Below are 1,068,227 nucleotides of genomic sequence, written 5' to 3' on the forward strand. Positions count from 1 at the left end.
AGAGACATGCCTAATCTCTGGATGTCACCAAAATGGTTTAAGGCCGTGGTCAGCAAACTGCAGCTCGCGAGCCACATGCGGCTTATTGGCCCCTTGAGTGTGGCTCTTCCTAAGCCTTAGGAGTACCCTGATTAAGTTAATAACAATGTACCTACCTATATAGTTTAAGTTTAAAATATTTGGCTCTCAAAAGAAATTTCAATCGTTGTACTGTTGATATTTGGCTCTGCTGACTAATGAGTTTGCCGACCACTGGTTTAAGGAATTAAGATAGACTTTGAAACCAAATAAAGCCCCTTGCAGAAATGGCCTGGTACCTTGCTTATTCACATGGTTCATGGCAGTCTTTCCAGGTAAGGAACGAAGTTTGCTTTCCTGGAAGATTGCAAAGAAAAATCCTCAATATCTTTTTTGTGACCTCTAGAGCTCGAGGAATCACCCAAATCTATAGGTATTGCAGGCAAAGCCTGATGCTGGACAATGTTTTCTAGGATCATTAGATCATTACTCCTTTATCAGTCGACCCAGGAAATGAGACCTGCCTTTGGACTAGCTTGCTCAAACTATTCACTCAAGTAGCTCTAGATCTTTTAGGATACATCTCTGACAGGGACAAGTATTGCGTTGGTTATTCCATCCTGCCATGGTGGGAAGTGGTAGTCCACTGTCATATTTTATGTAACCTATCTAAAACATTAATAATTACCTCCAATGAAATTGCTATTTCACTTGCCAATCTGCTAAAATCTGTAGACTCGTTAGCAAAAGTAGTATTAGGATACTGACTGGACTAAAGGAATTATAAATTTAGGCCTAACCCTTCTAGTACTAATTTTAATCCTTTATATAATATTTAAGTTAACCATGTTATGTATCATAAGATATGTAAACGAGCCTCAAGAATTGAAAAGCAAATGCATCTTGAGGCTTCCCTCCTGATAAAACTAGAAAATATATCTCACAATAGGTTCTGGTATTTCATGACAAATTAATATCCCAAGGCTCTTCTACCAATTAGTTAGGGGGAAAAAAAGAGAGAAACTTCTATAGAAATGGAAGAAAAATTGATAGCAGGGAGTTGTAACCCACCCCTCTATTCTTTTAATATTGTTACTGTTAAAAGTGTTTTTGTAATAGATGTATTGTTAACTAATATGTAACCCATGGATAGGTGGAATATTTGTGTAAGAGTTCCAGGAACTAGCTTTGGGTGAGGAAGCTGACTCCAGCAACTGTTCTGGCCCTGGAAGACTTGCTGATTCTCAACCATAAAAACCGGACCTCTGCATGACCAGTTTTGAGAAAATCATTGGAATGGACTATGCTGACTTACAGGTAGAGAAGTTTCAACCTCCTTCCGCCTGATTTCTCTGTTCTGTTCTCCCTCTTCCTCCTAATAAAAACCCCTGCCTACACTGAGATGTTAAGATGGTTTTGGGTATGGGAGTTCACCATTTTCCCAGGCTGCCAGCACCTGAATAAACCTTCTTTCCTTGCACTACCACCTCCCTATTGAGAACTGGTTTTCGATTTGGCAGGCAGCCAAACCTGAGTTCATTATCAGGATCTTACTTAAATAAAGGTCTTTGCAGATATAATTAAGCAAGAATATTGAGTTGAGATCATCCTGGATTATCTGGATGGTCCCTAAATCCAATGACAAGTGTACTTATAAGAGGCAGAAGAGAAGAAGACAGACACAGAGGAGAAGACCATGTGAAGATGGAGTCAATGATCGGAGAGATGCAACAAGTCAATGAATTCCTGGAGTTACCAGAAGCTGAATGAGGCAAGAAAGAATTCTCCCCGAGAGCTGTGGGAGGGAGTGTAGACTAGATGACACACTGACTTTGGACTTCTGACGTCCAAAACAGCGAGAGAATACATTTCTGGTGTTTTAAACATTAAATTTGTGGTCATTTGTTAAGGCAGCTCTAGGACACTAACATGCTATTTTATACCAATTATCTGATTAAGGATTTGGCTATGTTGTTTAATTTCATAATAATTCAGGAAAGTCAGTATCTCTACTCCACTTCTTGTCTCCACCCACTGGAGACATTACCTGTTTTTGTGAGGTTTGATGAAAACCGAAAGGTTAGTGCTTTTGGGTTATTTTTGCCTATCACTGATGGCCCAGCAAGTCCATTCATTGCACAAATATGAAATTTTGGAATAAAGTAGCCTCAACAAGTGGTCTGGAGATTGAAATGCTCTTCAGGAAAGTGACACTGGTCCTGGGAAGATATTTCTACGGGGAAAAAGGTCCATGAACAAAACTGGCCAAGTGATTGGGCTAGGGAGACAGGACACCTGCTTTTGGCCTTATCTATCTCTGGGCTCCTTTCTCTCTGTGCTTCTGATGCCTCTTCCTGTGAGGGTGTTAGGTAAGTTCATGTCTAGAAACCTTTTAAAATTAACTATCCAACCGACCTAGACTATGTCCATTCCACTTAATTCATTCTTCCTCACCCTGTATCATCCATCACAATGAATAGTTATAGGAATACTTGCTTGTCTGTCTGCCACAACCCCAAGTTCAAGGAACATAATAACTGCACCTAGCATATTGTCTGGCACACAGCACCTCCTCAATTAATAAACAAATCCATGGGTGAACATTTTGAGTGGAGAGCAAGAAAATGTCTATTTACTTTGAGGTCGGAATCAGACTATTCAAGGACGCTTTTTTTTTTCTATATCAAAAGCCATTAATTTTCAAGATAAAGGTAAGTGGCCATTTAGTCCAGCCCCCCACTTGGTGCCTAAGTGGCCTCTTCAGCCTTCCTTACAAGCATGACCAATATGGTTGGCTGACATCCTTGGTTACAGGAAACTCACTACCTCACTACTCCTGGGCTTTTCAGTTCTCTTTCCTTTCCCACTCCACCCAGTTACTGAAATCGTTATGGCACATTTCCCACCCCTGACGGAGCAGAGGCCTGGAAGTCTGGAAGTGGGAGGAACAGGGGGACTCCTAGCCCAACTAAGAGTCTGAGAACCACTGGCTTAAGGTGGGCGCGCTGTAGCTGAGGGCAGCATCCAGGAGTGGCGCCGCCTTCCTGCTGGGTTTGCCTCCGCTTTCTGCCTCGGAAACGCAGGGGGTCCTCCTTCCCGCTCCCGGTAGTCCTCCGCGCGGCCACCCGCAGCGGTATCCCAGCCGCCGCCTCGGTCACCTGCGCCCCGGGTCACCTGGCCGCCCGCTGGGTCCGTTCCTCCCGCCCCGGAGCGAGCGTGGAGAGGGGCGCAGGCAGCCTCCCGCTCTCCCTCCCCTCTCCCTTCCCCATCCGTTCCCCCTCGGCCCCTCCTCCCCACACCCTCGGCTGCGCTCCACTCTCCCGAGAGTTGCCCGGCCCCTTCGGTGAGGAGTTTGGAGCCGCCCCACTGCAGAGTCCACACCGGCTGAGCCAGAGCCACGCGAGTGCGAGAGCCAGGGTGCGGCCGCCATCTCTGCTTTCCGTCTGGGTTGGACCCCGGCATCGAGGTGGGACCCGCTTCTCTCTCCTCCATTCCCCCACTGCCTCCTCTTCGGGCCCCGGGCAATCCAGGAGCCGGCCACAGGGGCGCGCGTGGTCCGCCCGGAGCCCGTGGGCCACCTGGGGACCCGGAGTTCGGGGCAGCTTAGCGGCGCCACCTGAGAGGCCAGCGGCCGGGGGCGGCTGGAGGGGCGCCGGGGAGCTCTCGGCTTCCCCGGGGCTGGGAACCGGGGGGTGGGGGGAGCGGAGGCGAGGGGGATCGGGGCGCAGGACCGAGGGCAGCCAGCGAGCCTGGGCGCACCTGCCGGGCGCCACCGAAAGGACGGGCCAACCCGCCAACTTCTTTTCCGTCTCCTTCCTACACTTTGGGACCGAAGGGACTGCGACTTAAACCGTAAGCCTTGGGTCCTGGAGGAAGGATTTATTGGTTTGGGTGACAGAAGAAAAAAAAAAAGTGTGTTATAGACCCGAGCCTCTGCTTTCCACCCTTTTCTGCTATCCTCCAGCAAATTAGAAACAAAATACAAGACCCAATCCCAACCAAAGCGCTCGTTTAAAGGGATTCGTAGAGGTGAGAAAAAGAGACCCGACTGGGGAATCACTTCGGAAACCTCAGGTATGAGGAGGCCGGCTCAGAAATTGGGTGCTGTGGGTGCTATTTCCCTTGCGTTTGTAAACAGGATGACAGGGGCTCTTGTAACTCTGGAGGAGTTCCTTATAGTGAGGGGTTGCTTAGAGTGTTCTCTGTTAAAATTCTTTCCCCAAATCTTAAAGGATGTGGAAACAAATATTCTTTCAGCTTTGGACTTGAAGTCAGAATTTTGGTATGATGTGCCATTTGTCTGTGACACTGGTTAGCTTAACTTCTCTGGGCCTCAGTTCCCTCATCTGTCAAATTAGGGGGTTGGATTGGGATTCCGAGGGCCTTCTAATAATAACTAAGATGTTTCCCAACTAAAAAAAAAAGTATAATTCTGTAACTCTTTAGCATGTTAGATTCATAATTTCATGACATTGGTTCTTGGCATTTTTGTATATAGGCATTTATGATTTGTACCTGTAGGTTTTTCAAACAAAAATTAAAGAGAAAAAAACACTTATAAAAGGGTTCAGAAATATATAGTTTACGTGTAAATACTTAGATCATCTCTCACAGTACCTTAAAAAACCTTGTTCAACTTTAAGTCAGTAGAGTATTTGTAACATTGCAACAAAACCGTGTGCCATCAGCAAAGTGCTTACTCTCTTTCAGCATTGTACATTTGGAATACATAAACATTGTTTTGGAGGAAAACTAAAAATTTTACATTTCCTATCAATTACTGATCTTGAACAGTGTTTGTTACTTTTTAGCATAAAGTTGTGTGTAGAATATTAAAAAAATGGTTTCAGACCACTTCAGAACCTCTCTGAATTAAGCTCAGGAGCAGAGATGCCAATTTTAGTAATGCATTTTGGTCCCCTTGGAATGAATCCCAGAAAATAGCAGAGGTTAACTAAACTGATAAGCCAGAAATTAGGAATTGAGACACACACACACACACACACACACACACACACACGAAGTTATACAAGCAGTGTGTACTATAAAGTGTCATTGAACCTTTCATTTCTTTTTTATTAAAACAACAACAGACAACTATTGGCTTAGGCAGACAGAGAATATTAGAATGGCTTTTGTCGTCACTTGTAATTCAGAATTATTTAAGATTTAGTCGTCAGCCATTAGGATAGGTTTAGAAGTGGTCTGGCTTTTTTGGTGGCTTTGATATAAAATAATGTCTTCCCACCAGCATGTTTGTTGTCTGCAGTGAGGGAGAATGGAATGGATTGGAAGTATTCTTTTATGAATACATTTGAACTTAGTTTCAGGGCCTTTTTGCTTTTGGGCTGGAAGTCTCATAAACCAATCATTCAGGCATTTGCCTTCTCTCTTATGCTCTGGTGAAGTAGATCAGTGGTTCTCAACCTTCCTAATGCTGCGACCCCTTTAATACAGTTCCTCATGTTGTGGTGACCCCCAACCATAAAATTATTTTTGTTGCTACTTCATAACTGTAATTTTGCTACTGTTATGAATCGTAATGTAAATATCTGATATGCAGGATGTATTTTCATTGTTACAAATTGAACATAATTAAAGCATAGTGATTAATCACAAAAACAATATGTAATTATATATGTGCTTTCCGATGGTCTTAGGCAACCCCTGTGAAAGGGTTGTTCGACCCCCAAGGGGGTCGCGACCCACAGGTTGAGAACCACTGAAGTAGATGATCATCTCCTTGGAAGCAGATGTTCAAAGAATTCAACAAACTGTTGAATGAACGCCCAGCAGTAGAACTGATATACCCTGGCTTCTCCTTGCTTTTTAAAATATATTTTCATGGATTTCAGAGAGGAAGGGAGAGGGAGAGAAAGATAGAAACATCAATGATGAGAGAGAATCATTGATTGGCTGCCTTCTGTACACCCCCTACTGGGGATTGAGCCCACAACCTGGGCATGTGCCCTGGACTAAAATCGAACCCGGGACCCTTCAGTCCACAGGCCCATGCTCTAGCCACTGAGCCAAACCAGCTAGGGCTCTCCTTGCTTTTTGCAAAACAACTGGGAACAGTGGGTAGATCTGACTGCTCATAATCCACAGCCAACTCATTCATGGCTTAGAAGCATCATTATGGTTGGCAGAAGCTCTATTCCTCTTTTGTAATGTGGGGATTTTACTCTCACGAATTTACCAAGAAAAAACAGTCATGTCTTTACACTTAGATCACTATTATATAACCAAATGGTTTGTGTTTGTGAAGTGCAATATCTCAGGAGGTCTTGGAAATAAAACTAAAATATCCATTAAAAAATGAATGTCTTGGCAGTTACTGTACTGCATTTTTTCATACTCAGAGCCAAACACACAGAGAGTTCTATGGAGTTAAAAATGAAGAAAATGGCTATAGTCTGATTTAATTCTTAAGATTTTTTTGTGGTTTACAAAATCCTGCTTTTAATTAAACCAGAAAGGTACAAATGTTCACCAACTGGCCAAACCTATGTATATAATGTTTTAGAATTTTAATTTAAGTCTGGTCTTCTCAAATCCTTTTTAAAACTTTGTGACAATAGGCAAATACCCCACTATTCACCATGTAAGAAAAAACATACATTGCTATTACTCTGAAACCTTTTCCTTTATCCTTCCTGATCACAAGTGTTTTTTTGGAACTTTATATAAATACTAGGAGCCCAGTGCACAAATTCATGCACCTTGAAAGGTACTGTGGGCTGGGAGGCTGTGGTGGGCACAGGGGCAGGTCTCAGCCCATCCTCCGTGCCCCCACTCTGCCCCTCCCACCACGGCCCCTTGTCCCCGTCTGCTGGCAGCCCCCACCACTGCCGCCGCTCCCACATGCTGATGTCACAGAGCGATAGGGGCCAGCACCAGCACAGGTCCGAGCAGGGCCGACACCATCATTGGGTGCAAGCGGCGGCTGCTGCCCCCATCGCCCTTCAGAAGCAGGGGCAGATAGAGAAGCCCTCAGGGATGACTGGGGCTGGCAGTCGCTTGCACCCACTGATGGCACTGAGCGATCAGGACCAGCGCCGGGCACCAGCAGCGGGTTTGAGCAGCGGCTCTGGCGCTGGCTGCGAGCAGGGCCGGCGCTGGCAGTGGGTGTGAGCAGTGGCTCCAGCGCTGGCAGCGGGTGCGAGTGGTGGCTGCCAGCTCTGATTGCCCTTCAGGAGCAGGGGGAGGTGGAGAAGCCCTGAGGGGCAATTGGGGCCAGTAGCCGCCACTCACACCCACTGACAGCACTGAGTGATCAGGGCCAGTGCTGGGCGCCAGCAGCGGGTGTGAGCGAGGCTGGCACCGGCAGCAGGTGCAAGTGCCCAGTGGGACTGTGGTGCATGGGAGCAAAGAATTTTCAGTAACCACCAGAGGCTTGGCCCGATGACAGCAACTGGTGCCCCGCCTTGGTCTGGCGCCCCCGTTCACCTGCTCCACCATCCCACCATGGCTGATGCCCACCATGTTCTGCGCTCTGCTGCCTGCTGCCAATGCCCACCATGTTCCATGCATGCCCCCTGGTGGTCAGCGCACATCATAGCGACCGGTTGTTCGGTTGTTCCGCTGTTTGGTCTATTTGTATGTTAGGGTTTTATATATATTGATAGGAGGCCTTCTTTCTTTCTTTTTTAAAATTCTTTATTGTTTAAATATTGTTTACATATGTCTCCTTTTTCTGGAGGCATTCTTTCATAGATTCTTTTGCTTAATATTATATTTGTAAGATTAAGCCATTTCTTTGTTTCCCTTTATTTTATTTTTTTAAATCCTCACCCAAAGATAGCTTTTTTCATTGATCCTAGAGAGAGAAGAAGGGATAAGGAGAGAGAAAAACATTGATGTGAGAAAAAACATTAATTAGTTGCCTCCTATAGGTGCCCCAACTGTGGATCGAACCCAAAACCTGGCTGGAATCAAACCCACAACCCTTTGGTTATGGACAACACTCTAACTAACTGAGCCACACCAGCCAGGACTCTGTTCCCCTTTAAAGCAAAAACTTTTCAGAAGAGTTGCCTCTCTCCAATTCATCTCTTTGGAACATTTTCTCTCTTATTTGTTTATTTATTTAATCTTTATTGTTAAAAGTATAACAGATGTCCCCTTTTTTCCTTCATTGACCCCCTTCCATCCCATTCCTGCCTCCTCCTCCGGCCTTCCCTGAACTATTGTTCATCCATGAGTTATGCAGATCTATAATAATAAAAGCATAATATGCTAATTAGACCAGACGTTTTTCCGGACTTCCTTCTGGATGACCGTCTGGTTGAAGCTGGGGCTGCTAGGGAAGCCCAGGTCCCAGGTGCCTGACTGTGGCTGCAGGGAAGCCCAGGTCCGGGGTGCCAGAGGGAAGCTTGTGCCGGCAGCCAGGGGAAGGAAGACCTACTCTTGTATGGATTTCATGCATCGGACCTTTAGTATGCATATAAGTTCTTTGGTTAATTTCTTCCCGCCCCTCCTCTCTGCCCCTTCCTTATGAAATACATCAGTCTGTTGCATGTTTCAGTGTCTCTTGATCTGTTTTGTTCATCAGTTTATTTTGTTCATTGGATTCCACATATGAGTGAGATTATGTGATATTTATGTATATTTGTATTGCTCAGAGTTTATAAAATGACTTTATTTTGGCCTCCTTAATATTTAAAAGTAATTTGAGCCAACATTAAAACTTTTTGAGATTATATACTCAACTAGTAGCCCTGTGCATGAATCCGTGCGCGAGTAGCTCGCTGCAGCTTGTCTCAGCTGGTCACCCACCCACTGCCGCTGGTAGCTCTCACTGCCCTGCCCTCCTGCAGCTCTCCCCAGCTGCCCTGCCCTCCTGCAGCTCTCCCCCGCTGCCCTGCCCTCCTCTAGCTCTCCACCTGCTGCTCTGCCCTCCTGCAGCTTTCCCTGCTCCTAGCTCACTGCCCCGCCCTCCTGTAGCTCTCCACCTGCTGCTCCGCCCTCCTGCAGCTCTCCACCTGCTGCTCTGCCTTCCTGTAGCTCTCCACCTGCTGCTCCGCCCTCCTGCAGCTCTCCCTGCTCCTAGCTCACTGCCCCACCCTCCTGTAGTTCTCCACCACTTGTAGATTGGTCATGACGTTATGGCATAATGGATAATTAGCATATTATTCTCTTATTATATAGGATTATATATTTCTGGCTCCTTTAAAGAAATTTAGAACTATCTACAGCAATGAGATTGAGCTGAGCACAAACTACTCTTTTCCTCTTTTTTTTTTTAAAAAAAAGATTAAATCTTTATTGTTGAAAGTATTACGTATGTCCCCTTTTCCCCCAATTGACCCCTTCTAGCCCGCCCCATCCCCTGCCCCAGGCCTTCACCACCCTATTGTTTGTGTCCATAGGTTATGCATATATGCGTACAAGTTCTTTGGTTGGTATCTTCCCACCCACTCTCCCTCTCCCACCTTCCCTCTGAGATTCCATACTGTTCCATGTTTTTATGTGTCTGGATTTATCTTGTTCATTAGATTCCACATATGAGTGAGGTTATGTGATATTTATCTTTCTCTGACTGGCTTATTTCCTTTAGCATAATGCTCTTCAGGTCCATCCATGCTGTTACAAATGATGAGTTCTTTCTTTTGTACAGCTGCCATCGTGTAAATGTACCACAGCCTTTTTATCCACTCATCTACTAATGGGCACTTGGGCTGTTTTTATCAGATTTTAGCTATTGTAAATTGTGCTGCTGTGAACATAGGGGCGCATACATTCTTTCTGATTGGTGCTTTGGGTTTCTTACGATATATTCCTAGAAGTGGGATCACTGGGTCAAATGGCAGTTCCAAATATAATTTTTTGAGGATACTCCATACTGTTTCCCACCATGGCTGCATCAGTCTGCATCCCCACCAGCAGTGTACTAGGGTTCCCTTTTTCCACATCCTTGCCAACTCTTGTCATTTGTTGATTTGTTGATAGTAGCCATTCTGACAGGTGTGTCGTGATATCTGATTGTCATTTTAACTTGCATCTTTTTGATGATTAGTGACTGTGAGCATTTTTAAATATGTTTCATGGTCTTCTGTATGTCTTCTTTCAAAAAGTGTCTATTTAGGTCCTTTGCCCATTTTTTGATTGGATTGCTTTTGTTAAGTTGTATGAGTTCCCTATGAATTTTGGAGATTAAACCCTTATCGGAGATAACATTGGCAAATATGTTCTCCCATGCAGTGGGCTTTCTTGTTGTTTGTTGATGGTTTCTTTCGCTGTGCAGAAGCTTTTTACTTTGATGTAGTCCCATTTGTTTATTTTCTCCTTAGTTTCCATTGCCTTAGGAGCTGTATTGGTAAAGATATTGCTATGACATATGTCTGATATTTTGCTGCCTATGGCTTCTTCTAAGATTTTTATGGTTTCCTGTCTTACGTTAAAGTCCTTTATCCATTTTTAGTTTATTTTTGTCTATGGTGTAAATTGGTTGTCTAGTTTCATTTTTTTTTGCATGTATCTGTCCAATTTTCCCAACTCCATTTATTGAAGAGACTGTCTTGACTCCATTGTATGCTCTTGCCTCCTTTGTTAAATATGGAGCATAATGACTTGGGTCGATCTCTGGGTTCTCTGTTCTGTTCCATGGGTCTATATGTCTGTTCTTGTGCCAGTACCAGGCAGTTTTGAGAACAGTGGCTTTGTAGTATAGCTTGATATCTGGTATTGTGATCCCTCCAACTTTGTTCCTCTTTCTCAAGATTGCTGCAGCTATTCGGGGTCTTTTTTTTAAATTCCAGATGAATTTTTGGAGAGTTTGTTCTAGGTCTTTGAAGTATGCTGTTGGTATTTTAATGGGGATTGCATTGAACCTATAGATTGCTTTGGGTAGTATGGACATTTTAATGATGTTGATTCTACCAATCCATGAACACAGTGTATTCTTCCATTTGTTTTTGTCTTTCTCTATCTCTTTTTTCAGCATCCTGTAATTTTCTGAGTCCTTCACCTCCGTGGTTAAATTTATTCCTAGGTATCTTAATTTTTTTGTTGCACTGGTAAATGGGATTGTTTTTGCAGTTTCTCTTTCTGTGAATTCATTATTGGTATATTAAACAGCCATAGATTTCTGAGTGTTAATTTTGTATCCTGCTGCATTACCAAATTCATTTATTAGTTCTAGTAGTTTTTTGATGGAGCCTTTAGGGTTTCCTATGTACAATATCAAGTCATCTGCAAATAATGACAACTTCACTTCTTTTCCAATTTGGATGCCTTTTGTTTCTTCTTCTTGTCTGATCACTATGGCTAGCACTTCCAGTACTATATCAAATAGGAATGGTGAAAGTGTGCATCCCTGCATTGTTCCTATTTTTAGGGGAAATGGTTTTATTTTTTATATATTTTATTGATTTTTTACAGAGAGGAAGGGAGAGGGATAGATCGATAAGAGAGAAACATCAATCAGCTGCCTCCTGCACACCTCCCACTGGGCATGTGCCTGCAACCAAGGTACATGCCCTTGACCGGAATCGAACCTGGGACCTTTTAGTTCACAGGCCGATGCTCTATTCACTGAGCCAAACCAGTTAGGGCATAGGGGAAATGGTTTTAGTTTTTGCCCATTGAGTATGACATTGGTCAAAGTATCTTTTGATTTCTTCCTTTATCTCATTGTTAATCCATGGATTGTTTTGTAACATGTCATTTAATCTCCATGTGTTTTTGTGTTTTTCTCGTGATTGATTTTTATTTTTACACCATTTTGGTCAGAGAAGGTGCTTAATATGACTTTAATCTTTTTAAATTTTGTGTTCTAACATGTGGTCTATTCTGGAAAATATTCCATGTGCACTTGAAAATAATGTATATTCTGCTACTTTGGGGTGAAATGCTCTGAAGATATCTATTAAATCCATTTTATCTAGTGTGTCATTTAAGGTCGCTGTTTCATTGTTGATTTTCTGTCTGAAAGCTCCATCCACTGATGTCAATAGGGTGTTAAAATCCTTTGCTGTGAATGTATTAAAGTCGTTTCTCACTTTATGTCCATCAAGATTTGCTTTATATATTTAGGTGCTCCTATGTTGGGTGCATAAGTGTTTACAAGGGTTATAGCCTCTTGTTGGATTGCTCCCTTTATCATTATGTAATGTCCTTCATTGTCTTTTACCATAGCCTTTGTTTTAAAGTCTATTTTGTAAGTATTGCTACTCCAGCTTTTATTTCATTTCCATGTGCATGAAATACCTTTTTCCATTTCTTTATTTTTAGTCTGTTTGTTTTGAGGTGGTTTTCTTGTTGACAGCATATATATGGGTCTTGCTTTCTTACCCATTCAGCTATCCTATGTCTTTTGATTGGAGCATTTAAACCATTTACATTTAAGGTGATTATTGATAGGTACTTATTTATTGCCATTTTATTCTTTATATCCATGTTCCTCTCTCCTCCTCCTCCTTCTTCTCCTCCTCCTCTGTCTTGTTCTTCTACTCAAAGAGGGCTCTTTAACCTTTCTTGTACTATTGGTTTGGTGGTGATGATGTCCTTTAGCTTTTTATTGTCTGGGAAGCTCTTTATTTCTCCTTCAATTTTAAATGATAGCCTTGCTGGGTAAAGTAGTCTTGGTTGTAGGTCTTTGTTTTTCATGACTTTAAATGTTTCATATGAATCTCTTTAGGCCTGAAATGGTTCTGTTGATAAACTCATGGGAGCTCCCTTAGAACTTACTGTCTTTCTCTTGGTATTTTTAAGATTCTCTCCTTGTCTTTTACCTTTGCCATTTTAATTATGGTGTGTCTTCATGAGGGGCTTTTTGGGTTCATCTTGTTTGGGAATCTCTGTGCTTCCTGGGCTTGTGTATCTTTTTCCTTCATCTTGTTAGGGTCATTTTCAGTCATTATTTATTCAAAACAGTTTCTCAATTTTTTGTTCTCTCTCTTCTCCTTCTGGTACTTTTGTGTGTATATGTTGTTACTCTTCATGTTGTACCAAAGTTCCCTTAAACAGCCTTATATTTTTAAAATTCTTTTTTCTTTTTGCAGCTCTGATTGGATGTTTTTTCTACCTTGTCTTCCAAATCACTGATTGAATTATCTGCTTTCAACCACTGTTTATTCCTTCTACTGTATTCTTTATTTCAGATACTTTTGACTGGTTCTTTTTTTATGGTTTCTATATCCCTTTTTATGTTTACTCTCTCTTTGGTTAAGTTCTCATTGATTTCATCCATTCTTCCCCTGAGACTTGAGCATCCTTATAACCATTCTTTTGAACTCTATATCTCGTAAACTTGCCTCTATTTCATTTAGCTCTTTTTCTAGTGATTTCTCCTGTTCTTTCATTTGGTGCATGTTTCTTTGTCTCACCATTTTGGCTGCCTCTCTGTTTGTTTCTATGAGTTAGTTTTATCTGCTATGATTCTCAGTCTAGGTAGAGTGGCCATATGTGTAGTAGGTGTCTTGTGGGACCCTGTGGCTCAGTGTTCTTGATCACCTGTGTTGGGTGCTTTAGAAATGTCCTTTATGTGAGTTATGTGGGTCCTCTGTTTGAATCTTGATTGCTATTTACCCAGACATGTATGGAATCAACCCTCAGGCTGGATGAATGTGAGGATCAACCGCAAACACAATGTTCTAGCTGCTGTGCAGGTGCTGACCACATAGAGAGGAAGTTGCCTCAGCAAGGTGTGGTACCTGCTGATATATCTCTTTGGATATGTTGATTGTAAACTTAAACTGAATACTGCTCTTTGTTGTCTGAAGCTGGCCATTGGGTGTGTTGATTCTGGGGCCTCTTGGGAATGATTCTGATGCAAGTCAATGTCAGACTCTGCCTGTGACTGACCCTGTTTGGAGCTACAAAGTGATCCACAGTTTGTGGCTGCCTCTTCTGGGCCTGTGTGTGTGTGGGAAGGGTCAAGCTGTGCATCAATGTTTGCTTTACCAGCACTGGACCTGGGGGCAGGTGAGCAAAAGTTCCTAGGAGCCCCTAGGTCCACTTCTGTCTGCCCCCAACTGCCAGCTGCCTAATAGGCTCAGCCACTGAAGGAAACTCTGGCAGTACTTAAATTGCATGCAATAGGTTCTCAGTGAGTTACTAGGTAGGAGTGAGAGTGTTCTCCAGATCTGTATGGGTTCAGCCTTGGTGCCAGAACTGGGTCTGAGGTCCCTCAGCAAATGTCCTAGGGTTTACCAAGTCTAGTGGGTGCTTGCACACCTTCGTGTCGGTTGGAGTTTCAGAGAGTAGTCAGGATGAGGCCAGCAAAGTTTATCAGGCCTAACCAGACCAAAATTTGTCCATGTGAGAGGAAGACTCTACTGATCAGGTGTGAGATAAAAAAATATCCTCTGTTCTAGGGTCACACAACATAGTCTGTCCCAGATTCTGCCAGGAGTCTGATCCCAGCAGGGAGGGGCCACTGGGAGTCAGGAGAGGAGGAAGTGCTGGTCAGGTTTGGGGGATTTTGGGGACTATGGCTTCCATCCCAGAGCCACACACCTCAGACTGTCCTGGATTCTGCCCAGGGCTCAGCAGGGTGGAACCTCCAAAAGTCATGAGGTTGGGGCCCCAGGGAGCTCAAAAGTTCTACCGTGAAGAAGAGGCACCAGTCAGGTTCACAGGAAAGCCACACAACTCAGTCACTAACATCCCTTGAGTCTGCCCAGACCTCTACACCACATCCCAGGCCTCTCACTCCTCAGCAGGACAGAAGCTCTGCAAGATGGGTCAACAGAGTGTCTGCAGGGTGGGGCTGTTGCTTTCCCCCAGGCTGATGCTGTATGGAAGGGCAAGCTCAACCCAAGAAAGATGGCATCTATGGTGTTGTAGAACGACTCAGCATAGATATCCTGGAAGTTGTTTTCTCAGCTCTCTCCCCAGAACCCCAGTTTCTTCTCATACAATGGTAGCCTGCTCTGCCCTCATTCTGTCAGAGCCCAGGGTGAGTGGCTGTAAAAGAGATTTTATATGTTGACCCTGAAAGGGGGTTCCCATTTTTCTAGCAGACTCTCGTCTCTCTCTGGCAGAGAGAAGCCCTGCTGCTTTTCACAGCCAGATGTTACGTGGGTATCTCTTCTTGGCTCTGATGCTCTGGGCTGTGGAGCCCAGTTTGGGCATGAGAACCCACACTTCTCAGGGGGTGCCTCCAGATTCTCAACTGCTGCCTGTGGGAGCAGGGCCAGTCCTTTTTGTGTCTCTATACTTCCTACTAGTCTCAATGTGGTCTCTTTTGTAAATCCTTATTTATAAGGCTTCTTTTCAGCTGGTCTTCAGTTGGCTATCCTGGTTGATTGCTCTATATTTTAGTTGTACTTCCAGGTTGGTTCTGGGAGGAGATGAGTGCAGTTTCTACCTATTTTGCTGCCATCTTGAATCTTGTTTTCTATTTTATTAACTGCAACTTTTATCTTTATTTTCTCCATTTTACTTTCTTTGAATTTTCTTCTGTTCTATTCTAACATCTCAAGACGAATGATAGGTCATTAATTTTTGGCCTTTCTTATTTTTGGAATTTTTAAAAATTATTTGAAATTTCCCTTTAAGGAATCCTTAATCTGCATGAAATAATTTTGAGATGCTTTTGTAAAAAAATATTATCAGTTTAAAATATATATTGTTTCTAATTTTATCTATTTTGTTTAGTCATTTGCTCAGAAGATTTTTTAAAATGTCCTAACATGTGGCATTTGTGCAGTTATATTTTTTGCTATTTATTTCTGTCTTAAAAACTCTGTGGTCAAAGAATGTGTTCTGTCTGATTTTAGTCCTTTGGTTCTGTTTGTACCATGCTTCCTATCTTTGTGTATAGTCAGTTTTTGTAAATGCAATATTGGTCCTTGAAAATAATATTTTGTCTGCATTTTGGGGGAGCAGAGTTCAATGTGTGTCAAATTTGTTAATGTTGTCCCAATGTCATTTGTTAGTGTTGTTCCCAACTCATATATCCTCATATATTATGTATCTATTGTTTTGCTTATTTGATTCATTCTTTAGGAGAGTGTGTTAAAATATCCCACCATCTATGTGGACTTCTGCCTTTTTTCTATAGTACTCTATGAGTTTTTACATTATATATTTTGAAGCTACATTGTAATATGTTATTTTTAGGTTATATTATAATTTATATATATACATTTAAAATTATATATTCCTGCTGAATTGAAGCTCTCATCAACTGGAGTGACTCTCTTGAGTTACTATGTTTCTGCTTCTGAAGGGTTTTATTGGGGAGATATTGTTTTAAGATACATATTTACATACTTAACAACCTTTTAAAATAGTTCTGTGTTAGGGTTATCCTCATACTTCTGATTGGCTTCAACATGAAAACCAAATATATATGCTCTATAACTCTTGAATCTGACATGCCAAGCTTAAAGATGTGATTAATGCAATTTTAATATTTTCCAGCGAATTTTAGTAAGTATAAGAAATATCAGAGACAGAAATGCTAGATATGTAATAAAAATTGTCAAATTTAAGTGCAGTGAAATGGGAAGTTTAAAATCTTTTTTAGAATTGTGAACACTTAATATGTTTAAGTAGGCTATGGGAAATTTGGGGGGATGCTGATTCTTACTGAATGAAAGTCAGCCAGTCACTTATCCTATCCAATAATAGACTAACATGGTAATTGACCATACCTTCGCTATGCCTCCCATTGGCTAATCATCGTGATATGCAAATTAACTGCCAACAAAGATGGCAGCTAATTTGCATACTGCAGGCAGGGCGGGACAGCGCCATCCCGCCCGCCCTGCCGCCATCTGGGCCTGCTATCTGTGACCCAGGGCGGCGGGCATCCGTGTGCGACCCGACCCGGGGCGGCTCCCCAACCACCGGATCGGCCCTGCCATGTGCGTGACCCAGGGAGGCGGGGCAGGCACCAAAGGATCGGGCCTGCCATCTGCCACCTGGGGAGCGGGTCTAAGCCAGCAGGTGGTTATCTTCTGAGGGGTCCCAGACTGTGAGAGGGCACAGGTGGGGCTGAGGGACACCCCCTCCCCTGCCAGTGCACAAATTTTTGTGCACCGGGCCTCTAGTTCTTTCATAAAATTAGTAGGCTAGATTCTTCCCACCATACAATTTTATGGTACCAATAAAGTCTCCCCCAAAGTGAAAACAGTTCACTTTCAATAAGAGTGGGAGACTATTTGCTTGGTCATTGAAATGCTTAGGTAATGTACTCAGCTGGGTTATACTTGTGGCTCTGCTTAGCATAGCATGGAGACTGCTGCAGAGAGGTCAGAGTTGTGAGGAGCCGATGCCTAGTGGGCTGTAGATAATCTCAAGGAGAGAGTCATACATTTGAGAACTATTTGAAAAAATATTTGTGCTATACTGTGGACATAGTAAATCAAACTAGAGTACTGTGGACTAGCAAATGAAAATGACCTACTGCAGACTCTTAGGGGTGTTGTGGTATTAGTTTAATTTTAAAGTTTTTGCCAACTGATGGAGAAAATCTAGAAATAATATAGAGGAAAGAGGAGGAAGGGAGGGAGGGAGGGAGGGAGAGAGGGAGGGAGGGAGGAAGGAAAGTGAAGGAAAGAGCCAGTGAGTTTTTGAGAGAAAGAGGCTTTACTGCTGGGCCAATAATTTCTATAAAATTTATGGGAGTGTACTAATATAAATATGTAGAGAACTCCTGGGAAGGCACATGAACATTTCTTTAATTATTGTCAGCTGAATCCAGTGACGTTGGTAGAGCCACGTCCTGGAAACATACCTTGCCAGAGGCAGGAGTGTTGTCAGCTTGACCTTCAGCCCAGGTGCCAGGGGTTGGATTTCATTATCCAAATCCAGCCAAGCACCAGGAATGAATATGACTTGGGCCCACCCAAGAATGCACATATTCTCCTTTGTCTTGACCTTTAGTAAAACTTCCTGGTTTTTGCTGTATAAAATAAACTCGCTGTATTGGCTTTGGGTTCCTGTCTCTCCATCAGAGGACAGTGGTCCCACCCAGTCCCAGCTTTTCCTACTGTATTTGTGTCTGTCTCTTTCATTTTCTCAATCCCCGGTCGCCCCTACTCAGGAACCAGACCGCTCTTTAGCTGCGCTGGACACGGAAAAGAGAGAAAAATTTATATCTGGCACCCGGATCCAGGGATCTGAATACTGGGGCACAAAAGTCAGGCGCGGGGGTCACTCCGAGAAGTGCACCGTGCAACAAATTAAAGAAGTAAGGTAAGGAGTGGATTGTTGTAAGAACTGGGTATAAAACATGGGATATTCAGGGTCTCAGGAAAGAGACCTCTACCCTCAAATGCTTAAAACTATGCTCAAAGCTCGAGGATGCTCTGTTAAGTGTAGTCAGATTCTTGATTTCTTGTGTTTTGTTAATGAAACTTGCCCTTGGTTTTATGAAGAGGGAACTGTCAACTTTCAAACATGGGAAAAGATTGAAAAGCAGTTGCGTGACCAATACACAGTAGAAGGTCCAGAGAGGATTCCTATTCCTACACTATGGTCTTTAATTTGTGATTGCCTTGATCCAGCACAGGAGAGTTTAAGAATGTCTAAGCAGGGTGTAGCCACGGCTTTACAGCCTACAGTGGAAGCGTGTGAATCTCTAAAAATACCACTTCCCCTTTCTGTGTCTCTTCCGCCTCCGCTTGTCGCTCCTGCGACCGCAGTCAAGAGCCCACCTGAAAAAGGTTTACCTCGTAATTATGAGCAGGAGCTAGTGTTTGAGGCAGAGCGGGACGAGCGTCACTGTTAGCGGGATGACTCAGATGATAAGAAAGGTTTTGCTCGCAGCTGCCCAGCCTTTATGGCTGGATGCAGGTACTTGGCCGAAAGTGACTTCATATTTCATTTTGCTGGAGGCTCAAACTACTTGTACTGGGCTGAACCAAGTAGAAAGGATTAAAGGAATTTCTCAGCAAATGCCAATAATTCTTCATCTTTAAAAATCTTTTTCTGCCCTGCCCGTTTGGCTCAGTGGATAGAGCGTTGGCCTGCAGACTGAAAGGTCCCGGGTTCGATTCCGGTCAAGGGCATGTACCTTGGTTTCGGGCACATCCCCAGTGGGAAGTGTGCAGGAGGCGGCGGATCTATGTTTCTCTCTCATCGATGTTTCCAACTCTCTATCTGTCTCCCTTCCTCTCTGTAAAAAATCAATAAAATATATTTTTTTTAAAAAAAATCTTTTTCTTTCCCTCCCAGGCCACCAGAAACTCTTAGCTAGTTAAATTTCTTTCTATGCGTCTGTATTGTAACTTTAATCTGCTTTTCTCTGATTTATGATTTTTTATTGTGCTGTGTTAAAATTTTAAGATTCTAAGATTAACTTGAGAGTGTAAAGTCTGTAAAAATTGCAACCCAGGGAAGTTTAAGCAAAGGCCAGTTAATTCCAAGCATGCCTGTGACGCATAAACACGCACAGGCCAGCCCTGGGGACGTGAAGCATGTAAATGGATGAGCGGTACACGTGGCCGATAACACAGGTTCTAAGAAAATTTCTAGACAGAAGGAAGTAACTAAAAAAGGCCCCAGCCCATTGACTAGTTTTTTGGCAATCCTGTAAAATGGATGCCCACTCCCGAGAGTGTTATTAAAAGTCTCATTTTTGCCATGTTTTTATTTCCCAGTCCATCATTTGAAATTTGGATAGATGAGACATTTCTCACAATTTAGGGATTTGTCTAGAATTTCTGTACTCATGACGAGATAAAGGCTAGATTAAGAGAAATGGCGTACCCCACCTGATTTGGGGTGCTCTTGAACTGAGTCCCATATCTCTTCACGATGCTATAGAATAAACCCCAAGACTGGTTTTCTTTAAAAGATGGCAAAGCCGAAACTGGTTTGGCTCAGTGGATAGAGCGTCGGCCTGCGGACTGAAAGGTCCCAGGTTCGATTCCGGTCAAGGGCATGTACCTGGGTTTCGGGCACATCCCTGGTAGGAGATGTGCAGGAGGCAGCTGATCGATGTCTCTCTCATCGATGTTTCTAACTCTCTATCTCTCTCCCTTCCTCTCTGTAAAAAATCAATAAAATATATTTTAAAAAAAATAAAAAAAAATAAAAGATGGCAAAAATGACACAATGCTGTATTTGGGCAACAAGATTAGTGTTTCCATAAAAAGGGTAATTCTTGAATAATAATGGACTGCATTCCAAGGTTGCCTCACAGGTCCTGGGGCACCCCTGTTTTTATAAAGAAAAATAAAATAATACTTTAACATTAAAGCCACTGAAAGTCGGTAAGTTATCTCTGTTACAGAATTTGCCAAAGGAAATGCCTTGGGTAATAATAATTGACTTTAAAATCAAAGTTGTTAAGGCAAAATATACATAACTAAAATGAAAGGTATATGGTAAATCTTTTTCAGTGGTAAATATATATGACTACACATAGTTTTCCAAAGTCCTTGGTAACTTAAGGACTTTGGAACATGGATAAATATCTAGGTATTTTAAAATGACAAGGTACTGAAACGTCAGTCTGAGTTTGCCTCATGTGAAGAATCTAGAGAATAGAATTGAATCTATTAATTGAGTGTGCCTTGTGTTTGTTTGAAATATATCCTTAGAGATGTGGATATGTTGCTAATTTGAGAAACGCTAGGTGTTTGTCTTGCCGGCTAGAGTTTGAGGCTTCTGGAAGTTTGGAGTTCAGGTTAGGTTGGGAGAAATTGTATGGTTGTGATGGCAGTGTGCATGGAGTATGGAGGTTCCACTTTGAGAGGAATGGTTCTTGTGTTTTCTCTGGAGAGATTGCCGGTTCGGAGTGTATTGTGAGCCTTATGTGTATTGCATGTGGTAGAATTTCAACCTAGGCAATAGTATTTTGTTGGCCTAATTAGAGGATAAGGATTAATTCTATGATCTGAACCAAATTTTAATGTTAAGACCAGTTTTAATTTAATTGATGTCTGAAATGTGTAATATAATCTTTGGGTTATGTATATTTGATAGACTTTCCAAGTTAGATTTCAAGACTTTAACCGAGAGATACCTTTGGGACATTTCAAGGGCCCTGAAATGATTCAAGGATGCATTCTCTCCTCTTAAAAGAAATATTTTTGAACTCAATTAGGCCGATCTAATATACTTGAAATCACGTGGGAAGCATTATCAAATAAAAATTAATAACTGTTCTGTTTAAATACATATAAGCAATTGGTTCTAACAAAGTCCACAGTAAAATTTGCAAAAAGAATATTGTTTAAAAGTAAATTTAAAAAGGAGAAATTTTAAAATCTCTTCTGCTACTATTTACAAAGTAAACTAAAAAGTTATTATTTGGGCATTAAAACTCACCATTAATGAGACACCATAAAGAAAAAGAAAGTTACTTTACTTGAGATGTATACATTGCAGTATTGGCCAGCATGTCTCTCTCCTAGTTTTTCTGAAAAAGCAACCAAGTTGGTTGTTCTGTTTAAAAGAAAGTAAAAGGTTTTAAAAGAAACCCCCTAAATGTGGCTTAGAGATTGCTCTGGGAAAAAATATAGTGGAAAATGCCCTTCAAATACCTAGGAACTGTACTTAAAAATCAATATGTTAGGCCTCAGGAGGTAGAAATACGAAAGGATTGTCTCAAGACCCTAAATGACTTTTAAAGGTTATTAGAGGACATTAATTAGTTAAGACCTTATCTAGAAATCTCTATGGGAGAAATGACAAATTTATTCAATATACTTAGGAATCCTAACAAAAGTTTTTATTAAGTGTATATGAAGACACTTAATTATTTTTTCTAATTTCGTGACTCGCATGTAACAGCAGTTTGCAACCATCTAAAATATGAATGCCAAGCAGTTTGGGGCCATCTAGCAAATCCTATCTTCCCTAAACCAAGGATCCTTAAAGGTGAATAGTTTGCATTTTGCCTCCCTAACCAAAACTTACGTCTATATACTAAAAAAAACAAAAACCTGATAGCAGAAATCCAGTTAGTGTCATTTACTGTCCACACTCTAGGTCAAATAATGTTCAGGGGAACTAATAGTGGAAGGTTACCAGAGGCTTAATATTGTTGCAGAGGCTTGTCTCTAACCTAGGGATTACTTATTATGGAAGCATTTTATCCGTGTTTGTGCTGATATTGGACCAGCCTACATTCAGGGAATGGTATTAGCTGCCACGTCAAAGGAGATGTTATTCTTCAGGCATTAACCATTTTTACAGTTGGATCCAGTTCTGGAAAGATTGGATCTACTGCAACAAACCCCTTATATTTCAGCACAATGAGTAGAAATACAAGCTCTTATTTATGCCTTGACTGATTTTGCTATGGAGCCCATCAACCTATAGTGATAGTGCTTATGTGATAAGGATGGCCAAAAATATTGAAACAGCTACTATAGGGCACACTAATTCGGAGGAACTCTTTCATTTAGTTTTCAGCCTTCAAAAGGTTGTTTGAGAATGACAATTTCCATGTTTTATTGGCTATATTAGATTCCATTCTGGCCTTCCGGGTCCCTGCAGGTAATGAAGAAGTAGATCACCTCATTGCCTCAGTAGAGGAAGTCACTCCATTTTCCATGACGCAGGCCTCGCATGTCCTACATTACCAAAATGCCTTTGCCTTGTACAAGGAATTTCATATTTCCCAAGAGCAGGCTCGCCAAGTTGTCAAGCAGTGCCCTCAGTGTGTTATCCACCTCCCTGTGCCAACATTAGGGTAAATCCCTGAGGACTTAAACCTAATCAAATCTGGCAAATGGCTGTCACTCATATACCTGAATTTGGCAGATTTCGGTGGGTCCATGTCTCCATAGATACATGCTCACGCTTCATTTTTGCTACTCCCCAAACAGGGGAAAGTGCAAAGCATGTAATTAACCACTGTCTAGAAGCTTTTCCAGTCATAGGACCTCTCTTAGAGCTAAAAACAGATAATGGACCCCCATACGCTAGTTCTGCTTTTCAGCACTTTTGTCAGCAATATCAAATTTGTCATAAAATTGGTATTCCTTATAATCCTCAAGGTCAAGTAATAGTGGAAAGAGCCAATCGTACTCTTAAAATGCAATTACTAAAACAAAAAGGGAGAGACGGACGTTATGTGTCACCTCAAAACAAACTCAGTCATGCTCTTTATACTTTAAATTTTTTGAATTGCAATGCAGAGGGTCGTACAGCAACTGAAAGGCATCAGGCCTCCTGTACAATAGCCTCCGCCAAGTTAGCCCAGTGGAAGGATGCACAAACCAGACAAGTTTTACCAGATTCAATAATGATGTGGGGAAGAGGTTGTGTTTTGTATCTTTCCAGAAGGAGCAGTGCAGCCAAATTGGGTGCCAGAGCATTACGTGTGTCACTGCAATGGACCCAGAGAAGCTCCTTGTTCCTTTGTTCAAAAGACTGAGAGTTGCCCCAATGACAGCAAAGTGGAAGAAGAAAACTGAAGGCTACCCAAGGGACTGAGGTGCCAACATGGGGTCATTTGAAGAAGTTAATGACTGAAGCCCAGCAGATAGTAGAAAAGCAAGAAGTGGAAGCTACTTCCTCAACCATGTTTCTGGCTATGCTAGCATTGGTTAGCTGCCAGTCTTCTGTAAAGTCTTGTGCAGCCAAGTCCGAGGCCCTGAGTAAATATACACCAGCAGCAAAAGAAACTTTCATTTAGTCGCTAAAAATTTTAACATGTAGGTAGTTTGATTTCTCTCTTATTGCTGTGTTGCATTGGCATTGTTTTGTTATTATTTTAATAGTCAGAGCTTTGTTCTTGATATTTAAGTTTTACTTTTATTATAGTAGCTTAAAAACAAAAAAAGGGTGAGATGTAGAGAGCACCTGGGAAGGCACATGAGCATTTCTTTCATTATTGTCAGCTGAATCCAGTGGCGTAAGCAGAGTCACGTCCTGGAAACATACCTTGCCAGAGGCAGGAGTGTTGTCAGCTTGACCTTCAGCCCAGGTCCAGGGGTTGGGTTTCGTTATCCAAATCCAGCCAAGCACCAGGAATGAATACGACTTGCGCCCACCCAAGAATGCACATAATCTCCTTTGTCTTGACCTTTAGTAAAACTTCCTGGTTTTTGCTGTATAAAATAAAGTTGCTGTATTGGCTCTGGGTTCCTGTCTCTCCATCAGAGGACAGTGGTCCCACCCAGTCCCAGCTTTTCCTACTGTATTTGTGTCTGTCTCTTTCATTTTCTCAATCCCCGGTCGCCCCTACTCAGGAACCAGACCGCTCTTTAGCTGCGCTGGACACGGAAAAGAGGGAAAAATTTATATCTGGCACCTGGATCCAGGGACCTGAATACTGGGGCACAAAAGTCAGGCGCGGGGGTCACTCCGAGAAGTGCACCGTGCAACAAATTAAAGAAGTAAGGTAAGGAGTGGATTGTTGTAAGAACTGGGTATAAAACATGGGATATTCAGGGTCTCAGGAAAGAGACCTCTACCCTCAAATGCTTAAAACTATGCTCAAAGCTCGAGGATGCTCTGTTAAGTGTAGTCAGATTCTTGATTTCTTGTGTTTTGTTAATGAAACTTGCCCTTGGTTTTATGAAGAGGGAACTGTCAACTTTCAAACATGGGAAAAGGTCGAAAAGCAGTTGCGTGACCAATACACAGTAGAAGGTCCAGAGAGGATTCCTGTTCCTACACTATGGTCTTTAATTTGTGATTGCCTTGATCCAGCACAGGAGAGTTTAAGAATGTCTAAGCAGGGTGTAGCCACGGCTTTACAGCCTACAGTGGAAGCGTGTGAATCTCTAAAAATACCACTTCCCCTTTCTGTGTCTCTTCCGCCTCCGCTTGTCGCTCCTGCGACCGCAGTCAAGAGCCCACCTGAAAAAGGTTTACCTCGTAATTATGAGCAGGAGCTAGTGTTTGAGGCAGAGCGGGACGAGCGTCACTGTTAGCGGGATGACTCAGATGATAAGAAAGGTTTTGCTCGCAGCTGCCCAGCCTTTATGGCTGGATGCAGGTACTTGGCCGAAAGTGACTTCATATTTCATTTTGCTGGAGGCTCAAACTACTTGTACTGGGCTGAACCAAGTAGAAAGGATTAAAGGAATTTCACAGCAAATGCAAATAATTAATTCTTCATCTTTAAAAATCTTTCTCTGCCCTGCCCGTTTGGCTCAGTGGATAGAGCGTCGGCCTGCAGACTGAAAGGTCCCGGGTTAGATTCCGATCAAGGGCATGTACCTTGGTTTCGGGCACATCCCCAGTGGGAAGTGTGCAGGAGGCGGCGGATCTATGTTTCTCTCTCATTGATGTTTCTAACTCTCTATCTCTCTCCCTTCCTCTCTGTAAAAAAATCAATAAAATATATTTTTTTTAAAAAATCTTTTTCTTTCCCTCCCAGGCCACCAGAAACTCTTAGCTAGTTAAATTTCTTTCTATGCGTCTGTATTGTAACTTTAATCTGCTTTTCTCTGATTTTTGATTTTTTATTGTGTTGTGTTAAAATTTTAAGATTCTAAGATTAACTTGAGAGTGTAAAATCTGTAAAAATTGCAACCCAGGGAAGTTTAAGCAAAGGCCAGTTAATTCCAAGCATGCCTGTGACGCATAAACATGCACAGGCCAGCCCTGGGGACGTGAAGCATGTAAATGGATGAGCGGTACACGTGGCCGATAACACAGGTTCTAAGAAAATTTCTAGACAGAAGGAAGTAACTAAAAAAGGCCCCAGCCCATTGACTAGTTTTTTGGCAATCCTGTAAAATGGATGCCCACTCCCGAGAGTGTTATTAAAAGTCTCATTTTTGCCATGTTTTTATTTCCCAGTCCATCATTTGAAATTTGGATAGATGAGACATTTCTCACAATTTAGGGATTTGTCTAGAATTTCTGTACTCATGACGAGATAAAGGCTAGATTAAGAGAAATGGCGTACCCCACCTGATTTGGGGTGCTCTTGAACTGAGTCCCATATCTCTTCACGATGCTATAGAATAAACCCCAAGACTGGTTTTCTTTAAAAGATGGCAAAGCCGAAACTGGTTTGGCTCAGTGGATAGAGCGTCGGCCTGCGGACTGAAAGGTCCCAGGTTCGATTCCGGTCAAGGGCATGTACCTGGGTTTCGGGCACATCCCTGGTAGGAGATGTGCAGGAGGCAGCTGATCGATGTCTCTCTCATCGATGTTTCTAACTCTCTATCTCTCTCCCTTCCTCTCTGTAAAAAATCAATAAAATATATTTTAAAAAAAATAAAAAAAATAAAAGATGGCAAAAATGACACAATGCTGTATTTGGGCAACAAGATTAGTGTTTCCATAAAAAGGGTAATTCTTGAATAATAATGGACTGCATTCCAAGGTTGCCTCACAGGTCCTGGGGCACTCCTGTTTTTATAAAGAAAAATAAAATAATACTTTAACATTAAAGCCACTGAAAGTCGGTAAGTTATCTCTGTTACAGAATTTGCCAAAGGAAATGCCTTGGGTAATAATAATTGACTTTAAAATCAAAGTTGTTAAGGCAAAATATACATAACTAAAATGAAAGGTATATGGTAAATCTTTTTCAGTGGTAAATATATATGACTACACATAGTTTTCCAAAGTCCTTGGTAACTTAAGGACTTTGGAACATGGATAAATATCTAGGTATTTTAAAATGACAAGGTACTGAAACGTCAGTCTGAGTTTGCCTCATGTGAAGAATCTAGAGAATAGAATTGAATCTATTAATTGAGTGTGCCTTGTGTTTGTTTGAAATATATCCTTAGAGATGTGGATATGTTGCTAATTTGAGAAATGCTAGGTGTTTGTCTTGCCGGCTAGAGTTTGAGGCTTCTGGAAGTTTGGAGTTCAGGTTAGGTTGGGAGAAATTGTATGGTTGTGATGGCAGTGTGCATGGAGTATGGAGGTTCCACTTTGAGAGGAATGGTTCTTGTGTTTTCTCTGGAGAGATTGCCGGTTCGGAGTGTATTGTGAGCCTTATGTGTATTGCATGTGGTAGAATTTCAGCGTAGGAAATAGTATTTTGTTGGCCTACTTAGAGGATAAGGATTAATTCTATGATCTGAACCAAATTTTAATGTTAAGACCAGTTTTAATTTAATTGATGTCTGAAATGTGTAATATAATCTTTGGGTTATGTATATTTGATAGACTTTCCAAGTTAGATTTCAAGACTTTAACCGAGAGATACCTTTGGGACATTTCAAGGGCCCTGAAATGATTCAAGGATGCATTCTCTCCTCTTAAAAGAAATATTTTTGAACTCAATTAGGCCGATCTAATATACTTGGAATCACATGGGAAGCATTATCAAATAAAAATTAATAACTGTGTTCTGTTTAAATACATATAAGCAATTGGTTCTAACAAAGTCCACAGTAAAATTTGCAAAAAGAATATTGTTTAAAAGTAAATTTAAAAAGGAGAAATTTTAAAATCTCTTCTGCTACTATTTACAAAGTAAACTAAAAAGTTATTATTTGGGCATTAAAACTCACCATTAATGAGACACCATAAAGAAAAAGAAAGTTACTTTACTTGAGATGTATACATTGCAGTATTGGCCAGCATGTCTCTCTCCTAGTTTTTCTGAAAAAGCAACCAAGTTGGTTGTTCTGTTTAAAAGAAAGTAAAAGGTTTTAAAAGAAACCCCCTAAATGTGGCTTAGAGATTGCTCTAGGAAAAAATATAGTGGAAAATGCCCTTCAAATACCTAGGAACTGTACTTAAAAATCAATATGTTAGGCCTCAGGAGGTAGAAATACGAAAGGATTGTCTCAAGACACTAAATGACTTTTAAAGGTTATTAGAGGACATTAATTAGTTAAGACCTTATCTAGAAATCTCTATGGGAGAAATGACAAATTTATTCAATATACTTAGGAATCCTAACAAAAGTTTTTATTAAGTGTATATGAAGACACTTAATTATTTTTTCTAATTTCGTGACTCGCATGTAACAGCAGTTTGCAACCATCTAAAATATGAATGCCAAGCAGTTTGGGGCCATCTAGCAAATCCTATCTTCCCTAAACCAAGGATCCTTAAAGGTGAATAGTTTGCATTTTGCCTCCCTAACCAAAACTTACGTCTATATACTAAAAAAAACAAAAACCTGATAGCAGAAATCCAGTTAGTGTCATTTACTGTCCACACTCTAGGTCAAATAATGTTCAGGGGAACTAATAGTGGAAGGTTACCAGAGGCTTAATATTGTTGCAGAGGCTTGTCTCTAACCTAGGGATTACTTATTATGGAAGCATTTTATCCGTGTTTGTGCTGATATTGGACCAGCCTACATTCAGGGAATGGTATTAGCTGCCACGTCAAAGGAGATGTTATTCTTCAGGCATTAACCATTTTTACAGTTGGATCCAGTTCTGGAAAGATTGGATCTACTGCAACAAACCCCTTATATTTCAGCACAATGAGTAGAAATACAAGCTCTTATTTATGCCTTGACTGATTTTGCTATGGAGCCCATCAACCTATAGTGATAGTGCTTATGTGATAAGGATGGCCAAAAATATTGAAACAGCTACTATAGGGCACACTAATTCGGAGGAACTCTTTCATTTAGTTTTCAGCCTTCAAAAGGTTGTTTGAGAATGACAATTTCCATGTTTTATTGGCTATATTAGATTCCATTCTGGCCTTCCGGGTCCCTGCAGGTAATGAAGAAGTAGATCACCTCATTGCCTCAGTAGAGGAAGTCACTCCATTTTCCATGACGCAGGCCTCGCATGTCCTACATTACCAAAATGCCTTTGCCTTGTACAAGGAATTTCATATTTCCCAAGAGCAGGCTCGCCAAGTTGTCAAGCAGTGCCCTCAGTGTGTTATCCACCTCCCTGTGCCAACATTAGGGTAAATCCCTGAGGACTTAAACCTAATCAAATCTGGCAAATGGCTGTCACTCATATACCTGAATTTGGCAGATTTCGGTGGGTCCATGTCTCCATAGATACATGCTCACGCTTCATTTTTGCTACTCCCCAAACAGGGGAAAGTGCAAAGCATGTAATTAACCACTGTCTAGAAGCTTTTCCAGTCATAGGACCTCTCTTAGAGCTAAAAACAGATAATGGACCCCCATACGCTAGTTCTGCTTTTCAGCACTTTTGTCAGCAATATCAAATTTGTCATAAAATTGGTATTCCTTATAATCCTCAAGGTCAAGTAATAGTGGAAAGAGCCAATCGTACTCTTAAAATGCAATTACTAAAACAAAAAGGGAGAGACGGACGTTATGTGTCACCTCAAAACAAACTCAGTCATGCTCTTTATACTTTAAATTTTTTGAATTGCAATGCAGAGGGTCGTACAGCAACTGAAAGGCATCAGGCCTCCTGTACAATAGCCTCCGCCAAGTTAGCCCAGTGGAAGGATGCACAAACCAGACAAGTTTTACCAGATTCAATAATGATGTGGGGAAGAGGTTGTGTTTTGTATCTTTCCAGAAGGAGCAGTGCAGCCAAATTGGGTGCCAGAGCATTACGTGTGTCACTGCAATGGACCCAGAGAAGCTCCTTGTTCCTTTGTTCAAAAGACTGAGAGTTGCCCCAATGACAGCAAAGTGGAAGAAGAAAACTGAAGGCTACCCAAGGGACTGAGGTGCCAACATGGGGTCATTTGAAGAAGTTAATGACTGAAGCCCAGCAGATAGTAGAAAAGCAAGAAGTGGAAGCTACTTCCTCAACCATGTTTCTGGCTATGCTAGCATTGGTTAGCTGCCAGTCTTCTGTAAAGTCTTGTGCAGCCAAGTCCGAGGCCCTGAGTAAATATACACCAGCAGCAAAAGAAACTTTCATTTAGTCGCTAAAAATTTTAACATGTAGGTAGTTTGATTTCTCTCTTATTGCTGTGTTGCATTGGCATTGTTTTGTTATTATTTTAATAGTCAGAGCTTTGTTCTTGATATTTAAGTTTTACTTTTATTATAGTAGCTTAAAAACAAAAAAAGGGTGAGATGTAGAGAGCACCTGGGAAGGCACATGAGCATTTCTTTCATTATTGTCAGCTGAATCCAGTGGCGTAAGCAGAGTCACGTCCTGGAAACATACCTTGCCAGAGGCAGGAGTGTTGTCAGCTTGACCTTCAGCCCAGGTCCAGGGGTTGGGTTTCGTTATCCAAATCCAGCCAAGCACCAGGAATGAATACGACTTGCGCCCACCCAAGAATGCACATAATCTCCTTTGTCTTGACCTTTAGTAAAACTTCCTGGTTTTTGCTGTATAAAATAAAGTTGCTGTATTGGCTCTGGGTTCCTGTCTCTCCATCAGAGGACAGTGGTCCCACCCAGTCCCAGCTTTTCCTACTGTATTTGTGTCTGTCTCTTTCATTTTCTCAATCCCCGGTCGCCCCTACTCAGGAACCAGACCGCTCTTTAGCTGCGCTGGACACGGAAAAGAGGGAAAAATTTATATCTGGCACCTGGATCCAGGGACCTGAATACTGGGGCACAAAAGTCAGGCGCGGGGGTCACTCCGAGAAGTGCACCGTGCAACAAATTAAAGAAGTAAGGTAAGGAGTGGATTGTTGTAAGAACTGGGTATAAAACATGGGATATTCAGGGTCTCAGGAAAGAGACCTCTACCCTCAAATGCTTAAAACTATGCTCAAAGCTCGAGGATGCTCTGTTAAGTGTAGTCAGATTCTTGATTTCTTGTGTTTTGTTAATGAAACTTGCCCTTGGTTTTATGAAGAGGGAACTGTCAACTTTCAAACATGGGAAAAGGTCGAAAAGCAGTTGCGTGACCAATACACAGTAGAAGGTCCAGAGAGGATTCCTGTTCCTACACTATGGTCTTTAATTTGTGATTGCCTTGATCCAGCACAGGAGAGTTTAAGAATGTCTAAGCAGGGTGTAGCCACGGCTTTACAGCCTACAGTGGAAGCGTGTGAATCTCTAAAAATACCACTTCCCCTTTCTGTGTCTCTTCCGCCTCCGCTTGTCGCTCCTGCGACCGCAGTCAAGAGCCCACCTGAAAAAGGTTTACCTCGTAATTATGAGCAGGAGCTAGTGTTTGAGGCAGAGCGGGACGAGCGTCACTGTTAGCGGGATGACTCAGATGATAAGAAAGGTTTTGCTCGCAGCTGCCCAGCCTTTATGGCTGGATGCAGGTACTTGGCCGAAAGTGACTTCATATTTCATTTTGCTGGAGGCTCAAACTACTTGTACTGGGCTGAACCAAGTAGAAAGGATTAAAGGAATTTCACAGCAAATGCAAATAATTAATTCTTCATCTTTAAAAATCTTTCTCTGCCCTGCCCGTTTGGCTCAGTGGATAGAGCGTCGGCCTGCAGACTGAAAGGTCCCGGGTTAGATTCCGATCAAGGGCATGTACCTTGGTTTCGGGCACATCCCCAGTGGGAAGTGTGCAGGAGGCGGCGGATCTATGTTTCTCTCTCATTGATGTTTCTAACTCTCTATCTCTCTCCCTTCCTCTCTGTAAAAAAATCAATAAAATATATTTTTTTTAAAAAATCTTTTTCTTTCCCTCCCAGGCCACCAGAAACTCTTAGCTAGTTAAATTTCTTTCTATGCGTCTGTATTGTAACTTTAATCTGCTTTTCTCTGATTTTTGATTTTTTATTGTGTTGTGTTAAAATTTTAAGATTCTAAGATTAACTTGAGAGTGTAAAATCTGTAAAAATTGCAACCCAGGGAAGTTTAAGCAAAGGCCAGTTAATTCCAAGCATGCCTGTGACGCATAAACATGCACAGGCCAGCCCTGGGGACGTGAAGCATGTAAATGGATGAGCGGTACACGTGGCCGATAACACAGGTTCTAAGAAAATTTCTAGACAGAAGGAAGTAACTAAAAAAGGCCCCAGCCCATTGACTAGTTTTTTGGCAATCCTGTAAAATGGATGCCCACTCCCGAGAGTGTTATTAAAAGTCTCATTTTTGCCATGTTTTTATTTCCCAGTCCATCATTTGAAATTTGGATAGATGAGACATTTCTCACAATTTAGGGATTTGTCTAGAATTTCTGTACTCATGACGAGATAAAGGCTAGATTAAGAGAAATGGCGTACCCCACCTGATTTGGGGTGCTCTTGAACTGAGTCCCATATCTCTTCACGATGCTATAGAATAAACCCCAAGACTGGTTTTCTTTAAAAGATGGCAAAGCCGAAACTGGTTTGGCTCAGTGGATAGAGCGTCGGCCTGCGGACTGAAAGGTCCCAGGTTCGATTCCGGTCAAGGGCATGTACCTGGGTTTCGGGCACATCCCTGGTAGGAGATGTGCAGGAGGCAGCTGATCGATGTCTCTCTCATCGATGTTTCTAACTCTCTATCTCTCTCCCTTCCTCTCTGTAAAAAATCAATAAAATATATTTTAAAAAAAATAAAAAAAATAAAAGATGGCAAAAATGACACAATGCTGTATTTGGGCAACAAGATTAGTGTTTCCATAAAAAGGGTAATTCTTGAATAATAATGGACTGCATTCCAAGGTTGCCTCACAGGTCCTGGGGCACTCCTGTTTTTATAAAGAAAAATAAAATAATACTTTAACATTAAAGCCACTGAAAGTCGGTAAGTTATCTCTGTTACAGAATTTGCCAAAGGAAATGCCTTGGGTAATAATAATTGACTTTAAAATCAAAGTTGTTAAGGCAAAATATACATAACTAAAATGAAAGGTATATGGTAAATCTTTTTCAGTGGTAAATATATATGACTACACATAGTTTTCCAAAGTCCTTGGTAACTTAAGGACTTTGGAACATGGATAAATATCTAGGTATTTTAAAATGACAAGGTACTGAAACGTCAGTCTGAGTTTGCCTCATGTGAAGAATCTAGAGAATAGAATTGAATCTATTAATTGAGTGTGCCTTGTGTTTGTTTGAAATATATCCTTAGAGATGTGGATATGTTGCTAATTTGAGAAATGCTAGGTGTTTGTCTTGCCGGCTAGAGTTTGAGGCTTCTGGAAGTTTGGAGTTCAGGTTAGGTTGGGAGAAATTGTATGGTTGTGATGGCAGTGTGCATGGAGTATGGAGGTTCCACTTTGAGAGGAATGGTTCTTGTGTTTTCTCTGGAGAGATTGCCGGTTCGGAGTGTATTGTGAGCCTTATGTGTATTGCATGTGGTAGAATTTCAGCGTAGGAAATAGTATTTTGTTGGCCTACTTAGAGGATAAGGATTAATTCTATGATCTGAACCAAATTTTAATGTTAAGACCAGTTTTAATTTAATTGATGTCTGAAATGTGTAATATAATCTTTGGGTTATGTATATTTGATAGACTTTCCAAGTTAGATTTCAAGACTTTAACCGAGAGATACCTTTGGGACATTTCAAGGGCCCTGAAATGATTCAAGGATGCATTCTCTCCTCTTAAAAGAAATATTTTTGAACTCAATTAGGCCGATCTAATATACTTGGAATCACATGGGAAGCATTATCAAATAAAAATTAATAACTGTGTTCTGTTTAAATACATATAAGCAATTGGTTCTAACAAAGTCCACAGTAAAATTTGCAAAAAGAATATTGTTTAAAAGTAAATTTAAAAAGGAGAAATTTTAAAATCTCTTCTGCTACTATTTACAAAGTAAACTAAAAAGTTATTATTTGGGCATTAAAACTCACCATTAATGAGACACCATAAAGAAAAAGAAAGTTACTTTACTTGAGATGTATACATTGCAGTATTGGCCAGCATGTCTCTCTCCTAGTTTTTCTGAAAAAGCAACCAAGTTGGTTGTTCTGTTTAAAAGAAAGTAAAAGGTTTTAAAAGAAACCCCCTAAATGTGGCTTAGAGATTGCTCTAGGAAAAAATATAGTGGAAAATGCCCTTCAAATACCTAGGAACTGTACTTAAAAATCAATATGTTAGGCCTCAGGAGGTAGAAATACGAAAGGATTGTCTCAAGACCCTAAATGACTTTTAAAGGTTATTAGAGGACATTAATTAGTTAAGACCTTATCTAGAAATCTCTATGGGAGAAATGACAAATTTATTCAATATACTTAGGAATCCTAACAAAAGTTTTTATTAAGTGTATATGAAGACACTTAATTATTTTTTCTAATTTCGTGACTCGCATGTAACAGCAGTTTGCAACCATCTAAAATATGAATGCCAAGCAGTTTGGGGCCATCTAGCAAATCCTATCTTCCCTAAACCAAGGATCCTTAAAGGTGAATAGTTTGCATTTTGCCTCCCTAACCAAAACTTACGTCTATATACTAAAAAAAACAAAAACCTGATAGCAGAAATCCAGTTAGTGTCATTTACTGTCCACACTCTAGGTCAAATAATGTTCAGGGGAACTAATAGTGGAAGGTTACCAGAGGCTTAATATTGTTGCAGAGGCTTGTCTCTAACCTAGGGATTACTTATTATGGAAGCATTTTATCCGTGTTTGTGCTGATATTGGACCAGCCTACATTCAGGGAATGGTATTAGCTGCCACGTCAAAGGAGATGTTATTCTTCAGGCATTAACCATTTTTACAGTTGGATCCAGTTCTGGAAAGATTGGATCTACTGCAACAAACCCCTTATATTTCAGCACAATGAGTAGAAATACAAGCTCTTATTTATGCCTTGACTGATTTTGCTATGGAGCCCATCAACCTATAGTGATAGTGCTTATGTGATAAGGATGGCCAAAAATATTGAAACAGCTACTATAGGGCACACTAATTCGGAGGAACTCTTTCATTTAGTTTTCAGCCTTCAAAAGGTTGTTTGAGAATGACAATTTCCATGTTTTATTGGCTATATTAGATTCCATTCTGGCCTTCCGGGTCCCTGCAGGTAATGAAGAAGTAGATCACCTCATTGCCTCAGTAGAGGAAGTCACTCCATTTTCCATGACGCAGGCCTCGCATGTCCTACATTACCAAAATGCCTTTGCCTTGTACAAGGAATTTCATATTTCCCAAGAGCAGGCTCGCCAAGTTGTCAAGCAGTGCCCTCAGTGTGTTATCCACCTCCCTGTGCCAACATTAGGGTAAATCCCTGAGGACTTAAACCTAATCAAATCTGGCAAATGGCTGTCACTCATATACCTGAATTTGGCAGATTTTGGTGGGTCCATGTCTCCATAGATACATGCTCACGCTTCATTTTTGCTACTCCCCAAACAGGGGAAAGTGCAAAGCATGTAATTAACCACTGTCTAGCAGCTTTTCCAGTCCTAGGACCTCCCTTAGAGCTAAAAACAGATAATGGACCCCCATACGCTAGTTCTGCTTTTCAGCACTTTTGTCAGCAATATCAAATTTGTCATAAAATTGGTATTCCTTATAATCCTCAAGGTCAAGTAATAGTGGAAAGAGCCAATCGTACTCTTAAAATGCAATTACTAAAACAAAAAGGGAGAGACGGACGTTATGTGTCACCTCAAAACAAACTCAGTCATGCTCTTTATACTTTAAATTTTTTGAATTGCAATGCAGAGGGTCGTACAGCAACTGAAAGGCATCAGGCCTCCTGTACAATAGCCTCCGCCAAGTTAGCCCAGTGGAAGGATGCACAAACCAGACAAGTTTTACCAGATTCAATAATGATGTGGGGAAGAGGTTGTGTTTTGTATCTTTCCAGAAGGAGCAGTGCAGCCAAATTGGGTGCCAGAGCATTACGTGTGTCACTGCAATGGACCCAGAGAAGCTCCTTGTTCCTTTGTTCAAAAGACTGAGAGTTGCCCCAATGACAGCAAAGTGGAAGAAGAAAACTGAAGGCTACCCAAGGGACTGAGGTGCCAACATGGGGTCATTTGAAGAAATTAATGACTGAAGCCCAGCATATAGTAGAAAAGCAAGAAGTGGAAGCTACTTCCTCAACCATGTTTCTGGCTATGCTAGCATTGGTTAGCTGCCAGTCTTCTGTAAAGTCTTGTGCAGCCAAGTCCGAGGCCCTGAGTAAATATACACCAGCAGCAAAAGAAACTTTCATTTAGTAGCTAAAAATGTTAACATGTAGGTAGATTGATTTCTCTCTTATTGCTGTGTTGCATTGGCATTGTTTTGTTATTATTTTAATAGTCAGAGCTTTGTTCTTGATATTTAAGTTTTACTTTTATTATAGTAGCTTAAAAACAAAAAAAGGGTGAGATGTAGAGAGCACCTGGGAAGGCACATGAGCATTTCTTTCATTATTGTCAGCTGAATCCAGTGGCGTAAGCAGAGTCATGTCCTGGAAACATACCTTGCCAGAGGCAGGAGTGTTGTCAGCTTGACCTTCAGCCCAGGCACCAGGGGTTGCATTTCGTTATCTAAATCCAGCCAAGCACCAGGAATGAATATGACTTGGGCCCACCCAAGAATGCACATAATCTCCTTTGTCTTGACCTTTAGTAAAACTTCCTGGTTTTTGCTGTATAAAATAAAGTTGCTGTATTGGCTCTGGGTTCCTGTCTCTCCATCAGAGGACAGTGGTCCCACCCAGTCCCAGCTTTTCCTACTGTATTTGTGTCTGTCTCTTTCATTTTCTCAATCCTCCTCCCCAACCCCCCGTCGCCCCTACTCAGGGACCGGACCGCTCTTTAGCCGTGGTGGACACGGAAAAGAGAGAAAATTTTATATAAGTGTTTATTTATTTGTACTGTGTAATAGTTAAAGGCTCGAGTCAAAAAGGATTCTCTGGAGCTTCTATAATCCTATATAATAAAGAGCTAATATGCTAATTAGACCAGACGGCAGAATGACCTTCTGGAACGACCTTCTGGAATGCCCAGTGGGTGAGGGCCGGGCCATGAGGCAGCCAGGGCTGCTCTGAGGGCCGAGCCCCTTGCACAAATTTCATGCATCAGGCCTCTAGTAGTATTATAATGGGCTTTAAAAATGTGAACTCATGTTTAAGAACAGCAGTTACCAAATATCTGTTTTGTGAAGGCATAGGACAACTTAGTTTTTCTTAGAATTATATTTTCTCATTTTACTTTAACTAACAGGTGTTGTCTGGGTGTCTAAATCTATGAAAATTAAGAAACTATAAACATGAGATAATAAAATAATTAGATTTTTGTATACACCAACTAAATTTCTGAACCAAACTGGTTAGCATTTAGGAGATGAAAGAGAAAATACTAGTAAAATATAAACACACATAGATAAGTACACACATATAGTAAATAGATAGAAAGTATATTGACACTTTCATAAGCTCCCAAGAGTTGCAGTTGGCTGTTATATTATTAAAATATTATCTCTTAGAATTTTAACATACTTATTATATTAGACCTACCAAGCTGGGTATGTCTCTAGTGGCATGAGTATCTTGCAACAACACTGCTAGTCACAGGTTTGATTTGGGGGAGAAAGGGTTTTGCACAGAACAAACAGGATGTAAAAATATTCTTTCCAGGAAAAACAGACATTTGGACAAGTGGCTTCTTGGTCTTTTAATTCCAAATTTGCAAATCAGTTCTCAGAGGAGTTCCTGTTGTGTTTTATTGATATTCTTTGGTTGATCTTGAATCTTTTTTTATAGTACAGGCCTTGACTTACGAGTGTCCTGACTAACGAGTTTTTCAAGATACGAGCCATTTCTCGGCCGATTTTTTGCTTTGAGTTGCTAGCTAAAATTCAGGTTACGAGCCAGCTTCAGATACCCCACCGCTAGTTGGCGCAGCGAACGTCACAGTGAACGCCACAACATCAGCCCAGCATCACGTGTCTCACTCGTTCACTTTAAGATTTGACATACGAGTAATTTGAGTTACGAGCTCTGTCACGGAACAAATTAAACTCGTAAGTCAAGGCCCCACTGTATTTACAATATGCTTCATATCCTCCCCATTCTTCAAAGGGGCAGTTAAATCTCCACTCATCTTTGGGATCTGTTATAATTTCCCCAAACTAGAAGTAAGTCTCTCTGATTTCTTCTAATTAATACTCTCTCTAGGTAGTTGTGATTCTTTAAATCTAGACAGTGTGGATTTTTAAGATAAACCATTGTTTTTGTACTGTTAAGAAAGAAAGAGCTCTGCCTATTTAACTATTTCACAATGCTTTCTCACCTTTTAGAATTATTTTCTACCTACTGAGAGAGCTCTTTTAGAATTATTTAAGATTTTTTTTTTTGTTTAAATCCTATTACTTTCATAAGAAAGCACAAATCAAAGAAATTGGTTAAGGAATTCTTTTTTATATTCAGAATCTGGTTTTCTTTTTGATCACTTTGCAACTCAGTGTTGTTGATGTCAATGTTTTCCCTAACAATATCATACTCTGGATTATCAAGAATATTTGTGACCTGGCACTTCATAAAAAAATGCTTCACTATTTTTTCTGAGATTTTCTTCTAGGTTGGCCCATTTTGCAAATTTTATGCTGGCTCTTTATTGATATTACCATAAGATGTCAACGTAAGGTTTCTAGATAATACACAGGGCTTCATTAAATGGTCTTTACGTAAATGGTTTGTTGACCAAAATATTGATGGGTTAAAATTGTCCAGTCTGTAATGAGGCAAGTGCCCCATGTAGTCAATGACAACTAAATCACAGCCGCTAGCAGGCCATTGGTGATTGTAAGATAGCATTGATTTTAGCAGAGAGCCTGCTATCAGAGGAGTGAAAATATTGTGAATCTTACTAGTAAAATAGAAGAAATGCAATACTATATTCTCTTCCTTTGTATTTCTTGGAGTTCAACTAAAATTTCACTTCTGTGAAATTTTGTTGGCCCCTTGGACTTAGATAGTAGCTATTTTCTCTGAAATTTCATAACACTTTATTTAATTAAAAAGACTAAATAATAATTTTTGCATGAAAATAATCTATGCATATGGCTACAAAACCCAAATGCAATTAAAAACTGTAGTGCCCAAGCCCACTACCCTCACTATGAGAGCCCTGGTCGTGGGAACAACTAACTTGAACCATTTCTGGTTTTGGTTCTTAGACCTGTGGCTACCTTTCTAGGGCTAAAATAATATGCTTATACGGATTGCTTTTGCTATTCTTTTCATTTAACAGATACCATGGTAGAAGAGAATTTAGCTTATTAATTTCACCTTCTTTCTTTATCCTTCCTCTACATATAATTACATTAATTTTATGAGCTCTTTTAATGGTACACTAGTGGCCCGATGTACAAAGATTCATGCAAGAATAGGCCTCTCTTCCCCTGGCTGCTGGCACCAGCTTCCCTCTGGCACCCAGGACCCGGGCTGCTTTGCTCCTGCCTTGGCCAGGCACCTGGGACCCGGGCTGCTTTGCTCCTGCCTCGGCCAGGCACCTGGGACCCGGGTTGCTTCGCTCAGGCCACCACCACCACCCACCGACCCAGGCGGAGGTGGTCAATGCCACCTCGTGGCGACCAGTTGTTTGGTCATTTTGGTTGTGACACCTCTTGGCCTTTTATTATTATGATTGGTAATTCCCACCACTATTTCTTGTTCCATTAACTATAGTTTCTCTTGACCTCCTACTTCATGAAGTTGGGATATTTAACCCTTTGCCTTCCAACTATCTTTCCTTATATAATTATACCACCCAAAGTTGACAATTATGGTGAGAATATTGATAATATTTTATGTCAGTATTGTAATTAATTAAATATTTCATTTTTTGTCTATCGGTTGAACCAAAACAATTGAAAAATCAATAAATTGGGGTGTGTTGCAAATCACTTTTTGCTATTCAAAATATTGATTTTTCAAATGGATTCTTTAAATCCAGCATTTGCACAAATTTATGCCATATTTTATTTTGGTTCATATTTAGATCAGGAATTTCTATAAAGTGTCTTTCAATTACCTTTCTATTTTCTTATTGGGAGAGGAAATCTGGGTCTTCTTCATTATATTCTTAATTTTCAGGTTTTTTTTTTAACTTAATCTCTTTATTTTTTAGGCTCTATTTCATTCTTTGAAGCCCCCTGAACTCATATTCTTATTTGGAATAGTGGCTTCAAGTTTGAGCTATTACATCCTCTTTCCCCCCTTGTTCCATTCTGTGTTTTGTTTTATTTTCTGCAGCTTCAGGATCATATTATGTACAGAGTTACCCCCAGTCCCACCTTCCTACAACCATTTCCTTTTGGGGCCATCTTTGAATATTTTGCCTATGTTTGGGAAATTCTCTGCTTTATAAATCCATACTTTCCCAGGTTGCCTTACTGCCTGGATATAGACTGTGAAGTAGGCTCTACCAATTATAGGCATTCATGCCAGGTTTTAGATGAGAAGTGTGGGATATGAAAAAGCAGATGAGCTCAGAGGAACTCAAATGTAGTAGACATTGAGATTTCAGTCTTAACATGTGGTGTCTTGGTGTGGTGGCAGGCCGGAATTTGGAGAGCAATTTACATGGGATTTTGGGTGTAGTTTTTGGCTATGTGCTTTATTAGTTGGGTTTTCTGGCCCGTGCTGAGGTTCTGTGAAGTACTCCAAATTCTTTAATAAACTCTTTTTCTACTTAAACTTGTTAGTTATTTTCAGCTATTTGTAAACCACTCCCCTGACTGTTATAGAGAGGGAGATCTCACTGCTGTGAATTTTCTATATGAGGATGAAGAAGTCAGATATTATCTAAATAGACCAAAATGTCCTCTTCTTTTAGCCCCATATCACCCTTTGACCTTTACCATTCAGAACAATTTAATTAATCTTTGCTTCATCTTCTAAAAATTTGTTTAAATCTCTCTTTTGTTGCTGGTCTCCTCTCATTCTCTCTGTTCTTGTGGGTTGATATGATTTATTTTACTATAATTCCAAATGTATCTTGGGAGGAAGAGAAGATCAATTTAGTTGCTCTGTTTACCATCTTGAATCTGAAGTCCCATGATATTTTATTCATATTGGTATTATAGTACTATGACAGACAAAAAAATCATGATAATGTTACTTCTCTTTTTTTCCCTTTTTTGTTAATTCTCACCCGAGGATATTCCCCGCCCCCTTCCCCCCAATGATTTTTAGAGAGTGGAAGAGAGGGGGAGAGATAGAGAGACAAATCAATTGGTTACCTCCTATACATGCCCTGGATCAAGCCTGCAACCAAGGTATGTGCCCTTGACCGGAATTGAACCCGGGACCCTTCAGTCTGCAGGCTGATGCTCTAACCTCTGAGCCAGACCAGCTAGGGCTAATGTTATTTTTTTTAATTAAATTATGATCTCATCAATGTTTATATTTCTAACACCTTATGTGGTAATTTACATTTTATCAAATATCCAATTAATATTTAAATGAGTTGATATATGTACAGATTTATAGATTATTTTATAGTAAGATACCTGTTCTTTTTGTTTGTTTGTTAATCCTTTGACATGGATATTTTTTCCATTGATTTTTTTTTTTTTTAGAGAGACTATGGAAGGAAGGGAGGGAAATGAGAGAGAGAGAGAGAGAGAGAGAGAAAGAGAGAGAGAGAGAGAGAAATATTGATGTGAGAGCGACACATTGATTGGTTGCCTCCTGCACGTGCCCTGACCGGGGCTGAGGATTGAACCTGCAACACAGGTCTGTGATCTTAATTGGGACTTGAACCTGAAACCTTTCAGTGTGTGGCTGATGCTCTAGCCACTTAGAAACACTGGCCAAGGCTAAAATGCTTATTCTTTACTTTAAAAAAAATGTTTTTTTGCCCAACCAGGATGTCACGGTTTGATACCTACCTGGTCAGGGCACTTGCCTGGGTTGCAGACTCAATTCCCAGTGAGGAGCGAGCAGGAGGCAGCCGATCAGTGATTCTCTCTCATCATTAATGTTTCTATCTCTCTCCCTCTCCCTTTCTCTATAAAATTAATTATATATATATATTTTTATATATATATAATATATATATATAAAAATATATATATATGTGTGTGTGTGTGTGTGTGTTTATTGATTTTAGAGAGAGAGGAAGGAAAAGGGAAAGATAGAGAGAAATATTAGTGGCAGATGGAGCCTCCTGCACATCTTAAGCCAGGAATGGAGCCCACAACTTGGACTTGTGCCTCAACCAGGAATTGAGCCAGCGACCCCTGGTGCATAGGACAATGCTCAAAAAACTGAGCCACTCCGGCCAGGGAAAGATGCCTATTCTGACTCAACTTTGTTTACTTTAAGTTTATGAATCATAGCTGATCCCTCTGCATTTTTGTTTTCTTTCTTAGTTTATTTTGTTCATTAGATTCCACTTATATCTCTGCATTTTCAAGGAATTAATTTGTGAGAAGATCACACAATTAGAATCATATCAGGAACTGAAGTACTTGAAAAAAATATGTTTTCAAAGTGACATGCATATGTCAGGATGATGGAAAAATAGATATTCTTTAAATTTAGAAAATAATTTAAGTCTTTAAAGCTACTTGATGGGAATAACACAACCAATTTCTATCCTAAGTGAAGAAATAAAAATAAACATACTTAAAATTACAAGTTAGTACAAATCTACCAGACAGTATTTATATTGTTAAACTTTTGACACTTGAAGGAATAGTGTTTTTCATTTATATTTTAATGAAAAACTTAAATGTTGTTTAAGTGAACGATAGATGAGTATTGCTCCTGTGCAAAGTAAAAGCAAAAATTGGTGGCAGATGGAGCCCATTGAGTTTATTCATCAAAGCAGCAGAATTGTCAGAATTGCTTTTCTCACTCATAAACTTTTTTACAAACCTAGACTCTGAGATCATTGGAGCAAGTTGTGAACACTATCTTTCCTGCCCAATCACCCATTCAAGCACTGATTGAGACTGTTCTGTTTTATATTTAAGTAGAATTTGATACATAAAAACAACACAAAGAGACTTCCCTGTGATGGAAATTAAACAGTCCGATTTTTTTTATTAAATATATTTTATTGATTTTTTACAGAGAGGAAAGGAGAGAGATAGAGAGTTAGAAACATCGATGAGAGAGGAACATCGATCAGCTGCCTCCTGCACACTTCCCACTGGGGATGTGCCCGCAACCCAGGTACATGCCCTTGACCGGAATCGAACCTGGGACCTTTCAGTCCGCAGGCTGATCCTCTATCCACTGAGCCAAACCGGTTCTGGCAAACAGTCTGATTTTTTTATGAAAACCCATTATATCATAACTACAGGCCCAATGCACGAAATTTATGCAAGGGTAGGCCTTTGTAGCCCTGGCTGCTGGGGCCCTCGCAGCCCCGGCTGCCTTGTGGCCCTGGCTGCCTCGCCCCACCCCCCGCCCACACCCATGTCCGCCACCACAATCCCCAGTTCTCCTGTTCCGCAGAGCCCCCCATTCGATCACCCTGCACAGGGTGGCCTGGGCCTCCCTCTTTGTTGTGATCATGGAGTCCCTCCCCTCCATTAATTGCCCCCTGGCCAGTGGCCTGGGCCTCCTTCTGCAGGGCGATCGATCGCGGAGCCCCCCCTTCCCACATCAATTGTCCCCAGAGGGTGGCCTGGGCCTCCCTCTTTGGGGCAATCGGGGAGCCCCCCAATTGATTGCCCCATTGGTTGGTGGCCTGGGCCTCCTTCTGCAGGGCGATCAATCGCAGAGCCCCCCCTTCCCACATCGATCGCCCCCAGAGGGTGGCCTGGGCCTCCCTCTTTGGGGCAATCGCGGACCCCCCAATTGATTGCCCCATTGGCTGGTGGCCGCCCACTCCCTCTGCAGGGTGATCATGGGCCCCTCGACCAATTGCATTAACGCCCACCTTGGCTGGCCTGGCGCCAGTGTGTGTCATAGCATGGTCATCCGAAAGGTCATCCTGATGGTCATTCTGCTGTTCAGTCGTTTGGTCAATTTGCATATTACTATTTTATCATTATAGATTCAGTAGAATATGGATCTTGATTTTCCTTTTGTTTAAAGTTTATAATAATCACTAAAGTTAGTGATATGTTTAATATGCTTACTGTATTTGGTATGTTATGCAAATTGAATTGAATTATTGCCTCTATTTCCAGGTATCATGAATGCATCATTTAGATTAGACTATGAATGAATCTTTGTATGTTTCAGAAAGATTTCTTCAAATATGTCAAACAAGACACATTATTTCTTTAACCATGAACATAGAATGACTACATTCCAGGGGAATGTCAGACAGTATTATCTCAAACTCCTCATAGTTTGGTGTCTATCAGTGGCTCAATTTAGGGAGCTATTGCCTTAGGTATAAACACTCCATTTATTTATCTACATCAAGCATTAAAAAGAACATAAAATACATGAAAAGGAACCAGTCAGAAACAAAGAATACAACATCTGAAATGAAGAATACATTAGAAGGAAATAAGAGCAGGTTAGGAGAAACAGAGGATTGAATCAGTGATTTAGAAACAAGATAACAGAAAACATTCAAGCAGAGCAACAAAAAGAAAAAAGAATTTTTTAAAAATGAGGAAAGTCTAAGGGACCTGTCAGACAACATCACGCATAACAAAATCTACATCATAGGGGTACCAGAACCTGTTTGAAAAAATAATGGCTGAAAAATTCCCTAATCTGGTGAAGGAAAATGACATACCTCCCCAGGAAGCACAGAGAGTTCCAATCAAGATGAACCTGAAGAGGCCCACACCAAGACACATCATAATTAAATTGGAAAGGTTAAAGATAAAGAGAAAATGTTAAGAGCAGCAAGCGAAAGACAGTTACCTACAAGGGAGCTCTCACAAGGCTGTCAGCTGATTTCTCAGCAGAAGAACTTCAGGCTAGAAGAGATTAGAATGAAATATTCAAAGTGATAAATAACAAGGACCTACAACTGAAATTACTCTACCCAGCGAGACTACTATTTAAAATTGAAGGCAAAATAAAGAGCTTTCCAGATAAGAAAAAGCTATTGAAGTTTGTTACCACCAAACCAGTAGTACAAGAAATATTAATGGGTCTTCTTTAAGAGTAAGAAAAGAAAAAATTAGAACATAGATGTAAAGAATACAATGGTAATAAATTAGTACCTATTAATATTTACTTTAAATGTAAATGGATTAAGTGCTCCAGTGAAAAGAATGGGTAGCTGAATAGATAAGAAAATATGACCCATATATATGCTGTCTATAAGAGACCCAGCTCAGAATGAAAGATATACACAGATTTAAAGGGATAGATGAATATATATGTTTTTTAAAAAAATATATTTTTATTGATTTCAGAGGTGAAGGGAGAGAGAGATAGAAACATCAATGATGAGAGAGAATCATTGATCAACTGCCTCCTGCATGCCTCACACTGGGGATCAAGCCCTCAACTTGGTCATGTGCCCTGACTGGGAATTGAACTGTGACTTCCTGGTTCATAGGTCAATGCTCAACCACTGAGCCATGCCAGCCAGGATGGACAAATATATTTTATACAAAAGGGAATGAATAAAAAGCTGGGGTAGCAATACTTATATCAGACAAAATAGACTTCAAAATAAAGGCCATATCAGGAGACAAAGAAGGACATTACATAATGCAAAAGGGATCAATCCAACAAGAGGATATAACCCTTGTAAACTATATGCACCCAACATAGGAGCACCTAAATATATAAAGCAAATCTTGGAGAACATAAAGGTGGAGATTGACAATAATACAGTCTTATAAGTACCGCGCGCTAACCGATTGCACCACTGGAGCTCCGACAATAATACAGTCTTAGTAGGGGATTTTAACACACCATTTTCATCAATGGCTAGATCTTTAAGACAAAAAATCAATAAGGAAACAGTGACCTCAAATGACACACGAGACCAGATGAATTTAATTGCTATCTTCAGAGCAATGTACCCCAAAGCAGTAGAATATACATTCTTTTCAAGTGTACATGGAACATTCTTTAGGATAAACCACATGTTAGAACAAAAATCAAGTCTTAATACATTCAATAAGATTAAATCATATCAAGTATCTTCCTTGATGACAATGGTATAAAACTATAAATCTGTCACAAGAAAACAAAACTGAAAAAACACAGACACATGGGGGCTGAATAACATTACTAAACAATAAATGGGTCCACAATTGAAATCAAGGAAGAAATCAAAAGTTATCTTGAGAAAAATGGAAATGAACACACAACAATCCCAAATCTATGGGACACAGCAAAAGCAGTCCTCTGAGGGAAATTCATAGCAATGTAGGCCTACCTGAAGAAACAAGGAAAATCTGAAATAAACAATCTAACCTTACACCTAAATGGAACTAGAAAAATAACAATAAACAAAACCTAAAGTAATAGGAGGAAATAATAAAGATTAGAGCAGAAATAAATTACATAGAGACTAAAAAAAAAAGTACAAAAGATTAGCAAAACAAAGAGTGAGTTCTTTAAAAGATAAACAAGATTGACAACCTTTAACCATAGTCAAGGGGAAAAAAAGGGAAATAACTCAAATAAAATCAGAAAGGAAGGAGAATAACTGACACCATAGAAATACAAAGGATTATAAGAAAATATCATGAAGAACTATATGTCAGGGCTTACTTGGGCCAGCTGAGGCCTGGGCTGGGGCTCAGGATTCACTCCTCCTGCTCTGGGCAGGCACCTCTATGGTATTTCTAAGGTGATGATGTGTACAGCAACTTTCTTTGGAGCAAGAGGAAACACCTATGAATCCAATGGTGACGTTGCTCTCTGGATGCCAGAACATCAGGTCAGAAGTTGAGAGTTCCACTATCAAGAAACAATTGAAAGAGCTGCAGCTGGTGTGATGCCACCAGCTTACTTTGGAGAATAATTCTGGGAAGAGTTACATCTTGCCATTCACTAATTCACTCATTCATTCAGTTAAAAGATATTGAGCACTTGCTATAGAGTCAGCTTCTATGTATGAAGGATATAATGATGAAAAGGAAATAGTAAAAGAAAAATCAGTTGGTCTTTTGGAGTTTACATCCTATTGGAGAGGGTTAGACAATAAACAAGAAAAATCATATTCACATTACTATCCTATATAATAAAGAGCTAATATGCAAATGGTCATCATGCCCTAGCACCCTCGTGCCCTTGTGCCAGGGCCAGGTGACCTGAGGCCATGCCCTCCGCCCAGCGGGGCTTGACAGGGGACCTGAGGCTGCGCCCCCCGCCATGCAGGGCTTGACGGTGGTGGGCCCGGCCGGGTCTGGGTCTCGCGCGATTTCGAGGTGCACATGGGTGGGCGGGGACTTGACTCTGGGTCCCACGGTGCGCCCCAGACTCTGACAGGAGGGAGATTTTCATGTACATTTTACTAATTTCTTTCATCTCTGACACTTCTATTATAGAGAAAGGGCAAATAGCAATATTAAAATACTAGAGACCTGGTTCATGAAAATTCATGCACTGGAAGGGGGATCCCTCAGCCCGCCCTGCCCCCTCTCACAGTCTGGGAGCCCTCAGTGGTGGGAGGTGACCTGGCGATCAGGGGAAGGCGATGCCCCCATCACACCTCTGCTGCTGCCACTGCCGGCAGAGCAAGCCTAGGCTGGCCCCGGTTACCTGAGCCTCGGGTCGGCTCTGGGCAGCTGGGGGGCTGAGGGGACTGGGGGACTCCAGAGGCAGGTGCACAGAGTGGCCAGGCCCGTCTGGGGGTGGGCCCGGCCTTGCTGTGCACCTGCCGCCCCAGTGGGGCTGAGGGGACTGGGAGCCGCCATCTTGTGGCTGTGGGTGCTGCCATCTTTGAGGGTGTGACAGTCAATTAGCATATTCCCTCCTTATTTGCTGTGGGTGCTGCCATCTTTGTGGTGGTGTGAGGGTCAATTAGCATATTTTCTCTTTATTAGATAGGATTTCCTCTAATTAATTCCCTTTTAATGGGCCACTAGTTAAGTAATAAGGAGAAAAAATTAAGCAGAACAGCAGATATGACATATTGGGGTGGGGAAGGTGTTGAAATTTTAGTAGGTTGGTCAGGGAAGGCTCCTCAGAGAAGGCGACTTGAGCAAAGAGGAGACAGTGGTTGATGAGGTCAGTGAGATCTAGGACCTTGTAGTTCTGTTTGGGACTCGGACATTTACTCTGAGTGAAAAGGGTGGTACTGCAGTGCTTTGGGAAAGAGAGACATGATCTGACCTATGTGTTAACAAGACCACTCTGGCTGTTGCATGGAGAATATATTGAATTGGGGAGCAAGGGAAGCAAGCAGCAGGGAGACCAATTAAGAGGTTCTTCGATCTTCCAGGGAAGAGATAATGGTAGCTTAGAATGGGGTACTGGTAATGGAGGTGGTGAGAAATTATTGAATTTTGAAATTACCATGAAAGTCTGCCACTGTTAGAATGTTACCTGTTACTTAAAGTTAGGCAAAATTGTTTTCTGTTCTCAGTGTTAGGATTATTGTACATTTCCCTAAGCTGTTGCTTTCATTTTATTTTAAGTACTTTGAATTTTCAGTTGAGAAATTTAACCATAAGAAAGCTTAAAGCAAATTAATAGGTCATCCTTAGGAAGTGAATTCCAATTAATGGCATTTTGTATATTAGATTTATTTTGGTCATTTTACCATTAGTTTCCCCTTTGCTTGATTTTTCTCTCATGTTTAAAAATTTGTATCAATTTTTTTCCTGTGTTATTTTTATTTTTATAAACCTTCTTATATTCCTTTCTGGTACAATTTTTGGTACATATAATTTTTTTCTCTCTTTGAGTCTGTTGAATGTACCACCTTTCACCCTCTGTGTCTTTTTCATACCCGTGATTGTTTCTTTGTTATATAAGAGCAAAACCTGTCTGTAAGATTTCAAACCATAAGAATAGTTTGTGTTTTTCATGGAACATTAAATAAAAGAATGGCTGGCTTATGTAAGGAAAAACAACTGATCTACTTTGTCACTTAATTCAGAAGATAATATTCAGTTGAGTTAAAAGTGAATCAAATTAATTGTTGGACTGAATGACTAGTCACTAGTCAGTTCATTTGAAACATTTAGCCTAGGGATATGTTTATCTATGATACATTCTGATTATGAAACTTGCCCTTGGGTTTATTTTATGAGAAAATTTCGTGTCAAAAACAGGTAGAATAAAAAAAAAAAAACTGGGAAGAATTTGCACACATTTCATAGGATTAAATAATGAGGATTTCAAACAACCCTTTTTTAGAAATCCTAAATAAATATTGTGATGTCAGTGTATAAAGAACTCAAATTCTTATGAAAAACAAATAGTCTGAAAAACAAATTTACCAGACTACAAAATGTTTATATACATCTATTTTCTTCCCAAGAGTTATTAAGTTGTAAACTAAACAAACATGTCTTTCCGTTTACTCATCACATGGTACCAATTCTCAGATATGACTCATGAGGCATGTATCTCATTTAATATTTTATAATGTTATTTGTGGTAAAGATGTGATTTCTGTTTTCAAATAAAATCACCCAGGATTATGGGAAGCTCAGAGAGTGACAAGAGAGATCATCCATCTGATTTGTAGATGAGGAACCTGAGGTCTAGAGTGTTGAAGTCCCAGGTTCTATAGCTGATTTGTAAAAGAGCCTAGATTGACACCCAAGACTCCTGACACCTAACCCAGGGCTTTTCACCTCAGATTAACTTGCATGTGGTGAACTGAATCCCCAATTTTAGGATAAAAAAAAAAATTGGCCCTGGCTGGTTTGGCTCAGTGGCTAGAACATTAGCCCACAGATGGAAGGGTTCCAGATTCAATTCTGGTCAAGGGCACATACCTCAGTTGCAGGCTCCATTCCCCACCTTGGTCAGAGCAGTGAGGCGGGCAACCAATTGATTATGTCATATATGAATATGTGGCTTATTTTAACTATGTAAGACAGCATGTGCACAGGAATAAATCTATAATACAGTTGTCCCTGATATTGATTCAGAGTATTATTGATGATTAAAATATAAAGATTTACTGTTTTTCAGGTGTTCTTCTCTGAAGTAAGATGACTTGTCAAAAATTTTGTATGGCTTTGTTACAGTGGGGTAAGTTATTTGTCTTTTCCTCCCACTTAAAAATCATTTTTATTTTTCAATTACAGTTGAAATACATTATTATATTAGTTTCAGGTGTATACCCCAGTGATTAGACATTACCTAACTTACTAAGTGATTATTCTGATAAATCTTTCACCTATCTGACACCATACATAGTTATTAGAATATTAATGACTATACTAGGGACCCAGTGCACAAATTCGTGCACCTTGAAAGGAACTGTGGGCCGCGAGACTGTGGTGGGCACAGGGGAGGGTCTCGGCCCATCTTCCATGCCCCCGCCTGGCCACTCCTGCTGCGGCCCACAGTCCCCTGTCTGCTGGCAGCCCTGCTCCCACTGCCGCAGCTCCCACGTGCTGACTGTGCTGGCCCTGGCCCCGCTCGCACCTGCTGACAGCATGGCGCTATTGGAGCCAGCACCAGCAGTGGGTGTGAGTGGCTGCTGCTGCCCTGATCACCCCTCAAGAGCAGGGGGAGGTGGAGAAGCCCTGATGGGTGATGGGGGCCAGCAGCCGCTGCTCACACCCACTGACGGTGCTGAGCAATCTGGACTGGTGGTGGGTGCCAGCAGTGGGTGCAAGTGGCAGCTCCGGTGACGGCAGTGGTGCGAGTGGGGCTGGCACCGGCAGCAGGTGTAAGCACTGGGCGGGACCGTGGCACACGAGAGCAAAGAATTTTCAGTAACCACCAGAGGTTCGCCCCGATGACAGCGACCCACTCACCTGTTCCACCATCCCACCGCAGCCGACATCTGCCATGTTCCATGCGTGACCCCTGGTGGTCAGCGCACATCATAGCGACCAGTTGTTCAGTTGTTTCGTTGTTCCGCTGTTTGGTCTGTTTGTATATTAGGGTTTTATATATATAGATTCCCTATGTTGTACTTTATATCTCCACTAGAGGCCCTGTGCACGAATTCGTGCACCAGTGGGGTCCCTTGACCTGGCCTGTGGGATCGGGCTGAAACCGGCTATCTGACATCCCCTGAGGTGTCCTGGATTGCAAGAGGGTGCAGGCCAGGCCAAGGGACCCCACCGGTGCACAATTGAGGCCAGGGAGGGACGCAGGTGGTTGGCCAGCCGGGGAGGGACTGTGGGCGGGCTCCAGGGCATGTCCAGCCTGTCTTGCTCCGTCCCGATAGGCCAGACCCCAGCAGCAAGCTAACCTACCAGTCAGAGGATCTGCCCCCTGGTGGTCAGTGCACATCATAGCGACTGGTCGACTGGTCGACTGTCTGCGCCTTGGTGGTCCGTGCACCATAGCGAAAGGTTGAGCGGCCTTAGCATATCATTAGCATATTACGCTTTGATTGGTTGAACAGACAACTGGATGACCAGACACTTAGCATATTAGGCTTTTATTGTATAGGATGACTATTCTGTAAAAACCAATTTGAACTATTTTTTTAAAAAATAAATATTTTTATTGATTTTAGAGAGAGAGGAAGGGAGAGGAAAAGAGGATAGAAACATCAATGAGAGAGAATCATTGATTGGTTTCCTCCTGCATGCCCCTCCTGGGGATTGAGTCCACAACCCGGGCATATGTTCTGACCAGAATCGAACCAAAGACCTCTTGGTGTATGGGACAACGCTCAGCCAACTGAGCCACACTGGCTGGGCCCCATTTGTCCACATGTAAGGTAGAGATTTTGCTCTTGGAGATACTGTTTCCTATATTTGCTAACAGAATTTTTTGTTTCCAGGTAGGAATTCTCATGCTCATGCTCACTTAATGAAAGTATAAGTGTGAAAATGAAAACCTTTTATCCCTTTGCACATAGTACGAAATGAACACTATTCCCAAACTTTTGGAAAGAACCTGATTTATAACACACACACACACACACACACACACACACTTCATATTTATAGTTGCAAAAATAGAATTGGTCTATATATACTGTTCTGTATTTGTTTTTTCAAACTACATTTTTATTGATTTCAGAGAGAGAGAGAGAGAGACCAATGATGAGAGAGAATCATTGATTGGCTGTCTCCTGCATGCCCCCTACTGGGGATCAAGCCTGAAACCCAGGCATATTCCCTGATTAGGAGTTGAATCATGACCTCCTGGTTCATAGGTTGATGCTCAACCACTGAGCCACATTGGCGGGGCTGTTCTGTTTTTTTTTTTTTTTTTCCTACTTAACAGCTTTTCAATTTATCATGCTTTTTTTGGTATTTACTAATGTAATTATTTGTTTAATGATAGCATGACAATGAACTGTATGTATCTACCTTAAATTATTAATTTATTTGACCAATTCCCCATTAATATAAATTTATTTTCTGTAAAAAATAAAGCTGCATTGAAATGTATATACATATATCTTCGTATGTTTGGGAGAATATATTTTTTAAAAACATATATTTTTATTGATCTTTTACAGAGAGGAAGGGAGAGGGATAGAGAAGTTAGAAACATCGATGAGAGAGAAACATAGACCAGCTGCCTCCTGCACACCCACTACTGGGGATGTGCCTGCAACCAAGGTACATGCCCTTGACCGGAATCGAACCTGGGATCCGTGAGTCCGCAGGCCGACGCTCTATCCACTGAGCCAAACCGGTTGGGGCTGGAGAATATTTTTGTAGATTAATTCCTAAAGAGGGATGTTTATTTTGAATAGTGTGCACATTATATATATATATATATATATATATATATATATATATATGTTGATTTCAGAGAGGAAGGGAGTGGGAAAGAGAGAAAGAGAAACATCGATGTGAGAGTGAAACATTGATTGGCTGCCTCCTGCACACCCCCTGCTGGGGATCAAGCCTGCAACCTGGGCATGTGCCCTGACCAGGAATTGAACCAGCAATCCTTTGGTGCATGGGATGATGCCCAACCAACTGAACCACACTGGCCAGGGCAAGAGTTACTTTTAACTCAGCCATTTTGTTCTTGTCAAGTCTCTAACTTATTGGAGGAGGCCCACCCACATAGGTAGGCCAATCTGCTTTACTCAGTCTACTGATTCAAGTGTTAAATTAATCCAGAAACACCTAGACACACCTAGAATAATGTTTGACTAAATGTCTGAGTCCCTTGTAGGCCTCAACAAATTGACTCATAACATTAATTATTATAGCCCAAACACTTTATTATGCTTTGCAATTTTTCTCCTTGCCCATCATTTGCTTTTTAACTTTGTTTTTTTATAGCACAGAAAATTTATATACACATATGAGTATCCATATGTATACACACATATATATGTCCTATAGAATAAAAATCTAATATGCAAATTGACCGAATGGCAGAACGACCGATCGCTATGATGCGCACTGACCACCAGGGGACAGATGCTCAATGCAGGAGCTGCCTCCAGCCTGCAGGCCCCAGGCTAGTCAAGGCAGGTGTGAGTGGGGACCCCCCGATCACCCCACTGGTCTCCCCACAGAGGGAGGCGACCGTCGGTGGCAACGGGGCCAGGGAGCAGGCGGCACCAGGCCAGCCAAGGTGGGTGCCAGCAGGGGCCCCCCGATCGACCTGCCAGTCACCCTGTAGAGGGAGGTGACCAGCAGGGGCGGTGGTGGGGGGCGAGGCCGATGAGTGGGCGGCACCAGGCTGGCCAAGGCAGGTGCCAGCTGGGGTCCCCCAATTGCCCCGCTGGTCAGTCCACAGATCGGCCCTGATCACCAGCCAGCCTAGTGACCTACCTGTGCATGAATTTTATGCACAAGGCCTCTAGTGTGTATGTGTGTGCGTGTGTGTGTGTGTGTGTGTACATATATATATATATATATATATATACACACACATAAGTATATATACACATAAGTACATATACACATAAGTGTATATATATATATATATATATATATATATATATATCAGATGACAGTCAAAACTTTAATTCTCTAAATGAAGGAGCAGTTTATGTGATGATAATCTTTAAAATAAAAGACTATGACACAAAGTGATGGGTTTGTTCTTAAATGGAATAGAGATACCATTTGAAATTCTATTTTGAATTATAACTGATAAACAGTAACAAATATCATATTATAAAGGGATATTATCAAGGGATGGTATGTACCTTAGAAATTTCCATCTTGAATACCTCCAGAAGAATGCCTTCAGAAATTAAATGTATACTAGTCTTTCTCCTATCCATTGCAGGAATATCCTCACGAGAAAGCTTACAGGTGTTTTTTACTATCTTGTGATTTTTAACTGCCCTGAATCACAGCAGGCTTCTGTTTGAGATTAGTCACACATTGCCAGTGACTTTTGAGTATACTATTTTCTCTTGCTTCTCACTGCATTCTAGTTTTATTCTGATGTAAAAAAAAACAAAACCTCTTCTAATTTAGGTTAATTTCTTAGTTTTTAAAATTAAAGTCAAGCTATCATCTACAAAACCCATCTTATCTGGCAATCATTACCTGTGTGTCAACTAGTTCTGAGCATCTACTTGGCCATCCCAATCTAAAGGTGCTCTTATTCGCTTCTTTACTTCTTTGTTGTACATACTATTCTTTCTCATTGTAGCCATCTATATATTTACAGAAAATACTCAGGATAATGCCACTGCTACAGATTTCAGAACAAACCATGTCACAAAAGACTATAAAAAAGCAATACACACTCATTCTTTTTTATATAATTTTCTCATCGTCTCCACCTCATCTTGTTAGGTTCCATTCAAATGTTTCATATTAACTTTCCCAAAAGTTTGCAGTGATCAAGTTCTGTGAGTCAGAAAAGTTCCTGGGATATTGTTACCATGATAACATGTGCTTTGAAATGCAAGCTCTGGACTCCTAGCAGGTTTAGGGTTCATTTGGAGGGAAAGAAATATCATTTTCAAAGGAAGCATGCACACAGAATGATCTTTTAATTGAACTGATTCAATAGTTGCTATGTCTATGACATTCATTATTACATTTCAAATTTCAAATACTTTTTTGAGGAATTTAGGCTAACTTCAGTTCAGCCAACTGAATCCTCCATGTACAGCTAGAAAATATAATGCTTTTAATTAATACCATTACATATTCATGGGTTTTGTAACACCAAAGAAATAAGTTATTCTCTTTTCATTGAGATATTATAATTTTAGAAATGTGTTAGAAATATTGAAGTACAAAGGAACACCGTTGCAATGAGGATCCACTTTCAGTGATGTTACGGTAGCTATTTATTAACACCGGGCAAAATAATGTTAGTCATGCTAATCATTTTTGCTTTAATTTTTGCATTTGATACATATTTATATTAATTTATATTTATAGAAAGATTTAGAAACTAAGCTGTTAACAGTCACTATTTATGTATTATTTGGATATTTTTATGTCTTATTTTTATAATTTAAAATAATTGTGAATTGATTTTTAGAAATTTCTATTTTCTTACATTTTACCCTAATTTTTCAAAATATTTATTCCATATAAATCCATGCAGAATTCGCAGAATTCTCATTCTGCATTAATCTGTACATGAAGTAACACAGCAATTGGATTTAGGTAGTTTGTAAAAGAAATAATTATAGAAAGTTGATATTTTATTTTCAAACAATTCATTATTTAAAAACAAGTATCACTTTTGAGGATTATTTTTGGTACAGGATTTTTTATAATTGTGCTTAACTTTGATGTATCTTAAAAGTGATAATTGTCTTTAATCAGAAATGGAAGATTCCTGTAAGAAGTCTTGTCATTGTGCACCCATACTTGGAGAGTACATTAAGGGTATGTCTCATATGACGTCATGTATCTGGAGGATTATGGGAAGGATCAGCTCATCCAAGTATCCTGATGTTGAAGACAAACCCTTTATAAAAGAATTCAGTGAAAGTACTGTTAACATTTTGGTGTTATTCTTTTTAAGAAATATTAAAACAGCCTGGTCCGCGCTGTTCAGAGGTTGAGCATCCACTTATGAACCAGGAGGTCATGGTTTGATTCCCTGTCAGGGCATGTGCCTGGGTTGCGGGTTTTGATCCCCAATAGGGGGCGTGCAGGAGGTAGCCAGTCAGTGATTCTCTCTCATTATTGATGTTTCTGTCTGTTTTTCTGTCTCCCTTTTTTTCTCTGAAATCAATAAAAACATACTTTAAAAAAGAAATATTAAAACAACACTTCAATATTTGTTTATGTAATTGTCCATTCAGATATTTATCTATGCTGGAGTTCATTAGAATATTCATTTTTAGAAATGGAAATTGAAATATTTAGTTATACTTTCTTTTCATTAAAATATAAATTATCCTAATGAGAAAGTAGAAGCATGAATTTCCAAAAAGGGGTGCTAGAGAGTGAAGTTGTCTCTATAAATAAATGTACCTCCCAAGTATAACACATTATACAATAGACATACAGAGCTATGTATTAGGCACTGATTTGAGCACTTGGAAAGTTAAATAATGACTGTTGAGCACTGCATGGTTTAATCTTAGATACTTCCTATTTATGTCTTAGTCAAAATTTTTTTTATGTGTGTTTTTAATGTCCAAACAGAATTTATTTATGTGATAACGGCATTTAACTTGGCATATCCCAGTACTCCTTGGAGATTTAAGCTGTTTTGCATGCCACCAAACACAACTTACGACTTTCTCTTGCCTGCTGGAATCCCAAAGAACACTTCAAATTTGAATGGATATTATGAGCCACTTTTAGAAGCTAAATTTAATTCAAGTGGTACCTACTATTCTAACTTAACATCCAAAACAACTTTCCACTGTTGCATTTGGAGTGAGGAAAATGAAAACTGCTCTGTACAAGCAGACAACATTGAAGGGAAGGCATTCGTTTCAACAGTAAATTCTTTAGTTTTTCAACAAATAGGTAAGTATTTTAATGTTCCAAGATTTAGCTGTTATTCAGCTGTATTGAACAAAATGTTTTTATTCTCTGAAAACTGCATGGAATTGATGTCTTATGGATGGGATTCTTAACATGTATTATAATTTTGTATTAGTAACAGAATTAGGATTCATCATGTGACCAAACTAATAAGCCCCCATTTTTTTTTATGTCCCATAAAATAAGATAAGAATGTAATGAAAAAACTTATTTTAAACTATAAATACATTTATTGTGGTCTTCTTAGTGTGCTTTAAAATAGAAAAGGCACACCTAACTTATTAAATAGATAAAATATTTAAAATATTCAATTGTTAAATTAGTTACATTTTAAAGCATTATGAATAATAATATTTGTTCAAACAAAGAATTGCTCTGTACCCAATAGATCTTTTAAATCAAGGAGTTTTTGTTTTGTGAGGTTAATGCATACTGAATGTAGCTAGTATAGTTAATAATGCTGCATCTGGAGCTCTAAACAACAAAATTATTTCTAAGCCTTCTGGAAGAGCTAATAGAGCAGAGTCACTTGATGCGGCACTATAAAGAGACCTACAGGATGAAAATAAAGGCACACATATGTATAGCATTCCTATGTAGGATTAATCAGGATTTCTCAGCTTCTACACTATTGACATTTTGGGCCAGATAATTCTTGGTTAGGCGGGGCTGTTCTGTGCATTGTAGGATGTTTAGCAGTATTTCTGGCTTCTACCCACTAGATGCCTGTACCACTCCCTCTCCAGTTGTGACAATCACAACATAGCTCCAGGATTTGCCAGATGCCCCATGGAGGACCAAATGGCCCTGGTGGAGCACCACTGATTCGATGGAAGAAACACTCCAGTTTGTGGAAATCAGTTTAGGAATAAGGATAAAGCATACATATGCAATAAAATCAGAGTTTTAAAATAAGTTAGCAGTGCCTCCAATTGAATCTATAGTTTTTTAATTTTGTTATAAATGTTTTATTCCACTGCACTGTCACTAAAATTAAGCACTTTAAAAAATTTGTAAAGAAACTTAGCCTTTCTAGTGATTATTAAATGTATTAAGAATGAACATAAGAAATCAGGGTCCTTAGGATGAGCTTTGAAATGATAAAACAAAAGTTAATATTTTTTTCACATAAAAGGAATGACCACAATGCTGTAGATTTTAATTTTATATACTATATAAATAAAGGCTAATAGCTAGTTACTTCTGAATGAGTTAGTCTTTAAAACTAAAATTATTAATTTAAGTGGTGGTTACTGAGGATTTCCATTGATTATTCTGCCAAGTGGGGCTCAAGATATCTTTTAGGTTTGGGGAAATATATTACTGTTGCCCTAAGATAGTTTAAGAAAAATGGAAATCATTACTAAATAGTCATGATTTCCATTTTTTGTTACTCTTGCTTTCTAAATTACAAACCACCTATAGTTTATCTTACATTACCAGCTGAGTTTTTCAGTGTGCTGTGAAATAAACTTTCATCAGTTATATTTGGAGCCTGTAATATTATAATAACGAGAATTTAAGACATTCATCATAGTTCAAATGTGAATCACTTTGCTTTTATTGCTAAAATAGACACATAAATATTGCTCCACATTTGCTTGTACTTTGATATTTAATGTTCTCTTTTCTCTTGGAAAGTGAGCCTGATCTGAGCTATGTGAGGATTTTGTTTTGAGGATTGTCCTATGTAAGTGATTCAGGATAAAAAGGTCTAAGAAGCAATAATTGAATTTAATTCTTTTTTAAACAAAAAGGAAACTGAAGGCCAAAGGCACTGAATGACTTTGGCAAACACATACCACTAGGTAGAGCCTGTTTTGTTTTGTTTTCTCTCAGAATGGGCAATGTGAGTTGTATCAGAACACTGGTAAATCTAATTTAGCTCTTCTCTTTCAGGGAGTTGTTCAGAATGTTTTTCAGATTTAAAGCAGTTTATTTTTAATTCAGGTGCAAACTGGAACATACAGTGCTGGATGAAAGAGGACTTGGAATTATTCATCTGTTATATAGAGCCATTATTTAACAATTCTTTCAAGAATTATGACCTTAAGGTCCATCTTTTATATGTTCTGTAAGTACCAACTAAATTAATTTGTCCATTTCTATGACACATTTTTTTAAAAAATGTGTAGAAATGGATTGTGAAACCTCTCCTATCCATACATTTCCTTTGGTGTCTATGTAAGTTTCTAGGTGGCAGCTTATATACTTTTTTATAAAACTTTCTTTTCCATTAGTTTTTCTCTTTTCTCCTCTTCTTTATTCAGTTGGCAAGACATTGCAGATATGAATGCGCATATATTCTGAAAAAAAGTCTGAGCTCAATTTAGGGGTCTTAGATATTTGAGTGGAGGATGGGAATTTTTTTTCTATTTATTTTTCACAGGCTAGTGGTTCGGACAGAAGGGCACGGGGTTTTAGTTTTAGTGGTTGCTGATGTGTACTGGCCCGCACATGAAGCTGTGGGAGCACAAGAGTCGTGTGGGAGCCTTGGTGAGGATGTCTAGGACAGCTGGTGAGAGAAAAGAGGTGGGAGGGCTGCCTAAGGAAGGAGACCAGCTGAGTTGAGTTTTCAGGGCTGAAGAAGAGCTAATAAGAAAAAAATGTGAGTAGGTAGTATTGAGAAGCAGGTCAGCATTACCTGGAAGTTTCTTAGAAACTGAACTAGTGAGCCAGTAATTCTGAGGGTGGGGCCTGTCGGTCTAGGTTTTACCAAGCCCTTAGGTGATTCTGATGGAACTGAAGTTTGAAAATCCCTGGTGCAGAGGTTTCTAAGACATATTTTGGAGTTGGACCACCTGGCTCTACCACTTACTAAATGTACACTCACAGCACTGGCTATGCCTAACAGCATTCCTCACTCTAGAAATTAACTCACTGGACATATTCACACAAATGCTTTGCAATGATTTGTTGAGCCAATATTGCTAAAGTGCTTTCTAAGAAATGTTTGTTAATTTACCCCTCAGAAATGTATTGATGAGGCAAAATTATTATTTTTAAAATTTTATTTTTATTGATTTCAGAGAGGAAGGGAGAGAGAGACAGAGATAGAAACATCAATGATGAGAGAGAATCATTGATTGGCTGCCTGCTACATGCCCCCTACTGGGGATTGAGCCTGCAACCCGAGCATGTGCCCTGACTGGGAATCGAACCATGACCTCCTGGTTCATAGGTCGATGCTCAACCACTGAGTTACGATGGCTGAGCGAGGCGAAAGTTATTGATGAAGAAATAATATTGTCTAAAGGTGGGACTAGAGAGAGGTCAATTGCGCCAGATATAACAGAACGGAATAATAAGGTCTGAGTAATATCTATTGACTTGACAATGTGGAAGTAATGGAAACTTTGGCCAGAGCTGTTTCAAGGAGTGGAAAGGGAGGTAGCCAGAACCAAACAAAACTTGGGGGAAGGATCCTGAAGAGCTGACTTCTGAGGAGTTGGTACTGGTTCCTCAGGCACTTGATGGAGGGACCCTGCAGAGCTGAAACTCATGTGTCTGAGGAGGGGATGTTGGATCGCCTGTATTGAAGGGTCTCGGAGGAGGCATGTTATGGCTGGTTCTGAGAATGTGGGGGGAAAAGACCTGGTTACTGAAATCACCTGCAGCGACCCAGGTGAAGAGCCTTTGCTGGGGTGATGAATAGGAAACAAAACAAGAAGGATCAAGTCCCTGTTCCGCCATCAGCCTTCTAGTGTCCTAGCACCCCTTATAGGCAGAGATTAACCAGCATCCACGAGTTGTGCAGGGTTCAGCTGCCGCGTGGGAAAGCAGAGTATAGAGGGTGGGTTTGAAGATGAGAGACAAAAGCTTCGCCAGCATAGCTCACCCCGTTGGCTACATAGCAGCCGCACATACCTTTCTACACATACTGGAACTACGACTTCCCTGTAGCTTCATGCTTTCACTTACTAAGATGCAACTACATTTTGAACAAAAGGAGACACTGAAATAGGGAGACGCTATGTGCCAATTGTCGTTGTATCCATTTCTGTGCAACATTTACAATTCTGATATCTGGGCAATATTAATTTCTCTTTACATTCAGACACAGTCTTGCCTAAGTGAATATTCTGTAAACTAAATACTAAATTGTAAAGAATCCTTATGTAAAATGATAGGGGAAGGAGGCGATTCAGAGGAAATTACTTAATATATAAAAATAAAAAATTAGTTAATATATGTATTTTGTATGTACTACATACAAAAATACAGTTAATGTAAATCAAAAAGGAAGAACATATGCTTAATGGACATCATCCTCATTTTTGTGCTGATTATCAGGCTGTGGTTAATATTTATAACTTATGTTGAACTATTTCTTAAGGTTATCCCAAGCGTAGCCCAGGTAGGGTGTCCTTGCTGTCACCCCTGACATTGAACGTCTCTGTGCTAATAATTTCCACATCTCCGTGCTGGTGCCTAGATGCTACCATGATGAGTCTAAAAGCGCCTGCCATCCCTGCTCCTCTGTGCAGTCCTCATCAGGGCCGGTGTCCTGAATGGGGGTATCTGATGGGTGAGGACGTGCCCTCGCTGCCAGTGTTTGAGCCTTACAGAATGGTGGATTTTCCACTCCGACGCTGGACAGCCCAGGCGCCTACATAAATGTCCACAACAGAAATGACTGGACTATAAATCCAAGAGGCCCAAGAAGCCTAGCTGAGATTGTGAAGGTTGGAAGGTGGAGGCATACAGGCAATGCCAGGCTAAGGGTGGACATTTAAAGCATGGGGAAGAATGAGCTTAGTTCTAGTCTATAGAAAGTGACCCAGCAGGGAGAGAACAGTTGGAGATCTGATAGAAAGGGACCTATTGGAGGTATATGATAGATAGTGAGTAGTTGACTAGGCAAGTTCCAGAAAAAGAGCACAGGTAGAGGAATGAAGAACGGTCACTTTGTCTTCTGAGTATTGAGATAATAAAGGAAGCCCTAGGTCAGTGGTCGGCAAACTCATTAGTCAACAGAGCCAAATATCAACAGTACAACGATTGAAATTTCTTTTGAGAGCCAAATTTTTTAAACTTAAACTATTTAGATAGGTACATTGTTACTAACTTAATTAGGGTACTCCTAAGGCTTAGGAAGAGCCACACTCAAGGGGCCAAAGAGCCGCATGTGGCTCGCCAGCCACAGTTTGCCGACCACGGCCTATGGGGATGAAGATATAGCTGAAGTTTGGGGCAGAACATTTCCTGCTTTATTGGGTAAAACAGACTTTAGCACAGAGAAAGGAATTCATTTGCAATGTAGTACATTCCTACAGTGACCTAAATACTTTGGATCACTTTTTATTTTAAGTACACAAAGTACACAAGTGTAATTGCAAAATTACAATTTGCAAGCACTTTGTTTTACATTTCAAAAATGCCACCATCAAGTTGTTGACACATTTATGTACAAAACAGATTAATACCTGCTACAAAGCACTCTTTGTGAGAATGCAAACTCTGATAACAGGAAAAAGAGGGACAAAAGCATCAACATCATTACATAAGTTTAAAAGACAGTTTTTAAACCTGGGTTGCAGGCTTGATCTGAGGTCCTGGTTGGGGTGTGTGTGTGAGGCAACTAATTCATGTAGTTTCTCTCACATTGATGTTTCTCTCTCTTTCTTCCTCTCTCTCCTTCTCTCCCTTCCACTCTCTCAAGAAAATCAATGGAAAAAATGTCATTGGGTGAGGATTAACAAAAACAAAACAACAACAAAAGAGAAAATTATGATAAGTTAACTAGATTTTTAAAACCTTGCTCATATGATGAATTTAGCAGATTCTTTTTACCTGCTTTTATTCTTAACTCAGGTTTCTAAAAATATCAATACAGGAAAACCTATCCTAAGTGCATTCAATTCGAGAAGCTATCTCTCTTTTTCCCACATTAATTCTTCTATCCTTTGTCTGATTTGGTTTAATCTGATGAATATGTATATTTTACCAATTGTCACATACTAGTTCTGCCTTTATTTCTATTTTTTGTGCACATCTTTGTGCAATATATCTCTAAGTAATTCAAATAAGACTCTTTAGATCTGGAGGAAGAGATGGCCAGAATAACACACGAGACCTCCATGGAAGAGAAAATCCATAATGGTGGTTACTATAGGAAAGTTTTTAATCAAAATCACCTTCTGTGGACATTAGGAAATTCACAAGAGAAATCTTTCAAATGCTTCCATGTGTAAATAATTATTTTTTAAAAGAACTAACACCTAATATTTATAAGAGTTTTAAAGTCCTATAAAAATGTCCCTCAAGGGAAAGCGTTGTTTGAGCTCAGATATTAATGTTTGTCAGAGAATCTGAAGGAGAGATACCAAAGAAATGTGCTATTCTGGAACTGCTTTAGGCCTTTTATCTTAGACCTAGGATGGAAATCCTCTTCTTCCTTCATGAGTTGCCTACTGTGTACACCAGGCACTGAGCTGAGTGTGGGGAACAATGTTAACTCAACTGAGCCCTTGCCCCCCTGGAGCTAATAGTAAAGACAAGGGACATAATAAAGTTTGAAAATGCTGTCATGTAATAATCACAGGGACACGTGGAAACATACTACAAGTATTCTGAGGGGGCAGAGAAGAATGAGCCAGATAGAGTGAAGGGCATTTGCAAAGGCCCGTAGGTACATGTAGACATTTGAAGACTTGAAACGTTGCGTGTGATTTGGTCTGGAAGCTGGGGGATGATGACAGATCAATGTGGATGACTAAGCAAGGGTTATCCAGAGAGTTTGGACTTTTGTAACTCCCTTTTATAACGTGGATTTCCTTGGTCACACATTTTCATCAAGTAGCCACTCCATTTCACTACATCTAGTTTACTTGGTCTCTTTACTATTACTCCTGTCAGCTCTCTTGGTGATTTCAACATCCACATGGGTTATCTTCAATTTCTTGAATGTTTTACTTTCACTATTCTTTTTTTTTCTTTTACCCCATCTAATTAACCCTTTCTCATGGACATACTCCAGACCTTATCATTAATGATAAGCATATTATTTCTATAATCTCAGTTTCAAGGATCACATACTTTGACCCTTTCTCCTCTTACCTCTTGTGTTAAGCTTACTCCCTCAACCTCAGGAGTAATCCTCCATGTTTAGTGGCTCTGCCTTTTGGGTACCTGAACATGACACAGGGCTGGGGAACTCAAGCAGAGCCCAGAAATATTGCTGATTCAAGAAGACAGGGATAGAAGTTCAGATAATATAAAGGGGCTTGAATTCATGGAGCAAAGTACTTGAAGCAGGGATGCGCACAGAAACTATTATGGGGGTCCCCTTGACTCTTGGGCTGGATACCAGTCTGCCATGATGATAGGTAGGAAAGCTACTTAGAAGAGAACAATTACCAGGAGCTGTAAGCTAAATAATCCCCAGAAGTCACATGGGACCAAGAATAATTAAATTTTCCACCAAGTAGATTGGAGAGACCTTGTTGGATGTCAATGACTTTCAGTAGAAACCCCATAATAACCTACTTTTAAGTGGGGCCAGATTACTCCTAGATTCAAGGCTTCTCTATACTATCTTCCCCCAAACTAAAAAAAAGCTTAAAAGGCTTAGACTAGTGCTGAAGTAACTTAACTGACTGCCAGAACAAAATCGTCCATTCTTTTAGAGTAAGTATAATATTCACAATGTCTGGCATCCAGTAAAAAAATACTAAAGGAACAGGAAATACACTTTTCTGTATATGAAGTAACAGAAAAATATAACCTATAACCAGGAGAAAAATAAAAATCAGTCAATAGAAAAAGACCCAGAAATGACAGAGATGATAGAATTAACAGACAAGGATACCTATTATTAATATTCTCCACATGCTCTGGACATAAAGAAAAATATGAATATAATCTATATATATAAAAGGCTAATATGCAAAGTGTCCCCTCGGGAGTTCCACTAGAAGAATGGGAGTTCCATTGCTCGCTATGACATGTGCTGACCACCGGGGGCAATGTGGAACATGGCGAGTGACCAGCGGCAGTGGCGGGGCACTGAGGGAGCTAGGGAAGGAGGAGGTGGGGAGGTGGGGAGGCGGTGACAGGGAACCACGCGATGGTGGCATGCCTGGGTGGCAAGGGAAGGAGGAAGTGGGGAGGCGGGGAACCTGATCAGCCCTGATAGCCAACCAGGCCTAGGGACCTTACCCATGCACCAATTTCATGCACTGGGCCTCTAGTCCTATATAATAAAACCCTAATATGCAAATAGACTGAATAGCGGAACAACCAGCTGAATGACCAGTTGCTATGATGCGCACTGACCACCAGGGGGCAGGTGCTCAATGCAGGAGCTGCCCCCTGGTGGTTAGTGCACTCCCACAGGGGGAGCGTTGCTTAGCCAGAAGCTGGGCTCACAACTGGTGAGAGTAGAGGCGATGGCGGGAGCCTCTCCCGCCTCCACTGCAGCGCTAAGGAGCAGCGGGCCGAGTGGTAAGGAGCAGTGAGCAGGTGGGTGGTAAGGAGCTAGGAGTCCCAGACTGCAAGAGGGCGCAGGCCGGGCTGAAGGATCCCCCTCCAGTGCACAAATTTTGTGCACCAGGCCTCTAGTGAGGCTATAAAACATGAAATTGATGATAAAAAAGAACCGACTGAAATTTTTAGATAAGAAAAATACATCATTTTTAAAGTAAATAAAAGTGTTCAACGTTAATTGGGTCATTTTAGAAATAGTGTTATTCAATCAAGAAACATTTAGTGTGTACAGGTCACAGTGCTAGGCTCTGTGAGAAGTATACTTTCCATTCTTCCCTTTTTTCCTTCCTCCCTCCCTCCCTCCCTCCCTTCCTCCCTCCCTCCCTTCCTTCCTTTCTTTTCTCCTTTCCTTCTCCCTCTCTCTTCCTTCCCCCCTATAAAGATGGACTCATGGATTATTTTAATTTACGGGCTATAATCACTTTCATTATTTTATTTTTCAAATTATCTCATTTGGCTAGTTGAAGCTTATTCAAGTTGGTCCTTGTGTCCCTTTGATGTGTCCCATCTTTTACATTTGTTTTTGAGGATTTTTTACTTTCCAGCATTACAATGTTTCAGGTTGATTTTATACTTTTCCTGCTATAACACTGGAAACCGCTATTTCTCTAAGGAGCCCTGATTCTTTTTTATTGGAGAATGGTATTTACAAAGCAGTATCTGGGGGCTAGATGTTTACTGTTACTTGGGTTGCATTGTTGCTAGGTCCTCTTAACTATAGAGCTAGTTATATGTGTACACACACAATACAGACATGTTACATATGTATACACAAATCTACATATCTACATCTCTCTGTATATAAATATATTAAAAGTGTGTGTTCATACTAATATTTCCCATTTTACTCTAAAGCCACAGGATCTGTTCTAGCCTTTTTTCTTTTCCTGTAACTCCTTACTCCAGTAGTAAAACACCTGGCTTCCCTTTCCCACAATCTGTTACCTATTTGCTCAGTCCTAGAATACATATCAAGTTTTTTTGAAATTGCTAACCCATACCACTGTGAAAAACATACTAATTAGAGTATAATGTTTAGACTTGTTTTGTCTTTGCTAAGGCTAACGTTTACATTGGCAAAATACTAGTTCCAAAGTTAATTAGGATTCCTTCTCCTCCTTCTCTGTCCCTTGTGGTTATTTTATTAACTTGATACACTTTAAGGTCCATTTGTTTTTGTTTCATTCCTCTTGTTTTCCTCTTTTATTTTCTTTCTCTCTCTCATCCTCGTTGATTTCTCATTGTTTGGTAATATTTTACATCAGAAGAGTACTTTGTGTTTTTACAAAATGCTCCTTAAACTTGTTTTCTTGATAAGATTTACCTAGTTCAGTGCTTCCCACTTGGACCTGATTCACAAGATCTGGGTTGGAGTTGGTAGTTTGCATTTCTGTCAAGTTCCAGGTGATGCTGATGTGACTGGTTATGGACTAGACTTTGAAAACCCCTGATCCATAACACTTAGAAAAACAGATGCCTCAGCCCCAGACCTACCGAAGTCTCCATGGAGGGTCTCGGAATCTATTTTTTAAGCCTCCATGTGACTCTTATGATAAGACTAGTCTGGGACACTAACCTGGTTTTGACATTATTTGGGATTGGCAAAGTAGAATTTTTGGGTAACATTTATATAGATTACTAGTCTGAGATTTAAAATAAGTGACTTGATTAAATTACATACAAAGCTGATGTTAAATTTTCCAATTCCTGTTAATTGGTTTGTCTATTATGTTTTGCTCTAAGTTTATGTCACAATCAGAAGTTTGGGTGGCACCAATTTGGTGTTATTCCTATAATAATTTAGTATAAATCTCGGCTTATAAAAGTTTTAATACATTCACAGAAAAATTTTCTGGAAACAAATAACTTGACCAAAGGTCAGAGGACAGAATGTGCTTTCTGTAAACTACTGTGGCTACCAAAAATGAAATTTCAATACTAAGTACTTATATATATGTAAATTTTGAGTGGAAAATGGACCAAATGTAAAATTTGCAAATAAGCCAAATTTAAAATTTATTTGACAGATGTTTTTGTTTATTTGTTTGTTTGTTTGTTTTTACTATTTCCCTTTCAAGTAAAGTGAGATTAAATAAATAGAAGCACTGTGTGTGTGTGTGTGTGTGTGAGTGAGTGTACTGGCAAGGCATAAAATAGCTTGCTGCATAAAAATATTTTAGGAATTTCAGTAATTCTTTCCTCCCTCCCCCACTGCATGCCCCCCCCCCCCCATTAGTTGCCTCCTATATGCACCCTGACCCAGGATTGAACTCGAAACCTGGGTATGTGCCCTGACCGGGAATCGAACCTGAAACCTTTTGGTGTATGGGATGATGTTCAACTAACTGAGCCGCTGGGCCAGGGCCAGAAATTCTTGTTTTGGTTATTTTAAGCCAATGTATCTCTTTTTTATTTTAAAATATTGACCATCATTTTAATCCTTATAGTTTAAAAGTATCAAGTTTTTAGAGTATCATTTGATGTTCATAAATACTTAAAACTTTTAAAAGTCTTTTTGAAGGTAAAAGGAGTTCTCGTGCTGACTTTGGCAAGTAGCAACACTGGTGTAGTCCAGGTTTCACACAAACTTGGAAAAATTTCTGTTCTCCTAAATATGACAAATATCAAATGTTTTCCTCAAGGAAAAAAATAATTTGAAATAACTATATAATTCTCTAATGTTTTAATTTATAGAAATATTAACACAGCTCATATTAAGTATTCATTAGTTGTGGCCCATAAAGTCTTTATTATCCTGTATATAAAATGACAATGGCAACAGATAAATTTATCTTGTAATAATAAGGCATTTTGGGTGTAATGAAATGAGCACTGAAGATGGAAGGGCAAGACTTCAGATGAGGTCTACCTTCTCTCTGAGCCTCAGTTTCTTACCCATAAAGTAGGTGATACTAGTTCCCTCATAAGGTGGATTAAAAAATTGTAGTAGATATTGATTCTCAAGGTGTTTTATGTAAATTGTAAATATGTTATATTATGAAATTTGCTGATATATTTAATGTTGTTTCTGTTTCTGTGTCTTTTACCCATCAAGTACCCACCACTAAGGAATACAAAGTATTTTTGGCCTATAGCTGGGATTGAAATTTTTTTTCTTAAAGGGCCAGGTAGCCAATATTTTATTATTTAAAAAAAATATTTTTATTGATTTCAGAGAGGAAGAGAGAGGGAGAGAGAGATAGAAACACCAGTGATGAGAGAGAATCATTGATTGGCTGCCTCCTTCATGCCTCACACTGGGAATCGAGCCTGCAACCTAGACATGTGCCCTGGCCGGGAATTGAACCGTGACCTCCTGGTTCATAGGTCAATGCTCAACCACCGAGCCATGCTAGCTGGGATTGCTAGCCAGTATTTTAGATTTTGCAGGCCAGAGTGTCTCTGTCATAACCTTGTAGCCATAGTTAATACGTAAACAATTGAGCATGCCTCTTTTTATGGACACTAACATTTGAATTTTATATAATTTCCACATGTCACAGAACATTCTTCCTTTTCTTTTCTTCTTCTTTTTTTTTTTTTAGAAAACATTTGAAAATGTAAGAAACCATTCTTAGCTCAAAGACTGTATAAAAAGAGGTATATTTGGCTTGTGGGTTGTAGTTTCCTGACTCCTGCTTAGAACATTTGAAAATTAGTTTTAGATTGATTCTTAGAGTTTCGTGATAGGGTTATCTGTTGGGGTGGCTTGGGAAATTTCTGAATAGAGATGCTTTTAAGAAAAAACAAATTATGAATTACTGTAATATGTATTCTATAGTTTTATATAATTAATTATATATAGTTACTATAATTTTTGCTACGTATTTTTAGCTTCTTTGTGTATATTGAAATTTTAAAGAATATGAAGATTGACTAAATAGAACACAACAGTGAAGTGTTATAGAAACCAAAGAGTTAATCTAATTGATAATCAGCCCTATTCTACAATTATCCACTGTATTTAGAAAAGGATGGCATTGACAAGACCATCTAAGTCAAGAGAGTGTAATTCCAGCTTATTTTTTATTTTAAAAATAAAAATATCACTAGAATTTTTTATCCTTAAAAACATAAAAAAATATTAGTTGAGAATATATGTCTTGTTATCGGTTCAGTTCTATTTTTGCCTTAAAATTTGGGAGTTCTTCAGTCAAAGCTTCTGGCATAAAATCACAATTTATTCAATTTGTTCCATATCCCTTTGATAAAAGCTTTTATCTTAATCTGTGAAAAACACATAAAAGGCAAGGCATAATATTTTTTAAAATTACATTTTATTGGCTTTGTTTAAAGATTTATATAAAATGGAAAGAACTAAGTAAATCTACCTCTGATTAAAAACAGTATTTTATGGGTGTACAGCACTTCAAGTTTTCAAAGATACTTTTATGTAATTGTCTTTGATATTTACTACAACCTTGTAAAGATAGATATTGCAGGCATTTTCTCTGTCTTACGGATTAAGGAGACCGAGGCTCATAAAATGCCCTTACATGTCTTTGGCTCATAAGCAAACATAATAACTTGAGTTTAAGTCTCAGTGTGAATTTAGTGTGCTTTTTGCAACAATATTATTCCTTACACAGTGCCCAGCAGACTGCTTTCCACATTAAAAGGTCTGTATATTTTGTTTCCTGATTGGTATTTTAGAACTAAATGAATACTAAAGTCTATGATAAATTATGAAAATTTATCATAATTCAAAACATTTAATGCTAGTGGGACGTGTATGGAAAGACTAGGGTACATTTCCTTCCTGTTGTGTCTATATCTGAATGCACATGTATATGCTAGTTAGCACAATTTCTAAAGCAACACTTCCTCCACACTGAATTTGTAATTGGTATATTTATCACATACAGTTTATTATTTTAGTGGTTGCTTTAGGATTTATAAGATAGCCTGATATTATACCTCCAAGTGATATTACACCACTTCACTGCATAATAACTTATCTCCCCCCTTTCTAAGCTTGGTGCTAATGTCATACATTTTACTTCTACTTATGGTATAAACCCTACACTATATGGTAATTATTTTTGCTTTAGATCATCCGTAAATATTTACCCTCCATTAAATTTTATTTCTTTGTGTAGAACTAGACTTTCATTTGCTATCATTCATTTTCTTTTTGCCTGAAGGACTTTCTTTAACATGTTTTATAATGCAAGTCTCATGGTGGTGAATTCTTTCAGTTTTGGTACGCCAGCAAAAAAGTCGTCATTTCACATTTATTTTGAAAGATATTTACATTGGGTATAGGATTTTAGGATAGCAATTTTTCTTTCCTTTTCGTACTTCTCTTCTTGCTTATATCATTTCTGACAGCTAACCTGCTTTGACCCTTATCTTTGTTTCCCTGATATAATGTGTGGCTTTGCCGATGCCCTTTATGCTGGGTGTCCAGAATAGCTTATTTCAATTTGGATTTTGTGTCCTACATTTTAAATATAGTCAGTACCTTTACATCTATATTAATGTTTGCCTCTCCTTTTTCACGTAGGCCTGAAGTGTTAGAAGAATCACCGCTGGTCCCCCAGAAAGGCAGTTTCCAGCTTGTTCAGTGCAACTGCAGTGCTCATAAATGTTGTGAATGCCATGTGTCTGTGCCAGCAGCCAAACTCAACTGCACTCTCTCTATGTATTTAAAAATCACATCTGGGGGAGTGGTTTTTCAGTCACCTTTAATGTCAGTCCAACCCATCACTATCGGTAAGTTGTGCATAAGAAAATCACAGATCTAAACATCAGTCATACAAACAGGTTAAACACGGTTTACAAAACTGTCACTAGCTTATCTCGCTTTCAACAGCTCTGTAATCGTGGTAAGCGCGGTGCCAGGGAGTATCGTGAGCAGCTTCTGGAATGGTTGTAACAGTCAGTCATTCAGTAGCAACAGTAGTATTGCTATCTTTGCAATTGTAACCTAAATTCTTGCTTGAAAACAGTTTTATTTCTTTAAATCCTGGATCTGTCTAATGAGATATACTAATAAAGTATTTGGTTACCACATTTTTACAGCTCAGATAACTATTTATGAAAATAATTAGGAGCTTTTTTTTTTTTTTGCCTGGATTTATTCCTTCAATAAATATTTCTTAGAGGTTCATGATTTGGGAGCCCGGGAAAACAGTGGTGAATGAGACAAAATTCTTGCCTCACAGAGTAGGGACAAATAATAGTGGACAGAGATAAACAAAAAGTAAACAAGGAGTAATTTTCTATACAAATCTGAGCAAAAGAAAAACTCAAATAATAGGTAATGCTCCATGTTTTCAGTGCAAAGATCCCCCTAAATTTTTTGATCAGCTTGAATATATCACTACAAATGTGACTAATATAAGTAAATGTTAACTTAAAATATTTAACTTTTTAATTCAGTTTTGTGTACATATGTTAAATAATATATTTTAATTATTAATATATAATTATTAATATATAATATATAATTTAACAGTGTTACTATTTTTTCAGCTCATATTTCCTTAGGTAGTTATATATTAACTCTTTACTTGTATCTTTGCATCATTTTTGTTTTTTTAAAAATATATTTTATTGATTTTCTACAGAGAGGAAGGGAGAGAGATAGAGAGTTAGAAACATCGATGAGAGAGGAACATCGATCAGCTGCCTCCTGCACATCTCCTACTGGGGATGTGCCCACAACCCAGGCACATGCCCTTGACCAGAATCGAACCTGGGACCTTTCAGTCCGCAAGCCGACGCTCTATCCACTGAGCCAAACCGGTTTTGGCGCATCATTGTTTTTGACATCACTAGAGTCACTTTTCTAGGTATCTGAAACAATTTTCCTCACAATTTCTCCTTTACTTCTAAGTTATTGGGGATATATCACTTTTTGAATCTACATATGACATTATATGTTAACATTAGGACTTTCAAGTAATTTGTCCTCCAGGTCACCTTTTAAGTAGTTGAAAGAACAAGATATGCTAAAATTTCAATTTGACTTCATTTTATGATTATCACAAGAAATGCTTCACTTAAAACATGTTCTTTTTTTTCTTTTTTTTTTCTTAAGTGAAGCCCGATCCACCATTAGGTTTGCATATGGAAATCACAGACAGTGGTGATTTAAAGATTTCTTGGTCCAGTTCAACATTGGTACCATTTCAACTTCAATATGAAGTGAAATATTCAGAGAATTCTACAAGTATGAGAGAAGTAAGTATATTTTAGTAAAGGAAAGGTTGAGATGCAACTAAAGTAAAGGTGAGACTCATCTATGTCCCATAGAAAGTGCTCTCCGCATACCAAATATGCCTGCTCCTTGTAGAGCAGGATCCGTTATAACTTAACATTGCACCACTGGCTTTCATTTAAGATCAGCATAGGAACTTACCATATGAACAGCATTTCTGCATCTTCTGTAAAATGCTTTTAGAAAAATTATTTGACGTTACTCAGTGTTGCTTATATATGGGTCTATGTTACATATTGAGGAGTATGACAAATTCCTTCCAGAATTTAGTGATAGAGAAAACTCCTCTTCTAAAAAAGTTTGTATATATTAAATTGATCTCTCTTCTTTCCCCTGTTTTCTCTTCCCCTCCCCTCTCTTCTTTCTTCCTCTCATTTACACACACACACACACACACACACACACACACACAGAGTTTAATGGCTACAGGAAGTCCAACTACACAAACTTGAATTCATTTATAATTTTTTCACCTACTGATCTTCTTTGATTTCTGATGTTACATTTAATCCTTTTAAAAATTGCTTAGTATATTTGTTTACATGCAGTGCAGTATATGCATTTGCACTGTAAAGTGTATCAAATCCTTTTTTCATTTTCTCAGTAAGTTTTTGTGGAGCTCCTGCTACATATCAAGAACGGGCATGCTTGTATCAGGATATACTGGGGTAGTAGACCAAAATGAGAGGAGTTTGGGAGTACTGGTGAGAGACGGTGGGTTATAGCATTAAATGGAGGTAGGGGAAGATTTCATTGAGAAGCTGGCAATGTAAATATGTGGGGGAATCCGGTTACAAATAGAGAAAACAGCCATTCGGAGGTTCTAACCTGGGTGAGAGGCTGGAGGCCAGGGGAGTGAATGAAAGTAAGAGTAACAGTGAATCGAAGTGGATAAAATCAAAGGGAATAGTGGTCTAGTTTCATTCTGTTGCATGTGACTGTCCAGTTTTCCCAAACCAATATAATGTTACTAACCAGTTACCTCAATCAAAACCAATCAATCAATTAATCCTATATAATAAAGAGTTAATATGCTAATTAGACCAAACAGCAGAATGACCATCTGGGCGACCTTCTGGACAACCATCCGGATGACCTTCCGGATGAAGCCAGGGCTGTGAGGGCCAGCCAAGGCTGTGAGGGGCTGTGAGGGGCCTGTGAGGGGCTGCAAGAGGCTGTGAGGGGCTGCAAGGGCCAGCCAAGGCAGCCAGGGCTGCGAGGGCTGAGCCCCTTGCACGAATTTCATGCATCGGGCCTCTAGTATGCAATAAAACCAAAAAAGTTAGGGGAGGAGAACAGGCAGATTGTTAAGAACCTCATGGGCCATGCATGGACTTTGGCACTTTGTGAAACTAATTGTTCTGTGATTTAGAGATAAATATCTGTTTTCTTAGATCTAGACCAACTTTTTTTAAGACTTTATTTTCATAAAGAGTAGGATGGGAATCCTTTTATGATGTGTATGGAAAAGCAGAGTTAAGACTTCTCTGGGCTTTAGCTTTCTGATCTGTAAAATTGAGAAAACAGGATTTTAAATACTATAGGTGATCTGATATTGTTTAATGGGTTCCTAATGCTTTTCACCATTTTCATTCTATGACGCCTTGAAGTCTAAGACACAGGGAAGTCCAATAGTTTTAGAGTATATCATTAGGAAATTGAATTTATTCGCTAAGCAATTCTTTGCTGGTGGTTGTTTTATGCAGAGTTAGGTCTCTTAAATATTTTCCTTCTATTTTATAAACTGTATTTTGATTCACGGTAGTTTATCATCAGACTAAGATTCTTAAAAATTATTCATGCCCTCCTTCTGTGACGATTTCCTCTAGGAACAAAGCAGTTCTCTGTTCACCCTGCTCATCATTTCCACTGTGTGCTTTCCAGTTGTCAGCAGGGGCATGATGCTTCCCACTGACACTAGCTATATATCTCAAGATTTGAAAAGTTATATTCATTATCATCCAGTTAAAAATATATGTTTATTGTCATTGTGATTCTTGAACTCATGGGTTATGTAAAATTTTATTGACTAATGTACCAACTTTTGTTATTTTGTTATTGATTTCTGTTTAATTCCACTGTGGCCAGATAACTCCTCTGTAAGATTTTAATTCTTTGAAATTTGTTGAGAGTTGCTTGTGATCTCACAAGGGGTAAAGGGCTCACAGTGACTTGATACTTTGGTGTTTTCAAATACTATTTAACAGGCTGATGAGATCGTCTCAGCCACATCTCTGCTAATAGACAGTGTGCTTCCTGGGTCTTCGTATGAGGTTCAGGTGAGGGGCAAGAGGCTGGATGGCCCAGGCATCTGGAGTGACTGGAGCAACCCTCTTATTTTTACCACACAAGGTAGGTTTTTGTAATAGTACCTTCTATTGAAAAGGGAATATGATTTTTGAAGTTGCGTTTGGTATAAGACTCTTAAATTTTGTGGCACTAAACCAGAAAGACATTTCTACATAAATTTTGAAAAAGCTAATTTGTTAATGAAAACTTGTATAAGAGCTCCCAGGTGTGTATGCATCCATAGCAGTATCTTGTTGAATTACTTTCTTTTTCAAAATGTACAGTTAATATAAAAGTTTCAAACTCACAAATTCAGAACACTACTTGTATTGATGTTTCCTTAACTTACTTTAAAAAAAATTAGTCTTAGAGAGAGGAAGGCAGGGAGAGAGAGAAATATTGATGTGAGAGAGAAACATTGATCGGTAGCCTTCTGCATGGGACTTGACTGAAAATCGAACCCGAAATCTGGGTATGTGCCCTGACCGGGAATTGAACCTGCCATCTTTTGGTGCACAGGATGATGCTCCAACCAACTGAGCCACACCAGTCAGGACTCCTTAACTCACATTTTGAAAAATCAGATATATTTATTAAAAAATATGTTTTTCTATATATATTGTTTATTGATTTCAGAGAGGAAGGGAGAGGGAGAGAGAGAGAGAAACATCAATGATGAGAGAAAATCATGGATTGGCTGCTTCCTACATGACCCCCACTGGGGATCAAACCCACAACCTGGGCATGTGCCCTTGGCCAGAATCGAACCTGGGACCCTTCAGTCTGCAGGCCGACGCTCTACCCACTGAGCAAAACTGGCGAGGGCCTTATTTATATTATTTAAAAAGTAAATATTCAACATTTACCCCATCAATTTCAATACATTTGTTCAATGTAAATTTTACAAATTGTCAGGTTTTTAATAAATTGTCTTCCTTATTTTAAGCTAATATTTTAGCACTTAATCATGCCAAAATACTTTGACTTTAATCTGACTTCCGAGTTAAGCCTTAATTATATGCATTCGATTTTGAAGTGAAATGTTTTGTGTGTTTATTACCTTTAAAACAAAAAGCTTCAACTTAATTTTTAAAAGTTCATTTGTACTCTTTTGAAAAATGGATTATTCTGAGTCTTTTGAAGCAGCTCAGTAACGAGATGTGGAGCACATGGAAGGTAGGTTAATGGTCTCTCAGGTCCCTGCTAGGTACTTATTTGCAGTAAGTAATGTACTATGAGGCTTGAATGCCACTCCACACTAGTTTATAAACCTAATGCACTGGCTTCCGTCCAGTTCTTTCATGCTACTAAGTTTTTTCCTGTTTATGTTTAACTGCCAATGGCTGGCGTAGATTTTAAATATAAAGATATTGGAGTTTACCATGCTATTGCAGAAACCTTAAAAACCAATGAAGTATTTTCGATTTTGTTTTTTGGGATAACCCAAAAAATGTTATGTAAGAAAACAGATATTCATATTTTATCAGCAGAGAATGGGTTACCTTAAATATACTGACTTTATAATGCACTCTGGCAGAAATAATTTCTTCCTTTGTTAACAGTTGTTGACTTTTATTCTATTTCTAATTAAAAGCATAGACAAACTATGCTTCCAACAACAGGGGACTGAAAAAGTAGTATGGGATAGTGTATAGACATTAAAAATAATATTTTAGAAAAATTGGGGTTCCCTTTGTCTTCAAATGCAGGAGACTGGAATAAAATAACTCAAAATGATGCTACAGAGCAGTAATATACAGACCTGCTTTGTATATTGGTGCATTAATTTTACATTTCCTAACTAGTTTTCTTATTTAAAGCTTATTTCTATACCTTTCCTGCTAATTTGAAATTTTCATATATCCAAATGAGACAATAGTCCACCATTTTTTTGGGGGAGGGATGGGTGTTATCTTACAGAGATTTAAGAACTCACCCTAAGCTTCACTGATTCTTAAAGCAAAGTCTCATGGAAGACAAGTCATTGTGGAATTAGACTACATTTCACTTTCGTTAAATTTCTACCTATCACTTAGCAAGTGACCATTACTCATGAAATCATATCCTATATAATAAAAGGCTAATATGCAAATTGTCCCCTTGGGAGTTCAACCAGGTAACCGGGAGTTTGATCGCTCGCTATGATGTGCGCTGACCACCAGGGGGTGGCACAGAACATGGCAGGTGACCAGCGGTGGTGGTGGCGGTGGCGGTGGGGCACTGAGGGAGGGAGGGAAGGAGGAGGCAGGGAGGCAGGGAACCTGATCGGCCCTGATCACTGGCCAGGCCTAGAGACCCTACCCATGCACGAATTTCATGCACCAGACCTCTAGTATTATAATAAAACTAAAGATATTTATGGAAGGTCAAGTATTTGAGAATGAGAGTGCTTGGGATCTTAACTAGCTGTACACAAACAGGCAGTTACAATTATGCAGTCTCTTAGCACACTTGTTTTATTTTTGGCAGTGTCATCCCTGAATGCTTTTATGAATTTTTTTTTACATAATAAATTGTTTACACAATGTTTTCTTTCTTCATCTGATTTTCTACCTTTCTTCCCTCATTACAGATGTCATATACTTCCCACCTAAAATTCTGACAAGTGTTGGGTCTAATGTTTCTTTTCACTGCATCTACAAAAATAAAAACAAGATCGTTTCCTCAAAAAATATTGTTTGGTGGATGAATTTAGCTGAGAAAATTCCTGAAAGCCAGTATAACATTGTGGGTGACCGTGTTAGCAAAGTTACTCTTCCCAGTTTGAATGCAACCAGACTGCGAGGAAAGTTCGCCTACGACGCAGTGTACTGCTGCAACGAGCATGAGTGCCACCATCGCTATGCTGAATTGTATGTGGTTGGTAAGCACACTGAGGTTTTCTTCCTTTTGTTCCACAAGATAAATTTATCTTAGGGACTCTGTATTAGAGTCTCATTTATTTTCATGAAGCATTCTTTTGGTATTTTTGCTGCATATTAATATTTTTATCTGTTTTAAATAGATGTCAATATCAATATATTATGTGAAACTGATGGGTACTTAACGAAAATGACTTGCAGATGGTCAACTAATGCAATCCAATCACTCGCGGGGAGTACTTTGCAACTGAGGTATCATAGGTATGTATTCTTTTTGCTGTTTTTATTTTTGTGTGGATATATTGAGATAAAAATTTCCTATAGAAATATCGCCATCACGGTATTCTTGTAGCTTTTCTTCTTGAAAGAGGATAGTAGAATATACTTCATTAGAAAACAGTAACTGCTACTTTTAGCCATTTTAATGCCATATTAAGAGCAAATAGTGGCAGAAGGGCTGTTTCAAAGAAGAGGAGAAATGCTTTGTATGTTATGAGGCAGGGTGTTATAGGGGCTCAGTTATAAAAAAAAATGATTTTCTTCTCTGAGAAGATGAATGATATTCTTGACTATATGATTCATATGCAAATCAAGAATTGATATCTTCAAAATTATACTGCTTTGAACTAGAAAGTAGTTGGACACTGTAATTATGCTATAATTACTATCGACTCTGTTTTCAGTTTGTGGTAGAATTTAATCTGTATTGAAGGTGTAAGGAAATTATTTTCCTTCCCATCTCAGGGATGCCCACTGCTGCTTTTGGCCTATAGTTTTAAAATGGTATTATTACATAGGTATAATATTAGCTTAGCTTTCAAAGTGTTAATAGGCTCTCTCTTTAACTGGGTCATTATCTCCTTGTTAGAGCAATGCCATTTAATTTATTTGCATTCCCACTTAGTGTCTAATGAAATATTTAATAAGGGTTCCTGTCTGCTTTTGTGGAAAAACAAGATTGTGATGTAGCTGGAAATTCTAAAATACCTGTTTAATAAGGACAACTACTTGCAGATGGAGCAAAACCGGTACCTTTTAAACAGCAAAGCAGAATTCTCAAATCTTACTGCTTCCATCAATGTTGTATATTAATGGACTGTTTTCATGTCTTTCAAGGAACAGCCTTTATTGTTCTGATGTTCCATCTATTCATTCCACCTCTGAACCCAAAGATTGCCATTTGCAGAGAGATGGTTTTTATGAATGCATATTTCAGCCAATCTTTCTCTTATCCGGCTACACAATGTGGATAAGGATCAATCACTCTCTGGGTTCGTTGGATTCTCCTCCAACGTGTGTTGTTCCTGATTCCATGGGTAAGTTAAATTGCTGTGTGTCTTCATTTTTACTAGCAGATTTGGATTTAGGTTGATTCAGGGCAGTTGTATTTTACTATTTTCTGATCATATTAGATTTAAATATTTGTTCTGCTCATAGTGAAATTGAGAAGACAATCAGCATTTGAAAGTTTTACTATATTTATTTTATTTTAAAATTTTTGTAGCACAATTTTTTAGCAATAAGAATATTTTCAGCATACTATTTGATGAGTGAAATTTAATAATATTGTAAATAATGCACTACTTTGTATTTTTTCCCCCAATGTACTTCTAGAAACATTTGGAGTTTTTAAATCTCAAAGTTTAATTTAGGTATTCTGATGGTTTTTGTAATCTGAATAGTAATAACTCAAGGCTTTAATTTATGAGGCTGTGTAGGGAGCAGCATTCAAAATAGCTAAAGTCAAGTGAAGAAGAGAAAATAGACAAGGAATGATGACATCCATGATGAAATTTTAAATACTCTTTGCAAAACACATTTTGATTTCAAAGGACTAAGAGGACCCTGGGAAAATTTGATATATCCATCCAGTATTATTACTGTGGAAGCTTTGAGAAATGATCTATTTATGATTGTGCAACAGAGATAAAAGAATACATTCCAGTGCTCTGTACTATTTTTGTTGGGAAAATATGCCAAAAATCACTATTTGATTCATTATACTTTCAAATAATTAGTACACATCAGAGTTAAAACCTGCATTTTGTTAAATAGAAGATAAACTCATAATGTTTAGATTTCTTTTTCCTCATAAAGTCACATTGTTGTGCTTGGGCATTGGGACTCTTGGTTTCCAAATATGTTGAGTTGCTACATTGTCTTTTTCTATTTAAAAAAATGTTCTTGCCATTTTAGTCACCTTTGCCTCCGTTTCTGTCCCCTGGGAGGTCAATGGCGGGGGGGGGGGGGGGGATATATGTACTACTATTTGTAATACCTTAAACAATAAAATAAAATTAAAAAAAAAATACAACTAAAGGAGATTAAAAATGGCAGCAGAGTAAGTGGATGCTGCATGGATATGCCCAGGAACAAACTGGAATTACAACTAAAATACAGAAAAACTTCCTGAATAATCAATGGAAAACTTGCAGGAAAGAACCCTGATACCTGAGAACTGATAGTGGAGAGACCGCATGGAGACTGATTTATTTTGTATATTGTAAAAAAAACAAACAAACAAACAAAAAAACTTAATTTAAAAAATACAGCTTAAAAAAAAAAAGCCTGTTTTTTATAGATTTTAGAGAGCCAAGTCTTCACTCTGCAAGACTACCTCTGACCTTGACCCAGAAATACGTACTAATAGATAGTAGAAGAGTTTGAAATTCACACATGTGGGAATGGATGCAGTGCATATTTCTTGCCTTTAATTAAAGCTCTACATGGAACAGAGTTTGCTCTCAATGTTTATCCCATGTTCAGTATGGGATCTTCTGCATGCAGAGCCAAGGGCTCAATTTCTAATCAGGTCTTACTATAAACAGAGTGACATGGACAATGTATTGATTTTTAAAGAATCAACCTATTTGCAAAATAATCCCTTTTGTATTTATTACATAAAGTTGTAGGGGAGCAAATGAGATAAGGGATGTGACATTTTTTGAGAAAGAGCTACTGCTTTATAAATATAAGGTATGGAAATAGAACATCATAAGAATGGTTTTTAAAACATCATTACTGTTACATATACTGTGTTTTTTTTTTTAATTTCTAGTAAAACCATTGCCTCCATCCAGTGTGAAAGCAGAAATTACTGCAAAAATTGGATTATTGAAAATATCTTGGAAAAAGCCCATTTTTCCAGAGAATAATCTTCAGTTCCAGATTCGTTATGGCTTAAATGGAAAAGAAATACAGTGGAAGGTAACTTTTATCTAGAAATTTCTTTAGCTTGTTTCACTAAATGTTATTTCTGACTATTTTAATAATTTTATTGCAACTTACTTTGTTGTCATAAGATTTATTTATTTAGTATATCCTCTGTATTCTGTAGCTATTTTTGTTACAGTGATCTAAGTTTAACCCTTTAAAGAAATAAAATTTCCCACAATCTATCATTTCCAAAAGTGAGCTTTTACCATTGGCCCCATAAAATGTTTCTTTAAAAAAGCTTGCATGGTTAAATAAGTTTAGGAAACCCTGCATCACTGTATGTTCCTAGTGTAAAGACATAGTTTATTACATATTAAAGGTTAGGAAAGGTCCGGCATTAAAGAAACATTTATTTGTGAATTTACTTCATCCTATGTTTCTCAAACTTATTTTACCAATAAGCCCCTTTTTATCCAACACCTAATTATATTCTTTAGTACACGTATCCAATGGAATACATTTTGGAAGAAGCTGCTTTTACCAAATAACCAGAATCATACCCATAGGTGCAAGTGTGCATATGATGACTCGTGGTGTCAGTTGTCTGATGGCAGCCTGCAAAGACTTACAAACATCACTAGGTCATGATGATTGTAACTGAAATGAATGTGATTCTTTACCTGCTTATTGAGGAGATTGGATATCAGAGATCCTCCACAGCAGGCCCTATTAACTACTAGGTTAAAATTCTTAATAGTTTTTGTGGATAGAGGCTTAGTGGACAGAGATGTGTAATAATAGGCTTAAGAGAACGATTGGGAAGTGAGGCTGCAAGTGAACCAGTCCAAATCTGGTTACAACAAGGGGACTAAGATAGTCCTTAACCTGAAGGAGCTCATGATCCAAGCCCGATAGGAGTATTTCCAAAGCCAGAAGACACGAAGTCAGATTACTCTTCAATTTGGAATAGTGTTAAGGTTTAAAATAAAATGTACTTCAGGGCCCTTTAGCCACCTGTGTGTGAGTCATGATCAATCTAATGCATTGACTTATGTTACAGATGTATGAGGTATATGATGCAAAATCAAAATCTGTCAGTCTCCCGGTGCCAGACCTGTGTGCAGTCTACGTTGCTCAGGTGCGCTGTAAGAGGCTGGATGGACTGGGATATTGGAGTAATTGGAGTACTCCAGCCTACACAGTGGTCATGGATGTAAAAGGTCTGTAGAGATTTTGTAAACGTGTCTTAAAAATGCACGTGTGTGAAAATATTACTTCTGAGAATACAAGTACAACTTGGGCTCCTTGTTGTTTTGCAGTTCCTATCAAAGGACCTGAATTTTGGAGAATAATTCATGAAGACAGCACAAAAAAGGAACGAAATGTCACTTTACTTTGGAAAGTATTTCTGCTTTTTTATGTTATTCTTCATTGTTCATAATTTTAGGCTCTGCAATCCCATATTTCATTTCCATTTTAAGAGACGATCATAGATAGCTAAGATCCCTAGTGGAGGGTGTGTCAGCACGGAGTTAGGAGCCTTTAGTTCTATTCTCAGCTTAAGGTATTATAGTTATGTCAGTACTATTTTTGGCAAAGTCACCTGAACTCTTTAGCCTAATCTGTATAAAAGTAGGATTGCACCAGATGACATCTAATGTTCCTTCAAGTGCAAGAATTCTATTTATATTTAATCCTAAACAAAGTAAATGCCTTCTCCACATACCTCAAGGACATCTAAAACAAGGGATATTCTTGTTGCATGATGACATATAAACTGTGGATATTTCCATCAACAGTGGATATTCAGCCTAACAATTTTCAAAACATTCTCTCTACTATATGAATTTTGTATCCCAAGTGAATGGATTATTTTTTTTTGTCACAATTTTGGGGAAACACAAACATTCAGTTCACAGCAAACATTATCTGCCATTAGGGAATTGCAAATTCCAACAACAAGTGTGTAGAGATACCACTACATACTTCTTAGAATGATTAAAATAAAAAAACACCAACAATGGGCAATAAATTGCTGGGAAAAATGCAAGGCAACAGGAAGTTTTATTCTTTGCTGGTGGGACTACAAAATGGAAGATAGTTTGGTAGTTTCTTACAAAGTTAAACATAGTGTTACCATATGATCCAGCATCATGCTATTAGCTGTTTACCCAACTGATTTGAAAACTTGTCTTCACATAATAATTTGCACATACATGTTCATAGTAGCTTTATTCATAATCACTTCAAACTGGAAGCAACCAAGATATCCTTCTATAGATGAATAGCTAAACAAACTATGGTACTTCCATCCAGTGGAATGTTATTCAGTGATAAAAAGAAATTTCTATAAAGCCACAAAAAGATGTGGATGAATCTTAAATGCATGTAGCTAAGTGGTAGAAGCCCATCTGAAAGAGCTACATAATGATTCCACATACATGACATTCTGAAAAAGGCATAACTGTAGAGAAGATAGAAATATTGGTGGTTTCTAGGGGTTTGGCTGATGACGAAAAGTTTGAATAGGTAAAGCACAAGGGATTTTTTATGGTGGTTAAACTATTCTGTAGATTGCCATGGTGGGTACATAGTATGGTGAGTACATATGCATTAGTCAAAACCCATAGAGAGCCACCCTTAATGTATGCAAATTAAAAATAAATCACTTAGTGGGCTGGAGGATCCCGGGATGGAATCCAGACTTGGACAAAAGAATCTGTGTTACAAGTGTATGCAAAACCTCACTGAAGGAGGTGGGAGAAAAAAGTGCAGGCCTAAGTAACTTTGTAAATGCATGGATTTTTAAAACTAAGGCAAAAGAAGTAGCATTATGCACTGGGTTCTATTTGATAATGTTAATTATTATGGGTTAACAATTTACTACTATACATGTAAATTGGAATTGAATAATCAAGGAAATGGGTGTGGATGGTGGGACCCATATGTCTCATTGTTGGATTGGTTATAGAGAATCTAGGGGCAGAAGACCAGAATGATCCGTGTGGTGAGGGCTTAGAGTTGGAGACATCAGTATGAGCTTCTGTTTAGCTTAATATGGCTACAGATGGATTCATTTAGAAGTATTTATAGATATAAATATTAGTATACACACATATATTATCTTGATTTGCACTCGAGTAACGGCACTCGAGTGACAAGGAGCATGCTCAGATTTGTTTCTAATACCATTCTCCAATGAAAGGAACTAAAGTTCCTTGAAAATGGCTGGTTTGGGGCCAGGGTAGGAAATCCACAAGATGAGTCTAGAGCAGCTTCCTAGTACCAAAAAGTAAGGAAGTTTATCATCATTTCTAATCAATGGTTACAAAAGTAAATATTTGTATATGAAAACTGACATGGATTTTACAAAATGAAATGTGAAATATGCATGACTTTTCAGACATTTTATTCTTGCAATGGTTGCTGCAAGCATCTCACTCCTCACTTACCCAGGTTATTCCAGGCCCTGTAGGGGTAGATGTGTATGTGCTTGTGTGTTTTTGTGTTTTGTTTTGTTTTTTCTGATATCTGACTTATAGGAACCTCAGTGACAAAAGAAAGAAAGAAAGAAAGAAAGAAAGAAAGAAAGAAAGAAAGAAAGAAAGAAAGAAAGAAAGAAAGAGAGAGAGAGAGAGAGAGGGAGGGAGGGAGGGAGGGAGGGAGGGAGGGAGGGAGGGAGGGAGGGAGAAAGAAAGAAAGAAAGAAAGAAAGAAAGAAAGAAAGAAAGAAAGAAAGAAAGAAGAAAGAAAGGAAGAAGGAAGGAAGGAAGGAAGGAAGGAAGGAAGGAAGGAAGGAAGGAAGGAAGGAAGGAAAAAAGGAAGGAAGGAAGGAAGGAAGGAAAGAGAGAAAGAAAGAAAGGAATTGAGCAGCACTGGTCTAGTCTGTTGTAGAGTCAAACTTTCTGGGGTTTACAAAGGATTGGCAGCACTTATTCTTACCTGAAGCTGTTGAAGGTGGTGGGAGAAGTGGTGTATTCTGTAGAGTGGAGGACTGGAATTGGACTAAATCTGTATTTTATACTGGAACAGTCAGTGACCTGGTATGATTCATTTTCAGCCTTGGACTGAAATTCTGGGGTGCCATGCACACTGTTCTGACAGCCTCTGTTACTTGAAGTGGCAGCATATCAAGGGAAGGGAAAATGAGTGACAATTTTACTGTGATTAATATATGATGATGAACATTTTTCAGCTTTTCTCTACCGGTCTTTTTTTTTTTTTTTTCTTTAAAATTAGAGTGAAACTTTTTGGTAGAAAAACTTTGTATTCATACTTCATTATCTTCCAATGATTTATTTTCTGAATATTAAGAGAGAAAAAAAAACCAGGAGAGGGAAAATAACTTTGCTATGCTCCATACCCACCTGACACCTTCACCTAGCCTGTGGTCAGAGGCAGACCCTCCCCTCCCCCACCGCCTCCTACCTCAGCCTGGACATAGGCAGTGCTGCCTCTGGTCTGACCCTGCCTCCCAGTGGGAATGTATAGTAGGAGTTCCATGAGCACAGGTGGTGTAAAGAGCACTGTAGCCCTTAAACTAATCCAGTTTTATGTTTACTCCAGCCCCTGATGAAAAATGATTCATTGTGCCGTGTGAGAAGATATGTAGTAAAGCATCACACTGCCCGCAATGGAACATGGTCAGAAGATGTGGGCAACCACACCAAATTCACTTTCCAATGGACAGAGCAAACACATACTGTTACAGTTCTGGCTGTCAATTCGATTGGTGCCTCTTTTGCAAATTTTAATTTAACGCTCTCATGGCCCATGAGCAAAGGTAATTGAAAACGTACAGGGTAGTAAACCTGTGCCCTTTTAAATATTTAATCTTTGTAAACTCCTTCCATTCTAAATGGTCTTCCAAGAAACCTGTGGTTCCCTGAATCTGAAAGTCTCTGTTTTACCTTGATCTCTTCTTTGTCTGAAAAATAGCAAACTAGATGGTATTCTGGTTATGTATATGGTCCTGGGGTTTTCATGTGGTAGAACATGGTTGAAATGATATTATAATGTGAGAATATTCTAATAAATCTAATGCTTTTGGACCAGTGATGGTCATAGGTAAATCTCAATCTCTCTCTCTCTCTCTCTCTCTCTCCCCCTCTGTCTCTCTCTTGATATGCACAATTACATGTATACATGTGTCATATGGATTATAAATATATGTAATAGTATGACATATTATATGGATGCAAGTAATTGCTCAGATTTGAAAATGTCTGCCTTCCATTCCTTCTCTCCCTTTCCAGGAGCTTATATATTCTTCAAGGGTATTAGGAGATTTTCATTAATTTTGATTTTAAAAATAAATATTTTTCTTTTCTCCTCAGTAAATATCGTGCAGTCACTCAATGCTTATCCTTTAAATAGTAGCTGTGTGATTCTTTCCTGGATGCTATCACTTAGTGATTACAATCTGATATATTTTATTCTTGAGTGGAAAATTCTTAATGAAGACAATGAAATTAGATGGCGTAAAATCCCTTCGTCTGTTAAGAGGTATTATATCCATGGTAAGTTTACTATACTTTAATAAGTTTTTCTTATGGGTTAGTATGATACTACAAATTACTAATTCAATTAATAGAGCCAGTTAATTAAATAAAACTTGAAAAATATAGATGACAATACCATCTGAATACTTGTAATTTTATCACCTTACCGTAAACATTTAATTCTATTTCATTTGATCCTTTTTCATTTAAATATTTTACACAGTAGTCATCATACCATGTCATTTACCACTCTCCTTCCGATTTGTCCCTTTGGTATATCACAAACATGTTTCTATTTTCTCCCCTATCCCTTTACCTATTATTTTTAAGATCATATTGCATTTTATGCCAAAATCTACTTAAACTGCTTATTTATTTGAGAACTATTTTCGTTGCTTTCAGCTTTATCTTTAAACCAATTTGTAATGGCTTTTGATATCTGCTGCCAAGTTGTTCTCTTGAATTGTGTGCCAACTTATAACTCCACTCGCAATGAGTGGAAGTGCCATACTGAAGGTCTGAGGATCTAGGACCTGGGGACATAATCAGCACAAACTCCCAAAAGTAGACCAGTTGCCCCAGGAGGTGATTACAAAGTTTAAGTGCACAATACAGCATTCGAACTCTGAGTTAGGTTTAAGTATAGAGAAGCCAAGGATTGCCCTGATCTTATCCTATATAATAAAAGCCTAATATGCTAGGTTTCTGGTCATCCATTCAACCAATCAAAGTGTAATATGCTAATGATATGCTAAGGCCACTCAACCACTCTCTATGATGTGCACTGACCACCACGGGGAAGATGCTCTGACCAGTAGGTTAACTTGCTGCTGGGGTTCAGCTGATCGGGACTGAACAAGATGGGCCGGACATGCCCTGGAGCCCTCTCATGGTCCCTCCCCAGCTGGCCAACCTCCTGTGTCTCTCCCTGGCCCTGATTGTGCACCGGCAGGGTCCCTTGGCCTGGTCTGTGCCCTCTCATAATCCAGGCTGAGATACCACCCCCCAACAGAGTGCACAAATTCGTGCACCAGGCCTCTAGTTATGTAATCTCATCCCAAAGACTCATATGTTTATTTCAGAGACCTAGAATTTAGCTTTAGGCTAAATAGAAACAAATTCTTGATAGAGAACTAAATTCATTACATTACCACTGTTATCCAGGTGGTTACTCTCTGTGCTTTTCATTATATCATGTGGACTTTAGGTTTCAAAGAGATTTATCTCTTGTGAAATCATTTTTGTATATTAATAGCACTTGATAGATTCATTTTGAGCTTTGCAATGGAGATGGCCATCCTTCAGTAATCTAGACTCTTGGATATTGCAAGGCGATTCCTGGTTCCCACCCCTATCTTTTTAATATAGGATTTCACAAGACTTGAGTCTTCTAGCTGCCTTGGGTAGGAAAACTAAGTAGCTAAATTCCTATGTAAAGGAAATATTGCTCACCTTGGAGATACAGGAGAAGAGGTAGAGCATACTGTTCTGGACAGGGAAATACAACACTTATATACCCTGAACTTGAACAAAGTGGCTATCACTGGAACATGTCTTTGAAAAATTGCCATTTCCTATCTCTGGGTAAGATTTTTAAAGCTGTTATTTATAAAATTATTGTCATTATTAAGGGAATTTGGAGTACCTAGGTTGTTTTGAAATTTCTTTAATTATCAGTTTCAATCTATAATAACAACTGATTTCTATGTTTGGAAATATAGGAGGGTCACTTAAAAATGTTTTATATAGATTTCACTCATTTATATGAATTCAGTAAGAATGACCCTTTAATATGTTTTTTTCCTCAGATCATTTTATCCCAATTGAGAAGTATCAATTCAGTCTTTACCCTATATTCATGGAAGGAGTGGGGAAACCGAAGATAATTAATAGTTTTACCCAAGGTAAAACTTTTACTTTCAGTTTCTCTTTATACACATGAATGGTTTCCTGTGTAGTGGTAATGTTGCCATCTGGCTATTCTCCTGATAAAATAGTGCAAGGGTCCATCGTCTTATGTGTCCCAGGGTACATGCAGTCAGGATGTGTGGTTCCAAGGTGGTGGTAAGAAAGAGAATAATCAGGCACGGTATTGAATTCTTGTATTGGTAAGTAAAATTTTTAGTCTCAAATTGGGTAAAAAGTTGATGCAAACAAAATAAAGGGAAATACACAGCTATACAATAAAATACATCTTCATAAAGACTAGTTAGAAATATATTATTTTTCTGAACATTTTTATATAATGTATATAAATGCACCTTCCCCGAAGAATATGTTTGGGAGCATATATTTGTGAGTCCATAAATTTTAATCAGTCTTCTAAAGGAAATAATTTTTCCTCTGAAAATAAAACTGGAGAGGTTGTCATAGACTGGGCCTCTCATATTTCTGATTCATCTTACCATATTTGGCATATTGACATTTTACTATTACTTTTTAAATTGTCTTCACATCCAAGCACACCAATAATGAAGTTTCAAGAGAGACACATTTTGCCTGGTTTTAGAATGAAAATAATTGAAATAATTCATTAATGAATTATTGAACAAATGAGAATTCTTCTAAGCAATGGGGCTTGAACAGTGAACATCATTCTTTAACCTCCAGGACTCCAATGGGAGTGAGAGACAATAAACAAATCATGTATAATATAATGTCAGATAAAAGTGCCATGAAGTAAGATGAAGGGATAGACTTAAAATGTGGTGTGGTAGTTAGAATGGCCAACATTTGTCTTCGTTGTGCAGATGATATTTGAGTAGAGCTTTGCAAACACAAAGGGGAAGACCATTTCAGCAAGGGCTAGGAAGTACAGAGGAGTGCTTTGTACGGATGAGTGAGCATGCTTGGTGATTCAAGAAACAGCAAGGAGGTCAATGTGTCTGGACTGAACAAGCTAGAGATTGGCAGGTGTCGTAGGTTGGCTTCTTTAGAAGCAGATGCTCAGACAGAGTCATCATAACAACTTTAATTGGCCCTTTGACTCATATAATCTAAGAGGGAGCAGAGGGAGAGAATTCACAAATAATTTTTAAAACAATATTTCACTAAATTACAATAAGCATACTTGTGAACACAATAATAATCATTTTATTAATGGGATCATAACTATCCTTTTATCTTCCTCTTTTTTATTTTTATATTTTAGAGGTCATACAGATCTAGGATGAAATTAAGAAAAAGTCTATTATAATTATTGATACAGAAAGATATTTTTTTTTCCTCAAGCTTCTGAATTGCGTGAATTGCATTTCTTTTCCAGATGATATTGAAAAACACCAGGCTGATGCAGGTCTATATGTAATTGTGCCAATAATTATTTCTTCATTAACCTTGTTGCTAGGAGCATTGCTGATATTACATCAAAGGTATGAACCTTCAGCATATTTAAACCTTGATTTAAAATACAAATCAGAAGTAATATATCCTAAATATTTTTAAGATGGCATAAAAAGAAAAGGCCTATTTTCAGATAGCTAAATTCTGTTTTGCTAGCACAACATAAACTTCATGGAAAAAAATGATTTCTTTTCTGAAATGCAAGCAGGAAATAACAAGCCTATTATAGGAAAGCCTAGGCTGTATGTTCTTGGAGGTGGCAAAATGGCTTTCAGAGTCGTGCAATTTGGGTTGAGGACTTTGAGTGGTGAAAATTTACCTGTAGCAGGCAGTCCACTTATAACCAGTAAGCACTCTGCTTTTTAAAAATCAGCACTGCTGGCTCTAGTCAATCTGGTTTGGCAAATGGCCTTGAATTTCTTGTGGGTTTGTGCTGAGAGGTCTAGACCAATGAGTTTTACAGAATGAATCTCTGCAGAAACTTTTGTTTTTTAGCACAAAAGAGGGAGAGTCCATTTTAGAATCAGAATTTATCTTTTGGTCAAGTGAGCTGATGGGGCCATATCGAGTAGACTTGTTTCTGAAACTCACTTGACCATTTTTAATATTTTATTTTTTCTGAGAAAAATGCAAAGTGCCTGGCACACAGTTTTCTATAAGTGTTTGCTATTTTTATTATTATAACTAGAGGCCCTGTGCACGAATTCATGCACAGGTGGGGTCCCTTGGCCTGGCTGGCGATCGAGGCCTATTGAGAGGCTGGCTGGGCAGGGGGAGGAGCCGCGGGAGTTTGGCCAGCCCGGGGGGAAGGGGTGTGGGAGGTTGGCCCGCCAGGGGAAAGGGCCATGGGAGGTTGGCCCGCCAGGGGGAGGGGCCATGGGAGGTTGGCCGGCCAGGGTGGGGAGGAGGCTGCAGGAGGTTGGCTGTGGGAGCGCACTGACCACCAGGGGCAGCTCCTGCATTGAGCATCTTCTCCTGGTGGTCAGTGTGGGTCATAGTGACTGGTCGACAAGTGGTTCCAATTGTTCCAGTCATTAGGTCCTAAATGTCACTTAGGCTTTAATATATATAGATGATTATTAACTTTGGTCTAGACAGCTCATTGGTAGAAATCTTCCTGTGATAGCATGCGAAAATGAATCTGCCCCTCCTAAGGCGTAGCTCTAGGGGATTAATTTCTAGTTTATACATTCATTAATTGTTAACAGTTTTGATATGAATGTTTTTCTGTGATTCCAGCGCCTTATTTTTCTTTTATAGAATGAAGAAGCTGTTTTGGGATGATGTTCCAAACCCCAAGAATTGTTCCTGGGCACAAGGACTTAATTTTCAAAAGGTCCCTTTTTCAATTTTCTTAACCCCAAATATAAGATTGTATTTTAGATGTCATATGCCTTCTAGAGCTTTACACATTTTTAAGGTTTAAAAGTTCTTTTTTATTCAATTCATTTGAATATGAATCTGTTTAATCTACTATATATTTCCAAGAGTAGCAGGATATAAGGATTTAGTACTGGGGGATACAAAATTCAATAGATAGTTTATCATATGAAAGTTAACAATATGCATATCTCTTATGTATCACAGTACTATGTAATAAGATAAATATTAGAATATTAAGAATCAAATCTGATGGAGAACGGGTTTTGGTATAAATTCATTGTCCTTTGGCAAAGGGCTGGAATCAGTATTTTTAATACCTATAATTATTTCCATAATTATTTAAATCAAATAAAAACAATATAAATAATCCCATGATTAAATACTGTAATTTGAAAAATTCAGTTACCAAAATTAAACTTATACTTATGTAAGATGGGTTTTTTAAAGCTCTGCAAATATTTAATTTCATAATTTTATAAGCTATTCTTTAAGCAAAACTAGCCCTCAAGATGCTTAGTTTATTACCAGGGCTTAACAGCTATACAAATAACACAATTAGAAATAACTCAGATTTTGAAATATAGCAAGAATATTTGGAGTGGAAAAGAATATAATTTCAAATATCTCACTAACGATAAAAATCTTCTAAAATTTAGTAACTTTTTAATCTCATTGCTTTAATCTCCTAAATAAAATTTACTTTTTAGGGAAAAATAATACAGTGTAAATCATGTTATATTACCTAAGAGTACCAGGTAAATGTGATAACTGCTCTTTGCTTTTATATTCACATTACTTTACTTAATTCTCTTATTGGCCTAATTGCATCATATTTTCTGATGAGAAAACTGAAGCTGAGAGTGATTCAGTTTGTCTTGGTCTATCCAGTCATGCATGTAAAAGCCTCGGTGCAAACAGAGGCTCACATGACTCAAACTGATTATCTTGCCATCAACTCCATATTAACAATTAATTGCTTAATATACTTAGTGCCACTAAATTGTATACTTAAATATAGTTAAAGGGTAAATTTTATGTTATGCATATTTTAATGAAATAAAAATGGGCAACAGATCTCAATAGACATTTCTCCAAGTGGCCAATAAGCAAATGGAAAGATGCTCAACATCATTGGGCATTAGGTAAAATAAATCTGAAACACAAGATACCACTTTACATTAGCTAAGGTGGCTAGAATATAAAACACAGATAATAGTATTGGTGAGAATGTAGAGAAATTGGAACTTTTATACACTGCCTATGGGAATGTAAAATGGTGCAGCCCTTTTGGAAAATGATCTGACAGTTCAATAGTTAAGCATTGAATTACCATATGACCCAACAACTCCACTCCTACATATATATCCAATAAAAATCAAATATATTCACACAAAAACTTGTACATGAAGTTCATAGCAGCATTATTTATAATTCACTAGAGGCCCAGTGCATGAAATTCATGCACTGGGTAGGGGTCCCTCAGCCTAGCCTGCACCCTCTTGCAGTCCGGGACCCCTTGGGGGATGTCCACCTGCCAGCTTAGGCCCAGGGGGATTGGGCCTAAGCCAGCAATCAGACATCCCTCTCACAGTCCCGGAACCCTCACTTCTTACCACCAGCCTGCAGTGGAGGTGGGAGTGGCTTGCCAGCCATGAGCCTGGCTTCTAGCTGAGTGGCACTTTCACAGGGGGAGTGCACTGACCACCAGGGAGCAGCTCCTGCATTGAGTGTCAGCCCCTTGGTGGTTAGTGCATATCATAGCAACCAGTCGTTCCACCATTCAGTCAATTTGCATATTAGGGTTTTATTATATAAGATAATAGCCAAAATGTGGAAACAACTCAAATGTCCCTCAAATGAAAAATGGACAGGCAAATTGTGGTATATTCAATTCTAACACAAAAGAAAACAAAAATGTAAGTGATTGGTCTAGGGAAGTTCTTTTCTTCAATTTTATTTTTTAATTACAGTTTACATTTAGTATCATTCTATATTACTTTCAGGTGTTCAGCATAGTGGTCAGACAATCATATACTCCACAAAATGATCACCCCTATATTTCCAGAACTCAACTGGAACCATACATAGTTACTATAACACTAGAGGCCCAATGCACAAAATTCGTGCAAGAGCCGGCCTTCCTTCCCCCAGCTGCCGGCACCGGCTTCCCTCTGGCACCTGGGACCCAGGCTTCCCTCACAGCCCTGGCTTCGTCTGGAAGGTCATCTGGAAGAATGTCCAGAAGGACATCTGGTCTAATTAGCATATGATGCTCTTATTATTATAAATTATAGACTATATTCCCTATTCTGTACTTTATAGGAAGGGTCTTTTTTCATTTAACTTGGTCATCATTTGAAAATACTTTCAATTCTGTCTCCAGTCAACTCTAAGAAATTCTTATTTCTTTGACAACTTACTCTTCTCTTATTTCTTTGATTTTCTCTTTCTAGAGTCTGTATTCATTGGATTTTAGATTCTCTCTCTATATCATTATATTTCATTCTATATTTCATTATATTTTCTCTGTTCTTTGTGTTTTTGTCTTACATTTGAGACCTTTCCATAACTTATTTTTCCAGTGTTTCAGTTGAACTTTATTTACTATTATATTTGTAAGTTTCCAAATATTCTTTTTAAGAGTATTCTGTCCTAGTTTTATGCATGCAATGTTTTGTTAAATCTTATTAGAAATATCAATTAGAGGATCATTTGTTTTAAAAATTCTCTTTTCTTCTACTCCCTGAATTCTCCGTTTTTATTAGGATAACGTTTTTCCTTTGTTTTTCTTGGCCTTGCCTTTTCTTTATCTCACTTCCCCAAATATCTGATAATAATCTTTTGTTTTCCTTTCTTGTTTAAGAGTGAAACAGAAGACAGGCTGACTGGGAGCCCGAGGCATATAGACAGGGATTGTTGCTCTACATGGGTAGACAGATGAGGAAAGATATACCCACCCATGATGCTGAGTTAGCTCATTAGTTACTTTTAAAACAAAAACGCAAGTTGGGTGTGGAGGGTAGTTCTAATATGAAAGCTCTTGATGTGCAGCAGAGAAGTAGAAGAGGCCATTCCCTGGGCAGAGTTTTCAGTTTCCTGCCTCAGCTCTCATTTCTTCCTGTATTTTTACCTGCCACTTATTTCTTCATGCACCATCTCCAACTGGGCAAACTGGCTTTCTCTCCAGCTACAGCCCGCTCTGGAGATGTTCTGGTCTGCAGCTTTCTTTGCTCATCATCTTTGGTGTATACTCATTCAGTCATTTTTCATTTTTAAAGGATGGATTACAAAGCTGATTCTTTCTTAGCCTTCTCATATTATCTTTGTTGTGGGTGTGCATTTGATTTACTCATGTATTTTCATTCTAACAGTCTCTACAGAGATGAGAGAGAAACATATATGCTCAATCTTCCATCTTGAATGAGGCTACTTCTCTACACCATTTTTTTTCTTTTTTTAAAATATATTTTATTGATTTTTTTACAGAGAGGAAGGGAGAGGGATAGAGAGTTAGAAACATCGATGAGAGAGAAACATCAATCAGCTGCCTCCTACACACTCCCTACTGGGGATGTGCCCGCAACCAAGGTACATGCCCTTGACCGGAATCGAACCTGGGACCCTTCAGTCCCCAGGCCGATGCTCTATCCACTGAGCCAAACCGGTCAGGGCTACACCATTTTTCTTAATGCTTTAAAAATCAGAATATTAAAACACACAATGCATTATACAGATTAGGTATTATAAATTGTATACCTGAAACCTATATAATTTTATTAACTAATGTCACCCCAATAAATTCAATAAATAATTTTTAAAAGAAAAATAAAAGTCAGAATATTAGACAAAATATTGAATTAGTCTTCTAATTCAAATTTTACAGTGTTTAAGACTTTAATGATCTTTTATCCTTTCTTTAGCATTTTTGCCTTATCTATGGTTTTCTTTCTCTAATTCCAAATCATCTGTATTTTTAAAATCTAACTCCGCTCATTGGTTGTCTACATTTATGTCCATTTTCATAAGAGTGTGCTCCACTTAACAACCTTTAGGAGTGTTAAAGCTAAAGCAAAGTGGATTTTTCCCTGTGATTCGAAGATTATTTTAGCTTCCTTAGCCTACTCTAGACCTCCAAAGAAGAAACCCAGTCGCCCATGGAAAAGCACTATCCTCACAGATATGAGGCAGAGCATCCTGACATTGCTAGCAGGACTTGCACAAGTGTAGAAGAGCTAGTGCAGTTTTGAGTTAGAAGTTCTATTTAGAAGTGCATGTTACTGGGCTGAGAAGTGTGTATTCCATTCCCTAAAATATGACTTCAGTTTTGTTTATTTTCTTGTTCTTCTTCATATTTATGCCTATGCCCTTGGTTTATAAGTATCCAGAAGAGAGTAAGAATTAATGAGCTCAGATCTATCACAGCAAGTAGAAAAAGCAAAACAAAGAACATGTCCTCCTGACAGTTTGTGTTTGGGATATCTTGTCATCTTCCATTGTGCTACAGAAAGATTGTTGGACTGGAAAAAAACTGACGTAGGGTCCTTGCTGCTCTAAATAGCTGTGCAACTTTAAGCCTCAATTGTTTTGTCTAAAAAAGGGGAGACACGTGGAGCAGATGATTTCTTTCTCTCTTTTTCTTTGGGGGAGGGGAATAGTTGTATGTAGCTTTACATGCCGTTGCATAGTTGTACATAGCTGCTGTATATTAGGTTGAAGAGCTGTATATATAGTTGAATAGTTATATATAGTTGTATATCTCTATATATTAAAGGCTAATATGCAAAGTTTCTCCTTGGGAGTTCGACCAGAGAGTGGGAGTTCGATCACTTGCTATGACGTGTGGTGACCACCATGGGGTGGCGTGGAACAAAGGAAGGCCTCAGTCAGCACCTGGCAGCCAGGGAAGGAAGGCCCCAGCTGGCAGCTAGAAGGCCCTTATCGGCCCTGAACACTGGCCAGGCCCAGGGACCCCACAAGTGCATGAATTTTGTGCACCAGGCCTCTAGTAGTTGTATATAGAGTCAAATAGTTGTATATAACTGCTGTATTATTAGTGGAATAGTTGTATATAGCTGGGTATGTGATTGAATAGTTCATGTAGTTATATATATATAGTTGAATAGTTGTACATAGCTGTTGTATATTTAGTTGAATAGATGTATATAGCTGCACATCTATTATATGGTTGAATAACTGTATATAGTTAAACTAGGGGCCCAGTGCACGAATTCATGCACCTTGAAAAGAACTGTGGGCCGTGAGGCTGTGGTGGGCACAGGGGCGGGACTCAGCCCATCCTCCATGCCCCCACCTGGCCCCTCCTGCCATGACCCCTGGTCCCCTGTCTGCCGGCAGCTGGCCCCGCTTGCACCCGCTGACAGGGCTGCCACCGTCAGTGGGTGCAAGCGGTGGCTGCTGCCCCAATCACCCCTCAGGAGCAGGGGGAGATGGAGAAGCCCTCAGAAGTGATCAGGGCTGGAAGCTACCACTCGCACCCACTGATGGCGCTGAGTGATTGTGACCGGCACCAGGCACTGACAGCGGGTGTGAGTGATGCTCAGGCACCGGTTGTGGGTGCGAGCAGAGCCGGCACTGGCAGTGGGTGAGAGCAGTGGCTCCAGTGCCAGTAGCGGGTGTGAGAACTGGGTAGGACCGTGGCATGTGTGGGAGCAAAGAAATTTTAGTAACTACCAGAGGCTTGCCCCAATGACAGCGACCAGTGCCCCACCTTGGTCTGGCGCCCCGCTCACCTGCTCCACCGTGTTGCCATGCCCAACACCCGCTATGTTCCATACATGCCCCCTGGTGGTCAGTGCACATCATAGCAACCTGTTGTTCGGTTGTTCTGGTTATTCCGCCGTTTGGTCTATTTGCATATTAGCCTTTTATTATATAGGATAGTTGTATATATGATTGAATAGCTCTATATAGTTGTATATTTAGTTGAATAGTTGTATTTTGCTACTGTGTATTCATTTAAATAGTTGTATAGAACTAGTTGTATATATACTTGAGTAGTTGTATATAGCAGGATCTGTAGTTGAACAGTTGTATATAGTGCTATATATTTAGCGGAATAGTTGTACATACTTGTATTTATAGTTGAACAGTGGTATATAGCTATATATGTAGTTGAATAGTTGTACAGATGATTTCTTAGATCTTTTTTCTAGGTTAAAAATTATGATTATGATTCTATTTTTCACTCTTTTAGTCCTTCTTTCTCTTAACATTTAAATTTTTGTTTTCACTGCTCTATTTTGTTTTCTTGTTCCAAGCTAATATTACTTTTTTTTCTTTTCTTTTCTTTTTTTTCTCTCCTTTTACTTATTTTGTTATTCCTCTATAGTTTTTCCTTTGCTGAGGTAATTAAGACTGTCCACGAGTGTGATATTAAGAAAGTGAGTGAAGACACCTTAGTTCAAAATTTTACCCTTTTCTAAAAAGATGCAGCACTGTTATATAACACAAGAATGTACAGTCCAGAAACCATGCCTCACGGAAAATGTTTGAAATCTTTTATATTTTGTTTTCTGAGTAATTTTTTTATTTTTCTTTCTTATTTTGTTTTATTTTATCTGAACAGAGTACGGACATTCTTTGAAGTCTAATCATGATCACTACAGATGAACCCAATGTACCAACTTTCCAACATTCTATAGAGTATTAGAAGATTTTTACATTTTGAAGAAGGGGAGAAAATCTAAAAATAAAATTTGGTTGAACTATTAAGAACTAAACTATGATGGATCTGTTGATTTAGAACTAAAAACAGATGGGTAAATTTGGGATGGAGATAAAGGTCTGAGTCCAGTTCAGTTTGGATGTATGATTACTTTTCAGGTCATCTGAAGTTTAAAAAGCAGTGTTCATGATATCTGGCTTTTGATTGATCATTTGGTCATGAAACATTGAAAAATTCTAACTGTTGTTCTTATTACATATCTATTAGGTATCATCAAATACAGAGTAAACAATGTTGTCAGTAGATAAAAACAGCAGCTTCTGACACGTAGTTTTGCAGATATACTGACTCTAATGACAGATGAAGTAAACGTATTTAGTTTATACTTTTATGTACAAAATTTTCCATCTTGTATTCTTTTATAGACACTTCCATGTGGTCAACCTGGGAATTTTCATTTTCTATAGTCTTCAAAATGGTCAAGTGCTAACTTCGTTTCATTTCAAAAAAGCCAGAAGTTACAGTTTGTGCTGGTCACAGGCCTCTGCAAGTTACAGTTCATATCAGCATGACCTGGCATAGCAAGATCAGATTGACCAGAAAATACATTAGCTTCCAATTCAGCCTCCTTGTAAAATTTTTGCTTGAATTTAATATATTTACACCTAACCTCCCAAAGCTTCTGGCAGGCAAGGGAGTGCACAGTGGTACAAGAAGGAAGACTCTTTGGAGCTTTTACATATATTTCATGGTGAGGACAGGACGTTTCTCCCTGAAAAAGACCACCTGCTGTTTCTATGAACTTAGCAGATTGTGTTCTGTTGCTCACATTAAAAATGAACCAAAGTCTTTGTTTGATGAACCAAAAAAAAAAAAAAAATTCAAATTTAGGCTATACATGGATCACTTAAATTTAGATTTCATTCATAGTTTTATTTGAATGTAAAAAACATAAAACTAAACAATGAGGAGAATGGTATCCTTTTTCCCCTTCATCGACTTTAAATAGATGTCATTGGAATGTAAAATCTGAGTGAAATTAAGAAAAGACATTCTTTATTTCCCACCAGCTGAACATATAATATGTTCCAGACTCTTCTAAAAACCTCAAAAATTTAGATGCATTCAGTAATTTAGATGCTTTTGAGTAAGCATACTTTTAATAAAGGTTTGTGACCCCTTTATACACTCCAATAATATATGAGTGTATGATTTCTAATTATTTATTAGTGAAGTCTTCCATCTAAAATGAATGCAATCATAGACATGGGGTCAGTTTTTAGTTACCAGTTATGAAGTCCTAGAGGGCATTGGATATGCCAAACATGTCATTTGAAAAACAAATGTGAGTTAGACTGCATTCCATGGGCTATGTTGTGTATTTTTTGCTTTTACACTGATAGTATGTAATTCCTTTATTTGGTGATCTTAATTTCTAAGTCATTTAAAATTTTAAGAAATTCAAAACATATATAGTAGTAGCCTTAAGAAAAAACAAAATGAACAAGCAAATATTTGAAGGAAATAATAAATCTAAGTATAGATTTCTGTCAGAATGAAAATAGGCACAGAAACAGTTCCTCTTACTATATTATGTTTATAGAATAATGGAAAGGTTATGTTAACATGGTATTTGTCATTATGCAGTATTTTAATATCTTTATAAGCCTATTCCATTATTATTATATTTACTGTTTGGTATATTTATTCTTTTATGGTTATAATTACCAATATATTTCAGTTCAGTTCAAAACTTTGCTAAATGAACTATGTTTTTATATGGAATAGATTTGCCATTATGAATTCAGGCAACAAATCTGAATTCACTTTATTAGTTTAAAATTTATAATATTCAAAAGTTCACTTATATGTATGATATACAAATTGCACATATTTTCTATAGCACTTCATTTAGTTGTGTTAATTTTTCAATGTGATGTGTCCACAGTATTCTTTATTTTGCATTTACTTTTTCAGTATGTTCACATTGTATGAGTTGTGTTTTTTGCACACATATTCTTGATGTGTTATGCTTGAGAGGATTTTTCTTTTGCTGTAACCACCATTCTTATAAAATATATGATATGCATTTGCTTTGTGTCTTTGTCTTCATTTCACATGTCCCATAGCATGTTTTTTTATATGAAGTCATTAATAAGGAATAGTAATTTAAAAGTCTGTGATCATTTTTTTCACCTTCTTAGTTCTTATTTTCTGATATCTTAAACAGATGCTCAGTAGGATATAAGGCAGATAAGTTCTTAGCAATCACAAATATTTTACCTTCACATCATATCTCGCATCACGTTTTTTGCTCATTTGATTTTATTTCTATTTACTTTTTTTAGTTGAGGTTTACATTTTCAGTTTGTGGGAATCTAATTTGTTATTAAATGTTAGGAACTCTTCAGATTGTAGCACTTTCTAATTACAAAAATCAGTCTTCCTTGAGAGCTAAACACTTTCAGATACTATTTAATTTGTTCCTCACCACAATGCCATGAAGTAAGTATTGAACATATTTTTATAGATGAAGAAAATGAAATGTAAGGCAGAAAGATTAATGTACTTGCCCATGGCCACAGAAATAGGACTCAAACCTAAATCAGTCTCATCCTACTTTTAAACATTATCTACTGCTTTTCCTTTCTGATTTTTGATATATCTGTTTCAGTCCCAAACTAGTTAAATTTTGGTTGACTTATGTCCTTTAGCATTAATCTTTCACACTTCCATTTCTGCAAGGATGTCATAATGAAGCGGGAAAAAAAAGATAATAATACAATTAAACATTATAATGTGTCTTTTCTTTTAGCCAGAAACGTTTGAGCATCTTTTTATCAAGCATACAGAATCAGTGACATTTGGTCCTCTTCTTTTGGAGCCTGAAACCATTTCAGAAGATATCAGTGTTGATACATCGTGGAAAAATAAAGATGAGAAGGTGCAGACTGCTTTGGTTCCTCTACTTTTGACAACTGCAGATCTTGAAAAGGGTTCCATTTGTGTTAATGACCAACACAATAGTGCTAGCTTCTCGGAGGCAGGGAGCACCAAGATAACCTGTGAGGATGAAGGCAGGAGACAACCCTCAGTTAAATATGCCACCCTGCTCTGCAACTCTAAGTCAAGTGCAATTGATGATGAGCAAAGGCTTATCAATAGCTCAGTCAGCAAATGCTTCTCTAGCAAAAGTTCTCCATCAAAGGATTCCTTATCTAATAGCTCCTGGGAGATAGAAACACAGGCGTTTTTTATGTTATCAGATCAGCACCCCAATATAATTTCACCACACCTTACATTCTCAGAAGAATTGGATAAACTTTTGACCTTTGAAGGAAATTTCTCTGAAGAAAATAATGATGAAAAGTCTGTCTATTATTTAGGGGTCACCTCAATGAAAAAAGAGAGTAGTGTGTTTCTGACAGATGAGTCAGGGGTGTTGTGTCCATTCCCCGCCCACTGTTTATTCACTGACATCAGAATCCTCCAGGACAGTTGCTCACACCTTGTAGAAAATAATTTCAACTTAGGAACTTCTGGTCAGAAGACTTTTGCATCTTACATGCCTCAATTTCAGACTTGTTCCATTCAGACTCAGAAGATAATGGAAAACAAAATGTGTGACCTAACTGTCTAATTTCAATCAAGAAACATCTCAGATTATGTGACAATGAATCATAGAAACTGTAATATATTCCCCTATAGTTGCTAAGGGAGAGAAGAGAAAATTGTCCGTTAAATTTGAAAGTGATTGTTTCAAAATTAATGGTGTCTGTCCTTCAGTCATATAGACAAGTAATGTGAGAAAGCCTTCATGAACCTAGCCTTGGAGACAGTCTCTCCTAATGATTCTTTTAACAAGCTACAATGGGAACGTCTCCGATGGCTTGTTTCTAGCTAAAAATAAGCCCAACAAATTTCTTTTGTGAAAGTAGACCTGTTTAGAAAGATCTAATCTGAATTAGGCCTACATCTGAAAGAAGACTTCAAACTAACACTTGTCAGATGTAACTCTTGTTTCAAAGATGTGTTAGTTTTACCTTGAGTTGTCTTTGTTTTACCCTAATTTACGTATGTGCACATGCGCACGCACCCAAACACACACCTAACAGGTATCATTGTGCATTTTTAAAGTATGTGCTGTATTTGTATTTTGTGCTACTAGACTGTGCGAGTTAAAGATTTTTTAATTTAACTTGCCTTGAGCACTTACTCTGTGTTAGACACTCCACTAAATGTTGTATATAAATAGAAGATTTAGCCCTGGTCTAGGGGGTAGACTTGTGAAGACTGAAAAGCAAGCCAATATTTATGTATCAAATCTAAGATATGTACCATAGAAGGAAGCCACTTATTATAATGGCAATCTCCACAGATAGTATTTGGAGGACGACACAAGCACTTTTGAAAACATGCCTGTCTTAACTCTTCTCTGTAAATATGTTGAAATGTTCACTTTCTTTCTTTTTTTATAATGAGTATTTCTTTCTTATTTTATTTTGTTATAAATATATTTGTGTGTGTATCAGAAAGCTTTGTTTTATTTTCCTCTCTTGTCCCCTTGTCATGTAACATAAAATATATTATTGACTTTATATCACAGTATTTAAGTTGTTAATTTTACATCACAGTATTCAAGTTATGGGAAGGCCAAGAGAAGAGTAAACATCACTTTCTGGTAGTTAGATTGCCAAATGATACTGTATGTCACTCTAGAATCATTGTCTTTTCCCCATTCTCACTTGTATGCACACTATTTTTCTCACTTACTAAATATTTTCTCTATGTAAGCCAATCACTGTGCTAATACTTTCCATACTTTAACTCAATTAATTATTAAAATAATTGTATGAGACATGGACTACTACTACACTCCTTTAAAAGATTAAGAGATTAAGTAATTTGCCCAAGGTGGCAGGGTTAGTGGAAGATGGAACCCAGATTTAAACCCAGATCTTTTCACTGCTAGTGATCATGTTTTTAACCTATACCTTGTACTGCCTTCCATTAAACAAAAATTGATGTGTCATCAAATAAAATCTATTGGGTAGAAATATAATGGCGGGTGAAAATTAAGTGAGAATTGCATAGATCTTGTCTTTGCCTCTAAACACTTTAAAGTTTATTGTTTATTTCAGCTTTTGATATGGAAAGAAAAGTGAAAGACAGCATATTGGGCAACAAACTAAATTAAGAAAACTGCACAGATAGATGTTCAATGGCAATAAGTAAGAATTTAAAGATGATCAGCATCATTAAAAGAAATAACTTTAGTCCTCAAAAATATGACGATGGGTTGTTAAACATCATGAATTTCATACTTAGACTGAGAGAGGATTTGCTGATTGAACTGTTACCCCAAATAAAGTCCTACCTGCCATCTCTATTCCAGGTGTAAGCATATGAAGTGAGCCATTCTAAAAAATGACAGATATCTCAGATGCTGTCTGACCCAGTGATCACACTTCAGGGAATATATCTTAAAAATCCTGAAACACCCATCAGAAAGAATGTATGCACTCCCATGTTCATAGCAGTGTTATTTACAATAGCTAAGATTTGGAAACAGCCCAAGTGCCCATCAGTAGATGAGTTGATAAAAAAGCTATGGTACATTTACACAATGGGCTACTATGTAGCTATAAAAAAGAAGAAGAATCTCTTACCCTTTGTGACAGCATGGATGATTATAATGAAGATTATAATGCTAATAAGCAAAATAAGCCAGTCAGATAAAGACAAGTACCATATAATTTCACTTATGTGTGGATTCTAATGAACATAATAAACTGACGAACAAAATAGGTCCAGAAGTATGAATGTATGGAACAGACTGATAGATCTCGGAGGATGGGGGTAGAGGGGAGGGTCTGAAAGAGATTAACCAAAGAATTTATATACATACTAGAAGCCCAGTGCACAAAATTCATGTGTGTGTGTGGGAGGGTCCCCTTAACCCAGCCTGCACCCTCTCACAATCCTGGCCCACTGGCTCCTAATCGCTCACCTGGCTGCTTGCCTGGTTGCCCCTAACTGCTCCCCATGCCGGCCTGATCACCCCCAACTGCCCTCCCCACCAGCCTAGTTGCCCCTCACTTCCCCCCCCTGCCAGCCTAATTGCCCCCAACTGCCCCCCCCCCCCCCCCCGCTGACCTGGTCGCACCCAACTGTACACCTTCACTGGCCTGGTGACCCCTAACTTCCCCCCCACACCAGCCTGGTTGCCTCTTACTACCCCCCTGCCAGCTTGGTGGCCCCCAACTGCCCCCCTTGCTGGCCTGGTTGCCCCACACAGCCTGCTATTCAGTCATTTGGTCATCCCTCACTAACCCCCCTGCCAGCCTGGTCGCCCCCCACAGCCTTCTGTTCAGTCGTTTGGTTGTCCCTCACTAACCCCCCCCTGCCGGCCTGGTCATAGGCAGCCATCTTGTGAGGGCGTGAGGGTTAATTTGCATATCACCTCTTTATTATATAGGGTAGACAAAGCCCATGGACACAGACAATAGTGTGATGAAGGCCTGGGATGGGGTTGGGGCTGGGTGGAGAGGGGAAAGATGGGAGGGGGGAATGGAAGACATCAAAAATAATACGTACATACATACATAAATACATTAATAAATATACAGATTTGAGAATTAAAATACATTTAATAGTTAAGAGATCTCAGAGCCCAATTGCTAGATAATTTTTTCACACTTCATGATCATTTGCTACTTAGAAATCAATAAAGCTGTTTCATGTCACAAGTATTAATGGGATGTGTCAGGATCTCATGTACTCAGCTGATGACCCTCTTACAAGAAAAACGTGGAGGGCCCATATCAGCTCACTAAACAGTGTGGTATGAAAGCCTTGGTTCTGTACAAACACAAGTTGAGAAAAGTTATCTTTTTCACTGATTTTTAAGTGGTGTACGGATTCAAAAGCAGAAATTATTACATAAATAGAAGTTTTGGTAAAATTGACCATTTTTCAAAATATTGCTCATAGAATACAGATATTTAATTGAGGATAGAGTATAGAAAAGTTAGAAAATTACCTTTTGTCCCAGCCCGCATATAATTAGAGACTAAACACTGAGCATGTCCACTGAGACACAACATTCGCCTGTGGTGTGGGACCCAGAACAACATGGAAGAGAAATTGATAGATGTGTCAATCAGCCCACGGTTTCATCATGCTATGTGGACACAATAGTGAAGTCCCAGGACCACTGGAGTGCTGCAGGCCTGAGAAGAAAGGAACTTAGTGACAGCACATCAACCTGAGATCGTTGATACCATCCTATTGCAGCTTCAGTTCCAAAAAACAAACACAAAAATTTCAAAAATATTGCAACTCCAAGGACTTTCTTTCATGGAGAGGGCTGAAGTGGTACAGTTTGGCCTATACCTAATATATTAAATTTATTGTCAATGTGCAAAGGCTCTAATTTTCAGTTTTGAAGTTCATTTCACTATATATTACTGTATATTATTGGGTCTTTATGAAAATTATGTGCCAATAAATGTGGATTTTCATAAAAATTTAGGTAAAGTTTAGAATCTTTTATACCTCAAGATGATCAGATATTCTTTATTTCTTCCCAGTGATTCTGTAAAAAAAATGTTTAGGAGAGGAGTTGAAATATAAGTTCAGATTTTAAACTTAGGATAAATCAGGAATTTTGAATATTTTACTTAAAGGTTTTAAACTGCAACACAAGCTACTATTCAGTTTCTATAAATGTGAAATTTACTTTAAAAAAAACCTTCCAAAATTAATAATTTGAACTATGACTTCCAGTTTAAACAGGTTGTTTGGAGATAAATCATTTTTCAAATTAATGACATTATAGATTTCCTAGGTTAAAACCCCCCAAAACAAAGATGAAAAAACAAACCAAGGAATATTTAGTAAGAGCAGGGACCTCCTGTTGGAGACCTATGTTCCCATTTAGAGGTGGGCTACATGTTGATAGGAGGAATAGGAACAGATATTATTTTTAAACCTAACTTCAAGTAGTGAAAGGACATGGATGAAATTCCCGAACCAGTGTGTGATCCTGGACCTGAAATAAAGTTTTATGACCCTAAGCATGACATTCTTCCACCTCTTCTCATGCCTTCCCAATAAAGCCAGTTACCTCTTTCCAAATATCAAACATATGGTAATATTCCCTTAGAAATATCCATTTTAACTACTCAAAAGCCGAGGAAACATAAATTTCCTCCACAAATTGATACCAGCAAAGCTGCTTTGGTTGGCACAGCACACAGATTAGCCTGTAAGAGTTGTGCCTAAGGGACTCATGTGGAATTGGACAGTGTACTACATAGGTCAAGACATACTGCAACCATATGTCACTTACACGTGGATGAACACAAGACTTCTCTGCAGTTTTTAAAGAAATTTATTCTACTTTTTATCTTTCAAGTGTTGTCTTGATAGTTATAAAGTCTTCTAAAGTATTCATTATTGAGAAAACAGATTCTCAGATTTTAAAACACTCATCTCTCAATAATTGATAGAACAAATAAACAGAAAATCAGTAAGCATATACAAGACTTGAACAATACTATCAAGCAACTTGTCCTAATTAACTTTTATAGTACACTCACTCCAAACAGTAGAATACTCATTCCTTTAAAGTACACATAAAACATTCACCAATATGGACCACATTCTTTGCCATAAAAAAGTCTCAATAAATTTAAAATTATTGAACTCATTAAAATATTTTTTCTACATGGAATGAAATTAAAATCTAATCACCAAAAAATTTAGAAACTTTTCCTAATACATAGAAACTTCATAGTGTACTGATAAGTAACCCATGGACAAAGAAGAAATCAATAGAGAAAATATAAAATATTTCTAACTGAATTAAAATGAAAACACAGCTTATCAAAATTTGTGAAACACAGTTAAAGTACTTAGCAGATGACTTATGGCACTAAAATAAATGACTTCCTCTTTAATCTTTAGAAACTAGTAAAAGAATAGTATATAAAACTTGATATATGCTAAAGATAAGAATGAATGAAGATAAAGGCAGAAAACAATGACATAGAAAACTTAAAACAAAAGAGAAATTCAATGAAACCCCAAACTGGTTCTTTAAAAAGACCAATAAAATTGATAAAATCTAGCCAGACTGACCTGGGGGCAGGGGGGGGGGGGGGGGGGGGCGGGGAGGGGAGGGAGAGTGAAGACATATATCAAAGAGTAAAGACAAATATCAAAAATAAAGTAAGGGGGATATTACATACAATGTCATGTCAGTACATTTAATTCTTAGATGACATGGACAAATTCCTTGAAAGACCCAAACTAATAAAGCTCACTCAAATAAAAATATCACCTAAACACTGCAATATCTATTAAATAAAATTTGCAGTCAAAAATCTTCCCACAAAGAAAATTGCAGGCCCACTTAGTTTCACTAGTGAATTCTACTAAACATTTATGGAAGAAATAATGCCAATTCTACAGAAATTCTTCAAGAAAAACTAAAGTGAAGGAACTATTTTTAAACTCATTTAATAAAACCAGTCTTCCCCTGATGCCAAAATGAGGGGAAAAAACATAACTAAAGGAAACTACAGAAGAATATCCCCCCTGAATGTAAATTCCAAATAAAATTTTTGTAAATTGTTCCAATAATATATAAAAGAACTACATATTATATTCACATGAGGTTTATTCCACACACACAAGGTTGCTTTAACATTCTTAAAATGTTATACATATACCTCACAGGTGACCCAACCTTTTCACCCAGAGAAATGAAAACACATGTCCATGCAAAGATTTGGACTCAAATATCCTTTGTCTGTACTATATAAAACAACATAGTTTTACTGAATGAAAAAAAAAAAAAAAGCCAGAAAAATAAAAAGAGTATATACCATATGATTTTATTTATTTAAAATTCTGGAAAACTCCAAGTAATCTATAGCTAGAGAGAGTAGGTCAGTATTTGCCTGGGGTCAGTGGGTTGGAGAGGGGTGAGAGGAAGTATTGCCAAGGGGCACACTTAGGTCTAAGTTCTTGCCAATGGAAGCGAACAGAAAAGATGTATATAATTCTAAGATGGAAATGTAGGGACTGGCCATACCTCCTCCCTTCTCTCTTTTTCCTTCTGGTTCGTTGGAACCCATGACAACCCATTTCCCAAAAGGTAGCTGAAACACGTTGTACTCCTGAATGGCCAAATGAAGGAGGCCAAATGAAGTAGATAGCTAGTCTACCCTTCTGTCTAAAGCAGGATTGAACATTTCCTCTGGCTTTTATGGGAGAGGAAATAAACGCCAGTCTCCTTTAAGGCATTGAATTATTGTTGAGTCCTTTGGTTAGAACAGCCTAGCCTTTACCATATGAAGTATTTATTGAATTTTACATTTCAATGACATTGTTTTCTAATTTGAGGAAGTCTCTTTCAAATCTTCTAATTATTTTTATTACATCTTGTTCCATGCTTATGTTTTTTTTTTTTTTAAATCTCAACGTATACTAGTATTTTAAATGTAGCTTATATTATGTAGTTGGTCATGCCCATGTTTGTAGTAATAGGTCATCTAAATTGGTTATTTCTCCTAACTCTCGGTGACTTGTTTATCCTTGTATATTTTTTAAATTATGGAATTATATTCTGCTGAACTTCATTTTTGGAAACTCTAAGAGACTGAATTAAGGATGCTTTCTTTCAGAGTGAATTTGCATTTTTTTTTCTGCTTGCCACTAGGGGTTCTAACAATCTTTTAGAAATTTAATTTCTCAGTTTATAGTTTCACCACACTGTAAATACAAATTTGAATTCCAGTCCTATGTTCTCATGGGGAGACTTATTAAGGCTGTATTTTCTCTACTCAGAGGTGTAGGAGAGACAGACAAATTTCCATATTGGCTCCCTTAAATAGAAACAGGGCCCTAGTTTTGTGTGAAGCTCTCAGGTGTAGCTCCCACTTTTCCCAAATGCAAAGCCTAGTTCCCCAGGATTACATGAGGATTCGCCATTTGGCCCTGGGATAGATTTGTCAGATAAAATACAGGTCACCTGCTTATATTTGAATTCGGGTAAACAATGGATAATTTTTAAATATTTATTTATTTTTTATTTTTTTTTAGAGAGAAAGAGAGGAAGGGAGGAGGAGATAGAGTGAGAGGAACATTGATTTGAGAGAAATATCGATTGGCTGCCTCTCATATGCACTCCGACTAGGGATGGAACCACAACCTGGGCATGTGTCCTGACCAGAAATTGAACCGGAGACCCCTTGGTGCTCAGGACTAGGCTCAACCAGCTGAGCCAAACTGGCCAGGGAAACAAAGGATAATTTTTTAGTAGGATTATGTCCCATGCAATATAAATATTTTTTCACCTAAAATTTAAATTTAACTGGGTGTTCTGTATTTTTATTTGCTATAGTATCTGAATTTTTATTTGCTTGAAACTATCTGCTCAGGTTTTTTGATCTTGAGGATTACATTAACTTTTTGTCCAGCATTAGGTGTTTTTTGGTGGGATAGCTAGTCTACCCTTCTGTCTAAAGCAGGATTCCTGTCTTCTGCTTTATGTGTATAGATACCTTCTATATACATAATACTTTATTCAGTCTTAGACCTCAGTCTATTACCTTTGGTTGCTGCATATCTCTGAGTGGGATAATCTCTTTTGATTTCAAAGAATGTTTATGTCAGCTGAAGGCAATAAGTTTTTGTTTTAAGGAAATAGCCTTAGCTAAATAGATCTTCTGCAATATGTTTCCCAACATTCTGTGGATCACGGAGCTGCAGAAAAGTCACTTTATCAACCTTACTATTTCAGACCTAATGTAAATCTCCCAAACTCAAAGAAAATTTTAAATGCTAAAATTAATTACTACTTTAGTTGGCTCCAACTGAGTGTAAAATCATTAATCTTTGCAGAGTTGATGCTATGTATTTCACAAAACAAATGGGTATACTTTAGATTTACTTTAAAAAAATTACATTCTTAGTCATCTTAGGTCTGAGGGTCTGGGCTCCAAGCCTGCCCTTCTTTATTGCCCAGTGATGATCTGTGAGCACCCACCTATCTGGCCAGCTACTTCCACTCTAGATAGGAAATAACCTTAGCTAAATAGAACTTCTGCAATATGTTTCCCAACATTCTGTGGATCATGGAGCTGCAGAAAAGTAACTTTATCAACCTTGCTATTTCAGACCTAATGTAAATCTCCCAAACTCAATAAAATTTTATATGCTAAAATTAGTTACTACTCTTGCCCAGTGATGATCTGTGAGCACCCACCTATCTGGCCAGCTACTTCCACTCTAGATAGGAATTGGAATTGGGAATCTCTCTGAGACTGACACAGCTCCAGGGAACATTAATTTCATTATCCCTGTTCCCCACAGGCTGCTTCTCACAGAATCTCTATTGCTGAATAATTCTAAATTCAAGTTATTCCCTGCATTCCACAGTCTAGATAAGAGAGGAAGACAGTTTGGTTGGTTTCAATAATTTCCGGCACTCCATTTATGGTTGGCTGCATGTCACCTTAGTCATGTGCCCACCATTGATACAATCATTGGCCATCACTATGAAAAGAATCCCTTACTACCTCTTCCCCAGGGTGGCAGTGGGAGGGGACTTACGGGAGAAGGTCCCCCTATACCACCTGCACGCAGCACTATCACATTGCTTACACTTCATAATGTTGTCAAAACATCAGAGGAAAGGTAGATTCGTATCTAACAAGTGAGGCCTTTTAAATAGGAAAATGCTGAAAGGAAATAAAATCTTGGTGAAGTGGATGAAAGGGACACAGGAGGTGGTTATTTTTTTCTGAGCTGGGAGGTATTGGACCTGCAGTTAAGGGCACTTGAAGTGAGAAATGTTCATTATTTTCTCCAGGGCAACTGGCTCATTAGAGTACTTGTTGCAAATTGACTTGAATTCCCTACATTCCTCTTCCAATATGTGCCCAGCAATATGTGCCCAGCATTGTTTGGTACCAGGTTTTCTGCCCTGCATGCCCAGGTCATGAGTGGGCAGAGAAACTGCTCCCAGCTGAGATTCATAGCTCAGCAGATGTGGAGGCCAAGAGTGCTGGAGAGTAAGGGAATGAATAGAGATGTTTTGGCTCTAGGGAGTATGGCACAGTAGAAGAGAGAAAAAAATGTTTAGAGAGAAAAATCTTGCCTGGAAGGAAGGCAGAGATTCATCCCGAGTAATACCTTGAGATGTAAGTTATGCAGGTCAGCCTTAGCATCCTTAACTTCACCATGAATGTACATTTCCAAAGCCAGTAAATATAGAACCTAAAACATTACATTTGAGGAAATTAGTTTTCTAAAATAAGAATTCCTTACAGACATGTCATGTTAGCCTAGAATAAATGAAAAACATGAATCCTGAGATCGAGAAATCACAAACCCAAATTGTGAATAAAGCTAAATCCATGCCCAGACATAGGATGAAGCTTCTAAACTATGAACAGAAAGAAAAGATATTAAGAGAACCAGAAAAAAAGACAATCTACAGAGAGAGAACAATTAAACTCTAAGTAGACTTCTCAAAAGCAAGGGTGGAAACCAGAATGCAGTATCTGTATAATGAGAGAAAGTAACAGTGTACTAGAGTGCACCACCAATAGACCTTTGCTGAAAGAACCACCAAATGACATCCTATATAATAAAAGCCTAGGTGGTGTCATGTGATGCCCTTATGCGACATCATCACAAGATGGCTGCCACAATGTCATCACAAGTGGCCACCACAAGATGGCTGTCAGGGAAGGGCAGTTGTGGGCGATTGGGCTGGCAGGGGAGGGCAGTTGAGGGCGATTGAGCCAGTAGGGGAGGGCAGTTGGGGTGATCGGGCTGTCAGGGGAGGGTAGTTGGGGGCCATTGGGCTGGCAGGAGAGGGCAGTTGGGGGCAATGGGGCTGGCAGGGGAGGGCAGTTGGGGGTGATTGGACTGGCAGGGGAGGACAGTTGGGGGAGATCAGGCCGGCAGGGGAGTGGTTAGGGGGTGATCAGGCTGGCAGGCAGAAGCAGTTAGGGACAATCAGGCAGGCTGGCAGGCGAGCAGCTAGGAGCCAGCAGTCCTGGATTGTGAGAGTGCAGGATCAGGCCTAAACTGGCAGTTGGACATCTCCTGAGGGGTCCCAGATTGGAGAGGGTGCAGGCCGGGCTGGGGGACACGCCCCCCCCCCCGCCCCTGTGCATGAATTTCATGCACTGGGCCTCTAGTAGATAAGAAAGAAATGGAAGCTGAATGGCAGAATGAGATGCAAGATGTATTCTTCAGCAAATAAATTAGTAAGCATGTGGGTAAACTAACTGTAATAAACAACAATAAAAATGTTGACTAACTCACAAGGAGACATTTCTCTATACATAAAGGATAGATAACCTTGCAAATTTTTGATTGATGTAAGCATTACAACGGAAACCTAAAACCCTACCACAAATTCACACTTCTCCCTAGCAATCAACAAACTCAAATGGTGGGTATCTATATATATATAAAACCCTAATATGCAAATAGACCAAACGGCGGAAAAACCAAACAACTAAACAACTGGTTGCTATGACGTGCACTGACCACCAGGAGGTGCTAGGAGCCAGCCATCCTGGATTGTGAGAGTGCGGATCATAGAACATGAGGGTGTCAGCCATGGAAGGATGGTGGAGCAGGTGAGCAGGGGCGCTAGACCAAGGCAGGGGCGCCAGTCACTGTCATCAGAGCGAGCCTCTGGTGGCTACTGAAAATTCTTTGCTCTTGTGATCCTGGTCCCGCCTGGCGCTCGCACCTGCTGCTGGCACTGGCCCCGCTCACACCCGCTGCCAGCATCCAGCGCCAGCCCCGTATCAGCAGGTGTGAGCAGTGAATGCTGGCCCTGATTGCCCCTCAGGGCTTCTCCACCTCCCCCTGCTCCTGAGGGGCGATCGGGGCAGCAGCTGCCACTCGCACCCACTCATGGCGCCAGCCCTGCACTGCTGCTAGTGCTGGCCCCAAACACTCTGCGCTGTCAGTGGGTGCGAGCAGGGCCAGAGCCATTAGCGCATGGGAGTGGCAACAGTGGGACAAGGCTACCAACAGACAGGGGACTGGGGGCCACGGTGGGAGGGGCCGGACAGGGGCATGGAGGATGGGCTAAGACCTACCCCTGTACCCACTGTAGCCTCGCAGCCCACAGTTCCTTTCAAGGTGCACAAATTCATGCACTGGGCCCCTAGTAACTCTAATAAACCTCAGATATTTCTCATGTTCCTCCCTCAGACCTTTAATCAAGGAACATTTTTTTCTCTTCTGTGATATTATACCTTTTAACTTGATAGTAAACAGAATTCCCAGATTGTTTTAACCAGATAGAGTCTCCAGAAATGAAATGGTGTTTGTTGCTTGACATATATAGGAAGAAAAATTGAGGTCTGCTGAGATGACATGAGGATCCATAGTAGAGATTCACAGCTTCTTAGCAAGTTCTGAGAACTAAGTCATTTTATGGAACCAAAGACCCTCAACTGAGAGTAACTGCAGTCATTTACCCAATTAACAGTGCACTGAGGACAGGAGAACCCCAGATCTTTTTTTTTTTTTTTTTTTTTTTATCAGTCCTGTGTTTTTATTAAAGAGAGTTAGAAAGAGACTACACCTCAAAGGGTGAGGTACTGGCCAGAAAGGTGGGGTGGACTCAGGTCCTGGGGATTCAAGGGCAGGTTGATGGCATGGGAAGGGCCAAGGAGACCAGGTCCTGGCAGCAGTTGAGGAGGTGCCTGAGGGTGAACTTTCAGGCACTGGGGTGATCAGCTGGTTCTGCAGGAGTCACAGGGTAGGTTGGGTTGGCCTGGAATCTCCCTGAGGCCACCCTGCCTTGTCTACTTAGATCATCCACTGGTCCTGATCCTGTTTGTTGCCTTCCATGTCCACCTCATTGACCTCTCCATCATCAGGTGACTCATTGTAGTCATTCATCTCGTCCATGTCCTGCATGGGGGTTATTAGGTACAGGTTCTGAATTTATACTGATTCTCAGAGATCAGAAATATCACTGTGTTCCACAGGTTAGCATTTATGTAGATCAGAGACAGATGGGCTGTTGGCCTGAGACTCAGATTTATCTTGTGTTTCATTTCCCAGCCCCTGATTATATAGTGGGAATATGTTTTCTTTGTAACTGTCAAATCACCACAGTTGTTCTCTGACCCAAGGAGTGAGAGCTATTAGGGTGGGAAAGGTCAAGTGGAAACCCTTGGAGCTGCAGCACTCCTAGGGACCATTGCAGAGCTGCCTGCCACCATTGGAGCTGCAGGTATGGTGCTCCTACCAGACCTCGAGCTGGGGATTCTTAGGAATCTTCTAGAAACTCCTGGTCTCCCAGAAGGTGACAGCTCCCACCCAAACCAAGTAGGTGACTGCATGAAATATAGATAGCTTAACCCCACCCCACCCCACCCCCAATTCAATGAACAAGACACAGGTTGTCATGCTTTAAGCTTCATTCTTTTGTTCTTAACTTTCCTAGCTTTCTTCTTTCCTCTCTTGCTAGTTTAAGGCTACTTTTAAACATTCTGATTAACTTCCTGTGGTATTTGTTCCCGCTTTTCACTAATTCTTTTTTTAAAAAAATATATTTTATTGATTTTTTATAGAGAGGAAGAGAGAGGAATAGAGAGCTAGAAACATCCGTGAGAGAGAAACATTGATCAGCTGCCTCCTGCACACCCCCTACTGGGGATGTGCCCACAACAAAGGTACATGCTCTTGACTGGAATCCAACCTGGGACCCTTCAGTCCACAGGCTGACGCTCTATCCACTGAGCCAAACCGGTTAGAGCTTTTCACTGATTCTTAAACGCCATCACCGGGCCTCTACCACAGCAATATCCCATTTTTCCTATTGAAGTCAGAAACCCAGTTCCATGATATCACACTGCATGGTCATTTCCAGCTTCGGAGGACAGTCACCACAGAGCTCTTCCAGGATGCACATGCTCCTTCATGACGACATTTCTTAATTGGTGAGAGGAGTGTCCTCTCGTCCCCCAAGAAAGGTCTGACAAGAGATGGCTGAGCCGGTTGCACATATAGATTCCTTTCAGCTTACCCATTTCTCTAAGACTTCGGATTCCTTCTAGATGTCAGGAAAGTAACTGCCAAACTACAGGCCCCAAAAGACGAGGGGACACAGTCCCACCAGAGAACACAACGAGAGAGAGCCAGCCACTTGGAGAGCGCTCAGTTTTAATTGAGGGACACAGGTGGCTGAAGACCTTTCAACTGCGGACAGGGAGAGAGCGAAGGGGCTAACTACATCAACATCACTCCCCTCACATCCCTCCAGTTTCTCCCAGAGCTTCAACTTATCAAGCCCAGCCAAAGAGGGCCTGAAGCCCTGGTGATAAAGTCCATACAGGTTAGCTTTCTGAGGCACAGAGAGTGTGGAAAAAGGAGAGAGTGGACAAGGAAAGGCAGAGAGATTTGGGGGGGGGGGAGGGGGGCTCTTATTTTTTTAAATATATTTTATTGATTTTTTTTTTTACAGAGAGGAAGGGAGAGGGAGAGTTAGAAATATCGATGAGAGAGAAACATCGATCAGCTGCTTCCTGCACACCCCCTTCTGGGGATGTGCCCACAACCAAGGTACATGCCCTTGACTGGAATCGAACCAGGGACCCTTCAGTCTGCAGGCCGACGCTTTATCCCATGAGCCAAACTGGTTAGGCCAAGCGGGGGGGCGGAGGGGGGGCGGGGGGGGCGTTCAGCAGAAAAGAAGTGGAGATTCATAAGTAAGTTTAGTGTTTTGTAGAAATAAAAAAAAATTACCTTTCTTCCAACACGACACAACAGTAATATATTCATGTTAAGGTGGGTTGTGCTAGTATTTTCTTGCTCATCCTAAAAAGAGAAGGAAGATAAACCCACAAAGAAGGAGAACCCATCAAAATCCTTGTCAAGAGGTCAAATAAATTAACCTGGGTAAGACCCTAACAGAATCTTTTTAAAAAATATATTTTTCATTGATTTCAGAGAGGAAGGGAAAGGAAGAGAGAGAAACATTAATGATGAGAGCATCATTGATCCGATGCTTCCTGCACACCCCCTATTGAGGATCAAGCCAGCAACCCAGGCACATGCCCTGACTGGAAATCGAGCCATGACCTCCTGGTTCATAGGTCAATGCTCAACCACACACACCAGCTGGGCAAGACCCTATTGGAATCTTATCACGACATGGCAACCTGGTTCTCACTTGTCAAATTGAACTGCTGGTCTCCCACATTTTTGCACAGGTCTTGCCTCCCTTCAGGCAGGTGTCTGTCCTCAAATTGATTTCCTCACTTCAGAGACTCCATCCCAAACCAAAGTATCTAAAGTTGTGCCTTTTAAAGTCTTTCTTTTTGAAATAAATCATTCTCTAACTAAAGTTATATTAACATTTCTTTCTCTTACACTTTTACTGTCTGTATATTTCTCTGAAATATAAGCTTATAAGCTTCAAAGGGCATGTCATTGTGCGTTTTTTTTTTCTCCAATTTTATATCTTTAATGCCTAGAACAGTTTCTGAAACAAAGCAAATTCATTTCTCCCTCAAATAAATACATATTAAATTGGCAGAAGGCTAACCATAGTCTCAGCATTACTAGGCTCCTCACCACATCTCAAAACTGGTGCCTTTCAAAGTCAGTCTTTTTCTAGGTGTTATTTTCTGCCCATAATGTTCTCTGTTCAATAGCTCGGAGAGGCACACTCAATCAAAATTTGGAGAGCATAGCAACTTACAAAAATTGGACCAATTCTTTGAAAGACATACACTACTAAAACTTAGTAAAAAAGATTAACACCTGACAGTTCTATATCTATTAGAGAAACTGAATTTGTTGTTTAAAATCTTCCCACAAAGAAAATTCTAGGCCCAGATATGTTTCCATTAGTGAATTCACAAAGCTTTAGTTAAAGGAAGAAATAATACCAATTCTGCACAATCTTTTCCAGAATAAAGGATGATAAAATTCTTCCTAACCCATTGTATGAGGCTAAAACTGCCTCTGTAACCACAGAACCAGCCCAAAATGATCCTATCCTGATTAACTTGATACTGAGTTGTTTTTGGTGACAACAGACCAAAATCACAAGTCTTGTAGCTGACGCATGTGCTTTGACCTCCAGCTGAACCCAGAAACAAAGTCTCATCCCCCAACCCCCTTTGATCTAATGGAATCAAAGGATCAGGATATAACTGGAACACAAACACCACAACCCTTTCAGAAGCCAAAGGTTCATTGTCCAGGAAATCCCTGTGTTGATACCTCTTTACCATAAATGGCCAAGTTTCAAGGTCCTCCAATTAAAACGTTTCCAGCCAACACTTCTGCATACCTGTTCCCCCAGCCCCTTAAAATCCTTTAATCTAGTCCAGTGAGCAAGATGGATTTGGGGTACCATTAGGTCCCCCACCTTCTCAGTTGGTGGCTTCTCGACCAATAAACCTTTCCTCACTTCAAACTTGGACGTTTTGAATTTTTTAAAATACATTTTATTGATTTTTTACAGAGAGGGAGAGGGATAGAGAGTTAGAAACATCGATGAGAGAGAAACATCAATCAGCTGCCTCCTGCACACCCCCTACTGGGGATGTGCCCACAACCAAAGCACATGCCCTTGACCGGAATCGAACCTGAGACCTTTCAGTCCGCAGGCTGTCGCTCTGAGCCAAACCAGTTAGGGACGTTTTGAATTTTTGTCTTTCAAAGCATCGGGCACTGAACTTTGGCTCAGCAACACCCAATGCTCAAATCAGACAAAGACATTAGAAGAAAGAAAATATTAACAAATCAAATGTCTTACTTACGTTTGTACCTCCAGGGTCTATGCTAGTATCTGGTATCTAATAAATCTGGTACATTTTTATTGAATCCATTGAACAAACTCAATTTAAGTGAAATAATAAGGACAAAGAAGTGTTGACACTGCTTTCACTGCACAGGAGAGTTAAAAATAAATTAATAAAGGCCCAGGCTGGTGTGGCTCAGTTGTTAGGGAGTCATCCCATGCACTGAATGGTTGCTGGTATGATTCCCAGTCAGGGTACATGCCCAGGCTGCCCACTTGATCCCCGTAGGGGAAATGCAGGCGGCAGCTGATCAATGTTTCACTCTCACATCAATGTTTTTCTTCCCCCTCTCCCTCTCCCCTCCTCTCTCTCTCTCTCTCTCTCTCTCTCTCTCTCAAATTCAATTTAAAAATCAATTAATTAACTAATTAACAAGGAAAATTCTGGTTTCAAAATCTTTCTCTACCTCTTTTAACCTCTTTGAAATGATGCCCCTCCCTATACTAGATAGTCTCTTTATTCACTTTGCCTTCAGGTTGTTTTGAATGGGTTGAGATAATTGTCATGCATTGAAGACTTCACAGGTATCCTGTGTTGTACTGGTAATTAATTCTATGTTCTCATTTTAATCCCCGTAGTTGTTAGTATGCCCAGTGAGAAAATGGGGGCTTAGTCACTTTTCTAACAACTCGGAGCTACTGAATGGACGATGAAGTAAGTAGTCCAGGCTAAATGCATATCAACGTCAAAACCAGCTTATCCAATAGTGTGTTTTCATTAGGAGCCATCTCCTAACAGTGTGAAAACTGGAATGACAGTGGGTGAGGACAGAGGCGTGTTCGACTACAAATCTCCCAAGGGTTAAAAAACAACCATGGGCTGGCCAGTTGGGTAAGACTCATTCAGGGGTCCTCAAACTACGGCCCGCGGGCCACATGCAAATACAAATATTGTATTTGTTCCCGTTTTCTTTTTTTACTTCAAAATAAAATCTGTGCAGTGTGCATAGGAATTTGTTCATAGTTTTTTTAAACTATAGTCCGGCCCTCCAACAGTCTGAGGGACAGTGAACTGGCCCCCTGTTTAAAAAGTTTGAGGACCCCTGCTTAGGTTATCCAAGAAGTGGGAAAAAAAAAGAAGAAAAAAGTATCAGTTAATCAAAAAAAGGATGATGGTTTCAACCTCTTTCCCAGATCCTGTCTACAGTCCTACTGATTTGAGTTGTCCTCTTCTGCCACCTGCTGGTCATCCAAGGGAAGGCAGAAGTTAGCTTCACCACCTGCAGTTGTTCTCAAGGAGCTTGTTTTGAGATCCTTGGGCTAGTTTCTGCTTGTTCTTTTCTTTCCTTCCTTCCTTCCTTCCTTCCTTCCTTCCTTCCTTCCTTCCTTCCTTCCTTCCTTCCTTCCTTCCTTCCTTCCTTCCTTCGTTTCTTTCTTTCTTTCTTCCTTCCTTCCTTCGTTTCTTTCTTTCTTTCTTTCTTTCTTTCTTTCTTTCTTTCTTTCTTTCTTTCTTTCTTTCTTTCTTTCTTCCTTCCTTCCTTCCTTCCTTCCTTCCTTCCTTCCTTCCTTCCTTCCTCCCTCCCTCCCTCCCTCCCTCTCTCTCTCTCTCTCTCTTTCTTTCTTTCTTTCTTTCTTTCTTTCTTTCTTTCTTATCTCCCCCCACCTCCCAGCCTTCAAACAGCATGCAGGCAGAGAACCGTCCCCTGGTCCTGGAACCTTTGGTGTAAAGATGATGGTTCTCACGCAGGGCCCAGCAGTGCTGACTGGAGCATAGCGGGTGTTTTCCAAATAAGAGTTCTTTGTTCTTCTCCCTTCACTCGAAGTTCCCCAGGAGATGCGTGGCCCCTGCTGTTCTCCAGGTGGAGTCCACTAGAGCCTGACATGGTTCCAAGAATTTGGGGCCTTCTCGCTGGCATTTAGGACCTCCACGGGTAAAAAACCAGAAAATCAGCACGTGGGCTTAAGAGAGGGACCCTTCGTTTGAGGTTTGTGCGCCACTAGAGGGTCTGCAGGCAGCTGGCCTGGTTATGCCACGGCTCCCACTGGGTGGGTAGTTGAGGTCAGCAGGGGACTCAGGTTCCAAATGTGTGTTGGGCTGGAAACCATCCACTAGCACGTTAGAAGACTGCCCATTAATTTTCCACCTGAAATCTGGGGTAAACATCAAGAAATAACATGTGACTACATTATATATATACACACACATACAAAGAGTGTACAATTTCTGAAAGAAGACCAAGTATCAACAGTATTTATCTGATGAACTTGTTTTATCTTACTGCATTTTACAAATTTTTTTCCTACAGTGAACCTTTATTAGTGGTGAAATATTTTTTAACTTAAAAAAAAGGTTTTTTCATCAGAGACCTGTGTACCTGAGACTTTTTTTTTGATGCAGGTCTCCCAGGCAGGAGATGGGAAAGCAGGAAGGGCAGCTAAGTTCATTATTGCAGCTCACTCACAGCAGCGGTTTGAAGGCAGTGGATAGACTTATTCGTCTCCTCTAATGCCCTCACTGCCCTGGCTGGATGGCATGCTGCTCGGGCTGGAGTCCAGAGGCCTGGCACTGGCCTCGAGTCCCCACCTGTTTTCATTCCTGCTTCACTCATGATCTCCTGCCACCACCTCTGTCCCCAGCCCTCCCCACTCACAGTAATTGACCCATCCTCGCTCCATCTCTCTTTCCATTGCCAAGTGAAATGACCACAAACAAGGGGCTAGAAACAGACATGAATTCTTTCAGTATTAAGTCAAAGGAGAGAGGAAAGGGACCACAAGGCTCATTTGTCACTGGAGAGGTATGTGAATGTCAGAGAGTAAGGCTTTTTAACCCGTACAGTTAACTCGAGCCAAGAGGAGCTAAACTCTAGGCTCCCCCGTTAGCAAATGAAATAACACATGAATGAAGTCAAACTCACCTTCTCCCTAAGCCCAATAGACTCTCCCTTCTCTTCCTGCCCTTTCTGGAAACGGGGCCATCGCTTTTCCAGAAACCCGAGTGTAAAATCCAGGAGTTACATGTCACTCTTCCCACCGTTTTAACACCTGTCCAGTCCTGATGCTTCTGTCTCCAGGATGTTTCTACCTTTTCTCCTTCCCACTGTGGCTTCCCTGCTTCATCCCATTCCCTCTGCTCTCCCCACAGCACCAATCTCTCCAGGTTTCCACTCTGCTCTTTCTCAGCTCATCTGACTTAGATGTTGCTTTCATCCAGCTGAGGGCCAGTTTTGACTGCCCTGCAAAAAAAAAAAAAAAAAAAAATCATAAGTTACCCAGTATTTTAGAGAGGAAGGGAGAGGGAGAGAGAGAGATGGAAACATCAATGATGAGAGACAATCATTGATCAGCTTCCAGGCCAAACTTCCTACCACATTGCTCATTTACTATTTAGGTCCTCACAACTGAGAAAAAAATTGACTACTCTTTTCCGTAACTACACAACTTACTCAGTTTCCCCTGCTGTAGTTTGGTTTCTAATCTAAACCTTTGAATACATAATTTATTCTATTAAGTAGTATTTTTTTTTCACTAGGAATGCTTTCATCTTTGTACTGGGCTAAAATATGCTTGCTGAATATGTATAGGGGTACATAAGAGATGACACCCTCTCCCTTCCTCTCAGTGAAGAATTTAGAGGAACCAATATTTATTTATTTATTTTTATTTTTTTAAAATATATTTTATTGATTTTTTACAGAGAGGAAGGGAGAGAGATAGAGAGTTAGAAACATCGATGAGAGAGAAACATCGATCAGCTGCCTCCTGCACATATCCCACTGGGGATGTGCCCGCAACCCAGGTACATGCCCTTGACCGGAATCGAACCTGGTACCTTTCAGTCTGCAGGCCGACGCTCTATCCACTGAGCCAAACCGGTTTGGCAAGGAACCAATATTTATTAATGATATATTTTTTCATTTAAACATTGGGCAGATATACCCTATGTGCCATATACTGTACACATCAATTATTTTACAACTGGCCACTTCCACGTGCCAGTTCCTAAAGGCATTTGGTTCCCAGAAAGTATCTGTCCCTGTCTTGCATGCACTCCAGAGGTCTGTCTCTTATTATAATATGTCATTTTCAGATTAGAGAGTCGTCATCCTTAGCTCCCTGCCCTGTCATTTTAGTAAACTTGGTTGGCTCCTAAGCTTTCGTACAATGGTGAAGATCACACATGACTTGCCTTTGACCCCAGACCCACTAATTTTTAAATTACTTATCTTGTGGAAGTTTAGCCTTTGAAACTTCAATGTTAATCTTTGTTCAAAGTCAGAAAAGACAATGCATATAGGAAGGGTGTTTGGGCTGAGAAGTATAGCCCCTGAATGTCTTTTTGAGGAACTGCCTGCATCCCCACCTTGAGCCGGCAACCTCATCCCACTCACAACCTCAGATACACTCTCCTTGACCGTAGGAAGGCAGCTTCTTACCTCTTCAGTCCTTCCACCCACCTCCTCGTTCTAGCTGAATTTAATCCGGGAAGGATGAACATTTCCGAAATGTATTTGCCTGGAAGGGGGATAGCTTTGTCCAACTTATAAAGACACTAAATATTCTAGGATAGCCCTAAAGCCAAAAACTCTAGGACCAGCTTGCCCAGAGCTAATGAAAATGTCTGAGGCCTGAAGAACAAAAAATATTTGCTTCAAAATATACAAGGAGCTTTGGCTGGGTAGCTTAGTTGGGTACAGCATTGTCCCGATATGCCAAGGTTGTGGGTTTGATCTGGTCAGGGCACATACAAGAATCAGTTAATGAATGCATAAATAAGTAGAACAACAAATCTCTCTCTCTCTCTTCCTCTCTCTCTCCCCTTGTCTCCCCCCTTTCTTTCTCTCTCTCTTGAATCAATTTAAAAAAACAACAACACCTAAATACACAAGGAAAACTGCAAAATTGAAGTAAATAAATGTTTAGTTAAATGTCTGCCAAAGAAAACAGCTTATCTACCACTGAACTGAAATGTATTATACATTCATTAATTGAGCTATGGCATGGGGGTGCATTTTGATGTGCTTGATATTTGAAGGGTGGGATTTTCAAAAGAGAGTTTAGAGCCCTTAAAGACTAGAAAATAGTCCCACAGGACACAGCTGCTTTGGAGTCCCATTTCTTCTCCAGCATCAAGCACATTGATAGCACCTTAGGAACCCTCACCCCAGCGTCAAAGTGGGAATTTTACTCTGTCCTGGGGTTTTGCCACCATCCACTCCCAGTGTGGCCTGGCGGCATGTCTTCCCTTTTCTGGGCTTCTATTTCCTTCTCAAGGAAGTAAACTTAGTTCAGAAGGAAGCGGAGTTCCGGGAATAGGAAGAAGAATCGTTCTAAGGTCAGAGTTCAATTCAGATGTCCAGCCAGTGGAGGCAGCCTGGAGCTGAGGACTCCTCCCTCTCCCCAAAGCAGTCAGGAAGCAAATCTCTTTCTCACATCTCCAAATGTTAGTGGTAATACCTCCCGTCTCACCACTCACACAGAGAAGTCCTTTCAGCTCTGTGTTTCCAATGCAAAAAATTCTTGGTTAGAACTGACCAGGTCTCTAACAGGAGCTTGGAAACCAGGACCTGGATTCTGATTTCATTTGTCGTTCCAGTGAGGGGCTACCTGGTGGTGATGTGGAGAAGGAAAAGAACACAGCAGCATCTGGAAACAGTAACCAACAGCCAGTCTGTGTGAGGTTCTGTGTTGCCTAAGTCACCCAGCCTTTCCCAAGGCACCCAACCTCTTTCTCAGCCCTTTGTATTATATATATTTTTTAATTTTAATTTTCTTTTTTAGCCCTTTGTTTTTATTTTATTATTTTTTATTTATTTTAATTCTCACCTGAGGATATGCTTATTGATTTTAGAGACAGGAGAAGGCAGAGAGAGAGAGAGAGAGAGAGAGAGAGAGAGAGAAAGAGAGAGAAAAGAGAAGAGAAGAGAAGAGAACTGAAGATTGATTAGTTGCCTTTGGTAAGTGCCCCCACTGGGGACCTAGCCCGCATCCTAGAGGAATCAAACCTGAAACTTTTCGGTATATGGGACAGGACAATGCTCCAACCAACTGAGCCACACAGGCCAGGACTAGACCTTTGTTTTTAAATTCAAGTGTTTAACACATCAATTCAGGTTCTGCTAGTGTAAACTTGTGTGGAATTCACAGGGTGGGGGTGGGCGGGTATCTCTATTTCTTGGAGGCAGTGGAGAGAGGATGAGCCCTGGTATCCAGCAGAGTGTGCTGGGATCCCTGCTTTGCCAGTTATTTGCAGCAGGATCACTTAAGTCACTTAATTTTTTTGAGTTGAAATTTCATTTTTTAAAAAAGTGATAATTGTGCCCTAGCTGGTTTGGCTTAGTGGGTAGAGCATTGGCCTGCAGACTGAAGGGTCCCAGGTTCAATTCCGGTCAAGGGCACATGCCCAAGTTGGGGGCTCTATCCCCAGTAGGGAGCATGAAGGAGGTAGCCAATTAATGATTCTCTCTCATCATTGATGTTTCTATCTCTCTTTCTCCTTCTCCCTTTCTCTCTGAAATCAATAAAAATATATATTTTTTAAAAATGCGCAATTAAAAAAATAGTGGTAATTGTAAAATTATATATCCAGTAATTGAGGGATTAAATGATACATGTAGGCAAATTGCTGGTCAATAGTAGATTCTTAACAAATATTAAATCCTCCCCATTCTTCTAATCACCAATATGGTCTTCACTAAATATTCCCCTTGGGCTGCAAAAGTGCTCTTTATTGAAAAAGTCAAACTGATTTAGTACCAAGACCTACCCAATAGCAAAGGTAGAAATTCACTTACAGACGCACACTCCCATGGGGGTGAGAACTGAACAGGAATAAGGCAGTAGTTATTGCATTTGCTAATGGAAATGGACTGAGAATGATGCAGTTAATTTACCAAACAGAAGGAATGCTTTTAAAAATATATATAATTTTATTGATTTCAGAAGGAAGAGAGAGATAGAAACAACAATGATAAGAGAGAACCATTGATCAGCTGTCTCCTGCATGCCCCCTACTGGGGATTGAGCCCGCAACCCAGGCATGTGCCCTTGACTGGAATCAGATCCAGGACCCTTAGATCTGCAGGCTGATGCTCTATCCACTGAGCCAAACCAGCTAGGGCTGGAAGGAGTGCCTTTTTATGAAAGAACTGTATGAACAGGAATGCCATAAAACTGTCATTTTCCTCACCTTCTGGCTTTTGTCTTATCTTTTCATCTGGATGTGGGATTAAATGCTGTGTCCCCAGTTATGTGTGTGTTCACTCGGGCCTCACCCGTAAGATTTCCTTACTCTTGGACAGATGCATATCCTCCAGCAAGTGCCTGCATTATCACTCAGCAACCTTCCTATTTATAACACAACATTTCTGAAGGTATCTTCACTGTACATATACAGGGTGTCCTCTGTATATGTATTTTAATAAGCACTGGTTTTATAATTATTCAAAGTGTGTGAAGACATTTTGGGGGGACACCCTATATAGCAAAAGTTTAAAATTGTCCTTAACTTGACAATTCCAATTTTAGGAAGTTATTGAAAGAACATCATAGAAATATTGTTACATTATCATGCTAAATGAACAAGCATGCTATTTATAATTTGAAATGGAATGCTATGTAGTTATTAAAAGTGTGTTGTAGGAGAAGAATGACATGGAGAAATGTTCATAATGAATGTGTAATCAGAAAAACAAGTAGGTTGTAAGGCATTTTGATCCTTATGAATTCAGTGCTTTAAAATCTGGGCTTTACAGAGTTGGAAAGGAAACAGAAATTATGTAGTGATAATCTCTGGATGATTAAATTAAAGGAAACTTTAAATTTTATTTCTTTCGCCGAAACCGGTTTGACTCAGTGGATAGAGCGTCGGCCTGCGGACTGAGGGGTCCCGGGTTCGATTCTGGTCAGGGGCATGTACCTGGGTTGCGGGCACATCCCCAGTGGGAAATGTGCAGGAGGCAGCTGATCAATGTTTCTCTCCCATCAATGTTTCTAACTATCTATCTCTCTCCCTTCCTCTCTGTAAAAAATCAATAAAAATATATATTTAAAAAGAAAAAAAGAAAAAAAAATTTTATTTCTTTGTACTTGTCTGTGTTTTATAAGTTTTGTGATAAGCTATTATTGTCATCACTATCATCAAATGAGTGATGGTTTCTTTCTCTTCAGGGTTTTTGGGATGCTATTCCCACTTCTTGGAATATCACGTTGTCTGTTGAACATCTTCTTTGTCTATTGCAAATAATTTTCTGGTCATTGTTTAAAACTCAGCTAAAATATCACTGATTCCCAGAATTCTTAGCTCTGCCCAGGCCTCTCTGCATTGAAAACACCTTACATTTAAAGCACACAAACACATACTCATTGAACACTTACCACAGGCTAATAAGTACTAGTCTAAGCTTTTTGTGTGTATTAACGCATTTAATTTTCACCACAGTCAAATGAAGTAGAGAATAATATCATCTCCACTATCTTCAGATAATGAAACTGAAGCTCAGAGATCAAGCAACCTGCCAGGACCACCCAGCAAGTAGAAACTTGAGTGAGAATATCATGAACCCAGGCAGTGTGACCCTGGAACCCATGCTGTGACCTTCTCAGCTAACCTGCCCTGTGCTTGCATGGGTCTCTTACACAGCCTATTGCTATTGTTGGTTTGCTTCTGCGCACTTCACTCTGTCCTGCACCTTAAGCTTCTTGAGGACAACAGGGACTAAATCCCTAGCACCAAACCTCTTCAGAGATATGTATAGAATCTTCAATGAAACTTACAAGTGCTATTAAGTACTGAACAAATGTTTCATTTTGATAGAAAAGACATGGAAAGGAGGGGAGGGAAAGGAAGAGGAGGAGGAAAAAGAGGAGGAGGAGGAGTAAGAAGGAGAAGGAAATAGAATGGAAAGAAATAAAGAGGAAGAGTCCCGGAAGAACAGGGATGCCTGCAGAGAGAAAAAAAAAGTGCCAAGGCTCGGGCCATACAACTGACAGCCACGCGCTGTTTGGCAGAAATTTCTGTTTGGCGAAGATCCTAATTCAGTAATTTTCAAACTTCTTTTTTAAAAATATGGTTTTATTGATTTCAGAGAGAGGAAGGGAGAAGGAGAGAACGAAACATCAATGATGAGAATCATTGATTGGCTGCCTCCTGCACGCTCCCTACTGGGGATTGAGCCCACAACCTGGGCATGTGCCCTGACCAGGAATCGAACCATGACCTCCTGGTTCATAGGTCAAAGCTCAACCACTGAGCCACCCTGGCTGGGCAGTAATTTTCAAACTTTTCAAGAAAGCAGCAGACTTTTTCATCTAGTGAAATTTGGTGCCGAAGGCTAACATATAGAACATATGAGCCTGGAATGGAAGCTGAGCTTGCTGTACTAGTCCAGGGAATTCCTTGCCTCTCCAGCCCCACTGCATCCCTGTTAGACCTCTCATGCTAGGATCTGAGAATTTGAAAGCCATGGACTTAATTCATTATTGCGGTGGGTGATGGTCACAAGTGTTCTTTTGTGCGTAGAATCTTTATTTCCTATAGGATCAGTGTTACATTTGTAATCTGAGATCCCATTCAAAACCATACTAACTCCAAAATCAGTCATTAAAATAGGGGTAAAGAAAATGAAATAGTGACATAATGTGGAATTTACACAATAAAGGTTCCATTTGGAAGATTTATTTGTCGGTGGGTTTTATTGGCTGACGAGCTTTTTCCTTTTTTAACTTTAGACTTCAGATGCCTTCGTTGATAAATATTCCTACAGGAACTAGAGGCAGTCTCACTGTTCCATGAATTTTCAAATTGCTCTCAAAATCAGTATTATTTATTCTGAAAAATCTTAAGTTCATTTGGTACTCACAAAGACCTTAGAAAACCCGTGAATGGAATAAGAGTTGGTGGAGGGAGATTTTTTTCCAAGGCAATTTAATCCTTTTCATTGATTCCTTGCTCAAAACACAGCGTGTATCTGACTTCTACCAGCTGGTCAGCAATGCTAATCTACTTATTGCTACATCAAAATCCATGAGAGAGATGCTCAAGGCAATTAGCAATCATACATAAAGTGCTAATTGTTAGTATGGGGTTTTATTTATGATATGGAAGATTACAATAGCAAGGTTGTTGTTTTTTAGGTCAAATTAATATACTGGCTTTAGTCTCTATATTGGTCTATAGCTACCCTTGAGAGAATATTATATTATTTTCAGCCTGTTAAAAAGAAAACCCAAGTCCCCAAATGGAGTCACTTGTACTAAAAGTCCATGACACCAAACCTGGACTTATTACCTCATCTAATTGCAGTTTTAAGCCTCTCTAGGAATGTAATAATGGGTCAGTCTGGAATTTTTTGGTCAGCACCAATGAGGTAGTCTGCCATATAGGCCCCTCTCCATTCCCTCAAAGGAAGCTGAGGCAATCTGCTGATGACTCCTGACTTCCCTAGAGGGAAGGTAACCTTGCTACCAACAAGTCTTTCTTTTCTTTTATTAGTAACTAGTTTCTGCCTACAACAGCTTTCCATACTGTACAGCTTCTCAGAACACCACTTCATTTAGTACTAGATGGAAAGCTACTTGATTCAGCAATCCTATATAATAAAAGGCTAATATGCAAACAGACTGAACAGTGGAACAACCAAACAACCGGTCACTATGAGGTGCACTGACCACCAGGGGGCATGTGCAGAACATGGCGGGCTTTGGCCACGGCGGGATGGTGGAGTAGGTGAGCGGGGGCACCAGACTAAGGCAGAGTGCTGGTTGCTGTCATTGGGGCAAGCTTCTGGTGGTTACTACAAATTCTTTGCTCCCCTGCGCCATGGTCCCACCAGGCACTCGCACCCGCTGCCAGTGCCCGGCGCTGGTCCCGATCACTCGGTGCCATTAGCAGGTGTGAGTAGTGGCTGCTGGCCCTGGTTGCCCCTGAGGGCTTCTCCATCTCCCCCTGCTCCTGAAGGGCGATTGGGGCAGCAGTCACCATTCACACCCACTGACAGCGCTGGCCCTGCTTGCAATCACTGCTGGCACCAGTCCAAATCGCTCCATGGCACCATCAGCGGGTGTGAAAGGGGCCAGTGCTGACAGCGCCTGGGAGCAGAGGCAGCAGGGGCAGGGCTGCCAGCAGACAGGGGTCGGGGAAGGGGTGCTGTGGTGGGAGGGGACTAGGGGAACAGAGGATGGGCCAAGACCTGCGCCTATGCCTACTGCAGCCTCGCAGCCCACAATTTCTCTCAAGGTGCATGAATTCATGCACTGGGCCCCTAGTTACTCAATAAAGTCATTAGAAGTTCAAATGCACTCAATTGAAATTTTTGTTCTTTAATGAGCCATAACAGACATGATGGATCTTGAGAATACTATTTATCCAGGATGTGGGGGGAGATACTTTTGTAATATAGGTTATGTTGCCAATGTCTTTTATACCAGTTTATACATCCAGGACAGGATGTGTGATGTATAACATAACTTCTATGATGGGGGAATAGCTTATGGTGAGGTCATGTCACTAACTACAAAGGACTCTCCAAGTACTCACCTTATCATCATGAATCCTTTAAAGAAGCATTGCATTTGCCATAAACCAACATTGATGTATCATTGATATTTCAGTTGTTTGATGAGCCGGGAACATAGCTGCCATTTATTACAAACTTTCTAAGTGCCATCATCTTATCATTAATTTAACATGCATCATGCCACTTCATCCTCAAGACAATTCTATGTGGTAGGTAGCATTTATGTCCATTTATAAAAATGGCTCAGAGTCTTTGATTTGCCCAAGGTGATAAAGCTGGTAAGATGCATGGTCAGAATTCAAACCAGTCCATCTGACTCCAAAGCCCATTCTCTTGACTGCTCTGCTAAATGGATCCTTGCAATGTTTTCCAATTAGAACTGTATCTTTATTCAATGTACATAATTTTCCACAGTCTAGCACGTAGCTGGCATTTTAAAAATGTTTGTGTAATGGATCAATGAATGAATGAGTAAAAATTGATGATCTGATTCAAGCTGTGAAGAACCAAAAATAACATACCAATTACTTCCTAAATACATCTAGGCTCTATTTACTTTTTTCCATCTGTACTAGCAGCAGTAGCCCAAGCCACTATCCATTTTGCCTGAACTCCTTAAAAAACTTGGATGCCTCCAATCTAATCTCACTGCAGCAACCAGAGCAAGCTCTCTGATATGCAAAACCCTTTTCCCCTCCACCCTCATAAAACAATCTTCAAGGGTTTCTCCATCGCTTCTAGGACTGAGTACCACGTCCTGAACATGGGATACAAAGCCCTTTCAGCCTCATCTTATGCCATGTCCCCAAGGCACTCAGGAGCCCAACCACTCAGGTCTGCCTTCAGTTCTCAGGGTGCTGCTTTCCACCCCAGGAATTTGTCCATGCAGTTCCTCTGTTGGAAATGCACTTTTGACATCCATCAATCTTCCATTTCTAGTAAATTTATCTTTATTCTTAAAATCTGAGGCAATAGTCCTTCCTTAGAAAACACACCCCAGAACCATCAGTCTAGATCAAGTCCCTTTCTAAAATCCTCCCTTATGGCCCCTGAACTTCTCATTAGCATTGATCACTATACATCTATTTGATGTATTTTCTGCCTCCCCCATTCAACTGCAAACTCCATGGAGCATGGGCTCTGACCCATTTTTACTCACTTGTGTGAAGACCACCAGTGTCTGTCCCATAATAACCCCTCAATAGATACTTAACATTCAGAGATTTGGTTGAATGAACATCTATACTAATAATAGACAAATATGTAAATTCACCATCCCTCCGCAACACCCACAGCCAATCAGGCGTGAGCATGCAAATTAACCCGACAAAAATGGTGGCACCCATAGTGTCCTGTGCCTGGAGTGGCAGCAGCGGAGAGCTACCAGCAGCAGTGGGTGTGGTAGCCAGGCTGCCGGGCAGCCGGCTTGGGTGGGCTGTACCCCGGGCTGCTGGGGCCTGCGCTGAAGCGACTGGTGGTGCAGGCAACTGCAGGGTGCATCCGAGTCTGGGGCGCTGGGAGATGTCGGACTGCAGCCCAGGAGGCGAGGTGCTGGAGGACCTGGCCACTGCCTACCCGGCACTGAAGCTGCGTCCTAGAGATGTATCCTAGCCTAGGTGTGCGGGAAGCGGGTTCAGGGAACCTCTCCCTTTGTGGCACCCAGAGCCCGGCTCAGAGAGGTGCGGCGGAGAAAGGCCGTGTTGGTTGATCAAGAGCAGCAGACCCGCCCTAGGCCACTTCTCCTTGGGAATTTGGAGAAGACCCACTTCCAGTCCGAAGGCCGATGTGAACGTTGGGCGTCTTTTGAAAAATGATTGTTTTGCTTGGGAATGTGGTTTGTCTGTAGAAGGCTGGAAAAGGACAAAATCTGGTACCAGTCCTCCTCCAAACAGACACCCTCTGGAGCTGAAAGCCTCAAGAACGAGCGCTCTCACACCCCCATCTCTGGTCCTACCAGCATCCGAGGTGGATCTGGTGAGTACGAGGCCACCCTGCCTGTCGTCAGTCCAAGGGAGGCATGTCTGGGAGTAGTGAGAAGAGGCATCTTCTAAAAGAAGCTTCTCTGTCATTAACCATTTCATAAATTTCTCCACTTTGGTAACAAGACATTTACTTTTTATATATTCCGAAGCAGGATATTTCCCACATGCTCCTGTCAGTAGGATGCAGCCCCTTGCTCTGCACGAGTCACAGCTGAAAAAAAAAAGATGCCCATTAACCACATACCCTTCCCCCACAAACTTCAAAAAGTTGGGTCGGCTTCCTTTACAGGGAGCTAGGACTGATTTTGGGGTCCCAGATACACTGGGCCTGGTCGCTGTGGAGCAATCTACCTGCTCAAATGACAGGGGCGGGATGAGGCAGAGAATGTATTTGAGTTTTGTTCTGTTTCTCCAAAATTTCCTGTTACAAACACTTCTGCAGTAGTCCTCAATTGTACTTGAAGTACTATATTTCCTCCATTTGTACACATACTCCTTTCTCCAAATTTTAACATTTTTGAAACCAGGATACATCTTAACAGAGAGGTTAAAAGGACTTGCTAGCTTCTAGGCATCTATGTGGAGAGATATATATTATGCAAAGTGTCCCCTTGGGAGTTTGACCAGGAAACTGGGAGTTTGATTGCTCGCTATGACATGCACTGACCACCAGGGGGCGGCATGAAACAAAGGAAGGCCCTGGCCTGCAGCCAGAAGGCCCTGATTGACCCTGATCACTGGCCAGGCCTGGGGACCCTACCCATGCATGAATTTCATGCACCAGGCCTCTAGTATGAATATAATTGTGATATGGTGAGCTTGGGTTTTCTCATGTTCCCATTCCACATTCTTATGATCATGATCTAACAGTTTTGGAGCAGGTCTTTTGCTCAGGGCACATTGATATTCAGAATGGATTGTAAAACTATCAGCACATCTGTTGTCAGGGCTCATATCTAGGGAAGCTCCTATAGCAGTGGTTCTCAACCTTGGCTGCACATTAGAATCACCTGGGAATCTTTTTAAAATCCTGATTTCTGGGCCTCATCCTCTGGAAATTCTGTTTCTTTGTTACTAATGTTGTGGCCCCCCACCCATAACAAAGAAACAGAATTTCCGGAGGATGAAGCCCAGAAATCAGGATTTTAAAAAGATTCCCAGGTGATTCTAATGTGCAGCCAAGGTTGAGAACCACTGTCCTATAGAGTTAGGATTAGAAAAAGCAAAGCACGTGCATATTGGGCAGATGATAAAGGGAAGCAACAGTCCCATAATGGCTGTGCTACTGGCCACCTGCAGGCCGCCTTCTTTCTTTCATTACCACTTTCCATTCGCCGCACATGGGAGAAGAGGCAAGTGCAGAATGCTGACTGCCTGCTGACCTGGTGCTGCAGAGAGCCACTGATTACTGGAGATGAAGCTCTTGTTCTCAGCTTCATCTTCTTGAACCTAATACCAGTTGTGTTGCATGCTGAGCTACCACACACCTGCTGGCAAGCCTTTTGCAACCTGATGCTATAAAAATGATGACATTTATTCCTTCAAGTGAGAGAGATGATCAGCTCATTAGAAGAACAGAGGAAGGAAAAAAATTCAATTAAGTATGTGTCTCTCATCCTCTGACCAGTTAAAGGGTTAAGAATAAAAGCGTGTGTGTGTGTGTGTGTGTGTGTGTGTGTGTGTGTGTGTGTGTTGAGCAGTGTTGATCCAGGCTTTTCTATTTCTAAAGCATCTATCACTGTGGGCAAATTCAATATCATGAAATTGAAATGGTGGGTGTCGTGCTGGCTCTTGAAGGCACTGCTGGGCTGCAGCCCTGGACTCCTTCATCTGCTTTGTCTCCACTCCTCTGGCTCCATTTGTAAAACTAGAATCCAGAGAGGCAGAGAATATGCTCCCTCCTGTAACACATTATTAAAAATCATGATTTTCACCAAAACAGGACAGAGAGAAGCCAAGGAGAAGAACAAAGGTTTTCTCACCTGGGCATAGCTTGTTTATTGTCTAAGACCTCTTAGCACTCACCCCAGAGAAAAGAAAAGAAAGAAAGGACTCAGTATGCAATAACTGTTCTAAGGGAGAAAATACGTGGGAAGATGGACATTTCTATTCAAACTCTGCACATCACATCTGCCCTACATTGCTAGCACTCTCAAAGAGTAAGAGGTTTAAAAATGTTTGTTTTTTAAATAAGCTCTTATGATTTGAATTTAGAAGTTGTTAGAATGTCAGGTGCTGCCTAGGTTGAGAACTTTGGGATCAGATTGTGAAATTTATAATTTAAATATTTTCACCCTGATTTATAAGCTACCAGACAGACAAAGTTGTAGAAGCTAGCAGCTCCCTATCAAAGTGAAGAACATTGGCTAGTCTAGGTGGTGGCGACAAGTTTTTAAGGGTGGCAAATTTGGAATATAGCATAGTGAAAAGCATCCTGCTGAGCAGGATGCAAAGGTGATTTCTTTCCCAGTTCTTGTCCAGGTGGATTTGAAGAACGAAGCCACAGACAAAAGGTGGTAGATGAAAAGGTGGAAGTTTATTGGAAACAATACAGACTCCCACGCAGGGAGGGGGTTCCAAAGGGGGTAGCCCACTAAGCTCCTGTCTCCTAAGGTTTATAGAGGCTGCAGTTCCTTGCCTTTTGATGCTCCCTGCTTATTGGTCACTATAGCAGCTTCAAAGCTCAAACCCCATGTGGGGGCCCCCTCCTTTTCTCCCCCTTCAGTGGTAGAATTCTCTATCTCCTGTGAACATCTGTTTTCCTCTTTCTCCCTTTTGTCAGCATTTCTCTGTCCCCTGGGGCGCTTTTCCCTGTCTTCTGTGAATGGGTGGCTTCCTCTCCCCCTTATCCTGTGGCACCTTTTGTTCTCTGTGAATGTAAGCCTTTTGGCAGCTCCATAGCCCTCACTCACCTTTGTAGTCCTCTCCTCATGGACCCTCTTTATTTCTAAAACTCTCTAAACCTGCCTATTTTACCCCTAAAAACTCCTTTCAATAGAATTTACTGGACCTGCTAAACCATATCTGTCTTGTTCCCTGTTGAATTCCCATTATAACACATAGTGCCTAGATCAGGGGTGGGCAACCCCTGGCATGCGTGCCAAACATGGCACACCAGTAACTTTTGCTGGCATGTGAAACCCTCTCATAATCTTCCATTTACAATTTTTTTCTTAATAACGACTTTTTTATTTTTCAGATAAATTCAGTGTAGGTGCATCTTAGGTAAATAAATAATTTTACATAACAAGTTATCTTAAAGACCGTAGACATGGATTGACGAGAGAGGGGAAGAGCAATTTCTATGCCTCTGCCTTAACTCTCCCTGCCTTCCTAGATCCGACCAGTGTTTTGGTTTCATCCACATATGCTTGTGAATCTTTGTTCTCAGTGATGAATTTTGTTAAGTCTTGTAATAGGAGTAGCCTGACGGATGAAAGTAGTAGCTCGTGCATATCTCTGAAGGTCACGAAATATAAACCTGATATAAAATCTCTGTCATCAGTGATGCAGCAGCAAAAGTCCCACTGATAATATCAAATGGAGTCATAAAGTTTTCTGTCGGACTATCAGTGTACATGTATACATTAAAAAATAAATGTATTTTTCATCATCATATACTGTGTTTTTGTCGCTCGAATGAATTTTATTATTTCTTCAAGGTTCTTCACATACGTACAACTTAAGAGATATCAAGTAGGCGTAATATGTTCTCAAAAAATTAGGGTTGGCACGCAGAAGAATTTTGAGTCAGAGATTTTGCTGGTTTTGGCACGCACTCACAAAAAGGTTGTCCACCCCTGGCCTAGATCATAGCAATTCCTCAAGAAAATGTTTTCATGGGATGAGTAGCTAAATAATTTTTTTTTTCAATATCATTATCCTCATCAACACTATCCTCTTGAGTACTCAGATTTTGTAGGGAGCTCAGGAGTTTCCTGTTTCTCTAGCTCTGCTTAGCTGTAGATACCAATGACCATCAGCCTATAGTACCTTGCCCCATCCCTGAGCTGTGTTAAAAGACTGCCATATGTCACATCCTCACCAGTGGGTGGATTCTCAAGTAAATCTTGTTGCTGCGAGGCCAGTATCTGCTCTGCCCGGATGAAACCTCGCTTCTATGCTTCTACTGCCCAGCCTCATTTCTGTGCCCGGGAATATATCCCTCTTTCTTCTGTTTGACAGGCATTTTGCTTCAACAATGGTCAGCTAATGGACAGTCTGACAGCAAATTGGTGCCTCCTACTGTGCTATGAGGGGGAGAGTCTACATGACCCCAAATATGCCACTTTGGCATGTGGATTATTTTGAACTGAAGACAATCAAGGCCCTACAGACTCAGGGAGATCTTTTTATCTTCCCTGTAACTGCCTAAAATAATTTAGATAGAGGGCCTTTAACAGGAGAGAGATAATACCAAAGATAACACCTTGTCAAAAAGACTTCTCTGCTGGCCTGGCAGACATGTGTTTACCAAATACTTGATGTTTTCATCTTCCCGTATATCGTCTTCCTCCCCTTTGTAGACCCAGACCCTCACCCCCTTCTTCTTAGCTCAGGATGGCATTCAGGGTGCAGCAAAAGTAGGTTTACAGTTGTTCCTATGGAATATAATATATAATAAGTAAATAATAATGCACGAATAAACTCTGTGTTTCACATACTCATAACTGTAAACCTACTTTTGCTCCACCCTGTATAAATTGCCTGACTGTCTCTTTGGGTCTCAACTTTAGAGCTCCTGTATGTCTAAAATTTGTTTTTCTCCTGTTAATATGTCTATGTCAATATGATTATTAGATTAGCCAAGGAAATTAGAAGGGAAGAAGGGAAAAGTCATAATGACACGCACAGACTGGATCCTGTAGCCCAGAGGATTTATATGTTTGGCAAAATTCTAAATATGTTGTACATTTCATCCTCATAATAATCCTATGAAAAAAGTACTCTTATTATACTGTTTTTAAAGATAAGGAGATTGAGTACAGAGCAGCAAAGACAATTTTCCTCAGGTTAAACAGCAGCATGATCCAATTCAGGTCATGTAATTCCAGAGCTCATATCCCTAAATAATATGCCATACGAGTATCCCTTTAGGCACGGAAAATGACTGTTAGCAGTGAGTGTCTGTTCTGATTGGTTGGGAGTCCATTCTGCATAAATATTTTGAATATCAGCTCTTCCCTTTGGGCATTGTGAGGGGGGACCTTGGCTATCTCAAGCTGCTGTGTAGTGAAGTTCCATGATGCCACTCTACTGGTTCTAGATTCCATTTCTTCTCAACCAGTCCCACAACTGAAAGTACATGGCCACAGTAGATAAGAACAATAAAACAAGATCTTTAATCTCAATCTTGTTAAGACAGGCCTTGGTAGAAAATAGAAAGAGCCTGATTTGGTGTAGCTTGCACAAGATACCAGCTAAGAGGTACAGCAATGCTGGAAGACAGTTCCAGCCTGTCAGCAGGACTGAATCATCTGGAGATGGCTGAGGGCATTTCCCCAAACCTGAAAAGGATGCATAAAATGATTGCTTGCTGTCAGACAGCTAAAGGCATCTTAATCTACATGTTATTGCCTCCTACTGGCCAAACACCTGAATAGCCATAGGCAGTTTTTCCCCAATCTGACAATGGATTCTGTATACCTAACCCTACCCTTTGATGTGTATATCTACCTTGCCTTAGGACAAATTGTGTTAATAAATAGCAAGGGGTCCTGAGACAAGGAGAACTTGGTTTCTTTAGCCAAGCTCCTCTGGCCCTCCAAATGCCTTTCAAAATTATGTTTCATCTCTGGACTCTTAATTAATTTACACACAGCGCTTCTCCAGATTCCTGAACCCTTCTAGATGCTGGATTAAGGCCACCGGCACAGCAAAGCCACGTAGAAACTCAGAGAAGGAGAAATCACTAAGACTTCTCCCAAAGGAGATGGGACTTGAGGTGAAACTTGAAGGAAAAACTGGACCAATAATATGATGTAGAAATACAGGGAACACCTTGTGTCTAACAACCAAGTCCATCTAAAACGTCAATGACTGCCTTGGCTGGTGTGGCTCAGTTGGTTGAGCATTTTCCCATGCACCAGAAGGTCACTGGTTCAATTTCCAGTCAGAGCACAAGCCTGGGTTTCAGATCAACCCCCAGGAGGGGGCTTGCAGGAGGCAGCAGGTGGATGTCTCTCTTTCACATAGATGTCTCTCCCCATCTCCCATCCTCTCTCTCTAAAAATCAATAAAACACTTAAAATAAAATAGTTAAAATGGCAATGACTGTGAATCAGCAGAAGGTGTCAATATTCAAACTCCAAAGGTCTGCTACGAAGATGCTGATCAAAAGTGGGAGTGAACCCTGGCAGATTTGGCTCAGTGGATTGAGCTCCAGCCTGCAGACTGGGTTTGATTCTGGTCAAGGGCACTTACCTCAGGTTGCAGGCTTGATCCCGGGCCCTGGTTGGGGCATGTGCAAGAGGCAACCAGTTGATGTTTCTCTCTCTCTTTCTCTGTCTCCTCCTCCTTTCCCCTCCCTCCCTTTCACTCTCCCAAAAAAATCAATGGAAAAAAGATCCTTGGGTGAGGATTAGTAAAGCAAATAAATAAAAGTGGGATGGAAATTTTGCCTCTGAGTATCCTTTTCCAGAACGCTAAAAATGCTTTCTCTTGTATTTAAAACTTAAGAACAGTAGAGGTTTTTGTTAAGTTCTAGTAGCATTTTGGACTCATACATGTATAGGGAAATCACCAATGAATTCTTGCAATGCCCGAGATATAGAAATAGAATTCCTACATGGGACATCTAGGGATGAAGCTGAATATTCATTTGGGGAGTGGGTGTGCAAATTAAAACAAAAATAAAATATATTATACCTGTTAAAATGGCTATAACTAAAAGAAAAAAGATAGGTGTTGGCCAGGATGTGGAGAAATTAGAACCTTTGTACACTGCTGGTGGGAATGTAAAATGGTGAACCTGCTATGTAAAACAGTATGGAGAGTCTTAAAAAATTGAAAACAGAACTACAATGTGATCTAACAATTCCACTCCTGGGTATATATCAAAAAGAAATTGAAATAAGAATTTACTTGCCTTAAATTCCCTTAAATTCATGAGTCATCATCCGCAGATGCTAATTATAGTCCTTTATATGCAATTTTTATGCAAACAAGTTCACTACATTTTCTCAGCTCTCAAGAAGCTTACAATTTAGTTTGGGAAACATGATCTTTGCCCCTCAAATTAATTATCACTTGGCAATTGGCAATGTTGTTATGCTGTGTGCCCAGAGGCTGGCTGGCTGGTCCATAATTCCTAAAGCTTTTCCTTTATCAAGTCCATCCATGAAGAGTTTCAGATACCTGTGCTCTATAATTTTTAGTGGAGGCAACCTACTTTGGAGCTTGATGGACTCTGGAGTCAGATTATTAAACATCTTATCTCAGCAATGTGACTTACTAGCTGTGTACTTTTGTGCCTCAGATTCTTCATATGTAGAAATAAAAATTAATACCTGCCTCCTGGGATCAAGAGTTAAAAATTGTTAAAGGGTTTAGAAGAGTGTTGGCACATAGGAAGCCCTATATATGTGTTAGCTATTGTTAGGTCTGCCTTTGCTTCCTTCAATATTTTCTTTAGGGGGGAAACATTGTCCTTTTCCTGGATAGAACTTTGTCTCTGTCAGGACCCCATAGATAATCCTGTCTCTTTAAGTTCCACATCAATCTGGGTCATAACTTAAAAATATCTAGTCCAAGACACTGATTTTCCCTTATATATTAAGTAAAAGTTGGGACTTCCCCTAGTTGCTAAGCTACCAGATTCCAGGGAAGCTGCTCTCTCTTCATTTCCTCCCCCATAAACTAGCTGCTATTTCTGCCCTTGGCCAGATGGCTTCATGATCCTGGTGCTTCAAGTGGACTCGCTTTTCTGGGTGCTTTTGTGGCCTCTCAGAGCTGTTCCCTTGAGTCAGGCAATGCTTTGCTTTGACTCCCCACCCAATTCCACATTGCCACCTCCAACCCCTAGTTTTCCAGCTATCTCTCCAGTGGATTCTCCCTGTTGGTGTTCTTTGCCCTCCTATATATTCTTGTAGACAGAACTTAAAGGCTCCAGGTTGGCCTTCTTTCCTGACTGGCTTATATGAGGACCATGAGGAAGGACACCCATCCCTTGCTCTGATAATCTGTGAGTGCGGGTCCATTGCAATGTAGCAATGCAGCAACTTTTAACTTTTACCTGCAGGCCACTTTCTCCTTCTCTCCTGAGTGTCAAGGCAACATTCTTTAGTGCTTTCTATCTTCAGAGAGCAGTTTAAAGCTCCCAGAGAAGCCATTGGATTCTCCCATCCCTCCCCCACAGTACACTAAAGATGACTGGATGACTGATATAAACCTTCCTCTCATTTTGGGAGGAATAGGTTGGAGTAAAAGTAAAGCCATGCTCTCTCCAAAGAAATTTCTTTACAAATCCTTCCACATTTATATTTGCTTTCTCAACCCTCGTATAGGTTGTACCTGCGATTTAATATCTGCTATGTATCGTGTTAGTCAAACTGAGAGAAAAATACCCCATTTTAACATTTGTTTTCTTTATTTTTATTTTTTAAACTCACAACTGGGAACACAAAAGCCCACAGAATTTTATTTTTTCTTTCTTCTGCTATGTCGAGGAGCTGGTGATTCAGCTGAAGAAAAATGCCTGGCAGTCTCTCTATTTTGAAGAATACTGGAGAAGAATTACTTAGATAGAAGCAATTAGAAGAAAAAGAATCACTGGGTCAAATCTCAGTCAGAAGATGGCAGAAGTCCCAAGTTAAACTGGCAGCTCAATTTAAGCCTATTTTCTTTGTTGCTTATTTCATTAAACCACTGGGAAAGAATGCCAATACTCAGCCGTAGGGACTTGGTTAAAAGCTTTTTAGATTGATGGTTGCAGGATCATGAAATAAATAACATTCTGAGTTTAATAGTGGCTTTGCTGAAAATAAACAATTCTTAATACATTTAACTGCAATAATAATTAGGAATATGGATTTATATTAATACCAGTTTAGAGATTTGATGTGGGCCTCTTTGATGGCTCAGTAAATGGAAAACAACCAATAATCCTTTCAGGATTCTCAAAAATTATATTGGTTTTCCTTTCTTTGTCCTTTTGAACCCATATCAACCACTTCATAATACAAAGAGCTCATTAGAACAAAATGAGCTTAAGTATGTACCAGTAAATACTTGTTATTGATGAGGGGGGTGGTAAGTAGGAACTTTTGCATAACCCAGGTGGAAGTGCAATTGTATTAGGCAAAATGATTTCTGGTGCTTGACATGACTGATGCCATCTTAAGAAACAGATTGCTCTCAGTGACTGCTAATGCACCCCCAGAGAGGCAGGCCCATATCACCTGAAAGGAATGTTCTTTCATAGATAAATAGGCCCATTAAGTTGTTTGCTGCTTGGGATATATCGCTCTTAACACGCATGTGCCACTTGAACACAAACCACTTGTATTCCTGGAGGCTGAAGCTCTCATCCTCTTTCTGGTGAGGAGATCCACCGTCATCGTCCTTTGGTTGGTTCCAGGACATCTCCGGTAATTTTCCCAACAAATTGTTACAACCTTTTTGAAGAATAATTTGACAAAATGCATCAATAGCCTTAAAAATAATATATTCTTTTTCCCCTTTATTGATTAAGGTATTACATATGTGTCTTTATCCTCCCTTTGTCCCCTATCCCCCAATCTCCCCACTCATGCCCTCACCCCCCTGGTGTCTCTGTCCATTGGTTAGGCTTATATGCATGCATACAAGTCCTTTGGTTGATCTCTCCCCTTACCCTCACTCTCCCCTACCTTCCCTCTGAGGTTTGATGGTCTGATCGATGCTTCTCTGTCTCTGGATCTGTTTTTGTTCATCAGTTTATGTTGTTCATTATATTCCACAAATGAGTGAGATTATGTGATACTTCTTTTTCTCTGACTGGCTTATTTCGCTTAGCATAATGCTCCCCAGTTCCACCCATGCTGTTGCAAATGGTAAGAATTCCTTCTTTTTTACAGCAGCATAGTATTCCATTGTGTAGATGTACCTCAGTTTTTTTAATCCACTCATCTGCTAATGGGCATGTAGACTGTTTCCAAATCTTAGCTATTGTAAATTGTGTTGCTATGAACATAGGGGTGCATATATCCTTTCTGATTGGTGTTTCTAGTTTCTTGGGATATATTCCTAGAAGTGGGATCACAGGGTCAAATGGGAGTTCCAGTTTTAGTTTTTTGAGGAAACTCCATACTGTTCTCCACAGTGGCTGCACCAGTCTGCATTCCCACCAGCACTGCACGAGGATTCCTTTTTTCTCCTTAGTTTCCATTGCCCTAGGAGCTGTATCGGTAAAGATATTGCCATGACAAATGTCTGCTATTTTCCTTCCTATGACTTCTTATAGGATTTTTATGGTTTCCCGTATTACGTTTAAAGTCCTTTATTCATGTTGAGTTTATTTTTGTGTATGGTGTAAGTTGGTGGTCTAGTTTCATTTTTTTGCATGTATCTGTCCAATTTTCCAAACACCATTTATTGAAGAGACTGTCTTGACTCCATTGTATGCTCTTGCCTCCTTTGTCAAATATTAATTGAGCATAATGTCTTGGGTTGAACTCTGGGTTCTCTGTTCTGTTCCATTGGTCTATATGTCTGTTCTTGTGCCAGTACCAGGCAGTTTTGAGAACAGTGGCTTTGTAGTATAGCTTGATATCTGGTATTGTGACCCCTCCAACTTGGTTCTTCTTTCTCAAAATTGCTGCAGCTATTCAGGGTCTTTTTTTATTCCAGATAAATTTTTGGAGAGTTTGTCTTTGAATATGCCGTTGGTATTTTAATGGGGATTGCATTGAAGCTGTAGATTGCTTTGGGTAGGTTAAATTTATTCCTAAGTATCTTAATTTTTGTTGTTGTTGCAATGGTAAACGGGGTTGTTTTTGTAGGTTTTCTTTCTGTGAGTTCATTATTGGTATATAAAAAAGCCACAGATTTCTGGATGTTAATTTTGTACCCTGATACATTGCCAAATTCATTTATTAAGCCTACTAGATTTTTGATGGAGTCTTTAGGGTTTTCTATGTTCAATATCATGTCATCTGCAAATAATGACAGTTTTATGAGGAGTATATATTTCCTAGATTCTGAATAGTTGTCTACCCCCAAGAATTAATTTCCTAATGTCAATTGATTTAAAATTTTATTATTATTTTTAAAAATTGAATTGGAAAAGTTGGTCTTCCATTTTTGCATGTTTTCCCCAAAACACCTTTAATAGCCCAAATTTCTAGTTTTTAAGAAACACATATTTTCTCACATTTTTAATGTCCTGTAGTTAATGTGAATGCTACAATAGATATAAAAATAAGCATGCCATCCACCAAATCGAATGAGTGCTCTAGTTGTTGCTGCCTATCCTTGTATAAAAGAAGCATTTCCAAAACCCTGGCCCAAGAACACATGCCATTTATTGGTCGAAGGTGAAATAAAGAAGAAAAAGGTCAATACAGTGAGTTTTTCATACTAGTTTTTAAAATTTGATAAGACGTTCTGAGACAATGTCTTTCCTAACTTTTTGTTTCAATGGTATTAATGAAAATGCTCTTTTTTAAAAAAACAAGCAAACAACAAGATGATGATAGTAAATCGTGGTACTTTTTTTAATGCTCTGATTTGATATGAAAAGTTGTCATTCTTATGTGGGTAGTATGGACATTTAATTATGAACCACTCTGACACACTCTGACATGCCTACTTAATACCATTGTATCCCAAAATCTGGGAATCACAAGGAAACTGCAGATGGAAAGACAAGGATATAAGAGCAAGGCCCTTTTGATGTCTTTCAACACACTTATAATTCAGTCCAAATCTCTTACCTTGCCCTGAATTTCCACATGGCCTTCCCCTTACCCACTCTGCAATCATCTCTCCCACTTTCCCATTTGCTCACTGAGCCCCAGCCACGCTAACCTCCTTTCTCTTTTCCCCCAAAGCCAAAGTCCTTGCTGTGTGCTCTCTGAACTTGCTGTTCTTTGCTTGTAATGCCTATTTCATAGCTTTTCAAATGGCTGACTGTTTCTCACCTTCAGTTCTCAGCTCCTTTGACCATCTTATCTAAAGTATTGCCCTCCCATCCTTTAGTGCCTTTTTAACAAATCATCTAGTTTATTTCTTTCCTTGCACTAAGTGTTAATTTCATTACTTGGTTATTTTTTAACTACTTATTGTCTATCTTCTCTGGCTAGAATATAGTCTCCAGAATATCTGTCTTTTTTGTTCTCTGCTTTATCTCTGTTTCCTAGAAAGGTGTCTGATAATAAGTAGTTATTGTGTATTATTAACTGAAGAAAATAAGAAAGGAAGGGAGGGAGGCAGGAAGAAGAAAAGAAGGAAGGAAACAGATTGCAGCTAGATTAAAAAGAAGAGAAAAAAAAAGAAAGGTTAATTCGCTTTGGCCATAAAATGAACTTAGGGACATTTTATGCCTTTATTCACTAATTGTCTGTAACCTCCCCCAGAATGACATCTTTGTAAGGGCAGGGACCAATGTCTAAAACAAGGCCTGGCTCAAAGCACTAAATAAATATTTGTTGAATTAATGGGTAAATTTCGAGCTCCTTTTTGGCACGCTTGTGAAATATTATTAAGAGATAGAATACTTGGAAGTGATGTTTTTCTAGCATTTGAATGTAAAAATACATGAAAAAGAAAATTATACACAATGTTAAATTGGGCCCAGTAAATACTCCCAGGACAATATTTAAAATAATCACAAATAATTTTATGAGAATTGCTTTGATTACCTATTTTACCCCAAACTGAACTAATAAGGAAAGAAGCTGTTTATTAGCACTGACTAGGGCCCAAATACGGTGCTCAGCATTTGCACCTGTGTTATCTTACTGGGTCATCATAACAACTAAAGCACATCTATTTCATAGATATAACAGGGTGTCTTAGCTGGATAGGTACTCCTACAAATTAAAATTAGGAACAGTCCTATCTGTCCAGGCATGATCTAGGGCACAGAGGCTCCTGGCTAGTGGAATTAGCTGATACACACTCCCTACTGTGTCTATTTATACCCACAGGTCCACACAGATGCTGAGAGTCTCTGGACAAAGGGCTCAACCTTGTCAGGCACTACATTTCAAGTATAAATGGATATGATTGACAGATTCATGGGACCCTGCAGATGCCAGCTTTCAAGAACAAAATGGAGCTCCTGAAAGTGAAATTTCAATAATGTCAGGAGTCTGACATGATAAGCTAAACATAGAAATATGGCCTGTTCTTCAGAGGAACATGCTGGGTTCTTCAGGTTTCAATATGCTATTAGTAATGGATTTTTTCCTCATTCCACTACTCTGCAGGGTTGTAAACAGGCTGTGCATCAATAAGGGTTTCAGTTCCAGATCAAAGAAACGACTTTAAGCAGAAAGTGATTTAACACAGATGCTTACAAAAATGTTGGAAGGACCAGAGGACCCAGAATTAAGCTGAGTTTCCAAGAATGATGCCCTGAGCAATAATGTAGAACTGGCCAGTCAAGGCTATCAGTGTCACATCATGGTCAGGGATGGAGGGATCAGGAATCTGGAAGCAGAACAGTGCACCTCATCCGCAAGCTGAGGAGCCAGAAGAGGCCTCCACCACGGTTGGCCCAGCTCTATTCAACCTCAGCTATGATATGTGCCAGAAAAATGACTGCCCCTTATCCTGACTCTCCATACCAGTGGTTCTCAACCTTAATAATGCCGCGACCCTTTAACACAGTTCCTCATGTTGTGGTGACCCCCAATTTCATTGTTACAAATTGAACATAATTAAAGCATAGTGATTAATCACAAAAACAATATGTAATTATATATGTGTTTTCCAATGGTTTAGGCGACCCCTGTGAAAGGATTGTTCGACCTCCAAAGGGGTCGCGACCCACAGATTGAGAACCGCTGCTCCATACCAGAAAGCCAGGGACCCCTGTTATCATTGCTGCCGAAAATCCTAATGCTTCCATGGCCATGCTTACCAGCAAAAAATGGCAAAAGCAGCAAAAGAGTAGCCTTCACTTCACCCTTGTCTTCTAAATCTCATGTTGATGTGTCTGCTTGGAGAAGCTTGGTGACATACAGAACCTGAGCTGAAGAAAGGGATGTAAGAAATGTTGTTTTTCACATTCTAGCTTCCAGAGAGCAAAAAACAGTCAGCAGCATCTGTTACAGGCACCATGTGTGAATTGAAAGTTACATCTCTGGATGCTGAAAGTCCTCAGAGTACAGAAAATTTTGCTGTGGGATGACTACAATGAAGAATTCTTCAGGACTCAACCATGTTGTTGGAAACTCCTTAACTCAACACACAAAGGGCATTTTCTTCCCTATTTTGTAAGAATGATGACAGAGATCCCTGGTACAGAGGGTTGGGGTGGTATTTTAGGTCCATTACTAACCAGGCAAGTAGGTCTCTAGGTCCGCTAGCATCTATGCAGCAGAAATTGAATGAGGATGAAGGATCCCACTTGAAATAGCAGCTACATGGAACTTGTCAGGCCTGAAGTTATGGGGTCTAAATCAAAGCCAATTCAGGACTCCCTTAGAGTCATGCAGACAACTGGGTCCAGGACATGTCATCCTAATACCAAGAAGAAGGGGGTCAGAATCTCAGGAGTCGCATTTTTAAAAAAATATATTTTATTGATTTTTTACAGAGAGAAAGGGAGAGGGATAGCAAGTTAGAAACATCGATGAGAGAGAAACATCGATCAGCTGCCTCCTGCACACTCCCTACTGGGGATGTGCCCGCAACCAAGGTACATGCCCTTGACCGGAATCGAACCTGGGACCCTTCAGTCCACAGGCCAACAGTCTATCCACTGAGCCAAACCGGTTAGGGCAGGAGTCACATTTTAATATGTTCTCATTTGTATTCACATGGATCTTTTTGTTATATCGATTAAGATAATGAAGCTTAGAGCAAGTAATCAATTTGCTTAGTTATCTTACATTCAAGCATGATATGGCATTTAGAAGAAAGAAGTGGCTTTCACCTGGGGGTCTTCTTAAGACCATGGAAATTCTTCTCCCACAAGTCCCCATCAGACTGCTCGCATGTCTCATTCACCAGAACAAATTCCCTTGCTTGAACAATGGAATGAGATGATGGCAATTGGCTTACAAATTAGGAGTCCCCCTCTGGAGTTGGCTCTCAAGTGGAGTTAACTTCTGAAGCACATGGTGGTGTGGAGTAGTGGTGGTTACTGGAATAAAATCAGAGTTGTTCTAGAAAGGAGGAAAATGGGAATAATGGAGGTCAGATAATAAAAGAAGAGTGCCCACTGCAACTTCTACAGAGCTAAATAGCTGTTTTCCTGGAGGGTAAATTATGAGAACTATTACTCTTTTTTAGACTAGGAGCGATGCTGAGGAATGAGGGAAAACCTCTCTCCCCCAAATGGTAAGGGAAAAGAGGAGAAGTTAGAAAAGAATAAAAGAAAAGATGGACAATTCCAAAAGCGAGAACACAGAAAGGAGCTCATTGTCCAACAAAAGCTCTTGCACAGAAGGCGTGAACCCTGATCAAAATGGTTATGAGAAGGCTGAGGAGGAAGCAGGACACAGAGCATTTGAGATTGAGAGAGAGATGGGGGCTGAATTGGAGGAGTGCCTAAAGAGAGAGAAGAAAGAAAGTGACAATGGAGAAAAGAAAGGAAAGGAGAAAAGAGATGAGAAGCCCTGCTGGCCTGTAATCAGTCAGGGACGGTGCTGTTGCCAGGAGACCTCGTCAAGTGCTGCAGAGAATTACAGTTCCTGGAAGCTAGGTTCTCAAGAGAAGGAGAGGTTCTCACATAACTGACATCCTTTTGGGCTGCTGGTCATTAAAAATGCAATTTCATGCCCTAGCTGGTTTGGCTCAGTGGGTAGAGCATCAGCCTGGGGACCTGGAAGGGTCCCAGGTTCAATTCCAGTCAAGGGCACATGTGCGGTTGCAGGCTGGGTCCTCAGTTGGGGGCATGCAGGAGGCAGCTGATCAATGATTCTTTCACCATTTTGTTTCTCTGTCTCTCTCCCTCTTCCTTCCTCTCTGAAATCAATAAAAATATATATTTAAAAAAATGCAATTTCATGATGAAGGAATTCAGCAGAGCTGGGATTCAGAGGCTCTTATTTCTGCTTACTGTCTACTAAGAGTGTTATTGGTGGAAGTGTGCTTCTTGGGGCGCCACAGGAATGAGAGTTCCTGAGGCCCCCATGGGAGGATGAAGCATTGTGGGAAGCTTTATTGGTGAGGTAATGTTCAGGCAGTTCCCCTTCAGAGTCCCATCTCGCTCCATCCTACTATAGAAAAAGCCCCATTGTTTCTTCAGCAGAGCTAGGATTAAAGACACTGTCCAGGCTTTGCTCCATATGAAGGCACGGTCCAGTCCATCATCAGGCGAGCTTAGCTTGTGTTCCCAGCCGTAGTCCATCGTGTGTGGAGTCTGCGTGACCATGGGCCATGCGGCTTCTAGAGCCACGCGGCTATAGATGCTCACAGTGAGTGGGGGTTCATGGAGCAAGTGAGAAACATGAGCACACGTATCAAGAGAGAGACTTCTTTGTCTCTGGGGATTTTTAACTGGGAGCTTATCCAATGAATCCTTCAGGGTTTCGCGTGTGCAGTGGCTCCACCTCTTCTAACCAGTTACCTTTTTCCCAGGTTAGACTGACAGGCAAGCGCCTTCCTTATGTCACTCCAATTTCACTGCACATGTTCCCACCTTACCCTTTGTTTGATCCCTTTCCCCAGTGATTTGCAGGGAATGGACCGGTGGTTCCCTGGGGAGTGTAAAGTTGCAGCTTCCTGATGAAGCTGCCCAGATGACCATGCGCATGATGGCTGGCCTTCCCTTTGCTTTCTTGCTATTGTTAATATTAATAACTGGCTAGTTACAATGGTAACAAGAGGAGTTTCCCATTCTTCTGTTTTCTCCAGACTGGAATCCAAGCTGTAGTATTTGAGCATGATTTGCACAAGAGGGTAGGAGTTTGACACCACAATTAACGACATTTTAGCTCCTCCCAAACTTTTCCCACAATTACCTATGATTCTAAACCATAAACCAACACTGTGTCCCCCTGGAACCCTTCTGGGAATGCCATTGTACACACGCTTTCCAGCAACCCTCCTCTTCTCAGAACTTCATCTCCTGTGATTCCTGTAATGTTGTATGTAAAACTCAAATTTATGCTGTGCGACAGCATTATGTTCAGATACACAATTACCCATAAATGCATATTTCAGCTCTCCAGATATTTTTGATCTAGATATCATTGTTTACCTAGTGGATATTTGGTGTTTGCCTTTAAATGGAGCTGACTTCTCCAAGAATTATGTTGCAAAAGATGAAAAAGTCTAGTCTTAGACAACAGCCCTCTTTCTGATGCCTGCTTAACCTACCATTTGTTGGCTCTTTGAATATATATAAATTGCCGTTGCCTGATTAAGATTTCATCTTTTGTAATCCTTTTAGATTTTATGCATTGGCTTGACATCTTGGTTCCATTCTCAACTTTCCACTCAAATTTTCCTCTATTTCAAGCTCTCATGGATTTCCATAAAAGAAATGTCCTGTAACAGCCCTGGCTGTGCTGGCCTTATCTCCAGAAGAAGAATCAGATAGCTGGTATAAATGGCCAGGTGGGAACATCTCCTTGCCCTTTGAGCCAAGCACTGACTGTGTCCAGCTGATGTGTTATACTGATTGTATTTAAAATGAATTTAAATGAGGATTAACATGTTCCTTCCATGAGCTTTGGCAGAAAGCAGGAGAGAGATTGATTTTTATTTGGAAAATCAAGATTTATTATTAAGAGAAGAAAGTATAGATATTGGGCATTAAGAATAATAGTTAATTAAACTACTATAATCATTCACATAGAAGTTTCAGGAATTTAATGGGTTATCAGCTCAGAATATTTCAAGCCTATAATCAGATTTTTTAATCTTGAAATAAAATTTTAGATGATGGAGTCTGAGAAAACTATGATCTTTACAACATCTTGAAAACTTCACCTTTCCTCTTGGTTATTTTAATTACTTATCTAAGAAATGCATTATATTTGACTGACTTACATTTAAAAAATCATGTGACATTCTTAGACCAATACTAACTTATTACAAGATACACAAATATACAAGTTTCCATATCACGCTTAGTTGGAGTAATTCCATAAAATGTAAGACACCATCAAATGTGCTGAAGTAAGAATTTTAACATACATTAAATTTTAACACACACTGGGTACGTGGTTCATTGCAACATATGATTAGGTATCACTCTATAACAGAATTTGACAGGATATACTATTGCAAAAAAATACTTTACTAATAGTGGGATATTATAGTGCAGACATTCCTATTTCTGTTTGGAGAACATACCATGTATTTACTTGCCCCACCAAGACATTCCAATTTTGCACACCAGGCACACACCTTACTACATGCATGGCAGCACTCAATCTGTAAAGTGCTACCCTCCTTGGTAACATCCCCAGATGAAAAATGGAAGACATTGCCAATCACACTCAGTCTGGACAGTCCTCTTTGCAAAGCAGGAAACAAAGCTAATGGCCATATCATCCTTTCCCCCTAATCCTCAGGGCAGAGTAGGCCCTAGGGGATGAAGAGGTCCATGAGGTCAGCCACTCCTGGTTCCTGCCCCTCAAGGGAGGCAGAGGCTGAAGTGACTCCACTGAACCTTGAAGATCCTGTGAAGCATAGTAACCTCCATTTTGGGTAAAAACTGCTGTTTAAAATTTTAACCCTGCTATTCTGGCTTCTGTAAACATTTGCTTGCTTACATAATAGGGAACATAAGACTGCTCCCATTCCAGAGAGGCCATAAACTGTGCCCCAGACAGAATTGTCAGTGCTGGCGCCAGGCCAGGCCTTGAGATATGGTCTCACGGTCCTGTTCCAGCAAACAGGACTTTTTCTCAGAAGGTCCGGAAGTCTCATTCCAAATTTGGAAAACAAAGAGCTGAAAAACGTATAAATAGGAAAGACTTCCACCATATTGGGTCCCAGAATTTGAGAAGCAAGAGTTCCTCTGGGCCTGCTAGCGCTAGTGAAAATGAACAGGACTCCAAATAAATTTGGCTTATTGATTAAGGCGTCTTGTGATTTACAATATAACACCTGGAGATAAAAACAATTCACTGATACCGACTTAGTTAACAAAGTGGAATTTATTTTGTTCTTTGAATCCACAGGTGGATATCAAGTACTTCCAAGGCCTTTATCAATGACTTTTATTGTTATTTGTGGTCTCAGTTCTACAGTTGTCTGAATTCTAACAGCATTCTTTTCTGGTACAGAGATCTTCCTGCTTCCGTTGAAGCTTTTGGAGGCAATGAGAGAGAAAGTGGAAGTCCCGCTGGTGATGCAGACAAGGTCGGGGGTGTGAATAATTTAACGAGGGAGGTTAAAAAGTTCAGGAGTTGTCAAAGTGAGCAAATCAAAAGTTCTGGTTGACACAGCTTGGAGAGGTTGAAGGAAGAGATATTGTGGATTTTGCACCATAAAAATTCTTTCCTCCTCTGGCCTGTGGGAGTATAGCTTCAATGCTCAGCACAAGTAGGTGTTTCATAAATAGATGTTTCATGTTGAATGAATGAAAAGTAAGAACATGATGAGTGTAGAATAATTTTATTTTCCACTAATAATGGTTGGGTAAAAATGATGGAGGATGAATCACATAATTTCCCTCTATAGTACATAATTGAATGGGGGGGAAAAGTAGAGAAACAAATAAAACTAGCCAAAAAATGTCATAAGAAATCTAATAGAGGAAAAGGGGCCATGCTTTATGAAATAAAATTTTAAAAAATCTATGTAGCCATGAAAAGAAAGACCAGCTGAGACTTGTTTTTTTGGTCAGCACCACAAAATCACTTCTAGAAGACGACTCAATCAAGTTCTTGTCTTTTATTTTCCCTCTTTTGTCTTAAATGGAATAGAAGTAGCTTTGAAGAGAGGGACAAAATCAGCCAAGTTAACAACCAGTGTAGACTGAGTCTGATAAAGTATAGGCACTCTATGTTAAATGATGATATCAATTAAGGCCCGAAGATATCCCCAATTAATAGAATATTTCCCCTTCAAGTCAAGTAAATAATAACAAGAGATAGTTAAGAAAATGTCAAAAAAGATAACAGAACTAAGGCCCTCTTCAAAAACTTCACTAAACCCAATCCCATCCTTCATTCTCAAACTATAGCCCAGATCAGAGAATTTTAGGGAATTAATTAACATAATGTCAAAGAAAAGAAAATATATATTCAGAGTAGTCGACATTAACATTGGATGGATAAACATGAAAAAATTGTATGACAACTATACAAAAATCTAATAATTAAAAAGTTTGAAAGAAGGAAGTATAATATGAGACAGAAAAATGGACAACTGAGACTGAAAAAAATACAACTAAAGGGTCAGAAAGCAATGGCTTCTGATCTTTTCTTGCTATAAAATGATACAAAGTTGGTAAAATGAGAGTGCTGAAAAAATCAACAGGATAAGATGACACAGGAAATTGCAGAGAAGAGAAAAAACTGTGCTACCAAAATAACCCCATTAAGTAATGAATAAATCTATCAATCAGAAACACTGAGAACAGATTATACATGACTTACATTCAAATTACTTATGTGGAGAAAGGATCAAAATGATCACATTGAACGAAGAGAACAAAAGATAAAGAATATAAAACAATTTTAGGTAAAGGAAACCAGTGACAAAGCATAACTATACCTGTTGTTTTTAAGTAGATTCCAACAAAGAAGCCAAGAAGATCTTTAAGGGTTGATACAAAAAAACCATTTCTGAAAGAACTAAATCCAAAGATTGATATAGCAAAACAACTAATTGAGAATGAATGACACTGACAATTTTTTAAAAAGATCCCTCAAAAATTAAGGAAAAAAAGCAATAGATTGAAGTTAGAAACCCCTAGGAGTGTCTGGCAGCATTTCTATGTTTCTGTAGGATATTGGATTGCTCCTCATTTATTATTTGCAGCTTTGGGCATTTGGTTGAAATGCTGACAGACAAAAGCAAAAGTTCTGCTCTTTCATCTGTTCCTGTACATATATATGTATGAGAGATGTTGCGTAGTCCATTCAGCTCAATGGGTAGCAGAATGTGACCTGGATATTGTATCACACACTTAAAAAATTGCATATATTGTTAATAATGAGCCTATATCATGTATTACAAAATTAATTCATTATTTTAAAAAAACTTCTAAGAATAGATAAATAATTTTCCTGAAATTGTTTATATATCTATATATAAAATAGTAGCCATTATGTATAATATCCTTCAAGAAGTCCTAAAAAAGACAAAAGACCTGAGTTCCAGTTTCTTCTTCTGCCAGCCATTTAATATTGCCTCGGGCAAGTCACTTAATCTTGCTGTCCCTCGTTTGCTTAATCTGTCAAATGGGTAGGTGTCAGTATCCTCATTTTATACAAGAGAAAGCATACTTGGAGAGGTTGAGTGACTTGTCCAAATGCATGATGACTTTCCCATCACAGTGTGTGTTGAGCTAAAATAAGTGAATGGATGGCAAAGTGCTTCTCCAGGAAAGCTGCGTATGCAAAGTTCATAGTATCAGTTGTGTAGTGGCATTTTAGACAACAAGACTTAGAAGTAAATTTGTTCCCCCACTCTGGTTTATTTTATTATTTATTTAATGTTAAAGTAAAACCAGGTACAAGTTTTTATTGCAATGAAAAAGTGTATATTTTCCTATCTATTTTATAGTGTTTTATATTCTTACTAGAGGCCCGGTGCACAAATTCATGCACCAGTGGGGTCCTTTGGCCTGGCCTGTGGGATGGAGCTGAAACTGGCTCTGTAACATCCCCTGACAGGGTCCTGGATTGCGAGAAGGCACAGACCAGGCCAAGGGACCCAACCAATGCACAATCGGGGCAGGAGAGAGATGCAGGAGGTTCGCCAGCCCGGGAAGGACCACAGGAGGGCTCCAGGGCATGTCTGGCCCATCTCAGTCCTGATTAGCCAGACCCCAGCAGCAAACTAACCTACCGGTCAGAGCGTCTGCCCCTGGTGGTCAGTGCACATCATAGCGAGCGGTTGAGTGGCCTTAGCATATCATTAGCATATTATGCTTTGATTGGTTGAATGGCCGACCAGACACTTAGCATATTAAGCTTTTATTATATAGGATAGATTCTCGCTGGCTGAATATTAGTAAGAAATACAGGTGAAATATGACTCCTTTATTTCAAAGTGGTAAATAAAGAAAAATTTTATTCTGCCAGGCTGATTTCTATTGGCTCCACTTATTCCTTAAATCTCTGTTTTTAACCACATTACAGAGGACAGTATTATTTGTCCTCCTCATCTTTTGCATTTTGTATGGAGTGGCTTCATTTATAATGATTTCTGATCACAGAAAGCAGTCAAAATACACCCCCAGGCACAGAGGAAATGGTGGCTCTTCTTGTTCCTTGCAGCTGGGTCATGCAACAGAAAGAAAACAAATGGAGTTTACTAATACGCCAGTACATGGAATAGAAAAAAAAAGAAAAGAAAGAAAAAGAAACCATCAGGAAGAAGGCTTCCAGAAGGAACATTAAGGTAGGACATTTATTAAATAAATGTAAGTTTAAACATATCTCATCTCTGAAAATCAAATTAAAACACACAGCCTTGATGCACGTGGCTATTCCTGAACCAGGTCCTGTCTAGTTTTCCTGAAACTATCCAGACAGCACCACTTTAGCATCTTTCCAGTATTGCAAAGAGCAGGAAAAAACAAAACAGCATCAACAAACCCTGTGTTTTGTGTATACTATTTTAGCCACTTTGTTCCTTGTTTCATTCATTCAATAAATATTTATTAAGTGCCTACTATGTGTTGGGTACTAAGTGAAATACTAAAATGATATTAATAAATTCAACAAGGCACTTTGCCAGTAGCTAATGGGTATTCAAATACTTCTAAGGCTGGTTAGTCAGGACTCTCTTGGCTCACTCAAGCAACAGAAGGGCCAGGCTGGCTAGACCTCTGGGTAGCTTTGTGCAGGGACTTGACTGTTATCTTTTTGCTCTTTCTCTTCCTTGCTCTCTCTCTTGTGCATCATTTCTCCATTTCTATCTTAACATCTCCTATTTCTCTCTGCATACTAACTTCATTCAGGCTGTCTATTCTCACAGCATACACAATAGCAGGAGAAAACACTGGGCTCATATCTTTATGGATTTGTTTCTGGAGAATAAAGCAAACATTTCCCAACCAGCTTTGGTTAATTGGAAGGAACCTATTTGGCCTGAGGATGTGCCTAACTTTGGACCAGGTGGTTAGGTATTATTTCTATCCCATTCATGAACATATGCCCACCTCTATGGCCAGGAAGATAGGGTCTGTTGCCAGAATATGAGGTGGGGAAAGCTATTTAAAGAATAGCCATGGCAAAGGCAGCATTTTCCTAGCATTCTGTTACACGGCATGCCATGAGAAAAACCATGTGCAATTATACATTGTCTGTTTAAAAGCAGGTGCAGCCCGGCCAGCATGGCTCAGTGGTTGAGCGTCGACCTATGAACCAGGGGGTCACGGTTTGATTCCCGGTCAGGGCACATGCCTGGGTTGTGGGCTCAATCCCCAAGAGGCAGCCAATCCATGATTCTCTCTCATCATTGATGTTTCTATTTCTTTCTCCCTCTCCATTCCTCTCTCTGAAATCAATAAAAATATATTTTTTAAAAAAATAGGTGCAGTTTTGGGTAAAAAGTGTGCAAAGCACATGATCAGAAAAGCTAAAAATGAAGAAATATTAATTGCCATCTATAATTTTAAAAATCTCTAACCAGCCCTAACCGGTTTGGCTCAGTGGATAGAGCATTGGCCTGCGGACTGAAGGGTCCCAGGTTCGAGTCTGGTCAAGGGCATGTACCTTGGTTGCGGGCACATCCCCAGTAGAGAGTGTGCAGGAGGCAGCTGATCGATGTTTCTCTCTCATCGATGTTTCTAACTTGCTATCCCTCTCCCTTTCTCTCTGTAAAAAATCAATAAAATATATTTTTAAAAAAATCTCTAACCAACTTCCAACTAGTCATCAAGACTCAATACTTCTTTCAGTATTTACCTGACTCCCAAGACTGGCTATATCCTCCCCATTACACATCATTGCAGCTCTAACACTTCTCTCACAGGTGACATGATGGCAATTAATTATTTGCTTAGAGTCTTTCTCTTTGGTGAGATTATAACTTCCATGAGTGCAACGACAAAACCAGAGTCTCACATAATGCTGTACACATAGTAAATACCGAATAGATGTTGATTTAATGAGTAAAATGAGATGAAAACAACAGTTTAATGTAAATTTTGCATTCAAAATTTGCAAGATGTTTTAAGCTGAAAAATTTCAGTGTTAACTAGGATTTATTAAAAAGGACATTCTTATTCACTCCTGGTGAAATTGTAAATCGATGCCACACTTCTAGAGGATAATTTGGCAATTGGATCTAGTGCTTAAAAAGGTTCAGAGCCCTTGAATTTTATTCAGAAATACGTCTTTAGGAAATAACAAGTTGAAAATGACTCTTTTATAATGTTCTCCCTCATTTCTTCTTAAGTACCTCCGTTCCAACTTTAAGCTTGTTGCAAGTACCATAAACCACCTGGAATCCCTTCCTATGCAGTTATTTAAAGATTGTGGATCAGTCCCTGTTACTCCTGAGGATTTGATCTGCTGGCTTGCTACCAATACCTCCAGCACTGCTCTTGCATTGATTCTTAGTGACTTCAATATTTGCATAGATAATCCTTCCCAAACCCTGACCTCTCAGCCATTAAACCTCTTCTCTTTTTTTAAATATATTTTATTGATTTTTTACAGAGAGGAAGGGAGAGCGATAGAGAGTTAGAAACATCGATGAGAGAGAAACATCGATCAGCTGCCTCCTGCACACTCCCCACTGGGGATGTGCCTGCAACCAAGGTACATGCCCTTGACCGGAATCGAACCCGGGACCCTTCAGTCTGCAGGCCGATGCTCTATCCACTGATTAAAGCTCTTCTCTTGCATGGGTTTCCTTGCCACCCCACCTGAGATACTCACTTCCATGAATAGCCCCTAGACATTGTCCTAATACCATAGTCTCACTTCTGAGAATTCCAACTCCCTGAATATTGCCTCCTGTCTTTACAATTCATTCCTCTAAGATATCCTTGGAAAGACTGGTAGAGTTAAGGTACCCCAATTCAAACAACTTTTACATCCTCCAGGACCTACAATCCACCTTGTCCTTCTCATGCTCTAACTTCCTTCCTCATGCCATTAGATTCAATGTTCCTCATTACAGGCATTCTCTTGCCCTTGTCTTCCTCCATTGAACTCACTTGGCTCAAATAAAATTCTGGTTAAAGCAACTTCTTTTTAAATGTATTTTTCCAGCACTTTATTTTTATTGTGTCTTACAAAAGTATTCATTTGCATCAAATCAGACACTTTATTTTTTTAAGGTTAAATCTTTAAAATATCTTTTCAATTACAATTTACCTTCAATATTGTTCTGTATTAGTTTCAGATTACAGCCAAGTGGTTAGAAAATCATGTATTTTACAGGGTGGTCCTCATGCTGCTTCAAGTACCCATCTGGCCCCATATATAGTTATCATGATATAATTGACTATATTCCCTAGGCTGTATACTTCACATCTCTGTGACTGTTCTGTAGCTACAAATTTGTACTGCTTTAATCCCTTCATCTTTTCTCCCAGCTCCCCCCCCTCCCCCGAAAGGCTCCTCCCCTCTGACTACTGTCAGTCTATTCTCTGCATGTATGAGCCTGTTTCTATTTTTTTAAAATATGTTTTTATTGATTTGAGAGAGGGGGGGGGAAAGAAGCAGGAGAGAGAAGGCAACACCGATGTAAAAAATACCAATTGGCTAGCTCCTGCATGGCCCCTATTGGGGACGGAGCCCACAACCTGGGCATAAGCCCTGACCAGGAATTGACCAGTGCTCTCCTGGGTCAACCACTGAGCCACACCAGTGGGGGCTGAGCCTGTTTCTATTTTGTTCATTAGATTCCACGTGTAAGTGAAATCATGTTCCATCTCTGTATTGGAGCCACTGAACTGGCTGGAGAAAAAGAAAAAGCCTAGTGACTGCTCGCACTAATGCCATGATTTTCACCCACAAGGGGGCTCTTACTGCCTGGCAGTCCTAGTTTACACTTGGCGTTTTGTTTTCCCATCTTTTCTCTTCTCTCATACCTGATGCTCCTGCTTACTATTTCACTGAGAAAAATTGAATCAATCAGGATAAAATTTCCACAAGCTATCTCCCAGTTTATCTACCAGCCTACACACCTGTTTATCTTCTCTGCTCATCTATAGCAAACCTGCCTATATTTTTTCCCTTCTGCTTACTCAGACACTGATCCAACACATATCATCAGTTTCTTTGCTTTATACTGGACCATCCCTATCCTTATAAAATATGCTGCTATTTTTTAAAATGTTCTTTGAAAAAAATTCTTTATTTGACTTCCTCCTTCAGTGACCAACCACAGAAATATAAAGGATTTTGTAAAAAACAAACAAACAAACAAACAAAAAAAAACACTATAGTAAACTTTTCAGAAGAGTTGTCTACATTTGCTTTTACCTATTTTGCTTCCTTTATTTGCTCTTGATCTTTTTCCAGCTGGGCATTCTCTCCACCACTTCACAGAAACAGCTTTTGTAAAAATCATCGGTGACCAACTTGTTTCTAGGTCTTGCGATCAAGTCTTACATAGTCTTTAATTGACTTGACCTATCACGGCACTTGACATATCCCTTCTTCCTGAATCACCTTCTTCCCCTTGGTCAGCACTGTCACTCTCTTGTGGTTCTCTTCCTACCTCAATGGTCATGCATTTTTTTTTTTTTTTTTGGTTTCTCTTCCTGCTCTGACTTTAAATGCCCTGGGACTCAGTCCTCAGACCTTTTCTCTTTTCTAACTGTGCTTCATCCAGGGTTAGTTTACCCATTCTCATGGTTTTAAGTATCATGTAAGTGCTGGTGACTTCTGAATTATTGTTTTATGCCAAACCATTCTCTTTATCTATCCAACCGCCCATTTGATCTCTCCACTTGAGTGTTTAATTTTCATGTTAAATTTAACTGATTAACTCCTGATCATATGACCCCCTCCATCTCGTTCCTTCCAATCTCATTAAGTGACAACTCCATATTTTCAACAGTCAAAATTAAACCTTAAAATTATCATTAACTCCCCTTTCCTTTGAAATTTTCTATTAGAAAATTCTGTTGGCACTGCCTATAATACCTAGAGTTTCACTGCTTCTTGCTACTTTCCCCAATATCTTTCTAGCTTAAGCTACTTTTACTAGTAGCTCTCCTCTAGATTACAGCAATAAACCTTAACTGGTCTTCCTGTTAGCATGCTTATCCCAGTTTAGTCCACTCAATACAACATCCAGAGTGACCCTGTAAAAATAAGTGTGATCATATCACTCCTTTATGTAAAACTCTCCAAAGCTTCTTATTTCCCTCAGATTGAAAGCCAAAGTTCCCACCAATGTCTACTATAATCTGACCAAACAGTAACTCTGTGACCCTTTTGGCTACCATTTACCCACTTGCTCACTCCACTCCAGTTACTCTGGCCTCCTTGTTGTTCTTTGAATACTTCTCAGGTCATTTGCATTGACACTGTTCTCTACCAGATATACATAGAGCTGACTCCTTAACTCTTTAAGTTTTCTGTTTAAATAACACATTAGAAGAGCTTTATACTGCCTCTCTATTTAAATTATAACCTCTTTTTCCTAGAAATCCTTATTCCTATTTCCTATCTTCCATCTTCCATAACTTTTATATAAAACAATATGTATTTTGCTTGTTTATTATATACTAGGCCCGGTGCATGAAATTTGTGCATGGGTAGGGTCCCTAGGCCTGGCCTGGCGCTGCCCACTGACCAGCCTTGCCCTCTGCTGCCACCACTGGTCGCTTCCATCTGCAGAGCAACCAGTGGGGCGATTGCCCCCCCCCCCCCTCAGGTACCCGCCTTGGCTGGCCTGGTGCTGCCCACTCACCAGCCCCAGCCCCCACCACTGCCACTGGTCTGGGCTTGTGGGGATATTAGGCTTTTATTATATAGGATCTTACTAGAAGGTAAGCTCCATGAGGGTAGGAATTTAATCTCTATTATTCAGAATACTGCCTGCTGCATCTTGGCACTCAATACATTTTTGTCAAGTAAATGAATAAAAAATAAATCTTTATATGAGTTGGAAAACTGAGACACTTAAATATTCAATAATATGATAACATCCAAATGAATCATGGCATAACTATATGATGAAACAAATACATTCATCAAAATAAGCATTAAAAGACTATTTGGTGAAAGGGAAATACTTGAGCTATGTATAAAATAAAGAAAATAAGATGCAAAATTTTTGTAGAATAGAATAAGATTTTGTTAAAATTTGCATACAAATATTTTTGGAATATAATTTATAATGTATATTTTTATTATTAACTTTGTAAAAACATAAGAATAAAAAAATTGGAAAGAAGTTCAGAAAATAATCATGACTTCTAACTCTACTGTTTAATATTTCTGCAAAAATATTAGCTAATGAATTTGGAGGAGCAATGTAAATGAAACAAATGATAAAGCAAAATTTTCATTATTTGCTAATAGTGTAATTATATATAACTAGAAAACCAAAGTAAATCTGAAAAGCCATTAGAATCAAAATAAAGCAGTAAGGTGATGGGTTGGAAATGTATTAAATCAAAATAAATAACTTCCCAATATAAAAAAATTGTCAATAAGAAAATAGTAATGAAGAATAGATACCACCCAAAAGAAAAAAAATTAGAAATAAACCAGATAAAGAATGTGTAGGACCTACTAGTATATGAAGAAAATATTTAAGATCTCTGAGGAAGATCTTAAATACGTTTTTATATGTGTGTAAGAGTTTTTAATGTAATGAATTTTATTCAGTTATTTTTCTTTTAAATCCCAGTAGTTTGGAGTTCAGATAATCCTACATCCTGTATACCCTTCAGGATAGATAACCTTTATAAATATGTTAAATGAGTAAGAAAGTCTGTTCTATAGAACTTTAGAAGACAGATATCAAACAAATAAAATTCATTTTTAGTTTGAGAATTGTTAATCTGTAGCTGTTCTCTCTTGCAATAATTAGATAACAGTAGTTGATGTAAAAGCCACTCTTAGATAATGAAGCAAAATGATTTTCTCTGTGATAAACTGATGTGAATCTTACTGTCCTTTATAGTAAAAGGACATGTAATTGTCTCATCCAAGTAGAATCAAATTCACTTCATAACAATTTAAAAAGTACAGAACTCCATGTTAGAAATGTTTCCACTGCCAATTTTTAACCTTTTTTTATTGAAAACGGGCACTAAAGAAAAGGCTTCCCCCATCTCATGCTCCAAAGCTGCAGAGAACATTTACTTGGTATATGATTACACCTTCATCAGTAGTATAGGAATGAAGACCTTTCACACACATTAATTCATTTTGATCATTGGAACAATCCTTTGAAATTGGTATTATTATTTTATTTTCGTATCCCTTTTATGGATGTCAGCCTGGGGCTTGAAAGAAGGAAGTCACCAGGGGAAGGTTTTAGAACCAAGGGAGTATCCAGAAAACAAAGCCAGCAGTAATATTTACTGAATGAATAACTTCCTAATAGCTCAGTGATAGTAAATCAAAGCCAGATACAGGAAATACATAAAGGTCACTAATTATGTGTTATTAATATACTAGTGGCCCAGTGCACGAAATTTGTGAACATTAAAAGGGGATTAATTAGGGATTAACAGAAGATGGCGGCATAGGTAAACACCGGAGACTGCTGCCGCGAACAACCACTTCAAAAATACAACTAAAAGACGGAACGGACATCAACCAGAACCACAGGAAGGCTGGCTGAGGAGAGACTCTTCAACTAGAAGGAAAAACAACAGCATTACAAGGCTCAGAGGAGGCGCAGTGTGGAAAATTTAAAGGTACGGTGGTGCGGTGGTGCGCGCGCAAAGCGGGCTGGTGGCTGAGGGCGCGGTTGTCGTTTTCAATCGGGAGGGAGTCTCAGACTCTGGGCTACAGATCCGGGCGAGTCTCTAGGGACCCAGACTCAAACGGGAGAAGCGAGACTGTCTGGCTACGGTCCCTCCGAGGTTAGCAGCGGTTGCTGGGACAGAGAGGCAGAGCCCCTGGGGATGGACTGAGAGCAGCCATAGCTGCTCCCTCCCCCCGCCCTGTTGATCCCGCCCAGCCCAAGCCCTGCGCAGAGCCATTTGCCAATCGCCTCAGGCAAAGGCTAGATTATCACCTCCCCAGAGGACAGAAGTTTTCCACACAGCTGATTCCCACAGCCAGTCCGCCTGGTGGTCAAATCCCTCTAGTATTAACTACAACAATTAAGGCTTAACTAGAACAAGACTGCGCACAAAGACCACAAGGGGTGCACCAAGAAAGCATAAAAGATGCGGAGACAAATAAACATGACAGAAATGGAGGCTATGGAGCTAAAAATTGCAATTTTGAGGGCTTGCAATAAACTTGAGCAGAGCCTCACGAAAACCAATGAGACCCTCGATGCTACGATAAAGAAATTAGAAAGTAAGCATACATGGACTGAAATAAAGAATATTATACCCAATAGCAGACCAGAGGAGCACAAGAATCAAACCAAAGATTTGAAATTCGAAGAAGCAAAAAACACCCAACTGGAAAAGCAAAATGAAAAAAGAATCCGAAAGTGTGAAGATAGTGTAAGGAGCCTCTGGGACAGCTTCAAGCGGACTAATATCAGAATTATAGGAGTGCCAGAAGATGAGAGACAGCAAGATATTGAAAACCTATTTGAAGAAATAATGGCAGAAAACTTCCCCCACCTGGTGAAAGAAATGGACTTACAGGTCCAAGAAGCGCAGAAAACCCCAAACAAAAGGAATCCAAAGAGGACCACACCAAGACACATCATCATTAAAATGCCAAGAGCAAAAGACAAAGAGAGAATCTTAAAAGCAGCAAGAGAAAGAGACTCAATTACCTACAAGGGAATACCCATATGACTGTCAGCTGATTTCTCAACAGAAACTTTGCAGGCCAGAAGGGAATGGCAAGAAATATTCAAAGTGCTGAATACCAAGAACCTACAACCAAGATTACTTTATCCAGCAAAGCTATCATTCAGAATTGAAGGTCAGATAAAGAGCTTCACAGATAAGGAAAAGCTAAAGGAGTTCATCACCACTAAACCAGTATTATATGAAATACTGAAAGGTATCCTTTAAGAAGAGAAAGAAGAAGAAAAAGGTAAAGATACAAATTATGAACAACAAACATGCATCTATCAACAAGTGAATCTAAGAATCAAGTGAATAAATAATCTGATGTACAGAATGAACTGGTGATTATAATCAATCAGGGTCATAGAAAGGGAATGGACTGACTATTCTTGAGGGGGAAAGGGGAATGGGAGATTCGGGAAGAGACTGGACAAAAATCGTGCACCTATGGATGAGGACAGTGGGTGGGGAGTGAGGGCGGAGGGTGGGGCGGGAAATGGAAGGAGGGGAGTTATGGGGGGGGGGGGCGGAAAAAGAGGAACAAATGTAATCTGAACAATAAAAATTTAATTAAAAAAAAAGGGGATTAATTAGAGGAAATATTTTAGTATTGCTATTTGCCCTTTCTCTATAATAGAAGTGTCAGAGATGAAAGAAAATTAGTAAAATGTATATGAAAATTTCCCTCCTGTCAGAGTCTGGGGCACACCACGGGACCCAGAGTCAAGTCCCCGCCCACCCACGGTGCCTCAAAATCGCACGAGACCTAGACCTGGCCGGCCCCACCGGGTGGGGGGATGCAGCCTCAGGTCCCCCAGCCTCGGGAGGGAGGGCATGACCTCAGGTCCCCCGGCCAGGCACCAGGGTGGGGGGTGTGGCCTGAGGTCTCCTGTCAGACCCCACCAGGCAGGGTTGTGCCCTAAGGTCCCCCGTCAAGCCCTTCTGGCTGGGGGGCATGGCCTGAGGTCCCCTGTCAAGCCCTGCCAGTCTGGAGGCATGGCCTCAGGTCCCTGCTGATTGATCGTTAAGGCTTGTTATGGGAAGTCAGCCTCCACTATGGGTGCAGCCATCTTGTGTTACAGAATCCCTGCCTCCGCTGTGGGTGCAGCCATCTTGACTGTTATGGTGTGATGGTCAATTTGCATATTCCCTCTTTATTAGATAAGACAAAGCCTTTTACATGAGATAAATAATTTAATCCTCACAATAATCCCATGAGGTGAACCCCATTATGCTGATTTGACAAATGGGGAAAGAGGTTCAACAAGGTTAAGTAAGTTGTTCATGGTCTTGCTTACTGGATGGTCAAGACTGGCATAGCCTGGAGCCCCAGACAGCCCAGATTACTGCTCTCTGCATCCTCTCCTCAATCCCACTTGCACATATCCCACTTGTATCCCCTTCCCCCTTGAAAAGGCCATCCAGCAAGCCAGCCACCTGACTCTTGTCTTGTACAGTAGCCTAGAACTACTGCCACCCAAGCAATACACAGAAATGCACTAGGCTCCTGAAAACGTGGGTCTTTCCGGCTCCCAGTTCCAAAAGCATCCACAGTGGTGCCTTGCTTCCTCTGCATGCCTATCCATCAACCTTAGTTTGACTGCGCTGCTGGAAGTTTGCTTCCCACGACCTTCTGGCATAGACATCATGTGCTTCAGGCCATGTGTGCCTGTTTCCCTCTGAACTCAGTCCCTCTGCTTATCTTCCTCCCACCTCAGCTTGTCTGCATCCTGCTAGGTTGTTGCTGATTTCCAGAGACTGTGAACTTTACAACAGTGAACTTCTCCACCACCCATCCTGTTCTTCCATGAGGTATGAATCACCCTTCCAAGTTTATTCTTCCCTGAGTATTCTTTTCTCCATCTTAAGTACCTTTTAAAGAGCCCTCTTCCCAGCTTTATAGTTACTTGCATATGGTAGCTTAATCATGCATCATGCATCAGGTTAAAATTTTCCTGTTTAAATTCCTGTGCAGCCTTTGTCTTTTGATTGAACCACACTTACACAGAGGGCTTGAGAGGACATGGAAACTCTTCCCACCCGCCCCCTAGCCTGGAATTCAAGCCGTAATACCCGACTCATTGGTTATTGGTCTTTAATATCTCTTTATCTTCCAATCAAATAAGGTAAAAACACATAGATTATTATAATTTTCTCCTTGCAAGATAATAACATGAAAATGTTTGGGCAATAAATAAGCAAGGCCTGTTTATCTGATTACATACAAATTATGGTTATATTTTTTTAACAACTTCAGAGCTATTTTGTGTTTATGTCTAAGACTCAGATATAACAATTAGATCTATTTCTCAATTACAGTAAGTTTTTTTCATGTAAATAATGAGACAAATGCTTGCAAATGGTCTCTCAGTTGATAATTTTATTTCTGTTTTACAAGAATTAATCCATTTATCTTCAGCTAAAGTTGCTGAACTGTGAGGTTGATGAACTACAGCCATATTTAAGGGGTCTCTAACAGTTGAGCCTGGCTTGATTCTGATTAATCCAGCATAAAAAGAGCAAAAGAGTAAAAACAGCTTATTGAACTGTTAAAGGTCACCTTTAGGATGTTTAGGTTAGATGTTTTGCTTACTGTAGCTATACTCAGCAAGTTCCCTTTAAGTCAACATGTTTGTTGACCTGTGTTGTCATCTACCAGAAAAAGCCTCCAGATTTTGGGAAAGAGATACATGTGATCAAGACAATGTGTATGTTTTATCTATTGAAAATTCCATGCAATAAAGATTATTGAAAACACAGGATAGCCTAATACAAAGTTAACATCTATGTGCTATGTTTCAATCCCTATGTTAGCTTTTATAGGAAGTATTTATTTCTCACGAACCCTGTACAAATATTTCTGAATTTCCATTATGTACAAGTTAGCACTATTCTAGGTACTAAAGATGTAGCAGTGAACAAAATAGTTCTTGATGTTGTGCTTGATTATTTTTAGTTGGATTTGGCAGAACCACCTAGTTATTTGCTAAATACTCAGCTCCCATTCCAGAATGTAGAAGTATTTTTTTTTTTATTGATTTTTTACAGAGAGGAAGGGAGAGGGATAGAGAGTTAGAATCATCTATGAGAGAGAAACATAGATCAGCTGCCTCTTGCACGCCCCCTACTGGGGATGTGCCCGCAACCAAGGTACATGCCCTTGACCGAAATCGAACCTGGGACCCTTCAGTCCACAGGCCGACGCTCTATCCACTGAGCCAAACCGGTTACGGCCAGAATGTAGATGTATTATTGAAAGTTGAGAAGTGGTACTCATACAAGGAGTACATCTTCCAACTTCCTTTCCCCTTCCCCTTATCTAGGGTGGGTTATGTGACTGAGTCTTGCCAATAGAATGTTGTATGCTCTTTCCAGGTCTGACTCATAAAAACCTTCCATTCACCCCCCCAAGTACTCTCTCTTCCCCTAGTCACTGGTTGAATGTTGCAGCCCAGAGCAACCATCAAAGATTACAAAACCTTCAATGATTGTTCTTTATATATATATATATATATATATATATATATATATATATATATATTATTGATTTTTTACAGAGAGGAAGGGAGAGAGGTAGAGAGTTAGAAACATCGATCAGCTGCCTCCTGCACATCTCCTACTGGGGATGTGCCCGCAACCAAGGTACATGCCCTTGACCGGAATCGAACCCGGGACCTTTCAGTCCGCAGGCCGACACTCTGTCCACTGAGCCAAACCGGTTTCGGCCAATGATTGTTCTTAAATAAATAATTGACCCCTTTCTGCTTTCAAGGAGACTTATGCATAAGTTCTGGTCTTCAGGTAAGCAGATGCTGAAATGAATTTAGGAGTGCAAGAGATTTATTGAAGTAAGGGGAACAAAAGGCTGTGAAAGCTAAAGAGTGAGGAAGTGTGCTTGGGTAGGGGAAGACTTCCAACTGTGATGCTGATCTTACATCTGTGAAAGGAATGAAGGAAGAAGGCAGATCTAGGTAGGGAGAATCTCAGAGTACAATACAGAGCTTATAAAATCCTGGCCAACCCAATGGTGAAGCCAAAAACCAAGAACACATTAGAGGAGAAATGGCTAGACTCAGTCACTGGATTGGCACTTCCTGGGAAGAGTATGGTCTTGGCTGAAGCACTGTGGAAAATCTCAAAGCACTACAGTCAGAGGCTGTTAGCTGCAATACTCAGTCGAATTTCAATTCCTTTAAAATATATATATTGATTTCATAGAGGAAGGGAGAGGGAGAGATAGAAACATCAATTATGAGAGAGAATCATTGATCGACTGCCTCCTGCATGCCCCACACTGGGAGCCCGCAACCAGGGCATGTGCTCTGACTGGGACTCAAATCATCACCACCTGGTTCATAGGTCAACGCTCAACCACTGAGCCATGCCAGCCGGATGAATTTCAAGTTCTTGAAGAGAGAAAAATGGCTCACCATCAAGGTGGCCACATTACATGAGAGAATACACTTCTATAAATTTCTATTATGCTATTACACCAAGTTCTCTGGGTTTTTCTGTTAACTAGTATATGGGGTACAATCGAGATATAAAATATATTAAATATCAGGTAGTAATGAGTATTATGAAGAAAAATAGAGGAATATGGTAAGAAATGGGGTCAGGTAGAGCAACACTAATTTTCACTTGAGCATACTTTCCACAGAGGTAACCAACAGATGCATTACTAATGTACTAAAGAACTACTGATAATCCAAGAAGCTAAGGTTACTTTGCCAAAGGTTTTGAAGCAATTCAGGAAAGATAACACTTAAAAGTTGTAATTGGGCCCTTTGAGAGATGAGTTTTGATCAAGGAATCTTGTGGTGACCTCATACTTGCAATTCCTTCCATTTACATAGCAAATTAGAAGTTGGTAATTTGCAGTTTGCTTGTGTGATCATATGGGTTTTCTCTCTTGAGCCTTGAAAAATGATGTGAAGTAGGCAGGAAAGTAGTCTATTTCTCAGATAGAAGAGGAAAGTAAGCTGAAGAAAATTAATGTATTTGGTCAAAAGAGACCCAGTGGGAACAGTAGCCATGTCTTCACGATTTTGCCCCTAAACTCTGTCTACTACACCACACTGCGTCTCAAATACCACCATGTAGGCATCCACCTGTTGTTGTTTTTTTCCTATGTGGGAAACCAATTCTGAATGTCAGAATCAAGTCATTCCACAGAAAATGATTTGTTATAGTGGAGGAAAACGTATATGATACAATCTCAGAGACTGAAGGAAGCACTATGGATGAAGGAAGTGCTTCCCTTTTTCATTATTTATATTCAGAGGCTGTGATCTGCTGGTGTGCTCTCTCTGGTGTGAGCCACATTCTCTGTTGCTTTCTGTTCTGTGTTATTTATTAATTTTGCACTCAGCCACCTTTTTCTTTTTCACTGCACACAATAACATTCAGTATTACGCACTCAAAATTGTTTTTCCATGCTGCAGTGAAAGCTTGTCCCCGTTTTTTTTTTTAATATGGAGACATTAATAAATTACTATTTAGAAACACTGATAAAGGTTGGATAGTATACATATAAATCATCTACCTATTCATCAGGAATTAATTGCCTTCAAATACCAAGAATGTTCAATAAACAGTTGATGAAAATGAAAAGGTATTCTTAGCAGAGGTAAATTATTAGAAGAGTGGCTCTCACTGTGTGAATCTGTTATGAAGGCACTAGTGAGCAGTTTACTTCTATAAGATCTGACTACAAGGGAATCTGAAACGACCTTCTTTAAAATTTATTTTTATTATTATATTTTAAAAAATATTTTTATTGATTTCAGAGAGGAAGGGAGAGAGATATAGAAACATGAATGATGAGAGAAAATCATTGATCAGCTGCCTCCTGCACGCCCCACACTGGGGATCGAGTCTGCAACCTGGGCATGTGTCCTGACCGGGAATCGAATTGTGACCTCCTGGTTCAACCACTGAGCCACACTGGCAGGGATGACCTTTTTTATAAAACAGAAATTCTTGCAAATAAATCTTGAGAGAGATCCTATAATTATATTGCTTTTCTCACGGAGATTCCTGATACATTGTAAATGGAAAAAAACAACAACAACTTACCAATGTCTGCTATTGAGAGCAGAGGCAAGATGGCGGGCCTTGATTTCTAAACACACATCATCATTTAACTTTCTTTTATTGACATATTGGCTATCAGACTAATATTTCAGTTTCTTCTGTAAAAATTGTTTTTGAAGATCTAGTCCTTAAGTTACACACCTAGTTTATCTGTTCCATAGCCATTGTTTCAAATACTTTGAAGTAGCTATTCTCAATAGAAAACCATATCAGAACATTAGAACCACCTAGGGCAGTGATGGCGAACCTATGACACTCGTGTCAGAGGTGACATGCGAACTCATTTTTTTGGCTGACTTTTCTTTGTTAAATGGCATTTAAATATATAAAATAAATATCACAAATATAAATCTTTGTTTTACTATGGTTGCAAATATCAAAAAATTTCTATATGTGACACGGCACCAGAGTTAAGTTAGGGTTTTTCAAAATGCTAATATGCCGAGCTCAAAAGGTTCGCCATCACTGACCTAGGGAGCATTTCACATTACACTCCTCTTTCTTTTTCTCTTCCCTACCAGACTTTGACCTGACTCCTGAAATTACTCCTTATAAAGGTGCTTGGAACAAATTCATGGACGCATTGGTAGGATCATTCCTTTACAAGCCTTTTTGACTGTATAATCTTGAAGAGAATAAAGCATGTTACTGCCCATGAACAAAGACACAAATCACCCAAGCTTTGCAAATAGCAGAATATAAACTAGGGCAATAAAATATGGGAAACAAATTACATTTTTAATATTCTTTTCATGTTAATTTCTAAACTGTTACTGACTATAGTTATAAGGAATTTTAAAATGTATTACCTGTATACATGCATGCTTTCAATGTTTTATTATAATAAGATTTTAATCCTGTAGAGTTATTCCAATTAATTCCTCCAAGATATCATTACTTTGCAGAATAACTAAAAGATGGGCAAGTGGGTATTTGACATACTCTGTGGTGTTTATCATTAAGCTCTGAATATCTACCTATACCAGGAGAGCTGAGATCAATTAATCACTGTATTTAAAAATTAGCTGGGTGAAAAAAAAAGCATAAGTATCTCAGAGACAGCTTAAGTGTTCTCAGAAGAAAGGTCCTGAATGGGTGTGGGTCAAGGGGACAGTCAGGGAGATAGGTTTTGATTATGTGCAGAGTGAAGAGGAAGGAGTAAGACCTAGTGTTCAATGTTAGGCATCGCTGACTGTCTACTCATTGTGGTTCATGTTTCTAATTCCTGAAATCATACATATCTGTAAAGCCCTGCCCTCTCTAAGGTCTTGTCACATGAGAATGCTCTTCTTCCTGATGTATTATTACTATACAAATTGGACACAGGACCTTACCCACTTTTAGCTCCTTAAGTAATAATCTCCACTTACTGCCATTGTCCCCCAGGCATAGTTAATTAAATCAAGAGAAGAAAACAGATCTAAAAGTTCTCATCCATAGCCTGGCCAAAACTTCTGACCTCCAGCAAGGGCGTGGCCCAGGGATTTGGGGATGGAAATCCAATTCCTGGAAAAAAGAGAGAGCCAAAGTGGAAAATCATGAAGACGCAAGGACTGAGTCTGAATCAAGAAAAGACTTATACTTAATTTTGTGCAAGATAAAAAGGTATATTAGAACAGAAAATAGATAATCAGAAAAATTATCCAAAATTCAGAATTGGTATAAAGAGATTACTGGGTGTTTCTTCAGGGCACTACTGGCTGGCTTTTTATTGACTAGGGTATTTTACGACTCAGTGGGAGCAGAAGTTAAGCTATAGATTTTTGTCTGTTAGAGTGGCAAATGATTTCCATCCAGTGGAACAGATATAGCAAAGCTTACGACTTAGTGCCCTGAAAGACATTAACCACTTTTGTATCTAAGCCAGCTATTTTATTCTAACACTTTTTGAATAAATTCCCTATATACATCTAGCTCCTAAAATGTTCTTGGGCCAGTTTTGATATCTTTATAATAACCTTCTTATTAATTAATGAATTAAGTAAAATTTTTGCATGTTTTCTGTTTTGTATTTGTATGAAATCATGATTTTTGATTTTTTGAGAACTAGAGGAATAATTTTGGACTTCATCACTGAGACATCCAACAAAACTCATTTTACAGAAACAAGCCAATTGTGTTGCCAGAGGTGTCTACTTCATAGCTCGCTAAGCCCACACACATCTTTTCTTGGCTTCCAGAGTGAATTCCAGTGACTTTACTGACTCTCTAGATTTTCCCCTCTAGTTTTTTGGCCCTTAGTCCCCACTGCCATGGCTGGTAAGTTATCCCTGTGTGTAGCAGTTAAAACTGTGCATTAGGCTTTATGATCTGGCCATTTGGTGATTGAGAGAAAGCAGGATCCAGTTAGTAGCTTTTTCTGTTTGTCTATTAGTGAGCTCAAATACTAGTACACTAAGAATTTCATGCCAACAAGGAAGAAAAATAGTTGTTTGAGATCTCAACCAGTGAGGTTTTATATTTTTATGTTTACTTCTAACCTGTGACTGAGTTGTAAAACAAACTAAAAACTATGTTTTAGTGAGCCTGTGATCAGAAAAGTACTTTCCTAATGTGGAAAGTTTCAATAGATTAGTTTATTGTCTGCTAAACTATAAGAACTTTGTTTTTATTCATTTGATGAGATAAATAACTGTTTATGAAAGAAAATATCTACCAAATTCACAAATATAAGAAACCAACTTTCTAATTATTATAGATGTGCTAGAGAGACTTAAGAAAAAAAATTCCTTCTTACATAAGCTGCTAGTTTAGAATATTTTTTTTTTTTGTATAAAATCTAAGTTTACAGAATTATGATGAATATTTGGACAAATTAGACTGGCTTAGTGATTGTGGTTTTAAAAATTAATAAGCACATTTTGTCTTTCCTTGAATTAATCATTAAAGAGTATGAAGTAAGCATACTTTTAAAAAATAAGGTTTGTGTTTTTCCTGGCCAGGTAGCTCAGTTGGTTGGAGTGTCTTCCTGATACACCAAGGTTATGGTTTCAATCCCTGGTCAGAACACGTAAAAGAATCAACCAATGAATGCATAGATAAGTGGAACAAAAATTCAATGTTTCTTTTTAAATTTCTTATTGGCTTAAACTGATAAAGCAAGTTAACATTATTGCTAAATATTGTTTAAGGTTATAAATAAAGCAAACTTGTGTTCAACTGAATTTAATCATCATTATAAACAAATATTTTTATAACACTAATCATATTTTATAGTGTGTCAGCTTAAATATAATTTCCAAGATCCTTAGGTAACTTAAAGGAATGTGAATGTTTAATTCATTTATTTTTTAAATAATCATTGAGTAGCTGGTTAGTTAATAAAAAGGAAGGTTACATGCTGAAATAACCATGTGAATCATAGCTGCTAAAATGGTAATACTCTGCATGTGAAAATTAGTTTGACCTTTACATACGAGAAAAATACTTGTAGTAGTATTATTGTTCTTTGGTGCATCACATTTTTTCCAACATTAAAAAAGAATAGGAGATAAAAGCACATAATTCATGTTACATCTAATGACTTTTAAATTTATTTTAATATTAAATAGTAATTATGATGATTTTTTCAATCAAACAGCATAAAAACTCACTGAAAAACTTGTTACCCACGTCCCAGATCCCATTCCATTCCCAGAGGTAACCACTTTTATTTGTTGAGTATCCTTTCGAAAGTTTTAAAATGCATATTTAATTAAGACAAATGTATATTCTTATTTTTATCTCTTTGTTGTCTAAAGGCAACCCATTGCTTTTTAAAACAATTTTTTATTTATTTTAGAGAGACAGTAAGGGGGATATAAAAACACACACACACACATACACAAACACACATATTCATTGATTGATTCTTGTATGTGCCCTAACTGGGGATCGCACCCACAACCTTAACATACCGAGAAGATGCTTTAACCAAGTGAACTACCTGGCCAGGTCAATCTACTGCTTTTTAAACATAGTATATCTTGGAAAACTTTCCATATCAGTATACTTTCTCTTCTTTTTTTATATCTGCATAGTAGTATCTCATTGTATGACTATGTCTCTATTAAAAAAAACCAAACATTTAAGTTGTTTACAACCTTTCATTATTCCAAACAATGTTTCAACAAATATATTTGTATATATATTATTTCATATGTTAGCTAACTGTAGTAGTAGCTGTCATACATTCAGTCACTATGTTCAGTATATTTAGTAACTGAAGTATATTAAAAGATGAGATTTGTGGGTCAGAGTGTACATGCATTTTAATGTTAATCTATGTGGCTAAATTTGCCTGCCATAGGACTTGAATCTATCTATCTTCTCATTACTGATGGATGAGAGTCTGCTAAACTTTCAAATAAGTAAACTACTTTGTTCTTTGCCTTCGATTTTGCTTATGGTGTTTCTTCAATGTTTGTTTGTTTTTTTCTTTTTCTCTTTGCCATATAGAAATTTTCTTTTTCATAGTTGAACTTTTCAATCTACTTTCTATGGTCTTGGATTTAAGGGTTTTTCTCATGTTTTCTTGTAGAAATTTTCTTAGTTTATACTTTTATATAAAATTTAGAATCAGTTTTCTGGTTCTTAAAAAAACTGGTTGGGGGCATTAGTTTACATTTAAAAATTAGTTTAGAATTATTATCTTTATGATGTTGTATATACATATTCAAACATGGAATGTCTTTCCATGTGTTCATGCTTTCTTTTGTGTCCAGTGGTTTATCAAAGTTTTCTCTCTATGTATGTCTTATACATTTCCTGTTTAATGTATCCTCAGATATTACTGCTTTTTTGTTGCTAATCTAAATGAGATATTTCATTTATTATATTGTCTAACTCATTGTTGTTTGTATACATAATAGCATTTTTATATGTTGATATATTTGTTATTGTTTTTTTTTAATTAAATCTTTATTGTTCAGATTATTACATTTGTTCCTCTTTTTTCCCCCCATAACTCCCCTCCTTCCAGCTCCCACCCCACCCTCCACCCTCACTCCCCACCCACTGTGTTCATCCATAGGTGCATGATTTTTGTCCAGTCACTTCCCGCATCTCCCACACCCCTTTTTCCCCCAAGAATAGTCAGTCTATTCCCTTTCTATGTCCCTGATTCTATTATAATCACCAGTTCATTCTGTACATCAGGTTATTTATTCACTTGATTCTTAGATTCATTTGTTGATAGATGCATGTTTGTTGTTCATAATTTGTATCTTTACCTTTTTCTTCTTCTTCCTCTTCTTAAAGGATACCTTTCAGCATTTCATATAATACTGGTTTGGCGGTGATGAACTCCTTTAGCTTTTCCTTATCTGTGAAGCTCTTTATCTGACCTTCAATTCTGAATGATAGCTTTGCTGGATAAAGTAATCTTGGTTGTAGGTTCTTGGTATTCAGCACTTTGAATATTTCTTGCCATTCCCTTCTGGCCTGCAAAGTTTCTGTTGAGAAATCAGCTGACAGTCGTATGGGTATTCCCTTGTAGGTAATTGAGCCTCTTTCTCTTGCTGCTTTTAAGATTTTCTCTTTGTCTTTTGCTCTTGGCATTTTAATGATGATGTGTCTTGGTGTGGTCCTCTTTGGATTCCTTTTGTTTGGGGTTCTCTGCGCTTCTTGGAACTGTAAGTCCATTTCTTTCTCCAGATGGGGGAAGTTTTCTGCCATTATTTCTTGAAATAGGTTTTCAATATCTTGCTGTCTCTCATCTTCTGGCACTCCAATAATTCTGATATTAGACCGCTTAAAGCTGTCCCAGAGGCTCCTTACACTATCTTCACACTTTCGGATTCTTTTTTCATTTTGCTTTTCCAATTGGGTGTTTTTTGTCGAATCTTTGGTTTGATTATTGTACTCCTCTGGTCTGCTATTGGGTATAATATTCTTTATTTCAGTCCGTGTATGCTTACTTTCTAATTTCTTTATCGTAGCATCGAGGGTCTCATTAGTTTTCGTGAGGCTCTGCACAAATTTATGGCAAGCCCTCAAAATTGCGATTCTTAGCTCCATATCCTCCATTTCTGTCATGTTTTTTTGTCTCCGCATCTTTTATGCTTTCTTTGTGCACCCCCTTGTGGTCTCTGTGCGCAGTCTTGTTCTAGCCAAGCCTTAATTGTTGTAGTTAACACTAGAGGGATTTGACCACCAGGCCGACTGGCTATAGGAATCAGCTGTATGGAAAACGTCTGCCTTCTGGGGAGGCACTAATCCAGCCTTTGCCTGAGGCGATTGGCAAATGGCTGTGCGCAGGGTTTGGGCGGGGCGGGATCAACAGGGCGGGCGGAGGGAGCAGTTATGGCCACGCTCAGTCCCGTTCCCAGAGGCTCTGCTTCTCAGAACCCCGGCAGCCGCTGCAAACCTCGGAGAGAAAGCTGCCCTCAGGTTCCAACTGATGCCGGATAATCCCGCTTCTCCCGTTTGAGTCTGGGTCCCTAGAGACTCGCCCGGATCTGGAGCCCAGAGTCTGAGACTCACTCCCGACAGAAAACGACAACCGCGCCCTCAGCCACCAGCCCGCTTTGCGCGCGCACCTCGGTACCTTTGTATTTTCCACACTGCGCCGCCTCTGAGCCTCGATTTGCTGTTCTCTTTCCTTCTAGTTGTAGAGTCTCTCTTCAGCCAGCCTTCCTGTGGTTCTGGGTGATGTCCGTTCAGTCTTTTAGTTGTATTTTTGAAATGGTTGTTTGCGGCAGCGGTCTCCGGTGTTTACCTATGCCGCCATCTTGGTCTCTCCCCCTATTTGTTATTGTTTATAACAGTTTTCAATTGATTTAGTTGGGCTGTCCAGATATATTCTCATATTTTTCTACAAATAGTAACAGTTTTGCAACCTTAATTCCAATGTTTAGATCTTTAAATTTTTCTTCTATGCACTGACTTGAAACACAAGAATAATGTTAAAAAATCGTTGTAATAGTTGCATCATGATCCTTTCCCTTACTTTAGTAGAAATCCTTTCATTGTTATATCTTTAAACATGGCTTTCAGGCTGAGATAGATATTTTATCTCATTTAGGAAGTATTCATCTATTCCTAGATAATTGAGAGGTTGCTTTTAAAAAAAATCAAGAATGGCTATTGAATTTGTAAAATGCCTTTTTAATGTCTCTAGGAATAATCCTGTGCTTTTTTATCTTTAGATCTCTCCACATGATTATTTACCTGAATAAACTTACTAACGTTGAATTATTCTTAAATTCTGGGGTTCTGGATTTATAAGTAAGATTTCTATAGATTTTCTTTATGTGCAAACCTTGTTAGGTTTTGGGTTCAATGCCACTTGCCTTAAAACACAATTTAATTAGAAAGTTTCATTATTTTTATGCTTTTTAGTATTTAGATATCATGAGAATTACCTACTCTTTAAAAATTACCCTGGGAAAATTATTGGCTTGGTAATTTGTTGGGAAATTGACAATTTTTATAATTTCTTCTCTTTGGACTTTCTATGTCCTCTAGGAACAGTTTTGGCAAATCACATTTTCTACTAAAAGTATTCATTTTACCTAGGTTTTCAGGTGTATTTTCCTCCAGTAGAGCATGCATTCTCATTGGGGGCAATCAATATATCTTTGGTATGACAATTGTTTTTGGCGCTCCAAATCTTCACCCTAATGACAAAACCTTTATTTCTTAGAATTTATTTTTTCTTATTAGGGATAAATGAAATGAAATGTACTTGTTAGGGGAGCAAAATGAAAAAATGGAGACACTATAGTAGAATAAATTTGTTTTTAGGATTATAGTAATATTCACCATTTCTATGTTTCACCACTTTATCATTTCTTGTTTTTTGCATTTATATCATTTTCTCTTAATTAATTTAATAATTATTTTATTTTTATAATTTTTAAAAATCACAGTTTTTGGAGTTATTTAATTCTAATTACTTTCCTTTCCTAGCTTATTAATTTCTTCTTCTATATTACTTAGTTCTTTTTTCCTGTTTTCCTCCTGTTTATTTAATAATGTTTTTTGGCCTTTATGAATTGGTACTTATTTAATTAATTAAGCAAATACTGAGTCACAGAATTCTAAGCAGTATTATAATTTATCATTATTTTCTAGAAATTTTACAATTTTCATTCACATGAGTATTTAAGAGAGATTTTTAAAAATAATTTCCAGGTGAATAAGTTTTCTTCTGATTTTTCTATTAATTTCTAGTTTTATTGTATTGTGATCATAGAATGTTATTCATGATTCTTTTAAAGATTTTATTAAAGTTTTTTTATTGCTTAATATAGGGCCATTTTTCATGAATAACATGTTAGCCTTAGAAGAAAACACTATGTAATTTCTACTTTTGAGGTACAGAGTCTTCTATATCCAGAGTTAGACTGAGAGAGATCAGTAAAATTCTTCTATTTTTGGACTCCTTCTATCTATGTCTTTCTATTTCCTATACTGTCTGCTTATGTAAGTTGCTGCTATGATGCATTCAGTTCATAAATATTCATAAGTTTTACGTCTTCATTGTTTTACTTCTTGTGTTATAAAGTTGCACAGAATACTTATTTGTTCCAAATCCAATTGGTCTGATATCAAGGTCAAACTTTTTTTATTGTTATTACTTTTTGTATGTGGGAAGGGATGGGGCATTATCTAGGTAAAACATTGATTTTCTTTTTGTTTTCAAATATTCTAAATCTTTAAAGAAACTATATCTTGTATTGTAGTCCCATTTGTTTATTTTTTATTTTGTTTCCCTTGACCAAGGAGATATATGAGAAAAAATATTGCTAAGAGAAATGTCTGAGATTTTACTGCCTATGTTTTCTTCTAGGATTTTTATGGTTTCACTACTTAAAGTCTTCAATCCATTTTTAGTTTATGCTTGCATTTGGTGTGAGTTGATGGTCTAGTTTCATTTTGTTTTTTTGCATAAACTTGTCCAATATTCCCAACACCATTTTTGAAGAGACTCTCTTGACCCCATTTTATGTTCTTGTCGCCTTTGTTAAATATCAATTGACCATAAAGGCATGGTTTTATTTCTAGGCTCTCTATATTTGTTAGAAAATACATTAGTCACAATTTCCATTGCCTTTGTGGCAACTTCCCTCTCCCTCAACTATTGGTAAGTATTGATGTTCCTTTTCAGAATTTTTCTTACAGTTTCTTTGCATACTTTTTGTGCCAGTTTCTTTTTTGTCATGACTCACTACTGAACAAATCATGTTCTTCTAGTCAATCTTTGTAGAAAGTTCCTGAAATAGAGGATTCAAGGTAGCTTTCCTATTCTCTCGATAAAAAAGCTCTTATTTTGTGTTCTATATTAATTTTATATTAATGACCCTCCAAAACTGACAACTCCCACATTGACTCTAGACGTAGCTGTAGGATTTGCTTTAGCCAATGGGGCATTAGCAAACATGACACATACAGGAGTTTGAAAAGAGCAAACTCTCTTCCTGCTGGGAATTCTTCTACCTCCTTAGGGAAAAGCCTGAGTTAACTTCCTGGAATGAGGCCGCAGGTGTTCAAGCCATCGTTTCTGAGGCCCAAATATATGAATGAGACCTGCTGACACCACCTGGAAAAGAGATAAGCCATCCTAGTTGGGCCCATCCCAACTTCTCACTTCATTGAATTGTAGGCAAGTAATTGGTAGCTTCTTTTTAATTTTTAATTTTTTTTTTATTGATTTCAGAGAGGAAGGGAGAGGGAGAGAGAGATAGAAACATCAATGATGAGAAAATCATTGATCTGCTGCCTCTTGCACGCCCCCTACTGGGGATCAAGCCCACAACCTGGGCATGGGCCCTTGACTGGATTCGCACCCAGGACCCTTCAGTCTGCAGGCCGACGCTCTATCCACTGAGCCAAACCAGTTAGGGCAATTGGTAGCTTCATAAGCCATTGTTCTGGGTGGCTTGCCAAGCATCAATAGATTACAGTTGCACTTTTATTGGTGTCCCCCAAGCAGGCTGCTTCCAGGAATTATGGTTTTTCTATAGACTCGCTCCCTCTGAGTCTCCGAAGTAAATCTGGTTCAGGAGACCATCTGCCAGCAGCTCTGTGCTCCTCAGTTCTTCCAAACAAGAAAGTGGGTTTCCACACATCATGGTAATCACCTCATCTTCAAGGATTATGGATACCCTGACCTGCTGTTACTGGGTCCCCTGGAAATTGTGCCCTTTATCCCCATCTCTGTGTGCCTCTTTTGCCTTTTCTGCTCCTGCTCCCCACCCCGCCCCCCGCCCCTTATTTTTTTTTTTGACATAGCTGCTTTTGTATTTTGCCTCACTAAGAAGTAAATTTAATTTATTTTTTCCCTAATGAGAAAAATTATGGCAAGCCTCTCACTTTCAGGAAACATATTTTTGCTTGTCCTTACTGCTGGTTCCCTTTAATTCTCTTCCCTGGGCCTTTTTCCTATGACTTCTGCCCAAACGGAGCTGCTTTTAGCAACCTTTACAAGTACTTTGGAATTTGTGCATAAAATCTGTATAAACTAGCTGAAAGTGGCATTTGACATTTTCCTCCATTCTCTTTGCTAGTTTATAAAATTTCTAGGGAGAAGTGGGAAATATGTTTAAATAGGTGACATTATCTTTAATTCTTTTTTGCAACAAGAGCTCTTTGGACATACTTTTCTGAAGCTGATGCAATCACCTTGGGTGCTTTAGCCATCATTAATACCTTTCAAAGTTCTAATATTCAGAGAGGGAAAGCATGCCACTTAAACTGTTTTTTCTTTTTTTTTTTCTTTCTTTCTTAGATTGAGTCACAATTTAGTTTCCCATCCCACACTCCATTTGGGCAACGGTCTCTTTAATTTAATAAGTCTGACTAATTAATCCTCACTGTAGTTGAGGAAAAAGATTATATTGTCATTATTATACAGACAGGGCATGTGTCAGCATCATGACTGCATTGCAGGATTTATTGGCTTCCTTCCAGATGCTCGCTGCCTCCGTATTATTAATTTTGGCTTTGGGCTCAATGTCAAGCTAATAGATAAGGTGGATGGTACAAGAAGCAACAGGTCCACCCAAGAAGGCAGCATCTCAGCTGTGGAGAACTGGGTGTTCTACATTCCAAGGGCTAATGTTTGAAAATGTTCCCCCAAAACACAAAGGGGAAATAGTGCAGGGCAGGATCCCATTAAGTCCCTAAATTGGTAAGCTCTCGGGTATGATGCTCATAGTGTGTGTAGGTAAAGCTGGTTTGGGGTAATGGGTGGGTAATAGTAGGCTATTGCCACTTCTTTGGCAAGCTCCAATTACCCTTTTATACGCAGTTCAGAAGGGATCTAATTCCCTGACCCATTTCCTCTCCAACTAGAGAAAATTCCTCCCACTCATGTAATTGTGTCTCCCACAAGGCTGTGAGCTCCTTGGGAGCAGAGACTGTGCCCCAACACCCGGCACAGGGTATAGTGCTTAGTGCAAAATGGTGTGCCATAGTGTGTATTGGAGTAAATTGAGAAATAGGACAGTTTTGTCCATTCAAGTTTTTCTGGTCTCTGGATAGTTGTAGTAGTGGTTCAAGAAGCAGTCACTGCATCTCTCTCTTCCTCCTCGTTACCTTGCCAGCTTTTTTCTCTTCCTCTGACTGAAAAGGGCTGAACAACTGGGGGACAGGAAACCTGTGTACCCCCCTCCCCGCACCCCACCCACCTGCTGCGTTCTTCCACACTGGCCAGTCCGGCTCCTCTCCGGGTGCCTGTTGCTGGGTCACGCAAATCCCCAAGGTGTGGGACCCACTCCCAGCGTGTCCACAGAGGTGATCTGGCCCGTGGGTTCAGGAGCACGGCGCTTAGGCACTCTGGAGCTCCTTTGTGCAACAGGAGAGCAGCGGCCCCCCGCTTCACACCAGCTCCTCCCACATAATTTGCCCCACTAGCTCCCTTGCTCCGCGTACCCTGAGCTCTGAGTGTTGTCCTCCCCACTCCCCTTTGTGCTGCGGAGCTTCTAGTACAGTATTCACGGCTGATGAAGAGCGAGTGACTGACACGTTCCAGGGACAGCGAATCGCAGCCGGCGCGGGCGGCAGGGGGAGGGTGCATAGTGGCAGACGGCCGCTGGGATTATGAATGGGGGCGGGAGGGGGCCCGACGAGTTTGGGGTTCAAACCAGGATTTTCGGCATCCGGCTTTGGATAGGCACGCAGGGCTGCGCGTAATCCTTCAGCTCTGGTGGGAAGAGAGATGCCCGAAGCTCCTGGCGGAGAGTGAGGGTTATTTTGCAAAACTCCCTCGGTATCCAGCCGGCGGAGTACTGCGGGGGTCGGCGAGGTAAGTGCAGGAGGAAAATAAGCGAGGGACTACGGGAGAGGCCGCCGGCAGCTGGGGACGGTGTGTCTGGCTCCTTAGAATTGACAGGTGGTGGCCTCCGCAGTTACAACCTACTCCACACAGGATCCAGTCCCTGCCCAGCCATCACATTGTCATTCCCGCACCGGGCTGAAGAGCGCAGCGCGGCGCACCTAGTGCTACCGGCGAGCCGTCTCTTCCGGGTGGGAGGGGGGGCGGGGGTCCAGAGAGAGGGTTTGGGGGGCCAGTGGAGGAGAGAAGAGCTCAGGGGAGCCTCGCGGCCGCCCGTACCGCCCAGGCCTGGGTCCTGGACGCCGGCGGGTCCGCGCGCCCACTCCGCAGCCACTTCCAGCTCGTGCGCCCCTTTCCGGGGCTCCTGGCCCCGCCTCGGCGGCTGCCCGCTCCCTCTCGCCCGCGGGACTGCACGCGAGCGGCGCCGCGGTCCTTCGGGCAGGCTCGGCGGCCCCCGGGAGCGCGAAGGCTCGCTCGCTTCGCACGGGCCAGCTGCGCCTGGCGGAGCCGCGGCCGGAGCCCGGGCGCCCGGAGCGCGGCGGCCAAGGCGGTGCACCCAGGCGCCTGGAACCGCAGGAGGAGGCTTCCGAGAGGGGAGCCGGAGGTAAGGGCTGCCCAGGAGGCAGCGGGTTTATTTCCCCCCCTTCTTCTACTTCATAGCACATCTGAGCCGAAATGGAGCGTGTAGGTGCTGCGGGGCTGGTGGGGGTCTAGGGGAGGATGGGGCCTCGCTAGGACTGTGGTCTTGACGGTGAGACGTCTTGGTCGCCTCTTGTAGTAAATCCGCCAACCGGCCCTTTCTCTTTGCCTCTTCTGTCTCTGTCTCTGTCCCTGCCTCTCCCCCGCCCCCTTTGCCTCTTGGTAAGTCCCTGGGAAGGAGCGAGAGCCCAGGGGGAATGGGGAAAGGCAGAGGGATTCGCTCAGGAGTGGGTGATGGATTGGCGCGGGCGCCCAGTGATTGACTGCGGGCTGCGGGCGCAGGAGGGAGCCTGGGGTATCCAGGAGTTTGCTGGGCTGCGGCCCCAGGATGGTCCTGCATGCCCGGTGGCTGGGGCTCCAGTGGGGTGCACCCAAGCCGGGGCATAAGGAAGGCTCTGCCAAGGAACTTTTGGGGAAGCTCAGTCTCATGTTTGGGGAGGGGTGCTGGAGTGTGTTCATGGCATGGCCCTTTCTAAACTACAAGTGCATGTGTGTGTGTGTGTGTGGGGGGGGGGGGTTCCCTTTTCCTTCCTCCTCCTCTTCCCTCCTCTTCCATCTTCCTGTTTTGCTTCCTTCTTCCCTTTTTTTACAGACCCCCTCCCCCCATGTGCCATACTTCAAACAAAATCCAAAACCACTGTAGTCAATAGCTTTAAAATAAGTATAAAGAGGAGAACACAGAGAAATAACTGAATTACAGTGTGGTTCATTTTTAAAAATATATTTTTAAATTGATTTCAGAGAGGAAAGGAGAGGGATAAAGAGATAGAAACATGAATGATAAGAGAGTATCATTGATCAACTGCCTCCTGCACACCCCCCACTGGGGATGGAGCCTGCAACCCCGGGGCAGGTGCCCTGACTGGGAATTGAACTATGAGCTCCTTGTTCATGGGTCAATGCTCAACCACTGAGCAGGGCCAGTGTGGTTCATTTTCAAGTCAAATATATCTACATAATAACATAATGTGTTATAGATAGTATAACATACATATAATACATAATATAGTATGTATATAAAATATATAGTATAGTATATATTATACTATATATAATATATGCACAAGCCTGGGGTAATTTTAATGAATACTTTGAGACTCTCACCTAATATTACATTACATTTATATTATGTTTACATCACACATATGTGATGCCACTAAACAGAAATGGTAAATCTATGTATCCTGTGTAGTAGATGTGTATGCTGTATAACTGTTCTATGAATCACATCCATCTTTTAAATTCAGAGGTTTTTGGCTACTTGAAAGCCCAGGGCTACACTGAAAGAATAAGAAACACATTAAATTTTTTGAAAATATAGATGCTGTTGTTTTCTTTAGTGGACCATCCACTTTCTTTTTACCAAAAGCTGGTTGTTATGGCAAAAAACACACAAAATTTGGGGACTTAAAAGTGAATTTGCTTAGGTCCGAGATGTAGGGAGGGGTCTGGAATTGATCTTTACATAAGTGACAAGAAGGTAGACAAATCCAATGGTTTAACTGCAGGTAACAAGAAATTCAGCTGCACCTCCCTCTGAGGATACCTCATTTCCCCTGATATCCCAAGAGAGAACCCTCTTAATGTCAATGTGTGTCTTCAGTGAAGCAATGATCTGTTCGACTCTTCAATCAGTACTGGTAGGACTTGACTAGTAACTGACTTTGTTATTTTTCTTCTTAAACAACAGAATGCCAATTACCAAAAAAAATTGTTTAATACACTGGAATTATTGAGATGGAATGATTGCTACTTTGAGGCTATTTATATTTTCATCATCTCACTATGCAAGGGTGGGCAAAAGTAATTTATAGTTGTGCGTATGTGAAACAGAGTTTATTATTGCATTTTATTTATTATTGTATTATTTATTTTATTACAACTGTAAATCTTCTGTGCCTACCTCTGTATTCCTTATTACAATTATGAGCTAAATGTTTTTTATAGTGTACCTACTTGTTTTTTTTTTCTCAGCTGATTTGTTTCTCAGCTGGACATATTTGCTAAGATGAATTATCTTAAATTTCTCTAGAGGGTAGCCATTTAGGCATGCTTGTTTCTTTTAAATAGAATTGGTTTTGACTTGAGTAAGAAATAAATCATGTATCGTTTTCTGTTCTTGGAATCCTTTGCCTGTCTAGAGACAGGTATTTAATAGTAATGGTATGCAGAAGTAAGGACTCATGCTTGATAAAAATATTACACACAAAAATGATATTGTGAACCAAAATGAAGATTTGAAATTGTGAAGGAATAGAGTCCCAGGTTGTTCTTAATATTTTGCTTGGCTTACTTTGATGAGGGAGCAAGAAGTACATGATGTAGCTTTGAGTCTGAAAGACTTGCAGGTTAGTAATTTGAATTTATCTTTTATTATCATGGAATAAAATTTCATTGCTCTTTCCATGGAAACTTGAGCTGCAGAATTTGGAAAAGGTGTGGGGTTGTTGTTGATCACAGGACAAATAGGTTCCTTTGAGCAGCTGGAGCTGCAGGCACCTTGCGGTAATACGGTAATACAGCAGACCCTATGACGTGTTTTTTGCTTCAGCTTCCTGGAGGCTGTCAGCAGACAATCTTGATGGATCAGTCCCTTGGAGGACTGCCTGAGTTGCCCCTTTGCTCCTTTACAGGGCAGCTCACATCCAATGGCTGATCCATGTGGGGCCATCTCAGCCCAACTCCAGTAACTCTGGAGGATCATTCTAGCTCTGGACCTCCCTGCGGGGCTTCCATTTCAGTTCCAGGTCTCCCTTTTCCCATTCCTGTGCCTTCCCCCATTTCCAGATTTAAGAGCAGGGCAGCCCTTAATAAAAATTCAGGCTCAACTCATCTCCAAGTCAGCTTCCCAGGGGAAGCCAACCTGTAAGGACACTTTCTCTCTGCACATTCATTTTATTAATTTTGGTCTTTTATCTTTGAAATTATAGTGCCACTTCTCCTTGGAGGACATTTCCATGTCCCTGCCCCTCTTCTGTCTCTCCTTGTTTTACCATTCTTCCTTTTATCGTACTTACAGTTTCTTTGGTCTTTTTTACATCCATTGATTTGATTGTGACATGTCCCATTTCTATTCTTCTAATAGCTATTTTTAAGTTTTTAACATTAATATTCTGTCTTAGATAATATTAATCAAATATATATTCTTCTCTTGAATAATCGTGTTGTAATTCTGATCATACTCTGTATTTCATAATTTTGTCCAGTGTTATAATTTCATCACATTTTTACATCTACTATGTAATTTTTATATAATTAGTTTTTTCTTTTTTTAAAATTGTTTTTACAGTCTATAATTATTTATTTATTTTTAAAGCATATTTTTATTTATTTCAGAGAGGAAAGGGTGAGGGAGAGAGAGGTAGAAACATCAATGATGAGAGAGAATCATTGATTGGCTGCCTCCTGCACAGCCCACATGGGGAATCGAGCCTGCAACCTGGGCATATGCCCTGACTGGAAATCAAACCATGACCTCCTGGTTCATAGGTCGACACTCAACCACTAAGCCATGCTGACTGGGCACAGTCTATACTTATTTAACTTCACCCACATTTCCTGTGACCACTGTTACTTATTGCACCCCTCTTTTTCCTTCTGGATTTAAATTCCTTCTTATGGAAGTACTTCTTTGATAAGCGTATACAAATGGTAACAGTCTCTTAAGATTTTTTTTAAAAAACTGTATTTCATCCTAATACTTTTGAATAACAGATTATTTTGGAGCAGAATTTTTAGTTGACAATTATTTTGCTCATTACTTTGGAGATACTGTCTTTCAGTATTATTGGTGATGAGAGCTTGTTTCTCGGTGGTTTTTAAGATTGCTCTTTGTTTTGCGTTCTGTAGTTTTACTGCTGCAAACCTAGTTTTACTGGGTTTGTTTTTACTTTTTCTTATTGGGATTTTTTATACTTCCTTAATCAGATAACCCCTGTATTTCTTAAATTATTAAAAATTTGTAGCATATTTCACCATATATTATCTTGCTTTCATTCTCTCTATTCTTTCCTCTGGGATTCTTATTATATATATGTTGGACCTTCTTGTTTTGCCTCTAGTGTCTATTACCTCTATATTATATTCAATTAGCAAATACTTTAAAATAGCATTTGGGTAATTACGCAGGCCTATTTTCCAGCTAATTCTTTTTTCATTGATGTCCTATCTATTGTTTAAATTGTACATTGAACTATGCTATGATTTATTTTTTATTTCTAGAAGTGCTATTTGATGCCTTTTCCTACTGCCTGTTCTTTTCCTCTAGTTTTTTAAAAATCCTTTTATTATGGATTCTATCCTTATTTTATCTCTTTAATAATTATACCTGAATTTATTTTATAGTTTAGATTGTTCTCTTATTTAAATTCTTCTGGGAGTTACTCATTCCAATGGTGGGGTCTGCTGGTTCTTCCAGAATTCTATATCCACTTTAATTAAACTGGGTCATTTCTTTATATGTTTTGTTATTTGGATTATGAGCTCCTCTTCAGTCAGGTTTTTGCTTTTGGTTTTTCTTTGTGGTAGTTGTATTTTCCCCACTTTTGTCCAGTGTTATAATTCCACCACATTTTTACACCTACTATGTAATTTTTATATAATTAGTGATATTTTGTTTGCTTCTGTAGAACATCCCAAGGGATTTGCTGGTCTAGAATAGGATTTAAAATTTTTTTAAATTAAGTTATACTTGAGATATAGTTTTAGGTATACAACATAATGATTCAATATTTCTATATATTGTGGAATGATCACTGCATTAAGTCCGGTTAACATCCATAGGATCAGCTTTTACATTAATTTCTTGTTGAAATTCCTAGACCATCTAAGTGATTAAATTCAAGCTGTATGTGTATCCTTTTAGGGACTCAATTCAAGGAATACTTTTATCCTTCTATCCAGAGCCCCAGGAAAAAGAGTCTTTCTTGCTACTTCTAAGTCAGGCTTCTAGTTCTTCTTAATAGTAAACTAAGGGGTCAAGTCTTCCGGGGTTCTCCTTATACAGAGGTTTCAGCTTTGATTATCTTCCTTTCATGGATCCCAAACCAAGTTACCTGTCCCAGAACACATGAAATCTCCAGTCTGTAGGCATTAATGTCTGTGTTTAAATTCTGTATCACTTTGGATTTCTGTATTACCAATTTATGTGCCTACTCTTCTGGTATTTGTTCCTTTTCTGTTCTAATATTTGCAGATTAACATTCTTTTTTCCCCCCAATCTTAACTATTTAACATATTTCAATTTTTCTGGTTTTCCTGTTTGAAGAAGAAGGGAGTGTGGTCCACATTAACTTGGCCTGCCACACTAGAGGAATAAGATATCTATCTGAGAATGTATACATTGAGAATTGCTTCTTTTCCGTTACTTTCTTCCCCTGCCCCAATATTCTCTCACTATTAAAACATAATTATATTAGTTCCCTTGTCTTTTTCCCTCCGTATGTGACATTAAGATTTGTATTGAGTTGAGGGCAGTTGTTATATAAAGTTTCTTACAGTCTGGATTTGTCTAACAGTTACATACTCAATTAAGTTCAGGTTAAATATTTTTAGCAAGAATACTACTTAGGTGAGGTGTATTTCCTATTGCATCATAGCAGGAGAGTCTTCTTGTCTCATTCCTGGTGACTAAATTAGATCACTAGAGAAAAGTAGTACCTACTAAATTTCTCCTTTTTTTTAAATAATTTTTTTTTTACTTTGTTGGTTAATAAATACTCTGTAAAGTGATATTTTGGGACTGTGTGAAAACCCCACTTTTCCACAATTTCACCCACTGGTTTCTTATTAACTTTTTTATTTTGAGATAATTGTAGATTTATATGCAGTTGTAAGAAATAATACAGAGATCATGTGTACCCTTCATTCAGTTTTTCCCAAAAGTCATATCTTGAAAACCTATAATATAATATCACAACCAGGAAATTGACATTGATACAATCTACAGATCTCATTCAGATTTTGTCAGTTTTATATTCATTTTTGTGTGTGTTGAGTTCTATGCAAGTTTATCACATGTGTAGGTTTGTGTATTTGCCACTACAATCAAGATACAGGATCATTTCATCATCTCAGGATCCCTTGTGCCTCCTCTTTTATAACTACACCCATCTACCTTCTCTCCCTGGGCTCATTTCTAACCCTTGAAAACCATCTTTATAATTTTTTCATTTAAAAAATGTTTCATAAATGGAATAATCCTATATAATAAAAGCCCAGCAACCAAATGACAGAATGACCAGAGTGACCGGTTGACCAGTTGCTATGACGCGCACTGACCACCAGGGGCAGACACTCAATGCGGGAGCTGTCCCTGGTGGTCAGTGCGCTCCCACAGTGGGAGCGCCGCTTGGCTGACTGGGGGTGAGTGGCGTTCCCACAGCTGGCCGATCCCCGCAGGCCATGCCCCCGACCAGTGCACAAATCCCGTGCACCGGGCCTCTAGTATATTATGTAACCTTTGAGATCCCCTCCACCAACTCACCATCATTCCCCAGAGATTCACCCAAGGTGTTGAATTAGTGTAAAAATTTTGCTCCTTTTTATTGCTCAGTATGGATATATTACAGATTGTTTAGGCATTTATCCACTGAAGGACACTTGGGTTGTTTCCAGTTTTTGGCTATTATGATTAAAGCTGCCATGCACATTTGTGTTTATATATAGATGTTTATATGGATGTAAGTTTTTATTTCTTGGGGTTAAATGCCCAAGAGTATGAGTGCCAGATCCTATGGTAATTGCATACTTAGTTTTATAAGAAATTGCTAAACATTTTCCCAGAGTGATTATACCATTATACATTCCCAGCAGTAATGTATGAGCGATCCAGTTTCTCTGCATTGTTAAAGTTGGTCATTTTACCATTTTTTTTCTCTTGGTTTCCTCTGTTTCTTATTCCTTTATTTCTCTTTTTTTGCCTTCCTGTGAGTTACTTGAACATTTTATAGGATTCCATCTTGATTTATTTCTAGTGTTTTAAGTATATCTCGGTATAGTTTTCTCAGTGGTTGCTCTATTTCCTCTTCCTTCTTTTAAAATGCTGTTGTTCCAAGTATAAGACAGTGTTATATATTTTGTGTCCATCACTGACTATGATTTAGACAATTCATGTTGGGAAGGAACATGTGGTTGACCATCCTTTCCTTTCAGCACTGGAAACATGTGCCACTTCCTTCAGGCTTCCATGCTTTCCGATGTGAAAATCATTGTTGGTTGAGTTGATGCTCCGGTCAAGGCACTGTGCCATTTCTCTTTGGCTGGTTTTAAGATAATTTTCTTTGCCTTTAGTTTTCTAGAAGTGTAAGATGATATATCTTGGTACAGATTTTTGTTTGTTTGTTTATTCTACTTGGGGTTTGATCAGCTTCTTGAATCTACTGGTTTGTGTTTTTCACCAAATCTGGGAGGTTTCCTGGCATCATTTCTTCAAATACTTTTAGCCTCACTGTCCTTCTCATCTCCTTCTGAACCTCTGATGATAGGAATGTTGGATCTTCTGTTATTGTCCCACAGGACCCCAAGCTTCTGTTCATCTTTTAAAAAGATTTTTTATCTATTTTGTCTCAGTTGTTCACATTGGAAAAATTCTACTGGTCTGTTCTCAAGTTCACAGATTCTAGCCACTGTCATCTCCACTATTGAGACCGTCCAGTGAGTATTTTATTTTGGTTTTTGTATTTTTTTGTTCTGTAAATGCCATTTGGTCCTTTTTAGAACTTACACATATTTTCTGATGGTTTTTTTCCCCCCTCATTTGTTTCTGGAGACTTTGAGTTAGTTTGTTGAAACAGTTTTATAATGGATGCTTTAAAATTCTTACCAGATAATTCTAATATCTGACTCGCTTCAGTGTTGGTGTCAGTTTATTATCTTTTCCCATTCAAGTTATGATTGAATCCTGGACATTTTGGCGACAGTGTTAGGAGGCTGGGTCCTATTTAAACCTTATACTTTCGCAGTCACCTTGTTTGGGTTTAGCACACAGATCCTGGATTACTTTTTGTGTATTGTGGTTTCAATGACAATTTAATTTCCAGAGGTTTTTGTGTTGCTATTTGAGTCTGCCTGGCTTGTCTGGTGCTTCCGGGGCTCCCACTGAACCCTGCTGATGCCAGTGTTGGGGGCGGAAGGAAGCTCAGGCCAGGCCCACGGCTGCTTCCAGGTGAGGGAAGGGACTTCTTGGCCTGCAGGGAAGGGATTTCTGGGCCTGGAGCTTGTAGTGGCAGGATTCCCCCTGCCAATGCTGTGAGGCCATCTGGTGTTATTGGCGGGACCTCAGTTAGACACAGGGGAGGAATCTATATCATCTACTGCTAGGTTGGGGGTTGGAGACTCTGGCCTGGGTCACCTGCTGTTGGGTAGGGAGTCATAAGGCAACCTACCGCTCCTTTATTCCTCCAGTCCAAGGTCACCAACCAGTCCACCTCTTTCTTTTCACCATTCAGACTCCCGCTTTGATTGCCTCTTGCATTATTTCTAGGGTTTATAGTTGTCCTAAATGGGGAGAGAGAGGCCCAAAAAGGTGAGTGTATGCCATCTTGGCTGAACTGGAAATATATGCTTTTTATTTATATTTTTTATTTTTATTTTTTAAAATACATTTTATTGATTTTTTACAGAGAGGAAGGGAGAAGGATAGAGAGTTAGAAACATCGATGAGAGAGAAACATCGCTCAGCTGCCTCCTGCACACCCCCTACTGGGGATGTGCCCGTAACTAAGGTACATGCCCTTGATCGGAATTGAACCTGGGACCCTTCAGTCTGCAGACTGACGCTCTATCCACTGAGCCAAACTGGTTAGGGCAATATATGCTTTTTAAAAACACTATAATTCCATTCCCTAGTCACATTCTCCATTAATATAGTTGAAAATACTAGTTTGTGCTTTCGAGTAATATGGGTTTGTTCTAGAAACATAGTCTAAACTTCAATTTAAAAAAACAATACATATCTTATTTATTTATTATTTTTTTAAAAAACATTTTTATTGATTTCAGAGCAGAAGAGAGGGAGAGAAAGATAGAAACATGAATCATGAGAGAGAATCATTGATCGGCTGCCTCCTGCATGCCCTACACTGGATCAAGCCTCACCCCAGGCATGTGCCCTGACTAGAAATTGAACCATGATCTCTGGTTCATAGGGCAACACTCAACCACTGAGTCACCCCGATGGGGCGATACATATCTGATTTAAATCAATCTTACTGTAATTGAATAAGTAAATGTTGAGTCACATCTTATCAATGGAATCTAAGACAAAAATCTATGTATGTGACATTTTCCCTATCAAACATTTTTTTCCAAGTTGTCGTAAAGCATTTGGAAAATATTAGTAGCTTTTATCTGTTGCCATATCTGAGAAATGCTAAAAATAATTCTTTATTAGATGGACATTTTAAACTGTAGAAAAAATAAATGACATTATTTGCACAAGCAGCTTGCTGATATTTTGAGTGGATTAAGGAAAAGATACCAGGATTCTGTGTTTGGCTTTCCTGGATTATACTATAGTGCTGATTCACAGAATTCTGGCATTTTTAGAACTGAAAGTGAAATCAGAGATCACCTATTTCAACCCTATTGTTTGATATTTAGGAAAACTAATACCTTAAAGGCCATAAAGCAGCCTAAGTTCCTTCAGTTCAAAAATATCAGGGCTGCCTGGCTGGCATGGCTCAGTGGTTGCGCGTCAACTCATGAACCAGGAGGTCACAGTTTGATTCTTGGTCAAGGCACATGCCCTGATTGCAGGCTTGATCTGGGGTAGGGTGTGTGCAGGAGGCAGCAGATCGATGATTCTCTTTCACCATTGGTGTTTCTATCTCTCTCCCTCTCCCTTCCTCTCTGAAGTCAATAAAAATATATTTAAAAAAATAATACCAGGGCTTTCTTATTCTGAATTCTTAGTATTGCATACTGTTATGTTGAACTTTCTTAAAAAATAAAAAATAACTTTATTTTTAGAAGACATTAAAATTTTATATTGAGGCATGATTTCTCAGTTCCCATTTCTATTGAAAAATATAAACAAACACTTTAACAAGTTGGGACAGCATGATGGTACTCTTTAAAAAAATAGGCATGTTTGAAAATATGATGAACATATGGGCCAGAAAAATAACCATCAATTCAAAAATGTGCCTACAATATTGGGGATTTATGAACTCCTAGGGATGGCCACTAAATACTGTTTCTGTGTTATTTGCACCATATGATGTCTGCAAATGGTCTCTGCTGGGGAAAGTAACGTAGGGATAATGCCTCTTCAAGAGGCGGACTCTCCCTTAGAGGCTTGTTTATTGCAGCAGCTGTCCTGGCACAGTGCATAGCTGTGCTGAGGAATTTGTTTTCCTGCAGGTTCTAGAGAGCCAGTAGGTGAGAAGGATCTAGCAGGGCCAGCTATGCCATGAAGTGGGTAAATAACAGTGCCTCAGCAGGTGTTAAAACAGATTGTGGGAAATAGAAACAGGCCACTCAGCCCACAATACTTGCTCACTCCTCCCCCGAACACACATAGACACACACCTCAAGATGCTTTTCATCTGTTCCTGTCTGCTGTCATCCTCTTGGAGAAATACTGCTCCTTGGAGATAATCCTCCCTTTCTCTAATAAGGCATCCCTCTTGGTGTTCATTTAAACCTAATTTCACCCACAAAATGGTAAGGGCTGAGAGAAGAAAGCTTATAGTGGCAGTTGATGTATTTAGTGGGAAATTTATGAGGGTAAGAGGAAAAACCATATCCATGTTTTTCTTACATTATGGATCAAAATAATTTAAGAGCACAGAATGGTAAATGTCTCTAAATCCAGAGATCAGGAAGTGAGACCAGTATTTGTTAAAGTAGTTGAAATTACTTTTAAGGAAGCTGCTGATACATACTTAAATGAAGTGCCTCTCTACTTTTCTATGACCAGTACAACTCCCTGGATGAGAGGTAAGACCCCGAAATGACTTGCAGAGTCATAATGTATACTAGAGTAAAAAACTCAATGCAGAAGAATGGGGAAAAAGAAATAATAGTTTGGTGTGTGTGTGCTTTTACATATTTTAAAAGATTGAAGGGACTTTTTTCAGCGTTACTCTTTTGTAATTGAATAATTGAGTACTGGGAATCAGAAGTTTTGAGTTTCAGTTCTGCTATGTCACTAAATGGGGAAACGATATTCCCTCTATAAGCCTTAGGGTATAAAATAAGACTTTGAATTATGGTAATCTCTGAGTCTTTGCAACATTCTGATTTGGTTAAACTTTTGATGAGTAGGTATTATTTGACACATTAGGGGAATTTTTTGATATATCTATGTAATTAAGTATTATTCATAAGAAAGCTCTCCAGGGAACTAATCTTTTAATTTGAAATTATTATAATACCTTGATATGGTTAGAAATTTTGCAATAGTTAGAGAGGTCATGATTGAATTAGGACTACTCATGTTGTATCTGGACACAACATAGCACAATTTGGGGAACAAATACTTTAATGCTGAGAGTGATAATGACAATGGTGATGATGCGAATGTGGTGGCACTAGAGTTAATTGGTGTGGAGGTGTAGTGATACTGCAGATTGCTCATAAGCATCTAGTCACCCCTTTCTCTTTTATCTTCCTCTGCTATACAAGTTGGAAGGCAAATCATTCTACTTTGCAGAAGCCGCCCTTGAAGCTGAGAGGGGCCCATGTTATAAAGATTAGGTGATTTATAGAGAATGCGTCCCTTCTTGAACCAGAAAAAGAAAGCTTCGCAAGGAGAAGGCTCTTGCCCTTGACCCTAACCCCTTCTTTATCAGTAGGGCATGTGAGCCAAGCCAGCTCAGCCAAGGGTTCACAAGCCTGAGTGAGGGCGGCGAATGGATGAGGAAATGACAGACTAAGAGAATAAGCTGGGTCTAGGTGGATCTTCCTGTGCCTGGCTGAGGCCACAGAGAGAGATCCAGAGGCAAGCTGAGCCTTTATTTTATAGCCAGAGGTAAACAAGGTAGTGGTCACCATAGTTACAGTGTTCTTGTGAGTTTTACTTGTTTTTGGCAGCACTTGCTGTACCTCCCACAGCCCATTAGCTACCCAGGTAAGATCTGGGGAGCATCATAAAGTCAAGCCTAATTATGCTAAGAGCACTGTGCCCTCTAAGCTGGGACTTGTTTGTGGCTTTGCCAACAGGTCAGTCTGAGACATCACCCTATAGCCGCGCCCTACAGACATGGATGCCCTGTTTGTGGTGAGTAGCCACCTTGCAAGCATGAGGGATAAAACCACACACTTAGGATGATGAAGCAGAAAAATATAAGTAGTTGGGATCCTTGATGACATCTTAGAGTAGATCTATCAGCTCTGCATTGCCTACCTTCAGTCTTGCTATTCCATGAGAAAAAAAAATAAAACCCGTTTCTTCCACTGGTTAGTAAGTTTTCTGTTACTCTCAGCCTAACATATTCACAACTGAATATGTAAAGTAACTGTTATGACTTCCCATTTTACCTTTTGAAGGATAAAATTAGTGTTTACAGATCTTTGTAATTACTAATTTAAATTACAACATTTAGTCTAGTTTGTCCAAAATTCTCATTTTGAGGAAGCTTAGTTGTGAAAATTTTGGATAATTTGTAAAATTTTTATTTTATTGTTAGTAGCACGAAGAACAGCATAAGACTGTAAGAGTCTCATTTTTATATTGCTTAGAGAATATTTCAAGTTTTATTCAATGGGTAAAATTTACATGAGGAAAACTATTCCTGTGAGCTACACCTCCTCCCTAGTTATAATCTTCAGTAAGATGAGGATACTGCTGGAGAATACGAATGAGTCTTGAAAAATGTTTTCCTCATTTGTCTTATAGGCAAAATGTATAGCTGAGTGGGTTGCCCTTGATACTGTTTAGTCTAAATTTGTTTCAAGCAGATTTCTTCTGACTTCACACTTTCATATGACTGAGAAATACTTTCAGAGGAGGACTTTAAAGTTTAAAGGAGGGTGGCCATTCACAGAAAGTGGATGTGAAGTATATAAAACAATTTTTTGTGTGACATAGTGTCTGCACATTCTCCAATTGGATTTACCTGATCTAAAGTGCAGAGATTAATTTTTGCATTTAGCCATATGATAAGAGAAAGAATAAGGATCTAATTGGGATATCTTTATTTTATCAATTAGGATTGCATTCATTTGAGAGTAGCTGATAATTTGAAATATAATACACTACAAGTAAGGAGTTTATTGTTGTACAGGCCATGACATGTCTGGAGGAAGATAGCCCAAGGCTGGAGCAAGGGTACAAGGCAGTTATCAAGGGTTTGGGCTCCTTCTTGCTTTTGGCTCTACTGTCTTTAGTGTATGAAAGACAGTGAACCTCTAGGCATGGTGTCTGGACACAGGCAGGAAAAAGGGTTTGGACAAAAAGCATGTCACACGTTGGCTGAGTCAGAAAATATAAAGAAAATGATAGCTCCTGGGAAGATGCAATCTGGCAGACTTGTTGCATCTTTTTTTTAAAAATCCTCACCTGAGTATATTTTTCCATTGATTTCTAGAGCGAGTAGAAGGAAGGGAGGAGGGGAAGTGAGAGTGAGAGTGAGAGAAACATCTACATGAGAGAGACACATCGATTGGTTGCCTCCAGCACGTGCCTCCACTGGGGCTGGGGAACCTGCCACCTGCAATCTAGGTACAGGCCCTTGATGTTTTAAAACCCTTCAGTCCATGGGCCGATGCTCTAACCACTGAGCACCGACCAGGGCTAGACTTCTAGTATTTACTCATCTGAACTCTATCAATGGCCATCCTTAACTGCAGAGCGGTCTGAGAAATAAAGGATTTTTTTCTTTTTGTCACTTTAATCTGGGAAAATCAGTACCTCCCAAAATATCAGGATTTTGTTATATTACAGGAGAAAGGAAGAATGGATATTAGGTGAGCAATGATCATTGTCATTGCTTCTGAAGAATATTTCTCAGCTTTTAATATCATGTTTGTAGTTTATATCATAAGTGCATAATCTGGAGCTATCTTAAAATATGACAGCTTAAGGATAGCTATTAATTATTATTTGCCTTAAGGTCCTAGAAGGTACAATTATTTAGAATCTTGTTTCAGTTGCCACTTTCTGTCAAGATAGCTGACTGACATAAATCTCAAAGCATATCTTGATAGTCATTGTTATTCAGATAATTGTGGGAATTAGGAAATAGTTATAATTTCCTTCTATAATGATAATGACATATGTGAGTGTGAAATTCTGAGAAGTCAGACAGGGACAATAGTATATACTGTGCTTTATTTTTTTGTTTACATTTACATTTATATATTTTGAGCTATTTGTTGTCTTAAAAATTTCAATGATATAGGTGTATAATACCCAAGATTTATTTTAAAATGCATAAAATTGGCTCAATTCCAGCATTTCTACTTTTCCATTCTCATTCAGGATATTGACAGAACTATCCTGTAATTGAGGGTTTATTCTTCAATTGATGTAGTCATGCTACTCTGAAGCTGTTTATCCACTTCAAGAAGGATAATGGATCTTTTCTGGTTAAATTTTTTCCCATTAAAATAGAATGAGGCAACTGTTCCCGCCACACTTCAGAGAGACAGTTAAAAGATAAATGAAATAATGGACGTGAAGTGCATTGTTTTTGCTCTGAAAGGTGTTATATAAGTTCTATTAACAGTGTTATTAATGTGCAAACAAGATGATGGGTGAGCATTTCCAAAAGTGAGTATCATAACTAGGAATTTTGAGTGTGATCCTCAATGTCAGTTTTTTTCCTTTCTTTAAAAGGAGAGCAATATAGCAATACATTCATATGTTCTTATATCAAAATATCAAAGGTAAACCTCATTGTGAGGGGGAAGAGAACATACAGAAAGAGGTTCAAAAAGAGAGAGGTAATTTATTGAACAATTCCCAGATGTAAAAAGTCCTTTGTATCTTTTAAGTGGTTATAGAAATGGGGAAACTCTGATTAAAATGTGAACTCTGATTAAAACAGAATGGAACTTGCAATGACTATATCTTGAAAATAATGAGGTTCTGCTTGACTCATAGAAATCTTCAAAAGAGGTTTTTGCAATGTCTTCAATAAAGGCTTTGTCATCCCCTTGGCTACAGATTTTTATTCCTTGCAAGATAATTTGAGACACGAAGTTATTCCTTACTTCTACCTGAACTGCATGCGTTCTTTGTGCTAAGTTAGCTTAAATAAGTCTCATTATATAGTGATAAGAACCCTTGACTTTGAGCCAGAGTACAAGGTTCATGTCTCAGGTTTGCCACTAATTACCTGTGTAACTGAGAAAATTATTGAATTGCTTTGTGTAAGGAAACATTCTTTAAGCTTTCTCCTCTTCAAGCGTTCTAGACTTAAGGTGCTTAAGTTGACAGCTGATGTCATAGGAGAAAGTCACCTTTCTGTGGGAAGAATACTGGTTCTCTTTTCTCTCAGTCTTATGATGATGGGCAGTTAGCTATGAGAGTGGCATCTAATAGCTGGTCTGGAAGTGGGTACGAGGAGGGAAGCTTTACTTTTCTCTGTACCTTATTCTCTTGGGTGATTTGTTGAAGATAAATGCTTAGGTGTGGGCTTATTGGTGGTTTATGCTAAAGAGACAGTAACCAAAATAGAACAAAATTGGCCAGTTAAGGAAAGCATGTCATACTTTGTAAATCGAATTATCCAGGTGATTTTATTTCTCTCTTAAAAATTTGTCTCCAAGTCTTTGGAAAGTTTAAAAGTTTAATTGTCTTTAGCTGGTTTTTGAAAATTAAGAGGAAGGTCAAATTTCGGCAAGAGCTGTAGGTGGGAAGAGTGCCGGGTAGTCCAAGCCAGTGTGGTAATAGCAGTAGAAGCAACCATTAGATGTAGGAAATTCCCAAGAGAAGATATGGAGGAGATTATGGTGGGACTTGAGGAGCTGTGGCTGTAAATACTCCTAGATTTCCAGCTGTCAGTTCCCAAATGAAGGCTCTTTTTCCACTTCATACCTGAGAAGCCTGGGATTTACTTTTGTGGAAGAAGATGCTAAATTCCCAGAAGAGTTGCCATTTCCTCATCTGGAATATGAAGCGATTAGACTAGCTCATAGTTTCACAGCCATTTCCTGCCCCGCCCCCCCCCCCCCCCCAACTTCCTTGATTGGAAAGATTTTGTCTACCTAACTATTTCTATAATCAGGTCTTTTAAAAATAACCAGAAGCATATAAAGCAGCCAATTGGAGCTTCCAGTTTACATACAATAACTAGTGTGACCATTCTGAGAAGTTATAATTCAGCTTAAAGCAGACAAAGTCGATATTTTTGTTCATTCAGGGATGCAGTATATAAATATATACAAATTTATCAGATTGAATTACAGTTTGATATGTCATCTAAAAACAATGGTGCCTGTTGTACCCATCTTCCTAAAAAGTCATTATATTCAAATACTTCACTATTTCTTCCATGTTTGCCTCCATTTTGGGGAAACGATGCTTATGCTGATATTTGATGATTTCATATAGTTATTTCATGCTATGACACACACACATTCAACTACTTTGCTTCCTTAATTTAATTGTTAAATTGATATGACTGTAACTGTCTCACAGCTGAACTCTTTGGTGTACTATGATTACATTTCTTTTCTTTTTTTTTAAATTTACTGAATGATTTTAGAAAGAGAGAGGGATGGGGGGAGAGAAACATTGATTGGTTGTTCCACTTATTTATGCATTCACTGGCTGATTCTTGTATGTGACCAGCAATTGAACTTGCAACCTTGGTGTATCCGGACGGCGCTCTAACCAACTCAGCTACCTGGACAGGCCTACATTTCTTTTCTTATAAATTTTTTTATTTTTCTCATATTACATAACTGTTTTAGTCATTTTATTTATCTCAGTTTTTAAAGCATCTTTCACTATTTTACTAAGCTATTCATCTAAATTGTATATTTCTTCTTAACATATTCAATCTGACAATGAATACTTTTATCTTTTTTATTGGGCATGTGCATCTTCAAGCTGTCCATATATTTGCTCACTGTTGTAATTTTCCTTTTCCATCTAAAATTGGTTAATGTAATCTTAGGCTGAGGTAACATGTAGCCTCAAAATTTATAATAGTTCAGACACAACAGAAATATGTTTCTTGCTCATTTAACGCTACTGAGCTGTTCTAGGTAAGTTTGGGAGGGGGCCGGTTGGGAGCTCTGATCTGCTGTTTCAGGTGAGTGGGATGGGGTGCTGTTCTGCTTCCTGCAGTGACTCAGGGACTCTGATTAGAGGCATTACTATTTTCAGTACATGGGTTCCAAAGTCTCATGGGCAATGCCAATCAGCGCTTGGAGGTAGTCCTGGGAGTAGCTTACATCCCTCCTATTATATATCTTTGTTAGAACTCAGTCTTGTGGCCAAACCCAATTATAACAGAGGCTGAGATAATGCTTTCTAGCTGTGTATCCTGAGAAGAGGAAATGTGTTTTGGCAGACAGCTAATAGTATCTGCAATGCAGTCATTCTGCAGATTTCTTTACTTCTTAGAGCCCTTGTTTCTTGATTTCCATAGCTATTGCCCTTTCTTTCTTTCTTTCTTTCTTTCTTTCTTTCTTTCTTTCTTTCTTTCTTTCTTTCTTTCTTTCTTTCTTTCTTTCTCTCTTTCCCTCTCTTTCTTTCTTTCTTTCTTTCTTTCTTTCTTTCTTTCTTTCTTTCTTTCTTTCTTTCTTTCTTTCCTTTCTTTTGAGAGAAGCATATTTTATTTACAAATCACCCCGCCCCCATCCCACAACCACAACCACGACCACCATCACCACCGTAACGGAGTCTAGATTACTCAGTTGCTGGTTGGGCTCCAAGTGGAATGTGTTCCAGGGTTTCTTGTGTCTGGTAGATCCATGGTTACTGGGAAAAGCCCTGTGGTGGATCAGTATATAGAGGGGCTATGAGTTTAGCTTTGAGCTTATCCTTGGGAAGCTGGATGATGTGGTGATGGAGCTACTGCACAATAACTGGAGCCCACAACTCACTTTCCACAGCCTTCAGTGGGAAATAGTAGTGTGTCCACCTGTCATCTGATTTTTGGTGAGTTTCATATTTTACTCTTTCTTGATTTAGTCTCTTGTTTTGATGGATAGAACACATCCTCCAATATTGTCTTTAAAAATGGCGTGTTGCCCTGGCCTGGTAGGTTGGAGCATCATCCTAGTGTGCCAGGGCTGCAGGAGAAGCAACCAATGAATGCATAAGTGGAACAACAAATTGATGTTTTTTTCTCTCTCTTGTTCTCTTTCTCTCTCTCTCTATCCAAAATCAATCAAGAAAAATATTAAGAAACAGTGTGTTGAAGGTAAACATTTTGAGATGTTTTATATCTGAGAATATTTTTTTATTCATTTCTATACCTGATGGATAATTTTTTCTGAGTATAGAATTCTTATTGGATGTCATTTTCTCACAAGTCATTCCCCCATTTTTAGATTCTATGAAATATTGTAAGTTCATTTATTTGCTTTTATTTTTTTCTAGAACTTCTATTACTACATTTCATCTAATTTGATATGCTTTTCATGGTACGATACATCACTATTTTATGTACCACTGAGATAAATATATTTTCAATTAAACTATGAACAATGTTTTAGTATCACTTAGAATATTAATTATATTCTGATGGAAAGGACATGTTTAGATTTAATTGAAGATAAAATGTATTAGATATCTCTCCAGTGAATGCATAAAAAGGAACACATACTGAAATAAATTGGATGAGTTATTCTGAAAACTTATTCATATTCAGAATTTATTTCTTCTAAATCCCTTTTGAACTCCAAGTCATTAATATGTGTCCGTCTGTGCACTATCACTGTGTCCCAGGAATAGTGCTAGTTGAAAAGATGCTCAGCAATCATGGGGAGTGAACTTGCTTTGTGATTCATGCGATGGGAATGTTGTTAAAAATGCTTGATTCTTCACTGCTCCTATCCCTTCCTTACAAGCATATTATTTCTAGATGTTAAAAGACTCTCCCATTATTGTCTCTTGAGTTTTATTTCAGATAAACTAATACTCTGCAAGTTTTCATGAATGTGCAGGTCATGACAGCTAGCTCATTACTGCTGCTTCAGAGAACAACTGTAAGACACTATCGAGGAGATGTATCTGATTTCAGAGCTATAATGATATGGAAAATGTGCATGATATTTAGATGTTGAACCATCTGGACAAACCCTCTAAAATTTCTTATCTTTTCAAATCCAGTTTTCACATCTTACATATTTTTATACATTTTATTTTAGTATATAGATAGAGAGAAGGATAGAGAACAGTCTTACTCTTCTACTGCGTGCCTTAACTGTAAAGTACAAAATAGCTTGACTTTTCTCAAGATGAAATGGTAAGAATCCTTGTGCCAGAAGACTCACCTGAACTTGGAGGTAATCAAAGCATAATAAGTACAACATTTATTTTATTTTATTTTTTAAATATATTTTTTTATTGATTTCAGAGAGGAAGGGAGAGGAAAAGAGAGATAGAAGCATCAATAATGAGAGAGAATCATTGATCAGCTGCCTCGGCTTCCTCCTGCATGCCCCCACCAGGGATAGAGCCCGAAACCTGGGCATGTGCCCTGACTGGGAGTTGAACTGTAACCTCCTGGTTCATAGGTTGATGCTCAACCACTGAGCCACGCCAGCTGGGCAGTACCACATTTATGATTCAGGTACCCTTTTTGCTGGTGCATCAGGAGAAACATTTCTTCCAGCTGTTCCTCCGTATAGATTTACAATCATAGTATACATGCTACTCTATAAATATCTATTTACCCCCAAATTGAATGAAAAATATAGATGTCTAGCATTTTATAAATGGCTGCATAGTATTCTATTGAACAAACATGCTGCACTTTACTTAATTCTTTCTCCAATGTTGAACATTAAATTGCTTTCAGTTTAATTTTCACAATTAAACAATGCTTTAGTAAGCATCCTAATATAACTTTCATCTGCTGATCTAAGGGCTATATTCATTTTGAAGACGTTTTGCCATCCGGTTGCCTTTCAGAAAGGTTATATTGATTTGCACTTTTCACCAGCTAAAAGTCAGAAAGATCATTTCCCCACATGTCTCTAATCCTGGATTTCCGCAGTCTTTTGTTAATGTGAGGAGAGGAAAATGATCTTTGCTGTTTTCAATTTGTTTTCTTGATTAAAAGGGAGCCTGGAAAACTCCCTCGTGGCCTCCTGAGTGGATGGAACAGAACCGCTGGAGCGGCTCTTTGGTTGATATCAGGAGAAGGTATCTGGCAGTGAATGAGTAGCTACCGCTTTGGATTTCGGGAAGGTCTAGGGAACTCTGTAGTTCAAACTCTATAACCTTCACAGAGATTCTTTTTTTTTTTTAAATCACTTTTTCTAAGTGTCTGGGTTCCTTCCATTTAGCACAACTTTTATTACTTTGACCATGGTGTCTGTGGGAATTCGGAGTTGCAACCTCCAGACTGTATGGTCCTCCATAGTCATGGGTGGCCTCAGGCAACAAGTAGGGGAGGGAGTGGTGAGGTTTTGAGTCAGTGGAAGGTAAAGGGGGGGGGGGTGGTCCACGGAGCAGGTGGAAGAGCACAACATTTGAAGGCAGACAGTAGAAGGCAGTGAGCAAACAATCTAATTCTAAGTAATTGACCACATAGAAGAGGGGCTGTGTTTTAGAGGTGGGCTGAGGTCACATGTGAACTTTGTGCCTTGAATGTGAGCTTAAGGCCAGTGGAAGACCTCTGAGATTGTTGGAGGTGAGACCTGCCAACGTTGTGTTTTAGGAAAGCTAATAGCATTGGGTGACATTGGAAATGGATGCAGGAAGTATAAAAGATTGTGTTCCTGGTTTCTGCGTGTATCCTGTCATTTATAAAGGTTAGAAGCTTTTCGGTTGTGATTTATGTTTAGAGGGACCCAGAATCAGGTGAATGCTTCCAGTACAGGGCTGCTGTCATTCTCTGGAAGAGAAGTGAAAAGTAACTCATTTTTTCATAGACAGGTCAGGCCTTTAGAATATGTGTAGGTTGTGAAAGAGAATGAAGTTGTTTTTGAGCATATCCTGTGGTATGTGGGGAGATATTGGGCATAATAAAATGCAGAATAAATTCAGAAACTACATCAGAGACACCCAATAGACTTGCCGCATTTAAAAAAAAATACGTATTGAGAGTTTTATGTTCCAGATGCATAAGTTATCTCATTTAGCATTCAGCAATGGCCAAATGGCAGCAAATGAGTAAGTTCAAGTGGAAAATGAACTAATGAAGGCATTTAGACCAGTGAAGTTATATGTTACGTGTGTGTTTTTAAATTTGATTTCTATATGAACATATCTTTCATACCTGAAATACTAAAGTAAATGAGATCTAAACACTACCTTCATTTGATTGAGAAATAATCTTAAACACATGCTACAGGATATTTAAAAAGGCCTTCACATTAATATCTTGGAATTGAGTGGTTTATGACTATTTTCTTATTGTCATTGAAATTTAAGCTGTATTTTCTGAAATAGGCTTTATTATACTTTTAGATATAATCTGCCTTGGTGTGGCAGCCAGTAACTGAATAATTTCAACTTTGGTATTACTGCGGACAAACAGTGATTTTTCAGAGATGGTTATAAAACCTTATTAATGATCATTTTTTAGATGTAGGATGGCAACTATCTTCTAATAAATCATGCCTTGTGCTTAGCTCATTTTTTAATAGTTATTGCTGTGGATCTTTTGGATGCTCATAAAATGCAGTTAAATTTGTAGATGAAGAATTCAATTTTTATTTTTCCAGTAACTGTAGCCAAGGGCTGTACTCTCTTTTAACCTAGATAAGTCATAGTGATATCAGTAGGCCAACGAGAAGGAGATTTGATGAAAGCTGGTGGGTGGTGAGAGAGAGATGCAGTGTCTGGCTTTCTTTTCAAATGCAGTTAGAGGGCTTCTCCAAGGTGGAGTGTTTAAAAATTACAGAACATCCAGTTCTCCTTGGTCCAGACTTTCTGCTGTAGCAAAGTCATTTTTTACTATTTATTTCAACCTGTGTACCTTTAAAAAAACATTTCTTTCTTCTCTTTGAGGGAATAGTGACTAGTATTTTTTTGAGCTCTCACCATGTGCCAAGCACCTTACTCAAAGTTCTAAAATGCTATCTCATTGAATTCGTACTATAGCCTTGTGATAGAGGCATTATTATACTCATACTAGAGGCCCGGTGCACGAAATATGTGCATGGGTAGTGTCCCTAGGCCTGACCGATTGGGGCCTTCTGGCTGCTGGCCAGGGCCTTCCTTCCCCAGCGGTCGGCTGCCAGCTGGGGCCTTCCTTTGTTCCATGCCACCCTCTGGTGGTCAGCGCATGTCATAGTGAATGATCGAACTCCAGGTCTCCCAGTTGAACTCCTGAGGGGATACTTTGCATATTAGCCTTTTATATATATAGATGGAAGATGAAAATAATAAATACCAGCCAGATTAAATAATTTGGTTAAGTCTATACAACAGGAGGTGATTTTATTTCCTTTCACCAATCCAAGTTCTATACTTAAGTCCTTTTAAAGACTCAATACCTTAACATTTAAAAAAAATACATATTGAGAGTTTTATGTTCCAGATGCATAAATTATCTCATTTAACATTCAGCAAAAAAGAAAGTAGGTATATTTATTTTCATTTAAAGACAAGACAACGGAGAAGTTCAGAGTCTGGGTAATTTATTCAATATCACACAGAGCTATGATTTAAACCTTGGTCCATCTGACTCCTAAGCTTAAGCTCTCACTATTACATTGCCTTGTAAGTCTTTGTCTTTAAGAGCTATGTTTAAAAATTATTACTTGTTTTTACAATTATATTTTATTGTTTTGCTGCTTAACTACCTACTTTTTCATGTAAATGCAATACGAGCCCATAGGGAGGGCCTACTGTATGCCTTCAACACTGCTAAATGCTTTGTTTACAATAGCATTTCTCAATCATCTGTTCACATTTGGGGCCAGATGATTCCTTGTTGTTGGGGCAGGTTTCTGACCTGCACATTATAGGTTGTTTAGCAGCATCCCTGGCCTCGTTCAATAGCACTCTTCCCCCTCTCCCAAAAAGGCCTCCAGACGTTGCCAAATACATACTAGTGGGAAGGAAATCACCTGAGGTTGAGAACCACTGGTCTGTAGTATCTCATTCTATCCTCAGAGCACCCTGTGAGGCTTAAAACCTTTTGATCTCCATTTCACGCAGGACGAAGAACTTGCTCAGGGTCACATGTCTAGGCTATGGCATCTCCAGGACTCAAATTCAAGGATTGCATATAACTTTGGACCAATTTTCACTTTATTTCATGGACTGTGCCTTCAAACGTAACTTGAGGATTCTGAAAGGCTTGGGCTCTGTCAGACTCTTCTCTTTCTTTTGCCCCCAAGGACACCAGCAAAGGTGTTTGATATTACAGTGCTCTGACAGATGTTCATGAAACAAATGACCCATTTTATGTGGGTCAGATTTAAATAAGAATATTTTGAATGAAATTGAGCTTAGTGCAATAATTAAGAATGCAGGATTTGGAATTAGACATATCCCAGGTTTAAATCTCATTGCTGCCATTTATTAGTTTTAGGATCCTGGGAAATTTTTTTGACCTCTTTTAGCATGGGTTTTCTCATCTGTTTGGGACTAATAATTCCTCCTGTAGATATTGTGAGGAATAAATGCTACCTAGCACAGTACATGACACAGGTTAAAAAAAAATTCAGTAAATGGTCCCTACTACTAATACAAATAATAATTAATACTTATGATAATGAAATAGTCTAGATTTTCACTTTATAACAGATCATTACATATACTTACATTTAAATCAAGTTAAATTGTTTTATTTTCTCTACCTGGAACCACTTGAAAGCTGCTGTTGCATTCACACTAAATTAAAATATATTAAAAACATACGGAAGAGAAATGAGGAGAGTAGGGGGAAAATGTGCACCCGGATAAACAACACAGGGCCATTACGAAGAGCGAAAATAACATACTGGATGATTTAGTTTTTGACAAAGAGTTAAATTTAGTTCACTTGATTTTAGTAAAGAAGGATTAACCCTCAAAGGAGAGCCTTGTTTTGGCCTCAAGAACAGCTGAATTGACTCATCTCTGATCTCAGCCCTCTCAGCCTTCTGCTGGTTTGGCATCTCGCGCTTCCTTCCCCGAGGTCTGACCTTTTAGGGCATTTCCTCTGACTCACTTTTGGGTTCTGCTCCTGGCTTCCAGCCTCTGCTCTGAGGATTTCTTTTTGAAGTTCCCGGGTCCTCTTCCAGGTTAGTGACTGACTTGATGTCGTTTCCCTACTGGACTCCTTTTTCAGATGAGGACACTCCAGGCCTGGCCCCGCCAGAGTTACATGACTGCAAGAGACAGCATCTCTCAGCTGCTGCCGCTCCTCTTGGCCCTAAGCCAACTTTGACAGATTCCTTCCAAAGGTAATGGGCCTTAATCATCTAGGTTTTAAATAGAGGTTGGTGGCATTGAAGTCCCCAGACAGTAAAATGCTAGTATGCAAATTCATTGTTTTTAGACTCTCGAGGGCCTATTTTTGTATTTGAAATGTTTCTCAAATGTTTTTTTTTATCATTACACGTGTTGGAAATGTTAATATGTGTAGGGAACACTTAAGGTACATAGATAACGCTGTTTTTTGGTTCTGGGACTTGCTTGGCTATCATGGAGTGAGGGAGAGGATATATATCTCAGCTTCCTGTACAGAATTATATATAGTGGTATACTGGTTGGAAGCTCTATTCTAAAGTCCCCCAGTAAGCCCTGCTGGTATGGCTCAGGGGTTGAGTGTGGCCCTATGAACCAGGAGGTCATAGTTCAATTCCTGGTTGGGGCATATGCCCGGATTGTGGACTCAATCCCCAGTGTTGTGTGCAGCAGGCAACAGATCAAGGGTTCTCTCTTATCATTGATGTTTCTATCTCTCTCTCCCTCTGCCTTCATCTCTGAAATAATTAAAAATATATTTAAAGAAAATAAAGTCCCCCAGGAAAACACAGATAACAGCAGTGGGCTTGGGGGTGGGGGGAGGTGAGGAAAATGTAAAGCCTTAACCAGTTATTCTGTCATCTCTTTATTTTCTATTTGACTAGAAAATACTTTCTAAAAGGTCCAGTGGACCCTGGAAAGGCTGTGCCAGGAATAGAAAGACTTAAGAACGAGGATAAGGATGCTGAAGTTTCTGTAGGGGCCTGGTGAAGAAAGGGAGAAATTTATTTTAAGACATGATGAGCTAGAAATAGATTGGGAACAGGGAGAGAGTTAGGAGGCCCCTGAGGGAATCCAAGAATGAGGCATTGAGGATATGGAGTATTTGTGACGAAACTGAAAAGGAATGAATCACTCGTTTTACATTCATACAGAAAAGACTTGAGTGTATATATAGGCCAGGCGTTAGAAATATATTTACCACATTGGCAAATGAATCTGTATTTACACCATTTTCAATTATGTCAGGCCATCATAATGATCATTTAGATGTGAGGGGTGTGGGGAGAAAGAAATCAATAATAATATTCAAGTTACTATTTTAATTAGTTATTTTAACTATTATTTAATGACAAACTATTTTCATTAATTTTAGTCACTGAAGACAAAGGTGCAATTTGGGATGAGGAGATGGTGGGTTAAATTTTGAACATCGCAAATTTGAGATATTTGTGCAGCATAAAATAACAAATCTCTGTAAAGTACTTGGAAAGGGGTTCTGGAACGCTGGAGATAGAGCCACAACAGAGAAACAGGATTTTAGAAGTAAACACTGTAGAGATCCATACGTTTTTGGTTGGGGATGGGGGTCCCATGGAACTCATATGCAAAACTCTGTTAGAAATGTTGTGTACAGTGAGGTATTTTCCTGAGAAGAGAAGGTCCTCTGTAGTTTCAAGGAATCACTGCCATTGATAGCAAATTAAGACCTGAAGGTCAAATTGGCAGGAATTATAATTTTTAAAAAGTGGAGATTGAACTAAAGGCAACTTCAGAGTAATTTTTATTTCCTTGGCAGTAATTAAAGAATATGAAAGAGAATTGGAAAAAGATATGATTAGAAATAATGAATTTGAATTGGGATAGAATTTGGAAAATAGTGTGTACCACTGGTAGCAGGGGAGAGATGTGGAAAATAGACTTGTGAGCCTTCAACATTGCAATGATATTAGAAGCTGGGGGTATATTTGGGTTCTGAAACAAAGGCTTAGAATTCAGACAGAACAATGCAGAAGGCCAAGTTTTGAGCTTGGGCAATACCCAGGGTAGAGAGCCAGGTGAACAGAAGGGCTGTGGTACTCTGGGCACCTGATGGAAAATTCAGTTATGAATTGACTAAAGTACGTTGCTCACCAAAGCCTTGCTTGAGGCAGCTGCTGGTTGACAGAAACTGCTCAAGAGACATATCATTCTCTTCCTCTAGTTTGCTAGATTGGTACCAGTATTTGAATCTTTTTGGCTCCTTTGTCCCTATAACTAAATTTATTTGCAGCACACTATCATAGCATCTGTATGGGTGTGTGTAAATATGTAGGTATGTGTATGTGTGTGTGATGTAGAGAACACAGGAAAACAGAAATTTATAAAGATGACATAAATTGATCAAGGATGAGTGGTTATATATACGCCTATAACCAATGTATTATTTTGTGTACTATCTACAATATTTTTTAAACAATTTTATTGTGGTATTGCTTATGAACAATAAATTATACTTACTTAAAGTCTACAATTTGGTTATTTTTGACAGACATTCACTTTTGTGGCTACCACAACAATCAAGATATTTCTGTTATTCTAAAAACTTTCCTCCTGCTGGTTTGCAGTCTATTCTTTCCTCCTCCCCAGGCATTGGCAAGCACTGATCTCCTTTCTTAATTTGTAGTTTTAGGATTTTATATAAATTGACTCACACAATATGTATTCTTTTACATGCACTCAACTTAATGCCTTTTCTTTTTATTCCTGCATGAACATACTGCGATTTGTTTATCCAGGTTTCCATTGGTTGGGATTTAAGTTCTCCCCAGCTATAGGCTATTACAAATATGCCAGCTATAAATACCTACTTATGAAATAGCTTGATTCTTCTAGGTTATCAGAAAGTGCATGGCTATACTAAAATTATTGTGCCTTCTAGAATAAATATATTAATTCTTCATCAAACACATATTTTTGAGCACATATTTTGTGCTTGTAGAATCAAAATTAAATATCTCATCTCTTCCCTGGCCAGGTAGCTCAGTTGCTTAGAGCATCATTCTAATATACCAAGGTTTCAGGTTTGATCTCTAGTCAGGGCACATACAAGAATCAACCAATGAGTGCATAAATAAATGGAACAACAAATTGATGTTTCCCTCTCTCTCTCCTTTATCTCTCTCTAAAAATCAATCAATAAAAATTTAAAAATATTGCATCTCTGCTTTTGTAGGAGTTTAATTTAAGAAATATCCATTTGAAAGTTATGTATTAGTTGGTATTTCAAGTCACTGGAGAAAACAATTATTTATCAAACAATTGATCAGTTTGGAATAAGGATTTGAACACTCTTGGCTCTTTAGATTAAACAAAAAATGAGTAAAACTAAAATTAAAAATCAAACTGAAATTAAATGCAATATGGTATTTAGGATTGGATCCTAGAACAGTAAAACAAGTTAGTGGGGAAATGGATGGGGTGTATAGTGGAATTCTGTGACGTTTTTTTGCAAATTTTCTGTAAATCTAAATTTATTCTAAAATAAAAAGTTTTTTTTAAAGAAAGATTCACTGGGATATTAAGAGTTTCTGCTCAATAAAGTTATAAGCTAAAAAATAAAGTGGGAAAAAAAAACATTTGATGTGCATATGATCCTTACTAAATGAAATGTTCTCTTAAGAAAAATTCTATTCCCCTGGAAAAAAATGGGCCAGGAACATAAAGGCAATCAATAAAATCATTGGCACATATGGTTTATGGAAGGAATGGGCCCTACTTCCCTGTCTCGGGCTTCCACATAAAAGACTTCAGCTGGAGTAACCTTGGCCAATTTCCCCATTTCTCACTCTGTTCTGAGAGGGGAGGATTTACTTATTGTATTTTTAAAAGTTGGGAGGAAAAAAAACACAGGTCAGCTTTTTCTTTGTTTTTTTTTCTTTTCTTTGGATGCACCTCTGCTGCTTATGCTTTAATTTTAGTAGAATCTTGGGGTTTTCAATTGTTATCTAAACTTGTCTTCTTTTCTGATCAGCCTAAATATTAGGAAAGCTATTTTTTTTTGTTATTGTAATTCCTGCTTCATTTTTAGTGATTATTAATGTACTCTGTGTGTGTGTGAGAAAGAGAGAGAGGCTGCAGGTGTGTATGTAGTATGTGCATGGGGGGAGAGGAGGAGAGTGTGATTATACAAAACCCTAACAGCTGATAAACATTTGAAAATACATTAGTTCTCCATAGCAATCAAAACAATGCAACTTCAAACAAGAGAGTACCATATTTTTGCTACCAAATTGATAATTCAGAAAAGGTTTCAGAAGGAAGAAGAGCTAATGTTGGAGAATTTGTAGTGAAAGGATCTTTTAAATTGTAACTAAAAATATAAATTGGTACAATATTTTTTTCAAAGGTAAATTGTCAATTGTATCAATAACCATAAAAGTTTTATACTCAATTTTACTTAATTTAAGGTAGTAACCAAAGATTTTTCAGAAAAATTTATAAACAGATATGCTAATCACAGCATTATTTCTAGTGGGCAAAAATGGGAAACAATTGTCTAATTTGAGAGAATATTGTACTACTTATGATTAAAATCATAAAGACCATTTTTTTTTTGAAGAGTATTGAGTGAATTGGGAAAATGCATATGATCTAGTGTAAATAAGATAAAAACAAGATACAGTATCCTGTGTATGATTTAATTCTAGTTTTGTAATCAGTCTTGCTCTAAAATAAGTTTTATAAAAATGATTTTTATAAAATTATAATTTGAAAAATACTTTTGTAACAAAACAGAAAACCTGTATAAGCATATTCATAAAACAGAATATTATGTGAGATTTTTCTGGTTGTCTGGACTTGCAACTGAGGCCCAAAGCTGAGAACCGAGGTGACTTTGGACCCTGCAGAGATGGTTGTCTTCTGAGGAGAACAGTGTTTGGGAAGAGAGGCCCAGTGAAAGAGAGGTTATTGAGATGCCTGCTACATGGAAGGAGTCCAAAGCCAATGTGTCATTATTAAGCAGAGAGACAATAACCAGGAGAAGAACCAGGGGAGGATGCCTATCTCTCCCAGCTAAATTAGGAGAGAGTTGCCCCTTTTATCCTCCCCTGCCTTGGATGAGTTAGTATTTAAGAGGCGGGAGATGGTGTGAGGAAGCCTCATTTTTCATTCACAGCCCAAGTCTGGTTTCACTGGTAACAGGGGAATAGAAGAGCTTTGAATTCAGTTTAAGATTTAACTTTTAACCTGAAGGTCTTGAGCCTTAAATATGAAAGTGAGACTATTTTAATATTTGAAAGTATGGTGTGTGTGTCAGTGTGTGTGTGTGTGTGTGTGTGTGTGTGTGTGTGTGTGTGTGTGGTTTATTGAGGAGTCTGAAGTCATTGGTGTGTACACATGAATTGGTTTTATTATTTTCCAACTGTGATATGTCAAACTCTAGCCCCCCTCTCTATTTATTATTGCAATTCTTATTGACATGTTGGCCAGATTCTGTATATAAATATGCTTTTCTTTAAAAACATAATTGTGTCTGTATTTTGTACATATATCTGAATGAACAAAAGGGATTAAAAGACTATCCTCTAAAAATTAATGATAGTTATCTTTTGGTAGTTGGATTATTTAGATTATTTATGCATTTTATTTGACATATTTAACCTTCCCTCTATTTTCAACAAATACGCACAATTCATTCTCACAATAACATATATGATAAAAATATCAAGTTGTAATTGAAGGTGCTTTCATTGTGCCATTTGACTTACATTTTATAAAAACCCACATACTACCATCATTCTTTTTTAAAAAAAATTAAATCTTTATTGTTCAGATTACATACCATCATTCTTAAAAGGCTAACACCTCAGGAAAATTTTTGTCCAGCTAAATCTGTAAGATTTCTCTTGTCAGGTAGATCAGGGCTCTTCTGCTTTTCTTACCAGAAAACAAAGCTAAATTCATTGCTTAGCTGTCATTGCCTTTGGTTTTGCTCTCATCATACCTCATTTAGAATGTCTCCGCTGCCTCCCAACTGTGCTCCGCTCTAGACTCTCCCACCCTCAACCCTGCCTCCTGAGGACGCTTCTGGAATACAAACCTGGCTGCGGTTACTTCCCCGTTGAAAATTCTTCAGTAGCTTCCTGAGGGATAAAACCGAAGGCTTGGCCGGGCACATTAGTGCCCCCCACTCCCCACCCCAGGACTCTGCTTAAATGCCTTCTCTCGTGTCTTGTTTCCTATTTATGTCCTATTCTTTAGCTTTATTAAATTACTTGTCATTTTTCTACAGTGCTGTGGCCTTTGTTCAGGCTTTCACTTCGTTTCTCATGCCCTTTTCCCTCCTTCATTCTTGATACTGTCCCTTTACCTAGTAGAGTAATCTGTTCCTTTCTTGTGTTCCCAGCAACGTATGCACAGAACTGTAATGTTTTTTTGTTTTGTTATTTTTGTGTCTTTCCTATACATATTGGGAAATAAATCAAAGGCCAGAACCATATTTCCCTCATCTATTTAAGAGCTTGTCATGTTATAGATGTTTAATACTCATGTGTATAAAAGCTGAGAACTTTACATACATTGTCTACTTAAGTTCTCTGCAATACATCTATGTTACGCATTCAAAGAAATTGAAGCTTTGAGGTATTATTATTCATTGTGTTGTTATTTGCTTAAGGTCCTTCCCTACCACTGGACTGTGAGCTCAGTAAAGCAAGGGACAGTAAGAGTTAAGATAGGCTAGGGCATGCTGCAGTAATAAAACATCCCCAAATTTCAGTGGCTTCCAAAACTAAACGCAATGTAGTTTGTTTCTTATTCACGCTGCATGTTCATTACGAGTTGGATGCCATTGTGCTACATGCAGATCTCACTCTGGGATTAGTCTTGCAGAATAGTCTTCACCTGGAAGATTGATGGTTGTCATAGCAGGAAGAAAAGCGATAGAACCACATGATGGCTTTAGAACTTTGTTTAGTCACATGACCACTCCTAAGTACAACAGGCTGGGTATCTATAATCCTCTGATAGAGCTGGCACCACAGAGATTAGTCTAACTTCAGAGCTCATTCTGAATGACTTTGCTATTTGCATTGCTGAGTCTCAGATGCTTACTAATATGCCTTTCTCTGATATCTCTTTGCTCATTCTCCCTTGTATTGGTGTTGTTTTTAATTATTCTGTAAATAGGAGAGAAATGTTTGCTATCATAGATAAGTTAGAGAAAGAATGGCCCAAGGAGTATACAGTTACAGAGAAATCTGGTTAAGAAAAACAATTCAGAAGGAAAGCAATAAGGGCGGTATCATATATAGCAGGAGACTGATAGAGAAAAAACCCTGAAAGATTTGGTTAGAAAAGGTCTTTGCTGTCAGATACTTCATTGGAGCTAAGGGGGCAAATAAGTGATTATTTTCAGATTTGATCAGACTTTAAAAGGTAGACGTAATAGCGACAATATTTATCTTTTAGAGACAGAGATTAGGGTGAAAGTGCAGTCAAGATCCTATATTTGAGGTACAGAGAGCTCTTCTCTCTGTAGTATATTTGAGTTGGCTAGTTCCCCATTTTCTCAGACATACAGAAGGAAATATCTTTTAAGATGAAGAATGGATTCTGCCTCTGAATAATCATATGTATCTCCTTGAATGACGGGAACCAATCTCAATAATTCACTACAGAATAAAAGAAGTGGAGCTTCAAATGTTGTAAGTTAGGATATGCATTATTTGAAATTCAAGTAATTTCATTTTGTGGTTAAAGTAAAATATGAAGTCATAATGATTCATTGAATCATTGCTTTCTCACACAGAGGTCAGAAATGTGTATTAGTACAAGATCTTCAATGGGGCCATAAGAATTACCATAACAGTAGTTTTAGAGGCAGAGTAAGGACATAGGTGTTAAGTGAGATGGAACTACATTGGTTTTAAAATATTTTTAACTCCTCTGATTTAGGTTTTATTTCAGCCTCTACTCCTTGATAACAGTGAGATGACAGGAAATATAATTAATCCCTTTGATTCCTACTTTCTTTATCTGCAAAGTGAGGATAATATTTACCTCAATGTTTTGGTATAATAAACAATGTAATGCATATGGAATATTGACAATTCGTGATTGCTCCAAAGATGTACTAATTGAAATAATTACAGTTATAATTATTCCCTCATCCACTTTTAGCTCTGAGGAAAGAGCAGGGTAAGTGAAGAATTTGATCAGCACTGATTTACTTTTGGACTCTTGCTTATATCCCCATAAGATAAGTCACAGTTAATAGCGATGCATGGGGGTGCCCAGCCATGAGAATTACTTTCCCTAGAGCCTCAGAATCCATTCAGCTACTAGGAATCATAATAAAGAATTTCAGGTACCCTGACCATAATTTGCAAACCCTACAGCTTGTGCGTAATCCACTGAGGAGAGATGAGTGTAGAACAGGGGACAGGGCACTTGTCCTGTAATGGTGACTCCAGTTCTACCGCAGGCACATGGCACACAGCTCATACTGCCCCTGGAAAGCATAATGTGGTGTGTCATTTATCAACAACAGCCTTTTTATTCTTGCTTAAGACTGTAGGAGAGGAATTACCATAGCAACAATTATCCCTTTCAATGCAGATAAGCATAGGGCTACCCCTTGGTAGTAAGATTGAAGGTTAGGGCAATTCTAATCCTGTAATGATTTATTTTAAAAAATGTTAATTTTAAAGCAGTTTAACAAGTTCTCTTGCCTCATTGTTTTGGGAAAGTAGCATAGATTCTATATAATAGTTCTTGGGGCTGGATGCTACCTCCCAAAGAAATCTACTTTCTCCAGTTTCGATCTTTAGACAAATAAAAATTCTTCATTTAATGAAAATTACCTGAAAAATTAACTGCTTTATCTAGTTACCTTCAACAAGTCATCTTGGTCCTACTTGTCCCTTAAATGTATCTTGTCCATAGTTCTTCTCCTTAATTCAATTCTCCTTCTGAATTTCCTATTTTGATTATAAAAGTACCTGTTTCTCTTTCTAGAAAAAGAAGCTCAAAACTGAGTGTCATTTCATCCTCCTATTTTCCAACCTAAAATTGTTGCTCTCTTGCCAATTTTGCCTTCCGAGGACAGTGGTTCTCATCCTGGCATCCATGAGAGTCACCTGTGGAGCCCTCAGAGCATTCCGCTCCTGAAATGCATCTCTGGATAAGTTGGGGTCACAATATCCATGTTTTGTACTATGCCAGATTCATCATAGATATTGAAGAATAAATACAGTAGGAAATAGAAAAATAAGGTACAAATAGGATAAATGACTTCATTTAGCTACCACCCAGTTTAAAAATGAGAACATTACCAATAGAGCCGGAGTCTCTTATAGAAACTAGCCTTCCCCCTTTTCCATGGTTTCACTTTCCAAGGTTTCAGTTACCAGCCATCAATTGCAGTCTGAAAATATTAAATGGGAAATTCCAGAAATAAACAGTTCATAAGTTTTAATTGCGTGCTATTCTGAGTAGTGTAATGAAATCTTGAGCCATTCTGTTCTGTTCCATCCAGGATGGGAATCAACCCTTTGTTCCGAGTTTCCACACTTTACATGTGGCCTGCCCATGAGTCATTAGCAGCTGCCTCGGTTATCAGATTGACTGTCATGGGATCACTGTGTTTGTGTTCAAGTAACCCTTATTTTACTTAATCATGGCCCCAAAGTGAAAAAGCAGTAATGCTGGCAATTCTGCTATGCCGAAAAGAAACCGTAAAGTGCTTCCTGAAAGTTCTTAGTTTAACAAGAAAACGTATATGTTAAGGTTGCTAAGGTCCATGGTAAGAAGGAATCTTCTCTCACTCAAATTGTGAAGAAAAAGAAATCCATGGTAGTTTTCTGAGAGAGAGGCCACATCACATAACTTTTATTACAGTATATATATATATATATATATTTTTAAAATATATTTTATTGATTTTTTACAGAGAGGAAGGGAGAGAGATAGAGAGTTAGAAACATCGATCAGCTGCCTCCTGCACATCTCCTACTGGGGATGTGCCCGCAACCCAGGTACATGCCCTTGACTGGAATCGAACCTGGGACCTTTCAGTCCGCAGGCTGACGCTCTATCCACTGAGCCAAACCGGTTTCGGCTACAGTATATTTTTTTAAATCTACTTTTCTAGATCTTTGATTTTTATTTTATTTTTATGATTGTTCTATTTTATTATTAGTTATTATTGGTAATCTCTTACTGTGCCTAATTTATAATTAAACTTTATCATAAGAATGTATCTATATTAAAAAAACAGTATATATAGGGTTTGGTACTGTCCCTGGTTTTAGGCATCTACTGGGAGTGGAGCCTTGGGATATATCCCTTGCAGATAAGAGTGCTACTGTATTCCTGGTCTATCATTTTCCTTTCCCTCCCTTCAAGGGTAATATCTATTCCAAATATTATACTTCTTTTTCTATTAGATTTCATTATAATTTTATTACATATATGTGTCTTCCTAAACAATGAATGGTCAAATGTTTGAATTTTATGTAAAATTCATCATATTGCATATAATGTTTGCACGCTTTTTATTTTCCTTTATGGTTTGATATCCATCTATACATGGGACTTATGACTATTAGTACTGTACTTATGACCATAGCTTAATTTATTCATCCACTCTCCAATGGATGGAGACTTAGATTGTTTCTCTCACTCTCTCTTTCTCTCTCTCTCTTCCTCCCTCCCTTTGTACTTCCCTCCCCCACTTCTTTCTGTCTTCCCTCCCTCCCTCTCTCTCTCTCTCTCTCTCTCTTTCTCTTCCTCCCTCCCTTCCTCCCTCCCTCCCTCCCTCCCTCCCTTCCTGTCTTTCTTTGGGCCAGGTACACATGCTAAATAGCTTCTCTAGGGCATATATCTACGAGTGGAATTGTTGAACTTTATATTTTAAACTTTGCAAAATAATGCCAAGGTTGTTTTTTCCTCATAGTGGTTATATTAATTTATGCCAACAGTCATGCATGGGAATTTGGGTTGTTCCATACCCCTATGCTCACTTATTAGTACCCAAGTATTGTTTTCATAGTGATATTAATTTGCATTTTCCTGATATCTAATGAGGCTGAGCATCTTTTCTTATGTGTATCTGTCATTCTTGATTCTTCTGCAGAATTCATAGTCCTCTCTTTTGCTATATGTCTGCATATTAAATATTGCACAGGTAATTCTGAAAGCAGCCAAGGGTAAGAATAAGTGCCTTTCTCTCTCCCCTCTGACCCTTCCTTATTGTCCTACTGTGCCTGTACTGGTTCAGACCCCCATCACTTCAGTATACCTCATTTATTTGCAGTACTCTTTTCGCTGGTCTCTGAGCCTACAGCCTTCTCATCACAAATTCAGCTGACCAGGTTTTTCTTCCTGGACCCCAGTTCTGACTGATGATCTAGCTCCCCTGTAAAAAAAAAGGTTGATGACTCTCCATTGCCTGCAAATAAAGTCTGAACTTCTCGCATCTTTTTGATTAATACCTACCCATATCTCTAATGTTAAGTCCCTGTAGTTTCATCACATACCTTTTACTTCTGTTGACTCTAACATCTTATTAATCCAATATGAGCACCATAGCTTCTTCCTTCTGTGCCTGGTCACCATGAGCTCCACTGTTGTAACATTTTGGAATTGTTCATGTTTCCCATATTCTACTTATCACTTTAAACCTGGTGTTACAGTTGTCTTTGCTAAGCAGTGAATCTACGAAGGTACAAGCATTCAAAGCATTCATTTTCTCCACCTTTATCTCAGTGCCTTTTATATATGGTGATGGCAATTTTTGGAAATGAATGAAATTGTTGAATAGAAATAGAGACCAAGTCTCAAAATTCAGTCCCCCCCCCCCCCCCCCCCCCCCGCTCTTATTGTTAAACTAGTCAATTCCTTCAGGCCAAGAACTGTCTTCTGAGTTGTGTTGTGGGTTTTGTGTGTGTGTGTGTGTGTGTGTTTTGTTGTTGTTGTTTGTTTTTTTCCTAACTAGAGCATCTTTCACATGGTTGGTGTGAAGATAAAAGATGGCCATGGGCTTTATTGTTGATGTCATTTAAATAAACATGCTTAAAATTAAACAATAAACCATACAAAAGATACTTTGAAAAAAATTCTTAATGATGAGAAATAGTAAATATTTTAATGTGAGTTTGCTTAAAGAAAGCTGTTTAAATTTATTAGGAATTAAATCTGGTGATTATACTTTTTAAGTAAATTGGACAGTACTGCTTATAAAAATACTGACAGGGCTATGTATGCAAACACTACTAAAGGGTTAATTATATGGAGATATAAAAGAATAAGATTGAATTTCTTATGTGAGGTAAAAATTTTCCCTAAAGTCATTTTTACAGGAATGTTCTAAAATATATCCATATATTTTTAGAGATGACATCATTTATATATATATATATATATATATATATATATATATTCTAAAAAAAGAATATTCTAAGAAAAATATTCCACATATATCCAATTCATGCACTAGTACATTCTCTTTTTTAAAACCGTTCTTGTCAATTTATAATTTCATCTTACAGCAAACCCTGTTTGGTAGATTTTGTGCTAATGACCCTGAATATGAATTGGGCTGGTGTGCAGGCAATACGTTCTATCTCTCATAGTGATGCTAGAAGAATGTAGTCATTTTCTTCAATGAAATTCCCCAATATCCTTTAGATTAGTAGCATAACTGATTGGCTGATGACCCCAAAACGTTTCCTACCCCTTTCTTCTTTTATCTCTTGTCCCTTTACACTTGAAGTTGAAAAGCCAAATACTTGTATCTGACCCTGTTATGGCAAAAAATACTTAAGGTAAAGACTGTTAAAGACCTTCCAAGAAAAACAGTTTACTTCCCTTTACTTTTTTCTTGGGATATTGGTGAAATGATACTATTTATGGAACTGTAGTAGTCATGCTGTGACTACAGGGCAAAAAGCGAGCACACTGAGGTGGTGGAGAACAAGGATGGAAGAGGCTGGTTCCTGATGATGCTGTTGAGCAGCAGAATGAACCCTGGTTTGCCTCTCCCAGGTATAAGTAAACAATCAATGTCTTATTTTTTCTGTTCATTGGTTTTCTGTTATTGGAAGCAAACTACATCCTAATTTACAGAGTCACATCTTGAAAGAGTCATTCATCTGTACTTTTGTCTATAATATTCTTGGAGACATTTCTCTCTCTCTCTCTCTCTCTCTCTCTCTCTCTCTCTCTCTCCCTCTCTCTCTTTCTCTCTTCATCTCTCTATCTCAACAGCATCTTGGTGAGGTTTCTGTTTTCTGTCCTGAAAGCTTTAAGAGTTTCTCTCTTAGTTTCCTTTTCCTGAGATTTTATAACAATTTCTTATTCATTCTTTTTATATCCTACATCTTTCCGGAACTGATTGTGAAAACTCCTACATGATGATAGTATCATCTTTATGAAAATCTGACTATTAAAATTTCATCACATTTTACATCTGGATTACCATAAAATATTCTGTACTCATCTCCACTGCGGAATGCCTGGTTTACAGAAGAATTGCTAATTTTGCCACTTGGGGAATTTTTAACAACCTCTTCATACAAAGGAAAATTTTCTTTCTTAAAGTCCATATTTCCCAGAAATTCACAAAACTTCTTACTTTGGAAAAGTTGTCTCTAGGAGCTAGGTATATCTATAAGTTCTTGAGATGCTTCCTTGCAATATATATATTTGTTTATGCGTTCTAACATCCTGATAGGATTTCATGGAATTATTGAACATAAAGCATAGATATACAATCAATATGGGGCTTTACATTCTAGAGCAGGAATAGGCAATTTTTTTTTTCTGTAAAGATCCAGATAGTAAATAATCTAGGCTTTGCAGGCCACATATGGTCACTATTGCATATTTGTCGTTCTTTTTGTTTTTCTAAACCTTTCAAAATGTAAAAGCCATTTCCAGCTCATCAGTCACAAAAACAAGGTGTAAGTTGGGTTCTGTCCATGAGCTGTAGTTTACCCATCCTGTCCTTGAGGGATATTCTGGAATGTTAAGAAGCTCCCACCACCCCCCAAATTGAGGTAGAGCAATTGAGAGTACCTAACTTACATAAAAGTAATGAGGGAGGGTGGGAGGGAGATGGAAGGGGAGAGAGGGGGCAGAGGGGAGAGGAGAGAAAGAGAAGGGAAGGGAAGAAGAGGGGAGAGGAGGGGAGGGGAGGGAAGAGGAGAGAGAAGAGAGGAGAGGAGAGAAGAGGAGAAGAGAGGAGAGGAGAGGAGAAGAGAGGAGAGGAGAGGAGAGGAGAGGAGAGGAGAGGAGAGGAGAGGAGAGAAGGAGAGGAGAAGATTCTGGCATTCAGCATTTATTTGTGTGTAGTGAAGTGTGAGGGTAACTTGGTTTTAGCTGGAAATGTGGAGCATCACACTCACCTTCGCAACAGGAATAACGCTTGAGTGGCTGCACATTAATGCGTTTTTCTTTCTTTTTTACTCATTCATATTTTCCTGGCTTTGCACACTAGTTATTTTGCTTGAACTTGTAAGTCCCCAGATAGACTCAGGTACATAACTTTTGGAGTGGGCTATTTCTACTAAGAATTAATTTTGCCACTTGTGGTTTCTTTCTGAAGGTTTTATACTCAGATGGCAACATTTAAGTTCCATTTATTGTAGTCACTGATAACCTCTTTGAAAGTGTTAAAAGTCAAATTTATGAGTGGAGGAAAGGCATGTCTTTTTCAATAGGGAATAAAGAATGGATATAGTGATAAATATCAGAATTTCATGAGGCACTTTTAAAGATCTAATTGTGTATGTTCCTGGTTAAAGTTATTAGGTGGGTATAAATAGTAAAGGCTAATTAGAAGGTTATAGTAGATATTAGTGCTGCTCGATAATATTTTCACTTCTACTCCTTCTGAGCATAGGAAGTATGCCTTTCTCTGCTTCTTCCTTGAAGTTACGTGTTACCTTGTGAATTTCCACGACGAATTAAAGTGAGCAAAAGTGAGCAGTGTCACCTGGGCGAGGAGTACATTTGCATAAATGAGAACAAAACTTGTGTCATATTAAACCACTTAGTTGCTGGGGATCATCTGTTACTGGTGCATAATCTAGCCCAGGGGTGGGCAAACTTTTTGACTCGAGGGCCACAATGGGTTCTTAAACTGGACCGGAGGGCCGGAACAAAAGCATGGATGGAGTGTTTGTGTGAACTAATATAAATTCAAAGTAAACATCATTACATAAAAGGGTACGGTCTTTTTTTTTTTTTTTTTTAGTTTTATTCATTTCAAATGGGCTGTAGTTTGCCCACGGCTGATCTAGCCTGTTCTCACTGATACAAGGATATTCATCATTGTGAAAATTTATAAATTGGTGCAAGTATGTCATATATACTAGTAAGCATATATATAATAAGTAATAAGTATATATAATTATAGCAGTGGGTTTCATTCTGGTTTTAATTCAAATACAAACTTACAGAGGTTGCCAATATAGATTAAATAAGTTATGCAACTACTTTTTTAGAAGCAGAAGCTGCAGAGTGCCCCTCTATCCAGCCTTCCCATCTCTCGCTTTATCAGACTTTGAGGCATCTGAGATCTTTGCGGCCCATTTGTAGAATTCCTAAGACTTAACAAAGCTCAATTTAAAAACCACAACTTCAAGAAGATAGATGAATAGCTTAATGATAGCAAGTTCTTTTTCTTGTCAGAAATATCCAAAGATAGAATGGGATCCTTTAGCAGTGAGCTGCCATCATAGGAAGTGTTAAAATATGGATGGATTGTGCTATGCAGGTATGTGGTAGAAGGCATCCTGTCATCGGATGGCCATTTCTAGACTCAGAGTTTTAATTTTTGTTATTTTTTAAATCTTCACGGGACAATATTTTTTCCATTAGTAGAAGGGAGGGAGAGAGGGAGAGAGGGAGAGAGCGAGAGAGAGAGATCCATGTGAGAGACACATTGATTGGTTACTTCCCAAATGTACCCTGACGTGGACCTGGGATGGAACCGCAACTGAGGTAGGAGCCCTTGACCGAAAATCAAACCCTGAGCTTCAAACCGTCTGCTGGCCGATGCTCTAACCACTGAGCAACTGGGTTGGCCTCAGAGTTTTTGATTTGTAGGCTTCTTCCAATGGACAACCTCCTGTGTTTTTCTTTATTTCTTTCTCTCCCTTATTTTTCTTTAATTTATCCTTTGTTTATATTATATTTTAAAAATCTATTTATCTATCTATCTGCATTGGTGTGCTAGAGCCAACTTGTTCTAGATCAGGAGAACCACATTGTACATTTTCATAAAATTTTGGAGTGAGTTGTTGTAAATATGGACATTATTAAAAACTAAATTATGTAGCCCTAGCTGGTTTGTCTCAGTGGATAGAACATTGGCCTGTGAACTGAAGAGTCCCAGGTTCGATTCCAGTCGAGGTCACATGCCCAGTTTGTGGGCTCGATCCCCAGTGAGAGGTTTGCAGGAGGCAGCCAATCAATGATTCTCCCTAATCATTGATATTTCTATTTCTCTCCCTTTCCTTTCCTCTCTGAATTCAATAAAAATATTAAAAACAAAAAAACAAAACTAAATTATGTAAACTTACAGTGGATTAAATTAAAAAACAAGGTAATAATACTCAAAACCCATCACTTCCTAATTACTTTGCTACCTTTTGCTATTATTGATGCTCTTGAGGTTTTTTACACCTGTCTTACCTGTGTGGGGGACATGTACTCTGGTGTGCCACTGAACACCTCTCCCAACTTTGCTGAAAGCAGCTGTCACAGCAGCGTTTATACCACAGAAAGCATCAAACACTGCAAGTCAGAGCCTTTCCTCTGGGGAGCACCTGTTCACCGTGTGCCAGCACACGGCAGTGTCCATCCATCGCTCTCTCTGCCTCCAGAACTTAAGCTCCATGAGGATACAGGCTTTGCTGGGTTCGCTGTGGCACTCCATAATCATTTATTTACTGAATGAATTAATGACTGACGAATAACAGGGACAGCAGGCATTTCAAAAGAAGCCAGGTAAGAGGAATCCAGGGAGCATGTGAGTGGGAAGGTCTGGAGGAGGTTGAATTTCCCCGTGTTCTTTGTGCTGTGCTGTCCTGCTTTACACAGGCAGTGTACAGGAAGTGGCATCTAACACCATCCGGATTGCAAAGGGAGTTATCCCCACCAAGTTCTCTAAAGACAGAGCTTCCCAAAGCAATCCCTGGGCCATTCACAAGCTCCTGAAGAAAATTTTACACATTTTCTTCCCTTGGGGTGCTCAAAGCCAATATATATGTGTAGGCAGAAGTGCTGATTTGGGGGCAAAGAGAAGATCTTAACTTAGAAAAACCTTAATTCCCAAAACTGGATCTCAAAAAAAAAATGTTTCTGAGGACAGTTGGAGCGCTGTGGACCAGGGTTCACGAGCTAGCAATCTCTAGGCAGTGTCTGCGCTACAGATAGGTTAGGTCTGCATGGGAGTTAAAAGACTTGAGTTAGTTTCCAACAATTAATATCAGGGGTTGTCTACTAAAAGTCTAAATTTCTGATTTCTCTTGGAAATCCAGTATATTCAGTAACACCCGGCCTGTATTACAAGACAAAAATCCACTTGAGCTAAATAGTATTACGCTCTTTAGATGAGTCACACAGTCTCTGGCTCTCCCCTACCCCTCCATGTCCCAAAGGCCTGATATAGTACTTTATGTGGCCAGCCCTACTCTGTTAGGTTATTTCCCTGGTCCTTGTATTCCTTCGATATTACTAAACAGTCATTTCCCCCTTGTAACATTGATTACAGTTGGGTAACTAACAGAGGCAACATTCTGCCGTTTTTTAGTCAGTAATCCTTTCTACTACCCTCTCTGGGTCCCCTTTTTCCATACGTGTAAGTAAAGTGGTTAGACCAGGTGATCACTAAAGCTTCTAACATTCTGTGCTTATACTGAGTAACCTAAATACTTACTCTATTTCTTTTCCAACTCTTTTATATTTCGATCTCTATTGCTCTATCTGTGTCTCTCTATCTCCATCTCTATCTCTGTCATTATTTACAAGATTATTTTTTCTCTTGCTGAATATTTTAGACCACGATGCATAAAGGGTTATCTGTGGTAGACAGAAGGAGTGTGGGCCTTGATGGAAGTAAAGGAGCAGCTTGACCACCCATTCCCTGTTCTCTCTTCTTTTAAGAGGCATGGGGTCTCCATACTTATATAAAGAACAATAAAATTTGCATTTTTCTTTACAAACTACATAACATACCCATCACCATAAAGGATAAATTGCTGATCACACCTAAATGGAAACTTTTGAAATAGTATTTATCCCTGTGAACCAGGTTCAAGAAATACTATTTCAGAGGCTGTAGCCCAAGCACCAGAGTGTAAGGTGAAAGCTGCTGGGCACCTTGCTGGGATATGATTTTGCTTTAAGCAAATCTAATGTTTTCTACTTTTTGTGGTGACTTTTTTCCCTTTTGGATATAAAAACTTCATCATAAAAATGAAATGTATACTTTTTTAGTTTTATAGTGAGATGAGATATGGATAGTTGTGTGAAGATTTTTGCTCCTCTCCATTTCTTTTTCTGTTAAAATTAGAAATGTATTTGAAGCCTCTGGGTATAATTAGTATTTAAAATGCCTAAAAATTGACATTGTTTTTCAAAAACAGGTAAGGTATTTCATTGATTTTTTTTCCCTATTTTATGTTCTAGATAAAATAAAAAATGTGTAAAATGACAAGAAATTTAATTGCCTGCTGGTTGTGGAAGATGACATTAGAAATTATGTGGAAATAAAAGCTACAGTAGAAACATGCACTTTCAAGATTTAATAAGGAGTCTAATTTAGAAAAAAATTATTTTCACAATTTATATTTTGGTCCCACTGATCCTTTCTTCATCTAGATTATTGAATTTTTTTAAAAAAATATTTTTTTATTGCTTTCAGAGAGCAAGGGAGAGGGAGAAAGATAGAAACATCAATGACAAGAGAGAATCATTAATTGGCTGCCTTCTGCATACCCCACATTGGGGATTGAGCCTGCAACCCGGCATGTGACCTTGACCAAAATTGAACCCAGGACCCTTCAGTTCACAGGCCAGCACTCTATCCACTGAGCCAAACCGGCTAGGGCTTGTTGCATTTTTTAAGCTATTTTTTTTTTATTGCCAGGGCAGGTTGTGCTAGTAATTGATCTAGCTCTGGGAGGTGACTTGACAATACCAGGTTACTCCCCACAAATTCAACAGTTGCCTGAGGTTGACCAGAAGCCTGGATGATAACATAAACAGTTGATTCACACATATTTTGTTTGTTATATGTATCATCTACTGTATTCTTACAATAAAGTAAGTTAGAGGAAATAAAACGTTATTAAGCAAATGATAAGGAAGAAAAAGTGCATTTACAGCATTTATTGGAAAAAAATCCGCATATAAATGGTCCCATTCAGTTCCAACTTGAATTGTTCCAGGGTCAACTGTATAACTATGGGAAGTATGTAATACAAGCAAATGAATGTAACTTCCTCAAAATAAATGTAGGTTATACTAAGAAGCTATATACAATTATAACACACTTTTAAATAATTATTTAAAATAATAAAATTTTCTTTTTTAAAAAAGCATGTAGTTATAGTTTTTAAACTTGATGCCAAAAAACAACAACACACACTACTAGTTAGATTTAAAAAGAATGACTGTTTTGGGACATTAAAATATTATTTGCCCTGGTTGATGTTGCAAAGTGGTTAGAGTGTCAGCCTGTGCACCAAAGGGTCATGGATTTGATTTCTGGTTAAGGGCACATACCTGGGTTGCAGGTTCAATCCTGGCCTGGTTTGGATCAAGTGGGGGAAGCAGTCAATTGATGTGTCTCTCTCACATCAATGTTTTTCTCACTCTTTCTCCTTCCATCCTTTCCTCTCTCCCTCCCTTCCATTCTTTCTAAAAAATCAATGGAAAAATATCCTCCAGTGAGGGTTAAAAAATTATTTTTATTTTTATATGAACAGTTGCAATTTTATTATAACCTCTTGAAAGTTTAGTTGGTTTGTCTTTACCATTTTTCAATATAATGATAAGCATTAGTAATACTAAAAAACAAAACAATAGATTGATGATCCAATCTGAGAAAATAGAAATAACAGTGAAAAATGTCCAGAAAATGTGAGCTACTTAAGGGCATGCACTATCTCTTATATTGTGTAAACAAATATAGTTCCCAGCCCTGTGCTGGCTACTGGATGAATTAGAAAAACTTCCTATCTCCAAGGACAGATAAAGGGGCTGGCTTTATTCCTTGTATGTGTATTATTCATCTCTGTACTTTCAGTACCTAGCACAGAGATCAACACATAAAAAAACCATCAAAAAACTTAAAAATAAAAAAACAGTCAATATCTGCGTTGAATTGAATATTTGTTTCAAAAGTGAAAAACTACAATGTTGGAATCACTACGTTGAGTCATGTTTAGAGGCAAACATAGGCATAGGATCTCTTGAACTTGCTAGGATGCAAATTATTTAACAGTATTCAAATAATAGCATTGTATTAGAGTTTATATTTATTTTAACATAGTGTAGTGAAAGAGCAGTAGTCTGGGGTAAGGTACCTGTGTAATCTTGGATAAGTAGTTACCATCTTTGAACATGATATTCTTTTTTTTTTTAAAAAAATATATTTTATTGATTTTTTACAGAGAGAAAGGGAAAGAGATAGAGAGCTAGAAACATCGATGAGAGAGAAACATCGACCAGCTGCCTCCTGCACATCTCCCACTGGGGATGTGCCCGCAACCCAGGTACATGCCCTTGACCGGAATTGAATCTGGGACCTTTCAGTCCACAGGCTGATGCTCTATCCACTGAGCCAAACCGGTTTTGGCATGAACATGATATTCTTTAACATGAAGGTCAAAGAAAGGGCTTTTAAACCTAAAGTCATAAATGCCCGTAAGGGAGGCCTTGAATGACTTTGAATGGTATGCAAAACGATGTATGGATGTTTGGGAATATATATTGTTCTTTGGAGAGGATCTAAACTTCAATAGATTCTGAGGAGTCTATACTCCCTCTACCCCCTAAATTTAATTTCTGGTCTAAATTATCTCTAGGGCTCATTTTAGTTTAAAAAATAGTCTTTAGCCCAGCTGGTGTGGCTCAGTGGTTGAGCATAGACCTATGAACCAGGAAGTCAGGGTTCAATTCCCAGTCAGGGCACATGCCCGGGTTGCGAGCTCCATCCTCCTAGAGAGTGTAGGAGGCAGCAAATCAATGATTTTCTCTCATCATTGATGTTTCTATCACTCTATCCCTCCCCTTCCTTTCTGAAATCAATAAAAAATATATTTTTAAACAGTTTGTGGCATAATAAGTAAAAATTGTATTCAGTAGGTTAAAATTAGGAAATAAATCTTTCAGTTTGTTATTGTACAAGAGAAATCACACTTTGGGTTGTTTTTTGTTTCCTACCCTAATTGAATTATTAACCCATCAAGCAGCTAATGAACATTTATTGATAACCTTTATATATTCTGAACTGTTGTAACAAAAAGGAATAGTGAAAGGCATACCAATATCTTTCTTCAAAAAAACCCATTATCTAATTAGGAAGACTAAATTAACCTAATCTTTAATCCTATATAATAAAAGGCTAACATGCAAATCGACCAAGCATTGGAATGACGGGGTCGCTATGATGCGCACTTACCACCAGGGGGCAGATGCTCAACGCAGGAGCTGCCCCCTGGTGGTCAGTGCGCTCCCACAGGGGGAGCACCACTCAGCCAGAGCCAGGCTCATGGCTGGCAAGCGCAGTGGTGGCAGCGCTAAGGATGTCAGACTGTGAGAGGGCACAGGCTGGGCTGAGGACACCCCCCCTCCCCCGCCCCATGCATGAATTTCGTGCATGGGGCCTCTAGTTTTATTATAATCATGGATATGTATTTTATACCGTAGAAAATTAGAGGGAAGCTATACTTAAGACTCTACTGGCTATGAGATAGATTATTAATTCTAGCTGATGTATTAAGGAGACATTTTTAGGGTTGTTCATTCATGCAAGACACATTTATTCAGCACTGACTGTATGCCAGGCACAAAAATATACTGATAAATAATGTAGTGTCTTTCAACATTAAGAACTGTTGCAGCATAGTAAATCAACACAGGCACAAATAATTGTGGTGTTGTGATCCAGTATTTAATTTAGATATCATGAAGGTACATGGGAAAACAGAAGAGTCGCTCTAAGCTGACCCATAAGGTGGCTCTCAGTGGTCTCACGTCTAATTGAGTGGTGCGATAAGTAAACAGCTAAAACATAGGACAAAATATCTTGTATCAAAATTTGCTATGAAGTGCCAGGCAGCCTATGAGGAAGGAGAATTCTCTGTCATCTATGGGGAAGGAACTATGACAGAGCAAATAAAAAAAAAAAAAGACTTTGTGAAAGATGTGGCACCATGACTGTGGTGGGACTAATAACAGTGGAGATGGGCAGAGAGGAGGCAGCAGGAGCAAAGACATTGGCTAATGTTATATTTATGGCAGCACATTGTCCAGTTTACCTGGAGTGCAGGGTGGATATAAAAGAGCAGCAGGAACAAGGTTGGAAAAGTAAACCAGGGTTAAGGGAGGCATCCAGATCTTATCTTTGAGGTAGTGAAGAAGTATTGTGGACTTATGAACAAGGGGAAAAGAAATGACTTTATGCTTTCTGAAGCTTAACTTGGAATGCATTGCAATGGGAAGAGGGCCAGATAAAGATACTGCTTCAGCAATAGACAGGTGAGAAGTAACGAGAAGCTAGACAGAGGCCAGAGCAGTGGGAAAAAAGGGGAGGGGGCAAGTTTCTGTGGCCTTGCAGAGGCAGAAGCAGCATGGTGAGGTGTGGTACTGAGTGAAGGAGCAGGCAAAGATGAGTCCAGGATTTTGCACCTGGGTCACTGGGAGGAGGCTCTGCTGTTGACAGAACTGAGAAAGTTAGAAGGATAACTTGTTTGAGAAAGGAAAGAAGGTAATGAGTTTAATTTTTATTGAGGTCAGTGCTATGGGATCAGTCATGTAAAGTTTGGGAGCATGGAATATGGGCTGGATTTTGAAGGACAAATTGAATTTGGGTAAATTGGAGGAGAGAGTTGGACATTCCAGGCAAAGAACCAGCATGCACAGAGACTCATGAATGGTAATATTTAGGCAAACCATAACAAGGCATATGATTTAAATCAGCAGATATTTATTGAGGTTTACTATATTGTAAAATCATGCATTAAGTTCATCTGACTTGTTTTCTAAGCTTTGCACAGTGCCTACCATTTGGCATGTGCTCAGTAAATCTTTGCTGAACAAATAAATGAAGACCCACTCAATGCAACCATTGTGCAAAATACTGAGAATAGAGGTAGAGAAAAATAAATCTGTGCCCTCAAAGAGCTCATAGTTAAAAATCGTGTGTGTGTAACACAAGCATGTCAAACTCATGGCCCGCAGGCCACATGCGGCTCACAATGAATATTTTTTTGCAGCCCAGCCAATATAACGGTATGTAAGAAACTTTTTAATAAAAATTTCATAACTTAATTTTTACAATATCCTGTTATACATAATTATTAATAACGAATTACAACATTCTCTAATGACTGGTTACTATAATCATGCTGCATTCATTTCCCTTACACGCCTTACATGCAGGCGCACCATTTCTCTCCACTAATACTAGCAGTGAATATTTTAGCAGCCGATTGCCACATCATTAGTCTTGGACTGGCTTGTTTGATGTGCGCAACAGGAAATATTTCACTTTCAGAGAACAAGAAAAATAGGTTTGTGTTACACTTAATAGTTTGTGCAGTTATTCAGTGTCTGGTAAGTTAATGTTCAAGAAAAAATATTAATTTTGATTAAAATGTTCTATTATTTTATGTTAATGATTACTCATTTATTTCAGCCCTTTGTATTCAGCATGTCTCTATCAAAATAAACCTACGCTTCTATGAAAATTGAAGCTTTTGTTTTGTTTTTTTGCGGCCCACATAAACTTACACTTTGTTTATTTGGCTTGTGTTAGCCTTTGGGTTTGACATGCTTGGAAATGTAATAATAGAGTTGGTAATAGAGTTGTATGCTAAGTGTGAGAGGTACATCCAAGAAGGCTTCACAGGAAATACATTGACATCTTCAGAATTGGATGGCATCTAGAAGAATGCATGGAAGCTGGTGCCAGACAGATAAGGAAGTGGAGGAAGGGGCTCTAGACAGAGGGCATCTTATGTGCCTAAGCATGATGTTTGAAAGGACATAATTGTTGAGACTGGAGATTTAGAAGGAGGTCATTTCTTAAAAGACCTTCTGTGTTGTGCTAAGGAATTATGGGTTTATTCTGATTGCCCCAAAGTGCACTGAGAGGTTATGAAGAGAAGGGGTGATATCAGAATTATACTCTTAGGCACAGTAACCAGCAAGAGTGAGGCTGAGAAGGCTCAGTTTCCTACACACTAGAAACATACTTAAACCTCTTCAGAAGGTCCCAAGAAAAATCCTAAGGATGATAGTTTAAAAAATTCATTTGCTGGCTTCTCGTCCATGAGTTGGCTTCACTCTTTGGAGGCTAAAATACTCTAATTTCTCTATGGGAAACTTTGACCCCTCCTTCCCCAAGTTACAGCTATTGAGAGACTATGACATATCATAGAATTGTACACTTGAAACCTATATAATCTTATTCACCAATGTCACCCAGATAAATTTAATTTAAAAAAAGAGACCATGAAAATTTCCCACTACTAACATTATTGGTGGCCATGAGAGGCACCTTATGCTAACAGTAAAAACATGATATATATTTTAAATTTAGTTTTTTCACTTCCTAGCTATATAACTTGGGGTATGTTCATTAGTAAATCTAAACTAAACTTGAGTTTCTTCATTTGAAAAATAAGGCTAAAACTTCATAAGAAAATACATGCATTTAATCATTTTGTTGGGTTCATTTGTAATCAATAGATATTGAAAGATAGGATATATTTTTAAAAAATAGATTTTATTGATTTTTTACAGAGAGGAAGGGAGAGGGATAGAGAGCCAGAAACATGGATGAGAGAGAAACATCGATCAGCTGTCTCCTGCACGCCCCCCACTGGGGATGTGCCCGCAACCAAAGTACACGCCCCTGACCGGAACTGAACCTGGGACCCTTGAGTCCGCAGGCCGATGCTCTGAGCCAAACCGGTTCTGGCAGGATATATTTTTTCAAGTCTGCTTTTTTCTTACATTTGCAAATAAGAAGTGTTGTATCCAAACAAATTATTCTTCCAATTTTTTTGAGGATAACGATATATTTTTGAAGCTGTAATTTAAAATTTCCTTTCAGTTAAATATAATTATTCTAAAATTGGCATATCTCTACATATGCTTGCTTGGTGAAATTGAATATTACTTGCCTGTTTCTAGGTGACATAAGTGGGAATAAGACAATTATAGACAATTCTGGTAGCAAAGTTGCCATATAAGGCTAATAAGAGTGGATGGCTTAGCTAGATTTTTTTTTTTTTAAGTTTCAGGTAGTTAAGTTTTTTTTTCTTCTGGTTTTCACTTTGTATTGATCTTGAAGAAAACAAAGTACCATCTAACTTCATTTATCTCAAACATTTTTTTATCCACATCTTCAATATAGAATCATAATAGTTGGTACATCTGAATTATCTGACATTTGGAGTTCATAAATTGCTTTATAAATATGGACTTAAGCCTTGTGGGAAAGGCAGCAAAAGCAGTCAGTAGCATAAGAACATTTATTGAATGCTAATGATTGTATTGATGCTATAGGGGTGCTATTGGGGTTAACAAAATTGAGAAAGAAAATATTTTCTATGCTTTCAGGAAGCCTACAATTTATCCAGATGGTCCTAACACAAATAATTTATTTATTTTTTTTACTTTTTATTTTGAAATAATTATAGAGTCACAGAAACTTGCACACGTAGTACAGAGTGGTCCTGTATCTTTCACCTACTTTTCCCCAGTGGTCACATCTTAAATAACTGAAGTATAATATTTTTAAAAACCCAGAAAATTGGTCTGTGTAGTTCTGTGTCATTTTATCACATACATAGATTCATGTAATCATGTAATCAGAAAAAAAAAGAATTAATGAATTCCTTTTGATGCTAAGGTTACTTTTACCAGTTGAGTTTCTAGAAGAGAGAATTTCTTTGGCATTTGTTGAAATGATAATATGTATTTTATTATGTGTTGAAGTGCACTGATAGATTTTTAAATGTGAAACCAACCTTACATTCTGGAGATAAATCCTTCTTGGTTATTAGTACAGTACCACTGTTTGTATATTGCCGGATTTTATTTCCAAAAATTTCTGGAGTTTTTTTTGTATCTATATTCATGAAGAATATTGATCTATAGCTTTCTTGTCTGGCTAACGTACCTGAGTTTACTGGCCTCCTAAATGTATTGGGAAGTATGTCCTCATCTTTAAATACTTTTGTAACATTGGTATTATATTTTTTCTTAAATATTTGATAGGATTTTCAAAGAAGCTATCTGGATTTGGAATTGACATTGTTGTTAAGATTTTTGAAAATGAATTCAATTTATTTAATTGAATAGGATATACACAAGAAAAACCACACACATCATAATTAAATTGCCAAAAGCTAGTGATAAACAGACATACTTAAAAGCAGCTAGAAAAAATGACCCATTACATAGAAACAAATATGAGAATGATTACAAAGTACTTAAGCAATCAATGAATGGAACAACTCTTTAACATGATAGAAGATCATCTTTCTTATGGCTAATGTACTCCTGTTTGTTATCCTAGGTCCTCTCTCCGGAATACTATCTATTGGGTGGATTGCAGTACTGGTAATTGAAAGCTTTCCTGGTGACCATAGAATCAAAGTAAAAGGAGACCGAGATATTCTTAAAGATTGTTTGCCTCAGACACAGAAAAATCTTGTGAACACTGTCAGTCTCACAAACACAGTCCTCCCAAATTGCCCACCTCAGTTCAATGCAATCCTGCCTTGCCAGTGGAAAATGTCAAATATTTGGGGGTCATCATTGATGTTTCACCTTCTCTTACCACCCAATCTTTCAGGAAATTATGTCAGTTCTACCATCAGGATAGTTCAATATCTTGTCACCATTTCCATTGCCACTATGCTTGTTACCATTAACAGTGCTAGTTGCCACAATTTTGTGCTAGGAATATTATAGCTCTTTACCTGTTTTCTCTGCTGCAACCCTTCCAACCTGCACACACCCCTTCTTCCAGTTTAATGTTGACAGAGTATCTAAAGTAATGCTGTTAATGTATGTCATATCATATTAACCCTCTCCAATGGTTTTCCATCTCACCCAGAGTAATAGCCAACTTCCTTTGAATAGTCTACAAGGCGCTACATAGACTAGCCTTAGCTGCTTCTCTCTTCCTGTCACACAATGCATTTCAGACATAGTGGTATCCTTGCTATTCTTTTTAAAAATATATTTTATTGATTTTTTTTTTTTACAGAGAGGAAGGGAGAGGGATAGAGAGTTAGAAACATTGATGAGAGAGAAACATCGATCAGCTGCCTCCTGCACACTCCCCACTGGGGATGTACCTGCAACCAAGGTACATGCCCTTGACCGAAATCGAAACTGGGACCCTTTAGTCCACAGGCCGGCGCTCTATCCACTGAGCCAAACTGGTTAGGGTGATCCTTGCTATTTCTTAAACACTCCAGGCATATTTCCATCCGGGGACTTAGCATTTCTGTTCTTTTTGGTTTTTTTGGGTTTTTGTTTTGTTTTGTTTTTGTAATCCTGAGGATATTTTTTCCATTGCTTTTCAGAGAGAATGGAAGGGAGGGAGGGAGGGGGGTGAGAGGAGAGAGAGAGAGAGAGAGAGAGAGAGAAAGAAAAAGAGGCATTAATGTGAGAGAGACACATCAATTGGTTGCCTCCTGTACCTGCCCCAACTGGGGAGCATGGAGCGAACCCACAACTTAAGGTATGTGCTCTTGACTGAGAATCAAACCTGAGACCCTTTGGTGTGTGGGCTGGTGCTCTAACCACTTAGCATACCAGCCAAGGCTTGGTTTTGCTTTATGCATCAGATCTCCACATTGCTTCTCTCACCATCAGCAGTCACCTCTGTTAGGTCTTTCCTAATCAACCTATTTAAAATTGTAATCCTCTTCCTCCTCCTTATTCTCTCTCTTTTGTCTATCCCTGACCCCCCCCCCCCCGCCCCCGCCCCCCAGTAGGATTGGTCATCCTCCAACATAGCTAAATATCTGTCTTTTTTTTGTTTGATTTTTCTTTCTATCCCATCTAGAGAATGTATTTTTTGTGTGTTTTAATCACTAGAATATCTTTGTTGACTAAAACACCACTGAGAACATTATACTCACTCCAGAGATATTTGTGGAATAAAGGAATATTTGAAGTCAGTTATTTTAGTGACTAGATACTTGTGCCTTCCAAACTCAGTATTTCTTTGTCCTTGACAGTGTTGTACCAAAACTTTTAGGTTCTTGATCTATGAGTCACACACACCATCCTGTTGCCACATTGTCTTTTTGCAGGCAGGTTACATAACACCCATGACTAGGGCAGTGCTTTCTTTTGTATTCAGACATGTTTTCCTGGCCTTGCATATCAGTTATTTTGCTAGGTCTTGAAAGTCTTTCAATAGACTCAGATATATAGCTTTTGGAGAGGGTTATTTGTATGGAGTACTAATTTCATCATTTGTGGTTTCCTTCTGAAGGTTTCATTCTCAGATGGTAAAATTAACAAGTTCCAGGGCAACTCATTGTAGCCACCAATAACTTCTTTGAAAATGTTAAAAATGACAGCTGTGAATATTTCAATTCATATAATCAGTGGTTATTCCATGTTACCTCCTTATTATAAATTAGAGGCCCGATGCACGGATTTGTGCACTGGTGGGGCCCCTCAGCCTGGCCTGCACCCTCTCACAATCTGGGACCCCTCAGGGGATGTTGGGTAGCCAATTTTGGCCCAATACTCGCAGGCCCAATACAGACAGGAGGGAGCCTGATCCTGTGCGTTGTGTCTGACCCCTGGTAGTCACTACGCATTATAGTGGCCAGTCGACCAGTTGTTCAGTCATTCGGTCATTTGGTCACTTAGGTTTTTATATGTATAGATGGTGGATAGGCTGGGCAAAGTCACAAAATCCTATTTTATCCACATGAAGCTAAATGGTAATTTTTTTTTGAAAAGCATATCTTTTACATTTTTATTGTTGACACTGTTACAGATGCCCCAAACCCCCCTTTGCCCACCTCCACCCAGCCCCCACCCCACCCCTCAGGCTTTCACATTATTATCTGTATCCATGGGCAGGCATATATACATATATGTTCTTTGGTTAATCTCTTCCAGTACCCCCCACTCCTCTCTCCTCTAATATCTGCCAGTCTGTTCCATGTATCCATGCCTCTGGTCCTATTTTGTCAGTTTATTTTGTTCATTAGATTCCACATGTAAGTAAGGTCATGTGATATTTATCTTCCTATGACTGGCTTATTTCACTTAGTATAATAATCTCCAGGTCCACCCATGCTGTCACAAAGGGTAAGAGTTCTTTCTTTTTTAAAGCTGCATATTATTCCATTGTGTAAATGTACCACCACTTTTTTATCCACTCAGCTATTGAAGGATGCTTGGGCTGTTTCCAGATCTTAGCTATTGTACATAATGCTGCTATGAACATAGGGGTGCATCTATTCTTTCTGATTGGTCTTTTGGGATCCTTAGGAAATGTTCCCGGAAGTGGGATTGCTAGGTCAAACTCCATACTATTTTCCACAATGGCTGCACCAGTCTTCATTCCCACCGCAGCTGATGAGGTATGAATTCCAAAATATTATCACGTCAGGTAGAACCACCGCCAACAATAATACCTACACCATAATAAGCTGTGATCACCTATTCTTGGAAATACAGCCCAGGGACATGTTAAACCCACTATAGAAATACAGTCAGCATGTTCTGGTCTATGGGAAGAAATGGTATTTTCAACAAAAAACTGAAAGAATAAAAAATAAACAAATGGAGTTCAGAGACATGTTAACATATTTGGCAGTTGCAATGTATAGATTATATTAGGATCTTGATTAAAAACTATAAAATTATAAGAAAATATGAATATAACTGAGTGTTCGATTATATGAAATTATAAACTACAATTTTTTAGATGTGATAATAGTATTGAGGTCATTTTTAAAAGAATCCCTAACTTTTGGAGATATATAATAAAATATTTTCTGGTAAAATAATATGATGCCTAGAGTCAAGGAAATGAAATAGATGGAAAAAGATTGAGCATGAGTTAATTTTTGAAGCTGGGTGATTAGGATTTATTATTAGAATTCTCTCTCTACTGTGGGACATGTTTGAAATGTATTTTATTAATCACTTTTTAAAAATTGGCTAAGAGAAAAAGGATGTTTAAATGAGACAATAAGAACCAGAGAATGAGCTATAAGACTCTTGAGAAAGTGTTTTCATAGTACAAAGTGAAAGGAGGCCAAGGAAGATTTTTAAATCCTGACTATCTAGTAAAATCATCCCAGTTCTGTTCCAATATTATGGCTCCCTAACAACCTACAATAGCAGATAAGTGCAAAGTTCTTATTTTTTAACTTTGTAATATATTTGTGTCTTAGCCATAAAAAGGTAAATCAGACAGATTGGCAATTCTCCCAACTTTTCACCAAGCCACTGCTTCCTGGCATGTTTAATGAGAATGGATTACAGGCTTGCTATAGCCCTTGGGGTGGCTGAGACATCTAATCTCCTGAACTAGAACGTTCAGCCTCCAGCTATAAGCAGTCTTGTCTTTTATATAGATATTATAATTTCTTATGCATCCCATACCCCACAGGTGCTTGGGAAGCACTAGACTAAACCATAAATCTGACTTGTTATCTCTCCACTTGGGATCTATTCTCTGGGCCCTATATCATTGCTTAGCGTGGTCAGTGCCTTTTTTTTTCACACAGAGAGACACACTTCAAATGGAGCAGATGTCAATTTGTCGACCAGCACATATTTATTGATTTCCCAGGCATAGTGGGGAAGGAGAATACATACTTTGCCTCACCATCTGTTTCTTATAAGAATCCTTTTATTTCCCCTCTGACTCTGATATTGCAAATTCCACTGCCATTGGCATTACAAAAGTCATCAGTTCACTCAATGGTTGTCATTTAATAAATGTTTGATGTGTGGCTGACAAATGTCTGACTCAAGGCTCAGTCCTGGAGATAGAGGTGAATGTATGAAACATGGTTCTTTCTTTTCTCAGTACTCAGCCCATCGGTCCTCAGTGCTAAATTTGACATTGATGACCTCTGCTTTATAGAAAATTTCTAATTCTTAAGATTCCAGATGGCTGCCTAGATTCCCTCTGGCCCAAACCTATTTCATTTCTCAGACATTTCACTTCGTGCTGCTGCCTCTATTTCCATTATCCTCTCCCATTCATTGAACAGTCGTGGAGCATTCCACTCTGTTCCAGGCTCTGGGAACCCTGCTGTGCAGTGGGAGACAGAGATCGTTACTAGTAAACACTGTGGGGGCACAAGAACATACAAGAAACAGAGAAAGTTTTGAACAATATTGCCTAGTGGCTATGGGAGAGCTTCGCAAAGTGTGAAAATGAAACTGGGCTTAAAGGATGACATACAAAGTTGGGTTAACATTTCCCTTTCATTGCTACTCCCTCTTCCAAGTAGCTAAGATTAGCCTTAGAGCACTCACTTATTCATTCATTCATCGAACAAATATTTATCAAGCACCTACTATGTAACAGGGACTCTGCTAGGCACTGATTCAGCAGGTGAATGGGCACCAGTCCATCAAAGAGGCAATATGTGGAATACAGATAGTCTGGGCCAGAGATGGGGAGTAGAATAGGACCAGATATTCAAAGAACAAATCCAGGTTTGGGAATGGGAAACCCAGTCTGATTCTTGGCAGATGCTCTAGTCTCAGAAACTTGGGGTAAATATAATTATTTTGAACTAATGTTAGTTGCAACATTTCTTAATCAAACAGCAAGGTGTGTGTGTGTGTGTGTGTGTGTGTGTGTGTGTGTGTGTGTCGTGTCATAGGGACAAAGAGTACAGGAGTTTACAGATTTCACAGAAAGAATTTGAGAACCACTTGTAATTACCAATCATTATCATGGAATTAAGTATCAGTTATCAGTTTCCAATGAGAAGAAATTACATCCAAGAGTGTTGGAACTCCACCTTGTTTTTCTGAGAGGGAGCTGCATTGTTTGTGCTCATTTTTCAATAGCTGACTAAAATTCACTGCTTATAATCTCTGAGGTGATATTTGTGTTAATTAGCTTGTTTAAAGTTGTAGTCACCAGAGTGCAAGAATGGAGCCACACTTATTACCTACCTTTATCACATTTTTTAAAACAATGTAGATTTTTGTCTTTTAGTGTGAAAGACAAAGTCCAGTTATATTTCAGCTTATAACTACCTATTTTTTCATCATTTCAAAGAAATGCTCCAGTAAAGATAATAAGAGCTTTAGTTGTTATCTTCTTAATGTTGACTGCTTTCATTAGAGATGGTGAAAATATGAGTTTGATTGTGGGAAAGATTTGAGAACTAAGATAGCTCACATATGTCATAAGATTAATTTTAGACTAGGTATTTTTCCATTCAGTGCTTACTTACTTTTTTTTTTTTTTACAATATCATGCAAAGATTTAAAATATCCAAGAACTTTTTGACTAGAGAGACAAAATTATTTTCCAAGAGGATTGATTCATTGTGCATATATATATTCTGCGCCAAACTGAATAAATTTCAGAGCTAGGCCCCAAAGTCTATAAAAAGTTTGCTCAACCTAACCAACACATTCATGCTCTTAGATATTATTTTGTCTTCGAATTATGTCCTAAAATTATCAGAACATCACATGATATTGTTAATTGAGCTGAAATGCTCACAAAGGCACATTTTCTTACTTACTGAGCACAAAGTTATTTTATCAAAGGATAATATTTTTCAGTCATATTCCACTAACCCATTCACCTCTGCTGCCACTGGCCCCAAAACAAAACAAAACTAAAAAACAAACCTAAAAATTTAAAGAATAGAGGTGTTAAAATTTACTTCATACTTAAAAATTATCCAGAGGATATTTGGGTTGCAATGAAAAAGAAATCAATGAATTCCCATCTGAATGCTTAGCACTCTTTAGTAAAAGTCTGAGACTATCAAGAAAATCAGCAAAATAGCTACATACACTAAATTATCTTTCAAATCACCAATAGCTAAAGTCTTTAGTGAGAGGAAAGGGACTACATTTTCATTTGTTCTATGTTGATCAGACCGTTTAAGTAAATTACCAACAGTAATGTCAATGTCAATTTAAGGGTGTTGCCAAGACTATCCTTGTTTAATTGAGAGCCATGAAAGATTATTAAAGAACATAGTGAGAAATAGTAATGTTGCAATTTAGGCAGGTCCGTGAACTGGTAATTTTAATGGTCTAAAAGCCAGGTAGGTAAGAAAGAGCATATCTGGGTCAAGACAGTTAGACCTATCAAATTAGAGATGCCAAAATTAGAAGAAGGGCCATCCTATAATATAAGCCTCATGTCCAAGAGCTGCACTACAGTCTTGGATATGATCAACATTGACATCCTGGGCAGAATATTTAGACTCATGAAGAGGAGGCAGTAACAGGGACCGAGTACCAGAATTGGAGTTCGAGATTTGCTGCCAAGATGAAAATAGAAGGTTGGCTATTAGGGTGAGACCTAGAGTAAGAACTCTTCAAATGGCAGACTAATTTGATCTCTTGTGAGTATGTTTTTAAATTTCCTTATAACTAAAGTCAGACTTAGTCCTGCACCTTGAGTACTGGACCAGAGCTAGTAGGTGAGAGTTAAGATATAAAATATTCCCAGTTATGATTCATTCCTGGGTGAAATACAGGTCCTCTCTTCTGTAATCTGAACTGATCTGCTAGTTTACCTGTAAACTAATGTGTAGCATGATTGTTGAATTTAGAAGTTCTAGTATTAGACAGATGCCTATTTTAGCATAGGACCCAAGTCAATTGATTTAACTCTCAAAGCCTTTGTTTCCTAATCTATAAAATTAGAATAGGAAATTATTTCACAGCCTTATTGTTAGGATTGATGTAAAACAGCTGGCATAATGCCTGGCACAGCTCATTAGAATTTGTACTTTATTTTTATTTCTAAGTAGTTGCCAGGTATAATAAGAGGACTCTACTTTTGACTGAAGGCTTGATACTCAGGCACCAGGTGACACATGGGACACAAAGCCTTCTTTCATCTGACCAGTAGACCACCCTTTCTGCCTCTTTCATTGTACCTGTCAGCTGGCTGAATTGTGTGACAGTTAGTATTAATAATAACCCTGTAATAATGCTTGCCGAGAAATACAGCATCCTAAATCCTGTTTCTAGAGGTCTGTTTAACAGACTAATCAACTGTGCCTAGCTGTGAGCATGACTTCTCACTATTGAGTAGAACAAAATATGGAGAGTTCTTTTTTTGTGTGGATATGATTCTTTTGTGAATACATGAGTATTGTACTAAGAATAAGATGCGAGATGCTTTAAAGAAAAAGGATAGGCAAAGTTAAAAATTGTTTTTTAATGGTTACTGTTTTGATTTCATGATTAATTTCATATATAATGTATAACTTATTGTTTAAATGATTCTTTATTGTTGAAAGTATTACATATGTCCTTTTTTCCCCATTGACTCTGTCCACCCCCCACCCCAGGCTCTTACCACCCCATTGTCTGTGGCCATGGGCCATGCATGTATGCATATATAATGTATAACTTATTATCTAATTTTTTCAATTTTGTTTATCAGACTCATGTTTTGTTTTGTTTTAGAGTTTTGCCAAGTTTAGTTATATTTCAAAAAATGTAATTTTTTAAATTGCCACCTACATGCCAAATTCTTTAGGACTTTGTCTGAAATAATTTTCAGAAAAAAAGTTTATGTTTATGAGTAATGAAAGAATGAATGGTGATGCTCATGAGTAATGAAATCAAATGTGTAATTTATTGAATAATTGTTAATAATTAATGACAAATAATGAAACACAGTCAAGAGACAGATTCTCATCTTGAATAATGTACAGTCCTTAAAATGCAATCATGACCGGATACTTCTCAGGAAGGGTAGTGTTCCAGCTGATGCTGGGTTCACTGTGAGAATGGGAAGTAGGGAATGGTGGTGGTTTAACTCTACCTTACTTAGTACTTAGATCAAAGACTTACTAATCATTCTGAACCACAGGAGCCTTATAATCCTCAGCACTGAGTGAATAGATTGGCAAAATAATTCTCCATTCACCTAATATCTAGGGGAGAGGAAAAAAGCAGCTATTTAGCCATCACAATTTTCAAAGGAGGACAGAATGGCAGTGATAAAGGATGTGGATATTTTTTTTCCATCTACCATCAATCAGCACACTTCATTGAATGCTCACTGTATGCAAAGCATTATGTGCAAAGAATTTATATATGAGGCATTGTGGAGGGATATAAAAAAGTATAATAAAAGTATTTGTGTACCACATTTCCAGTAAAGGAAATGCTGTCACATATATCATTTCATGTGATGCTGACAACATCCCCGTGAGGGAAAAATGAAAATATTATTTTTTGCACTTTATAGATGAGACAACTTGAGGGCTTGGGCCTCCTGCATGCCAAGTACTGGTGCTATGATAAAAGGCCCTGCTCTTCTGGAGCTCACCTTCCAGAGGGGACCTGGGAAAATAACCATTCCAAGTAGAAAATGCTGGGCTCTGGATCTGTGGTGCACATGCCGGTCAAGTGCGCTGACAGTTCTGAAGGGGAAGTCCTTTTCACTCTGGCTGGGAAGACAGGGATTCTGTTGGGCTTTGAAGTTGCATGTGGGCGTAGTATGTGTTTATGTGGGATTCCCCTTCAAAGGGAGAGAGAGATGGCAGGAGCAACCAGGTAGAACCTAGGAGTGTAAGATAAGTAACTAGATCAGTGGGGCTGGAGGCAGCAAAGATGACTGGGAAGAAAGGTAGGGATTGTGTCCCAGAAAGCCAGCCAAAAATCTGAGCTTTATGAGGTAGGGATCACTGAGTTTTTCTAAGTATTAGAGTAATCTAAAAAAAAAAAAAAAAAAGGATTAATATGTGTGAATTATAAAGTGTGAGCTAAAAGGCAAGAACCAGTGTTTAAGGTATTTGTCTCTTAAAATTAACTATGTTGTATGAAGCAATTAGTATAATAGTAATCACAAACATTTCCAAATTGTTTTTTTTAAACATGTAAAAGCCATGAAAAATACAGGCTGTGCCTCCAAAAAGTATACAAACTGTTAACCCATTATTAATTCCAATGGGTTAAATCTGAAAAGAAAGAAACATCAATGAAGCTATCAGCTGTTAAAGTGTGTATACACTTTTTTGGGAACACTCTGTATTTTGGGAATTAATTACAAATCTAATGTAAAAGAACTCTTTTAATTGAATATTTGACCATGAACACTTCTTTTTTGTTATCAAGATTTTTTTCATGCAGAAGACTTATATTTAATAGGAGCATTGAGTTCTACATATATGTGCTGGGGCTTGACATACTTTATAAATGGAGCAGAAGATTTGTGCCAAGTTCTGATTATTTTTCTTTTCCTTGGTTTATTCAAGGATATTTATATAAATTTTTTTCTTTGTATTTTATTCTGATCTTTATCATACTGCAGTTTATTTATTTTCATGTGCAAAGTAATTAAAAATGATATAAGGTGGAAGGGCAGGATGAATTTCTCAGAATTTAAAAAACAATGTGGATGAAAGTTTTATTGCCTATCCTAAAGTTCCACCTTCAACCTGAATCATTTATCATAATTTTCTTATCCATTTTATCCTGATTTCCCCACTAATAACCAGTACATACACATTGTAAGATTTTTTTATATCATAAACATTTTTACATAGTTTAATGCTATCAATTTTTATAAAAATTCAATTAACTAAAACCAGGTCTCTAAGAAGTTGCCAGTATCTATGATTTCAGATCATAAAGCTTCTTATGAATATCACAGCACACAATGAAAAAACACTTAGCATTTTGTAAGATTATTTAAATAAATATTAATAGTTACATATATATGACACATTCATACATACATACATACACATGTGTAAATTTTCTTGTTAGATTGAGGTTTATTAATTTAGAAAAATAAAGAGGACATTAAAAAATTTACTATTAAATTGTTGTATATGCCCTACCGCTGTGGTTCATTGGTTGAGCATTGACCAGGAGGTCACCAGTTTCAATTCCCAGTCAGGGCACATCCCTGTGTTGCAGGCTCAGTTCCCAGTGGGGGGCATGCAGAAGGCAGCCAATCAATGATTCTCTCTCATCATTGATGTTTCTCTCTTCCCTTCCCCTCTAAAATCAATAACACTATAATAAAAAATTGTTTTATATGAGTGTTAGTAGTTAGGCCAGATTCTTCAGTGTCCTTATTAATAAACTAGAGGCCCAGTGCAGGAAATTCATGCACTCAGAGGGTGTGGGGAGTCCCTCAGCTCAGCCTGTGCCCTCTCACAGTCTGGGAACCCTCAGGGGATGTCTGACTGATGGCTCACAGGGAGCAGGCCTAAGCCAGCAGTTGGACATTCTTAGTGCTTCCATGGAGGCAGAAGAGGCTCCCGCCACCGCTGCTGTGCTTGCCAGCCATCAGTCTGGCTTCTGGCTGAGCGGCACTCCCCCTGTGGTAGCGCACTGACCACCAGGGGGCAGCTCCTGCCTTGAGCACCTGCCCCCTGGTGGTCAGTGTGTGTCATAGTGGCTGGTCGTTCTGCCATTTAGTTGATTTGCATATTGGCCTTTTATTATATAGGATTATTTAAATTATTAGTGGTCAGGGCTCCTGAAACATGTCATCTTAAAGCTGTTGATTAATAAATTTTTATAATTTATAACACATTGTATACATATAGAATATTTAATCATTGTTATTTGTACTCATACAATTTGAAATATTTTCATGGTTGGAAATGATAGCCTGGAAGTATGTTTCTGTGTAATGTTTCCAAATTAATGCAATTAGCAAAGAAGTTTTCAAAAATTATAAAGCCAGTACAAAAATTTTTAGTAAATACTTAAATAATGAGAATACCTGGTTTGTTGAGTTATTATGTGCTAAGTATTATCTGAACTCTATCCACTTACCTAAACATATACTGGATGAAGAGTGGGTCCCAGGATACACAGGCCCAGCACTAACACATTCCTTCTGTGTAGCAGGCACAGGTGTATGGTATTTTTTATTCCCCCTGGTATTTCAAATGAAATTTTACTGGGCCATTTATTTGCTTAACAAATGTTAAATACCTGCTAAATGAGTGAGATTTAAAGTGATATCAAATAAACATGTTATTTGGGGAAGAGATAAATTCACTGATAAATAACATATGCAAAACCTAAATAATATAAAGTTAATTTGTATAAAGAGTATTATAGAAGAACAGATGAATTCAGACTGGAGGAAGCAGAAGTGTGAAAAGCTACAGAGAAAGAATGTGATTTGAGCTGCATTTTGAAAGAAGTAGGAGGTTGTCTGGAATCTGATTAGGTAGGCATTTGATCACTGGAAAAACAAGAATAAAAGTATTGAAAGATATAAAGGGAATTGTTTTTCAGGTACAGTGACTGGGCCTTTATAGCTAGAGTACAAGGGATAGGAAAGAAAGTGAAAAGAGAATGTCCAATTACCCTTTAGCTCAAGATCACTTATACATTGAATCTATATATATAAAAGCCTAAGCAGCCGGAATGACCTGAACAACCGGAATGACCAGTCGCTGTGATGTGCACTGACCACCAGGGGACAGACGCTCAATGCAGGAGCTGTCCCCTGGTGGTCAGTGCATTCCCATAGCCAGCCATCCAACCTTCTGCAGTCCCTCCCTGCTGGCCAGCTAACTTCCCGGGGTCCCTTCCCCCTGGGCCGGCAAGCCCCAGGCTGGGACAGGGAACCAGGGATGGGTGGCGGCGGATGCAGCCCCTTTCCCAGTGGGGCCAAGGGCTGGCTCCCTCCTTGGGGCCGGCAGCCAACCTCCTGTGCCCTGTCAGTCCACCCAGCTAGCAGGCCCCAATCAGCCCGCTGCCCACCTGGCGAGGAAAGTAGAAGGGGGGAGGTGGGGAACCATGCGGTGACAGGGTGCCGACAATGGTGGCATCAGCATCCAGTGTCCGTTCCTTCCGTGCCCGGCCCGGCAACCATCGCCTTCTCTCTGGCCTGGCCCTGATCAGTCTGGCCCAGATCGGCCCTGATTGCTGGCCAGGCCTAGGGACCCCACCCGTGCAGGAATTTTGTGCACCAGGCCTCTAGTAATATATATTCCTAAGTAGATTTAAGGACTATTTACTCCCTAGATTATTGAAGATTGGTTGCATCTGTCTGCTTTTTAGTCTCATTGCTTGCACAGACTAGCATAGGGTTAATACTATTATCTTTCTGGCCTCATATAAGGACTCTGAAATGGAATTACAGAAGGGAAAATGCAGTTGGCTTGCCTTCCCCAAATCACTAGTATTTCTGCTTCCCCAAATATCTCCAATATGCATCACCATCACTACAAGACACGAGAAGGTGATATGGATGTTTCTGGCTCTTTACTGCTTGTGCATTCATTGGCTAGATTAGAGGTCTGGCTAGGGAAGAAATAATGTGGACAATAGCTCAAGCTATGCTGCTTTGGTGTCTCTGTAATACCTGGACAGAAGGAGTTTCCAATGATGTCTGCTACTGGTAGCAGACATCATTGGATTATTTTCCATACAAATAACTATAAACCTACTTTTGCCCTACCCTGTATATCTGTGCCATAACATCAACAATATTGCATGTTATTATATTTGAAAATGTGTGCTGACCTGGTAGGCAAAAATTGGTAGTTAAAAGATATACAGGGTAGGGCAAAAGTAGGTTTATAGTTATTTGTATGGAAAATAATCCAATAATTAATACATAATAATACAAGAATAAATTCTGTTTCATGTACTCACATACATATGTAATGTTTTTCAAAAAGATTTTAGAAGAATAGTAATCTAATAATGCAGCAGATAATAGGAATGTTTGAATTTTAATAGAGAACACTGACTTTTGACCAGTGAGGACTCAGAATTTAGACAAAAGTGAATCAGGTCAGGTTTAAATAGGTGGTCATTGTTTGAGTGGCAAAACATTTCCCTGCCTCATTGTGTGCCTTCAGATCCATTTTCTGCTCTTCTCTCCACTCCATTACAGGTACTCTTTTGCTCGTGGGGTTCCCATTAATTTTGGCTTATGGAAGGCAGTAGAAGAAGCAGAGAGGGAAGGTGAAGACAGTTGAGGTATGCTACCTCTTCCTTCCCCTCCCAGATCATAGCTTTGGCAGAGGCTGTATTCCTTTAGCCTCTGTCAAGTAGCCCTTCATTCTTGACTCCAGTTCTGAGGTTTTGGTGGCACTATCCTCTTCCCCTGCTCCTTCAGGCCTAGAGGTGATAACAATTTCCCACTGTTGCTGCTAGTCTTTGGGTGGTTCACCATTTATTGCCAGTTTCCTTAACCCTGCCTATTCCTCCGTACAATGTCCCTTCATTAAATGCTCTTAAATTAAACCCTTTGAGTGTGTTCTCCCTTTGTGCTCTGGAAGCTGGGATATACCATGTAGACCCCTCCTTCAGAACTGATGAATGGCTGTCAGCTCTCTCACGAATTGCCCTTGGTCAGTTGCCCTCACCAAGGTCCTATCCCTCTCCTGGAGCAGCCTGCATCCAGCTACTGGTCAACGTGGGGATATAAAGGGCTTGGTCCTTGAACTTGACTTGGGAGAGCCATAGGGTTGATTGAGACCTTTGTTGGGGTTGCACTGAAGCTCAGCTTCTCCCCTTGCCTGACCTGCTTCCTTGTTGTCACTTCCACAATGAGAACCCTGAGAGTGCTTCCTAATAACTCTCAGGGACGCTGATCTCAGCCTCAGTATCTGCTTCACAGAGAGCCCAATTCACAGCATCCCTTTTTAAAAAGCATGTGTGATGGCTAATTCTTGTAAAGGGTAATTGTTTTCTCTTGCTTGTAATTACCAACAGGACCCACAATAGCCGTAGCTTTGTTTTTGTACCTTCCCAGTTCCATTTCCTGGGATCCATTTAGTCCTCTCATACTCTTATATCAATCTCTGCTCTTGAAAAATAGTCTAAAAATACTGATTACAGAAACTTTAAACTATCAATTTTTGCCTACCAGGTCAGCACACATTTTAAAATATAATAGCATGCAATATTGTTGATGTTATGGCACAGATATACAGAGTAGGGCAAAAGTAGGTTTATAGTTATTTGTATGGAAAATAATCCAATAATTAATACATAATAATACAAGAATTCTGTTTCATGTACTCACATATATATGTAATGTTTTTCAAAAAGATTTTACAAGAAAAGTAATCTAATAATGCAGCAGATAATAGGGATGTTTGAATTTTAATAGAGAACACTGAAGGTCAAAATGTCTTAAGATACAAATAAACTCATTTCAATTTAGGCCATAAGAGTGGAAAGAACTTGGAGTTGAGGTCTTAATGTGAGTCCTTAATTTGTACCAAATTATTAGTTATCTGACCTTGGACAAATTATTTGTCCTTTCTGAGCCTCATTTGCTCATCTGCAAAATGGGGCTAGTAATTATATACCTTATGGGATTAAAGAAATTAGATGAGACTCATGTGAAAGTGCTTTGTAAAGCACTGTGAAATGCTATGCACATTTATTTTTAATTCTGTGCTTTTCACACTTCACTATATACATTATGGGTAACTCAAAGCCAATTGCTAAAAAATATAAAACAAAGTGAAATCATAAACTTTTTCAAAAAATAAAATGCTCCGTAATATCAAGTGTGCTTAGAATCGAAGCCAAGGAAGGCACATGCTGCTGCTGAAAATATTTGTTCTTTTAATGAGGTGCCAGATCACTCGGCATCTGACTGAGAGCTGGCAGAGGAGAGACAGGGACAATCTTCCCAGTACACGCTGGCAGGCTGCACGCCGGCAGGCTGCTGCTGTAGTGGGGGCACCCTAGGACAGGCACACTGATTGGCATTGTGGGCTGCCATGCTCATTTCTTAGAAGTTTCCTTTGGTTTGTCGTCATGATGCTCACTAGACATTTTCCTGGAACTGCAAGCCTCCAGTGGATTCATAATCCTATCAAAGGTTAACCGTACCCCCAAACTGAGTCATGCCAAGGTTGAATAGCTGTTAATTTGGTAATCTCCATAGTTTTAAAGTTCAACTTTCTCCAACTTAAACAGCTAGCTCATAAATTAAAAAAAAATCCTATTTGTACCATTGAGAATGAGGAATTTAGAATTGCTAGAAATGCAAATCTTATAATGACTTGGGGAATTCTCTCACTTTAAAGCTTGATGAATTTGTTTTCTTTCTGCCTGACAGAATCCAATATCATCTTTGCTTATTTTCAGTGAAACTAAAAAAAGTTAAAGATAATTCATTTGCCTTATGTTGGCTTGCATTTTCATGGAAAGACCATTTCTGGGTCTGTTCATACATGACTGCATGTGTGAATATGTGTGATTCAGTACATTGAGTTATTTGTTTATTTTTTTTTATTTTGGATATTTGCTCTCCTTTATTTGTTAGTTATTTGTTAGTTACAAAATCTCATTTTTGACTGGACTCAGACTTAGAGGTAGAAGCTCTCAGAGAGGACAGTCTATGTCTTTTCACAATCTGTTCCTGGCGTTTTTCTTTGGCCTCCTTCATTCTCTTAGCCAAAAGCTTAGCATATTCTGCGGCCTCTTCCTTGTTTTTCTTAGTACGTTGTTTCTTCAGAGAAATATGCCTGCGTTTGTGTTGCAGGACACGTGGAGTAACAAGACGCTGAATCTTGGGTGCTTTAGTCCTAGGTTTCTTACCTTTGTTTAGAGGCTTTCTCACAATTTTTTGTTTAGAGGCTTTCTCACAAAATTTGCGGACATCATCTTCTTTAGAGAGATTAAAAAGTTTGCGGATTCTGCTGGCTCTTTTGGGCCCCAGGCGGCGAGGCACAGTGATATCAGTGAGACCAGGAATCTCTTTCTCCCCTTTTTTGACAATGACCAAGTTGAAAACACTGAGGTTGGCATCCACAATGCAACTCCGAACAGATTTGCGCTTTCTCTCTCCGGTCCTCCTCGGTCTGTAACAGGAGTGCCCCTTACTCAGCAGCAGGCGGACGCGGCCATGGGGCAAGACACCCTGCTTCATGGGGAAGCCTTGTTTGTCGTTCCCGCCACTGATTCGAACCACATAACTCTTCCATTCTTCACCCAGCGCGTCCTCAGCAACCTCTGTGGCCATCTGCTTCTCATAAAAGGTACGGAGTTGGCGTTCATCGTCCACTTCAATGAGTTTCTGGCAGCCAGTGGCTGGGAAAGAGATGTTGAGCTTCATCCTGAAGCAGCCGACAGCCTCCGAGGCACCACGAAAAAGAGCTATTTGTTTATTTTAATACAGTCAAAATCTAAAATTTGAAGTTTAATCAGTGGATAAGTTAGGTACCGTAGCAGATTCAAATATATCTGGCCTCAGTATTGCTTTTCTTACTGTGGTAACTTGATTATCCAAACCAACTTAATCAATGAACAAGCTAGTTATTGTGACAATTTAAAATATACTTAATTTTAGTCTCAATGTAGTTCCACTCTAGCTTTGGAAACAAAATAAGATCAACCAATTAAAGAATAATTGAAGTCTGCTGTAATCAGAGTTGAGCAAGATATAGAATCCTGTGAGAGAGATGTGGTTTAAGCTGATTTTAAAGAATGTGGGTACCTAGAGGCGAGTGGACAAGCAAAAGGAAGAAGTGGATGCAAACATCTTGAGGGGACAGAGTGTAGAACGCTTTCATTTGTTTTGCAAGTGAAGGTTACAGCTCTGCATCTCCAATTGAAGCACATACACACACACACACTCACACACACACTCACTCACACACTCACTCACACACTGCAGAATTAACGACAACCACGGGACTATGATGCAGCAGCTAATGTGGTGGTTGGAAGCATGGGCTCTGGAGTCAGACAGCCTGGGTTTGTGTTCCAGCCTTTCTTATTAGCTCTGTGATCTGGGACAAGTCATCTGTAAAAATAAGGATGATTACAGTACTACTGGATGGAAATGTGAAAATTGAAAGAGAGAAGTACTTAGAATATTAATGTCTCTAGCGTGTACTTACGTATCAATAAATGCTTATTATCGTTTGAAACTATTTGTGAAAGATGTTCATAATTTTGTTATCTTCAGTATATGTTAAAAGCTTCTTGAGACTAGGATATGCCTTCTATTTTTAATTAACTAATTCATTTAACATTCAGGTGTGGAGAACCCACTTCCTTATGTCATGTACTAAAGATGAGCAGTTATCTAATGGATATCTAATCTTTTTACATTTTGAATAATCAATATTTTTTAAAATTAAGCTAAGTAACTATCAGCTGATGGAAATATATATTAAAGGGTAGCCACTCTTTCTTCCTTGGTAGTTTTATTATTAAGACCTTATAAAGATGTAGAATAATTCTACTTCTTCGATGTATCATCTTCTGTGTGTCTGCCCCAGGAAAGGACTAGCCTGTCATATCTGGTCAATGCCAGTGTCTCAAAGCATGCCTTTCTTGTTTCAGTAATATAAGTGTGAGTTACATAAGGAAATGTCTACTAGATTTACATTGATTCAATTAATCTTGGTTCTTTCATTTGTTTGATATTTCGGTGCTGTAATGGATTTAAGACTGAAATGCTTTTTCATTTAATGAAAGTCAGGACTGAATGTCTAGGGTGAAGTGTACTAATAGTAGTTGGCATCTATGTAAATTGTTTTTGATGTCTTGCATGATTAATATTAAAAAGAACATATTTTCACTTCTCATTGTAGAAAATGAATTGTGCCCTTTAGAAGCAGACAGCGGTTCTAGGAGTCACTAATGGAATTGGATACAGCCTCAGATGATCTATGATGTCATCTGTGATCTGATAATCTTTATATCTACCCTTTTCAGAAGTCAAGCCATATTGTTAAATCTAATCTATAGGTGTCTTATGGTTTTTTTCAGTTTAATTCATTTATCAATATGTTTTGATACACAGAAACCCTTATAATAGCAATTCCCCAAACTGGAGGAAATACATCTAGAAAAGAACTTGTATTAAAAGTAAGGAACATATACAAAAAAATTAATAAGTAGAGTAAAAAAACCTTGATTAAAAATGGTCAAAGTAGTTGATCAGATACTTCATGAAAGATGTTATGCCAAAGGCCAATAGCACATGACAAGCCTCTCAACATTACTATTATCAAGGAAATGCAAACTAAAACACAATTTGATACTGTTTCATATCACGTAAAATATCTAAATTAAAAAAACACCTGACAATACCAAATGCTAGTAGATACTTCAAACTACTGGAATTCTCATTTATTGCTGGTTGGCATATAAAATTGCTTGGCAGTTTTTTGAAAATTTAAAGAGTATATTCAGAAATTTTACTCAAGTAATTCCTAAGAGAAATAAACATACACGAATACACGAAAACTTGTAAAAAACATATTTAGCAGTTATATTTATAATACCCCAAATGTTAACAATTTAATTGTCTATCAGCAGGAGAAAGGATAAACAAATTATGTATGACACATTGATAAAATGGAATACTTCTCAGCAATATAAAAAAGGAACAAACTGCTGGTAGATGTGACAGAACAGAGGGAACACAGTGAACATTGGCCTGAACAAAAGAAACTAGGCACAGAGAAAATATTGTATGATTTCTTATATATGAAGTTCAGAAATACATGTAGTGGTAGAAATTCTTATTTAAAATTTTATTATTAGTGGCTTAACTTCTTTACTGGAATCTGAAAGGATTCTTTTTTCATTTTGAATCTGTTAACTTTACTAAGATATTGTTATGGGTCACTTTTCAGGACTACATTATGTCTTCATTTTTCTTCAATGTTCTTTTATTTCTGGAAAATTATCTTAAATTATGCCTTTAGATATTTGCCTCTTAATATTAATGCTTTTTCCATTTTCTGATTCCTTTTTCAGCGACACCAATTATGTGTGGGCTGTTTTCCTTATCGCTATTTCTCTAATTCTTTTAAACTCTTTTTATTCATTTCTAATTTACTCTGCTTGCTTTAGATAAGTAAATGCCCTAATATATTTCTAGCATTGTCAATTCTCCTTTTTGCTGCTTCCAAATGGCTTTTATTTACTATGCACTTTGACTTCTTTATTAAGCTCTGCCAATTCTGAATTCATCTTATTTATTGTTGTTTCACAATAGTCATTCATTTAACAGATATTTATTGTATCCCCTTCCATGTATTAGGTACTGTTCTCTCACTTGTGTGTCTCTTCTATGAACTTATTTTACAAAGTCATCTTTCACTCTCTTACACACACACACACACACACACACACACACTTTTTAATACTCACCTGAGGATATATATATATTTTTTATTGATTGTAGAGAAAGAGGAAGGGAGGGAGGGAGGGAAGGAGGGAGGGAGGGAGAGAAAGAGAGAGAGAGAGAAAGAGAGAGAAGTGAGAAACAGTGACCAGTTGCCTCCCCTATGTGCCCTGACCAGGGATCAAACCTGTAATATGGGATGATGCTCCAACCAACTGAACCACCGGCCATGACTGCACACACAAAATTTAATAGCAGTGTGCTTGTTTGAAATTATTATCTGGTCTCATGATAATATTTTTTAGTGGTATTCTTTGTTTTTGTTTATTTATCCCTTCCTCCCTTCCTTTGAAAGATCTGTTCTTTCCTTTTTGATTATCATTCATCTTTGAGCAAAATGAGTCCTTCTAGGCCTGTTACTTGTTGGAGGTTTGTATGAGGGTGGGGTCAGGACTTTGTTCCAGAAATAAAAGAAATTCTTCATTTGTCATTAGATTGAGGAATGGATGATTTATTTTAGATGTTATTTCTTCTCGGCTAACCTAAATTGGCTCTGCAGTGTTGTCTTTATTTTGAATCCCACGTGTGGATACACTCCAATCTTTTTAGTACGTAGGTGCCCTAAATACTTCTACCTCTATCACTTTCTGGTGATTCTTCTTTTCAAAGCTGGCTGATGACTACCTAATTTCTCTTTTTAATAAACACTTCTTAGTCCTTGACCTTTTAGTGTCATAAGAACATGTTTATTGTGCCTCCTCCTGAAAACCTCTTGCACCCTTGGTTTCTGTCACTATCCTCTCCTTATTTTCTTCCTTTTTTAAAAAAAAAGTCCTTTTGGTCTTCTTACTATCCTTCTTTCAAGATTCCACTTCTTTCAAATCACTTTCTTATTGCCATTAGAATGCATTTTCTGAAGGTCAGAGTTATATAACTTGACTCCCTGCTTATTATTCTGCAAAAACATCTTTATATGAAATAAAGTTTATGTCACTTAGCATTACATTTCAGTGTCAACATGTTCTTGCACATCTAACTGTGTTTTCCAGTGCTCTTCATCCTGCAGATCCTATTCTTTGGAGCCATACAAACTAGATATAATTCACCAAACATAATGTTGAATGTCTGACTTTTTTTCCAACTGGATTATTCTTCCAATTATTTTTCTCTGGTGAAGTCTATTCGTCCTTCGAAACCATGCTCTGGTGTAATCTATGACCCTCCTGTTCATGCTAATCAATGCCTTCAATGTGTTTCTACTCTGAATAATGCAGAATGCTCATTGCTGCCCATTCAACATTGAGTGTCCTAGACTATGAGCTCTTTGGCAGACAAACTGGGTATCTTCTGTTGTTAGCAGTGCCTGCCAAACAGTAGATCTATGCTACTTGTTTCTTTAAATAAACAAATGAAGGTCTGACAACATTTAGTCGTTAGGCCATTGCCTCATTTCCTGTCTAGCACTTAAAAACAAGACCCGATGATAATCAAACAGCTCAAAGATATAAGCTGTGGACTAGGAAGGTAATTTTTTTCTCTATCCAGTATTAATTGATATAGTCTTAGACTTCACATGTGTAACAAAGATAGACAATGACCTATTTATTGTGACAATCTGTCAAATATGGGTAAATAAGGCCAAAATATGATGTTATTTAGCTTTATGGTAAAAGAGGGAAATAGGTGTTGCTTTTTTTATTAATTATTGAAGGAGAATGTTCTATATTGTATTCATGGTTGGATAATAATTAATAAATATTTGTTATGTCCTATAATTATTCGTGAATAGACTATAGTCTAAGGCAGGGGTGGGCAAACTTTTTGACTTGAGGGCCACAATGGGTTCTTAAACTGGACCGGAGGGCCGGAACAAAAGCATGGATGGAGTGTTTGTGTGAACTAATATAAATTCAAAGTAAACATCATTACATAAAAGGGTACGGTCTTTTTTTTTTTTTTTTAGTTTTATTCATTTCAAACAGGCCTGATTCGGCCCGTGGGCCGTAGTTTGCCCACGGCTGGTCTAAGGGGTTAATATCATTTCAGACATTATATTACTTCCTCATCTCATGATCATTGTCCTCTCATTATCATTGTAATGTTTATCTTGTCAGATTATTTTGACCCCCTGCCCAAATCCCTTTAGACTGTTTTTCTCCAGGGAAGCAATTATGTTCTCTTGGTAATAAGAAAATTCAGGCATAAATAGCTCTAAAGCAAAGTTACATAATGCCATGTTATTTCAGTTGTGTTTTTTAAAAGGAAAGAAGTTAAAAGGGTATCTTTGTGTTGAGGAAAAGAGAGAAAAGACTTAATTGAAATGTTTTGATGAGGTTGTGACTAGCAAATCATTTAATGAGGACCTATTACATACATGTAAAACCCTGCTAGGCACCACTCACTGTTTTATTTAGTTCTCACAATCACCCTGTGAGATAGGAGGCACTGTGCCTGTTTTTATAAATAAGAACACAGTCTCTGAGAGGTCAAGTAAATAACTAAATGTGACAGAGTTGAAATCTCAACCTAGACTTTCCTGAATCCACTTTCAGAGAGCTTTCCTTTATATAACAGCTGGCATGCATTGAATATCGTTTACATTGGAGAATCTGCAAATGCCTATCACTAAATACCAGAAATATTACTGCTTTCTTCATCCTACAAGCATGCAGTGTTTTAACATTTTAAGAATATTGATCATATATAATCGCAGCCATATCAGGAATATACTAGTATATAACAAAGAGTTGTTGTTGTTTTTTTACCAATAGAAGCACGAGATGAGAAGAATCAAATAACTTATTAAAGAGTTTATAGTTGCTAATTGGGTTCTTGTTGGAGCTAAAAATCATTGAGAGGAAGTCTTGGTTGTTGTTGTTGTTTTTTAATTAACTGCTCTCCCTCACTTTCCTGATACAACTTTACTTATCTTTTAAGAGCACGGTTCACATTTACCTTCTCTGTGAATCCTTTCCTGGTCCTCCTAGGCAGACTTACATAACCTTCCAGCATGCTACTGCTGCATCTTGTAAGTACCTCTATAATGTAACTTGTATCAATTGTTTTCCCACTTTACTACTTAGACTGTGTAATCCTTGAGGATAGAAGAACTCATGTCTTTTATCTGTGGACTCTTGATGCCTACGCAGTACATGGCCTTCAGTAGTGCTCAGTAAATGCTTGTAGAAATGAAAGCCTGAGTACCTGAGCACATGAATTCATAAATGAATTGATTGGTATTCAGGCCTTTTTTTGTGTTTTATCATGCTAATTTATAAATAAGACTTGCTGAAAACAAAACAAAGCACAACTCTTTAATTAACAGGCAACAAATATAGGCACTGAAGTGGAACAAACTGTGGACCAAGTACAGATTACTAGAAATTTAGTCCTAGTTATGCCACTCATTAAATCAGTGACAAATCAACTTTTATAGGGCTCTTTATAGCATCTGTAAAATGAGGGAATCACATATGGCAAAAGTTACAAAGATGGTACTTGAATAGTTTGAAAAACATTGCTCTATGGCATTTTATGGGCATATTATAGGCAGTACTGTGGTGGATTTCAAGCTTTTCTTTTTAAGTGGCAGCAGCTCTTGTTAAATAAAATCTTTCACAGGGCCTCAGAACGTAAAATAGAAAAAAATTTAGATTTTTGTGGCTCCCAAGTCTCTGTGTCTGCTAATGCCTACTCCTTCTGCTCTCTTACCCCTTATATGTCAGATATATTAGATGCTTGTCAGATTCTTGTGAGTCCATTCTTAGGGTTGATTTCACATCTTCAAAAATAAGCTAGGAATTTAGTTTCTGAATATAAAAATAATGACCAATAAAAATATTTTCCTTTGTTCCTTTATGCTCTGGCAAAACAATACTACACAGCATTCTGGTGTCACATTAGGTTCAGCCTTATGTTTTGTAGATTTCTTCTTTTTTTATATTTCCATATAAATATGAACCCCTGACCTTGTAGTAGGGCTGGGATAGACTGTCCCCAAATTGAATGTCTGCTTCTAAATCATTGACAGAGTTAATATCAAATTAATTCACTGAAAACAGTAAATGTTAAATCATTAATTCACTGGAGGTCATGAGAAGATTTCCTCACATTTTTGAGATATTCATCACAGGAAGTCTATAATAATGTATTTATATTTCTGAGAAAGGAGCACACAGAAATTTTGTGTGCTTGCTTGCTTAAAACAATAATGAACTCTTGTCCTTTGTTATTTCATTACTCCAGAGACTAGACAAGTGAGCATTTTAAGGTCAAGGATGATATCATATTTATCTTGTATTACCCATAGCATTCCCTGTCACACAGTGGGTTCTCAATTGTTTTTTGAAGACAGGAAAAAGTTTAAGTTGATGAGTGTCTGGGGTCTTTGAGCCTAAAAAGAAAATTTTGGCCAAAGTCTTCTCCATTTCCCACATGTTCCATGAAACATGTTTGAAAAACATTATACTGGTGACAATTTTAAAAAGCCTAGGAATAGGAACATAGACTTGTGAATGAATACCAAGAATCTTCTGTATTAACTTAAAATAATTTTAGATATTGAAGCAAAGACCTAATTTAGAAGAAGAAAATATTTGTGAATTTTTGCTCAAGCATAAGAAGAAGTAGTGGCAAATTAGTATTCTTTTTTTGTTTTGTTACTTTTAGATGTACAGTTTTATACACATAGTCTAAGTTTTCCAACTTAATGTAAATTTGTACTAGATTACATAAAAGATTAGCTTTTCATAGGCTCCATATGAAAGCAATAGAATCCTATCTCTTTTTTGTTTCATTATTTAAAAAAAAATCTGACTCTTTTCTTATCTTGAAATCTCACTTTTATTCTCAATTATCTTCTGTATCTTTGCCCTAACTCATCCTCATTTGCAGCTTGTTCTCTGTTACTCATTTGCTGCTTCCAAGAGGCAATGGAAAATAAGGATTAACTGCATGAGACCTGGAGGCACCATGCCTGGGTGTGAATCCTGTTACTGCTCTTTCCTAGAGGAGTGAGCTTGCTGAGTTATTTACCGTTTCCGTGCTTCAGAATTACCACCTATAAAATGGAGACAAACAGAGTTGTGAGCATCACATGAGGTGATATATAGAGAGACTATAGAATAGTGCCTACCACAGAGCAATTATATCCTTCCACAAGAGTAAGACTATATATCCTGTCAATATTAGTTATTTGTGAGCTTATAATTGTAGTTAGCAGGAATTCTGGTTCTATCACTTTCCCCCTTATATCTTCTGCCTTTGGACTATCACAATTTTTGAGTGCATCCAAGGAGAGGCATAGAGCATATCTATTTTATTCATATCTATGTGATTTATTGAAACATTTTCAGTAAATATCTATTGTTTGGCACAGGAAATAAAATAATTTAACAATATTTATTATGATCTTCTGAGAGGTTCAAAACTATGCTTTCTTAAAAATAAAAATAGTCTTGAGATAAATACTGTCAGTAAGGAAAAAAAAGCAATGATGTGGTAAGACCTTGTGACAAATGCGGGAAGTCAGTAAAGACTTTTCTGAAGAAATGACATGTAAACTGAAGGCTGAGGAATGCTTTAGGTATTATAGTGCAAAAAAAGTCCTGAGGCAAGAAGGCAGTCGGATGAACCCTAAATGTAGTTTGGCTAAAGAGAAATGAATTAAAGGGGACAAGGATGTAGGGATAAGGTAGGGAGGCAGGTAGAATCCAACACAGGAAGTTACGGCTGAAAGGCATGCAAGGGTCAGATCTGTAAAGACTTACAAATCATATTCAGGATTTGGGATGATCCTAAATAAAACAGGAAACCATGAAGAATGAAAAATAGGTAAGTAATATAAGTTTTGTGCTTTTATAAAGATCACTCAGGAAATAGATAGAAGGGGACCAGAGGGGCTTCATTGATTGTTCCTTAGTTACAGTACCCATAAAATGACGGAACTTCCTCTGTGAAGCTTTTCTTGATAATTTTCATCTGGTGGCCTTCACTCCTTTGCTCACCTAATGAACTCATTGTCTATGCTTGTCATAACACTTGTCACATAACACCGTGAGCTGACACATGCCAAGGGCACATTAAGTATTGCAGAATGAATAATCATTGATTCATTCCTCCAAAGACTAGACAATGAGCATTTTAAGGTCAAGGATTATATCATATTCATCTTGTATTACCCATGGCATCCCCTGTCACAGAGGGTTCTCAATAGTTATTTTCTTGCTGTTGTTGAGGAACCAAAGGAAAAGAAGTGGTCAATATTCCTGATGGATGAAAATTTTGGATCATGGATGCAATTTTTAAATTAAATTTATTCAGGTGACATTGATTAATAAGATTATATAGGTTTCAAGTGCAAATTTTTATGATACATAATCTATATATTGCATTGTGTGCCCACCAACCAACGTCAAATCACCTTCTATCACCATATATTTGAGCCCCTTTACCTTTTTTACCCCCTATCCCCTTTCCTCTGATAATCATCATACTGCTGTCCATGCCTATGAGTTTTTGTTTGTTTTTCTTATTTATGTGTTGCTTTCAGTTATTTTTAAAAATATTTTATTGATTTCAGAGAGGAAGGGAGAGGAGAGACAGAAACATCAATGATGACAGAGAATCATTGATTGACTCTCTCCTGTCCGCCCCCCCACCCCTACCACACACACACACTGAGGATTGATTCCACAACCCAGGCATGTACTCTGACTTGGAATAGAACCATGACCATCATAGGTTGATGCTCAACCACTGAGCCACACTGATGGGCTGCTTTCAGTTTTATAACCCACATATGAGTGGAATCATATGGTTATTAACTTTTTCTGTCTGACTTATTTTGTTTAGCGTGATATTCTCAAGGTCCATTCATGTTGTTACAAATGGCAGTATTTCATCTTTCTATGTTTATTGGAACATTATTCATGGTGGCCAAGACATGGAAACAACTGAAGTGTCCTTCAATAAATGATTGGGTAAAGAAGATGTGGTACATATATACAAATGGAATACTACTCAGCCATAAGAAAAGATGAAATAATTTTTCGTGCTCTCATTTAAAGCTGGTAAAATTAATTGGGATCTTAAAACACCTGTAATAGGTTTGTGAACGTTACTAATAGCTCTGAGAGTAGAATTACAATATCCCAATTTGAGCATGAGCAGGTACCTATAAAAAGCTTAAGTGAATTGAATATCTTTCATCCATACATTTGTTTATACACATTTATGGTTCATTTTAGGAGATAGTAAAAATCACTAATTCTTTCTAAATCTTCTCTAGTCATGTTGCCACTTTGGTACAATGATAACTCAGAGATGGAAACCTTCAGATGTTGAGAGAGCTTTGAATATCAAATTGTTCATTGATTTGAATATAGGGCTTGAAGATAACAGTTGAATATAGGGCTTCCCCTTTCCCAGTACTTATGATGGAAACCAAAATGGCTGAAACATAAAATCTATATGCCACTTTATGGCATTTTAAACTATAAAAGATAAATCACTGGTAGCAGTGACTTTTTTAGAGTAGGAATAATAATTCAGTTGATTAAAACTTTCCCATTTAGATAGTTTTACTGGAGAGAAACTCACTAATAAGCTCATTAAGGCATTATTTATACAAGTAGAAACATGGGAATAGTATGTCACTTTCTGTTCTGTTATTGTCAGAAATTAACATTCATCCAAACAAATGATATACTAAGAACTTTTCTTTCTTGTCAACATGTGAATTGGTTTCAAGTTCGTATCCTATTAGTAATTAGGGAGAACACATTTTGTAGTAGAAATTGGCTTTAAGTGGTTGTTCAGGAGACATGGTTTACTCAGAGAAGCCTTTAACTTAGGTACTTTGCAGTCTTATGACTATTGAAAGAATGCCATGATCTCTTTGTAACTTATCATTCACTCAAGCTGTTGGCGGTGATGCTGTCTCTAGGTTCTTGAGTTCACCAAGTAAAGAATTCAGAGCCAAGAACTCTATAGCAACAGGAAGTTTATTTAGCATGCAAAGTGAAAGCACATAGGAAGATTTGAGCAGCTTGCTCAGAGAGTTGCCTTGGCCTTTTAGAAAGAAAGTCACAGAGGCAGAAAAGTTAGCCAGCTAGGCTTCGTGGACTCAGGAAACAAATTACAGAGGAAAAGAAGGGCCCTTGGAGACAGGCTCGAGGGTTAGCCTGGGTCAAGCTGCTGCTACCCCTGCTCCTCTGGTGGCAAGTCTCATGGGGACCCCTAGAGCTTAAGAGAAAGAAAGCAAAGGTACATGCCCGAAGAAACAAAGCATGGGTGTGCCCTGGAGAAGTGTACATGCTGGATCCTTTCTCTTAATGGTTTTCATCTGTTTTCTAACGGCAGGAATTTTAGGGGAGTTCTCAGGGGAGGTTCTCAATAGAATATTCATCACAGCTTTCCAGGTATGCCCTTAGTATGCTTATTCATCAAAATGAGCATATAGGGTCAGGGTCATGTTCTCTACTGATTGGTCAGCACTAGGGTAGGGAGTTATTGGTTATTGCATGTGATCCTGATGCCAGCCATGGCATCACTTGTTCTGGTTTCACTTTTCTGGGCCTGAAGCTGAAACACAACTGAATCCTAGATGTTATTTCTAGTTTGACCAAAACTCTGTCTCAGTGGTCAACAGACTTGAGGCTTTTTTCCTAAGATTATTTGATGCTGATCAGAACTTCATTGCCCTAAGGGCTTAATGCTTAAGGAATCCACCGTGCACGGGAGACAGAGGCGGTGAATCAGGGTGTCGGACGAGGCCAGTTCAAATCAGTTATCTGTCTCAGTTTCCCCATTCCACTTACCAAGGTATTTTCCTAGCTTCTTACTATCCTGTCTCAAGGCTAAGCTAATGGTTTAAGTTCATATTGTCTTAATGCTTTTCAATTTTTATCTCTAAAGTCCTTGATACTTATTGCATACTTAAACAAACTGATTTTTCTCTCTCAGAAATGCTTACATCTAAATGTTGGGTGCTCATAGTCTTAAGAAGTTTTACATAGAAAATGCCATTTCATATTACATACACTTTTTTTCCCTTAAATTTGTTTGCTCTTCATTAATTACATCCCACTACAACAATTTTTAGGAGGAAGCACATTTGTCTTCTGTTTATCTTCCTAACTGTCGAATCCAAAAGCATCTGTAATTGAGTGCAAGTCCTGAGTTTCTGAAAGTGTCATGAGACTAGTAGATACAAACTCATGGGAGGAGTTTTATATTTTATGTATCAAATTCTGGACATGTTTACCCATGTGTTGAGTTTAGAGAATTGATTTTTATAGTTTTTGTTTACTCCTGTTAGTTTCCTAGAATTTTATTGGATTCATAAAATTTATGGATAATTATAATCCAACTGCTTTACAACCCTCTTGACAACTGAGGAAACCAAAAGCACAGAGCTAGGCTATGGCTGGGCAGTTGTGCAGCTGCAAATGGGGATAGCAATTTAGACTCTGCTTTGTCCAAATTCCCCCCTCCCAAATCATACTGTATTAGATGCCAGCCCAAACCAGAAGACCCTCCTTTTCTTATACTAGACTTTATGCGGTTATTTTATAAAGTTAAGACCCACTGGTCTAATGTAGAGGTTCTTAGACATTTGTACTTTATGAATCAATAAAATCTCCAAAGAATTAGAGGGCTGACGTGAAGTTGCCATTGTTTAATTTGTCAGTTGAGGCTATTAAAAAACAAAAGAAAGAAATGTTCGTGTCCCATTACGTTATCATCATTTCATAAATGGCCACTTTAAGATCTGAAAGGTTGAAGAATAGGACTTTTCCTGTTAAGCAAGAAATGGGGATGGTAACCCAAAATAGGGGATTAAAAACCTGAAAATATCCTACATTCTCTAAGGAGAAAAAGCAGTATACAAAAGTGCTCAGGCAATTCCCTCTGAGAGGATGCCAGATTGGTTCTGATACCACTAAGCACCCGGGCAATCTTCAGTGCTCATATAAACTTACTCTGGGGGGGGGGGGGGGATAGAATGTGAAGAGGTTTTTTTTTAAATTTTGTTTTATTGCTTAAAGTATTACAAAGAGTAGTACATATGTCTCCTTTTTTTCCCCCCTTGACCTTCCCCTGGCCTCCCCTACTCTCTAGTGTTTTGTGTCCATTGGTTATGCTATAGAAGAGAATTACTTACTGGCCTAGAGATGGAAGTTGCCTTCCATAAAAGGACAATTAGCTCCTGTATCTTTTAGGTTCTGGATGGGAAAACAAAAGGAATTTAACACAAAAAACAAACAAACAAAAAAACACACACAAAAACTAATTACAAAAGTATTGAATGATGAAAAGGAAAAAGGGCCAGCCAGGTAACCCGAAGATTGGTGAAGCAGATACCATTTCTAATGAGGGAAGAAAGGGGATGATGGTGTTAACGGGAGTCTAGGAGTGCAGAGGAGGAGTCACCATGGTAGGAGCTGGGACCACCAAGAGATCGCTGTAAAGCTAGTGAGCAGACATTTGCTGAGGATATTGTGTGGTGGTTCTGGATCTGTCAGGAGGGAGTGCCCAATTTGCCTCCACTCCTGAAAGGAAGAAGAGAGTCCCTTCTCTTCTTCCAGTTTCCTACTAGTAATTCCCATTGTCAGTACTACAGGAAGCCAGCTGGGAAGAGAACCCGTGAAATGTAGTTTGCGATGCCTCAGCCCCAGCATCATATAACAGTTAGGAATGGTGTTTGGGTCTGAAAGACATTGGTAAAAAAATTGACACAGTATCTCATTTCTCCATTGGTCACTTATGCAGAACACATTCTGCTCTGTTCTCTGTGCCTCGTTGAGCAAAGGAGAAAGAGAAACGGAGAAAGATAGTAGGGTGGAGAGGAGAGATAGCACTAAAACAGCCACTTGGTGTGACAAGGATGTTTGAGCTTATCCTGGGTCAAGTGCATCGGGACGTGAGACATTTTGCCATTTCTTCAATAAAGAGAGTAGACCACTGCTCAAGGGGCCCTTACCAGCAAAAGTGTCAATGCGTACCAATGGGGATGGGAGCGGAGGAGAGTGGGAAAGTTATTTTTTCCCAATAGGAATGCTCCTATTCACCCCGAAGGAGAGCCAGCATTTGAACACCTGTCTTACAGAGGTCATCAGTACACAGTCTCTTTTTGCCAGAGAAGTAGTGACAATCAGTAGAGAACTGTAATTAAATACCCATTAAGTAAGAAGGTTTTGCTTCTTTTTATTAACTCTTCTACTCTGCTTCAATGTGGAAGGAGTTAGATACAGCCGTGGGCAAACTACGGCCCGCGGGCCGGATCCGGCCCGTTTGAAATGAATAAAACTAAAAAAAAAAAAAAAAAAAGACCGTACCCTTTTATGTAATGATGTTTACTTTGAATTTATATTAGTTCACACAAACACTCCATCCATGCTTTTGTTCCGGCCCTCCGGTCCAGTTTAAGAACCCATTGTGGCCCTCGAGTCAAAAAGTTTGCCCACCCCTGATAGAACCTGAAAAGGAAAGAAGGAAGAAAAAGCAGGCCAATTCCTCTTCTGGTGCAGAGTTCTATACACTGGCTACTGAGAGGCCTCACGTAGTCTGGCCACTGAGCCCAGAAAAAAAAGAGGATATGTGATTTAAACCAGTTATAAATTAGAGTTATGGACCCAATCTGAACTGTTGTGAAGGAAGATGAAATAGATTTGGCATTGCAGATGGAAAGCACTTATCGGAGAAAAATGGAAACCAGTACATATCTGTGACCCACTGAGTTCAGAATGTTCAATAAATCAATTACACACACACAAAACAAAATGAAACTTTTTTTGAAGGTCATTTCAAAATAAAGAGCAATCTTTAAATTGAAAAAAAAAGTAGCTTTCTTGAAAACTCAAAATATTACCCTTATTTTTCTCATTTCTTGAAGGTTGGGTCTAGCATGTAGCCATGGCATAGTATTTTACTTTACTTTATTAAAAAAGTATTTATTTATTTACTTATTTAAGAGAGAGAGAGAGAAACATCAATTTGTTGTTCCACTTATTTATGCATTCCTTGGTTGCTTCTTGTATGTGTCCTGACTGGAGATCGATCCCACAACCTTGGTGTATCAAGATTTGATGTAGTATTTTAAAATGATTATCATAATTTGTTGACATTTCTATCAGTGATGGATTACTACAGCTGACAACTTTAACTTGTGGAAAGAGAAAGTCACATGATTGCTACTCAACAAGGGTCCTTTACCTCATTTTAGCTTTTAAATATCTGTGGAGAAGGGAGAAATGGAAAAGGCAAAATTATATGAGGAATACTGTAGTCTTTGAATGGAACAGAATGTTATAAAAGATTAATATAACTTTAAAAGCACCTTTTATGTGGAGAAATATAAAACCACAGGAAAACTATTACAATATGCCAGAAATGGAATTTATGGTCATCATATTTACTCATCACCTTAGAAATCCTTAGAAATAATTTGTTTTAATGAAACATATGGTGTTCTATTTATTGAGAATCAAATTTTGTTGATAGAAGAATAATCTCAAATTAATAAAACCTGAACTCTTCTCTCACCTACATTTGCCTTAAAAACTTTAGTATTTTTAAAAAATTACTCCTGTTTGTGTTCTTACACAGTTGAAGCAGATGGTTATGGAAAACTGATCCATTTAACTTATATTTATGACATCAGAAAATGAAATAAAAATCACTTCATTCACTTCTACCTTGAAAAGATGAATAAAATCCAATTAGCTGCATAGTGTTAGGTTAAGAGGCTTGGCTCTAGAACCAAAATGGCTCTAGTCTGAACTAGCAGATGTTGGCCATATTTCATTACTATTCCAAGACTTGATTTTCTCATCTGTTATGATTATTGTGCCCACCTTATTTCATTGGATGATTTTATGACACATATTTGAAATCATGTATGTATAGTACTTACAAGCATAAGATAAATTATCAATCTATGTTAGCCTAACGAAAGACAACTGATACTAATAACCAACAATGATACGGCATGTATAACCCTTATCCTTCCATATTATACATAGCATAAAATAATACATTATAACATATAATATATGAAATTATATTGCATACTATTATATAATGATGTTTATAGTAAAATATTATAACATAAAATACTATTAAATATATTATAATATTCCCAAACAGAATCATCATTGCCACCAAAGAGTGATGATGTAAACTTATTTCTGCCTCATAAAAGCAACTTGATAGAATGCCTGCTGATTTTGTTTTCTAAAGGCCATAAACCACTCTAGAACCCCAACTATATTCATTCTTTCAACAGGTTATTGAGACCCTGCTTTGTGTCAGTCACTGAGGTAGATATTTTAAAACTGCCCTCTGGCTTTGTAAAGTTTTTGGAACAAATCTGTTATCAGGCAGTATTCCAGCAGGAAATAGATTGCACTCCCAAAAGAGGGCAAATAAAGTTTAATGGGTGGTATTATTTACAAAACGTGTGGGCTAGGCTGAGGATAAGGGGGAAGGGATGATGAAGCACTTAAGGCAGTGGTTCTCACCTTCCTAATGCCGCAGCCCTTTAATACAGTTCCTCATGTTGTGGTGACCCCCAACCATAAAATTATTTTCGTTGCTACTTCATAACTGTAATTTTGCTACTGTTATGAATCGTAATGTAAATATCTGATATGCAGGATGTATTTTCATAGTTACAAATTGAACATAATTAAAGCATAATGATTAATCACAAAACAATATGTAATTATATGTGTTTTCCGATGGTCTTAGGCGACCCCTGTGAAAGGGTCGTTCGCGACCCACAGGTTGAGAACCGCTGACTTAAGGCTAGCAACAATGGAAAGAGCTACCAGCCTCATATCTGAAGGGTTAAGTGGAGACATTAATTAATGGGACCCAGGGAAACTTGTCACCTTAGAAGAGGGTTGCCTATAGAGCTGTGACTTAGAGGACTTTAGCCACTGCTACACCAGGGCCAGCAAGGAGGGACCACTCTTTTCTCCTGTCCTTCAATATGTTGTCTTTATTTCCCATTGGCTGAACATACTCAGGACAGAGGGCTAGAGAGCCATGGGCACAGTAGTCTCTGAGTATTGTAGGTGGTGGGAACCACACCAGGTGTGTGACTGGTGGGATCAGACCAAACCTGGGTTCAACAACCTCGGTACTTGGGTTCTGGCTAGGCAAGAATTCAGAGCAAGACCCAAACTGTAAGAGAACATATATTGGATAAACGACAGAGGTATAAGTAATTCTTGATGAAATGGGCTTAGGAAACAAGTTATAGAGGTACAAGAAGGGCTCTTGGAGCTTGGGAGTGAGGAAGCTAATGGTAATGTGTCTAGAGGGGGTAGGGGAAGGGAAAGGCATAGCATGCTCCTGGGAGGGTGAGCAGGCTGGGTCCTCCATCCTAAGGGTCTTAAGGGTGGAGATTTTAGGGGAGGTGCCAGGGAAAGATCTTAATAGAATAGCAGCGGTTTTCCAGGGTTGGGTCTTTCAGGGTTGGGTCTCCACTGATTGACTGGCCAGCACTAGGGCAGGGGCATCATTACTCAATGCACCTGGTCCTGAGGCTGGTTTTGTTGCTTATCTGGGCCTGGAGCTGAAATACAACTGAGGCCTAGATGGTATTTCTTGGAAGGAAAAGGTCAGGGTATCCAAACCTCATGACCAGTGATATGCTAGGGGAGGAAAAGTCACCCTGTAGACTAGGGCCCACCCTACAATTGATTGTCCATTGCTAGGCACCCCAGGTTTTCCATCCTGGTGACCTTCTGTACCTGGCCCATTGTCCTTGCTCTGTTCAGGTCTGACTAACTGTGTACAACATGAGGAACAGTCTCCTGGGGCACAGGCAGAGGAGTAGACTTCAAGAGTCAAACGAGGAATATCCAGAAAATAATCTGTCCTTCTTTCTCTTTTTTGTTTTATTTTACGTAACAGATGTTGGGGTTTATTTCTGAATATAGAATAATACATTTTAAAATGTAGAACATTTGGAAAATTGCCTTGTTACTTGAGATCCTGCTTTTCCTAGCCAGGCTTGCTCCCAGTTGAAGGCCCATGGATTTATCTGATAAGCTTTCACACTCAAAGTGTCACAAAACTTAAATTTATTTCCATGGCTAAGACCTGGCAAATACTCTAGATTGCCAAAACATCTCCTGGTGTTTCCCTGGATCATTTTATCTTTCTGCTTGTCATCAATTTCCTTAGCATGGTATCTTCGTACATGTATCATACTCAGTATATTAAATTTCTTTCCCTATTTTTGCATACCATTATCTCCACTAAACAAATTCTACTTTTTATTATTTAAGGCTAAAAAGAAATCTCATTTTGCCCTAGCTGGTTTGGTTCAGTGGATAGAACATTGGCCTGTGGACTGAAGGGTCCTGGGCTTGATTCCCGTCAAGGGCACATGCCCAGGTTTCGGGCTCCATCCCCAGTAGGAGGTGTGCAGAAGGCAGCCAATCAGTGATTCTCTCTCATCATTCATGTTTCTATCTCTCTCTCCCCCTCTCTCTTTCTCTCTAAAACCAATTAAACCTGATTTCCTCCCTGAAGTTTTTCCTGAAACCCAACACCAATTATTTCATCTGAGGAGAGTTTTCATCTTAGAAGAGTTTTATTCACATATAGGATTTCAGTATTTAATTATATTTTTAATTACTCATTTAACAAATATTTTTGAGCACCTACTATGTAGCAAAGTATATTCTTTTCTAACTAAACCTAAAATTCTTGAGGGCTGGATTTGCTTTGAGCTTTATTTGTATCCCATCATGCCTTGCACAAGTCTAAAAAGAGATAGTTAAGGTTTTACTCTTCATTTCTGCTGGGCAAATTTGATCATTGTTCCTTCTCTGAAGAGAGCCTAGAGATTTCTACTCCAGTTGTGTTGTTTAATCCTATTTTTAAGTGCATTTCCTGCCAAGCAATGTGAATGTAAGATAAAAAGTAAATTTTTCCTCATAGATGTTTCCTACTAATTTATTATAAGAAATTATTTGTTTGAGGTCACTTTGCTTTTCTTATTTTATTCATAGAAATATACCCTACTAATTATGACTCTTTGAAATTGAGTACAATAACATTTGTATCTTGATAGTCCTGATGCTAAACTTACCAGTTATATATATTTCATAATGCTGCATCTATTTTGTTAACTGTATGAGTTCAGCTGGCATACTCCTAGAAGATATTAGGATATCACAATTTGTCAACTAGCTATGGCCTAAGACTTTAGTCTTAGCCTATTGCCATTCCTTCATTTCTTCATCCAGGGTAAGTATATATCATTTATCTCACAAAAAAACTGACCCCAAATATATGAAACACTAAGTTTTGTAGAAATAAAATGATTTTAAAATAAGTTAATATTCTCATGTAATTTGTGAGAATTATATATATCTTGTGGCTCATAAAATAATATATCACAAAATTTTGAAAAATTTAAAAAAAAAGGTAACCTCCTATAACTCATAGAAAATCCACTGTTATTATTTTACATAGGTTATTGAATATTTTTCTATACCTATATTTTTATAGAATTATAATCATTGGGTGTAATTCTATGACTTGCATGTGAACCTTGAATTTTGAATCTTGCTTTCTTATTGAACTTAGCAGCATAAACTTTTGTTTTTGGGTTCCACCTCACAGAGGCACTCAAGATAGTAACTGTGATAAAATATCTGCTATTTGTCTGCTTTTGTTAGGTTTCAAGCAGCCTTTGAGTACAAGCCCTGAAATTTTGCCTACTCCTGTTAGGAGAGTGTTAGAAGAATTCAGCAATTATAAACATTCCTTGCTGTATGCTGAGGAAATTCTTTTTCTTTAACTATGGAATCAAATCCCTGAAAAGCCCGTAGGGCTCTCTCCCTAGAACACTATATAAAGGTTAAGTTTCTCCCTCCCCCCACTCTCATATCTATTCTCAGTTTTGTCGCCAACTCCTGTATAATATAGTCAAATTATGTGGTAGAGATTCAACCCTGGTTTCCTGGGTGATGCTACAATGCCACTACTTAGTATTCCTAGTCACACAGCTACCATTTCATTACGCTCTTCATCTATATATATCTTCATGTTCTAGAAGCAGACTTTTCAAATCAGGCATGTATTAAGAGTTTAAATACACAGAGTGAAAAAAACAGGAGCTTCTTGAGCTAAGCAGCAATGCAGGACATTTTCTATACCGGGATCTTGAGAAATCACCATGTGGACAAGTGGTTCTTGAAGGATTTGATGATTTCTACAGCATATCTTTTCCAGTTTAATTCTGCAAACTCAGAATTCTTCATATTCTCTTAAAGACTATCAGATGCCTGAACTTTAAATTTAGGCCTGTTTTAATGGCCTGAGTTTTCCTTTTGAGCTTCCACAACTAGGATGCACCCTTACATTTTGGTAATTTTAATGAGGTTATTGATCTACACAAAAGAAACGTCATGAACTGCAGTGTCTCTACCTCAGAATGCCCAGGTGTGTGTGATATGAATCAGGGAATTCTAGCTCTTTCTATCTACTGGTTGTTAAAATTCTCTGCGATGAATACTTGCCTAAGTACCTATTCATGTGTGAGGTTTAAACTAATAGTAAAATTGAAATTAAGAATTTTTTAATCATGTATATTTTTTGTATTGGTTTACTCCCCCCCCTCCCCTTTTTTGACAATAGTATCAAGGGAACATATTTCTTAAGGTCTAAATCTGCCATGTCTTAGCTATTACCTTGGCCAAATGATTTTCCTGCTCCTCTGTTCTCTCATTAGAAAAAAAAGAAAACAATCTCACAGACTTTTATGGAAATCAAATGGCAAATTGTATGGGGTATAACTGTTAAAGAATAAAAGCCTTTACAAATATACATTTTATCTATATTCTTAATGATCATTGATTATTTGGGAGCCCAGTTATCACAATTTTCTCTTTTCCCAAATAGCTTTGCACTTATTTCTTGGATTTTTGGATTTTGTGAACCTCTTTTCTCACACATCAGATTGAATTGATTTGTTAAATTGTGATATTTACTTGTGCATGTATATTGCGTGCATTCAAATGTTCATTTGGAGAATACAAATTTATATTTGACTAAGGATACCAAACTGTTCATTTTGTGTGTCTTTCTTCCCCTTGTAGGTCTTAAAAATTGTCAGCAAAGCTACCCTGAACAATAGGCATCCTGAGAAGGGACATTTTTCATCTCTATAATGAAGAAAAGCAGGAGTGTGATGACAGTGACGGCAGATGATGTAAGTTCCAAAAGTCAGAGATTCCATCCACCTTTTCTCTGCTCATTAAAGGAGTCACTCCATAATTCTGTACGAAGGATAGGCAAGGATGCTTAGCACCACCACTTTGTCACTAGGTGTTTCTACGACCCAGACATGATCAGCACCTGCACCCAGTGTTCTTCGAGGTGGACAGCAGGAACGCTGCCCTTGCTGCAGCTTGGAGATGGGTTCCACTTGAGCTTTATGGTTTTCATTCCCCAAACCATCAATCTCTGGTGCATGCCCACAACCTAACTCTTAGAAACTCCTCTTGTCACACTGCCTGCATTATGATGACTTTCTTTCACACTTTTACTCACATACAACTAACCTTTGAGAGTCACCTCCTATGTTGGGGGTCTTTGACAACTGCTCATTAGAAGTTTGTGATGCACACATCTTCTAGGTCTTGGGTAGTGTGGTCCTTACAGCAGCAGCAGCAGCATTACCTGGGTGTTTTTTAGAAATGCAGAGTCTCAGCCACACCTCAGAACTACAGATAACACTGTATTTCAACAAGATCCTAGGGTGACTAGATATGTTACAGTATGTTTGAGAAACCCTGTCCCACGTCATCTGGAGAAGTCCGTAAACTCACCATCTTCAGAGCCTTGCATCTTGGACACCTAAGATGAAGTATCTCCTTTGTTTTCTATTCATCAGTTCCCCTTTAGAGTGTCTTTAATTGTCCAGTCTTTTTATGTTTGTGAGTTAAAAGTTATATGCCACTAATCCGATTTTCAGAAGGAAGGGAGGGAGGAAAAGGAAGTAATTTTCTTTGTTCTCTGTAATAGCTCATTTTTTGTTGTTGTTAAACTCCTCTTTCACAGGTGGGGGAGGGCCTGGAAGGAACTTGAATTTGCAGGTTATCTTTTGGGTAAAGGCCCAGTCTTTCAGGATTTCTCCCAGTTCTCATTCTTCCCCTTTAATCACGTGCCATTGGGCAAAGGGGCAGACTTAACATTAATTTGCATTGTAGTAACAGATGTGTGATATTGTCCTTGTCCTGTATGGTCCTTTTCTGCTAGTGTTTATTGTTGTCCAGTGGAGGAACAGTTCATTTCCCCAGATCTTTAGTTGTTAAGTCTCTGCCCTTGGCCCAGTGCTGCTTAGGCTTGTGACAGGGATAGCAGGTGATGGTGCTCTCCGCATGAGCAGTGCGACATCTCAGTTCACTTAGAGTTTGACCTTCTCCTCCACTGCCTGGGCTCTTTACCTAACTATTCAGTGGGGGATCTGGTTGTTTAAAAGATTCAGCCCTGCTTTCTGGTAGCCCTTACCTTTGGGCTCTTCACCTCTTGGACTCCTGGTCCCTTTGCCCCAGGCTGCAGCAAGTCATTGGTAGGGAAGCAGAGGCTAATTCTCAGCTACCTTCTGTGTCCCTTTATGGCTGTGGGAACTTCTAGGACCTGCAAGTGCGGAAGGAGACTTAGGCGTGCTATGAGGCTCTTGTCCTCCAACACATACTCCTTTGCCATCGCTATTTCTACTCTTTATTGTTAAGGGATCTCATGAGTGTTCTGTTCCCATTACCCATGACAATGTTTTCCTTCTTTGTTTCCCCCTTTCCTGTTCCTTGACCACAAGGGAATGTCTCTTAATTCATATTCCATGTTCTCAGTTACAGACCGTGAAAGCTGTGTTTAGACATTTATGCTCTGCTCAGGATATCTAAAGGGAAACTTTTGGAATTTAGAAATTCCTTTTCTCTTAAAAAACAACTTGGAATTATTCATTAGTACTATTTGTATACTGTGTGCTCCAAGATTCTATTTTCTGGAAGAATAAAACTAAGCAATGCATGCCATCTAAAAGATGGATAACTGCTCTTTCACTTTCATCGCATCCTCCAGTTATAATCCTGATCCTCCCTGAGGCCATGGTTGCCACAGTCAAAAGATGGGAAGGTTGCATATGCACTGCACATTCAAAGATGAGGGCCCTGAGGGTCATTTAATGCTTCCAATACTTCCCATTTCTAGTTTCGATAACATTTGCTGGCCTACTATTCAAATTGAATGTGTATATAAGCACACTATATGTCCTTGGAAATACCTAATCCCATTTTCTCACCATGAGTTTAATCATAAATATTCAAAAATTAGAGCAAGCTCTAAAAATGACTGAAATACACTAAACAAAAGACAAAGAACAGCAGGAACAACAAAGCCTTGACTACTTAGGCACTGATATGTGGACACTTTAGTGGTCCTGACATTAAGGTAAGTTTTAATATGGGGATAGGACAAAGAATCCCTTTGGTGTCCCCTTTCTTCCTCCCTCCAAACTTTTCCTAAAGTGCAGGGTTTCACCTTAGCTCTTCTTTTGTGATAACCTTTTGGGATTACATTAGCAAAAATACTGATTTTTAAACAAGGATTAGCCAGGAAGATGAGGATGATTCAAAACTGGGTGTTTCCCTTAGGGTTATAAAGACGTAAGTGAATTTTGGTCAGTGTGATACATTTTAAAATTTGTGATTTCCAAAGGACGCATTCAAATGACTGTTCCTTTCCCCAAAATCTGTGAAGCGATGAGTGGTGTAGTCAGCTATAGTTGTGCTGGTTACAAGAAAATAAGTCCTAGGTCGTAAGTTCAGTAGTTGAGAATTAATGGAATTAGATTTTGCCTTTGAGAATATTAGTACTGTATAAATTATAAGTATAAATTAGAGAGCTTTAGGAAATTATGAAAAACTCTACATGGGCTAATTAGCATTTGTAAAACACTGTTAATGTTTTCAGTATTTAACTTAATTTCTAAAAAGCTTTTTTCCATTATGATCGTTTGTGGCAATGTATTTTCATCGTTAGCTTAGATCTTTTCAAACACATTCCTTTAACTCAACATATGACTTTAAATCTGTAAATTCAAGCCTGTTGGCAAGTCAGTTGGGGAGATATTTTATGGTAGGTGTGACTTTGTTACTTTTCAAATAACATGTATCAAATAAGTACCCAGTTCATTTACTATAATATTAAGACCTAGTTGATAATATTCCCATTTTCTAAAAGAGAAAAAATATCCAATTTATTGGGAGACTATGATTGTTGGTATTTAACTTAATGATATACCTGTTTCTGCTCTCTGGTACAGTATTTCTTGCATAGGAGGGAAAGTACAGTCTTAAGACTTTGCTTTCCAGATAATCAGTACTTTCTTTACATGCAAATTTGGAGCTAGACGGATTTATAATTCTGAGTTCTGAGTTTTAGTTTGTTTTTTAATCTCTCTTTAGAAAGACTTTGTATATTCTGTCTTCTTAACTAGTCTGAATGTTTTTTGAGAAATAAACTTAATTCTTCTACGTTTTCACCTCAGCCTCTTATTTGTAAAACACACACACACACACACACACACACACACACACTAATACAGTAAATGCTAGGTCTACAGTGCATTTAATATAACAACCAGTTACCGAACAGTAAAATGCTGAATACATTCCAGACTATTTCATACTGCAGGAAATTCTAGATTGTTTTGTTTTCTTCCTGTTACCAAAGTGTGTTTCTATGGAATCTCAAATAAATTGTATTCCAAAACCATAATTATATTCCAAGCACAAGAAAATATGATTATATCCCATTTAGCGGGGCAAGTGAGGCCCTTGCAAATTTTCAGGCCTATTCTTGCCTACATTTCCATCAGCAAAATGTCCTATGCAGATCAGAAAGTATAAATTGCTAGAGTGCAATCTCTATGAGAACATTTACTATGCCGTTTTTTGCTGTTGTAGCTTTCTTAAATAGCACAGTGCAAAACTATAATAGGTGTGCAACAGATATTTGTTGAATGAACACAGTTGGACCCTTAAATGTGAGTTAATTATCTACACTAATAAAAGAGAAACATGGTAATTGGCGTACGACCGCTACCCTTCCCATTGGCTAATCAGCGTATCCTTATGCAAATTAACTGTCAGCCAAGATGGTGGCCGGCAGCCATGCACTGAAGCGAGCAGGGAGGCTTGCTTACTCCAGTGACAGTGAACTCCAATGTTCCCCGCTTAAATTGCCGGCCTCTCAGCTGCAACTCTAAGGAACTATGTACTATGTTGCAAATAAGAAGCTAAACAAAACCGGCTTTCAGTCAGCCCCGGACCGCAACATTGTATCCATGTTTTCAGCAGCGGCCTCAGAGCTAAAGCTGGCCCAGAATAATAAAAAAAAAGAAAACAAGGAGCAGTTGGGAGCTCTTAGTCAACTGCCAGCAGGAAAACAGCCCTCAGCCCCTCAGCCAGTCTGGCCAGGCACCCCAGTGGGGACCCCCACCCTGATCCAGGACACCCTTCAGGGCAAACCAGCGAGCCCCCACCCATGCACCAGGCCTCTATTCTATATAGTAAAAGGGTAATATGCCTCCTGGCACTGGGATCAGCGGAGCAGCAAGGCTCCCGGCACTGGGATCAGCGGAGCAGCGAGGCTCCCGGCACCGGGATCAGCGTGACAGGGGGCAGCGCCCAAACCTCCTGATCAGCCCTGCTCTGTGCCTGATGGGGGGGAGCTCCCCAATCCCCCGATCGCCCTGCGGCTCTGTGTGTGACAGGGTGCAGCGCACCAACCCCCTGATCGGCCCTGCTCTGTGTGTGACAGGGTGAGGCGCCCCAACCCCCCGCCCCCATGGGCCCTGCTCTGTGTGTGACAGGGTAGAACCATAACCTCTCCATCAGCCCTGCCCTGAGTGTGACAGTGGTGGTGCCCCAACTCCCTGATCGGCCCTGTTCTGTGGGTAATAGAGGGTGGCGCCCCAATCCCCCTCCACGGGCCTTGCTCTGTGTGTGACAGGGTAGAGCCATAACCTCCCCATTGGCCCTGCCCTGAGTGTGACAGGGTGCAGTGCCCCAACCCCTTGATCCGCCCTGCTCTGTGTGTGACAGGGGGCGGTGTCCCAGCTCCCCTATTGGCCCTACTCTGTGAGTGACAGCGGGGAGCTCCTCAACCCCCTGATGGGCCCTGCTCTGTGAGTGACAGGGGGCAGCGCCCCAACCCCCCTGATGGACCCTGCTCTGTTAGTGACAGGGAGCAGCGCCCCAACCCCCTGATTGGCCCTGCTCTGTGAGTGACAGGGGGCAGCGCCCCAACCCCCTGATCGGCCCTGCTCTGTGCATGACAGGGGGTGGCGCCGCAACCTCCCCATTGACCCTGCCTTGAGTGTAACAGGGGGCAGTGCCCCAACCCCCCAATCAGTCTATCCTGAGCGTGACTGAGGGTGGCATTGCAACCTCCTGATCCGCCCTGCTCTGTGCATGACGGGGCAGCGCCCCAACTCCCCAATCGGCCCTGCTCTGAGCCTGACCAGGGGCTGCACCTAGGGATTGGGCCTGCCCTCTGCCACCCGGGAGCAGGCCTAAGCCAGCAGGTCGTTATCTCCCGGGGGGGTCCCAGACTGTGAGAGGGCACAGGCCGGGCTGGGGGACCCCCCCCCCCCCGAGTGCACAAATTTTTGTGCACCGGGCCTCTAGTTCTTGTATAAACCAGGATGGGTGGAGGAGTGGGGGCAGAGAAGTTTGTTTGTTTAAACCTCAGGACGTCTAGTCCTAGGTCTCCTGTCTACTTGGAAGGGTTAGTAGGAAGTACCTGCTGTTTTTAAAGGCACATACTGATTTTCAGGTGAGAGACCTTGGCCTGATGGTAGGACTTCCATTATTCCCTGTTAAGATAAGTGTACAGAATGACAATTATATCTTTCAAACTCCAAGCTGCTATCAGTGGCCATTTGAGGTGCTGTAACATTTTCTGTCTTTGAGCTGGTTTGAATGGTAAACCAGGCAATAATTCATTTGGGATCCCCACTCCCAACAGTACCAGGAACCATAGTCACCAAAAGATATATAGGAAGAATAAATAACTCTAAGCATTGGTGATAGGAAAGTGCTTTTATCTTCTCACAATAATTTCATTTATGTCAACATTAGGGCAAGTATCAAACATTGCAGTCCAACTCAGAACTTGATTAATTATACTCCTCTCTCTCTCTCTCTCTGTCTCTCTCTGTCTCCCTCTCTCTCTCAGTGCTTATATAATGTGTGCAATACACACACACACACACACACACACACACACAAACAAACAACACACACACCCAAAATAAAAAAAAATCTCAATCCTGAGAAGACCTTCTATTGGAACAAAAGTAGTAGTCAGCCATAATTTCATAATTATTCCATTTTGCTATCCTATGATAGAAAATATTTTTACTTTGAAACACTAAGCTATAAACTTTATATTTTAGCCAGGAAAGATTGTTCCTATGTTGTGGAATATCATTGATTTCCTATTTTTTTTTCAATTATAAGCTTTCATTTTAGCAAATAAAAGGCAACTACAAAGCAAAAGAAAGAAACATCTCAAAATTTTCCCATAAATGGGAAATATTACTTGCAGTCCTAAAGATCACCATGAATATGCAACTGATATATTATTCTAAAATTTGAGAATTAACCTCCTCCTCTCTTGTTCTCTCTTAAGCTTTTGACATCAATGTTAGATTCCGATGGTGAGATAATGAATCAGGACTTTATGAGTGACAACTTGATCATTTAGTTTCTTATTTTACTCCACTGTGCATCATTTTTAACATTTGATTTTTCTTTTTTTCTCTCTCTCCTTTTTTTCTTTCCCTGTGGATCCTCCAGAATGTTAAAGATTATTTTGAGTGTACCTTGAGTAAATCCTACAGTTCTAGTAACACACTTGGGATTGACCTCTGGAGAGGGAGACGGTGTTGCTCAGGAAACTTACAGTTACCACCACTGTCCCAAAGGCAGAGTGAAAGGGCCAGGACTCCTGATGGCGATGGCATTTCCAGACCAACCACGCTGCCTTTGACAACACTTCCAAGCATTGCTATTACAACTGTAAGCCAAGAGTGGTGAGTAGCCCCCACATTAAATGTCAATTCTAAGTTTTATTTTCCAACTATTCCAAATACAAGTTCTGTTATTAAAATATTAGTTCTCTGTGGGAAAACTAAGGCTATTGACATTTTGACAATTTGTTTTCCTTTGGGTAGAAGATGAAACCTTTGTAACAGTAACGATATTTTCTACCTACTTAGATTGGAAGGAGACTATTGAGGAAGAAATGTGATACTTTTTTTTTTATTAATGTCAAGGGAAAGCAAAATGACTGCCCATGAAATTTTTATAAAAAGAACTATTGAATGTGTGTGAATATGTTTTAATTTAATAAATCAATATTATATCAGTTCCGGTCAAGATGGCGGCATAGGTAAATGCGGTACTCGAATCCTCCCACAACCACATTAAAATTATAACTAAACTATAGAACAACCATTATTCAGAACCACCTGAAATCTATCTAAACCAAAGTCCTGCAACTAAAGATATAAAGAAGCAGCCACATTGATACGGGTAGGAGGAGTGGAGATGCTGAATGGGCTGGTCCCACACCCAAGTGTGATGATAAGTATCAGGAAGAATATCTTGCATGTGGAGGTCTCCTAACAAGTGAGCGGTCCCAGACCCATACCGGGCCTCCCAACCCCGGCTTTCAGTGCCAGGAAGAGAAGTCCCCATCACTTCTGACTGTAAAAACCAGTGGGAAGTGTGGCTGAGTGAGATGGAGGGCTTCTGGAGTCCCAAGCAGTTTCTCTTAAGGGGCCTGTCCACAGACTTACTTGGGCACACTCCTTCTGAGTTCCAGCACCGCAGCAGGAGCTCAAAAGGCTCCAGGGACTTATGGAAGGAACTGAACTATCTGGCATTAGAATCCCCCAAATTGAGGATAGTGTAAATTACACTCTCATGACTTCAGGTTTACCAATACTCGCATCATGGGGGAGCCAGAAGGTGAAAAAAGAGAGAGAGCAAGAAATATGGTGCTTTTAAAATCACTTTGTTTTTATCACTTATTAAGGACCAGAGCTAAACATATTAAATCATTGTGCAATACTGTTCCAGTAATTCATTAAAATCTGTGATTTAATAAAAAAAAAAAAAACCTTGCCACATGCTACGATCTATCTACTATGCTGATGGGAAGTCCAATATGTGATCACTTAATAATGCAAGTCACCTTCTAATTGATGGTTATTAAATACAGTAAGGATTACATGACCAAGACTCCAGGTATCATAGTTATTAGCATGAAGTAGCTCACCAAAGAGTCTCTATGTGATTGAGAAGCCTATTAACACATCCTAGGGACACTGGGCTAAAAATTTGAAAAGCACTGACTTACATCTTATGTTTAGCTGAATTAACATTGAAACAGTCATAGCCAATCACTGAGAACTAAAATGAACATATGTCACCCATACTGCTTATTCAATCACATAGCTTGTGTGATTAGTCTTGATTATGTTTTTGCATACTCACAGATTTGGAGTCTTAAAGAGTCCACAGACTTATTTTTCAGCATGTTGACAATGGTAACAGTGGTACAGTTGTTATAATTGTTATAGTATTGAAATGCTTCACACCAGTTAGTAAATACCAGTATATGCTTTTTAGAGCTATTTTATTGTCCCTACTACCATCAAAGACTTCCCCAGAACAAATTCCTCACAATCAAACAAGAGAAAGTGATGACTGGCATAAGCAGGAGTCCAGTTTTGACAGGTGTGGTGCTGTATCTGTTAAAATAATACTCCTTGCAAACTTTGAGTTCATTTAACTCAAGGATACTTTGAGAGTTCTGGAATTATCCCTTCTGTGGAAGTATCAAATCCTAGACTCTGACATTTGGGACATGCTTGTCTATCCGTCTAACTTGAGTATATCTATCTGTACAAAGAGAGCAATTGTATTCACTCCATGGGCCGTTGTGAGAAGTAAATATGCTTATCTCTACAAGGTACCTAGATTAGTTAAAAGCATATGTTAAGTGATCAACAAATGGTAGTTTCTCTCCTCTTGATCATTAGACAATAAATCCTTCTGGAAATTAGAAACCATGTTTCAAGTATCAGTAGCCTCATGCTGGGTATCAGTAGTTGATAGGGAAATGGAGAATCTAGACATAACCCAGAAAGTTTATATTATGTAGTCAGACAACACCACATATTAGTAATTCACTCATAATATGTCTGTTTTATTTCAATTACCTGGGTACTTTTGAAAGTATGAGAATATTCAATCATTGACTATAATATCTTCCATAACTTATTTTCATTATTTGTCTTTTGGGATTGTATTCTGGTAATTGCTTTTGTGTTTCTTTTTCCTTTCCACTTTGCTAATTCTCTTTCCAACTATGTCGAATTTGCTGTTAAATCTACTAAGTTGAATTTTCCGTTTTATTGCATTTTTTTAATTTCTAGAGTTTGCATTTATTTACTTGTTAAATATGCTAGGTAATTTTGTGTAGTTTTCTTCTCCCCACATGTATGTTATTTATTGCTGCATGAGAAATAATTTTAAAACTTAATGGTTTAAAGTAACAAATATTATCTCACATTTTCTGTGGATCAGGAATCCAGCTGTGGCTTAGCTAGGTACCTCTGACTGGGTCTCTCATAAAGCTAGAATCAAGTTATTGGCCAGTGTTGCAATTATTTTAAGCTTGACTAAGTGAGTGGGATATGCTTCCAAGCTCACTCACAAGGTGCTTTCTGCTTGTTGACTGGAAAAATGAGTTTCTTGCCACAATGCCTTTCTATAGGGCTACTCATAATATGGTGGCTCATTTTTCCCAGAGTAAGGCCTGAGAGAGAAAGAGAGATAATAGTCAAAGTATTTTTACAACTGAATCTAGGAAGTGACATTTCATCACATTCACACCTTCTATTCATTAGGTCTAGCCCACACATAAAGAGAGGGACTGTACAACGGTATGAATACAACGAGGTGGGAACCAATTTAGACGCTGCCTACCCATTGTAGATATTTTGAAGGTTTGAAAAATTTTTAAAAACATAGTGAGAATAGTTATTTTATTCCTTTGCTCATTTAAATATGATATGATATTTAAATGAGCAAAAGGTCTGTTTTTTATTATCTGTGTTTTCTGATGGTTCTTATTCATACTTTTTTTAATTAAAAATAATCTACATACGGAAAAGTATGCATATCTTAAGGGTATAACCTGATAAAGTTTTACAAACTGGACACAAACATATAACCAGCACCCGAATCAAGAAACTGAGCTTTACCAGCACCCACAGGCCATCTTTTATGCATCTTTCCAGTCACTACTTTTTCCTCACTTCTATCCATATTGTTATTTGATTTATTTAAAGTATTCTTAAGGTTCTGAGTTTGGAACTTGACAAAAGCATCTACTGTAAAACAAATCGTACCCACTTGCATCTTTTCAGAGTGGATAATTCTGCCCATTTGATGTTTTCCCATACAGTACTGGGCTCAATTACTGTGCTGTCTGGCTCCCCTTTAATATGCTTCATCTGTGCTCTGCTTTACTTTAGAGTCTTAATTCCACATTTTCGTGGGGTAGAATTATTGTTTTTCAGGGTATGAGCAAAATATAAAGCTTCATCTACAATGAACTGTATCACCAGAAAATTCACTTAGTAGTTATCTTAGTATTCTAAAAATAATGGCCTTTGTCAATCTACATGAATTCAGATTTGTCTACAGTTTTCTCCTTAGGCTCTAATGGATAATGAATTTAGAAAATTCAGTTTAGTGCTGCCCACCTAAGCTTGGTACCAGCAGCTTTAAATTAGAACTGTACTAGTGCTATGTAGAACATGAAGAACTCAGCTGTTTTGCAAAAATTGCAAAAATATTGCATGCTACCAAATGATATGCAAACACTTTTTTCTGTGGGGGACTTTACCTCCAGTAACCTCATCATTTTCTTATAGTGAAGAGCCAAGAAAGTTTCCCTTTTTGCTCTGGTACAGTAACCATTCTGAAATATTCCCAGACTGTGTTCTAAAAAGTCATACTTTGGGGGAAAAAATAGTTTACCAGAGCTCCATTCCAGCTAGGGGCAGGACATTTCCTCAACGTTAGCCCCTCTGGCCCGTCTATCTTACCTAAGGGTGGGATGAAGCTAAGAAACACTTGTGACATAGGTCCACTGCAAATCTGAAGTTTAATTATAAAATTATGAAATGCTTCCCCTGAACACTTTACTACCACACCAACAGGGTTTCAAGATAATAAGAGTAGATTAAAGCGTTAAGAGCTTCAGGAGAAACAGACTTTATGTAGGAGTAGTTTCTAGGGAAGGGCAAAGAAAATGGGAGAGCAAAACAAAGATACTAGAGGCATTTGAAACCTCCAGCATCCATAGTGATCACAAACATTTGCAGCCAAACCCTAGCCAGATTAAGATGAAACTTCACACTAATGGTGTTTGCCTTAGTTTCTCTTATCTGATATATCCTATTGCGCTTTTAACAAGAACATTACACAGCATGATAAAAGGCAAGAAAAAAAGGAGCAAACCAAACATTAGACCCAGATATGACACACATGTTGGAATGATCAGAAATAGGATTTAAAATGACTGATATGTGTAATAAGGGCTCTAATGGAAAAATAAAAACAATCAGAGACCTGGTGGGAATGCAGACTGGTGCAGCCACTGTGGAAAACAGTATGGTGTTTCCTCAAAGCATTAAAAATGGTACTGCCATTTGACCCAGTAATACCACTTCTAGGAATATATCCCAAGAAAACAGAAACACCAATCAGAAAGGATATATGCACCCCTATGTTCATAGCAGCACAATTCACCATAGCTAAGATTTGGAAACAGCCTAAGTGCCCATCGGCAGATGAGTGGATTAGAAAACTGTGGTACATCTACACAATGGAATACTACGCTGCGGTAAAAAAGAAGGAATTCTTACCATTTACAACAGCATGGATGGAACTGGAGAGCATTATGCTAAGTGAAATAAGCCAGTCAGTGAAAGAAAAATACCACATGATCTCACTCATTTATGGATAATAAAGAACATTATAAACTGATGAACAAAAATAGATACAGAGGCAGAGAAGCATCGAACAGACTGTCAAACGACAACCGGGAAGGCTGGGGAGGGTTGAGGGGTAGGGGGAGGTAAGAGATCAACAGAAGGACTTGTATGCATGCATATAAGCATAACCAATGGACGAAAGACACTGGGAGGGAGGTGAGGGCATGTGCCGGGGGATAGGGGAGGCTGGGAGAAGGTCAATTGGGAAAAAAGAAGGAGACATATATACTACTATTTGTAATACTTTAAACAATAAAAAAAGAAAAAAGAAAAAAAGTTTGCATTAGAAACATAAAAACAAAACAAAACGAAAAAATAATCAGAGAGATTAATAGTGTAAAGCCGAGAGATGGAAACTCTAATAAGACAAAATCAAAAGGAAATGCTGGAAATGAAAACTGTAACAGAAACAATGAGTTCATTAGTAGTCTAGATAAGGCTGAAGAAAGAATAACTGAGATTGAAGTTAGGTGAATGGAACCTTGCCCAACTGAAATGTAAAGAGGAAATAAAACCCTTACACCTAAAACAAAGGAATGCCCAAGAACCATGTGACAATTTCATAAAGTGCAACATATGCATATTTAGAATATCAGAAGTGAACAGACAATGGCGCAGAAGTAAATATTGAAGTAATGACTGAGAATTTTTTTTGAAATTGATGATAGACACTAACCACCAGGAAAGTTAGAGAATACCAATAAGGGTAAATACTAAAACATCTATACCTGGGTATATCATGTTCATACTTCAGAAAACCCAAAACAAAAATAAAATCTTGAAAGAAGGCAAAGAATAAAAAACATATGTAGAAAAGAGCAACGATAAGCATTAGAACAAAGTTCTTGTTAGAAACCATGAAAGCAAGAGGTAAGTGAAGTCAATTATTTAAAGTGTTGAAAGAACTCCCACCGCTATCAACCCATAAATTTATAACCAGCAAAACTATTCTTTAATAGTGAAGAAAAAATAAATACTTTTTATACAAATGAAACTTAAGGGAATTTGTGATCAACACTCCTGCCCTGAAAGAAATGATAATAGAAGTTTTTGGGTGAGAAGAAAATTATATATGGTATAAACTTATATCTATATAAAGAATTGTGTAAAAGAAGAAATAAGTAAAGATAAAATAACATTAGTTTTCTTTAATCTTTCTTGACTACACAAAGCATAACTGATTAAAGTAATATAGTAACGACAAACAATATGTGGATAAGTGAAATGAATGACACCAAGGCCATAGTACCAATGTAGATTATATGGATGAATGAAATGAATGACAGCAACACCATAATGGACAGGAGGGAGCAATATGGGGCTATTCTGTTTTAAAGCAGCTGTACTACACAGTAATACATTAACAACTCTAGAGAAAACACTATTTTTTTAAAAAGTATAATTAATATGCTAAGAGAGGAGAAAAATGGAATTATTTAAAGTGTTTAATTAAAACAAGAGAAGGCAGAAAAAGAGGGTAGTACAAATAATAATAGCAATAACAATAAATGCAAACAGCTATAAATATTATAGATATTAACCCAACTATATCAATAACTATGAGTACCAGTTATCTAAATACACGAATTATAAGATAGAGATGGTCAGAGTGGATAAACAAAAGACCCAACTACATGTCGTTCACTAGAAACCCACTTTAAATATAAAGATTTAGTTTTGTTAAAAGCAAAACAATGGAAGAAGATATATTATGCTGCTATTAATCAAAAGAAAGCTAGTGTAACTATATAAAGTTAATTAAAGAAGACTTCGAATCAAGGAGAATTATCAGGGATATAGAGGGCTATTATATTAGAAGACATAGCAATCATTAATGTGCATGTACCTAACAACAGGGCATCAAAATATATGAGGCAAAACTAATAGGTCTGCAAGGAGAAATAGACAAATCCACTATTATAGTTGTAGACTTCAACACCACCTTTTCAGTAATTGATAGACTAAACAGGCAGAAAATCATTACAGATATATTTGACTTGAACAGCACTACCAATCAACTTGATCTAATTAAATTATTTTAGAATACTCCATTTAACAACAGCAGAATACCCTTTCTTCTTAAGCTTGCATTGAATGTTCACCAAGATACAATTATCCTGGGCTATAACACACACCTAAACAAGTTTAAAAGAATAAAAATTATACAAATATGTTCTCAGATCACAATGCAATTAAGCAAGAAATCGATAACAGATAGATAGCTGGAAAATCCTAAATGTTTGGAGATTAAGCAACCAAAGTCTAAATGAAAGATGGTCAAAGAGAAATAAGAGAAAGTTACAAATATTTTGAAGTGAGTGAAAATAAAAATATAATTTATTATAATTTGTGGGATACAGCAAGAATAGTGCTTAGAGGGAAATTTATAATATTATATGTATTTGACAAGAATGAAGAAGCTAAAATCAGTAAGGCTTCTATCTAGGAAACTAAAAGAAAGAAACAATTTAAGACTAAAGCAAGCAGAATAAAATAAATAATATAATCAGAACAGAAATCAGTGCAATTGAAAAAAGAAAAACAATAGATGAACAATGGACCAAAATATGTTTCTTTTAAGGATCAATAGATTGATGAATCTCTAGCAGGCCTAAGAAAAAGAAGAAAAAAACAGGTTACCATTTTCAGAAACAAAAGAGATATCATAACTATTGATCTCATGGAGATTAAAAGAATAATAAAAGAGTACTGTAAGCAACTCTGTAGCCATATGTTTGAAAATTTAGATATTTGGTCTAATTCCTTGAAAGATGTAAAGTACCAAAGCTCACATAGGGGAAACAGATAACACAAATAGGCCTATTTCTATTAAAGACATTGAATAGAAAATTAATAGCTTATAAAAAATGACATTTCCAAGTTTAGATGGATTCATTGATGAATTTTATCAAACATTGAATAGACAGTAATCAGACCATCATTACCATAACACCCAAATCAGACAAAGGCATTACAAGATGGGAAAACTGCAGACCAATATCTTCAATGAACATAGATACAAAAATCTTCAAAAGAATTAGCAAATTTAACAATGCATTAAAGGACTATACGTCCTGACCAAGTGGGATTTATTCCAGATATGCAAAGCTGGCTCAACACTTTAAAGTTGGTCAATGCCATCTACTACACTAACAGACTGAAGAAGAATAATCATATAAGCATACCAATTGATGCAGAAAAACTATTTGGCAATTTCCAATATTCATTTATGATAAAAACTCTTATCAAACTAAAAATGGGAACTCTCTGAACTTGCAGACCTCTATAAAAAAAAAACACCATATAGCTAGCATACTTAATAGTCAGAAACTAGATATTTTCTACATAAGATTGGGACCAAAGTAAGGATGTCCTGTCTGTCTAAACTTATTCAACATTACACTGGAAGTCCTCGTTAGTGCAATAAGACAAGAAAAGGAAAGAAAATGTACACAGTTTAGAAAGGAAGAAACAAAACAAAAATAAAAACCGTGCCCAAATCCAGGAAGTAACAAGTGAGTATAGCAAGGTTGCAGGTTTCACAAGGTTAATGTGTAAAATTGATTGTTTCCCTACACACTAGAAATGAACAATTGCAATTTGAAATAGTAATAATAATAAATACAATTTACAGTAGCACGAGAATAAGAAAGATAAATATTTAGATATAAATCTAAAATATATGCAAGCTATATATACAGAAAACTATAAAATTCTGATAATGAATCAAAGAAGTGCTAAATAAATATATATACTATAATTATGGATCAAAAGATTCACCATGATTAGGATGCATTTTCCCCAACTTTATCTACAGGTTCAATGTAATTTCAACAAAAATCCTAGCAAGCTACTTTGTATGGATGGGCAAATTGATTCTAATCTTTATATGAAAGACAAAGATCTAGAATAGCCAATATAACACTGAAGAAGAAAAAGAAGGAAAAGGAGAAGGAGAAGAAATTTAGAACATACTATCTGACTTGGAAACTTATTATGAAGCTATAATAGTCAATATAGCTTTACTAGTTTATTGGCAATATATATGGAAAGAACAGAGAGTCCAGAAATAGATGCATAAAATATAGTCAATGGTTTTGAGAAAGAGCAAAGGCAATTCAGTCAGGAACAGAGAGTCTTTTCAGCAAATCGTACTAGAACAATTAGCTACCCATATGAGAAAAAAAATCAAGACAGGGCCTTACACTTTATTTTTGACAAAAAAATTAACCCAGAAGGGATCATAGACCAAAATGCAATATGCAAAACTATACAACTCCTAGAAGATAAAATATAGGAATAAAACAAGAGAACTTAGGTTGGGCTACAAGTTTTTTAATACAATACCAAAGCGTGATCCACGAAAGAAAAAGTTGAAAATTGGACTTCAATACATTAAAAATGTCTGCTCTGTGAAAGACAATGAAAATAATGAAAAGACAAGGCACAGACTAAAAGAAAACATTTGCAAAACACATATTTGATATTGAATTTGTATCCAAAATATACAAGAAACTTAAAAATTTTAATAAGACAACAAACAATCCAATTAGAAAACGGGTCTGTGATCAGAAGAGACAACTAACCAAAGAAAATATACAGATGGCAAACAGCATTTGAAAAGATGTTCAAAATCATTTGCCATTAGAGAATTGCCAAGTAAAACAATAATGAGATACCACTACACAGTTATTAGAATGGCTAAAATAAAGATAAAAATTGACAGTAGCAATTGCTGACAAGAATGTAGATAAACAAGAATTCTCACACATTGCTGGTGGGAATGCAAAATGGCACAGCCGCTTTGGAAGACAGTTTGGTGTTTTGTACAAAGCTAAGCATAGTGGTACCGTGTGATCTGAAAATCATGTTCCTACATATTTACTGATTTAAAAACTTATATTCATACAAAAACCTGCACAAAAAAGTTTATAATAGTTTTATTTAAAAATCACCAAAAACTGCAAGCAACAAGATGCCTTCAATAGGTGAATTGATAAATTATGATATACCCATACTATGGAATATTATTTGGTGATAAAAAAAAAGTTATCAAGCCAAAAAAATACATGGATGAATTTTAACGTCATGTTGCTAAGTGAAAGAATTAAGTATGAAAAGGCAACATACTATATGATTCCAATTACATGGTATTCTAGAAAAACACACACAATACTGTAGAGATACATTAAAAGATAAGTGGTTGCCAAGGACTTAGGGGAAAGTGAATGAAAAAAAAAAGTGAATGAATCTTCAACACCTTGGACTTTAGTAGGGAAATAGATGTAAGCAAATTAATATAATTCAAATATGTGTAGTTCTAGAATAAGAATACAGGTCAAGAGCATCTAATTCTTGCTTGGAGAGAGAAGCAAGAGTGAAAGCTGATATTTGTCCTTGGCCTTGAATCTGAGTAAGCATCTATCTGCTGGACAGAAGTGGAAATAACATTTAAGGCAGAGGAAATAGCATGAACAAGACTATGACTACGTAAGACCAAATGGCATATCAAAGGAATGCAAGTGTTCATAGGCATTGTAAGGTATGTGAGAAGGCCTGGGTGGAGAATGGCTTGCCAGGTAAATAAAAGATAGGAAGTCTGAGTTTTAAAAGGTGGGCAGGGGTTAGAACATGAAGGATCTTGAAGTTTTGGCTTTATCCAAAATCAATAAATGGAGGCCATTGAATTTTGTTATACATCTGTATTTTAGTAAGGTAATCTATAATAATAAAAGCATAATATGCTAATTAGACCGGATGTCCTTCCAGACAAAACCTCAGTGGGTGGGGGCCTAGGCAGAGGCCCACAGCCACCGTGGCAGTGGGCGCTAAGCCCCTTGCACAAATTTCGTGCATCGGGCCTCTAGTAAGATAATAACAGACAATGTAGAGGTTGTTTGAAAACAGAAAAGTTCCAGGTTGGAAATCTAGGGAGGAGACTTTCAGAGTGAGGTGGATGCTAAATGCTGAGGGATTTGAACAGGGAAGTAGATGAGAGAGTGAAAAGGAGGAGTAAAATGTGAGCAACGTTGAGGTTGAATGGATAGAAATTGGTGCTCAGTTAAATGTGGATTAGGAGAAGCAGAAGAAGCCATGAACACACAAGGGTTTCTAGCTTGAGATACTGGATGAATGGTAATGCCATGAAGAAAGCCCAAAAATGGGTGGGACTGGTATAAGATGTGAAGTGAAAGATGGAGAGGTTAGTTTTGAATAGGGTGAATTTAAAATACTAAGTGAACATTGGGAGCAGTTAAAAGCATGTGTCTGTATCATAGTTTGGAGATCATAAATATACAAGTGGCAATGAAGCAATGAAATGAGTGAGATTGCCCACATCAAGTATGCAGAGATTAATCAATACCAATTTTTATCTTTAACTAAAGATATAGCCCTAAGACATAATATTACCATGGGGCCAAATAAGGAGGAAGGAGTCAGGGAGAAGGCAGAAATGAACAGCCTGAGAAGTAGCAGAAGAAACAGAATAGCGAATTATTACAAAAGGAGAAGTTGGGCCATATGGAAGGTTTGGCCATGAAAGATAGACATTGCATAGAGTATAAGTAAAAAGGACTGAGAAAAGTCCTTTGGCTAATTCAATTCAGTGGGTGCCTGTAATACTATTGAAAGTCTTAGTAGAGTTATGGAGTCAGAATGCACTGGATTTAAGAATGAACCCAGGAGGCGGAGGGATGGGGAGGAATGTGCCACAGTGCATCGGTAATGCTCTAGTTCTGTTGGGTAGGTGCATATGTTCCTTTGTGTACTGAATGTTACATGAAAAGTGATACTAGAGGACAAAATAAACCTTTTTGAAAGCATAAATTAGAGCTTAGGAAGAAAGGATAACAACAAAATGTTACTTTTTAAGATTTTTGTTTATAAAAGGAAAGAGTGAGAATGGAAATTAATTGGAGTAGATGAGATTAAGAAGTGTTACAATATGGAGACTCCTATGAATGCTGAACAGAAGAAACAGTAGGTGGGGAGAGATTGAAGACAAAAAGATGGGCAATAATTGATATTGAATCTAGTAGGGGGAGTACAAGGGAAAAGATGAACTTTAGACAAGATTAGAAATACCTTCTTTGGAGATATGTAAATCCAAGGCAGAATGAATATATTGGAAATGACAACAAGAGAAATAGGAGAACCTCTTCTCCAAAGATGGAAATCTGTAGTTGTCAAATAGTCAAGTGCATGGGATCAACCTCCAAGACTTACTGAAAAACAGAATGCTGGACTCCAGCCTTAGAGTTGAGAGTCTGGGGTAGGGCCTGAAAATCGTGGTTCTCACAAGGTTTTAGGTGATACTTATGGAACTGACCTGGAACTACGTTTTGAGAATGGCAGCCTAGATTTTTCTCAATGAATTAGGTTAGGCCCGCTGCTCTCCTTTCAGCCAAAGGCATTTATTGTCCAAATCTCCAGGCATGAGTTTTTGTCTGGGGCCTTTTTTTTTTTCTATGACAAGCCAACTTACCTGTTGCGGGATTGAACTTCCCATGTTAGATAACACTGCTGCTTTGAGAATGCTCATGTATTAATGATACAATAGAACTGTTGTCAGATGCATTTTCAATTGGACGGGAAGAGGCACAGAGATAAAGAAGACAGGGAGTCGTGTTTCAGGGTTTTCCTAATGGTAACACTTTTCCCCAAGAAACAGTTCTGGCTTCTTCTTTGTTGTTTCCTCAAAGAAAATTATAAATATCAGTTTGCTTGTCTCCCACCTCCATCTGCCCGAGGGTTGTGCGTTGCTTCTCTTAATGTTTCAGTTGTGAACATGTTGGTTCATTTGGGCATCTTTTAGCTTAGGGGTGATGTCCTTAGTGTTCACTGTCCCAGCTTTCACCTCGGTTGGGGACAGTGGTGCAATTTGCCTGGTGCCTTCTGCAAGACTGGAAGCAATTTCAACTGTCGTCATTATCACAAAGGGGCAAAGCGGCCAGTCCTCCAAGGTGGTAGATCAGAAACATGGGATGTACTTTATTACCACCACAGTCTGTCGCAAGTTTACGGTCTGATGAGGTTTTCAGTAAAAATATTTTATACTTTTGGGCTGCCTCTCAACGACAGATCCTAAAGCCCTGTTTTAAAGATCAGAATACCCACAGATGCTTTGCACAAATGCCATCGATTCAACAAAAGCTGGTGTCAGGATGGGAAATTGATGACACACACATCTGTTCAGCATTTACCAGGGTTTTTACCACCCACTGAAATCTTTTGACTGCAGAAACTGCATTTCTGACTTGCGTATCAAGCATTGCAATCTACAAGTCAGCAATTCACAAAGCCCCTCTTTCCCTGGGCTCCTCATCTCAGGTATGTGAGATAATGGACACTGCGTATTTAAATCATATATCATCCCCTCCACACTTCATTGCTTCTATATTCTGGGATCAATCAGGTCAAAATTATATCAGAATATTGGAAGTATAGGTTTTATATAGAAGGCACTTAAGATAGGATCTGGCCTATATGATTCTAATAATAGGTGTAAGTACTTTACAATATAGATAATATTCTTACTATGACACATTCTAGTATATAATGTCCTTTCCACACTCCATGCTATTTAAATTTAACTCCACAACAGCCTTGTGAGGTGGGCATTACACATTAAGGTAAAGCAAAAACAAAAATGTCTTTGCCCTGACCGGTTTGGCTCAGTGGATAGAGCGTCAGCCTGCAGACTCAAGGGTTTGATTCTTGTCAAGGGCATGTACCTTGGTTGCAGGCACATAACCAGTAGGGAGATGTGCAGGAGGCAGCGGATTGATGTTTCTAGCTCTCTATCCCTCTCCCTTCCTCTCTGTAAAAAATCAATAAAATATATTTTTAAAAAATGTCTTTAACCAAAGTATAATTATTGGTGTATAGGGTTTTATAATAAATGCTCCATTTTTAAAAATTGAGGTATAATTGATACATTATGTTTCAAGTATCCAATGCAATTATTCAATATTTGTATGCCCTGCAAAATGATCACTACAATAAGTCTAGTTAACATCCATCACCACACATAGTTAGTTTTTTTTCTTGTGATGAGAACATTTAAGATTTATTCTCTTAGCCACTTTCAAATATGTGATATGTATTAACTATAATCATTTTTCTGTGCATTACAACCCCTGGACTTATTTTTTTAAAACTGGAAGCTTATAGCTTTTGAGTTTCTTCGCCATTTTGCCCACCTCCTCTTCTCCCCCACATATTTTCTTTATTCATTCATCCATCGATGGGCACAGGTTGTTTTCATATCTTGGCTATTGTAAAAAATGCTGCAATGAACATGGGGGTGCATATATCTTCTCAAGTTAGTGTTTTTGTTTTCTTTGGATAAATTCCCAGAAGTGGAGTTGCTGGCTCATATGGTAGTTCTGGTTTTAAATGTAAAACAATTTTTTGAGGAAACTCCATTGTGTTTTCCATAGTGGCTACACCAATTTACATTCCCACTAACAGTGCACAAGGGTTCCCTTTGTTTTGCATCCTTGCCAAAACTTATTCTTGCCTTTTTGATAATAATCATTCTATCAGGTGTGAGGTGATACCTTATTGTAGTTTGTATTTTCACTTCTCCGGTGATTAGTGATGTTGAGCACCTTTTCATGTACCTGTTGACTATCAGTATATGCTCTTTCAGAAAATGTCTATTCATATCCTCTGCCTATTTTTAAATTGGATGGTTTGTTGTTGTTTTTGTTATTGGGTTGTATGAGTTCTTTATATATTTAGAACATTAACCCCTTATCAGATATGTGATTTGCAAATATGTTCCCCTATTCATTAGATTGCCTTTTCCTTTTGTTTCTTTTGCTTTGCAGAAGCTTTTCAGTTTGATGTATCCAATTTATTTATTTAGCATTGCTGTTCCAGTGACAGATAACATGAGAGTTTGGGACATATATTTATGCAGCTCCCTGGACCTGCTCAAATTTGATCCCAGATGTATCACACCATGTTATGGTGGATTACTGCTGAGGTCACCTAACTTTATTACTTGTTGGGTTTGTTAGTATCAATGGCATGCTGGTAATTGCCTCTGCAAAATACCACCTTGAATTTGTCGTATTTGCCAAGTCCTGTTGTGTTAATATTTCCATCATGGCTGATTACAAGCTGCCAAAGTGACATCACAGAATATGGACTTGGGGGAAAATGTGCTGGAATGAACTGTCACTTGCATGTCACTGTATTCAGCTAATGATGGGCAGCTTTAGCCACAGGGTCTCTTGATGTCACTTGAGGTGTCATGGTTTGATGCTCAGTTTCCACTGGGGCCCAATGGCATGACAGGAGTTGTTTATCAATAGTTTATACTTCTCTGCTGCAGATGTCATAGCTTCTCTCTAGCACCCTAGGAGTGTGCACTTTATGTAATATATTTTGCTACCACAAATAATACCACATTAATGATGTGGCTCAAGGAACAATTCTGTACCTTATTTAAAACCTTTTCTTGCCCTGGGCTTCACTCAACCACTTTCTATATAATCTGAAAAATGAGTCATAACAGTATTCTCAAGTGTATTATATGCTGCCTCTCAAACACCAAGAGACCTATAAAGCATGGTGGTTCCTTTTTAGTGCTAGAGATGCAAGGTAATAAGTTATCCTTTACTTTGGAATGAATTTCCCAGGATGTCCAGAGCATTGGACCCCTAGAAACTTTATCTATGTGCCAGGCTCCTAAATCTTTCTGGGCTTTGTCTCACTCTGGAGCACATGTGTCTTCCTAAGGCATCAGAATGTCTGCCACTTTCTGCTCAGCAGCTATGGTTAACATGACATCATGAACAGAGTGGACCATCTGCAGAACATTGAGGTGACCAAAGGGTCTTCTGATAATATTATGACAGCCAGCAGGAGGGTTAACACAGCCCTGGAGCACGACTATGAATGTGCACTATTATCTGTCATTGTGAATAGGAACTTGTGATTCTTCTTATGGCCTCTGCTATACTCAGATCCTATCAACCCTATTGCTGTTCAGGAACACAGTACTGTAGCAATATGTCCTGTCATTATTCCCCGCCTATTTAGTGATGTGTGTGTCTCCCCAACCTATTGACTTTATAAAGGGAGTATCTTCTGGGCCTTCCTGAGGAATAAGGTCAGCCACAGCATTTTCTATCTTGTAAAGTGGACCTTATGCATGCTTCCCTGAACTTTATAAGCTTTTCTTCTGTACTTTGCTGCAGCAATTCTGGCATCTGTATTTTACTTAATATAGGCCTTTGCTTTTTTCAAGCTATAAAGGGCCATTCCAACAGCCTCTTACAACTGCCCTCAGGGTGCTTGCCAGGGTGTTAAATCCTGTATGGCTGGAAATAATGCAAAACTCTCCCTCCTCCAGCTTTAGATCCAGCCCATTCTAAAACCTTAGCTCCTGAGGGTAATGTGTTACCCAGGTCCTAAAACTCTGTAGGCACATACTTTCTCTTTGCCTGAGCTGGCCCGGCACTTTCCGAGTCAGATTATACTGAAAGCTGAGCCTAGAGAGGAGATGGGACAAATCATGAGTAGGGCAATAAATGTCTCCTAAGGCACTTGCCTCATTTGAGGACTTTCTAGAACTTCAGCCATGTGAGTGTGAGTGTGTGTGTGTGTGTGCGTGTGTGTGTGTGTGTGTGTGGTTTTCTTCAGGTCCATAAGATTCATGATAACCTCAGGATTTGAGGTTCTTAATTGTGCCGATATAGACATTTCCTTCAAAGGGGCTGGCCCCACTCCTTCCTACCAGGGCCCTAAGAGTGTGTAAGAGATTCGCCTAGGCTGAAATTCTGCCTCTTCTGAAGATCCCTTAACAATTAAATCCTGTCCCTGTTTTATTATGATTGCCATTCAGCAGCAGGAGCAGAATTTCTCTCCTGCTGCCAAGGAGTCCCTGTTACTCTCACACTTGGCTTTAAATTGTGAATTCATAGACCTGAGCATGTCATTTTCTCTCTTTAATCAGTGGTGCCTAGCAACAGGTAACTAATTCCACAGATTTTTTAAAATATACTTTATTGATTTCAGAAAAGAAGGGAGAGAGGGGGAGAGAGAGAGAGAGAGAGAGAGAGAGAGAGAGAGAGAGATTGAGAGATCAATGAGAGAGAATCATTGATCGGCTACCCTGGCTGGGAATCAAACCGGACTTCCTGGTTCATGGTTGACCTTAAACCACTGAGCCACACTGACCAGGCCACAGTTCTTATAGTTACTACTAGAGGCCTGGTGCACAAAATTCATGCACTGGGGGGGGGGGCGGGGGGGGTGTCTCTCATCCCAGCCTGCACCCTCTCCAATCTGGGACATCTCTCTCACAATCTGGGACTGCTGGCTTCCAACCGCTCGCCTGCTTGCCTGCTTGATTGCCCCTAACTGCTTCTGCCTGCCAGCCTGATTATCCCCTAATCACTCCCCTGCCAGCCTGATCGATGCCTAACTGCTCCCCTGAGGCCTGATTGCCCCCAACTTCCCTCCCCTGCTGGCCCGATCGCCCTCAACTGGCCTCCCCTGCTGGCCCGATCACCCCAAATGCCCTCCCCTGCCGGACTGGTTGCCCCTAACTGCCATCCCCTGCAGGCCTGGTCCCCCCGAACTGCCCTCCCCTGCAGGACTAGTCGCCCTCAACTGCCTTCCCCTGCCAGCCCGGTCACCCCCAACTGCCCTCCCCTGCTGGCCTGATCACCCACAACTGCCCTCCCTGCCAGCCATCTTGTAGCTGTGGGTGCTGCTATCTTTGAGGGTGGGGCGGTCAATTAGCATATCCCCTCCTTATTGGCTGTGGGTGCCGCCATCTTTGTGATGGCATGAGGGTCAATTAGCATATTCCCTCTTTATTAGATAGGATTTCTTCATACCTCTATACACCCAAGATATTGTTCTGGCTATTGTATCCCTTTCCACCTGCACTGCATCACAGGTTGCCATAGGTGGAAGCCCAAAAAGTGCTCTAGCGTTCCAAGAACTATCCATTCTTGGCCTGATACTGTTAGAGTAGGTAGTTAGATATGAGCAGGGCAGAGAAAGTATGAACTGGCCAAAAACTGTGCTTAACTAAATAAGAGAAAGGGAGAGTAGAAAACTAAAACAGCCACCAAAGTTAGACAAAAACAGGGACCAGTGATGGGGTTCTCACTACCATCCAGCCAGAATGATCTAATTCCAGCATTTCCATCTTTAGGATCTGCTTCCCAGAACACATTGACAGCAATTTCCTTAGATTGGGCTCCTCAGAACAAAACCTAAAATAGGGATCCTTGTGTAAGTGACTTATTATGAATATACTTTCAGAAGAGGGAAGTAAAGAAAACAGAAGAGGACAGGGGGAAAGTGCCAAGCAGGAATGTGGTCTCACAGATACTCTAGAGCACAAATGATAGTCTGGCCCCACTTCAGTCTGGTCCCATAAGATACTCCAGAGCACAAATGACATGACCAAGCTAGTCTCACCTTGAGGCAAGGGGGCAGACCTGTTGTGTTCCATGCCAGCAGGTCATTGGCTGAGTTAACCCTGGTAGGGGGTGGGGAGAGGTGTAGCCTCCCAAGCAAAGTGCTCATATTTGCTTCAGGGCAATTCTCTGTGTTGTTTTCTCCAATAACCACAGCAAATGGGTGAGGGTACACCAGGCAGAGGACAGGGTCTGGGTGGATACCAGCAGCACCCACTATAACACTGTAGAGCTATTATGAACTGTAATGATCAGCAAACTCTCTAAGACATTCTCTATCCTAAGTAAAATTATATTTTTAAAAACTCTTGAGAAATCTGCTCTAGGCTTGGGTAGGAAGATTGTGTTTACCTTCCCTTCTTTTCAGTGGAATTCCACTCAATCCCACTGGCCATAATCCCCAATGCCCAATTCACCATTTTTGCCTGGGGATCCTATTGTAAATGAGCTCTCCACTCTGGTCTTTGTCAACTCTTATAGTCCCCGAATTGAGAATGTTCTTTCCCACTGTGACCTTTGGTTAATTCCATCACTTTTTATCCCTCCTTCTTACCTGTACTGTTACTCTATAATGGTGGGTATAATTGGAATAGAGCGACACAATGTGAAAACACTGTACCTTTTTGCTTTCCGTGTGCAAGTGGAAATGTCTCTATATTAGTGTACACTATTCCTGAGAAGGGGTCAGAAAGTCAAGAAAAGGAAGGTGGAAAGGACAATCCAAAAGTACTATACAAATGGTTAAGAATGAGATTTCAATTTTTTCAGTTTGAGTTTAGGAATGTGTGGGGTTTTGCCAGAAAAAAAAAAGTATAACCTCATCTCAGGGCTTCAGTGTTCTTAAAGGGTCTGGAAATAAGCCATTGTCTCCCGAGCTGATGAAACGCAGCCATCCTGTTCTTTATGCCCCGAAGCTCTGAGCACACTGCAGAATGAGCAGTCTGTGCCGCATAAACGCTTGGAAGAATGGTGACGTTTGCTAAAGTGCTTTGAAAACTGTGAAAAGCCACATACAAATAAGGCATAAGGGTTGCTTTCAGTGAATCTCTCCAAAGTCTGCACTACAGTTGTCTTTCACCTTACATTTCATTTCCCCCAGACATAAATCCCTCTTGCTAGCCTGAGGTTCTCCCTTCCACTTGCTGCAGAATCCCCTTCCCATTTCCTCCTCCGTAGCTATCACAGTTCCAGCCATCATCCTAAACTTGGTTAGACCCTTCCCTGGGAGGAAGCAGATCCTCCAAGGTCTGGCAAAGAAGGGCGAATCTCTCTGTGGGGAAAGCCATGGCAGACACCTGTGGATTTGCTCTTGTCCACTGAGGTTCTCCTTTCTCAGGGGAACATCTTTCCTTAGGATGGCATTCTCAAATGGTGGTTTCTAAGCCAGAGTATTAACATCACTAGAAAACTGGTTAAAATGGAAATTATTGGCTTCACCCAAGTCCAATTAAATTAGAAACTCTGGGGGGGGGGCTGCAATCTGTGTTTTAATAAACCTTCCAGATGATTCTAAAGTTTGAGACTTCCTTTTCCAAGTCTGCTAAAATTTGAGAATCTGTTTGAGGAAACTTCTTGTTGATCACCTTTGATGCCATCCAGCTGCCCTCAGGGAGTGCTCCCCATTCAGCACTCAAGCCAAATAAACCCTTAATTGCTGTGTGACAGCTGGAACATTTAACGTTCCAAAGGCTTGTCCATAATAAAAGGAAAATGAATTTTTAGAGTACTGTGTAATTAGATACACTGATTCATAAAATATGGAATTGTATTATAGTGTCTAAAAGACACAGTTTTATAGTCAGAAAAACAAGGCTTTGAATCTAGCTTGTCACTTAATCATGTTGATATTAAGACTCTGCATCTGTTAAATGATGATAATAATATCTACCCTTTAAAGCTGTTGTAACAATTAGGTGAGATGATAAAAGTCAAGCAATTAGCTAAGTGCTTGACTCACAGAAGGTGTTCAACAAATAATAATAAATTATAGTTGGTCATCCTCAGCTCATAGCCCCCGATTTGCAGTGGATCTTAGGGAGTAGCTCTTAGGCCACTTCCCTGGGACGTGGAACATCCTTCAGCCTTGGAATTCAGAAGCACCCCTAAGCATGTCTCAGTCTGTCCTTGGAGGCAAAGCCAAGAAGGATGCAGGAGTTCTCTCCTGCATGTCTAACTCCCACAGTTCAAATGCTACTTTATTATTTCCAGCCCATCCTAGGATATTGTTTTTGGGGGCGCATCGGGCCCACTCCCAACATATACAGGGCTTGGAGTCAGAGTACACTTTGGAGGCCCCACAATATATATTTATAATTTACAGAGCAAGCTAAAAAATGTCTTATCTTCTCTGTAGGCAGAATAATAGCCCCCACTATACCTGGAACCTGTGAATATGCTACCTTGTATGATAAAGGGACTGTGCAGATGTGATTAAAATAAAGACCTTGAGTTGGGAAGGTTATCCTGAAAAATCGTCAAATGAAATCACAAGAATTCTTATAAGAGGGAGGGAGGAGAGTCAGAGACGAAGTGACAACAAACAAAAGTTGGAGTGGTTTGTGTCATGCAGGCAGCTCCTGGAAGATGGAAAAAGCAAGGAAATTGATTCTCCCCTAGGACCTTCGGAGACAATGCGGCACTGCTCACCCATTTTGGACTTCAGCACATCAGAATTTTTTGGAAATATATTTGTGTGTCTTTAAAAATATATTTTTACTTTTTAAATTTGATTTCAGAGAGGAAGGGAGAGGGGGAGAGAGGTAGAAACATCAATGATAAGAATCATTGATTAGCTGCCTCCTGCATGCCCCACACTGGAGATTGAACCTGCAACTCGGGCATGTGACCTGACTGGGAATCGTGCCGTGACCTCCTGGTTCATAGGTCAGCACTCAATCACTGCGCCATGCTGGCTGGGCAATTTGTTGTTTTAAGCCACTGAGTATAAGCCATTTTTTGCAGCAGCATTAAGAAACTAATAACTCTCCTACCTTCATAATAATAAAAAATATAAAAATGTGTGCATATGCTTTTAGAACACTGCAAGTTGACAAAATATCAATGATGTTAAATTTAATGATTATTTTGCATAGTGAATAGGTCTGTGAATGATCCAGTGATATTTAAATGAATAATATAATGAAGACATAATTTATTAATTATTTTTATTCTATTCCATTTACTTTTCTTGCTTTCATTTCAGCATAATTATGAGTTATATTGTCAGGATGACTAGTTTTTAATAAGCAGTATTGCCAAATTAGAACACCTGTCATGAGTTGTTATAGTTCCAAGACAATATTTTTTATTAATTACAATTGGAGAATTTTGGCTCCTTTGAGGCAGTGGCAACTCAATAGTCATTAAAACTCTTGAAGAATACTTAGATTTAGAAATAAACTATTAATGTATATATCATGTTTATGCATTTCAAGGAGATCACATGTGATAGATTATCATGATCTCAGGAAAAAACCCTACATATTTATTTTAGGCAAATATAGTATTCTCATATAAAGATGTGATTTTCCACAACTACAGAGCAATATCTAGGTGCATGGAGTTTTACTTTTTAATCTTCACTCAAGGACATGCTTTTATTGAGTTTTTTTGTTTTTGTTTTTGTTTTTGTTTTGAGAGAGAGAGAGAGAGGAAGAGGGAGAGAAAGAGAAAGAAATATTGATGTGAGGGTGAAAGATCAATCGGTTGCCTCCTGCATGCACTCTGACTGGGAATGGCACCCACAACCTGGGTATGTGCCCTGACCAGAATCAAACTCAGTCAACTGAGCCATACTGACCAGGACTACTTATTATTTAAAATTTATTCAATGCTCAGATATTAAAAGAAAACCTTAAAAATATAAGTCTGATGCTTAGTTTGTTCAAACATCTTACTCAATTGAAATGATATTGAGGCCTAGAATGGCCAGAATACAGTCTCAGTTTTATTTGTACATGAATCTCCTTCATGACCATGCAAACACTTTCATTTCCTCTTTCTAATTTCTTTATGTTTTATTGGAAATCATGATGTTGCATATTTTACATGTAGTTCATTTAATTTCAAAAAAATTTCCCTCCCCAAATTTAAAAAGGCTTTGTATGCTTTAAAAAATGAAGTAGCCAAACCTGTATCTGTTTGTGTTTTTTGTAGGCTTTTGCTAAGTTATTAATAGCAAGCAACAGTTCATACCAAAATATTACAAATTTAAAATTCAAGATTAATTACATTTTACACCAAGCACCATGATCTGTTCGTACTTGAGGATATTCTGTTGTTTTGCTTTTTTCTTCTTATGCATCTCTTACCGTGTTTAAATAAAACTTTATGGCCTGAATAGCATTTAGTTGGCATTCCCATTAAGTGCAGCTTTAAGGGTAAATTTGATAAGTATTTTATGTTGTTTCATTTGGGGCAGGCTTGTAAAATACTTTATATAATATTTAAATTGTTCTATATAATATCATAATTAACAGCCCAGCTGTGACTATATCTTTTAGTAACAAATTCAAACCATGAGCTGTACATGGCACAAAGAATGTGTCTGAAATTTTGGGCATAATTCTGTCTTTAAAACCTTTCTCTTGCCAGCTACTTAGCACCAGTATTTTAGATGCATCTTCAATCATGTTTTGTTATTTAAATAAAGTGGAAAAATATTTACTATTTTAGAAGACTGAAATAATTCTTATTCTATATTTTATAAAAATAAAATTATTCAAGTCCTGGTGTCCAATGTGTAGGTAGTTGCCAAGGTAAAGATTATCTCTATTGCACTTCATACATTTTACATCTATATTTACATGTATACAAATTTATTGGTAATACAGATTGCTTAATCTTACCAACTGTTCCATAGTTTCTGTGCACAGCTGTTGAAAATGCTGCATGAATTTGTGAATTTCTCCAGAACTATGAGCAGGAACATAGAAAGATGTAAGAAAATGGAAGCTTGACACTGCTGGAAAATGAAATATTATAAGCAAATCTATTGCATTCATTCTAAATGAGAAGACTTATTTAAGTGATTTATATTTTCTTTTGCCATGTAGAAGCCATGTGTGTCTTCATATCAGCTGCAGGACAGCCTGTAAACCTTTAGGTATTATGACACAAGGACCTTTTATTTTGAGGATTGGAACAAGAAATGCAGAGAAGTGCCTCACTGGAGCGTGGGCAATCTATGAACACTCTGTAAAGTCAAGCATGGTATTGGGGGAACATCCACCCTTTTAGGGGGTATTTCATTCTCTACCTACAGACATGTGTCTCCCTCCTAATGTTTGAAAAATAATTGTGAAAACAACAAAGGCATAACCTATTACTATAACACAATAAGCCAAGTGACATGTGTGTGCATGCCAACACACACACATGCGCACACACACATACACACATGTGAAGAATTTTAAGTGGTTCGAGCCTGTATTAATAGCAGTGAGACTTGTTCAAGCCCAGGTCCGCTTCACACAAAACTTGTTCTAGTACTCCAGCCTGTTTCCTTAAGAGGGGTTTTAAACTTCCTTCTCCCGTTTAGTTGTCTAGCATATTGACCATACCCTTTGTCACTCAAAACCAGCTCATATTTTGCTTATTTGGGGAAGGCCTCCTGATCCCCCTTTGAACTTTGTAAACCTCATTCTGTTACAAGAAACACATTAGTCATCTGTTGGGTTAGATGCTTGTCTCCTACTTATCTCTGAGTTAGTTCCTTGAGGACAGAGATTGTGTCTTACTCATTTCTGCATCTCTGAGACCTAATAGAGTACCTGGAATATATTAGGAGCTGAAAAAATAATGTTTAACTAAATTGAAAATTTATTTATTTTTAAAAAAGAAACCCACCATTTAGCCAATATCAAAACTATGGGCGTGACATTCAGAAATCATTCAAATGTCTTTAGGTTCTGGGCTGATTAACCACTGGGCTATTTTAAGAGGAAGCCTGATTAGATTCCACAGTTTTGGTTCGTTTTTCAGTACTTTGTTTAAATATGGGCTGTTCCATATTGTCAGCGAATTCTTCCAGAAATTAAGCCAAAGCAGCACCTTCTAAAAGATAGGCTGCAGCAGCCGAGAGAGCTGCTGGAATTGCCACAGTTTTATTCCTTTGACTGGGGCACATTTTAAAGAGTGGTATTTTTAGTTTCTTGGGTGAACAGTCCTGTTTTGATTCAGGAAACAAAAGATACCGGGTTATCTAACAATGAGAGCACCTCACTGTTTTCTCTCTGGAGCCTTTCCACCAACCATTATTGTTTTCAAGCAAAGTCAGTCTCTCCTCCCTCCATGTTCTCAAAGCCTCTTCATTTAAAATGCACACATACAGGCCTGCAGGCACGCACACACAGAGCAGCAAATCACGTATAAATGCTATTTTAGATGTAGATATAGAAAGAGTTATATAGATTGCAATTCCTTGAGTTTCTGAGCATCTCCTCCTTGTAGTTTTCTGCAGTGATGGTCTAGTGACATAGCAGGCATTCCAACAATGTTTGTAGAAATACTTGAATAATAAATCAGATAAAATGAGGTAGCGCTACCTTGCTTTCTCTGATTGTGAATGTTATTTATATATGGTTGCTTGTACATAGGTGCAAGATTTTCTCTAGAAATATGCATTGGTGACATTTGGTGACATTGCTGGCTTGGAGGTATGCACATTTTGAGCGTTACTAGATGACACCAAATTATTTTTCACACTGATTGAAATGTACACTCCTAACAGCACTGTCTTAAAGTTACCATTTGCTTACTCACTCTGCGACCCTTTATGTTGTCAGACTTCTTAATTTTTGCCAATGTAGTTGGTATGTGTTGGTATCTCCTTGAGGCTTTAATTTATGTAAATAAATGTTTCTTTGCCATTTTTTTAAGACTTCATTTGTTTTCTGCTTGACCTATAAGTAATTGAGAGAGGTCTGTTACTATTATTAATTCTTGTAGTGATAGCATCTTTTTTTAGTTCTTTCAACTTTTGGTTAATGATTTTGAAGTTATTTTATTAGCTCAATATAATTTTAGAACTTTTAATATGTATTATTGATGTAATGAACTTTCAATCACTATATTGTGACTCACTTTAATGCTAATAATGCTGTTATCTTTAACTCTTTTTTTTTTTTTTTTGTCTAGCATGTATTTGTCTAGGGAGTCTTTCCATGTATTTACTTCCAAAATTTCCATGTCCTTATCGTCCAGGAGTCTCTTTTAAAGTATGTATATTTGTATCTCCTGTCTTCTGGTTTTCATGTTGTGCAGAAGATTACTCTCTGGTGTGACCACCTACCCACTGCTTTTATTTTTTAATTCACCTTTTTGTTCTTAGTTAATTATATATTCATATGTAATTAAATACCCTTTACCTAGTACACTCTTTACCTAGTTCACTCCAATGGTAACATCTTGCAAAGCTATTGCACACTATTGCTCTTCTTGGTAACTTTATTCTTCACTTATTTAAACATTTCAAACCCAGTAATTCTGTATTTTGTATTAGACAATACCAACCTCTAGAGCTCTTAGAGTTTTCTGACTTTTACTCACGGTGGCTTACCTTATTGTGTTTTGTGACATTTTAACGTGTGCTTATTGCTTGATTATGTATATGTGGAAATCCTCCCAGCTTAAATTGGAATGTTTTCCCTCCAGAGAGGATTTGTTTTGTTGGAAGCCAGGGATGCCTTTGACCCAGGACCATTTTAAGACCCTTGGGGCTTAACTTAATAAAGGAGTCACAGGCTTAATTCCTTCTCCTTCACATCCTTTGGTAGGGCTGTGGTCCTTGGCTCTTAGGGCAACTCAGCCTCTCTTCAACTCTCACTGTCCACTGCATTCAGTGACTGCCCCTCCCTGCCCCCAAGGTTTGCTTATTTGTTTGTTTTGGCCTCCCAGGCTGGGGTTTGTGAGTAGCAGTATATCACAAATTGGGTTCTATCAATGACCCAGCTGCTTTGTAGCACAAAGCCAGTAAAGACCTTAGTTTATTATATTGCAGAAGTTCTGGAAAGAAGTTGACAGTGGTTATTAATCTTGGAGATGAATATTGAATGAAAAAGGTATTGTCTCTGTAGTGTTATGTCTTGGAGTATTGCCAATATCCCCTCTCAACCCCTTTCCAGGACTGAAGCACTCATTTTCCCAGCTGCTACTCTCTCGGACTTGAAAGGGACAGCCATGCTCAAGGGTCGACCTGCATCCAATGACTATGGCATCAGTCCATGTGTGTCCAGTTCAGGACAACACTTGAGGGTCATCCTCGCTCAGAGATCCTTAGGATGTTGGTTATGATCTTTATTGTGGTCATATCTGAGTTCATTTTCTCTGAGGATCCTGCTTCCGTCACTTCCTCGCAGGTATTGATCTCATCTTTTGGGCACCCCAAATGAACTGTCTGCATGCAAGTCTGTCAGTCTGTTTTCCTGGACTAACTTCACTAAAATACTCTCATTTAAAAAAAATATTTAAAAACTAACATAACACCATGGAGTACATATATCTATACCATCCCATGAGTTTTAATTCTGGGAGCCATTTAGAAATAATCTAGTTTTACATCATTTTAAATGATAAATTGAGATCCCAGAGTTGAAATAACTCACGAAAGATCACCAATTAACTTCGTGGTCTCCAAACAAAGGGGGCTGAACTCTGATCTTTACTCTGTAAGTCCTATTATTTAAGTAATCTATCTATGGTCCTGAGGCTTTGAGACCAAGATGCTTCCCAGCCTTTAATGCTATCTTTCCTCTTTGCTTCTATTCTATATCTTTTTGTTCTTTACTTGGATACTCCTAGCAAGTTTCTTCAGATAGTTTTGAGCTCTGTCCATAAAGTAGAGTATGGAAAAGATAGCCAAAGGTGCTATAACAGGAAAAGAAATATATTTTGCTCATTTGTTTTTTGCAACATGCTTACAACTATTGAACATGGAGGTAGATGCTGGGCTAGCTTAATGGACCTGTGACTGGTACACAGGATCCCACAATCAGAAAGGTACTGCTCTTGATTTAATACTTGGTTGCTGCCATGAATTCATAAACATTTTTTAAAAGGAGCCCCACATTTTTATTTTTCAATGGGCCTCATTAATAGTGTTGCTTTTCCTGGGTAGACAGTTTTATATAGAAGGAACATGGCCTCTAGGAGCCTGAACGTCGTGGGATTGAATCATGCCTCTGTTCTCTGTTCTAAGGCAAAAATTTTGACCTTCTGGACCTCTTTTCTCATTCAGAAAATATTGATGACAAGGCCTATAAGTATTTGAAATTTGCTAGATAAAAGAGTAATTAACAAACACCACTACCATGTGAAAATAGTAATTACCATGTGAAAAAAACAACACAGAATTAATGAGGGTAAGCCAATGGATTCGGGAATCAGACCACCTGCGTTCATATCTATCTGAACTTTGAATTTCCCAATGGTGATACCTTGGGTAAGTTTTTTAAGTGTTCTTTGTGTCCCATCTGAAAATCATAAGGCTGATATGAATGTCACATGCGTTAATTGTAACTCCTCAGCATGGTACCTAGTTTTTAGTATTCATTTAAGTGTTTACTGTTATTGGTTCTAGGAAATATATCCAAGCTCCTCTAAAACAGGCATGCTATGGAAGAAAATAATGAAAATCTTTAATGGAGAAAAGATTGGATACCTATGAACAACATTTATACTCTTAATACCTAGCTGAAGTACGAAGACTCCTTCAGTGTAAATTTACCCCATTAGTCATCCCAAAGTCAGTAAGGGTTTAGGATAAGCTCTTTGAGAGAAGTACGAATTCTTACATAATTTCTCAGAATATCCCCTAAGGCAGGGGTCCTCAAACTACGGCCTGCAGGCCACATGCAAATACAAATATTGTATTTGTTCCCGTTTTGTTTTTTTTTTTACTTCAAAATAAGATATGTGCAGTGTGCATAGGAATTTGTTCATAGTTTTTTTTTTTAACTATAGTTCGGCCCTCCAACGGTCTGAGGGACAGTGAACTGGCCCCCTGTTTAAAAAGTTTGAGGACCCCTGTCCTAAGGTATAGTGCAATGAATAATCAAACTAAAGCAAAATTAAACCTTTTTTAAAAAAAAATAAGTAAGATACACAGTGGAAGAACTGATGAAATTAGAGTCATCTAGTTTTGTGGAAAAAATATGATCTGGAGAAAAATGCTGCAGTGGTATGGAATCCATGTCACAATGCCACCAAATCCCCCAGGCCCTACACACCTGTTCACTTGTTAGTTAAACCCAACCAACCACTAAAAAAGAGTACATGCTGATTTGATGGTGTATAGACCTTGCAAAGTTTATGATTTATACACTTATCTCAGGTATAAAGGGAGCCGTATAAACTAAAAAGGACATTAAGCCAATGTGGCAATTTGTATTACAGATGTCTTTTATTTATGGAATCACACTTAATTAAAAGTGGTCAGCCTCTTTTAAAATTTATTTTTGAAATATTAAAATTTATAACATTGTATCATAAAGTACTATGGGATATATTTAAATAATCATTTAAAATGTGAGTCCATTCTATCCTTCCTGGACAAGCAGAAATGAAATATTCATTTGTTTTATTTTCTAACACAAGGGAGCAGCATTGTAACATTTCCTGTAGTACCACCATACTTTGTGAAGGTTTGAGTACACAGTGCACCTTTTTCAAATGGATAATCAATTAAGAATTACACAATGGTAGACCCATGCTATTTATCACTTATATTTCATTCATTTTAATGCTAGTTTTGAAAACAGGACTCTCTGATTAGCATTCACACAAATTTGAAACATTTCATATTTGCTACATTGTCTCTGATTCTATAACAATCACCCAATTCTGGAAAGAAGACTAGTTGCAATTGTGGTTTGTAGTGTTTATGTATGGTACTTTTCTAGAAATCTGAATTTATTTAAATAGACTTTTCAATCATATCGGTAAAAAGGAGTTATGGCGCCAGGAGACAGGCCCGTTTGACAATAAAGGATGAGCTTTCTGTCAAATGTGACATAACACATCAGAGAGAGAGAGTAAAAGTATTCTGGCAGGTCCATGCAAATGAATGGGCTTGGAGATGGGAAAGGGAGTGCAATAGTAATCGGAACAATAATAAGAACAACCATGTTTTTGTTGTTCACTATATCATAAATCCATTTTTGCTTAATTATATTATTCTTAATATAATATTATTGTAAAGTATTTTTATCAGGTAGCACAGAGAAGCTCGGTTTGGTTACCCTCTGTTCCTGACACTCATAAGAAGGCAGCTCTGACTGCTGAACCCAGGCTTTTCCCACTGCTTCTCAATGCCTCTCCATCCACAGGAAAAGAGATTGGATTCAGTGACTCAACAGAAAAAGGAGTTTAATTTGATATTTAAACCTCTTCATGTACCCCAGCCAGTTCATATGATTTAATCTAGGCTATTGTGATGGTTTATTTTATGTGCCAACCTGACTGGGCTAAGGGGTACCCTGAAAGCTGGTAAAACATTATTACCGGTGTGCTGAGAGGGTGTTTCTGGAAGAGACCAGCATTTGAATGAGTAGACTGAGTAAAGAAGATCACCCTCACCAGTGTGGTGGCATCTTTTAATTCTTTGAGGGCCTGTCTAGAACAACAAAGTGGATGAAGGGCAACTTTGCTGGCTGTTTAAACAGGCATTTTCTCCTGCCCTTAGACATTGGCACTTTGGGTTCTCAGGCCTTTGGACTCAGACTGAATTCTATCACCAGCTTTCCTGAATTCTCCAGCTACAGACAGCAGATGTGGGATTTTTTTGGTCTCCATAATGAAGTGAGCCAATACCTAGAATAAGTAGTCTCTCTCTCTCTCTCCCTCTCTCTGTTGGTCTCTCTCTCTTTGTGTGTGTGGATGTTCTGTTTCTTTAGAAAAACCTTAACTCATTGAGCTACCTTAAGCAAAATAAAAAATGCTATATAAAGTCTAAATTTTATTATTTCATTTATTAAATTTAGCTCCTTACATCTGAGCAACCATTTAATGTCTTATGACTGAGAGTCTGGATCTCAACAGGAGAACTGTGGGGGAATTCCCGAAGACTTCAGTCCTTTTAGAGTTGTGTTCACTGTTCTAGTGAACCCGAGTCTGAGAAGATTGTACGTGCTTCTGTATGGTAGCACAGCGGATTCACATAATACGTTTTTCTCTGAGGAGCCCAAGGCACAGGGAAGATGGTACATCACCATCTCTAATGTCTGTCAATGGTGGACATGGAAGGCTGTGTTCAACTTAATCTTTGAGCATGAGAAATGGAGGCAAGAGCAAATTGCTGAAGTGCATTTTTCATGACTGTTAATGGTTGAAATCCTTGAGATAACGCTCTTTATTCCTGACCCAGCACTATGTCTTTTGAGTTTAACATCACTTTAGGAATCAGAAAGGCTTGAGTTTTAGTCCCAGCTTTGCCATTTTCTGGCTCTTGGATTTGGGAAAACTCCCTGAGTCTCACATTTCTCATCTGATTTCTCAGGACTGTGATATTCATTGGATAAATAATGGCCATTTTAAAAAGTCTACCCAAATAGCTTTGTGACAAGGCACCAATCTCATTAATTAGAGCCATCTGCAGTTCTAGGCAGTACCCATTGAGGCCACTGGGTGTCTCTAGAAAGCTTGAAGTGTAAGAGTAAGAAAAAAGATGCTTCTGGACATGCTTTACAAGTTAAAGCCTTGTGAAAATATAAGATCATAATGGCTCCCTTCTCTGAACTTACCTGCCACTTGATTCATGCTTATACTTTTGCACTTATCTAGTTAGTTACAATAAATAAACATTTATTGAACACCTAATACATACAAGGGAAACACATTTATTTTGTAATGCATCTAGGCACTTGATAGTCATCAATGAACAAAATGAACTAATCCTTTGCCCCTGGAGCTTGTATTTGTACAAGTGGCAATAAACTCACACACACACACACACACAACATTAGGTAATAATATGGAGAAAAATAAAACTTGGTAAAGGGTGAGAGAATGCTGGCACCTGCTATTTTAGATAGTGTTTGAGGATGAAAACTAAGTAAAGGCTTGAATTAAATGAGCCACATATCCATGTAGAAAAAGTGAACTTTAGGCAGAGAGAACAGAAAATGGGAAACCTTGAAAGTGGAGAGTATGCTTGTTTTATTTGAGAAACAGCAAGGAGACTGGGTGAACCATGCAAATTTATGGGTCTCCTATGCAATTCATTGGCTCTTTGGGAAACAATATCTATTGTAATATTATAATATTATAATTTTATAGATCATCTCTTATAGGTGTATTCATTTATAATATCTTAATAAGAATAATGATAATGATTCGTACTTACTGAGTACTTGCTATGTGCCAGGTTAGTCCTTATAGCCCTACCAAATAAATATAATTATTCCCTATTATTCAGAGACTCTACATAGCCTTCCTAAAGTAAAATATTTAGTAAGTTGGTGAGGCAACACCTGGTCTTGTTTGAAAGTGCAGGCTGCAGAGGAAACGCAATGAACCCAGATTGTGCAAATACATTCTTACTTGGAATATAGATCTCCCCCCCCTTTTTTTTTTTACTATTTCTGTTTGTATGTATGTTTATATATTTTCAGAGATTGGTGAAATATCAGAAGAATTCAATTTCTAACAGGTTTCTAAAGCAATTTTCATTGTTTCTGATAAAACAGATGAGTGAAAAGTGCATAATGACGTGAAAGGGGTTATGGACAGCTACAGGGGATGACATGTGACTTGCTCTCTGGAGGATGAGGATGAGTTCCTGAAGGTGGGGATGCAGGTGGGAGAGAGAATATCTTAGTAGAAGCAAAGGAAAGGTTTAAAAGAGCATGGTTAATGCAAGCAATAGCAAAGAGTTAAGTGTGGCCTGAGAACTGGTAACACTAAGTGTAATAGGCATATTCTTGTGCCTACAAGTAAGTGCCGGGGAGAATCTGCTACTGTGATACAGGACACCTCCCAGCTTTGGCTGACTGGGCAGAGATGGAACCCTGACCCACAGGCAGCAGAATCTATTGTCTCACAAGGAACATAGGAATTATGTGGTTTGGTCCAAACTGGTGAGTTGGCCAAATCAGATTCTTTCTTTCAATATTGATGCAAGGATATGCAGACTATTACTTGTCCATGGAAGGCCCTGGAATAGGAAAGTTATTTGGGGGCTTGAAAATTCCTTGATGTCCTGTGTAAACTAATCTAGATGCTACAGAAAGAGAAAATCGGAGCAAGTGCAGAGATGGGCAAAGATGGAAAATCATGAGGTCCCTGAGAAAAAGAAATGAAAATAGCAGTCCTGGAAATAGCAGTTCTTCAATGTCCACCACATTTACAGTTCCTAGTTTTTTAAGCCTCAGAGGGCAGGTCTATTTTCTATCCTGGATCCCAGAGATCTCTGTCTCCTTACGTTAGGGGGATCATATAGTTTATTATTCAAACTGAAAAAGTTTTGAGAGTAAAAGTGGTGTTATTAATAATTACAGGCATAAGCTAAAAGAGTGCTGGGAAAACAGGTATATGCCATGGTAGACTAAGGAGTGTTTAACAGCTGACTCTCCAGAAAGCAGCAATATCAGCAACAGACCACAGTTTGATTTGTAGTGTTTGCCCATTTCCATGGTGTAAATATTCCCACCATGGCTGACTCTAAACTCCCTGTGCTATATCAACTGACTTGAAAATTTTTCAAAACTTTAACAAGTCAGCTTGCTCAAGCTGCAACAAGCCAGCCCCAGCACACCACTGAATACATATTGTTAGGTCGCCGAAGGAGGAACGCACAAGGCCAGAGTGGTGAGGGATTACGAATTTATTCGATCATCTGCACATCAGGTGGCTGAGCCTGGAGCTCTGGGAGATAATGGAATGTGGTCACCTCAAGTGAAATATGGTCTCAGCAAAAGGAATATCCATAGTGAAATGACCTGAAAAGCCAGTTCCCAGGGGAGGGGTATCCATTCAATTGCTTGATCTAACCTAACACATATTACCTCACCTAGAATACTCTCTTCCCCAGGTTCCCTCTCCTTTATTTTTACGTAGGTTTGTTTAAGTGTACTTGAACCTTTGCAACTCCGGAAGTACTGATTAGAACAGTAGTACGTCTGGACCTGAAACTGTAGGCAGTGGGAAGTCTGTCTCCAAGTCTCCTGGAAGGGAGATGCTGCCTGTAAGTTCCCTTTCCCTCCCAAGCCTGTCCAGCGCAGGGAGGGATATGCAGAAGCTGTCAGTGCCTACCAGTGGAATTAGTGCTTCAAGTGTCACTCACTGGCTCCCCTACAGAAAGGTTCCTCAGCTGTGAATTAAAGTTTGCCTGTCAGCAGTGGGCAAGCACCTTTAAGAGAGCAGCAAACACAGCTTCTCAGGGGATTTGAGACCAGGGCTCTGATATTCTCACCTAGATCTGATTGTTGTCAACTCATCGTCCCCTGTCAAACTCCAGCCTTCCATAAGCAGAAAAAGAAGCTTATTAATTCAGTTACGGGATGGTCTTACCCGACAGCCACGTCGGTCCTAGCTGCCTGGTCCGTGCTTCTCATTAGCTTGTTCACACTGGCCCGGGGCAGGTGCTGTCATTCTTATTCTTCATTTTTCATTCTTCAAATAACACAATATTTCCCTTCCAAAAAGCTGAATCTTTCATCCTGATTTAGAAATAAACTGGTTACCCAAGCTTATTAGTTGAGCCTGGATTGTGCAAATACATTCTTAACTGGAATCTAGATTTTTTTCCTTTCCCCCTTTTTATTCCTATTTCTGCTTGTATGTATCTTTATACATTTTCAGAGATTAGTGAAATATCAGAAGAATTCAATTTCTAACAGCTTTTTAAAGCAATTTTCCTTGCTTCTGATAAGAACGAAAGACATTTCCTCTGAAAATCTGAAATGTATTATTGTTAAATGATTGATATTGCACTTTTGCTGGGACAAAATTTATCCTATGTCAGACATGTGTATTCATATATGCACATGTGTGTACCACAAACATACATGCATGCACACACTTTTCAGCTGAAATGGAGTCATGTGAAATAGTTCTATACTTGTACTATGACTATCCTTTTTAAGTGAGTTGAAATAGTTGTTTATTTACAAAAGTCTCCCCAGGTTCCAAGCAACTAAAAGATTAAATAACTAAAAGTTTTCCAAGCAAACTATCCCAAAATACTGTATAAATTAAGGTACAAAATCATATCTGTAACTGAAAACTCTAAGTCTGAGCTTTCAGTGGACAGGTGTTAGACTAAAAAAAGTCAAGATTCACTGTTGCTGATACTTTGAGTTGTAGTAAGAGTAATTAACTTCGATAAGCCATAGTGTGAGAATAAATTCATACAAAAATTCTATGTGTTTACAATGTGTTCATTAATATATTTGATAATGTAAAGTAATGATGACATGAGTCTAAATAATAGATGGTTCATAAAGGAGAATATATAAAGCTATTTGCTAAAGCATTTTTTAAAATTCTAAAGAAGAATAAAATTCTGCATGTCTAATAAATGAGCATAATTTAATTTACAGCCAGAAAATAGATTGCTCTTAGACCATTTAATACCATGTTGTAGAAGAACACTTACTACTGTGGAAAGATAGTCAGAATATATTGATTTCTAAGTGGTAAAAACAAGCTACATAACTTTTGGATATAAAGGGGGTCAAATATATGGTAAGGGAAAAACATTTGACTTTGGGTGGTGGGCACACAATGCAATATACAGATGATGTATCATAGAATTATACACTTGAAACCCATATACTTTTATTAACCAATATCACCCCAGTAAATTTAATTGAAAACAAAAAGTTATGATAACATTTTTTTACATGTGTGAGTGTGTGTGTGTGTGTGTGTGTGTGTGTGCGTTAAATATAAGACTACAGAAAAATATATACCAACATGGTCTGTTAACAGTGGTGATGCCAGGGTAGAATAGTTGAAGTCACGTTGCTTTGTTTTATATTTATACTAGAGGCCCAGCGCATGAAATTCGTGCAAGACTAGGCCTTCCTTCCCCCGGCTGCTGGCTCTGGCTTCCCCCTGACACCCGGGACCCAGGCTTCCCTTGCAACCCCAGCTTCATCCAGAAGGACATCCAGTCTAATTAGCATATTATGCTTTTAATATTATAGATTGTACCTTGCACTCTGTTTTATTGCCTTGAACATGCTTGACTATTTTAGTTAAAGAAAAGGTTATTCTCAATAAGCTTGCTGAATTTTGAAAGAGTCATACACAATTAACTATAAGGTGAGGCATATGGATATGCTAAATGTATGGAGCAGGAGTATGTGAGTAATTCATTAAATCCCTGCCCTCTAATTCAGGGATAGGTTTTAGGAAGGTGAGCAGGGATAACCTAGAGGAATGAGAATACCTTGGGCAACATGAATTGATGCCTTCTTAAAGAGTTAAGGCATCTCATCCCCCCCACAGGGTAAAGAGAACAAAGTCTTCACTGTACTATTAATTAGAATTCAGCTTTGTATAGTCTGTAGTTACAACCTTCAGTAAAATTGGTGCAGGATCCTATTCTCAAAAGGTTACAAAGCACATATTGTTGTCAAAGTCAACCTAGCACAGAAAGATGGCATCCTTGGAATAAAAAATTAAATGTATTTTATATAGCCCAAACCTCTTTAGACACTACCATAGGTTTAAATGTCAAACGATCATGAACATTTCCAGGAGTCTTGTTAGCTTTTTTAACTTAAAAGTGAATGTCTTTCTTTCCCACAAATTTAAAGCTTAACTGATGGGAAAAAAATTAACTGTAATATAAACATTGTCAGCTATCATGGTCCCCAATTAATGAATCAAGGTAACCATCAATACATTTTTATAAAGCAAAAATCATCTTATTCACCTTTCCCCAAGTGCTTGGCACAGTGCCTGGCACATAATAGTCACTCACCAAAGGTGTGTACACTTGATAGAACTGGAAAATATGTGTACCTGGAAGTCTCCAATCTGTGTTTGCTGTTGCATAGAAGGTCATGATGGAAAGAATAATGAACAGAGAGACCAGTGACTTGACTTCTAATCCCAGCTCTTCTATTAACTCAATGTATGACTTCTCTTTGTGGCTCGATGTACCCATTTGTTAAAAAGACGATTAGATTAATTCCAGGAGAAGTGTCTTTCATATTAAAGTACCCGAGATTCTAATGGATCCCTCAGAGTTTTATTTTTATTTTTTTATTTTCCTCCTTATTGCCAACACTCATGTATTCATTAATGTATTCCACAGATGCTTACTGAATGTCTTCTCTGTGTATAAGGCATTGTGTGTGTCATATAGAATAGGTCTGCAAACAAGGCACACACAGTTCCCTGCCTTGGGGTCCTTCACTCCAATAAGAAAGCTGTGTGCCCTCCTACTTGATAGATTACATCTTTAAACATTTTACTTATTGCTTAAAGTACAATCTGATATTAATGGGAAGTTATCCTTATTAGGGGAATTGTTTGTCATTATGGATTGTTTTTTTTAAATATATGTTTGTTGATTTTATAGAGGAAGGAAGAGAGAGAGATTGAAACATCAATGATGAGAGAGAATCATTGATAGGCTGCCTCTTGCACACCCCATACTGGGGATCGAGCCAGCAACCCAGGCATGTACCCCGAGCAGGAATCGAACCATGGCCTCCTGGTTCATATGCTGATGCTCAATCACTGAGCCATGATGACCAGACAGAGGCTCTTTTTGATGAGATAAATGAATTTAGAAAGATTAAACTCAATATTTGTATTTCTTTGTTAATTCTTTGAATGGACCAGATGATGACAAATTTAATGTTTTCTAGCTATTTTAGTAACAAAGTCAGTAGACTTCACATTATTACAATAGTGATATATCTTTAAAATACAGTTTATAAGGTATATTTTAGTGTACCATAATGAACTCAAGATTAAAAGGAATGTTTCAGTGACCTATAGTAAAGGAATATTGTCATGTAATTACAACCCAACCTATATTTTTCTCTTACTATAATATTATACTTAATGCAAAGCATCTCTATAATTTAATAAAATGGGGATAATTATATTAAAACTAGAGGCCCAATGCATGAAATTTGTGTAAGAATAGACCTTCCTTCCACTGGCTGCTGGCTGCTGGCACCGGCTTCCCTCTGGCTGCTGGCGGGCACCCGGGACCCAGACTTCCTCCCAAACCCCGGCTTCATCCAGAAGGTCCTCCGGAAGGACGTCCAGTCTAATTAACATATTACGCTTTTATTATTATAGATAATCATAGCCACATTTGGCATAGCATAAATTTTTTACTTTGATCTAATAGTGTATATACTGAAACATTCAATCTAATTTTACCTAAGAAACATTTTACTTTTTCAGGATAAGTCAGGATAGGTTGGCTATGCCGCTATAACAAAGAACCCCAAACTCTCAGAGGCTTTAAACACTCTAGATTTTCTTGTTGCTCACACTACACATTCATCTGGGATATGCATGACCTGGATTTTTCATAATACTTCAGGGACCTGGGCTGATAGCAGCCACTACCTCAAACATTTTCATGAGAAGTGCAAGAGGACAAAGAAAGCTCTGGCAATGAATTGTTTGGTTACATCCAGTGACAAATCATTGTTTGGAACTAGTCACATGCTCCACATTCTCACAAGGGGTCCAGGAAGTGCTATCCTTCCATCTGCCTAGGAAGAAGACAGCTGGGATACTTGATGAGTAACACTAATTACCACTATACACAGCATAAAAGACTTGTTTTCAGGCATTTAGCTCTCTTAATTTGCTAGGGAATCAATTAACTGTTGGCAATCCTCGTCACTCGTTTAGTTGAGAAAACTTTTCTTTTTTTTTTTTTAACCAAAACATTATCTTTTTTGAGAAGATCTCCTACATTTTATTATTTAGTGCTGAACTTTTATCAAAATCTTCAAATTTTAGATTTATTACTTGGATTGATGTATATTTCTACACTCTTGCCCATGGATATTAATCCCTTTATTACTGTGATCTTTCAAAAGCATTAAAAAAGCAGTAAGTTCAGGTTATAATAGAGGCTTTGTTTCTTTAATTATTTTCCCCTTTGTGCTTTCATTAGGCCCTTTCAGGTTTTTGCTTTGAAGTGCAATTTCAGTGATATTCTTTGACAGTACTCTAAGAGTGCTATTCATTTTCCATTCTAGTGCAGTTCTGAGCCAGAGCAGATAGGAATTAGATGGAAACCCATTTTAGACTCAGAATAGTTCTAAATATCAACCTCAAAGGTTCATTTCATTATTCAACATTCTTCAGTAAAATAGTAAACAATGTGTGAATGCTTTTCATCTTACTTTACATCTTCAAACTAAAAAAGGTTTTTATATGTTAACAATTTCATTCATTTACTTATTCAACAAATCTTTATTGTACTCTTACTGTCGTGGCACTCAAGCTGATGTGAATATATGGATATAACTGAAAATTTATGAAGAGTTACAGGTAATTTTCTAAGCAAGTTGTGCATTAAGGGTCATAAAAGTTTTGTTCTTTTATGTAAAGCTGGCAATACAAGCCTAACAATGGAACATGCACTTGGAAATACATGTCCAGTGGCAGGGGCTAGACTATGTTCTTTCCTGTGATCCTTCGCAGAAGAGTGATTGTGCATTGGGAAGATTATTAACTGGAGGTGCAGGTGTGATATGTTGTGTTAAATGTTCTGGGATCCATACTTTATTCACTTAACCAGCCCAAAATGACCATGCACTTTGCTCTTTGGTAGAAACTTAGACTAGAAAGATCATTAAGCCACAGAGCATATTCTCATGGGGTTCACAGGCAACTGGGGAAAATAGATATGTTAATGTATAATTAACAAGTACATGACGTAATAAGTTTTATGGTAAAGGTACCTACAGAGTACGATGGAAATACCAAGAGTTTGTGGAAAACTAATTTGGAGGTGTCAGTGAGATCTTCTAAGAGTGGAGTGACATATCCTAGGGTCTTGAGTGGAATTCACTGGGGGAGGGAGAAAAGGGGAAGGATATTTCAAGTATAATGAGCAGCATAGGTGATTAAATGCATGGAAGTGTGAAAACATGTGTAGATGGAGGACTATACATGGTTATAGGGAGTGTTTGGAGAGTGTTGGCAGGAGACGAGGCTGAAAGAAAGCCCTGGGCCAGGCAGAACAGGGACCTTGCCTCAGAAGAATATATCACTTTCTTAGGATAAGAAAGGAGAGTCATTAGCTAAAAGAATTGGAATTTATCTCATATGCTAGTACTCTTGGGATCCTTGAAACTCGCAAAGGAAGAGAGTGACATGGTCAGGTGCATATATTCAAAAAGATAAAAAATTGTAGTGTGGATGCAGAGGGAGAAACTAGAAATAGTGAGACGTGGAGGCACACCGCACAGAATTTAAATTTTGGCTTCATCAGCTTAATTCTCCAATGACTAGATTCTGGGCAATTGAGATAGGTGACTAATTCTTGTACTTTAATTTATAATATTATGACTGTGTGCTTAGAAAGTGGCAGCTGGTCCTTTAATAACTTGACGGCTTTTTCGACATAAAACAACTCCATTAAATTTTCTTTCAAGTACCACTGCCTTTGTTAGAAAGCAGCAGACATGTTAATAGCAGTCATTGCCTTCCTCAGCTATGAAAATCCATGTTCTTGTTTAGGCATTCTATGAATAGGTACACTGGGGATAATTCTAAGGGAATCATTTCATGAAGAGCCAAAGTGACTTAAGTGCAATAACCCATCAGTGAGTAAAGGAAAGAGTTGATGGCACACATGTAGCCATCAGCAGAGTTTGAACAATGATACACAGTTGAAATGAAATGAAGTGCTGAGAACATTTATTCCAACTGTTTCAAAAGTGGAACATGATATCCTCCCTGACAATGTTCAGAGAGGATGCTGTTATCAGCAGTTTCAGCTGGTTTTGACAAATCAAGAATAAAGGTGAGGGAGAATGATTAGTGCCAAAATTGACTAACTTAAAATAATAGTCTCAAAAATGCCTAAGCAGGTGTTTTGCTCTATTCCTTAACTATAACAATATATAATTTGAAAGATTTTCTAAATGAGAATCATTGTCAATAATAAAGTAGGTCATAATCTTTTCTTCCTTTGGATTTTTAAATGCCATATCTTATATTTATGAATATAAAAGCCATTATCTTTGTTACTAAAAAATATGCCTGTTGTTGCTTCTCTCTGTCATGAAATCACACTATTCTTTCCAGCCAATCTGGATAGAGACCTGGTCCAGAAACCTTTGCTAAAATGTTATTACTATGCATTTGTTGGATTTTCTGTGTGTGTGTTTTTTAAATGGATACATAGGGTGCCCCAAAAATATGTCTACACTTAACAGCTGATAATATATTTTATGTTTATTTCTTTTCATGTTTAACCCATTGGAATTAATAATTTTTAAAGGTGTGTATACATTTTGGGGGGGGGGGGCACCCTGTACTTGACTTTGAAGTTCCTAAGCATTTAGGTCCCTTACACTTTCACATATAGATGTGTTTTGATGCATACATTTTGTAGTCAGATTGCCAATTGCTTTACAAATCAGTTGCCATTTAGATGGTCAGTCTCCCAAAAGGCCAGGAGATAATTTCAAATGGCCTCTGTGTGTGAATAACATAGCAAGAGGTGATATTGGATTTTTGGATTTTTCTGTCATTTGGATTATACATTTATTAAAGGTCTTGAGTTCTTGAAAAGTCCATGTTTGAGTCTTAGGGTTTTTTTTTCTAAGATGTTTTATAGGTCTAAATTACTATTATTATTTATCCTATATAATAAAAGGCTAATATGCAAATTGACCCAACAACAGAATGACCAGTCGCTATGATGTGCACTGACCATCAGGGGGCAGACGCTCAACACAGGAGCTTCCCCCTGGTGGTCAGTGCGCTCCCACAGGGGGAGCGCTGCTCAGCCAGAAGCCGGGCTCATGGCTGGTGAGCACAGCAGCAGTGGCGGGAGTCTCTCCTGCCTCTACAGCAGCTTTAAGGACCCCCTTGGGGGAGCTGGCCTAAGCTGGCAGGTGGACATCCCCTGAGAGGTCCCAGACTGTGAGAGGGCTCAGGCCAGGCTGAGAGACTCCCCCCAACCCCCAGTGCACAAATGTCGTGCACCAGGTCTCTAGTACTAGCGTGTGAGTGTGTGTGTGTGTGTGTGTGTGTGTGTGTATCTTACCTAATAATAGACAAACATGGTAATTGACCATACCTTCGCTATGCCTCCCATTGGCTAATCAGCAAGATATGCAAATTAACTGCCAACAAAGATGGCGGCTGGCAGCCACGGAGCTGGAACGAGAAGGAGGCTTGCTTGCTCCAGTGATGGAGGAAGCCAAGGTTCCCTGTCTGCCGCGGCCGGCTCTAAGCTACACTCAAAGCAACAAAGTTTCAATTATAGAAGGTAAATAAACCCCAGATACCTGCTTTCAGCTGGCCGTGGCCATGGAGCTGGAGCCTTGGGTTACCCCTGGGGATGGAGGAAGCCAAGCTCTGGCTGGCTCTGAGCTGCATTCCAGGCTACAAAGTTTCAATTATAGAAGGTAAATAAATCCCAGAAAGAAAAAGAAAAAAAGGAGAGGCTGGGAGCTTCTGTCGCTGGGGAGGCTTGGCCAGCCTGAAAATGGCCCTCAGCCCTTTACCCAGACTGGCCAGGCCCCCCAGTGGGGACCCCCCCACCCTAAAGGTGGTGTGGCCATCCTGAAAACAGCCATCAACCCCTCACCTAGGCTGGCCAGGAACCCCAGTGGGGACCCCCATCCTGAATGGTAAACCAGCCAGCCCCCACCCATGCACCAGGCCTCTATCCTATATAATAAAAGGGTAAAATACAAACTGACCCTAACAGTAGGAAGACTGGGAATGACTGGTCACTATGACACACACTGACCACCAGGGGGCAGACGCTCAATGCAAGAGCTGCCTCCTGGTGGTCAGTGCACTCCCACAGGGGGAGCTCTGCTTAGCCACATGCCAGGCTGACAGCTGCCAGTACAGTGGTGGTGGTGGGAGCCTCTCCTGCCTCCTCAGCAGTGCTAAGGATGTCAGACTGCAGCTTAGGCCTGCTCTCCACTGGCAAATGGACATCCCCTGAGGGCTGCCGGGCTGCCAGAGGGATGTCTGACTGCCAGCCTAGGCCTGATCCCCTGGGGAGTGGGCCTAAACCAGCAGGTGGTCATCCCCCAAGGGGTCCCAGACTGCGAGAGGGCACAGGCCGGGCTGAGGGACCCCCCCCCCCCCGTGCACAAATTTTTGTGCACCAGGCCTCTAGTATATATATATAGTAGACCCCTTGGGGGGAGGGGTCCCTCAGCCCAGCCTACGCCCATTCACAGTTCGGGACCCCTTGGGGGATGTCCACCTGTAGACTTAGGCCCACTCCCCGGGGGATCAGGCCTAATCTTGCAGTCAGACATCCTTCCGGCAACCAGGGAGCCCTCGGGGGATGTCCAACTAAAGGCTTAGGCCCCCAAGGGATCGGGTCTAAACCATTAGTTGGACATCTTAGTGCTGCCACGGAGGTGGGAGAGGCTCCTGCCACCACCACTGTGCTGGCCAGCCATGAGCCAGCATCTGGCTGAGTGGCACTCCCCATATGGAAGTGCACTGACCACCAGGGGGCAGCTCCTGCATTGAGTGTCTGCCTCCTGGTGGCCAGTGCGCATCACAACAACTGGTCATTCTGCCGTTCAGTCAATGTGCATATTAGCCTTTTATTATTATTATATAGGATGTCCCTATTTCCCCCCTTTTGCCCCCTCTTCCCAGCTCTTGCCCCCCACTTCTCTCTGGCCATCACCATACTGTCTGTGTCCATGGGTTGTGCATATATTTTCTTTGGCTAACCCCTTCTTTAAATTCACTTCTTTAAATTTTTATTTTCAAATAAGTGCTTATAACTGCACTATTATATATTTTCTATTATATCATTTAGAATTAAGATATTTTTTAATTGAACCCTTGTAAATTTTAGCACAATTTAGTAAATTATGCTAGAAGCAATTAGGAGATTTTTCATGTAATGCAGATACATTTCAATTAATATTTTATTAATTTTTAATTTTTTTATTATTTTCATTTGAAATAATCTCATACATGTAAAAAAACTATAAAATACTACAGCATATTACATGTACCCTTCACCCAATTTCTTAGGTGTTAATAATTTAAACATAACCATTATACAACTAACAAAATTTGGAATATATTTTTCTTATAATGTCTTTAATGTTACTGCATTTACTTTGTTTTTGTTAATCTTCACCCAAGGATATTTTTCCATTGAATTTTAGAGAGAGTGAAGGGAAAGGGAGAGACACATTGATTGGTTGCCTCCTGCACATGCTTTGATAGGGACTAGGGATCAAGCCAGCAACTGAGGTACATGTCCTTGACTGGAATCGAACCTGGAACCCTTCAGTCCACGGGCTAATGCTCTATCCACTGAGCAAAACAGGCTGCAGCTTAATTCATTTACTTTTAATCTATATGTGTCTTTATATTTAAAGTGGGTTTTGTTTTGATTCACCCGCATAATCTGTCTTTTAATTGGTGCATTTAAGCCACTGACTTTCAGAGTGCTTACTGATAGAGTTACTACCATATCAGGCAGCTTCTGTGGCTTCTAGGTGGGCGTGCCTTCAAGGCACGCCCATCTCTGATTTCGGGTCCCAGGGCGGCAAGGCACGGCGGGCTGCTGAGGCTTCTGGGGCGGGCGTGCCTTGCCGCCCGCGGGACCCGCCAATGGGGTCCCAGGCAGGCGGCCTGCCCTGGATGGTGGCGCACTGGCAGTTGGTGCTGTCCCGCCCTGCCTGCAGTATGCAAATTAGCTGCCATCTTTGTTGGCAGTTAATTTGCATATTGTGCTGATTAGTCAATGGGAGGTGTAGTGAAGGTATGGTCAATTACCGTGTTTGTCTATTATTAGATAGGATATATATATATATATATATATATATATATATATATATATATATTTCTTTCTTTCTTTTTTACTGATTTCAGAGAGGAAGAGAGTGGAAGAGAGAGAAAGAAACATCAACAATGAGAGAGAATCATTGATCAGCTGCCTCCTGCATGACCCAAACTGGGGATTGAGCCCACAACCTGGGGATGTGCCCTGGCCAGGAACCAAACCATGACCTCCTGGTTCATAGGTCAACACTCAACCCCTGAGCCACACAGACTGGGCTATAGGTCTAAATTATTGAGACATATAGGTGTGATAAAGCTGAATATTTCCTGGAGAAAGGATCATTTGTAATCTTCTAGATTAGTCTTTCTGGGATAAAAGTAGCTTTGGCCAAAGAATGATTGGCACATGTGGAATTGGATGAGACAGAAACACCTCAAAGTCTGTGTGGTTTACCAAAAAGTAGTGGCAGTAGAAGAAAAGATATAGGGAATTACATCCTATTTTATATACCCTGACTTAGTTTTTATGCATGGCTATTTCTGGACAGTATTTTCAAAAATTTCCTGTATTTAGATGCAATTATACCAAAACTAATTAGTCTTCTTATATTTTCAGTAAAAAGAGGAGAAAATAACACACTTTACTGTTTTTAATTTCTATAGGAATAAACGTTTACTGAATGCATTCTTTGTGTCATGCATAGAGTTGAATGTGATAAATTGTTGCCTTAGAGAATTGCTAGTCCAGTGAGTATTATGTCTTGTGCATGATTTTTATTGCATTTAGGTAAAGTTCTAGGAACAAAGTGTTCCCTTGGCTGAAAATGTATGCCTTCTGTTTCTATTAGAAAAACCCAGGGCTAGCCAATTCTAAGCATTAGCTAATTGACAACATTGGAAAAAAATATTATCTCCAAAACCAAGCCCCTTTATTTCATAACTGGAAAGCCACACAGAATTATTTCATAATATAGTCCCACTTTCACAGACCTAAATTGAAGGTGAATAGGTAACAGAGAAATGCTTCAATTCATAAATAATAATGAATGAATGTAGGTTTACTAATGTAGGTATTCAAATTCAGTGACTATTTCTATATATACACATAATATATATCCTATAGAATTAAGAGTTAATATGCTAATTAGACGAGATGGCAGAACAACCTTCCAGAACGACCAGTGGGCAATGGGGGTGGGGGGGTGGGGAAGGATGGGCGCTGTGGGCCACAAGGCAGCCGGGGATGCAAGGGCCTACTCTTGCACAATTTTCGTGCATTGGGCCTCTAGTTTATATATAAGATAATAAATATATACTTTATTTTATAGAGAAATTGATTTTTAGAGAAACATTCTAGTTGTAGAAAGAACACTGGAGTGAGACAAAGATGGATTTGAATAAAGCCTTTAGGAATTACTCATTTTCAGCTTTGGATCTTTCCTTTCAGAATGTGAGTTTCAGTGCACAATGGGAAATAAAAACACAGCAAAGTTATTGTAATATGTGCAAAGCTACTAGAACACAGTGATACTTAGGAATTGGTAGCTACTTGTTAACTTGTTTTTTAATGAATATTCAGGTGCTATTATGAACAAAAGATTGCAGGAAGGTGTTGTGGGAGGAACACAAAGAAAAACAAAGTAAGATATTTGTTTTGTTTTGTTTTGTTGAAGGCACTTGCCACAGTTTAGATGGGTAGCTAGACATAGTCACACATTACACAAAGAAGAAACAATCCTAATATAAAATATGCAAAGCCTTTGTGTCATGGAAAAGTAGTGCTGGAATAATTTTTATGTCACAAAGATGGAAATTCTAGATCACATTTCCCTCCTTCCAAATCTCTTTAGAGATCTCCTCCCTAGATGTGGCTATATTAGAATACTTTTTAAAAAAGGCTTTATTTTTTATGGTTATTTTAGGTTTACAACAAAATTAAAAGGGATAGACAAATATTTCCCATATTCCCCCTACCCCCAAACATGCATAGCCTCCCCATTATCAACATCACTCACCAAAATAATACAATTTTTTACCAAGGATGAATCTATATTGGCCTATCATAACCACCCCCCAAAATTCTAGGGTTCACTCTTGGTATTGTATATTCTAGGGGTTTGGACAAATGTATAGTGACATATATACATCATTATAATATTGTGCAGAGTATTTTTAACTGACCTAAAAATCTTCTGTGCTCTGCCTATTCATCTCTCCTCTTTACCCCATCCTGATAACTACTGAACTTTTTATTATTTTCATGATTTTGCCTTTTTCAGAATGTTATATAGTTGGGGTCATAGAGTATGTAGCTTTTTCTGGTTGACTTCTATCACTTAGTAATACGCAATTAAGGTTCCAATAGAATACTTTTAATAAACTCAAAGATGTTCTTAAGAAGCATTATCAATAACTGTTGTGTCTAATTGTAGCAAATAGAATTGTACTTGTAATGATCATAAATTGCTTCAAGTAAATTCTATATTAAGTTCTCACTGTTATTTATAATAGATCCACAATCTCTAAAACGATATCTTTAAGTAGGCCCCTTATATAGGAAGTATTCCAATCCTATATAATAAAAGGCTAATATGCAAATTGTCCCCTCGACTAGGAGTTCAACCAGGGAGTGGGGCTGGCCCACCAACCACCCACGGCCCCTCCCCACAGCCGGCCCCACCCCCAATTTGCCCCCCTAACCCCAATTAGAGGGTAGGGCCAGCTGGACCCCACCCATGCATGAATTTGTGCACCAGGCCTCTAGAGTTAGCATAATTAGAGATGTTCATAGTTGATCACTTTACACCGCTTGGGTGCTGCCATTTAATTATCCTTGACTCATGACAGATGTTACTAATTGATCATAACATTCTTCCCACTGAATGCAGCCTCAAAACCTTCTCATCTCAGTATTTCAGGCAATTACAACCAATTGATTTGACTTGACACCTGAGATAACACCTATTTATCATATTGACCTAAGCATTTCTGAGTTTGAGAATGCCCAGGCTTACTATCTTAACTGAAGACTAATTTCTATAACCTTGTAAATCTATATTTAAGAAATTTGCCCCCTAACTATATAATTCTGCCTTTTTGTCTTTTGGTTTCATTGTATATTAGAATTCCTTGAGACCAACTCTGAAAGCATGATGGAATGTAATGGTTCTCAAACATTGGTGTGCAGCATATCAACTGAAGCCTGGTTAAAGCACTTTGCTGGGTTCCACCCTCAGTGTTTCTGATCCAGTAGGTAACCATCTTTAAAAACAGGTTCAGAAAATTCTTTAAGAAACTGGTGGTGCCAGTTATAGAACCACAGTTGGAGAACCACTAGCATAACGAAAAGTACACAAAATTATAGACAGAAAAATCTGCGGTGTCATTACTTTGACATTGAGTAAGTTTCTTAATTTTTCTCTATGAAATTTTCTCTATAATAAAGCCTCATGGAATTAGTTTAGTCATTATAGGAGATATTTTAAGCATTTAATAAAAAAGAATCCCTCAGCAAACATTTCTTCCCTTTGTGTATATTTTTGCACTTTATAATTGAACAAAAAAAATCTAGCAGTAGCTGAAACCAGTTTGGCTCAGTGGATGGAGCGTCGGCCTGTGGACTGAAAGGTCCCAGGTTCGATTCCGGTCAAGGGCATGTACCTGGGTTGCGGGCACATCCCCAGTAGGGAGTGTGCAGGAGGCAGCTGGTCGATGTTTCTCTCTCATCGATGTTTCTAACTCTCTATCTCTCTCCCTTCCTCTCTGTAAAAAATCAGTAAAATATATTTAAAAAAAAAATCTAGCAGTACTCTGGATAACTATAGGGAAATGCAGTCAGTGGCGTATTGTTCTTGTGTTTTCTTCCAAGAAATGTTACATATTCTAATCTTCAGAAACTCACTCTATGTTATTCTAAAAATGTTTCCTCTTTGCTATGAAAACCTTGTGTCAGACCCCGAAGAGAAAATTTTACTTTATTTAAGTTTGGGAAATTAGACAAATGGCAAACTAGCTGGGGGCTGTGTATAAAAGCTGAGGAGCCACCTTGAGGCTGGAATTTCCCCCTTTACAGGGTCTACTTTAAAATGAATGTGATAATGTCTATAACACTTTTTAGCTCCTGCAAGGGAGTATACCATCTAGATACATATGCCAGATTGCATTGTAAATGGAATTCTCTTTACATTTTAAATTGTAATTTGTTAATTTACATGAATTATCTTGCAAAATACTGGATATGAACATTTACATCTTACAGGCCAGGGACGCAGAAACAAAGCTTGAAGGAATTTCTCTGTGATGATGAAGAAGCTGGCTATCCACAGACTCCTGATAAATTATTCATTCATTTCACTCAGGTCATTCTCCTACTTGATTGCTCTTCAATTCGCAAGGGTTTAATTTGTTTCCACATAAGTATTTTCACATACAGATTTTTTTATAGATTGCTATATTTTTGTGTTTAGTAATCTTAATAAAAATATCAAGGGTTTTTGTTAGGAAGTACAATGTTATCTATGGCAAAATAGTTCTTAATTATAATACAGTGTTTTGGGATGACATAAATGATAGCTTAGAATTGAAAGGAGAATTACTATGCTTACCATAAATCTCCTTGACAACAAGCTCAATGTTTTGAATACCTAATCATTTAGAATTTTATACAGATTTAAGGGTCTCTCACCTCGACATTTGTGTGTTTTTTTTAAAAAAAATATATTTTATTGATTTTTTACAGTGAGGAAGGGAGAGGGATAGAGAGTTAGAAACATCGATGAGAGAGAAACATCGATCAGCTGCCTCCTGCACACCCCCCACTGGGGATATGCCCGCAACCAAAGTACATGCCCTTGACTAGAATCGTACCCGGGACCCTTCGATCCGCAGGCCAACACTCTATCCACTGAGCCAAACTGGTCAGGGCTCACCTCGCCATTTCATTCTTTTATAGACATTTGAGTTTTTAATAAGTATTCTTCAAAATCCCATTCAATATTGTCCCTTTAAGAAACATTTTTGCTCATCAACTTGGTTGTAATTGAAATGTTTCTCCATTTCTTATCATCATCATCACCTTTATCCAGTATTTACTGAGCTATGAAAAACTAGAAATCAAGTTCAAAGAACATTTTGATTACTTTCAACCAAAATGAAGCTCCTTATTGGAACTCTATTCTTGGGGGGGCGGGGGTGCGGAGAGGAAGGAAGGAAGGAAGGAAGGAAGGAAGGGAGGAAGGGAAAGAAGCAATTCACATGTCTTGGGTCTCCCCATCTAACAGACATATACTGGCACTTGGGCAAGTTACCATCCCCCAAACTGCTTGCTTCTCATTTTAAAATGAAAAGAAAGCCTTCTCAGCATATAGTATTCCGGAGAGATGGCCTTCCTGCCTTTGGCGGAACTCCTGTTTCTCCTGTGAATCATGCTCCAGACACAGTGTCACCATTGTGCTATCTGAAAGCGGGAATCCTGCTGGATGGTGGTGTAACTACTCCCGGGAAGGTCACAAGTTCACATCTGCTTTGCCTCTGTCTAGCAAGAAGTATTCAGGCTAAGCAATAGATAATTGCAATATTCCTCTGTGTACCGGAGGTGAGAATTTTAGAGGCTCCCCAGCAGGGTTGGCTAAAAGGCCATTAGTAGTGGTGAATTCAAGACAAGTCTTATCCTTGCTTTTGGCCTGTCATTCCACATGTGTCTTTCTGCATGTCTTCTCAGTGGCTTTAAAAATGAATTTGCTTGAGCCCTGGCTGATGTGACTCAGTTGGTTGAGCATCGTCCCATGCACCAAGAGGTTGCTGGTTCAATTCCTGGTCAGGGCACATGCTGGGGGTGTGCAGGAGGCTGCTGATCCATGTTTCTCTCATCAATGTTTCTCTCCCTCTCCCTCTCTCTCTAAAAGTCAATAAAAACATTTTTTTTTTAAAGTGAATTTGCTTGAGGACTTAATTGAGGCAACTGAAGAGGAGATGGTGCGTCACGGGAGCAAGGATAAATGCTCTTGCAGCTAAACTAAGAGACCTTTATTTAAGCCGGCATTTATTAAGCCCCTACTGTATACCAGGCACTGTTTTTTAAGTGCTGGAGTCAGTGTGGTAAATAAAACTAAAGGTCTTTGTCCTCATGGAACTGTTATTCTAATGGGTGTGACAGACAAGAACAATGTCAGAGAGTGATAGATGCTGTTAGGAAAATAAAGATGGAGGAAGGTGCTGTTTTACTTGGGCTAATTATAGGGAAAGCCTCTCTGAAGAGATGTATGAACAGGTATCTGTAGGAAACAGGGGGAAGGTCTAGAAAAAGCTTTCCAGGCAGCGGTAAAACAAATAGCCCCCAAGGACAGTGTGCTTAGCCATGTGATGGGCCATGTGTAACTGCAACATTTATTTGAAATGGGAACGTTTTGTTGATAAAATTATACACATCTGTATAAATTCCATTTGAAAATATTACATCAGGAAAAAGAGCCATTACCACTTTAAAGATGTGAGTACAGTAAAGGCATAAAATAACACTTTCTGTCATACAGCGTTTTCCCAGTAGAGCCATCACAGGGTTAACACAATACACTTCATTACATAATGTACTGTAACTCCTTTTTTTAACAACTGAAAATGTACATAAAATGCTGTTTTGACTGTACTATCTTTAGTCTTCAGCTGTTGCTGTCACGATTCAGAAATTTGGACCGCTGCCTGTAAAAGGCACATTTCCCTGGATGCAAAACATAATCCGATGGCATCTGAGGCCAGAATCATAGGTTGTGATTTCAGAATACAAATCGCTTTCTGCAGAGGGGGAGGGGCATTCCTTTCCTTTTTATTTGAGTCTTATTTATGTTCTCAACATGCTTTACTGTGAGTTTGTTTATATTTTCATAAAGATGAAATTTTCTTTGGCTTCTGTGCATGGTAAGTGGTGCCTGCTAATTTTACTGGATTCTGTACCAATTGTATCCCAAAATGTATCTGGAAATCCAGAAAACTGAACCAGAACTGATGCTATTTTAAAATGGAAGGAAGAATTAAAGACACCTAGCCCTGGCCGGGTAGTTCAGTTGGTTAAGTTGGTTAGAGTGTCGTTCCCATATGTCAAGGTTGTGGGTTCAATCTCCGGCCAGGGCACATACAAGAATCAACCAATGGAACAACAAATCTTCTCTCTCTCTCTCTCTCTCTCTCTCTCTCTCAAAAATCAATTTAAAAAAGTATCCCTACACTTTACCTTTGGGGTTGGTATGAGGTGGCACTTTGAATACTTGCTAAAAGTGGATCTATCTTCCAAAAAAGGAAAAATTTAGAGAGCATAAACATAGTAGCATTAAGAACTTGTTTTCCCACTTCCAACGTTTCTCAATTACCAAAAAATAAAGTGAAAATATTGGTAATAGTTAATGTGGCACAAATGAAACAGTTTAAAACCTGAGCTTAGAACTTGCAAAATTAGTACAGATTTTATAGCAAAACACTGTTCACAGTAATGATAACCAAGAGAATTAATTTTCTAACTAGCAGTCCCAAAGCATAAGTCAGGACTGTCTGTTAGAAGCTAGCACAAGCTAGAAAGAGAATCATAGGAGGATATTTTTATATCTAACATTTAAGATCAGAAAGAAAATAAGGTATATGAGAAAAATTTCTAGTTTTTAAAAAACACGTGAAGGCCAAATAAATTCTAATTTTAAGTTGCAAATGAATGAATATGCCAAGGCTCATTAAGCCAATTTTCCCTTCCAAAGTTGACTTAACACTGATAAGGGTACATTCAAATAAAATTATTTAAAAAAATAACACATTAGTGAAATTAGTTGCTGCCTGGGTTAAACTAATAATTTTTCTGTAGAGTCAAATTATTTTTATTGTCCTGAAATATGGCATTTATAGAGAAGCAACTCCAGTTTCAGGATATAACATAATTGGAGTGAATAGGTTATTTGTCGAAAGTGGACTTTTTTTTATTCTTAGGGCATATTCATATGTTCCTTCTCATTTTTCCTTTGCTGGCGAGTCTCAGAAACAACTGGGAACTCTCATCTATTACTAATGAAAATGCAAAATAATGCAGTCATTCTGGAAAATGATTTGACATTTTGTTAGAAAGATGAACATACACTTATCATATGACCCAGGAATCTTACTTCTGGGTATTCACCATAGGAGAATGACAGCAAATATTTGCACAAAAGAGGTGTATAACAACTCTATCCATAATTTGCTAGAACTAGAAACAAATATCTTCAGTGGGTGACTGGATAAACAAACTGTAGTATAGCCATACACCTGAAACTATCTGGCAATAAAAATAAATGAACTGTTAATTAATGTAACATCTTGCCTGGCCAGTGTGCTCAGTTGGTTGAGCATTGTCCAGTGCACCAAAAAGGTTGCTGGTTTGATTCCCGGTCAGGACACATGCCCAGGTTATGGATTCAGTCCTTGGTCAGGGTGCATAGGGGAGGCAACTGATCAATGTTTCTATCTCCCTTCCTCTCTCTTTACAAAAAAAATCGACAAAAACATATTAAAAATAAATAAGTGTAACATCTTGGCTAAACTTTAAAGACATGGCAATCCTGGACTTTATTTTTTGAGAGGTTTTTGAAGGTTTTTCCAATTTCTTTTCTGTTGATCATTCTATTCAGATTTTTCCAGTTCTTCATGATTCAGTCTAGGAAGGTTATATATTTCTAGGAACTTGCCCATGTCTTCTAGATTATTGAATTTGGTGGCATATAGTCTTTCATAATATTCTGTCTTAGTATTTCTGTGCTGTCTATACCAACTTCTTCTCTCCCATTTCTGATTTTGTTTATATGTCTTTTCTGTTTTTTCCTTAGTTAGTCTAGCCACGGGTTTGTCAGTTTTATTAATCTTTTCAAAGAACCAGCTCTTTGTTTTATTAATATTGTGTATAGTCTTTTGTCCTCTATTCAATTCAAATCTGCTCTAATTTTTATCATTTCCTTTCTTCTGCTGACTTTGACTGGTTTTGTTATTCTTTTTTTAGTTCTTTAAGATGTAATGTCAGGTTGTGTAGTTGAAATTTTTCTTGTTTCTTGAGATAGGTCTGTAATGATATCAACTTTTCTCTTATTACTGCTTTAGCTACATCCTGAAAGTTTTGATATGTCATTCTCATTTGTCTCTACATATCTTTTGATCTCACCTTTTATTTTTTCTTTGACCCAGTCATTTTTTAGTAGCAAGTTGTTTAATCTCCACATATTTGAGGATTTTTTTAACTTCCTTTTTTTGAGTTGATTTCTAATTTCAAAGCATTGTGGTCAGAGAATATGCTTGGTATAATTTTGATTTCAATCTTCTTAAATTTGTTGAGGCTAGTTACGTGTCCCAACATATGCTCTATCCTTGAGAGTGTTCCATGTACACTGGAGAAGAATGTATAATCTGATGTTCTGGAATAAAAGGTACTATAAATCTTACTTATATCCATTTGGTCTAATCACAGCGGTTCTCAACCTGTGGGTTACGACCCCTTTGGCGGTCAAACGACCCTTTCACAGGGGTCGCCTAAGACCATCCTGCATATCAGATATTTACATTACGATTCATAACAGTAGCAAAATTACAGTTATGAAGTAGCAACAAAAATAATTTTATGGTTGGGGGTCACAACATGAGGAACTGTTTTAAAGGGCCAGAAGGTTGAGAACCACTGGAATGTATCATTTAAGGCAGATATTTCTTTATTGATTTTCTATTTGGATGATCTATGTATAGGGTATTTAGGTCCCCTACTAAGGTTATATTTTTGTCAGTTTCTCCATTTAGTTCTGCTTTATATAGTTTGTGCTCCCTGGTTGGGAGCATCTATATTGAAAAGTGTTATGTCTTCTTGATGTATTTCTCCTTTATCATTTTGTCTCTAGTTACCTTTGTTATCTTAAAATCTATTTTGTCACATGGCTTCACTAGTGAATTCTACCAAACATCTAAAGAGAAAAACAACAAAATAAAACACTAGCAAATCAAATACAAAAATGTGTTTAAAAGCACATCACAATCAAGTAGGGCTCATTTCAGGGACACAAGTATGGTTCAAAATACACAAATCAATCAATGTAATCCACCCCACTGACAAAATAAAGGATAAGAATCATATGAACTTATGAGTAGATGCAGAAAAAGCATTTGCTAAGATATGACATCCATTTATAATTAAAACACTCATTAAAATGAGTATGAAGGAAAGAATCTCCACATAATAAAGGCCATATATGACAAACCATCAGTTAACATCACACTCAATGGTAAAAAACTGAAAGCATTTTCTCTAAGACCGAGGACAAGACAAGGATGTCCACTCTCACCACTCTTATTCAATATTAGAGGACCAGTGCATGAATTCGTGCACCTTGAAAGGAACTGTAGGCCCCGAGGCTGCAGTGGGCACAGAGGTGGGTCTTGGCCCATCCTCCGCGCCTCCACCTGGCCCCTCCTGCTGTGGGCCCTGGTCCCCTCTCTGCTGGCAGCCCTGCTCCTGCGGCAGCCGCTCCCACGCACTGACCGCACCAGCCCCGCTCGCACTCACTGATGGCGTGAAGCAATTGGGGCCGGCACCAGCAGCAGGTGTGAGTGGGGCCGGCGCTGTCAGTGGATGCAAGCAGCGGCTGCTGCCCTGATCGCCCCTCAGGAACCGGGGAGGTGGAGAAGCCCTCGGGGGCTATCAGGGCCGGCAGCTGCTGCTTGCACCTGATGACAGCACCAAGTGATCGGGACCAGTGCCGGGTCCCAACAGCAGGTGCGAGCAGCGGCCCCAGCACCGACTGCGGGTATGAGCAGGGCTGGTGCTGGCAGTGGGTGGGAGTGGCAGTTCTGGCACTGGTAGCGGGTGTGAGGGGGCTGTCACTGGCAGCGGGTGCGAGAGGCAGCTGCCAGCCCCAATCGCCCCTCAGGAGCAGGGGGAGGTGGAGAAGCCTTGAGGGGCGATCGGGGCCAACAGCCGCTGCTTGCACCCGCTGATGGTGCTGAGCGATAGGGACTGGTGCTGGGTGCCAGCAGCTGGTGTGAGCGGGGCCGGCACTGGCAGTGGGTGTGAGCGGGGTTTGCACTGGCAGCAGGTGCAAGTGCTGGGCAGGGCTGTGATGCGTGGGAGCAAAGAATTTTCAGTAACCACCAGAGGCTCACCCTGATGACAGTGACCAGTGCCCCGCCTTGGTCTGGTGCACCCACTCACCTGCTCCACCATCCCGCCATGGCTGACACCCGCCATGTTCTGCGCACACTCCTTGTGGTCAGCACATGTCATAGCAACCGATTGTTCAGTTGTTGGTTGTTCCAGTTGTTCCGCCGTTTGGTCTATTTGCATATTAACCTTTTATTATATAGGACTAGAGGCCCTGTGCACAAAAATTTGTGCACTCGGGGGTAGGGGGTCTCTCAACCCGGGCTGTGCCCTCTCGCAGTCTGGGACCCCTCGGGGGTGACCACTTTCTGGCTTAGGCCTGCTCCCTGGGGGATTGGGCCTAAGCTGGCAGTCAGACATCCCTCTGGCAGCCCGGCAGCCCTCGGGGGATGCCCACTTGCCAGCAGGGAGCAGGCCTAAGCTGCAGTCGGACATCCTTGGTGCTGCTGAGGAGGTAGGAGAGGCTCCCACCACCACCGCTGTACTGGCAGCCATCAGCCTGGCTTGTGGCTGAGCAGTGCTCCCTGCTGTGAGAGCGACTGACCACCAGAGGGCAGCTCTTGCATTGAGCGTCTGCCCCCTGGTGGTCAGTGTGTGTCATAGTGACCAGTCATTCCCAGTCTTTCTGCTGTTAGGGTCAGTTTGCATATTACCCTTTTACTATATAGGATAGAGGCCTGGTGCACGGGTGGGGGCCGGCTGGTTTGCCCTGAAGGGTGTCCCGGATCAGGGTGGGGTTCCCACTTGGGTGCCTGGCCAGCCTGGATGACGGGCTGATGGCTGTTTGCAGCTGGTCACACCCCCGTCAGGGTGGGGGTCCCCACTGGGGTGCCTGGCCAGTCTGGGTGAGGGGCTGAGGGCTGTTTTTAGGCTGGCGGCAACTGAAGCTCCCAGCCTCTTTTTTTTCATTCTGGGATTTATTTACCTTCTATAGCTGTCACTGGAGCTGAGAGCTGGCTCCAGCTCTGAGGCTGTGGCTGGCTGAAAGCAGGTATCTGGGTTTGTTTAGCTTCTATAATTGAAACATTGTTGGATCTGTAGCTCAGAGCTGGGCTGCGGCAGGCGGGGAACCTTGGCTTCCTCCGTCACTGGAGCAAGCAAGCCTCCTGCTTGCTTCAGCTGCGTGGCTGCTGGCTGCCATCTTTGTTGGCAGTTAATTTGCATATCACCCTGATTAGCCAATGGGAAGCATAGCAGAGGTATGGTTAATTACCATGTTTTTCTATTATTAGATAGGATAGTACTGGAAATCCTAGCCAGGGCAATCAGACAAGACAAAGAAATAAAAGGCATTCAAATTGGAAATGAAGTAGTAAAAATGACACTTTTTGCAGATAACATGATTCTTTTTACAAAATGTATCTTTATTGTTTAAAGTATCACAGATGTCCTCTTTGTTTGTAACATGATTCTTTACATAGAAAACCCCAAGACTCAACCAAAATTCTATTAGAAACCATAAACAAACACAGTACAGTTTCAGGATACAAAAATCAATGTACAAAAATCCATTACATTCTTATATACTAACAATGAAATTTCAGAAAAAGAAATGAAAAAAAAAACCAATTCCCTTTGCAATTGCAACCAAGAATAAAATACCTAGGAATAAATTTAACAAAGGATGCGAAGGACCTATATACTGAACACTAAAAAGCATTATGAAAAGAGATTGAAAAAGACACAATGGAATGGAAAGGTATTTTGTGTTTATGGATTAGAAGAATCAATGGAATTCTACTGAACCATAAGAAAAGATGAAATACTGCCATTTGCGACAACATGGATGGACCTTGAGAATATCATGCTAAGCAAAATAAGAGAGAAAAAGTTAAGAACCATATGACTTCACTCATAAGTGGCATATAAAACTGAAAGCAACAAATGAACAAACAAGAAAAATAAATAAAAACTCATAGACACAGAAAACAGAGTGGTAGTTACCAGAGGGAAAGGGATAGGGTAGTAAAGGATAAAGGGGTTCAGATATATGGTGACAGAAGATGATTTGACTTTGGGTGGTGGGAATACAATGCAATATGAAGGACATGTATCATAGAAATGTATACTTGAAAACTGTATAATTTTATTAACTAGTGTCACCCCAATAAATTTTAAAAAATAAAATAATGAAAAATAAAAAAATAAATGTTCAATGGTAATAATTTGAAATATATATATATATATATATATATATATCTATATATATCTACAGACAAATAAAATATAACTTAAGGACCCCCCCCTAAAAAAAAATGAAAGACATGCTGAGTGAAAGAAGCTAGTCTCAAAAGGTTAAGTGCTGTATGATTTCATATACACGACGTTATTAAAAATATAAAACTATAGTGATGGAGCATAGATAAAGATTGCTAGGGATTAGGAGTGGGAGGAGAATATGACTAGAGAGGTAAAGCATAAGACAGTTTGGGGCTGGTGGGGCAGGGGTGTGACAGAACTGCTCCATATCCTAATTGTGGTAGTTTTTACAGGAATCCACATGTGTTAAATTTCATAGAAAACTGCACCAAAAAGGTCAATCTTGTATGATAAATTTAAAAATAAATAATACAGACAAAAAAGCAACTAGGGGTGCTTTACAAAAAGATACATTCTATTTAAAAGTCTTTGCTACAAATCTTAGCATGCTTGCCTATAATACATCTTCAGTCTTGGATTTTACATAAGCTAATATTGCACTGTTTTGGTGGTATGAAATAATTTTTGAAAAAAAATATTTTTATGATTTCAGACAGAATAGGAGAGGGAGAGAGAGCCAGAAACATCAATAATGAGAGAGAATCATTGATTGGCTGCCTTCTGTACACCCCACACTAGGGATCAAGCCCACAACCCCCGCATGGGCCCTTGACCAGAATTGAACCCAGGACCCTTCAGTCCACAGGCCAATGCTCTATCCACTAAGCCAAACCAGCTAGGGCTTGAGTTACTTCTTCTTCTTTTTTAAAAAAATATATTCTATTGATTTTTTACAGAGAGGAAGGGAGAGGGATAGAGAGTTAGAAACATAAATGAGAAACATTGATCAGCTGCCTCCTGCACACCCCCCACTGAGAATGTGCCTGCAACCAAGGTACATGCCCTTTTTAGAAGAATTTTTCATATTAATGTTTATTCTGTACTGTTTTTAACTCATAGTATTAAGATTTTAATTTAAGAAAGTATTATTCCTGTAAAGTAGCTTGTAAATATATACTTAAACATAAAATGAACTCCTGAATATTGTTCTCTTTTTAAAAAAATATATTTTATTGATTTTTTACAGAGAGGAAGAGAGAGGGATAGAGAGTTAGAAACATCGATAAGAGAGAAACATCGATCAGCTGCTTCCTGCACACCTCCTATTGGGGATGTGCCCGCAACCAAGGTACATACCCTTCGCTGGAATCGAACCTGGGACCTTTCAGTCCACAGGCTGATGCTCTATCCACTGAGCCAAACCGGTTAGGGCTTGTCCTCTTTTTAAGAGCAATGGAGTGAATTTGGTTTAATTTTCATATGTGCTACATTCTTTCTATGATCTCTCTGGTATCATAGTTAATTGTTTTTATACAGATAATTATTTACATTAAAAATTTTAACTGTAGATTAATACTATACCATTTTTTTCTTACATATTTCACAGAAGACTGCTGACATTGTAGGAGATAATGAAGAGATAAAAGCTGATTTTAGAGAAAGAGGTTTTCCCAAATGTGCCTTTGTTTTTAACATATATGTCCCTAATAGCCTATTCATTTGAAATCATCCTTTTAGGTAATTTGCTGACAGGTTAGTATTATCTTTGGGAACTGGAGTGCCCTTTTTTAATGCAGATTTTAAAATACCTACCATAGGAACTGTTTCTTTTCTTGCATTTAGGTGTCTGAATCATCCTTGCTAATATATCTTGATGTTAACAATGACCGAGGAAACAAAGAGCTTCCTTAGTATTTTTGTCTGTGCAATATGCCTTCACAGAATATGTCTTGTGAAAGAAGCACCCAATTACCCTGCCAAAGCCAGAAAGCACTGTAAGAAGAGGACCAAGCAAGTCTATCCTATGTGTACACCACCCAGTGAACAGAGATTGCAGCACGTGGGTACTGTGCTTCTGTACTGCACTGAGGATGTAAATAAATAATAATGATAATGATAACAATAATATTTTAAAAGAATAAAGACATGCTAGTTAAAATGGCAAGCATAGCAAACTACCATGATTTAAGAAGCTCATTTAGGGATCTTTTGTAAATTTAAGTACAAGACATTAGATTATTAACTGGACTAGCTCTCCAGACAGTAAGAAAAAATCCAGGGCTAACAGGAGGGCGTGATTTGGGGCACTAGATTAATTTTTTATTTTTATTTTCAATAAATAAAAATTAGGATGCAATATCAGATTCCGGGGACATAAAGATGAATAAAGTAGTTTATTCCTTGGAGAACTTGTAGGTTAGTTCAGGACACCTAAGGAAGTATGTACTGTGATATATGACGAAACATTCTGAGATATGAGTTCAGGGCTGGTGGAATACAAATGGTATCAAACGGCTTCCTCAGCCTATAGAAGCTGGAGAAGATTTCACTGAAGAGTTCTCATTTGAATTTAGCCTTGATGGATGAGGCATAGTATTCTTGGCAAAGAAAATGGAGATGCAACACTTCAGGCAGTGAAAGCTACATAAAATGATACATAAAATTGTGAAAGGTTTACTGCTTAATGTTGCTACAGCTCTTGCTCTAATTTGAGGTAGTTTGTCGTATTTCAATCTGATGTCCTGCTCTTTTATCTTAGTCTGCACTTAGAAGATCATCCACTTATTTATTCAACAAATACTTATTTAAATACCCACTATACTAATCCTTCTCAAACTCTTAAAAAAAGAAAAAAGAAAAAACCAGAAGATGAGGGAACTCTTCCAATCCCATTTTATGAGGCCAGAATTATACTGTTACCAAAACCAGATGCAGATGCCACAAGAAAAGAAAATTACAGGCCTATATCCCTGATGAACATAGATGCAAACATCCCCACCTTGAAAAACTACCCTACTATATGGCAAGTACAATTCCAGGAATTGTGATGATAAGATTGAATAAAATAAAGTCCTTGCCCTCATGGAACTTAAATTCGAAAGGTAATAAATGATAATAAACTAGTTAATAAGTAATATATCTGTTTACTACAAGTACTATGAAAAAAATAATGCAGAATGGGGATTTTCATTGAAATAGGGTGACTAGGGAAGGCTTCATCAAGCAAATATATTTGGGCAAACCCTGAAAAGAGATGAGGGGTTTGCCCAAGCCAGGCATACATGTATCTTGAGGATGAAGAAATTGTCATGACATGTTCAATCAGCAAAAATGAGGCCAGGGAGGCAGGAGCAGAAAGAGCAAGTGGGAGAGTAGAAGGAGGTGAAGTCAAAGAGGTACTGAGATGAGAATGGAGAAAAGTTAGATGGCTTTCTAGGCCATAGTGTAGACTTTTACTCCGAGTATAATGAGGAGTCACAGGAAGGCTTTTCTTTCTTGAATAGGACCATCAGTAAAGAACCTATGGTACCATACTTAAGCATCTCGGGCATAAGCTTTCAACCTTCCACTTAGGATTCAGGTGACATTGCTAGGTGGCACAGGTTAAAACTGATCTTTCTGGAATACCATTTTACCAATGATGAGTAATAAAATAATATCATGTGGCTGGTATTCATATCTTCTTATAAAAATAACATGCTAGATAATTTCAGACTCAAGGACATTCACTACTTGTGAAGATATACTTTTAGTGACATGATCTGACCACTCTGCAAGCATGCATTCTCTCTTCTGTCTCATTAACTATCTAATGTTATAAAAAGCTTGGTGTAGCCCAATTGGTATGGCTCCGTGTTTGAGCATCGACCTATGAACCAGGAGGTCACAGTTCGATTCCCAGTCAGGGCACATGCCGGGGTTGTGGGCTCAATTCCTAGTGAGGGGCATGCAGGAGGCTCAGATCAGTAATTATTTCTCATCATTGATGTTTCTCTCTCTCCCTCTCCCTTCCTCTCTGAAATCAATAATAAAAATATTTTTTAAAAATAAAAATCTTGGTATAGGATTGACTCCTTAGAAGCTATACAGTTGCCAAAACCGGTTTGGCTCAGTGGATAGAGCGTCGGCCTGCGGACTGAAAGGTCCCGGGTTCGATTCCGGTCAAGGGCATGTACCTGGCTTGTGGGCACATCCCCTGTGAGAGATGTGCAGGAGGCAGCTGGTCGATGTTTCTCTCCCATCGATGTTTCTAACTATCTATCTCTCTCCCTTCCTCTCTGTAAAAAATCAATAAAATATATTAAAAAAAAAAAAGAAGCTATACAGTTTTATGTCTTAATTTTCTCATCTAAAAATGGGCAAAATCATGTGAATTCAGTCTACAAATAGTTATTGAGTATCTCTACTGTGCCAGAGTCTGTTCCATATTTTAGAAATGAACAAGACTCAGCCCAGCCCTAATGGACATGATAGTTGAGTACCATGGGGAATCCAACAAGGGCTTCAATGGCACATGTCTGATATGTTTACAATGAGGACGAAATGAACTAATTAAAATGTTTACAACAATAACTGGCACAAGTAGGTATGCAGTAAATGTAAACCACTTTGCCATAATCCCTTAATTCTTAAGAGTGGTCAGTTAATTATTCTTTTCCAAGATGGCTAGACAACTATTTCAATTCAGTGGAATGTTATATTTCTCCAATCCTATTATCTCTAGTTCCATTTCTTCAAACTGAAATTGAGAAATTGGGAGAAGTTACTATCCATGGTGTGTAGAAATTCTGTTCAAAGAGGCTGTTGTTTTTGTGGTGATCTGTATTCACTTATTCCTTTGTCTGACTGAAAGAAGAGCTTGTGTATCTTTAATTGAATAAAGTCTAATGGCTGTGCTCAAATGATGTGTTGTTTAGAAAAAGAGAACTGGATAGTGATATAAATATAGACATAAACAACAATAATTTAATTCTGTTAATATTGAGTCCTAAATCTATTACTCTTTAAAAAGAAGCTTCTGAATAAACTGTCTTCTCAAATATCTAGGTTTGTATTTACAGAATCTGCAGTTCTGTGCCTTTAAATTACTATCCTATCTAATAAAAGAGAAACATGGTAATTAGCCATACCTCCGCTACCCTTCCCATTGGCTAATCAGTGAGATATGCAAATTAACTGCCAACCAAGATGGCGGCCAGCAGCCAGGCAGCTAATTCGAACAGGGAGGCTTGCTTGCTCCAGTGACGGAGGAAGTCAGGTTCCCCGCCTGCCTTGCCGGCCTCTCAGCTGCAACTCTAAGAAACATTGTAACAAATATAGAAGCTAAACAAAACCCTAGAAACCTGCTTTAGTCAGCCAGGCTTCAGCTAGCAGGACCGCAACATTGTTTCAAATAAGAAGGTAAACAAAGGCCAGAAACCTACTTTCAGCAGCCGAGGCCTCAGAGCTGGAGCCAAGCCTCAGAGCTAAAGCTGGCCCAGAATAAAAAAAAAAAGAAAAAAAAGGAGCGGTTGGGAGCTTCAGTCTCCTGCCAGCCTGAAAATGGCCCTCAGCCCCTCACCCAGACTGGCCAGGCACCCCAGTGGGGACCCCCACCCTGAAGGGTGTGTGACCAGATGCAAACAGCCATCATCCTCTCATCCAGGCTGGCCAAGCACCCAAGCAGGACCCCCACCCTGATCAAGGACACCCTTCAGGGGAAATCAGCCGGCCCTCACCCGTGCACCAGGCCTCTATCCTATATAGTAAAAAGGTAATATGCCTCCCGGCACCGAGATCAGCGTGACGGGGGGCAGCGCCCAAACCCCCTGATCAGCCCTGCTCTGTGTGTGACAGGTGCGGTGCCCCAACCCCCTGATTGGCCCTGCTCTGTGTGTGACAGGGTGTGGCGCCCCAACACCCCCCCCCCCCCCCACAGGCCCTGCTCTGTGTGTGATGGGGTAGAGCCATAACCTCCCCATTGGCCCTGCCCTGAGTGTGACAGTGGCGGCTCCCCAACCCCCTGATCGGCCCTGCTCTGTGGGTGATAGAGGGTGGCGCCCCAACCCCCTGATCCACCCTACTCTGTGTGTGACAGGGGGCAGTGCCCCAACTCCCCTATTGGCCCTACTCTGTGCATGACAGGGGGGAGCTCCCCAACCCCCTGATGGGCCCTGCTCTGTGCATGACAGGGGGTTGTGCCGCAACCTCCCTATCAATCCTGCCTTGAGTATGACAGGGGACGGTGCCCCAACCCCCCAATCGACCCTACCCTGAGCGTGACTAGGGGTGGCATCACAACCTCCCTATCCGCCCTGCTTTGTGCATGACAGGGAGAGGTGCCCCAACTGCCCAATCGGCCCTGCTCTGAACCCGACCAGGGGCTGCACCTAGGGATTGGGCCTGCCCTCTGCCACGCGGGAGCAGGCCTAAGCCAGCAGGTCGTTATCTCCTGAGGGGTCCCAGACTGCGAGAGGGCACAGGCTGGGCTGAGGGACCCCCCCTCCCCCCCGAGTGCACAAATTTTTGTGCACCGGGTCTCTAGTTTATAATAATAAAAGTGTAATATGCTAATTAGAGTGGACAGTCGAATGACCTTCTGGATGTCATTCTGGACATTCTTCTGGATGAAGCCGCGGTAGTGGGGGCCGAGGCAGAGGCGGTTACGGGTGATCAGACAGGCAGGCAAGCAGTTAGGGGTGATCAGGCAGGCAGGTGAGTGGTTAGGAGTGATCATGCAGGCAGGCAAGTGGTTAGGGGCAATCGGGCAGCCAGGCAGAGTGGTTAGAGGCATCAGGCAGCCAGGCGAGCAGTTGGGGGCATCAGGCAGGCAGGCAGAGTAGTTAGGGGTGATGAGGCAGGCTGCATGATCGCCCCTAACCACTCTTTCTGTGGGATCAGGCCTAAACTGGCAGTCAGACATCACCCAAGGGGTCCCGGATGTGAGAGGGTTTAGGCCACATCCCTGGAGAGTGCAGGCCATGCTGAGGGAACCCCCTCCTCTGCACAAATTTTTGTGCACCGGGCCTCTAGTAGTTTCATAATGACAATTAGTTAAAAATTGCTCAGTTCCAAGAAAATTTATTCCAGGTTAACTTTTAAAGTCTGAAAGAAAAATAATGTAACTATGTTTATTTAAAATAATTGATTGTACAGCTATTACCTTTAAAAAAATAACAGCGTTATACTTGCAGTATAAGCTTATCATTTTGTTTGGTTGCACTTAATTTGCTTTCCATTTAAATTTAATGAAAAATAAAAAATTATCAATTTGTCAATAGTACATATGAATGATTCCTTATTGATTGTTATTGATCATATAACTATACTCAGATCCTTTAATTATATTTTATTATGGTAAATTTTTAATTCTTATTACTTAGATGGATGTGAATACCAGGAATTTCATATTAAAGGTGGAGACACAGCTATAATTGAAATTCTTAAATAATTCCTAAGGGCAACTATCTGCACACTAATAAACTGAATCAGAATTACTTATTTCTCCTTTTGTGGTGTCAAGAGTTAAGCATTACATGTGTATTGGAAGGTTTTCACTTTGGTGCTTTAGTGCCTTCCTGGGCACTCAGAAGGGCACACAAATTCTGTTTACTTTCTTCGTGGCTTTTTCTACTGTTCTCCTGAATACCTCTCTCAAAACACTGTATTCTTTTTTTATTATTATTATTGACTTCAGAGAGGAAGGGAGAGGGAGAGAGAGATAGAAACATCAATGATGAGAGTATTTTTGATCGGCTGCCTCCTACACGCCCCCTACTGGGGATCGAGCCTGCAACCTGGGCATGTGCCCTTGACCAGAATCCAACCCAGGACCCTTCAGTCCACAGACTGATGCTCTATCCACTGAGCCAAACCAGCTAGGGCAACACTGTATTCCTGACTTAAACAAAGAAGGAATTTATCTAGTTTTACTGTGATTTTGTTTACTTTTTCTTAGATACCATCTCCTATTTTCTACTGTCAAGATTCATCTTTGATTTCAATATTTAACAGAGCCTAGTTTTTCTTTTTATTCTAGAAACAAATTTTTATGCATTTACCTGTAAACATGAACTTTCTCCTCTCATAACTTATTCAGGCTTTAAAGTAGTCTGATATCTTTTAAGTTCCGCATTTCAATTGTCTTGAGTATTCCTAAATGTTACCTAGAGTAGGAAGAGTTAACAGACTTTACATATTTTTGAGAATTTTATTTCTTAGGATTATTCTTAAAATTTCTTTAACTGGGACATTGTCTGTCATAGTAGAAAAAGCAAAAAGAGTAATGTGAAATGTCATAATGTCACATAAATTGACGATAAGAATTGGAAAGTAATTATAATTGCACCATTACACTGCTACTTTAAGTAAGTTTATGTCAACATTTCCTTATCTGAACCCCAGTTTAGATACAACTAAATCTGGGTTGTAAAATTTGCCATAATTTGGGGAGAAAAAAATTCTTAAATGCTTACTATATTTTGGCAGCCTTAAAGAGTGAATATGAAATATACCTTAGTGAGTTCCAATTGCTATTTTTTTTAAATCACTGTGAATATCAGCAGGATATCACATATTCTCATGTCCCAGCTTTAAATCACATTATTGTTGGAGGAAAGGCCTAACTTTGATTTCATAATTCAGTAAATAATAGACAGAATTAACCATATTTCCCCCATAATATTACTAACAATCTATTCTTTTAATATATATATATAATTGACTTCAAAGAGAGGAAAGGAGGAGGAGAGAGATAGAAATATCAATTATAACAAAGAATCATTGACGAGATTGGCTGCCTCCTGTATGCCCCACACTCAATATTGAGCCAGCAACCCAGGCATGTGCCCTGACCAGGAACTTAACTATGACCTCCTGGTTCATGGGTCGATGCTCAACCACTGATCCATTCCTGCTGGGTAACAATCTATTCTTAAATAGTACAGTTAAAATATCTCCAAATATATAAAGAACATGTCTTGGGGCCTAGTTGCACACAATGACTATTTTACCTCTTTGTATCATATAATAAAAGTACTCAACTGGGGGTTAGAAAGCCTGAGTTCTTGTTTTAGCTCTAAAATCAACTACAAATATAACTTTGGACAAGTCACTGAACTTCTCTACATCTGTGCTTTTGTCTTTGAAATGAGCTGAACAAGGTGATTCACTTGAACTGTAAAATTCCATAACTTTGCATTTGTTCCTGATATTGTATTTTAATGTATTATTAAAACATTGATATCTCTCCAAGGTAGTACTTGTAAACTAAGAGGTCATATCCTTCCTATTTTGTTAGAACTAGGGGCTCAGTGCACGAATTCGTGCATCTTGAAAGGAACTGTGGGCCCCAAGGCTGCAGTAGGCACAGGGGTGGGTCTTGGCCCATTCTCTGCACCCCCACCTGGCCCCTTCTGCCGTGGCCCCCCAGTCTCCTGTCTGCCGGCAGCCCCACTTCCACCACCGCTGTTCCCACATGCTGATGGCACTGGCCCTGCTCACACCCACTGATGGCACGGAGCTATTGGGGCTGGTGCCAGCAGCAGGTGCAAGCAGGTGCAAGCGGGGCCAGCACCTCAGCAGGTGCAAGTGGCAGCTGCTGCCCCAGTTGCCCCTCAGGAGCAGTGGGTGATGGATGGAGAAGCCCTCAGGGGCAATCAGAACCAGCAGCCACCGCTCACACCTGCTGATGGCACCAAGTGATCAGGACCGGCGCCTGGCACCGGCTGTGGGTGTGAGTGGCAGCTCTGGGCTGCAGATGTGAGTGGGGCTGGCACCAGCAGCAGGTGCAAGTGCCTGACGGGACTGTGGTGCATGGGAGCAAAGAATTTTCAGTAACCACCAGAGGCTCACCCAATGACAGCGACCGGCGCCCCGCCTTGGTCTGGCACCCCTGTTCACCTGCTCCACCATCCCACCGCAGCCAACACCCGCTGTGTTCTGCACACACCCCATGGTAGTCAACGCTTGTCATAGCGACCGGTTGTTTGGTTGTTCTGGTTGTTCTGCTGTTTGGTCTATTTGCATATTAGCCTTTTGTTATATAGGATCACTTTCCCCATGGGCTGGTGTGGGGGTTTCTATTTTCCTATAGGTCGGGTATGCTCTTATCCAGCCCTTTAGCTATTCAACCAGAGTATATGACATACAAGAATGACTTTATTAAGGTGGACTCCTCACACCTTAGAGGAAAAAAAATAAATGTCTCCCCTTTTCACTGAAGTCTTACTGGGAATCCTTACCTGTCACTCTTGCTGACCAGCCCTAGTTCTGCTTTTTCAAATCTGTGTGAGATGAGGCTGTCCCTGGTGGCAGTCATTGCCGGTGCAGACTTTTCACAACATCCATACACTTTAAGCGCCATAGTGTTCTTTTTACTTCCTCATGCCTTTCAAAATATAGAAGTTGCAAGTTTCAGGTTACAGTGATCTGCTTTGGAACTTGAGGCATTTTGGGGGACTCTCCTGCCCATATATGTCATTTGCATGTATTTGTGAACAAAATACACGCACACACACACACAATTGCAAGTAAATATACCCATCCACAGACAGTGTTTGTACACCTACTTGCACACACACAAGCACCAGCGTACTTCTTGACCTTGGACTCTGCACTTGAACTGGGAGTTATTACCTCCATTTCCATTCTGGGAAGCTTTGGCTTTCAGAAGTGACTTTGTATCTAACAGAGAGGCTGCTGTGGGCAACCCATGAACAATGAGCTTAAACAGAAGAATGAGGGTAATGTTTATTGGAATAAAGATTAACTTTAAATTCCTCAGGGGAATGAACCAAATCCAGTGCTTTCCTGTTAGCTGACACTTTTTATATTGATGCTGTCTTGGATCTTCTGGAGAAGGGAGGGAAAAAAATCAGCAAATCAGCTCTTTCATTCAGCAGCGGAATCTGGGGGGCTGTTTTAGCGAGGCTTTCCGACAATCCCTGGTTTAATGTTTTCACTCTGGTGAGGACAGGAGCTTCACAAATTTTGTGAAAATCTGAGCAATGGAGAGTGTTGTTCAGGGGGGAACAGAGTGCAGTTGTTTAAACAATCCTGGGCCAATAAGCATTTGGGAGGTGGAGTTACTGTTGTGTGCATTTGCAGAGCAAGATAATTCTGAATGAAGACTTTAAACATCACACAGGCTGACGGGCTCTGGTTCTGCTCTTTGTGAGAACAAAACAAGTGACCAGGTGGCTGGGTTTTGCTTATTGTCCGTTGGTGAGTGCAGCTTGTTTGATAAGATTTTTAAAAAATATAAACATGCAAAGGATTTATCAGAAAGCCTTATGAATATTTCATTAGTTGATATATTCCACTGAATGAATTCAGCGAGTGTCAGTGTGTAGCTTGCAGACAAACCTCATCCACAAGGAGGCTACTGACATAGGAAGCACTTTGGCGCATTTTCAGAGGCAAAGCCGGGCTGATAAAGCTCCTTGTGACAGCCTGACTTGCCATTCTTCGAGTATGCTGCTCTTGCTCTGAGCAGTTCATACATTGGAGCCTCGGCTTCTGAAATTAAACTGGAGATAGTTTGCAGACTTACCAGCCTCCTAACCTGCAGCTGTGTCTCTGCTATGTTTGAGGTTTTTGTTTTGGATGGTGAAAGCGAGCGCTCCACATAAGACATGACAGCAAAAAATTCTTCCAAGGAACTTACTGCTTCTGAACCTGAGGTTTGCATCAAGACTTTCAAGGAGCAAATGCACTTAGAACTTGAGCTTCCTAGACCACCGGGAAACAGACCTACATCTCCTAAAATTTCTCCACGCAGTTCACCCAGGAACTCACCATGCTTTTTCAGAAAGTTGCTGGTGAATAAAAGCATTCGGCAGCGGCGTCGCTTCACTGTGGCTCATACGTGGTAAGATGCGATTTGGAACTGTCGACAGTAGTGCTTTTCATTAGTGAGCAGTGATTTAAAAACGTAGAGTATAGAACATTTGAGTTTTTGTTTGTAATCCAGATCACAAGTGTGAAATGAATGGAGAGTGGGTCAGCTGAGGAATACGTAGTGCACTGTGTGTTAAATGATCATTGTGCTCCTAGCTGTTTCCAGATAAAAGAACCCTCTGACTGTGGAGAGTCTTTGGAATTACTGCTTACAAAAATGCCTAGCTAATTCTAGGTAAATTGAGAATTGAAGGGAGTTCAGCAAAAACACTCAGTTTTTTTGTCCTATCTCCTTTGAGGTGATGAGTGACTTTTTTTGTATGTTTTATGGTTACTGTTGATGATAATTTGAGTAATATATTTTTGGTACAAGATAAATGTTTTAATCTTGGTTCTAATTTATTTCTGAAGACAATGTCTGAAGTAAAAGTTATTTTATTGTGTTGCAATGTTTGTAGTGGGTTTTAGCTTTATTGACTTTATCATTACACTACTTCAGGAAAGGGAAAATTAAGTTCCCACTTCTGAAATTACAGTTAGTTAATTTTCTTTATGATTAAAAATGCTATTATCTTTAAGATCCTCTTGTTGTAAAAAAGTGACTTAAACTTTTGATAATAATCAATAAATTTCCAATTTACTTGGAAATGCCAATTAAATAAATTCAAGAACAGCTCTGTAAAAGCTAGCTTCCTTAAATTTGTATAATGAAATTAAGAAAAACCACAATAGAAATTAAACTTTAATTATAAAAGCTATGCCATTTCAGATTTCTTTGAAAAATATATTTTCTATCAGTTGAAAATACCCTTCAAAATTGGGTATCTGTACCCCTACAGTTTTTATTTAATAGGGACCATAGCAATGAATGGAGCTAGTACCACTTAATGGTAATTCTAACACAACAATTTTGTGAGTGCATACTAGATTGCCAACCCACATTATAAACTGAGCATATCTAGTTTTTGAAATTAATATTTACTTGAATTCTGTTGTCTAATCTAGTGCACAGTGCATTGGAAAATTCAGGTTACCCCTAGAAATATGTAGCTTACTTTTCATGGCCACCACATGTTTAGCCAAAACATACTTTACCTAGCTAAACAAGATATGGTTGTTTTTGTTTTCTAACAATGGGCTGTTGTTCATGTAATTGCTTTATTGGAGATCTTTGGTCATCTTTTTGGTGGATTAAATCTTATTTAATCATAATCTCAGACTTGTAGAATACACATGATGAGTTTTTAAAAATCTACCAATGGTAACATTTGTATGAAGAGAAGATTTATATGTAAATATGTACTGATTTAAAGAGGTCCTCTCTCTAATGGTATACCCCACAGTTAGTGCATGTGTATTTCTATATAATTTGCTAAGTAGTATACCTGAATAGGAGGATGTATATAGGTTTGTTAATTAGTTCTCAGAAATAAAAAACAAGGGTGAAATACATATACTATAGTTAATAAACTCATATTTTTTACTACTTGGGTTAATATTAAGCCCTTATTTTGATCAGAAGGACATTTAATTTGAGTAACCTAATTTTTAGGTAATGGAAAATCTTCATAAAATCTTGGTAATATTTTCTTTATGGTAGAGTTCCCAAAGATAATAATTTGAACTTTCTTTTATTTAGAGTACATTTTTTATGTTCTAGGAACATAGAGCTATAAATATTGTATTTTTCTTTCCCAAAAAATCCCAATTTTAAAGTGATTAAAGAATAGTTTTACTCATGTATTATACAAATTTTCTTACAGCAAGTTACAGAAAGAACAACTAAATACCGTCTGCGGTAACTTAATGTGATTAAAGTGATCTCCTAGTTAAGTTAAAACAAAATTTTCTACAAAGTGCTAAAAAATAAAACACATGACTTTGGTGCAATGTAACATAATGTAGGGTTAAAGAATACAGTCGTCATCACACATGCTGTATAACTTCAGTTGGGACTATTACTCATTTTCACCCTTTTTCTCCTTCCAACTCAGGTACTCCCCTTCCTATGTTTCTTAGTAAAGCTGTATCACAGTCTGTCTTCAGCTCCTGATTGTGTCTATACTTATGTTTATTTCTATTGTGTTATGTGAGTGTATGTTTAACATTTGTCAATTTTATTTTCATGAAACATTCCATGTTTCTTTATGGAAAACATACACATCATATATTTAAATGACTTTCTAACTAATCTTAAAAAGTATGTGCTTTTCTTATCATCATATGAAAGTTACATGAGGAAATAAGATCAAAAGTACTTTATTTTTGCCTCACTGTCATGATGAAATGTAACCATCTTTTCACGATCAACGATTGGTATTTTCCAAACCATGCATTCAAGTTAGAAATTCCAAGATATGCACTTAGAAGTCTCTAAAAACATGTTATTACTTTACAGTAGACAGTAGGCTTCTTTTAAGAAGATTGGATTGTTTTGATTTCAGCATTGAAATTAAAGTAATTTTCATGATGAAGCTAAACAATTCAGAGGATAAAGTTTATTTCTAAACCCTCTGGAGAATTTTTTTAAATCTTTAGTTATTTGTAGATTTCATATTTTGGTCAGATGAACATGTAGTTCTGGTTTTGAAAACCTACATTGTGAAGTGTGGGCCAATGGCAGAAGATTTTTAAAAAACACCTGTGAAATGCCTACTCTGGGGTTATTTAGAAAATATCTGGGGGAAAAAAGTAGATATTCAATGTGCTGTCACTAATCAGAATATTTACACAATCCTAAATCTGGAAGGAATTTGGGTGATTATCTCATTGCTTTTTTTATCCTGGGGCAGGACCACAATTGCTCCATCTTTGACATATGGAAATCTGCCCTATTTTTAAGACTCTGGAGAAAATAGCTCTATAACCTCACTCAGTACACATTCTCACTACTTCACAGTCCAGGTATTGGAAAATTCTTCCTTATGGTCAACATATATATAATATACTAGTGGCCCGGTGCACAAATTCATGCACAAAGAAAGGAAATTAATTAGAAGAAATATTTTAATATCTCTATTCACCCTTTCTCTATAATAGAAGTGTCAACCAAATTCATGATCGACAATTACAGATCAAAACACATGCATGCAATTGGCGCCAGCGAGAGCTTTATATGTATCGCTAGTGCGTGAGTCAACTCAGCCTTTTGTATATATAGAATAAACTTGCTTAATTAGACCTGCTTTCTGATGTAGCTAAACATTTTCCCAGCTCAGTGAAGCACCCCAACTTCTCTTTCAGGTAATTGTCACCAACACAGCAGTAAAAATCAACATGAAGCAGATTATTATTGTGGATCATGCAGGGAGAACAAAGGGTAAAATATTTAACTGCAGCAGTGTTTGACTATATTCTGCACAGTGAGAAAACCTGAAGTAATTTTCAAGGTCCACCATTTCTTACTTGTTTTCAGTCGGGTCAAGTTTCTAAGCTTTCTAAATCTCCATTTTCTGACTAATGAAAAGAAAATAGGATTCCATCGAGTCTCCTATCTACCTACTCCAGGACTTCTGTGAGGATCAAATGAGATGAGGCATGGGAAAATGCTTCACAGACATTTGATTAAAGTGTGAAACGTTTGCACCTGGCAATAAAGCAAGTTGTATTCCTGGGCTGAAGAAACTTCAAGGAGGCTAGTTGTCACTAGGGAGAGGAAGCTAGGTGTTGCTACATGACGTCATTACCTGGCACCCACAGTGACTGGTTCCAAGCTGGGCTGGGATGTGGGCCGCATTTTGTGCCATAGGGTCTCAGCAGCATTGGCTGCGATTTGGTGGGCTTTTGCTCTGGGGTGGTGGTGGGCCTGTTTCCCACTTTGTGGGTGCTAGGTCTGCAGTGCCATTTCTCATGGCAGCTCCTGCATTGAGCGTCTGCCCCCAGTGGTCAGTGCACATCATAGCGATCGGACACTTAGCATATTAGCCTTTTATATAGAGAGATAATATGTATAACTTGTATTTTGGTCTTCAATGGATATTAAGACTTAGAAGACCCTGCATGAATCTGAAGATCATTATTAATTGGCCCCAGGGTTTTCTTTTTTCATTCACTCAGCTTATGGAATTGAGCACTGCTGTGAGTAAGAAAAAAATTCCCATTTAACCTGCATGGATTCCAATGCCTACAATATTTTAAGTTCTTTACTAGAATGTTCACATATGTTATCTCATTAAAGTTTCATTTGACTATAAGAACATGCTAAGTTCATGTTCTTTTCAATATTACATGTTGCAGATATAAAAAAATGTTCTGAACTGCTTTAGCTTCTTCCAAGTGTTTCTATCTAATTAATCATTGTTTTGACCTCGAGACACCATCCCAAACTTTCAAATTCTGAAACCCAGAAGCAGTCATTACACTCATTAGATGGCATGAAAAAATATACATGTCACACTTTGCCAAGTGTCAATGGAATAGTCAGCATTGCTAAATGGGGAGTGGGGAAATTAATGCCAGAGTTCCTATTTATTATTTACCCCCAACCCCAAATCAGGGGTGAACATTTCTGAGGCATAATAATCGTACCTGGCTTGTTTTTTCTTGACTGGTATTTGCCACACAGTGTCCAGCTTTTTCAATCTTGTTTCCTTTGCTGATGTCCCAACCTTTTTCATCAGTTCTCCTCCATCATCATCAGCATGATGCTTTCTGAAAGAAGGTATTGGTGACAGTCTTGAATACATCCTGGGCCTATTACACATCTCTTCTCTACACTCTCCTCATAAAGAGCACATGTATTGGTGGATGAGACCCATGTTCTGTTTGTCCATGCTTGCAGATAAATGTGGTTGCACAGGGAACACTATTCTTTTAATTAGGGCTAGTATTAGAAAAAAGTCCTATGTTTTTCTTCATTTTCCCCTTATAGTTCTACTTATATCTTTGAAATCTTCCATGAAATATGAACTTTTGTGTCTAATATGCAAATGCAAAAGTATTAACATAGTTCATACTCTAAAGGAATTTATATCTGATAAGACAAAGCTGGATAACTGGAGAGGAGTAAAAAGAAAACAGTGAATTTAGTACATGCTTGACCTTCCTCTAAACTTGAGTTATATTTATTGTCTTATACAACTTAATTCTGGTTTGTTAGCTAAATCTACTAAATCTGTGCTTGTATTTTTTAATTTTCTTGAGTTATTTCCTAGCAATATTGGAAAATTTTGAGAAATATTTGTGTCTGTACATACTTACTGATTAAATATTTGATTGAATAAGACATTTGTTGAGATTCTACTATGCTCTAGATCCTACACTGGATTTAGGAGATAGGAAATTAGAAAGAGAGAGTCCTTGTCTTTCAAAGAACTATGTAGTACTGGAAAACAAATTTATGCATTAATAATTAACCAATGATGTGTAAATAATGATATTGAAGAATGATGATTAACTTGTTATTAGAGCACATATTAAGTGAGTACTGATGGAAAGTAAGTCAATGTGTTAGGGAAAGTTTAGATAAGAGATGTCATATGTATGAGGTCTGGAAGAATGAATGGGAGTTTTTCAGGAAAAGAGACGCTGGAAGGGTTTTATTTATTTGTTTTTTCCCCCAAGGAAACAATAATAAGGAAATTTTGTTTACAAATAATCCTATATAATAAAACCCTAATATGCAAATTGACCAAACAGTAGGATGACAGGTCGCTATGACGTGCACTTGCACCAGAGGATAGACGCTCAATGCAGGAGCTGCCCTCTGGTGGTCAGTGCGCTCCCACAGGGGAAGCACTGCTCAGTCAGAAGCCGGGCTCACAGCTGGCGAGTTCAGTGGTGGTGGCGGGAGCCTCTCCCGCCTCCAAGGCTGTGCTAAGGACCCCTCAGGAGTGGGCCTAAGCCTGGAGGCAAACATCCCCTAAGGGGTTCCGAACTGTAAGAGGGTGCAGGCCGGGCTGAGGGACTCCCCCCTCCTCCCCACCCCAGTGCACGAATGTCATGCAAGGGGCCTCTAGTAGTAATAATAGCTCACATTTATTCAGCACTTACAATGTGTCTGATATTGTTTTAAATATATTTACTTATTTAGTCTCCTAAAAGGCTCATGAGTATAATTATTTTCGTTTTATAAGAAAAGGAATGAAGCATAAAGAGGATAAGTAATTTGCCAAAGTTACACAGCAATTAAGGGTCTGAGTTGGGATTTGACTCAGAATATGAAGTATGAAGGAAAGTGAGCAAAGTTCACTGGAATTACAACCTAAGATGAAAGGTGGCAAAGATGGGAAGTAAGACTGAATCTGTAGATTGGAGCCATACTTTAAGGGATTCTGGGCTTTATTCCATCACCGGGAAGCCACTGCAAGGTTGTGAGAAAAGAATGGCCATAAATAGCTTTTGCTTTGGAAAGATATGTTGCAGGCATTGTGGAGGGTGCAGTGGTGGACTAGGAGATTAGAAGCAAAGGGAAAAAGGAGAATGTGCATTTGAGAGATAATGACTTCTAATTATTGTGTAAATCCCATAACATCGAAGACTCTGTTTATACCATTCTTTATGACTTAACAAATTACTGTTTATGGAAATTGTGAGGCAAGCATGCAAATTCGGTATCCCTTGCATTTATCACCTAAAATGGGATGTTATGGATGGTAGCTGATGCACTACCCCCAAATGCATCAAACAATCACAGCTGAGGTGCTTGGGAAGATGAGTGCATTTGGGGAAAACCCTAGTGCTCAGTCCTAATTTACCAGAGGTGCTTTGTGTTGTGCTTTATGTATAATCCTGGTGGGGGGTTTTTTACAGAAATTATCTTAGTCCACAGTCTGAACTAAATGCCAGTGGAAGTCTATGCCTCACAGCCTGAGTCTATTGCTTTAATCAGAGCAAGCATTTTCTCAGTAATGCAGGTCTATAAATGGTGTTTCCATGGCCTCCTTAGTGTTTGCAAATCTTCAATATATTGGATTTTTAAAAACGCTTACTGTAAAAAGGGCTTTGTAAAGTAATGATGAAATCCCCCAGGGCCCACGCTGGAAGGTGGCCCAGCAACCATGCCTATTGTCCAACTGCTAAAGTTTAAGCCCCTTTTGCAAAATCCCATTTGCTTTCTTTCCCCATTCCTCTTTTGTCAACTCCCAGTTTTTCTCCATAGGTGTTTATAGTGCTTATTTCTCTAACATCACTGTCAAGACACCAGCGACATTATGCTTGAGACATTTAAATGATTCTCAGAAAAGAATCTAAAATGCTTACTGTGGTTTAAAAGGCCTGATATTATCTGGCCTCAGGCTACCTGTGACCTCATCTCCTGTTCTCCAGCCAGGTAGCCTCTCTGTTCTTCAACAACACTAGCCCGCTTCCACTTGTGGGCCTTTACACGTGGTGATTACTCTGTCTGGAAGATGTGGACAAGGCTCAATCACTTCCATTCAGGCTTCTACTCAAATATATATACTAGAGAGGGCTTCTCTGTTTCCTCTATTTAAAAAAAGCACCCTTCACTTTCTAGTCCCTTAATCTGCTTTATATTTATTCTTGGCACTTACTATTACCTAAAAATACATCATCTGAAAAGACATATCTGTCTGTTATATTGTTTTTTCCTTCTATTGTCTACCAATCCTACTGCCTTGCCCAAGGACAGAGATTTCATTTTGTTTACTAAATCCCAGGCACCTACAAGAAAGGCTAGCACCTAATATATATTTGTTGAAAAAAATAAAAGGAAAATGACTATGGTTTAAGGTTCCTGCTTCTTATTTTGTGAGCCCTCTTCCCTCCGCCCAATATGAAGGAGGAGGAAAGGAAGCTTAGGTGATGCTTATTCTACAAGCATTCTTATTTTACTCATCTCATAAACAGTTGTGTTCCCTTCCTGGCAGTAAGGCTACTCTCACTTGCTTCCTATTTTTGTATTCTAGAATATTGCAGATACAGGTTTAATTATAACATCTCACTAGAGGCTAAGTGTTTTACATGGTAGTCTATTTAATTAAGCCGCTGTGTACAAATCATACTGACTGTAGTGCGATAATGTGAATATCTGTCTGTCGCATGGTACAATTATTTATTTTAGGTATTCCTCATGCATCACACAGCACAATTAGTGCCACAGCACAGAAAAGCTCTACATATCTCTTACTGTCTGAGTGGAAATGTTGTACACAGGAATCTATTTGTTATCTGTCCTTTAAAATGTTTGCACATTATACATTACATCATTTACCTATATTTTTTCACTGATGCAACATTTAAAATAAGAAATTTGAGCTTTCTATAGGATTTCCTGGGTAACTTGGAAGTAAGAGTTTGTGGCTTGCAGAGTGAGGCAATTGTGAGTTCACAACTCTTGTACTGTCGAAAAACCATCACCAGGAGTAAAAAAAAACTCTGTCTCATTTTTTTCTGAACTGAGAGGTTGGGACCTCTGTCACTCCTAGTAATTGTTTGATACAAATATGTTTGAATCTCACTGTGTACTCTCGGTTGAAAAAAGAATGTGTTGACCTTCTCAGATTGCTTCTTGCTGGAATATGGGCATCTTCTCTTTGAGGGAGAATAAGAAAGGACAGCTACTCTAGCCCTTTTCTGGCAAACAGTACCTGTCACAAGGTGCGCTCCCCTGGCCGCCCGGCTGCTCCTCTTCCGGCCTACACCCCTCAACTCAGGCTTACTGCAAATTGCTCAGACTGGGAATAAAGAGGTCTGGGTAGTGTGGCATCAAGGAAAAACGCATTCAAATTGTATTTTCTATAAATCAGTGTTCTAAGAATCATTTTGGGGATTCCTTGAGAAGTAGGTTTGTGACAATCTTTTTCCTGGTCCTGGATCAAATAAAACAATATAGATGACTACAGGGTTGGAAAACTTTGGAGGCATCTCATACAGATTCCATAGTCTCCAAGTACTTGAAAACCACCAATTTAAGAGATAAATGACTGGAGAGAGAAAAATATTTCTGTGCAGCTGTGCTTGATGAAGTCATAGAAATTTCCAGACAATTTATAACATTAAAATTATGTGCATCTAAGATGTCCAGGAGGGCAGAAGGGAGGAAGGATCTGTGGGTCAAAGAGAAATCACTGGTGGTGAGGACTTAAAATAAAAAATAAAATAAATTAAAAAGTTGAAAGGCTAGTATAACAAATACCCTCTACCCAGATTTACTAATGATTAATGTTTTTCCACTTTACCTCTGTATTTCATACATAAAATCATATATATGCTTCCTTTTATTTGCAGAGAGCACATTTTGATGGAGAGCAGTGGTTTGGGGATCAAAAGGAAGCTCGTGTATTTTTGCAATATGGAATTATTTCCATTACATCAGCATATTCTCATACCATAATTTCAGAGTTTAATTCTTAATACTGTACTCACATACTGACAAATTATGAATAAGTTTTTAGCCCCATTTTTAAAAGTGAACTATTGAAATATAGTGGACGGATAGAAGTGTCTGTAATAGTTTTGACTTTTCCTGGTGATAAATTATTGGTTTGAGGTGCTTGAAACAGTTTCTAAGAGGATAGATGTCTGTAGCATTCAAATTTTTCTGCCCCAAGAAGATAAGTTTTTTTTTCCTAACCCTATAAAAATTGTGCCATTATTATGGGACATTATATAATGTCTTAACATACTACACATGGGGTTCTATGATTATACTATTTTGAAGTTACCTTGAATTTTATTTTTTAGTGTTAAAATCTTTGTTTTATGCTATATTATCTGGAGTCAAGAAAGCTAGATTGGGTTTAGTATTTTCCTTTGATCTGCTATTAAAATAATAGATCAATCAGTTAGCTGTCTTAGACCTCAATTCCTTACTTTGCAAAGTGGAAAAAATAGCCTTATGTTTAAATATTTCAAATGTTAGTTTAAATTAAAAAATACCTGTCCATGTAATCCACTATCTATCTCCTCTGATAATATATTAGAGTACTTAGCAAAACACTTCATGCATTATAAGTCATGTAATAGATGCTACTCTTTAATTACATTACTAAATATCTAAACATACACAAACATCCACATTATTTTCAGTCTTGGTGGGTGAAGCAGAAATTATTTTTTTATTATTTGGAAAACATCCACTGGGTATGGAATGTGTCAATTTGAAAGAGACAAAGTGCATGTGAGTTTGTAAAGAAATAACTTTAAAATTCCACTGTGTAATCATTTGATGTACTAAAAAAACAAAATATAAGTCATTTATTATCATGTGAATATCATATTTTAATGAACCAAGTGTGAATAGATTACATCCCCAATAAGAAAATGTATAGCTTTGTTTGGTTGCTATATTTTAAAATAGCCTGTGTTACCATCCATTGTGTGAAAAAATTAGAAGAGAACCAATTTGAAGTAATTCCACCCACTTGCACCAATAAGCTTGAAACGCGGAAGAAAATAAAGAATAAGAAGATGCCTTTTCTATTTCAGGAGTCCACATATAAAAATTGAATATAAGATTCAGTGAACGAATGCCTTGGGAAAATTCCAGTGTCATAAGACACTCATTTATCTCAAAATGTGTCCTTGCCACCCTTTCTATTCCTCCACAAATTAATAAACTCACACTATTTGTTACAGCATAGAGCTTCTGAGAGGACTTCTGTGACTTAACTTGGCCATGGTTACCTCAGAAGTTTATTCAGGAAAACTATCTCACCATCAGAACCATTTAGGCCTTCTGAAGAGAGGTGGAAGAAGACAGGACAAAGAAACAGAGAGATCCAAGGCTTTCTTGCTAGTGTCTGAACTGCCCAAGACTTCCTGAGATTTTACTATTAAAATCTATATGAAATTTCAACTTCCTGGGGATAATTAAGGCCCTGGTCCTTACCTCTCAGACTACTCAGCCAGGTCTGAGCTTACACAGAAAACAGAGTTGTGTCTCCAACAGTCTATATTTACCAAATCAACACAGGTATTAGTGGCAAAACAGCACCAAAATGTTTCTGGCGATTGGACCTTGGTTCAGTAACCTCAGAGCTTGAGTTCTGGCTAAGAAAGAATTCCAAGCAAGACTCATATATTAGCAAAAGTTTATTTATAAAGTCACAGAGGTAGAAGAGGTGAGCTGTGGAGGAAGTGAGCCAGTTGGGCTGTATGGGCTCAGGAAACAAGTTACAGAGGCAAAAGAAGGGCCCCTGGAGCTTAGGCAAAAGAAAGCAAAGAGACACACCTAAAGGAAGAAGGTGAGGGAAGCATGAGGGAGGGAGAGAGAGAGAAGAGAGAGCGAGTGAGCTAGAAGAGCTAGAGCTGGGTCCTCTGTCCTGAGGGATTTTATCCCCTCTCTAAAGGCGGGGATCTTAGGGGAGGTCCCAGAGGATGACCTCAATAGAATATTCATCATCTTTTCTAGGTATGTCCTTTCAGGATTGTGGTCTCCACAGATTGGTCCCTGCCAGGGGAGGGGGTCATTAGTCATGGGTCCTGAAGTCAGCCATGGTGTCAGCCCACCTGGCCTTACTGCTTTTCTGGGCTTGGAGCTGAAACTCAATTGAGGCAAAGATGTTATTTTTAGTTTAGATGTTATTTTTAGTTTGTTATTTTTAGTTTTAGTTTTAGTTTATTTCTGTCTCTGTGGTCAACAGACCCAAGACTCTGCTTTCAAGATTGTTCCATGCAGGTCAGAACCTCATTGTCCTGAGGGCTTACTGCTTGAGGGAGTAGTTGAGCAAGGGCTTGTGTGGGAGTCACATGAGGCTGTTCTCTGGCCCCTTGTTCCTCCTCTAAGGGGCTCTACCACATGATTAGCTATATGATAGGGAGGAAAGGTCAGAGGGTCTAAATCACATGACCAGCAGTATGCTAGGGGAGGAAAGGTCCTTGTTTTCCCAGTTTTGCCCATTGCTAGGTACTCAGGGCTTTCCTCCCTGATGACATTCCATACCTGACCTATTATTCCTACTCTGCTCATGCCTGTCTAACTACACAGGGAGGCTGGGTAGTATGGTGCCAAGAACAAAGCATTTGAATTCCAACTCCACCTTTACCAGTCACTAGGTTATGAAAAAAATCATTTAGCCTATCTTAGGTTCTTTTTCTGTATCTGAAAAATTAGAAAAATACTACTTGTATCTCACTAGGCCATTATGAAGAGTAAATGGAGTACAGTGTGTACGATGCTTAGCACAATCCCTGCACAATGGTAGGTAAGCAGCAGATATTAGTTCACTAACATATCCAGCGCTTATGATTTCATATAAAAATTTATAATATATATCACAACATAAATTACCTAAATATTTTATATGATATGATTTAATTAAATACATTTTATTAAGCAATTGTGCATAATAAATTTATTCTTTTTAGACCACTTAGAGAATACTTAGTTTCATAAGATAGTACTTCATCTTAAAACCCATGTAAATGTTTTACCACAGTAAAATAAAATTTACAAAGAAAAAGAAATCACTATGTGGTATGAGATTTAATCAGTATCGTTCTTCAGAGATGACTGCAAATTACTTTGGCCATAAAATAATCTTCATTCTTTAAAATTCCAGTTACCTTCTTGAATTTCATACTTGTCTCCATTAGTGAAACTAGATGCCAATGAAACACTATTTCTTTAATTTAAATAATTTCTAATGCATTTTTAAAACTGATGTTTGTTTTTATTTTACTTATTTTTAAACCTTTATTGTTGAAAGTATTACATATGTGCTCCTCTTTCCCCCATTGACCACTTCTTGCCCATCCCCCACAGATCCCCCTGCCCCAGGCCTTCACCACTCTATTGTCTGTGTCCATGGGTTATGCATATATGCATACAAGTTCTTTGGTTGATCTCTTCCCGCCCACCCCGGCCTTCCCTCTGAGATTCCGAAGTCTGTTTTTTTTTAATTTATTTATTGTTGACACTATTTCAGTGTACCCCATTTGAAGAGATTAGCAAAAACTGATTTTCTTTTCAAAGTACCAGAATGTCACTGAAGTTATTTTCCCTCGTCTTTAGAATCTAACCTCCTAGTGATTTGTTTACATGAGAAAGTTTATTCATGAGAGGCAATGGGAAAGGAGCGCAATCTGGAGTCAAAGAGTCTAGACATGCTAGACATGAATCCTGGTGTTGCCACTTACAAACTGTTTTTTGTTTGTTTTGTTTTATGTGTGGGGCAGAGGTAGTCATTTAACCTTTTAGAAACCTCAACTTCCTCATTAGAAGAGAGAAAGCAATTCTTTCCCAACTCATGCATAATATTTATAAAATTAATTATAATTGTTATAAAAACACAAAGAAATGGAACCTATTTGCTGGAAGAAGAAAGATCAATTTATAGGACAAAAGTAATGTTCAACTAATACAATGAATACAAAGCAAAGTGATTGGTTTAAATGGTGCATGTTTATTTGGATTGTATGTAAAGAGCATCCTGTTAATAAACATTATTAAGTACCACAAACATTTTATTTTATAAAAGGGAGGATTTTCTGCTGTATCGGACTGTGCAAGTGAGAGGCTGTATGGAGGCAGGAGCTAAACTATGGGACCTTTGGATCTTATCTACCCCCTTAAATCTTTACATCACTTTCATGCTTCCTGCAGAAAGATAATGGGAAGCTCATATAACCAATATTCAATGCAGTGAAAGTTGCATTTAACCTTAACCAGATGACTTTATAGCATTTAAATCAAATTGCCCTTTATTTCTTGGTTGTTTCCAAGAATATTTAGGGATAAAAACAGAAGTAAAGGTTATTGCTTCTCTTTTGATAAAGACTTCCTTCTCACGTTGTTGTTGATCAGGTTGATTCTGTCTCCTAGCCATTGAAAGGCATTAAAAGGTTATATCTTTAAGACAAGGGGTTCTGTTCAAATGAACTGATACTTCATTGAAAATAACTATTCAAATAAACTGAAAGCTTTACAGCAGTGCAAAGTAGGTAAAATGCTTTAGACTTCACAAAAATCATGCCAATTTTATGGTTCTGTCTAAATTAATAAAAATAAGATTTTTTAGGAACTTATCTGGCAATTATATATTAAATGAAGCAACTGCTTCATCTGAATAAAGTTTCACAGAGTCTAATATTGTAAAAGAGCTATCTCTATAAACACATCACTAGCTTGGGATTCAAGGGATTTGAGTTTTAATGCCAGCTGAATCCCAAATGCCCAGTGAGCCTGTATGCATACATTTTCTGCTGGTAGCTTTTTTTGTCAAATGAATTAATAATTACCTGCTCTACCATCCTTACCTTATAAATATGATATGAATATTGAATACCAGTGGTTATAGAGTGATTTGGTTTTCTGCAAAGTGACTTGGTAGAGATATACAGAAGAAAAAAATATTCTAGGATATTTTATGCATATGAAATTTTTAAGAATGTGACTCAGCTTTAAAGTACATTAATGAATTTTATATTTTATGTGAACCCTAACAAGGCTTTTGCCAAGTACTTTGTACTCTGAAAGTTGAGAGGTTTATATTTAGTTTCTTAAAGCATGGCTGTATTTGTTAGTCCTTTTTCAATGGGTAAAATCTGGATAGATATTGCTTATTAATTATGAATTAATTAAGACATTGCCCATGAATTAATTCTGATGTATGGCTTGTATTTTAATTTTGTATTGATTCCAATCAACAAATATTAATTGTTGGATGATGCAAACATGATACACCTTGCCATCAGGGAGCTTTGTTCCAGCTAAGGAGAGCATATACTGTTTTGGCTTATGAAATGATTTTACTTAATAGATATACATGTTGCAAGTATACAAGCAAAAAACATAATGGCTCTCCCACTGCTACCAAGTGGTACCAATCTGATTATGAAACTGAAGGTTTACAGAACAGTGGTGCTGCTCCCCTTTCCAAATGCCTGTGAGCATTGAATCTGCCCCTGCTATGGTGACTTATTTTGTTCAGTAATCACTCACTAGATAACTATGCTTGGGAATCTGGTATAGAACATGAGTTTGGGTATAAGTAGTCTGCTGGTGTGAGCAAGAAGGAATTATGCTCCAAGAGAAAGGAAAAAGATAGCAGTATTTAAATTTTTTTTAATATTAGGGCAATAATAGAAAAAAGTATACCTACACATCTTATATAATTACATTTTTCCCTCCATTTACAGATGAGGAAACGGAGACTCAGAGAGGTCAACTGACTGATGTTAGGTAACCAAGCTACAAAGTGGCAAACCAAGAATTAGCCCATGCATTCTTAGGGTTGCACACTGTATATATTGGTAAGTTCCATAGATTCAGTGGTACTTCCTCACACAGCCCACTCCACTCTCCTCAACCTCCAGCTCCCAACCCCAAAGGGAAAATGTTCAGGGTTATCATACTCTCATGTCTCCTTTTTAAAAGCCTTCTCACAGTGAAGACTGAACAAATTAATTCTCACTTAAGCATAATTGACTCGTGGGGTTTATTGTGTCATTCCATTTTAGGGTAATAAACATTAAACTAGAAGAATTAATCTGCACTGGTAGAATTTGACACATTAGAGAGCAGAGGCAAAGGGAAGTATTTTAGAGGATGAACTAGTATTTTCCAATCCCCTCAAGGCAAGGGACGCAGATGATAGGCAGAATGTCTCAGGCATGTAGTTCTAGCTGCAAACCTTTCCCTCACTCACCATGTGTACCACCTGCCTATTCTGTGTGCCCTTGTTTCCTGCCTTCCTCCTGTTTCTATGGATTAATTCTGTGTACTTGTTTAAGGCCAACCCCTACACTGTGCACTTCATTATATCCCCTTTCACTCTCTAAGACTTTGCTCTTGTACTTGTCCCGGCTGTCCCCGTCTTATCAGTTTTTTATCTTATTAGATTATTTCTGTCATTCTACAAAGGTATTATAGCTCTGTTCTTTCAAAGGCCCTCTTTGACCCCATGAACCCATCTATATTTTACCACAAATCTGTTCCTCTTTATAGCAAAACTCCCCAAAATAATTGTTTCTACTTCTCTCCACATTTTCTTTCCTCTAATACTCTTTTGAAAACGAATCAAGTTTTCCCCTCACAACTCCACTAAAACCTTCATGTGCCAAATTCAATGATCAATCCTCAACCCTCATCTTATTCAGCCCATCAGCAGCAAATCATATCGATGATTACTCTCTTTCTTGAAACACTGCCTTCACTGGGCCTGCTGGACACTTTAATCTCTCTCTTTCCTCAGAGACTGCTTTTCCGAAATCTCCTCAGCTGGTTCCCCTTCCAGTCCCCAAAGTTTAAATAGAAATGTGGACTCCCTTCTCCCTTTTTTATCTACATTTACTCCCTAGGCCAAGTATCTCACTTAGGCCCATAGAGTAAGTGCCCTGAGAATTCCACACAAGTCCAAACCATGACTATTTCCCCTCCATACTATGACTGCCTATTAAATCAACAAGAACAACATGAGTACCTTCAGGACAGAGTAACTCCATTGATAATGATATTTTTAGGGAAATACCTGGAAGAAAAAGTATCAGGAGTCATTGTATTAGACCAATCTCCTTGAGGCCAGGTGCTATTTTTTTCAATTGGCAAAGAATTTTATTTTATTTCCAGTTTTATTGACATATAACATTTGTGCACATTTAAGGTGTATACCTTAATGATTTGATATATGTATATGCTGTGAAGTGATGCTACTTTAAGTTTAGTCTCAGCACATTTCATGGTAACAGGCAAGTAACTGTTGAACTGAATTTCTTATTCTTTTCTCTAATATGTCTATATTTTGGTTGCACATGAGAAAGATTTATTTTGGTCCCTATTTTACTTTTGAGATATTGGCAAGGCAGATGGTGATATAATAATATAATATCTGAAATTATAGGGTATGAGAAAACCCACACACATACTATTTGTCAAACAATTAGGATATTCCTAAAATGTGAACAGATGTACAATAGAAATTAGCAACATGAAAGACAACCCAATGTTTTAAATAGAAATAGAGAATTTATATATGGTTTTCTAGGTTAAAATATTTAAAACCTCTTTCTTCTAAGTACTCAGTTAAGAAACTCATCTTTAATTGAGACCTAGATTTTATAATTGTTTTCCTTTTTGAATTGTGATAATGATGAATATCAAGAGTTATATATTATTTTTTGTCCCCGTCCAAATGCTCTTTTTTGAACTTCCATGAAAGATTTTTTTATCCAAGTTTTTACCAGTTGAGAATTCTTAAGTGTTGTTTAGTTTTCAGGAGTTTATGTCTTAAATATTTTCTGGTTTTGTAGTAGCATCCATCAGACATAACTTTTTATTGAGATTAGGATTTTCATTTTTAACATGTTCTCAAATTCTCTAGGCATTTACTGTTTCCATCTGGTCCTCAGAAAAAAATTTCACATTTGTAATGCAGCTCAGGCTTCTGCTCAGAGAGCCTCATTATGATTCCATCCATGGCTCTGGTTTGATAAAATAGAAACTTTATTAACTTTGGATTTGTTTTTGCCTTTGCTGTCTTTTTCCTCTCTGTTACCCAGGAATAACACTTGATTTTAATGATTCATTTCTTTCTGAAAACAATCGTAGTGTGCACATCATGACAACAGGCTTGCTCCCACTTCCTTCTGTGCAGTTTGAAGCTGCTAGGGCAGAAGCATCCACATTGTGAGTCTAGTACAAGGCAAAACTTAGCAGTCGTCATACTTCCTCTCCATTAAACAATCTGTTCCCAGTCATCACAGATGGGGGAGATAGTTTCAAGGACTTGAACATTTCCTTGAAATAGCCAGACAACTAGGAATTCCCGTTTACCATGTTAAATTCTAAGTTCTAGGGCAGATATTCACAGTTACTAGCAGTGTGTTTTCTGTCTAGTTAGCTGCTCAGTACATGTTTATTTCTTTAGTAAGTACTAATGTAGCCCTTCCTATATTCCAACTTCATAAATATCAAATCATTTAAACCTCATAGCAACTTTATGAATAAGGTACTATTAGTACAAAATCTCCATTTTAAAGATGTGGAAACTGAGGTAAAAAGGCAAAAAACAACAACAACCAAAAAAACCCCAACAAATCACACAGCTAACAAGTGGCCCAGCCAGAATTCAGACTTAGGTGCTCAGGCTCAAGTCTATTATTTTAATTACTAAGCTATGCTATGATTGATGTGTTCTGTTGCAAATCTGCAAAAATCTATTATTGCTTTCCCAGATTTGGATTGTGCATTCTGTGTGATGCCCCAGCACCATGTTTGAGTTGTAGGTGCATTCAATGAATGTCTGTTTACTTAAGTGTTTAATGAAGGAGTGGATAAGGACTGAGTTTGCCATACTTTGAATAGACAGAAACAAAGACAAATCACACTGGTAGCCAGTGAGAGGCTGCTCTTCATTCAGAAATGCCAATGGGTCCTCGTATCTAAGGATAACCCGTATCTAAGACCCAGGAGATATTCTTAAGGTAATGCTTTGAATTTTGAATTTTCAAATCTGAGGGAATTGTCTTCATTTCATTTAATGCTCTTTACTAATAGTTTTTTTTTATTTAATTGTGATAAAATATACGTAACAAAATTTACCATCTTAAGTGTTTCTAAATATACAGTCCAGTGGTATCAAATACATCCACATTGTTGTGCAACCAATTTATAGACCTTTTTCATCTTGCAAAGCTGAAACTTTCTACTCATTAAGCAACAATTCCCCATTCCCCTTCCTTCCAGCCCTGGAACCCACCATATTATGTTTATCCATTCCTGTACCTATGGATCTTTAGTGTCATGCTTTCACCTTTTGGCTATTGCGAATAATGCTGCTATAAACATAGGTATACAAATATCTCTCTGATACCCTGATTTCAATTCTTTGGGGAATATACCCAGAAGTTGAATTGCTGGATCCTGTGATAATTCAATTTTAATTTTTTGAGGAACCATCACACTTTTTCCTAATGGCTATACCATTTTGCATTCCTACAAGGGTTCCAGTTTCTCCACATCCTCACTAACCCTTGTTATTTGTTTCCTTTTTTTCCTTTCTTTTTTTTTACAGTAGTCATTCTACTGGATTTAAAGTATATCTCATTATAGTTTTGATTTGTGTTTACCTAATAATTAGTGATGGTGAGCATCTTTTCATGTACTTGCTGACCATATGTATATCTTTGGAGAAATGTCTATTCAAGTCATTTACTCATTTTTAAATCAAATTGTTTGGTTTTGATGTTGTTGAGCAATAAGGGTTATTTATATAGTATTCATAATAAATATTTATCTGATATAGGATTCACAAACATTTTTTCTGTTCCATAGGTTGCCTTTTCACTCTGTTAATTGTGTCCTTTGATGCATAAAAGTTTTAAGTTTTTATGTTCTCTCATTTGTGTATCTTTATGTTGTTGTCTGTGTTTTTGCTGACGTATATGCCATTTGAGAACTTGGCAATGATGATTGTACAGGTGACTACTTAGGGGCCCAATTATATGGCTAGGTGATTTTTAAAGAGATCTGAATTCCATCTATATCCACTTAGATTTTAACAATGAAATGCTATTTTGCATTTTATTTTTTCCCTTCAAGATTGTCCTTTGTTACTTTCTCTCACCATCACTTTGCCCCTTCATATGTTAATTTTTCCTTTTCCTTAAGGCAGCCAATGAAAAATTGTAAAGCTGATATGGAATTTGGGGTGCTATTGGATTGTATAATGGCCAAGGGTTACAGGAAGCCCTACAGCCTGTTTTGGTCCAGGTACTCGTCCTACTTCTAATCTACTTGTGGGAGAAAAATGTCCAAAGGACAATATAAACAGGAAATAAGTTACTTTATAATAACCTGGACTTTTATCTGAAATTCTAAAGCTTGGCTCTCTGCTGAACTGAGCTGGAGTATGTAGCTTCAGCCTATGGTAATGTTATAGATGGTGAAGGAAACTTCTTTATTTTGGCAACTCAATTCTATCATTAGTAACTGAGAATCATACCTGATGTGGACAAACAGATGTATATATAATTACTACTATATGCATATTTTCATACGTGCTTATATTATTTACAGAAAGGAAACTTAATTGAGTAGGTCATGATGGAGCTGAAATCTGGCTAAAAGTCTCTACCTAGGAGGAAATTTGGAAGAAGAGCATTTCCATCAGAAAGAACAGAAAATTACAAGTGAAAAGGCTTTAAAGTGGCAATGTGCTTGTCATATTCATGAAATAGAAACAAGGCCAGTGAGTCTAATGATATGTTGGTGAGGATAACAGCACTCTAGTATAACAGAGATCCAAGTTTTATTTCTTCCTCCAGAGGGAAAAAGAGGAAAGAGTTGGATTAAGTATTGCGTGGTATATGGTGAGTAGCTGAGAACTCCTGTTAACTTTGGAGACCTGAAGTTGGTAAGTGGGTAAGGAATTGGTCTTGTTTTGTATGGTTAGTTCATATTATTCTTTAATATTAAAGTCTTTATTCATTCACTTATCAAGAAGATACCAAACACTTTCTACATTCCAGGCAGTGTTCAACATCTAGGCACTGGAGAAACTAAGATAAACAAGACAAATGCTTATGGAAGGGAGCTTATGTTGTATGTTTGTGGGTAGGCAGTTTGATATAATTTTTCTAATTACTGACCATGTGACCAACTGCTCTGTGTCTGAGTATCTTTGTCTATAAAATGAGGAATTTATTGTAGATACTCCGTGGAGTTGTTGTGAAAATTGAGTTAATGTATTGAAAGCATTTAAAACAGTGTCTCACACATAATAATCATAGTAATTATTAGTGGTTATTATTGTTGTGTTTGTTTTCTAGAATGACATACTGGAAAGGTTTAATTCATCTGTACTTTTAGGGAAGTTTAAAATAAAAAGTGAAGTTGAGTTCACTCTTCTATTTATTTAATAAATATGTATTGAGTACCACTGTGCTCAGATACTGTTTTTCTGCTTTTCCACATACTCCCATCCTACTGCCTGTATTATCTTTGACATCATTATTCAGCTGTCAAACTTTAACATCTGCATTGTCCTCTTTATTCTAACCTTTTTCGGTGGAGGGAAGAATACAAATATTATAGACCTAATTGAACAAATAACTTTTTAGGTACAATCGTGAATCATGATATCAAGGGTAATCTAGTCAGTGAGAGGAAAAATGCAAAAAGAATTTTTAAAAAAGAAAGATGATGAAACTCTTGGCCAACAGATGGAATATAAGAGAGATAACAAATATGCAATGTCATAAAAAGAATTAAAATCACCAATAACTATGTAGATTCCCTAAGCTTTCCATATTCATTTCATATTTTTACCTTCTTCCAATTTTCTAGTGCTGAAACACACCAAAAGGCCTGCAGTGATTGCTTTTGGTTCTACAATACATTAATAGAGAGCAGAATAATGTAACTTGCTTTCAAACGCAAGATATACTTGAGTAGAAGAAAATGGTGGGATATAACCAGGGGCAGAATATTTAGGACAGCTATTGAAGAACAGAGAAAAGCAAATCTTGCAGAGAAAAAGGCAAATGGGAAAGGGGTGAGATGGAGAGCATAATTGGCTAGAGTTGGGAGCATTGGCTTCAAGCAAGAAGGCTGGAGGGTGATTCTCTGGAACTTGAATTGTGCCCAAGCACTTCTTTGCCATTTCTGGGTTTACATACTTGACATTCTGTATCAGACTGTTGAATACCAAAGCAAAGATTTGACAGCAGAGAAGTTATTGTCTGTTTAACCAGTAGTTTTCATTGTGGCTGGCATGTAAAAAGCTTTTAGTAAATATCTACTGAATTGATATATCAACTTATTTATCAATAAATTAAGTATTACAATAAGTCTTGAAGAAAAGGATTATACCCACTAGACTTAATTTACAACTTGTTTAATATTGATGTGTTTAAAAATAAAGCCACCTAAATAAAAGGTCAATATATAATATGCGGTTGCAGGAGTCAGGATAATGATTTATCATGTCGATAAACTAATAGGCTTTCAATTTGTTCTACATATATTCAGTAATGGTGGTAGACAGCTGGTTTTCATGGTCACAAATTGCATATGGAATCATTTGGACCCTGTTCAACCATAGTCAGTATTTTGGAAATAGCAAAATGTTTTCATATTTCTATAGATATTCTTAAATTTAAAACATTATTTGTGATGTTGAGGACCAGAAAGCTATTTAGGAAGTTATAAAAACAAAATAAAAATGTCACTTCTTCCTGGTAAAAATCTCTATACCAGGGGTGGGCAAACTTTTTGACTCGAGGGCCACAATGGGTTCTTAAACTGGACAGGAGGGCCGGAACAAAAGCCTGGATGGAGTGTTTGTGTGAACTAATATAAATTCAAAGTAAACATCATTACATAAAAGGGTACGGTCTTTTTTTTTTTTTTTTTTTAGTTTTATTCATTTCAAACGGGCCGGATCCGGCCCGCGGGCCGTAGTTTGCCCGCGGTTGCTCTATACCATATTTTTCTGGTGTTTAAACGCTCGGGTGAGGGCACTACTGTGTATCCCCTGACTTTGCTTGCGAAGTACAGAAATACTTAATGGAGATAATCTACTATTAGTGAGATTTAAGGAAATTTCTGTTCAAGAGTGCTTTCTATGTACCATTTACATTTCATCCATTATATATAGTTGCATGTGGAAATCAGAGTTAAATGGCACTATTTATTCCAGTTGTATTTTAAAACCACTTATAGATGGGCACGTGAGTGGCTGGTTATATTTTATATAGCTCTGCATAGAATCTTTGAGGTGGAAATTGCTTATTTTACTATTACTCTTGTAATAGGGCCTATATAGCAGTTTTAGTAAAAAGTAAAATGTGAAAAGTTAAGACAGACACATCTATCTAAAGAGTATGTCATTATGACTTTTATAATGCAGAAGATTGAATGAATAGGCTTTAATATTCAGTAATTTTAAAATTTATTTTGCAGTTATAGTTGACATACAATATTATATTAACTTCAGGTGTTCAACATATTGATTAGACATTTATATACCTATGAAATGATTATTATTTCAACTTTGCCTTACTTTGCTTGTGTAGATACAAATAGAAATCTCACAGGACATTTCTAATATGAGATTAATATTCTAATATCCCTTATCAAACCTAGAAACTGTTTTGCAGTGACAACATCTTAAATGGTCTTCCAAATAATTAACTTAAGGGTAGGATTTGGAAATAAGTAGCATTATCAGACTCAAAATGATACTGTTTTATAAAAGTGTCTATGGAACATAATCATAAATTAGTGGACTATGCTTCTGTTATACATTTATCCAGCCAATATTAATTGAGGGCCCACTGTGTTCTAAGGAAGAATATAAATGCATATGAAAATAATTTTAAAATTTTGTGATACAGACAGTGATCTAAGAATAAAAGAGTATAGGATGTAACAAACAGATAATTTTATATTTTATAATGATGAAACTATCTATAAATTGAAAACACCATTTCTTTCTCTTTTTTTGCTGTTTTGGGGAGTAATTATACTCTTAAATTAATGGTAGTAGTTCTTACTATGTTCACACTTAAATGCATCATGATACAATGACATATAGTTTTAATGACCTGGTTACTAATAATACCTTCAATGGCATTGTCTGGGGCTAGTTGTCTGCTGCATATTTTATTTTGCTATTGCAATAGCAACTAAATGTATGAGTGCTTGTCCTAGCCTAGAAATCATTAATTAAGAAACTGAAGTCCAATTTATTTAAAAATCAATTATTAGAATAAGCTTATATCTAACATGAAGTTATTTAAATGTTTCATGCAAATTAAGTGATGCTCCAGTAAATATTTTTTGAACATTATGTCCACTAAATCACATCCTTTGAAAAACGTATACTATGGGAGTGCTTTGCATCTAGAAGCAGACAATTATATATTTTTACATATAACCATATTACTTTTTATTTTATTTTGCTATATCACACTAACCTAAATCTAAGCTGGAAGTCTGTCCAGATCTGGTTTGGATGACTGGTAATTAGATAATACACCCAGAGAAATATAGGAGCTAAGCATGATTCTTTGGTGCATTTGTAGGCACCATTCAAGCTTCATGTTTAAATTCTTCAATTTAGGTCAGCTAGCCAACAAGAATTCACTGAGTGGTCAGTTATGACTGAGACCCATACTAGACTGTGTATATTAGAAGTCATAGAAAAATAAATTAGCTATTATCAGCAAATACAAAGGCATAACTTCTCTTTCAAGAGTTTTCATTAATGTTGAAGAGACTAGATAAATTTTAAAATACCTTTAAAATTTGACCAGGAAATTTTGTTGCTAGTCAGCAGTGTAGCTAGCTAGGCCAGTTTGAAGAATATTTCCTGGTTAGATCAGAATAATAAGGTGCACTATAGCATTTTGCTAGGTTCAGTAGGATTCAGATTAAGGCAGGTGTCTGGCATCATAATAATGGAAGTCACATAAATAAGTAAGTATATAGTAAGTAAGTACATGGTGTCACAGAATACTGAGAAATAGGACTCTTACCTTTGGGTGGGTAGACTAAGTGGCTACAGTCCTTCGGTACCTTGGAGAGCTCTCAATAATCTTTAACTTTGGTTTTGTGTAAGGTTCTCCTGAGGTTTTGTTTTGTCCTCCTAGACTTAGGCCTACCTGATTAGTTCTTTCATTATGGTAGAACTAAAGATGGCTTAATGCAGCTATACTCCAATTGCTGTGAGTAGACTGCATGGTGCTAGGATATCAACTTCATCCTACTAAAATTTTTGGCCCTTACACTAGATCCTAGACAATAGTTTTGAATTCCTCAAAGGTTTCTATATACCGAGGAAGTGCAGTAAGCTTATTTGAGGCTTATAAGGTTGGCACACATTCTTTCTAGGAAAGGATCATGTTTTTGGCTCAGATAGGAGTAGTGTTGCCAAGGATATGGTGGCATATACTCAGTTCCAATTAGTGGTAGAGACAGTAAACACTGTTAGGGTTCAGAGAAGGAAGTTGTTACTAAGGGCTATAGAACCTGTGAAAGACTCCACACAATAGCTGGCCCAGTAGTAATGAAGGGTTCAGACAAGCTGGGATAAGAGAGATGGAATTCCTGGTGGAGGAAATGGTTAACATCAACATTCCATTGATTTCTGGGGAAGACAATTACAAGACAAAGTCTTTATTTTAAATAGCCTATAGTCCACCTGAGGGAGAAAAGAAACATGCAAGCATGAAACAACATTAAATAATTGCTAGTTATGTAGTAAAAGAGTAAGAGTATAAACTTGACAATGATGCTTTAGAGATGGAGTCTTAGGAAGAAAGATTAATGTTGGATAGGGATGATTAGGTTAGTGTTGTAGAGATTTGTCTCCTGATCTGAGTCACTATTTCTGCTTCTTATATAATTACTTTATGCGTGTACTTTATGTCTGTAACTGAAAGATTTATCCCAGGAAGACATGCCTATAAAATAAGGGAAAAAACTTGTATACAGGAAGATCTGAGTGATATTTTTATCATCACTTCTGGGGGTATTTCAGTCTGAGATCTAATTTTTAGCTCTTGAGCTGCCTACCCACTATTGTTCATGCTTCTTCCTTCCTGCCTCTGGACTTTGGATTCTCCACTCTGGGAGATTCTCCACTCTGAGAGATTCTCCACTCTGAGAGATTCTCCATACAAGTGTGCTCCATTAATGTGGAGTAGAGATGCTTGCCCTTGCAAAGAGTCCTAGAGGACAAAAAATATTCAATAATGGCTACAAATACTATATAAACACAATTTCAATAATATTCCATTAGGTATTTCACCAAGGCATTTTCAGAATGTCTCTAAAAATATAAATCTAATTTCTCAATATCTTGGAATTGGAAATACTGCAAAGGTTGCCTCATTTACTCCTTACCCAATCAGGTAGCCATTCAACCTGTATCACATCTCTGACAGCTGTGTAAATATATATATATATATATATATATATATATATATATATATTCACCAGAGGCTTACAATTCTGAAAAAGAATTTTAATTATCAAGAGCATTTGGTCAATATTGATTTATAGAAAACATATAGATACATGTTTAGTTTTTTTTCCAATATATTTTTATAGAGAGGGAAAGGGAGAGGGAGAGAGAGAGAGAAATATAGATGTGAGTGAAACATCGATCGATTACTTCCTACATGCTCCCTATTGAGAATCAAGCCCACAACCCTGGCATGTGCTCTGACCAGGATTCAAATAGGCAACCTTTTGGTGCACAGGACAATATCCAACCAACTTATCCACACCAGCCAGGGCTAGGGTTTTTTGTTTATTTGTTTGTTTTTTAAAGAAGCCTGAGAGATGCCCTGAAAGTATCAATGACATTTGTTTCCTCAGTGCTTTAAGATATACAGTAGAGGGCAAATGGATGTGATAGGACTCATGGCTAAAATTTTTGCTTTGAACTCGATCTGGTTTTGGAACTTGGGTAAATAATCAGTCTCACTCAGCATAGAGCTTGGACTTGATATCAATGGCTCCTTTCTATATCTAACTAACATTGTCTCAGATCTTTTAGTATTCCCATTTATGGCCCTAATTAGGAGAGGCTTATAGGATGATAGCACAGCTTTGGGACTAAGCTCTCAGATTTTGGAGTCAGGCAATTTGTATATACATCTCAGTTCTGCTAGCTATCATACCAAGGGAAAAGGTACTTAACTTCTCAATGTCTTTGTTTCCTGGCATGTAAAATGGGGACAATAGCATTTAAGATTGTTGTTATGATCATACAAGTTAATACAGAAAAAGTGCTTAGGACCCTGACTAGCACATAATAATTCCTACTTGTTTGCTGTTATTGATATTTGTATAAAGCACTCAGATAGTGCCTGGCATATAGTGTGTACTGAGTAAAGTATTAGCTGTTATTCGTATTGCCAGAAAATCCATTCCAATTTCTGGAATGGATTAAGCAGTATTTCAGGCTTTGTCCACAAGCAAAACAAAAACAAACAAACAAACAAACAAAAAACGAGATGAGAGATATCCTCTTAACACAGATCTATGTTCTTCACTTTAACAAAGAAACCAACAAAATTTCTTGGGCAAATTACCACACTTTGCTTTATAATGTCATGACATATGCCTATAAAGGACTATTATACAATACACTGCTGCATAAACTTGTTTTTTGCTTTTTTCAGCTGCAACCAAGGGTTGATTTGAGTAATTATATTATTTTGTGCCCCAGTGTTGCTGTGAAAATGCATATTCAAATTCTTGGCCTTTATTTTATCTATTACCTTGATGCACTTTCCTTATTAGTATAAAAACCCGATAAAATTGGAAAATATATGATTAGAAAGAGGGGAATTGCTCTAAATTGGTAGAATACAAAATAGTTTGAGTAGAAATATGGTGAGATAAATATGATTTATATTACAAATACTTTAGAGCAAACGTTTTTTCAGCTTATAATTGTTCAAATGTTTTAGATTACTGGTAGAAGGTGAGAGATGAAGAGTCTATGAACTCTCTTTTCTAAATTAAGACAACCCCAATATTGATTCTCATACAGTATGAATACTTTTATGATATTAATTATAATTCATATGTTACTATAATAATTAGCTCTATGGACAAAAATGTAATAATCATAACATAATGAAATCAGTTCCCTACATCTAAACATAGAATCATGAAATTTTTTAACCATTTTATAATCTTAACTTGGAAATGACCAGATTCTAATTTCTCATTCAATGATCATAATGATAAAATCATATTTGTTTGCCCTGACTGGTTTGGCTCAGTGGATAGAGTGTCGGTCTGTAGATTGAAGGGTCCCGGCTTCGATTCCAGTCAAGGGCATGTATCTTGGTTGCGGGCACATCCCCAGTGGAGGGTGTGTAGGAGGCAGCTGATTGTTGTTTCTCTCTCATCGATGTTTCCAGCTCTTTATACCTCTCCCTTCCTCTCTGTAAAAAATCAATAAAGTATATTTTAAAAATCATATTTTCTTGATATACAAAAGTACTTATAACCAGCATTCCTTTTGTTGCTCATCAGAAATTATTATCATTAATTCCAGAAGACTCTGAGGTATTAAATGACATATTGAAGTATAGCAACAAAATTGGTATTTAAATCTGGACTTCTGATGCCAAGTTCTACATTTACAGGTATTTAAAATAAATAGACAAATATAGTTGATAAGAGAATAGTACATGGAGTATAACACTCTTTCACCATGGATTAATAAAATAGGAATTAATATCCTTTCTTCTTTACTCTTATCTGGTATTTCTTTTCCGAGAAAGGCCATAGAAAGAGTGAGGCATCGAGGAGACATTGTCAAGGAGGGAAACTGACTTATAGCCAGTAAAATGGTTTAACCAAAAGGAAAGCTTTCTTCCATTGGTACAACTTTGGTGAGGTACAACCAAAATATAAAATAAGATTCATATTTTTTTAAATTGACTAATCTTTGGAATTAATAATATAGAAGAAATATCGTATATTTAAGTGACCCATATTTTTTTCGTGTGTGTGTGTGTTTGCTTATTATTCCAGAATTGGGCTGCAGCCTGCAAGTAAATTAGCAGTTGTTTTTATTTTTAATTATTGATCAGCTGCCTGTAAGGTTCATTTTCTATTAATGTGGAGGTGGAATTGTGTTTTTCTTTCCTCTTTAGTTCTTGATGAACCCCATATGGTTCTGGCACTCAAAGCTCTTCAATAATTCAAGTTTATCATGGGGAAAAAAGTCAAGTTTTGAAAACTTAGATTAGTGATTCTCAAAGATTTTTTTTTCCACATTAGCAATAGAACTATTTCTTCAAGTTAAATTATAAAATTATAAACTGGACTCAAACTTTTAACATAAATTTAAGGTGCACTGCTTGGTTTGCATATGAAAAGGATTATTACTCCATGGTCTCTTAACTTTTACTCTCTCTGTGGTGGCCCCAGAGGTTGCTCCTTAAAAGCCTGAGGGTTCTGTTGAACAGAATTTGAATATTTGAAGTAGATGATACAATGATCAGTTAGACAGAATGTAGCTCTGGCTCAGGACTGTGATAGATGAAATCTAGGTTTAGACCATGGCCTCACTGCCAACTAGCCTTTTTAGGATGAGTGAGTAGTACAAGTTTCTCTTAATATTGTTTCTTCCTCAGTAAAAAAAAAAAGGGGGGGGGATAATATGATGCCTACCTTATAAAAATGTTCTGAGAATTTAAGTAATACGTATAAGGTACTAGGCACATATACACTGAGTGACCAGATTATTATGACCACCTGACGTTTGTAGGCAAATTAGCTATAATTTCGTGCTGAAGTTGCTAGAGGGCCAGACCATTTTAAATAGGGAAGCAGGTTGTTTACCATGACAGTAGAAGTGATTTTTTTCTGAAGATATGGGTAAAAAACGCAATTTAACAGCCTTTGAATGTGGAATATATATATATATATATATATATATATATATGTATATAGATATATGTATAGATATATATAGATATATAGATATATGTATATATCTATCTATCTATATATATATATATATATATATATATATATATATATATATATGCCAGATTATTATGACCACCTGATGTTTGTAGGCAAATTAGCCGTACACAAAATATCCTATACGATGGAAGCTGAAGGCCTATTCAAACACCTTTGCTGTCTGTAGTTACCAAGATGAAACGTCTCCAATTCGCACAGAAACACAAGGATTGGACAGTTGAGCATTGGGAAAAAATCATGTGGTCTGATGAATCACGTTTCTAGTTGCATCATGCAGATGGCAGAGTGAGAATTTGGCAGAAACAGCATGAAAGCATGCACCCCACATGCATGAGTACAACCCTTCAAGCTGGTGGAGGCAGTGTTATGGTTTGGGGCATGTTTTCCTGGCATGATTTGGGCCCTTTAATTCTTTTGGAATAGTCTGAATAGCACAATATACCTAAGTATTGTTGCTGATCAAGTTCATCCTATCATGTTGATGGTGTATCCCAATGGAGATGGCTTCCTCCAAAAAGACAATGTGCCATGCCACGGTGCTCGTATTGTGCAGGAGTGGTTTCAAGAATATGAGGGAGACTTCACCTTGCTTTGGTGGCCCCCACAATCACCAGATCTCAATCCAATTGAGCATTTGTGGGATGAAGTTAAAAGAGCCATCAGGCAGCTGGTTCCACAACCATCAAATCTCACAGAACTGAACAGTGCTATTCATCAGGCATGGTGTCAGATTTCTCGCATCACCTTTCAACATCTTGTGGAGTCAATGCCAAGAAGAATCGCCGCAATATTGAAGGCAAAAGGTGGTCCAACGAAGTACTGATGGGGTGGTCATAATAATCTGGCCACTCATAATAATATATATCCCACGTTCAAAGGCTGTTAAATTGCATTGTTTACCCATATCTTCAGAAAAAAATCACTTCTGTCATGGTAAACAACCTGCTTCCCTATTTATAACTAGAGGCCCAATGCATGAAATTCATGCAAGAGTAGGCCTTCCTTCCCCTGGCTGCTGGCACTGGCTTCCCTCTAGCACCAGGACCCGGGCTTCCCTTGCAGCCCTGGCTTCATCCAGAAGGTCATCCGGAAGGATGTCCAGTCTAATTAGCATATTATGCTTTTATTATTATAGATGGTCTGTCCCTCTAGCAACTTCAGCGTGAAATTATAGCTAATTTGCCTACAATTGTCAGGTGGCCATAATAATCTGGCCACTCAGTGTAATTACTTATATCAATATTTAATAATATCTTTTAAGAAATACTTTACAATGATGCAGTGTTGGCAGCATAATGAAGCAATAGAGATAATTCTACTCACAGTAAGTATGGCCTTCTTCATGAGAGACCTGAATGTTTCAAATTCTAATTCTGAGATGCTGTGGTTTTGTTCACTTTTTTTTTAAACTCTAAGATTCGTGTAAAGACATATATAAAATGCACCCACTTTGAACAATAAATTGTAAAGTATCATGTAAGATACTGAATTGGTGAAAATCCTTAGGATACTATCCAGTTTCTTTGATGGTATGTACACATATTTAAAATAATTTCACAAGGGCAAGATGGCCTATCTGATCTTTCCATGTGCCCATAGACTATTACATTTAATACATTTAGGGTACAGTTTCTTCAGTAGAGGTTTATGTGCTATAGTACCATTTATTCAACCTTCACTAAAGAATCTCTTTTGCTTTCTGTCTTTCCTCCTTCCTTCCTCTCTTTGCTTCCTCCCTGGTTTCTACTCTGTGCCAAACACTGTTTTAATTATGAACTAAAATATAAAATGGATGTCACAATCTAAGAAGTCACTTTAACCCCAACAGTATGCAACGAAACTATTCAGCAAAAATAACATTGAGAGCTCTCTAGAAGAATGCCTCCTACAGAACAATATGGACAGAGCAGAGCCATAAATACTTTAATCCCGCTCATTCTGCATCCACTAAGCCACCTTGCTTCCCATGGCCTCTGTCACCTTGTCCCTGGCCCAGCCTCTCCTTGCTTGTCCTGCTATGCTGCCCACTGGCCTCTTTGAGAGTTGCATTAAACTCCAAGGTATTGCCTGTTTACCACTAACTTCGGGCCTAGTGCGTACTGTTCAATTTATTAAATGCATGAAGAGGTCTCTTCTAAAAATATGCTTGCCTCTGGGAAGTAGTATACTTGAGGGTATACTTTGATTTGTAGTTACAACCTTAGCTGGAATATGTTAGCAGCCAGCTGAAAGCAAGACTATCTCAGGAAAGATGCCAGAAAGCAGGCAGATGTGCCAAATGAGAAGACAAAAGCTCCAAACCTAAAAACAATGGAGGAGCAGAAGAAGAGGCTGAAAGTAAATTTTCTTTTTTTGTAATTTTGCCTTAAGCTTTCCATTCGAATCATCTTGTGCTGTTAATATTAGACTTTTGGTTAATTAGCATTTCAAAAAGATAGAGACAATGATTCTGTGATTCACCCACTCCAATGAATGACAGCTTGACTAGCCCTGTAACACAGGTCCCAGCCCCACCTCTCCACTAGGCTGCTCAGAATTCTTTCCCCTAATCTTGATCTTTCTGTGCTTCACTGTTATTCCTTGTTATTAGTTAATTTTACTGAATCCTAATCTGTTCTCCTAATCTTTCTATCTCTCTGTGTCTATATTTCTCCATCCCCTTTTGTGAGTCAGCTTCTCTCTTCTTTTTCTCTGTTTTACATATCCTTGATTCTTATCTGTATGTGCCATCCATATTGAATTGTGTTTAAAATATCAACAGGGGCATTATATTTTTTCTTTCAGGTCCCTATCCTATATCCCTCTTCTTGGGTATCGTGTCTCTGCTAGAGAATAGCTTCTAAATCTATCTGAGTCCATTGGCCCTCTTTGCATCTTAGTCTTCTAATACTTCTTTGCATACACTCTTATTATATGTAATTTGGATTATTTTCTGGTGTCAACTGCAAAAATGGGCTAACCTAAAATATAGATTTTCATTTAATTAAAGATTGACATTATTTCTAATAAAAATAATTTAAAATTTTTTAATTATAGTAAAAACATTTTTATGAAGATATTTTTATCATGGGGTCAAAGATTGTGTGTGAATCAGAAAAAAATGTTACTTAAGTCTAAGCTGCATGGCAAATCAGAAACAGAAGAGATTAATTAAATAAAATGCTTTAAAGAACTTTCCTAAGAATTTGAAGGATTTATTAAATTTGGATAAAAAAAGTTGGGGAGGGTTTCCAGAAACTCAGAACTGCAAGAGTAAGGAGGTGTTAGGGGGTGGCATAAAACTGGTATATGCTGGTATAGTACAGGGCTAGAGCAAGATGTGCACCGTAGGCAGAAGTAATTTCTTCAGTCATATGTTTAAAAAATTATTGAATTGCTCTTGCATTGCACCAGTCATTGTAGTAGGTTTTGGTGTTTCAGTGTTAATTAAAAACAGAAAACATAAAGTATACTACTATATAGGCTTTAATTGAATAATTATACAAAAACTTGATGATAAATCACTTAATACGTGTTTTGCAGGGAAAGAACTTGGAGTCATGAAAGTATATAGCTGGGGGTCTTGATGTCTAGAGAGTGGGGTAGAGAAGAGTTCCGTGATGTAGTGACATTAACCTAAAATATAAAGTGGGATTAAAGAGAAAATTCTTTTTGTTTTACTTTGATAAGATTGGCAACACAGTAGATAGGGAATAGTTGAAAATATAGAGGAAAGGAAGATGTCTGCAAGATTTCAGAGATGGTACAAATACAAAATGAAGTTGGATTTTAGGTGGGATTTCATTCATATTCTGGGCAGTGTTTAAGATTGTTTAGCAAATAAGCTCTTGAGCAAGGACTCAACAGGTAAAGGCATTGCTTTAAGAATTTGTTGCAGCCCTGACCGGTTTGGCTCAGTAGATAGAGCATTGGGCCATGAACTTAAAGGTCCCAGGTTCGATTCCGATCGAGGGCATGTACCTTGGTTGCAGGCTCAATCCCCAGTAGGGGACGTGCAGGAGGCAACTGATCGATGTTTCTCTCTCATCGATGTTTCTAACTCTCTATCCCTCTCCCTTCCTCTCTATAAAAAAGTCAATAAAATATATTTTTAAAAAAAGAATTTGGTGCAATGGATTGTTGAATGATTAGAGTAGGAAAAACCTAAACAAGTTAGGTGGAAAATCGCTGCATATAAACAGCATAGAGTCATAAGGTCATGGATCTTCAAGATAGCTTAATGTGCATGTGAAAAATATCCTGTATGTATTTTCAATTTTTGTGACATCTTTTCACTCCTATTTTTTAAAAATGGAGTTGAGAGTGTGTATCTCAAGTAATATGTTCACTGAAATCTCTCCTATTCCCTCAGGAAGAGTTAATAGCTTACTCCCCCAGAATCCCACAGAATTCTATTTCTAACTTTGTTAGCTCACACTCTATGAAACAATTAATTATTTATGTTTTTTGTTCCCTGAATAAAACTGTTAACTTCCCAAGAGCTGGGAGAGTTATTTATTTTACATAGAGCACCTAACGAAATGTTTTAAAAAATAGTGGACACATAGTGGATATCGTTATTGATTGATTGAGTGCCTAAATGAATAATCAGCATTTGCATTTTCTATATTTTTTCACATGTAGCTTGTCTTGTTCCCTAACTTCTTAGTGTATCTTTATGTAAAAAACTTCATAATTTGGAAAAAGAAAATACTTTTCTCGTTAACATCAGTTGCAGGTTCAACTCAGAAAGATAGGTTACTTTTCAAGACATAGGAAGTAAGTGGTAATTGATTTATCAAACACTATATTTATTTAGTTTATAGTATGATGCATACGAAAATCATTTTCTGTTTTTTCATTCTTGGTGGCTGGTCTCAGAGGTCTACAAGATTGTTCAATCACTCACTCTGTCTATCTATCTATCATCTATCATGACATACATATATATACTTGAACTAAATAAACATGAATTTTAATCTTGTTGTCTTTAATTAGCTGTGACTCAGAAAAGCCATTTAGTTACTGAGCCTCAGTTTATGTATCTAAAAATGGTGAATAATTTCTCCTGTCTTATGGAGTTTATAGCAAATTTAGAAATAATATCTATAAAGTATTTCATATTTTATGTACAGTGGCTATTATTTTGATATATTTTATGGTATTGTTGTTCTGTAGTTATAAATAGGCATAAGTAGTGATCGCTTTCCATAATTGACTTAATTATCATTTCTAATCAATTTTCGTAGGCATTTGGGAGAAAAGTCTGATTTCAGATATTACCTCTTTAAGAATGGAGTTTGGGAGAATGAAGCTGAGATTCTGCATTTCCCTAACTCCATTGCCTATCTATACTGAACCCTTTAGGATAGAGGGTAGGATGGGTCCTCCTATTAAAGGAGGCACTTGAGCCATCTGAACACTGGCTGTTCCCAGTACCCTATGTCCTTCTTGAAGCCTTTTCAACTAGGAGGACTTTTGTATTGGAAGAGTGCTTCCTGGTGTTGCTTTGTGTCCTGACACATAAAATTGTTAACAGAGGGCTTGGGGATACTCAGGCCCACACTGTCATGGGATGGAAAAACAAGCACCCCCTTCTCTTAGAGGAATCACAGAATGTCTTAGAGTTATGCTTAATTCTGTGCACTTCCTTGGCCAGCAAGGAGAAGGAGGCTGGAGTCAAAAATGCATCCTTTTTTCCCACTCCTCAAGAGAAAAGCTATGTGGAGGGAGTAGGCTGGATGCTATGATTCTTTACTGCATTAGGAGATTAAAATTTTAGGTGGCGCTTCTCTTAGATAAGCTAGGTACTTAGGGCGCAAGAAGTTGTTTGTTTTGGGTTATCTTTTTAGTAAGAACACTATGCTCAGGCACTGGGTGTTGGAAAATAAAAAAGAGGTAGAGGATTTGATGGAATGAATGGAAATAAAAACTGCATCTCTAATAAAGCACAAAAATGTAATCCTGTAATGTCTGAGATTTTTTTGGATGCAGTTTTAAAGAAGTAACTTTACTCAGGAAATACAATTTAAAAAATATTTTTATTGATTTCAGAGAGGAAGGGAAAGGGAGAGAGAGAGAGAAAAACATCAGTGATGAGAATCATTGATTGGCTGCCTTCTGCACGCCTCACACTGGGGATTGAGCCTGCAACCCAGGCTTGTGCCCTGAGTGGGAATTGAACCATAACCTCCTGGTTCACAGCCCAACCCTCAAACACTGAGCCATGCCAACTAGGCAGGAAATATAATTTTTGATCAGAGAGAGCAAAGGTATAGAAGAGATTTTTAGTTTGGTCCTATTTTTAGGGAGGACCTTAGTTGTTGTCATAGTAGCAATCATTTGGGAGTCAACCTTAAGCTCTAGGTATAGAGGAAGGGAAGGGAGAGGAAGGGATCCTTTAAAAAAATATAAAAAATACCTGTTCACTTGACAATTTTTTGATGTGCCTAATCTTCTTGGCTGAATGGTTCCATTTATTTAAAAATGACCAGCCCATTTTTTTCTGGAATTGGTAAGATTGGAAGTGGGTAAGATTTGGGAGCATCCTCAAAATGATTTGTTGAATAGAAGAATTCTTTCTCTAAAACATACTCCTATTAACATTGTGCTGTAAACAAAAGGGTCGGGGTAGTTGTAGCTATTTGTTTCTTGGGCAACCATGCTAAGCAAAAGAGCTTAGAGAGCATGCTAGCCCAAAGATAAACTGCTGGCTTACCTTCTATTTAGTGAAATATTATTTAAAATGACTCAATTTTAGTGGTTGGAATCTAAATTTTTTATCCAATATTCACAGATGTGCAAAAAATGTTCCAGCATTTCCCCAGAAGACAAATTGGTACTATTTTTGTACTGACAATACTCCTTGATATTGGTTTGTTCCAAATTATCATCCAAAGCCAACAATCATTAGTGTAGCCTCTGAAGCTTTTTGTCATTAATTCTTACCAACCTCTCTCTCTTTTCTTCCTTCTTTTTCTCCAAACTTAAGACCCAGCTCTTTGCAGCTTCTACAACATGCTGTTTTTGCATGTGCTGTACCCAGTCCTTGGAACATTTCCACTTGCCTGGTTGGTTGCAGGGTGAAGTCAGAGTTTGTCTTTTTTATGTGCTCCATTTATATTTCTGTGCTTTATAATAGCATTCATCACGACATATAACATGTTATTTTCCTGCCCCCCTCCTCTTGGTCGTGAGTAAGATCGTGTTTTATTTTTGCATCTATCTATCTATCTATCTATCTATCTATCTATCATCTAATCAAATCTAACTTATGATTTGACACTGTGTCTGACTCAGTAGGTAATCAGTAGGTTGAAAGAATAAATGAATATGTGAATTTCAAGTGCTTTACATTATATAGGATATGTGAATGTTAAATGAATGTTTTAAAGGAGGTACTTTTCTTTAGGAAAAACAAATTCCTCAATTTTATTTTTAATACAAACATTTACAGAGATGTACAGGGTTTGATTAGCTATTTTCAAAGGAAATGTCATACATGGAGGTCACTAACCATGTAGAAAGTCCTTTCAACTGACTTCTGCTGATTACCTCCCCAAAACCTTCAATTTAAATAAATATTAAAATTCCTTGGGTAGATAGTAGAGTGATTCCATACATCACTTACATTTAAATAACTAAAAAGAAAGGTGCTTTAATTTTAATATTCAGAGCCAAAATAGCATAAGTACATTTTCTCTCTTTTTTAATTTATTTTTCCCATTATCATTTATCCCCTATGTGCCCTCTCCCACCTCTACCATCCCTCTGCAATTACCACACTGTTGTCCATGAGTTCTCTCTCTCTCTCTCTCTCTTTCTCTCTCTCTCTCTCTCTCTAACATAGGTACATATTCTTCATGTGCTTTCTCAGGAAAGAAAATGAGACTATTGCTACTTAATTCATGATACATTTTAATACTGATAGACCAGCATACCTTAATATTCTGATTCATTACTACACACATAATGGCAGTAATTCTTCTCAAGTGTCTGAAATACATTTTTGAGAGGTTTACTTACTGAATTTGAGGGACAGATTAATAAGTTAGGATGAAGTAGAAGGCATGGGTAGAGCTTGGAAAACAAAACTGTAGAGTACAACAAACTTGACTTCAAATCCTTCAGTCCTTCACATTAGCAGCCCTAGGATCTCGATAAGTTACATAACCTTCCCTCATCTGAAACAGGTTGATAATGCTACCTAGTTCAAGTTGTTAGGAGGTTTGAAAGAGATAATGTTGGGAAAGCAATAGCCTAGTTCCCAGAACACAGCAAGTGCTCAATAAAGCACCATTTTTCTTTGTTTTATTTCTTCCCTCTTCTTAAGTGGGTGTACTTGAGGCAGTGGCTTTTGAGTCAGACGATCCGTATTTAACAAGACACTTCACCGGCACTGAAAAGTTTTTAATCTGTTGAAGGAAGAAAATTGTTATTGAAAAGACTGATTATTTTGTATTATCAAAAATAGATATAATTGTTAATATAAAAATAGATTGAATGGTGATTATAGTTAATAATACTGTATTACATGCTTCAAAGTTGCTAAGAGAGTAGTTCTTAAATGTTCTCACAAAAAGAATTGCTAATTATATGACATGATGAAGGTGTTAGCTAACACTATAGTAGTAATCATTTTGCAATGACTTATAAGCATATCAAATCAGCACATTGTACACATTAAACTAACACAATGCTATGTGTCAATTATAGCTCAATAAAACTGGGAAACTTGACTATCCAATGCCTATAAAATTTCTAAACAGCATTGATAGTATGAACCTAGCAAACAGTAAGTCAAATTGGAACTGTACTCTAGCAATGGTGTAGTTATTTTCAGTGTGATCTATATGTTATTTTATTACTGTGAATATTGGATTATAAATATTCTGAGGTAATTTTGAATTTAGCCCTGTGTGTTGGGCTTTAAGAGGCCTCATAAAGGAAGAAAGGGGCCAGATGTATCAGTGTGCCTACTGTGTGTTCTAGTGCCTACTGAGTATCTATAGTGATTTGGGAATAAAAATAAGTCTGAGCCCCAACCCTGTAACAATAGCTCTTTAGAGCTTTTAGAAGAAGGAAAGTAAAAAAAGAAAGTTCTTTTGAATTATTTGACCACAGAATGCAGTTATAAAATAAAGTGAAATGGAGACGTCAGTCAACTAATTGGATTCGTTTCACTATTTCAGTCAATCTGTGTTGAATCTTTGAGTGGAACTGGTTGAGTGGCTTACATGACAACCCTCCAAATCAATGGAAAATTTCCCAAGCTCATGATGGTTAGGAAACAGAAGGCCTCTTTTAAAAGAGTGCAAAACTCAGCAGTTTGGGTTTCATTGAACTGGTTTAGTGGTTTCTACTTATGTAACTTCCATATGGAGACTTAAGGGGAACATGGAAACTAAGCCTTCTTATTGTACTACCCGAGAGCAGCCGCTGTTTTAGGGATGTCTGTTTAAGTGGCCCAGAACCCTGAAGATTTTTCTTACCCCCCTCCCCCTGGGTTTCTTTCACAAAGACCAACAGAATTAGTCAAACTTATGAAAACTTATTTCTAATGATAGTGAGAGGAGAGAATCCAGCTTAATCTCCCTTTCAAAGTTCAGAAGCTCTTGGAACTGTTTATTTAGCCTAAAAATCAGCAAAGTGCCAAACAGAATCAAAACCAAATGGGCAAAAAAAAAGTGTTCTGTACTGAAACATGGGTAGTGCAGTACTTGCTTTTCTTTTGAATAGTCTAGGGGCAAATGAGGAAATCAGGTTGAGCATTAGAAATTATAGACAGCTAGGGATGATTATTAGCAAGGACTAAGGATATATTCTTGAGATTAAAAAAAATTTTTTGCTTGGTTATTGGAGGACATTGAGAATCATTCAGGGTTGGCTAAGAATTATGCTAAGCTTTTTACATTCATTTTCTCATCTAATTTCCTCACCAGTTCCATGGTGTAATGAATTAGAAAAATTCAGTTTTCTACCTCTTGCATAGGGAAAACCCAGTTCTTTCCTACTATGAGCTTCTTCTCTGTGAGTCTCCTTTTCTACTTATACAAAACACTTTAGTTCTGATCACGAAATATGTGGAGGTTCTTCACCAAGCAATTTTCTGTGACGCTAGTTGGGTGTTCCACAGTTCAACTCAATTCTGACACTATCTACCTTGAGATAACATCAGATTCCACAGGTGAAGGGCTCAATGCCCCAAGATTGCCCCTGCCAGTACCCAACAAATACACTTTAGACACCAATCGCAATCCCAGGTTGTCAACTGCATTTCAGGCCAACTGGCTGTAGATTGTAGGTTCCAGCAACCTCTTCCTTGGGCTTGATTAATTTGTTAAAGAGGCTCACAGAATTCAGAGAAACACTGACAATTATCAGTTTATTGTAAAAGGATATGGTAAAGGATTCAGATGAACATCACTAGAAGAGATGCATAGGGCAAGGTATATGCGAAGGGGGGCAGCTTCCTGCCCTGTCCAAGCATATAGCTCTCCCAGCACCTCCATGTGTTCACCAACCTGGAAGCTCTCCAAACCCTGTACTTTGGGATTTTATGACGTTTTCATCAGGGAGGCATCATGGATTTTTAACTTCATTTTCAGCCCTCTTCCCTCTCTGGAGAATGGAAGGAGGGCAGGGCTAAAAAGTAAAATGGGGTACAAATATATTTTCTTAAAATTAGCAAAGAAACCACAACATTACATATTTGAAGAAAATAATGAAACCCACAATGTTCACAGAATTTAGGAAGAAAAATAAACCTCATTAAGCACAAACTAAATGTATCACTGTCTCAAGGTCCCATTAGCCATATCGCAAAATTGTTTGTACCCATTTTAATATCTCCCAACACAAAAAAATATGACAGAGATGAAACCAGAGTAGAAAAAGAATTAGGAGAGAGTAGGATACATTCAAGGACCTTGGATTTTGGTGGTAAATTGAGGAATCGTGTCTAACGAATAGTCAACATAGATTTAAACTATTCTTATTTTTTCTTATCTGCACAGAATATTTTCAATTTTTTTATCAAGGAGATTCTGAATTATCAAGAACTACATGTTTTTTACCTTAAGAATAGAGTAATGATTATAATTGCTAATAATAAAGAGTGGGGAAAGTTGTCTTATGAGGAAAACATTTTGTAACATTGCTTCACAAAGAAATACTATCTCTTCCAGTATTTATTCTTTTCATACAGTGTTGAATCAAGTGCCCCACAACACATACATACAGTGGACTCAGGTATAGTCTTTAAGAACCGAAAGGCTTAAAAAAAAAAAAAAAAAAAGAACCAACAGGCTTGCCCTAGCCAGTGTTCTCAGTGGTTAGAGCATTGGCCCACAAACCTAAGGGTCTCGAGTTTGATTCCCAGTCAAGGGCTCATACCTGGGTTGCAGGTTCAATCTTGGACCAGGTTAGGGTGATGTTTTCTCTCTCTCTTTCTCTCTCTCTCTCCCTCCCTCCCTTCCTCCTTCTACTCTTTCTAAAAAAAAAAAAAATCAATGGAAAAAATATCTGCAGTGAGGATTAACAAAACAATACAAAAAAGAACCAAGAGGCTTGGAACCTGTGGAACAAAGAAAATAAACATCTCTACATTTTAAGTAGGTTTTAAAAAAATCCAATTTCAGAACTATAAGCAGAATCAGGAGAGCAAAACTAAGAATAAAGAGGATTTTGTGAATTGCTTTAGGTAAAGAATAGCCCATTTTAGCCTTACAATATTAATTCTTGTGATTGTATTTATATTTGTGAGACAGCTGGTCATGCTAGTGAGAAATGTGGCAAGATTTGGTGAAATACAAAATTTACGAAGCTTTCTATCTCTACTTCCAGAGAGAGTCCAACACTGGGATTAAGTGTAAGGACCCTGAAGCCTGAATGACTGAGTTGGACTCACAGCTTCAATGCTTACTAGTTATACTTAACCTCTTTGTGTCTCAGTTTTAGCAACTGTTAAATAGGGATAATAACACTTACCTTACTGGGCCATTGCCTGGATTACAGGTGTCAATGGATAAAGGTCTTAGAAGCAATGCCTGGCACATAATAAAAAAGCGTTCTATTGGTGTATGTTATTATTTTTTTCCAAAGAGAAAAAAACCATAGTTTTCCTTAAAATGGACTAGAAGAAGTACCTGTACAATTAGCCTGATTCTCAAACTTTATTGCTAGCCACGGTGCCAAGTATGTGAACTCCATATCAGAGTTTCCCAAACTGTATTCCATGTGGCTATTCTGAGGTAATCTATGAGCAACAATAAATTTGGAACATAAATTCCCAAGTATTTCTATATCCCGAGACCCATACTCCAAGTGATTCAAGGATAAGCTCTAGAAATGACTGAGCAATAACCTTCTGCTCTGAAGAGATCGGGGAAAACTGTTGTTGCTGTGGGCTTTCACTGAACTGACTAGAATCTATGCTAAGACTTTGGCCTCACCTGCTTTGAGTGGTACAAGTTTAGGCCCTTTGAAGAGGCAGATTGTAAATGCCAATTAAATAAGTTTACAAAACCAGCTGTCCTACACTGCTAAGGAAAGTGTTGCTTGTTTATTTAGTGTTGGTGAACTTGTTAATACTGATGATGGCCACCTGTGGGCGTGAACAGGGCCAACAAGCTAAGTGACTGGTGAATCATTTCCACAGGGTGTGCTCATCAATTCTGTTCTTTGGATGGTGACTAGAGTTGTCCGTGGCAGATCATTGCCATTTTCAGACTTGCTTCTAGTATCCTCTTTTATTCATTGCATCCAGCAATTTGTTCCTTAATTCAGGCAGAAAGCTCACAGTTCCCTCATTACTATTCCTCTTGCCCCATTCTCGGAACACGAGGTTTATGTGACTGCCATCATTGCTTCCCTTGGCTTTTGATCACTAAAATTCCATTATCCAGGCATCACTTGTATTTGTGAGTAAACTTTTCCTGAGCCACCTCCCATACGCCAAGGCTTCTAGATGAGCCGTTTCCTGACAGCTAAGGAGCAATCAGCTCCACCATCCTCCTACATAACGCTGAATAATCTTTTCTGCAGTCACTAGCACAGACTCTCACGAGTGTACTCTCTTATACTTGGGGATGGTGGTGAGGAATCTTGACCAGATATTATCCAATTTGGGAGAGTAAAACAGTAGGACGTGGTATTCAATGTGCTTTTTAATAATTATCTGGAAGGCATAATTATCATGTTCAATATCACTTGTGCTACAAAGAAAATAGTCGAGGAGAAATAAACCATGGAATCTATGGATGTTTAGTGATAAAAGTAACAATGTGATTCTCTAAGTCTGGTTCCTTTATTCTATAGTTGTGGATGTTGAGGCCAACTAAAGTTAACTTGCTTAAGAGCCCACATTTGGTCTAAGAGTTGCAGGGACACTTCAATAATCTTCTGATCCACAGCCCAGTGTTCTTTGTTCTCAAACATTTCATGCCTGATAACATGTTTGAAAATATCTAAACATTTTTTTATTGATTTCAGAGAGGAAGGGAGAGTGAGAGAGAGAGGGAAACATCAATAATGAGAGAGAATAATTGATCAACTGCTTCCTACATGCCCCCTACTGGGGACCCAACCCACAACCTGGGCATGTGCCCTGACCAGGAATTAAACTGGCCACCCCCTGGTTCATAGGTTGATGTTCAACCACTCAGCCACATCGGCCAGGCTGTCTAAACAGTTTTTACTCCGAGGCTACTTGAAGTAGCTTCCTTTTCACTTGATATGTCAGAGGACTCACAGAAAGTCCATTCTTAACATATCAGTAAGTCAGTAATGAAATCAGTGAGGGAGTAAGTATAGACACCTTCATTTTTAAGTTTCAGTGTTGGGGCAGACAGGAGAAAAGTTCCCGAGTAATTAGCTCTTTGTCTTTCTTGAATCTGTCTACAATTGCTATAGTAATTGACTGGTCCACTGGACTGTGGAGCTTTTACTAGATTCTCCATCTTTTATGTTTGAATTAATTTTTAAAAAATCAGTTATTTGTTATTTTGAGAGAGGAAAGATCATAAACCCAGGATTAGGAGATTAGGTTCTACTCCAAATTCTATTGTGAACCTGAAGCCTGATTATGAGCAAGTCAGTTCCCTACTCATTGCTTGAATTTCAGTTATTAAAAATGGGAAGAGCTTCGAGTCCCTGAAAGTTATAACTGTATTACATATATTTCTCTATGTATATTCAGTTAAAGTGTTTCATACATTTCCAGTGACTGATTGGAAGGACAAGGGCTTGAGTTTGGCATCTGTGTTTGTATTGTCAGCTGACAGGCTTTAAAATAGGAGTAGCAGGGTTTGAACAGCAAAAGGATGATCTCAGGGTTTCTCACTAACTAATGAGAAGATGCTGAAGAGAATTTCTGCATAAGGGCACCAAGATATATTTGGGGGTTCTTTAACTAGGCTTCCATTTTATATGGAAAAATAAAAACTCATGTGATTAAAATGTAGCTGATTTTGTATGAAATTAAGATGTTAGCTTATATTCTAAAACTGGATCACACAAGCATGGATTTTCTAAAGAATCCTTCAAGGGAATAGAGCAGGAAATTAGAGTTATAGGAGCTGACTCATGCTTGTTTGCAATGTGGTCTTTCTGCAAGTATAAACATGGAAGGCACTGCAGTAGGTCTGGGGACCATTGATGCCAAAAACATGACTTTAGCATTTCTTTGCCCTAAGTTTTCCACCATCATGTACCTCCTCAAATTGCTTTTTCCTTTTCTTCTGCAGAAATACAAATTGAATCCTGAGTGACTTTCTGCTTTAGAGATGGAAAAACATATTACATTTCCCATACTGATGCAGAGAATTAAAGAAAAAGCAATGTGAAAAACCCACATAAAAATATTTTAAAATACTCCTAGATGTATAACCTGAAAAGAATTGGGCAACAAAAACACTCTGTTACGTAGGTCTTTTTTCATTCCGTGCTTTGCCACACTGACTTACGGAGATACATGTGTCCTCAACGCGCGGGGCATTCATTGTCGCTTACTAAAACACTAAGCCACTTTAAATGTTGTTTCCATAAATCATATGCTCCATTGTAAATGTAAGTTTACTTTAATATCAGTAGAAGAGCTATTGATTTTTAGTAATGACTTAGCTGCTCAGATGCTCTATTGTACCAGGGGTCAGTGACAGGAACAGGGTTCTCTGCAGTATTGTTGTAACCATGACATTAGTGACATCATTTAGTGTAAATAGTATTTGCAACATTTGGGGAACAGGCAGTGGGCTTCTTTGCTGGACTCTGTGAGAACTTAATGAATACTAAGAGGGTGTAACGAACAGTGTCAGTTTCTCTACATATATTTAGCAATTTTATAAAGGGTGTCCCAAAATGCACGCAAGAAGTAATTTTGATATAAAACACAGGTTATAATTAAAAATTGTAAATTGTTTATTGATTCATAAAGTATACCATATAGGGTTATATATGGAATAGCATATCGGGTAAATGGCCTCCACAGCTTTGCTGGCACATACGCACTCTTTTGTTGAAATTTTCCATGACCGTTTTGCATAAATGTGGCTGAATTTCGATAAGTCTCATTTTCATCTTGATGGCTTAGTTAATCTACAAAATTGTCGCATTTGGGGTTCAGAAAATCCACGAATGATTGTTGAGAAACAAATGCACCTACAACGTGTCACTGTTTGGTGCGGATTTTGGGCTGGAGGCATCATCGGACCATTCTTCTTTGAAAATGCGACTGCTCAGGAATAACAAAAGAGTGCGTATGTGCCAGCAAAGCCGTGGAGGCCATTTACCCGATATGCTATTCCATACATAACCTTATACTGTATACTTTATGAATCAATAAAAAATTTACAATTTTTAATTATAAACTTGTGTTTTCTATGAAAATTACTTCTTGCGTGAATTTTGGGACACCCTTTATATATGCACATACACATACATAAAAATGTTTTATTTAAATATTCCTACTAATGCATGATTCACAATGCTCTATGGACTTTGGGGATAAAGTTGTTCTTGTATTGCAAAGCCATGTTCTACTTTGAAAGCAATACTTGTAGATTGTATAGCATATGGACTCAACAGGGCCAAGAAAACCCACAACATTGGTTCTAGTCTGAGGTATACCTTTGTTATAAAAAAAAAAGATCCCTTCAGTTTTTTTTCTTTCTGGAGCTTAGATGCTAAAACTAATGAAAGGGTGGTTATCCTGCAAGGGTGTGTAGTCTGTGGTGTTGGGAAGATCTGTGAGGGGAGCATCATTGTTACTGTAGGAATGAACACTGCTCCTGTTATGGGCGCACAGAGGACAGACTGAACATTGAGGAATGGAAAAGTAAATGGGAAGAGGGAGTGTCATCCAAGGAGAATGGGAGAAGCTACACATGAAGTATTTTATTGAGAAAAGAACAGCATGGAGTATGGCGGGGGACCTAAATACTGAAAATTCCTAAAGGAAATGTGAAAAACAGTTACCACAACTTGGGTGGAGGCTGCAAAGAAATGATTACTTTTTTATTTTGAAAAATTAAATTTTCTTCTAAAGTAGACATATCCTCTCTGTTTGCCTTTGAATTCTGAAGTCTTTCTTAAAAATTAAATTTGGAAAACAAAATTAGGAAAATATTAAAGTTGATTCTAGACTCTGCATTTGAATCCTGAGTTATTTCTTACCAGTCTTGAAATTTGGGGCAAGTTACTTGACCTTAAAACAGAGTATAAAATAATACCACCACAAAATTATTTGGTTAGTATATGATATCTCCAAATTCAAACCGCAGTCCATGGAGTAAACATTTCTAGTGGGGGAAAAAAGAAATGGAATCTGGGATATAAATCACTCAATTGAGCATTTGAGAATAAAGAACAAAAGGGTTTCTACCCTCCAAATATTTCTCTTTGGAAAAGAGAATGACTTGTTCATGTTTGAAGACTGAAGAGGTAGAAAACATTTATTATACACATGTAAATATAAAACTAGATGAGAATTTGCAAGGAGAATGAATAAAATGCTATTAAAATGTTAATTTCCACTTTCAAAAAGATCTTAATGAGCTTAATATTTTTATTCATTTGCTAATTTAGATAGTCAAAGTAAAACTTTATTTTAATCATCTCTTCATAAATATAAAAGTGGTATTTTTATAAAAATATACATTTTCTAGAAATGTTTATCAGTAGATTAATATCATTCACATACTGTGGTGGAAATTTTGATATGCCCATCCAAATACCCCCTCAAAAGAAAGACTTGTCCCAGCTCCTGTTGGTTCATCCAAGATCATGCTATTCCCGTATCAACCCCCTTTCAAAGCTGATGGAGGTCGGGGATAGAAAGGTCCAGCCATTTTAGTCCAATGTGGACCAACTCTGATGTCTGTGGGGTAATCAAGGCAGTGGGAAGGCCTGCATTGCAGCTCAAATGCTCCTTATGCCAAGTCTCCTGACTTGCCCTCCCTTTCACAGGTGTCGAGGCCAAAAGTACTCCTTAGTAAACATCCTGCATGCTAACCTCCATCTTAGAGTCTGATTTCTGGAGAACCCAATCAGCATCATGAACTTCTTTCTATTGCACACAAATTCTCATATGGGTGAATTAAATGCATACAATTAAAAAGTCGGTTTTTACAGTTATGCATGTCATCAAATCATCTACCCTATACTCTAGGAATTCACAATGGAAATGAACACTTGCAAAATTTCAGTTTGCATGTTTTTATATGCAGACCCTTAGCTACTGAAGAGTTTTGAGGAAATGCTAATTACATTGATAGGGTTAAAGGAGACTATGGCTTTCATGAGACGTACTCATATAGATGAGAAAGCTGGATCCCCACGGGGTAAAAGGTCATGTTATCACATTAGAGGTTGGAACACAAAGCAGGTTTACTATTTCTTCTTTAGCTTCCTGGGTTCAAAGACAAATTTTTCCATCTCTCTTCTCTCCTTCTTTCCTCCTCTGTTCCTTTAACCCAGTTTTTCCCCCTGATATTCTTAAGCCACATCTGTTTCCAAGAACTGTAGGAGTGTGGTGTGTGTAGGGGCTTATACGAAGGGCCCATGTAGCTCTTGTAATGCTGTCAACTTGTAACTGTGCTTAAAATTGATCAAATTAGAGGGTGTTTTCTGGACCCCATGACACTAAGCAGTTCTCCAAGATGAAAGGAAGATTAGCTAGTCCTTCTTCCTCGGAGAACACAAAAGGCAGGCTAAGGGACAGCTTCTTAATTTCACAGTCAGGACTCCACATTTGTATCTTCCCCGCCATGAGCACAAGAATTGTTTTCAGCACTTCTTAGGAATTGCATTCAGCAAGTTTCATTAAGGTTTTGCAGTCTAGAATAATGTATTATTTCAGAGATTACTTTAGCCTTTACAGTGCAGAAAGACAATGTATTTACTGCTAAATATGTTCTGGAGGTATGGCCTGGATTTATTCTATATTTATCTCATATCTATTTATTTCCAAGTAGTTGAGGTCGGTTTACCTTTCCTCTGATGCCTTAACATTTTCATAACTATTTAGTGTAGTGCAAAATGCTTTCACTTATATACAGTAGAGGTTTGTTGAACAAATAATACTCTACCTAGTTAATATATTCAGGCACTAAAGAAGGGAGTTATCTCATAATCTTACTTAACTTAAACCTCACAGTAACACTAGGAAGTAGACATTATCATCTTCATTGTTGGATAAGAAATCTAAAGCTCAGCAAGTTCAAGTTATGACAACTACTTGCACTTGCTGCTTATGTCCCAGACGTGCTCCAAGAGCTTTGTATATATTAATCACTTATTTCTCAGAATAACTTCATTTATTTTGTTTTATTTTTATTAAATTTATTGGGGTGACATTGGTTAATGAAATTATAGGGGTCTCCAGTGTCCAATTCTATGATACATGATCTGTATATTGCATGATATATTTACCACCCAAAGTCAAATCTCCTTCTGTCACCATATATTAGAACCCCTTTACCCTTTACTGCCCTTCTATCTCCCTTCCCTATGGTAACCACCATACTATTGTCTGTGTGTATGAGTTATTGTTTTTTTCTTGTTTGTTCATTTGTTGCTTTCAGTTTTATATCACACATATGAGTAAAATCATATGGTTCTGGACTTTTTCTGTCTGACTTATTTCACTTAGGATGATATTATCAAGATCCATCCGTGTTGTCACAAATGGCAGTATTGCATCTTTTCTTATGGCTGAGTAGTATTCCATTGTATGTATGTACCACATCTTCTTTATCCAATCATCTATTGAGGGACACTTCAGTTATCTCCATGTCTTGGTCACTGTGAATAATACTGCAATGAGCATAGGCATGCAAATATCTTTGCAAATAAATATTTTCATGTGCTGGGTGATATGGTAACTCTATTCTTAATTTTTTAAGGAACCTTGATACTGTTTTCCATAGTGGCTGATTCAGTTTACATTCCTACCAGCAGTGAATAAGAACAACTCCATTTAAATATTCCCCATTATTATCACTGGTGTTTTATAGATGTAACCTGGCTAAGGTCCCATGGTGGGGAAATAGTGGGAGTGAGATTCAGCCTAGGTAGGGTGACTAACCATCTTGGTTTGCCCAGGAATGAGGGCCTTTCCAAGACAAAGGACTTTCAGTGTTAAAATTGCAACATTCCTAGGCAAATTGGAACAATTGGTCACACTAGATCCAGCTTGTCTGCTCAATTGCCCACACTCTTAAGCACTTAGCTCTTCTGTCTCTCAGATAGAGGGTGGTGGATCCAGGGTTTGTTCTTTTTTGTTTGTAGTTTTTGTCATTATTAAAAATTTATCTTTATTGTTGAAAGTATTATAGATGTCTTCTTTGTTTCTTTTTTGTTTTTGTATTTTCTCCCATTGACCCCCTCCATCCCGCACCTACCCCTCCCAGGCCTTCACAACACTATTGTCTGTGTCCATGGGCTATGTATATGTACTTATAAGTTCCCTGATTAATCACTCCTCCCAACCCCCACCCCCACCTTCCCTTTGAAACTCGTCTGTTCAGGGTTTGAACCCTCCTGTGGAACTCTCAAGCTTGCCTCTGATATTTCCAATTTATGACCATGGTACAAATATATTGCAAAAGTGAATCATGACTTGCTAAATTGAAATTTGTTAGGATAGGTAATCATATGCCAAGGCCTCATATTTGTCATTACTTTTATTTTTAACATCTTTATTGATGGATTATTGATATATAAAAACAGCACATATTTAATGTACACACTTTGATGACTTTGGACATATTCATAAACCATCACTACAATTAAGGTCATAAACATATCCATCCCCTTCAAAAGTTTTCTTGTGCTTAGCCCTTTCTCTAAAACAAGTTATAGAGGTCTTCTGCACAACATAGTGTCTAGTTAAAAAGACTGTACTGTGCAATTTAAAAAAAAGAGTTGTTAAGAGAGTAGATCTTGTTATGATTCTTAATTGGCTTCATTTCATTTGACAGCAGGGCATTTATTTTTCTTATGCTTTGGTTTCTCCCAAGCCTAGTCTTTATTTCCCATAAGTCACTATAGACTCGTAGTCTATATATATAGGGTATCCCCCCCAAAATGTATACATATACTTTGAATAATTACAAAAGCAGTACTTATTAAAATATATTTCACTTTAAAAATGGAGCTATCAGCTATTAAAATGTGTGTGTGTGTGTATATATATATATATATGTGTGTGTGTGTGTGTGTGTGTGTGTGTATGTGTGTGTATATATATGTGTGTGTGTATATATATATATATATATTTGGGGGGACACCCTGTATTTACAGGTACCTCTCAGCTTCCTCTTCTCCCATGCTTCCCCCTTAGGCCCCTCCTTCACTAGTGTTATTGTTTCCCCTACCCTGACTGCCTCATTTCCTCCTGTGTCAATTTCATGGCATTTCCCTACAATGTAGTGTAAATGAAACTGCACTAGGATTTGAGAGAACAGAGAAATCAATTTACACTAGTGTTGTCATGGACACCTCCATAGAGCAGATATGAATCAAACTGAGTGTTGAGTATGCAAACAATGTAGATGAGCATCAGTGAAATGATTTGGATTTTGAAGGGACATTACATACTAGAAGCCTAGGAATGTATTAAATTTTTTTTTTATTCCATGACCTTAACCATATGTAACTTTCCTACTGCCTGCCCTGATGAACTAGTTTTAAAAACTCTGTGTTTGAGGGTAGTGTGTCATAAATGCCTGTAGGCTCAGAGTGCTTGACTGGATTGGAGGCTGGTTGAGCATTGACAAGAGCACACATGCAACACGTATCAGGGAGTCACTTGGCTTGCACTTACCTTCTCTGAGCCTCAGCTGTCTTTTGGCTAGTCACACATATCCAATAGAGTTGTTGTGAGGATAAAAATAGATCAAGCATTTATTAATAAAATAGCTAGTTTGGTGCCTGGCACATAATAGCTGTTATTAGTCTTAACCAAAGAATTATTATTCTGTTCATGGATAAAAGCACATTAAAAACAACTACTTTTATGCTTTTTTTCAATGCTCTGATGGAATAACAAGTAGATGGAAATGGATGGCTTTTATTTGAACTCTAGGTCAGTACTAAGAAATTATTTTTAAACCCATCCCACTCTTTTCCTCTATAGTAATGCCTTTTTGTCTGGATTGGGATTTATGTAGCTGCTTTTCCCGGTGCTACAGTACTAAACGTTTAAGAGCACTAGATATTTTCACTCTTTTAAAGCATACTTTTTCCACATGAAATATGTGTTAGAATGCAGAACATGGACAATAGATGAAATTTGGAGATATAAAATAAAGCATTACAGCAAAGCCTGAAAAATATTTTGCATTTACATATGTGGCTATGTTAGATTGTTGACAGTGAGGTTTTCAGGGAGCTTGTGGTTGAATATTTTGTCCACAAAAAAGTATCAGAAATGTTTCTTTGCTCAACATAGTTTGTATTCATGTTTCAACAGAATTTCTGCTTTTTGTCAATACAAATATGTGTTTCTTGTTCTGGTTATACTTCCCTTAGGTTAAAATAAGGGAAAAACTGGTTTTAAATATATTTTTTCCCATGGTTAATGGAACTTTATTGCTTGGTTATATTTTATTTATTTTATTTGGTTATATTTTATTAGTGGCCCAGTGCACGGATTCATGCACATTGAAAGGAAATTAATTAGAAGAAATATTTTAATATTGCTATTCGCCCTTGCTCTATAATAGAAGTGTCAACCAAATTCACGATTGACAATGACAGATCAAAATACATGCATGCGATTGGCATCAGTGAGAGCTTTATATGTATCGCACATGCTCAAGTCAACTTAGCCTTTTATATAGAACAAACTTGCTTAATTAGACCTGCGTTCTGATTTAGCTAAACTTTTTCCAGCCCAGTGAAGCACCCCAACTTCTCTTTAAGTTAATTGTCAGCAACACAGCAGTAAATATCTACACAGAGCAGATTATTATTGTAGATCATGCAGGGAGAACAAAGGGTAAAATATTTAACTGCAGCAATGTTTGACTATATTCTGCACAGTGACAAAACCTGAAGTCATTTTCAAGATCCACCATTTCTTACTTTTTTTCCGTTGGGTCAATTTTCTAAACTTTCTAAATCTCCATTTTCTGACTAATGAAAAGAAAATAGGATTCCACCGAGTCTCCTATCTACCTACTCCAGGATTTCTGTGAGGATCAAATGAGAGGAGGCACAGGAAAACACTTCAGAGACATTTGGTTAAAGTGTGAAATGTTTCCTATAAAGCAAGCTGTGTTCCTGGGCTGAAGAAACTTCAAGGAGGCTAGTTGTTGCTAGGGAGAGGAAGCTGGGCGTTGCTATGTGATGTAATTACCCAGACAGACACTTAGCATATTAGCCTTTTATATATATAGACTAGAGGCCCGATGCATGAAATTCGTGCAAGGGGCTTGGCCCTTGCAGCCATGGTGGCCTGCCTTTGCCCTTGCAGCCCCGGCTTTGTCCGGAAAGTCATTCGGCTGTCCGGTCTAATTAGCATATTACGCTTTTATTATTATAGATAATCAGGTATGTAGGTGGTGCTTACTTTATATCTGCCTTTGGAATTTTTTTTCTGTTTCTTCTATAATATAATTAACTTCAGGCTTATGGAAGGCAGTAAGAAACAGATACCTAGGGGAAATTAAGTAGAATTTTACATTTTAATTTAAATGCTATCTGCATGCAATTTTTTTCAGACCCCTGGTCCATTACAGAAAAAGGTAAAGAGAGACTGAGAAAAAGTAAGAGAGTAAGAGAGTAAGAGAGAAGGCAAGAGGACAAGAGAGAGCTGTAAATATAGCCTTTCCCAGCCATGGCCAGGAAGCGTGTGCCCTTGGAAGAATGGTCAGGGAGATGCAATGTCAGTGACCTTGAAGATGGAGGAAGGTGGCCATGAGTCCAGGAATGTAGGCAGCATCTAAATGCTGAAAAAGATAAGGAAACAGATTCTCCCATAGAGCCTCCAGAAAGGCACACGGCCCTGCCAACACCTTGTTTTTAACCCAGTGAGACCTGTGTCAGACCTCTGACTTTCAGAACTGTAAGATAATAAATTTGTATTGTCTTAAGCACTAAATTTATGATAACTTATTACAGCAACAATAAAAATGTAATACAACCACTAACTAGAAATGCATTGTTTTTAATGTATATGTATTTACCTCTACCATGATCTGTTAATAATAGATATTTAAATTGCCATCGCATACTCAAGGCAAATTGGTTTGTGGAATCTCTCAGTATGCTGCACCATGAGCATACATAGAGGGAACTATAGCCTTCATTAAAAAAAAAATATTTACAGAGCACTTATATATGATAGTAATTTTGTCTCAAGTGCTGGAGGTGCTGTAAAAAATAATAGCCATGTTCTCTCTTCTTACAACATTATCACATTAGTTATGACTAGTTCTGCCCATCTTTCCCCCCATTTTAGGTTGCACATTTCTGGAGAATAAGGGCTCACTCTTCTGTGCTTCTGCTCAGCATTGTCCCAGGATTATTGTGACTACAGTTTTTATTTTTAGTTTTTAGTATTTGGAAATTATTTTATTTATTTATTTAAAATCTTTATTGTTGACAGTATTACATATGTCCCCTTTTTTCTCCCATTGACCCCTTATGGCCTGCCCCAGACCTCCACCACCCTATTGTCTGTGTCCATTGGTTATGCATATATGCACACAAGTTCTTTGGTTGATCTCTTCCCACCCACTCATCCACCCCCACCTTTGCTCTGAGATTCAACAGTCTGTTCCATGTTTCTACAGTTTTTAAAGGACAGGAGTCTTTTTGGAAGCTAATACATGTGTGCTTATGTATTTTAAGATTTCCCTATATAATATGGAATCACTAGAGAGCTCATTTTATTTGACTTTATCACACTGTTTATAAGATACCTTTTACAGTGGAACCCCTAAGAATTTAAAACCATTTTTGGCCCAAATAGTAGTGAGCAAGTAAAAAGCCCCAATAGAATTCCAAGTTGAGAGAAACATTTGGAATCCAACCCTGACTTCAGACACAGTTTTTAAGTTGTTCTGCAAAATCCAAATCATAAATGACAATTATGCCAAGATTAATTCTTTAACTGCTATAGCATAACATTCTATAGGAAAGCCAAAGGCTTTTTGATTCAGAAGGGGCCACAGCCAATAAATTTGATCTTGTGGTTCTCAATCTGGCTTTATTTACCACTGTGTTCTGAGCTTTAGGACTAAATTCTGTAGGACTAATGGACATGAGACTTTCTCCAGTGTTCTTGACTACTACTTCTGACTCTTTAGGTATTATTTAGGCAAAAAGTATGAAGAAAATAGATGGAACCTAAAATTCTAAGAGTTTCCACATATTATAAAAATTCTTTTTATATTTGAAATATATAATTCAGTAATTATAGTTTACTCTGAAAGAACATTTGAAAATAATAAGCTTAAATAAAAAGTACTCTTTTTGTGCTTTCCAATATTGTAGCCACTAGCCACATATGTAACTGTTGAGCACTTAAAATGTGGTTAGTCCAAATTGAGCTGTGATATAAGTATAAAATACACACCAGATTTTGAAGACTTGGTACAAAAGAACAAAAGAAGGTAAATATCTCATAACAAATTTTGTTGATTCTATATTGAAATGAGAATATTTGGCTAAGTAAAACATATTATTAAAATTAATTTTACCTGTATTTTTTAACACTTGCTTTAATGTGGCCACCAGAAAATTTACAATTACATATGTGCTTTACTTTTAGGGCTCACATGATTTACTACTGGACAATTCTGCTTTAGATGATGTGTCATTTCAGTTCTAGGAAAATATAGGGAATCATGTTTGGATTCTTAAATGTGAAGTGTGAAGTCAGTGTCTCTTGCTTTGTGAGGTCATTCTTTCTGAGACTGGACGAGGGGCATCCTTCTTGTAACGAGAGATGAATAGCTATAACAGACATAGGAGAAAGTTTAGAGCATCATTGATATGCCATCAAAAGAGTTAATCAAAACAGGGAGTGAGAAGTGGGCAGCGTATTCTATCAGTTGCGCTATATAGATTATTTGTATTTTTTTTTTCAGGAAAGCTCTAGAACCCATCCCTTGACAATGAGAAAGAACATGTTCTTTCACTACATATAGATTAGATATGATCTACAGCCTGAAATATGAATCCAGGAGAATGTCAAATGACAGATTTTAACCTTATTTGAATAGAGAGGGAAGCACTGGGTAGCATGGATTAAATATTGTGATTTCACACTGTCTTCAGATTTGATAGTGACTGAATTTATTGACAATGTAGCATTTCTCATTTTATTGTAATACTAGAGGCCCACTGCCACGGCTTCGTCCAGAAGGGCATCTGGTCTAATTAGCATATTATGCTTTTATTATTATAGGTTGTTACGAGAGCATGGTGAAGTGGTTATCCAAGTACCCATGCTTTCTATTGAAGAAACTAAATACCTGATGCCCCTTAACATGGGTTCAGACTATCCTCCCACTAAGAGTAATGATTGCCTAGTTTCATGAGGAAAAGGATGGAGACAGAAAAAAACATCAATAAAATGGGTGCAGGGAAAGGAGTTTGAATCAAAAAGTCTCTAACTGTTCAATTCTAAGGTTTCTTTCTTTCTTCCTTTCTTTCTTTCTTTCTTTCTTTCTTTCTTTCTTTCTTTCTTTCTTTCTTTCTTTCTTCCTTCCTTCCTTCCTTCCTTCCTTCCTTCCTTCCTTCCTTCCTTCTTCTTCTTTCTTTCTTTCTTTCTTTCTTTCTTTCTTTCTTTCTTTCTTTCTTTCTTTCTTTCTTTCTTTCTTGTTGTTAACCCTCACTAGAGGATATTTTTCCATTGATTTTTAGAGAGAGTGGAAGAGAGAGGGAAAGACAGAGAAACATCAATGTGAGAGAAACATACCGATTGGTTGCCTCCGGCATGATCCCTGACCAGGGCTCTGACCAGGAGGAGCCTGCAACTGAGGTACGTGCCCTTGACTACAATCAAACCCGGGACCTTTTGGTTGGCAGGCCAAGGCTCTATCCCCTGAGCCAAACTGACTAGGGCGATTCTAAAATTTTTTTCAAGGCTTTGTTGCAGTGCTGTGAACTACACTCCCGTGGAATTTATTTAAAAATGATGTTATGCCTATATAATCTGCTAAGTCTTATTATTTTTTTTTTTTATTTTATTGATTTTTTACAGAGAGGAAGGGAGAGAGACAGAGAGCCAGAAACATCGATGAGAGAGAAACATCGACCAGCTGCCTCCTGCACATCCCCCACTGGGGATGTGCCTGCAACCGAGGTACATGCCCTTGACCGGAATCGAACCTGGGACCCCTCAGTCCGCAGACCGACGCTCTATCCACTGAGCCAAACCGGTTTCGGCATCTTATTATTTTATTTAAGCTAATAACCAAAGGAAACTGGGAGTTCTGTGTTAGCAAAAAGGAAGATTTTCAATATCCTCTTACTGCTTATAAACATCTGTTTTAGAAGTTCTCAATTATCTCCAGGGAGAGAAGGACACAATAGTGACGTTCATACAGAAGCAATTTAAGTGATCACATTTGGTTCCCTAAATGGGTCTTTGCTTGTTTTAGGAGCAGAGGTAGGGGTTGCTCATTAATCTATTAAAATTGCTAATATTCCATTTTCTGACCATGAAAAGGGATAATTTTGCCTGAGTGAGCAAACCCAAACACTGAACATCTTGGTTATAATGAAGACAGGAGTTGCTCTGCATTTCTTTACAAAGTGCAATTTTCTACTCTACAGATAAGCTGTTGGGTGTTAATCACAGAAACTATGGTAGCTGTCAAAACCTAAATAAAATGGCATTCCACCCATTAGTACCATAGAGAGTTTACAAACAATGGCTTTGAAAGGTACAAGGGAGGGGTACCGGGGCAGGGGGAGACAATGTAGAGATTCTCTGTAGCTCTCTTCCAAGAATTTAAATTGCTTTCAGACGTTGCAGGAAATCAGACTTGTTCTGCATGACTTCAGGTGGGTTAGGAAGAAGACATGATAAAGGTGAAGGAAATTTCTAAGTTTACCAAAAAGCTTCCTAACAAATAGTGGTAACAGTGACATTGGTGGCAGTTGGAGGTCAGGTTCACCCATGAGAGAATGTGTTTAAACAGAGAATAGACAACAGTCTGTAAATTATGCCAGAATGGGATTCCTCCCTTAGTAGAAACCTTCAAAGACTCGTTCATGTTAACATGTCTATGAAAAGCGATGATTGACTTGTGTTAATCGTTTCAGAAAAAGAAAGTTTCAATACCTTGATTGAATTACTCTTTGCACATCCAAAGGAAATGCACTTATGCATTTAAAGCTGTTGAGCATTTGTATGACAATTCACATCCCCACTTCAGGGCAATGAAGGACATGTTTACTAGTGAGGATCTTCATTTTCCAGTCAAGAGCCCTTTTGATGAGAGAAGACTGTAGAGTGTAGGTGTTTCTGCATCTCTCCCACATACACCAAGCCTGGTAGTTGATAGTTCTGTGGGCACTGCTAGTCTTTATTCTGACCTTATTAAAACATTATTTAGCTAAACCTTCATGAAGCTCCTTTGCACACAGATGCCTCATTGTAGATATGATTCATTTTGGGCCCTAGTGATTTTGCTCACTGAGGATATGAAAGAAAACAAACTTAAACCTTCACAAACTGTGGGATGACAATGTCTTTTGTCTAGTTTCTTATTAAGTTGGAATGACAAAAAGTTGGAACAAGCAGAGAAGGTGAAAATTATTTCAGTGTTTCTTAACCCTTAACCCTGATCATCCTTTGAAATTTCTTGATATTAAAAAAAATTTAGGGTCTGGGCCTCATATTTAGAGATTTTTTTTTAAATCGGGCTAAAGTGGTTTCTGAGCTCTATTTTTTGTTGTTTGTTTGTTTGTTTTATAGCTCCTCCCAGATAATTCTAATATGCAGCCAAGATGGGGAAGCACTGGTCTTTTCTAACTTCTTTGCTTTCTTAGTGGGGATATTAGAACTCAGAGAGTAGTTTAAATTTTTGTTGTTGTTTGTAGTACACTTTTGAAAGCTATAAATTTGGGCAACACATTTGAGGGAACTGGAAAACTGGAAACTACTATAAACCACAAAGTGATGGTTACAGTGCAACACACTTAGTGTTGCAGTATGATGATGGCTCACAGTGTCTACAAAAGCCTGCCTCATTACTGTATGGGTGATCCATCAACTTTGTTAACAACTCTTTTACTGTCCTATCTGTGCTCTTATGTACTCACAGTCAACATTCTGAAAGGTTTTCCAAATTTGTGATCTTTGTTGCCAGTTCCTTATTTGCTTCTAATTGCAACAGCTACATTCTCCTTAAAACTCAATTCCATGACCTGCCTTGTTCAAAATTTCACCTAACAGACATTTTATTCATTCATTCATCACCGGAGATATAGAGGTGAGAAAAAATTATACAGCCCTTGTCTTCCTGGAGCTTACAGACATTAATCAAATAATTTTTAAACAAATGTAAAATTGTGTCTATGACAAGTCTAAAGAAGATGTATAGCTCTAGCAGAAAATGTAAAATAGGGATTTGACCAAATTAGAGAATTCTGGGCAAGGCTTCCCTTATAAAGAGGAGGATAAGCAGGAATTAACTAAGCAAACAATGAAAGGGACAATCATTCCTGAAAGGGGGTGTTAAATGTTTGACCATAACAACTTTCTATTCAGTTGTAACAAATATAATTTTATACCTTGATCAAAATTTATCTGAATACCTAAGTGGTTTATGGGCCACTGGATTTTAATTTGGAATCTAACAAATATAATGAGTTAAAGAGAGAGGGAAAGACAGAGAAACATCAATGTGAGAGAAACATTGGAAATGTTTAAGTCAGGGAAAATTTGGTTATTAATATTTTATACTCTTGAAGCTGGGCAACTGATAAGGGGTGATGTTTTTATAAATGGTCTCAGAGTTGAGGATGATATAAAACTTTCATGAATAACTAAATTTATGTAAGTGGCTTCCAGAAATTTTAATAAGGACAGTTTTCAAAAAATTATCAGCCTAACCTGATATTAAGTTATAAAACATTAAGCATAAGATTATTTAAAGAAATATTCTGTTTAACTTAACCCAGATCAAATCCCTTGCATGTTCTACTATTCCTTTCTAATTTCTCAAATAGAAGAAATCAGTTTCTCTCAATGTATTTAGAATTATTTATTGGATAATATGCCAAAGTCCTCCATTACTTTAAGGAAGAGCAGAGAATAATGGTTGGATCAGCAATTTTCAGGCTTTTCTGTTGAAACCACATAACAGGTAACATAATTCCATGGGTATTTGTTTATGATCCAGTAGTGATATGTCCACTCCTCTTTTTTCCAGTCATGAAAGAACATAAGAATGCAATAAGTGAGAAAAGTATTGTAAGGGAATCACTGAGGCTTAAATTATAAATAAACCCTTATGTTGCAAACTGTGATACCTTACTATATTTGATCCATTCCATAGCTAATCATAGTTAACCCTGTATTCATTCCAGCCCTCTGTTTTTTGTTGTTGTTGTTGTTTTTGTTTTTTTTAAGAGAAGTACATTTTTTAAAATATATTTTATTGATTTTTTACAGAGAGGAAGGAAGAGAGATAGAGAGTTAGAAACATCGATGAGAGAGAAACAGCGATCAGCTTCCTCCTGCACACCTCCTACTGGGGATGTGCCTGCAACCAAGGTACATGCCCTTGACCGGAATCGAACCTGGGACCTTATTGTCTGCAGGCTGACGCTCTATTCACCGAGCCAAACCAGTCAGGGCAAGCCCTCTGTTTTAAAAGTTAAGTTACTACTTTATCTTTCTTTTAAAATTAAATTCAAACATCTTATAAATAATGGTGAGAGAATCTTTATTCTAACAACTGGGCCATTCAGCTGGCATTCATTAAGAAATCTTCAAGTGGGTCTTTGGTGGAGACAATGAGGCAGTCTTCCCTAGAAAGTGCTGCCACTCCTCTCTCTGAACTAACATGACCAACTCAGAGGTGATGGGTACTGCCTTGAAGTAATAGAGAATGAAGATACCAAGAAAATATGTTCTTTCATGCTTTCAAGCCTTTGTACCTGTTGTGCCAACAGATCAAAAGGCTTTCTCCCACTTTACACCAGAGAATGCCTACACATTATTTAAATCCAACTCCAGTATCATTCTCCCTGCAGTCTTCCCTAGCGGGTTTCAGGAAATATTTGCTACTGCAGTCATTTGTGTACTAAATTCAGATCTCTCCTGTGTGACATTCTCAGTTACACAATTTATGTACCTTCACATAAAAACCTGAACTTCTCAAAGTTATGCACCCACCCAGGCCTAAGTGGTTGATGTACCTTCTAGTATAGGTTTTGGCATGTGTTAAAAATGGTTTTGAAAATCAACAATTGGGTAGGTGCACGAGTGATTGATTGTGAGTTGAGATGAAAAGACTCTTGTTCTCACAGGGAAGCTGCAGGAGATTAAACAATTATTAAGGCCATAGGTTTCTGCCATGAATTGTGCAAATGCTAAGTACACAAAGTCTGTCACAGAATCTTCCGTTGATGTGGAATAAAATCACTAACATCTTAGGTCCTGGTAACAAAGGCAATAAAAGAGCAAGATGGAGGACCCTCAGGAACTGATGATGTCAGCGAGTTTCCTAGCAATTTTATGGAGGGTGGTATTTTGACAACTGTGAGGACAAGACCTTATTTTTCAAAGTGTCCCAGTGATGTCAGTTGAGTTTTGAAAATCTGGAAGCCAGCAGCATCTGACTTACACCCCTCTGGCTGGTTTCCTAGATGTGTAAGTCTAGAACTTTCTGGAGCCTGTTTCCAATACAATGGCCATTGCCCTGTATTTCCTGAGGAACAAAGCTATCTTCATGCTACTTATTATTCTGGTTACTTTCCCAACTCTGAAAACCTTGAGTTCTGAGAAAAAGTCACCCTCTAATTAATAAAGTCACTCAACTACTAAGCCATCAACATAAGGAGGATAAGGGGTTGCCATCCAGGTGCTCATTAACATGCCTGGTCACTTCTCAGCTTCTCATGTGACCTCTATCATTCCTTACTTCCCTGATCCAGCCTCCCTCTCCCTAGTACCACCAATCTACTAGACATGTTGCCTCTGAAGTCTCAGAAGCTCTCCTGGTACAGTGTACCTATCTAAAGCACTATTATGAATAAATGACTTAATTAGTATTCTTTCAAGTCTTATAAAAGCTTAGCTTATATCTAAAATAGAGCAGTTACTAAAAAAAAATGAGTAAAGGAGAGGTTTTATTTCCTTTTGATATGTCTAGTTTTTAAATTTTGAAGTAGAAAATTTCTAAATGTTTTCAAGTAAATGAAGTATCAAAGCCAAAGTCTGAAGTAGCGATTTTTATAGGAGATGCTCTTGTAGAAAGTTATTCATAAAGAACATTCAGTATGTTTACTACTCTGAGTCCCCTGAAATGAGCAGGTGTTTTTCCTATTAGTTAGAACATTCAATGCAGAACATTATAATGAGGTTTCAGAAAGGTCGGAATTAACAATAGTTACCCAAAGTTGAGTCATGGCTTTTCTCTTGAGAGTAATGATGTAACTTGTAAAAAACTGAGGTATAATTAAATAGAATTAGATTCTCATACTCCTCAAGATTACTCATATTTAAGGTTTCACCTAGGTTTCATCTAGCCTTTGTCAGTCAGAGTCCCAATGAAACCTAAATTTGTCCCAGATGTTTGTAATGTGGAGATGTTAGTGAAGGAGCTACTTGCAGAAGTATGGTCAAGATGAGGGACAAACCAAGAGGCTAACAGCTAAAAGCAGTGGGAGGGCTAGGTCTGAAGGGGCAAGAAGCAAAAGAGTGTTAACAGGGTCATACGCTGAAGTTGAAAGGAAGGACCAACCACTAGAACTGTGGAAATGGAAGGTCATAACTACTGAAAAAAAGAAGGAAAGGAAAGAAAAGGAAGGGGAGGGAAGGGAAGGGGAGGGGAGGGGAGGGGAGGAGAGGGGAGGGGAGGGGAGGGAGAAAGAAAAGAAATGAAATGAAATGAAATGAAAAAAGAAAAGAAAAGAAAAGAAAAGAAAAGAAAAGAAAAGAAAAGAAAAGAAAAGAAAAGAAAAGAAGAGAAAAGAAGAGAAAAGAAAGGAGAGCTAGAGGAGCATCCAGAAGAAATATCCTTGTTCTATCACTTTCGCTCTCCAATTTCTTGCTGGTGTTTACCATTGGTCACATCCAAATGGAAGTCAAGTGGAGTTTCTTTCTTAGACCATTAATCAGTAATGGTCTCATAAATTCTTGTTCTTGTGGTCTACTGTTTTCTTTGACTCTGAAGGCTGTTTTTTCTTGCTACCTGTATGAAACTCTATAGTTGCAGTATGTCTTACTCATTTCTTGGACTCTGTACTCTTCTCTCCCATGTTTATTAGAATGTTATAACATATGTTTCAACTTGAGTGCCAATTCCTAATTATTAGTAGCATTTGTTTAAAAATATTCTGAATAAGCTTTTTTTTGTCTTCCTCATTTCTTGCAAAATCAGAAGTTTAAAACTCCAGAAAATTTTAGGTTTTTTCCTAAGCTATTTTTGCTTTTCTGATTTTAGAACTCTCTAGCATGAATCTGGGAACAAGATAAAAATTTTGGTTGCTTTTAACTGATAATAAATATACAATTACAATTTGCTGATGTGTTTTTATTATTAATATTTAAAATATTTTATGTACTTTTTGGATTTCTGTATATAAAATTTTATTTTAGTATTTTAAATCAAAGCCCAACATGACATATGAATATGTTTCAAAAATGGTATATTAAATTCATTATTTTAAACATGAAAGAAATCCCTTCTTGTATCATTAATCAAGATACATGAAATTAAAGACTAAAATCAACTTGTTTTTAGTTCACATCAGTCTTTTATTATTTCATGCATTTATTCATTCATGAACAAAATACTTATTGAGTGACTGTTAGTATATATCATCGAATATAAGTTATTATCAATTTAAAGCAACATTCTGATTTTATAAATACCAAAATGTGTGTTTTAGAATTGCTAAAATAATCTGTTATAATCTGTGTTATAAGTATATTTCAGTTTAGAATAACTTGGGTTGGGGAAACCTTATGATCTAGGATTTATAACTAAAGGAAAGCAAAACAAAACAAATAAACATTATCTGGGTGTCTTATTTATGTTGCTCTTCTTTTTTTAATAAGTCTACTCTGTGCTTTGAATGTAGAAGTACGCTATACTTCTTTGATATTCTGTTGTGTGATTACATAATATAATCATAGAATGTTAGTGATGAAAGCAATGTTAGAAATCATGTCATAGAGTCCTACCTTCTCATATTCAGAAGAGAGAGAGTCAGAAAAGTGCTAACTTTCCCAGGTCACTCAACTAGTCAGTATCAGAGTGGAGCTGAAAATTCAATTCTTAAGTTACTTGTCCAGTGTTTTATCTATTATCCAGTGTAGCTTTTAAGAGGTACATACTCAGTGAATAATAACACATGTGCTTATTATGTGTTTACTAGGTTCATAATTAATTACTGATTGGTGTTACCGAGTCCTAATACCACCCTTATGTGTTAGAGTTTTACTATCATTTAACCTTAGTACCAAAAGGTTAACTGATAGCTTTGTGTTGCCTTTATATGTGTATATGCATTAATATTTTTTATCTTAGAAAAACCAGTTTTCTTTTGGATGTCCTTGTTCTTCCTTCCAGCAACAAAGATTTAAATGAATGAAAGAAATAAACATGTAAAAGCCCTAGCTGGTTTGGCTCAGTGGATAGAGCATTGGCCTGTGTACTGAAGGGTCCTGGGTTTGATTCCAGTCAAGGGCATATGCCTGTTTTGCTGGCTCAAATCCCAGTGGGTGGCATTCAGGAGGCAGCCAATCAATGATTCTCTCTCATCATTAATGTTTCTATCTCTCTTTCCCTCTCCCTTTCTCTCTGAAATATATAAAAATGTATTTTTTAAAAAAACATGTAAAAGTAATTTGTATGTATAAAAATAGAGTATGCATATGTAACCTGATAATTTGTTTCTTTATTTAGTTCTTATCAAGAACTTAATTTTTAATTTTTGTGATGAGTATTTTCAGATTCTTAATTAATTTTTTAGTACTTAGTATGAGATAACCTTTCTCCCATTTCCTAAGTTAACTATATATTTTTGGAGTTATGTAGATATAGTGGAAATTAGAAAGAGACATATATTAAACACAATAAATTTTGTCATAAGAGCTATATGGCTGTGATTTTCTTTTAATCTACTGTTTTTAAGCAATCAAATACAATCATCTGCATTTATTTTTGTATCATTGATTATTATAAGAAAATAAAAAGCTTGCCCTGAAGTCTTGCAGATTGATGAGTAGTATTTTTATACAAATTTACTAAGTGTTTAAAAATGTTATTTCCAATTTAAGTAGGAAATGATTCTAGTATTACTGCTGAATAAACAAAACTGATTTTGTCCTTGAATTTAACCACCACACTTCAGTGCTAGCTTTGTTGAAATGTTAATGCAGATGTGATGTGTCAACATTGAGAAAAATGCCTATAACATTGGAACATTTTAGGTAGATACATATATTCCTAAAAAGCTGCAGAATATCATTATGCACATAAATTCCATTTGGGTTTCTTCACTCTGGCTACAAAGTTATGGCTTCAAGTCCATTTCTACTTTTCAATGTCTTCTATCTTATGTCTCAGTCACCTTCCCACACTAATCTTCTGAAGGCATACCATATGAAACCCAGTATTTAAAATGTTGGTTTTAGAATTCCAAAGGCTTGCATATGAATTTTGGCTCCAACTCCTAACTGGCTGTATGATTTTAGGCATGCTACTTGATCTCAGATACAGTTCTCTTATATGTAAAATATAGAATATAATGGAAATTTTATAAGATTGCTGTGAAAATTTAGCAGGAAAATCAATGTAATTTTTTTGGTTCAGTGCATAGTGTTTGATACATCTTAACTGCTGTTTTTATTTTGTGATATTTACACACGCAAAAAATCTTAAACTGCTAAAGCTAGGGAACAGATAAGGTACAGCAGCCAAAAATCAGTGCCCCTTGAGGGGGCTATATTTATAATTGTTCTTTTTCCACTAAAAAGACAGAAATACAACACAGCTTAGAGAACTCTCAGTGAAAGAACAATGGAGAGTAGAAACAACCCAGTGAGGCTACTCCCAGGGAAACAGGGTTAGAGTCAGCAAGCATTTTGCACAGCAAGCATTTAAAGAGACAAAACCTCCATGGAGATTTGTGCAGCAACTATTAAAATGAACCAATAGCTAAAACTATAGAAGCAGAGTTGGTGAAGAATTCTAAAATCTTGAGAGCAATGGCTCCCTGGAGTATTTTTTAAATTTATTTTTAGAGACAGAGGAAGGGAGAGAGAGAGAAATATTTATGTGAGAGACAAACATTGGTTGCTTGCCTTCCATACACGCTGACCAGGGATCAGCAACCTAGGCATGTGCCCTGATAGGAATCAAACCTGCAAACTCTTGGTGTACAGGATAACATTCCAACTAACTGAGCTACCTGGTCCAGGTGACTTACCATATTTTTTAAATCCGAAGTATACTCACCGCCCCCCTTTCAAAATATACATTTCAGAATTTCTGAATTTGGGATGGATCTTACACTTGAGGCTGTTTTATTTCCCACCTGGGTATAGGGAAGCTATTAAATTAATTCTGCATCTTAAAATAACACACTTTGGGATTGAATAAATAATATATGTTTTGCTATGTTAATTAATATATTTTGAACAATTGCAGATGGAAATATGATAAACATTTTTATTTAAACATAATTGTTAATACAAACCATAATTTTATATAAAATCATTATAATATAGGCTGAATGGGATGTAGATATATAATGGGGCACTCAGGGAGACCAATCCAGGATCCCAGAAAAGGAAAATCCAAAATTGGATCAGGACTTAGATTTTCCCATTGTTTGACCAATGCCTTCATTCCAGAACCAAAAATATATTATTTATGGTTTGTAGTAGTTATGTATATGTTCAGTTTACTGTTTGGTAACTGTAGGTAGATTTTACCTCACAGTGTGGCTAAATCATTTTGAATTAATTTTATATTGTCTTCTTGACGTCTTACATTATAAGAATTCCAGTCTTTTATAAGATACTAGAGGCCCGGTGCACAAAAATTTGTGCACTGGGTGGGGGGGGTCCCCCAGCCCGGCCTGTGCCCTCTCTTAGTCTGGGACCCCTCAGGAGATAACGACCTGCTGGCTTAGGCCTGCTCCTGGGTGGCAGAGGGCATGCCCAATCCCTAGGTGCAGCCCCTGGTCAGGCTCAGAGCAGGGCCGATTGGGGAGTTGGGGTGCTGCCCCCTGTCATGCACAGAGCAGGGCGGATCGGGAGGTTGCGATGCCACCCTCAGTCACGCTCAGGGTAGGGCCGATTGGGGGGTTGGGGCACCGCCCCCGTCACACTCAAGGCAGGGTCGATGGGGGAAGTTGCGGCACCACCCCCTGTCACACACAGAGCAGGGCCGATCAGGGGGTTGGGGCGCTGCCCCCTGTCACTCACAGAGCAGGGCCAATCAAGGGGTTGGGGCACTGCCCCCTGTCACTCACAGAGCAGGGCAGAATAGGGTGTTGGGGCGCTGCCCCCTGTCACTCACAGAGCAGGGCCCATCAGGGGGCTTGGGGCTCCGTACTGTCACACACAGAGCAGGGTTGATCAGGGGTTGGGGAGCTCCCCCCTGTCACTCACAGAGTAGGGCCGATAGGGGAGTTAGGGCACTGCCCCCTGTCACACACAGAGCAGGGCAGATCAGGGGGTTGGGGCGCTGCACCCTGTCACACTCAGGGCAGGGCCAATGGGGAGGTTATGGCTCTACCCTGTCACACACAGAGCAAGGCCTGTGGAGGGGGGTTGGGGCGCCACCCTCTATCATCCACAAAGCAGGGCCGATCAGGGGGTTGGGGCGCTGCCCCTGTCACACTCAGGGCAGGGCCGATGGATAGGTTATGGCTCTACCCTGTCACACACAGAGCAGGGCCCGGGGGGGGAGGGGGGAGGCGGGGTGCCACACCCTGTCACACACAGAGCTGCAGGGCGATCAGGGGGTTGGGGAGCTCCCCCCTATCAGGCACAGAGCAGGGCTGATCAGGGGGTTGGGGAGCCTTCCCCTGTCAGGAACAGAGCAGGGTGGATAGGGAGGTTGTGGCCCCACCCCCTGTCACACACAGAGCTGCAGGGCCATCAGGGGGTTTGGGCGCTGCCCCCTGTCATGCTGAATCTGGTGCCAGGAGGCCTTGCTGCTCCACCAATCCTGGTGCCAGGAGGCATATTACCCTTTTACTATATAGAATAGAGGCCTGGTGCATGGGTGGGGGCCGGCTGGTTTGCCCTGAATGGTGCCTGGCCAGTCTGGGTGAGGGGCTGAGGGCCGTTTTCAGGCTGGCGGGTGACTGAAGCTCCCAACTGCTCCTTTTTTTCTTTTTCTTTTTTTTATTCTGGGCCAGCTTTAGCTCTGAGGCCTCGCTGCTGAAAGCAGGTTTCTGGCCTTTACCTTCTGTATTTGATACAATGTTGCAGTCCGGCTGGCTGAAGCCCGGCTGACTGAAAGCCGGTTTCTGGGGTTTTGTTTAGCTTCTATATTTGCAACATAGTTGCTTAGAGTTGCAGCTGAGAGGCCAGCAAATCAGGCAGGGAACATTGGAGTCCACAGCAACTGGAGCAAGCAAGCCTCCCTATTTGCTTCAGTGCATGGCTGCTGGCCACCATCTTGGCTGACAGTTAATTTGCATAAGGATATGCTGATTAGCCAATGGGAAGGGTAGCGGTTGTACGCTAATTACCAGGTTTCTCTTTTGTTAGTGTAGATAGATAACAAATAAAACTTTTAAATATATAAATTGGTACTAGAACCAGATGAGCACTTAACTGGGAAATGCAGTAAGAATTGTGCAACAGAGGGGGAGTAGAACATGCAGGAGCCCTTCTAAGCATGGTTTTCAGATAAGGTCTAATTCTGTTTGGTGACTGTGTTACCTCCCTGCTGTGTCCTTACATGGCTACCTACTCTCTATTTCAACTTGAGTATTGATGCTCATCAACCATCTACCTCAGACCCATAGTTCCAATCAACTTTATTCCCATTATTGTCAAAGGCAATAATCAATGCATATCCTTCTCTAAGAATGCTCTATTACTTTCCTGCTTCCATGCTGCCACTCATTATGTTCCTTTCATCCTGAAATACCCTCCTTGTCTTATTGCAGTGTGATTATGAAATCCTAACCACACTTTGAAGGATAACTCAAATTGTCACCACTCACTGAGATAATTTTCTTGATTATCATTCCATGATTTGCTACTCTCAGTTCTCCAATAGCACATTTTTGCATTTTTAACTTTTTATCATGCTAATTTCTAGACATTATATTTCTAATGATTTATGATTCTGTTTTCCAGTAGAGGCCACATATTTATTGAACACATACTATGTTCACACAGTACTAATATGGAGATAAAATGGCCATACTCTTCCAGATCATAAGTCTAATAAGGGCACAGAAAAGAAAATCTTTAAAATTGAGTATGATAAATACTAGCATAGATATATAACAACATGTCATGGGGTATAAGAGTGATACCTAAGTTAATCTTAATTTTAGGGGACAGTGACTATCTTGGTTAGAAAGAACTTCCAGAAGAAGGCTAAATATCATCTTTGCAAGTAGCCCCTTCATGATATTCTCTCATTTAAACCATTTTGGGTGGAATTCTGATGATATTTATTTATGATTATTAAAAATCAGATTTACTCTCTCTTTTTGTGCAAACCTCTGTTATCATATTGATACCATGCTTTTTTATGCTTGCATTTACATGTGTGTATGTGTGTGTGTTGGTATTTGTATGCTTATCCAACAGGACTGTGAAATCTTGATTATGGTAAACAGTATTTCTGTACACTTGCTACTCTGAAAATATCTGTTTCATATCCGTACACCTTTCAAAAATTGTAAACTCTTTTGAGGCAGTTTACCTGCCTCCTCCTCCACAGGAGCTTAGTTCAATGCCTGGAACATGCAGGGCAAGCACTAAATAAATGAGTTAAACTAGAGTGTCTGTATATAATCTTTTTTTTTTTTCAGGAGGTCTGTTGCAGTCTTTAATTGGAATATAGAAGTGTTCTTGTTACTATACATAGACTGTAACTTCGTGGAGGCAAGGCTTTGAGGGTGGAAAAGACAGATTTGTGAGCTGGAGAAAAAAGAATGTGTCAGTGTACGGGAGGATGGCAGGGAGAAGTAGAGATGGAGTGGGAAGCTGGGGGGCGGTGAAAGGTGATAGAGTGAAACCCAAATTGATAATAAGCCTCTTAAAAATAATGTGTCCCAAAATGCTGGGTACTCTAAATGCATCTTTGCCAAAAAATTATATATTTCTGGTTCAAATTTTAGGAAGATGGTGATTTAGGCTAGGGAAAAAATATACGAGTTCACATTCCCATGGAAACAATTACCATAAAATATTGATTGATGATGATATTAGGAAGTAGGAAAGAGATAGTTGCCATGGAAACATGGACATTCAGAGAATGTACTTGAAGAGATTCCTTATTTCTTTTAGCAAACTGACTGATCAATCTAAAATTGCTACACCTTTGTAGTTTATTTTTTAATATTCCTTAAGATTTGTTTAAGAACATTTTCAATCTTAGTTATATACACAGGAATTTAAGGAATACTCTTTGATTTCAACTCTATAAGATATCACTTTTTATGATTATAAAATCTGTTTTAAAAAGTGGCATACTTACTATATAAGCTCTAGAAGCATTATTTCATAAACATGGATCCTTTTAAGTTACTCTTTTCTTTAGGCTATGAAGTGATGTTAATGAATTTTTAATGAAATTTAAATTATTGCTTTTAATTTGCATTAAATGACAGCATAAAATACTCTATAAATATTAAGAGATCATTTTTGCCTTGGATGGTTTGGCTCCATGGATAGAGTGTGAGCCTGGGGACTGAAGGGTCCCAAGTTCAATTCCAGCCAAGGGCATGTACCTTTGTTGCAGGCTCAATCCAAAGCAACCAGTCGATGTGTCTCTCTCACATCAATGTTTCTCTCTCTCTGTCTCTTCCACTCTCTCTAAAAATCAATGGGGAAAAAAAAGTATCCTCAGGTGAGGATTAACAAAAAAAAAAAAGAGAAAAAAGATCATTTCTACTATTATTATACAATAAAAACAAGCTTGCTTTTTCTCTAATCAAGTGTTTACAACTTGAATTTTAAGATCTTTTTTAGATTCAGAATTTTTTTATTTTTTGGCTGTCAACTTACTATGGACACATGAAGAAGTTCCTATTAAGGACAATATATTTATAGTTGATGAATATATAGAAATTAGACGATTTAAAAACATCCATGTTTATAGAAATGCAACATGTATAAGTTTGAATTGATAAAGGAGGATATTAAACTTTAGTGTTACCTACACATTTGTAGGGTTCGATTTAAATGATCCTTTGTTGAACACTTAAAATAGTATATCCTGAAGTGATTCCTTACTTTCTCAGTTCTGTAAAACTGATATGTAAAGACCATACATCAAATACATGATTTTCTGCAAGATACTAATATACAAAAAGTGTCACACTTAGATTAAATTGCCTTTCTGAGAATTGCCTTCTTTTCCTGGATGTCACCTCTTGTCATCTTCTTTGATTTTGAGAGTTTAATATTGCAAAGACGAGCATGCAGACCATTTGTGGTGGCTTTCCTGCTATTACTGATCTTTCATATCTCAAAATAGTATGTTATAAGAAAGGCCTCTTGAAATGCTATATGACTATGTGTGATCCATAATGTTAGGAAAATATAGCATGGTGATTTTTCACTGCAGGCAAATAAAAAGACCTCTCACTTTCTTAAGGTCATACAATTTTATATATAGGATGGACTTAGAAGTGAACTTGTCTGACTCTTTCATTTTAAAGGGGAAAACACTGAGATACAAAGAGGGTAGGTGACATAATATGGGCCATGTCTCCTGTTTGTCAGATAAGTGTTCTCTCCACAGCACCAGTATATCTCCAAGGCATGGCTTGGGGATATGATAGCCTAAACCCTAAGTTCTATTTACCTACCCATAACCCACCACAAATAAATGTACATAAGTGTACTACTCACTATGTAAGTAAAGCTTTAAGACAAATCCTTTACTGGGTACTTCTCATATGATGAAAATTCTGGAGGTTGATGAATACCAGGAGACTGCTTAAACAATGAGAAAGCAGTGAAGTATGATAATGGTCTATGTATATCTAAGTGGAATTAACTTCCCACCCCCAAATATATCCAAATCACTACTAAGCGAAGGAGACAGAACTGACTTCTGTAATTACTTTAAGACTTTTCGTTCTCTTCTAGCGCTAACATTTTTCACCTCATTGTGTGGGCATTTTCTTGTGATTTGTCTAAGAAAAATTCTACTACTAAAATGGTTTTACCAATTTTAGTTTGTAGATTTAACATGTCTTTGGAGAGGACCATCAGGCAGCTGTCTAGTCTACTAAATGGGTAGGTAGTGAAGATTTATTTCCTTTTTCTATATTGAGTGAATATGGTGCTTTTGAGGATGTTAGTGTCTCTGTAATGTTGCCTTTCGAAATGGTGCCCAAATGGCCAACTCACTAGAAATGTTTGTGGGTCCTCTAGATATTAAGTCTCTGGTACAGGGACTGTATGCTGCTGTCAGACATGGCAGGACCAACTCTGGCAGGAATACTTACTGTGTCCAGCAGATTAACCCATTCAATAGTACCTCTATGCACCATTTTTTTATGGCGTCAGGAAGACCTGTGTTTGAATCGAGGCTTTGTCACAAAGTGTCTGTGCCAGCTTGGGCAGTGACTTTATTTCTGCAAACCTATTTCATGACATTATGGTGAGAATTTAATGAGGCAGTGTTGGCACAAGTTTTAGGACAGTGCCTGGACAGTAAGTCTCAATATTATAGCCAGTGCTTTATGATGACATGCATGTCTGTTGAAGAGTGGAAAACACAGTGGTCTGAGTCTTAGGAGTCCAGATCCATAAAGCAGCTTGTATCACTCTCCTTCTCCAGCCTTTCCAGACCTACTCTCCCTACTCCTACCTCCTGCTTCTTCTTTGGGATATAATGATATGACTATGTCTCTTCCTTTTGCCTTTTGAAAAAGAAAATCATCTCCAAGTTTCATTTGGCAGCAAATCCAATAGGAGACTAGATAACATGGTTATCCCCAAAGTAAATAGAAATTTAAACAGCACTTATTGAAGTATTTTTTTCCAGAACTCTGGAAGCTCTTCTCTGGTACCCTATGGACTGCATGTGGAACCCTGAGCCTAGTTTTTTGATACTGTCTTTTAAGGACATGAAGAAACTAGAGGGTATCCAAGGAAGGGTGTGCAGGTTTCTTAATGGAATGGAAACCATAGTATAGAAGGAAAGAGTTGGGAGACAGGGATATTTAGAATGGAAAATACAAAGAAACAGGGTATAGCAGAGCTACCTTTAAATATACGATGACTTTAATGTGGAGTGAAGTGGTCCTTTGGAAAGTCAAGGCTGGGAGCCTCTCAGACATTGCTTTTCTTTGGTAGGTGCTGTAAGTAGAGTATATTTGTCATAGCACCTGGTTTTCAGGCATGCCTTTCTACCAATTTCAGACTCACTGCCCGTGTCAGAAAAGGTTCTGGATATGTGATTGCTCATTGTTACCTCCTCAGAAGAGGAGTTGGGAAACCTTTGGTTTAATGAATTCATTTTTACATTTATAGTGGCAAACATACCCACATGTTTTCTTGGTCAGAAAATATTTTTCGTTTCAATGACACTTGCCTTTGGTGAGGAATAATCAGGTCACACTTTCTTTTGCTCAGAAATTATTTGATATCCACTCACATAGTGATGATTGACCCATCCGTTTATTCAAGAAAAGCTTACTGAGCAAAGATACTTTGACAAGAGATAACAAATCCTTTGCACTTTGAGAACCTAAGTCCTCTCAACAAAGGTTTAATTTCGTTGTAAAATATATACTATTTACCATTTTAACCACTTTAAAATATAAAATGCAATGGCATTTAGTACATTCACAGTGATTTTCAAACATCAACACTAGTTCCAGAACATTTTCATCACCCTAAAGGAAACCACGTTATCTGTTAATGCAGCGACTCCTCATTTCCTCCTCTCTCATCCCCAGGCTACCACTAATCTCCTTTCTATTTCTGTCTCTATGAATGTGCCTGTTCTGGTTATGTCTTATCAATGTAATCACACAATTGTGGGCATTCATGCCTGATTCTTTCACTCAGCATAGTAATTTCGAGGTTTATCCCTGTTGCAGCATGTATCAATACTTCTGAATAATAATCCATTGTATGGGTATATCACATTTTGTCCATCAGTTGATAGACATTTGGGTAGTATTCACCTTCTGGTTATTATGAATAGTTATGCTATGAATAGAATGGAGTTGCTGGGTCATATGATAATCTTTTTTTAACTTATTGAGGAACCCTCCTTTTTTTTTTTTTAATGAGATGATCTATTATCTGATTTGGCTACAATTTATGGGAGTGAAAAAGGCTGCCAGTGCCTTTATTCCCACCTCTTTAGAGATTTAGCACTATCCACTTATATATAAAAATGGGGAAAATTTATTCATAATTGTGACTAAAGTTATAAGACTGTTAATAAATTTTTTGCAAAATTATAGATCTAGAAGGGGATATCTGTATGTCCTCAGGCCAGCAGCCCATATTATTATTTTTAAAATATATTTTCATTGATTTCAGAGAGGAAGGGAGAGGGATAGAAGTGGAATCATCAATGATGAGAGTGAATCATTGATTTGCTCCCTCCTCCATGCCCCCCATTGGAGATCAAGCCTGCAACCTGGGCATGTTCATAGGTTGATGCTCAACCACTGAGCCACATCAGCTGGGCCCATTGTTTTTTCACAAGGTGTGTGCAACTGGGGCCCTGGGCCTTCTGTTTTCAAGTTGGTCTCTATACCATACAGGAAGATGAGGACATCTGGACCTTCTGAGCTAGTTAAACACCAGGTCTTATTCAATGTTTGCCACACAGAAGTGTGCTTTCAGGAGACACTGGAAATTTGGATTTTTATGTGATCTTCTAATTTTTAAATGCTGGAATTCATTCACATTAAACAAACAAACAAAAAAGACTGTGTGATCCAAACAAGACAAAATTGGGAGTTGATCATCAATTTACTTCTTCTGCTCTCTTTTTCTTTAGGAGTATACCACCCCTCAAAGGATTATAACAATAAAGTCAGTAATAGCTAATGCACTAAGTACTATGCTCCAGGTACTAGTCTAAGAATTTGACACATGTCAACTTTATTTAATTCTCATGACTACTCAACGAGGTAGGTGTAATTTCCTTATCATCATTTCTATAGAGCACTTCTCAGAGTTCTTCAGTTATTTATTTATAAATTTGACTTTCCTTTATATATTTTAAGCAGCTTGTGAGCAAGGAACACAAGTTTACATTTATTTACATTTACATTTATGACCCCAGGCCTCTGATGCCAAGTATATGTAGATATTCTCTATATTTTGGTTAAGTGAATGAATGAATTGTTTCTGTCCCTGACTATAATTCTTGTGTGCTCTGCAATGTAAGAACAATCACTAATATTTAAGACTTTCTAAGGCACATACTATAGCTATTAGTTTATTAATAAAGGCAATGCTGTGAAGAAGTTAGTTGCTTGGTCTCTAGAAACAGACTTTCTGAGTCAAATCTTGTTTCTGCCAGTTACGGTGTGTGTGATCTTGGTCAAAAAACCTTCCTCTATGTACTGCATTTTATTATCTTCAAAATGGTAATAATGATGTAATGATAGTCATGGCTAACCTGTTTTAATCTTTACCATGTGCTCTGCGCTGTTCTAAGTGATTTGAATGAATTATCTCTCTTTATGATACCCAGTTCCTGGAGTTTGTAAGGATTAAATGAGTTAATTCATGGGAAGCATTTATATTTTGCTTGGCACACAGTGAGCATTCAGAACTGTTGACCATTATTATTATGCACATTTTACCAAAGAGGGAATTGAGTGGTAGAGAGATTGAGTTGTCTAAGGTTATACAGCTAGCAAACTGCAGAATTGGGATTCAGATTATTGCCTACATGGCTAAAAGCTTCTTTTCTTAACCTCCATGCTGTACTGATCATCTCCCTGAATATAACTTCCTCTTTCCTTCCCCTGATTTTCACCTAAGCCTCTATTTGGTCCTAAGAATCCAGTTAGAATCGATATTCCCTTCTTTCTCTGATCTTTTTTGTTGTTTATTGGGCAATTCATTTTGTACAAAATTGTTTCTTTTTTCCCTATCATTATATTAAAATGTACCTTAAATCTTGTCATGTATTTTAGTTTTTGTCTTATCTTTCTTTTCTCTGCACCACAGTGTAGGACCTCGTATGAAAATCACATAATAGATTAGGAGTTCTATCAGGTGGGTGGCATCACTTTATAACTTTGATCAAAGAACAATCCTGTTCTCTTGAAATGTGGGCCACCTACAGCTTGGGAGCAGGGGGGAGTGGGCAGTAAGGGAAGAAAAGAGATTCAATCTAACCACCCACCCATTAATTCATTTATTCATTCAAGAAATGTTTTTGGTATTTATGATAGACTCATTCTCTGTCTCGGAGGACTTGGAACTCAGATACATTCAGATCAGGTGGAGCTGGTGATCAGAAGTGTGATGAATTTTGCAACCAGATAGCCTACACATCTTTCTCATATAATGCATGTTGATTCACTTTAAACAAAATTAAAGTGTGTGCTCCGAGCATTCTGTCTCTGGGTTGCCTGGGTCTCTCTACCTTTATTTCATTCCTTTTCCCTTAGTCTCTCTCTCAATATCATTCAAAGTTTACTTGATGAACTCTAGGGCATGGCCAGTATTTCTGGTTAAAATATAAAATTTTCTGGTTAAAAGTTGCTGATTGAGTCATGGTTGCTTAGGTGCCCTTTTGATGACTTGAGGGAGCTTGAGGATTCTGACCTTTTATCTCTGTTGTTTTATATTCCTGGTAGCCTGCAGGTTACATATGAAATATGTCATGTAACCCTGCTGGTGCTCTAAATTCCCCGTGGAGGTTCTGCAGGGTGGTTAATCAAGTGCACTGTACATAGTTTCTGGAGTACAATTGGAAAGCCAGATGTAATGCAGTTCAATAAATGCCAGTAAGTTAAAGAAACTTCAGAGAATTCACCACAGACTAAGAGAATGGAGAGAGTTATTTAAAGAAAATATTTAAGGAGCTAATTACACACAGCTTGACTGAGCAGAAACCAAGGGAGAGTTAATAGTTCTCTGATATTATTTGAAGAGGCTAAATGTTGAGGAGGAAAACATATTTTGTATAAAACAATGAAATGCTATTAAGAGCAATGAGGCAGAATTGCAAATGAGAATATTTAAATGAAGTATGTGTGAACTGTATTAAAAATAAAATTTATTGAATTATGAAGTAATCTTTTCAGTGATCTTTCCTTGAAGAAATAAAACGAAGCATAAAAATAGACTTACAAGTTCTTAAAGAAAATAATTGAATACTTGTTGGATAGTTGAAGTGACCTACTTTTTATGTTCATTAATTTCCTATTGGATCAATTCTTTCGTTCCAACAAGAGTCCATTCTGTCCCCAGATGTTTCTACAGTGTGTGTCCTGTAAAATTTCAGGTCTGTAACTGTAAGAGAGGTGCAGGGTGGCAATATTAAAAGAATTGCTCTTTGGCATTTTGTTTCATTGGCATATTTCTGAGAGTAATTGGAGCTATTGACCAGGCTACGAATTTCCATGTTCTTGCGTGTTTTCCTTTCCTAAACTGAAAAAGTTATTCCAGTTCACACAGGAAGAGTGAGTCAAAGTGTTACTAACCAAGCTCCCCAAAACTATCATGACACTACCAATAGAATATGTCTGTAATGTAAATTGTTGAAAACTGAATAAACAAGATGAACTTAAATAATTATTTTGACAAAACCACCCAGTTAAGGAATATAGTTATACATTTAACAAAGGAGAAGATACAGATTTCTAACTAGGATTACAGTTTTAAAAAGAAAAAAATGGAGACTTGATGCATGAGTGAACTTCAAAATAGATCATTGAAAATATCGGCAAAGGTTTTTATGTCTGGACATTATTGCTGAGATAGCCTAAACTTATAACAAAAAGATATGAAGTCTAACCTACGATGGGAAATAGGAAAAACAAAGATGAGGGTGGAGCATGTCTTCACCAAAGTGCCCCCAGAGAGGTCACATCTTAGAGGCAATATCAGATGGTCACTATGTGTGTTATGTATCTACTAGAGGCCCGGTGCACAAATTCGTGCACCAGTGGGGTCCCTCGGCCTAGCCTGCAGGATCAGGCCGAAACTGGCTCTCCAACATCCCCTGAGGGGTCCTGGATTGCGAAAGGGCGCAGGCCAGGCCAAGGGACCCCACTGGTGCATGATCGGGGCCGGGGAGGGATGCAGGAGACTAGCCAGCTGAGGAGAGGCCACTGGAGGGTTCCAGGGCATGTCTGGCCTGTCTTGCTCAGTCCTGATCTGCTGAACCCCGGCAGCAAGCTAACCTACCATTCAGAGCGTCTGTCCCCTGGTGGTCAGTGCATGTCATAGGAAGTGGTTGAGCGGCCTTAGCATATCATTAGCATATTACCCTTTGATTGGTTGAACGGACGACCAGATGACCAGACACTTAGCATATTAGGCTTTTATTGTATAGGATAGCTTTCTTATGGCTTATCAGACTGTTGTAGATGTTTAGTGAGAAAATGATCTTCCATATTACATTTGGTTCTTAGTACATATCTTCAGCATCTTCCTCCCCTTTTTCATCATGGCCTTCCTGACTCATTGCTGCTGAATATACAGAGCTTTCTCCAAAGTCTTTTTCCCATGTGAGAAAATTCAATTTCAATCTTTTATTTCTTAGTTTTCTTCATACAGTAGCTCTTTTTTCTTCAGAGGATAAAGCTCCTAATGTTAGCATAGATTGAGATTAGTTTGCATTCAGTATACTGTGTCTTTTCTATTATCAACATTATCAGTATATTAAAAGCATCAATGTTGAATCTCCTTCACTTGGAGGTTAAGTCCTACCAGGCTTTGTCTGAGAATCTTACCAACGTGATATTCTCTATCTCAACTATTCTGTGGGCTATACTTTCCTCATTAAATTTCAATAAAATTCAGATTAGAAGATCTTAATCTAAACCAGCGGTTCTCAACCTGTGGGTCGAAACCCCTTTGGGGTCAAACGTCCCTTTCACAGGGGTTGCCTAAGACCATCGGAAAACACATATATAATTACATATTGTTTTTGTGATTAATCACTATGTTTTAATTACGTTCAATTTGTAACAATGAAATTGGAAGTCACCACAGCATGAGGAACTGTATTAAAGGGGCGCGGCATTAGGAAGGTTGAGAACCACTGATCTAAACCAAATCTCTGTGAAGTCATGTTTTAAAAAAAACATTTATTGAAATATATATCCTAGTCATCTATATGAACAAATTTCTGAAGCAGAATAGAGGTTATATAATAGATAATATAGGAATAAAGAAAATTCCATTTATGGGTTAGCAGATTTATATTATTGATGACTCTAAAGGAAACTTCATTTTTTTTTTTTGGCAAAGAATTTGCTAGCAACGTGGGCCAGTGAAAGGTGTCCAGGATATGGTGGTAGCAATGGAAAGATTCTTTGCATTTCTACTCACTTGTTGCTTGACCTGGAATTAGGCACCTCTCTGAGCATCAGTTTCTTTATTGATAAAAGGGAGTTGGTGAAGCCTATTTTTCACTAAAATATTCATTAAGAAATTTGGTCTTGCTACTACTATGCATCCTCCAGTAAATTACTTCATATCACAATGCCTTTATCTTGTAATATGTAATCTGGGGATAATATATTTTTCTCATGGAGTTGTGAGCACTGAATAAATTAAGATATATAAGTACTTAGACATTATTGGTATATATAATGCCTAGCACAAGCTACATTTTATAAAGTGTTTGTTATATTTATTGCAATATTATATAAGAATTAGAAATTATTTTGTAAAACTTACAAGATAAATTATACTATAGTGATTAAGGAACTGGAGTCTGGAATCCAAATACTGTAGTTGTATCACTTATAAACTTATTATATCACTTTTAAACTCTATCTTAGGAAATTTATTTAATCTCCTACTGCTCTACTTTTATCACCTTTAAAGTGGGGATAACAATTGTAGCTGGTACCAAATACTCAGTATTCCAGGAACTTAAATAAATAATCTCATTTAACTATTCCCACAATTGTGTTTGAACTAAGTATTATTAATAAACCCATTTTATACATAAAGGACTGAAGCATAGAAAGTTAAATAACTAGGGTACTTTAGGCTAATAAGTGATAATGGGATTTGAATCCAGGTACTTGAAAATCCTGAGCCATGACCCATGATATTGATCACCATGTTATACTACCACCAAAGATAATAATGACATAGTACCCATCTCACAGTATTATTATGAAAGTTAAAAAAACTAATTCATGTAAAGAATTTAGTTCAAAACCTGACACATGGAAAATGTTCAATAAATATTAACTTTCATGAAAGAATGTGATTATTTTAATAGAGGTTAAAAGTCTTAAGGCTGTATCACATGGAAGGCAATGTTGGATAGTAGTTGGAAGTGTAGGTGTGGTAACAGATTTCAGTCTGAATCTCATCTCTTCTACTTGCTAACTGTGTAGCCGTGGGAAAGTTACTTACTTTTTTCACTAAACCTCTTTAAAACAGGGAAATGATGATACCTATCAATGCTATTTATATGCCTATTGTCTCTCATCTCCAATTCCCTTTCTATACTGTTCTGCAGTGCTGGAGATGGAACTCTGGACCACATTTCTCAATTTCATTTATCAGCTGACTTCTAGTCAGGTTCTGCCAATGGAAGACACTGTGGGAGATTGAAAGATGGGAGGTAGGAAGAAAGGATCACCTTCCTATTTTCTGATCCTATTAGCATCTCTTCAGCAGCATGGGACTGGAAGGCTCTGGACTTCAGCTTTCTACTGATGCCTCTAGTAGTCATGCCCCTTCAGCCTTCTGAGTGCCAGCTGTGTGATGGTTCCTTCTCTGAATTTCTAACTTCTGTTAAACCCACATCTTCCCTTTTCCTCCATCCATAGGGCTGTTAGCTACTTCTTACTAATACCTTGGCTACGTCAGCATTTTCATTTCTTTTTCAGTCATCTAATACTTGTGTAACAAATTCCCTGTAAGTTAATCCTTTTGGTTTGACATATCATAGTTTTAGCTTTAATGATAGGGCCCTGAATAAAACACTTAGTCCTAGAGTTCCTATAGGCATCAAATAAGATAATGTTGTAGAAACCACTTAGTACAGTCCCTGGCACAAAGAAAACATCCAGGAGATTATAGTCTATGGCAGTGGTCGGCAAACCATGGCTCCAGAGCCACATGCGGCTCTTTGGCCCCTTGAGTGTGGCTCTTGCACAAAATACCATGTGCGGGCGCGCACGTACAGTGTGATTGAAACTTCATGGCCCATGCCCAGAAGTCGGTTTTCGGAAAGGAGATAGACGAAACAAGTATACAAGACGAGTGTGGATGGGAGACTTAGAAGGGGTCAACCTCAGCGAACGTACCTTAATCAGATTGAAGACGTTTTTAGCAAAGGCCAGCTTAGGAGTACCCTAATTAAGTTAATAAAAATGTACCTACCTATATAGTTTAAGTTTAAAAAATTTGGCCCTCAAAAGAAATTTCAATCGTTGCACTGTTGATATTTGGCTCTGTTGACTAATGAGTTTGCCGACCACTGGTCTATGGCATTATCTACTTCTAGAACTTTCTAAGTCTTAGGTTGGTTCAGGAATCTGAACCAGTTGTGAGCCATAACCTTCAATTCTTTATGATGAGGAACCAGCTCCTGAGTAACCAGAATGAACCTGGATGTGATGAGTGGAAAACTAAGGATTGGATATACTTCCATTCATCAGTTGATTTGTAAAAATTTCTCTAAGTGACTGGTCCTTTTCAACAGAGACCAAGCTGTGTGTATAGAGAAGTATACACTGGAGAAATGTCCCTAATGATAAGGAATTTTTGGACTGGAACCCAGATTTTTTTTCCCTCTGGAGTCGAAGAATGAATCCACGGACAGAGGGTAGTATAGCAAAGGTGGAGATATATTGAAGAACAAGTACAGACTCCCATGTGGGGAGAGGGAAAGAGTCCCACAGAATGGACTCCCACATAGGGAGGGGGAAAGGGTCCCACCAACTTCCTGTTTCCATGGTTTAAAATGCTGTAGTTCCTGTGTCCTGATATCCCCTCTGATTGGTCAATATTCCCTTTCGAATTGGTTACTATAGTGACTCCTGAGGCCCTCCTCCTTCATTGTCCTCCTATTCCTTCTGGGCTTTCTTCTTTATTCTTTATTTTGTAAATATAGACCTTTTTTGGCTACTTCCAGTTCCCTTGTCTTATGGAAATATACCTGTTGCTGCTTCCTTGTCTTATGGAAATATAACTGCACCTGGTCTTTGTCTTATGAAAATGTATCCTCTCCCCTTCTGTAGCCCTATGTTTTTTTCCATGGACCCCAATTCTAAAAATTCTCTAAACCTGCCTATATTTCCCTAAAATTCCTATTTCACTGACACATAGTGAGGACTCAATAATACAGGGGTGAAGACCAACTCTCTGTTAGAGATCAGGAGTGTAGGCAAGTTAAATCATCATAGAGTTGTCCCATCAATTTTTCTTTATCACTTTCTCTAGTTATGAGTAGTACACACAGAAATAGCTGATATTCATAAATATGTCTCAGGCATGGCCTAAAATAATGGTTCTCAGTTCTGGTTTCACATTATAATCATCTAAGACATTTAAAAAGGGAAGTCTGGGTTCTTGGCCCAACCTTTAAAGATTCTTATTTAATTCATGTGGGGTGAGACCCAAGGAATTGGTATTTCTAAAAGCTCTTCAGTGGATTCTAAGGTACAGCCAAATCTGTGATCTTAAAGATAAATTACATATTTAGCGTACACTCATTAAGGTGGCAGAAGACCATATAATACATATTTCTAAATATTCTCATTGTAAAACATCTGTGATGGCTTTTCTTATAATGTAGTGATATCTAAAATAATTCATAGAACTAGTTCTCATGTAATAACTGAGATTAACTATAGTAACTGAGTAATTCTTAATTCATTTGAACTTCTTTACTACATAGACATCCCACATGGGAATGAAATGGGCTGTGTGTGTGTGTGTGTGTGTGTGTTTCTGTGTGTGGCTGCAATTACTCTAGATTTGCAAAAACACCATTTATCCTGCTGAAAATGGCATGTGCTCACTTCATAAGTCACCTATTTTAAAATGTTGTCAGATGCCTGGATAGGGAGCCTTTTTGTAAAATACTCTTGAAATGGACTAGTGTTATACATCCTTATAACAGAGGAAGTGTATATGCAGAAAAAAGTAAGAAAATAAAATCAGGAGAGCACTGGAATAAAGAATACAATAGCATTCACTCCCACCTCCCAAATCCTAACATTTATTAACCTGCATCTTCCTTGCATGCTTAGTCAAGTGCATCTTTGTAGTCTATCTGCTACTGTTATCTTTTGGCTTATTTTACTTGTTTCATCTACTCTCCTCTGCTCAATTTTCCTCTCCTTATTTAAGAACAAAGAGCCTCCTTTTTCTTTCTAGGGACCTTGCTTATCCATAGTCAGGCATCAATTTAAACCTAAGTGTATATCTACCTTTGGAATTTATATAATGAATACATGTTTATAGAAGGCAAGGTATATAAAAGTTAATTGGTTTCCATTACTTCTGTGTTTATTTTTTCATTTTTTATTGATTTTTAAGAGAGAGAGGAAGGGAGAGGGAGAGAGAGAGAAACATTGATGAGAGAACAGCTGCCTCCTGCATCCTCCCCCCCCCTCACTGGGGATCAAGACCACAACCCAGGCATGTGCCCTGACCCCCCTGACCTGGAATGGAACTGGTGATTGAACCAGTGACCTCTTGGTGCATTGGGATGATGCTCAACCAACTGAGATATACCAGCCCCAGCAGCATCTGTGTTTCTTTTGACAGGACTTTCTCGTTATGTAAGACCTATTCCCACTCTACTGAATAAGCGTATAGGCTTTAGCATCACAAGGCATAGGTTTGAGACCTGGCTCTGTCATTTTACTAGTTGAGTAACCTTGGGTAAATTGCCTAAACTTCCTGTGTTTCATTTTAAATGAGATAACTATAGTATCTACTTTATAGGAATTTTGTTAGGATTGAAGTAAAGTAGTTCACGTAAAGTCATACAAAATGCCCAATATAAAGTGTTCAACAAATGTTTATTATTATTAATTGTAACTGTCATTATTTATTTTTTTTATTCATTCATTCATTCAATTTCTTTTCCTGAATAAAATGCATTTAATTCATTTTTCGTTAGTGAAATACATTTTAAAATATTATGAGCATTTTGTATGCTGGAAAATTGTGCTAAGCACTGATGAACAGGACATAAATGTTGTTTTCCCTTGTGGAGTTCAGAATCTAGTGTGAGATAAAGAAAAACAATGGATAATTATTAATTACTATGATTAGACTTGACCTTTGACGTATTTAGTTCCCCTGTGTAGTCAGTCACAAAATCCTCTCCAACGAAAGAAGCATTTTCTGTAAAGTGTTTCCATGCCTCCCCTTGGCAGTCCTCTGCCACCTCCCTCATCCTGTATTTTGTCACTTTGTGCCTATCAGCACAACAGCCTTCTAGTTACTGTCCAGGTCCATAGTATTTTCTCCTTCATTCTCTTCCTCCATGAGCACATTAATCTTCTTTAAACACTGCTTTCATCATGTCACTGCCCTGTTCAGTAACTTTAAATAGATCATTTGTTTCTCCTCCATCAAGTCCAAAGTTATCTGCTAACTTACAAGACCACCCACCCTTTGTTCCTAGCTCTGTGTAATTGTTTTCCACCTCTCAGGGTGCAGCATCTGCTGTAGGGGACACTGTGTAGGAGACATAGAAATGGCTAACTTTTGAGTGCGTAAGGTGCACTAGGTGTTGCATAGCTGTTTGAAACGGCCATCTCTAATTTTTATAAAAGTGAGACTCTTCATAAGACATGATTCTGATTTACAAATGAGGAAAACAATTCTGAGAGGTTAATGAATCAGGTTAAGAAATTTATTTATGTTAAGCCAGGTTTCAAACTCATGTCTATTTCACCTCAACTTCCTATTCTTCTCACTGTGCCTCTACTCCATGCTATATCCTGTTCTATGCTATACATGCTCTACTCCATGCTTCATTTGGTCCAGAATGGCTTTCTTCTTCTGTCCATTGAAAACCTTAAAATATCTTCATGATCTAAGTGCTAGTTCAAGTTCTATCTCTTTTGGAAAATGTCTAATTTTTCCTGCCTTCATTAATCTCCTTCATCTTTGAACTCCTGCAGTATTTTTTTCTTTTTAATATATATTTTTATTGATTTCAGAGAGGAAGGGAGAGGGAGAGAGAGATAGAAACATCAATGATGAGAATCACTGATCGGCTGCCTCCTGCACGCCCCTCACTGGGGATCGAGCCCGCAAGCAACCTGGGCATATGCCCTGGCCAGGAATCAAACCGGTGACCTCTTGGTTCCTGGGTCGATGCTCAACCGCTGAGCTACACCCGGCTGGGAAAACTCCTGCAGTATTAACCACCAGTACCACTTTGTTTCTAACCTTCCCCTTTGTATTGTGTTCTATTCTCTAGGTGCCAGTCTTCTTTCCATAGCTATATTGTAGGTACCTAAAACTCAAACACTCTGTATTACATCATAATCCCCTGAATGAGTTGCAGTTTCTCTGAGCATGAGGTAAATATGAAATGCATTCTTATTGATAAGGATACTTTTTCTTCCTTTGTCTTTTGAATCATCTTGTTATCTTAGATCCAGGTGGGCAGAACAGAAAGGAGTCAAGAATAAGCATTAATTCAGGTGTTGTTGTTTTTTTAAAGAAATTAAGGCAGCTTACAAATAATATGAAAAACACAACAAGAGAATATCGGGATGAAAGAAAATAGGAAAATAAAAGTGAGAACAATGTTGCTAGGAATATGACTTAAAACATACAACATTGTACTAGTGTTAGTCTCTGCTTCTTAGCAGCCACAGGCAAGCACTACAGCCTTCTCTCTTGTAAAATTCAGTGTCCATGAGATAAAAAATAAATAAATTGCCCATGAGCACTAAATCTATTTTTGGTACAAAGACAAGACAGGACTTTCTCCCCAAGGATTCTTATTAAGAGGAAATTGAGTAAATTAGTGAACAACATCCTTGCCAACATCATTAGTTACAATAAAGAGTTTCATAGGAATCTTTCTTATAATGACCCTGTGTCTAGCCAATGACATCATGGCAACAAAATGAAATACAGTAAGAACAATTCCCCAGGTGGGGTACAAGGCAAATGTTGTGTTTCCAACCCCAACCAACTCGTTCATTAGAAACATTGAGAAGGTGCTGGTGCAGACGAGTACTCTAGACATCTGGAGATGCATATATGGAAGTCGGGAGATAGCATGCATCCAGGAGGATGAAATATGTAGAAATATCATCTGTTTTTCCAGTCTTTCTTCAGGTATGCAGTGGTCTCTTCATTTTCCACAGGGTTCTGCCTGGGTTTGGGTGTCACTGCCCCAGCAAATTGGACTGAGATTCTAGGCATAGTTTTTGTTTTGGCTAGAAGCAGAAGTACTAATCAAGAAACTAAGGCTAGCCGAAACCGGTTTGGCTCAGTGGATAGAGCGTCGGCCTGCGGACTGAAAGGTCCTGGGTTCGATTCCGGTCAAGGGCATGTACGTTGGTTGCGGGCACATCCCCAGTAGGAGTGTGCAGGAGGCAGCTGGTCGATGTTTCTCTCTCATCGATGTTTCTAACTCTCTATCCCTCTCCCTTTCTCTCTGTAAAAAATCAATAAAATATATTTAAAAAAAAAAAAAGAAAAAAAAAGAAACTAAGGCTATGCTGAAACCGGTTTGGCTCAGTGGATAGAGTGTCGGCCTGCGGACTGAAAGGTCCCAGGTTCGATTCCGGTCAAGGGCATGTACCTGGGTTGCGGGCACATCCCCAGTGGGAGATGTGCAGGAGGCAGCTGATCGATGTTTCTCTCTCATCGATGTTTCTAACTCTCTATCTCTCTCCCTTCCTCTCTGTAAAAAATCAATAAAATATATTAAAAAAAAAAGAAAAGAAACTAAGGCTAACACTGCCATGCACATGGAATTGAGGCAGGAGTGGTAGAGGACGTGGGATTAGCTTGATGGATGTATTGGTATGCCGATTCACTCAGGTTGGCACCAAATGTTAGGATTAGTGAGAATTGGGCTAAAAATATACCTACCCCATGACTTTGCTCTCTCATTGACTCATCGGGGGATCTCAGTGTATAACACAGAATCACCTTAAGTGCACACACCTGTGCCCCATCTGGGTCCATCCAGGATCCACTGAGTCAGTATCTTTGGCATAGTTCTCAGGCAGCTGTGTGTTTTACAAACTTCCAAATGATTATCATGGAGACTAAAATTTGAAATCCACTGAATTAGGGACCAAGTTACAGGTTTCAGGTGCAGGTATCTGCTCTTTGGCTAACTTGGAGCTGACATTAGACACTGAGCAATTTTAATGTGACTTAGAGAATTCGCTACTATTACATATTTTATGAAACATAGAATGATGAAGTGGTTTGGAACAAGTCACTGAATTAGAAATAGCTTTTGATGCGAGAAGTACAGACATGGGAATTTAGAAGTCCTCTTAATAATGGGAAAAGGTACAAATTTAATGGACGGGGGAGTTTTAATATGAGCTAGCAGCACATCCTGCCATTTAGCTCCATATGAAACAGCTCTACAAGCATCTGAGAAGTTTTATTTTAGGAGAAGGGAAATCTAGAGTGGCCCTGCATGCACCAAGGCAATAATAACTCAACAGCAGATGAAAACAGATCAATAGGTTGCTATAGTTAGCAGAATAGCTGGGCACTCTGATTTCAGACACCTCTCCTGGATTCTGAACACACTTTACCAGCCTGAGTACAGAGCTCCAGAGCCTGAGGTGCACAGTCCCCTCTACCCTGATAGGTGACTGGGAATCATGACAAGCTTTGTTTGTGTTGCCTCAAAAATAGGTGTTTTGACTGCACGTTTGTGCAGCTGTCGTTGGTAATGAGAAGCTCAACCCACGTTGCTGCTTGTTGTGTGTTATTGTTTCATTTGTTTGTTGTAATGATTTTAAATAGAGAAATAAAGGAATTGGGGAAAGGGTTTGAATCAAAGCAATCAGGCAACTTCAATAATGAAATGCTATCCCGGCTTTTGAGATAGGAAATCTATGCAATCCCCGTGTTAATGTTATTCTCACTATAGGGATTCTTCAAGCCTATTTTATCAGCTCAGTGGGGTTCAATGCCTCTCTTTCCTGAAGGGAAAAAAGCAGAATTATCATCAAGGTAATGAAACATACTACTCCACATTTATGGAGTGTTTTATTAAAAGCATGTTGCTTTGGTCTCATATCCTAGTTGCAATATGTGGGCATAAAATGCCAGATTAGCTCTCAAGGGAAACACTTTGCTCTGTGCTAATTTAAAATTCCTCAAAGAAGATGCAGTCAGGTATGATGTTAACATTTTGTCTCTTTGCTACCTGAGGTTTTCATAAAAGAACAGGTAGGTGCACTATACTAAAGGATCAGCTGAGATGTGAAGTCACCTGACCAGGACCAGCAGTTCACCATGATCTGCTTTCAGAACCATTCTTGCCCTTCCTGAAATCCCACACTCTGAAGTTTATTTTCTTATGTCATTAATCATTAGGGAGTTGTAATTAGGGATCAAGCCACTGGACTTTACTTGTTAATGCTGCTAATAGTCCCATTTTATCTTTTTATGACTTGACTTCATTTTGCCAGTGAAAATTTCACAATTAACTTAGGTTCTGAAAATTTTAACCCAATGCTGTGTTTGCAAACCTCACCATTAGTTCCATCCAATTAGAATTTCATTCTCCAGCTCATTTCATCCTAATTCTTTCAGAACTTTAGGCCCCATGTTCAGTTCTAGGACAATTAATTCCTACCACAGTGTGTAGTCTAGTGGATGAGATAGACTCATAAGGAAGCAATTCTAATACAGTGTGATCAGGATAAGAATAGAGATGTTTGAAAAGACAAATGTGATTGAGGAATGTCTATTTGAGTGGATCTTTAAAAATGGAATGGAATTTCAGCAGCATGTGAAGGGAAGAGTGCTCATGTCAGGGAGAGAACCTGCATGTACAGGGGCACAGAGACATGAAAGAGCAGAGTGTTGGGTATATTCTGGAAACAGCTGGTAGTTTCATGCTTGTGAAGAGGGGGTTGGAGAGCAAAGGATGAAGCCAGAAATATAGGATCCATACTGTGAAGGGCATTATGTTCCACTCAGTTGGGCTTAAGCTTTATTCTCTAGGGATTGGAAGGCTAGCCAATGACTTCTGAATAGGGAGACTGTTTTATAGGAAGCATGTTAGAAAGATGGATGCTGGCAGAAATATGCAAAAATTATTTAGAGTGGACCAACTGGAGGCAGGGAGATGAGTTAGGAGGTGATAGTGGTAGTTCTGAAAACAGCTGAGTGGAGCAACCGCTGCCCAGACCCTTGGGATGGAGAGACTTTGCTGAGCAAAGATTAGATAAACTTGGTGATCAGCTATTTGAAGCAGAGAAGAGAAGAGGGAGCCTGAGGCTTCTTGCTTGGGGCATTGGTTGGTACTGTGTCAATGAAGGCAGATAAGACATACATGAGAAAGTTCCTTAATTATATTTTAAGGACAAGAGGTTCCTAAGTTTAATTGTAGAATGATGATGAATTCTGAGTATCTTTGGATACCTAAGTGGAGATGTCTAGTATTTAGTTAGATGACGAGGCCTCTAGCTCAAGAACAAAGTTTTGACAGAAGACTTGGATTTGAAAGTATGGGGACTTATTTTTAGCCTGCTTGAATCATGTCTTTTCTTTTTTTTAGATGCAAACAAAACTTTTAATTTAAAATTTATTACCAATTTTTAATTAAAAAACTTAAAATTTTCCTCAATTTGACCAATACTTTCTTTCAAAAGCTACTTTTTAAAATCTTTATTGTTGAGATTATTACAAATGTCCTTCTTCCCCCCTCCCCATAGCTCCCCTCCATCTGGTTCCCACCCTGTGTCCATAGGTAATACATACATGTATATAAGATCTTTGTCTAATCTCTTCCCAACACCCCCCCCCCCCCAAACCCATTTCCCTCTGAGAATCATTTGTCTGTTCCATTTCCATGCCCCTGATTCTATTCCATTCACCAGTTTATTCTGTTCATCAGATTTTTTATTGGTTTGACTTTGAGATTCAATTGTTGATAGATATGTATTTGTTGCCACTTTGTTGTTCATATTTTTATCTTTATATTTTTCTTCTTTTTCCTCTCCTTAAAGAGTAGCCTTCAGCATTTCATTATAATACTGGTTTGGGTAGAGCTCCTAAGTCTTCTTGAGTTAATAGAGTGGTCTTGCGTAGTAAGTGTTCTGTAAGCCCAGTGGCTCAGCCTCCCCAGTCACCTGAAGTGGACACTCTGGGTACATCCCTTTGTGGGCTGTGTGCACAGTATTGTTGTAGTTGAGCCTTGATTGCTGTTGGTGTCACTGGGAGGAATTGACCTCCAAGCCAATTGGCTGTGGGGACCAGCTGTGACTACAGTGGGAGAGCTTCTGTGCAGGAGACACCCTTATGGAGCAGGACTTGCTTCAGTGGGGCTTTGGTGCTGAGTCTGTCCCTTCAGTGTGTCACTTATGGATGTGAAGAATTGTAATCTGGTATGGTCCCACACTGACCACTGGGTACACTGGCTCTTGGGTCTCCAGGGAGGTGTGAAGTCAGCCACTATCTGGGGCCACCCATCAGGAGTTACAGAGATATCTGCAGATTCCTTCTCTTTGTATTGTGTTTGGAAGTGACCAGATAAACCCCAACTGTGAAGCAAGGCAGGCTGGTGCAGGGTCTTGGCCCTTTTATTGATAGGTTTGGGGCTCCCTGACCCAGATGCAGCTTGTTTGACAGGTTTTAGTCCAAGAAAGGACAGGTCACTCATATGCAAAAACAGCTGCACACAGCTTAAGTGGGGTTGTAAATTGGGTGGGGCCAGGTCTCAGGGAATCACCAGGGCAGAGCAAACAGAAATGGCTGCCAGTCAGCCCTGCACCAGGAAGGTCCCAGCACAGGAACAATGACTCCTGCGAGCACCTCCATCTAGAAGAAAGCTGTCCCCGAGTTCCTGCCCCAATGTCAGACAGTCCAGTTTCTCCTCGTATGTGCCCTGGTCTCTCAGAGACTCACCCGGCACTGGAGCTCAGAGGAAGCAGGAGCTTGTAAGTTTAGTTTGTGGTGCCAGCCTTTTAAGAGGAGCAGCCGGGTCTCCAGCAGCCTCTGTGTCACTGAGTCTCAATTCCCACTGTTTTTTACAGCCCGTAGTTCTTACTACCCATAGGGACTTCTTTTCCCAGCTCTGGAACTCTGGGCTCGGCATCTGGTATGGGGCTGGGATGCCTTGCTCCTCCTGGCAGCCTCTGCAGAGATGATCTCCCTCCCGATTAAAAAAGCGGCACACATGGGTGCCAGATCAGCACGTTCCATGCCTCCCCATCTCCTACCAGTCTCAGTGTGCTTTCTTCTTTACTCCTCTAGTTTTAAGACTTCCATTCAGCCAGCTTTCCGGCAGTTCTGGATAATTGTTCTGTATTTTAGTTGTAATTTTGATGTGGTTTTGGGAGGCATCAAGTACAAGCATTTGCCTGCACCGCCATCTTGGCTTTCCTCCTTGAATCATCTCTTTATAATGCTATTAATAAACCTATTTATGCAGCTTCATTACATAGATGGCTCCTTTGGGGATTCTACTCTAGTAAGTCTTAAGTATTTTTACGTCTGCCACCACTCTCTCAGATCTATTCTATGCTATACTTGTATTTTCTTTTACCCTAAATGAAACAAAGGCCTGCCCATTTATCTTTTTTCAATGTCATCCTATTGAGTATTCAATAAGGTGAAATGGAGAGAACTTGAACTCAGGGGCCTGGTCATCACTGAGGCTTTAAACAAATGTTCTGGTTCTCTGCCTGGAGTAATAGGATTGCATCCCTCAACCCCTTGTATGTTAGATTTAGCTACGTGACTAGCTTTTAGCTCTTGAAATGTGAATAGTAGAAATGACTTTCATTTCTAGGTAGATGCTTTAAGAGTTTATTTGCAAATTGCTACACCCCTTTTTTGGTCTCTGTCGCCTTAGAGATAGAGATAGGAGCCTTCATCAGCCAGGGTTCTTGAATGGCTATAATGAGCAGAGTTTTCATATGATCCACTTAGATAGTGTGTGTGTATGTGTGTGTGTGTGTGTGTGTGTGTGTGTAACAAAATGTTGTGCATTAAGCCACTGAGCTTTTTATATTCAAAACATACACTAGGCAATCTGACTAGAAAAGATCAAACTAGATATGGGTTCAAGTCCTGGCACTGTCACTAAGAAATAACTCTCAGAAAGCCACACAACTTCTCTGAGTTCCAATTTCTTCATTTTTGGAATGGAAATAATACTGAATTTGCTAGAGCTCTGTAAGAATTAGAGACAAAGTATGCAAAGTACCTTATAAAAAAGTAGCCATTCACTTCATTACAATATATTATTACATTTATAGACAGTTGCCCATTTTTAGTATATTGATCTTATAATACCTATCTATGGTTGTTATCTTGCTCAGATTTGTGTTGTACTCTTGAACATGTTATCTATGTGTTTATCTGAGCAATTACTACAAAAGAGAAACAAGATAAGGCCAAGCATAAGACCACATAGTCATATCAACATAGATATTATCAGATATATGCCATTTATTAATGGACTCTCTTCAGATAGTGTTGTACAAATAATCTACCTTAAAATAACCCCAAATTTTTTCATCTTGACCATGAAGATGTAGAGTTTTTTCAGTTACCATAAAAAAAGGGTTGCACTAAGCCAGTCACCTTGATAAGACTGCATATGAGATAATCACATAGGGTTCTTGAATATTTATAAACAATTTTCTTAATGACATTTTGGCTTTTTTCCCTATTTATTCTGAAATAGACAAATAGTTTAACTATTCTGTTTACTTCTACTGTAATTCTACACCAAATATTCTATCATTCTGCCATCATAGAGTTGTTGATCATGACTTTATTAACCGTTTTATACCATCACCTTTATTTATAAATTCCACCGGTCCCTCAAGACCATTGTCCACATGCAGCAGTCGCCAACCAGTGGTCCGCAAACCGCTGGTGGTCTGTGGGGTCCGAAAGGTTGGCGACCGCTGGTCCACAGGATAAAGTTTATTGAAGATTTATATACATTTGAATATCAACTGAAAATCAAAATCTATGTTTGGAGAAGCATACAACATACCCTTGATTTATGTGGCTGACAAATTTAACTCAGAAAGAGTAAAAGAGATGATAAGCATTACATCTCATAGCTTCATTTTGAATAACAAAAATTGGTATTGTGGAAGAGATGGCAACATGGGGACAAAGTGACCTTGACAAATGTAAAGGCAGCAGAACTGAAAGACAAGAGTATGGATAAGGCAAATGTAGTTTTAGGATAGTAGAACTAAGGATTACCCTGAGAGTTAGGTTTGAGATATGTATTAAAAGAAGGTATCACTTCTTGTGATGATCTGATCAGCCTATACAGCCTATTTCTTCCAGGGATAGTATAGTCTGGAAATATATTTAAAGTCTAGTCAGGTTTAGATAGATTTATAAATGCATCAATAATGTACCATGTAAGGAAGGACAGGTGGTAGGAAAGTATGATTTTTGAGGGGAACTTTGAATCACTTTATTTTCTAAGAGGGAACTTATATTGAATAATTTAGACTTGGCCAAATTTAGCCATTTCTTTGTTCTTATATTGTCATCACAATTTAATCACTTAGAGGAACAAATTTTCATAAGTTCACTAAACCCTGCGATGACAGAATCATTTTATATGTGTATACTGACATTATAAGGCCTGTGTATAGGGGGGTTGTGTGGTGAAGGGGAGAAAAGGGGACATCTATAATACTTTCAACAATGAAGAGAAATTAAAAACTAAAAACATTTAAAATTTTGAGGAAAGAGGCACATACTTGTGCTACTCTTCATAGAGCATGCTAGAGAATGTTGAAAGTCATAGGCCTGAAAATTTCAATTATAAGTATGTTTTCTTTAAAAATCTATCCCTCTGTTGAGGTGATAGAGGCTCTCACTCTACCCTTTCCCTAGGTAGCCAAATTAATTGGGAAAAGGAAGAATGTGTGCAATGGAGCCCCGGCTCACACACTATACAGTGCCTCTTCCCTGCAGCCCCTGAAAGCACCCTGTGGTGGCCCTGTCTGCCTATGTGATGGACTTTCAGAAGTGACAAACAGCTTCTCTTAGGTAAAAGGATTTAACTGGCAATTAAAGTGGCATCCTAGGTTTTTTAAAAAATAGTAACCAACTTCATAATTTTATTTTCCTAGCATCTGTTCTATTCAAGCCAAGCCTACTGTGGTGATCTTCATGAAGATAATTCAGTGGTTTCCTAGCAACCAAGTTTCCTGTGGTTTCCTTGGTTATAAGCAATGACATAACTCTTGTGGGCAACTTTAAAAGCACAGGAGAAAACCCTCTTGAAGAATGAGGTTTCAAAAAATTCAGGTTACTGCTTGCTGAGTGTTTCTATTCATAATGAATAATTCTTTCCCCATGGGCATTAATTACTCTAATAAATGATTATATGGAGATTGCAAAGTAAATCATGTTACATTATATGTTCTTTGTCATCATTTTTGTCTTATACCTCATTCTACTTTTTTTCCCCCTGAAATTAGGACTTTTTTCCCATCTCTTCTCATTGACTACTATCCTTAGACATATCCAACAGATGAAATTTAGACACGTTTTAATAATTACCCAAGGGGTATTTAATGAAGGCAGAAGAGTTATAGAGGCTCAACAGTAGGACCCAATATTACTGCCTTGTTTTTACTAATTAAATATATTTTAGAGGTGTAGATGGATGGCAATGTCAAAGACTGCTGGTGGAATCTATTAAAGAACTGTTAATTTATACTCAGTAATTTTCCAGTGCCAGCATTAACTACTTTTATGTACTTAATTGTTTTTATCTTCTATATTTCTTTCTAAATAAAAACTACTATATTGGGTAGGTATATTCTCTGGTGATATAACTAAAATCTGTAAGTCAACAGAGGAAGGAAATAGAAGCTTACATGGTTAAAAGTAGATGTTGTGCTGTATAGACTATTCATCTTTGTATCTTTAGTGCCTATGATAGAATAAGCTTGTGATAAACATGAAAGATTGAATTCATGAATGATCAGGGGTCAACAGTTCCTTTAGTTTTTACAGTGGATATCAGGATTTTGTATGGGGATCACCAGGCTAAAGTAATGAACATTCGGAAAAGGAGAAAAATATAATGAATTCTGTACATAATAACTTTAAATTTTGAGTCAGAGTATATTTCTTTGCATACTATGCATTTATTCATTTAGATATTTATTATGGACCTACTAGGGGCCAGCCTATGTGCTAAGTGCTCAGAGTACAATAGTAAACAAAATGAAACAGGAGCAGGAATAAAATAAAATTATTAGGAATGATAAATTAAATAAATGATAGTACAAACACAAGTAAAATTATAACTTTGTTAAATATTGTCAAGAAAAGCTACATGATGCCATGAGTGTTACAAGAAAAACTGTTCTAATTTGGGGATGGGGTGGCCAGGGACAATATCTCAGAGGAATTAACATTTAAGGTGAATTATAAAGGGTTGAGTAGGCACAACAAAAGAAAAGATGGGAATGGATGAGGAACAGTATAGACAGTGGGAGAAGCAGGTACAAACAGCTTGTGAGACAAGAGGAAACTAAAGAAGTCCATCAAGACTGGAGTGCAGGCAGCAGGAGTGAGCACAGAATGAGAACAGGTTTCAGAGGCTTCAAAGGGGTCCTTTGACCTTATGCTAGTAGACCATACTTAGCAATTAGGAGAAACAAGCTAGAAAAAGTTTGGAAACATTGCACATAGTGGCATTTTAATGTTTATAGTAATAAATGCATTTCAAAGATCACCTAAGAGCTTGATTTGAAGGTGAGAACTTAATTCTGAGGTTACTAAGCCAGAGGGGTGGCTACAGGATATGGCTGGTGATGTGAATGTGGCATTTGGTCAGACTGTGCTAGTGGACTAAGGTCCAGTTTAGGGAAAATGGATGGCCGGGAGGAAGCTTTAATAACCCAGGCAGGAAGACTAAAAGCCAATGGCTCTGAGTCAGGCAAAGAGCATGACAATAAAGGAGGGGATAGAAAAGAGCATAAATTGAAGATAGTTTTATAGAAGATGCTTTACATACATTTCATTGAATTTTAACAACTGCATCTTCCCTTAGAAATTGAGGAACAGGAACTGTAAATAATATACCCTACATGATATAATTGCAGTGAGATTAAGATTCTAAAAACTGCAATTTTTTCCAGTATAATACATCATATTTCCATTCTTTCTCTCAGTAGTACGGTTCAAAGATCTTGGTATCAAGATGCCCTTTACATAGTGGTACTTACTAGCCCTTGTGGTTGTTGATCCCTTGAAATGTGGCTAGTCCTAATTAAGTTGTAGTTTTAGTATGAAATACACTTTATAGACTTCATATGGAAGCCAAAGGCTTCATTTGAAAAAAATGGTAAATATCTCATTAATAATTTAATTTGATTATATATTGAAATAATATTTGGCTATATCATATTAAAATATTTTATGAAATTTAATGTTATATGTTTCCATTTATTTCTTTAATGTGACTAGTAAACTATTTAAATTACATACATGTAGCTGGCTCTATATTTCTATTGGAAAATGCTTAGATAGAACACTAGAGGCCCAGTGCACAAGTGTCCCTCAGCCCAGCCTGTATCCTCTCGCAATCCGGGACCTTTCAGGGGATGTCTGACTGCCAGTTTAGGCCTGATCCCATAGGGATCCCTGTGGATTCGGGCCTAAACTGGCAGTTGGATATCCCCCTCACAATCCAGGACCGCTGGCTCCTAACCACTTGCCTGCCTGCCTGCCCGATCACCCCTATCCACTCTTCCTGCCTGCCTCATTGCCCCTCACCACTCACCTGCCTGCCTGATCACCCCTAACCCCTCTGCCTGCCTGATCGCCCCTAACCACTTGCCTGCCTGCCTGATTGCCCCTAACTGCCTCTGCCTTGGCCCCTGCCATCGCGGCTTCAACCAGAAGGACATCCAGAATGACGTCCGGCGGGTCGTTTGGCTGTCCGGTCTAATTAGAATATTATGCTTTTATTATTATAGATTGTCATCACCCCCAAAAGTTTCCCTTTGTCAATCTTCTTCTCCCACCTAAGTCCTTGGCAACCATTGATATTCTTTCTGTCACTATAATTTTGCCTTTTCTAGAATATCAATAAATGAAGTCATATAGTGACTTTTGTGTTACCTTCATTTAACATAATGTTTTTGAGATGCATCAGTGATTTGCTTTTTATTGTTGAATGGTATCTATGGATCTATAATTTGGTTATCTACTTCTCAACTGATGGACATTTGTTTCCAGTATTTTTTATTGTTAAGCTGCTATGAACATAAGAGCATAAATCTTTATATATACACCTATTTTTTTCTGTTGGGTAATTATGTCAGGATGGGATTACTGGATGCCATGGTTAGTATAGACTCAACTTCAGAAGAAACTTTTTAAAATTTTGTCATGCAAGTGGATATCTATGATAACTCGCTGTGGTTTTAATTTATGCTTTCCTTATGGCTAATGATATCTTGAGGATCTTTTGACCATTCATATTTCTTCTTTGGTGAAATGTGTCATTTGAATATTTTGCCCAATTTTTTCCTGTTATCTGTCTTCTCATTGAGTTGAAAGAGTAAAGGGTTCTTTATATAGACTGAATTATGGTAGTTTCTATGTTTGTGTCTTCAAATTCACTTATATCTGTCTTCCAAAGTGCTTAATCTGCCAATAATACAATACATTGTATTTTAAATTTCAAATATTATAGTTTTTATCTATAAATTTCCAGTTAGCTCTTTGCCTAAACATCATCTTTGAAATCTATTCATATGGCTTCTGCAGCCTGAGTTTTCTTTTTTATCACTGCTTAAAACATTACCACTTCTGGTGACCCTTCAAGAGGCAAGCTGAATTTTTACTGTCAAGCTTCCAAGAAAAAAAAACTAATTAAGACTATTAACACATTAACCTTCAAGAAAGGTAGTCTACAGATTTTAATAAACATGTTCCTAAAATTTTGGGCTCAATTTCTATATCAAATTAGAGCATTTTAACTGGAGTGATTTCTTTTACCTCTCCCATAAACAGCTTCACTCAGCTTTATTTCTATTTGTGCTTATGGCTTTCAGTAAGGCCGTATAAAACATCGCGCCTTTTGTTGAAACAGACACACAGACACAGACACACACACAGACACAAGGAAACATGAATCACCATAATCCCCTCCCAGCACTTTTTCACCCCCTTGGTTGCCAAGAAGCTGTACACTGGTTGTAATTCTCAAATCTTTTGTTTCTGGCTTGGCGAACATCTTGAACAGTTTGAAATAATAAATTAATAGATGCCATTCAATATATTTTTACAGTTTCGACTCTTATTTCAACTTTGTTGTTCCTAATGCTTTTTTATGTTATGATAATTTTAATAGCACAGTATACATTTTTTCAATAATGAAAGTGTAATGGAAAGTAACTCATTTATTTCCTGTCCTAAGTAGAGAGAAATCCCTGCTCTTCACTACTCTGTATTTCTCCCTGGGGGTCTCTTTAATAATCACACAGAACTCCTGACACTTCTAGTCACCAAATATGTGGAGGTTTGTCCCCACAACAAGCAGTTCTCTGTGACACCAGCTAGGTGTCCTACAATCCAACTTAATTCAGCTCAGTTCTGGCACTCTCTACCCTGAGATGGTGTCAGGTGCCACAGCAGAAGGGTTCAGTCCAGCAAGGCTACCTCCCCTCCCCCCACAACTTGAGAAGCCAATTGCAAGGCTTGTGCTTTTCACCGGCCAGCTCTAGATAAAGGTTCCAACAAACCTTTCCTCGGTTAGGTTCGCTAGAGCGGCTCATAGAACTCAGGAAAACACCTTTATTATTTTGTTAAAAAGGATGTGATAAAGGCCATGGATGAACATCTGATAGAAGAAACGCATAGGGCAAGGTATGTGGGAAGGGGGGTAGCTTTCATGCCATGTCTGGTGCACCGCTTTCCACACCTCCGTGTGTTCACAAGTCTGGAAGCTTCCTGAACCCTGTAGTTCTGGGATTTTGCAGAGGCTGTATCAGCTAGGCATAATTGATCGTTAACTCTACTTTCAGCTTTTTCCTTCCTTTTTCCCTTCTTTAGAGAATGGGGGCAGGCCCAAAATTCCAAGCTTCTAATCATGGTTTGGTCTTTCTGGTGACCAGTCCTCGTCTAAGAGTCATCCAGCAGCTCACCCAGGGTCACCTCATTTCAACAAAGGACACTCCTACCATCCAGGAAATTACAAGGCTTCCAGGAGCCCTGGATCAGGAACCACGGTCAAAGACCAACATGAGAACCAGAGATGCCTTTAGTGTTCTTATCATTTAGGAAATTACAGGAATTTTAGGAGCTCTGTTTCAGGAAGTGGGCGAAAAGTCCAATATATTTTTTTCTATTAATTCACAGAAAACATAAAATTCCTTTTTTTCTATATTTACAGTGCTGGACACATAGTTGATATTCAGTAAACCCTGATAAAATGAAGTTCTCTGCTAATAGACAAAGCTAGTGAATATATCCTTTCTTCCTTTCTTGAATACTTAAGTAAGCAGGCAGTGGATTTATTAGAGTCAATTTATCTGAGTGCCAAGCACATCTTGGCACTTACAATGTGCAAAATGTTGCGGCGGATGCTGGGAAATACATTGAGGGATGTGGTCTCTGCCCTCATAGAACAGTCATCCCAGAACTCTGTTCTTTATTGATGCCAAGAACAGAGTGCTTTCTCTGCTCGGAATGTTCCCTCTCCTGCAACACACCTCACCCAGAAATCCCCTCTAGCTCCTTGCTTCATTCAAGTCCTTCCTTGAGTGTCACTTAGACAAAGGTGTCTTTGCTGGTCATTTTTTTCTAAAATGAAACTACCTATTTACTCTTTATTCTCTTACTGTGCTTTATGTTTCTTCATAGCTTTTGTCACCACCAGATGTATTATGTATTTATATGTTAATTTCCTTCTCTTGGTCAGCACCTCACTTCAAAGTAATCTCTGTGAGAGGAGGAACTCTGACTGCTGTGTTATCACAGTCTCCATAGGTCCTAAAACAGTGCCTAGTACAAGTAAATAATTGCTTGATCAACCAATGAATGAGGAAAATAATGAGTTCTCTATTACAGATATTTTAAGTTTAGCTTGAAGTAGCTTTCTAGACTTTTCCACTGCTGGCCAGCTGTATTAAAACTCACCAAAACCATGGTTCCCAAACTCACTGTTGTTTGTTTGGAGGTCATTCTAGGTGTAGAATTTAATTGCACATCCCCCGAAAAGCACTATTGCTGAATCAAGATGCCTAAAACATTTGCTCTTACCTATCTGTGGCTAAAGTAAACTGTAAGCTTTTGAGTTTTTATTCTTTGATTCTAATAGTTAATTCAAATTCAAATAGAATGCAGTAGTTTTACATGCTAAGATCTTTTATGAATTTTGTGTGTGTTTTTAAGAAAAAATTTTCTGCGCTGTACTATTACCCTGCTTTGAATATGGAATTACATTGTACTTTCGGGGAGAATAGATGTGTCCATCTAAGTGCTTTTTATTTTGAATGTTATCAAATGTAACTAGTCCCAGGCAGACTAAATTCTAGAATTCAGAAATTATCATTCTAGCAGTATGTGGGAAATAATGGGATTAATTTTGCTGTGAGTTTTGCTGGTGTAGTGAGTAACATTGTTGTACTTGGAGTCTTTGATGTTTTAGAAGGTTATCATTAGAGTCTTTTAATCAGACATCTTTTAACTTGTGAGGCAATGAAGTTATTTTAACAGCCTCCTAGAGGGCTTCTGCTAAAATTTCTGCAAAATGGATCTCTTCTATATTTTATTTTGCCTTACATATTTAATAAAGCAAACAAATATATTTTATTATTAGAAACAAGAACATAATTTGAAGGGATACACAAGATCATTTAGATCCACTTCTTCAATTTCCCAGTGAGAAAACTGAGCCCTGCTTTCCTGAGTCAGAACATCTGAGTCAGAACATGACTTTCTCTGAGACATGAAGTTAATGGCAGCTGGGACTTGAAGTCAGGAACCTCATGTCTACTTTACTAATGTGCCAAGCTTCTTTAGCCCCACATTTTTCAGATATCATGCTTTACGTATTGTTTCAATAGTAAAAATTTTCCTCTTACAGGTAAATATGCCAAAAAAATAAACCATCTTCTACTTTTGAGAAAGTTAATTATAAAAAAGGAAAGCATCCTTTTAGTTCCTTATGAAAAGAATTTTTCTAAAACTGATAAATTAAGGTTTTCTATTAGCAATAGAGTATAAGCACCTTGCCTCCCTCCCCGATTATTTAGTATAGTTGTAGGGGGGGCGTTGTAAACATATTGGTAAATTGTTGATTTTTGTTAAAAATTAGATCCAGAGATATTGAAGCATGCAACAGAATGAAGTATTTCAGAGGGAAGAGAGGGGGAGAGATTAACCAATGAACTTATCTGCATAGATGCATAACCCATGGACAGACAATAGTGCAGGAACGGCCTGGGGAAAGGACAAGAGCGAGGTGAAGGGGGTCAACGGAGGGAGGAAAAGGGAGCATCTCTAATACTTTCAATAATAAAGATAACTTTTTAGAAATTGTTATGTGCTGCTAAAGAATCATCTTGACTCTTCACAGAAGGGTTAAAATGAATTGATGATTTTGTTGAGTATCGTGGAGTAAGAAATCCTGCCCTGCATGGGCTTTTTCATGTCACTTTGTCTTTTTTTCTACCTTGAGTAAGCTCCAGGACCTGAGACAAGGCTGATGCTGAATGTATTTTTCCAAAAGGCTGGAACATTAAAAGATTTTGTCCCCCCCCCCCCCCATCAGATTTCCTGGTCTTGCCTGCTTCTTATTTTCTGTCTTAAACTTCTGAAATGAGGCTAGAATATCTGCAGTTGAAAAGGGGCCTTAGAGTTCCTTTTAGTGAAGTTAAATATTTTTCTGTGTATGTCGACAGTGATAGAGTATAGCAACCTTTTTACTCAATACATTCATTTTCAGTGTGGTATTATAAGCACAGGGGGAAAAGCCAACAAATACACATAAATGAACAATATACTATAGTGTCATCACATTGAGTTGCTATGATAGCCATTAAAGGCAATGCACTAGCTATATATGTATTCTCCCCTCCGCCTCCCCTCCCCGTGCAGTCTGTCAGAACATTTTTGGCTTCCATGTGGTCTCTGAGAGAAATTCACTTTTCATTACAAAATCTGTTTATACTAAAGCATATGCTCCATTACTTTCTAGGAAATGGAAAGGCATAGCCCACTGTGAATGCATAAAAACACACTAACATACTACATACAAATTACATGAAGACTGATAGCCCTCAGTCATCATTTTCAATGTGCACCTGAAATGAAAAAAAGCACAGTAATGAACTTGGGTTCTTAATGCCAAACCATTCCCCCCTATTTATTTAAGATTATGGTATACAGTGAACTTAAAAACTATTTTTATTTTTGAACTTAAAAAAAAGTTTTCAACTGTTTGGACCATTTAGAAAACAGCAAATAATACCTGTCTTTTCATGACACTTTTCTTTGTCCCCCCCCCCCTTTTATTGAATTTGTTGGGGTGATATTGGTTAACAAAATTATACAGGTTTTAGGTGCACAATTCCATAACATATCATCTGTACACTGTATTATGTGTTTACCACCCCAAGTCAAGTCTCTGTCCATCATCATTTATCTCCCTTATACCCTCCTCCACCTTCCCACACCCCCTTGCCCCCAGCAGTCACCACACTGTTGTCCATGTCCATGACACTTTTCACAGTAAGTCTACTGTGACAATAAAAGACTTTGTATTTGTTAAAGTCCTTGCCTCAGGAGATGGTATACTGTCATACAGATGTCTTCATTTCCAGGCAGAACATCAAGTTATTTTCTAGTGCTTTTCCCTTTAGGAGATTTCATGATCCTAAACCTTTTATGAGATACGTAAAGCAAATCTTTCTGAAGATAAATTGCGTACTATAGAATACAAAATTGTTCTAAGTTGCCAGGTGAACATGATCAATCTCAGTTATATAAGCGTCAAACTAAGACAATAAAAGCTGTTTTGTAGCTTTTATTGCCATGAAATAAATAACATAAAACAACAATAACAACAACATATCTTGACACTTATTATGGTGAAACTAGAGTTTAGACATTTCAAATGGATTTTATTAAAAGATACACATCTTATTGTCTTTTATTAATTATATTATGGTATTAATATATATTTATAAGTAGTTAATTGAGCAAAGTATCTAACACATTAAATTCTACCTATAGTGCTGTTATAAATTGTTTTGATTCCACTGACAAAGTAAGGCATGATTTATATCATTTTCCAATGAAATTAGCTTAACTAATTTCTAGTTTTTGACTAATTTAACTAAAACCATTGGTCATATAGAAAATCTCTGTTCTCACAGAATTGCTTTCAACTCATTATTCTTTTCATCAACTGTTTTTCTGCCCAGTGTCTTGAACACATTGCTGATGGCAGATGAAGAAATGAAATCTGTATTGACTGAAATAACCAAGTTGTTATTTTGCTAATCATTGTACCCAATTATTAAGGGGTAAGGTAATTAATGCATAGTAATTTAGATATAATGTCATGTCAGTGAGACTCTGTTTTAGACAGTTCTTGGTAGGGTTGTATCTAAAACAGACCAACAGATATTTTGAGAAACTTCTTAAAATTCTTTTTGTTTTTTTAGTTTCCTTGCCAAAGTTTAGGTGAAAATACACATGTAATTGGTGATGATAGGATAATCCTTTGACAGCAGTTCCATGGGTGAAGTTAGAATTAATATTGCTAGGATTTTTGCAGTAAGTATTTTTGTTAGGTTATCAGGGGTCATACCTGTGGCACTCTTCCTAAAATGATACACAGGTGACTCCATTACTTTCTGTGGAGTACTCCTAAATAAGAGATTTTCTGATCTGTCTGGTTGCAGAAAGATCAACCACTGTCAGCACTTTCCAATGGAAAAGTTAGCCTTACTCTAAATTCCCAGCACTACTGCTAGGTCTAGGTACCACATCAGCCTCATTGTTCCAGCAAAAAGTTTGAAAGTGTTCATAAATGCAGATCAATGCTGGTGAAGAAGATCCAGATTTCTAAATAATTACTGAAACCTAAGTTTTCAATGAAGAGCAGAAATTGATGAGAGTTTGAGAAAATAGTAACCAATGGACACCATCAAAATAGTAACTTCTGTCACATTTCTAAGTATGGAAGTGCAATGGAGGTGTTTGGAGGAGCTTGGAGCTTCTCACTGCCTCTAACTTAAGCAGCTCTAGTGAGAATGGGATAGGTCTAATGTGCATACTTGGCTGCAGGCACCCACCTTTATAGAAAGTGGAAGAAGGCAATGTATGAATAGACTCCACAAATTGTGGCTTATTTTAAAGCAGCTCTTCAGTATGTCTTTCTGAGAGCTAATGTACGAAAAAGCATATAACACACTTTCTGGTACCTTGGGAGTGACAAATATGTGCTGGATATTACTAAGGAAGGTAGTGGTGGTGGTAGATATTACTAAGGGGGTAGTGATTGTGGTAGATATTACTAAGAAAGTAGTGATGCTTAATGACTGAAAGCGTAGACTCTGAGGTCAAGCCATCTGTGTTTTCACCTTGTTTCCATAAGAACCAATTGGGTAAACTTGGGAACATTATTTAATTTCTCCAAGGCTTACAAGATAATAGTATTTATCTCATATAGTTGTCAGGAAAATAAATGAGTAAATACATCCAAGGCAATTAAAACAATGTCTAGTATGTAGTAAGCATTTAATTTAAATATAAGCTGTTTCTAAAGCTATCGGAATGACTATTACTTTTGCTACCATCACTAATAGTGCAACTACATTTTGTTTAGCTATCGGTCTGTTGATGGGCATTTGAGTTATTTCTACCTTTTGGCTATTGTAAATAATGCTGCTATGAACATTGATGTACCTGTTGTGTTTTTTAAAGTTATTATTTACCTTAGGCTTTCCACTAAAATGAACTTTCTGTCATCATAGTCCAAATTAGTGAGCTTTTCCCTATTTCATAAGAGTGACATTAGAATGGTACCTTAAAACAGTGGCTATCAAACTTTCGCATGCATCAGAATTATCTACCTAGAGGGCTCAGTAAATACAGATTGCTGTGCCTACCACAGAATTTCTGATCCAGTGACCTAGGGTAGGACCTGAGAATTTTCCTTTATAATACATTGCCTGGTGATGCTGTCACTGCTCGTCTGGGAACCACACTTTGAGAACCACTTTGTCTTTTGTCACTCTGCACAAGCAACTTTCTCATCACCTACAATTTGAAATGGTACACTAACATGTGTGAAATTTCCTCTACTTTAAAATTATTATATACTAGAGGCCCGGTGCACAAAAATTTGTGCACTCGGGGGGGGAAGAGGGGGTCCCTCAGCCCGGCCTGTGCCCTCTCGCAGTCTGGGACCCCTCGGGAGATAACAACCTGCTGGCTTAGGCCTGCTCCTGAGTGGCAGAGGGCAGGCCCAATCCCTAGGTGCAGCCCCTGGTCAGGCTCAGAGCAGGGCCGATTGGGGAGTTGGGGCGCCGCCCCCTGTCATGCACAGAGCAGGGCGGATCAGGAGGTTGCAATGCCACCCTCAGTCACGCTCAGGGTATGGCTGATTGGGGGGTTGGGGCACCGCCCCCTGTCACACTCAAGGCAGGTTCAATGGCGAGGTTGTAGCGCCACCCCCTGTGATGCACAGAGCAGGGCCAATCAGGGAGTTGGGGCGCTGCCCCCTGTCACTCACAGAGCAGGGCCCATCAGGGGGTTGGGGCGCTGCCCCCTGTCACTCACAGAGCAGGGCCAATCAGGGGGTTGGGGCACTGCCCCCCCCCCCCCGCATCACGCACAGAGCAGGGCCCATCAGGGGGTTGGGGAGCTCCCCCCTGTCACGCACAGAGTAGGGCCGATAGGGGAGTTAGGGCACTGCCCCCTGTCACACACAGAGCAGGGTGGATCAGGGGGTTGGGGCGCCGCCCTCTATCACCCACAGAGCAGGGCCAATCAGGGGGTTGGGGCGCCACCACTGTCACACTCAGAGCAGGGCCGATGGGGAGGTTATGGCTCTACCCCGTCACACACAGAGCAGGACCCGTGGGCGGGGGGAGGGGGGTTGGGGCACCACCCCCTGTCACACACAGAGCAGGGCTGATCAGGGGGTTGGGATGCCACACACTGTCACACACAGAGCCGCAGGGCGATCAGGGGGTTTGGGCGCTGCCCCCTGTCACGCTGATCTGGTGCCAGGAGGCCTCACGGCTCCGCTGATCCCGGTGCTGGGAGGCATATTACCCTTTTACTATATAGGATAGAGGCCTGGGGGCTGGCTGGTTTGCCCTGAAGGGTGTCCTGGATCAGGGTGGGGGTCCCCACTGGGGTGCCTGGCCAGCCTGGGTGAGGGGATGATGGCTGTTTGCAGCTGGTCACACACCCTTCAGGGTGGGGGTCCCCACTGGGGTGCCTGGCCAGCCTGGATGAGGGGATGATGGCTGTTTGCAGCTGGTCACACACCCTTCAGGGTGGGGGTCCCCACTGGGGTGCCTGGCCAGTCTGGGTGAGGGGCTGAGGGCTGCTTTCAGGCTGGCGGTTTTGACTGAAGCTCCCAACCACTCCTTTTTTTCTTTTTTTCTTTTCTTCTGGGCCAGCTTTAGCTCTGGCTCTAGCTCTGAGGTTTCCGCTGCTGGTTTGTTTGCCGTTCTGTAATCGAAACAATGTATAACTTTAGCTCTGAGATCCCAGCCGGCTATATTTGTTAGAATGTTTCAAACTGCCAGCTCAGAGTCCGGCAAGTCAGGCGGGGAATGTTGCAGTCTGCAGTCACTGGAGCAAGCAAGCCTCACGTTCGCTTCCAGCTGCCTGGCTGCCGGCAGCCATCTTGGCTGACAGTTAATTTGCATAAGGATACACTGATTAGCCAATCAGAAGGGTAGCGGTTGTACGCTAATTACCATTTTTCTCTTTTATTAGTGTAGATAAAGATCTGAATAGGAAACAGATTACACTCCCAAATTAAGATAGAGAAGATTTATAAAAAAATATATATTTATTTACAAAGTTGCATAAAGGAAGCTACCAAGAATAGTTTAGTTGTCCAGGTTAGAAACAGAGGTGCCTTTACTTCCCCTAAGCCTCAAGAGGAAAAGGGAGGGAGGGGTTATATGCCAGGCTCAGTAGAAATAGCCATCGAAGGAGGTAAACTTTTTGGTGGTCCACGTTGGCCCCTTAGGATGGCAGCCTGGGGAATAAATGCCTTTCCCATCCTGCCTCCTCTCCCCATTGGCTGAACACAAAGAGAAATAAGGGCAACATAGCTAAGTGATGTAAGTCATGGTGTGCAACCTTTTGTAGCATAAAGCAGAGTGGAGAAGGGTGGAGATTACATGTGGAAGGAGCAGTGGAGACCCAGCACAATGGATCTGGTATGAGAAGCAGCTGCTGAAAAATCTGTCATAGCAGATTTTTGCCACTGAGATGTCTCAAAACATGATCTTAAATCACATTTTGTTGCCTTTTCAGCCCCAAGTGAGTATAATTGTTGGTGTCTGACAGATGTTGATTAGTCACACTTATTATAGCCTGGTCCTCGTCTATGTCACAAAAACATTCGCAGGTGTGATTACATGTAAAATGAGGCTTGGAGGAAAAGGGCACTGTTCCCTACTTGATTTCGGCTTTCGCATGATGCATTCATTAAGAGCCATAGGATTTTGCCTGATTTGTAGTTGATTAGAAGGGCTCATCCTTCTTTTCATCAGATGTTGTTGTGTGTCTGGTTATGGTTCCCTATCAAAAGAGAACAATTTAGAGTTCATGACAATCACCATTTCCTAGATAATGAAGCAACTGCATGGTCCCAGCATCTTTGGCAGGACTAAATCTTTTATGTCGGAAACCCACAATTTATGAGTCTAAATGAATCTAGAGTTCTGCCATTTTAGAACCTTTATGTTTTATTCAAGGATGAATTGAAGACAAGGAAAATGACTAGAAAAAATGTATGAAACAAGTTGATCACTTTATATATATTGAGTACTTCTTATAGTCAAAGAATTGAATGGCATGCTAAGGGGATTACAAATAATTATAAGTAGGAGCTTAAGTTTATTTGTAGAGAAAAGGAAGATATGCTCGAAAATCAAATAGTAATGAAGACATAGAAATCATCTCTAATTTTTCAAGTTGGATGTTTTTGTGTTGTTTCCTTTTAGTATGTTTTCTTTAGAGCCTTTATTATCTATATCTATATATATAAAAGCCTAAGTGACAAGTCAACCACTTGACCGCTCAACCAATTGCTATGATGCTCACTGACCAACAGGGGGCAGATGCTCAACACAGGAGCTGCCCCCTGGTGGTCAATGTGCTCCCACAGCAGGAGCTCCGCTCAGCTGACCAGGATGAGCAGGGCCAGGGTGAGTGGGAGTGGCTCCTCTCCAGATCCCTGCAGGTCACACCAAGGGACCCCTCTGATGCACAAATCCATGCACCAGGCCTCTAGTAATTTATAATTATATACTTGGAAAAAGTTTATTCATTCTCTATCTTACCTCATACCTTAATGAGGGATGAATTATATTCTTTTTCCCACCAATGGAGCATTGGTAAGTATCTGTTGAATTAATGAAATGACCACATAAACACACATAGCAAAAATAAGTCTTAGGTTAGTACTAGAAAGTGGGTAAAAACAGACTTACTGGCTGTCTACCATGAGCCAGATGCTTTACATAGGTTCTTGTTTAATTGACATAAATAAGATGACAATCATAGGTAAGGAGGTGAGGATACACCTAAGTTCCAGATGCTTCTACCGCTCAGGCTGCCTGATTACTCCACAGACTCAGTCTCCTTTTGTCTCCACTGCTGCATAGCAACAATGCCTCTAGCACCAATGCATCTACATGTAATCACATTTCATCATCTCGAGATGTTTTCAGTTTACAAAGGCTTCATGTCCATGGATTGACAAGTCTCCACAGCACCTCCATGGAGGATGTACTGTCCTCCCCACTTCACAAAGGGGGAAACAGAGACTCAGAGAAATGTGGTGACTTCCCCAAGATAACATAGCCAGTAGATAGCAGCACAGAACTTAAACTGGGTCTTCCCCTTCTAAACCGAGTGCTGTCCCCAGCACTAAGGGTGTGTTGCTGTTTGTCTCTAGTGACTACGACAGCCTTGGAAGTGCCCAAGTTTCCTTTTTGTTCTCTTCTTCCTCGATGTCAAGTTTTTGAGACAAAACTGGGATTCGCATCTAGCATTCTCAAGCACCAAAAGGTGCTTTCCTCTATGGATCTGAATCCGATGTGTGAATAGCACACAGAAAGGTTAATGTGTTTACCAAAGTAGAACATTTTGCACTGCAGGATAAAACTCAGAGTTGCATTGCTGTGATGCTCCAGATGTCCTCTGCTTCGAGCTGCTTTATTTGCATTTGGTATTTCAAAGCTTGCGATCAATTTGCAATTATAACTGTCTCAAAATTTTTATTTTAACTAGCACTTTGTGCAGGAAAACATCAATTTACATTATTTTGCAGAGTTGGAAAATATCCAATGATTTATAAAACAAAAACGGGTTTCATCAAGACAAGCACAAAATTGCTGTTGCTGCTCTTTGTTGTAATCATTCCCTAATACAAGATCCTGTTATATTCATACATGTGTTTTACATTCACTGGGCTAGTGCATAATATGATGATTCCAATTATTGAATTACTCAGCTGCTCTAAGAGAATGAAGAGCCCAAACATGATGAAGAAAATGAAACACCTGATTATAAGATGTGCATTGAATGTCTGTCTAAGCAGCACTAGACCAACAGCAAGCCTAAGTCCATTTGTTAGGTAATTCTTACTCTTTATATCTCTTTTAAAAAATACAACAATGTATTCCCTACATACACTATTGATAGGGTTCTTGTCAGTGAGTTAAATAAATTCTTGTCAATATTTAAGTTTCTTTCAACTCTAATAATAGGAAGAAAAGAGATTGTATATTATGTATTGAATATATTGCTTTAAGAGTCAATAGATAATAGTAAGCATTTCTTAAGCACTTACTTTGTGTTAGGCACCATGCTAAGGTACTGTGGGAAGGACAAGCTTTAATGCCGACAAGAATCTTTTGAGGGTAAGCACTTCCACTCTTAAAAACCCTTTCTCAAAGATGAGAAAACCAAGGTTTAGAGTGTTGCCAAAAGTTTTATAGCCAGTAAGAGGAAGATTTTTAAATAAAAGTGGAAGTCATGTAAAGGCAGAAATTACTAATACCTGGTTATAAATTTTATTAATCTGATGAAAATAAAATAATTAATGTGCAAAATGTACAAGCTTAAAATGAGAAAGAACCTTAGATTTTAAAATTTCCGCAAGCAGGCTAGGTCTAACTCATGGTTTAGTCTCCTGCATACAAGGACTAGCCCACAGAAAACAATGAACCTTGTCTAAATGCAAAGCTTTCCAAGGTCAGAGAATTTTCAATGCAATCTATTCTTGAGAAGTTCCAGGCATCAAAAAAATATACATATTTTACCTGTTAAGTAACAATCTTTCTCACCCTAATTTCCCCCTGTTGAACTGGTCTGATCATGGAACAAAAATGAGTATAATAAACATCAATAAGATAATATAGTAGTGGTATTTGAATGGATGCTGTGATTTATACTGAGCTAGTAATAGTTTGAACTCTTGACCTACAATGATTTACCTCAGAGCAATGGTTCTCTTCTCTTGCTTACGTTTGGATCACCTGGAAAATGCTTGGAACACACAATGTTCAGGTCCCACCACAGATCAAATGATCTAAATATCTGGAGTTTGTCCAGACATCAGAATGTCTTAACATTCCTGATGTGAAAATTAAGAAGTGCTGTTTTAGAGAAATGCACACTAAATATAGAAGATTATTGCCAGGTCAGGGGCAACCTAGTTAACCCAAAACAATGCAGAATGGCATTTTTAAAAATGCATCAAGCGAGTTTCAAAATTTGATTCTGTAGGAGTTAATCAGACCCTAGAAATCAATAACATGTGAATCAAACATAAAATTATTTGATATAGAATATCAAATGCTGGAACTGTGGGGATTTTCCATTTGGCACATTCATTGGTGTGGAAGGCTGGTATCTGAGCTGAAAGAGCTGAGTGTTGGCATATTTTGCTTAAGGTAGAGGGAATCGTGATAAAATGACCCTGCCTTAAAAACTAATGACCATGCTCTTATTCCAAATTCTGATGTCCCATAGATTTGGGATTATGTATTTCTCACTTTTTGAAAATGTCTCTGGATATTCCAAATTAACATTTTCAAATCTACTTTGACTTCTGTTTTTCTATGATTTTATACTCAACTCTCCTTTCTTTAGATAGAATACTTTGTCTTATAACTAGAGGCACAATGCACGAAATTCATGCAAGAATAGGCCTTCCTTCCCCTGGCTACCGGCACTGGCTTCCCTCTGGCACCCGGGACCTGGGCTTCCCTCTGGTACCTGGGACTCAGGCTTCCCTCACAGCCCTGGCTTCGTCCAAAAGGTCCGGAAGGACGTCTGGTCTAATTAGCATTTTACACTTTATTATTATAGATTTTTAATATTGGCAATATTTCATTCCTATTCTATTTCCTTGATTGCATTAGTTAAGAGTTCTAGGACTATCATAGCCTATAGAATTCTAGGAAATTTGGAGTGTTAGACAAGCATTAGAAGAGTAGTTACTTCTTCACCTACTTTTCTTCGAAGACATTCATTATGATTGATGTTCACTTGTTTCTTGTTTTGTTGTCTGGGACTTATCTTTTAGGCTTTTTTTTTCAAGTGTATGATGATTCCTGATTGTCTATTCACATTTAGGATGAGTCAATAAGAAAAGCTGGTTTGGAGCTATACATACAAGGGTTGGGATAGCTTTAGGGTTATCAGGCAGGGTGAGTAGACAGGATATTGAACTGAGTACTTTGGGCTGGTCTTCTCCTTGGGCCCTACTGCCACACACATATATCCTGGAAGCTTAGTCAAATTCTTTAGAACAGCTCTTATTTTTTTCCTGGGGATTGAGATGGGGGTATAAATATCTGGAAGTCTATATAAAAACTTCTCACTATTTTTTTCTTTCAGTTTTCCAGCTGAAGACTCATTCTGACTCCCTTTTCAAATGTAGCCCTTAGGATGTCACTAGCCTGAGTCTGTCTCTGTCCTGCCTCATCATTTCCCACTCCTCTGTCCAGCTTTGAACTTCCAAAGTGCTGATGACAGACTCCTGCCCCCTCCACTTCATCACTGTGTATTTATTAGATTTTTGAAAATTCCCTTTTTATTTTTAAAATGTCTAAGGAAGAAAGGAAGACGAACACTTGTAAAAAAAAGAAAACTAACATTCAGAAAAATTGTTGAATGTGGGCTGCAGCATAGATAAGTAGATGTAGATTACACTCAACCCCAGCTGCTCTAGCTGCATTCCATCCCTTCTTCTTCTCAAGGAAGCTCTTACTGATAGCAACAAAAACATTGATGATAGGAGATTTTCTTAATTTCTTAAATCAAATTCATGGACTCAGGTACTTTGAGTGTTAATGAGAAATTCCTTCTGACACTCTCTACAAATGTTTATGACAAACCACTCTCTTGCTAACACTGATTTAAAATAGTTCCATTAGAAAACTCCGGAGCCCAGAAGATCTTCACAAGCTATAATTATGGAAATTATCTGGCAAGATAACATTTAATATTGGTAAATATAAGATTACCAATTGTACTTGAGTGCAGAAAAATTAGCAACTAAGTATACATGTTGGAAGAGATGTGGACCTCACATGAACTGAATTTACCTAGACAATTTTTAAGTTTCCAAGGCTACAACTATCTCTAAATTATTTTTGATCCCCCCCATAAAACTGAACATAAAGCTTTATTCATTTTGAGTACTCGGTTTTTCATTGATAAACTGAGTTAGTTTCTGAGACCCTGGCAAACCACCAACTTATGAAAAATATAGCTCTGGTAGGAATTTATCAGACCATTTAGTTTTTCCCTTGATTCTGGGACATTTTTCTTTTTCATATATCATCATTGCTTGATAAGAGGTTGTGTATGACAATACATATGTACAGGTAATATGTTAGTGCTTCTCTTTCTAAAAAAATGTTTATTATATTCATTACATTGTTAAACGGTCTTAGAGTTGGTGGCATTTAAGAATTGAGCAGCTGCATTCCTCACTTGTTCCTAATGTAACATATTTTTTCTTTTTTCTTTCTTTCTTTTTTTTTTTTTTACTTTTGCACTTGCTTTTTTCTTTGCTCTGTCTTGGTTCTTTGGTGAGTTCCTCACCATTTTTTTCAAAATCAATTCAAATGTTATCTTTTTGTAAACCTTCCCAGATTCTAACAGAAACAGCTGATGCTATCTCTTCTATGTGCATCACTTTCTTCATCTTTATATACAACCTTCTACAACATTTTCATTTACAACTAGCAAAATTTGTGCAGAGAATAAACTGGTGTTTTCAAGGTTGCACAGAGAAGGGTCTTATAGAAATAAATGAGTCTCATTTAAGACCCTTGTTAGCTCCATGTATCCTGCTGGGTGGCCCCAATGGGTTCCAGTTTATTTCTATTTTGGTTGCATTTCAAAGGTGTTTGAGAAGAAAATCAGGGAGGAGAGGGGTCAGAAGTTTCATTGTTGCATATACTTTCAGAAGATCTCTTTACCATATAGTTTGTGTATTGGCAGAAGCTCAGCAATGTGTTTTCACTGTGATTTTGGCTGCCAGTGTTTCTCTCTATATATAACAGTTGGTATATCAGTCCTGTAGAATCAGGTAGGACCTGTCACTTTAAGATTATTAGTCTGCCCAGCCGACATGGCTCAGTGGTTAAGTGTTGACCTATGAAACTGGAGGTTACAGTTTGATTGCTGGTCAGGGAACATGCCCGGGTTGTGGGGTTGATCCTCACTGTGGGGCATGCAGGAGGCAGCCGATCAATGATTCTCTCTCATCATTGATGTTTCATTGATGTTCCTATCTCTCTCTCCCTCTCCCTTCCTCTCTGAAATTATATATATATATATATATATATATATATATATATATATATATATATCATTAGTCTAGAGTAGGACACACAGAACAGCTACTTGCTCACCTAGCAACATGTACAGGTAACTGAGCGTATCCTTGGATTACAGGGAGGAAGGAACTATACTTATTTCTCAAAAGAAATAATATTGTCTCTAGCATTCTCCATAAACCAGAGTAGAAAAGCTGTGCTGTGTTCCCAGACCCTGCCCTTTACCTGATGTTACTGCCACAATCCTCAGCTCTCCCTTCCTGGCACACACTTCCTGCTGGGATTCCCAAGGAGAAGAGGGAGTGCTGCAAGAAGTGCTGGATTGTGAGCAATATCGCTGTGATGGGTTGGATTCTGTTCCCCAAAAGATGTTGAAGTCCTAAGCCCCAGTACCTGTGACCATACCTTGTTTGCAATTAGAGTTTATGAAGATGATTAAGTTAAAATGAGGTCGTCCGAGTCTTAATCCAATATAACTGTGTCCTTATACAAAGGGGAAATCTGTACCCAGAGACAGATGCTCAGAGGAAAGACAATGTGGAAGCACAGTGAGGACACCATCTATGAGCAATGGACAGCTGAAACTAAGCAAAGCCAGGAGAGAGGCATGCAACAGATTCTCCCACACAGCCCTGTGAAGGAACCCACCTGCTGACACCTTGATTTTGGACTTTTAGCCTCAAGAACTGGGAGACAATAAATTTCTGTGTTTAAGCCCCACCTCGGAGCCACAGCTGAGGTCATCTCACCCATCTCCAGTTTCCTAAGGAAACTTTTTTTCTTTCCTTTTTTTAAAAAATTATAGTTGACATACAATATTATATTAGTTTTAGGTGTACAACATGATTTTTATAACTTATTAAGTGATCATCCCGATAAGTCCAGTACCCATCTGACAGCATACATAGTTATTAAAATATTAGACTAATACTCCTTATGCTGTAATTTACATGGGTAAATTTACATTAATTACTGCCTCTCCCTGACCCAGTAGTGATGTCAAGAATTAGAGAAAAAACTCGCTGTGTCTCAAAAAATCATCATAGATCTCTGACTCCCTATCTTTCCATCACACCAGCCTGAAAATATGAGCTCTAGTATCGCACGCTGGTGATCACAGCCTGGATTCAGCACACAAATGGGTCTTATTTGCCTGCACAGTGTTTTGTTAAAATAAAAAACACAAAAACAATCATAATGATTATTTGCAGAGCTATAAAAATTGTAAGATTTAACATCAAAATTTCAATTTGTGGCACAGTAGGCCAATTTTCTCCCATACAATGAGATTGAGGAATTTCCAGCTCATTGGAAATGAGCAGTGATCACTTTTAAAGGGGTAGGTATGTACTTTCTATTTGCCACTGTCTCCCTCCCTCCCTATTCTACCTGCATCAGGCCCAGTTGTGGGTTCTCTCGTGAAAACTACCTCCATAGAGTCTCCAGGCATTTCCATTTGGGCTTGGAGCCTCTGTAGACATTATTAGGAGAACTATTTATTTTCTCACTATTTTCTCCAGGAATAATGAATTTAGTTTGTTCTTTTATATGTGATATGTCTATATATGTATATGCCCTGTAATGATTATATATACTGTATGTCCCAATAGTGTTCTGTATATTATGGAAATTTAAGAAAGAGTATTCATTGAAAATATTTTTGTCCACTTGTAGTCAATCTTTTAACTTCCAGTGAGGTCTATAAAGATAGACCAGGCAGTGGTGCTGCTTCAAGGGTTACAGTGTATTCTGAGGAAGTACGATAGTGAGTCATGCATGGAAGATAAGAAGAAAATAAAAAGTGTAAAGGCAGATACAGACAAAGTTAGATAAGAATTCAGAGGAAGGAAAGAGCACTTCTGACTGGGACCATCGCATGGCCATTAGGGAAATTTTATAGTGGTGGGGGCATTTTAGCTGGAACTTACAAAAATGTAGGGTGTGGTCACACATGCAGAAAACAGTATTTGGGTGGGCAAGCATGGGGTAATTTTGACAAATAACAGTTTAGTTTGAGGTGGGGGAAGTTATGGGAAATAAGTTGGAGAAGCTAATTTGGAGCCATCTAATCGGAACATGAATGTCAGACCGAAGGAGGTTAGATAGCAGTGAGGTATGAGTATCTTAAAGAAACAACATTTACGTTTGGCCATGACTAAGAATTTGACAAGAAGGCTATGCCGTTAACATTTATTGCTCAAAAAGAAATATGGTCCCTTATTTTTGCATCTAGTTAATTTTCATGGAAAATTTCTTTCCCTCTCTCTTCTTTTTTTATTCCCTTACTAGAGACCTGGTGCATGAAAATTCATGCACTGGAGGTGGGGAGGTCCCTCAGCCTGGCCTGCCCCCTGTCACAGTCCAGGAGCCCTCAGGGGTGGGAGGCGACCCGGCGATCAGGGGAAGGCGATGCCCCATTACACCTCTGCTGTGCCAGCAGTGCAAGCCTTGGCCGGCCCTGGTTACCTGCACCTCGGGCTGGCCCTGGGCAGCTGGGCAGCCGCCATATGAGGCTTGCCTGCATGTCAGGCCAGCCCTGGATGGCTGAGGGACTGAGGGGACTGGGGGCCTCTAGAGGCAGGGACACGGAGCGGCTGGGCCCACCTCGGGGAGGGCCTGGCCTTACTTCATGCCTGTCGCCCTGGTGGGGCTAAGGGGACTGGGCACTGCCATCTTGTGGCTATGGGCACTGCCATATTTGAGGGCAGGGCAGTCAATTAGCATATTCCCTCCTTATTGGCTGTGGGCGCCACCGTCTTTGCGATGGCGTGAGGGTCAATTAGCATATTCCCTCTTTATTAGATAGGAAGTGGCCCAACACAGTTCTTGTTCGGCAGTTCTAAAAAAGCAATGCAGCATTATTATTTCTGCAACAACTTCACACACACACACACACACACACACATACACACACACACACACAACTTTCTAACTCGAACATGTTAGTAGTATTCTCTTTCACAAAAGTATTCTCAATCACTTATTAGCTGAGTTTCAAAACTATTCATTGAGAAAGGAATTTGTCATTTTGAAACAAGTTAAGTAAGTTATTTTATTTCACTTTTTTCCTGTCTTGCAACTTTTTCAGCCTTTCAGCTTCCCCTCCTCCTCTCTCCCTTACAACTCTCTCTGTTTCACACCACTCCTGTCTTTCTTCTTTTCCCCTTCTTCCTTATATCTCTTTCTCCTTTCTCCCTCCCTTCTTTCCTCTTACCTTTGTAAGATAATATAGCGGTCAACAGCAATGACTTTGGAGTTCTATGACCTAGTGCTACTACTGACTGGTTGTGGGAACCTGAGATAGCTACTTTGTCTCTTCAAGCCTCAGTTTTCTCATCTGCAAAGAAGGATAATAATAATGATAATAATAATATTCATCCCATAGGGTTCATAAGAAAATTCACACATTAATACAGGCAAAACACTTAGAATACTGCTTGGCACATGTGAAGTACTCAGTAAACATTAGCTATAATTTCTACTATCGTTATCCTCATTAAAGATGGGATCTTCTAAAAATACGTAGAGAAATAAATTATACTGTCTCTTCTTTAATTTTAAGCCTGAGATTTATTTTTATATTGGAAAAATTTGTTATTATGAAATACATGTAGAATCCACAACCTATATTCATCTAATGAAGACAATTAATTTTTGGAGGCTGACTCATAAGTAGATTAATTTTCCAAATATAAACTCTAGACTACCTTTGGGAGAATGTAGTCATATTATAGATGCCTTCTTCTATTCTTACTAAGACAGAGGAACCTGACTGTGATATATGATGTTTTATATGTAAAAGGTGAGAGGATATTGGGTTTATTGGGGATTTTTCAAGAGCTCTATCTATTTGTCTTTCCTTTTCCTTTACTGGGAACAACCAGCCTATCATATCTTGTTGTTTGAGAAGGTCAGTATTTTTCCACACACTAGTAAGCACATTCTACTTGAATAGGTGGAACAATGAATTTCTGATCTGTTTTGTTAGTGCAGTAATTTTCATATGAGAAAATGGCATGACCTAAGCCTGTTATGATAACCATGAGTTCAACAAATCTAGTAACTGAGATCCTGACAGTTTTGACAAGAAAGTGTATAAATGTCACATTTTTTGCACCATTTTGAAGGTTATCCTTTAAAGTACCTTTGTATATTAGTGCACCTCACTTCCAAAAACATTTATGTTCATTAGTGTTTTCAGATCATTCAATTACAATTTCTCCAGTTGAGTTTTTAAGTGATGGGATAAGGTTGATAATGGAGACTGCCTTCCTCCCTTCCTTCCTCCTTCTCTCTCTCCTATTCCTTTCTTCCCTCCCCTATTACTTTTTCTTTTTTGAAAGACTTTAATATCATTCTGATTCTTTTAATAAACATTGCCATTGAATAATCATTACAAACATTTTAGCCCTCTTCTCACCATCAATTTATCAGTTAAAACAAAGTAATTTTGTTTACATATTATGTAGTAATTTGTGAGTGCCTTTAGGCCAAGAATAAAATACTGTTCAAAATACCCAGAAGTCACTGTACATGTGATCGTGAGACATTCCTTAGCCTGTCTGTGTCTTTGGTACTTGACTTGTAGAGTTAGATAATGTTTCTTGCCCTCTCTGCCTCACTAGGTTGTCATATCACAATAACGATAATAACAATTTATAACTTCTGTTCAGCTCATAATCGGTTTTTAAATCTTCCCTTATACAAGTTGATGAATGTGAAAGCTCTGTGAAATATAAAAGGCAAAACAAATGCAAGGCATTATTTTCATTAGCAAGTTTAAATAAAATTGTTCTACTGAAAGAAGTCTGTGATGCCATTAAGCATTGAATTTTATTTATCAAATTATGCATTTGTCCCATGAGAGGTGATGTGCTGAACAACATCAGCAGGTGTGAAGCAGGGCAGCATAATGCATAAATATAGTCCCAGGGGAATTGAGAAAGCACCAACCTAATGTGCTTCCTTTTGCCATAGCTTGAAATGGAAAATAATCATTCCCCTTGGATGGTTTTGAAGAGCTAGACGATTGACTGTAATATGAAAAACAATCTAAGTTTACATTGATGCAATTTAGATAAAATATAAAACTTCTAACTTTAGAGCATGCACTTGCTTATAAATTGTATTCAATTGGACGTTTTGAAAAGAGTGTATAGTGCTCATATTTTGGCAGTATCCAAGTAGATGTAAGAATAATGGAAAGTATTATTGTAGACAGTGACTGTAGAAATTATCTGGTCAGTAAATTTGATGGGGAAATTGAAATCCAGAAAAGCAAAATGATTCTGCTGTGACTACATAACTTTTTAATGTCTGAGCCAAACTCTTTCTGTTATTGTTCCCCATATTTTGCCTATATAATTGAAACCTCACTATATAGGATTCCTTGAGGGCAGGTCCTCTGGTTCACCCATCCATCTGTCTATCCATCCATCTATCCATCTATCTGTCAAAAATTTATTGAACATTACTTTAAAACCTCCTATGTATTAACACTATGATGTTAAGTGATGAAGTTCCAAGGGTAAATTGATGAGGTGTGACGAGGTGGCTGATTCCAAAGAGCTTCTATGTGTCTAAATGGGGTGTGTGTGTGTGTGTGTGTGTGTGTGTGTGTGTGTGTGTGAAAAACAGAAAGAGAGAGAGAGAGAGAGAGAGAGAGAGAGAGGAGACAGATAGAAAAGAGAGAGAGAATGAATGAATATGTCCACAATTGAAATACAATGTAAAAAAAATGTAGCAAATACCAGAGGCACACGCTAACAGACAATAAAAATGAGTGAATAATTATCAAGTCAGAAAAGTATTTTGAGAAGAGATATTTGATTTGGGTCACGAAGAAAGGTCAGTTCCTCACCTAGCAAAATGTTGGTGATTCATTAAATACGTAATTGAATAATCATGACTTATTAACTTTGTAATATGTCTGTGTTGATAGTAATATCTAATGCAAAGCAAATAAATTGTTTTGGTGATAGAAGCTTTCCATACAGTATTTGCTTTATGGAGCCTCTTTGTTTTTAACTTTAACTTTCTTGGCTCATAGTGTCATTTCTTCATCCCAACCCTGCCTTATCTATATACATAAAACTTTAATATGCAAATAGACCAAACGGCGGAACAACCAAACAACCGAACAACCAGTCGCTATGACATGTGATGACCACCAGGGGTTGCGCATAGAACATGGCAGGCATCCGCTGAGGCAGGATGGTGGAGCAGGTAAGCGGGGGCGCCAGACCAAGATGGGGTGCCAGTCGCTGTCATCAGGGCGAGCCTCTGGTGGTTACTGAAAATTCTTTGCTCCCGCACATTGCAGTCCCACCCTGTGCTCGCATCTGCTGTCAGCACTGGCCCTGCACTCACCCGCTGCCAGTGCTGGAGCCTCTGCTCATACCCACTGCCGGTCCCCAGCGCCGGCCCCAATCACTCAGCACTGTCAGTGGGTGCGAGCTGTGGCTGCCGGCCCCGATCACCCCTCAGGGCTTCTTCACCTCCCCCTGTTCCTGAGGGGAGATCGGGGCTGGCAGTCACCTCTTGCACCCGCTGACGGCACCGACCCCACTCGCACCCACTGCTGGTGCTGGCCCCAATTGCTCCACGCCATCAGCGGGTACAAGCGGGTTCGGTGCCATCAGTGCATGGGAGCAGCGGCGCTGCAGGAGCGGGGCTGGTGGCAGACAGAGGACCAGAGGACCTGGGGCCACAGTGGTAGAGGCTGGGCCGGGGCATGGAGGATGGGCCGAGGCCCACCCCTGTGCCCACCATAGCCTCATAGCCCACAGTTCCTTTCAAGGTGCACAAATTTGTGCACTAGGCCCCTAGTTAAGATAATAATTTTGGTCTTCTAAAACCTATAAATGTTTCAAAAGGCCTAGGGCAGTGGTGGGCAACCCCTGGCACGCGTGCCAAACATGGCACGCCAGTAACTTTTGCTGGCAAGCGAAACCCTCTTTTATAATCTTCCATTTACAATTTTTTTCTTAATATCAACTTTTTTATCTTTCAGATAAATTCAGTGTAGGTGCATCTTAGATAAATAAATAATTTTACATAACATGTATACATTAAAAAATAAATATATTTTTCATCATCATATACTGTGTTTTTGTCGCTCGAATTAATTTTATTATTTCTTCAAGGTCCTTCACATACGTACACCTTAAGAGATATCAAGTAGGCGTAACATTTTCTCAAAAAATTAGGGTTGGCACGCAGAAGAATTTTGAGTCAGAGATTTTGCTGGTTTTGGCATGCACTCACAAAAAGGTTGCCCACCCCTGGCCTAGGGCAATGCAGCAAAGTAAGTATTTATTTTCAAGCCAGAACAACAAAAACAGAATCTGTCCTTACAACTCCTCTGTATATAAGAATTCCATTTAATAAATGCAGAAAAATTAGACAACAGAAAGTCACTATTAGAATATAACAATAGTAATTGCAGGCAAGATCTACCAGTGGATGCTAAAACTGATGTGTTTGAGGAAGAACAGATGTTTCCATAATTTCAAAGTATCTACCCCAAATTACTTATTAATTACAAAGGCAAAAGTAGTCATATTATACTGGAGAAACCCAGCAGGTTCAACCTCAATCAATGTTCAAGTTCAATATCAATGGCAGTATGATATATCAAAATCTTGTGCCACCCTTATAGGATACACTTAAAGGGTGCATCACTTCTGAGGAAAGTTCTACAAAATAACTGACTGGTGCTCTTCAAATATATCAAGATCCCGAAAGACAAAGAGAAGGAGAGGGAGTGTCACAGGTTGGAGATGAATAGAGAAATTCTAAAAGTAAATGTAATGTGAGATACTGGATCCAATTATGGAACAGAAACAAGGATATTAAATGAAAAACTTGCAAATCAGGAAAAATGATGACAGTTTAGTTAAAAGCATTGTATCATGTTAATTTCTTAGTTTTGATAATTATACTATTATGCACTGTATTAACTTTAGGAAAACTGGGTGAAGGATAAAGGGTACACAGCAACTGTACTTTGATGGCAACTTTTCTATAAGTTTATAATTATTTCAAAATTTCATAAATTAAAAAGATAATTCTTTTTACACAATAAAAACATTTGTAAGTGATTTGAACTTTGAAGACAGAGTATAAAGAAACAAAGAGAAAATCGGATGCATTTCTGTAACATTTTAACTCTAGTATTTAAAGTCTGGACTTTATTGAGGATAGGATTACATTTACTGAAATGATAATATTGAGCCTGAGAAATGTCAGAATTAGTGTTAACCTGTCTGTCTAGTGCTCCACCTATGTTTGATCTTTACACTACAAATAGTATACAATACCAAAAGAAGGGAGCGTGTGACTTCTCAAGCATATCTAGGAGGTTGATTCTGGGATGTAAAAAAGTGTAGGGCTGACTGAGGAATGTCAGAGGGGAAAAGGGTCGGGGGAAGGTGGGAAGAGAGTAACCAAAGAATTTATATGCATATATGCATAACCCTTGGACACAGACAATAGTGTGGTGAAGGCCTGGAGAGGAGGTGGGGACAGGGAGGAGGGGGTCAATGGAGGAAAAAAGGGAGACATCTGTAATACCTTCAACAACAAAGATAATGAAAAAAATAAAATAAAAAGTGTGGAGTTGTAAGGCACCTCTTTAGTAAAAACACGATTTGTTTCTCTAAAGAGAACATTGTCTATCCCCAGATGTTATTGGCTTGAGACTGGCCAAGAGTCAGAGTATTGACTTTCTCATTACAAAACTTTCTAATAGTTAATATTTTTATTACTCAGTTTATACCTGTTTTAGCTTTTTCCTTATGACAGATTATTTTAGTCAGTTGACAATTTTAACTGAGGGATTTTCTAAACTATTTGAGTATGAGTTCTTAGGTAACTCTATTTTAGTGTTTAGATTGCCAGATATCTACATTCTAAGTCACTTAAAGGTTTATTCATTTGACCTCAACTGAGATAAGTGGGTTTTATTGCACATTATTTCTAATATCATGTATTTGAAAATTCCATTAATTTAAAATAGGTAGATTCTGGGCCTAATCTCTAAATTTTCTTTGCTTAAAATTCTGTGCAATGAAGGTGAAAGGGTTTGTTTCCAAGGAAACAAATGCACTCCATTTTCATCTCATAAAATGTTTTCTGCAAGAAAATTCCATAACCACTCTCCAGGGAGATACCGTGTCATAAGATAGCTCTCATTGGAGAGTTTTCTACAGGAGTGCTTTATTTTATTTTTGTTCCCTTGTATTAGTGCAATCGTGCTGGTACTGGAATTCAAAAAATATTAACAACAGAGCCATTGTCACCTTATTAGAGTCATAAAATGTATAATTCTGGGGGTTTGTGATTATCCTTTGACCATATGTTACGTTTATGTTGGAATCTAAATAGCATGTATTCAGTATGTTCACTTGAAAAGAGACAGCCCATTCTAAGGATATTTGTCACGCTGGGGGCTGAAAATGAACTTCACACTTTATCCGCATGCATTTGAAATTGGAAGTGACTGCTTTATCTTAAGAGACTCGAAAACCATATAAATAGCCTAGCTTTACATATGTGGTGATTGACTAACAAGTAGGAAACTGGAAGAAGTAGACTCAGCTCACAAAGGTCTTAGGCTTTGTTCTGCTGCATCTCTCATTGTAGTAGTGGGTCTTACCCATGTGGGCACCTGCTTTTAGGGACCCTGTGTTGTCTATCTTGTGTCCTGGACCTGAGATATAATAAGTGGTACAAAAATGGTTGATGGTGGAATGAAAGGGTTAACTAATTGGACAGTACAAAGATAAATGTATTTTATATCTTTTTTTTTAATTACAGAAGGCATTCAATATTATGCTGTACAGCAAAATGGTCAGAAAACCATGTATTTTAGAGTGGTTCCCCTGCTGCTCCAAGCACCCACCCTGACCCCACACATACTCATTCTGATATTATTGACTATGTTCCCTATGCTATGAAGACAAAATTTTAAAATTGAAAACAAAATTACTGTGGTATTATAGGGGGTGGAAATGGCATAATAGTCTAAATTAGAAGCTATAACTCTGTCTCTTACAAATTCTGCAATTAGGCAGTTCACTTAAACCTCTCTATGGATGAGGCAAGAAGTGTCGATCTCATAAGTGTGTTAATTAACATATATAAAAAGTATATTTATTAGAAGTGTTTATTTAAAATATTGGAACTAGCCTATAAAGAAGAGTATGACTTCTTACTTTGTAAAAGCAGTAGCCACATGACTTCCCTTGATTGAGAAGTATTACATTCACCTTGTTTCTACTGCATGTCTTGTATATGGGCCATCTAATATGAAATAATTAGAAAATATTACCTTTCTAGGCTAGACTTAGAGCCTAAAAACAATAGAACTTATTTTTTTTAATTCTGTGAAATATTACAGTCCAGTCAGCCTAACACTAGTACTACAAATCCCCAAAATTTTGTTTTCAAAAATCCAACATGTAGCTGTGTAACTCAGTCCACTTAGTATCATCCTTTACGTGACCTTGAAGTGTAGCTGGTTCACCAAAGCTGATGGGAAAATGGATCAATTTGTGAAATAGAGACAGGCCCCTCATAGTATTCCCAGTAGAGCTTCTCTAAAAGGTGTAGTCTACAGAGTCACTTCATGCAAGAGAGAGACACATGACAGATAGGAAATAGCAAATACTGACAACAGGATGTGACATTGGTAAACATTTATTTTTCTTTCATTCATTCATGTGGCAAGTTTTTATTGAGTGCCGTCTCAGTGTCAGGGGCTAGGCTAGATGCTTTCAATACACATGATATCATTTGATGTCACGTGAAATTTGACAAAAAAAATATAATTAAGCCCATGTACTGGATCCTGAGGGGAACCACCCAGACCCCTTTAAGACAGAGCCACTCACTCCTCCAGAGAGGTAGGCAGTTGAAGGCTCTTTGTCTGATCCCTATCAGGAATTGCTCTCAACCAAAGACGGCCACCTTGCCCAGGGTCACAGTCCCTTCTGGGAGCAGCCTGCATCCAGTGACAGATTTATGTGGAATGTAAAGGTAGCCTTGGCCTCAATCAAGAACATCAGTGACAGGCCATGCCGGCTTCAGAGCATCCGTAGATTCGGCTGAGGCCTCTGTTGAAGCAGCATCACAGCTCATTTCCTCTGTCCAGTCCTGTCTCCTTCATCCCTCCTAGATATGATTTTCCCAAAAGCGCTTTTGGGAAACCAGCTCCCTGTCCACAAATCTTAAAGAGTCAGGGTCTGCTTCCTGGAGATCCCTTCACAATTAAGGAATCTGTGGTTAGGGGAATTTTTTATGATTATTTCACCCAAGCCTGCACAGCTAATATGCGGTAGAGTCAGGGCGCCCTCTCAAACGTCATGATGTCATCAATAAAGGCCCAGCTATTGGAAATGGGGTTCCAGGCTGGAAATAAGCCCCTGCCGGGTCAGTGTAATTTCTCAGTCCCGGGCTGGCTGCCCGACACTCCCAGAATTGGTCAGAAGGGTTGCGGAGAGCTGATTCTGAAAAGGCAAGATGGACATGTCTAAATGTCACCATGAGCCGAAAAGGGCAAGATCTAGTGAGCAGATGAAACTCGGCATCAGTGTTGCCAATTGCAAGCAGACATTTGCACCATTTATTTTACTGGGACCTTGTTAATAACCCAGTTCTACCTAGCATACATATACGTACTTAACTTTATCATTTTCAATATATAGCTAAAAAGTGACTGTCAGAATGAGGAACTATAAGCAGCATAGGTATTTATGGGAAATCATGTTTTTTAAAGAGACACTTATTAGCAACATAGAAACCAGATTCTGAATCTAAAATAGCTGTGGCTATGCGAGAAAATTAACATTTATATTAAAATATATGTCGCCTATGCAAATGGAAAAATTAGACCCTCGATAGTTTGTGAATGCCAACTATATATTGATAACCAGTAAAATGATCATGATTTAACACTTTGAATTTTTTAGTAATAATAAATTCAGTCAACAGCTATTTATTGAGCTCATACTGTGTGCCAGACACTGTTCTGAGCAATGGCGATAGAGTAATGAAGGAGAGATATACTGCCTCTCACATAACATAACTCTTTATGTCAGGGGTATACAGTCAACAAATAGGTAATGAACAAATAGGTAAACAACAATGCTGTGAGCTGACTTCTGAACAGGGAGATGTGGGGCATTTCAGGATTTGTGAGAAGAATCGTCAAGCAAAAGGCCAATGTAGAACTGTATTAAGGAAATTTTGAAAAACAAGAAAGGCAGGGTGGCTGGATCAAAGTGAGTGATGGGCAGAGTGTAGGTCAAGGTCTAGAGTTAGGCAAGGGTGAGATCATATGTGGGCTGTGAAAAACAATTTGGATTTTATTCTAAGTGTGATGAGAATTCATTAGCGTCTTAAGCAGTGGAGTGACGCGATCTTATTTGTATTTCTATAAGATCAGTCTGACTTGGAAAGGCCCTGAAAGATGTGGGCATAGTCATCAATCACTCGAGCATTAGGTAGTGTGTGTGCTGAAGGAGAGATGGCAAGGGAGCAGGGCAGTCAAGTGGGGAGATTAGAAAGATCTCAGGTCAAATCCCAGCTCTGGTTCTTTCCAACTGAAGTTATCCTCTGAATCCCATTTTCCCTATTTGTAAAAAGGAATAAGACCAAGTTTGCTGGGCTGTTTTTAGGATTAGATGACTAGTGCAGTGCCTGACACAGGGCTGTGGCTCCGTATTTTGTGATAGGGACAAACGCAGAGCACAGGACTGAGTGAATAGTGATGTAAATATGGTGGTTTTCTCTGATCTTACTTTCTGTTGGTGTTAGAAAGTAACTCTGACCTTTCTTAAAGAGAAGAAGAACAGTTTCCTGGGCCTTCTAGCTTCATGACACTGAGTTCAGACTGTTTCTTTCTTATTTCTCCCTCTCTTTTTCTCATTGCTTTGAAACCCTATACCACAGGCAGACTGATTTTGTTGTCTCCAGATCACATAGGGCAACCTCAGATAGCAGCCTGGGCTGACAGACATTTATGCAGTGTCTGCATTTACATTTATGGCCCTTCTTTGCTTTAGCGATTATTTAAAAAAAAAAAAAAAAAAAAAAAAAAAAAGCACCAGAGAAGACCACAGTCATCCAACTTGCTAAACGGACTTTTTAGGACTAGAAAGATTCAGATACAGCTCAGAGGCAAGCAGTGGCATGTGGTGGAAAATATTACGTTTGGGAAATCTATTCCTCTGAGGAGGGAGCTGGAGGCAAGAATTCATACAACCAGGACTACTTGCTCAGAGAGTATGCCTCAAGGGTAAAGAGGTCCAGCAATCTCTTCCCACATGGCAGTTCTGTGGTTTTCTTTAAAGTGAATAGGAAGAACATGGGAGGAGCAGGAGGGGGCCTGATGATAAAGACTCAGCTACAGAAGTGGGGAGGTTGCCTCTGTTCCCCCTGCAGTGCTAGTCACATTTATCCCACAATCTAATCACCCACAAAATTATAAGGCCCAGGCAATCCTGCCAACCTCTCATACTATAGAGGCAGCTTTGGATACCACTATCAGTCAGGTATCTGAAGAAAATTCTCTGTATATTATTATTATTATTGTTATTATTATTACTTATTTGTGAAACTCAATTTACAAACTTGGAAATACAAAAAATATCACTGACTCTATGTTCACTAAAATTCTTAATTCCTGTCTCTGAATCCTGTTCTACTTAATAGGACAGAAAACTTAATATTAGGTCTTCCCGGGATTCTTACTTTCATGGGTGAGTCACAACTCATGGGTCTTAGTGCCAAGTATGACCATAGGGCAACCTTGTCTTTGGTCATTGGGCCTACAGGCTGACTTGACCATGAACAGAAGTTTGCCTTCACTGTCCTTATAGCTTATCGAAGTCTGGCAGCCTTCTAGTGCTTCCTTACCATGCTTGACCCTATCTGCCTACAAGACCCCACAAACTGTCTCTCTCCTGGGCCTTGCCATCCTCCTGATGATACTAGTGGGGAGGAGGCCCCAGGGCCTCTCTACTCTCAGGAACATAGCCTCAGGGAGAAAGGAGAGCTGGTAGCTGGGTTTCAGCCCTCTTTCAATGTTCCCACTATCTAATGTACTAAAATCTTTCTACCTTTCCTCATTCCTCCCTTGAGGCAATGAGCTCAGAACCTACCTCTTACTTCAATGGGAGGTAAGCGAACAGGGAAAAGGCAGTGAGAGAAAAGCGTAGGTTGCTATCTCAAACATGCTGTAGACAAAAACTGGAAAGAAAAACTCCTAAGGCTGCCATTAAAGAGTGGAAATTTTTTCTAAGATGAGATCCAGATCCAGATGAATATGTTGAAACCAAAAGAACAGTTTTCTTATTGTGCCAGAACCATGCTGGCTTCCTAGGAAAAACATACTCTGAAGCAGCCTGAGAAACAATTGTGTCTTCTGCAGAGAGTTACAGCGTTGGCACTGTGGTGTTGCTTTGAATAAGCCAATGTGATTATGCGGTAGTTTAAAAACGTCTCCATTTAATAATATGATGCACTAAGATAGAAATGGTACATAAAACCTATAGTTGTCAAGAGTATCATGGACCTTTACCTCTTCTCTCCACACTTAAACATCTCGGGCCCTTCTTTTTACTGTTGCTTGATTCTTCTCTTTTTGATGTTTCAGGATCAGATGAAACTACAGTTAACATTATCAAATACCTTATTTCACATAGACACTTAGAGTTACTATTCAAAGAGTGCCGGTGTGGTTCAGTGGGCTAAGCGAGGATCTTGGACCTAGGAGACATAGATACATATCCCTTGCTACATTTACTTCACTTGGTGGCTGTTGGCAGCTTGCTAAGGCTCAGTTTCCCGATTGGTAAAATAGAAATAAAAATATCTATTTCATTATTGTGTTCTGAGGGTCAAAGGTAATAAATAATATTATGAACGGTATTTACAATCCCTTTCTTTTTTCCAAAAATGTTTATGGGTATGCCATGTGCCAAACACTTGGCTTTGGAGCTATATATAATCACTTCTCTCCAGCAATATAATCTAGTAATGTAGACAGGTAAACACACACAAAGGTACTGTCTGCTTATTTCCATAGAGACAGAACTATGTTATATCATGCCTACGAGGGGTAACTACATAGTCTGTCATGGTAGAATTGGCCTCCTGGACAACTTGACATCTGAATTGAGTCCTATAGGATGAATAAAGTTTGGTAGTATGAGAAGGATAAGTAAGAAAGACACTTCAAGGTGTTAATAACAGAATGATCAAAGACAGTGAAGCAGCAAACACTGAGGTGTTTGTGTGTTTTGGTTGGTGAAAAGGATCCAGAAATCTCAATATAGCTGGACCATATAATTTGAAGCCACATGTAGCTAGAGATGAAAATGGTGAGGTAGTTAAAAGGCCAAATTACTCTGATAAAGGGTTCACACTTCATTCTTTGAGTGGTGAGAAATCATTGAAGGGTTTTACGCTATCAGATTTTTATTTTAAATAGAGAGCCCCCGGGTAAGGCTTTCACTGTGTCAGTAGTAAATTTGACATATAGACCACAGTCGGAGAGACAAGTTAGTGCAGTAGTCCAGGGAGCAATGATGAAATCCTAAGTTTGCACAATGGCATTAAGAATAGAGTGTAAAGAACAGAACAATGCTTAGTAGTTGATTTGGCTATTTGGATATTGATGTAAATATGGGAATCAAAGGTGTTTATGGCCAATAATTGAGAAAAAAAAGATAGAGATAGGAACAAGTTTGGGTGAGGATGAGTTTAGTTTGGAACATATACAAGCTGATGCTTCCAGATGAAGATACATGATTGGATGTTAGGATTATGAAGAACATGAAGCTCAGAGAAGATCTGGGCCAGTAACATAATTGCTATTATACTTAAGAAATGCAATTTGAAAGATCACAATTATAGAGATTTGTTATCATTTCCCCCAGAATAGTTTTGTTTTAATAATTGAAATATTTGGTGTCCTGTAGTAGTTGAAATTTCAAATTGGCATTTTAAGTTAAAACATCTGCCCATTCACACTTTGAGCATACAACAGCAGGGTGAGGGAGGAAAGCAAGGGTCAGGAAAGGTCTGTCTTTACTGGTACCAATGTAATCTGGTATTGAGCTGCTCTGATTGTCCTGGATGTTTCAGTGGTTCTTTCTCTTGTGGGCACTTTTATGGGCTCATTGAGTGATTATGTACTAAGCTATGCTTACTTTAGCTACCTCCATGTCAACAGTATGTCTCCTTTGGTTGATTACTTACAACTCCTCCCCACCCTCACCTCTGCAGTTCCACTTTGTGAAGATACATTAGTACAGCTCTCATCTAAGATATGCTTTCCACTTCAAGTTCTGCTCAGGTGCTAAAGCGCTGTATTCTGGGGACTAGATGATATGTTGCCTCAGGCCTCAAGCAAAACCAAGGTAGAATTATCCCCATTTTAGATCCTATTTCAGAGATGTGTGAATCATTTGATTAGAAGTTGCAAGTGAAATGATGACACCCCACCACCACCGCCACCTCCTTTAGCAGCAAGAAGGCTCACAAGGGAAGATAAGTGGAATGGGACAGATTGCTGGGGAAAACCATCATTCAGAAGGAGAGAGAGGCAGAGAAGGAGAGAGACAGAAGCAAGTGGTCACTGAGGGAGAAGGAGAACCAGGAGATTGAGTCACAGAAATTATAGAGTAGGGAATTGCAAGAATGAGGGCTTAATCAACATGTCAGATGCTGTGAAAAGATATAAGGACTAATATAAGAAAATGTCAGATTCAGCAATTAGGAGATTAATTGTTATCTCATCAAGCAATTCCTGTTAAAGAAGGGGGAATGATGAAGGTTTTTGAGAAGTTCGAATAGAAGGGGAGATACTAGCTGTTAGATAGAAGTGATGCAGGATCAAGGTAGTGGTTTTAAAATGGGGGGAAATTAAGCATGTTCATAGGCTGAGGTAAAAGCAAGCAAGAGTGTGGGATGATTTGAAGATATAGGAGAGAGAGAGATTTGTTATCATTTTCCCCATAACCATAGCTGATGGCAGATGGTTAAAGTTGGTTAGAAGTGGGTATTTTCATGACCTCATTGGGAGTAGGAAAAAGGGATATCAGAGCATCGCTAAGAGGTTAGAGCTGATGAGGAGGAGGGCTATCTCATCCTCTGAAAAGAGGGAGTTATATAAACATGCAATTGGGTGTTTTTGTTCTGGTGGCTGAAAGTTGAAGATGACATCTGCTGGATTTAGTTTTCTCACTGAAGCAGGGAGTAAGTCTACTCTGCTGAATGTGATGAATCAGGATCCGAGTTACTCATTCTGATCTACTCACTTAGAAATTATAAAGACCACGTTGAGTGGAGTGGTATTATTATACTTAGCAGAAAGATGTGGAAGCAGTGATTCAGAACAGTTCAGTGACTTGTCTGAGGTCACCCAGGAGGCTAATGTCAGAGTTTGGACTGCATCAGGAGTCTGCAGATTGTTAGACTATAGGCACTTGAAAATCTTAAGAGATTATGTTTCATCTTTACTATTCAAAGAACAAGGTGTAAAAAGAGAAACATTTAAAAATAGTTCTAAATTTCCATATCTCTTATCACCTTTCCTTTTTATAGCTAAACTTTAACTGTTTATAACTTTAACAATTATTCCCTGAGTATCTCATATCTTCTAGTCACTGTGGTAGGTGCTTTGCTGGGAAATCAAACATGTAGCTGAATGATGCTTTGGAATATCTCTAATTAGGGAAGAGTCATTTGATGGAGCTTCTAATTTTAACTGGGTGTGTTTATATTCTGTTCCAGAATAGAAGGAAACAAAAAGGCCTACAATTTTGTAGCATCTACATTTGGTGACAAAGTCAAAAGAATCATACAACTCTTTTTGATAACTGTTGCCTTGTAATAAAATATTTATTAAGTAAAGATATTTTAACCAGAAAAAAAGGTGCTAATTTTGTGTATAACTTCTAGACTACTCCAGAAAAGGTGGTGTCATAGTTTATGCTTATACTTTATATTCATGTCTATGACAAATAAAATGAAAAGGCAATGCTCTAATGATAGTTTCGATTTAAATTTTAAAGCAGCTCACTAGCATAATGACTGAGGTAAATAGATGGGATTTAATGCTTTAAGGAATTTTGACCTTATTAGACAAGAAAATAAATGGGTCTGAGGAGGAGAGATTTCATTGTAAAAGTAAATATAACAAGAAGGAGAAAGAGGAAGGGGAGGAGCAGAGGAAGAAGAAGTAGCAGTATGAATAAATGTTTTGCATAGTGTTGGGTGGTTGAGAACTGGGTAGAACAAGATAGCCCTGCTTAATGTGTTCTCTTCTCTCGTAGATGACCAGGGATACTGGTATGACCTCTAAAACCTATCCCTGTTGGTACTGGAAATTTTAAGTGAAGGATAAATGTAAATATCCAAATTTGTCCAAATATCCATATTTCCTGCCCTGACAAGGGACAGAAAGGGACAGGCCTTATTGGTAAAGTTTCCCTGGGGACAGAGCTAGTGGAAGTGACTTTCTTTTACCTGAAGCTGCTGGTGTGAGTGCAATCAATGAAGCATCAGGAGACAGTGCCAGAGCAGGAAGCTGAGACCTATGAGCCAGAGGAGAGAAACTCTTAAAGGTCATCAAAATGAAGGGCTTTCAAAAGCAAGTGTGGAACTAAATTTAGCAAGCTGGGGAGATGAGACAAGAGAGCAAATGGTCAAAAGAGTGAATAGGTAGGAATCTATGCAAAGACCCAAACAGCATTGTTTTTTGCAGCTTGATTTGAGGCCCATCACATGGTGTGATGCACAAAGCCTTTAAAGGGGCTATAACAGGGCACAGAGCCAAACACACTTCTGGTTATAGCATTCAAAATAAGGTAAGGATTGTGAAGAAATAAGAATTTTTTTATAGCAAACTGCATTATACTTAATAGAATTTAATGATATTTTAAAAATATGTAGCTAGTATTTTGTGAGCTCTTACTATGTATCAGGAACTATTCTAAGTACTTTATACATATCCTATAGAATAAAAGGGTAATATGCAAATTGACCCTAACAGCAGAACGACCAGAACAACCGCTTGACCAGTCACTATGAGGCACACTGACTACCTCTTGGTCCTTTCTCCTGGCTGGCAGGCTCCCATCACCTGATGGCGAATGGGGAACCAGGGGTGGGTGGCACCAGGGGACGGGGCCAGCTGCTGGCAGCTGGGGAAGATGGCCCTGATCTCAGGCCAGGCCTAAGGACTGTACCCGCACACCAATTTCGTACACTGGGCCTCTAGTAAATTAATATCATCCTCACAGGTCCATGAGAATGGAGAATTCTTATTTTTTTATATTACAGATAAAGAAACAAAAGTCCAGTAAGGTCCATTAAGGGTCACACAGATATTAAGGGAAAAAGCTAAACTAGTCTAGCTCCAGCACCCACAGTTTTACCCTTTACAATATACATAGTTCCTGCTCTTAAGGAGCTTATCTTCTTTTAAAAAAGCAAAAGGAAAGTGGGGTTGGCTTTAACAAACAAGGCAGTCAATAGCAGGATGATGTAACATTACAAGAAATGTAATAATAGAGGGCATGATAACTTGCAAAATGACTAGTACAGGCAACTAGAAATCTAAGAAGGAGAGCTCAGTGTGGACTCAGTTGTCTGACAGGTAGAACTGGAAGAGTTTGACTCATAAATCTGAGACATGAGACTAGACAGAGCTTGAGAATAGGCAGCAACTGTCTGAGCTTCTATCAAAATCATAGCCATACTACCTTTTCATGAAAAAAATTAATAAATGAAGAACTATTTTTTAGACAGTGCAGAAAATTCACATTCATCCATTTATGTATCCATTCATCTAACAATTATTTATGGAGCCTTTGCTCAATATTATGTTCTGTGCTGGAGCAGTCAAGATTCTTGGGTCAGAGACCACACCTTATTCACCTCTATGTACCAACAGTACTGGCACACATTTTACTAATACTTAGGCTGACAAGTGTTTCTTGAATTTACTTGGTCACAGAAGAATAGTCAGCCCAAGTAGACTTGTCATTTATGTGAATTTATGTAAACCCTGAAACTCTGATATTAAACCCAGATCGCCAGGCTAGACTCCCTTCTCTCATATGAATTCCTTTTTGGGGACCTTTATTACCAACACACCTAAGTTAGAACCTTCCTAGCCCATTGTGATAGGTTATAATAACATTTACCTGCAAAAAGGTAAGTGGTGAGGGTCTTGATCCTTTTTCCTTCTAAGGAAGCTCCTTGACATCCCCTCCCCCATTAAAAATGTACTGGAGTTCTTCCTAATATATTAAAGTTGCACTGAGAGGGATAACTTGTATTGATACCCAATGGGTCTGGCTATAACCTCTGTATTAGTTTTCTATTGTTGATGTAACAAGTTACTACAAATTAAGTGATTTATAACAACACCTATTTATTATCTCCAAGTTTTATAAATCAGGAGTTTGGGTAGAGGGTGACTCAACTGGGGGACTGATGCTTAAAGTTTAACAAGCTAAACTCCATGTGTCAGAATGGCCTTCCTTTCTGGAAACTCTGGAGACAGAACTGCTTCGAAGTTCAGGCAGATTCTTGGTGAATTCAGTTCCTAGTGGCTATGGGACTGTGGTCCTTGTTTTTGTTTATTTGTTTTTGTGGGTTTTTTTTTTCTGTCTGTTGGTTTCTTAAAGCCAGCTAGGAGCCCCTCTCAGCTACTTAAGGCTGCCCAAATTCCTTTTCATATTTTCTTTCCATCCTCAATCCAACTAAAATTCCTCCTCTACACACTTCATATCTCTTCCCTATTCCTCTTCTGCCTTCAGTGGAGCATTTTCTTTTTTGTGTGTGATTCGACTGGGTCCACCAAGATAACCCAAGATCATCTTCCTAGTTTAAGGTCTCTAATCTTACTTATATCTACAAAGTCCCTTTTGCCATTTAATGTGACTGAGTCACAGATTCTGGAGGATTAGGTGTTGACATCTTTGGAGATACTTCTGCCTACTACACGCTCCCTCCTGGGACAATGGGGCATTCCTCTGAATAGTCATTGAAGTGATTCTTTCTATTAGAAAACACATATGCTTCAGGGCCAGATAGCTGCTGTCTCTTCAGCTCTAGTTAGAGGTAGACACGATGAGGTGAAAAAAATTCTCATCATGCATCTCATTGTATATATACTTGGCAAAGGACAATTCTCAACCCGTATTAGGTACTCATATTCATGGCTACTGTGATAATCATGACAGCATTGACCCTACTACACTTGACATAAGACACTGTCCTAGTGACTGAAGCAGACTCAAAGCAAATAAAACATAGCCTCTGCCTAGAAAAATAACAGCTATACAGATAACTATATAGAGCGGATGGACTGGTAAATATCTTGACACTTGATACTTTTTTTGCTCATGAGGGCTATTCTTGATGCTTATTTTAAACTCACCCAGATAAAAATTATGCAAAATATGGAAAGCAGTTTGTTAACATGTAATTTACCCCAACTGGCCTTCACCCCCTATGCAGTGCTAACCTTGCAGACCCAAAAAGGCCCGCCACCTGAAATTGCCTCAGAAGGAACCAAGTACTGGAATAAGGTCAGCAAAGCCTCTCAGATTTAAAAATAGAGAACCAGGAAACAAAGGACTCAATGCAACTTCTACAACCACAAATTAAATGCAAAGCATGACACATCATTACATAAGCAGCACAAAATATAATTTAAGTGTCAAAAGAGCTGAAGATTCTTTTATCATATAAGAAAAAAATTGCAAAATGTGTTAAATGTCTCAATTTGTGCCACACACACACACACGCACAAGTGAGAAATAAAAACGGCCTTGTTTTATACTGCAGAAATACAGAAACCAGTCATGTTTTCCTACTGTTTATAGGAATTCTTATGTTTATCCTGTCCAGTTTTAAAAATATCCATCTTTTAAAGTTCTCATGACTTTCAGGGACTGTCCATATATTTGCGTGCAAGAGGGTATTATTTAACTCAAGACAGTGCCTATTAAAGTTGCACTTAAGTCTCCTATAGGCAGGACACATTGCTTTGGAAGGAGTAGGCGGATTGCAGACTGATCTTGCTCTACTACTTGGAATACGATTTCACATATATTTTGCTCTCTCAAAAATTAGCTTTGTGGCAGTTGGTTTCCCTACTTCTGCCACCCACTTACATATTAGGTCTCTCTTTTGAGGCTTTTGAGATATATTTAAAAACATTATATTGACATTTTAGGTCTCTGTCTGAATACAGTGTTTTCACATGTGCTGTTCTTTGGCAGGTGCAGAATTTTACTAGTTTTGGGTTGTCACATATATCAATCTAATCAAAGCTAAATATCCATGTGGATCTATATGTTTGCAGATAAATATGCATTTATATGTATAAACTATAGCTTAGGAATTTTGCTCTTCATTTATTTTGTAAACATTTGTTGAACTCCTACAGTGTCCCCTGCAGTGACCTGCGCACTGAGAATACTGAGGTTATTAGGATACAGGACCCTGGCCTCAAGTGCTCTCACAATTCTTGTTGAGATAAACTTGGAACAGTATATTGTGGTCAATGTTATTCCAGTAGCCAGCAGCGCATGTAGAGAGCTTTGGGAATACATAGGATAGAAACCTACTCTGAACTAGGGCAGAAAGGATTAAGGATGGATTTCTGGAGATGACTTTATTTTAGTGAACAAATGTTTAATATGTTTTTATTGATTTCAGGGAGAGGAAGAGAAGGATAGACACATCAGTGATGAGAGAGAATCATTGATTGGCTGCCTCCTGCATGCCCCCTACTGGAGATCATCAAGCCTGTAACTTGGGCATGTGCCCTGACAGGGAATCGAACCGTGACTTCCTGGTTCATGGGTTGGCACTCAACCACTGAGCCACACCAGCTGGGCCTAGTGAACAAATGTTTAGAAGTCATTTGTTTATTCAGGTGTTTGGTATTTTCAATATCTTTTCAAATTGGATGAGTTCTTCATTTTAGTGGAGGATGGGATGTAAGAGAAAGGAAAATAAGTTAGAAAAAATAAGAAGAGAGTGTGAGGAGCCATTTCAGAATGCCTCTATGATTTGCCCTGGGATAGAACTTCCATTACAGCAATTGTTTTCCTGCTCTGGGCCTTATGAGTAGGGAGTGGGGATCATCTTCCTGCCTCTGGGAGCAGTCACAGCAAAATATATAATCCTCTTTGGGCCTAGAAGAGGCAGGACATCTTAGAACTGTGGCCTTTAGGGCAATATTGTCCTGGTCAATCTGGGGTGTTGTGCATGGACTTTCCTTCAGGTCAATTGTTGCTCAAGCTAGGAAAGCAATACAGTGTATTATGCACCTGAGGTATCATGAAAACTTAACAAGGTAGAAGAACATTCTCTGCACCTTATGAAAGTCAGGATATGGTGGTGCTAAAAGATTTGAAGTCATGTCTGCCAGTTTGCCTGTTGCTTCACTTGGCTCTCTCAAAAATTAGAAAATCTACAATGCTTTGCCAAAACATCAGTATGCAAATAGTTTCTAATAAAGAAAACCATAAAAGGAACTTGAACTTGATTGTAGTATGCCAAGCACACTGACAGTGCTGTATTATTTTTAAAAAACAAAACAGGAACCAACATTAGAAAATAAGTACAATAGAGTTCATTTACAAGAACACCTGCTTTAAAAATAACCCTACTGTTAGAAGGAAACAATTTCTGAACTAGTTGTGTGCGCACGTGTGTGTGTGTGTGTGTGTGTGTGTGTGTGTGTGTGTTTGGAAAAATCCACCAATGAATAAAAAATATAATCAAGTTGCTGTTAGCTATACATACAGCATTTACATCATAGCCAAGCTTTATATTCTATTTGAAGTGCTAGGGGCAAGTTCTGATTTAGTGATATTGGAAACTCTGTGTTTTACTCTTTTGTTTACATCTGTCCACATCAGGTAATTTTTGTGCATATATAGTCTTCAGTTCAGAAAAGGGTAGAAGGAAAGAATATTCGGGTGTTGCCTTCAACACTCACATCAACCACCAAGAAAGATCTCTAAAGAAAACTCCCAGCATCAGGGAAATGGTGGGTGAGATGGAGAACAAACTTAGGCAGAGAGAACAGTTTCATCTCACATCCATGCCTTGCATCCAAGTCTTAACGGGCATTTATAAAAGGCTGTGGGTGCAGAGTGAGAACCTCAACACAGGAGCCAGGTAGTGGATTAGAATAAGAAGCGCAAAAAATACTTGAAGAACCAAGAAGAGCATCCCATTAGTACAAAAGATACTAATTGCGAACCTACCTTTTCTGCCAGACACAGCTACAATAAGAGATAAGACATAGCCCTTATCTTCAAGGGTTTGTCTTCTAATGAAGAAAAGAGGTCCATCCACAACTAAGTATATCCTATATAGCTTAGGCCCGTGGTTGGCAAACTGCGGCTCGCGAGCCACATGCGGCTCTTTGGCCCAGTGAGTGTGGCTCTTCCTAAGCCTGAGTAGAACCCTAATTAAGTTAATAACAATGTACCTACCTATATAGTTTAAGTTTAAAAAAATTTGGCTCTCAAAAGAAATTTCAATCGTTGTACTGTTGATATTTGGCTCTGTTGACTAATGAGTTTGCCGACCACTGGCCTAGGTCATTTCTACCAAAATGCAGATTAATTTTTATCAGAAGTAGGGAAGCTTCAATGAGTGGATAGCATTTGAGTGGAGCCTTGACAAGTAGGGAGGATATTGACAGGCAAAGAAGGGGAAAGTGGGACTAGTAGGTCAAGATCAGGCTTTAGATCTGAAATCCAGGGCAACAACCTGAACATGATCATAGTACCAAGGAGTGAGGTAGGAAGATGATACTAACAGGATTGGTGAGTTGAAGCAGGACAATGCTGTCAGAAGACTATGCCAGCAAGGGTGCTTCTAGGATGGGTGGTGGCATAGCAGACACTGCATGGTGTCCAACTTGTATCTGTCCCCCCTCCCCCTTTCATTTTATGAATAGCACTCTAATTCTAATGTGGAGGCAAAGTGCTTCTTATAACCAGGGATAACTATGTAATGCAGTTTGGGCCATTGAGATAAAGCAGAAGGTGTTCAGAGAGCATTCTGGAAGAATCTTTAAAAGGGCACAGACACAGCTAACATCTGTTTTGTTTTGTGTGTTTTTTTCATATTGCCCCATGCCCTTCTTTCTACTCAGCTCACAGTGGTGGGCAGCCATCTTGTAACCAGCATGGCCAAAGTCTTGCACTGAAGTTACTAGAGCAGGAAGAAGAGACCTGGTTTTCAAGCAATAGCTCCAGCCTGCATACCCCAGACTACTTTTTTTGTGTGTGGGGGGAAAAAATAAACGTATTTGTTTAAACCACTATGATCAGATTTCTACTAATGCAGCCTAAATCGATCCTGATTGATATGGATCACTTGTGGGAAAAAGCAAAAATAGTTGACAAAAAAAGCAAAAGTGATTCCGACTAGAAATTACAAACTCTAAGAATTGTGAAGATGGAGAAAAGGAAACTTTCCCAATTTTCCTAAATTAGTCCTTGGTAAACAGTTCAAGGTATTTTTATTTTCTTTTTTTCTTTATTATGCTATTGTGAATTTTTAGAACATCCATTCATCAACCAAATAAAGATTTATCATGCACCTGCTATGTATCGGGCATTGTGCTGGGTTCCAGGGATATGCAAAAGTACATGTGGTCCCTCAGCAAGTACATGACCTAATGAAAATAAGGATTCAAAGTTAATCATAAATAAGCAGCTATGAAAAATGTGATTTCAAAAAGTTTTTGATTTCTAACAGAAAATAAATTATACTCTTTCCTGCTGCACCAACAATTTAGAGATAATTGGGCTGCTCATATATTAGCGTTTGTGCCACAGAGGAAAAGGGGCCTTGGTGCTGTATCACCAGGGAAGTTGAGTTAAAGGAACACAAAATTAGTGTCTTTCTAAAGGAAAATGAATTAAATAGGTGGAGACAGAACATCTTGAGAGACATATAAATGCCACCAGTGGGCAGTTAGGCATGGCTACTGTGCTTCGATAGACATTCAGAGGCTCCCATCTCTACTTCTCAAAACTACAGCACCCTGTCAATCATCCAATTTCTTAAGGTAGTAGAATGAACTGCTGTGTGAGATAGAAAATTTTTATGCCTTGATGATGCTCTGGTGGAGAAGCAATCCACAAACTTGACTGCTAGCTCCTAAAATAAACATTTAATTTGAGCATGAATGCATTCCTTTCTAGACATTCAGCAGATATTATTGCCCATCTACTATGTACAGACACCGTGTCAGGTGAGGAGTGGCATGTTGCTTGCCCTTGAGCTTGTGTATGCAAAAGGAAACAGTCAGATAGCAGTCTCCAGGGCAGGCATCTAAAGAACTGCAGAAGGTGTATGAAAGATTAATTAGTAGGAAGCCAAGTAACTTTGATGGTATTAGAGTCCAAGAGAATCTTATAGATAGAATAACTTAAGCACGGCTAGTAAGCATGTTGCATAAATGGACAAGACTCTTATTTCTCTGTTCTAATATTTGGACCTTGCTCCAAATAGGTGGGTAAGAGCACTCAGGTATATAAACAGACCCTGAGGTGATGTTAGGTCTTATATACTAGAAAAGTCAAACCTTGGGGGCCATTCATGGGAGAAGGCCACCTCGTCATTATTCTTTGTATGATGCATGCAGTGTGTTTTGAGGCCTTGAGTCCCAGGGACTTTTGGACGTCATTTCTAAGCCCTTGATTTAAGTAACAATCCTGTGGTCTTCAGATAATGGTAAGTGATTTCCACAAAAGCTTTTATGCCTTATCGTTGCTCACCCTTTAAGAAGTCTGGGACAAGATAAAATGAAAAAGATGCCTTTCTGGCAGTTTCATTGCTGCTTTACTTCCCACAGTGGATTGTGTGCTTTTTGGGACAGACACTAAATATTGCTTTTCTCCTAATTATTTCCTCGGAGTGATAGCATCAAGTCTCTGACATTTAGTAATGATCCCTGCTATTATTTAGATGTGTGTTGAAAACTGTGACTGCTATATGACTTCAATATTTGTTTTGTTTCTCAAAAATCAGCAAAGATAGAAAAAGTTTTGACAAGTCAGCCAATTCACCCCTCTCCCCCCATTTCCAGAAGAACTTTTAATACCTGCTGTTAGGTATTCTTATCTCTTTTTTTTACTCACAGCATAATAACAAGAATATATTAAAACCACTAATCATGAACAAGGCTGAGGAGAAGGCCATAGCCTAGGCAGCATGATTTTTACAGTCTTAGTCTTTTTTTTCCCCTAGATGAGCAACTGATCAGAGGTAGCCCTGCCTGTGCTATTCAATTTAGAGTGTCTGTGAATGGTGGCCTTGCCATTGGGCAATAAACAATCCACACAGTCAAACCTCATAGCTCTGAGCTAAGATACTACAAATATGCCCACCTAAGCATTATCCACATTGGGAATCTGCTTGCTCTCCCTAAAGACTCAGGCTATATATTAAAATTTCATGTAAATTTTTCTCCTAACATATGTCTAAGTTAGAAATCATGTTTTTAAATTGCTTACAATAGAGGAAAATTCATGCTCTAGAAAATCTCACCATGTTTAAAATCCTGTACGTTCTTGTACCCATGACACACTAAAAATGATGGGTAAACACAAAGACAACTTCTATGGTGAATAGCTATATGCAATTCCAGGGTCTGAAAATTCTATTTGTTTTGATTTGTGAGTCTGAGCTCTCCAGGGTTTGTGTATGGTTCCTCTAATGAACCAGCCAGCAGCCTCGAAAGAGGACAGCTTGTGAACCACAAGTGAGCCAATTTGTGTGCAAAGGAACAATTTATGTGGAAGGAAAACAAAAAGAACATTTCTATTTGATCAGTGTATTATACTTTAGAGAGTGCTCTCACACTAGACTGTGAGCTTCTTCAAGTCAAAGATCATCTTTAATTTTTTATGTCCCCATTGTCATAGTTCATAGTAAATCCTCAGTAAATATTTGTTAAATTAATGAATATCATATTTGGCGCTCCTAACAACACTATAAGTTGGAAAATATTGTCATTTTGCAGAGGATGGAACTAGGTTGGCTGTTGACTTGCTCAAGGAACTGTTAGGCCCTGGCTTCTGTGGCTCAGTTGGTTGAGTCTTATCCCATGCACCAAGAGGTTGCTGGTTCGATTCTCAGTCAGGGCACATGCCTGGGTTGCAGGCTTGATCTTGTAGGGGGCATGCAGGAGGCAGCTGATCAAAGGTTTTCTCTCTCTCTCTCTCCCTCTCCCTTTCTCTCTCACTCAAATCGGTAAAAACATATATATTTTTAAAGTGACATTGTTAGCTCATGGCTGAACTGGGAAGAGGGAACTTGAACCCATAGCCACTAGTGCATCAACTATGTACCATCCAAGAAGCCAGATACTTCCACATGCCAATATTCACACCTTCCTCTCTGTAACCACACAATTTCAAAGAAAAGGAAAAACATTTCACACACATTGCATTGTCTTTTCTGGATCAAATGCCTGGTTAGAGTAAAAGCTATTATCCAAATCTGGTAAATCTTCTTGTCAACTTGGGTTTAGTCAGACTTCAAGATGGAATGAGCAAATTATAGATGGCAGTAATAGAGTGCTTTTAAGGGGGCATTTCTTAGCTACTTTGTTCTGTTTCTGGGAGTTCCATGTGGAAATGTTTTAATTCACTCAGGAAGAGAAACTAGAATGAGAAAGCCTGACTTGTAGTAGGAGCTCTTTCCTGACAGGTTTCTAATGATTTCATATTACACTATCATTTGAGGCTGTAATTATTTGCATTGTACCAATGTAGCCCTACCAAGTCTTTCAGAAAGACAATATGAATGAGAATAAATATGCTTTCTCTTCTCTTTGGGATGGCTATCTTATCTGTATCATTAAAGGAATATACGCACACAGAAGTGAAAATGTGTGCCAGATTCCCCATGGAATTTTCCATGATCTGCTTCCTCATGTCCATATTCTATCTATTCTTCAGAGATACTGAAATTCTCTCTTTCCTGACACTTTCTATGGCAATTCTTTCTCCCATAATAGGTTCCATATCTGACTTCCTATAGCTCAGCATATGTCTTTTGTTTGTTTTTAACATCTATAATTCACATACCATAAATGCATCCTTAGAAAGTATAAACTTCACTCATCACAAAATTATGCAATCATCAACAACATCTAGTTGTAAAATTTTTCATCCCCCTAAAAAGAAACCTTATGTTAGCATTTACTCTCTGTTAGCACTTACTCTCCAACCTCAACTCCTCAACCCTAGACAACCACTAATTTAATCTCTGCCTCTATGGATTTGCCTCTTCTGGACATTTCTGATATATTATACAATATGTGGTCATTTGTGACTGGAATCTTTTACTTAGCATAAGGTTTTCAGAATCATTCATGTTGTGGCATTTATCTGTACGGCATTCCTATTTATTATTGAATAACATTTAATTACATGGATATACCACATTTTGTTTATCCACTTATTGTTGATGGATATTTGGGTTGTTTATACTTTTTTTGCTATCATGAATAATAATAGTTATGAACATTCATATACAAGTTTTTGTATATAACTAGGAGTAGAATTGCTAGATCATATGGTAACTCTCTGTTTAACCTTTTGAAGATTTGTTAAACTTTTCCAAAATAGCTGTACCATTTCACAATTCCATCAAAAATGAATGAAGGGAACCTTTCCCCTCCCCACGTGGGAGTCTGCACTTGTTCTTCAATAAATCTCCACCTTTGCCCTAAAAAAAAAAAAAAAAAAAAAAAAAGAACGAAGTTTCCAATATCTCCACATCCTCACCAACACTTGTAATCATCTCTTTATTATTTTAGCTATCCTAGAAGATGTAAGTAGTATGCAATTGTGTTTTGATGTTCATCTTTTTTATTAATAATGATGAGTATCTTTTCATGTGCTTAATGTCCCTTGTATATGTATTTTTTGCAAAACATCCATCTCTTTAAATGAATTCTTCTTAAATTGAGTTCTTTATCTAGTCTGAGCATAGGTATTCCCAGTTATCAGTTATATGATTTACAAATATTTTTCCCCATTCTGTGACTTGTCTTTTCACTTTCATGATGGTATTATTTGTAGCACATTAATTTTAATGTAGACAAATTTCTAATTTTTTTATCACTTGTGGTTTTGGTGTAACATCTAAGAAACCATTGCCTAACTCAAGGTCATGCATATTTATTCCTGTGTTCTCTTCTAAAAATTTAAAGTTCTGCCTTTTAGAATTACGTCAATTACACATTTTGAATAAACTTTTGAATACAGTGTGAGGAAGGAGTCCAACTTCATTCTTTTGCATGTGGATATCCAGTTTTCTCAGCATCACTCATTGAAAAGTCTATTATTTCCCCCACTGAATTGTCTTGGTATCCTTGTAGAAAATCAATTGAATGAATTTGTTTCTGGATTCTCAATTCTATTGCATTGATCTATATGTCTATACTTATGCTAGTACCACACTGTTTTGATTATAAGTTAAGTTTTAAAATCAGGAAGTGTGAAACTTCGAAATTTGTTTCTCATTTTAAAGGTTGTTTTTGGCTATTCGGAATCCCTTGTAATCCTATATGAAGTTTAGGATCAGCTTTTCTATCTTTGTAAAAAAAAAAAAAAGCTATTGGGATTTTGTTAGGGACTGCATTGAATCGGTATATAACTTTAGGGAGTACTGTCTTCTCAATCAAAAAGCATGATGTCTCTCTGTTAGTTTAATTCCTTAATTTTTTCGGCAATGTTTTATAGTTTTCAGTATGCAAGTCTTATGTTTCCTTGATGTCTTAGTCTGTTCAGGCTGCTATAATAAAATACGACCAACTGGGTAGATTATAAACAACAGAAATTTATTGCTCACAGTTTTGGAGGTGGGGAAGTCCAAGATCAAGGTGCCTACATAGGTGCCTTCTAGTGAAGGTATACAGCACGAACCTTCTCACTGTGTCCTCACATAGTGGAAGAAGCTAATAGTCTCTCATGAGCCTCTTATATAAGGCGCTAATTCCATTCCTCTCTTATAAGGCACTAATTCCATTAAGTCACTAGCTCCATCCTCATGACTGAAGTACCTCTCAAAGAGTCCACCTGCTAATAATACTTTTGGGGGTTAGGATTTCAAAATATGGATTTTGGGAGGATACAAACAGAACACAGCACTTGGTAAAATTTGTTCCTAAATATTTTGTTTTGATGCTATTATGAATTAAATACTTTTCTTAATTTATTAATTCATGTTCAAATTGTTCATTGCTAGTCTATAGAAATACATTCATTTTTGTTTCTTGATCTTGTAACCTTGCTGAACTTATTTATTAGCTTTAATAGTTTTCTGATGGATTCTTTAAAATTTTCTATTTACAAGATCATGTCATCACCAAATAGAAATAGTTGTATTTCTTCCTTTTCAATCACAATGACTTTTACTTGTTTTTCTTGCCTAATTGTACTAGCTAGAATCCCCAGTACAATGTTGAACAGAAGTGCTAAGAGCAGACATCCTTCTCTTGTTCCTGATCTTGGGGCAAAGCATTTAGTCTTTTATTATTAAATTAGAGGCCCGGTGCATGAAATTCGTGCAGGGGGTGTGTGTCCTTCAGCCCAACCTGCACCCTCTCCAATCTGCAACTCCTCAAGGGATGTCCAACTGCCCTCTCAAAATCCAGGACTTGTGGCTCCCAACCACTCACTTGCCTGCCTGCCTGATTGCCCCTAACCGCTTCTGCCTGCCAGCCTGATCACCCCCTAACCACTCCCCTACCAGCCTGATCAATGCCTAACTGCTCCCCTGCTGGTTTAATTGCCCCTAACTGACCTCCCCTGCAGGCCTGGTCCCCCTCAACTGCCCTCCCCTGCAGGCCTGATCACCCTCAACTGCCCTCCCCTGCTGGCCTGGTCCTCTCCAACTATCCTCCCCTGCAGGCCTGGTCCCCCCCAACTGCTCTCCCCTGCAGGCCTGGTCACCCCCAACTATCCTCCCCTGCAGGCCTGGTCACCCCCAACTGCCCTCCTCTGCTGGCCCGGTCACCCCTAACTGCCCTCCCTTGCAGGCCTGATTGCCCCCAACTGCTCTTCCTTGCAGGCCTGGTCCCTCCCAACTGCCCTTGCCTGCTGGCCTGATCGCCCACAACTGCCCTCCCCTGCTGGCCATCTTGTGGCCACATGGAGGTGGCCATCTTGTGTGTTGGAGTGATGGTCAATTTGCATATTACCTCTTTATTATATAGGATATGATGGTAGCTGTGGGTTTCTTATAGTTTAAGGAAATTTCCTTTTACTTCTAGAATGTTGATTATTTGTATCATGAAAGGATGTTGGAAATTGTCAAATGCTTTCATTGTTTCTATTGAGTTGATAATGTGGATTCTAGCATTCATCGTATGAGTATTGTATTTGTATATTAATGCCAATATATATTTAATATTGTATGTTAAACTAACCTTGAATTCCTGAGTGAAATTCCACTTGGTCATGATTTTAATGCTTGTTAGATGTTTTGAGTTCAGTTTTCTAGTATTTTGGGAAGGATTTTTGTATCTACATTCATAAGGGATATTGGCCTATATTTTTCTTTTCTGGTGATACCTTTATTTGGTTTTGAAATCAGCGTAGTACCACATTTATAGAATAAGTTGGAAAGTGTTTCTGCTTCTTTTGATTTTTTGGAAGTTTTTGATAAATATTTGTATTAACTTAAATGTTTGGTAGAATTTATATATAAAGCTATCTGGCCCTAGACTTTTCTCTGGTGGGTGTTTTATGGGCCAAGGAATTTATAGGCAGAGAAAACAATAAGATATAGTGGAATGTTGTGTTCAAAACAGAAAGCCAGGGTGGCTGGAGCTGAAGTGAATCCCCATTGCCTACATGTTAAAATGCAATCACCTTAGTTTCCCTTATGATTCTCCCTAAACTGGAACTTGATTAACTTCTGCAGCTTCACTCATCTACTGTCACTACTTCTGTAAGCATTGTGTATACTGAACTAATGATAATAATAGTTTTTCTCCTCCAAGCTCTATGATAAATCTATTACACAATCTCAATTAACCATTATATTCAGTTTCCCAGAAAGAAAGCACCTCTTTCCTGACTTGTTCATGAAGCTTCCACTCCCCAGAATGAACTACACCTTTATTCATCCCTGCTCCCTCCCTGCCTCAGTCTTGTATAACTGAGAAACACATACTCGTGGTTTAACACTCACCTGAAGTGTCACCCTCACAATAAAGATTTTCTATTTTTTTTAAATAAAATATTAGTGAAGAACATCTAACAAATCTGGGTACTTTTGTTAATCTGTTTCTCACATACACTATAAATCCTTTGATGGCAGGAACCATGTTTGATTTATCTCTTTTTCCCAAATCTAGTAAACTACCTGTCACATTGTAGACACTAAATAAATATTTGTTGAATTATTAGGTAATCCAAGCTAACCAGAATAAGTTTTACCACAGGATTTTAGATAACTGAGATGTTATTATACTTCTCTGTGCTTCTCACAGCAACTCATGCAACGTTGATAAATGCTCATTGAGACTATTTCAGCTGAATGACAAATTAATATTATGTGTGAGTAGCACATTTTGAATCCTTCAGTAAAAAGACACCATAAAAGCCTCAAAATAGCTGTAAAAAATAGAAATGATAAAATCTATTTGGATGGCATCCCTTTTTGAAAATATAAAAACAATTTTGTTGTGTTTTAAAACATAATTACACTTGAAGATGTTGGTGTAACAGAGCTGTGTTTGGGGATGCTGGTGATCATAATAATAACACAGCTTGATAGTAGGGTAGGGAAATCCATTTGAGAAGCTTTTCAATGACATGTTTTGTTTTCTGTATCTGGAAGCAACTCCCACTGCTATTTACTTAAATGCCTTAGAATATGGAAAATCCGGGAGCACTGTGGGTTCCCCAAGTGAGGAAATATTTAGTGTTTCTGGGGTTTTTTATTGATTTGAGAGAGAGATTTGTTGTTCCACTTATTTATGCATTCATTGGCTGCTTTTTGTATGTGCCCTGACTGAAAACCAAACCTACAACTTTGGTATATCAGGACGATGCTCTAACCGAGTTACCCTACCAAGGCCCATTTAGTGTTTCTTATATTCTTCCTCTGTCACAAGACAAACGTGAGCAGGTAGAGTAACAGCATTGCCTGTAGCAGAAATACATCACCACCTCCCAAGCAAGGTCTGTGCTTTTTAACATTGACATTTGAGATCTGTATCAGTTGGGGTTCTGCAGAAAACAGAACCAATAGGAGATACAGATATTTTTATATCTGGATATATCTGGATATATCTGGATATATATGGATATATATGGATATATATGGATATGTATGGATATATGTGTGTGTGTGTGTGTGTGTGTGTGTATGCCTATATCTATCAATTGATTGGTCAATCAATTGATTGATAGATAATAGATAATAGAAGATAGATAGATAGATAGATAGATAGATAGATAGATAGATAGATGATAGGTAGATAGAAAGAAAGAAAAAAAGAAATGTAATTGTGAGGCTAGCCAATCTGTAGGCAGACTGGCAGACTAGAAACTCAAGCTAGAGTTGATGCTGCAGTCTTGTGTCTGAAATAGAGGCTGGAAACTCAGACAAGTGTCAGTGCTTGCAGTCTTGAAGAAGTTCAACTTTTCTGAGAAACATGTTTTTACTTTTCAGGCTTTCAACTGAGTGGATAAGGCTCATCCACATGGTTGAGGATAATCCCCTTTACTTAAAATCAACTGTTGACTTTAACCACATTTACATAACTTCTTCCCAGGGACATATAGATTAGTTTTTAATTAAATAATAATTGACTATCATAGCTTAGTCAAGTTAATACATAAAACGAATCACAATTGTCACATAGCACCTGCCTCTCTCTCCCACTTTGTATCTTTCCATTCCTGCTCATACCCCACACCAGACTGCCAGCCATGCACTTCCCTGCCTTTTGGTGCCTTTGCTGGTTCCTCATTCCTGTTTTAGTCTCTCTCCTTCTCTATCTTGGCAGTCAAATTTCTCCTCTTCTTTAGGCCCTATACAAATGTCATTCGCCTTTCCAAATCTTGGCTGCTTTCCTGTTCAGATATCATCTCTTGGAACCCCCAACAGATTGCCTGGCAGCACAGTCACCTTGCTCTGTTTTGCATTATTCTGAAATGTATTCATAGCAACCTTCCCTGTGGCCCGAGGGAGTCAAGAACCGCCTGCTTTTTTGTTTTGTTTTTAATTTCTATCTTCCCCAGAGGGTATAGAGCTTTCATTCTTATGCCAATCTGCATACTTACTCTGTGCCAGTTCCTGTGCTCACTCCTGGGGAATATAATGATTAATTAGAGACATCTTTAGTCCTCTGAGAGTTCACAGTCCAATGGGGAAGGCAAATTAGTAAACCGTAGGTGTCCGTAAGTACTTGTTGAACTGAATTAATATCTGCAATGGAAATATAGTCACTTTCCCCTCCGCATCTCCTTACCTTAATACTTTTACATACAGACATTAGCCAGAGCAGACATCTGGCTTCTCGTGGGCTGGGAAGCTCTGTCCTCATAAAACCTATAAAGGATTGGTGTGTGTGGTATGATTGAGGAGCATCAGAGCAGTCAACTGATCTAAAAATATCTCTGTTGCTAAGATGCAGTAACGCCTGATATGCCACCATTGGGAATCCATTCATTTGGGTTCAGAATTATCCTATTTCCAAATGTACCTGGGAGGGCTTACTACATACATATGCCGATATCTCTTTCAAATGTCTTTCCCTTCCTTCTTTACCCCTGAATTGTCTCCTCCTCCATTAAGACTCAGCTCAATTGCCCTCCCTGGAAAATTCCTACTACCCCAAGGAGTTAGGGGCTTCTGCTCTGGGTCCCCATAGCACCGGTGCCTGTGATTACAACATAAAATGTCCATACTCTATTGTTTAGCTGTTTATTATTTTCCTGAGTTCTCCACTAGACTGAACTGCTAAGGGGAAAAATGTGCTTTCCATCTCTGTGACCCCAACATCAAACACAGGACCAAACACACAGAGGGATGCTCTGTAAGTGTTCCTGGAATGACTAGGTGATTCTTTGATAGAATGAGACCTGAGCACATTTGGGGACAAGCTTGATAAAAGGGAACTGAAGGACCGAGGGGGCGGGGGAGGGGGGGGCGGGCGGGGATGGAGGTGAAAAGGGACCAGAGAGGAACTACTTTTGTGCTTGGGGCCATCCTTGATCCTGCTATTTGTTCTTGTCCACTTTTTATTTCATTCATGGATAAAGAACTTTGTGAATTAAACATGCTCTTTTCTTTTGTCCTACAATACATGATCTGAAGCACAGTCAGCTGGCAGGAGTTCTTCTGGAAGCATTTGTTGAGTGTAAAGGTGCTACACATGCTTCATTTATGAAAGAAAAAAATGCTTTAAAAACTCCTTTGTTTCGCTTGAACTGAGAACACAAACCTCTTCTTATGTCTATCTCTTCCATCCACCACTCTTTGCCTTTGCTCAAAGAATAAGCTAGTAAAGACAAGCAACAAAGTGTGTTTTTCCCCCCCAAATCTCTTGTGACTGCAAGGAATACAGACCTACACAAGTTTTCTCAAGTAATAGGGCTGGAGTTTTCAGGATGCATCTAGGTTGGAGCTGAAATCAGCACTGGAAACCATTATGATCCATTTCTCTCTCATTAGCTGAATAAGGTCTCTCTTTCTTATACTGTCTGCTTTCTTGATAGAGTTGCTCCATTTTCCTCTTGCTCCTCCTGCCCTATATGTCTCTTCTTTTTTCTCATGTCTTCTGCTTACCTATACGTTTCTGCTCCCTCACTGCATTATCTTGGCTGCCCCAGATGTCCATTAACTCATGACTTTTCAGCTCCGCAAATGTACGCCTCCAAATAAATGCTCTCTTTTTCGTTCTAAGTCTCATTTTTTGACAAATGCATTTTTAAAATTAGTTTTTAGCAGAGTTGATTCACAGATTGGTTAATTTTCCATAACACAACCAGGAGTTAATCATATATTGTAGTTACCTGTCTGAGAGTTATTACCTCTATTATTTATTGTATATTTATGTTGTTATATACATTATATTTTATTTATACACTTATGTTATATGTAATAGAGTTATTACCACTAGGGCAGAATTGTGTCTTCTATTGGTAGTATCCCCAGAACCTAAAATAATTCCTGATATCTATAGGTACTCAAAACAATGAATGAGTGGCTAAATTAGGCTCTTGATTTCCTTACTTCTTACTCACCCTCTTCTAATCCACCTTCAAAAGAGTAATCTTTCCAAAACAAATGTCAAACCATGTTATTTCCTGCTTAAAATAGTTAATGACATTTATCATTCAAATTAGTATGAGGAGATTTATTGCCTACTTCTCCAGATTTATTTCCTGCCCAACCCAATTTCTTGTACTTCATACTTCTAGAAAGCCACTGGCATTCATGAAATATATTATACTGTTCCATGTCCTTGCCTTTGCACATGGTGGAATCAGTAGAAAATGCAAAAATGGGACAGAATGAAGATGAATTAAGAGACAGGTTGATAAGATTTATTTTTATTTATTTATTTATTTATTTATTTATTTATTTATTTATTAACTAGAGACCTGGCGCACGAAATTCATGCACAGGTATGGTCTCTAGGCCTGGCCTGCAATCAGGGCCATCTTCCCCAGCTGCCTGCAGCCGGTCCTACCACCCACCACCACCCACCCCCAGTTCCCCGTTTGCCATCGGGTGATCAGTGCCTGATGGCCAGGAGAAGGGACCAAGAGGTCGGCTCTTCCTGCCCATTTGCTGGCCACACCCCCACCACAGGTGGCCATCAGGCAATCAGAGCCTTCCTTCAGGGAAATGGACCAAGAGGTGGTCAGTGCACCTCATATTTACTGGTCCAGTGGTCATTCTGGTCTTTCAGCTGTTAGGGTCAATTTGCATATTATCCTTTTATTATATAGGATAGAGGCCTGGTGCATGGGGCCGGCTGGCTTTCCCTGATAGGGGCCACAATCAGGGTTGGGGCGGTCCCCACTGGGGCGGGGCTGGCCTGGGCGAGGGGCCGCAAGCAGTTTGCAGGCTGTCCACACCCCCGATCAAGGTGGGGGTCCCTGTTGGGGATGGGATTGGCCTGGGCAAGGGGCCACGGGTGGTTTACAGGCCGGCCATGCCCCTGATCAGGGTGGGGGTCCCCGTTGGGGGTAGGGCTGGCCTAGGCAAGGGGCCACGAGGGGGTTGGCCAGCTGGTCTCACCCCCCAATCAGGCTGGGTTCACTGGCCATAGTGGGCGTCATAGTGACCGGTCATTATGGCGTTACGGTCGCTGGCTTTATATATATATATATAATATTAATGTAACTAATGTGTAAGTCTCACAAAACCTAATTTGCCCACTGCAGCTAAGCCCTTGCTATGTTCTTGTTAGAGTAGACTAAAAAGTGACATTTGTGTTTTTATCTGGCTTCAGATCCAGTAGGACTGAGTGACAGGAACTTACCAGGATGAGTTCATTGGTACATGAACAATTTCATCCTTTTTCAAACTCAGTAGCTATTATTGTGACTAACAAAGCAACTCTTATGAATTGAACACAAACAAGAAGTAGTCAGGAGAGTGTTTATGATGCTATCATAAATATTTATAATAGGGGCATGAAGCAATGTTTTGTGAGATGTGGGTAACAAAAGGTTAGACTGTTAATGTTTATTTAGATCAGATTATTAAACACCTGAAACTTATATAGTGTTTTCTAATTTACTCATGTTTATTATCCTAACCTTCAATCTCCATTGGACCATTATCTTAACCTTGTATGCATTCTACAATATCTCCACCCTCACTATTCCCTCTCTAGACCTCACATTCCCTACCAGAAACAGCCCCATGTGTCTTCTCCATAATAGCAAAGCCCAAGAGTTGTCTATGCTCATTATCTCTACTTTCTCATCTGATAGTCTGTCCTCAGTCAACGTATATCTGGTTTTTATCCCAAAACTCCACTAAAATTGTTTTTATGAAGGTAATTAGAAACCTCCATCTTATCTATTCACTCTTTCCTCCTTGAAGCAGTCTTCTTCACTTGGCTTCAGGTACAGTATATTCCACTGGTTTTTCCAACCACCTCACTGGTTCTTTCTCCTCCAGACTTTGAAGAGTCCCTGCTTAGTTCTTGTTTCTCATCTTTTCTTTGTCTACACTCACTACCTAGATCATCTCAACCAGATATCACTTTTCAATATTATCTGCAAACTGCAAATACCCACAATTATATCTTCAACTTAGTTCTCTCCCTAAGCTCATAGCTTGTATATCTAAGAGTCTTCTTAACCCTCTCTAGATAGGCATTCTCAATCTTAAATTCCTAAAGGAAAACTCTGGAAAACACTGCTCAATTGCCATTATGCCCCTTCTCAGGAAGTCAGGCTAAATTCATCTAGGTGCCATGTACAAACACCTACATGTCATCTTTGAAGCCTCTCTTTCTTCAGGTCCAGCATGTAATCAATCAATGTCCTGTTGACTCTACCTCCCAAATGTACCTGGCATCCTAGTATTTATTACCTCCTCTACCTCTACCAACCTAGGCAAAACCATCATTATCACCAGCCTAGATTTCTGAAACACCTTTCTAATAGGCTCCCTGCTTCCTCTTTCTCCTTTTGCAGTCAGTTCTCTACTCAACAGCCAAAGTAATCCTTTTAAATGTAAAACCATCCAGAGGGATTCCTTTCTCATTCTAATTAAATTCACAGTTTCTTCCAGCACCTATAAGATCTACATGGTCTAACTCCTGCCATGCTGCCCAAGTTCATTTGTACCTTAGGGTACTTGCACATACTGGTCCTCTCTGGAATATTCTTCTACCACATTTTTACATGATTTGCTCCCTCAGTTATTTCTGATTCTATGCAAAGGTGATCCTTTCCCCAACCTTCCTATATCTTCTTTTCCCTTAACTCATCTTATTTCTCCTTAGTCAATTACTGTTAATATATTCTATATTTGCTTAATCCTTTATGGTCCATATTTTTGTCAGTAGAATATAAATCCAAGAGTATATTTAAGTGTAAGTGCCCCCCCGCCCAAAAAAAATATATGTTGAATGAGAAAATGAGACTTGAATATGAATGTTTTGACTGGAGGTTGAGTACTCTTTTCATAAGTCAAGGGCCATGTAAAAAGTAATCATCTTTCTATATTTTTTAATATCCAAAATATTCTGAGGAAATAGTTTGAGAACCTTGATTTCAGATTCTCCTAAATAAGTGAAAATATAGTATGTTAAAATAATTATGTAATTGCAGTTTAGATTGGTAAGATGTGGGCTTATGATAGGGATAGCAGTAGCATTCCATCGGCTCAGAGTCATCTCACACGAATGTTTCACTGTGTGGATTTAGACACAGTGCCAAGGGTGGATGGGAAGACCACCCTCAAAAATAGGACTTCAGAGATTTTTAAAATTGGACACAGTGAAACTAAAAGAGCAGAAGAGGGAAGAGAAGTTTATTAAAGCCACTAAAGATAATTTTCATGTAAAATTATAGATACTGGGATTTTGGACACAAGCTATTTTAATCTTGAGGGTCCCAAGCCCTAGTATTCTAAGTTAGTGTCTTCTTTGTCCCCTGTAGAGATTAGTTTGAAAACATTCACAATTTTCTTTATTACTCATGAATTCAGTGCTCGCCACACTTGCCTGGAAGACACTTAAAATTACTTCAAGAAGCCTAGCTGGTGTTGCTCAGTGGTTGAGCATTGACCTATGAACCAGGAGGTCATGGTTCCATTCCCAGTGAGGGCACATGCCCAAGTTTGGGGCTCGATCCCCAGTGGGAGGTGTGTCAGTCAATGATTCTCTCTCACCATTGATGTTCCTATCTCTCTCTCCCTCTCCCTTCCTCTCTCTGAAACCAATAAAAAACATATTAAATTTTTTTAATTACTTCAAGAAGATTTACAATAGAATAGGGCAGCTCCATCTCTGTACACCTACTATTTGTCCAGCATTTTAAGTTTATTTCCTTATGTGATCTTTACATTCCTGAGGTAGGCATGTATTTATACTGGACGTGTATAGTTTTGTCTGTCCAGAATAGCTTCCTTTCCTTCTAAGAAATACCTTTTCCTCAACCAAACACTGGATGTTTTAATAGGGACTTTGCATACAGCTCTCAACTTGCTGGCCAGATATTATCATGTGACCAAAGATAAGCCAACTAGATGAGTCCTCACACAGGATTTTTTATAGTTAGTGCTTAATAAGAAAACACGTTCTTTCTTCTAGTCACAAGGCAGTAAATCATGGTCCATGACCACATCCCACTAAGATCCTATTTGGAGAAGCTTGACTGAGAGAATTTATCTGACAGAGAAGAACAGAGGTACCCCAGAGGCAGAGAGACCCAAAGGTGTTTGAATCCTATTCTGTCTTCCTTGAAGTTGGCACTATCTCTATTCTTTCCATTTTTTCCAATGGCTTCATTATATGAACCAATAGTTGCCTTTTAAAAAAAACTTATGTCCATTTTAATGGTATATTTGGAACTTGAAATTGCAGGAACCCCAAATAGTACTGTATATTATCTCAGTTTTATAGAAACAAATACCAAGGTATAGAAAAATTCAATTACTTGTCACTTGTTAAGTGGCTAAATGATATTTGAATTTAGGTCTGTGGGCTTCTAACCACTGCCCTCTACTCCATATTGCCAATTCTTTCTATCCCTCTAAAGGGGTTAGAACTCACTAATTTAACACATGACACAGCCTGTTTAGGTTTTTGTTGTTGTTGTTTATTTTTTAATGGATGCAAGTATTTTATGTAGTTATAGAAAAAAATTCTAGCTCTTCAAGTACCCCCACACAAGTCTCTGCTTAAGTTTCTTTATTTGTAAAATGACCAAGTTGAACTCTATAACTTCTGAGATTTTTTTTATGGAAAATTTTCTAAAGTCACATTGATTCTTAGTGCCTCTGAAGATTTAATTATACTGACGATGCCTCTAAGATTTATTTAAATACGAAAACAAAGAGCCATCAAGAGGAGGTGCCCAGAAGCCAAGTTGGCTCTCAGCCCTCCAGCAATAACACTAGAGTGGTGCTGTCAGAACATCAACTCGTTGTTATTTCCAGAACAGAGTCCTATTCTAAAGGGCATGTGTGCATTTTCAGGAAGGAATTTAAAAAATAGCCAGAAACAACCAATCTTCTGAAAGATGAAAAGGCAGTTCTTATTTTTCTTTCTTGAAAATTATTATATACACTCCCAAATTTTGGAAACACATTGTGTTGGAGTAGTTGCTTTAAGCTCCCCGCCCCCTTTTTGGGGGGGAGGGGCATTCAAATTGGGTGCTCAGCAACTCCTACAGAACATCTGGAGCTCTATAGATGACCACATCCAGTGGTAAAATCGGAACAGTGCAGCTTGTTCCAGCACCGACATGCACAAAGAGGTGTGGGAATGGAAACCTGAACAGAAACACATACACACACACACACACACACACACACACACACAACCTGGCTTTTGCTTTCTTTAGAATGTAAAGAAAGACTGGGTGCTGGGAAGTTGCCCTATGTGAAAGCCTTTTGATAATCTCCCGAGTCTAAGGTATCAAAATAATCTTCTTCTGAATGCATTTCTGGTTTAAAACAATTCTTTGAATAAAAGAATCAATTTATCTTTTTAGAATATCTTTTCCACAGAAGCTGTTATTCTTTTTAAATTCATATTCATATTTATATTGCTTATCAGGTGTTTTCATGCAAATCAACTATTTATCTGCCAAACCTATGTTGTTGGTAGTAGTAGTATTTATGTATTACCTATTTGTCTTTCATCATCACAGCAGCTTTATTATTATTTGCTTTTAAAGATGAAGATACCGAGGCTCCGTGGTATAAATGAGCTATCCTAAGACACACAGCTAGTAAGTGGTGGGACTGGTATTCTACTCAGGCTCAGGATAGTGCAAAGAGCAAGGGCTTTAGAGACAAACATATCTGGGCTAGAATCCCAAATTTGTCTACTAGTTTTGTGACCTCAAGCAGGTGACTAAATCTCTTGGATCTTTGGGTCTATTATTATTAAAATTAAGTTAATGATAACAAAATTATAAGCTTCTTTGTAGTAGTAAATGAGAAACCACATAAAGCCTTTGACACACATCCCCGCCAATGTGAGTACTCATCAGTGCCAAAGAGGTGTTTATCAAATGGCTCTAGTTTTAAGCCAAGAACTTTTGACTGCTGCAAAAAATGAAGTGCTCTATCCGGTGCTGATATGTGAGGGTCTTTGGAAGCTCCAGACTTTTATAGGATGAAGTGATCAGTGCTGAGGTGCCTTGAGGCTCCAGGGATTTTCTACCTCCTCACTTTATCCCTATTGAAAACGAATGCACAGAACAAGCTGGACCTCACGGGGCCCTTCGGTGGAAGGTTCATGGGTTTGCCTACTTTGCTTCCTGCCATTCTGGCGTCTCTGTAATCCTACACACACAAAAAATACAATGTGGTCAAGATTACAATAATAATGTGTCCAAAATTCCAAGCAAGGGAAAGAGGCTGTTCTATACTTTGTTGATGCTGTTATTAGAGTTGGTAAACCCTGTTAGAGTATGCTCACATCTTGGATAAACCAGCCATGTTCTCTCTGTTCCATGACTACAGAGCTCGGTTGGCTGCCCAGTCTGTATTGGCTTCTAGTCACAGTGTGTGGATGAGGTGGTGCTGGGCCTTAGATAAACTGAGGAGTGAGTCAAGGATTCACTAAGGATTATTAGTCATTAGTATAATGGGTGGATAAATTATCTGTCATGTTTTGTCTGTAAGAAACAGAAGATCCAATTCAATGTGACTTGAAGTGTGGTCACGAATAAGTACAGTTTTCAATGTTTTAAAGTGAGATAATAGTACAGGGTTATCGTAAGGATTAAAAAACAGTAAGTTCAAAATGTGTACTTAACCCATTGTTTGACATATAGTAAGTATTCAATGAAGGTGAGCTATTTTTGTTGTCATTGCTGTTTTTCTTAGTGAGGTTCAGAAACAGAATACAACTTCTCATTTATATAATCACCATGAAAACTTTTTGTCAAGCCCACTGTTTTTAATAAACATTGTCTCAAGAACTATAATTTTTACTAGAAGAACACTACCTTAGACACCAAAGAACTGTGCTCAAATTCCTTCACTCTCTCTTATTAGGTATAGAATTGGACAGCTTTTTTTAAAAAAACCAAAACACACACACACACACACACACACACACACATATATATATATATATATAGAGAGAGAGAGAGAGAGAGAGAGAGAAACATTGATGTGAGAGTGAAATATTGATCGGCTACCTCCTGCATGCCCCTACTGGGAATTAAGCCTGAAACTCAGGCATGAGCCCTGACCAGGAATCAAACCAGCAACCTTTCAGTGCATGGGACGATGCCTAATCAACTGAGCCACACTAGCTAGGGCAAGGATTGGGCAGTTTTTAATTCTCCCTGAGACTCCTCTGCAGAGTGGAATTAACAATACCTGCCTCAAATGTTGTTGTGAGTGGTAGATAAGCTTGCATGGATGGCATAGTACCTGATACACTGTTTGTTGAGATAAATCTGGAACTCAGTTTCCCTTCCCAAAAGACTGTGATGAGGATTAAATACAATGATAAATGTGAAAGCACTTCTGAAAACACTAAAGTACTAAATACATATAATTATTAGTAGTATTATTAATCCCTTATGGCTATTATTTTCAATAATAATATTTTTATTGCTATTATAATAATCATTGCTATTACTACTATTGGTACTACTCTTGTTATTTCTAAATCAAATAGTATAGATTCTAATTTTTCATATCAAAAAAATACTGATATAAGGAGATTAGAGGCCCAGTGCACAAATTCGTGCATGTGTGGGGGCAATTGGGGCCAATCAGGCCTACTGGCCAGGGGGAGGTTGGCCGGCCACTGGAGGTTGGCTCTGGGAGCTCACTGACTACCAGGGGGCAGCTCCTGCATTGAGCATCTGCCCCCTGGTGGTCAGTGCGTGTCACATAGTGACTGGGCGACCAGTCATTTGGTTGTTTGGTCATTTGGTTGCTTAGGCTTTTATATATATAGATGACTTAGAAATAACTTCAAAGTCTTCAACCCAAATGATTTTGTTCAGAGACACATTTATTATAGGATACTCTAATTAAGCCACATTTTAGCATGTAAAATTGTTCCTGAGCAAAATAATTTTTATTTATTTTAATTTCTTTTATTTTTTTAAATTTTTATTGTTGAAAGTCCCCTTTTTTCTCCCATTGATCCCTTATAGCCCACCCCCACCTCCCACCCCAGGCCTCCACCACCCTATTGTCTGCTGTGTCCATAGTTATGCATATAAGTTCTTTGGTTGATTTCTTCCCACTTACCCACCCACCCTTACCTTCCCTCTGAGATTGAGCAAAACAATTTTTTAAATGTCATTTAAAACTAGCAAGGTTAAAAATCTATAATAATAAAAGTGTAATATGCTAATTAAACCAGACGTCCTTCCAGATGAAGCCTGGGTTGTGAGGGCCGAGGCAAGCCACCATGGCTGCGAGGGCCGAGCCCCTTGCATGAATTTTGTGCATTGGGCTTTTAGTAATAATATAAAATGTATTGCCCTGTGTACATACTTACAGGCTGTCTAGTTGCCCATCATACTTCAGACTTTCAGAGCCAGCCTGCGAAAGATCTCCACCCATCCCTGGTGTGTAACTTATTACTAAATGAAACGGCCTGCTCTGGCGATGTTGTTTTGGTGGCTTTCATGCTGTTAGCTGTTGATGGACAGCCTATGTGTCTTTATGCTTTCAGATAACATTTATTCCTTGTTGCTTTCCCCCCAGGTGAGCTTTAAGCACAAATCTTGAGATGTGTTGGTCTATAAAATATGCAAGTCTCTGCCATCATTCCTCTCCCCATTATTCCTGATGTTGCCCAGCCTTCTCAGCTGGAAGCCAGTATTCACTCCATCAACAAGCCATGCTTTAGAAATAACTTCAAAGGAGAACATTTGCAGACAAAAATCTGAAGTAATGTATTTCACTTGTATGGCTGTTTTTCCCATGCTGAGGAATTTCTACTACCAGTAGTTTAGCTCTTATTAAGAGATCAATAATATCTGTTACAGTCAGTAGAACAGTAGAGCATGCTGCACATGAAAAATATTCAGATGACTTATGCTTGGCTCTGATTTTGAGATCTGCTAAATGAGTGACCTTGAGCAAGCTGTGTTTCTCAGGCTTAGTTTCTTTAACTTTCATTTGAATCCCTGCACAGCCACTCTATCTTACTAACTGTGTCCTAGGGCTTCATTATGATTAAAAAACAAAAATAAAAACAAAAATAAAAAAACCCTCTTCTGTTTCTAAGGACACTATTAAAAAGTGAAAAGGTAGCCATTATAATGGGAGAAAATATTTGTAAATCATTATCTGATAAGAGAGTTATTTCCAAAATATATAAAGAACTCCCACAACTCAACTATAAGAAACCAAATAACCCAATTAAAAATGAGCAAAAGATTTGAATAGACATTTCTTCTAACAAGATACACAAGGGGCCATAACCACATGAAAATATGCTCAACATCATTAATCATTAGGGAACTCAAATCAAAACCACAATGAGATACCACTTTACACCCACTAAGATGGCTTAAAGGTAAAGGACAGATAATAAATTTTGAAGAGGATGTGGAAATCAGAACCCTTGTACATTGTTGATGATGTAAAATGGTACAGCCACTTTGGAAACAATTTGTCTATTCCTCAAAATGTGAAATACACAGTTGTGATATGACCCAGAAATTTTACTCCTAGGAAAAATAAAATTTTACTCCCCGAAAAATGAAAACATACATCCACACAAAAACTTGTATGTGAGTGTTCAGAGAAGCATTATTCATTCATAATGGCCCCCGAAATGAAATAACTCAGATGGCAATCAACATAAACAAAATGTGATGTATTTATAAAGTGAATATTTTTCAGCTCCAGAACGTAATGAAATACTGGTACATTCTATAAAGTGAATGAATCTTGAAAACTTTATGTTAAGTTAAAGAAGCCACACATTGTATGATTCCATTTATATGCAATGTTCAGAATAGGTAAATCGATAGAGATATAAAATAGGTTAGTAGTTGCTAGGGGCTAGGGAAAGGATAAATGGAGATGGGGTTTCTTTTAGGCATGATGAAAATGTGCTAAAATTGGATAGTGGTGATGGTTGTACAAGTGTAAATATACTAATAACTAGGGAATTGGACATTTTATAAAGTTGAAATTTATGGCATGTGAATTATATCTCAATTAAATTATTTTTTAATGAACTTAAGCTTTTTGATAACCCCATGGGATTGAAAAATAATATAAGGGGGCTTTTATTCTGTTTCCAAGAGTAAAAGCCTAGGCTTACTGTGATTGTGATGGTGAATTAGTTATGTGTATCGTCTTTAAAATTCCCCTTATCAGGGCTTCCGAGATAGCCTTTGCTAATTTTATGTTTTCTTTCTAATCTAAAAACAATCCTTTATTAGCATTCTCAAAAGCCATCTGCTGTCTGATTGGATTAAATAAACCACATTCATCAAAGAGTCTCTCTTCTCTGTTTAGTCCTTTTCAACAATTATATTTGCTGCCCAAAACCACCAGAGAAAAATAAAGCATTTTCCTATGGGAGAACTACCTTGAACATTCACCCTGACCCAAAATATTATTTTGATGGAAACAACTTTTATTTAACTATTAACTAGGCCAACTATGTTCTTTCATGCTAGCTATAAGCCTGCAGACTGGCATTTGTTTTATTACTTTATTTATTAATTAATTTTTCAATAAATACTTATTGAGCACCTACTTTGTGCTAGGTTCTAAAGTGGCACTGACAATAAAGCAGTGGGAAAAATACAGAAATCTTGTTTCTTTTGGCGTCATGCTAATGGGAGGGCACAGATAATACACACAATAAATAAATAAAGTATACATGTTGAAGGTGATAAATAATAGAGCCAGGTAAAGAGAGTACGGGAGTGGGGGCGGTCATTTGAGCAATGGCCATGGGAGTGAACCATGGAGTGAACTAGGGAAGAGCATTTTAAGCACAGAGAATACCCATTCAAAAATTCCTGAGGTAGAAGCATGCCTGGCATGTTCTAGAAATGACAAAGGGTCAGTGCAGCTCAAATGAAGTGAGGAAGGGGAAAGCTAGTGAGCAGTGAGTTTAGGGAGATGGTGGGTACTCTATCTAGGGCCTCACAGACCACGGTAAGGATTTTCGCTCTCACTTTGAATGAAACGGGGACCAATTGGAAGGTGTTCAGCTGGTGAATGATGTGACCTGAGTTAGGTTTTTGCAGAATTACTCTGGCTGCTATCTTGAAAATAGACTGTAGGGGTCAAGGACACAGGAGAGAGGACATTAGAAATTTGGTTTTCATGTCTAAGTTTTTTTTTAATATATTTTATTGATTTTTTACAGAGAGTAAGGGAGAGAGATAGAGAGTTAGAAACATCGATGAGAGAGAAACATCAATCAGCTGCCTCCTGCACATCTCCAACTGGGGATGTGCCCGCAACCCAGGTACATGCCCTTAACCGGAATCGAACCTGGGACCTTTCAGTCCGCAGGCCGACGCTCTATCCACTGAGCCAAACTGGTTTCGGCATGTCTAAGTTTTGATGGTCTGTGAACCTATATAAATATATTTTTATACCTGCTGCTGCCATTGCATAAAATGAGTCCTCTCCTAAGATTAGCTTCTCTGAGACATTGTGAGGTTTGGGAAGTTGAAATGTGAAGGCAAATCTGAAATAAAGAATCAGCGGTCCCTTCTAGGAGCACACATCCTACTAAAATTTGATTGTAAACCAGTGTTTGTCGATGCGAACCATAGCATTGATCATATTCTGCCCATAGATCCAGAATGCTGAGACCCTTGTCCTCTCTGCTGAATGTCTTTGGGGTATAACTTGTCACTCTGGGAGATGCCTTTAGTTTTTAAGGGATCTGGGAGTCTTTGAACCTATTACTGCTGTGCTGTATTAATGATGATCCCAGTAGCCGTCAATGGTTATTGTTGTCTTCCTGGGCTGGGGTGAAAGTTTAAACACACATCAGCATGCTTAGAGCAGTCAGGGGTGTTGGTCCCAAACCTGGACAAAGTTGAATTTGTTATTCCAGTCACACTGTTATTTCTTTGTGTAACATAGACATTTGCTTTGCTCTGTAATCTCCTGCAATGAAAAGGACTTATAATCTCTCCAGGCTTTTCCCCTTTGTTGTGGTCTAACATATGTCATTCAGGAAATCTGACCCCATGCATTAGGTGTGCTTTCATCGTGCTCTGAATGGGCTAAACAATGCAGAAGGAGCCAGATAGGAGGTTTGCTAGCTCCAAATGCAGTGTAAAAGGTAGAAAGGGAGAGAATTTCTTTGATTAATCTGATCACTCCTTTGGTGAAATGAAAACCCGGAAACATGCTGACATATCACCAGGCATGGAAGAAAAAAGGGAAAATGAGAGAGGAAACCAGAGGTTGCTGTTTACAGGGAGATTTTTCAGCAATTTTGGACACTCAAATACTTTCCTTTTCTAAAGTAAATCGGAAGAAATGTTGCACACACCGTGGGAAGCTATCATTCAAATTTGACTGCATATCGATTTCCTCATTTGATATCTAAAGGAAACTACTGATGATGTTCCAATTGACTGCTTATAGGTGAATGCTAAGTCATTTGTATGCGTATCGAAGATGATATCTACTCTGCCATGGGAAGTGGCATGCCATCGGAAAGACAAATAAAAGGACAACGAGCTAAGCAATAACTATGTGGCAGCAAGAACACAGGGAAATGGATGAAAATGAGCTGAGTTTCTGAGTGTTGATACTGAGAGAGCACCAGCTCTTTAGGATGTTGCGTGTTGCTGATTTGCCTCCTCCCCGGCGACATTCGTGGATCTGGTAGGTGCTGGTAATGCTATGAAGAGCAAACTTTATCTGGCAGTCCGGGAATAGAGCTGGGACACTTTCTTATTTAAAATCATTGAATAATAAGAAATTAAAAATAAGTAATAATACTGGGGAACCTGTTATACTGGGGAACCTGTAATGCTTTGTAAAATTATATGACTTTTAGGAAAACTACTTTGAGTACATTAAAAAATTAAAAGTTCTCTACATTATCCTTTTTTAAGTTAGAAGAATAGGTAGTAAATTGAGTGGAGTTTTTCTGCAAGAACAAAGTCTCTGTTTCCTCAGGGCAGGATAAAATTTGTGCATGATTTTTATTTTTCTCCTCTGGAATTTTAAAATAAAAGTATTGTTGAAAAACATTTCTCAATCAGACTCTTACAAAAAGAGCCATTAGTAATGAGCCATTACTACAAATTGGAAAAGTTTTTAACTGCTCTCATATATATATCTTATGTGCCTAATGAATAGTTGAGTATTTTTTAAATCTTGTTGTTTAGACTATGGGAGAGATGTAAATTACTTTCCATTGTTTTAATATTTCTATTTCCTAAGAACTGTGTCTTCCTTTTGAGAGTTAAAACAGTAAGAAACAAGGAATTGTGGGTGGGAGAGAGAGAGAACCACGCAATGATTTGTGTGATTTTACACTGATTTACTCTGTCATCCCATAGTCCCCTATTACATGTCCATCAAAACAGAGGAATACACACTTGCATTTTAAGCGTAGGCATTATTTGTTTGGGAATTATTTAATTTTCCAACTGCTCTGAATGCCAAGGCTTCTTAGAGGGCAGAAATTACGGCTGGCATGATTATTTTGCACAGTGCCCAGCCCAAGCTTCAGTTAGTACATTCAACAACTACTTTTGGTGGAATTGCTGAGTAAATCAGAAAAGCAAAGCACTCTTACTCTTCACTTTGAGCATAATGAGTTCTTCTAAATTGGACCAGTTTTTCCTGATCACATTTTTTTTTTCCTTTGGTCAATTGAAAATGTAGGGGGCATGAAGAAAAAAGGAACCTAGAATTTTTACTTTACTGATCAAAAATGGAATCAAAAGACAATTGGGTCAAAAGCAAGCCCTTCACCCCATTTTCGTAGAACTTCAATTGAAGGCAGCCATGAACTTTATGGAGTAGAACATTAGTGGTCTGTGAAGGTGTAAAAAGGAAGTGGTTTCTTAACACTAGAAAATACTTGGTTAGATGGGAAAATAGGTTTCTTGATGGTTTCACAACTATGAGAATCAACTAATATTGTGAATTTCCCAGAAGAGGCTATACTTAAAAGGAAAAGGTACTTTAAACTTATCTAAGCTAAAACCTTTTTTGAGGGTTGAAACACTTACTATTATCTTAATGGGCCTTTGGAAAAGAGTTTGGGAAATGTGATGTTTCAGTGAAATAAACACTGCCTAGAAAACCAGATTGGTATGGGGAAACCTATTTCATTCTTCACCAACTGTCCGACCTTATTCAGGTCTGAGCGCCAATTTTCTTCTTTACAAATGTAGTTATAATGCTTCCCTTGAAATGTAGTGAAAATTAAGTGAATTGAATCACCTAACATAGTTACTAGCACATATGAAGCACTCAGTAAATACTGAGTTCACATTAAGAATTAAATATGAAATATAATATAGTTATGTGTCTGATTTTGGTGTTTAACAATATTTAGCACAGTGCCTGATCCAAAGAATTAAGTCAATAAATATTAGTCTCTTTACTGCTTGATTTATCACCTTCACATTATAAATTGCTTAGCATTTTGTCTGATAATCCAGAAGATTTTTAATAATGATATGCTATTTAAATCAACTTTTAAAAAATTCTACTTATCCATTAAAACAGCTGATGCATTCACACTTCCAACATACATTTATTGAGCACTTACTATGTACTAAGTACTGTGCTATGCTTCTGAGATCCAAAGTTCTGAACCACCAGATAGAAAAAAATCCACAAATAAACCAACAATTATAAATCAGTGTGTTAAAACAATCATAGATGTGTGCAAAGCCTGCTTTAGCTACATCTATGTCAAATTGGAGCAAAAAGGATGTGGCCCATAATTAGAATTCTGATGGGATAAGTAGGCCATAAATAGACAGAGAATCAGAAGAAAAACCTTCCAGTCATAACACAGCTTAGCATGATTTATTTTAGGGGAAAAAACTGTTGCCATTCCAGATCATAAGAAAGGAAATGATTGCCTCAGACAATGCTAAAAGGGCAGACAGAGCTAGATAAGCTTTTTTAATAGACTAGAGGCCCGGTGCATTGATTCGTGCACCAGTGGGGTCCCTTGGCATGGCCTGTGGGAATCAGCCAAAACCAGCAGTCCAATGCCGCCTGCCACTCTTGCTTGCCGCTCCCACTCATCCTGATCCCACTGCACCTGCCATGAACCTGGCATGTGGTGCCAGTCAGTCAGCTGAGCGGTGCTCCCGCTGTGGGAGCACACTGACCACCAGAGGACAGCTCCTGCATTGAGTGTCTGCCCCCTGGTGGTCAGTGCACAACATAGCGACCAGTCAACCGGTCATTGGGTCACTTAGGATTCTATAATCTATAATAAAAGCATAATATGCTAATTAGACCAGGCATCCTTCCGGACATCCTTCTGGATGACCTTCCAGATGAAGCCAGGGCTGCGAGGGAAGCCCAGATCCCAGGTGCCAGAGGAAGCCGGTGCCAGCAGCCGGGGAAGGAAGGTCTACTCTTGCATGAATTTCGTGCATCGGGATATATATTAGTTTTATCCTGAAAGCTCTAATGGGCTTACAGCAGGGAAGGACATAGCCAATGTGTGGGGTCAACCTGGAGGAAGAGACTGGTTAAGCTGTTTTCTATGGAAACAAAGGGGCTTCCATAAAAGTAGAGTTGTATTCTATTTTTTGAGGACAAACTTCAGGCAAGTGCTGCTAAACCCACATGAGTCTATATGTGTTTAGAATCTCTTAGAGGACCCAATGGCTCAGGTCAACTCTTAGATGGCAATTTACAACCATCAAAATGGAACATCACAATTAGACTGTTGAATTTTAGGTGGTAGAATGTTTTTAAGGTTGAACAATTAAGGCATGGAAACCTGCCTAATTATCCTTCTAAGCCCTCTATCTGATAAAGGTTTAGCTCTTTTTATATAACTCCTTAAGTGTCAAGTCAAATTCATTTTTTTCCAGTTGAACTCATTTGACTTACATAGTTTTTGTTACATTACTTGTATTTTCTTTCTATTGAACTATAGCTAACAGTGAATTCAGGTGAAAAATAAAAGCTCTACATTTTCATCCACATCAATTAATTATATGTAAACAACCACTTGAATGCCATAGTGGAGCCAAACTTTAAAGAAACCCGAAGATAAATCCTCTAGTGATGAGAAGAATTATTTTTATAGTAAAATTACTTACCAATTTGTTTTATATGTATCTATGTTGAACTTCTTGATTCTCTAAAGCAGGCCACACCTACATGTAGTGTGGTTAGCAAGTGGGATATGGGCTTAACCTAAAGCCATGTTGCCTTCCATGCCAATCATATCAGAAGCTAAGTTATAGAATTGTAAATGTTTCTAGAAATCAGTAAATAATTGTTTATTCTTTGAAATAATGGAAAATCTATAGAGCCTGACCAACTGTATTTGTCACCATTAAACACTGCACGGAAACTAATGTTCAAAATGGTATAAAAGATAATCTTTGACAACCATTAGGTTATAATCCTCTTTGCAGTTTTGTTGTGAAGGATACTCTTTAAAAAAAGAAAAGACTAGCTTACTGATTTTTAGAGAGAGAGGAAAGGAGAAGGGAGAAACATCCATGTCCATGTGAGAGCACAACATTGGCTGCCTCCTGCACACCCTCTCCTGGGGATCAAGCCCACAACCCAGGCATGAGCCCTGACCAGGAATCAGCCTAGCAACCTGTCCTGCATGGGACAATGCCCAGAGAAGCCACACCAGCCAGGGCAGAAGGATGCTTTTATTTTAAGCTCAAAGAAGGCTCTTTGCTTTCAGTACTCAAGCCAGCTTGAGAAAATAATGTGCCTAAGATCAGGTCTCTGTAATGAAGATAAACAACAGTAAAACTTGAATACTGGCAAAAATTCAATACGTTATTTTTACTGATAGTCATTGACAGGTACAGACAGCAGCAAAACTTATTTCAATCAACAACAAATTTATTTAGCTAAAATATAAACACCCAGGAGTTTCAAGAATATATTCATGTTTTTTCAGTGCTGTGGACTTTATCCTTTCCCTGACACTTTAGCCATAGCACAAGAAGTATTGGGTGAATGCCTGTGAGCCCACTTTGATGAGAAAATTGTGTATAATATCTGAAGAATTACATTGCTTCTTTCTTCCTATGCTATTTAAAGAAGCTGCGTATAGCCTGCTCAAGCACACACTACTACGTCAGAGAAATCTAGCAATCAAATCATCACATTTTTATTTGCTGGGCTCAGCATGAAACTACAGGGGTAGGGGGTGTGCAAGAAAAGTGTGAATGTCCTTGCTTCAGATTTGGGGCAGAAAAATGAACTTTATTTCAAGATATTATTTCCTTGAAAGTCAGGTCAAAGGTTTTCTTTTGTTTGTTTGTTTTTTGATTAAAGACCAAGAAGGAATGCATATTTTTATGAAGTATGAAAATCTACGTAGTATTCAGTATTCTAAGCTGGTTAAAGGCAGATGGCTCCGACTATTAGCTCAGTTTAAGACCTAAAATTACCCTAAGAGTTGATTGCAGGAAGGGATGTTAGCTTGCTCTTAAGACCTTCCTCTCTGTCAGAAAGGCAATTTCCTCTTTCATTACATAGCTGAATCAACAAAGGCAAGATTCTGGAAGCTGAAGACACACTGAAGAGAAATTCCAAGATTGGAAGGTCACTGGCAAAGCAGAGAGCTAATCTGATAGAGAACGTCTGAGAAGGCCCCACCTACAAAAGCACAGATCTAATACTGCAGTGAGGTGTAGGCAGTGTAAAAGCTGCAAACTTCCACTCTTTGAATATCCCCCCCCCTTAAATTGCAGCTCACCAAAGTCTGTTGTGCCAATCACAGTAAATTAGTTTGATGGCTAAGACTTCCTTCTTAAATACAGTAATTTAATCTCCTTGTGATAATTGAAGAAAGTAAGTATATTAACTATACTCTTCAACTTATCCAAATAATTATAGCACATGTGAAATTATGCATTTTAAAAGGTAAGTCATAAAATTATTATTTCTACCAAGGCTATTTGTGTCAACTAATTAAGTCAGCTTTTGAATTACTGTGCCTACTGAGTCAGCTTTTAGAAAAGCAATATTATTTTATTTCATATAAAATAGTTCCATATCTAGAAAATTTTTCTTAAATTTATTTATTATTCAAACTTTGGTGTGCAAAGAAACATTCTAATCACAGCTAACCTCAAAATTAATTTTTGTTTTCTTTATGATAGACTAAAACTGTATTCATACTTTAACTGAATATTCATTGAGGGTGTTACACTAGTATGCTCTGTACTTGGTGGCCCCGGTGATACCATACTTACTGAGAATTAGTCCTGACTAGATTTCTACCTAGGAGGAGCTTTTCTTCCAGTGAGAAAAACAGAAACATGTTACTAGTAATTAGAAGACAATCTAAGAAATCCCATAGGAGAGCTATGGACAAAGCTCCGTAAGGTCCATGAAGAGCTAGCATAGACTCCACAGAGGAGGTGCTATTTGACCTTGGTCTTTCAGTATGGCAAAAGAAGGTTTCCGAGAGAAAGAAGGAAAAACAAATACAAAGGAATGGAGACAGAAAGAGGCATGACTGGTCCAGGGAAAGATAGATAAAGTCTAGACCAGGACTTATGTGTATTGTTTATTTTTGTATGCTACCTCCCATCCTGAGCTGGAATGTGAACTCCATGAGGCCAGGGAATTTTGTATGTTTGGTTAATGGACATATCCTAAATGCTTAGAAAAGTGTCTAACACATAGTAAGTGCTCAATAAATAATTGTCAGAAGGATGCATGAGTGTGTGTGTGTGTGTGTGTGTGTGTGTGTGTGCATGTGTTTGAGTTGTAATTGTGTGACTTGGACTTAGACATCTCCATGAGTTCAAGTGATTTTGGAGAGATGGCCTGGGATAAGCCTTGGTCTTTGATCCTCTTACATCCTGCTTTCATTAATTCCAAGTCACTGATTTGTTGGTGTTTTCCTATCAGGGAACTAACCCAGTATGTGTATTGTATTAATAGCACCATCAAATAGTGAATGGCCAATGCCAGACTATCTAGGTGTCTGTGCATGCTCAAGAAGAGTGACTCTTTTCTTTTATCTGCGAACAGAAGTGGGACTGCACATGATTTGGTAGAACACAGAATACAATGGAGAGTGGGGACTGCACATAGAAACAGAAATTACTGGAGAAGAGCATCCACTATTATGGCCTGGAGAGTGAGATCTACCCATTGACAAAAAAAGACCTCCATCATGGGTTGCTCTCCTATCAAAAATATAGTAGATGCTCAGGGAACATAAGCTAACCTCTTTGCTCACCATTGAATTTGCAATGTTTAGGATGACACCAGTTGTTAGTCAATATTTGCTGAATGAATGAATAAATGATCCAGGCTGCTCAGATCATTTAAGCAAATGCAATTGTCAATACATGATTAACTAGTTTCCTGCGTGAGTTGATGTAAGTTCTCACCATTGGCATCACTACAATTTGTTTCAAGTGGTAGGCTATACACATGCTTTAAAAGACCTGGGAACCTTCAGAAAGTGTGGATTTAAAATATGTCTATCTGAACCTGATTCTAGAACTTCTAGTGCCTTTCTTGTGGCTCCAGAATCCAGTGTCTAGTCCTCAATTTGAAACAAGCTCTGGGGAGAAGGAAATAGGTCCTGGCTACCCAAGAGGTCCTCTAAAGATCCAACTCTCTTGCACAGAAAAGATTCTAACATCTCTGTGGTAAGGTAGAATTTATACATACTACTGTTCATGGATTCATTTAGTATTTTTCAAGAACAGCAGGCCAAATTGTGCCTAGCGAGGGAAAATGGAAATGAACAACATGTAGTCCTCAGGAACTCACATTCAAGTAGGGAGGAAACAAACAGGTGAGCAAATACATTTACTGCATCTGGTAAGTGTCTGTCATAATAAAAGCATGTGTTCACAGGAATCAGGAGGTAGAGATGGAGGCAGAGGGCAGAAAGTATGTGAAAACGTGAAACAGCACAGCTAATTGAGGGACCTGAGTGACATGGGTGGGTATTAAAGGTCACATCAAGAAGATAAAGTGAGGAAATTAGTCAAGCCACATATCATATAGGAATCTTGTGAGAGGCCAAGGAACAGAGACTTATTCCATAAAAGGTTTGTAGTATCATGTAGGTTTTTAAGCAGAGTGACATGGCCAGATTTATCATTTATAAGGATGATCTTATAGATAAAACTCAAAGCAAAGGAAGTGTTTAGGAAGCTGTTGGAGTAATCTAGGGAAGAGATGATAGTGACATAAACCAGGTCACCTATGGCCATATAAAGAGGAAACCAATTCAAGAATGGTAAAGGAAATAGAATGTTTGGGGCTAGGTACCCACTTGGGCACTTACTTGCTTCTTTATGACACTTACAAAGTTTGGCAGATGACTAACTAATAAAGCAGATTTCCCACAGCTATGAAAGGGCCCTACTTTGCTTTTATTGGTACTGATTGGGGTGATTAGATGTGAGAGACAAGAATGTCGCTCAAGTATGTAGCTTGGTTAATTGTGGATTTTGCTCTCTCTCTCTCTCTCTCTGTGTGTGTGTGTGTGTGTGTGTGTGTGTGTGTGTGTGGTATGTATGTGTGTTTTCTCATTGCCTAGCATAGTACTGGTACTGAAGTACAACGATACACATTCTTAAGCAAGTATCTAAAAATAATACCTATCACAGTTAGAGTGCCTACAAGATGTTTATTCATGTGTCATTTCATTCATTATTATTTTGCCGATTGAGTCATTCAAAGACATGTACCTACCAAGAGATGGAGCTGGGATACCAACCCACATCCACCAGGCCTCAGTGCCCATATTATTACCATTATGATAAATGAAATGAATGGTGAATCTAGTGGTGGGAGAAAATCTAGGGCTGGAGCCAACAATAGGAAGTTGAGCCTTGTAAATAGTGTGTAATATAGTTGGTAGCTTTAGCTATGACTTGTCTGTTTCACAACTAAATGGATAGGAGAGTGAAAAAAGAGGCTTATTGTTTAAATCCAAGTAATAGAGGCTTATTGTTTAAATCCAAGTAATAAAGAGCACTTTCAACACCCTGCCTTGGGTAAACATAACAGATTGATTGACAAGGCACTCGTCATTCTAGCTAACCTAAACTTTTAGTGCCAATATTTAAACATGTTCTCTTGCTTTCCTCACTGAAAAAGTAAGTCTGCATCATGGCCTTTCACATTTCTGGAGTCTGTTATCAAGTCAGATATTTACATATCATATGTAATATTACTTGCTGTGATAACGTTGAGTGAGCTGGGAATGATGCTCCATGGATAATAGGCAAGGCTGAAGAGTACTGTTTTCTATACTTCTTGTTCCTGGCCAGTTTGACTTTCTAGACTAAATGGCTTTGGATCCTACTCAGTTTGGCCACATAACCTTGAGATTGGCATTAGTGTTTCTCTCTTATTTTTCTCCTCAGTTTTCTCTTTTCCTCTTTACATTTTATCACCAGCATTATTGCCAACAAACACTGCAGACGGCAAGGAGAGGCAACATAGCAGCGAGTCTGTATTCTTCACTCTGGTGAGCCAGTTCTATGCAGAGTTCTCCTAGCAGCTTTGAAAACGAAAATTCATTTTAAGGATGTTTATTAGATTTTCTGTAATTAGCCTTGAGTATCCTTACTAGTTTAAAATTTCCTTCTTAAAAGGGAGAGATAGAGACGGGGGAGAAAGAGAGAAGAGAGAGAGAAGGAGAGAGAGAGAGAGAGAGAGAGAGAGAATGAAAAGAGACAGAAGAGAAACCTTTACTTTAAAACTAAATAATTAGATTAAGTGTTGTATTTTTTTCAGATTTCAATAAACTGTTGTATACTCATGACAGCAAGATTAGTACTAAGAAGAGAGGCTTGAAAAGTCACTAAACAATATGTTCTGCTTAAGAAACAAAAGAAAGCAGTTGGCTCTTTCTTCTTTTTAGTTTTATTTAGAATGTTTTTGAAAGGAATGTTAATTCACTGAGCACTAGTTTCTGTCGATTGTCAATTGTGATGGATTTGTTGTTGTTGTTGTTGTTTACTGTTTTTCTAAATGATAGCAAAGCTTTGCTATATATGTACCTGTATTTTTTTCCTGGACATTTGGATGTTTCTCGGGAACTGGTTAAAGTTTATCATTTGGCTTTTTTATTAGTGTTTTTAAAAAAGGTAGTAATTTGATTGTTTTGAATTTTTACACAAAATATATAGAGTGATCTTTAATAATTCTATAACTGAAATATTAAAGGAAGTAGTTCCCATATTTACATTAAATATTTTAGTAAGCGTTGTCTTGTTTAATTCAGTTTTAATTGCATTATTAATTGTCATGAGCAAGATATTCTTAGGGAAAAAGCTGAGCAGATCATCTAATTGCAGCTTTTACTGCTTTGAATGATAAAGTGCCTTTGATTTGGTGCTGAGCCAGGAGGGCTTGATTGATAATATCTGTCTCCGATGTCACCCCGGGAGAAAAGAATAAAACCTCAGTAGACTTGGTGCATTGCAGCTGTCTCCGCTGCTCCAATTTCTCTGCCCATTGACGTCATTGGGAGGTTTCAAACCAGTCCAGAGTGTCTAGTAAACCTGCACATAAATGAAATGAAGAAACAGAAAAACACTGATTCATAACCCAGCCCTCACTCCAAAGAGGTAGCTGTTACATTCTCTCCGATAATGGGCAGATGTTTTTTTCTTCCCTGCACTTAAAAAAAAAGAAATTATTAAAATGTCATCACCTATCCAGAAATGTGGAAAAGCCTCCGATAAGGAATGTGAATTGAGTAAATTCTTCTAAAATCAGATTATAGCACAAGGAGCCACATTGGCGTAGGGTTCTCAGATATCATAACCTGCATCCAGCTTGTCTCTAAGATCAGGAATATCCGAAGCAGAAAGCGGCCTGGGAAACAGCTCTCCCTGACAGGACTGCGCAAACCACCCCAGCTGGTTCCAGGCACCAGTTCCTCTTCTTTTCTTTTCACAGGCAGCCTTTTGTGTTGAGTTCTAAATGAGGGGCTCGCACAGACAATGATAGGAGCACAGAGTAGAATTACAGTATTTTCCAAGGGAGATGACAAACTCTCAAGGTTGTTTATTTTTTTTTTCCTGTTTAAAATGAGTTTAGCAAAGAGAAAATACACAGGAGGAAGTAGAGGAGGGGAAAATAGCACCTTTAGTAATGCGAGGCTTTTTAAAATTTTTTTTTAAGCTGCTTTGTCAGCTTAATGAAATACATGATAAACTCTAAATCACAAAATAATTTATTATAGGGCATCTTTCCTAATTGCTGTCACATAGCTATTTAGTGACTTGGCTGAGCATTCATGTGAAAGTATGTCCAGATGTAATTTTTCATCTGCTGGGCAACGGGATTACTGGCAGAAGGAGAATGCTCTTTCTTCTACTTCTTGTTCAAGCTCCTTCCTCATTTCCCACCAGGAACAGCAGGCAGGAAAAGACTCCAAATTGCCAAGTGGCTTTCGTTTCCTGCTCATCGAACAAGCTCTCTGACATTTTGTAATTCAACAATAATTGGATCTTCGTACCACTTTAAAGTTTACAAAGCATCGTTATTTTCATTTTCCCATTCGAGTCCAATAGAAACCCTGTGAGGTAGATGATACAATTCTCATTGTTTTATAGGCGAGGAAACGGAGCTTCAGGCAGGTTAAAAGGAAAAGGAAAAATCTTGCCTGAGGTTCTCATCTTGTAAAAGGCAGAGCTCAGATCAAACCCAGATTTTTGAAACTTTATCTCCATCTCTGCTTTCTTTATCATATGTCCAACAAGGTAGATATTTTTCAACCCCATGACTTACCTTTCAGAACCACTTCAACTTAGCAGATATGTATTGACCAGTGACTACATGTTGTAGGTGTGTTAGGGTAAAAATGAAGTAAGACACAGTTGTTGGCCTTAGGGAACCTTTGAATACTGGGGATTAGACACACATCCACATATTACAAGGCTGAATAGACAAGGGATGGCATCTGATCAGTATATCTTGAGTGAAGTAGCATTTCACATAAATATTGAAGGACTGGTGACATTTCAATAGATAAAGATGGTCTGTGTGGCTATTTGTGGGCCAAGGGACCTGCATGAAAGGAGTCAAATAGGCAAGAAAATCTGAGGGATGACAGGAATGCTATAAAGGATCTTACAGTAAAACTGAAGGCTGGGATCTAATGAAACATCGGGTAGGGCCATTAGTGGCAGACTTTAAATGCCAGGGTAAGGACTTTGACATAATAAGGAGACATTTTAAAAAATGCTTTAAGCTAGGAAGGAAAACCATTAAATGTGTACTTTAGTAAAATCAGTTAAACACATGTTAAGGTACATGAGAGCAAAGAAAATCTGTCTCATGATGCCAATGAGCCAGCTCCATAATCTAGAGGGGAGGTTTGAGAAGCAGCATGACACAGAGCTGTAGGAACTCACTCATTGGTTTAAAAGTACTTACTGAGCGCCTGCTATGTTTCAGGCACTATTCTAGATACAAGAACGTGACAATCACAGACTGATAAACTCCCTGCTTTCATAGGTCTTTCATTCTATAAAAGAGCAAATGGAAATAAGAGGATAAATTACCTAAATGCTGCAGCGCTGGCATTAATGGCACTTAGTGACAGGTGGTTCTGAATGAGGGGAGTCTGTGCTGACTTGGAAAATTGTCTGTGGAGAGAACATACCTCAGAGCCTGTTAGCGAAAAGTGCACTGACTCTACAAAGCTAGCCTTCTTCAGGCGCTATAATAATACTACACCTGGCACTTTATAACTCAAATATGATGAGGTGTAGAAACATGTTTAGCAAAGCACCAAGTGCTACATAAATATTTTCATTAGTTGTGAATCTTTTTTTGATGTATTTTTATTTTAACAAAATATGAATGTTTCAGAGTATTTAACCTGGTAAATTATTTCCCATTTTACTTATCAATTTAAAACAGACTTGAATAGGTTTCTATTCATTAGATGATTTCAAATCTCAGAGGCTTATTTCAAAGGAATGATGCTTGGAATATACCTTGCTATATAATCTTTTTATCTTCTTGCTGCTGTGGTTTCTGCCTATATGTTAATGCAACATACATGATGAAAATTAGATAGTATACATTGTGTGGATAGCTACTAAAACTAGTGTGCTGGTTGCCAGAACCTCAGGGAGATGGGATTCAATTCTGCCTTATACATTGATACATTTTATGAGCTATGTCATCTTAAGCATTTAATAGTTTAGACATCTAATTATCTTCTCTGAGTTCATGTATATGAGTGATTTATTACATAGAGTATAAGTATTCTTTTCCTATATAATATTAACAAGTCTCAGAGCTTATTTCTAGTGTTGATCTGTGGGTCATATTATAATTAAGATATTTTTACCAAGTAGAATTAAAAATGAGCAGACATTAAGAATCTTAGATTACATACAAGCAAATGTGCACCGCCTAATTAGATTATTATCCAGTCAATGGAAATTCAGAAGACCTTGATAATGATTCTCTTTATGTGTCTGCCTTTTGTCATGTTAGAATGAGAGTACACATGAAAGCTGAAGTGGAGAATTGAGAACATTACCTGGATAGCTACATTTGAGGAGTTGTGTTACCAAGACTAAAAGGACAATAGAATGACCATCTTACATTGATTACTATTACCAGCCCACCCCAACCCCAACAAATTTCAGATTTACTGAAAAAGGCTTACTCAGCAAATACTGATGTGCACATACCAGGAATGGTGTCTGAAATGGCTCTCTCTCTCTCTCTCTCTTTCTCTCTCTCTCTCCTATCGACCTATTAAAACTTTTATTTTGTGATCCTTTCTGCTCAACTGAATGAAGATGAGACAGATAAGTGACTAATTGGATCAGTGATTTCTTTTTCTCTATAAAACTTCAGTTTTTTAAAAAAAACAGTTGCATGATTATGAACCTCCATGGTCTTCTTGCTTAGAATTTAAATTCAACCAAAGTGATTAAATTTTCTGACAAGCCTTTCCAAATTCTGCCCATCACCCTTCCTTATTTTCTTCCATCCTCTCCCATAGGCTGTCCTTAATGCTCTCTTTGACATAATGTATTTATCTGTTTCTTTGTTTCTTTCAATTCTGCCTTCATTTTTATACCTATAAAATGTAGTAGAGCCTTTGATACATATTAGGTCCTCAGGAAATGCAGAAAATGTCAGTTAAACTATCTTTTGACACTGGAGACAAGGATTTCATGACATTGGGGAAAAGTTTTATTTCTCTCAGAAAGAGTGCCTTTATGTATTACTAGAGGCCCGGTGCATGAAATTTGTGCACCGGGAGGGGGGGGGGGGGTTCCCTCAGCCCAGCCTACAACCTCTCCAATCCGAGACCCCTCAGGGAATGTCCAACTGCCCACAGGGATCGAGCCTAAACTGGCAGTCAGACATCCCTCTCGCAATTCGGGACTGCTGGCTCCTAACTGCTCAACTGCCTGCCAACCTGATCACACCTAACCACCTCTGCCTGCCTGCCTGATCATCCTTAACTGCTCCGCTGCCTGCCTGCCTGATCCCTCCTAGCTTCTCTCCCCTGCTGGCCTGATCCCCCCTAACTGCTCTCCCCTGCTGGCCTGATTGCCCCTACCCCCCGCTGCCTCAGCCCCTGCCACTGTGGCTTTGTCCGGAAGGACATCTGAAAGACGTCTGGTCTATCTGGTTTAACTAGCATATTACCCTTTTATTAGTATAAATGCCTAATAGAAAGGCCGTATCTCTCAACATCTCTTAGGGTAACTTTCTGAGTGTTGAAGTACATGGGAATCTATACATATAAAAGGCTAAGTGTCCGACCATATGTCCATCCAACCAACCGACAGCCGGTACATACGACTTGCACTGGCAATCTAAAAATCAACATTGACTGGCGTATCCATGATACATATAAAGCTCTGGCTGGCGCCAATCCCAGATGTGTGTTTCTATCTGTCATTGTCAGTTGTGAATTTGGTTGTTTTTATTGACATTCTGAAGCTGAAAGAAAGCAGCATCATTGACAGAATATGTCTGAAGACCAACTATTGGCACAACTGTCCCGGTTTGACACTGGCCTCCCATTTAAATTAATTCAAAGACAGTTTCCTGTGATGCCAGTATTTGCGATGACTATTAATAAATCACAAGGACAAACTCTAGAAAGAGTAGGAATATTCCTACCTGAACCCGTTTTCGTACATGGTCAGTTATATGTTGCTTCCTCTCAAGTTCGAAGAGCATGTGACGTTAAAGTTGTAAATACTTCATCACAAGGGAAATTAGTCAAGGCACTCAGAAAGTGTTCTTACTCTTAATGTGCTATACAGGGAGATATTAGAATACGTTTAATCAATTTATCAGTCATTGTTTTTATCAATGTTGTTTTTATATCATATTTTTGGTTTTTTTTTATATCATGTCTTTGTTGTTATATTGTTGTTATTGTTTATTTACTAATCAATTTATATATTATTTTCATATACAATTTACTAATTTTCTTTCATCTTTGACACTTTATTAGAGAGAAAGGGTGAATAGTGATATTAACACTTGGAGTGCGGGAAACGAGTTAAGTCGGCTCACGTGAATTGCGCGTACTCCGCGGGAGCCGTCTTAACTCAGTTCATATAGATTTGCGGTGGAGTGCGGGAAACGTGTAAACTCGGGCCGATTGTAACTGCGTATTACCAAATATTTGTTTGTTTGCCGTTCACAAAGATACCTACCTGCGTATGCGAACCGTTTCATACCCATTGGGGTAATAGGTATCATAAAAATCCCTGATTTTGCGCGGGAAACCTAAATAATTGCCCGCGCCATCTTATATTTTGGCGGGAAATTCACCCGACACCGTAGTGTTAAAATATTTCTTCTAATCAATTTCCTTTCAGTGTGCACAAATCCGTGCACTGGGCCACTAGTATAATAATAATAGCAATAACAGTAGCACCTACAGTTTACTGAGCACTTAGAGTTTGCTTTGCCTGTGCTAAGCATTTAAAATATCTTGGTCAATATAGGTAAATATTATTTTGCAGATGGGAAAACAAATAGCTTAAGCAACTTGCTGAAGGTCACATTGATAATAACACTTGATAAAGTCAAGGTTAACCCTTTTTTTCTGTCTCTAATGCCTACTTTTAACAATTATGGGAAATTGACAAGTTAGCATCTAAAAAATCCATTTTAAAAATATGGATTTTGCCGAAACCGGTTTTGCTCAGTGGATAGAGCATCGGCCTGTGGACTGAAAGGTCCCAGGTTCGATTCCAGTCAAGGGCATGTACCTGGGTTGCGGGCACATCCCCAGTAGGAGATGTGCAGGAGGCAGCTGATCAATGTTTCTCTCTCATCGATGTTTCTAACTCTCTATCTCTCCCTTCCTCTCTGTAAAAAATCAATAAAATATATTTTTTTAAAAATATGGATTTTACTTGTGCACAGTGCTGGGATATGGCAGTCACATTTTAATGGAATGACTGTTGTAAACGTCTGTCCTGGCAGGAAGATACCTGATTTCATTATCACAGTATAGAGAGAAGAGTCAGATGTTTCCACAAGAAAGGGATTTCAAGTTATTTGTCTAGTTTTTTAGCATCAATATATTTTGAAACATGATTTTTTAACTTACCTTTGGTTTGGGTCTTTGAATATGAATACTATACTTTAGAAAGCAATCATGGTATAGAAAGCCAAAGACTTGAATTCGAATCTCAACTTTGTAGTTTACTAAGCTGTATGATCCTGCATAATTCCTCAAACATCCTAAGCCTATTTCTTGCCTGTCAAATAAATGAACTTGATGGAGTGATATCTAAGGTTCATCATATCCCATACCTTGTATGCATCTGCTGTGCTTGGTTTGCTTCATCAACCTATAAAGCCCAGTAACAACTTAATGTGGTGAGAGAAAGCCTGTGGGGTTACTGTAGGTGAATATTATCATCTCAGCGCTTTAGAATGCCAATCTCAACTGGGTACTTCATAGTTTGGGATTAAAGGGAAATAAAGAGTGAGGTGCACAGCAGATTTTGAAATATTAACAATTCCCTACACCTGGCTTTTTAAGCTTAAAAAAAGTTGATCAAGGCACCTTTAAATTGATTCTGGGTGACATTTGGAGAAAAACCATAAGTTGAGATTATTATCTATAGGGAATGCTTATATGGAACAATTAACAAAGTAAAAGGGAGACCTAACATGTTGCTAACTTCAGCATCAAGCTGGCTTTCACCATGAAAAGATGCTTTCAGTGGCTATAGTCATCAGGGATAGAGTCCCTGAGCTGAGAGGAACCTGTGAGAAGTTATCTAGTTCACCTTTCTGCCTGGGGCCATGTCACATTTGAACTATAAAAAGAGATTAGGAATCTTTTTGTTTTTTTTTAAGGGAGATTCCACAGCTTCCCCTGGTATCTTATTCCAGTAACTGACAGTCTCACTGTCAGCAAATCATTTTTCATAGCTAACCTAAATCCCTAGGGCTGCAGTTTGAATTCATTTTCTTCTGTCCTTAGAGGTAAAAACAAAAAACAGCTAGTATAATAACTACTCATGTGCATGAAGACTGTTACCAAGATGTTCTTCAGCTCTCATCCTAAAGCCAAATTCCTTAAACCTTTCTTAATAATTTCTTTCTGTCTAACCCTTTAATCACCAATTCCTTTTGTACATATGAACTCTCCCCAAGGCTTCTTTTTCTCAGTTGTGAGAACCAGGATAATATATAATAGCATATTTAGCTATTATACACAGTGAATTGCTCAGTTGAATATCATACATGAACATGATAACTTCGACTCAGTTTCTATTTAAGCAAATATATGATGAAAACTTTTTCTTTTAACATTAGAAAGGCTACGCATTATATTAATAGCAGGAGAGACTACAAGGGTGCACAATGCCTTAAAAATCCCCAATTTATAAATACTGTTGTGGGTTGGCTCAACAAGATAGACCACCGACTCAGAATTTAAATTTGAAAGCCTTTTTATTAAGCTGGCCAGCTGACCACAGCCCGTACCTTTCCCCTCTGGGAAGCCTCGCGGCATGTGGCAAAGAGCAAGTGTGCATTATGATTTTTATAACAAAAGTGTTACCTTAGAAGCAAAACAGTGTTTCCTTAGAAATTCACAGAAAGTTCATAAACACAAAAAGGGGGGTAAACAGAGTCACACCTGACTGGTCTAAGACAATCTAGCCATTTTTCTTCCATGGTTCCTAACCCTGCAACTCCCCTCCATTCATCAGTCCCTCCTCCCAGCACATACACAATCCTTCTTCATATCCTAGCAACATAATTCTTCCTCATACATCCCCCTCCCTCCGAGCACATTCAATTTCTCAAGTCTTATTTCCTCCCCTTAGCACATTCTGTAACCTTCTGTAACCCTTCCGTGCCGCAGTCCCTCACCCTAGCACAATACCATAAACTAAAAACTAATAAATTAAGGGATATTGCTTTTTTTTTTTAAATATATTTTATTGATTTTTTACAGAGAGGAAGGGAGAGAGATAGATAGTTAGAAACATCGATGCGAGAGAAACATCGACCAGCTGCCTCCTGCACATCTCCCACGGGGGATGTGCCCGCAACCCAGGTACATGCCCCTGACCGGAATCGAACCCGGGACCTTTCAGTCCGCAGGCCGACGCTCCATCCACTGAGCCAAACCGGTCCTGGCAGGGATATTGCTTTTTTAAATAAAATCTATGTCCTCTTTCCTTTACTCCCATGCTAAGTAGGAGTTTCATGTAGTAAGACAAAAATAAGTTTTGGAGTCAAACAAACTCCAGTTTCAGTCCTGGATGTGACTGGACTCAATGGGTAAGTGTATTCTCATTTTTGAACTTTACTTACCTACTATGTTACATACCATGATAATGAGAAAAATGGTGAATTCTTTGAGGACAAGGGCCATTTCTTATTTATTTTTGTATCTCCAGGGCCTAACTCAATGCTTAGCATAGACTAGCACTCACTTATTATTTGAATTTTTCTGAAATGTTATTTATAAGAATTAAATTAGATTATATATGTGAAAATATTTGCTTGACTACTGAACTTTATAGAACTATGAGTCATCACTATTAATTTTTAACACGTCATTATTAGTAGTGTATTTTTGAAAATAATTAAAACAAACTTTGATTTTTATTCATCTTTCCAGGAACATTTCTGTTATCCATTTATTGTGTATCTTATAAAAATTGTCTAAATATGAGTTTCCTAAAATGAATAATCAATGATACAAAGCTTACTAATTAGAGTTGAATGCTTAGTTTCTTCTGATGAGCAATCTGAGAATGATAAATGAACTCAAATGTGACTAAGGTGACCTCTAAGAGCCAATCAAAAATCCCCCTGGCAACCAGGAGAACAGAGCTACTCTGAAAAATTTATGTTTTTCCTGGGCTTCTTTGACCTTGTGTACATTTCCCTATGTGGGAGAGAAAATCAGTGATATCTTTGACTGACAAAAGCCCCAAAGGTTTAAATAACATTGCTTTATTTATCAGCAACATGACTAAAAGGAGCCTTTTAAGCACTTGACCTTTTTCCATGGGGAACATTGCCAAAGGGCTGAAGGAGTTATATAGGGAAAAGTTTTATGCAAGGGACTTAAAAAGGAGTGTTTGTAAATAATAGTTGGGTCTTTTGAAAGAGCATCCTCCCCTGTCTTTGTACTTGATTTGCAAATATTTGACTCAAAGAGCATAAGCTTAGAACCAAAGTGGTTCAGGAGAGATCTTAGCTGTCATATTAGTAGATCCATGGGAAAATTACTCAGCCTCTTTAACCTCTGTTTTCCTCTGTAAAATGGGAAATATGTTGCCTACTTCCTAAGACTCCTGGCACTATTGGGTTCTTGGTAAATTCATTACCTGCCCCCACCTTCTGTTCTCCTTCTCCCTTGCTTATTTTGTCAGTAAGAATTGGCTAGTTAATGTGATTTACAAAACTAATATGTTTCGTGGGCTTAAGAGACCTCTGCAAGAAGTGGCTAAAACTCTTCGATAAAACATTTTATTGAGTTTCTTCCCAAGAGTGATATTAATCGCTTGATAATGACAGAAAGCTAAAAACTCTGAGAATGTGCTTCTTTTTGAGAAACCAATTTAAATAAAATTGTAGCTTTAAAAGTGAAAATTGATTACAGCCTGCTAAGGCCAAATAGTATGGGAAATAATTCTGGACTAGAAATCAGGAAGCACAGGTTTGGAGTCAGCTCTGCCACAAATGAGATAACCTTAGGTAAGTCATGTTGCTTTCCTGGACCTTACCTGCTTCATGTTTGAAATAAGAGAATGCTATGCAAGACCTTCCTGTATCACCAGTCTACAGTGCTACGATTCAGACTTGTTACTCTCTCAGGGAGATGCTGCCTGGAGCCCTGAAGGGATGATGTCCAATCTAGTTTTATCAAAACTTCAGACATGGAGGACTTCTGCAGAGCGACATGGCCCTGAGGCCAGCACATCTTGTAACGAAAACATCAGTTGTTCCCCAGGGGAACTCAAGGAGACTGTGGATGCACTCTGCCCTGTCATATTTCTCTTTTAGATAAAGATCATACTTGATTGGTAAGAAAGTTTTTCTCTAAGTAGAAAAGTAGTAAGAACAACAACAAAGAACACTAAGCAGGAATGCAGGATAAAGAAAATAACAAAAAGGGAACAAAACCCATAGATCTCTAAAATCAGGCAAATAATAGACTTTGCTAAGTCAAATTTCAGAGATTGAATTCAGGATCAGTTTGTTTTGCTGCCCTCACTTTTGGATTCAGCAAATAGGAATATTATTCTTTTTGTTTGTTTGTTTGTTTGTTTGTTTTTTATTAAATCTTTATTGTTCAGATTACATTTGTTCCTCTTTCCCCCCCCACATAACTCCCCTCCTCCCAGTTCCCGCCCCACCCTCCGCCCTCACTCTCCACCCACTGTCCTCATCCATAGGTGCACGATTTTTGTCCAGTCTCTTCCCGCATCTCCCATTCCCCTTTCCCCAAGAATAGTCAGTCCATTCCCTTTCTATGTCCCTGATTCTATTATAATCACCAGTTCATTCTGTACATCAGATTATTTATTCACTTGATTCTTAGATTCACTTGTTGATAGATGCATGTTTGTTGTTCACAATTTGTATCTTTACCTTTTTCTTCTTCCTCTTCTTAAAGGATACCTTTCAGCATTTTGTATAATACTGGTTTAGTGGTGATGAACTCCTTTAGCTTTTGCTTATCTGTGAAGCTCTTTATCTGACCTTCAATTCTGAATGATAGCTTTACTGGATAAAGTAATCTTGGTTGTAGGTTCTTGGTATTCATCACTTTGAATATTTCTTGCCATTCCCTTCTGGCCTGCAAAGTTTCTGTTGAGAAATCAGCTGACAGTCGTATGGGTATTCCCTTGTAGGTAATTGAGTCTCTTTCTCTTGCTGCTTTTAAGATTCTCTCTTTGTCTTTTGCTCTTGGCATTTTAATTATGATGTGTCTTGGTGTGGTCCTCTTTGGATTCCTTTTGTTTGGGGTTCTCTGCGCTTCTTGGACCTGTAAGTCCATTTCTTTCACCAGGTGGGGGAAGTTTTCTGCCATTATTTCTTCAAATAGGTTTTCAATATCTTGCTGTCTCTCATCTTCTGGCACCCCTATAACTCTGATATTAGTGTGCTTGAAGCTGTCCCAGAGGCTCCTTACACTATCTTCGTATTTTCGAATTCTTTTTTCATTTTGCTTTTCCTGTTGGGTGTTTTTTGCTTCTTCGCATTTCAAATCTTTGGCTTGATTCTTGTGCTCCTCTGGTCTGCTATTGGGTATAATATTCTTTATTTCAGTCAGTGTATGCTTAATTTCTAGTTTCTTTATCATGGCATCAAGGGTCTCATTAGTTTTCGTGAGGCTCTCCTCAAGTTTATTGCAAGCCCTCAAAATTGCATTTTTTAGCTCTATATCCTCCATTTCTGTCATGTTTTTTTGTCTCCACATTTTTTATGCTTTCTTGGTGCACCCCCTTGTGGTCTTTGTGCGCAGTCTTGTTCTAGTTAAGCCTTGATTGTTGTAGTTAATACTAGAGGGATTTGACCACCAGGCCAACTGGCTGTGAGAATCAGCTGTGGGAAAACTTCTGTCTTCTGGGGAGGTGCTAATCTAGCCTTTGCCTGAGGCTATCCGGCAAATGGCTCTGTGCAGGGCTTGGGCGGGGCGGGTCACAAGGGATCAACATGGCGGGCGGAGGGAGCAGTTATGGCTGCTCTCAGTCCCGTTCCCAGAGGCTCTGCTTCTCAGAACCCCGGCAACCGCTGCAAACCTCAGAGAGAAAGCTGCCCTCAGGTTCCAACTGATGCCAGACAATCCCGCCTCTCCCGTTTGAGTCTGAGTCCCTAGAGACTCGCCCGGATCTGGAGCTCAGAGTCTGAGACTCCCTCCTGATTGAAAACGACAACCGCGCCCTTAGCCACCAGCCCGCTTTGCGCGCACACCTCCGCACCTTTAAATTTTCCACACTGCGCCTCCTCTGAGCCTCGGAATGCTGTTGTCTTTCCTTCTAGTTGAAGAGTCTCTCCTCAGCCAGCCTTCCCGTGGTTCTGGGTGATGTCCGTTCCGTCTTTTAGTTGTATTTTTGAAGTGGTTGTTTGCGGCAGCAGTCTCTGGTGTTTACCTATGCCGCCATCTTGGTGGTCCGGAATATTATTCTTGGTAAATTATTATTTATGGAGCTGGAAGCATATAGATTTGTGACTCTCCCACTTAAGACCTAAATTAGATATCTTGATTTGGAATGAAATATAATTTTTAAAAGCTTGTATTTTTTTTCTTTATGTTTTCTGGGACCGTATCTAATTGTATGCTTAATCTAGAGCCATTTTCTTGGCCATAATAAGTGGTAAATCAGCTCACTTCACCCAACCAAAAAAGAAAAGGAATTTAGAGATGGTAATATTTCATAGCAAGCTGCAATCTTTCCTACTGTTAGAGGGAGTAAAAAAAATCAGCCAGAGACACACCATTTTTGTTGCTTTTTACAGTAGAATATTCAGGAATGGTGTTCCTCATAGTGGAAATGAAATTTAAATACTCTATATTTATGCCACCTTAACTACAGTGAAGAATCACCTTTTCTCTTTTTCTATGTGTTGATGAGAAAGAACACAGAACCAGAGCCTTGGTTTCTTCAAAATCTATCTGAGACTTGGAATTCATATTTTGTATAAATTCATTTCTTCTTTCAAAACCTCAAAACAGAAAACCCATAGACAAAATGTAGAACCCCTGAAAGTTGGGATTTATCCTGAAAGTATTGAATATGCACTAGCATTTAATTTGGAAAAAAAAAAAGAAGAAGAAGAAGACCCTACTGCTGTAAACTTCAAAGCAAGCGTGCTGTCTCACTGGGATAGGAAGGCACAGGTTTCTGTTGAATTGGCAAGTTAGTGTGCTTGAACAAAATAGAGAGAGAGGGCCAAGGAAATCACATTGCTTTTAGTATTTTCTCTGCAAAGAGCTTTTTTGGACCAAGTCCATGACTGCTCCAAGAAAATGCTCACTTGCAAGAAGAATGTGAGTGCCTTTGTATTAATACACTATTAATGTCACTAATGCTCATTTGAATCTGGAGACTTAAGAGCAAACCAAGTGGCTAATCTTCTGCAGTGAGCCCCATGTCCCCTTTCTAGTGAGTCCTGGATGTAGAAGTTGTTGTTTATTGAACCTGATATAAAGATCCACTCTTCTAAGTGATTGAAAATAGCTGGTGTTAGAGTTCTGCATCTTACCTTTGTACTCACTCATCATGCAAACAGCTATTTTTTAAACTATGGTTTTCTGGTTATAAAAGAAGTATATGCTTGCCATGGAAAATTTATAAAATAACAAAGATATGTTTAAATCCCCTTATATTTGGTAAGACCACAGTCATGCTAGAACAGTGATGGCAAACCTATGACACGCGTGTCAGAGGTGACACGCGAACTTATTTTTTTGGTTGATTTTTCTTTGTTAAATTGCATTTAAATATATAAAATAAATATCAAAAATATAAATCTTTGTTTTACTATGGTTGCAAATATCAAAAAATTTCTATATGTGACATGGCACCAGAGTTAAGTTAGGGTTTTTCAAAATGCTGACACGCCGAGCTCAAAAGGTTCGCCATCACTGTGCTAGATGAAGCAAAAAGAGGCAGGTATTGTAGGGTTAATGAAGATTCTTAGAGATACTGCAATAGGATTGTATTTCCAATGTTTCAAAGACCAATTGGACCTACTGTGGCCTTCCTCTGTTTCTCTCTGCCCATCTGCTGTGTTCCTAAGTCTTTGGGTAATCCCATCTTTCCCAGCTTTTGTGACACAAAGCACTCAGGTTTCAGAATTTATGCCTCAGCTGCATAGAGTGCTTACGTACCACATTCCTACTCCATTCCATACCTAGACTCTGTAGAAATAGACTCGTGGCTCCAACTTACATAGCTCATCCCTGACCCAGGCTGGGATGGAAAATTATGATGACAGAACATAGTTGCTTCCACTGCACCCAAATGGACTAGGGTGGGGTGAGGGGATGTGGCAGACTTCCTCACAGAAGGGTACTGAGCAAACAATTCAATAAATCTTCATTTTAAACCTGTAATTCCTCTATCCAGAGATAATTACTGATAGCATTTTTACATATTTTCTTCTGGTTTTCCCTTAAGTTATGTTTTTAATCTGGTTAAGATCATTCTGCTTATTAGATTTTACATCTTGCTTTTTCTAAATACCACTTCATCATTAGCACTCACTTGAAGTTTATTTCTACCAATAATAACTACAAAATAACAGAAACACAGTAGGTAGTGTGTAGCAAGTGCTATATTACTGTCAAGATCTTTACATAATCTTATTTACTCTTATAGTGGAATAATATTTACTAACCTCTTCACAATTTGCTACCAGTTACAACATACTTGCATAAATATCCCATTTGATCATCACAACTACTGTGAAACATGGTGTTGTTATTACTTTTTCTATTTTACATGCTAAAAAAGAAAACAGAAAAGTCATACAACTAGTAAAATGGTTCTTTCTGGTCAGATTTTCAGTCCTATTGCTTTTGGCCCGTACCCTGTTTCCTTCCTTGGTATTTTTATGCAATCAGATAGATTGTTTGCTCAGTTGTCCTTCAAGGCAGTTGTTAACATGGTAATATCTGTCCTCCTGTTAGGGCCTTTTTAGACACTTCCAGTGATGACAGGGGCAAAGGGCAAGGTGAGGAAGAGAGCTGAGGCAACATGCCAGGAAGCAGGTGGGTGGTAGCGGTATTATGGTTTCTACATGGTCAGGCATAGTCTCATTTTTCCCTCAGAACCTCTGCTGCTCCTCCCCTGGGCCTGCTTGGCCAGGCACATCTCACCCCTGGGTATTTTCCATCAGGGGCCACTTTTTGTTTCTCTTTCCAATCCAGTTTCCCTCAAGGAAAGTTGCAATCTACCCTACAGGAGTGAAAGCCAATTATGGGGTAGGTTAGTGATCTCCCAGAGAGCTTCTAGAAGCTGTTTGTACTGCAGCAATGCAGCCCAGCTCCATACTCCAGCATCTCATGCCAGATTCGGCAGAATGACCAAAGAAAGGGGTGGTCAGGACACCCTGAAAAGAAAGGTGGAGGAAGTAGTATGAAGTAGAAAATGTGGGCATTCCAGGTGTATCAAACATTCTATAATAATGTCTTATCTTAAAAAAGAAACTTGAGTTAGAATAATAATAAATGATACTGTGAGATGTGGATCACTTATTACAATGACCTGCATGTGCTTTGACAGCAGTTGGTTTGGTTCAAAAATAAGCTTGCTAGGAATCTGTCCCAGGTGAAGAGATTGGTAAGTGACAGAGCTGGGATCTCACCCAGGTAGTCCAAGTGTGGCCAACGTCTACACAGGTAACTGATGCCCAGTGGGGCTGAGGGTATGGAACTCATATAATCACATGTGAAATTTCAGAAACTTCTAAGGTCCTCCAGCTCAGGGTCTGGTTTCATTTGTCTTTGAATTCCTAGTATGTGAGTTAGAACATATAATTTAAGGGGAAGATGGGTTTTAAGGTAAACACAAGCAAGATTCTGCATCACAGCATGGCTTAGGATGGACCCGTTGTATCTCTGCTTACCCCCGATGCCCTTTAGTGCTTTCCTCTTTTTTAGGCAAAACATCCAAGGCTGAGTCCACTTTGGGAGAATGGTTACCATGGCTTGTACTGAAAGGAAATCCTACTTTTTTTTCTCTCCAGTCACAAGCTTTGCTGGAAATAGTAATGGAACTGAGTAAATAAACACCACTTATCGGGCAAAAATTTATAATTTCTCAATTCACATTGAGATAAACAGAGGGTTAAAAGATTTTTCATTTTTGTTTTTAGAGTGACTTGTTTATGGTCATGTGTTTTGTTTTGGTGGGGTTTTTTGGTTATCTGTTATGTTTTTAGTCTTTGAGTGCCGTTGTTTATTGTTAATAATATGCAGATTTATAATGAGGTTGCTATTATGTTTATTGATTAAAACTCAGCAGGATTAGAGTAAATCAAATGTTTCTTAATACAATTTATAGTGCTAGTCTCAAGAATTTAGAAACTGAACTACAATTATTTACGCAGATGACATTTTGGTATCATAAATATTTATGAAACCACGGGTTATTGAAGATATAAATTATTTTCCCACCATTTATGACCAACGATTTAAGGCAAACAAAAAACCATTTCGAAACAGAAATTTCTTGTATTTTTTGTAATAGCTTAATCCTATTGCTGATGTTGTTACTGGCAAAAATCTCAGAAACTGAATCAGGTTTGAGGGTTTCTAAAATTTTTGCTTTAAGTTACTGTGGAGTATAGGCTGCTTAATTTCTTAGATGATACACAAAGGGAAAAGCACTATTCTAGGATGTGGTCCCAGTTGTGTGGTGAGTCATTGCCTGCAGCAATCATAATGATAGAACAATCTATTTATTCCCGTTCTCTAAGCCTGGCACAATGAAGCCAGGCAGAAATTACATAATTATTCCTCCTGGATGGATTTTCTTATTGGTTTGTAATTACAAAATACTCTGAGTACTTTTGTATCCTGAAATTAAGTCTTCAGAATTGCATAAAGAAGCATAAGGTTTGATCCCAGTTTGCTTATCCTCTTTATATTTGATTTTACCAGTTTAAATAGTGTAGCTTCCTGGATGTTAAAAATGTGACTTCTTTACCTTTTGCACAGCTCAATTACTTAGACTAATTAAAGTCAATCCTAAGGGAAATCTCTTATTTTCACAATCACATGGTATATTTTTCCAGTAATTAGAACTGCTTCCTGTGTAAATCAAATATGCCTGTGTTGCTAATATTCCATGTTCTTCAGGTGTTCTCTCTTCAACATTTTCGGCCATTTTGGGCATTGTTTATACATGGTTGCTAAGAATTTCCATAATTTTATCTGAAAGGAGCCTTTAGGACAAGCACAGTTTGGCTTGTGTAAGCAATTATTGGTACTGGTTGCTTTTTCTATCTCCCCACCCCTACCCCAGCTAACAATTGTTGAGTGTGTACTATGTGACAGGCAATGAGGATCAAAGGATGAATGACTCCTGAAAGAATTTATGGTCTAGGTAGCACCTATTTCCAGCAAGCAGTTCTAGCTAGCACCTCCAGTACCAGAAATATAGGGCCCGCACAGGTTTTTAATAAGTGCTTAATTGCTTGAAGATTCTTCAGGGATGATTCCTGAGATAATTGTCAAGAGAAGCTCTGATAATCTCCCCCTTCAGAAGATACGAATTTCTTTGTAGTTGCAGGGGAGCCTAAAATATGCTTTAACAGAATAAGCTTATTGTTATAACTAGTTCATATAAAACAATTATTAATTTCCTACAATATACTTTTTTGCTCTTTCAAAGTCGTAGTATGACAAATCAGGAGAGTATTATCTCATTTAATTCTCATAGCAACCATTTGAGGTACTTTACATGCTGCTTTACATGTGCTCCTATTTACAGATGACAATCTGAACTTGCATGCCTGAAGTTCTTAACTAGTACATGGCAGCAGACTCCAAAGAAAATGTTCCAACCCTGTGCCGTTTCAGACTCTTTCATCAGAATTATGTTATGCTCAATAGCTTGGGCCAGATATGATTCCTTAGTCTTATCCCAGACTAACTCATAAACTTTATATCTTTACTAGAGGCCTGGTGCATGAGATTCGTGCACTGGAGGGGGAGGGTGGTCCCTCAGCCTGGCCTACGCCCTCTCGTAGTCCAGTAGTTCTCAGGGGATGTCCGACTGACAGGAAGTGGGCCTAAGCGGCAGTTGGACATCCTTAGCGCTGCCACGGATGTCCCATTGCTACGCTCACCAGCTGTGAGCTGGGCTCAAGGCTTCTGTCTGAAATGCTTCATACCCCCAGATCCACATGGTTAACCCCCTCCCCTCCTTCAAGCCTTTACTCCATCTCACATTATCAAGGGGCCTACCTCACCCCTGTCCAATTCCTAAGCCTCATTATCTTGATCTACTTTATTTACTCTTTTCTATATCACTAATCAATTTTTTATATAATACTAGTGGCCCAGTGCACGAATCCATGCACATTGAAAGGAAATTAATTAGAAGAAATATTTTAATATCGCTATTTGCCTTTTCTCTATAATAGAAGTGTCAACAAAATTCTCAATCAATAATGACATATTGAAACATACATGTGTGATTGGCACCAGCGAGAGCTTTATATGTATCATGCATGTGCGAGTCAACTTAGCCTTTTATAGATATAGCATAAACTTGCTTAATTAGACCTGCTTTCTGATTTAACTAAACTTTTTCCAGCCTAGTGAAGCACTCCAACTTCTCTTTCAGGTAATTGGGAGCAACACAGCAGTAAATATCTACATGAAACAAATTATTATTATAGATCATGCAGAGAGAACAAAGGGTAAAATATTTAGCTGCAACAGTGTTTGACTATATTCTGCACAGTGAGAAAACCTGAAGTCATTTTCAAGATCCACCATTTCTTATTTTTTTTCAGTCAGGCCAAGTTTCTAAGCTTTCCAAATCTCCGTTTTCCGGCTAATGAAAAGAAAATAGGATTCCATCAAGTCTCCTATCTACCTACTCCAGGACTTCTGTGAGGAGCAAATGAGATGAGGCACAGAAAAACACTTCACAGAGATTTGGTTAAAGTGTAAAATGTTTCCATCTGGCTATAAAGCAAGTCATATTCATGGGCTGAAGGAACTGCAAGGAGGCTAGTTGCTAGGGAGAGGAAGCCGGGCATTGCTACATGACATCATTACCCAGCACCCACAGCAACCGTTTCCAGGCTGGGCTGGGCTGTGGACCGCATTTTGCACCATGAGGTCTTGGCAGCATTGGCTGTGATTTGGTGGGGTGTCGCTCCAGGGTAGTGGTGGGGCCTGTGTTCCACTTGGGGGAAGCTGAGTGTTGCTTTGTGGATGCCAGGTCCGCAGTGCTGTTTCTCTGTAAATGGCCAGTGCGCATCATGACAGCTCCTGCATTGCGTGTCTGCCCCCTGGTGGTCAGTGCACACCATAGCAACCGGTCAGATGGTCAGACACTTAGCATATTAGCCTTTTATATCTATAACTAGAGGCCCGGTGCACAAAAATTTGTGCACTCGGCGGGGAGAGGGGGTCCCTCAGCCCATCCTGTGCCCTCTCGCAGTCTGGGACCCCTCAGGAGATAATGACCTGCTGGCTTAGGCCTGCTCCTGGGTGGCAGAGGGCAGGCCCAATCCCTAGGTGCAGCCCCTGGTCGGGCTCAGAGCAGGGCCGATTGGGGAGTTGGGGCACCGCCCCCTGTCATGCACAGAGCAGGGCGGATCAGGAGGTTGTGATGCCACCCCTAGTAACGCTCAGGGTAGGGCCGATTGGGGGGTTGGGGCAACGCCCCCTGTCACACTCAAGGCAGGGTTGATAGGTAAGTTGCGGCGCCACCCCCTGCCACGCACAGAGCAGGGCCAATCAGGGGGTTGGGGCGCTGCCCCCTGCCATGCACAGAGCAGGGCCAATCAGGGGGTTGGGGCGCTGCCCCCTGTCACACACAGAGCAGGGACCATCGGGGCTTGGGGCTCCGTACTCTGTCACACACAGAGCAGGGCCCATCAGGGGTTTGGGAGCTCCCCCCTGTCACACACAGAGCAGGGCCAATCAGGGGGTTGAGGAGCTCCCCCCTGTCACGCACAGAGTAGGGCCAATAGGGGAGCTGGGGCACCGCCCCCTGTCACATACAGAGCAGGGCCTGTGACGGGGGGGGGGAGGGGGGGGAAGTTGAGGCACCACACCCTGTCACACTCAGGGCAGGGCCGATGGGGAGGTATGGCTCTACCCCGTCTCACATAGAGCAGGGCCCGTGGCGGGGTTGGGGCGCCGCCACTGTCACACACAGAGCCGCAGGGCCAATCAGGGGGTTGGGGCGCTGCCCCCAGTCATGCTGATCCCGGTGCCGGGAGGCCTCGAGGTTCCGCTGATCCCACCCGGCAGGGTCACAGATCCGGGTCCCAGACCGCAGACAGCCTTGCCTGCTGCCGCCTGCCTTCAGTATGCAAATTAGCCGCCATCTTGTTGCTTCAGGGTGGGGTCCCCACTGGGGTGCCTGGCCAGTCTGGGTGAGGGGCTGAGGGCTGTTTTCAGGCTGGCGGGCAACTGAAGCTCCAAACCTCTCCTTTGTTTCTTTTTTTTTTATTCTGGCATTTATTTACCTTCTATGGCTGTCACTGGAGCTGAGAGCCGGCTTTCTCTCTGAGGCTCGGCTGAAAGCAGGTTTCTGGCCTTTGTTTTCTATATTCGAAACAATGTTGCGACTCCAGCTCTGAGATCCCGGCTGACTGACAGGAGCTTTCTGGAGTTTTGTTTATCTTCTGTAAATGTTACTATGTTTCCAGAACGTTGGAGTCCACAGCAAGCAAGCCTCCTGTTAGCTTCCAGCTGCCTGGCTGCCGGCCGCCATCTTGGCTGACAGTTAATTTGCATAAGGATACGCTGATTAGCCAATGGGAAGGGTAGCGGTCGTACGCCAATTACCATGTTTCTCTTTTATTAGTGTAGATAATGAAAGCGGAATATGCAAATCTACCAAACGACCAAACAGCAGAACAACCTCCAGACAATGTTCCAGATGACCACGCTATGACAAACACTTGTGCCAAGCCAGCCAAGGCAGGTGTGATGCAATTGGTTGGGGGGTCCCATCATTGCCCCACGATCGCTCCAAAGGGGGAGGCCCAGGCCACCCTCTGTGCAGTGATCAATCGCAGAGCCCCGGCTGGCTGGGCGGGGCCTCCCTCTGCTGGGTGATCAATCGTGGAGCCCCACAATCGATCACCCCAAAGATGGAGGCCCAGGTCAGCCAAGTAATTGCACCCTATGCCTGTCACTTGCAGAGGGAGGCAACCAATGGGAGTCAGGGGGGCAGCACTGCACAGATGGCAAGCAGTAGTGACAGGGTTGGGGGGTGGTCGGGGGACAAAAAGCCCTGATAGGCCCTGATCACCGGCCAGGCCTAGGGACCCTACCCGAGGGGTCCCAGATTATGAGAGGGCACAGGCCTCTACCCCCACCCCCACCCCTGTGCATGAATTTCATGCACCAGGCCTCTAGTATATAGATAATATTTATTTTAATATTTTTATTCTTTATCATCTTCTCTCTCCACTAAAAGTAAACACCATAATGTCATTTCTTTTGTGTTCACTGATGTATCACAAGTAACTAGAACAGTTCCTGGCCCATATTAGGCTTTCATTAAATATTTGTTGAATTGACCCAAATCCTGGAGACCTCTGTCCTGATCCACTTTCTGAAACATACTGTACACTCCATAGAGCTTCCTAATCTACACTGATATTGACAGCATCCTTGGTTAAGCTCAGTAAGAAGGAGCAAGTGGCAGAGCTGTGCGTACTGCAGCACAGAACAGCACAGCAGGAAGGCCTCTCTTGCTCTAGATTCTATTCAAAGCTAGAAGCCTTCAAGTCACATGGTCAGTGAGTCTAGACAGAATACCATAATGTGCTGATATTTCTTCCAAAGTCTGTGGAGGCCCCAAAGCTTTGTATCCCATTCTTGAGTATGGATAAATCAAGTCTTGTTTTCTAGTCATGGATTTTTTTGTTGTAGTGGTTAAATTAGTAAGGTTTTTAATTGGCTCTGCCCATGTATTTCAGCTTTAGGGACCCCATAATTAATTAGTCTGGATTCCTATGGACATTCTTTCATTTGGCATCACTAAACTCTCTAAAGAAAATCTCCTTTCTGAGGAAGCTATAGAAAGCTCCTTGAAACTAGGCTATGTGATATTTCAATGACACCACCATCTTATCAACCAAACATGAATAAGTGTCCCAAGAAAGAACCAAGGTCCCTTGGTTTTCTTTTAATTCAGACCAATTTTGCTGCCCTCCCAGGGAATACCTTGCCAGATATTTCCTTCCACTTGCAAATTATTAGTCTCCAAATCCCCTTCAATGTTTATCCTAAAATATCTATTAAATCTACAAATAGAACTCTTGGTGCCCAGACCCATTATCCAGGTGTCCTACGGGCTATATTAACCCCTAGATCACATAGTTTGTGCTTTCTGAACTCTTATATCCTCTCTGAAGCAACAAACAACTGTATATAGTAAAGTTGACATTCTTTTCATTTTCCTATTTGATGGGGACCACATGTATGGCTATACATCCCTGTGTTAATTTGCTTCTCTACCATGCATTTACTGTGTCTTTGGGCTCCCATTTAGATTTAGGGAACCTCTACTTTCATTCATTCTGTTCTTCATCGCATTGCCCCTGAATGATATCTTTGGAAACATAAATGTGATTATCTGATTATCTCATTAATATCTACATAAAATCTTCCCATGCTCCCCCATCACTTTCAAGAGAAACGTTTAAGCTAATTATCATGACCAAAATTCTCCATAATCGAGTACTGCTTATCTTTGCAGACCTTTCTGACAGCCATACAGATACCTATTATAGAACATCAAATTTATGTAATAGAAAATTAAAATATTATCCAAAACATGGTGTGGCAAGAGACATACTATTATCTTGGGCATAATACATTGAAAGTCAAGCAATACCCCTTTATTCTCAAAAATTTCTTTTATTCTTTGTCCATGAAATATCCTCTATCTCCAAAAGTGAAAAAAAAAGAAAAAAACATGTTTCCCCAGAAAACTGTACTTCTGGGATAAGTACTATGTTTAGACTTTAAGTGGGGGGAAAAGCCTCTGTTCGGACAAAAAGAAAAATCAAAAGAATACTCAAATGTGTTATTCATTTCCTACTTTCCCTTCTGATTTTTTAAAAATAACTTTGGTTGACTTTGCAAAGAAAAGAGTGGAGTAAAGGGAAATCACAGAGGGGAGGGGGGCAATGAATCCTTATCTACTGGGCACTTACTCTTGGTTAGGTATTGAGCTGAGGAATGTGCATATATATCTGCGTCAATTCTAAGACATGCATTTTTCTTAAATTTTAATATCCTATGAATGTGTCTTAAAATCACTATTGTCTTAGGTCCAGTAAAATATGTCTTGCTTTAGCTGAGCATTATCTTCATTAAGTTTTACAAATCCAGAATTTGTGATCAGATTATTTGTTCCAAGTCCCAAGTTGAAGAACTGGGATTCAAACTTAGGTCTGGATGATTCCAAAACTCATTAGCAAATTAGAAGACATTATTATTTCAAATTTGAGACAAATACCAACTATTTATTATGACAAGTACAGGATCCAAAATAATCTCCATTGGTTAGAGCAGCTCGATGCAAACTAAATAAAACTAACAGTGATTCTGTCATAATCTAACTAGGCTTAGCAAGGTGAATAACTGGTGGAGAATCAGGAACAGGAACTACATACACCAACTGGAATGGAACAGGTACTGGGGTAGGGTAGAGGTTAAAAAGTGAACAATGCCCTAGCTGGTTTGGCTCAGTGGATAGAGCATCAGCCCGCAACCAAAGGGTCCCAGGTTCAATTCCGGTCAAGGGAACGTATCTTAGTTGTAGGCTCCTCCCCAGCCTGGACCCTGGTCGGGGCACATGCAGTAGGCAACCAATCAATGTGCTTCTCTCACATTGATGTTTCCCTCTGTCTTTCCTTCTCTCTTCCACTCTTTCTAAAAAAAAAAAAATCAATAGAAAAATATTCTGGGGTAAGGATTAACAAACAAACAAAAAGTGACCAGCAATGGATATGGATGAAAGCAAAAAGCCTAGACTCTAGTAACAGGCATTGGAAATCTGCTGTGACATGTGATGAAAGTGTAGGAAGAGGTAATGGGGTGTTATGACAAGTAGACAGAGCTCAGGAGGTGGAAAATTTGGCACAGGCAGTTCATTAAGTTGCAGACAAAAGGCCTCAGGGATCCCTTCAGCAGACATCAGGTCATAGGAAACACGTCAAGGGGACAGTTATAGTTTGAGCTAGTCCCAGCAAATATTCTCACTCCAGAGGCAAACAGTTTTGACAGTCAGTGAAGAACAGGCTTTTTCTAGGATGGTTCGTGGGACAAAATCCTGGGGCTAGGGGATACCAGGAAGGAGATGCGACAGCCAGCGGTATCACAGTGAAAAGAACCCTGGACTGAGTGTTAGAACTCCAGTTTCCAGCCCTGCTCTACCAGAAGGAGGAAGGAGAGCACGCCAGTAGCTCTATGACTTTGCATGCAAAGTAATGTGGAAACTAACAGAGAAGGTAGGAGCTGTGAACTGGCCAGGTTGCTGCTGGTCAAGTAATAGAGAATTCTAACTAAAGCTGTATGAGGGCATAGCTTCCTTTGGAGAGAACAGTATGATGGCTGCCCTCTGCAGGAACCTTTAGGGACAAGGAACTGGTTAAAGTTGACATACTTCAGGACAACCATCCACCCCATTCACGTGGAGACCAGCTCATCAGTATGCACCAGAGACCAGAGAGACCACCTCCCCGTCCCGCCCCAAATCAATAAATGACCAGTTACCTAAGAACATCTCTGCCTCCCCTTTCTTCTTAGCATGCCCCACAACCCTAGAAGACTAAGGCCTTAAGAAGAAAAGTGAAGAGTTAATACAGAGCCAGACTCTGCACCCCAACTTCTAAGGTGCTGGATGGGGAGGAGTGAAGGGCAAAGGCCTAATGTCTGGCCAGTAATGAGGAGGGGCAAACATGACATTTGATATGAGGTTGGAGTTTTAAAGTGCCAAGGCTTGCAAAGCTATGGGCTCTGCCCAGGATGTTATTAAAGTGTCACAGCAAAGGGAAATTCAAAAAATATATATATTTGAAGAAAGTAAACATTTTAAAAATTATTCTTAGCTTATTCCTACCAGAGCTGACATTTTGCAACACGCTGGTTACACCAGTATATTAAAGGGATAGCATAGTGTTCAACTCTGAATATTCAGCTGAATGTCTGAATTTCCTGTATTACTTTGGTGGATGCAGTTTCAGTGCATCTAGCACATTAGTCTTCAAATACAATTATGTTACTTCTAAGAAAAATCTCACCACATTATTAGAGTAGGTATGCAATTTGACCCTGAGCCTGCTTTCTTAAGACATCCCTGAAAATGTCTCAAAGCATAGGCACCTATTAGCTAGGGACAGAATTTGACGTGTTCATTTCCCACCACGTCAGTTCATGGTGTGCAAGAGAAGAAAGGAAATGGGATACTGAAACCACTCATTTCTGCCACAGGGCAGAGGAGGCTATTTGGAGAAGTCTGTCTTGGGGTAGCACAGCCATTAATTTGCCCAATTCTTTGTCGATTTGACTGTGACTGTCTGGACAGCATGTTCCCAACATCAGCCTCAGTATCTCTGCTCAGCAAGATGGATTGAGGACAAGGCATGGCCCTAGATCCAGCTCCAGCTACAAAGTCCCCTTGCTTTTAGATTGAATAAAACCTTGAACTTAAATTCCTCTCTTTTTATGTCATGCTACCTGCTTCATCTACTCCAAGGTTATTCTTTCAACATGAAAAATAAAGCAGGTTATTAAGGAGAAGAGGAAGAATGCAGTGGTTTATAGAGGTCTCAGCTTACCCTCTCCCGGCCCTTGCCCATGTGTGTCATTGGTGCCCACATTTAATCCACTGGATCAGTTCAACCTTATTTATTTTTTAAGGCCATGTGAGGCTATTGCATTTTGTCACTGACCATTTGCCCCATGAACAATGTAGTCGTCATAGTCTTGGGAATATAAAGCACATTCAGCTGGTACTGGGAATTAAATTTGATAAAAGTTTGTTCACAGAAGGGTAGGCAGAGTTAAGGGAATCAATAAGGAATGCTGAGGTGCCCAAGGACTGGCAACACTGGAAGTGGTGGTTACTAGTGCTAGTCCTGAAGGAACAGTAGGAGGAAACAGGAATTGGTATGGTGTAGAATGCAGCTTCCACCAAAACTACGGTGCCACATAGGAGGGAACAAAAAAAGAAATGTGCTGACATCTTTCTTCTCCTGTGCTTCCTGGACCTGTGTGACTTTTTCCTTCACCAGGTTAGGGAATTCTTCAGTCATTATTTTTTCAAATAGGTTCTCAATCCTTTGCTCTCTCTCTTCCTTCTAGTACCCCTATGTTACAGATGTTTTTATGCTTCATGTTGTCCCAAAGGTCCCTTACACTATCCGCATTGAAATTTTTTTTTCTGTTGCTCTGATTGTTTTCTGCTACCTTGTCTTCCAAATCACTGATTCAATCCTCTGCTTCATGTAACCTACTGTTTATTCCTTCTAGTGTGTTCTTCATCTCAGATATGGTATGGCTCATTTCTGACTGGTTCTTTTTTATGGTTCCTATGTTCTTTTTTTTATGCTTGCTATCTCTTGTTGAAGTTCTAACTAAATTCCTTAAGTATCCTTATAACCATTTTTTGAACTCTATATCTAGTAAATTTTGAACTCTATATCTTGCCTCCATTTTATTTAGTTCATTTTCTAGACATTTCTCTTGTTCTTTGGTTTGAGGCATGCTTCTTTGTCTCCCCATTTTGGTTGACTCTCTGTATTTGTTTCTGTGTATTCGGTAAGTCTGCTATGTTGCCCAGTTTTTGGTTTAGGGACCTTGGGTAGTAAGTGTCCTATGGGACCCAGTAGGGCAGTCTCCTTGATCACCTGAGCTGGGTGCTCCTGGAATGTCCCTTGCGTGTGTCATGTGAGTCCTGTTGTAATTGAGTCTTGATTACTGTTGACCTGTCTGTATGTGGGTCCACCCTCAGGCTGGCTGGCTGATTGTGAAGATCGACCCTGACCACATGTATGAGCTGCTGTGTGGCTGCTGGCCACATGAAGCAGAATTTGCCTCAGCATGGTCTGGTGTCTGCAGAGATCTCCCTTTGGATGTAGAGCTAATTGGATCTTGCTCTGCTGTTTTCTCAATGAGCTTCATATTTTTCATTGGAAAATAAATGGGCTAGTTTAGTGATTTAAAATGTATTGTTTTAACATAGTAACCTTTTAAAAAAAGAAGATCCTACCTAGAAACTTAAACAGAATTAATGAAATTGCAATTCTCTGGATGAAGCCTGGAGAGAAGACCAGGCGTAGTCTTCTGTTTAGTATTTTCTTGGATCCAAACCCCACCTGGATTTATCTTCAGAGGTCTCCATAGAGTGCAGGTAGACAACCACCGGGTCACTTTTGATTCTAAGATCCAGTCCAACTCTCTAAAAGTACGTGGGTCTGCAATTGTTCTCTCTACACTGAGAAAACACAAGAGCAGGGTAAGGGGTTCTGACCATGTTTTCAGTAGCAATTAATGGAAATATAGTAGGTTTAACTTCTAGAAAATAAGGGGTAAAGGGGTGTTTATAACTTCTCAAGTTAGCAAGTTTGGGCTAATTTGTAATATCACTGGATTTTTCCAAACCTAAGTTAATGAGAGGCTATCCTCTATTGTTCTATTTTCTTTCTCTTCTATTTCCAAATTATACCTTCATCTTCAAATGGTAGTGCTATTTTTTTTTCTTCAAAATGCAACTAATGATAAGGCTGTAAAAGTAAAGAGTGTGTTTCCAACTCTAGACAGACAGTGGGTTACATTTCTTCTGCTGTAACCCAGATAAGAACAAAAAGTCTATTTAAACTTACAAAATGCCATTTGTGTGTGCCTGGAATCTAGTAGGAACAGTAATTATATTTGCTGACTAAATATATGTTGATAAATCTTTATACAGTGGATTTCTTAATGGTAACCATTTAAATCCTAAGTATTGTGAATAGTACTGTTTACATAGTTGTTTTTTATTGAATATATCTTGAATTAATTCAGAGGATATTATATATATAATTCAAAAGTATATTTGAAGTATCATGAAAAAACTTTCTGAAGGAAACCAAAAAAAGCCCTGGATGGTGGCTGGGATTTGAAGGGTGAGAGAGAAAAAGTACCTTCCAAGCAGTGGGATAGCAGGCAAAATCCAGAAGCATGAAACTTCATTGTACACATGGAATTGGAGAAATTCTGCATAGTTTCTGGTTAAGGTGTAAGAAAAAAAAAGACCAAAAAGTATGGCTGGAAAAGTGGTTTGAGGCCAGGTCATTGAGAACTTTCATTTACTGATGAGAATTTTTTAAATTGTTTTATTGCTTAAAGTATTACAAAGAGTATTATATATGTCTCCTTTTTTTCTCCCCTTGACCCTCCTCTAGCCTCCCATGCCCCCCAGCGTCTTGTGTCCATTGGTTATGCTCATATGCATGCATACAAGTCCTTCGGTTGATCTCTTACCCCCCCTCCCACCCCCCACCCCTCCCTAGCCTTCCTGCTGTAGTTTGACAGTCTATTCGATGTTGCTCTGCCTCTGTATCTAATTTTGCTCATCAGTTTATAATGGTCTTAATTATCCATAAATGAGTGAGATCATGTGGTATTTTTCTTTCATTGACTGGCTTATTTCACTCAGCATAATGCTCTCCAGTTCCATCCATGCTGTCGCAAATGGTAAGAATTCCTTCTTTTTTACAGCAGCATAGTATTCCATTGTATAGATGTACCACAGTTTTCTAATCCATTCATCTGCTGATGGGCACTTAGGCAATCGGAAGACACTGTAGGATGTTGAGGGAGTAGCTTCGCTAGGAATAGATTACAGAAATATGAAGCTAAAAGCATTATCAGATGGATTAATGGAGGAGAAATCAAAGTCAGGGAGAACACTGGGACAAGCAGCAATAGTCTGGTAATAACCTGCTGAACACTTCTGTAAGGCTGTAGGGTGCAAATAGATATTACTATCCACTGCATGGAAGATGCAGGAAGATTCAGAGCCCATCCAAAACAATAATTGCCAGATATAGGACAAGGAGAAAGCTAGGCTACTTTCAGTCAGGGTCAGCTTAGGTCTCAAATGCACTGAAGTTTAAGGACAGAGTCATTAGGACAGGAATTACCAGTCTCCACAAATGGGAGATGGGAGTAGTGCTAGGCTTGTGAAACAAGACTAAGAGTCTGTCTCTCTCTCTCTCTCTCTCTCTCTCTCTCTCTCCATTTCTCTCTGTCTCTCAATGTCTGGAAAGTGCAAAGGAGGGAGGAAGGAAAATGACTCACTAGCCATACTCTGGGTGAGGAATTACTGCTATGTTTTTTTCCTTAATGGTCTCATTTCCATTTCTCAAAAAGTTATGCTCCTCCTAGACAAACCAGTAATTTTCAATATCGGCATTCACCACCCTACCCCCAGCCCAGCAAATTTTAATGCTTTCGTGACCCCTGTGGGACCTCTTCCCTATCCTTCAGAAATGCTGTGATGTTGGAGGAAATCCCTGTCAGAACCCTGTGCATATGTTATTCCACCACTAGATTATAATGTTCTTGAAGGCAAAAATGTCACTTACTCATCTTAGCACTCTTAACACCAAGCATAGGGCCTAGCATTTGATGGAATTAAAGAAAATTTGGTTGATGGGTTAATAGAGTTATAAGAATAGCAATAGTCATCTTTTAAAAAATCTGTTTCACTGAGTTTTAACTGGATTTTTCTTATAAAAGAGCTACGCTCTCATTGAACCATTTCTGTCAAAAGCATTTACGGCCGTATTCCTGTCTTCTTAGGTTGAGTAAGTAAAGTCAAATTAGGGGCTGCTAATATGTAGGAATCCCATTGTTACACATGGAAAACTTAGTCATATATGACCTCTCTTAAATATGGGCTCAAGAAAGATGTCACTAGAAGAGTCTTCTTCTAGTTTCCCTGGAGTGTGGTCCGCGTAATGGCAGAGGTTGGTGACAGGTACCAGTAAACATGCCATTTGTCATAATATAAGTGACATATTTTTTATCCAGCTCTATTCTCTGCTACTAAGAATCCCTTGCCTTCTCTTGGAGTTTCACAGAGGTTGAAACTGGCTAGTAACCCATCATTGAAAGAGATTTTCTTGTTTTACATGTAATAGCATTTTCCTAAGTTGTGGTTTCAGTTGTGGTCACAAAGTGTGCTTTCTCTATTCTGCCTGTGGTGGTGAAGACCAAGGCATGAGGAAAACTGAAACCCAGAGAAATTCCCAAAGCACAATAGTATCCCTTCCTTTGTCCCTGGTTTGCCTTTGGCTTCTACACCCCATTTTTATGCTGAAAGTTGTTTTAGTGATTTCTGGGTTTTTCAGTGACATATGAAGAGGTATTACTTCATCTTGCATTTCAATACAGAGATCAAATTACCCAAATAAAACTCCTTAATGGTCCCATTTCCATTTTCCAAAAATTATGCTCTCAAAAATTATGGGTGGAATCTTCAGGTCAAGCACTGGCAATAAGACTATTGTTGAGGAAGGATTCTGCGTGACCTTACAGAGAGATCAGATCAGACAAAGAACAGAGATGGAGATGAGCCTCAGCTTCAGTGACAACACCAGAGGACAGGAGCACAGCTGTATTCCCAGTCACCGTGTCTGCAAGGAAATTAGAAAGAAAAGACCAGAGACTCACTCCTTTGTATAATTCTGGAAACCTTTATCAGCTCTCTAGTTTATTACTTTGGTGATTCCTTGACAGTTTTTCTATAGTGACTAGCATCAGGCCTCTTACAACTAGAAAGACCTGCCTACTTACCTTCCAAGGCAACACCGAATTGGGGGCTGAGGAAGCTACTTCCTTCAAACCAGATTGGGGAGGAAAATTTCCAAGGGATGGCAAAAGCTACGGAAAAGGAAGAAAACAGGGAATATAGAAAATGTCTGGGGAGTTGGCGGTGGTCTGAGGCTAAGCAGCCAAAAAGCTTACAAGCTTGGCTATTTCACTCGCTGTAGAAAAAGAAGAGCAGGGGAGCTGATAACATGAATGCTCTTTGATCTACTTCAAAGCATTCCAGCTTCAGATTAATATTCAGTACTTCATTCAGGTACTTTTCTCTTAGCCTCACCTCCCTTCCGTTAGAGAGAGAAAACATTTTGCAGGTTCCAACCCATCTCTTCATAAGTTCCAAGGGGTAAAGTGGGGGACATTCAGGAGTCTGGCACATTAGCATCTTAATGCAGTATGAAGTTTAGGGGCTTTTATGTGAATATTAGTAATCAAAATTGATTATTAACATTTCAAAGAAGCCATGTATGCTGCTTGCAGGCTAGGATGGATGACATCAGCAGGGCCTTTTGCATTATAAACTGGAATGGATGCTCCCTTTTTGAGTCATTGCTCTTTCTGGTTGCTAGTTTACCTTTTCATCTGCGATTTATCCTTCCCCACTCATTTTCTTAAACTGTCGTTCCCTGTGCTACTATTTCTTAGTGGCACAGACTTGAATTTACCATGACTGCTTTGACAAATGTAGAGCTTCAGCAAGGTGTCTTAAAATTGTTGTCAAGAGCTTTGTGGAGATGGGTAATAACATCTATTGGAATTGATAGTCCCTTAAAGGAGAATAAGTTAAAATGTTGCCAGGGCTCCATGGAATGATATGAAGTTGATATCTTCATTTATTTTTCCAGTTAAGGCTTGGCTATTTCTTTCGAAAGTGGTAAACAGATACATAGTTTTGACATGCTATTAGTGGTAGCAGTAGCAATAACAACATTTATAAAACACTAGAGGCCCCATGCACAAAAATTTGCACAAGAGTAGGCCTTCCTTCTCCCAGCTGCCTGCACTGGCTTTCCTCCGGCACCCAGGACCCAGGCTTCCCTCCCTCTGGCCGGCTGCAGGCACCCGGGACCCTGGGCGGCTTTGCCCTGGGCCCCAGCCTTGTCAGGAAGGATGTCCGAAATGACGTCCGGAAGATGTCCAGTCTATCTGGTCTAATTAGCATATTACCCTTTTATTAGTATAGATATTTTACTATGTCAGTTGAGGTTCTTTGGTTTCTTACAACAGATACTGATTTTGGCTAACTTAAATTGGGATTTATTAAAAAGATATTGGAAGCTCCCACAATTGTTGGAATCCTTCAGACCCAACCCTGGAAATACGCAAGAAGGATGGCAACTCTGGAGAAAGGAAATAGGACCCTCCAGAAAGCCCGCCCAACCAGAACTGCCTGGTAAAGACCACTCCACCTGGATGGCAAGAACTACTAGCCATTTTTACCTTCCTTGTCCCTCTAGCTGGGATTTAAATCACAAGGATGGGGCATCTTGTTTAGCCCAGTCACCATCACACTAGAGTTCTTTATTTATATTATCAGGACCTCTGGTTGCTTATTATGTCAGCTGACTTTATCTAATGGGGAAGACAAAGTTTCTTAAGGGCAAATTGAGATGTTGCTTTGAAAAATTGGAAAATGCATGCTTGCCAACCAAGAAACAAACCCATTGCACTTTATTTTGCATTTAAAAAAACCTTAAAACATATTATTAACCTTTGCAACCACACTCTGAGGTATGCAATATTATAACTATTTTATAGATTAGGTAATTTAGGATTAAATATATCATATACATCCTCCCAAGCCATGTAGCAATGAAATAACAAAACCGTATTCAAGATCAAGTCTCCAGTTATATGTTATGTTCTTTCCTCCCTGTCTTTACTATTCTGTGGTATTTGAATATTCACACAGATAAAATCCTTGAAGAACTTTAGTTCAAAAATCTTTTCTCCTTTCCTCCCTCTGACCTTCTCACCCTCCATTTCCATTCCTCTCATTTTTTATTTATTCCTGTTTACCTCAGTTACCATTAGAAGTCCAAGCCTCCCATAATCACCTGACATTTAACCATGTATGGCCCAGACCATCCCCTAATAGAAACTGATCTCCCCTTACCTTTCTACCTTGCTGCTGGAATTCCTGGTCTGGGAATTCATTCAGATTCCTGCTTTTTCAGTCTCTTGACTCATTTTTTTTCCCTTTCCTTACACTGACACCTGGCCCTCCCTTGGCCACCGAGCTACCCTTGAAGTGCTCTCAAGAGATAGCTATCCCCTGCCCCTGCCTCCACCACCATATTCCATGCCATGTAGGGCCTAGGGGTAGATGAGGCATTGTTCTTACTTTTCATTGCTGTCTAGGGACCATTTTATTACCTTTCTCTCTGGAAAACCTGGTTCCTTTGAAGTGCATGCCATCAGACTATACTACCCACTAACCCTCCTGGGTATAATCAACCAAGGACTTCTGAGTCACTCCCTCTAATTCACTGAATATTCAGCCTTTGACTCACTCTTTCTCTCTACTACAAATGATGTCATCATCTGTGATCACTTTCATATCCAAAGAGATGATCCTTTGAATACTCTGATCTCACAGTTACTTGCTATTGCTTTGAATAATCTCCCCTCCCGCATACCAACTAAGCCATCTTCTCTCCCATGTTTATCTCCCAGATCTTGATGGTGAGGAACCCACTGTCAGGCTCCCACTTCCCAGTTTGTCTTTGTTTCCCATTGCTTAGACTTCAGATGATGAATTCCAATTCATTGACCCTAACACCTTTTCACTGTCCATCACTCCCCTCAACCCCTCTCTCACACATCCCCCATTTATTCCTTTACCCAGCTTAATTTGGGGCTTTATCATTAAAATCACAATGTTATCAACATCCACCATACTCTTGGGCAACATTTTAGAACTGGTTAGACCAAGTCCTCACTTATTTAACCTCCGTATAAGATTGGCTGAACATGGCTAGAGAAAAATGCTCAGCCATGCTCCTTGGGCTCATTCTAAATTAATGACCACAAATCTCAGATGAGCTGTCAACATCACTGAACAATTTTACTGCATGTTTTAGGTCAATTCACTCTCCCAGTCTCTAAAACATCTATTAGACACCACCTCATCTTGCCTGACACCTACAAAACCATGTTCATCTATCTCACTCTTACTGAGAAGATAGAAGAAATCACAGGAAAGCTAATTCATCTAACTGTCCCCAAATCTACCAACACACTATGCTCTTCCTGTGGACACAATCCACAAACCCAGTCCAGCTTTTCACTGTACATGGGAATCCATCCCATCTGGCTTCCTCCAGGACTTTGCATCTGCATCTCTCTCCTCCCACACCTTGATCATCATTTTCTCTCTCTCTGTCTCTCAGCCACTCAAGCATGGCATTAAAAAAGCCAAATATACTCCATGGCTCCCTTCAGTTACTCTTCAGGAGCTTCCCTCCCCTTCACAGCAAAACTCTTAATCAGGTGTCTTTATCTCCTCACCTCCCATGCTCACTTTAACTTTCTTCAATCGGGCTTTTGTCTATTACACAAAAATGGAAAATGAATTATCACTGGTCTCCTTTCTTCAAAACTTTTGTGCATTATTAATTCTCATCTTGCTCTACTCAGTACATATTTTCAAGAACTATTGCATTCTTAATGTTAGCTCAAATATTTTTCCACCCTCACATTCCTTAATAGAAGACCCTGAGTGATATGAGTTCCTCATCTATTGGATTTGAACTGAATTAAGTGAAAAAGACCTGTCTCTCCTTGGGTACAGATACACCAGCTCCCATAGTATTTCTCCTGATGGGTTTTGAAGAAAGACTTATGCACAGTCCCAGCCGGGATTCATCTACACTTGGGTTCTAGAAATTATAAACTGAATATTTAGGTTCAGCAACCAGAGAAGGTATATTTGATGCTTAACCTAGCTATGATTTTTTTTAAATCACCCCCTATTTAATTTAGGTAAATCTATATAGTTTATTGAAACTATTTTCCTTTGAAAACAAATTCACTCAATCAATAAATTCTCTACTAGGGGGAAGTAACACATTCATTGTATCTTTTATGTTTAAAACTAGGTAGCAGGGTGATTTCTTCCATTGGTTCAGTAATTATAGATCTAGGGCAAAAGTATTTTGCTGGAAACAATTGCTCATTTGCATACTGCAATTCTGTGACATTCTGTTTCTGCATTTTCAGGTCTTCAACCTTATAGAGTTGATGAGGGTGGGTCAGAAGGTGAAGTGGTAGAGTGCAGAGATCATAGATTCTAGTTCCAGGCAGGTAAAAAGAGAAAAGAGTAAAGAGCAAAGTAGTTCTCCTAAGTAGTAAGGTTTGAACTTTCTGAAATCGCTGACTTTCAACTATTACTTACAAAAATGGCAATTTTATATGTCTGATTCAAAATCTCGGAAGGAGCACCTTCCCCAGAGATGTCCATTGGCCAAAACGGTGTCACTTGGACACTCTTAGCCTCAAAGCAGAGTAAGAGGCAAAGGTTGTGTGAGCCTCTGGGGCAGCCAATCAGTGTCTGCCATATACAACTTAGCTCTTTCTGAGTTGTTCATCTTTCAAGACTCTATTCAGCCTCCTGGCTTTGGTACATCCTCCCCAGAGCCTAGGCATTGTCAACTCTTTGCTGAATACCTGCTCCACATTTCAGCAGCTTCCCAGGCTATGTGAGAACTTTTAGATATGCTGTGTGACGTCTACAGATCTCGGGGAAGTACATTTCAGGAGTACGGGTAAAGCAATGACAAAATCTCAGGCCCTCTGTCTAAATAAACTATACTGTTGTTTCTGTTCTACTGCATTTGTTCTGTGCTGGCATGGCTAGCACACTGCAGCACTGAGTATCTAAATCTTTACATTTCTTACTTAATTTAATCTTCCTAGCAAGTCTTTAGCTTTCTCTCCTATCGCTATTTTACACGTAAGGAAACTAAGGCTCAGAGACATTAAATCCAGGGCCATTTTGTTAAAAAATGAAAGAGCTTCTATTCAGACCCAGGTCTGTCTCATTTCAAACATCTGCCTGATCCATTGCATTAAACTGTTTTTAAGTAGATCTTTCCCGGGGCAACCATTTCCCACTACACCTAGACCCCTGAGTCACTCTGAGTGTTTCTTAATGGGGCTAACAACACAGGGAAACTTCACAATCTCTAGGCAGTCACTCCCACAACTAGAGTTGCCAAATTCTCCCTAATTCTTGGGCTATGACCAAGTCCTTTGCTCACACATGGATTTGTTTTTGTGGAAAGGTCAGAAAGGATATTCTAGATGGAAGGATAGTCTAGAAAGTAGGAAAAAGTATTTTAAAAAGCAAGTATTTAAAAAGTATTTAAAAAGCAGCTCAGGGAGAGTGCACACTTCAGCTCGGTTAGAATATAGATAAGTGATTCTAGCACACAAGCTTAGAAGGTCAAGTTCAAATCATATCATTAGAACTTTGATTACCACCAGGGGAATGCAAACTTTCTTCTATCTGCAATGGTGATGTATTTGAGGTTTGGCACAGGAGACTTAAAATACACTTTGTATTTTGTGCTACAACTTAAAGAATAGTTTGAAAAGTGCCGTAAGTACCAATCAGACCTGATAATCCTACTGCAGGAATTATTAAGGGAGATTTTTAGGGTGTTCTCTCCTTTTCTGTAACATTTTATTTCCAAGATAGCAATGATATTGACAGTTTGTGCATAAAAAGAGCTGTTAGTTCATAAAGACCAAAAAAAATTATTTCCAAAACTCAATTTCCCTAATAAGAATAAAACTTGCTGCTACTTATATCAAACAAGCAGTGGCCAGGAGCATCTCTTCATTCATGTTGAAACAGTGGCTAAGTTGTAATACCTGCATGGAAGTTGGAATGAGTATTAGTGCTTCCTTGTCTAGAGTAGAATGCTCACACTTCAGAATAGAATACAAAAATATTGAAGAATATTGAAGAAGTTAAGTGACTCATTTATAAAACTGAGAAGGAAACATGCAAGAAACAGCTAGACTGCGTAAGGTGGTGGTTTTTATTTGTCCAAGTAATGCCACATTATTGAAGTGGCACAGAACACAGTGCATCCATCTGTGAGTCAGAAATACGAGTCAGAAACACCATGTGAAGAGCCCTCTGTCTTTTTGATTACTGAAACTGATGTTTTGGTTCGACTGGGTAATTTACCAGTAGTTAAGATAATGGAGAATTAAGGAAGAAATCCATGTTGCAAGAATTGGTTGTGAAAAGGTAAAACAAGGAAATGGGATTATTGACAGAGCTGAGAAGAAATATTCAGGGGATTTCTATGTCTATATCAAATAAGTTAGCCCTTCAGATGACTTGTTTGTGAATGAGTCAGTCAAAAGACAGGGATGTAGGAGAAGCAATTCAAAGGAAGAGAATGCTTTGCAGTTGTATTCCCTCAAATACTTAGATTTGGAGCAGAATTTATTTCTGTTATTGAAAAGATTTATTTGTAAAGTAACAATGTCCTTTCCAAAATAAGGAGTCCTGGGTAGGAATTGACATCTGAAGAGAAAAATTAATTCACATTGGTTAAAAAGGAAGGACTTCTCTGTCCACTTCAAAACACTGATCTTGTATCCCTCTTTCGAAAGGATTGCTCTTTAAAAAAGCTGAAGCCTGTCATAATGACATAGGGTTTTTATTCCTTGTGTGAAAGCCAAGTATGAGGTAAAGGATCCTCACAGTTCCCCCAAGGCACTATAATGGTGAGGCCATTCCCCAAGCCTAACTGGCCCCACCTTACCTTGGGTTTGGGGAAGAAGAGGGACCGCCTAGCCTGATGAAGGGCAAGCTGGGACCTGTTCAGGGATGTTTGGTTTAGATTACAGGAAGATTTAATTTCTAAAAATAATGGCAAAAAACAGCGAAGCCTGGAGACTTTGCTTGAGCTCTAATAGAATCATGATACCATTTATTTTTGAAAACTTGTCGTTTCTGAAAACTCTTCAGATGCAAAATCAATCCTAAGTAGTTTTATAGAAATTGGGTGCATTTTACATATAATTACCACCAGAACTGAGAACGGTGATGTACAAAAGCAACGTGGACAGTGTCTTGAAGGCACAGTCTGGATGCCTCACTGGCAGCCCGTGGCATCAGTATCACATTTCAGGCCTTTACCCTTTAAACTGCCTTTGCTTTTCTTGAGATTTCCAGCTCTGTGTAGTTAGATTATGAGCCTCTTGACATTCATCATATTCTTCTGTAGTCACCATTTTAAGCACATTAGGGAGTCATTGGCGAATAGACAGTATTTTATATCATGATAAAAGCAGTGATAAAGTATAGATAAAGAAAATAGAGCTGCCAGCTGAGCCCAGGGACTCTCAACATGTAGACTTTGAAAAGAGATTAAAGACCTAAGAAGGCCAATGAAATAGGAAGAAAACCAAGAGAAGCTGATATCTTCAAAGTCAAAATAACACAAGGATAAATTATATCAAATGCTCCTGACACTTTGAGAAAGATGATGACTGAGAATTGACCATTGGTTTGGGCAAGATACTGGACACTGATGATATTAACAAAAGGGATTTCAAATCTATGAATGCTCTTCCTCATTTTCTCCTCTGTTTTAGATAATCGTTTTATGCTTCCATTTTATTTTCATAGATATAGGTCTTTCTTTTTCTTCCTCCTCCTCCTCCTCCTCCTCCTCTTCCTCCTCCTCCTCCTCCTCCTTCTCCTCCTCTTTTTTGGTGTTCTGGTAATTACTTCTAGAGGCCCAGACTACAGCCTATTCTGTCACCTAATAATTTAATTTTTAAAATTTTTTATTATAGACATTCAATCTTATATTAGTTTCAGTTGTACAGCATAATGGTTAAACGTTTATACAAGTTACAACGTGGTCTTCTAAAGAGCTTCCCAGAGAAGAAAATGCTAAATGAATTTATCACCACTGAACCAGTATTAAAAGGACTTCTTGAAGGAGAAGACGAAGGTGAAGATGAAGAAGGAGAAGAAGAAGAAGAAGAAGAAGAAGAAGAAGAAGAAGAAGAAGAAGAAGAAGAAGAAGAAGAAGAAGAAGAAGAAAAAGAAGAAGAAGAAGAAGAAGAAGAAGAAGAAGAAGAAGAAGAAGGAGAAGGAGAAGGAGAAGGAGAAGGAGAAGGAGAAGGAGAAGGAGAAGGAGAAGGAGAAGGAGAAGGAGAAGGAGAAGGAGAAGGAGAAGGAGAAGGAGAAGGAGAAGGAGAAGGAGAAGGAGAAGGAGAAGGAGAAGGAGAAAATGAATAATAAAATGGCAATAATTACATGCTTATCAATAATATTTTAAATGTAAATGGATTAAATGCTCTAGTCCAGTGGTTCTCAACCTTCCTAATGTCATGAGCCTTTAATACAGTTCCTCATGTTGTGGTGACCCCCAACCATAAAATTATTTTTGTTGCTATTTCATAACTGTAATTTTGCTACTGTTATGAATCGTAATGTAAATATCTGATATGCAGGATGTATTTTCATTGTTACAAATTTAACATAATTAAAGCATAGTGATTAATCATAAAAACAATATGTAATTATATATTGTGAAATATTTATTTCTAATTACAAATAAATGAAATTTTGTCTTGAAGCATGGTGTAGCATGGGTAACAGTCCTAATATAACGACAGTAAACTACATTGCTACATTTTGCGACAGTATGCGAAAAAAGCCAACGTCATTGCTAAGGTTGAGATTGCTTCTTTCTCACCAGATCAGAAATTCTCGGGGCAGTCTTTGCAAGAGCACAACAAAGATCAGCTTCCACAACAAGTCTACTTCTGTATTTAGACTTGATAACCAACAAGGTGGAAAACCCTGTTTCACAAAGATATGTTGTTGGAAATGGAAGAAGAAGGCACAACACAGGCTCAGACAGAACAGGATATGACTGCAAACACTTGATCCAGAATTTTGTAACTGGCATTGTAGAGAAATCAGTTCTCGCTGCATCGTTGTTAATAAGTTCAACGAACTCCTCTTGTGCTGTCTCAGGAACATCTTCAACTTTGACTGTGAATGGGCTTCTGGCAAGTGCAAATGGGGTGTCAGGTAGATTTGGAAAGTACGATGAAATTTCATCTGAAAGCATGTGCAAGTGTTCTTTCACAGAAATTATCATTATAATCCTTTTGTCTGGTTCAATGTCATGTTCCTCAAAGAAAGCAGATAAGGTAGGCAACATGTACATTTTATTTTCATCCAATTTTTTTTGCCAAAGCTGAAATTTCATTTGGAATGATCGGATCTTTTCAGACAAATCGAGGCATGTTGCATTTGGTCCTTGCAGTGATAAATTTAACTCATTCAAGATGGCAAAGATGTCAACCAAGTAAGCTATTTTCTGCAGTTCACTTTTATCGCCCGAAAAGTGCCTCGAACTGCGGCCTTGCTTTCTGATTAAAACACATTTTGAGTTCATCACGAAGCTCAAAAACACGTTTTAAAATTTTTCCTCTCGACAACCATCTCACTTCAGTGTGAAATAGCAGAGTATTGTTCAGCACATCCAACTCGTTGCACAGTTGCGAAAACAGTCAACTGTTTAAAGTGCTCACCTTAACAAAATTGACACAGCTTATGACTCTTTTCATTACTTTTTGTAACTCTTGTGGCAGCGTCTTCGTTGCTAATATTTGCCGATGAATCATACAGTGAGTTCCGATGACTTTTGGTGACTCATTCAGTACCAAACGTTGAAATCCAGATCGACATCCTAGCATAGCTGGAGCACCATCTGTGCAAACACCACAAACATTTTCCTAAGAGATCTTATGCTCTTTCAGAAATGAACCAACTGTGTCAAATACATCACGTGCAATAGCTGTCATTTCAAGAGGTTTGCAGAAAAGAAACTCACCTTTAAAGTCGCCATCATTAATATACCTCACGTAAACCAGTAACTGTGAACAATTGGCAACGTCTGTAGATTCATCAAGCTGGATACTAAATATTGGAAGTAGAGCAGATTTAATTTCCTGGATTACCTGATCAAGAATATCAGCAGACATGTCATCTATTCTTCTGCAGACAGTGTCGTTAGATAAGGAAATTGCACTCAATTTCGTAACAAATTCATCTCCGATCATAACTCGAACAAAGTCTTTGGCAGCTGGCAACAGTAAATCCTCAGCAATGGTGTGAGGTATCATAGCTCTGGCGATTCTGAGTGCCACCAAATATGAACCTTCAACGGCTGCTACATTTTGTTTGTGGTACTTGCCACCAGTGTCAAGTCTGGCTTTCTTGAGTCCATCAGCTTTGCTTCTAAAATAGTTGGTATCCTTGTCAGCAAAGCTCGGATGCTTGCTATCAAAATGGCATTTTAGTTTGTTCGGCTTCATAGATTCGGCTGATATAACTTCACAACAAATAACACATTGCGGTTTCTCAATTCCTGCTGTAATTATTGAGGTGAAACCATACTGTAAAAAATCCTCACTATATTTTCTTTTCTTAACGTTCTTCTCTACATGATCCATTGTCATGGGATGGTTTGCTAATGAAAATAATATATAACAATAGCTTTAATAATACAAAAGATGATACATGGCATAGTTCAGTCAATACAGTTCATTAAAGTTTCCTATGATTTACCATTCTGTGTTGTTTTATTTACATACCTGTTACTATCACAAGGGGGCAGTATTCACATCAACCACAGCTGAATATAAAAAGACTGATCAGCATCCAGATTAAGTTCCCATGATACAGATTTTTTTTTTTTTGCAGTAGTTGATGATTTTACAGTACATGATTTTACATTTACCCAGTAATTATAATTCATGAAGTGTCGTTTTACCTCCAATACCGCTGCTTTCAACACAGTAGCTGCTTTTAACAGAGTAGCTGCTTTCAACACAGCAGCTGCTTTCTACATAGTAGCTGCTCTCTACACATGTGTGACTGGTCCGCATAAGTACATTATGGCGCCAACCCTGTCACCTACACCTGTATTTGTATGGGGTGTATGTGATGGAGTTAGTGCAATGATGTCATCAGGCCGGGTACTCGTATGTGGGCGTATCTGCATGTGGGCAGACCTGCCTGGAGATGGATAGAGGAGTGGTGTCTCGGTTCCTAAGACCATCGAAAATATGTGTTTTCCGATGGTCTTAGGCAACCCCTGTGAAAGGGTCGTTTGACCCCAAAAGGGGTCACGACCCACAGGTTGAGAACCGCTGCTTTAGTCAAAGTTATAGGGTGGCTGAATGGACAAGAAAACAAGACTCATACACATGTTTGGTGCCAACTCTTCATTTTTATATTTGAATGGTTATTTTAGGGATTCTAGTATAAATTTAGTTCATCACAGTCAACCTTCAAGCAATATTATACCACTTCACATATAGTGTAAGATACTGGGCACTGATGATATTAACATCAGTAGACTGGAGTAGACTTGAGGCTGAGGCAATGATTTCCAATGTTATGGTTATTATTTGAGCTTATAGAAAATCATACTGTTACTCCTTCCACCCTGATACCTTCACCAGAAAAGTAGATATATGGCCTATTCATTCATTTCCACAATATATTTCATTTCTCTTTTTTGCCTTTGTGCTCTTGTTGTTATATGGTTTACTCCTACATGTGTTATAAATCTTACAAGACATTGTTATTTTTGTTTCAGTAAGTTATATTTAAAAGAGATTTTAATAAGAAAACAAAATCTTTATTTTGTGTGTGTGTGTAGATCAAAATTTCCTTCTGGTATCATTTCCTTCTGCCTAAAAGATTTTCTTTAACATTTCTTATACTTAAAGTCTGGTGATGAATTATTTCAACTTTTATATGTCTGGTAGAAGTCTTTTTGGTTGTTATTTTTATTTGTGAGTTGGTTTAGTTTAGATATAATTCTTTACAGTTAAATTGTTTGCTGATGTACAAAATGGAAAAGGATGATGCAGGAAAGTGTAAAGCTACTCAAGTAGTATAGTCAATGAGTAGGAGAGAAAAAAACAGGATTCAGAACAGATGGCTTGGCTACAGTTGCAGTCATAAAAATTTATATGGTAACAAGAGGGAAGACTGAGCAGATATCTACGGATGTGACTGAGGTGATTGATTTGTTAATGGATCCAATCAAACTGGGTTTAAATCCAAGATCTACTATTAAATAGCTGAGTATTCTTCAACAAAATTATTTCAACCTTTGAACTTCAGCTTTCAAATCCATAGAATAAAGATAACACCTTCACCACAGTGACTATAGCAATGAAATGAGTTAATATATAACAAACACTTAACATGTAGCCTGGCACATTGTAAGTGCTCAGGACCTGTGAGGAAAAAAAAAATGTGTAGCTTTTCTTAACTTTATTGCTTAAGTCAAGAAGAAAATATTCCAAGATCTCATTTTTCTACCTTTACTTTCTCCTCTCCTCCTTCTCTCATCCCTCCTTTCTTCCCAAAAGAACATTTCAAAACCCAAATGCCAAGCTGTATGCAAATGCAGTGTTCAAGACTGATAACATTTGGAGGCCAGATGTTAACTGACACAAACACTATTAAGTGCTCTGTAGACCGGAGGCTGAGGCAGTGATTTCCAATTTTATGGTTATTATTTGAATTTATAGAAAACCATACTGCTACTCCTTCCACTCTGCTACCTCCACCAAAAAAGTAGATATATGGCCTATTCATTCTCAAGAGATTATAATTTTTTTAAACACAAAGCTCTTGAAATATTAAGTGATGGCATTTCACAAACCTAAGACAGGAAATGCGTCTTCAACGACGACCTCAACACCTACTTGAAGCTCTATGAAAGGTCAGTAACTTGCAGAATTTGATCTGAAAACCAATCTAATTTTCTGAAATAATCCTAGAGAAACAATCACAAAAAATGCTTCAAACCTGTAACAAGTTTTTGCATCAACTGTACTTCCTTAGGATTAGTGTGGGAACTGTCCCAATGACAGGAAGTCAATAAATGAGCCCTTCTCCTAATGTACTTTTAAATGGCAATAATATGGGTCTTCTATGAATCACTGAGGTGATTGTGTTTAATATACTCACTTGCTCTCTCCATTAATCCTTTGAACAGGCATTGGTTCAGAACTAGCAGTGTGTCCCAAACACAGTGCCAGGCACTAGTTAATATATTGGTAATTACAATAAGTGGAGCTTTGAGTTTATGAGAGAAGGGACAAGTGCAAAATTAATAAGCCTACAAATAGATGTAGCAAAAAGTCCTAATAGGTATTATGAAGACAAGGGAACCTACTTAATTAATGAGTTAGGGAGGAATTTTTTAGTAGGTGACTTAATCCAAGGCTTAAAGAATAAGAAGGCAGCCATACAAAAAGTAGAGAAGAGAACAAGCAAAGACCAGCATTTATTTTTCATTCAAAAAATGTTTATTCATCACTTTCTCTGAGCCAGGAACTGTCTGAAGCAATGGAAATACAGCAGTGAACAAAACACACATGTGCAAAATTGCTGAGGTGGGAAAGGATTTGGCATGTTTTGGGTACAGAGGGAAAACCTCTGAACCTGATTTATACTGGGCAGAGGACAGTGTGGTATAAGATGAAGTTGGGGTGTGGCAGGAGCTAGGAGTGACTTTTTTTTTATTCTTTATTGTTTAAAGTATTACATATGTCTTCTTTTCCCTCCATTGACCTCTCCCCGGCCACTCCCATCCCCCAGCACATGCCCTCACCCCCCTAGTGTCTGTGTCCATTGGTTATGCTTGTATGCATGCATACAAGTCCTTTGGTTGATCTCTTACCCTCCCTCCACCTCCCCTGCCTTCCCTCTGAGGTTTGATGGTCTGTTCCATGCTTTTCTATCTCTGGATCTATTTTTGTTCATCAGTTTATATTGTTCATTATATTCCACAAATGAGTGAGATCATGTGATATTTATCTTTCTCTGACTGGCTTATTTCACTTGGCATAATACTCTCCATGTCTATCCATGCTGTTGCAAATGGTAAGAGTGCCTTCTTTTTTATAGCAGCGTAGTATTCCATTGTGTAGATGTACCACAGTTTATAATCCACTCATCTGCTGATGGACACTTAGGATATTTCCAAATCTTAGCTATTATAGGTTGTGCTGCTATGAACATAGGGGTGCATATATCCTTTCTGATTGGTGTTTCTGATTTCTTGGGATATAGTCCTAGAAGTGGGATCACTGGGTCAAATGGGAGTTCCATTTTTAATTTTTTGAGGAAACTCCATACTGTTTTCCACAGTGGCTATACCAGTCTGCATTCCCACTAGTAGTGCACAAGGGTTCCTTTTTCTCCACATCCTCACCAGCATTGTTGTTTGTCGATTTGTTAATGATAGCCATTCTTACAGGTGTGAGATGGTACCTCATTGTCATTTTGATTTGCATCTCTCAGATGATTAGTGACTCTGAGCATGTTTTCAGATGGTCTCTTGGCCTTCTGTATGTCCACTTTCAAAAAGTGTCTATTTAGGTCCTTTGCCCATTTTTTGATTGGATTGTGTATCTTCCTTTTGTTAAGTTGTATGAGTTCCCTATAAATTTTGGAGATTAGACCCTTATCAGATATAACATTGGCAAATATGTTCTCCCATTCAGTGAGCTTTCTTGTTATTTTCTTGATGGTCTCTTTTGCTGTTCAAAAGTTTTTATTTTTATGTGGTCCCATTTGTTTATTATCTCCTTAGTTTCCATTGTTCTAGGAGCTGTATCGGTAAAGATATTGCTATAACATTTGGTGATATTTTGTTGCCTGTGGAGTTTTCTAAGATTTTTATGATTTCCCGTCTTACCTTTAAGTCCTTTATCCATTTTGAGTTTATTTTTGTGTATGGTGTAAGTTGGTGGTCTAGTTTCATTTTTTTTCCATGTATCTGTCTAATTTTCCCAACACCATTGATTGAAGAGACTGTCTTGACTCCATTGTGTGCTCTTGCCTCCTTTGTCAAATATTAATTGAACATAATGGCTTGGGTCTACTTCTGGGCTCTCTGTTCTGTTCCATTGGTCTATATGTCTGTACGTGTGCCAGTACCAGGCAGTTTTGAGAATAGTGGCTTTGTAATATAGCTTGATATCTGGTATTGTGATCCTTCCAACTTTGCTCTTTCTTCTCAGGATTGCTGCAGTAACTTGGGGTCTTTTTATTCCATATAAATTTTTTGAGAGTTTTTTTAGATCTGTGAAATATGCCATTGGTATTTTAATGAGGATTGCATTGAAGCTATAGATTGCTTTGGGTAGTATGGACATTTTAATGATTTTGATTCTACCAATCCATGAACATGGTATATTCTTCCATTTGTTTATGTCTTCCTCTATCTCTTTTTCTTATGTTCTGTAGTTTTTTGAGTACAGGTCTTTTACCTCCTTAGTTAAGCTTATTCCTAGTCATCTTAATTTTTTTTGGTGCAATGGTAAATGGGATTTTTTTAGTTTCTCTTTCTGTGAGTTCATTATTGGTATATAAAAAAGCCATAGGTTTCTTGGTGTTAATTTTGTATCCTGCCACTTTGCCAAATTCATTTATTAAGTATATTAGTTTTTTATGGAGTCTGTAGGGTTTTCTATGTACAATATTATGTCATTTGTGAATAATGACAGTTTTACTTCTTCTTTTCCAACTTGGATGCCTTTTATTTCTTCTTCTTGTCTGATTGTTATTGCTAGCACTTCCAATACTATAGGAGCAACTTTTAATCCATAGTAAAGAGTTTGGATTCTATTCTAAGTACAATGGCATGATTTGATTTTTGTGCTTTTGATGTTATGTGGAAAAGGTTTAGAGGATGATGAGAAAGTAGAAGCATGGAGATTCATAGGGTGGATATTCTAGTTCAAGGGAGATTTTAATGCCCTGAAATAGTGGTGGCAGCAGAGACAGAGAAAAGGGTATAGTTTTGATGTAAGATTGTGGACACTTGACCAACTGAAAAACAAAATGGGGGGTTGAAGAAGGAGGTAAAATCATGGATGGTTGTGGTTTGTACAACTGAGTAGATTATTTACCACAGTGAGGAAAACCAGCTATGTCAGGGGTTGAGGATGGGATGGGTACTGGGAGAGGTTTGGGCTAAAGGTGAAAATAAATTCATGTTTTTCTGGATCAACTCTTACAATTAAATTAATCCAAAAGTGAAATTCAGTATCTCATGAGATAAACACATCTCTCATCACTAGTGTATGCAAACATGCTAAATAAGCATTATCTACAATATTTCAACTAGATTTCAAGCAGAGTCTAGAACTGATTTCCAGATGGTATGTGAGAACTTGTTTGTTTTTTTAAAGCAAGAATTTATTGAAGCTATTACTGGTTGAATAGGAATTGGTTTTCCCAGATCAATCTCATTTCTTTTGAAGGGAATTTCAATTACTTTTGAGCTATTGTAGGCTTATTAAGCATGCTTATTCATAAATATTTAATTTAATTAATAAATAAATAGATTTTCTTATTGACAGAACTGCCAAACTTATAAGTGGGAGTGTTTATATCTTGTTAAGAATGAATTGATTATCTTTTATTACAATCTCTTAGGAAAGGTGGGGAATGCAGGCTGGAAAATATTGAGCTAGTAGGATAATTTGTATCACAGCTAGGGCAGCAGTCACACAAAGTAGCAAGGTCCCAATCATGGTTCCCTCCACCCCAGCTTTATAAAGTCCACATACAATACACATTCCTACACAATTATTCTGATCTGGGAGACCCTACTTTTCCTTAGAATCATTGTTCTATAGAAAGTTATCTTTACTTTTAAGAGTTATATGCATAATGGGGGTTTAGTGCTACATTCTCAGGCCTAGAATAGTGCCTTGTTTCATAGTGGGTTCCTAATATGTATGTGTTGAATTAGCGAATGATCATGAACATTATAAAACTACATTAAGCCACACTTGAGAACTAATCTTTCTTCCATCTCCAAAATCTCTGCAAAATGTCTAATCTCAGCGGTACTTCAGAGATCTTCTGCTCATTCATTTATTCATTCATTTCAGGGGGAAGACGGAGGGGTAGCAGGCAGGACACAGAGAGTCCCTGTTTCATTTTAGTGATTTCCACATAGGAACTGGGAGCCAGGTCTCCAGAATCCCAGAGCTTTGCAGCATTACTCTGCTACTTCTGGTTAAACCTTTCTGTGGGGAAAGCAGTTTGGGATTATTGCCATGAATGTTATTTTCAAATCCCCTGGAAGAAAAGGAAGCTGCTTCTAGAATTCAGATGAGCTGCACATCACAGTTCTTCCTACACTACGGGAGGGAAGTCACAGACTTTGGAAATGGGCTCTTAGGGTCGAACCGTGGCATTCTGCTGTAGCTGTGACCAGAGGAGGTCTGCTTACCCTCAGTCAGGACATGGGCTCTCCGTCATGCTGGCTGTGACCTCACACAGTGGAGTCCTTCATTAGAAAGCAGCACTGGTTGCAGTCTGCAACCATGAATTATACAAGAGTGGACAAAAGTAGGTTAATAATAATAAATAATAAATACAACAATGAATAAATAAGTAATAACACAAGAATAAACTGTGTGTTTCATGTACTCACAACTGTAAGCTTGCCTTTGCCCACCCCTGGATAAAAGTAGTCACCGTCAAGTGGGTAAGGGTGGGCGTTCCTCTGCAGCTTTCCATCTCCAGGGACCAGAGAGCCCCCTGGGGTGATGGTCAATATAAGCACATAAATAAATGGTTATTTATTTTTATCAAAATGATAAGCAAGCATTTGAAGATGTTAGTTTCTGAATACAATTGAGAGAAATATTTTGTAAATCCTTAAAGAAACAGCATTTTGTTTCATGAATACACCCAACACACACACACACACACACACACACACACACACACACACGCACACATGCACTCTATACACAAACATACACCTTTCATAGACACAAAAGTTTTCAAAAATCAAAACGATTGGGAGTGAGTTCCTTGGATACTGCGGGGACGGTGGGGAAGGACGAAGAAAGGAAACTTTAGACTCTGTGTAGAAACTCTCTTCTGAGGTCATCCCCTGCCAGAAGTTTGAATCCAAACTGAAATGGCTTTTCTCCAGATGAGAAATAAAACTGTGAGATCCTCACGTCCCTTCAAGAAATATTTGTTCTATGCCTTCTGGCATAAGACTCAGCTCTAAGCCCTGAGAATACAAAAATGAATAAGGCACCCTGGTTGGTTGCTCAGTGATTAGAGCATCAGTCAGAGGGCCAAAGGATCTTGGTTTGATTCTTGGTCAAGGGCATATACCTTGGTTGCAAGTTTGATCCTCAGCCCTGGCTGTGGTGCATGGAAGAGGCAACCAATCGATGTATCTCTCTCCCCCTCCTCCATCCCTTCCATGCTCTAAAAATCAATGGAAAAACATATCTTTAGGTGAGGATTTTGAAAAAATGAATTAGTCTTAGTCCCTGCTTTAAGGTCACATGCTAGTGGAGTGAAAGGGATCCCTAAACAGAGGAATGCAGCCCAGTGTGGCAGGTTCTGAGATCAAGAGGGGGGTCTTTGGGGACATGGAGGCGAGGTCACACTTTAGATTTTTTTCAAAAAAGTTTCACACTTTGGAACCTCTGTTTTCTCCTCTTTGAAATGGATCGAAGAGAATTAGCCCGAGCTAAGAATTCGATGACGTAGAAGATAATCAGTGAGTAATATTTAAGAAAAAAAGAGCAAAACTGAGATAGCAGGGCACTTTCCAAAATGGTATAGAGCTCCTCTGCTGACCTGGGAGTCTAAACCTCTTTGAAGAGTTTGTGATATTTTCAGTGAGGCTGTTCGTTGGAATCAGCCAAAGAGACTCAGCTAGAGAAAGACTGAGTTTAAAGAAAAATCTCCTCTGATTCGCAAGTGAATTATTCCTGCCTTTGTTACAGAAATTGGGGTGTGTGCAGGTAATTGGGGATCAGAAAACTACCACCCTGGGGACAATTGCAGGCAGTTCTGCAGCCACCTGGCGTAGCTTGAATTCTTGGAAGTAGAACTTTCTTAATTTAATAAAAGGTTTCGTGAACACCTTGTGGGTCTGCTCTTTATCCCTAGTGTTTCCTCTGAGGCTTATGAATAAGGCTTCAGTCCTATTTCTCCCTCCAAGACTGGCACACAGCCCCACCTGCTCTGCTTGGAGGCCGGGAGGTGCAGCCCGAGGAAGCAGTAGCTGTCTTCTGCCATCTGCTGGCTAGGTCCTTGCACCAGCTCAGGGCTGGCTCCGCATGGATTCCTAGGGAGTAAAAACCAGGAGAGAAAGTGTGGGGCAGAGAGTGTCCCTGCTTTGAGTAAAAAGAAAGAGATGAGAAGATGGCAAACAGAAGTTGATCCAGGAAGATTTGTCCCATCCTAAGGATTTGGGTACAGAGGTCATCATCTGAAATATCAATGCCAGAGACTTCTCTATGCGAGTTTGTTTTGTTGGTGGAGAACACAGCAGTGTATTTTGTTTTATTATTTCTAGATTATTGACTCACAAGGCTTATCAAATAAGTTAATGCCACATCTCCATAGACTCATTTGAAGGGAAGAGCAGAAACTCATGCCAGTGGGAACTGAGGTAAGGGTAAGGAGACAGGAAGAGAGAAGAGATAGGAAAGACATTTCACAATAAATTGCAGTATTCTTTGGTTGGTTCACTGACAGTTGTTGGAGATTATTTACAAGGCTCTGATCCAGATGTCTGGGACACAAAAGTGAGCAACATTGGGTCCCTTCTCCCTTAGAGATAAGGAGAGAGGAGCAAGTACCACACACAGTAAAGGAGTGCAGGAGAGCACAGAGGAGGAGCATGCACCTCCATGGAACTGGCTGCGGTGTCAGGGAAAACTGACTAGAAGAGGTGATGTGAGCTGGATTTTGAAGACAGTGGCATACGGGAGATAGTGGTGAGAAGGGCATTCCGGTTACAGGGAGCACCAGTCCTCATACACAGCATCACCCACGACCACCACTGCCTCCAAGGAGCTGAGAACTCTGGATACAAAGCAGGAGAAAGTGGTTAAAGTATTAGTTCTTAGGCAACAAGCCATTGATCAGTCCAGGGCACTCATCCGAAGCAGGGAGGAGCAGGCAGAATCTCGTGGGAGGGCAGCCTACAGGATCCTGGACCTCAGAGAGCGGGGCTGGGACAGGAGATGGGGGTCGGGGGTTGTCTCTGATCCTAGAAAAATTGTTTCAGTCCCTGTGCTGGATAATGACAGCCCCTTCCTGGCAGTACAGTCAAATATTCCAAAACTCATGATTGACATCCTCTCGTAATCTACCTGAAATTCTGAGTGGCCTCTTCTGAAGACCTAAATACTGAAGTAGCTCCAAGTTCAAGGATATCAACTGCAATGTTATTGCAAATCATAAGTATGAGGGGCAACAGGAGGAAAATGCTCTAGAAACAATGCTACCGCTTCTGGATGAACCAGTAAGTAGCCCACGGAAAATGATAATTCTGGAAACTGCACTACAATGCAAAATACTTGTGAAGAAAAGTCAGGCCCTAACCGGTTTGGCTCAGTGGATAGAGCGTCCGCCTGTGGACTCAAAGGTCCCAGGTTCGATTCTGGTCAAGGGCATGTACCTTGGTTGCGGGCACATACCCAGTAGGGAGTGTGCAGGAGGCAGCTGATCGATGTTTCTCTCTCATCGATGTTTCTAACTCTCTATCCCTCTTCCTTCCTTCCTCTCTGTAAAAAATCAATAAAATATATTTTTAAAAAGTCAAGATCCAATCTTGCTGGGAAAATGTTCAGAAGGAAAAACACTAAACTGCAAATAAAGGCAGTATATTTTTCTCTATTAATATAAGCTACAAATAAAGGCAGTGTTTTTTCTCTATTATCTATGTTTTATATAATATTCTTATATTACTTTTGTAATATTTTCTAGTGTAAAGAAACCTAAAGGTGAAATGTGTGTGCTGGATTAAGGCAGAAGCAAAAATTACCCTAAATAAATAATGACCCCATTTATGTGTTGTTTCTGATATTTCAGATTCCATTTTCTTCTCGAATTGTACTCCCATTTGTATAGCATATTCACTTTGCTTCAGTGTGTCCTCAGTCTCCCCCTTGCCCACACCCCTCCTCCCACCCTGGATCTGTGGGACGCATTGTGATGTCTGCTCGCTAATTTTGCTGTGACTGGGGCTGGTGTCTGGTTGGTGATTCATGTTTGTTCCTAAGTTGTACATCTGTGTTGGTTGCTTTGAAACAGTGCCCCAGGGAATATGAAAGGCCATTTGTCTCACTGAGACAGCTTCTTTGGACCAGAGATTTCTTCCCTGGCTTCTTCTGGGTTCCAGCAAGCTCTTCTCCGAGTTCAGGCAGGGTAAAGAAGAAAGGGAAAAAATGGGGGGGTGGAGGGGCAGCATGGAGAGAGTTTTGATATCTGGATCTAGTCCTTGCTTACCTGGCAAAAACAAACTTTCCTGAACCTGACACTGGGGGCAGAATGCCTTGTGGACTTATTTTCTGCCCACCAGGAATACCTCTGGCAGAAAAGAGAGCAGAGTGAGCCTGGGTGGAAACCCTCAATGGAAAAAGTTCTGAGAGTGTGGTAGGCATACCCACTGGGTGCCTCTTCTAAGATTTTAGCACATGTATACACAGCAGTGATATTCATAATATTCCATTACTGGTACCTCATGGGCACTGACCAGTTCAATGGGCACAGGCTGAAGGTAGCGATAGTGCTGAAGGTAGAGGCCTGTGCTGCTCCAGACACCAGCCCTTTCATTAGGAGATCACCTGCACGGTCACCTGGAGGGCCTGGGACAATGGCTGGCTGCCAGCTGGTACAAAAGCATTTCGATGTTTTAATATCCGTAAAGGCTGTTCAGATACATACCAAGTGAATAACGACATCAACACTCATGAAGTTTCACAGCTCATGCCCACTCTTAAGCTTTATGGAGTCCCATCCTCACCTTGGAAGAACCTACCCTCTTTGTCCTCAAGAAGAGTTCAGAGCCAGCATCAGGACCTGCTGGTTCTACAGGATCCGGGTGGCCCCAAGGAGCCCTTATCCACAAAGGAGCTCTTCATTTTACTCAACAACTAGTATAGATCTCGCCCAAGGAAAGTTCAAAAGTCAGCTTTCATTACATTTTCACTGGGCTTACAACATAGCCCTACCTCCGGGCAGGCTGGCAAGCAGGCTGGTACGTGTGAACCACTGCCCACCTGCCTGCTCGCTCACAGTCTGAAGGGCAGCCCATCCCAGCCAGGTAGCCTGCTGTGAAAACCTGTCCGCAGCGCCTTGGGTGCCCAGATGAGTATTGGATTGTTGTGGCCTTTTCTTGACCTTTTAAGGGGAGTCTTGCTAACTGCTTCTTATCAGACACCTGGAGTTTGTGGGTTGGCGGGAGCCTCTTCTCAGAATGGTCTCCGGGGAAGCAGGCTAGCCCTGCCTTCTGTCATTTCTCCTTTCAATTAATAGATTTCTTGTTTCAAGGAACCCTACAGCTTCAGGGTAATTTGCTGCCTTTCCTGTCTCATCCAAGCTAACAGCCAAGGTTGCTCATAATCTGACTGACTCTCCACATACCAAACACAAATTTTGTTTGAGTCCAGAGACTGGAGGGAAATTACACCCTGTCACCCAGCAGGGCTTTCGGGAACTCTGCGACCAGAGTGGAGAAATGAGTTGGAAGACTAGGGTGTTCCAATTCTCATTCTGTGACATTGAGCAACGTATTTAAAATTTCTCTAAGCCTCATTTCCCTCAAATGTACAGTGGGATCTACATTTACATGGTTGTGATGAGGGGGTAAGTGGAATAATGAATCAGAAAGCAATTTGTAAACTAAAGAAATATAAGCAAAATCCTCGCCAAAAGAGCAGGTTGTAAGAACTAGTGAGAGAAAAGAACCGTGCACGTAGAACTAAGTGATGGCAGCTGGATGAGTACAGAGGAAGCCCACTGTTGTGGTCTGACTTGGCAAAGAGAACATCCCAGCCCCGTACCTTCTCCAACACCTACCTGCCTGCAGAGCATTAGCTGGGGAGCAGTGAGTGGTTTAGAGAAATGCTGGGCAAGAGGGTTACTGTCACTTTGTGACTCAGGGAGGCTGTGCACACAAGGAAAGTGTAGAGGAGATGATGGAGAGCATGGGAAGGACACACGGCGCCTCAGGCAATACCAGGCTGGGCACATCAGAGAAAATCTCTACTGCTCCTGTGTGTTGATTGACCAGAGTTTGTTCAAATAATTTACCCCCAGTGAGGGAGACTGACCAGAAATCTTAATGGCACGCCTCTGCTGGAGCAAGTGGCTGTACCCTGCTTCAGAGATAAATTCTGCAGCCCTCAAGGGTGATTTGACATTATCAGATTAAGTTCTCCTCTGTGGTTAACCTTGCATGTGAATATTAAATCTCAGATTGAACCTCCTAGCTAGTCAGCCAGCGGATGATTTCAGGATAGCACTTTGTCCGGAAACATTCAGAAATAGGGTGTTGCCTCTATAATGACCCTGTGAGAGTTATTTCTGGCAGGAAGAAGTCTCCCCACTGGGAAGACTTATTCAAGTGATGGTTCAGTGTCTGACACCTAGAGCACTGTTACCGCTGCCTCTGGGCCGCTTATCATCACCGAGTTATTTTGTGGTCGGCTCTCATTTTGAAATTGTCAAAGTTGTTGCTCTGCTCCGGGATTCCAATCCTGGCTCTGTTCTTTGCTAATGACTGAACTTCTGTGGGAGTGTTTCCTTTATGCAAAGTGGGAATAGTAATGACTACAACTCAAAGCTGTTCGGAGGATTAAAACTTTCCATACAGTGTGAAGTTTTACGTCAAGTGCCTGGCACACATCAGCGTGCATTGTCTGTGTGTCCGACGCCCTCCTGCACGCTGCCACGTGACCAGAGTTTTCTGCTCTCTTTTTCAGCTTTGATGTGGAAAATGGCCCTTCCCCAGGTCGCAGCCCGCTGGACCCCCAGGCCAGCTCTTCCTCTGGGTTGGTACTTCACGCCACCTTTCCCGGGCACAGCCAGCGCAGAGAGTCCTTTCTCTACAGATCAGACAGCGACTATGACCTGTCACCAAAGGCGATGTCGAGAAACTCTTCGCTTCCCAGCGAGCAGTGAGTACCAGCTCCATCTGGCTTCCGGGCTCACTCTGACCTCATCCTTAACCCTGTCTCAGCAGCAGCAGCAACACTTCCCCCTTAGCCCGCAGGGAGGAGCAAGGAGGCAAATGAGTGTGAGCAGAGGTGATGGTGATGACCATCGTGAGGACTTTAATGCTCTAGAGCTAGGGTCTCCAAGGGTGTCACACGTCTCCGGCCCAGTGTTCAGTTCACATCTGTTACTGATATTTTTTTGGCCTCATTCTCTGAACTGCTAAAGCGTTTATGAGAAGGTGAGAACCTTAACACTTCTTACAAATCGCACTTAAATTTTCCACAGCGTGTGCGACATGAGGCTACAGTAGAGAAGAAAAATGGTGGTTGGTGACATGCGTCCTCTCTCAGTGGCCTTTGCTGCGTGACATTTAATCGTCTGCCTTCCAGCCACAAGTCTGTGTCCTTTCTCTGGAACATGAACACAATGCCCACTTGTTGCCCGGCTCCTTGGTGAGACACGACACACACACTCCACCGTCTTATTAAGCACAGCTCATGTTCTGTTTTGCTGCTATTAATTGTAGATCTCTAATTTTCATTTAAAGAACAACGGCGGAATTGTGTTACTTGTTTATTAAATTTTCGAAACCAAATAAAATTGGATGCTGAAATGCATGCCTTAAAAGGTTTCTGGGCGCACGTACAGTTGTTTTTAACATCATATGTTATAAAAATATTCGTAGCTCCCTTCAGGCGCCAGCCTGGAAAATTCCACTGGGCTCTCTTCCTCTATCGGAAAGGAAGCTAAAAAGGGTCACCCTCTTGTGAAAGGGGCAGGGGGCATTTTAAAGCTACCAGTAAGAAAATACTCCCCAGGGCATTTCTGCTAACCAATTTTAATAGAAGCACCCCTGCTCTAAAATAATAATTGGGTAGGCTGAAATTCACTTATTCATTCACTTGGCAAATATTTACTGAATCTCCCCCTATGTGACAGGCAGTATACCATATACTTGGAGGGAGAGGGGGAGGTGAGGGCTGGAAGGGGTCAATGGGTGGAAAGGGGGACATCTGTAATACTTTCCACAATCAAGATACATTTTTTTTAAATTAACAAAACAGTGGGAAAATCGCAGATGAGTTAAAAACCAACAACAGATATTCTCAAAAAGGTTACATGCTCTCAGGGCGGTTAAGTAAGGAAGATGAGAGGAACACCCACATAACCCTACTATTAGTGGGATCAAACATTTAATGTGTGCATACCAAGGGCCAGGTGCATTGACATATGTTATCTCTTTTATCTTCACGGCAATCCTGTCGGTAGGTACCATTATTGTCTCCACTGTATAGATGACGAAACTGAGACTCTGAGAGACTGAGAAACCTACCCCCCCTCCCATGACGATATGCCATGCTATGTCCAATGACCATATTATAACTGTTGGACTCTAGCCACCTATGTTCTTCAAACTACAAGTTAGACTCTACTACCAGGTAGAAAACAGATGGATGCACATTTGAGGTGCCTGAGACTGGAAGAGAGGTAACCATTTTGCTGCAGATCATGTAGAACCAAGGAAGTTTCTGACCAAAGGGAGAGGAGCTTTGACAGTGGATATACCTGGAATTCTCTCTTCTGCTAAGAGTGACACCTTTCTAGTCTTCCTGTGTGGGGAGCACAGGACATTGAGTGAGCTGGAAGTAACTAGAGTTCATTCACGTGGCGTCTCACAGATGAAAGACTGCCTTTGGGAGGCAGATAACGGTTCCCCAAACTCATGCCAAACAGCAGGATGGGTCTCAGTTTCATTTCTGAGGCTCCTCAGAAGGTTCTAATCAAACTTCAGATTAAACTCTGATGATTTCTTACTTAGAATCAAAAGGTTATAGACATTTTGAAGCTGAAGAGACCTTAATGATCACAGTCCAACTCAGTCTATAGCTGTAGAAACAAAATCTAATTCTGAATGCCTCTGTATTCGGAATCCCTAATACTAATGGTTTACCCTCTTTTCAGTTTTACCAAGCAGCAAAATGATTCCCAAACTTTAGAACTAGCATAGTATTGCCAACTTTAAATTGAGACAAGTAGGGATCGTATATGTTATCTAGTATCATTCTCAATTGTTAAAATAAAAAGTAAGAAGGCACACTTTCATAATAAACAACAGCCCTTCTCAAGAAAAAACAGTTGGCAACATAATCCCCTCCTATTATAGACACTAAAAATAAGATGCATTAAAATCTTTGCATGAATAAAAATAGCACAGCATTTGGTGTTGCAAATATTTCAACATTACATTAAAATTTTTACATATTTGTCAATTTAGGAATTTATATTTCTCAACAAAACAAGAAGTGAAACTTGAATAATATCCAGATTTATCTGGCATTTTATTTTACCAGGACCATGTTGGAAAACCCAGTATCCCACAGGTATCTTGAGTTAAACCGAAGGAATGCTTTTGAAGATATTGCATTCAATTATTACTCTTCAGGGTGAATTGAAATAGAGCAGGGGTGGGGAGTGTCTGGCCCGAGGGCCATATAATGCTCAGGAAATCATTTGGTCTGGCCCTGCCAAGGCACTGGGGGTGAGTTAATTAGATGTTTGACCTAATATAGCAGGCTAATTTTTAAGTTGATAATTTTGTATGGCCCGTGAATGATGTTATAAATATCCAAATGGCTCTTGCCAGAAAATATGTTCCCCATCACTGTATAGGACTGGCCCTGTTGCTCCCTGCTTTAAACTCTCCAGTATCTCTTCTCAGCTTTTTAAAGTCACCATTTATGTGCGCATTAAGTTGTCTCTAGAACAAATAGTCAAGGGAACTGAGACCCAACAACCAAGAGGAAAAGCAGAAATAACAGCCCACCTGCTGATTCATTGACTACCCAAAAATACTAGAACACTGTGGTGTCTAAGACTTGAGTTAGACTTACTACTATCCCACATGGCTTTAAGACACTAAATTATCTGTAAATAAAAGCACACATTTATCGAGCATTGCCTATGTGCTATGTACTATTTAAAGTACTTTATAGATTTTAACTCATTTAATCTCCATAACCCCAATATGGTTAGCACTATAATTTTCTTATCTTAAAGATGAGGACATTGGAGCACATAAAGATTAAGTAGCCTGCCCAATAAATGGGGGACCAACGCTTAAAACTCAGGGAGTCTAGGCAATTTAACCATAGGATATACAGTACATAACAGACACTAAAGGAGGATGAAAAATAAAAATAATGGTATTAACCTCTGACTACTTTTCCAGATGTTATGAGGATCATATTCATAGTTTCTTTTTTAAAAAAAAAACTTACTTGAATTTAGGCACTTTGCTAACAAATTGAACATCTGTATCTTCCAGGGAGGTGAAAAAATTAGTAAGTCAATAGGCAGTTTTAATACTCTCAGGTAAGGGCAATCCTAGAAAGGTATGCACAGGACTTTGAGAGGTCCAGTCCGGCAGGGTAGGTAGCCCAGCTGAGGAGTTATAGCTAAGCTGGAAGACAGCAAAGAAGAAGGGGGTGCATGAGGAAGGGCAGCGTGCTAACTAACTCTGTAGTTGTCAGGAGCATTGTGGGAAACCACAGCTCAGTGTGACCAAGGCCGAGAATGTGAGCGGAAGAGAAAATGGTGAAAGATGAGGCTAGAGAAGTAAGCAGGAACCTCATCATGAGGGGCCTAGGCTAAGGAGCTGGCCTTTATGCTGCAGTGGGAGCTACCAAAAGTTTTGAAGCAAGAATATACATAATCAGAGGAATGTCTTTGAGAGATAGGTCTGATTACAGTATGAAGACTGGTTGGGAGAGTTGGCAAGCTTAAAGACTAGTATCCAAGAGCCAAATGGGAGGCTTTGGTAATCCACAAAGCAGAGGATAGTGATCTAGCTTAGAGCAGATCCAGCGGGCAGTTAATGAATATTTGCAAGTTAGGATCAGCAGGGATTGTGGTTGGCTGTGAGGTTCCAGTCTTGACCAACAAGATAGGTGGTTGCACTATTCCCTATGGCCAAGAACATTCTCTTATCACATGAAATGATGTATACGAAGATGCTTTGTAAACTGTAAAATACAACATAAATAGTTCTCTTGAGTATGATGGGGGCAGACATGACTATCCTAAAGGAGTTCTCACCAGCTGGGAAGACAGACCTACAATTGTTTAATTATAATAGTAATGACACCAAATACTAACAAGAATAACTGTAAATAACTGAAGAGCTTTCATGTGCAAAACACTAAGAGTTATATCCCACTTTACAGCAGAAGAAACTGAGGCACAGAGAGATTGCCTGATGTTTCCTGATTAGCAAGAGAGTCATTGAGAAACAAACCAACGCTGGCTGGCTCCATATAATCCTATATAATAAATGGGTAATATGCAAATTGACCCTAACAGCAGAACAACTGGGAATGACTGGTTACTATGACACACACTGACCACCAGGGGGCAGACGCTCAATGCAGGATCTGCCCCCTGGTGGTCAGTGCGTTCCCACAGGGAGAGCTCTGCTCAGCCACAAGCCAGGCTGACGGCTGCCAGTACAGCGGTGGTGGTGGGAGCCTCTCCTGCCTCCTCAGCAGCACTAAGGTTGTCCGACTGCAGCTTAGGCCTGCTCCACGCTGGCAAGTGGGCATCCCTCGAGGGCTCCCGGGCTGCCAGAAGGATGTCTGACTGTCAGCTTAGGCCCAATCCCCCACGGAACGGGCCTAAGCCAGCAGGTGGTCATCCCCCTAGGAGTCCCAGACTGCGAGAGGGCACAGGCCTGGCTGAAGGACCCCCCCAAGTGCACAAATTTTTGTGCACCGGGCCTCTAGTCTATAATAATAAAAGCATAATAAGCTAATTAGACCAGACATCCTTCCGGACGACCTTCTGGATGAAGTTGGAGCTGTGAGAGAAGCCTGGGTCCCGGGTGCCAGAGGGAAGCCGGTGCCAGCAGCCGGGGGAAGGAAGGCCTACTCTTGTACAAATTTCATGCATCAGGCCTCTAGTAGTATATGTGTCTCTATAAGACAGACTAAAATCAGTGTTGCAAGAAAAAAATGCAAGTGAAATTCTATATGTGGGTATGAAACAGAGAAATTAATAATATCTACAATATAGCAGTAGCATAAGCATTTTTGCTTTCCAGAAAACTATTTAATTGAGACCTACACTCAATTCTAAGACCCAGTTTCTCATCTCCACTCTATCAAATTGTAATGTGCTGGTGTTGTCACTAGATGGTGCTAGTGCCATGGTTCTGAATATCTGGCCTCCTTGGGAGTCACTGCCCTCTCTAGTGGTTTGGGAAACTAAATATATCACTTTCCATAACCAATCAAGTAGTTTGTTATTTCCATGTCATTTTATTCTTAATGATTAACATATCAAATTCTGATTTAAAATATTAGAGTAGCTTCATAAATCATCCATCTGTACTTAAATATGAGTTTTTTTGTTTTGCTTTGTTTTTTCCTGTCCTTGCTATAAATTACCTATGAATTAGCTGATCATTTCTCTAGCAGCTATTGACCTACAGCGTTAGCTTTTGCAGCTCATATCCCTTTAAGGGAGCCAGTGCTGGGGATCTGCATGTCCATCTTCTGCTTCTCAATGTTCTTCTTGCCTAATCTTCATAAGTTCCCTAATAGCCATGTTGACATGGGGCCCTCTTAATGTTTGTTTACCACCCTTTAACCATTAGTTTGTATAGTAACTCATCATTATGCAACACTACATCTGTTAGCTTTAAATACTTCATATGCGATTTGCTTATATTATTTAGCTTTTATCGACTCCAGAAATCCAGGAGCCATAGATGATCTACTTAACTCCATTACCTTATCACCAATTCAACCCAGTGTCTTCAGAACAATGTAAACTTCACAGCAAAAATCTGAACACACAGCAAGATAGTTCACCCATATGAAGTTCATCTCAAGAAAATAGCTTGGGAAGGGGCAGTCCTAGATGTAGGGCAGCACCATGCATTGGTCACAACTGCTCATTTCCTTGGCTCCTTCCGTGAACCCCGAGGGTCTTCCATTGGCTCTCTCTAAACATGTCCCCAACCTCAGGAAGCCATCCCTGCCATTGCTTTCACAATCCCTGTGGTTGTAGGTCACTCCTAAATCTATACTCTAATTCCCATAGTTCAGTCTTCCTGCTTGATGTCTCCCACAAATCTCTTAAAACCCAGCATGTGGGAAAGTGACACAACTCCTCCACCAGTTCCTCCTCGCTTTTTCATTTCTATTCATGACTTCACTATTTTCCCGGGTACCCATTTTTGAAACTGAAAAGAACATCTCTTTATGACCCCTTATCCTTGGCAAGATGTTTACTAGTAGGGTTTCTTCCCATTGTCTTTTTCAATTTCTTCCTCTGCCTCACCTATTTCCTCTCATCTGAATGACTGCAATATCCCCCTATTTTCCTGGCTCTGTCTTCTCTTCCATGTATCTCTTGTTGTCAATAGCATTTTACTTTCTAGAGCACTTTTCTCTTTGCCTGTCTCACAAAAACCTTCACTGGCACATTTCTTGCTTCTGAGTTGAGCACCAACTCCACAACCATTGTCGATTCTGTCCATAATATGGGCATGGGGGAACTTCTAGTCTGATCCTCTACAATGTGCTCAGCTCCACCCAGACAGCCACAGAGCATCTTGCTGAGTATGTTCAGTACTTTCCATTTCAACACCTTTGTTCTGGCAGTTTCTCTCATGGGCAGCATCTACCATGCACTCCATTTAAAGTTAGCCCTTAAGAGTTCATCTTACACCATCCATTCAATCAAGCCTTTCCTACTTCCTCTAATCTATAGTTACCACCTCTCCTTCACACCCCATTGAGTATCCATATTCTGTATTTATACTATCTATTGCAATGTTTTTGTGTTTTGAATATTTTTCTGTCTCCTCTCCTATGTTTTAATTTGTGGTCACGGATCCTGTATAATTCAATCTGTCAGCTATGCAGAGTCACCGTAAAATAGGAAACATAATGATGAAAAGCACAGACTTTTGGAATCTAATAGTCTTAAGTAATTTCACTTATTTCTTATGTGCTAGTTAAGCAGTTGCTTCTCTGAACCTCGATACCATCTATAAAATCGGTGTATTAAGAGTGCCTGCCTTAAGTCTTATCACAAGCATTGAAAAAGAGATACTGCACATACGGTGCTTAGCACAGGGCCTGACATATGGTAACTGTGCGAAGCATGCATATGCTTGTCAGTATTATTTTTATAGTCACAGTACAAAGTTAATGTGCAGCAGGCTTACTCGATTAAATTGAAGGGGGACTTCTAGATAAGACAAAGATAAGCAGAGGAAATATTATATTAAATAAGAGCCCAAAGTAAAGCCTGTGTTAGAGAAGAGGCGCTCATGCACAGAAGTGTTCAACTGTGCACCCCCAGGCCTCACACAAGGCCAGTTTATGGTAGGTGCTTAATAATTGCTGGTTGTGTTTGTAATTAACTAAGAAGGTGCCATATTTGTATGGTGATCATGAGGGCAGACAGTGAAGGAAGCTCATTGTCAACCGACTGGTGTGTGGCTGCTATGATTCATGCTGTGATAGCAAATTGGCCTGGTTCTGTGTCTGCAGCTCAGGCAGACTGTCTTCTAATGACTTTAATGGAGCGTTTGCTGCAGGTGGGCTTAAGTTGACTTATCATCAAAGCACATGGCAGACAGAGAATACATTTCTGAAAACACACTTTTGTCCGTTCCCAAGTACAGATTCACATAATACTAGGTACAGTTTAATCAGATCTTTGGAACAAAATGAACAACAACGATATGGTAATAGTAGGTTCAGTCAGTGCACTTGCATTAAGAGCTTTTCCCTGGGTACTTTAAGGAAAAAAAAAAGTTATATGAAAAACAAAAAGTAATGGGATTTGCAGACAGAAATCTGTGTTTAAATGGCATTAAGGCTGCGGTTCAAATCAACAAAAGCCAGGAAATCCAAAGTTAACCTTTATCCAGACTGTTATGCCATTTTTTCCAACTCTGTATGTGCCTGTGAGCAGTCCTCCCTTTGAATTTCCTGGCTCTGGCAACCCACAAGTCGCTTTGAATTACAGTCCTCTAGGTCTGCTATTTAATGGGACTATACCCTGAGGATATATGCTTACTTGCAAATGCTTTTATGTGTAGTCACTGTAAATCTAGGAGCCATGAACTGGTGGTGATGGGTTTTTTCTTCAAGTTCCTGAGATCCCCATGTATGCTGAAAGCAGTGCTGCCTTATATCTAGGTAGAAGGACTTCAGTATATCATTTGTGTTGCTAACGCTGATAAAGTTTCATATGACAGCTTATGTGCCACAATTATCATTCGAATGCATGTTTAAATGTTGCTTTTCTCTTTTTCCACCAGACACGGTGATGACTTGATTGTAACGCCTTTTGCCCAGGTATGTATCATGCTGGCCCTCGCTCTCTCTCCCTTCATCTCTGGCTGTAGTTTCTAAGCGTGGCTTCTGAATGCTCCCATTTATCTCCTTTTGTTTCTAAACATTTGAAACCTTTTTCTTCTAGGTCCTCGCCAGCTTGAGAAGTGTGAGAAACAACTTCACTCTACTGACAAACCTTCATGGAACATCCAACAAGTAAGCATGGACTTTTTGTGGAATTAGGAATCCCTTTCATAGAGGCAAAACCACTGAATAGCACTTAAAAACGAACAAAAAACTATTTCATGGAAATTTGCCACCCAAGCTAATTTAAGATACAGGATGAAATTTTAAAATAAGATGGAGTACCATAAAATTTTAGAACTGGTAAAATGTTAGAAATTCGTCTGGATCTTATTTGTCTCTGTACCTTTAACAAATGAAAGCATGAAATGAGAATTTTGTTGACTGTTATATTTACTACTTTGGAAAGTATGAATACTTAGCAGTAATGGCAAAAAATTCTATTTAAATTCTTTTGGAATAGTTATTAATGAATTCAGAGATTCAACTTCAAATTAAAAATACCAAAAAGTTCAAGTCCAACTAGCCTATATTTTGATAATATGTAAACAAGTTCATGCAATTTGATTATCTTCTTCTTTCCCCTCAACTGACTACATAAACATGGTCATTTCAGTTAACATTGCTGAACCTTGGTCCCCTCATCTGTAAAATTGAGGGTTTGAACTTGATATTCCTACAGGAACTTTCTCTTCTGAAATCATGTCAACCTGTTTGTCTAAATGCTATGAAGTTCACTATCCAGTATTTTTTAAGGTCATCATAGGGCTCACAAGGTCACAGAATCATGTTCCTGGAATAGGAGGGCTGAAGGAGACCTTTGAAGCCATTTATTCAACCTCTTTGTTTTTCAGGAGGAGAAACCCAGACTTCCTGACAACCACATCATAGGTTATAGACATACTAGGGCCAAATCCCGAATATCCTGATTTTTCCAGCCAGTGCTGGCTATAGTCTTTGTGAAATTATTCATCAACCCTCTATTTTGCTTTTATCCACCTTTTCATGGAGTGGAGTTGTTAAAGGTGAGAGGAGACCCTGCTTTGAAAGCTTACTTTTTATTTCATTGTTCTGTAATTTGTTACAGAACCTCCTGTGGGAGCTCTACATAACCCAGTGGAATCTTTCCCAACAATGTTCTCCCCTCTAAACTATTGCCCAAACTGCCACCAGAGTGACTGTTCTCACATACTATCTGACTACATCCCTCTCCAGCTTGAGGCATTTCCACGGCTCACACTTGTCATTCAGATAAAGTTTAACTGTGGACACTTGGCACCCAAGGCACCTCATATCCAGCTCAAGTTAGTTTGATGGATAGTTATTTGGGTTTATATTTGATGCAATATGCATGAAAGCTAGAGACTTGCCAGCCTCTTTTGCCATGGTACTCCCTGTTTCGTCATTTATTAAATAATTCACCCAACAAGTATTTGTTTATCCATGCATATATATTTATTTAAGAAATATGTATTGCCCAGCTGGCGTGGCTCAGTGGTTGAGCATCGACCTATGAACCAGGAGGTCATGGTTCGATTCCTGGTCAGACCACATGCCTGGGTTGTGGGCTTGATCCCCAGTGTGGGATGTGCAGGAGGCAGCCGATCCATGATTCTCTCTCATCATTTGATATTTCTATCTCTTTCTCCCTCTCCCTTCCTCTCTGAAATCAATAAAAATACATATATTTTTAAAAGAAATATTTATTGAGCACCCACTTTGTACAAGTCATTGGTGATACAATAGTGACACCAAAACATGCAAGTTCTCTGCCCCTTCAGGGCTTTCATTGTAGTAGGAAGTTATACCGTGGTGAATAGTCAGACCAGGTCTCTGGCCACATGGGATCACATTCTAACAATTATGGTCTGCTTTTTCTCTTCATGTTCTGTTCTCCACCCTGATTCTGGCCTACTGTTCTCTCTTCCTAAAATCTCTCTCTCTTCCTGCCAGTGATTGTCTAGCTAAGTCCTGCTTGGTTTTTATAGCTTGTCTCTAGAATCACCTTCACCAGGGTGCTCTCCCTGACTCCACCAAGCCAGGCTGAGCACCCCTCAGTGTTCCCAGAACACTCTGCAAACCTTATCATACCCCTTATGGATCTCTGTCCACCACTGGACAATGTGCCCCTTGAGAATTACAATTATTTTTTCTTGAATTTCCAAGAATTAGCAGAATGCCTGACACATAGTGAGTGCCTTATAAATATTTATCATACATATGAGTTCTCACTAAATAATTATTCAAAGACCATCAATTATTTAGAAAATTACTTTTTCAGAAGTGATGCCTTTTCTTTTTCTACCTTTTTTTCTTTTTAGAATACAGCCTTTGGGGCCATACTTACTGGCTTTATAACCCAATTCTATGGCTTGAAAATTATGTGACTTGGGCAAATGAACCTCTACATTTCAGTTTCCCAGTCAGTAAAATAGTGTTGTTCTGAGGATTAAATGAGTTGACACTTGTAAAGTATTTATAACATCAGATAGTAGATGCTCAATAAATGTGAGCTATTATAATTGACTAGAGGCCCAGTGCATGAAATCTGTGCATCTGCCAGCTGCCGGTTGGGTACTTCCTTCCTTCCCCTGGCTGGCCCCACCCCCTAGTCAAACTCCCAGACAACTCCCAGTCGAAGGGACAATTTGCATACTATGCTGTTATTATACAGGATAGTTATATTTCTCTCCCAAATTCCAGAAATAAAGTAACACTATAGGGTTTCACATTCATTATCTCGGTTTCAATCACCATAAATGAAATTCATGACAGATATTGTTGCCCCCACTCTGTGGATAAAGAAACAAAGCTTAGGGAGATTAAATGACTTGTGCAAGAACATACCACTTCTCTTGAATAGCAGAGTCATACTTGAAACCTGATATCCTGACTCTCATTGCAGTGGTCTTTCCATTCACTATCCCTATTAAGTCTTCTGGGTTATGAGAAGAAATTTCTGAAGTCTTTGGAACAGAGAGTCATTTAAGAAGAACTTACAAATAGATGAAGGTCAGAGAGCTTGAAGTCAGAGACATGAGCTATGAGAGTGTTTTCAGGAATTAAAGTATGAGGAGTGAAGCCCTGGGCCAAGATGATGAAGGTTGTAATTGGGGAAGAAAGAATCAATAAATACACTTCCCAAAGGCATCCTAGCAGATCATGACTCAAGATCACTACATTAAATAACTCCGAGGAATTAGGGCTGGGTAGCGGGGGGGGGGGGGGGGGGGGGGGATCAGAGTACGGTATCAGAGGGATGTTTGATTTTCAGTTACTAGTTTTGTTAGCATGGAGCTTAGATGGTCTTAGTATTGTTCATAGTCTACCAATGAGCATAAACATTGCTGATTAATAGACTATGTCAGCTGAAACTGCTTACTTGAGAATCAGGTCTTTCTATAGTCTTGGGTGTTTTGGGCCACATAAACCTTCAGGAACTGAGTACCCTTAGACTGAAATTGCCATATTCAGAGCTCGCCAAGGGCTTATTCTCTGACTGAGGACCACCCCCCAAAATCATGGCCCTTTGTATCATCTTGGGTTCCAACGAAACCACACTCACTAAATAAAAGAGATTTCCAGCTGTACGATCTTTGTGAATGATCTTTCTTGAATCCATACCCATATTTGTACAGAGTTGATTGTTTCATTGATTTCAAGTACCTCCTTGAAATCAACATCAACCAACAGAAGTTCAACACAGGGTCCATAATGCATTATGTTCTATTCTTAGATAGTCAATATTCTCAAACAGATAAAGAAAACCTAATATCCACTAGGGATAGGTCCACTGTCCTGAGCGTTCCCCGACCCCCTTGCCCCACAGATATACTTATCCTAACAACTGAACACATAAGATTCATGGAACTCAGAAATTGTTCTCTGGGATATTTGACTTGGGTTCCAGAGTGCTACCCCTTGCCTTCGATGTAACATTTAAGCAATAATGTGTTTTTGGAGTGGTTTTCATGAGATATCTGGAGTGTAGTTTATTATATGAGAAGGAACTCCCACATAGAACTCTACTTCTCCTAAGTCAAGATTTCCTTTATCTTTTGGCTCTTTGCTCTGCCTGAAAGCATTCCAGTGTCTGTCTGAGCTTTACCACCCAAAGGGTGAAAGTCTCAGTGTTCCTCTTGAGGTGATTTCCTTGCACTTCCATGAAATGTTCCACTGAGGAATGCTTGATTGGGCCTGTGTTTCTTGGCTTCACATTAAAACTTACATTTCCTTTGTCCCAGGAGTTAATTTTGAAAATATGGCCTTCAATTAGAGTTGTTAATTTAGGTAGATGTTTCTAAAGCATTTACTGCCTTCAAACAGGCTGTGGAGAAATCACATGTGTGAGTGAGAGTGCCTGCCATTTGGCAGTCTGGGGGCCAGTGGGTAGAGCTGGGAGCAAAGAGGTGTCCCCATGATTCAACGTTGTCACTAGCCTCCCAGATATTACAGTGGCTATCAGGAAATCATGTGACAGCTCTGCAGTAACATTCTTCCAGGGCATAATTCAATCAGCATGTATGCAATCTTTGAGATAGAATTAATAAGCACTTAATTTTTTTTTCAGTGTATATCTGAAGTTTCTTTCATTGCCTTATGTACTTTGGCATGGGATTGAAATTAGCTGAGAATAATAAAATTTTGAACATTCAGAGTTGGAAAGAACCTAGCCAAATTTCCTTAGCGTAAGTGAGGAAATGTATGTAAAACCCCTCACACAGGACCTGGCACATTGTAAATTCACCGTAAATGTTAGCTGCTGCCAGTTAACATTTGGGGAAGAAACTGAGAGGTGCAGTGGGTTGCCTATGGCTATACAGTTGGAAGGAGCCAGAGCCAGGATTAGGAACCCTGTCTTCTTATTCATAGTTCAGTTCTTTCTCCGCTGTGCTATTCGGGGCTGCAAAGTATTCATTGCTGGGGCCACATTCCCTACTAATATCACTGCCTTCAGCAACTCAGGCATATCGCTTCTTAAGGTTCTTCCATAAGTTAGGGATCATTGGAAACTGAGCAGCCAATGCCATTTCCTTCTGGCGCTTGCTGTTTTCTAATTGGCGCTCTCGTGTCTTCTAAGCCGTCATGCAGCTTCCAGAAGCCATCTAAAATGTATCGAGTTCACTCATTTAAAATGTATGAGCCACTTCTTTGTACCGAGTCTCAGGGATAAACCAAAGAAGCACGGCTCTTGCCTTTTCACAGCTTCCAGTGGTTCTCAACCTTCCTAATGCCGCGACCCTTTAATACAGTTCCTCATGTTGTGGTGACCCCCAACCATAAAATTATTTTCGTTGCTACTTCATAACTGTAATTTTGCTACTGTTATGAATTGTAATGTAAATATCTGATATGCAAGATGTATTTAGGTGACCCCTGTGAAAGGGTCGTTTGACCCCCAAAGGGGTCACGACCCACAGGTTGAGAACCGCTGGGACACACCAATGCTTATCAGAATTAACAACTCTGAGTGAGAGCTATAGTTTTTAAATTAACTCCCAGGGCAAAGCAATTAATGTAATTCCTGTAATTTTGAAGAAGTCATTGGGAGAATTCGGTGCTATGAGTAGCCATGCTATTAAGAAAGCAGAAATTTCCAACACTTATGGTCTTTTAGTTTGTCTCTTTTACAAAAGCCTTCTTTGGAATTCAGGAAGATAGGTAAAATAAAATTATTGTAAACATATATTAATCTAATGAATATATAATGAATACCTACATCATGCCTAATATTTTGCTGATTCGAAGGTTACAGAGATGAACAAGATTCAATCTTTGCTTAAATGTCTTCCAGGTGAGCGGAGGAGACAGCCAGGAAAATGGGAATTGTGATCTAGCATGAGTAGTGCTCTGATGGGCAAGCATGGGGAACTACAAGTAGCACAGAGACGGAACACAGGAGGGAAGGCTCCTCCAAGGAGGTGATGCCTGAGGGAAGACCCGGAATATGAGGAGTTGGCCACTTAACGAGGAGGGGAAAGTGTTCAGCTGATCTAAACATATGCAAGGGCCCAACAACATGAGTGCAGGCTGTGTATGAGAAACAGCCAGTGGTATGTAGAACCAAGATCTACAGGAAAAAGGAAAGCAGATAAAACATTCATGTGGATCCTGCCATCAGTGGGCCATTGATTAGTGGTGGGAATAATATGTGCTCATATGAGTTGTAACACGAGGTACAAATAAAGAACCATGGGAGATTAGAGGGAAGATCATACTTAGCTAAGAGGATGACATCTGTTGGAGAAGGTGGCATTTGATCTTTGGAAGTACGATTCTGACACCAGTTTTTGTTGTATGGGTTTTTCTCCCCAATACATCAGAGCAATTCTCCATGAAACCGGCTGGGCATCCCGTTATTCAACTCAATTCTCACACTATTTACCTGGAGATAGTGTCAGATCCTACAAGTTAAGGGCTCAGTCCTCCAAACTGCCTCTACCCCACATTTCAGATGCCAATCACAAATCCAGGTTGTTACCTGTGCTTCTAACCTAGTGGCTGTAGATTCAAGGTTCCAATCACTCCCTCTTTGGGTTTGATTAATTTGTTAAAATGGCTTACAAAAAAAATCTTTACTTACTAGATTACTGGTTTATTAGAAAAGGATATAACTCGGGAATAGCCAGATGGGAAAACCTGCGTAGGACAAGGTATGTGGGAAGGAGCACAGAGCTCCCATGCTCTCTGAGCCTGACAGTCTCCTCATGTTCACCAACCCAGTGCCTTTGGGGTTTTATGAAGGCTTCAATATGAAGGCATGATTGATTAAATCCTTGGCCATTGGTGACTGAACACAATCTCCAAGCCCTTTCCCTTCCCCTGAAGTCCAGGGCAGGGCTGAAAGTTCCAACTCTCAAATCACAAGATTGGTTCCTCTGACATCCAGTCTCAGGGATTTTCCAAAAGTCGTCTCATTAACATAACAAAAGACACCTTTGTCAAGCTTCTCATTTAGGAAATTCCAGGGGGCAACAGGAGGAAGACCACCAGATTTATATTTCTTACTATACATCAGAGAAAGCTAGATGGTATTTAGAAGTGTGAGCTTGTGCAGGGAGAGCTTTCTTCTCAGAGGAATGGCTGAACAGTGTCAGGAAGATGGACAGCACATGGCCAAGGTCAAAGAAGTGATCACATTTGGCCTTGGCGATGTCTGAGTTAGTCCATTCATTCATTCATTCAACAACTATTTACTGAGTGCTTGGCATATGAAAGACCACTCTGGGTTTTCGGGATCCAGTAGTGAACATGTTGTTCCCTGCCTGCATAAAGTTTACATTAAATTAAGGCGTTCTATATTGAACACTAAGTGGACAGTGCCTATTTTAATTACAATTCTAGAGCTACTAAGGTGAAGAACAAGATGGCGTGGTTTGAAATGAAATGTCAGGCAGGGAGGAATCCTGGGAGATAAACTGGGAAAAGCATGTTGAGAACAAAGAGCAAAGAGCTTTGAACGCCAGGTTAAGGAGTTTGACATTTAATCTCTTAATTTTCCTGAAAAGCAGCCCTCAGTTTCAGTGCAGGTGTTAGCAGCCATGGAGAGTGCATGCATTTTGGATTCTGCAAGACTTAGCTTTGAATCCCAATCATGCCACAGAGGGATTAAAAGTGCCTTTCCTAGGATCACCTCGCTAATCAATGTAAGGTATAGTTACCTAGAAACCAGATTACCCCTAAGGGACCAAAACTGAATTTGGAGCAGTTAATAACAAACTAGGAAAATAACTATGTGTTCACACCTATAGGGAGACCTTCCCTTTGCAATACCTTTGCAATCTATTCACTATCATTTAGAAGTTGGCCTTAATCCAAAACCTGCCTGTACATCAGAATTCACAGAGAAGTAAGAAATTACAGATGGCCATCCCAGACATACTGAAATAGACTCTCCAGGGACAGAAAGGGATTCATAATTTTTACAGCTGTACAAGTCAGACGTCATCCATGTTTAGAGACCCACTGGCCTAGGGTCCCACTCTCCTGCTCCTGGCTAATGTCCTGTTGCTCTTTAGTGGGACAGAGTCCTCTGTATCAGTGGTTCTGAAAATGTGATTCAAGACCAGCAACATTAGCACTTGGGCACTAGTCAGAAATGCAAACACTCAAGCCCACCCCAGCCAACTGAATCAGAAACCTGGAGGTAGACCCAGCAATGTCTCAAACTTCCAGGGGATCCGAGGCACTCTACATTTTAAAAGCCATTGCTCTGTACTATTTCTGGGAGGTTCTCCGGCAATGCATTGGGAGAGTCTGGCAGTTCTGCAAAACATGAGAAGGATGGTGAAAGCAGCAAAATTGGGGGTGAAAGCAGCAAAATCGGGGGGTCATGGTGATATAAAGAAGAAACAGAAACACAAGAAAGAAAAGGAGAAGCAGGCCCAGTGTTTGTGGGCCATGAGTTGGTTTGCTTGTTTCTTTGACTCTTGACATCAGCAGGTTTGTTATGCTGTAGAATAATGCCCAGTCTCTCCATGAAAAGGCCGCTCCATAAATTAAGCCACCTGAATTACCATTCCCGGTAGCTGTGTGACCTGGGGTGCACAACTGGAAGCCTGGACTGATTGGTCTCTAAGGGCTCCTCTGGCTATAACTTTCTACAGCACGGCCCGAAGGAGCTGGGATTCACTCTTACATTTGGAACCATTCCTGAGCAAGGATATCCTCTCCTACGGGCCTCCTGAAACAGGGAAACTGAAAACAGAGGAGCTGGCGAGGGACCTGGGGTAAAGGACTTCCTTCCTGGAGTGTTGGCCGCCCAGGAGGCTGTGCAGAGGGAAATTCCAGGCCATCTGGATGTGAGAGAATTGCAGTCATTTACGCATGTTACAGGAGCCTGCCTTCCGGAGAAAGCATTATGTCACTTGATAGCTCATTGTGACCTGGAAAACTCCCCAGAGATCCTGGGGAGGCAGGGAGAGGATATTCGGACAAAGACTCAGGTCTTCTTTTCTCTCTGTCTCCACAGGAGGTCCCCAGCTGCTAGCCAGCCTCCTGTCTCCAGAGTCAACCTGCAAGGTAAGCCATGCCATGGCCTCTCTCCGTGTTTCACAATAATGAGTGTGCCACTCCTGCAGAACCTTTTTGGGAAATAATAGCATTTGTTTGCATACCGTGGCCCTCAAAAGTAAGGCTCTTGCTGACTTTTTTGAAAAGCATACTGGAGCTTGACTTCATTCCATGTGAATCTGAGTGAAAAGCAGTATTAAATGGTTTTCCCATCAGATGTATGCCCAGACTTCCAGAATGTGGTGGAAGAGTGGTAACGCTGCTTCCCAGAAGAAGAGCAGTATTGATAGTGCAACTTGACCTCAGCTTGCTGACCCCAGTGAACTCCAGGAGAGCTGACCTCACAGGCCCTGAGGTGCCCTCACGTTGACCCGAGAGCCCCACAGCCTATGCTAGTGGCTTCCTCTTAGCGTCAACCATAGATCCCCTTTGAATATGCATTCCTTCCAGGTGTGAAACCAAAGGCTCTTTCTAGGTCACAAATCATTTCTTTTGGAGGTCATCCAATTTTTCTTCTCACAGGTGTTGTTTTAAAGAAACCTAACCTCTCATCTTTCAGTGCTGCGCCAATAAGTTTCACGTAGAGTAGAGAGCTGTGTGTGGAAAGGAAGGGCCATCTTGAAGGGACAGCATAGAGATGTACTGAACTTAAATTCTTGTTGACGTAAGACATAACCAGTTAGGTGACATTTTTTAAAGTGCAAAATGGAGTTTTGCCCCTCGACTGACCCCAGTAGCATAGCAGTGGTCTTGAGTAAAACCACAGGAGAAGCAAGTGAGATGAGCTCATAGTGAGATCACCTAACACCCCGAGCTGCCTCACGCACCTCTGTGCGCCAGCAGTGCTGTTCCCTTCGCTTCACACGCAGGATCTTTCCTCCTGCATGTTCTGTTGTGTTCTCTTGCTGGTATCATGGCCACAGGAGAATGGAAATAACACAAGCGCCCAACTTTTAAAAGAAGGGAACAAAGGCAATAGGTTCTGTTGGTGTGTTGGCTTCTGAAATAGTTATGGTATACGCTTTAAGAATATTTTTATGAGAAAAAGATCGAGAACAAGAAGAAAAGTGAAAAAGGAAGAGATTAGGTAGAGTTTACCTCTAGAGCGCCATGAAATGAAGTAGAGAGAAGAAATAGTACTGTATCCACAGACTTCAAGAACCTGGGGTGCGGATGGACTGTTTCTTTAGAAGTTTGTAAAAAGAAACTAGATAGAGTGTTTTAACATAATACTGGTGTTACATACTTGGAGATCAAAGGGGGTGGTTTTGAAACTATCATTTCGTCATTCTGGCCTACCAGTGAGACTCCTTTGCTCACATTACTGTTAGCCAAATTTACGGAAGGGCGCCCTGACTTTGAGTCCATTTGAACATTTAAACTATGTTTTCTTCCTTTTGTGATAAACACTGACAAACATTAGGAGAGATGTGATATTTATTATCCTATAAAGTAGCTTATTAACCAGAGATGCTGTTGGAAAGATCATTTTGTGATTATTGGCACAGTAACTGCAGTTTGGCAACTAGAGTCTTTTGCTGAGTTCTCCTAAAACAATGGAGCAAAGAAATGACAATACCACTTAGGCAATTTGTTTTTGTCTGTCTTTGTGGCAAACTTCAAAAATCCTGGCTTTTCGTTGGGAAGAGAATATAGTGATACCCAATTATTACATAATTATAGGTTTCAAAATCGTAACGCTTAAATGCGGTCAGAAAAGGAAGGAGGACACACACAGACATCCTGTGTTTTGTTCTTATTATCAGCTTAAATGAGTCAGGCAGATTTTTCCTGTTATTTTAATATTTATCAGCATATGACAAAGAGGTGTGTTTAAATAGAAACTTTGAAGGAGAATGAAAAATAAGTGGCTGGGAGCAAACAGCCCTGAAATGTCGAGTGCTGCTTTAAACGGTGATTTTTCATGATAGTCAGATCAGGTGTTGATTTATCAGCACTGAATCTTCACATATTTGAATTGAGATCTAAGATAAAAGATACAAGAAACACACAATAATTTACTCAGTTTTAGCAATAATCCCCTTTGTTAGGAAAGCCTGAAATAACTGTATTCTTCTATAAAGAGACAGAGAGGGAGAAAAAGAGAAAAGGCCAAGTCTCTTTAAAAGGTATTTTTAAATGCATCTAAATCAAGGCAGTACAATTCATTTAAAAAACTAATTGTCAGAAACCATGGTTAAATTGGTACATTTGCTCTTACAAATTGATCATTAACTAGGATAATTCTTGGGGGAAATTAAAGCAGACTTCTCAGTCTGCATTACTTTTCTTTTTACTGTTGAACCAAAATTATCCTTTTTAGCTCTCGTGGTCCAACACAAATGTCCCTCCTTTGCTAAGACATCCTAATTTTTTTAGAAAATTGCTGTACTCGCTCCCTTTGTGTGCTTTGGCAACAGTTCCATCTAAGATATTCAGTAGTTCATGGCTTATATGTCTCGGCCATCGGAGCTTTTGGAAGGCAGTGGCTGTCCCTTATTCATTTCTGAATCATTCAATATGCTTTACTATTTTCACATAGTAGGAAGACAGTCTATGTTGACTTGACCAGGAGAGCTACATAAAGTTTGGGTACTTTATCTTAAGAAAAATGCTATAAGTTACAATTTAATATGAGTCAATATTTTTATATCTATGGCTATGAAAAATATTCAGTTGTGTGTGTGTGTTTTTACTATTTAATGTCAGTTATTGAATTTAAGTTAAAAGAGGTTTAAATACACTTTATAACTGTTAAATATATTAGTGTGGCCATATAGGTTTTAAGCAAAAATAGTTAAATCTAAAAAAATGGCATTTTGCACTTTGAGTAGGAAAGCCAGAAGAAAGTAAGAAAGAATTTAAAACCCAGAAAGTAGAGCAAAGTGGAAATCCTACACCCTCAAGTTAAAGAGAAAGGTGCAGAAGTCTTGCTGCCGGCTGTGGAGTTTAATGAGCATCTCAATTTTTATCACATTTTGCCTTTTCACAAGTATGAATTCCAGGCTTTCTCTACATGATGCTTAAGGGGGGGGAAAGGGAAAAAATAGAACAGAAGAAAGAACATTCCAAAAGAAGGCACAAGAAATGGATTCTGTCATCTATACACACTCAAAGTGGATAATTGAATTGATTCTCAATATTTCAGGCTCCCAAGCTACTTTCAACAGAAAAAAAAATCAGATAATTAAAGAAAATCAGTGTGAGTATGTGTGTGTGTGCACGAGAGTGAGTGTGTGAAAGTGTGTATGTGGTATGCGTGGGGTGTGTGTGTGTAGGATAGTTGCTCCACTTCATGCAGCCATCCTGTCTAGCCCTTGCTTTCGCATTTCAGTAGTGATTATAGGTGTGTCATGAAAGTGAGAATTTACCGAAACGGTAAATTATCAAGTGTTCATTGCCTTTACAGAATGATTTTTTCGCATGACATAGGATTAGAGAAGCACTCCCTTTAATGGCTAGCTCTTCTGATTCACATAAATGTGACTTGATTTGTAATATGTGTCATATATACAACCTCACAGCAGCCGAATTGATGTGTAAGAGGGAGGTTCTATACTAATTTTCTTATTTCAAAATTTACCAATGAATATATTGAGCAAGAGCACCACCCATGTGACAGATCAGCTGCTATGAAGAACAATAAGTCCATGGGACATTGCAAACCATGTCACGAAGATGACTAGAGAATTTCCCTGAGGACTTCAGATCAAACTACTGCAAACCCAAGGTCTCTACCAGCCTGTGTATCCTAAGCTGTGGTTGATGGTGGTTTTCAACTCCAGCCAATTCAATGTATTTCAGGAAAAGCCTGTGTGTGGAGAAATAGGACAAGATACTATAAGGCTTTCCAGCGAGTCTGAAATAGGTTGGCTTAAGTGAAAAACAGACTTAATAATTTTTTTAGTGCTCATGGGAATCTATTTCTTCTATTAAGTGTCCAGGCCATTCTGGGGAGGAAAGGACTCTTTAGTGGTTGAGAAAACAGAAGAAGAGGCTTTCTCCTAGGAAGGAACTCAGTATGAGTTCAGTATGAGTTCCTTCCGTATCTTTACCTTGATTGTGACATTCCTCTGGAGTTCCTGGGAGTAGGACAGATGCAGGGTCTGTTAGAGGAGTGGACAAAGGGCTCAGTGAGTTATCTGGGATTCTGAGAAATTCAGAAAGTCATGACACTGATTCAGTTCTCAGAGCTGCCGGGGCCGAGGATGAGAGATGAACCGTGTGTGCACGAGGGAAGGGCTCTCTGAGAACCGCGGCCCTGGCCTGAGAGCTGAGCTGTGTCAGATGCCTGGAAATGAAGCCCGGAGCGAGCAGGACATTTGCTTCGTTTGTGCATTAAGCAAGAACTGTCAGGCAGGATTGCAAAACTTATGGACAAATACAAATAAAATCAATCCTGTTACCAAAGGCTGTGGCCACTCATGATAAAGAGAAGAGAAGGGATTGGAGGGGATTGCAAAAAAGCAAGAAAGAGAGAAAAAAATCTAGAAATATCAGATTATTTTTTTTCTTCCTTGATCTGAATGTCCTGTGGCCTAAATTATTTGTATAATTGCTTTAATTGGTCACCTTGAGTGTTTAGGCAACTTGCATGCATAACAATAAGGCAAATGCTCTAGAAGAGCCCCAGTCATTCTGAGAATAATTCCCAAATGGTTGTTTTGTAAGAATTGCTTTTGTCTAAAATAACCTTCTTGTGAATGTTTACCCAAAAGCATCAACACTGAGCTATTTATACTGATTTGCAATTATTTCGTATAGGTCTAAAATTAAGCATGGGTAGTTGCAAAAACATTGACAAGTCAACTAAAATACAAATAGGTAAAATGTTACCCTCGAACAAACATTGCCAAAAATAAAGCCCTGCTCATTAACGGTTATTTCGCCAGTTCAAAATTAATTTCTAATTTAGTATGAATGTTTCTTCATATTAAATAAAACCACTGAGACCTGCAGCAGCTAATCTCTCACTTGCTGCCTAAAGAGTGGAGTTCGTTCCGTGTTGACTCCACTTCAGGTTTTTGTACTGCTGAGAAACCCCATCCACCCCCCTCCCCTGAAAGTTGGAATCATGCATGTTAGTAAGTATTTCAGTTATGCTATTGACGTCAATGGAGTCATTAAATAGATTGCTGGCTCTCCCAGAGGCAAGTCACTGCCAGGGACCTAGATACAGACACTTTTTTTTTTTCTTTACAAAGACAACCATCAGGTTTTGCTAAAGCAGTAAGCCAGAGAAAGGGAAAAGTTTATTCTGTAGCTGACCTATCTCCAAACAGTTTCTTTCTTTCTTTTGCATTTTAGTTCCGGCCTTTCTTTCTCTTTGGCTACAGTAGGCTCAGGCAGATGCCCAGATATAGTTGCCTCAATGTTTTATGTGCAGAAGGGTGACACCCCAACTTTTAAAAAGGCTCCTTACCTTCAGCTCTACACAGCCCATCTAAATGTTTATTTGGTGGCATAAATTGTCTAGGCAAATCACTATTGTCTGCCAGTAAGGAGTGTTTGATCTATAGTTCCTGGAATAAACAGTTTCTTCCAAACACACACACGCACACACATACCCCACAAGCACGCAGTTTTGTCTGTTCTGTCGCCTCTGTGTGGCTTATAGCTTAGCCCCTCATCTATGAATCAGCCTTTATGCAGCTTACACTGTGCTGCGGCACCAGGGCTCTGAAGCAGAGGGTGGAGGAGGAGGCTAGGAAGAAAGATTCACTTCTCTCAGCTGCCTCATCTGCAGAGCTCAGGCAGGAGGCTGCCCACGTGCCTGTGTCCTCCCAAACCCGCGCTGTGCCTGCCTCAAGCCCGGTCATGCAGCTCCCAGGCGTGTCAGAGGGAGCCTTCGGGAAACAGCTGCCTCTTTCTGGATGTTCCTGACAGCTCTATGTACCTGGGCAGCCCCTGGACTGAGATCCACCGCACACCTGGACTCCTGCCTCCCAGGCTCAGAGCTAGGAAGCCAGCTTGAATAGACAGCTTTCTTCAAATCTGGTTGCCAGAATCCGCCATGCGGGCTTTAACATGCATCTCCGTTTCCAACCCCTATTCCTTTACTCCCTGCACTTCTGCACTTCCTTACCAGTAAGTATATATAAACACTCCAGGTACCCGGCCCCTTTGGGAACCTCTTTTGGTTCATCTGGAGGCCCACACCCAGCCCCTCTTCACCACTGCTCCTTATCCCATATTCCTGGCTTTGGGCAGTGGCTTTATCATCCACCCTTTTATCTCTCTCTTCCCTTCTCACAGCCCATTCTTGTAGTGATGATTTATTTTGTTTCTTAGTTGGCTATCCTTTGCCTGCAGGAGACGATCCCTACTTCCTATCAGATATGCAAAGTCCTCCAGAATTTTGCTCCTAATTCCTCCTTTGTCCTCATCTCACACTTGATCCCTGTCCCCACGCACAGCTGATGGCTGAGGTGCACTGAACATCCTGTCCCTCCGATGTGCCAGGCTCATCTTGCTGTCCTGCTGTTGTGCGTGCTGTTCCTTCTGCCTGGGCCGCTCTTTCCCAAAAATGCCGCTCAGATATTCAGCTCAGGGATTTTCTTTTACACTGTCACTGTGAACAAGTTCTTTATATTCACTGATTCTTGGATTCTGGAGTCAGGCTTTAACTAAATATACAGTCTCAATCTAGGGCCTGATGTGTAGTATCTGCTTAGGAAATACTAGTTCCTTTAACAATTTTCATCTGGAAAGTGCATTCTTTTATACCTCAAGACTCAGCGTGTTTGTCATCTTCTGGGTGTGTTCCCTGCAATGCATCCAAAATTACTCTCGACTATTATCTTAATTCTTATCTGAATCATTGCACTTGTCACATTATGCTGTATTTACTTGTTTAATTTTATTTCTTTCTGCAGTAAGAGTGCCCCAAGTTCTAGTACTAACCCTCTTTTTAAAATTTGTTTCCAACTTATAGCATATGACCTGGAAGACAGTCAATACCCAATAGGTGTTTATTAAATGAACAAATTCAAATGAGCACATGCCTATGTCTAAAACAGAAATGGAAAGGAATGGAGGCTTATGTTAGAATTTTTTCAAGGCTTGTCTAAATAACTTCTAGTGCTTCAGCACATGCACAGAACTGACATCCCTGGCTAATCTTGACTACATGTGACTTTTCTTCACTTGAAATGAACTCTTTATTATCTACTAGAGGCCTGGTGCACAAAATTCGTGCATGGGTAGGGTCCCTAGGCCTGGCCTGCGATCAGGGCCGATCAGGTTCCCCGCCTCCCTGCCTCCTTACCTCCCCACCTCCCGGCCTCCTCCTTCCCTCACTCCCTCAGCGCCCCACCACTGCCGCTGGCCGCCCACCATGTTCCACGCTGCCCCCTGGTGGTCAGCGCACGTCATAGTGAGCAGTCGAACTCCCAGTCTCTCAGTCAAACTGCCAAGGTGACACTTTGCATATTAGCCTTTTATATATATACTAGAGGCCCGGTGCACAAAAATTTGTGCACTCGGGGGGGAAGGGGGGTGTCCCTCAGCCCAGCCTGTGCCCTCTCGCAGTCTGGGACCCCTCGGGAGATAACGACCTGCTGGCTTAGGCCTGCTCCTGAGTGGCAGAGGGCAGGCCCAATCCCTAGGTGCAGCCCCTGGTCAGGCTCAGAGCAGGGCTGATTGGGGAGTTGGGGCGCCGCCCCCTGTCATGCACAGAGCAGGGCGGATTGGGAGGTTGTGATGCCACCCTCAGTCATGCTCAGGGTAGGGCCGATTGGGGGGTTGGGGCACCGCCCCCTGTCACACTCAAGGCAGAGCCGATGGGGAGGTTGCGGCGCCACCCCCTGTGATGCACAGAGCAGGGCCAATCAGGGGGTTGGGGCGCTGCCCCCTGTCACGCACAGAGCAGGGCCAATCAGGGGGGTTGGGGCTCCATACCCTGTCACGCACAGAGCAGGGCCAATCAGAGGGTTGGGGAGCTCCCCCCTGTCACGCACAGAGCAGGGCCCATCAGGGGGTTGAGGAGCTCCCCCCCTGTCCTGCACAGAGTAGGGCCGGTAGGGGAGTTAGGGCACCGCCCCCTGTCACACACACAGCAGGGCGGATCAGGAGGTTGGGGCACCACCCTCTATCACCCACAGAGCAGGGCCAATCAGGGGGTTGGGGTGCCGCCAATGTCACACTCAGGGCAGGGCCGATGAGGGGGTTATGGCTCTACCCTGTCACACACAGAGCAGGGCCTGTGGGGGGGGGGGGGGGGTTGGGTCGCCGCACCCTGTCATACACAGAGCCGCAGGGCGATCAGGAGGTTTGGGCACTGCCCCCTGTCACGCTGATCCCGGTGCTGGGAGTCATATTACCCTTTTACTATATAGGATAGAGGCCTGGGGGCCAGCTGGTTTGCCCTGAAGGGTGTCCTGGATCAGGGTGGGGGTCCCCACTGGGGTGCCTGGCCAGCCTGGATGAGGGGATGATGGCTGTTTGCAGCTGGTCACACACCCTTCAGGGTGGGGATCCCCACTGGGGTGCCTGGCCAGTCCTGGTGAGGAGCTGAGGGCTGCTTTCAGTCTGGCAGTTGACTGAAGCTCCCAACCACTCCTTTTATTCTTTTTTTTTTTTTTTTATTCTGGGCCAGCTTTAGCTCTGGCTCTAGCTCTGAGGCTTCCGCTGCTGAAAGCAGGTATCTGGTTTGTTTGCGTTCTATAATCGAAACAATGTATAACTCCAGCTCTGAGATCCCAGTGGCTGAAAGCTGGTTTCTGGGGTTTTGTTTAGCTTCTATATTTGTTACAATGTTTCTTAGAGTTGCAGCTCAGAGGCCGGCAAGTCAGGCGGGGAACGTTGGAGTCCGCAGTCACTGGAGCAAGCAAGCCTCCCTGCTCACTTCAGTGCATGGCTGCCAGCCGCCATCTTGGCTGACAGTTAATTTGCATAAGGATAAGCTGATTAGCCAATGGGAAGGGTAGCGGTCGTACACTAATTACCATGTTTCTCTTTTATTAGTGTAGATAGATTACCTTCAGGAAGAAGTGGCAGTGTTAAAAGAAATGTGGGGGGGAGGGACACAAAGAGACTAAATGTGACTATCTTATCACACTACATGCTGCTGTTAGTGTCTATCACAGTGCCTGGCACAAAGTAGGTACTCAATTAGCATTGAGTTGAATTGGATTGGGCTGGGAATCCTGAGTCAATCCTTTAGACAAGTTACTTCTCTGAGACTCATTTTTCTTATCTGAACAGTGGGCATTTTAGTATCCTATCACATAAGATTGCTGTGAGGACTAAATGCGAAAAGCTATGTGTATAGTGGTTAAGAGTGAAGACCCTGGAGCCAGACTCCCTCTTTCAAATACCAGCTCCACCACTATGTGACTTTAGTAAATTTCTTAACCTCTCCATGTCCCAACTACATCATCTCCCAAACTGGGATGGAAACTGTATATGTCTCCTATGTTGGTTGTAAGGCTTAACTATACAAACATATATACTAGTAAAACACCTAGAATAGCTCCTGGCACTTAGAAAATGTCAATGTTAGTATTGGTATTAATTGTGTTATACAACATGCATCCTATAGCACCCAGCACATAGCAGGTGGTCAGTGTGTGATATCTTAGAGCCCAGGCCTGCTGGTTTCATCGGGGAACTGAAACAAAGCCCAGTGAGGTCTGTCTAAAGGTTCTGATCTATTTCCCTTCCATAGTTATACAAACTAGAAGGCAATCTTTCTTTCACTTTTAAGATTATTTTTTCGTGAAAACGTAAGAATCTGCTTATATGGAAATAGACTTGGAGTTGAAGGTAGCATTCTCCAGGACATACAGGAAAATCTAAGGGAGCTGGAGGGAGAATGGAGCTGATACCAAGTGTAAGAGTGCAAATAAGAATGCCCCATTTGGATTCTGATAAACTAGATCTTGGTTAACTGAGAGTTTTCTTTTGCAAAAGCCTGAGAAGACTTCCCTTTATAAGATATAATAATTACAGCCTTGCCACTCATTGCACGTGTACTTCAATGCAATATACAGGGCTTGGCACACACCTGCACAGCCACAGGTTTTTCAGCCCAGGGAGCTCAGCAGAGAGGAGCAGCAGGAGCTGACGCAGAGCTTCTCTTTAGAGACAAGGCAAAACCTACTCCCAGCAGAGTCAGCCTCGGGGAGGTCTCTGACTCTTTGGGGAAATACTCTGATGCCCTCTCTCAATTACTTCTGGGAAGGGAAGCCACACTCATCCCCACCTACCCACTTTTCTCCTCTGTATTGTGAGGGAGGGAGATGGAAAGGTAAGGGTTGACTGAGAGAAGAATGGATATGGACGTTGGGAGATGAAGGAGGAAGGAAGAGGACCATCTAAGTTCCCTTTTCTGCCTCCTGCGTCCCCACGACCGCATGATCCTGGGGGCAGGGTGAATGCTGCTCGCTTGCTTCTGGTCATCCCCAGCCAGGACTTTATGGAGTTGCCTCCAGAGCTGTTCTCAGAAGCCAGGGGCATTTCAGGGAACAGCTTTCCACCACCATAGAGAAGAGAAACAATGCAGGGACTATCCCTTGAACTAGAGAATAGGCAACAGAACTCACCAGATCTTTTTCTTAGTTTATTGTCTTGACTTACTCCCAGTTTGTTGACAATGACCAAAAAGTGTAATCCCTCTGAGTTTTGTGTACTTTTCCAGTCCCTTCTTTGGCTGTGTGCATGGAACCAGTCTGGTCGTGCAGTCTTTGCCCCTGCCCCCTCAGTTGTACTTCGGGCTTCACATTTCCAGGGTCCAGTCTGGCTAGTACTGCTGGTCTAGTAAACTGGTGCTTTCCAGAGCCCTACATGCCTGCCCCTGATTGCAGGAGGGGGAAAGAGCTGGCAGTTCTTCAACTCCTAGCACTCTGATAGGCACTCTGGATACTTTATCTCACTTCATTCTCTCAACTAGACTGTTTTGCAGCTATTATCGTCCCTGTTTTGCAGAGTTAGAAAAGGAGGCTCAGGGGTTGTATGGGGCTTACTCAAGACCACAGTTAGTAAGTGATAAAGTCAGAACTGAAACCTAGATCTGTATTTCTTGAAAACTCATGCTCTTTCCTCTAGTCTAGACCACACTGCCCCTGCCTCCACTCCCTTATAAACCTCAGCTTGTATAACTGACGGAAAAGGAGGTGGTGAGCTTTTCACAACATGAGTGCAAACAAGGGCACTGAGTTTTCTACAGCCTAAATAATTACTAGATAATAGAGAATTTCCTTCCATTCCTCTCTCAGCTATCCATTTTATTGTAATTAGTAAGAAAATGTACAAGTCTTGAGAGATGTCTCACCCATGTCTATTAAGGACTGATTCATTTATTGATAAACACTTATTAAGTGCCAACTATGTATGAGCCACTGGGGACATAATGATGAAGAGAATGAATTCAGACTCTGACCTTGAGGAGCCTACAACCCAGGAAATATTAAGTGAATAAATACATGACTTCACCTTTGATCATGGTAATGAAGAAAAATACAATATTGCCTCACCTTTTCACCTGTAAAAATGGGACTAATATTGGTACTTAACATTAAGATTGTTGTAATATTTAAAACTAGAGGTGCACGAATTCATGCATGGATGGGGTCCACGGGAGGTTGGCTGTGGGACTACACTGACCATCAGGGGGCAGCTCCTGCATTGAGCGTCTGCCCCCTGGTGGTCAGTGCACATCCTAGAGGCTGGTCGTTTGGTCGACTGGTTGTAACTGTCGCTTAGGCTTTTATATATATAGATAAGTTATTATATGTAAAGCATTTAGAACCTTGCCTACCATCTAGTGTTATTTAATGTTTACTCTAATTATCATTATAATTAATTATTATTGGGAGTAATGTAGTTTAGGGGTCAGGGAAGATTTTGGTAAATGACCTTGAACTTGAGACTGAAACACTGAGTAGGGGTTGGGTGGGTAGAGACAGTAACTAACTCTCACCTATAAGGTTCTGCAGCCAGAGACCTGCATTGATAAGAGTGACGGTGAGGGGCAAGGCCATAGGAGTTGAGATGCCAGATTGAGCAGAGCATTTTTAGGCCATAGTAGAACACATAGCTTTTAGCCTAAATTTGGGGGGAGGAGGGCATTAAAAGATTTTGAGTAGATCAATATGATCTGATTTAAATTTTAAATACAGCACTTCTGGAGGGGCCACAAATCTGGATTGCTGGCACCTCCCTGTGCTCCCCAGTGCCTGTGCTTTTTCCATCATGACCCTCGGCATCCGCCCCTTCCGTCTGTCCACCTTCACGGTGAAGAAGTCAAGCTCTGGAGCCAGACTGTCTGAGTGTAGTTCTGGCTCTATTCCTCTCTGTAGGACTGTGCCCAAGTAATTCAACATCTCTGGGCCTTGATTTCCTCATATGGACAATGGAGTAATAATAGAACCTTTGGCATAGAATTGTATGAAAGCTAAATTAGTTAATGTATGTAATGTGTTTAGAACAATGGCCAGCACGCAGAAAGCACTAAATAAATCTGAATCGTTTGTTTTTAATGTATTGTAACTGCCTGTTTCCACCATTAGATTGTATGCTCGGTGCCTGGCATACAAATTATGTTTTGGAGAAAGAATGAATAACAAAAGAGAGGTGGTGGTAGTGCATCGAATTGCACGTAAAAGGAGAGAAAGATCACTGTCCTATTCATGGGAAAATGGACTTCCGTGTGTCAGGGGTAGATTCTGATAAGGGGGACTTTGCTTCTGGGGACAGAAATGGAATGACTTCGCAGCTGCCCTGCTGCTCAGCTTTGGGGAACTTGAAACAACAATTTGTTTCAAAACCTGTAATGCCAATCTGGATCACCATCTGCACAAAAAGAAAATTGGGCTGATGAAAGAGCTGTTTCATTCTCTTAGGCTATATGACTCTCTCTCTAGGAGGCAAAGGCTACATTGCTGGAGTTCTCCATGTGCTGGCTTTGGAAGGATAGTCTCACCAAAAGAACCAGCTGTGACTTCCTTTCCATCCCTGCATTGCCAGTAGAGGCTCAGGCTAAGAGAGGCTCAGTTCTGTGAAGTAAACACTCACCTTAAGTGAGGTATTGGGAGAAGCTTTCCATGTCTTTGTACAGCGGGGAAGACAGGCAGTCAGAGGCAACAGCTCCTTCATATCTCCAGGCAGAGTGCCCCGCCCTGACAATGAGCCCTTCAGCTCTCTAAGCATGCCAGTTTTAGGCCATGTGTGTGCACACATGTGCATGCTGGCTCGTTTAGTTTTTATCCCAGGGGAAAATAGGGTTCTTCCATGCTTTTTGTCAACACAATAGGGCTCTGTTTTCGCTGACCTTATTTTCGATTGTTTCTTCATCTCCAGTTTAACCAGTTTCTCTCTCTTCATCCAACTCTGATGAGCCTCTCTCTCCATGCCCCTCAAACTTCCAAACCACCTTACCTATAGTCCTTTTCACGTGACTCAAAAGCTTATCTATGAAGAGCCTCCTGCAATTAGTCCTGACTGTTGTAATAACTTCACACTCGATTGACATTACTGGACTATTCATGAAACAGCATCATAGTTCTTTATGCCATGAGTATTAGTTCTTCCTACCTTATGTATTCATTTGTTCGGGGTTTTTTGTGTGTATTCCTTAAGCTACAATTTTTATTATAGCCTGTCCCTGAGCCAATGGGAAAGGGAAGTACTAATGTGAATAAGATGCAAGATCTGATCTTGAGATTGCAACATCTGGAAATAAGATTCTAGAGCAAAAGCTACGTGAAGATAAGGATCACAGCAGTCAGGATTCTCTAGAGCAGTGGTTCTCAACCTTCCTAATGCCGCAACCCTTTAATACAGTTCCTTATGTTGTGGTGCCCCCCATTTTCATTGTTACAAATTGAACATAAAGCATAGTGATTAATCACAAAAACAATATGTAATTATATATGTGTTTTCCGATGGTCTTAGGCGACCCCTGTGAAAGGGTCGTTCGACCCCCAAAGGGGTCGCGACCCACAGGTTGAGAACCACTGCTCTATAGACACAGAGCCAGTGGGAGACTATACATATATATGTATATATGATTTACTTTAAGGATTTGGCTCACACCATTGTGGGGGCCAGCAAGTTTGAAACCTATAGAGCAGACTGGAAGACTACAGTAATGAAGCAGAATCTGTTGGGGTTTTTTTGTGGTTTTTTTTGAGAAAATTCAGTTTTTGCTCTTAAGATCTTTAACTGATTGGATGATGGCCACCAACACTAAAGGTAATCTCTGTTACCTAAAGTACACTGATGGTAAACGTTAACCACATCTATCACAGCAACACATAAAACTAATCAACACACAAAACCACACAACAAACAAACAAAACAAAACAAAAAAAATCCTGTCTTGGGAATCAGACCACAATTAATGCTCAGCTCTAATACAAATAAAATATAGAAGATTCAGGAAAATAAAAATCTTTATATTTCTTCTTAGTAAGTGAGACTTTACTTCAAGACATGCTAAAATAATCATTCCTTCCAACTCACAGAATTGTTTTGAAAATTATATAGTATTTTTTGAAAGACCAGAAGGGCACCATGTTGGCATTGTGAGCAGCCTAACAGTACCCAGGAATTGGCAGCACGTCTGCTAAACAAGTTGGTGACATCACAAATGCATCACCATTCTTGTTTTGTTTTGTTTTTAATATATTTTTATTGATTTCAGAGAAGAAGGGAGAGGGAGAGAGAGAAAGAAACATCAAAGAGGAAAGAGAATCATTGATCTGCTACCTCCTGCATGCCCCCTACTGGGGATTACGCCCGAAAATGGGGCATGTGCCCCTGGTTCAACCACTGAGCCATGGCAGCTGGGCTGCATTGCCATTCTTCTCACCATTGTCTCTACAAAGTAGCCATGAGAGGCAAGTGCTGCAGCTTTACAAGAAGGCTGGTCAATTTGTACCCCATGTTGGAGACCATAATTGATTATTTTAAACTGAATTGGGAGAAATATCTCAAAAATAGATTAATTTCTGGCCTGAACTATCTTGCAGGGAGGGATAAGAGTGAAGTGGGAACCCTCTTTATGTATGTTGCTTATTTCCATAGAATGGAAATTTGAATGCCACCCACATTCAACAGGCCATCCTTGGGAGTCTTTCCTTCTCAAGGTTGAATTTTTAAACTTCCTGCGTCTCAGTAAAATCCTGGGGCAATCTAACCCAAAGGCACCTGGCTCCTCTAACTGCCTCTAGCCTGGAATATCTTAGATCGGTGATCCTGCCTTCAAGGTGCAATTTCTTCCTTACCCTCATTTATCTTTTGATAAAGAACTACCCTCAGCGAATTATTGAACTGAACCTACTGTTGATACTTTCTGGAATGTAAGGAATTAGCTTCTCACCATTGTCTTTCCCCCCAAATCTCAGCTTTCCATCAGGTCTTGGGTAACTTGTTTAACTTGAGTTATAGAAACACTTATCTCTGTCTCCTCTTTTTCTGCAGCAGGGGAATGCGCTTCTATTCCGTTTCCCCCTCAAGTGTCTGTAGAGGGAATTCACTCTAGTCCTTAGCAGGAAACGGTGTTGGGGAAACATTCCTTCTTGATCACTCTGAGCTGCCAGAGCCCAGAGCAGAGGCAGGTTATAGTGGGTGGAACTCACAGGAGAGGTGTTTGCCTCGGTGAGCCATTTAACCCATTAGAGATTTGGCAGGAAGTGGAATGGGTTTCCCTTGGGAGCGGCTCATTCTGCATTCCCCGGCTGGAAAAACACTTGTCTAGACAGATATAGAAAATTTAACATGGGGTGCTGTCATTCAGGGGAAGGGTGGACTCAATTTTGATATTTTTCCTTCATTGTGAGTATATGTGATAGAAGGGGTTTGATAAGTCCATTTTAACGCTACACTGACCCCAAAGGGATTACTTTGTTTCCAAAGAGCTCACCATAAAACAGGGGTGAGGGACTTTTTTCTGCCAAGGGCCATTTGGATATTTATACCATCATTCGTGGCCGTACAAAATTATCGACTTACAAATTAGCCTCTATATTTGGTCAAGCATTTAATGAACTCACCCCTAATGCCTTGGCAGGGCCAGACCAAAGGATTTCACAGGCCTTATACAGCCTTCCGGCTGGATGCTCCCCACCCCTGCAAGCATTTGTTTCAACTACAAGCCATGGGACAGAAGTGTTAACATAATATTAAACCCCTACTAAGTACCAAATTTGCTATTAGAATATAGCAATGAGATTTTTTTTCATTATCAACAAACCTTCATGAAGTCAATATTATTATCCCGCTTTTTTAAACTAATGAAAACATGCCTCAATGAGGGCAACTAGTATAAGGACACTCAGTAAGTAACAAAGCTAAGATTTGAAGCTTGGTTTGTTTGGCTCCAAAGCCTATTTACTTGGCACCAGCTCTCTGTACTTTCATGTAAATACAAGGGCCACAGGTACCTGTCTTAAAGGTACATATACCTTGGAATGATGTTTATAGCTGCTGCTCCAATAACACGGTTTTCTCTGGATAATACCCTCCTATTTCTGTGCTACATTTCATCTGTTCTTGTCTCCAGTTTCTAAAACTTGAGAGAACTTAGAAGAAAATATGCTTCAAGCCCATTGTTTACCCTCAGGGAAATAACTGAGCCAACAGGGAGGTGATGGTGTCTTCTCTTCCAGGGAGAAGTCCCCTTCCCTGAAAGGTATTTCTCTAGGGTATTGAGTAGGACATCCTGGCAGGGGAAGGAGTCATGGGAGAATTTTAGGACATCACAGAGCAGTGTGAGACTTATCTCCAGACTTTACTCATGCTTGAAAGATATCCCCAGCCTCTGACATCACAGCAGAGTTAGATTTCAGATCTATAGTGAAACTGGGGTGTGACTCGCTCAAACACAAGGAGGCAGCTGTCCAATTCTAGGCTAGTTCTGGAAAGTCCCATTTTGAATAATTTGCTTCTTATGATGTTTTGTTCAAGTTACCTACCTCAAATGAAACTCTGTGACTTAAGTGAAAGAGCACTGGGCTGGAACTCAGGAAACTGAAATTCAGTACCGGTACCAAGCAGGTGTGTGACCTGAAGTATATCTTTTTTAGCCTTAGACTTAGTCACCTGTTTTTAATTATTTTGAGTCTCTGAGTCTAGAATCCAATCTTACAGAGCCTTTAAACTTTGCAGATGGCTCCTGGCCCAGAAATGGTGGTGTGTGGGTACTGGGATGGATAATTTTTTGTTAGAAAAAAACTAGTCCCTGAGCTTGTTACTGGTGAATATGTGAAGTTCAAGCCCAAGTCTCGTTGGTCTGGCTCTGAAACCTGGGCTTCTTCCACCCCTTCCCACCCTGGCATCAGGCCATGTTATTGTTGCATAACGCGATGTATTTTTATTATTTTCCTAATCCTTGCCAGCCTTGTAGCTGGTACAGCTCATTAGCAACAGGTCATCAGAGCTTCTGAGCACTGAAGAAACACAAGTGAATGGGCTGTGACTCCTCACCTGAGCTTGAGAGCATTCGCATGGGGAGAGTCTGGAACCAGACTGCCTGGGTTAGATCCCAGTGTCACTGCTTAGTGGGCGAATTACTTCTCAAACCTCCTCTGTAGCTTAAGCCCGTGGTCAGCAAACTGCGGCTCGCGAGCCACATTCGGCTCTTTGGCCCCTTGAGTGTGGCTCTTCCTAAGCCTTAGGAGTACCCTAATTAAGTTAATAACAATGTACCTACCTATATAGTTTAAGTTTAAAAAATTTGGCTCTCAAAAGAAATTTCAATCGTTGTACTGTTGATATTTGGCTCTGTTGACTAATGAGTTTGCCGACCACTGGCTTAAGCTATTCCTCTTGATTTTTAATATCTTCCTTTTAGAGTTGTTATGAGGATTAAATACATTATTTCCTATAAAACCCTTAAAATAGTGCCAGTCATACAGTAATGACTGAATGCATAGTTGTAATTATTACTATTATATATGTTTGTTAGCCCCCTCATGCCAGGACTCTTGGAAAGTTGCAACTGGGTCTTGCTCATTGGCACTTAATAAATGTTTGCTAGACTCAATTATTCAACAACTATTCACAATGCCTGCACTATGTGCAAAGCCCTTTGTTAGATCCTTGGTATATGCTAACAACCTACTTAGGAAAAGCCACTGTGCTTTGGAGCTTATATGTAATTTGGGAAACTTTTTTCTTTCAATGTTCTTGAGTGTGTGTGTGTGTGTGTGTGTGTCCCTTGCTTCCAAGGGGTTAAGGAAAGAACTAGCCTGGAAGGAAAATATTCTACATATAAAATTATTGATTTAATCAGGTGAACCATTTGGAGGAAGTGGGATTAACAGTAGGCCAATGGGAATATGAGAGCCTTTCTTCAAGTAGAAACCTCTTTTAGAACTCTGATGTTAGACAAGAGGGTACTACCTACTCTTCATGGGTTTTCTATCAAATAGAGAGAGAGCACCTCATTCTCTCATTCACTTACCCTCTGTTCATTCATTCATTCATTCATTCGTTCATTCATTCTGAAGACAGCTAGTGCAAGCATGTCAAACGCAAAGGCTAACAAGGGCCAAATAAATAAGGTTTAAGTTTATGTGGGCCACAAAAAAAGAAAAGCTTCAATTTTCATAGAAATGTAGGTTTGTTTCGACAGAGACATGCTGACTACAAAGGGCTGAAAAAAATGAGTAATCGTTAACATAAAATAATAAAACATTTTAATAAAAATTAATACTTTCTTGAACATTAACTTACCAGACACTGAATAACTGCACAAATTAATAAGCATAATGCAAATAAACCTATTTTTCTTGTTCTTCAAAAGTGAAATAATTCCTGTTGTGCACACCAAACAAGTCAGTCCAAGACTAATGATGTGGCAATCGGCTGCTAAAATATTCACTGCTAGTATTAGTGGAGAGAAATGGTACTCCTGCGCATAAGGTGCATAAGGCGCATAAGGGAAATGAATGCAACACGATTATAGTAATCAGTCATTAGCGGACGTTGTAGTTCATTATTAATAATTATGTATAACAGGATATTGTAAAAATTAAATTATAAAATTTTTATTAAAACGTTTCTTTCATACCATTATAATGGTTGGGCCACAAAAATATTTGTTGTGGGCCACACGTGGCCCGTGGGTCATGAGTTTGACATGCTTGGAGTGAATACTCACCACTACACAGATCAGGCATGGTGTTGGACAATGGGTGTAAAAGAATGAAAGAGACAGTTTCTTCTCTGGAGGAACTCACAGTGTGTGGGGCAGACAAAGATATGTGGATATACAATAAAGTGTGATAAACATGTGCCTGCAGCATGAATACAGTGCTCTGGCCACACAGAGGAAGGCAGGTAACTAGGAGCAGGATCCTATCCCAGGTACAAATGACACTCTGTACTGTACTGTGCCCAGGATATTTATAAAGGAGTTTTTATTGAATTTTTGAAAATTAGTACTTTTTACACATGACCCATTCATTATACCTCTGAGTGTTTTGAGTCATTTCAACTTAAGTCAGCACATTCATTGAGCACCTATTATAAGTAAGTGGATGAGGAGAATACAAATTACTTTTGACCAGGGCCACTAACACACGGGAAGTATAGGAGATATGATTTGAACTCTCCTTGAAGAAGGAATAAGATTTCAAAAGGCAAAGATGAGAAATACCATTTAGGAAAGCAGATAATGCTCAAAGGCATAGTGGCTCAAAGCGTTTGGACTGAGTTATTAGAACGAAAGTCATCCCGAGGGATTCATAATGGAGAGACAGGCTGGGGTGTGGGTGTGGGAGAGATTAAGCAGGAAAGATGAGCAAGAAAATAATAGAGGGCTTTGTATACCAAGCACAGGAGTTGAGCTTTTATTTTGTGTGCGGGAAGGGGCCACTGAAATTTGTTCAGCAGGGAAGGCGTTATCAGAGTTTTGCTCCACAGAATGGTTAATGTGGTTTAGGCTCTGTTCACAGAAAACAGTGCCAGGCTCAGAGTCAGAAAACATGAAAGAAAATTTCAGTTCACCCGTCTGATCAGCTGTGTGATCTTGAGCAAGTTGATAACCCTTTCTGAGCTTTATTTTAGCCTCTTCACACAGTAAGGAAGATGAAAGCTCAAAAAAAAGAGCAGCCACAGCAACAACAATAATGTTCTTCATTGATCATTACTTCCTATGCAGCATTAGGCTAGGGCATCTCTACCTAATGTTTAAGCCTCAAAACAACTGTGTGAATTCTTAAAAAGTTAAAAATAAGTTTACCGTATGGCCCACCAATTTCACTCTAAGGTATCTACACAAGAGAACTGAGGACATATATCCACATAAAGTCTTGAACACAAATGTTCTTAGCAGCATTTTTATAATAGCCAAAAAGTAGAAACAATCCAACTGTCGATCAGCTGGTGAATCCTATATAATAAAAGGCTAATAAATAAATCAACCGAACGGCAGAATGACTGGTCGCTATGACACGCACTGACCACCAGGGGCAGACGCTCAATACAGGAGCTGCCCCCTGGTGGTCAATGCACTCGCACTGGGGAAGTGCCACTCAGCCAGAAACAGCGGGCCTAAGCCAGCAGTCATACATTCCCTGAGGGCTCCCAGACTGCGAGTGGGTGCAGGCCAGGCTGAGGGACTGCCCTCCCCCATCAAGTGCACAAATTTTGTGCACCGAGCCTCTAGTAGATAGATAAAAAGTGGTACATCCATACAATAAAATATTATTTACAGTAAAAAAGAACAAGATAAAGATGTATGCTATGTACAACATGGATGAACCTTGAAAATATTATGCTCAGGGAAAGAAGTCAGACATGAACTACCATAAAATGTATGATACTTACATGAAATATCCAGAAAAAGTAAAGATATACAGACAAAAAGTGCGGCAGCAGCAGGAGACAAGGTTACCAGTAAAGGTGCATGAGGGATCATACTGGAGTGATTTAAAAAGTTTTTAAGCTGATTTATGGTCATGGTAGAACAACTTAGTAAATCTACTAAAAATCATTTTCTTATACACTTGAAAAAGGTGAATCATGTCTCAGTAAAGTTATTTTAAAACAAAAGCAACTGAGGGTATGTGGGAGCAGGTTGAAGAGGGTCAATGAGGGGAAGAAGTGGGGACATCTATAATACTTTCAACAATAAAGATAAATTTTAAAAAACTGTATGAAGTAGGGACTGGGTTTTTTTCCCCAGACACTATTAAAAGCTGTAATGGTTCTTCTTTACTTTTTAATTTTAATTTTTCAATTACAATTTCCTTTCAATACTATTTTGTATTGGTTCCAGATGTACAGCTCCTGATATTCCCAGTACCCACCTGGCACCAGACATAGCTATCTCAATATGGCTTACTATATTCCCTATGCTGTATTTTACATGCAATAGGGACTGTATTTATTTCACTTTAAAGATGAGGATACTGACCATCCCAAAAGTAGAGGAATCATGGGTCTGTTAACTCACTTTATTTTGGCAATCATTTCACAATATATATATGTGTGTGTGTGTATATCATATCACTTACATAATGTGATATATCTATTATATCTCAACTATTGGCCCAGTGCACAAAATTCATGCATGGGAATAGACCCTAGCCTGGCCTGCATGATCAGGGCCATCTTCCCCACCCCCCACCACCACCCACCCCCGGTTCCCCATTTGCCATTGGGCAATCAGAGCCTGCTGGCCAGGGGGAGGAACAAAGAGGTTGGCTCTTCCCTCTGTGTGTGGGGTGACCAGCAGGGTGGCAGACTTGGCCTGGCACCCCCCACATCCACCGCCACCCACCCCTGGTTCCCTGTTCCTCATTGGGTGATCGGAGTCTGCCTGCAGGGGGAAGGGACCAAGAGGTTAGGCTCCAATAGGGTGATCAGGGCCAGCAGGCTGGGGGCAGCTCCTGCACTGAGTATCTGCCCCCTTGGGGTCAGTGCACATCATAGCGACCAGTCATTCTGCCATTTGTTCGATTTGCATATTCCCCTTTTATTATATAGGATAAAGCTGGGGAAGAAAAGTAGTGGATTAGAATTCAAATTTTTTTCTGCCTAATCTGGTGCCCATGCCCGTGGCTGCTATTCATACTGCACCCTTCCTTATGTCACAAAGGGGTTAGGAGAATTAAATTAATCATGAGATCCATGTTTGGTCACATTATGTACAGAGCAGGTATGTGGTGGTCTTCCAGAAAAGCTTAGCTGATTCTGATTGTGGCCACCTTTGGCCAAATGGATTGGAGGAGCTTGAGAGGAGACCAACAGAAGGGCCGGACAGTGGTCCAGGCTGGAGGTTCCAGGAGCCTGCCCAGGGTACTGACCAGAGGAGAGAACAGAAAATGGAGAAAGGAAGCCCAGCTAGGGTTATGCTCTTACTCCTCACATATTTTAACTTCTCTAAACAAACATGTAGGACTCTTGGCACTATTATGAGAAAAGACAAAGAACAGAGGTCTTTCTTTCCCTCAGCAAACAGCTGACACACGTTCCATCATAAACTTTGTAATTCAGGATGTAAAACCAAACTCAACAACCCAGCCCAGCCAGAGGTTAAATAAATAAGTGCTAAATAAATAAATGTCGATTTTGTTTTCTTTGCCATGAGTCTCTGTAGAATATGCCACGTGTGTCTGTTCATTCTACTAGTCAGTTTTTCTTTCTGTGTAAATTGGGGAGAATGGCCAGTTGAAATTTTGAAGAGTTGCAACTTTTTGTATGTTTTGTTTTGCATTTTCCCATCATGAGCACCATCGTGAACGATAATTCTGAATCCCAGGTGAGAGCTTGCACATCACATCTCATCTTTTATTTTGAAATGTTGTTAAAACACAGAAGACAGAAGCATGGCCCACACAGCCTTGGCAAATGAAGGACTAAGTGACTATATGGTGTTTTTCTTGAGTTACTTCCTATGATTGATACTTGGTGACCCAGATGTGTCTGCCACATGGCGAAACTTTATTATTAATAAATCCACATTCCTCCAAAACAAACAAGGCAGCCTGGCGAACAGTGGTGTTTGCTCTGTATACATTTGAGTAGGATTTGCATCATTTCCAAGGACCAAGGCCCTGGTGCTTCCCATTGCACTGGTGAAAAAATAAATGTGAGAATTCAGTTTGCCTATTTTGGCAACATAAACATGAAACCATTTGTGGTCATGAAGTCAGGACTCCTCATTCCACAGGGCTTGGTAGCCTCGGATGGGCTGTGCGGTTCCTTAGGGAGGACAATATTGAATCTGGAAGGGCATAGGACCTAGGCCCGTGGTCGGCAAACGGCGGCTCGCGAGCCACATGCGGCTCTTTGGCCCCTTGAGTGTGTCTCTTCCTAAGCCTTAGGAGTACCCTAATTCAGTTAATAACAATGTACCTACCTATATAGTTTAAGTTTAAAAAATTTGGCTCTCAAAAGAAATTTCAATCGTTGTACTGTTGATATTTGGCTCTGTTGACTAATGAGTTTGCCGACCACTGACCTAGGCCATGTGGTGAGGAGAATAATCAGAACAGCTCCTGGTTTTATGCCATTCAGGCTTTGAGTCACAGTCCCCAAAGAGCCAGAAAAATTCAGTATATGTCTGGCATAGCAATTAAGTTTTCAGGTTTGAAGAAGCTTGAGCATAGTAAATCTTAAAAGAAGCAAAAATAATACTGCCAGCTCTGTTAGCTGTTAAGAGAACTCAACCAGTCACAACTCATTCAAGATCCCTTTGCTGAATACTGACTGTGTGTGTAGCACCATCCCAAACACTATGAACAATATTAAATTAGAACCCCAGTTCTCAAGAAGGTGACAATGAGTGCAGATGGGGATGAAGTTTAAATGTAAAACATTGACCATTTAAATAACAATAAAAGTGATACGTTGTGGTATCTTCCTCAGGGAAACCTTTTAGGGCTGCCCCACCTCCACCACTTGGTTGCAGCTTCATCTCTGCACCCCCACAAAATCTGCTCTAACTCAGAATCCTAGCATGGAAAGGCCACTTTAGTTTTGGAGACAGAAATTTTTAAATCTAAATCCCATATTACCGATATATTTAAGGGATGGTAAGCTTTCCAAGGATAAGTCTGTTCCAGTATTGTATATCTCAGATATTTAACACAGCTAACCTCTGAGTCCAGAGTTCCTTCTGCTGAAACAGGAGGAACCTCACCTACCTCATAGGAGTTGAGAGGTTGCTAGAGTGGTGGTTGAGAATGGAAATCTTAGAGCCTCATTTGCCTGGGCCCAAATTCTGGCTTGTCATTTGTTAGCTCTATAGTGTTGAATAAGTAACTTGCTTTTGCTTCAGTTTCCCAAACTAACAAATAAAAATAATAATACTATCTACCTCTTAGGTTTGTTGTGAGGGTTAAATCAATTAGGGCCAGGGCCTGGTACACAGCATGTGCTGTGAAAATATATGTTAAATAAAAATAATAATAAATAGAAAATGGATTTGCAGTGAGAATTTATGAGTGTTGTTGTCATAAAATGCTTAAGATAGTCTGGTATAAAAGATGCTGAATAAATGTTAGTTCAAAGAAATTTATGTTTGATCTCTATTTTCTAAGCCAGTGCCTGGCTCATAGTAACAGCATAAAATGGAATATAATTATTAAGTGAGTGTTGCAGGGTTTCTGAGGATCATGAGGACCTTGTGGGTTGGAAATATGGGAGGTGTTTCTTCAGGACAGGGAATTAAAGTTGGATTTGGGTTAGGAGTTAGATGGGGGCAAGGATTTCACAGAAGAGGCATGTAATCTGCATAAAACTGGAGAAAGGAAAGATCCCATCACAGTCATGAGATACTCCATCATCAACAAGCCTTGGCACCACTTTCTGGGAGAATAATTTGTCACGGTCCAGCTTTCTAATTGAGTTTGGCCAAAGTTCTGCTTCAGTTGTATGGTTTCAATTGCTCAGGTTAACACTTTGATGACTGCTTATTTATTCACTCATTTACTGAACAAGGATTATGTAGATCCCATTATGTATCAAGTATTTGGTTAGGTAATGATGAATAAATAGAAATGGACCTCATTCCCTTTGGACCAGGAGGGAGAGACAGACTATAAACAAGAAAATAAACAAATTTTGGTAAGTGTTTTGAAGGGTGGTAAGAGGGCACAGAGGTAGAAAATAATGGGAAGGGAAAGGAGGTTGTATAACTAGAAAACAAGAAAAGGTCTCTCTAAGGAGGTGACATTTCACCTGAAGCCAGAAATATAAGGAAAAGGAGACCATTCCAAATCAGAGAAACAGAATGTTCAAAGGCCTTGAGCTTGGTGCATTTGAGAAAGAAGTGAGCTTGGGGAGAATGGTAGAAAATAGGGTTGGGGATGGGCAGGGGCCAGATCTTATAGGGCTATATTAAAGAAATCAGTAAGACATGAAAATATTTTTTAAAAAATAGAGGGGATGTTATATAACATTTTAAAGCTCACTCAGACATCAGCATTGATAATAAATTGAATTGGATGAGAAAGGAAGTGAGAGGAATGTTGAAGCAGTCTAAGTAAAAGGTGATCTTTGCTTAATCTAGGATGGTAAAGAAGCAGGGGTGAAGAAAAGTGGACAGCATTGGGATACATTTTGGACATAGAATGGACAAGACTTGGTAATGGACCAGATGGGAAAGATAAAGATACAAAAATTAAAAGAAAGGAAAAAGTCACGAATGAAATCCAGGCATGTGACTTGAGCCATTGTATGGATGTTGAATACGATTAGAAGAGGAAATTTTGGAGAGTGAGGTGGGAAGGAAATCAAGAATTTGGTTTTAGCTGTTAATTTTGAGTGTTGTGATGCATCCTAGAAGAGACACCATGTAGTCAAGGAAAGGTTAGGCTGAAGATCTAAATTTGGAGTTTTCAGTGTATAAATTGTGAATAAAGCCATGAGCATGAGTGATAGTGTAAAGGAAGTTTACAAGTCCAGGACCCTATCCATGGAAAAGGGCAACATTCAGATATTGAGTAGAGAAGGAGAACATTGGAAAGAAGACTAAGGTGGAATGATTAAAGAGGTTAGAGAAAACTCTGGAGAGTGTGGTGTCATAAACCAGAGAGAGGAGGGTTTTTGGAGAAGTAGATAGCCACCAGGCGTGTTGAAGTACATTGAGGAGGGAAAAGTGACTGCTTGACTTGGTAACATCGGCGTCATTAATGATCTTGACAAGAGCAAATTTATAGGACTCACAAGGGCAGAAGCCAGATTCAGAGTGGGCTGAACACCTGAGGATAGTGAAGCATGTTTGCATGTTGCTGAAAAAAAAATTCAGAAAGAAAAAGAGGATTACACCCTTTGGGTGTAATCAAAGGGACAATACTAGAGGAAGTTAAGGCCAATAAGTTCTAGTATGCAGGTTGAGTGATTGGCTTTTGGCAGGAGCAGGGATGCCTCCTCAGACAAAATAGGGAAGAAGAAGAAGAAAATGAGTTTAAACACAAGAGATAATAATCATCATTATTGCTAATACTTACCAGTAGTTACTGTGTGCCAAGTAATCTTCTAAATAATTTTCATTTGTTTTCATTTATCAACTCATGTAACCCTCATAATCATAGGAGATAGGTCTGTACACATAAGCTTTCAAAGCAGAGAGTTCTTTCCCAGCTCATGGTCTAAATTATGCATGGAGGCCCTAACCAGTTTGGCTTAGTAGATAGAGTGTCAACCTGTGGAATGAAGGGTCCTAGGTTTGATTCTGGTCAAGGGCACATACCTTGGTTGTCGGCTCTATCCCCAGCCCTCATTGGGGCATGTGCTGGAGGCAACCAATCAATGTGTCTCTCTCACATTGATGTTTCTTTCTCTGTGTCTCTTCCCCTCCCTTCCTCTCACTCTAAAAATCAATGGAAAAATATCCTTGGGTGAGGATTAACAAAACAAAACAAGAAATTGTACATGGGGCAGCAGATGGAAAGTTTAAGAAGAGAAAGGTAGAACATAGTATCACAGAAAGTTTAAGTCCTGAGTGGTACATCCAGGCAGTAAGTTGAGTTCATCCGAGATTTGAAATCATGAAATCATGGATAAAAAGTAAATTTACTACAAAATCAAATGGGACTTCAACAGCATTCACTAGTCATACTTCAGCAACCTGACTTAATTGATGCTTAATTAGGAACCAGGAGTAGTTCCCATTGCCAGCAGTAATCAAATACACTAGTATCCCCAGTAATATCTTAGCCCCTACTAAACTTTCATGACATTGCTTTGGAGACTTGGCCATAAGAAGCCCTCTACCGACCCCTCTATCCCTCATACCCCAGCTCAGAGGGAGGAACCACAGCCTTGATGAGAGAATGATACGTAGAATGAGCCATAGCAGCCCATCAGGATGATGACAGAAATTAGCCAGATTTGAACCTTATACCTAGAAGAGGTCTGAGCTCTGTCCCACTCTACTTCACAGCTTGCCAGGTATCTATCAGTGACAGGAGCACTTCTACTCAAGAAATCACCACTAACTTTCTCCATTGGCAAGATCTCAATAATAGAGGTCACAGAAGGCTTTTGATTGACAACAAATAGCAATAGCTAAGTTTAATGAATACTTGTTCTGAATCAGGCTCTAAGTGCTTTTATATGTAACTAGAGGCCCAGTGCACAAAATTCTTGCGGGGGTGTGGAGGGGGAGGCCAGCCTACACCCTCTCACAGTCAGGACACCTCGCTCCTTACCACCCACCCGCTTGCTGCACCTCACCGCTCAGCTCACTGCTCCTTAGCGCTTCCGCGGAGGAGGGAAAGGCTCCCACCACCGCCACTATGCTTGCCAGCTGTAAGCCTGACTTCTGGCTGAGCAGCACTCCCCCTGTGGGAGTGCACTGACCACCAGGGGGCAGCTCCTGCATTGAGCGTCTGCACCCTGGTGGTCAGTGAGCATCATAGCAACCAGTTGTTCCACCATTCGGTGGATTTGCATATTAAGGTTTTATTATATAGGATATCCCATTTAATCTTCAAAACAACACAGCAAAGTATGTATTCTTATCATATCCATATTTCAGATAAGAAAACTGAGCTTTAAGGAGAGTAATTTCTCTAAGATTGGGAAGCTAACAAGTGGAGAAGCAGAGTTGAAAATTCAGACTTACTGGTGAGTCTGACTCCAGAACTTAGACTCTTTAACAAGTACAGTATAATAGTGAATCAGTGGGCATCCCTGGCAAATCCAACAGTTGTGTATGTTATCATATGTTGCCACTATTCTATACATTTTACTCAGAAAACACATGACTTGTATTATCACCTATGTTGACACTGGTTTCTACACTCCCATGTTCTCAAAATGAGGAACTAATGGGAATGATTATAGAATGTATGGGTTTTATTCATATTTCCATCCTTTCAGTGCAACCAGCCTTTTAAAGAGAAGAGTATATAGTTGTTAATTTTTACAAACCTTGTGACCTATGTTAAAAAAATTTCCCCTGAAGTCAAAAGTCTTGACACATGTGGCATAACCTAACGAGCTCCATGGGCCCTAAGGACTGGCAGTAATCTAATCTTTTCCCACCATGTAATTATGAATTCAAATTTGATCGTTATAGGAAATTCCTGGGTAATGGAGGTCAATAAGAAAATTTTAGTCTCAGTATCTGGATATTTTAACTGCCCAGATTATTTGCAGACATACTGATAATAAGCTATCATTACTCTAATGATAAAAGTCAACAAACTGGTTGAATGTTTATTCTGTGCCAACTAAGTGCTTTACATGTTTATTTCATGTATAACAAATTCTTAGGCAGAGAATATCTATTTTGAAGGTAAAGACAATGAGATGGAGAGAGGTTAAGTAACTAGCCCAAGGTCACACAGCTACCAAAAGGCAAAATGAGGATTTAGAATGATACTTGAGCCTTAGAAGATCGAGTCATTATCTGGAGACAGATAACCATGGATACAAATCACACCTTTACTACTTACCAGTTTGAAAGATGGAGTTAATAATACCGACTCTGCACATAAAGCACTAAGTACATGCCTGCCAAGTAGTATGTGCTCATTAAATGGTAGCTAGCTATAGTTATTAAATGGAATGAGATATAACGTGGAACATACATAATTCATATGTTGCCACTATTCTATAAATTTTAGTCATAAAACACATGAATTGTATTATCATCTATGTTGACACTGGTTTCTACTCTTCCATGTTCTCAAAATGAGAAACTAATTCATTGAGGATGATTGTGATCAGTGAACATACATAATTCAAATACCTGTCCCATATAAAAAAGTTCTTTCCTTATTAAGTATTCAAATTATTCAGGTAATCAATTCTACCTCCCATTCCTTCTACTTTTTTAGATGTGATCTATGCTTGAGACTCCCTAAGACATTCTAATTCTACATAATTTGACAAGTAACATAAATGTTTCTGTTGTCTTTCTGTTTCTTTTAAGTAAGTTTGAACTAACTCAAGATATTTTACCCATGGCTTTAGGTATCAATGTTTGTAATAGGCCAGAGTCTCCTGGAGGTAAGATGAAAAACAAACCCAACTAGAGTACCCTGGTGACCCAGCAGCCCAGATCTGCCATCATAACTTATTTGGAGATGACAAGGTCATCTGGCCCATAGCATTTGGCTTGATGGTTCCGATTGTGACACATGATGACTCAAGTTTACCCATGTACACACCAGAGCTTCACAAAATGACCTTTTTTGAGTCCTCGAGGTTAGTCAGAGGGGGAGGAAACAGCACTGGGCACTCCAGACAAGGCTGCCTTGTTTTTATACCACTTGCTTGGACAAGTGTCCCCTCACGTGCAGCAGCGCGTTGCTGTGGGGCTCCTGGCAGAGTGACTAAAATGTGACAGAAATTAAGGGCAAATTCTGAAGTCTTCTGGAAAATTGTCCTCCCCAGCAAATAAAGGTTAGTCACAAGATTGTAGTTCAGTGAGTTATTTCTTGTCATTCACTTCCTTGCTCACCCTTTTCCTTTACGGCCATTTTAAAGGTGGTTGCATTGAATACATTATCTGCTCTGTGCCTCGCACATTGTTCTGTTCCTCAGCTTTCCATGGAGGACAGAGCCTGGGGTAAAATCATTTACCATCTCTGGGATTCATTGTCCTAGTCTATGAAATGGAGAGTTGAACTACATCAGTAATTCCCAAGTTCTACACATAGCTTAATAAAGCATATTCAACATTGCATTTTTCATTTAAAAAAAAGAAAAATATCTTCAGAAACCACATAAAATAAAACTTGACAAACTCTTCTTACCCATATAAAGAGTATAGAATCCCAACTAAGGTGCCATCTCAATCTTTATAAGAGCCAATATGTGATATTTTTAAGTTCTCAACCTGATGAAACTGGTTTAGAACTCTGGACCAGATAACCTCTAAGGTTGTTTTCAAATTCAAAAAGTCTATGACTCTACTAAAGCTGCTCCCAGTAGAATTTTGTAGTATTTTTATAGCTCAGAGAAGGGAGATATATTCTTAGAGAAGGATAAATTATTAGGGCTTGAGAGTCATTTTCAACATTGGCTTGTAATGGTGGATTTATAGAAAAGTGTGTGTACTAACCCACAAAACAATTTCTGATTGATTCTGATAACATTGGCCAACAATTTAGTTAATTTAGACCCAAAGTAAATTTTTTACTTGTTTTTTATCAATCTCACTATCTTAATAGCCTAAATTAGCCAGATAATTTGAAGTATTTATTAAACTACTTCCGTTAACTTTCTCTTTGACTCATGTGCTTTGCAAACAGATAAGTATAAATTTAAAAGAAAGAAACAATAACATTAAGCTCTGTTTAAAGCCATATTTTATATGGATTTTCTTTGTATATTAATTTTTTATTCAATCAGAGGAAAGAAACAAGATGAAATAGTTTGCAGTATTTCCCCCTTATTCACAGGGGATATGTTCCAAGACCCCAGTGGATGCTTAAAATAGTGGAGAGTACCAATTCATATGTATTGTATACTACTTTTTATACATATTATTATCTATGATACAGTTTAATTTATAAATTAGGAATGGTAAGAGATTGATAAGATTACTGTGATAAAATAGAACAATTATAACATTATGTTATAATAAAATTTATATGACTGTGGTCTCTCTTCCAAAATATCTTGTTGTGCAGTATTCACCTTTTCACTTAAGGAAGCATGTTATGGTTTCTCTTTGGCATATCTGAATTGCCAGAATCACTACTCTTGTGCTTTGGGTCCATTAGAAAGTAAAATAAGGGTTACTTGAACATAAGCACTCTGGTACCGAGACAGTAGATCTGATAACCAAGATGGCTGCTAAGTGACTAATGGGCAGGTGGGGAGCGTATACCACGTGGATATGTTTTATTTCTGGTATTTTCCATTTAATATTTTCAGAATGCAATTGACCCATAGGTAACTGAGACTACAGAAAGCAAAACCATGGATAAGAAAGGATTACTGTAAAAGGTAAATCAAAGAGGAGAGAAAGTAGCAAGAAATTGACTGAATTAGAAGAGAAAATGAGGAAAATCCAAAATGAATTTTTAGGGAAAGTCCCTGTGTCAAGGAAAAGAAGACAGGGATATGACAAAGGGTGTGTTTCATGACTCACATGCATTGGCTCTGTATGTAGGTGATTCATTTGGTGGAAAACATAGCTGGGTCAGAGAACTTTTTACTGGCCTCAAGTTTCTTGGAGTCATTTGCAAGTTCATTTTGAGTATATATTTCCCCCTCTTTTCCAAATGGAAATATTAATTGTTTTTCAGAAATATCCCTGGTCACTGGAATTTTTCTATATAAACACTTGCTATTTGGAATTAGATTGTGGACTTCGGGGTATGGAAAGTGTTTAAGAAACTAGGGCAGGTTTGTTCCAAGTGACCTTATATTTGCCTTCGGACAGGAATAGATAGATAGGAGGTCCCCAAGAGAGCCCAACTGAATAGATCCCCTTGGAAGATACAGACTAAATCTGTGGCTTTCCAACTTTTTTGATAATGACTCACAGTAAGACATACATTTTATATCAAGATCCAGTCCCCAAATATGTGTGTTTTATGAAACAATGTCTTACTACATATGTTAAACCTGAAGTTTTCTATTTCAGTCTATTTGCATCTTTTGTTGTTTTAAATAAATGCTGACTAAGACCCATTAAATACTAGTAGATGTCATAACTTACTATTGTCTCTCTAAGCATGTCTCCCCGTCCCACACACATTGCTAAAATTCAGTACAGCCAATTTTCAGGAGCATCTCTCACACTCCATCCTTCATCCTTTGCAGTTTCTCAAACACCATGCTGTCTTCCACTTCCCTGTCTTCCTACTCAGAGGACTGTAGTGCTTTCTCATTCCACCTCCCCTTTCTTCACCAAGCTAACTCCAGCTGGGATTAACTCTGGGATCAACATCCCTTCCCTAAGGCCATGTTGATCAATTTCTGCACTTTCCTGAGCACACTGGGCTTATCTTTATTTCAGCCTAATGGGGCTGAGTCTCCACTAAACTCCTTGAAAGAAAAAACTATGTCTTATTTTATATCCTCTGGAACTGGTCTAAGGTTTGATACCTGATTAATAAGTTTTGGATGAATGAGAGCCTGCCTACTGATGGACACTTGGTAGCTGTCTCTTTGATGAGTTGTAATCTGTTTATTGCAAACAAGAAAGCATACTCCATGGACATTGCAGTAGATATGCTGGTCCTCATTAAAATTCTTCTGTTGCTCATAAGAGATAGTGTAACAAAGCAGGTGAAAACTCAGGCTTTGGAACTGCACAGAACTGGATTTCAATTCTGGTTTATCAGTTCCTCTGTGACCTTAGGCAAGTTACTCATTTTTTTTGAAATCTCAGTTTCCTCATCTGCAAAATAGTAATAATAACTTTCTGTGGCTGTTAGGATTGTGTAAATGTTGTTAAATAATGGAATATAAATTCCACAAGGGCAGGAATCTTTGTCACTTTGGTTCATTTTCATGGACTTAGTAGTGTGGCTGGCACATATTTGTTGTATCAATGAATATTTTGCTTAAAATTTCTTACCACAATTTACACAAGATTCCTTGGAGTTTGCGAGATATGCATAATAATCTATAATAATAAAAGCATAATATGCTAATTAGACCAGACAGCCTAACAACCTTCCGGATATCGTTCTGGACATCCTTCCTGATGAAGTCATGGCAGGGGGACTGAGGCAGAGGTGGTTAGGGGCAATCAAGCAGGCAGGCGAGTGGTTAGGGGTAATCAGGCAGGCAGGTGAGCAGTTAGAGGTGATCAGGCAGGCAGGCAGGCGAGTGGTTAGGGGCAATCAGGCAGGCAGGCTGAGGCGGTTAGGGGCAATCAGGCAGGCCGGTGAGTGGTTAGGCGTGATCAGGCAGACTGGCAGAGTGGTTAGGGTCATCAGGCAGTTAGGCGAGTGGTTAGGGGCAATGAGGCAGGCAGGCAGAGTGGTTAGGGGCGATCAAGCAGGCAGGCAGGCGAGTGGTTAGGAGCCAGCAGTCCTGGATTGCTAGAGGGTACAGGCCAGGCTGAGGGACCACCACCCACCTGCACGAATTTCATGCACCAGTTCCTTATAACTTCTTTGTTCAGAGTTGGGCTCCGACCTGTAAGGTGACACTTCCAGACTCTGGCATTCTTCTTGAAGAATGCTGTATTTCAGGCTGTTAAGCAAGAAGTAAGTTTAATTATTCCAAGGTTGTTTGATTTCTGTGGAGGTTTTTCATTCTGTTTTTGAGTTGCCACAAATGGGTATTTGATTCTTTATTTTTCCCTCATCTATCTTTTTGTAATACATCCATTAACCTTATCACAATTCACTGAATATTAGACAGAGTCACACAGATTCTGATTCAGGGTGTTGGGGGAAATGATTGAATTTCTCAGTGTTCTAGAGTTGTTTTCCTCCTTTCCTCTACAAAGATCTTGTGTAAGATCCATTAGGATGGAAAATCCATTATTACCTAATGTCCTTTACTGGGTCCCATTTCATGAATGGATGTTTGTATCCCTAGGTTTCATTTAAGGCCTTTCCCATTTTCAGTACTTTTATAAGTAACTTGTTGGGCCACATAATGAAGGTATTGATTTAAACTCTTTCGAATTTCATCAGCTTACTGACATCTTTCAATACTACAGTTCTACTGGAAAAGCAAAACAAAGAAATAAATTTTAAAAAGCAAGTCTCAAACTCTTCCACAAACTAGGACAAATAAAATGATGGCATTGCTTTGTTTTTATAATTTATTGAAACAATAAGAAGGAAAAGAGATTTTTGTTCTCACCTAGCCTTAACTTTCTCATGCATTTACTCAAAACTCACTTCCTTGTAACATTTATTGCAGAATCTTCTAATAGAGTTAGATTATTAGTTTGTTATGGTTTCTTACCTGATATTTCACATGGTAAGAACAGGATTATCTATTGTTACCTACTTCATTGTATGTAGAAGTTTGAAAGCTGTTTTATTCATTTGTTGATGAATTTAGGTATCATTTCAAAGTGAGCTTCTTTTCATAAACTCTTCATATACACTGAGTGGCCAGATTATTATGACCGGCCAGATTATTATGACCACCCCATCAGTATTTCATTGACACTTCCAAAAATAATGAATATTGAAAACTTCCTAAGCAAATACTCTCAAGGTTTTATTATTATTATTATTATTTGCATAACTAATTCACTTCATTGTTCTGATGGGGTGGTCATAATATCTGGCCGGTCATAATAATCTGGCCACTCAGTGTATATAACAAGAGAGCCTATATAAAAGGGAATGATAAATTTTATGACACTATACAAATTTAGTCTCTTATTAAATTCATGAACTGACAATATACTAATACTAGAGGCCTGGTGCACGAATTCATGCACAGGTGGGGTCTGATCGGCCCGCCCCGATGGGGGCCGATCAGGGTCAGGACCCACCGGGGAGAGGGGCCGCGGGCCAATCGGGAGGGGGGGGGGGCGGTCGGGGGCGGGGGACCAGCGGGAGGGGCCCTGGGAAGTTGGCCGGCCAGCCCCACCCCCAATCGGGCCAGTTGGCCAGCCACAGTGGGGATCATAGCAACCGTCATTCCGGTTGTTCTGGTTGTTCTGGTCGTTTCAGTGTTCAGTCACTAGCTTTTTACATATATAGATACTTTTATTCTCATACTGAATTTTGTTCTCAAACTTAAGATTTCCCTCAGTCATTATAGTCATAACAGGCTGAGTAAGGCTCTTTATTAACATTTTGAAAATAGGAGGAAGAGTATATTTTGGGGGTAAGAGAATACATTTTGGCAAGTAGGATCAGGAGAAGGTGAAGCTTGTCTAACTAACTAGTAGGTCTCACTTAGTTGGTTCACTGATGGGGCCAAAGTAGACCACAGACACAGAAGGGCAGAGCTTTCTGGAGAAAAGAGGAAAGTCAACATTTATGGATCCCCTACTATATGCTAGGTATCTCACAGGTATTTTTTTACATCCTCACACTGAAACTATGGGGAAGATTATTGCATCCTTTTCAAAGATAAATAAACTGCTTCCCAATAAAAATAAGTAGATTCAGTCACCTTTTCAAAGTCATGCAACTCTTATGGGACAGTACAATTTGAACTCAAGCCTTCAAAACTTGTGCTCTTTCCACTAATCACACAATCTCAGAATGCTCCAATTAAACCTGTATGTGACCAATCAAGTAAATGTTGCACTTGACATTTTTTACATTTCTAATTTAAGAACCTTCCCACACAAACCGAGGAGAGGTTCCACACAATAGGACTTGAGATATGTTCTTCTCAGCCTTCTACCCTAAGCATTTCCTCTCAGCAAATCACTGTAACCTGAAGGTCTTTTACATGTACTTGAGAACATTTAATGAAGCAGAAAGCACCATGTTCATGGTATTCAGTCCTATAGTAATTCTTAATAATAACAAATTTGATTGTGGAATGAAAATATCACAAGGAAAAATAATGTGCTATAAGTGCATAAATATTAAAATCCAACCAAATGCATATTGGGGGCATTGGACTATTGTACAAACACAGGCAATCAGAAGAAATGTCTTCTGTCTAGTGTCCTTGTTTTTATCTCAGCCATGTGATAGAGGACCTTATTCCATTCTTAGATTTGACAGGTTCATCCTACAACAACTGAGTGGCTTGCCAAAGCCAATAGCTTTCTTTAACAAATTCATTTTTCTGGTGATTTTAGTTTCCCTCTTCTCAAGACTACCTGGGATACTGACCATGAAAGGCACTCACTGCAGCCAGGAACATCACTGTTGGTTGGATTCACTTCTTCTTGCACACCATGAAACCAAAAATCATTTAAAAGGCTGTGGCACTGCCCTAACCGGTTTGGCTCAGTGGATAGAGCGTTGGCCTGCGGACTGAAAGGTCCCGGGTTCGATTCCGGTCAAGGGCATGTACCTTGGTTGCGGGCACATCCCCAGTAGGGAGTGTTCAGGAGGCAGCTGATCGATGTTTCTCTCTCATCGATGTTTCTAACTCTCTATCCCTCTCCCTTCCTCTCTGGAAAAAATCAATAAAATATATTAAAAAAAATAAAAAATGCTGTGGCACCGTCTCCAAACTCAGAGATTAGCCAGCTCACTGCACTTTATCAATTGTGGGCTGCTGATTTGTCCAACCCTCTCATTTCACATGTGAGACACAGAGATTTGGAATGACTTCCTTGTACTCACATAGCTGAGTGATAGAGTGTGGGTTAGGAAGCACATCTCCTGTATCCCAGTTCAGAATGCTTTTCATTCCCAATCATTCACTTATTGATACATTTATCAAATATTTATTGGGATGCCTATAATGTGAGAATAGCTGTGACTACAAAGATAAATTAGGCACAGACCCTACACTCGAAGACTTTACCCTGCTTTATGTCTTTAATTTCCCAGAGGATCTTTGTTCTATTATGAAAGTGACTCCATGCCAAAGCTATCTCTTCACCCGGGCAGGACTGGGCAAACACAATTACTAGTCAGTTGGTATACAGCCCCATTTCAAAAGTATTCTTCATAAATGGCTTATTCTCTGGCCTTCTGACTTTTTCTTACTGAAATTTAAATTCCAATTAAATTTTAATTTTAGCTATATAACAAATAATTTGTTTTTAGTAGAAGGACTACTTGTTGCATAAGAACTAAAAAGTATATTGTTTATCTGAAATTTAAATTTAACTGGACGGCCTGGTTTTTTGTTTTTGTTTGTTTTTGGCTAAATCTTAACAACTCTACATTTTCCTCATAGGAAAAAGGGACCCATGGCGATTTGTGTCTAATATCATCCAGTTATTTCAAGTTGACCCAGAAAAAAAATCTGAATCTACTTATAATGACCCAAACATGGCATTACTGGTAAATAATTTTTAAGTGGGTGAGCTCTGAAGATCAAGCTGTTACTACTGCAAATCGGCCCCATTTACTCCTTAATAAAAGAGAAGCTGTATGTACATGTACATGTGCATGTGTGATTAGAATCTCCCGAAACATACGTAAGAAAATAGTTTGTTAGCTCATGAGTGGACCACAGTACAAGCTACGAATATATTTGATGGCTCACATGGCTGCAACAGTCACCCAACAGCCAATATGAAATAAGCAGATTTTTGTCAATTGGTATTTTTTTTTAATAATTTAATAATTTTCCTCATTATTTTAAGAATCCAACTTGGAGCTTCTTCATTTAACCAGAATATATTTCCTGAGGGCTGCTGTGTTTCCAGTGGTGCTGTAAGTGATCTGGGCTCTGGGAGACGAGTCAGAGATCATGATCTTCAAGCCACTTTCACATTCTTCTTATAGCTGTCATTCTTGCTCCATTTGATCCTGATGTTAAAAAGGCTCATAATATTATCTCCGTGTAGCAGAGGAGGAAGCAGAGCCCTGGAGAGGTTTTAGTGACGTGCTAAAACCCTCATCTCACCACTGGTGAGTGATAGTAGGGACTGGGTCCCTTATCTTGCCACTAGGACAGTACTCTTAAAAAAAAACACAAAAAACTATGCCAGATTGGCTGCCCATAATTTTTAAAAACACAGGAGGGATTAAATAAAGAATTTCTTTGCAAGCACCTAAGTGTGACCTCATGATAGACTAGTAACAATGAAATGAAAATGTTCAAGTTCATTTTTTAATATTATCTACATCCAGGTCACAAATCTATTCCATAGCCTTTCCTCCCCATGGGCATAATTGAGTTCCTTTCCCAATGACAGGTCTGGTTTTTACACCCATGAAAGTTCCAAGGACCTTTTTCTTGCTGGGATGGCTGCTGAACTTCTCCTAAAGAATGACTTTGTGATGGGAGAAATATAACCCGACATATTCACTGGGCTTTGAGAACTCTAGAGAAAGTTCGTTCTAAAGCTTGGAGCTTACTGCTCATCCAACTGATTCACTTTGTCTGGAAGGCAGCCACCAGCCTCCCATAGACAGAGTTTGGACTGTTTGATTACAGTAAGCCTAGCAGCAGGGAGGGATTAGGACACGGCATCTCTGAGTAAAAACCGGGAAAGCTAAACTGCTTTTAAATAGCAGTTCACTACCTGTGTGCTGGTTTCTGGAGAATGTGAGAAGGGCCTGAAGTGGAAGGGATTCTTTGGCTTTGAAGACAGAAAACAATGGAAATGCACAGTTCATCCACAAACCAGCCCCTCTTAGCATCACTCTCTAGCCACTATCATTCAATGAGACACTTCCCTGCTCCAGTTCAAGAAAAACAAAGAGAATTACAGCTGGCCCAGTTTGGTAAACTTCCCTGATGGGCATCATGTTGTTATCTGTTACCATGGTGTGGGCTATGATGTTGTGTGGCCTGGGAGAATCTAAAAACTGGTCTTTTGGCTCTTGATCACCCTGTTTGATTTATTGTCAGCAGATGACATTAAAATCAGCTTGCATTTGCTGAACGAATCTGGATGGGCTATGGAGGGTGGAAACAGGGAGTGGCCTGGGTGGTGGCAGGGATTAGAATAGTAATCCCTCCTGTTTGAGAGATTGCAGAGCACTTTCCCACACACTGTGTCATTGGATCCCTACGAATTCTTGTGAGGGCAGGTATTCCAAGCCCCACTTGACAAATGAGAAAACTGATGTCCTAAAGGGTGAAGTGATGGCCAGAGTTCACACAGAAAAAATTTAGTGGCAATCTAAAAAGTGGAATAAAAGCCAAAGCCCTTGCCCTCTTGTGTAACACACTAAGGTGTGATTAGAATCTACCTTAAAGCTTTTTAGCTCTGCTCAGATAGTCAGCAACTGATTGTAACATACTGTTAATGCAGGTATCTGGTACTGTATTCTTTCTGGACCTTAAGAACTTCTCTTCTTTTGGCTCCCTTCTCCCAACCTCTTCTTTTTTTAAAAAAAATATATTTTATTGATTTTTTACAGAGAGGAAGGGAGAGGGATAGAGAGTTAGGAATATCGATGAGAGAGAAACATCGATCAGCTGCCTTCTGCACACTCCCCACTGAGTATGTGCCCGAAACCAAGGTACATGCCCTTGACTGGAATCAAACCCGGGACCCTTGAGTCCGCAGGCTGACTCTCTATCCACTGAGCCAAACCGGTCAGGACTCCCAACCTCTTCTTTATGTAACTTCTTCAGTTTATCACTTGGACACCACTTCTTCCAAGAAGTCCTCATGGCTTTGTTAGGTGACCATCCTATAAGTTTCCAATGCACCCAGCAACTACCATGGCACTATCCTTACCACTCGAATTCAGTTGCCTATATAGAAATATAACTCCAAGTAGGCACTAAGGCCACAAGTCATTCACTAGTGCTTATTTTTTCACCATTGTAACCCCAACACCTAGCATGATAGACTCTGGATAAATATTTCTAGAATAAATGCTGCAGGGTCTGCTGTAGCCAAGAGGAAGTTTTGCTTCCACCTCACAGCGGTAGGAAGAGATTAAAGCCTCCTTTAAAGTCATCTCAGACATTACCTTTTCCAGGAGGAGGCTCTCAGGAAAGCAAATGCTGACCATCTGCGTAAAATGTTAGATCATTGTCGTCAGGAGTAAGACTTAGAGTTCAAAGAGAACTAGACGTGCGACATGGATGGAGGTCAGTGTTTGTGTAACTATATAGAGGAAGAGGTAAGAGCAGATATTTTTGGAGTTACTGGAAAACTTAGCCATGACACCCAGCCTGCTCATATGTCTGGTGCTATTGCTGGAAACCAAGCTTCATGCCAGTCTTCTGTTAAGATATCAGTTTCTGGGAAGAGTCTTGAACTTGCTGCATGGTTATTTATAACTATATTTTCTTATTTTGTGTCAGGTTAGGAGACGCTAAAATATGACTGTTATGTGTTATCAGAATCACATACAGATAGAATATGGTAAATATGATAGGTGATGAACAAGGCCTAAGAGTCACAAGTCATGGAAATATGAAACCCAGCACTTAACCTCATACCTGTAAATACAAAATACCTTAAAGTATTTAGAAGTTAGCGCATGTATGAATGGAATCATCATATAAAATGAATTAGTCGAGTCTTGGCAATGAGGCTATTTCTGCAATGCAGAATCTTAAAGGCCACATAGGGCTTTACATCCTTTCATAAGGGATGAGCATTACAGGCATCCTACTGAACTTTCAGTAAAAGTCTACATGGGCAATATGTAAACACATAGGTGTGGCCATGTTCTAGTACAACTTTATTTACAAAAATAAGCATTGGGCTGTGTTTGGTACATAATAGTTTCTTAACCCTGGTAATAATTATGGCTACCAATTTTCATTTCCACCACGTCACTGCCTTCTGAAAAGCCTTCCTTTGTTTGCCATTGCCTATGAGCTGAAGCACAAACTCCTCAACTCTCTACTCTGATCTGAGCAGCACTTTCACACCCCCAATACTGAATGCTCATTTTCTTCTCTTTGGGCTCAACTCACATTGTTCTGTACAGATAATACCATTCTTAATGCTTTCTACTTGATCAAATCCTACCCGTTGTTAACGTAAAAACCATTGAAACCTATAAAGAATTTGTGTGAGTTTATTTGAGCCAAGCTGTCGACATATGCCAGGAAGCAGAACCTCAATGACTTGAGATAATGCTCCGGAGAATGGTGGGTTACATCTGTATTTATACATTGCAATCAAAGGAAAGGGATGTAAGTGGGTTACATGAAATCCATTGGTGATAGACTAGAGAGGTGGGATAAAGCAAAGCGGGGAAACCTCTGGGATAAAATAAAAAATGAAATGATGGACATGTGCTTCTTTTACACAGATGAGTGCAGGATAGTTTAACATAATTAACAGTTGACTGTTAACTTGATAACAATAACAATGAGGGAATGTCCTGGTGCCATTTGTTGTGCCCTGAGGGGTCCGGAAAAAAAGGAAGTTACAAGTTACCCAGACATTTCACAGATATGTTATCTTAGAGTCAAAAAGACGAATGGGCTCAGTAAAGATCTAAGTTGATCTTTGTCAGGGAAAATACTGGCCTAGGACATGACTACCCACTATAACCTGTTTGTAGTTAAATATTTAATTTTCAGACCATCCTTTGTGGTTACTTTAGGTCTCTGAGTTTGCAAGACTGCCATGCAGGCCTCCCCTGAGCTTGTCAGGTTAACATGTGGCCCCTTTCGTCCACACTGTTCTTTTTTAAAGCTATTAACAGATTTTATTTTATATTTTTAAATATTTTTCAATTACAGTTGATGTATAATATTATGTCTAATCACTGGGCTGTACACTTGAAACTAATATACTATTCTACTCATTCTTTATGGTATGGGTTCTCAGATGGAGTCATAGAGGGGTTCTTAGAGGGGTCATTGTTGTGCCCAGATTACAAGATTCCCAAGAAACCACATCAGGGAGCCAATTCGATGTAAAAGCATAAGAATCTGTATTCAAGTTAACTTGAGCTCTCCATCCACCAGACTCACCGACACATCGGCTAGCCAAGTGGCCAAGAGAGACCGAACCCCTCCCAGAGACCGGTTATATAGGGGGGGGGTTGGAGTAAGGGAGGAGAAAGGACTGTGCTTTGCCGATTGGCCAGGCACAAGTCGATGTCCCGTTCCTGGGTGTGGCTAGCAGAGTCTTAGACTTCCGTGAAGAAGCTCCTTGCCCAACACGTGGCCAAGGTAAGATGGAGGACGCAGCCCTTACCCTGGGGGAAGGTGGAGGGTGTAGCCTTTGCCCTTTCATTCCCCCCTTTGTCTTGGAACTTCCGGCTCAATCATGAGACGGACTGCACTTTTATTCCACCGTTGCTAGAGGCCCGTACTGGGCATATCTTAACAAATGGTCTGGTGGAAGGGGAAGAAATCATTTTAGCTTTAACAACTTTTATTGAAATAGGATTTTTCTTCTTAAAATTCCTCCATGGCTATCAAAAAGCCAAATCAAGATTAATTTATCTACTGTCCTGATGTTTGCATAAACACAACAAGAATGGTGACTGACTACCTTTGCTGGAATCTCATGGTTGAATCTTAATGTGCCCCGTAGGACCAGGAAGCCACGCCATCCAACTGCCATCAGGCCCGCCTGCAGTATCTGCTGAGTTAGGTGAATCCCTCACCTGCAGCAACTCCACCTGAGCCCACGCTCCAGGCTTTAAGGCCCATCTCAGTAGCCCTCCTACTTGTTGCGGCCCAGAGCGTGTGGGGGCTCCGCAGGAATGCAGAGGCATCCCTACTGCTCCCCTTTTACTCTTACCAACCGCCAGTGATGGTAGGGCATCGGCCTGACACTCCAGCGCCAGCCATCTTCAGGGCTTCCAAGCAGAATACCAGGCTTTCTTCGTGGCATTTTTACTGGCTTCAAGTCTTTAGAGCTCAGACAGGGCTTTTTAAAACATGATACTCCAGTCAAAGTTTTCCGTTAATAAAACCACTATTAGGAACCGGTCTTATTGAATCTATGCAAAGAAATGTATTGCCATGTTAGCATTGCCAAATTTCGGAGGAATTATATAAGAAGAAAGACATACTGATTTACTCTAAGATTTTCTGACTTTCCTTGCCAATTCCTTTTAATTGTTGGCATTAAACTTTCTTTCTATGCATAACCATGCTTCAGACCTTCTACTCTAAACAGGCTTTTTTCAGACTACCCCTGACATGGGCATGGTCACAAAGGCCTGCAAGCAGTACACAGGCTGCCAACTGTTAGTTGTCTCTCAACAGAGACCAAAACCTGATGGGCACTGTTCCCTGCCCAGGTGGGCACCTGCCCTCTTGGCAGCTAGGCACCCTTTACTTTTTGGGGTTCACCCCACATAGTACCCTTCCAGGACAGCCAACATACATTCAAACCTGCAAGAGAATTAAAGGTCAATATAACACATCAATACAATGAAACATAATATAGGCATCATGGCCGCTTTAGGCAGCCACATCTTCTGCTACTAAACATGTGATACTAAAGTCTATTCTTGACCTTCCTATGAATTGTCCTTGTCTTTTTGGAGCCATGTCCATGAAGACGCAGGCATTATCTAAGTCTATTCAATGTTACCAGCATCAGGCAGGTCGAGCACGCCGTAGCTTGAGCAGGTTGCATTGTTCTCGATCGATGACGAAGTTTTTCCGGATCTCGGATGGGTCTGCTGACCAGACGTGGATGTGATGGACCCAGGTCACGACGCCGTCTATCTTGAGAGCGGTGGGGGTCGTCAGCATCACGGAGTTGGGTGTAGGGATCTTTCCATCGAGGCTCCAGGTGGTGCCTTTCGATGTAGACCCAATCTCCTGGTCTGTGCTGATGAGGAGTTGGGGTGGGCCAGTCTCCTGGGTGGCGCTGAGGCGCAGCCAAATGTCCTCGTGCGCCCTCTGGAGCCCTCTCAAGAAAAGAGACAATTCTTGCAGCAAGAAAGTCAGGAATGATAGGGGGTGGGGCCTGCCAAACATGATAGGAGAGCCACCCATTCCCTGCCTGTCTTTACAGATTCCAAGGCCCATTGTTTTTACCTTGAGGAACTGTGAGTTCCACTCTTAAATGTAAATACCTTTTAAGTTTACCCCAGAATTCCAAAATTCCAACCCAGCACAGAATATCACATAGAAAATCAAAGTTCCCAGTAAATAACAGAGATGCTTATAAACATCAAATAAATATTTACACTTACATCTTTTCAGTGAACAAGTATTTTTACAGCCTTGGGCTCTTGAGCAGATAACAGGAACATCATCCAAGTCCCCTGATGGGGGCCTGATAGGAACAGATGTGGGGGTCTTTCCCACATCCCAGGACAGGATTCTTGACCTATGTCTTGTTCAAATAGAAACGGTTTTTATCACAAATAAACAAACAAATCCAAAACCAAGAAAATCAAGGCCAGAAGTACCCTCTGATGTTTTAGGGGTACCAAGGAAGGAGAAGTTAGGCAGTGTCCAGCCCTTCTCACAATCCACCACCAGTGACCAGTTCCAGCTTCTTAATATTTATTTAACATTTCTTTCCTTCCATTACACCAAAGCCATGCTTTTTAGTTAGTTAGAACTTTTAGCCTTAATTTTTAGGTGACATGTAAATAATTAACATTCCTCAGATTAACAATATATTCAAATTTAACAACAAGGATACATATTTAAGCAATAAGGACAGATCAATTTACAGAAACCAGTTTCTACCTGAAGTAATCGTACTTTAGAAATTAGATTTCTGCTATCAGACTCTCTTAAAGACTTTGACATAACCTTTGATTGTCCTTAGTTTAAGGAAAGCAGGGTTTTCTAGATTTAAGAGATTAGTTTAAAAATAAATCCTCGAAGCAAGCACGCTTGCAGCCCCATAAAACTCCGCCTTAAAGCTCCACCCCTGAGTAAATCAGAGGGCGGGGCCTTTGCTGTTTCAAGATGGCGGCCCCCAGGGGAGCAGCAAACCATGCGGCCAACGTGGCGGATGCCGAGGCTTGGAGCCCAAAATGGTGGCTGTACCAATAAGCAAAGGCATTTAGTTACCACAATAACACAATTTTTCCCAATTCAATCCGAACATTTCTTTGTCAGGTTCATCTCTGCCATTTTTAAGGCCAAAACAGTCTCGGGTTTTTATTCTGTACTTTCCCTTTACACGTGCACAGAAATCCCAGATGCATTCTAAAACTTTTACATTTCTAGCTGGGGCGATCTCCATGGGAAGAGGCTAGCTCGCATCCAGAGCTGCCGCCGCCCCCGGCCTCCCGGGTGTCCGGCCCTCAGGCTCCTCGGGGGACCTTCCCCCGACCCGATGCCGACTGGGGCCTCGCTGCTCCTGCCTCCCGTGAGCGACGCGCCGGCCCCGCCCCCCCCCGCGCTCCACCTGGCTCCACTCATTCGCCACAAGCCCGGGGCCAACGCAGGCCGCCGCCGCCAGGCTCCGCGAACGAGCTTGTCCGCGCCCGGCCCGAGCCCCCAGGGCCGCCCCCCCGGAAGGCGCGCCGCCGATGGCGCCGAGCGCAGGTCCAAGCTGCGGGGCTCAGGCTGCCCGGGCAGCTGCCGCCTCTCCCGGCCTCCGGCCTCTTCCAGGCCGGGCCGCTCGAGCTCCGGCTCCGGCCCAGCGCCCACCGCCGACCTGGCCGGAGGCCGAGCCCCCAGGGCGGCGGCTTGGCCGGGCTCCGGGGCGAGGGCTGCGGTCACCTCGCTCTGCACTCCTGCACACCTGCCCCCGGGCGCCCGCCCCTACTGCGTAGCAAGCAGCCTTAGTGCGCTGGCCTCAGCCTCTGCGCGCCGGCTTCAGCCTCCGCATCCAGGCGCATCTTTCCTCTCCTGCGGCCCGAGGCACAGTGATTCCCAGCTCACCTTCCCTGCCTTTACATTCACACACTTCCACCAGACATTCATTCAGAGTTCAACAACTTCCCATAACATCCGTCCAGTAAGTCCACATAAAACAGAGAAACAGGCACAAACAGGGCCCAAAACAGCCTTCCACTTCCATGGAAGAGACAGACGATGGCTTACGCCAAACCGGCGGGAACTACCCACCTCGTCTCAGATTGGGGTTTCTACAGACCTTCCGCCTTTTCGGAAGCAAAATTACACCCCTACAGATACAGATGGAGGATCGAGGCGTCCCTCGACTCCTCCCGCCCTTTGACCCCCATGTGCGTCCACGGTCAATGTGGGCGAATACAGATTTCAGAAGTGAGCTCACACAGAACAGATAAAGCACACAGAACAGACAAACACAATACACAGACACTTACCGCGGCCATGCAGATTCTACGAATTGGGGGAGTCCCTACATGGTCTTGGGAATCCCGGACGAGCCCCCAAATGTTGTGCCCAGATTACAAGATTCCCAAGAAACCACATCAGGGAGCCAATTCGATGTAAAAGCATAAGAATCTGTATTCAAGTTAACTTGAGCTCTCCATCCACCAGACTCACCGACACATCGGCTAGCCAAGTGGCCAAGAGAGACCGAACCCCTCCCAGAGACCGGTTATATAGGGGGGGGGTTGGAGTAAGGGAGGAGAAAGGACTGTGCTTTGCCGATTGGCCAGGCACAAGTCGATGTCCCGTTCCTGGGTGTGGCTAGCAGAGTCTTAGACTTCCGTGAAGAAGCTCCTTGCCCAACACGTGGCCAAGGTAAGATGGAGGACGCAGCCCTTACCCTGGGGGAAGGTGGAGGGTGTAGCCTTCGCCCTTTCAGTCATATCAGAATCATCACAGTGCTCATCTCCCTCCCTCTATTCTGATAGGCCCCAGTGATGTGAAGGAGGGCAAGGAACTTGAAAATGTCCCTCCCCGCAAACCACTGCTTTACAGAATTATTAAAACCACACTCTTCTAAGAAGCCTTCCCTGACTACATTAAAACCATACTCAGCTTCTTCTTCTTCTTCTTCTTCTTCTTCTTCTTCTTCTTCTTCTTCTCTTCTTCTTCTTTTCTTTCTTTCTTTCTTTGGAGATCCTTAGCCCTCATTGGTCAAAAGATTTGTTTTTAGCACCTATTGCATTATTTGGTTATGTAAGTGTTTCATGTGTCAAGCATGAATAGGACAATAAAGATCCTTCTCTTTGAAAAATCACATTCTGGTGACAAAGAGAGAGACAATAAACATGAGTCCTAAAGAGTGAAGAAGATAATTTCAGATAATGAAAGGAAGGCAAACTAAGGAGACAAGGAGTGACTGGAGAGTGGGGTTGGGAGGATAAGGAGGTGCTATTTTAGATCGAATCAGGGAGGGCTCCTGGGGTCTATTATAATTGAGCTAAAATTTAAGTGCAAAGATCTAGCGGGGTGGGGGAGTAATGAGCTGAGGGAACAGCATGGTTTTCTTTCCTTTCTCTGAAAATGCTATTGAACTGAGAATGTTGGTGTAGAGAGATGACTGAGGAACAGTCCCCATATTTAGAGTTACCAGATAAAATACAGGATGCCTAGTTAAATTTGAAGTTCAGATATCTAACAAATAATTTTTTAATATAAGAACTAATTGTTGCATAAGAAATAACAAAATTGTTGTTTATCTGAAATTTAAATTTTAACTGGATGTCCTGGGTTTTTTTGTTTGTTTGTTTGCAGCTAACTCTGACAACTCTACAATTTACTCATAAGGAAAGTAGCCAAGGGTGATTTGGGTCTAATATCATCCAATTGCTTGAAGTTGACCCAGAACAAAATCTGAATTTAAATCATAAGCAATTCAATTTGGTGCTGACATTTCAGAAATTCTTACATCGTTTTCTAATTGTCTATTGGATAATAATTTTTCTCCCTGGACAATACCTTAAGGGTATGTTCCTTTTGACTTTTTTTTTATCATACACTAAGTACAATATTAAATACTTTTTATTCATGTTTTTATACCCCTTCTGTTGCAAGCTTGCAATAGAAGTTCTGTTCTGGGTACAAAGGGGACATAGCCTCTGCCCTCCAGTTAGTAGGAAAAAGGAGCACATCCAAGTCCTTTCAAATCAGCTTAGAACATGATTAAGGGTCACTGCAGAGAACAGGGAAGGCACTGGCATTCTGAGCAAGGATGGATAGCTTCCCACTGTGGGAATCAAGGAAGCCTTCAAGTAGAAATTAACATCTGATTTAGGCCTGGATTGATGGCATGGATTTCAAGGGATTATAATGTAAGACATTATAGAGGACATCATCCAGAGAAAACAGCACAAACTAGGAGAGGGTGCTGAAAATAACAAGACTTGTTTGGGAAACAAATCCACCTCTCTGGTTGCAGCAGAAAATAAGTAAGAGAGGAAAGTATAAGATGTTAGGCCTGGGCTATAAAGAACCCTAAACACTAGATGAAGGTGTTGGGATGTATTTAATAAGCCATGGGAGTTGTTAAAGATTTTGGAACTGGTACTTGATGTAATAAGAACTACATATAAAGAAAATCAGTCTTTTGGTTCTTAAAACATGGAGACCAATGAAAAAGTGACTACAAAAGACCTTTAGCCAAAATCTGGTTAGTTAAATGAGAGATTAACTATGGTTTATAATGAGAAAAAGGGAAAGATAGGACTGGGTGAATAGAACCCATGGAGCCTGCCAAGTGGGTTGCAGAAATTGAGAAAATGGAGGTATAGGAAATAAAGCTGAGACTTTAAGTTTAGATGCCTAGGTGAGCATTGCTGCGTTATGTTTTACTGTTTATGGGATTTATGTTAGGTTTATGACTGGGGGAATGGTGGTGCCATTAATAAAAATATGGAAGTCAAGAAAAAGATGGGAAGAAGATGATGGCTTTTAAACATAGCATTTTAGAATTTCAGAGCTCTGAAAGTTATTCTGATTATGCCCAATCCCTTTGCTTCATGTAAAAGAAAATCCAGTGAGAGGAAATGACTCATCTGTGATCACCCAGCAAGTTAGTGGAATAGCCAGTTTTAGAAATCAGATGTCCTGTTTTCCCTAGACAGTGTTTCTTTCATAAGATGATCTTACAATGAGTTTAGTTTGTAGAAATGGGATAATTGTGTGGCAAGATGTAGTTGGAAATGTGGATGTGACACTTCAGTAACAGATCAGGGGCAAGGACTTGGGAGCCATCAAAATGAAGATAACATGTATAAAGAGGTGGGAGCAAAAGAGATCGCCAAAGGACAGATAAGAGTTGCTAAATCCCATGTGACAGATGTCCATGGATGCTGAGACGTGATCACTAAATTTCACATTTAGGCGATCACTGGCACTGGGGAGAGAGAAAGCAGTTGCCATTGAATGGAGGCAGCAGTAGCAAGAAGCGAAATTATAAACATTGAAGGAGTGAGGGGCTGGTGAGGAGGTGGAAATGGAATTTAAAACTATTTCTCTGGAAGGGGGCAGGGAAAAGAGAAAGATGAGATATTGTTGAAGCAGAGCCTTTTAGGTTGTTATTAAATGGAGAAACATAAATGTGTGTGTAAGTAGAAGCAAGTCATGGAGAGCAATAAATTAGAGGTGCAGATGAGTGAAATTAGTGAGGGGGCGGGAAACTAGAGGAGATGGAGGGCAGAAAATGAGAGGGACACTAAAACCTCTGGGTAAGAGTGGAGATAAAGAGCCCTCTTGAGTAGGTGCAGTTGATGGAATTCAAATTAACTCTTATCAGTGGAGGAGGAAATGGGATCTTTGTTTAAAAGTGAGAAGATAGAAATGGATATGAGAGTTTGAGTCCAGGAATGTTTTGGTGAAAAAACTGTGGGACATCAGCACTACATGTAGGGCCCCGCTGAGGTTAGAGTAGTGCATTTGTGGTCCATGTAGTTGGCCTAGTGCGGATGCTTTCCAATTTTGGAAGCAGAAGAGACAATATGGACGATGGGGGTTTCCCAGGAATTCCCACAGGGTGGTGAGCATTGTTGTTTTATATATTACTGTTCACAGGATTTACGATAGATGAAGAGCCAAGCTGACTGGGCAAAGTGGGGAGGAGTTAAGGGCAAAAGTCGGGTTTCCAAGGGCACCTTTATGCTAAGTGTTCTGCAGGCATTTGCACACATTGTCGCACCTCCCCCCTTTTACAGAGAGAGATCCTCAAAGTCACATGGAGCAAGCAACTTGCCCCAAGACGCACAACGGGAAATGGCAGGACTTTTCTTCCTAAAACCATGCTGGCTGTTGCCTCCAGTAGCCACTGGGGAAATGCAAATTGGGCAGAGAAGAAGGTTGAAGTTAGAGAAAAATTTCAGAATTAGAGTGGAACACTTCCCAATGAGAAGCTCCAAAAGAAACAGAAGTGACATGAGAATCCAGTTGGCAGTTACAAATGTCAAAGGCCAAAAAATTAGATAGTTAATTGATTTTTTTTCCAGAAACCTTTTATTGAAGTAGAACATGCAGAGAGAAAAGTGCACAAATCACAAGTGAAGTCTGAATTTCCATAAAATGAGCTCACCCGCGTAACCAGTACCCAAGACCAAGAACGAGATCATTGTCAACCCCATAGAAGGCCCCCTGAAGTCCCCTCCCAGCCACTCCCCCACCCCAAGCTAACCACTATCTTGATTTCTAATATCATAGATTCACTTTACTTCTTTTGAACTTTCTCTAGCTGAATCCTATTTTTATGTACTCTAATATCTGGTGTCTTTTGCCTGACATTATGTTTATGAGATTTATCCCTGTGGTTGCCATGGCATTTTTTTTCATTGATTCAAACCACAATACCACCTCTTGAATAGCTACCAGCTTCTTTAGTGGGAAGAACGTCTGATTATGCGAGGTTTTTACATTTCTGTGCTTTCTTTCGGTAGAAAGTGGGAGAAACTTGATGGATAAGTTCTGAGATATACAGAGCTATGTTAAAGTCACATTTATATATATTACACAGAAAATTTATAAGAAAGTGCTTCATGATCTATTCCATCACATTACATACAGACTTATAGTTAGAAAAGAAAGCTTAAAATGTTTATGTAGTTTATATATACATTCTCAACGCAATAAAGAGGATGAGGTTCAATGGATGTACTGGCATTTTGAAAGAAGAAAATTGTATCATTGTGAGGGTTTGGATCTTTAGGATTCGCTGAACTATTCTAACCGTTTGGAAAACATGTACACTTAGTCCTGGAAAATGTAAGGAAATACCAGCTGCCTTTTGGCACTGTTTCTCCGGGAAGGCCCTATTCTGCAATGCAAATAGGAATAACTGGATATCCTTTAGGACATGAGACATAGTGCTCTAAAAATTGACGTCCTAGGGTGGTCAGAAGTTTAGACAAGTGCATGATTAATATGGCATGTGGGTTTAGGAAACCTCCAAGTTACTCAACTTCCCCTGAGACTCAGTTTCTTCTTCGATAAAACAGAGATAATGCTCCATCTAGCTCTCCTCCAGCTGCTGTGCGAATCAAATGATGGGATGTATGAAGAAACTGTTTGCACATATGAAGTTAAGAGTACAGTATGATTCTTACAGGCTGCACATCCTTTTCAGTTGCTCATTGCAGGTCAAAGTGAAGGAAGAGGACCAGATTGGAAGCACCACAGATTGTAGTGGAGTTTAATGGGGCGGGGGGGGGGGGGGGGGGGGCGGTGAATTGCTGGGCTTCGGAGTCAGTTTTGGATGAGAGTACAGCCTCTGCCACTTCTTAGTGGCTGTTTGACTTCAGGGGACTTATTTAATCTTCTCAAGACAGGGATTCATCTCTAGAGTGGAGATAATAACACTGCCTACTTTTGCCAGCACAAGTGGATAATTGTAATTAAAGCACTCATGACACCTTGTGCATAGAACACTCCCAGCAAATAGTGTCCGTTACTGTAATTCTGTACCAACAGCAACCACAATAATATAATCGTTTCAATCAGCCACTTAGTGCTGTTGATGTCCAACGCATCCAACAGACATTGACCTCGTAAGGTACCTGCTTTGTGGTTCCATTATTTAGGGAAATTCTTGCCAGGCTGTTGGGTGCCTGCAGGATTCAGGGGCCAAACGTGCCTCTGATAGGAGGGCTTCTGGTTAGGTGAACTACTCTCTCTCTTTCCACCTGGCAGCTCTCTCAGGTAACGCATTTGCGTGTCCTTCCTTGACAAAAAGAGCCCCCTAGACATCATCGGTTCCAACCCCCACATTTCACAGCTGAAGGAATGGAGGAGCTCAGAGAGGTTTGTCTGTCTGGTGTGAACTGGTGATAAACCTGGGACTAGAACCCAAATCTCCCAACTCCCAGGACAGCACTCTTTCTTCTACTCCCTACTCCCCGCCCTGAGGAGGCAGCTTTGCCTCCATTCTTCCAGTGCAAATGAAGGGTTGTTATCTCCTTAAGATTTAGGCTTGAATCTGATTCTTTATAGAATCCCCTGGACAATGCTTTGCACCTAGTAGTTACTCAGAAAAATATTTTTAAGTGAAATCAATTTCTGAGATACTCTCTTCTCATATTCAGTTTTTAGAATCAGGGGCTACGCTTAAAGATCATCTTGAAATGACCTGGTTTATTTATCTGTGCTGCAGCATATGCAAATGCCTCATTTCCTAAGGACAGCCTCCTTTCATTCCCTGGGGCAGTCTGTCCATCTTTCCCTGATCTTCCCACTGCTCAGCTTAGAGCTCTGTGCAAGTGCTCATGTTAAGACAGCACAAATGATATTTATCTTTCTCTGACTGACAATGAACAACATAAACCGATGAACAAAAACAGATGTAGAGACAGAGAAGCATTGATCAGATGCTCAAAACTCAGAGGGAAGGTAGGGGAGGGTGGGGGTGAAGGGGAGAGATCAACCAAAGGACTTGTATGCACACATATAAGCATAAGCGATGGATGTGGACAATAGGGGTGAGAGTGAGGGCAGGATTGGGAGATGAGGGGACATCGGGGGGATAAGGACACATTTGTAATATCTTAATCAATAAAGGGGAAAAAAAAAGATAGCACAGTATAGAGGCTAAGGGTGTGAGGTTGGCAGTCCAGAGAGAATGAGGATTCTGGGTGCAATTTATGAGATACTTAATGACTCTAAATCTGCATTTTCTTTTCCTTAAAACGGGGAAGCTAATACTTCTCTTTTTTTAAATATATATTTTATTGATTTTTTACAGAGAAGAAGAGAGAGGGATAGAGAGTTAGAAACATCGATGAGAGAGAAACATTGATCAGCTGCCTCCTGCACACTCCCTACTGGGGATGTGCCTGCAACCCAGGTACATGCCCTTGACCGGAATCGAACCTGGGACCCTTGAGTCGCAGGCACGCTCTATCCACTGAACCAAACTGGTTAGGGCTAATATTTACTTCTTGACCTGTCAAACATTAATAATGTGTGAAGTCTTTGGTACAGTGCCTGGCACATAGAGGCTCAATAATTGTCTTGGTATTAGGTTTTATCGCAATTTGCACATTGATCGACATGCCTGCTTCTCCTGTTAACTATGATCTTCTTTAGACCCAGAACCTTGTCTTGGTTTATTTTGTAGCCTTGGGACCTCCTACAGTGCAGTCTGATCCATGATAGATCATGTTTCTAGAAGAGACAGAGAAAGAGGAGTGAGGCAGTTGGGGCATTTGTTAATGCACCTGAGCTTCAACCCAGGAAACTGAAAGCGGGGCTCAGGCCCCAGCTTTTCCAGCTACTGGCCATGGAGTGTTAACCAGCCCCTCAATTGTGTGTCAAACTCATTCTCTTTATCAGCAAAATGGGTTTGCTAATACAGTGCTCGTGCATAACATCCTGAAGAGGATAATTTAAGACAATGTATTTTAGAGTATTTTATAAATTGAAATATACTTTCTGGGTTTGTTATGAGAATCGTCATCGTTAGGATAAGATCTGCCTTTGCTGTCTCCTTGATTTTACTTAATAATTAGCTAGCCACGGCGCAGTAACAGCTGCTTATGGAGTAGAAGGCACCGCATTAGCTGCTGCAGGTCTTTGCTTTCAAGATGTTTACAGCGTGGAAGGGAGGTTAGAACCCGGGGCCTCTGCCCCCAGCCATAACAGGAAGTTTAAAAGAACTCTTGGGCAATGGCCCTTGACCTCAGCTGACCTACCTCAGCGAACACGCTGCAGCTGCGGTCTCTGCAGTGACCCCTAACAGCACACGCATGCCAGGCCTGCCCAAGCTCGTCTCTGGACTATTTCCACCTTTGTCAGATGTCAACAGCACCGTGCTCTCATTTGCCTCATAACACGCATTTAAAGCAGCAGACTGGGTCCCCCCTGTCGTCAATGGCACAGTGGCACAGCAGGAAGGGCAGGGGGTGGCCAGGTGCCAGCGGAATGAAAGCCAGGGGCTGATTTCTGACAGCCCACTTCCCCACTCTGCGCACCGCACTCGGGGACCTGCTCTGGGACTTTCATTTCCCCCCTCGCTCACAGAGGTTCTTTTTCCTGAGGTATAAATCCCCAGTGTGTAGGTCTGAGAGCCCCTGGAGAAATACAACTAAAGGGGGATTTTGTTTCAATTCCTCTTACACTCCAGCAGGGATCCATAAAGCCTTCTCAGTCCAAAAGCAGCTCTTTATCGTAGACACTCCCTGCAAGTGTTGCCTAATCCCCCAAGTCCAAATCCAGCTTTTCTAAACCTACCCTTTTCATCTAATGAGGCGCTGCAATGGCTGTTCAACCCAAGTTCTTAACCCTGGAGACTCGGGTTGGATTTCTCCATAATATTTAGAAGGTTTAGCTCACTTGCGTATTGTATTCATTTTCTATTGCCGTTGTAACAAATTACACAAACTTTGTGGCTTAAAACAACACACATCAAGGTTTTGGCAAGGCTGTGCTCCTTTCTGGAGTTTCTCGGGGGAAAATCCATTTCTTTGCCTTTTCCAGCTTCTTGAGGCGGCTGGCATTCTTTGGCTCCTGGCCCTCTTCCATATCCAAGGCCCAAAATGACCGGTTGAATCCTTCTCACTTTGCATCATTCTGACACAGATTCCTCTGCCTCCCTCTTCCACATGCAAGGACTCTTGTACGTTGAGCCTACCAGATAATCCAAAATAATCTCCTTATTTTAAGCTTAGCTCATTAGCAACCTCACTCCCATCTGCTACCTTAATTCTCCTTTGCCATCTGACATATTTACAGGTTGCAAGAATTAGGGTGTAGATCTCTTGAGGGACCATTAGTCTGTCTCCCACATGTATTAAGAGTGATGTCAGGACCTCGGGATAGCTCTATATCAGTGATTGGCAAATATGGTCCAGGGGCTGGCCACTTGTTTTTGCAAAAATGAAGTTTTATTGGAACTCAGCCACATGCATTTGTTTATATATTGTCTGTGGCTGCTTTTATGCTTTAAAATGTCAGCGTTGAATATCAACACAGACTATATGGCCCAGAAGTCTGAAATAATTACTACCTGACCCCCCCCCCCCCTTTTTTTTAAGTTTACTGACTTCTGCTCTGTTGCACTCACTCTGATGCTGATTATAGCTCTATTGAACCCAGGGACCTTGTAAATATCTCCACCATGTTTTTCACCACCCTACCCCCGACCCCATACACACACTTTTAAAATTCCTAGCTATGCTCTGCCTGCTATTCCTCTTCTAGCCTGCCATAAAACTACTGAACTCTAGTGGTAACTCCAACTGCTCTTTACTTTGATACATGCTGTTCTCTTTGCTTAGATTGCATTTACCTCCTTTTTTAAAAATCTCCTGCCAAACAAGCTCTTATTCATCCTTTAAAACCCTGCCAAGGCCTAACTTCCTCTTGGAAACCTCTTCAAACACCTCTACCCAGGGAGAGGTACTCCTATTCTCAAAACAGTTTTTCTGTAAGTGCCTCAAAGGTAGTAATGACTGCTATGTTTACCCTTCTCAGTATTCCCTGTGCCTAGCATAAGGACTGACATGTGTTATGTATCCCAAAAATATCAGTGTAGTTGGATGCTACTTTAAATATTGCCATTCAGAGATGAGGCCCAATTTAATGGCAACAATCAGTTCTGCACAAATTTAAAATTCATCTCTGCTGTTATGTGAAGGCTGTATGGTCTTGGAGATGTCAGTTCTCTACCCCTGGCTTCAGTTTCTTCACCTATGAACCAAGAAGTTGGATTAAACACGGCTGGTCTCTAAGGTCCTTTCCGTGGTGGAAGATTTGGCCTGGTTCCTTGTAGACGCTAAGGAAAGCAAAATCTCTTGTATTAGGCTTGTGCCCCGCAGAGCTGGAAATCATCCAAGACATACAGTGCATATATATCACTCATAACTTTGCTTTGGCTATGTGACAACTGCAAGCTGAGGAAATGGGGAAGGAGGGAGTGGAGGAGAGAAAGGAATTGGTGAGGTTAACTGAGGGGATCATGTATTTGTTATTGACCTTTCTCCAGGAGCCAATTAGAAGACAGACACCCATCCTGGAGAGTCATGGGTCCATAGTGTGTCCTCACCATCCCCAGCCTGCAATCCTATAGCAATCGAGGCCAGGAGCTTTGTCCACTTACCAGAGATCTACCCCAAATCCTCATAACCAAATCACAACAAATTCAGCTCACCCCCTTCCTCCCTCAGACCCAACATTGCTTCTCCTCGTATGTCCCTCTCCAGAGCTAGAAACCTTGGTGACAATATTGGATACCTTCCTCTCCATAGTCCTCCATATACCATCTCTTATGAAGATATATTTTTTCCTTCCAGCATTACCGGTACTTGGTACTTAGCACTTAACTCTTTTCTTCCATCCTGTTGTAACCACCTATTGGAGCCTAAATTGTTTTCAACTTAGGTCCCTAAGTAAGGTCTTCCTGGGTCCCTAACTCTAGCTACTTCCCATGGAGAACTTACATATTCCTGCTGGCCTAATTGTCCTAAATTCCCTTTTTCCTCGAGGCTCTCTCCTGTTCATGAACCTCCAGTAGCTCCTTACTATCCCTGCATCAAGTCCAAAGTTCTCCACTTCACTTCATCATCTGGACCCACTCTCAGTCTCTAACCACTTGTCTTCAACACTCTCTGCTCGGTAAGACCTGCTTTGAATTTCATTTTGGACTCCATGTGTTTCCTCCTATGATTACCTTTCCCTGGTTTTTAATTCAATTAAGTTCATTGCACTTGCACCAACATTTATTAAGCACTTGCTCTGTTCAAAGCCCAAGTACACCTTTGCTGCTGTCAGTCCTTCGTTGATGATTTAACTCAGTGTGCCCTGGCCATTTTCATTCTGTCTGTGTATTGCTGCTCCCCTCCGGAACCACACATTCCTTGAGGACAGCAACAAGGAATCTTTTGCTTCCTTGTAACCACCCCAAACACTGGGTCCGGCCCGAACACCCAGGCCACTTTACCAGACCATTCTCTATTTCCTTTCCCACCTGTTCTATCATCTAGCTATACATTGGCGATAGATACTACTGAAGTCTACCACACAAGGTTGTTTTGAAGATTAGAGGTATTTTGTTCGAGTGGACTCTCTCAGTTAATGGTTGCTATGATTAACATTATTCTACTCTTCCATCTTTTCCATGGCCCTTCTCATCCATCCTTTCCATGGCCCTTCAGGTTGTGGTGCAGAGGCTCTTGAGCATTTGGAGTTAGAGAAAGTAACACTACTAGACATAGAATTGTCCTTGCCCCTATCTCTTGATTGAAACATTCCATACTCCACACCTACCCCCCACAAATTATAGTAGGCTATTGCGTTTCAGTTTCCCTGTTTATAAGGCAAGAACTGGTTGAATGCCTGCTGTTTACCAGGCACTGTTCAGGGCTTGCCATTAGCAATTTCAGTGGCCTTTTTTTGTAGATGAGTCATTACCTCTTTCACATCTTAGGCCCAGCCCTTTCTACCTAAGAGGAAGTGCAGTGTGGGAACTGCAATTCAAAGTCTTCACCAAGGGCTTGGTCCTGAGCCGTGGCCACGTGGAACTCACTCATCTCCACCCTCTCCAGTTCTGTTCCTGGGCTGGGGCTGCCAGGTGCCAGCTGGGGCCTTCCGTCTGCTGGCTGCCTGTGCTATCCCGTTTCAGAAAAAAACATTTCTATTCCAAGCTACAACTATTTGAAATTCATTCAAAGTGTAGCAGTAATTCATTCATTCAAGAAATTCAATCAGTGAATGAATTCAACTGAGTAAATGTTTGCTAGGTGAAAGCCATCACTCAACAAGACAGACAATCGCAAAACATCTGCTGTATGTTTCTGCAATAAGCTTTGTAATAGAACCCATTTTTTATTTTTTTAAAGATCAGTATTTGCTTGTTTAGTACTATTTTTGGAATAATATTACTCCTCATAATTCAGGGGAATTTTTTAAACTAGATTCCATGGCATTGTGTATAAATGCCAGAAGAACCAACAAAACAACAGCAACCTCAGGTAATAAAGAAAACCACTTTTAAAATATTACTATTAGAATCTATTATTTAATTATTGCAGTTTTAAGACTGTTCTGAATCGGTGTTAAATTGATATATGTGTGAGGCTGGCCACGAAAGGCCTGGATCTCTGAAATGACATGGACAACATTTACAGGCCTTGTGTGTATGTGGTATTCAGGAAGAGATTGATTTAAGCCAATATTTTCTACCTCGCCTGCACATTTATGTTGGCGGGATTTCACTGGTAAATATTGGTCTAAAGCAAACACTGAAATCTTTAATCACTTTTAGACAGACACTGCATTATACTGCCTTAGGCACTGCATTAGGAAGGAAGAAATAGAGGAGTAAGCGCAACTGATAGCCACCATCTTTCAAAGGCAAAAGGGAAAATCAGAGTTAAGTTAAATTCTTCAGAAGTAGAAATGCCAAGAAAACCATTGCCGGAATACAAAATGTTGTTTTTCTAAAGTCTGGAGCTGAGTTCAGTCAAGTGACGTAGTTTACAAACCAGGGGAAATTAGGGCAGGAACGGAAGTACCGCTAAATCAGGAGAAATTGGCCAAAGGAAGCTGAGCCGGCTGTGACACACACAGTGCTGGCTTCTTTCTCCGAATTTCAAACCATTCTTGTTTGCTACTGTGTTGAGTTGGGTTGCCATGAAACCTGGGCCTAATTTTATATTTTGTTGTATGCTGGTTGGAAGTTCTGAATCTGCTGCATAAAGCAACTGCCTGTCTACCTGCAAACAACGCTGCAAAAAAAGCATACTGTTAACCTTCCTAACACACACACACACACACACACACACAGCCCCACCCCAAAAAGAGTCACTCGGTTTTTCTAGTTCTATGCCTTCATTCACATCCAGTGGTTCTTACTGAGTCATCCCGAACCCCATAAATCACCCTGAGAGCCTGAGTCTCTTGCTATGTTCCTTCCTCCAACCCCTAACTTCCACACTCCCTAAAACTCCACCCCTCTCATTTCAGACACCATGAACTGCTTAGATGTTTTTAAGGATCTCTTCTGAAATCTATGATTATCTCTGGTTAATTAAACCACTGCAGCCCACATTTTGGGGTAGATGATGATAAGATTTGAAAGAAGCAGGGATTCTGCTGAATGAATGGCCAGCCCTACAGAAGACTGCCTGAAAGAATTTCTTTCTTTCTTTCTTTCTTTCTTTCTTTCTTTCTTTCTTTCTTTCTTTCTTTCTTTCTTTCTTTCTTTCTTTCTTTCTTTCTTTCTTCCTCCTTCCTTCCTTTCTTCTTTCCTTCCTTCCTTCCGTCTTCTTTCTTTCTTTCTTTCTTTCTTTCTTTCTTTCTTTCTTTCTTTCTTTCTTTCTTTCTTTCTTTTTCTATCTTTCCTTTTTTTAAAGTTTGTATCAACTCCCAGGAAAACCTGAAGAGGCAGGACTTGGGGGGAGGGGGAAGGAGAGAGGAGGAGGGGGAAGTGAACATAAGAGACTCAGGTAGTGTAGTTATCGCCAAACCTGGCTGAGGATGGAGGTCAGCTGGAGCAATCCTACAAAGAACAAGTTCTCAGAACCCACTCCAAAGGAACTGCTTCAGTGCATTGGGGTTTAGCCTGGGACTCAGCCTCAGGAGATTCAGGTGCAGCTCTTTCATAGACTGGTGCAATGTTGGAGTGTCAACTTTGGATTCAGGAAGGATTAGAAGCCGAGTTCCAGCATGTACCTAGTGTGACTTTGGGCAAGTTGTGTAAGCATTCTGAGTCTCCGTTTGCTCACCTATAAAATAAGAATAATAACTATTTAATGAGGTTGTAGCAAAGATTAAATGAGGTAACATCCAGAGTCTCTCTTGTACTGCCTGACTTATGGTAAGTCAAAAGTCAAGTGAAGCCAATACAAATGTCTCCTTGGGACTTACCCAACAAAGGCAGCCACTAAGACATTCCCAATGGCACTGAAGGCAGACTGTCTAAGTCTGAATTCTGGCTCCACTAAGTCTGTGACCCTGAGAAAGCTACCTAATTTCTCATCTGTACAAGAAAATGATCTATTATATATAAAATAATACTCAGGTCAGGAAATTATGATGAAGATTTAATTAATGCACACATGTAAAGTGCTTGGAAACTATAACTGGTACTCAATAAATATTAACTCCAATCATTATTGTTATTACCACCTCTTTTCAAGCGAGCATTTGTGTAGGGAATGAATGTTGACCTTGGAGTGTTCAAGGCCTAGCTATAGCCTTATGATCTAGAACAGGGCTGTCCAGTGGAAATATAATGCAAGCGCCACAGGTAATTTTAAATTTTCTAGTAAATACATAAAAAGAAACAGGTACAATTTGTTTTAATAATGTGTTCTACTTAACTCAATATATCCAAAATATTATCATTTCAACATGTAATCAAATATAAAACTTTATGGAGATATTTTACATAATTTTTTTCCTACAAAGTCTTGGAAATGCAGTGTGTATGTTACACCTACAGCCCATCTCACATTAGACTGTCACATTTTAAGTGCTCAGTGGCCACACGTAGCCAGTAACTACCATAATGAACAATGAAGAAATTTCAGATTTCTAAAGCAAGCGCCCTCATCTTGATGAGACCCAATGATGTCATTTGTAAAAATGGAGATAACTTTCATGGCTTTGTTTGCAGAAGAAAATGAGCAAACTTTAAAGTGTTTTTGTCAAAAGGAAAAGACTGTATGTAGAACCCCATTCTCACTTGGTGAAGTGCCCAAAGTCCTATGTGATCTGAGACATCACCCAGGAGAGCGCCAGGTGGAGGCACTTCCCTATAGGCAAGTGAGAGATTTTTAGCTGATACTGTTTCTGGAAACTGGGAAAATTTTAAGCCTTCTTCTCCCCATCTACTGCCTTCACTCCCAATGGCAAATACCTTTGCTTCTACTCTCCATTGACTCTTGAAATTCCTTTGACAACTTTCATTCTATAAGATAAATTTAAGATATAAGTAAACCTTCCATTCCCTCTGATAACAACCCAGTTTGAGACTTCATTACTTCTTAACTCCTGACTTTTCCTGCAAATAATAATCTCGATATTGATCTCCCTTTCCTTTATCCATCTGTGCTATCTCTGAACTTTACTTGTATCTTTCATATGGCAACTGTCAAAATCTATTTGGGATTCTAGTATGGCTTAGTGCACAGAGACCTGCAGTAAAGTGCCTGAATACAGCTATTTGGAGAAGAAATAAATGACAAAGTCTGCATGTGATTGTGCAGATATCCACTGAATAGACAGAATGTCTCCTATATTAAAACTAGTAAGCCTAGAAATCTAATCAAGATCTGAGTGCAAATGAAATATAGAGCTCATTAATTGTGGTAGCATTAAATAAATCAGCAAAAAGAAGGCAGTTTGTTTGGAGACTACTAAAAAAAGAACCAGCAACAAGCATCTCCAACATCATTTTACCCAAAACTATTCAGTAACAAGGTTGCATTCCTTTTTGGTCATCAATATCCCACTTATTAATATGTTGGGCATGTCAGCAGTTCAAACACTATTTTTTTACTCCTACTAGGTAATAGATATTGTACTGCATAAAAGACCAGCCAAAAAGATATGTTCCCTGATCTCAAAGAGGTTACCATCAAATCAGTGAAATAAACGGAAAGAAAATAATTTCAATGAAATATGGTCAGTTGAAAATAAAGACCCGCATGTGGTATTGAGGGAGCTTAGAAAAAGGGAGCTTAATCCAACTTTATAATATTTAGAAAGCTTTGTAGGGGAGATGGCTCTAGGTGGAACCCTGAAAGATGAATGTGTCGGCCACGGCCAGGTGAACAATGTTTAAGCAGAGACAACTGCAGTCTACCTCAGTGGTGGAGCTGAATATCTCAGGCTTGAGGAAAGCAGCCACTTAAATCATCCAACTACTCCCCTGCTCGGACTCCATGCTCACTATGCAATGTGATGGTTAGAATTTGGTCTCCCAGGTCAAGGCGCATGTGATGACCAGACGACATGAAAAATGTCCAGTAAATTATTGCTCTCCATACATCAACTCATTGGTCTCTGACTTCTCTTTGCCGTCTTGTGGGTTGGCCCATTGTAAGTGGAATAAAGTCAAACCACACTGACAAAAATCACATTCTGGACCTGAAAAGCTGAGGTGACAGGGAATTTAGTCACCAACCAAATACCACCATCCTAGAGGCCATATGGTTTAAATTCATGAGTATCTCAAATCCATTTACCTCTCTACATTTTCATTACTACTACATAAGTCTAGCCATCGTCCTCTCCTGCATAGGTTACTGCAATAAAATAAGTAATGATGCTACTAGCTACTGGCATGAACTTACCAGGTGCTGAGTACTGTGCTAAGTGCATGAGGATTGTTATAATCATTAAATATATCTCCAAGTTTCAAGTCATATACATATACTCACTTTAGAGATGGGGAAATTACGACTTAGAGAAATTAAATAACTTCCCCAAGTTCACACTGTTAATAAAACAAAAAGCAGAGCCAGAAATCAAACTCAGGTATGTCTTCCTCCAGATCCTGAGCTTTGCAATACTATTTAGTTAGCCACCTTGCTAACTAAATTCGTTTGTGCCTTCAAGTTCACTCTCCAAATTGCAGCTGGAATGATCTTTTTAAAATGCAAATTGGGCTTGGCCACTCCTTTGATAAGGCTCCAAAAAGTTTCCTTATTGTTTCCAGAAGTCCAAGGTTTCCTCCATGACCTTCCATGGCTGTGTATGAACTGATCTGAACTTTTTATATTAGTCTTTCTGTGTTCCCACCACATGGACTGCACTCTCTCAGTTCATTGAGCACACCCTGATGTTCCTCGGGCCTAGAATGCTTCCCTCCCTCTTATACCTAATTCTGTCTTGTTGTTGTTATTAATTTTTACCAGAGGATATTTTTTTCATTGATTTTTAGAGAATAGAAGGGAGAGGGAGAGACCGAGAGAGAAACGTCCCTGTGAGAGAGACACATTGATTGGTTGCCTCCCACACATGCTCCAGCCAGGCCCAGGGATCAAACCTGCAATTAAGGTACATGCCCTTGACCAGAATCAAACCTAGGACCCTTCAGTCTGACTCTCTATCCACGGATCTAGACTGGCTAGGGCTATAACTAATTCTAATTCCTTCAAATATAACTTTCCAAGATAGGCCTTCCTTAAATTCTATTCATTCCCACTTCTCAGACTTTTGGTCCCCTGTTTCTGCTGATTAATACCAACACAGGTGGATAATTAAGTTCCTTGAACATTCTTTCACTTTGGTGGTAGATGTTATTAACTGGATGAGCACAGATGCTCATTAGTAACTAAATGCCAAAGTCAGAGGCCTTTTGAAGAACAGGTTTTATTAAGGGTAAAAAAACATTGAAAAAGTAGGAGATAGAGCAAAAGGAAAGAGAGCTCTGAGGGTGGCACATCAAAGATATAGTTATGCTTGCAGAAGCCTGTCTGGGTGAAAGAAAGAGAAACTTGGGCAATTTTTTTTTATAACAGGCCTCATGGCTTAACAAAAATGGCCATGATATTCAGAGAACTTGGGTTTTCTCCTTCCCACTTCCTTTCCCCCTTCCTTCTCCCTCCCTCCCTCCCTCGTCTCTTATCTCTCCTCTCCTTCCCTCTCCTTCCCTTCCCTCTTCCCCTCAGCTCCTTCTTCCTCCCCCTTCTCCTCCTCCTCTCTAGCCACCTAGTCATCCTCCTCCTCCTTCTTCTTTTTCTTTCTTTCTTTCTCTCTCTCTCTCCTTTCCCTCCCTCTCATCAGATGACTTTGAGCAAATCATTAAATAGATCTCCACGTTTCAATTTTCTCACACGCATAATGGAAAATGTGTGTCATAATAATAATAATTTCTATCTCATGAGGTTTCTTTTTCAAGGAAAAAAATGAGATCTGCAAGTGAAAGTGCTCGGTAAACTGTCAAATTATATATACAAATGCTGGTTGTGATTAAAGTTTTTGGGGGGTTTTGTGTGTGTGTGTGTGTGTGTGTGTGTGTGTGTGTGTGTGTTTTGTTTTGTTGTTGTTGCTGTTTTTGTAGTCTGAGAGGAGTTTGCTAAGGAGATTGGCATCACAATGACCTACTTTTCACTGTTATTTCCCTTGAGGACAGTGAACCTCTTCTGTGAATCCACCCAGCATGAAATCCCTTTCATATGCAATTGCAAAGTTCCATATTTATAAAGACACATTAACAAAGTTCTGCCTAAAGACAGGGCCACGGAGGTCTTACAAAATGCCTTTAGAATAATTGTGTTACATAGTGCATGTATTATCCCAGTTCCTGTGATCGGTTCTAAGAATGTGTTACTCAAGGCTTATACAACATACTTTTTGAAATGTTGCACTGTAACACAGGTGCATTTCATTCATCAAAATGAAATATATCTTTGGATTTAATAACTTAAGATGAAAAGTTGTCACTAACAATAAGGGAAAAATGATGACCAAGACCACTAAATAAATAGGCTAAAAGTCCCAATCTAACACCTTTAAACAAGGAGGGTGATCACCATACGTGTGAAAATGTTTTACATTTTAACAAATACTTATCGCACTGTGAGGAGGAATGAAGGAATGAAACAAGCACGCTAACTTTATCACGGGTAGAGTCCAGTGAGGCTTGTAGCCTGTGGATAAAGCGAGTCACAAGCTGAATGAAGAGATCCAACTAACACACACTTCTCACTTCCAAGCATCAGAAGAGTGGTTTTTTAGTTTTCCCCATCAAGGACTTCTTTATTATTATTTTCCCCGTGGAGCCATTGCTTTAGGAGATTTTGTCTACGAAAACAAAACCTGTATTTCAAGGTCATAATTAGCCTACCAAATTAAAATTTTTGGTTATTTTATGAAGGGTTATTTAATGTCACTTCAGTTATTTAATGGTGTTCACAAATGAAGAGCTGAGACAGGTCTTGTTGATGTGTTTTCCTCGCAGTATCGAGTTTGTTTTGAGGTGAAAGGTGCAGATTTAGCTGTGACCCCTGTTCGGTGCCCTGCTTTCATGGAGCACTCCTCGTCATCAGGCTGGGGTAGCTTCATGCTAGCTTGCCCCACACTCATGTGCCACCAGGCCATTGCATACGCCAGTGGTCAGCAAACTCATTAGTCAACAAAGCCAAATATCAACAGTACAACGATTGAAATTTCTTTTGAGAGCCAAATTTTTAAAACTTAAACTATATAGGTAGGTACATTGTTATTAACTTAATTAGGGTACTCCTAAGGCTTAGGAAGAGGCACACTAAAGGGGCCAAAGAGCCGCATGTGGCTCTCGAGCCGCAGTTTGCCGACCACGGGCATAGGCCATTGTGTTGTTTGGGTACTGATCAAAGGTACTCAGCCAACTGATGGGAGCTGAAATCTAGCTCATGCATCATTTCCCGTGCTTTCTTCCCAAGCTGCCTGCCAACAGAGGACACAATTTTCTAACTTCAAAGACACTTGGGGTGGGGAGCAGGAGAGGAGAGGGAGCGGGTAAGGCACCCAGCTTCACAGTGCAATGGACCATACAATTCCTGAGGTGTCCTGTCATTGCTGTAACCCAGCACCCAGCAGCAGGCTTGGCACATAGCAGACACTGAATGTATTCTGTGGAATGAATGAATGAACAATAGCTTTCTTGTACAATTCTCCACATCTGAAGGTCCACTGATTTGGTGTGTCAGTCGGGATTTGGTGAAAGCAGAATGATGTATCAGGCCAGGTCTACATTTTAGAAGGGAACACCAATGAACTCTAACCAAGACGCAATTCCCTATGTGAAGTCATGTGGTGGGAGGGACGCTAGGATGTCATGGCCGTGTACTCTCCTCCCTAGCACAAGAGCAAGAGGCCATCCAACTCAGCTAACAAATAGGTGGCACCTCAGGAAAGTAACCAGAGCCAGAGAGAGAGTTCAGGGGCCAAAACGTTCCTGACAAGTGCCAGGCGCTGTGCCAAATGCTTGGTGTGCTTTGATTCACTGAATTCTCACGGCCGGTTTTACAGGTAAAGGAATGGAGGCACACTCAGGCTACTTAACTAAGGTCACACTGCTAGTAAAGCAAAGTCAGGATTCATAAACAGCTGCATCAGACTCCAACATGTTCCACTGAATTTCAGTTATTAGGAGCGTTCTAGTCTATACAATATCAAAACCAGTGTCTGTTGGGTGTTGGTTTTCAGCTGTGTGAAATTTACTCAAACTCTGTGGATACCCATTGCTATAGTGCCAACAAAAGAAAGGAAATGTGTTTTTAGAAACCTGGCTCTTTATGCTGGGCTTTCCCTAGATGGGACTATCTATTGAAAGTGTACATGGAAAATCAGACAGAGAAAAGTGCACAAATCACAAGCGTAGAAGTCTGAAAATTTTCATAAAATGAACACACCCACGTAACCAGTACCCAGACCAGGAATGAGATCATTGTCAACCCCATAGAAGGCCCCCTGAAGTCCCCTCCCAGTCACTAACCCCCCAAGCTAACCACTATCTTTATTTCTAATATCATAGATCATTTTGGTTCTTTTGAACTTTCTCTAGCTGAATCCTATTTTTATGTACTCTAATATCTGGTGTCTTTTGCCTGACATTATGTTTATGAGATTTATCCCTGTGGTTGCCATGGCAATTGTTCTGATTGATTCAAACCACCATACAACATCATGAATAGCTACCAGCTTCTCTAGTGGGAAGAGAGTCTGATTGTGTGAGGCAGATTTTTAAAAAAAGAAAAGAGATTATTTACATTTCCTTTCTATGGACTGTCTTTGAGTAGAAAGTGGGGGAAACTTGATAGATATGCTTCTGATACGATATGCAGAGCTATGTTAAAATTGCATTTAGAAAGACCTTATATGCCAGGAATCTGAAATAGCCAAACTCATAGAAGCTGAGAGTAAGATGGTAGTTACCAGGGGTTGGGGGAAGGACATTGAGAAGGTGTTGGTTAAAGGGTACACAGCTTCAGATGTACAAGGTGAATCATCCTAGAGATCTGTATAGTGCTTTTCAGTTAATACTGAGTCATATATGTAAAAGTTTGTCAAAAGGGCCAATCTTATGTTAATGTTACTATCACACACACACACACACACACACACACACACACACACAAAGAGGGAGGAAGGAAACTTTTAGGGCACCTGAGGTCTGTTACCAGCTGGGGCACTGACTTCATAACTGCTGAAATCTGTTTCCATGTTTTCAAACTATGAGCCGGAGCTATTTGTGGCCAGGCCGAGGCTTCCCATTACCTTTTCCTGTCTGTCCTCCTTCTCTGGTTCTCCCCTTCTCAGCACCTCTCTGCTAACACACACACTTTTCTACTGAATCTGTGTGAAAAAAATAAAACACCTGAGGAAATTGGGATGTGGTCTAAGTATTAGCTGAAATGGAAAATTATTAAAACAGAAAAGGGGAGATCATTGAAAAAAGAATGTTACCAAACAGTTTGTATGGTATGATCCCATGTTGATTATGTACATACACATGTACACATGCACATACATACATGAGAGGATATGCACAAAGGAGGTAGCAATGATGATCTCTGCTTGGTAAAATACGACATTTGTATCATTTCAAACTTTTGCTGCTCTGTAATTTTCTATAATGCCTATATCCCATCAAGAAATGTAATCTTCACAAATTGTGCAAAATATTTAATCTTGTCAGTCTAATTTCATGTGCATTCTCCTATTCTATCTTCCCTGTAAGAGCAGGGTATTTTCCCCTCATTTTACAGAAAGAAATTTAGTCTCAGCAAACTCCGGTAACTTGCCTGAGGTCACCCACTGAAGCAAGATGCAGGGCCAGAACATACAGGTCTTCTGAGTAAAGATTGTGCAGCCTCCCTGTGCTAGTGGCTGTTAGGTGGGTCAGAAAAGGAAACAGGAGACACAAGAAATGACAACATTTAGGAAAGCAGTGATGCAATTTTAAATAGAAAAGACCTGAGGGTAAGATGTTACTTTAAATGCAGCATTTTTAGCAATGCATGCATTTTCAGCACTGACTTAAATCCTCTGTTTCTTCAACCAAGGTATAGTCTTGCCAAGAATCTTGCTCTGATCATTTAACATCTACATCTGAGCTGGTGCCTTATGGTAAATTAAAGATGATCATACCTCTTGAGTGCCTGTCACACACACATGTTGCAAGGACTAATGAGGAGTGTGCTTGGCGTTCCTTTGAGAAAAGAGCCATATGAATGCCACGTGTTATTACCAGATTAATATTAATTATAATTATTCATCCATCCTCTCTTCCTGTTTCTCGGGGCTGAGTTCAATACCTACCAGATCCACAGAAGGAAGTAAATCTTCCATTGCCACTCTTGTTGAAGTGAAAGAGGAAAAGAAGGGAAGAATAGAAGGGAGGTTGGTTCTTCCTCTTCCTTCTGGAAATTTTTGACAAAGAGAGTTGACCCCATGACCATACACTGTTCCATTACCTGCTCTTATCCCCTCGAGACTTGCTTCTGTGGTGTCAAGCATTGTTCCTTTTCAGAGCCATTCTATAAGACAGGAAACAGGACCAGTTCCATGGGCATACAACCTGTGCAGTCACATAGCGCCTCCCCGCCCCAAAATGTTTCATAGTTGCTGTCTTGAAACTCAGAATAATTTTATCTTTGATTTTTAAGTGTGTTTTTTTTAAGTGAAGTCTGATGGGACAATGCAGTATACTCCAGTGATTTTAGGACCTTGGCTCTTATGCTGTTGCTCTAGCTCCTGCCACCTGCCTGCCTCCCCTGGACACGTTCTCAGCCACCCATCTTCCTGACCCTTGGCAATGTGAGACTCACCCGGCATCCCTCTCCCTGCCCTCACCCATGACCACAGCTGACATCCATTCCCAGTGGGAGCCTGGGTGAAGATGCAAAGAGTTAGATGTGTGTGCTGTGCAAAGTCTCAGGTGGGGCATAGCAGCACCCATCCATGCCCTGGGTTGGCATGGCTATAAGATGGTAGGCAATGGCCCTGTCATGGTGGGAGTGAGCCTCTTGGCCACCCCTGGTCCAGGTTACCTAGCATGTATTTGCTGTGGATTGGCACCATGAGGAAGGGAAATGTGTGGCTTTCTCGGAGCCTGACCCTCGCTGGGGCACGGCACATCAGTATGGAGCTGGCAGGTAGGCACACCCCAGCAACTGGTGGGCTGTGCATGTGCCCTGTGTCAGAGGATGCAGGGCCTCCTGAGTCCTATGAGGGTCTGCGCTCTCCTCATGGTGTCCCCATGCCTGGGGCACACAACATTTAAGAGTGAAGAAAACACTCCACGCCATTCATTCATTGTGACAACTGTGCCATACTAATGTAAAATGTTAACGGTAGGGAAACCTGGATGTGGGATATGTGGAACTCTCTGTATTGTCTTTGCAACTGTTCTGTAAATCCAGATCTATTTTAAATAAGTTTAAGAGAAACATCAACACTGTGACAAGTCGAGAGGGAAACTCTGGGAGAAAGGAAAAAGCTTCATATTTTACTACCTTTAACAGCACTTCTTCCTGCGTTTTGAGCAAGGGGCCCTGCATTTTCATTTTGTACTGTGCCCTGCAAATGACGTAGCTGATCCTGAGGGGGAAAACCCTTGTTGAATATGCAGTTCTTCCTTCCTGGTTCTCCAGCCCCCACCCCCACAAATGCCAGGCCTTGGGTTACTCGGATTGCCATGAATAATTATACTCTTATGTATTGACTACCTACTAAGAACTAGCTACCATACCAGATGCTTTATATACTTCATCTCATTTTATACCTTTATAACCTTATGAGGTAAATATTTGCATCCTTATTTTAAGATGTAGGAAGTTGAGATCCAGGATCACACAGTAACTGGTAGAAGAGAAAGTCCAAATGTGTGAGTCTCACTCTAAAGCTGCTCTTTCCACAGCGATACAGTTGTTCCATCCAGCCTCTGGGTGTCCAAGTGCTTGCAGGCTGCCTGGGCGAGCACTTCGGTTTCCATTCTTCCAAGCACTCACTGAGTATCTGCTGGTACTGAGCTCTGAATCTGGTGCTGATGCTACAAAGTTATAACATGGAGGGCAATCCGAGCTGCACTGGTCCTTTCCTGTGGCTGAATCATAATCAGCAGGGCTCCTCTCCCATACTTAGCCCACTCTGACACCTGTGCCTTCTGTCTCAGTCACTGTGATAAGAAAGCTCTACAATGGAGCACGAAGAGAGTCTTGACTGTGTATTAAGAATCTGGGAAGGAACAAATTCTTATTAATGTAAAAATGTATTTTTCACTTAAAAATTATTGTGGCTGGCCAGGATAAGAGAGGGCAGTGGAGTAAGTTCCTGTCACATCTATTGGCCTGTCACTGATATCTCGTATTGTACCAGGTCAAGGAGCACATCTATGCTTGTTCTGTGTAATAGGCCAGTGATTTTCAACCTTTTTCATCTCATGGCACATGTAAACTAATTACTAAAATTCTGCAGCACACCAAAAAAACATACCAAAAATATATTTTTTGCCAATCTGACACACACAAAAAAAGGTATAATTTTGATTCATTCACACCGGATGGCTATTGTATTGGCTGTTATCATTTTTTAGTTTGACAACCTAAGGGAAAAAAGGTCAAGGCCATTGACTAAATAGTCAGGTATTGCATGTTTTAAAAATTCTTGCGTCACACCAGTTGAAAATCGCTGTAATAGACAATGAATACGCTGCGGTGGTAGCAATCGGATCTTTGAAGAGTCCACCTCATTCTTCAGTGCTTCTACTGCTATCATTACTGTGTTTCCTTTGTCAAGTGTGAGTGCAAATCAGAGCCCTTTTGTCCTCTTAGTGAAGGAAAAATGTGATATATCATCTTAGAGTCATTTTGCATATCAGCTGATTTAGCAGGCTCTGAGTGAGTGCCACTCACTCCCCACCATCCTGGTGAATGGCTGATCTTAGTCACTGAGAGCCACTGGTTGTGATATGGAAGACACTAAGGTATCAAAGTCTGGGTAGTTAGGAAGTGGTTGGACTTTTTCTTTTATGAGAGACCAGGAATGAGGAGGGGAGGGTTCTGTCACTTCAGAAAAAGCTTCCTTGGAAGAGGTACTCTGTGGAGAAAACAGAGGAGGCGGGGGGGGGGGGGGGGGGTGTCTTTTGGACATACTAGAGAGTACCAGTAAGTGAGGAGCTTCTTTGTGCTGCCCCAGCATTGCAAAATTGAGGAGGAAGAAAGGGGGGAAGGTATGTGCAAGGTTGGCTTGAAATGAGTTTTACTAAAAACACCTCAATTCTTGACTGCACATTTTTGAGGAGTGTGAAAAAAAAAAAAAAAAAATAGAGGAAGTCACCTCCAGTGGTTTTGTGGGTTTTTAAAGTATGACATACAGGATATTGAGTTTTAACCCCTGTTTATTCTGAAGTGAAGGCATATTTGGGGAATGAACCAAACACCTATTCTTTGAAATGTGCATCTGTGACCAAGGGATCCCGATCACTGGGAATCACTCTTCTATTTATTCCCTTTTCTGCTATACACGTCAATACATTCAAATAATAATAAAATGCTATTTGGTCTCCCTAGACTTTCTTTGTGAACATATGAATAATGTATTCTAAATGTGACAGGAGTGTGTGCAGTCTTTCCTGCATACGAGCATTCCATACAAGATTTTTACTTTTATTAGTGCTTGGACTTGGACAGGTTGGTAAAGTTCATGGATGGCAGGCCCCCCAGACTCAGTCATGTATGCAGGAAAGTCTGGCTGATTTGTATAACTGTCTGTAGCACCACAAATTCATCTGGTATTTACGAAATGCATTCAGTGTTTGCTAGTATGGGGTTCTCCAGTCAGTAACCTTAAGCATTCGTTTAGACTCATAAGCTTTTGGGTATGGAATGACATGTTGTAAACACTTAAAAAGAGCTTTACTATCCAGCAAAATATGACCTTAAACACAACATTTTTTGAACGGACCACGGCGAGACATTCCCAGAAAGCCTAGATTCCTCCAGCGACAAATCAGACATTAATCAAAATGCACATCGGCAGCCTTCTCATCTGGCTCCACCTGAAAGTCCGGTTCAGAATTTCCCTGTGATCCGGGCCCTTGCAGAGAAGTTTGAGCTTTGTTTAGTATAACAAGAGCTGCCCAACTCCCAGGCCAATAAACGTGTTCACATAAAACTCCAGACAGTCTCCCTTAGACTGAAGTCTTATCGGGGAGACCTCATTTCGCCTCTGCTTAGAGGAGAGATTTGGGAGAGGGCAGGGACTGCCCATGCCGCTCCCTCACTGGTGCGGGTCAGTGTTTGCAGAATTAAACGTTCACCCAGCATGCACACACGTTCCCCTGAGTGAATGACCGCGCAGTCTTCCAACGACACTGTCAGTCACCCCCACCCCTCCAACGTCCGCCTGTCTGCTTCATGTAGAACAGCAAAAGGAGACAAGGCTTTCCTCATTTCTCCTCTTGCCAGCAAACACTCAGAAGTGACATCACGCACCCTAAAGAGCCCCTAGATGACTAAGGCGGCGGAGCCTGAGAACGCTCCCTGCCTCTGCCCTGAGTATCGGACACATGTATGCTGATGAGCTTATAAGAGACAGCTCCCCGCCTTCTTCCTCAGAGGAAGTTTCTTGCTAGATCGCAGACACCTCATCCAGGCAGGGGGCGTGAAAACTTGGCAGGGGCCATTCCGGGCAGAGAGCACCACGGTGATTTGTTCTCCTGGTGGAGAGAGCTGGAAGGAAGGAGTCCGCACACAAATAATGAAGGAGCTCGGAGCCACCTTCAGTAGCACCGGGATCAGCAGCAGCGGCAGCGGTGACTCTGCTATGGACAGCCTGCCGCCGCTCCAGCCTAACTACATGTCTGTGTGCTTGTTTGCAGAAGAACCTTATCAAAAGTTAGCGATGGAAACGCTGGAGGAACTGGACTGGTGCTTAGACCAGCTAGAGACCATCCAGACCTACCGCTCTGTCAGCGAGATGGCTTCTAACAAGGTAAGAGAAGGGCGTTTGATTCCACCAAGTGGGGGGCTGTGCGGGGAGTTACGGGCTCCCCTGGCCGCTGCCTGCCTGCAGCAGAGGTGCAACCGGGACGCGACCTGGAGGGTGGGTTTGTTGATCTGCCTGAGAGGATCCTGCCTCCAGGTGCCACGCTTTGCTTGGGTCTTGATGCTGCAGAAAAGTTTAAAAATCCGCAATGCGCTGTAATTCCCAGAAACCAAACTTCTTTCTTCTTGATGGAGTTCGGCTATGTTTGGGTTGAGATGTGCTTATAACGTGTACAAGTCACTATACAAATGTTTAAAAAAAAACCAATTATCAGAAAGATACAATCTGAATGGATCTATAAGGTAAAATGCATAAAATGTGGCATTGCAATCCAGTGTTTGACGTGTGTGTTGTTGTTGTTTTAATAAGAAAATGGTATGTCCTCCAGATATCAATGGAGAGAATGGTTTGCCCTGAAGTTTCATAAATTCTGAAATTCTTCTCAGGACATTCTGGGATTTTCTAACATTTATGTTGTGATGCTGGCATGGCTAAGGTTTAAAAAAAAGAAACAATATACCTGGTCTCAAAAAAGGAAAGTGTTTTTTCTAAAAAGTTTGCTGCTTTTTAAAGTGGAATCATTTGAAATCAAGTTTCACCCAGATTGCAAAGAAATGGTTTTATGTACAATCCTCAGACAAAACCTAGTGTTGAAGAACTTTATAGTATATCATTTGTTTAATTAACACCTGGATTTAGACTGTAGTGAAAGTTGTTGCTCTTGGCTTGTATTTTTCCCTTGGAGAGAGTGTGTGTGCACGCGTGTGTGCATGTGTGTGGAAAGCTTTAACACTGTACACGCATAAGGACACATTTTCAGAATGCCTCACTAGCCTGAGGCATTTTCTCATTGTCTTATGGTTCTAGGGCTGGAAAGAGATTGTATCCCTACCTGTCAGCATGCACTTTCCAGCCTCAGGGACACTGGCAAAGGGGGGCCCCTCCTCCCCCTTTCCTGGGATTAAAAGTATCACCTTCCCATCAAGGCTCTTCCCAGTATCTGAGCAGGGGAAGCCTTGCCGCCTCAGGAGGTCCTGCAGGAGGGGAGGGCAGACTCTGCTCACTCCCAGTTTGTTACAGGTTAATGAAAGAGCAAATAAATAAATAAGCTCCTTTCTTACATTTTAGTTCAAATTGAAGTAAAAAAAAAGAAAGAAAAGGTTTGAGGTTTAACTATGTATTGACCTTTCTCTGAAGTTCTCCATTGAAGGCTGCATTTTGGGTTTTTCCAGGCTGTTGTAAATCTTAAACAACTGCTTCCCCAAGAGGAGAGCTTAACTGCGTAATTTCTCCAAACCACCCTGTGCTCCATGTGTAAGCATCTCACACCCGCTTTACCTGCCTTGGAGCATCCACAGATGTGTGTTGTGATCACTGACACCCATGCAAGGCGTAGATTCAATCCCCCAGGGTAGTTTTTCAGCAGGTTTCACCACAAAGGACATGTTGAACTTTCTTCTGGAGTCACTAAGTTGAAGTAGGTCATTAACTCCAGGGGGGTAGGGGGAAGAATACTCATTGAGAAACTGCAAATTGCCATTATGTTTTCATTTTGAGTGTTGGTGCATTGTAGTAGATTCAAACTAGGTTTGAGTCTGGAAGGCTGAAATTAGATATTGTGTGTTTTACAAATTTATTTAAAATTTTTTATATTCAGTGTCATAGTTAATAAGACTCTGAGACCAGAGACGGTGCCGGTCCTGGTAAGAATTCCAGTCACTTCAGGCTTCCGCTCCGCTCCTCCTTTATGGTGTCGTGTGCAGGAAGCAATGAAAGTTGAATAGAGCTAACCTTAAGGAAAGGGCTAAACCTTAATTCTGATGCAGTTAGCTTAAGTAGAAGGCATGCAGGTTCACCTGTTTTCTAACTCTACAGTGGAAAGGTTGAAGGGCAAACCACTTACCCAGAGGATGAACAATGCCCAGCTGACAGCTGAAGTCAATTTGAATTTTTACAAAGATCTCCCTCTTTTTACTTAGCTCCCCCGCCTCACCCCAAGTACTGATTACTTAGGTAATTATCTCAGGTAAAGTTTAATCCATAGCAATATATAACATAACATAACATAACATAACATAATAGTTTTGTGGTAACCAAAAAAAGAATTTATCTATGCTAGTTATAGATCTGTGGTAAAAATAAATCTCACATTCAGTTTTAAATGTTGTTAAAATTCTGGAGCATTTCATCCTAGTTGCTGTTTGAAAAATATAGTCGTCATCATCATTCTCATTACTGTATAGTCTTATTTGGTCATCCTTTGCTTACTCTCAATGAACAAAGGAGCCACTGCAAATCTCTGAGGTAAACACTTGAAAGTAAGTGTGAAGATGTTCTATAGAGGCAGTAAATGAAAAACCTGAGCTTCAGAGTCAAAAGATCCTGGTTCAAATCCCATCTCTATCGTTTGCAAGCTACTTGACCTTGGCCAACTTAACTCTATGACTTAATTTTCTCATCTGTAAACAGGGATAAAAGTGGTACCTACTTCACAGGTTTGCTGTGAATGAGATAATGTATATAAAGCACTCAGCAAAGCACCTGGTGTGCAGCAAAAGTTCAATAAATGATAACTTACTAATAGCATATACTATCTTTGCAAAAATGTATGTGTCCCTAGCTCTGATCAGCTAAGTGACCTCTGAACTTATTTAAGAATTGTATTTGCAACCTCTGAACTTATTTAAGAATGGTGACGGGAGAGCCAGTGTTTTGCTCAGGGGGTGTTTAGGAATTACATATGGGCCTGTGTATATGCAGCTAGTAGAGGGCTGACTGTCTAGTGGAGGAAAAACAAGCAGTCCTTCATATTTATTTCATCTGGGTAGGGTTATGTCTGTGTTTTTGTTTGTTTTTCTTCCTTAACCCTTTTACAGTTTGAAGAAAACTGTGGCTCGAAAATTATCACTGGCTTCCCCAAGTGTGCTTCAGAGCCCAAAGACTTAGATTAAAAACTGTTTCTGTGACTTATAAAAGCATAGTCTTCTTGGCCCAAATTTCCCTCAGTCCTTCATGCTGGCCACAGGCCAAAGGGAATCCCAAAATTTTAAAGAAAGATGCAGCCAGGTATGTTACTATCATAGGTTATTTCCCCGCAAGAATCACAAGATAGAATAAATTAAGCAGGAGTTTTATGAGGTAATGACATGGTTTTTCAAGATGAAAAGGATGTCTAGTGAACCTTTTACTAGCAGTCCAAGTTCAGTTGGATGTGTGAGAGCTGTTTTCTTGATGGACAGATTGCCTTCTTAGATTTGTTGATTAATTTTGGTGTTTCAACTTTTATCGCCTCCTGAATGAGAAGAATTGTTTTATACTTCAGTGAAATGCATCAGAGCATGAGTTCCTCAGTGGCAAAACAGTCAGATGTTTTCAAAACAGGATGCTTTGGCTCTGCATTATAAAAAAAAAAAAAAAAAAAGAGGAACGGAAAGAGAAACAGTATAGAAAGGAAGAAACCCAATAGCCTCAGCAGGATCCCCAGCCCAACAGGCATAAACACTGACCTATCTTCCTGACCTTCACTGTGGCTCAGTTCCTGCCCTCCTGTCACCAAAGCCTGTTGAAGTCATTGGAGGAGGATAGGAGGAATGGCGCAGCTGCTGTGAGGGTGACTAGAATTTCCTGTCTCCTTCCTGACAGACGCAGTCAGAAAAGTACAGTGTTGCAACAACAGTGGCTGAGGAAGGACCCACACTGAACAATCCCACTGAGGCGTAGCTGTGACTGATGAGGAAGCGGGGAGCTTTTACTGGGAAACAGAGTCTCTTGCCTAAAATTTTCAGGTGAAATACGTCAAAGGGGTCATTTTTACCCAGTAGATTGAATGTTTTACGAAAGATGAACAGGCTGTGGTATTAAGGACCTCTGTCCAAGCAAGTCCCAATTGTTCTAACTGGAACCCTCCACAGTCCTTTTCTTTCTAGACCAGCTTTGCCCTGGGGCTATTTCATGTGCAATACAAAGGTTTGAGCCTTATCAGGAAAATGGATGCTCTGTTGTTGAAAAGAGCATTCCTGAATAATATCAGTACTGTCTTTAGAATGAAGCATCAGGATCTGACACATCAGTAAATGTTTCCTAAGAAAATCTCTAAGAAGGAATGGTAGACTGATGTTTCTTCTTTTCTGAAGGCATTATGAAGTCCACTACACATACCGTTACAGGGGAAGTGGGTTCTGGCTACGTGGGTTTATTTTTCTAGTTGCTCAAGTGTGGTTCTACTGGAGTGTTGAACATAAAGGCAACTAATTGACTAATTGCCTGTGCTCTTGGGTGGGAGGGACAAAGCCACACAATTCTACCAATCTGGAACCACCTGGGACCCACGCAATGGGATGTTGGAATGTGGTCACGATTGACTGATTATGTTAGTGGTGAAACAGCACCAAAATGTTACCAGAAGAGTTAGACTAGACCTCAGTTCAGCAACCTCAATTCTTGAGTTCAGCTGAGAAAGAATTCAGAGCCAAGGAACTCAATCGACAAAGAAAGTTTTTAGAAAGTCGTGGAGATAGAAAGAAATGAGCCAACTGGGCTGTATGGGCTCAGGAAACGAGTTACAGAGGCAAAAGAAAGGTCCTTGGAGCTTAGGAGAAAGAAAGACAAAGGTGACCTGCCTGGGGAAAATAGAGAGGAAAGGGCATGGACATGCTCTAGAGCAGCGGTTCTCAACCTGTGGGTCGCGACCCCTTTGGCTGTCGAACGACCCTTTCTCAGGGGTCGCCTAAGACCATCCTGCATATCAGATATTTACATTACGATTCATAACAGTAGCAACATTACAGTTATGAAGTAGCAACGAAAATAATTTTATGGTTGGGTCACAACATGAGGAACTGTATTTAAAGGGCCAGAAGGTTGAGAACCACTGCTCTAGAGAGAGAGAGAGAGAGAGAGAGAGAAGGCACAATAGGTCCTCCGACCTGAGTGTTTTGATCCCCTCTCTAAAGGTGGGGATCTCAGGGGAGGTCCCAAGGGAGAACCTCAGTGGAATATTCTTCAGCTTTCCAGGTGTGTCCTTTCAAGGTCGTGGTTTCTACTGACTGGTCGGTGCCAGGGCAGGGGGTCATTGGTGGTTAGTCATCAAAGCTGGTCCTGATGTCAGCCGTGGCGTCACCCAACCTGGTCTTGCTGCTTTTCTGGACCTAGAGCTGAAACACAACTGAAGCCTAGATGTTATCTCTAGTTTGACTATAACTCTGAGGCTTTGTTACTAAGATTAATTGATGCCTGTCAGAATCACATTGTCTTGAGGGCTTAATGCTTAAGGGAGTGGTTGTGCAAGGACTTGTATGGGAGTCATATGAGGCTATTCTCCGCCCTCCTTGTTCATCCTCTAAGGGGGTCTACCACCTGACTAGCAGCTTGCCAGGGGAGGAATGGTCAAGGGAGGGTCTGAAACTCATGATCAGTGATATGAAAGGTCAGAGGGTCTAAACCACATGACCAGCGATATGCTAGGGGAGGAAAGGTCAGCCTGGAGGCGAGGTCCTTGTTTTCCCAGTTTTGCCTGTTTCCAGGCACCCAGGGCTTTCCACTCTGGTGACCTTCCGTACCTGGCCTATCATCCTTGCTCTGCCCATGCCTGTCTGACTGACTACTACAATTACCCTAAAGTTAGCTGAGTCATTTCATATCTAATTGAATAATCAATAACTATGGGAAATATTGGATCCAGCAGAACTAAAAGGGTATAGATTGTATAGGTCAACAGATTCATCTTAGAACTCTGTCAGGAGGTGATAGGCAGGTGCCAATTATGGAAAAGGATTCATTCCACTTTTGCCTAAAGTTAAATGGTATAATTAGAGCAGTACCACCCTTTGGGAAAGAGGTGTCCTCTTCCTGGACCCCATAATTTAAGAGAGCCCTAACCTGCTCTTTCTCTATGTGCACTCTGCTCCAGGGGGTGAGGAATCTGCCAGGCCAAGGAGCAGCTGCTCCCCACTCCAGACCACATTGCATCTATTGGACCTCCACATTCTCTGCCTGAATGGTTTTGAGCTCACTTTTGGGGACTGGGCAGGCTTCTTTCCTGAATGTGCTGCAGGAGTGTATACCCTAAGCTCAAGGAAGAGCAAAGACACAGCATTCAGCTTGGGAGGATAGTGTGGAAGGAGCTGGGATATGGAGGCTGTGGCAGGGGATATACAAAGGCCCATGTACTCAGTCCCTGGTGGTGTTAGGACACAGGGAAAGAATAGGGCAGGCTGTGGTCCAGGAGCTAGATCCTCCCACCCTTTCCCATCCTATTCAGAGAGTTTAGGATTTCTATATTCAATCTGGTACTCCATGCTGTAGGAAGGGATGCCTGTCAAGGTAGGAGTGCTAGAGGGAGCTCAATTTAAATCTTCATATATTTATACATACGGTATGTGGCCCTACAAATGTTAGAGGGGACCCTGGACTAGAGGTTAGAATAGAATGAAAATCAGTTCTGACAGCCAAGTGGGGGGACTCAGACATATTTTTATCTAACTGTTCTCTCCCTACTGCTCAGATTTATATAGAGCTGAAAGCAGCAAAGTAAAAAGAGCCTGGGAATAAGCCATGAGTTTGAGTTCTAGCTCTGTCTCAATATAGGTGTATTATCTTAATTAATTTAATCATTTTGAATATTTTTTTTTCTTATCTATAAAACAAAATAGTCAAACAGACTATTCCATTGGCTCCTTCAGCCTTTGCATTTATTGATAGAATAATAGTAGTAAATAGCTAACCTACTTTTACAAGTGTATACTATGCGTGCAGACATTGTGCTGAACTCCTTGCCTACATTCTGTCATTAACACTTACAGCAACACTTTGAAATAGGTACTATTATCCCCATTTTACAGATGAGCAAAGTAAGGCTTAGAGATTTAAAATAAATTGCCTAAGGTAAAGAAGAGAGCCAAGATTCACACCCAGGGAATTCTGACTCACATCAATTATCCCAATGGGATAAGTATAGAAATACTAGAGGCCCAGTGCACGGATTCGTGCACCAGTGGGGTCCTCGGTCTGGCCTGTGCCCTCTCACAATCCGGGATCCCTCCAGGGATGTCAGATTGCCAGTTTCAGCCCAAACCCCACAGCCAGGCCGAGGGACCCATGTAATTTAATTTAATTTTATTACCATTCAGATATCGTGGCAGCTTCATCATATACTAGGTCTTTTCGAGTGCATACAACATGACCATAAAATAGAGGAGTGTTGCTTCTTCAATAGCAATGTAGGGAAATTTCCTAGAAGTAACATGTATACTGTCTTTCGTGCACTTTGTCTTCCAACAAAGATGGAAGAGAGATTAAGCTCTTGATTCTTTATCTGGCATTACCAGTATTTCAGTCACTCTATGATAAGATTGAATTGTATTATTGGGAGTGTAAATCAGTATTCCAAGTTCTAGTCTTATTAAACCATCACAAATGTAAGATTTTGAAAGTATTCTAGGGCTTTGTAATAAATTTGATTCATAATCTATTTTGCTTAATTTTCATATTTTATATGGGTATTTACAAAACTATTTTCTTCACTGATTTCTAATCCATTTAATCCAATCTTTCTACTAACTCACTTGAGAGTTCCCAAGTGAACAAATCTCTTTAAAAAAAAACAAAAAAACAAGCAAGAATGAAGTGAGGGAACATTAGCTTTGATTGTTGAACCTCTGGCTTGCTGAGAACATTTACATATTCTCAAAATTTGATAAATAAGTTATTTTAAGGGAAGCCTTTCTTTCCATGTTAAAAAAAATCAGACAATTATGTTTAGAGTGTCAAATATAATTCTAGTACAGTAGTTTTAAAAAAAAATAGAATCACAATGTGTTAATGGAAAAATATTTGTTTTACATTTTGTATACTTCTTTCTTGCCTTTTTATTTTAGAATAAGTCTCAATCTAAAAGGCTCCCAAAATCTATGCCATTGTTATCTCTGAAAGAAAAGCCACGGGTGGAGCTCACTCTTCCCAAACATTTCACTTCTAAGTAAGTGTGTCCAGCAAGCGGAGAGAGAGAGCTCAGCTCCCTGGAAGCCAGCACTTACCAATCAGAAAACACCAGCGCAAACGTGTGCCACGGTCAATAGATTCACACTCTTGAAGACACTGTGCCCTTTGGTGATGTGTGTCCCTGCACATCCTTCCACTTAAGCATTTTTCAGGGACCTGCCAGCCCCTCTGTCTTGCCCGTTTGTACGTGATGTTTCCCTCAACTGCTGCCAAACTGTTTAGTCTCTTGGATATTTTACTGTAACTTCCTTTGTTTGATTTACTTTAAAGTAGCCAAGTGTTTCCACAAAGTAAGGACTGTTCTTTAGAAATGAAGAAGACAGTAAAACTCCTGTTTCTTTTGTTTCTGTTTTGGGAAGTGCCTGATAACCATTTTCTCTTTAAGAAGTATCTGATAGTCTTTTTCTCTTTATGGAGTAGAGTTTAAAAGCTATAAAGCATGCAATTCTGTTCATCAGTCATGTGTTTCCTTCGGCTAATTACTTGCAATTTAAAAATATACCCCTTTTGAAACCTAAAGCCTTCAGAGATTGGAGTTTAGTGAATTTATTGTAAAGGAAACTCATCTTCATGGTTCAATGTAATCAATTATTTAGCTATTCAAAATATGGCAATATTAAAAATGATCATTAGCCGAAACCGGTTTGGCTCAGTGGATAGAGCGTCGGCCTGCAGACTGAAGAGTCCCAGGTTCGATTCCGGTCAAGGGCATGTACCTGGGTTGTGGGCACATCCCCAGTAGGAGATGTGCAGGAGGCAGCTGATCGATGTTTTTCTCTCATCGATGTTTCTAACTCTCTATCTCTCTCCCTTCCTCTCTGTAAAAAATCAATAAAATATTTTTTAAAAAAATGATCATTAAAAACTTTAAATGACCAAGTTCCCTTCACTCCTTGCTAACAGCATAGTGCATAATGTTATAACCTTCAGCAATTATCAAAATGAAATTTGAGGAAAGATAGGAAATAAAAGTAATTAAACCAATTTTTAAAATTTAGATTTAGGATGAGAAGTTTTGGCATCTGATATCTAAAAAGATAAATTTTAAATAGTTATTTTGGAAAGAAAATATTAAGAACGGAAGTTAAAATATCTTTCCAACTCAATCAGATAGCCTGTGTGCTAATGCTGATCAGACACGGCAAAGTGAAGTGTTAATTTGGCAACTATCTAATGTCATTGGTCGGTTTAGAGACTTTTACCAGCTGGTGAAAAAACTGTCAATGCTTGGATTCTCTCTGCTACTTAGCAGAGCTATTAGTCTAGAAAGTTGAAGTCAAGATGGTGATCTCAATTTGACCTCTTCCTACACCTTAGATTGTTTCTGCTCAGTGACCTAGATTATGCAGAGTCTCACAACTCACATATGATTTCTGGTTTCTTGGGTCAGAATACCGACATCTTGGTGGAGTTGAGTTCAACAGTCTTGGCAGCTACATATTTAGATAAAATATCAATGTAATTAATGATTTATAAATATTTGAAATCACATAAGTCTCATTTATAGTAGATGGAAACATATTTTACATGTTTAAGGATCTTAAAATGAATTTTAGTATTTGTAGAGGTCTAAGTTAAGCAGATATTATAAATATTTTGTTGTAAAATATGAATTCAGAACTTTTAATCTAATTACTTGAAAAGAGGAGATGACTTAGGGAGACTGGATCATCTTGGTTATAATGTTTATAAGAGAAATTATTCCGTGCCTAAGATATGCTTGAGAGTTTTACTTTTGGTCTTTTGGTATCTGCCCATTTCTAATTATTACTTGTATTACTAAGAGGACAAGTGAGATAAAATTTCACTTGAAAGTGAACAGAAAAATTTTAATTTGAGGATGGGTAAGAAAGCTTAGTGTTCTGGCTATTAGAATAAGTAAGATATAGAAGACTTGAATTAAAACACTAAAATATGTAAATGGAGATTCATGGGGGAAGGGGATAATTTAACAGCTAAGATAATCATTTGAATATAAGACAAAGAACTGAAAATTTAAAAAAAAAATAGATGAACATTTTAGTAGCTCCTGAAGCAGTGGACTTCCAACTCCATTTCTATCCATGATGTCAGAAGATCTACTGAAAGCATTTAAGACTATAAGTAAGAAATTTATTATAACTTGAGAATAAAGAAATATAGGCTTTTACCCCTGTCTTGATTTTCCATTGCCTAGAAAACATCTCTTTGACTCAAACACATCAGCACCCCATATACTATGAACCTATTCCTAGTATGCTACTTGTTGGCTTTCTTCCCCCCACCTCCACTCCCACTCCCCACCCTAAATGCTCTGGCTTTGATCAGATTTTCATAGACCATGGTCTTACCTATCTTAGTTAATATCATAGCTAACATTTCAGTTATCTGGGGTTTTAATGATATCTGCTATAGATTGCAAGCTCTTGAGGTCTGAACTTGTTTTGAATTTTTAAGACTCCATGTTTACAGTAAGGCTAAACGATATCAAGGAGGCACAACTCTATATATTTTTAACTGTAAGAAGAAAAGTGTAAAGCAGTTGAAGACTTTTTTCTGTTGGTGGTAGTTGATTTGGGGTTTATTTTAAAAAGCTCTCTGTAATTCTACTTGATTTGGTCATTTAAGATATTTATTGCCCGGCTGGTGTGGCTCAATGATTGGGCATCAACCTAGAAACAAGAGGTCACGGTTCGATTCCCAGTTAGGGCACATGCCCAGATTGCGGGCTCAATCTCCAGCAGGAGACAGCCAATCGATGATGTTTCATTCATCCATGTTTCTATCTCTCTACCCTCTCCCTCTCTCTCTAAAAGTCAATTTAAAGTAACTAACTAAATAAATAAATAGAAGTTTGTTGACATGGGGACTTTTGGTAATTAACCTTTTCTTTTTTCCTTTCTTGAACAATGCTAAGATGGATAATGATTTTATCCATATTAAAAAAGAAAATGGTTTTAGCATTTTCAAAAAAAATTAAATTCATGGGCTATGCTTAGATCATCCAATGGTGATATTTCCAGTATAATGTTCCATGTCCATTTGATTGTGAGAAGCTAGGGACCTTCTGATGGATCTCTAGTGAAATAGACTTCAACTCTTACTCTAAATATCCCACTCATAGCCCAGGAAGGTCAATTTAATCAGACAGAATGCTACCTATCTACCAAGCTGAAAGGGTACAGAGCCCTCCTGTCTCAGCTCCAATCCATTGATATTGCTACTGCTGACTCCAATCTGTAATTGAGTCAGAATGATTTCAATATATTTGCATTTATTGATGCAATGGGTATGTTTTTCTTGGCCAGATCTAGTACCTTATTTATGCTCTTGACAAAGTAAGCTGCCACTGAATTTTTCACTGCTGTATTTTAACACACGCAGGATCTGGTTGCACAAAATTTATTTGCATATTTCTTACCCATTGCATGGAAGCTTCTGATATCTCATCAAGATTGACCAGTATATTCTTTAAACATTTTTAAATTGGTATAGTTTAATTTCAGAGAATTTATTTTCTTTTGATTGCAGTATTTTAAAATGATCTCTTATAAATATTCTACTTTTGTATGTTTAAAGTCTTAAGATAATACCATTGTCCAATGCTGTATTATATTTCTGGCATCCTAAAATTTTCAAACTAAGAAAGGTCACATTTTGCTTCTCAAAAAATACCCTTCAGGACTCTAAGTAAATCCTAAAATAGGAGAACCTTGCCAAAAATAAGCAATCAAAAGCATAAACTCTTAAAAGGGAATGGATTCACGCACATTTTTTTTTAAAGATAAATGCATTGGGTTAAAATGAATACAATATGAGATTTTTTTATTTTTTTTTTAATAAAGGAGGAAGTATTATTAGGAATAATTCAGGAGATATTCCCCCCCCCCCCCACCCCAAACTATTTTTATTGATATCAGAGAGGAAAGGAGAGGGAGAGAGAGATAGAAACATCAATGATGGGAGAGAACCATAGACCAGTTGCATCCTGCATGCCCCCGACTGGGAACCAAGCCTACAACCCAGGCATGTGCCCTTGACTGGAATTGACCCTTCAATCCGCAGGCCGATGCTCCATCCACTGACCAAACCAGCCAAGGCTATTTTTCTTTTTTGATCACTGCTTTTCATGATCCAGCCACATGATCCAGGGCTGCATTCCCCTAAGAACTTGGATTCTGCCTGAGGGAACATACATTATGGAGCAATATAGGGGTTTTTAAGGCCCATTTCTTCACTTAAAGCTTATTTGCTCTCAGAGCTTCCTGTGGTGCCAGAATAGAGCATTAAATAAAGGGCGCTTCCCTTTAAGTGTATAAAAGTTTGTTATTTTTGCATTGCGAAATCCAAAGTAGCATCTACAGAAACACATCAGAAGAGCCCTTTCCTGTCTACATAGGTTTTCACTTATATTATCTCCTTGGTTGCTCACCTTGGGGAAAGTATGAGATCCTCATTTTCAATATGAATCCAGGATGCAAGAGAGATAACTGTATTTGTCTAAACTCTTCAGCTACTAAATGGAGATGCTTAGAATCAAATCTTATTCTCTTCGCTCCAAAGTCAAATGATTTAAAAATTAAAGGTAAATTTACAGGGTCATTTATTATATGACTTGCTAACCCAGCATATAATCATAGAGCTTGAAAGCTGAAGCTCAGCCAGGCTCCTTCTTATTTTCCAGACCTCAGTTTAGATGTTATCGCTTCTCTAATTATCCTAACTCAGTAGCTTGTTTGTTTTACAATTTGCTATCACAGTTTATAGTTTTTGGGTTTTGTGATAGAACTTAGGTTTTACTTCCTTAGACTGTAAATTTCTTGGGGACATGAATTGTGTTTACCTTGTTCACTCTTATAGTTGCAGCATTTAGAGTAGCTCTAGATACCTGGTAGGCATCCAATTAAATACTTGTTAGGTTGAATGAGAACCCCCCTACCCTCACTTTCTTCACAGTGACTCTTCAAAGCAGTGAGGTCATGCTCCCTGAGACTTCTCCGAAATTCAAAGGCAGATAACAGAGAACAAAGTCAACAGGGACAAACGCTCTTTCCATGTGAGCAGAATTGCGAAGCACATTTTAGTTGTTTGGTTTGGCATTAGGGTATTCGGCTTACCTTTCTCTTGAAAAGTCTGCACCCTTTGGACGAGCATCTGAGCCCTTCAGAAACTGGCAAAAGCCACTGCATACTCAGCTGGAACGGGTATTTATGAACACGTGTCTGAAAGTCAGCCACACTCCGTATCTGTTGTGTCTGGAGAATACAGCTTAGTCATTCTGCCATTGTTTGGTTATATCTTTCATTCCAGACAAATTGCTGATACTCCTCTCACCCCTATCCCAGCCACATATTCAATTACTTTAGATATGTTACTGAATTGACCTCAACTATGGGAATCCGAGCAAAATGCATAGTTAGAGCAATTATCCTTATGTCAGGCAATTTGTGGCTATTCATGAACTTTGCTTAATACATAAAGAGTTCTAAAGTCTTTTAATTTGAAGAAATTAGCTAAATCATGGAATCATGAATAGATAGGGTTATCTCCAAATAGGCTTTTAAAAAATGATATGGTTTCAATACAAGGCCATTTGGAATTATGGTTTCATTTGACAAGCTTGATCTATCTTTCTGGCAATTCTGGTTTACACTCCTTGCACTGGTGAATAATCTAAATGTCAAACAGCGAGCCAGCACTTCTATGAGTAACTCCTGTGTCATGTAATCTATATGATATAACACTGCATCACACCTGCAGCAGCGTGTTGTGGGAATTTTGTAGTTAATTATACAAGCTGTTGTCAACAATGAGAAGAAAAGAGTTTAGGTGCCTAAGAGCCAACCGAAACCCCCACCCAAATGCAAACCCAAGTGAAGAAGGTACCATGAGCTCATATTCTTTTAAAATTCAGAAACAAAACTCAGCCTCAAGTACAAGTCCTGTAGAATAAACTATAGTCCTACAATGGTCCCAGATACCTTGCCAATCACTTTACATATATTATTTCTAACCTTCCATTTTAATGATGGAAAAATTTAATCTCCAAGAAACTGAACAACTTGTCAAGTTTCTCAGAATAAGTTATAGTACAGAATTTTATTTCCAGAGCCCCTTGGATGTTCAGCTGATCCTATGTCATGCAGGAATGTAGCTGGGTGTGCTCTTAGAGTCTTCTTAATGTAGTTAGACCTTCCTGGTAAAGTCAGCTTGTAACTGGAACCCCCTGTAGTTATGTATGACCTATGCATCCTACTCTGAAACTACTTTTATAAGCCTTCCATAAACAACAAGCCTATACACCTTGGGGTGCATTGTTGTGCAAAACATCCATCCATCTCTTCTAAATTATGGTAAATAATTATAGAGAAAGCAAAATGCAAAACAAGAACAATTATCTCTTTTAATGATAAAATTGCTTAAGACTACTGTTTTTATCCTTTATGGTTTAAAATTATTTTCAAATCTCCAACCTATGGCAGAATCTTCTCAATTTGCAAGTGTGTGTCCCATAGGGATTACCAAAAACCCAAACAGATAACATTGGCTTTTAGGGAAGGAAAGGATATGTCTGGGTAGCCCAGGTTTTCCCCTTATTTATTTGATGGTCCCAGAGTTGATCTTGAAAATTTCCAGACCAGGGGGCTGGCTCCACCCTGCGAAGCTGCTAATCCAGAAACAGTGATTTCCATGACAGGTTTTGAAGCAACCCATTATCTTTTATCTCAGAGGTATGTGAAAGTTCTGAGCTGAAATCAATATAATTAATATTTAACACAATACATGCCACATGATCTGTTTAAAGAGGTGAAGTAATCATCTTAAAACATGCTATAGTAGATATTTGTCTCTACAAAAAGTATTGGAAATTTTAATAAAGCAATACTTAGTGCAGGATTTTAAACAACCCAGGTGATCTTACAGAATAAAATTGGAAACCAGTTCTCAAAGACAATCATGGCCAATACTTTATGGGGTTCTGAAAGGAAAGTACAGTGATTTCCCTGTTCCGTATCATTGCTTTCAAGTCAGATGTGAAGGTCCACAGGTCTTGTTTTCCACCAGTCATGAGAGGACACTACACTGGACAGTCCATGGGCCTGATCCATGGTAAGAGTTCTTATTTTAAAAATACAATATGTCGTAGAACTTCTGGATGTGAAATGGTTCAAAAGATCTTAGTCATCTGCTCTGGAATCACATTAACATCCCATGGCCTTAGAACTGGCTTTAGAAGTTTGGGGTTAATGATTAGCCCTTATGCACAGAAAAAGTTGTAGAACAGTAAATAGAAAAAGAAAAGAATAAGTAAAGAGTGTACCTTAACTCCTTGATTATTCTCAATTGCCACAATGATTTTGTCATCTGTTGAAAAAAGGCCTCTCCTGTAGTTAATTACCAGAGGAGTTGTATTCAAAGTTGTATTTAAATTCTTTTGATTTTTTTTCAGTTCTCTGAATGAAAGCACTCATGGTTTGTCCCTACTTTGACTTTTAAAATGTCACTTGAGCAGATACTTGTCCTCTAACCAGCTAATGGAATTTATTCTAGTTTAGCTTCACCATAAATGCCAGTTTTTGTTGCAGAAGGATGGTAGGGATGTTCGAGCTTGTTTTTCCTTATATTCTAACTTGTTGTGGATTGCCATATCACTGGGAAGTTAAGAGAATCATTCAATTCTAGTATGTTTAGATGAGCTTCTTTCTTCTTTGGCAGATGGACAGGTAGAATGACCTAACTGTATTTCCTGGTGTACCAGGGAATTGGTTTGCTCCAGATATTAATACAGTAGAACTTGTTTGCTAGGGTGGCCCATCATGGAACCAGAGTCTCTAGTAAAGTAGATGCTAATGGGCAATGGCATGTTATTCCTTTCTTAACCCTGTTACAAACTCACTCCTTTCAAGTTCATTTACTTCTCAAATAAGACAAACATTTTATTAAAGAAACTGGACATCAAGTTTCAAACAGATGATAGAGTTTATAGGGAAGGACAAAAAGGAGACAAATGATAAGACTCATGTAGTCAGATAATTTGAAATGTTTAGAATTGTGGAGCCCAGCCCGTGTGGCTCAGTGGTTGAGCGTCAATTTATGAACCGGGAGGCCACGGTTCAATTCCCAGTCAGGACAAATGCTGGGTTGTGGACTTGATCCCCAGTAGAGGGCATGCAGGAAGCAGCCGATCAATGATTCTCTCTTATCATTGATGTTTCTATCTCTTTCCCTTTCCCTTCCTCTCTGCAATCAAAAATATATATATATATCTTTTAAAAAAAAGAATTGTGGAAATTGTAAGGTTGAAAAAGGGCTTAAGTACATTATACCCCTATTTTAGTTGTTTAAATCAGATTTTGCAAAGAAAGTGTAGGTGTTTAGAAATTAGTCTTTCATTTCCTTGTGTCCTCATTCATTTCTTCCCATGTAAATGTATGGAAGAAGCAACTTTTTAAAAAAATCAGGAGAAACCTTAGAAATTATCCATTTTATCACTAAGGAAACTGAGCCCACACCTAAAAAATACTGAGCCCCAAGAAGTTAATTCATCTGATCCAAGATCACACATCTGGTTAGTACCGAACTGTCCTTCCATGTCCCACTGAACGGGGCCACTGCAGTTTCAACTCCCTCCTACCACCACTAGTGTTCTGTGACTTCAGGAGGAACGCCCAGCTCCTTCACTTTCCTGATGCCCGGGAATGCTTATGAAGTTATGACTAACAAAGTGTAAAATATGAGTCAAAATGCAGTCCCTAACAAAGTCATTGTGACTTTAATGACTTGGGCAGTTGTTTCATACTGCAAAAACAGGAAGACCCCACACAATACGGCGCCTGTCTCACAGATGGGCCCCTGCGTAGACGGCCACCCACAAGGGTGACTACTGGGGCTGTCTTCCTCTCTCTTTGACAACTTTTTTTTTTTCATTTGCACAGTGTTCACTTACCGTTTTCATCATGAGGTTATCTGGAAGAGGAAAGTGCTTGCTTTATCTGGCTTTTGATGAGGTAGAAGAATATATTTAATCACTTAGGACTCACTCCTAAGCAATTTCTAGGGGATCCTCTGACAAACCCAGATTAGTCTTAAAAGTAGCTTTTTCATGTGCTTGATACTAGTCCCTTGGGTTATTACTCTCCTGGATATTTTTTACTCTTAGAAACATACAAACATCAAGATTTAGGACTAGAATTACTTTCTGAGATCAAACTAATCACATAGGATGAGTCCACCCATCCTATGTGATTAATTTAACTCAGAATTCATTACCAAGAGAGTTACTAGCTGGCCTATGGATCTTTGAGCAAAGCTCAAACTAGTCGTCTTATGAGAAATATAGAAAATGATGAAGTGTTCCATCACTTTAGAAGAATGTGCTTCAGGGAAAAAAAATCTTTGTATATAGTATTGAAGCTAAAGAGAAAGTGAAGCCATAAACAAAATGTTTATATCAAGTGTAATTGAGTTTTAGCTTTTGTTACTCCAGATATTTTAAATAACTTCCCACTATTAAAGGTAGCGCCTTCAAAAAAAAAAAAAGCTCACATGATTTTATAGAAAAGATGTATTCTAGGCAAACAATATAGGGTGTCCCAAAAGATGTATACACACTTTAACTGATAGCTCAATTTTGAAAATGAAATGTATTTTAGTAAACAGTGCCTCTATAATTATTCAAAGTGTGCATATACATTTTTGGGACACCCTATATTAAATCATTTATGTAGATAATATATTTTTCTTTTTTCAAAAAATCACTGCACTTTCTGCAGCGCTCAAGACTCTAGTGTCAGACATAAGCTTACGGAAGCATAGGAGGAATTTGTGTGACTAAGGGATCATCCACAAATGGCTTTGTGTTGAAAAGGGGCTTCAGCCATTACCTCTGGGGACATTATTTCTGGGGAGGCCTTCCCAGGCTTTTCTTGTGAAGGCAGATTCTTAACTGAAAAATAGAATCTGTATGTATCAGGCAGTAGAGACACAATTATCTTTGGCACCGTGTGCTCCTGTTTGTGGCTTTCTCTGTGGCATTGGCTAAAGTAATAATGGCTGTGTCTTGTCAGTTTTGTAACTCCTGGAGCCACAAGTTCCCTCCGGAGCTACCTTTCCTTCCTTTTTAAACGGAGTGTAAACCTCTGGGAGGATGATAAACACCTCTCTGCCTTTGTTGGAGACTTATTCTTAGGGGCTGAAGCATTTCTGACTTGGGTTGTTTTCCTCAGTCCTGTTGAGAGAGTTTTGCTTTCTGAGAAATACTGGTTGCTGGTAACTAACGTGTCCGGACTGTAGGAGGCTGTCGCACACTTACCACGGCGTCCTGACAGGCTCAGGCTGGGAGGCTGAGATCCGAAAATCAGGCCTCACTCTGGTTTCACGTTGGAGAGGTGAAGTCACTTCACAAGACTGTTACAGAGAACTGAGAACGACAGGCTAGATTTGTCTGGCATGTCGCTGCTCAACAGAAGCAACTCCTATCTGGGAGTCAGACACTGAAAACCCAACGAAGCTGGGCGCCCCAGCTGCCTCCTCAGCCTTAACCTCAGCACAGTTCAGATCTATTCCATGCCTTGATCATGCTAACTGGACTCCTGGGCCAGCGCTGGTCATGCTAACTGGACTCTATGATACTAGAATCTAAAAGGTCTCCCCTGTCTGCTCCTCAGAGGCCCTGTCTGCCTTCCTTCGTGTGTGCAGAGCACAACATAAGCGGGCCCTTCATAAATGCTTTTTGATGAGAGCAATGATTGCCTTAGTCAGTGTGGTTGGGCCCTCCCTGACGAAGGAGGAAAACCAACGGCTGTTGCTACGTAATAACATTTAAAGGGCTGGGTCGGGTTCTGACACTGAGTGACCGCCGTTTGCGTACTTCATTATGTGTGTTTTACTGTTGCCTTAAGATGACTTGTGTTTTGGTGGCATTTCCATGCCTCCAGCAAAAGGCTGGCAGAACTATTTTAGGCATGAGAAGGTGATATTCATCTGTGAACTGCTTACAGGAGTTAGCTCCTCCTGTAAGCTATGCTGAAAAGGTGAGGAGTTTGGTTTGTTTTCAGCCCTGTAACTGAGAGCCACTTCCCTGCTCCCGCATTGGGACCGGTTGACAATGTATGCCACAGGGTCCTGTGACAATGGCAGGTGATAGAAAGAAAGTAAGGAGAAGAGTCTTTGCCTTACTACTCTTTTATGATTGAATTTCTACCTGCTCCTATAATCTGAGCTCAGGGGCCAGTACCACTGATAATGAACATGCCCAACTCTCTCCAGACTCTTAACTGTTGTGGGTAACAAACATGCTCTCATATAGCTGACTGTTTCTGCTAGGATGTAAGTTCAGTTAAAGCATGAGAAGTTTTTTTGTTTTTGTTTTTGTTTTTTTCACTGCTATATCTTCAGTCTTTCTTTACCTGGCACATGTTAGGAGTTTAATAAATATTTAGCAAATACATGATAACATGATATGATTAAAACAGAACAAACCTGATTGACTCCAAAAATCTTTCAAAATATTGCAGAGACCAAAGGAACCAAAATGAGGATGATTCCTTGAATGTTACATTTGGCTACGACTGTCACAGACTTGGTTTAAAAAAAAAAAAAATCATCCGTCTCTGTGCTTTTTACACGATTTTTTTTTACAATGTTCCAAGTAAAGCTTGCTTCTTTGCAAAATTCAGCTGACCAGTCAGAGCAGAGAAACCCATCTTTTTCAGCTTCTAAGTCTTTCGTGTAAGTGCCTGTGTTTTGAGAACTGAAAATGAGATGCCAGTTATTTGATCTTAAAAACCAAGTAACGTGGAACTTACGACAGTCACCTGGAATTCAAAATGGCACAAAGGTCCAGTTAGTAAAACACAGGAGCTGAGGTGATGGCTTCAGAGATCCCTGGTTACTGTTGCTGCCATATTGTCTCATGGGGAAACACACATACGCAAGCAGCGTGGCCCAGAGGGGATGACTGCGCCTCTTTGAGAACCGTGCACAGTGCAGCCGGCCAGTGGGCAGCAATACTGACTTGCATTGGCTTCGCCTCAAAAGGCCTGGTCTCCTGGGCACAGGCATTGGCATGATGGGGCTTGGATGCTTGAAGTGAAGCCATTGTCAGTGCAGGATGCTCATTTGAAAGGGGAATGCCTCACAGGAAAGAGAGCCAATTGTGTGTGTGTTGGGGAGAAAGTGGGGGGGGGGGGGGCTGTTGCCATGGTGCTTTACTCCTTTAATGTGTTGTACTTGAATTCCTGGGAGTCCCAGGATGAGGTGACAGAGAGAAGAAAGCAGGGAGTAGGGTCACCCTGGGTAGGGACTAGTCTCAGATCCTCTTGCCTGTTCTCTAATACTGACAAGAAGGGGGTGGGGAAATGCCTACGGGAAAGGAATGACTTTCTCAACATGCCTTAGCTTGCTAAAATTAAATAGAAATAAATTTAACTCCTAAATATTTCTAACATGAATTAGAAGATGTAACACTGCAATACCAAAAAAAGCATAGTCATTTAGAACTACAAATCATTCTCCATTCATGCAGCAAATAATATCTTGTATTTCTGAACACACTCCAGATCCTAGATCAAAGGTTAAATGTGCTTAATTTGTTGAATGCCATCCAATATGTATATTAACGAGCTGATAGAGTGCAGAAAAATGCCTTCTGCATATGAAGTACTTTTAAAAGGTAATAATTCTTTCCCAGGTGTCATTGTAAAAGAAGGCTAAATGTGTTGGCACACTGTTGGTGAGCAAAAAACTCCTCCAAAAGAAAATGTTTTTTTAAAATTCTTTTTGTAGAACAAAAGCCTTGTCTGAAAACAGCCATAGTCTCAATCCCTTTTATTTTTTATTTAAATGCTCAGAAAGTAAATTAATCACCATCACTGTGAAACCCTAAGAGTGGCTGAGCTCTGTGCAGAGGCTGTCTGCAGAGTGTTGGTCTCTGCAGAGGAGAGAGGGTTAAGAACACCCAGTTGAATGGGGGAGGGTACCGACTTCAGATTTACTTAAATATTCATGGGGCTTCCTCCATTTTAATCTCCTTTTAAAAAGATGGCTGTGTTTCCCAGTCTGGCAACCCCTCAGGAAAGAAGAATTGCTCCTTCCTTGCAGAGTTCAGCTGAGCAGGACTAAGCGAGGGTGGAAACCCCTTCGGCCACTAGGACTATTCATAATTTATAAGGGCTGCACACCAGCCAGCTGAATCCACTCGGACAGGCTCTTGTTCCTGCAATTCCTGATTTCATTCCTCTCTCTGCCAGAAAAGAAGCTAGAGGCACAGGCTTCTTGCGAGGATGGAGTGCGAAGATGGGCTTTGTTTGGATTAGGAAATGCCTTAAGTTTTGGAGGCTTTGTCTTTTATAAGTTTTGATTATTTTAGCACCGAATGTGCAAGGCTTTCCTGATTGCTCTCTCAGAACTGTGAATTCTTTCAAAGGGATCTGTGGATTGTGGCAAGGAGAGCGTTCCAAAATGCCTGAGGCAAACTATTTGTTATCTGTATCTTGGGGTTACATCAAGGTGGGTCCATCTGATTCTGTTCTGTGTCTTTTGTAGAATTTGAAACATTTATATCTGCATGTTTACTGTGAAGTAGAAAATTCTGAAATAAGGGCATGTTATATGACATTGTATTAAAATAAACTGGGCTGTCTTTTTACTCAACACTATTTTTAAAGGATGCTCCCCCGTCCCCCCCCCTTTGTTTTCTCTTAAACTTTTTACATATAATCTTCTCCCACTATGCAGGTTATTAATTCGTATTTTAGAGTTGATTTTCAGTAAATGTGTTTTAAAATAGTCTTACATTTTCAAGTGAAATTATCTTGACCTCTATTAAGATTCTTTTTCCTATGTTTGCATCTTCAAAAGAAATAAAATGTTAATTCTAAGAAATCTAAGAAAACCTCTTTTTCCTAGGGTGCCCTTGGAATAATTTAGTATGAAAGGGGTGTTGTATTTCGTAGAAACAGCATCATTTATCTCATGGTATCTGCTTATCCAAACTCTTGGCTCTTAAACAGCAAAGTTGTAAACATGTAAAGTGACCATTTGTTAGTTTTTAGGTGGTTAATACATTTTTGTTCTTCATACACAGTTCAAAAGGATGCTGAACCGGGAGCTGACACACCTCTCAGAAATGAGCCGCTCAGGGAACCAGGTGTCTGAATACATTTCAAATACTTTCTTAGGTAAGATGCTAACTGGAAACCTCTTTCATAACTGGGATTTTTTCAGTATTAACCTCTGCATGAACACCCCTATGTGAGATTTAAATGAAGTAAAGTCATAGAAAAACAAATCCATTTAAAATAAGAACTAAGGACAGCCTTTAAGGGAAAAATTTGAGCAGGAAGATATTGCAAAAAAAATAAAAGGAAAAACAATAAAAATATCCATCAAAGACAGAAGTTATGATGGGCTAAGTATATTTTTATGGACCTCAGATCACTCCTTATCTACCCACCTGCTTCCATCTCTGCCAAGACCTCTGAAGAGATAGGAGTGAGGGTGTTAATCACCCAAACTCTCAGGACAACTCCATTGGCTCCAGGATGTGGTATTCCTTAAATTCTTCCACTATCTGGGCTTTGAGCAAAAGGTTTCCTCTTAGGTGGTTTGCAAGAAATGTGTTTGGCGAATACTATGGCAACTTGGCCCAAGAGGATAGGCTTTGGAAATAATTTGACTATTGCTTTGCTAAGTATTTCTTAAAGTTAAATGGGGACGGGGGCGGGGCGGGGGGGTGGTGGTGGAGAATCTTCTTATCTGAAAGATTTGTTCCCCTGCAAGCAGCATTGTTATCTTCCCAATCTAATGCTTTATCTATTATGCTCTGTAGTCACATTGCTGGTATTTTGGTATTTAACACATGACACGGAAAAGGTTTGTATCAATGATTCCTTAATTACTGCAAACATCCTGTTTGATTACTAGGAATTTCTGATCTCATGTTTACAGCCATCCTATTGTATAATGAACTTATTTGGGCTATTTTTCTTTAATGAGGCCTGTAGGATTTGTAAATCTACTTCCAAGTGAATGGGTAGCATTTAGATCAGTGGTTCTCAACCTTCCTAATGCCGCGACCCTTTAATACAGTCCCTCATGTTGTGGTGACCCCCCCCAACCATAAAATTATTTTCGTTGCTACTTCATAACTGTAATTTTGCTACTGTAAACAATATGTAATTATATATGTGTTTTCTGATGGTCTTAGGCGACCCCTGTGAAAGGGTCGTTCGACCCCCAAAGGGGTTGCGACCCACAGGTTGAGAATCGCTGATTTAGATTCTGATTCTGTGGACTTGCAGATACCCCTGAATTATGCTTGTTTCCAGAACTCCACTTTCCAGGGAAATGACCCATTCTTACAGCTGAGCACCACACCTCCCTTCTTTTCTGCACACCATTAAATCAATGAGCATTTGCCTTGATGCCTTATGGAAACACATTCCTCTTCTGCTTTTATTTTAGAAAATCAATCCTATTTGTCTAATACCAGGGCAGTTCCTGCTATCAGCAGATCAATCTTAGAGCAGCCTGGTGCAAAGCTCAGGGAATTACTCTGTAGCCGATGGGCACCTGACGATTAGCAAGTGCCTTTCCAGCTGTTTCCAGTGTGTGGGAATCTGCAGTAGCCGGTCTCCTCCAGCTGCAGTTGTGTCAGGCCTTTGTCAGAGAACAAAGGAGAAGAATTTTTCAGACATCCGAACTCCAAGGGGTAGCTAGAATCTAATGGAACAGAAAGCATCATATACTAATTCTTTTCTTCCCCAGCATCTCCCCTTTATCCCTTGGAAGCCAGGTGTCTTCCCCTGCCCATTTGTGGTATACTCCATTCTGTGCAACACCCAATTATTTTTCATAAGCTGGGAACTGTCTTAGGGACATGGTATAGGTTAATGACTATGGGAGAGAAGGATAAAATCAATACGTGCAGGAATTCATTTTTGATTTCATACTCATTGCATTTCTATGAAAATATCAGGGCTCTTCTGTCATAGAAGAGATGCTCATGACTAGAGAAAAGCTGCATGAAGTCCCCGAGCTCCTCATCATCCAAGACCACACCTAAGCAGTCCTCGTCACTGTCATTTCTTTCACTACCCACTTGCCAAGGACGACAAGCATATTTTAGAAGCTAATTAATGTCTTCTTGTCATCAAAGGCTGGTAGCGAGTGAGAAGGCTGATTAGAAAATAAAGATGAGTCCTCCGTTTCAACACTTTCTATCTCAAGAGCAGCCAATGTCAATTTTCTGTCAAGCATTCCATTTGCTGTTTAGGCACATCTCTTGAAAACGCGTTGCTGAGGAAGGTTGTTACAGACTCAGCATGAGGAGGGTGGTGTGTGTGTGAGAGTGTGTATGTGTGTGTGTGCATGTGTGCATGCATGAGGTAGACCTATTCAAACAGACTAGAGAGACAGATTAAAATGGTAAATATTCTTGGGAAAATATCATATAAACATAGGATGCATCAGTTGCCTCATCTGTAAAATGGGAGCATTGGAACAGCTGCTACCCCAGAGCCCTTCCAACTCTTAACATTCTATGACTCTGGTATAAATGGCATTTATCTGTCTTGCTAAACATACCTGGCAGCCTGAATTTTCTGCAATAGACTGTAGATTTGCAACTTGATGATCTTAAAAAGTAAGAAAACAAACAAACAAACAAAGCTTGTCTCCAAACTGCAAATGCAGGACAAGGAGCCCTTAGGCCTATCTTGTGAGCTTAGTGCATACTCCTGGAGGACCATGAGTGAAGCCTTCTTCACAAACTGTCAGATCTGCAAGGAACTTGAATGGCCTTGTAATCCAGTTCCCTCATTTTACAGGAGAGAAAACAGGCCTAGAAGAGCAAAATAATTCCACCAAGATTACTTGACTAATATGTTCCTGAGTCAAAACTAAAACTTGACTCTCTTGACTCCTAGACCTAAATGTCCCGTCACTTCTTTAATTAGGAAAGAAGCCTATTCAGAACTCAGAACATATAGAAGAAAATCACATTTAAGGGTATTTAAGTAATATTCATTTTTTTGGAGAAAAGTCTTCAGAAATCAGGATTGTTGGACCTAAAAATAAAAAAGTTTATTAATAGTTTCCAGTAATCTTAAAAGGTCTTGTTAGAGCAAAGATACCATCTCAGTGAGAGCAAATTGAGTAGGCCTTAGCAATTTAAGTTAAACTTGAAGAGCAATATTTCAATAAGAGTCATTGAATGCTAAAATGGGTCATCAGAGGGAGGGAATCCCTTATTCCAGGGATCTGTGACTTGTATTCTATTTCCATCAACAGGGTAGTGTCCAGATGATTCAAAATGTAGTCAGGAGACCATTTACCACTGCAGGCACTTCTTAATGCTCTTATATGGGCTCTGGGTTGCTGGAATAAGAAGAAATAAAGCAGGACCTACAGGGAGGGAGCATAGATAAAGCAAGATACTTAGATGTGGTCTTACAATTTAGTTAATATTTTTACGAACAGTGAAAAGCTATCCTTTTAAATCAGCTTCTTACTACTCAAAAACTAAAACACGGAATTTTCAAGGTGCAAGGAAAAATAACTTAGGAACTTTGCACAATCAAATGCTGTGATCTAGCAAGAAAAGCACCTCCAATTATGCTATTAGCCAAATTTTGACATTTTTTGCATCTGTTTTTGTTTGTTTGTTTTATATGGGTCCACCATTTCCCCACTGTAATCTGACCGTTGTGTAAATGTAAATTCACTAAATGTTTATTGTGATTCTTTGAGTCTGTGTTTCAGGTTATTTCCACATGGTGCTGGCTAAGCATTTAACAGAGGAAATTCAGAATAGGGAAAAGCATATCACAGAGGAAATTCAGAATAGGGAAACCTATCAGTTGTTCCAATGCCTGCTTAGGGAAACACCCATGAATGCCCAGTTGGCACTGTGTGAATAATGGCTTTCTTCTTTATTGTAATGTTCTCTGCATAGACACAGTGGTGGTTCAGCTCAGTTACTCACTGCTGCTGGGAATCTTTAATTAAGCAAAGGGTGGAAGCTGCTAGTCCCACTGGAGGGTTTTATATCTGTGGTGGCATGGGAGAATCCAACAGCCAAACATGAGGAATGGTGAAGGATGGTGGTTGGGAGAGGCATGGGCTATTGTGACCTTGCCTTTTAGCAAAAGTAGTAATTATTAAGAATGAAGTGACAGGGAGAAAAGTAATTTCAAAAATAACATAATCTGTCATTTTTAACGTCAGAGATTGTGAGACCAGAAAGAGATTTTTTTACAGGAACCTCAAGGCCTGGGTTCTGTGCTATTAAATCACTGTATCTGGAACACAGTAATTGCAAAATAAATATCTGTTGAATAAATCACCCTTTGAGTTTGGGCAAGTTGCTGACTTCATCTGAAAAGTCAGAATGTGGTATTATTATTGGTTCCCAAACTTGGCTCTGACCATCACAGTCACTTGGGAAGCTTTTCAAAAGCACTGGTTCGGGAAGACTGGGTGGGGCTCATAAATCTGTATTTTTTGAAAGTTTCCTGAATGCTTCTGATGCTAAACCAGGTTGGAAACCCCTAAACCCATAGAAATGACCAGTAAAATTCCTCCACAACCAAAAGTCATAGTAAGGCTGATGCGTCTAGGACAGCCGTGGGCAAACTATGGCCCGCGGGCCGGATCCAGCCGTTTGAAATGAATAAAACTAAAAAAAAAAAAAAAAAGACCGTACCCTTTTATGTAATGATGTTTACTTTGAATTTATATTAGTTCACATAAACACTCCATCCATGCTTTTGTTCCGGCCCTCCGGTCCAGTTTAAGAACCCATTGTGGCCCTCGAGTCAAAAAGTTTGCCCACCCCTGGTAGGAGCTCGTGGGCACCTAGAGATGTTACTGCTGCTGGGGAGAGAGAACACCCCTGCTCCAGCCCTACAGCCGGGTGCTGAGGTGTACATGACAGCTGCTTCTGTCTTCCTGTGCTTGCGCTGCTTTGATGAGTTGTCCCCAGGGCCCCGTGAGCAGGCAGAGGTCTCTGGGGAGAACATGTGACTATGCTATCATCTGTGAGAACTGAAAGCAAACAGTCTAGATCCCAGCATGCCAACTGGAAACATGTCATTTTCAAATGGAGAAATTGTATTTGTACTTATTTTCACTGTAAAAAGCAGAGATAAATGCAGGAACTTTTGAAAGCTGCGTTAACTCTTTCAGTCACGGATATCATTTAGTTCAATGAAATAGATGTTAAGCTATTTAATAAATTATTGCTCAGTGCACTTCCAGGCATCCCTATGGCCTGAAAGAGTCAATGCATTTTTCAGAAGTACTCAAGATACATCGCCCTGTGAAGTGAAATGAAATATTTGATTGCTGATATTATTAATAACATACTATAGAGAAAAGTGCTTCTACAAGCAGGTAGACATGATTTTTCAGTAATTCTAGCTCTACTATTTCCTTGTTGTAGCAGAATTTTTTAAAAAATTAAATGAGATGATCATAAATTTTAAATAAGCATAAATATTTTAATCAATGTAATGCCTGTTATAAATGATAGTCAGTGTTTATTATTATTTTAATAAAATTAATAGACAAAAGGCATAAAGTAAAACTGAAATTATAGTCTTCCTCTAATCCTCAAATGGTAATAAACCAAGGTTTTAAAGTAATTATTTGAAGTAATTATTTATTTCTCTAACATACATTCTGCTTATCTAAACTAGAATTATAAATTATATCCAGCTAAAGTTATATGGATCTTTTAAATTAAAAATTAATACACATATAATAAAATGAGCAGAACATAAAGCCTGTTTTTAGTAATCTGGTCTTGGCTGCATGAAACTTTTCTATTATACAAACATGTAAGTTATTAACTTAAAAAATCACGTATAAATATTGATGCCCCACCTTGCAAATGTACAAGTGTAATTCTCCTAAACTAGACTGCAAACAGAAGAGCTGGGATTGAGTTTTACCTCTGCCACTTCTTAGGCAACTTGTTTAGCTCCTCTGGGCCTCAGTTCTCCCAGGAATAAAATGGAGCAAAATATTTTTCCCATCTACTTCACAAGATTGTGCTGAAGATCAAGTGAGATAGTGCATGGCAGTTCTTTCTAAGATGCTGAGGAATTGTTTTGCATATTAAAAAAACAACTGATTGGCATGTGGTTCTCAATGACACTCACAGTCTGAAAAACATATCCTTTTGTTGCAGACAAGCAGAATGATGTGGAGATTCCATCTCCCACCCAGAAGGACAGAGAGAAAAAGAAAAAGCAGCAGCTCATGACACAGATAAGCGGAGTGAAGAAACTGATGCATAGTTCAAGCTTAAACAATACAAGCATCTCACGCTTTGGAGTCAACACAGAAAATGAAGATCATCTAGCCAAGGTGGGTATGTGCTGGGGGTGTGTGCATGAGGCTGTCTGCTTCACAGCAGCTTAAAACTACCTGCTAGGAAATAGTAGTGTTCTCCTTTGCTTGATTGTTAAATTGTATGATAAGGAAGCCGGTATGGCCTCCTTGTCCACTGATGAGCACCTAATTAAAGACTCTTTTTCTATATCAGAGGGCCTTTTTTTTTAAAAAAAACCAAAAAACAAAAACCTTAAATAGGATTTATAAATGGATAGTTCCTCATGAATGAGAATCCTACTGAAAGTTCACTAAAAGAATCCACAGGGAGGCCAGTGGGCAGGATTGAATTTTCCAGAGAACATTTTGAGGACTGTATGCCAAAGAACAATGGGAAAATCTGATCTGGTTGGCAGAGCTAGCGAGGAAATGAGAGAAATTAACAGCACTGACTCTTGAACCCAAACCCCAGTAGTGGAAGAAGGCACAGAAACAGTTTATACATGAGTTAGGAGGCTGTGTAAGGTAGAATCCTGAGGTCCTCCAAGCCTTGTGAAAAGGGAAAGAGCTTACTGTGAGCAAAAGGACATTCGGTGAGGCCTTCTGAAAGGTATCTTTGGACTAAGGTTTGTTACACATTGGGCCAAGCCTGTCTAGGGAGAGCCTAGAACCCTCACCCCAGACAATAATTAAAAATGGAATAAACTGTTCCTTTAATCAGATAATCTTAGAATAATCCCACAATACAGGACTAAATGATGTTTCTTCCAGATTTATCTGTGGCCTAGGAACTGTTGGCTGTAATACGTAATTGGCATTCTTCATTAAATTAGAGTTGATTTATGCACATTCTAGCAGCTGAGTCTTTCTGACCTGGCCCTTAATGAGAATAACCAAAGAACAGAGGCATAGCCCTAAGGTGATTTTTTAGCTCTATTCACTTGCAGCAACTAAATTTATAAATGCAATATATAGAAACTTGGAACTAGAATGAAGAGGATACCCAATCTCTAAGGCCCGGGGTAGGCAAACCGTGGCTCGCGAGCCACATGCGGCTCTTTGGCCCCTTGAGTGTGGCTCTTCCACAAAATACTATGTGCAGGCGCGCACGTACAGTGCGATTGAAACTTCGTGGCCCATGCGGAGAAGTTGGTATTTTGTGGAAGAGCTGGTGTTTTGTGGAAGAGCCACACTCAAGGGGCCAAAGAGCCACATGTGGCTCTCGAGCCGCGGTTTGCCGAGCAGCAGTTTGCTGACCACTGTCCTAGGCCATTCCATTTTAACTTTTTCATGCAACCAGAAGACTCAAAAGAGACCCTCGAAAGACAGACAGCCATTGTCCAAAAAGTAAATAAAAACAATGAGTTATGCTTAAAACAAAACAAACAAACAAAAAAAACAACAACAACAAAAACCCTGTCCTTATTCCTAAATTCCTCTAATTTCTCTTACAGGAGCTGGAAGACCTGAACAAATGGGGCCTTAACATCTTCAATGTGGCTGGATATTCACACAATAGGCCCCTAACGTGCATCATGTATGCCATATTCCAGGTGAGTACACAGGAAGGAATGTTGGTTATTCCATTGGATGACTATGGTTATTATTCTATCCCAGTTTACTTTTCTGATTTAGCTTTTTTTTTTCATTTTTGGACATCCACTTATTTATTTTCTAACTCATTTTACAATATAGGAAAGAGACCTCCTGAAGACATTCAAAATCTCCTCGGATACATTTGTAACCTACATGATGACTTTAGAAGACCATTACCATTCTGACGTAGCATATCATAACAGTCTACATGCTGCTGATGTAGCCCAGTCAACCCATGTTCTCCTTTCAACACCAGCATTAGATGTGAGTAATTATGATCTCTTATACCTGCCCATCCTCTTTAGAAAGTGCCACACAACATAATATATTGGCAGAAATAATGTAATTAGATGATTGCATATTCTTTTTAAAAAAAATATATTTTATTGATTTTTTACAGAGAGGAAGGGAGAGAGATAGAGAGTTAGAAACATCGATGAGAGAGAAACATCGATCAGCTGCCTCCTGCACATCTCCCACTGGGGATGTGCCCGCAACCCAGGTACATGCCCTTGTCCGGAATCGAACCTGGGACCTTTCAGTCCGCAGGCTGACGCTCTATCCACTGAGCCAAACCGGTTTCGGCCCATATTCTTGAACTGGTTCTTGATTATGTGTCCCATCTATCAATTGAGTTACCAATATCAGAGTAGCCTTCCCTTTACATCTCTTACAGTTGAAAAATTGTTTAATTATCAAGCAATTAACAGGACACTTTATTTTTTATTCTATCTCTTGTATCTAATATGTGTCTAGTTCAGTGACTGGTATATAGTATAACTTCACTATGCATGTACTGATTCCAGCTGTGCATACCATCCCAAGCATTGTGAGGGATAGCACAGAAGCATAATATAAAATTTTCTCTATAGTTCCTGTTAGGAATAAGCATCCCTAGGAATTTGTATTCTCCTAAGAATTCATAAAACTGATTCTATGGGCTGAAAAAAAAGTAGCTGAAAATCTGGAACTGAGAATTGCTAGATATCTTGCTGAAAGGTGACTGTGACTCCTTCCCCAACAGATTAATGCATTTGTATGTACTGACATTAGCAGCAATGCGCCCAGCAGACCATGTTCTTTCTTGACATATGGCAGTGATGACCAGGTGCTTCCAAAATGATAGGCTCCCTGCAGTAAGGGACTGGCCAACCTTTAGCCAACGCCACCTTTGCAGATTCAGTTTAGAAGGTGAAGAAAGATTAAACAGACCACAGCTCTGTTGTTTGGGTTCCATATTTTCTGAGGGAATAAATCCAGGAAGACTTGGGAAAGTGAAATGGTGCTAAGGTTTTTCTGTTTCCCTGGAGGACATGTTCCGTACAAGTATCAGAGTAGACCAACACTGTTTATCAACTGTCCACTATTGTTGATAGGATACCCATTGTGAGACCAGAAATTGTCCATGAGCGCCACCGCTGTAGAGAAGGGAGAGTTCAGTGTGCCCTAGAGTAATTAGATTGGTCTTCATGGGAGAGGTGGGAACTGAGCTGGCATTTGAAGGGTCAGAAGATTTAAGTAATCACAGAGGACAAGGAAAGACATTTCAGCAGGAGAAAGGCATTTTAGCCAGAAGGAATACATACCTAAATACTAGGTTTAAATCATTGTGTACCAGTCGGGGCAGAGGAGGCTTTGTAGAAATGTCCTCAAAGCTTGCACATTGTAAGCCTTTAGTGCATAGGTACTAAATGAATGGATGAAGGAATATATGAAACCTTCTGATCACACTACAAATTTAGCCTTCAGAAATAATTGACTGCCAGTCTTATGAGTCTGGAATTTGGCCTTTGTTCTCTAAGATAGGCAGCCTGAAAACATATGAAGTTTCTTATATCTCAGAGCACAGTCTGATTTGCTTCTTTGACTTGCATGCGCTTGTGTTATATAAGCACCATTCTGCCACACCACTTAGCCAGGAAACAAGCATCAGGTACCAGCTGATCACTCTCCATAGGCACAGGGCCAGTGCCTTCCCAAGCCGCAGCCTGTAGGCCCGATGAGGGCATGGGCTCCGGCCGTCATTCCTTTCACATGAGACCTTGTGAGGATGGATAGAATCCACATTTAATTAAATTAGTATATGAGACATTTATAAAAATCAACACACCATCCTTCTCCCAACAAGAATGAAGTGGGGCCCCGACTGGTTTGGCTCAGTGGATAAAGCATCAGCCTGCGAACTCAAGGGTCCCAGGTTCGATTCCGGTCAAGGGCATGTACCTTGGTTGCGGGCCCATCCCCAGTGGGGGGTGTGCAGGAGGCAGCTGATCGATGTTTCTCTCTCATCGATGTTTCTAGCTCTCTATCCCTCTCCCTTCCTCTCTGTAAAAAATCAATAAAAATATATTTAAAAAAAAAAAAAGAATGAAGTGGGATACTTTAACATGAAACAGAATCGCAAGATAGGCAAATGGGACATGGAGTGAAATGTGTTCGTTTTGCTCTGCAGGCCGTCTTCACCGATTTGGAAATCCTGGCCGCCATTTTTGCAGCTGCTATCCATGACGTGGACCATCCTGGAGTCTCCAACCAGTTTCTCATCAACACAAGTGAGTTCATCACTAGGACAGTCGTTCAGGATCATCCTATGAGTCACTGCTTAATTTTTTCCCTCCTAATGTTTTTGTTATGGATAATAATAAGAGTAATAATGAGGTAATCCTTCCACTCCACTCAAACTGGTCAGACCTTTCCTGGATACTGTGTCCAGTTTGGCAACATCATTTTTGAGCTGCATGGAGAACTTGCAAGGGGTCAGAGGGGAGCCATAAAAAATACTCAATGTTTGGAAAATACGATATGCGAGGAAAGAGTAACAGATGTGGAATTGTTCAGTAAGCACAAGGGAAGGCTTGGGAATAATGTGATAATGACTTTTAGTATTATGCCCGGCTCTCACACAGAGTCCCTCGCTACTGGGGAAGCAGGCCCAAATGTTAGGTCGGAGCATGGGAACCCCCAAACAGAAATTGCAGTTAGTGACATAGCACCATCCCTTGGCTATTATTCTTGAGTAAGAGAAAATGTGACTTCATGAGTTTGATGACCATATTCTCATTTGCAGACCAGAGCTCTGCCTAGTGAAAGATGTCTGAATCTTTTGTGTGAAAGGTGGGCTGGAAGCTACAGTTTTCATTTCCAGATATCACAGTCTCTGGTGTATAGAGCCAGATAGCAGAAAATTTAGCATCATGATTGTTCTAAAAAAGTATTAATGTTTTGTTACCATACATAGAAAGCTCCGAAAAGCTACATTATTTGGATAAATTGAAATTTTACAGTCACACCCTTCTCTTCTTTGAAAATCCATAACTCACAATTAACAGAGCTGGCAAGCATATAAAAAGTGAATATAGTTTGAAAATCCTAATACATTTGATAAAGTTTAGTGACATTTTCAGTTCATTCTTTTCCAAAGCACAAAATGTGTGAACACATAAAGGAAATTACCATCTGAGATAAAAATAGGATTTAGCAGCTTGGGAATGCTTTTACCTAATGTCAAATTCTTTATAAACTGGAGAAGGAGAAAAATGATTTTGAAATACCAGGAATTCTAATCAAAGAGAAAGCTTATGCACTAATAACTTCCGGAAGTATTTTTGCTTAGAAACTGACTACATTCCTTTGTAGAGGGAGACTGTTTCTTTAAGAGGAAATGGGCATGCAGATCTTGGTTCTTAAAACTATTTGAATAGAGGTAGATCTGATTTCATAGTGAGGTAATGCTGACCTTTGAATTGTACGACTTTTTAGTAAGTCATCATTTTTTCCTGTTTACTAGATTCAGAACTTGCTTTGATGTATAATGACGAATCTGTGTTGGAAAACCATCATCTGGCCGTGGGTTTCAAACTGCTGCAAGAAGAGCACTGTGACATCTTTCAGAATCTCACCAAGAAGCAACGGCAGACACTCCGGAAGATGGTTATCGACATGGTAAGACTTCAGCCTCTCCATGTTTCTCACTGCCTTCTACTGTCACAGGAGGAGAAATCTCATTTTCTCTCATACACTGAGCTCGCTGAGTATTTTCATTATCTTTTTACCCAAGGTGTTAGCAACTGATATGTCCAAACATATGAGCCTGCTGGCAGACCTGAAGACAATGGTAGAAACAAAGAAAGTGACAAGCTCAGGCGTGCTTCTGCTGGACAACTATACGGATCGTATACAGGTATTTGAGAAAAAGCCTCTGATTGAACACAAAGCCAAACCAAACAACAATAAAAAATGAAAACAAACTTAAATTAGTTGCATGTCCTCAGTTATGACTACAGTTATAGGCTTATTTTAAGGACAAACTAAGCAAGCTAAGAAATAACGAAGAAAAACATTGCAGCTTATTCTCTAATTTACAAGGAAAATCATAGCCCTATTTATTGAATTGCTTAGTTCTAAAAATAAGTGGCAAGATCTATTTGTAATAGGGTGTACGTGACTGCTGGTCCCCAAAGCTGATGTTTGGATATAAATCCTATTGACTTGCAGTTTGTTAAGTCTGTTTTCGTTATACAAATTGCCATCAGCTGGTCTCTTTCCACAAGTGGAAAATATGAAGACATCTACTTTGAGTAATTCTTTGCATTTTTTCCAAACTGAGGAAAGGAAATGGTGGCAGTATCTGACCTCTAATGTCCTTTCCAGTTTTTAAATTCAATGACCATCAATTTAAGAAGACACACATTTTCCCATTTGGGACTCCCATTTTAACCAATTCTGGCCAGCACCCTTGTAATTCTGCTTTTTTGGTGCACACACCATAATTATAATGCAACTAAAATGTTCTTAGGTTTGGTACCAAATGTACTAACACAAGAGGGATGCGATGTTCTAGTAGTATTTACACCTAATTTTATGAGATTTCCAAAACTTGATGATTTCAGGTCCTTCGGAACATGGTACACTGTGCAGACCTGAGCAACCCCACCAAGTCCTTGGAATTGTATCGGCAATGGACAGACCGCATCATGGAGGAATTTTTCCAGCAGGGAGATAAAGAGCGGGAGAGGGGAATGGAGATTAGCCCAATGTGTGATAAGCACACAGCTTCTGTGGAAAAATCCCAGGTATTTAATATAAGGTTTTCAAAGTTTTTGTAAGCTCTGCTGATTTGTAGAATTGGAGGGTTCTGTTTAGTTCTTTCCTTTTAATAGAATATATATTTATATGAAATGATAAGGAAGCAACCACCCATTTAGTTCCATTATGCTCAGGACTCATTTGCCTGCTCCATTACACTGAGTGGAGATAGAGCAGTCATCAGAAGCCATCAAAGTTTGAACTGTGTAGCCTCAAACAGTTTAGATGGTTGTCTATGATCTTAGCAAATCCAGCTGACTGAACCGAAGGCTATAGGCCTCCTCCAGCTCATCCACCCAGATTTCTCCTCGCTCTGTCTTTACCCAGTATCTCTACTCTTGTTCCCTGCACCCCATTTTTGCTGTCTCTCCATAACCAAGCTCACTGCCACCATCACTAGAGGTGGTGAATCTCACTCCTACAAATCTCTTCTACCTCATAGTCCCAGCTCCGTCCTGTGCCCCCTCCCAAGGTTACATCTACACTCTGAGAACATGCTCACATCTTCTGATTGTGTCCAAAGCTAGAGATTCCCGTGGGCTGAGGATTTGGACAGTGCAGCAGAGACAGGGGCTCAGAAAGTTCCCAGATTCTAGCTGCACTAGAACGTGTCAATATCCCCACAAAGGCTTTAGAACCTGCTAAATTGTTACTCTTCTCAGGACCACAAATGGCCTGAGCCAGGTGGGTGTGACTGAGAATGAGTCTATAGGTTGTCCAAGGTCTTTATCACAAAAGCATTCGGAGTATTTTTTGTTCATATTTATCCTCTTTCCTCAGTACCTACTCCCCAAATTTACATATGCTTGTAATATTTGTCTAGTAACTTTGCAGTTATTATACTGTTGCTTCTTTTAAAAAAAGACAGTCAAATGCATTTAAAATCTGTGAAAGTGTCCTAACAGTCTAATATGCTATAAAAATGCACAACAACATTAATTTAGGGACAATTTAAACACCCAAAAGCCTTAATTAGAACCACATTAATTACATTAATTACTTAAATGGAATAAGGCTCTTTTATTAACAACAGTAGTATTTTAAAAATATTTATATCCTGTCTGTGCAGTTTTTCACACATTTTCCCACACATTATCCTATTTGAACCTCCACACAGCGTTGGGAGATAGACACAACATGTATCTCCCCAGTGTATCAGGTGAAGAGTTGTCCTCTTGGTCTATTTCACCAACTCTTTAGTAACTCAGCCGCCCCCACTCAAAGCCATTCACGCTCCCTAACCTTGGCCATGTCTCACGGGGGCCATGACATCATGGTCCGCTCCTGTGTTTCCCACAGGTGTGCTCTGGTGACCTTTGTCTGGGTAGCCTGGCAATAAAGCCCTTTATTCGGTGCTTTTCGGATTTGTAGAGCTCAAACGTGAACAAGACATAGAAATAAGCAACAGGAGGCTCCCTTTCAAAAAATGCTGGGCATTTAGCAGAAGCAACACAAATGAAGAAAGGAAATGACCACATTGTGTTCAGCTGATTCAGTTTTCTCCATTGCCTTGAGCTTGTTTTTTTCACATTCCTGGAAAACACCTTGAAAATAGTGTCTAAAGTCCATTAAACACACATAGAGAAGAAAAGGAGAGGAAAAAGGAGTGGGTGGAAGCAAGAGAAATACCTGAATCATCTACAGTTTAGTTAGTTCTTAAAACCAATGCAGCTTAGAGATGCCCTGTTTTTCCTGTGAATTCTGTTTGTTAAAGCTATGAAAGCACCAGCGAAAAGATGATAGGTAGGTAGATAGATAGATAGATAGATAGATAGATAGATGTAAAAGATTCACATATGAGTAAGATTCTTTGATATGGTATAACTTCACTTTATTAAATGACTGGCCAAAAACTAGAATGATAATAAAGGGAAGTTTCCAGTAGTGTGGAAAGGTAGCTACATATTGTCCCAGGGGTGCATATAAAATGCCCTTGCTCATCACCCCCTGAATCCTAAACCTGCATCTCTCCAGCTCCCCAGACCATGACAGGGGAATTCCATTCTCTCATTCAACCGGTGCCTATTCTTTCCCTCAGCTTGCCCCCACCCCCAGGGTTTCCTGTTTGTCCCACAATGACGAGGTCAGCAGAAGGCCACAGAGCCCGCTCAAGCAGGATGCATAGCCCCTGTGTAAACCATAGCAGAGCCACACGCCTCATATTTATTCACAGGAACACCAGCACAGGAACTGCTTAATTGTTTTTATTTTCCCTTCTTTCTCCTGATGAAAATGACTGTGGGCCCTACAGTTACAGATGTGTCCACCGAGGGGACCTTTGTTAGTTTAGGGGCTTGAAGTATTCTCAGATGTTTTACCAAACTCATCTACAAACCAAAAGCATGTCACAGAACTTGAGACGTTTCAGAGTAGGCAGGGGCTGGCTCCCCTTCGTTTTGGAACAGCGGCTTATTTTCAAGTTATCAGGGAAAGAATGTTGAGTCAGAACTCATTAGTCCTGGGGCTTCCTTCTTCAGAGATGACTCACAGAGTCCAAGTAGTGACCAAGTCATTCCCAGCCAGGGTTACAGCCAGACTTCTTATCTGGCGCACGGAAAAGGAAAAGTCGTCAATTATAGTGAGACGTGAGACGAACACAGGCTTTGAAATCAGACAAAGCTGGGACCGCGTGCCAGCTTCAGTCCTTACTGGCTCTGTGACCTCCGTCAAGATATTTAATCTCCAGGAGTCTTAATTTCCTCCTTTGAAAATAGGCCAAACCAATACTTTGCGGGATTAAGAGCGATAACTTGTTTGTTGCATAGAGTGCAGGGCATACTATCACGGGATGTGTTCAGATAATGACTGGGCGGCGCCTGAGTTACTATTATGGATCTGTCTTGGGTTGTTGTTATCTTTGCATGCAAACCAGCACAGCTCGTTTGGTTTTCAAGGGCCAATCGCAGTAACAGGTGTGTGACCTTCTTTTCCTCCAGGTTGGTTTCATTGACTACATTGTCCATCCCCTGTGGGAGACCTGGGCAGATCTGGTACAGCCCGATGCGCAGGACATTCTGGACACATTAGAAGATAACAGGAACTGGTATCAGAGCATGATACCCCAGAGTCCCTCCCCACCGCTGGATGAGCAGAACAGAGACTGCCAGGGGCTGATGGAGAAGTTTCAGTTTGAACTGACCCTGGAAGAGGAGGATTCGGAAGGACCTGAGAAAGAGGGAGAGGGCCACAGCTATTTCAGCAGCACAAAGACGCTTTGTGTGATCGACCCAGACAGCAGGGATTCACTGGGAGAGACCGATGTAGACAACGCCGCAGAGGACAAGTCCCCGGTCGACACATAATCTCCCTCTCTGTGTGGAGGCGAACATTCCACCCTTGACAAGCATGCCAGCTGTACGGTAGGGCCAGCCCACCATGGGGGCCGAGGCCTGCACAGGACATGGGCCATGTGGCTTTTCCAGTTACTTGAGTTTGGAGCCAGCGTACAAGACCGTGAAGCAAATAGCAGCTCAGGAAATTCCACGGTTGACTTGCCTTGCCTGCAAGCTGGGTGGAGAGCTGATGCTTTATGTGGTACTGGAGGCCAAGTTCAGATCACGACTCAATGGCTTGAACATAGAAGACACAAAACTGAGAGATTTTTCTGCACTAAATTTCGGGAATCTTTCCCCTCTAGTGACTGAACTGACTAATATGTTCATTTATAAATCTGCTCACCTGTCCCTCTGTCTGCCAACCTGTGTGCCTTTTTTGTAAAACATTTTCACGTCTTTCAAAATGCCTGTTGAATACCTAGAGTGTAGTATCAACTTCTACACAGATAAGCATTCGAAGTTGATACAAACTTTTTTGACTCTTTCTCGGAAAAAAAAATAGAAAAGAAAAAGAAAACGGTCTTCCTTTCTTCTTGGGCAATATCTCTCACTTCACTACAGTTACTTTTACAATTAGAAAGAATACGCTTCTAACCACATTCTACTTCCTTCCCCTGCTTTCCCTTCCAACTCCACGGCTGCCCTTACAACATATCTCTGGTTGCCCGCTCTGAACAGTATTTTTTCTCCTTTGGAGTTTTATATTTTCGCTGTCAACAGGATAAAGTTGAACAAACTAAGGGGTAGGAAGAGGTAGTTGTGTTGTTCACAGTAACAGTCTGTGTAAAATTCAGCGTGCAAAGGCAGTGTGTCCAGTTGTGTCCTGAATCCCTGTGCCACCGGGAATCACACGGGCCCATCCTGGCCCCTCCCTCCTCTCTTCACTCTCGCGCCCAATTCTGCCATTTTCGATTCAATGCTGCCATCTCTCTGCACTGCCTTCTGCGCTAACACCCCGAATTTCTGGTTATAACCGTGTATTTATTACCGAATGTACATAATGTAATGTTTTGTAAGTTATTAATTTATATCTCTAACATTGCCTGCCAACGGTGGTGTTACATTTGTGTAGAAAACTCTGCCTAAGAGTTGCAACTTTACTTGTAACGTTTTGTATTGTGTATTATATAACCTGTTCATCGCTGAGAGAGACATACGGCCCGGGCGCTCGCCAGTGGGGACACCGGTGGGCTTCTACCCCGAGGGTCTGCCCTTTCCCTGTCAGAGTTGCTAATACTCCGCAGCCCCTGTAACAACCCGTTTTGGAAACAAGATTCTCACATTAGATACTAAATGGTTTATACTGAGCTTTTACTTTTGTATAGTTTGATAGGGGTAGGGGGCAACAGGATGTGGTTTTCACCCACGTCCTCTCCGAATCTGTGTACGCATGAGTTGGGTTATAACTGGGCCCTACTGCCCCTGTGGCTTCGGTTTAAAAGGCAACACTACGTTTGCGCACAGAGGGTCCTTCCGAGTGTTCCCAAACTACTGACTTCGGAAGGAAAGCCTCCTGCCTGCCCGTCTGCAGGAATGCCGTGTTCCAATTAATGACAAAAAGAAAACAATAAAAAATGTGAATTTTATAATAAAATGTGAACTGATGTAGTAAATTATGCAAATGTGAAGCTTCTGATAACACTTGTGTAGGCCTCTTACTGGCTTCAGTCTCCGTTTGTAAAATATATTTCATGCTTTCAGTTCAGCATTGTGACTCATAGTTAAAGAAACAGCACAACTGTGCATGACCAGTGGGTTTGTATGTCTATGAACACTGCATTATTTCAGGTGGACATTTTATTGTTTTCAAAAGTTTCTCACAATGTATGTTATAGTACTATTATTATTATATATTGTGTTCACATGCATTCTTAAGAAACTTTTCTATGAGGTGAATAAACAAAAGCATGATTAGATTAGACTGTAGGCCCAATTATTTCGGGTTAGTTCGTCTGACATATCAAAAGCAGATCTTTTTTCTCGTTTCTCCTACCACACCCCACAGAGAAAACCAACCACTTTGCCTGGCTAACACCAAAGCTGAAGTTTCAGAATCTGTGTCCAGAAAGTCCCCTAGATTGGAACATTACCTATTTTTTTTAGCAACTGTTCCCCCAGCTCAATGGTGCAAGAAGGGAGCTGGTGAAGGAAAACGAACCTACTTTATGAATCTGAAGAGTTTAGCCCTGGCCTGTGTTGCTAAGTGGTTAGAGCATCAGCCTGTGCACCAAAGGGTTCCAGGTTTGATTCTCAGCCCTGGTCAGGGCACATGTGGGAGGCAACCAATCAATGTGCCTCTCTCATATTAATGTTTCTCTCTCTCTCTCTCTTCCTCCCTCCCTTAACACCTCCCTCCCAATTTTTCTAAAAATCAGTGGGGAAAATATCCTCAGGCAAGGATTAACAACAACAAAAAAAGAGTTTAATCTACTAGATCAATAAAGGAAATCTCCAGCTTGGCTGGGTCCTCTAGAAAAGTGAATCATAGAATCACAGAACATTCTCCTAATGTACTCAGATGGTCCCATTGGACAGATGAGGAACTGAGGTGCAGAGATCTCTTTAAGCACAGCCCAGAGAGCGCTGGTCGACAGTTTTCTGGATGATCCATGGAGCCTCCTATCAATCACAGGGCTACGCTTTTTTTTTCTGTAAAGAACTGTATAAATCTCATAAACAAAATACTTAAATGCTCTGTTAAAGTCAGCTTTAAAAAATTTATCCTGAGAAGTGTGTGTGTGCGCGCGCGCGTGTGTAAGGTTGAACATAAGAATCAGTGGATGGCCCATGATATTTTAACCACAGGGTAGTGGTTTATGAGTCAGTAAGAGAGTTTTCTCTAGAAGTCACTCAATAAGCTGAAATGACAGCATTTCTGTATTAAGACAACTGGGGAGGAGCCAAAGTTGCAGAACCAGCTTGCCTGCTGGTTGCAGAGCTAATGTTTATAGCACTTCACCACCAGCCCTGGTTTCTGATTGCACCCCACCACCTCTGAGCTTCTGCTGATTAAGTGACAAAAGTGAATAGCTTTGAAAATGTCTACAGCTATAAGTAAGCATAAATGTTTGCATGTCTGTTTCTACAGAGAAGTGATTCTTAACCCTGGCTGCAAAATGAGAATCACCTGGGAAATCACTATTTTTAAAAATAGGGATATTTGGGCCCCATCTTCACTTCAGATTTGTTTGAACTGGTGTTGGGTGGGTGGAGTCCGGAATATTCAATTTTTAAAATTCTCCCAAGGCAATTCTAATGTGTGATTGTGAGTAGAGAAGCACTGTTTCAGAAGAGAGAAATGTCCTTGTAGCTAAGGCTTTTGTTTTAGTCCATTTGGGCTGTTGTAACAAAATACCATAGACGGGGTAGCTTAAAATCAAAGAAATTTATTTCTCACAAGTCTAGAGGCCAGGAAGTGTGAGCTTAAGGCATCAACATATTCACATTCTGATGAAGGCCCACTTCCTAGTTCATAGCCGGTGACTTCTCACTGTGTCCTCGCATGGCAGAAGGGACTAAGGTCTCTCTGGGGTCTCTTTTGTAAGAACATTAATCCCATTCATTAGAGTTCCACCCTCATAACTTCAGCACCTCCCATAGGTCCCACCTCCTAACATTATCTCTGGGGGTTAGGATTTCAACGTATGAATTTTGGGGTGACTCAAACATTCACACCATAGCAGCTTTCTTTCACAGCAACTGGATGCAGACATTGTGCACCCACCATGGCCAGGCCTTGGTGCAGATACAGAGATGAGAGCAGGGATCAGAGATGAATAAGATAGAGCTCTACACTCCAGGGATGTGCAAACTGCTATTGTTCCTCACCACTTGCTTTCTGGAATACTAAATCCTAATTATGTTCTCAGGAAAACCACATAGAAGATTAGTCTAAAAGGAAGTTAATCGCCTGGTTCCAGAACATAGGCCATAAGTGTAACCATCTTGTACCTGTGATGGCATGCCAGTGTTTCCGATGGCAGGGAGTGACTGCAGAAGCAGAAATTACTATGGCATTTTTGCCAGGCCTAAGGGTGATACTTAACAAAATACATAGGAGCCTAAGGCTGATTTATAGACTCAGGAGCTGTCAGAGTTCAAAAGAAACACACACGTGTGTGAACACGTGGACACACAAAGGACGGCTTCTCCCTGACATATTCCCATAGGCTTATTTTGTCATAATTAAGTTGGGGGCTCATAGTAATTTTCAGTCCACTGAAGGAAACCTAATAGAGTCCAAGTGAGAAAGGGGGTGGTTTATTGCATGGAGCCTGTTGCCACGTGGCCTACGTTGAAATCCTAACTCCTCCATCTATTAACCGCCCAACCTTAGGCAAACCACCTCCTCCCTGGGCTTCCTTAAAATGGGGACTCTACATCTGTCAAATGGGTATAGTAAACCCAGGCTTTTTCCCACCATGTCATTGCTACCTCTCTGGGCTCCATGTCTTACTTACTGATCAAATTAATGAGCATATGAATCTTAAAACCTGTGAACCAAGATGGGGTAGGAAGGCTGGTAAATCCCATTTATAAACCCAGGCTTTGTGCATCCTGTATCCCTTGCCCAAATTTCTCCAACCTGGTTACCTCCCACATCCCTCAAGGCTCCGATCAGGTGCCCCACAAGAGGGAGCATCCCTGGTCCCCAAGGTTGAGATAAAGGCTCTTCTTGAACTTCCAGAATATCCTATGCTTTGCCACTAATTAGTTATATAACCTTGGACAAGTCACTTAACTCCTCTTTTCCTCTGCTTTATCACCTGTAAATTGAGGAAAATTATAGTAACACTTAGCTTATCAAGGGTTATGTGAAAACTATGCGAGTTGATACATAAAGGTCTAAGAAACACAGGGGTTTGGCAAAGGTAGATTTACAGTTGTCTGTACGGAAAAAGACATGTAGGTTATAATTATAATCAAGAACAAATTGTGTGTTATGTACTCACACTGGTAAACCTATTTTTAATTACTAACACCTACCACCATATGTTTAAGTTAGGTTTTTTTCTTTTCCAAAAGACGATAACCCATTGAAGTCAGAAGCCAGATCTTATTCCTTGCTGAACTGCCAGTCTCCAATCCAATACCTGGATTTGTCAAATTGATATGAACCAAGTGGTTTCGGGCAAAGATAAAATGCAACCTTATGCTTAAGGCTTTATAAACCAAAAGAGGTGCTGGTCTGAGTCCTGGAATGGTAAAGCCATATAATTTTAAAACCAAAGATTCCTCTGGTCCCATCCCTTTCCTTTTATAAATATAGAAACTGGTGCCCAGAGATGACCAGTGATCTGCCCATTATCATTCAGTGTACTAGTGTCCTAGGGCTGCCGTAACCCAGTGCACAAACTGGTTGGCATAAACAACAGAAATTCATTACCTCACAGTTCTAGAGGCTAGAAGTCCAAAGTCATGGTGGTGTCCGAGTCAATTCCTTCCCTAAGAACTGGTTAATGCCTCCCCCTTAACATCTGGTGATCTCTGGCAACCTTTGGCTTTTAGCTGCAGCACCCTCCTCTCTGCCTTCATGTCCACATGATGTTCTCTCTGTGCACAGGCCTGTGTCCAAATTCCCCCTTTTTATAAGGACCGCCCTATTCCAGGATGACTTCCTTTTAACTAATTATATCTACAACAACCCTATTTCCAAATAAAGTCACATTCTGAAGGTACTGGCTGTAGGACAGTAAGTCTGAGTGAGGGGGATACAAATCAACCTATAGCACTCAGTTACTCACCAGAAGATTCCTGCTTCCCAGCACAGGGAATTTTTCTGCAAGATCATGACCTTGGACACCCAGTCAACTTTTCTGTACCTCAAACTTTTCTCTGAAATCAGAAGAGTGGACTGTATGTTTGAGCCAGTATTATCCACTTATAAAGACATTTTGTTTACTTAAGGGCTGAGTTCTTCAAACATATTATTTCCTAGGTATAGCTAGGTGCTTCACAGAGGGATCGGGGAGAAGAGAAAGAAGGACCTTAGGAGTCATAGGGCAAATGTAGGCCCGGGGTTAAAAACTTAGGTTCAGATGGTGAACAGATCCCAGTTCAAAGCCCTGCCTGTCTACCTTCTAGCTGTGTAACCGTGGGCAAATACTTAACCTCTTCAGGCTACAGTTCCCTCCTTGTTAACACGAGAAAAATAATAGTACTTGTTTCAGGAGATTCTTAAGCCACAGATGTCAGCTACGACTTCATTCCTTCCACAGATATTTGTAGAGTGCCCATTGTGTGCCAGGCACTGTGTAATGAACATGACAAAGTCCCTACTCTGATGAAGTTTATATTTTATTGGGGGAGAAAAAAGCAAATAAACAAAAAGGCAAACAATACAGTATCTGGTAGTGTGATATGTGCTGTGGGGTTGGCTAGTGGCAGTGCTTAGGAGCAATGGCTCTGGTGTTCAACTGTCTGGCTTGGAAGCCCAGCTTCTCTCATTATTAATGGCCCAGACTGGGGTTCAGCAATAAAAAGGCTCTGAAAATGTCCTGGCTTTGTCAACTTCAATAAACAGCAAGAAGTCAGGTGAGGAAGAGGAGCAGGAAATAAGGTTGGCAGCCAGGTCACGGGGAGTCCTCAGGTCACTGTGAGGACTTTGGGAAGTTATTGGCCAGTTTTAAGCAGGGGGCTGATATGAACAGATCTACATTTCTAGAGGATTATTCTGTGAGAATACACTATATTGCATATGTAGAATTAGGGAGAACAGTTAGGAGGTTGCTGAAGTGAGAGGAACTTGACAAGTGTAGTGGTGATAGAGATGTCGAGAGTTGAAAGATTTGGGATATATTTTTAGGCAAAGCCAACAGAATTAGCAGATGCACTTGAAAATGGCAGCACGGGAAAGGAGTGAGGAAGATCCCAAGGACGGGACCTGAGCAACCTATTGAAAGGTGGGAACATTTCCTGTGATGGGGAGCATTGGGAGAGGAGCAGATTTTGGTGACGATGTTGAGGATGCAATTAGATATATAAGTCTGAAATTTAGGACAGAGTTCTGAGAGTTCTGATCCTATCCATGGGCAGGTTCCCTACCCACTTAGCCCCTGGGTCCATGTGAGCTAACTGTGTTACCCCAACTCATCCCTGACCCCAAATGTGATTCCTTCAGTAGGTTTCTCAAAATATCTGCCCACACCAAGCATTTGTATTTTTATAGAATTTCCTTCAAACTACAAGAGAGGCTTGGGAAGTCACATTTGACAGCATGCTGCTTTCTGCCTTAGTGAGGAGGGAACTGTAGCTTGAAGAGGTTAAGTATTTGCCCACTGTTACACAGCCAGAAGGTGGAAGGGCAGGGATTTGCACTGGGATCTGTTCACCATGTGCCTCAGTCCCTGTCTCCTTTTCACTTTGTCCTTCAACTCATTGAACATCCTTCTCAGAAGCAAAATCAGTTTTTCTCTCCTGGCTCTTGAACAGTTAGAATTTGTTTTTTGTTGGTGTGGCATGATTTGGGGAAATCTCACTTTATAAACCAAAGAGCTTCTCAAGAGTTATTTTGTGCAAACATACAGGTATACATTGCTCTCTTCGAAATTCAGATATTAGGACCTTTTTCCATCTTAAGTTTTTCCTCAATACAAATGGGAAGCTCACTCAGTGACACTCTGACAGGGGAGTGAGAAGACAAAGATCAAATGTTTCCTTGTGGCACTCAAGCCACCCCCACCTCATAGCCCAGCCCTGCCCATGCCCTCTGCCAGGTTTGTACTGATGCTTGAGTGATGCCCTCTGGCTCTGCTCTGTGGTTGGAGTCTTGAGTACCGATCTTACCAGAGCCTCTCGCATTTACCCCAGCCATACAAGGGCACAAATTCTTCTTCGTATTGTTGATAGAACAAATCCGCCAGGCCCTTTGTTGCTCGAGAATGCTGTTTGGTCTCCTCCCTCACCCCTTGTTGCTCTCACGTCTCTCTACAGTTTAGAGCTCCGAGTGCAAGCCCTGGAGTGAGTGTGAGAGGAAACACACAGAAGTGCTACTCCCTCCCTTGGTCTCCATTCCTGCGTGCCTCTCGCTGTATTTGCTGAGTGAGATTTTAAAGATATGTTTTTATTGCAAAGCATGTGTCCTCAATGCAAGGCAATTACATTGTTTGGTACTTGGGTAAAAATAAAGACAAATAAAAAGTGGTCTGTTACAACACTGGGGGATAAATTAAACTGGCCATTCTGGATACTTTGAGACACAATAGGTCATGTCCAGTAGAGCTCTTTTCAACAATAATTTGGTTTATATTCTATTTTTATCTTTATCACTGACATCTAACCTAACATCCAAGTGATATGTTATTCCACGGTTTCTCTGGTTTTCTACATGGAAAGCTCAGGAAGAGTCAGGCCAGAATGTTTGCATGAAGTCAAGCAACTTTAACCTCTGTGAGGGCCAAGGTCATGTCTGGTGCTTTGCCCTGTTTCCACAATGCCTAGCATCCGGCCTGGCTCAGAGTCTATGCTCAGCATGTTTTTGAACAAATCTGGTTGTTGATGACAGTACAGCCCCTGCTAATAGGAAGATGAGAAATGTTGCAGCAAGTTGACTCTCAGTTTTTCTCATGAGATTCCAATGATCTGTTTTCAGATCTGTCTCTCACTCAACTCTGAGTCCCTCCAAGGTAGGACAATGTATTTTGTTTTGTTTCTTTTTAAACCTGTATATCCTTTGTCAACACTCTATTGGCCCTAGGGAGTGCCCTGTCATGTTTGTTGAGCTACCAAGACACAAGGTAGAAAATCCTATTATTGAGATTACTTGTGAAATATATGTCTACCTGATTTTCTCCAGGAAGGAATAGAGTAAGCTGGGGAAAGCAAGATTTGACAAACCTGTGTACCAGGCCTTGTTCTGTCCCTTCCTAGTTGTGGGAATTTGGGCAAATCACTGAAATTTTCTGAGCCAAAAATTTCTCATAATTAAATGGAGTGAACTAAAGATGGAATCAGATATAGCATGACATATAGCAGATGCTCAATAAGTCTTTATTGTCCAGATGCACGTGTTCATGGATGGAAGGATAAATGATATCAAAATATTTTTTAAAACTCATTGCTTGTCTTTAAAAAGCATGATGCAGCAATACATTTTGATTAATTTAGGGTTCTGTAAATCAAGTTCCAGTTAACCTCGATTTTTCTCCATATAACTCAAGAATCCAGGAGGCTAAATGCCCTCACTCCAACCCACCGATACAGGACTATGCTGACACTGATGGGCTCACTGAGATGGGAGGAAATGTGTAAATCATATTAGCCCACCTTCACGTCAAAAATATGCCTGATGGAAAGCTTCCAGTGACCGAGAATGCAGCAGTATTCTTTTGAGATTATGTAAATTGTTAAGTTTTTTGAGATAGAATCAAGTTGTACTCTTCTAAAGCACGCTTTCTGGTTTATATTTTTCCTTCCATAGCCAAGTAATGTATAACTCCTAATTCCTTCTTGCAGTTGAAAACAGGAGCCAAACTTTCAGAGTTTGTAACTATGTGACTGTGGGGAAAATTATATAACCTTTTTGTGCCTCACTTTCCTCATTTGTAAAATAGAAATAATAATAACAGTACCTATGTCAAATATTATTAGATTAAATGAATTAAGGCTGTAAAATATTTAAAAGGGTGTCTGACCTGTCATATACATTAACAAATGTTAACTATTTATAGTTAGAGGTAGCATGTGTTCTACACGGTAGGTCCTTCAACCATTTTTCATGACTTAAATTCATCATCCTGGTCAAATTAACCCGGGCTTGCTCACATTGACACTGTTTTCTTATAGGATGAGTGTCCCAGAGGCAAGCATGATATTTCAGTCAAGGTAGAGCACAATGTGACTCTTACCCTTCTTTGTTCTGTGTACTGTTCCATAGCCCAAGATTGCATTCATTTGGGGAAAGTCAGTGACTCACCCTGATGACTCATAAGGTGCTTATAAGCAAATAAATCCTTCACACCTTTTCACATGAACCATTGTGAAACCATGTCTCCGCTGCTCTCTGCTTGTAAAATTGAGTTTCTGTAACTCAGTGTAGCATTTACACTTGAGTGATACATTTCATCTGAAAAACTAGTGGAGCATAGAAAAGAGGGGTTTTGGATTGGGTGTCAGACAACCTGTGTGTAAATCCCAGCTCTACACTACCTTTGTGACCTTAGAGAAGCTATTTAACTTGTTTGATCTTCAGTTTTATTTTCTGTAAAATGGAGGAATGATACCCATATCAGAGGATTATTTAGAAAGACTAAGTGACATAACTTATGCAAAGAGTCTAGTACATTTAAGCATGCAATATGTGAGTTATTAGTAATATTAATACCCTACTAAAATGATTAAATGAGATAATATATGTAAGGGGAAATCTTCAAATTATTGGTTTTGATTCTAACACCAACATTGTTTTTAGCTTAAAAATAGTTTTGAATTCTGATTCTGATAATCCATTAGTTATGTCCCCCACTTGAGATCTTTGATAAAAATGTATTCTATGTTTTCATTTACATTGTTAGTAAAAATCTTAACCAGCACAGCACAAGGCGTGGAGGCATGTTAAGCATTGATCAGCATCAATCCATTAGTCAGTGTTTCATGGGCAATGGCTGTGAGTCAACTATAAATTCAGCCTTGTGCACAAACATATGAGTAAAAATGTGATCAAATTTTCTGAAATTCAGACACATGATGTCTAAAGCACTTCCCTCCTTGGTACAATCTACTAACACTACCTGAGAAAAGAGACTATTACAGCATGACTTGTTCTTAGATAACTCATGCTAGTTGATTTCCTCTCAAATGACCTACAAACCATATCTTAATAACCTTTTCTAGAAGTTCTCATATAATTGATGTCATGCTTGATATGCTGCAGGATTCTATCTTCCTTTCTAGTGATTGAGATAACATCTATCACACACACAGATTTATGACATGTTTTGTGTTTTCTTTGATTTCTCAAAGATCCCCAATTATGAGTCAAAAAGACATCGGTAAGTCCTTTCAATATCCTAGGAAACCGTATTCTTAGAGACATGCAACCACATAAAGAACAGAGAAGAACCTGTTCTAACACCTCTTGCTTTATTTGGCAAGTCTAGCAGAAGAGCATGCCATTTGTTCACTCTTAGTAAAGGCTTTTCTCCTTTTAACTGAGGAGAACTGTCTTCTTTCCCCAAATCCACAGTTTTAGAAAAGATGCTAATAGGGCAGTGAAGGAAGACAGCAGAACCTATTGACTACTTGAAATAATGGTTCTTCAGCATCTACCATTGATTAATTTAGTACATATGCATTGAGTCCTTAATATTTTTCAGACACTGTTCTAAGACATTGTCCATCTTCCCTATGTATTAGAGGATATAGGAAAACAGATGTGAAGTAAAAAATTCAACAGCATTATAAGAAGTGCTAAAGTAGAAGTATGCATAAAGAACACAAAAGTAGAGCACCTAACTTTTTTTTGGTGGCGGGGGGGTGGAGGGGGTGGAAGAGCAGGGAGAACTTCTCATAGGAGAAGAATGTTGCATTTTCAAGGTTGAGTCTTCAAGAATGTTGAAGCACTCAGTATCTAGGGCAGTGGTTCTCAACCTTCTGGCCCTTTAAATACAGTTCCTCATGTTGTGACCCAACCATAAAATTATTTTCGTTGCTACTTCATAACTGTAATGTTGCTACTGTTATGAATAAATATCTGATATGCAGGATGGTCTTAGGCGACCCCTGTGAAAGGGTCATTCGACCCACAGGTTGAGAACCGCTGATCTAGGGGAAGAAGGACAGGTAAGGTTGTATTCCAGGAGGAAGAAAGAGCACATGAAAAGAGTAGAGATATGAAAGAGTATTGCTGGGGTCCATCCATATACTTATTTATTCCACAAATACTTACTGAGTTGATACTGTGGGCCAGGTTCTCTATTAGACATTGGGGATACAGAGATATGAAGAAAAAAAGTCCTACACTCATGAAATAAAGTTGCAGTTAGAGAGAGGGATATTAAACAAATGATTAAAAGGTGAATGTGTTATTAGGAACTAATACAAGTTCTCCAAAGGATGGAAATACGAGAGTAATTAAGAGAAATCATCTTGGCCAATTTGTAAGGAAAGGAAGAGAAAAGCATTTTATGACTGTGAAAAACAATTTATGCCAAAGCTCTATCGCAGAGGAAGCAGAGCGCCTAGGAGGAACTGAACAAAAGGCCTGTTCAACTTAAGGAATGAGACTGGTGAGGCAGGCACAGGCAAGATCTCACAGGGCATTTTAAGGATTTTGCTCTTCCTTAAACCCAAAAAAAATCCACCAAAAATTTTAAGCAGGGAGGTGATATGATCAGACTTGAATTTTGGAAAGATCATTCTAATTACAGTGTGAAGGGAAGATCCTAGGAGGGCAATAAAAAACATGGGAGGCAAGTTAATAGGCAATTGAGTAGGGTGGCACTTTGGAGATGGAGAGAAATGCATGCATGTGGAGTTATTTAGGTATTGTATTTACAAATCTTTGTAGTAGATCATATTAGAGAAGAAAGAGAGCCAAAACTGAAGAATAAATCCCCAGTTTGGGGCTTCTATAACAGAAAAAGTGGCAAAGTTGTTTTCTGAAAAAAAAAAGAAACACTAGGGAAGTACTGGTTAAGGGAGAGGCATGATTCCAGTTTTGGATGTTAATTTTTCTATATATTTGTGACATACAAGTGGATGTAAAGTCCATAGTTGAATATGACAGTCTGGAACTCAAAGAAGCCTAGTCTGGGAGGTATCCATAGGTCATACATATGGTACTTGAAGCCCTATGATGTCCTAGGGAGACACTGTGCAGTGAGCAAAGAAGGCTTGGGTAGGACTAATCCCTGAGGGACTCTGTTATTTAATGAGAGAATAGAAAAAGAATAGGCCTATAAAGGAGACTGAGGAAGAGAAATCAAAGAACTAGGAAGTATACCAAGAGAATCTGATGTCTAAGAAGGCTAAAGGAAGAGAATGATTCACAATAGTGAATCCTGTTGAGAGATGGAGTAAAGTATATATATATACACACACACATACACATACTAGAGTCCCAGCGCACGAAATTCGAGTGCGGGTATGGTCCCTAGGCCTGGCCTGTGATCAGGGCCATCTTCCCCAGCTGCCCGCAGCTGGCCCTTGCCACCCAACCCCGGTTCCCCGCTCGCCATCTGTGATCGGTGCCTGATGACTGGGGGAAGGGACCAAAAGGTGGTCAGTGCACCTCATAGTGACTGGTCCAGCAGTCATTCTGGTCATTCTGCCATTAGGGTCAATTTGCATATTACCCTTTTATTATATAGGATAGAGGCCTGATACATGGGTGGAGGCTGGCTGGCCTGCCAAGAAGGAGGCCCTGGATCGGGGTGAGGGGTCCCCGCTGGGGGGCAAGGCTGGCCTGAGTGAGGGGCCACCACGGGTTTGTAGGCACACCACACCCCCGGCTTTGTCAGGAAGGACATCTGGAATGACGTTCAGTCTATCCGGTCTAATTAGCATAAAACCCTTTTATTAGTATAGATATAGATATATATACAATTTATTTTAAAATGTGGATATGCCGTAACCGGCTTGGCTCAGTGGATAGAGCGTCAGCCAGCGGACTGAGGGGTCCCGGGTTCGATTCCGGTCAAGGGCATGTACCTTGGTTTGGGGCACATCCCAGTGGGGAATGTGCAGGAGGCAGCTGATCGGTGTTTCTCTCTCATCGATGTTTCTCTCTATCTCTCTCCCTTCCTCTCTGTGAAAAATCAATAAAAAATATATTTTTTTAAAAAAAATAAAATGTGGATATTACTGATAAACTTGGAGAGATCATTTTCATTGGAATGATTGCCCAATAGACAGTTTTCAGTAAATAAAAAGTAAAAGGGAGGTAAAGAAAAAAAGGAAGGTAGTAAAAATGGACAAGAATCCCAGTTACAAAGAGGAGGACTGAGAGAGAATAAGGGAAGGAAGACTGAGGGATCACTGATGATGCCTGCTTAAACAGGCAGATGTGGTGTGGTCCAAAGTTCTGGTGAAAGGATTAGTCTTAGGGAAAAGGTCACTTTCACCGTTGTAGGAGAAAAGGAGGGGTAAAAATATAAGTGGACCTGTGAGTAGAGGGAAGTTGAAAGAATTCCTTCTTCTGGTATGTTTGATTTTCTTTTAACAAAAGGGCATTGGCCCTTTCTCACTCACCATTTCTTTTACCGAAGAGGAACATTGGCTTAAAATCAAGTTAAAACACTTCCAGGCGATACTATAGGAAGTCAGCCATCCAATTGCTGGAGGAAAGTGAGAGTGTTGAGCCTAAAGAAATGATAACCCGAAAAAGGGAAAGGGTAACGAACTTTGAATATATAAGTAATTTTAATGTAAAAAACAATTTTTTTTTCTAAATTACATGAAGGGTGATACCCAGGCCAATGCAAGGTATGGAAAGGCTTGTTTCAACTCAAAATTAAGACAAATCGAATTTTCTAACTGTTCTTGTTGCCCAAAGATGAAATAATATGAGGATGTGGTAAGTCCTCAGATATTAGAAGTGGTTTTTCAAGGGGACTTTTAGTAGTTGGGGCTGATGCAAACGGGAAATTCAAGCATGTGAGAAAGCAGGCTGGATGTTGGGAGTTTCTATTTCTTTGATAATTTTCTCCCCTTTCCATCATGAAGACCATTTGTTCTCTTTTACAGCATGTGCATTCTCCCTGAGAAGATAGAAAAGTGGGAATATAAGGAAGAAAGAGAAGATGGGAAGAAACGATAAACAGAGTTTCCCTGTGACTCACGCTACTTCTACATTATTGGACCAATCTATGAGATTCCCCTGTCCTTTCCTGATTGTGTGTGTGAGAGTGTGTTTTGACTTGATTTTCATCAGATCTTTGAAAACCCCTCTTTTGTCCTCAGCAATTTTTCACCTAGGCTATTCTTATTGTTTTCTTACTAATCAAATACTCATGTTTATCAACTGGCCTCCTTGACTCTTTTTTAAAAATTATCTTTATTGTTTAAAGTATTACAGATGTCCCCCTTTTTTACCCATTGGCCCCTCTCCCTGCCCCGGCCTTCACACCACTATTGTCTGTGTCCATGGGTTATTCATATATGCATACAAGTTCTTTGGTTGATCTCTTCCCTCACCCCCTTTCCTCTGAGGATCTTCAATCTGTTTCATTTAACTCTGCTTTTATGGTCCCAAACTTTTGTATTCATTCTGAGTTGTTCCTCTTCCTCCATTTTTATGCCTATTATTTACAACTTGAGCTCTTCACAGAGTATTCTTATACAGCCACCCTAAATTTTTCTCATTTCCTTCCTAAAATCAGGAAAAATGACCATCTGTACAACACCCGATAGACTGTATAATATCCATTCATAGACACCATTGCATTCAATTATCACAGACTCCTCGAGATGCAAGTTAGGTGCCACCAGCTCCAACAGCATCACCACTGCTGTGATCACTATCACAGTGACCTCCAGCAGCCCTGTTTCAAAGACAGGGGGCCAGAGAAGGCGAGGGAAGTGCCTCAAGTCTTCACATTGGACAGCTGAAAAGCAAAGACTCAAACTGAGACCTGCATGACCCTAAAGCCTGGGATCTTTCTCTAGGCAAAGCTGCTACCCCAGCAGCATTGTAAACTAGGAGTTGGCACGACCACTTTTTTCCAAAACGGCCTGCTATTTTCTCCTCAACAACAAGCTCTTTTCCTTTGGTTGTAATTACATAGAATTGCAGTTCCCTTAGTGACTGCCTCATTGATAAAACATGTTTATTAAACTATTGAATGAACTTCCTGACACCCCCTCCCTTTACCAACTTCTCTTGAATATTAATGTTTCTTAAGTAGTGTGAGCCATCTCCTCTGAGTCAAATTATTCTTCCTCTTTTAAACTCCCCACGTCTACATTGGCCCCTTTCAGAGGCCCCTCACCTCGACAGTGTATCTAACGGTTCATTTTGTTGGTCGGTCAGTCAGTCAGACACTACTGAGTGTCTGACATGTGCCAAGCACAGCCCAGGATCTTAGAATAGGTTGCTAAAAAGCAAAAGAAACACATACATCATTTAGAGAGACATTAATCAAACAATTGCAAAAATAAATGTAAGTCAAGTGTGTAAGTATTTGTCCTTTTTTGCCCTTTGTTAGCCCTTTTATTTTGCCCTTTGTTAGGTATTTTGCTGCTAATGTGACAAACCTATCCTATAAACTTATGTGTTTAACATACTACAACTTTTCCGCAGTGTACCTCGCTCTCCTAGAAACCACCTTGCTTATTTCAGGGGCACATAGAACTTTAGAGTCAGAAGGGAACTTTGAAACTAGCCAATCTGGCACTCCTCCAACTTGAATGTGCACACAAGTCAACAGGGAATATTATTAAAATGCAGCTTCTGAAACAGTAGGTCTTGGGTGAGAGCTGAAATTCAGCTGTTTTAGCAAGCTCCTAGATAGATGCTGCTGATGCTGCTGATACACGAACAACACTTAGAACAGAAAGATCTAATCCCCTGGTTTATAACCAGAAGTACCCATCAGAATACATTGCTTTTGCAAAATACAGATTCTGAATCAGACTAGCAGGAAATGGCACATATGAGATTTGAAAAGGCAATCTTAGCCTTCCACTTCTAGTTAATATGAAATAATAGAAACTGGGTTTACCATCCTACCTGAAATAATCAAAAGAGTAAAACTTGATAAAATATGATACAATGGTTTTCAAGACACCAGACAGCAATTTTCAACCAGTGTGCCTCAAGAATTTTTAAAACATGCAATACCTGACTGATTTAGCCAGGGGCACTGACCTCTTTTCCCTTAGATTGTAAAAAAAAAAAAAAAAATGCCAACACAATAGCCATCCTGTGTAAATGAATCAAAATTATACCTTTTTGTCAGATCAGCAAATATTACATTTTTTGGTGTGCCACAGAAATGTGGTAATTAGTTTATGTGTGCCATAAGATGAAAAAGCTTAAAAACCACTGCACTAGACGTTAGTCAACAAAGGAGCGTGATCCCTGTCATATCAGGAAACAAGTGCCGTGAGCCCAACAATTGTTCCTGAGAGAATTTCTGAACCATGGCATAGAAAACAGTAACCCGTGCAGGGCCCAGATGACTGCCTGAGTTAAAGCAACAAAGCTGAGAGTCAGGGGAGAACAAGATAGCTAGACTTCTCAGGATAGAGTACCAGAAAATAGGGCATTCACACTCAGAGAGGGAATATGGATGTCTGATGACCCCCTCAAGTGAATGGTAGAATACTGATTAGCATATACCTATGAGAAAAACTACCCAAGGCAAGGGTAAGAATTACTGGAACAGATAAGCGATAACAGTATCCTGTGCTCACATAGACTGGAAAGAGCGTCTGTAACTACCAGCCAGACTGGAAAATTTCATGATTCATGAGGCAATTCCAAGTTAGAATACTCAGGAAGGACAGCCTCCGGTAAGCAATAATTAGCCTAGACTGAGAACTACTATAGTCTCATCTAATAAATTTTCAAAGCAAGACCAAAAGGATCAAATTGTTGCCAAGTAACTTAACTGCATCACAGAATAAAGCCCAAGAATATTTATAGGAATACAAAGTATCCAGTATCAAACAAGGCATGGAAAAAAAAGAGTACATCCCATAATGAGGAGAAAAATCAAACACACCTGACTTTGAACTGACAGAAATGTTGAAATTAAAAGATAGGAATTTAGTTGAAGCTGTATTTCATATGTTCAAAATGTTAAGTAGAGATAAGAAAGATATAAAAATACTCTAAGTAGGATCAACAGCAGATTAGACAGTAAAGAAGAAAAGATTAGTGAACTTAAAGGCATAGTGATGGAAAGTATTCAAAATGTAACAGAGAAGAGAATTTTTTTAAAGAAATGAACCAATTATTATTGTGCTTTGGGACTATTTCAAGGGGGTTAATAATGTGTAGTTGGGAGTCCCTGAGGAGAGCAGAGGAGTTTATTAGAATTAAAAAAAAATGCTGGAAATTTTCCAAATTTGGTGAAAATTATAACTCCACAAATTTAAGAAGTTTATTAAAACTCAATAACAAGAAACTTAAGAAAAACTACATCAAAGGATATCATAAATTGCTTAAACCTAGTGATAAAAATCCTATCTAATAATAGAGAAACATGTTAATTAGCCGTACCTCCGCTACCCTTCCCATTGGCTAATCAGGGCGATATGCAAATTAACTGCCAACCAAGATGGCGGCCGGCAGCCAGGCAGCTTGAAGCGAACAGGAGGCTTGCTTGCTTCAGTGATGGAGGAAGCCAACGTTCCCCGCCTGCCTTGCCGGCCTCTGAGCTTGCAGTTTAAGAAACATTGTTACAAATATAGAAGCTAAACAAAACCCCAGAAACCTGCTTTCAGCCAGCCAGGCTTCAGCCAGCAGGACCGCACATTGTTTCAATTATAGAACAAACGCAGATCCCTGCTTTCAGCAGCCGAGGCCTCAGAGCTGGAGCCAAGCCTCAGAGCTAAAGCTGGCCCAGAATAAAAAAAAAAGAAAAAAAGGACAGGTTGGGAGCTTCAGTCACCTGCCAGCCTGAAAACGGCCCTCAGCCCCTCACCCAGACTGGCCAGGCACCCCAGTGGGGACCCCCACCCTGAAGGGGGTGTGACCAGATGCAAACAGCCATCATCCCCTCACCCAGGCTGGCCAGGCACCACAGTGGGGACCCCCACCCTGAAGGGGGTGTGACCAGCTGGAAACAACCATCATCCTCTCATCCAGGCTGGCCAGGCACCCCAGTGGGGACCCCCACCCTGATCCAGGACACCTTTCAGGGCAAACCAGCTGGCCCCCACCCGTGCACCAGGCCTCTATCCTATATAGTAAAAGGGTAATATGCCTCCCAGCACCGGAATCAGCGGAGCCACGAGGCCTCCCAGCACTGGGATCAGCGTGACAGGGGGCAGCGACCAAACCCCCTGATCTCCCTGTGGCTCTGTGTGTGACAGGGGGCGGGGCTACAACCTCCCTATCCGCCCTGCTCGTTCATGACAGGGGAAGGCGCCCCAACCTCCTGATCAGCCCTGCTCTGTGCCTGATAGGGGGGAGCTCCCCAACCCCCTGATCGCCCTGCGGCTCTGTGTGTGACAGGGTGTGGCGCCCCAACCTCCTGATCGGCCCTGCTCTGTGTGTGACAGGGTGCGGCGCCCCAATCCCCCCCCCCCCCCCGCCACGGGCCATGCTCTGTGTGTGACAGGGTAGAGCCATAACCCCCCCCATCGGCCCTGCCCTGAGTGTGACAGTGGTGGCGCCCCAACTCCCTGATCGGCCCTGCTCTGTGGGTGATAGAGGGCGGCGCCCTAACCCCCTGATCGGCCCTGCTCTGTGTGTGACAGGGAGCGGTGCCCCAACTCCCCTATCGGCCCTACTCTGTGAGTGACAGGGGGGAGCTCCTCAACCCCCTGATGGGCCCTGCTCTGTGTGTGACAGGGTGGAGCTCCTCAACCCCCTGATTGGCCCTGCTCTGTGCATGACAGGGGGTGGTGCCGCAACCTCCCTATCGACCCTGCCTTGAGTGTGACAAGGGGCGGTGCCCCAACCACCCAATTGGCCCTACCCTAAGCGTGACTAGGGGTGGCATCGCAACCTCCTGATCCACCTTGCTCTGTACATGACAGGGGGCGGCGCCCCAACTCCCCAATCGGCCCTGCTCTTAGCCCGACCAGGGGCTGCACCTAGGGATTGGGCCTGCCCTCTGCCACCTGGGAGCAGGCCTAAGCCAGCAGGTCATTATCTCCCGAGGTGTCCCAGACTGCGAGAGGGCACAGGCCGGGCTGAGGGACCCCCCTTCCCCCCCCCCAAGTGCACAAATTTTTGTGCACTGGGCCTCTAGTAATATTATAAGCAGCCAAGGGTGGGTAGGGTAGGGGATCATATCATGTGCAAAAGAACAAAGATAAACATGTCTATAGATTTCTTGTCAGAAATAATGGAAGCAAGAATACTGTGAAACGCATCTTTAGTGAAAGAAAAAATTGTTAGCTAAGGATTCCACACCAAGTAAAAATACTGTTTAAAAAATGAAGACTTCATTCTTTGTTGTGACCAAGTAACATTTCACTGTATATGTGTACCATAACTTCTCTGTCCACTCATCTATTGTGGGCACTTGGGCTGCTTCCATAGCTTGGCTACTATAGATAATGCTGCAATGAGCATAGGGTGCATATCTCTTTTCAAGTTAGTGTTTTGGGTTTCTTCAGATATATACTCAGAAGTGGAATATCTGGGTTATGGGGCAGTATTATTTTGAAAATTTTGAGTGGCCTCCATACTGTTCTTCACAGTGGCTGCACCAATTTGCACTCTCACCAACAGAGCTTGAGGGTAGCCTTTTCTCCACATCTTTGCCAACACTTGTTGTGCGTTGATTTATTGATGATAGTCATTCTGACAGATATGAGATAGCTCATTGTGGTTTTAGTTTGCATTTCTCTGTGATTAGTGACAGCATGGATGGACCTTGAGGGTATTATGCTAAGAAAAATAAGTCAGATAGAGAAAGACAAGTACCATATAATTTCACTTATATGCAGAATCTAAAGAACAAAATGAATGAACAAACAAAACAGAAACAGACTCATAGATACAAAAACCAAAATAATGGTTGCCAGATGAGAGGGGCTTGATGGGTTTGGTAAAAAAAGGGTGAGGGGATTAAGAAGTATAAATTGGTAATTACAAAATAGTCATGGAGAAGTAAAGTACAGCATAGGGAATATAGTCAATAATATTGTAATAACCAAGTATGATGCCAGGTGGGTATTTGAGATATCAGAGGAAAAGAGAACATTTTGTAAATTATATGATTTTCTAACCACTATGTTGTATACCTAGACCTAATATAAAATAATATTGACTGTCAACTTATTTGAAAAATAAAATTCAAAAATAATAAAAAAGTAAAGACTCGGGATATTTTTAAAATGAAGAAGAAACAAAGGCTTTTTCAGACACACAAAAGGTGAAAAGATGCATGGCCAATAGACTCACAGCACAAGAAATGTTAAAGGGCGTCCTCAAACAAAAAGAAAAGGGAATCGGATGAAAACTTGGATCTACATCAAGAAATTAAGAGTTGGGGTTGGGGGAATGAGAAGAGATAAACCAAAGAGTTTATATACTTACTTAAGTCCTGGTGCACGAAATTCATGCACGGGGGTGGGGGGCGGTCTCTCAGCATGGCCTACACCCTCTCGCAACCTAGGACCCCTCAGGGGATGTCTGACTGCCTGTTTAGGCCCAATCCCTGCAGTCGGACATCCAGCAGTCAGACATCCCTCTCGCACTCCTAACCGCTTGTCTGCCTGCCTGCTCAGTGTGTGTCATAGCGACCGGTCATTCCAGGCATTCCAGTCATTCCACCATAAGGGTCACTTAGGCATATATATATATATATATATATATATATGTAGATAGATAGATATAGCTATAGATATAGATATAGATATAGATATAGATATAGATATGCATAGCTCATGAACATGAGCAATAAGGTAGTGAAGACCTGCGGGGGGGTGGGTAGGGGGTGGGAGGTGAGGGATAAAGGGGGGGGGATGGGAAATATCTGTAATACTATCAACAATAAAAAATATATTTAAAAAAAGAAATGAAGAGCAACAAAAATGGCAACTATACTATTAAATATATACATTTTCTTACTTAAAAATCTCTTTGGAAGATAACTTTTTAAGCAAAAATAAAAACAATTTAGCATGGAGTTTATAAAATATGTAAAGGTAAAATAAATGACAGCTATAGTTCAAATGTGCAATGTAGGGCTTTTTATTATGTGTGTATAAAAAAGAACATCTTCAGAACATTTAGGCCAAAACCAGTGTTATCATTTTTGGCAGCAAACCTTTGACACTTACCCAGCTTAAAGCTAACAACTTTTTATATGATATCAGTGTCTTCAATTTTCCAGAAGTACATTTTGTTACCAATGCATTTGGAGAATGCATAAAAATGCTACATTGCTCAAAGTTTGATATTCAATGGAAAATAATAACAGCAACTTAAATGTATTGAAGACTGTGTACAATTGTAATAAAAATCTGAGGAACAGGGAAATAATAAAATTTATTGAAACTTTGCACATAGTTGAGAGAACTAGGAGACAAGCTAATGAAGAACAGAGACAGGACACAAACTCAGTCGTTCAGACCTAGAGTCTGCAAGATTAACTGCTACACACTGCCCTCTCTTTTGTTTGCTTTTTGTTTTCTGAGAATTTCTGCTTCTTAAAGTCTTCTAAGTTAAAAATTCTGTGGCCTCACTAGACACATCTAACATTGGGGGTCTTAAAAGTTTTCCTCCAAATATTATTTGGGGTCTGTTCTAAAAAACACCTCAGCCCAGCTGGTATGGCATAATGGTTGAGCGTCGACCTATGAACCAGGAGGTCACGCACAGTTCAATTCCTGGTCAGGGCACATGCCCAGGTTGTGGGCTCAATCCCCAATAGGGGGCATGCAGGAGGCAGCCGATCAATTATTCTCTCTCATTATTGATTCTATTTCTCTCTCCCTTTCTCTTCTTCTCTGAAATCAATAAAAATATTTTTTTAAAAACAGCCTAATTAGATATCTAGTTTGTCTTATTGAGGTTTTTTTTATGTCCCCTTAAATTCTACACCTGAGTGTATGTGTGTATATACATAAATATATGTATACATACAGGGTGTCCCAAAAATATTACACACACTTCAACAGCTGATAGCTCAATTTAGAAAATAAAATGTATTATAATAAACACTGCCTTTATAATTATTCAAAGTGTGTGTATACATTTTTAGGTACATCTTATACACACACACACACACACACACACACACACACAGTTAATGGGGGAGGGGAGGGCACAGGTGAGAGAACCCTTCACTGACGCAGGCAGGAAAGTCCCATGCTAGCAGAAAACAGCGGGTGTTATGAAATCACAGAAAGAAGCTTTTGTTAGGTCTCCTTAAGGAGCTGGAAGAGATGGGCAGTATTCTGGGAAAAGTTGATAAGAATGCCGCAGTTGTTTCACAATTCAGTTCTGTCTTTTAAGGTTTGATTTAAATCATGCACATCTGTAGTTGGCAAACATGTACGCCTGTGTGTGCAGGCCATACACTAACGTAAGGGTTTAGCAAACTGAAAGTACTTAATAAATACTTGATAAATCAACAAAAATTTACACATACATTTATCCCATCAGAAACTGTCCTTAACTTTTAATCTGGGGCCTGTATTTCTCTCTACACTCTTTGGAACACCTGCAGCTGCCGCGAGTGGAGGGGTTTCCCCAATCTGGCTTACAGATTTTTCACCAGCCTGGGGCTGTATGAGTTTCCAAAGGCCAGGAACAAATGGCCACAACAGAAATGCATTCTTTCATAGTCTGCATGCCTGATTCTAAAATCAAGTAGTTGGCAGGGCTGTGCTCTCTCCAAAGGCTCTAAGGAACGACCCTTCTTTCCTCTCCCAGCTGTGGGCCGCTCCCATGCTCCTTGGCTTGTGGAAGAATAACTCCAACCTCGGCCTCTGTCCTCACATGTCCTTCTCTTGTGCAGGCGTCACTTCTTCTGCCTCTTATAAGGACACCTGTCATTGGATTTACAGCCCACCCTGATAATCCAGATAATCTCAGTTCGAGATCCTTAATTATATCTACAAGGACTCCTTCCAAATAAAGTCAAAGACACAGATTCTGGGGCCTTTTTTTGGGGGTGGGGGGGCTGTGCAATCAAACCCACTACAGAGGCATTTCCAGCAAGGTCCAGAGTGTGAGGCATTGGACTTGGGTGCAAATTTTTCAGGGGATGTCAAAAAACTGAGTAAATAAATAAATAGAAATCAATAATAACAAACAATAGTAAAAATAAATAATATTTTAATAAAGTAGTTCCAAAACTAAAAATTAATACAAAAAGTCAATAATTAACAAAATACAAAAATTTAAATAAATCACTATTGCTGATTCTTTTTTCTAATATGGCTCAGCACGGCACTAATTTCCAGCAACAGCCCAAGCTTCTGATCCGCAGTGGGGATGAGCTGAGTCAAACCCACCATTTCCCTGGCCACAATTTAGATCAGCCTTCCCAGAAACATTGCTCCAGGGAGCTTCACTCAGAAGACCAGGACACTATGCGCTGCGCTTCTGGCTCCCAGAGCAGGTTTATTTGTCTTATGAATTGTGCAAACACCCCCCCTGAGAAGCTAATTAAAATGGGAGCTCATGCTGCCAAATCCGGGAAACCTCCAAGTAAGAATCAGGAGGCTGCCAGAAAGTGTTATTAATACGCACACTCAACCTCTCACTGTGGCTTAAGGGGCAGAGGACAAACTGAAGGACAAGCTCTGAAAGGTGAGACTATAAGGTGGCAGTGGCTGAGCCCCACTGCCGAGCACAGCAAGGGACAAATGGGAGGCACTCTGTGTGCGTAGGAATGACTACTTGACGCATGGTGGGTGGATGGAGTTTAGGAACAGGAATAAAACTGAATGCTCTGCCTCTTCACCCCACTAAGAAAGAAGAAATGTTATTTACATTTGATTTGTGTGCTATCACCTAAAGCAACATTAACCCTTTTCGGTCCAACCTCGAGGCTGACTCAACAGACCAGGCACTAGGAGCAGGTCCAATGTCGAGCAATAAGAACATTAAAAAGTTCAACATTCAATCCCGTCAATTAATTTGGACCAGACTGTTTGAATTCCAAAAATAACATTGGACCACAAAGGGTTAATACTATTAGTTGATTACTTAATGCTAAATAATTAGCATGAAATAACCACTGAGAAAGTGTAATCCTATATAATAAAAGGCTAATATGCAAATTGACCAACTGGCAGAATGTCCCACAGGGAGCAGGCCTAAACCATCAGTCAGACATCCCCTGAGGGCTTCCAGACTGTGAGAGGGCACAGGCCGGGCTGAGGGAACCCCCCCCCCCCCCGCCCCCAATGCATGAATGTCATGCACTGGGCCTCTAGTAAGAAATATGATTATGTTAACAAAGTATAGAAAATATGGTGTGTTCCCCAATGTATACACATTTTGAGTAATTATTAATACCATTGGATTAAATCTGAAAAGAAAGAAACATTAATTGAGCTATCAGAAAAAAGTATGTATATATTTTTGGGGATACCCTGTGCATAGGAAGAAATTTAAGAGGAAACAAGCAGAAAATATAAGAAAAAACTTGGAGACTTCACTTAAGGGCATTAAGGAAGACTTATCTTCCTGGTTGGAAAGACTCACTAACATAATAATGTAAATTCACCTCAAATTTGCATATGAACTTAATGTAATTTCAAAAAAAAATCAATGATCATTTGGAGGAGAAAATACGCAAACTGATTTTTAAATTAATCTGAAAGGTCAAAGCAGTGAAAATAGCTGAAAAATTTTGAAAGAAAAAATTATGGACAACATGAACTTCCAGGTGATTAAAATTATTATAAAACTGTAATAATTAAGACAAGAGCCCAACCAGTGTTGCTCAGTGGTTGAGCATTGACCTATGAACCAGGAGGTCAGAGTTTGATTCCCAGTCAGGACATATGCCCGGACTGCAGGCTTGATCCCCAGTGTGGGGCTTGCAGGAGGCAGTCAGTCAGTGATTTTCTCCATCATTGATGTTTCTATCTTTCTCTTCCTCTCCCTTTCTTTCTGAAATCAATAAAAATATATATTTTAAAAACAGACAAGGGACAGTGTTACAAAATAGGAACATGTACACATGTGACAAAGCATAGAACTTGAACTTCTTATATATAAATCTTTAATATGTAATAGAGACTTTATATCAAATCATTTTGAAAAGAAGACTTGATTAATACTGTTCAAACCTAGAGCTATTTATTAATATTACTAGATAAATAGATTTCCATTTTATATTATACACTAATTAAATTTAAATCAGTTAATTTTAATTTAATTTTAAGTTAAGATTAAATTAAAATTAATTAAAGGTAGAAATTAATTATAGTGAATTATAGAAGACAATCTTATCTCAGGGTGAAGATAGGTTTTCTAAGCATAAACACAAGGAAAACTACAATAAAGAAATAATCAATTTTTCTTCATAAAATTTAAACTTTGTATGGTAAAACTCAACATAAAAAAAGTAAAAGAAACAATAAATTTAGAAAATATATGCCACATATATGAAAGGCAAAAGATACAATAACATATAGAAAGACTTCCCAAAGATCAATAGGGGTTGATTTTAAAACTCAAAATCAATAAAGAGTTCTCAAAATCAGTAAGAAAAGGAAAAGATGAATACTCAAAAAAAAATGAGTGATGTTCACAGAGTTTATTTTAAAAAGAAATAAAAATGGCTAATTACTATATAAAAAATTAGCCTTACAAATAACAACAGAAATGCAAGTTAAAATAACAGTGATATACCATTTCCCAAATTGACAAAATTATTTTAAAAGATCAAACCCAATACTGAGACTCAAGTCAAATTAGCACTCACATTCTCACATACTATCAGTCAATACACCTCTTCTGAGAGGGATTTGGGTACTAAATGTCAAAAAGCCTAACAATAATTCTAATCCTTTCATTTATTTGTTTCATTTTTAAGTAGAATTACCTAAGAAAATGATTTAATATACACATAAGTTTACAGACAAGATATTCATTATAATGTTATTTATATCTGCAAAAAAAGTTTCAAACAGTCTCAATGTCTAACATGAAAACAATTGAATGATGGGATTTTATGATGCCATTAAAATAACATTTTAAAATAATATTTAGTTGCATAGTCTAATGTATTTAGGTTTAAGTTTATTAAAAACTGTTTAACAAATATATACAATAAATAAACACACAAACACACAAATGCATACCACAGGAAAAAGAATAATTAACACCAGAACAGTAATATGAAGTTTTTTTGCCGGGGAGGAGGGGAGCAGGGACCAGGCAGAAGTGGGCAAAGGGGACAGAAATGGGGGACATCTGTAATAGTATCAAATATGTATACTTAAATATATATATATACATATATATATGTATATATATATATATTTGGTTTTTCTGAGGAGTAAGCTATTTTTTAGGGTAATACTTATTAAAGGCAGGGTCTAAGCATATGAGTTTGAATCTTTTATCTTTTATTGCACTCATCTTATTGGTGAGTACAGTGATGTATCTTTGCCTGTGACTGGATAGAACAGGTAAGCTTTTGATTGGCTTGTTTTACACTTGTCATGTTATTCAGATTTTCTGATTATAATGTATTATTTTATAATCAAAAAAAGAAAAGAATAAAAAATATGTTTATAAGTGTTGATCACCAGCTCATAGGATGTCAGCACTTGAAAATCAGCAAGAAGAACCTGATCCAATGTCCTCATTTTTCAGATAAAGAAATCAAGGATTCAGAAATCTAGGCAAAGGCCTGGGGAGGGGCGGGAGGCACATCTGAAATACTTCCAACAATAAAGAAAATTTTTTTAAAAAGAAAGAAAGTGAGGTGATTGGAAAGGCCAGGTATTATTTGAAAGCTCAGTAGATGCTTCTCTCCAAACCAGGCTATTCCAGATGACCCCTTGCAGTCAGGGAATAGAAGACACTCATCTCAAGCTCTGGCCATTTCTGCCCGATTCCTTAAGACCAGAGTGTGTAGAATCTGACAAGACCTCACTCTTGCTGCCCAACAGGACAGCCCTCACCTACCCACATTCTGAGTGTCTGTGCACAGAACCTGGAAGACTCAGCACATATTTGAGAGGTGACAGAACGAAGGGAATCAGGCAGTTCTACCCACCTCACATCCAACTATACCATGGTTTTCTCCTCCTGCCCTAGTGCTCAGGGCCCTGCCACTGAAAGGATGTGCTGTGGGTGGAGGTGGCGGTGTCATTTCCAGGGACTACAATGGAAAGGGCAGAGTCATGCCATGTAGTGGCTCTGGTCTTAAGGGCGTGAAGGAGTTTGTCATTTAGAGAGGGCAGAAGTGGGCAGCCTGGCCAAACAGAGAACTGCGTGTGGGAAGACCCAGAGCTTTGACGTGGCATGATGAGAAGTTCAGCCGCATGGGATGCCTGGGGTGGGAGGGGATGACAGGCGATGTGGCTGGATTGTGAAAGGCCTTGAAGAATGTGTGAAGGGGACGGTGGGAAGTCAAGAGCCGGGTGGCAATGAAGAGAGTAGAAAATGCACAAAGCAAGGCCGAGGATGAGCAATCGCTGACGGAGAGGAGGTGAACTGGCCCAGCAGACTCAGAAGAACATCCTTGAGGGGACCACAGCCAGATTCCCCTACTGGCCCTGACCCAGGCCCGGCCAGCCTGGACGCATGTCCTTGGTAGGTGCATCTGGACTGCAAGGGCCATTCTCCTTGCTCTCCCTCTACACTGTCCGCTCCTATGACTAAGAGTGGACAGCTAACAGTAAACCTATGGTTTCAAAAGAAAAGGGTGAAGTGAGGCTAAACCAAGAGAGGAAGTGGCAGAACTGTGTGGAGAAGAGCTGTCAGCTGCGAGAAAAATCTCTCAGAAATGTGGAAAGGAGGCCTGGCCCACAGCTGTGTGGCTGAGAGCGGCCAGCTCGTTCATGAGTGACAGACACCTGGCTGGCGGGTGAGTTTAGGAGGCAGAGGCCTGCGTTCACCTCCCACCTCCATCATTTCCTGTTACTTATCCTCTCTAAGCCTCAGTCTTCTTAGATGTAAAATGAGGGTAATCCTAGTCCCTACCTTGTAGGTTATAACAAATATCAAATGATATGTGAGCGCATGAATCACACTGAATTATTATCATTAACTCTTCCTTCTCTTTCCGTCTTCCTGGAACCCAGATCCGTAATTTGCATTTATAATTAGAAGAGAAGAGGAAAGCGTAATGTAAACAGCTATGTGTTGAGTCTCTGCTTGCTGCTCTACACTCATTATCCTCTCAACCTTTCTCAGGGCCCCACAAGGAAGGACTATGATGTCTCACTTCCAGAGAACTTGTCATTCAGGAAAGCTAAGTGAGAAGGGAGAACTGAGTTGGCCTAAGCTAACTTGAGGCAGAAAAGGATTCTGTTTTCCTCCAGAATTCCTGCCTGTTCCAGCAGGTGCCGCCTTCCTGAGCCTGAGTCTCCACAAGCCTAGTGTTCCCTGCCCCTGCACACTTGCTGCCATGGGAACGGGCTCCCCTCCCCTCCGCCATGCAGATGTGGAACATGCCTCGTTTTACTGGCCACGCTGACCCAGGCCAGGACACAGCCAGATGTGCTACCCCTGGGCTCGGGTCACACTCTTTTTTTTTTAATAAATTAATAAATTTTATTGATTTTTTTTTTACAGAGAGGAAGGGAGAGGGATAGAGAGTTAGAAACATTGATGAGAGAAACATCGATCAACTGCCCCCCTGCACACCCCCTACTGGGTATGTGCCCGCAATCAAGGTACATGCCCTTGACTGGAATGGAACCTGGGACCCTTCAGTCCGCAGGCCAACGCTCTATCCACTGAGCCAAACCGGCCAAACCCGTTAGGGCCACAGACACTCTTTTGATGGAAAGGCCCCACACCCAGCGTCACTGCCTAGCCACACGTGAGAATTTGCAGGAAAACACGTATCAGAAAAATCTGTGTGTGTTTCTATCCCATGGGGAGTTTCAGGAGCTGGAGGAAGCCTGTCAGGATACAAAGAACCCAGAGGCATGAGGGTCCGGGAAGGATTTGACTGAGGCAGGACACACGGGGTAGAGTGGGTGGTGGGGTGGGGAATTACACATCCTGTAACACCAACTTAGCCCTTTCCCTGTACGAAGTAGGAAACCCGGGCGCAGACATGTGAGAGAGGGGCTGCTTCATATTCCAGAAACAGCTGGGCTTGCCATTGCCTGAGATCTTTGTTCCAATTCTAATTCCTTTACCTACTTGGCTGTGTAACTAGGACAAGTGGCCCAACCACTATAATAACACAACAGCTACAACTCACACTCCGGGAGTGTTCACTAAAGGCTAGGGCCGCTAGGCCCCGTGAAAGCTCCGAACGTTCATTATGTCACCGCCTCCTCAGGATAACCATAGGAGATAGGAGGCCTTCTTTTCTCTCTTTCATGGATGGGAGTGAGGCACTGTGCAGACCTGAGCCCTTCTTTAGAGCTCAGAGTGAGAGTGCTCAGCACTTGTCCTGAGGCCACCCTGGGCACACCCATCTCCTTTGCACACCAGGGAGACTGACCATCAAAGGCCAATGATGCTGTGCGGAGGCGGCTCCTAGGGACACCTCCGCGATGGTTCTGACGGGCAGGGGCAGTGTGGCTGGAGGCCTGTTTGCTAATCACCAGGTTTCTCTCCCAGTGGAAGGAACAGAGTTCTCCTCCCCCGCGTTGGGGTCTGCGTGTCTGGAACCTTGGGCTTGGCTCTCTGAGCGCCTCAGATGTGTTGAAACTCTGTAGCAATCAGGGGAAGTCAGCGCTGGGTCAGAGCCTGCGCTGTTATCCTTCTGGGAGTTTCCAGCTTGGGCCGGCTCATTGTCAACAATTTTTGTCCCAGAAATTCTAAAGCTGGTGGAAGGCCAAAATTCTCTTTACCCTGCCCAGGTTATTGGCAAGAAAATTCAAAGGTTACATTTTTTTAAAAAATAGAGAAATTGCCCCTGCCTGACTGTCAGGAGAGGAAAGGGCCGACATTTGCCTGACGCCCAGTGTGTACAGGGGTTTCGCAGTCTTCGTCTCCGCTGGCTCTCATCCTCAGGCAGAGGGGTAGCCCCATCTCAGAGAAGGGAGAGCTGAGTTGGCCAAGGTCATCCAGGAAATAGTGAAGCTGCGAGATTTTTCTCTTTTCAAATCCGGTGATCTTTTCATCGCCTGCGATTCCTTGCTAATTCTCCAGCCGTGTAGTTACCGAAAGAGCACAAACCAACTACTTGGGTTTAAATTCTGGCCCAATAGTAATTCGCTGTGTGACTTTGGGAAAGTTACTTAGTCTCTCGGAACCTCAGTTTCTTCACATGCAAAACGAGGCTGATAATACCAGTACTTGCTTCATAGGGCTCCTGCGAGTTTAAAGGGGGTTCATCTGGGGGGAGGGGAGAATTAGAACCACGTGCCACAGCGTGCTATCAGGTATGTAGAGTCCCCTGGGGGAAGAAAGATTCTCATACAAGTCAGTCTCCGTGCTGGCTGGGTGCTTCAGACTCACTGTCCCATTAGATCTCCAGCAATGGTTTGAGTGAGACATTTTACAAATGAGGAAACTGAGAACTAGAGAAGCTAAGCCATGTGACAAATACTGCACAGCCACAGAGTATAGAGCTGGGACTCAAACCCCAGCCTGACCCCAGCACTTCCACCATCTCCTCTAGCGCTGCGTGCACTGCCCCTGGGTGGAAACGGAACAGCCCAGCAAGAGAGCGTGTGTGCACATGTGATTAGGGGCCCGCCGGGGGAAGGGGAGCCGCCACCTGGCAGGTGTTGCCTCGTTTCCCAAATGCATTATTTCCTAACAGGTCCTCTGCGCATTGATGATGGTTAATACTTTAAATGCTTAAAGCACCAAGGAAGCTGGCAATTCAGGAGTTTCCCATCATTTGAAATTTGGAGACATTGGTCGGTAGTTATTTGTTTGTTTATTGTCTGCCTACTATGTGCCAGACACTAGAATTATAAAAAGCTACACAAGTAAATGAAGACGTGATAGAACTGATTAAATAGTGACACAATGAATTCATATTCACAAACCATGATGAGTTCCATGAAAGAAAGTTCTATAGTGTTCAAGGGGGTCTGATCTGAGACTCAAGAGACAGCAGGCAAAGATCTAAAGGCAGAAGAGAAGTTAACTGGGTGAGGAAGGAGAGGATAACTCTCACAGGGTAAGGACAGCATGTGCTAAGTCCCTGAGGGAGGAGGGAGCATAGACTACGTGAGGAACCAAAAAGTTCCCACTGTGTCTAGAGGACAGAAAAAAAGAGACAAAGAGATTCAAGATGAGGCTGGAAAAATAGGAAAGGGCCAGACTATGCAGCACCCTGACAAAGCACGTAGAATTGGTCTTTATTCTAAGAGAACCGAGAGGAATTTAGTTTAAAAGAATTAAGATTTTTGACAGATGCTGTAAAAACTTGAGTAATCTGTTCTGGATATGGTTACTACAACAGTACCCATCATATGGTGAAGGGATGACAGTCTTCAACTTGCCTGCCAATTCTGAGGGGTAATTAGTGGCCATGGTAACAGCGTGCTGAGGGCTCTGTGGGTGTACCTGGATCCAGTGGGAACGAGTACCGTTACCCATCAATGACGTGGGCCTGGGGTGGGCTGGAGGTGGCTGCTCTAACTGAGGCTCAGGCATCAGACTGACCTACCTGCTGTGACTTACGCTGTTTATTTCTAACTCAGAACCTCAGCTTCCCAAGTGGTAACATACATATAACAGGACTTACCTTCAAGGGGTCTGTGAGGATCATAGGGATTAAAATGTTAAAGGATCCAGCACATCATGGACTTCATAATAATAAATTTCCTATAGAAGGGGAGTTTAGGAGTATAATTATGGAATAATAAAAGTTGAAGTTACCTTAGTGAGCAGGAAGGGAAAAAAGTAGCAAGGCCAGTTATTTCACCTTTTCACAACAGATTTTGACCTGTTTTCTGTGTACTATGTAAACTCCCAGCATAGGGAACTGACAGCCAGCACGTAGGCTGTGCTGAAGCAGGCTTTCCGACACGGAGCAATGTTTTGGAGAATACAAGTTGGCTTCAGGAATGAATGCTGTACAATAGGCCTTTACATAAACAGCGAAGCGGGCAGGTCTGTGCTCTGCGTTCATTTACCAAGTTTGATAAGTGGGCTATTGGCTCATTCACCTCTGTAGTGTAAGAGGGTATAAACTGAGGCAGCAAGATTGACCAGATATTAGACATTGAAGTGAACTTGGATATTGCATATATTAAATGAGTCAACACGTGGAAGGAGCTCAGAGCAGAATCAGGGATAAAATAGGATGCCTACAAAAAGGGAGTAGTCAGGAACACATTGGATGACTCAAACACACTGAGAGGGCAAGAGGTTTGGATGCTGAGATTAAGAGAGGATTTGTGAAAAGGATTTCTTGGGAGAGAGTAGCCATTAGTGAGCTAGAACGGTTTTAGCATATGTTATAATTTTTTCTGGCACAGTGCCAGGCACGGAATTGCTATTCACAAAGCATTTATTGAATAACTAACACACAAATACAGCCTGAAATAGGTGAGGAATAGAAAAGGAACATAAAGATTTTTAAATTAAACTGGAGCCTCCAAATACATATCAACCATAATTCACAGAACTGAGAGAGCTTATAGGCATGATGAAGGAGCCATTTTTTAAATAATCTTTGATAAGGATGGAGTAAGTTTCTAGAAGACTGGAAATGGGCAAAGTTTCTCATTTTCAAAAAGCTGAATTTCAGAAATAATAGACTTATGCAAGTTTGGGAAATACCCCAGAGCAGTATTCTGATTTTAGAGGGAGATTTGACAACCAGGTTAATTGCAGAAATGTGGGTACAAAGATAAGACAGAATCCTAGTTGATAACCACCCTACCCACATCTACTTGTGGCTTATTAGTCTAGACGACCATCCCTAGATTCACAACACAGGGCTGTGGTCTTTGGTCCTGGACAACCGTTAGAATAAACAGGGCAACTTTGAAAACACACCAATATCTGGCCCTGCCTTCAGAGATGCAGATTTCATTTGCCAAGTATAGACATTTGTATATTTCAAAAACTCTGTAGTGTTCTAATGTACTAAGAGTTAGCACTATTTTCATAGCATTCTGTTCTTAGTCATAGCTTTTACAATATGTTTTTACAGAATATGTTGAATAAGATAGAGAAGCCACCTATGTTGTCAGAGTTGTAGATAAGTAAAAAATAAGTGACAGAATCAAGTTTAAAATAAGACACCAAAAACCCTCAACAAGCCAGAAAAATAATGCTCAGAGACACTAACAAAAATGAAATGTCTCCTTGCAGAGATATTGTGTATATCAAATGAGTCAACACGTGGAAGGAGCTCAGAGCAGAATCAGGCATAAAATAGGTGTGCTCAGTACATGTATCACACCCAGGCCTCTTGCCTTATGAGGCTGATGCTATCCCCAAGTCAGAAAAAGTGCCCAAGGGAAGCGTGCCTTCCTAGCCCAAGATCAGAAAGTGACAAATGAGATTCAAACCCAGTCCAGACTGATTCCAATGCCCAACCTCTTACGAACTATCCTGGGTATTAGCATTAGATTTTATTTTAGGGCTGAAAGAGGTGCTAGAAATCGCTTCATACACTTCAGAGAGGGAAACCGAGTCTCTGAGACCTTAACTTGCCCAAGCTCACATAGAGAGTGGTAAGCCAGGACATGGAAGTACGTTTGTTTCCCACCCCACCCAGCCCCCTCCCCCAAATTTTATGGGAAGGAAAGAAAGAGAAGGGAGCAAAGGAAAAAGGAAAGAAGACAGGCAGACAGACAATTCCTATGTTCATGGCCCTCTCCAGAGCAAAAAAAAAAAAAAAAAAAAAAAAAGCTGGGAAGGTCCTGGCTTATTCCACAGAAAATGGAATGCATTAATATTCCATTCTGCCTCTCATTAGGGAATGTCCCCAGGGGAGCTTCGGAGAAACGCTCACAAAGAGGTCCTTCTGGGTTCTCCCAGGCAATGCTGAGTTTTTCTCGGTAATCCCAAAACTGCCCTAAGGGGCAGGTTTCCTCCCCCTCACAGCTCTGTACCTGCACTGAAAGGTTTAATTACAGAGGTGAGCTCCTGTGTCCAGGCTAGTTTTAAACACTAGGAGTTGAAGTTTGTTTTTCTTGGCATAGGAAAATCCTGGCCCAGGGATGTGGAGAAGGATACTGACGATGTTTTATAGCAAAACACAAAACCTTTGACAAGGAGATAGTTCAGGAGGACTCGTCACGTGTGCTGTGGCTAGCTCTCGCCTCCACCTGCTCATGAAGAAACTCTGGGTCCCAGAGAGTGTACCCCGCTTAGGGAAAGTCCTCAGGTCTGGTCCCGCAGGTTCCCAAAACAAGTGTTATTTGCTACCGCATTGGTTCTAACTCCGTTTCCTTCTCTTCCAGCACTTCCTTTCCACGATACGATACTTGCACTGCATGTGATGAAATTGCCTCACTCACCAATAAGCATTGGGATTAAATGAGATGACACATAGTAGGCACTCATCAAATCAAAGTTGTTGTAATAACAGCATCAATAATGGAGAAAAACAAATCCTTCTGCTGATTTAAACTAGACGCCCACAGGAATCAAGAGGGACCAGCAGAAGCTAGTTTGGAATATTAGAAGGGAAAGACAATCCTTTTTTATTGTTGACACTATTACAGATGTCCCCATTTTCTCCTCCTTTGCCCCACCACCCAGCCCCCACCCCCTCTTCTCTCTGGTCATCACCACAATGTTGTCTGAGTCCATGGTTTATGCATATATGTTCTTTGGCTCATCTCTTCTTTCAGGGCGGGGAGAGGTGGGGAGAAGACAATCCTTTTCTATTGTCCGTAAATGCAGAAGGATGGTCCAGTTGGGTGCAATAACAATTCCAGGCACTAGTCGCTATGTGTCACAGGAGCTCCCAAACTGACTCCTGGTAGATACCTGACCTGAAAACACGTAAAGCCCAGATTCCTGCAGCCTGTGCCACTCAACCCCAGCCACCTTGGAAATGAGGATAAACACAGCAACGCTCAGGGGATGCAGGCTGAGGGCCAGCGCCTGAGCTAATTGCTCTTAGATCTGTGACCTCACTTAGACCGCATAGCAACTTGGGAAGCCAGGACTCTTACCGTCATATACACTCAAATCAGTTTTCTGACTCTAAAACACATCCTGAACTCCTTGTGACACCTCAGGAATAGCTGGCAGTTCATTTCCCAGCCCTGCAGGCAGCCCCTCGCCCCCCCCCCCCCGCCCCCCGCTTCCCCCCATTTGCTCAGACCTTAAAACTATCCTCACCCTTGGCTCTAGCTCAGGGCTTACCCTCGCCTGCAAGCCTTTGTGAAGGGCGAATGTAGCTTCCTGGCTGCTCACCTCTGCTTCTGCACCAGATGGCGGACTCCTATGACTTTGAGCTTCAGGTCCCCAGGGACAGAGTGCAAGCACCGGCTGCAGCTGTGCTTCCTTTTGCTCACACTGTCCTCAGAGGGGCCCAGACCTACACTCTGTGGGGCTGGGCACACAAGCCCCTTTTGGTCCTGATGTGACACCTGGGGGTGATCCTGCTTCAGGCAAGATTCCCACTTGTCTGCAGGAAAAGGAGGCTTCCCTCACCACTTCCATCACAGACATGCCCGATGTTAGGGAGAAACTGCCAGCAAAAAGTGCTGCTGCTGGACTAGCTCTCCCCAATTTTCACAGTTTCCTCTCTCTGGAATGAAAGCAGCATCCACCAAAGTCTGCTCCTCCTGCTGGCAAGAAGGTGCCGTCTTGGCAGGACCTGCATGCAGCATTTTGAGGAAGAAACCTCCATCAATTCCCCAGGCTTGAGGCAGGGTATCCCTTCCATGTTCCTGTGTGGGCCTTTGGAACGCACGTCTAATAGCTGTACTATGTGTGCCTCAGGCGCCAAAATCCTGCATCAGCTGCACGAGATGAGGTCTGCCACTTAGTTAAATCCTCGTGCCTGAATCCCACATTATTTAAAGATCCTTATTAGAGAATTCTCTAGAGTCTATATTAAGAATTGTGTAGAAAGATAATCTTGTTCTTTTTCTGTAATACATGCCAATTTCTTATAATCTAGCCCAAATACAGCAAGCCAAAACATTTCTGAGATCAGAGAGACTGAAGCTGAAATCACCCAAACTGCCATTGGTCGGGTTCCCTGGAAACAGATTCCAGGGAGATTTGTACTCAGGCGTTTCTTGGAGAGTGCTCTCTGGACTCATCAGTAAGGGAGGGGAACGGGACTGGGCAGAGGGACAAGTGGAATTACGATGAAACTGAGGACACAGCTAATCCCATGGGAGAGCTCTGAAGCTGGGAAGGCCCTTCACAGATGCCCTAAATTAGCCTCTTTGCACTTGGTACCTTTATAGGAACCTGCCCAGGGAGGGGGGTGTGTCACAAGTCAGCTACCTTTGGATGAGAGCAATTCTCCAAGAAGACCTCAGCCATGGGCCATCAGCAGCCAAGACTGTCAGCCGCTGGGGGTATGGGTGTGTTTGTTCTGAAGAAAGGCACTGCACAGCATCCACTACACATGTTCATTCTCACATTACAGGAAACAGAGTTCCAGAGAAAGAAGGTGAATAGCCCAGAGTCATGTGGTAAAGTGATGGAATAAAGAACAGCACTCAGGACTGTAAACCTCAAAGCAGTGTTTTCCCTCTCAAACCAATAGCTGCATCATTTGCTGAGCATCTCCTCCCTGCTATCCAGCATTTTATGTGGATTCATATATTAACTAATTGGATCAAAGCCCAACAGAGGGAACTGGAGGTCTCAAATGTATTTAGTAGCCTACGGAAGTGCCCGGCACATATTACACATCTGTTTATTTCCAAAGCCTGTACTTGTAACCCAACCTCCATCCCCACCCAGAAGCTTTCTCTCAATATTCCTGTAAATAAATTGTCCTGTTACCCTGATTGTCAACATTGAAACGTCCATGACCAGCAAGCCCTGACCCCCATGAGAACCACTGTTTTGGTCACCGTTTGGGATTCTTTTCTGGCCCATTCCAATTCCCAGGCTTGCTTAATGAGATGAATTTCTACTTTTTTTTTTTTTTTTAACACAGGAGGCCTGTGGATCATAAACTTCTGACTAAACCTTGTTTCAGCCATTGAGCAAATTTTTATTGGGCACTCACTGTGTGCTGGCATCATGCTAAGTATTTTGTATTCATTCTTTCAGACTGCCCAATGAGGTCAGTATTTTTATCTCTAATTTATAAATGAGGAAAACAGGTATAGAAAGTTCAATCACTCACCCAAGGTCATGCAGTCTGGATTTAAATGCAGACCTGTTTTGTGTTTTTTTTTTCCACAGAGCTGTATTCATTCATTGTCTATGATTAAACACATATCCATTAAATGCCTACCCACTGCCCAGCATTGTGCAGACATGTGCTGGGACAAAGCTCCACTCAGGACACATGCTCACTTCCTTGCCTTCACTGGTATTACATTCTAGAGCAGGAGTCACAAATACAAATGCCTATGGGGACTTTGAGTGAGGTGGATGGGCGAGAAATATGGAGAGTGGAGAGTTATTCCCTGGCTTCTGGGCACATCGGCTACTCAATTCCAGCCAAATGTTGCCATGTGAAAACATGGAGCCAGAGATGCCACATTTCCCATTCTTCCGGGGGAACCAGAAATCTGCATTTTATGTGATATACATTGATATTTTAAAATTAGGAATGAGGAGGCCCAGGCCAGGTAGTTCAGTTGGTTGGAGTGTCATCCCAATGAGCCAAGGTTGCAGGTTCGATCTCTGGGCAGGGCATGTACAAGAGGCAACCAATAAATACATCAATCAGAGAAACAACAAATTGATGTTTCTCTCTCTCTCTGTCTCTCTCTCTCTCCCCCCTTTCTCTCTAAAATAGCAATAAAAATAAAATTTTAAAACATAAAGTTGTGAATGTGTCCAACTGTTCTGTAATCACTAATATGGCCTAAATCAAAGTGATCTGCAGGCCAGATTGAAACCTGAGGTACCACAAATGCCATCTTGCATGAAGGTTCCTAGAGAGTGATCAATTTTACACTGAAAGATCAAGGGCACCCACCCTCCACTCTCCCTGAGTCTGGTGACTTTGCCCTTGTTATAAGAAGCTTCAGAAAGTGTCTCAGTTTTCCTGCTGGAGGAATCCTACAGCCTGTGCATATCCTCTCATTTCTTGAAGCTCCATTCTTTCCTGAGCCCAGGCTATTAGCTAACTCACTTCTGTCAGGAAATAGGTTGATCATGGACATATACAAACAGTGAGACAAGGCTACGTGACCACCGCTTAAGTCTTCTTCCCCTGTCTCGTTCCCGCTGCCACCAGATGGTTCTGAGATAATGCCATGTCTTTCCTGCAAAAAACAACATTCCCAAGCCACTCTGCTGATCCCCTCTGATCGTCCTGGGAATGCAGTTTCTTAGCCTCTCCCTTCTTGTCATCACTTCCCCTGTCTTATCTTCAGAGAGCTGAAGGACCTGAACTGGTCACTTTCCAAGGATAGTCAATCATCCCATGCAAGGAACTCAGGAGCGCACGTAGATGGTATAAACGTGCAGACTCCGAGTCCCGGCTCGCCCATGGATGCTTACACTATGTTTGTGACCCACCCTATCCCTCCCAAAATTATTTGATACTGACCTCACTCGTTCTCTGAACTGTTAAGATTCATGTTCACTAATCAAACAAATGGCATTCTTGCCTCTTACAAATCCCCCAGGAAACAAAAACAAGATGATCTGAGCTCACAAACCTGGCTTCCAGCCAAGCTTTGATCTCTGATCCCAGCCCTTTCCACCGTCCTCAACATAACTCCAGCTACAGTTAAAAAGCATCTCCTTCTAGCTCTGCTGATTACATAAGAGGCAAGGAGTGGGGATCCAATCAATACTTACCACCTGCCCCTAGGAATTAATTGGTAAGAAGGAGCACTGGGCCTCAGAGATGAGATCATTATTAGCTGGAAGGAAAAGCCAGCAGAAAAAGATGGCACTATTATCTGAAACATTCATCTTTTTAAGTGTGAAACTGATGGCTGACATGCAAAACCCTAAGGGTTTCAAACCCAGGGCATATGGAAAACTTCTCTTAATACATTGCTTGACATGGGCACTTGAAATTTTTATATTTGAGGTTTCAGTTATTTTCAAGCTACCCTTCAAAGGCTATGTTATGCCATCATTTTTAAAATTTTGCTGAGGCGCAAATTTGGATCACAGTATGAGCAGCAAGTCATAAGGCAAATGAATGAGCTGACTGCCTGGCATCAGATTCTCTATGGAGTTTTATCTCCTTTTAATACTTAATTCCACTTAATCCTTACAAAGAGCCCTCCTGGGGGGGATATTATCATCCTCATCTTATAGATTAATGTATAGGAGGTCATGGGCTATGGTAATATTCCTGAAGTTGAGGACTTGAGAAAGTCTCAAAAAATATATCATTTTATGTCAAGAATCTACCAGACTAATTTTTCCCTCCTCTACTTGGAACAACCCAGCTAAAAGAAAAAAAGAAAAACAAACAAACATAAATGCAAATGATCTGGAGATGGTCTTCTAATTGTAACTCAAGTACCAACTGAGGCCTCCCTAAACTTATGAGATGTAATTAGAGCTACCTCAACCTCCTAGTCTACCATCTAAGAGAGCCTTATTCTCAAAGTCCTTTGCCAGTTCTCTGGGCATTACACTCAGATGGGCAGCTCCCTTGAATGCAAGCATGTCTCTATTCCTTTGGGGATATCCACAGGCCAACCCTCTCAAAGGTTTCCATAAAAACCCAAACAAATGTTTTAGGGATTTGTAGACTTTGCAGAATTATTTTTAATTTTTGTTTTGGTGAGTGGTGATTAAAGTGGAGAAACATGGAGAAGCACACAGCATGCCACCATTTTATTCAGCCTTTCTCCCTCCCTCCCCCCTTTTTTATGATCTCATTCTCCAAGCACTCTGAGAGCTACAACTCATCCTCTCCTGTGCAATCCTCTGGTCCTTTGCTCTAAAAGGGCAGCAGCCAACTCTCAGACCTTGAGAGGCTTAGATCAGTCTCAAGTGAGACTATCAAAGTGCTTCCCTGTGGAAATGTTCTTGTATTTGCTGCTGAAAAAATAAAAATCTCTCCTTTTGATGACATAATCATGAGAACTGTCTTAAATGGAACAGTCTACCCCGGGAAATAGAGAGATTGATTTCTTTAGGCTAAACACATAGAGAGCCATTTGCAGTTGGGAATGTTCTGCCTACATGCCATATAAGGCCCACAAAATCATTTGGTCTGGCCCTGTTAAGGCTTTAGGGGTGAGTTAATTAACCATTTGACCAAATATGGCAGGCTAAATTTTAATTATGGCCCACGAATGATGTTATAAATATCCAAATGGCCCTAGGCAGAAAAAAGGTTTCCCACCTCTGATTTAAGAGGACATTGGAGAAGGATTCAGATGAATGATTATGCCAAACTAACTTTAAAATCCTTCCAACCCAGAGGTCCTTTAGTGCAAGAGTTCCGAGCACCCCCATACTTGGACAGCAGACAGACCTGGATTTGAATTCACGCTCTATCTCTTACCGGTTGCAGGAGTGTAGGAACATTATTGATCCCCTCCATGACTCATTTCCCACATCTATAAAATGCATGTGATAATTAAAAAATAATAAAATTTTTCTAGTTACTTAGCACAATACCTGATACACAGTAATCCTATATAATAAAAGCCTAATATGCTTTTGTTTTAAGTTGGAGTCATTTTAGAGGAGATAGACCTTGTGGTTGGTGTCTGTGCAGAAAGCAGCCTGCTTTATGTCAAGGAGAGCCAAATGTGCTCTCTTTTGTGTCTTCTTGGAGCTTCTATCCCAAGAGCCTATTGATTAGCTGCAAGAACTACAGAGCCTCATCGCTTTAAAACAAAAGCTAAGTGTCTGGTAGTCTGGTCATCAATTCAACCAATAAAAGCATAATATGCTAATGATATGCTAAGGCAGCTCAACCACTCGGTATGATGTGCACTGACCACCAGGGGGCAGACAGTCAACTGGTCGACTAGTCGTTAGGACATGCACTGACCACCTGGGGGCAGATACTCTGACCGGTAAGTTAGCTTGCTGCGGTGGTCCAGCCTATCAGGACCGAGCTAGATGGGCCAGACACACCCTGGAGCCTTCCCATGGTCCCTCCCAGGCTGTCCAACCTCCCACATCCCTCCCTGGCCCTGATCGTGCACCGGTGGGGTCCCTCAGCCTGGCCTGCGCCCTCTCACAATCAGGGCTGAGGGACCCTCCCACCCCCCAAGTGCATGAATATCGTGCACCAGGCCTCTAGTAGCATCATAAAAGAGAGCTGCTAGTATTAACTTTATTTTATTGTCATTGTTTTGTTGGCAGGTTATCCAAGTCAGAGAAGCAGAAGAACTTAATAAAAAGAGTACTCAATTAGGAGTCAAAAGAAGTAGACTGTAGTACCACGTTTGCCACATAATAATTGAATAATGTTAAATAGACTACGTGACTGATTTGGGCCTGTTTTCTCACTTGAAACTGTGGGGTGATAATTACAATCTTCTTTGACTACCCCACATTTGTCATGAGAGCTACATGAGAAAATTAAGCTTACCGTGCTTTGAAATATTTAAATACCTTAAAAATTGGTGCAAAAGGTAGAGTTTGCCACATCTACCTTTGATGCCCATCCCACATTCCCAGTCCTTGTTCCCCACTGCTTTTGTGTTGTCCTCAGCTTGTCTTGAATCCTCCAAAGCACATCAACTTATCCATGCTCCTGGAAAAATAATCCTAAATCTACTCAACCCTCAATCCCTCCTTTCCTGCTTAAAAAACATACTGTTCAGTGATCCCAACTCTCTGCTGATTCAAAGATTAATTAATGACTCTAAACTACCATTCTCTGAGGACACATGTGCACTTTCAGTAGTTTTCTAGAGACATTATCCTAAAAACCAACAGAAAGACAAGGACGGTGGAGTCATTTTAGAGGAGATAGACCTTGTGGTTGGTGTCTGTGCAGAAAGCAGCCTGCTTTATGTCAAGGAGAGCCAAATGTGCTCTCTTTTGTGTCCTCTTGGAGCTTCTATCCCAAGAGCCTATTGATTAGTTGCAAGAACTACAGAGCCTCATCGCTTGAAAACAGCTTTCATTCTAAACTAACTGCCTCTCCTGGATGGCCAGAGGCAAAAGCATGGGCCACATGATCTCAAGACTCTCCTTCTGATTCTTGGAATCAAATATCAAAGGGATTCCAGGCAAAGTGATTGCAGCCTGTTCTCATTTCTTCAACCAACAAACATTTACTAAACTCCTACAGTAAACCAGGCACTATGCCAGAGTCTGAGCACACAAAGCTCAATAAATGCAACCTAGCCCGGAACTGAGTGCTAACCTCTTTCCATAAAACTAAATAAAAGTACCATTCATTCTTAACATTTGAAAGAGAAAACAAAACTTTTCACATGCAACCTCTACACATCAGTTATACCAATTAATATCGGTTGTTAACTCTGTGATTTAATAACTGATATTCCCATTTAACAAAGGAGGATCTGAGGCTCTGAGGGTTTCAGGGATTTGCCTAATGCCAAAGAATCTCCAAGTAGTAGAGCTGGAATTTGAGAGAGCAGGTGCTTTGAGTGAAAGGCAAGCCAGTTGTCCTTGGTCTATGCCATCCATCGTTGGGATTCTGGGACCTGTTGAAATCATTAGTGGGAACCAAACAGAGGAAGCAGTATATGATCAACTCATAAGTATATGATCTTATATACCAGATGCTCTCTTCCCTTATTCCCTTGCTCACTTTGCAATGAAAGCCAGACTAAAGCAAATACAAAGGCAAGGGTGAATTGACATGCTCCAAAAAGGCAACACAGACCTTGAAGGGTTTATCATCTGCATGAGTCGTCATCTTTCTCTCCATCAGAAGGGCTCTGATTTCACAGCACATTTTCAGAATTGGAATTAGAGAGTCCTGCACAAAACCAAAAGTTAGTAGTAGAACAGTCTTGAAGCTCCTAGGCCTTTTGGCTAGGGATAATAATTTGGTCAGAGGGCTTTTAGTTTTTTATTTGGGTCTATAGGGGACTGTAGCTCTCTGCAGTTTCTATGACAACCACTTTTTTTCTATAAGTAGATCTGCCCCAGGAACTGTCATCAGTTCTTAATAAATGTTCACAAATGACTGATCAATGACTGGAAATACATGTCCCTTCTCCAATATACACCTTAGTCATTCCCAACAGTGAGTGAATAAATAAGGTTTTCTTTTGCATTACAGGGAAATTTATTCTGGTATTCTTGGAAGCCAAGTGAAGTAGATTTAAATAAGCATTCTCTATGCTGTTAATAGTGCAACTCTTTCTAAAAATAGTCTCTCACTAGAATTTCTCTAGGCCAAACCAGCTTGGATTTCAATAACTCAGTATCAAAATAGTATTTCTCTGGCTCTTCCCCCACCTGCTATTGCCGTAATTTCAGTCTCCTCAAACTCCTCCCTTGCTCATTCTGGGAATCTACAGGAAGTGGCCCATTTCAAACAGTGATCTTGGCTATTATTTTCCTCTTTTCCCATTCAGGCCTATAGCAGTGATGTTTTCTGTCATGACCAATGCCAAAGACTCCATAATGTGACCTTGTTTCTAGAGTGTGGTGACTTCTCCATTTAGATATGAGCTGACGTTGGCTCAGGTGGTCATCCTTCATGTGGACATGCTCTGGGAGGCCCAAACCACCTTTCCTCTATATGTGCTTGGAACTGTATTCAAGGACAAGGGCAACATAGATTGTCAAGCTGGGACCCCTGCTACAAAATAAAGCAAGCAAGTAACTGCATTGGCTTGTTTTTTCCCAGATGGAGTTGAACTAGCCTAGACTTGGCTGAAGAGGTGATGATAAGTGTGCTGGTAACATTCAGATCTCTTTTATGCCTGGTATAAGTACATAAGCTAATAATACCCCTCATAGCAGAGTAAGTGGGAGAAGGAGAACTGAGCTCATTTACTCCATCCCCTGGGAAGAGGAAGAGAAAGTACAAACTAGCGACACAGTCCCTTGATGACCTGAGTGACAAATTGCTCTACCAAAGGTTGAGACACATGTCTAACAAGTGAGTTTCTAAGGGCAATGAGACAAATGATTGGAAATGAAGACTTTTTCAGATGTTGCATTGTTTGTTATTTCCTGTCTTGCTCCACATAGCAGTTGATGTAGCTGTCAGTGATATTTAAAGACAGCAAAGGCATTTAAACAAGAAGCACATATAATTTTTTAAAAGGGCAAGCATAATTGGGGCACAAAATGAAGTTGGGATAAAGCTCATGAAAAAAAAAAATGCCACTTATGAGGCTCTAAGCTTCCCAGCACTGACACACAAAAGAAGCCTGATTAGTAATGGGATTCCTAGATTTTTCAGGATTTGTTTTAAATTTCTCAAGAAAAGATAGCTATTCCTAATACCAAGTAAAAATAGATTGCTCCCAAGAGGACTTAAAGTTAGTTCCATGATTTAGGTCCATGAGTCATTTTAGAAAATTCTATCACCAAAACCAAAGAAAGTACTCAATGGGCAGTGGGAGATTGTTAGTACACAAATGACACAAGTAAGTACGTGAATGCTCGAGAATGGAAGATTACAAACTCAGCCAGGAATTGTAGGCTCTTGCTCTCTCCTTTCCAGTCCCCAGCTGGCCTCTCCCTTTTGTTTTTTGCTCCATCTGACTCTCCTCTTTCTACTTCTTTTTTCCCCCCAAAGTAGCTCTATTACTTTCTCTCTCTCTCTCTCTCTCTCTCTCTCTCTCTCTCTCTCTCTCTCCCCCCTTCCTCCCTCCCTCCCTTCAGAGAAATTGTTTTCTCTTCCTGTCCTGAAGTACAGAAAGGACATTGCCCAAGGGCATACAGCTGATCAGTGCAAGTTATGTGCCTTAAGTCTTTAAGTCAGACCTATGTTTTGACCCAAATTCTATCCCTAAATATTCATTCAATATTTAGCAGTATTTATTGAGTTATAACTAAGGTACTCCCATCTAGACTCAAGACTTGAAACGTCATCTGTATATTCATATCTCCCAAGTTTGTACACCTGGTCCTGACCTTTCTCCTGAAATCCCAATTCACATATCCAATGCCTTTGAACACCTCTACTCAGATGCCTAGTAAGTAAGATAATGAAGGCTGGGTTGTGCCTCCCAAGCTTCACCTGCTTAAGTCTTCTGTATCTCAGGAAGTGGCATCTTTATTTACCCAGTTACTCAAGTTAGTTTTCCTTCCCCATCCCCATTGAGTACATTGGAAACCTATCTGCTCCATCTTCAAAATAGACCCCCAAATCCACACATTGCTTTCCAGTTCCAATACTATCACTCAAGTCCCAGCGCTCTCTCTCTCCTCTTCTACTGCTAAAATAACCCACGCAACCTCCCTTTTCCAAACCTTGCCCTCCTCCCAGGCTAATCTTTACACAGCCTCCACAATAATATACTTAAAAGTAAACCAAATCATGGCACTCCTTTGCTCACAATCCTCCTATGCTATCCTGTTCTGAATAAAATCTCTATTTCCTATCAGGGAATGGCTTCAAGACTGTATATAATCTGGCCCTGATTATCTCTCTGAACTCAACTCCAAGCACTTTCCCCTTTATTTATTGTGCCCTAGTCATACTGGTCTTATAGTTCCTGAAACAGGTGAAGTTCATTCCCATCTCAGTGCCTTTGCACTTGCTCTTCCACGTAATACAAAGATTATCTGAATGATTAAGTAATTAGGACCCTTTGCTGTGCATACCATGTTGGCTACTGATTAAGAGCTTTTACAGGTCCAGGGTATTGAGGAAGGGACTCTATGGAAAGGGGGCATTGTTATCTCAAAATCAAGCTCCGAGTCCTCCTTTCCTGATGGCAGCCTAAGGAACTCCCTCCATCCTCTGCCTCTCACATTGTCGATGCTGCTCACTAGCACTTGTTACAATTCCTGGCCTGAGACCTATCGTAGTCTGTGTCTCATTCTTATCTTCCCTTCCAGTCTGCATTCATCCTGCTCTCATCAAGCACTTATGATGTACCAAATATTAAAACAGTTCAAATCCCAAAGAATTTACAGTCTCCCCAGATGACTAGCCTGGAAGCAACAATGGAAGACAGGTGATGTTTGGTCAGAAGGATGTTAGGTTAGCAGGATAATGTAATGACTAAATGCCTAAGCATTGGGATCAGACTGACCTAGGGGCAAATTCTGGCTCTGACACCAGTTGGTGATTTTTGCTAAATTATTTATTCTCTTAAGCCTTAATTTCCACATCTCTAAAATAAAGTCAATAATGACTACTAAATAGGGTGGTTGTGAACATTACCCAAAATACTGCATATGAAGAACTTAGGAGTGCCTGATGTTGTGTACCATTCAACAAATGTTATTATTAACAACAAGTATGTATGAAGCTGTCAGGAAATCCTTCACAGAGGAACAAACGCTTATGTTATTACTTAAAGGAAGCATTCTTAATCTAAGCAGGCACATGCACCTGTGCATTTTGTTTCTTAGTCAACAATTATTCATTTTCAAAAGTGGTTTCTTGTAACATCCTGGGATGAGGAGTATCCTGTTTTGGTTCTTCTATTTTTCAAACAGAGAAAAAATGTCAGAAGTTAATTAGCTCATTCCAGTACATACTAGTTTTGTTTAACCAATAAAGGCCTTCTGTGAGAGAAGACTGTGCAATAAATCTGCATTGAATGTCATGCAAAGCCTTGTAGAGCGTACAGAAATGCATAACCACTAAGAGATACCACTGTGCTCAGGGTGAGTGAAGGTACTGAGAAAAGCACACAGTATAGGCAGAAATGTTACAATGATCTTATGTGGTGCTGGACTAGAGATATACGAATAAAGAAGAGAGAGCTCATTGTCAAGAGGTGTGGTCAGAACAGACACCATAAAGGAGGTAAACTTTAAAACTGGGCTTCAAAATAATGAATAGGATTTAGACATTGGGTACAGAGGGGTTGAGGAGAGAATGTCAGGAAGAAGATGAGATATGAGCAAAGGGCATGGTGGTTAGGATGCTTGACACTCATTTAAGAGAATTCAAGCAGTCAAATTCTCTTTGTTCAAAAGGCTCTTATGGAGGACATGTGAAAGATAAGGATTTTAAGACAATTGCTAGATTAAGGAGTTTGGATTTCATCCTACAGACAGCTAACAGCCATTGCATGATTTTGATGAGAAGATTTTAGGAATAGAGGCAAACTGTAATGGGAGAGGATGAAGGCAGAATAATGGAGGCAAAAATTCAAATCAGAAGTCATTGCCATCAGCCTGGCATCAATTTGCTGTCGGATTAAAGGGAAAGGGTGGATGAGGCAGATATTTTGCCTGAAGATTCGCCAGCACTTAGTGACTGGTTAGCTCTAGAGCAGCGGTTCTCAACCTGTGGGTCGCGACCCCTTTGGGGGTCGAACGACCCTTTCACAGGTGTCGCCTAAGACCATCGGAAAACATGTATGTAATTACATATTGTTTTTGTGATTAATCACTATGCTTTAATTATGTTCAATTTGTAACAATGGAAATACATCCTGCATATCAGATATTTACATTATGATTCATAACAGTAGCAACATTACAGTTATGAAGTAGCAACGAAAATAATTTTATGGTTGGGGGTCACCACAACATGAGGAACTGTATTAAAGGGTCGCGGCATTAGGAAGGTTGAGAACCGCTGCTCTAGAGGGCCAGCCCCTGCAGTGTTGCTGCAAGTGATGTCTACAGACTACCTCCAGCAGCATCACTTAGGGTGCTGGTTACAATTTCAGATTCCTGCGCCCTTTTCAACTTACTGAATCAGAATCATGGGGTCCATGACCCTTATCAAGTATACATTTTAACAAGTTCCCCTTGGTGATGTTTAATACCTTTTAAAATTTTCAAAACACCTCTCTTAGTAGATCATTTGACCAATAATCCTCTGCATTTGTCTTAAAGATGTGGAAACTGGGATTCAAACAGGTCAAGTGCCTTTCCAAAGGTCACACAGCTATCTAGACCTAGAACAAGGCCTTCTCAGTTGCGGCCTGGATTGTTCTGTCATGCCATGCAAGGTGTATATCTCATGGTTTGGCACGACAAGGAAGGCACTGTTTCCTCACTTTCTAAGTGGTGAGGCAGAAAGATTGGCACTGAGGCCGACTGGGGCAGATGCCTTAAAATTCCAGCAGGCTGTCATCTATCTGCTGTGGCTGAGAGGACCATCCTGTAGGGGGGCTGCTGCGACTGCCTGGTTCCCTCACCACAGCCTGACTCTTGGACGCTGAGCATGTGGGAATAGCGGGGGCCACATGACCTCCTCAGGGAAACCCTGACACATGACCACTCAGAGGAGGTTGGTCCACACAGACTGTCCTGGCTCCCAAATGGATAGCAGAGCAGGGAGCATTTCTTGACATTATTACAGTAGATTGTGTTTTGGGCCAAGTTAATTATGATACATTTTTTACCATGAGATTGGCTATGCCAATTCCCTGATTTTATAAGTGAAAAAATAAATAAAACAAAACACCAGAATCTCAGAAGAGTAGGATAACTTGTTTAAAGTTAGACAACATGTTAACTTCCTAAATCTCCATTTTCTCAAAATGAGGAAAATTAAATAAACTCTACCTTACTCACAAAGCTTTATGAGGTCCAAATGAGAAAATATATATGAACATACATCACATTACTTGATGTGGATGTCAGGGGCCCCCAATTTTCTCTTTTCACCTAGGTAAAATTATAGTAATAATTTCCACACACTCACACACACACACACACACACACACACACATAACATATATAACAACATAATATGACACATGAACACATAAGATTTATTTAAAAGGACCTTGAGCAGGAAAGATTAACTCAGGGTAAGAATGTTTATGAGCTTATTTCTGGGCCTACAGTAAGGATTCCACCATGTGGTTTCCTGGGGCCATGCTTCCACCATAAGTAGTCAAATGTGCTCCAAGCCTTCCCACACAATACACTCAGAAAGGCTATCACTAACATACCATCTCTATCTAGTTCTTTCATTACCTGCCTCAACCTTGCTGGGGAGTAGTTAGTGGCAGTCTAGCCAAAGTGTGTCTAATTGGGTTGCCCAAAACAAGGGGGGCCTTAGCATGTATTTGGACTTTGGGGGGCAGAGCAAAGGACGAAAGACTCAGAAAACCAGAGAAGCTTATGAGTTGGCTCTTCCACTTGTGATGGGGTTCTCCTAAAAATGGCTTGCCTTTCTCTGTCTGATTTATTTCACTTAGCATAATACCCTCAGTCTAGGGCCATCCATGTTGTCACAAACAACAATATTATATTCCTTTTATGGCTGAGTAATATCCTATTGTATATATGTACCACGTCTTCTTTATCTATTACTCTATAATATTTATGTCAACTATAATAAAATAAATTTGTTAAAAGTGGCTTGTAATCATTTGAGGACAAACACCAAACATATCTTCTCCTAGTTTTAAATGCATTGAAGTAGAGGGTAAAAATAGAGAGGAAGTGAAGAGGGGTGTTTTATCTTTAGGAAATAATTTACAACATGAATATTTTAAATAGGAATTACCCTAGAGAAATTCTAATTTAATTTAAAAATTCATTTTCCTCTTGGCCTTTTGCAATGTCCCATTATACAGCACAATCAAGCTATAAGGTCTTACTCCTATTCCAGTATTTTGCAATCAGATAATCCCAAGGTACTTGTTAAAATGCAAATCTATGTGTGGGTTTCAGTTCAAACCAGCTGATTCAGAATTACTTGCACAGTAGAATTTGGAAATCACCACACATTCCTTCAAGCATTTAAAATCATTTCAATTTTTCATCAGATAAAATAATCTGTTATTTTGAACTCTTACGTATTTGTAGCCTTTGGGTCATTATGTCTCCTTCAGGTCACCCAGATCTAATGTTCAGCATAGGACTCAGCCAAAGAAATTAGAAGGTGTATGATGAAAATACTGCTCCATGCTTGCTACTGTAAATCTTCACTCTCTCTTTTCCTGCTTCAACTTTCTTCCCAAAGACATAGCAGTGAAATACACCTATTTTAAAGTTATATTTTTATACACACCAAAACTTAAGAAACACTGCTCTCCCTGTGGTAGTTGCGGTACAAGCCAATGTCTTTGACTTCTAGTCTAGGCACATGAGGAATTTGTGGTGAAATGAGTCAATGGCAAGAATACAGGGGGCGAAAAAATAAGATTCTACCTGTAGCTAGGTAGAATTCTCTAAAGCAGAGCTTCCCAACCGATGTGCCAAATCACAATGGTATGCCTCAAATATATTCCTGATGTGGTATGAATTATTGAGTCTCTCAACACTCAGAGTAGTTTGGAGCAGCTGAGGCTCTGAAATCAGGTGCCTCTAAGTGGAGTCTCATCACAGGTTATTTGAAGAGTGGTCGGAGCAGTGCAGGAGCCAGAGAGACCTCCTCATAGTTCCCAAAGAAAACAGTGAGTACAATGAGATACATTTGTCATGCATTGTTCCACCATGAAACCCTGAGTGCAGCCAAGAAGGTGCTGTAGCTCCTGGGCATATCAGCAGTCAGCTTCAGACCACACCACTAATCATCCTAGATAAAGTCTGAGGGCCAGGATGGAGTTTGTTGCCAGATGTCCAGAGCTTGGAACTCAGCCCAAGATGCATCCAGTCAGAGATAGATGGGTGCAGAAACATGGTGGGGTTTTCTGGTCTACTTGACAACACGTGTTAGCCCAGAATCTCTGTCTTTACATAATCAGGTTCTCCTGCCATTTGCCCATTTAATTAGTTGTTTTCATGCTGGCTACAGGACAACCACTCTTATAAGGTGTCTGCAGTGTAGAAATTAGACCTTCCTTATCATTTAGAAACACAAGATATGTAAAAGTACAGATTTAAAGTACTTTTTGCTTTGTCCTAAGAAATTTAAGCACTGATTTGTCAGTAGAAGAAAAGGATAGGCCCTAGCTGGTTTGACTCAATGGGTAGAGCATCAGCATGTGGACTGAAGGGTCCCAATTCCATTCCAGCCAAGGGCACTGCCTGGGTTTCGGGATCAATCCCCAGTAGAAGGCAGGCAGGAGGCAGCTCATCAATGATTCTCTCTCATCATTGATGTTTCTGTCTCTCTCTCCCTCTCCCTTCCTCTCTAAAATCAATAAAATATATTTTTTTAAAAAGAAAAGAATAGTCCATTAGGTTCTTTAATATCAAAAATTATAAATATTCAAATGATTATAAACAATAGTTTTACTTTTTTTTTTATCACCCTGGCCAGATGGCTCAGTTGGTTGGAGCATTGTCCCATACACCAAAAGGCTGTGGGTTTGATTCCCAGTCAGAAGCATTCCTAGGTTGAGGGTTAAACCCCCAGTTGGGTGCGTATGGGAGGTAACTGATAGTTATTTCTTCCTCACATAAATGTTTTTCTCCCGTCCTCTCCCTCTAAAAAAAATAAAATAGAAAATAAATATTATATCATCTTTCATCTAAGAATTTTAAGTAATCATCATTAAAATGTCTTGACCAGCATGGCATATAGCTATTTAAAACATAATATCTGTTGGTAAAAGATAATATGTCCATGAAGGTAAATTCAAATTTCTCATTTAAAATTTTGCAATGATTTTATTTAAAATTTATTTAAATGAATTTAAATACTTAATATTTTTCTATATTTTTTTCTAAGAATAAAAATATAAAGTGTAATGAATTTTTTACTGTGCTTTATATAGCTATTTCCAGATCACTTTAGTTCACTCCTTGTCCTATACAAGTATTTTCACTTTCTATGTATATAAGATGTGAAAAGGGTCAGGCACAGTGTTCTAGGGTAGTGGTTTTCAATTGGAGGAGATTTTTCTCCCCCAGGGACATGTAACAATGTCTGGAGAAATTTGGGGGGAACTGCTTACTGACATCTAACGAGTTTAGCCAGGGTGATGCTAAATATTCAACAGAAAAATAATTATTGGATCCAAAATGTCAATAGTATCAAGGATTTCTCTCACTCTAAAGTTCAATGATTCTGAATTATCATTTTTCTTACAGTTTAGAGGAGAGAATGATTGCCAATAATGGGTGTGGTTAGGAATGGCCAACTCTAATCTCCTAACTGCATCTAGAATAGCAGACCCAGTGGGCAGGTAAAACAAAGAGCAGAGCTTCCTGTATGCTTGCTGGTCATCAAGCTATGGTTAGTTGCTTGAAATAGTGAACATTTCAAAGCAGCAGATGTGTAACTTCTATGGATACAACCTTAATATTCCCAGGTGAGCATCTTCCTCTTATTCCCTTTTACTTGCTTTACATTTTTGGATTCTGGAAATAGCTTTTTTGTGCTATTGGATTGTGACCCATCTTATTATTTAGCAACTCCCCCATCCCCATGCCAGGTCTCACCAGACCTAGCCTGACTGAGGTGGGTCTTCCCATAGGCAGAGATTTGCACTCAACAGTTTTTCAACTCATTCCCCTCCAACCCCCTCAACTGCTTCCAAGTTGAAGCCATCCTGTGTTTTGGCATTAATACCCTACCCTCAGGACTAAACAAACCTGCCACCTCCTCCCTCTTTGATACACCCTCCCCACTGATGTTTTAGCACTTCCGGATGATTAAAGTGATGGAGAATTAAACCACTCTGGACTGCCATACACCTTTATGGCTGCTACCACCTCTTTAGTCAATTTTAACAACAGACTCACATCTGCCACCTGGAACCAAGAGCAAGTGTAATAGAGCTTTAGATACTTTTATTTATCCTGGGATTTAATTGAGGATGGACAATTCTATTAACAGTTGCTCTTGAAAAGAAGAAAGATCAATAGGCCTAGGACTCTGCTATGTCAGCATGAGCAAGTCTTTCCGTGAGCCAGCCCTTCACTGTTCCTATGTAAAAGTGCAGTAACACCTAGGAGGCTGCTGAGATTCTTCCCAGCTTTAAGAAATATTAAAAGCAGAGAAATTTTGAAACTACATAAGTAATAGGAACTGAACGCTTTATGGTATGGAATCATTGCTAACGGTGTAATTTCTTCTGAAATGAGGAAGTTGGTTTTTACAGTTGGAGTCAGGAAATAGATTACATTCTCTGTAGGGTTTAGAGTCGCTGAAATATTATGGTCACTGATGTGACCTGTGATAGTACCTAAGTGTTGGAGAATCCAATCCATAATTCACTTAAGAGATATATATTAGGCCCGGACTTTGCTCTTTGAGTACGGTAATGTTTGTCTCTGTTTTGTAGATGAGAAGATTAAGGAACTAGATGACTGAAGGGACTATTTGAGACAACCCCACAATTTGGCCAAGGAGGAAGGAAGCAGAAGGGCAGCAGGGCTTGAGGAGCTGTGTCCAGAACAATGAAAAATTCCCAATTCTCAGTTCCATGATTTGGATCATGAATGTGTTCTTCTCTTGCTAAAAATTCAACTTAAAGAATGATAATCATTGCTTACTGCCTTGTTAATTTATAGTTTTTATTGATCAGGAACAAGAGCTTAAGTTAGTGGTATTTTTTGTAATACTTGATGTGTTGTCCTACTTGTTCAGAAATATTACTTGAGTTTTTCCTCACACTCCTAGGTCATCCTCACCAGATGCACAATATCCAGTGTTTTGCCACAATATAATAAATATCTTCCCACCAATTGATCACCTCCTATTCTCAGTAGTTACTTGAGTCACAATATCAGACTTCAATCCCTGATGGGTATTTTAACTATGGATTCTGACAGTCCAGGGAAGAACATGTGTCATGCTGATGTATATCCCAGGTCAGAGGCCGTTCTACCTTCATTCATAGGGAAGACTCAGGTGTGGTTTAGTTAGAAACCCTCTAGTTCAGTGGTTCTCAACCTTGGCTGCACATTAGAATCACCTGGGAATCTTTTTAAAATCCTGATTTCTGGGCCTCACCCTCTGGAAATTCTGTTTCTTTGTTATGGGGTGGGGCCACAACATTAGTAACAAAGAAACAGAATTTCCGGAGGATGAGGCCCAGAAATCAGGATTTTAAAAAGATTCCCAGGTGATTCTAATGTGCAACCAAGGTTGAGAACCACTGCTCTAGATCTTTGCTCATTTTGGAGTTGACTGGACTCAAATGTGCATTAAAACTCTCCAAAATCTCTAATTTCTTACGGCCCCTAATAGTTCAATATTCCTGACTCACTAGGCAGATGACCACATTTTGAGGTCTCATTTTATTACATTTGTCCTAAACACTCTGTAGTACTGGCAAATCAAAGCAATTAGAAACGTGTTTAGAGATTGGCCTCCAGGTTCTATACCAGTTAAAGGTCAATATCCTCGACAGCATTTGGTACTATCCATCTTCTCCTTTAGCCATTACAATATGTATGCACTGGTCTTACACTGTGGTTTTATTTTGTATTTCCCTAATGGTTAATGCTGTTGAGCTCTTCTTTTTCAAAGTCGTTTCGTCTATTCTAAATCATTTTCACTTCTACTCGAATTTTACAATCAAATGATCACTTCTACAAAAAGCCTGCTCAGGGAGTCCATCTGGCTCTTCTGGGTTCCTTCTCTCTGGGCCACACCTGGACTTTCTCAAGGTAATAAGCTGGGTAAAGGGGAGGGTGCAATTCATCTGTTTTTCATATCTCAGGTATCACTTTCTTTCGTTGCCTGGTGTCCAATATCTTGAAAATCATCACTTGACATACTTTGTCCCTTGTGGGGGGTTATGTCAGGCAGGAGGGTAAATCCAATCCTTGTTTTTTATCTTGGCTAGAAGCAGCCTTGTGGTTCTGTTTTTTGAAGAATCCTTATCTTTTAGATTATCACACTGAGCTAAGTACAAAAATGACACAATGTCTGAAATTTGCTTCAACATACTCCTGATGTCAGAAAAATGTGTGGTAGATTAAATACCATTCACATGGGTTGGTAACTGTTCATACTGGGTGATGGGTACAACAGAGCTAATTGTACTTAAGAAAGTTTTGTATGGGCTTGAATTTTTTCATAAACATGTTCAACCTAAAGATTTTAATTCCTGCCTATCTCATGGGGTTCTTGTGAGGATTAAATGTGGAATTATACAGAAAATGCTTAGCACTATGCTTAGAACTTAATGAAGTGTAGCTATTAATTCTGCATAATTATAAGCAACCATCAAAGATATACCATCAAGGAAGTCTGATTGAAAAAAATTTTCATATAAAGCTGAAAAAAACTTTGTAATCAAGAGTGATTTGCAACAGTGATCTCTGAGCAACGAAGATTCATTTTGGGCATCAGATCTTCTAGGAAGTTCCCAACCCACCAACCAGGTTTGGTGCCTTTTTTCTAAGTTATCTAACTACCCTGCTCCTTCCAATTTCAAAGCATTTATGTGGCCTGAAGCTCTCCATTTATGTGCCTGCCTCCAATCTCCTGACATCTCCTTAATTTCCTTTCCATATCCTTAGAGTCCAGCACACAGTGGATACCCAGACATGCTAGTTGAACTGGTTTATATTGCCTTCTCACCTGCCCATCTCATGACCCTCTTCTCTGTGCACACTTGTTTCTGCCTCTGTGCACAGGCTGCCTGGTTGATTCCTGGTTTGAGGGCCTTGGCAGTCAGTTTCTGGCTGTGTACTTCCTCATGATCACTATAAAAAGTGGATCTCTTTTCATCTTCAAGTAATTGTATTACCATGAAGGCTCTGTGTCTCCAATCCTCCACAAATACCTCCTCCTGAGTGGAGGTTTGTTTGAGCCAGTCAGTCAGAGCTCAGGGTGATAGAGTGAGCATGGCGTTGCTTTCAGGGTAATCCAGAGTCCCAATCTTTATAGTCTGCATACAAGTAGACCAAAGTAAAATAGTCAACCAAGAAAACTAAAGAAGCTAAAACCACAGAATGTTAGGCCTGGAAGGGCACTTGAGATAATTGTGTCAGTCATTTGTAAACATTTTCTTCTAACAGAAGGCAATATTCTTTTTATTTTTTAATCATCACCCAAAGGTATGTCTTTTATTTAAAGAGAGGAAGTAGGAGGAGAGAGAGAAAGATTGATGTGAGAGAGAAACATTGATTGGTTGCCTCCCATACACACCCCAAACAGGAATTGAACCTGTCACCTTTGGGTGTACAGGATAATGCTCCAACCAACTGAGCCACACCGGCCAGAATAGAGGGTAACATTCTTAAAAACAAAACAGGACAAAACACATTTCTACCCTCATCCCTAAAATGAAGCTATTCTGATGGAAAGGTTGAAAGAGGCTTCTTCTCTCATTCTCCTTTTGCACATCCTCCAAGCACCAAACATGCATGCAAGCACATGTAGGCACACACACACAAAACCTTGGCAGCTGGAGGCACCTCTGAAGACTCCTTAAACCATTGAGGAACAAGAGCATACTTTGAAAATTACTGGTCAAATTGAACATTTCCACTTTGAGGAAAATCATGTGGAGATGGTGAGTCTGGAACCCAAATTTCAGAATTCCTGGTTTCCTTTTTAAAATTATCTATTCTACACTGCCACTCCTGACAAAAACGCTCCACAGATGTATCTATCTCCTCAGAGTCAGAACTGTAGAAGTCTTCTCAGTGTGGATTCGATTTTAGGAAAAGGGTTTCTGTCACAATCACTGTTTTCACGAATGAATCAAAGGGAGGGATGAGTAGGCAGAGCACAGAGGATTTTTAGGGCAGTAGAAATATTCTGTAGGATACTATATTGATGAATACCTTTGTCCAAACCCAGGGAATATACAATACCAAGAATGAATCTTAATGTAAACTATGAACTTTGGGTGATGGTAACATGTCAGTGTAGGTTCATCATTTGTAACAAATATACCACTCTGGTGGATGATGTTGATAATGGGGGAGGCTTTGCATGTATGGGTGTATATGGTAAATCTCTGTATCTTCCTCTGTGCACCTAAAACTGCTCTAAAAAAATGAAGTCATTATATAAAGGAATGAATCAGAAATGTTTCATCTTTTCTCAGAAAGAAACAGCTGTATGATGTGCATATTGAGATGGCTTGAAAAGCTGAGACAGTGAGAGAGATAACTTCTGCTTGGAAGGGCAGGAAGCATCAAATTGCTATTCGGGTGTCTGTGAGTGGTTTTATAGCACCATCCTGTGGCACAAAGCAACACTGTCACTAAAGCTCAAAACAGATTCAGTCAGTCTTTCTAAAACATTTAATCAGCTAATATTTGAGAGCCTTTGAAATGTCAAACTTTACACCAGCCACTGGGCGCATAGCAAGTGTTATTTACTCAACCTATATACTATTTTCAGAAAGATCTGTCCATGTTACTCTTTTAAGCATCCTTAATTTGCTATCTTCATTACCAAAGGAGGTGAGACAGATCTAAGAAGATAGGTCTCTAAACAGATCTCCCTTACTCCTTAATCTTAATCTATGATCCTCTGTCTGCTCAGAGCCCTGAAAATAAAATCCTCTTAGACCCCAAGCTCTTGAGGTGGGCATTTCTGATGAAGCAAGAATTTTGCAAAATCTCCTTAGGAATACTACCTCCCAGTTGTTATAGTCTGAGAATGCAAAATGTATATGCTTTCTTGAGTCTTGGAGAGTAAGGCATCTAGATCTGGGTTATTCACATATATTCTCAAAAAGAGGTACTATGTAATGTATCCAGGACTCGAAAATATCTGATCAAGTGATAAATTTTCCTTTCTTATAATTTATGGTGACTCCACCTTATGAGTGTTAATCAGGCTCAAGTTGGAAAAAATGTGGCTTTTACCCCAAATGAGTGGGGAAGTGGTCTTTGCTGGACATCCCAGATCACTTCTACAGGCCAAGCGGTCTGATGCTGAAGATCTCTTGCTTCACCATTTTCTTTGGATTTTTTTTTTCCTGAGTCCAATTCACATACATCTTGGATAAACCTGTAAAGTTTCTTGGTTCCTAGTGATAAGTGCTAATCGGTTTTCTATTGTTGTTCAGATGCAGAAGTAACTTGGACATTTATTCCATCCCTCTAACTTTAATTGCTCTTATTAGAAAAATAGAGAGTCTGGAATAATTGGACATGATTACTCAGATGGCATGCTATCCTCCTGGAGAATGAATGCAAAGTTTTTAGAGTTTTATACAACCCAAACCCTAAGCCTGACCTGAACATTTTAACTTACCAAAGAAATGCTCAGATTTCAATTTCCACTAATGTGGCCAACTAGTTATTCTAAAGGGCCTTCTGGATAAAATATAGCTAATGATGAATTACACAAATGCAATACACATAATTCTAATGCATTGTTGCATTTATTAGAGGGGAAATCTCAGAGGATCTAAGAATTAAATAAATGGTAACAGTAATAGTGAACTGAAACCTGAGTGGAGAGCAGACATAAGCGAGCAGAGGAGGGAGCTAAAAGATGGGGCTGCCTGGAAGTAAATGCGCACATCATTGCAATCAATGGGCCCAATACTGGCTCTTGGGATTTTCACGAATAATATTTAATAAAATATGGTCCACAATTTTTAAAAAGCTACAAAACACACACAAGAGCGATAGCAGAGACAATAAGTAAAGGAATTAGAATGCCCAAAGACTTCATATTGTCATGATCTCAGGAAAATGTGAAATAACCATTTATAAAAGGTTAAAAGACATAAAAAGGGAAAAATAGAATATTAAAAATGATAAGGCAGATTTTAGAAAGAACTAAATAAAACTTACAGATTTTAAATACACATATATATTTCAATGGCTGCGTGAAACAGAAAATTCAACAGGCCTGAAGAGACAATGAATTGGAAAATGTAATTTGAAGGAATCACTATCATGCAGCCCAGAGAGATGGCATCTACATATAAATAAGTCGACTGACATAGATCATGGAAAGCAACTTCTAACACAACTAACTGGAGTCACAGAAATAAAAACTGGTGTGAAAGTGGGAGGAGGCCTTGAAGAGCAGAAATTAAGAGGGTGGACCCTGGAACCACACTGCCACAACTCACAAATCGAGTTCTCTCATTCCTTAGCTTAGGATGTGGGTCAAGTAACAAGCTCACTGTGACTATTAAATAGGGATATTAAGAAACTCTATGCTATTGTAAGCATTAAATTGGTTATTACACATAAAACATATAGAATATTTCTTTACACAAAAATGTTTTAAAATAATGCTATACAATAATTTAGATTGTTTTCAGCCAAAGATATGAAGATGTTGTAACTCTATTTGTTTTTCAGAATTTCACCATAAATTTTGCCTTGGGACAATTGATTATAAGCTCTTGAGGGCTCTCTTTTGAACTGATTAAGCTAATTCATTTTCAGTTAAACTATAACAAATTTTTTAAAATTAAAAAGAAATTAAAGAACAAGCTCATATTTAGTAATGGAAGCAATAGCATTTTAGTGTCTAACAATGGCAGTAAAGACTGACAGAAGAGAGTAAGAGACAAAGTATGTCCCCAGGAGTTGAAGCTCACACAGTCTTTTACTAGTATCAAAAGAAAAAGTAAAAAATTAGGGCATACAATATGTTGTGTTTTTATCTGAAATTATATAGGTAGGAATAAACTTAACCTTTGGGGAGAAATACCATAGTCAAATACCATAGTTTTTATCCAAGGAGTTCTTTTGCTTCAATATGTTAGGAAATGGAGTTTTCCCTCAAAGACATAGCAAATATTAAGTTTCTATGGCTGTTGTCACATATAGCACAGATTGAGTGCTTAAAAGACACAACTTTATTTTCTTACAATACTGGGGGCTAGAGGTGGCAGCAGGGTTGGTTTCTTCTGAGAGCTCTCTCCGTGGTTTTAAATGACCTGTAGAAGGCTGTCTTCTCCATGTCTTCATATGGTCATCCCTCTTTGTAGTGTGTGTCTCGATTTTCCCTGTAAGAATATCAGTCATATTGGATTAGGAAACACCAGAAGGAGCTCATTTTAACTTATTTAGTTCTTTAAAAGATTCTATCTCCAAATAAGTCATATTGAGATACCACAAGTTAGGACTTACACATATGAACTTTGGTTGGACACCAATGCAGCCCATAAAAGAGAGTGTCATACTTCTAGAATGAATCATTTGGATGGGCAAGACTGGTTGGGTCTGACCACAAGATAAAGTTTATTTAAACTTTCACCTTGTTATCAGTAGATTGGATACAAGAAGCCACTCAAAAAAGAATAACAGGCCCTAGCCCATTTGGATCAGTGGGTAGAGCATCAGCCTGCAGACCAAAGGGTCCCAGGTTCAATTCTGGTCTAGGGCACGTACCTTGGTTTCAAGCTCTTCCCTGGCCCAGGCCCTGATCAGGGCTCCTGCAGGAGGCAACCAATGGATGTGTTTCTCTCACGATGCCTCTCTCTATCTTTCTTTCTTTCTTCCACTCTCCCTAAAAAAATCAATGGAAAAATATCCTAAGGTGAGCATTAAAAAAAAAATGACAGGTTCTTAGATTTAAAGATATTATCAACCACTAGGGAGAACTAGATATGAGTAAGTTTGTGTGTGTGTATATGTGTGTTCTTTTTTTAAATTGGGGTTAAATACACATAACATAAAATTTACTGTTTTGTACCATCTTAAGTGTATAATTCAGTGACATTAAATACATTAACAATGTTTTACAATATCACTAGCATCCGTCTCTAGAAAGTTTTCATCATCCCAAACTAAAACTGTGAAGTAGTATCTCACTATAGTTTAAATTTTCATTTCCCTAATAATTAATAACATTGAGCATCTTTTCATGTGGCCATAGGTCTTTTGTTTATCTTCTTTACAGAAATGTCTACTCAAGTACTTTGCCCATTTTTTAATTGGGTTGTTTGTTTCCTGTTGTTCACTTGTAGGAGTTTTTTATATTGTCTGGATATGAATTCCTTATCTGATATATCATTTGCAAATATTTTTCTTCCATTCTTTAGGTTCTTTCTCATTGTTGATAGTATCCTGTGATGCACCAAAATTTTTAATTTTGATGAAGTACAATTTATATAAAATTCTTCTCAAATTCAATGTCATAATTGTGTGCATTTTGAATGACCTGATCCCCTGGAATGGTTTTGTTATTGTTTCTATTTTGCAAACTGGACCGTTATCATAATGATCACAATAAATAACAGTAAATCTTTGTATGATTTCACCTGAGTCTATATATGCCCTAGGCACTATTTCAGCCCTATCTTTCCTCCAAAATATGTAGTTTTTAAACATATTTAAAAACTATAAAATTGGGATACAGGGTCATTAAGTAATTTGCCCAGGATCACATAACTAGTATTATTAGAATCAGGATTCAAGTCCAGGCAAACTGTTGTTGTAATCTCAGTCATAACCACTGCATTATATTAGCTTTTGAAGGCAGTGTTCAGAGTAGACAGCACTAAATATTAAACATGTTCCTGTTTACCATGACACATATTCCAGCATTTAAAAAAATCCACTATGTCTTGTGAAAAAGAAATATGTGTGGTTGAGATAGCTGAGTTTACTTTTTCAATATATTCAACAAATAATTATTGAATGTCTGCTATGGTCAGGCACTGTTATAAATACCTGGGTTTTCTTATAGACTGAATATTTGTGTTCTTCCTAATTCACATGCTGAAATCCTTACCCCCAACATGAGAATATTGGGAGGTGAGACCTTTGGGAGATAATTAGGTCATGAAGGTGGAACTCTCATGAATGGGATTAGAGCTCTTATAAAAGAGACAGCAGATAGCTCTTCAACTCTCTTTATACCATGTGAGGATGCAAGAAGTTGGAAAAAAAAAAAAAAAAAGAAGTTGGCAGCCAGAACCTCACCATGTTGGGCCCGTGATCATGGACTTCAGCCTCCAGAAATGTGAGAAATAAATTTCTGTTGTTTATAAGCTATTCAGTCTAAGGTAATTTGTTATAACATCCTGAATTAAGACAGGTTCCTTATCTATAAAATAGAGATACTATTAGTAGTTGTCTCAGGGTGTTGTATTAAATAGTTTACCTCTATATAATCAATTCTAAGACATTTTTCTCATGTTTTAACATCTCAAAATCAAGATGTTCTTATAATGAATGGGTCCATTAGTGTTGTTTTTCATCTCTGTTACTATGTATTTTATTTCAAGCATTTCTATTTAGCACCCTCTTTCAGTTTCAAATTTTCTGGGTTGATATTCCCTATCTGTTCATGCATGTTATCCATCTTTAGAGTCTTTAATAGCATATTAATCATTGTTGATTTAAATTCCTGTCTGATAGTTCTTACATCTGGGTAGTCCATGGGTCTGCTTGATTAATTTGTCTCTTGAGAGTGGTTGTTATATCTTTTTGCGACATAAAATAGTAGAGAGTGAGGTAAATATTACTTATGCCTGCAAAGAAGAATACATCCTCTTCTGCCAGGGTTTAAGTCAATATGGTAAAAAAATTAGGTAGTTTCAATTTTCTTGTTGCTTCAATTCCTCACTCATTTCATTCCTCTCATATTACCTTGTGGTTCGCAAGATGGTCTTGTCAATGTTCTTGCTCTATTCTCAACTTTAGATCTTCTCTGTGTACCTGAATATTAGAGAACTTGTCTCTCCAATACTTTTGCTTTTCACACAGAAGTAGACTGCTATTGCTTATTATTTGTGGGTTGCTAGCAAATTGTGATAGTGGGGTATGAAGAAAGTTCTCTGTTGCTCTGTTTTTGACCCATTTTTTTCCTTCTTTTTTCAAAAAAATATATTTTATTGATTTCATAGAGGAAAGGGGAGGGAGAAAGAGAGAATCATTGATGGGCTGCCTCTTGCACACCCCGTACTGGGGATTGAGCCCACAATCCGGGCATGTGTCCTGACTGAGAATCCAACTGTGACCTCCTGGTTCATAGGTCAACCACTGAGCCATGCCAGCTGGGCTTGCCTCATTTTTAGATAGGCCCTATGTGCAAGGGTCTTAGAGTTTGGGCTTTCTTGGTGATCTTGTCTTTCCCGCAGAATAGAAGACATTGAATGATCTGGGCCCAGTATAATTTCCTGCTCCACCTCTAATCACAGAGAGTTTTATTATTTTTCCCTTCCCCCAGCTAAAAAGAGTCTTTACCTATATGGGCAAAAGGGGTTGCTGCCCTTTTACTGACAGTGTAAGTATTTGTTCCTTAGGGTAGAAGGGTCTGGGTAGGATTTTGTGCTTCTCCCAAAGGAGTGGCTTCTTCTCTGTCTAGACTCTCACCCTGACATGGTGAACAGGTTTCAAGCTAGTAGTGTAAAAATAAGTATTCAGCAGTGAACTATATGGAAATGATTAAAGAAGCATCAGTGCTTGCAGACGTAGATTTCCTAGTTCTTTGTATCTGAAAGTAGAATTCTTCCACTGTTGTATCTCCAGCACCTGCAACAGTGCTCTGGCAGATAATGGTCACTCCGTAATAATTTTTATATAAATAAATAAATGAATGAGAAAGCTCCATGTTTTTTGCACAATTAATATTGCTGCCTCATGGAGACACTTGACTTTCTGCTGCTCATAGGGAATATGAAAATTTCAGTCATTAACTGAAAAAATAAATGAGGTGTGCCAAGTTACATTTCAGTCTGGTAAAAGCGGTATAAATTATGCCTCTTTAATGAGATCCATTTGGTTTTGTAAGCTGCATTTTCAACCCATTATTAGTTTGGGGCAAATCCTTAACAAAAAGAAGAAAATAAGGGAAATTAATTTGGAAAATTGGTGGTGGAATAGAAAATAAAATAAGGAAGCAGGAGAAAAGAAAAATTCACCAACAAGTATAATTAAATATCTTCTATTTGTCTAGCTCTGTGGCCAACACTGTGGAGTGCAGGTATGAAACAGCAGTGGGATAGCCTCATCAAATATCTGTAAGAGTTGGGCAGAAGTTGATAGAGAATAAAACATCTCTTAGAATAAAATAAAAAGCCACATCTGCACAGACATGTGTCATTGAGAAGAAATGCAAAAAGAATTAGATTTAAAAAGTTAAACAAAGCATCTGAGACCCACCATAGAAAGTTCCAACCTATCAGGATTTATTGATTATTTTAACCCACCAGAAGAAATGTCCAAAAAAGTATAGGTCTACAGTAATGAATTATCTTTTCTCTGACTAACCTACCACAGGGAATCTAGAATATTCTTCAACAATAATTTTTGTTTTAATCTAAACTGTTTTCACAGTGGAAAAAAAAATCTTTAAAAAGTCAGTCTCTATGCTGCCACCTTACCCTACTGTTATGGTCAGACTATGTTGCCTTGGCAACTCCACAGGATAAAATGTGCTGCTGCATCCACCTGTGATGTCATAGCAGATGGCATCATCTTGGCAGCAGAATAAAAATGGTGACTTTCTTGTTAGCTATATTCTGTTTGGGCTGTCTTAGCATCATTATTCATGGGAAGGATTATAAAATGTCTAGTTTGAATGTGGTACTTTTTCAGTTACTAGATTTCTCCAGAGTCCATCTTTCTTTCTTCATGTTAGTCAATCAACACAGGACTAGGCTGAAAGGGGCTCCTGAGTCCCTGTAGTTGACACTTTATTGTTTACACGGTATCTATTCTCTCCTTCCTAATCTTGTTTAAGTAACCGCCTCTCCCCACCCGTGATAGTCGTATTTCTGACTCAGGGACAGATGAACTCATCTGTACTCCAAAAATTGATCCTAAAAATTAAGCCAATATAGTAGCTCTATCCCCTAGTTCAGTGATGGCGAACCTTTTGAGCTCAGCATGTCAGCATTTTGAAAAACCCTAACTTAACTCTGGTGCCGTGTCACATATAGAACATTTTTGATATTTGCAACCATAGTAAAACAAAGATTTATATTTTTGATATTTATTTCATATATTTAAATGCCATTTAACAAAGAAAAATCAACCAAAAAAAAATGAGTTCGCGTGTCACCTCTGATACATGTGTCATAGGTTTGCCATCACTGCCCTAGTTGGTGATTTGTTCAAGGACCCAGATTTAATCTGATCAGTGTTACAGGCATTTCCCTGTGACTGTATTGGTGCAGGACACATGACTGATTTGGCTCAATTAGATTACCAAAAAAAAAAAATCCATCCCATTGGAAATGGAAGCAAGAATCTCTTCACCAGTTAGACAAGAACAAGGAATTATTTTTGCCACAATTATAGTCTGCAAGCATGTTGAGAGCTTAAGGCATGCAAGCCCAACCAAAGCTGACACCTATAAAAGGACAGAGCAGAGAGAGAAGGGCAGAGTAGTAGAAGCACAGCTCTTGACTGTGTCTTGTTTTTAGTATGCCCCACCTCTGAACTTCCTATTATATAAAACAGTACATTCTGTTATAGTTTAACACCATTTAGAGTCATGGTTTCTTGCAACTAAGAACATTTTAACTGATATAATTCTTGTATAATAACAAATATGTGATCTTGGTCAGAACTTTTCAAATCTTTGGATCTCAGCTCTCCTATTGCATAATTAAGGGGTTGGTTAGAAAATTCTAAATTTTTCTTCTGGTTTTCTAAACTTCCATGTCTAAAAGGCAAAGCATAGTTCTAGGCACCATTACATTTTCAAAACAGTATAAAAAGTCAAATGGACAGTTAAGACTCACCTAAAGTTTAAGACAAACAACACTACAAAGTATACCACATTTTAAGAGCAATGGGCATCTAGAAGTTTACCTGATGGGCCTGTGAGAGGCACCCAAACCTCTAGTCATTGCAAGAAGAACCAAGAAGGGGAAAAGGTAGTGAACCTTTTGGAGAGTGCAAAGTTCAAAAAGAGAGGCTGTTTCCTTCCTCACTATCATGTGTGGAGGAGGAGTGGCTGATTATTAGCTTCCTCCTAACCCAGGGGGTCTCTGGTAAAATTTCTTATGATGAAAAGACTAAACACCACCTGGGAAGTCTCACATTGATTTCATAACCTCTGGTCACAGTTTTCAATGTAGGTACTTCAAGCCAAAAAAGAAAGTATTTAAGCAAAACTATCTATACTAATAAAAGGGTAACATGCTAATTAGACCAGACTTCTTCTGGACATCCTTCCAGACAAAGCCATGGTGGCAGGGGCCAAGGCAGAGGCAATTAGGGGCAATCAGGCCAGCAGGGGAGAGCAGTTAGGGGTGATCAGGCCTGCAGAGGAGGGCAGTTAGAGGAGATCAGGCCAGCAGGGGAGGGCAGTTAGGGGTGATCAGGCCTGCAGAGGAGGGCAGTTAGAGGAGATCAGGCCAGCAGGGGAGGGCAGTTAGGGGTGATCAGGCCTGCAGAGGAGGGCAGTTAGAGGAGATCAGGCCAGCAGGGGAGGGCAGTTAGGGGTGATCAGGCCTGCAGAGGAGGGCAGTTAGAGGAGATCAGGCCAGCAGGGGAGGGCAGTTAGGGGGCGATCAGGCCGGCAGGCAGAGGTGGTTAAGGTTGATCAGGCCAGCAGGGGAGTAGTTAGGGGCATCACTCCGGCAGGCAGAGGTGGTTAGGGGCAATCAGGCAGGTAGGCAGGCAAGTGGTTAGGAGCCAGCGGTCCTGGATTGCGAAAGGGATGTTTCGGATTGCAGAGGGTGCAGGCCGGGCTGAGGGACCCCCCCACACACACCTCATGCACGAATTCCATGCACTAGGCCTCTAGTCTACACTAATAAAAGAGAAACATGGTAATTATCGTACGACCGCTACCCTTCCCATTGGCTAATCAGCATATCCTTATGCAAATTAACTGTCAGCCAAGATGGCAGCCAGCAGCCAAGCACTGAAGCAAACGGGAGGCTTGCTTGCTCCAGTGACTGCGGACTCCAACGTTCCCCACCTGACTTGCCGGCCTCTGAGCTGCAACTCTAAGAAACATTGTAACAAATATAGAAGCTAAACAAAACCCCAGAAACCAGCTTTCAGCCAGCTGGGATCTCAGAGCTGGAGTTATACATTGTTTCGATTATAGAACGCAAACAAACCAGATACCTGCTTTCAGCAGCAGAAGCCTCAGAGCTAGAGCCAGAGCTAAAGCTAGCCCAGAATAAAAAAAAAAAAAAAGAAAAAAAGGAGCGGTTGGGAGCTTCAGTCAACTGCCAGACTGAAAGCAGCCCTCAGCTCCTCACCCAGACTGGCCAGGCACCCCAGTGGGGACCCCCACCCTGAAGGGTGTATGACCAGCTGCAAACAGCCATCATCACCTCATCCAGGCTGGCCAGGCACCCCAGTGGGGACCCCCACCATGATCCAGGACACCCTTCAGGGCAAACCAGCCAGCACCCAGGCCTCTATCCTATATAGTAAAAGGGTAATATGCCTCCTGGCACCAGATCAGCGTGACAGGGGGCATCACCCAAACCCCCTGATCATCCTGCGGCTCTGTGTGTGACAGGGTGTGGTGCCCCAACTCCCCCGCCCCCCCCCCCCCCCCCCGCCCACACACACACACACACAGGCCCTGCTCTGTGTGTGACAGGGTAGAACCATAACTTCCCCATCAGCCCTGCCCTGAGTATGAGAGTGGCGGCGCCCCAACCCCCTGATCAGTCCTGCTCTGTAGGTGATAGGGGGTGTCACCCCAACCCCCCCCCCCCTACACGGGCCCTGCTCTGTGTGCGATGGGGTAGAGCCAAAACCTCCCCATTGGCCCTGCCCTGAGTGTGACAGTGGCGGCGCCCCAGCCCCCTCATCCACCCTGCTCTGTGTGTGACAGGGAGCGGTGCCCTAACTCCCCTATCAGCCCTACTCTGTGAGTGACAGCGGGGAGCTCCTCAACCCCCTGATCGGTCCTGCTCTGTGCATGACAGGGGGGAGCTCCCCAACCCCCTGATTGGCCCTGCTCTGTGCATCACAGGGGGTGGCGCCGCAACCTCCCCATCGACCCTGCCTTGAGTGTGATAGGGGGCGGTGCCCCAACCCCCCAATCAGCTCTACCCTGAGAGTGACTGAGGGTGGCATTGCAACCTCCCAATCCGCCCTGCTCTGTGCATGACAGGGGGCGGCGCCCCAACTCTCCAATCAGCCCTGCTCTGAGTCTGACCAGAGGCTGCACCTAGGGATTGGGCCTGCCCTCTGCCACCAGGAGCAGGCCTAAGCCAGCAGGTCGTTATCTCCTGAGGGGTCCCAGACTGCGAGAGGGCACAGGCCGGGCTGAGGGATGCCCCCTTCCCCCCCGAGTGCACAAATTTTTGTGCACCGGGCCTCTAGTTATATATATAAAAGGCTAGTATGCCGTGTCCTTTCCATTTTCCAACCAGCCGCTATGACATGCACTGACCACCAGGGGGCAGACACTCAACACAGGAACTGCCATGAAGAGCACAGATAAACTGCACCATGGACCTGTGCCCACAAAGCAACACTTGCCTTCCCCTAAGTGGGACACCAGCCCCACCACCACCTTGGAGCAACAGCCCACCAAATCGCAGCCAATGCTTCTGAGAACCTATGGTGCAAAATGCGGCCCACAGCCCAGCCCAGCCCAGAAACGGGCTCTCCCTAGCAAAACCCGGCTTCCTCTCCCTAGCAATAGGCCATCTATGTACATAAAAGGCTAATACGCTAAGTGTCTGTCTGGGTAATGATGTCAAGTAGCAATGCTTGGCTTCCTCTCCCTAGCCACGACTAGCCTCCTTGCAGTTTCTGCAGCCCAGGAACACGACTTGCTTTATTGCCAGGTGCAAACACTTTATACTGTAACCAAATGTCTGTGAAGCGTTTTCCTATACCTCATCTCATTTGATCCTCACAGAAGTCCTGGAGTAGGTAGATAGGAGACTTGGTGGAATCCTATTTTCTTTTCATTAGCTGGAAAACAGAGATTTAGAAAGCTTAGAAACTTGACCCGACTGAAAAGAAGAAATGGTGGACCTTGAAAATGACTTCAGGTTTTCTCACTGCACAGAATATAATCAAACATTGCTACAGTTAAATATTTTACCCTTTGTTCTCCCTGCATGATCTACAATAATAATCTGCTTCATGTTGATATTTACTGCTGTGTTGCTGACAATTACCTGAAAGAGAAGTTGGGGTGCTTCACTGCTGGGAGCCAGTCCATCCTTGCTGCTTGACACAGTCGCTACAGGGAAGAAACATCTGCACAGCATATGTTTCAAGGGACTTGGCATATATGGCATACTGTTCTTAATATGTTTGCTCACCTTCTTGGTGCTATGCGTTTTAACCAAGGTCACCTCTCTGAGAAAGGTTGCTTCCCCAGGTAGGAATTTTCCCCTGAAGTTAGGGAGGGAATAAAACCCCTTAACTAAGTGCCAGGCGGGTAGTTAATCACTTTAACTACAAACAATCACGCTTAAGCTACATAATCTTTACTCCCTGGAATGGAGATAAGAAACGTCCTAACCTTTGGAATAGAGATTGATAGGATTGGAATCAACTGGTATAAATACAGATGTAACAAGACAACAGGACACAGAACCTAGAGACAGGACTTGGCTGGAGATCCTAGACAGAACCTAGAAACAGAACCTAGCAAGAGAACCTGGCTGAAGAACCTAGAGACAGAACCTAGAGACACAGAACCTAGAGACAGAACCTTTCGAGAGAACATGGCTAAAGATCCTGGATAGAACCTGACTACAGAACTTGGCTGGAGAACCTAGACAGAACATGGCGAGAGAACCTACACAGAACCTGGCTGGAGAACCTGGCTAGAACCTGGCGACAGAACATGGCAGGAGAACTTGACCAGAACTTGGCTGGATCCTAACAAGAACTTCGCTGGAGGTCCTGACCAGAACTTGGCTGGAGATCCTGGCTAGAGGTCCTGACTAGGCTGCTGATCAACTGAAGGCTGTCTCTGTGTCATTCCTTCTTCACCGACTCCGTCCACACCTTTGGGGACCCCTGGACCCGCTGAGGTTGAACCCCAGCACTTCACTGGGCTGGAAAAAGTTTAGCTAAATCAGAAAGCAGGTCTAATTAAACAAGTTTATTCTATATCTATAAAAGGCTAAGTTGACTTGCATATGCATGATACATATAAAGCTCTCGCTGGCACCAATCACATGTATGTGTTTCCATCTGTCATTGTCAATCATGAATTTGGTTGACACTTCTATTATAGAGAAAGGGCAAATAGCGGTATTAAAATATTTCTTCTAATTAATTTTCTTTTAATGTGTACAAATTCATGCACTGGGTCACTAGTAACATATATAAGAACATATAGAATTAGCATGGAACAAGATACCTAGAAAAACTATCATATACTTGTTGTACTATTCTCAGAATTTGACATTCTTAAAACTAGATGGTACTCCCATTTGACCTAGTAATCCCACTTCTAGTAATATATCCCAAGAAATCAGAAACATCAATCAGAAATGATATATGCACCCCTATGTTCATACCAGCACAATTTATAATAGCTAAGATTTGGAAACAGCCTAAGTGCCCATCAGCATATGAGTGGATTAAAAAATGGTGGTACATTTACACAATGGAATACTACACTGCTGTAAAAAAAAAAAGAGCTTTTACCATTTGTAACAGCATGGATGACCCTGGAGAGCATTATGCTAAGCGAAATAAGCCAGTCATAGAAGGACAAATATTACATGATCTCACTCATTTGTGGAATAATGAACAACATAAACTGATGAACAAAAATAGATGCAGAGACATAGAAGCATTGAACAAACTGTCAAACCTCAGAATGAAGGCAAGGGAGAGAGGAATGGGAGGGTAAGAGATCAACTAAAGGACTTGTATGCATGTATATAAGCATAACCAATGGACAAGGACAGTAGGGGGCTGAGGGTCTGTGCTGGGGGATGGGAGCAGACTGGGAGAGGTCAATGGTGGAAAAATGAGACATATGTAATACTTTCAACAATAAAGAATTAAAAACACACACACAAAAACTGGAAGGGATCCTACAAGTTACTCACAGGAGTACCTTCTATGTGTCAAGCAGGGGATATACACAGTCTTATTTATTCCATATAAAACGAACATGTTGAGAAAAATGTTTCCTCTATGTTTAAAATGACAAAACTTGCCCTGGCCAGTGTGGCTCAGTTGGTTGAGCGTCGTCCCATGCACCAAAAAGTTTCTGGTTTGATTCCTGGTCAGGGCACATGCCTGGTTTGTGAACTCAATCCCCTGTAGGGGGCATGTGGGAGGTAGCAGGTCAATGCTTCTCTCTCACATTGATGTTTCTCTCTCTCTCTAAAGTCAATAAAAACGTATTTTTTAACAATGTATAAAATAAAATGACAAAACTTGGGTTCATATAAGGTAAATGCCTTACTCACTTTTATTGCCCAGAACTTAAGAAGTTGGTCTACTCAGGTGTGCCCAACTCCAAGACCTTAACCCTTTGTGCCTATATCAGATTTACTTCCTCCAATCGCAGGATTCTCTTCTACAGATTATAAGGAGTGTGGTCCCCAGTCTCATCTGAAATATCACAGTCTGAGATGGATTCTATTTTGAGAGGCATCTCTTTCTATATTTGAATAGCTCTAGTTTTCCTCCCTAATTTTAGACCTCCCCCCCCCAAAATTTGCCTGCCAGAAACTTCCACTGAGTCTTCATGCAGCTTTTTGGAGCAAACCTAAACAAGCAAATTATTTGTAATTCCACTTCTCTCCAATTCCTGACATCTTCCCCAACCCCGAATCCTCATTTCTTCACAGAAAACATCCAATATCCTCTCAACTATTATTTATAAAACTTGCCTCCTAGGCCCCTTCCTAAGCGATACTTCCTGTACCTTATATGTTATTATTGTCAGTGTTTCTGTTGAAGTACAGACCCAGAAAAGAATACAATACTTCATCTGGGACCTATTTTCAACTTGATGATAAATTTCAGTAAATGCAGTCTAAGTTTATTAGCTTTTTTTCATCAAGCACCCAGCACACTAAAGACAGATTTTCTGAGCACCATTCTGCAAAGCTTAAGAACATTCAAGAAGCTCTCACAAACTAAGCCAACGACACTTAAGATTTATCCCATTAAAAGGGAACACTATTAAGATGCAGTTAAATGCAGTTGAATTGGATCTCAAGTTCCAACATTAAAGACTTCTACAGGAAATTGCAAGCTGCTCAGCCCTGTGTTACTCTTGTTGAATTAGTTATAGAGCCAAGTCTTACTTGATGAGACTTTTGCCAGCTGAGATATGTATTGGCCTTCATCTGATGCCATTTCTATTAACATTCCAGTTAGTGAAACCAATAATAGGAGTAAAAGGGTAAATTCCAGACTGGGAATGTTAAGAAGTTTAGTTTATTCTTCCAACCACACTTTCCAAGAATATGCTTTTATTCTAATGGGCTCCCAGGGGACCCATTGGGCCCTTCTCTCCCACAAAAAGGAGAGTCAGCACTAACCTAGAGAATCATGTTTCTCTATGTCCTCCATAATCAAGAAAAATAAGGGGTAGTCGGGAAATTTTCAAGTGATAGTGAATAATAGATATCTTACATTGTTAATGTAGAAGCAACATGTTATAAGAACAAAAATATATCTTTTAACTGTCATAACTAATAAACACTGACTACCTGTATGTTTGTGATAAATAAAAGGGTGAGCTAGATTGTAAGAACATTTCTGCTTTTACCATCATATTGCATACATGGTAGATAATATTGTGTACATCTGCATAAATAACTAAATGAACCAATAGGATCAAACCTACCAGTGGTTGACATTGGCTTGAATCTTGAGGTTTGAGTGTTTGGGGGGGGGGGGGGTCATTAAATCCTCTTTCAATGAGATGGTCTTTAGGTGTGTGATGCCATTGCTTTTTTTTTTTTTTTTCAGTGCTTGAGGGAACTTTAATGAAGGCAAGAAAAAAAAAGGGGGTACAAGAACAATTCAGAAGGGTTCTGTTCCAGGCAGTTTTGCCTTGTACAAGTAGAATGAGGTCATCTAGTCAGAGTTTTAAAGCTGGCATTATTTCAGGCATCATTCCAACCCCTTCACTTGACAGTAATGAATCTGAAGCCCAGAGGTTAAATGATTTGGTTCAAGGTCGTACACTGAGAGTAAAGCCGTCGTTAGAACCCTGGTGTCCAAATCTCCTTCTACTACAGTTCTATTACCATTGGGATGTTTATAAAAAAGAAAGGGAAAGTATAAAGGGTGATTTTTCCATAAATTAAATCAACTTTAAGAACCAGGCATATTTGGAGAGTCAGAAACTACTAACATTGTTAGAAAGAAAAGGGGTTTTACAAGCTGGTTAAGTCTGAATAATAAAAAATATCCATATGTACAATATTGTAAAAAAAAGAAGGAAGATGGCATTCGAGATTACTGAGCCGGCAGGGCCAGGGGCAGCTGCATGTTGGGGGTAGACTGTATGGGCTGCCAGCTTTCCTGGGTTTGGAGGATGTGATACAGCTGCTTCAGCTGAGCAACGAGGTTATCTTTGATGTCTGGAGTCGAGATCTGCAGGCGGACACTGCCACTGTCAAAGAATCGTGTGAAATCACCAGAAAACAGCTCGTAGATCATTCGAGCCACCACTGGAATAACCTGAACCAAGATGAGTTTCCTTTCCGGGGGTTTCCCGTCTGGCAATTCTTCTCCAAAGCATAAGTAGATCTCAAATGGCGGCTGCTTCTCTATCTGTCCCTTCTGGTAGGCAATGAGATCACTAAGGAATGTTTCCAGACAAAAGAGTTTGACCTTCTTTTGCCTCTCAATCCGGTTGGGAGCAACAAGTGATGGGGCACGTGGCCCTGACCAGTACACCTTGCACTGGCACAGCCTGATGGCATAAATGGCGTGACCGCTGACCTCCAGGATCAGTCCTCTGTCCATGACGTCTAGCAGCTTGCTGGTGAACAGCTTCTGCTTCTCATTGGTGATGTGCTCCGGACCTGGGAACTTGACCTGCTCCAGACTGACAGGACCAAAGAGCTCCTCCTGGTCAGGCATGGGACCTAGATCCCCATAGAAGAGCCGGCAGCCCTGGGGGTTGCTCACAGTCAAGGTCTGCACATACTCCTTCCAACGGTACTGAAACTTGATGTCCAGGTCAGTCATTGGAAGAGAGCTGATCCACAGCTCTGGAGAGCTATAGAAGTGCTGTATAGGTGCCTGGGGTACTTCCATCTCCAGAGGTTCCGTTTTGGGCCACACTGCTTCAGGGCTGCAGTTGCCCACACTGCAGTTGCTTACACTACAGTTGCCCACACTGGCTGGTGTCATGGGAGAACAGCAGTCCTTGTTCCAATGCTGGGACTTCCCCAGTGCAGGGCTGACTGGCAGCCATTTCTGTTTGCTCCACCCTGGTGATCGCCATTGTTTTTAATAATGCCTATGACTAATACCTGTAGACAAAGTCAACTTTTCCTCACTTTTATGTTTCTTCAAAATTTAATTAGATAAGTTGGGTGAACTGAGCTCCTCCACACATACAATTTTATTCTTCTATCTGTGAAAGATGATATAATCAAAAAGAATATTTTAGGTCAGGCCCATCTGGTCAGATTTCAAAGCTAATATAATGGGCCTTATGATATTATTTTGTAAGGAATAAGGTTAGAAGTTATGTTAAAACTATAGAAGGATGTTATAATTTCTTAAGGGATTAGACCACAACATATGATGGAACTTTGGTAGAAAAAATGGCAGGCCCAGTCATTACGGCAGGGCTAAGGAAAAATAAGTCGTCTACAGAGCCTGGAAAAGACTGTAATCTATACATATAAAAGGCTAATATGCAAAGTATCCCCTCGGGAGTTTGACTGGGAGACTGGTAGTTTGATTGCTCACTATGATGTGGGCTGACCACCAGGGGGCGGCGCAGAATGAAGGAAGGCCCCGGCCAGCAGCCAGCAGCCTGGGAAGGGAGGCCCCGGTCAGCAGCCAGAAGGCCCCGATCGACCCTGATTGCCAGCCAGGCCTAGGGACCGTACCCACGCATGAATTTTGTGCACGGGGGCTCTAGTGTATAATAATAAAAAACTGACCAAGCTCAGATGTAATTCTGATAGGCATGAGGATCAAAGAGTTCTCATCAGGAGTTGCCATAGGAAAGGAGGACATGCCAAATTTTGGTTATGTGTTGGGCCTAGCTAAGAGGCTATTGTTGGGAATAATTAGAGGGCTAGGCAGAGAAACCAAGGTAGAGCTCCAATTCTAAGGACTGAAACAGACATAGGAATATTAGAGGGAAAAGACATGGGAGATACCAGGACACACAGGGTTTATTCAGGCTGAGTCCATGGACCAAAGACCATCTACCTTTGGTGCATTGGATAGAAGAGTGACTTGGGAGTTAAAAGCATTGTTTCTAAATTCTGGCTGTTTCTTAAGAGCCATAGGACTTTGGGACATAAACTAGTTAACATCTTACTTAGTGCCTCAGCTTCCCCATTTGTAAAATGAAATAATCCCTAACTCATGAGCTTTATCAAGAAGATTAAAGAAAATACTGTTTTGTTCATAGTTCAGTGTATGGCCTATAATAAGTGTTCAGAAAATGGTTGATATTATTATTTTAATTACTTTTTCTGATGGGACCAGAGATGCTAAAATGCATCTGGTCCTAGTCAAGACTGGCTTAGGAACTAGATAAGTTTGCCTGACAATGATGGTGTAAGTTCTAGATGAGCAATCCAAGGAAATTGCTGAAGTTAGAGGTCTTAACCATCAAGGGTCCCTTCTTTAAAGCCATCTATTTTTTTAATTCCTTCTTAAAATTTGTTGCCCAAAATGAAGTATAGAATTTTCCTGTCCCACCTTCTGCAAAGTTTTATTGATTTTAAAGTTCAAACAAGGTCAAAAGTTGACATTTCAGTGTAAGTTTCTGTTGGGTCAGCTTCCATCAACAGAGATGGGCCATTTTTTTTAGATCATTGGAACACTGGTATATCGATATTGCTGGATACTTTTTAAAAACTTGGCTAAGAATTCATTTTGTTAAATAGTTAAAGAGTTCCCCTGTAATCTTATCGAGATTACCAAGTGACGTGACAAAACCTTACTTCAAATATAGAGAATATATACTTCAGACCAATGTCTGCCCATATCATTACAAATCTATGGGAGCTGAATAAATGAGACTGTATCTGAGAATACGAGTGGATTTCCTTAGCAGATTACAAATGTAAGTCAAAATTAACTTCACAGTTACTAAGAATTTCTGTCTCCTCATTAGTTGTGAACATAGCATGGATTATTAACACTCCGGTGTGGGGTGAATTTCCCGCCAAAATATAAGATGGCGCGGGCAATTATTTAGGTTTCCCGCGCAAAATCAGGGATTTTTATGATACCTATTACCCCAATGGGTATGAAACGGTTCGCATACGCAGGTAGGTATCTTTGTGAACGGCAAACAAACAAATATTTGGTAATACGCAGTTACAATCGGCCCGAGTTTACACGTTTCCCGCACTCCACCGCAAATCTATATGAACCGAGTTAAGACGGCTCCCGAGGAGTACGCGCAATTCACGCGAGCCGACTTAACTCGTTTCCCCCACTCCAAGTGTTAAGTAAATTTGATAATATTGATAGAAAAAGTCATTTTAAACTACATTTAGCAAAGAAGGAAAAACCTCACATGCCAGGAGTCTGGTCCACACCCTTTCTGAAACACATAGAGCCAAAGTTTCAGCTCTTCCTGAGAGAGATCCAAGATCCAATTAATTTATTCATTCATTTAACCATAAATGGAATTGTGTGTTTATGGCAGTAGGGAAATAGCAGTGGATACAAGACATAAAGTGCCTGCCCTCAGAGACCTTACAGTCTAATGCAGGGAGACAGCAAATAGACAAATTCGAAAAACAGTATAATTCAGAGGTAGCGATAAAAGGAATCATTTTAATGGAATTTTTTTTTTTTTTTAATGCAGCAGAGTAAGGCCTGGGAGACAAATGGGGAGAAATGCTGCCTTAGATTGCACATCAGGGGTGGGACAAGTGGGGACAAGTGACAGAGACCAGAACCAAAGTAGGGAGGAAATGAATCTAACAGAGCCCAAGCCTGGCCAAGTCCTCTAAGAGATTCCATCAACCCTGTTCCGGCGATCACAGAAGCTTCAGTCTGGGCAGCAGCGCCACAGTGAGGCCCAGGGACATGACTCAGGTTTTCTCCAAGGATGTGCAGCAAGGGCATAACTCCTATTTGCCATGTACTTCCCACCTTGGTGACAAGCCAATTTTTACCTCTTTCTACTGCCCCTAAAAATGTAGCAGCTCAGTTTAAGTACCATTTATATGTGTCTCCTTCCTATGAGTTGGATTTTAAAAAAAGAAAAAGAAAAAAAAAACACATGTGAAACTACTTCAGGTAACTCAGTCTCCTATGTAAGGAATTTTTCAAAGTGGTTTTGGTAGTAGAAACCATATTCTCAGACAAGATTTATGTGAAACAGATAATATACTGTACAACATAGAAAAATAACTGCTCTGGATGAGGAAGGGGCAGAAACCTCAGAGATGTGACTGCCCAGCAAACCCTTGCGCCTTCCTCAAAGCCCTTGGAGGAGGTCTCTTTGGAGCAAATGAAAAGAAAATTAAATTCATTTGGGGTGGTTTTGTGTTTATTTGTGTTTCTTTGTTTTTTAAGAATTTCACTATCCATATTTTGAGTTTCTGGTCAGTGCAAGGCAGTGCCCTTTAAAGTGAGGGCAGCAATGAAAAGTAGAGAAGCAATAAAAGAAGTCATGTATTGATCACATTCTGAAGGAGATAAGACAGTGAGGTATAATCGTTAAAAGCATGATCTTTGAGCCATCGAGTTTCAAACTTAGATCTTTAACTTCTGAGCTGTATTGTCTCAGGTAAATTAATCAACCTTACTATGCCTCAGCTGCTGTCTCAGGTGTAAAATGAAACCTATTGACTTCCTCTTTCTTCAAATGATTATTGGTCCCTGGTAGGCAATTATCTCTGAACAGTATGGATAAATCACACGCCTCTTCTTAAAAAAAAAAAAAACTATACTGGATTGGATAGTAAGAATGTAACACAGTGAGCATGCCCTGGTTACTGCCTGCCTCCAGGAAGGTATCCAGATAAAAGATTTGGGCCTTTAACATGCTAGATGAGATCAAGGCCTCTGTCCCTGGCCTGGGAGACTCAAAAGTTCCTTTGCAAGGTTGGTTTTAAAAATAACTTCCTGAGAAGCAAAGATAGTCTATTGAAAGCCCACTGCCCCTTGTCTTAGGTCGGGTGGAGGGACCACAGAGAGTACTTCGGTGGTTTGTTCTACATTTTTGGCAACATCACTCGCATAGCAGGAGCACTTCATTCTAGCAGAAATGCAAAAGCCCTTTCTTCTCTGGTATTAGGAATAAACCAATTCCTTGATAACAGGTATGAAATCTGTCCACCTGGCTTGCTATTAGAGAAAGGGAAAGGGGTTAAGTGCCTGTGGGAACACAGTGTATGGGCATGTGCGTGTGTGTATGGAGTCAGGTGGGGGTAAGAGGTGAATGCTAAAACAGGCCTCTGTGATCAGCATGCTTGCCTCATAGCAGTGAGTGTATTGAATAAAGTATGCATAGAAAGTGGTTACACAGTGCCTCGCATATTGTAAACATTCAGTAAATAATGGCTCCTATTCTAATCAATAGCCATAAAGCACACTGTGGTGTTCAGGAAGTGATCTGATTTCAAGTGACAGAATCTTCATTGAAAGTACCTCAGACAAAAGGGGAGTTTTTAAAATACACTGAGTGGCCAGATTATTATGACCACCCCATCAGTACAACGAAGTGAATTAGTTATGCAAATAATAATAATAATAAAACCTTGAGAGTATTTGCTTAGGAAGTTTTCAATATTCAGTATTTTTGGAAGTGTCAATGAAGTACTGATGGGGTGGTCATAATAATCTGGCCAGTCATAATTATCGGGCCACTCAGTGTATATGAGTCAGAAAACTCCTAAAATTGAAAGGTACAACAAATTGGAAAAAGTATAGGCAGCATGCGCAACAGGAAAGGTTTAATCTCCTTACTGTAAGAAAATACTTTACAAATCAATAAAATAAGTCAAAAGGAAAAAGTGTTAGAAGTTAGTATACTCATTCAATAGACCTAACAATTCAACATTATTAGTAATAATTAACATGATTCAGATAAAGTAGACTTAAATGTCATTCTTTAAATATCAATTTGTCATGATTCTTAATATTGATGAAAGTGTAGTAAAATGGGCACCTTATAAACTAATCATAGAGCTGTGTTTCAACATTTTTTCATTAAAATTTGTCAAGCCCTAGCTTGTTTGGCTCAGTGGATAGAGCGTCAGCCTGTGGACCAAAGGGTCCAGAGTTCGATCTCGGTCAGAGGGCACATCCCTTGGTTGCAGGCTCCTCCGGCCCTGGCCCTGGTCGGAGGCAACCAGTCAATATGTTTCTCTCACATAGATGTTTCTCTCTGTCTTTCCCTCTCTCTTCTACTCTCCCTAAAAATCAATGGAAAAATATCCTCAGATGAAGATTAACAAAAATAATAAAAAATAAAATAAAATTTGTCAAACAATGTCAAAAGTTAAAAATGCTCATACTCTTTAATCTAATATTTTGCCAGTCTACTTTAAATCCTAATTTTCTCATTTTCTTGAATTATATTCCTGACTACCTTTGGGCTAGTTGTAAGGAGGGAGGAAGTGAAAAGGAAGAAGGTCTGGGACCAATTCCAGGAAGTAGGTGCTTGGCTGTAAGATCTATTAAAACAGCTGGGATTTTTTGTCAGAGAAACTGAGCATCTCCTGTAGCACCATCAACTTCTTGCTATGTGACCATGACAAACTGAGCCTCAGTTCCCTCACTGTAAAATGGCAACAGTATATATATTTTTAATGTATTTTATTGATTTTTTACAGAGAGGAAGGGAAAGAGATAGAGAGTTAGAAACATCGATGAGAGAGAAACATTGATCAGCTGCCTCCTGCACGCCCCCTACTGGGGATCCAGCTTGCAACCCAGGCATGCGCCCTGGCTAGGAATCAAACCTGGGACCTTCCAGTCCATGGCCTAAACTGGTCAGGACTGGCAACAGTTTATTCACCTGGCAGGATTATTATGAGTATTAGAAATAATGTATATAAAAGATGATGATGATGATTATATCCACTTAATGCCTCCAATATCAATAATGTCCCCTAGTTTAAATTCCATTATTAAATACTAGAGACCCAGTGCACAAAATTTGTGCACTGGCAGGGGGTGTCCCTCAGCCCAGCCTGCACCCTCTCCAATCTGGGACCCCTTGAGGGATGTCCGACTGCCAGTTTAGGCCTGATCCCACAGAGATTGGCAGTCGGACATTCCTCTCACAATCCAGGACTGCTGGCTCCCAACTGCTCACCTGACTGCCTGCCTGATTGCCCCAACCACTTCTGCCTGCCAGCCTGATCGCCCCCTAACCACTCCCCTGCCAGCCTGATCGACGCCTAACTGCTCCCCTGCTGGCCCAATCACCCCAACTGCCCTCCCCTGCAGGCCTGGTTGCCCCTAACTGCCCTCCCCTGCAGGCCTGCCCCCCCCCCCCACTGCCCTCCCCTGCAGGCCTGATCACCCACAACTGCTGTCCCCTGCCGGCCATCTTGTGATGGCCATCTTGTGACCACATGGGGCAGCCATCTTTGACCACATGGGGGTGACCATCTTGTGTGAGGGCGTGATAATCAATTTGCATATTACCTCTTTATTATATGGGATTTAGTATAACTCTGGACAGGGAATTTGATTTCTCTGTGCTTCAGCTTTCTCATCTATAATATAGGAATATATATAGTCACCTCCAATGCCCATTGCTCTGTAAAAAGGGGATGCAAGAAAGAAGCAATGTTTCTTCTTGATGAAAAAAAAAATTATTCTATTTCTTATGACTCATTTCATTAACCAATTGTTTACATGTACTAGAGGCCTGTTGTACAAAATTCCTACATGGGTAGGGTCCCTAGGCCTGGCCGGTGATCAGGGCCGATCTGTGGGGTGACTGGTGGAGCGGTCAGGGAGGACCTCTGCTGGCACCCACCTTGGCTGGCCTGGTGCCGCCTGCTGGCCAACTCCACCCCCCGCCACTGCTCCTGGTCGCCTCCCTCTGTGGGGCAACCAGGAACCCCACTGGCACCCACCTTGGCCAGCCTGTGGCCTGCAGGCTGGGGGAAGCTCCTGCATTGAGTGTCTGCCCCCTGGTGGTAAGTGTGCATCATAGCCACCAGTCGTTCTGCCTGTTCGTTCTGCGGTTTGGTCGATTTGCATATTAGGTTCTTATTATATAGGATACCATCCAGGATCACTGTGAGCATTACATAAATGATGCATGTAAGGAACAGTGACCTGAAGTATTAACAATCGTTTTTGTCATCATCATCCATGCTAAGTACCTTTATCCTCCTTATACTGTCAGATCGAGTTGCTGATTTTTGGTTTGGAAAATATTCCTATTAGCTGTGGGTATATTTTAGCTATTGGATCCCAGTCCACAAGGTCTAGTAAGTCTCCTTTGATCTGCCTAGATGTACTGTCAACCATATGTAGGAACACCCTGAGCTCACTGGGTTCGAGGCTCCTATGACATTTATTCTCTGCGTTCAAAATTCTTTGACAACTGCTTGAATCATTTCAATGCTAAAACCTCTCTGCTCTGTATGGACATTCCAAGGCCCTTTAGCACCCATGACCAAAACCATTAATACCCAGTCTATGGGAACATCAACATGGAAAGAATGGTGGCCCATTACCAGTGGCAAAGTATGACACTGAGTGCAGTTCAGGCAGCCTCCAGGCTGCCTTTCCTGGTTACTAAGTTGGCATTTCCAAACTAGGCATGTTAATATGTAGCTCTCCCCTGCACTTTAGAGACAGGAAGAGACCACCAATCAGATTTTCCGTCCTCTGAGAAAATGCACTTTTCTTCCATGGCTAGTTTTATGAGTCATGTTAAGGAGAGAAATAAAAGATCAGCGAAACATGCTTCTCTTACCACTATGTAAAATGATAGCTGTGGATTTTAGGGGATAATAACTATTCTAAAAAGTAATTGAAAGGTAAATTGGGACTCAGGGAGTAATAAAACAAAGGAGAGCTATAATGAGAGTTATCCAATTATAATTCTGCAGGGAATAAGAAAAAATACCCCATCAAGTTCTCTATCACAAAAGGCATTCATTTAAGACCTGCAATTGTGAATAATTGTCCCAATCAAAGATTTACATGAGGTCACAATATCTTGTATGTAAACAAATTGTTAATGAAATGAGCCATAAAGGGTGCGATAAATAATTCTAACATCAACTATTACTGCAGCTTCTCTCTTGCTTTTCCTTTTTATATAGCAATGAGAAATGGAGTCCAGGTGATAGATATAAATAAAATTGAGGTGTGTGTACAGTAAAGCTACAAATGGCTGTAATTTTAACCTCTTTGTATGCCCCCGTCCATTTCCCTTTTGAAGGAATTCAACCTTTGAAGTCCTACTTAAATATTCCCAGTTTTATATTTAGTTGTGCATTGGGGAATGAAGGCAAGAAGTCTGCAGCGAAGGTTATGGCTGACTATTGAAGTGGAACAGCACCCTCCTGAGGACAAAGTGAATTTGGCAGCCATAGTCAGCTCAAGAGTCCCTAAGGTACTTGCCCCTTAGGGAGAGAAAGTTGGTGATGGAAGGTTTGGTTTGGCTGTCCCTGGACCTGGGACCAGAACTAGCTACATAATTAGCAAGGCCTAGTGAAAAAATAAAAACCTGGGGCTCCTTGTTCAAAAATTATCTAGAATTTCAAGATAGTAATAGCAGAGCATCAAATCAAGCAGGGGACCCTTGGGGCTAGGGGGCTCCATGTGACTGCACAAGTTGCATGTCCATAAACTGGTCCTCCCTAGAAGCATCTCTGTTGTTCTCTCTTGGACAAATAGGATTTGGCTCTTACTATTGAAACCAGTGAGTCTTTACATATGATCTTGAATCAGTAAAACTAAGTTTCAATTAGTACCTTCTTAAGAGGTACAATTGGGACAGTTCCCTTTCTTTTCGTTGGGTGATTTTGTCTGTAAATTGACTTTATTTGCATTCTTCTTTTAGCATTAAAGTTTCACACATCTTTTTAAAAATAATTTTTAATGATTTTTAAAATATTTTTTATTGATTTCAGAGAGGAAGAGAGAGATAGAAACATTAATGATGAGAGAGAATCATTGATTGGCTGCCAAAATATTGTCTATTAATTTAACACAGGATTGAAACCTTAAATGCCCATATGAGAGACAGGTAAGTAACTAGGGAAAAGAGGCCAACTGTGTAGAGAGATTGTTGTCCTGTCCAATTAGGAGTCAGCATCCAACTCCAGCTTATTATATCCATGTGTCAGTTTAAGCCCCATGTTAACAACAATTTCCATTTTTCAAGCGAAGATAGAAACCTGAACTTTGTGAGCTCTTTCTTTTGGTTTTTATTTGTTGGCAACTTAACCCAGTTATTTTTTAAAGGGGTATTGTCATCTGTCAAATAAAAATATCAAAGGACTAATTTATGGTACTAGTGCTTTATTGACCTAAGATTTCTGAACTAAAGTGTGTTTATTATCCTTTATGCTCAGTTTTGGGGGTTTTAGTAATATTACTATTGTGTTCAATGGAACTGTGACTTATCTACTGACCCCAAGTTATCACCTCACCCCAAATTTTTTGAAATTTCAGCTCCCGGCTCACTCTTACACTCTCCATACTATTTATATCTTGATTCTTGGTGATACCAATATATATATATATACTATGCTTTCACAGACTGGCTGCTTGTATTCTCATTTCCTCTCCCTCAATGTTCTAACTATCCCCCCTCCCTCAGCCCCTTCACTTCCCAAGTCATACTATAGACCTTGTCAAGATTGTTACCTGAAACCCACCACAATCCCATCTCACTCTAATCATCACCTTTCATCTTTCCAGTTTATTCTCTTTACCCTGACTGCTGATTCCAACAAGCTTTTGACTCTTCAAGGCACCTCTAGACAATTGATCATTCTACCTTTTCACTAATCCTCAAGGCTTCAATATCTTCTCTTGCTTTGCATCTAGGTTATAAAATTCCAAGGTCAATGTTTATAAACATGTATACTAGTACATGTCCAAGTCCTTGACCATCTCTTTCTTTATCTTACCTGCAAGCAAAACCACAACCCTGGTTAAATCTAATTCTTCACTATTCCATATCTGCAGCTCAGCTTAAAGTACCTACAGGAAAATGCTCAACCATGCTGACAAAATCACCTCAAATGGGTCTTTAATGCTTCCAGATGATGGTCTTATATTTCCTTAGTTAGTGGGAAAGTTCAGTATGTGGTAAATGTTAGTAGTAAGAGGTGTACACTGGAACAAAAGGGGAGGTTGATGTTTAAAATTAGAGTGTCGTAGAAAAAAATTATAAATGTTGCAAATGGATGAATTTTCAGTATGGTGGGAAGGAATGATTCTAAAGGACAAAGATTAAATCATGCCACAGATAATGAGTACAGTGTTTCAGCAAGACATAAAGAAATGTTATGAGCAAAATGGATAACCTTTTAAGTGCATGGCTAGAGAATCAGTCTAACATTCATTAGGGGAAGACTCAAAGTTTGTTAAATGAGTAAAGCTTAAGCATGGTGAAAATGTTATTGATGGAAGTTCTAGTGCAGCCCTTGAACATGCAATGGTTCAAGGTCTACTGGACTCTGCAAGCCTCAAAGAAGTGATGGGGAGGCCAACAGAAACTGTGGCCTTCTGTAGCTGCCTTGGAGAGAGTAGCTGAGTGTGTGTATGTGTGTGTGTGTGTGTGTGTGTGTGTGTGTGTGTGTGTTTTGCAGGGTGGTGATCAACAACCTCTGCTAATGTTTTTTAAAATATATTTGTATTTATTTCAGAGAGAGGAAGGGAGAGGGATGGAGAGACAGAAAAGTCAATGATGAGAGAGAATCATTGATTAGCTGCCTCCTGCATGCCCCCTCTCACCCCACTGGGGATTGAGCTTACAACCCAAGCAAGTGCCCTGACCAGGAATTGAAAGGTGACTTCCTGGTTCATGGGTTGACACTCAACCACTGAGCCACTCCGACCGAGCACCTCTGCTAATTTTGAATGTAGATGGAACTGACCTTTTCTGGAAAAGGTTACCTAAAAGAACATCCATTAAATTGAATCTGGAAAAATATTGAACCTGGCTCTAAAACTGTGAAGGAACAAATTACATTTCAATTTGATTGCAACTGTATCAAAGAAATACATGTGACAATACCTTCCAACACTTTCGAGTTCTCACAAATAAACTCAGAAACAATCTTTGGAACCTAACCTGTTTTATATTTTAAAAATAAAAGATTCTAAAATTAAATAACAGTAACAATGATGATAACAATCACTTTGGGGTTATTTCTTACAAGTCTACTATTTATAACACTAAACTGTGCATATCTTGAGGAAAGAAATTTTATCTTTTGTCTTTATGTTCCTAGAATCAAACAATTTCTATTAAAGTAGGCAATAAAAATATGTATTTTAAATGAATCATTGATAATCAATGACAACACAGATATCATTAAATCCTTAAGCATGAAAAAAATTCCCAAGAATGTACATATTTTGTAGACTATGGTTAGAAAGTTTTAAAATCTTCTGCTTGAAAGGTTTTCATGTTGAAGGGTGGAAGAAAACAAACGTTAGAGATCTCTCTCAGTTATCCAAAATCCTGCTCTTCTTTGAGCATTTTGGTTAATTTAAAAATGTATGTGGGGGAGAGCTAGAAGACTGAAAGCAACAAACAAACAAGGAAAACAAACAAAAATGCATAGACACAACAGTATGGTGGTATCCAGAGGGAAGGAGAGGGTAGCAAAGTGTAAAGGGGATCAAATATCCTATATAATAAAAGCCTAATATGCTAAGTGTCCAGTCTTCTGGTCGGCCGTTCAACCAACCAAAGTGTAATATGCTAATGATATGCGAAGGCCACTCAACTGCTCGCTGTGATGTGCACTGACCACCAGTAGGAAGATAGTCAACCGGTTGACCAGTTGCTATTATGTGCAGTGACCACCAGGGGGCAGACACTCCTACCGCTAGTTTAGCTTGCTGCGGGGGTCCGGCCTATCGGGACTGAGCAAGATGCCCTGGAGCCCTCCCACAGTCCCTCCCCATCTGGCCAACCTCCCGCATCCCTCCCTGACCCCAATCGTGCACTGGTGGGGTCCCTCAGCCTGGCCTGCGCCCTCTCACAATCTGGGACCCCCTAGAGGATGTCAGAGAGCCAGTTTCAGCCTGATGGCAGAACTACTGGTCGCTATGATGCACACTGACCATCAGGGGGCAGATGCTCAATGCAGGAGCTGCCCCCTGATGGTCAGTGCACTCCCCAGGGGGAGCGCCTCTCAGCCAGAAGCCAGACTCATGGCTGGCAAGTGCAGTGGCAGTGGCAGGAGCCTCTCCCACCTCTGTGGCAGTGCTAGGATGTCCAACTGACGGCTTAGGCTCGCTCCCCGGGAAGCGGGGCCTAAGCCGTTAGTCAGACATCCCCTGAGGGCTCCCGGACTGCGAGAGGGCACAGGCCGGGCTGAGGGACACCCCTCCCCTCCACTGAGTGCACAAATCTTGTGCACTGGGCATCTAGTCTATATATATATAAGCCCAGCTACTGAAAGGCGGAATGACCAGAACAACCAGTCACTATGACACGCACTGACCACCAGGGGCAGATGCTCAATGCAGGAGCTGCCCCCTGGTGGTCAGTGTGCTCCCACAGTGGGAGTGCTGCTCGGCTGACCAGGATGAGTGGCACTCCCACAGCTGGCCAATCCCCACAGGCCATGCCCTCCACCAATGCATAAATCCGTGTACTGGGCCTCTAGTATGGTAATAAAAGGAGATTCAACTTTGGATGGTGGGCACACAATGTAATATATAGATGATGTGTCATAGATAGAATTGTACACTTAAAACCTATACAATATTATTAACCATTATCACCCCAATAAATTTAATTTCAAAAATGTTTAATTGTATTTTATTTTGAAACAACTTTTGAATATCTTATAATGTTGTTAGCTGTGCTCAATTCAGGAAATTAAATGAATAAAAAACAAAGTGCTCAATGTCTTTTAAGATACTGAGAACTGTTTGTGCCTTTTATATGTCTATATGTCTACTGTTTCTATTCACACGGCTTCTTTTCTGAATGATCCTATTTCATCCTTTATTGCCTTTTTTTTTCACAAGGTTGCCAGACAGATCTGAGATCCAGGCAGATTTAACAAAGAGGTGTGCCTGTTGTATGGGCTTAGGCAACACACAAGCACATAAAATTGTCCAGTTGCCTCAATTTCCTTGCTTGTTAACTCAATTCAATTTTTTTGAGCACCTTCTATTTTCAGGAACTGGGCTTGGGATATTCACAAAGATCACCTAATTTTATCTTCTAAAGAATTCTATAAGATGGAATTTCTTATTCTCATTTTATAGAAGAGAAATCTTGGGCTCACAGAGGTAAAGTTATTTTAAGATCAGATGACTAGTAATTGAAGAATCAGGACTAAAACTAGATCTGTAGGATTCTCAAGCCCATGAATTGGCTACAAAATATACTACTACCTTCTAAAAAAAATGGTAGAGTGCTGACCAAAATGAATAAAAAATGAGTAAAAATAAGAAAATATTATTAATCCTGAATCTAAAGAAAGATCCCTGCCTCATGCTACAGACTTTTATGGCTATTGTTTATATAAAAAACACCGGTCACCCAACCCAAACATTTGGGAGTTATCTGAATACGCCTCATCTCCCACATCTCCCATATTTAATGTAGGTTTATGATGGTACATCCCATTTTAAGACAATTCTATGTACAAGATTCACTCATCCATCAGAACAGTGACCGACCTTGCCTCCAGTTCAACTGCTTCATTCCTCAAATGAATAAACAGAAATTCAGGAAGTTCAAGCCACCTGCCCAAGGTTAGAAAACAAGGTAGCAAGTGAGGTGGAACTAGAGCAGAGTTTTCCTGATGGTCTATTAGCACTCCTTTCTTTATATCAGGCTGTCACCTTTACAAGGAATAAGATGGTGCTATCAAATGATGCATTCATCAAATATTTACTGAGCACCTATTATGTATCAGGCACTGTGATGTCATGGTAAGCAAAACAGTCATAGTCTCTGTCCTCCTGAGTCTTATACTTCAGTGGGAGTTAGAGTTATTTATCAAATAGTTACACAAATATGTAAGTGCATACTATGTGAAGTGCTATAAAGAAGTACAAAGTGCTGTATGAGAATATAGTCAAACTGATCTGAGAGTATGGATTAGATTTGTGAGAGGTCAGGCTAACCTCCAAGGATGTGATGATTGAACTAAAATCTGAGTGATGGGATCACAGAGCAAAGGAAAAGCAGAATGGCTTCTACCTGCATCTACCATGGAGACTTGATTTTTAAATGTGCAAAGGATTAACAAAATCAAGTTCAAGCACATAAACCAACTGGTTTAGTCTATAAACATGGTCCTCCAAGATAGTATAATGTTCCTAAAAGCAAAGTTAAAATATATCGTGGGATCAAATGCTGAGCAGTTACTTTTGGAAGGTTTACTAATGCCGGGAAGAATAGTCAAAAGCAGATAGAGGTAAAACAGGCAAGGATGGAAAGACTATGATGATTGTAGGTGGCACAATTAGACAATGGAGATGCATGAGTAATTGTAATATTGACAAGCATGCTGCAGTTATTGGTGCCAATACCACCAGTCCTTCTTTTTTTTTTTTTTTAAAATACTTAAATCTTTATTGTTCAGATTATTACATTGGTTCCTCTTTTTTCCCCACATAACTCCCCTCCTCCCAGTTCCCACCCCACCCTTCGCCCTCACTCCCCACCCACTGTCCTCATCCATAGGTGCATGATTTTTGTCCAGTCTCTTCCTGCATCTCCCACACCCCTTTCCTCCCCAAGCATAGTCAGTCCTTTCCCTTTCTATGTCCCTGATTCTATTATAATCACCAGTTCATTCTGTTCATCAGATTATTTATTCACTTGATTCTTAGATTCACTTGTTGATAGATGCGTATTTGTTGTTCATAATTTGTATCTTTACCTTTTTCTTCTTCTTCCTCTTCTTAAAGGATACCTTTCAGCATTTCATATAATACTGGTTTGGTGGTGATGAACTCCTTTAGCTTTTCCTTATCTGTGAAGCTCTTTATCTGACCTTCAATTCTGAATGATAGCTTTGCTGGATAAAGTAATCTTGGTTGTAGGTTCTTGGTATTCATCACTTTGAATATTTCTTGCCACTCCCTTCTGGCCTGCAAAGTTTCTGTTGAGAAATCAGCTGACAGTCGTATGGGTATTCCCTTGTAGGTAACTGAGTTTCTTTCTCTTTCTGCTTTTAAGATTCTCTCTTTGTCTTTTGCTCTTGGCATTTTAATTATGATGTGTCTTGGTGTGGTCCTCCTTGGATTCCTTTTGTTTGGGGTTCTCTGCGCTTCCTGGACTTGTAAGTCTATTTCTTTCACCAAGTAGGGGAAGTTTTCTGCCATTATTTCGTCAAATAGGTTTTCAATATCTTGCTCTCTCTCATCTTCTGGCACCCCTATAATTCTGATGTTGGTACGCTTGTCCCAGAGGCTCCTTACACTATCTTCACACTTTTGGATTCTTTTTTCATTTTGCTTTTCTGGTTGGGTGTTTTTTGCTTCCTCGCATTTCAAATCTTTGACTTGATTCTTGCGATACTCTGGTCTGCTGTTGGGAGTCTGTATAATATTCTTTATTTCAGTCAGTGTATGCTTACTTTCTAGTTGGTCCTTTATCACACCATCGAGGGTCTCATTAGATTTCCTGTACAACTCATCAAGTTTATCGACAGACTCTAGAAGCCTCTTGAGAGACATCAAAAGTGTGGTTTTGAATTCTATACCCAGTAGCCTGCTTTCCTCCGGTTCTGTCCTTTGTGGCTTGTTTCTTTGTCTTGGCATTTTTTTATGCTTCGCTGTGTCGATAGAGTGGTTTTCCGTGTTAAGTGTCCCAATTACCTGAGGTAGACACTCTTGGTGCACCCCCTTGTGGGCTCTGTGAGCAGTCTTGTTGTAGTCAAGCCTTGATTGTTGTAGGTAATTACTACTTGACCTCCAGGCCAACTGGCTGTGAGAATCAGCTGTGTTTGCAGTGGGAGAACTTCTGTCCTCTAGGGAGGTGCTAATCTAGCCTTTGCCTGAGGCTATCCGGCAAATGGCTCTGTGCAGGGCTTGGGAGGGGCAGGTCCCACGGGATCAACAGGGCTGAGGAGGGAGCAGTTATGGCTGCTCTCAGTCCGTCCCCAGGGGCTCTGCCTCTCTGTCCCAGCAACCGCTGCAAACCTCGGAGGGACCGTAGCCAGACAGTCCCGCTTCTCCCGTTTGAGTCTGGGTCCCTAGAGACTCGCCCGGATCTGGAGCTCAGAGTCTGAGGCTCCCTCCAGATTGAAACAGACAACTGCTCCCTTAGCCACCAGCCCGAGCCACGCGCACTCCGCACCTTAGTATTTTACTTCAGCACTGTGCCTCCTCTGATTCTCGGTTCCTCCTAGTTGTAGAACTTCCACTCAGCCAGCCTTCCTGTGGTTCTGGATGATGTCCGTTCCGTCTTTTAATTGTATTTTTGAAGTGGTTGTTCGAGGCAGCAAACTCCCGCGTTAACCTATGCCGCCATCTTGGTTTCTCCGTCCAGGTCACACTGTTGAAAGTGGTGGTGGGGGAGTGAACTAGTGGAGAGACTCACCACCAGTCCTTCTTAAGGCTAGGAACTACATTTCCTTCTCTGTAAATTTCTGGGTTAGGATTTGGCAGTGAAGGAACTCGCAGAAGCTATATATGTGGAGTATCATGACAGTCATATGTGACAGGCTTCCAAATTTATTCTGAAGTTTCTACTTTTAGACAGCAATGGTTTGCAGACTTCTCCACAAATAGTAGTTGTCTTTCTCTGTTCCCAGGCTTTTGTTGGTGTCAGAGTAGAAGTTCCTCCAGTCCCCCAGTCTTAGCAACCAAATATACCAGATCCCCCAGATTCTTCAAATTTTAAGCTCTAATTTCTATGTTAAAGTACTTATTTTCATAATACTACTTGTTAAGACTCCATTTCCTAACCAAATCCAAACTGATGCAACTTTTTATATTAAAGGTAGTGCTAAGGGCATAGAAACTTGTGCATGGGTGTCTTGTATTTGTTCTCTAACATGATTAGATTTAAAGATATTCATAGCCTCCCTTTTCAGTTACAATGAATCATTGGTAGTTTATGTCAGGCAGTGGAAAAACAGTTGCTTAAATTATTACTCTAGTCTCCTGAACTCAGTACCTATAGAAGCCAAGGCTCTAAGCTGCAATAGAACATTATAATGGAAATAGTGTGTACGAGAACTTTTGGATGGATTGGTTGCTTCTAAATGTAATGGAGAACTTGGAAGGGGGAAAATGCTCTTAGGACTCTATAATTCAAGCTCAAGGCTAGGTAAATTATGAGAAAACTTCTGTGACTGCCCTGACAGAAATCTTATCTCCTATAGCCTCAGAGTTGAAATCTTTGAGAACCAAATCCAAAGTTATAATCTCAAGTTAAATTTAGGACATTGGCTGGGGAAGAGCAGAACCCTAAAAACTGAGATGAGGATGTCCGGCCAGATTATAATTAAACTAAGAACCTGGAACTTCCAAATTCCCCTAAGCCCTCCCTGCAAGTAGAAGCACCCCTTCCTCCCCTGTGTGAGGAGGCTAGACTCCTGCCTTCAGAACCTTTAATGACTGCTGTAGAGATAGTGTCCATGTAGGTGAATGCTGATCCTTAAGACCAACACCTACCATATCTATTGATTCTAGACTTGTAATATGACTCAACACCCTGTATAACCCAGATGAACAGGTATTGAGTGTAAATTTTTACCAATTTCTATCAGCAGAAACTGGAGATTATGGATGAGAAGAGATATTAAGGGCATTAGACTAGGGTGGGAAAAATATAATATTGGATTAGACTGAATTTATTAATGTGGATGTATTAGCTAGTGATTATTAATTCAATGTACTAATTCATCTGGGGATGATGCTAACAAATTCTAGATTGGTTGACTGAAACCGAGGCCCAATGGTGGTCTATATTTAGTGAAACTATGATATCAAAATGTCCTTGGTATACTCTTGAGAAGGGTTTTTCAATTGTGACACTACTGACATTTAGACTCAGATAATTCTTTGTTTGGTGCTATGGGAGACTGTGGATTGTGGAATGTTTAGCTGTATTCCTAGCCGTTATCTACTATATACCAGTAGCACCTCCCTCAATTTATGACAACCAAAAATGCCTCTACACATTGTCAAATGTCTCCTGAAGGAGCAAAGTTGGCCACAGTTGAGAACCATTTCTATAAAGGAAGATATCCTAAGCCTTATGGAGATATGAATGCTGAGCGGATTTATTATGAATGACCTCCTTACCCATCTGCTAGTATGTTATCTGGGAGGATCCAGAGTATATGCCCCTCATCAAGGCTTTGAGAATTAAGTTAGTGAAGGCAGTATCAACATCCTAACTGTGTCTATGAAGGCCTTGGAAATGAGTTCTCTGAATTTAGTGGGTGATGAGACAGACCCCTCTCCCCCGCTAAGTAACAGGATCCAAGAAGTAATCAAACTGATTTGGCCTGTAGAAATCTTTGGTGGTGGTAATGTATTGTGGGGTGCCTAGGACGATGATAAACCATCTACTAAAGCCTTACTTCATTTGCATAAGCAAAAGCAACAAACAAAAAAATAAAACTTGATCTAGTAACAGAGGTCTTACATAAATCCATGCAATTGATAGTCATGTCCCTCAACAAATTCCCAGACTTAAACCAAATCAGAAAACTATAGCTCTTTTTTAAAGTGGAGATTAGGAGTGATAGGAAAAAAATAATGGCCCCACTAAATATGTCAACATCCTAATCCCCAGAACCTATGCATATGTCATGTCACATAGCAAACGGGAAACTAAGGTTGCAGATAGAATTAAGGTTTCTAATAAACTGACCTTAACATAAAAAGATTATTCTGGATTATATTGGTGGGCCCAATATAATCACAAGGGTTCTTAAAGATGAAAGAGGGAAGCAGGAGAGTCAGAACCAAAGACACGGCATCGTGAGCAAGATTACACTGGTCACTGCAGGTTTTGAAGATATTAGGGAGCAATGAGCAATACAAGTAGGAAAAGGCAAGAAGACAGATTGGCCTCGTAAGACCTCCAGAAAGAAACATTGCCCTACGACACATTAATTTCAGGCCAGCAAGACCCATTTTGGACTTCAGACCTCTAAACGTGTAAGATAATAAATTTGTACTTGTAGTTTTTTTAAGCCACTACATGTGTGGTAATTTATTACAGCAGCCATGAAAAACTAATACACTAGGTTACTCAGGGGTGGGGAACCTTTTTTCTGCCAAGGGCCATTTGGATACTTATAACATCACTCGCTTAATATAATTCACTTAATATAAATTTACATTGCTATGAACAAAGCTCCTAGATTTGTTGAATTTCAAGTCCCTCCTGTGGTTGCCTTGGCAGGGCCAGACCAAAGGATTTTTCGGGCCTTATACAGCCTGCAGGCCAGACATTCTCCACCCTTGCTCTAAGTAAAGGATCTGCTACACTTGTAACCGTTGTACTGCAAATTTCCCTCCCAACCTTTCCCAAAGGGACTGTGTCCTTTTGCCAGAGTGAGTATGTACTGAAGAAAGGGAACTAGCCAAACTTTTCAGGGATTAATAGAAATTGCCTCTGAACTATACTCATTCTTGGAGATCCATATGCCACTGTGGTTCAATAGTCAAAACAAGGGTTTATGGAGGTCAGATGGTTAATGGAGTTTATTTCATGTCTGTTTCACGGCAAGTCCATTTGATCTCCAAGTCTTTGGCTATTTTCCTAGTTCTGGAAAGCATAGTTTGAATAGCCATAGTCACACTTCCTATATTAGTTCCTTGATCTGTGAAGTGGTAGCTATTATGATAGGACAGTCCTCTCCTTATTAAAATAGTAAACCAAAAATAATACATCAGAGACTTGAAATATGGAGGAATATTGGTCCATTACTCCTTTACCCATTTCACCTACCTGCTTGGCCAGTGCAGAGAAAAGATGGATCTTGGAAATGACAGGGAATTACCATAAACTTAATAAGATGGTGACTTCAGTTGAAGATGTAAATTTTTAGTGGAGCAAATCAATACAGCTCCTGATAGCTGATCTAGTGGGTGCTTTTTTCCTACACTTGTTAGTAAACAATCAAAAGAAGTTTTCTTTCAAATAGAGGGCATAGCAATATACCTTCACTAGGTTACTTTAAATCAGACCTCTATAATAACCCAGCCCTCAGGGACCTTGATTGTCTAGCAATTCCACAGGACAATATTCTGATCCACTGTGTTGATGATATCCGGCTGACTGGAACTGGTGAGCAGGAAGTAGTTTCTATCCTTGTACACCTTAATAAACCCATGAGTGCCAGATAGTAGGGCCCCAAAATTCAGGGCTTGCAGACTCAACAAAATTTCCATGAATTCTGTAGTCTGCGATATATTGAGATATTTCCTACACATTGAAGGACAAATGGCTTCAACCAATAAGAAAAAAAGGCATAAAACCTAAGTGTTCCTTTTTGGATTTTCAGGCAAACTGTATGTACTTAATTTAGAAATTTGATCCATTTATTGAGTAAGATGTTAAGACTGCCAATTTTGAATGGGGAATCGAGCTAAAGAACACTGCAACAGGTAAGTCCAGGCTGCTTGCTGTTCAAGCTGCTCTGCCACTTGAGTCATATAACCCTGCATTTCAAATGGTGGTGAAGTGTCTGTGACAAACATATAGAGTCTCTGAGGGTCCCTGTAGATAAATAACGGTATGTACCCGTGGAGAGTGGCTACAGTGTTTGGACAGGTTCAAGCCTTGGACTAATGAGAGGGCACAGTCCTCTCATAGCAAAGCCACATGAAAGTCCCAGTTTGGAGGGCAAAGCCCTCCCAGCACAATTATAGCCAAAGGCTATAGTTGTAAGCTTGAACCTATGGTCCGAACATGTGGTCCCACGTGTCTGAGTGATGTGGGCTTGATAGAGTTCAGGTGCATGTAATTGAGTAGGATCGAAACCCATGAGAATGTTGTAAACATCTTGACCACACCCTTTCTTTGCCTCGTGGAATCTGGCTATAAAATAAAGACATGGCTTTCAGGCTGTGGCACTGTTGCTAGCTCTCCATCAGAGATGACAGCGTCCCACCCAGACGCAGCATTTTTCTCTTGTCTGTCTTTTCTCAACCCTTCACCACCCCCTCTCAGGCTCACCTAACCTGGCTGAGCTGGCTCGGCACATATGGTGCCCAACAGAGGGCTGAGTATGCCATGGCCATGCCGGCTTGTACCTTTTGAATTGTGGAGTAAAGTTTTATTGTCTTCTGCAGATAATTATTCTCCTGTTGAGAAACAGCTTTTGGCTTGCTCTTGGTTCCTAGAAAAGACTCAATGTTCTATAATGGGCCACCACGTTACCTTCTGACCTGGGCTTCTCATCATAAAAAGCACATTGTCTGGCTCACAGTTATAAATTTGGAGGTGTACAGCAACACCTTCCCATCAAGTAGAAGTGATATATATGCAATTAAGCAGGTCTTGAAGGCACAAGAAATGTGCACAGAAAAATTATTCAGATGCCTATGGCTCCTACTTCTATTGCCAGACTTTTTTTCCTCAATTAGTACCTATAGCATCATGGTGACTGTCATATGACCAACCATTGACAAAAACAAAGCTTACTTACAGATGATTCTGCATTATATTCTAGTAACAATTGAAAGTGGGTAACACCCCTCAAGGGCGAGCCTAAAGAATAGTAGTGAAGCAAAACCCACCCAGTGAAAAGAACTTTGAGAAATGCACCTAGTTATTCTTTTTTTGGGGGGGGAGGGAAATATAGACAGAGATATGTATCTACACTGTTCTATGGGCAATGACTAACAGTTTAACTGGATGGTCATAGAGTGGAGGTATAAAGTTGGAAAACTGTTTACAAGGAAGTCTGGAGAAGAGATAAATGAATAGAACTCTCCAAATTGGCACAAAATAGGAGGATATTTGTATCCTATGTAAATGCTCATCTAAGGGCTACCACAGCAGAGATGACATTCAATAATCAGAGGGACAGTATGTGGATGTCAGTCAGCCTCTTTCTCCAGGCACACCTTTCCGTGACCAATGTGCTTATGATCATAATGGCCATAACCGCAGGGATGAAGACTGTGCACTCATTAAGGCTCTGGCTGCAGCCTGTACTGAGTGACCAACCTGCTAAAAGATCAATACTGATTTCCCCCAAATGGCGCCATTGACTGGGAGGGCCAGCCAGCTGCCTGATGGCAGTGATTTGTTCTTACTGAAACAAACATTTATTATGGATATAGAGGTGCCTTCCCTGTCCGAAATGCTCCTACTAAAGCCACTATCTATGAACTTACAGAATACTTCATTCACTGCCAGCTTATTCCACACAGACATTGCTTTTAACCAAGAAAATAATGTTATAGCAAATGTAATGTGGCATTTGGCTTATGCCTGCAGAATTCACTTGTCTTGCCATGTCCCCCACCACCCTGAAATGGCATAGCCTTTTTAAGATGTGGGGCTTTAGCTGCTCGACAAACTTTAGAGTACTGGACAAATGTCCTCATGATTCCGTGTATGCTCTGAATCAGCAACCAGCATATGATGTTATTTTACCCATAAACAGGATGCATGGATTTATGAACCATAGGGTGAAAATGGAATTGGCTCCTCTCGTTATTACCTTTAACAATCCAGGAGCAAAATTTTCTATTCCCATTATTACAACTTGGGCTTGCTGTTTCTAAGATATTAATTCCTAGCACCGGGTAATATATAATAGATGCTATAAACTAGAAACTGCAAACTGCCCTCTGGCCACTATGGGCATCTCATGCCACTGAACCAAGAGTGAAATAGGTGTCACTATAATGTGGTAATTCATTCTAATTATAAAGGGGAAATGAGGTTGCTACTACAAAATGCAAGTAAATGGGGTATGACTAGAACCCAGAATATTCTATGAGATGCTTCTTAGTACTCCTATGTCCTATGGCAAAAGATAATAGGCAGCTAAAAACCCAATACAGTCAGGCTTACTAATGACAGAGACCCTTCAGGAGGATTTGGGTAGCTCCACTGGGAAAGAAACACAACCAACTGAACCACTTTCTGAAGACAAAGACTAAGGAAAGTTTAGTAGAATAAGAAAGATATAAATACCAATTGAGGCCAGATCATCACTTGTAGAAACAATAACTGTAGTAATTACACTCATTTTATTTATTGCTTTGATTTATTTATATTTACATATACTAGAGGCTCGATGCATGAAATTCATGCAAGAGTAGGCCTTCCTTCCCCTGGCTGCCAGCACCGGCTTCCCTCCGGCTGCCAGCAGGCACCCGGGACCCGGGCTTCCCTCACAGCCCTAGCTTTGTCCAGAAGGTCATCCAGAAGGACATCTGAAAGGATGTACGGTATTGCGCTTTTATTATTATAGATACATTAATGAATTATCCATTTTCTCTCTCATCATGGTGATACTGTCTAGTATTAGATATTTTAATAATGATTACCTGTCTATTTCATTATTTATAATATAGGATTTCAAGGGGGATAGGAGTAATTCAGCTGAAGAGGGTTAGACATCACCTAGATATAGTTTAAATGACATATGGGACTTTAGTCTCCTCTTTGGGATGAGGGTTTGTTGGTCTTTGGTTGTTAAAGGATGGTTGCATTGTGCTAATTAAAAGCATGATGTTGTTATATTCTTAATTGAGGAGTTAAATGTGGTTAAAAGGAATGGGGCACAGATGTCAAATTTCCAAAGGGGTCTAGGTTGTTTCTTGTCAATTCAGTAGCATCTTGGCAATCTCCTTTTGACCCTGGAAAATATGTTTCCTAAAACTCTTCTTTCCTATATGATTCTGGATTAGAGTTTTTCAATGAGAACAACTTTCTTTAGATTGGAAGGTGAACATAAAGCAAAGAAGTTTTTGGAAGACATTGCAATCCCACAGGGTGGGCTTCCAGACTTCATGCGCTTGCACTTACCAGTCACAGAGTTTTGAAAACTTACCCATAAGTGGTACTTCCCTTTCTTGATTCCTTTGCTTCAGTCCGACATGTGTAAGCAGATTAATACTCCCCCAGTTTTTTCCACATTTGTGTAAGTCCTGTCTTTATTATTAAACATCAGTTATATTTATTAATCCTTGCAGTGTCTTGATTGCCTTGACAAACACAGGCTGATACAGTGATTGATCCTCTACTGCTGTTCTATATTCAGTACTCTTTGGCAGTTATGTCCAGTAATGTAAAACTGCAAGTAGAAATGGATGCTAGGAAAATTCTTTGGTAAAAAGAAAAACGGTGCCCTAACCCCTGATAAGCAGGTCCTATGAAGAAGTCAGGAGGAAAACTAAAGAAAGGCCAGCTACATGGACCAGGATAAAATGGTGGAGGGACTGAGGTGTCCAGAGTTTACCCTCAGCACACCGATAGCACACTGCAAACACAAATGACTCTAGGCTTCACCTGCTGTTGGGAATGAATGCAATTACTAACATTTTTTCTGGCTTTTGTCAGAGGAGGTTCACAGAAGTGTGGTTGAAGCTACCGATGAAAGATACCAACAGTGCAGCTTCAAATGGATTAAAAAAGACACGGTGTGAAAATGGGGATACAAATACCCCAGCATTATTATAGTTCAGAACTAAAACTAGGGCAAAGCTTATCACCCTTAATGTTAAATTAACACAGTGAATTAAAATCGGTTAATGCCTTAATGACATTAGCAGCAACTACATTACTTTGGTTCACAAAGTGAATATGTTTCTTATCTCAAATTCATTTCTCAGGTCCACCGTGTATATCCAATTTAGAGTGTAGAGTTTCTCACTTAATAGAATTTTTATTCCTATCACTATTTATCAAGCAACCCTGAAACTGAAATGATTTATTCAGCAAGGCCCTTCTGTTATCCCATTTTATGGGTATAATAATTCGATTTAATTGTCAACTGTAAAAGTGATAAGATTTAGAGAACTTAGTAATTTGTCTTTTTTATGGCAGAAACGTTTCACCATGGCATATTTCTAGGGAAGTGACTAAATAGGGGCAAAATCATTTTCTTAAAGAGAAAAAAATTACGTAAGTATCTCTGATGTGTGTGTGTGTGTGTGTGTGTGTGTGTGTAAATGCTAAGCCTAAGGTGAAAAAAAAGTTGAATGATTAATATTATAACTTGGGCACCCATGGATTCATGTAAATTAGTGACACTGAAAAAGTTTTGATTATACTACTTGACTGTACCGGTGGTAGATTCTTCCATTAGTTGCTTTGGATACTGTTCTTATTCTGGACAATAATCACAAAACCCACCAAAAACAATTGGAGATCCAACAATTTTTACTGGACTGTGCACTCTGTGAAAACACTGCCCAACTTCATTGATAAGCACAGTTGTATGTGTGCACACACATGTACACACCACACATACTGCACACACATCCACACACATCACGAAACAGAAAGTGAGTCAAACAAACGTCATTTACTTCCAGCTGAACAATCACAGCAGTTTTCCATTCACACGACAGGCCTGCTTGTAGCAGAAGTTCCCAAGGCTCCTCTCACTTCTGTCAGCTCCCAGCAGCCCTTCCCTCGAATGGGATCTGCTGACAGGGCACCTTCTGGACACTTGCTGACAGGGACAAGGGGCTTATGGGTTTTGAAAGGAAAGGATTTGCTAAGTAAAGCTTCGGTCTCTCAATCTCACCCCTCTCCCAGAGGTCAGGGCGCTGAAGTCCTTATTAGCTATGGAAATTATAAGGTGAACCAATAAATTATTTACATTTTAGAGCCTGCTGCTTGACACTGATTCCCAGTTAATCCCAGTTAGGACATTGAGCTCTCGCCATTATATTTTAAAATGAAAATGCAGAGTGAGAAAGCTCCTCTTTCACAGCCACATAATTAGTGCTGGGTGTGCCCTTCTGGTCCATTGTCAAAGATTGATTCTTACCTATCGTAAACCTCGACACACCATCCTAGTGCCATTAAGTCTACCAAGAGCCAAGGCTCTTTTTCTTCTAAGAGCAAGTAAGTCTAGCTTCTTGGCTAATATCTTTAAATGTCTTTTATTTCCTTTTTATTCCTTCTTTGGGTTTAGCCTATGATTTATTTAGTTTATCTAGTTTATAATGGTCATTAAAAAGGAGGTAGTTAATACCAGTGAAAAACACAATTTTAAGATGGGGGTGGCTTTATTTGGGCTTGATTCTTAAAAAGGATGATTTGTATCTTATAAAATTCTGATTATTGCTCTTATTCCATTCATATCTTTGAACTAAGAACTTCTGACTCTTATTTTGGCTAGTGACTTTTAAAATAAAAACAGCTTCAGGACCCACAAAGCTCTTTCAGAGTAAATGGTCTTAGATAACTTCACCTCCATTATCTCTCACTACCTAATTGAATTTTGAACTGAATTTATTGGGGTAACATTGATTAATAAAATTATGTCGGTTTCAGGTGCATAATTCTATAATATGTCTTCTGTATATGTATTGTGTGTTCATCACCGCATGTCAAATCTTTTTCCGTCACCACTGATCCCTCCCCTTTATCCTCTTCTAGCATCCCTAACCCCCCTTTCCTCCTGGTAATCATGAGGTTTTATTGCTTAATCCCTTCATCTTTTTCACCCAGCTCCCCTCCCCCTCTCCTCTGACAGCTGCCAGTCTGTTCTCTGTACCTATGTGTCTGTTTATATTTTGTTAGTTTATTTTGTTCATTAGATTCTACATATATGTGAAATCATATGGCACTTGTCTTTTTCTGACTGGTTTATTTCACTTAGCATAATGTCCTTCTGGTCCATCTATGCTATTGCAAAGGGTAAGATGTCCTTTTTTACAGCTGAGTAGTATTCCATTGTGTAAATGTACAACAGCTTTTTATCCACTCATCTACTGTTGGGCACTTGGGTTACTTCCATAACTTGGCTATTGTAAATAATGCTACAATAATCATAGGGGTGCATATATTATTTCAAATTAGTATTTCAGGTTTCTTCTGGTATATTCCCAGAAGTGAAATCACTGGGTCATAAAGCAGTTCCATTTTTAACTTTTTAAAGGAATCTCCATATTACTTTCCACAGTGGCAGCACCAATCTTTGTTCCCACCAACAGTGAATGAGGGTTCCAGTTCTCCACATCCTTGCCAACACTTGTTTGTTGATTTATTGATGATAGCCATTCTGATAGGGGTGAGGTGATATCTCATTGTGGTTCTAATTTGCATTTCTCCAATGATTAGTGATTCTGAGCATCTTTTCTTATGTTTATTGGCCATCTGTATGTCTTCTTTAGAGATGTGGGTCCTTTTAGGACCTATTTAGGTCCTTTGCCCATATTTTAATTTGATTGTTTTTAGTGTTGAGTTCCATAAATTCTTTATAAATTTTGGATATTAACCTCTTATCAGACATATCATTGGTGAATATGTTCTCCCATTCCGTGGGTTGTCTTTTCATTTTATTGATGGTTTCCTTTGCCACCCTTTACCCTAGGTGTCCCTTCTTTATGCTGTCTTAGCTCTAAATATTTATAAATCTGTATTGTAATTCTTGGTTTGCTCAATTGTCTCCCCCTCTATAGTATAAGTATCTTAAAAAGTGTATGCTTTTTTTATTCTCTGTGTCCCAAAACCTGACACAATTCCTGGGCATAGATAATTCATAACACATCTTCGATGGATTAAAAAAATGAATGAACATGAGCGTGGTGATGATACAGACCATTAAGCACATAACCTCTTAAATGTAGTGCATCCCCCTTGCCCACAATGTTTGTTGAGTTTGTTTTCTGTCAGTATATAGAACAGTGCTGTCCAATGGAAATACAATATGAGTCACAAATGTGATCCATATGTGTGATTGAAAACTTTCAAGTACACACACATTTATTTAACCAAATATGTAAAAATAAATTTCAACATGTTGAAATGAGATATTTTGATTCTCTTTGTTTTGTACTCTCTTTAAAATCTGGTGTGCATTTTACATTTACATCACACCTCAATTTGGACTAGATGCATTTCAAAGGACATTTCAGACATTCCTAATTTTAACAAAGACTTTTTTATTGTGTCTCCATTTAACAAGATGGTAGATTTGAAAAAGAGGTTTGTATATTTTATCATCCTAAGGAATTTGTTACGTCTTTCCTTGCTAATAAAATTTTTATTTATTTAATGAGTGATATCAGTTGAAATTTATCAGATATCTTTCCAGCAACTAAGGAGATAATATAATTTTCTTTTAAATAGCTTGATATTGTGAATTATATTTGTAGATTTTAAATGTTAAACAATTTTTCTTACTCCTAAAATAAAGTCTAATTTATTATATCATATTTTTGAAAAACTGGACTCTGCTGTTATTTTATTTGAAATTTTGCATCACTTTTCATAAATGAGATTGAGCTATAGACTTTTTTATTTTTATTATTTTTTGCCAGGTTTTATAATTTAGAAAGTGAATTTTAGAGCTTTTACTTTTTCTCTAGTTTCTTAAACTGTTAAAACTGCATCAGAGTAAACTGATTCTTCAAAGAGAAAAAAATTCCATTGTGTTTGAGCCAATTATTATTGTCCAGGCCTATACTTCAAGCATATTGCTACTGGACCTGTCAATGGTCCCTCTCAGCCATATTCATTATATCCTTGATCAGAGCTCTAACACTTAAAAATTTCAATAAGAATGCACTCTTTCTGGTTCTCAGTGTGCTCTTTTATCACAGCAGTCTGCTCTCATTTATTGCTGCTGTATCCCTGAAATTAAACCAAATGTAAAACATAGACTTTTTTAAAATGACTCTCCAATTTTCTACATTTCCTTTGCTTTCAGTGAGGATGTTTCCTCTGCTTCAGTGAGCTGTAATTGTTTACTTTTTCTTTTGGAACTGCTGATTCTTCTCATGTATGCAGTCTTCATTACTTAGCTTTGTCAACCTAGGTCTAGATTAGTGGTCAGCAAACTGCGGCTTGCGAGTCACATGCGGCCCTTTGGCCTCTTGAGTGTGGCCACGAAGTTTCAATCACACTGTACGTTCACGCCCGCATGTGATATTTTGTGGAAGAGCCACACTCAAGGGGCCGCAGTTTGCCGACCACTGGTCTAGATTAAGCAGTACCTCTGGACTAATATATGTTCCTTCCTCACTGTGTAGGTTTGAATACGTGGCTCTCTGGGTAGGGAGGGACCAATGGGTGGCAAGCATATGAGGGTATGTCTTGTCTTAGGTGTAAGTGGACCAACAAGTAGGGTCTGTCTCCCCCTTTCCTCTCCTCTCTCCACAGTGAGGAGGAGGAGGATTACAAGGTCTACAAGTTTCTCTTTAGATGTAGTGAGTGAGAATCCTATATAATAAAAGCCTAATATGCTAAGTGTCTGGCCAGCCAGTCTGCCATTCAACCAATCAAAGTGTAATATGCTAATGATATGCTAAGGCCACTCAACTGCTCACTATGACATGCACTGACCACCAGGGGGAAGACATGCCGACCGATAGGTTAGCTTGCTGCTGGGGTCCAGCTGATCAGGACTGAGTGAGATGGGCCGGACATGCCCTGGACCCCTCTCAGGTTCCTCTCAGCCCCGATCATGCACCGATGGGGTCCCTCAGCCTGGCCTGCACTCTCTCACAATCCAGGATCCCTTGGGGAATGTTGGAGAGTCAGTTTTGGCCCAATCCTGCAGGCCAGGACGGAGGGACCCCACTGGTGCACAAATTCCTGCACTGGGCCTCTAGTATATAAATAACTTCTCAAGTATGCTGAATGGGGTAGTATGGCATTCTGAGTCCCTCTGAGATTATGAATCCTTTTGTGAGTTTTACCTTAAATACACTGGGTAATGTTGATGTGGTGCAAGTTTTTGCTTTATAGTTTCTATCCCCACACTTATTCTGGTAATAGCTCCCTTTCTTCCTTTGACAATGCCTTTTCTACCCCTCCAATCAAGGGGTTCATACTCTTAAGGATTGGTTCTTATAGAAACTTGCCTATCTTCCTCCCCGTGTTTATTCACATTAGTGGTCATGTGAGTAAGTCCAATGTAAGTTTTGGCTTAAATAAGTCCATCCATGAGACCTCATCAAATCTGGCCCCATTGATTAGCCCAAAGGGTGAACAATAATTCAAGCCAGGTCAAGCAGAGTCCTTCCCAGGAATATTTTTGAATAGATCTGGCATAGGCCAGCTGTGGAAATATAAGCTTAAAGGATTTAATTGACCAGCTCCTGATCACATGGAGAAAAACTAATACGAGGAAAGAAGCTGATATACTAGAAGAAAGAGAGTTCTGAGTACTTGGGTCTGGTATCCAAGTTTCCTGGAGCACCTTGGTTCTTGCTTTCCCTCAGCTGTGCTGTCCTTCATATAACTCTGCAAGCTACCCAAATAAATCCCTATTTTGCCCATGTCAGATCCAGTTGTAGTTCTTCATTTTAACCAAGAGTATTTAGAGTATGTGTGTGTATGGACTAGTATGTTGCTCTTTCAACTATTTAATCCCATGGAAATCTAACTCTTCACATGGGATCTTTTATTAATTTCCATGGGGTCTGGACAATATTTTCCCTTCTACATTCATTTGAATTGCCTCAGCGGAACAGTAAGAGGGATATTGGATACATTATTTAAACTTTCCTTCTATGTTAATTTTTTTCCTCCTTCCTTTGTGATTCAGTTCTCATTAATTTCTTTCACTTTCTGAAATATGAACTGATTTTTCCCTCAAATATTAAAATTGAGTGAAGAAATTAAACTATATAGTTAGAATATAATAGGATTTTATTCCAAAAACAATGTGGAACAGAGCATCACCACTGTAAAAATGATATTTCAGAAACAGTTTTAAATGTCTAGTGACTTTAGTAATTCAGTTTATGGTCTTGAACTAGTTGCAGGCAGTGTGTGAGCACTTGGTGTGATCTGGGTACACACTAATCATCCTGGATTAAACTCCTGGACAGTTTGGAAACTTTGGTGCAAGTTAATAATTTACCGAATATTTTCCACAGATCCTTTGACTTCTGTTAGACTTTCAAAAAATATTCCATTAATTACAGCATAGGAAATATAGTCAATAATATTGTAACAACTATGTATGGTGTCAGGTGGGTACTGGAAATATCAGGAACACATTGCAATGTATATGAATGTCTAATCTGAAATTCATACAAAATATTATTGACTGTAAACTGTCAATTTGACAAATTGAAAAAATTAATTAAAATATACTAAATGAGAATAAATGCATCTTTTAAAATATTCCATTATATTAGCAGCTATATATTCTCCTTTGCACTTGTTGTTAAGCAAAAACTATATTGGGACTGATGAAATTTGGGGCACAATCTAAAAATACCTTGTTCCTGAGCTAGCCTTCCCCCCACCCCCCAAAAATAAAAAACTATGAGAAGGCATTGGCTGGTGTCACTTGGTTGGAGCATCATCCTATACACCCAAAGGTGGCAGGTTCGATTCTAGGTGGAGAAGTGTGCAGATATTCTTACAATTGGTGATAGTGCCTTCTCAATAAAGTTACACAACATTTATCCAATCGTGGGTCTAGCCTTAACACCTTTAACTGCACATCCCTTTCTTGGTCCTTCTCTGACAATCTAGACACTTTAATTTTCTTATAAATACCCACTGATTAAAAGAATCTTTGAACTCTCTTTCTGTCCCTAGCTAGTTGCTTCACTGCAAGTCTAAAACAAAAGTGATGCGTGCCCTATTGAATCTGTTTGAAAGGTTTGCTCTAACACACTGTAAAAAACTTCATGGGGTGAGGGAAGGTAGGCAGCCAGGGCTTCCCTGGCTCTCTCACTCCTTACATCTCTGACAGGCCTACTATCCCAGCATCTCAGTGATTGCACTTACTTCCAGATTTTATATAAGCCAACTTTCTTATTTAGAACTCTTGATCTTATCGAGAACGGCCACTCCAAGCCAATTCCAATTTTATCTGAACTCTAAATTCATCTCTGTAAGAGAAACATCCCTAACTAATCTCATTTGATTCGAATCTTCTACTTAGCAGCATCTCAGAACTCTCCAACATGTTACATTTCCAGATATGTCCCCTGGTCTTTCACTGAGTTGTTCTCTGTGCATGTCATATAACTCTAACTTGGCTGTAAACTTCTTTGATGCGTCCAGCAGCCCTTTGGTGGTTTATTACAAAGCTAATATGGAGGGTTTATTATGCTCCAGACACAATGCTAAGTAATTTACTGGCGAGGTATTTAGGATTCTGCTTAGCGCATAGTAAGCCAGTACTAAAGGTTTGTTATTAATACTACTTATAGCCCTATGAAGTCAGTATTATTATCTTCTTTTCCCAGGTAAGGAAACTGTGAGGCACAACGTGTTATATAACTAGTACAAAGTCATAGAGTTCATTAAGTGGCAGAGACAGAACTTGATCCCTGTCTGTTTGGCATTATTATCTATTCATGTTCTTAATCGGTACAACATTTTTGGCTAAATACACACACACACACACACACACACACACACACCAGTCTTTTTTTTTTTTTTTCCAATAATACTCTTGCTGTTTTCAAAGTAGTATAAGTTGTACTCAAGACAGGTTTTTGCTCAAAAATTTTTTCCTTTTTTAAAATTCAACTGCCTCATAGTATAAGGAAAAAGGCACAAGTATTTGTATCTCTCTGGAGAATTTCATTTTAATATTTAGAGGCCATTGATACACAGTATGTGTCCTTAGAGAGAAGAATGAGGTTTTTTTTTTAACTTCTAAGTTGCTAAGGAACTGAGTTTTTGCTTTTTAACTGTTAATATGCTATTCCAGTCAGCTTCTTTAGTTATATTTTCTCTAGTAGATCCAACCACCGATACCTCATATTTGCGCTGGTGGAAAAAACAAGACTATGTCAAGGGCTGAGCAATATCAAGAGTTCCTGGGTACATTTGTAACATAAATGATTAATCGTTCGAGAGGCCCAATACTGATCATGTAATGCATCCTGCTTCTTCACGTTATTTCAGTTGGCGCTCACAATAGCTCTGGGACATAATGGCTTTTCTCCTAAGCATGTTGCTGGATTGTTGAGGGAGAAATGCCTCCTGCTGATGTCGTCTCCTAGGGCTCTACAGAGGCCTTTCCCTTCCTTCCCATCGCTCCTCCTCTCTTCCTGTCCCTCCCGCATGCCACCTACCCTCTTCTTCCATAGCGGCCGGCCAGGGCCAGAGCCTGCTGGAAGGGACCGGGGTCTGGGGCCCTCTGAAAGGCTCCCGGGGTCACTGCGGACCAGCCAGGTGACAGATTCTCAATCCAAGCAGCCCTTCCCATGTAGGCAGCACCACGGCACTTAGATCCCATCCCATCCCAGCTGAGAAACCCGGGGATCCATCCATCCTGCGGCCAGAACCCAGCGCAATCGCCTCCCTCCGGATTTCCGCGAGGAGGACTAATGGGCTTGAAGGCGCTTACAGATGCCGGTGGAGCGGCGTGAAAACGGTGTCCTTTAGAAGAAAGTTGCTTTGCTATCAGGACTGCAGTTGGCAGCAGCAGCCACCCTCCACCTAGGACAGCCTGGCGGCTCCCGTGCGCGCCGGGCCAAGGGGCTTGCGGGCAGCGGGACTCGAACGCGGAGCTGACAGGCGCCCCGCGGGGTCCGGTCTGTGGCCGCCCGCGCGTCCAGGTGGCGGCGACAAGAAGCGACGTGCACAGCTGTCTTTCGTCGGACTAAAGCCTTCCCTCTCTGCCTGCCGCCCTCCGTCCCGCCTCCCGCCCCAGAAATTATCTCAAGCGTTGCCAGTTTGATTCCAGAGCCCCGCTCGGGTAGGGTTCTTTTGTTTCTTTGTGTTAATGACAGTTCCCAGCATTGGCATGCCATGCTTGGTTAATTTCCTGGATCTCTTGAAGGCAGCTGGGGTGAAATTTCTTCTGCATCATCCTTTTTGGGGATAATTGTTTATGACGTCAGCCTGATTGATTTTTTTTTTTTTTTTGAGAGAGAGAGAGAGAGAGAGAGAGAGAGGAGTCACAGATGTATGGGGAGGCCACGGACACTGACATTCCTTCAGGGCAAAAGGAGAAGAGAATAGGAGCTTAAAAGTGTGCGGCTAAGACTCCAGGCTGCACGGAATTAAGTTTATTGTTATTTTTTTCAATCCCCTCCGCAGCAAGCCGCTTAAGGTGCTCCTTCCATGCCGGCGTCCCCTGTTACGGTGGCGGCGTCTGAGAATTAATCTCGGGTACCCAGCAGGTTTCCGAAGACGGAGAGGAGGGGCGGGGGAAGTGCGTCACCAGGTGGGGAAGGGGCTGTGCGCTCGGCGACCAGCGGCAGGGGCCGGGGGTGGAGGAGAATGGGGACGGGAAATAGGTTCTGTGTGCTCTCCGCGGGTATTGTGTCAGGAGATGCGGGCTGGCTACCATGTGACGCGGTCCAGAGCTGAAGGGATTGGCCGAGGCAGCGCAGGCGGTGCAGCTCGTCGGCTGGCTGTTCCTCTCCCTTTCTCTCGCAGCATCTTCCCGGGAGCCTTAGGTGAAGCAGCACCAGCTGCATCCATGGCCTATCTTTGGGGTTAACACTTGTCTTTGGCTTCAGCAGCCACGGATACAGCCGATCGCCTGGCAGCAGCGGCAGCGGCAGCGGTGTTGGGAGGATTTCGCTGGGACCTGGAATCGTATCCTCCAGTATTTTTTCAGACTCCTTGGAAATTAAGGAATGCAATTCTGCCACCATGATGGAAGGTAGGATGCTTTCTGCTGTGGTTGACAGGCTTCGGGCAAGGTGATGGGCAGAGCAGCGTGGAAGGTGTGCAGCCTGCGTTTGTGGCTGGTCTAGAACCTCGTTGCCAGGATTTGCAAGCAGAAGTGCTGCAGTTTGCTTGCAGTGGACCAGGGCTCAGACTCGTGGAATCAAACCACAGGGCTTCGCTTTAGCTCAGAACCTACAGAGCTCCCAGCTCTTTTAAAAGAGAAAAACCTAAAGTGCTTGCAGGGAGCTGAGATAGAGCTACTAAAGAGCTTGCAGAGCAAATAAGTTGGGAGAGAAGATAAGGTTGTCTGCTCTGGGTTCCTGGGACGACACTGATTAAACATTTACAATGGAAACTTGTTTCCTGAAATTGACATTAGACAGGAGAGGTCATTGACAGAGTTATCCGTGCTGTAATTTTTACTGAACTGTTTAAAAAATTTAAATTCTTGTAGGATATGTTTATCTCTGCAATTTGTATTTGACTGTTGGGGTGACAGATGCAGCAAATTTGGTCCATAAGATACAGTTTTATGGGGGTGTTATAGCAACGGAATGAGCAATATGAGGAAAATATCCAGGCCTCTTGGCTCCTGATTCAGGGTCTTATCAGGTTTTTTGTGTGTGTGGTTTTTAAAAATGTGTGCTTCCTAAATCGTTTCTTAGCCAAGCATCAAACGATTACTTATTGATTGCCTTTTACATTTAATATTAAGTGTAAGGAGGAACTTTTCCTGAGATGTTGCTTAAACTATATTTTATTCTACTAAATTATCCTTGCAAGCCTAAAATAGTGACAGCTGAGATTGTCTCAAAAAAGCAGCAAGCTGATTAAAGAAGAAACAGGCAGCCTGACCCTGGCTTTGATTTTCTGTTTTCATACTACAGGATGGTGCAAAACTCCTGGCCTTTCCTAAGATGACAGGCAGAAATTTGTCCCCAGCCTGGATTTCACGATGCAGAATCCAGTGCATAATGGGTCTCAAATCAGCCATGAAAATGGCAGAGAGGCCACCTCTTAAACTAAGGTCTGTCCTAAAGATTTTAAACATTCTCTGGAAATTTACCAAAATGCAATGAGGAGAATGGTTTCAAAACAACAGCAGTGTAGCCTGTACATATTTGGCAGAAAATAATTCTTTTGCTCTCTCTATCATGTCAAACATTATTAATGTGATCTGGGTGAGTGAAGAATTTTATAGTCATGGCCCATAGATTTTAGAAAATAGCCTTAAAAAAGAGATTGGATATCATTTTTATATGGAGCCTTGTCTTGTTTGCAAAGGGCTCTCAAGCAGTTCTTTAAATATAGGCCTAAATAAACGGAGATTACCAATGCTCTAAGATTAAATCATTTTCATTAATTAAAAATGGATTTAATCTTTGAACAACAACACAAGACCAACAGAAAGAGTATTACTGGTGTACTTTTCAATTAAAAGCTCATGTAGATTGCTCTTTTCAGAAAAAAAAAAATCCTGTCTATAGAGATACTATAGTTCTTTGCTGAATTTTAGGTAGCATTTCTTAAAATTAAATCTGCACATATTTTGATTCAATTTAATCTTATACCAGGGAGTGAAACATCTTCCATTTTACTTCTTGCTTTGCAAACTATGGAGTTAAAGTGTCTTCTTTGAAGGAAGTAACATTTATTGGTGTTCATTAATGATTCTTCCAGTAAAATTGTCTATTGTGCCATCCCAGAATGCCAGTTCAAAGCCCTGTAAGAAGCTTATTTGAGCTGCCTAAACTGAAATGAGAATTGTAACAAAGACTTGTGTTGGAGCTGAATCAAATCCATTGCTCTGGGTTTGCCAACTTTACCTAATGAAGGACATTATCTTAGCACCTTTATGACTTATAGGTGACCCCCTGGATATCGCTAGTTACCTTCTGTCAGATTTTTGTAAAAGAAATTTGGAAAGGTGTTACCATTGACTCAAAAATTTAAATGAAACTAGTAACTTTTTTATCTACACATAGTTCCTACTTAAATGCTTTTCAACACTTATCATCCTAATGGTTCGGGGATCTTAGAAAGGCAGGTGGGAATCTTCACTAGAAATCAATTTACCTATCAATGACCTTCTGAATAGTCCCCAGTCTTTGGGGCAGTATATATACATACATGTTTCTGATATTCTATCCCAGAATTTCACTTCTGAATTGCTCTTATTCTAAAGGCATGGGATAACAGTTATTATTTATATTAACCTCATCCCTAGTGGACTGAGAGTGTGTCACCAAACATCCAGATAATTAAAATGATTCTCTTCTCAACTAGCATCTCTCTCTCTCTCTCTCTCTCTCTCTCTCTCTCTCTCTCTCTCTGTCATTTACATATATGCACTTTTCTAGACAGGGAGAAAACCCACATTTGCACTTGTGTGTGTATATAGCTCTATATTCAGTAAAGTGTTTGGTCTGCTGCTCAGGAAAAGCATGGCCATGGCAACTTTTCAAAGCTACTTCTCTACTCTGTGTAAAACAAGAGCAAACAAACATTCATCTGAATGGCTCATAGTCTAGTCAAGTGTACTTGTTTTGATGGAACAGGATATAGGTTCCATTCATTCAATGCTTATTAGAAATTCTTGTCGTAGATGAAAAACAGTGCTACCTCCTCAGTGATTCTAATATCATAGAAGGCAGTAAATAATTCTGCAGGGACCTCCAGCAGGTTACCAGTAGTCTGTGGCTCCAAATATTTCTATTAAACAGTATTTTTAAGGGACTTGATTTGATGATTCCTTCACTCTTTATTTTTTAGCAATGGTTGGTATTGAGTTATGTCTTTCCTAAGAATGCCACATGATGTGGAACCTTATGTAGTATGAATGTGAAGGGAAAGAAGATGAGCAAAGGGAATTATTTGCTAAATGGTGTATGTGTTGTCTAAGCGTACAACAGTCTATGTGATTAGGAAAACCGTTCAAGGGTTTTATTGATTTTTATGTTTTACTATTAAAATTTGAAAATGGCATTTTAGCTGTCTCTTCTAAGGTAAGTGGAAAAAAAACTAAGTCAGGGTTTCTTAGGACATCTGTAAGACAGTCTGGGAAGTTTTTTCTTGTCTGTGTGGAACTGCACTGAAGGTGCTTGTGTTCTTAGTTCCATACTCAGACTCCTAGGTATTATACTGGAAAGGTATGTTTTTGGTGCCAATGATTTCATCTTATATAACACATTTTTATTTTATTTTTTTAATATATTTTTTTATTGCTTAAATTATTACAAAGAGTATTACATATTTCTCCTTTTTTTTCCCCCGCCTTTGACAATCCCCTGGCCTCCCCTACCCCCCAGTGTCTTATGTCCATTGGTTATGCTTATATGCATGCATACAAGTCCTTTGGTTGATCTCTTACCACCCCCCCTGCCCCCCGAACCTCCCTGGCCTTCCTGCTGTAGTTTGACAGTGTATAACACATTTTTAAATTAACAAGCATATTTTAAACGTTTGATTATAATATGCAAGGTGATTTAATAAATTTTGTTATATTTACTATTCACAATAACCTGCATATAAGTATATTCTATATATAGTACTTTTGCAGTATTTTTTAAATTGAAAAAATAAAAAATAATACATTGAGGCAGAAATATGATGGAACTTGAACCCAAGTGCATTAAACAACAGTGCTCATATTTTGGAACCATCATAATATTTTAAATAGGAACCGTTTCTTTTTACTTTGCATCAGGTGGTCTTGGTCATGTTAACCTAATTGAAAACTGGACTTAGTAGCTTCTTTGGTGGCATATTCTGTCTCTCTCTGTCTTTTAAATATGAGTACTGACACAAGGTCTCAATTCCTTGTTAAGACCTATTATCTCGAAAATCATCCTTTAAAAAATTTTGAATACCTAGACTGACTGACCTTCTGTGGTTGCAATGAACCTTATAACAGTAAAGGCTTTTTTTTTCCTATCTAGAAATGGAGTTTTACTTATTTGGAAAATTCTTTGATGGGATCATAAATGAACAATGCATTCTGAGGTTGGAATTGTTCATTTTCTAGTTAGCTAAGAAGTTTTAAAAGAAATGCTTCTGCCCAGCCTTCATGGCTGAGTGGTTGAGCATAGACCTATGCACCTGAAGGTCATGGTTCGATTCCCAGTCAGGGCATATGCCCGGGTTGTGGGCTCAATCCCCAATGAGGGGCATGCAGGAGATAGCAGATCAATGATTCTCTCTCATCATTGATGTTTCTATCTTTCTCTCCCTCTCCCTTCTCTCTGAAATAAATAAAAAAAAAATTTTAAAAATGCTTCTAACTTTCCTACTGATTCCCTTCCTAGAAATAGTGAAGTTATTCTGGGAAATCTTAAAGTGTGCATACGAGATTCTAATATATGTTCTATCATTTATGTAATTTCTCTCCTTCTTCAAGGTTCTGTGTCAGAAAGAGTCTCCTTATATGTATGTTTCTATCCAATTTCAGGGGTCAACTCTAAATTTCTCAAAAGAACATGCAGTCTTTTAAAAAAAATTAACTTAGATAAACCATTCTAGAAGATTCTGGAAAATTCTTCCTGTTGAATTTGGCACGTACACTATCCATGTTTTAAATAAACAAGTTGCAGGAAGTCACCAACTCGTAGTTTTCATATTCCTTAAAGTTTGTTTATGAATTGCTCTCTTGAAACAAGTTTTCCCATAGGAATAGTAATATAAATGATAGATTCTCACACTTGTCTGTTGAAGACTATTAAACCGATTATCTAGTTGAAATGCTAAATGTTTTGCTATGAAGTATGTAAAGAATAGTACAGTTACTATAATAATTATAGTAACACAATGGCATTAAATTGTTTTCAATTTTGAATGTTGCTCTTTGAGGGAAAGAAAACTTAATTAAAGGACTCTGAGAAAATAAAGAGAAAATTTGAAGGGGATTTTTAGGTATATTTTCAGAAGTTTTAGAGACTCATGACACTGAATTTTTCAATTACATTCCATTTTACTACAATACTTGTGTTTTACATTTTCTCAATTTCAATTTTATCATATCCACTGCTATTAAATTGTGATTATTTTCATTATGTAAACTCACCAGTGGAATTAAGAAAGGTAAAGAGAATTTACTGAGATGACTGTAAAGTAGTTGGAAGGGAGAAGAGCGGTGAAGGCATTATAATGAATTTGGGTTCATGTCTGAAAAAGTACCTGAGGAAAAATGAACTGAGTGAGGAAGTGGTCACAGATAGAAGGGAGTTGGGGAGTATGGTAAGGGCATGATCCCCTTGAGGAGAAAGTGGGGTGTGGACAGAGGTATTAGGTCTGTTTTATATGCTGACTGCCAAATATTTCTATGGGCAGAGGATGGCTTGCTTGCCATTGGATAGCTATTGGGGAAGGAGGGTTAGACTTAGAGAAGGCTGAGTCTCCATCTTGGAAAAAGTATGCCATTTAACTGGATCGATAGTATTTAAATTCCCTATATCTTATCATTTTGTATAAAAAACTTCCATATCTTCTCATTTCTCTTTAAAACCATAGCATACAAGAGCCTGCACATTCTGGCCTGCTGTGCCTTTTTGAGCCTGTCGAATGTCTCACTTACATTGAATGTCCGACAGCCTTGCTACCTGTCTCAGAGTGTTTAGAACAAATACTTTCCTGCCTCCGTGCTTTGGCTCTGCCTAGAGAACATGCTTTTGGCAACTCATGGAGTAACTGATTCTCTTGTGGTTCTAGCAAAGCTGTCACCTCCTCAGGAGGCCTTCTCTATTATTCTTGTCCCAAACTCCCAAGCACACGCCCTGGGCCACTGTGTCCATTTCACTCCCTTCTCTCTCCTCAGAGCAGAATTTGTGATACATGGTTATTTAATGGTGTACAGGCTGAATCTCTTACTCAGAAGGAAGCTCCATGAGGACAGGAATCTGGTCTATCATAGTCACCTCTGTATCCTTAGCTCTTGACACACAGTGGACACTTAGCATGTTTATTTATTGAATAAGTGAATAAACCACATGTAAATGACTCCGATGACTTTAAACTATACACTGTATGGTATTATGTTGGGCATTATGGTGGATGTAAAAAAATAAATGCTCATATTTATATTTTCACTGGAGGAACTATAAACCTGAAATAATTAGGAAAAGATATTGTAGAGCAGAGTGCTAAATTGTGAGACAGGTAATACATTTTGAGAAGCAAAAGTAAAGAAACAGTCCATTTGAAAATATGTGCTTGAGCTTGATTTGTTTTGGTGATTAGCTCCAAGGAAATAGAAAGAGACAAGATATAGCACAGCTATTCAAAGAAATTTCCAGAAATTCCAGAGACAGTTGTGTCAATATCCTGTACTTTTTTTTTTCCTTTCTCCCTTCTGCTCTCCTTGTATTTCTTTCTCCGCTTTTCTCATTCTTCCTTCCCACCTTTCCCTTTCTAGGGTATCTTTTCTTTTCTCTGGTTTTGACCAAATCTGAAAGTGGTGGCTTATAGAGCTAGAAAGTGTGATTTGGAATTTGGGAAAGTATTTTTAAATAAATAAATGAGCATAATGTTGTATGATGTATTTGTGCATACAATGACAATGTGGTGGTATATGAGATTGTTTAGATACCAAATTATTCCTAATGGGAGGAATTGTTGATCTTAGAAACCCAATATGTTTACTGAACTTGTGCAGTTTGGATTTTTTTTTTTTTTTTTTTTTTTGGTAGGAAGAGCATGGATCCAGAAGTCAGACTTGAGTATAAGTGATGTGACTTCTTGGCTGTGTGCCTTGAGAAGGTTACTTTACCTTCCTGGGGTTCAGTTTCCTTGCAAATAAAATGAGAGAATTGATCTGTCATTCCTCTAAAACTCCCAGCTCTGAGAGTCTCTGGTATTTGCTGAATAATTTGGATTCCTCATATCTACTCCCTCTGAGGCTTGAATCTTAGTGATTTACTCCCCTTCCTCCCACCACAAAATAACTTGTCCCTGATGCAAAAGTAATTCAGATGTATTACCACCTGCCTACTATTAGTTTAATCTTTCTCTTGTATGGATGCCACAAGTTAGTTTTGCATCTTTGCTATATTGGGAGACAATAGCAGATTTCTGCAACCCTCCTCTATAGCTGCTAGCACAGAACTATTTATGTGTTCATCAAAAATCATTTATTGAATGGGTACTAGGTGTTAGGCACAGTTCTACGTGTTAGAGGCTCATTAATGAACAAAATAAATTAAAAGTCCTGCCTATATTGAGCTTCCTGTTTGGTGCAGAAGAGAGATGATAAAAATAAAGTAAAATGCAAAGTACATTATATGGGGGTAAGGACTTTGGACAAGAGTGGAAGGAGTGGAGTAGATGGGGATGCAGTTAAAAATAGGGTGGTGATGGAAGACTTGCTGAAAAGACATTTGAACAAAGACTTGAGTGAGCGGAGGGAATGAAGAACCATGTTGCAGAAAGAGTCTGAAGAGGCAGGAAAAAGAGCAAATGCAAAGACTCAGAATGTGGGTGGAACAGCAAGGAAGCCAGGCGTCTGGAGCAAAGGACAGGGGAATGTTCAAGAGAGAGATGCAGAGAGGTAATATTCAAATAGACTCCATGAGTCCCTTATAGTGGATGGAAAGCCAGATTCCAGTCAGCATGAGCCTATGTTATCCTTGTGTCAAGAAACAGGTGAGCATTCAGAAGTATGGCATTCTGATACTGGTTCTGTCTTGTGATGGTGCCTCTTGGCACTCATTCTGACCACATGTTTTAGTAAATGAATTAATATCATGCTCCCGCCTTAGCTTCTGTTTCCAAGCCCAACGTCAGAGCTGAGAGTTCAGCTACAACTCTAGGCTTGAGCATTTCCACATAAGAGATATAGCCCCATGATAAGGATGACTTCAGAATCAGAATTCCAGATAAACTCACAATTATTTTGACTACATACCAAAGAACTTTATTTTTATTTTGGGTTCATAACAACTTCTATTATGCATTAAGACTAGTATTTTAGGATTTTTAAAAGACCATGCAGACTGACTTATGTTGCATATCTTTAACAAACAGTATAATATGGAAAATAGTATGTGACATTACACACACTTCGAATTTTCCAAAATACTTCATTCATTCAACAGGCACACCTGCAGCTTTCCCCTTAGTCTCAGGTGCTGTTTTAGGCACTGTAACTATGTCAGCAAAAAAATGGCAGCTGTGTTCTCCATCCTCAGAAGCTTCGAGTCTAGTATATGTTATCACATACTCATGTACATTATTTTATTCTCACTTCATCTCTGTGGTAGGAAGAATAGGTATTACCATCCGTATTTCAAATAGCAGGCATCTAGGGCCTGATGATGTTAAGTGACTTGTTCAGGATGACCACCTTACCAAGTGGCAGGAGCAGCATGTATTAGACCAGCGGTTCTCAACATGTGGGTCGCGACTCCTTTGGGGGTCGAACGACCCTTTCACAGGGGTCATCTAAGACCATCAGAAAACACATATATAATTACATATTGTTTTTGTGATTAATCACTATGCTTTAATTATGTTCAATTTGTAACAATGAAAATACACCCTGCATATCAGATATTTACATTACAATTCATAACAGTAGCAAAATTACAGTTATGAAGTAGCAACGAAAATAATTTTATGGTTGGGGGTCACCACAACATGAGGAACTGTATTAAAGGGTCGCGGCATTAGGAAGGTCGAGAACCACTGTATTAGACAAACTTCCCTCTTAGTCAAGTGCTCTTTATTTGCACAATGGTGTAACTTGAAAATCCTGCTCATATTGGTCCGTGTTTCTGGTTGACAAGCAAACAGCAGATAACCTAAATTTGACAGGGTATTTCAGAAGCCTTCTTCAGAATAGGCTAGTTATCAGGTCACGATCCTTTAGACCAGCCATTAGCCTGAAGAAGGCTAACACAGAAGTGTTTTATTCCAGGGGGCTCCTTCCAGTGACAATCCCCAGTTTCCAAGAATCTTACGATGAGGAGGGACATGTGATATCACTAGGCCAGTGCACTCTAAACCTTCACAGCTTACATTCTACAAAGCGTTTTATCAGAAAGCCTGGCTCCCATTATGAACAAAAGCCCTTTCTCCCTGAGAAGGACAGCTAGGTGTTCACTCACATTCCGTGAAAGCTTTGGCTGTTATCATGGGAACATGACGGTGTGGGATACCATTGAAGATTAACCTATCTAGTCCAACCTCATTTTGCAGTTGAGGAAACCAAAGTACCCAAGGATTTTTGTTCTCTCTGTAAGAGAACAAGTCAAGTTTATTTTAGTAGTGATTCAAAAAAATGTGAATAGACAAAGACTTAAAACCTGTGGTATCTTTCACATTCAAAGGTGCTGAGGCTGGTTGGGTTACTGCCCAAAGATGTACAAATGAATGTGTCCCCAGGGTCATTGCTCTGCTGATTACACATACAATGTGGCCATTAATAGCTCTCCTGTGCTTCCATGGCTCAAGGGTCTGCTGTGGGTGAGTCAGTGCTGTGTGAAGGGAAGGACCAGGACCTGAAGGGGCCGTACCTCCTGGCTAGCTATATGACCTTGAGTGCATTCTAGAACTGCTTTGGCCTCAGCTTCCCCATTTGCACAGTAGGAATAATACTGGCTCCAATCAGATGAGACAATAAATATTGAAACATCTGTAAAAGTGTGGCACAAATGCCAGTTATTTTCTCAGATGGCTCTCTCTCAGCTTAGTTGCTGCATGTGCGTTTCTTAGCATTCAGTGGCTACAGATTATTGCTTGCTATTTTGCTTTTCAAGTACATGGTTGCTGCATCTCTTCTGCAGCTAGGCCTTACAGATGTCCCTCTTCTTTTCACCATATTGTTACTTTCTAGCATATTCTATCATTTCTCTAGTCTCAGTATCCAGGTGCTATACTACCCCTTTCTTGACCATGGAAGACATCACTAATCAATCACAGCTGTCTTTCTCTCTGGCCTCAGCATCATCTCAGTTTCACATTCCAGGCTACCTATGCCAGTTTGTTTTTTCTACCACAGGCAGTTTCCTCAACTTGAAAACACGGTGAATAAAATTGGAATGTAGGTGGTCTAGCTGTGTACCAGCCTTTATAAATCCCTTTAATGAATCACTGAAAAATGCTGTGAAAATACTGTGAAAAATTGCCCAAAGTACTGGTTATGATAGTAATGCAAGAAGATAGTCTGTAAGCCCTGTAGCAGGTAAGACCCTACTCCTGAGCTATTGATTTTAACCACCAAGTATCTCTTAGCCCCCTTGTGCTCCCAATTCAAAGAACTGTGTCTACCAGACAGCCAAACCAGGTTATACTCGTATTTATTTCTGATTCCTCATTCCATCCTGCCTCACATCAGTAGGTCTTCTTGATTCTGTTCTCTCCCTTTCATACCCCACTACCATACCTGGTCAGACTTCACTGCTTCCACCTTCCCAGCCCATCCTCCCCACAGCCATCAAAGAGATCACTTTTGTCATATACCTTTGATTGTTCCCCACCCTTTTAAGATGAACTCTGAATGCCTCAGTGTGCTGTGCAACACTTTCATATGCAGGCCAGATAGGAGTTCCTTGCCCTTCTCTTTCCCTTGCATATGGTAACAGTCTGTTCTGATCATTCAAGGTCAAACAAAAGTATCTCTCTTCAACAAATGCGTCTCACATTCCCCCAGGTTGAGAATGAGGTGCTCATTTAGCTTTTAATTCTCAACCTCCAAAGGGCATGCAGCAGAATGTTCAAGAGCACTAGCTTTGGAGTCAGGCTGACCTAGGTTAAACCCATCACTGTGACCTTGAAAAGCTAGTGAACTTTTTCTCCTATTCAAAATGGGAGTGATAAAAAGTCTCTTTTTAATGGATAATCATGTAAGGTTGGAAGGATTAATCAGAAAGTGTAGAGTTCTGCAGAGATAAAGAAGAGAGAGAGAGAGAGAGAGAGAAAGAGAGAGAGAGAGACTTGTTTATAAGGACTGGCATGACAAGTCCAAAATCCATAGAGCAGCCTGGCAGGCTGGAAACCTGCAAACTTAGATAGGGGTTGATTCTATAGTCTTGAGGCAAAGTGTTACGCTCTCAATAGATCATTATTTTCTGTTCATTCCTCTTCCAAGGCCAGAGACTCTGTGAGAGTAGAGATCATGTCTTACTTATTTTTGTATTCTCAACGTGTGGCTTGTGTAAGTGCTCAATAAATGTCCAGTGATTAAATAAACCTGTTGAGGGGTCACAGACTTTTTTTTCGGGGTGGGGGGGGGGAGAGATAGTCAAGCCACCAAGCATATATCATGAAAATTAAATTAGTTAATATATGCCAAACATTTAGAAGAGTATTTGGTCCAAAGTAAAGCTTATTAAATGTTACTTTGTTGGGCACATCGAAGGCTCCAGCAGAGTTCCTGGATGCCAGGGAGTACCTAGGATTGTGCTCGCCCAAAGTACCCATCTGTTGTGCAGGATGGCACTGGCTGAGATCCATACTCTTTTTCCAGGTGCAGGCAGTTAATCTAGTATCACACACATTATGTCTGACTCCTCCCATTTTAAGAAAAACCAGCTTTCATTGTATAGAAAATGTGGGAAATAGGAAGATACAAAGAAGATAATGAAATCACTAATAATCTCATTATTATGAAATAACCAACCACTGCTACAATTTGTTGAGTGTAGGACATGGGCTTTGGGGATAGATTACCTGAAGCCCTTAAAGACTGAGCAATATCATCAGTAAAGTGGGTGAAATAACACCTACCACATAAGATTGTGGGGAAATGAAATAAGATAACGTATGGATGCACTCAGCACTACCTGACATTTTATGTAAGCACTCAGTGAATGCTAGCTCTTAATAGCTTTATGGTCAAAATATATATCTCTGTCAAAGAACCCAATTTTATCATCACATAATATGCACACATGTATACATATACAGGATGTCCCAAAAATATGTATACACACTTTAACAGCTGATAGCTCAGTTTTGAAAATGAAAAATCTTACCTATTAATAGACAAACATGTAAATTGACTGTACCTTCGCTACACTAACCAGCCAATCAGGAGCGTATGCAAATTAACCCAACAAAGATGGTGGTTAATTTGCATACATAGGCTCCAATCGGCAGAGCGAAGCCAGGCAGCCCCAGGGCCAAAGCAGTGAAGCCAGACGGCCCCGGGGCCGGCTCCAGCCGGAGCCCGGCCAGAGCGAAGGCCTGGGTCCCAGGTGCTAGAGGCAAACCAGTGCCAGCAGCCAAGGGAAGGGAAGGCCTATTGCATGAATCTCTTCGTGCAACAGGCCTCTAGTATTTTAATAAACACTGTCTTTATAAATATTCAAAGTGTGTATATACATTTTTGGGACACCCTATATGTGTGTATACACAGATACATAAGACATTTTACTTTTTTTTTTTTTTTTAATAATTTTTATTTCTTAAAGTATTACAAAGAGTATTACATATGTCTCCTTTTTTCCCCCCCTTGACATTCCCCCAGCCCCCCTACCCCCCGCCCCCCCCCGCCCCGTGTCTTGTGTCCATTGGTTAATCTTATATGCATGCATATAAGTCCTTCAGTTGGTCTCTTAATCCCCCCCCCCAACCCTCCCCAGGCTTCCCACTGTAGTTTAACATTCTGTTCAATGTTGCTCTGCTTCTGTATCTACCCCTGTTCATCAGTCCATACTGGTCCCCTTTATTTGTCCCAACCTCACTGGAGTAGTCTCAACCTCACCAGGGCTGTCTGAGCCTCACCAGGGCCGTTTCAACCTCACCGGGGCCGTGCCTACCTCACGGGGGCCGTTTCAACCTCACCGGGGTCGTCCCAACCTCACGGGGGCCGTTTCAACCTCACCGGGGCCGTCCCTACCTCACGGGGGCCGTTTCAACCTCACCGGGGTCGTCCCTACCACACCGGGGCCGTTTCAACCTAACCGGGGTTGTCCCTACCACACCGGGGCCGTTTCAACCTGACCGGGGTTGTCCCTACCACACCGGGGCCGTTTCGACCTGACCAGGGTCGTCCCTACCTCACGGGGGCCGTTTCAACCTCACCGGGGTCGTCCCTACGTCACGGGGGCCGTTTCAACCTCACCGGGGTCGTCCCTACCTCACGGGGGCCGTTTCAACCTGACCGGGGTTGTCCCTACCACACCGGGGCCGTTTCGACCTGACCAGGGTCGTCCCTACCTCACGGGGGCCGTTTCAACCTCACCGGGGTCGTCCCTACCACGCCGGGGCCGTTTCGACCTGACTGGGGTCGTCGCTACCTCACGGGGGCTGTTTCAGCCTCACCAGGGTCGTCCCTACCACACCGGGGCCGTTTCAACCTGACCGGGGTTGTCCCTACCACACCGGGGCTGTTTCAACCTGACCGGGGTTGTCCCTACCACACCGGGGCCGTTTCGACCTGACTGGGGTCGTCCCTACCTCACGGGGGCTGTTTCAACCTGACCGGGGTTGTCCCTACCACACCGGGGCCGTTTCGACCTGACCAGGGTCGTCCCTACCTCACGGGGGCCGTTTCAACCTCACTGAGGTCGTCCCTACCACACCGGGGCCGTTTCGACCTGACTGGGGTCGTCCCTACCTCACGGGGGCCGTTTCAACCTCACCGGGGTTGTCCCTACCACACCAGGGCTGTTTCAACCTGACCGGGGTTGTCCCTACCACACCGGGGCTGTTTCAACCTGACTGGGGTTGTCCCTACCACACCGGGGCCGTTTCGACCTGACTGGGGTCGTCCCTACCTCACGGGGGCCGTTTCAACCTCACCGGGGTCGTCCCTACCACACCGGGGCCGTTTCGACCTGACTGGGGTCGTCCCTACCTCACGGGGGCCGTTTCGACCTGACCGGGGTCGTCCCTACCACACCGGGACCGTTTCAACCTCAACGGGGCCATCCCGACCTCACCGGGGCCATCCCAGCCTTACCGGGGAAACAGGAAGTTTGGCCCTCTGTCCCCTGCCGGCGGCTCCCCACTAGACAAAATCTCCAGGCGTTCCTGGTGGTTGAACATCCAGCACTCCTGCCCTCCACCAAGTGCACAGACTGCCTGTCTGCTGTCCCCCAGCGCCCCACAAGAGACTGGGACCAGTGGGCATGTTTGTGCGCTTGCTGGTACAGCAGTTCCACAGTGCCGGCCGAGTCAGGCCCAGCCCTGGCCGGCCCCGGACCCGACTCTGCCCCCCGATTGCGTCCCTCCCAGATGCAAGGAGCTGAAATCTGCAGCCTGCTGGGATGGGCTCTGTACTTGGTGCCTCTGCACATCCTACTCAGTCTCAATGCGCTTCTTTCTATGCGAGGAGTTGAAATCTGCAGTTTGTTGGGTTGGGCTCTGTACTTGGTGTCACATCCTACTCAGTCTCAATGTTCTTTCTCTCCTTCCAGTTGTAGAGCTTCCACTGGGCCAACTTTCCCATGGTTCTGTATGATAGGTGTTTGTCTGATATTTGGTAGTTTCGATGTTGTTGTGTGAGGTAGCACGCACAGGTCTCTTCCTTATGCCGCCATCCTGGTTCTCCTGGGTCTGCTTCTTGAGTGTGTCTCTCATGGCTGCGAGCAGTTGAAGTCTGCAATTTGTTGGGATAGGCTGCAAAAGCGCAGGTGGGTCTTTTTGTGCACCTGGCACAGCTTGGATGGGGATGTAAATTGATTAGGGCTGAGACTCAGGGAGTCGCCATGGCGGAGCAAATAGCACTGGCTGAGTCTCCGCGGCCCCTTGAATCTCTGCCAGGGCTTTGTGTCCCCCAGTGCCGGCGAGCAGCTGTGCAACAGAGTCTCCCTCGCTTTCTGATGGCTGCAAGGCCGTGCTGCCTCTCCCCGTAGGGTCTGGTGCTTCATGGTCCCGCCTGAACCAGCTCAGTGGATTTGAAAGTTTGCAGAAGCAAAGGCGTTTCTACTTGTGAGTCTGGCACAGCCCAGATGGGAATGTAAATTGCGTAGGGCGGGGTCACAGGGAGTCGCTGGGGCGTAGACTCAGCAGCCCCTTGCCTATCCAGGACTCCAGGACTTTGCGTCCCCCAGTGCAGGCGAGCAGCCGAGCGCCAGAGCCTCCCTCGCTTTCTGACCGCTGGAAGGCCATGCCGTCTCTCGCCTTGGGGCCTGGGGCCTCAGAGACCCGCCCGAACCAGCTCAGTGGATTTGAGAGTTTGTAAAAGCACAGTCATTCCCTCTTGTGCCTCTGGCATAGCCCTGAGGGTAGGGCGGGGTCACAGGGAGTCGCCAGCATGGAGGAAATAGCGATGGCAGCGTCTCCTCGCCCCTCGCCTCCCCGGGACACCAGGACTTCTTGTCCCTCAGTGCCGGCGAGCAGCCGCGTGTCAGAGCTTCCCTCGCTCTCCGACCACTGCAAGGCCGTGGCCGCCTCTCCCTGTGGGATCTGGGGCCTCAGAGACCCGCCCCGAGCAAGCCCAGAGGATTCGAGGGTTCGTAAAAAACCGAGAATCCATTTGCAGCCCGCGTGGCGTGTGACTGCGTACCTCTGGTTTTGGTGCCTCCGTAGCTCCCACTCAGTCTCACTGCGCTTCTTTCTTTTCCTCCAGTTGTAGATCTCCCACTGGGCCAACTTCCCCATGGTTCTGAGTGGCGGTTGTTTACTTCATAGTTGATAGTTTCAATGATGCTATGAGAGAGCAGCACACACAGGTCCGCTCCCTACGCCGCCATCTTGGTTCTCTCGGACATTTTACTTTATATTAGATTGTAACCATTATCCTAGGCAGCATATATATTTGTTAAAAGCATGGGATTAGGAGACAAACTTCCTAAATTTAAGTCATCATCTCTCTATCCTTGCCAATGTGTGAATTTAGGTAAGTTATATAACCTCTCTATGGCTCAGTTTCTTCTTCTGTATGAGATGATCTCAATCTAAAATTATTATAAGGATTAAGTGAGTTTATTATAGGGATTAAGTGAGATTAATATGTTATACATATAGTTATTATTTTATTAAAATATGTACTATATATATAACATATACAATATACGTAAAGAGAAATATTTGGTACAGAGTAAATGCTCAATCAAGAAATGTTAGCTATCATTACCATTGTCATGAAACAGTCTCCAAAAGCATTGATTTTACTGGTTGTATAGTATTTCATTCCATGATAATTTATTTTACAATTCTCCTATTAGACATTTAGACTGCTAGCTGGAGATTTACATTTATACTGAGCCAGAATGGCTCATATTAATGAGTCACATGGTATGGTAGAAATCCTTGATTCCCATGTAATAAGATAGCTTGGTGAGGTGGTGAGAGTTCTACATTGGGTTCTAGTCCTGGCACTGTCCCAGCCAGCTGAGTGACTTTGGGCAAGCTATTTGCAAAGTAGTAGAAAGAGAAATTGATTTTAATTCAAAATATTCTAACATCTTCTGGCACCATTCCTTATTAGCTATGATAATAAGGCCAAGAATTTGCCAGGTGAGTAGGAATTGATTTTTTTATGACCTCTTTGAAGGTCCTGGCTGTGTATGTTGGGCAAGTCACCATGTCTTTGTTTTTCCATCTGTAGAATGGTAAATGATATGAGCTTTCCGGCCTTTCTCATTTGGTTGTAAATATCAAAGCACAAAATATATGAGAAAGTATTTTGAAAGCTATGAATCTTTAAGTAAATATAATGTAGTATTAGGGCTATTATTATATTTAGTATCTCAGAAACTATATTTTCAAGTAAAGGTTAGGTTAGATAATTTTGTAGTTGCTAACAAGTTTTAAGATTTTGTGCTCTAGTACTAGGGCTTCAGGACGTATCCCCAGTACAGTTAGCCCCTCTCCATACCTTCCACCTTTCATGCATGCCACTGTTTTTCTTCATTTCAGATACAAGGAGAGAAAAAACACCTTTCTTAATTTGATGAATTATTTATTTGGATGGGGAATTCTATATATAATTTTGTTAAACTGGGTAGCAATATTGTTTCAATAATGAATACATAGCGGGACAATTTAAAGGGTGAAATATATCTGGCCTAATTATAAAACCAAATATAGTTCTTCATGTAATTTTGGCAAACTCTAATTCACTCAATCTAATTACCAGATCAAATTATTTAATCTGAATTTCTTCTCTTGATTTTTTTTTTTTTTTTTGCTATTGTCTATCTTTGTGGCAATATACTTCAAGTTGGGACATTGAAGAATAGAGTTTTTTGTTGCTCTTTTAATAATTTTTACTAAAACACAGAGGAAATTTATAGTGGCAATGGAATGCTGTGAGTTAGTCCCTGTTCTAGATATGGAATACAAGTTTGCAAAACACATGGAGGCCTTGCCTTCATGGAGTTTGCATTCTATTAAGAGGAGACAAAACTAACAAGCCAAATGAATAAACTGATAGTTTCAGACGGTGGTAAAATCAATGAAAAACAACAACACACAATAAAAACCATATGGAAGAGGATGGGGAGTGGTTGTGAAAGGTACTTGAGGTCGTAAGGGAAGGCACTTAAACTGAGATTTCTTCATACTGAGACTTGTAAAGGTCTGGGAACATATTTCAGGAGTGAAAAGTGGAGAGGCAAAAGGGTCTGGAACTAGTAAGCTCAAGGAACAGAAGGAAAGCCAGTGTGGCTACAGACCAATGAAGGAGGGGGAAGGTGACAGGAGAGAAGAAAGGCAAGAATTGGGCCAGGTAGGGCCTTGTGAGAAATAGAGATGAGTCTGGAATGTATTCGAAAGCAATGGAAAGCCATTGGATGGGGTTCAAAGAGATCATGCTTCCATATGATCTTCAATTACTTTGGATGTTGGATGGACATGGACTTGTGTAGCTATAGTTGTCATCCTGTTCGTGTGTGTGTGTTGAGAGAAAGTTGTCTTGAATCTGTGTTCAAGTATAAATACTCTGATTTTATTTAAATTTTATGTTTATTTTCTGTAAAGCTAAGCCAGGTTGAAAAGGATTGTGGTGCCCTTCCCAAAGCCACTCGGCACCATCACTGCTGAGGTCTGAGAGCTCAAAGTAAAGGTTTATTTTATTTCAGCTATTGAACAGATTTTTCTTCTAACCCAAATGGTCCCGGCATTAGATTTCTTCCAAGGCATGTTGACAGGTGAAAAAAATGAAAATGTTAGAAATCCAAGTATATTATGCTTTTTATGTACTTGTTTTTAAGTGGCTTTGAAGCACTTCAATTCTTTGATAGTCATTTTGATACTGAATCCATTTATTAGGTTGGCTCTCATCACTGAGGCTCTTTCTCTCTAGTCCTCATCAGAAAGATAGAAGCACTTAAGAGATCTTGCTGTTGACAGAGGTCGACCTCTCTATGTTCCATTTTTCTCCCCAAATGTTTCCATTAAACCCTTGTGTTATGCCTGAATTTCATTGACAGAGATCCCTACTGTCTCCTTCAACAAGATTTACCTGTGTAGTCCTCCAACTCCGTAGCTATTCTCTTCCTACCTGCAGGTGCTGAAACTGTGCTCTAAAATGTATTTGTAAACCAGAGGAAAATATATGAAGCTTTCTGGAGTTGGGACTTGTTCCTATTCCAGTCTTCTTTATACTAAGGGCTCTGTTTTTTTCTTCTAATTGCTTTTTTGATATAGAAGGTAAGTGCACAGGCTTGAAAGTCAAAACAAACCTAGATTCAAGTCCTGCCTCTGCAACTTACTGGCTGTGTGCCTTTGGGCAGGCCTGAGCTTCAGGGTTTTATGTTTGTTTGTTTTTTTCTTTTTTTCTTAGCTTTTTAAACTATCACAAGTTCACAAATTATTACTAAGTATTTATTGAGGCTGCAAACATTGTACCAGGTACTCAGTGTATATGGTGAGCAAACATCATGAGCACAGGCCTTGTGGAGCTTGCAGTAAAATGACAAAGACATTAAATTAATACAGATAACTAAATGACTATAAGTGAACAAAGTGCTGTGAAGGAAGCACTGAATGAGATTCTCAAAGACCTTTTTAAAATATGGGACCTATGCCCTAACCGGTTTGGCTCAGTGGATAGAGCGTTGGCCTGTAGACTCAAGGGTCCCAGGTTCGATTCCGGTCAAGGGCATATACCTTGGTTGCGGGCACATACCCACTAAGGAGTGTGCAGGAGGCAGCTGATCGATGTTTCTCTCTCATTGATGTTTCTAACTCTCTATCCCTCTCCCTTCTTCTCTGTAAAAAACCAATAAAATATATTTAAAAAAAATATGGGCGTGAATCAAAATTGTTGCAAGTATTACAGGACACTGTGCTTTTAACATATTTCCTGTGACCATCGCATTCAATTGATCATGGCTATTGCCATTGTTATTATCTTGCTGTTGTCATTGTTAATATTACACACACCCCATGCCTGTATGTAGCCTTGCTTCAGTGAGCTTTCCAGAACACAAATGTCTACTGTGTTCTTGGTTATTTGCCTAGAGCTGCTCTGCATCTGTGCTCCCCGACTGCTGCCAACTTACCTAGTTTCTGACCTGGTATCTGAGCAGTTTCCAGGGCCAGCCACTCATATTTTGGGTTCCATCCATGCCTTGACTCTCGCAGATTCCTTAGAAGGTCTCTGATCTTACTGCTCTACCTCCTAAATGAATGTTAACCAAACCTCAACATTGACAACTGCCTTGTTGTTATGCTGCTCAAGAAAGAAGGAGGAATCTTTTAGGAAATTTTATGAAAAAACAAAAGAATGCCTCCCTCTCTGTTTAAGCCCTTTTGAAGAGCCTATTGCTACACCTATTCTGCAGTATAAGCATCTGTGCTGGCTGCGTTACAAACCTGAGGGATATTTCTTTCCATTGTTTACCAGAAAGTTTTTCTTATTCACCACTGACCTAGCCGAGACCATAAATCTAATCCTCGGGCTTTTCCATTTCTCTATATCAAAGCCTGTGAAAATATGATTTTTAAATTATGGTACTGTAAATACATCCATCCAGCTGATTGGTAAGAGGGACACTACTTTCTGGCCAGTACCTCTGAGTCATCTCTTCTACTAGAGTCGCTCATAACTCACTTTAGCTCTTCCTTCCTTTTCTTCCTATTGTCTAGTTAGACCTTACTAAAAGATAGCTGCCCCATAACTTACTAAAAGAAAGCTGTCCCAGATCAATCCTAGATTTCAAGATATTGCATAAGAAAGACTAAGAATAGCATTATCCTTGAAATGTTCCATATTTTCTCTTAACCAGTAGGTGCAGCTATAACCATCTCTCCCCCTCCCCATCAAGAGGAGAAAAGAAGTAGAGTTCAGATTTACTAACATAAAAATAGCTATCTGATTTCCTGCTTTGTGCCAGAAACTATTCTTAAATTTTCTATGAGCTTTTATCACATTTAACATACACAACAAGTCTATGAGGTTGATACTATAATTATCCCCCTTTTAGAGATGAGAAAACTGAGGTCAGAGAGCTTATGACTTGCCCAGATATTTAGACTTGAACCTGATCTGACTCCCAAACTTATGTTATAAATCATGAAGTAATATTGTCTCTCCATTTTTACCTTTGAGAAATTATATTTAATATATTCCCACATAAGGGCAAACACAGTGATATCATTTGTACCACAACATTTGATAACTAATATTGTTATAGCATGCTTACCTATTCTCACCAGATAAAAATTAAATTTGAGAAGATTCCTGTCCATGAAATATCTATAATACCTCACATAGAAAAATGAGTGATTATAGAGGTAACAAAACTATTCTCCAGGATGTCTTTGTTCTGATTGTTTTTAATTAGATTGGTTTGCAATTTCTTGCATGTTACTTTAGAGGTTTTAATAGGCACTCTATGTTGAAACAAACTTTAATAAATTATCTTGGATGTTTCAAGGAAATTTTCTGAAAGAACAAAAGAGTGCCTCCCTCTCTGAGAAATTTGCAATGTTTTCTATGGTAGAATGAGAAATGTATTTACCCCTTTTGCTCAACACTCTATTGTACACATCTCCTACTTTCAGTAATAATAGAAATTTTATTTCATAGCATTTCAGAGACAATTCAATCATCAGTTGACTTTTGCTTAATATGAGAAATGAAGTGAATTATTCTGCCTGGTTTAGCAAGGGTTATAGTTCCCAATTCCATATTAATAGCTTCATTATAGTTAAGGCTTAACACTGTTTTTAATTTTAATATCTTTACCAAATGCTCAGTTCTCAATAACTATAATAAAATGTGTATTTTAGAAATGTGTAAAAATATGCAGCTCCTCTCCAAGTTTATTTATAAACCCGAGATAGAGCATTTATGCTATTTACTCTGCAGTAAATACAAATACAGCCCTTATGTATTGCTTTTTTACCTATTTCTTGTTCTCATCACAAGTTCTTTAGTCAGAGCAGGAAAAATAGCAATATACAATGATCTCTGTGTGGAAGGCACATGCCCCCCAAATGTGCAAAAGTCCAAGACTCTGTACATTCTCTGAACGTGTCATTGACTCATAGAAAGGTGGGCCACAGTCACCCAAGGCTGGTAGTAATTATTGCCATTATTACTATTATATAGAATTTATCAGTGTTCTAGGCTGTGAGGGACTGTATAAATGGCCTATCATCTCTCTCTCACTATAACCCTGTGAGGGTTATTCTGAATTCCACATGATGAATGAGGAAAAAGGCCCAAGGTCTCATGCACAGCTAGGAAGTGGCAGAACAGGAGGGAACCACTCAGTCCCTAAATCTGTGCTCTCTGAATCACTGTGTTTAATGACTGCCAACCACCCTTGTGGGCTTGTCTGAGGGAGCTGGGATGGTGAGGCTCTTGTCCATTGTCAAGAACAGTCAAAGAGTTCATATTGGACCTCTTTATCCCCACTCATCACCCCGACTGAGCTCTTTTGACTATGGTTGTTTTGCTGGATATGCATTTTAAAGAGTCTTTACTGACTTGGGCAGATTCATTTAACAACACAATTTCCAGGCTGTCCTAGGTATAGTTCCTCCACTTCCTTCTTTGAGGCACTGTGTACTGTTTTCCACTGTTACACTGCTCCTTTTTCTCTCTTCCCTTGTTTCTTCTCAAGTTCGCTTACCTGGTTTGCATTGTGCTGCTGTTTCCTGTGTTCTTGTTCAGTTGTCTCTGCCCTTCCTGCCGTCCTCATGAAGTCAGGTTTCAATGGATGTAAAGCAGCTTCGCTAAGAGGAGTAAGGAGCTAGGCCACTTGGGTCAAATCCTGACCCCTTCACCAACTAGCTGTGCAATCTTAACTAATTTGCTTCTCCTCTCTATGCCACTGTTTTCTGTTTTAAAAACCTGTTTCTCAGCTCTAAAATCAATGTTACTATACTAATTCCTATCTCATAGAATTATTATTAGGAATAAATGAGCTAACCCATATGAAAGTGCTTAGCTTAGTGCCTGGCACAGAGTAAATGCTCACTTAATCAATTTTGTTCTTATGTTTGCCTGATGGCAAGTAATATACATCAGAAAATCCCATTATTTGATGGAGACAGAAATGACTTCAAACACTACCAGGGAAAACCCTTCCCCCAGGAAGAAAACAAAACAAGCTCTCCCTTTAAGGTGCTTCCCAATCCTTCAGTTCCCCCTGGCCACTACAAAGCATGTTGGCAGACTGCCACTGGGACCTCAGAGACCAAAACATCAGCCAAGTTTTGTTTTTCTCTTAACTCTTGCTATTCCTGTCTCACCAAATCCCTGCCACCCTGCAGAAGGGTGTTGGCAATAGCTTCATGTTTCGGTTATGGTTGATCTGAGTCTTGTGGTCCTAGGGGACTGGGTAGAAAGCTGGGGATACCATGGCTTTTGGTTCACTTGCCTCACAAAAGTCATGCATCAAAACATATATATATATATATATATTAGAGGCCTGTTGCATGAAGAGATTCATGCAATAGGCCTTCCCTTACCCTGGCTGCCGGCACCGATTTTCCTCCGGCACCCAGGACCCAGGCCTTCAGTCTTCGCTGCTCCAGCCGGGGCCTTCAGTCTTCGTTCCGCCACTTTGCACCAATGTATGCAAATTAACCACCATCCTTGTTGGGTTAATTTGCATACTCTCCTGATTGGCTGGTGAGCGTAGCGGGAGGGACAGTCAAATTACATGTTTGTCTATTATTAGGTAAGATGTATATATAAAAGCCTAAGCAACTGAATGACCAAACAACCAGTCAACTGATTGCTATGACATGCACTGACCACCAGGGGGCAGATGCTCAATGCAGGAGCTGTCCCCTGGTGGTCAGTGCGCTCCTACAGTGGGAGCGCTTCTCAGTTGACCAACCAGTCCCGGCGACCCACCAGCCCGGCAGCAGCCACTCACTCTCTCAGTAGTCCTGCAGGTCCAATCTCTGGAGAATGGGCCAGGCACTGATGGACCGGTGCTGCCAGCACAATCCTGAGAGTGCTGCTGGCCTCCTGGAAGTTGGCCTCAGGCACCGCGGCTGCTTCCCCTCCCTAGATGCTCTGCAAGGAAGAAACAACTGGCGCGAAGGTCAGCGGGAGGGATCCAGATCCCTGGCCTGGCAAGGGTATCCCACTGCCCACCTGGAGGGCCGATTGCATCCTGCCCCCCTTCCCCCCTCAGAACAGGCACCAGATGCAGGGCTCACAGCTGACAGCTGTGGCCATGTGAGCCCACAGGCACAGTGGCCACAGTGGGGCCAGGATGAGAGGGAGTGGCAGGCATGTTGCACTATGGGTTTCGGCTCAAATCCCGCAAACCACGCCGAGGGACCCCACCTGTGCATGAATTCATGCACCGGGCCTCTAGTATATGATAATTTTGTGTGCAGGTGGGGAAGGATTAGTGTAAAGCAGAATTCAAAATGACCCTCAGAGCCAGCAGTGCCCAATTTTACACAAAGTATTTCATCCTATGCTCACAGCTTCCTCATACAGATGGTATTATTTTTTCTATTGTAAAAATGAAGTCATCAACAGTGAGGCCAAGAGATATTTTGCAGTGAGGCCTGCAAATATTTTAATATCGCTATTTGCCCTTTCTCTAGAAGTAATTTGACTAAGGTCTACCTGATTCTAACATCTGTGCTCTTAACCACATCACAGTCCTAGTCACTTCATTCTGGTGTACACCTTCCTTCCTATCCTACCTCTTTTGGCCTCAGTTTCCTCATCTGTAAAATGATAGGGTTTAGCATGATGACTTGGAATTCCCTTCCAACTCTGACATTTTGACACTCTGGGTCAGCATCTGAGTGTAGAAGCACTGAGTGTCCATCCGAATGTGTATGGACAGGACACATTTGCTCATTGCTTCTTGATTTATGCTGCAGCTGTCTCTGAATCATATAATATAGCTCTCATTATCCTGGTTTTGTATCCATCAAACACACTTTGTTCTATTACCACTGAGCAAATCCTCTTAGGAATCCAGTAGAGCTTTAAGAATTCTCTTCTGGTAGTTGCTAAATATGTGTTGCCTTGGTCCACAATTTTATACAATTTCAGAAGAAAAGGTGCTCCTGAGAGTCTAAACAAGGTTGCATTCAAGTATAGAAGAGCGAGAACTCAACAACCATTAGACTCTACTGAGTTAAGTATCTTTTGCCTTATTCTTTATAGTTTTACTAGTGGCCCAGTGCACAAATTCATGCACATTGAAAGGAAATTAATTAGAAGAAATATTTTAATATTGCTATTCGCCCTTTCTCTATAATAGAAGTGTCAACCAAATTCACAATCAACAATGACAGATTGGAACACACGTGTGCGATTGGTGCCAGCGAGAGCTTTATATGTATTGCGCATGCACAAGTCAACTTGGCCTTTTATATAGAGAGAATAAACTTACTTAATTAGGCCTGCTTTCTGATTTAGCTAAACTTTTTCCAGCCCAGTGAAGCACTTCTCTGTCAGGTAATTGTCAGTAACACAGCAGTAAGTATCAACATGAGGCAGATTGTTATTGTAGATCATGCAGGGAGAACAAAGGGTAAAATATTTAACTATAGCAGTGTTTGACTATATTCCCGCTGTGAGAAAACCTGAAGTCATTCTCAAGGTCCACCATTTCTTACTTCTTTTCAGTCAGGTCAAGTTTCTAAGCTTTCTAAATCTCCATTTTCTGGCTAATAAAAGAAAATAGGATTCCACTGAGTCTCCTATCTACCCACTTCAGGACTTCTGTGAGGATCAAATGAGATGAGGCACGGGAAAATGCTTCACAGACATTTGGTTAAAGTGTAAAATGTTTCCAACTGGCTATAAAGCAAGTCGTGTTCCTGGGCTGAAGAAAATATTTCTTCTAATTAATTTCCTTTCAATGTGCATGAATTTGTGCACTAGGCCACTAGTAAAACTATGAAGAATAAGGCAAAAGATACTTAACTCAGTAGAGTCTAATGGAGGCTAGTCACTAGGAAGATGAAGCCGGGAGTTGCTATGTGATGTCACTACCTGGTGCCCATAGCCACCGTTTCTGGGCTGGGCTAGGCTGTGGGCCGCATTTTGCACCATGGGTATTGGCATCGATTGTTTGCGATTCGGTGGGGTGTCGCTCTGGAGTGGTGGTGGGGCCTGTGTCCCACTTAGGGGAAGCCAAGTGTTTCTTTGTGGGCACCAGGTCTGTGGTGCCGTTTCTCTGTAAATGGCCAGTGCAAGTCACGGGAGCTCCTGTGTTGAGCGTCTGCCCACTGGTGGTCAGTGAGCATCTTAGCGACCAGTCGGATAGTCAGAAACTTAGCATATTAGCCTTTTATATATATATATATATAGATGAGATTAGGTACTTGCTCCAAGGCTCAGACAGAACAAGGCTCCATAGCCTGTGCAGAGAATTCAAATTTGAGTCTGCCTGTATTTTTCATATGCTACCATGACCTTTCCCTTGGTGTAGTAGTAGAAAGAGGCACCAGATTTGTTACTAATTTTTAGTGTGCTGTTTTGTTAAGACACAATTTATCAATAAAATCAATCTATAAAATTGATTGCCTTTAAACTGAGTAATATTATAGATTCTATATTTTGAGCCATGTTAATTCTCTAATCATCTCAACTGGTTAGGAGAACATGACATCACATTCTCTTTCTCTTTCTCTTTTATCTCATAGGTTCAAGCACCAAGTACTACCAGTTTTCTCTTCATAATGTCTCTATGTATTCTCTTCCTCTGTCACTCACCATTATAAATCTGGACCTTATTTCAATCCTGGAATCTTGAAATAACTGCAAACTGTCCATACTGCTAGGATCCACCCAATTTGCCTCCCAGTATTATCTATATATAGAAAAGCCTAAGTGACTGTTCAACCGGTAGCTATGATGCGCACTGGCCACCAGGGGGCAGATGCTCAATACACAGGCATGGAAACATGGAACAAACTGGTGAATCTCAGAGGGAAGCGGGGAGGTGGGTGGGAAGAAATTAACCAAAGATCTTATATGCATACTAGAGGCTCGGTGCATGGATTTGTGTACCAGTGGGGTTCCTCGGTCTGGCCTGTGGGGATTGGGCTGAAACCAGCAGTCCGACATCCCCTGAGGGGTCCTGGATTGTGAGAGGGTGCAAGCCAGGTTAAGGGACCCCCCCCCCCTCGGTGCATGAATCCATGCACCAGGCCACTAATCTATAATAATAAAAGTGTAATATGCTAATTAGACCGGACATCCTTCCGGATGTCCTTCCAGACAACCTTCTGGACAAAGCCGGGGCTGCAAGGGAAGCCCAGGTCCTGGGCACCTGCCAGCAGCCGGAGGGAAGCCCGGGTCCTGTGTGCCAGAGGGAAGCCGGTGCCTGCAGCAGGGGGAAGGAAGCCCTATTCTTGCACGAATTTCGTTCATCGGGCCTCTAGTACATATATAATGTTCTTACTTCTTGATCTTGTCCAAAACCTCAATTATTTTTTCTCTAATGCTTGTGGTATCGTTCTTCAGGCTTCCATGAGAGAAATGCCTAAATTAAACTTTCTGTTCTCCTCTGTCCACCACCTTTATCTTATCTCTTAACCTTTGCCAAGCATGTTTTCTGCAACTCTCTTCATAGAACTTTTCCAAGTCCTTCAAGGTCCATTCCATGCACAAAAAGGAGCCTTGTCCCTCTTGTTCATCAAGAAACAAATATGTTGAACATGAGCAAAATGCCAAACACATAGGAGCACTTAGTAAATATTTGTTGAATTAATGTATGATTCTAACAAAGGTATTTTTTACTACTTCATTGTACACGCAGATATTCTTTAAACCCCAGTGGCACCAATTTAGCAGTTCTGTGACCTTATAGTCTCAGCAAGTTGTTTTATTTTTATACACTTAGGGAAGAATAAGATCACTGAAATCAAAGAAGAGTTTTAAATTGTCCAAATCAAAGCCCTATTCTCTTATAGACTGGAGGAGGAAGCTCTTCCTGTGTGTCAGGCCCTGTACTGAGTGCTCTATCAGTACTTACTCATTACATTACAACAACATTGTGAGGTAGCTGCTATATTATCCTCATTTTACTGATATAAAAACTGAAATTCAGAAAGTTTAAGTAACTTTCCCAAGATTTAAAAAAAGGTTATATATAACATGGTTAAATCAGGACCCAGACATTCTGGCTATGGAATGTTCAGTCATCAGCATTATATTACGCTACCTCTCACACCACTGCAAAACAGGAAAATATTTAATATATCACCAGGCTAACCCCAAGAATGAAAAAACAAAACAAAAGAACAAACAACAACAAAAAACTCCTAAGTCAGACTCTACAGTCAGTAGAACATCATAGATTCTTATTAGGAAAGATAGTCTTTTAAGATTCAGCTCTTGTTTATTTATAATCCCCAGTAAGATGCTCTCCTAGCTGTACTCTTTGTTTTGGCATTAAATTTTAACAACCTTGCCATAGCTGGAGCTGTTCTGTTTTCTTCTGAAGGGTCTTTGCTGGCCCTCTGAATGCCACATGGCTAGGGGCAGAATGTGCCTTCTTTAAGGAAACTCTACTTCCTGGAGCTTCTCTGGCATGCTGTCCTAGGAAACTCGGTACTGCAAGCCTCTGAGCAGCTGAATAAAAATGAAGTGGGCATTTGTATTTCCCCATTGATTGAGTTGGCTCAACCTGATGTAGGTTCAGATTCACAAAAGCATAGACAGGCTTGCTTCCAGGTTTGCAATGGAGATGGAGGAAGGCAGACTGTGTGCCCAGCTTCCTTGCAAAGCATGCATTGGATATGTGTTAGTGGTACCCTTTAAAACCAAGGCTCCAGAACTTCCACTCTCCCACCAATCACAGGATGATTTGTGCAAGATGCCCTACTTCTTCTGCCAATTGGACCCTATTAAAATGAGCATGCAGATCAGAAAGTGTTTTTTATTATTTTTTCACAAGGGTGTTATTTTAATAGTGATTTATATTAAGATGCAATGTCTCCTAAATTATAAAAATTTCTTAAAAAATATATTGACTTCCTCATACTCATTTTCTTTCATGTATTGACATTTTTCAAATACTGCATACTGAAATAAATTAAAAATATGATCATTACAACATGTGGCAAATAACTTCTTCTTGTCTACCATTTTTCTCATTCATTTTAAAAATAATGCTTAAGGCATTAAACTTTATAGATGAAAATACTAATAATATTCATATATTTCATAAAATCAAAGCTAGAAGAGCCTTAGAAAATAGCCACACTTGCATGAAATGCTGACAAATAAATTACATATCATTCCTATACAGCATTCTGTTTACACCATGTAATTATAATCTTGATATCATAATTTGGGTACTCTGTTGAACTTAAAATTTTAATACTTAAAAATCATTGTTCCTGTCCATAATTGATGAGTGGATAAACAAAATATGGTACATATTTATGCAATGGAATATTATTCAGTTTTAAAAAGAAAGGAAGTTCTGATACATGCTATACCATGGGTGAACCATGAAAACACAATACTATGTGAAAGAAACCAGACACAAAAGGTAACATATTGCATGATTCCATGTTTATAAAATGTTCAAAACAGATAAATCTATAGAAATAGAAAGTACATTAATTGTTTCCAGGGGCTGAGGAAAGGGGAGAATTAGGGGTGATTGCTAACAGGTGTGGGGGCTCCTTGGGGTGATGGGAATGTTGTGGAATTAGTGGTGATGGTTCTACAACATATTGAATATACTAAAAAACATTTTAAAATGGCAAGTTTTGTGTTCTGTGAATTTTATCTCAATTTTTTAAATGGCAAAAGTCAATGTTCCAATCAAGAGTATCATGGTCAGTATGGCCATAACTAGAATAAGAAATGGGTTCTCAATCATGAAGATGTCACAACAGGAGGATGATTGAGCAAGGGAAAATTTGGTGACATATTTAAGGGCATATGAAAGGATAAAACTGCTACTGCTGTTACAACATGTAAAAATGATCTTTCCCAGGAACTAAAGTTAAATTTTTTACAAGAAGCCAAAATCCTCAAGTAATACAATCAATCATCCCAATATTGTCAAACGTATAGGAGTTTGCACATAAACACAGTCTATTTACATCATTAAGGAACTAGTCCCCGGAGGCGGTTTCCTCTCTTTTCTGAGAAAGAAGGATGAAATTTTCATCAGCTGCTGCTTCTGGATGGCGAATTTCAAATGCAAATTGTATACACAGGAACCTTGCTGCAAGGAACTGACTAGAGGTGAAAATAATGTCCTGACAACTGGTGACTTTGGAATGTCTTGTCTAGAGGATGGTGGGTTGTATTCATCTTCTGACTTAAAGCAGATTCCCCTGAAATGGACAATACCAGAAGCTCTTAATTATGGGAGATACCGTCCTGAGAGTGATGCATGGAGCTTTGGCATCCTCCTCCAGGAGACCTTCAACTTAGGGGTCTGTATATACCCTTTTTGCCACTGGAGATTTTATCCATCTTTTCAGATTTAAATGAATCGCTGCCTTTTTCTTTGCCTGAAGATTTTGACTTATTTTTTTCCTTGTCTTTCTCATTTGGATAAGGAGAATCACATGGATTTTCACTTTTGTGTTTTGAAACCGCCATTGTTCCATTTTCTTCTTTTCGCCTCTTGGTTAAGTCCGGTAGCACTTCCCGGTCATTGTTTGAGTGATGCCGTTTCCGCTCTTTTCTATCCTTTTCATCTTTTTTCTCTCTTTCTCTGGATCTTTCCCTTGACTTGTCCAAATCTTTCTTGTCTGTTTCTCTCTCCTTACTTTTGATTAGTGCTGAAGGAGTATGATTAAGGTAGAGCTTTGCTGAAGACTCCTTGAGTTCGATGAGACTGTCCTTTATTGTTGAGGTATGTGATGGAGAAGGGTGTATATCAATTTTACGGCGTTTTTGTTCCCTTTCAGGCTCAGTAATATCTGATCGGGGAACAGGTGACTTCAAGGGCCCAGAAACTGGTCTTTTTTCTCCTCCTTTAACATTTTCTTTTGATTTTATTTCCTTTGCTATATCTCTTTCTCTGAATGACTCCTTCTCTATTTCCTTTTCTTGAGTCAATTTTGATTCTATGTTGGGGACAGTGGTCTTGAATTTCTCATCTTTAGCTTTTTCTTCCTTCTTGAATTTTTCTTTCTCTTTGTTGGTCTTAGGTGTTCTTTCCTTTGTCTCTCTTGCTTTTTCATCTTTATTTGGCCGTTCTTCCTTTGGTTTTTCTTTACCATCTTTACTAAGTACCCTGGCCTCTGGAGTAGTAGCTGGAGTCTTTTCTCTTTTCTCCTTTTCTTTCCCTTTCTCTTTGTCATTTTCTTTAATGATTTTGCTGCTATTAAAGCCACTATTGCCATTGTTTGAATTGCCTTTCAGTGTGGCACTAGAAGCTTTATTTACAGCTTTCACACCACACTGAGATCTCTCCCTTGATTTATCATTCTCCTCAGCACTGCTTTCATGAGATTTAGATGCACTTCCTATGGAAGATGAAGACCCACCACCAGGCCCATTTTGTACACTGGCAACTGCATTCTTTGGAGTGGGGTCTTTGTGATGAAATTCATTTTCAGGTATCATGTATGACTTCCTACATTTCAACTGCCCAGAGTAGCCCATAGCTAATGCATATAGATCAGGCCTTTTCTCTTTTTCTTCTTGGCAGATTTTATGCACTCTTCTTTCCAAAGCCTGACCCAGATTTAAAACTTTCGGGTAACAAGGAAGTATTTTTGTTAGCACAATCAAGATATTCCTAATGTGAATATATTCACCTGTTTCAAGGCAATGTACTGATGCCTTAGTTAGTTTGTAATGCCATTTATGTACAACATGTCGAAAATTTTCATAGTCTAGTTGATCAGCTTTATTTCCACCATCGAATCCAGTTGCCCGTAATATAGTAAGGAATCCTGGATAATTTCCACATTCCTTTTCATATGTGGCTCTATCACTGTGCCACCTGGTCACAGTCTCTAACATGCAGCAAAGAAATCTCCCATATCGACTAGCTTCATTTTCAGTACAGCTTGCAACTGTGAAAATTATGTCAGAGAAAACTCGATCATAGCAAAGAAGTGTGGAAAAATTTGGAGTTTTCTGTTGATGTACCAATTCAACAAAACGAGCACAGTAAACAGCATCAATTGCTGAAAAAATACATCGAGGAAATATACACAGCTGTAAAAATTTTGTGATGGTCTCATTTTTGGTAGATTTTGCTAAAAGCCAGTTGTCCTTTTCCAGTTTCAGTCTCTGTAGAACTCGCTGTACATGTTCCATCTGTTTCTTTTCTTCTTCAACAAGCTTGTCCTGAAGAGCACTACAGCGCTCCTTTTCTTTTTTCTTTTTATTTGGAGGCATTTCTTGATTGTCATCAATTGCTTTCATCTGGACTTTAAGTTTACTGACTTCCCGTTCATAGCTGGTGTGTGGAACTGCAAGGTCATACATTGTCAATGACCAGAATGTGGCATAGAATCGAGGGCTGATGTCATCCCAGACTTTGGAAACGTGTAATGAAACTACTGCTTCATGGACAGGGGCCATCACCATTTCACATGATGTAATGTACTTGTGGACTTTATGTTGCTGTTTACTTCCCTTGTCTGATTTTTTAAGTTCATCATATTTGGATGAAATATGGTGTGCATACATTGGCCTAGACAAGAAAAATGCTGCATCATGGGGTATATGAAATTCGTTACAGAGCACATCAATTGAAGGTACTCTCTTGATATAATCTTCTGTGCTTAGATTAGATGCTAAAAATCCACCAAACTGTACCAGGGTATCATGACACTGATCATAGAGCTTTCCCACAAGTTTCAAATGTTTCTCTCCACCTTCCTGAAAGATCACCCCATTCCTCTGCTGAGCTATAATCAAACAAAGGGGAAGAGCAAGATCATAGTCCAATAGTGCATCCTTTAATCTCTGGGAGGATTTTTTAGTGTTTCTGATCTGGCCAAAATAACCTCCCTCAGCTTTTAGTTGCTCTCCACCAGTCATGGCCTCTAGTTGCTCCATTGTCATTTCCTCGGTAATTTCTATTCCTGCCATTTTTTGTACCACTTCTTTTAATATAAGCAGGTCAAAACTTCTTCCTGTCTTTAGCTGATTAGCCACATATTGCAGAAGACCAGCAAGATCAATTGGGTATTTACGAAAAACTGCACCACAGAAACTAGCAAGACTCTGAAGCCAGCTTGAAATGGTTGTATCATCGTGTTTCATTCTTTCCTTTTCTGGATTTGCTAAAGCTTCAATGATACAATAGGCCAAGATATCATAATTCAATGAAGTGAGGTATTTCAGTGAATCTACTACAGGTGTTATTAAGTTATCATACTTCTGTATTTGTGACAAGATATAATCAAACAAAATAGTTGGATTGCTGTGGCTCAATTTCCCAATTTGTCTTCCAGAAGGCTTTACATTTTCCTTGGTTAGACGTTTCATGATATATTTAACTTTGTCTATTGTTTGAGCTTTAACTTTTACTAAAAGTGGGTGACTGTTATAAGTTTCATTCTTCCACTGGCCATACAGACGATACCTATGCTGATATGGAAATGTTTTAAACATTCCCCATAGTTCCTCAGACATACAAGCATTGCAGTCCATTAGAGAAAGAGATGGAAGTAGTACCTGGTCAGTAATGCCAAGTAAACAGCTAAGAATAACTTCCATTTTCTCTTTATCTTCTTGTTTTCTTCCATCAGACTGAAACTCCTTCATAAATGATTTGCCTATGCGCACCACTTTTGCAAATAAAATGGGATCACGAGAAAGGTGGGGACCAAGGTAACAGAACATATTGAAGACATCTGTCCTCAAATCCTCAAAGCTCTCTGCTTGTTTTGGTGCTCTCTTATTTTGCAAAGCATTAACAGGTGAGCCTTTAGCACCTTTAGGAACACCAACTCTTCGGTAGAGAGGCTCAATAGTTATGTGAATAAGCTTGCAAATAGCAAGAGCTATTAGCTTATGTGAAGCAGCATAGTATGGAGGCATCTGATCCATAATGTTCTGTGCATGCTGCCAATCACCAATCTTTAATAAGGCTTCTAACAAACCAAGTTTTTGGTTGTCAGGTGGCTTTTCTACTTTCTCCTCCTCTTTTTCCTTTTCCTTCTCTTGCTTATCAATTTTTTCAGAAGACAATACAACTATCGTAAGTTTTCTGACAATTTCCTTAGCTTCCACCATTTCTCGTTTATATTCATCCATAATGCAATTATCAGCTGGAAGAAGATGTACATAAATATCATTTAAATCAATAAGATTAACTTGTAGGAGCACTGCTGCAACTCTGTATAAAGATGAAGGAGTTTCTCCATTCGGATCCTGGTAAAACTTGAATTTGAACCCAAGTATATGACAAAGTGTTAGCGGTTCACACATACTCATATAAGATTCTAATAAAGATATAAAGAAGTCATTATATTCTGGTCTGCATTCAAACACTTCTAAAATGACATCCAAAACTCTATTGGGATCTAGATTGAAGCATCCTATTAAAGATTTGATATTTTCTAAGATTAAATCACTAGTAATATTTCCCGATAAATCTTGCCCCAATTCAGCAATCAGCTTAGCATACCCTTCATTCTCTTCTCTTAACAAATTGAACTTTTGCTGCTTATAAAAGAGTTTTGTCTTGATTTTCACTGACCTTTGATTGAATTGCTGTGATTGTTTGATGAGTCCTAATGATTCCAATGTTTCTGGATCCAGGCGTTCCTTTAGAATCGTGTCTGAAACGAAATACAAACACGCTAACACCAACTGCGTAAAACAGTCTCTCTTGCTCTTCTCTTCTAAACAGGTTGTCTCAATATCTAACATGCAAAAGACATCAGCCAGAATGGAGGGCATATCCTCCCGAAATCCGCTGATGTCATTTAAAACACCCGATGCTTGTTCGGGCTTCAGATTTCCTTTAATGACATGCTGTGATAACTCATAGAGAGCTCGCTGGAAATCTCTGTAAGTCGAACTGCCGTGGCTTCTGTTTTCGCTGAGAAGCCAGCATAAGTCCAAAAAGTCACCCCTCCCGGATTTCTCCCAGCTCTTTATCCACTCGACCGGGACCAACACCGACGCTGCCTCCATCTTCCCCGCCTTAGTAACAGAGGCCGGAAGTGCGGCGCGTCAGCGTCAGCGCGGGGTCAAAGGGAAGTACCGCCCACCAGGAATGCCGGGAACTGCGCGTTCGCTTTTCGAGTTTCGGGCCCCAACGACTTCTGGCCCCACCAGTCTTCTCCCCAGACAGCGGTTTTTTTTTAAAGGGTGAGTGCATCTGTTGTGGCTAAAAAAAAAAAAAAAAAAAGATCTGTGACGCCAGGTGCAGTCCACTCGCTTCCTCCGGGTTTTCCAGCTTAATATGGGCCCTGGGAAAGGCGTTCCTCGGAAAAGCCTCGGTCTGGATCGTGTGCTCCAGTTGTTTCTGCAAACGTCGGCTCGGTGACGTTAGGTTTCGGATCCGTGCTTGACTGGGGCAGTGATGGGATCTCGACGTGTACAGGTTGAGCAGTCAGGGTTCCCGTGTTTATAAGGCGCATGTGAGGCGCACGGCCGGGAGGAGCGTGTGTGCTTCCAGAGGCGTGAGGGTGACTGGCCGCTCCGGGTGCGGGGGCGCAGGTGGGGTCCAGTGGAGAATACACCTGGCTGAGCGGCTAGCGGCCCCATCGTCACTCGCTCCGTTACTCTCTGGAGTGGTCGTAATGTAGGGATTTTTGGCGGGTGGCCCAGACGCCCAGAGTAAAGTCTCCATCTGATTCAGTGGAATCGCTCTCGGTTTCTGTCTTGTGACCTAAGACGTGAATGTCCCACTCCTCTCTGATGGACAGCGTTGCTTATCAGTCAGCTGCCCCAGTGCAGCCTCATCAGACACTTCACCAAAGGTGAATTGGATTGTGTGTTTGAAAATGTGAAAGCTGCTCACTGTTTCTGGGTTTTAGAAGGTCTAAAATAAACTGCGTGTTCTCTCTCTCTCTCTCTCTCTCTCTCTCTCTCTTATTTGAGCATGACAGTCAGTGCAGATTTCTCCATTCTCTCCTACACAGGTTTGGGTCTCTTAGCCCTTGCCAAGCAAGCATTCTCCAAACACATGAGGGAAATAGGTCCCTTCATCTGATCTGCCCGCCTCATGCAATGGGATTGGGATAGATGTTTTGGGACAACATGGATGGATATACAGGGTATTATGCTAAGATAAATAAGAGAAGTAAGTCAGGCAGAGAAAGAAATACCGGGACTGCATTTCTAATAAGCTGCCGATATTTATTCTTAATAAATTCACTTGTATGTGGAATCTAAGAACAAAACAAACAAACAACAACAAAAGAGACTGATTGAAACAGAGGCCAAAGGTATGGTTGCCAGAAAGGAGGGGGTGGGGAGATGGGTAAGAAACAGAAGGTGAGTATAGCCAGTAATATTGTGGTAGGTTTACATGGTGACAGGTGATTACTAGAATTAGTGGGGTGATCATATTGGAAAAGTTAGGAAAATGCTGAATCATTACATTGTATACCGGGAACTAATAAGTTTTATACCAGTTATACTTAAATAAAAAATAAATTATAAAATGTTTGCCCATAAACTTTTGTTAGGAAAGGAACATTACTAACCTATGGAGAACACTTAAGAGTTGGAGCATTTGTGATTCAATGTTAAGTACTTAATACTTTTTGGATTTTTTCCATTATAATAATCTGCTGTCTCAGATTATAGGTCTATTTTAATGTTAGTTTGCCCACTGGAGTGTGAGCCCCATGAGGATGGGGGAATGACTTTATAAAATTATTTGTACCCAAGAAACTAGCCATTGACTTTGCATGTGATGAGTTTGAGTGAAGAAATAAAAAAATAATGTTTAGTAGGAACAATTTTATCACAGAGTCTCACATACCATGAACCAATCATAGACCTGTTCCAATGACAGTTTCTCTTCTTTGCAAAAAGTTTTCTGAAACCAGGGACAACTACATTCCTTCCTTTCCTGCTCATTTCATCCGGAGAGCAAGGCTGGCTTCCTGGGTGTGCAACCTGTGCAGTAGCATAAGGCTTAGAAGGGCCCTGCATTTGGTGTTAGTGCTCTGTTGTTGCTTTCTTGGAATTCTTAATAAATTTTGAACAAGGGGCCCACCATTTTTATTTTGCACCTAGCTCCACAAATTACATACCAGGTCCTGCCTGAGCTCCTACTACAGTGATGGCGAACCTATGACACGCGTGTCAGAGGTGACACGTGAACTCATTTTTTTGGTTGATTTTTCTCTGTTAAATGGCATTTAAATATATAAAACAAATATCAAAAATATAAGTCTTTGTTTTACTATGGTTGCAAATATCAAAAGATTTCTATATGTGACACAGCACCAGAGTTAAGTTAGGGTTTTTCAAAATGCTGACACGCCGAGCTCAAAAGGTTCGCCATCACTGTCCTGCTATATACATGGTGTGCTAGCCTGGCAGCTGTGGATGAGCCTGCCCTTCCAATCTGGCTTTTCTTGTTCCAAGTTGAATTCATAAGTAATGGCTGGGTTTGTGATGTGTGATTGCCTTGGTTTAATAAGGGCCCTCCACAGCAGCCATCATATCAGGGAGCGGCATCCCTTCTCACCTCGGCTTCAGACTGACACTTTGGTTTTAAAGTGTCAGTGAGCAGAATCTTTAGAGAAAGGGACCAGGGGAGGGGTTACCACATATAAATGACTCCCAGGCCCTTTCCTCCAGCTGGGGGCAAGAGAAAGGAGAAGGAATCTGAGCCCTAAAAGCTCCCCAAGAGATCTCTGGGGAACCATGATTTTGGACCCCTTTCTCCTGCTTGTTTCCTAGGACTCAAGTATCCTATGATAGGTAAATGCTTCTCTGACTTTAATGTGTACAGGAAACATCTTCCAGTCTTGTTAAAATGCATGTTCTGATGCAGTAGGTCGGAGGTAGGGTTGAGATTTCTGCATTTCTAATAAGCTGCCGATCCATGGACCATACTTCAGGTAGCAAGCTGACCGATTTGCCATGTTTCAGGTTTGGGCAGATCCTAAATTTCTGTTTCATCCTGGCTTATGTTCGAGCTACCTTCTTTCCCTAAAAGCGGTCTGATTTACCCTATCTTCCTAATACACATGCTGGCGGAAGCCAGCACAAGTGCATGCATGCATGTATGACTTAGAATGCTATGAGATTCAAATAAAAGAAAAGTCTGACTCAAAATGCCTTAAACAATGAGATTTATTATCTTACACAATTGAAAAGCAGAGAGTGCCAAAAACAGGTTCTAGGTGCAGAAGTGCACATGACTTCATAGTTTCATCAAAGATCCAGGCTTTCTTCTCTCTGTTCTGAAATCCTCGGCATTGCAAAGTGGCTACGACTGTTACAGGCATTGCCTTCACATAAAAGTGTCCAGATGCAGAAAGAAGCTATCTCTGGATGTCTCTGTTTAGAACCCAGATGTGTTTTCCAGGAGCCCCAATCAAACGTCTCACATTTCAGTTCAGGAGTCTGTTTCTAACTCATAAATTTAGCCAGGGGAACAAGATGACTGTGATGTCTTAGGCAGGATAATCAGGATCCACTTGCTGGAGGCAGGGAGGAGACCCTTAGCGTTCCTTGAAACACGTGGATGTGAGGAGGAGCAGATATCTGAAAAAAGTCCAGGTTATGTTGGAAAGAGGAAATATGTTATGATTGGGGAGAGAAGGAATGGGTACTGGCTTGGCAACCGTCCCAGTGTCTACTCATACACACTCCCCAACAAAAGGCCTTCATTTCAAGAAGGGCAATAGAACATTTCATCCAGATCTGCAGCAGGGAGCCTGGAGACCCAACTCCTCTTTTTCCCTTCACTGGATTAATGATCCCTGAAACTGACCTCTAAAATGTTTGGTTTTATTTTAGAAAAATAAACTTAATTGCAACTTTTTCCTGGGCAGCTGATCATGGATGCTTAATTACACTGCAGGACAGAAACAGTTGTGTGACTACAAAATAAATACCAGATTGATTTTGCTGTTGGCTTTATTTTATTATATAAGTTCCATTAGTAATATCATCTTCATAGCAAATATCTCTAGACAAATAGAGGGAACTCTGAAATCCAACACTTTCCTGATATTTGTAGAAATCTCACGATTTAGCATTGTGCAATCTGGTTCTGTTTAGACACTAGATGAATTTTACAGTAAATAACTTTTTTAAAAACCAGACTTCTTGATAACAATCCTGGAAGGCCTAGTGAACTTCCAAAAACTATGTTAAGAGAATTTGTCCTTGGTAAAATTCGTATAGCTAGAATATGCACTGAAAAACTTCTGTCTTCATTTCTTTATGAACTAGAGGCCCAGTGCACAGATTTGTGCATCAGTGGGGTCCCTTGACTTGGCCTGCAGGGATCAGTGGATCTCCACACCTCCACAGCCCAGCCTTACCCGCCAGCTCATCAGGCTTCAGCCTGATGTTCGTATTGATCCCACACAGCACGAAGCGGTAGGCAGCTGGGGAGGATCCCAAGCCCAGGCTGGGCACCAGAGCCCCACTGTGCCTGCTCCTACCGCCACTTGGGCACGCAGGGGGAGTGTCTGCGGGAGAGGCTCACACTGCCACAGCTACTCTGGCCAGCAATGAGTCCGGTGTCAGGTGCCCATCTGTCAGCTGAGCGGTGCTCGGCACTCCTGCTGTGGGAGCACACTAACCACCAGGAGGCAGCTCCTACATTGAGTGTCTGCCCCCTGGTGGTCAGTGTGCGTCATAGCTACCGGATGGTCGTCTGGTCGTCCGGTCGCCTGGTCGCTTAGGCTTTATTATATATATAGATACTACTAAAAAAATATAAAAAGGCAGAACACCTGGTTGGTACATTCACAGACTGAAGTCCAGTGCCTGAGTTAAAATCTGAGTTATGTCACTGACTAGCTGTGTGACCTTAGGCAAGTTACTTAAACTGGTTTTGTTTCTGTTTCCTCGTCTGTCAAATGAGGATAAGAATAGCACCTATTTTTCTCAGCTATTGTGAATATTACGTGTGCATAAAGAGAAGAGTACTTGGTGTTGAGTAAAACCCCTGTAAATATTAACACATTTACATGTTGTTATTTGCCTTCCACATGGCAGGCCCTGTATTATGCACTTTGTCTGTAATCCTCAAAACACTCCTAAAAGATTATCTGGTATTGCAAATACCAATCGAAAATAATAGCTAACATTAAACTGAGCACCTACTATGACTATGTGTCAAGCACTGTTTGGGCACAAAGCAGGCATCATTTCATTGAAGCCTCAGAATAACCCAAATACGGTTTCCCCATTTTACAGATAAAGAAACTAAAGAATAGAGAGATCAATTAGGAAAAATACTTTGGCCTTTTTAGCTGTCAAAAGCTAGCCTAAGGGCATGGTGAAGGAAAATCATTATGAAAAGGAAAAGAGAACTGAATTACTCTATAAAGTGAAGTTGGAATCATTTTAAGTATCCAGGAATTGCCCAGGAGTAGGCTTAGAAAGGATGGAAGTGAGCAAGGATCTGTAGCAGAGTTGAGGGCTGAGAGGCAATAAAAAAAAAAAAAAATGGCAGATCTCTGTGATAATGACCTGCAATTTTTAAGGAGAGAAATATTTATAATTTGATCTTAAGTAACCTGCTTTGCTATAATGTAACGCATTCGTTGTTATTCCCTGTTTGTTGTTATTGTTAACATTTATTATCCACTACTCTTTAATGTGTGATATTTAGGGGCAGTTGGGGGAAAAAAGAAAGCATGGCCTGAAATATTAGTATAAAGTGCAGAGAAAAATAAAAATCAGCTATGAAAGAAAAAACACAGTCTCAAGAATTTAGTGTAAATAGATCATCTGAATAAGGTATGCCTAAGAGGAATATAACCCACCCAGTAAACCTTGGAGTCACTGAGTGGAGAGTGTGTGAGTGTATCATAGTCTATAGCAGTAATTTTCAACCTTTTTCATGTCATGGCACACATAAACTAATTACTAAAATTCTGTGGCACACCAAAAAATAGGTATAATTTTGATTGATTTATAAAAATAATAATAATAGTAGTTACCTACCCTTTTTGTTCAAAAGTGACTTTTGAAAAAACCAGGTGCCTATACTTATATATAGGATTGCTGGTACGAAGAATTAACCAATCAGATCCAACCTTTCTATGCAATGTGAGCAATAAGATGTGACTCGATTATGTGACCTATATATTTATGATTCCAGACAGGGCATTCATACTGGCCAGCTATTGTTGTGTTGGCTATTGTCATTTTTTTAATTAATGTCTTTATTGATTTCAGAGAGGAAGGGAGAAAGAGAGAGAGATAGAAACATCAATGATAAGAGAGAATCATCAATTGGCTGCCTCCTGCACATTTCCTACTGGGAATGGAGCCTACAGCCCAGGTATGTGCCCTGACTGGGAATTGAACTGTGACCTCCTGGTTCATAGGTCATTGCTCAACCACTGAGCCACACTGGCTGGGCAGGTTGTCACTTTTTAATTTGACAATCTAACAGAAAAGAGGTCAGTACTCCTGACTAAATAGTCAGGTATTGCATGTTTTAAAACTTTTTGTGGCACACTGTCACACCAGTTGAAAATCACTGGTCTACAGGGTTGGGGCTTGAGGCATTTCCACTTCAATATTGAGAAGTATAACATAGACCAGAGGACTTGGGGCTATCCATTTGGCTGACTCTTAGGTTATTTGGAGGGACACACTATATTGTAGCAAGAAGGGACTTTGGCAACACATACCTAGTCCAGAATCTTCCTTTAACAGATTTGGAAACCAAGACCAGAGAAGAAAGTGACTTGCCCAATTCCAAATAAGGAGAGGCAGGGGAAAGACCATGACCAGATCGCCTGACTGTGAGCCTGGCCGGCAGTCTACTCTTCCCCGTCTTTCACAAGGAATGATTGATTCTGTGCCCTGTTGGAGGCTTTGGGAAAGTCCTAGTGATTTAGAGCTCTCCAGTGGTTGATTGGCTTAGCATCTGGGAAATTCTGAATCACATCAGATGGAATGTTTTGTTTACTTCCTACCCACAGTGCTAACAGGGAGAAAGGGTTCTTTCTGCCCGCCACCCCCCCCCCCCCCCCCAATTTGTTGGAAGCAGTAAATGATTTCCCAATTTATCTGGTCTCACTCATAACTATTGTCTTGCTTTGACCATCTCTTTGCTAGTTTCAGAGAAAAAATGTTATTTGAAATATTTGACTTATTTTCAGAAGTTAGCAAAGAAAAGGAAGAAAGTCTCTTCCTTAACTTTTCTTTTAAGTAAACCTGCTAAAGTAATAGTAACCTATTACTAGTGGCAAATGTAGTGCAGAGGTCCCACGTAGGGCAGTCAGTCCACCCCAGGAATGGGTGTGCACTCAGATTTTTAAACCAGGACTATTATCAATCATCTAGTTCAATGGATCAGAAGCCCTTTTTAAACCAAAGTCAACACCCAGTAAATTAAAAAAAATCAATAAAACAGATGCCCAGGATTAAGCTAGAGGTTGAGGACATCTTAATCTTCTTACCCTGGAGTAGCAGTCCCTGAGATAGGTCCCTAAAAAAGTAATCAGATAAATACTAAGCTTGTCTAGCTTATTCAGTCTATCAATAGTGACAGTCATTTTAGAGTGACCTTTCCAAGGTCCTGTACCTAAAGGTAGCATGTCTGAACTTGAACTGACATTTTTTCAATCTCAGTCCATTGACTCTCCTATAGTTCACTAAGTGGTAAATGCTCTTTTGACTCCTACCTTACCTGGAACTAAGATCTCCTTGGAGGCAGAGAGTGATGGGGTGAGGCTGGCAGCAATATGTTACTGTGTTCAGTAACAAGGGAAAAATCAGTGAGGTCAAGTCAGAGAAAGCTGTGGTTTTACCTGACTGATCTAAACTAATGCATACAAGCATGCAAAGAAGACACACAGAAAATACTTTGTATAATTCTTGAGAGACTTGAGATTTTTGTGTCATCTGCCATTTCCTCTTTAGACTGGTCCAGATATGGCCCAAGGATACCCCGTAGTCATGAGGAAATGATGATTGTATGAAATCATGTTGCTCTGGTATTCTTTTTGTAAAAGTGTGATGGTGTGAGATAGTCACCAGACCACACAAGGAAAAGGGAATTAACTTTAATTCAGTGCCCACTGACAGTCACACAGTTGGCCAGCTTGCTTTATCCTAAGGCCAGTTACTTCATCCAGCTACTTCAGTTGCCTCCCTCTAAGGAGGAAATGAGAGGGAAGTGAGTTATTATGTATAGAGCCCTCAGCACAGTTATAGTAAGCATGCATGTAGTACTATTGATGATGATGGTGATGGTGATGGTGATGATGATGATTTAATGAGATTAATAGTAACACTCCTTACAATAAACTTGAGGGGTTTATAGTTATCAAAGCCCTCATTTTACAAATGAAGACACTGAGATCTGGAGTGTTTAAATGCCCTGCTCAAAGTCACACAATTAGGAAAAAGGCAAAAAAATGGGATGTAAAACCAGGGCCACCTGATTCCAGTGCCCATTTGTGTTCTACTACAGTGACCCCTGGTAAACTTCTACTTGGGTTTAATTTCAGGGGTAACAATGTTTCTGCCAATACATAGTTTTCCAACATGTAATTTGGGTGTCTTCCTTTTTGTTTGTGTGCTAGAAAATTTGGCACTTGCAGGGGGGGGGGGGGGGGGGGGAGGCGGGGGGTGGTGGTCCCTCAGCCCAGCCTGCACCCTCTTGCAGTCTGGAAGCCCCAGGGGGAGCGGGCCTAAGCCATCAGTTGGACATCCTTAGTGCTGCTGTGGAGGCAGGAGAGGCTCCTGCCAACGCCGCTGCACTCGCCAGCCATGAGCCCGGCTCCTGGCTAAGTGGCGCTCCCCCTGTGGGAGCGCACTGACCACCAGTGGGCAGCTCCTGCATTGAGTGGGATCAGGCCAAAACAGGCTCTCTGACATCCCCCAAGGGGTCCTGTATTGCGAGAGGGCACAGGCCAGGCTGAAGGACCCCACCGGTGCACGATTACCAAGCCAGGAAGGGACTCGGGAGGTGGCCAGCCAGGGATAGACCACGGGGGGACTCCAGGGTGTGTCCAGCCCGTCTTGCTCAGTCCTGATCTGCCAGACCCCAGCAGCAAGCTAACATATCAGTTGGAGTGTCTGCCCCCTGGTGGTCAGTGCATGTCATAGTGACTGGTCGACTGGTTGACTGTCTGCCCCCTAGCGGTCAGTGCACGTCATAGCAAGCGACTGAGTGGCCTTAGCATATCATTAGCATATTATGCTTTGATTGGTTGAACGGACGACCAGACAACCGGACACTTAGCATATTAGGTTTTAATTATATAAAATGAATGAATGTATCCCTTCCTTCTGTTTACATAGATTCTTATTTTCTGTAGCCTGTCTTTTATTTCTTTATTTTTTGTTTAAACATCATACTGTATTTCTCTTTAGTCTTTCTGAAAACTGTCCAGGTTATCAGAATCAAGTGGAAATTCATACTTAAGTATCTCAGATCTGTGTTAGGTTGTAGGGGGTATTAAAAGGATAAACTTATTCCTGAATTTTCACTTATGTCAACTGATAAATTTTCACCAATCAGTTTGAGTCAGATTTTGTAATTAGGAGAAATGGAGAGGGGAGATTTTTTTTTAAAAGCATTGGTAAAACATATAAACCTGTCACTTTTTATTAATGGCAATTAATGCTGTCAATTTGACGATAAGGAAGAAATGTATATATATAAAAACCTAAGCAATCATCGCAATCGAAGCAACCATCGCAATCGAAACAACCGAACGTACGACTGAACAGGCTGTGTCGGGTGACCAGGCTGGCAGGGGTGTTAGTGAGGGATGACCACACGACTGAGCAGCAGGCTGCGTGGGGCGACCAGGCCAGCAGGGGGGTTAGTGAGGGGCAACCAAACGACTGAACAGAAGGCTGCGTGGGGTGACCAGTCTGGTAGGGGGGCAGTTGGAGGTGACCAGGCCGGCAGAGGGGGGCAGTGAGGGGTGACCAGGCTGGCAGGGGGTGCAGTAAGTGGCGACCAGGCCGGCAGGGGTGGCAGTTAGGGGAGACCAGGCTGGCAGGTGGGGGGGCAGTTGGGGGCGACCACACTGGCAGGAGGGGCAGTTGGGGTGATCAGGCCAGCGGGGGGGGGGGGGGGGGGCGGTTAGGGGTGATCAGGCAGGTGAGCAGTTAGGAGCCAGTGGTCCTGGATTGTGAGAGGGCCTAAACCGGCAGTCGGACATCCCCCGAGGGGTCCCGGATTGGAGAGGGTGTAGGCTGGGCTGAGGGGACCACCTCCCCAGGCACGAATTTCATGCACCAGGCCTCTAGTATAATGATACAGACATTCAAGAATGCCGCCAGATATTTTAAAACACTTAGAACAGAAGAGATAGTGATCTATGGGATAGAAAGTTAATTCAAAACAATAGATAATGAAAGTGATGCTTACAAAAACAACACTTGAAGGACTTATAGGTCCCTAAGGCAGAGCCTTTGGACTCCAATCACAGTGGTGTTTTCCTTTTTACTTTCTTCAAATAACATATTTTTCTATTAGTTAACCTGGCTATTGGCATATTGATTTTATTTATCTTTTCCAGGAACCATATTTTGGTTTTCTTGATCTGTTATTATTTTTAATGCTCTTGATATTACCATATGAAATAACACTAGGTGGACATGTATAAATTCTCACATTATTTTCATCTTAGGGACTTTCTGAAACTTCTGTATGATTTGAGGCCAAAAAATATCACAAATTTTATTCCCACATTCCTATAATGCAGATGTACATTCCAAGGAATAAATTTAGATTCACATGGGCTGTACAATTTTAATATATTTACAATGTTATACATTTTTCTGAGGTACTAATAATTAATAGACAAATATCCTGAAAGCAAGTCAAATTTGAAGGATGTTTCATATTCTCTCCCCAGCTCTTTTAAGTGTCAACATCCAACTAGTTTTCTATTTTAGATGTTTCAGCACCATCTATTCATCTATCCAACCATACACATGATCATAGATGCATTTAACAAATATTTATTGAATACTTACTGCATGGAAAGCATACTGCTAATCATTAAAGGTTCAGTATTGAGTAACAAACACATAGCTCTCCACTGGCATGAGTTTTCATTCTCTTGTCCTCACCATTTGCTCACCTGCCCCAATTCCCATTCCCCATTCAAACTTATAGTAAATTTCTAATCCTTTAATAATTCTACTCCAATCCTTTTTTTGAGTACAGCATTTTCTGTGCTTATCTATTACTAGAGGCCCGGTGCATGAATTCATGCTCGGGTGGGGGTCCCTTAGCGTGGCCTGACACCACCAGCGGGAATTGGGCCAAAACTGGCAGTCCAACACCGCCTGCCGTTTCTGCCTGCCGCTCCCGCTGCACCAGCTACACCTGCTGTGGGCTCATGCCCAGTCAGTCCTGATTGGGAGAGGCACGTGCCGCTGCAGTGATGCTCGCCAGCCATGAGCCCTGCATCTGGCGCCCATCCCAAGGGAGGTGGGGGAGGCGGGACACAATCAGCCCTCTGGACGGGTAGGGTGGTGGGATGCCCTTGCCAGCCCAGGATCTGGATCCGTTCCGTTGATGTTCATGCCAGTTGTAGGGAGCCACCTGGTGGCTGCTTTTATATCATTTCTTCCTTATGGAGCCTCTAGGGAGGGGAAGTGGCCGCAGTGCCTGAGGCTGACTTCCAGGAGGCCAGCCCTGCTGCTGGGATGTGCCGGCGGTACTGGTCTGTTGGTGCCTGGTCCATTCTCCAGAGATTGGACCTGCAGGACTACTGGGGGAGTGAGTGGCTGCCGCTGAGCTGGTGGACCGCCAAGATGGGTCAGTCAGCTGAGTGGCACTCCCACTGTGGGAGTGCACTGACTACCAGGGGGCAGCTCCTGCATTGAGCGTCTGCCCCCTGGTGGTCAGTGCATGTCATAGCGACCAATTGTTCAGTCATTTGGTCACTTAGGCTTTTATATATATATAGACTAGAGGCCCGGTGCATGAAATTCGTGCAAGAATAGGCCTTCCTCCCCCAGGCTGCTGGCACCAACTTCCCTCTGGCACCTGCGGCTTGGGCTTCCCTCTGGCCACTGGCTGGCACCCAGGACCTGAGCTTCTTTCCAGCCGGTGCCTGCATTGGCAGGCACTTGGGACACGGGCTTTTCTCTGGTTGCCGGCAGGCACCCGGACCTGGGTGTTCCTCCAGCCGCCAGCATGCACCTGGGACCCGGGCTTCCCTCGCAGCCCCGCCTTCATCCGGAAGGTTGTCCTGAAGGACATCCAGTCTAATTAGCATATTACACTTTTATTATTATAGATCCAGCCTTAGAGTCACATGTACTTCATTTCTTCAGTAATACTATAATGCCTGACCTCCCTGCTACCAAACTGGCCTCACCATGGTCCATCTCCTCCACAGTACTAGCAAAGTCATCTTCTTTTAAGAAGATCTGATCACCAATCTTAGCATCACTCTGAGCAGGGCACCAGATATTAAGTGCCTCTCAATGGGGTGCAATGTAAATTATACAATACCACTTATAAAGTATTCTTGCCTTTAAAAAAATTGAATCTAAATATAATTGGGCCTTTTAGAGTAAACTGCCAGTTATAGTAAAAAGGAAAAATACAAGGAAAAAGTTAAAGTACACCAATAAGGAAGCAAACAGATAAATGAAATATGTGGTACAGACTCTAGGGCATTATACCAGTTTTCTTCAGTAAATAAATGGCATGGGGATTTTTACGAGAGGGTGGGACAAAGAGGAAGTGCTCTAAATTAAGATATTTCAGAATCATTACTAATTATTGCAACATGGGAAATTAATTGAGGTCCTCATCTGAACAAACTTACTATAAAAAAGATAATTATGAGATAATTAAGGACATTTCAGTTCACAAATGGTTAAATGAAGCTAATATAACTAACTCAGTTAGATGTGAAATAGGTTGTGGTGAGACAAGAACATATCCATATGTAGGGGTGAAATGAAATCAGGTGGAAGGTTTGCTTTAAAATCTTTTCTATATATATAAAAGCCTAAGCAACTGTTATGACCAAACGACCGGAACAACTGGTCTACCAGTGGCTATGATGCACACTGACCACCAGGGGGCAGATGCTCAATGTAGGAGCTTCCCCCTGTGGTTGGTGCACTTCCACAGCCAACCTCCCATGGCCCCTCCCCCCCAGCCTGGCTGGCCAACTTCTTGGGGCCCCTACCCCCGGACCCTGATCGAGAGGCCAGCTGGACAACTTCCCACGGGACCTCCCCCCAACTGACCAACCTCCTGTGGTCCCCCAACCAGCTGGCCAACCTCCTGCAGTCCCTCCCCCTGGCTGGCCAGCCCCTGATAGGCCTCGATCACCGGCCAGGCTGAGGGACCCCATCCGTACACAAATTCGTGCACCACTTCTAGTATTTAAATAAAATAAAGCAAAAGTAGAAAAGTCTTAACAATTATTAATGGTTGATGTGTATATAGTAATTTTTATTTGTGTGTGTGTGTATGTGTGTGTGTGCTTTCATAGTAAAATTTTTAAAATAATCCAACCATGTAACTGCTTTTCAAAAAAAATTGCTAATTCTGTGCTGGCTAAAAAACAAAATTGAAACTCCTAAGTTTGCCTTACAGGTACCTTCATAGATTGAACCCAAACTAGTGTTCAGCCTACTTCTGCATTCTGTATAGTTTTACTTTGCATAACCCTTTTCCCTAAATCTGCCATGCTCTTTCATGGCTCCAAATTTTTGTGTTTCCCATTCTTACTACCCAAAATTTCCTTATTCTCCTTCTCACATAGCAAATGCACTCATCCATATAGACTCAATACATTTTCCATTTATACAAGGAGCTCAGTCAGAATTAGTCATTCTCTCAAAGTTTCCCCTTTACTCATGAGTCTCTTGTAGGTCTTAGTAAATTCTGTGTTTATATCTCTCCTAGAGGCCTAGTGCACAGATTCGTGCACCAGTGGAGTCCCTCAGCCTGTTCTGTGCCCTCTCACAATCCAGGACCCCTCGGGGGATGTTGAAGAGCCAGTTTTGGCCCGATCCCTGCAGGCCAGGCAGAGAGACCCCACCAGTGCATGAAACGGTGCACCAGGCCTCTAGTATGCATATAAGATCTTTCGTTAATCTTTTCCTGCCCTCCCCCTCCTGCCTTCCCTATGAGATTCATCAGTCTGTTCCATGTTTCCATGCCTGTGCATTGAGCGTCTGCCCCCTGGTGGTCATTGCTTGTCATAGCTACCAGTCAAATGGTCGGACAGTTGCTTAGGTTTTTATATACAGTGGGGCCTTGACTTACGGGTGTCCTGACTAACGAGTTTTTCGAGATACGAGCCGTCTCTCGGCCGATTTTTTGCTTTGAGTTGCGAGCTAAAATTCGGGTTACGAGCCAGCTTCAGATACCCCACCGCTAGTTGGCGCAGCAAACGTCACTGTGAACACCACAACATCAGCCCAGCATCACGTGTCTCACTCGTTCACTTTTTGATTTGACATATGAGTAATTTGAGTTACGAGCTCTGTCACAGAATGAATTAAACTCCTAAGTCAAGGCCCCACTGTATATAGATATTACCAACACCACCATAGTGTCTGGGAAACAAGGGGTGCTGGATAAGTGTCTATCAAATGAATGTAATGCATGCAGAGTCAGTACTTTCTCTGTGAATGTCCTTCTGATGACCTAAAGAGAGTGAAGACAGAAGCAGCATTTTTCTATCTTTTAGCATTTTTCTCCTGTCTTGTATGTCTTCTCAGAAATTCAACTTCTCTAACATGTAAAGGCAATCACAATTCTAAACTTCCAGGCTACAGAAATATGTTAATATTTCATTTGTAAACACTACCAACAAATTGACTCTGTCATTAAGATTTAATGATCTTTAGACTAGATGGGATTTATCTTCAGAAAAACACTGAGACTTGATTCCTTTAATGAACTTTTTCTCCTGACCCAGCTGTACCTAATTTCTATTTAATTGCTTTGTGTTGATATTAGGTTTACTTCCTTGGGTTTCTCCTCAGAGTACATCCTTGTGGAGACTGAGCCAGACTGGCATTATTTTTTCTGTACAATTCTTGAATTGAAAGGTATAAAACTATGTGCTTTCCTCTTGTTTGTTTGTTTCCACTCTTGATAACTTTTTATGTTATTACTCTAATAGGAGTTTTGAGTCTTGTGATTTTCAGTCAAATAAACTACTTTTTGGTAAAATTTTGATGGTTTTAACCCACAGGATTTTTAATGAGTGTGCACATCCTCAAGATAAATGAATTTTTTCTTCAGTATGGTGATAGGAGATTTTAAAGAACCTACAGCAAAAATAGGAAAAGTTTGACCATGAGTCATCAACTAATGAATGCATAAGTACAGTATCATCTATCCATACAATGGAATGTTATTTGGCAATAGAAATGAAATACTGATACATGCTACATAGATAAATCTTGAAAATAAGTAAATCTTGTGCTAAGTAAAATCTGCTAGTCACAAAAGACAGTATATTGTAATATTCCACTTATAGAACATGTCCAGAATAGGCAAGTCAGAAGGATTGTCTAGGGCTGGGAGAGTGGAAGTGAAATAGAGAGAGTATAAACACTATAAATGGGTATAGTGTTTCATTGTGGAGTGATTAAAATGTTCTGGAATTAAAATGTTCTGGAAAGCATAACTATTTCAACATACTAAAAACCATTGAATTTCAAGCTTGTATAAATTACATCTCAATAACACTGTTATTTGTCTTTAAAAATTAAGCATGAAAATTGGATACATTATTTTTAGTGTAATGCTGGCTGGTGTAACAAACAAACATAAACATTATAGTGGCTTTAATATAGTACATTTGTTTTCTCATATATGTAACAGGTATCCCTGGTAGACAGGGAGCCTCCCATGCATTCATTCAGAGACTCGGGTATTTTCCATCTTATATCTCTGCCCATCTCTAGGGCCTTAGAGTCCTCTGCATTCAGCTGGTAGATGAGGAAACGGAAAGAGGCACATTCATTTCCCTGCCCTTCCAGCCAGAAGTACCCACTATTGCTTCTCTTTGAGTTCTGTTGTATCCCATAACACAACTAATTGCAAGAGATTCTGGATATGTAACTTAGATGTGTATCCAGGAAGAATTTAGTAAATGGCTCTCTAGTCATTGTTCTGTTCCTACATTTCCCAGTTCTCTCCATCCTCTCACCCTTCTCCCATCTCCCCAACTGATCTGTGCTTATCTCTAATTGTTTGCCATGTTTTATTCACCACTTAATATAATTCTGTAGAATATCCATTCTCTGTTTTTAATTAGGCACATAGAATATGCATCTATAAGAAAAATTAGATTGTTTTTTAATTCTAAGGGACAGAAGTATATAGTTTGCTTTATCTGCGGCACAAGGAGTAGTTATCAACCTGTTCTTTCACTCCTTGGTCCATTGTCTTTGTCATCAGACATGTATTTATTGAACAAATCTATTCTTGTTATTTATTTTCTTAGAACATATAGTGCTTCCATTGCTTATAGCTATGTTTTTCAAATGCCAATCTTTAGACTGCTACTAGTCCATAGTGAAGTGATCAAAATTAAGAATGTAGTGTGTGTGTGTGTGTGTGTGTGTAAGAGAGAGAGAGAGAGAGAGAGAGAGAGAGAGATTTAAGATTTCCAACTGTCCTTGCTCAAGAAATTTAGAGATCATCTCCTTCTGATTTTGGGGAGTATTAAAATAATATTTTCTTTCATGAAGCCATGGTATTAGTTAATTATTTTTAAAAGTTCTTTTATTCTAGAGTGGACTTAACCTTTTACTTTGTCAAAATGTAGGTTTTGAGAGCCGTAGACCTTTTAAAGAAGATATCTTTTTTTAAAAATATATTTTATTGATTTTTCACAGAGAAGAAGGGAGAGGGATAGAGAGCCAGAAACATTGATGAGAGAGAAACATCGATCATCTGCCTCCTGCACGCTCCCCAGTGGGGATGTGCCTGCAACCAAGGTACATGGCCCTGACCGGAATCGAACCCGGGACCCTTGAGTCCGAAGGCCGACGCTCTATCCACTGAGCCAAACCGGTTTGGCCAAGAAGATATCTTTTGAGGGAAAAGTTTATAGAGTTGCCACTCACAGATCACTTGGAAGGTACATCATTCCCTAGTTCTGATCACATGATGTGTAGTTTTGGCCTTCTGCTCAGAAGGCTTGTGTCTATATATGGTTGATGGGGGTAAGAGTGAAGAGTCTCCCAGGAATTTAGGGAGTATTGTGAAGAGGGTGGGAGAGCTAAGTCATGTATCATTTTCCTGTGAGAATGATAGTGATGGAAGAGCAGCCCGGGGTCCTAACTATAGTCTGTAGATGAGGAAAAACTTTATTCTGCTCTCTAAGATTCTGTTGGTGGCCTAAAAATTAAACTGACATGAGACAGATTAATAGGGAAAAAGCATCTGAATATATTTAATATCTTTATGTGTACACAGTAGTCTTCAGAAGGAAAATGAAGACCCAAAGAAGACAATAGGCCCAGAAGCTTATATGCTTTTTTACACAAAGAATAATAAATTGTGGGGATGTGACAAGACAAAGCAATTTGGGGCAGTAAACTGTGGGACAGTGACTAGAAAATACATGGGAGAAACTAGTGGAAGATCAGGGTTATTATTTTAGTAGCTTTGTTTATACAGGTCCATTTTGGTGTCAATTCCCAGTCTCTGATGATAAGAATGTTCTTCTCTTCCTGATACAGGGAGAGCATGTTTCTCATAGGAAATTTTATGACCTACTTTTAGGTAGAAAGGGGAAGGTCACAAGCCTTTTTCTGCATCTGCTGTGCCTTCAGTCAAAATCATCAATGTGCCAATGCAGCATATTTGAGGGCAGCGTAGTCTGAACCCCTTCAAGTCTATAATTGCATTTGAAACACCCATTTCATTTGGGCAACTTTCTCATTCTTAGATTCAAGTTGGCTTTACATGTACTTGCAGACACACCCCAAAATTTTCTCTACTTGCTGTTGTTTTAGAAATGAGCCACTTACAAATAGCAGCCCCAAACCTCAAAAGTGGCCATAGTGCAAATGAAGTAAATGTCTATTGTGTCAAACCCTTGTATGTTGACCTCCTGCACATGGCTCAGTGTGGGTCCTCATGGAAGTCATGCCAGCCCTTTGGGCCTCAGTTTTCATCAATAGAAAATGAAAGAGTGTGTTAATGTCTTCTCATTTTTAACACTGTGTAGACTGAATTATTTGTGCCTGGTGCATATGTACTTTGTGGTAAAAATATGATAAAAATCATATCAATGGCTTTATTTTCTGCCCATGGTTAGAGTCTGATAAACTTCCAGGTAAATAAAATATGTATTGTGTGTTTAAAGCTTAAATAGAAAGCACCTGGGTGTCTTGGAAAGACAACTGGAGACAGAATTTGCCTTTGTCATCAATTACTCATGCTCCAAACAAATCCAGGCTTCCCTGCTGTGACAATTTTATTATTATACCAGGAGCAATGTGCAACTTATTTAGTGTCCAGAACTTTTCTTCCTAAGGACGTGTGGGCGCTGGAGCTGGGAGTGAAGGTGCAGAGATCCAAAGTGGACCAATATTTGTTTATATATTGCAGCAAGAGGTCAAAAATGAGAATTTACAGTAACAACATGGAGATGGGATGTGGGGTTGGGTCTTTCTGGAGTCATAAAGATAAATGTTGTTTTAAAGTTGTTGTTGCCCTAGCCAGTTTGGCTCAGTGGATAGAGCACCAGCCTGCTGACAGAAGGGTCCTCGATTCTGGTCAAGGGCACGTACCTCGATTGCATGCTCCTCCCCAGCCCTGGCCTGCTGGTCAAGGCTCGTGCAGGAGACAACCAATCGATGTGTTTCTTTCACATTAATATTTCTCTCTATCTTTCCTTTTCTCTCCCACTCTCTCTCTAAAAATCAATGGAAAAATATCCTCAGGTGAGGAGGAAGGAAGAAAGGGAGGGGGGAGGGGGGAGGGAGGAAGAGTTGTTGTTAAGGAAGGAGGTATTGTATTAGCATTCACATTGAAAAGGAGGTGCTATACATGTATCAGTTCTGAATCACTGAAGATGAGGAAGAATGAGAAGGCATGTCTTTGTTACCTGAGCTCAAATAGATGTAATCAAATAGCGGCCAATCACTGAACCTCGTGGTTTATCCAGTTATAATGTGGGGTAAGGAATGTGTGTTCCATAAGCTGGGTTTAGTCTAGAACCGTGCGGCTCTTTGGCCCCTTGAGTGTGGCTCTTCCTAAGCCTTAGGAGTACCCTAATTAAGTTAATAACAATGTACCTACCTATATAAGTTTAAAAAATTTGGCTCTCAAAAGAAATTTCAATCATTGGACTGTTGATATTTGGCTCTGTTGACTAATAAGTTTGCCGACCACTGGTCTAGAATATGCATTTAAAAACTTGTAAGTTTCAGCCACTTAAAAACTTGTAAGTTTTTTATCCTCAAAAGCCTCATCTGTAAAATGGAGATAAGAGTTTAAGGTCATGGAAAGGATTTAAAGAGATGTGAACCCAATGCTCATGGTAAGCACTCAATGAACTGATAACTGTTAACACATATTCCAACATCTCCTGGACACTGCAGCCCCTTTTATTTCTATTATTTTGTGCTCAAAAATACATCTATTTAAGTTTTCTGAAGCTATTTGTGGATTTGTTTCTTCTTTTTCTCCTCTTTTTTTTTTCTAGTCTCTTCTCAGAGTTGGTAGGAATGGATAGTGGCCTCATGCCAAACTCTTCTTGAAATGGATACCTTCACATTAGCCATGTGTTTGGGATCTGAAGTTTAGGGTCTGGAAATACCCTTCAGTGATTATAAACTAAACAAGGAGACTGATTGTCTTAGTTCCTCTCCCACCTCCCTCCCCAGGCGGAGCTGCAGCGTCAGTGGGGTCGTGCCTGGTGCTCTGAGTGCAGCTGCAGCAGTTAGAGCTGAGAAAGCCCCATTTTATCTTTTGAGAAGAGCACTGCCAGTGGATTGGGGCACATTCAAGTGTCTTAAACCAGCAGTCGCCAACCGGTGGTTCGTGGACCACTGGTGGTCCGTGAGGTCCGAAAGGTTCGTGACCGCTGTCTTAAATAACTGCCGAACTGCTATAGACTAGCAGGATATGTTTTCTCCCAGATAGAGCTCAAGCTGCCACTGGACTGCCCTCCTCCCATCTCTGCCTAAAAAATGCTTTCCCCATTCTTCAGAGTCTACTGCAAATGTCAGTTCCTTTCTTGGTCTTTCTTCTGGACAGCCTTACCCTTTTAGTTCATAGCATATGCTTATGGCAGAGACTTGTATCATTAAATTTCCTTGATTAATTGCTGCAGTATTCCAGAAATTAAAAGAACCCCTTAAAGAATGCTTGTCATTCATAGACTAACTCTGAACAGTTTCTTTTCATCTATTTGTATCTTGTGCTAACCATTCTCTAACCTCTATTCACTTTAATCCTGATTTTAAAATTAACTAATTAATTTTATCTTCCTGGTTTCTGATTTTGACCACATGGGAGGTTGGTCACAAGTGAAGTGCATAAAGGAGAGAGAGCGCAGGGGGCTATTTTAACTGGTGGGTGTTAACTTTATTCATTTGTATTAAAGTGACAGGTGTCCTTGTCTTATTTCTCTCATCTAAGCAAGATTCTAGGGACTGTTTTTCCACATAAAATGAGGCCTTGAACGTGCCAGGTGCTCAAATGATTAATAACTTGAATCTAATGAGCTAATTTACTTAGCAATATAGAAAAGTGATACTAATCCAAACGTGCAGGCGTGCGTACAGGTGCGTGTGCATGTATGTATGTGTGTGAGTGTGTGTTGCATATCCAGAGGTATAAAAGAAGGAACTAGGAAGGACACAGTGGCAGCAGGCTCAATCCTCAAATCTTAGGTTAGTTTTTGAATTTTTCTTTCTTCTTTTGCAATTTTACTTCTTACATGAAATCAGACTGAAGACCAGATGATCAGCTTTAGCTTCAAGACTGGTCTCTAGAACTCATTCCCCTATAAGACCCCATTCTAACCAAAATATTACATTGTCTTTATAAATTAGTGTGACTTGCAGATATATTCATATCTTAATCTTTCTCCATTATCAAATACTAGAGTCTCAGTGCACAAAATTCGTGCAAGGATGCGGTCCCTAGGCCTGGCCAGCGATCAAAGCATGAGCGTCTGACTTGGAAGGGCAGATCCCAGCTGGCCTCTGGGCCCTGGGCAGCACCTGGGCCCCCCGCACCCTGCGCACCCCCCTTTGCCTGAGTCATAGCGCTCGAGTCCCCATGTGGAGATGTGGTGAGCACAGCCAGACTCCACCAGCGGGGGCACAGCGTGGGCCTCTGCTTCCCCCAGCAGCGCCGCACGGAAGCCGGGCAGGCAGCACACTCTCCTGGCTGGCCTCGCAGACCGGTTCCTGCGTGAACGCACGGGGAGCCCAACCAGCCCCTATGGTCCCAGCCACTCTGGTCCGGCTCACCCGGAAGCCCATTGGGGCTGGCAGCACCTCCACTGCCGCCCATTGCCAGTGCCTCGTCGCCAACACCCGCCATGTTCCGTGCCACCCCCTGGTGGTCAGCGCACGTTAATAGCGAGCAGTCGAACTCCTGATCGAACTCCCAGTCAAGGGGACAATTTGCATATTAGGCTTTTATTATATAGGATATCTTCCATTGACTTCAGAGAGGAAGGGAGAGGGAGAGAGAGATAGAAACATCAATGATGAGAGAGAATCATGGATCGGCTGCCTCCTGCACACCCTACACAGGGGATTGAGTCCACAACCTTGGCATGTACCCTGATAGGGAGTCAAACCTTGACCACCTGAGTCACAGGAGGCAACCACTGAGCCACGCCTGCCGGGCTCTTGTTCTCATTTTAAAGGAAAGAGAATTAACACTCCAGAGGTCGACTTGCCCAAAACAGCCGAGTTACACAGTGGCAGAGTCAGGGAAAGGTAGGGGGACAGGTTCTAAACATGCACTCATGAGGCCTCCGTGTTAATCGGTTCAGCCAGGGGTGCAGGTGGACAGACACTGTCTCTGGCTCTTCAAGCGGCATTTCCTCGAGGCCCTCAGATTCCCCGCATGACCCCCCACCCTCCTTACCTGCCATCAGGGCCGAGGAGGGCCAAGGATGGAAAGGGCCATCCCGGTTCACCTGGGAGGGGACGTGGGAGAGGGAGGAAGGGGCAGAGCTGGGAGCACCACAGACTCTAGGTGGGAGTTAGAGGCAGCAATCTGGATGCTGACCACCCTGTCCCAGCATCTCAGGAGTGTTGCTTTCTCTGGAAACATCGCAAGCATTGCCTTAGGCTGCAGGACTTGGGGCTGGTCTCCGCTGTTCTGTTCTGTGGTGCGGATCCTCTCTGTCCTGGGAAACTGGAGTCGGGGATTAGAGTCGGACCACCTGGGCAAGCCCTTTGCATTGGACCCTGAGCCCTTTTGTGTTGCGTGACCCGGGTTCCAGGTACAGCTGACCTATGTGTCCATAAGGGGGCTTCATTTTCCTAGTTTTCAACGTTTACTTTCCATAATACTGTACATTCTGTTTTGTTGGTTTTTTTTTTGTACCAAAAATAAAACGATTTGCTTGTTTCAGGTAAGTATTTGTCATCACTGAAGAGAGCTTGGTGTTGGGGCACCTGGAGGGATTAGGGCAGCAAGACAGGAATGACCCACCACTCGGATGTCACGGTGGGAGGCTGGTCGTGAACATTCCACGTCACTTGTGTGGAGCTCAAACTTTACTGTCAGACCCTCAAAACGGATGGGATCTGACTCCAGGCCCCCCCACCCCACTGGCAGCTGCGGGGACCCTGCCTTCCCAGGAGTCCAGCCGAGCATGAGGGGCCTCCCCCCCACCTCGCCATATCGTTCTAATGCTCTGACTTCCCTCCAGCACACCCCAAAGTTGCCACACTTTCCACTGTCTCCGCATCGCCCTCGGCAGGGTAATGTTGCCTCCTGCTGTCTCCCTGTTTCCTCTTCCCCCTTAGTCTGCTCCTGACACAGAAGCCAGAGGGTCTGTCCCCGCTGCATCAGTCCAGCAGATCCTCACCTACAGCCCCAGAGCCTCCCCCCCCACTCAGGGGATGCCAAGTTCTCACGGACCCTCGATCCCTGCAGGATATACTCCTCGACCCCCTTCCACTCGGCCACTTGCTCGTTCTGCTGTCCCTCCGTGGCCCCGATGGCCTTCTCCAGGCATCCGCCTGGCTCTCCTCCATCCATCCACTTTCCCTCAGTGAGCCTCCCTTTGCTCCTCCCCTCGAGGAGCCCCTATGTGGCGTCATTCCCATGTTTTCCTGGTGCCTGTGCCCTCTAACGACTGCACCTAACGTCTCTCCGAGGCTGTTTCCTCCCTGCACCCCTGTCCTCTCCTGGCGGAATGCATGCTCCGTAGGACAGGGCGGCTGGCTCCCTGCTGCTCTGTGAGCACCCAGGCATCAGCCTGGGACACGGCGGGTGCTCAGTCAGTGACACAGGTTGTGTAAGATGCTCAGGCAGCTGTGCTAGGTGTAAAGGCCATTGGAAGGCAGACTCACTGGGAGCTGAGGGCCAGTGAGCTCTGCGGCCAAGGGAGCCAGGTGGTCCTTTTCTTACAAGAAGGTGGGATGAAGAGAATGAAAAAGGAGCAGTGTGTGTTTTCCCTCAACTACTTCAAAGCTGATGATCTCATTCCATTCTTAAAGCTATGAATAGAAACCCTTAGATCAACCCTGTGAGGCGGGTTCAGGGATTATTTGAGATTCCGTGGAGAGTACGAGCCTTCACCCACCACAAGGACGGTTCTTAGTAACTGCCAGCTTTTAGTGCTGTGATTCCATGCACTGGTGGGGGCCATGGCCTGCGGAGATCGCCGGCTGTGGGAGTGCTACTCATCCCAGTCAGCCCAGCGGCTGTGGACCTGCCCTCTGAGTGGCTGCTCCCACTGACCAGGATGAACGGTGCTCCCACTGTGGGAGTGCACTGATCACCAGGGGGCAGCTGCTGTGTTGAGCATCTGCCCCCTGGTGGTCAGTGCGCATCATAGCGACTGGTCGACCGGTCATTCTGGTTATTCCTCTGTTCGGTTGCTGGGCTTTTATTTTATAGGATAAGTTCCTGCTGTGTACAGATGGTGGGTATTGCTAGGGGCGAGGATGTCCAATGTCATGTAACAATAGTCCCCCAATCTGACTGATCATCCAGGTCACATGGGAGCTTTTATTCCTGAGCCCATCCTTGTAGATTCTGAGTCTGGATATCTGGAATGGGTCATATGCTGGGAATGTGTATCTTTAAAATGTTTGTCAAATGGGGCTAATGAACAACTGACGTGAAAGCCACTGGGTCCTATCCATTAGGAATTTATAAGTTGCTCGGGAAGATTAGAAATAAGAAAAAATGCACAAACTTTAATTATATTATGAAATATATAATTTACATGTTTAAAGTGCTTTATCATTTTTGAAGCATTTCATAAAGTACTTTCATGTACTTTATTCCTCCTGTGAGATAGGTAAAGCACTGTTTTTATTCTGTTTGTTTTTTTATGGGAATTGAAACAAAGACCTAGAAACCCAAAGTCCTGATGGAGCCCAGATTCAAATAGTGCAAATCCCATGCCCTTTACTGAACAAACTGACTCACTGGGAATTTGTTTAAAGAATTTGTTAATGGTGAAACAGATATCTAGAACAACAAGTAGAGAGAGTTGTGGGTGCATCTACAAGACAAATGACAGTGCTGATCCAGAGACATGTATAACCACGTGTTTTCCAGGCTTTCTGGATGATAATCTAATGAAGGAAAAAAAGAAGAGGACTTTTCTCTCTTCCTTTGTAAGTGCACAGAGAGAGTGGTTTCACTTCTGTTTATTTGGAGTTCCTAAAACCATATATATATATGTGTATTTAGCCAAGTTTGTAAATAATAAAGCCTGATCTGCTTAAAGTGCCAATTAGTTCATTTCAAACAGTATACTATAGTGGTTTAAGAATCAAGGCTCTGGAGAGTCAGAAGGTGTATTTTAAAAGTCTACCTTTAACAGTTATTAGTTGTGTGATCTTGGGAAAGTTCTTAATATCTTTGCTTTTTGCACAATCAAGGCACACTTCATAGGAGAAATAACTTTAAAGCTGTGTATCTAGACCAGGGGTGGGCAAACTTTTTGACTCGAGGGCCACAATGGGTTCTTAAACTGGACCGGAGGGCCGGAACAAAAGCATGGATGGAGTGTTTGTGTGAACTAATAGAAATTCAAAGTAAACATCATTACATAAAAGGGTACGGTCTTTTTTTTTTTTAGTTTTCATTTCAAACGGGCTGGATCCGGCCCGCGGGCCGTAGTTTGCCCATGGCTGATCTAGACTATGGTTCTCAAATTCTGTGTATGTGGCAAGTTACTTATAAAATCAAGCGCACACATGAAAGACTTCATTAATTGGACCTTGCTTACATCTCCAGTCTTAAACCTCCTGTTACAGTAGTAACAGACTACTTATTCTCAGAATAGTCTTACTTTCTAATCTGCTTTTGTCTTGGCTCATGGTACCCATTCCAATGGAAATACGAATCATCCTTTTTTATGATCCCTGAACGATCTTTCCTAAATTTATAATACCTATTCAAGACTGTTCAAGTGTTATTTCTTCCTACAAAGCCTTTTTTGGCAACACTTCCACCCAAGTACATCTGGGCCATTCTCTCCTCTTCCCCATCTTAGTAAATGCTGACCTTGTTCTTACAGCTGCTCTGACCAAAAATTTTGAGTCATCCTAACTCCTCTTGGTCCCTCATCTACCACATCAAATCAACCAACTGTCCTATTATCTCTATTGTCAAAATATATTCCAAATACAGTCACTCCTCACAATCTCCAAAGCTTTCACCCTGGTCTAACACACAGTGTGCTCTCAGATGGTTTATTTATTTTAATAGCTTCCTAATTATCTTCTCTGCTTTCATCTTAGCTCCACCTCTATCTATTCTCTACAGGTACTCAGTTTCAATGACAAGGCAATTCCTTTAAAATGTAAGGTAGATCATGTCATAGCTCTTTAATACACTTGAATCACTTTCCATCTCACCTGGAAAAAGAGCCAAACTCCTTAAAATGGCCTATAAGGCCCTATGTAACCTAAAGTCATACTGTCTTTTTGTCTTCCTCTTCTACCTTTCTTTGGCACATTAGTATCCCTGATGTTTCCTGCATCTTCAAGACTGTTCCTGCCTCAGGATTTTTGCACTTGCTCTTTAGCCTCCCTAGTACCCACTTCTCCTGGTCACTACATGGTATATTCCCTTATTTTCTTTAGGTCTCTGCTCTGCATCACCTTACCAGAGAAGCCTTTCTTGAGCATGCCACAGAAAATAGCAAGGACTACCTCAAAACTCCCTACCACCTGAGTGACTTTTTCTATCTGTAGAATTCTCTCCACCTGACAAAGGACATATTATTTTTTGTTCATTGTCTATCTTCTCATATACAGCAAGAATTTTGTTTGTTACTATGACTTCAATATTCAGTAGGTACATTTCTTGTGATCTGCCAGCTCTGACCCGCAGAAAAGCCATATAGATGCCACAAGGTTTTTGTTTTTTCTTAACTGTGGAAAAAATTGAATAAATTTTATTCTGTAACTTTTTGCATGCATGATTACTTGTTTTAGTAGTGGGCGAGAACTCAATGCCTTCTCACTATACTGAAGCACTCTGCAACATAAGAGTAAATGGTGAAGCCTCACTACTGTAGAATAATAAAGCCTGATCTGCTTAAATGCCAATTAGTTCATCTCAAGCAGTATACTATAGTGGTTTAAGAATCAAGGCTCTGGAATCAGAAGGTGTATTTTAAAAGTCTACCTTTAACAGTTAGTTGTGTGATCTTGGAAAAGTTCTTACTATCTTTGCTCTTTGCACTCATTAAAGTAGTGCCATGTAAATAGTAAGGGCTTAATTTTAGCTACTGTTATTGTAGAATATAATTTTTATTGCTTTTAATTTCACATTTAAATCAACGAGGTATTTCCTAGTAGGTCCTGTCAGTCTTGACTCAAAAAATAAATCACAAATATTTATGATTTAACATCCATTTTATAAAAAATATTCTAAAATTATTCTAAAAATAAAAACCTATTAAGGTTCATATAGTCTCTTAAATTTAAAATGCTTTGCCTGGCATATCCTCAGTTCAGCTCAAGCAAAGTTATTATATACACATTCATTAGAAAACTCTAAATTAGTGGAGCTTTACTTTGTGTTCCCTACTGGAAACTGAAGAATGGTTGTCTTAGTAATACATAACATCAAATGTAAGTTTTGTCCCTAACATTGTTAACACTTTATTATTAAAAAGATAAGGCCAGATACTTTTTATCAAATTATACTTCAGCAAATAATGACACAGGACATTAATTAGACACAAGTAAGTAGAGTATAATTGGGTTAATCCTTTTGTATTGTGAACTAATCTGCCTCATAAAGCAGCAGTTGCTCACACACCAGCTGAGAGCCCACATGAGCTCTCATTCTGCGTATGGGGTCCTTGTCACAGATGATGTGGACCTGGTGACCAATATGTACCTTGAAGAGCTGCAGCATTCCCAGTAATAGGTGTATTATTAGAAAATAAAGCTAGATCACCAACTACTTTGGCATCAGGAAAATTATACAATAAGAAAAGGATTAACATTGAACCATAGGTCAGAGAGGAAGATGGTGGGTTCTGAATCTCTCACCTCACAAGAGGAGGGACTGCTTAGTTAGTAGTGACTACAGAATTGAAATACGTGTCTCCCAAGTTCATTCAACACTCCTTCTATGCTGCCATGCTCGTAGGGCTGGTAAAGGAGGTGCTGGATTATCTAGGATTCTGGGAAAAGGTCATCTTGATTTTAAGAGGGCTCATAAATTCTGAATGAGAATAAGTGGACTAGAATATGATGGGATAGATAAAAAACATTGCTTATTGTGTAATGTTCACTTTGAAAATGAATGACTTTGCTCTGAGGCATTTTTTTTCTCAGGGGAAGTGACCAGATGAACTGGCAAATGAAGACAGAAGGACTTTACTATTCAGCATCCCTTCCAATAATATTTTGTACAAAAATGGGTCAGGTACTAGGCCTACTGATTTGAATGGAGATTGTTCTCTGGGAGATATGGGGAAAGGCATTCACCTTTAAGTTTTGCATTAAATGAGAAGAAAACACACTTCATAGACTGAACATGCTTTTTGTGAACAGTTTTGCCAGTTTATGCCAGTGGAAGAGCCTTTAACTCTTTCCAGAAACTCAGAAAGCAAATAGAGTTATCGTTATATAAAATTAGCTAAAAAGATTATCTTCCTCAAATAATCCAAGATTATCTTAAATTAATCCCAGATTTCATTCTTTTTTTAAAAATATATTTTTTATTGATTTTTTACAGAGAGGAAGGGAGAGGGATAGAGAGAAACATCGGTGAGAGAGAAACACCAATCAGCTGCCTCCTGCACACCTCCTACTGGGGATGTGCCTGCAACCAAGGTACATGCCCTTGACCAGAATCGAACCTTGGACCCTTGAGTCCGCAGGTGACACTCTATCCACTGAGCCAAACCGGTTAGGGCCCAGATTTCGTTCTTTAAATCGTCAGGTCTTTGTTTACTTGAACAGAGTGACAACCAGTTGCACTATGCTAGAAAAAGATTATTAACCTACTAGAGGCCTGGTGCACAGATTTGTGCACCGGTGGGGTCCCTCGGCCTGGCCTGCGCCCTCTCGCAATTTGGGACCCTTCAGGGGATGTCAGACTGCCAGTTTCGGCCCGATCCCCACAGGCCAGGCCAAGGGACCCCACTGGTGCATGAATCCATGTACTGGGTCTCTAGTATGCATATAAGATCTTTGGTTAATCTCTTACCGACCTCCCCCCTCCCCCCTTCCCACTGAGATTCATCAGTCTGTTCCCATGTTTCCATGCCTGTGCATTGAGCATCTGCCCCCTGGTGGTCAGTGAGCGTCATAGCCACCAGTCGAACAGTTGAACGGTCACTTAGGCTTTTATATATATAGATAGGTACACATTACTTTAAAGCAAATCCAGCTTAAATCCAGATTTATGAAAAAATATATTAGGAAGTGATCTCATTTACATATAGTTATTAAATTCTTCAATACATCAAGTGTCTAATGTGTTTGACATAATTGATTCATAAATATCTGAATTATATGCTTTTTACATGCTGTCTAAAAGTTATTTGGAGAAGGTGAGACAGATATGCCTGTAAGTACCCCAAATTATATATGGTTTCTCAAATAAAATACCCAGGTATAACAGCATGCCAAAAAAAAATCTAAATGGTTTTGACCTGAAGATGGATTTGTGCAAGATGAGCCATCAGCTCTAGAAAGTAATAGGAAAGTTAGGAGTATATTCTCAAAATGTGGTCCATGAACTACTTGCACTGGAATCCCCTAAAGCAGCGGTCGCCAACAGGTGGTCCGCGGACCACTGATGGTCCATGAGGTCCGAAAGGTTGGCGACTGCTGGTTTAGGGAAACATTTGGAGCATTGGTTGCCAACCTGTGGTCCGCAGACCACTGGTGGTCCATGAGGTCCGAAAGGTTGGCGACCACTGCCCTGAAGTGCTTATTATAAATTCATATCAACACCATTCTTCTAAATCACAGGGAATGGGCCCTAATAACTGCATTGAATGAGTTTCTTAGGTTGTTCTTATGTACCCTAAAATATGGCAACGACTGGGACTAACTATTTGATTAGAGGCTCGGTTTCACCTTTGTGGAAATTAATCATCCTAATTTGTATTTTAACCCTTTGCGGTCCAATTTTATTTTTGGAATTCAAACAGTCTGGTCCAAATTAATTGACGGGATTGAATATTGAACCGGTTTGTGGTGTCGACCTCAGCCTCGACGTTGGAACTGCTCCTAGCACCTGGTCTGTCGAGTCAGCCTCCACGTTGGACCGAAAAAGGTTAATAAGTGAAAACCTAAGTTCCTCAGTTTGTGATTAAATACATCTATACTAATCTATACTAATAAAAGGGTAATATGCTAATTAGACCAGACATCTTCCGGACGACCTTCTGGACATCCTTCCAGACAAAGCTATGGTGGCGGGGCTGAGGCAGAGGCAGTTAGGAGCGATCAGGCCAGCAGGGGAGAGCAGTTAGGGGGATCAGGCTGGTAGGGGAGAGCAGTTAGGAGGACCAGGCTGGCAGGCAGGTGAGCTGTTAGGAGCCAGCGTTCCCAGATTGTGAGGGGGATGTCCGACTGCCAGTTGTTGGACATCCCTCAAGGGGTCCTGGATTGGAGAGGGTGCAGGCTGGGCTGAGAGACTACCCACCCCCCGGAATATGAATTTTGTGCACCAGGCCTCTAGTATAAACATAATCCTCTGAGCCCAAATACCCTTTCATTAGCAAACTAAAGAGGAAACCTTTGTACTGTCTCAGCTGACTTTTGTTTTACGTCTTTGTTTCTTTGTTATGGGGTGGGGCGACAACATTAGTAACAAAGAAACAGAATTTCTGGAGGATGAGGCCCAGAAATCAGGATTTTAAAAAGATTCCCAGGTGATTCTAATGTGCAGCCAAGGTTGAGAACCACTGGGTTAAGGCCTCCTATTTCCCACCAAGCAGAGATTAGTAGTATTTGTCTTCTACATATTCCCTTGTCACATGGTATTACTTTTGTTTATCTGGCTGGCTTCTGTCTGCCACACTATAATCCCCATGAAGGAAAGAAGGAAGGAAGATTATTACTTGACGATCATCTTTTTTTTTTTTAATTTATCTTTATTGTTGAAAGTATTACAGCTGTTTCCTTTTTCCCCCATTGACCCCTTCTAGCCCACCCCCACCCCCTGTCCCAGGCCTTCTCCACACTATTGTCTGTGTCCATGGGTTATGCATATATGCATACAAGTTCTTTGGTTAATCTCTTCCCATCGACCCATCCAACCCCACCTTCCCTCTGAGATTCTGCAGTCTCTTCCATGTTTCTGTCTCTGGATCTCTTTTGTTCATCAGTTTACTTTGTTCTTTAGATTCCACATATGAGTGAGATCATGTGATACTTGTCTTTCTCTGACTGGTTTATTTTGCTTAGCACAATACTCTCTAGGCCCCTCCATGCTGTCTCAAAGGGTAATAGATCCTTCTTTTTTACAGTTGTGTAGTATTCCATAGTGTAAATGTACCACAGCTTTTTTATCCACTCATCTACTGATGAGCACTTGGGCTGTTTCCATATCTTAACTATTGTAAAGTGTGCTGCTGTGAACATAGGGGTACATATATTCTTTCTGATTGGTGTTTGGGATTCTTAGGATATGTTCCTATAAGTGGGATCACTAGGACAAATGATAGGTGTAGCCATTATGGAAAATAGTATGGAGTTTCCTCGAAAATTAAATAGGGAGGTCATCTTTTATTATCACTAACTGAAGAAAAATGGAATCGCTGCATATATATGTGTCCCTTTGAAGCATTAGAGTGCAATAGTGAATTAATATGCAAGTTCTGTCACTGAAACCCCAAGTTACCCCTCACTCACTGTCTAGTCTTTTAGAAAGTACTTGCCCTCTATCACCTGCAAAATGTGAAAATATTAGAACCCTTCCTGCTTCATTGAACCTTTGACGAGAAGTTGGAGCAATGGGGTTTCAATGTTCTATGAAGGACAGCTTTATTAATATGCAGGATTTGTCAGTATTTGAGGCCTAGTGATCAAAGACAGAGATATAGTCAGTCTAATAATATATGGTAATTTAGTAAAAGAAAAGAAATAAGAATTAATGGAAGCCAGTTCATTTTTCACTGTTTCTTGTTGATCTTCCTGTATTTTTTATTTCACTCTGGGTTGTGATTTAGGAACTCTTAGTACAGTTAATGGTGCAGTTAACCTACACAATGTCCCATTCTCGTTCTTCATTCTTACCTCCCTTTTGGTTTCACATTTAATTTGTGTTTTATGCTTTGCAGACCATTAGCAATAGAGTCTCAGTTGAACATTTTCTTAGAAGTAACCAAAACACTATCCTTATTAAATGTCCTTTATGTTTAAAATAAGGGGAATATACTACTTCTTTGGTTCTGGCGCTTAAAAGAGTAAAATTTGGTAGAAATGGGATAAGAACAATAATTCTACTGCCTAACACAAGAATCAGAAGAACTCTGTTAAAATTGCCATCTTAATTTTCTCCCCAGCAAGAAAACAAAGGCCTGTTTTAATCCATTTGAAATAACATATTATGTTCTATTTAGCATCTAAATATCATTATTAATTTTCTTCACTTAGATTCCTAATACATACATGGTAACTTTTTTTTTAATGGGAGTGAGGGTAAAGAGAAGGGAAGGGTTCAGGGATTTCTCATGACTGGAAGGAAATAGAATGAATTAATTTAATGTTTGCTGAAGAGGCTAAGACCTGCCTATTTTAGACTTTGTTTTCTTAAATCTTTTGGGCAAATTTTTTCTGGCATTAACCCCAATTTTTCTTTTTTTCTTAAAACAAAAATAAAACAAATTCCCTAAACACTGGATTAGAAGGTCAAAAGTCCTTAAAGCAAATTCAAACTGTTTGTCTTTCCAGGCCATGAATTTCCTGAAGATGGGTTTTCCCAGGAGCTCTTGAGCTTGTGATGGGACTTTATGCCTCCTCACCATCCAAATTCCAAAGGATGCCTATGGTGAAAACCCAAATGCCCATGAAAAACACTCTCCTGCTTTTACATTTCCTTAGACTAATGACCCTAAGCCTTGAAGATTCAGCAATTAAGAGTGTTTGACAGAAAATTCTTAGAACATTATCTGTAACTAAAGACTTTTTAAAGGACTCATCTTCAGAAGTCATGGGAATAGCTGGCTAATTAAACTCTCCATAGTTGTATAAAAATTCCACATCTCCTTCTGAATAGAAGGACCTGCTCAGTCTTTCTGGCCTCACTTAAGTCTCATCTCTTCCATAACACTATTGTCCGATGTTTCATAAAATGTCTGTTGTGTTTATAGACAGAGGCACACAGTTTGCCACGTGATGATAGAATGCTGTGCAATCTCTTTTTGTTCTCTGTGTAGTTTTTACCTCCACATCAAGTTTTAAAATTCCTTCGAGACAGAAAATAGATTAAGACCTCAACAGACCCTAGGTACAGAAAATTTTTTGGCATTCTCTCTACCACCACGTCTAAATTGAAATAAAAATGATGTTATTCAGTCAAATAAGGATAAGAAAACAGCAAATTTCAAAAAATTTCATACTTGTTTTGGGAAATGTCATTATTTTTTTAAAATGTTCCCATTTTTGGTGCCCTAAGCAAATGCATAGATGGCCTTTGGGTAATTCTAATCTGAAGATTAAAAATAAACATTAACTTCCTTGTGTAGTCCTAGGAATAATTGGATTCCGTCAACATTTGTTAGTTTAAGAGTCCTGTCATAAATCTCTATAAAATTGGAGGACACATTAGAAAGTAATTTTTATCTGAATTATTGATTTTAAATGTGTTCTGTAGGTCTTATTTTTAAAAAATAAGGAAGACGTTCTATTTCCGAAGTCCAGATGGTAACAGCCCACTTGTCTTCCTTTTTAAATTGTTCTGACCCAAAACTCTACTCTCATTAATGCTTCTACATTATGAAGCAGTGTCAAAGTTGCTAAAATATTTTTAAGACAATAGAGACATTTTAATGCCATGCACCTACAGGGGATCCAAGCACTTTGATTTTGCCAATACCCAGACTCCAGGAATGTTGGAATGATCATGTAGACCAGACTCATCATAGATTTTGTCTGTTAAGCATAATTCCAGTTTGTTAACTTGCAGTGAGGTGGGGAGGGGGAGGTCTGGGGAAAGAAAGGCAGTGGAGATAGACATGAAGGCCTCTTTTTCCTAGTTTGCGTGGGTTACCAAACTTCTCTAAATCTCAACCCTCATCTGTAAATGAGAATAATATAGGACCGAAATTCCCAGAATTGTGTGAGAATTAATGAAATTAATTTATATGAAATACATTAGCAGCCTGCTTATCACTTACTAAACACTCAGATATTAAGGAAAGGAAAAATGTTTAGCTCCTTTGGCCTTTCTCTCTCAAAATGACTGAGAACTTTATTTAAAAGTTGAGAGAGTTACTTTACAGTTACCTTCTACTTTTTTTTATTTAAAACATTTTTTGTTTTAAATGCTCCCTTCTTGTTTTGGTCAGAGTTGGGATAAAAAGGAATTAGGAGATAGTAATGAAGGTGCTGCTAGCTTGAACTATCTTTTCCCATTATAAAGATAAATTTTCCAATGACACCCTGCTTGCCTGGAGCTCCTTGCCTGAATAATGCTGGAGACACCACCCTTATCAGATTCCTTTTCCTAACCATTGTTTTTATATACTTTGTGTTGGTCATTGACCTTTCAGGTGATGTGGGCCTTTAGCTTTAACACCACTGGTGACAAACAACTGGCACAGATGTGACAAGATAATGATCTTCAGCAGCTAGGTTCTGCTCCTGCTGAGCCTGGACTCACCCTGTGACTTCTTATCACTGCCCTCCAGGCAGTCACTATGAATAGCTCATAATTTTTACTGGAAGTGAAATGTATTTGCCTTTCTGGAAGTAGACCACAATGAGGTCAGCAGTCCCTGCATTTATTTTTCAACACATTATTTCTCATCACTGTGTGCTGCTTTCATTCATCAGATTTTCATTCTGCTAAGGGATCTGAGGGTACCTCCCTCTGCAAATAATTTCCACAACTATGCAAAATATGTGAGGATAAAGATAAACTTGATATTGCTGATCATCTGAGTTCCACTGTCAGGTTTTATGTACAAGGTTTGCACTTTTGACATTTCCAGTTTTGCGGCTTTCCTAACCTCCCTATGAAATTTACAATGAGGGGAAATAGTTAAACCATTCTTTAGCATATTCTAGAATACTACCCAGCCACAAAAAGAATGGGCTACCCCAGATACACATAAACTGAATGGGTCTCAAGGGAACTATGCTGTGTTGAAAAAGCCAGTCTCAAAAGGTTATATAATGAATGATCCCATTTCTATGATATTCTTGAAATGACAAAATTATAGGGATGGAAAAGAGATTAGTGGTTTCCAGAGGTTAGGAAGAAGGGAGGAGGAAGGTGGCTGTAGCTACTAAAGCACTACTACAAAGGATCCTTGTAATAGAACTGTGATGTAGCTTGACAGTGGTGGCAGTCACAAAAACTTACGTTATAAAACTATTAAAAGACAGATACACACATGTAACATTCACACATGTGTGAATATAATAAAATTGGTGAAATCTGAATAGTTGGGTGGATTGTGTCAATGCCAATTTCCTTGTGATATTGTACTGTAGTCATGCAAGATTTACCACTGAAATAGGAAACTCGACTGAAGGCTATACAGTGTCTCTATTTCTTACAAATGCTTGTGAATCTACAATTATCTCCAAAGATTTTTTTAAAAAGATCTACAATGAGCATTTGGGGATTGCAATTACATCTTATAGCAATTAAGTGTCGAATAAGGAAATTATTCCTTCAGAATAGTAAGAGAAAATGATGCTCAGGTGTTTTCAAACCTAACTTGGCTGTGTTCATAATATTTGCTAACATTTTTACTTTGAGGACTATTCCCAAAGATGTATTTGCTCCTTCATCTTACCTGAGTCATCTATACTATAGCAGAAAGCCATTAATCTAACATTCTGTTAGACTGAAAACTTTGTTTAAAAGTTGAGTTGCTTTACAGTATTTTCTATTTTTTTAATTTTAAATTTTTTAATTTTAAATGCTCCCCTCTTGTTTTGGTCAGAATTTCTAGACACCGAAACAACTTCCAAAAATAGAAATAACATGGATTTCTGATATAAAACAGTAAACTAACTAGGTAAAATGAGATTTGACCTTTTTCCCCTTAAAAGTGGGAGAGAGTGTTCTAGGGTTCTGAATATTAATACATTAATATATATGCCAAACATGTGACATGTATGCTACTAGCCTCTGTTCCTGAGTTCATGACAAATATTGCACTTAATTTTTTTAGAGAGCCGAAATTTTCCTCAGAATCCTTCTTAACATAATACTTCAGATAGCATTAACAGTAAGTTGCCATTGACACAAGATGGAGCCCCAGAGTCATTATTAGGGGCTAATTATCCTTTCAGAGGATGGATTTTTCAGGGTCCTCTATCCCCTGTTCATGGCAAATAAAAAGGGTTGTATACATTAGCATTTTGCTTCCTCCCCAAACTTCACCTCATGCAAGTATGATTCATATGCTTGCTGAAATGCTTTTATCTTTCATAAATAAAAATTCCCCCAATTGAGTATTTTTGCATTTAAATACAGCATTCCTTAAAAAGTAGTGCCAGATGCAGCTGGTAAATTGTGAACAGATTTTAATTCCTTTATAGTTCAAGCAGAAAGAGATCATGATTGTAGGGAAAAGCAAGTTCTCTTAGACATGTATATATTTTTTAAAATATTGTCCCCCTTTTGCAATAATCAATACATACCAGCAACCTTCAGTATAAAAGATTATTAGTAGACAGATGCTGACACCAATGACTTGTTTTTATGATAAAGGTGCCTTTTAATCCAAAAAGAAAGGGAGAAATGGATGATTTAAATTTATTTTCTTTATATGAACTCTATCCAGACAAGTGTAAGAAAAGCAATAAAAACTAACAAATTATAGAATTATTTACTTGAAAAAGATCATTCCAATAGTTCAGTTCTTTCATGAATACCTACTATATTCTAGGGCCATGGTTCCTAAACTGTGTGCCAAGGCACCCCAGACTACCATTGATACCATGGAATACTTTCAGTTTTCAAGGGAAGCAGTAATATCTGTCAGACACCAAATGAGCTCAACTACTTCATACTTTTAATCTTAGACCATGCTCCCTTCCTTCAGATGATTCATATATTTGCAAAGCTGGGTTTTAGATGGTTACTCTGATGAAAATTAAGTATAGCATGAAAATCAGTGTGGGACAGGAAATGAAAGAAGCAGTGTTCTGTGTAGGGCCCAACAAGCACACACATCACATTAGTAATTGTGGTTATTTACAAATACAATAAAATTATTCATTTTTTCCTCTCAATATATGTGTGTCATTTTTTCATGCAGTTACTAAGTTGGTAATGACAAAAGAATACTTAAATTATTTGTACTTGACTACTTAATGAATGGAATTGTTAAGTATTTCTGTCTTATGAAAATATTACTTGGACAACAAATGGATTTGAAAACTTCTGCCCTAGAGCACTGGGGAATATACTTCATTCATGTTCTTTTTTTTTTTTTTTTTAGACTTTATTTATTTTAATTTTATTTTTATTGATTTCAGAGAAGAAGGGAGGAGGGAGAGATAGATAGAAACATCAGTGATGGGAGAGAAGCATTGATTGGCTGCCTCCTGCACATCCCCTACTGGGGATCGAGCCTGCAACCCAGCCAAGTGCCCTTGACCAGAATCGAACCTGGGACCCTTCAGTCCGCAGGCCAACGCTCTATCCACAGAGCCAAACCAGCCAGAGCTCATTCATGTTATTTTCAATATATATTTTATGAAATCCCATAAAATAGGTATGATCAGACTAATTATATACCCAAAGAAATGGGACTCTCCGAGTTTAGTGACTTGTCAAAATTAGTAAGTGACTGAGGCTGTAGAGGCTAAGTCACTTGCCTAAAAATTCATAGCAAATCAGAGGCAGAACCGAAACAAAATCCTTGCATCCTGATGCCCCTCCAGGATGCCTTTTACAAAGCCATGCTTCTCTCCAAATCCTCATTTGTTGTCTTCCTTCCAAGTTCAAGTTTACAATATAAAGAGGTGGACTTCCATTCTCCATATCTTACTTAACTGTAAGAATATTTGTCCTGATTTAATTGCTGCCCCTCTTGATTTTGAGTATGTGAGGAAAATGTGCAAGAAATTATGCTGTGAGGATTTGTGTTCACTCTGAATAAACACTAAAGCAATATGAAAACAACTCTCAGCTTCTGTAACCAAGGAGACCCTGAGGTCTTGCAGAGGACATTGTCCTCTAGTTCCTGTAGTTAAATGGCTGATCCTGTCTTTCAGGGAATTGGACACTTGGGATCTATTTTCAACCTGGGGAGCTCCAATTTAACACTGAAGAGAGTCTGGATTTTCCCCATCAGGGATGATCCCAGAAACCTTCTTTTTAGCCCAGAGGGGCAGGCGATATTTAAACCCACGTCCAATGAATGCTGATAGAACTTTTACAAGATTTGACACATTGGCCTCTATTGTAATGGGTATTTAAAACACAGCTTTCCCAGAGCTTCAGTGAGCTTTTGCTTTGCCTTTGTTCAGTGGCATTTAACATGCAGCCTAATGAACAGCATGCCAGACAGTCAGTCTTTGTGCCTTTGGGTTCATTTCAATATAGAGAAATTTAATTTTTTATAAAAGATTCATTACAAAGCTGTGTGATTATGACTCACATCTAGACAAAAACTAGTTTCAAAGATTTAATCTTCCTTTGATTTTAATAGCTTTCATTTGTTCAGATATTTGTCAGACATATATTATTTACCAATCATTCTGCTACATACTGGAGATGCAAAGGGGGAGCAAGCAGAGAGGCCCTCTCCTAAGTGGTTGTCATAAAAATGAAAAGTTATGCTCATGAGGTAGTTGCAATAAGGAGGCATTAATTATAAGGCAATAATAATAATAAGTCATTCATAAGTTCTAATAGTTGAAAGAGAAACCAATTCTATGTGGATGATGCAACCCTTACAAACAAGGCTGTGATTATGTTTTTATCCTGAAGCTCAAGTAGGAGTTTTCTAGGTGAACATGTTGAGAAGGGGAATTCAAAGCAGAAAGAAGAGTATGCTCAGAAAGTATGAATTTTGGTCAGGGGCATGACATGTTCAGATTTGCAGATTTGAATAAACCACTCTGCCAGTGGGGTAGAGAATAGCTTGGAATAGGTAAGAAATCCAAACCAGGAAGACCTACTCCAAGGTCTTGCTGCCCCTCATGGGGATACCTATGAACACCACTTGTCACTGAAAAGGACACAAATAACTGGGCTGGATTTATACTCCGGCCTTACTGGAAATTACATTTTAGAGTAAATCTGTGAGAAGAATTTAAATATTAAAAGTACTACAATTTTTAAAGAGTATTATGGACCAACTTCACCAATTTGAACTTGCTCAAGGCTTTGTCTCATTTAGATTTGATGACCACTCTGCATGACTGGATCTAGTGCCTTCACTAATGCCTCACCTGGAAGGCCACAAGGTATGGAAAGTGGAAAGTGCATAGAGTCTCACAGTCATGAGCTAGAACACCAACTATATTTCAGGCAATTGGGCACTTGTCCTTTTTTCTTTGCAGTGAGCTTTGTAACTCCCCTAAGGTTTGGTTTTCTTGTATATAAAAGGCAAATAATAACTAATCATAGTTCATAGAGTGGTGAGGATTATCTAAGATTATTTAATCTTGTATAGAGGACAATGCCTGTTATATTACAAAATCCAGATGGCTATCGCCACATTTGCAACATTCTCTTTGCAGCATTCTCCTTCATGAGGCTTCAGAAACATGAACAGTCTTTTAATATGACAGAGCAAATAGCTCTTCCTCCTATGTCCACCTTCTAAATATAAAGAACCCCGAGGATTCAGATCTTTCCCTGACTTTCTTTTCAAGAAGCATCATAGCATAGTGGAAAGAGTTGAAGATTGGCAGTTAGACTTAGATTAGAGATTGGTATGACTTTCTGTCGCTCCTTTGCCACTAACTGGGAAAACTTGGGCAAATTATTTAACCTCTCTGGGCCTCAATATTTTTATTTTAAACTAGAGGCCTGATGCACGAATATTCGTGCAAAAATGGGCCTTCCTTCCCCTGGCTGCTGACACCACCTTCACTCTAGCCTGGAGCTGCCTTTCCGCCTTCCCACGCTGCCCAGAAGCCTGGAGCGGCTGGAGCGGTGCCATGGCGATGATGCAAGCATCCTGTCCCCCGGCCGCTCGGCGACTTTGCGCGTGCATGCTGCCCACAGGCCCATCATCTTGTGTTAATTTGCATACTCACTCCTGATTGGCTGTGGGGTGTCACGAAGTTATGGTCAATTTACATATTTGTCTATTATTAGTGTAGATAAGAGTAATATGACCTATCTCGTATAGTTGAGATAGACTAAGAGGTGCTCATCTCAGGATTGGCTCTCCTCTACCATGATGGCCCAAGCACTACTTATATTCTGGCACTCTTATCTCTGGATTTCAGAGCAGTATACCCAAATGTCAACTGGATATTTCCATATGCATATCCCTCTAGCATCTAAAAATTAATAGGTCAACAATTCAACTCCCCTTTAAACTTATTCTCCTATTTTCCTTACTTATTCAACAGCACAATATTTGGCACCATAATTGCTGAATTTTGAAATTCCAGAGTCAACTACAAAGTCAGATGTTAAGACTGAGCATAACTAATAAGCCCAGATAGCCAAAGTATATATAGAACAGAAAGTAGCATGAATGTGTAAAAAGAGGTTCTTTTTTTAAAAAAAAAGTTTAATGTTGACATTATTGCAGGAGTACCCCCCTCTCCTTTGCCCACCTTCACCTTCCCCCACCCAAAAAGTTCTTTTCTTATAATAAATTTGAATATTTTCTTTGTGATAACACCAGAAATTTCCCAGAACTTACCAAAAAATTTACATAAATTTTAGGAGAGTTACAAAATTATACCCTCAATTAAAACTGGCCTCTGAAATAAAATAACATGATAAGCTACAGTCATTTCCTGTGGAAAACAATTTCATTTGTTTATGTTTGTGCATGTTTTGTTCCCTTTTTACAAATGTATGTTAGAAGAAAGATATGAAAAAATTCGCTTTATATTTTAATTGTAGGTGAACCCTAAATGAATCAGTCCTAAAATAAATGATAAATGTTAAAACACTATTTGACAATGGTTTGTCTCAGAAAATAAGGTGGGAGTAGTGTTTTCAGTCTTTGAGGAGAAGATATTAAAGGTTTTCCAGGCTATTTATGACAGCACCTTCAGTTTTTTCATGGTGCTACACAAGTAAAGATTTTTATTTACTAATACAGGAACATAATAGGATTTATATAAAGAAATCACGTCCTTTGTAGGATTTATATATTAAATCCCATACTTTCTGGGTAAGTGAATTCAGAGACTCTCTTTAGTGGCCCACAAGAGTTAAGTTTCCATTTTAAAAATGAGCAACTAATGCTTTTGCAGTGGTTTAAGACATAAGAAGAGGATTTTAAAGACTGAAACAAAAGGGCTGGAATTAGAATAGTCGCTTGTGTGGATTCTGATAGAGCACCTGAAGGGTACAGGTGTGCATGAAAAGAAGAACCAGTCACAGAGACCACCCTGTCCTTGAGCTGTGAACACACTGGGACACCCTCTATTTAAAATTCATCATAAATTTTCAGGGTAGGAAAACCTAATCTTTTTAGGCAAACTATTTAAGGTAGGGTTTCCATAACACAAGATGGCTGCACCCACAGCGGAGGTTGAGTTCCCATAACGAGTCTTAACGAGCAATCAGCAGGGACCTGAGACTGCGTGGTGCTGGGCTGGGGCAGGGGACCTGAGGCTGTGCCCCTCCCGCCCAGTGGGGCTTGACAGGGGACCTCAGGCTACACCCCCCACCCTGGCTCCAGGCCGGGGAACCTCAGGCTGTGCCCCCACCCCAGCACGTGGGACCTGAGGCTGCACCCCCTGTCTGGCGCCAGGCTGGGGGACCTGAGGCTGCGCTCCCTGCCCAGCGGGGCTTGACGCGGGACCTGAGGCTGCACACCCCACCAGGCAGGGTTAGGTGGGGATCTCAGGCCTCGTCCCCCACCCAGTGGGGCTTGGTGGGGGGCCTCAAGGTGTGCCCCCTGCCCTGGCCCCGCCTGGGGGACCTCAGGCCACGCCCCTCCACCAGGTGGGGCTTGACGGGGGACCTGAGGCTGTGCCCCCCGCACCCAGCAGGGCTTGACAAGGGTGGGGCTGGCCAGGTCTGGATCTCACCCAATGTGGGTGGGGCCGGCTGGGGCTGGGTCTTGCACGATTTTGAGGTGCTGCAGGTGGGCGGGGACTTGACTCTGGGTCCCATGGCGTGCCCCAGACTCTGACAGGAAGAAGATTTTCATATACATTTTACTAATTTTCTTTCATCTCTGACACTTCTATTATAGAGAAAGGGCAAATAGCAATATTAAAATATTTCCTCTAATTAATCCCCTTTTAATGTGCACAAATTTTGTGCACCAGCCACTAGTATATATTTAAAAGCCTAAGTGACCGAACGACCAGCCAATTCGTCCCTATGATGTGCACTGACTACCAGGGGACAGATGCTCAAAGCACAGGATCGGGCTCCCTCCTGTCTGGATTGGGCCTGTGGGGATCGGGCTGAAACCAGCTATCTGATATCCCCTGAGGGGTCCTGGATTGCAAGAGGGCGCAGGCCAGGCCGAGGGACCCCACCAGTGCATGAATCTGTGTACCAGGCCTCTAGTATCTTAATAAGAGAAGTGGCTATGGACTATTTTAAAATTTTTCTATAGTTAGATGTAATCCACACCTCGCTGCTTCAACCTCAGATGATCGTTGGAATGTGCTGATATGGAGAATGTACACTCAGATTCAGGAGTCTGAAGGATATTGACTCAAGTTTCTTGTCCTCTCTTTTACTCCATGACTGATAAGAAAGTAATATAGTACTCTCTATGTGTTGGGCAACACTTTGTAAATCCCCTTCACATGAATTAAGTATCTTACCTGACCTTCATGAGAACCTGGTGAGATAGCTAGAGTCTGTTGCTGGTAAACTATCTCAAAGGTGAGCAAGGTGAGATGTATAAGAAGGGCAAGTTCTGGGAAAGAAGCTGCTTTTCTATAGATCAAAGAAGTTACTGAGACTCTAACACTCCTTGGCTTTATTCCCAGTATTCTGAATTTCATCTTACAATGTAGCAGAATAGTCTGTCCAAGAAAACCACTAGAATGCAGAAACAGAAAAATTCTGACATGATGAATCAAGAAAAGGCCTCCATTTCTGTCATTGAAGTCTCAGACAATGAAATTCACCCATTGAAGAATATAGCATAGTGTTAGTTCGAACTATATGAAATTAAAAGAATAGCCAAGTGGTCAAATGTAAACAATTTTATACAATACAACTTAAAAAGAAAGACAATTTTCTGTTTCTGGTGTAAACCTGAATCAGAATCTTCACTCTACCACTGCTTGGTTATATGATCTTGACCAAGTCCATTTAATTTTCCCTGAGCCCATTTCCCCATCTGTAACAAAATAATGTTTCTACCCCTTTCCTTCCCCCCAACCCCCATAGGACAGTTGGGAGGATCAAAATATGTGATTGTGATGAATATCTAATTCATAAATGATCGCTACTATGTAACTAGGTTTGAATTATTGTGTTCAGTCAGCCATAATTAGCTGCATGAATAGTCTGAGACGTTTGAGTCAACCTTTAGCCTCTTATTTCTATCTCTGAGTCATCTTGTGTTCTTCCCACCTCTCAATCCAATATCCGTCAGTCACTAAATTTTTCCTATGTTATCTCCTAAATATTCCCTTATTCCATTATTTTTGTTTTCATTCCCGTAACACTGCCCAGTTTCAGGCCCCCATCATATCTCTGGACAAGATTGTTGCAGTGGTCTCTAAACTAGCCTCTGTGCTTCCAGTCCTCACTTCTCAATCCATCTTCCCAGCTGCATACACATCTAAGCATGCATATAAATGCTTTGCTAAAAGCCTACATTTGCTTCCTAATAACCTAAGGAAGGAAGTTTTAGTCACTTAGAAGGCATGAGAGGACCCCATGACCTGATCCTTGCCAACCTTTTCAGCCCCATCTCCTGTCACTGCCTCCTTCTTAGTTTTAGTTACAAATAGTTGTCCATGCATGTCATCTATTTTATCCTTGTATGTCTATGCTTGTGTGATTTTCTCTGTCTAGAATGCTCAGCCCACATTTCTGTTCCCATCAGACTAACTCTTACTCATCCATTGGGACTCATATTATGCATGTCAGATGGGACTCCTCCCTGAGTCCCTAGGTCGGGGTGGGTGCCTTTCCTCTCTGCTCATAGACTCCTGTATGTAAGTATACACTAATAGCATGCTATATTTTAAATTTACATTTATAAATCTCTCTTCCCAGCTCAGCAGTGCTCCTCAAAGACAGAAGCTCTACCTTATTTATCTCGGTAGTCCAGTATCTAGAATAATGTTCAGCATTTGCCAGAAGTTTTCAGGTGGGTTACAGGAGGCAGTTACCAAGGGAGAAACCAAAGTCAGTTCTAGAGCATGACGTTGGAAGACATCATCGGGGCAGACATTAAAAGCTCTCTTACCTGACTACACAATTGCTCTACGACAGTAGTTCCCCAGGTGGAGCTTCATGGCAGGGTTCTCTGGACACAAAGACCCCAGATTGGTTGTTTACCTCATCTCAGTTACCTTGCCTCAAAGGTAGAGAAATGAAAGGAGGTGGAGAAATGGAAGCTGTCAAAGAAGGCTGAAGAAATGTAACACCTCTAGAGAACTGTAATGTGGAGTTTCAACCTGGAGACTCTTTCAAGGAGATACTTTTAAGAATTTAAGGACTGGTGCCATGGTCATTATACCAGACTATGTTTTAATGGGATGTGGGGGAAGGCCCTCAGTGTAGATTGTCGCAAAGCTACTGTGTTACCTGGTGTGTCCACAGCTCTTAAGAAATGTAGCAAAACGGTGACTCATGACTCCTTTATAGCCCCAAACAAGCTGATATTCCTGCCATGACAGTTCATAAAGGCCTTTACTTTTGATCTAGAAGGAAATACAGAAGAAGACTAATTTGGTTTCTGAAAATGAATGGTAAGAGGACATGATGTTTCATCATTACTGCCTAATACTACTGATTGTCTCTGCGGTTTAGTTAGCCATATCTTTAGAGAAAAGGCAGTGGTCCCCCTTGACTTCAGTTTCACTTTCCATAGTTTCAAGTTACCCCCAGGCAACTGTGGTCCAAAAATATTAAATGGAAAATTCCAGAAATAAACAGTTCATAAGTTTTAAATTTTGTACCATTCTGAGTAGTGTGATGAAATCTCATACCATCTGGCTCCCTCCCTCCCTTTGTCCAGCATATCCACACTGTATATGCTACCCCCGACCTGCCCACTAGTCAATTTGTAGCTGATTTATCAGACTGGTTATTAGAGAGATAGACCACATTTGCATAATTTTTATTACAGTACTAGAGGCCCGTTGCACAAAAATTTGTGCACTCGGGGGGAAGGGGGGTCCCTCAGCCCGGCCTGTGCCCTCTCGCAGTCTGGGACCCCTCAGGGGATGACCACCTGCTGGCTTAGGCCCACTCCCCGGGGTATTGGGCCTAAGATGGCAATCAGACATCCCTCTGGCAGCCTGGCAGCCCTCAGGGGATGTCCACTTGCCAGCGGGGAGCAGGCCTAAACTGCAGTCCGACATCCTTAGTGCTGCTGAGGAGGCAGGAGAGGCTCCCACCACCACCGCTGTACTGGCAGCCATCAGCCTGGCTTGTGGCTGAGCAGAGCTCCTCCCATATGAGAGCGACCTGACCACCAGAGGGCAGCTCCTGCATTGAGAGTCTGCCCCCTGATGGTCAGTGTGTGTCATAGTGACCAGTCATTCCCAGTCTTTCTGCTGTTAGGGTCAGTTTTCATATTACTCTTTTACTATATAGGACAGAGGCCTGGTGCATGGGTGGGGGCGGCTGGTTTGCCCTGAAGGGTGTCCCAGATCAGGGTGGGGGTCCCACTTGGGTGCCTGGCCAGCCTGGATGAGGGGATGATGGCTGTTTGTAGCTGGTCACACTCCCTTCAGGGTGGGGGTCCCGCTTGGGTGCCTGGCCAGCCTAGATGAGGGGATGATGGCTGTTTGCAGCTGGTCACACCCCCTTCAGAGTGGGCGTCCCCACTGGGGTACCTGGCCAGCCTGGATGAGGGGGTGATGGCGGTTTGCAGCTGGTCACACCCCCTTCAGGGTGGGGGTCCCCACTGGGGTGCCTGGCCAGTCTGGGTGAGGGGCTGAAGGCCGTTTTCAGGCTGGTGGGTGACTGAAGCTCCCAACCTCTCCTTTTTTTCTTTTTTTTTAAATTTATTCTGGTATTTATTTACCTTCTATGGCTGTCACTGGAGCTTAGAGCTGGCTTTAGCTCTGAGGCTCAGCTCCAGCTCTGAGACCTTGGCTGCTGAAAGCAGGTATCTGGGTTTGTTTGGGTTCTATAATTGTAACACTGTTGCGGTCCTGGTTGCTCCAGCTCTGACGGCTGAAAGCAGGTTTCTGGGGTTTGTTTAGCTTCTATAATTGCAACATTATTTCTTAGAGTGCAGCTCAGAGGCCGGCAGCGGCAGGTGGGGAACCTTGGCTTCCTCCATCACTGGAGCAAGCAAGCCTCCTGTTTGCTTCAGCTGCCTGGCTGTCTTCCGCCATCTTTGTTGGCAGTTAATTTGCATATCTCGCTGATTAGCCAATGGGAAGGGAAGCGAAGTTACGGTTAATTACCATGTTTGTCTGTTATTAGATAGAATATTGTTATAATTGTTCCATTTTAGTAATATAGTTGTTAATCTCGTACTTTGCCTAATTTATAAAATGAACTTTATCATAGGTATGTATATACAGGAAAAAACAACATATATAGGATTCAGTACTATCTGTAGTTTCAGGCATCCACTAGGGGTGGGTTCTTGAAACCTATTTCTTGTGGGTAAAGGGGTACTGATGTTTGAGTCTGAATGCTCTTGGATGGAGGTTTCAATTGCTTTGTCACTCAGCCAAAACCATGTGACCTTACAGTTGGAATTCACCTGAGTATTCTAGAGATATAGTTCATCTTTTTCCTACATGCATATCTTTTTATCTGAGAAAACTTTGAGATCTCTCAGACCTAGATAATTGCAAGATACTGGAAGCATGGAGTTTGATCTTAGATTTTTTTTTAGAAAAGTATATTAAAAAGCATTATATAATAGGAAAATACTGGACTTAGAGTCAGACACAAATATATTTAAATATTAGTGCAATTTATTAATCATGAGTTCCATAATATCTTAGAGCCTTTATCTACCCAAATGTAAAATGTAGGTGGATGATAGCTACCCAGCAGGATTGATTATGGATTAAGTGAGATCAGATATGTGAGAGGGCCTAAGAATATAATGAGTACACGTGGGAATTACATTTATTTTGCCTTTCATTATCATTGTTATGACCAAGCTCTTTAATTTCTATTTTTGCTTTTGAAATAACTAGGGTTTTTTTTCCCCCCTTCCTTCTACTCAGTTTTAAAAGCTACATTTCCAGCAAAACACTGGGGCTGTTTGTAATTGAAACAGATGGATGACTAGACCAGCCAGAAGAAAAATAGGGAGGCTCCATGAGCAAGACATGACAGAGGACTCAGCTTATTGACTATAATTTGGAGCATCCATCATCATGGGTCCAGGAACAGATACTGTGAATTCAAAGCCTGATTTCTTCTGAGGTGTTAAGGAGCTCTAATTTCTGATGAAGATTCACCATAATGCTTGACATAGCTGGGTTGTCTCTGCCAAGATCATTTGTTATATAGTATTGTTACCTATTAATGCCAAAAAAAATGAGTTTCTATAGAGAAAGGGGCTTACCTTGGGGTCTGTGATAGATTTAGACAGCCTATAAACTCCCAGGAATAGTGTACATAGGCTTATAGATATATGTGAGTGTCAATATTTTATGGGGAGAGGATCCATAGCTTTTATTAGATTTTCAATGGAGTCTGTGACCAAAAGGAAAAGCCAGTGCTACGTAATAAAAGACTTTATTTCTTACAGCCAGAGAGACCATTTTCATGAGTGTTTTTCCTGGAATTCTAAAACATACACCCTGATGAAAACAGGATTGGAGCCATGTATTGTTTCTGTGAACTGTACTATCTTGTAATGGGGTTTTTACTACATTAGAATTCAAACAGATATTCCAAATTTTATTTTGTTTGTGAAACATGCTTAAATTTATAATACTTTCCTAACCATGAACTTTCCCCATCATTCTCTCATGTTTCATAAATAAAATCTGTCTAGTTATCTCAAATGACAAGTTTCTTTAGAATGAGGGACCAAGTCTCGGCGTTTTATCACACACAGGGGCCAGGTGGCCTAGCATCCTCGATATGTACTACTTATAAAGAAAACCTGTTCAGTACTGGAGAGTACTCTTAAGCAGATGTGGAACAGCAAGCTGACTGTTTCAAGCAAAGCCTACCATTGGGCCTACCATTTGCTATCTTTTTAAGATATTGGCTGTACGTATGATTCATGCTCTTGTAGAAGTGAAGATTAGCAAGTATTTAATGGAGGTTCTATTCTCAGTGATGGAAGAAGTCTTAACTTGAAAGCTTCCTGTTTGGTCATTTATACTGAACAAGGATGGAGAAGGTCATTTTTGACACTTATACCTTTGCTTGACTTGGAACCTTTTTCTCAATTCAGTGAATGTTAACTGATTATCTGTGACTACTACCTATGTTTAATTTTGGGCACTGATTTAGACTCATTGATGGGACACAAGATGAATAAGTAGGTTCTGTCCTCAAGCAGCTTAAAAGCTACAAGAAACAAGACACTGTAAATTGTAATAGGAGGCAAAATTTGATAAGCTCTCTCAAGAAGCTAATACATAGACCACAAACATGCTTGCTTGTTTAGGGAATGAGGAGAATTTTTGTTTAGTTGCAAAGTGGAATGTTCAAAGAGTAACAGTGACAGAGAAAATTAGAGAAATATGATAGACCAGGTCCTATGTCATGCTGACTAAGGAGTTCTGGCTTCTGGCAACACCAAAGAAGATTGAATTCTGTTGAAATCACTAAGAGGGGCTCTATTTAAACCAAATGACAGAGGTGATCAAGGTATGTGTCTGTATTCAGGTGGCTCTAAAAGAGGAGGAACTAGAGCTAGTTTTCAAAGGAGTTTCAGAGAAGAAATATCTGGGGCAGCCTGGCCAGAATGCTAGCAAACTATTGAATTAAGCATCCGATTTTTCTTGTAAATGTGACTTCCCAGGAAGAACAAAATACATTTGTGGAAAGTACCACATAATTAGCTTAATTCAGACTCAACATTTAGATCTTGGTGTTTCTACAGACCCCATTTCAAATTTACAGTTTCATAAATTGAAAATATTTTTAGAGTACTTAGAAAATTTAATCAAAATGCTGAGCCAAATTTCAGCTTTAAAACATATTAGGGTTGTTGGAAATGTGATTCCTATTGTTGAGGTAATGCTCTTCAGCTAAATAGGGGTTCATGACACTGTTCTAGACATTTAGAAAGTCATGAGATATATTCAGCCAAGAAGTAGAACCGAAAACCATAATCAAGCATAAAATTACTTGGTGTTCTAGACATAGATATGTAATTTCTGAGAGTCCACTCATATTTAAAGAAGCAATGTGGTAAAGTATACTGGATTGAAGTAAAGGAATGAAGGTTTGAGTCCAGCCTCCTCTATAATTTTCTGTGTGGCTGTGAGCCTATTACTTTAATCTCCCCGCACTTCAGTTTTGCTCATCTATTACCAAGCCAGATGCTGATCTCTAAACTATAGTCTGTCATTTAGCTCCCTATTAGTTGTGCCATGTCATTTCTCCTTTTAATTCTTTAATGAAGGCTGATATACCCCCCTTTCTATTATACTAATTTACTATGAATCATTTATTTTTAAAAATTTATCTTTATTGTTGAAAGTATTACAATGTCCCCCTGTTTTTCTTTTTTCCCATTGACCCTCTTCACCCCACACCTGCCCTTCCCACACCTTCACCACACTATTGTCTGTGTCCAGGGGCTATGCATATATGCATAGGAGCTTCTAGGTTAATCTCTCCCCACCCACCCCATCCTTCCCTCTAAGATTCATCTGTCTGTTCCATGCTTCTATAAAACCTCCTTTTTTAGGACAAGAATTTTTTGCTTAAATTGTGATTTTAGAAGGAAGAAGAAACCAAAAATCTCCAAAGTCATCTTCAACCTTTAGAAGAAAAAGGTAATTCAGTAAACCATAGTATAGATTTTTAAAAAATTCTCACCAAGGATATGCTTTTATTGATTTTTAGAGAGAGAAGGGAGAGAGGGAAAGAAAACATTGATGTGAGAGAGAAACATTGATCAGCTGCCTCCCATATGCGCCCCAATTAGGGATCAAACCCGCAATCTAGATATGTGCCCTGACCAGGAATCAAACCCACAACCTTTTGGTGTATGGGACAGTGCTCCAACCAACTGAGCCACCCAGCCAGGGTCAGTATAGATTTTTTTCTAAGTCAACAATTTTAAGAATTTATCCTGGGGTGAATATTATATTCCAATTTAATTTATAGAAAATACTGATTGTCACGATTTTGCTAAGCACATTGCATGCACGATTTCTTTAGTTTTCATAGCAATCCTATGAGATAAGATCCATTTGATGGAAGAAGATATTGAGGCTGAGAGAGATATAAATTTATCCATGGTAACACAAGCAGCAAGTGGCAGACCAGTTAGAGCTCCTGGCTACAGAGAAATGATAATGAGAGATATGGCTTCTCCATGTACAATGGATGATATAGCTAGTTGACTTCCAAAGAGCCAAGTTCTCTTTCCATGGTGCAGAGCTATTGCTGGGAAGTGTCTTCACAGCAAGGGACTTCATTTTCCAGCATCTCTTAGATGTAGGTGAGGCCATCCTATCTAATAAAAGAATAATATGCTAATTGACCATCACTCCAAAACACAAGATGGCCACCCCCATGTGGTCAAAGATGGCCGCCCCCATGTGGGCACAAGATGGCCTGCAGGACAGGGCAGTTGGGAGGGACCAGGCCTGAAAGGGAGGACAGTTGGGGACAACCAGGCCTGCAGGGGAGGGCAGTTGGGGGTGACCAGGCTGACAGGGGAGGGCAGTTAGGGGCAATCGGGCCAGCAGAGGAGCAGTTAGGCGTTGATCAGGCCGGCAGGGGAGTGGTTATGGGGTGATCAGGCTGGCAGGCAGAAGCGGTTAGGGGCAATCAGGCAGGCAGTCAGGTGAGCAGTTGGGAGCCAGCAGTCCTGGATTGTGAGAGGGATGTCTGACTGCCCGTTTATGATCGGGCCTAAATGGGCAATTGGACATCCCTCGAGGGGTCCCAGATTGGAGAGGGTGCAGGCTGGGCTGTGGGACACACACACGCACACACACCGCACTATTTTACTTGGAGGTAGAACCCTTGGCAAAGGAACTGGTTTAGGAGGAAGTTCAGTTTCAGATTATCCATTCCTCAGCTGAACTCGTGTCATTATCTTTACAGATTATTGAAAATTAAACAAGATTTCATCTAATTTTAGAAGTAATATTATCCAACAGAAGATATTGGAAAATACATTCTTAGATGGTTTGCAAGGGAAAATAGTTTTTTCTCCCTTTTTCATATTAATCAGGGAAGAGATAAATCTTACTATTTGTACTGGGTTAGATACTTTGTTCTTCTATTATACATACTGCTACAACTTACTGTTTTTCAACCCTCAATTAAAATGACAATAATAATTATACAAATAAGTAATATTACATTTTGCTTGGATGGTATTTCATTTACATATCTAAACCTATTTTCTCATTTAAAACGTGTAATCATGTGAAGCAGGTATTTTACAGTTGAGAAAGCTAAAATCTTGAGAGAGTAACTGATTGCTTTTCAACATCATGCAGTTGGTTAGAATATAGATTTGGGGCTGACAGCAAATGTAGCAGAACTCTATGAGGAGTTTGAGTTCAGGGAGTTTAAACAGAAGGCTCTTAATTTGAATCTCGATGAAGATTGTCAAAATTGATGTATTTACATACTATCACAAATGGTAAACTCTTAAGTGGTAAGAAAGACTTGGGTATTCAGCTGTTTTAGTAAATTAAATATTTTAGTTAGAGAGACTTTCTATATGGAACCTAACTCAATGGTAGTTTTCAAATAATTACTACAACATAATACTTATAACATTAAAACAATCTATATATATAAAATCCTAAGCGACCATTACGACTGAACGACTGGAACAACCGGGCAACCTGTCGCTATGATGCACAGTGACCACCAGGAAGCAGACACTCAATGCAGGAGCTGCCCCCTGGTGGTCAGTGCGCTCCCACAGCCAACCTCCCACAGCCCCTCCCCCTGGCTGGCCAGCCCCTCATCAGCCCCGGCCAGCCCCCCAATAGGCCTCAATCGCCGGCCAGGCCGAGGGGCCCCACCCATGCACGAATTTGTGCACTGGGCCTCTCGTATCCAATATTAATTTATCTTTTTATGACCTAGAAAAGGCAAGTTATTTATTTAGCACATCATAGTACCCATTACACAAATTCTGATACTAGGTAATAAACCTGCTGATGGGGGGAAAAGTATTTAGATAATGTTACCTTTCTGCTCCATTATTTTCAGTGACTTCTCAGTGCACTTAAAATCTAAAGTCCTTAATTAACCTTTGCCGGAGGCCGGTCCATCCTTGCTGCTTGACGCAGTTGCTGCAGGAAAGAAGCATCTGCACAGCATGTGTTTCAGTGAACCTGGCGTATATAGCATACTGTTTTTAATATGTTTGCTCCCTTTAGCGCCATGTGTTTTAACCAAGGTCACCTCTCCGAGAAAGGTTGTTTCCCCAGGTGGGGATCTTTCCCTGAGGTTAGGGAGGGGATACAACCCCTTAATTAAGTGCCAGGCGGGTAATTAAGCTACATGGTCTTTACTCCCTGGAATGGAGATGAGAAACACCTTAACCCTTGTAATGGAAATTGACGGGATTGGAATCGGCTGGTATAAATACGGATGTAATAAGACAATAAACGTCAGATCCTCATCAGTTCCTGACCAGAACTCCGACCAGAACTTTGGCTGGAGATCCTGGCTATAGGTCCTGACTAGGCTGCTGACCAACTGAAGGCTGTCTTCGTGTCATTCCTTCTTCACCGACTCCGTCCACACCTTTGGGGACCCCTGGACCTGCTGGGATTGGACCCCAGCAATCCTTCAAGAACTGGCCCCTGATGTTCTCATGTCACTCGTCACCTCAAACATCATACAGTTATGCATATATGGCCCATTAATGACTAGATAAGGAAAAGCTAAAGTGGGTGACAGCTACTTAATTGAAGGGAGGTATTTTAGGATTTTTATAACTAATCTCACATAATTCAAGGGTGATATTAGATACTATATCTCTAGCTCAGAAGAGTCCCTGGTATAGCTGTTCAACAGGTTCCTATTTTTTCAACCACTGAATGAGAAGATGAGGCTATCCCAAATACTCAGGAATTTTTGTGACTCTACACACGGAATGAAAGGCTGGAATTATATCCCTACCCAATCCTGGGAGGTTGATGGAGAGAATACTGACCACTAATGGGAAATTTTGCCATTTGAGCTTGCTAGAAAAACATGAGGACTTAGAATTAGAGAATCATTAGTAGAGTAACAAACACAAATTTAAATTTTGAAATATAAGATCTGTAAATAAAGGGAATAATAATATGACCATTTAGCCTAAGAAGATGCTTAAGGGGATGGCTTAGTAAATCTGCAAGCCTACCAATGATTTTTTCCAGGGGGTTGACTTGATATTTTCTATCTCCAATGAGAATAGACTAAAGAAGAGCAGATTTTCGTTGCAACTTGATTGATTTATATGATCTACCCAGAATAATTTCATGACAATGAACTTTGTTACCTATTGAAACTTATAGCCAAAGGATAGATGGGTAGGTGGGTGGATGAGTGGACAGATGGAACAATGAATGGATAGAGGGCAAGTGAATAAATAGATGCATGGCCATTATTATTATTACTATAAATTTTGCAAACAGGATTAACCCACATGCATCCCAGAGACCTTTAAGGCCTCTCAAAAGAACTGTATTTAGTTTCCTTTTAGATCTTTATTTTGTGTATGCTTATCTGAAATCTGATTTTTAAAAAATATATAACTCCATGTCTATATATTTTTAACTTTGACCATTTCATTTTAGAAGAAGATTTCATAGATTCTTGCTAGTAAATAAAGTTGGCTAATAGCCTATGGTGTGTTGGGTCAGCAGTGCCATACAAATCTCCTTTCCTCTGTCCACCTCTCTACTTCCATGTAGTCAGTTAGAATTAAACCAAAACAATTCTATATAGGACATATCCCAGCTTTCTCATTTAATTCAGCTTTGAAGAATTTAACTGACAGTACTAAAAGGTACACATAGTGACAATTTAGAGATTTTACTAACGGACTTGCTCCTTTCTTTCTGGATAATACATAAAAAGGCAAGGGCATGTGAAAAGTACTTGTGTTATAATCCAGTTTGCTTTCTTTTAGATGTATTTTCTTGTTGAAGTGGAATGTTTTGAAAGTGAGATTTGGTGAATTAAGATTCAATTGAATATTTCTATTTATGTCTGAAAACCAGAGTCCATCTGAGCAGGACCATTAGCTTTGTTTCTGTGTACATGTCACTGTCAGGCTGAGGAGGCTCTGGAGATGGAAGGACAGAAGAGAATCAATCAATGTGGGAAGAGAAATGACAGAGAAAAAGAAAGAATAAGAGAGAAACAACTTTACATAGCAATGTCCTCATGGATCAGATCAAATTAATTTCACTAGTGTTTGAAGTGTTCTCCAAGTAAGGTGATGTGTCTTCCCACCAGAGTGGGAGCTGGAAGCTCCACATTTTATGTACCACTAACCTAAGTAGAAGGAATATTGGTTTACTTTCAGATCATGCTAGAAAGACCAGCTGAATAAAATTTGTAATAGACTTGTACATCTTCTCCTGTTACAGGAGATAGTTGTATTACTGAGTCTTTTAATCCCTACTTATCTTTTACAATAGAAGTTAGTAAATTACATTTATTGAGACCAAGTTTGGTTTTATTATTGCTATAGCTGTAACCAAAAAAACTTGGGATTTTGAAAATGTGATTATTTTTTATTTTTGATGTTGAATTTCTAAAGGAATAGAGCTATAGAGATGCTATCAGTACTGAAACCAGGCATTTAGTTACTCTTATGCAGTTAGTTAAAATAGTTGATTTCTAGTTGCTTTATAAATCAAATCTGCAAGAAAAGCAAAAGAAATCTGTATAAAGTGATATGTAATATATTCTCGGTATTATTTAGGTGTGGTTTAAACTCAGAATCTTTCATGATATATAACTAAGAAAACTGAGATTCTGAGAGGTTAAGTAACTTGCCCCAGGAGGTGGTGAAGATGAGATTTGAACCTGTCCCAGAATGATCTTCTCTTTAACATTTTCCTCCATGTCACAAGAGGTTAAATATTTTTTTAAAGTCATTACTATTTGTAGCCCTTAAAGGTCATAATTGCCTTCTAACCATCTCCATTTTAGTACACTAACATGAACTTCCATGTATCAAATGTTGAGCTTCTAATGTAATATATTACTAAGATGCACATTTCTCCCAATAGGCTTAGCTCAGAATGTTGGAGTACTATCATGTAAAGAACGCTTGTTCTTGCTAAGTACAATGGTCCCTAAGATTTCCTGAGTCACATAAAAGTGAAGTAAAGTATTCAGACCAAGGAGCACACACCCACCAGTTTTAAACAATTTTGGTTAGAATTGCAAATATGTAGAGAAACCAACAAACATTTGTTGAGTGACTACCCTGTTCAGCTAGACACTGAACTCAACTTTTCATATTTCCTGGGACTCACCTTTATTAAGCACCTTCCATAAATGTGGCCAATTCCAGTCTAGGCACTGGAAATCATAAATATCATTTAAAAATCATGGGCGGGACTGGCCTTCATCTTAACTGGTCTTACATCTTTCTGAAGATTAAAGAATCTGAGTTGGATTACCATACCTATATTTAAAATTTAGAAGAAGAGCTGATATGCAAAGCATCATAATCTTTCCTGACAGAAATGCATTGAACATCATAATGAATGGATATTGTCAGTCTAGAGTTGCTATCAGTATGTGCATTATGCCCAGCACAATTAAATTAGCCTGGTTTTTATTACTGAGGCCAAATGTTTGGCTTGGGTTCTTGCAGAAAATAAGTAATTCTATTACATGTGATTCACCTTTGAATAACCCTCCAAACTCATGAAGACTCAAACTAAAAATTTATATTTATTACAGAAATCATCTTTTTAGCAAACCTTTATTGGGTCTCCTTATGTTTGCTGGGCAGCATAAAATGATTTAAATATGCAAAATTCAGTCTTTGTTTTTACAAAACGTGCAGCCCAATTTTTCTAAAAATGTTTTGTTAATATATTGCTATTGATTTCAGAGAGGAAGGGAGAGGGAGAGAGATAGAAACGTCAATGATGAGAGAGAATCATTGATCGGCTGTCTCTTACACACCTTCCACTGGGGATTAAGCCCACAACCAGGGCATGTGCCTGACCAGGAATCAAACTGTGACCTGATGGTTCATGGGTGGACACTCCACCACTGAGCCACAAGGGCTGAGCTAAAAATAGCCTTTTCAATTAAAAAAAATCAAGGTTTGTTATTGTTGTTTTGCATGTATGTTTGTTGGTTGCTTTCTAACAAGAGGACAAATGAACTGTGATGACTAACAGAAAGATATTTCAAAGAAATGAAGGGCATGGATTCTGTAGTTAGGCAGAGGGACTTTGAAATGTGGTCAATTACTTCCTGAGTGACCAGGCACCATTTATTCCTCATGCCCCATGGTAGGTATATAATCCTATATAATAAAAGCCTAATATGATAAGTGTCCAGTTGTCCATTCAACCAATCAAAGCGTAATATGCTAATGATATGCTAAGGCCGCTCAACTGCTCGCTATGACGTGCACTGACCATCATGGGGCAGACAGTTGACCGGTCGACCAGTTGCTATGATGTGCACTGACCACTAGGGGGCAGATGCTCCGACCGATAGGTAAGCTTGCAGCTGGAGTCTGACTGATGGGAACTGAGCGAGATGGGACGGACATGCCCTGGAGCTCAACCTTGGGCCCTCCCTGGCTGGCCAACCTCCCGCATCCCTCCCTGGCCCTGATCATGCACCAGTGAGGTCCCTCAGTCTGGCCTGTGCCCTCTCACAATCCGGGACCCCTTGGGGGGCGTCGGAGAGCCGGTTTCGGCCTGATCCCACAGGCCAGGCTGAGGGACCCCACTGGTGCACGAATTCATGCACCAGGCCTCTAGTCAATACAATAATAGCTCCCACCTTATAAGATTGTGTAAGGCTAAGATAAGGAAGTTCCTGACATACTTTCTAAAACATTGTAAGTAGTACTTAACAAATTGACATCTATTCGTTTATATTTATATGATGTGTTTTTGGGCTAAATTGAGCTTTTCAATGTGCCATTGTGCACATTCTTCACCTAAAAATGTGGTGGGGTCACAGCTCATCCCTCTCCCTGGGTCCCTGGCCTAATGCCTGGGCATTCAGGTAGGTCCATCCTGTGCAGTTGGAGTCCTTTTCCTTCTTTAATAATTCTGTATACACAATGAATATTAAACAAAAACTGAACATCAGTGGAACGTAGATTGCAAACATCAGGAAAATTCATTCATTTTTGTTTTAATTATTATACAAACTTTGCATGGCTTTTTAAAAATGTGTTAAATAAACACTGATGGTGTGTTCACTATGTACCAGGCATTGCCCTGGGCGTTGAGGGACTACCAGAACCCTCATGAATACTCTGTAAGAAGTAGCTGAGCTTGCCTCCAAATCTTGCTCTTATCACTTGTTTGTTTAGTGATCTTGGAAGAGGAACTTAATCACTTTGAGTCTGTTTCTTAATCCACAAAATAGAGGGTTTGTAATACCTTCCATGCTTGTTGAAAGAGTTAGTGTGTGTAAAACGCTTAGCATAGTGCCTGGCACATATAAGGTACTCAGTGAACAAGCACTGACTTCTCCTTACTCTTAGTAATTACAGAGAGAGAAACTGAGGCTGTTCCTCCAAACCTCATATCCTGTGAGGATATGAATTTTATATAGAAAGTAACATAGTACCTCTTGGATTCTCTATACATTTTGCTGCAAATCACAACCAGCAAAAGGTCAAATTGGGACGTGATCCCAGATCTTTAGTTTACAAAGAAGGCCTGGATTCCTCTCCCTTCCAGGTGTCACCTGATTGTATTTCTTTCTCACTCCCTTCCATCTTTCCATCTTTTCCTTCTCAACTATTCCCTCTCTCTCTCTCTCTCCCTCTCTCCCTCTCTCCCCCCCCCCCCCCCCCCCGTGTGTGTGTGTGTGTGTGTGTGTGTGTGTGTGTGTTAAAATACACATAACATAAAATTTCCCATTTGGGCATTTTAAATTGTGCAATTTGGTGGTATTTAGTTCATTCTCAATGTTGTGCAACCATCACCACAATCTAGTTCGGGAACTTTGTATCACTCCCTGGGTCCCCCTCCATCTGCCCTTGGCAACCTCTAATCTGCTTTCTGTATTAATGAAACATCCTACTTTGGAAATTTTATATAAATAAAATCATACTATATATGATTTTTTATATCTGGCTTCTTTCAGTTAGCACTAGTATGTATAATAAATGGAGCCTTGAGGCATTTGAAGAAATCTAATGTTGATTTATAAAAGCCTGACTCTGAGAAAAAGTACTGCATATTCATAAACTCATGAGATAGTACTGGGCCTCATCTACAGATTCACAGTTCATCTACATACAGATGGCAAATGAAACCATGTGAGTGGATGGACTTGCCTCAGGTAGAGGATATAGAGGCAGCTAGGACAAAGTCTGGAAGAACTTCAACATTTGAGGGAGCAGTGGTAGAAGAGGAGCCTTCAGTTTCCTCCCTGGAGATGATGATAATAAAATCTAACTTAGTCAAATCGTTAGGGCCATCACTTTGAGATGAAAACACCTTCTATTTTTTCACAAGGTTTGTAAGAGAATTAAATAGGACAATATATGCAAAGCAACTAGTTCCTGGCCAATAGTCAGGACCTCAGTAATGGTAGCTAGCAGTGTTACAATAATGAAATTTTTTTTGTACTGTCCATGTGTCGCATCTCTGTTGTCAGCTGCTACATTTGTTGCTTTATTTCATTATCTTATTAGAGGCCCAGTGCATGAAAATTCATGCACTGGAGGGGGCGGTCCCTCAGCCCGGCCTGCCCCCTCTCACAGTTCGGGAGCCCTCAGGGGCGGGAGGCGACCCAGCGATCAAGGGAAGGTGACGCCCCATCACACCTCTGCTGCTGCCACTGCCAGAGCACAAGCCTCAGCCGGCCCTGGTTACCTGAGCCTGTTGTGGCCCTGGGTAGCTGGGAAGCCACTATCCAAGGCTTGCCTGTGCCTCGGGCCAGCCCTGGGCAACTGGGGGGCTAAGGGGACTGTGGGACTCCAGAGGCAGGTGTGCGGCAAGGCTGGGGGGACTGGGCACTTCCATCTTGTGGCTGTGGGCACCACCATATTTGGGGGTGTGGCAGTCAATTAGCATATTCCCTCCTTATTGGCTGTGGGCACCACCATCTTTGAGGGTGGGACAGTCATTTAGCATATTCCCTCCTTATTGGCTGTGGGCACCACCAGCTTTGAGGGTGGGACAGTCAATTAGCATATTCCCTCCTTATTGGCTGTGGGCTCTGCCATCTTTGATGGAAGGGCAGTCAATTAGCATATTTCCTCCTTATTGGCTGTAGGTGCCACCATCTTTGCAATGGTGTGAGTGTCAATTAGCATATTCCCTCTTTATTAGATAGGATGTCATATCCAGGACTGCCTATTTTGAAATAAGCATTTCTACCCTCTTAAAAATCAGTCTATTTGACACAGCTGATTCTCACAGCCAGTCAACCTGGTGGTCAAATCCCTCTAGTATTAACTACAACAATTAAGGCTTAACTAGAACAAGACTGTGCACAAATACCACAAGGGGGTGCACCAAGAAAGCATAAAAGATGCGGAGACAAAAAAACATGACAGAAATGGAGGATATGGAGCTAAAAATCGCAATTTTGAGGGCTTGCAATAAACTTGAGCAGAGCCTCACGAAAACTAATGAGACCCTCGATGCTATGATAAAGAAACTAGAAAGTAAGCATACACAGTCTGAAATAAAGAATATTATACCCAATAGCAGACCAGAGGAGCACAAGAATCAAACCAAAGATTTGAAATGCGAAGAAGCAAAAAAACACCCAACTGGAAAAGCAAAATGAAAAAAGAATCCGAAAGTGTGAAGATAGTGTAAGGAGCCTCTGGGACAGCTACAAGCGTACCAACATCAGAATAATAGGAGTGCCAGAAGATGAGAGACAGCAAGATATTGAAAACCTATTTGAAGAAATAATGGCAGAAAACTTCCCCCACCTGGTGAAAGAAATGGATTTAGAGGTCCTAGAAGCGCAGAGAACCCCAAACAAAAGGAATCCAAAGAGGACCACACCAAGACACATCATAATTAAAATGCCAAGGGCAAAAGACAAAGAGAGAATCTTAAAAGCAGCAAGAGAAAGAAAGTCAACTACCTACAAGGGAATACCCATACGACTGTCAGCTGATTTCTCAACAGAAACTTTGCAGGCCAGAAGGGAATGGCAAGAAATATTCAGTGATGAATACCAAGAACCTACAACCAAGATTACTTTATCCAGCAAAGCTATCATTCAGAATTGAAGGTCAGATAAAGAGCTTCACAGATAAGGAAAAGCTAAAGGAGTTCATCACCACTAAACCAGTATTATACGAAATGCTGAAAGGTGTCCTTTAAGAAGAAGAAGAAGAAAAAGGTAAAGATACAAATTGTGAACAACAAACATGCATCTATCAACAAGTGAATCTAAGAATCAAGTGAATAAATAATCTGATGTACAGAATGAACTGGTGATTATAATGAATCAGGGACATAGAAAGGGAATGGACTGACTATTCTTGGGGGGGAAAGGGGAATGGGAGATGTGGGAAGAGACTGGACAAAAATCATGCACCTATGGATGAGGACAGTGGGTGGGAGTGAGGGCGGAGGGTGGGGTGGGAACTGGAAGGAGGGGAGTTATGGGGGGGGGGGGAAGAGGAACAAATGTAATCTGAACAATAAAGATTTAAAAATATATATATAAAAATAAAAATAAATAAATAAATAAATGTTTGACCAAAAAAAAAAAAAAATCAGTCTATTTTTAATTGTGTTGTTGTTGTTCCCAGACTTGACTAGCTTCTCCCATAATCCCAAAGGAAGCCAAAAGAATCTAAATTAGGTGGAGAGAATCTAGAGGCCAGACTTCCTGTGTGGCTGATCTAAGAAGGCAGTTCTGGATGCACACTGAAAAATGTTCTCAGTTCCACAGCTTGGGAGAGAACCCTTCTAGTCCCCGATCATCAAAACAATAACATTTTTTTTTTAGAGCTCTCTGTTTTGATATATTGGCAAGGGAAAAGTCACTTCATTTCTCAAAAACACTATTTTTCCCTCCCATTTTGGTAAAGAATATATAGTTGACCAAAAAAATTCATGTCCCAGCCCAGAAAAAACTACACTGTAGAAAATTACTTTTAAATGTTCATGGAGTTCTGGGGTCATAAATGAAGAATCATTAGACATAGTGTTTTGTTAAGCTTATCAGATTATCATATACTAGTGGCCCAGTGCACGAAATTCATTCAAGGGGCTGGGCCCTCGCAGCCCTGGCTGCCTCAGCCTTCGCAGCCCCAACCTCGTCTGGAAAATTGTCCAGAAGGATCTCAGGAAGGATGTCCAGAAGGTCGTTCGGCTGTCTGGTCCAATTAGCATATTACATTTTTATTATTATAGATAGTGTCTAAAACTTGTTATCCCTGTAAGGTCTTTGACCATCATTTTTTCAAAGAATTTCTTTGAAATTTTAAAATAAACTCTAAAAAAACATACCCACACCTTTCCATTCACTTTTTTTATTGTTTACACTATTGCAACTGTCCCTATCCCCCCCCACCCCCCGCCTTTGCCCACCTCCACCCAGCCTTTGCCCATCCCCTTCCCTCTGGCCTACTAACTTTTAACACAGTTGGTGCAGTTGTTTCTTCCTGAATCTTCTCAAAGTGCTGCTAAGATATGAATGACTTTTACATTTTATAACTTTGTTTGCTTTATTCAGAGTTTTCTTCATACTTTCCTAAACTTCCTCAATCTTTACCACTTTTTATGGGAGAAAAAGGTTTTAATGAATTTTTTTTTTTTTTTTTAGTTCACCAGTTGGATTTGTTTTGATTTTCTGGAATGTCACATCTTTAGTGTATTCTTGTATATATTCCATGTATAGCTGTATCCTACGTATGGGAAACATGACTTTCAATGAAACTAAAAATACAAATTTTCATAGCATTTTGTGAACATGTGCAAATTCTTTTATCCTTTAGTATTATTGGCTGATTTGTTATAGGCTTGAGAGATCAAAATCCAAAAGGAATGTAACTTGTATTCAACTCCACAATTAGAAATGATCCTGGGAATGGACTCTGTCTTCTGAATCCCGATCCAGTGTACTTTTCACTGGAAAATGGACAACTCGTGACATTCATAACCTAGTTCATATTGGCTATTATCCAGATTGGTGGTCAAAAACAGGACAGTCTATGAAAAACTACTGTTGCCTGTTTTGTTACTAATTTAATACAAGAATTACTGGAATTTGCATGTATTTTCTGATCTATTTGGTAGGGCATGCTATTTCTTAATCATGTTAAAGTTCTAGAAAATAAAACGTAATATAATAATAGCATTTGTTTTATGGTCCTATAAAAACCAGTAGTGATTAGTTTATATATATAAAATGAATATAACATTCATTATTAACCCAAAGCTAAATTAGAAGCATGGAGGAACCAATTAAGAAACTCAGAAGCCCAAGGAAAATTAAAGGAGGAAATGATGATTGTAACTGATATTTTGTCTCTATAAGGAGGTAAGGCAGAGGTGAGAAGGAAGAAAGTTTTTAACAAAGTTAAAAATGACTGGAGCCAAAGTGTCCTAAATATTGTAGGTGACTAGCTTTTTAAATGTCAATAACTTTGTTTTCCTAAAATTTCTCCTGTGGAGAGAAAGGAAGAATACGTTTATGTGGGACGTATTTTTTTTAAACAAACACTGACATTTTAAAGACCTAAATGTTTAATATGAAATAACTATGAAAATGCAAAATTAGACTGAACAGATGCACTTTGGAGATTAAATTTGAGTAGTACCCTAAAAGCCAAATAATGAGTGACTCAGATAATGTGAGAAATTTGGGCTGACTCACATGTTTTGGAAGAAGGTGTCATCAAATCACTGAGTCTGTCATGATTTTCCCTTTGTTCCACCTGATAGTGCCAAACAAACCCTGAAGTCAGTGACTTTTCCACTCCAATTTGTCAAGAAGACTTTCCAAACTACCGGAAAAATACCTAAGGTTTTGAATATGTAGGCATTTAGCATGTTTGAATAACACTCACTAACATAAGAAACACAAGTCACACATGTAACTGTGGAACATATAGGAAATGTGAATCTCAAGCAAAGCCTTGACAGGGTAAGAATGGAGAAATGAAGACTGGGCTTTGTCCAGGATGGCAGAAAGGAGTCTCCTTATCTCTACCCTGCCTGCGTGATGCTTCCTGGGAGATATTTTAAGTCAACAAATATTATCTGGTACTTGCACTTGGTATAAGGGACATACAAATGTAGGAACCTTGGCCTCTGTCATAGAAAGACTGACAGCCTAGCAGGGTAACAGACACAGGAACTAGTAAGTGAAACAGGTTGATAAAAGAGCAACATTTGGGAGAAGCACAGGATAGTCAGTTTCTTACACCACCAGGACTGAGACAGCCTCGCTGAGATGACATTGGCTAGGATGTAAAGGATGAATTAACATTCTAAATATCAACAAAATAGGAAAGGCATTTTAGCCAGCGGTAAGGACCACATAAGGAAGCAACAGATACTGGACTACAGATGTTGGGGTATATTCTAAGAATGGCTAACAATCCAGTCTAGTCACAGAATTGAAGAAATAGAAAAAGGTGAGATGGGAATATGGGATACAAAGATGTATCAGGCCAGTGTAGCTCTCCTGCTATGTTTTTTTCCATATTCTGTGTCTTGGAATTATCCACGTCTCAAGAATATATCTAACCTGGAAATTGCTATTCTTCTAAATCTGTAACTTGGTTTCTTGGCGGGGCCAATTTGAGTATGAATAACAATATTCTAAGAAAAGCTTGCAATACCATGCCCTGGTCTCCTTTTCATTCTTTTACATTCTTCTGTTTCTTATGGTGCTAAGAACTTACAGCGCTGAATCTTTGCTAGACATCTGTTGGAAAATATAATAGGGGCCCAGCATAGCTCAGTGATTGAGCATCGACCTATGAACCAGGAGGTCACAGTCCAGTTCCCTGTCAGGGCACATGCCTAGGTTGTGGACTCAATCCCCTGTGTGGGGTGTGCAGGAGGCAGCTGATAAATGATTCTCTCTCATCATTGATGTTTCTATCTCTCTCTCCCTCTCCCTTCCTCTCTAAAATCAATAAAAATATTAATATATATATATATTAGTGAGTTATATGCACATACACACTTATATATATATATATATATACACCCGATTGAAGAAACTTTCCCTGCTTTTTGAACATTCAAATTTAAGGGATGTGTTGCAACTTTTAAATTATGTTTATATGAATGTTGCCAGGAACATTCAAATAAAAAATAGATTGCTTTGACCCTTTGTTGTTTTCCCACAGGATTGAAAAAACGTACAAGGAAGGCCTTTGGGATACGGAAGAAAGAAAAGGACACTGATTCTACGTAAGTCTTTTAAAAGTTTGCCTCCTCAAAGAGATGCTGTTGTCATTGTCACTTAGAGGACATAGAGTCTTCTGGGATATTGTGTACTATTCTGTTTCTGGGTAAATTGTAACTGTTAGGCATAAATGGTTCTTAGATTTACTCTACAAAGATAAAGACTTTTCATCATGTGTTCAGTTTTTCACCACATGTTATTATTTTATAACTTGATAACCATGCTTCCCAGAAATCTGGGAGGCAGGAAGTGTTACTGTTACTTCTGTGGGGACTGAGAGTATTTATTACCACCTCTAGGTTTGCTCTGAGTGAAATGAAGAAGCAAAAACACCTGTTTAGGTAGATTAGGCCTAGCCAGAAACAAAAATTTGTTCAGATAACATTCCAAAGCTTTTACTTGATGCCAAGATTTTGTACAAGCAAAACTGTAAATCAACAGAATTCACAGGATAGGCTATTTGGCTGCAAATAAGAAGCCAGTGCCAGAAATAACCCTGTGGATACTTTTACATGTTTAAATGATCACACCCAAGATCATCAATTGCCCACAGACTCTAATAAACCCATCTTGAAAATGTCCAATGATGTAACAATTCTATTCCATTTATTTGACCATCTTGAATAGTCCTTAGAGTATTTAGCTCAGACACAAAAATCTCAGGTGCCGCTTAGAGGCAGGCACGTAACTTACACATGGAAAGTAAGAAGGCCGGGAACTCAGGATTCCAGCCAAGACCAGTGTAATGACTGCACCATTACTCCCCTGCAGCTGGTTGTGGTCATGTAAAACTGAAGACCTTGTGTGGTCTGCATAAATCAGAATAATGAGCCCATTAAACCCATCATTTGGCTGAAATCCATGAAAGAAAGTTAGAAAATGTGAAAACCAATAGTTACTTGGGCACAGGTAAAAATGGAGAAGGTTACATTTACTTATCACCTTTAGCTTTTCTTCCTTTATATTTTTATCGTGCATACATTTTATCACAGGCTGCTTAGCATTGCCTGTGTCCTTGTCCTCCAAGATTTTATAATTCACTAGAGGCCCGATGCATGAAAATTCATGCAAGAGTAGGCCTTCCTCCCCCCGGCTGCTGGCACTGGCTTCCCTCCGGCACCTGGGACCCAGGTTTCTCTTTGGCCGCCAGCAGGCACCCCAAACCCAGGCTTCCCTCCTCCAGCCACCAGCAGGCACCCGGGACCCGGGCTGCTTCCCTCAAGCTCCAGCTTTGTCTGGAAGGATGTCCGGTCTGATTAGCATATTACCCTTTTATTATTATAGATGGGATAAAATATCTAGCACACAAACTGAAATAGCTTTCATATAACAAAATGAAATAACATTTGAAATGACTAGTTTGGGACCTATTACTTAGTCAATGCTCAATAAATGGCAGCAACACTACTCATTATTACTAATACAAATTAATATGTGGTAAGTTCCTTATGAGCAAATAAAAATGAAGTTCATGGGAGTTTGAGGGTAGAAAAGCTCACATTTGGACAAATGATCACTGAAGCTTCAGGGAGGGAAGAACTTCGAGTTTGACCTTCAAGTTGAGGACAGGCATTTCATGCTAAAGGAACAACAGCCAAAGCAGCAAGGTGGAAAAGTCAACTGGTATTCAGGACAAGACAAATAAGGCAGTTGACCTACCATTCTTACCAGGTAAGAATGATCATTGGAGGCAAATCTGGAAAGGACATCAGGACCAGATAATAAGTGCCAGGCCGTGTCACTTGGGCTTCCTTCTCTAGGCAGTGGGCAACCTTGAAACCAGAGAATATAAAGGATAAGGGAAAAATAAAAGCTATTTGTTAATATAGATAGCAAATATTAAGACACCTGTTCTTACATTTTCTTTGTGCTTTTTCTTTTGGTAAATAATTATTTCATGAAAATTACCTTTACTCTAGTCTTGTTCTATATTAGGGGTAGGGAACCATTTTTTCTGCCAAGGATCATTTGGATATGTATAACATCATTTGCTTAATATAATTCACTTAATATAAATTTATGTTGCTATGAAAAAAGCTCCCAGGTTTATTGAATTTTTAATCCCGCCTGCAGTTGCCTTGGCAGGGCCAGACTAAATGATCCTGTGGGCCTTATATGGCCCTAGCACCAGACATTCCTCACCCCTGTTCAAAATGATTGAATTAGGAATATTTTTTTATTGATTACGGTATTACATGTGTGTCCTTATCCCCCTATAACCCTCTCCCCACCCCACCCCAACCTTCTATTCATGCCCTCACCCCCCTGGTGTCTGTGTCCACTGGTTATGCTTATATGCATATATACAAGTCCTTTGGTTGATCTCTCCTCAGGAATATTTTTTGAGGACTACATAATTACTATTGTTTCTTAAGAAACTGCCCCTTTTGCCCTGGCTGGTTTGGCTCAATGGATGGAGCATCGGCCTGTGGACTGAGGGGTCCCAGGTTCGATTCCCACCAAGGGCACATGTCTTGGTTGCGGGCTTGATCCCCAGTTGGGGGAGTGCAGGAGGCAGCCAATCGATGATTCTCTCTCATCGTTGATGTTTCTATCTCTCTCTCCCTCATCCATCCTCTCTAAAATCAATAAAATGTATTTTTTAAAAAAAAGAAAAGAAACTGCCCCTTTCTAAACAACTTCCAAAACAGATGATGGTTCTGTCACTGGAGCCTGCAGACCTGGGCTCTGCTTCTAGCGTTGCCAGCATTCCCGCAGCCTTGGGAATATGCTTTTCCTTCCCTTGGCCTCAGTTTACACTAGATGGAATCTAAGTTCCCAGAAGAGCCAGACACTCTACCAGTCAGCCTGTCAGCAACATCTCTTGTCACCTACAATGTGCCATGGGGTATATGGGGCATCGTTAGACACACACATCTCAGGAGAACATCATTAATAGAAATCAAATCTATTTTTCTTTGAAGACAGTGTCTGAAATTGACTGCACATAATCTCTGGTTTGTGAAGAAAATTAAAAAGGAAAAATTTCCCTCAAAAGGGAAAAGAGATCAAACAACCTCCCCAGAGTAGGCAGAGCTAATGTGCATGCGAACGATGCTCTGCTCTTCCATCACCATTTCTAAAGGTATGAAAGTGAGGAATTTTCCCTCATGGCTTTGATAGGTGCCCAATATCTATCTGAGGTACTTTGATGAGACATGTGCCTGTAGAATCCCAAGCATGTCTCCTTAACTTATCACTGGAGCACCCCAAAATACTTATGTGATAGCAAATTAGCCATAAATTGGTCCCAGCGGCAGTGACGGTCAAAAGATCAACAGTTTAGTGTCAGCCTTTGCTCTTCATGAACCCCTGTCTCTAATCGGGTCATACATCATTCTCCCAAAAGGTCGGCCAAATGCTCTGGGAATTTGCTGTCCCTTCAGCTATAGGTAATGCTTATGTTAATCTGCTATAATTGAAACTTTGTTGATGCCAACTGTTTTCACAGCTGTTGCAGTTCCCTCAGGGTGTACTACCAGCCCCAACTTCAGCTGATTGAACCTCCTTAGTTAGAGTGGGGTTAGGACCAGAGCTTCCTGATTTAATCATCATTACAGTGCCTGGTGGAGAGAGGAAAGGAAAGAGCCTGTGCTAAGTGACCAGCCCTATGCAGGCTCTGTTATATGCATTGATATCCCTTTTAATCCTCACAGTAATTCATTAAGGTTAGAAGTCATATCTCAATTTTAGAGATGAGAAATCAGTGCCAAAAGGGATTAAGTTGCTGAAGGTTACCCAGAAAACAAGACTTGAAACTAGTATTCTTGTCCAGAATCAAGCACCTGGGCTTTTATCACCCAGAAGAAAAAGAACAGATGGGCAAAATTATAAACAAGATCAATAGAAGGGTATCAGAAAAAAGGCAGTGGTAACTGGCACTTTTTAAACCAGAGGCAAAGGGTCCATGGTAGATGATTAGTTTTAAAATAGAAGTCAGTAAATATAATGAGCCTGCTATTAATTTTTTTTTAAATCACTTAAAAATAAAATATGAAATTACCTAAGAAGGGTTAGGAAGCGAATTGAGAACTTCAAGTGTCTGAGGCTGCTAAAATCTCTCTACTCCCTATCCGAGGTCATATTATATAGTAAGTGTATTCTAGATGACATTCAATGAGTGTTTACTATGTTCTGGGCACTATTTTGGGCTCTTCACTTCTATAAACTCATGGAATCCTCTAATTGTCCTGTGGGGTATATGTATATGCTATTATCATGGCCATTTTGTAGATGAGGAAACTGCGACACAAAGGGATGAAGTGACTTGCCCAAGATTATGCAGGAAATTTAGGTTGAATGAACCCAAGCATCTGGCCCTAGAGCCAGTGCTCTTAACCACCATGCTTACTGTTACTACCCTAGGAAGCACCAGCCCCATTTCCATCAATGGCTAAGACCAAAGGATCAGAAGAGGACACCAATGCTGCTATATACAATTACAATTTTTCTGATTAAAATTTCTGAAATGCCATCCCTATAGCTGCAATATGCAGGAGATCAAGTGGCTTCTTTAAGATGCTCTATAGAATACCCTTGTATCTGGACCAATCATGGGCAGCACTACAACCAGACCTATCGCCAGAGATTGTTTTCTCTATATCTATTACTTGCTGCCCTCAAAGACATCCCCACAAGGATCAGTGCCTATGGATATATCCTATGCAAAAGTTGATACAATCACCTCTTTATCAATTCCTTTAGCAGAAGCTTAAAATTCTAGTAAGAAATGCTCTTTTTACTTTTATTTTTTGCAGTATATAGTACTAAAAAGAAAAGTTGGTTTTGATGAGTGTGAGTTGGTAGTTTTTCTCTGTACTTTCCTGTGCACCTGAGCTGATTGTGGCCATGCTATCTCACTGGATTTACTTGCCTGTCTTATCCTTTCTGTGATGAGTATGGCTTCATGGTTTTATCCCCAGATCCCAGCCTAGTGCCTGGCCAATTATAAGCACTCACTGTTTGTTCAATGAATTATAAGTTTAATGAGCTAAGACTCTTCCTGTCCTTCTAATTTAGAAGAAATTTCTTTAAACCAACTAATTCCCATAGCCAGGGAATGTCCAAGGACCCTAAGATTTCTGTCAACTCCCATGGTCTTGCACTATCAGCTTCTAGCCCCTGTATCCACATGGGCACAGAACTGGTTATGAAAAACGATGAACCTCCATCAAGTGTTTTGCAATCCAAGTAAAAATATTCTGCTAATTTAGGAGGAGATGTTGGTGGAGAAGGGGAGTCTCATCTTGGAGCCCAGGAGATGTCCCACTAACTCTCCGCATTTCTCTCTCTGCCCCCCCCCATGAAGCAATAATTTCATCACCTTGTCCCACCTCCTAAAGAACAGTTCCAACCACACCAAACTCCTCAAGATTTCGCAGTCCACCTCAAGTACTTAAGGTTTTCTTCCAAATAATGCAGGTCCCCACCTAGGCATAATTCGGTCTCTGTGTTTTAAAGGGTAACTTTTTTAAACTCCTTGCAGAGTGAATTAAAAGAGGAAAATATACGGTGACCACCCTCTTGCTTCTTCCTTCCTCTGGCTCCTCCAGTTCAGTTTTTCAAAATAACGATATTATTTTGCACAACCATTTGCACTTCCTCTATTGCTACAATGTCTAATGTGGCTGCATGTGGACAGTCTTGTGTTCCTAGTGAAGAGACATTATGTAAGAGGAAAAAATTATAGCCCACATTTTTTAATACTCGCTATGTATCAGGGACTGTTATAAATTCTTTATATACATTATTTGATCTAAGCTGGCTTACAGAGGTTACAGAACTAACAAGTGGTGGAGTCTGGACACTCAGAGTCATCCTATTCTACAGCCCTTACTCCTGAGCACTGTGGCACACACAGTGCCACCATGGTGAACTCCCCTGAGTCATCAGAGTGAGCCCTGAGGAAACATTGCCCTCCCTTTCCTGCTTTCCTATAATCACTGGAGCAATAAATAGAGAAATATGGAAGAAAATACAGATTCTCAAAGTAAGTTGAACAATACCATAGTAGTTTCTTCTTATCGGGGGAATTCAAGACCACTCCCATGGAGAAGATGAGAGAGAACCAGTTGGTTTACATTCCCGGTGCTAGTTTTAAATGGAGCCATAGACTGGGACAGACACTTAATGAGCTCTCCTCTTCAAAGGGGACCAAAACTGCTGCAGCAACTTGGTGCCTTTTGGACTTCAGCTTTTAATGAGAATCTCGCTCCCACATACACATACACACTCCTCACACTCAAATACCACTGGACCAATTTGTTTTGATTTAGTTTGCATTCGATGGATTTACTGGGGTGAGAACAGGGGAGAGGGGGAGAGAGGTGGTTAATGTTTCTTGTTATACTTTAGTCTATGTAGCAAGAATGATTCATTTTCCTAATAGCTACAAATTTCTTTTTGTTACAGAGGTTCACCCGATAGAGATGGAATTGTAAGTATTTAAATGATCATTTTTAGTAGGTTTGCACTTCAATATATGCTATGTTTAAATTTCTTAAAGCCCCATTGCTTTTCTTTTTTGTTTTCTATAGGGAAAAAGTAGCTTAAATGGCTTTTCAGACCTCTCACTGTTATAATATTCTGTAGGAATTGCATGGGACATACATGCAGTCTTGGTCAAGTTAAACTTATTTATTGTATTCACCTAAAACCCTGCCCAGATTAGGCAAGCAAACTAGGCATCAGTATGGTGGGTCACAAACCAGACAGTTCCTGCAGGGGCTGCTACCATCAACTGTTATTTCATGTCCAACTTAATGATATAAAAGCTCGTTATGTGAGAATGTTTTTCTCTAACAGAGGCCACAAAGTCATAATGGAGCTGAGCTCCAATAAAATTGAAAGAAATTTTCCCCCTTTTGTAGTTGAGCTGCAGATACATTTTCTATATTAAATTCACAAGTAGGGAATGGTCTTGAAACCACTTATGCCTGAATTTACAGCCTGAAGGAGGAAAATGCATCCACTGGGTTTAGATTTAACAGTAACTCTGACTCCTTGCTGGTCACCAGATTTCTTGATTTTTAAAGGAGTCTGTGGTGCCTTGGCTTGGATTTATCTGAGTTGTGCTTATGGGAGTCTGCACCCACTTCTAAAATGATTTCTTTCAAATCTAAATCAGATGCCTATTCATAAGGTTCAAAAGAACAACTGTTACTGGAGGGGGGGCAGGGGATTGACTCACATTAGGCTCATTGGGCTGGAGTGGGAACGAAAATAAACCTGGTGGTTAAAACAAATTTTTTTTGAAAAATCACCCTTTATAATAATATACCTACATTGGGGTGTTAATCGCAGCTATAGCACAAGTTTTTCGCCCACATTTGACTCAGGGTTCTTAGCTTTGGGGTGCCTTTTGCATTCATGTAGTTCTTGCCATGAAATGTTAAGAGAATAGGCTGAAATTTACCAGACATTGGGTAACACTATAATCAAGGCTCTATTCAGCAGGGGAAAAAAAAGACCCAGAAGACTCAGCTTCTCCTCACCTCTTGCTTCTGGCTCAGAGCCCTCTCGTTAACTCTCTCGAAGGTACTCTCTCTCTCTCTCTCTGCTACTGTGTCTTCTCTTTGCTGCTGTCTGGGTCCCCTCCCTGGGTTCTCTTGTCCCCTCCGTTCTGGCCCCTGCAAGGCTCCGTTAGCTGTTCTCTGCTTTCTCTCCCTACTGCTCCCAGGCTGGATTGCTGTTTCTTGCTTCTTTCCCTCTGCCACCCTCAGTCTTGTCCTTTTTCCTTTTTCTAAAGTCCCTCCCAGCCACCAGCTCATTGTCTGTGAGGCCCCATGGCTACCTCAGTGTTCTCTGCTCTTCCAGGGACCACCAGTTTAAATCTCTGGTGGACTATGCACCCCGGTGCCTGGTACGGCACTGGTATGGTGTGGGCAACTATGAGTCCAGGCTGCATTAATGAGCCTGGCCGTGATTCTGTGGACTTGTCCACTCCAGCTCAGGGCTTTGTACTGGAGTTCCCTGAGTGCTCCTGCCCCACCATATTCCAAGTCATATAAAGTTACTTATTAGTACCTGTGCCCTCTTTGTTTCTTCATTGGGAATACCGTAAGTCTCCCTGGTTATTAGGAAAGGGGAATTATTTAATTTCGATTTCTCAGGAAATAATGCAGACCCACTTGAAAAAGGCTACATTCTAAATAAATACATGTTCTCTGAAACAGGATGCGCAGCTTCGTAGGTTGTACAAGCTGCTAGTTGTACTATTTGGAAACGTTACCCAAGTTTCCCCACTAACTGTGGTCACCGAATTTGAAAACTCCTTATCATACCAGGGCCCTAGGGGTCCAAGTTTCTGTTTGCATCTGGTCCTTAGAGACCTCAACCTGATTTTCTTTCAAATTCAGATTGATTAAGACCTTGCATCTGTGGACCTAGTCCACTTTTACGTCGCTGAGTTAGCTTCCAAGTTATTGTCTCTGGGTGTCTGAAGTGGAAATTTATGGTTTCACTGGTGTAGTTATATAAACTATAGGTGATGGTGCATGCTTATAAATGGCTTATCAACGCAGCGCTACACAATAGGCTTAATGTATTTGAGCTTATTTCAGTTCCTCAAAATCCGGTGAAGCCCATCTCTGGTGACAGTGCTTTTGCAGTTTAATATACAGAGGCTTTGTGGCAAGGTTCCATGTAGGAAGGTGGGCTCGTCTTGCTCCCCACGTGGCCGAATGTACCTGTCCCCGACAGAACTGTTTGTCCTGGTGTCTGAGATTTCCGGCAGCTGTGTGTTACAATGCATTCTAACCCAGAGACAAACTCTAACCATGCAGGCTACACTTTAACTTTTTCCTGAACAGTGCAGATTTCCACCTACACATGGCCTGAGGGCATCGTCTCTGCTCATCCCGAGCAGGTGTACAGGAAAGGCCCAGATTTGGAGCTGTCAACTGTGTGTGCTATATGTATTGATGACCCTCAGGAAGGCTTAGGTCCAGGGTAAAGTATAATGGAGCTAAATTTTCATCCTTTGACTAGCAATACATCCATTTCTGTTCAGTCTTAGTGTGTCCTGGTGTCTGTTCTCTACCTGTAAACTAAGTGCTGGCTGAATGAGGACTAGATCCACACAGTCTCTCCTGCCTGGGATGTTTCTTCCTCTTCTCTCTTCTCCTGACCTAGCTACACTGGCCTGCTGAATAGAGCCTCATTATGGGCCCCAAAGTCCGCTCTTTGTTTAAGGAACCCTGCCAAGATTGGTAGACCCTGCAATTTGGCCTAGAAATTGTTTCTTCTATGGTATGTTTGCTGACTCCATGTGATTCTTTATATGTGTCTTAAAGAACAAACAGATCCTTTAACAACTTTTTCTACATGAAAACAATCAATTCCAGCAGCCCAGCCCACATGAACCACCCTACAATAACAAAGCAGAGAGTGCGCGTGAAGGAGGAAAAAAAGTTTCGGTAAGGAAACAGATTTTAGTTTAAAATTTCCAAGGGTTTGTAGAAACAGTAAGTAAAATCCCAACCTGAAACTTGAAAAAAAGAGTAGCATTTATTTACTCCAATTAAGAAGAGTCTTTTTTAGTTATTTCCAAATTATTTTTTGAAAACGTGGAGCCAATGTTTAAATCAACCATGTAGACTCTATATGCTGATGTCTGAATATACTTTTAAAGAGTGAACAGGCATCCCTGGCTGGTGTGGCTCAGTTGGTCGAGCATGGTCCTGTGCACCAAAAGGTTGCCAGTTCCCTTCCTGGTCAGGGCACATGCACAGCTTGCAGGCTTGTTCCCCGGTCGGGATGCATATGGGAGGCAGCTGATCCATGTTTCTCTATCTCCTTCTCCCTTTCTCTCTCTCTCAAAATCAATATAAGCATACTTTTTTTAAAAGAGTGACAAGGCAAAAAAATGTGTTTCCTTTATCTGAGACAAAGGAAAGGTATTCAGATTTTAAAAAGAATTTATAAGAAATCTTTGGCTCCAATATAAGCATGGTATACAAACTGAGTAATCATTTTTTAGGAAAAGCATTATCTCAGTAACATTAGGAATTTGGCAGGACTGTGGCTTGTGGGAACACTGTCCTTGACCAAAGGATGTTGACTCAGGGATGCTGATCTTGGCCTAGGTGAGGGAACAACTATAGCAGTGTTGTTCAATATGGTAGCCTATTTACAGTTCAGTTTCTCAATCACGCTGCCACATTTCCAGTATTCCAGAGCCACTTATGGCTGGTGGCTATGCTATTGGACAGCACACATCTAGAACCTTTCCAACTTCACGGACAGTTCTATTGGACAGTGCTGTCCCACAGGATTATTTGCAAAATGAGTCAAGTCCATCTCAGTGGCAAAAAGATAATATTTAGGCAGTACAACCTGTGTCTTTAACATTTCTCACCTGACGACTTCTATGTGGCCATGAGCTGACCTAGGAAAACAGGAGCACCCTTGGTGGAAACTGAGAACTTTGATAAATGTATAACTAAACACAGTTGTTGCCACATTTATTGATTTAGCCCATCATATTATCTGAGAACAGATAATAAGCCTGACCAAAGTAAAATGCCTATTAAGATAAGAGTAACATTGATACGAGCCTCAATTATCTTTAAATAACATTTATATACTCACAAAATAAAAGTTACTTATGCAAAGTGTAGAAGTTTGGAAAACACACAAAAGAAAAAAGTAAAATAATGTATAACTCCAACTCGAAGGAAAAAATGACTCTTTATATAATGCTGAGTAGCCATTGTTGCTTGTCTATTAAGCCTAGTTTTTAAATATTTCCCCACTTATCTTCTTCCTTGCTTCTACAACGTTTTCCAAATGAAAATCAATAGAACCATTACCTTCACTTATTATCACTATGAGCTGCACTTGCTCAAGTGGTTAAACCAAGAAAATTATTTCTTTCTTGGGGTTTACAAGAAGAATCTTTATCAGTAACTTGATAATTTCCACTTGTGAAACCAAATATATTTGTAAGAATTCACTAGCATGAATGAGGCCAGATTCTTCTAATAAAGCTTGCTCTCTCTCTCTCTCTCTCTCTCTCTCTGTGTGTGTGTGTGTGTGTGTGTGTGTGTGTGTTGAATATCTTCCCAAAAGAATGTATTGTTATGATTTTTTTGTTTATGTAGAGTATTTGTGATTAAAATGTTCCTATTTTATAAGTTTTGCTTTCTTCTCATCTCAATCTTCCATTGGTTTCCATAGAAACTGGGATTGGTGATAGAAAAGCATTGGTAATAGAAATGAAATTATCATAGAGGCAAACTATAGAACTGAAAATTTTGAACTCAGTAATTTAACTAATCTCATCAGTTTTTAGATAACAATCCTATGTATTGAAGAATTGTTTAATAACTAAAAGGTCTATCAATGGTAGTATTATTACTGATTACAAAATTCATGAGTTTAGTTCTTTCGGATCAACTTTGACCATTTTATCCCCATTATTATAAAAGTTAAGTTTGTATATTAAATTTATTATATGAGCTTTCTAAGAGGGATTTGGAGAATTTTGCAAAGAAGGCATATACAAACAGATTGGCAAAGTACGAATTAAAAAAGAAAGCAAACATAACAAAAAGAAAAGAGGAACAATGCCCATTCCCCATGGAAGAGTTTTTTTATCATTAGTTGGCTCATAATTTACTGAACCGTGTCTTCAGCAATAGCTTTATAGCTTATACAGGAGCAGAGTTGATGTGACAGGTTTTTAGATCAACCTTTGCTCAAAGTAGAAAGAATATCAGTAAAGCACTAATTCAATGGAGGCAATTATGTGAAAAAGTTAAAATGATGTAGTCTGAGTATATAATATTTTTTAGGAGCAGGAAAAAGGAAGAGGGGCACAGGGCCTGTGTTCTTGGGTTCTGGTCAGTGAAAACATTGGCATAGTTCTTGCATTTATAAATTCTAGTACGGTGGCAGTCCTAAGGAAGAGAGAGGACTTGAACATATTATCTATTCCTTATGCGTGTTCACCCTTACTAAGCTATTGTGGGTTCTTAGACTTCCCAGGCAACATTCAGTAAGTATTAATCAATGATGTTGGTTACCTCTAATTTGGTTTTCTAGTGGTCCTACATGCAAACATGAAAAGCTTACCTCTCCTGCCTATTTTTCAAATTGAGTGTTAACTGTTCACATTGTGGTCCAACTCTCCTTCATTTGTGATTGCAGAATTAGAGGTTCTGTCTTCAAGCCTCACATGTCACCGTTTATTTTGTGTTGTTCTGAGATCTGCTTGTGCCCAGTGACATACCATTGCTCTATGTGCTAAATACCCGAATGCTGTTGAATGAACCCTCCATCACCAACTTGATTTGTGTTTTTGCCTTCTGGTCACAAAAAGTAGAGAATCCTAGTAATTTCTCTTTGGATAAGGCCACATTCTTGCTCAAGTGCTTGTGGCCATATATCATGGTTGTGCTAGGAGTCAAAATAGAACTTTCAAATAATCTAGAGAGAATAATGCTGATTTCCATTCATTTTGCAATGATGTGTGTTTCTGGAGGCATAGGACACATGAATGACAGAAAAATCTATGATGAATCCTATTATTCTATTTTAGTAATTTGTTTTTTAAAGCCACTTATAAAGAATATCAACACCATTTTTAATACCTAGGAGCCGAATTAACTAATTTGAAGCTGATTTACTTTATAGTCTATCAAGGGGATGGTTAGCCAAAAACTAAGTTAGTATTAGAAAAGCTAAAAAATTAGTTAACGACTTGGATGAATACTCTTTGGATATTGTTGGAACTGATTGTATATGAGAGCAACATGGAAGTCAAAATGTTTCCATTTAAATATATATATATATATCTGTTTTTATCCCTTGAAGGTATAGAGAATTAAATTATAATGTAGATGCTTCTAGTTCTTTAGTAATTGAATAAAATTTGAACAGTTAGTAGTGAATATTCTATGCTTAGGTATTCTACAGTCTTTTGTACAGTAAGTACAGAAGCTCTATTAGGCAGTGTCACAGCAACTCAGTTGGCCATTTGGTTACACTAATGTGGCTGCTTAGTAGGCTGCTCTGATTTGTCCTTCCAGTCCTGGGTATTGATAGCTCTTGTTAAATAAAGATAAGAGTTAAGTTTCTTTATTTCTTTTTTGTTTCATTCAAATGTTCCTCTTCTAAATTTATTTTCACATTTATTACAGAAGAAAAGCAATGGGGCACCAAATGGATTTTATGCAGAAATTGATTGGGAAAGATACGTGAGTATCAGAAAATGTTTTTTTCTTTACTAAGTATTTCAGAACTTGAAAATGAGTTGAGGCATTCTTGTATTTAAAATATGACATAGAAATAAGTGAAACATGCCATCTCGTCAGAAAGTGCCTGGCACGACTAACATGGTAGACAGGCTAAGAGCAGTAAAGGCTGTTAGATATGGGTTCAAGACCTAGCCTCTCCACAAGTCATCTGTATGTGGTTTTGGGATAGTAATTTGCTGTCCAGCAAAAATTAAATCAATAGCTACTTTACAAGATTATTGCAAGGATTCAATAAACTAATTATTTGCTCAAAATAGTGTTGTAAGGGAAGATATGAGATATTAAGAAAGGGTGATTTTTAAAAATTCTTTTTACCTAGAAAGACTCTTGTTATATTTTCTAGGATTCTTAAATATGCATGAATGTGATACTCTAAATAAACAAGTATGATAATTAAAATACCAAATTACTCATCAAGCACTACCCCCTCACATCTAGCACACAAATCCTAAACTCCAGTGCTGTCCCTGGTCAACATACAAGTGCTTAATTGAAGCATAATTTTCCTCAAGTGTTGTTAGTCCTAAAAACTAATAAGGCCACACAGGAATTGCTATTATAATTATACATTAGATATAACTTTCTCTAAGTAATGAGAAGGGTTTTATTCTTAATACATTCTGTCATCTTGCTTTTGGCAGGGAGAGGGTAAGAGCAGAGACAGCCTTAGGGAGGATTTGACCTTTAATAAAGGGAAGCCCTAAAGCAGGGGTGGGGAACATCCAGCTGGCGGGCCCTCTAAGGCCCACCCAATAATTTAGTCTGGTCCTGCCAAGGCATTAGGGGTGAATTCATTAAATGTTTGACCAAATATAGCAGGCTAATTTTTAAGTTGATAATTTTGTATGGCCCTCAAATGATGTTATAAATATCCAAATGGCCCTTGGCAGAATAAAAGGTCCCTACTCCTACACTAAAGTATAAATTGAGATTAACTGGATGAACATTTGAAGAAAGATAATTCCAGTCAACCTGGCCAGCGTGGCTCACTGGTTGAGCATGGACCTATGAACCAGGAATCATGTTCAATTCCTAGTCAGGGCACATGCCCGGGTTTTGGGCTCGATCCTCAGTGTGGGGCATGCAGGAGGCAGCCAATCAATGATACTCTCTCATGATTAATGTTTCTATCTCCCTCTCCCTTCCTTTCTGAAATCAATAAATATATATTTTTTTAAAGAAAAGATAATTTCAGGCAGAGAGAATGGCATTTATAAGGACCCTGAAATGGAAAAAAAAAACAACAACTTGCAGCATTCATATCATAAGTTAACAATGGGTCATAGTACTTACCATATAATGGGAAGAAGGCCTTGTGGCTGAGGGGGATCAGAAAAGAGAATCTCAAACCTGAGGCAACAGAGAGGATCCCAAGCCAGGTCATGCAGGAGCTTGTGGGCTGCACAGAGGCACTTCACTTTATATTTTAAAAAAAAAGTTTTTATTGATATTAGCGAGAGAGGAAGGGAAAGGGAGAGAGATAGAAACATCAATGATGAGAGAGAAACATAAACATTGAGCGGCTGCCTCCTACAAGTCCCCTACTGGGGATCGAGCCCGCAGCTTGGACATGTGCCTGACTGGGAATTGAACTGGTGACTTCTTGATGCATGGGTCGATGCTCAACCACTGAGTCACACCAGCTGGGCATGGGCTTTTATTCTGAGTGCAGTGAGAAGCCACAGATACATTTTTAGCAGGTAAGTCATCTTAATATACTTTTATTAAAAAAAAAAAAAAAAGAAAGTAAGTAAGCTAAGTAATGAAGGAGGACAGAATGCATTCAGGCCATCTTCTCTCCCCCTCGTCATGGCACTTTCATTGTTTCAGTGACTCCAAAATCTCTCTCCAGCTCTGTTCTCTCTGACTTGCAGGCCTATTACCTCAACTTCAAAAGGGTCATTATTGAACTCTTCTTCACCTTCTTCCCCTCTACTGTGTAGGCTATAGTCTCAAATACCTGGGATCAAGGAGTGGTTCTGCCATTTGCTGTGTGAGTTCCTTGAGAAATGGCATCTAATTTCTCTTAGTTTCCTTCTTGGTAACTAGAATAATACCACATATGATTGTTATAAAGGTTCAATGAAATAAAGTGTAGGTCATAGTACTTACCTTATAATAGGAAGTAAAATATAATAACTGATTCAAATCATGCAAACTGTCTTTTCTCTTTCCTGTCTTTTTCCAAAAATATTAGTTGTCTGCTGTTACAATTAGTTCAGCCAGGAGTACCAGCAGTCTCCCAGGATTTGAGGGTAGAAATCCTAGTGTTTTCCTGAACCTTCCCTCTCCTTTTTCTCCTATGATAAATCTGTTAATAAGACTAGCAGTTTGTCCTTCCAAATGTCCTTGATTCATCCCTTCCCACCACCACCAACTTTGTCTATATTATCAGCACATCTTACGGGCATGATGCAAGTATTTTGAATTAGTTTTTTTCCCCTCCATTTCCTTCTGTGCCCAGTCTATCTTGAAGTGTGCTTCCCAAACACCTTAAGATGCTGCTTCCGGCATGCCCTCCCCTAAATGAGAAGCTGCAGTAACTATATCAAGTATGAACTCTTCCCCCAGCATGTTGGCCACCCATGGTCCTATTTCCCATTGCCTCTCACTGTACAGCTTCCTTTCCAATCATGTCATCTGGATCAGGTTATCTGTTTCAGCCTTGGAGGTCTCAATACAGACTCTTCCTCACCACTGAGTCCCTTCTGTACCCCCGTCTACCCCCAAAGGCACATGTAGATCCCTGATTCTTTCAAACCTCACTCATTTCCTCTTCCTTCACACTCCTATCATTGATGTCTTGTGTTTTGTATTTTGTATTTTTGTTTTTATTTGTTGCCTACCAAATACATTTCAATTTTCCAAAGGACAAGTAGTTTCCATTTTATATCCCTTCATGTTGCTGAGCAAAGTCCTTGGCTTATAGAAAATGCATGGTAAATTCTTTCTGAATGTTTCCTTTCATTGACAGTTGTTGACTCCTAGTTTGTTTTCCCAATAGAAAGACTCCCCACATTTCCTTGAATAAATATCTATATATCTATATCTATATCTATATCTATATCTATATCTATATCTATATCTATATCTATATCCTGCCCAGCATTCACTTCCAAAAGTTAAAATCCTTACCTCCAAAAATAAGAGACATGTTTAGATCCTTAAGTAGAAGGCTCTAGAAAGAAAATGAATAATTCTTTGATTTTTGTCAGGATAGTAATTGCATTATGTTCACTTGTATTTTATAGAACTCACCCGAGCTGGATGAAGAAGGCTACAGCATCAGACCCGAGGAACCCGGCTATATCCTTTCTTTATTTTTTTTGTATTTTTTCTCATAAAGCAGTATTATAAATTCAGGTTTTAAAAAGGTGTTGAAATAACCCTAGCTTCCCAAGCCTTGTTGTCCATAATATTAGAGATGAATAAACAGCACAGAGAACAGCCTGATCACTAACAAGCAGGCATTTTGCCTCACTCTATTCATAGAAGAGAGAGAGAGGAGAAAGAGAAAAATGTGCTGAAAAACAATTGTGCACATTGTGGATACTGGGTTGTCTGCTAAAGCCTGATGTGAAAGTGTCATTTATCATGACTGGCAAATACCTGTTACTATACTCTCCCCACAGATCATCTCTGGGCAGAACAGGCCACACTCTGAAGCACTTAAAACTCATTACAAATCGTCCATTAAAATGATTTTCCTCTCTCCGGAGAAGGCTCAGCAGTGTGTGTGCTGAGAGTGACACACCACATGGCTAACTGCAGCAAAAATGTAGGACATTATAACTATTGCTCCTTGAAATTCGCCATCCTTAATCTTGTTCCAGGGAAAGATGAATAAATTCTAACCCCTTCCTGATTTACTCTTTATTTTTTTATTTTTGTTAATCCTCACCTGAGAACATTTTTCCATTGATTTTCAGAAAGAGTGGGGAGGAGGGAGAGAGACAGAGAGAGAGAGAAACATCAATGTGAGAGAGACATCGATTGGTTGCCTCCTGCATGTGCCCTCAGTGATGCTTGGGAGACTGCAACCGATCAAACCCGGGACCCTTTGGTTTTCAGGGAGATGCTCTATCCACTGAGCCAAACCAGCTAGAGCCTGACTTATTCTTTTATTTGTTTGTTTTGCTTTGATTTTCTACCTTCTTAAGGATACTTTTGCCACCACTATGGGCAATCACTCTTGTCTTATACTCATCACTGCCTCCCAGTAAAGAGTTATGTATCTTTAACTGTGTCCTACCTACCAAAGGAAAGCACTTTTATTCTTCAAGTGAATCAGAAGAGGAAGAAGAATCACACAAGAAATTTAATATCAAGATTAAGCCACTGCAATCTAAAGACATTCTTAAGAACGCTGCAACTGTAGATGAACTGAAGGCATCGATAGGCAACATTGCACTTTCCCCATCACCAGTGGTGAGTGGTTTTTATGTCAAGCTTGGGTGAGGTTGGACAAAGAGCTGTGTTCTGCCCATGATCATTAAGTAGAGCAGATCCTTCTTACGCTGAAGGCTGCCTATGGTCCCCATTTTATGAACTCTAGAACCCTTAAGCAGCTTATTCTGGCTTTTGAAAGTTATGCTCATTTTATATTGCATTTCTTGTGCTTTTCAAAATAGTAAAAATGCATAGAGCCACATTTCCTTTTTACTTACCTTCCTGCAAGCATTTTCAAAAGAAGAAAAAAAAACATTATCCAGACTTACTTCTGCAGCAATTGAAAACAATATAAAGTTTACATACTTACTAATAATGATATTTATTTAAAAACGTATCTTACTATCTATTTTTATTACATAGCACATAGGAACTCCTGGGAAGAAAACCAAGAAAATTAATTTTCTTTAAAAACATCTCATTGTTATGCTTCAAAAATATAGTAGTCTAATATTGTCTAAAATTATTTTAAACCTCATAATCTTTATTATATTTTATTATCAAATTGTCTTAAGTACTCTTACCTTTTAGACACCTCAAATACAGGTATGTCTTATTTGTATTATTCAAATTGGTATTTTTTCCCCACAATTTATACTTCCTCCAATTCCCATCTATTAAATTTCTTTAGTTGTTGAATTCTTAAGTTCCAACATTTACAGTGTTTTCTCTGTGGTGTTTGATAAATGATACAATTGTTTTCTAAAAATAGCTGTGAAGAGCAGCTGAAGGCTCTCAAACTAACAGCTGATATGTTCTTGGCATCTTCTTCAGAGAGATGTGATCTCCCTACAGCATTCCCCCTAAACAAGAAGTTATTAAATGTTGAACCACTTTTGACATGCTTCTGGAAATAGCTCAACTAACCTTTCCAAAGGAGTTGTCATCATCTCTCCTTTGATAGATGCCTGCCTGGGATGAATAAAGTCTCTAATGACACCTTCTTCAGTGCTTAGTGCTTATAATGGCCTTTTTCACTACTGTTCGTGACAGCTAAAATGATTGCTAATAGTAATCAACCACAGCAAGGGATGTTTCAGGTCATTTTTAATCATAATCTTATATGTTAACTTAAAAAGAGGAGGCATAAAGTATATTAGCTTTTTCTCTCTTCTGCATGGAAGATACAGATTTTAACTTACATATTGGTCTGTAATACTAGTGATTTCTAGTAATGGGAGCATTTTAAATGCACACATTTTCACTTTTCAGTTGACATCTTTCAAATCATTTCTCACTTACTGAACCTTTTTTTATTAATTATAAAAATGTATTTAACTGCCTGAAACCAGTTTATATCCTCTTCTCTGTAGGTTGTAATAAACTTACTGGGCATTTGGAAACTTCCTGAGATAAGTGCAAAAGATAAGTTTACAGGATTAAATGAACAAATTTACATGAAAGAAAACTTACTAGAATATCCAGACACATGGTAGATATTTGCTGAAAGCTAGTGGAATCTCGGAAAGAAGAAATGCCCTTTATCAGGAATATGTATCTCCCAGTCATCTGATGGTTATTCCTCCAACCAGAAATGCTGTTGAGGATTCAGCAGGAAGAGGGGCTGCTTCCTCTGAGCCCTCCCAACACCTATTTTAAAGGTGATATATTGGCAGGATGTGGTTAGGACTCTGATGAAAAGATGTTAGGGAAAGCAGTATAAAATTAAAATGGAGACACTGAGAAAAAGTAATCACAGTGGTAGACTGTTCCTGCATAGCAGCAACACCACAAATCAAAAGACCCTTGGGTTCCCCTACCACCACCATCCCTGCACCCCCAGCTTGTTCCCTCTAATGTGAGAACCTGGCTCTGCCACTATGATTTGCAAATATCTGTGACTTTTTATATTTAGTATAGGAGAATGAGCTGTTATTGCTACTTTAGGAAAAGATAAGCATGTTTCTGGATATACATAAGTAAAAAGGGACATTGTAACTGAAACATTTTTTTGGCTTTAGAATCCTAATACACATCTAGATAATCCATATGTACCTATATTTCACATATCCAGTACATTATCTCCAAAAACAGATAGGTAACCTTCTGTAATTCACTTAGTACCATGATAAAAATGGCAAATAATTTGTACAACTTGAGATGTTTCCACCAAAACAACCAGACCATTTATATATCTATACTTAATTCTGGTGTAAAAAGAGAAATAGAACCTATACCAGTTAATGATACATCAGAATATTTCATTTAGTCTATGGTTCTTACGCTACAAAAGCATCCATCATTACACTATTAGAAATAGAAGAAATTCCTAATGGTAAGCTATTCATAACAATGACTTATGTTGGATTTCTGGTTTCTATTTCTTTTGAGGAATTTTAAGATTAAACTCATAGATAAAGGAAGTTAATTTCTATTCTTATGTTGCAGTTTCCTGGAAAATAGCATGCTGCTAGGGCAAAGGCTGAACATCACCCAGGTTTTAGTTGTTGATTTGGCTTCTGTATAAGTTAGAATATTGGTAGAGCTGTTTTAACAGAGACCAAAATGGTAATGACTTAAACAAAATATATGATTTATTTCTCTCCCACATAAAAGTCAAAGTTGGTAGATAGTCCAGATAGGTAATAAAGTCCTACTCCAGGGATCATTCAAGGACTTTTTGTATTATTGCTCCACTTTTCTAGGGTGCTGCTGCCTTACCACCATCAATCACCTCCATGTTCCAACCTTGGGATGGAGGAAATAGAAAATAAAAGTCAAGTGGTTTCCTTTAAGCCTTTAACCCAGTGGTTCTCAACCTTTCTAATGCCGCGACCCTTTAATACAGTTCCTCATGTTGTGGTGACCCCCAATTTCATTGTTACAAACTGAACATAATTAAAGCATAGTGATTAATCACAAAAACAATATGTAATTATATATGTGTTTTCCGATGGTTTTAGGCAACCCCTGTGAAAGGGTCTTTCGACCCCCAAAGGGGTCTCGACCCACAGGTTGAGAACTGCTGCTTTAACCAGAAGTTGCACCCATCACCACCACTCAGATCTCATTGTACATATTTTAGTCACATGGCCACATTAGCTGAAAGGGAGTCTGGGAAATGTAGTCTTTGGCTAGATAGCCATGTAACAAGCTAAAATTGACAAATTTTTACTAAAAGACAAATGAGCTTTTAGTTATTGCATACTGGTGTAGACAGTGACAGTTTCTGCCACTATGCCTTAAATAATTTCATATTGCTTTTGAAATTCAGGAGGGAAAGGGAATTACTTTCCTATTTACCTTCAGATTATTCCCAGAATCTAGGAAATTTTCTTTTACAAATTTCTAATCACTAATATCTAAATACCAGTGCTGCTGTGCTATATGATAGCCAGCAGCAGGATGAACAAAAACAAATTTAATTAAAATACCAATGTTTTTGGTTGATAAAGACTCTTCCAAGAGTAATATGTTCCCTCTGTCTTACAGCATTTAGTGTTTTTTGAAGCAGGCTGTTTCACTTTTGAAAGAAAGTTATTAAATCCAAAATGCTGTCTCCATGTAACTTTTGTCTTTGGTTGTAGTTGTGCTCTTTAGAGGATGAACAAAGTACAAAGCACCTTATTTTATCAATGGGTTTTCCATGAAGCAGACTGATTCCAACTCCAAGTTTAAGTTTAATGTGCAGGATGTTTATTAAGAAGTGACCTTGTTTACAACACCGGTGGGCATAGGAAGACGTTAAGCTAAGCTAAGCTGAGCTGAGCACATGAGGAGCTCCAGAGGTGGAATTACCCTTCAGGTCAGACCTGAGTTTGGCTGAGATTAATAACCCTCATACTATTACATCAATCAGTACTTTGATATGGGCAGGCTAAGAAGAGGCGTGACCTTGGGCCAGGTCGCTCTCTGCAGCTGAGGCAGAGCCTGAAGTGTGAACAGTTGAAAGCTGTCATACAGTAGCACTCTCAACAGCTAGTATGCAAAGCCCTTCTGAAGAAAAATCTACATGGCACAATTTGGTGTTCCCCCAGAAACCCCCTGTATCTGGCATAGAGCCTTTATATTTCATCACCATTCAATAAATGCTGTGTGTGTGTGTGTGTGAATGAACAAATATATGAATGGGACCAGGCCAAGGACAGAGCACTGTGACATGTCACTACCATCTAGTTTACTGTGACATGTCACTACCATCTAGTTTTTTGGCTATCTATTGATAACACACTCCAGCCTCCCTCATTCACCATATGATGTTTCACCCAACTGTGCCCTCATCCTGGCCACATATTCCCACTTTGTTTAGACCAGTGATGAACAAAACTGAGATACATGGAATTTCTACAGCTTTGCCAGACCAGAAGAGAGAGTGGTGGGTTTAGCTTGCCATTCCGTTTGACTACTTCTTTGCACTGGCAGCTAAGATTACCACCTTCTTTTCAAAGTGTGTTATGGCCATCTGCTAAAATAATTTGTTCTAGAATTTGGGGTTAATAGAAAGCAGCTGTGTAGTAAAAAAGAGCATAACAGCCAAAACCGGTTTGGCTCAGTGGATAGAGCGTCGGCCTGCGGACTGAGGGGTCCCGGGTTCGATTCCGGTCAAGGGCATGTACCTGGGTTGCGGGCACATCCCCAGTAGGAGATGTGCAGGAGGCAGCTGATCGATGTTTCTCTCTCATCGATGTTTCTAGCTCTCTATCTCTCTCCCTTTCTCTCTGTAAAAAATCAATAAAATATATTAAAAAAAAAAAAAAGAGCATAACATATGGATTCAGACCCAGGTCTGCCATGTTCTATCTGTGTAACCTTAGATAAGCCCCACAATTGTTCTGAGCCTCTATTCCTCTTCCTTGAAGTGAGAACAATAACAGTCCTTAGGGAATTTTTGTGCAGATTACTTTCAGTCTCTGGCAGGGTCAAATCTTACTTGACTTTTGTCCCCAAGCTTAGTTTAGCACACTGCATGGCATACACTAGGCATTCAGATAGTTACTCAGTAAATGACTGAATGAACAGAGCATACAGAATATCCTAGTAACAGTACTTGATGCATAATTGGTGCTTTGAAATTGTTCATTTCATCATTACTGGTTAGGTTAGGGTTTTTCAGAGAAACAAAACCAACGGGATATATGTATATATGTGTACATATATCAAGAGATTTGTCAGAAATTGGCTCACACAGATATGGAGGCTGAGCAGTCCACAATATGCTGTCTGCAAACAAGAGACCCAGGAAAGCTGGTGGTGTAATTCAGTCTGAGTCGAAAGCCTGAGAAACAGGGGACTGGTGGTATAAATCCCATTCTGAGGACAGAAAATGAGATGGCCCATCTCAGACAGTGAGACAGGAAAGGTGAATCCCTCCTTTCTCTCTGCCTTTTGTTCTATTCGGGCCCTCAATAGATTGGATAATGCTCACCTACATTGGGTGTGTAGTAATTCAAATGCTAATCTCATTAGGAAATACACTCACAGACACACACAGAAATGTTTAGTCTGAGTACCCCACTGTTAGTCAAGTTCACAAATAACATTAACCATCATACTAGTCTAGTCTATATATATATATTTTTTAATTTTATTTAACTTTTGCCCTTATTGAGAGTATGGCTTTGCTTCCCCATTTCCCGTCTCCTGTCCTGAAAGCTGTCTGTGTTTTCCTGTCTGGATTATAATACTCATGTCAAAGCTTGAATGCAGTTAAAGACGTTTGGCTCTCTTGCCCATCTTGGACTTAAATTCTGAGCCAAATCTGATTGACCTTGATGAACTACTTTTATGCCAGGTTTTTTGGTTTTGTTTTATTTGTTTTGCATACTGGACATTTGGAATTGATATTTCTTTAAACACAAATAGAAACTTTGTATTTATCTGCTGAAAAAACTGGCATATCGTGGGAAAGATGTTGGAATCTGATAGACCTGAACTCAACCTCTTGCCAACAGTACTGCTTAGGAAAGTTTCTTAAACCTATTTGAGTCTCAGAATCTTCGTGTCTAAACTGGGAATAATAAACACCTACCTGCCCTACAAGGTGGTTATTGGGATGTCCAATTCTTTCTGTGAGTGCAACGTAAAGGACTTTGATTCCCCCTAAAGAAGGAAATAGAAACTGAGCTATCCAATGAGTAATGCTGTCTGCTTCTCTTTGTACCACTCTCCCTACATTCAGGGTAGAAGCAGATCTCCATTACACCTATCAAGAATGGCTTTGTTCTTAAAAAGTAAAAGTGTTGCCCTAGCTGATTTGGCTCAATGGATAGAGCCTCAGCCTGCGGACTGAAGGGTCCCGGGTTCAATTTCAGCCAAGGGCACATGCCTGGGTTGTGGGCTCGATCCCCAGTAGAGGGCGTGCAGGAGGCTGCCAATCAATGATTCTCTCTCATCATTGATGTTTCTATCTCTCTCTCCCTCTCCCTTCCTCTCTAAAATCAATAAAATATATATATTTTTTTAAAAAGTAAAAGTGTTTTTTGAAAGGGACTAAATAAAATAATGGTGTAAGATTGAACTATAAGAAATATGCCCTTATAAAAACAAAATGAGAATTCAACATATAATTGAATGCAATTCCGTTTAAGGTAATAAGAAGGAGATGGAAATAGACACTTATTTCAATAATGTCACAATTACTCAAATAACTAGGCTCTTCCTCTTAAACGGTTTGCCTTGGGCAACTTATAAAACTGATGCCTCTGTTTCTTCATCTATAAATCAAGATAATTGTCATACCTACTTCATAGGGCTATTGTGAAGATTGAATGAATATTATAATAGATACTACATTCAGAGATTATTTTATTGTTGTTAGAATTATCTGCAAAGCCTTAAGGCACATTTGGAAGAATATCATTAATAGTGATAAATCAGGAAAACCAAATGGCCAAAAGTTGTTTAGAGCCAAGATTAGTAATTACCCTGAGCATGAAACTGAGAAAATTAATAAAAGAACATTTTTCTAATGCCTAGGAATGGTTTGGGAGGTAATTCCAGAAGTACTCCTAAATTTTTTTGAGTAAAATCAAAATCCCCTAAACAAATATGGAGACTCTATTGAAGGCTAGCATTCACAATGGGATCCTATATTATGTCTCCTCCCCCACCACTAAATTTATTTCATGAAGAATTGACATCATTTCTCAACCTCCTTCCTTTAAGTCAATTCACCAAATATTACAGAAGCACCTTCCATGTAGCAGACACTAAGAGCTAACATCAAAAATTGGATAGACTTTGTCCAACCTTCTTGTTAAATACTGCTAGAAATTTATCAGAAAACAACAAATAATAATGTTGCTAACAACACAGAGAAGCTGAAATTCCCCTTGTGGTCCAAACCCCTGCCTGTCTTCACTTCAATTTCCTGACTGAAAATGTGGTTTTCTGTGGTCAGCTTCACCTCTGGCTTCCATTTCAGTCTCCTGGCTTCCTCATGCCTCCCCGGCTGTCCAATGTGGACATCTCTATTTATCCTAGAACCTTCAGGGATTCCTATCTCTGCCACATCTTATTACTTTTGTTATTTGGTGAGCCAAGAATCACCGCTCACTCACCTTAAGAAGTTGTCCATGTACACTAATAAAAGAGAAAGATGCAAATTGACCATACCTTTGTGATGCCCCACAGCCAATCAGGAGTGAGTATGCAAATTAACCCAACAAAGAAGGCGGGTTAATTTGTATATGCAGACGCTGAGCGGCCGGGGGCGGGGCAGGACGCTTGTGTATCTCCATGGTGACGACACAAGCATTCCACACCGCCCCAGCCACTCCAGGCCTCTGGGCAGTGTGGGAAGGCAGAAAGGCGGCTGGCTCCGCCGGAGGGAAGGGGGCGCCAGCAGCCAGGGGAAGGAAGGCCCATTCTTGCACGAATCTTTGTGCATCGGCCTCTAGTAAATAAATAAAATTTTTAAAAATGCCATGTAAAAAAAAAAAAAAGTTGCTTCACATACAGTAACTCATTTATCTTCACCACAACCCTATTAGATAGGTACTATATATTATCCTCATTTTACAGATTAGAAAATCAAGGCATAGGATTAATTAGCTCACCCAAGGTGCCATAGCTAGTAAGTTAAGCTGCTGAGAGATTTAAACTCAGAAGGTCAAGTTTCTAACTCAGAACTCTTAACCACTATGTAACACTAATTTGATAAAAGCTATTGGCTCTTTTTCAAGAGGAAAAATAAACATCTCATTAGCTCAGCTAAAACATCTTACACACAATTTCTGGGTATCCACAACCCTTCGAAGGTTGTCACTCCGATGGAACCTAAAGGGCTCATGATCCCAGCTCGGAAGACCACCTCCCAAACTTTCTTCCCAGTCAATCCAAAGACTCACCTTTCCATGGTATGTCATGTGTTGTTCCATGTGACGACAGCAAAGCTGAGCTAACCAGTCAGGCCTAATTGCTCTGTGTCATATATGATGTCTAGTTTATGAAAATGTTCTTGTTTCATATTAAGACTCCATGAACCTTGAAGTGTTAAGGAATAACACCTCATATTTATATGGCTCATATATTTCAGTTCCCCTTATCAATCAATCAGCAAGCATTTTTATATCGATTCATTTTAATAATGGTTTACATTTTGTCATCATGATCAGAAAGATGGAATGAGCAGTCACACTATTAAGCAGGCAGAGAGATGGGAATCACCCCATTTTAAAGAAGAAACTAACTCAGAAAGATCAAGAGGCTGCTAAAGGTTCAAGGGCCAGGACTCTGGCAACAACCTCCTTTCTGCCAAGTTAAAAACACAGTATGTTTTCTCATCATCAAAGTAAGGATCTATGATTCATTTACCTTTAAGATCCCTTTGAGCTTTAATACTATGCTGTGTTTTCTAGCCTAAGAGGCTCTGTGGGAGGCTCTCTGGTTTATGGACAGGTTGGGGATACAAGGGGACCAAGGAAAAGAATATTTCTTTGAAGCACATTGTAAAACAGGAAAATCACAGGCTTTTGAGTCTGTATATTATTATCTGTATGTTAATTATCCAAAGTTTCTTAACTTAGAGCCTCAGATTCTAAATCTGTATGAGAAGAGAAATATCTACCTTCTCAGGATTGATGTAAAGATGACATGAGTGTATGTTTCAAAATGCCCAGTTCAGACCCTGTAAGTATCATTTCCCTTTTCAGCTCTGTTTTCCTTGTCCTTAAGTTAAGAGACTTGTGGGAGGCAGAAATATAACAATAGGGAGGGAGGTCTTGTGCAAAGTCAAAGAGAAGAAGGCTGGTAGAAATGATGTGAGGGTAGGTGTTGACCTCTCCTAGCATATATGCTAGTGCCTCCTCCCATCTCCTGTAAAATTTAGTGATACAAGGAATCAATTTGACATGGAGTTATGAAGGAGCAATTTAATCTTGTTCCTGGAGATTTGCAATCCATAATGGAGTTATTTAATCAAAAAATATGGGGAGGGGGGAGACAGCTTTGAACGGCAGACATTCTGGTGCTTCTTGCCTATTCCAGGTGGCCCACCCACCCTCCCACCCCCAAATTAGCCTGCTGGAGAGTAAAACCCATGAATTTGCTGCTGCTTGGTAACACCGCCCCCTTTCCTCTCCTCACTCTGGCAGAAGGTTGAGCACCCCATTGAGTTCAGTGAAAACAAGAAGTCATCAGTGGGGGAGGAGAGCTCCAGCCTCCTACACACTGGCAGTTGCTCCTGTAGAAGCGCTGTACAGTGCAAGGGGAGCCTGAAGATGGCGTGCATTCTGATTCTCTGTTGCTTTCATTTTTTCCCCAAGCCCTCTATGCCCACCCTTCTCTGATAAGAAGAAATCACTGAGTTGTTGTGTTTTGATCTCCTTGAAAATGGCAGAATATGAATTTTATCTGGATTGACTTTGCCATTATTTCTCTTATTGATATTGGCTGTATCCTCTGAGTACATGGTATTTTCTTTCCCTTTGTGATATGTAAGAGAATTTCCTTGCATAAGTCCAAATTCTTTAATCATGTTCTACTGTCTCAGACAACCTGTCCTTTTTGGGGGTTTCCAGAAATATGATTACCAGGATTAGAGACTGTAAACTCTTAATTTCTGTTACCAATTTAAAATCCAGTCGAATGAGACAATACACCCACAATATTGAAACATAACATATTAGACTATCCTCAACCAGACATAGCAAATTCAAGAATTATATGCTTTTAATTACAATCAGAAAGACTAATTTTTCTTTTTTATATCTTTACGGTCCTCTTTTTGGCTTAGTCCTACTGGTGCAGAGTTTAGAATTTAAAACTTTTATTAGCTAATGGCCATAATCAGGGTAGAATAGGCTGTGTAGAGAAGCAACCAATCAGGAAAATAAGTTTGTAACAGAAGCATCATTTGTGAGCAGTTAAGGAAATCAGAGTTTATGATAACTAATCCTGCACCTAGAGGTGTGGGTTCTTACTTCTTCCTTAATGGGGCCTTTGCTCGAGAGCCTACAACATTGAGTGGCATGTAGTAGGTCCTTAGGAAATACCTGTTGGTTGGTTGGATGAATGGATGTTCTTTGCTGTGAGAAATTATATGGAACTTGGTGTTTCACTGTGATGTAATGCAACTTATATCCCTCGCATTATTTTATAGAGAGAGCAAAGGTATGGCTCTGCATTTCTTTGATCTTTTCCCCTTTAATTCAGTCAAGTTTTTCTCCATTATTGGATGGATAAAAATGTGAACAATGGCTCCATTTCTTCTCTTACACTTTACAGGGTATTTTTTTAAAAAGTTATTAATGTGTTCTTTTCTGTGGGTGCTAGCTTTCTGTCATAATTCTCTTCCCAGTGAGAAGTCTGTTTTTTTTTCATCTAAAGTTTCAGATTTCAGTCACTTGACCCTGAGGATGAAGGACAAGTACTTTATTCTCTTTCTTATACTATTATATTTATTTTTATATTAAGTAGTTTCTATAATGAATTGTAGTATTTAATTGTATGAATTGCAGTATAAAAATAACTATAACAGTATAAAAAATATCTCTTTGTTCTTTGAAGAAGAATTTTTTAGTGCCAAAAATTATCTACAGCAATGAATGTACTTTTTAATTGTTTTAGAAAAAAATTTTAGCATGTGAATCACTCACATTAATTATGTCAGAAAAATGTTTCTTCAGTGACTGGGGGAAATTTTATTTTTAAACAGAATGAAGTAAGATTTCTTTTTGTCTCTTATATCTGCCTAAGGGCCAGCCACTCATTGCATGGACCTCAGGAACTATTGTTTTGAATCAGCTACCAGCGCAGCAGTGGTACAGAGCCGAGCATGCCAGTCTGAGCCTCTTGTCCTAAAGTGGCCAACAGACAGGGAAGGCAAGATGGGCTGGTCTCATTCTGTTTTGCCAAATTGAAATTTCCTTTCCACCTCCTAACTTATTTGAAGCCTGTTTGCTCTAATCATTTTCTCAATTAGGCCTACTCTGATCACTGTATTTAAAATTACAAAACTCTCTGTCATGGCATACCCAAACCTCTTTACTTGCTCTGCTTTTAAAAATTGCATTCATAGTCCTAACCGGTTTGGCTCAGTGGATAGAGCGTCGGCCTGCGGACTGAAGGGTCCCAGGTTCGATTCCAGTCAAGGGCATACACCTTGGTTGCGGGCACATCCCCAGTAGGGGGTGTGCAGGAGGCAGCTGATCAATGTTTCTCTCTCATCGATGTTTCTAACTCTATCCCTCTCCCTTCCTCTCTGTAAATAATCAATAAAAATATATTTAAAAACAAATTGCATTCATTATCTCAAATACTAAATACTTTGCATATTTATTGTATTTATTATCTGTCTCCTTTTCCTACTCCCAAAATAAGCTCATTGGAGGGTTGTTGTTGTTGTTGTTGTTTTTATCTATTGTTCCTATTGTTTTGTTCATTAACATGCCTAGAATAGTTTCTGGTCTTTATTAGATATTCAATAAATATCTTGTTAATGGTTTAATAAATGAATAAACAGAATTCAGTTTTAAATGTTGCCGATTTCTAGCCCCTCCTACAGAAATGTAGCCTTCAACAAAACGTAACTGGAATGACTAGTTGCATTAGAAAAGGATTTGGGGTAATTGCCGCCAGAGAGAGATTCTCCAGCTGCAGAGAGCAGGGGTCTATGGGCTCCTTGGAAAGCTGTTGATCATAAGGATGAGCTGCCTTTCAACAAGGTTTGCAAATTAGAGAATTATATTTTCTCAGGCCATGGGATGGGGAAATCTCTGCACTTAGAGAAGATTGAATGGTTATATTTTAGGTATATGTTTGTCCAATCCAAAAATTCACTTACTCTATTTCTAAGTACTAGTGCATGTGAGAATATACATCTTTTTCCAGTGCTTTTATTATCGTTTCCATAATTAAAAATCAATTCTGATGCAATTAGCTCATTTTGAAAAGGAAAATTATCTTGCCATGTCTTTTTGTTTGTTTGTTTGTTCGTTTGTTTAACATTCTGATGAAACCCTTAAACTAAGATTGGTAGCTGTTAACAATTAAAGCAAAACAACATTTTAAATAAAGATTGATTAATCATCATGTAGCCTAGAATGGAAAGGTGTGAGGAGGAAAGAGAAGTGCTATATCACTTGTGTATTCATGCTTATTGCTCTGATTCTAATTAAAGAAAATACATTTAATTCTAGAAAAAGGCTGAGAAATTTACCTTAAAATCAGAGTTTAATTTGAATATCTGAAAGCCGGCCTAGAAACACAAACTCACTCTCTGAAAAGCTCATTCTTTGAGACCTGCTATGATAGACAGGCATGACCTAACTCTTTCCATTGGAAAGATCCAAGATTATTTTCCAAGCTCTCTCATCTGTGAGTTTTTAGCTCTGTTGTTTCTAGATCCCAATGCTGAAAAGGCCCTGAAAGTGAGTTTAATTTGTTTAGGGAACTTGAGTTGTGCCAGGAGCCTACCCTTGACCAGGCTCTCTGGAGTTAGACAACCTGGGATTGAGTCCCAGGCTCCACTCCATTGTAACTATGTGATTTAGGAACCTATCATTGCCTCCTTTTCCTCATTGGTAAGTTAGTGATAGTAATGACACCAACCATCTATAATAATAAAACAATAATAATAAGGCCTCCATAAATGTTAGTTGTCAGTATCACCCTCTCTTTTAATCCTCACAATTCAACAAAGTAGCGGTCATCATTGCTTTACAAATTATGAAATTGAGGCATAGTAGAACTTTCTCAAGGCATTTAAAGAATGGGGGTGCTAAGCTAATTTGAATATGTGTCTAGCACAATGCTTGGGGCTCGAGAGAGTCCATTGGTAACAATTACTGTGAACTAATTATTGAATGGAAATACCTAAATAATTCAGAACAAAATATTAACTGCAAAATATATACTTGCAACATGTACCTTTGTTTTCCTTGAGGCAATTAAATGCCAGGCAAATAAAAAGGCCTTCAATATGGGCTTATTATTTTGAACAAAAGGAATGTGTTCTCTAATAAGAGATGGAAACAATTTATTCTGACCTGGAGACTTCTGGAAGGCCTTAGGGAAGAAGTGTTACTGCCTTGAAAGATGAGTAAGCTTGTAACTACAGGAGACAGAGGATGCATGGAAAGCTGAAGCAGCAGCCTGAGCAGAGGCAGGGCAGAGTGTGTGTCTACTGCACCGTGAAGAGATTCAGCAGAGTCTGCAGCTAAGTGTCGTTTCATACAGAACACAGTAGAAGACCAGGGCATGAAGGTGAGCTGGAGCCCATCGTGAAGGCATTAAATGACAGAAGAGAGCTTACATTCTATTTTCTGAATAATAGGGAGGTTTATGAAGACTGGAGTAATATGTTCACCTCACTAATTTTGGAAGTAATTCTGAGGATAGTGTAAAAGGATGGATTTAGGAGATGAAACTGGACATAGGGTCCATAGTCTAGGAACCACATATAGAAAGTTCATGGAGTACTTCAAGAAATGAAGGCCTCACTTTGGACAGCTGATGAGGAAATGAAAGAGCATTCCAAGGAGCCAGAGACCACTCGCCAGGAAACTAATTTGTAATTGCCCATGGAGAGTGGGGAAAACTGAAAGATGGAATGAAAGAATGATGGTTGTAGGTAGGGTATCTTGGGAGATGACAGGCACTGGGTTCCCTGACAAGACTGGACTTTCTGGAAAATCTCGTGCTCATAATCATGCCTGGCTTTAAAGCATTAATGACATTTTTCAGCTCCTTTTAGTATTACAAAGCATACTTTTCTATTTTCAAGGTACAAATTTATTTGGTAAAAATAAACCATTCAAAAGAGAGCTTAGAATGTCCTCAATGAAGTCCATATCTATGCCCTCTATAGCTTGAACTTATAGGGGAGACAACACGTTACCTCTACCCATCTTAGTTAGGTGTTTAGCTGGACCTCTAACAAAAAGAAAAATTAAGAGAAAACCCACACAGAAATTTATTAATATTCAGACTTCATGTATGTGTGAAAGACACCCAGGAAAAATGAGCAACTCAAAGAAATGACATTTAGAATTAAATATCATTTTTATAGGGAAAGGGGAGGGGATATAGCCCTCTTAGGGGAGAGTAAATAATTTTTAGGAAAGATGAATGGACCCTTAGAAGAATAGATGGGAGGCATGTTGGTTTGTGACAGTTTGTCTGGGTATGGTGTTGCCTTCTGGTCTCCTCTCTTGTGATGATTCAGTGCTCCCTGGTTGATGAAATTCCCGGAATGAGGAGGATTAATGACAATTGAGTTTCTTTTAGAGGATTTTCTTTAGGCATTTGTTGTTTTCAAGTGCCTATAGCTCAAAATAATCAATATGCCAAAATGGCATATTTGGGGGTGGTCTCTGCTGCTGCCCTGCAATTTAAGCCAGCAGCCTAGGAATGACCGTACCAGACACTCATAGGAAGCATTTATTAGAGCAATACCTTGGAGAGCTGCTTTAAGCATGGTTATTCTGAGCCTTAAGCTGCTGCTTCTTGAAAATGCATTTCACCTCTTTTATGTTCTCCCTTTTTTCCTTCCCATGCTTACGCTTTTAGAGGAAAAGTCCGGTAAGACATAACAATTCCTTTTCACATTTTGGCCAAACCTTTTTTTTTTCTATTCATTTCACCATCTGTATATTGAATGATGGATTGTGTTTAACACCTAAACAAGATTTTAAATTTTAAAAATAAATCTTTGTGAACCAGGGCAAGGTTTAATTATGTCCCAAGAGGGAGGGGGGAGGAAGTTGGTTGCTAAGTGATTTTACCAGCTATAAAGGGCCACAGGGTAATTTTATAAAGATTCACATCTGCCTCAATCACAGGCATATGACCAAATATTTTAGGTATTGAGTTTTGTTTATTGCAGCTTCCACTTGAATTAGTCAAGTTACATGTACATACTATGACTAGGAAATATTTTTAAGTTAATTTTTTAAAATATACAACATGATAGTATCCATCCTGAATGAAAGTTTGTGAAGCTGCCTAGAAATGGGAAGTTACTTTCTTTTTCAGTTAATCTGAAAAATATCTCCGTATGATGATTACCAGTGGGAAAGGGGCTGAGAGAAATGGAAGAGGGCAAAGGGGGGATAAATGGTGGCTGAAAGAGACTTGACTTTGGGAGGTGAGTACTCGATGCAGTATGCACATGATGTGTTATAGTGTTGTGTACTTGAAACCTGTATGGTTTTATTAAACGTCACCCCAATAAATTCAATTTAAAAATGTAAAAAAAAAAAAGAAAAATTGGCAAATGACTAGAATAGGCATTTCAGAAAAAGCTACCCAATAGAAAAATAAATATATAAAGTAAACCCATAAAAAGAAAAAAGGAAAAATATCTCCTTCTGGAGTTGTCAGAGACAAAAAAAGAGAATCTTTATAAAGTGTAAATCACCTCATGCATGTTACTTTTTAGTACCAGTGGGTGAATTTTAGTGGCAGCACAAATTTGATATGATGTATCTACATCTTTTTTTATTTTAGAACATTAAAACAAAACTTATTCTGAAAATTATTTTACTCAAAAAAGACCCCCTAAAAAACCAATTTTCTCTTCTTGGCTGCCTGGCTTATTGGGAACATGTTTCCAGATGACCTTGCCACTGGAAAATATAAAATACTGTGTTTTCATGTTAACAAGCACCAGATGTGCTTGGTTGATTCTATTTAACTCACCTAAGTGGATGCTACAATGACTGCTATAACTTCTCATCCTGCCTATTGACCTAAACCTGGCATTCTCTGTACCACGTCCATGTGATAGGAGGGAAGAGGAACAAAAGACACAGAAGGAATAAAAAATGAGATCAAAATATGGACCCAGTGTCTTTGTTTCTCAAAATAAAACCAGCACCTGTTACTAGTATTATTACTAAACTAAATGACCCACTTCTGAGTAATTGAGTCAAATATGTGGCATACTATATTATTGGTGCACTTTTGTAACTTTGCTTTATATTTTGCCAATTTCACTTACTCTCCTTGAATCTGAACCTTTCTCTGAATCATTCAAATTTGGCCACTTCAAATATTGACTAGTCTGTGTGGCCTAAGTTCACCCATAGTGCTTTGAAAATTCCGTTTCTCATTGTTTTTCATCCTGTTGTCCTTACAGCAATTTTAACAAGTACTCTTTTCCATTTTTAGCTGTATCTTTAAGGATGAGTCCTCCTCCCACTTCCTTGCCTCATTTTTTTTCTTTGAAAATTTCGTTTATCTTGTTGATCTGGTCAACTCATAGTGATATCCTGTTTTAGTGATCTCTTTGTTTCTCTTGCCAAATGGAGTTTCAGAAGATCATCTCAACCAAGTCCTACTGGACATAATGGGTATTCATTGTAATCTGGCTTGTAATAGATATAATTGAAATACATATAATAGAAAAAAATTTAAATATAGACAAATACCTACAATGGGCGTGTAGCAAATAGGTGCTTGCCAGATAGTTTGTCTTCATCCTAAAGCTTTAAAAACAAGTAGTAATACTGGCTAGGATTAAAACAATAACATAATAATCATATATACCAATTCTTTCCTAGGCAATTTTCTAACTGGATCACTGAATTTGCTATGACTATATTATATAAAAATAATATGTTTTTGGTGCTTTATAGATTTTCACGCATTTTTCTGTTTCCCCATGGCACTGAATTTAGCAAATGAGGATGTCATAAAATGTCATAAGCTTTGAAACCTGAAGCTGGTTATTTAGTGCTTTGGATAAGCAAGACATTATGTTTGGTTACTTTTTTTTATAAGTATCTTAAAACACTAACCTACTTTGGCTGAGACTAAGCCATCCCAATTAACATAATTTATATTATTTTGTGCAAAAGAAAAAACAACCTTGTGTGGAGTAAGGACACTGGGGATTACAAGGACATAGACTCAAGTATATTTTGTAGGGAATCATATACATGTTGCAAATTATATGCTTTTTACAAATGTAACATGTACAAATACAACCAAGTAGCCTTATTCTAGAGATCAAATCATAACTTAGTAGTATTTGCCCACTTTGAAAGTAGCCTCAAAATACAGAGTTATCTATCTCTGAAGTGAACACCAAAATAAAAGTAGAGGGGAAAATAAAATGTTTTTCAAAACCTCCAAAATTATCAACAGACCTAGATAAATCTCGGAATTGAACAATTAATGTTAAATTAGGAATGCAAGAAATTTGTTCAGAAAAATAAATAGGCCAATTTCAAAGTCCCTGTTTGAGTAATCAGGTGAAATAATAAAAACAGCAGATGAAATTTGCTGAGAGCTTGTTTTCTGTGATACAAATGCATACAATCAGAGACAATTGGCCACCTGCAGCTTCTGAGCACTGGATAAGTGTTCTGTTATATAGTGCAGTTAAAAACAATTTTAGTCTGCATTTAAAAATTAGGACATTTGAATTTTTAAAAATAATTTAGATTGTGCATTTTCATTCAACAACTCTGAAGATCTGGCAGTACTAGGCCCACATTCTGGAACAGCAGGCACGAGTGTACCTGAGTAGTGGGCATTTAACCAAAACTTTGTGTAACACACGTGCCCTTACACATAATACCCCAGCTCTTTGCCCTGTACACATTTGAGTTTTCAACACTATACTTAGAGTGTTCAGCTCATCTATAATAATAAAAGTGTACTATGCTATTTAGACCAGACAGTGGAACGACCCTTCGGACATCCTTCCAGACGAAGCCACGGCTGCAGGGCCGAGGCAGTTAGGGGTGGTCAGGCAGGCAGGCGAGTGGTTAGGGGTGATGAGGCAGGCAGGCAGAGGTGGTTAGGGGCGATCAGGCAGGCAGACGAATGGTTAGAAGTGATCAGGTAGGCAAGCAGAGGTGGTTAGGGGCAATCAGGCAGGCAGGCAAGCAGTTAGGGGTGATCAGGCAGGCAGGAAGAGGGGTTAGGGGCGATTAGGCAGGCAGGCAGGCCAGCAGTTAGGAGCCAGCAGTTCCGGATTGCAAGAGGGATGTACGACTGCCTCTTAGGATGTCCCCCAAGGGGTCCTGGATTGCAAGAGGGTGCAGGCCGGGCTGAGGGCCCCCCCCCTCCTGTGCACAAATTTTGTGCACTGAGCCTCTAGTAGAATATAAACCCAGATACTGAATGATTTTCCTTCCACCCTTGAAGCAAATCTATTGGTAGAACAAAGAATGCTAAAGGCTTAAAGGCCATGGGAAATGACAGAAGAAACAGTAAAATAAAACTTTTAATAGGCAAAGACCCTCCCTCTTGGCTAATAATGATTTGACTGTCCCATGTCCTTCAGCAGTGCCTACAGTTCCTTAATGATGATATTCCTATATACTAAAAGGGTAATATGCAAATTGAACCTAACGGTGGAATGACCAGTCACTATGATGCGCACTGACCACCAGGGGGCAGAGGCTCAATGCAGGAGCTGCCCCTTGGTGGTCAGTGCACTCCCACAGGGGGAGCTCCGTTCAGCCACAAGCCAGGCTGATTGCTGCGAATGCAGCAGAGGTGGCGGGTGCCTCTCCTGCCTCCTTGGCAGCACTAAGGATGTCAGACTGAAGCCATCAGTCAGACATTACCCAAGGGCTCCCAGGCTGCCAGAGGAATATCTGACTGCCAGCTTAGGCCTAAACTAGCCGGCAGACATCCCCTGAGGGCTCCCGGGCTGCCAGAGGGATGTCTGACTGCCAGTTTAGGCCCAATCCCCCAGGGAGTGGGCCTAAGCCAGCAGGTGGACATCCCCCGGGGAGTCCCAGACTGCAAGAGGGTGCAGGCTGGGCTGAGGGACCCCCCCAAGTGCACGAATTTTTTTGTGCACTGGGCCTCTAGTTAACATATATAAAGCCCTTCAATTTGACTTCTGGGTGTGTGTTTTTTCCTTTGAAGGTTTCAGGTAGCTCTTAATTATGAACCTGAGGCTTTCTGGGTCTGACCTTTCCACAGCTTCTACAGGGTCTTCTGGATTCTGATTAATGAACTAGTGACTATATGAATTTGAACAGCTGTTCCTTGATGAAGGCATTTTGCAAATAGTTTCCAAAATGCTGTCTTATGAGGTGTCTTTTACTAGAAAAAAATACAGGAACAATTGATTAAAAGTTAGGTTTTTAACTCACTGGAAATTAAAATATGGTTTACTTTGGGTGGATTAACATGCTGAAATTATTTAGTAAAGTATTGTTCTCTATAATCTTATATCACTAAAATTTCTTGGATTTAAGTTTTTGCTTCTGGATGTCTAAAATCTGCATTTTATTTTGCATTATTTCTCATAATTTTATCTTGGGGGAACTTGTGTCATTTTTAATTCCCCCTTTGCTGTATTTTATATTTTAAGAATGAATCGTGCCGAAACTGGTTTGGCTCAGTGGACAGAGCGTCGGCTTGCGGACTGAAGGGTCCCAGGTTCGATTCTGGTCAAGGGCATGTGCCTGGGTTGCGGGCACATCCCCAGTGGGAGATGTGCAGGAGGCAGCTGATCGATGTTTCTCTCTCATCGATGTTTCTAACTCTCTAACTCTCTCGTTCCTCTCTGTAAAAAAAAATCAATAAAATATATTTAAAAAAAAAAAAAAGAATGAATCGTTACCCTGGCTGTTGTGACTAAGTGGTTAGAGCGTCAGCCTATGCACTGAAGGGTCTTGGGTTCGATTCCCAGTCAAGAGCATGTACCTGGGCTGCAGGTTTGATCCCTGCCCTGGTAGAGTACCTGTGAGAGGCAACCAATTGATGTGTCTCTCTCACATCAATGTCTCTCTCTCTCTCTCTTTCTCTCTCTGTCTCTCTCTCTCCATCTCTCTCTCCCCCTCCCTCGCTTCCACTCTCTCTAAAAGTCAATGGAAAAATAATATCCTCGGATGAGTATTAGCAAAACAAAAGAATGAATTTTTGGCCATGAAATTGAAGCTGAAATCATAAATTCCACGTCTTTCTTTCGAGAAGATTGTTAATCTGGTCGTTAAATAATTATAAAGCATGCCCTAGGCCAGTGATGGTGAACCTTTTGAGCTCAGCTTGTCAACATTTTGAAAAACCCTAACTTAACTCTGGTGCCATGTCACATATAGAAATTTTTTTATATTTGCAACCATAGTAAAGCAAAGACTTATATTTTTGATGTTTATTTTATATATTTAAATGCCATTTAACAAAGAAAAATCAACCAAAAAAATGAGTTTGCGTGTCACCACTGACACACGTGTCATAGGTTCGCCATCACTGCCCTAGGCCCATGGTCAGCAAACCAGGCTTGCGAGCCACATGCGGCTCTTTGGCCCCTTGAGTGTGGCTCTTCCACAAAATACCACGTGCGGGCGAGCACATACAGTGCAATTGAAACTTCGTGGCCCATGCGCAGAAGTCGGTATTTTGTTGAAGAGCCGGTATTTTGTGGAAGAGCCACACTCAGGGGGCCAAAGAGCCAAATGTGGCTCGCGAGCCGCGGTTTGCCGAGCCGCAGTTTGCTGACCACTGCTAGGTGGTTTGGCTCAGTGGATAGAGTGTCAGCCTGTGGACTGACGAGTTGCGGTCAAGAGCACATCCCTGGGTTGTGGGCTCAATCCTCTGTGGGAGGTGTGCAGGAGGCACCTGATCAATGATTCTCTCTCATCATAGATGTTTCTATCTCTCTCCCTCTTCCTTCCTCTCTGAAATCAATAAAAAGTATATTTTTAAAAAGAATTATAAAGCCTATATCTTTATATAAAATAGTATTTGAACTTCTCTCAAAACATAGTATGAATTAGTAAAAGAATTTAAGCCCAGAAATGCATATTCATAAGTGTCCTTTTTTCTAATTTTATTTAAATTTCATCCGTGCCCTTAGATAGATTTATAAGGGAGATGGAATCAACATGGAGCCGTACCTGGAAAGTAAGGCAAAAAATAAAGTCTAAACTCTTACAAGTGAAATTGACTAGAGTAAATATATCTAAACTCCAGGCTATTTAAAAAACTCATCTGAGAAGTAACCATTCCTGGACATTAGCCACAAGGGCTCTTTGCTTTTTAGGAGTTCTCCAACAATGTCACACTTGGTGTCGTAGAAAGAGCATGATAATGAAGAGTTTATAGACTGAAATTCTGTCTCTGATTCTACCCATTTGCTAGCTGTGTGTCTCAGCCTCACTTTCTTCTCTATATCGTAAAGGCAGCTGGACTAGATAGCCAGTGAGGCCTCCCACATTTAAAAGATTATAGGTTTTTATTTTCTGTATGTGTTCTGGAGATTAGAACCATCTTATTCATTTGAGCAACCTTCTTAGTTACTTTTATATTTGTGCTCCTGGCCCACATTTGGAGATTTGGCCAATATGGGGTCCCCGGTGGCCTCTGGTAAATTCATGGGTTAACCCATATCCTGAAAGTGAAACTCTGAGCATCATCTCTTTCCTCACTCACCTCAGAGTCATCTTTGTTACTACAGAAAAATTTTAAAGAGGGGGCACTATCAAAGATTGTTGAGGTAAATTGATAGCAATAGTCAAAGTCTGAGGAATGAAAGAGAGAAATAGTATGTCTGCTTGTTGTGTTTTCTGGACATCACCTGGTCTACCATTGTTTTATTGGTGCTGAACAATTTCATTTTCCCACCTGTGCATGGCAGGGGTGCCTCATCTTTCCCATCACATTCCTACTCATTAATAGAGGCTGCCCAAACCACGAGGCCAAGAATGGCTACTTGCAAAATAAGGTCCTCATTGGCATACATTCCACAGAACACTAAGAAAAGAACCAGGCTAAGAAGAGATATCTCTAATCCTGGTCTCTGATTTTTAGAGTCTCCAATTCATGCCCTAATTATGTGGGAAATGCATTGCCTATAATGCTTGTTAACACCCTGTTGTGTGGGGAATCAGCTTTCCCTGTACTACCTATTCTCTAAAATCCCTCTCCCCAAATAATCTGGAGAAAAACTTCCCATGCCAACTTAACAAAATGTCTTGTATGTTCCACCTTGTTCTTGTGTACCTGTAACTTGAAAGTAGTACATCCCCATGAGCAAAGCTATATTATACAATGGACAGATTCTCTTTAGAGTTCTCCTAAACTTTCTTATGTTTTAAATGAGCCACAAACACCCTGACTGCCTGTCTTCCTTTGGCCTGATTACTTGGAGTGCATGTTTCGTTAGCTATTTATGAAGCCTTCTATTACCCAAGCCTGTTGACTGATCCATCATTCTCTGACTAGGTGTCTGTTCTCTCTTCCTTTTTGCTGATCACAGAGGCGCAGCCCGGTAAGAACTTTCAACATTTTTATCTTAAACATGTATAAAGAAAATTGCTGCCAAGGCCAGATAGCCAAGTTGACTTCTCATCAAATTTATGACAGCCCAGTATGAATGAGGCAGATGAATTCAGTTTACTGGTTGGAAGTGTCTGGTCCTGAAAGTGTCAATAACATATTTTAGGATTATAAGAGCACTTCTCCATTAATACATTAAACTAAATTAATACATAGGTATCCCAACTCCTAATGTGGGGTGTGTGTGTGTGTGTGTGTGTGTGTGTGTGTGTGCGTCCACATGCATGCGCACATGAGCAAGACCTGGAGATTGGCCAGAAAGCATCATAGAAGTTTATAAGAAGTGTATAAGTTTGAAGAATAAGAAGACTATAAGGAAAGTAAAGGAAACCATTTTTAAGCCACGTGGTTTTTAAGACTGAATTTATAATAGGTTGCATTGGCCAGTGCACACTGATACATACTAATGCATAATCACAGTTTCCATCTTAGAGGAGGAGACATGCTTTCAAGTCAATATGCCTAGGCTGTCACATAATTCTATATGCCATCACTGAAGACAAAAATCAGTTTAGTTTACATTGTTCAAAGTAAAATCTCAGTCATTTTCCTCAGGTTGAAGAGTGATGTATTCAAAGCAACAAAAAAAGGGTCTTTGCTATGCTTCTATCTGGCCAGTCCCATGAGAGAGGAAATGGAATTGAAAACAATGCCATCTGAAATATCCCTAGGTCTGTGCCAATTCAATTAATCAGTTATTATTTAAGGCAAATACTGTGCCCCAGTTGAGAAACTGGTGGTTGGTTGGTTAAGCCACTTGGCTGAGCATCAAAGAAAGCAACACTTGCAAGTATGGATGATCTCAGGTGACATCTCAGATTGTGACAAGTTACTCTTTTTCTTTAAAGAAAAAAAGTGAACTAACTAATTCAAAATGAAGGAAATTCATTCACAATCTACATATAAGGGCAATCATTGAAAATGTGGTCATTTGGTGAGGTTTTTTAATTCAATGGGCTTTCTTCCTGAATGTGGTTTGTGTGGTCAACATCACTGTAACCAGCTTTGGATTTATGATGCTGCAACATCAAGGCCATCAAAATCTGTATGCCACATCCAGCTGACAATGGGACTTTCTTTTCTGTTGCTGTTTACTTGCTGTTCAAATATCTGTCCCTTTCTAAATTGATCTTATTTTTATCTTTCCAAATTTCTAAACAAGCGTTTTCTTGCATATTTCTACCATGTCTTGCCTGCATTTAATGGGCAATTGTTTATTCATGTGGAGTATTTAATAAAAATGTCACAGGGGCTTCTTGTTCAGGGTCTCCCAACAGTAAATATCTGTTGAATGAATTGATACACCAGGAATTGGTGAATACAAAAGAGGCGTTGAACCTTTCTTGTTTTCATAAGTATTACATTTTTTATTAAAAGGGTAAAGTAGACTGAAAGGTCTTCAGTACAGCCTTAGGGCCCCCTAATTCCTGGATTTCAGGTCTCACAATACTAGAAGGGAACCATTCCCTAGAACTTAGAGTCTCTAGAACTTAGAGCCTGTGGGTCTCTTCCTTCAGACCTTATTATTAAAAATAGGACCAGCTGAGGCTTCATAACCTAGGAAAACATTTTAATTTAAACAATTTGTACTCTTGTTATTTTTGTCTATACAGTCTTATTTTCCAAAAGCCAACCGGTATCCAAACTCCCATAATGACTATAGCTGATTTAAATATCCACATGTATTTAAATGTTTATTTATAAATTTAAATAGATATGTTAATTTAATAAAATATATTCATTTATTAAAATAAATAACTGTATATAATTAGATTTATTTAAACAAATTAATATTTTTAAACATAAAATATTTATTTTTAAGGTTATTACTAACAAAATAATAATTCTCTATATGACACACACACAGATTGTGTTATTAGTCAGGACAAGACAGAAACTAGTTTGAGAGATTGGGCCACCCACTACAAAACATCTAGTGGATCCTGTTCAGATGGAAACTGCTCTTCTATCATAAATTAGTTGAAAATAAGACAAACCCCAATTCTGAAAAATCTTTACAAAATAGGGGAAGAAGCTTCATATAGTGCTGTCTTGTCCTGAGTTATTGATGTAATCATTTGAGACAAGAAAATATTTTACCACTAGGTTGAGAGTTCACCAATGTAGGGAAGTAGAAAAACTCTTTGTTGACCACCCACCAAATTAATGGTCATACCCTTTGAAATACTTTCACTTTTCTTATGCAGCTCTGTCTGCCCCATCATTCTCCTCAGGCAGCCCTGCCAAGCCACGCCCCACCCATGGTGCCTCCCTTTCAGTGGTCTGTTTTTCTGGAAGCACCTCATGCTAAGAACCTTTTATAGTGGTTTTGAATGAAATCTTTGTATCTAATCAATCCTTCTGTTATCAAAATAAGTTTCTCCTAGGGCCTATTACTAGTATTCCTGTCAGGACTGTTTGTATTCCAGTAGTATCACATGCCTTGAACTAAAGGAATGACCCCCAATGGTAGATTGGTGGGCCAGGTAGCAGGCAAGTGGAAGAAATTGGGGTGGGGCAGCCTAGTGGGGAGGATGGAATTCCCTGGCTCCCTGCATAAAACAGCCCATTCAGTGGCAATGCTTCAAAGGTTTCCTTCTCTATAACATTTGCCACTTACATCCATTAAAAACTGCATTAGTAAACTAATGACTGTTTCAACTAGTTTATGGCCCCCATGTGATAAGAGCAGACAGTACTCCTAATATAGTCTATGATTTTCAAACATCAAATGTAACTTAAACTTGGACTTACTTTCTTGTCTACTAGACTTCAGGGTTGTTTTTTAATAGACTGTTTAATATTTACTTTAATTTTACTTTATATTTACTTTAATATTTACCAGATCTACCCAGGTAAGGGATTTTTCTGGTTTGGGGGACTTATAATTTACCCTTCCTTTCTCTCTATAATCCTAAAATGAAAACTGATTTATATGAATGTGTCTACAATTTCCAACTTGAATGTGATTATGAGAAAATTTTCATTTTTCCCCATCGATTTCTTTGAGTTCAGATTAATTGCAATAACAGAAATATACATATTGTACATAACATATATGTGGTCTTAAACCTTATAGTGTCTATTTCTAATTCTAGGGTGCAATTAAAAGGAACTTATCCAGTAAGTATATCTTAGCTACCAAAAGTAGAGTACAATTTAAAAGAAGGAATAAGTTCCTTGGATCTTGAAGCATATATACATTTGACTTATATACTTTTGGGCTTGGTTTTTAAGACTTACAAATACCTTTTACAGCAAAGAAATACAATGATAAAGGGGCTTAGTGGGTTCTGAATGATTAATGTTTAAATTCTGAAAATGAATATGTTTGGGGGAAAACTTTGCTTATTTTCTTCCTGAATTTTTCAACTCTTGTATCATTTGACTTTAGAAATGAAGTTCATCAAGTGTGTGCTTGGTGATGAGGGTGGGGAGAGGGGGCAGAAGGAACTGAAGATAAATACGACTTACCCATTCGTGTGTTATTTTGGTATAAAAATTTTAGTCAGCCAAGGTGACATGGAATAGGTTATAATATACATAGGGCATGATCTTCCTTTGCTGCATACAACACATTCTAGGGAATTCTAAATTCCTGGTTCCTGGTTAAAGGTATAACATTTTCTTGGCATTTCAAGAAAAGAACAGGCAGAGAATGCTGGATTCATGTCCTATGTACATACGGCCTGGCTTAATGTTCTCTTATGATAATTGGGAAGCAGACCTGATCAAGGCATCAGACATTCAGAGAATGTTATGCTACTCCACTAGCTCTGCAGTATACAAATCTTCTATTTGATGGCTTAGCGTGGTAATTCCTTGGTTAATTAGGTTTTTACAAATGCCAGAGAAAATGCTACCTCATATGCCTAATATAAGACTGTTGCGTTGCCAGGGGAGAAGGTTTGTTTTGTGGGTTTGTTTTGCAAAGCTTTCATGTTGAGTTGCTTATTGATGGGACTTAACTCTTTAAGTGTTTCCAAACATAGCTCATAAGACAGATAAGTAAGGAATGGCGAGAAAAATATGCCTAAAAATTCCTTTGTCCTGTGTATCAGGTGAAGAAGTGGCCAGACCCAGGCGTTCCACACCGACACCAGAACTCATGAGGTAAGTGTGAAAGACACTGGTTGTGTTTCATGCGAGGCATCACCACTGTTAACAATGTAGCCTATCTCATTTGGACTAAACTCAGCTCCTTTTACAAAAGGACCTGCCCATTTGTGTAAGACTTACAGGAGTCCTCAAACTTTTTAAACAGGGGGCCAGTTCACTGTCCCTCAGACCATTGGAGGGCCGGACTATAGTTTTAAAAAAACTATGAACAAATTCCTATGCACACTGCACGTATCTTACTTTGAAGTAAAAAAACAAATGTTTTCGGCGGGCCGCATGTGGCCCCCGGGCCATAGTTTGAGGACCCCTGGTAAGTTCATAGTGTGATTCATATATGTTATCATTTCTCATAAGTGCAGCCTGAGAGACACCTTTAGGAAAGTACTCTGTAGTCACCCACAGTAACTATCTATCAGAATGTGCAGTCCCCTCACTAATAGCAAGGTTGAAAATTTGTATGAAGAGGTCCTTTGGGGTCTGGATGCCAAGCTGAAATCCTATATAATAAAAGGCTAATATGCAAATTAACCGAATGTCAGGATGACTGGTCAATGTGCACTGACCACCAGGGAGCAGACACTCAATGCAGGAGCTGCCCCCTGGTGGTCAGTGCACTCCCACAGGGAGGGCGCCACTCAGCCAGTAGGGAGTGGGCCTAAGCCATCAGTCAGACATCCCCTGAGGGCTCCCAGACTGCTAGAGGGTGTAGGCCAGGCTGAGGGACACCCCCCCCCCCCAAGTGCATGAATTTCGTGCACCAGGCATCTAGTATGTTTATATTTTTCTATGAAGAATAGCCTGTTTAGTTGGATACAATTTCATGATACATTCTACCTGCCACACACCAAAGGAATCTTCTGTTTTGTTTGGGGCAAAACATTGTATTTTATACTGTATATTTATTGGATTGAGCAAGTATTATACAAATGGACATTGTTTTCCAAAAAGACTCCTATTTATGAGAGCATGAGTGGGGGGGGGGGGGGGGAGTTGGAGGTTAATGGGGGGATGAGGACACATTTGTAATACCTTAACCAATAAAGAAATTAAAGATTAAAAAAATAAATAAAATAAATAAAAAAATAAAAGATGAATCTTTTTATTTTCCCTCCTTCTCCAACCCCTCCCTTCTCCCCTTCACCTCTTACCTCCCACCACCCACACAGAGAATTCATTAGGATTAATCTAGGGAAGAAATGGAGAAGATTATGCAACCTTTCGTTAATAATGAGTTTAAGTAATCATTGGGAAAAAGGATGAGAGTTTAACTTATTACTCTCTTTTCCTCCCTGATTTCTCAATATTCTTTTTCTCTTTCTGAGATGTGCTATCTTAAGGTATTAAGAGGTTGTATCTAGTCTATTGGGTAGGAGGCAGGGATAGATGCAATTAGAAGCTGATAGGCCCAGTTTCTTATTTAAACACAAACTTCCTGGGTGGCTTATCACTTCGCCTCCCTAGCCTGATTTTCACTAATTATAAACTGCATTAACTATAACACAGAGATGTGGCGACAAATATCAATGGGTGGAGATCTTTTTTTCTTTTTCAAATTAGAAGAATCCTATATTCTACATTTAGAGCTGTGGGCTTTGAGAACATTTTATTTTATTTGTATATATTTTTATTGATTTCAGAGAGGAAAGGAGAGGGAGAGAGAGAGATAGAAACATCAATGATAAGAAAGAATTGATTGGCTGCCTCCTGCATGCCCCATACTGTGGATCAAGCCTGTGACCCGGGCATGTGCCCTTGACTGGAATCGAATCCGGGACCTTCAGTCCGCAGGCCAAGGCTCTATCCACTGAGCCAAACCAGCTGGGGTGGTTTTGGGGATCTTAAGAGAGTAAGGTACTTTAAATAAACTTATCTGTTCTAGATAGAGGTTCTCTCCTTCAAATTATTTGAAAGGGCACCTTGGTCCCCATTCAGGGATCTTATCTCCTGCCAACTCCCTTGTCCATAATACGTCTGACATCCTTACATATACTTTCTAGACCTATGGGAACTTACACACATGCATACTTACAGACACAAGTGCACACATACATCTGCCTTAATGTGAAAAATATCTGAAAATGTGTATGTGTTTTTCAGCATTAATATCACTTTTATGTTTTGCTTTAATGTGTGTGATTTAGCAAAAAACCTCCAGATGACACTATGGCCTTAGCTCCCCTCTTTGGCCCACCATTAGAATCAGCTTTTGATGAACAGAAGACAGAAGGTAGGAAAAATGTATATATCTATAGTTTTTTTTTTTCTTTTCATTAACTTACTTAAAGTAAATATATGTGTTTTGAAGCATATTCTTAATGTATCATCAGATCTCCAGTAGCTGTGTTTGGTAATATAAAATGCTCTTATAAAAATCATTTAAGAACACTATGCCACATATATTAAAAAATATTATTTTTCTAGGATCCATTAGTGAGGGAAATTATATTTAAGGGTTAAGGACAAGACTTAAAACCATAATAGGTAGGCTAAGCTACTGTAACAAAGAGGCACCAAAATATAGTGACTTCAACAAGATAGAATTTTATTTCCCTTTCTCGTTAACAGTCAAATAACATAGGACTGTAGGTTGGCTCTGCTATTCGTCTTTGGGTCTGAGGGTGCTGCTTCAGCTCCCATCATCTCCCAGTCAGAAGAAGGGGAGTAAGGTCGGGAAGGGCCAAAAGACCTCACTGCCAATTCTTGTAAGAGCAAAATCTGGAAGAGACATATATCACTTCTAACCAGAGCCCATGGTAGATCATTTAGTGCCACAGGGCCAGCTAAAACTCTTCAACTATGAAGAAATGGAGAGAATGCTGGAAGACAGCTAGCAGTCAGCCACATCTGAACATTTTTCAATGATTTGGTTAGGAAAATGTATAAGAAGCATCCCTAAATACGCTTTCAGTGATTTGTCTACAACTTAGGTCTCTTACTAACTTATCTGTGATCATCTGTTCTTAAGGACATAATTACGTAGTGACTGAAGGTGGGATTGGATTTGTGTCATTTAAATCTACCTATTAAAATTTCATAACTATATTGAAACCTGATATACAAAATATATCACTCTAATTTTTGGTTTCCTCTACTGAAGATGGTACTAATACCAACCACATGGTGGTATTTTTTTTCACATGGCGGTATTTTGAGGATTAAATATATATAGTAATAGCTATGGGCCTTGTGGTAAGTGATCTATATACATCTTGTATACATTATGTTTATATCCTCCTTCAATCCTTTAAATAAATCCCTGAGATTGCTTTTATGTCTTCACTAAAGGAAGGGAAGCTCATAGGTTAAATGACTTGCCCAAGGTCTACAATAAATATGGAGGCTGCATTCAAATTCATATTCAACTAACTTTCCAGCTTGTGTTTCATAACATAATGAATTACAACCAGTACTTTTATTGCCCCTGGTACATGATAGGTGCTGGGAAGAGCTAGTTATTTACATTGTTACCATAGCAATAAAAAAATCAAAAGGAGAAGACGAAACGAGTAGAAGAAATCTTAGATTTAGTGTCCTTAGATTCAATACCTAATTGCTCTGATATATTTTAGATGTCTACTGGTAAGCACTTATTTATTTTTCTGGTTCTCTTAAGTATTTACCATTTTTTGATCATTTAATTTCTTTCTATGATGCTATGAAAGGTTTATTTAAAGACCCTATAAGATCCTTTAAAGATATAAACCACTGTATAGAACCCAGACATTTTAATTTTTGAAACATACCGGTATTCCTAGCAAACTTTAAATAAACCAACTAAAGCAACTTTCCATGGGATTAATGGCTGGATTTTCAAATGGGTACCAGAAACTGAGCCAGTATATTCAGAATGTCTTCGAGTGATCAACCAGAAAGAAAATGCAGTTTTTACTTAGCTGTATATAAACACACATACACTCTCCTGTACACATACAAAAACACACCCCCCACTCCTGTTTCCATTTTCTGCTTGAAAAGAACGAGGAACAGCATGTTCCTAGATTAATTTGCTAATTCTGAGGCAGGAGGGAAGCAATTTTGTGAAGCTCAACTTTAAATTGAAATGTTAAATTCTAAAATATAGAGGCATTTCTTTTGTAAACTCACCCTGGAAAATTTTTTTTATGTTTCCAGCTCCTTTAGATCAGCCTGAGATATGGGGTTCAGGCCAACCAGTTAATCCAAGCATGGAGTCGCCAAAGTTAACAAGGCCTTTTCCCACTGGAAGTAAGTTATGTGCCTGCTCTGTCTGGAAAAATAAGTGACTCATTTTACTGTCTGTCTGCATAGTGAAATTGGGCAACTTTTAGAAAGTCTACGTAAGCAACATTTGGACTGTATAATATTCAGAAGAGATGTTATTCTAACAGGCTTTAGAGTTAAAGGGGCCAAGGCAGGTTGTCAAGGCAGGAATAACATAAATAAAGTAAAATCAGTAACTTTGGATCATAGTCTCTTCTGACATTCCACAGACTCACTTATTCATTCATTCATTTAGTCATGCATTCAGTGTGCATATGTAAGAGTGAAAAGCAAGTGAGCCAAGAACCTACTTGCTCCAGGCCTGGGCTATCACACAACGCAGAGGTATCGCACAGCACCAGGTCAGGTGTGGTTTCTGATAGTCCTACAGAACAACTGAGGCTGCATAGGATAGAAAGGCTACATTGAGAGGAGAGAATGACAATTGGAGAGCAAGGGAAATGATGCTATATGGTAGAGAGAAGCCGAGACAGGAGATCTGGGCAAATTTATCTCAAAGCAGGGCCATCAGCCCATCTTATTCCGGCATGCCCCTCCCCCACTCCAGGTCCTGAAGATCTTTAGAGCCCTTTGCCTGCAATGGGTTGGGCTTTTGGGGCTGAATGGATTGCTCATTAGGTCAAGCCACCTGTCGGATGGATTTATTGAGTTCTCATTTCAGTGGACTTATCTTAGCAGATGTGCATGGGGAAAGCACTCCTTAAAAATCCTATGGGAGGAAGATTGGATCTTAGAGAAAGGTGTTTGGGCATGGTGAGAGGATGCAGAGGGTATTTTTACACTGTGAGGTTCGCATAGAGACCAATTAATACTTTTTCCAGTTCAGCATCCCCAGGGCTCTGCTTTTTGATGCCTAAAAATAATCATAGGAATTAACCAAGGGATTCCTAATCAACGGCCCAAGAGGCTGTTTGTTGGAAATGTTGCTATAAAGCCATGTGATCCAATCTTTCCGAGAAAATCTATATATATAAAAGCCTAAGCAATTAAACAACCAAACAACCGTTCGACTGGTAGCTATGACGCTCACTGACCACCAGGGGGCAGACGCTCAACGCAGGAGCTGTCCCCCAGTGGTCAGTACGCTCCCATAGTGGGAACACTGTTCAGCTGATCCATGGGTGCCAGAAGCCAGGCTCACGGCTGGCAAGAGCAGCTGCAGCGGCATGAGCCTTTCCAGCCTCAGTGGCAGTGCTACCAAGCAGCAGCAGTGACAGGCATAGCAGGGGCCAGTATGTGTGGGAGTGGCCTGGTGCCCGGCCCAGACTTGGGCTCCTCCCCGGCCACCTGCTGTTTCGCGCACTACTACATCCCTCGGGGGATGTTGGGCCAAAACTGGCAGTCCAACATCCCCTGAGGGGTCCCAGATTGTGAGAGGGCACAAGCCAGGCTGAGGGACCCCACTGGTGCACGAATCCATGCGCTCAGCCTCTTGTTTCCTTTATAAAACAGAAAAAAAAGAAACACTTTTTAATCTTGAACTTTCAAAGATGTATTTTCAAAGTATTAGAACCGCAGTGGAATGAACTCTTTGGATATAACAAATATGGCCAATGACAAGAAAACATTCATTTAAAGAAAGGATAAAAACAGAAGTACTGTTGAAGTAGTAATTCCTAATGTTGCCTACAAAATGACAAGTCTAGTGCAGAAGGATTGGGGCCATAACACAATACCTTTTCTATCTTCAGGGTATTTTTTTCTGTAAGTTTTATCAAGGTAAAGTGTTCATTCTTCTTTGATTCAAATCATTTTGCTTCAAACTTTCAAAAATATACTAAAATTTAAGACATGTAACTTAGAAAAATTTTCCAGACTTAATCCATATAAAGCCACGTGATCCAGTATTTCCAAAGACTGGATATAATATCCTGACTATGTTAAGAACTTCTCACCTGAGTCCCCACCCAAGCTGTTCTCATTTCCTTGGTCTCGCCCTGGATTGTAACTGTTAACATGATGCCTAATGATTAAGTCAGAAATTCCTTGAGGGCAGAGGCTCCTTTTATTCAACCCTATGTACCTAGTTCCTAGTACAGATATAGGAGGTTTGTCATAAAGTAATGAATTATTAAAATGATAATATTATTATGGTTATTATCTGACATTCTTTTGGCAAATTTTTATTATCATAAAGTGGAAGAATCTGAATGGGTCCTGCATCATCCCTTAGCTTTGAATTTTTAAAAATATATTTAGACCATTAATGGCTATTCCATTTCTGAGAGCAAGAATATGAATGAAAGCTTAAATCCTGCTTCGCTACAGAATATTGTGTGACTCAGGGAGAAAGTAATCAATAATGCTTGGCTTCTCATCTCTTGGCAGCACCTCCTCCACTGCCTCCAAAAAATGTACCAGCCACCCCACCCCGAACAGGCTCCCCCCTCACAGTTGGACCAGGTAAGCTTTAGTCTTTCTGTTCCAGGGTGATGTGGCAATCAGAGCAGTATCCCCGGGCCTTGATGTACCCATCATGTGTTGCAAGCTGTAGACTAGACTAACCATAAAAATGTTTGCGTTTAGTTTTACTTCTGTTACAATCTATCACGAATCGGGCTTATTTTAAAGAATCACTCTCAAGTTTCACAAAAAAATTCACTTTCTCAACTAATTTTTCCTCTGTATATTATTGCTGAATGAGGGTTGCATTTACTTGTAAAATGAAAGAAAAAAATCTCAATGTCGAAAGTCATTGTTTAAGTGACATGTCACTTCATTGGATCTCATTTTCATGATATGCAAATTAATAGTCTCAAGACACAACTTTTAATTTTCCAAGAACGGACAACATTTTTGCCAGAATTAAAACTGTTTAGTCTATAAAGACATGAAATGGTTCCCAGAATGTGCAGCATACTGGTAAGCTCGGGCGGTGGGGAATTTTTTTCTTAGTAATCATAAAAGTACCTAGCTTCCCATGGCAAAAAGATGTGCAAAGATGATGAAATAGAATAAGCAAGTGCTGCATGCCTTTAGACAGACAATTTCTAAGGCACCCTTGTTCTTCTATTAAAATCAATGCTATACGTTCAACTTATAATGTACCTAGTCTTACTGGGCTAGGAAGACAAAAGCAGTAATAGTTATTTTATGTGTTTGGGCCTTTAGAATGTGTTCTTTATCACCTTGGGAATGCTATTGCAGCTTCATGCATCATCCTTTGCTATTTATGCAGCCTGTGGGTTTGATAGCTACAGAGTGGGATATTTATCAACAAGAACAAATGCAAAACATAGTCATTTATAAAATTTATATTGACTCAAACCCAACAGGAAGTCATCCAGAGTGTCATCAGGAAAGGCGTTTGCAAGTGCAAAGCATTTTGGCCCCTTGTATCTCCATAAGTATGTTACATATAAATAAATTTACCTGAAATTATAAATATTGTGGGCTATGCAAACTGCTGCCTCATTTATCTGTAGCCTTGGAACCTTGAATGTGAACTCCTTTCAAATGTGAAATATGGAAGCACTAAGCTGGTTGCTTCTGCTCGTGCCTTGCAATTATTTAGGTAACAATGTTTAATTTGAATAGCCTCAGTTTTTAAAAAAGTATACTTCCTCACACTACAATTGTTATCAAATCTTTCCTACCAAGATCTAGGAGGTAGTTTTGAACTTTTTTCTCATATGACTGATAAGAATGAAAAAGAATAGCTGATATTAATATTTATCAAAACATAATTTTCTGTCTTGGGACTTTAGATAGATAGATAGATAGATAGATAGATAGATAGATAGATGATAGATAGATAGATATCACAGTCATGCCTTTGATGTTAACCAATTAGATTTGATGAAAAAAGGAATTGTACAGATGTTTTCATAATTTTCTTCCCTGTGAAATAGGTATATATGTATGTAACAATTCTAATAAGCAGTGACTGTCTTCTCAATAACCTATGTGTGTGTTGTGTGTGGGATGTATATGTGTATAATATACATGTGGAGATAGCCCTTTAAATAATCTTTGTACTGTGTTTCTGGTATATTTAAGGTGGAAGATATACAGCTAATTATGTGCTATTTTTTTTTAACTAACAGATATTATAATTAGTTTCACCAAACATTTTTATTCAGTATGCTAAAGTAGATCATTAATTATGAGGGTGATTTTCAGCTATCTTTTTTTTTTTTTTTTTTTTTTACTGTATTACATGTATTTCAGTAGGCCAGATTTTCACAAGGGATCGCCCTTTTGGCATTTGTAGTCCCCGAACCCGTATTTTCGGTGACTCTAGCACTGCCTCCTCAGAATGATCACGCTCTGCACTCTTGGGAGCAGCCCTTGAGAGCACAGCCTTCTCAGCTCTTTCGATGATGGTAGAAGTAGCTAACGGGGGTCACCCTGCAGAAGGGTAGATAATCACAAAGAAAGATGACGCTCACATTCTGGGGGCAGGGAACTCTCCCCTCCCCTTCAGCTCAATCAAGATACTTTTACATCATGAAATATGCCCAGTGAAGCACCTAGAAAGGCAACCTTCTTACCAGGCTTGGCCTCACCCCTCCCACCCCACCCTCCTGACAAATAATATTAAACTCAATTAAAATTTAAAATCAACTACTTTAACCACAGGAAATGACCAGTCAGCCACAGAGGGCAAAATTGAAAAACTACCATCAATCAATGACCTGGACAGCATTTTTGGCCCAGTGTTGTCCCCCAAGTCTGTTGCTGTTAATGCTGAAGAAAAGTGGGTCCATTTTTCTGATACGTCCCCGGAACGTGTTACTCCAGAGTTGACTCCAAGGGAAAAGGTGGTATCCCCACCAGCTGCATCAGACAACCCAGATGACTCCCCAGTTCTGGGCTCCCCAAGTCCTCCAGGCCCCCCAGGCCCTCCAGGGCCCCCTGGTCCTCCTCGAAATGTACCATCGCCGCTCAATTTAGAAGAAGTCCAGAAGAAAATCGCTGAGCAGAGCTTCATTAAAGATGATTACTTAGAAACAGTCTCATCTCCTAAAGATTTTGGGTTGGGACAGAGAGCAACTCCGCCTCCCCCACCACCACCCACCTACAGAACTGTGGTTTCGTCCCCCGGACCTGGCTCGGGCAGTGGTACAGGGACCACCAGTGGTACGTCTTACTGTTTGAGTGTGCTTCATGTGACTGGGAATGGCCATGGCTGCTGCAGACTGAGCAACACTTTCCTTCCTGGCAGTTGCCTATAGAGCTTCCTTCATCCCTCCTCCGGTTCGGGTGTCCTGTGGCCCCGTGGCATGTCCTAGTCCATCGAATGCTCGCAGTCATAGTGCAAGTCTGTGGATGTGTTCTGCCCAGCCTCCCACCCTGCAATTAGGGAGTGTATGTTTTTAAGCAAAGCTATGATGTCATTGTTTGGAATTCAGGAAAGTTCTAGAAAGACAGATTTCATAGCCAGTAAGTTTTATGTTAAATGTCTGATTTCCTCATCAGATGTCTCCACAACGGCCCTAGTTTTGTTTTGTTTTGTTTTGTTTTCAGCTTTATTGAGGTATAATTGACAAATAAAATTGTAAGCTATTTAAAGTACACAACGTGATGATTCGAGATATATATATATATTAAAAGGATTCCCCAGATCAAGTTAACTAATTTCTTTTTCCCAAGAGCCCTAGTTTTTGTAAGTCAATGTGGGGTGTTTTTTTTTTCTCTTTTTCTCTTTTCTCTTTTTCTTTCTTTCTATGTGAGAGGAGAACCATGTTAGCCCTTCTAATTTATTTCAGAAAAACAAAGTTAGAAAATGAGATTTTAGGGGACAGCAAAAAGAAGATACCTCACTACATCCCCAACCTAATCAAGCTGCCACTAAAGACAAAGTGGTCTCTGGTTTCATTTTGACATGCTCATCAGCCTATCCTGTCAACTCTAAGTGTGGTGACAGGTGATGGGAAAGGCCATCAGAAACATAAGTTTTAGAATAATATATGCAAATGTTGACACTGAATCTGAGTTTTTATTTTTTTCTTATTTGAAGCTTTATTTTGTGATTTCTCACTATGAAAAGATGGGAAAACCTGCCATGCATATCAAAGAAAGATCAATATTTTTCTTAAGCATCTTCTTCCATGTTGTTTATCCCACTGGTGCACACCTTTGCCTGGCAAGACCCTCCCATGCCTGTGGGTTTGGTTTAGGCACCTTCCTGGGGTGCCATGTGCTATTTGTTTTTCATTTGCTTTGAAAGAGGACACCACGTTTAAGTTAGTTAAGACATTTGTCTCTGTTCTAATAGTCCTCATTGCTGCCTCTTCCATTGGAGTACCTTTCAGTGCTTGCTCTGTGTGTGCAAGTTCCTCTGTAAGTGTAAAAAATGAAAACTATTTAATACTCAAATAAGTCTCAAAACAAAATCAGATTTTGTTAAATTTTTTTTGACCATAGGACCTTTGAGAGCCTTTATTTTGCCAATAATAGCAACAGCTATAATTTCTTGTCCTGGCACCATGCTAAGTGCATATTATTTTATACTCACAACAACCCCCTATGGTAGGTACTCTTATTTCCCCCACTGTACAGATGGGAAAACTGAGGCTCAGAGGTATCCAGTAATTTTCCCGTTTCCTCAGCTACAGATGATAGTCTTGGGATTCATACTCAGGTCTATCTAATCCATAACTAGTATTTGTAACTACTGTTGTCTACAGGCACTCTTCTAAGGTTTAGTTACGAAGTATCCCAAACTTGATAACTGACACCCACCTGTACTGCACTGTATCAATAAGATCACCAATATTCTCTCAAAACATACCCCTCAGTGCTCGTCTCTATAATTCTAGAAGATTAGAGCATCCACCTTCATCCTCTGTTGCTTTTTTAGGTCTCTTCTGGGATATAAGCTCCCAACTTCCCTGTAAAGCCTTCAGTTTAGACCAAAACCCAGAGAAGTTGGTCTTCTGTTGTCAAAGAGGGGCACATTTCTGTTGTCTTTCATGGGCTCTCTTTCCTAGGCCAGGCTCTCAGTCTTCTGAAAGGGCTTTTCAAGGAATAGTGCCCTGTCTCCAGGGGCAGGCCACTAAGCTCTTGGCAGGGGGCGGGGGACAGGGAAGCTTTGTTTTTGTTTTTCATCTGTTTCCTCCACCACCTTCCACAGGCTCTGGAAGATGTCTGTGTAATTGAATTGACCACTGGTATAATCAGTGGAGAGAGGAGCTTTGTCTTTCTTTCTGGAACCTATGGGAGTTTTGTTGTTTTTTTAATGTTTAGCTTCCATACCCTTATTTTAATTACTTGAAAATGCTGCCAGTGAAATCTATTGATTCCTAATAATTGAGCTGGAAAAAAAACTATACTTTGCTGGTATTAAAGGATTGAATTTCTAAGTGGAAACTTGAACTGAACCAGTGAAGCTCATGAATAAATGAAACTTTGCACCATTATCTCTTTAATTAAGTCCCAGTTTATTTGCTGCTTAAGGTTTTATTGATGGAATATACACAGACTGGCAGAAATGTGAATTTAGGATTACAACAACAGGATATGGCCTCATGTTTTAAAAAGTAGCGATGCTTTTGACTCCCTGTTCTTTATAACACTTAGGTCTTGCTTTGTTTCATTTAATACCATTATGCTCACTTTAAGAAAATCTCATCCAAAGCAAGGTAACTGTCACCCACCAATTTTAGGCAATTCTCACAAGACAGCTTTGAAAATCAAAAGAGTTACCTGCTGTTGAAAAACAGTTGGAAGTTAAGGATTTACTTCAAGACGTTTAATTTCCTTGTGGCAAAAGTTAAAAATACCTAGCTTGGCCTGAACATGGCTTTACTGGAATGCAAACTCTGATTCTTGGCAAAGGCTCTCTCTTCTGTGTGGTTGTGTGCCAGGGAATGGGGAGGAGAAAGAGTCTCATTGGCCTGCAGCAAATGTGGAGGCCAGGGAAAGAGAGGTGTTAGTAAAGATAAAATGTTCTTCTGTGCAACGTTCTCCAACTTGGGATACTGAAGCAATATTAAAAGATGTTAGACACAGATACATACACATACACATCCATAAGCAAATGAGTTTGGAGTACCTGGGTTTGAATTAATCAAATATATTTCCTAATTACAAGTCTTTTTAGAGCAGCAGTGTTCCATATGGAAGCCACTAGCCACATGTGGCTATTTTAATCTTAATTATAATTAATTAAAATCAAAAATAGTTCTTTAGATGAAGTAGGCACAATTCAAGTGCTCAATGGGCACATGTGACTAGTGTCTATCTAATCGGACAGCACTCATTCTAGAACATTTTCCATCATTGCAGAAAGCTCCATGGGACAGGGCTGTTTTTAGGACTTACAATGTGCTGGTCACTGAAAAAGAAACATAGTTTGTAACCATTCCCACACACATTTAATACTTTCTTCAAATACATGATGGAATTGTGTTCTAAGAAACACAATTGGAAAAGGCTGTTTAGTTTTTTACATGTTTTGAAATGCATGTACTTTATTTTACTTGATTCTTCCCACAGCATTGTGGTGAATTCACCTCATTTTAGAGAAAGGAAACGGAAGCTCAAAAATGGAACTTGGCCATAGTCACAAAGCTAATAAGTAGCAGAGCCAGGATCTGACCCTAGGTCTTTTGGATTCCATTTACCATGTCTTCCCCGGTGCTCCCACTGCCACCCTCACTCACCCACCCACCTAGACACACACACAGAGATGAAAGTTGAAGCTATAATTGTGTTGTTTTCAGGGGTTACCAGAGAAACTATGATGAAACTTCAGGTTGAGAGCAGCAAATGGGTTGAGAATATGTCAAGGTTGCCAACATTTTTGAACTCACAAAACTCAGATAATATACATGTAATTTTTTTAAAGTTAAGCCTTAACTGGAGATGTTGTCTTATTATTTTCCAGCATGGTTCTTGGGAATAAACACTGCTTGAAGGGGAAATGAAAGTATAATTGAAGATCCAAGAATGATAGACATGTATAAATGATAGCCTCTAGCTCTTATAATACTAACAATCGTGTAATCTCACAAAGGCATGGGAAGCCTTAGTTTAGTTGTGAAATACCTCCTCAGGCCCTGAATATCCTCTCCTGATCTTCAGGGTTCTGTCAAATAGGGTTGGGTTCTTAAACACTCCCTCAGTGTCCTCCAGCTTCATAACAAACTAATTAAGTCAATCCAGTGAGGGAATAGAAGTGAGTTAAATAAAGTGTCCATAAAGAAAAACAGTTAATAGCCTCTTCTTTCCTTGCTTTTAGTTCTGTCTTTATCGAAAGACACATCTTTACCATCATCATCATCTATTGCCTTCCATTTTCATAGCATTTTATAGTTTAGCAAACACTTTCATGAGCATTTTCCATTTTGATTGTCGGAACTACCTTATAAGGGAGAAGCATGTCTCATTTTTTTAAAACAGGAAGCTGAGATTCAGAGAGGTCAAGATTCCCTGGTTGATAAGAGACAGGCAGGGCCAACTCGGATAATCTGTCTTTTCATCCAGTTTTTTCAGTATTCTATATGCCTTGATGATAATCCCTTTACATTTTCCCAAGCATTATTGAAAGTAGTCTTTAAAATTTCCCTTCTGGAACATGTAGGAAAAGGGCAAGTAGCTGACCTTTTCTGAGATTGATTCAGAACATTATTTCTTGGAAGTAGACCCATGAATAGACATTTTGAGCCATTCCTGTACATGGTTTTCCAGCAAAATAGAACTCCCCAAAAGCCCCAGGGGACTTCCTGACAAAGCCAGCTGTTTAAAAGCTCATTTCCCATCTCTTTGCTGTCACTTCTGTTTTCTGCAACCATCCTGGGCGTAAATCTATTAACTTGAAAGAAAACCTTGTAGTGAGACTTGTCAAAACATAACCCTTTTTTTGTTGTTCAAGAGAAGATTAGCAAAAAGACTATTAATATTCATATTGAGAGATGTATGTGCAAGCTGCCCATGCAAAAATAGGACCAGGCTAATTTATGCAAGATGTTGAACTCCACAGTTCACCTAAAGCTACAAGACATTGCATTTGAGCTTGAGTTTTGGAGTTAAATAGATTATGTGAGCTGTGTGAGCTTCAGCAAGTTACTGAATATCTCTGAGCTTTACTTTCCATTGAAACAGTAAGAAGACCTTCCTCTAACGCTTACTGTGGAAACAAAAATAAGATAATGGCTAACATAGACTCTGGCCCAATAAAATAAAAAGTAAGAATATAGTAAAAAGGTGGTAGTGATAGAGAGGAGGTGGGTGTAGGGATGGGGATATCAAAATTATTAGTAGGATTTCCCACTACTGAAATTCTACTTAGAATAAACAGCACAGAGAAACACAACATGCTCAAGATTTCAGGTCGTTTAAACAAGAGGAGCAAAGTCAACCCCCAGGGACTCTCCTAAGATGAGAGCAGATGCTGAGAGGATGAGTTTGTTGCTCAACTTCTTTGAGAATCTGAAAATCTGGAGAGGGAGATGCTGGTCTGGGATTCTCCAGGGAGCAAAGTTTTGTGGCTTATTGGAGGGAGGTGGGGAGGGGGATGGGTATTTTCCAGGGGCAGGATTTCTTAGAATTTTCTTGTAATGATTTGACACCTGTACTTCTAACCAAAGTGACAAGACATCTGGAGTAGTTGCGACATTTTTGAACAAGAACTATTTGGAATATTGGTTTGACTTTCTTAAGGGTTTTAGCCAAGCAGTTTACCCACTAATCCCAGACACATGTGTGATGAGAGGCAGACCCCTGAGTCCGAGACCCTGCTGGTGTGCTGATTGGTGTGCATGCCCGCCTCTGTGTGTCGTCTGTGTTTCACATGTTTGTCATTGACAGCCAGAAAAGTAAATCCAAGAGGCTCTTTTAAAAATCATCCCAAAAATCATCGTGGACAAACTCTATGTGGACCAGATTCCTAAGCAGCCTCCTTCAAAACAGAAAATCCTTTCAATTCAATGTGTTTCTGTCAAGCTTCTAAACACAAAATTCTCATGCAACAGCTAGTGTACCTTCCTACATTTTTTCCTTTGCTTACCAACGAGTGTTTGCTTACATTTCTAAAGTTAGCACTCATATCTTGAAGCATTGTAACAGGGTAATTCTCTTACACATGTTTAAATAATGTGGAAAAATCATTCATTTTCCTTCAAGTTCTAACTTTCATTTGCATCTAGGACATAACTAAATGCCGAATACGCAAAAAGCAACAGAATTTATCATACTTTTGGTGGGTATGTGGTCAAAATGAAAGCTACCCTCCACCGATCCAAAAGAGTCTTAAAATACGTATTTTCTGTCACTAAGTAAAAGATTTACCTTTCACTGGGTGTCACATGACAACAAAAGGCAATGAGCTTCAGCTTCTGACATCAACCACAGTTCAACTGAGTGATTTTTTTTTCTGTATTTTAAAAAAAAAAAACACCTGCTACAGTGTTGAATATAGTAATGGCTGAAGTGGAAAAAAAAGTGTCTGGGACTGGCATTGCACTGTGGGAATGGGGAAGGAGAGATTAAGTGATGACAGCACTTTGGCCACCTGTTTCCATCCCCTTTTAACACCAGCTTGTTTTTCAGGTGCATCGTCCCCTGCTCGGCCAGCCACTCCCTTGGTCCCTTGCAGCAGCACCACCCCACCACCACCTCCTCCCCGGCCTCCATCTCGGCCAAAGCTACCTCCAGGAAAACCTGGAGTCGGAGATGTGGTATGTTCCCTTCTGCCCTGGTTTGCTCAGAAACTCATGGTGAGCGTGACAAACAGGAGTGAAAAACCTTCCCACAGGCCATCTCCGCTTCGAGTCCAAGCCTCAGGTCACTTGTACAAATGGCCCTGACAGGTGGCATCTGAAAGGAAGTCGCTGCAGGATGGGTGTACATCTCAACCCTCCTCAAACTCTACCATCTTCAAGGCAGGGTCTACAATGGGAAGAAAAGGAACGCTAGGCCCTCAGTTTTGCTACAGTGGGTTCGATGCAGATCAAGACAGTCGTGCTCAATTGTGCTAAATCTTTAGAAAGGGAGGTGTTTCTTTTCACCATATATGTTTGCTTTTCAAAGACCCCAAGAGAGGGAAAGTCCTAATTTCTGTCTCTAGACTGTAGAGAAGTTAATTGGTGATAGGCACCCTATGTAGCTATAAAGCAGGGGTGTCCCAATGAGTTTATTCTAGAAGTTTCTTACATTGTGTTTTAGGCTAAGGGATGGAACAGATTCTGTGTGAACAATAAAGAGACTTCTAGTGGAGGTGAATTGCTTTGGAATCCATGCACAGGAGCCATAAACTGGTGATGTTCATAATATTTGGCTTAGCTAGCACACTACAGCATTTTGTATTCAAATGTCTTTCCATGTGTTTAAGCTCTCAGATTATATTACCTGCTTAGTCCCTGAGAGCACGTGAGTTCACAGTCCTGAAACACCACTGACCACATCACAAGTCTCAGCTTCTCTAAGTCTCACTTACCTATTGAGTGTAGCACTTTGTGGTTTATGGTTCCTCTAGCTCCATCTACAAGCTCCAGTGTTGATATAATCAATTTCAGTGTAAAAATGGTGTCTCTCGTACTTTTAAAAACCTGGGTTGTTATAGCTGGGACTGGGAGTCATGAAAAATATGGAAGGGAAGTACTACGACCTATTTATCTAATTTTCCATCTCTTTTCTTCTCTCTGCAGCCCAGACCTTTTAGCCCTCCCATCCATTCCTCCAGCCCTCCTCCAATAGCACCCCTAGCGCGGGCTGAAAGCACTTCTTCAATATCGTCCACCAATTCCCTGAGTGCAGCCACCACTCCCACAGTTGGTAAACGTTATCTCCTCTCTTTTAATCCATTGGTGGTTTTGACTGGCTATATTTATGACCTGGAAACCCTGAGGCCTATGTTTCTGGTCAAAATTGTTTTGCTGTGTGTTTTGCTACTATCATCTGACTCTTTACCTTCCCAGCAAAGGAGGCAAAGTGCTTCAACTAGGCATATAAATAAAAGAACATTAACACCTGTGTTATGCAGGAGTTATCTTATGCTATTCCATACAGAACTATTCATAAAAGAAAGGAAGAAATCGTCTCATAAGGTCCTGTCATTTAGGTATTATTTCTTATGATCTAAATTATCTCCTTTGAGGGGGGAATGTTAATTTAAATTCCAACTGTGCACCACCTCAGAAATCACAAAATTTAGAACTTTCATTTTCTTGAAGCTTTCATTTCTACATCAGTTTTGGTTCTTATGTTGACAGATGGTATACACATTGGCATTGTGGAACTTAAGCAAAGTTTTTGACATGTTTTTCTAGTGCTTTTCAGTGATACGTGGTCAATGTTCCCTGAGAAATAAATCATTGCTGGCATTTTTAGTGAATGCCTTTGAGTCTCTTTCCTTATGTTGTGATGAAAGTGAAGAGTTGAGAATGGCTGCTCAGCTGGATGGTTTTCCCAGGTTTAAATGCCTCACATTGCCTGGAGCGTCTTCCCTTTTCCCAAGGCTGGTCTCCCTCTCCAGGTCTTCACCATCGTCTGTAGGCTCCTGCTGCATCTTCTGTTCGCATGGTGTCTCTTACCTGGGGCTTTCCCATTCCATGTTTTCCCATTGTCTTCCTTTATTGTCAGAACTCCCCTCCAAGCCTCCCATTATTATAAGCCAGCTGACCACTCTGCATTGCTTGGGAGAATCATTAACCAAAGCTAAATAAATCCCTGCTACTTACCAAGAGCCCGCTACAAAGTTGCCCGTTGAGTAGTAGCTTGATCAAAGCCTGAAGCTCTTCTGGAAAACCTCCCTACTTTTCCAATGGAATAAGTTAAGGTGTGCCTCTTAGGGGCCCCAAAGAGAAGTTCAACTATATCACATGCTCTATATAGACCAGTCCAAAAGAACCCTTCAAATTTGGTGAAAATATAGCCAGCTGTCCAATTTCATTTGGTGCAGTAACAAGGCAGATATTTACCATTATGGGTATATACAGCCAACTGTATTCTTTATCTGCGTCATTAATTGGGGCACATTGGGGCTTCCTATTTTTATATGCCTATTAGTTCATTTCTTTCTAACTTTTGGTTTGTTTGTTTTTTTCTATAACAGCCCAACCTTATTTTTGAACTCTCATTGTACTCTTGACTGTTACAGCCATTTTCCCCACTCCTGCTCTAGTTTTTTGTTGTTTGCTTGTCTTTCTCAAGATCATTTGTCCCTCCCACTCCATGTGATGTTCCTGGTTGATCAAAGAGGAAAGTGAAAATAAGCTGTCACTCAGAAAACAAACCTCAAGTGACCTCAGATGACTGTCTAACGTGTTCTTTCAACTCACTGAGATTCAGATAAAATTGCACACTCAGGAGATTTGAACTGTGTCTGTGCTTTCTACAATGTGTTTTGATACTCCCTGCTGCCAAAATCTCAAATTCTGGCCAGTGACTTTAGTTCTGAACATGTCTAGTATGCACTCTTTCAAGGTGAACCACAGAGGGGGTCATAAAAAAGCCACCTGAGAGGATAGTCACATTGCTTCATTGCCGAGGAGCACTCTGAGTTAATCTGCTTGGTTTTATTGTTTGTCATTTCATTTTCATCTTCCCACTACATTCCTCACTCTCCTGTTCTTTATTTCCTGCTGCTGTGGGTCATCTGACAGCCACTTCTTATTGAAGTAAATACATGGTCAAATGACTGGCCACCCAGTAGCTTCTTGTGTCTTGGTGATTCTCTCTTTTTGGAGAGGATATGCTTTGGCTGTTCAGAACCAAAGGACTGGCTATTCCTGACTGTCTTGGAATGTCAACCTAATGAAGCCAAATGGCCCAGGGAGATATTATAGCAGCAAAGTCCCGAAGTCTCTCCCACCACCACAATAGTTTTTGACATTTCCTGTCACACTTGAGCCCAGATTGGGGCAAGTGTGCTGAGAACCATTAATCAAAGTTTAATGTAATTTAAGGAATAAAATTTTAGGAGCAGGTTTAATCTTCCTACATGACAGTTCATATAAGAACATGCCCCTATCCGATATTATAAAGCAGTAAATCTGATGTCACACCTGACAATACAGTAAACTCTTTTTGTACTCAGAAAAATATCACAGGACTTTCACTCTATGATTTTGGGAGAAATCTAATATTGTGGGAATATAGAAAATATATAAAGTTATTCTATTATAAGAAATAAACTCCTAGATATTTGCGGTAGAAATAAACAGGGAATTATCTCTAATTGTAAATATCCATTTTTATTTCTGTGGATGATAGTCACTGTTTTTAGATGCTGGCAGAATCTTCATTTCAGACCCCAGTGCAAAAAAACCAGAGTAAAGATAATTTCTCTTCACTGTTAAATGTACTGTTCATTATATTCCTTCACTGTTAATTATGCATTTGTATCTGCCTCTTTAATATCCCAGGAATCTGGAATGAAAGAGAAGTAATCACTTATGGGCAACAAGGAAGCATGCTGATGTTTCCTTAGGTGTGGATGTAGAACTTCGTATGCAGTACTGGGGTGTTAATTATAGCATCTAAAACTTACAATATTTCCTCCAAGCCTTTGTCTCTCCAAAGTGGAGGCCACTTCTGAATTGGATTTCGTTTAAAAATACCTATTTTAATGCCAGTTATCCTGCACAAAAAGAAAAATAGGCATTTGGAGGTGGATATTCTTGATCGCAATTAAAAATTCCCACCTCTAATTTTAGCCTTTTTCTTTTTTCTTCTGCTATTGTTTTGGAAAAGCTTGTTTCCAGTACTGGCTTCCCCATCCTAAATGAAGTTGAGGCTATCTCCATGGTTAGTCCTTAAGGAAATGTTTTCTTTAGTATTTCATTTGAGTGTTGCCCTTATTTAAACCAAGCACAGGGTTATCCAATGACTCCTTTTTTGAGTTCTCTGATTTTTTTAGGATGTTTTATTCTAAGTCCTCAATGTCTACAACCACCATAAAAAAAAGCATCAGCATGCTAATCAACCCTTATGAAATATTATTTTGTAACTTCAGCTCAAAGAACAAATGGCTATTGGAGGCTCCTCATTTTAACAAGATTGTAAAAAGGAAATCAGTTCTTCAAAAGAAAGGAATATCCTCCTTCATTTCCCACTCCTGGGTATGAAAGGCACTGTTTTTACATTCAGTTACTGCGATGTCACTGTTTTTGCTTCCTATTTTCTCTAGTGACTATGGAGTGTGCTCCTCAGTGCCAGTTTCATTTGTCCTGTTCCTCTCCTAGACACTTTACAGGAGTTGCATTAACTTGTTCTAGCCTCCAAGAAAGCCACATGTGTAATAAAAACTGATTAACAGATGATATCCTAGGACCTTAGGAATTGACAAAGAAAGAGTTTCCCTGCCTTACTCCCTAAGTCTAGGAAGCAAGCTCGTAGGATATTTCCCAAGAAACCTTGTTTATGGAATAGTGTTACTACCCTCATTCATTTCCTTATCTTCTCTACATTGTCGGAAGGATTCTTCCTTACTGGTCTTTGTACAAATTTTACTCAATTTTCCATTGAAGTTGTAATAATATCCTTAAGATCTATGGGTATTATTTTTTAATCAGATAGAATAATACTCTAATTGACCTGCATTTGTTAGTTGGTGAGATGGGGAACCATAGGCAAAGATCTGGAACACTTGGAGTCCAGAGCAACTGTTGAGACAAATTTACAGACATTTGGCCGTAATTGCACACTATAGCCAAAGATGGAATTACAGTAATGCTGTTCAAAATGAACAGTCCACAACTACCGAAGACAGGTACAAGGCAAATTGAATTTGGATATTGATGAAGGTGAAATGGGATGCTTCATTCACTGCCCTCAGATTTATACTGTTGCTTTTTTATGGTCTTGTTAAAAGCTTCTCTTTCCCCATGGGGGGAAGTGCATGCTGGGTAATTTTGTTGAGCTGTGACGAGGTTCTGTTGATGGACATATGTCTGGCCACTTGAGAATTGTGTCTGAGTGAAATACACTTGCACAAGTCAATTATTGATGATACTACCTTTAACAACTCCCTAAAAAGGTGGGGGTGTGATTTCTCCTATGGAGCTGAGTTCAGCCAAATTCACATGCTAAAACCTGTCATTTTTTAAATTACAGTTTCTTCTCATAGCATCATCATGAAACAAGCACATCGCTTTTTTGTATCCTAATCATAATCTCAGTGTCCTAGGTTTTGTTTTCTTTTTCCATTAAAATCATTCCTGTGTTTCAGTCAGTAATGTGTGACCTTGATTTCATTTGGGATTTGTATTTGTGTTTTTGTTTTCCATCCCTTTATATTTCTTTGGTCCGTAGTGTCAGAAGATGATGTTTTTTATGACAAACTGCCCTCATTTGAAAGGCGCTGTGAAACCCCGGCAGGTATGGTGCTAGCCAAGTGATGTCTAGATATCTAGACGTTAAAAATCCAAGCCATTATGCCATCTGAATGCTATAAACGTCATGGACATGCTACTCACCTCATGAGTGTCCAGTGCCTCTCAGATGCACCCTGTCTGTTTGTTGTTCATTGTGGAACTCATGCCATTGAATTTGTTAAGTGAACATATTTTAAAAAGCAGCAGGTTGCATGACAGTTTCTCAGCGAACAGGTCTGGAAAAGGTGAGATGCTATTGCTTTGTGAATTTACAAAGGAAGGAATAATTTAACTGCTCAGAATTACATGTCCAGTGACTGCTTTTTAATTTAAAAAAATTATAGCGCACCGTTAGTAATCTTGTTTTCTCTTTGGTACATAGGTAAAGGGTGTTTTGTGTCTGGATGCCTAAGGTGATTCCAGGGAAGGGGATGGAAGATATATGACATCTTCCAGGAGCATTAAATTGATATGCAATGCTGTTGTCATTTAAAACCTAAGCTAAGTTTATGTGACCCATAACTCCAAGTTTATCTTTTTTAAAACATAGAAGGGGATGACATTGAAGATGAAATGGATACAGCAATTGCTGAAAGACAGTTTGCCCAAACTAGTGCAGTTAAAATATGCTGATTCCCCTGCATGGCCAGGAAGACTTCCGCTCCATGCGTACAAGCACCGAATGTCAAGCTATCGACAACACATGCCCATCCCTTTAGGCCTCCATAGCTTTGCTTTGCTTTCTGATTCCTGAACTAAAAAGAAAAGAAAAAAATAAAAACACCCATAGATTGCCAGCCTTCCCTTTTCCCTGCACGCTAATGGCATGCAGTGCCTCCGCCCTCCCCCATAGTGAGATTAATGACCTGCTCTGTAACTCATACTGTGTCCTTCTCTCTCCCTCTCCTTAACCTTTCCCATCCCGCTTCAACTCCTGGCCATACAGAGAATGAACAGCCTTCCCTCGTTTGGTTTGACAGAGGAAAGTTTTATTTGACTTTTGAAGGTAAGTAGTACATAGCATACCAGATTCTAATTTATACGCCCCTCATCCTTTCTTTCCATCTGCATTTCCAAATCCCAGTTCCCTTCAAAAGACCTGAGCTCACTCTCTATATAAAATGCTATGGCTACTTAGAAAATATTAACTACTAAAGAAATATTACATTAATTTGGTTTGTAGGGGAACTTCAATTTATTTATTGAAAAAAAATTAAAGCGGATTTGCAGTTAATATTGGTTACTTAATTAACTGTGTGAAATTGAAAAAACAAAACAAAATAAAACACCTTTCTTGTCCAAGGAACTTAACTCTGTCAACCAGGGCTCCTTCCTAACACTTGCAAATGCGATGCAACAAATATAAGGACATTTTTGGTTGGAATTGGCATTTAATTCTGTTTTAGATAATTAATATTTCAGATACAACATCCACTATTGTAAAATGTAAATATGTATATACTGTATGTCCTATGACAAGAAGCTGCATAGAAGATCAGAAAAATGAAGAGGAAAAAGGGGGAGGTATTTTCTGTAAACAGTTCTGTTGTCTCTGAAAATTGCAACTGGAATGACCGTAGTAAAATGGACAACTATCATTGGACTTGCCATTTTAGGAGATGAAGGAAAATATACATAAATGTGTCAGATGTGTAACCTCTGTGCTGAATAATTTATGTTCTGTATTAAGGATTAGCATTCTTCTGTTTTATGTTTAAGTTCTAAATCGTTTTCACAGGCCAGACACTTGATAAAATGGCCCATTTCAACTAATGGTGGAGAGAAAAGAAAGTAATTTAACTTAATTAACAGATCATCTTACACGTAAATATTTATCACTTAATCCCCTATTTTCTACCATTTAAATAGCTGAATGTATCCAGGGATCAAAAGTCAGCCAAAAAATATTCAACTCTAGAATTAAATCTAAATATTGAACTTGTGTTTTATGACAACAAAAAAACTTTCCTAACTTGAGTGTGTGTTTTAATGCAATTTTAAACAAGGAAATGACTTATAGATTCTTAAGTAGTTTGTGTGGTGTGGCCTTTTTTCTCCTCACAGTGAATTTTCCTTAAAGATGGTGCTAGAGATGGAAGTCCTTAGCTTGGAGTAGTTTGGATAGCAGCAGAAAATAGGGTCTGATTTAAAACTTTCCCAATACCTGGTTTCTTGTCCTGGCTCAGGTAGAGGACAGGAGGCTAGGCAGTCCACAGCACATCAGAAGCTTGATAGTCTCAGGTCATTAATTTTGTAATAACCAAGATGCAAAGTCTATAAACTTATGGCCTTATATACTACCTCTTTGAATCAGACGGAATTAAAAAGTGCCCAAGTGTCTTTTTACTGATCAGCACATCCCAAAAGGAGAAGCTGCGATTGAATAGGTTGATGATCCTGAGGTACCTGCCTATGGAAAAGCCCTATCTCTGGTTCAGCCTGGCCTCAGCTGAGGCTGTAGAGTACCCTGCTTTAACCAAGAAATTAAACAGCACACCACTGGCAATCCTCAATAATTGTCTAAGGTTCCAAAACAACACTTTGGCAGGCTTTTTGATGTTGCAGTTTACTTTGGCTTTAGAGTATCTATTGGCTCATTTGCTTGTGTTTTATTTGGGGTTTCTTTTAACAGAGAGAGATAGTCTCTCCTTAAAGATACCGATCTAAAGACAATTTTTGGTTGTTGGTTTGTTTTTAAAATATGTTTTATCAATCAAATATAAGTATTAATAAGTGTGTGGAGTAACATAATGTGAACCACATCTTTTTATATTTTAGGAAAATATATTTGTTCATAGATTTTTGAACGTCTAAATTTGGTAACATTGTCATTCTAATTATAAGATCCAAATTCCATAAGCATCTCAATTTTGGCCAAGAGAAGTCACGTAAGGAAGTTTTAATAGAAATTACTTGGAACCGCTAGTACTGTGTCTTTGCTCAAGTCTGGGAAATATAAACAAAGCTTCCCAAGGGATTAGAGGAGCATCCATATCATGAATGTGCATCCCTCCTTATCAAGAAATGCTTATGAATATGAAAGTGCATTAAAATAAACTTTAAGGGAAAACTTAAAAAAAAATAAAAGATGACCCCTCACCCAAGAATATGTTTTTATTGATTTTAGAAAGAGAGGAAATGAGAGGGAGAGAAAGAAACATCTATCGGTTACCTCCCATACGCATCCCAACTGGGATTGAACCTGCAACCTGAGTATGTGCCCTGACGGGAATTGAACACATGACCTTTCGGTGTACGGGAGGATGCTCCAACCGAGTTACACCGGCCAGGGCAAGGATAGCTATGTGGGTTTTCTATTTGTTTGTTTTTAAAGGACAATGTTTAGTTTTTTTAATATTGATTTCAGGGAGCAAGGGAGAGAGAGATAGAAACATCAATGATGAGAGAGAATCATTGATTGGCTGCCTCCTGCACGCCCCCACACTGGGAATTGAGCCTGCCCTGACTGGGAATCGAACATGACCTGGTTCATAGATCGACGCTTAACCACTGAGCCATGCCAGCCGGGCAAGGATAGCTGTGTTTAAAAAATGGAGAAGGTTCGTTTTTATCATTTTTGTACATTAGTCTCAGATATTTTTAGCTAGTGCAACCTGAAAGAATTTTTAAAATTTTCTGCTATGATGATAAAATGACATAGAAATGGTGACATGTTAAATTGCCTTAAGCATAGTGCCCCTGCCCAAATTTTTGTACTCCAAAAAACCTGTCATTCAACATATTTTATTGAATATACTTCTTGCATATTGTTCTTGGGCACTCTGCTTTTACCCACATTTATTATTAATATTAATTATCGTTATCTTTAATTTTCTATTCAGGGAATGTAGAAAAGGAAGAAAGATTCCTATGCCAAAAAAAAAAATTCACTTTTTCTAATTCTTTTAAAGTATTATTTTTTGGCATCTAAATAGTGTGTTTATAGTGCTCAAAACTTTACCATGTCTTATTCATTGCTTTGTTCTTCTAATGCTATTTAGGCAGCCTGGTCACTTAGTAAGGGTTTGAGCCACTGACTGACCAGCTATCTAGTGAACATTGGCTGTGAGTTTCTTTGGAGATAACGTGAGATGCTTCATACTTTCAAATTGAATTTAACTAGAGATAGGAAAGTATTAGACAGTGGTTCTAGCTCACAAGAGTGTCAAAGCTTTTTCTAAAGTTTCACTTTTATAAACAATTTCACTGAAATTTAACCTATGTAAATTGGGTTAATAAAAAAAGTCAAGGTTTCAAAAAGTAATAACTTTTTAAATTCATTCATCTAAGAGTATATCCTTTTGAAGCTGTCAAGTGTTCTTGTGAGATGGGAGGAAGGGAAAGATATTTCCATGACAAGTAGAAAATGTGACTGTTAGATATTTGAGCAGTTTCCTAGAGCATTTTAACAGCAAGATGTTCCCAGAAGAGTGCTGTTAGCTCATTTCACTACAAAATCATCTTGTATTTGGTAATGAAAACAAACAACCCTACAACCATACATTCTTAAGTGTCCTTGCGTCTGAGTAGCATCTCTATCCTCTGCACACACAGCCTCCCCCACACTCATCCCCTGGCTGCTCTGTGCTTCTCTCTACTGCTTTTACTCCCATCACGCCTTCGGGAATGTCACCTCTTCGCAGCACCCTTCTCTGCATTCTAGGGCTCTCTGCCAAAATCGCCCACCTGTTTCCTTAACTGAATCCCTGCTCTTTCCAGGGACCATCCCTTCCCTGCAGCACTCTCCCTGGAAAGTTCTTCTGTTCTGTGGGTCTGGCCCCTCGGCCTCTTAGACTTCTTACCTACCCTAAGTACCAGATAGGGAAATTGCAGACATCAAGCTTAGAAGAAAATACCAGCTTTTCCAGGACTGTGATTGCAGATACATTGTGCTGAGGCTATAATTCAGAGGCAGAAAGCTAATTTCAGAGGCAATGCGTGCACATGCACACACACCTACACACACACACACATTTTTCCTCCCTCCTCCTATACATATATGTTCCATATCATTTTCTCTATATGTATGTATATGTGTGTATGTGTATGTGTGTGTGTACTTAGCACAAACTGATTGGTGATTCTCTATTGCTAATACCTAGGATAATACCCAGTATACCTTAGGTTAACATTTAACATTACATAAGTATTTATATTAGTACTCTAACATAGCAACATTTTAATATTTTCAAAGCATAGGTTTAAATGTCACTCGTATTTCTTTCTTTAGAAGCTATTCCTAATTTTTAGAACAGGTTAGGTATCCCTGTTGGGTGCCTCCAAAGCACCCTGTTTTCTGAATTATAACATTATCTAAACATTATTATAACTGCTTGTTTAATGTCTGGCTTCCATGCTCCATGGAGACAGGAACATATCTGTTTTGTTCACCAGTGTAGCTAAAATATCTTACATATTACCATGCACATAGTAGGCACTCAATAAACACTTGCTGATTAAATGAATACAGTCATAGCAATATCTGTCTTCATAGCAATATTTATCAAGGTCTTATCTTATGAATTTATTAATTGTTTTTCTTATCAGATATGTATCAATTGCAGAATTAGTAAAAACCTTATCACTTTGTGGAAATTAATGAAATATTAGTGGAAAACCTTAACATTTTGCTGTGCAGCCACCATAGTCAATTTCCTTCTCTGGAAATTGGAATATTGGCGACACCTATTTCACAGGTTGTAGTCAAGGGGAAATAGTTAAGTACTGAGGTCAGTGCATGCAAAGTGCCCAATAACGACCAGCTAGGACCTCTATGGTCCAACTTCACACATCCCCTGCTTGTAGCATGGCTGTGTTTCATTTAGGTCTTGCCAGCTTTGGAAAAGGTTGGATTTTAGCATTCTAGTCTTCTTCCACATAAAACATCTGGCAACTTGATCTGTGAGTTGCGATACGGCCTCCCTGCCTTCCTCAGAGACACTGAGCAGTCTTGTCTTTGCTGCTTATGGCTCAGGAGAATCATTTGGGAGCAGAATGCCTCCTCCCTGCTGTACAGCCCCCCTTCTGCCTCCACCAGAGCCTGTCATTAAAGTTGACTTGTTGAGACTAAAGATTTGCCATGTGATACACTCCTGGGGGCGGGGAAGGGGCGGCGGTGGTGGTGATGCTGTGTTAATGCTGATGGGAGATGTAGAAGAAAATGTTACCAACTGTTTTATTAAAGGACTTATAAATCATGGCATTTCAGCAGATTTGACAAACTTCCTGAGAAAAGAATGATGAGCCAAGCATCACCAGGGGGGACTGTTTTACCTTTGTGTGGTTGTTAACCATCGTCACACAATAGCTTTTTATTGTGTCTTCTAAGAAGAGCTGTCAGCGATTGAGGCTGTCCATCTCACTATATTCTTGGCTCTTATTTCCCCCTTCAGAGATGAGAACTGATATAATGAATGAAGCAATGATTCAAACAGGTGATGTCAAGGCTCAGGAGAATTTCCCATTTCTAAGCCCTTTTAATGTGTGTAGAATGAATTATTAAATCAATACCATCTATACTAATAAAAGGGCAATATGCTAATTAGACCGGGAGACCTTCTGGATGTCCTTTCGGACAAAGCCATGGTGGCGGGGCCAAGGCAGAGGCGGTTAGGGTCAATCAGGCTGGTGGGGGGGGGCAGTTTTGGGTGATCAGGCCAGGTCAGTTGGGGGCAATCAAGCTGGCAGGGCGGGGTAGTTGTGGGTGAGCAGTCCGGGGGGGGGGGGGGGGGGGGAGCAGTTGTGGGTGAGCAGGCCAGTGGGGGGAGGGGGCAGTTGGGGGTGAGCAGGCTGGCGGTGGGGGCAGTCAGAAGGGGGGAGCAGTTGGGGTTGATCAGGCCAGCAGGCAGAGTTGTTAGGGGCAATCAGGCAGGCAGGCAGGCAGGTGAGCAGTTAGGAGCCAGCTGTCCCGGATTGCAAGAGGGATGTCCGAGGGATCCCAGATTGGAGAGGGTGCAAGCCGGGCTGAGGGACACACCCCCAGTCCCTGTGCACGAATTTCATGCACCGGGCCACTAGTATATATATACACCCCTAAGATATTTTAGTCAGTTACTTGTAAAAGCCTTTATAAACTATACTATACAAATATAATCATTTTCTAAAATAGTAATTATCATTAATAAATATTTAGTATGTGCTAAGAATTCTATAATCATCGCTTCATTTATTAGATCAAAGATTGATTTGGGGTCATTAAAACATGGCATTTAAGATAAAGTATTAAGTCATTGCAAAAAAAAAAGATAAGTCATTGCTCTTAAGATTTTAATCCTTTTATGTCTTTGACTATTTTGCAACATGTGTGTGGTAATAATTTCTGCTGGAACATGGGCTTTCAGCAGACAGGTTTGCACAGACTTCTTCCTCCTCTGCTGGCTCTGCTGTCCTGTCCCCTAGACATAGTATACCTGGCTTTGGGGCTTGATTTCCTATCAGTCACACAGATAGGGGGTGCTGTTTACCATAGGGCAGCGGTTCTCAACCTGTGGGTCGCGACCCCTTTGGCGGTCGAACGACCCTTTCACAGGGGTCGCCTAAGACCATCCTGCATATCAGATATTTACATTACGATTCATAACAGTAGCAACATTACAGTTATGAAGTAGCAACTAAAATAATTTTATGGTTGGGTCACAACATGAGGAACTGTATTTAAAGGGCCAGAAGGTTGAGAACCACTACCATAGGGTTTCTCAATTTCATAAGCAGCTTAACTACAGCATGGGTTCCCCCAAGATCTGATTTACAGGCTTGAAATACGCCTATGAAAAACCACCAAGGGTTATTCTGGAGAAGTGCCACAAGGAGCAAGACTGATGTTTATTTTTTCAAGGGTGTTTTGGTGACTTACAAGAGTTGCAATTATCACTGGAAAGGGTGAGTCTAGGAAGAGGGAAATGAGTATTTAATGTTAGATTTTTGCCTTTTTTCAACTCTGTTCACAGCCCATTCCTCATGAAACTGGTAGCTCAAATAGCAAGTTTTCAGCAGTCAGACGGTTACAGGCAGCATTGTTATGCCTCTCCATTCATAAATCTCAGCCCTGAGGGGAATACTTGCAATAGTGTTCAAAATTGTGGCATCCCCTTTTTAACTGTAAGAATAGGAATCATTCAAGAAGTATAGAAGAAATCTCTAGTTATAATAGTTTTGTTACAATATCAAAGGATGCATGCTCATTATAAAAACAATTTAGAAAAACAGAAAAGTTTAAAGAAAATGAGATAATCTATCATCTACTAACCATAAAACCACAGCTATTATTTAGGTGTATTTCATTTCTAAGATTTTTTATATGTATGTGACTGTGTGTTATATTTTCATACAGCATAGAATTATGTATCCTTTTAACATATGGTAATGTCCCCCATGCCATTAAGACATATTTTAAAATAGCCCATAGTTTGCTTTGTCCTAATTATGCCATTGACTTAAGCACATTACTTTTTAAAATTTAAACAGTATGGGAAAGTATAGATAAACACAGATAAAGAGGGAAATCTTGCCATCTGGATCGTGAGGGCATTTTGCTAAGTGACGTTAGCCTGAAGGAGAAAGACAGATACTACATGGTATCGCTTATTTGGAGTCATTAAAAAAAAAGCAACCTCATCGAAATGGAGAGTAGAAAAATGGCTTCCAGTGGCTGGGGGAGGTGGGGAAATAGGAAGAGGTTGGTAAAAGGGTAGACTTTCAAGTGTAAGATGAATAAGGTCTGAGGAGCTAATGTAAACTTGGTGACTATAGTTGACAATACTATATTGTACAATTGAAATTTGCTAAGAGAACGGAACTTAAATGTTCTCACACAAAAAAAATATGTGAGGTGTTAGATGTGTTACTTAACTAAATGGGAGGAACCCTTTCACAATGTTTATGTAAATCAAATCATCATTCATACACACTTTAAATATCTTACATTTTATTTCTCAATTATACCTCAATAAAGCTGAAGGGGGGGGGGGGATCCTGGAAAATAAATAAATAAATAAATAAATAAATAAATAAATAAATAAATAAATCCCTGAAAGCACAATGTTGAGACATTAGTAGAGATAACATTTTTAATGTCTGGTAAAACACACACACACACACACACTGCATTTATTTGAATCCAAGAACTCATGCATTGGAATATGTTCCATCAATTTAGTAACAACTTCTCAGGTGCAAAATAAACTTGATTAAATGTAGAAAAGCATTTTTTTCTCACCAACAATAGTAGACAAAATGCACATCACTATCTTCAGTATAACCATCAGAAATTGAGTCTAAACCTGTATTCAGACTTAAAGATACATCTAGATTACTTCTGGCCATCAGCAGTTATGTTAATATCACAGTAATATTCCACATGTTCATAATCATGACCTTTTTATTCTCTTTGACGCTGATAGTTTAATCTTGAAAGTCACTTAGAAGTTTTTGACAGACACAAGTTTAGCACCTGAGTTACATATCTATAATAATAAAAAGCATAATATGCTAACTAGACCAGACGTCCTTCCGGACGACTTACCAGATGAAGCAAGGGCTGCAAGGGAAGCCCTGGTCCCGGGTGCCTGCTGGTGGCCGGAGGGAAGTCCGGGTCCCGGGTGCCAGAGGGAAGCCAGTGCCAGCAGCCAGGGGAAGGAAGGCCTACTCTTGCATGAATTTTGTGCATCGGGACTCTAGTTCTTCTATGATGCATAATTCATTCATAACCTATTTGTCTTATCTTTCAAAATGCTGTGGTTTAGATTTCAAACAATGTGGCGTTTTCTTCTGCCTCATGTTGCATGTGACAGTTTTTCTTCTATGTACAAATAACTTCTTTACTCACTTGTACATAATACTCTATTACTGCATCAGATGGAATCTTAAAAGACACTTTTGAAGGGAAATAGGGGTCCAAATGTAAATTGAAATTCAATCACATGACAGGCTATCAATTCAAGTACTTCAACTCAACTGAGGAGACCATGAGATGAGCTGATTACGCTACCCATGGTTACACTCCCATGAGTACAGGCAGAGCCAACAGTGGAATCTGCTCTGTTAACAGCTGCCAACTTTCTTTTGACATTGATTACAAGATGCATCTCAACCCATTGTACGCCATAAGTATCTATAGAAATGTTCAGAAATGTTCAAATGTTCTCAAAAGTATGTTTCTTATAATACAGGAAATAGGTTATGTACAATTTTATGTAAATAGAATATATAATCTGCTCGTAACTGTCAATAGTAGCTATTTAAATTTACTACATTTGTGTATACATGTGTGCACATATACATATGCATCTATATAATGTATACATATACATATGCATTATATAATCATGTTAATGGTCCCATAGTATCATATTTTATGAATGTACTTATCTTTTATTAATGGATATTTGGGTTTTTATCCTTTATTTTTTTGCTCTTATGTCAAAGGTACATATCCTCTAGCTGTGTCTGAATTTATCCGAAAGAAATATTGTTAAAAATGGAATTGCTATGTTAAAGGAGATGCAGTTTAAATATTACTACATTCTACCAAATGTTTCCTACACAAAGTTCATACCAGGATTATGATTAACAATTTTTCTATGCCCTAATCAACACGGAGTTATTTTATAAGTTTTTTTTTCACCTTTTCCAATCTAATAGGGAAGATGTGATATGTGATTATTTTTAGCTCCATTGTTAATTACTGGGAACTTTTAAATATCTGCATCACATTTCATTCTGTCATGAATCATGATTCATTTCACTTCAGTTGTTAGATATATAAATTGCTTCAAGTTGCCCCACATGCAGTGAACATCTTGCACATAATTCTTTGGCCTTAAGATATTTTCTTAGAATAGATTCTTAAAATTGGAATTTGGGGCTAAAATTATGAAACTTTTAAAAGTTCATGCTACCCATTGCCAAAGCAGTTTTCTAGAAAGATTATACCAATTTTAACTGCCATCACTATATCACCATGCCTACTTCATTATATTCTCACAAGCATGAAGTATTTTTTTCAGATATTTTCTAATCTGAAAAGGTAAAACATTCTCTGTACCTGTTGCATTTCTTTGGTTACATAGCCACCACCTTTCTGAAAGTACACACCAGGCTTTTCACAGAAAAGCATACTCCTCCTGCCCAACATGCTTGGATGGCTATTTCAAAACTTCTAATTCTTCCCATTCCTTAAACAGACTACTTAGATTTTCTCTTGGTGCTCATGTCACTGTCCCCTATAGGCTGTTGTATTCTGGCCTTGCTCCTGTTTGGTTCAAAGCCTAAACCAGGCTTACCCCAGCTTCTCTGATCATATCCCCTGACTAGATTTCCCTCTTTCCTGCCCCAGTTCAGGGACCACCCACGTTGTCCATGGGAGAACAGCTCTGGATTGGCCAAGCTCTCCCGCCTCCCTTTCCTGTACTCTGTTCCTATGTAAGGCCCTTACTAGATATTCTCCCCATATCTTGATTATATCACCCATAACTATGGCACCACAGTTATTCACTCGGTGGAAACTTGAATAAATAGTTTTTAAAATAAACAATTATTCTTCAGTAAACCCAGTGCCTTAGACTTTTTCCAAAAGAGATGAGGTGTACAAGGTCATGAGCATCCATGGCCCTTTTAAACTACGGACCAGTGATTCTCAAACTTTTTTTTTCTGTATCCTCCCTCCCTTCCTCAGGGAGCCTTTTTAGACCTTTCTTTTTCCATAATTGCTCCCCAGTAGGATTTTAATATCACAGATGTTCTGTACATCTGGTTATGTACTGCATGTATATCTGCATGCTTTATATGTAAAAAAGTAAGATTTCTTTTCCCCAAGAATCACTTCTCTTTTTTTCCACTCCCCCTCCCCCAAGAACCACTTTTCACCTCCTTTGGGGTGATACTGCTGCACTGAGAATACCTGCCGTGCATCTAGCTGTACCTTGGAACAAAGTGTACTAAGGTGAATGGGCAAACAATAATACAGGGTAGGGTTTACTAATGCAATTGAAGTTAGATTTGGTTTTCATTCCCAACACATCACTTACTATAGAGCAAGTTACCTTGAGCAAACGGTTTAATTTCACTAGGTTTCAATTTCCTCACTGGTAACATACTAGTATACATAATAATAGTTTGTACCCCGAAGAGATGTTTTGAGAATAGAAGACATAACACATGTAAAGTATTTAGCACAATGGTCATTACAAATAAGTGCTCTACATAAATCAGCAGTTGATATCATTTATACTCTTTGAGTCATGTTCTACCTGGCTCAGCTTCAAACGTCTGATCGAATACATTCTCAGTGCTATCTATACGGGACTGTCTAGGATTTGGTTGTGTGAGTTCTCATACTGAAGACATTGCATTATGGCTTTGTCTTCTCCCTTATGTCTATTTTTAACAATAGTGCTAGTGTTGATGATGTTTGATGTGATGTTGAGGATGAAAACAAAGTATAATTTTTCCATTTTCTGAGTCATACATTATTTTAGAATGTTAATTAGTGCAGTTTGAAGAAAATTCTCTATAAAACATGACAAAAATGTCAGCTGAATATGTTTCTAGACAGAGTGGAATTTGAAAAATAAGAAATATATGCAGCCCAGCTGATGTGGATCAGTGGTTGAGCATCAACCCATAAACCAGGAGGTCAGGATTCGATTTCCAGTCATGGCACACAGGCTGGGATTGTGCGCTCTACCCCCAGTAGGGGGTGTGCAGGAGGCAATGATCAATGATTCTCTCTCATCATTGATGTTTCTCTCTCTCCCTCTTCCTCCCTCTCTGAAATCAATAAGAATATTTTTTAAAAGAAATATATACACATGAAATATAGATATAGATATAGATATAGATATAGATATAGATATAGATTAGATATAGATATATCTCCAGAACAGGTAAGCAGGGACTTAGGAAGAAGAAAACTGAAAATAACTCTATTCCATACCCAGAAATTCAATAGCCTTTATTCTACTTTATGATAACTGACTTTCTTAAGTGTGCCATCCTCCTTTTCATGAATGTGAATGCCTTGCACACCAAAAAACATGTAACAGGTGTAACTCACTCAATGCCATTGTGGGTCAAGATGAAACCTATGTGGCTCCTTGTAAGTTAAGTGGACCTGTATTTGAATCCTGACTCCACCACTTACTGTCTGTGAAAATTTGGGCAAATAACTATCTTCTTTCAGATCTTGTTTTTTGATCTGTAAATATTTAGAAAGCAAACTCCATGAATTCAGTGAAAGTGATGGTGTAAAGTCATTGTCAATTGACAATTAATAAAACTATTAATGCCCGAATAAGAAGGAAAAAGGACACTTCCATCATAGCCACTTCAAAAGAAAATCAGGAAATTGAGAGGCCCTTAGGAAAATTTATAAAACTCTCAATTAACCCTGCAATAATGGCTCACTTGATCATGATTTAAAGCCAAATTTGAACCTAGATTGATGTGTAGAGCTATAATACAATTTTTTATCAGAAAAATATACCCTTCCCCAAAATATCAACACAAATCATTTTTGTTCATTATAAGAATCCATTAATTATTTGTTCATGTGTTAATAAAAATTTTTCACACAAATACAGCTTATGAGAATTTAGAGTCCCAACCAAGCCTTTTATCACTATATCCTTTGAAATTATAGGAACCATTTAAATACATTTGTTTTGGGATAACTTTTTTATAATGACTATTCTTAGATAACAAGGATATCCTATATCATATTTAATCTTCACATCTGTAGAAGATACTATCTCTATTTTACAAAATGGTGAATCTAAACTTCAGAGAGGTTAAGTAATTTGCTCAAGGTCACACAGTAAGTGATAAAGTCAGGATTCAAATTAAACTCAATATTATGTCTTTGTCACTAAATTATACAGAATGTACTCTAACTTATAGAATTGAATATAATTTATTTTTATTCCAACTAACATGAACTGCTTTAAAAAAAAAACACCTAATTTCCACTCTGCTGCTTCATACAATTCCTGAAATTTCTTCTCTCTTCTTTTATGCGTTCTGAGACTTTGTTGCTTACATGTGTTTGTTCCATCTCCGCCACCCTCATTTCTGGATGTAAAGGTCATTTGCCCACCTTGACTACATGCTTCACTTTCATGCAGTGACCAGCAAGGTTGTGAGATGAGGCATCTTTGTTAAACTCAGGACGTAAACATTCACTTATTTGTACTTTTACTCAATTTCTATACCTGAGTATTTTGCTTCCTTTTCTCCTTTTATTTAAAAAAAACTCATTCTTTTTTAAAATATGTTTTTATTGTTTTGTTTTGTTTTGTTTTACAGATAGAGGAAGGGAGAGGGAGAGGGAGAGGGGGAGAGAGATGGAAACATCAATGAGAGAGAAATATTGATTGGCTGCTTCCTGCATGCCCCCTACTGGGGATCAAGTCTGCAACCCAGGCATGTGCCTTCACTGGGAATTGAACCAGTGACCTCTTGGTTTCTGGGTCAACACTCAACCACTGAGTCACACCAGTGGGGCTCCTTTTGTGGAGGGAGGTGTATCTTTCTCTTTTAAAATTTCTCTCCATTCCCTTTTTTCCTTTAGTATTGTATATACACAGTCTATACTCCATATTCCACAAATCAAGGACCTTATCTTTTAAATATTTCATACTATTATGAGATTTTTTTTTTTACCTTAAGGTGTGTGGTATGTGTGTAATTTTGCTTGGTGATGAGAGTCACAGAAAACTGCCTTTCAGAAAATAATCCTCACACACTGGTGACTCTGTGTGTCTTTCTCCATTTCTCAGAACCCCTAAGGGTACATGAAATTGCTTTCCAGGACCCTGGAGTTGCTATTTTGTCAGAATTCCACAACCTGATGGCAGCAACTCGTCCTTCCGGGCTACTACAAATGCGCTATCAGATGCCTAACAAAATTTTGTTCTGACTCTGTGCTCCTAAAACAGAGCAGGCTAGAGCGTGGGATCCAGAGTCAGGCATTCCTGTTTAGAATTTCCATCCCAATTCTGTCCTTAGCTGCTTACTAACTGAGTGGCTATGGGGCAAGGCTACTGAATGATGTGAAACCTGTTTGCTCATCTGTAAAGCAAGGATAATAATGATAATTTAGCCGTGTAGGCATATTACCAGGATTAAGAGATAATATAACTAAAGTTCCCTGAATAATTCTTGGTATACAGTGAAAACTACAGAAGTTTTTGTGGTTGCTACTACTGTTTTTGTTAAAGTCAGGAGACTTAGGATTGATTTTCACCATTGCCACTTACTAGCAGAGTGACCTTGAGCTAGTCGCAGTGGTCTGCAAACTGCGGCTGAGCAAACCGCGGCTCGCAAGCCACATGCGGCTCTTTGGCCCCTTGAGTGTGGCTCTTCCACAAAATACTGGCTCTTCCACAAAATACCGACTTCTGCGCATGGGCCATGAAGTTTCAATCGCACTGTATGTGCGTGCCCGCACGTGGTATTTTGTGGAAGAGCCACACTCAAGGGGCCAAAGAGCCACATGTGGCTCACGAGCCGTGGTTTGCCGACCACGGAGCTAGTGAAATGGAGATCATTGTACTGAATTTGATTATCCCTTCACTGTATAAAGAATATAAAGCCATATTAGTGTTTGATCTTTTATTTTATGGAAGGACTTACATAATAAATACTGTTTCTACCTTGAATTCTTTAAAAATGATCATGGATAGTAATACAAAAAGTTATAGTATTAAATTATTTTCCAACTTTATATACTGCTTTACCGTTTATTTTTACCTAATATTATAGTTCCTTTAATACTTATAGTACTTTAAGCCCCATGAAGATTAGGGCATATCTTATATTTTTCTATGTATCCTTCAGCACCTAGTACAATGTCTAATTATTGCAAGAACTCACACTTGAATGAATCAAAAGACAAACATGCATTCAACAAACATTTACCTCCTGTTGGTCCAAGCATCATATCAAGCAACTTAAACAGATATAATAACCACATATAACAAAGGTCTTATGATAACAGAATTTTAATGATGAAAGAAACCTGACAATTCTAGTTTAGCTTTATGCTCAATGATACCATTTGTGGTATCATTTCCCTTTGTTTCCTACCAAAGTAAAAACTTAACTTCAAAGAACCTACTCTATTTCAACAACCTGAGTAAAGCTTGCCCTGACAAAGTAACAGCAACAAAAACGGCAATAATTATGTCTTTCGAGTACATACCATGCTAAGGACTTCACAAATATCCCATTTGATGTTCACCACAAGCCTCTAGCATAGATATTATTATTATTATTACCTGTTCTATTTTAAAGATGAGGAAACTGAGTCATGGACATTAAGTAGCTGGCTCCTGGTCATCCAGATTGTAAATGGAGGAGCCAGGATTCAGAGCTAAATCTGTATGACCAGAGCCCAAGCTTCCTTTTGCTCCATCACAGAACAGTGCCCCCATCCGGCTTATTTGGCAATTAATCTTGGGTGAAAAAAACCTAGTGCTATCACTTTATTGTCCTAAGCTTTTGTTTGCTTATGTTAATTATTAAGTTCTTCATATGCTTATGTCTTGTTTCCTGAGAGTTTACATATCTGTGTCCCCACCATTATCTTGCAGGAAGTAGAGGTTCAGTAAATGTTTCACAGATCCCCCTCCCCCAACTTCCAATGAAGAGATACTATTTTCAAGGCAGCTTATTTCCCTGTTAGAAAGTTGTTCCTACTGTTCAAATTTTTTTTTAAGTACCTATAAACAACTTAAAAAATCATAGAATTCTAAAACACGGATAGTATGTATTCTGTTGCCTTTGTTCTATGGTTGAGAAAATCTAAAGTTAATTGAATTGCCCAGAGGCACGAGGCTATTAACTTGCAGATCCATGGCCATGAACTCTGGTCCCTTGAGTCAATGTCTGGTAATATTATTTCAGATATTTGAAAATAGTTGACAGGCTCCTCATAGTCCTCTTAGGTCATGAGGTTTGAATTTTTCATCACCTTAAGTATTCTTCTGGTTTTAAACCAGTTTTCTAATGATAATATTAACAGACTCTCTTAAGGTACTGCAGGGGAACAGAAGCATTCATTTATTACTAATAGCATTTTAATTAAGTATAATCTTTATGCAAACTAATCTGTCATTATTAGTAAAAAATGTATTTGCCTTATAGTTTGGTCATCCCACTTTGTAGCAATAAACTGTATCTTAAGGAAATAGTTAAAAAGGAAAAAGAAGAACAATTTACTTTAAAATGGATTTAGAATAATTGCTACTTAGAAATGGCTCAACATTTGTAGAATATGTGTAGATTAATATATACTTGTCATTGAATATTGTGATTCATCTAATTCTCAATTCACTTGATAAGACTATTATCCACCCAGTTTCACTGTTTTTATTCACAAGAATATCATGGGAGACTATTGAAGACTATGCAGAACTGAAAAATATTATACATGATATTCTCTTCATCTACTAATATCGGCACTTCTCACCAATTTTTATCTTTTTCTTTCTAAGAGGTCGCCTTGCCTGCATTATTGTCTCCCTCACTAAATTCTCTACCACACTATAGCTAGAGTGATCTCAACTCAAGCCCTCTTTTAACTGTCCTATTTCAAATGCTTCAAAACCCTCCCATCTTCCATAGAGGGTATTCTTAACTTTAGTTCCAGGACTCCCAAGAACTTTAAGAATTTTATAATTCTGTTCCAAATTTTATAATTCTGATGCTCTGAAAAGCATCATAGATTTGTATTAGATTATCAAAAAGTAACTATGATTTTAATGCCTATAAATCACATATAAAATAAAGACAAATTTTCCTAAATAGTTATATAAACCTCTTCATGACCTAATTCCTAACCCCCTAAGCCTCATCTCCTTCTTTGTCTCAGCCTTCAATAACCACCACATTCATATATATATATGAATATATATATGAATTCTTATATATATAAGAGCTTTGCTCATACCATTCCCAAAGCATTTATTAAATTGCTCTAATAATTTGATTGAAGGTCTATCCCTTCACAAAACTCCAAGCTACAATTCATATATATATGAATATATATATGCACATACACACAATAATAATAATAATAATAATAATGTCACACTTCCTGTGGTTTCTCAAAATATCATGTGAACTGAGCAAACATATGTCCACCTATGTACATGCTGGACCATCTTCCTTCTCCCCATCCTGAGATCCCAGTCATCCTCAAGCCTCAGCCACCTTATCACCTTCTCAATGAAACCTTCCCTGACGTGTCCAAGCATGAAGTACTTTCATAGAGCTTTGCTTGTACATTCCCAAAGCATTTATTAAATTGCTCTAATAATTTGATTGAAGGTCTATCCCTTCACAAAACTCCAAGCTACAATCATAAGGTGGCTATGATCCTGACATACTGGTGAGAATCCAGTCCCCTTGCCAAGTTTAACCAACAGTTAGGGAGACCATGCTACTTCAGGAGAATAACCTAGGATTCATTCAATAAGTATTTGAACTAATGCATGAACAAATAAACTGAGCAACACTATTACAAAATAATGGTCTTTGTTTACATGTGCTTCCTTTATTTATAGATGTGCATAAACTTTACCTTTTTGAGACTCAGCAATGGATAATTTATTTACTAAAAGGTGAATGTAATTTGGGCTCTGTTTTACAGAATAGGGAGGTCTCATAAAAGAAGTTCATGTCATACTTTCTTCTCTCTAAATGTTTACAGTCTTGTGGGCAGCAACGACTTAGACATGTATAAGACTCACTGTTGGTACTTTAATTGTTTACTTGCCCTCAAATGATGCTATAATTTCCTACTTAGTCTGCAAAATGATATACCCCTCAGAGCCTAAACTTTGCACTTAAACATATCTGAGTACCAATCTTAAATATTCTGTGTACCAGCAGTGCAAGACTGACCCAAACTCTGAGTCTTGGCTGTATCAACTAAAAAATGAAGGTAATGCTTCCTTCATATGTTTACAAAGATAATATATGTACCACACCTGCCAAGTACGCAGCAAGTAATGGTGATGGTAGTGAATGGTATTGATGGTGTTAATGCTGATTAATGTTAGCACATTGAACTGCAACTCCTTGAAGACAAGGATTATCTTTCATTTATATTTGAATTCCCAACACCATAGTACCTGATACATAGCAGAGAGTAAGCAGATGTTTCTTACTAGTATAATTAGTTGCCAACTACTAGATATTAACAACTAAGGAAAATAGAAAAAGAAGAGACTAGCGTGAACTAGAATTATCAAGGGAAACTTTATTGAGGACAGAGATATACAAAGGGTATATTTTTTTCATTGCCAGAGAACAAAACAGAAGTGACTGAGTTACTGAAGATAAAAGAAGCATAAATAACATGCAATGTGTGATGGGGCAGAGAAGAGTAAATGTCTTCCTTTGAAGCATTAGCAGGGGACATAATTAAATACTTTGTAATTACTAACACTTTACTGTTCAGCACCAGGCCTACATATTAATAACAAAGATAATAATCCCAAGCCTTGCTCCCTTTGGGAGCCTCATGTTATATCAAAACCATATAAGAAAATGTCTCATTTAAACAAACTGTATGGCATAATAAGAAAAACATGAGCTTTATAGGGCGGCAAATCTAGGTTTGGATTTTAATTTTGCCATTCAACTAACTTTATTGTCTTGGGCAAGTCACTTACCTCTGTGAGCTTCAGTTTTCTCTTCTGTAAAATAGGAATAATAATGTTTGTCCCACAGGGCCGATGTGGGGTTGCATGATATTCTTGTAAGGTATCCAGTGCAGTGCCTGGTGTGTAGCAGGTGTTCAATAAACATGCGTATTGCTGTTATTTTTAACTAGAGGCCTGGTGCACAAATTCGTGCAGGGGGATGGGGACATCCGGCCAGCCCGCCAAAATAGGGACTGATCGGGCCAGGCCAGTGGGCAGGGGGAGGGGGGTGATAGGGGGAGGAGACGTGGGAGGTTGGCCAGCCCCACTCCTGATTGGGGGTGGGGGGGAATCGGGTGGGGCCGGCCAGGGGGAGGGGCCATGGGCAGTTGGCCAGCTGGCCCTGCCCCCTGGTCATACTCCCATTGAACTCCTAGTCGAGGGGACAATTTGCATATTAACCTTTTATTATATAGGATAGTATGAATTGATGCATTTATGTGTTTGTTCCAAGCCAAGGGGTATATTTTGGTTGTCCATTTTTTGGACATGTAAGCTTGAGCCTACTTGATCTGAGAATAATTGGGAAATAATCCCAGAATTTTTAAAATGGAAATAATCCAGAAAAGGACAAAGTGTAGCATTGTACTCTGTGACTGTTTGTGTCTTTAACGTGAAGAAATGCTAAAAGTGTTATGGGCAATTATGTAGGGTGAATGCTCAAATAGGAAGCTAATAATTTCCTTTATTAACTACCTGCTGTACAAACTGTCATGCAAATACTGCCTTGTGCTTTATGCAAAACATTGAAACACCTAGGACTTTATTCTTCTGCTTGGATTTTTTTTTGTAGTAAAATACATACTGAATTAATTTCAAGTGTGTTTGTCTGTAAACCAGCCAAATATTTCTATTTAAATATTTGAGCTCTATGTTGAATATACAGAGTTATAGTTCTTAGCACATTACCTTTTTTTCAGAAGTAGATTGCATTCTTAAATCCTTTCATATAGTTCCACATATACTAAAATGTCTTTTATGCCCATATTAATGAAAATTTTTCATTTTATACAGGTTCCTCCAGGGGACCCAGCCCTCTAACCATGGGGGCCCAGGACACCCTCCCTGTCGCAGCAGCATTTACAGAAACGGTCAACGCCTACTTCAAAGGAGCAGATCCCAGCAAGTAAGCCTGAGACTTAGTCCCCTGTATTCTCCACACTCTGTCTTATTCGGTGGAGGCTACCTGACGTACACCTACTTAATTCCTTGTCCTAGAACCAAAAGAAGTCCAGCAAACATGAACAAGTGGTATACCTAGAATGGAAAAGAAGATTTAATTAGGGATATTAATTCACTGATTTTTTTTTTTAAGAATGTACCAAAAGACCCAGTAATCGAATATCTTACCATCCAGAAATCTCTGGTTTAGTGTTGGTTCCGAGTAACAGAATACTAAAACTCAACTCTGTCAGCAATGAGAAAATCTATTATGTCACAAAAGTAAATGTCCAGATCATGTCGTCTGTTGCCCTCATCTTTCCTGGACAGGAATTGCCTGCATGCAAACTAAAACAATGGTGCATTGGAATGAGAATGTGGGGGAAAGAACTTCCCATAACACCCGGATAAATAAGAGGGCAAGTTATATGTGACCCTTACTCTGAGTCAGGAAAAACTGGCCAGAAATAAATAAGTAAATAAATTGTAATCACAGCAAAATAAAACTTCTAGGGAAAAATATACTACTATTTACAAGAACCTTATTTCACTTATATCAGTACATATTGATAAGGGACTTGACCAGAATGTATATGTAACATAACTAAATGTTTTGTCTCTATATAAGGAGTTTCACAAAAAGGATTCAGGAAGTCTGTGGATTTCCTGAGATTATATTACTTAACTTACATGTGTGTGCATATATGCATTTGTCCGTAGAGGGAGTCTACAACATTAATCACTTTCACAAAGGGGTTCATGAACCACACACACACAAAGTTAAGAGTGATCATTGTTCTACACTAAAAACTAAACACTTAAGTCAAACTAGGTTTCACTTGTGTCACTAGTAGAATTCAGGTCTGAATTTGATGGATAAACAAAGGGCAAACCTAAGTGAGGGAAATATTGCTGAGAAAACCTTAGTATCTATGGAAATAACAGTGAGAGAAAAAAATCAATGTACATATAGAACAATAGGCTATTTTATAAAAATTTTTAAAACAGTGATAATTAATAATTAGAACTTTGCTTCCCACATGTATTTTAAGTGGGAATCTGTATGACTAATCATGAATTCTCTTTACACTTCAGAAACACTGGTTTTTATAAGTCTAGGTGTAACAATATTACGCTGGGAAAGTAATATAATTAGTAACTCCACCTTTTGGTGTCCTACCCAACCTCTGGGATCTATCAACCACTCTAAGTGTCATGTCTTTTTAAATATCTAGGTTTTATTCTAAGCCCAGAGTATTGTAGAGAAGCAAACACTGTGGCCTGCGGTATCTTGGTCCATTTGGGCTGCTAAAACAGAATTCCATAGAGTAGGTAGTTTATTTCTCATAGTTCTGGAGGCTAGGAAGTCAAAGGTCAAGAAGCTGGCAGATTTGAGTGTCCAGTGAGATCTGGCTTCCAGATTCATAGACAGCCTTTTCCCATGTGACCTCACATTGTGGCAGGGACAAGGGAGATCTGTGGGATCTCTTTCTTTCATAAGAGCACTAACCTCGTTTATGAGGGCTCTACCCTCATGGCCTAGTCACCTCCCAAAGGACCACCTCCAAATGCCATCACATTGGGGATTAGATTTCAGTCTATAGCACTCTGGTTTATCTCAGGTCCTTTCTTTTTTATCTTCAAAGCAGGAAGTTCATTTGCCACATCCTCATATCAATAGAAATTAAAAGCTACCTTATACAGAGGTCTGAGTTTGAACTGTTAGAGCAAGGACATACCCTGAGTTTGTTGTATATATACTACATGGGATAAACCTAGGTTCCATAGACTGAATGTTTACATTCCCCTGCCCCCATGCCCCAATTCATATATTGAAACCCATAAAAGCAGTCAAACCAAATTAATTTTTAGTGCTTTTCCTATGCCTTTGGATATGAACTGAGCCATTGACTTGTGGATGACTGCACATATTGAGCTGTTTTTAATTATACTGCCATAAATAGTTGCAGAATATACTATATATTGGTAGATAGGAGGTACAGAATATTTCATTAAAATTATGAGATCTAAAATTTATGAACAGATCATGAAGTAGTGTTCTTCTAAATTTAATTTCTTCTCCAGGCAGTAAATCATTTGCTGTCCCTGTGTTATTCACTTTCAAGGAAGCAACTCAAGTTCAAAAGTTTGGTCATGGGGTGAGGAAGGAAGGAGGAGGATAAAGCCAAACACAGCACCACATAGGGAATGATGCAGAAAAGAAATGGGGATTTGCTTTTGCCTGTGGTTCCCTCTTACCTGAATCAGAGCCTTCTCCATGTGTTCAGAACGTACATTGGAAACAGAAATCTACTACTTTAATTGTTTTTTACAATCCATTATGATATACAATCCATTCAAATAGAGTTACACTTTTCCCCTGAGTATTCAGAACACCTGTGACAGGTATTCTGCCATCTGAGTCTTTCTCAATAGCTGGTAGGCACAGAACTCCTTGATTTTTGCTGCTGGCTGGGAAAACCATCTCCCATTATTATCTCCTATTTGAACAAGCCTGGTACTAGGGATTAATTCTCTAATACCCTAGAAAAACTTGGGTTTCTCAGCTATATTCAGCCCATCCCTTATCATCATACTTCAGTTATTTATTCAAGTGTGTGTCTCCCTGTTTACCCTGGAGGCTTGAGCAAGGACCACATCTGTCCTGTTTCTCACTGTTCATTCTAGTGCACTACATTATGCTGGGCACATTGAATGGGCACCCTGTGCATCACTGTGAAATGTACTCTGCACTAGGTTCTGTGTCATGCACCTTTGCCTTCCCAGAACCTAAGACATACTACTTGCCTTCAATAGTAGATAAGATATGTGCAAAAAACAACAACATTTTCAAAAAAATATGTACATGTGTCCATGGAAACTAGAAAAAGGAAAATTTAAGAAAGGTTAAATGGAGAGGATATTAAGGAAGGTTTCAGAAGGGCCTGCTTTTGAACTGAGTCTTGAAATATGAAAAGGAGTTGGCCTAGTACCTAAGCCAATGGAAGGGGATTGTAAAGAAGAGAAGCTGCTTATGCACAGAGGTATGTTCGTTTGAAAAGAAGACCATGGGCTTAGTTATCAGGGCAGTGCAGAGAAGTCACATTTAATGAGGATGCATTTCTGCTGACCTCACATAAATCAAATCCACACATTCGCTGGCCAAAACTGGCCGGCGTTTCTGTTGACTGGCTAACATGGTGCTGCCTATGGGAGGACCCAGTTTGTAAGTCACTTGGCCAGTAGACTTTGAACTTTTGCCATTCTTCACAAATGTTTCCTTTGTAAGGATTCACATGATTTCAAAGTGTATTCATAAAGGAAGTTTGCTAATATTTCCATATTGCAGTATTTTAGATTTCCATAACTCACATTCACATGAAATATAGTCACGTTGTATGCTGATAGGAACAATCATTGAAGTTAAACAAAGATTTTCCTTTAGTGAATATTGAGAATATTAATTTTTACATAGAAAGTTTCAGATCAGCTTTGACATTGGATGGGTTATTAAGTCTGCAAAAGTCTGACTCTGACACTTGAGATGTAGTTCAGAAATGTAATGTAAGTGAGGAGACTTGGTGTCCTTATATTGCCTTGTATTGAAGACTCATTGCTCACTGTACACCGTTAGCCCCTTTGAAGGCAGAGGCTGTTTTGCTCACATTTTAATTGCCTTCCCACTCAAAAAAATAAACTTACACAGTTACGAATCAATACATGTTTACTGACTTAAGAAACACCACCTCCTCCCCTCGCTGACTTGTTTTCAAAGAGCAACTTTATCCCCCACCAAGCCACCACTTAGATCTCATTTTGAGCAACCTGGAAAAGAAACTGAGCAGTTTTCCTACCAATTAAAAAGCACTGGAGCCACCGCTGCTAACAACAATATGCTGAATGATGGTACCGTCGAAGTCTAATTTACCGAGTGCTCTAATTATTGTTTTCTCCTAGATTTATCAAATGATATTATGCCTGTTCGCATATTGTAAGACATCAAGGGGAGACTCAGCTTGAGAGGAAGTTCAGGCTAGCACCAGTTTAGTACCATTAAATTAAGCAAGGCTTATGGGTCTAAGAGATAGAGAAGGGAGGCAGCAGAGTGGGCCCCCAAACTCGCGCTCAGCAATATTCTTCAGAAGAGATCGGTGGAGGTGAAAATTCTCATTCAGAGCAGTGCCGAGTTATGTGTGACAGTATCTGAGGGGAGAAGGTAGCCTATGGCAAACCAAGAGAGCTCACCTGCCTTCCACCTGCACCCTAAACCCGGCCTTATGCATACAAGCCTGTAGCACTTCTTCACATAAGCTATTTTGAATGTGGACCCAGGACTGTCTCACCTGAGCCCCGTGGGTCTCGTCAAGCACAGTTACACAGTACACAGGGTGACGATGGGGCAAATAGAGTTTCCTAGACTCAAACATGAGCAACATTTTCAGTTGTTGACCCCAATTTCCCTAGAAAGTATATTCCTGAACTTAAAGTTGTAGAACTGCTACCAGGTTCAGTTGTCCAGAGGTATGGGGAAGTCATAAAAAAGTTCACTCATTTTAAATATTCACTCTTTCCCAAAGAAGAATAATCCTTTTGAGATTTCTGCTTCTGGCCAAGGGCCTGATTTACCCTTCCCCTCGAAAATACCTCAAAAATACCTTGGAAGCACACAAAATATGTGAAACATTGATTTGCAAAGGACAGTTGACCTGGAGAGGGCAGGGGAGCCATGTGATTGCCTAGCTTACCTCTCTAGGTGTCCAGGCCATGGCCCGGGGAGAGCCCTGCAGATTCCCAGCTGTTCATGGGGAAGTGTGTCACTGAGGCACGCTCCACTGCAGAGCTGACTGAGGTGGTGTCAGCAGAAGCTAGTGGCCAGTAGATATTGCCGGCCACTGTGCACTGCAGGAGCTGGCTGTGGAGAAGGTGCATACCTGGCAGGAGCCTGGAGCTGAAGGACCCACTCTCATTGCAGGATCTGGGCACCGGGGCAGCCCAGCTACATGCACGACAGATTCAGATGCTAGGGAAGCCGCTGTGCTACAGGGCACTAGCAAAGCCACATGGGCTGCAATACCCATGCATGGGGGAACCACATGCACTGCAGGCAACTGGCACTAGATAGGCCTTGTATACTGCAGGAGCCCGCCTAACAAGCACACTGGAACCAGGAGGAAAATCCTGTCTCCTGCAGTGTATTTCCAGCGCCCTCTAACGACAAAGATTAACGTGGTGCCTGTTGGCAGAGAAAAAACATAAAGGGCCCATTATAATTTTTTTCAGAGCAGGCAGTAAAAGGTGAATTGGAGCTACATTGATTTTATGCGGAAGTTGACACAGTAATTCTAAATTTCATCTGGAAATGCAAAGGACCTAACTATAGCCAAAACAACTCTGAAAAAGAAGCATAAATTTGGTGGACTAACACGACTTGATGTCTATAATAAACCCATAGTATAAAGACAGAGTGGTGTTGGTGTAAGGACAGACAAAATAGATCAACGGAACAGAATAGAGAATCCAGAAATAGGTCTACACATATAGGGACATCTGGACTTCAACAAACTTGCCACCTGGAGAAATTCAGCGAAGAAAGAACTGTCTTTTCTAAGCAGGTGGTGCTAGAACAATTAGATGTCCATATCCACACACTCAAAGTGAACCTGGGTCGGCCACCACCTTTCTCGCCTTTCAGCCACGGTGACCGTGGGTCAGAGGAATTTGGGGCCATGAAACTGCAAAGCAGAACCAAGTCTTTCAAGAGATTTTATTCCCTCAAAGTTGCTCCCAAAGTGAAAGCCATGACTGCCCCTGCAGGAGTGCCTGCACATCCCCAAGACCTCAACTTTACCAAATTACCAAATAGTTTAGTGATTGCATCTCTGGAAAACTGTGCTCCTGCATCAAGAATGGGTTTGCTCATTAAAGCAGGCGGTGGGTACGAGGACTCTAACAACTGAGGAGCCTCTCATTTGCTTTGTCGTGCATCCAGTCTGACTACAAAAGGAGCACCCATCATCTTTTCAGATAACCCGTGGAATTGAAGCTCTTGGTGGTAAATTAAGTGTGACTTCAACAAGGGAAAACATGGCCTACACTGTGGAAAGCCTGCAGGATGACATGGAAATTCTAATGGAGTTCCTGCTCAGTGTCACCGCAGCACCTGAGTTTTGTCATTGGGAGATGGCTGCCCGTCAGTCCCAGCTGAGGATGGACAACACTGTGGCTCTTCAGAACACACAGGCTAATATCATTGGAAATCTGCATGCTGCAGCCTACCAAAATGCCTTGGCTAACTCCTTGTATTGTCCTGATTATAGGATTGGAAAGGTGACACCAGATGAGTTACATCACTGTGTTCAGAACCATTTTACAAGTGCAAGAATGGCTTTGGTTGGACTTGGTGTGAGTCATCCTGTTCTGAAGCAAGTTGCTGAACATGAGGGGTGGGCTTGGTTTATCAGGTGCAAAGGCCAGATACATGGAGGTGAAATTCGAGAGCAGAATGGAGACAGTCTCGTTCATGCTGCCTTTGTAGCAGAAAGTGCTGCCACAGGAAGTGCAGAAGCAAATGCATTTAGCATTCTCCAGCATGTCCTCAGCACCGGACCACATGTCAAGTGGGGCAGCAATGCCACCAGCCCTCTGTACCAAGCTGTTGCCAAGGGGACTCACCAGCCATTTGATGTTTCTGCTTTTAATACCAGTTACTTGGGTTCTGGACTCTGGGATTTATACTATCTCCCAGGCTGCAGCTACTGGAGATGTTATCAAGGCTGCCTGCAACCAAGTCAAAGCAATTGCTCAAGGAAACCTTTCCAGCCCAGATGTCCAGGCTGCCAAGAACAGGCTGAAAGCTGGGTACCTAATGTCAGTGGAATCTTCTGAAGGCTTCCTGGATGAAGTCGGGTCTCAGGCTCTCGCTGCTGGCTCGTATGTGCCACCATTTACAGGCCCTCAGCAGATTGGCTCAATAGCTGACGCTGATGTCATAAATGCTACCAAGAAGTTTATTTCTGGCCAGAAGGCAATGGCAGCAAGTGGAAATTTGGGGCATACACCTTTTGTTGGTGAGCTGTAAACCTGAAACACATTGTAGGAAAGAGATGGACATGTTCTCAACCCAGAGCAGCAAACACATGAAAGTCCCACATCTATAATGTAATATTTGTCTTGGTTTTCAATGAGGTGAAATATCTTAAAAAGTATAAATGCAGGTAATTGTTTCCTGCTGACCTAAAGTCAATGAAATATTCTAAGTGTTAAAAAAAAAGTGAACCTGGATCCATACCTCACATCTTATACAAAAATTGACTGAAATATATATTATAAAGCTAAATGTAAAAATAAGAAACTTCTAGGAGTAAATATAGGGAAAATTTCTGTTACTTTATTTGGCAAAGATAGGACCCTCAAAGAATAAAGTTATTAGCTACAACCTGTAAAAAATAAATTGACAAGTTAAAACTTATTTTCAAAGGTACTCTTAAGAGAAAGAATAAGAAAACAAGCCACAAATGGAGGGGGGAGGGGAATGAAGGGGGAGTGGAGGAATCTTTGCAAAGCATGTATCTGATAAGTGATTTGTATCCAAAAATGTATAAAGAACTTATAAAAGAACATGAAATTCAAATTAAAAACTTGGCAGAAAATTTGGGCAGATACTTCACCAAAGTAGTTAACTGATAACAAAAAAGCACATGAAAAGATGATTAAGTTCATTGGCCATTAGGGAAATGAAAGTAAAGCCACAGTGAGATGCCATTGATCACTCATTAAAATGGCAGAAATTAAAAAGACAGACCCTAGCCAGTGTCGGTGAGCATGTGTAGAACTGAAACTCATATACAGCTGTATTTTCTATGTTAGAAAACAGTTTGGCAGTTTCTTAAAAGTTGAAGGTGCACCTGCCATGTGATCCAAGTGATTCCACTCCTGTGTATGTATCCAAGAGAAATGAGAGCAGATATCCATTTAGCAACTCACACATATTCATCACAGCTTTATTTGTAATAGGACAAAACTGGAAAGAACTTAAATATTTAAAGATGAATGGATTTTTTTAAAACACTATGGTACATCCATGTGCTACCTAGCAATTATAAGTCATGAACTATTGATGGTCACACCACGTGAATGACACTCAAAATAATTATGCTGAGTGGAAGAAGCCAGACCAAAAAAAATCACATGCTTTCTGATTCAGTTTATATAAAATTCTAGAAAGTGAAAACTAGTGTATAGTGTTGGAAAGCGTATTAGCAACTGCCTAAGGACGAGGAATGGAAGGATGGAGAAGGGCAAGAAAGAGGGATACAGAGATTTATGGGAAAATATGTAGGGATGTTGGATATGTTCATTATCTAGAATGTGTGAGGGTTTCATGGGTGTATACTATGTCAAAAATTATGGAATATTATACCATAAATGTGTCATCCTGTATAATAAAAGGCTAATATGCAAATAGACCAAACAGTGGGACAACCAAACAACCGAACAATCAGTCGCTATGATGTGTGCTGACCACCAGGGGGCGCACGGAGAACATGGCAGCCATTGGCTGCAGCGGGATGGTGGAGCAGGTGAGTGGGGGCGCCAGACCAAGGCGGGACGCCATTCGCTGTCATCAAGGCGAGCCTCTGGTGGTTACTGAAAATTCTTTGCTCCCGCGCTCCGTGGTCCTGCCCAGCATGTAGACCTGCTGCTGGCGCTGGCCCCACTTGCTCCCGCAGCTGGCACCAGAGCCACTGCTCGCACCCGCTGCTGGTGCCCGGCACCAGCCCTGCTCACGCCCACAGCTGGCACCAGAGCCGCCACTAACACCTGCTGCCGGTGCCTGGCTCTGGTCCCATCGGCACGCAGGAGCAGCGGTGGCAGGAGCAGGGCTGCTGGCAGACAGGGGACCGGGGGTCATGTGGCAGGAGGGGCTGGGCAAGGGCACAGATGGGCCGAGACCCGCCCCTGTGTCCACTGCAGCCTTGCGGCCCACAGTTCCTTTCAAGGTGCACGAATTTGTGCACTGGCCCCTAGTTTATATATAATTATATGTCAATTATACCTCAACCAAGGCCTTTAAAAAAAGAAATTCTTCCTTCCAAATTATCATCCTACTGTGTGAACTCATGTGTTAACTGATGTAACAATGTCAACCAAGTAGACAAGTTAATGGAATGCAGATTTGTTAAGTTGGAAGCTTAAGTTTACCTCAAGGGTACATGAAAGAACATGCTCAATGCATCAATCATGTCCCTCGGAGAACTAAAATAAGTCCCAGTGAATAATGTGATAGCATTGTGCAATTTAATATCTTTGACTATGCTGTGAAAACTTCAGAAATCAGAGAGAGAACCACCAAAATAAGATGGTTCTATTTGTGAGGGGAACATGTAGACTTTTCTACAAACGAAAAGCTGTACTTTTCTTCTTCCAGTTTAAAAAGACACTCAGTGGAATAGCCACTCTCTTTTTTGGATAAGTGTTAAAACAAACCATTGAGTTTTAGAAATGATTTATATTGAGAGGAGTTGCAAGAGCTTACCTTTCATCTGTTGCATAAGCCTGTTCTTTTTCACAACTGTTTTGATTTACAGCATACTGATCTGTGCTTCCTCTCTTTCCTCTCATGTGTTTTGATATGCCAGATGTATCGTGAAGATTACTGGGGAAATGGTGTTGTCCTTCCCTGCCGGCATCACCAGACACTTTGCCAACAACCCATCGCCAGCTGCCCTGACTTTCCGGGTGATAAATTTCAGCAGGTTAGAACACGTCCTGCCAAATCCCCAACTTCTCTGCTGGTAAATATATTTTGCACAATTTTTTTAGAGATATGTGTAGCTTAGCACTTTATTCTCAGATAAGGGAGGGATAAACCTTAGCAAGGAAGTAACACTGTAAAGCAATTACCGCTGCTCAGGTATGTGTGTAGATTCAAACTCAGAACTTTTACAGCTGTCCAAGTTTTTTGTCATTGACTGTACATCTGTGCACATACGTATTTTAATGGCCAACTATCTCAAGTGGCTGGAGAGAGATTTAGAGTAATAAAATCTGTATTAGTGACAATTTATTTATTGTCCATTTTACTTATCATCAGTAGACAATGGATAAGGATGGTGGAAAATGAACCCAATAAAAGGAATAAACTGTTGTTGTAGTAGCATCTTTAAACTCAAACGATATTTGAATTGTGCGTTACTCTTCACATGAACATGAAAACCTTTTCTGTGAAACATAATTATATTGACATTGCTGTGTAGTAACTGAGTGCCTCTGTTTGGTATAGTGTGAAAGTATGACCTACAATAACACTGACCTGGGCTGGAATTCTGACTCTCTTACCTATTAGCTATTCCAACTTAAGCAAATTACTTAATTTTGTTGACCCTCCATTACTATCTGCTGCCTTGCTGTGTAGCTACAGCTCTGGAAGCTCTAGGTAACTTGAATGTTTTTAGATAATAACACTTTACTAGTAAACAGCCTGAATCAGCATCTTTACCTCAGCTTGATTAGAGGCAAAGTCTCGGAGGAGGCCAGGATTCTCTTCCTACATGCCCCGAGTTATATAGCAACAACCCAGACCAGGGCCCAGCAGAACCACATAGGTCATGCTGAGACTTGGCTCCCCACCACCCCCAAACTACTCCCTCTCAACAGAACAGTAGCATTTTTATTGATTTTTTACAGAGAGGGATAGAGAGTTAGAAACATCGATGAGAGAGAAACATGAATCAGCTGCCTCTAGCACGCTCCCTACTGGGGATGTGCCTGAAACCAAGGTACATGCCCTTGACCGGACTCGAACCTGGGACCCTTGAGTCCGCAGGCTGACACTCTATCCACTGAGCCAAACTGGTTAGGGCAAGGCTCTGATGTTTTTTTGACTGAGCTGTTCTGACTTGTTAGACTTCTGGCAGCTTACTTGTGACCTGCCTTTATAACATTATCACTGCCACTCTTCTGTCTTCTTAATCTCTAATTTTCTCTTTTTGTAACATTTGCCCATCCTTAAAAAGGAAGATAATTCTTCCTTTACAGATAGATTTTAATGAAATGTTAACAGAGTGCCTAGCACATAGTAGGTGCTCAGAAAATTATATCTACTGTTTGACGTAGAATATTCTGAAAGTGAAATGTCATTAAACTTGAGTTGTATGTCCAGTTTCTGAATCACTTGGGTTCTCAGTTTCCTCATTATGTGAGAAGTGAGCAAATGCTTTTCACACTCTTATGTGACTTTTTTGTCATTGAGAAGAGCATTTTCAAGATATATCAGGTGGGTCACCTGTGGGCAGGCACCTGAGCAAAGCTAATGCTTCTCATAAGAATACAAACTCCTCAGTTCATCAAGACTGTGCTTGTCTATTGTAACTACCATGGTAATTATCATTTAAATTCCAGGGTCATCTTGTAAGAAAAGTGACTTTTTTATGACTTAGATGCTCTTAGGTGATATATTGTGAATACTAAAAAGGTAGCATGGTAATTCTAGTATCACCCTTTTTTCCGCAGTTGGCGACAAAGACATTTGGCCAAAAATTTAACTCAGTAATTTTTGAGAAACTACTGTTCAAGTCAATACAAAAAAAAAAAAAAAAGAAAACCAATAAACTCAGCTATTTGATTGCATTAACTGACTAAGGCAGAGGAAACTGGTGATGTAGAAAGAGCTATTAAGTTTGGATTAATAAATAATTCACTCTTCAAAGCAACCAATTATCATTATGATTGGTTAATATTACTGAGTACTCACTGAGATTTATAAAACTACAATAATGCCTCCCTATGGGTATTAATCTATTAACTTAATACCATTTAGAACTGCAATTGAATTGAAACCATACTACTGTTAATAATATAATCTACAAATTGTCAAAGATGGATGTAGAAATCAGACTGCAATTTGCTAAGATGATTCTCTATGTCAAGATGATAATCATTTTTTTCTTCCCAATTGAATAGCGATAATACCCAAAGTGATGCCAATAGCAAGGAATTCTGGGTAAACATGCCAAATTTGATGACTCACCTAAAGAAAGTGTCTGAACAAAAACCCCAGGCTACATATTATAATGTGGACATGCTTAAATATCAGGTAAGCCTATTTATATGGCCAGGGTGTGGTTTTTACATTACAAATGTATATTCTAACATATCTAGCATTAAATAAAAGTAAATAAAATAACATTTCTTTTAATATTATTTAAAAGCTATAATTATAAGAAAATAGAACTTTTAAAAGACTACTTGCAGACTTAGTGACAAGAATATTCATACATATTCTTAGTTTAAAACTTACAAGTAAAATTTTTTTTAAATATTAGAAAAACATGCCACAGAATGAAGTTGCAGAAAATTACGTCAGTGAAGATTATAAATATTGATAAACTTGTTCACTGTATTTTGTTAAGAACATTATTATATTAAAACCTCTTATTTTAAATTATTAAATGTAAGTACTCTGGTGTTTTTTTTCTAATGTGGTAGTCCTATGAAATAAATTCTAGTAAAATTCATGGTAAGAAATAATTTGATGTTAAAAGACTGGTTGGTACAACACAATATAGTATAAAAGAATTTTCTTTTTCTGTCCAGGATTGCCCTCCTCCCAAATTATTACTGGCTTAGTAAATAAGCTTTCAAACCAGGATTCTATACAGCCTGAGTACCCTATCGATTCCCAGCCACTTGATCACCTAGGTTATCTTTAATGTATTATAATTTTTGTGATTAAATATGTCCATATTATTTTTCTTAAGATGAGGAAAAAATATTATTTTTAAAGTTGTATTTTACTAGAAATTGGTGCATCTTAAACATAACTCTATAATCACCAGAGAATTTGTAAATGAATACTCATTCTGAACTTTTGCTAATTACTAGTATATATAGACTTGAGGCCTGGTGCATGAAATTTGTGCAGTTTGGGGGGGGGGGGGGGGGCGGGCGGCCCTCAGCCCAGCCTGCACCCTCTCACAGTCTGGGAGCCCTCAGGGGATGTCCAAGTGCTGTGGAGGCGGGAGAGGCTCCTGCCACTGCCAGCCATGAACCTGGCTCAGGGCTTCTGGCTGAGTGGCTCTCCCCCTGTGGGAGTGCAATGACCACCAAGGGGAAGCTCCTGTGTTGAGTATCTGACCCCTGGTGGTCAGTGCACACCATAGCGAGTGGTTGAGCGGCCTTAGCATTTTACGCTTTGATCGGTTGAATGGACAACCAGACCACTGGATACTTAGCATATTAGGTTTTTATTATATAGGATATACATAGACATCTACATTAAAATCTATTTGTAAATATAGAAATAGACATAGAGATATAGACACAGACACAGATACAGACATAGACATCTGCTGGGCCCTGAAACTCCCAGAGATTTTGACTTAATTGGTTCAGGGTATGACCCAGATATCTGTATTTGTTTCAAGTTCTCCAAGTGATTATAATGCACCCTATAGGTTGAAAAGCACTCATGATATCATAAGGAAACCATTGAAAGTGAAGCATATATATGATGGCACATTTTACAACAATGCAAATGGATGTTTTTTCTGTAAGAATTGGATTATCTAAGCTTATTATCAAGTAGAGGTCCAGTGCATGGATTCGTATACTGGTGGGGTCCCTCAGCCTAGCCTGTGCCCTCTCGCAATCCAGGACCCCTCGGGGGATGTCAGAGAGCCGGTTTCGGCCCCATCCCCACAGGCCAGGCCAAGGAACCCCACGGTGTACGAATTCGTGCATTGGGACTCTAGTATGCATACAAGATCTTTGGTTAATCTCTTCCTGCCCTCCCCCTCCTCCCTTCGCTCTGAGATTCATCAGTCTGTTCCATGTTTCCATGCCTGTGGCTTCTGCTCCTGCGTTGAGCATCTGCCCCCTGGTGGTCAGTGTGCATCATAGCTACTGGTCAGTTGAATGGTAGGCCAGTTGGCCAGTCACTTAGTCTTTTATATATATAGACTAGGGGCCCGGTGCACGAAATTCGTGCACTGGGGGGGTGGGGGAGGGAGAGTGTCCCTCAGCCCAGCCTGCCCCCTCTCACATACTGGGAGCCCTCAGGCGTTGACCCCCATCACCCTCCAATCGCAGGATCGGCCCCTTGCCCAGGCCTGATGCCTCTGCCGGAGGCGTCAGGCCTGGGCAGGGGACTCTCATTTCACCCCAATCACTGGTTCTTCCCCCCCCCCCCCCAGGCCTGATGCCTCTGGCCCAGGCGTCAGGTCTGGGCAGGGGACCCCCAGACCCCTCCGATTGCTGGCTCCGCCCCTGGCCCAGGCCTGATGCCTCTGGCCCAGGATTCAGGTCTGGGCAGGGGACCCCCCTCTCCCCCCGATCACCAGCTCCGCCCTCGCCCAGGCCTGATGCCTCGGCTAGAGGCGTCGACCCCCATCACCGTCCGATCGCCTGATCGGCCGTTGCCCAGGCCTGACGCCTCCGCCAGAGGTGTCAGGCTTGGACAGGGGACCCCCATCTCCCCCCAATCACTGGCCCTGACCCCGCCCAGGCCTGATGCCTCTGGCCCAGGAATCATGCCTGGGCAGGGGACCCCCAGCCCCCTCCGATTGCTGGCTCCGCCCCCCGCACAGGCCTGATGCCTCAGCCAGAGGAGTTGATCCTCATCACCCTCCGATCGCCGATCACCGGATCGGCCCCTTGCCCAGGCCTGAGGCCTCCGGCAGAGTTGTCAGGCCTGGGCAGGGGACCCCCAGCACCCACCATTCCCGGCTCTGCCCCTGCTACCCACGATCTCTGGCACCGCCCCTGCCAAGACCTAAGGCCTCTGGTGGAGGCATTAGTCCTCGGCAGGAGACCCCCAGCTCCCTGCGATCTCCCGCTCTGCCCCTGCCTAGACCTAATGCCTCTGGCCAAGGCGTTAGGCCTGGGCAGGGGACCCCCAGCTGCTCACGATTGCTGACTCCGCCCCTGCCCATGCCTAACGCCTCTGGCCAAGGCCTTAGGCCTGGGCAGGGGACCCACAGCTCCCCGTGGTTGCAAGCTCCGCCCCTGCCTAGACCTAACGCCTCTGGCCAAGGCGTTAGGCCTGGGCAGGGGACCCCCAGCTGCCCAGGATCGCTGACTCCGCACCTGCTCCCTGCAATGGCTGGTTCCACCCCTGCCCAGGCCTAACACCTCTGGCCAAGGCATTAGGCCTGGGCAGGGGACCCCCAGCTCCCCGCGGTTGCAGGCTCCGCCCCTGCCCAGGCCTAACGCCTCTGGCCGAGACATTAGGCCTGGGCAGGGGACCCCCAGCTCCCCACGGTTGCAGGCTCTCCCCCTGCCCAGGCCTAACGCCTCTGGCCGAGGCGTCCGGCCTGGGCAGCGGGGACCCGCAGCTGCAGCGGCCCCACAATCACGGGCTCCACTTTAGGCCCAGGCAAGGGACCCCTAGCTCCCGGGACTGCCAGCTTCACCCGTGCCCAGCTCCCATCGCTGGCTCCACCCCTACTTCCTGCTATCACTGGCCAGGGCGGCAAAGGCGCCTGATTCTCCGATCATGGCTGGGGGGCAGGGCAAAGGCGGCCCCCAGGGCCGCCTTTGCCCTGCCCCCCAGCTCTTAGCTCCCCCCTGGGTTTCCGATCACTGTCAGTGGCAGGGGGCTTCTTCCTGCTTTCCCTTTCGCCTCCCTGCATTGTGCCTACATAAGCAAATTAACCGCCATCTTTGTTGGCAGTTAATTTGCATATCGCCCTGATTAGCCAATGAAAAGGGTAGCGGTCGTACGCTAATTACCATGTTTCTCTTTTATTAGATTAGATAATATTAAACAAACACATAATATGACAGAAATTCATCACTTTTATAATTAAAAGATATTAAGATTTGGAAACAGCCTAAATGCCCATCAGCAAATTGAATGGATTAGAAAACTATGGTACATCTACACAATGGAATACTACACTGCTATAAAAAAGAAGGAATTCTTACTATTTGCCGCAGCATGGACGGAACTGGAGAGCATTATGCTAAGTGAAATAAGCCAGGCAGTGAAAGAAAAATACCATATGATCTCATTCATTTATGGATAATAAAGAACATTATAACCTAATGAACAAAAAGATAGATTCAGAGGCAGAGAAGCATCAAACAGACTGTCAAAGTACAGCGGGAAGGCTGGGAATGTTGTGGGGGGTGAGGGTAAGAGATCAATCGAAGGACTTATATGCATACATATAAGCATAACCAATGGACACAAGACACTGGAGGGGTGGGGTAAGGGCATGTGCTGGGGAGTAGGGGAGGCCAGGGAAAGGTCAGTGGGGGGGGAAAAGGAGACATATGTACTACTATTTGTAATACTTTAAACAAGAAAATTGCCGAAACCGGTTTGGCTCAGTGGATAGAGCGTCGGCCTGCGGACTGAAAGGTCCCAGGTTCGATTCCGGTCAGGGGCATGTACCTGGGTTTCGGGCACATCCCCGGTGGGGAGTGTGCAGGAGGCAGCTGATCGATGTTTCTCTCTCATCGATGTTTCTAACTCTCTATCCCTCTCCCTTCCTCTCTGTAAAAAATCAATAAAATATATTTAAAAAAAAAACAAAAAAAAAAAAACAAGAAAATAAATTTTTTTTTAAAAAGATAATATAAAATGCATTTTCATTTAACTTTTTTCCCAAAGCATTTAAACGTATTTAGTGATTGCTTTAAGATTCTGAGAGAAATTAGAGGAGTTAAGAAAAAGAAATTCCAATGTAATTTTTCCCTGAATAGGAAGTTAAATTCTGGGGCACGTGCATGGTTCTTATGCCCAACAGGGTAAAACTAAAACTGTAGTTGTTTTCTTTCATGAACTTTCATTACAAATCCTGCATCTGCATTTTCAATTCAGATTAAAATTGTTTTTTTGAAATTTTAAATCCTGTGAAATTTTTAAATTCTTCATATTTGTCATTAAGTGAACCTAGAAATTAGATAGACTCACCTATTGCAATATGAGTTTAGTGTATAAATATAACATTGGCAAGAAACTGAATTCTGGAATTAAATCACCTTCTTACTGGCCACTGACCTTGGGCACTTCATCTCCCTGGACCTCAGTTTCCTCATCTGCAATTAAAGATAATAATGATTCCTACCTAGATATTTTATAGGCTGGATGAGGTGCTTACTATATTTCAAAGTACTTTGGAACATGTAAGTGGCCCTAGGCCTGTTGTTCTGTGTTAAAGTGTGCTCTGAAAAATCTCTTGTTGAATTGTGTTGTTTTCAATTATGCAAGGAATTGGGTGGGAGGCACAACCAGTGTTTTTTGTGGGATTGCCCTCAAATTGCAGCATGTTTAGTTTCTGGTCACCAGTATCATCCCCCAATAGTAAGGACAATCAAAAACACACCCTCACTTAGCCACAAGCACCTGGCTGAATAGAACCACACTATGAAGCTGGAACTGCTGAGGACCGAGTGCAGAAACACCGCTTTTGATCTATCTTAACTGATAGATTTTTAAGTAAAAGTTCATTTGCAGAGGATTGTGTTGTTAAAAATATTTAAAGTTTAAAAAATCATAATAATGATTATCTAACTGAAATTGTCCTCAAAAGCTATGTCTGTCATTTTATTTAAAAAACAACAACACATTTCTGGGCTTGGTTCTGCAGCAGCCACTCCTGCCTCAGGCCGCTTCACCATGGTGTCCATATGTGCAGACCTTGCAAAGTCAATAAAGAGCTGTTTATAGTCTTCAAAATCAGCAAAACTCATACTCCATGAATCAAACTGCAAGGGCATAGACACCACCCAATCGCTCCTGCAGGGTGGCATACTTAGAAAAGGAGAATTTCCTAGAGCTATTCGTTGTCACATTGAACAATCAAGGAATAATAACATTGTGAATTTTTTCATTGTGGGCCTTTAAAACTCAAGTTGATATTGTTGGCTTTAGGTAAAATATATTTTAGTTGATTCTTCGAACCTGGTTTTTCCTTGGTCAGACTCAGAGTTGATTCTAACTAGAATTGACAGTAGACAGCTGAATGCTGCACTTCCAGTTAGAGGACCAGGTCCTTATTTTGACAAATCCGAAAAGAGTAACAATAACCTGCTTTGTCTAACTCACTGGTTTGTTGTGAAGGGCAAATATAAGAATATCAATAGGTCACATGAATTAAAGCACTGGTCACTGACTCTGTGCCAGGCCCTTTGCCGAGTGTTTCCCATGAACATCTTCAATCTGCCCGACAACTCTATGAGTAAATATTGTTGTTATCATTCCCATTTGGCAGATGAGGATATAACTGAGGCACAGAGAAGTTTAGTAACTGGTCCAAGATCACTCAGCTTGTAACTGGCAATGAGAACTCACATCCAGACCTGTCTAACTCCTGGGCCTCAGCCCCTAACCAGTGCTCTACCACCTCCTTAACTGACATAAAGTGTATTCTAAACTCTACAGTACTAGAGAGTTTAATCATCGATTTTATTTTTTAATCTGTAACAACTTCCCCGAAGCACCAGCTCTCCCTCACATGGCACCCTTCATGGTGATTTTCACTGACAGCTCATCTGTGAGCAGCACTAACAGCACGACGTTTTGATGCCTAAGAACATTCCTATGGGAGATAATCCTAGCCTCTGGCTTGTTTCTGATTAATGGTGGAGCCTTAACTATTCTCTTTCCTGTCATTTGGCCAGGTGTCCGCCCAGGGCATTCAGTCCACACCTCTGAACCTGGCAGTGAACTGGCGGTGTGAGCCCACCAGCACCGACCTGCGCATAGATTACAAATATAATACGGATGCAATGACAACCGCGGTGGCCCTCAACAATGTGCAGTTCCTGGTCCCCATCGACGGAGGAGTAACCAAGCTCCAGGCCGTGCTCCCCCCGGCAGTCTGGTAAGGAGCCCCAACCCCTTTCCGCTTCCCCAAAGAGCTCCTCTGGACAGAGGGACCCCAGACTTCTTAGCATTTGTTTCCTCCTGGAGACCACAGCAGGCCTGTGTGTCAGGTTCAGGGAAAGAAACAGAAACCACCGCAGCTATTTTAAGCAGAAAATGGTTTAGCACAGGGATTCAGATGCCCACACGTACATGGTGGAAGTGCTAGAAAAACAAGCTTTGGGCTGGGTCTCCAGGAATGTTTCCTGGAAGACGTAGCATCGGCCGGCCAGAGGAGCTGCTTGCCTCGGCCGTAACCAAGAAGGAACATCAGGAGGCTGACAGGGCAGCCACTGAACTCAAGAACCCCCACTGTCACTCGGGTGAAGGATGAGAAAGCTTTCAACACTCACAAAACTGCAGGCTGGACTGGAGCGCTGCGGTCAGACCCCCACACCTCAGGTTGCTGGCAGCAGAAAACAGCCAAGAAAGCAGCCGGAGGAAGGCCTCTCTCTCCCTCCTGTTCTCCAGAGTCAACGCACTGCACGTGACTGGCGAAGTCTAATCTGCACCCAGGGCCCTAAACACAAGGGAGCCTGAGAAGTGGAGGGTTTCGCTCTGTAGCCTCTGGAAACAGAGACTGGACAGGCACTGAGTACCAATGGCAGCTCCTAGGATCAATGTTCTGGGTTTCCCACATGATTGTCAAAAGCAGAAAATGGAACATTTTTAAAAAATGAATGTCAGCCATATAACAGCTCCAATGTAAATGGCCTGAACTGATGAACTAACCCTTCTCATCTATCCTTTCAGTAGATGTGTTTAAAAAAACTTAACCATATTGTCCTCTAAATATTTATCTATCCGACAGTGTTGTAGCCGGTTACAATAAGGAACAGGAAAGGAGAGAATTTATATGTGGATAGATAGATAAACAGATAGATAATGTTTAAATTGTAGCTGGAATCTTCAGAATCCTTTTTTAAAAAATTAACACTATCTGGAAAAAATAGGGCATCTATTAAACAAAAAAACCTTGCCAATGCAAAAGTCTTTTACCAATTTTATTTTTAGGAATGCCGAACAGCAAAGAATATTGTGGAAAATTCCCGATATTTCTCAGAAGTCAGAAAATGGAGGTAATGTCATCAAAGGCTTACATTATTTAATATCTGAGGCTGAAATAATTTGCAAGTATCAGGTAACTATTAACCAAAATACACTTTATACTAAAAGCAAGCAAAATATGTCACTTCATTTTGGCATATGTGTATTTCAACCAATAAAATCAAGTAATTCTTCAATGAATCTTGTGCTTCCCCCTTTTCTGCCTCAAACCCACATCAAACAGACCATATTTTCAGCATAAAAAAAAAGAGCTTTTAATTAGGCATATTTCCACTCTGTATCAGATCTCACACTCCCTGATAGTTTAGATATGTTTTACTTTCCTCTGATATCAATCATAGGTTGGAGAATACGTTGCCTTCTGGGTAGCATACTTCCAAATTTTTTAATACTATTTGGCTGAATTACACTTGAATCTACATGCAGTAGGAGTCACTCATCATATTTAATGATAAATCTTTTTCATCCATATTAGAACATATACTGTTTTCTAATAAGTTAGATTTTGTGTATTTAATTTTGAATATAATTTCTAAAATTAAACCCAGAATGTGGTGTTGACTGTTGTCTTGCAATTATATAATACTCTTTTCATAGGTGTGGGTTCTTTATTGGCAAGATTTCAGTTATCTGAAGGCCCAAGCAAACCTTCCCCATTGGTTGTGCAGTTTACAAGTGAAGGAAGCACCCTTTCCGGCTGTGACATTGAACTTGTTGGAGCAGGCTATCGATTTTCACTCATCAAAAAAAGGTTTGCTGCAGGTGAGTGTGTGTCTTGTAAGTTTCATTTGCAAAAATAATGTTGCCTCAGCAACTCTTCCTTCCGAAGAAAAAGGTTGTGATTTCCTCATCTTTTTTCTACTCCTCTCCCCTCCCAGCCCTCAATTCCTATCTCAATTAGAAAGCAAACCAATTGTTGAGTGAAGGAAAAACTAGGACAGTGGACTGAAATTAGAAATTAGGAAAGCCCTGGCTACTTATCATGGCTCTGGCTCTGGCTCTGTTTCTTAGGTGGCACTAATTAATCATTCCCACTATATAGATGTGTACACTGAGGTTAATGAAGTAAATCCTACTTTTGTTATATTGACAAGCAAGGTAAATGTCATTTGCCTTGAATGTATTTCTTACCTGAAAACTTTTCTTCTCCAATCTTCATAGATTTTAGACTCGTCAGGCTTAGCTGAGATTTAAGAGGCTCCCATCTCCCTCTTTAACAGTAACCTTAAGGAATCTACCTCGGAGATCGGACCTTGTTGCCCATGAGCTGATGTGACCGCGAGATGGGTTTTGGGCACACAAGGTCGTTTGTTGGCAGGGGATTCCCCAGTACCGGGGTGACTATACCTGTCAATGATTTGTTGGGATAAGTTCTGGTTTTTATGCCGGCTGTAATGATATAATTACTAATTACACTCTTTTCACTCTCAGAAATGACCCAGATTGGAAAGTAATTATATGGCAATTCTTCCTACAATAAGATGGATTCTCACATCCAGAAACAAATCTCCCAACCTATTCTGAGCAAAACCCAAATTTGTGAAAAATGTTTACATATGGAAATGTGAAAAGGCCACTAGCTGGTCTGGAAAATTGAAAACCCAAAAAATAAGATGTCTTATAATTAGTATTTCACCCATCAAATATGCATTATTTGGTTCCTAGGGTTAAGGTAGGAGGAATAGAAATGTTAGCCATTTAATAATCACATTATTGATTATTATATAGTAGGTAACCTGCTGGTATGTTGTTTTTTTTTACAGGAAAATACTTGGCAGACAACTAATAAAATCTTGTGCAAGGATTCAGAAGATTCACATAATGGAGAACTGTTGTGTGAGAAACAGGTTTCAATTTGGGTTGGATGAAAACAAATCAAAATCTGCACTTGGGATAAACCTGCTGGAAATGCCCACGACTTTTCAGCAATGATTTCCCTCACACAATACCATGATGACCAGTCCTACAGTATTTACTTCTAGGTGTAATATTGTTATGGTTTTAAAATGTAATTATTGTATTTGTAAATTGTACTCATTCCAGTAAAGCAGTTAGACACTTGAGTTTTAGCATTTTACCACTCCTGAAATGGATGTAATTTAAACTGTGGTATGTAAATTTAATAGTAGTACTGTTGAATGGCACAGCGCTTACAGAGGTAGGTTGAATTTTGTCAATATATAAAATTTAAATATAATATTGATAGCTATCACAAAGGGGGTGCCACATACAAAGGAAATTAAGTGGAACCAGAAAAAAAAACTTTTTTTTCAGTTCTTAGTATGTTTTATTCTAGTGCTAAATAAAAAATTCTATCTTCAAATGTTTAGTCGGTTAAATTCAGAAACTATTTCAGAAAAACATTCTAAGGTTACAGCATATTCAAAGAAAAGCATTAATTACCACTTTTTAAAAAAGCTTTTTTTTCAAACTGCAAATTTCATAAAAATGCAAACTGTGTAAACAGGGCCTCTTATTTTTGTAACTTGTGTATAAAGGGAAAGCAATTCATATTTAAAGTTTAAGTATATGAAATTATAATCAAGTAAAGAAGATATTGACATCTTAACTACTTCCCCTCTCTCTACAGCTTAGCAAATGTAGAGATTGTTGAATAATCCAGTCAGACTAAAACAAAAATTGTGATTATAAAACTTCAAGACTCTCCATAGTTGAGCTGGTTCGCAACTTTTGCAGTTACTCTGAACAGAGAGTTCCTCCCACCGAGCATGGAGACCGGTGCCATGCATCTTCCTCTTCACCCATAGGAATAAAAATGTTGAGACCAAAAATCTCAGAAAAAAAATGTTTGTCCCCTATTTAAATACAGAAGGAGAATTTTAATCACAGTCATTTATAATATTTGGGAAGGAAAAAAATAATCTTTATCAAAGAAGTTCTCTCCACATAATTGTGTAATAAAGTCCTTTTAGATAAAATGCATTGTATGAAACTATAAATCTTTGCCATTCTGGGGGGAATCAAAAAGAGTTATAAAAAATGTGTTATCATTTTATTGTTGCAAGGTATAATAAAAACTTCAAGTACTCAGTTGGGCCTGACAATGAGGGAATTCAGAATAGAGAAGCACTTCTTCAGGGATCCCAGTTATAAAACCTTCCTTTGTTCTGATCTGAAAACACAAGTCTTCCTTCAAGTCATAGAACTTATTTTAAACATAGGCAAATTCGTGTTCTAGGTTATACTGTTAAATAACTGTAATTATACGTTGTTTTATTTATCATTAGTTGCTAAATTTTACTTTACATTTACTCATATTAGACAAAAAATTTTGAGCCCCTTTAAGTTTTAGAATCTTACTCTTAAAATGAGAATGTGACTGGCAGTAGTTCACAGTGGAGCTTTCTAAATTGGTGTTTGTACTTCTCAATCAGTGCTGGCTACCCAGAGGATGTTCAAAGTGAGCTGCCTTGCATTAGAAGGATATTCTCAATGGGCTTCTCAAGTCTTGTGTTGAAGTTTTTTAAACAAATAACTAATATACTCATTTTATGTAAAGATATGCTATTTGATTTTGAAACCGAAAGAAAGAATGAAAATTTTTAAATATATGAAACATAGGGAAATTCCAAACACTAAAACCAATGGAAAATAAACTGCAGAAAACTGAGAATTATCCAGCATATAAATATAAAAATGTGTTTAAAGTAATCAGTTTGTGAAAAAACATATTGAAAATTAGCACAAAGCATATTAAAATGTGTAAATATTACTGTTCTCATGTCTTGCTCTTTATATTTATTTTATTTCAATTGGTTTTGGAGTGAATTGGTAGTTAAACACAAGGACTTTTTGTTAATTAAAGAATAATTTTGTTGATATTGTAAAAAATGTAATTTAAAACATAGATTACAATAATCCCTAACATTATTCAAATGTTTCCAGGAACTAAAATTTGGAACAATGAAGATATTCCATGATCTCTTAATTAGTCTTTGTGAAACAGAATGAAAGTCAGTGATTTCAGAGTTACTAAACCTTGAATAACCAGAATCTCAATAGAGAATATATCTCTTTCAGTTCAGAAAATAGGTTAAATAATAACAAACTCATATCAGGGAGGTTTGGGTGTTTTTCTTTTACTCTTGTAGTTTATATTCTCCTGTTACACCTGTACCCATTGTACTATGCACTAAGAATTCATGTTAGAAAAAATGATCCAAGACAGTGCAAGAGTCTCTGTTATAAAAGAAACATTAAGTCGGGCTCATTATCAATCCCTAAAGCAGAACAACATGAGCTAGTACATATTAACATTTTCAATACTATGGGTTAAAATGAAAAGAAAGGGTTTTGTTAACCAGAACATCATGTTCTGAGCAATATGGTTACAAAGGTTCTGCTCTATCAAGATAAGAAAGTATGAATGATGCTGCTTTATTTTGGCAAAATGGAAAGTATGTTTTTCTTTTCAAATAAATTCCATATTTTCATGGTATTTTTAAAAATAAATTCTCATTATGAATTAGTCTGAATTTTATCATAATTGGAATTTATAATTCCTAAAGATTAAATTTTTAAATTATTTTTAAAGCTCTATTCTTCTCTATACCTACAGCCTAAATGGGAATTCACTGCATGGTATTTGGGAATCTATTTTACCTATAAAGGAAGAAAGTCCACATTCCAATGGTTTCAAGTGAATAGAGAACAGACCAGAATGCCGAATGTTTTGTGTATTTTTACTCCACCTTTATCTACAGATAGTTCGAGGCCATAATTAAACATATTTTCATTTCTTCTTTTCAAAGAAACCCGCACAATTCTAGTAATGTAACTGCATTACACTGACGCTAACTTCTGCTGTGTGACCTTAGACAAATCACTGCTCTTTTCAGTTTCTCCTGTTTGCAATGAGGGATTTGGATTGCCAGTGGTTTTCAAGCTTTTCTTAACAGCAGGACTTTTTGTACTAGAATTGTGCATGGAATCCTGTTAGGCAAAACAGCTCAAAACAATGCAGGAGTTTCTCCAGCAGTTTAAATCTGGGTTCCCCACCCCACAACTCTCAACACTGTTTCGACAGCATAACAACACCTCAGTGATCTATACAGTTTCTTCCACATCTGAAATTCCATGATTCTACTTGACTCAGATAGATGACCTTGGGGGACTTTACAAGGACACTTGTACAATCATAGTAATTAACTGAGATACAATAAAAATTGATATTTACTTGAGAGCTTACCATGTACTAGTCACTATAGCTATTAGCTCATTTAATCCTTATATCAATCTCCAAATTGTAGGTACTCTTTTGAATTCCTATTTTTACAAATGCTGACATTGAGGACTAGACAGATTCACTAATTTGCCCAAAGAGACACAGCAACTGGAAGTAACCCAGTTATCGTGACTGCAGAAGGAGCCCTGACCTGTTTTGCTTGCTCATTCTGGAACATAAACTCTTCTGTTTGATTTTACTATACATATTCTATTTGAATGCCAAAGTAAAGGTGCTATGAAAAATTAGTATCAAAATCAGGATAATTCCAGTAGCAAAATTGTTAGGAAAAATGTGTTTCTCAAAATATGATATGTGGACCACTTGTGTTATTTATTTTAAAAGGGCAATGATTTTGGCTTAATCACAACTATATCCCTGGAGCCTAAGAGACAGTAGGTGCCAAAAAATGTATATTAAATAAAGAAATCTCTAGAAATGGGGTTTAAAAATAAGTATTTTTAGCCCTAGCCAGTTGGCTCAGTGGATAGAGCATTGGCCTGCGGACTGAAGGGTACCGGGTTCCATTCTGGTCAAGGGCACATGCCCGGGTTGTGGGCTCAATCCCCAGCAGGAGGCAGCCAATCAGTGATTCTCTCTCATCATTGATGTTTCTATCTCTCTCTCCCTCTCCCTTCCTCTCTGACATCAATAAAAATATATTTAAAAAAAAAAATATTTTGACAAGCACCCAAAATTTGAGGATCACTGCCCTAATAGATCTCTCAGGTCCTTCTTAGCTCTGACATTATATCAAATTTTAAATACTAAATTGTAAGTTGAATATCATTTTTTTCTAGTGAATTTGTTTTTTTCACTCAGCTCATTTAATTTTCTTCTAATCTTGAAAAGGAGAAAGATAAAGTGGATTTTTCTAAGAACATCCCTCTTTTCCTTAGAGCTCTCCTGTTATGCTATCTCAGTCTCAAAATGGCCTGAAATGCGTTCTCTCATTTTCATGTTTCTGTCCTTTTCTTCAAAGTCTTGAAAGTTTAAAGGGAGCAGTAGGGAGGTTGCAAGCTGTGGTTCATCCCAAACACACAGTCTTAATAAACGTCTCCCTCCTTGCAAAGGAAACTCAGACACCTAACTTATAAGTCAACCCATTTGTCTTGTAGGCCTTTGAATTGAATGTTTTATAAACACAGACTAACGTCTTTACGAAAAAATTGCACCAATCCTTTTTATTTCCTTTTTTTTCTTTAAAATAATCAAAGGCTATCAAGGAAAGTTGAATGGCACCATAAAATATGCAGATATCGACTAAGGAACGGGTTTGTAGGTTTGTTTTTATTAAGCTTTCTTTTTCTCCAAAAATTATGCATTGGAGCAAAATCACATTCAGTCCAAATACTTTCATTTTGTACATGGTTTTCTGATTAGCAATTTTTTAAAAACAGAAGCATGATTTTTTTATATCAAAATGAGGGTGATTTCTAGATATTGCTTTAAAAGTTAATATTACAAGTAAACATGTTTCCTTGGAATGAGTCAAATTAAACTGTTGATATGAGTGAACAAATCAATTCATGTTACACTGAATAAAGAGACTGTTCTGATGACCCACCCTACCCCCTTTTACTGTGTGCACTTCTCTCTTGAAGCTTTATTGTATTTTCCTGCTCCTTTTTTTTCCAATTTGGCAAATAACATTTAGATTTCACTCCATCACTCATGAATTGAACATGGATACCATTACATTACTTTTGGAGCATGAAATACATAGAGGAAGAATGAGAGAGGAGTACAATGTCTTAAGTCTCCAAATATTAAAAACAAAACAAACAAAAAAACCCACTAGCTTCTCTCTCTTGTCATTGCTTTGATGTTCTGTCTTCTGTAAGCTAGAGTTGCATTTTTAATATCTAATTGAAATCTAAGCATCCTTCTTGAAGGAATGTCAAAATTTAGTATCTATGGGCAGACCTCTTGACTGTCCCTTATGTTTAATACCTGATTTGTATCTTACATGAGTATTCTATGAGAGAAAGGCACCTCCTTGTTGACATTCACCATGGGCATAATAACTTATTCTCTAGGTTTAACTTCCAAGGGTATTTTCCTTTGATTTCTAGTATCTCTGATCACCTCTTTCTATCCCTAGGGTTATACATTGCCTGTTCTGGATACATTGTCTATGTAACCTTGAAAGAAAGGATGTTTTCAGCGAAAAGCAAATATATTTTTATGTGTTCCTAAATGTCTAAAAGAAAATAAGTACATTCCAGTATTTTCCAAATCATGTTCAGTTCTACTGGTTCTGGCAAATGTTCATTGTGGTCTGAGAATAAATGATTCTATACCATAGTCCCCACTTCTTGGACATGGATAATAAATGTTATTGTTTTAGTGAAGTTTAAGATGAAGTTATTGGATCAGGATAACACTTTTTCCCCCCTAAAAACACCTTGAAGAAATTTAGAAAAGTTTTAACACCAGTTTACCTATTTTTCACCAACTACAAATAATATAACCAGTAGAGCATTGAATAGTTGGTCTAGTTTTTTGTTTCAACTTTAAGGGAAATTCCTGACATTTCAAGTGAATTTAAATTTCATTAATACATCATAGTGAATTTAACTTTACCACCTAAAATATTCAAAAAAAATAATGAAATGGTTTTAATATTTTAAGTATTATGACCACATCAGAACATTATTTGATGGTACAAATTCTTTGCAGAGTGAAATTAACACTTGTGAGCAATCTTTGGTAATATTTTATTAAACAGCTTTAAGAAATTGAATCATGAATCTATTAATGAGCATTTCACAATTCTTTTTTTGCTTTCCTTTATTTTTCAAATCAATTGTTCTGCACAAAACAATTAACAAAGTTCCTTTAAAAAAAATTCCTGAGTAAACTTTTCAGACAGAAAAGAGTAAAGCTGAATTATTACATTTCTTTAAATGTAATTCAATTTTAATTCATTCAGAGTTTGTGAATCAGCTTGATAGATCACAAGCTATTTATCATTTACAAATATTTCATGAATGATTATATCATGCAAATGTTAATTCCATCTCACTTGTTCAGTTGTATATTATTTCATTAGCATTTTCTTTTTTTTTCAAAACTAATGTCTAGTGTTATTCATACATCATTACTTCAAACTATTTTAGATAATGAACCAAATGACTCATTTGGAATCAATGTTCCAAGGTCCAAAGTCAGATTTTTTTCCTTTTCCTATGAGATACTAGAATGATAATTCTAACAGCTGTGTTAATTTTGCAGGCCAGTATTTAGTCTTGCTTTATTTAATGGGTACACATGAAAGAGACTGGCTCCTATCTGATCCCTCGCACATACACTCTAAGGGAGTTGGAAAATTACTGTTGAATACTTTTTCTTGAAAACCAAGTGTTGGTATGATGATATACTAATCATATCTATGAGCAGGTCTCCACTACAGGGCGAGCAGTAATTGCTAGAGCTGACTTTTTAAACTATTTGAATATTATTGGGTTATAATATAATTTTTTTTTAATTCTTCACTTTGTATAGGAAAGGATCTGTACGAATAAAATGATCAAATTTTAATTTTCATGCCTACACGGTAATGTAAGGCATGATTTTTTTTTTAAACAATAAGAGAAACTAGGGAAAGAATCTCAAAGAAATTTTGCTGTGTTTGTAAAGGTAACAAAATTCAGTCAAAGGTCTTTCTAAAGAAGATGCTGTTAGTGCACACTATACTTTGAGTTGGTGGCAGCCTGTATTTAGAGTTCTCCATGATCTTTGATGCAAACATAAGCTGGACTTAGGACCTTGTTACAGTTATGTAATTTCACAAAATGCCTTGGGCATAAAATGTTTATACAAGGAATTGTGCGTTAAAATACTCACGAGCACCTTTTAAGTTTAGTTGAAATGTTGATGCCTGGCTCTTTCCTCCTGAATAATTCAGCAAAGAACACTTGATTCCCAGAGACCTTACCGCTCTGTCTGTGGTAAAGCCCCGCTGCTCTGTGCTGGCTCAAGACAAACCCAGCAAAAGAAGCACCTGCTTGTCCCTCCAGGACCCGCAGCGGAGCGCTCTGCTGAGCAACGGCGACATGAAGGTGCCGTGTTGACTTACTCAAGATCAGCATGAGAATATTTTAACGTTACTTGCCTTATAAGTTAGAAAAGGTAAGGACATCATTTTTTGTAAATAATGATTTTTACAAATGTTTTTTTCCTTCATAATTTTCCCAATCACCCATTTCACCAATCCTGAATATGCAGTTATTGATCCTGCACATGACGGCAAGTCAGGTTCCCATTTCAGAACAGAGTTTAATTATATGTGAGAACAAGATGGAATATCTGAGTGAATGTTTAAATGTGGGGTTTCTTTTTCCTGAAAAATAAAAACCATAAAAATACATTCAGCTGTGAACCTCTTTTATTACCAGCCTCTTAAAATTTTGCTCACGTTTTGGGAAAACTTGATGGCAGGTTTAGGTTGGGCACGGTGAGAAAAACGTCTGACACGGCGCAAGGGCCTTGGAGGGGGACAAGGCCCAGCTCTATAATTTAACAATAGACTTGAGCATGTTAATCAACGATTCTTCATTTCCTTAAAAAAAAAAAAAATGGAGCCCTGTCCAGGTAGCTCAGCCGGTTAGAGCACAGCACTGCTCCCCCTGCACCCCGCCCCACCCCCGCCGCCGCAGCGGATTGGCTCCCCAATCGGGGCACATACAAGGAGCAACCAATTAATGAATGCATAAATAAGTGGAACAACAAATCCACGTTTCTCTCTCTTCCCCCGCCCCCCCCTTCTTCCCTCTCTAAAAATTTTTTAATTAAAAAAAAACTTTTTAAAAAACGGAGTTACTAATACCACTTTATCATAGGGGCATTGAACAGAGTAAATGAGATAATATTCATCAGTCCCCTAAACCTTCTTATCTAGTGCCCAGTAGATAGTCAGTAAGCAATCCTTTCCTGTTCTTATGTGAATAGGGACTGAAATGAGCCAGAACACTTTCATGTTCTTTCTCAAACACTGCCATAGCCCTCGGGGCTCTCCTGTTATCTCAGCGCATTGCTGTTGTCAGCTGATACCAGCTGCACTGCGCACTCAGCATGTGCCAGGAGGTGCTTAGAAGCATGGCCCTATTTGTGCCCCCATGATTGCCCGCTAGGTGAGGATCCCCTAAGAGTTCGCTCTTGTTTGCTTTGGGTTGAGGAGGGGGTTCTGGGGTTAGGAAGAGGATCGTTATTAAGGAGAAAGGGTCTATGAGTTACGCCAGGTGGGTCCTCAGGCCCAAACCACCTCCATTTCAAAGTTGCTTACACTTTCAGGAGCTGGGAAGAGTGGTGTATAAGCCCATGAGTCTCATGGGGCCCGGGCACGCCGTTTAGTAACTGAGAATCTCAATTTTCTGCATCTGTAAAGGAAGGGCAAGCCTTTTGACACAGCTGTTGGGAATCCTAAATAAAGCAATAAAGCTAAAACTGCCAGGACCTGGTAAATGTAAGCTCAGCCCCCCTATCCTCAGCCAGCTGCGCCTTGCAAGCGGGCGGTGCAGAGCGGCGGCAGGAGCCTGGGTGAGGGAAGGGGTTGCTTGACTTTCTCTTTGGTCTCGGATTCCCGGTCCTGGGGAGCTCCGCAGCTCCCACTCCTGCCGCGGACATATCATATCGGCAGAGGACCTGGATGAGGACTCCTGGGGCTGCATCTGGAGTTTCAGATGTCCTCCTCCGAATAGCATGACCCGGTTCCCCTCCAGGGAGCAGCCGCTGCAGGGAGCAGCCGGGCTTGGGCGGCGCCTCGGGCAGGGAGGAGGGACCCTTGATGCCCTTAGGGCGGCTCAGGGGGCCACGCAGCTACTCTGTCGCCCCAGGGCGGGCGGGCGGAGGGCTCTGTTTGGAGGAGGTCACCCGGGAGACAAGCCGCAGAGTCCAGGGGGAGTGGAGGGAGGCTGCAGGCAGACGGAGGTTGGGAGGAGGGAGCCTCACCGCGTGGACGAGCCTGAGGTCTGGGAGGCCCTGGGTAGGTAAGTGCGCGCTCTGCGCGGTGCACCCGGGCGGGCGGGGACCAGAGGACTAAACGCTGACCGACCGCAAGGTCCTGCGCTGCAGGAACCCAGGAAGGAGGCCCTGTGGTGAGAAATAGCCTGCCTGGGCCACGACCTCTCTGACGCCTTGCTCCTCTTCCCCCAAACAAATAAGAAAAAGTGGCCCCAAATTTGGGAACTGGACGTGGGTTCTGGTCTTTGGTCACCTGCCCACCTGCGCATCTGGGCTTTCGGGTGATGCCCAGTGCACAGCTGGCCAGTCCTGAGCAGTCTTCCTGCGCCCGGCCTGGAGCTCCCCCTCCGTCCCCCTCCCCCGCTCCCCACTCCAGTCCCAAGCCCCCTGACCTTCAGGTTCCAACTGGAGCCTTCTGGGCAGCGTGGGAAACAGGTGAGCAGATGCAGGTCTGTGTCCCTTTGGATGGAAACCTGAATGCGCCACTTCATCAGTCTCAGTGAGCCCTGTCTACACACATGGACACTCCACAGACATGTGCACACACAGATGCTCGCACTCAACTCACACATACATTCCGTACGTAGACGCGTTACACACAAAGGTTCACACACACTCACAAAGCCACTCAGGTACACCCTGAAAATCACTCATTCACACATATGTACACACAGATGCACACAGGCACATGCTTACATTCATGTACACAGACACTCTCACTGATGCAGCCTCACACACTCACGAGGACTCGAGCTCACACACAGACACATGCCCACAGAGAGAAACACTCACAGGTACCTACACAAAGATGCTCACACTCATGGATGCACCCTCATACACAGGCACACAATCACACACACATATACACCGCCGCCTCTCTTCCCAACACACAGTACACCTCTGCCATATTTGTGTGCCCTTCGGTGCGTTTTGTCTCTGTCCTGACTCTGATACACTGGTTTGAGATGATGTTCTTGTCGGCCCAGCCACTCAACTGCCAGTGTTAGTGTCTGGCACAGTGTCTCCTTGCTAGGGCTCTCAGGTTTACAGAGTATAAAGTAATTTAAATGAATATCTAAACTGGTATATAGGCAGTAGGGCAGTAGAGTTATCGTCTAAGTTCCGGGAAGTCCGTTCCTACTACCAGCGTTTAAACAAGCATTTGTGAGGGGGTAGGTGTTCCAATAAATTACTGAGTTAAAAGTTAAGTTCTGTTTGTTTTTTACAAAGCCGATCATGGTTGCTTGGGGGGAAAAATACCCTTTGGGGAAGACAATTAATTTTAAGTTTTAAAGTAACAGTCGTTAAGCAATGTGCTGCAGTTTAATATCTGCTCATGTGGAGTAAGTATACCACTGCATAAATAAAAGTTATCAGCATTATCATATGTCCAGTCAAACTGACCAGAGTAACATATACACTAAAAATCACTCTTAAAGAAACCCCACTTCTCTGTTCAAAAATGGTAGACAAAGTATCTGTGTACTTTATTTAGAATGAATATCTGAGTGAGACTAAAATGGTTTCAGATCTTTCGTCTGCTGTTTTAACAGAAGTTTTCTTCCATAGGTTATCATGATGGCAGACATTGCTAAAGACAGAATGGCTCATTCCTTGAAGAAAGGGGGGAGTGTGTCTTCTCTAAGTAGCCATGAGTTCCGGCAGAAGGAACATCATAGGCGCATCAAAGAGTGAGTAACTGAAGGTCTAATATCTTAAGTTCAATTACTGAATTAACAGGTTCATGTTTATCAGGGGAAAAGAAAACATTTCCTTTGGGAAGTAAAAAGAGAGAAAATGGACAAGTACAAGGTTCAGGTCATCTTTGGGAGGCATATTTTTTAAAAAGAAAGAGAAAGAAACTGAGAAAACATATGTGATATGTTGTTCCCAGCAGCATTTTCTACTGTTTTCAAAGACTACCCCAAAAAATCATCTACTCAAAAGAACACCATATACAATGTAGACCAGATACTTCCTACATGCCTCGTGAATGCCCATCTTCAATATTATATAAATTCATAGTTTAAGCACTTTTGCAATCAATATATACATATACAGTGTATTTAGCATTATTTTATACAAATTTTATAATGTATTTTCACAACCATTGTTTGTGTCCTTATAAATGGCTGTATAATACTTTGTCAGTTTATAATTCTGGTCACTTTAAGTTTGTTTCCATTGTTTTTCTTTTCTACTGTATAATGCCTCTGTTTGCTTCCTTCCCAGAAGTAGAATTAGTGAGTCAAAGGGTAATAAGTACTTTTTATTGTTTTGGCTCTTGCTGCATATTGCATTTGGTCTCCTAAAAAGATAAATCAATTTTTTATATTTTCATGGCATTTCTATTTGACTGCCATTGGGTAGAAAACAAAGCAAATTATTCAGTGCAGAGGTCAATTAACTTATATGACAGCCTTTCTTTCTTAACAGTCTCATAGAATTGAAGGAGGTGGTGTAGTAATTAATCCCTGTGGTTGAGAAACAGGAGCTAGTGTGTCCTGTGGAACAGAGACCATAAGAACTGGGATAGATTTACATTAGAATTCTGAAACCAAATCTTCCTACTCTCAGAATGTATCAATGCGTTTACTTAAAACTAGAGGTCCGGTGAACAAAATTCATGCACTCGAGGGTGGGGGCGCTCCCTCAGCCTGGATTGTGAAAGGGTGCAGGCCAGGCCGAGGCCAGGGAGGGATGCAGGAGGTTGGCCAGCCAAGGAAGGACCACAGGAGGGCTCCAGGGCATATCCAGCCCATCTCACTCAGTCCCAATCTGCCAGACCCCAGCAGCAAGCTAACCTATACCAGTCAAAGCATCTGCCCCCTGGTGGTCAGTGCACATCATAGTGACTGGTCGACTGCCCCCTGGTGGTCAGTGCACATCATAGTGAGCGGTTGAGCAGCCTTAGCATATCATTAGCATATTCCGCTTTGATTGGTTGAATGGCCGACTGGACGAATGGACACTTAGCATATTAGGCTTTTATTATATAGGATTCTACTTTCCAAACTTGTATGCGTATATGCATAACCCTTGGACACAGACATTAGGATGATGAAGGCCTGGGGCACTGGGTAGGTGGGTAGGGTGAGGGTGGGCTAGAAGGGACCAATGGGGGGGGGGGGGAAGGAGACATATATAATACTTTCAACAATAAAGATTTAATTTAAAAAACAAATAAATAAAATTACACTTTCCAACCCTGGATATTTGTGGATTACAAGCACAGTCTCTCTTTTACAGATAAGAAATACAAAGGAATTGCAATCTTACCATGACAGAAGTAAAGCTGGGAGAATAATTAACCTCTGTAACTTTTGCTTCTGACCCTAGGCATTTGGGCTGCTATTTCCAATATTTATGTATAAGAGTTCTTTCAATTATGTATTTTTAAATAATTGTTAGCTTAAATTCATTTTTTAAGAAAATATTTATTATAATCTGACATAAATCATGTTCCCATGATTAATAAAAAAAAAAAACAACTCTCATCCAAAGACTAAACTATTATCCCTATTTACATACTTCATTTACCTCTTTCCTTTCAAAGCAAATTAGAAAGTCATAGAGAATCAGAACATGGTCAAATTTGAAGAATTAGAGATCACTCTTTTTTATTGAAGTATAAACACAAACTAAAACAACACAAATCCAAAAATAGTTTTATCAACACATTAGAATCGATTTCTCACTAACAAATACATTTAAGTGATAATTATTTTGATATATGTTGAAGTAGGAATTTGAACTCTCAAACAAAACATTCAGAATGATCCTCTATCTTCACTTTTTCTTGAAGAGCAAATGAATAGCTGCCACATAGCCTTGCAATGCAGAGCCCTTTAGGAGGCTACCTCCCCAGCTCTAACTCCTGCGTAATTTCATTGTCTTCATCCCTGTCTTAGACTAGACTGCATGGTGATTCTCCTTCATGAAATCCATTGTCAGCTCGTAGAAAAATTCTGAAGGCTTAGAGGCTATGAAATGCAGACATTGTTTTGAAATTGCAGTGCTTTATGGAAAAGCATATACCTTTCATCTGAAAATTATTTCAAAACAATTTTAATAGATCAGTTCCAGTAGTATAAAGTATATCCTGAAGTATACTATGGACCTAACACACTATCTCTTTTCCGCTCCCCAGCATTACTCCTACTAGGTGGACATGATTTTTATCATTTTACTGTGAAATAACTGCCACTTACAAGTCAAGGGATGATTTAATGACTAGGATACAGTCCTAAATCATGAGGATGGCATATGGCAGTGACTTTCAACCTTTTTCATCTCATGTACACATAAACTAATTATTAAATTTGTCAGCACACCAAAAAAAATATGTTTTTGCTGATCTGACCCAAAAAAATAGGTTTAATTTTTATTCATTCACACCAGATGGTTATTGTGTTAACTGTTATTTTTTTATTTGACAATCTAGGGGAAAAGAGGTCAGTGCCCTGCGTAAATAGTCAGATATTGCTTATTTTAAACATTCTTGTGGCACACAAGAAGGAAGTCACTGACATAGGGTCTACAGACCTTTGTCTACTTCTCTAGCACCATCTTCCCCACTGTCCTGCTAGCGACTATGCTCCAGCCATACTCACCTCCCGTGTCTATCATCCCTCAGTGCTCTGTCTCGCCTCCAGCCATTGCCTTACGTTCCTTTCCCATAGGGCACCCTTATCAGGAATATTCTTTTTACACTCTGGCTTCCTTCTCCTCCTCCTTCAGGATTTATCTCCATCTCCATCTATCTCTCCAGGAAGCTCTCTCTAACAATCCAACTACAGCCACTTCCACTTCCAGATTGTGTTGGACGCTCGTCCTTTCTGTTCCTGCTGCTTTCCCCCTTGTACATGGTACTGTATTTGGCATGTTTGTTTGTTTGTTTGTCTATCTCGCTCTTTAGATTGGGGCAATAAACGCACAGATAAGGCGGGCAAAGAAGAGTAGAATGTAGATCTACTGGGAAAGCAGGTTCTTAGGTGTGGTATAAGGTCTGCATAGATTTAACCCTGCAGCCTTGGTTTTTATGTCTACAGTCTCACACAGTGGTAACCAATGCCTAACATTGATCCCCTGGCATAATGAATACCCAAAGAGCCCTCTGAGTTGTGAAAGGATGATAGAATGCATAGCCCTAGCCAGTTTGGCTCAGTGGATAGAGTATTGGCCTGTGGACGGAAGGGACCTGGGCTTGATCCCAATCAAGGACACGTCCTCGGTTGCAGGCTTCTCCCCGCACGTACTTTAGTTGCAACCAATTGATGTGTTTCTCTCGCATCCATATTTCTCTCTGTCTTTCCCGCTCTCTTCCACTCTCTCTTAAAAAAAAAAAATCAATAGAATTTATATTCAATATAATTATTGTTAACAGTTTTTAGGGTTGTGTGTTTTTATTTAAATTATATTTAATTCTAATGTGATTTTATGCTTTCTTTTTTAAAAAAGAAACTTTTTAAGCTGGATTTTACTATCTCAATATCCTAACTGTTAACACATCACATTTATTTCTATACATACATACATACATACATACATACATACATAGTTGTCCTCATACTTTGTATTTCACCTCAACAATTAATAGTAATAAGGGTGATACTAGCTGACATTTGTTGAGCCCTCACTATAACCTCACTTAAGTCTTATAGAAGGTATATTACAGAGAATGGCAAACTATGGCCCAAGGGCCAAGTTCAACCTGCTACCTGTTTTTGTATGGCCCTAGTTAAGTATGGTTATTACATGGTTTAAAAAAAATCAAAAGGAGAGTAATATTTTTGTCATGTGAAAACTATAAGAAACCAAAATTTCAGTTTTCACAAATAATTTTTCATTGGAACATATCCATAACTTTTTATGTATGTATTGCCTCTGGCTGCTTCCCCACTAGAACTACAGAGTTGAGTAGTTGCAATGGAAATAGGTCCCACAAAGCCAAAAAAAAAATTGCTGTATGGAATTTTACAGAAATGTTTGCCAACCCCTGCTCTATAAGATAGATGCTATTGTCATCTCCAGTTGACAAATGAAGAAACAGATGCTTCAAGAAGCTGAGCCTCCAAAGCTACAGAATTAGGAAGTGGCAAAATGGGCTTTTGTTTATGGTCAAGTATTCTCATTTCCTGAAAATTGGCTACCTATGTGTGACTTGCATTAACGAGCTCTTCATTCACCAGAACCTTGATTCTCACCCATGGGTAAGAGCAGGTATTTACAATGGCATCTTTCTTGTTGGAAGCTCAGCCTTTGGCAGCCTCAAACAGTATTTGAACAGATGTGCCACTCTCACGTTCTTAAAATGGAAATTGAAACCCGAGGTTAGGTTACTTTCCTGGGATCATGTGACATGATATCCAGGCTTATTATCTCTGAGTCCACTAGTTCAACTAGTAGGCCAGGCCTAACGTTGGTGATGAGAGTCTCTCTTTTGCCTCAAACCAAAATTGCAGTGATGTCGTGCTATGAGAACTTTGAGTATGGATCCCACAGCTCTTCACTGGAACACACTGGTAGCATAATAGCACAAACCTATCTTAAAACTACATAAAAATCCAGCAAACTTGCTATAAATTAAATGGCCATAAAACGAAATTACCTTATCAAGCAACTTATACCTTCTCCTGGCAGGGGAAGAGTAGGTATGCTTTTGCTGTAAACATACCATGCATAAAATTATCCATAGAAGCTTTGAGGTAGGAAGTTCTCAGGTAAGGGCATAACGATGCATATTTTATCTTGTTTTCTACATCTTCCTTCTCAAGCACAGGGACTTCCTTTGTACTGCAAGAACTTCCCACTTTGCCCGTGCATTCTGGGCAGGGCATATTTGTTGAAAGATGAAGGGGGTGGGAAGTGCAAATGTATACCCTGGAGTCTTCTTTTTCTCTGTGCGCTCTGAAATGTCCCCACTAGGAGGCAGCGCATGATTTCAAAATATGGTATTTCCAGGTATCTCATGGTAACAGAAGAGATGATATTCTGACCTTCTTAATCTACTAAATTAATGGCTTTAAGGCTGCCTGTGCATTCAAATATTATCTCTTACTGCAGTTTCAAACTATCTAAGTAATAATGGCAGTGAAATGTCTGGGAATGACTCCTCAATGAAAATTACATGGTATGTGTGGCTAGTGAGATTTAATTGAAACAATTGTTTCTATCTCTAACAGCCAAAACAATAAGACATGCCTTGCACTTATTCTGTGTAATTCAAGGAATGGTCAGCAAGTAAATTTGTAAGATGTTTTCAGTAAAACTGAATTTCATGGAAGAATAAATATATTCCAACTCCTTAGCTGTTTATTTTTATCTTTTGCCCCTTTTCTGTGTAAACAGAACACAGGCTGCTGGGTTAGTTAGCATGGGAAGTTTCCAGGGTCTCAAGTACAATATTGAAGGGTGACTTTGTTACTGTGGGCCAATTTTATGCAGCTATTTCTGCATCCAGGTTAATTTCAAGTCTGCCCTTAGCAACAGTACATGTGATTCCAAGTATTAACTGAAATTTGCATTGGATTACAAATTGTTACTCTTCTCTCTAGAATGTTAGTTGATTTGTTCAGTGTTTTCACCAGTTTACACAAGATTTACCAGTAATCTGCCTTTCTTTCTAAAACTTCACATCTGCCTTGTATATATTTTGCCAATTGAAATTTTTTCTCCATTAATGCCAAGAAGCTGATGATAAACATAAACAGCAAGAACATTTTTTACATTTAAAAAACAAAATCACACCCTAACCGGTCTGGCTCAGTGGATAGAGCGTCGGCCTGCGGACTGAAAGGTCTCAGGTTTGATTCTGGTCAAGAGCATGTACCTTGGTTGCAGGCACACCCCCAGTAGTGGGTGTGCAGGAGGCAGCTGATTGATGTTTCTCTCTCATCGATGTTCTAATTCTATCCCTCTTCCTTCCTCTCTGTAAAAAAATAAAAATCAATAAAATATATTTAAAAAAATAAAATTAAAATAAGTTCTTATTTTTAAAAAAAATCACCATATTGTCAGGCTGGTGAAGGCCTGGGGAGGAGGGTTAGAAGGGACCAGTGGGAGAAAAAGGGGATATATGTAATACTTTCAACAATAAAAGAATTTTTAATTTAAAAATAAATAACAAAATCAACTATAGCATTCCCTTTGCAATGACTCTAGAAGAGTTAGTATGATACACTAGGGAAAGTCTGGTCATAGACAACTAAAATTCATCCACTTGAAATGGTGTGACATATACTCAATAAATGTATTGTGCTGTGTATGTAGAACTAGTAATTAAAATAAGTTTTCTCTTCAAACATCTCACATTTTTATCTATAAAATTTTCCAAGGGCTTGAGTAAAGCTGTTTATCAATAGAAAACATGTATGTTCCTGGCCAGATAGCTCAGTTGATTAGAGTGTTTTCCCAACATGCCAAGGTTGTAGGTTCAACCCCCAGTCAGGGCTATACAAGAATCAACCAATGAATGCATAAATAAGTGGAACAACAAATTGATGTTTCTTCTCTCTCTCTCTTTCTCTCTCTCTCTCACCCTTTCTCTCTTTAAAAATGAATGAATAAATAAATAAATAAATAAAAAGAAAAATATATATTTGTGTAAGTCAACATTCTGAATTAATATTGGTAATTCCCAACTTTCAAATATAGGATTTCTTTTACTTCTAAAAATTTACTGAGTTCATATTCTAGTTTAATGTCAGTTGCTCAGATTACAAGCATTTTTATATTTTGTCTTTTTTCAAGAAATACCTTCTTTTTTCTATTTTTTCTGTTCAACTTATTCTTCTCTCTCCCTTCAACTCATCTCATTCTAGTATTGGAACTATCAGGTTTCAGTTCCAAAAAAACCATAAAGATTTTAAGTATAATTTCCCTCTAATTGTACATGCAGTTATAGTCTTGGTTTATAAATGGTCAGCCATCCAAGGTACAGAAATTGATAGACTAATTAAATATTTTCCCTCTGCATGATCCGGGATGCCGGATTTCCAGCAAAATATCTGAAACCTCACTCCCCAAAGCCCTGTCTCCTTTACAAAACTAACTCTAAGTTTTGTGCTCTTTTACTTGCAGCATCCCAATTCCAAGAAACAAATTCTGTATCAGAATTTGAATCAATTACAGCTCTAATTTGTATAATAGTAATTTTTAAAACAGTGGCTTAAACAAAACCAAAATACATTTTTCTCTCACATAAGTAGTATGGAGGGGAGCAGTTCAGGGATCTAGACGTTCTTTTTTCTGATCCATAATCCATAAGATCATCTCAAGACCCAAGATAGCTGCTGAACTCTCGCCATCAGACCCATATGCCAGTCATCAAGGAGGGCACACACTGGCTCCTCTTGGTTGAATTAGTTCTTTTAAGAAAACTCTTTCAGAATTTCCATCCAAAGTTTTCACTTATGTCACAAGCCACATGGCACCAAAGAAGTTCAAAAATTTGTCTTTAATTTAGAGAGAAACATTCCTACAAATTTAAGGTTCTGTGACCAAGGAAGAAAGAACAACATTGGAAAGCAAAGGGCAGTCCCTGCCACTATGATCATTATAATTTTCTTTATAATATTAGAATAATGGAAACAATCTCAGTGACTTAAAGAATAAACAGTTAAATAAAATGTAGTATGATCACATGTTAAATACTCTTGGTGTTTAAAATATTCATGTAGATTACTACTCATTGACATAGAAAATTATTCATGATACGTTTCTGAGAAGGGAAAAAACAACTCAGCATTGATCATGTAATCACATATGTAAAATCAATCTGAAAATATTTCTTTTAATGTTAACAATGGTTAGATAACCAGTGTGGTTAGTACTTTTTTGGGTAATTTTACTTTGTTCTTTATACTTTTCTACGCTTTGAACTTTTTACAATGACTATGCAATGATCATACATATGATTACTGTGGGAATAAAAAGGCACTGAATGAAACTGTTACAAGATTCCGGGGCAGGAGAAATAGGGAAACTGAGATAGGAAAGTTAAAACAAAGCCAAAGAGTGTGGGCAATTTGCAGCCAGCTTGTAACTAACAAGACACTTGAGAGCAAATGGTTAAAAACCTCCCTAATGAAAGAATACAGAAAGGGGGAGAGAAAGGGGGGAAAGGAAAAATAAGAAGGGGAAGTTTTACTCCCTAAGCCAGTGATGGCGAACCTTTTGAGCATGTCAGCATTTTGAACAACCCTAACTTAACGCTGGTGCCGTGTCACATATAGAAATTTTTTGATATTTGCAACCATAGTAAAACAAAGATTTATACTTCTGATATTTATTTTATATATTCAAATGCCATTTAACAAAGAAAAATCAACCAAAAAAATGAGTTCGCATGTCACCTCTGACACGTGTGTCATAGGTTCGCCATCACTGCCCTAAGCAGAGAAGCCAGCAGTCTCAAGGCTTGGCAAGATAAAGTTGGCAGGTGCTTCTCATGAATTCTGGGAAGGTCACAACAAAGTAAAAAAAAAAAACAAAACAAACTTTGAGACTTAATCTATACCAAAATATTCAGCAGAGGAATTTTGAAACCTATAGACAAGAGGGTATATACTGCCTCAGACCCTCACCCAACCAACATGCTCTTCAGATTAGCTGGGAGCCCGTATGCTCTTCATAAGCCAGATGTATAGGTCTGCTTACTTGCTTTGTTTTTTCAATGAAGGTGCATGCTTTAATTGCTTTGATAAATTGGCTTTTCACAAGGCAGTCAAGGTCTCTCCTATAAATTCATTTGTATGAGAAGACAAGGATCGAGGTTGGGGACAGCCCTCTGCCAGTGACTCAGAGGGCTGTCCCGTAACACCTCTCTGGTGACGGTGAGAGGTGCCTCTAACAAAATCATCTTCATTAATCAGAAAAGTCACTGCAAAACTTCCTATTTGCACATAGTCTTCAGCCAGTGGGGTTTCTAGGCTCCCTGTGATACCCATTTCGTACTGAAAATATTAAACTGCGCTGACTATCAATTTGTAAGTAACATGGCGATTGCAAACAATAATGAGGACTGTTTGTCAAAATCCTTATTTGCTTTCTTGTCTTAGACGTCTAACTTTTGCAAATCTGAGTTTTGTACCAACTCTATCCCCTTTCTATGAGTGTTTAGTATGGTATTCAGTAGAAAAGAAATAGGGATTTTATTATACCTTCTTATGTTTGTGTAAGTGTTAATGGCAGTAACTAATCTTTCAGGTAGTCATTACCCCTTTTTTCATTCTGTCAGATACAATCATATGTGAGATTTTGTCACTGAGGGGTATAGGATATTTGAAATACCTCTGCCTTTCCTATGTGTGGAAAGTAAGCCTTTAGCATTTTTCCCTGTGTCTCTGAACCGGGTAGAATAATGACTTTTTTACTTACTTAAAAGAGCATTGTGAAGGTAAGATAAGATCATTATAGGAAATGTTTTGCAAAGTTAGAAGTAGCATTTATTATATTGGGACAGGCTGACTTATCTTAGAATCAAGGGGCTTATGCAACGTTAAGCAGAAGCTGTCTTCTGCAGTACTGCCCACAACACCTGCAGCCCACATAGCCAAGCAGGTTGCGTGCTACTTCAAAGGGAGCAACAAATTGAGGACAGCAGGTGTTACAAGAATAGGGACTAAATCACTAATCCAGAAAGCCGTCGTGAAAAAGCAGCCGTAATTTCTTGCATCACCTTCCTGGTAAACCTTAATTGATTGTGTAAATTGTATTGTATTAAAGGATTATAAAATAGATTACCCATAATTTTCTTAAAATATCACTTTGCAAGAAGCTCACTAATTCCAAATAGCTGAGAACTAAGTATTTTAAAATCCTCGTGAACGAAAAAAAATTCCAACGATTAAGGACAAATATCTCTTTTTTATTGAAAGCAAAAACACAGCCTGCTTATCAAAGTGGTCACTCTGAAAACACACACACACACACACACACACACACACACACTATCATATAATCTCCTTTGAAATGACATCTGGCTAACCTCCATTCTCACAGGTGGAGAGAATTGGGGCAGACACTCTGAGGCTGCCATTAGTGGCAGTTGGATTTCCCCTGACTTTAGTTGAATTAAGTAGTGCCTGGGGGACATTAGGGGCTCCTCCGGATTGGGTCTCCTGTTCAGCACCTGGAGGAGCTTACATTGCCTTGGTAACCAAGCCTAAACCCTTTCTGAACGTTGAAAAGGGTGATTGATGCTTATTGATTTACAATCGTTTGGGTGAATTGTGGTTTCTCTTACCATGTAGATGAGTTTTTCGCTTTTCTTTTTTTTCTACTAAAGGGATTTGTGAGGTACCTACAATTGTGTATTCTTTATAACCCCCTATGTATATATATAGAGTTATTTCCCAACGTGTTAAGTTTTCTGTATGGTCCCCAGCCCCTGTTGTGAGCTTTGTCCACTTGGAGGAGAGCCTTTGCACCTGTGGTGGTGATGCGAGTGGCAACCCCATAGACAGAACAACCACGAGCACTTTCTCTTTTTTTAAAATATTTTTATTGATTTTTTACAGAGAGGAGGGGAGAGGCATAGAGAGTTAGAAACATCGATGAGAGAGAAACATCGATCAGCTGCCTCCTGCACACCCCCCACTGGGGATGTGCCCGCAACCAAGGTACATGCCCCCGACCAGAATCGAACCCGGGACCCCTGAGTCCGCAGGCCGACGCTCTATCCACTGAGCCGAACAGGTCAGGGCCGAACACTTTCTTAATAATCAGATGCCTGGGCATGGCACTGGGCTTCAATCACTATTGCATTCAATCACAATCACAAGTAACCTCTTATGCCTTAAAGTTTCCATCTCTCAAATGTTTTCGGCTTTAAATATGTCACCAGGATATTTACCTGGCACTTGCTTAAACTTTTAAGAGAAAATTTTACCTGTGTGATATTTTTGCTGAAAGCAACATTGTGCTTTGTTGTTATTGTTGTAATAACTACTGACATTTGTTTTCTTCTTTGCTTCCAGCTGTGTGAGTACTGTGTCGTATATGGATGAACCTAGCCAGCATGATGTTGCCTCTCGCCTTACAGTTCAGATGGAAAACACCTATCAGCTGGGTGTGTTATTTTATCGCTCTCTTCTATGTTAAACTTCTAATTTTGTGAGTGATATTTACTTAAACTACTATTTGCTAACCCGGCATTATCTTCAATGGTAGTACAACATAAGGGATCTTAACTGAGTGATTTGATGCTGCTGTAATTTCTTTCTTCTTCTTTCCTCTTCTTTCCTCTTCTTTTCTCTTCTCTTTTCTTCCTTTTCTTTTTTCTTTTCTTTTCTTTTCTTTTCTTTTCTTTTCTTTTCTTTTCTTTTCTTTTCTTTTCTTAGTGTCATCACCCCAAACTTTAATTGCTTACAAAGAGTTCTCCACAGCTCCATCTCTGCACCACAAAGGCTGCAGTTCTTCATGTGGGGGAGGGGGAGGGGGCAGGGTTTCTCCCTGGAGAGAAGTATGGCTCCATGTAGATAGCTGGACAGAGGGCAACTTGGCAAGACATGGGGACAAGCTTTCCCTAGCAAGGAATCTCAGGGAATTCCCCCTCACCCTCAGGGGCTGAGGCTAGCAGGCTCCTCAACCCCCCATGATTCACAGCTGATTAAGGCTGCATGAGTCCTGATCAGCTCCCCTCCCCTCCATGGGAAGAGGTAGGACTGGGGCAATGGAGAGGAATGGGATTGGGGGAGGCTCATCTTAAAGAAATCTGGAATTTTGAAGGGTCACCTGTGTGGAGACAGGTCAGGACTTGATCCCTTCACCCCATCTGGGAGTCTGCTTGTGCTCATGCGGAACCGCTTACGTACCCTTCTGGAGGGTCCACTTTTCTTTATCAGTGGTTGCTGAACACCAAGCAGTTCACTGGGCAGCACTGATGAATATTGTGTCTTACTGAAGTAAGAAGTCCATTGAGTACTTGGGGGGATTATCTTGTGGAGTTATTTTATATCTACTTGAAATGAAGTGTATATATAAAATATGAAATAAAAGAGCTATGCATTAAAGTTTTATCTAACAAAACCAACCAATGCTGTTGATAGGTGGAGAAAAAAGCCTTGAAGGCAAAGGCAAATGATTCTGGGTCCCCTGTTGACAGAGATGTTTATCCCTTCACACTGAGGTTTTAGATCTTTGAAAACAAAGATCTTTGCACCTGCCCCTAAACTCCCAGTGGAGTCCACAGTGAATATCTTTTCCCATTCATGTTTCCTTATAGGCCTACTTGTTTTCTCTCAGTGTGTGCCTGCCCACTATTATCTGAATCCATATATAATTACTGCTGTAGAGAAATTCCGCAGAGACTTACCAGTGACCAAAGAAAGACCCCATGGGCTGGAGCAGTTCCATCTGTGCCAGTTAACCTTGTGAAAATTACAGACCATCCGTGCATCCCATTAAGCCTTGGAGCCGGGTTTCTACAGTAATCCCCAAGACTACGTGGATTACAAGGCTCCATAATTAGTCAGTCTACTGGTATTTTCATAATGCTGTGGTAGACAACGAATATTCCTGCCATCCAATGCACTTTTATACTTCTTCTCAGAACCTTACCCAGTTTTGGGGGGGAGTCATCATTACTACTTTGGGTCCCTAACGTTCTGGTGAAGCTGATCCTAACCTCACAGATGAACTAGTGACTTATTCTGGGGTGGCATAGACCCTCCGATTGGTCAAATCAATCAAAGCCTTGATATTCAATTCAGAAAAATGTTTGGCTGTTGAAGAAGCAGATCGGGCCCTGAAACCTGAAAGAATGTAGGGGCTATGGCAGCTTTTGCTCTCCTGCCCTCACATGAAGCCTAAAATCAAGAGAGAATTTTATCCCAACGTCATCATTTGAATCCTAAGTCCAAAGTACTCTTGGGCTTTTTAGCGAGGCAAGCTAAGTTTGGGTTAGGTCTTCACCCACTAGTAGCTAAAAGATCTTTGCCATTCTGTGCCTATGATTTGGGGTTCTGCATACTGAAAGGGTTTGAGTCCAATTTCAACAAGATAAAGGAGTTGAAATATGAAGCCCTGTGTTTCTTCTTCCTGGGATATATTATTTTCATGACTATTTCTTCAAATAAATGGGCTAAATTGTCTTATCAGCTTTAGAAGTACTGGATGTTGAACCAAGTTAGAAAAGTAGCTAATATATGGTAATAAAAGATGATTTTACTTTGGTTGGTGGGCACACAGTGCAATATACAGATCTTGTAACATAGAAATCCACACCTGAAATTTACGTCACCCCAATAAATTTAATTTTTTTAAAAAAAAGAGGGTAGAAAAGAAATTTTCCAAATACCTTAATATGTATAGTATTTCCCACATATTCTTACAAAACGTGTGAATTAATCTCCTATAATTAGTCTTTTGTGCTTGACAATTAATTTTTTAAGCATTCAACTAGCCATCTTATTAAAAATCAAAAACATATTTCTACTTCTATTTATTTCTGGATTTATTTTGCATATGAAAGGTACTCTGTGGGCCTTGGCAAAGATTTTCTCATATCTACAAAAGGCAATACTGACAAGATTAGTGTGGGGTGGGAGATCAGTCAATTGCCAGCATTATTGTGTTTAATATTTCACATTCTATCAAAAAATATTTGTATCACCTAAACATATCTTAAATGGTTAACATGTTTGTCCTCCCTTTATCTGAGTAATTACAGCCACCAAGAGTGAGGTGAAACATGAATGTAAATTAATGAAACAAAAAAAAGGGAATGGTAAAACGTCTATGTTTCTTGTAATGAAACACCATTTACATTTGCTCATTAATTCATTACTGAAACATGCATATAGAAAAAATACAGTCTATAGGATCCAATATATCTGAATACTAGTTTTGCCAAATCCTAAATAAATGGTGTTCAAGCAAGGTATTTCGAATCCTCAAATCTCAGTTTCTTCATCTATAAATAGGGATAATAGTCCACATATTAGAGGAATACTATGAGAATTAAATGAAGTAATGTATTTACATTGCTTCTCCATTCATTATGTTATTGCTTCTCAAAATGACTGCCTCTAAGACTTTACCTTGGATCACAGAGAAGAAAAGCCTTCTATGACATCCAATATAATTTCCTATTAATTATGGAATGAGTTCTCCACGGTCCTTTTTGGAGCAATGATTAAAGAGGTACTTGATTCTTTACAAACACTGACTGAGCAGCAATCAGACGAGACTCATTGGTGGCCATATTTGCTGCCACATTGAGACAGCCTGCGTGAGAATGAAGCCAACATAAAGGAAAGTAGACTTTTAAGATGGAGGGAGAGAGAGACATCATTGGAGCTCACCTTCCGTGAGGAGATCAGGCCCTGTCATCAGATGCGTTCTTGGACAGCCTATGAGTCTCTCAGCTCAGACTTCACCCCACCCCGTGGAGGCCTCCCTCCTTCCCTACTGACACCCTCACTGATCTCGCTGCCTTCTCAGCACCAGCACTCCCTTTCCTTCCACAGAATGAGGTAGCAACAACAACATATATCTAATGAGTGTGTGTGTGGCAGGCACTGTTGTAAGCACTTTAAAAAGTTCAATTCATTTAACCCTAACAAAAACAATATTTGGTCATTATTATTATCTCAGTTTGGGGAAATTGAGACACATATATTAAATGACTAAATTTTTATCTATTCTCTCTTATCTATTTTTATGGACAAGTTTTCCCTTTTTTCTTTGTTTTTTATCCATCAGACCTTCTTCAGGTCCTTGATTTTTTTATTTCTAAAAAAAATGTTTCCCCCCTAAAGAAAAAAAATTCTCTCAAAAAAAAAAAAAAAGAAAGAAAAGAAAAAAAGAAATAGCTTTGGCATTCACATCGGTTGACTCTGAAAGTAGCTTCGGGGAGCTGATTTTGAAAGTCAACAGCTGAATACTGACAATCGCTTTCCCTTTGCATCTCAGCATCCCCGCCTGAGCAAGGCAATGATGGCTGTGGCTGTAGAGGGGGGACGTCACAAAGGAGTGAGAAAAGCTCATTCTATTTCACAATAGAATCTGGTTAATGAGATTTTTTAAAAAAGTAACCAAAGTGCAGAAAAGACATCGGTCCATCTGGCCAACAGGAGCTACTGGAAACAGGCCCAACTGCCCCCAGACGTCTGTCTCTCTAGCACCAAACTGTGTGAGCTCCTCCTCTCCCCGTGTCTGGGTTCCTTCCCACTGTGAGAAACTGGCCCCCAGCAGCTCCTTAGGATCACACGGCATAACTTCGCCACAGAAAGAGCCTGATCCTCTCCTACTCCCCATCAAGTTTGAACTGAAAATTCCAGGAAAGGACTCCAATTGGCCTGGCTTGGGGCAAGTGTTTCCTCTGGGCCAGTCAACCATGACCTGGCCTTGGGCTCAAAGGAGGCCCTGGGAGATCCTAAAGAACCACGTGGTCAGCGTAGGAAGAGGACCATTTCCTGGAAAGGGAGACGCTGTCCCCAAAGGCAGGGAGGTGTACTAGGCAGACAGGCTTCCGCACCGAAGGAGTTTACTACTTTCTGAAGGGAGCCATGCATAGGGTCATCATAGCACAGTGATGGCGAACCTATGACACACGTGTCAGAGGTGACACGGGAACTCATTTTTTTGTTTGATTTTTCTTTGTTAAATGGCATTTAAATACATAAAATAAATATCAAAAATATAAGTCTTTGTTTTACTATGGTTGCAAATATCAAAAAATTTCTATATGTGACACGGCACCAGAGTTAAGTTAGGGTTTTTCAAAATGCTGACACGCCGAGCTCAAAAGGTTCGCCATCACTGTCCTAGCACATGACTAAATTAAGTGTCATGTGGGTGATGTAGGTCAAACGTAAGGTATGTGTGATATGAGTGCTTCGTAAGAGGGAGTGAGAAAGAGAGAGGTATGGATCTAAAGGATGTAAAGCTGGCAGTTCATTTTTAATTTTCTCAAATAGAAAGGGGAAAATCAACCTCAAATTTAGCCTCATTTCACTAGAATACTTGAGTAGAATTCGAAAAGATCCACAGAAAGGGACACTGAGGTCTATGGTACCAGGAGCTTGTCTACAGACCCATAAAGCAGGAGTAACCGAGACCAACCTTTCACAGGTTTATAACTGCTTATCTCTGTCTTGTAGAACAGAGATTCCTGCTGGCTATTGGGGTTAATTATCATACTCATTGTATCAGGTATCCCTGTTTTACATGTTCAGATGCATTTCCCACACGAATATAAATTTAATTGAACAATTCCTATACAATCATCAAAATGAAAATACTATTTATTGAGCCTCAGGAGGCTGACCTAACTCTGCTACAAGCATGGGCTGTAACCTTCTGGTTCAGTTCAGCCAATGGGAAAGTTCCGTCGGAAGCCGCAGGATGGAAGGGCTGTGAGCTGGGTATTTTTCCCTCCACTCTGCCTGTGGGTTCATCTCAGGCTGTTTGTATCCATCAACAGAAGGACATAACTGCTCTCCAGGGAGCCTGCTCCACGTGCCTCTTCTAGGATCTAGGAAGAGTTCCTTTCTCATATCCCTCAAGCCGGGGATAGGATGAGAGTAACACCTTCACTTTCACTAACCTAGGGGCAGTTTCCTTGAGATTTCCTACATCCTGCTCAGACCTCTCAAAGGAGTCTCTTTATTAAGTCCTCCTGGAATTGTCTTAACTTTAGTGTGTTGTGTGTTCCCTTGGGCCCTGACCGATACAGTCATTAAAAATAAACTCTGAAAATGTACTGATGAATATTCAAATAGAATTGGATATAATTCTTCATCTCATCCATTTATCCATATCAATTCAGCAAATAATGATCAAGCTCCTGTACCCCAGGCCCTGGGCACATGGTACACATTGTACAGTGACAGAAAGACAATGAGGTTAATACTCCCAGGAGGTACAGGCAAGATTCCTGGAGAGCCAGGTAAAGAAGACCCATCTGAAGCTCCTTATCTGAACATGGACTAACTGTGTTTAAGAATATGAGCTCCTCCCAGCTCTGCCACTGTGTGATTCCGGGCAACGTACACAATGCATTTAAACTTCCGTTTCACATCTGTGAGAGGGAGATAACAGTAAGATTCACGCCAGAGATTACTGGAAGTTTATATAAGGTAACAGATATGACATTCTTACCATAGTGCCTGACATGTAGAAAATGCTCAGTAAAAGTAGCCATGATCTGTACCATGATTATTAGCTCTAAATGTTTGATTCTGTCTTATTTCAGAAATCATAAATTAAATATTTCTTATGCCATTAGCATTGTATTCAACTCTGAAGAGGATAAAACTCTGGCTGACCTTCTCATTTCACTGGGGAGAACGGCAGGTGTGCCTTAGCTGTTAGGTAGATTAGGAGCCAAGATAGTGGTGGGGGCCCAGTGCATTGGGAGTGCAGGGAAGGGAGGGATGGTTTTTATCGGAAGAGAGCAAGAAGGCTACCTGGAGAAGACTTTTGAACTGGCCTTGAAACACATTAGTGGATATTTCTCGATGAACATGATGGGAAAGGATGTTCTAGAGAGAGAGCGTGAGAGAGAGAGAGAGAGAGCAAGAGACAATGTACAAGCAGCTTTATAAGACAGATGAAGTCCATGAGGTGGAGCAGGATCGTGAAGAGCCTGTGATGTTGGAGGAAGAGGCTACAGGTGGGGTGGGAGCTGAATGTTAGACCTTGTTAAGGGAAATATCATGGTAAGATCTGGGACTTAAGACCTAGAGACATAGAAACATCTAGCAAACTGTCAAACCTCAGAGGGAAGGGGAGGGGATGGGGGAGGGGAAGAGATTAACCAATGAATTCATATGGGTTGGGAGAGGTCAATGGGGAGGTGGAAGGGGACATATGTAACACTTTCAACAATAGAGGTTTAAAAACAGAATGGCCCTGAGAACATAGTAAACAGCAAAAAAAAAAAAATCTTGGATTTAGAACGACCCATCCAGTTGCCGTGTGGTAGGTAGACAGAAGCAGGAGAGAGGTGTTGTGTTGAGACTTGGACGTAGGTCATTAATAGTGGGAACTGGGAATGGGGATATTTTTCAGTGTCAAACCTCGATGGTTGAACACACTCGTTAGGTTGTCTGGCAAATGGATGAGTCTACTGTCTTATTCTCTGCCAGAGAACTTAACAGGAAACCTAAGACTACCATTTTTTCTTTAATGAAGGCCACACAGAAGATTAAATGTCTCTCCATGGTTCTGTACTCTTAATTAGCCTGTGAGGAGGGCGGGTATGATATAAAATGACTTCTTAGCCCAGGCCAGTGTGGCTCAGTTGGTTGGGCATCCTTCCATGCACCCAATGGTTGCCGGTTCAATTGTGGTCAGGCCACATGCCCAGGTTGCTGGCTAGATCACCAGTAGGGGGAGTGCAGGAGACGGCTGATAGATGTTAAGCTCTCATATTGATATTTCTCTCTTCTCCTTTCCTCTGTCTCTAAAAAGTCAATAAACTGTTCTTAAAAGCAATACATACATACATACATACATACATATAAACAAATAAATAAAATGACTTCTTAGGAAGAAATTTTGTCGTATTTTCAGGTCCTACCAAGCATTTTCCCGTGGTTACCGTCAATCATATTCTGAAAGATGTGTTAACTACCTACCTACAAGAAGAACAGTATGACCCAGAGCTCTGTAGACAGATGGCTAAAACAATTTCTGAGGTAATGTGTGATTTGCCTAAAGAGTTAACTGTAACTAGAATATTTGCAGAGAGTACAACCCCCTACTTTTTGAAGAAGGCAATTAATTTGCAGTAGCAGTACAAATGCTTATTTATATTTTATTTTATTAAAATATTTATTAGATCATATTCTATCTCTGTGTGAGAGCCTTTGTCTAAAACAATCATTACGTGCATCATTTGCATGTATTTCATTTTAAAAAATGTATAAAACTGCCCCATTTATTTTTTTAAATTATTGTGAAAGATAAAAATTTTAATGATCATTTCTCTTCCCCAAGGCAGCTTTGATGGCCATCAAACACAGACACTGTGGCCTTTAAATTCATTTAAGCACATTCATTTCTATTTTTATCGACTGCAGTGCTGGCACTCTATCAGATTTCCTCTGTTTGTTCTTTTATAACAAAGTCTTTAATGAGCATTTATGATTAGTCATATTGCAGGAGACTCCAGACCTATGGTCTCTTCATTAGACATGAACAAAATGGTGTAACTCTAATGCCAACATTCTTTGAAGGGAAGCCATCTTAACATAAATTTTCCAAAGAATATAATAACTCTATTAAATTCTGTTTTCTGGATTACAGTTTTTTTATGTGCCTGAGAAAAATGTACATTTATTGCTGGTGCTGTCACTTTGTCCCTAAATGTCCTTTCTCATGAGGACAGTGCTTGAAGCAAATCATAGTTATGGCTCTACAACAATTAGTGACAGAATCTACAATGGATCATGCTATTTTCTTAAATTAAATCCATTATATTTATGACAAAGGGCAATACTCAAGTTTCAGTGTGGCTAAGTGAGAACCATTTTTTGTATTTTTTCCTTTTAAATTCTAGGTGATTAAAGCCCAGGTCAAGGACTTGATGATCCCACGGTACAAGCTGATTGTGATTGTTCACATTGGACCTCGGCATGGCCAGAGCATACTTATTGGGAGTAGATGCCTCTGGAATCCTAAAAGTGATACCTTTGCATCTTATGTTTTCAGAAACTCTTCACTCTTTGCTCTTGCAAATGTCTATGCCGTTTACTTTGAGTGACTGAAAATAGGAAATCTAGTATTATTTCTTTTAAATCAAGAAATAGGCTGTATCTAAGTACACAAAAGTTTTACTGACGAAAGGTTTGAGAAGGAAATATTGATACTTCAAACAACTGGAAGATTTGGGAATTTTTTATACTCTTTTAAAGGTTGGGGGCGGGGAGGGTGGCACAAGAAAGAATCTTGTTTATCTCAAGAAGGAACTACGTCTTGGTTCTGCTGGATTTTTTTCATAGACATAGAGTCTTATTAAATATTGCTTTTGGTACTAATTATTTTAATTACTCTTCAATTAAAGAGCTGGAATTTTCTGCATTGTTTTTTAAGGAAGAGAAGTTTTTAAAAAAATATATATGGCTACATACCCTGACCAATAAATGACAGTAGGATATTCAACATGGTGTACACAAATGACTAATGTTAATGTGTCTCAGTGTTGCATATAAAAGAATACTGGCTTTCATTTTCTACTTAATAAATTGAGCAGCATTCATTAACTGCAATTATTGTTACATGTACCTGACAGTTGAAACTGCTGAGGTAGAATTAATGATTTCATAACAATTATCGTAGTCCCGCGGGACTGCTAGATAAAACTAGAAGCTCTTGTGGGCTGCCTGCACTTCACAGAGTTGTGGGAGAACTCAATGTTGGCTCTTCAATAATGGAAACCATAAAGTGAATAAAGCCTTTTTCAGGCACTGAAGTAATCGTTGTGATATTAAATATGCATGATGCTTAATAGTAAATGTATTTGTAATACATAAAATCATGTATTCGAAAGAGACGCTGCTTTTAAGTATACACTGCTCGCTGTGCCTTTGAGTAGGTTTTCCTAAGCTAACAAACTTTCCCACAAAATATATCGCTGGCAGGCTAACACATAAGGCATGTGTATTTACTATTTTGTTCTTATGAATTTAGAAGTGACCCAGTGTGGTTTTCAATGGATGGCACTAAAATTTATAGGGCTGAAATAGCTTCTTATTCTGCTGGTTAATGTAGTTTGTACCATGGATCATTTGTTTTTATGGAGCTTTCAGCGTGTAAAATGATGCTGTGGCATTGTTCTTGGATGGTAAGTGGACTGCCCAGAGGACATTAGTTAAAGGTCAAAGACAAATTGTACACATATGGAGAAAATTAGCAACACGATAATCCTAAGGAAAAAATGATGTGTAATTCATACCAAAAAGAATTTAACAAATGGGAAAACAGTCAGTTCTTTATAGTTTTAAAATGTATCGATGTCTCATTTTTCACCCAAAACACATTTACTTTTAAAATCTCTTGCCTTCTCTGGCTTTGGAGGTAGCTTTTCAAAATGAGCTAGTCGATTTTTGTTATTTTTTCTGTTAGTGCCTTGGAGGGAAAATGTCTGTGTAATAATTTATCACAACCAATATTTGTCAATCTCCATAGACCAGTTTTGAATCTGGATTATATCATAAAAACAGTAAGTAAATTAGCTTCATATTTTCATTACGCATTTGAGAACATCTCTCCTGTTGGAACAATAGCAGGAACAATCATAGAGCAATTTTGCATGACTAAATAAGAATGAAGGAAATTATTTAGTATGTAGAAAGTCCATTATAAAAATGGCTTCTTTTTTTTTTTTTTTTTTGTAGTTCTAAAATTTCATCCATGAGATTTTCTTACCATCTGTCCCAGGCTGTGTTAGGAATCAAACCTTAAAACATTATGTGCCCGGCCGGCATGGCTCAGTGGTTGAGTGTCGACCTCTGAACCAGGAGGTCATGGTTCGATTCCCGGTTGGGGCACGTGCCCAGGTTGCGGGTTCCATCTCCGGTGTGGGGCAGGCAGGCAGCAGCCAATAAATGATTCTCTCTCATCATTGATGTTTCTATTTCTCTCTCCCTCTCCCTTCTTCTCTGAAATCAATTTTAAAAAAATAAACAACAACCGTGATGCCTGATAAAAAGCAAAAAGGAAGCAGTTTGCCAGTATATTGCCATTTACTGTATGTAATTCAGGTCATCAATGATGAATTTTAGCAATTATCTAGTCATATAAAAATATAGTAAAAACTCACTACTTGTGACTAACTGGGAAGAATGCTGGTTATCAGAAAAAGCCTTGTGGTAGGAAATTTTGATGGATGTGTTAGCTAACACCATGGTGGTAAGCACATTGCAATATATAAATGTGTCAAATCAACATGTCATACACCTGAAACTTACATGATATTATGTCAATTATATATCAATTTAAAAATTAAACATTTTTTAAAAAAGAAATGTCACTGTAAATTTGAGGGAACGGTTTTACTCTGAAACATCCCGAATTTCCCTGATACTTTTCCTTCTCAATAGTTATCCCTAAAGTGCCATCCTTCCACCACACCCATCTCTACCTTTGCTTATGCCTTTCCCTTCCACTTACAGCAACTTTCTTCACTTTTCAGCATTAAACGCAAGTCTCACCTTTTCTCTAAATCCTTCTCCATCCATTATTTTCCTCCAATTCTCCTCTCATCACCCTCACAGTGGAGCTCCTGATTATCCTCTAGCTGCTTTTTGAACAATAGTTTTGTTTCCCTTACTACATTGACAACATCTTGAATACATGGACCACACATCCTGACAGCACCTAACAATAAAATTCAGTCCATCTGAACTTTTTGAGTAAGAATCATAGGAAGGCACTATACTACCTAACTACCAACCACAAAGACACTAGTATCACACCATTTAACCCGAGGGACCAGCATCCTATCGGGATGATGAGTACACAAGTGACCACAGTTCAGGCTAGAATATGACTTTATAAGAAAATTCCAGAATATCTTTATTGTAATAAGGGAGTCAGGAAAAGATTCATGAAGGAGGTAGCACTTACCTAGACCATGAAGTAGATTTCAACAGACAGAGGAGGACTGAGTACAGGAAAAAGTCCAGCCTAGTTAAAAAATAGTGTTTATAGGGAGAAACCAAGGTGGCGGCATAAGTAAACACAGGAAATTGCTGCCTCCCACAACAAATTCAAAAATACAACTAAAAGACAAAACGGACATCATTCAGAACTACAGGAAGGCGGGCTGAGTGGAAATTCTACAACTAGAAGGAAAGAGAAAAGCACATTGAGACTCAGAGGACCTGCGGAGGTGGAGTGCAGAGGTACGGAGGCTCGAGCCCATGCAGCAAGGGCTGGCGACTCAGGATGCGGCTGCCTTTTTGAATCGGGAGGGAGCCACAAGCCCCCGACTGCTCTGAACTCCAGTTCCGGGTGAGTCTCTGGGGACCTAGACTCATACGGGGAGAAACTGGACTGTCTGGCAGCGGGCAGAACTCGGAACTCAAGGGCGGCTTTCTCTCAAAGGTGCTTGCAGCAATTACCGGGACACTGAGACTCGGGGCCCCTTAGGGCAGGGCTGAGGATCAGCCACAGCTGCTTGCTCCGCCCTGTTGTTCCCCTGAGACCCCACCCCACCCAAGCTGCAGCAGAGGCTTTTGCATATGAATGCCCTGGCCCTTTGCAATTTGAAAATTACCTAACAAACTGCAGCTGGGCCAGACAGACCCAGAACTTCCAAGAGAAGGCCCAAGGCCCCACAGCAACTTGCATTGCTTCACAGCTGGGCCTCATCTGGGCACCTCCAAACCCCAAACAAGGAAGGGGAATCTGCATAACTCTTCATAGCTCCTGCTGGGTAGCCTCAGGCAGAGGCTAAATTAGCACCTCCTTAGATCCAAGAGCCAGTGTACCCAGTGGTCAGAGTGGGACCATCCAGATTACAACTCCTTAGATCCATAAGGGTCACACTCAGGGGGCAGACTCAGTGAGCACCAAAGCCCCATTGAAGCAAGTCTTGCCCCATAAGGGTGTCTTCAGCATAGAAGTTCTCCCACTGTAGACACAGCTGATTCTCACAGCCAATAGGCCAGGAGGTCAATTCCTCTCAGTGATACCTACAACAATCAAGACTTAACTACAACAAGACTGTGCACAAAGCTCACAAAGGGGTGCACCAAGAGTGTCCACCTCAGGTAACTGGGGAGGCTGAGCCACTGGGCCCTATAGGACACCTAGCACACAAAGCCACTCTACCAACACAGGAAGCATAAAAAATGCAAAGACAAAGAAACAGGACACAAATGACAGAAATGGAGGAAAGCAAACGACTGGATATAGAGTTCAAAACCACACTTTTAAGGTTTTTCAAGAACTTTCTAGAAACCCCCGATAAATGTAGTGAGACCCTCAAGAAATCTAGTGAGACCCTCAAGAAATCTAGTGAGACCCTCAAGGTTATGATAAAGGACCAACTAGAAATTAAGCATACACTGACTGAAATAAAGGATATTATGCAAAGTTTCAATAGCAGACTAGAGGATTGCAAGAATCAAGTCAAAGATTTGAAATACGAAGAAGCAAAAAACACCCAACCAGAAAAGCAAAATGAAAAAAGAATCCAAAAATACGAAGATAGCGTAAGGAGCCTCTGGGACAGCTTCAAGCGTACCAACATCCGAATTATAGGGGTGCCAGAAGAAGAGAGAGAGCAAGATATTGAAAACCTATTTGAAGAAATAATGACAGAAAACTTCCCCTACCTGGTGAAAGAAATAGACTTCCAAGTCCAGGAAGCGCAGAGAACCCCCTACAAAAGGAATCCAAAGAGGACCACACCAAGACACATCATAATTAAAATGCCAAGAGCAAAAAACAAAGAGAAAATCTTAAAAGCAGCAAAAGAAAGACAGTCAATTACCTAGAAGGGAGTACCCATACGACTGTCAGCTGATTTCTCAACAGAAACTTTGCAGGCCAGAAGGGAGTGGCAAGAAATACTCAAAGTGATGAATACCAAGAACCTACAACCAAGATTACTTTATCCAGCAAAGCTATCATTCAGAATTGAAGGTCAGATAAAGAGCTTCACAGATAAGGAAAAGCTAAAGGAGTTCATCACCACCAAACCAGTATTATATGAAATGCTGAAAGGTATCCTTTAAGAAGAGGAAGAAGAAGAAAACGGTAAAGATACAAATTATGAACAACAAATACGCATCTATCAACAAGTGAATCTAAAAATCAAGTGAATAAATAATCTGATGAACAGAATAAACTGGTGATTATAATAAAATCAGGGGCATAGAAAGGGAGTGGACTGACTATTCTTGGGGGGAAAAGGGGTTTGGGGGGTGCGGGAAGAGACTGGACAATAATCGTCCACCTATGGATGAGGACAGTGTGGGGGGGGGGGGGTGAGGGCGGAGGGTGGGGTGGGAACCGGGTGGAGGGGAGCTATGGGGGGAAAAAGGAGGAACAACTGTAATAATCTGAACAATAAAGATTTAATTTAAAAAATAGTGTTTATAAAGAGAAGTGGTCAGAACTAAGATGGGAAGGGCTCGTGGGTGGTAAGCTGAATGTCTGGGTTAGAAAGCAACACTCTGACCCCGGGTAGTCATCGAAGGCTTTTCGTTCAGCTAATGGTAGTCATGAAGCGATTCCTTCAGAGAAACCCACCAGCAGAGAGCAGAAAGACCACCTAGGTCCTAGTGGGAGGCAATGAGAGGCTGAACTGAGTGGTGACATTGAAATGGAAAACAGGGCAGTTGCACGGACACTGTAGGGACACAGTCTTCACAATCAGGCACAAGGGAAGGGTGCTCAGAGGTGACTTTAAGGGAACAGGACAGGCGGTTGAAGGTGTGGAGCTCTGGGTGTTTGCAGTCTCAGGTCTGAGTCCTGCTGCCCCAGTCACTAGTTAAGTAACCTTAAACAAATTACCAGCCTCACTTAGCCACAACTTCTCCATCTTAATGTAATGATAATGCTGGTATCAACCTCACAGGGATTTGGAGTCAGCCCAGTCCCAGGAGACAGAACACTTACTCAAAGGGAGGGCTACGACCGGCCTGTGGGGGTACAGCCTCTGCTTACTAAACACAAGTGAAAATTCATGCTTCTAAGCTCTTAGCAGTACAGTGCCTGATAGGAATCCCTCATCAAAGTGGCTCCTTTGATAGCAGTTCAATGTTTGAGTCTGGGCAACTAGATCAATGGTCCTATTAGCAAAACGAAGGGGGTCAGCAAGAAGAATTGAGGACTAAAAGACTGAGTTTGAGCCCTAACCGGTTTGGCTCAGTGGATAGAGCGTCGGCCTGTGGACTGAAAGGTCCCGGGTTCGATTCTGGCCAAGGGCATGTACCTTGGTTGCGGGCACATCCCAGTGGGAGGTGTGCAGGAGGCAGCTGAGCGATGTTTCTGACTATCCCTCTCCCTTCCTCTCTGTAAAATGTCAATAAAATATATATTTTTTAAAAAGACTGAGTTTGAGTGTGAACTTGTTGAATTAAATTAATAATGGGACATTCAGATGGAGATATGCTCAAGCAGCCGAAAAAGTGGAAGTGGAGAGGAGCTACAACATCAAGGTGAGAGATTTAGACTTGGCAACCCTCCAAACGGAGACCTGACATCTTCCTCCCGCTTATAAAATATTCAGCAGCAGCAGCATCTTCAGCGGCATCGTCAGTACTAATAGCAAATTATGGGCAATTCTGTGAACTCTGGGAATGTCAGCAGGAAACCCTCCCCCAAAATCAATAGGGAAAATTTCCCCCCTAAGCAAATTCACTAATGCCTTCCTTTTTATCTTCACTTTAAACTATTTCTATTCGATCTGTTTCTGATATCAGGCATCATAGGAAATGCAAAGTTTCTCTCAAAAATACGCTAGCACCTTGCACTAAGATGCTGTTTGTTGTCTGTGCTCGTTCATAGGAAGCCGTGACAACAGGGTCCAACAGAGTATGTGCTGGGAAATGAAGCACTACATCAGTTCATTGATTTTTTAAAAAAAAACAAACTCTTGAGAATTACCCAGTATATGGGAGTGATTTAAAAACCAACAATTGAGAAATTGTAACTTTTAAACCTAACATTTTAGAGAATGAGCACTTTCCTTGTTGGGACCATTACCTGACCTGTCTTTCTGGATATTATTTAAAACAAAACAAAACAAAACAAAAACGCATTAAGAAAAAGTCAATATTAAATGGTTATTGATCACTTACTATGATGTTTTGCTCTCAAATGTTTAAGGAAGTGGCCTGCACCCACAGCCTCAGACTTTCTCTGCTCCTCTGGCTTCCACCTCCTGCAATCCGGTCACACACACACACCCTCCCCCCACCCCCCACTCCCACCCCCACCCCCACCTCTGTGTTGTTTTCACAAACAGCAGAAGTGGTTCCTCAGGCCAAGTCTGCCAAACATCCTTCCAGCTGCACTCGCCTCAGCTTCTGAATGCATTTCTTTTGAGCAGCAATTTGATCTAGGATTTTGGTTTTGTTTTTGTTTTAGCACAGATTGGACAAACATTTCATTTTAGCTTTGAATCTTGACTAACTGTGAAGTTTAGGCAAAGTGGCCAGTGTCCTGAGCCTCCGTATTCTCAAAGGTAGAAATGATTATAATAATGATCATTACTGATCAATTGTTACTGATCAATGATCACCACTGATGTTCTTGCCAAGAAGAGGGAGAGGCAGTGTGTAAAATGTTAGACCCATCGTAGAATCTTACTCTTAATCTCCAGTTTCTTCCTGCAGAACCTGTTTTCCTAAAGAATTGAGCATATGGCGAGGATTCGGAGAAAAAGGAACCCTCATGCACTGCTGGTGGGAATGCAGACTAGTGCAGCCACTGTGGAGAACAGTATGGAGTTTCCTCAAGAAACTAAAAATGGAACTCCCATTTGACTCACTGATCCCACTTCTAGGAATATATCCCAAGAAACTAGAAACACCAATCAGAAAGGATATATGCACCCCTATGTTCATAGCAGCACAATTTACCATAGCTAAGATTTGGAAACAGCCTAAGTGCCCATCAGCAGATGAGTGGATTAGAAAACTGTGGTACATCTATGCAATGGAATAATACGCTGCTGTAAAAATGAAGGAACTTCTACCATTTGCAACAGCATGGATGGACCTGGAGAGTATTATGCTAAGTGAAATAAGCCAGAGAAAGATAAATAGCACATGATCTCACTCATTTGTGGAATATAATGAACAACATAACTGATGAATAAAAACAGATCCAGAGACAGAGAAGCATAGATCAGATGCTCAGACCTCAGAGGGAAGATAGGGGAGGGTGGGGTAAGGGGAAGATATCAACCAAAGGACTGTATGCATGCATATAAGCCAAACCAATGGACACAGACAACAGGGGGATGAGGGCATGAGTGGGGAGGGAGGGCAATGGACACATATGTAATACCTTAATCAATAAAGAAAGAAAATAAATTAAAAAATAAAGAATTGAGCATATGTTTTAGCAATTTCTGCTCACCACCATGATGTAATGCCCTAAGTTATGTTTTTTCTTTTCAATGTTTTGATCATCTACTACTGCTATCTTTGAATGGCAAATAATTTCTCCTAAAGTCAACATTTACTATAAAGTCCTATTCATTTTCAAACATAGCCTCTTTTTGCTAATCGCTGCTGATCTGTACACTTCCTCCAGTCAGCTGTCTTGCCTCTCTTTGAGCCCTTTCTCAGTCCCTTTCTCTGCTTTTGCTCAGTGCCACTTATGTTTTCCTGTCCTCGTGTCCATGTGAATTATATGTTCTCTTCCTTCTTCTTATGCATGCACACATACTAATAGAAGGTTGATTGATGCTTAAATATGTTAGGTATCTGATTAAAGTTTTCTATAATCTTGGTTTCTTTCCTTGCTAGTTTAATGAAGGTACACATTTTTTTTCTTTAATTTTAGTGCAGGATATAACTTGAAACTTGTGGTTCCCCACCCACCCACGCGGCTATTTTTCCCTAGTTAGCAAGGCAAGGAACCAGTATAACCAGTATGGGAGCACTAAGCTTCATTTTCCATTTATCATAATAAAAAAAGAAAGTGGTTGCTTCCCACAGACAGACGAAGATGAGGGTGAATCATCCAACTATCCAAAGGAAAGAACTGATTTATGCAGGGGGTGCTAGGAAATCATTTTTAAAATTCATATAAAAAATACTAAGCTTACAAAGTCATTATTTCATTTTAAAACTTAAAAAAAAAGAATTAAATGTAATTAATTATAAAAATACATTATCTTTATATTTTTCTTTAAGGAAATTTATAACAAGAAATTTACTTGGGCAAGACCGTTAAAAAAATGTGAAAAACAGTCAATTTGCATCCCAGTTCATAAACACAAGTAAAAGCCTTTAAAGGACCCATTCTAGGGAGCTGGGTCAATTTGAGGAAATCTGAAGGTTCTTAAGCACAGGTCAGGAAACGTCAAGGGCCAGTCGGTAATTATTTTCAGTTCTGTAGACCATAGGTCTCTGTCACAGCTTATCAACTCTGGCCTTGAAGCTCAAAAGCAGCCATGGACAGTAACCAAATGTGTGTGGCCGTGTCCCCGTGAAACTGAAAAGTTGCACACTTGGTTGTATTATACTGCAGTGAATTTTTTTAAAAGTCACCAAGCAAAAGATACTATTGTTACCGGCGAGACAATGAGATCTCAGTTCTTGTCTTATTGAAGGAAAGATTTCAACCAAGAGACGAAGTATAGCAAAGTAAATAAGAATTTACTGCCCTCAGCAACAATATACTTGGGACAGTGAAATAAGGAAGGGCATAGAAGAAAGAAGCAACAGGAGAGCCTAGGCCGGACTGCTTTAGCTCACTGGGAAGTCAGGGAAAAGGGAGCCTTGGGGACAGGGTCGGGATGTTAGCCCAGGACGAGCTGCCACTGCCCATTGCTCCCCTGGTTGCAAGTCTCATGGGGTCCCATAGAGGAGAGGAGGAGGAAGGAAATGCATGGGCATGCTCACCTGGGGGAGCGCACACACTTACTGGGTCCTTCATCCTGAGCACATTCATCTCTTACGGGTGGGAATCTTAGGGGAGGTCTCAGGGAAGGGTCTCAAGGGATATTCATCAGTTTTCCAGATGCGCTCTTTCAGACTCATGGTCTCCATGGATTCGTCAGTGCCAGGGCAGGGGGTCATTAGTCAATGCAGCTGGTCCTGAGGCAGCCATGGAGTCACTTGTCTGGTTTTGCTGCTTTTCTGGGCCTGGAGCTGAAATACAACTGATGCCTAGATGTTATCTTTAAGGATGAAAAGATCAGGGGCTCTAAACCACCTGGCAAGCGATTTGCTAGGGACGAAAGATTACCCTGGGGATGAGGTTCTTGTTTTCCCAGTTGCTCCTTGCTAGGCATTCAGGGCTTTCCACCCTGGTGATCTTCTGTACCTGACCCATCACCCTTCCTCTGCTCGTGTCTGTTTACCTGCCTATAGCTTTTTTCTTCCAAATTTCTAAAGAACAGATAACACCTTCATTTTATGAAATTAATCTTCACTGCCAAACAGGTAGAGATCAATTTTTCTTATGAACACAGATAGACAAATTTCAAATAAAATATTAACAGTTCGGTCATTTTGAACATTAAAAAATATTTATTCTGAGAATGCAGAGAACTTTCAACATGAGGAAGGCTTTCAACATAATTCTTTTTTTAAACCTCACTGATATGTTTTACTGATTTTAAAGAGAGAGAAAAAGAGAGAGAGAGCAATATCGATGTGAGAAACATTGATCAGTTGCCTCCTGTACATGCCCTGACCAGGGATCAAGCCAAAACCTAGGTATGTGCCCTGAACAGGAATCAAACCTGCAACCTTTTGGTGCACAGGACGATGCTCCAACCAACTGAGCCACCTGGCCAGGGCCTAGAAACATAATTCTTCAACTTAACAAAAGAAAAAAATTATATGATGAAGTTGGAACTTGATAAGTTTAAAAGCTGTTTATAACAAAATAAATTCTTACACATATGTAATAGAATAAAACTCTTTAAACGTTCAAGAATTTTATATACAACCCTAGCTGGTTTGGCTCAGTGGACAGATAGTCGGCCTGCAGACTGAAGGGTCCCAGGTTCAATTCCGGTCAAGGGCACATGCCCAGAGTTGTGGGCTCAATCCTCAGTAGGGGATGTGCAGGAGGCAGCTGATCAATGATTCTCTCTCATCATTGATGTTTCTATCTCTCCCTCTTTCTTCCTCTCTGAAATCAATAAAAATGTATTTTTTTAAAAGAATATTATATACATAGTAGAGGCCCGATGCATGAAATTCGTACAAGGGGCTAAGCCCTTGCAACCCCAGCTGCCTCAGCCCTCGCAGCCCTGTCTTCGTCCAGCAGGTCATCCCGACAGTCATTTTCCTGTTTGGTCTAATTAGCATATTAGCTCTTTATTATATAGAATATAATGTAAAGACATTTATTTATTTATTATTTATTTATATTTTTACCAGCGAACATCAAAGAGTGCCCATTCATGGTTTTGTAACATCATGCACTGATACTTGGAAAATACTGGTTCACTGAGTTAGTTATGCAGATCTTACAAATGTTGACACATTTCATTACACAATAGCAAAAATCAAATTCATTAATATCACTACTGATGCTCCTGTTGATGAATAAAAGTTTTCCAAAATTGCTTGTAAGCTTCAGTTTTATCATCGGCAACAAATAGTGTCAGTTGTTTCTCTTGACGTTACAGGATCACTTTGTTCTTTTTCAAGTCTGGTTTCATTTCATTCCAAATACCCAAATCTGATCAACCACAGTTTTCCAATCTTTTTCTTTAAAGAAGAATAACATGGTGCTTCATGGGAAAAGCAGCTAGTCGGAGGCTCACAATTCAATCACACAAGTGCTTTTCCTTCAGACAACCATCACACTTGAGCACGCTGCAAAAGCGCCCCGTGCAGTCTTCCGGTTCACCACCCAGAATATTGAAAGGCATGTGCACCAGGGTTGAAGTTTAATATAATCAATTTTACTGCCTCATCAAAGGACATTCTTCAGTGAAACTCACTTTTAAAAAAAGGACTCCCTGGTGGTAACGTAGGGAATACATCGACTACCAGTTTGACTTGACTGCCTTTGCTCAGTAGCCTGAAATTGGATCCAATTACACCACGTCCTCAGCTGTGTGACTTAGGACACGTCTATTTAATCCCACTGTGCCTCCGTTTCCTTGTCTACAAAACATCGGTGAAGTACTGTCCCACCCTCATGGGTTTCCTGCAACAAAGGCAGGAAGTAAAATGTTCAAATGCCATGCACAATACCTTGACACAATTGAGTACCCAATATGTAGAAGATGGACTTCAAATATACAAACTATAGTATTGATCAGAACAGCACTTCAGATGAACAGAGTCTGACTATTGTTCCAACCCACTGAGGCGTTGACTGTCAGAGTTAGAAATGAAAACAGTTTTGTGAAAACTTTGTCTTTTTATCTGTGAAAACACCCTATTGTGTTGCAATGCCTTGCCTGTCTGGGTCTTAGTTTCTCTACTTGCAGAATGAGAATAGAATGTCCTTTTATCTCAGCAGAAGAGAGGCAAAAGCAAGGTGGCCCAGACTATAGGAAGAGCTTATTACTCAAACATTTTCTGGGCTTTAACTATTAATGGGGCCTGATGGTTACATACATGCCCCCAGCTATTCTCAAGTAGAATGTCAGTGCATGATACTAAGCACATTTCTTGAGCACTCTAGGGGTCTTTGAGAAAGGCATTTTGTGTAGTTTCTTATACCTGACAATAAATCAGCGTGTACATTTTCAGTGATATACAATAACCCAAAAGCTAAGCGTGGATAGTTATTTCTAGTTGATGAAATAAGAGTTGATTTGTACTGTTTAGGTTCTTCTACCATCGGCATTTTCTGTTTATTGTTTTAAAGTTATTTTTAAAAAATTTTTGAAAGTAAGAAAAATCACAGCAAGCTTTGTTTTATGGCATTTTTATTGCAATTCTGCACAGCATTCGAAATTTCAAAGGATTCGTGAAAATTTGAAAACAGTCATCTAGGCAAAGGAAGAAAATAGGCTTCATTGTGGTTTTAACCATTCTTCATACACAACTTTTAGGAAAGGAAGATTGCCTACCCAAAAGCCATTATTTAAATTCCATAATGTCAGGGCCCTGGACAGTAACACACTGTGATTAACCATGTGCTAAAGCGCTGCCACCCATCGGGCATCTGCTCTCGTCTTAGCAAAGAGCACTCGGGTCAGCCATGGAGCAGCCACTGGTGCAGCACACAGCCTGTAGGTCCCGCCGTGGCTGTCCACGCCCAAGACGTTCCTCCCCTGCGGAATCCACCTGCCCAAGGTTTTACGGTGTGCTTTCCTCAGAAACCTCGTGTTCCTTTGGAAGCTGGAAACAGCTTCCTTTCTCAACTGAAAGGAAGAGAGAAAGAGAAAACAGACAAACAAAAACCCCACTTCCTTAACGGACCCTGATAAGGAAGGCAGCAACCAAGTTCTACTCTTGGCGCAAAGCGTTGGATTTCTGAAAGGAAATTGAATCCTACACATCACTTTTTTTTTCATGTTGGTCTTGTTTCAGGGAGATTAGACATTTTGGGAAGCATTCAGTCCTTGCCAGCCTCCTCATTTTATGGAGGAGGAGACACGAGTGCAGAGAGGGGTGATGTAGCCAGTGTCACTCAGCTGGATCGCAGCCAAGGCAAGGCTTGACTTGGGTTGTACTGGCCACCTCTGCTCTGCGACCAGCAGCTTCCAAAGATGTTAGTTACATGCTATGAACAAAAAACACACAAACACAAAACAACCCTGTGTGTGCCCTGGAGATTTAAACCTCTTGCCTGAAAATAAAAAGCGGGGCCCCCTGTTTCTATCAGGGTGTTGTTTCCAAAGTCCTCTCTCACTTTAACTTGGTTCAGACTTACTAATCAGCACCTTGGCACACTGGCAAGCACCCAGAACTCATGTATGAACGAATGCTGATTGGTAAACCGGTAATTGATCAAATAAATAATATATGAAAAATACTCTGAAACCTATGAAAGGTTAAATAAATAGTATTACATCAGTGGTGTGAAAAAGGGAGAGCCTTCTACAGACATCCATTCCACTGCTGTGTGTGTCATAGATAGTCTAAATGTACTTTTTCTAGTGTATTTTGATTTTCTACTCCAGAGGTCGACAAATTATGTAAATCTAGTAAATTTATGCTTACTCTCCTGAGATTAAAAACCCTTACTCTTTCTGTTAACATCTAGTAACTCTGAACCACTCAATATTAAGGTGGAGGTGGTAAGTTCATAATTTTTCAAGAAATTCACCTACCAAAATATGAAAACTATGGGTCATTTTAAAAAATACTTTTGTTTACCAAAGTCATTTTACTTATTTAACTTTTTAAATATATATATATATATCTTTATTGATTTCAGAGAGGGAGGGAGAGGGAGAGAGAGATAGAAACAACAATGATGAGAGAGAACCATTGATTGGCTGCCTCCTGCACACCCCTTACTGGGGATTGAGCCTGCAATCCAGGCATGTGCCCTTGACCAGAATCAAATCCAGGACCCTTCAGTCCGCAGGCCGACTCTATCCACTGAGCCAAACCAGCTATGGCTACTAAAGTCATTGTAAACTAAATAGAAACCTTTACAATCATAGGTGGCAGCATTTATTATGTAATCATGTTTTCCTTTTTTAACTTTTTATGATTAGACATAAACACAATTGATTATTAAAATAGAATCTTAAATAAATTCTGCCTCACACTTTATATAAGACTAGCAGAAAGAATACCAGTCAAACTTCTAAATTACTTGAATTTAAAAAAATGAAGAAATTCAGAGAAGTCAGTCCCCTCACTATTTCTGGAACACGGTAGGTTCATTCCCAAAATTCTGGTCAGACAATTCCTACAGTTGGAATTCCCACTAGAATTCCATGTCACCCCACTCGTCGTATCTCCACAATACTGTCATTTACTACAGCAATCCACCATCTCCCTTTTCCTACCGGAGGCACAGTGTAGAATAAACAAAGACCTCCGTTCTTAAAGGCAGGCAGACTTGGTTTGCTCCCTAGACACATTGCTTACTATTTGGCTGAATAATTTTGCCTTCGGTAAAATGGTAAGTGGTGGTAAGAGTACTTACTTCACAGAATTCTTATCAGAAGAGTGAAAGAAATGTTGCCCATGAAACTATCTGGAACTTCATAAGTGCTCAATGACAGCTAGATTCCTTCCTTCCAACATTATTTAGACCTGCCTGAATTCCAACTTATTATATTCTACAATTATCCATGTGTGAAAATCTTGCAACTCCAACATGCCCCTTGAAATCATGTGCTTCTCTGTCCCCCATAGCACCTGCTGTAGATGCTGAGCTTTCATTTATTGCTGGTGGAAATGAAAACTGGCACAGTCAGTTTTGGAATATAGTTTGGGAGTTACAAATCCAAACATACTCTTACCATATGGTTCCAGCAATCATACTGGTATTTCCTCAAAGGAGTTGAAAACATGTACATGGGTATCATAGGAACTTCATTCATAATTGCCAAAATTGGGAAGCAACCGAGATATCCTTCAGTAAGTGAATGACAATTAACTGTGGTTCATCCAGACAAAAAGGCAAAACTATCGAGACAGGATGGGGGAGGGAAGGGATAAATGTGCATGGCACAGATTATTTTTAGGGCAGAGAAAACACTCTCTATAATACTACACGTAATGAATGTATGTCATTATCCATTTGCCCAAACCCATATAATGTACAACACTAAGTGAACCCTAAAATAAACTATGGACTTTGTGTGATTATTATGTCCGTATAAGATCATCAGTTATAACAAACTTACCACTCTGGTGTTGATGTTGATAACTGGAGAAGCTATGCATTTCTCAGGGCAGATGGCATATGGGAAATCTCCATACCTCCCTTTCAATTGTGTTATAAACATACAACTGCTTCAAGAAAATAAAGTTTTTAATTTTTTAAAATTTTATGGTAACTAAAATTTTCTAGTGAGAATCCAAAGTCAGCCTAGCAAGCCAGCAAAATAATGCCTTCTATAGTTTCTATAACTCTCAAGTGAAAATCTTTTTTTTAAAATATATTTTATTGATGTTTTTACAGAGAGGAAGGGAGAGGGATAGAGAGCTAGAAAAATCGATGAGAGAGAAACATCGACCAGCTGCCTCCTGCACACCCCCCACTGGGGATGTGCCCGCAACCAAGGTACATGCCCTTGACCAGAATCGAACCTGGGACCCTTGAGTCCGCAGGCCGACGCTCTATCCACTGAGCCAAACCGGTTCTGGCTCAAGTGAAAATCTTAAAGTAGAAGTGTGATGCTAAT

The 1,068,227-nt window shown here is 39.7% G+C and overlaps 6 protein-coding genes and 2 pseudogenes across 40 annotated transcripts; 5 read left to right on the forward strand and 3 right to left on the reverse strand.

Annotated features, from left to right (window-relative positions):
• The first annotated feature begins 3,365 nt into the window (after nt 1-3,365).
• Nucleotides 3,366-102,331, forward strand: LEPR (leptin receptor). Of its 4 annotated transcripts, none has more exons than XM_070405297.1 (20): nt 3,824-3,870; nt 3,983-4,092; nt 49,598-49,657; nt 56,143-56,472; nt 58,441-58,564; nt 70,484-70,692; nt 72,023-72,165; nt 74,410-74,554; nt 77,064-77,354; nt 77,496-77,613; nt 78,469-78,668; nt 80,411-80,559; nt 81,569-81,728; nt 81,828-81,910; nt 85,074-85,290; nt 85,844-86,026; nt 87,817-87,912; nt 89,274-89,379; nt 90,611-90,686; nt 100,234-102,331. In XM_070405297.1, the coding sequence occupies exons 3-20, from the start codon at nt 49,618-49,620 to the stop codon at nt 101,056-101,058; spliced, it is 3,495 nt and encodes a 1,164-aa protein (XP_070261398.1). In that variant the 5' UTR covers nt 3,824-3,870; nt 3,983-4,092; nt 49,598-49,617; the 3' UTR covers nt 101,059-102,331. The 4 variants fall into 4 exon arrangements, with proteins under 4 accessions (XP_070261396.1, XP_070261399.1, XP_070261398.1 ...); XM_070405296.1 differs by lacking the exons at nt 3,824-3,870; nt 3,983-4,092 and adding exons at nt 29,659-29,695; nt 30,233-30,384; XM_070405295.1 differs by lacking the exons at nt 3,824-3,870; nt 3,983-4,092 and adding an exon at nt 3,366-3,484.
• Nucleotides 102,332-180,167: 77,836 nt separating this feature from the next.
• On the forward strand, nt 180,168-705,406 carry PDE4B (phosphodiesterase 4B). 5 transcript variants are annotated; one of them, XM_070405299.1, is made up of 17 exons: nt 180,168-180,240; nt 269,900-270,012; nt 276,671-276,906; nt 574,377-574,571; nt 582,947-582,983; nt 583,108-583,178; nt 592,018-592,067; nt 664,996-665,108; nt 687,226-687,319; nt 693,334-693,512; nt 694,931-695,029; nt 695,172-695,336; nt 697,525-697,624; nt 698,860-699,014; nt 699,130-699,252; nt 699,962-700,144; nt 703,094-705,406. In XM_070405299.1, the coding sequence occupies exons 2-17, from the start codon at nt 269,971-269,973 to the stop codon at nt 703,457-703,459; spliced, it is 2,208 nt and encodes a 735-aa protein (XP_070261400.1). In that variant the 5' UTR covers nt 180,168-180,240; nt 269,900-269,970; the 3' UTR covers nt 703,460-705,406. The 5 variants fall into 5 exon arrangements, with proteins under 5 accessions (XP_070261400.1, XP_070261402.1, XP_070261401.1 ...); XM_070405301.1 differs by lacking the exon at nt 180,168-180,240 and adding an exon at nt 180,832-180,874; XM_070405300.1 differs by lacking the exon at nt 180,168-180,240 and adding an exon at nt 245,625-245,644.
• On the reverse strand, nt 247,959-248,761 carry LOC139001827 (small ribosomal subunit protein eS6-like). The gene has a single exon (XM_070403363.1). The coding sequence runs from the start codon at nt 248,742-248,744 to the stop codon at nt 247,974-247,976; it is 771 nt and encodes a 256-aa protein (XP_070259464.1). The 5' UTR covers nt 248,745-248,761; the 3' UTR covers nt 247,959-247,973.
• Nucleotides 705,407-777,416: 72,010 nt separating the features above from the next.
• Nucleotides 777,417-778,321, reverse strand: LOC139001828 (interferon regulatory factor 6 pseudogene; annotated as a pseudogene).
• Nucleotides 778,322-812,006: 33,685 nt separating this feature from the next.
• On the forward strand, nt 812,007-1,026,687 carry SGIP1 (SH3GL interacting endocytic adaptor 1). Of its 28 annotated transcripts, none has more exons than XM_070405306.1 (25): nt 812,007-812,095; nt 812,865-813,010; nt 912,190-912,253; nt 918,660-918,684; nt 919,701-919,784; nt 925,391-925,447; nt 928,759-928,813; nt 929,760-929,935; nt 955,744-955,768; nt 956,707-956,758; nt 958,906-958,991; nt 960,896-960,988; nt 963,353-963,427; nt 965,606-966,106; nt 972,521-972,648; nt 973,618-973,744; nt 978,224-978,289; nt 979,232-979,291; nt 999,003-999,114; nt 1,008,788-1,008,943; nt 1,011,111-1,011,243; nt 1,017,777-1,017,979; nt 1,019,035-1,019,099; nt 1,019,686-1,019,850; nt 1,020,852-1,026,687. In XM_070405306.1, the coding sequence occupies exons 2-25, from the start codon at nt 813,001-813,003 to the stop codon at nt 1,020,872-1,020,874; spliced, it is 2,541 nt and encodes an 846-aa protein (XP_070261407.1). In that variant the 5' UTR covers nt 812,007-812,095; nt 812,865-813,000; the 3' UTR covers nt 1,020,875-1,026,687. The 28 variants fall into 28 exon arrangements, with proteins under 28 accessions (XP_070261407.1, XP_070261410.1, XP_070261408.1 ...); XM_070405309.1 differs by having other exon boundaries at nt 812,082-812,095; nt 812,868-813,010; XM_070405307.1 differs by lacking the exon at nt 812,007-812,095 and adding an exon at nt 812,342-812,452.
• LOC139003445 (THO complex subunit 2) lies at nt 842,735-847,423 on the reverse strand. Its single transcript, XM_070405304.1, has one exon. It carries the CDS (start codon nt 847,421-847,423, stop codon nt 842,735-842,737), a length of 4,689 nt encoding a protein of 1,562 aa, XP_070261405.1.
• LOC139001829 (cytochrome b-c1 complex subunit 2, mitochondrial pseudogene) lies at nt 1,004,876-1,006,246 on the forward strand (annotated as a pseudogene).
• Nucleotides 1,026,688-1,030,240: 3,553 nt separating the features above from the next.
• Nucleotides 1,030,241-1,054,212, forward strand: DYNLT5 (dynein light chain Tctex-type family member 5). Its single transcript, XM_070403364.1, has 5 exons — nt 1,030,241-1,030,323; nt 1,031,867-1,031,988; nt 1,043,278-1,043,369; nt 1,050,821-1,050,945; nt 1,051,809-1,054,212. The coding sequence occupies exons 2-5, from the start codon at nt 1,031,873-1,031,875 to the stop codon at nt 1,052,010-1,052,012; spliced, it is 537 nt and encodes a 178-aa protein (XP_070259465.1). The 5' UTR covers nt 1,030,241-1,030,323; nt 1,031,867-1,031,872; the 3' UTR covers nt 1,052,013-1,054,212.
• The last annotated feature ends 14,015 nt before the right edge of the window (nt 1,054,213-1,068,227 follow it).

Source organism: Myotis yumanensis, unplaced genomic scaffold (genome assembly GCF_028538775.1).
Source record: "Myotis yumanensis isolate MYYU_CA2020_CCGP unplaced genomic scaffold, mMyoYum1.0.hap1 SCAF_2, whole genome shotgun sequence".
NCBI classification, from domain to species: Eukaryota; Metazoa; Chordata; class Mammalia; order Chiroptera; family Vespertilionidae; genus Myotis; species Myotis yumanensis.

Coding starts and splice junctions, on each gene's coding strand:
- LEPR (XM_070405295.1), top strand. CDS start 49,618: ATGACTTGTCAAAAATTTTGTATGGCTTTGTTACAGTGGG. Junction 56,473..58,440: donor TTTAGTTTTTCAACAAATAG/GTAAGTATTTTA, acceptor TTTTTAATTCAG/GTGCAAACTGGAACATACAG. Junction 72,166..74,409: donor ATTCTACAAGTATGAGAGAA/GTAAGTATATTT, acceptor ACTATTTAACAG/GCTGATGAGATCGTCTCAGC.
- LOC139001827 (XM_070403363.1), bottom strand. CDS start 248,744: ATGAAGCTCAACATCTCTTTCCCAGCCACTGGCTGCCAGAAACTCATT.
- PDE4B (XM_070405299.1), top strand. CDS start 269,971: ATGAAGAAAAGCAGGAGTGTGATGACAGTGACGGCAGATGAT. Junction 665,109..687,225: donor GCGAGATGGCTTCTAACAAG/GTAAGAGAAGGG, acceptor CTTCATACACAG/TTCAAAAGGATGCTGAACCG. Junction 695,030..695,171: donor TCATGTATGCCATATTCCAG/GTGAGTACACAG, acceptor TTTACAATATAG/GAAAGAGACCTCCTGAAGAC.
- SGIP1 (XM_070405326.1), top strand. Junction 960,989..963,352: donor AAGGCCTTTTCCCACTGGAA/GTAAGTTATGTG, acceptor ATCTCTTGGCAG/CACCTCCTCCACTGCCTCCA. Junction 1,011,244..1,017,776: donor TGGACATGCTTAAATATCAG/GTAAGCCTATTT, acceptor TCATTTGGCCAG/GTGTCCGCCCAGGGCATTCA.
- LOC139003445 (XM_070405304.1), bottom strand. CDS start 847,423: ATGGAGGCAGCGTCGGTGTTGGTCCCGGTCGAGTGGATAAAGAGCTGG.
- DYNLT5 (XM_070403364.1), top strand. CDS start 1,031,873: ATGATGGCAGACATTGCTAAAGACAGAATGGCTCATTCCTTGAAGAAA. Junction 1,043,370..1,050,820: donor GGAAAACACCTATCAGCTGG/GTGTGTTATTTT, acceptor TCGTATTTTCAG/GTCCTACCAAGCATTTTCCC. Junction 1,050,946..1,051,808: donor TGGCTAAAACAATTTCTGAG/GTAATGTGTGAT, acceptor TTTAAATTCTAG/GTGATTAAAGCCCAGGTCAA.